This window comes from Pelodiscus sinensis, chromosome 1, assembly GCF_052426305.1.
Source record: "Pelodiscus sinensis isolate ZL-2025 chromosome 1, ASM5242630v1, whole genome shotgun sequence".
Lineage (NCBI taxonomy): Eukaryota > Metazoa > Chordata > Testudines > Trionychidae > Pelodiscus > Pelodiscus sinensis.
In genome coordinates, this window is record NC_143052.1 from 33,314,251 (window position 1) to 34,467,683 (window position 1,153,433).

Sequence of the window (1,153,433 nt, forward strand, 5' to 3'; positions counted from 1 at the left end):
GGTAGTTTGTGCCATTATCCTTCTGTTTCTACATATAGGAAGATATTCCTGAGATTTAATCAAATGCATTTTGAATCCCTTGCCTCTTGTCCTGCCATCTGTGGCAAAAGAGAACATGTTTTCATACTTTTTTATAGTAACATCTCAAGTATTTGAAGACCAATATAATATCCCTTCCTAATCTCCCTTTTTCCAAACTAGAATTACCCAGTTCCATCAGTCTTCACTCATGTGGCTTTCATTCCATCCTTGTGATCATCTTGTCACTCACCTCTGGAGCTTTCCTAGTTTCTCTACAACCTTTCTATCCAGTGGTGACCAGAACGCAACACAGAACTCAAGCTGAAGCCTAACGAGCATCAGACAAAGTGGTATTCTTACTATTTCCATGGCTTGTATGCTGTGGAAGTTGATGGCATTGCTCTAGTTGGCACTGACTAAATCATAATTTACTGATTATCAATTTCTTACTACAAAATTTATTTTAAAAATGTCTTTTCAGTATGTGAATCACCTGCAACCACATCATCCCCACACATATCATAAGGAAGGATAGAAACCCTTTACCTTAACATTCCTATCTCAGACCTTTACCACCTGAACTTCAGGTGTAATTGGTAGCTGAGCTCTGTAAAGAATAGTTTGCCCATCCAATGAAAAGGTTTGCATTACAGTAGAGTCCTGATTATCTGACCTTCGCTTATCCAACCTTCCGGTTTATCTGACATAGCCATTCGACGTGCTATTTACACGTCCATGTGTCTCATACCGCCATGGCCATAGCTTCATTTGTTCCTCTGCACCAGTGATTTATGTTTGTGCTGTGATTGTGTTTCATTTTTCCAATTGCTTGTTCCCCTTACTGAAATATAATGTTATTGTTTGAGGAACATGGCCTGCGAAAAGAGAAAAAAAGCGATTCTTTCCACAAAAACTTGAAGCATTAAAGAGAAGCAAAGGCGAGTCCATGCTAAAAATTGCATCTGAACTCGGTGTGAGGTGAGTTACAGTTGGTGACTGGAAGAGGAAAAGAAGTGAGTTAGGAAAGTGGTGCTCTGATCGACCCTCAAGTGCAGGACTGAAGGACAGAAAAACGATGAAAAAATGTGAATATGAAAACGTGAGTGAGGCTTTGTTCTTATGGTTCACACAGCAAAAGGGATAAGTGCATGCCTATCACAGGCCCAATTCTGCAAGAGAAAGCTCTGAGTTTCCAAACGGAATTTAATGAAGGGGAACCTGATTTCATAGCAAGTGTAGGCTGACTTGATCACTGGAAAAAAGATATGGGGTAAGGCAGCTTTAGAAGGGGTCAAGGCTTTCAAGGCGGCACTGGCTTACGTTGAACAACAAGGGGAGGCAACTGCTAGTGATGTTATGTTATTGAGACGCTGGTGTGACCTCACTGCAAGGGAGAGAAACAAAGCTGGGAAACAAACTTCAATCACTAATTTTTTTAAACAATAACTTTAGCATTTTGCCATAAGGCTACGTCTAGACTGGCATGATTTTCGCAAATGGTTTTCCACAAAAAAAGTTTCCATTAAAAGCATTTGCGGAAAAGAGCATCTAGATTGGCACGGACGCTTTTCCGCAAAAGCACTTTTTGCGGAAAAGCGTCCATGCCAGTCTAGACGCGGTTTTGCACAAGAAAGCCTCAATCGCCATTTTCGCGATCGGGGCTTTTTGCTCAAAACAATATCGCGTTGTCTACTCTGGCCCTCTTGTGCAAAAGTATTTGCGCAAGAAGGCTTTTGCCCGAACGGGAGCAGCATAGTATTTCCGCAAGAACCTGACAATCTTACATGAGATCGTCAGTGTTCTTGCGGAAATTCAAGCGTCCAGTGTAGATGCAGCCATACTGCATACTAAATGTTCTGTACTCTATTATGTTAGTTGTTCTGTAGAATAATAAGTAATAAACCTGGTTTCATACCAGTTTCTGTATTATCCAACATTTTCATTAATTCAACCACCCCTCGGTCCCGTTTAGGTCGGATAATCAGGACTCTACTGTATCAAAAAGAAATATTCTTGTCACAAAAAACTCAAATGTTTGTGAACCACAAATGAAAAATGTATTTTCAGTTCAGTTGATTTAAAATGTATTTTTATTTTAAACTTTTCTAAAAGAGAGAAAAATACCTTTAACTGATCCTGAAAAATTAATTTTCATTTTGAAAAAGACAAAGCATTTTGGCAATTTAAAAAAAAAATCTGTTTTGAATCAAGCAATTTGTCAAAACCAACCTTTTCCCAGAGTTTTGTTTTCTATTAATCTGCATTTTTGTTCAACCCTTCCCCCCACCTTTAGTCAAAAACATTCCTGACCTACTCTGATTGCTACCCTGTTGTAAACCGGCTACTGCAGAAAGACGTGAAACATACTTTTCCAGTGACATACATAAATATTTAAAAGCCAGAATATTAGCATGAATCCTAGGTTCTACTCCTGGCTCTGGGAGAGGATTGTGGTCCATAGTGAGTGGAGATAGGATGAACCAAAACTGCCCTAAATTATGTAGACAGGTGGAGTTGTGCACTACCTGGGGCATATCTACACTAGGAAATTATTTCGAAATAAGTAAAATCAACATAATTCCTGATTTAGTAAAATCAAAATAGGGAAGCATCAAAATTAATCAGAATTATTCCAAAATAATACATTCACACTGATTGGAGCCTGCCTAGGACTTTAAGCCCTTGGAATCACTCTGAGGAGAGTATCAGGAGGGTGGATACCTTCAATGGCTGCTTGATAGGGCAAGCTATCGCATATGCTTTCAGGGATTCCTCTCTATGGCCATGTCTCACACGCTATTCCTCCACTGCCTGCCCCCTCCCAGGACACACAAAGGGATGTAGTGTGCTCTTGTGGCTCTTGTGGATGCCACAGTATTCACACGATGGAGCCAGAGCTCCTGCAAAGAAGGGCAAGGCTCAAGGCTCATCCAGACTTCCCACATGTTGCTCCAGTGTCTAGGTGTGGCCTTTGTTGGCCAGGCTGGTGGCGATCCATCCATAGACTTCCGTATTCCTCTTTCTGGTGTGAAGAACCTATAGGTTGGTCATTGAGGTCCAGGATTCCCACACAAATCGCTGTGTCCCTGGCCAGTGCCAGCAGAGGGAGCAGCAGGAGTGTTGGCAGCCATGGGAGGCTTTGAGGGAGCATTGGGATTGTTGATAGCTCACTCTCTGGCTGCTGTGTCACATGTGGCTCTGGAATTTTATGCTCTGCAGATAAAAAGGAGCAGTGGAGATGCCAGGTATGGTCAGAGCAGTTAGAGCTGCAGCTGTGAGAGGCCCTGGAGGCCAATTATTTTGAATTAACTTAAGCAGAGCATCCACACTAACACTATTTTGGAATAACTGTTTTGAAATTAGTGTTATTCCCCAAGGAAAGCAGGTATACACTTTTTGAAATAACCAGCCCATTATTTTGAAATAATGGGCTTTGTAGTGTGAACATTCCACTTATAAATTTGACGTGAGGGGGGGTTATTTCAAAATAACTCCCTAATGCAGACCAAGGCCATGTGATAAGTGTTTAGGCAGCATAAAGGCTTGTATTCTATGGCAGCAGTGACAATGCATGGTTTCTCTACCAACTTATTGTAAAAATGGACTGAGCATTCACCAGCTGTTCCCTAAGCATCGTCTACATTGAGATTCATGATCTTAGTGAATTAAATGGGAATTTAAACAGTTGTTAGAGGTGAATTTTTAAATTCAGGTCTCCTCTTTTCCATCCTAGGACACTTTTCTCTAGATTGAAGGCATATTTTGTGTGGGAGTCTCTCTCTTTCTCTCTCTCATTCTCTCTCTCTCTCTCTCTTTTTGTTTTGGCATTCCTGAAAGTAAATGAGAGATTTGTTGTTCAAATTAAAATTTGGCAGGTTCATCTTGGGCATATACATGCCATTGTGGCTAAAATGTTACAAAATCCTCTATAAATAAATGCTACCAATATATAGCTGATCTTGTAGGAATCTTGTAGGCTCATGGGGGGCAATAACTTGGCCAAAGGATTGGTCCCAGAGTGTTTTAGAATTTTTGCAAAAAGGGAACAATGAAAAGTGACACAATCAAGTGAAAAGCTGCCAAAATGGGAACCATTTTAATTATTATTGTTCTTTTTCTATCAAATTATTTTTCATCAGGCCAGCATGAAAGTTCAAATCACACTCAAAATTATATTCTGTGTTTTTCCATTTCAAGAGAACTTTTACAAAATAATAGTTTCCATACCCTGTTACACTGAACTCCTGCAACTCAACCTTTATTTCTATTCCACCATAATGAGTAATATTTGGCTGGATTAAACTGCACAGAAATACTTCGCCATCCCAAATTAATATATGACATTCTCAATAGTACACCATAGTTCTCTAAATGTAATGTCTCAATAAAAAAATTCAGTACTTTCTGTCATCAGTCAGGCAGGGTCATCCCGATGAGTTCCTGACAGGTCCTCTACCTCTCTAGAATGATGATAAACTTTTGGCTGCATGCATGTGTGTGCTCTCCTGTCTAACGCCTTAACTATGTGCATTTGGTCAACATGACAGACTCCCAGAGAGCCCCCAGAGACCACAAATCAGATAAGGAGCGAAAGCACCCAAGTAGGTTTATTGCCAAGTGACATATAATAATAATTGTCAGGGTACAGTCTCACCATTGTGCCACTACACCTTATGTAAGCTGTGACAATGGACTAAGACCTAACTAAGGGTACATCTAGACTACATGCCTCTGGAAACAGAGGCATGTAGATTAGGCTACCCGGCATAGGAAAATGAAGCGGCGATTTAAATAATCGCTGCTTCATTCAAATTTAAATGGCTGCTGCACTGAGCCTATCAGCTGTTTGTCGGTTCAGCGCAGTAGTCTGGACGCTCCGCGGTCGACATCAAAGGCATTTGTCAACCTCCCAGGTATGCCTCCTGCAATGAGGTTTACCTGGGAGGTCAACAAATGCCTTTGATGTCGACCGCGGAGCGTCCAGACTACCACACTGAGCTGACAAACAGCTGATCGGCTCAGCGCAGCAGCCATTTATATTTAAATGAATTGGCGATTATTTAAATCGCTGCTTCATTTTCCTATGCCAGGTAGCCTAATCTACATGCCTCTGTCACCAGAAACATGTAGTCTAGATGTACCCTTAGTGCTCTGGATTTTCAGCACACACACCCCTCCACAGTCAGTCAACTAACACCTTTTGGGGTGCTCTTTTATACACAGGTACAAACAAATTACACATAACTCCTGACGTATCAGGTTGCCACCCTCTGTTGCTTAGTTACTGCCCCTTACCTCACAGAAGAGGAGGGGGGGTTACTTACTATCCCTCATGCTGTCAATTTAGACCTGGTCCTGAACCTAGGTCAGTATGTATACTATTTGTGAGGCGTGTGTTGGTACCAAGATGTTTCTTAATGAAATGTTCTATTATAACCCCTCTGGAATGTGCTTACCACCTGTGCCTAGTATCTCTTAGGTATGAGTGTTTCTGTAATATCAGCCCTGTTCTTGCCAACTTTGTGAACAGGGCCTGTCACTTCCTCACAGCTTAACTTTGCTTTATATTAGCAAAGTCCTTACCATTGCTGTCTAGGCATCAGGCCTCATACCCAACCTGTGATACATGGGCTTATGTTTCAGACCCTCATCTTACTACACTAGCAGAAACCAACTACTGTTCCATTTGACAATTTAAACTTAAGTCCTTTTATCTTTGCTTTATGTCGTTATTCAGTTTAGCTTCCTATGTTTCCTTCTTATTTTAGAGCTACACTGTGGAAACTTTACTTGGGTTACACAATACATACTCACAAGAGGAGTTCCATTTGACTGGTCCAAGTAAAACTACTGATTTAAATGGGCCCACTCATGTAGTTAAGTGATCACCAATATTCATTCTAGTCCACATGTGAGGTTTCTTTAAAATTTCAGTATTTTGTAAAATGGTCTATATTGCTTTAATTGATATTATTTATGGGTGTATTTCAGCTGTATACCACTCAGCACTTATAGGTGATTTATTATTAATAACAATTATGCTAATACAAAGTGCTATGGTATGTTCCAGGATCCATATTCTGCATGCCATGAGCAACAAATGATGACCAGGATGGAGTCTCCTCATGAAGAACATTTGAGCAAATGGTGAAAAATGCTGCATTCTGGAAATAAATTCTAAGCAGAAGGAGATGTCAGCAGTAGGCCATTGTGTGAAAAAATGGGTAATTTAGAGGAGGCTAGACTTAGGGAAAGATCTCTCATCACATATTGGTTCCCTCCACCTGCTTAAGTAATGACAAACAGTTAGTGTTTAAGTTCTAACAACATGGAAGGAAAAACTTCACTGAAATAAGAGGCTATTTTAGGACAAATTTTAGAGGTCAAATAGTGAACGGCCATTTATCTATACTGTGTTTATTTTGATATTAAAAAGAATTCATAGCATACCATCTCCTGCATCAAATGTAAACATTGCCTCAAATGTAAACATTTATATACTGATACAGTAGCCTGCCATAGTCATTTGGCAATCTTGTTTGTTTCTGCCCACATCCTGAGTCCCAATTTCTTAGTGTCAGCTTGTCCCCAACCAGGCATGTGCCTCAAAACTGAGGGAGGGAAGTAATGATAAACATGACTGCCACTGTTGGTGTGCAGATTGCAATTCAAGCCTTCCCTAATCTGCAAATGTATTGTAGGAGTTGCATGCTGACTGGCACACACCTCTGCAGAGAAGATAAAATATTAACCTCCTGAACACCAACATCTTAGATTAGATTTAACTATGAACTATTTACATTTTGAGTTACACTTTATCATGAGTCAATTAAGCAGGCAGAGACAGATTAGTACCCTGCATTTGTGTCAATTTATCAGTGTGAGCACAGCCATTTTGTTTGTCAGCTGCTGGATGGTTTATTCCATTGCTCACCTGAGACATCTGCTTTACCAGTTAATTAGCCAGTCATTTTGCATTAGTTTTTAAGCACCAGTACTGTATTTTCAACTTTGGTTAATCCAGATTGTTTGCTCAAAGATTTTTCTAGGCACAGACCCTGGAGTTCTCTTGGAGATTCATCCTACAGCTAATTAAGAAGCTGTTTTTATGATTCACTTTACCACAGCTGAGACATTATCAGCTCTGCAGCAATGCAAACCTTCTGGGGGGAAGTGATGGCAGTAGGGACCAAATTGCACTGTCTCAGCTAAAGGAATGATTTAGTTACTAGTGTGGAAGATAAATAAGATGGAGTTAATACTCCCAGGGATTGGAATAAAGTGTTTGTTTTTGCTTTCAGGCAGGATATTAATCACCCAAAGTTTTAAAAAGAAAAAAATATTTCCACTCCATTTGTATGTAGTTTGGTTTTACATTTTTTTTTTGCATTCTTAAATCTGTCCTATAGCCAGGGTTGAGAGCCTTCTAAATGTAATTTGATATGTTATTTTCTTAACAATACTGGGGCAGATTCTAACCCCATATCTTTCTTATCGCATCTTCCCCAAGCCCACACCACACAGCTCCGCCTTCCTGGAAGGTCTTAGCCATGAAAGAACTACGTAACTGAGACAACAAGGTTAGCATGTACAACAGGTCCATATCTCCTGCATCCTAGGGTGTGTTTAGACCACAGGGTTTTGTCGACAAAACTATACCTTTTGTCGACCAAAACTATACATTATACATAATGTCGACAGAACTTGGCAGTTTTGTCGATGGCGGTAAATCTCATTCTGCAAGGAATAATGCCTTTTGTCGACAGAATTCTGTCAACAGAAGGTGTTATTGCATCTACACTCTCCTTTGCATCTATACTCTCATGTCGACTGGATGTAGTCTAGACGCTCTTTGTCGACAGAGGCTTTGTCGACAGTATCTGTCGACAAACCTCTGTCAACAAAAGCCTGTAGTCTAGATGTAACCTTATAGTACTAAGGGGAGGGCTCTCAGTGTGCATCCACAGAATGAGGCACAGCCAAAGTCAGGAAAGGGGACTGGTCCATCAGTCATGATCCCACATGAAGGTGGACTATAGGGCAGGCTAAGTTCCTGTAGCAACTGCATCCCCTGCAGTAGGCGAAATACTACCCTGCTGTCCCAGAGCCCTTTGTCGAGGTTATTTATTCAGTGTTTGCACAAGGCAGAAAATTGTCACAGTGATAATGGTTATTGACTTCTGTACCAGTTCTTACCTTTCATCTACATTTATGGGGCTATGGGCCCAGTTACATGATCCTTGCTGACGCAAGACTCACTGTGAAGTCAATGGTATTATATTGAGTTGCTGGGCTAGTACCAGTCAGAGAAAAATGTGCCACTCACTGAATCACAAACACTACCTTTGCAGTATCCTGAATTTTGCTTTATAGCCCCCATTCAAGTGTGCAAGTTACACATCATCTACACTGGGAAAATTGATGTAATCAGAGCCAAGTCATGATTCACTGAGTATTGCCGAAAGAAGTTAGGAGAAGACAGTGTTCAGCAGAAAAATACAGAAATATAAATGTTGAAGTAAAACTCTGCTCTTCAATCCATTAATCAAATAACATAGTGCTCCCATTTCATGGCAGGTGAAACAATGATAATTACTGAACAAGATAAGCTAATTTGTAGCAAAAGGACTTTATTATGTGTAAGGTTATAATAAAATAAAATTAATGCATATCATTGGCTCCTATGAATGAACTTGCCAACATTCTTAGAATGAAACCTTTACTCTGTTACCAGATCTTGACTATGTTCTGCGGAGGTGGGACTTGGGGAGGGTGAGTTCTTGAGTACTAGTCATAAAGTTCCTAACTCAGGTCCAGGTATTTGAATCCTTTGCCAGTGCTAGACATTACTTGTCGTGTTTAACTCTCCTGATCCCATATTTCATAGGAGATAGTTATATGATTACCAGTATGATAGACATGACCCATACACTCTTACGGGATGTCTACACAGCAGCATTGCTTCAAAATAACTAAGTGAGCATCTACGCAGCAAGCCTGTTATTTCAAAATTATTTCAAAATAATGGGCATCTTATTCCAAATTCTATAATCCTCATTTTATAAGGATTAGCGCCTATTCCAAAATAGTTATTTCGAAATAGGGTGTGTGTGGACAGCGCAGTTGTGGTTATTTTGAAATAAGTGGCCTCCAGAGCTTCCCACAGGTGCCCTGCTGGCCACACGCATCAGGACTCTATCGTTTCCCTTCCCCTGTAGGCTTTTAAGGTGCAACCTCAGCAGAAACATTGTGTGGCACACAGCGGACCCTTCTCACACTGTGCCACACGATAGTGCCCAGATCTGCCAACCTCGCTGTCATGGAAGACCACAACTGACCCCCCCCCCCCAGCTGCCAGCACAGATGCAGGCAGCTCCCAAGCCCCTGCTCAGGGGTGGAAGAGGCAAGCACCGTCCTACTCTGTTGTGGAAATGTTGGATCTCATTGAGCTCTGGGAAGAGGAGGCGAACTTCCAGGATTTCTGCACCAGACACAGGAATCCAGACATTTATAGCCAGATGGTCGATAGCCTGTGGCAAAGGGGACACCTCCTCACTCTGGAGCTGCTGCGGATGAAGGTTAAAGAGCTCAGGCAGGCCTATACTAAGGCAGAGGAGCGCAGCTCCCTCTCAAGGGCAGCACCCCAGACTTGCCAATACTATGACCAGCTGCACCACATTCTGGGAGGGGGGGTCAATCCCTTTCCCCCCAAGTTGTGGACTCTGGGTGGGAGATGCCTATTGTCACCCTCCTGGAGGGCAGGCTGCAGCCAAGGGAGAGGAGCATGAGATCTATGATGTCCTCCAGCCAGGATCTCACCCTGTTCCTGGAGCTGGTACAACCCTCCCAGGATGTCTCCCAGAGATCAAACAAAGATGGGGAAGGACCCTCAGGTGAGCTCCATGACTGTCTTGGCCTGTGCACATGGAGAGCCAGTCCAGAGCACTCAGCCCCAGGAAGCTGCTGTAGAGGTCCCTTTTGCTCCTGTTCACAGGGCTCCTGAACAGGCCTGCCTTAGTCCTGACCCCGTGGTGGGACAGCCTCCCAACACAAGCCACCACTTAGGAGGCTGGAGTCCTGGATGCACACACACACACACACACACACACACACACACACACACACACACACAGCAGTGCTGCACATGGCACATGGTCAGGCCCATAGTCTCGGGGCAACATCTGCTCACAGGCAAGCACAGCAAGGCAGAGAACAGCAAGCCCCTGCTAAGGGAGGCTTCTGGGAAAGGAAGAAAGTAGAGGGGAACCCAGTAGCATCCTCTCCAGCAAGCAGTGTCTGCCGATCAAACACTCATACACCCAGAATTCTTCCTCCACTCTCCGCCACCCAACAGGCATGCTTCCCTTGCCAGTTCCAACATGTGCATGGCACAGAGGAAAGCTGAGCCACCTCATTGTCCCCACATGCCAGCCAGGCTCCCGGCTTGGCTGGAACTTTCCTGTGCCTGCTTATCCCTGGGATGTGGGGGTAGTGAGGCTCCCCTGGGGACATCTGTGCCCCTGCAGGAAGGGGCTCCAAGCACATCACCTTCATCTGACCCGTGACCTTTCAGTGTCACCTCAGAGATGACGGCTCAGCTTCATGCACAGCGTCTCCTGGGATGACTACACTTCTCTTTGTCCTTCACAGCTGGACCAGCTGCGAGTGAGGTATCTGCAACATCTCCAATGCCAGCCTCCCAAACCCATAATGGCAGCTACTGCTTTTATTCAAAATAGGGCTTTTTCGGAAAAAAAGTGGCAGTTTAGACGGGGCATTTTCGACAGAAATGCCCCATTTTGAAAGATCCTGTACTCCTCAAAAAATGAGGAAACGATGAAAATGCCCCATCTAAACTGAAGCTTTTTTTTCGAAAAAGCCCCGTTTCGAAAAAAAGTGGCGGATGCTATTATACAAATGAAGCACAGGAAATTCAAATCTCGGCTTCATTTGGAATATTGACGTGCCTAATTTACATTCTTTTACCGAAAAAGGAATGTAGACTAAACACAGCCTGAGGCTATGTCTATGCAACCAGGTTATTTCGAAATAATAACTCCCAAAATAACTGTTTTGAAATAAGCTTATTCCTCTTCAGAAGCAGGAGTTATTATTTCAAAATAACAGGCTTGGTAGCGTGGACACTTGCCTTGTTATTTTGAAATAAGGGGAGTTATTTCAAAATAACTTTCTAGTATAGACATGCCCAGACTGTCTTCCCAATAATTTTGGGAAATAAGATCTTGGGCTTAATTTACCAAAAGTGCAGGATCACTATCAAGGGTATAATCTCTGTTAAAAGCCCTCCACAGAGAGCCATACAGAAGAGATAGTAACCAGTTTTTCATTTGTAATCTCTCATTTGTGCTGGTTAATTAAATGTCTTTTACTTTAATACTAAAATACCCCTTATTAATAGCTATGATTATTTTGATAGGTCTCTATCATGGTGTCTGTGTCCCCTAAGATGTGTAAGCAAACTCCTTAACTAAAAGTGAGAGTCACACACCTCTGTTAACATAGGAAGAGCTAGCCTCTGATTCCTGTTTCCTTTAAAGTACATAGATTAGCAGTTTCTAAAATAAAATGACTCGCGTGTCCAACAATTTAAAATGACCCCTTTTGATACAACAAGCAAGTTGTCACTTCTGGATTTGGGGTGGGCTAGTGCATCTTGGATTTAATATTGATATACAGATCTTTTAAATATCAGTTGTTCACAATAATCTGAATTGTTGTTAAGTTCACTGTATTCCTATACCTTGCAATCTATTAAAACTGCTTATAAGAAATCAGTCTTTCATATGAAAATATGACATACTTAGAATAATTTAATACTGCTCTATTTAGAGAATCAACTATATAGGGGGTACAAAACAACCGTGACAAAGTTCTCCAGTGGAGATATAGTGTAGGGCTGCTTGCATCAAGGTTTTCCCCATTGACAGGCCCTGGCATGGAGGTAGGCTGGAGAGTAGGAAAGAAGTAAGATTGGCTGGGGCAGGAGCCAAGGATTCAGGTATGCAGTGCAGCTCATAGGCAAACGTGGAGTAGATGCTATAAATATAACACTGAAGGGCTGTTCTAACTTATTCTGGGGCCATTTTGGCCCCATGTCAGCCCAAATAGCTTAAAGCTACATTTGCCCTTCCTCCCATTAAACTGTGTCTTCTGTGCTGTGGTTCTTCAAATCAGTATGAAATATATTACAGACAAAACTTATATTAAAACTCCATAGACCACTTGTTCCTGTTAGGAAAAGTCCCCAAAAGGCAGCACAATCCAATGTGCAGGACTTTCTTCATTTTTATGAGACAAATCACGCACATAGATTTTTGTGACATTAATATCTTCATCTCAGTCCCCCATCTTTAAAATGGGAATAAGACTCGTTCACCTTCCCTGGCAGGGTGTTGTGAAGATAAACTCATTAATTTCTGTGAAGCAGTCGGGTGCTGCACTGATGAGTACCATAGAAAATCTATGGGGAAATTAATAATTCTGGATTCAAAGCAGTAAATAAGGTTGGGGAGGGGCACATATTCTGTGACAAGGATAAATCAAAATATTTCATAGCTGATCATTAAGAACATATAGCCCATCCTGGTCACTGAATGAGCAAGGGGTCCTTTGGAAATAATAGAATGTGATCTTGTAATGAAAGCCTGTGTCAGAATGCATCCTATACAAGAAGGAAGAATTAATTTGCAGAAACAATATTTCTGGCATCTCCTAACTTTTGAGGGCTTGATTTTGATTGTGAACTCTTACACTTATTTTAATGTAGTGGTTTTGGCACAACTGGGTTTCATATTGACCGCCATAGAGTCCATCAACAGGGATAAAATCAGTTAGACCCCTTAGCTCTGCAGTGAAGATTTTTGTCACTTGAGCGAACAGAGTAATTTCATAATAGTGGTAGATTGTCCTGCTTGATGTAGCCGAGCCCTAATAAGAAACGAACAACTCATTTTGCCTGTTGTGTTTTACAGATATTTGCTGGTGCAGAGAAATATTGAGCCTCAGGAAATCTGGGTTCTAGTTCAGGTTCTGCAGAGGAGTGTCAGGCCTGTCAATGGGGAGAGGCAAAGTAGAAGGCTGGCAATTTAAAAGAACCTGGTGCTTCCCGTCACTGCCATCTAGTTACCCCAGCCCTGTCTCTTCTTTCCGAGGCCCTGTCTTTTCCAGGAGCCAGGATGTGTTAGTTCAGACTAAAGACCTCCTCATTTTTTGAGGAGTAACGTTAGTTCGGACTAAAGGCTTTAGTCCGAACTAATGAGTCCCGGCGTGCACTCGCTGGTTCGAATCAGCTGTGATTCGAACTAGCGTGCCAGCGAGATCATGTTAATGAAGTGCGGGATATTTAAATCCCCACTTCATTAGCTACTTTGGTCATCTCCATTTGCATCCCTAGTCCGAACTAGGGATGCAGTATAGATGTACCCTCTGCTAGCGTGTCTTTCTTCAACTACCCCACCACACACAACTCAGCTGCTTTTTTTCCTTGGCACTGCAACCTATCTTTCACCCTGTCTCTTTTCCCACCTCCCTCCCAGAGCACTAGTTCCTTATGCTAGTTCCTGACCCCTAGCTACTTGCCCGTTTCATGAAAGGAGTCCATGCTTTAATGGATAGTATTATTATTAATATTATTGTTACTACTACTATTACTACTACTACTACTAATAATAATAACGGTACTGCAACTGCAGTTTGTTTTCCAGATCCATACCTCAGACTAGGTTCCTGGTGCCGTCTCAAAACTCCTTCCTATAATCTGTGCTCTTTCCTCGAACAGGTGAGTGCTAACAGGGAGATTAGAGAAGCAGTTCTCCAGGTATAGGAGAAGCAGATACAGGACTCTTGAGGGAAGTGTCTGTTGTGTTTGTGGCTTTCTTGCTGTGTGTTGAGCTTGTGTTTGTGAGTGAGGATTGGTGTATGGGTTTTTTTTGTTTGTTTGTTTGTTCCCCTGTGCTTGTGAGTGAGGATTATTTTTCACTTCCCCTTTCTCCTCCCCCTCTCCTTCATGGAGTGTGTGCTATGAGTGGCAGGTGGAAACTGTTGGCTTCTAATTAAAGTTTGAATTCTAGAAGCCTCTGCTGATTGTCTGAGCCTTGGTAGGGAGAGGGACTTTCAGGCAGTGAGCAAACGACCAAGGAGCTTTCAAGCAGGTGATTGCTACCAGGGAGATTAGAGAGGGAGTTGGGGGGGAGAGGAAAGGGCGTGAGGTTCTCTTGCTTTTCTTTTTAAATCCTTTCTCCAGGACAGCAGGGATGGATGGTGATAGGTCTGCTGTTGTTACCTACACAGCGTGTGCTATGTTTGTCTTCCTCCCAGAAGAAAGAATGGATTTCATCGCACTAAGCGCAAGCTGGTCGCCATTTTGGAAGAAAAAAATAGAGGACTGGAGGGCCAAGTGTCAACCCTACGCTCAATCAGAGAGGATGAAGACTTCCTCGATAGAAGGCAGTGTTTTATCCTGCAAGCCCAGCAGGCAGAACAGCCAGAGAGGGCAGTACAGGATCAGTAAGAGAACTGGCAGCATGTAACTTCTAGAAGGGGGAAAAGGCCAGCATGAGAATCCCCCAATGCTATAAAGGTAAGTAATCGCTTTCAGACTCTCTCCACAGGCTTCACTGTGGTGAATGCTTTGGAAGAGACCTCACAAGGAAGAAACTGAAAGGGAACACCATCTACTGGAAGGCATGGGATGCGTAGTCCTAGGGATGAGTGTTCCACGACCACAACCCCCAAAAGAAGACAACGGGTGGTGGTGGTTGGGAACTCCCTCCTAAGAGGGATTGAGCCATCCATTTGCCATCTGGACCTGGAATCTCAAGAGGTGTGCTGCTTACCGGGAGCTCAAATTCAGGATATGACTGAGAGGCTTACCAAACTGATCAAACCTTCGGATCGCTACCCATTCCTGCTTCTCTACATGGGAACTAATGATACAGCCAAGAATGTCCTTGAGCGGGTTACTGCGGATTATGTAGCGCTGGGAAGAAGGATCCAAGAATTTGGAGCGCAAGTGGTGTTGAAGGGAAAGGAGTAGGCAGGCTTTGTTGAATTGAGGAAATAAATGCATGGTTGCGCAGGTGGTGTCGCAGAAACGACTTTGGTTTCTTCAACCATGAGACTCTGTTCTGGGCACAAGGATTGTTAGGAAGAGATGGGATCCATCTAATCAAAAGAGGAAGGAGCATCTTCGCAGGCAGGCTTGCAAACCTATTTAGGAGGGCTATAAACTAGGTTAGTTGGGGGACGGTGACCAAAGCAGTGAGGTAAGTGAGGAAGTCGGACACTGGGAAGAATCACAAAGAGGAATCAGCAACAAAGGAGGACCCCTGATTCGAATGGAGAAGATAAGGCGATCAACTGGTTATCTGAGGTGTTTGTACACTAATGCGAGAAGCCTGGGCAACAAACAGGGAGAACTGGAGGACCTGACTCAGTCCAAGAAATATGATTTATTTGGGATAACGGAGACTTGGTGGGGTGACTCACATGACTGGAGGACTGTCATGGAAGGGTATAGACTGTTCAGGAAGAACAGGCAGGGGAGAAAAGGAGGAGGAGTTGCACTATATGTAAGAGAGCACTATGATTGCTCTGAACTCCAGTATATAGAGGGAGAAAAACCTGTTGAGAGTCTATGGGTTAAGTTTAAAGGAGCAAACAACAGCAGTGATGTTGTGGTTGGTGTCTACTACAGGCCACCGAATCAGGTGGATGAGGTAGATGAGGCTTTCTTCATACAACTGGGAGAAGCTTCCAGATTTCAGGCCCTGGTTCTCGTGGGGGGCTTTCATCACCCTGATATCTGTTGGGAAACCAATACGGCAGTACACAAGCAATCCAGGAAGTTTTTGGAGAATGTTAGGGATAACTTCTTGGTACAAGTGCTAAAGGATCGACCAGGGGCCATGTGCAGCTTGACCTTCTGCTCACAAACAGAGGAACTAATAGGGGAAGCAGAGGTGGATGACAACCTGGGAAGCAGTGATCATGAGATGGTAGATTTCAGGATCCTGACCAAAGGGAGAAAAGAGAGTAGTAAAATACACACCTTGGACTTCAGAAAAGCTGATGTTGACACCCTCAGACATCTTATAGGAAGAATCCCCTTGGATGCTAACATGAAGGGGAAAGGAGTCCAGGACAGCTGGCAGTATTTTAAAGAAGCCTTATTTAAGGCACAAAAAGAAACCATCCCAATGCGTAGCAAGAGAGGCAAACTGTAGCCATAGAGGAACCCCCACCTATAACATCCATTTTTGTTTGCCTGGAAGCATACAGGGCACACAGAGCAGTAAAATCAGCATAGTCTTTGAAGCCTTGACAGGAGGCCCGGATATGCTGGCTGCTGTGACCCTGGATGACTATAAACAGAGATACGCCAATTGCTGACCAAGAGGCTACTGAGGAGTGCCCTTGGCTGGCACCTATATTGATACGAACACACAGCCGTCCGTGGGGGGAGAAATTTCCCGCCCAGTAAAAAAAATGTCCAGTACTTACAATTTAGTTATCTCTCTTGCAAGTGTAAATTAAGTTGAAACTCCCTTGTAAAAACTGGCATCACAAAGACGGACCAACACAATTTGGCATCTTAAATAAGAAAGAGGATACGGGCCCCTATGGGTATAAAGATGGGTCCATCAGCACACTTACTCTGAGCGTCAATTTACCATCTATCTGCTGGTCGGGTTAGGTCAGGGGTGTCCAAATTTTTTTCAAAGAGGGCCAGATTTGATGAAGTGAACATGCGTGAGGGCCGACCATGTTGCCTGACATTCTTTGAACCATTAAAATTAAATGCAAATTAACTATTTTATGCAAAATTTATTGCAAACGGTATACTTTTTATTTCGTCATATGGATGACAAATCTAAACAGGTGTTAAATCACTCTGCCTTTCATATCTGAAGGCCAGATGAAAAAAAAAATCCAGGAAGCTGAAATATATGTCAGGAACATTGTAAAGTACATGACATATTATTGGTAATAAAGGTTGTCTGTCAACTTTTAAGTTAAAAAAATATGAACAGGAACATAACACCAAGTATACATGTTGTGTCCAAATATATTTATAACTGATTTAGACCAACTGACATTAACTGAGATTTTACAGTGTATTCATCTCAATACATATGGATTCGTTGGGGGCCATAAAAGATAGATATTGCCAAATTACCTGGGGGGCCATATTAAACCGGAACACGGGCCGCAATTGGCCCGCGGGCCGGACTTTGGACATGCCTGGGTTAGGTGATTGGCCTCCCGAGGTTCCACGAGGACGCCCACCTCATATTCATCTTTTCTAGGAATTGAGGGACCGGCCCTGGCCTGATACGCTGGAGTCAAGAGGCACAGAAGGGGGTACAAATTGTACCTGGATGTGTCCTTTGTCTTAAGTGTACACATAGACTTAGAGCTCTTTAAAGATTAAGCTGTCACTTGGTACCATTATTTCTATTTTCTATCTTTATTTTTTTTGTAACCATTTTTAAGATCTATATTTGCTAGCAGTTAAGAAATAGAGCAATAGCCATTGTAACCATATGATTTATAAGCTTCTTTAATAAACCTGTAACTGTTTAAGCTTTAACCTGATTCCTTCAGTTGCTGTAACAGAACCAAGCACAATTTAAAAGAACTCCTGCCGGTTATAAGGGACAGATACAGGCAGAGCTGGGCATTTGGATCATGTCGCTTCCAGGGACAGATCCGTAGGGGCATCTCTCAGCCTTCCCTAGGCTGCCCGCTGCGAAGGGATCATGTATCCTACCAGTCAAAATCTGAGGTGTAATAAGCTCTCCTTGTAAACTCTGGGGCATCTGTCAGTATGTTGACTGTCCACCGCGAAGGAACCTGGTCCTAGCGGTCAAAGACATGGACGTTAAACTTCTCGGGGCACCCATCAGCCTTCCCTAGGCTGCCCACTGCGACGGGACCATGCGACCCAGCAGTTGCACACTCAGGTGTAACACACACATACACACACACTGCCTTGACCATTGGCTGTCACAAACATGGCAGGAGACCAGATTGGCTTACAGGGGAAATCCTTTGTGAACTTAAGCACAAAAAGGAAGCTTACAAAAAGTGGAAACTTGGACAAATGACCAGGGAGGGGTTTAAATGTATAGCTTGAGCATGCCGGGGGGTTATCAGCAAAGCGAAAGCACAAATGGAATTGCGACTGGCAAAGGATGTGAAGGATAACAAGAAAGGTTTCTACAGGCATGTTAGCAAGAAGAAGGTGATCAGAGAGGGTGTGGGGCCCCTATTGGATGAAGGAGGTAACCTAGAGACAGATGATGTGGGGAAAGCTGAAGTACTCAGTGCTTTCTTTGTCTCAGTATTCATGGACAAGGTCGGCTCATGGACTAATACACTAAGTGATGCAAGATGGGATGAAGATGGACAGTCCTTGGTGGGTAAAGAACATGTTCGGAACTATTTAGAAAAGCTAAACGTACACAAATCCATGGGTCCAGACTTAATGCATCCGAGGGTACTGAGGGAGTTGGCAAATGTTATTGAGGAGCCTTTGGCCATTTGAAAAATCGTGGAAATCGGGATAGATCCCAGATGATTGGAAAAAGGCAAATGTAGTGCCCATCTTCAAAAAAGGGAAGAAGGATGATCCAGGGAACTATAGGCCGGTCAGTCTTACCTCGGTTCCTGGAAAAATCATGGAAGGGATCCTTAAGGAATCCATTTTGATGCACTTGGAAGAGAGGAAAGTGCTTAGGAATAGTCAGCATGGATTCACAAAAGGCAAGTTGTGCCTGACCAATATGATTAGCTTCTATGATGAGGTAACTGGCTCTGTGAACATGGGAAAGTCAGTGGATGTTATATACCTTGACTTTAGCAAGGCTTTTGATACAGTCTCCCACAATATTCTTGCCAGCAAGGTAAGGGAATGTGGATTGAATAAATGGATGGTACGATGGATAGAAAGCTGGCTAGAAGGCCAGACCCAGCGAATAGTGATCAACAGCTCGATGTCAGGATGGCAGTTGGTTTCTAAGGGTAAGTCTACACTACAAAGTTAATTCGAACTAACAGCCGTTAGTTCGAATTAACTTTCATAGGCGCTACACAGGCAAATCGCTAGTTCGAACTTAATTCGAACTAGCGGAGCGCTTAATTCGAACTAGGTAAACCTCATCCTACGAGGACTAATGCCTAGTTCAAATTAAGTAGTTCGAATTAAGGGCTGTGTAGCCCCTTAATTCAAACTAGTGGGAGGCTAGCCCTCCCCAGCTTGCCCTGGTGGCCACTCGGGGCACCGCCAGGGAAACTCATCTGCCCCCCTCCCGGCCCCGGAGCCCTTAAAGGGGCATGGGCTGGCTACAGTGCCCGTGCCAGGTGCAAGCCTGCCAGCACCCAGCCAGCAGACCCTGCACCTGGCACGGCATGAGCCAGCCACCCACTGCCACCCAGCCCTCCGCCTCTTCCCGGGACCAGGCTGGCGGCTTCCAGGAGCCTGCCCGGGACCACAAGAGGCGGGCGCCCGCCTGGTCTAGTGCAGACATCATGGACCTCATCGAGGTTTGGGGGGAAGCCTCCAACGTCCACGACCTCCACACTAGGCAGAAGACAGTGGCCATCAAGGGCAGGATAGCTGCCAACCTGGCCATCCAGGAGCAGGTTTGCATGAAAATCAAGGTGGTTGAGTGAGACCCCGACCCTGAGCCCTGAGCTTAGAACATAAAAACATAAGAATGGCCATACTGGGTCAGACCAAAGGTCCATCTATCCCAATAGCCTGTCTGCCGACAGTGGCCAACACTAGGTTCCCTGGAGGGGATGGACCGACGACAATGACCAAGCCATTTCTCTTGTGCCATCCCTCTCCAGCCTTCCACAAACAGAGGCCAGGGACACCATTTCTACCCCCTGGCTAATACCACTCCATGGACGCAACCTCCATGAATTTATCTAACTTCTCTTTAAACTCTGTTATAGTTCTAGCCTTCACAGCCTCCTGCAACAAGGAGTTCCACAGGTTGACTATTTGCTTTGTGAAGAAGAACTTTCTGTTATTAGTTTGAAGCCTGCTACCCATTCATTTCATTCGGTGTCGTCTAGTCCTTCTATTATGGGAACTAATGAAGAACTTTTCTTTATGCACCCTCTTCACACTACTCATGCTTTTATAGACCTCTATCATATCCTCTCTCAGTCTCCTCTTTTCTAAGCTGAAAAGTCCCAGTCTCTTTAGCCTCTCTTCATATGGGACCTGTTCCCAACCCCTGATCATTTTAGTTGCCCTTTTCTGAACCTGTTCCAAGGCCAAAATATCTTTTCTTGGGTGAGGAGATCACATCTGTACACAGTACTGAAGATATAGCATACCATAGCTTGATACTTCCCCTCCTCCTTCTTCCCTGGCTTCCCCCTTCTAGCTCCCTCCTTCCAGGTTTCCTCCTCCCCTCTCCCACCCTCTCTCTTCCCCTCTCCCACCTCCTTTTCCCAGTCTCCCCAAGTTTTGTTCAATAAAGACAGTTTCTATTTTTGAACTCACGTGCCCTTTATTTTGTACATCAGGAAGGGGGGCTAGGGAGGGGTAAGTGGAAGGAGGTGAGGGAGGAATGGAGTACCAGCCCCCAATGGGGAGGACTGGGGTGGCTCTGCGGACTCCTCAGGGTGGAAGCTCTCCTGCAGCCCCCCGATTGACATCCCCCCCCGAGATGGCAGCCTGCAGCAAGTGCAGCCGGGCTGATGGCCGAGTGCTGTGATGTGCCGAGTGTGGGCATTCAGGGCACTCCAAGCCAGGACTGCTTTGCTGTCCCTCATCGAGTTAGACAAGCGAGTGGGGAACCCCTGAGAACTGTCTCTCCGGGGTGGGGGTTGGGTCCCTTTAAGCACAGCCCTCAGCTAGCCTGAGACAGCAGCTCCACGCTCTAAGTCCTAATCTGATACCCTGCCGGCACTGCTTCCGGCCATCCTTAACCTCGGTTCAGGGTCCACTCAATGTGGACATGCTAGTTCGAATTAGCAAAATGCTAATTCGAACTAGTTTTTAGGTCTAGATGCCCTAGTTCAAATTAGCTTAGTTCGAATTAAGTTAGTTCGAATTAGTGCTGTAGTGTAGACATACCATAATGGAGTGACCCAAGATTTGGTTCTAGGACTGGTTATGTTCAATATCTTTATTAATGACCTGGATGAGGGGATGGATTGCACCCTCAGCAAGTTTGCAGATGACACTAAGCTAGGGGGAGAGGTAGATATGGTTGAGGGCGGAGATAGGGTCCAGAGTGACTTAGACAAATTGGAGGATTGGTCCACAAGAAATCTGATGAGGTTCAACAAGGACAAGTGCAGAGTCCTGCACTTGGGACGGAAGAATCCCAAGCATTGTTACAGATTGGGGACCAACCAGCTAAGTATTAGTTCTGTAGAAAAGGACCTGGGGGTTACAGTGGCTGAAAAGCTGGATATGAGTCAACAGTGTGCCCTGGTAGCCAAGAAGGCTAATGGCATATTAGGTTACATTAAGAGGGGCATTGCCAGAAGATCCAGAGATGTCATTATTCCCCTTTATTAGGCTTTGGTAGGCCACATTTGAAGTATTGTTCAGTTCTGGACCCCCCACTACAAAAAGGATGTGTACGCATTGGAGAGGGGCCAGCAGAGGGCAACCAAAATGATTAGGGGGCTGGAGCAAATGACCTATGAGGAGAGGCTAAGGGAGTTGGGTCAGTTTAGTCTGCAGAAGCGAAGAGTGAGGGGGGATTTGATAGCAGCCTTCAACTTCCTGAAGGGAGGTTCCAAAGAGGATGGAGAGAGGCTGTTCTCAGTAGTGACGGATGGCAGAACAAGGAGCAATGGTCTCAAGTTGTGGTGAGAGAGGTCCAGGTTGGATATTAGGAAAAACTATTTCACTAGGAGAGTGGTGAAGCACTGGAATGGGTTACCTAGGGAAGTAGTGGAGTCTCCATCTCTAGCGGTGTTTAGGTCTCGGTTTGACAAAGCCCTGGCTGGGTTGATTTAGTTGGGATTGGTCCTGCCTAGAGCAGGGGTCTGGACTTGATGACCTTCTGAGGTCTTTTCCAACTCTGTGATTCTATGATAACTTCTATTCCACGATCCCAGACTCAGATCTTCTCCCCTCTGCATTCCAGTTAGGCTATTTCCTCCTCCTCCTCTTGACTTCTGGGAATGTAACAGGGAATTACATACACATAATGTGACGGGGGCTAATTTGGCTACGACAAATCAGGAATAATCTTGGAGTTATCATGGATAGTTCTCTGAAAACATCCACACAGTGTGCTGTGGCAGTCAAAAAGGCAAATAGAATGTTAGGAATTATTAAGAAAGGGATAGAAAATAAGACACAGAATATCTTACTGCCCCTGTATGAAACTATGGTACGCCCACATCTTGAGTACTTGTGTACAGATGTGGTCTCCTTACCTCAAAAAAGATATCTTGGCCTTGTAAAGGGTTCAGAAAATGGCAACTAAAATGATCAGGAGTTTGGAACAGGTCCCATATGAGGAGAGGTTAAAGCGACTGGGACTTTTCAGTTTGGAAAAAAGGATACTGAGGGGGGATATGCTAGAAGTATATAAAATTATGTGTGGTGTGGAAAGGGTGAATAAAGAAAAGTTATTTATTAGTTCCCATAATATAAGGACTAGAGGACACCAAATGAAATTAATGGGTAGCAGGTTTAAAACTAATAAAAGAAAGTTCTTCACACAGCGCATAGTCAACCTGTGGAACTCCTTGCCAGAGGAGGCAGTAAAGGCAAGGACTATAACAGAGTTTAAAGAGAAGCTAGATAATTTCATGGAGGTTAGGTCCATAAAAGGCTATTAGCTAGAGGGTAGGAGTGGTGTCCCTGGCCCCTGTTTGTCAGAGGCTGGAGACGGATGGCACGAGAGAAATTGCTTGATCATTGTCTTCGGTCCACCCCCTCCGGGGCACCTGATGCTGGCCACTGTCGGCAGACAGGCTACTGGGCTAGATGGACCTTTGGTCTGACCCAGTACGGCCATTCTTATGTTCTTATGGAATTAATTGGTAAAAAAGGAGAAAGTGCCCTTCATCATAAGCTCCATTTCAGCACTACATCAGGGTGTGGCCACCAGGAGGAGCAATGTTAGTATAGAACATGCACAAAATAAAATTTTTCAGAGGCTCATAGCTTCACCAAATGTTGGCAGATTTTCACAAGGATGACAAAAGCCACATCATTGAAACTAGGGCCATTGTAGTTTTGTGTCAAAAATAGTTAATACTTCTCAAAAAATGGTTTTAAGAATTTTTAATATGGTCTAATCAGACAATTTTTCCTTAACTTCACTCTGAACCATAGTCAAACTGTTTTAACAACATTTTCCAAAATCATTCAGCCTGAGGCAGACATCAGAGTAAATTTCATTTCAAACGGTTACAGTTTAGCAAAGTTAAAGGCAACTGAATATGTGGTCTTGTAATGAAAAATGTCAGGCAACTTTAACTATAGCCATTAATAAATGCATTGTGTGTAATATTTGAACCATGTGAACCTTTGATCATGCTTCTATACATTGATACATACAAAATGAAAAATAAGGATACAATCTATGAGGTATGTAGTCGATGTATATGTTCAATACACTTGGTAGCCGTGAACTGGTTATAAGTTGAAAGATATATAACTCTGCAGTCAAAACAGTTCAACATAAACAAAATTAGTTGCAGAGTCCCATACTCAGAATCTATTCTACACTCAGTATTTTATCATTTTTAAACAATAACAGCATCCATGGCAGTATCTCTCTTTTATATTCAGAGTTAACATTAAGACCATTTTATGGCAGTTGAATCAATATAGCAAGTTGTGACTGATGAATGAATATTACATGAAAGAGCCTTATCTAACTGGCTGGAACCATACAGTCACTACTGTACTGTTATTTAATCCATAGCTTATATAAATGTGCGCATAGAAAAGTGATAAGCAGCTTAGAGACAACCAGAACAGCATACCATCCTCAAAATGTTTCAAACTGAAGCTATTAACATATTTTTAGAGATTTTCATGCATTTTTTTTTTAGAAACAGTGAATAATTTTATGATCAATCACCAGTTGCAATGTCATAAGCTCTTCTGTCCTGCTTTGAGTTGATCACTGCAGGGCTCAGAGTTCATCTCCATTACAAACACGTACTGTATCACACAACGGAACAGATGCATTATGCTGAGTTTTAACTTTCCCCTAAAGCATCATGCATAGTGCACTTTGAGAAGCAAAATGCCAGATCTGATAGACCATTGGTCTAATCAGATATGGCAAATCCTATGTTTCTCTCACGTTCTTTAGTCTCTAAGCAGCAAGCTAACTTGTGCTTTGGAACATGGGATTTGGTGTACCAGAACACACTGTGTTGTCTAATATCCTGTTGTGAGCAGTGACTAGAACCAAATGCTTCAGGGGAAGGTGCAAGTAATCTCATAGTGGGCTGTAATGGAATAACCTGCCCAAAGGAGAATTTTATTCTTAACTCCATTCATTTTGTGATTAAATTATCATCAGAAGAATGAGGGTTACCATTTTAAACTAGTGTAAATTGTGACTGTTCTTTAACTTGAAGGCTTTAAATCATGATTTGAGGACTTCAGAAACTCAGCCAGACATTATGGTTCTATTACAGGATGGGTAGGTGAGGTTCTGCGGCCTTGCAGTGTGCAGTCTATGATTAATGCATTTTCTAAAATTATAATAAAATAGATGTCCTCTGCAATGTAATTGCTCATTATCAGTAAATACATGTGTAATCCATTTTTCAGTTCTGCAAAAGCTCCCTTTCTCTTTCAATCAGGTGCAGTTGCATTGAGCTCTACGGATTAAATTTTGTTGTGTGTGGCTAATCACTTTATATAATCATTAAATTATGTTATCTGTTGTGGTTAATTCATATGAAAACAATGTCGCATGATAGATTTAAATTGCATACATAAGTATAGGCAGGGCTTGACAATTAATGTAATCTACTCGCCCGTAGCTAGTAGATTTTAGCCCGGCGTGGCCGCGCAGTGCAGTCAGTGCATGAGCAGCGTGCAGTTCCACGTGGCTGGTGGGCGGGGCTTGCCACCGCTTGGCAAGCCCTGAGTATAGGAATAAGTAAAACTGGGTTATCTACTATGTATGTGAGAAAATGTGTGTGTCCATATGTTTGGGTGTCTGTCTGTCCATCTGTGAGTCCATTTGTTCAAGAACTCCTCCTAAACAATAAGATCTAGGACCACAAAATTTGGTATGCAGTTTCTTCTCATCATAACTGAAAGCAAGGTCAGGATTTGGGTGTGCCAGGACAGTGGGATGAGCAGGAAATTCTATTGTTTCTCATCAAACAGAAAGGGAGTAGTGTGATAACAGGGACAGTTCTATTCACAAATGAACACAAGGGGGGCAGCAAACATGGGGTCAGTTATACCCCTGAATGACAACAGGGAGGCAGCAAGAGCCTCATTTGGTGGAGTAGCTGCCAGTCAGCCAGTGTGGTCTCCATGACCACAGCCACTCCCTGGGAGCAGACACTGGCAGGGCCATATGGCCCGCTGCGGGTCTCCCATCCTGGGGCAAACCCGAGGGGAAAACTGGTGGGCAAGCTGTGTGGCCTCTCCCCTGGGGCTGACACACACACCCCTTATCCAAGGTCAACACCCCGTGCTGGGGTAGAAGCCAGCAGGTGGGTTGCATTGCCTCTTCCCCCTCCCTCATTCAAATTTCTCCATTTTATCTCTTTCCTGTAAAGTTTATTGAGAAACAGTCCTATTCCAGGTTCATCATATTTTTCTGGCTCATTTTGGTCTCATTTCAACATTTTCTCAGTTATGTCAACTTTGAGGACAGTACCTAATTTGATGATTCTGTCTGTTTTCTGTTTGGTTTTATGAGAAGCATTCCCATTCTAGGCACACCCTGTTTTCCTGGCATAACCAAGCCCTTACATTGCTTTAAATTATAATAAGAGAAAGCTGTATACTAAATTTGGTGGTCCTAGCTCTTACTTCAGAGGTGTAGCTAAATTAGTCTGTAACTGGAAACACTTAAACAACAATGAATAGTCTAGCAGCACCTTAAAGACTAACAAAAAAGTCTTTAAGGTGCTGCTAGACTATTCGTTGTTGTTTAAATTTTTCTAGCTCTTACTGTTTAGGAAGAGTTTTCAATATTTAAGCATTGATTTAGCTGTGTGAAAACAGTGAACTACTCCGAAGTTCTGTTTTATCTCTTTTCTGTTAGGTTTACTGAGAAGCAATCCTATTCAAGATTCATTCTATTTTTATGGCTCATTTTGGTTCAGGCTCTTTCAACATTTACTCGGTATGTCAATTTTGGGGACTGTGATTTAGTTGGTGCTTCTCTTTTCTGTTTGGTTTTATGAGAAACAATCCTGTTCTAGGCACATTCCATTTTCCCGGCACAACCAAACCCTTATATTGCTTAAAGTTATGATAAGAGGAACTGCATACCTAATTTGGTGGTCCTAGCTCTTATTGTTTAGTACAAGTTTTTGATCAAACAGACAGACAAACAGATAAACTCTCTAAAATATATAGAAGATAACTGTGGCATTGATTATCTGTGTAATAAGGTTTTTAGGGTATGTCTACACTGCAAAGTTAATTTGAAATAACAGCCGTTATTTTGAAATAACTTTAATAGCATCTATATATGCAAATTGCTATTTCAAAATTAATTCAAAATAGTGGAGCACTTAATTTGAATTTGGTAAACCTCATTCTACTAGGAGTAATGCCAAATTCGAAATAGCTATTTCAAATTAAGAGCTGTGTAGACACTTAATTCGAAATAGGGGGCCTCCAGCCTTCCCAGGGAGACCTGGTGGCCACTCTGGGCACAGCCAGGAAAACTTACTCTCCTCTACTCCAGCCCCGGAGCCATTAAAGGGGTAGACTCTGGCCACAGTGCCTGTGCCAGCTCCAAGCCTGCCAGCCCAGAGCCAGCAGTGGCCATCAGGGCCTCTGACCCAGTGACCCCAAAACATGAGCCAGCAAGACACTGGCAGCCAGCCCTTCACCGCTCCCCAGGAGCAGTCTGCCAGCTCCCAGGAGCCTAACAGGGGCTGGAAAAGGCGGGTGCCTTCCTGGTCCAGGGTGGAAATCATGGACCTTATTCAAGTTTGGGGAGGATGCCCCCAACATCCATGATCTCCGCACTAGACAGAGGAACGCGGCCGTCTATGGCAGGATAGCTGCCAGCCTGGCCACCAAAGGCCACACGCGAACAGGTTTGCATGACAATCAAGTTGGTCCAGCGAGACCCCCCAATCCTGAGCCCTGAGCTTCCCCTCCCTCTTCTTCCTCTTGCTTCCGCCTTCCAGCTCCCTCCTCCCAGGTTTCCCCCTCCCCTCTCCCATCCTCTCTTTTCCTCTCTCCCACTTCCTTATCCCAGTCTCCCCAGAGGTTCATCCCTCCCACCCAGTTTTGTTCAATAAACCCAATTTCTATTTTTGAACATACGTGTCTTTTATTTGACATCAGGAAGGGGGGCTAGGGATGGGTAAATAGAAGGACGTGAGGGAGGAATAGGGCATGAGCCCCCCATTGGGGAGGACCTGAGGGCTTCTCAGGGTGGACGCTCTCTCGCAGGGCCTTCTGGATCCTGACAGGCCGCCGATGGACACCCCCCCTCCCCGGATGGCAACCTGCAGCAAGTGCGGCCAGGCTGATGGCAACGACCCCACGAGATGCACCGGCATACCTAGGGGCATGTGGCCAAGTGCTGCGGTGTCCTGAGTGCAGGCACTCAAAGACAGGACTGCTTTGCTGTCCCTCATCGAGGTAGACAAGCAAGCGGGGAACCCTGAGAACTGTCTGTCTGGATTAGCGGTAGGGTCCCTTTAAGCACAGAACTCAGCCTCAGGCAACAGCCCCACACACTAAGTCCTAACCTGATGTCCTGCCGGCACTGGTTCCGGATAGCCTTAACTTTGGCTCAGGGTCCACTCAGTGTGGACATGCTATTTCAAAATAGTTTTTGTGTATAGATGCGTTAATTCGAATTAGCTTAATTAGAATTAACTATTTCAAATTAAGTTAATCAAAATAGTGCTGTAGTGTAGACATACCCTATGTAAAAGAAAGATTGATAACTTGTGAATATTTTTGTGGTCACTGCAATCATTCCTCATAGTCTCTATACCTAATAGTATTTCTAATAGTGGCCCTCACATCCTTAGTTTGATATTATAGCTCTCAGAAGGTACGTCTACACAGCAGTATCCCAAAATAGCTACCCCACGTGTTTTGAATGTGTCCGCTATTTCGAAATATAGTGGTCACACTGTTTCACCATCCCTGTAAACCTCATTCTATGAGGTGTAAGGATTGGCTTGAAATAGCACTTTATTTCGAAATTTGGCACTGTGTAGAGTGCCAAATGATGAAATAAACTATTTCAAAATAGACTGGAAATAAGCTATGCAATTTGCATAATGCAAATTGCGTATCTAATTTCGAGTTTCGGGTATTGTGTAGATGCACTGGAAGTGCAAACCTTTGGCACAGGTTACTATGTTTAAGATACCATTATCAACCCATCAATATTATAATGATTACATATATGTGAATACAAATGTTTGGTCTTCAGCCATATCTCCATAGAGTAGGCAACTCTATCCAATGGAATGATATAATCTGACCTTAAGTTTGTGTGGAGACCTCTGTTTGACTAAATGTTCTTCATCCTTTCCAAAATGGTGTTTGCTTTTCTTTCCCTCAAACAGACCATGTCTATCTGTTCAGTTACTTCTGATCCACATCCACTTTTGCACCTGTTGTCCAGTTTCCTACCTTCATAATATTGTTTTTTCTCATTTACTTTCAGTCCAATTTTTGCTGCTGCCTGTTCTATCATAGTATAAGCAATCATTCTGTTCCATAATAAGGCAATGCCATCAGCCAAGCCAAGGCTGTATAGCCCATTTTACATGATGCCTTTTGCTCCCCAGTGCCATCACCGAGTCTTTTGTTAATGCAAAAAGAACTGGTGACAAATACACAACCTTTTCTAACTATAGTCACAATGTTGGTCTAGCCACCCAGGTCTGTATCCAATATTACAGAACCTCTTCTTCCTCCATATAAAGTCCTTATTATGTTAACCAGCTTGTCTGGTTTCCCATGATTTCTAACAATATTCCACACGCATGGGCAGCCAGTATCATATGCGTGGGAAGGCATTGCCTTCCCAAACCACCAAACCCCGTGCTCTGGAACGGGGAGACTGGAGCCTCTCTGTGGTGGTGGGGGACACATGAGCAGGGCACTGTGCTGGGGGGGACAGGGAGGTGGCTTGGCTCCCATGTGGGGCATGGCTCCAGTATAAGGGGTAGGGTTGGGGTTGGGGCTGGGAGCTTGCTTCCCCCAGCTCTACCTTCACCAATTGCCCATGTCCACAGGGTATCTCTGTCAACACTATTAAATACTTTATTGACATCAGTAAAGACACACCACTGAACATCACACTGACCCACAGGATTCCCCCAATCAACCCTGCAAGGAGAAGTTTTGTATGTGGACCCCTCCTGTTTGCCAAAACAACACTCTGGACTTCTACACTGACTGCTTCTGCAGTCCTGCACAGGCTGACATATTGAATAAACAACATCATGTGTCACATAACCTCATTCATGCAGAGCACACCAAAGCCTCAAAAACAACTCAGACATTATAATCAAAGAGGCTGACAAAGGAGTCAGATTAAGAACAGGGGGCTGCCAAACAACTCACGAACTCTACATTTAACAGATTTCTTTCCTCTGATCCCACTGAGAAATAAAAACAAAACAAGACTATACCATCTTCTCAAGAAACTCCATCATGACCAAATCTACACAAACACACCCCCAGATCCCCAACCAGGAGTATTATATCTGCTCCCCAAAATCCATAAACCTGGAAATCCCAAATGGCCCACCATCTCAGGCATTGGCACCCTTACAGCAGGATTATCTGGCTATATCGACTCTCTCCTCAGATCAGCACTTCTAGCTACCTTCAAGACACCACTGATTTCCTGAGGAAACTACAAAGCATCAGTAATCTTCCTGAGAACACCATCCTAGCCACCATGCATGTAGAATCTCTTTACACCAACATTTCCCATGAAGGCAAAACTGCAAGCTGTCAGAAACACTATCCCCGAAGATGCCACAGCTGAACTATGTGACTTTGTCCTCACCCACAACTGTTTCCAATTTGGGGACAATTTATACCTTCAAGTCAGTGGCACTGCTACAGGCACAAACTGACTGCTAATCTTGCTTACATGCCTCTAGCTTCTATTCAGGACACATCACACAATCCATTTTCTACAGCCAAGCCCTAAGATACAGCCAGATTTGCTCCATTCGCACAGACAGAAACAAACACCTCCAAGGTCTTTATTGGGTATTCTTAAACCTTAAATACCCATTTGGGGAAGTGAGGAAACAGGTTGTTAGAGCCAGACAAGTACCCAGAAGTCAACTACTTCAAGACAAGACCAACAAGGAAAATAATAAAACATCACCTTTAGCCCCCAACTTAAACCCCTCCAGCACATCATTAACAATCTACAATCTATCCTGGAAAACAATCCCTCACCCTCCAGACCTTGGGAGACATGCCAGTTGTCACCTACAGACAACCCCCCAACCTGAAGCAAATATTTACCAGCAGCCACACACCACATCTCAGATACACTCACCCAGGAACCTATGCCGGCAACAAACCCTGTTGCCAACTCTGTCCACGTATCTATACAGACACCAACGCAGGAGCTAACCACAGAAGCCACAACATCAGGGGTTCATACAACTTCACATCCCCTAAAGTAAAATATGCCATCAAGTGCCAGCAATGCCCCTCTGCCATGAAAATTGGTCAAACTGAACAGTTTCTTGCAAAAAAGGATAAATGGATACATCAGGAATGGTAACACACATAAATCTTCAGGGAACATTTTAACCTACATGCACACTGAATCATGGATTTAAAAGTAGTCATTCTTCCATAAAGGAATTTCACTACCCAGTTACATAGAGAGACTGTTGAGCTGTAATTCATTTGCAAATTTGATACTTTTACCCTAGGCTTGACTGACTAGAGGCAGTAACTTGTTAATGCATTACAAAGCCAATTTCCCATGCCTTTTACCTTCACATTTTTCACATTAAAAGATAAGAATGGGACACATCTAGCCCACTTGATTACTTTCATTATTAAAGGTCCTACAACTGACAGATAAATGTTTTTGTTGCTTGCTATATCTTTGGTTCTTTTATTTCCACTCCAATTTATCTGATGAAGTGGGTTTTACCCACAAAAACACATGATCCTATATATTTTTGGTTAGTCTCTAAAGTGCCACAGGACTACTTATTGTTTTAAAACTTACACATTTACACAGCTACACCTGTAAGGCTTTGTACAGTACAGGAAAACTGGCAGAGGATAAATGAGAAATGAAAAAAACCCACATTTGTACATATTTGGCTTAAGTGAGATGAGATGGGCAGGAAATGGCAAGATGATGACCATATGACTGGAGGCACTATAATCTTACACACAGAAGGAGGAATACAGCAAAAGAGATGTAGTAATTGTGCTGGATAACATCACAGGAAACCTTGCTGACTTGGAAGCCAGTGAACAGAAGAATAATAACAGCCAGGCTGCAAACAAGACATGTCAAGTGCACAATCATCCAAGCAAATGCACTTCCAGCACAGCGGGTAACAATGAAAAGGATAGTCTATGGACAGGTGCAGCAAATACTGGATGACATGCCTAACCAGGATATTAAGTTGATGAAAAGTGACTTCAGTGCACAAATTGGCACAACCACACCAGCTGAGAAGGAGTTATGGGCACAGCAGCAGAAGACATCTGAACTAATAATGGTGAACAGCTCTTGAATTTCTGTGGCACAGTCCCTCAAAATAGAAAATAGTCTCTTTGGACACAAAACAATTCACAAGTTCACATGGAAATCACCAGACAATGTGATTGTCAATCAGATAAACCACATTTATATATGGGCATCTCTCTCAGAGGATATCAGAGTTTTAAAAATTTCAAATGACTTAGATTCCGCAGCCTCCCTGGGCAATTTGTTATTTATTTGGCAATTCATCCTGACAGGAAGTTTTTCCTGATGTCCAACCTAAACCTCCCTTGCTGCTATTTAAGCCCATTGCTTCTTGTCCCATCCTCAGAGGTTAATGAGAACAATTTTTCACTAACAGTAAGTCATAATTCATTCCTTTCCTCTCTCCACCAGCTCCCTCCCTCCTGCAAGTGCACTATATGAGCTCTGAGGAACACAAGCTGTATGTGCCAGATGCATGTATATAGCACCTGGCACCCAGACAAATTATTGTCCATCTGCATCTTGTGCAATAACCAGGGTAAACCACCTAATTAATTTATTCCTTGTCTTTTTCTTCCATAGTTACTCTGTGCCAGGGTAATCTCTTGAATTAGGTTTTATCTTTACCTATTCAGAGTGAAGGATTTTCTTTTGTTTATTTACGTCATTTGTTTACCAGATTGTTCTTTGCTTTAGTCAATGAACTATGCTACCTACTTCCCAACAGTGCCAAACTCCTACATAGACCAAATTCCCCTGTGATCATAATGTCCTGACGTCACTGTCTGGGGACTCTCTATGGTCTTGAGAATCTATGAGTGCTTTCAAATGAAAGAAATATGAAAGACTTACACAGGGAAGAGTTCAGGAATATAAAACATATGCAAAAAGGCACCTTTTAATACACCCCTGAGAAAGCAAAATGAGTAGTATTTCTGCATCCACAAACAGTAAATCCCAGCAAGGTGGGTTGGTAATGCTGAGAAATTGCTTTGGGTGGGATCCTAATTTATACAATGATTTTAGCCTGTTACAGGTAAGTGTACATTCTAAGAAACCTGTTTGACTTTTTTTGTTTTTTAAGCATGACCACTTCTGTTTCCATTTATTATCCTTACTCACTATCTCTTGAAATTGAACATTTGACAAACTTTTAATTATTTCACTATGAATATATTTCAATGCTATAAATTTATAAAATACCCGTACCTGAGTGTGCATACACAGTCTTTGGTAATTTCTGTGAGTGTCCAATAACCAGGATTGGATCTTGCAGAAAGCATTTTGAGGACTCAGGGGTGGGTGTTTGTCTATCACTAGCTGACACACAATGGGTGAGGAATAGAGGTTGGAATAGAGGTTGTTGGTTTCAGGAAGCTGACGTACAGCAGGCTCAAACAAGACTGCCTCACCTGAAGGCAGATAGTGGTCAACAATCTCATATACTTCTCAGAATCATCACAAGTGTGCATATATCTAGGATGGAAAATTCAGTCCACTACAAAATCACTTTACCCCATTCATATAAGTATGTTGCCAAAATTCAAGACACTATTTTTAGATTTGGAAACATGCTGTCTTATCTGAATTTGTTGTCGGTGGGTACCCTTCATACTGCATATTCCACTATGCTATCTAAACCCTATGCCATATCACATTAAAAAGTTTGCGGCTCAGATATTTGCACAGTTTCTATAGAAGTAATTTATAAAAGACACTCAGTCCTAGGGTCTGAGAAGTAGAGTATCATCTTCAAAGTATTTTAGAACCTGAGTTACCCTTTTATTTGCTTCTGGGTTTGGTTTTCACTGGAATGCTTTTCACACACCACACCCATCTTCTGCTTGTTCCCTTCTGCTTCAATCCTTCCTACTACCTCCCACGCACAGCAGCTTCATAGTACTCTTCTTTCCAAAGTGGGTGAAACCTTGCCCTACATTCTAAATATTAATTTGACAAACAAGCAAAAGAAGAAAGCTATTAATACCTTGCTTGTATGACACCCAAAGGCATACCACCTCCATGGTTAATCTTTGAATCTCAACACTTAGTGTGTCATAACTTAAAATACTGTGTTACATTTTCACAGTGGTTATTACATTGCCTTAACAACTATTAGGTGACTAACTCGAACATCCTACCTATGTGACAAATTACAGCTTTTTTCAAAGTGGTCTATTATGACCTCCAAGTGACAAACCTCCTTTAAACCATAAAGTTAATATTTATTCCATGAGCTTTTCTACTTTAATATTTCTAAGAGATATTCTAAATAGTCAACTTTTCCCCCCAATATTTTCCAAAGGATTGTGAACATATTTGTTATTCCTCCAAACATGCTCCTGAACATAGTCAGCAGGTTGGGATAATACATATTAGTGATGTGAATTATGATGGGAAAAAAATAGAGTGAAAAGGAACTCTCAGATCATACTATAATTAGTATTTACCAGCAGGCATCAGACATTGTCTTTAAAGACAGATGCATTGTGAGAAAGCGCAATTGACTAAAAATCCCATTGGCCAGTAGGTAAAGAATTAATATAATTAGCAACAACTGGAAAAGAAACATTATTGTAGCCATAACACCATTTCCATATTAAGAGTATATTATAATACAATCCATTATAATGCACTAGATGAGTATATTTGTCTCTGTAGAGGTGAAGAAATGACTTGAGAACAAGTGTTGTCATGATTTTAGAAAACCAGAGAATAGGCCAGTGTATTCACTCTCGATTGAATCAATAGCAGATTAAGGTTGGAAGAGACCTCAGTAAGTCATCTAGTCCCAGTGTTCCCTGTCAGCTGTACACTAGTGCAGCCACTGAGGAGAGATTCAAATGCTGCCCAGCTAATTAGCAAAGTGTCCACGGCTAGGTTTTTTGTTTGTGCTGGTGATACACATTCACACATGCCTTGGCACACATAAAAAGTTTATTCTGCACATGGATAGAAAAAGATTCTGCACATGGATGCACAAGATTAGAGGGAACATTGAGTCTAAGCCCCTGCTCAGACAGAGCAAGATCAGCCTCCAAAAAATCATCCCAGCCAGGGATTTTTTCAAGCCTGGTCTTAAATCTTCTGAGGAAGGAAATTTCACCACCTTCCTAGGTCACCCTTTTCAATGCTTCACCACCATCCTAGACAAAAATTTTTTTCTAATATATAACCTAGACCTCCACTGCAACTTGGGACTTTTGCTCCTTTTTTTTTTTTTTTTTTGGTCATCTGCTACCATTGAGAACAGCTTAGGTCCCTTCTCTTTGGAACTCCCTTTCAGGTAGCTGAAGGCTTCTACTGAATCCTCCTTCACTCTTCTCTTCAGCAGACTAAATAAGCCTAATTACCTAGGCTTCTCCTCATAAGTCATGTACTCCAACCTTCTAATCATGCTTATTGCACTCTGCTGAACTCTAACCAATTTGTCTACATCCTTTCTGTAGCGGAGGGCCCAAAACTAGATGCAGTATTCCAGGTGTATCCTCCCCCGTCCTGAACAGAGGGAAATAATCACTTCTCTTGATCTGCTGGCAATGTTCCTACTAATGAAGCCCAATATGCCATTAGCATTCTTGGCAAAAAGCACATGCTGTTCACTTCTATCCTGTTTTTTGTCCATTGTAATCCTAGGATCTTTTCTGCAGAACTGATGCTTAGCCAGTTGGTCCCCAGCCTGTAGCACTGAATGGGATTCTTCCATCCTAAGTGTAGGATTCTGCACTTGTCATATCAGCTGATTCAACTGAGGGTGCACCTACACTGCACGTTCATTTCAGAATAAACTATTCCAGAAGAAATATTCCAAAATAGTTTATTTTGAAATAGTGCGTCTACACAGCAAAAGCCCATTGAAATAGCACTGAGCTATTTTGAAATAGAGCATCCACATTCATTGGATGCTGAATCGTATTTAAGGCCACCCGGAACCACTTCTGGCAGGGCATCAGGGCAGCAGTTACTTCCTGGAGCTGCTGCCTGAGGCTATCTGCGGCTCGTGCTTAAAGGGACCCCCTGTATAGCCGTGTCTCAGGATCTTCTCTTTTGCCTACCTCATTGAAGGACAGCAGACCCATTCCTTTGCCTGCTGTGGTTGCCCTTGCTGACACCTCAGCTCTCTAGCCATGGAACCAGAGCTGCCTCCGAGCAGTCAATGACTCTTATCTGTCTGCTTCAGCTCCTGAAATAAGGGATCTTTCAGAAAAGGCTTTATTTTTCGAAAGATCAGCATCTAGACTGGCGCTTTTCTCCAACAAAGCTCTGTGCTGAAAAAAAGTGGCAGCCATTTTTATGCTAATTAAGCGCAGGAGATTTTAAATCCCCGCTTCATTAGCAATTGCAATACGTCTAATTTACATTCCTTTTCTGAAAAAGGGATGTAGTCTAGACGTAGCCAAGAGGTAAGTCTCAGAGAGGCCAGGCAGCTTTGTTAACTTAGCTCCAGCTCTGTTTGATGTTAAGATGTTCTGATGTTAAAGTGAAGGGATGGAATATTGTAATATATAGTGATGTTAATATTAGGCAAGGCCTTGTAATGGAAAGAAAGAAGTTTAATGTTGAAAGACTTTGTAATATTTTAAAGTGACTAGAAGTACCCCTTTGTTCCATGCTGCAATTCTGTAAATATATTGTTTGTGTGAATGAGAGAGAGAGAGAATGTTTTAAGAGAGATAAGTGTGAAGGCCACTGCATGTGCAAACGGACAGAGGAGGGGCCGGAGACTCAGAAGCACCAAATAATTATTAACCAAGTGAAAGCACCCTGAAGACACAGACTGGACCAAGGCAGATTGATGAATCCTGAAGTTAGTGACAAGCACCCCTTGATAGGCAGCCAATAACAACTTTCTCCAGAAGTCAACACCCCTGAGGGGTCATCAGCATATGGATATCAAATGACTGTGAGAACACCTTCTTCCCGATAAGCATGTGTTGTAGGAAGACTGATTGTGATGCTGTGTGTCTGATTAAGGCCTGACAAGGCAAAATGCATAGACTTGCATGGAAGGAAAATTATGTAAAGGATGGGGTGTCTTGTGTAGTTCTTTGGGTTCCCATTCTGCCAAGTGGAGCATCAGTCCGGACTGACAAGAATCCAGCTCCTTCCTAGTACCCGACCTATCTGACCAATAGATTGGGCCGAGCAAGAGATTGGTAACTATTCCGTGTGTGTGTGTGTGTGTGTGTGTGTGTTACTTTGTTATATTATCAATATATGCGGCCAGTCTCCGGGCCAGCGTGTCCTGCAGGGATTGCAGTGCAGAGATGTGCTCCCATGGGAGTTCTTCCTGGGTTCTCCAGCACCTGTGGGTCACACAGTGTGGGGAGGCTGCCCTGGGTGCTGTTGACCACCCCCTTCCTGAAGGTGTTCTGGCTGTGGAGAACAGAGAGTCAATAAGCCATCCCTAGAGACACGGTGCCTGAAGACTTGCCCTCATCTGTAAGCCGGGAGCTACAGGTCTTGGGTCAGACAAAGGTGATGTGCTTGGAGCAAGGCCACCTGCACAGCGAGCCCTTTCCTGCAGGGGCACAAATGTCCAAGTGAGGAGCTTCTCAATCCCCATGTCCTGGGGACAAGCAGGCATGGGAAGGCCTGGAAGCCTGTGGGTGGGAGGGAGGCCATGGAGTGGCTGGGCTTCCCTCTTGGCCGTGCACACTCTGGGTCCAGTGGTAGTGGTGTCCCATGGGACAGAACTTGTATCCCTGCCTGCTGGAGGAGAGGGGGCAGTGTGTTGAGGCGAAGTTGAGTGGGTGCTGCCCCAAGCATGCGGGAATGCCCATTTGTTGTGTGTGGCACTCCTGAGTTTGTGTGTGTGTCTCCCTGTCCTCAGCCTCCTTCTAGTGGTGGCTTGTAGTGGGAGGGAGGTCCCACCCAGGGTCCCGCCCCAATGTCAGAAGCGTGGCCGGCCTCCCCAGCCCCTGTGAGCAATAGCACAAGGGTCCTCTGGTGCAGCCTCCTGGGGCTGTGTGCCCCGGACTGGTGCTGAACATGCACCTATGTGCACACGTCACTGTGCAATCCCCAGGCCAAGCAAGAAGCACGCTCCAGACCCTCTCCACCCACCACTGCCATCCTGTGTGTGTCAGGAAAGTAATGACACTCAAAGGAATAAGAGCCTCCGGAAAAGGGCGCTTTTTCCGGAGGATCGGGGCCAGTCTAGACGCTCTTTTCCGGCTTTTTTAAAAGCCGGAAAAAAGCGGCGGACATTTTTATTTAAATGCCGCGGGGGATATTTAAATCCCCCGCGGATTTCCCTACGACGACTAGTGAAATTTACATGCCCCTTCCGGAAAAGGGGCCAGTGTAGACGTAGCCAGGCTGTGTCTACACTGGCCAGTTTTTCCGGAAAATCAGCCGCTTTTCTGGAAATACTTGCCAGCTGTCTACACTGGCCGCTTGAATTTCCGCAAACGCACTGACTTCCTACTGTAAGAAATCAGTGCTTCTTGCGGAAATACTATTCTGCTCCCGTTCAGGCAAAAGTCCCTTTTGCGCAAAGCTTTTGCGCAAAAGGGCCAGTGTAGACAGCTCAGATTTGTTTTCCGCAAAAAAGCCCCGATCGCGAAAATGGGGCTTTGTCTCTAAGGTGCCACAGGACTACTCTTTGTTTTTAAAGTTACTAACTAACACAGCTTCCTCTCTAAAACTTTGCAAAAGAAACAGTGAAGTTACTTACTAGCCCAGGCAGTTAGTGTTTGAGCTAATGTCCTCTCAGACATTGGGCCCTGGCTTAGATCCTTTCCACCTTGGCTGCATGTGTTGAATGGTATCAAGTATTAATTCTTACTGTACTGTTTCCACCAAAAGAGGCATTTTGCATTTCAGCAGAGGCATAACTCAAAGTGTACACTTGCAGTTGGCAATTAAAATAGATTGTTTTAAAGTGGGGTGGGCAAGAGACGATCCACCAAGCCTGTTGATCTGACCCACAGCCCACCCTGATGAGACCCTGAGGCTACTCAAAACAGCAGATGGCTCCCTCTAGGTACCACGCGTCCCTAGTGAAGGAGAAGGGGGAGACTTTGTGCGCTGCCCCCACTCCCTACCCCAACCCAATCACCCCCTCGAAAGAAAAGTGCAGCCTTTGGCCACTTACCAAAAATTTGGAGTGCCCCCCCCATGAAAAATTATTGCCCACTCCAGTTTTAAAGTATAAATAACAAAGTTCCAGTTTCCCAATTCAGATTACATTAAATAGAAGTCTCAGAATTACAAAAACCCCAAATGCTTTGAAAATATAACTGCACATTAAACATTTCACAGTCCTGTTAAGGATGTGCAATAAGTATTATTTTTTATGCTGCATTGAAGAAGTTGGATAATTTATACCAGTCCAAAGCATATTAAACAAACATTATTGCTGAGCTAGATCTTTGCATTTGAGTTAGTGCAGCCACCGAGAGAATGAGACAAACTCTGCATGTCCTGCTCAGAATGAAATACAGCAATTTGTTCCCTCTCCTGGTGCCCAAACAGCATGCTATCCATACAGGGAAGATGCTATTTTCATAAATTCTTTATGCAATTTACTTGGGAAAAGCTGGATTTTATTAAACTGATATTCTTCCAAAAACTCCTCACATACTTCTCTCTTTGAAATGTTTTATTTCTCCAAATCATTATGATTTAAAAGTAGCCCGTTAATAACCTTACCAGATTTGCTTCTCTGTTTTACATAGTGTTAGACTAACCGGAAGAACTCCTGAATATGCCAAAGTCATACACATGCTGATTATTTGGGGAAAAGGAAAGTCATGTGTATTGTTTCTTGTTTTTCTCCTTCCCCAAATCCACATCCCTCTCCCAAAGAAACCCACAAACCTTTTAAATGTTTAGACTGAAATTTTCAAAGGGACTTTAGAGTTAGCACCCAGCTATATTTCAAAGATGATTCAAGCCTAATACTTTCATGAACACAAGAACAGCCATACTGGGTCAGACCAAAGGTCCATCTAGCCCAGTATCCTGTCTTCTAAGAGTGGGCAATGCCAGATGTTCCAGAGGAAGTGAACAGAACAAGGAATCATCAAGTGATTCCTCTCCTGTCATCCATTTCTGACATACAGAGGCTAGGGACACCATTCCTACCCATTTTGGCTAATAAGTATTGATGGACCTAACCTCCATGAGTGTACCAATTTCTGTTTTGAACCCTATTAAAGTCCTGATCTTCACAACACCCTCTGGCGAGGAGTTCCAAAGGTTGACTGCACTGCCAGTGTTCCCTCTAATCTGAGTGGCAGCACAGCTTCACAGGTGATTAGTCAGCCCTGCCCAGTCAGTCAGCTCCTTGCAGGGAGCCTTGAGCCTCTAATTGGGAGGGACTGATTAATCACCTGTGAAGCTGTGCTACCCTGCAGTTTAGAGGGAACATTGTGCTGTGTGAAGAAAAATTTCATTTTGTTTGTTTTAAATTTGCTGCCTATTAATTTCATTTGATGACCCCTAGTTCTTTTTTAATTCATGAGTCTAGCGCTGTCCTCTAAAGCCAAAACCATTAATCTGTTGGCACCACCCCTCACTTTTCCAGTGGTATAGATCTACCCTAACTCAATACAATACCTGGGAGTATGCTTCATCACACATAAAGACACACACTAGCTAGTCAGCTAAATAGCAGCATGGGTGCAGTGCCACAGGCTAGCTGCCCAGTTACATGCACAGGGGGTCAGATATAATTCTGCTCAGACAGCTAGCCTCAGACAGCAGAGGCAGCACCACTGTTCCCAGGTGCTGTTTAATAACATTTTTGCTTGCTGCATTGCTAGCTACATCTATAACACCAGTTTTGACACTAATACCCTTCCCATCCAGGCACAAAAAAAGCTAGCTGAAATGAAGTAGTGCTTTGTACTCCAGGCAGCTGGCCTGCCTGAAATTAGGGGGTGATGAAACTTGGCTGAAGTTTATATTGAGACTGGGAAACAGCATCTTAAATTATAAATACCCCATCGTTAATCCAATCACTCTGTGCTGCTAACCCATCACTGGAGCTTGCTGCAATGTTGTTTCACAGTGTGGTTACTCCCATTCAAACCAGGCTTGTTCAATTGCAGTAAATAAGAGCTCATCTACACTTGAAATGCTGCATAGCTGTGCCACTTTAGCACTTCAGTATAGGGAGGGATTTTCCCATTGACATAGGTAATCCACCTCCCAGAGGGGCAGTACATAGGTCAGGGAAAGAATTCTTCCACTAATTTAGCAATGTCTGTTCTGTGGGTTAAATATGCTTTATGACATCACTCAGAGATTCACACTTCTGAGTGAGGTAATTGGATTGACCTAAGTTTTAGTAGACTAGGCCTCACTCAAGCAAACTGTTGCAGAGAGAAAAACCCTTAATTCTGTTTGTAGTTTTGTTAATTCAGTGCAGAACAGTCACAAAGAAATGAGGAAGGCAAGAAGTAGAAGCAGGAGAGTGAATTGTGAGAGAATTTTGTTTTTGAAAATCAGGGGCTGTTGATTCAGAACACAAGAAATTACTCACTCCTCCATCTTTTCCATTGCATAATACTAATATCAATTAGTTAATTATAAGTGCCAAGCAGCTAAATTTATTCAGTTAACTCTGAGTTTATAGACTGTTCATTGAAGATTTGCAATGCTGCCCCTTCTACTAGGTTAGATAAGAAGGCTTCAAAATATATTAATGGTCAAATATTTTCCTCGGTCTTTGCGCAATTTCCACTAACATCAGTGGATTTTCTGCTCTTTATCAAAAGCAGTATATGGCCCAAATTATATTGATGCATCTCAAGCAAATCCTGGGGGAACCATGTAGACGTCCTGATTACCCAGCATTTCTTTCTGGCAGTCAAAAAAAAAAGACATAGAAGCACATCCTAGGTTGGTGTAAATTATTATAATTCCATTAAAGTCAATGGAGCCATGACAGTTTATACCAGGTAAGGATCTGACTCCTAATATTTTCAGAGATTCAGACACTGATTCCCTTACTTTCATTGACTAGCACCATGTTCCTTACTAAACAGTGTACTCACCGACTGCAATTCCGCAGAGAAGCAGCAGGGAGTAAGGTCCACATTCTTTTGTGGCTATGTTAGCTAAGAATGCTGAGGGCAGTGCGTGGGAACTGTACCAGAAATGTTCCATCCATGAATAAGTGTCCTTCAGAGGGAAATAGATGAAGAGAGCCACCACACGACTCAGCTGAGCTGAAACCTTGTATTAGCTAAAACATTTTATTGTACTCTACCTGAGAAGAATAGGGTTGTCTCAATCACAATGTCTCCTTGTACTTTCTTTGGGGGAAGCGTGCCTATACATTGCACCTTTCTCAGGGCTGTACCTGAAGGCACAAGCTTGTTGTGTTTAAATAGTCCCAATGGGTGAGGTGCTACAACTGAGGGCAAGTCTACACTACAAAATTAATTGAACCTAAGTTATGTCAATTCACTGCTGCCGCAGTATTTGAATCATCTTTACACATCCATGCTCCAGTCCTTTTACTGGTGGTGCACGTCCTCACCAGGAATCAGCAATTCCAAATCTATCAGATATGTCCTATATCTAGCTATATTCTGGATGAGTGTGTTTCTGGGTGTGTGCATACATCACATACAATATAGTTCATTAGCTACTAAATAGGCAATTTTGGAAAATTCCCAGTGTGATGCATGGTGGGATGGCTTCTGAAAAGCAGCAACAGTCAATGTAAGCCACACAGTGTCTATTCTGACACTACTTCCACCTAACTATATCTACTTAAGTACTACACCTCTCAAGGAGGTTCAGTTATTAAGTCAGTGTAATCGGCAAGTCACACTGCTGTGAGCTACATTAGTATAGATGCTTACAGGGTTAGGTCAGTGTAAGCTGCCTCATGTAACTTATGATAGTAAATTATACTAGGCAATAAGATATTTGGCTGGTCCTTAGAAGTATTCGTGCAGCTTCTTCAGTGTTTTTTGGTTTTCAGGGGATTTTTTTCCCTTCCCCAGAACTGCACAGACACTACCTAACAATTATTTTGTTTTTTCAACAGTCGGACAAGTTCATCAAAGTTTCAGTTAGAAATGCAAACATATAATTATAGTGTCCACTGCCAGCAAAAAAAAGTGGAATTTTCATTTGTCATGATGAATATGCAGCTCTTTTTAAAACTTCCTTCCTGTATTATTAAAAAATAAAAAAGAAGGAAAAAGAAACAGAGGGGGATTGGTATCTGACATCTACATGAGAGAAATGGCAGTTATATTAAGACACTTTTGTCCCTTTCAATAGCAAAAGTACAAAGACTTTGCAGCTTTTCATCAGATATACAGTATGTGAGCATATAATATATCTATTTAATCTACTGATCATGAGAAATGTTTCACAGGTTAAAATAACCTCAGGTAGAGAAAAAATCCATTTATATGGATTAAAATCATTAACAGTATTTTAACACATGCATTTGTATAATAAGCTGCATAAAACAAACCCTTCCAACCACTGCCCCGTAGACAGATTATTTCATAATTGTCCATTTGGGGTAGGGGGTTCATATCTTCTTCTCAAACACTTGATACTGGTTATTGTGGCAGGCAAGATATTGGACAGAATGAACCACTGGTCGGACCCTACCTGGGAATTCCTATATTCCTAAACATATTAGTCATGTTAAGATGTGATCTCACTTAAAAAGAGAAAAATAGCTAAGTAACTGACCATGTTAAATGAGACACAATTATGGCCAACTTGTCTCCTCTTTTTTCCCTTGGATTCTTATCAATTGGGAAGAAGGAGAAAGACTTTTTTTTTATCTGTACCAAATACATATATTTCAATGATAATATATTCAGCAGGCAATTTTGGAAAACCTAAGTCTTTGTGATGGCTTCCTAGCCTGTCAGATTCCATTAAATGATACATTGCAAACACTTTTATCCTGACTTCTGCACCTGCCAATGACAGGGAGATAACTGCAGGGAGGTTGTGCTGTCATTTAGGGCTGGATTGTGCCCTAGATTAGAGTTATATATAGGGTATGTCTATGTAGATTTTGGTGCCCATGGCAGTGAGCTTCCCAACCCCAGACTCAGGCTAGCAGGGCATGCAGTAGCACTCTAGAAATAGCTGCTTCATCTTCTGCTGTAGCTTAAGCACTGAGGTGGAGAGGGAAGAGCCTCAGAACCTGAGCTCAGCCCATGCTGCATCTTCCAAGTGTTGTCCATACAGCTACTTTTAGAGCACTAGCAGAAGCCTTGCTAGCTCAAGTCTATCAACCTGCCCAGGCCTGATTCTGGCCTGCATATTTATACCTGCCTCTGGAAATTTCCACTACATGAATCTGACGAAGTGGGTCTTTGCCCACGATAGCTTATGCTCCAACACTTCGGTTAGTCTATAAGGTGCCACAGGACTCCTTGCCACATGTCCAGGAGGCTCATTCCTATAGGCCCTCTGTGGAGCTATCCTAAATTCCACATGGTTCTTAGGGAAGGATTGTATCTTTTGGATGTCCATTTCCGAGTTTCTGCTGCATGAGAGAATGGTTGTCTATGCACATTACACCGTCCCTTGTGTTTTGCCACTGCACTCTGAGCCTTGGACAATTGTTGCCACAGCTTTATGCAGATACACTTCATCCATTTTCTAGCAGTGTAAATAAAAGCAGAATCACAATCTGAGGATCATAACCAACAGAAATGTCAGTGCAGAAAACAGTGCAGAGATGTACACAGTCCATAGCAACCAAATAGGGGGGCACTCCTATGCTATTTTGATTTGGCCTCCAGGAACTAGGATTTGTACATGTGCGCTGTTACAGGGAGTACATGGAATTCAAAGGGATATAAATAAGTAGTAAGGAAAGATTAAGGCTACTGAGTCTTTGAGACTTTACAGCAGCACCAATCTCTCATGTAGCCACTCTAGGCCACCAGCAGAGAGCTCTTCCGTCAACATAATTAAACTGCTCCCAACAAGCAGTAGTAACTATGTTGGTGGGAGTAGCTCTCCCATTGACATAGCTCTTTGTACACTATCTTTTCTGCCAGTGAAATTTAAGTCAGTCCAGAGGGTGGTTTTTGCATGCACCTGAGCAATGTTCATTGTGCTGACATAAATGGTAGTGCAGATATGGTGTGATTATCAACAAGGAAAGTTACTATGGATTAACAAATGGCAGGGCTACATCTCAGCATGGGTGGAAAGAACAACCCACAAGGGGGATCACAGTAGAAATTTTTATTAGCAGTTAATGTGTGGCATAGTTACTGTGAAGGCTCTGAAACTTTGTTCTAATAAGGACTTGTCAACAGAGACAACAACATGGAGGGACAGAATGGGTCATATGCCCCTCTCCAAATCCTGCGGGGGGAGGGGAAGGGAGGGAAGGGAGGAGGCAAAGGGACAGAGGCCAGAGTCAGAAGGGAAGAGGCAGGCCCAGAGCCTCTCCTCTACTAGCCACTGCACTCAGGTAGGAAGCTTATCAACATTAGAATTAGCACAAAATGAAAAAATTGTTCCAGAGTTATTTACTAAAATGTTTTAGTAATTTTGCTTTGGCCAGAGTAGCGCTCCACATATTTTGACTTTCACAAATATTCATGTTCACAGGCAGAACTTCAAAACTACATGGAAATTATAGGCTTAAACTGATTTCCATTTGCCTATATAAACCTATGGTTCACATTACAACATCCGAGCACCTAAGAATCACTCATAGATTTTATCCTCAGAACATCTCAGGCCCTCTTGATTGACCCCCGGATGACGGACATAGAATTTGGACCATGGGGGGGAGCCCGAGGTAAAATTAGACGGGATACAGATTGGGGAGGAACTCCCGGACCCGAAACGAGAACAGTTGTACCGCACTCTCGAACGATTCCAACGAGTGTTGACGAATCGACCCAGGCAGACTAACTTAATGCACCACGAGATACAGACTGAGCTAGGAAAGGTAGTGAGAGACAACATACGCCCACTCCCCAGGAAGCTATGGGACACGGTGAAAGAGGAACTCCAATCTTTGCTAGAATGGGGGGTAATACAAGAATCCTATAGTGAATGGCGGAGCCCTATCGTACTGGTGCCAAAACAGATGGGTCTATGAGATTCTGCATAGACTTTCGAAAGGTGAATGCCATTTCCCATTTTGACGCCTATCCCATGCCGCGCATAGACGAGTTGTTAGGCCGTCTCGGGAGAGCGACTTACCTGTTGACTCTGGATCTTACGAAGGGGTATTGGCAAATCCCGTTGTCCGCGGAAGCACAGGCAAAAACAGCCTTTGCCACCCCCTTTGGGCTGTATCAATTTAGAAATATGCCGTTCAGTCTACACGGAGCTGCAGCCACGTTCCAGAGACTCATGAACCGGATTCTAAGGGACCACCAAGAATACACAGCAGCGTATATTGACGATATTATAATATTCAGCGAGTCCTGGGAAAAGCATTTAGACCACATAACAGCCGTGTTAGAAGCTCTATGACAGGCAGGGTTGACGGCCAATCCAAAAAAATGCCAGTTTGGGAGGGCGGAAGTTTCATATCTGGGGTACACGGTGGGGAGGGGGAAGCTCAATCCCCTGGTTGATAAAGTGCAAGCCGTGCGTGACTACCCTCCCCCGACCACGAAAAGGAAGCTACGCCAGTTCCTCGGGCTAGCGGGTTATTATAGGCGGTTTCTCTTCTTTAGCTGCCCCTCTTACAGATCTAACGCAGAAAGGACAATCGAGAAGATAAGATGGACGCCATCGTGTGATGCGACCTTCCGAGGGCTAAAAGCCCGGCTGGTGCACGCCCCAGTGCTGGCCCAGCCGGACTTCACTAAGCCTTTCACGCTGCAAATGGACGCCTCAGAGGTGGGGTTGGGGGCCGTACTGACGCAAGAGGAGGAAAGCAGGAAACACCCCATTTTGTATCTCAGTTGCAAACTTTTTCCCCGGGAAAAGGGGTACGCCACGATTGAGAAGGAAGCATTGGCCTTAAAATGGGCTATTGACTCATTATGGTACTTTCTTTTAGGGGATACATTTACCGTGGTGACGGACCATGCCCCCCTGCAATGGATGCAGAATATGAAGGACATGAATCCCTGGATTTTGCAGTGGTACCTCAGCTTGCAGCCATACCAATTTCAAGTGACGCATCGGGCAGGTGTTATCAACGGCAATGCGGACTGGCTGTCGCGTACAGCCGAAACCCAAGGGGAAGCCACGGCGAGTATATCGCGAGACTTGAGGGGGAAGGTGTGTGGCAGGGCAGCCCCACCCCCCCTAAAACGCCCGCGTCTCCGCGGCACCGGGGCAGTGGCGCCTGCACTGCGCCGGGGCGAGAAACCACGGAAAGCCCCGAGCGGGGAGCAGCGGTGTTTCGGAGGGGCAGCGACGCGGGGGAACACGCCCGCGGAGAGGGGAGGCCGGCCGGGATGACGTCCATAGTGATGTCACCCGCGCGACGCCGGAGACTGTCGCAGGGCGATGATGCCGAGGAGAGCATCATCCCCTCGCGCCCGTGGGGACTTTAAAAGTGGACTCCGGACCGGAGGAAGGGACGGATCCCTGGGGAGCGGGAGCACCGCAGCAGGGACCAGGCGGATCCGGACACTGGAGACCCTGGGTGAGTTTTAACCCGGGGACCCCAGACTAGCATCAGCTCACGGCTGGGGAAGAAGTGGCCCAGGGCAGGGGCGTGGACCCCGAGAGTGGGGGAGTTTAGGGGTCTCGACCCCCTCCACTAGGTAAGGACACGCGTTCTGACCTTAGGGCCCTGGGTCGGGGTTCGGAGCGAGGGTGGGCCCGGACCCCTTTCCCCAGCAAGCAGAGGGCAACCAGGCACGCTGAGAATATTGTGAGGCCATGCAACTTAATAAACTGTAAGACACCCGGCACATCTGTAAGGGTGTATTGCCTGGGGAGTTGGGGGCACGGACGCGAGTGATCCCCTACAGGAGGTTTGAGCAAGTGACACAGAGGAAGTTGGGGGGGGGGTGAAACAGGTGTTAAATCCATATCTCAACCTCTAATCCAGTGCCCTAAGCACTAGAACATCCTTTCTATAGTAAAATTCTTGTGGAGGAGCCATGAAATCCCTTTTCATGCTAAGTTCTCCCACACTCTTCATCATACTTCTTCAAACTATATTTTGTCCTTCATTTTTTCATCACTGGAATTTTTAGATAATCTTCAAATGATAAACCTTGAATATATGTTTTATTCAGAGGTAACTATGGATGCAGACTGGTTATATAAAGAATTATAGCTATTTTAAAAATTCTTTGACCAAACTATTATTACCAAATGCAAAAGAAACTTCATAATGGCCCATGCCTGAACACAAGAATTTCTGCATACATACCTTTTGGTGCACCCCCAAACTGAATGCAGACATCAAGCAATGTGTCTGTGCAAGTCAGGCACACTAAAAGGGATCACAGACTTTTGAGGTGCAGTTTTGTAAGGTGGATTAGATTGCCAGCCTAACAAAGGAATGTTTTCATAAATAACTACTTCTCGGTCCAAAGGCAGCCCTCAAGAATAATTTTTTTCTCACGTGGTCCAATTTGTTATGTGTCAGACTGAAGGAACTTGCTGTTTCCCAACCTTCCTCTTTCAAAAAGGTCATTGCAGTTTGGGAAGGAAAAATTTGACCATTTATAACCATCATAGGTCCCCTTCTCCCACCTGGCTAAAACTGACACCACAAAAACCTGTCAGTCAAAGCAAGAGACTGAAAAATTCCAATGACTCATGTAGCTCTGCACCAGCCAACACAATTATCTAACAGTTCTTATCATAAATTGCGCATCAATATTCTGGGCTATTCCAAAATGTAACTTCGAACTTTCTTCTGCTGATTGATTACTCTAGTAAATTATCCTTTCCCATAGCTGTTTAGTTATTGCTGTTTACAATTGGCCTCTACTTGTTGACATGAAGGAAACATATTCTAAACTGTGTTTAGAAATGGATTGCAATTTAACTTTGTTGGATTGCTTACTTGTCTGGAAAAGAGATATTCAATATATACTGATTAATGTCATGTTTCTCAAGACACAGTGGCTTTATAAATCTTCAAAGATCTTACCTCAAAGGAGTCACAAATGCACACATTCACATTCTATGTGACTGCCATTTTGGATTTGTACCATGACGCAGCCACAGCTTCTGTAGCTAAGAATTTACATCTTAATTTTAATGACTCTTTGAATATGTTGTGTGAAATCCTACTCCATTTAAGTCAATGAGGGTGCATCTCCACAGCACCCTTACCTTGAAATAAGCTGTGCAGTTTGCGCTACAAAAATTATGTAATTTATTTCAATCTATAGTTTCTTTTGAAAAATTTCGAAATAAGGTGCTATTCCAAAACGTCTTTTAACTGCGTGCAATGAGGTTTACAGGGATGTCGGAACACTGAGCCTGTTACATTTTGATATAATGGGCTTGCTCTTAAGATGCAAAATAGATGTAGATGTAGATCTCCACTGTGTAAATGTAGCCTCAGTGGTTTGCATCTGACTTCTGAAGAACCAGAATTTGACCAACTATAATTTTAGGGTATCATTTCATAAATGCATGGCAAAGATCCATTGCATATTAATGGTGCAATATTTTATGCTGCAGCATTTTTCAAATTTTAAATGTAATTTGTCCTGCTCCCTTGCAAAGAAGAGAGTGAGAGATAAAAGAGAGCAAAAGAGCATTGGCAGGTCTTTGTAAAGCATCTGTTCAAACTTTCTCCACTTCGGTCATGATTCAATTTAAAGAATCAACACATATCTGTAAATCATACGTCTGTCTCATTCACAGTCAGTTTTTGTGTCTTCACTCATACTGTGAAGCTCAGCTTTAATTTTTAATTAAATAACTCTAGAAAATAAGATCGAATAAAAAGTTACATTTGTCGATTTAATGTTGAAACAGTTATTCAATATACAGTATTGCCTTACGATTCCTTTTAATTTCACTGACTAGTAATCAAGATTCAATTATTTTTCTAAGACTACTTAGACTCTCAGGCCTTGATGGTCTTTTCAAAAAAGGGTTAAACTCTGTAAGCAGCAAATGTCTCTAAACATTTCTAGGCAATATGTCCCTTTTTCTGCAATAGTAATTTCTTTGTCAACTAAGTAACAAGTTCATTCCCCTATAAAGAAAAATAACCTTATTTGTTCAATGTTTTTAAAATTAGCTTTTCACATTGCATACAAGCCTTAATTCTCCAATCATTTACACTGACTCATTCCAGTTCAATAGACTTGTTCCTAATTTACACTTATGTGAGTGAGTACAGAATGAGGCCAACAAGTGTTAATTTGTTATTAGAGTGGCTAAAGCACAGCCTTAATTTTATACAAAATGTATGTCAATACACTACTTCCTGTACATATTTCAATATGTCATCCTCCATTTTGGGGAGGAGGAAAGAGGAAATGTATCAACAGCAGAGAATAGATATAGATATAGATATAGATATAGATATAGATATAGATATAGATATAGATATAGATACAGATATTACCATTGCTCCAACTTAGGCTCTACTTTGTGAGCTTCAGATTGTACTTAAATAGCACATAGATGTTATACCAGCCCTCTTCACAGGGGGTTATTTGCTAATTAAAGAGTCTATAATGAACTCTCAAGGGTGAATTATTAAAGCTCACGGGAACCAACATCTCATTGCTGAGAAAACTGACCTGTGCATCCAGAGAGAGTACCTTGATTAGGAATTGAATGAACACAAATCAGTAGCCCAATTCTGTTCTTAACTACACTAGTGACTTATATGTGGAATAAGTCCCTTCACGTGAGCAAAGGAAAGAATAACTCCCTTCAAGTGTGCAACTGTGAGCAGAATTTCTCTGCGGAAACATGGAGAACTTTGTCCAAAATTACTGCAAATCAACATCTTTTTCACCTTCTGATGCAATTATAAGTCCTTCTGTACAGATTCTGATCCCCAAACCTTTTTTCTAAATAATATAAATACTGGTTTAAAATGAAATAATTAGAAAGATGTATGCATAACCCTAGAGTATGTCTACACTGCAGGTTTTTTTCAGAAAAACAGCCGTTTTTCCAAAAAATCCCTTCACATAAGTCCACACTGAAATCACGTTCTTTCAAAAAAACAACCCAAAAGAACAGAGGGTTTTTTCCAACATAAACCTCTTTATATGAGGAAGAAGCTTTTTTCTGAAAGAGCTCTTTCGGAAAAAGGCATGTGGGAATGGGGAAGAGGGACTTCTTTTGAAAGAAAAGGAAAGAAGAAAAGGCATAGGTGCCCTGGTGGCCACTCCGTCCATAGTAATCACAGCTTAAACACAAGATAGTGTTCAATTCAGTGTGGACGCTATCTTTCAAAAAAGCAGTTCACTGTCTTTCGGAAGAAGTTTTTCCAGAAGATCTCTTCCAAAAAGCTTTTTCTGAAAGAAGCCAGCAGTCTAGATGTAGCCCCAGTGACAAAATATACTCTTTGTTCTCATTTTGCACACTATTGTAATTATGTTTCTACAAAGGGTATCTTGTGAGGTATCATTTAAAGACCCATACTTTACCAATCAGTATTATCATGGCACAATGCATATAGCAGTTATATAAGTGAAGTTATAAACATACACTGAAATCATGACTAAAATGAACAATGTAAAAATAAAAATAAATATTTCTACTGATTTTTTTCTCTTTTTCATTAACCCTAACACAATTATACTATATAGCATAAACCGCCCAGTAACTGACACTTAAAAGTTTTAACTGTTTTGAACTTTTTACACTGCCAGTCAGCAGTGGTGCTGAAGTTGCCGGCAGCAGGGAAGGGCAACAGGCTGAGGGGACCAGAGGCAGAGGACCTTCCCTGGTCTGGCAAATTCCCTCATCCAGGACCATGCAGGACCTAATGGTGCCAGACCAGTGAGGTCCAACCTGTATATGTTAAGTGGCATTTGTTAACATTAGCAGTCAGTTGTTCAAATTTTTCAAGTCCAACACAATACAAATTCTTCATGGGCACAGCATGTTTGAGACCATGGCTCATAACAAGGCAGAACAGCTGTTGCAGGTTACTGACTGGCCTTCACTAAGCAGTGAGCAGTGCTAAGTCAACTATGAGACTGGACAGCCCAAACGCTTCTAAGAATGATTGAATTGCCAGACCCCATCCCCATGCAGCAAACGCAAGTGGTGCTCTTTTGAAGCTATGTTGTGACACATTTTAACTGTATTTACATACACAAGCATGCTCCACAATGTGAAATAAATAATATAACTTGGCTCCTGACATGACAATGATGCACTATTTTACAAGTACCATATATGATACTTTCGCTTATGAGAGAGAACATATTAATTATTTTTAAATAGAGAAAAAATCATTATAACCAACCACCTGCTTCTTTTGTATGATTGGGCCCATCCTGGTTTCACTGTTTTATCTGATCCAGTATGTTCAAGTTGAAGTGTCTTGGTAACAAATGTTGAGCATATTATACCCTTAAAGAAATAATGTACTTGACATATTTTGAATTGTCGAGGAAAGGACTGGGCAGTGCAAGACATGCATTTCTGGGAAAAGATCTACCACTGGAGATGTGTTGGAGTCACACTGCAGCATCTCCAAGGCTGGTAAGAGTCAAGGTGTGTCTGACTGCCTGTAGCACAGAAAGACATAACTTAGAATACCCTGTATGCTAGAGGCTGTTTGTGAGCAATCCTGGTTGAAGGCAACTACACCAAGGCATTGTAAAGGGCACTCTAGGTAAAAGAACAGGGGTAACACAGCTTCTTATTCATCTGGGTTGTATCCTGGTATATTGCACCCCATAAACACTTGCTCTCAGTCACATTTCAAAATATATTCTTTCCTTTCAATAAACCTAATTTAAGAAAAAGAAAATAAACCCCATTTAGTTTATTTAAGCTAGAAATAAAACACAAATTAGAGTTGATTGTCAATGTGGTGTAATCGAGGTTGCACTGGAAATAGCATTCTGAACACTTATTTCCATGTATATATAACCTGTCATTTAGAGCCAAATTTTTAAATATGTATAGCCAAGTTTAACTTATGAAGAGAGCGTGTGTATGTGTGTGCACGCATCCATTCATGCAAAACTCAGATATGATTTTGTGGAGGAGGAGACGGCTCAGGGTGGGCACTAGAAGCTGGTTACTTCTGGCAGCAGGCACTGCTCCACCCCTGCTCCAAACCCTCCCGCTGTGGTACTAGGAAACCGTTATGCTCTTCTTCATACAGGAGATAAAGTATCACCCCCTACAACAGAGGAGGAGAAGCCTCGTACCCCCAAGGCTGGGAGGTCTGCTGCCACCACTGTGAATAGGAAACGTAGGGTAATAGTGGTCAGAGACACTCTTCTGAGGGGGACAGAGGTGCCCATCTGTTGCCCTGACATTTCATCTCGGGAGGTATGCTGTCTGCTGGGGGCCCATATATGAGATGTTGCAGAGGCATTGTCGAGGATTATCCGGACCTCTGACTACTACCCCATGCTACTCATCTATGTGGGCACAAATGATACTGTGAGGTGTGAGCAGATCAAGAGTGACTACAGGGCTCTGGAAGTACGGGTGAAGGAGTTTGGAGCGCAGGTGGTATTCTCTTCGATCCTTCCTGTCGAATGTAGGGGCCTGGGCAGAAAGACAGGTGCATCCAGGAGGTGAATGCCTGGCTGCGAAGATGGTGTTGCCAGAAGGGCTTTGGCTTCCTCGACCATGGGATGCTATTCCAGGAAGGACTGCTAGGCAGAGATGGCGTTCACCTTTTGAGGAGGGGGAAGATCCTATTTGGACACAGACTGGCTAACCTAGTGAGGAGGGCTTTAAACTAGGTTCAACGGGGACAAGTGAGCAAAGCCCACGGGTAAGTTGATAACATGGAGACCTAGGAGATGGGTCAGAAATGAGAAGGAGCGTGGGCTATAATGGCAGAGAGAAAGGAGGGTCAGGGTAAAACTGGGAGGCAAGGTCAAATCAGTATCTTAGATGCCTATATACAAATGTGAGAAGTATGGGTAATAATCAGGAAGAACTGGAAGTGCTAATGAATAAGTATGACATTGCTGGCATCACAGAAACTTGGTGGGATACTACTCATGATTGGAATGTTTGTATGGAAGGATACAGCTTGCTCAGGAAGGATAGACAGGGAGAAAAGGGAGGAGGTGTTGCCTTATATATAAAAAATGAACACACACTTGGAGTGAGGTGGAGATGGACATAGGAGATGGAAGTGTTAAGAGTCTCTGGGTTAGGCTAAAAGGGGTTAAAAACAAGGGTGGTGTCATGCTAGGAGTCTACTACAGGCCACCTAGCCAGGTGGAAGAAGTGGATGAGGCTTTTTTTAAAAAAATTTTTTAAAAAATTAACAATAGCATCCAAAGCCCAAGACTTGGTGGTGATGGGGGACTTCTGCTATCCAGATATATGTTGGGAAAATAACACAGCGGGGCACAAACTATCCAATATGTTCTTGGACTGCATTGGAGACAACTTTTTATTTCAGAAGGTTATAAAAGCTACCAGTGGGGAAGCTGTTCTAGATTTGATCCTAATAAATAGGGAGGAACTGGTTGAGAATTTGAAAGTGGAAGGCAGCTTGGGTGAAAGTGATCATGATATCATAGAGTTCAAAATTCTAAGGAAGAATAGAAGGGAGAATAGCAAAATAGAGAACATGGATTTTAGGAAGGCAGATTTTGGTAAGCTCAGAGAGCTGATAGGTAAGGTCCCATGGGAATCAAGACTGAGGGGAAAAACAACCGAGGAGAGTTGGCAGTTTTTCAAAGGGACATTATTAAGGGCCCAAAAGCAAGCTATTCAGCTGCATCAGGAAGATAGAAAATATGGCAAAAGACCGCCTTGGCTTAACCATGACATGTTGCATGAGCTAAAAATAAAAAAGGAGTCATATAAAAAATTGAAAGTAGGACAAATTACAAAGGACGAATATAGGCAAACAACACAGGTATGCTAGTGGAAAGCGGGGAGGTTTAGAAGATAAAATAAAAAAAGACCAAATTAAAAATCACCTAGAAAAGTTAGATGCCTGCAAGTCACCAGGGCCTGATGAAATGCATCCTAGAATACTCAAGGAGCTGATAGAGGAGGTATCTGAGCCTCTAACTATCATCTTTGGAAAATCATTGGAGACACGAGAGATTCCAGAAGACTGGAAAGGGGCAAATATAATGCCCATCTATAAAAAGGGAAAAAGAACAACCCAGGAAACTACAGACCAGTTAGTTAACTTCTGTGCCAGGGAAGATAATGGAGCAAGTAATTAAGGAAATCATTTATAAACACTTGGAAGGTGGCAAGTTGATAGGGAACAGCCAGCATGGATTTGTAAAGAAAAATCATGTCAAACCAATCTGATAGCTTTCTTTGATAGGATAACGAGTCCCGTGGATAAGGGAGAAGCGGTGGATGTGGTATACCTAGACTTTAGTAAGGCATTTGATATGGTCTCTCATGATATTTTTATCAATAAACTAGGCAAATACAACTTAGATGGGGCTACTAAAATGTGGGTGCATAACTGGCTGGATAACTATTCTCAGAAAGTAGTTATTAATGGTTATACTTGGAAAGGTATAACAATTGGAGTTCCGCAGGGGTCTGTTTTGGGACTAGTTCTGTTCAATATCTTCACCAACTATTTAAATATCGGCATAGAAAGTACGCTTATTAAGTTTGCAGATGATACCAAGCTGGGAGGGGTGGCGACTGCTCTGCAGGATAGGGTCATAATTCAAAATGATCTGGACAAATTGGAGAAATGGTCTGAGGTAAACAGAATGAAGTTTAATAAAGACAAATTCAAAGTGCTCCACTTAGGAAGGAACAATCAGTTTCACACATACAAAATGGTAAGCAACTGTTTAGGAAAAAGTACTGCAGAAAGGGATCTAGGGCTCATAGTGGACCACAAACTGAATATGAGTCAGCAGTGTGATGCTGTTGCTAAAAAAGCAAACATGATTCTGGGATGCATTAACAGGTGTGTTGTGAGCAAGACATGAGAAGTCATTCTTCCGCTCTACTCTGCACTGCTTAGGCCTCAGTTGGAATATTGTGTCCAGTTCTGGGCACCACATTTCAAGAAGAATGTGGAGAAATTGGAGAGGGTCCAGAGAAGAGCAACAGGAATGATTAAAGGTCTAGACAACATGATCTATGAAGGAAGGCTGAAAGAATTGGGTTTGTTTAGTTTAGAATAGAGAAGATTGAGGGGGGACATCGTAGCAGTTTTCAGATATCTAAAGGGTATCATAAGGAGGAGGGAGAAAACTTGTTCATCTTGGCCTCTGAGGTTAGAACAAGAAGCAATGGGCTTAAACTGCAGCATGGGAGGTTTAGGTTGGACATTAGGAAAAAATTCCTAACTGTCAGGGTGGTCAAACACTGGAATAAATCGCCCAGGGAGGTTTTGGAATCTCCATCTCTGGAGATATTTAAGAGTAGATTAGATAGACATATCAGGGATGGTCTAGACAGTATTTGGTCCTGCCATGAGGGCAGGGGACTGGACTCGATGACCTCTCAAGGTCCCTTCCAGTCCTAGTATTCTATGATTCTATGATGGTGATAGTGATATTACCACATGGAAAGCAGATATTACCTTTATTTAGTAATTAATTATTTGGTGATCAAAAACACATCTCTTCCCACATTCTGAAGTTTCTCTTCAAGTTCTCCAAGACATAGTAAATGTCTCCAGGGTCTATCATAGAATCATAGAACACTGGAACTGGAAGGGACCTCAAGAGGTCATCGAGTCCAGTCCTCTGCCCTCACGCCAGGACCCAGTACTGTCTAGACCATCCCTGATAGACATTTATCTAATCTACTCTTAAATATCTCCAGGGATGGAGATTTCACAGCCTCCCTAGGCAACTTATTCCAGTGTTTAACCCCCCTGACAGTTAGGAAGTTTTTCCTAATGTCCAACCTAAACCTCCCTTGCTGCAATTTAAGCCCATTGCTTCTTGTCCTATCCTCAGAGGCCAAGGAGAACAATTTTTCTCCCTCTTCCTTATGATGCCCTTTTAGATACCTGAAAACCTCTATCATGTCTTTTCCTTTCCAAACTAAAGAAGCCCAGTTCTTTTAGTCTTCCTTTATAGGTCATGTTCTCAAGACCTTTAATCATTCCTGTTGCTCTTCTCTAGATGTTCTCCAATTTCTCCACATCCTCTTGAAATGTGAATACTCCAGATGAGATCTAATCAGCGCAGAATAGAGCGGAAGAATGACTTCTCATGTCTTGTTCACGACACTCCTGTTAATGCATCTCAGAATCAAATTAGCTTTTTTTTGCAATAGCATCACATTGTTGACTCATATTTAGCTTGTGGTCCACTATGAGCCCTAGATCCCTTTCTGCAGTACTTTTGCCTAGACAGTCGCTTTCCATTCTGTATGTGTGAAACTGATTGTTCCCTCCTAAGTGGAGTACTTTGCATTTGTCCTTATTAAACTTCAGCCTATTTACCTCAGACCATTTTTCCAGATCATTTTGAATTATGACCCTATCATCAAAAGCACTTGCAACCCCTCCCAGCTTGGTATCATCTGCAAACTTAATAAGCGTACTCTCTATGCCAATATCTAAATCGCTGATGAAGATATTGAAGAGAACCGGTCCCAAAACAGACCCCTGTGGAACACCAATTGTTATGCCCTTCCAACAGGATTGTGAACTATTAATAACTACTTTCTGAGAATGGTTATCCAGCCAGTTATGCACCCAATTTATAGTAGCCCCATCTAAGTTGTATTTGCCTAGTTTATTGATATGAAGATTATGTGAGACCATTTCAAATGCCTTACTATTAAGAAGATCATGTCAGACTGTATCAAATGCCTTACTAGGTCTTATTTCCAAACTTCTAATCAACGACTTAGAAAAGAGAATAATTTAAAAAAACTCAAACCCACAACCCTCCACCTCCTCCACAATTCATATTTTTGCCAAGAAATGAATATAAAAAGTAGGTCTTTTGTTAAAAAAAGCTGTTAAATATTAATGTCCCATTCTGTGTATATAATTAAAGAAAAAGGTCTGGACTTTATCTCAATTAAACCACTGTAACTCCAGACTCCTCTCATTCCATTGATTTGATTAACTCTTTTAAATTCTTTGATATAACTGAGCTTACATCTGATTCATGACATTTGGGTTTTTTATATTCATTTCTTGGCAAAACTATGAATTGTGGAGGAGGTGGAGGGTTGTGGGTTTGAGGTTTTTTTTAATTATTCTCTTTTCTAAATTGTTGATTAGAAAATTGGAAACAAGAATCATTTAACACAGACCCTACATTCCAAATGCAGCAATGATATTAGTCACTTGGCTCAGCTGTCTGAAGAAGCAGCAGAGAAGGGCTGTATTATTTAAGTTTTATTAAGATAGCTGTGGTAAAGAGAGAACCACAGTTACAAATAGGTTAATGTTGCACCCAGACCCAGATCCATCCTGTCACAAAGTGAAAAGGAGAGGGTTGGCTTTTGAAGGAGGAGTTCTTTTCTAGAGTTATCCAACTGATGGATGAACTCTTTTTCTTGCTCTGAATAAAAACTAAAATTTATGTCAATCTACTTGCCCAAACCCCCAGGCAAGAGATAAAACTTTGACTCTGCAAGAATATACAGTGCAGTGTTCAGGTCATAATAATAAATATAAACATAGATTTCAGCCAATCACTGAGCAAGAACAGAAAATACAGTAGTCAAACCAAGTTGCAAGTGACAAAAAAAATCATCTGTTTCCTTCCCTCCCCAACTCACAATCAATCATTCACATACATTTATGGTTATTTTAAAAGCAATGCTTTCATTATATTTACATAAGGCTGAAAAAGAGATACAATTTAACATAGAGCCAGCAGTTACAGACTGAAATGGGGTTCCAATAAAAACATTGAATCAGCATCCTTTCAAAGTGCAAACTTTTATTTTGAATACAGGACCATTCTTCTGCATTTCATATTGTTGTAGACATTGATCCATCTAGCAAATAAGTAAATATGTATTTCAGAATACTTACACATCTTCTTCTGGTGTATTCAAATGGAAGTTTATCTTTAGCTTGCTTGATAGAATTTCTTTCTGTGGACTACAAGAAGCATACTTTAAATTCATGACAGAAGTGATATGCCAACCATCCATCCAAATAAAACCATGGCATGGGAAAATTTACTGAATGGGACTGACCTTCAATATTCAGAGCAGCCACAATTTAAATTTGAAAACAAAAGAAGGTGCTGATTCTTAATAACTCTAAAATTACTCTAAGTGGGGTCTGAGTATCTAGCCAACAATTGACAATCAAAAGTATTCTAAAAATCCTATTAATATTTAGATTATAATCTTAATCCTAATTTTAATCTTAATCTGCCTGTCTGTCACTCTGCATTAGGGAGTATTTCAACATCCGCATATACTGAGGCCCTGTCTTGGCCCACCTCTGACAGACATCCAAATAGCCTGTCTCTTTTCCACATGTTGGCCACACATATAATTTGGCATGCCAATAAAGTCTCTTTAAATTTGAAATATGAAATTTCTATCTTAAATACACCCTCTCCTGAAATTATGACTTCAAGTCCCATGCTGTATATGAGAAGAAAGGAGCGCTTTTTAAAACATATTTGCAAAGCTTTCTTTTATTAGCTTCTTGCTTTATGAAATGTTGAAATTCTTTTATATTAAATAATCAAAATTACCCTATTTGTAGGACATAAGGTGGGCTTGAGTAATATTTCTGAAGTGCATTTAGACTGTACAGCTATGCATTGGAGCTAGCTGTTCAGATAAAAGTACAAAACCTAGAAATTCAATATATTACACAGAATAGGATTACATTTTCCATCTCCACTTCTTACTTTTCAGGAAAGATTGATTCAGTTATTGCTCTTCAGCCTTAATTCTGTGCACATTTGGTCTTTGCTTTGTTGTTTGCTAATTGGGTTTCTGTGGGGTTCATTTAACTAGTATAGGCATTGTTTCTGTAATCAATATATTGTCTGATTTTGCTTAAGATTCTAGATAGGTCCAAAATCATTGAAGGTTTGTTTCTTCATTTGCATCCAAGAGACTTGTTGCTGATGTCTCTCATCTGTGAATTACTCACATCTAAAAATCAATATTTATTGGTTTGGTGAGGTGTCCTGGGCAAGACCAAAGTGATCTTATTGCAGAGGATTGGCTATAGTAGTGTGTTTGTGGTGAGGGGAGTTAGTAGTTAGCTCTTGTGCTGCTGAGCAATTTGACAGGTCATCATTTACCCATTTGTACTCCTCATGGTTCAAATTGCTTTCTACGTTAACCTTTACAAAAGTATATAACCCTTTAAAGAAGTGTTATCCAAGAGGGTGAAGTTTCTCCATTACTAGTATTGCATAGGCTGCCATTCAAAATCATCGGAAGCTTAAAAAAAACCCATAGGGATGCAATTCTGAAATATATGTCAGACAAAAAATACTGTGCCATAGTATGTGCTCTAAAAAGGGGGTGGAGTGAATCAGACATTATCAAGTTCAGTTTCACTTGTTTTCTAGTCAAGATAATAAAATGTTCTGACAGCTAGCTATAGGAAAAGAAGAAAGAATTACTTTTACCAGATAGACCTGGCTCAAAATATCTATTTTTATGGCCTATCATATTTGCTTGAACAAATTTATCAGAAGAGCAGAGTGCAGATGACATATTCTAAAGTACCTTCCATTTTTCCTGCCAGTGGCATTTCATGGCAACATGGGGAGGGCAAGGAAAGAAAGATGAAAAATAAGACTCTCATTACTTTATTACCCTGAGCCGATATGCACTAAAATTATTTTTAAACCAGTCAGCTTCATTCCCCTGTGGTGTCATGCAAACTATATCAGCAAAAATTTTTGCCTTCATAAGTTTTGTTTCCTACTCTTTAGAGAGCCATTTCCCAACAGCAACAGCAAGAAAGTGGATAGGAATGCAAAAACCCAAGCAGTGGACCTTGGCACAATTCCTGTTGAGAGTGAGTATTTGCAAGGGCTGCAGAGTGAGGACTGCAGAGTCAGGCCTAGTCTACACTTAAAATTTAGGTCATCATAATGCTCTGAGGGTATGAAAAATCCACTCAGTTGAGTGCTATATCTATGCCAACCTAACACCCAATATAGGTGCAGCAAGGTTCATGGAAGCATTCTTCCATCAATCCAACAATCATTGCTCAGAGACGTGGTGTTGCCACAGTGATTGAAAAAATTGTCCTTTGCTATAAGCAACATCTACATTACGGGGGTATTGTCAGCTTAACTATGGAACTGCAGGAATGCTATTATTGTTCTCCAAGGGTAGACATGGCCTCAGGCTCACTGAGAATAAATTTGGTGCAAAATCATCACTTTCATTATTAGGTATAGGTTGAACCTCTCTGGTGTGGCACCCTCAGAACCACACCAATGCTGAACCAGAGAATTTGCACAAACCACGGGAGATCAATATTGTCTAGCGGCATTACCAACACTTTCACTGCTTACTGGGCTCTTAGACAACTTTTAGGGGTAAATTAGAGCTTAATAACAGCACAGAACACTGAGGGCCAGGACTGTTGGCTGTAAATAAACTTTATGGGACTGCAGGAAACTTGGCCATGCTCATGCTAAGTGGACATCCGGTTAACTAAAATCATGCTGGACCACGGATGTTACCACACCAGAGAATACCAGACTAGAGAGGTTCAACCTGTATAATCATTTGTGTGCTGCTCCTTAACTCAAAGAACCATGTTTAGAGTATTTCAGTAATTTGCAGTCCTTCATCTCGCTGGCTGTTTATGTTGTTTCTTTAGTGACAATATTTTACTAACTACTGGCTATTTTATCCAAGATCATTCTGTTGCCTCTGTCACATTGAGTCTTTAAAAGATTTATTTGAATGCTGCTAAAGAAACTTCCCTGAAAAATCACTCGGATTCTTAAACACTCAGCCACGCTTGAGCCCCTTTTGTGTTTGATTCTGTGAATGTTTGACCAATTTAATTTTAGTCTTGTGAAAGTTCCCATAATGGCAAATTTAAGGTTGCAATCTCAAATACTTGTGAATAGCAATTTTAAACTCACATAAAGCAATATTTGCCACACCGTGATATATTTTATATCTAATGGGATTACTGCTTCATGTAGCAGAGGGACAGAATTCCCCAAACCCTTCACCAGACTTTGGCACAGAGGCTATTAAACAAGCCAAACCATGATCTAACCACTTTCATAGCAGCCAAGTCCTACATGCAACAAGACTGCACATACACATCTAGGCTACGTCTACATTGGCATCCCTTTCCGGAAAAGGGATACTAATGAGACGAGTCGGAATTGCAAATCCATGGGGGATTTAAATATCCCCCTGCTGTATTTGCATTTACATGGCTGCCGCTTTTTTCCGGCTTGGGGATAAACTTGAAGTAAGAATAAGAAATCCTCCAGAAAAGGGCTTATTTTCCAGAGAATCGCATCTAGACTGGTGCTTTTCTCCAGCTTATCCCCAAGCCGGAAAAAAGCAGCAGCCATGTAAATGCAAATGCCGCGGGGGACATTTAAATCCCCCGCGGATTTGAAATTCCGACTTGTCTCATTAGCATCCCTTTTCCGGAAAGGGATGCCAATGTAGATGTAGCCCTACAGTTACTTTAGAGAAAATAAATAGAGTAGCCTAATGGTTCTAGGAATGATACTTTGGGCAACATCTTTGTGGCTCAGCAAGGAGAAATTTTATTTTTTTCTAAAATGCCATAATCTGCCTTATCCATTACTTGTCCCCAAATTATTACCTCTCCAAGATCGATTCAAAGCTCCAACAAAATTCCAGGATAACCAACCAGTTGCCCACATATTCAACTAAGGCATTTCAGGCAATCCAAAGGGGCTTGCTTAATGAATAACCAATGGTATGGCATTAAGGTACATGTAACCCACAGCCTCACTATGTAAACTCTGGATGTCGTCATGTGACACATGACAGAATCATTAGTGGGTCAGATATCCTGGGAAATCTTTTGATTTTTCTTGCACTATCTGCATGACTTACATTTCAAGCTGGAAAAGGATTGATAGAATGGTGCTACAAGGTTCACTGAAAGAATGAATTATAAATAATATATTTCAGTTACTAGAAATGTAATATCAAACCCAAGGTTTCCCCAGTTTACAGATCCTAAACCAGCAGCCAAAGAGAAAAATAACAATGAACGATACACTCTGGCACAGTATAATTTAGGTCATAAAAATATGAGGCATAATACAGGATGAAAGCAATCTGAAATAAATAAGTATAGGTGCTTCAGTCTTCAAACAGTGAAGCAAAAGATAAAACATATACAATGTACAGATGAATGACTAGAAAAAAAAGGCAAATTACTGTCAAAAGCATATATGGATATTTTGTTTCTTTAAATTTGTCGCAAAAAGTCAGAGAAGAGAGGTTTGGGATAGATCTACATTTTAATAACAGAGACACAAAAATAGCTTTAATAGACAACATTGGTTTCCCTTTTTCTGTGTTCATTATTAAAAGAAAGTGACTCTGTGATTCTTTACCATTGCCACACCATGACAGCCACTGAAATTAAAGAAGGGTGAATGGGGTTCTAGTTTGAAATGCTAGGATCTTTATTGTAAATCAATAGGATGTGAAATTGGATGCACCTCTTCCTGAGGAATGGACATTAAGAAAAGAAAGCCTTTGCAGTGACCAGCCGAAAGTAATCAGAATGACAAAAAATAATAATAATAATCCAGGACTGCAGATCTCCAGCTGATCTTATTCTTAATGGAGAACGCTGAAGGGAAGAGATAACTTGGGCAAAGTCCTCCCACAGACAAAGATGACTAAATGTAGGTTGTATCCATGCATTCTAAAAACTATAATCCGTAGTGAATCATCCTGTGATACTCTGTCATGAACAAAACTATACAAAGGCTATTTGATTGTTTGACCAAAAAAAGGAGAGCTTGTTACAAGGTATTGCAAAAGTTTTGGACAGTCTTCAGTTTTCAAATTAAGGCTCCTAAACATGTGGCTAGTGAATATAGTTTTAAAAAAATCCAGCAAGCAATAAATATTAAAGTGCACAGAGAAAATGAAATGTGTTATTTGTGAACAATTAAACAAAATGTAAAAGAAGCTGGAAGAAAAAGGATAATAGAGAAAGAGAAAATAGAACCACTGAGGCTATGTTTAGAATACGGGATTTTTCCCGGATACCTCCGGGTATCCCATAAGAACATATGAACGGCCGTACTGGGTCAGACCAAAGGTCCATCTAGCCCAGTAGCCTGTCTGCCGACAGTGGCCAGCCGCCAGTGACCAAGAGAGGGAGGACCGAAGACAATGATCAAGCGATTTGTCTCGTGCCATCCTTCTCCAGCCTCTGACAAAGAGAGGCCAGGAACACCATTTCTGTCCCCTGGCTAATAGCCTTTTATGGACCTAACCTCCATGAATTTATCTAGCTTCTCTTTAAACTCTGTTATAGTCCTAGCCTTCACAGCCTCCTCTGGCAAGGAGTTCCACAGGCTGACTATACGCTGTGTGAAGAAGAACTTTCTTTTATTAGTTTTAAACCTGCTACACATTAATTTCATTTGGTGTCCTCTAGTTCTTCTATTATGGGAACTAATAAATAACTTTTCTTTATCTGCCCTCTCCACACCACTCAAGATTTTATATACCTCTATTATATCCCCACTCAGTCTCCTCTTTTCTAAACTGAAAAGTCCCTGTTGCTTTAACCTCTCTTCATATGGGACCCATTCCAAACCTCTAATCATTTTAGTTGCCCTTTTCTAAGACCACATCTGTAGACAATATTCAAGATGTGGGCGTACCATAGTTTTATACAGGGGCAGTAAGATATTCTGTGTCTTATTTTCTATTCCTTTCTTAATAATTCCTAGCATCCTATTTGCCTTTTTGACCACCGCTGAACAGTGTGTGGAAGTTTTCAGAGAACTATCCACGATAACTCCAAGATCTCTTTCCTGATTTGTCATAGCTAAATTAGCCCCCATCATTCTGTACGTATAGTTGGGGTTATTTTTCCCAACGTGCATTACTTTACACTTATCCACATTAAATTTCATTTGCCATTTTGTTGCCCAATCACTCCGTTTGGTGAGATCTTTTTGGATACCTCACAGTCTGCTTCTGTCTTGACTATCCTAAACAGTTTGGTATAATCCACAAACTTTACCACCTCACTGCTTACCCCTTTCTCCAGATCATTTATGAATAAGTTGAAAAGGACTGGTCCCAGGACTGACCCTTGGGGGACACCACTAGTTACCCTTCTCCATTCTGAAAATTTACCATTTATTCCTACCCTTTGTTTCCTGTCTTTTAACCAGTTCTCAATCCAAGAAAGGACCTTTCCTCTTATCCCATGGCAATGTAATTTACACAAGAGCTTTTGGTGAGGGACCTTGGCAAAGGCTTTCTGAAAATCTAAGTATACTATATTTACTGGATCCCCCTTGTCTGCATGTTTATTAACCCCTTCAAAGAACTCTAAAAGATTATTAAGACATGATTTCCCTTTAAAGTTAGACTTACTGGTCTATAATTGCCAGGATCGCCTCTAGAGCCCTTTTTAAATATTGGTGTCACGTTGGCTACCTTCCAGTCATCAGGTACGGAATCCGATTTAAAGGATAGGTTACAAACCACAGATAACAGTTCAACAATTTCCCATTTGAGTTCTTTTAGAACCCTTGGATGAATGCCATCCAGTCCCGGAGATTTGTTAACATTAAGTTTTTCTATTTGTTCCAAAACTTCCTCTAATGACACTTCAATCCGGGACAGTTCCTCAGATTCATCACCCACAAAGAACGGTGCAGATTTGGGAATCTCTCTAACGTCCTCAGCCGTGAAGACTGAAGCAAAGAAATCATTTAGTTTATCCACAATGACTTTATCATCCTTGATTGCTCCTTTTATATCTAGATCATTTAAGGGACCCACAGGTTTTTTAGCAGGCTTCCTGCTTTTAATGTACTTCAAAAACATTTTGTTATTTCTTTTTGAGTTTTTGGCTAGCTGTTCCTCAAAATCTTTTTTTGCTTTTCTTATTACATTTTTACACTTGATTTGACAGTGTTTATGTTCCTTTCTATTTATCTCACTAGGATTGGACTTCCACTTCTTAAAAGATGCCTTTTTGTCCCTCACTGCTTCTTTTATATGGTGGTTAAGCCACAGTGACTCTTTTTTAGGTCTCTTGCTATGTTTTTTAATTTGGGGTATACATTTAAGTTGGGCCTCTACTATGGTGTCTTTAAAAAGTTTCCATGCAGCTTGCAGGGATTTGGCTCTACTCATTGTGCCGTTTAATTTCTGTTTAACTAACCTCATTTTTGTGTAATTCCCCTTTTTGAAATTAAATGCCAGGGTGCTGGACTGCTAAGGTGTTCTTTCCACCACAGGAATGTTAAATGTTATTATATTATGGTCACTATTCCCAAGCGGTCCTATAACGGTTATCTCCTGTACCTGTGCTCCACTCAGGACTAAATCGAGAATTGCCTCTCCCCTTGTGGGTTCCTGTACCAGCTGCTCCAAGAAGCAGTCATTTAAGCCATTATGAAATTTTATCTCTGCTTCTCTTCCTGAGGTGACATGTATCCAGTCAATATGGGGATAATTAAAATCCACCATTATTATAGAGTTCTTTATTTTGGTAGCCTCTCTAATCTCCCTCAGCATTTCAATGTCAGTATCGCTGTCCTGGTCAGGTGGTCGGTAATATATCCCTACTGCTAACTTCTTATTGGAGCATGGAATTACTATCCATAGCAATTCTGTCGAACATATTGATTCATTTAATATTTTTATTTCATTTGATTCTACATTATCTTTCACATACAGTGACACTCCACCACCTACCCAGCCTGCTGTATCCTTTCAATATATTTTATATCCCGGTATGATTGTGTCCCACAGATTTTCCTCATATCACCAGGTTTCAGTGATGCCTATTGTGTCAATCTCCTCCTTTAATACGAGGTTCTCTAGTTCACCCATCTTATTAGTCAGACTCCTAGCATTTGTGTAGAAGCACTTTAAAAATTTGCCACTGCTTATTTGTCTGGCCTTTCCTGATGCATTTGATTCCTTTATACGCGGTTGTTTGTCTGCTCTGGCCCATGGTTTGTCCTCTCCCCTCCTCTCTTTCTGTCTACAGCTTAGAGAATCTCTATCAATGGATTCTCCTCTAAGAGAAGTCTCCATCCGATTTACGTGCATCTTCACACCAATCGGCTTTCCCCCATCTCTTAGTTTAAAAACTGCTCTACAGCCTTTTTAATGTTTATTGCCAGCAGCCTGGTTCCACCCTGGTTTAGGTGGAGCCCATTCTTCCTGTATAGGCTCCTCCTATCCCAAAAGTGTCCCTAGTTCCAAATAAATCCAAACCCCTCTTCCCTACACCATCGTCTCATCCACGCATTGAGACTCTGAAGCTCTGCCTGCATACCTGGCCCTGCACGTGGAACTGGAAGCATTTCCGAGAATGCCACCATAGATGTCTTGGATTTCAGTCTCTTTCCTAGCAAAATACATTTGGCCTCCAGGACATGTCTCCTACCCTTCCCTACGTCATTGGTACCTACATGTACCACGAGCACCGGCTCCTCCCCAGCACTACACATGTCTATCTAGATGCCTCGAGAGATCCGCAACCTTCGCACCAGGCAGGCAAGCAACCATACGGTTCTCCCGGTCATTACAAACCCAACTATCTATGTTTCTAACGATCGAATCACCCACTACTAAAACCTGCCTCTTCCTAACAAATGGCTTTCCCTTCCTCTCAGAGGTATCCTCAGTGCAAGAGGATACCACAACATCCTCTGGAAGGAGGATCCCAACTACGGGATGGTTTACCTCTGTTCCCATTGAACGCTCTGTTCTCTTGAGACTTTCATCCTCTTTAAGAGCACTGGGGCTCTCAGACTGGAGGAGGGACAGTACTACAGTGTCCCGGAAAGTCTCATCAACATAGCTCTCTACCTCCTTTAGCTCCTCCAGTTCAGCCACCGTGACCTCCAAAGCCCAAACTCGGTTTCTGAGGGTCAGGAGATCCTTGCAACGGGCGTACACATACGCCACCCGCCCACAGAGCAGGTAATCATACATGTTACACTTGACGCAATGAACAGGATAGCCCCCACTCTGCTGCTGGGCTTCTGTCTCCATTTTTCTTATAAATAAGTTAAAGTATAAACTGGGCTTCTTATTAAACGTCTGGAATATAGATTATTATAAAAGTTATGTTTAAAGAAGGTTAGAAGTCACTAGCACCCTCTAACCTCCCCCTCTAAACTCCCTCTCCAAACTCCCTGTTAGTTGCTCCTGTTCGCAAGCTCCCTGATCGCTGACTCACAGGCTTATAAAGCCCTTGTAGCCCCTCCCCCGACTGAGGCTCGGCGAATTAACAGAGGCTTCTAGATTTCAAACCTTTTAGAAGCTCCTTCAAACAAACAAACAAACAAACCAAACACAAGCTCAGCACACAGCAAATAACTCCCCCTCTCCCCCGCCCACACACACACACTACAGACAGCCACTTACCACAAGGGTCCCGTATTTACTCCTCTTTTACCTGTAGAACTCCCTCTCCCTGTTAGCTGCTCCTGTTCGGAAAAACTCCACCGTGTCCAGGGAATGTGTCTGCTCTTCTGCTTATTTTTGCAGAAAAGCAGATGTGCTCTTTGAAAAGCCCTGTCTTCCTCCGCCCACGAGGAAGAAGGGCTGTTCTGAAAAAGGAGACTTTTCCAAAATTTGGCTCTGTGTAGATAGGCCAAATTTTGGAAAAACCTCTTCCGAAAAAACGATCAGAAACAGGTACGCAAATTGCATAGCGCAATATGCATACCTTTTTCTGATAGGTCAGCGTAGTCTAGACATAGCCTGAGTCACCAAGAAATGCATAATGTGGTAAATCCTGTCTCCAAATCCCAGCCTGAGTGATAAGGGCAGCAGCAGAATGGGGAGGAATTTGGGGTGGGAAGAAGTTGTACAGACAAGCTGTGGCAGTTACTCAAGCATAGAAGCTGAAGTAGCTTCTATGAACCTTTATGCCATCATCTCAGGAAAGGATTTGAAGATCTTCTAGCCCCAGTCAACCTTCAGTGTCGCACCTCCACAACTTCTACTCATTGTTGCATGAGACTTGTGCAGAACGCAGTTTTATACAGTAGAAGCACACTGTTTGCATGCCTCCCATCCAGCCTCCATGGCATATATCCCTTTCCCCTCCCCATATTTGTACTTGTTCTCCTACCAAAATGCCCTCTGCAGCTACAGAAGAAAGGCCTTTGTTTGCATCTCTCAGACCTGTCCACATTCTGTTTATAATCATCATATTTCGCAAATAATTTATTCAATAATTTATAGGGAAAATATTAAAAATACATTATTCAACAATCTATGAAATTTTCATTTTTAATGCAATAGACCAATGATTGACAGAAACAAATCCATGCAGAAGATATTTGGAAACAATTTTCCTACAGTTTGAAAATGTTCTGGTGACTCTTGGGCTGCATTTGGAATTACCTGCAAGCATCAGGAAAACATGGCATGGAAACCAGGCCAAATTCAGTGAGCCTGACTTTCTGCTCTGCTTCAGCAAAGTCAGCAAAACTATGCTGGCCTGAATCCAAAGTAGCAAAATGGAGGCTCTGTCCTTGTGACTTTAGCTTGGATATTTGTTTGATCAAATCCCAAATACAAAGTGAAATTCAGAGTCATAGAAAGTGAGTCCTTGCAAATTAAAGAAATATCACAGGAAACACCGATGACTTTAAACTACTGAATTTTGTACCTGTTCTTGGTAAGCTAGAGGTACTCATCATATACAAGAAAAATATACATTACTTGATTGAATACAGTAATTCCTCATTTAGCACTATAGGGCTACGTCTAGATTGCATCCCTTTTTCGTAAAAGGGATGCAGATTAGACGTATTGCAATTGCTAATGAAGCGGGGATTTAAATCTCCCCCACTTCATTAGCATAAAAATGGCTGCCGCTTTTTTTCGGCACGGAGCTTTGCCGGAAAAAAGCGCCAGTGTAGATGCAGATCTTTCGGAAAATAAAGCCTTTTCCGAAAGATCCCTTATCCCTCTTAAAATAAGGGATAAGGAATCTTTCGGAAAAGGCTTTATTTTCCGAAAGATCCGAGTCTAGACTGGCACTTTTTTCCGACGAAGCTCCGTTTTAAATCCCCGCTTCATTAGCAATTGCGATACGTCTAATTTTCATCCCTTTTACAAAAAAGGGATGCAATCTAGATGTAGCCTTGATGCGTTTCTGAAAATCTTCGTGCTAAGTGGAAATGCGGGGTCAATTTTTCCATTAAAAATAATGGAAAAGGTGGGGTTTGTGTTTCAGGTGGTGGTGGCAAAGTCAATTTTTTGTCGGTGCTGTATCGTTAACGTCAACATTAGATATGTAGCAACACAAGATAACTAGCAACACAAGTCGCTGCAGTTTGTTAAACACAAAGATAAACACGTGAGTGAGTGGAGGCGTTCTGTGACCATGTGTATTCATCCGCTCGCGTGTATTACCACTGTTTTCACCAACTTATACTGCTGCGTGAAGTAATCCACCAATTGATTATTTTCGTGTTATTTCGGAGACAGTCGTGTTATTCGAAAAATGTTCCCTAAAAAAAAATCATGCTATTGCAAAAACGTGTTAAGCGGGCACGTGTTAAATGAGTAATTACTGTACACACATGCATACAGAAATGTATAGACTTTTCAAAACAAAATGTGCATGTGACTTTTGCCCACTTGGATTGATTGTGAGGCTTTTTAACCTTAACACTCAGTGTCCCTTTTATGTTTATTTTAAAACTACAAGTTGAACCTTCCTGCTGCAGAACCCTCAGGCATGGAGTGGTCCTGAACAATGGAATTTGCTGGACCAGGGGAGATTAGACTTCCGGGCTCTCCCAGGGCTCTCCTCCTGGCTGCTGCCTTGGGAGAACGCAGAGGCCAGGCCTCCACCAGCTCATCTGCCTGGCTCTGTTGCCCACTCCATGGCCTCTGCTCTCTGTCTCCAGCCCCACACAGGATGGTAGGTGCTCCCGGGATTCCCTCCCTGCACAGGGACATGGGTGTGGTCTTGGGGAAGCTCCCAGTCCTGGGGAGAGCCAGACATCCTGACCATGGCCTGACCACTTCTCTTCTTTCTCTACAGCTGCACCAGCTGCTCATGCAGGGCGTACCACCCCGCCCGGGACATGCTCCCGCACCCACAGCCTGCTCCGGACCACTAACACACAGCAGGAGTACTGGGACCAGCATCTGGGGGCCCTCCGAGCCCTACACTGCACCGTTGAGGCCTGGATGCAGGAAGACTTGCAGGTCCACCGGGAGGAGCTTGCGGAGGATCGAGCGAGGAACTGTCACCTGCAGACCCTGCTGCAGAGCATGGTGCCCTGTGCCGGTCCTGTGCCTGCTGCCCCCCCAACAACTGCCGCCCCCACCTCTTCCTCCTCAGCCTCCACACTCTCCTCCTCAATCTCCACACACCCCCACCTCAAGCTCCGTACCCTCCACCCCATCTCCCTCGGGACACCGAGGCCCCCTCCCACGCTGTGCTGTGAGGCGGTTGGCCCAGTGAGACCCCCCCCCCGATCCCTGAGCTTCCCCTCCCCCTTCTTCCCCTTGCTTCCCCCTTTCAGCTCCCTCCTCCCAGTTTTCCCCCTCCCCTCTCTCACCCTCTCTCCTGCCCTCTCCCACCTCCTTTCCCCAGTCTCCCCACAGATTCATTCCCCCTCCCCAGTTGTATTGAATAAAGAGAGTTGGTTTTTTTGAAAATACATGTCTTATATTTGACATCAGGAAGGGGGTCTAGGGAACGGTAAGTGGAAGGACAAGAGGGGGGAATGGGGCACAAGCCCCCAGTGAGGCAGACCAGGGAGACTGTTAGTGCTCCTCAGGGTGGAAGCTCTCCTGCAGGGCTCCCTGGATCCTGACATCCCCTCGATGGACCTTCTGGATGGCAGCCTACAGACAGTGCAGCCGGGCCGATGGCAATGACCCCACAAGACTCACCGGTATGCTCAGGGACAGGTCTGGTTCCATGTTGCAGAGTGCCGTGGTGTCCCGAGTGAGGGCAAGCAGAGCACTCTGAGACACGAATGCTTTGCTGTCCCTCAGGGAGGTGGACAAGCAAGCAGAGAAACCTGAGAACTGTCTGTCCGGGATGAGTGGTCGAGTCCCTTTAAGCACAGCCCTCGGCTAGCCTGAGACAGCAGCCCCACACACTGAGTCCAACCCTGATGCCCTTTTGGCACTGGTTCCGGCCAGCCTTACCTTCGATTCAGGGTCCACTCAATGTGGACGCGCTATTTCGAATTAGCAAAATGCTAATTCGAATTAGTTTTTGGGTCTAGATGCGGTATTTCGAATTAGCTTATTTTAAATTAGCTAATTCGAAATAAGTTAGTTCGAATTAGCGCTGTAGTGTAGACATACCCTTAGGGAGATTGGAAAGAAGTTACAAATTGCAATACACAACTAAGTAGATAACATTTTGATTTTTTGCAGGCATCTTAAGTTCTGTCCAACTGTAAAATATATAATTTCAGCTCTGGTACAGATTTAAATGCATACTAAGACCCTTTACATGTGTATAACTCTTCTATCCAGTGGAAAATATAGTAATAAAATTAATGCTCTTAGTTTTTAAGTTAAATATAAGCTAGCGTTAACTAATTGACTGGCCTATAGTTATTATTTTCTAGATCGCTGATTCCCAAAATATGACTCTTGAATTCAAAGAACCTCAGATAATCATAGTTGTTGGCTCTCCATTCTGTTTCAAGAAGCTAAATCACATTAAAAATGGTTGGAAAAAACATTCCCAGTGTTGCTTTCCTGTATGAGTAATCACTGTAATCACAGAGATGTTATGTAATCTCTAACATGAAATGAAATAATTCATGGGATTTAGAGGGGCAACAGAGTTTTCCATGAAACAAGCTCTATTTTACAACTGGCATATTGAAGTGTATAGGAGAACATTCTGTATTGCTCTATATTAAAACAACATATATTTTAATGAAAAAGCACACAGACTAATTTTCAACATGTAATTTTCAAAAAGTTTATGTCGCTTATCATCCACTTATCATGAACTTCATATTGAAAATACCTAAGGTACCTGTATGGCACTTTCTACTTTCAGAAAACAATTCACACCTTTGAATACTCTGATCATTTGCAACCAGAATATTTTAAAACAGCATGGTGCTGTGACATTTTTTTTAAATAGAGAAAAGCCGGTTAGCTCTGCATGAAAGTTAGCTCTGCATGAAAATCAGAAATGCCTTGAAGCTGTTTGTTTTCTATTTTATGGTTAACAATTTTTTGCAGTTGTTATGCTCTGACTTCTGGTCATCAGATCTATTCATTATTGTCGGTGACACAACAGTAAACGATCAGACAAATCTCTCCTCCTTCAAATGGATGCATCTGTTAACACTAGGCCTGCCAATTAATAGCTGCATAATATATGCAATTAGCTGAAAACAAATTAATGGTTTTTTTTAAAGGCGTTAATCAGACACCTCTGAGGATGTAACTCAATGGCAGCCAGGAGGAAAGGGAAGCTCTGGCTGTGGCCATTAATCCATCATGACCCCGTCCTGTAGCCTGTGGGCAATTTGGGACATCTTCCATGGTAAGGGAGGAGCCCAGCCCTGCACCACCAGCACCATCCCCTCCCTGCAGGACAGGGCCAGCCTAAGGGGTGTCATGCTCAGGGGAATACCATTGCATGCTTCAGAGGCAGGGGGACTCCAAACATGTCTGCTGCACAAAGCAGGGACTTGTCGGCGGGGAATGAAATGGGAAAGTTCCTCTCATACACACACTCATGTACCCTGTCACTGCTGAGCTGGTGTCGGGGAAACAAGGGAAACCTGTCTGCTCCTGAGCTGTGGATTAGAAGTAAGTGCTGCTGTCAAGACTGATTCCCCATTCCGGCATGGTGAATGCAGAAGTGGGGACCTGCAAAAGTACCCCCAAACTTTATCTTTCCAGGCTTTGGTTTAAAGCTTCCCCCCAAAATCTTAAAAACTTAGATTTTGGGGATAAAAATCCACTGCCACCACCCAAGTAATGGTAAGAAAAACAAGGGAAGAGATCACTTGGGAAATTTCAGCCCTAAAGTAAAACCAGGACACAAAAATTAACCAATACCAGGTTAATAAAAAAGGAAGAACATTTATTATCACTACAATACTCCTCTTATAAGTATAATGAGTAGATGGAAATGTCACCAATTAATATAGTCATGGAGGACTCCCATAGGCCAAAAACTTAGTTACAAAGAAGAGGAAAATCCATTTTTAAATGCACAGACATTAGATTCCCATTCCCAAACCATAAAACAATAAAACCTAATGGATTTATCTAAACTTTACCCTACTTACAGATGGGCTACGTCTAGACTAGCATGATTTTCTGCAAATACTTTTAACGGAAAAGTTTTTCTGTTAAAAGCATTTGCAGAAAAGAACGTCTAGATTGGCACGGGTGCTTTTCGGTAAAAGCATCTGTCGCCATTCTAGACACAGTTTTGCGCAAAAAAGCCCCGATCGCCATTTTCGCCATCGGGGCTTTTTTGCGCAAAACGGTTCTCAGTTGTCTACACTGGCCCTCTTGCGCAAAAGCATTTGTGCAAGAGGGCTTTTTCCCGAGCGGGAGAGTCATTGTATTTGCGCAAGAACACTGACAATCATACATTAGATCGTCAGTGTTCTTGCGCAAATTCAAGTGGCCAGTGTAGACAGCTGGCAAGTTGCCAGTCTAGACACAGCCATGGTGAAGAGTCTTTTCTTGGAGAGAGACATGTTGTCTGTCTCCCTCAATATCTGGAAAGTCAACTGGCCAGGGAAAAACCAAAAAATCCTTTGTCTCAGTTTGAAATCCCTATCTGCATTTCTATTGGCTGAGCAGATACCTGGCTAGGTATAGGGACATAGTTAACCCCTTAGTCCCCAGGCTGCTGCCCAACCCTCAAGGTTATGACAGCTGCCAACACCCCTTCTGAGTACTGTGCCAAAGAGACAGCTCTCTCCTCCCACATACACGCTCACTTCTCCCCATCCTTCAGTACGCGGACATAATTTCACATCAAAACAGAATCTGAATTGGGGTCCCAGTGAGCCAGGCATGGCCAGAAGGCTGCGGGAGGGCTATGGGTTCTGGCAAGATGCAGCACAGAGGCTAGGGGTGACAGGTATTACAGGCTGGGGGAGACTGAGCCTCCCCAAATAGCCTGGGATGGCCCAGCCCATGCTTCATTCCAGATTCCCACCTACTTCCAGTTATTCCCTGTGACCAGGGCTAGGGCTAGGGCTAGGGCAGGGTGGCTTGCAGCCCAAGATTTGGGGCCACTGGTGCCAGTGCTTGCACCACCCAGCACTGTGAGGTGAGGAATGCTGGGGCCTACCCAGCACTTTGGGACTGGGAGTGGTTGGGCAGCCAGGCGGAAGCCACAATGGAGGGGCTCTGGGCTCTAGCAGAGGCAGGAGGGATGGGACCTCAGGCAGAAGGGCTAGGGCTTGGGGCTAGCCTCCCCAAACAGGTGGTTCATGTTCTGCGCATGACAGACCTTGCCTTGAGCAAAAGGCTGCTTGTTAGGCATCCTAAGCTGCAGCAGCAGCATAGAGGTAAAGGTGGCAATACACTATGCCCTGGTTTCTATGCTGCTGGTAGCATAGCCTGCCAGCGTAGCCTGCAGAACTGAGCACCAGGACAGCAATGGCCACCCAGGATGATGTTAATTTGTGTCAGGACTTGGCCCTGGCCCTGCTTTCTATACAAGTCAAGCCCTTGGGGAAGGTTGAAGAACCCATGGGGCCCAGGGTGACAGGTGTGGGAGCCTATGGGTGCCTGGGCAGAGGTATTCTGTTATTGTTTCATAGTGTAATTAACACTGAATTAATCGTGAATATAATGTCAATCTCATGATTAATCATGATTAATTTTTTAATCCTTTAAGAGCCCTATAAATAATGTATGTATGCTTTATGCAAAATGCCTCATGTAAGGCACTCATTGAAACACTTGTAATCTTCTGAGTGTGTATATTCTATTTGTGTGCATGTATCCTGCCTGAATTTGATGTTTAATAACACAGTATAAACCTGAGTTAAGAAAATAGTCTTGCTAAGTGAGAGCCATTAATGGTACTTCAGGAGCTTGCCAGTACATTGACAACAAAATAATGCATTGCACCTGGACTTGTTTTGCCTCTAAGCCTGGGAGGAAGGGCTATGGTTGGTCCTAAGAAGACATTTGGCCAGTCACCTGATGCTGGAAGCTGTACTTTTCCATTGAAAGGGAGAAAATGTTTAAAATGAACACAAAGGATTCCCACCTTTGGCAAAATCTATATAAAGGTGGGAAGTCAAACACTAGGGGCAACTGCTAGTCATGCTTATCACCCAAGATGACTATTAGAAACAGGTGACATTGAGCAGAGGGTAATGACTGAGCACAGACTGGAAATGAGTCTAGTCTGTGAAGGTGATTATTAGAACAACAGTTAGTGTAAGACTTTACGTATTCTGTTTTATTTTGTTTAGTAACCTACATTGTTCTGCGTGCTTTTGTTTAGTAACCTACATTGTTCTGCCTGCTATCTCTTATGGCCACTTTCACACTTAATACAAATACTTTTATTTCTTAATAAACTCAGTGTAAGTAATTGATACCTGGGGAGAGGAGCGAGGAATCTTTGTAGATCTCTCTTTACCCTGAGAAAGAGGGTGAACATATGTTTACTTTGTATAAGACTTTATACAGACTGGGTTTATACCGAAGGATTTATCTAGGGTTCAGGTCCCACTAAGGCTGTACATTTGGGTGCTGTGACAAGTCCTTTTGACTGAGCCTTCCCTTTAGCTGAGCTGAGCTAAGTTTGTATTATACTTCAGAGGCCTGTGATCCTAGCTCTGTGTCTGTGTTAAGGTTGTAAAGGTTCAGCAGGACAGAGATGAGGAGTGTCCAGCAGGGCAGGAAAGAATGCTAAGTGGTATTTCAGCACATCAGGTGACAGTCACAAGCTGAAACACTAAGTATGCACTATTGAGGGAGTTTTTCTAATCAATAATGTTCTACAACACTTGTTTGTCTTAGGCTTTTATACATTTCAGAACCTATGGGTTTGTGTGCCTCCTTCCCTTGATTCTTCCAGGATTGGCTTGACATGTTGGATTGGCTTCATCGCCTTCTGAAATATTAATGTCTGAAAAGTTGCTTGTGACAGTTTCAGTAAATAATGAACGTCTACATCCTGTTGGTGATGCCACTATATTACTCAGTGGATGAAGCAAAATTACAGTCTTGATCAACACATTCTAATTTGCCATTGACTACTTATTATTGCTCAAAAAAATGGCCCCAAAATATCCCAACTGCTAATTGTTGCCTCTTATCTGGGAAACCAGGAGAGGAAAACCAAAATATCTATTTATAATGATGCCCTGTACTACCAGAGCCTGTAGATATAGAAAGAAAGTAAAAAAGAAAAACAATATGGGATATTAGTAAAAATATTTGGAAATTTTCCCTTTTTCCTCTTTTTACCTCACCTGGATTTGTTTTTGCTGGATGAACTAAAAATCTGTTACAATTTTTTGTGAAGCACAGAAGAATTGGGGAAATAAATATTTCATCCCCCCTACTTCAGACAAAAGTCACTAAATTTCCAAGATACAAAAAAAAAACCTCTCTCGGATTAGGACCATGACATTTAAAAATGCAAGCACATCAGTATTCTAAGACTATTGTCAGTGTTTATTAAGATAAGAATCTCTCATGTTTACATTTGAATATTTCTTAACTCATGACTTTGCATATTTTTATTAATACACTGCAATCATTACTTCAAATCTTTTTCTTACAATCCTGCCAATATGAGTGATTTTGATTAATGGGAAAAGTGCTCCAGGGTTAGCAACTTAACAAAGAAGACAAGTAGAAAAATATCTGGAAAATGAAACCTATCTCTATAATAATCAAACTAGTATCTTGAAGATAAAGTCAGAGGAACACACAGTTGCTAATTTTAATATGCATTGAACTTTAAAATGCTTCATCTGAATCCTTGCTTGCTGACAGAAGATATTCATTTCTGGTCTTCTGTCCTATGCCCAAAGCACATCTCTGGGTGGGTAAAGTATCTGTCTGTCTGATCTATCCGAGATGTCTGTAAGCATTGCTATCAAGGCCTAGATTCATAAAGTGAGCTAGGTACTTACTTTCCTAATACAATACTTAAGTGTCTCTCATATTCACAGAATCCCTACTCTATTTCTGCCCAATCCAATAGACATTTAAATGACCTGGGCGCCTATGTCTCTGTAAGCGGACATGCATAAAGATGCCTAAGTCTGACCTGCTCAGTATCCTTGATCATGCCTGAGCCAAAGCAGGATTCCCCCCAGCTATCTCTCCAGTGTGGGCCAATCCAGTAGGAATGTTCAGCATACATGTAACCTGCATAAACAGCCAGAGCTGAGGAGGTCATGACAGTGAGGTGATGACTGGCATGGATCCCAGTCCAGTGCTTAAAGTATTACTCACAGGGCACATGGGAGATATGGGTTCAAACCCCTGAGCTAAATCAGGCTGAGTAGGGATTTGAAAACAAGAGTGCTATGTTACAGGTGCATGGATCATTGACTATGATGTAGTCTCTGTATCTCACTGGTTTCTGTCTGCTAGGACGTGAACTACCTGGGAAGTGGCTGACCTGGCTTAGGTGCCTAATTCCAGGAACTTTCCTGGCTTTCATAGCTGAGCATCCCAAACAAAGGGAAATGTTTCTCTTTGGCCTGGAGTTACACTTCTGCTTTTGAGGGACAGGGATTAGGCCCTGCCCTTCTTGTCATTTCCTACTGGTCATTTTAAATGACTACCCCCTCAGTTTTCTGACTTCTGTGAATCTCTTGCTTAGGCTCTTAACTCTCCCCATACAATGTGCGGGGAGCACTGGCACCTAACTCCAATCTTAGGATTCCACTTGGTGTCAGGATGGAATACAGCTTGATTGTTAACCATTGATATCTATTTTCTGCATATGTTTTTCCAACCAATGCTGGAATATTTCTCTAATTGGTCTATGAAAAAGTCATGTAAGACAGTAGCTAGACTTATTCAAGTGAAGATATATCACAACTAGTGCTTCCCACCCTCTCCATCAAACTTGTGATCCTGTCAGAGAAGGATATTAAATTGATTGGACATGATTTGTTATTAACAAATCCATGCTCACCATTATTTAGCACCTTATTTTCTTCTAGGTGCTTAATTATTGTTTGACTGTTTGTTCTTTTCCAGTGCTGAAGTTAAGGTGACCGATCTATAATTTCCTACGTTGTCCGTATTCCTGTTTTTATACATAGGTAATATATTTGCTTTTTTCCTGTCCTCTGGGATCTTCCATGAGTTCTCAAAAAGTCACAAAGTCTGAGAGATGTCTTCAGCTATTTCTTTAAGTATTCTAGGGTGTATTTTTATCAGGTCCTGTTGCCTTGAAGACATCTAACTGGTCAAAGTACTTTTTAATTTGTTCTTTTCCTATTTGAGCCTCAGATTCTACAGCGATGTTCACTAGGTTGGCCATCCATAACCACTGCTAACTTTTTTTGTTGAAAATGAATCAAAAATCATTTAATACTTTGGACATTGCTGAGTTTTCAGTTATTATAGTGTTAAAAAGGAATCCCTAGATCTGTAACCAAGCCCTGGTTGCTGCTGACTTCACCTGGCAAAAGGGTTACAATTTGTAAGATCTTTAAACTTTAAAGATTTAAATGTTGATCCCTTCCTTAAAGGTCTTAGACCTGATTTCCTCTCATAGGGCTCATCTAGACTACGCTAAATGGTTGAAAGAGACTATGCAAATTCCATAGGAATTTGCATATCTTCTTCAGATTGCACTTTCGAAAGCAGAGCTTTTGAAAGTGAACGTAGTTTAGACACAGCTTTTTCGGCGAATCTCCCCCCCCCCCCCTTTGTTGAAAAGCCACTCCTCCTCAAAAAATGAGGTTTACATGGCTTTTCAACAAAGGGGAAGTGTCAGGGTGCAGGTGCCCCACTGTGCCTCAGTGCCTGCTGACTGTCCTCATCTAGCCCCTCTCAGGGCAAGTTACAGTCCGTGCAGGTTGCTCATCATTGACATTGGGATTATCTCCACAGCCTCGCTTACCTAAGCCAGCTGTGATCCACCTCCAAACCTTCCCTTAGCCAGGGAAGTCTTAGCTGGCCTTCTCCCAGCCCTTGCTGGCTATCCCCAGTGGGTCTCCCTCCGGGGAGTGCCTGCTTCTTCCACAGTCAGCCCTTCACTGGCTTCCCCCTCCTAAGCACTGTGCTTCTATATATATAGCTGTCAGTTGGGCTCTCACTCGCCCTAACGGCTTCAGCTATGCTCTCCAAGCCACCCGGGCTTCTCGGTATAGCTGCCAGCTGGGCTCTCACTAGCCTAACAGCTTCAGCTGGGGTATCTGTTCCCAGCCCTGGCTCAGGGCCTGAGTCTTGGTCTTAAAGGGCCAGTGCAGGGCAGGCGCCCTGTCACAGGAAGGTTTGCCGAAAAAGCCGCGTCTAAACTAGAGCTTTCAAAAGTGTGATCGGAAGACCATTCCACATAGTCTAGATGAGCCCATATTTTATCTGCCCTTTCTGATTTGCCAGTGACACTAGTCTTGATATCCCCTCCCTCTCCTTCTAAGACAAATCTCCAAATCTATTCCCCCAACTACCTCCCTTTGCCTCATTCAGATCCCTTCTAAAAACTCATTTCAGATCTCTTACTAAGAGTCAGGTAGGAGGAAATGGAAAAAGGAATAAGAAGTTATGCAGCTATTCTGAAGTTTGTATCATTTATTGCAGTTGTTGATCATTGTTACCATTGCCACCCTTCTCTATTTACTTCCCCTTTTCCTTTCTCATCTCTCTATGACCCTTACTTATTCTCACTTTGAATTTAGACTTTACACGCCTCTAGGTAGTGACTGTTTCAGTACTTGAATTTGTGAAGCACACAAAACATGTTAGGTCTTTGGAAAGTCAAAAATAACATTGTTAAACTTGTAATGCTGATTTCAATTCCAGCACCCATGATGTATCCGGCCTCTCATAATTCAGTATGTTAAAGTTAAAAACATAGACAGGAAATAATATGTCTCAGCTCCAGAGTGCAGGATTATGGGCTCTAAGTGATGGGGATCACATTTTCTTGAACAATTACAAGAAGAACAAAGTATTACCTCCAAAAGCCACATAAAGAGTAATTGGAGAAGTTGCTAGACTGTCTCTGGTAATACCATGTTAAGTCCACCAATGCACATAGTGATGAAAGACCTGTTATTTGCCACTTCTCATTGGCCATCTCTGTCTCCTGTCTTCCTTTTCCAAATTCAACACAAGTTTGCCTAACTGTGATAGCTAGTTAACAATACAGAGTATGCCCATTGAATTCCACTGCTGTTCCTGCCAGAGGCAGTGAAGTACAATAGAATGAATTACTGGAAATCTTGATATTCTTTTTATTTAATTTCCAGCAGATTCATAAAGAACTTTTCAGATTTATAAAACTGTTCCATACATCACTTGGCAACATTGATCCAAAATTTGATAATGGACTCATCCTGGCATCTGCCAATTTTGTTTTTCCAGTGTATGTGTTTTGTATTATAAAGAAGTTTCTGCATGCTGGATCTTTTAGAAAACAGACTAACATGAAATAAAATTAAAGTGATATTAAGGCTTTTATTTTCAATACAAGCACACAATCAAGATTCAGAATTGTTTCCAAAAAGTTTCCATGAGCTTGTTCCATGTTAAACTATTACCACTGTAAGTTTTGCACTGTTTTAATTTAATGTTGAGAAATGAATTTGAAAGAACAGATGTTGCCAGGCATAAACAAATGGTGTAAAAATTATTACATACAGCACAGTGTAAAGTTCCAAAAAGTGTTTGAGGCACTAAAATACACCATAACAGGCGAATCTGTAGATAGGAAAGATATTCCAAGTTGTACGCTTATTCTAATTGATATGGCTAGTTACAGATCTTTAAACTAGTTACATCTTCTGTGCAGATGCAAAATTGGTATCTGCATTTGCACCTGCATCTGCAAAAAAGATCCAAAGATGTGATACCCACAGATATAAAGCATATATCCACAGGTTTGCAGGGCTCTACAAATCTTCCTTTTCAATTCTTTTCATTGCAGCCGCAATCAACAACTTCACCTTTCTTCCAGACACCCTGATTTTGAAAATACCTTTTTGCTGGTATCGACTCGTGTCTCCTTCCCCACCTCTGCTCACTTGATCAGCTCAGTTATTAAATGCTCTAGGTTCTCACTCTATCTATTACTGGTCCAAAATTAATTCTTACCTCCATAAAGTTAGCCCTTGCCATCCCTTCACTTTTGAGATTTCAACCTGCTTTTCTCAGGCCTGGTGCCTCTCCATATTGTGCCACTTAAGTCTCTTCAACATAATGCTGCTAAAAATGGCTTCCCTATTGTGTCCCTGCATCAATGTCTCTTCATCTGTATCACTTCCAAGGCAAAGATCAAGCTTCAGTAACATCTCAGGTCGCCCTTTGTAGAATGAAATTTAAGTTCTAGCTATTCAGTTTCCTTTTCTCTCTCCCACAAGGATCACTGCTCCCTTTCTCATGCCACTCTCACACAAACTCCCCTTCTCCAAAGACATTTATTTCAGTTAGTCTTCTAATGCTTTCCTAGTTGGCATCCCTCTCACATGTCAGTGGCCTCAGCTTTTAACAAATTTTATAATATTAAATACAAAGAGGAATCACAGATGTGTACATAAGAATCTCCTTAACTCACACTGTGGTAACTCACATTCTCCATACTCCCTGCACCAAATCTGTTTGGGCCAGTATCCCTCCCTGTGTTCAGTTAATTATGTGTGTATAGTACCGACTCCACAGTTAAGTTTACACTGTGAGTTCTGTTATGAGTAGGGCCCTACCAGATTCACAGCCATGAAAAATGTGTTATGGGCTTTGAAACTGGAGAGGCCTGGCCCAAAAGGAAGTTATGAGGGGAGCGGAGTCACAAAGTTATTTTAATGGAATTGCAGCATTGCTACCCTTATATCTGACTGCCTTCAGCGCTAAGTGGCTGGACAGCAGCAGCTGTTGGCCAGGTGCTCAGCTCTAAAGGCAGTGTCCCACCAGCATCATCACAGAAATAAGGGTAGCCATACTAAACCATGCCACTCTTTCTTTTGTGTTGCTGATTTCTCCGCTGGTCAGCTGGACAGTGGGGGCTGGGGACTGAGGGCCCAGGTCTTCAGGCAGCAGCTGAGAAGGGTGGCAATACTGTACCATGTCAATCTTACTTTTGTCCTGCTGGTGGTGGTGATTCTGCCTCCAGAGCTTAGCTCCTGTCCAGCAGCTGCTGCTCTTCAGATGCTCAACCCTGGCAGTGCTGGGACAAGCAATAGTGCAGAAGTGTAGCGGTACTGTAATCCTCCTCCCCTCAAAGTTAGGACCCAATGTTGCCATTTATGAAGGCAATAGCCCACCCCCCAAAAAGTTTGAACCCCCTGGATTTCATAGTTGAGGTCTGCTTAAAGCTGCATGTCCTGACTCCAGAGTCAGTTCTTAAATGCAACAGAGTTTGAGCTGCGTTCAGCTTAGCCTTTGGGGCAGGGAGGTTGTTACAAAAAAGGAAGGCAGGTGATTAGAGATCTGCATTTAGATTATTGTGTTAAATTTACAACTATTCTTGAAAAAGGTGTGAACAGGGATTAATCCAAAGATGACCTCACAGAGCCACAAAAGGATTTCACAAAATTAGGAAACTGAGCAACACAAAGGCAGATGGAATTCAGTGTTGATAATGCACATGGAAAAATGTAATCCTAACTATATACAAAATAGCTGTTACCACTCAAGAAAGAGATCTTGGAATCTTTGTGGATAGTTCCCTGAAAACATCTGTTCAATGCTCAGTGACAGTCTAAAAACTAAAAGCTAACAGAATATTGGAAATCGTTAGGAAAGGAATATATGATAAGACAAAATAAAATATTGCTTCTACATAAAGTCATTTTATGCCCACATCTTGAATACTGTATGCAGATCTGGTCAACCCATCTAAAAAGACATACTGGATTTGGAAAAGGTACAGAAAGGGCAACAGAAATTATTATGAGTAAGGAACAGCTTCCATATGAGGATAGATTAACAAGACTGTGACTTTTCAGCTTGGAAAATAAATGACTAAAGGGTGGGGGGGAGGTATGTTAGATCTCTAGAAAATCATGAGCAGCATGGAAAAATAGAATAAGGAAATGTTATTTATTCTTTCACTAACATAACACAAGGAGCTGACCCAATTAAATTTATAGGTAGCAGATTTAAAACACACAAAATATTTTTTTTTCATAATCAGCTTGGGGAATTCTCTGCCAGAAGATGGTGGAAACACTCAAACTGTAACAGGGTTCCAAAAATAACAAAATTAGTTTCAAGGAGGATAGGTCCATCAATGGCTACTAGCCAGAATGGGCAGAGATGGTGTCCCTAGCTTCTGTTTGCCAGAAGCTGGGAATAGGCAACAGGGGATGGATCATGATGATTGCCCCTTCTGTCTATTCCTTCTGAAGCATCTGGCATTGACCACTGTTGGAAGACAGGCTACTGGGCTAGAAGGACCTTTGGTCTAACCCAGTATGGCCATACTGATGTTCTTATATTAAGCTGAAATGTATCTTCCCTCTTCCTGTAACCCACAACAGTTTACTTCCCTTCCAGAGCTGAGATAGAGCCCAGGAGTCCTGATGCCGGCGTCAGAGGGGGTCTTTCTCTCCACAGAGTTAGTAGCAAAGTAAGACCATATATTAAAATGTTAAGGCCAGCCAGTGTCCTTTAAGCCACAAGATGTCAGAATATGTTAGTGTTAGAGCTGAGTGGATCTAATATTTATTTAATTTTCTTTCTTTTATATAAGAATTAGATACAATGCTCCTGTCCGCTAAGTGCTAAGTTGTCTGCCAAAAATAGTACCGTTTTCCAGTACCTAGGGAGCCCCTGGGTAGAGATGATGTGTGCTGGGGGGAGGGTGGATGAGGTTGTTCCCCCTCCCCCAATTTAATATGTGGCTTATACTGAGGATTCTCAGTAACACTGTTGAAGCCTCTGTCATTAGTCTGTCCCCCCATACTTTCACCCTCCCCGTCCCATCATGGCATGCATAGGTCGCCCCTCCCCTTGCTACCAAAGTCTTAAATTGTGCCTCTGAGACCCCTACAATCACAACACTGACATTTCTGATGTAAATAGCTGAAATCGTGACATTTATTATTTTAAAAATCCTGTGACAATGAAATTGACCAAACTAGACTATGCCTGGTAGGGCCCTAATTATGGGACTTATTTAGGAAGTTAGAGTTCACTTCTAGCTCTCTCACAGCAGCTGTGGAGTGATTAGAGACAGCATGGCTGTGGTGCGGGAAAACACTCTGATTCCCCTTTTCTTCTCTGTGTGCTGCCTCTAATTCTTCTTCAAGAGAAACTCTCTGCAGAGACTTGCCCTTTTTTAAAAAAGAATGTATACACATACAAATTGTAAGTCAGAAGCATCAGACAACTGTAGATGTCCAGTCACAAGACATGCATTTGAAATATTCCCTAGCTGACAGAAAATAAAATAAAACATCCTTTCTTTGGGAGCAATCTCTATTCTGCGCTGGAAAGGGCATCAGTCAAAGAAAGTAAAGTATACAAAGTATGGCTTTTCTCAAATCTCACACAAAAAGTCAGCAGGTAAAAACACCTACTAAAATCAGCTAGGAGCACACTAATATATCAGAAGGAAGCATAATTTTATGATAAGACATTAACAAACACAAGTTCTACATTTTATTCCTGACTCTGTCCCATTGTGATCACCAAGTCTGACTTCTGTAAAAAAAAGGACATGGAATGTTCCCCAAATAACTGCTATCCTACGTCTACACTGGCATGATTTTGCGCAAAAGCAGTTGCTTTCGCACAAAAACTTGCTGCCTGTCTACATTGGCTGCGAGTTCTTAAGCAAGAACACTGACGTTCTAATGTATGAAATCAGGGCTTCTTGCGCAAGAACTATGATGCTCTGGCTCAGGAATAAGCCCTCTTGCGCAACTGTTCTTGCGCAAGAGGCCAGTGTAGACAAGCATCATGAATTTCTTGCGCAAGAAAGCCTTATGGTTAAAATGGCCATTGGAGCTTTCTTGCGCAAGAGAGTGTCTACACTGGCATGGATGCTCTTGTGCAAAATCATGCCAGTGTAGACATAGCCCTAGAGTATATGTTTTTTAAAAATCCAATCTTGATTTTAAAATGGTCAGTGATGAAGAATCCACCGTAATTTTTGTAAATTGTTCCAATGGCTACTAATTCTCACTGTTAAAAATGTACATTTATTTCCACTCTCAGTTTACCTAGCAGCCACTTCCAAAAGCCAGAGCTCTGCTAGATTGAAGAGTCCATTACTAAATATTAGATTCCTACATAAGTATTTATAGAATATAATCAAGTCAATCCTGAAATTTCTCTTTGTTAAGCTGAATAGACTGAGTTCCTTGAGTCTGTCACTATAAGGCATGTTTCCTACTCCTTTAGTCACTCTCTACTCTTTTCTGAACTCTCTCCCATTTACCAGAAACCTCTGTGAATATTTCAACAGTGGTCACACCAGTGCCAAATGTACAGGCAAAATAACCTATCTAGTCCTACTCAAGATTCATAGAATCATAGACTCATAAGGTTAGAGACCTCAGGAGGTCATTGAGTACAGCCCACTGCTAAAAGCAGAACCAATCCCAACTAAATCATTGCAGCCAGGGCTTTGTCAAGCCAGGATTTAAAAACCTCTAGGGGTAGAGATTCCATCACCTCCCTAAGTAATCTATCTGGTGCTTCACCCCTCTCCTAGTGAAATAGTTTTCCCTCATATCCAACCTAGACCTTCCCTATCACGACTTCAGACCATTGCTCCTTGTTCTGTCATCTGTCACCACTAAGAACAGCCTCTTTCCAGCCTCTTTGGAACCCAATTCAGATAGTTGAAGGCTGCTATAAAATCCCCCCTCACTTTTCTGTATACTAAATAAGCCCATGCCCCTCAGTCTCTTCTCGTAAATTATGTGCTCCATCCCCTAGTCATTTTTGTTGCTGTCCCCTGGACTTTCTCCAGTGTACTCACATATTTTCTGTAATTGGGAGCCCAGAATTGGATGCAATACTCCAGATGTGGCCTCACCAGTGCCAAAGAAAGGGGAATAATCACCTCCCTAGATCTGCTGGCAATGCTCCTACTAATGCACCCCAATATACCATTAGCCTTTTCGGCTATAAGAGCACATTGTGGATTCATATCCAAGATCATGTTCAGCTGATAATTCAGCATGATCTCCAAAACTTTTTCAGGATTACTGCTTCTAGAATAGAGTTCCCCATCCTGTAAATATGACATGTTCATTGCTCCTAAATGAATAAACTTACATTTAGCCATGTTAAAACATATATTGTTTGCTTGTACCTAGCCTACCAATCAACACAGAATCTCTATATCAGTGACCTGTTCACTATTTACTATTACTGCAATTTTTAATATCATCTACAAACTTTATCAGTGAAAATTTTATTATTTTCTTCCACACCACTGCTAAAAAAATGATAAATAGCTTAGAGCCAAGAACCAATCCCTGCAGGACCCCCACTCAAAACATCTGGTCAATTATGGTTCCCAGGTTGCAAGTACATTTTGAGATCAGTCATTTAGCCAGTTTTGAAACCTTTCTATGTGTGTCATTAATTTTATATCATCTGGTTTTTTAATCAAAATATTGTGTAGTGCCAAGTCATATGCCTTACAGAAGTCTGTGTTTTACAATAATATTACCTTTATCAATCTTATCATAATATCATAAAAAGGGATCAAGTGAGTTTGGCAGGATTTACTTTCCATATATCCATATTGATTGGCATTAATTATATTACCTTCCTTTCAATCTTTATTGAATCAGCCTCTCCATTCTCATGTCCAGGCTTGATGTTAGACTGATAGGCCTGCAACTAATCAGCTCCTCAAGTCTTCCTGGGAATGAAATGTTGGCACATTAGATTTCTTCCAGTTTCTGGAATGTCCATGGTGTACCAACAGAAGTCACTTTCTAACGGAAGTCACTTATGGTAGGCTGACATTTTCAAACTTGATCGTACAACTGAGCATTTGTGTCCATATTTAGGTTTCTAAATAAAACATGGCCTGATTTTCAGAGATGCTGAGTGTCCCCAGCTGCTGTTGACTTCAATGGCCGTTGAAGATGCTAAGCATCATTGGATTAAATCAGACCACTTTTATTCAAGTGCCTAAAGAATGGTGATGAATGCACTCATGTTTGAAAATGTGGGGCTTTCATCACTACACCTGGAAATAATTGATTCTTCAGTTCCCAAAATACTTGAAATTTATCAGCACAACGGAAGAGTCCATTTCAGGCCAGCAACATGAGAGAATGTGAATCTGAGCCCTTAGCCCATTTGTTAGGGCACTTTCTCAAAATACCTTATGGACAGATTTGAGTCCCCACACTGGGGCAGGGACTTGAACTCACATCTTCTGCATCCACCAGAGTATTTTAACCACCAGGGCTATTCTGGGGATGGGATACGCTCAGTCTTTCCTATTGAAGCTGTATAACCACTTACAGGTTATAAAAGGACTAATGGACACATAGTTTCTGAAGCTGACCCTAAAAAGCTTTTCCCCAGCCAAAATTGTTGGGTCAAATTTGGGAATAGTTTTATGTCAACCAAAACTGCACTTTTCAGCAAATAAACTATTCAACCAATAAATTTCACCTAGCCCTATTCACCTTTCTGCTTCAATTCTTCAAATGTATAGTGGAGATAGTAAAAAACTCACTAGCAGGGAAAGTTCAAGCAAAACTGGGTCTCTTTACAAATTATTATATTGTGCTCCCACTACGAGAGCAAGATTCTTATTACACCTTCTTTTTTACACCCTTTGTCCCAAATTTCTCTTCCCTTCTGCTAGCTGCTGGAGGGTAAAACACTCAGGGTATGTTTACACTACAAAGTTAATTCGAACTTTGATAGGCGCTACACATACAAACCGCTAGTTCGAACTTAATTCGAACTAGCGGAGCGCTTAATTCGAACTAGGTAAACCTCATTCTACGAGGACTAACGCCTAGTTCGAATTAACTAGTTCGAATTAAGGGCTGTGTAGCCACTTAATTCAAACTAATGGGAGGCTAGCCCTCCCCATCTTGCCCTGGTGGCCACTCTGAGCACCACCAGAGAAACTCTTCTGCCCCCCTCCCGGCCCCAGAGCCCTTAAAGGGGCACGGGCTGGCTACGGTGCCTGTGCCAGGTGCAAGCCTGCCAGCACCCAGCCAGCAGACCCTGCACCTGGCACGGGATGAGCCAGACACACGCTGCCCCCCAGCCCTCCGCCTCTTCCCGCGACCAGGCTGGCGGCTCCCAGGAGCCTGCCAGGGGCCGCAAGAGGCGGGCGCCCACCTGGTCTAGTGCGGAGATCGGGGACCTCATCCAGGTTTGGGGGGAAGCCTCCAATGTCCACGACCTCTGCACTAGGCACAGGAAAGTGGCAGTCTAGGGCAGGATAGCTGCCAGCGTGGCCACCCAAGAGCAGGTTTGCATGAAAATCAGGGTGGTCCAGTGAGACCCCCGACCCTGAGCTTAGAACATAAAAACATAAGAATGACCATACTGGGTCAGACCAAAGGTCCATCTAGCCCAGTAGCCTGTCTGCCGACAGCAGCCCACACTAGGTACCCTGGAGGGGATGGATCGAAGACAATGACCAAGCCATTTGTCTCGTGCCATCCATCTCCAGAAGCCAGGGACACCATTTCTACCCTCTGGCTAATACCACTCCAAGGACCCAACCTCCATGAATTGATCTAACTTCTCTTTAAACTCTATTAGGGTATGTCTACACTACCACCCTAGTAATGTAGGCAACCGGAGTTGCAAATGAAGCCTGGGATTTGAATTTCCCGGGCTTCATTTGCATCTCGCCAAGCGCCGCCATTTTTAAACGAGGAGTAACAGTAGTTTGGATTAGGAAGCCTAGTCCGAACTACCTAGTCCATGCCGCGTGTAGCCGCGCGGCACAGAGTCCACACTAGCAGACATTTAAAAGTGGCGGCACCCGGCGAGATGCAAATGAAGCCTGGGAAATTCAAATCCCGGGCTTCATTTGCAACTCCGGTTGCCTACATTACCACCCTAGTTCGAACTAGGGTGGTAGTGTAGACATACCCTTATAGTTCTAGCCTTCACAGCCTCCTGCAGCAAGGAGTTCCACAGGTTGAATATTTGCTTTGTGAAGAAGAACTTTCTGTTATTAGTTTGAAGCCTGCTACCCATTCATTTCATTTGGTGTCCTCTAGTCCTTCTATTATGGGAACTAATGAAGAACTTTTCTTTATGCACCCTCTCCAAACCACTCATGCTTTTATAGACCTCTATCATATCCCCCCTCAGTCTCCTCTTTTCTAAGCTGAAAAGTCCCAGTCTCTTTAGCCTCTCTTCATATGGGACCTGTTCCAAACCCCTGATCATTTTAATTGCCTTCCCCTCTCCCATTCTCTCTCTTCCCCTCTCCCACCTCCTTTTCCCAGTCTCCCCGAGTTTTGTTCAATAAAGAGAGTTTCTATTTTTGAACACACGTGTCCTATATTTTGTACATCAGGAAGGGGAGCTAGGGAGGAGTAAGTGGAAGGAGGTGAGAGAGGAATGGGGTATAAGCCCCCGATGGGGAGGACTGGGGTGGATCTGCGGGCTCCTCGGGGTGGAAGCTCTCCTGCAGCCCCACGATTGACCCCCCCGCCCCGGATGGCAGCCTGTGACAAGTGCAGCTGGGCTGATGGCCGAGTGCTGTGATGTGCTGAGTGTGGGCACTCAGGGCACTCCAAGCCAGGACTGCTTTGCTGTCCCTCATCGAGTTAGACAAGTGAGCGGGGAACCCCTGAGAACTGTCTGTCGGGGGTGGGGGTTGGGTTCCTTTAAGCACAGCCCTCGGCTAGCCTGAGACAGCAGCTCCACGCTCTAAGTCCTAACCTGATGCCCTGCCGGCACTGCTTCTGGCCATTCTTACCTTCGATTCAGGGTCCACTCAATGTGGACATGCTATTTCGAATTAGGAAAATGCTAATTCGAACTAGTTTTTAGGTCTAGATGCACTAGTTCGAATTAGCTTAGTTCGAATTAACTAATTCGAATTAAATTAGTTCGAATTAGTGCTGTAGTGTAGACATACCCTCAGTTACATATCCTCAGAACTGGTGCATTTCTGTAAAGAGCTAGAAGAGTAGATGAAAGTTTCATGCTGAATATGAAGAGGTAGGAAACCTGTGATATGTTCCTGAGAGAGTGAAAGAGAAAGTGGAAATGTCCCAATCCCTTTAGCAGCAAAATGTCTGACTACTTGGTTCTTTCATTACAAACTCAATTGCATTCAACAACCCCCATCCACAACAGGGGAACAGGAGCAGTAGTCACTACATTTGAATTTTAACCTATCATTGATTGTGTGGGACCCTCCAGGTGTTGTGTAGTCATTTGAGGAGACTCCGGGTTTGGCAAGTCTGGATAGACTGTACAAAAGAGTTGCCACCCTAAATTCTTTAATGTGTGTGAGTCACTTGGATACCATGGTGACAAATGCCATAGAAACACCTATCAATACACCTGTGGAGAGGCTGTGGAGATACTTAAAGACACAAGTACAACTGGAAAGTGTATATAAGCAGGTTGCACAATATCAACAGTCATCTAGAAAGAATCTGTTAACTAGCAGTCATCCCTCTCAGTTGTTGCTAGTACAATAAAGTATCTGGCCAAGAAATGGTAGACTCCATCACTAAAGAAGAATTGCATAGATAAAATAATAGTGCCAGTCCCTCCACTTCCATATTTAAAGAATTAATGGCCAAATGCTTGAAAACCTTTGCTACTATGGGATACTTGAAAACTTCCTTTTGCTGTTGACTAAATTCTGTTTTCAGCCACCTCTGTGCAATAGGAAATGTATGAAATACACAATTCTACATTTGAAAAATATCCAAATATATATTTTCTCTAAAAAGGACCATCCACTGTACAAAATCCTCCGTACTGCAATGTCCACAGTTTTTAAGACATATAAAATTAAATTTTAAATTCTGAAAAAGTGTAAAGCAGTGACTACCTTTGCAAGAGACAGCCAGATTTCTCAAAGACTGACTAATAGCAATCAATATGTTTTTCTTTGTCCATGTCTGGATTGATAAAAAGGAATCCTTGCAGACTGTACAACATTGGTGCAGGATTTTAGCTACATTTTTTCACTGACTCAAGTAATGGAGTGAGGATAACCAGATTACATTTTGAGCAGAACTTCAATCTGATACATCATTGTTTTATGTATTATAGCTATGGGTCTTTTTCCTGCTTCTTTAAATTTGCTTCATTTTTGCATAGCATAGTTAGCATTCTATTAGCCCTCCTATCCTACCTGAATGATTTTTCTATATCTAGTTTGCTTATCTGAAAAAAATAGATGATACATTAAGAGAAATGATAATGATAAGAAAATAATACTGCCACTCCCTAATACTAGCATGTTTTTTAAAATGGCTAAATGCATATAGTGGCTGCCAATATCACGAAAGGACTATTTTACATTTACACTAGAAATAGATAATGTTAGGGAAAAAATCCTGATCAAAAGTCTTTCCTTGCTGTTATCTGAAACTACTTTTTCACATGAACATAAGAACAGCCCTAGTGGGTCAGACTACTGGCCCATCTAGGCCAGTATCCCATCTTCTGACAAAGTTAAATGTCAGGTGCTTCAGAGGAAATGAACAGAAGAACAGTGATCCATCTCCCATCACCCATTCCCAGGATCTGGCAAACAGAGACTAGGGGCATTTCAGAGCATAGTTTTGCATCCCTGCCCTTCGTCAGTAATAACCATTGATGAATCTATCCTCCAAGAACTTAGCTACATCTTTTTTGAACCCTGTTATAGCCTTGGCCTTCTCAACGTTTGCTGGCAAAGAGCACCACAGGTTGACTGTGCTGTGTGAAGAAATACTTCTTTTAGTTTGTGTTAAACCTAGTAGCTATTAAGTTCATTTGGTGACACCCCCGTCCCCAAGTTCTCATGTTTTGAGAAGGAGTAAATAACATTTCCTTACTTTTTCCACAACAGTCATGATTATCGGTAAGATTATGTCACAAAGGTTGCAGAAGTCACATAATTTGGCACTTCCAGGTACCTCTGGGACACTGGAGATCCTATCAGCTTACTAGCCACTGCCAGCAGTGAGTGACCTTATAGCATCCCAGTCTCTTCCGGTTGTAGAAGACATTCCCGCTGCCCAGTAGCTGTGGGTGTCAGTACTCCCCATAAATGACCAGCTGCTAGTAGAGACCCCTGAACTACCCAGCCACTACCACTGCAGGGGTCCACTCTGCAATGTCTCAGCAGACGTGAGTAGCCAACCCTGGCCCCAGCTCCCAGCTACTCCTGGCAGTGGCAGAGGGACCCTGGAGCTGCTTAGCAGCTGCAGATGGGGGGACTCCCCCTCTCGGATCACCAGGTGTCGGTGCTGTCAGGGACCCCCATGCAGCTTCCAGTCACCACCAGTGGCGGCAGAAAACTGCTCAGCAGTCACTGAACTCTAACAGCCTCTTTAGAAACAAATGATTCAATTGGCGCCAAATCTTCCTCCCCTTACTCATGTAAGCAGCTCAGCCAATTTCCTGTCATTACAATGAACAAGATTTGGCCCTGACTGTGTATTCTTATTTTATCTGATTAGGTTCTAGGGGAGAGAAGAGACCCAGACTTAGAATCATGACAATTCTGAATTGTCTGTCATTGGATAAACTATTCTCCTGGTTCTTAAGCAGACTAGGTTACCGCTTGTGTTCCATTTGTTTCCGCTTGTCTCCAGTACAAAAGCTGAAAGAATGTATTGACTGGCTTTTTAATTCAAGGAGCAGGAGGAAGGAAGCTAGCAGATTTATTAATAATCATTTAATATTAGAAAATGATAGCAGTTGGCACTGGCTGGTTGGGGAGACCTCTTTGGGTTTGGTAGATGTAGTTCTGCATATGGGGATTATTTACAAAATCACGGAAATAGCATAGTCTTTCTCTCCTTGGAAATAATAGCAATATTAATAATACAAGCAAAAGTATTGACAATGTTCCATATTCTGCCCTTACTTACACTGGTATAAATCAGGAATAATTCAATTTACATCAATTAAGTTATACTGATGTAACAAGTCTAGTGGGTCAGACTCTGCTCTCAGTAACTCCATCAGCATATATCTAATGAACTTAGTGGAACTATTTTGAATTTACACCAGGGCAGCAAAGAGCAGAATTTGGACTATAGGCTTATTATATAACCTTAGTTTATTATACTTCGCTTTCCCTTTTGAATTATCCCAATCCTACTGAAACTAATGTCAGAATTCCTAATGATTTCACTTAGAAGCAAATTAGTAGAGATAACATAATACACCTTAGCATAAAGGTATATTACACTTTTCATTTGGGGAATCTTTTTTCCCTTTTTCAAAAATAGAAAATTAATTTTCCACTTTTATTTTCTTTGTGTTAGTCCTTGTGTCAATTTACACAGCTTATTCTCCTAACTGTTGCAGTTGTAAACATGTGGGAAAATCATCATTAAAGACAGAAAAGAAAATTCAAAAGATAAAGAATGATGGGGAATTGAGATATTTTTATGAACATCATAATCATTAAGGGGACTAGAATAAGCTTTTTTAAACTCAGAAATAAAATGTCTTCTCTGCAAATCTTGCTTTAAAATTATTTCAATACATACTGTAATTAGTATTCCTATCTAGTCGGCAAGTCAAAGTCAAAAATCTACATTTAAATGAAGATATTCAAAAAGAGTAACACAGAGCATTCTGTCAGCATTAATTTAACTCAGTGAGGAGGTACAGACTTGCATTTCTTGTGTGTACACATATTCCAGTTCTCCATATGGATTCAGTTATGTTCATTTTTCATGGTTATGAGGAAGCTCTTGCAGTGTGACTTAAAGGAAAGGTGTTTAAATATTATATTCCTCCAGTATGAATTTGCAGGTTTCACTGGTGTCTGAATATGGAAGTACCTGAATCTACATGATTCTCATACAGAAATGACAAATTAATTTCAAATATAGATGGATCTGCTGTTCTAGCATTAATAAATTGCCAGCCTCTAGCCTGAAAACATGTCATTACTATAGAATTCAGACATGTTTGCTTTCTCTTCTTTTGTTTTCCTATGCATCATAAATGAAATCATATCATTGCTTTTTCATATTCTCTAGAGTGTATTCCTCTTATGGCAAACATCCATTTTGTTATCCTACATCTGTGGCCTTAGGTTATGTCTACACGGAAGCATTATTTCGGAATAACTGACATTATTCCAAAATAACAAAGAGGTATCTACACAGCAAGCCATTATTTTGAAATAATGTCAAGCTGGACGACTTCTTATTCTGACTCTTGTAACCTTCATTTCATGAGGAGTAAAGAAAGTTGAAGGAAGAGTGTTCTTCCGTTGACTTCCCGCTGTGTAGCCAGCGACAAAAGCCGTATTAGCTATTTCGACTTAAGCTACGCTATTTATGTAGTTCAAGTGGTGTAGTTTAATTTGCCATTAGCCCTGCTGTATAGACATACCCTTAGAAAGAACACCCTACCTTTGAAGAATATGGTAACTGTTTGAAAATGTCAAAATTGATTTAATTCTAATACATTGAACGTTTATAGTTCACTTACAACTGCAAATTTGTATTCTTCTTTGTAATTATGAACAACTGTTTAGAGCTGGAAGAAATAGCTTAATTTAGAACAGAGCAATTTTTTAAAATCTGCATGACAAAGGAACTGTATTTACATGTAGTAAGTATATAACTCTTTGCTTTCAAAAACCTCTCTCCTCATTTTTGGAGTGAACTATATATGATCAAAACTACTGGAAGGAAAAAAATAAATAAATCAGGACTTCACTCCTATCCTTCCAGAAAGCGGGGCAGGAAGAAAAGGTATATTGGAACTGATCCTCAACTGAAGTAAATCAGCATAATTCCATTGAAGTTAATTCTGTCACATTTTTCCTTCATTTGAGAGAATCTAATTGACTTAAAATGGCTCTGCAAATTTATACTGGCCAACGTTTGGTCTCCCAATTTTCAGAATATGCTTATTTTGCACAAAGCTTTGTCAGGGGCAGATTTAATACCCTCACTAACACTGAGTAGCTCTTTCCTCCTTGAGCAAATCTATTGATTTCATTGGCCTAATTACAATACCTTTCAAAGTGATATCCTCTGAAAAAGAAAACAATTTATTGCCCTTTTTTCTTTGTTTTTCTCCTCCAGAAATGTATTGTGTTGGGGGGAAAAGCTTTCTAGCATGTCTCACATGCATCACATTTAGACATATAACTGGAACCAAAAATGAATGCCTTTTAGAAATAATACTGACAATAAAATGAAAAAAGCTTTAAAGTGCAACTGCATAGGATCCAAATATATTTAAAACCATTGACAGGTTGAAAGACCAACTTGAAAACATTTTAAATAAATAAAGTTTCCAAAATCTGAACATAAAAGTATATTAAACCAAAGCATAAAAAAATAAATCGGGACTCCACTCCTGTTCTTCCAAAAAGATTAAAAAAAAATCCCACCTTATTGTTTCTTAAATGAGACTGGATATTTGATTTTACAGTCTTTGTAGATTTTTCTTTGTTGTTATTCAGCATTGCTGTCTACTATCTGTGTATAATGGCAACATTAGCAACAAACAAGTAATTTTTCAATCCAAATAATGCAAGTCTGGCAGCACTCCCAAAAACTCCTTCCCCCCACTACTCCCCTCACCAGGGTGGTGATGGGCTGATTATGTGTTTACAGGAGATGAAAGAGTCAGTAAGTGAGTTTTTCAAATCTGTGAGAAGAGCCATTTGTCATTTAAACAGGAAGTTCTGTGCCTGCAGCAGAACTCAGTTTGATCTGCTTAGGAAAAAATCCATTTGGTTAAATATGCTGCTGAGGATGTACATTGCCTCAGCAGAGGGAATAGATTAAGAGCAGATATACTCCTTAACTCATCTAAAAATATCAGAAAACATTATGACACATTTTCTATCAAAATATAGTTTTTATGACATTTCTAGAGAAAACATTGCAGAATTCAGCATTAACATGCAGCAAATACATCCCTTAAAATGAAAACAGAGCGGGCCTCTTTTTTTTTTTTTTTTTTTTTTTTTGATGAGCATATTGTCTTGAACATTATATTTAAGAAGATTCCATGTCGCTCATGAAGAACCCAGTACTGAATCCCCAGCTAAGAAAAACCAGCTGCAGATTTGATTAGCACAATAAATATTGTAGTGAAGTATTGTAAATAAAGTAATGTGTTGGTTTAAACAGTTTAAACTGTGCTATGGAGACTGAATGGAGAAACTAGAGATATGCAAATGTATTTTTTCCGAACAATGTAGCTTTAGTTTTTATACGGATTTTGCTCACATAAGCTGGTCCACCCAGAGCACTCATTGCCTTCATGGGCTCCACACACACATAGAGGCTCATTAAAGGACTAGCACCTACATCTTAATCTTTTATTTGTGAATTCAGAGTCCATTGAAGAGAAAATTGCACCTTACCTGTGATGGTGTGTAGTAACATATCTTGCAGTGATGCTTTGTTTCTTTAAATCTTCAGGAGAAATGAGAGTAAAGTCCAGCCAAAAAATAAGTGTGGAAAAACCCCAAAGCAAATCATTTCCCTCACTTACTTTTGAGATGCTGAGTGTACAAGCAGTACAAGTAGAAAGGGAAGGGCCAAATTCTCCCTTCCACTGAGAATTGAAGCGGAAGTGTCTATGTTGCACTAAACAGATTTGCAGATCTCTCTCAAGATTTGGCTAATTAAAAACAGCTCTCTTCTAATTTAAATTTGATTTCCACAGTTTAGTGTGGGAGCATTATGAGGGTTCCCCGATTTAAGTCATGTAGCGCTACGATGACCATACTTTCTGAACCAAAAATAGAGACATATTAGCCACACTCCCTGATATCGTTAGCCATGCCCCTTACCCCTTAGGCCCTGCCCACCTGCCACAGAAAATCTCACCCCAGGGGGTAGCGTGCTGCTTACCAGGAGCTCACATTCAGGATGTGACCGAGAGTCTTCCAAAAGTGATTAAACCTTCAGATCACTACCCCTCCCTGCTTCTCCATGTAGGAACTCATGATACAGCCAAGAATGACCTTGAGTGGGTCACAGCAGATTATGTAGCACTGGGAAGAAGGATGAAGGAATTTGAAGCGCAAGTGGTATTCTCATCCATCCTTCCTCTTGAAGGAAAAGGTCCGGGTAGGGATAGTCAAATTGAAGAAGTAAATGCATGGTTGCACTGGTGGTGTCAGAGAGAGGCCTTTGGTTTCTTCGACCATGGAACTCTGTTCCAGGCACAAGGATTGTTAGGAAGAGATGGGATCCACCTAACCAAGAGAGGAAAGAGCATTGCAAACCTAGTGAGGAGGGCTTTAAACTAGGTTCATTGGGGGACGGTGACCAAAGCCCTGAGGTAAGCGAGGAAGTCGGACACTGGGAAGAATCTCAAGGAGGAATGAGCAACAAAGGAGGACCCCTGATTCAGATGGAGAAGGTAGGGAGATCAACTGGTTATCTAAGGTGTTTGTACTCAAATGCGAGAAGCCTGGGAAACAAACAGGAAGAATTAGAAGCCCTGGCCTAGTCGAGGAACTATGATTTGATTGGAATAACGGAGACTTGGTGGGATGACTTGCATGAGTGGAGCACTGTCATGGAAGGTTATAATCTGTTCAGGAAGAACAGGCGGGGGAGAAAAGGAGGAGGACATGCATTGTATGTAAGAAAGCAGTATGTTTGCTTGGAGCTCCAGAATTTAGAGGGAGAAAAGACTGTTGAGAACCTATGGGTTAAGTTTAGAGGTGGAAGTAACAGGGGTGATGTTGTGGTTGGTGTCTGCTATAGACCACCGGATCAGGTGGATGAGTTAGATGAGGCTTGCTTTGGACAACTGAGAGAAGCTTCCAGATCACAGGCCCTGGTTCTCATGGGAGACTTTAATCACCCTGACATCTGTTGGGAGACCAATACAGCAGTACACAGACAATCCAGGAAGTTTTTGGAGAATGTTGGGGATAACTTCTTGGTACAAGTGCTGAAAAAAGCAACATGGGGCCATGCGCAGCTTGACCTGCTGCTCAGAAACAGGGAGGAACTAGCTGGGGAAGTAGTGGTGGGAGACAACCTGGGAAGCAGTGATCATGAGATGGTAGATTTCAGGATCCTGACCAAAGAAAGAAAGTAGAGTAGCAAAATATACACCCTGGACTTCAGAAAAGCAGACTTTGACTCCCTCAGAGAACTGATGGGCAGGATTCCCTGGGATACTTACATGAAGGGGAAAGGAGTCCAGGAGAGCTGGCAGTATTTTAAAGAAGCCTTATTAAAGGCACAGGAAGAAACCATCTGGATGCGCAGCAAGAAAAGCAAATATGGTAGGCAACCAGATTGGCTTACCGGGGACATCCTTGGTGAGCTTAAACACAAAAAAAGGAAGCTTACAAGAAGTGGAAACTTGGTCAGATGACTAGGGAGGAGTATAAATATATGGCTCAAGAATGCAGGAGAGTTATCAGGAAGGCAAAAGTGCAACTGGAATTGCAGCTAGCAAGGGATGTGAAGGATAACAAGAAAGGTTTCTACAGGCATGTTAGCAATAAGAGGGTCACCACAAAGGGTATGGTGCCCTTACTGGATGAGGGAGGTAACCTAGTGACAGATGATGTGGGAAAAGCTGAAGTACTCAATGCTTTCTTTGCCTCTGTCTTCACGGACAAGATCAGATCCCAGACAAATACACTAGGCAATGCATCATGGGAAGGAGCTGGACAGCCCTTGGTGGGGAAAGAACAAGTTCGGAACTATTTAGAAAAGCTAAACATACACAGATCCATGGGCCTGGATTTCATGCATTCGAGGGTATTGAGGAAGTTGGCAAATGTCATTGCTGAGCTTTTGGCCATTATCTTTGAAAACTCATGGCGATCGGGAGAGCTCCCGGATGACTGGAAAAAGGCAAATGTAGTGCCCATCTTCAAAAAAGGGAAGAAGGACAATACAAGGAACTACAGACCAGTCAGCCTTACCTCAGTCCCTGGAAAAGTCATGAAGGGGATCCTCAAAGAATCCTTTTTGAAGCACTTGGAAGAGGGGAAAGTGATCAGGAATAGTCAACATGGATTCACGAAGGGCAAGTCGTGCCTAATCAATCTAATTAGCTTCTATGATGAGGTAACTGACTCTGTGGATATGGGAAAGTCCATGGATGTGATATACCTTGACTTTAGCAAAGCTTTTGATATGGTCTTCCACAATATTCTTGCCAGCAAGTGAAGGGAAGAGGAATTGGATAGATAGACTGTAAGGGTATGTCTACACTACCCCACTAGTTCGAACTAGCGGGGTAATGGATGCATACCGCACTTGCTAATGAAGCCCGGGATTTGAATTTCCCGGGCTTCATTAGCATAAGCGGGGAGCCGCCATTTTTAAATCCCCGCTGCTTCGAACCCTGTGCAGCGCGGCTACACGGGGCTCGAACTAGGTAGTTCGGACTAGGGTGCCTATTCCGAACTACCGGTACACCTCATTTCACGAGGAGTAACGGTAGTTCGGAATAGGAACCTAGTCCGAACTACCTAGTTCGAGCCCCGTGTAGCCGCGCTGCACGGGGTTCGAAGCAGCGGGGATTTAAAAATGGCGGCTCCCCGCTTATGCTAATGAAGCCCGGGAAATTCAAATCCCGGGCTTCATTAGCAAGTGCGGTATGCATACATTACCCCGCTAGTTCGAACTAGCGGGGTAGTGTAGACATACCCTAAGATAGATAGAAAGCTGGCTAGACTGTCGGGCCCAACGGGTAGTGATCAATGGCTCAATGTCAGGTTGGCAGTTGGTTTCTAGCGGAGTGCCCCAAGGATTTGTTCAACATCTTTATTAATGACCTGGATGAGGGGATGGATTGCACCCGCAGAAAGTTCGCAGATGACACTAAGCTAGGGGGAGAGGAAGATAAGATGGAGGGCAGGGATAGATTCCAGAGTGACCTAGACAGATTAGACAATTGGGCCAAAAGAAATCTGATGAGATTCAACAAGGACAAGTGCAGAGTCCTGCACTTGGGATGGAAGAATCCCAAGCATTGTTACAGGCTGGGGATGAAATGGCTAAGTAGCAGTTCTCCAGAAAAAGACATGGGGATTACAGTGGATGAGAAGCTGGATATGAGTCAACAGTGTGCCCTTGTAGCCAAGAAGACTAATGGCATATTAGGTTGCATTAGGAGGAGCATTGCCAGCAGATCCAGAGAAGTGATTATTCTCATTTATTCGGCTCTGGTGAGGCCACATCTGGAGTATTGTGTCCAGTTCTAGGCCCCTCACTGTAGAAAGGATGTGGACGCATTGGAGACGATCCAGCAGAGGGCAACCAAAATGATTAGGGGGCTGGAGCACATGACCTATGAGGAGAGACTGAGGGATTTGGGTTTGTTTAGTCTACAGAAGAGAAGGGGGGGGGGGTTTGATAGCAGCCTTCAACTTCCTGAAGGGAGGTCCCAAAGAGGATGGAGGGAGGCTGTTCACATTAGTGACAGATGACAGAACAAGGAGCAATGGTCTCAAGCTACAGTGGAAGAGGTCTAGGTTGGATATTAGGAAAAACTATTTCACTATGAGGGTGGTTAAGCACTGGCATAGGTTACCTAGGGAGGTAGAGGTTTTTAAGTCTCACATGGACAAAGCCCTGGCTGGGTTGATTTAGTTGGGATTGGTCCTGCTTTGGGCAGGGGGCTGGACTTGATAACCTCCTGAGCTCTCTTCCAGCTCTATGGTTCTATGATTCTGTCTATGATTGTAGTGCTTGTGGGGTCAAGATGGACACATGACCGGAAGTAAAGGGTGTCATGAGACCCCTCTAAGAATTCCTCTCACCATCCTCTACCAATAGGGATGGGAGCCCCGCATGGAACTATACTGTAATTGCATTAACCCAGGCCCCAGAGCAAGGGTCCCATGACACTGCAGCGCTAGGGTTCCAAATTCGAGTACCCTATGGATCTCGATTCAAGATGAGATTCAGGATCCAAGACCTATTACTATGCAGTGTAGATGCAGACCCATTTGACCCAGGGCCTGTGAATCATCCAAAACTATCCCACAATTTCATGGGACAACTTCCTTAGTCCTCTGAACAGATGATGCTTATTGGTTCCAATTAACTGATTATCAGAGGAAGCTGGAGCAACGCCCCACCTGCTGTGGGCAGGGAGCTGTGTCAGCCCTGTATACAGCCCTCTGCAAACAGGGGTTGCTCTTGTCTAGAGCATCCCCTGTCTCTGGGGAACCCGGGGGCGCCATAGGCAGGGACTGAGCCAGTGTCCAGAGCAGCTTCTCTCTGTGGGAAGTCCAGCTTGCTGTGGACAGGGGCTGTTCCAGAGGGGGCTGGGAGCTGGCGGCAGCCCCAGTGTGACCTAACATTAACCAGTTAACCGAGTAATGGGAATTTACATCCCTAATGAGATATACTGAAACTACATTTTTTGAAGTTTCTGCAAAACTATCAAGTGTCCTCCTTTTCCACAAGCTATAATGACAATACTGAACTAACCATGATAAAAACAGGGTGTCACTAACCCTAACCATCACTGCTTCACAGGTACATTTCCCATGGAGATCAATGGGGCTGGGCTATTTTATATGTAAAACTACTGAGAAATGTACATGCCAATACCATTATGGCGATGCCTATATTATGTAAATAATACCTAATATTAATTGCCAACCTCCTTACAAAGGGCCTGATCTAATTTAAACTTTAAGCTAGGATTGGGCCCAGAGCAATCTGTTGGCATTACCCTAGAAGATCCAGTTAACATTTAGTCATCCTTCAAAAATTTAATGGACCAATCAGTAAAAGCCCCACTGCCTGGTAGAAGCAGTCTTTGAAGAAAATTGGAGAGACTCTGAATTTACTTCTTCCGACAGCAGCACTTTCTCTCACTGGACATAGGGTCATTAGCACAGGTTTCACTTTGTGTGTCAGAATAACTCAGAAATGTGTTGTCGCAGCTAACTCATTCAGGACTAGGCAACATGCAGCCCAAAGACAGAAGAACAAATCCCTTGAAACTGGAAGTCAAAACATCTCACCTCTTCACAGAGCTCACAAAGGGCTTGTTCACCCCGAGACACAAGCCATGACAACCCTCTCTGTAGAGAGACGATACATCCTGCCTCTCTGTGGACGCAACAACTGTTTTCATGTGGCATTTTAACATGCTGTTTAAATCATCAGTTGCTTGGATGAGGAAGACTCACAAAGAGTCTGTCCATCATCCATACCAGAGTGACACAGTGATTTCACTGCCGTAGCAACAGATCCTATCTTTCTGTGGGCTCTTATGCAGCAGCTGGGAACATGTAGGGAGAGAGGCCAGGGATGCCTCTATTTCAGCAGTTCTCAAACTTTTTGGCCTGTGGACCACCTGTCTTAATGTAAACCTTTCTGCGGACCACCAGTTGCTAATGGAAACTCACTCTTAATTACATAATTACACCCAAGCTATTTGGCTAGTGTTGCAGCTAGGGATAATGGTTTAATTTAAATTATTAAACAGATTAAACATTTTAATTCTCCCATGCTAGTTTATCAAAATTCATTTTAAATAAAATAAAATATTAATTTATGTCCAATACAAAGGGTTTCAATGTTTTCTTTATTTAAGGCAGGGGTAGGCAACCCTTTTTGGGTCGGGGGACACTGACCCACAGAAAATTCAAATGGGGACTACACAAGTGAGAAACAAAAAATCTTCTCCCAAAACTCCCAACCCTCACTGAGGTGGCCCCCAACTCAGACACATCACTCCTCTGATGCTCCATGGGATGAGGGGAAGGGATAGGGAGGACTGAGGTTCAGGGCTTCCCATAGGCCAGATTTGCTTTTCTGGGAAATTTTATAGACCCCCTTACATTCTGAGTTGGGGACAAAAATGAGGGGTTCAGTGTGTGGGAGAGGGCTGCCAGTGAGTGGGATAGGGATGGGGTGCAGGGTCTGGGAGGGAGGTGGAGTGCAGAAGGAGAGGTTGCAAGATCTAGGTGGGAGGTAGAGTGCAGAAGCAGGCTAGGAGCAGGGTGTCTGGCCAGGGGGAGATAGCAGGAGCAAGGGAGGGTGCAATGTGTGGCCAGGAGGGAGGGTTCAGGAGCAACAGTGGATGCAGGAGCAGACTAGGGATAGCGTGTCTGGCCTGGAGGGAGGATGCAGTGGTGGACTGGGGGTAGGGTATTTGGCCAGAAGGGCCGGTGCAGGAGGGGATTTGGGGTAGGGGTTGGACCTCCCTGGTCCGGCACCCTTCGGACCTGACTGGTCCCTGATGAGGGATTTTTCTGGACCAGGGAGGTCATTTCAGGCCTCCTGCTGCTGGCCCCTGCACTGGGCTTCCTGGTAACCCCCTCCCCCACAGCCCAGCAGAGCCCCGCAGCAGTTCCTTGCACCTCTCCCCATTCCCCACAGCCCAGTGGTTCCCAACCCAGCCAAGCTGCCCATTTGTTTCCTGTACTTCTCCTCACCCCCTGCAGCCCAGCGGAGCCCCGTGCCAGTTCCTTGTGCCCCTCGTTGCAGCCCAGTTGAGCTCCGTGCCCAGGATCCCGGTACCTACCCTCTCACAAATCACTTGCTTTTCCGCCCCCCAGCTGGCACCGCCTCTGGGTGCTCCTGTTGAGCAGGAAGTGTCCATGACTCCTTTTCCTCCAGCGGGGGACAGGAAACAGCCATGCGCAGCTGTGTTTGGAGTCTCAGGATTTTTTGGGACTGTACCAGATTTTCTGGGACGGATGGTCATGTATGTAGAGCTCAGTGCTAACTCAAGAGTAGGAAATAGTTCAGAGCTCCTTTTGCAGAAAATACTCTTGATACTGGTAATAACTAGGGAGATCTTAATGCCTTATATCCCAACATGACCATATAAATTAAAGAGCCCAGCTTAAGTAAATCATCACAGACTATTACTACTGCACAAGAGACAGAGGCCCTAAAAGACCTCTAATTAAGACCTCTAATTAAGACCTAAAAGAATTAATTTCTCCATAGATATTGGACATACTCAAGGAGGTGGTAGAATCCCCATCCTTAGAGATTTTTAAGGCCCAGGTTGACAAAGCCCTGACTGGGATAATTTTGCTGGAATTGTTCCTGGTTCCAGCAGGAGGTTGGACTAGATGACCTTCTGAGGGCTCTTCCAACCCTAACCTTCTATGATTCTGTGATACTTTATAGGTGCAAACATTCTATAAGTTTGATTCTATGGGCCTGCATTTTAGGACCTGGAAATCTTCTGCTTCCCCAAACCTGGCCTGGCCTAGTCCAGTCCACAAAGTAACTTTGGGTACGTCTACGCTACACGCTTATTTCAAAAATAAGCTATTTCAGAAAAACTCCCAAAACAGCTATTTCGAAATAGTGCATCCACACTACAAATCCCCATAGAAATAGTGTGTCCACCCTGATTGGAGCCTGAATTGCATTTCAAGGCTTCTGGAAGCACTCCAGGCAGGGCATCAGGACAGCAGTCACTTTCATTAGCTTCTGCCTGATGCTATCTAAGTCTCATGCTTAAAGGGTCATCCTTCTGCAGTCATGTTTCATGCTCTTCACATTTGCCTAACCACCTGAGTTGGCCTTGCTGCAAAGCAGTCACTGGCTCTTAGACCTCATGCTGCACCTCTTGGTGCAGTTACTGTAGGCTGCCCACATGGCATTGCAGAACCAAGACCAGCAGCTCACTCTGGGGCACCTCCTCACCCCACTCCATGTTCTGCTTATGCAGCACAAACCCTCTTACCCTGCCCTGCACACCATACACCACTGCTTCTGGCGATGGGAAACCAGTACAAACTGGTCAGACTGGATCATTATGGAGTGGCAGGATGACCAGCAGTGGCTCCAGAACTTGCGCATATGGAAGGACACTTTCCTAGAGCTGTGCGAGTGGCTCGCCCCTGCCCTCCAGTGACAGGACACCTGCATGCGACCTGCCATGCCCCTTCAGAAGCGGGTCACCATCGCACTTTGGAAGCTCATCACACTGGACATCTACCGCATCTACAGCTCAGCATGGGGAGATCGACCATGGGGCTATGCTCATGCAGGTATGACTCTCTTGCTATTGTCCTAGGTGGGTGATAAACTACTAGAATGGGGTTACCTAGGGGGGATATTCTCCCTCTCTGAAGGTTTTTCAGTCCCAGCGTCACAAAGCTCTGCCGGGGATGGTTTAGTTGGGGTTGGTCCTGGTGTGGGAAGGGGAAGGGACTCAGGGAATTCCCGAGGGTCTCTAGCAACCTTGTGATTCTCTGTATCTTTCTAGAGATGGTACTACTCAATATCATCATCCTGGGAACCGTGGACCCCATTATAGCTGGCTTTTCCACCTTGGGTTTCCCCAAATGCGGCAAGGGGGGGCACTGATGGCACCCATATCCCCATCCAAGCCCCCAACCATCAAGCATCCAATTATATCAGCTAGAAGAGGTATTTTTCAAAGGTTCTGCAGACCCCTGTTGACCACCGAGGCCAGTTCACTGACATCAGTGTCAGGTGGCTGGGAAGGGTGCACAATGCCTGCATCTTCAGGAACTCCAGCCTGTTCCAGAAGATGCACACTGGCACTTTTTTCCCCGACAGCACCATCAGGGTTGACGTTCTATTAGTTCCCTAAATAGAAGAACTAGAGGACACCAAATGAAATTAATGGGTAGCAGGTTTAAAACTAATAAAAGAAAGTTCTTCTTCACACAGCGTGTAGTCAACCTGTGGAACTCCTTGCCAGAGGAGGCTGTGAAGGCTAGGACTATAATAGAGTTTAAAGAGAAGCTAGATAATTTCATGGAGGTTAGGTCCATAAAAGGCTATTAGCCAGGGGATAAAATGGTGTCCTTGGCCTCTGTTTGTCAGAGGCTGGAGAGGGATGGCAGGAGACAAATCGCTTGATCATTGTCTTCAGCCCATCCTCTCTGGGGCACCTGGTGCTGGCCACTGTCAGCAGACAGGATACTGGGCTGGATGGACCTTTGGTCTGACCCAGTACGGCCGTTCTTATGTTCTTATGTAGGACATGGACATGCCGATGTGCATCATGGGGGACACAGCCTACCCTTTCTTCCATACACAGGACACGTAAACCCCACAAAGGAACATTTCAATGGTACGCTCAGCAGGGCTCGCATTGTGGTAGAGGATGCCTTTGGCTGCCTTAAGGGGAGGTTCCACTGTCTCCTCACCCAGCTAGACCTCAGCAAGAAGAACGTTCCCCAGGTAGCAGCAGCCTGCTGTGTCCCGCACAACCTTTGTGAAAACAAGAGGAAGCATTTCCTGCCAGGGTGTGGGGCAGAAGCTAAGCAGTTGTCCGTGGCCTTTGAGCAACTGGGCACTGCTACCATTCAGCAGGCTATCAGGGGGCTGTGAACATCTGGGAAGCCCCGAGGGAGAGTTTCTGGCAAGGTTAGCTGTGACACTTTCCACTGAGCCACCCCACAATGGTCCTCTTCATTGCCCCATGTGCCTTTCCTCCCCAACCCTCCTTTTCCCTACTTATCTCACCTTCCCCTTCTCCCTCTCTTCCCTCCCCTGCAGATACACTAAACCAGATTTTTTGTTTTGAAAGAATAAACTGCTTTTTATTTGGGGTAAATATGACTGGAAAGGGATTGAGGAAACAACCGGAAGGAGAGGAGAGGAAAGGAAAGGAGGGGAGAAGAAGGGCAGAGTGGGACTCAGTGATGGGGCTGGGAGACAGTGTGTGGCTGGGAGGGTGTGGCCAAAGAGGTAGGGGCTCACCACCTGAACCTAGTTGGCCATTGCTGCCACCTCAGGAGTCTGACCAACCCATGCAGGAGTCTCGCTCACTATCCAAGCTGCTCCAGGCGCAGCCCAGGAGCAGACCCAGCAAGGGGAGAGGTAGGAGACAGCCCAGGGCAGAGGAAAAACCTCCGGGAGGTCTATGTGTTCCAGCAGGCATCCCCGCCAACCAAGTGAAAACCTTCACCGCCATCAGGGCTCTGGGCTGGGACCCAGTGGAGTGGGAGGGCCCGGGTCCCCCAACCTCACCCACCACTCCGCACGCCACCCGCAGAGCCTACTGGGGCATTGTACTTTGGAACTAGGCCGGAGGGCCATATTTCCGCTAAACCAGGAGCACTGTACTTTGGGAGAACTAGGCCAGGGAGGGCTGAAGTTTACCTCGAGCCCGGGTGGCACCCCAACACGGGGCGTGCCCTTCGACAGTACATAAAATGCATAACGCATTTTGTGTACCTTTTTCCAACAAAAACTTGTAGTCTAGCCATACCCTTGGGCTATGTTTACACTGCTGACTTCTTGCACAAGAACTGTTTTGTGCAAGAGTTCTTGTGCAAAAGGTCATACACAAGAGCGCATCCACACTGCCATGTGCTTTTGCGCAAGAGATGTGCTTTTGCACAAGAGCGTCCATGGCAGTGTGGATGCTCTCTTGTGCAAGAAAGCTCTGATGGCCATTTTAGCCATAGGGGTTTCTTGTACAAGAAACCCCTGTTGCACATCCACAGTGGGGAGAGGAATAACTCTTGCACAAGAAGCCCTCTTTTCTGATGCTTTACTGTACATTTACTTGCGCAAGAATGCGCATGCAGTGTAGACGCTCCACAAGTTTTTGCACAAGAACAGCCGTTCTTGCCCCAAAAGCCTGCAGTGTAGACACAGCCTTGATGTTTAGCAGGCTTCCTGCTTCTGATATATTTTAAAAAGGTTTTGCTATTGCTTTTTGAGTATTTGTCTATTTATTCTTCAAACAGCCTGCAATGGCCTGCACCGAGTAAGCAAGCCCCCTCTGATTTGGGAAAGTGCTTGCAAGGGGCATAGCCAGGAATCTGAGTCTGAGGAGAAGAAGTGATCATCTCGTTAAATGGAGACCCTGAGCTGCTGGCTTTTCGTGGGGCCAACTTATATAGTTAGCAGATTTGTGCAGCTTGTTGACTATCAGCTTGTTGAACTGATACACAGACCCTGTGGAGTGCCATCTCCAGCTTCAGATCTTCAAGCATACCCATGCAAGCAAGTGTCTGGGACCCTGAAATACAGAGAGTGAACACTGAGGGGGAGGAGGGTGAAAATGGTGGCCAAATAGATAAGTTTCATTTATTACTATATATTATATTTGTTAATTGATTTTATTCAGTTGCCCCTTGCAGATGTAAATTATGAGTGACATTTAATCTTAGGCTGTTTCTTTAAGTTAGGTAAAAGTCTGTTCACTTTAATTTAAGGATATGGGATGTATTTTATTTATTGGGTATTTTTTTAGTTTGACCCCTGCCACAGATTATTATTATTATCAGCCTAGGTTTATTCCTGGAGGTTTCCAAGGCACACCATTGAGTGTTTGCAGGAGCCAGCCAGGGGGAGGCACTGCCAATCTGAAATTCCTTTAGGACTCAAGGGACTGCAGTGGATGGGTAGATAGAGGATTCCCATTTTCCCAGCATCACCACTGGGAAACTCAAGATGTTCTTTAATAGCAACAACATCAGGTGCCCAGGCACATGAGTGAGTGCTGCCTGCTGCCTAGTAACCCAAGGAGGAAGGGGCAGTTTACAGGAGAAAGCAGGAGGGAATGCTCTGTTGAGTGGGTATGCACGGAGGATACTTCCCCCTCATGACAGACACATAGGTAGAGCCCTGCATATCCGTGGATCTCCACTTCATATTTGCAAACCATTTTAATGGAGAGTGGACTAGATAGTCACACAAGGCTCCTCGCCCCCCTCCCTCCACCAGCCTAGCCGCCACCCATTCCCCTGCCTGGGGAGCACTTACCAGCGGGAGCCCGGGCCCTGATCCAGCTAGGGGACAGATGCTGCCTGTCCCCACATGCTTTTCTATGCCACCAACTAATGCAGCTGGGAGCATGCATGGGGGAGACCACTCATTTCCAGGAGAGGAGGAAGGTTCCCACCAAAGTAGTGAGCTGCCCTGCTCTGAGGAGAGGAGGGGCAGCTCTGTGGGACTTGGGCTGGGCATAGACCTGATGCTGTGGAGGGCAGCACCCTGGACACAGGGTGGTCCTGGGCAGCAGGGTCCCCCTCTGCTGTGAGGACTGGAGTGGGCAGGGCCCCTAGGCAGTACCCCTCTGCCCTGCTGTGGCCTGACAGAAGCAGCTGCAAGCTTTGGGCAGCAGCAACACACCATACAAGTTTATTCTCTTCCCTCCATCCTGCACCCCCATTCATGACTCTCCCCATACCCCCATGCTGCCCCTTACCCCCAGTCCCTTCTCCCATGTTGCCTGCCTCTTCCCTGCAAGACACTGCCCTTTCCTCGCTCATCTGTCCTCCATGCCCTCTTGCTGTATGGATGTGGATAGTAACATCCGGCTCACGGATGGTGGATCAGATGATGAGTTGAGCCTCGCGGATGCGGATCAGGTGCGGATCCATGTTTTTGTTTTCGCACAGGGCTATGCACATAGGGAAACAGAGAAATTGCTTGAGATGCTACTTGCAGAGAACAGCTCTGCAGCCTCTTCCTTCTAAACATACACTTCTCTCCAGCACGTGTAATGAGTTTCCAGACAGCTTAACACTCCGGTTGTTTAAGTGGATGATGCCTGGTCCTATTATGGCTAATGTCAGTAGAGTGTGAGCTTCAGTGGGACATGAGAAGGAGAGCTCTCCGTGAGTCACTGAAAGATCGTCATGTTACTCTGCAGTGTGGACTGGACTAATATGAAAAAAATAATTGCTTCTCCTTTCTGAGAAGTTAAATAGCATCTGTGACACTACCGCCGTGCAAACAATGCCCTCCACCTCTGCCAGACAGCAGTAGCCATCAGGTGTGATTGTGGTGACAGTGCATTCCCTCTGCCTATGCAGAAAAAACAACTTAACATATGGTCAGTAAAAATCTTATTTGGAAAGTACTCTCTGCTTCCCTCTTAGATATCACTATGTGTCATTTGTAAAACCAATCGGAAGGGAAAGGGGAATGACTGGGAGAAGCAGGAATCCCTTTTTGGTGGCACACAAATCAAAGGGGCAGGAGTGGGGATACCTTGGGGATCCTGAACTCTTTCCTTGGTTACATATACCACATTCATAAGGGGTTTATTGATCTCTAGCCTTATGACAAATATTAACAGGTCTCTTTCCACAAGTGGCATGGATTCTCTGCTTTACTACTAATGTACCAATTGAACATCCTATCAGAGTTTCACCTTTACTGAACCCTATGATTAGCCATGACGTCTGAAGTCTCTTCAGTGGTTAATTACTCCTTGTTAGCGTAGGGGTGGTTCTAAGTAGAAAGATATAAAAGCCAATTGCCAAGTGAACAGGAAGTGGTAAACAGAAGCGTGTTGGAGGGAATGTGTGAGGCCATCTATCTTGGCCATAGTTCTATGTTCAGTGCTGTGATGACCAGCATTGGAACAGTGGTTGACCCGCAACAGATGTGCCATGAAACCAGAAGGGTGTTAGAAGGAGGAGGGAGAAAAAATGTTCCCCTTAACCTCTGATGTCAGGACAAGAATCAATAGGCTTAAATTACAGCAAGGGAGGTTTAGGTTGGACATTAGGAAAAACTTCCTTATTGTCAATGTGCTTAAACACTAGAATTGATTGCCAAGGGAGGTTGTGGAATCTCCAACACTGGAAATATTTAAGAGCAGATTAGATAGACATTTATCAGGGATGATCTAGTTGCTGCTTGGTCCTGCAGGAGACTGAACTTGATGACTTCTCAAGCTCCCTTCCAGTTCTAGTATTCTGTGATATTATGGTGGCTTTGCTGAAATAAAAAAGAAATTGTAAAGACAAGCACTGACACTGGTGTATCAGAGAGGTCAAGGAGTAACTGAACAAACAGATCTGGAAAATATCAAAGCTCCAGATTTAATAACAAAGGACCTGATGACCAAGGAACCAAGAAGAGTGGCAACCAGAAATGTGGATTCGCAGTTCATAACCAGCAGAAGCAAGAGACTAGGCAGGACTCAACACAGTAGGAAACAGGATGGGTGATGGGTATGCCATGACTACCAGAAAGAAGAAGACCAGGAGACATTCTACATTGCTAATATCATATCCTCAGTGTGGAAACTGTAGAAAAAATATACCTGAAGATGGCTGCTCAGTCCAAGGTGCAAGCGAGCCCATGAAGAGCTCTCCTACTCATCCAAGAAAGACCAGGACTTTAACAATTTTCAATAAAGAACAAGATAAATTCATGGAGGTTAAATCCAGAAATGTCTATTAGCCAGGTTGGATAGGATTAGTGTCTCTAGCGTCTGTCAGAGGCTGGGAATGAGTGATGGGAGAAGTATTGCCTAAAGATTCCTTGGGGTATGTCTACACTACCACCCTAGTTCGAACTAGGGTGGTAATGTAGGCAACCGGAGTTGCAAATGAAGCCCGGGATTTGAATTTCCCAGGCTTCATTTGCATCTCGCCGGGCGCTGCCATTTTTAAATGTCCACTAGTGCGGACTCCATGCCGCGCGGCTACACGCGGCACGGACTAGGTAGTTCAGACTAGGCTTCCTATTCCGAACTACCGTTACTCCTCAAGGAAATTCAAACTTGGGGTATGTTCGAACTAGGGTGGTAGTGTAGATATACCCTTATTTACCAGGCATGTCCAAAGTCCGGCTCACGGGCCAATTGCGGCCCATGTTCCAATTTAATACGGCCCCCGCTTCCTCCCCCTCTCCTGGCTCCCCGGTGCTCTTTTGAACTGGCGCACCCAGTGCGCCGCTTCCGGCCGCGCCGCCGCCCATTGCCTCCGCGGTCCTAGAGCCTGCCCTGTAGGGCACGTCCGCAGCCCTGCTCCCCCGCTCGGCTGCGGGTTCGCCCTGTGCCCGGGCCGCCGTGATGCCGGCATGCCCTGCACTCTCCGCCCGCCTCTGGCCTTGCGGGCCCTCCGCCTTGGGGCTGAGAGTGTGGGGACGGCCCTCACGCATGTTCACTTCTTCAGATCTGGCCCTCTTTGAAAAAAGTTTGGACACGCCTGCTTATTTACTTTCTCTGGGGCATCTGGCATTAGCCGCTGTCAGAAGACAGGATATTGGGCTAGATGGACCTTTGGTTTCACCCAGTATGGAAGTTCTTATGTTCCTATTACCCTTGTTGGGGAATCTAAGCTAAGAAAAATTGAAAGAATGTTTTGCAAGTGTAACACCAATAGGCAGAACTGAAACTGAGATATCAGGAGCTTCAATCATGAGCCTCTATTCCTGAACGAAAAGCCAGCAGGCTCTCAGCTAAGTCCATATAGCACACTTGTTCTTTCTCTCTGTAAGTCATATAAGTGCCTGTAGCCACACACAAAACCCCATCTTGTTTTTCCACGAGCCCCATCTTGTTTCCCCCCCCCCCCTACCCCAGAGAGCAAGAGAAAGGCAGTCAGCCTTTGATGCCCTGGGAACACAGGTTTGCTGCCTGTCCCTGACTCTACCATAAACAGATACCAGACAGTAAATGGGCTAGCTGACGACCCGGGGCCACCCGTCGCCCTGATGGCTAGTACAAGTAATTGACACGCCTGCACTGTACCAGGAGAGGAATCTTCGCCCATCACATACCAAAGGTGCCCATTGTCTGCATTTTCCCAGTGTAAATTATGCTTTGCACCCTTCGTGGGAAACTTGGTGGTCAAAGCTATTTTTCCTAATTGGCCACTTCAAACCAGGAAGAAGCCTACATGATCCAAGGGGTATAAAAGAGGTTCAGCAGCCCACCCCATTTGAGCTCCAATCATCTATACCTGCTGGCAGGTATTGATTGTCTCCCGAGGTCTGTGGGACGCCCAACCTGGCCCTACTTCTTCCCGAGGGATTGAGAGAAAGACTGGCCACGCCAAGTCTGGAACGCAGGGGTGAGAATATATACCTGCTATGTGTCTATTTTGCATGCATTTAATAAGAGCTCAGAGAACCAAAGGGTTTCATGGTACCTGTCAGAGACTTATTAGTGTAATTTCTGTCCTGTCCTTTGTAGTGTCCGTGTTATCTGTAACACAGTAGTAGCATTTAACAACTAAGTTTACCCTTTAACAATAAATAGGAACTGTTTAAGCTTTAACCTGACTCCTTCAGTTCCTGTAACGGAACCAAGCACAATTTAAAAGAACTTCATCCGGTCATAAGGGACTCACTCCCCTGACCGTCGGCTGACAGTGCCACTACATGGATCAATGAACTATACCAGGTAGGTATGCAGGTTACACAAGGAAGCGGTAGACAAGAGAGCTATGTGTTATCTTCCGAGAGCCAAGGTGTAAGATATGAAACTTCAAGACTAAATAGGCTTCTGATGTTAGTGAGCAAGGATCCATATAATGGGTGCATATCAACACTAAGGGTATGTCTACACAGCAAAGTTATTTCGAAATAACAGCCTTTATTTCAAAATAACTTTACCGGCACCTACACAGCCAAGCCGCTATTTCAAAATTAAATTGAAATAGCAGAGGGCTTATTTCTAAATTGGTAAACCTCATTCCACAAGGAATAGCGCCAATTTTGAAATTGCTATTTCGAAATAAGCGCTGTGTAGACGTTTATTTCGAAATAGGGGGCCTCCAGCCCTTCCCAGGGTGCCCTGGTGGCCACTCTGGCCTCAATCAAGAACTCTACTCTCCCTCCCCCCCCCTCCGAGCCCTTAAAGGGGTAGACTCTGCCCACAGTGCCTGTGCCAGCTCCAAGACTGCCAGCCCAGAGCCAGCAGTCGCTGCACCTGACCCAGTGGCCCCAGCATGAGCCAGGCAGCCAGTGCCAGCCAGCCCTCCACCCCTCCCCAGGACCAGTCTGCCAGTTCCCAGAAGCGTGACAGAGGCTGGAAAAGGCAGGCGCCTGCCTGGTCCAGTGCAGAGATCAGGGACTTACTTCAGGTTTGGGGGGGAGGGGATGCCTCCAATATCCATGATCTCCACACTAAATGGAGGAACCCAGGAGCAGGTTCACATGAAAAAAAAGGAGCTGAGGCAGGCATATGCCAGAGCCACACGGGGCAGCTCCCAACCTGCCCCTATTTTGATGCCATGGACGCCCTCCTGGGGGGCAGGACCGTCCATGCCCCCCAAGTGGTCATCGACCCTGGAGCAGACCTTGCTGCTTCCTGCTGCTCCAGCCCCTGCTGCCTCCCCAGCTACCGCTTCTCCTCCCACTCCCGTTTCTTTTTCCTGCACCCCCAGGGAGGCTGAGGCCCCCACACTCGTGGTGCTGGGAGAGAGTTGGGCTGGTGAGACCCTCAACCCTGAGCCCTGAGCTTCTCCTCCCCCTTTCTCCCCTTGCCTCTACCTGCCAGCTCCATCCTCCCAGATTTCCCCCTCCCAGGGATTTCCCTATACCCCCCCATGGGAGTATATACCCCTCCTGAATTTCCCTTACACCCCCCTCTCCAGTTTTGTGAACTAGTTACATGTCAATTTAGTGATTGTTTGGAAATTTGAATTGAAATTGAAACGTTAATACACACTTTAAAAGTATATACTGTGTATGATAAGATATGTGTATCTGAAAAAGTATAATAGATTTGAAAAGTCACTTGTTCATCCTGAAGTTGAACACTGGTTCCAAACAAGAAATTTGCATACATGGCTGATGAATGCACCGATGCAAATGGGCATCAAGTATTACATCATTGTGTACATTATCCTGATGTCAGTGTAGGCCAGTAGATTTATTTCTAGATGTTCAAGTTATAGAAAACACATTGGGTGCATCTGTGACAACCCACATCTTAGAAGAGTTAAATGCTTGTCAATTGGACTCCAAACAGATGGCTGCTTGTTCATTTGATGGAGCTGCAAACTTCTCTGGAAGACATGGTAGAGTACAAGCTTTGCTCAGAGAAAAGTATAACCCTAATCTCTCCTATACACACTGCAAAGGCCATCTACTCCAACTAGCACTAGTACGAGCTGCAGAATCTTCAAAAGACATTAAAAAGCTATAAATTTAATGTCTTCATTATATTCTTTTTTCAGGAAGAGTCCAAAAAGACTGAATATCTTGGAAAATATAGAAGATACACTGAGATTGAAGTTCAAATTAGTCCAACATGGGAAAACCCACTGGCTTTCTCATGAGCAATCCTTGGCTGTTGTCTTAAAATTACTCCATCCGTTATTACTGTCGTACAGTAGATTTCCGATAATTTGGCACCTTTTGGACCTCTGGCAAATCAGGAGGTCCAGTACAGCTGCACGGCTTAACAGCTGGCCAGGACACAATCTCCCTCCCTCTCCCCTCCCCCTTCCTCTTCGCATCTCCTCCGTGCTGTAACCTGATCCTCCTCCCCCTCCTTTCCCCTCCCCTCCCCTTTCCCCTTCGCTGAAACAAAACGCTCTTCTCCCTACTGTAACATGATCCTACTCCCCCGCCACACCTTATGCTCTGTCTGGTTACAGCCAGCATGTGTGCTGAGCGGCAGGCTTTTTAATCAGCTGGTCAGGAGCACTTGGCATTTTGATGCTGGAGTATCAGGAGTGCCGAACAGTTGGATGCCGGACTATCGGAGTTTTACTGTATCTACCAAGATGGGATGGATCTAAGTAGTGAGGCTGGTGGATTACTTTTGCTACTACGTTCAGAGAAGACTATTACCATTCTCCCTCTCATAAATCTACTTGAGTCATTAAAAAATGCCATCCAGGCATCTGCTACAACTGTAGTAGATCTTTGTCCAGCAATAGAAGCTATATTTGGATCAATCAGAGAGCTATCCATTGAAAAAGTCCTGGAAGAAGCAAAGATTTCAGTCCAGAAGTTGACTAATGAAGGCATTTATATTGAATTCTTAAGTGAAGAGGACAGGAGGTGTTTGTTAAGACAACTGAAAAAGTATACAGACTTGATTCTTAAAAATCTACAACAGCAACTTCTAGATTCCACTCGACCTCTATGTAGCTTTTAGAGAGGCTGTCCTATAAAACATTGACAATTGAGTGGAGTGAGGCACTACCAGCAATGCGGCTGCCACGTGCTCAAGACAGAATAGAGAATTTGAACACAGAGTGGAATATCATATGATGAATGAATGAAAATTTGACTTCAACTTCTTTTTTATCATTACTAATGGCTCGACCGGAACTTTGTGCTAGGTTTCCTGGGATGAAAGAAGTAGGAATTCATCTCTTGCTACTCCCAGTCACAACAACTACAGTTGAGCATTCTTTTTCATCATTGAATAGAATTTTGTGTTCTGAAAGAAGTCACCTTCTGCCTGATCATGTGAATGAACTAATGAGCATATCAATTGAAGGAATGGAAGTACCGGACACATGAGAAGCCACCAAAGATGAATGCATTGCATTTGAGAAGTTCATTAACAGAGTTGTGCAAAATTATAACAAGAAACCAAGAAGGATGTAGACATGATGCTTCATAGAAGGCTTGAGTAGACAACTTTTAATTTGTGTGATTTTAAAACATGAGTTAAATCTAATAAAATGGACATAAAACATTTTTCAGTTTTTATTATGGTGCCATTCAGCCCACCTTCACCCTCACAGTCTCACCTCTAATTGGCCCTGACCACCCCTCCTCATAAATTCAAGCCCCACCATTTCAATTCCTGGGGAAAACACTGCCCCCTCCCCTCTCCTCTCTTCCCCTCCCTCCTCCCCTCTCCCATCTTCTTTCCCCAGTATCACCTCAGTTTCAGTCTCCTCCCATCCCAGTTTTGTTCATTAAAGAGGCTTTGCTTTTATTGTACAGCAGGAAAGAGGGTTAGGGAAGGTTAAGTGGAAGAATGTGAGGGAGGAATGAGGCACAAGCCCCCAGTGGGGCACACCAGGGAGACACTTACTACCTGCAGAATGTTCTGCCAGGCTTGCAGCAACACATCCAGGAGAAGCACCAGAGTGTCCAGGGGTAGCTCCGGCTCTAGCTCCATGCTTCAGAGTGCTGTGGCATCCTGCGTGAGGGCAATCAGAGCACGCAGAGAAAAAATGCTTTGCTGTCCCTCAGCGAGGTAGGGAAGCAAGCAGAGAAACCTTAGAACTGTCTGTCTGGGGGGATCTCTTTAAGCATAGGTCTCATATAGCCTCAGGCAGCAGCCACACAAGGTAACTCCTGACCTGATACCCTGCCAGAACCAGTTCCAGATGGCCTTAAAATGTGATTCCACATCCTATCAGTGTGGATGCGCTATTTTGAAATAGCAAAATGCCATTTCAAAATGCATTTTGTGTCTAGAAACATTATTTCGAAATAACTATTTCAAAATAACGCTGTAGTGTAGACATACCCTAACATTGCTTCAATGATATCTCACAGGTTATAGACAATTTCAGAAAACTCAGGAGGGTGCTGAAAGAGAATGTTCAACTGATCTTCTCTGAGATCCTTCCTGTTCTGAAAATGACAGAAGACAGAAATCAGAAAATTCCAAAAAAGAACAGCTAGAGAAGTGTATAGTGTATTAGCAAGAGAAGTGCTATAAGTGTGGTACATTCTTCCATTTTCTATGAGGAATAGAAGCTATACCATTGGATGGCTTCCATCTCAGGAGAATGGGAACCAATCTTCTAGGGAACAAGTTGGCTGGGACAAATCAGCAGAATGTTAAACAAAAACAAAAAGGGGAAGGGAAACAAACAATCATGCATTTAACAAAGAAACTAGATATAAATAATAAAATTAATCAAGGCATCAAAGACATTTAAGAGAATGTGTTTGTTAATTGCATATATACCAATGCAAAGCAGTCTGGGGTAATAAACAAATAGAACTGCAATTGCTATATTGTATTCGTTTGAGCTACTTGATATTCCTTTGCTAGTAGGAAGATTTACAAGATTGGAATGTTCAAATCACTAAGTATAACCTATTTATGAAGGGTGAAGTGACCAGTCAGGGAGGTGAAGTGTCACTTCATGTCAAAATTGACATTACCTGTTTCTGAGTCATTTATGACTCACTAGCAAATAATCTGGAATATTTATGGATTAATTTTATAGCAGATAAAGCTCAAAATAGGAGTCTAGTGGAGAACAGTACTAGTAGCTTTTTAAGAACCTATATATAAAGCATAGGGAAGAAACTGCATTTTTCTAAGGGCTTTCTAATTGAGTGACATATGCAGATGGTATCATCCTTTGAGCAGGGGCATAGTCACAGGTGGACCTCAGTAGGCTACATCCTCCACATTTAGGATCCAGATGCACCCAAATCTGAGCAAGGATATAGTGTTGCTACAGTAGCCCCCAACATCACTTGGAACATCACTACAGTAGCCCAGAACATCACACTAAGCCTGAAATCCAGGACACAGACCTGTGTCTGCCCTTCAGAAAGACATGCCCTAGCAGCTCTGACTCGCCACTGAACTTCCTCATGTGCATTCCCAGCTCGGCAGGTGAAGACCTGTGTCTGGGAGCACCAGGGCTAGGAAGAGGAACAAGCTATGCTAGTACCATCTGTCATTGTCCATCCACCCAAAACTAAAAATGAGAACTAAAAACGTGTGGCTGCTTAGTGCAAGTCATCACTGGACTTCAGGAAAAACTTCCTGCCTGTCAGGGTGGTTGAATAAATAAATAAATTGCCTAGGCGGATTGTGGAATCTCCATCACAGGAGATATTTAAGAGCAAGTTAGACAGACACCTGTCAGGGGTGATCTAGACAGTGCTTGGCCCTGCCATGAGGGCAGGGGACTGGACTCGATAACCTATTGAGGTCTCTTCCAGTTCTAGTGTTCTATGATTCTATTATCATAATTTGAATACTTGTATTATGTGCAATACATTCACGAGCAGAATACACATACACACTCCCGTCTGCTCAGCTGCCCAGGCACTAGTTACAGTGCTAATTCTTCAGATTCCCCTGGATTTCAAAACACCCTCTCCCTGAACTCAACTTGAGAAACTTCTTATTAACAGTTTAACTCTCTCAGTGGACAACATGGTAATTGTATAGCACCTAACACATACAAAGTCTTTGGCCAAAGTCTAATATATTATGGTTCCTGTACTTAATTATGTAAATCACAAAAGAATACAGATAAAACAAAGCAATACATTTTACATGTTTCCCTGCCTCCATTTTCTCACCACTTCATAGCATGCTTTGAGCTGAGATCAGGGTCCCTTGGATTCTCTAGAATCCTTGGGGCTATATGGACTCATAAAACCTGGAAGAGCCCCCTGTTTCATAAGACTGCTACATGCTAGGTTGCTTCTCCTCTGTGAAGCTCCTCTCCCAGCTTCTGTGACCTCTTTCTCCCCTACCAAAAACCTTCTCTCTCTTTTTTTTTGGCCCCCTTATTGAAATCCCTTCTGGTCACCTGACTGCTTCTGTTCTGTCTTTTGGGTCATTTTCCCACTATTCTCTCCTTCCCTTGTCCCTTCAGAGGATATAGCTATTTTTCAGCATGACTTGTGTGGTCAAAGCAGTGTCATTAACTTTAACTGCCTTCCTTTGTCCTCACTCTGGAGTGTAGCTAGTGCATATTATATCAGCAATGATGGATCCACATACAGAGAGGCATTCATGACAACAGATTTTCATAGTAACATTTCACAACCCCACAATATCAGCTAGAATTTATACATTCATCACAGTCCATTACTAGTTGGAAACATTGGAATTTTCAATGTGGAAAAGGCAGATGGGTACAATACATATTTGGGTACTGTATTTGAGGGGGGGAAAGCAGATGATTAATTCATTTTGGATAACGATAATGAAGCACTTTCCTTTCCAGCAGTAATTAAGGAGGATGTTAAACCAATCTATTTAAGTTAAACATTTTTAAAAGCAGCAAGTCCAGATAATTTGCATCCAGGATTTTAAAAAGATGTGGCCAAAGGGCTCATGTTGAGATTTTACAGTAGTAGAAAACTGGGAGATTGGGTGGCTTTAGCTTTCCCCCACAAAGTAGGAATTGTATTTAGAACAGAAGTTAATTTAGCTCACTTTATTAAAAATAGACAAAGTTAGTAATGCTTCAAAACTATTTATTAAAGCATTGCTTATAAAATGTGAGTAAAAAGAATGATTTGCAAATCTGGAAAAGCTCCTGACAATGATCTTCACCCTGGGTTGCTTGAAATGAAATCTTCTGAAACATCTGTGAGCTTCAAAGTTATCTCTTTTCGTCATAGTGCACATGTAATGTCATGTACCAGGTAAGCTGTGACTGTTCTATTGTGGATTGAAGCGAAATGTTAATACTATATGACAAAATAGTGAAACTACTCATACAGCACTGGTTGCCTGTTCCACCAGTCATTGTCACAACTTTTGCATTCAGTTTGCCTAAGCTAGCTTATACATTTCTGAAATGACTTCAGCAATGTTTCTGTATGCTGTCGGCTTCTCACAGATGATTCCTCAGTCAGAACCACATTCCTGAAGCACTTCTTGAACTGGTGTTTGTTTTATTTGCAGTTATGAGACTTTCAAGATTTTGAATAATTTGTAACCTCTGTTCAAATTTGGACATTATAAAATCAATTACTTCAAATAAAGCAGCTGTCCTTACAAAATTCCTTTGCAGAATTTGGCTAGCTGACTTCCCCTGTCCCTAATTGCATTTTCTCAGTAAATTTTCTCTTCTTTGAATGCTCAGGCATTCTATCTCTAATTTTAAATGTCTCTGGTAGATTTACACCCAGACTAAATTCTAGCTTTCATCTGATCAGATGGATTGAAATGAATGAAAAGTCTTTTTCAAATGAAATTGGCTTTCTATTGCTGAAGCATCCCACCCCTGCAGAGTTTTGAACAAATTATCTGAGGTCCTATACCACCAATACAACCCCTCCCCGCCCACACACACACACTCAAATCTATGAACCCCCTGCTCCCAAGCACATAGTCATGTGTTATTGAAAGCACAAGAGGCACTTTTTTCACTTCTTCATTACATCTGAGACAACTGCCTTTGGCATGTGCACAAGCAAAGGAGCAGGAACAATTTCTCTAATAGGGGTGCTGAGAGCCACTGCACCAAACCGTAAACCCAGTATATAATGGGGTGCTACAGCTCCCTCAACACTCCTATAACCAGCACCTATTTACACAAGCCCTCAATAGAGGAGGAGCTTTGTTACTGCTCTAAGGCCACATCTAGATTGCAGGCTTCTTTTGTAAGAAGCTTTTTTCAGAAGAGATCTTCCGAAAACACTTCTTCCAAAAGAGAGCGTCCACACTGCAAAAGTGCATCGAAAAAGCAATCTGCTTTTTCAAAAGAGTGTCCAGACTGAATGGATGCTCTCTCGCATGTAAGCTGTGATTGTTATGGACAGAATGGCTTCCAGGGCACCAAAAGAACTCCCTCTTCCCCATCCACACACGCCTTTTTGTGAAAAATCTCCTTCAGAAAAAGGCTTCTTCCTCATAGGATGAGGATTACAAATTCTGGAAAAAACCCTCTGTTCTTTCAATTTTTTTGCGGAAGAACACAATTGCAGTGTAGATGTTCCTCAAGTTGTCGGAAAACAGCCATTTTTCCAACAAAACTTTATAGTGTAGACATATCCTCTGTGCCAGAGACTTAATGGGAAGAAGAAGAAGAAGAAGAGACCTTGGGAGATCATCAAATCCAATCCCCTGCAAACACGGCAGGACCAAGCACCATCTAGATCATCCCTAACAGGTGCTTGTCTAACCAGCTCTTTAAAATCTCCAATAATGGAGATTTCATGAGCTCCCTAGGCAATTTATTCAAGTGTTTAACCACCCTGACAGTTAGGAAGCTTTTCCTAATGTCCATCCTAAACTTCTCTTGCTTCGATTTAAGTCCATTGCTTCTTGTCCTATCATCAGAAGTTAAGGAGAATATTTTTTCCTCTCTCCTCCTTGTAACGCCCTTTTTATGTACTTGAAAGCTGTTATGTCCAGTTGCTTTTTAATGCTTTTAACCCCTAAAGGAGTATCTCTCTTTGATTTCAGTGAGTTTTGAATCAGGTCCCAAATAGGAGCTGAATCTGAATTCTTTTTGAACAGTCCTATATCACTTAGGGCATGTACAGTACACCGCCAGCCCTATCATTCATTTTACTAGAATGGTTACCCTGTTGTTTTTCTATAACATTTTTTGTAATTATGGTTTGTTGGTCAGTTGCCCAACAACAAGGGCCAGTAAGTTGCCTTTCCTCTGGTCCCTACTTCTTGACGTGTCTGGCATGGGTAGCCCTCCCAAGGCAGTAAGCCGTCATCACTCATGTGGTGCCTTAAGTGCTTGCCTGAGATCTTCTTTATTCTGTCTCTGGTTCCAACTGCCTGTGTGCAAAAATAGCTTCGCAATGTCCTACACTGACTCTTTGTTTGGAAAGCTCAATCTTTACAGGCACTCGCCCAGATACCACAACCAGAAGTTTAAACTATCACCAGCATAGCTTCTAGGATCCTTAGAAAACAAGCCTTCCCATAGGAAGAAGGTGCAGTAACCAGGGAAGGCAAATTACAGTTGAGTTCTTCTGAAAACTGAGCACAGGAACTCTCTGATAATTCTGGTCTTAGGGGCCAAGTTCTTTTTCGCATTCCAGTAAACGATGTGAAGATGATCAAGAACAGCCTGGAATGACTCTGAAGCTGCTCCATGGGCAGGACCTAGAGGAGTTAATGGGGTCAAGGAAATTGTGTAAATGAAATACCAACTGCTACTTTATGTGTGGATTTCACGCTTCTCTGTCCTATTTGAAACCCTCCAGAGCTGCAGTAGGGCACAGGGATGAGGAGGGAGATGTGCTGGAAACCAATCATCCTCTATCTCCTCCTCTAGCTGCCTACAGAATTTCTCTCAGCTTCTCCTATAATCTACAGCTCTGAGACAAGTGTAAAATTGCTGTAGTCAAATGCAAAAAGCACAGAGAAGGTCCTTTTATGTGCAGCTATGAATAATCTATTTTCATCTTACTGAAATGACAAGAAAATATAACTACACTCTTCTGTGTTCCCCCTCATATACCAAGTTTTGAAATGAATAATGTGCCCTTGGCTCTAATTACTGACAAATATTTATTATATCTTGCTAATCATGTTTATTCAGAAAGAATTGCTCACATTAAAGGACTGGCATAGACTTTTAATCCTTGGTCTATAAGACAGGTTATACTTTTGCCCAAATAGAAATCACTTACAGAATGTGATAGAAATAGACAAACCAATTATGGAATTTTTAATTAAACCTTTGAGATAGCAAAAATAAAGTTCTAAATGTAATACTTGTGTACCCTGTCAGGGCTCCTGGAGGGGCTTTTCCCCTTCGGGTCAGTGGGCGGCCACTCTGTCTCAGTCCACTGAGTCCCCATAGTCCTTGCTCTTGGGCCTGTAGTCAGACAAGGACAACAGTTAATAGATCAATTGCCCTCTTCAGGGCTGGAAACTTTAGTCCTGGGGCTCGAGCCAACTCTCAGGCCGAACCAACAGTCCAGGCTCTATAGGACTCCGTCCTGGGGCCAGGGTGGGACAACAAACAAGCAGTCAGTAAAGTGACGCAGACCATGGTACAGGGCAGAGCAGGTAACACACAAGCAGTAAGTAGAGTCTATGATCACAGGCCCTGGTTCAGGGCCGAGCAACAAACCAACAGATAATAGTTCAAAGGGGGGGGGGGCAGAAAAGCACTCGGCTCTTCTTGTTCAGGCAGAGATCCAGGCCCAGGGCCTTAACAGCAGAAGAACGGCCTGCTGCTGGGTCAGCGGGAATCCTTACGCAACACACTGACATGAGTTGCAGTTTGGCCACATTAATGTCGGCTATCTCTGATCTACTTTTCATTTCCCCCTCTGCACGTACCTGGTTCCATAGCAGGCCCTCTGGGAATCAGGGATTGACAGCACCGGAGCAGCTAGTAATTTCTCCAAGTAAAAGCCTGTCTGGGCTCTCCATGGTCCAAACCAGTCTTCAGCCTCCTGCAAGCACTTAGCAGCCTCCCAGCATGGAAGCACAGAACAGGTTTCTGGTTCCTATGGTGGCTGAGGTTTGACTGAGCTCTTTGGCTGGCCTTTTATACTATTAGCCCTGCCTTCTGACTTTTGGTCAGATGATTGGCTGGGCCCAGGCTCTGCCCAAAAGGGCTCACAGAAGGTCTCTTCCCCCTCCAGATCAGTGGGCAGCCACTCCGCCTCACTACAAGTTGATAGGATGATTTACATTTTCCACAGACAAGGTATTACTAATATGATAGGGTATGTCTACACTACCGCCCTAGTTCGAACTAGGGGGGTAATGTAGTCATACGGAGTTGCAAATGAAGCCTGGGATTTGAATTTCCCAGGCTTCATTTGCATAAAGCCAGCTGGCGCCATTTTTAAATGGCGTGGAACGAGGTGTACAGCTAGTTCGGATTAGGAAGCCTAATCCGAACTAGCTAGTGCATGCCGCGTGTAGCCATGTGGGACGGGGTCCGACCTAGCCAGCATTTAAAAATGGCGCCAGCCAGCTTTATGCAAATGAAGCCCGGGAAATTCAAATCTCGGGCTTCATTTGCAACTCCGTATGACTACATTACCCCCCCTAGTTCGAACTAGGGGGGTAGTGTAGACATACCCATAGAGATGCAGCCGTATTAGTCCGGTGTAGCTGAAACAAAAGACAGAACTATTGTGGAGGCAGGAAAAGGGAATGAGGGAATTTGTGTGCAGCCATCTTGGTCTTGTTAACAAGAGAGCCCTCATCCTGAGGTTAGGTGGTTGTCTATAGGAGACTATGGGTCTGTCTTCCAGATCCTCTGGGAGTGTACTATCCTGTTCCAGTACAGGCAGTCCCCGACTCGGGGAAGCCGGCAGTGGGACAGCCCAGATGCCCCACGGCTGCCCCACTGCCCGGGCCCCCCCCCCCCCCGCGGCTTTGCAAAGCCTCGGGGGAAGCCGGCAGCGGGACAGCCCAGACGCCCCACAGCTGTCCCGCTGCTGGCATCCTCAGAGGCTTTGCTCCCCGTCTCCCTGGTCTGCTGGTCTCCAGCAGACCAGGGAGACTGGGAGCAAAGCGACGGAGGACCCATGCGGCGGGACCATGGTGCGTCTCGGTCAGCCGCCCGCGTCTTCCTGGTCTGCTGGGGGGGGGGTGCAGCTAGTACGCCCCCCCTCCCCAGCAGACTAGGCTTTTCTCTGGACACCTGTGGCAGAGCAGCTGGGGTGCTGCCGGTTGGTCCCGCAGCGCCGCTCTGGGGGCTACTGGACCAACCCGGCAGCACCCCAGCTGCTCTGCCCCAGGCATCCTGATTCAGCCGCTGCTGGTCAGTTTCAGCAGCGGCTGAATCAGGACGCCTGGGGCAGAGCAGACGGGGTGCTGCTGGGTTGGTCCAGTAGCGCCAAGGAGCGAGGAGCGGTGCTACTGGAGCAACCCAGCAGCACCCCAGCTGCTCTGCCCCAGGCGTCCCCAAGTCAGCTGCTGCTGAAACTGACCAGCGCTGACTACAGGAAGCCTGAGGCAGATTTGCTCTGCCCTGGGCTTCCTGGAATCAGCTGCTGATCACTTTCAGCAGCAGCTGACTTGGGGACGCTTGGGGTTCTTAAGTTGATTCTGTATGTAAGTAGGAACTGGCGGTCATTTTCAGCAGCGGCTGAATCTGGACGCCAGTTCCAATTTACATACAGATTCAACTTAAGAACAAACCTACAGTCCCTATCTTGTACGTAACCCGGGGACTGCCTGTATAAGTTGTAGTTTATTGATAATGCATTGGACAGGTTTAAGTTGGGGGCTATAGGCGTGTTCTATTGTTGGTTTTCCAGACTTCAATGAGAAGCTTCAGAATTATCATTCATGCTTAAATTTGACACTTTATGTATGGGTTTAAACAAAGACTCTAATTATCTCACCCATTACAAAGATAGCTTCCCCAGTTATCACCCCTAATGTCATTACCTCACAGAAACTTCCCCTATTATCACCTCTATGTCACTACCTCACAGAAGCGTACCTTCTCCCCTCACCCCTACTCTGTTCTAAAATTTGATTTGTCAATTTCACATGCATTCACTTTTTTTTGATTGTATCACTTTGGTATATATGGTTGTGCCGATTTTCTTCCACATATTGATCTGAGGAAGTGGGTCTGGCCCACAAAAGCTCATCACCTAATAAACCATCTCGTTAGTCTTTAAAGTGCTACATAGTTCTGTCTGTTGTTTAAGGTATTACTAAGTTGACTTCTGGCCACCCAATTTTACAAATTCGAAGTTCTATCTCTTCACTACAGAGAAGAATCGAATATAGTATGAGGAAAGCTCCATTAACATGGACATGCTACCTTGGACTCAGAGCCCCAAGAAGCACTCTGAAGAGTGTTACCCCAAACATATTCCCACTGGAGACCACCCAGGGTTACACTAGTATGGGTTTATTTCCACTAGGTAAGACTAAAGAGGAGAAAGCAGCCACCAAAGGTTTAAACTAAAGAAGATAGAACTCTCTCACACATGCACTCACACAGAGGTCAAGCAAGCAAGCACACACCCCCTCCATTCATTCACTCACTCATTCATCCTGCCCTCAAGCAATCACACACCTACACAAACATATAGATTGCAGAAGAGCCACGGCATGTGGATCCTGGAAGGTCTGTCTGCTCAACATGGCTGGGGAAGCTGGTCAGGAGGAAAGGCACTGGAGAGGAGCTTCTCAGGAGCAGGGGAAGGAAAAAGACTCTCACATGTGCTCCTTCTCTTTATATAGTGTCTGAATGGCTCCTGTGACTCATTCACCCTGTCATCAGGGAGCATGCCCAGACTTCCCTTTATCCAGCAAGGAGCATGCCTGGACTGTGATGACTCATTGAAATGTGCTGCATTGTTCCCAGTCTTCTTCAAACACACTCACACTCTCTCTCCATTCACTCGGGAGAATGCAGTTTAGGGAAAGTTACAAGCAAGGTGGCTGAGAGTTAAAAAGATTACAAAGTTGCAGTTTACAGTAAGTTTGAGAGTTACACAGATTACAAAGTTTGACAAAGATCACAATGAGTTACAGTTTAAAACCGTAGACCTTACAGTTTGGTGTAGCTTCAGAAAATCCATATATATAAATCTAGTGAGCTCAGGCGGAGGCTTTTTTATGCAACAAGGAGCTGCAGGATGCTTCCCAGAGGCCAATTAGTTCAAATTAGTGGCACCAGAGTATCCACACTAACATTATTTTGGACTTACAAGTTCAGTAATAGTGTTATTCCTCATGGCAATGTCTACTTTACCGCCTCAGTCGATTTTCCAAGTTTCAAATTTGCAGGTCTTGTGAAGACACACTAATTTGAACACAGCGGGTTCTCCCATCAATGCTGGTAGTACTGCTTCTACAAGGAGTAAGTGAAGTCAAAGAGAGTGTGTGCTCCCTTCGACTTCACACAGTGAGGATAGCATCAAAATTCAAGTTGAGATACTTTGACTTAAGCTACACAATTAACATACAGTGAAACCTTTGTTATCCGGCACTCTGTTAACTAGAAAACTTTGTTAACTGGCATTGCCCCCCAGCCATAATACTGTTAAATGTGACACACAGGCCTGGCTTGGTTTACCATGACTGGCTTAACAATTTTTTATTTAAGAAGTACTTATCATCTTTAACTCAAAATAGAAACTTGAGACCAACTGCCTCACACTAGAAAACTACCAATATTAAAAACTTGAGTTTTACTATTATTGTCCATTGGTTTTTCCTAAATTGATGGGACCCTCAGATAACCCAACTGGAACGCCCTAATCCCTGAGGGTATGTCTACACTACCACCCTAGTTCGAACTAGGGTGGTAATGTAGTCAACCAGAGTTGCAAATGAAGCCCGGGATTTGAATTTCCCGGGCTTCATTTGCATAAAGCCAGGGGCCGCCATTTTTAAATGTCCGCTAGTGCGGACTCCGTGCCGCGTGGCTACACGTGGCATGGACAAGGTAGTTCAGACTAGGCTTCCTAGTCCGAACTACCGTTACTCCTCGTGAAATGAGGAGTAACAGTAGTTCGGACTAAGAAGCCTAGTCCGAACTACCTGGTCCGTGCCGCGTATAGCCGCGCGGCACGGAGTCCGTACTAGCGGACATTTAAAAATGGCGGCCCCTGGCTTTATGCAAATGAAGCCCAGGAAATTCAAATCCCGGGCTTCATTTGCAACTCCGGTTGCCTACATTACCACCCTAGTTCGAACTAGGGTGGTAGTGTAGATATACCCTGAGTGTGCCAGATAACACAGGTTTTACTGCAGGTGAACTTACATATCTTAATTCGAAATCATTCCCTAAGGTAGACCTTGAGCATGAAAAGCATGACTACAGAATTTGAATTCTGTGGTCCCTTATTCTGAAACAACAGGCTTCGTAAAGTGGGCGCATTGCTTACAAAGTCAACCATGGGGGGCTAATTTCAGACTAAGATCCTAGTGCAGACCAGGCTAAAGGGACTCTATTGGATTCATCCCAATTAGATTCTATGGGATGGATAAAGATGGAATATTTACATCCAGAAACATGCTGTTGCTACTGATACAGATATAGCTTTTGACACTGAGAGTGATGAGTGGTTTGTAATGTCAGCTCAAGATGAGAGGCTACACAAAGTCAAAAGAAATCCTCTGAACATGAATCCCATGGCACTACAGAAGCACTTAAAAGCCCTGATTTTCCAGACAGGAAGATGACTAAGAGGTAAAGGTATGCCATTATCGTACTGCTGAGTTGCTAAAAGTAAAAAGAATAAGTAACAAAGACCTGCATTTCTTGTTAGGCTTACAAGCAAAAATTCTAGCTTATATATCAACAAAGTTTCTCTGAAGTCATTGGTTCTATGGGCAGGGGTTAGGCCCTCTCTCCCCTAGGAGCCTTGGTGCTCTGGCAATGAGCTCTGGCCTGTCAGCCCTCCCACCTCTACTGCAGCTACAGGGATCTGGCTCTAGGAGTTCTGCCTAAAGAAAACTATATTACTGGGCACATAGTCTGCTTACATCTTTAAAACTGACTTACAAACCAGATCTCAGCTATCACCCAGCTCTAACATTATTACATTCTCCTATAGTAATACTGGCTTTGCAGTGTTAGAAACAAGGAACACTTCCTTTGGAAAGTTTCAAGATGTCACTCAAAACTAAACAGGGAGCAAATATGTTGAGTAAGACAGAATCATTTCTACACTGTTATTTTCTGATCATAATCACGCCTTTAAAATCTCCCACTGACAAGCTACCTCTGATTGGTTTCTTTCTGTCTGTGAGAAGTAATTTCTGCAGAGAATAAAGTCTGTGTCACAGACCTAATCAAGTTGCCCCTCTGTTTTGGGCATGCAGACAGCTGTGATGGAATCCAGCTGCTGGGTTTTGTGTGTTTTAAGACACTCAGGCCAGCGTGGTGTCCAGGCACTGCCCCTGTCTTGGTACCTCTAAGCCAGTATTTCCCAAATGCAGCCATCATGGCCACATGCAGCCACCAAGGGTTATCCTGCAGCCACAACAGACTCATGGGCAGAGGTGGGGGAGAGGATAAAGCAATGGCACCTCCATGCAGAACTCAGAGGCTCCCAGTCTTAACCCTTCTGCCCCCTAAGAGCCTTGGAACTTTGGCAGCAAGTTCTGGCTTTCAGCACTCCCACCTCCCTGCTCCAGCCACAGGGCTCTGGCTCTGGGCTTCAGCCCAGGGCAATAAAGCTTCAGCAGTACCAGCCTTAAGTGGTGCCATGATCAAGAGGGAAGGGAGTTTGGAGCTATGAAAGACCAAGGGAGGCAACTGGGGCCAAGAGCACCAAAATGCAACTGTACATTTGTAGTGAGTCTGCAAAAAACCCTACATAAATAAAGCAGAATGATTTGGATGTGTATATGGGCATATTTATATGTTTTCCCTAAACCTAATTAAATACTTTAGTAAATACTTCTCAGATCAGTACAGGCGACCCCCGCACTTACAACCTAGTTGGTTCCTGGAGAACTGTCGTTAGTCGAGCCATCGTAAGTTGAACCCTTTTTTCCAATAGGCGCAATGATAAAAATGGGGGTTCCATACCTGGACCGCTTTGCCTCCTGGGAGTTGTAGTCCACAGCATGAGCTGCTCCGAGAGCCGGCTAGGGGCTGTGCTGGGAAAAGGTGGCATAGGGGCAAGCTGCCCCCAGAGCTGGCTGGGGACTGTGCCAGGTGGAGGCAGCGGCCAGAGCAAGGTGGTTGTAAATGCGTGGGGTCATAAGTCAGGCTGTCATAAGTTGGGGGTCGCCTGTATTAGTATTTTAGTAAATATTTGTCAAGGCAACCACCAGAAAGAGTTGGTGGCCACAGACTGAGGCTACCAAAAATTTTGTTGTGAGAACCTCTGTTTTAGAAACACTCACAGCATGAGACCCTCACTTTAACATAAGTGGCCTCCAGGGCCTAAAACCAGTGTTTACACACCCCAAACCGCCCCAATAGCTCAAACGCGCTGTTTCCCAAAAATCCAATGGTTAAGATTGCTGCCTGGCCTGGTTTCCTCATGATCATTTCTTTTTTTAGATGAATGTTTCAGAAAATCTGTAAAAGGGCTCAATACATTCTGTCCTGTTTTATGGGCAGGCCAGATATCCCTTTTTTTTCCCAACCTCAGAAGGTATTAACCTTAAGAGCTGTGTGGGTGTTCTGGGTCCACAGGTTAGTTGTTCCAGCGTATATCATAAATGTAATATGCAGCACATAGACAGACTTCACACAGAATTATAAACTACCTTTTCTCATTATCACACAGGAAATATAGATGTATAAAAAATTATAATTGCTCTATGGGCTGCCTCCAGTTTCTCACTACTCCAGAGTATTCTTTGAGCTGGTGTCAGAGTACTCTGATAATATCCAGAGTCCTTCTGTGGCAGCACATGGCTTGTCTGTTGAAACCTAAAACTTTCTTTCCCTGACAGTCTTCTCTGACCTTGAGTGGGGCATGACCTTCCTCTCTCCCACCAAAAGCTTTCTGTGTGAGTTTTTCTAGCTTCATAGATTCCAAGGCCGGAAGGGACCACACTGAATATCTAGTCTGACCTCCTATATAACACAGGCCATAGAAGTTCCCCAAAGTGATTCCTAGAGAATATCTTTTAGACAAACATCTAATCTTAATTTAAAAATTGCCAGTGATGGAGACTCTACCATGGCTCCTGGGAAATAGTTCCAATGGTTAATTACTCTCACTGATAAAATGTATGCCTTATTTCCAGTCTGAATTTCTCTAGCTTCTGTTTTCAGCCACTGAATTGTGTTATCCCTTTCTCTGCTAAACAAATTACAGGCAGAGAAAATGGACACAGTATTCATTAACAGGTCACATCACACCAAATATAAAGATAAATAAAAAAACTGCTGCTTGAAATTCCTCTGCTTATGCATTCCAGGACTACAATAGCTCTTTTAGGGTACAGTTACTGTGTGTGAGGGAGGGTTGGAAGAGGTATGCAAATAGCACTTGCATTTGAATACCTTCTTCTGTTTTTTTTCCTGAAAGACGCTTTTCCACCATTTGTCCCATCTACATGGAGCCAAATGTCAGAAAACCCCCTCTTTTGAAAGCCCCCTTCTTCCTCATAAAATGAGGTGTACAGGAGCTTTTGAAAGAGGGTTTTTTTCCGACATTCAGCCCCGTGTATACGAGGCCAAATGGCAGAAAAGCCTCTTCCTGGGGAAAAATGGAAGAAGGTATGCAAATATGAGTGCTATTTGCATACCTCTTCCGAAACACACTCCCCCCTCCCCCACCCACAGTGTAGCCGTACCCTCAGTCACGGCAAGAAATTGGGAGTTTGTGCTTGCCTGATTATCCACCACAACCCCCAAATCTTTTTCAGACCCTGTTTCCCAGGACAGAGTCCGTCATCTTTTTGGGATGGTCAAAATTCTTTTTTTCTATTTACTGTTACAATCACCCATTTACAATTATGTTTAGAATCCTATCATTTGGCCAGTTTTTAATCCATTTAACATTTGCCATGGTAGTTTTATATTGTTCTCACTTTTTAATAAAAATGTTACGCAATACCAAATGCATTACAGAAATGTAAATACATTTCATCCATACTGTTACTTTTATCAACCAAACTGGTAATCTCAAAGAAATATATCACATTTTCATAGGCCCTGTTTCCCATAAACCCATGTTGAGTTGTATTTATTACATTACCCTCCATTAATTCTTTACTAATTGACTCCCATATCAGCCTCTACATTATTTTGCGTGGGATCAATGGCCCAGCAACCACACCTGGTTCCTTTTATTGCCTTGTGATAATTTATTACTCTCCAGTTAGCAAGACTCCTAAAGGAAGTTGAAGAAAATAGCTTCAGCCAACCTCTTTATCACACTCATTGTTTGGTCAAAGAACAGTCCATGAGGTTCACCTTTCTCCATTCTCTGTGAACTGGCAGAGATTCAATATAACTTTTATCAGCACCAGTGAAATCCAGCTACACAGAGGTAGTCAAAGATTTTCATGTAATAACTTCATCATATCAACCAGAATTCATAAGTTTCACTGACAAATTCCCTGAATCGTCATATTTCTTTGGATGTCTGTGCCAAAAGCTTCTGCAAACAGAGACACACTTGATCATTTTACTACTATGGCATAAAAGGAAGTTCGTGTATATTTTTGATTCTGACTCTTACTGGTTTATCATGATTTTGGCCCCTGCTTCAGGCAATCTCTCAGTGATATACAAAAAGCTCATCACTCATGTGTTTGTTCTCACCGAGCTTCTCCACCCCATACTGTGACCTGTAATCTAGTTGAAGCTGGGCTATACTTTAAGTCCAGAGACTGCTAGTTCCACACTCGCTTCTCTACTGACTGATGTCAATATTTCTGTGCCCTTTTTATAAGTCTAGGTCTTATATCTTGGCAAGTAACTAATATTTACTAATTTCACACACAGAAGGTGAGCTTTCACAAGTTCACTTCATGCAGAGATGGGAATAGGTTGCAAGTCTCTCTAATATAACAGAGCTCAGACTATGCCACACAGTCTTACAGAAGGAGTATGTCAGATTAAGCATCTCATTTGTAACACAAACTGTCACAGTATGGCTGTGTCACTCAAGATGCTAGACAACATATAGTGGTTTATGACTTCTATTATTGCCATGGTAAAAGTTCTGGCTCAGGAGTTAGGGTCACATTCTTGCATTCTGAGTTCCTTTAATCGTTCTTCACAGACACAAGCAAAAGCTTTGTTATTTTTGGCTGTAACTACTAGACCACAGCCTGCTCCCAGTGTCAGTAATAGTAACCAGTAATTGTGGTGCTGAGCAGTCCATGGCTCTCTCACACATACTTGTTTCCCACTGACAGTGTGTTTGTTTTGAACACCAGTATGCACTAGTCCATACAGAGCATAAAAGTTTGCTTTCCCTCTCACCAACTGGTCTTATAGCTGAAGTGGAGGGGATCGGAAGACTGTGGGTTCAAGCACTGTGGATGACCTACCAGTGAATAAACACAAGCCCTTCGATGTTTAAAATGTACAGTTAATGGGGGAAGTTGAGATAATATGACATAAAACTTTATTACATTTCCTTTTCTTTCCTGCACTTCTGTTTAACGCTTTGCTGAAGCACTGGTCAGAAATCTGTCTTTTTGGGACTTTTTAGAAAGCATTACATAGAGTTAAACCTCAGAATAATATGTGTAAAACCCTGAGAAGAAGATGTGAATAATTCACTGTAAATTTCAAAATGAGAATACCAGATCATTTCTTAGGGTATATCTACATAGCAGAGCAGGCTAGCAAGCCAAGCACATACCAAGCCTCCATTTTGAGCTTGCACTTCCAGTGCTGAAGTCTGGACATCATGGCTATGGCTACCCCTACTTGCTATTTTTTAGCTAGCTCAAGTTGGCAAACCATTGCACCCTTTTTATTGTGTCGATGTATACTTAGTAATACAAGCATTTAATACACACAGAAAGCATTCTAAATAGTATTTGGAATTTTATGAATAAGTTTTAAACAAAAGTTATTAGTAAATCTACTAGTGTTCCTCAGAGAGACTCCCCCAGTTTGCTGTTACATATTTAAATGTAGGGTTCCACTTAACATTTATATTCCTATACTTTAGTACGCATGTGCGCACACGCACACACTTTCCTACCTGGTCTCTTCAGACCTTGAGAAAAATGGCACCCTCTCGGTTCTTTTCCCTACACCTCAGAACCCACCGAAAACAGTCTCCACAGCTAGCAGCATTCCAGAGCTTGGGCTATGTGAAATAATAATACAAGTGAAATAATAATATACAGTCTGTGTGGGGCTGTTTCTTTGAGAGAAACAGAATAAAACTTGTATTATGTAGTAGCATGTGGGTTACATTAAGACCAGGGAATAATTGCTGGCCACATTTTATATTGTAAAACCAAATATATAGAAATGAATGTGGACATTGTGCAATTATTCAAGTGTTCCATTGTTATTATGTGTATGTGGTTGGCTGGAGAATGGGGTGTGGCAGACAAGAGTTCTTCAATCTAAGCTCTACATCTGGAAGACTTTGTCTATGTATCTAAAGAGTGGAAGACCTTGTCTAAGCAATGAAAAGGTCAGACTTTAGTGTAGCAAACTTACCTTTCTACACAACAGGACTTATTCTGGGAAGGAATAATATTAGCACTTGTGGGGATTGGCTCTTTAGGGTACTATTAGTGAGCAGGGATTAAAAACTGTTGTCATCTAAAGGATGTTTGGTAGATGAGTTTGGCACATCCCAGTTCCTGTTGTTCCCACATCACATCCTCCTCCTTTGCACTGGGCAAGGCAGAGACAGTTTCTTAAAATGTGATTGTACAATGCCTAACACAATGGAGCCCAGCTCTCTGGTGAAAAGTCCTTCAGATGTATCAAAACCTGCCCTACTCATCATAACTTTATGAGCTGACAACATTGTCACACACTGGGAGTGGGTAAGAGGGATATCAAATCAGGACAAACTAAGAACTATAATTTACTCTTTCCAAATCTCCCTTTAGGGCAAATGTGATGGTTGGGGGGGTAGGCCTGACACTTGATTTTTGGGGCAAGACAGAGTGTTTGCAAGACAAGGGTGTTTGCATTACATAATTCTCCTTTTCCCAAAGGACTCATCTTTACTCTCATCTACAATTTGTTTTCTGTGAGCATAGGATTGGACCTCTAACTGTTCTCAAACCAAGCCAAAACCAGTTTTTGCTTGAAGAGTGCCTCACACTAGAGGAATCAGCTAAAAATATTAATCAGATGGGGAATCAGTGGGGAAGAGTTACAGGATTACCTAGCAGCTAAAGCTTCCAAAAGCACTGTAGTGGCTTTCACTGGCCAATTCAGTCTTTGAACTGCAATATTATTACCTGTAGGCTTAAACCTATTAGCCTGATACAGATGAGTAGTTCATTGCTCAATGGGACATTTTTCCTGCATAAAGCAAACAGGATTTGGGGTGGTCCCTGATCTTTTGAAAGTCATCACTCCCTGCTGAAGAGTCATTTTCTGTAAATGAGGAGCTGTCTTTCCTTGTTTCATTAAGAGGTGTTACCCTTTCATGGCTACCCTCATTTTATACAAAGAACCCTTTCAATTGAACATATTGAAGGTGCTTTTCCAAAAGGAGCCACAGTCAAAAATAAAAAAGGTCTGAGTCAACTCTGACTCACAAACTGCACACAGAGTCACAGATCCTCCCATCTGATTTCAGCTGCAGACAGGATGAAAGGAAGAGAAAATCAGTTGAAAATGAGGAAGTATCTCTCAGGGCATAGACATAGCAGGATTGGTGGGCAGCCACTATGTACAGCACCATATGTTGAACAATCTAAAATTAAATACCTGGCATTGCTGACCCTGCCATCCCCCACTAAAGTAACTTATGGAGGGGGGGCAAGGAGTACATTAGAAGAAACCATGCAAAAGAGCAAACCATACAAAGAGTAGCTGACCAAACACAGAACAAAATAAGATCCCTCCCAAGGTAGGTGAGGCAATGTCTTTTATTGAATCTACATCTCTTGGTGAGAGAGACAAGCTCTTGAGCTTACAGAAAGCTCTTCTTCAGGAGGGATCAGCTGCAGAGGATGAAAGGGTAGCTCCTTCTGAATGTCCTTCCCTCTCTGATGTGTGCTCTCACAGCAATAAAGGCCAGCTAAAATGGAGTTCATGAGGAAATTGATTGAGAGCTTCTGCTCGTTTCACATAAGCTAAACAGTTTTCACATGGTAACAATCTTTTACTGCTACCAAATGACTTTGTCTTTAATTCAAAACAAGGAACAGTTCCTATTCCTACTAACAATTCCTGAAGGTATTTTTAAACTCAGTCCAGAAGACAAGCCCACTTCTAGGGGTTGGATCTTCAGGATACTCTCAGTGAGCTATTCACTGATAAATCACTGGCAATCCTGCTGACCATAGTAGGGACTAAAAATTGTTGTGATTTAAAGGATATTTGGTTGGATGTGTTTGGCACATCCTTCAAATTCCATCACACGGAGCTGCACGAGAGCCTTATCATGGTCCAGAGCTTTTGCTTCTACTCAAGTAAAAGGTTCTGAAAAATCAGGAAGAGTACACTTTCAGAAGGGAGGTGCTTTTCTGTATGTGCTGTCCTCTTCTCAACTGGCTTCTCAACTTGACATTGCACAGCTACTGTTGATTTTGCCTTGGGGACTCAGCAGTGGTCAGCCTTTCTACTGAATCTATCAGTCAGGTTAAGAAACTTTTATGGAGCTCAAGCAATTATTGATGTTGTTCTGTGAATTGACTCCTCTGATGTACAGTGTTTGTAGCCAATGGTTGCTTTATATGCTTGGGGAGCAGCCATGACAGTGGGAGACAAATAAGACAGGGAATTGTATGAGCCATGAATATAAAAACAACAAAAGACATTTAAAAGTTGTGCTTAACAGCTTCATACTGGTCGTCACTCTAACATACTATTGAATGTATTAAACTTATGAGGCATCAAAGTAAAGTTAAAGAGTGGATAATTATTTGCCTCAGAGACATTTTAAATAGAAGAAACAATTTTTCTTTCAAAGAAACGCTATATTAAGACTACCTACCTTCTTGAAATCAATGCAACAGCTAGTCTCTAATTATTTTGATTATGAACACAGCTAGCACCATTTAGAAGCCTCTCAACCTTCTTATAAAAGGTTAAAGTTATTAAAAGGAAAGAGAACTGTGTGGATGTGCCAATTTTCTTTTGATAAGGGAACAACATTTCCCTGTATTAAAGGAATCCTAGTTTGTTTTGACAAACATACTTTCCTGTTTTGTAGAGGGTAAAGTCACTCAGATGCTATTGCTTTGTGTCCTTCCAAAAGTTTGATTTCTAGATAGCATCACTACCTGGTTTCAGATGAGTTGATTTTGCAGAAAAGTTGATGCCCAACAAATTAGTTGTAAGAAGGCTGCAATAGCAAAATAAGAACAAACCTAGGTGTCTGAACAGTTTAAGAGATCAATAACTCAGTTTGCTAATTCAGTGAGAAATGTCCTAGTCTAAATATTAGGAAATAACATGAATTAAAATGATGGAAATAAACTTGATATTCTGATTGTTTGCCATCACATGCAAAGAAACATGACTCCATGAACCTGCTAATTGCTAATCAAACCCCATGCTGCTCTAATAAATTCATCTACCAAGATTGTTCTGTTATTATTTAATTTATGGGTGTTGTTATAAGAACTATTCCTATTAACATCTGCAATGACATTTTGCAATTTCACATTGCTTTCCTTCACAAGAATGCACCACCCAAGATGGATTTTAAGAAATGTTTGCATTTCCATGGAAAACAGCGTCTGAGACAACCAACTGTTAGAAATAACATCAATGTATACAACAGTTTACAAATCACAGCATTTATTATTTTAAATTTGAATCACTGATTTACACTTATGTTTTTGCAATAGTTGTATCAGACAGACTAAACAAGCTATGTTATGAAAGAAATGCTGCTCCCTGATAACTGATAGACATTATTAAATTAAAACAAGAATGCAAATGATTTGGAATTTAGCCTGCGTGGTATTCATCACAGTTTAAATATTTCTAATAAAATAGGCAAGGGAAAAGTAAATTTTATACTGCAAAGGGTATGTTAATTGATGCTGGATTTGCTGGAATTCAGGGTGATAAAATGTGAATTTTAATTAAGTTTTAGAGAGTTTTCTTCACCGTCTGCCTTTTAAAGTGCAATTATACAATATCTAATACCCCAAAAGTTCATATGTATATTTGCATATTGACCACATTAGTTCTTCTCCATATTTTAAATCTTTAAGATTTCATTCATTATAATGCAAATTGGCTGGAAAGTCATCAGCTAAAAGCATTGAACATACTTAATTTAAAGCATATAAATGCAATTAATAGCACTTTATTCACTCAAAAGATAAGTGACTATAGTAAATCTTAAGGAATAATAGTGGTTTTGTTCCATTAAAATTTTAACAATTGAACAACTTACCATAGCTTCTGTTCTTCTGTTTGCCAAAAAATGAAAATGTATGACAGGGAATGGGTCACCTGATGATTACATATTCTGCCTATTCCCCAGGATACTCGGCTGGGTGGACCAGGTTTGGTCATTAGAACATAAGAACAGCCATACTGGGTCAGACCAAAGGGTCTATCTAGCCCAGTATCCTGTCTGCTGAAAATAGCCAATACCAGATGCCCCAGAGGGAGTGAACAGAACAGGCAATCTTCAAGCAATCCCTCTCATCACCCATTCCCAGCCTCTGACAGAGGTTAGGGACACGATTCCTACCCATGCTGGCTAATAGCCATTGATGGACCTGACCTCCATGAATTTATCTAGTTCTTTCCTTGAACCCTGTTAAAATCCTGGTCTTCACAACATCCTCTGGCAAGGAGTTCCACAAGCCAGCTGTGAGCATTCTTATGTTCTTATCTAGCAGACTCAGCATTTATTTTTGTTCAGTGTGGAAAAAGAAATGGAGTAAAAAAAGAAAAGAAAATGTGGTGGCTTATTAGATTCCAATATCAGTTTTTCATCTAGCAGTTTAATTATAAATATTATCAGTTGCACACCACTGTTAAATACATGAGACGGAATGGACCCTAAAACAGGGACTCATCCGGCCCATCTGTTGCCTCCGTTTCCTTTCTTCCGCACCTTTCTCATGCTGTGAGTGTTTTATTGATAATTCTCTTTTTTTGAGGAGAATTTTGTTAGCAGAAGTTCAAAACAGCATAGATCTTCCACCCAGCCTTCCTATCTAGCTCCTCATGCTCAGTGCAAGGTTCTTAGCAGTGTCACCAACTCTCACTATTTAATCATAGTTTTAGTCTCCCAGGGTATGTCTACACTACCCCGCTAGTTCGAACTAGCGGGGGTAATGTAGTCATCCGCAGTTGCAAATGAAGCCCGGGATTTGAATTTCCCGGGCTTCATTTGCATGAAGCCAGCCGGCGCCATTTTTAAATGCCGGCCAGTTCGGACCCCGTGCCGCGCGGCTACACGCGGCACGGACTAGCTAGTTCGGATTAGGCTTCTAATCCGAACTAGCTGTATGCCAGGAACGAGGTGTACATCTAGTTCGGATTAGAAACCTAATCCGAACTAGCTAGTCCGTGCCGCGTGTAGCCGTGCGGCACGGGGTCCGAACTAGCTGGCATTTAAAAATGGCGCAAGCCGGCTTCATGCAAATGAAGCCCGGGAAATTCAAATCCCGGGCTTCATTTGCAACTGCGGATGACTACATTACCCCGGCTAGTTCGAACTAGAGGGGTAGTGTAGACATACCCCCATAGACTCAGTCTCTAAATAGCATAAGAACCTCCAGTTCTTGTGGGATTTTCAGTTGTGTCCAGTGGAATGAGGCTACGTCTAGATTTCAGGCTTCTTTCAGAAGAAGCTTTTTTTGGAAACCCACGTGCTACTACATAATACAAGATTTATTCTATTTCTCTCAAAGAAACAGCCCCGCACAGGCTGCATATTATTATTTCACTTCTAATTAAGGACCAGCTGCTTTCTGAAGCTGCCTGAGATAAGCACCACTTGGAGCCTGCACCTGACCCCTCTACTACATCTCAACCCCCTGCCTGTGCCCTGATCCCCCTACTATCCTCCAAATCCCTCAATCCCAGTGTAGAACACCCTCCTGCACCCCAAACCTCTCATCTCTAGCCCCAACCCAGAGCTCACACCTCCAGCAGATGTCCTTCCCACCCCCATGCCCCAAACCTCTATTCCACCCTGATCCTTCTTCCACCCTCCAAAACCCTTGGACCCAGCCTAGAGAATCCCCCTTCACACCAAACCCCTCACCCCCAGCCTCATTCCAAAGTCTGCACCCCCATTCATAGCCCCCACATGCCCCGCATCTCCATCAACTACTGCAGCCCAGAGCTGCTTTCTTGGCCTTCTGAAACCCTTTTCCCCTGCCCAGATCCCCTCCTGCACCACAAATCCCACATCCCTAGTCCACCTCAGAGTCCACACCCCCAGCCACAGCTCTCCTCCCATCTCACATTCCGGCCTCTTGAGTGAGCAATTGAGAGTCTGGAGCTCAAACAAGGCCTTAGAGGAGGGGCATGGTAGTGACTGGTCATGGTGTCAGTATTGTGTAAGTAGAAAGTTGGCAATTTTAGTAGCTAGGTCACGGTGGGTAAAAGCCTCTCAGCGGGCCAAATTTGGCCCACCTTGGGCTTCGATCCAACCCACAAGGCAATTACAGGCCCTGCCCCCTAATTACAGATCCCACCTGGAGGGGGAAGGAGCTCAGCCCCACCCTTCCATCCCCACTGGGGACTGAGGTTTCTCAAAAGGGCCGGCCCTGGAGGTGCCACTAGCAAAGCCACATGGTCCTAGAGGCACCGCTTTTTCGTCCACATGGTCTGGGGCTGACCCTGTAGGCTGGAGGTGCTGCATGACTGTGGTGTCTCCAGCCTTAGGCTTGGCCTGTGGCTGTGGTGCCTCAGGGCCAGCTCCAGATTGTATGGTTGCAGCAATAGTGTCTCCAGCCTCCAGGACTGCATGGTAGTGGGGCCTCCCTCTGGGACAGCTGGGACAGTGTGGCTGCAGCTGTTGCTACAAGGGGGCAAGAAACCAGGAAAGGTTCCCCCTCATGCCCATACCCTCCACACCCATACCCATCCTGTTACTTCCCTCTCCTGCCCAGACCCAGTACCCCCAGCTTGCTCCCACACCTTCCTTTGTTCTTGCATCCTCTCTTATGGACACATACTGCACCCTCCCTTGTTCCTGCTCCCTCCACCTGGACAGAACCCCCTACTCCCAGCCTGCTTCAGCACCCCAGCTCCCTACCAGATCCTGCACCCCATCCCTATGCTACTTGCTGACGGTACCCCTCATTTTGTCCCTACCTCAGAGTCAAAGGAGGTCCATAAAATCCACAAACTCCAGAACAGTAAATCTGGTCTATGGGAAGCCCTGAACCACTGTTTCCCCCTTCCTTTCCCCTCACACCATGAGATTAGGGCACCAGAGGAATGAGGTGTCTCAGCTGGGGCCACACCAGTGAGTATTAGGAGGTTTTGGAGGAGTGTTTGGGGGGGGGGGGGGGTTGGCTTCTGACTTGTGTGGTTCCCAACCGATCTTTCTGTGGGTCAGTGACTCCAGTCCCAAAAAGGGTTCCCCATCCCACCCATAAATAAAGAAAACATTGAAACCTTTTGTGTTGGAGGTAATATTTTGCTTTATTTAAAATGATAAACTAGCATGGGAAAGTCAAAATACTTAATCTGTTTCCTAATGTAAATTAAGATGTACTTACTAGCTCCAGCTGGTTCAGAAAATAAGGTCACCATACCCAGTAGGGTAGTTCTAAACCCCACCCTTTCCACCCAAGGCCCTGCCCCTTCTGGGTTGGCCCATGGCCACTTCGAAAATTTGTGAAGTGGCCCCCCTTCCAAAATTATTGCCCATCCATTAGCTAGGTAGATAATCAAATGTAAATGCTAGATATAGTCCAAAATCAGAATTTCTGTCCTGTGAAAAATTCTCATATTTTGACATTTCTTTCATGCTAAATTGGGGCAAAACGCTTATCAAATTTTTTTTCAGAACAAAAATCCTGGGAAATTTCTAAACCCATGTGTTGACATTCTTGAAGCTCACTTTAATATGGCAAACCACATTGAAACTTTTCAGTTTGGAATATTTCAGGATTGAACTATGTCAGCCTGAGATGCTGCAGTCCCTTATGGGAGCAGTAGTTCAGACGCCTGATATCCCTGTTCTTCATTATAAGTTGGACACCTTAACTGCCATTTATGTTCCTAGCTTCAAATTAAGTACAGCACATTCTTTCTTCACCCCACTATTCTGCTAGAAATGGGCTACCAGAATGCTTTGTATAGACATTCAAGCATGCCTTAAGAGCTAACAAGTCTATTTTGAGACATATAGCACTTTGCTTACAGCTTTTTGTCACAGATAACAAATTTCAGAGCAAACTTAAATTTCTTCACCCAAATCAGAGGGATTAATAATGGAAATAATGTCATATTATTAACTTAAATAAGTGCAGTTGAAATTTTAAATAACTTTTAACGGGTCAGATCCTTAGGAGAGCTCTATTTCCTTCAATCGACGGAAGGCTGTATATTAGCATTTAACTAACTGTACCAGCATTTTTAAAGTTTAAAAAGATTTGAAGCTCTTTAAATGCTGTCTGTTTATATTTTATCATCATATGCTTACTTAGCTCCTTGAATGCCAATATGATTTTCAAAGTTAAGGCTTGAGCTTGTCCCTACTGCAGTCAATGACAATACTCTGACTGAATTCTAAAGACACTGACTGAGGCTCCCAATCTGAAATATAAATTCTGCCAAGGATTGCTTCATCCATTTCTGAAAAGTAGGCAGCTTTGTGGTAAACAGGAACCCTGAAATGGAATTTAACAACAACCTCTCACAATATTTTAGAATATTTCCCATTGAATAAAACCACAAGAATAATTTATATAACTCAGCTAAGAATGTTAGTAGCCTTCTGAAAAGTGTCCTGAGAGTTTTAATAACTATAAAGGATCCAGATAATGTTTTTACATTTCATCTGAAAAATGGAATTTCCACCATCTACTGTCCCCCAACTTTGTGCAAGTAAAATTGACTTTGGGCGATGAGCAACATGTTCTAAATGGCCAGTATCACTTTCTGTAGCATATAGCTGTTTTTGGTGCTAGCCCATCTGAGAATTAAACCATTCTCAGCCTACTTAGCCTGTGAGATTTGAAAAGGCCACAGTATAAGATGGATTGTTAGTATATTATTGACTTAAACAGAGCACTTACAGAATAGGGCAATAACAGGAAAAATGATACAAGTAAAAAAAAGATTTTTCTCCTCTTTAAGCTCCAGAAATCTTACCTGCTTATTTGGACATGCAGGAGACATAGAAAAGTTTCCTTCTGCATAGCCACAGTGTAAGATATGAAGAATAAGGAAGGTTACATTTGTCAGATTCAGCATGCAAACTTTCCTTTTTGGCACTCCAGCTATTTTCTTTCCCACTTTATCTATTGCAGGCCATCTGAACAATATGACAACCTATGAGAACAAAAAAAAAGGGAAGAGGTACTTTAGGAGACACCTTTCCATTAGTGAATGAAAAAAAAAAAGATTCCGGGGTTATCAATTGAATCAGTGATGTTCTGAAAAAATTGCAAGAAGAGATTCCTGCAAAAATGTTCCATCTCCATCAGAAGTACATGTAACATGCCCTGCCTAAAATATGTTTACTCAAATTAATTGCTCAGTCATACCCTTTTCTCATCTCATCATCCCCTCAAATCCACCAGTCCTATACTCTTCCCTGTCTCAATTCCAGTAGTCCTGGCACCTCACCTGTGGTGATGTGTACGTCTAGGTATAGAATGGAGGACAGAGCAGCTTCATACCACAATGGTGAGTCTGTAATTTGTGCCCTCAGCACCACAAAGTAAGAGAGTATTGTCAATTTCCTCATAATGGGTTCATTTTTCTTCTCTGATTTTTCTTTTATTTAGGATGCCAGGGTAGAGCCACTTGACAGTGATAATCAAACCTATCACTTTTTCTGTTGGTGAAGCATATCATAAGGAAAAGCCTTGTTGATCCATAGGCAACCTGAAAAATTATACTTTCTCACTATAATTATAACTGTGTATATATGTGAAAGGGACAACTTGTTCCTGTCTGCTCTTCCTAACACCCAATGGCTGTACAAAGACATTTGGCTTTGTGTGAGGTGCAATGAGTGCATAACCTCAATACTTTCCTCATTTACATACTGTAACCAGGGAAAAAGTTGTCAGGCACTTGAAAGTGATTCTTCTGAGATAGTGGCAGTCGATAATGCAAATTAAGGTTCCCATATACTTTTCTTCTGTGACCTGTTTGTCTTTTTTATCTACAAGACTGATCAGGACTGATTTTTCAAAATGTGTTTTCCTATGGCATTTGACAATAATGATAGCTCATAACTTAAAGGAGAGAAGGAAAGAAATGCACAGAGGGCAAGATTCTTAGGCAACCTAGTATGTTAATGATAGATTTAAGCAGTCTTTATAACTGGAGATCTTTGAGCTGATATATGACCTTGCAAAAGAGCAATGTATTACAGTGCTTGTCATGGCAGCTTCAAAAAAGTCATCAATAACTACTTGGCAGTTAATACAAAAGAGTTAGCAGAAAGGACAAAAAACATGCTCCTACAGCCAGTGAAACAATGAACAGCATTTTCAAATTTCTGCAGGGAATGGCTATTTAGTTGTGAATCAATTACCCTAAAAAGATAATTGAACAACAGATTAAAATCATTGAATTAAACTTTGTATTGAACTAAAAGACTGACTGGTCTCTTCGATGTTACTTCTGTATTACACTTGTTATACTGCAGACTGTATTTGTAGAATAAAATGCAATGGTCTCCATTTAAATGGGATATATTTAACTGGAGAATTTGCTAACTTGGGACATCTCCCAGGGAAACAATTTAGCCAAATGGCAGTGAATTCTTGCTAATCAGAGATATGATTATTTCCCACAGCCTCCTTTTTTCCCTCACACAAATTAAAGGCAAAACTCACATTGATTTCAATGATATCAGGAATACATATCTTTGGCCAAGAACAATGTTACCTCTACTTTTTTCCACACGTGTGAAGAATAAATTTTGTTAAGTGCACTGAGGCATGTGCAGATGTCCATGCGTACGGCTGTGGGCACTCTGTTAAACAGCTGGGCAGAATTGGAATCTCTCCTGGGTAGCCATGCAAGTGCTCAGCTTACACCGAACACTGGCCAAGCCTGCACCAAATGAGTGTTAAAATGTTTCTATAACTGATAAAAAGGAGTTGGTAAAGAGAGACTGAAAGATACACATAAAACAAATACGAAAATAGTGAATATCATTTTTCTCCTTGAACTTTATTAACTACAATTTTTTAGCTTATTTTCACTCTTTTTCCATATTTTCCTTATTTTAATGGCCTTTTTTCAATAGGGACAGATTCTTATCCCAGTTAGACAAAATAAATTTAGAGTAGCTCCATTTTCTTCAGTAGAATTACTCCAATATACATGGGAACAATTAAAATAAGAATCTGGCCACTAGTACAGTTATTTACTTGGTACAGCAGGCAGTCAATAGGATGACAATGAAAAACTCAGATATTGCAAAACTTTTTTTTTTTAGCCTCTGCCCCATCTACATGTGGTTGTCTCTTTGAGGCCTTCTTCCCTGTTCTAATCTGTCTTGGAAACTCTGCAGCTTATCAAATCCTATTGACATCCATAAATCAAGTTTGGGGACATCTAAACGATTTCTTACTCTCCTAGACTTATAAGTTTAGCCGTTTTCCCATAAAATTTTCCAATTTTCTTTTCACTTGCTCATACTATCATACCCTGGATTCTGTCAGCCTTTCTGTAATTGGTATCACCTTCATACTTCCTCTACTTCATTTGCTCTAAATATGGTTCATCTGTGTAATGCCAAGCATTCACCTGAATAATTTTATTTCCACTGTATCCAAGGTCTGGCCCTCTCTCTTCCTCACTGCCCAGCTTTCAGGGCCATACAAAAGTGCAGGTCTAAATACTGTCTTGTAGCTCTCACTTTTCAGTTTGTATTATCCTATCATATATCACTTGGCTCACTTCTCTCTATTTCAGTGGCAGGCATCCTGCCGCCCATCAGGGTAATCTGAGTGCAGGCAGTGAGACATTTTGCTGAGGTTGACCATCCACAGGCACCACCCTCTGCAGCTAGAAGCAGTGATCAGCATGTTCCTTCAGCCCCGTCACCTGCACGCACCACCTCCAATCTCCGGTTAGGAAGAGAGAACTGCGGCTACTGGGAACTACAGGGGGTGGTGCCAGAGGATAGTCAATGTTAGCAAAATGTCTTGCAGCCTTCAGTCAGATTACCCTGATGAGCTGCATGTGGCCCACTGGCCACAGGTTGCCCACCACCATTCTATTTAGTCCATGCCTTTTCTGTTTTGTATCATTGAGTTCACTGTTATCCTGTGCTATTTGAACCATGGTATATGAACTGTAGCTCTGATAATGGCTGTCCCCCACACTTACAGACTCAGGTACAACAGTGGGGAACCAGCATCCCGATAGCTCCATTAGTAGGATTCTACTGTGTATCAATAAGCAAGTAATTCTACTTTTTCTCTGTATTTCTCAACTATCATTCTTGCAGAGTAGCTGCACATTTTTGCTCCTCGACTGGAAACAAACATGGTGTATTATATCCATCTGACAATACACAGGGGTAATGGGAAACTGAGCAACATGTCCAGTGGCAGCACTGTAAAAAGAAACCCAAAATTCTGTTTCCCAATGTCTCTTTCAAATTATTAGGCCACACTCTTAATTTATGCCATCTGAACAGAATGCAATCTGTAGCTACAGGGATCTTGAATCAATTATCCCAACCTTCAGTAGCTGAACTCCTTTTCTAACGAACTACCAGCATGTCTCCTTGTCTACCAAGCAATCTGCCAATTTGTCAGTTTATCACTTTTCCAATTTGTTAATTTGTCAGTTTTGTTTGTTAATTTGTTCATTGTCAATTTGTTAATTGCATGCTGCTTTTAAAGTATTTGTCCATTATATTCATTCTACCTTCTAGTTGTTGCAGTGAGAAAATTGATTTTCACTTTACCCCAAAACCTAGCATACCAGTGTGAAAGTCATGTGGCTGATATGTAATAATTTAGGAATACTGCTCTGTAATGATTTAGGACCACTCTACATGGCCTGGTTATTGAAATGTTTATTGTATGCATAGGTTGATTTAGTTGAATAGCAAGTTATTAGGAAATGAACAGGGAGACAATATAAGGGATTCAGGTAACACATCCCCTGGTAAACAGCTCAGTAGATTAAGAAATAATACCTGAGCTATTAAATACCATTTCCTTGGTTTCAGCCAGGTTACAAGCTGTTTTCCCAGGCTCAGAAACTAAAGATCAAAAGATCTGAGATAAATTTCCTGCTTTACCACAGACTTCCTGTGTGATATTGGGCGAGTCATTTAAAGCTGGATTTTAAAAGGCATTTAGGGACCTAGTGGGACATTCAAAAGCAATCACTAGGAGTTAGGTGCTTAAATACTTTGATAATCTGGATATTAATCCTTCTGAGATTCAGTTTCCAAACTATAAAATGGGGATAATTGCACTTCACTACTTCACATGGCTGTTGTGAGGATCAATATACTAAAGATTAAGAGATGACCAGATACTATAATAATGGGGGCCATAGAAATGCCTAAAATTGATAGTCCATGAATGACATGGGAAGTCCAATTTGTAGACATCAAGATTAATTAAAACAAAGGTTTTGTCAAATCAGCAGAGAGTGCACTTGAGGTCTTTAACATCATGAACATAAAATCATGCTACTATGGTAAGTTACATTTTCATTAGGTTTCAGCAAGAGGTTAAGAAGAGGATTTTGAGTCCTCCTTCACTGTCTGAGTAAATATAATATGCACATTGTCATGCTAGAAATATCGAAGTGTAACCCTTCTGCTGGTAGCAGTCGGCAACTGGAAGGGTTGGGTTCAGTATCTAGGGCGGTTCTTTCAACAAGGTGACTAAAACTGGCTCGAGTCCCCATACAGTAAACTGGGAAAATTCCAACCTACCCACTAGGTGCCGTTAGAGGCAATTCTTCCCCTCTCACAAGCACTTAGTCGGAGATAGAAACAGTCTGTTTAATAACAGTAATCAAGCGTCAACCCACAGGACCACACATAAACGAAAAAAACCCATAACATGAGAGAAACCTGTGGGCAAGGTACCATCCCCGGAGTCTACAGGGCAAAGTCTTTTGCCTAAAGGTCTTTAGTTCAATCCCACTTCAAACACCCCACTTACAGCTCTGTCCAGTCAGTGCAGACCCAGACACATCATCCTGATGTCTTCACTCATTGAGCATGAGGCAAGGCTACCTATGTGCTGCTCCTATTGTCCACTTGCTCCTGCCAGCTGTCCCGCTGGCCACCTGCTGCTGTTCCTGCCAGCCACCCCCCTGGCCGCCTGCTGCTGCTCCTGCCAGTTGCCCTGCTGACTGTCTGCCACTGCTCCCACTGCGATGGGTCTGGCTCTGGGCCAGACCTAGTGATTTCCACTGTTTGTCATTTTCTTAGTGATTTCAGCTCTTAAGGCTGGCCAAAAGATTCCAGCTCCCACTGGAATAATATTTCAAAATAATAGACTCCTTATGCAGTCTGTTTTAGGTCTATCCTTAGAACAGAGGGGAAGAGAGACAGGTTGAATCAGTATTACAGCTCACATGTAGCCTGCTGGTTCAAGTTCATTCCCCACAATCCAATCTACTTGAATCTGGAAGGGGAAGGCTTGTCCATCCAAGACTCTTCACAATGACAATGTCCCTTCTGCAAGCACTGGTGGTCACATTTTACAACTTCTACATCTAGGGTCAACATGGCCTCTGACCCCACAACACCCAAATTAGTTACAATACACAAAATTCCATTTAACAATTGACCATCCATCAGTCCTATAGCACTGACTGAACTGGATTTACATGACCACACCCCAGATTCCTTTCCCATTCCAGCATGAGCTATACATATCAACAGTTGAATACTTTGCAAGGCTAAGCAACTGAACGAGCATAACCACACCTGCGACTGCTCTTCCCTTTCAGCTGGCTACATTGGAAGCAGTGGTTCAGACCCTGCTTACATAAGTGCTAATTAAAATACATAAGCATATAGGAAAAAAGAACAACATTCTCCATCTCTTCCTCATAAGTGCTGTTGTGATTTATGCTTGTAGTTTCATCTCCTTCTTATTGTTCCCTATTGGTGCTAGGGGTCAGTCTAGGGACCTCTGGCCTCCAGAAGGTTCCTGGTAGAGCCTTCTCTGACCCTATGGGGAAGGCGGGATTCATAGGGTGAGACAGCCTGCCATTACCAGATAGTCTCCTGCTTCAATCCTAGTGGGCCTGAGTTTTCCTTTATATTGCCCAGGCTGAGACTGTGGAATTATTCATAAGGGGCTGACCTGATTTCCTGCACCTGTCTGCTGGGCCTTTATTTGAGGCTGTGTTGGTAGAGTCTCTGCTTGCTCCCAACACTTTCTCCTGGTCTATTAAAGGGGTAGGTCACCTTGTTACACTAATATTCCTTTGAACATCTTCTGTCAGTCCATCTATACCGAATTATTCTTGGGGTCATTGGTGAGGAAAAGCTTTGCAAAAAGGTATACCTGTCCTCTCACTCCAGATGTGGTGAAGTAAGTCTGATATTTTAAGGAACAAGAAGATGGTTGATTCCATCTTACTTTAAGTTATACTATCTCCTGGCTCTTCGGCATCGAGCACCAATCTTTACCTGACACTACTATAGTACAAGTAATGATAATAAATCAAAAACTCGCTTATGTATAGGTTGAGGTAATGTCAGCTGGCCTAAGAGAGTCTAACAGGGTATGCCTACACTAGCTCGTTAATTCGAGCTAGGTAGGCAAATGAGGCGACCGGAGTTGCAAATGAAGCCCAGGATTTAAATATCCCGGGCTTTATCTGCATGTTCCCGTCCGGTCGCCATTTTGAAATTTCACTAGCCCGAACTCACTGCCCCACAGCTACACGCGGCAGTGAATCATTCATTTGAACTAAGTCCTTAGTTCAAATTAACTGTTACTCCTCATTCCAGGAGGCAGTGAGTTCGGGCTAGTGAAATTTCAAAATGGCGACCGGACTGGAACATGCAAATAAAACCTGGGATATTTAAATCCCGGGCTTCATTTGCAACTCCAGTCACCTCATTTGCCTACGTAGCTCGAATTAACGAGCTAGTGTAGACATACCCACAGAGTGTAAGGGAATCTAAGTTAGCTTAAGGAGTATAGTCCCTGATACTATGAAAAAATGTGTTCTGTATATGGAAAATGGCTGTGGTCTAGGTTGTATCTCTCTCCTAAAGAAATTTCAGCATCTAGTCTTAAGTTTCCCTATTTCTTCCCTTGACAATGATTTTTATTGTTATAGGGGGGTCTAACCTTTTATGTATTCGAAAATATATAAGGCTCTATTTTTTTCTGAACTATTTGTATGAATTTTATAGGAGTACAGTGAATTATAAAGATACAATGCACTAATTATGTCCTCTTACAGATAGTTTTGATTGACTCCTGACTATGCAAACTCCCAATTATCTGAATAACCCCAAGTGGTTTGGATAAACAGAATCCTATTTTAAATAGAATCCTACTGTAAATCAAACCACACTACTAAGCAGGGCATTTTTAGTCATGAAAAGACAAATTCCAATCATATTGATTTATTTGGTCATTTTTGTGCCAACTTTTTTTAATAAACACAGATAAAAATGTATTACTATAATTTGTATGACAAGCTGAGTAATTGGGATTACATTTTTGTCCTCCACAAAATAATAATAAACACTAGTAAAATATGATGTGTAATTAGATTTGAAATAAAATACTCATAAACTACAATGTGCACTATAACTACCCTTTCAGTTTACTTAGGAAATGCCTATTGAATCTTCTGTTAGGGTACGTCTACACAGCAGCGTTATTTCAGAAAAACTAGCGTTATTCTGAAATAACAAAATGTGCATCTATACTACAAGCCTTTTTATTTAAAATAATGTTGAGCTGAAGGACTTCTTACTCTGATTCATGGTAACCGTCATTTTACAAGGCATAAAGGAAGTCAAAGGAAGAGCATTCTTCTTTCAACTTGCTGCTATGTAGACAGCACTAAAAGCTGAATTCACCTATTTTGACTTAAACTATGCAATTGATGTAGCTGAAGTTGCATAGTTTAATTTGACTTTAGCCCTGCTGAATAGACATATCCTTAGTGAGCTCATATATATATTAGTTTTATATATATTTGCCTATGACTGATTGCTTACATTTGTCGATGTGGTAAAATAATGGGTTATGGATTTTCATTTTTAAAATATATTCTATGACTGCCAAAAGATTAAAAATAATAGTGATTAATCAGAATTTTAATCACACTGTTGAGCAATAATAGAATATCATTTATTTAAACACCATTGAATGTTTCCTGCAAATTTAAGTATATTGATTTTAAGAAAAATATCCAATAGAAAGTGTACAGTACTCATTTTTTATTACAAATATTTGCATTTGTGTGTGTGAGCGTGTGCACACATATTGAGGGAGCACTCTCATTAGTGAAGCACTCAGGGGTCTGAACGCTTTTTCAGCCAGCAGCAATTGCTGTTGGCAGCACTCACTCCTGAGCCAGCAGCAGCAGTAGACAGGCTTCCCATGTTCGCTGATAAGCTGGGCTTCGGGGCCCAGGTGCATGGCTGTGGAGAGTGGGAGACACACACACACACACACACACACACACAAACCTCCCTTCATCCCCCCCATTCTTCACAGCAGTTAAGAGACAAGCTCACAGTTCGAAGCAGCTTTGCCAGGGGCTGCTCTATGGTGGGGGAAGGAGGCAGGAGCAGTAGATCAGGGACGTGGGAGGAGGAGCACTCCTACTCCAGAAGCAAGCAGCTGTGCCCCCCGATCATGGTGCCAAGGCAGTGACCCCTTCACTCACTCCTATAGCCAAACCTGCCCAGCAGAAAGGGGATGGTGCAGGCCATAGGGAACTAGGCTCCTCTTTCCCCTTAGAAGGTATTTAACAGTTTCCCAAATTGTTTACAGTTTCTTGTCCCCGGCTGCCTCCTGTTCATTTCCTGCTGGGACTTACCTCCCCTCCAAGTTGCCGCTGTGTGTTCATCCCCTGAGGTATGCAATTAACACTCAGTTTAAAAAATAATGCATTAATATTGTGATGACACCCCACCATGCATTACAAAATTGTCTTGTGAATATAAATATGCATAACTTGAAGAAGCTTTGGACAAAATATCTGATGTAACCTATCAATTTTGATGTTATAGTCTGCAGGATCTATGTATCTTGTTTGATAGCCTCTACAGCTTAAGCTATAAAGCCAGCTAGCTTGCACTACAGAGCACCCTTGTTCTTATCTCTCACTGTCAGTGGTCTAAGTGCCACTACAAAGGACAGTGAACCACACTAGGTGTGTGGGTTACACATGTATCATTTGTGTATGTAAAGTTAGAAATATGTGGTAGGATATTGTTTATGAATTTAAATGTGCTAACGAGTGCTCTGGAAGCCTTAATGACTGGGTGATCAACTTAATGACTTGTAAGTAGCCATTTTGTCCTTTAAGTTTAAGCAGTGGTTGGTCCTATTGTGTTCCGGGAGGTGGGCGGGTATTAGCCCATCCACATCTAAAGGGCCTCACCCCAGCCTATGGGGCAGTCCACAGAGCCCAGAATGCCAAATAATTACTGGAGACAAATAAAGAAAAAACAGGGAGAGGTGTGGAGGTCATAGGGTCAAAACAAGGAAGACAGATGGGGACAGCAAGCAGAGAATCCCAGACAGCACCCTCTGCCCCTCGAAAATCTCTGGAGAGCCAATGGACACTGCCCAGCGGAACTCTGCCTGGATGCATGAATGGATGCAGGAGTGGAAATAGGCCCCACAATCGCAGGCCCCTCCCTCAGCCAACCTCTGCTCCCTTAGACAGCGGTTTGGTCCTAGGAAGACATGTCCTAGGAAGACATGTGACCATACCACCTTCTACTGAGATACCAGTTTGACCAATTAATTTTCCATGGAAGAGTAGGGATGTAGCACAAAAGATTCCTGCCCAAGGAAAAGTCTATTTAAGCAGTGAAAAGCTATCAGTCCCTTTGTCTTCGGCTGACTGGGGAACAAAGACAACTGAAGACCCAAGTCAGAGTAAAAAGATCATCTTTGACTTGAAGGCTTGTCTGAAATAAGAACAGTTTTAAGGTATAAGACTGTTTGCAATAAGTTTTAGTATATTAGAATTAGCTGTGTGTTTTCTTTTCATTTTAATTCTGAAACTTACTTTGATCTGTCTGTTTTCACTTGCAACCACTTATATCCTACTTCAGTCCTTATATCCTTACTAAAAACACTTTTGTTTATTATCAAGCTCAGTGTAAACAACCGTTACTTGGGGGAACAATCAGGCTATATCTAGACTGACCCCTCTTGTGCAAAAAATATGCAAATGAGGCAAAGCGTGGACTATCACCACGCCTCATTTGCATAATTATGGGGCTCCATTTTTGCGCAAAAATCCCCTCTTGTGCAAGAGCCGTTCTTCCTGAAAAACAGAGGAAGAATGGCTCTTGCACAAGAGGGGGTTTTTGCTCAAAAAGGAGCTGTGTAGACAAAAAAGCAAAAAAGCCTCTTGCGCAAAAACAGAGCCTCATTAATTATGCAAATGAGATATGGTGATATTCCATGCTTTGCTTTTTTTTTTTTTTTTTTTTGCACAAGAGGGGGCAGTGTAGACATAGCCTCATGAAGTCTTCTTTCATAGATAAAAGGGGCTTGCCTGAATGAGCTTTTATTGTGAAAAATTCTTACACAAAGAAAGATGGATTTATTTGGAAGTTTGATCCCATTTGAGGGTTGATTTCCTGGATGCTGTCCCTGGAATTATATTCTCTCAGAGCTGAAGTGGTTCAGTATCTGCATTGCTCTTCAGGGTGTGGTTACCCTGTGCCTTGTCTGAAGGAGACCAGAGACTCTGGCCCAGCAGGAAAAGGTGGTGGGGAGCTCCAGTGAGCAGGAAAGCAGGTGTCAGTGAGTTAATCGCATGTGTTAACTGTGATTGTAAGACATATAAAGTTCACACTAACTCTCATTACCAGTAAATATGTTTCAATTGTCACTTCAAGGTCCTGCTCTGCTACCCCAGAAATGGCTACTCAGATAAGGTGATTTCCTCTACAAAATATCTGGACAGTTATTCACAGAGGAAAGAACTGAAATCGGGTGTTATATGAGAACAGCTTGGATCAGTCCCACTAATATCCCTATAAAATAATCTGCTGACCTGTGTTTGATGGCTCCTACAGTACTGGCAAACAACTGGCTCTTTATGATGCAGCTGGTCACTTATAACTCTAACCTTTTGCCACCAGTGATAGAAATGTAGCCGTGTTAGTCTGGGGTAGTTGAAGCAAAATGCAGGACAATGTAGCACTTTAAAGACTAACAAGATGGTTTATTAGATGATGAGCTTTCGTGGGCCAGACCCACTTCCTCAGATCAAATAGTGGAAGAAAGTAGTCACAACCATATATACCAAAGGATACAATTTAAAAAAATGAACAAATATGAAAAGGACAAATCACATTGCAGAACAGAAGGAGGATGCGGGGGGGTGGGAAGGGGGAGGAAGGAAGGTAAGTGTCTGTGAATTGCTGATATTAAAGGTAGGGAGAGTGGGATGTTTGTGAGTTAATGGTATTACAGGTGATAATTGGGGAAACTGTCTTGATAATGGGTGAGAAAGTTCAAAGACTTGTTAAGTCCTTGTTGGTAAGTGTCGAATTTTAACATGAATGACAGTTCAGAGGATTCCCTTTCAAGTGCAGATGTAAAAGGTCTTTGTAGCAGAATGCAGGTGGCTAAGTCATTTAGAGAGTGTCCTTTCTGGTTAAAGTGGCAAGAAACTGTTTTCTCTTTGTGATCTTGTCTAATATCTGTTTTGTGGGCATTAATCCTTTGGCGAAGTGTCTGAGATGTTTGTCCAATGTACATAGCAGACGGACACTTTCGGCACATGATAGCGTAGATTATATTTCTGGATGCGCAGGAATATGTGTTCTTGATCTTATAACTCACTTGGTTAGGTCCAATAATGGTATCAGCAGAATGAATATGTGGACAAAGCTGGCAACGGGGTTTGTTGCAAGGGAAGGTACCAGGGTTGGTATTAGTGTGGTATGTCCTGTGGTGGTTGGTAAGAATCATCTTGAGGTTAGGTGGTTGTCTATAGGAGACTATGGGTCTGTCTCCCAGAGCCTCTTTGAGTATGGTATCCTGTTCCAATATAGGCTGTAGTTTCTTGATAATGTGTTGGACAGGTTTAAGTTGGGGGTTGTAGGTGATGACAAGTGGTGTTCTATTGTTGGTTTTCTTGGGTCTGTCTTGAAGTAGATGGTTTCTAGGTATTCGTCTGGCTCTTTCAATTTGCTTTTTTGTTTCTCTGGGTGGGTAGTTGAGATTTATAAATGCTTGGTAGAGATCCTGAAGCTTCTGGTCTCTGTCAGTGGGGTTAGAGCAGATGCGGTTGTATCGAAGGGCTTGGCTATAGACGATGGATCGTGTGGTGTGTTCTGGATGGGAGCTGGATGCATGTAGGTAACTGTATGAGTCAGTGGGTTTTCTGTAGAGAGTGGTGTCTAATTTTCCATTGTTGATCAACAATGGAAAATTAGACACCACTCTCTACAGAAAACCCACTGACTCATACAGTTACCTACATGCATCCAGCTCCCATCCAGAACACACCACACGATCCATCGTCTATAGCCAAGCCCTTCGATACAACCGCATCTGCTCTAACCCCACTGACAGAGACCAGAAGCTTCAGGATCTCTACCAAGCATTTATAAATCTCAACTACCCACCCAGAGAAACAAAAAAGCAAATTGAAAGAGCCAGACGAATACCTAGAAACCATCTACTTCAAGACAGACCCAAGAAAACCAACAATAGAACACCACTTGTCATCACCTACAACCCCCAACTTAAACCTGTCCAACACATTATCAAGAAACTACAGCCTATATTGGAACAGGATACCATACTCAAAGAGGCTCTGGGAGACAGACCCATAGTCTCCTATAGACAACCACCTAACCTCAAGATGATTCTTACCAACCACCACAGGACATACCACACTAATACCAACCCTGGTACCTTCCCTTGCAACAAACCCCGTTGCCAGCTTTGTCCACATATTCATTCTGCTGATACCATTATTGGACCTAACCAAGTGAGTTATAAGATCAAGAACACATATTCCTGCGCATCCAGAAATATAATCTACGCTATCATGTGCCGAAAGTGTCCGTCTGCTATGTACATTGGACAAACATCTCAGACACTTCGCCAAAGGATTAATGCCCACAAAACAGATATTAGACAAGATCACAAAGAGAAAACAGTTTCTTGCCACTTTAACCAGAAAGGACACTCTCTAAATGACTTAGCCACCTGCATTCTGCTACAAAGACCTTTTACATCTGCACTTGAAAGGGAATCCTCTGAACTGTCATTCATGTTAAAATTCGACACTTACCAACAAGGACTTAACAAGTCTTTGAACTTTCTCACCCATTATCAAGACAGTTTCCCCAATTATCACCTGTAATACCATTAACTCACAAACATCCCACTCTCCCTACCTTTAATATCAGCAATTCACAGACACTTACCTTCCTTCCTCCCCCTTCCCACCCCCCCGCATCCTCCTTCTGTTCTGCAATGTGATTTGTCCTTTTCATATTTGTTCATTTTTTTAAATTGTATCCTTTGGTATATATGGTTGTGACTACTTTCTTCCACTATTTGATCTGAGGAAGTGGGTCTGGCCCACGAAAGCTCATCATCTAATAAACCATCTTGTTAGTCTTTAAAGTGCTACATTGTCCTGCATTTTGCTTTTGCCACCAGTTATTAGTTGTCTTGCCTCTCATTTCATGTGTTACAGAGCATCTGAAAACAAAGTGACCTGTGAGAATGAAGCTTTGGAAGAGGATGGCTTAGCCATAAGTGATTAATAGTACAAGACAAAATATTGTGATAGTCTTAGTGAAACATCAGCTAAGTGGGTTTTCAGAGGGCTATGAGGGATTTATAGTTATATTAGCCTCCATAAGAGGACCATCAAAACAGGCTCTTCTCAACATGAGAGCTGCTTAAGGGAGACAGAGATTGCTACTTGACCAATAATTCATTAGGGTTTTTTCAGATGTATTCTTTTTTATTAATAACGTATTATTATAGGTTATTTCCTAATCCAACATTTCATAAACTGGTGTCGATTCACCCCCACCAGCTCAGCTGATCAGCACCTCCTCCTCCCTACCCGGGATTCCTGCCTACCAGGGAACAGATCTTTCACAGTGTGCATGAGAAGCTGGTGGGGGGAGGATGAATGGGGATAAGGATCAGGGGTGGCAGGCTGTGGCAGCTGGCGCCCCAGGCGGAACGCACGATCAGCACCCCCACCTCCACAGCCCTCAATGGTGTGACATCATCATTGGGCGCCCCGGGCACCCCGTTGAAGGCGGCGCCCTAGGACTGCTTGTGGGAGGGGAAAGAATCATGTCCTGGACTGCCAGCCTTGCAGATCAACTCCTTCCCCTCTCACCCCATGTTTCTTGCATGCTGGAAAACACCTGTTCAGTAGTGTGCAGCAGACACTGGGAAGGACGGGGAAAAGCATGGATGGCATACACTAGGTGGAGAAGAAAGACATGGGAAAGAGGAGAAGCAGGGGTGGAGCAGGATCAGGAAGACTTAGGGCACGTAGGCCTTGGAGGAAGAGGTGGAGTGGGTACGTGTGGGGGAGTTGAGTTTGCAAAAAAAAATTTAATTAAAATGGGAGTCCTCAGGTTGCTAAAGTTTGACAACTACAGCCCTAATCAATAGTGACCAGTGAGTAATTCTCAGAAAATATCTTGTATGGTCATCATTATTATTGTATTATATAATGGATTATTTTAATTAATTATTGTACATTTTGGAATATATGTGGGGTCTATAGAAAATTCATTCATTCATTTTTCATTCATAAAATTCAAAGCATTTTACAAAGGAGGTCAATATAATTGCTGCCATTTTAGAGGTTATAAAACTAAGGTACACAGACAGAAAGTAACTTGTCCAAGTTCACCCAACAAACTAATGGCAGGCTGTTGCCCAGTCCACTAGAACACACTGCCTCCTTTGCTTGGCACCATACCAAGGCTTTGTCTACACTAGCCAGCTTTTAGCAACCATGAGAAGTTGGGTAGAGTAGCCACTGTTTGTTAACTCTTTTGCTAATAAAATACTTCCACCCCCAATGAGTGCCATTCACTTTGTCTGCATAAGAGTGCTCCCGCTGACAATGTGAGTTTTGTTGCTGACACTTGTCACAACAAAACATTTGTTGGGGGTGAGGGAAGGAGAGGCGGGTTAACACCTCTGAACTACAAAAGCTTTGTCCTTCAACTATCAGTGTACAAGTACTCTAACACAGAGCTATGGCCTGTGTCTTAAAGAGCTTTTGGTCACAGAAGACACACTGCACATGAAGGGTGAGGTGAGGGGGATAATTCATAAATTATAAGACTAGAATGGACCCCTAGTCTGATCTCTTGCATAGCACAGACAATAGAACTTTAAAATTCCTACCTGAAAGTAGGAATAAGAGACCCTCCGGAAAAGGGCTTTATTCCGGAGGATCGCGCCAATCTAGACGCTTTTTTCTGGCTTTTCCCCAAGCCGGAAAAAAAGCGGCGGACATGTTTATTTAAATCCTGTGGGGGATATTTAAATATCCCCCACGGATTTCCCTATTCCCACTTTCAAAATTAGCATGCCCCTTCCGAAGAAGGGGCCAGTGTTGACGTAGCCACTATGTTTCTGGAGTATCCCTGCCTCTTTCAGGGCACAGAATAGAGGTGCTCTCTAAACGAGCAGCTATTCAATATTTCATTTTCTCTTCATTGTTTAATGTGTGGCCATTTAGGCACAATGCTCAGTTCCTACTTTGAAGAGAGAATTATTTTCTTATGGAACTTTTCTATGTGGTTCATCACTATTAATATTAATTCAATGATTTTCACAACATCTTCCTGAGATGAGAGATAATTATCCCCATTTCACAGATGGGGAACTGAAACTCATTGAGAATAAAGGTCAAAAGTAACTATTAATTTTGGCTACACAATTTGAAATATTTAGAGCCTGATCTTTCAGAGTACTTAACATTACATTACATGTTTTATTTTTAAAGCACAGATCCAATTGATTTCAGTTATAGATGGGAGTGTTCAGCACTTGTACAAATCACACCTGAGAGTCTATTGTGGTAACTGGGGCTATAAAATTAATGTAACTGTGAGTTTAAATTAATGTTATAATAACCTAACAACAATTGTTCAGGAGAAAAGATACAAAAGAGAGGGAATTATATAATTAAAGGACTGTTAAGATTATGTTGGGTAAACAAGAAAAGTATGAGTCTAGAAATCAGTAAGCCAAAATTGATAAGTTAATAATTAGGCCTAATCAGTAGACAAAATAATGAGATTATAATCCACAATTTCCTTTTTTTGGGTACTTAAACAAAGATATGGCACAAAAAATGACTACCAGAGCAAGCTTCATCATCATGCCTGTGACGTGTGGGAGAGGAGGGAAGGGGACAACTGTCCTGTGGCCCGACAATACAAAATTGCCCAGAGCTTACAGCTTCTGCTGCTTCTACTGCGGCAGTAACAGTGGCCAGAGTCGTAGACCCTTTAAATCATTGTTGGAGCCCTTTAAATCTCTGGGAGATTCTGAAGGCTGCCTAGCCTCAGCCCTGCTCATTCTGCAAGAGGCCACATCCCTTCTGGGGTGTGGAGCAAGGCCTCCTGCTTGACTAGGGTCCTAACGAGGCTGTTGTCCCCACTTACCATGACTGTGACTTCCACCATCTCCTGGAACCCCATTCCTTCATCATCCTAATTCTGAGAGGTGTCCTGACCTAACTGGGCCAGAGAGAGCAACCCAGATGACACCACCACCATTTTCAGTTATATCCCAAACACCAGCTAGGACGTGAGATTTTCTTTGAGCCCTCCACCCTCTTTTCCTCACTCTTTCTTATTTCTTTTTGTTATTCTCTCTCCTCTTTTTATTTCAGTCTAATAACAGTCTGGCTTGGTTTGCAATGCTTCCATAAACCCATGACCAGAGAAGAGGTGGCTAAGGGTAATGACTTACGCAGCCAGATGCTGGTACAAATCTGACAGACCTTAGATTGGCTGAGAAGACTGTATGCTAGGCTTAGGTTTTTTTCTGCAAAAAGGTTTCAAGTGACAGTCAGCAACAGAAAAGAGAAACTGTATTTTCTATCTTTTATGTTCCTTTCTCTTCCCTCTTGAGTGTGTTTGTCTTGTTTTTTCTTCAAGGAAATGGGACCAGACTTCAGCAATCTCAGCAGCACCAGTTTTAGTCTGTTTCTGCTAACTTTTAATCTTTTTCTCCAAAAAGAATAATTGTCTTTAATACCATATAAGAATGCTGAACAATTTTTCTTTTTTACTTTAAAGACTATATTCCAGCTCCAGTGAAAGGGATGTTGTTAAAATGAAAGCCTTACTTCATACATTTCAAATGCTTTCACTGTTTTTCCTTCTATTCTGTATCTTCAATAAAATGTTAAAGCAATTTTTAATGGTGTATTTGCCATGGCATTTAATAGATGGGGTCTCCATGTACCAACCCCCAAACTTTGTTTAAAACTGTTTAATGAGACTGTAAAAACAAGGAGTATCCCTGTGACACCTTAGAGACTAACAAAATATATAGAATCATGAGTTTTCAAGGGTAAAAACCACTTCATGACTATATTTTGTTAATCTCTAAGGGTATGTCTACACTACAGCGTTATTTCAAAATAGTTAATTGAAAATAAGTTATTTCGAAATAATGCATCTACACACAAAATGTATTTCGAAATAGTGTTTTGCTATTTTGAAATAGCGTGTCCACACTGAGTGGATGCTGAATCGCATTTAAGGCTGGCTGAAACCAGGTCCGGCAGGGCAACATGTCAGGAGTTACTTTGTGTGGCTGTTGCCTGAGGCTATGTGAGGCCTGTGCTTAAAGGGACCGGCCACCTGGACAGCCGTTCTCAGCTTTCTCTGCTTGCTTGCCTACCTCAATGAGGGACAGAAAAGCATTTTGTCTCTGCGTGTTCTGGTTGCCCATGGACACTCTAGTGCTTCTCGTGGACGCGTTGCTGCAAGCCTGGCTGCACTTTCTGCAGGCTGCCATCCGGGAGGTCCATCACAGGGCTGTCAGTATCCAGGAGGCCCTGCAGGAGAACTTCTACCCTGAGGAGCACTAAGAGCCTCCCTGGTCTGCCCCACTGGGGGCTTGTGCCTCATTCCTCCCTAACGTCCTTCCACTTACCCCCCCTAACCCATCTTCCTGATGTCAAATAAAATACATGTATTTTCATGAACACAAACTCTCTTTATTTAAAAAAACTGGGGAGGGTGGGAATGAAACTCTGGTGAGACTGAGGAAAGGAGGCGGGAGAGGGGAGAAGAGAAGGTGGGAGCTGGAAGGGAGAAGCAAGGGGAAGAAGGGTGAAGGGAAGCTCAGGGCTCAGGGTTGGGGGTGTCGCCGGACCAACTTGATTTTCATGCAAACCTGCTCCTGTGTTCGCATGTGGCCTGCAATGAGGAGTAATGGTAGTCCAAATTAGGGGCTTTAGTTGGAACTACCTAGCTCGTGTCGCGTGTAGCTGCAGGCAGGGAGTCCGAACTACCGGGCATTTAAAAATGCCCAGGAACATGCAAATAAAGCCCGGGATATTTTAATCCTGGGCTTCATTTGCAAGTTCAAATGACTTCATTAGCCACCCTAGTTTGAAACTAGGGTGGCTAGTGTAGATATACCCTATCAGTTTTACGTATGACAAAGGCTGTAGCAAAAATGTGGGAAATATTTGGATTAGCTGAAGTAAACTTTACTAGTAATAATGGTTTTTTTTATCAAGATATTCTAATAGGGAAAAAATGATGATATTGGTTTTCTGTGTCAGGAATGCTTATTGATTAGGGTTCTAGACAAGCCATATTCGCTCTTCCCTGCTGTGAAAGGGCCCCCCAGAGTACAACCTGAAACTGTGGGACTGCTGGTCCCCCTCACCCTCCAACCTGGGCTGACTCTTGCGATGCTTTGCCAGTGACAGGCAGTGAAGCCATCCAGGTGCTATTGTCTCTACATCAAAGGCATACACATTAACAGTGTATTTTGACAGAAAACAATGAGTTTCAGCAGAATCACCTTTCATATGATATGCTACATGGCTTCCCTTGTATGAAATATCACAACCATATATGCATGATGAATATTGGGGGTTACAGGGTTCTGGGATGGAGTGGATGCCCTGCACTGGCCTTACAAGGGTTAAACTCAACACTAAGAGAGGGCTGGGACTGTGGAGCCAGCAGCCAATTAGAGCCCATCTGGGGGCTATATAAATAAGGGTTCCTGGAGTGAAAGAGGTCAGTCTTGCTCCAGATGTAGAGCAAGAGAGACTGGGTTGCCAGGGCAACTACAGAGCTTTTCTGAGAGAGAGTAGTGCTGGGGAGGAGAAGGCAGAGCTGGGGAGCTCTGGCCTGACACCACTCCCAGGCTACAGGGCCTGAGACAAGGACTGGGGATATTAGGGTTATAGGGAGGCAGCCAGGGCAACAGAAGGCAGCAGAAGGCAGATACATGCTCTGACCCATGATGAATGGAGACCGTAGGTTTCCCCGAGGCGTGGGCTAGCTGATGAGTGGCAGTGGGTCACTGAGGCAATATGAGTATAGGGGTTTGGGATTCTCTGGGAGAGAAGGACCCCAGAGTACATGGGGATTGCTGTAAGGTAGTATTGGGAAGAAGGAGCTTCATGGGCAGGAAGGGACATGGGGCCTGAACTAGTGCAGGAGACAGGTAACTGAGGGTGAGCCAGCAGAAGATGTTCTAAAACTAAAGAGCTGATTTTCCCAAGTGATCAGCAGGAAATGCTGCAGCAGTGAATCACAACCTTGTTACAGGTACTAATTGAAGAGCAATGCTCTTGGCCTTTGGTACTTTCATGAACTTATAGCTAAGCAGACATTGGGTAATCTTGCCTCAGCAGTTGTTTCATCATAGTCCTGTTACCAAAGTATGGCATTATAGTTCATATTGCAACCCAGGTGATCTTGGAACATGCAGTCAGTGCACCAAGTATCAAAATACTAACTGAAGGTCAAGTCCTTTCTTGGCTGATTGATACAAGGGATATCTACCACCTTCTCTGCCAGTGATGAAAGGAACAGATCCTTTTACTTTCATCAATGTTCCCTCTCTAGTCATTGGGTTTGGAACTCCTAGACACCTCAAACAAGAGGGGTTTGTGAGTTTGGTCAGGCCCTGCATCTATTTATCCTTCCCTTTGTAGGATTAAGGGACAAATGGATTACATGGTGATTACATAAGCACTGGGGCTGAACAAGCTCCAGGGAGCTCTGTGTCTTTGAGAAAGAATTACATTAGCTCAAGATAGGAAGAAGCAGTACATGAGAAGATCATTTGCTTAGCTTCCCATTGGCTTCTCATGTCTTGACCAACTACATAAAACCAGCTTCAGTTGGAGTCTTGGATCATTTTAGGGAGCAAATGTGGTCCTTTTTGGCATCATATTTCTCCTGAATAGAGTGGCCCACTGCATACCCATTTTGTGAATTTAGACTTAACTCTGATATCTGATGCTGCTTTGTAGGGTCCCAAAATAGTATGATCAGTGAATTATTCCTCAAGTACCACTGATATTAATAGTCTATGTTCAGAGAGAGAGACTGTGCACTTATTAATTGACACCAAAAACCTCCAGCAGCAAGAAGCCTTCTAAATTAAAAAAAAGTTTAAAAAATCCTGACATGCCATATACATAAAGCAAGCAAACAAAAATATAATCTTCAGTCAAATTTTGTAAAGGCATTCAGATGGATTTGGGGACTGATCTTTGCATACCATTAAGGCAACACTCTATGGCGTGGGTTATCATCAGTCTACTATTATTAGGCTTGTGTATTAGGAGGTCTGTGAATGCTGCTTGAACTGTCAATGGAGAACAAAAATACTTGCTGAGATGGAATTCTGTAGGGGCATCTCACTGTTCTCTTTATGTCAGGCTTCAGTGACTGTCTTCCCTGGAATCTGAAGTTAATGATAATGTTAAGATCAGTTTTAAACCATAATAAAAACTGTACATTTTCTACAGATCTAGTGGTAAGACACCTGTGGGAGACATTAATAATGCCATTTGTTAGCTCACTTTTACAAGTGGTGTCAAGTATGCAGCTGAAATTAGACTCATAAAAATGTGTTTGAAGGAGCAGAAATGAAAAAAAGCTGAAATATTGCAACTAGTTTCCATTTAGTGAGTGCTATGATGTTTGGAAAGTAAAATAGAAAACCAAGTAATTTCCTATTAGAAATAAAATGAATAAGGACAAGTAATGAAAGCTAAGGTTTATGTTTATTTAGACTAGTGCCAGTTAGTTACAAGCAGGATGTCTCTTTAATGGATTACACAGTGTCTTTAGATAATTTGACTTATATATTAGGGAAATCAGGTCTAAGATGGGACATATAAGCAATAAAGTCAGCAAGGTCTCCACAATTGTATTTATTCCCACTGACCTGAAAAATCTGCTCTGAGATATGCAGTTCTTCTAAAGGTTTGGAGATGGTATATGTCTACTTTGATTTAGCTGCTGTCTTATCAAATTTTTGCACATCTAACAGCATCTCCCCGATTTAGAATATTGCATATATTAGCTCAAAATTTGCATCTTCAGCTGAGCCTTGTCTGTGTAAATTCTATCATTTATGTGCAGTACTATTAATGCAAAATAAAACTATTCCTATAAAATAAATCATTTGACTCATAGAGGCCTTCTTCTTAAAATTCTTTTTTACTGTTGTAGGTATTCCTGTCCCTGGTTTTACACTCCTGAAAGACAGTATCTCCAGCAGTATAATGCTACTCAACACCATGGCAGTGTATTGATTCATCATTGAGGCAGAAAAAAGATGGTCTCCTCACCAATGCCATTTTTTCTAGTAAACTGAGTTTTCACTAGAACACTTGCATCTCACACTGGGTCAATGTGACTAGATCACAACATAAGATATGATAAAATGAAACCAACAAAAAAAGGTCCTGAATTAAGCAAGATCACTAAGCAAGATCTGTAGTAAACAAACAAATGGTGGATTATTTCAAAATATTTTCATGACGTTCAGTGAAAAAGATAGGTGACATTCAAGGCAAAATTCTTTGCACAAGGGTTTCCCTGTTTCCACCCCTGTGGTGAGATACCATGCCTTCATGTTAGTCACTGTAAACTTTCATGTGAACAGTTTGGTAAATCTGAAGATTAGTATGGCAACAACAATAAACAGACTGTTCAAGGCCCTTTCAGTGTTGTTAAATCTGGAGTATTTGCCAAAATGAAGATAGATTATATTTTGGAATGAGAAGTTAGAAGAGCATGTTGCATATCTTTTAACAGATGATGAACTCAGGAACTATGTGAACACAAGAACTATCAATGGAACAAGAAACATGATTCATAGCAGTGGTAAGAAAATGAAAGTTGTTTAGTTATGTGTCAAGAATGGAGATGGAATTTTGCCAACAGCACTGCTCCAATTAACATGGAAGGAAAAAGCACAAGAAGGTGACAACAAAGGAAATGGTGGGATGGTCAGACCCATTAGCTGGTACACTGGCAGGGTATTCTCAGAAGTTAGAATAGAAACAAAAATAAAAAGAAATCACATAATTTATTTTTGCAAATATTCCATAAAATATATCCCTAACTGCACTACAGCTTTAATAGCAATGCAACATTACAGTGACTTAACTACAGAACTAGGAGTCCATGGCAAAATCCCAACCTTTTTGAATTCATTGGGAGTTTCACTGTTGTTTTCGAAAGTCCCAGCATATAACTCACGGAATTTAGAGGTCTCTACTACTGGCTACTTATGTCAAGAGACAAGCCCAAATCATTGTAAGTCATTCCTCATTTTTAGTGTTCTAGTCTCTATGGATACCTACCTAGAGACACGTTTGGCCTGATTTTCAGAAGTGCAGTGTGGTCACAGTTTCCACTGACTTCTACAGTAATTGTGACTGCTTAGTCCCATTAAGGATGAGCCACTAAAGTTCTGAGCACCTGAATCTTCAATTGAAGATTTGGTTTAGATGTGTTTTGACTTTGGAACCCATTTCTCGAACTATCTTGCTTTGACCATCGGTGCCTCAGTAAAATCAAATTAATCATCATCATATATTTTGCATTTCATTGAACTTTATATCAAAATAATATCTAGTTAGGTCTCACGATTTCAAATTATTCAGAGTTAAAGTTTTGAATATGTTGAAACAGAGCAGCTATATACTTCCTCACAAAAGATCATGCAACAGGAGAACTTCATTTTTACTACATTGCTTTTCTATCTAGAGACAGTTCTATTTCTATTTTATATATTTTTAGAATCTCTGCTGTTTACTAAATTTATGGGCTAAAGAGAATAGTACAACCTTTATACCCAGATTTATTGCCATCACAGTTTTACACTACACCAGAAAAAGAAAGTGCATTGCTTCTGTGCATTAGGAATGCAACGTATCTGAGGGGGAAAAAATACTTCACTGTAAATTACCAAATGAGGCTTTCTGATTTATAGGCAATACACCATGGCACCTCTTTCTTCTTCCAAGCCTTTGTGATTAATGTCACCTTCACCCCATGCTTTGGTCACCCATCATGTATAAACTATAATGTTATAAGTACAATATTTTATATTGTTAATTGTATAACTGTAATAAGAAAGGGAAATTATATATGTTCTATGGAAACAGTATAATTAGAAATCAAAGAGCAAAATTGTTTTTAATGAGGCAGGAGTCATCAAGAAAAAAATGTCTGCTTCAAATATATTATTTATTTCAATGTAAAAGGACACATATACACAGTTCTAGCCTGAGTGCCGCCCCTGACCATAGCTGTGGCGGTATCACATAGGGTAGACATATCTCAAGCCATTTAGGGATTAGAATTATTGGCCAAAACCAATACTCTAAACTTTGTTCAGAAACCAGTATGCAAAGCAACACTTCATAATATACACTGAGATTTGGCACTAGCTTCAGTTTCCAGATGGATTTAAAGTAATCTCATGTTAAGTGTATCATACTAGTGAATCTTGAAATAACAAAGACAGGTATAATTGTAATAGGGAAAGTTGTAACCTTATGGTCGGAACAAATGGGAAATAGTCATCCTAGTTATTGCATCTGAAAGCCTTCTAAGTTGTGAACTTGGGCAACCAATAAGACAAATTACTCTAATAAAAAGGGAAGAATTGGACCAAGTTTATATTTAAAAAAACCCAGAGAAAACAGTAGATATGCATGCTTCTCTTTTAAATAGCTTGGAAACCACTATATTTTTCCTGGTAGAAAATGACTGCACAAGTAATAATGAAGGGTATATATTTCTAAACATGATGCTGGAATATTAATGTTGGTCTAAATTTTGGCTTTCCCACAAATCCCTCATAAGAGCCAGCGTATAGTTGTCCTGCCCCCAGAAGCAGGTCAAAGTCATAATGGTCCTTGTTTCCCCAACTGACTTGAAAGGAAAATTATGTGTCAATTCTGCACCTTATGCATCTTACCTCCCCCTCTGCACTGGCTCAGCTGCATTGGACAGTGCATTGAGAGGTGGACTGCTCTGTCCATTCTCCACTCCTGTCTGCCCACCTGCTACATCGACCTAGTAGGAGGAAATGTACTGGCCAAATGGAGGCTTCTTTGTTTGCTGCACTTCAAGCTATGGTGTGAGTAGCTCCTGCAGAGGAAGACATACACCCATATACTCCACTACATGGATGTGTAAGACCCATGGCAGTCTATCCCTTTATTTATAAACCACTTTGTTCCCAAATCCTTATTACTGAATACATGTGTGAAAAACAAAATCAAATTAAAACCATAAAGCAAACATGTAAAACAGATAAAGGGTCGTAGTCTGGTCTCAAGAGTACCAGTGGGAATCTGGATTATCCTCACTGGCTTCACAAGAAGTTGAGGACACTCAGCCCTATACAGGATCAGGCCCCGAGTAAAAATATTTATGAAATCAAGTGATGGCACATCATTAAAATAAAAACTAGTATAGGATTTTTTCTTAAGCAAAAAAATATTAAAGGTTGTTATCCCAGGAAATGAATATACTATGTTATGAGAAGTTAGAAAACACTCTAGAAATCACAAATCATAAACTGTAAGACCATTCTGGGAAAATATTCAAATGACATCAGATAACAATTGAAATGGGCTTTTAAAAAAGGAAGTAAACTATCTGAACTTCAAAATGCACAGATGAAAATGAAAAGACACTTAAGGAACATGTAATTATGATGATTACTTGCTGTTGATTTCAGTAAATACTATACTGTCAGGGAAAAAAATGACAATGGACACTAATTACAGTAAGCACCTATGCAGAGGTGATTCAAAATTTTAGTGAGTGTATTTCTATTTGGGAACAATAAGAAAAAAATTATGACAAAAATACTTATGGGAGTCAAAAGAGAATAGTAGGATATAGAAGTGTGTATAGCCAAGAACAACAGGATAGAAGTAACACATCAGAAGATAAAAAATCAGCCCTTTGAACAGCAGTTTGATTTTTGGAAACCACCTGACAAACTTCCACATGGAGATTAATGTCTAGTGTCACTGGAGGTGGGAAAAAGGGTAACTGATTAAAAACAAAATAATAATACTGGCTGGAGGGCAGATAAGAAAAAGGCATTAATAAACACAAGCTTTTTAGGCAAGAGACAACAAACTGCTGTATAACCTTTTATGAGTGAGAGGGACAAGTCTGACTTTTCATTATTTAATATATAATCTGGAACTTGTTCAAAAGCAGAGAAGTTTGGGATCAGCTTTTGACCACAAATCTTGTGGAACTTGAAGAACCTGAATGTGGCCTACTCCTCATGATCTGAGGCTTGGGTCCAAAAGGAAATGATTCTTATAAGGCTGATTTGTGGGAGCAGGAGGCCTTTGTACCTATGTGAATGTACTCCCAGAATGCAATTTCTTCCTATGTGACTATGTGCATGGTCCCCTCTTGCTGCACCCATCAGGTGGTGATGGGCTCTCCAAATAACAAACTCTACTTGATTGTGCATTAACAACAGTGGCTGGGTGAAGAGAACTTTAATTTCCATTTGAGCTATTTACCCAGTTCTAGTGTAAATGAATGATGAGCTATGAAGCAAGATTTCCAAGTCTGCTGGGGACAATGAATAATTACCATTTCTATTAGGTGCATAGTTAGACCATTCTCCATGTACTCAGTGGAAAAAATGGGACTAAATTACAGACTTACAACACTTACATTTCTATGTAATAATATTTATATTCTTTGTAATAAAAATGTAATGCACACTACTGAAAAATATCCTTCATTCCCATGCTACCATCACCCCCCATAAGCTGGCACAACTGTGGATCATCGTTGAAAATAATCTAATCTAAACCTCACTGTTGACTATTTTAGAGGATGGTCTCTTTTCTGTGTTGTCTAGATGGCTTGACTGTACCCCTCTCCCATCCCAAAACTTTCATTCTTGGAATAGCCTATTTCAGAATCTTCTTCCCTGTAAATGTACCAAGGAAGAGGAGATCTTGAGTTTGGCTGAGTGGTTCATCTCTCCACCTCCTGAGGCATCAGTTGTTGCACTGTTCTCCACACAGTCCAGCTTTCCAGACTATGTTTCTGGCTCCCTTTGGCTATACCTTGGAATCCAGCTCTGGTTCCATGAAACACTGCAGAAACAAAACAATGTATTTCAACTGACTCCCCACTGTAGGGAAAGCTGGAGAGTAGAAGGCTGGGGGAGGCAGGACACGGAAACAGAAAACAAAATGTCAGGCATCTATTGCAGATTCCATATCATCACTACTGAGTTTTACAGCTTACTGCAAAAATGCCAAATTCTGTGACAATAGAACTGCAGAGTCTATGGGCACTGGCTCAGCTGAATGGGGCAACAGAGTTAAAAACAGAATATTTTGTAAATGAAAGACATTCTGGAGCCCAATTCAGAGGAATGGGATGAATTCTGAAGTAAATTCTGTGGCTCAAGATCACCTCTTTCCTGATTCCACAGAAAGACAAGCTAATTCCTGTTCAGAATGGATGAACTGTGACAAAAAGGGAATGTATCACAGATACCTTTATTGGGGTTGGTATTTAAAAAAAAAAATCATCAGGCACTGAGAGAGAAATTATACATGTAAATTCTACAAATAGTATTTGCAAGGAGCACAAAAGCAAGAGGGTGTTATGTAATCAATGGAAACCCTAGCATATGGAATAATATACCAGGAAAAAGCCATTAAAGCAATGGAGCAAGAAATGACAATGTGTTGAGAAGACAGGTAGATGAATATCAGGCAAGTGAAGATAGAACTGTCTGGAGAGTGCATAGGCAATCCAGGAAAGTCAATAGGGATCAAGCGGCTTTTCTTTGTTCCTATGATTTTCTGTTCAGTTTTTATATCTCACAAATCCTCAGCTTTACAGTGAGTAATAAGCTTTGATGGGTAGCAATTTTGCATTAATTGCACTGACTTTTTACATCATATCCAGTTTAAAGGCACTAATTATCATGCTGACCTAGATTGATCCCTTGTTTTCTTGTTCTCCCCAGTTACTCTGGGTGCATCTACACAACAACATTATTTCGAAATAACTGAGTCCATGTCTACATAGCAGGCAGTATTTTCAAAATAATGATGAAATAATAATAGCTGGAGGACTTCTTACTCTGACTCCTGTAACTGTCAGGCTACGTCTACACTGGCCCCTTTTCCGGAAGGGGCATGTAAATTTCACCAGTCGTCGTAGGGAAATCCGCGGGGGATTTAAATATCCCCCGCGGCATTTAAATAAAAATGTCCGCCGCTTTTTTCCGGCTTTTAAAAAAGCCGGAAAAGAGCGTCTACACTGGCCCCGATCCTCCGGAAAAAGTGCCCTTTTCCGGAGGGTCTTATTCCTACTTCGAAGTAGGAATATGACCCTCCGGAAAAGGGCACTTTTTCCGGAGGATCGGGGCCAGTGTAGACGCTCTTTTCCGGCTTTTTTAAAAGCCGGAAAAAAGCGGCGGACATTTTTATTTAAATGCCGCGGGGGATATTTAAATCCCCCGCGGATTTCCCTACGACGATTCATGAAATTTACATGCCCCTTCTGGAAAAGGGGCCAGTGTAGACGTAGCCTCATTGTATGAGTAAGGAAAGTTGGAGGAAGAGTGATCTATTTCAAAATAAGTGCTGTGTAGATGTAACTCACATACCTAATATGGTTCACTTTCCCATGCAGTGGCACCTAGACCACAGTAACAGATAAGAACAAGAGACCTCTACAACCTAGGCTGGAGCCAGCTGGCTTTAGGGTTCAAGCTGTAGAAGTTCCTACACAAAACTCCAGAAGTCCCAGATTCAAATCTGCCCCGTAGCAGTTATATAAATGCTCCCAATTTTGAAATAAACTATTTCAAAATAAGCTACGCAGTTGACGAGTTAGGCCCTGCAGTGTAGACTCACCCTTTGTCTCTGACTGTTGTGTCTTAAGGTACGTCTACACTGCGGAGCTATTTCCATTTCCCAAAATAGCTATTCTGTGTCTTAAGAGCAAGCCTCTTATATCGAAATATAACAGGTTCACTATTCCAACGTCCCTGTAAACCTCATATTACAAGGTTAAGTTATGTTTCAGAATTGTGCTTTTGACAGCACCAAATTTCAGAATAAGCTATTTTGAAATTAACTAGAAATAAGCTATGCAATTTGCGTAAAGCAAATTGCGTAGCTTATTTTGAGGTTAGTGTGTTGTGTAGTTGTACGCTTAGACATGAATTAGAAGCTTCTGGAAGCAAAGGCCATCTTTTTACTTGGTGTTTGTACAGTACCTGGCATAATGGGATCCCAGTCTATAACTGGAGTTCCCAAGTACCATGATAATAAAAATTATCTAGAATAAAAAACAAAACAAAATGAAAATTTCCACTATTATGTCTACCTCCTAATGAATTAGGTTTATATGAAAGGAAACATTTCAATGTCATGTAATGTTTGTGGACAGATACAGAATGTTTGTTCTAGGAGATTATACTAACAAATAGGAAAGGTTTGTGTTCTGATACATAGATACAGGTGTAAAGGTGTATGTGTTATGTTCAATAATGATGTGACTAGCTATTCCTAAGTAATGAGAATTAAAAAGGGCCTATGCAAAAATTCTATATAAGAGTTTCGCATTCCAAAGAATAGAAGATAAACACCAACTCTTAGGTAAACTAATTCATGCAGAAACTGTTGTGGAAAACTATTCTTATTATTCTCTGAGCAATTACACCAAATGATATTCATGTAATTAATACCTGAAATCAGGTTTATGTAATTAATTTATGCTGTCAGTAATCAGGATGACTGAGTAGCTTCTTTAGCTCATAGTCTAGACTGAACCCAGTGTGAGCTTATGTGTTGAATTCAACTAGTGATCAGAAATGAACAAGAAGGTATGTGTGGTGTATGAAGGCACGGACCCCGGCCGGTGCAAGCACGAAATCATTTCATTGAAAGATTACAACTATCTTTATACCCTCTCAACTTCCCAAAAGTTCACATTCTGCTTTTCACAAACTGTGCTTTTTCATAGTCCCAACACAGCATTCTCGAAGGTCATTGACTCGGGCAGATGTTGTTATTGTTGGCTCAGGACTCTTGATTACGCGCGTTCCCACTGACTCTCGGATCGTCCTCCAAGGTCTGCAGCTTTTCTTGGTTTTGTCCTTGGGATGCCCTTTCACGCGGCCAAAGCACTATACTTGTTGATTCTCTACATCTCCCCCTCTTTTATACAAAGCAATACCATTAATAAGTAACATTGTCATTACACGAACCTCAACTTTCTGAGCAGAACGAATACAAGAAAAAAGTAAAGAAAGAATTATAAAAAGCACAATAAGAAGCCCACTTGCAAGTCCAATAAACACCCACATGCGCAAATTTAATCCAGAAAACCACGTAGTAGGATTAAGCCAAGGTAAGTCAGATTGCAGAGTAGCAAAAACCTTTTGTGTGGTTAATTCTTGCAATTGCTGTATTTGGTTCTTTAACTGAGCATGCAAAGAATTAACATGAGAATGTAAAGAAACATCAAAGGCACCCTGTAAATGGTGTTTAACAAGATTCCAATCATGAACTGATGAATTCCAGGGGAGGGATGTCACACAGAGACCTCCAGCAGTGTGCTCCCAATCACAATGCAGAGACAACCAAGTTTTTAAGGCTGCATGCCTATCACCAAGCCAAATGACTGCGGCTTCTAGGGCCTCAAGCCGCGCCAATATCTCTTCGTCAATGGTCTCCTGCATTTGGAACTCCCGTGTAATGTTTATTAGAGTTTCCCCTACCATTTTTGCAGTCTTAACTGACTGAGTTAAAGAGGCAGTGTCAGAAGCAAGAATAATAATTGCCGACACGAGAGTAAAAATCAGCCACCCCAAAAATCGCTTCGTACGTCTACGAGTGTTAGTAATCTCCTCCTGCAGCAACCTTGTAAAATGGCCAAAGCCACTATCTCCTTCCCAGTCTTGTGTGAGATTAACAGGAATCCATAACTCAGGGCGTCCCGTCGAAGAGGGAACACAAAGGTTACATTATCACTCATGGAAAAGCAGGTCTTATATCGCACCTCAGACAGAATAACAAGAATGGGAAAATTTACATCTCTTAAAACTTGCATTTTGTGCCAAGGCAAAAACATATGGATGCGAAGTACAAACCATAACACTAATATCTTGCTGCTTAATATAGTTAGATGTATAATTCTCTAAAATCAAACTCCCTAGATTATAACCCATAAATGCTAACCCTATCCACCACACCCCCTTATGTAATGTGGAGGCCGTGGCGTTATCCCCATTAGTAATAAATTGTAACACAGGACCGGCAGAGCCTCCCTCATGCCACGAATGCTATGATTATACCGGCCGAAGGGGACGGTGCGATTGTCCACTTTATCCAACAGCATACTGTGAGGGCCCCAATCCACAACCATGCTGAATTCACCCCGGAGTACCAGGGGGCTGTGTCCACGACATGCCTGCCAAAATGGTGCCGCATCCGCTGATATCCTCTTTATCATGCAGTGGGGCAAATCAGGGGCGTACGGCTCCCAAGAGTAATTACCGCTTCCGTGCATCCCAGGAATGCTCAGTAAGGTATAGTTAACCCTTCTGTCATGCTCCTGCGCCACTAGGTGCAACTGTGGCTGCACGGGCACACAACCTGAGTCATAAAGGGTAGAAAAGCAAAGCGGTGGGAGGTCAGTGACAAAGGTGACATTGGTAACATTAACGACCTCGGTTTCCTGTTCCGCTGTAGGGGGTATCCACACCCCTCCCACCCAATCGGTACCATTGTTACTGATGGGCGGTGAGGGATCCCACCACGTCACAGGCCTGAATACGGGGGGATCAATGATGTGCGCCCAATACAAATGTGCTGTCCCAGTATGCACACAGAAACTGCTCCACAGGAACCACAAAAATGCAGCGGTGACCGTCATTGATTTGTCGCTACAGATCGGCAGCGGTCCCTTCATTCTCGAGTTGAATCTCTTGCGCCGATGGTGTACCAATCCTGGCTGGCTTAACAAATCGCACAGGAAGCCAATAGGGACCTGAGGGAAGAGAAACACATGCATAACCACGTCCCCACGTGATTAATGGAACAGGACCTTGCCACTGTCCGGATTCCAGGTGTCTGTAGTAAACCTGTGGCCGCTCCAGCCACACAGAGTCTCACCCAAAGTGGCGCTGTGCTGCCGTGAAAGACAAATCAGAAAGATTTAAAAAGTTTAACACATACATAGCTTTGTCCAAACGCTCCTGTGGGGTCATTCCCACTGGATTCCCCCTTTTTTGTTTATCAAGAAGGGTCTTGAGAGTGCGGTGCGTGCGTTCAACAATCGCCTGGCCCGTGGGGGAGTGTGGAATGCCTGTGATGTGGCTTACACCCCAATCCTGCAAAAAGGACTGAACTTTGTGGGAGATATAAGCGGGACCATTATCAGTTTTAACAGAAACTGGAACACCCATGACAGCAAAACAATGTAACCAATGCTGAACAACATCACGAGCCTTTTCTCCCACATGGGCAGTAGCAACAATAAGGTGGGAAAAGGTATCAACAGTAACATGTCAGAACATAAGAACATAAGAATGGCCGTACTGGGTTAGACCAAAGGTCCATCTAGCCCAGCATCCTGTCTACCGACAGTGGCCAGCACCAGGTGCCCCAGAGAGGGTGAACCGAAGACAATGATCAAGCGATTTGTCTCCTGCCATCCCTCTCCAGCCTCTGACAAACAGAGGCCAAGGACACCATTTTATCCCCTGGCTAATAGCCTTTTATGGACCTAACCTCCATGAATTTATCCAGCTTCTCTTTAAACTCTATTATAGTCCTAGCCTTCACAGCCTCCTCTGGCAAGGAGTTCCATAGGTTGACTACACGCTGTGTGAAGAAGAACTTTTTTTGATTAGTTTTAAACCTGCTACCCATTAATTTCATTTGGTGTCCTCTAGTTCTTCTATTATGGGAACTAATACATAACTTTTCTTTATCAGCCCTCTCCACACCACTCATGATTTTATAGACCTCTATCATATCCCCCCTCAGTCTCCTCTTTTCTAAACTGAAAAGTCCCAGTTGCTTTAACCTCTCCTCAGATGGGATCCGTTCCAAACCCCTAATCATTTTAGTTGCCCTTTTCTGAACCCTTTCCAAGGCCAAAATATCTTTTTTTAGGTGAGGAGACCACATCTGTACACAGTATTCAAGATGTGGGCGTACCATAGTTTTATACAGGGGCAGTAAGATATTCTGGGTCTTATTTTCTATCCCTTTCCTAATAATTCCTAGCATCCTATTTGCCTTTTTGACCGCCGCTGCACTCTGCGTGGAAGTTTTCAGAGAACTGTCCATGATAACTCCAAGATCTCTTTCCTGATTTGTCGTAGCCAAATTAGCCCCCATCATACTGTACGTATAGTTGGGTTATTTTTCCCGATGTGCATTACTTTACACTTATCCACATTAAATTTCATTTGCCATTTTGTTGCCCAATCACTCAGTTTGGTGAGATCTTCTTGGAGTCCCTCACAGTCTGCTTCTGTCTTGACTATCCTAAACAGTTTGGTATCATCTGCAAACTTTACTACCTCACTGCTTACCCCTTTCTCCAGATCATTTATGAATAAGTTGAAAAGGATTGGTCCCAGGACTGACCCTTGAGGTACACCATTAGTTACCCCTCTCCAATCTGAAAATTTACCATTTATTCCTACCCTTTGTTTCCTGTTTTTTAACCAGTTCTCAATCCAAGAAAGGACCTTCCCTCTTATCCCATGGCCATGTAATTTACACAAGAGCCTTTGGTGAGGGACCTTGTCAAAGGCTTTCTGAAAATCCAAGTATACTATATCAACTGGATCCCCCTTGTCCGCATGTTTGTTAACCCCTTCAAAGAACTCTAACAGATTAGTAAGACAGGATTTCCCTTTACAGAAACCATGTTGACTTTTGTCCAAAAAATTATGTTCTTCTACATGCTTCACAATTTTATTCTTTACTATTGTTTCGACTAATTTGCCCGGTACTGAAGTTAGACTTACCGGTCTGTAATTGCCAGGATCGCCTCTACACCACCTTTTAAATATTGGTGTCATGTTGGCTACCTTCCAGTCATTAGGTACGGAAGCCGATTTAAAGGATAGGTTACAAACCACAGATAATAGCTCAGCTATGTACATAGCGCAATCTGCCAAATTCGGAAAAATGGATAACATCAGACTGCCAAAGTTCATTGGCCCGGAGGCCTCGCGGGTTAACACCGCTAGGTACCGGTATGGCGGATAGACGCTGGCAATCCGGACAGGCGCAAACTATATCTTGCACCTGCTGTTTAGAAAGGGAAAATTGTTGAGCTAATAAGCTAACATTCTGGTGAAAAAAAATCATGTGAAAGTCGTGCTTGTTGTAACACATTGGGCCGGACAACTAGCATAGTCAGGGCATCAGCCACAGCATTACCCTCCGTGATGGGCCCTGGTAAAGTGGTATGTGAGCAAATATGGACCACAAAGTACAGGTGTGTCCGTGCCAATAAAAGGCGTGACAATTGCAAAAGGAACTGAAAGAGGAGGCAATTATTGACCTCCCTGAGAAAGGAGCTCTCCAAACGCTGTACTATACCAGACACATATGCCGAGTCTACAACAAGATTTAACTGTTCCTCCGAAAATAGTTCAAAAGCACGCACAGCCGCGGTGAGCTCAACAATTTGGGTTGAGCCTTGCACACAGAAAACATCCGAGTTCCAGGGGGCATCATCGCCGTTCCTCCACACAACTACGGCCTTGCCTGTGTTCCCTGAGCCATCAACAAATACAGTGCGTGCACCAGGGAGGGGGATGTGAGAAAGCATGGTCCAGGGCTGCTGAGGCAGTTGTGGCAAAGATTGTAATAGCTGATGGCATGGCAAGGTGTACTCGATCTGCCTCAAGTAATCGGCCAGCGCAATCTGTAAACTAAGGCTTTGAGACAGCCAAAAATCAAAATCAGCGCGTGTCACAGGAATATGAAGGACAGAAGGATCCGCTCCGGTGAGTTGTTGGCAACGGACACAACCCTGAGAGATTAGACGAGCCAGCATATCCATTGCCGTGGTAACCATTTTTTAAAAGGAGTGCGGAAGAAAAAGCTACTCCAAGGTGCGCAAAGATAAGTTTGGGGTCACGGGACTGTTGTCCCACTGACCAATCAATTCATAAGGATGAAACGTGTGGTAGATTAAAAACAGTCGAATTGGAAGGTACGCATCTCGGCGGTGACCAAAGGCCGTCTGTATTTTTTCTGCTACGCGCTGTAACGCGGCCACAGCTTTGGGTGTTAAAGCACGAGGCGAGGACAAATCAGAGTCGCCCCTCAAAAGTTGGAACAATGGAGAGAATTCTTCTGTAGTGACCCCCAAGGTTGGCCGAATCCAACTGATAGTGCCTAAAAGTTTCTGTAGATCATTTAAAGTGGTGATGGACGTGGCAATTTTCAACGGCTGCGGGCGGATCCCAGACCCATAAAGTTTCCACCCCAGATATCTCCAAGGGGGCACAGCTTGAACTTTCTCCTCAGTGATACACAATCCATATCGTCGCAACAGTCGAGAAGCCAAATCATATAAAGCCTGTAGGGCCGCTTGATCAGCGGTGGCAAAAAGAATGTCATCCATATAATGGTATATAATGGTCTGTTGGTGGCGTGTCCGGGCTTTGGTCAGTGCTGAATCCACCATAATCTGGCAAATGGTGGGGCTATTCATCATACCTTGGGGCAGAACAACCCAATGATGTCGTTGCATCGGGCCCTCATTATTAACTGTGGGTACGGAAAAGGCAAAATGCGAACAATCATCAGGATGGAGTGAGATGGTAAAAAAGCAGTCCTTTAAATCAATCACCTTCACAGATTTGCACTACTCTTTTACGAGTTCATATGGCAAAGCCTCATATCAGGCAGGCCGTTGGGGCGCATATACAATTGGAAAGGCTTGTAGAAGCTGCACATCTCCTCACCGAAGAGCCTTACGTCGGCATTCAGATAAAACCCCTGCCTGTTCATTAAGCGAGGGCGCCGCCAAGGGGGGCCCATATGGAGCGACCGTGTGGCTTGCGGACCTGTATGAAGAAGTGGGAGCTAATGCTGGGGAAAAAGGCGGAGGGGCTACAATTGAGGCCTGAGAAACAGTTCGTGGCCTCTGAATCTGTAAAATTTGCTCTGCCATCGGTGCAGATGCCACCAGGGCCTTGACGGGCTCGAGCTACGGGTACGAGTCAGGCCCTACACCAACCGCCGCCGTCCCTGTGTCAAAGGGGTCCTTGGGCCCACCGTCCTCAGATTCACTGTCCTCAGGGCTGAGGCACAAGTCCCCAGGCTCCGGGGAGACCGGGACCATGGCGTACACTGGCTCACAATCCTCCCTGGGGGATTTCAGGGGAGAGGACGAGGGATCCTCTGGGTCCTGATATGGCCTGGGATCAAATGTTGCCGACACTTCCTTCAGGACCCGCTCGGCGGGATGCAATGCCCGTATGGCTGTATAAACTGTTCGCCACGTTACTATGATCCCTTTTGGGAGGGATAATGCAAGATGTTCAGAGGTTCTCAATTCCTTGCCCACCTTCTCCCAGAAGGTCAAATCATAAGAACCCCCTTCCGGGAACCACGGGCAATGGTCTCGTATCCAAACCAACAGCTGAACCAGCTGTACAGGGGGGACCTTAACCCCCTGTTCCTTCACAATGCGCTGCAAGATCTCAAGCTGCAGTTTTTGCTCTTTCGTGGCAGACTGCCCCATACTGTTATTCTGTCCACGGATGCTCACCTGTTCATCCTGCGAATGGTGATGTCAGTAATTTCGGGAGCTCCTCTCAACAGCTTATCCTCTGTCCAGCCGCGAATACACCACCGGTTCGAATCACTCGTTCACTTCAAGCCCTGTTCAGGCACCATTAGTGGTGTTTGAAGGCACGGACCCCAGCCGGTGCAAGCACGAAATCATTTTATTGCAAGATTACAACTATCTTTATACCCTCTCAACTTCCCAAAAGTCCACATCCTGCTTTTCACAAACTGTGCTTTTTCACAGTCCCAACACAGCATTCTTGAAGGTCGTTGACTTGGGCAGATGTTGTTATTGTTGGCTCAGTACTCTTGATTATGCGTGTTCCCGCTGACTCTTGGATCGTCCTCCAAGGTCTGCAGCTTTTCTTGGTTTTGTCCTTGGGATGCCCTTTCACGCGGCCAAAGCACTATACTTGTTGATTCTCTACTGGTATGTTAATATTTTATTATATCGGCTTGTTTCTGGATACAGTTAGAGCTCAGAGTGATCTGGATTTCTTGCTCTCTAAGGGTATGTCTACACTACCCTCCTAGTTCGAACTAGGAGGGTAATGTAGGCATACCGCACTTGCAAATGAAGCCCGGGATTTGAATTTCCCGGGCTTCATTTGCATAAGCGGGGAGCCGCCATTTTTAAAACCCCGCTGGTTTGAACCCCGTGCAGCGCGGCTACACGGGGCACGAACTAGGTAGTTCGAACTAGGCTTCCTGGTTCGAACTACCGTTACTCCTCGTGAAATGAGGAGTAACGGTAGTTCGAACTAGGAAGCCTAGCTCGAACTACCTAGTTCGTGCCCGTGTAGCCGCGCTGCACGGGGTTCGAACCACCGGGGTTTTAAAAATGGCGGCTCCCCGCTTATGCAAATGAAGCCCGGGAAATTCAAATCCCGGGCTTCATTTGCAAGTGCGGTATGCCTACATTACCCCGCTAGTTCAAACTAGCGGGGTAGTGTAGACATACCCTAAGGGATTTTCTTGGGAAGACAAAAGAGAAAGTACACATTTCTCAGTATTTAATATCATCTTTACACTGTCATTCCATAGCGTATCATCATTAAATAAAGAGCATGATCATCATTGAGAATTCTCATTGACAGCAATATGTTCTGAAGCTAGAACAATGGCAGAATTGGTTCCATAGTCTACAGGATGGAGGAGGTTTGTTGGTATTAAAGATGATGTCAGTGATGTTTTAGAGGGCCAAAACAGGCTAGGAGAAAGGGCACAAAGCTGTAATATGGAATTCAATGATAGCAGATGCATCTGGGAAGAAAACAAAAAAGCAGTCTATTTAGATGGTATTGTGCTCAACAGCAGCAGGAAAAATATTTGGAGTAGAAGTAATAATCAGAAAGTTGAAGCTCTGGGGGCACCAAAAAAATGGAAAATGGAAGCTAAATATAAACAAAGGAATGTTACTACATATCAGAGGGAATTATTTACTTGTACAAAGAGTTCATTGAACTATGTTTATAGTGTCATGTGCACAATTGGGTACCAAGTCCAAAAGAAAAAATTTAACCCTGGAAGAAGTTAAAGAAGGGTAAAGAAGATGATAGTAAAGTTTACTTATGCCAGGAATGAATTTCTTAAGAAACATTTCCTGAACTGAACAAGTTTAGCCTTGAAAAAATGTGCCTGAGAGGGGAGATTATCACAGTATATCTAACCAGCAGTTATAATAAGTGTCATACATGTTGCGGAAGGTGTTTTAAACTCTCAGCAGGGAGAATGACATGCGACTGTTATGAATTTAAGGAGGTATAGTACTCTGTGCACACACATGCAGTCTCCATGGTCTCAGCTAGGATGCATCAATTTATGGTGGGACCAACCTAGCTGACCCCATAAAAACTATAATGTGTTTGTGATAGAACATCCCACAATCACTTCCTGTTGTCTTCTGAAATTCAGATCTCAATCATGAAAGAGCATCTGGAATTAGGAGTCTATAATCCAGGTGTGCCATGTTGACAATAGACAGGAGTACACAGTTAAGAGCCTAAACCCAGGGATTAGCCTAGAAATGCTGAGACCAGCCTATTTCTTCTGTGACTGCTCTCCTCACTGAAGGAAGCTGTTTGTGGTCTTTCCCTAAAACTCACTGGTTGTCATGGTTATAGCAGGATGTTTTGTGAAAAATATTTTAAGAATTATGTAACAGAATATTGTGTTTCAAAGTTGCTGGAGGTGAAACTGGTTATCTGGCGATGAGTGGATTTCCCACTCATTCCTACTTCAGCTCACCTGTTGTCTGCCCCTCTTGAACTGTGCATGCATACAGTCTCCATGAAGCGTTAAAGAAGGTAGGGGGACAGCCACACATTCTGCTGCATTCCCTTTCCTTAGAAGAGGAAGAGATGCAGGTGTGAAATTGTCCCTCTATGTACAGTTCTGGGGAACAAATTCTGATTCTGCACTTTTTTAAAAATACAAAATTCTTAATCTCATTTCAAGTTTATGTGCCTGCACTGTGTTTTAGAGCCTATACAGAGAGAAAGTCTCTCATTTCAATACAGTGCAGATTTCCACTCCTTCCCTCTTTTGCTTATCTTTATCTCTCAAAGAATAATGGTACTATCTTAATTCAATTGCAATCATTTTAAGTGAAAAACTGCTCATCATTAATCTTATAATGACAGGCCTTTTTGCAATTAAACTGCAAAGATATATAATTTCTTATTAAAAGAGATCCATTTAATGCTCAAATCACAAGTCACATTTCTCTGTTCTCATATATGCAGTTACTTGAGAGTAATAACTTTGTATCTCACTTTAAATGTTTTGATTGCATTTGTATATGTCGTGTAGATAAACTGAAATTTAGAAATTATTTTCTTTATCTAGAAGTCAATTTTAATTCTTCAAACAGTTACATATTTGTTATATTTGTAAACACATCTAGCAAGTAATGCCATATACTCTGAAGACGAGGTTTAGAAAGTGGATTTTAAAAATGTGTTCCAATAACTGTCATACCAATTAGATGTATTCATTCTTTTTTGCCACTGTATAATATTATTTCAGACAAGACAATATTTCTGAAGCAATCAACTTCTAAAAGAAAAGGTAAGGAAGAGAGAATTCACAAGGCAACACATCCCATTATTTTAAGCAATTTGCAATATAATTAATGAACAGCAGAACTCCATATTGAAAGGAAAAGGTGATTATTGGAATCTAGGATACAGAGATAAGAAATAAGTATAACATTCACACTTTTCAAGTTACCAGCTGCTATAAAAAGGGATTCCTTCTGAAATAACCATGCTTGTTGCTAAAGGAAAGTATCACATATGTTCTCTATCCCTTTTTCTCTGGTCTAATATTGGAGAGGTTGAAAAATGGTCTCTCAAATACCACATTTCTTTCATGGATTCCATGGCCAGAAGGGACCGTTGTGATCATCTAGACTTATCTCCTTTATAACGCAAGCCTTATAACTTCCCGACGATAACTTTGAGTCATCTCTTTAAAAAAGAAGACCTCCAATCTTGTTTAAAAATTGCCACTGATGGACAATGGTAATTACTCTCCTAGCTAAAAATTGAAGAGCCTATTATCAAATATTTGTTTCCCAGGTACACACTATGGACTGTAACCAAGATAGACCTTAACCTTTTTTTAGTTAGGCTAAATAGATTGAACTTGTTGAGTCTATCACCACAAGACATGTGTTTGAATCTTTTAACCATTCTTGTGGCTCTTCTCTGAACCCTCTCAAATTTATCACTATACACCAGACTCAGACAAAATATTTGATCAGTGAGCATACCAGTACTACCAAACAGAGAGATAAAATAACCTCTGTACTTCTACTTGAGATTCTTTCTTTATGCATCAAAGGACTGCACTAGTCCTTCTGACCACAGTGGCAGACTAGAAGCTCATGTTCAGCTGATTATCCATTCCTCCAAAAAAATATTTTTCAGTCACTTGTTCAAGGGCGCCATTTCGAGCACATAGGGTGGCAGCAGCCATATACTCCAGGATTTGGATAGCTTTTCATCTCCCCCCCCCCCCCTTCACGTGCTCAAAATGGCACCCTCGCACTTGTTTCCAGGATAAGGTCCCTCATCATGTTGATACAGAATACATCATGTTCCCTAAATATGTGATTTACCATTTACCTTTACTAAAAATGTATATTGTTTGCTTTTATCCATTTTACCAGATAATCCAGATCCCTCTGTTTCAGTGACCAGGCCTCTTCATTATTTTATACTCCCCCAACTTCATCAGTGATGATTTCATGTTTTCTTCCAGGTAAACTGATAAAAATTTAAACTAGCACACAATCAAGAACCAGATCCTGGTGGACTGCACTAGTAACATATGCACTTGATGATTCCCCATTTACAGTTAGATTTTGAGATCTATCAGTTACCACACCTTGGCTACGTCTAGACTGGCCCCTTCTCCGGAAGAGGCATGCAAAGCAGGCAAGTCAGAATAGGGAAATCCGCGGGGGATATTTAAATCCCCCGCGGATTTCCCTATTCTGACTTGCCTGCTTTGCATGCCTCTTCCGGAGAAGGGGCCAGTCTAGACGTAGCCATTAAGTGCACTACAAGCTAGCTATTTTAATTTTACAACAATCTAGTGTTGTAATCAAAGTGTTGTGTGGTACCAAGTCCAATGCCTTGCAGAACTGTCAGTATGTTACAACAACCCTATTACCTTTATAAATCCAACTTGTAATCTCATCAAATAAGTCATGCTAATTTGACAGGTTCTATTTTCCAGAAACCCACATTAACTTGCCTTAAGTACGTTCTCATCCTTTAATTATTTTTAATTAACTCCTATATCAGCCATTCCATTATGTTTCCTGGGATCAACATGAGACTGACAGTCCTATAATTACCCAGATCACCCGGTTTACCTTTTTTAAATATAGGCACAATTTTAGCTTTATTTCAGTCTTCTGGAACTTCCCTGATTTTCTAGACTTATTGAAAATCAACATTAATGGTCCAGTGAGCTCCTCAAACAGCTCCTGTTAAATCTTTGAATGCAAGTTATACATACCTGCTGATTTTAAAATGTCCAACTTTATTATCTGCTGGTAAACATCTCCTGAGATTCTGGTACAATTGAAAGAAAGTTATCATATGAAATGACTGCATCTATTTCCCCCCAACTAGAGAGCAAATATTTACTGAACAATTCTACATGTTCTGCATTATTGACAAATCTACCATTTCTGTCTAGTAATAGACCAATACAATTACTAGCTTCTTATTGTTTTTAATTTATTTAAGCATCTTCTTGTGGTCCTTAACTCTACTGGCCATGTATTTCTTGTGTCACTTTGTTTCCCTTGGAAATGTTTAACAATTCCTAGCTTTTGGGTAATATTCATTACAATCAACATCCCCTTTGTTCTACTTCATTTACATCTACCTATCTACCTATCTAGAGAGAAAGGAGGGAAGGAGAGCCTTACCTTCATTTCTTTGGTTTTACTTTATTTGTTCTGTCTTTGGGAAAGTAATGAGAAAGGAAAGGTTATCAGTCCAAAGGATCAAGAACTAAGGTAGCTATACATTCTGTCTGAATAAGGGAAAATTATATATTACATTGTAAATATGAGTCATCCATCTATGCATGATATTGCCCATGTCATGAAGGTTCATGTTTCCACCTTTTCCATAGAACTAAAACATTCAGAGCAAAGATTTAAATCAAGTCACCTACATAAACTGCTGTTCTCAAACTCAGTTATTTCCAAGCAATATAATAAGAGGCACAAACCAACAGAGTAGGAAGAACTATTTGTATCCACTGGTTACCTAGCAAAAGACCCAGATAAAGCAACACAGCTTCCTAACGCCTAGTCCACACACAGCTTTTACTCACACCTTCTCTTGCTTTTTGGCTTGTAAGTTATATCTACAAAGACTGCCTTTCACATCAGTAAAATGGGGCTTGGAATTAAAGTGAGCAAAAGAGGGCCCAACACCACCTTACACAGAATTTGGTCTTCAGTCTGTGAAGGAAATGAATTAAGGTCTTGTGAAGTTATTCCTGGATCAGTATGAGCTGTGTCATGTCTTGGTTTGGCTTCAGGCAAGTCTAAGTTGTTCCTTTCATAGATTTATTCTGAATATATTCAAACTGTATGTGTATCATAATTTGTTCCAATTTCTCAGACAAAGAAAATCACCTAGGATCTCTAGCAACCATTCCTAAAACTACAGTGCCCTCCTGGGGAAATGAAGAAACAAACTGACAAAGCAAGGCAGTTACTCAGAAGTCATCTACTACAGGACAGACCCCCCCAAAAAGAAAGCAACAAAATGCCACTGGCCATTAGCTACAGCCTTCTAGCTAAAACCTCTCTAGCACATCATCAGGGATCTACAACCTATCCTAGATGACAATCTCTACTCTTCAGGGGGTAGCCAAATTAGTCTGTACAGAAAAAAACAACAAATGGTCTAGTAGCATTTTATAGACTAGCAAAACATGTAGATGGTATCATGAGCTTTCATGGGCACAGTCCACTTCTTCAGATGACCGGAGTTTTGAGTTTAGGATGTGCAGACCCAAAATAAATAGGAGAGAAGGGACGGGGGAAGGAAAAAAAGGAGGGAGTGGGAGACAGGGAGCAGAGAGTATAGAAAATTCAGGAAGGTAGAGGGAATCGTAAGTATCTAAAGATTGGGAAGTTAAAACGAAGCAGAGATTGATTAAAGGAAAATGTTCATTATCATGGAAAACGAGTAATCCCATGGCACCTTAGAGACTACCAAAAATATAGTATGATGAGCTTTTGTGGACAAAACCCATTTCATCAGATGATGAACATTGTTGTGGATTTATGGAAAACAGATTTTGTAATACTAAATTTTTAATGAGAACACAAGTTGGTTGATAAAGGGCCCTATGTTGATGTAATAGACTTCTATAGGGCATTTGAGTTGGTATCACATGACATTGTGATTTAAAAAGTTAGAACATAACAAAACAAATATGGTAAACAAATTAAAAATTGGCAGATTTCAACATATAATGGTGGATGGGGTAGGCGTATTTGTAGTAGGGTCCAACAGAAAAGAGATATTGGACCCATGATATTTAACGTAGTCATCAATGAACTGGAAGAAAATCACCACTGATAAAGTTTGCTGCCAACATAAAAATAGAAGAGCAGTTATTAAGCAATAAGCCTGATCACAGTACAAAGCACTCTACTTTGCTTAATAAATTTGGAGTTAGCAAATTACTTGCATGTTGAATAGTAATAGAGAGGTAGCCATGTTAGTCTGATCTTGATAAAACAAAAGGAAAAAAAGTAGCACTTTAGAGACTAACAAGATAGTTTATTAGGTGATGAGCTTTCCTGGGCCAGACTCACTTCTTTAGATCATATTCTGAAAAAAGAATTGGCATGACCATATATAGCAAAGGAATACAATGAAGAAAGTGAACACATTATAAACTAACAAATCAGATTTTAGAACAAAAGTAAAATCTGATTTGTTAGATTATAATGTGTTCACTTTCTTCATTGTATTCCTTTGTTATATATGGTCAAGCCAATTCTCTTGCAGTATGTCTACACAGCAAAGTTATTTCGAAATAACAGCCCTTATTACTAGCATCTACACAACCAAACCGCTATTTCAAAATTAATTTGAAACAGCGGAGCGCTTATTTCGAATTTGGTAAACCTCATTCTATGAGGAATAATGCCAAATTCAAAAGAGCTATTTGGAAATAAGTGCTGTGTAGACACTTATTTCAAAATAGGGGGCCTCCAGCCTTCCCAGGCTGCCCTGGTGGACACTCCAGCCTCAACCAAGAACACTCCTCTCCCTCCCCGCTCCCCGGAGCCCTTAAAGGGGTAGACTCTGGCCACAATGCCTGTGCCAGCTCCGAGCCTGCCAGCCCAGAGCCAGCAGTCACTGCCCCTGACCCAGTGGTCCCAAAACATGAGCCAGCAAGCCACTGGAAGCCAGCCCTCCACCGCTCCCCAGGAACAGTCTGCCAGCTCCCAGGAACCTGCCAGGGCCCAGAGAAGGCAGGCACCTTTCTGGTCCAGGGTGGAGATAATAGACCTTATTCAGGTTTGGGGAGAATGCCCCCAACGTCCATGATCTCCACACTAGATGGAGGAACGTGGCCGTCTATGGCAGGATAGCTGTAAGCCTGGCCACCAAAGTCCACATGCGAACCCAGGATCAGGTTTGCATGAAAATCAAGTTGGTCTAGCGAGACCTCCGCCCCTGAGCCCTGAGCTTCCCCTCCCCCTTCTTCCCCTTGCTTCCGCCTTCCAGCTCCCTCCTCCCAGGTTTCCCCCTCCCCTCGCCCAACCTCTCTTCTCCCCTCTCCCACCTCCTTTCCCCAGTCTCACCAGAGTTTCATTCCTCCCCCCAGTTTTGTTAAATAAAGAGAGTTTGTGTTTATGAAAAAATGTGTATTTTATTTTACATCAGGAAGGGAGGTTAGGGAGGGGAGAAGGGGAAAGACGTGAGGGAGGAATGAGGCACAAGCCCCCAGTGGGGCAGAGGAAGGAGACTGTTAGTACTCCTCAGGGTATAAACTCTCCCGCAGGGCCTCCTGGATACTGACAGCCCCCTGATGGACCTCCTTGATGGCAGTCTGCAGAAAGTGCAGCCAGGCTCGCAGCAACGCGTCCACGAGAAGCACCAGAGTGTCCATGGGCAGCTCTGGTTCTATGTTGCAGAATGCTGTGGTGTCCGAGTGAGGGCAACTAGAGCACGCAGAGACAAAATGCTTTCCTGTCCCTCATTGAGGTAGGCAAACAAGCAGGGAAAGCTGAGAACTGCCTGTCCCGGGGGGGGGGGGGGGGGGGAGGGTTCTTTAAGCACAGGCATATCCTCAGGCAGCAGTCACATAAAGTAACTCCTGACATGATGCCCTGATGGACCTGGTTCCAGCCGGCCTTAAATTCAATTCAGCGTCCACTCACTGTGGCCGCGCTATTTTGAAATAGCAAAACGCTATTTTGAAACTAATTTTGGGTGTTACGCATTATTTTGAAATAAGCTATTTCGAATTAACTATTTTGAAATAGCTTATTTCGAAATAACGCTATTTTAAAATAGTGTAGACATACCCGTTCCAGAATATGATCTGAAGAAGTGGGTCTGGCCCACGAAAGCTCATCACCTAATAAACTATCTTGTTAATCTCTAAAGTGCTACATACTTTTTCCTTTTGTTTTAGAAAATTATGTGCGTTTTAATGATCTATAATAAAGTATGCAGTCCATGCTTACATGGTAGCAAACTGTACCCTGGGAAGAAGTGACTCTGAATGAGATTTGGGAATAATGGGGGCTAGTCAGCTGCAAGGAAGCTCCCAAAGCAACACTGTGTGCACAAAGGCTAATGTGATCCTTGAAGACATAAATAAGGGAATCAAGTAGAAATAGACAGGTTATATCACCTCTCCATTGGGCTCTAGTGTGACCACTGCTTGATACTGTGTCTAGGTCCAATGTTCACAATTCAAGAAGAATGTTGAAAAGTGAGAGAGGGTTTAGAGGAGATCTCTGAGACTGGATTAAAAAACATACCTTGCCGTCAAACAATTAATTCTAGGAGCTCAATTTATTTAGCGTAAAAAGAGAAAATTGAGGAATGACTTGTCTAACCATCTGCATGGGGACAAATATTTGGTAATGGATTCTTCCATCAAACAGGGAAAGGGTTGTGGTGAATTCTCTATCATGGGTAATTTTAAAATAAAAATTGGATATTTTTAAAGATAGTTCTAAAGAAAATATTTTGGACCAATTCAATGTATTATACAGGAGATGAGAGTAAATGTTCACAATGGTCCCTTGAGCCTTGCAATCCAAGCATTTGATATACAAAGCACTTATGCAATTTTTCAGACCAACGCAACCCACCTATATATGAAACTCCTATTCTCTGTGATTATTAGCCAATCCTTATAATTTAAGGTGAATAATCGAAATAACATGGCTAGATAAAGTGGAACCATACACTGTACATTTCCAATAGTCCAGTGGAAAGGAAGAAGGCAGACCCAATCAATTAATGGAATGTTACATAGAAGTTCAACTAATAATTACCCCTTTGCTGTTTGGATTAGGAACTAAAGCCAAAAAAAGGGGGGTCGTCAAAAGCCTTGAGGTTTACCTACCACTTGAAGACAATTTTATTGTTTTTTGACCACCATTTCCTTTGGCTTCAGTTAAGTAGTCCCTCCACCTTTCCATGCTTTGTATCTCATCGCTTTTTAAAATAACTTCAATCTCATTGTTTGATAATCATTCAGACAATTTTGCCTGCTACCTGTCTCAAGCCAGCAGGAACAAAGATTATACCAGTACCACCCATAAAGAGGAAAGAAGACAAGAAATCAGAAGAACAACATTGGAATAGCACAATTTAGGTGTGTATGTTTGCCTGGCCATTTGTGAGTGAGAAGAAGTGAAATACTACATTTTGGTCACTAAGTGGTGCTGCTCTTTGGGACTCAATCAGCAATGTTGTATTTTTTCCCCAGAAAAAATAGACATTGCAGCTGGTCCTTTGAGCCTGACTCCAGAAATTAATTAATTTTAAGGGATTAATTTTAAGGGGATTCTGCCTTAGGCCAGAGCTACAACCTTATTTTAGTTGCATAGAGAGCAGAAGAATGAAAAAGACTAGCTATGCAGGGTGCCCTGTGCATCAGTTTCTCCTTATATACAATTTTTTTCTCAGGGCTTCATACTAGGATTCAGAAAAGAGCTTAGTATTTTTCTGGATTAATCATTCAGTTGCTTTCCCCCTCCCCCTGGATTTTCTCTTCTTTAGTGTAGGATTGCTCTCAAATTCCAAATCTTTTGAGGTTTTGACATACTGATTTTTTTTAAATAATTTTTCATACAGAATTTACTCTTTCAGATTTAAGCTGAAACAACCACCTGAACTTCAGTCTAAAATTCGCCGAGAAACCCTATTTCCATATGATTGCCAGTTTGTGGATCCAAGAAGCCTGAATAATTCAGGTACATTTGAATTAAATCCAAAAGCCAAACCTTTTGATATTCAGTCATCAGAAGGGGTAAATTTCTCATCTTGTAGACAAACTCTAACCCTAAAATGTTCTTTGCTTGCAGGAAGTCAGTGGCAGTTGAGAATTTTAGGATATGTCTGAAAAACAGGAGTTTGAGTGCCCCACCTATACATTCAAACAATATCTCACACAATTATTCTCTTAGTCTTTCTCTATTCCCAAATTATCTTATTTTACATTGTTATGCTGAAAGGCACAGGTGGCTGCCAGCAGGGGGAGAGTCACTGATTCTCAGATAAGCAGGCTATGTCTACACTACGGTGCTTTATCGGAAAAAGGTACGCAAATTGCGCTCCTCAATTTGCATACCTTTTTCCGATATTTTTTTTCGGAAAAGGCTTTTCAGAAATTTGTCCCGTCTACACTGGACCAAAGTTTGGGGGAAAAAACCTCTTTCAGAAGAGCCCTTCTTCCTCGTGGGAGGAGATAGATGGGGCTTCCAAAAAAGCATGTCTGCTCTTCCGCAAAAAAAAGCAGACAAGCAGACACATTCCCTGGACATGGCAGAGTTTTTCTGGGATACCCAAGGTATCCCAGAAAAACCTCATCATCTAGACATAGCCTCTCAGACCAAGGAGCACATCAAGCACTTTCTTTCAGATTCAACAGAAGGAGCAGTTAAGCAACAGCAACTGTGTGTTGTCAAAAGCTTCAGAGGGGAAGCCGAAAAATGTAAAAAACAACAAATAATCTAAAGTTAATGGAGATTGCCTATCTCCTAGAACTGGAAGGGACCTTGAAAGGTCATCAAGTCCAGTCCCCTGTCTTCACAGCAGGATCAAGTACCATCCCTGACAAATTTTTGCCCCACATGGCCTCTACAAGGATTGAACTCACAACCCTGGGTTTAGCAGGCCAACGCTCAAACCACTGAGCTATCCCTCCCCCACAGTAGGAAGTCAGCTTGCTAGAGATTGTGTCTCTTATTCCTACTTGCAATAATTCCTTGTAAGTAGGAAAAGAGATCCTCCAGAAAAGGGCTTTATTCCGGAGGATCGCGCCAGTCTAGACGCTCTTTTCCGGCTTTTCCCCAAGCCGGAAAAAAAGCGGCAGCCATGTTTATTTAAATCCCGCAGGGGATATTTAAATCCCCCCCTGGATTTCCCTATTCTGACTTGCCTGCTTTGCATGCCTATTCCGTCTTATGTGGCCAGTCTAGACGTAGCCCTGGAGTTTTACTGTAGTATTAATATAATGAGTGATCCAAACAGTGACCCCATATCTTCCCCTCCTCAAAAAAAATTAATGTAAGATGAGCTCCTGCCCCCACTGAAGTCCAGGGCATTCTTTGAGCCAGGATTTCACATACAGATTATCAGGGAAATATGAAATAAAGGAGTTTAAAATACATTTACTAAACTAAAAATTCTCTTTTTGGTTTCACTTGCTTCCATCCTTTCTCTCTTTCCACGGCTAAGCGAGTATACTCCATTGTGTAACACTTCCTCTTTTTTCTCTGTTGTATTTCTTATGCTTCTTTCTCACTTTGTGATTCTCACTTCTTTGTTTTAAATATGAGATCAAGACTTCTTGCACTTTTTCGTAGTGGGGAACTCTGCTTGGCAGACCTATGGTAGCCCCCACCTCCATTTGTTGTTGTACAGCAATAACTTCAGTAGCATAGCTGGAAAAAAATCTGAAAGCTTATATATGTAATTGTTACATGGGGGTGGCTTCTGTTTCATTATCCCATCCTCTTATGTAGCAACTACTACTATTAGATTCCACCCTCCTTTCAGCCAGTTTTGGGACTATCCAAGCTCTTCTTCACAGAGAAAAGCATGGATACATGCAGAAGGAGCTGGAAGCAAAAAGTGGAAAGCCAGAACCCTGTAACATACCAGTTCTAAGCATATCACTTATAGTCTACAGCCTATTGTTGACAGCTGGTGAATTAGATAATTCTTCTGTTGGGGAGCTTTGGCATGTAGTCAGCCTTCTGGTATGAATAACTGGTTATTTGCATGTGCAGATGTGGGTTCACAATGTGAATAAGTAACATGAAGAGTACTCTTTTGAACCACTGGCTCACACAGTTAGCATTTAAAATTGAGCATTGCAGAACTAGAATATCAAATCAGGTCTTAATGGTGTGTTTGCTATTCTGTTGCGCAAGAAAATGAGCATCTTACAATACAACCAATATTGTAAAACCCGATTTAGAAATTAAATGCTCTGTGTCTCTGGGTCATTTCTTTCTCTTTCATTTGTGCATTTTCCAAGGCAGCTACCGTGCCTGTCGTTTCTTTGTCATCATTGCCACAAGCTGTGGTATGCCAGTACCCTGCCGCTTCCTATTCAATTGATTGTATAATAGCAGTGGGCCATTTGCTGCCGCCCTTGGTGTCACAAACAAAGTCAAAGGCAAACACTATGTTTCTAACATATGAGACAGTAGTGAATATCATATTGGAACAGTGAAGACTACTAAAAAGTGAAACCCCAGCAGAAATGGATTTTTGTGGCTCTGCAGAAAATCAAAGCAAGCTTTTGAGTGTAATCTCTAGTTTTCTTTGGTGAAGGTATCACAAACTGGCCCAGATGAACCCTGATTTTATAGCTATTACAGTTATTTGTTTCGATGGGTTCCTGCCACATGCTTCTAAAGATATGCAATGCTTTGCAATTAAAAACCCAGGGCTAACCCATGCCTGTTGACTTGGGTTTACGGGGCTCTGGCTGCAGGGTGGTTTCATTGCAGTGTAGACATCTGGATTCAGGTTTCAGCCTGGCTCTAGGGTTCTATGCAGGGGGAAGAGTTTAACAGCTTGGGTTGCAACCCAAGCCAGAAATTCTACATCACAATTAAATAGCTTTCCTCCCCCAGCGTGGGCCTGAGTCAACTGGTGCAGGCAAGCTGCACACAACTCTTGGCATTCTAGACATACCTTAAGGTCCCTGGGTCTAGATCATGACTGGTTATTGTTTCTACTCTGGGAATCTCAGGGCTCAGTCTCTCAGAAGCTCCTGAAGCCAAACCTGGAGATCAGCCCCTAAAAGTCCTGTGATGCAATAGGGCTGGCCCAGTGCTGCTCCTGGAAGAAGACAAGTCTCTCCCTGAAGAACCTAGGCTGGAGGTTTCTGTGTGCTGCCCCCACTCCAATGTATATTAATCATTAATTTTAATACATAACAGAGAATACCTAACAAATAAAACAGGAGGAAATGTCCATATCTTTTTCTGCTCATCCCAATTCCCAATGAGTTTCTTATGTTTCCTGTTCCTCTCAAGTATATCTCCTTCTATCATTGAGCCAATTACCTTATTAGTCCAACAATTGCCACCAAATGTCAGTAATCCCTGCTAGAAACAGGTTAATTGGTTCCAATTAAGTATTCAAGTTTTTTTTGTGTTGTAGCAAATTCAGGAACCAAAGTACTACAGCTAGCACTCTGTCACAGAGCCCATGACTAATTTTTAAGCCCCAAAGCAGATTTCTTTTTCCTGCGATGGGATCAAAGTCAACAACTATCACAGAAAGAAAGATAAACAAAAATGGAAACAGTACACAGCAGGAACTCTGCCAATACTGAAAACGGCCCACATTGCTAATGCAATTGCTGTAACTATGTGTGTAAATAATAGTGGTCCATTGCACATGCATATAGATTTGCAAAACAAGTGCTTTCAGCATCTTAGATATCACAGTGAAAGATGTTTTATATTAAAGATAGGTTTCCAAAAGTGAGATTTGATATTAAAATCGGCCCTTCCATTCTGAATGGGTGTGTATTTGATGTTTTCAGAACTATATCCACCAAGAAACAATACAAAGTACAAATAGAAGGCAGAGGTGGTTTAAACCAAAGGCTATGTCTAGACTGGCATGATTTTCCGCAAATGCTTTTAACTGAAAAGTTTTCCGTTAAAAGCATTTTTGGAACATAGCGTCTAGATTGGCACGGACGCTTTTCCGCAAAAGCACTTTTTGCAGAAAAGCGTCCGTGGATAATCTAGACGCGCTTTTTCGCAAAAAAGCCCTGATCGCCATTTTCACGATCGGGGCTTTTTTGCGGAAAACAAATCTGAGCTGTCTACACTGGCCCTTTTGTGCAAAAGTTTTGTGCAAAAGGGACTTTTGCCCGAACAGGAACAGCATAGTATTTCCGCAAAAAGCACTGATCTCTTACAGTAGGAAGTCAGTGCTTTTGTGGAAATTCAAGCGGACAGTGTAGACAGCTGGCAAATTTTTCCGGAAAAGCGGCTGATTTTCTGGAAAAACTGGCCAGTCTAGACACAGCCAAAGTGTTTTAACAATAATGATCTGGGAGAGATTTCAGGAACATGCAGTAATTAGCTATTGAAAACTCATGTTAATTGTAATCCATGACATAAATAGATTTTAAAATGAGATCTACAACCAGAAAAAACAAATGATTATAAATTAATTTTCAACCCAATAAGCTTAGTAATAGGCTATTTGATTGGTATAGTTGTTTTCCTTACCACTAATGCGTACCTAGGTCAGTACAATTACTAACCTACAATCATTCTACTGTGCCCATTTGAATAATATTGAATATATTAAACAATAACATGCATGGGCCCCTAGAAGCCCCAAATAGCCTCAAAATTCCCTATAGGCTTGAGGCTTGATGCCTACAAGAAACTCAGTTCATGCTCACTGTGATGGAATGTACAGGACTTTGCTTCCATCTGCTAAAGAGCTCTTGGAATCAACAGAAATGTGAGCCATAAGAAAAAGCTACTATTCTTTGAAAAGAATTATGCTAGACCTGGCAACCATTTGTTATTTTTCTAGACTTGTAAAATTATGTCTATTACTTCTTGACTTATGCATCTGGTGTGAATATTTTTTAAAAGGCATGTATAACCTTCTTTGCAATCTGGAAGAAATAGCATCTGATAATGGGATCTAGTTTGCCAGTTCTGAATTCTAGGCAGTTATGATACAGTATGATTTAAAGCATATTATGATTTCCTGCTCTTTTTAGCCATAAATTGACTGGTATAGAGAGCAATGCTGATTACCATGACAAAAAGACCTCCATATCAGCTGTACTGAATTATAGTGTAACACCAATGTTCATTATCCCTGTAAACTCAGTTCAGCAGCTTATAGGTTGAGATCAGAAGAACACTGGAATACTTGGGAATAAATCTGCATCCAAAGTGGCTCTGCATTAAAGAGGAGAGGTAATCAGTCTAAGGAATCTGGCATTTTCATTTGACTTTTAGAATATAGCCTAAAAGTTCCACGGACAGACCCAATCCTGATAAAATTGGACAAAGGCACCTGCTGCCCTTCTTTTCTCTCCTGCAGCTGTGCAGAGAAGGACAGTTAAATTGAGCCTCATTGTTTAAGCTTGCACATATTTCTAACGTTTAATTTTTCCTCTCAGTACCTAAAATTTGATAAACTGACTATGCAGCTCACTGTGTTCTAACTGGGGAGGAGTTCAGGTCAATTGAAGATAACATTGTCAATTGCAAGATACAAGCTTTATTGAAGCAATCATGCTCTCTAGGGCGGCAATGAAGGGAAGTCTCCCAGAGATGGGCAAGATCAATACAGCCTTCAGGTATGAGTCAGCCAACATGTTTGCTAGTGTGGCCAGCAGAAGGCAAGAAACAAAGCCAATCCAGATCCCAACAAAGGAGCAGTTCCAGTGTACTGAGCAGCCAGCTGAAGTTAGAATGAGATGAAGGCTTTAGGGAATTAACTCGCTAGAGTCCAGTGAATCTGCTGTGTCTGTTCTGGCAGTCTTTGTGTGCTAGGTAAACTTGTACAGCTGAGCCATATTATCCTCCTACTGACACTGGGGCTACAGCATTGACATTGTTGTACACAAGGTAATATACAATGCTGAATTGCCAACTTCTGCAGGTATGTAAGAGAGGGAATATTCACCCAAGTAGGTACAGAATACATGCATCTGCACATGCAACAAACACTATGCCAAATCTGCACACCGACTTACCTTCCTTCCTTCCCCCCCCCCCCCGCATCCCCCTCCTGTTCTGAAATGTGATTTGTCCTTTTCATATGTGTTCATTTTTTTTAATTGTATCCTTTGGTATATATGGTTGTTTATATATTTTCTTCCACTATTTGATCTGAGGAAGTGAGTCTGGCCCACGAAAGCTCATCATCTAATAAACCATCTTGTTAGTCTTTAAAGTGCTACATTGTCCTGCATTTTGCTTCTGCACACCGACTCACACATTCATAAGGATCTTAGTGGTGTTATGCAAGTATAACTCAGGAGAATTTGACTCGCTGTACAAATTAAACTTTCAAAGCCTGGCAGGACAAGAACAGGGAAAATGTGGCAAAGTAACAAAAGAAAGCTTTTCACGAAGTAGAACTGATTTCTGTAAGGCAACTCCTATTTTCAGTAACCTTCCTTTGTTATTTAAGCCTCATTGACAAAGGCAGATTAATTTGGTTTGGGTGGGCCACAGAAAAATGTGAGTAAAGTGAGAGAGTTTACAGGTAACAATTAATACAACAGTATTATTCTTTCATCTCTTTGATCTTGTGAGAATTATATTGTGAATATTAATGTATCAAATTATTTTATTTCATGAAATCTGTCCTAGATATGACTACACTGGAAAATTAGCATCGCGTTGGTAGGAAAGTGATTCATTAGATACACAAACTGCGTGTTTATGCCATATCATACCAAATTGCTCATGAATGTTATAACCTTAAGCTAAGCAGTATCAAATGCATAGGCAAAAGGGAGAGATGCAAAGACCAGTTTTAGTTTTTAGAAATCTGTGTTCTTTACCTACCTCTCGCTTTCAAAAATGAGTCTACTACCATTTATTTTTTTTGCCAGACCAGGTCCTATATCACATGCATAGAGAACATGCATGGTTACATCTACAGTGGCAGCTTCTTGTGCAAGAACTCTTTTGCGGAAGAGTTCTTGTGCAAAAACTCTTCCAGAAGAGAGCATCTACACTGGCATGTGCTTTTGTGCAAGAGATGTGCTTTTGCTCAAGAGCATCCATGCCAGTGTAGATGCTCTCTTGCGCAAGAAAGCTCTGATGGCCATTTTAACCATATGGCTTTCTTGCACAAGAAATTCATGTTGCCTGTCTACACTGGCCTCTTGCAGAAGAACAGTTGTGCAAAAGGGCTTATTCCTGAGCGGGTGAGTCAGAGTTCTGGTGCAAGAAGCCCTAATTTCATACATTAGAACATCAGTTTACTTGCGCAAGAACACGTGGCCACTGTAGACAGGTAGCAAGTTTTTGCTCAAGAGCAGCCGCTTTAATGCAAGATCGCGCCAGTGCAGACACAGTCATGATGTTCAATACCCGCCTCCTGTACATGAATTCAACTGCTAGTGATATAAATATGAGATGCACCTGAAGGGCAAAATTGGTCCCATGGCATATGAATAAATGCCCTTTCCAATGCATGGTGTAAGGAATGAAGCAGCATTTTTTAGTAGTTACAGCTGGTGAATGGTCTGCATTTCAGGAATAGTAGTTGCTGAGCAGAAGGCAGAGGAATTGTAAGGGTCAGCTTCAGTCAACAAGAATCTAGGTCAGTGTCAGCCCAGAAACCTGGGTGGAATCACAGCAGACCAAAGTTCATGTTGTTCCCCAGACAATTATGTGGAGCAATCCCTGGGCTTAAACCTTGCGGGCTGAAGGGCTAGATTCTTTGGGTGGTATTTTCTGCAGCACCTACTTTCCATGCTGTTTCCTAGCTATTATTTTGCAGAGCTTTTTGGGAAAATCAAGGCAAACTAATAATATAGCTGCAAGGTTCTATAATGATTGAATCACTGAATATTTTGGAGCACAACAGCCAATGTTCCCACTAATCTTTTCTAGTCATAGAATCATAGAGTTGGAAGAGACCTCAGGAGGTCATCAAGTTCAGCCCCCTGCCCAAAGCATACGCTGATTTTTTTTCCATCTATGTCTGAAATAAATTTTATGTGCACCAAGGCATGTGTGAATGTGCACCAGCAGTAGAAACAAAAAATCCTAGCTGTGGGTGCTCTGCTAATGGGCAGCGTTGAATCTCTTCTGAGTGGCCACACAAGTACAAAGTTTATAGGGAACACTGTTCACATCATATATCTAGAGAATTCCATCCTCTGTCCACATTATTGTACTTTCCTCTAACTCTGCTTCTTAAGATTCAGTCTCTTTTTCTACTACTTACATCTAGCCCTTGTTTTGGAAGAAGTGAGTGAGAGCATTTTATGATGGTGGATTTATCTATATTCTAGCAAGTCAGGAAAGTCTTTGGAAATTCCAAATCTTGGTAAGAGCTACAATTTGCAAAAAATTTTGCTAAAAGACTAATGGTTCACCATTACAGCAGAAATCTTTTAGGACCATACGCCACCTCTTGTTCACTGTGATTTACAGTCAGTTAGTGATTTTCAAAGTAGTTTATAATTAGAAAAATTGATGGCTTCACATTTTGGGAACTTGGTAGTTATCACATACTAGCTTCTTAATAGTGGATAGCAATACTAATCTCAAGAACCAGTTTCTGCTTAAGTAAAGGGAAACCACCCACCGCAAAGACTGAAAGAGAGCTGGAGATTGGGTGAAGTAAAAATGTCTCTTCATAATTGTAAACATTCTCATATTTAACTGCTCTCACCTATTTATCCACAACATCCCTTCTCAAAAAGGGTGGCATCAGATCAAAGATAGACAATATGGTGGAAACTGCCAATGTCTTTCTTTTATTTTGCTTGGTATAAATATGTTGTCTTTAAGATTTTAAATGGCTAATGTCTATATATCAAATGCTACTGCTTACTGAGTAATGTGATAAAATTCAGAGCTAGATATTTAATTTGTTACCTCTTTCAGTTCAGTATCTTAAGCAAGCTACTAGAAATTAGAATAATAGTAGGAATTTAATGCAGGTAATCTTCAAGCGAAAATGTTGCCCTCATTTTGCTAAGACTATTATATCCTCATCAGTCCTCATTCATTCGGTGATATGGAGACATTGTACTGTATTAAAATTTCTTTCTGTCTTGTTTGCTGTTTATAAGTCTGTGAAGACTTAATTGTTTCCTAATCTTAGGCAAAAGCTCACCTTTCTATATCATCAGTGTATCTGAGCTAGTTATTTCTGTTCTTGCTGTCAAATCTAGTGTATTTTATCATCCTACCTGAAGTGATGACTCACTTTAGAATGAGTTGCTAGTTTGCTAAACTCAAGGAACTTTCGTAATAGAATTCCATATACCAAAAAAAGAAAAAAAATGTTTCCCAAACCAGTTAAGGTTGCTAAGTGACAAAAACAGACTTTCCTTAGCACATCACTTTCAAATTCCATGCACTTTAGTGCAAAGAAATGCAAAGCTATTGCTATTCTAAATATTGCACTATCACATCATAAAAAGGAATATGTTGCTAATATTTGCCACAAAAAGAAGCTGAGTTCATTACAATACTGCCTTAATTCTGATGCCTGAATAAGGTTATTTTTGTGCATTATGATTTGTCTTGATTTTGGCATCTGAATATTTTATTTTTAAGATTTACTCTTCAGTGAGGAGTATCATTAACACTTATAAAATGACAGCTGAAATTCTTAGTAATGTATTTATAATTGGTCTTTCTTGAGAACAATATTGTGTATTCCTTTTAACAGGAACAATGTATATCACTGTCAATTTCTAGTAAAATTATGCTTGTATGTGGATTTGCATTTGACACTAATAAGCTGCATTAATATGTATGCATATAAAAGTTTTGTATCTCTTTCAGATATTTTTTATTCTATAAATAGCGCTGTGTAAAAGTTATGTTAAGCAGTGTTGTGATGACATATTACCGTATATTCCGGCGTACAAGACGACCTCTGATGTTAAAAAACATCCCCCAAAAATCAGGGGTCGTCTTGTACACCGGGTATACATCCCAGGCGCGCCTGGGCTGCCCCCCCCCCCCCCCGCCGGCTTCCCCCGAGGCTTTCAAAGCCGCGGAGGGGCTCCGGCGGGGGGGCAGCCCAGGCGCGCCTGGGATGCCCCGCCGCCGGCTTCCCCCGAGGCTTTCAAAGCTGCTGCGGCTTTGCTCCCGGTGCCTCTGGTCTGCTGGGGACCATCTCCAGCAGACCAGGGACACCGGGAGCAAAGGAGGCGGAGGGGCGCTGGGGTATAAGATGAAACCCTATCTTTTAATTAAAAAAATAGGGGGTCGTCTTATATGCCCAGTCGCCCTATACACCGGAAAATACGGTAATTATGCATATCAACCTTGTATGTGAGCAGTGTCCGTTTTTTTTCCCTTTTCTTTAAGTGCCCAGATTTTGAAAACATTTGGATAATTTAGTGCATTGCTGTTGGTGAACAAAATCAAGCGTACAGGTATTGTTTGTTGTGTAGTTTTTCCTGTTAAGAAGACTGTTCATTGAAAAACAAGTTTTTAAAACAGGAAAGAAACTATTACTTGATAATTGAACACTCACCAAGTTAATAATGGCTAGAAAAAACCCCAGCCAAATTACTTTAGTACTTGTGAAATTGTAGTGGAAAGAGTGTCAATAGAAATGCACTACCTGAAAGTAATACATCATGACTACATAACTGCAATGGCTATGAAAAGCACTCATAAGTGAGAGCATCCAGCATACAAGAAGTATCATGCCATGCCATCCCATGCCAGGCTTTGTGTTGGTCATTGAAATAATTAACTGTCAACAGCTTCTCTCAGAGTTTTTCTTTTCTCCATCTTAAGTGTTAGAGAATTCCGATAGTTCTTAAACAACTTACTGTTCCTGACCTTGAAAAATAGCTTTTCCATGAACCAGTGTCAAAAATCTGTTTCTATGCATGTATACTTTTATAAATAAATGCATCTTTGAAGTACAGTGTAGAAAGTAAAGGCTCGGCATTGCAATGTTTAACTTTTAAGCATCCTTACATCCTCCTAGAATCCATACCTCTGAGTTAGTGACCCAGTTTCCCTAAACAATGGATGGTGATGGTTAGGCACTTGAGAAAATCAGCAAGCTGAACGGGGAGTTGTCTAAATTAGCCAATAGGAAATGCTAGATGAGAGGTGGGTCCTACGCTATGCCCCTCAAAGGAATGTAAGCTAATGAAGGCACTCTCTCTTATCTGTGAATCTTCTCATGGAGTTATGACTGATCTGACTTAGAAAGTCTTTCTGGTGAAAAATTGGAGAGAAGCTGCCACTGTTCCACCCACCGCAAGTGCATTTTTGCTAGCTAATTGTTCTGTGGTTAAAAAAACTCATGCTTGCTGCAGGAGCCCCAGAAGTGAGGCAGCTATATGAACCTGGGTCTTGCATTTCTCAGGCTGATGCCCTAAAATATGGGATATTGGATTTCACTGTGTGGGTTAGGGATGTTAAATTTCAATTAATCAGCTAATCGAGTAGTCGATAGAATTTTCATCAACTACTCAATTACCTGATAAGGGGGGAGGCACAGCAGCGAACCTGGTGCGAGCAGAGACTTCTGCTAGGTCCTGACTGCTGCGCCTCTGCCTTTTAAATGTATCAAAAGCCAGGCTGCCCCGGAGCAGGGGGGAGGGAAGAGACCAGATGGCCCAAGCCTCCATGGCCTGGAAGCAGTGGGAAAGGCAGCAGCCATGGCCCGAGCTGGCCCAAGCCTTCCCACCTTCAGGAGCAGTGGGGAGTGAGAAAGCCATGTGGTTCCAGCCTCCCCAACTCCTGGAGCACTGGGGAGGGAAGTGACGGTGTGGCCTGAGCCACCCCAGGGCATGGGAGAGGCAGCAACCCCAGTACACCTAAGCAGACGTTCTGTGGGTGGGGCCAGACTGGCGGTTTGGGAAGGCAGAGCTTTCTCCTGACTAAGGGTATGTCTACACTACCCCCCTAGTTCGAACTAGGGGGGTAATGTATGCATACCGAACTTGCTAATGAAGCCCGGGATTTGAATTTCCCGGGCTTCATTAGCATAAAGCCGGCGCCGCCATTTTTAAAAGCCGGCTAGTGCAAACCCCGTGCCGCGCGGCTACACGCGACACGGACTAGATAGTTTGGATTAGGCTTCTAATCCGAACTATCTGTACACCTCGTGGAAGCCTAATCCGAACTATCTAGTCCGTGCCGCGTGTAGCCGCGCGGCACGGGGTTCGCACTAGCCGGCTTTTAAAAATGGCGGCGCCGGCTTTATGCTAATGAAGCCCGGGAAATTCAAATCCCGGGCTTCATTAGCAAGTTCGGTATGCATACATTACCCCCCTAGTTCGAACTAGGGGGGTAGTGTAGACATACCCTAAACTACCAAATATCCACGCCTGCTGTGTTAGTTTCCCAACATATATCTGGATAGTTGAAGTCCATCATCACCACCCATCATGTGCTTTGGAGGATTTTGTTAGTTGTTTAAAAAAAGCCATATCCATCTCTTCTGCCTGGGTAGGGGGTTTGTTTAGACCCTTAGCATGACAGCACCCTTGTTTTTTATCCCTTTTAACCTAACTCGGAGACTCTCAACAAGTCTGTCTCCTATGTCCATCTCCACCTCAGTCCAAGTGTATACATGTTTAATAAGGCAACACCTCCTCCCTTTTTGGAACCGTTGGCAAGAGCAAATAAGACACATGCTCTTTGGTGGGGTGGTGAGGAGTCCCGTTTTCTGTGAGGGAAATGTGGTCACCCTATGTCAGTACCAGCTGATCTAGATTAAGTGACTGACCCATTGGTGTTGGGAATAGGGTGACCAAACAGCAAGCATGAAAAATTGGGACTAGGTAGGGAATAATAGGTGTCAAGCCCAAATATCAGGCTATCCCTATAAAATAGGGACATTTGGTCATCCTAACCAGGCAGAACCTGATGTGGTATGATTTTTGGTTTATGTGACTATTATCATTAAGTCCAGTTTTGTGGGTGGCAAGATAGGCTTGGGAACCTAAGGAGCTAGAGTGTGACTCCATGATAAGATGGGTACACTGGTCCAGGAGTGCACATTTGTTACTGGCTTGGTGAACGCTATTTATAGAACATATCACTTTTGTGGGGTATTTGACTTGAGACTAATATTCTCACCTGAGCCCACCTCAGACAGCAAGATGAAAACATTCTTTAATTTGCCTTTGATTGTACCTTAAACAACTATATTAACTCATGAAACTATATTAACAATCAACTATATTAACTTCCTACTTATCTCAATATGCTCCTGACTCTTTAAAGCCACCATTTAACATTGTATTATCTAAAAATACCACTGTATTTCACTTTACCTAGAGTAGGAAAATAACTGCGGTGGAATTATTTATTGTGGAATAAATCTGGTTGATGATAAGTTTATTTTTTCCCTATTATACAGGTTTTTGCTTGGTTCCTATTCACAGCATATTCTTTTGCAGACACCAGCCTGAGTATTTAATTATTGTCTTCCCTTTTGGGGAGCCCATGCAACTCAATGACAGCAAAGGCAACTTTTTAATTAGAATGGTGAGAAAAGAAAAAAAAACATTTAGGGCAAGATTCTACCATCCTTACTCACACTGAGCCAGATCTCACTTTGTGAGTAGTCTCACTGAGATTAATAGGACTCTGTGGAGTAAGGCCAAGATCCACAATGGGATCTAGATCTTGCAATTTCTAACTTTTAGACACCTTGAAAATCCACAAACCCTGATCTAGGCACCTAGGCTCTGTATGCATAGGGAGAGGAAAGGTCGAGATAATGGAGTCCATAGGAGTCGTAGGTGTGGACAACTGCATAAATTAGCCAATAGACTAATTTGGACTTGACCTTCTGAGGTCTCTTCCAGCTCTATGGTTCTATGATTCTAGATTATGCCAATCAGAGGGGTATGTCCTAGGCCCCACCCTCTCAGGAATTTAGGATATTAAATCTGGGCTGTCAACCAGCACATATCTCTACTTGTGATCCACAGCTGGAACCCCCCTGTCCTGGAGTCAAGTGCTTAACCTGTTCTTTCAAGAAAGGTGGATGCTTAAACCAAAATCCACACACAACAGTTGAGACAGCACTACTCTTTTAGCATAGATTCAAGACTGGATTATTTAAGGGAGATGCTTTGATTGAACAGAAAAGTTACTAGACAATCTGCAATGATTGTTAGTTGAAATTCTGTGGTCTGTGTTATACACTAGGGCAGACCAGAGGATATAATGGTTTCTTCTAAACTTAAATCATGTGCACACTAAATTATCTGTATCCATTACAGAGTTATTATATTGAGGGTATTTGTATCTGCATATGTATTGAAATGAATTTCTCACCACTGTGTAGAACAGGTCCAGGTGTAAGGGAGAGCACATTTCATTGCATATTCACAGGGACTTGATTAATTTACATGTTGATATTGGAATTACAGTAAACAGTATACCATGCTGAGACAATTGTTGCCTAATAGTTATTTAGAGTTGTTCTGTGTATGGGAAACTTAAAAGACCCAATATTTTTTAAAGAAACTGATTATGCAGAAATGCTTTAAAACAGTATAGTTCAACAAATGCCAAAGGAACTGTGGAATTTATGCTGATTTATAAAGAAAATGTGGAATCTAAATGATTAGGAGGGTTTATAAAGATTTATTCACTAAACACTAAATAATAAGAATTAAATGCTTCTTTTCACAATGAGGGGAAGAAAAGCTTAGCCCATTGCTTTCATGATAGATTTACTTGATAGTCTATTTTCAGACATAACAAAGAATGTTAGCACTGAAAAATGAGGTAAAGGGAAATTGCATCTTGGAAGGGAAGGTTGCAGTACATAAAACTATTATAATGTGACAGCTCTAGTGATACACATAGTCTGTAGCTATGGACCACAGTTTGATGCAGACAGGATGTTCCCATTAACCTGCTCATAACTTGGCCTACAACTAAGGCTACAGGTTGCAGGATATTTACATTGTGTGACCAGCAAAAGAGATACCTAGACAGGAGGAGTTCCAACTCTAGTTTTTCATTAGCTGTTTTAAATTGAGCATGATAGTTATTTAAAAAAATGAAAGTCTCTTATAAAAGAGTGAGAACAACTGGGCACGGGATTCCCTCACTGGTGTAGCTGGTGTGGCCACACCTATGGGTCCCAACCTGTTCAGCAGGGCAGTGAATTTTGCTAGCCAGGACAATCTGTAGAAAATATAAGTCCTCACAGCTCGACAAGACCCTCCAGACGAGGGACAAGTTTGGCCCGGAGTTCTCTGGAGGTGCGCTGCACTGCATCAGCCAGCAGGTGGGAAGGCGGCGGGGGCTGGAAGAAGACAACCCGAGCCGAACCGACAGGAGTCCGCTCTACTTCACTGGAGCCTGGCGGGAGTCCATCCTCGCCCCGCGCGAGCCACAGGCCAGCCAGCTCGGGCATCCTGTGGCGGGAAGCGACCGGCCGGGCGCCTGGATTCCTGCAGACTCTCCCACCCCCAAGGGGTTAAGCGCTTCCGACGCGGTTTCGGTGTGAAAGCGAGCGCGGAGCGGAGGGGGGGAAGCCGGGAAGCGGGGACCTGCAGAAGCTGCGCTGCCAAGCAGCTGGAGGCGCCCGAGGAGCCAGCAGGGGGAAGCGCCCAAGCGCTGGAGCGGCCGCTTTGCGCCCAGGCTGGCTGGGCAGCTGCGCTCCGGGCCGCCCTTCACCTGTGGGCGTGACCCGCTTCCATTTGACCATTGCGCGGGCCGCAGAGGCGCTTAGGGGTGGTGAGTGGAGCCGAGCGGGTGGGGGAAGCTGCGGCAGCGGGATCAGCTGTCCCGGGAGCCAGGGTTTCCTGCTGCCTGCCCCGCGCGCCCAGTCCCCAGCTAAGCCCCGAGCAGCCGGCGGGAGGGGCTGAGGCTCGGCCGGCGCCTCCCGCGTCCGGGCTCTCCGGCTCCGTCGCTAGTCCCAGCTGTTGGCAGCCGGCCGACACAGGTCCGGCGGGGCTGCCCCCGCCGGCGTTTGGATCAGGTCTCCTTGGACACGCTGCCTCTGCGAGTCACCCGGCGGGAACCTGGCCAGCCTGGGGCGGCGCGTGAGTCAGGCGCCTCGCACCCGCCCCGTGTGCTGTGCCCCAAGGCTGGATTGGACTGTGAAGTGGCTGCAGTTTGGCAGGGGGTGCCCCTAAAGCTGCCCTCGGGCTGGAGGGCGGGGAGGTTTCCATCCGACTCTCCTCGTGGCTGTAACTGATTTAGGAAAATCCCCCGGCGATGACAAATAAACCAACAACAAAAAACTTTTGTCTTAAACAATAAGCCTCGTTTGTGGCTCAGTAGCCCCAGGCATCTCAAGCCCAGGACGCTCCAAAACGCCAGTGCATCGGTGCCACCACGGTCCAGGGGGAACCCACCGAAGGTCCCCTGCGCAGAGGGGATTCTGTCTGCTTTAGAAATATTTGGGTTTCTCCCTGCAAGATGCTTCCGGCAGCATGACAGGGTTGCCGATGCTCAACCTTCGGGTCTCGTGAAGATGTTTTTCGTTGGGATTACACGTGGAGAACGGCGATCCTTCGCGGGGAGAACTGGCTGGTGAAACTAACTGACATTTTCGCTCCGGGGAAGCGGCTTCAATGGCTCCATCTCTCAGGACGAGCAGTAGAAAAGATGCCAACGCCTTGCCAAGCATGTCCTCAACTTTCTGGGCCGTCATGATCCTGGCTAGCCTTTTAATCGCCTACTGCAGTAAGTACATTTGTCCTAATGCTTCCACTGGACACAAACCCACAACCCGTTCCATCGGATGTAACCCGTGTCCTCAAGGCCAAGGTTTCAAACCAACAGGATAGTCCATGCTCTGATTCTCTCTTCCCCCTTTCTCCCTCCCAATTAAAAATTAGATAAGACCCGAAGCTTTAATATTGCTATTAGTGAAGAACACTTGAGATACAATTGTAATTGAGGTATTTCAAATATCGACAGAGAATTTCTATTTGATTTTTAAGAACAAACTTTAGTTTTACTAAAGCACAATCCAATGTTCCATAGTGATTAGTTCCAACGTTTATTAAATCAACTTTGAGCAGGAGCGCTCCTCTCTCTCTTTCACCCACCCATCAGGAGCAAGAGTTGTTTTGCTCAGGTTGATCTTTCTTAAGGAGAACACACATACTTAGTCTATGACAGATGTCTTAATATTGCCAGGATCATATGTGAGTCTCTGACTGTGAAATTGCATTGGAACAAACCCCAGAATTTCCATAGCACTACCTCAGCAGTGTACTAAAGCCACACCAGGAGTTTACAGCTGTTTGATAGATAATCAGTTGGTGATTGTATATGAGTTTCTGGAAGGGTTGCTGTTCTCCTTGGATTAATAGTACTGAAGAGAAGAAATGTAATTGCATAGGTTTTAGGGGTATAATACAGTGTTGGTAGGAATGGATATACTATGTATTTTATTGTGGTTATTTTTGGCTGAAAAGAAGATATTAACACTGATAATGTCAATCAGTGTTACTGCTCCCAGTAAGTTTAATTCTCAGGTTTTGTAATATAGGTATAGCTTGACCATCTTTCAAAAAAAAAGACAAAATTGCTCGGAGTACTAGATTGAGCTCAACGGTAAAAGTAAAAAAAAAATCTCTTCTGTTTATAATAAACCATATCAATATAGGGATGAGTACATATACGACTTTAACTGTCAAGAATGAATTTTAACCTGTGTTGTATTCCCCATATATTTGTCACTTGACTTGCTGGGATCTGTAATTTATGTGATATGGATATTTCTTTATTAAATGTAAAGTAGGCATTCTGCAGAAAGCTTGTCATGATGAGCTGTAGTAGTGGTAGGCTATGATGAAAAAAGAAATGGATTCTGGTTTTAAAGAGTGTGCCTAAGGCATTTCCTAACCCTCCATTCTATTCTCTCAAGCCTTATCAAATTTACCATCCCTCAGCATTCTCTGACATGAAATTGCAGCTAGCCATGAGAACCTTTCTTTCATTGCTTTACATGTTATAATGGCTCATAACACTGTATCTTCATTTACTGTTTTGTGACAGAGGCTCATGATACTTTCTGAAATTAAAATTAAAATTCCAGTTTAATGTAGAATTATTTTGTAAACACTTATTTAATTTAAAACACTCTGAATTAAATAGCTCATTAAAACAATGTAAAATATGCTTCTCTTTTTAATCAGTTCTGTTTTGTATATGATGTAGTATTCAGTTTTCTCATGAACACTAAAGGTATCCTAAGCAACATATTAAGATTCAACAGAATTTAGTGCATTGGGAGATGTGCTCTGCTAATCAATAAATGCATATTAGGCAGTGATTAGTTAAAGTGTATTGAGGATTAAGCTGTATCTCTATTAAAAAAGCATTAACTTCTATACAAATTTTCTCAAAGTGCAGCTCTCCAGTGAGTCACTGTCCAGTAATGGGTTAACTGTAAACCCCAAACAGCTATCAGAAGAAGTCTTTTTAGAATTGTATATATGTGTGCGTTTAAACATGAGAGTTGTACTGTGAAAGGGGAGGATTTTTGCCTTCAGTTCTGTTATTGTTCAGTGTATTTTTAGCATTGCTTATGAATCTGAATAGTAACTGGTATATGTAGACAATATCTTGATGTGTTTAAATGAGCAACTACTTATTTATTTTGCCAGTAAATTTTATACTAGATGGTGCTGTTGAAACATACGATGTTCTTTATACCATATAGCGCTGAATAAACACCAAGCAGCCTAAAACATGTAGTGTTATGTCACTTCACCATTTATGTGGAGTTTCACTGATTTAATGACTGAAGGTGCAATTCCAAATGTTAATGAAGTACCATTTACATACTATCCGACAGTTATAGTACTGAAATAACTGTTAATAATGTTCCTTCCCTGAAGGAAAATGTGAAGATGCCTAAGAATCTTAGAAGTGTATAGATACTAATGCATAGTTTACAATATTACACCAAATCTTTTCAGATTCACATAGGTCTAGTCATGCATTCATCATATGATGTATTGTTTATTAGAGAGCACAGTCTTTCTGCTTTCTTTAAAAAGAAATAGGAGTCTTGAATTTCTTTTTATCCAGATATTTTAGAAATTACACTGACTTACATCTCTCATATGCACACGTACATACATCTAGAGTTGTGCTAAAGTAGTAAATATCTGTTATACTCATTAAAGCAATAAAAGATACTCAGTAAGGATTTATATTCCTCATCATGATTTGTGTCCTTTTTATATACCTGTGCAAAACCGTGGAGGTGTGGTTCCAGAGAAGACACAACTTTTATAGTATTGTAAAAGCAAATGGAAAAATGCAAATTAAACTGTTCTGTCTGTATTGCTCATTTGCTTTATTAGTCTGTTCATTCTGACAGCATAGTCACAATACAGTTGTAGGACGGCTGCTTGTTTTCCTTCCATGTTACGTTAGTTTTTTATTATTAGGAATATGTTTCTGTTGTGCAGGACAGCTACCTGAGTTAGAGAAATTTGTGTTATATTTTGAATTCAATTTATCACATTTGTGGATACTTCAGTTTTTGGGAGATGCATGTACAATCAATATCTTTATTTATTTTCCAAAGCACTATTATTTTCTCTTTTGTAGTGTTAGAGATGGTAACCTACTATTTTTCTTCCCTAAATGTTTAGATTATAGTTAGGGATAGTGGCTCCATCCTATGGTGGAAGACAGACCTGCACTATACCAATTAGGTTAGTTGCTATAGTGATAAAGTCTTGTAATTTTTTTTCACCCCGAAGGAAAATATTCTGAATTATGATTACAGGTCCTTAATGGGGGGAAGAAATAAGACACATATGAGATGATTAAAAATAGACTGTTTAAGACTGTATCATGATTACCAAGGAGTTTACCTATTTACAAGAAATAAAGTACGTGTAAAGAAATCTTTAATATCCCTATCTTCCCTCTGCAGAGCATCCTCAGTTGCCATTGAAGGAAGCAGAGTTGGGTAGTGTTCTCAAACCCTAACTTTACAAACTTGATTAATGAATAGTAACAGACTGGAGAAAACTACTTTGTCCCAAATTTAACACTGAGTTCTCTGCAGGTGTATTGAAAGCAATCAGTAAAAAATACAGCTGGTGTTAGACAGCTGTACCTCCTTTTTCCTACGTGTTAGGAAAAATCATGAATCTGAACTTTCTCTGAGTGTAAAGCTGTGTGGTGCATTAGACATGCAAGAGGCATATTTTTGACACTACAGAGTAAGCATTCTGGACATTTCTACTTCAGCTTGCTTCATTGTAAGTAATAAGGTATTTGTTTTGTTGCAGTTAAAACTCTTTACTGTGTTGTTGCAGTTAAAACTCTTTACTGTGTTGTTGCAGTACAATTATACTGAAAATAACAGTGGCACGTCTCTTTGTTTAGCTTTTTGTCTTTATTGAAGTAATAGTATGAAGTGCAGTAGACATGATCATTTAAAAAGCACTACCAAAGTTAAATTATATTTTGAAAGTTCGCCCTTTCATTTTACATAGTATGGTTTAAAGAGGTATCATATGCCTTACTTTATATCACTGACTTGCAACACAAAATCTTGTTGTCATGTATGTTTACTGTAACTGCCCAATTCTTTAGTGTTGTAAATAAAAATTCAGTTTTATTTCAGACTAAGGACAAGTAAAAAGTGGAAATATTTCTGCTGACTCCTTATTTTTCCTTTGCTTACCACATAAAGAAAATTGTGGAGATAGAATAGTTAGGGGGCAGGCATACTTAATAGCCTGATGCAGAAGCTCCTACATTTAAGAAGCTGTGTGTGCAGCAAGACTGAAGATCAAACCTTTAATTTTTCTTTGGATTTTTTACTTTTGTATAACATTACGTATGTACACAGGAAACTATTTCAATTACAACACAACACAACTTTGAGAGCTAAAGCAGGAGAGTTTCAGATATGTTTCCAAATGCCTACAGTTTTAAAGGGGGGGAAAAATCAGATAAATGCTCATGAAATTTCCAGATTGACCTCACCTGATACTTAAGCCTTCAGTTTATGCTCAGAATAGACACTGTCACCATTTATCCAATATGAGTATCTTGCTGTTCTGTCAGTCCTGTTGTGAGGTGCCATCATTCTAAGAGGGAGCGGGTAGTGTGGCTTTTAGGCCCAGTTATTCCTTGGCATGTCGTCTGAAACTGCCAGGAAATATACCAATTAGTTCTAACTGAACGACTCCACTAAGCACTGGACTGAGACTACCAATTCATTTCACGTAGGCCACTGAACAACTGTCAGATGATAAAGGTCACCTCTGACCTACGTCAGACATAAACAAGAGACCTATGAATGTGGGCTTCCATTTCACATTACTAAACAATTGCCATTCGGTTCTGTTTTCATCTAATAAAATCAGACTTTTTTTTTCCTTTTTGTGAATCTATGGAATCAGTCTGTAGAATTATTGTTTGTTCTAAGCATTGTCGCTCTTGAATTTTTCCCAAACTCTGAATTTTAAATAAATTCAACATGTAGATCAACTTGTATTACTCAACCTGCTCTCTGTCATGTTTATGTATTGAAATGAGAGATTATTGACTCAAAATCATCATAATAAAAATGAAAAGCAAAACATTAAAATTTCCATCTCTTTATATGGCATCCCAGCTGCTCCTTTTTAAGAGGGTTGATATTTGAATTAAAAATGGTACTTTAAAGTTAATGACCTCTACAAAATACCACCTGTCAGCCAGAACACCAAAATTGACACTGAGAATGTCATATGACCAATTATCTGGAGATACTACAAGGTGATCTGTTAACATGGATTTTATTGGATGATACTAGAATCAAAATCTGCAAATGGTGTGTTCTTTTTCTGACTTTCTTTGGTCTTGTTACCATTTAAACTTCTCCAAATGACATTAAACAAACATCACTTGAGTTCTATTATTTAGAATTTCTGTTGGATGATTGCCATTAGCTTTATAGGAAAACAGTCCATTAAAAACGGTATAAAAGTCATCTTCTCCTCTGCTTCTATTATCCTTTGCATGCCTATTATAAATAGGGAAGAGGGGAAGGGAAATCATAATGATTCTTAATGATTAAATATGAGTTAAATAATCCCTAAGTCTTGTCCATATGGCCAGAGAAACAAGATCATATGTTTTTAATATGGCTATTGGAAAGCCAGCTTATGGTGCAGTCTGGTAAACATATTAACCAAAGTTAAATGTTCAATACTAGTATTCAATTTTGCTAAATATTTTATCCATCAGCTTGTAGCACAAGATTGGCTCATTCAAGCAGTTGGATGTTTGATTCTGCTGACCCAGAGAAAATATATCAATGGCATGGTCTAAGAGTAGCCAACTCTGCACCATTATCAGGGCCTGAAGCAAAAGATGTAATACTGCTGGGCTTCAGCAATCTTTAGCTGCCATAATGACCTATTGTAGTTAGGCACAATTTTGAGCTACCAAAATTGAATAGAAAACAGAACTGGCCCTGGGACTGAAGAGGTGGCAACACAGAAGGTATTGCACAGCCAGACAAGAGGACTTCCCCCTATCTATTAGGCACACAGGATCAGACACTTTTCAACTATTTGTCAAATTCAACAGTAATTGTTCTCTTGGACCTCTGACTCATTTTTGTAAAGAATTATTGTGAAGGTTGAAGAGACTTAAAACCTCACCAACCTTGTTAGTTGTTTAATAATGAGGGATTTTCAGTTCAGTATGAAATACTATGCCTGACTGTAGAATTACATATAAGTTCTGCATTCTTTTTTCTATCTCATAGTATCGAAAAGCCACATTATCATAGAATCTGACACATACTTATCTTCACAAAGACTTCTGTGAAATAGAGAAGTATTATTTCCATTTTACATATGGGGGTGTAAGGCACAGTGAGGTTACGTGCCTTGCCCAAAGTTACACAGGTAGTCTGTGGCACAGCATGAATTTGACTTCGGTTTACCAAGTCTCAGGCTAGTGTCCTACTCGGTAGGCCCTTCTTCCTCTCAGTGCTGAAAGTGAGTTCTTCAGCAATGTGTGCCATGAGTTTGGTTGATTCATTGTGCTGCAATAGCTTTCAGTGCCTGGGCTTCGAGTTCTTAAGAGGATCCTTATCTGTAGAACGGCTCCACTAACTGACAAGGAATGCAGTTTCTCTGTCTAGTCAGGAATATTACTAATATTTGTACAAAGGAAAAGGTTCTGTAAATGACTGAAGAACAGTGATGCTCTGTGTCTATATATGTATGAGAAATTTGTTGTGGAATGACACAGTAACTAAGGCCCTATGTGTATTAAAAATTGACTGAAGTGTTGTTGTTTGTTGTTTTTAGCGGGTCAGTTTCACACTTAAAGCAATTCATTTTTTTTTCTAACATCACTGGGGGAAGAGATATGTTTCTCTGTGTTGGCACTAACCTGCTGTAACTGCTTTCATATTTGAAGAGCTAGAAATACAATAATGAAAGCAAGATGACATTTCTATATGTCTTACAATCTTCTTTCTAATTTTCAAAGCTAGTGAATAAAGAAGGGCCTAGAGTAGCTTCTTCAAGCATCTTGCAGTTTTTCCATCTTTCAGAACACAAATTGAACTACCAATGGTAATAAAATCAGCTGGTGGAAAAGTGGGTACAGTTTGTGCAAATCTGATGATTTCTGCAAAGATGTTCCATTAGAGGATCTTTCTGCAATACCCAAAAATCATTGTGGGAGCTTCTCTGTTCCATCCACTAGCCTGTGCCCTACATATAGAAGCTGTGAAGAAGTTCTGGAGAACATAGTGGTGGTGGTGGGAGGGGGGAGCAGAGGGAGTAGAGTCATCACTGATTCATGTACATGTTCAGGTAGCTAAGGATTTTGCAGGGTAGGTGGGGTGAATGGATGTTAAATAGGGGGAAGAGGAGAAATCAGAGATGAACTCCAGCTAACATGTGGGCCATGAGCTACCATCTCTTTGTCTCAAACCTGTGGGAAGTTGAAAGGGAAGTTATACTGTTGTATACCCAACAACTGAGAACTGCTTATTGTAGACGTTTTGAAAAAACTTACCTACATGGATGCCGAGTCCATTTTATTATAGTGAATATAAAAACTTAACTTTAAAAAACCTGCCAAATTCTACAATTATTTGAAAAGCTTTTCTAGATGCGTTATGTGCTTTCCAGCTGAGATTAAAAAATGCCCAGATCAAAACATCCAAGAATTTTGTGAAGTTTTAAATATGTACTTTGTGGTTTGGGTCTACTTATTATTTTCATATATTTGTAATATGGTTACATTGACTAGATGAATTGAATCCTGTGAAAGGGAAGGGTGGACATTGAGTTTCATAAACTACTGAAGTAATATCTATTTAAATAAATCAACATTATTTTTATCAAACATGCAAAAATGTAGAATTGACAGATCTGAAATTAACAATGATTTGTAAATTGTTTAGCAAAAAGACTACTAACCACTTTATGAAACTAATTAATGCCAAGCTGAGCTGAACTCTGAATTCAACCTACAGCCACTAACTGAAACATGAAATATACATTAGATCATTTTTGTGAATCACATTTGGTTTGTTAAATGGCTTAACTTTAACCCCTTTCTTCAACACTATCTCTTTATAACTTTAAATGGTAGAGAGTAGGAATTACTGGGCAAGGTAATTAGGTAAGTCACGTGATCACTATTGACCATGCAACCAGTTACTATTCTGTAAAAATACAGATGTGACTGTTCTCGCTGGTCCTTTTGTTAATCTTACTTAATCTTAAATTGGAAAATTAATGTTTAACAGATATGAGGGATCACTTGGACTGTGTCCAGACTCAGGGTTTTTTCAAAAAAAGTAGCCTTTTTTCGAAAAAACTTCACCTGCGTCCAGACTCAAGCCGCGTTCTTTCGAAATTAAATCAAAAGAAGGCGGCTTTTCGTTCGATGGCGGTAAACCTCATTTCACGAGGAAGAACGCCTTCTTTAGAAAGTTCCTCTTTCGAAAGAAGGCGTTCTTGAATGTAAATAGGGCTTCTTCGAAAGAGAGCATCCAGACTCACTGGATGCTTTCTTTCGAAAAAGCAAGCCGCTTTTTCGAAAGTTCAACGTGCAGTCTAGACGCGCTCTTTCGAAAGAGGCTCTTTCGAAAGATACTTTCGAAAGCGCCTCTTTCGAAAGAGGCTTGCAGTCTAGACATAGCCCAGGTGACAAGAGCATCCTTTAGTGTTGACAGTTTGCTCTTCCAAAAATAAAATACTTTTTGCATTGAGTTAGAACTTGAACTGGCACATTTGCTTTGCCACCATTGATAAAAGTGAGATATTGAGTCTAAGGCAGTGATTCTCAATCTTTTTGGCCTGTGGCCCACCTGGCTCAATGCAAATCTTTCCGCAGATCACCAGTTGCTAAAGGAATCTCATTGTTAATTAGATAATTATGTCGGTGCCATTTTGCTAGTGCTGTAGCTAGAGAGAATGGTTTAATTTAAATTATTAAACAGATTAAGCATTTTAACTTTCTCATGCTAGTTTATCAAACTTCATTTTAAATAAAGTAAAATATGAATTCATGGCCAACACAAAGATTTCAACGTTTTCTTTATTTATGGCAGAGGTGGGAACATTTTTTGGGTCAGCGGCCACTGACCCACAGAAGAATCAGTTGGGGAGCAAACTGAGAAGCAAAAAACCTCCTCCAAAACCCCCAAGCCTTCGCTTATGAAGAGAGTTAAAGCGACTGGGACTTTTCAGTTTAGAAAAGAGGAGACGGAGGGAGGATATGATAGAGGTATACAAAATCATGAGTGGTGCGGAGAGGGCGAATAAAGAGAAGTTATTTATTAGTTCCCATAATAGAAGAACTAGAGGACACCAAATGAAATTAATGTGTAGCAGGTTTAAAACTAATAAAAGAAAGTTCTTCTTCACACAGCGTGTAGTCAACCTGTGGGACTCCTTGCCAGAGGAGGCTGTGAAGGCTAGGACTATAACAGAGTTTAAAGAGAAGCTAGATAAGAGAAGCTAGGTTAGGTCCATAAAAGGCTATTAGCCAGGGGATAGAAATGGTGTCCCTGGCCTCTGTTTGTCAGAGGCTGGAGAAGGATGGCAGGAGACAAATCACTTGATCATTGTCTTCGGTCCACCCTCTCTGGGGCACCTGGTGCTGGCCACTGTCAGCAGACAGGCTACTGGGCTAGATGGACCTTTGGTCTGACCTAGTATGGCCGTTCTTATGTTTTTATGTACTGATGTGGCCCCCAGCTGAGACCCCTCACTCATCTGGCATGCCAGACCCCTGGGGCAAGGGGAAGCAACTGAAAGGACTGAGATTCAGGGCTTACCATAGGGCAGCTTTTTTTTTCTGGGGTTCCAGAGTTAGTGGATTTCATGGACCTCCCTCCCCTTAGGCTATGGGATGGGGACAAAAATGAGGGGTTCTGTGTGCAGGACAGGGCTGCAAGCAAGTGGGATAGGGATGGGGATGCAAGATCTGGGTGGGAGGTGGGGTACAGGAGCAGGCTGAAAGTAGGGTGTCTGGCATGGGGGAAGGTGGCAGCAAGAGCAAGAGAGGGTGCAGTGTGTGGCCAGGAGGAAAGGTGCAATAGCAACTGTGGATGCGGGGGGATGATGCAGGAGCAAGGGGGGCAGGATCTTTGGGGGCCAGTGAGGGACGATTGGCATATGGGGAGCTGGACATGAAGGGGGGCACATATCTGGCTTTGAACCCCCATCACTCTCACACATGGCCTCCCATTGGCTGGCCAATGGGAGCAGTGGGGAAAGCCTCCAGACAGCGCATCACTGTGCTGCAGTTCCCCCAGTGGGGTGGAGAGGGGGTAAAGTGGCAGTGCATGGAGCTGTTTCCTATGTGTCTCACCGCAAGCCAGGTTTGGCAGGGATTTACACACACACACACACACACACACAGAGCGAGCGAGCGAGCGCACCCTCAGAGTGGGGAGCTGGTGCTCCAGCCTTGCGGCTGCATGGCTGCTGTAGACGGGGCTCAGCTCAAGCCTCAGACCATCTGTAAGGCTTTAAGGCATTGTAGCCTCTTTTCATTCCTTACTATATTTTTGTCTATAATCCTAAGTGGCTTTATTTACTGCTGTTAGAAACATCTGTAACTGAAATCAAAGCATTGCAGTTTGCAGAGTTAATCTTGACAGATTTTTTGTTGTAAAAACAGTTCATGATGTTTCAGTGCATTTCTTACCCGCATATATTCATTTAAGGCTATGGTTTAAGTAAAAAAAAAAAAAAGTGGCATTGAAAATGTATTTTGGGAATGAAATGGCTTTTGTGTATGTGCATTCAGTAAAAAAGTGAAACCTCAGTTCTGCCCCTGGTTTTTGTTTGAAATGGATTGATCATATCTTCTTACTACTCTTCTAAGATAGTTACTAAAATAATGCCTCTCTAACACTGTCATAGAATGAGATCCTATAATCACTTCTATGCTAATTTGAAAGCATTTTATACACACTTCTAATAATCTTAAAAAAAAAACTAGACAAGGTGCAAGGCTGTGGAGAACTGGACCCAAACTGTTTACAACTACTACTGTTACTTTGGTTTCCATTTTTTCTTTTTAAGTGTTCTTTAGTTAATGCTTATCCAGTAAAGCCAATGATAGGTTTTTATCTGATATGTGTCTAATGGATTTTGTAGCTGACTATTCTGAAGACTTTTTGAATCTGAATTCAGAATAGTTTCAGAATGATGTTTGGAAAATAAATGTGTCTTCCAATTTTAGTCCTCCACCTATAAAGAAAACTACATACCTTTTTGCTGACAAGAATGTGTACCCCTTTTGCATTAATGACTCTTTTTCTTGTCCTTCCCTGTTTACCTTCCGCTTCTCATTTCGAGGGGGATTAAGAGTAAAAATACACTGAAAATTATTAGAACAATTTTTAAAACACATTTTCTCTCAACTTCTCAGTAAGACTAGATATTTTGAACAATTTATTTTTCTTGTGAGTTGATTTTTGGCTGTGGAATCCAAACGTGGTCAGTAATTCTTATAGTTAATTAACTGTTTGTCATCAACTCCAGCAGGAAATATGTCCCCACCTATACCAACACCTACCTTGACCAGGTGAAAAGAAATGATTTCCACAATAAAACCTAGGCTCTTAAATAGCTTTGTATTTTATTTTCAAGACTTTCAGTTAGTCTTTAAGTGATCTTATATAAAATAAAATGATTAACACTCATCTGCTAAATTCTAACCCATCTATTTGATGGCGCTCAGATACATAAGAACACTTCAAGTTAATACTAACACTACAGGTCAAGATGCAAAACAGGCACGTGAGTGGCAAGTGTTGTTGATTGTCAACAACAGGAGAGTCTTGACAAACTTGTCAATAGATATGTCAGACCATTCCGGAAAATATACGTACACAGGAGGATGTTCTTGGCATAAATGTTGATCAACTGACAGAAACATTTTGCAATTGACTTTCAGTCTGAAGCTTTTAGTCTTATTTTGTGTGTCTTTTCATGCAAGTCTCCAGTTGCCTCAACAGTGTTTTCACTAGGCCTTATCACTATATAAATGTCCCCTTTTCCCCCCCAAAAGAGGAGAGAGGCCTACAAGATGAGTTTTAGAACAGTAGTTATTATGTTTCTCTCTTATCTTTTTTCTTACCTCTATGAAGTCTCTTGTGGAGAAAACAAGAAAATTATGTAGTGCTACAGAATTTCACACTTCTGTCAGGCAGTCTGTCTGTGTATTTCATGTTTACTACAGTCAAGTTACTTTTGTATAATCAGTATAATGGGTAACTTGGAGAGAGGCAGGATAAAAGTGCTATACTAGATATTGTACTATGTAAAGTATTCGCAGAGAAAAAGGAATCAGAAACAGCTACCTTACTTTTTCAGATATTCAGGAATTGAATTTTTCCCAGGAAATTTTAAGTATTATATAAATGGTGCTGCTCTCATAATCATTTTGCTTAGAAATACATTGCTGTCTTCTTATCATTATTCCTTTATCTGTGTATTCTCCAAAGCTTTGGCTCTACAAAGATAGTAGTGATAGACCTCATCCAGTGTAGTCATAGGTCTTTTTTCATCTTTCTCGGTGATGGCTCTCCTTATTACCGATTTGCTTATTTATAGATGTTTCATTCCCGATAGCTGCCTACTCAAATTTGGTTTTACTGCCTATGCAGTCAGGCCCTCCATGTGTTAATCTTGTCTGGATGTTATTCTGTAATGTTATTATTGTTAGAACATTTTACTGAATATGCTATTTAAATATGTAAAATAACATGGGTTTCCCTTCCTGTACTTTTAGGCATGTATAAAGTGCTCTTGTGAGCCGTAAAGTTGCTGTCAAGTATTGTGAACTGCAAGTGAGCAATTTGGGTATTGCTGTTTTTATTATTACAGTAACTAGCTTTCAGGTATTGTGCACAAAATTCGTAGGTATTAGCTTCAACTCTGATTCAGTGGCATTTCAAAAGCAACTCTTATGATATTGCTAAGTACTTTTTTCATTTTTGATAGATCATAACTATGTACAGAATTTGATAGGAATATATGTAACCAAGTGTAAATTACAGTGTTTTGATGAAACTCAACAAAGGGGCATAAACTATATTAAATTCTAAGAGATTTACCTATATTGCTTGGGTCCTTCAGGGCAGGCAGATAGGACTGTGGGGATGCAGGAGTCAGGGTTGGGGGTGAGGAGGGGCTTAGGGCAGGGGGCTGGAGGTGGAGGGGAGGTGCAGGAGCCTGAGGGGGACTGCATTGCTCTGTTGGTGGCTCCGCAGGACTGGCTGTGGTGTGGCCTTGCTGGCTGGGAACTGGTGGGAAGCGTGCCTCCACCCTTGCTGACCCAATAGGGTTATAGCTTTCTGGTCCCCATCTTTGGCCCTTTGCTGCCTCCTGTTGTTATTACACAGTATAATAGTTCTTGCTAGCAGCCGTCTCCCTTTCAATGCTTATCACAGACCGGGCACATCCCATTGCCCTAGCTCAACCGGACCCTTATTTTGCTTTAAGCTAAAAGAGGAAGCCGCATACCAAATTTGGTGGTCCAAGCTCTTGCCATTTATGAGGTGTTCTTGGACAGACAATCAGACTCGCTTGCTTGCTCACAAATAAACTCTCATGAATACAGAAGATAGGTAAGATTAAAAAAATCACGTAATGTCCTTTTGAAATGAAGGTTGTTTTTACTAAAAAATACATGCCTCAGAATCTTTAATTGAACAGAACAAAAGTAATGTTTTAGTCTTGATGTTTAATGATAGACGTATCACTCTGTCATTATCAGACAGAAGCAGTGAGACTTTCCATTTTGACAGAAACCATAAGGCATATTAAAGAAAAACAGAATTTACAAGTCGGAACAAAATGTTTCACACATCAGCTTTTTAAAATGGCACTCTAAGTAAAAACAGTGATAGGTACTCAACTACTTACAATAATTGAAGTCCATTTTGTTACATATTGCTGCTTCTAAAAAATATTCAGCTGGGACATACTCCCAATAATAAAATGCATACAATTTTTACAGTTTTTGTGTGTGTTTCTTGACTAAGGTCAAGTGACTCGGCCTCGCCCTGTTTTTGTCATCTTTGAAAGTACTGTACTCTTTTATTGTTTCTGGCAAGCAGATCTGCATGGAACATGTTAGTTTGACAGTGATTTGCAGGACGTATGTGCTTGATATATATGCAGAAAGAGAAGACTTCTTTTCCCCTACCCCTCACCTCCCACTCTCAAAGGCTAAGAACTGAGTCAGTCAGACTCTTTTTGCATCAGTAATAAAGGATTTTGCAGTCCAAATTCTGCCTTGTTGGATTTGTGCAAATGTTTTGTGTGTTCAGTTTTTAATGTATATAGAAAAGAATCCAGCTTCCTTCCCATAGCTAGCAGGAGTTAAAAAATCAGGAAAAAGATATTAAAGCAGCAGATAGGATTCTGAGTGGACACTTGAAGTAGAGTCTTTTGGAATAGACTGGTGCTTTACATTGCCAAGTTTATCATAGCTCTACTAAGGAGAGAGAATCTCTCTGAAATGCACTTTCTGTCCCTTTGTATGCTTCTGTCCTGTTTTTCTCTATCTTCTCTGTGGGTTTCTTTTTCAGCTCTGCTCTCATTTCCTGTTCACAATCTCAACCCAAGATTCCCTTGACTCCCATTCTCTTTCTTGCATGCAGCGCTCTTACTCTAACTGCAGGTGAAAGGCAGTGGTAATGCCTGTACTGCTTCCTTCAGAGACACTGCATGCGGGTGTACATATGCAACGACTTTATTCTCAGAATATAGGATTGTGCCCTGAAATAAAATGATTACCAAAATACTGTTTCCTTACTTATACATACAGATTTGTTCATAAGGACTGAGATACTGCTCTAGTTTTTGGTTTTGTAGATGCAAGGGGAAGCATGGAAATACTTACATATCAGAAAAGCATTCACATATAAAGGGTGTGATCTTTCTGCATGTCAGTTGAAATGGTGAAGGGAGTTGGAAGGTGGGTTAAGGTTTGGATTTACCAAACTTGATGGTAGCCCTTAAAATTTACAAAGTTGGCAAAAGCCTTTTTAAATACTGTGTAGCTACCTGTGTAACAAATTGCCAGAAGAGACAATCCCACATATTAACACTAAATCTCCATACTTAAGCCAGGAGAATCTAAATCAAACCAACTGGCATTTGGACTTGAATCTGTCAGTGAATGATCACATAGTGGTTATTACTTTCCTCTATATGGAAACGCTGTGTTTTCCTTTGTATGTAAGCAAATGCACATAACCCCACTTTGTCATCAGCTCCGCTGGTTCAGATTTCCTTTTGCTTCCATGGAAACTGATATATTGGATTTTTAAAATGCTACTCTGTGTGTGCACACATTTGAGCATGTTCATGGGATTGATTGAGTTTCTTTTCTTTTTTAAGGTAGCATTTTCTCTTTTGTGATCTTCCTTGTATCTGACCACTTCCTTAATCTTTAGGGGTGGGATAATATTATTTTTTTTCCCCCTTCCATGGCTGTAGGAGAAATTGCTGAATGAGTTTATAAGGTTTTGGGAATGTTTAGAAAGAAATCATTGTGAGAAAGCTAAGGAAGCAGTTCAGTATGAATTTTAAAAGTTTGCCCGTTCTGTGGCCATTCTTATCTCCTCTGGTCTCTTCCCACCCCCGGAAGAACTGGATAGTGTGAGTAAATCTGGGCACTCACACATGTTTCTCTCTGGAGACAACCTTCAGCCAAACCTGACTTGTGCTAGGTATTAAAAACTAGTTACAGATTTTAGAAGCTTTTGGTTTCTAACATCTGTAGTATTTCAAATTTGAGGAAGACAGAAGGGAGAACATCATTATGTCTGTCCAGGGATTTCTTGTAAGACCCGTGCTTGGTACTTCTGTTACAGCATAGACTTGCATAGCTGGATCCCCGGTAAAATATTTTCCCTTAATACAGGCACGGCAATAACAATAATCCTGTATTTTCTTCAATAGCAAAAGGAGATTTGCTGCTGCTAGATCTATGAAACAACTTGCAAAGCAAGTAATACTATTGCTAGCTGTGTTAAAATGATATAAAGGTTTTAATTTGCTTTTGATGACACAAAACTGGGCATAATGCTGATTTCCTAAAAAAAAACACCTTTGAAAGGCTTTAAATCCTCAGGATGAAGCATGATGTATTGTCTGTAAACAACTAAATAGGCTCCCTTTAACTCAATTATAGATAATGAAAGATACTTAATAGTGAAGAGAGAATACACTCAATTTTGTTTCGAAGCACTGATTTATGATGACTAATGGTGAAGCCACAGTTTTGAGATTTGTGTGAGTATATCCATCTGCAAAGATAGCAAAGGTAACACAGCATCAGAATGTGAATTCTTTGCATACTCTGCCAAAATATCACATGAAGATATTGGAAAGATTTTTTTTTTATCCTTTGGAATACTACATGTTTTAGCCATCTTGGAGTAAAATATGTCCCTTAAGCAAGTGTTTATATTCTAATGTTCCCAAGAGTTGGACAGAGTTTCTGATTATTCTGAGATTAATCTTAGCTTTTCTTTTTTTTTCTGTGAATCTGTATTATTCAGTTTTTCCAATTTATTCTGCACCCTGCCTATTTTGCAAGAGTCTCTGTTTCATCCATTTTTATATAATGGTTGACAACCAGATTTGCTATGCAGCCTAGAAATACTCTCCCTCCTGCTTTTAAAGTGCATTACCTCATAGTTAGGAAGTTTTTCCTACTGTCCAACTTAAACCTCCATTGCTGCAGTTTAAGTCCATTGCTTCTTGTTCTATCTGTTACCCCAAAAATATTCTCACTGGAGATCACCCAGGGTTACACTAGTATGGGTTTATTTCCACTATGTAAATCTAAAGGGGAGAAAGCAGCCACCAAAGGTTTAAGCTAAAGAAGATAGAGCTCATGCAGGCACCCATACAAGCACACACCCCTCCATTCATTCACTCATTCACACCCATTCATTCCTGCCCTCAGGCAATCACACACTTACACAGACATATAGGTTGCAGAAGGAGCCAAGGTATGTGGATCCTGGAGGGTCTGTCTGCTCATCCATACTATAACTTGCTTGTTTGTGTGTGTGTGCGTGTGTGTGTGTGTGTGTGTGAGAGAGAGAGAGAAAGAGAGAGGGAGAGAAAGTTCTATCTTCTTTAGCTTAAACCTTTGGTGGCTGCTTTCTCCTCTTTAGTTTTACTTAGTGGAAATAAACCCATACTAGTGTAACCCTGGGTGGTCTCCAGTGAGAATATTTTTGTGGTAACACTATCCTCAGAGGCCAAGGAGAACAATTTTTTTCCCCTCCTCATGTCACCCTTTTAGATACTTGAAAGTCACTGTCATGTCCCATCTCAGTCTTCTCCTTTCCAAACTAAACAAGCCCAATTCTTTCAGTCTTCCTTCATAGGTCATATTCTCTAGACTGTTAATCATTCTTGTCGCTCTTCTCTGGATGTTCTCCTGTTTCTCCATACCTTTCTTGAAATGTGGTGCCCAGAACTGGACACAGTAGTCCAATTGAGGCCTCATCAGTGCAGAGTAGAGTGGAAGAATGACTTCTTGTGTCTTGTTCACAACACTCCTATTAATGCATCCCAGAATCACATTTGCTTTTTTTTGCAACAGCATCACACTGTTGATTCATATTTAGCTTGGGGTCCACTATGCCCCCTAGATTAATTTCTGCAGTACTCCTTCCTATACGGTCACTTCTCATTCTGTATGTGTGAAATTGATTGTTCCTTCCTCAGTGGAGTAGACTTCCGATAATTCGGCACCTTTAGAACCTAGGTGGTGCCGGATTATCAGATTTGCCGGAGAATCAGGAGGTCCAGTACAGCTGCACGGCTTAACATCTGGCCAGGACACAATCTCCTTCCCCTCCCCTCCCTTTTCCTCTTCAGATCTCCCTCTCCCCTCCCCTTTCCCGTTCGCTGAAGCAAAACGCTCTTCTCCATACTATAACACGATCCCACTCCCCCCAACCTTATGCTCCGTCTGGTTACAGCCAGCATGTGTCCCACTCCCCTCCTCCCCCCCACCTTATGCTCCGTGTGGTTACAGCCAGCACATGTGCTGAACGGCAGGCTTTTTAATCAGCTGGTCAGGAGCGCTTGGCATTTCGATGCCAGAGTATCATGAGTCGATGCCGAACAGTTGGATGCTGGACTATCGGAGTTTTACTGTACTTTGCATTTGTCCTTATTAAAGTTCATCCTATTTATCTCAGACTGTTTCTCCAGATCATTTTGAATTATGATCCTATTCTCCAAAGCACTTGCAGCCCCTCCCAGCTTGGTATAATCTGCTCAAATAGCTTGTTTAGAAAAAAAAGGAGTTTAGACACTAGGCAGCAGTATGGGAAGTCTCCATCACTGGTTGTACCAGTGCATATTATGGTGTGCATGCTTAGCTAAAGTTTGTAAGAGGGGGTGGGGGAAAGATGAATTGCTTATATTGGTTGTTTCAGATTCATCAACATAATGGATTTGATTTGGTTGATTATAATGATATAGTCTTATAATATTGATAGTGTGAAGTAATTTTGCGTTAGAATATTATTTGATGAAAACACTCGTTGCAATGTTGTGATAGCCAGGCAACCCCACCCACTTATCACTGGGTGACAGGAGGCCAAGAAAGCAGCTGGCAGTGTCAGCTGTAGAGATGTTAGTGTATAGTTGAGTAAATAGCTAACTGATAAGCCTAGGCTTATCAGTTATTCCTATTGACTACACACTCCCCTCCCCTTCCTACCTCTGATACAGAGGCAGCAAGGGTGGGGAGAGTGGGAGGCGATGCCCATGAGGAGCTGGCTTTAAACAGGCTCCACACAAGCACTGGATCGCCTGCCCCCCCGACTTGCACTGCTGCCTCTGATAAGGAGTGCAGATGGGAGCTAATATGCACAGGGAGCTGGCTTTCAAGCTGGCTTTTTTTTACAGAGGCAGTGAGGGGGAGCAGGCAGGAGCCAGTTGTGGGGGGAGCCAGCTTAAAAGCCAGTTCCCCGCAGCATCAGCTCTGTGGTGATGTCTTCCTGCATCCTCATCCCCTCCATCAGACACACCAGTACAGCAGAGAGGAGGGGAGGCTAGGCTGCTGCAAAGCAGCCTCTGTCTGCAGGGGGTACAAGTTCTCCATGGACAGAGGCTGCTCTGCATCCCGCAGGGCAACCTCTGTCCCTGGGGAGCTCACACCCTCCACAGACAGGGCCTTCTTCCACTCCAAGTTGCTGCCTTTGTATCAGAGGCAGCAGTACAGGGTGGCAGGCAGCCAGTTTGTGAGGGGAGTTTTTAAAATGGCTCCCCTGATGGACCAGCTCCCACCTGGCACCCCATGCTGCTGTCTCTAATAGGGTATGTCTACACTACAGCGCTAATTCGAACTAACGGATCCAGACTAAAAAACTAATTCGAATTAGCGTTTTGCTAATTCGAACTAGCATGTCCACATTAAGGTTGTGTCTAGACTACATGCCTCCTTCGACGGAGGCATGTAGATTAGCCAGATCGGAAGAGGGAAATGAAGCCGCGATTAAAATAATCGCGGCTTCATTTAAATTTAAATGGCTGCCCCGATCTGCCGATCAGCTGTTTGTCGGCAGATCGGGGGAGTCTGGACGCGATGCCCCGACAAAGAAGCCTTTCTTCATCGACACAGGTAAACCTGGTTTCACGAGGCTTACCTGTGTCGATGAAGAAAGGCTTCTTTGTCGGGGCATCGCGTCCAGACTCCCCCGATCTGCCGACAAACAGCTGATCGGCAGATCGGGGCAGCCATTTAAATTTAAATGAAGCCGCGATTATTTTAATCGCGGCTTCATTTCCCTCTTCCGATCTGGCTAATCTACATGCCTCCGTCGAAGGAGGCATGTAGTCTAGACACACCCTATGTGAACCCTGAAGCGGGGTTAAGGATGGCCGGAAGCAGTGCCGGCAGGGCATCAGATGAGGACTTAGAGCATGGAGCTGCTGCCTCAGGCTAGCCGAGGTCTGTGCTTAAAGGGACCCGACCCCCACCCCGGACAGACAGTTCTCAGGGGTGCCCCGCTTGCAAAGCAGTCCTGGCTTGGAGTGCCCTGAGTGCCCACACTGGGCACATCACAGCACTTGGCCATCAGACTGGCTGCACTTGCCCCAGGCTGCCATCTGGGGAGAGGGAGCAATTGGGGGGCTGGAGGAGAGCTTCCACCCCCAGAAGCCCGCAGAGCCAGCCTAGTCCTCCCTATCAGGGGCTCGTACCCCATTCCTTCCTCACCTCCTTCCACTTACCCTTCCCTAGTCCCCCTTCCTGATGTACAAAATAAAGAAAACATGTGGTCAAAAATAGAATCTCTCTTTATTGAACAAAACTCAGGGAGATTGGGAAAAGGAGGTGGGAGAGGGGAAGAGAGAGGGTGGGAGAGGGGAGGGCAACTAAAATGATCAGAGGTTTGGAACAGGTCGCATATGAAGAGAGGCTAAAGAGACTGTGACTTCTCAGTTTAGAAAAGAGGAGACTGAGGGGGGATAGGATAGAAGTCTATAAAAGCATGAGTGGGGTGGAGAGGGTGCATCAAGAAAAGTTCTTCATTAGTTCTTATAATAGAAGGACTAGAGAACACCAAAGGAAAGGAATGGGTAGCAGGCTTCAAACTAATAACAGAAAGTTCTTCTTCACAAAGCAAAGAGTCAACCTGTGGAACTCCTTGCTGCAGGAGGCTGTGAAGGCTAGAACTAGAACAGAGGTTAAAGAGAAGCGAGATAAAGTGATGGAGGTTGGGTCCATGGAGTGGTATTAGCCAGGGGATAGGAGTGGTGTCCCTGCCCAAAGTTTGTGGAAGGCTGGAGAGGGATGGCATGAGACAAATGGCTTGGCCACTGTCTTCGGTCCATCCCCTCCAGGGTCCCTAGGGTTGGCCGCTGTCGTCAGACAGGCTACTGGGCTAGATGGACCTTTGGTCTGACCCAGTACGACCATTGTAAGCTCAGGGCTCAGGGTCGGGGGTCTCAGTGGACCACCTTGATTTTCATGCACACCTGTTCCTGGGTGGCCAGGCTGGCAGCTCTCCTGCCCTAGACTGCCACTTTCCTGTGCCTAGTGCGGAGGTCGTGGACAAGGTCCACGATATCCGCACTAGACCAGGCGGGTGCCCGCATCTTGCGGTCCCGGGCAAGCTCCCAGGAGCTGCCAGCCTGGTCCCGGGAAGTGGAGGAGGGCTGGGGGGCATCGGGTGGCTGGCTCGAGCCGTGCCAGGTGCAGGGTCTGCTAGCTGGGTGCTGGCAGGCTTGCACCTGGCACGGGCATCGTAGCCAGCCCGTGCCCCTTTAAGGGCTCCTGGGCCGGGAGGGGGGCAGAAGAGTTTCCCTGGTGTTGGCCAGAGTGGCCACCAGGGAAAGCTGGGGAGGGCTAGCTTCCCACTAGTTCGAATTAAGGGGCTACACACCCCTTAATTCGAACTAGTAAGTTCGAACTAGGCTTAGTCCTCGTAGAATGAGGTTTACCTAGTTCGAACTAAGCGCTCCGCTAGTTCGAACTTAATTCGAACTAGCGGAGCGCTAGTGTAGCACCTATCAAAGTTAATTCGAACTAATGTCCGTTAGTTCGAATTAACTTTGTAGTGTAGACATACCCATAGAGAGGCAGCAGTGCAAGGTAGCAGGCGGCTCCCTGGGAGTGGGATCAGAGTACGCTGACTGCCGGCCTCAGGGACTACCGAATAGTCATGTAACTGATAATATGTTATGCGGTTACATGACTGTTCGATGTCGTGATATCTGACATGCCTAGTGAGCTGTGTGTCAATATCTTGACATTTGTACTGAATGATTTCCGTGCTATTATACTGATGTTCACAGTGAAACTGCAACCAAAAAAAACCCATCCTTACCCATATTACTGACCAATAACACTCTTGTTGTTTAAGTACAGGGTGTCTTCGCCCATTAGTTCTAAGGGCCTGATGACTTTCGCTGAAGTCAGAGACATTGGATGGGGCTTTTAGTGTGTCAAATTGGATGGAAGCTTTGGTTGTGGACACAAAATGCCACACTCATCTGATGAAGTGGCTTTTACCCACAAAAGCTGATGATATTATATATTTTTTGTTGGTCTCTAGGGGTATGTCTACACAGAAGTGCTCTTTTGGAATAGCATCAGTTATTCTGAAATTACATAGTGCGCATCTACACTGCCAGCCTTTATTTTGAAATAATGGCGAGTCAGAGGACTTCTTACTCCAATTCCTTCCACCCTCATTTTACAAGGAGTAAGGGAAGTGGAAGGAAAAGTGTTCTTTCTTTGACTTCCTGCTTTGTAGACAGCACCAACCACCAAATTAAGCTATTTCAACTTCAGTTATGCAATTGATGTAGCTCAAGTTGCGTAGCTTAATTTGTCTTTAGCCCTGTTGAGTAGATGAACCCTAAGTTGCCACAGGACTACTCATTGTCTCTAGATGAATATTCAGTGCATTAGATAGTCTATATTGCATTAAAAAAGTCTGAAAATACGTGGGTTAAATTCTCCAGAGTAATGCCATTTAGAGGTGCCATTTTAAAGTACCTTGTATTTAAAAAATGGGAGGACAGTTAGTATTTTTAATGTAACTGACTGGTGAGAAATTTCTCAGCTATATTTAGTAAATCTGTTGATCTACAGAAAATATCCAAAGAACAACTTAGAAAACAACTGAAAAAACTGAGCAACAACTGAATTCTGAAAGTGTTTCCAGGTTCTGTCAGTAGATCTTGCAAGGAGATAATTGCCTGGTTTTCACAGTGACTTGGAGGTTCCATTCTCTGACCTTTTTTTTTATAAACTTAGGTAGGTACTCAAATTTGAGAGACGAGAGAGCTAGTTTTGATATGTTCAATTATGCATTTCTTAATGGCAGATATCTGTGCCCGATTAGTTTTATATTATTCACTTTCAAACTGATTTTAATAATTATATTAAACTTTAGAGGATTTTATATGTCATATTTCAGTAGCTGACTGGAAGTTCTCCAACAACTTATTAGCAACAGCAATTATTCCATTACTAGAAACAATTTTTCACTAAAAATGGTATGTTTTTAAAATTGCTACTCTTCTTGTTTCCCAGATAGTAAATTCAAGGGTGCAGCTATTTCCTATAAAATGAAAAGCACTAATCATTTACTTCTAAATATGAAATCAGAAGAGCTGCTGCAGTTGGTGTGTGTAGATTGTCTTTGTTTTTTGTTTGGTTGTTATCAAAACATATGACTACTGCTTTATTTGGTACTACTTGTATCTTATGTATCTTGTCTCCAAATCAGATATACAAGTTGGTGGTTAATGTCATACAGCCAAACCTGACTTAAAAGCAAATTAGAAATTTTAGAAGTTTTTGATATCTAGCATCTGTAGTGCCTAGGACGTGTTTAAATATGCCACTTCATTTGTGTCACCACCATGTTATACTGACTTGTATAGTAAAGCAATGGGATGTAATGTGGCAAGGTTGCTGTTCCAGAACTGGACAAAATGTGGAGCGACTTATGCTTATATACCTACAATGTGTCAGTGTCCAATTATGTCACTAACTTTTCAACTATCAGAGGGGTAACTTTGTTAGCTTATATCTGCAAAAAACAATGAGGAATCCTGTGGTACCTTTGGGTATGTCTAAATTTGCACCCTCTTTCGAGAAAGGGACGCAAATGAAGACATTCGAAATTGCAAATGAAGCTGGGATTTAAATATCCCACACTTCATTTGCATATTCACATTATGGCACTATTTCGAACTAGCACTATTTCTAAATAATAGATGCTGTTAAGATGCGGTTATTTTGAGAGAAAACCCTTCTCTCGAAATAACCCTTATTCCTCATAAAATGAGGTTTACCAATTATTTAGAGAGAAGGATTTTCTCTCGAAATAATCGTGTCTTAACAGCATCTGTTATTTCAAAATAGTGCCTTAACGTGAATATGCAAATGAAGCTTAGAGTCCTGGTGGAGGGCCAGGGACAATATTTAAATCCTGGCTTCATTTGCAATTTCAAATGTCTTCATTTGCATCCCTCTCTCGAAAGAGGGTGCAAGTGTAGACATACCCTTAAAGATTAACAGATTTAATTAGGCATAAACTTTCATACGCAAAGACCCACTCCATCAGATATATCGAGTAGAAATTACAGAGGCAGGCATAAATATATGTATATTTCTTTCTTGGGTCAAGAACGGATTTTCTTTCTCTCTATATATACTCAGATGAATCTGTTAGTCTTTAAGGTGCCACAGAACTCCTTGTAGCTCTCAACAAGCCATTTCATTTGTGTAACTCAATTGCAATGCTTGTCTGAGGATATACTGCACTTTTAGAGCCCAAAGTTGTGTGACTTGGAGAGCAGTTGCTAAGTACATAGTATTTCATGTGCAAATCATGAGGTCAACTCTTCAACTGTGTCAGTGCTCCACTTGGTACAGTTATAGGTGGGAATATGCAAACGTGACTAAGTGATATTTGCTCTGCCATAATTCTTGGGTCTGCCAAAAGTCATTCTGGCTACTGGTGTAATTTAGAAGAGCTGTAGGGTGCTTATAATTTATACTCAGCTGCAAGGACCTTCTGTTTTACAGGAACATAGAATACTTAGTTGTCTACTTAATCAGCTATATCGCCGTTTTACACAGCTAGAGTATGGGCAAAGCTCCAGTTCCTTGCCTATTCAGTTTGAACAGTACCCTCTTCTATACTCTGTGCTTTCTAAAGTCCTTTGGTGAAATCTGGAATGTGAAAGGTACTGCATAAAACTAACCAAATTTGGTTCATGCACTTATGCTTGATGATACTCTGAATATTGAATAGCATGTAGTTATAATGTAACTTTTTTAGTGTTCTCTGCCTATATTCAGAATTGTATGCCATTCTGAAATGTGGCATAAAGAGTTCAAGAAGCTCTGAATGCACTCAGAGACACCGAAAGAATCTGGTACAGGTTGGACCTCCATGATTTGACACCCTTGAGACCTGACTGGTCCTGGAGGAGAGATTTTGCTGGACAGGGGAGGGCATTTCTGGACCCCTGCCACTGGCCCCCCAGCCCTCCCACTGGCCTTCTGGCCAGCTCCCCATCTCCTGCTAGCCACGCTGCCCTGCCAACCCCATTGAGCAGCCATTGCTGCCCTGACTCTGGGGCCCACAGGGCAACTGTGTGTGCTGCTCTGGGGATCTGGGACCTTCTGGGCAGCTGTATATCATTAAACCCTGGCCCACTGAGCTACTAAGACTCTCATCCCCGCCAGACAGCCACATGCATGTCTCCCAAGCCCACTGTGTGGACCTGCTGCCATGCACTGGGTGGCCCTGCCATCAGTTTACTACGGGCTGCCCACTGCCATGCTGGCTCCGCAGGGATCTGTGGCACTGGCCCTCCATTGGGACTCTAAGGCCTGCAACATCTGTTTTGGATCATGGATGTTGCTGGACCAGTGAATACTGGTTAAGAGAGTTTCAATCCGTATTTTGGCATCTGTACTATTCCTAATCTCTGCCAACACTGTTATTCTTTTCCTGTTTGAACTCCATTTTATTAAATTTATGTGGAGAATATGAAAGTTGAGTATTCTTGGAAGAGATACTAAAACTGCATTCTGAATCCTTTTTAAACCTTCTCTTGAAATGGAAGAGTTTTGGGTTTTTGCTTAAATCCGTTTCCACAGTGAACTTTACAGATGTTCATTTGCTGCTGAGATCTCAATAATTTTTGAGCTCATGATAAAACATACAATTCCTCAAGACGATGTTGTGTAATTCTGTTTTATGTTGGCCACAAAGCTAAAGAGTACTTATACTAGTTTAAAGCCACAAACTCTTTTTAGATATATAGTGAAGTCCGGGTTATCCGACCTTCACTCATCCGACCTTCCGGCTTATCCGACATAGCCATTTGACGTGCTCTTTACACGTCCATGCGTTGCATACCGCCATGGCTGTAGCTTAATTTCCTACTTTGTGCCAGTGATTTATGTTTCTTCTTTGATTGTTTCATTTTTCCAATTCCATTTTCCCCTTAGTGCAAAACTGTATTATATCATTTTATTATTTGAGGAACATGGCATGTGGAAAGAGGAAAAATGCGGTTCTTTCCATTGAACAAAAACTTGCAGCGTTAACAAGAATAGACAAAGGCGAGTCCATGCAAAAAATTGCATCTGAACTCGGTGTGAGGCGAGTTACAGTTGGTGACTAGAGGAGGAAAAGAAGTGAGTTAGAAAAGTGGTGCTCTGATTGACCCTCAATTGCAGGACTGAAGGGACAGAAAAACTGTGAATATGAAAAAGTGAGTGAAGCTTTGTTCTTATGGTTCACACAGCAAAGGGATAAGGGCAAGCCTATGACAGGCCCAATTCTGCAAGAGAAAGCTCTGAGTTTCCAAAAGGAATTTAATGAAGGGGAACCTGATTTCACGGCTAATGTTGGCTGGCTTGATCACTGGAAAAAACGATACAGGTTAATGCAGCTCAGTATATATGGCGAAAAATTATCACCAAATCAGGAAGGGTTTCTGAAATTTAAAGCAAATTTTCACTGTCTCATTGAAAATGAAGGATTATCATGTGAGCAGATTTATAACTGCGATGAGACAGGCTTAAACTATAAAATGCTGCCTTCAAAAACTCTAGCTTCCCAGGCTGAAGCTTCAGCTCCTGGGTATAAACGGAGTAAGGAAAGAGTGACGATTCTAGCCTGTAGTAACGCTACTGGTAACCACAAACTAAGACTCATATTTATTGGGAAGTCAAAAAACTCACGAGCTTTCAAAAACATATCGCCTTGTGCCCTACCCATTTTGTACAAGAATCAGAGCAATGCATGGATGGATTCAGCAATTTTCCGAGGCTGGTTTTTCAATGAATTTCTTCCTGAAGTTGAACAATTTTTTAATTCCATAAACCTACCAAGGAAAGCAATCCTTGTCATTGATAATGCACCATCTCATCCTCATGAGGATGAAGTGCTCAGTGGGGACATTAGAGTGATTTTTCTTCCTCTCAATATCACCTCGTTGTGTCCGCCTATGGACCAGGGTGTACTTGAAGCATTAAAGAGAAAATATTGTCATAAGCTTTTAACTACGCTTATTGAGGCCGAAGACGATGGAAATGGAATGCTAGATAAGCTAAGGACAGTGAACATAAAAGATGTTATTTATTGGATCGCACAATCATGGGAAGAGATTGAACCGATAACTCTGGCAAGATCATGGAGAAAGTTAATTCCAAATGACGAAAACACAAGAAATGATGCAAGAAAATTGTGATAATCTGCTACCTTTGCTACAACAAATTCCAGGCTGTGAGAAGGTGAATGATGATGATATACAGGAATGGATGGAGAAAGACAAACAACAGGAACTGACTGACCGCGACATAATAGCTCTGGTGAATTGGGATGACAATGACAATGAAGATGATGAAGATAGAAATGACAATGACAAAACGGAGAGAATTAGTCATAGCGAAGGGGTCAAGGCTCTCAAGACGGCACTGGTTTACATTGAACAACAAGGGGAGGCAACTGCTAGTGATGTTATGCTATTGAGACGCTGGCACAACCTCGCCTCAAGGAAGAGAAACAAAGCTGGGAAACAAACTTTAATTTTTTTTAAACAATAACTTTAGCGTTTTGCTCTACAGTATTCTGTTAGTTGTTCTGTAGAATAATAGTTATTCTGTTATTATGTTAGTTGTTCTGTAGAATAATATTGTTACAGTATTACAGTTTGTTAGTTACATATTACAGTATGTTAGTTACAGTAGTTACATATTACAGTATGTTAGGTGTTCTGTACAATAATATTACAGTATGTTAGTTGTTCTGGAGAATAATGAGTAATAAACCTGATTTCATACCAGTTTCTGTTTTATCCGACATTCTCATTAATCCGACCACCCCTTGGTCCCGTTTATGTCGGATAATGGGGACTCTACTGTATGCTGGAAATATGTGACTAACATGTTTTAAACGACACATGCTGGGGGGGTAGGGGGGAGTTGATAAACAAAGGAAGAATTCAACACTTCAAAACCACATCTGATGCTCTATTTTTTTTTGTATTAGAGGTTGTAGCAGGAACAGACTATTTTCATTGTAAAAATCAATAGCAAGGGTGAAGACAGCAAGGAGCCTGTTTCAGATACCTAGGCAACCCCAGTCAGCATGGAAGAGGAGCTTTGTTGGGGTTAAATTCAAATAATAACTTTTAAGGGGTTGATGGATGATAAAAAGAAAGGGAGAGAACCTCATTAATTGTTCATAACTGGGCAGAAAGAAGAGGTGACGGTTCTTGTGTGTTTGAGAAAAGTTGATCCTTCAATCAAAGGACTGGATATCAGTGAGGGTATGTCTACACTGCAACACTATTTCGAAATAACTAGTGCTATTCCAAAATAACTTAGTTGGTGTCTACACAGCAGGCAGTTATTTCAAAATAGTGTCAAAATACTGTCAAGCTGGAGGACTTCTTGCTCCAACTCCCGTAACCCTCATTGTACCAGGAATAAGAGAAGTAGGATGAAGAGTGCTCTATTTTGAAATAAGTGCTGTGTAAATGCTCCCTATTTTGAAGTAAGCTATTTCGAAATAAGATACGCAACTGATGTAGCTCAATTTGTGTAGCTTATTTTGAGTTAAGCCCTGCAGTGTAGAAAGAAATCTGCTTCAGCTAAGACTGTAACTTGCTGAAGTTAAGATTTCCTCTAAGAAGCATATTTTTAATTCTGGTTTGTAAACATTTCTGTACCTGTGTCAGTATTAAGTCACTTAAACCTATGAAAGTTTGTTTAATAAACTTGTTTTACTTTCACTATCAACCTTTTCAGTGTTGTGATTGAAATGTTTGTCAAGCACTAGTTAAGCAAATGTACTGCAATCTATTGATAGTTAAAGGAGCAATAATCTTAACTTCTGAGTAAAAATTCTCAGAGTGGTAGCTGTGTTAGTCTGTAACTTCAAAAAAACCAAATAGTCCTGTGGCACCCTAGAGATTAACAAATATATATAGTATCATGAGCTTTTGTGGGGAAAAAATCCACCTTCATCCCAACTCATTGCATGAAATGGGCTTTACCCATAAAAGCTCATGATCCCATGAAACTTAAGGATGTTCAGTATCAGGTACTTGACTAATTGAATAGCTGATGCATTGTGGATCAACTATTCAATTAGCCAATAGGGTGCCTCCTCCTAGGACTGTTGCCTCATTTTAAAGGTGAAAGTGCCGCATGGACCCTAGGGTCAGCTATGACCCCGGGCTCTATGTGGTACTGATGCTTTGAAATGCTGCAAGGAGCCAGATGCTAGGCTTCCGATGGCATTTCAAAGAGGCAGTGCTGCATGGAGCCCAGGGTCAGCGAGGGAGTCCCCAGCTGATCCTGGGTTCCACATAGCGCTGCTGCTTTGAAATTCCCCTTTTTCTTTCTCCTCCCCCTCCAACGTTTGCTGCCTCTATCTGACTAGTCCTTCACATCCCTAATGAAACTATGTGTTAGTCTCTAAGGGCATGTCTACACTAGGAAATAACTTTGAAATAAATTATTTTGAAATAATAATTCTAGAAATAACTATTTTGAAATGGCATGTCCACACTAGAGTGAAGCCTCAAAATTAGTCTGAGGCAGGATCCCTTAATGTGGATGCTCTATCTCAACTCAGAGCCCCAGGAAGCACTGGGGAGTAAAAACTGCTCCCCATAATCATTCAAAGTAATTTCAAAATAGCATAGGTGCAGTATCCATGCGACTGCTATTTTAAAATAACTATTTCAAAATAAGCATTATTGCTCATGGAAAGTTGAAGTTATTATTTTGAAATAATCAGCCCCTTATTTCAAAATAACGGGCTTGGTAGTCTGAATGCTCTGCTTGTTGTTTTGAAATAACGGAAGTTATTTCAAAATAACTCCCTACTATAGACCAGGGCTCCTGTGGATGCCAGGCTCCTTCACTAGTCTCTTGGGCTGCCCAGAGGCTCTGGCTCCGTGCCCCTCTCACACTCATGTTGCTGTCATTGTTACTAGTTTGTCATAACCTCAGTAGGTCTAAAATTATATAGAAGCCATTTTAATATGTAAATAATTGTATAGTATTTCCATAGGTTCGACACAACTCTGTGATTTAGCATGTTGTTGCTATGTATGAAGATGCTAAATTCTTTTAATCATGTGTAGCGCCCCCTCTCCACCTGGTTACCTTCTTTTAAAACCAATCTCCTTTCAGGTTCGGATGGATAGGTCTGGGTTCTTCTGGATCCCGCCACCTACTCAATTTTATTCTTTCTGATTGATGTACTTGGCGGTGCCTCCACCCCCCTCACTCCTTCCTAGCAGGGTCACCAGGGCAGCTTGGGAGGAAAATTCTAGCCCAGGATAATCCCCACGTATTTGCCAGATAGTTGGAGACTCCCAGAAAATAACACAAACACATACACTATAATAAACACAATTATATTAAACAAGAGACAATTATAACAGAACAGGGTAAAACACTATTTTTAGGGTCACCGGTGCCCAGCAACTGTGAGGTTAGTGTCCCGTTGGTACGCGTACTTTGTTGGGGCCCTTGATGACTGTTGACCACACAATCCTTCTCTGCAGTGGTTTAGCAATGGAGCTGACTAGGTCCAGTACAGCCCAAAGGACTCACAAATGGGAGAAGGCAGTAAATCCCTCCACAGTTTAATATGCTGCAGGTAATAAAATCCCCAAACAAATTCCCTGCCTAACTAAAAATTGGTGCACTCACACACTCCATGAATGAGCCTCAGGTTGAGAGATGACTCAGTCTCTGCAAAGGGCTGCTCTCTTCTCACAGGGGTCCTCTTTAAGCAGGAACCAGGCTGCTTCAGTCCCAGAATTTCCCCTCACCGCGAAGGGGTGCAGGGCTCAAGATGCAGACCACACAACTGCACCAAAATTCAAAACTATAGCCTCCCAGCCCAGCCTCCAGACCCACACAGCAGGCAGCAGCCCTGAACTTGCTGCTAGAGCCCAGCTGACCATGCAGTGACTCTTTCACCCAGGGAGCTGGAGAGCCAACTCCGCCTGGCTGGGGAAGCCTCCCAGCAAACTCCACAACTGAGAATCAACAGTGGAGACATAAACCCAGCTGAGGGATCCTGCCTTCAGGTCCCTAGAGGCTAGTTCTCAGGGGGAACCCTGCATGCTGGCCTGGGGCTTACTAGCTCCCACACACTCAGTCCTCCCCTTTTCCTGGCTGGCTCCAGACTCCCCTCAACAATGGTCTCTCCTTCCCCCTGGGAGGGGCATCTCACTCCCCATGGGTTGCCGGGCAGACTCTGGCCCTGGTAGGGAGGGGGAGCCAAGGCAAACTCAGAGTGCCTCTCCCTAAGCTGCCAGCAGACAAAGCCCAGGGAATCCAAGCAATCTCCTTGGGGGTTACACATGTATAGGCAGAAAACTATTCAATAGCTAGGTGGCAATTCCAAGATAACATCTGCTAAGCACTATTAGTAACATAACACTTATGCACAAGCTTATTACATTGACCCCACAGTGAGTGGTTTTAAGAGAAATGTATTCAGTGAAAAATCACAATGGAAATGTTCTTGCTGATTGACTTAGTGATACTGTTACTATTAACTTTATAGCATACTACCTAGGGAATAATTAAACCAGATGGTGTGTAAAACCCAACTTGAAGAATATAGACATTTTTGCTTTTAAGTTTATCAAAATTAGGTAAAACAACATATGTTCATGTAAATTAAGATTCCTTTAACTACATATTAACTGCTTTCCTTAATATTCTTCCTCGTGATCTGAGAACTATGCTTTCTTTAATTTACCCAAAAAAACACCCCACAACCCAAACCTCTTTAAATTGTTCCTTTCCTATTCTTCAGCTACTTGTGCCTTTCTGTTGCTTTACTCTTGGTGTAATTTAACAAGCAGGATGCTTACTGCAGCATTCTCAAATTCTGTGAAATTAAAATGTGGGCCATTTGGGGCAATATTCAAATTAAACAAATTGGGACAGGTGCAAACAAAAAGGGATTTAGAGATAGTGCAAGCTGCGTTATTTTAGAAGCAAAGGAGAAAATTATTTTAAGCAACAGATGTTGAAAAGAGACTTTCAAATACAGACAGTCCCCGGGTTATGTACAAGAAAGGGACTGTAGGTTTGTTCTTAAGTTGAATTTGTATCGGAACTGGTACATATTGTAGGGGAAACTCTAGCCAAACATTTCTCCAGAGCTCAGTTTTATTCTCCCACACCTCACTTCCCTCAGTCCTTTATTCTCAAGCTGAGGTGTCTGCTGAAAAAAGCCGTTCTGCGTCTCCCTGGTCTGCTGGGGGGGGGGGGGGGAAGGCGCTAGCTTCGCGTCTCCCTGGTCTGCTGGGGGGAAGCAGCTAGTGCGGGGTTGCCTCACCCCGTTTGTAAGTAGGTATCCGATGTAAGTCGGATCCATGTAACCCGGGGACTGCCTGTATGCTATTTCCTGTTATATTAGTATCTAACTTATTACCACTTCTCTTTAGCAGTACCATGTAGGGTTAATAATACAAAATAACAAACCACATCACATATATTATAACTTGAGTCTTTCTGCTCTCCATGATCCAGAACAATGTAGCACAGAATACCCTTATAACTACCCTACTCATTTTCAGTCCTTCTGTTCTAAAGGCAGTTTCAGAAACATGTCGTTTCTGGAAGTATTGTCCCATTGCTTGAATTTCTTACTAAATTACACAATTATTCACAACTGTCTGTGCAGTGCTTTGAGGGGATAGAGATTATATGAGTCAAGATGAGTCTTTGTTATGAATTTAAGCTCTATGAAATCTTTTTTGGGGCGGGCAGAGCTAGGGTGGGAGTTGTAGCATATCTTACCTGGCATGATTTCCTTTCCTCTCTCTCTGCCCTCTTATAGATGTAATGAAATCTCTCTAGCATCTTCTGACTTGTTTTGTAATCCCTGTGCTTGAGCACATTAATATTATTGGAATAACTTCAATAGAAAGGACCATTGATCTCTTGTTTTCATCTGAATGGGGAACCAATTATAAGACACACTAATGCACTTCACAGAGTGCTGGCCTTACGATGAGGCGAACTGAGGAGGCTGCCTCAGGTGCCAGACTGGAGAGGGAGGGGAGAGGTGCACCACTAGGACCCAGAGTATAGAAAATTGTGTCTGCTGCTGGTTCATATGTATTCTCTCTGCTCTAGATGCACAGAGATGGTGGAGTGCCACGAGAGGAGTAGAACAGAAAGAAGGTAGAATTGAGACCTTTCAAAGTTTTGGCCAAAGCGAGGGAGCGTCATTTGAGCTCCTCGCCTCAGGTGCCAAAATGTTGTGGGCCGGCCCTGACTTTATAGGCATATGCGTATAAATAATACTATTTGCCCATAGCACACAGGAAAAAGTAAACACATTGAACATTGGATTTTAGAGGAGCTGGAGAGTTCCTTTCACTCTGTGTGAATGGATTAATGCTTTTGGATGTAAGGACATGTCTACACAAGGGAATTATTTCAAAATAACAACCTCTGAAATAACTATTTCAAAATAAGGATTATTCCTTGTGAAAACCAACCCCTTATTTTGAAATAACAGGTTTGGTAATGTGGATGCTCTGCTTATTATTTCAAAATTTGAAATAACTCCCTAGTGTAGACCAGGGCTTTAGGACTAACTGCACTTACTAAAGGCAAGCATAATGCTGGCAGGCATTTTGGTTAGAGCTCTGTATAGAAAGTTTCAGTGTAGTTTAAATTTTGATCTGAAAATATTCCTGCCTTACCAATCCTACCCTGCTCAAACACATAACTTTAAACAAATGTGTAGGAGAAATCCATTAGAAAAATATTTCCTCCGGAAAAACAAACTTGCCACCCCATTAGAACGTATGGCAGTTCAACCAGTCCTGAAATTCAATTCTTAATGCAGAAAAGCCCTTCCAAATCTATTGCATCTTAATATTCTCATTCCCAGCCAAATTAACTGGGAAAATAGTGACAACCATCACTCCACAATACATGACGTCTTTTAATATTCTGAATGGCTTCCAATCAGGCTTCCATCTGGGTTGTAGCACAGAGACTAACTAGTCGCATTAGTGGATCCTCATTCTATTTAATCTGCAGTTTGCAATACAGACTGCCATAAGCTATTGCTAACCCATTAACATGATCTAGAGTAACTGCACTAGTACAGTGGCTCCAGTCATGCCCTTCCAGCACAACCCATAGAGTGGCAGTGAACAGGCAACTGTTATTCCAGTTCTGAAGTGTTTGTCTTGTGGATCACCATAGGTTCTATCCTGTATCTTTTTTTCAAAATCTTCATAAAGCCCCTTGGAAACAAAGTGAATCACCATAAGATCTGTTGAACAGTATACTCGTGACATCTTCCTTTCTCTTTGTTGGTGCACTTCCTTATTAGATAAGGATATGGCCACAGTAACTTGAATGGTATTCACGTTTTGAGTGTATTGCTAGAACATGCTTTTCTACTTCTTCACCAGTTACAGCAAGGCAAATGCTCTGGCTTGCATGCAGTGCGGCTCTCTGCTGGTGAAATGTATTGGTGCTTGAACATATCACATGCTCTGCACCTACCCATCTGCTTCCATTTCTGTCAATACAATACAAGTTCTTGGACCATGAAACTAACCACCACATTTCTATTTATGTTGTCTTGTCCCACCTGCCTACTAATTAACAAAAACAAATTAAACAACTAACAGAATCATTGCAGGATTTGGTGATGATGGGGGACTTCAATATACATATGTTGGGAAACTAACATATGTCCCAACAGACATATGTTGGGGAACTAATACAGTGGGGCACAGACTATCCAATAAGTTCTTGGATTGCACTGAAGACAACTCTTTTATTTCAGAAGGCTGAAAAAGCTACTGGGGGGAAGTGGTTCTAGATTTGATTTTAATAAAGAGGGAGGAACTGGTTGAGAATTTGAAAGTGGAAGGCAGGTCAGGTGAAAGTGATCATGAAATCATAGAGTTCTAAGGAACGGTAGAAGGGAGAATAGCAAAATAGAGACAAGGGATTTCAGGAAGGCAGAGTTTGGTAAGCTTAGAGAGTTGGTAGGTAAGGTCCCCTGGGAAGCAAGACTAAGGGGAAAAACAGCTGAAGAGAGTGGGCAGTTTTTCAGAGACATTATTAAGGACCCAAAATCAAGCTATTCTGCTGCATAGGAAAGATAGAAAGTATGGCAAAAGGCCTCCTTGGCTTAACCAGAAGATCTTGCATGATCTAAAAATAAAAAAGGAGTCATAATATAAAAAGTGGAAACTAAGACAAATTACAAAAGATGACTATAAGCAAACAATACAGGTATGCAGGGATAAGATTAGAAAGGCAAAGGCACAAAATGGGCTCAAATTATCTACGGACATAAAGGGAAACAAAAAGACATTCTATAAATATTTTAGAAGCAAGAGGAAGACCAAGGATAGGGTGCACCCACTGCTCAGTATAGAGGGAGAAACAGTAAGAGGAAACTTGGAAATGGCAGAGCTGCTTAATGACTTCTTTGTTCCGGTCTTCACTGAAAAGTCTGATGATGAAGGAATGCCTAACATAGGGTATGTCTACACTACAGCATTATTTCAAAATATCTTATTTCAAAATAGTTAATTCAAAATAAGTTATTTCGAAATAACGAGTCTACACACACAATGCTTTTCGAAATAACGTTTTGATATTTCGAAATAGTGCGCCCACACTGAGTGGACATTGAATCGCATTTAAGGCCGCTGGAACCAGGTCCAGCAGGGCATCAGGTCAGGAGTTACTTTATGTGGCTGCTGCCTGAGGCTATTTGAGGCTTGTGCTTTAAGGACCCCCCCCCCCCCCACATACACACACACACACATAGACAGATGGTTCTCAGCTTTCCCTGCTTGCTTGCCTACCTTGATGAGGGACAGCAAAGCATTTTGTCTCTGCATGCTCTGGTTGCCCTCACTTGGGACACCACAGCACTTTGCAACATGAAGCCAGAGCTGACCCTGGGCACTCTGGTGCTTCTCGTGGACGCGTTGCTGTGAGCCTGGCTGCACTTTCTGCAGGCTGCCATCTGGGAGGTCCATCAGGGGGCTGTCCGTATCCAGGAGGTCCTGAGGGAGAGCTTCCACCCTGAGGAGCACTAAGACCCTCCCTGGTCTGCCCTACTGTAGGCTTGTGCCTCATTCCTCCCTAAAGTCCTTCCACTTACCCCTCCCTAACCCCCCTTTCTGATGGTAAATAAAATACATGTATTTTCATTAACACAAACTCACTTTATTTAACAAAAATGGGGGAGGGGGCAATGAAACTCTGGTGAGACTGAGGAAAGGAGGCAGGAGAGAGGAGAAGAGAGGTTGGAAGAGGAGAAGGGGAAACCTGGGAGGAGGGATTTGGAAGGGGGAAGCAAGGGGAAGAAGCAGGAGGGAAAGCTCAGGGTTGAGTGTCTTGCCGGACTAACTTAATTTTCATGCAAACCTGCTCCTGGGTTCACATGTGGCCTTTGGTGGCCAGGCTGGCAGCTGTCCTACCATAGATAGCCACATTCCTCCATCTAGTGCAGTGATCATGGACATTGGGGGCATCCCCCCCAAACCTGAATAAGGTCCATGATCTGCACCCTGGACCAGAAAGGTGCCTGCCTTCTCTGGGCCCTGGCAGGCTCCTGGGAGCTGGCAGACTGTTCCTGGGGAGCGGTGGAGGGCTGGCTGCCAGTGGCTTGCCAGCTCATGTTTTGGGACCACTGGGTCAGGGGCAGTGACTGCTGGCTGTGGGCTGGCAAGTTTGGAGCTGGCAAAGGCACAATGGCCAGAGTCAACCCCTTTAAGGGCTCCGGGGAGGGGGGAGGGAGAGAAGTGTTCTTGGTTGAGGCTGGAGTGGCCACCATGGCACCCTGGGAAGGCTGGAGGCCCCCTATTTCGATATAAGTCTCTACAAAGCACTTATTTCGAAATACCTATTTCGAATTTGGCATTATTCCTCGTGGAATGAGGTTTACGAAATTCAAAATAAGCACTCTGCTATTTCAAAATAACTTTGCTGTGTAGACATACCCATAGTTAATGCTAGTGGGAAGAGAGTAGGTTTAGAAAATAAAATTAAAAAAAGAACAAGTTAAAAATCACTTAGAAAAGTTAGATGTCTGCAAGTCACCATCCTAGAATACTCATGGAGCTGATAAAGGAGGTATCTGGGCCTTTAGCTATCTCTTTGAAAAATCATGGAAAACAGGAGAGATTCCAGAAGACTGGAAAAGGGCAAACATAGTGCCCATCTGTAAAAAGGGAACTAAGAACAACCCAAGAAACTACAGACCTGTCAGTTTAACTTCTGTGCCAGGAAAGATAATTGAGCAAGTAATTAAGGAATTCATCTGCAAACAGATGAATAATCTGGAAGATAATAAGGTGATAGATAACAGCCAGCACAGATTTGTAAAGAACAAATCATCAAACCAATCTGATAGCTTTCTTTCATACAATATCAATCTTGTGGATAAAGGAGAAGTGGAGAACGTGGTATTCCTGGACTTTAGTGAGGCATTTAATACGGTCTCCCATGATCTTATCAATAACCTAGGCAAATACAACTTAGATAGGGCTTCTATAAGGTAGATGCATAACTAGCTGGATAGCCATTCTTAGAGAGCAATTATTAACGGTTCACAATCCTGCTGGAAAGGAATAACAAGTAGCGTCTCTGTAGGGGTCTGTTTTGGGACCAGCTTTGTTCAATAGCTTCATCAACGATTTAGATATTGTCATAGAGAGTACGCTTATTAAGTTTGCAGGTGATAACAAGCTGGTAGGGGTTGCAAGTGCTTTGGAGGATAGGGTCAACATTCAAAATGATCTGGACAAACTGGAGAAATGGTCTGAGGTAAATAGGATGAAGTTTAATAAGGACAAATGAAAAGTACTCCACTTAAAAAGGAACAATCAGTCTCACACATACAGAATGGGAATCGACTGTCTAGGAAAGAGTACTGCAGAAAGCGATTTAGGGGGCATAGTGGACCACAAGCTAAATATGAGTCAACAGTGTGATGCTGTTGCAAAAAAAGCAAACGTGATTCTGGGATGCATTAATAGGAGTGTTGTGAGCAAGACATGAGAAATCATTCTTCCGCTCTACTCTGCGCTGATGAGGCCTCAGTTGGAGTATTGTGTCCAGTTCTGGGCATCACATTTCAAGAAAGATGTGGAGAAATTGAAGAAGGTCCAGAGAAGAGCAACAAGAATAATTAAAGGTCTAGAGAACGTGACCTGTGAAGGAAAACTGAAAGAAGGGCGTGACAGGAAGGAAGGAGAAAAATTCTTCTCCTTGGCCTCTGAGGATAGGACAAGAAGCAATGGGCTTAAACTGCAGCAAGGGAGGTTTAGGTTGGACATTAGGAAAAACTTCCTAACTGTCAGGGAGGTTAAACACTGGAATAAGTTGCCTAGGAAGATTGTGGAATCTCTAGCTCTGGAAATATTTAAGAGCAGGTTAGATAGACCTATATCAGGGATGGTCTAGATTGTACTGTGTCCTGCCATGAGGGCAGGGGACCGGACTCAATGACCTCTTGATGTTTCTTCCAGTTCTAGTATTCTATGATTCTAGTGTTCTATGAAACCCAAGAAGCTGCATTTTACACACTTCTTGGAAAATGCAGCTAATGAAACACCAAATAAAGCACATGAGATGAAGGGGCCTGGATGAATGGGGTCAGAATAACCCAAAGCCTAACTGCTTGGAATATACGTAAAGATCCTCCATTTTAACAACATTTCCCACCATAACTTTAAGGATATTTTTAAACATAAAATATATACGTTAACTGACCTTCCTAGAAGTTACACGATTCTGCTCTTTGTCCTTTTTATGAAGTCTGTCTTATATTCTGCCTCATGTACCTATACAACACTTAAATACACTGGTAGCTGCTGTAGAATGTCCTAAGTTAAGTTACAGAACTGTGTGAAATTAAGCAGATAATAAGAAGACTTTTTTCCTGACTCCCTTTATAACTATTATCCTATAGTAAGTTCTTTCTTTGTCTAACCCTAATAGAAATAAAATATGTTCATAATTCCATATAGTCATTCTATGCAGTTCCATAGTATGGATATAACTTTCTGTCCATTACATTCTATTTGATACTTCTATTAAGTACCTGACCCATCTCATCATCCATCAGTGCACCATGGGAAATGTTGCCCTTTTTCTTCCCTTGTTATTGAAAGGTGAATGCCATGTTGCATGTGATCCATGCTGGGCTGCACTGATTGGTCTAACTGCTATAAACTCTTTGTGCTCTGAGCATGAAAACTCTCAGTTCAACCCTCCCCCCCCCCCAAGAAATTAAAAAAGAAGAGAATATTAATTAAAATTAACCCAGAAACATATTTTCCATCAATAATTTACACCTTCCATGGTGAAATGGACCTCTGTCCTTCCAAGCATATTTCTTCTCCTTTGTCTTTGTTCACATTTTTCTGTTCAGTCTCTTTTTTATTGTAGCTTTTCTATTTGGTATTATTTCCCTGTAAAGTGATTTGGGATAAGGGTGATATAAAAGATACAATGCAAAATGGAGTTGTACAATATACTCTAAAATAATTCTGCCACTATGCTGCCTAAGGAAATTTATATATAAACCAATATGCTGAATACAAATTTAATTCTTTATAAAAAGTCAATACTGTTTACAAGAAGACCAATGTGATTTATGAAAAAAACAAAGTAGCTTTTAAAAGATAATATAATAGATATTATGCACGACAGTTCATCTTGTCTCTTGTTTACAAACTTAAACACAAAAAGCTGACTTGACAAGCAAGTCTGGAGCTAACTTGGACACAGAATTCAGGTAGCAGAGTCTATGCCCAAGCCTGTGTTCCAGCTGAGTCTTTGTACTGTATGTTGTTACGTTTCATTAAATAATGTAATGAGGTGATGTACATAAATGGTAAAATACTGACTCTTACAAAAGTGAACTAGTAAAACACCTCTCTTCATCTGAGAAAGCCAGTATTTCATCACACATCAACTTCTGCCTAGAATTCAGGATTGGGTTTTAAAAAATATTTGTACTTGGAATATAATGGTATGAAATCTGTCTATCAGCTACAGAAAGCCAATGATCCTTATTACACAAAATAATAAAATTGCCTTTTGCATGCAGAACAACATGCAGGTCTATAAACTACTCCCAAATGCTTGGGAGTAACTCTAACCAATCTACATAGAAACTTTGACCCATTGTGTATATTTTTGAAAGTAGTGTGACGGTATTGCATTGGTGGGAGGAAACATATCAGTTGGTTCCAGGGTGCCAGTGTCTAGTGAATAGGACTATTGCAGGACAAAATTCAGTCTCTACTGCTTTGAATACTGATTTAAAGCATACATAACTAGTTCCCCTTCTTTTAATCAGTATTCTGTTCAGAGGACCAAAGTCCTCCTAGGTGGTGGTGTCTATTTTAACCCTTACATTGACTGCATTTTGGCAGACTGGAATAAAGAGTGGATGCTGATTTGGGACAAAGAAGTGCTTTACCCAGATACAGCTGCCAGTATGCCACAAGCAATAGGAGCCATTTTTTCCCTCCATGCAGGGCATGGGGAAGAGCCTGAACAGAGTATGGCCATTCTGTTAGCACCAGTTGACATTGTGCAGCTCTTACTTCAGAGCCTTGTAGCCTCCTCTTATTTCTGACTACTGAGTTGGACATCCAGAATGATGTAGAGATGGTAGATGGGGTATCAAAACTGGCTCTTGAAAAAATGGCATAAAGGCCCCTGCAATTGCATATGATAAATCTGGGTTGATCAACATATCTACTGGGCTTCTTGCTGTTTCTGGGTGCATTCAAAGAGGATTCTAACAAGAAGGAATACTTTTTTTTTTTTTGCAGGATACTTTGTTCCCATCCTAAAGTCTAACAAAGATATTTGATACATCCCTCTAGATATTATCAAGGATTCTTGTTTTTTAAGTTTTTCTAAATCACCTAGTCAGTCTATTCACTTTTCTCACTCCTTGTAGAGTGGGATTTTTAACAATGCCTAAATTATTAGGTGCCCCACTCCCATACACTTTCAGTAGGAGATGGGCATTTAAGTTTAATAGAAACTTGAAAAGTGGACCAGTGACCTTAGTTGGCCTGAATTAGGTATGCAGCTTTGTGCATGGTGCAATACGCTTTTATTATTTCTCCTGATAGTTCATAAATAAATCTCTTGGTTTTTGGTACAGAGCTTCTTTTTTACTTCTGAATTTCTAAAGTGCACAGTGTAAAATTCATTCCTGTGCAGAGGGCCCATACAATGCCACTTAGATGCTATTTTGAGATTTAAGTGGGTATAAGTGTAGACAATGACGTTTTCATTCTATCTCTTTTTGTGGGTTTTGGAGTGACTCTGAACTCCAAAGTGTGACAAGTGTGATTGTGACCAGATCAGGCAGACAAAGTCATTGGGAAGTATCTTTATAGCTCTATATGATGCTTTTCCCTTGCAGCTAACAATTGATTATTTCTCTCCTGTTCAAAGGCTTGAAAAGCTCTGAGTGTTGTGTCTCACCAGAGTGATCTACTTAAAGCAGTCTTCTGCAGATCCAGTTTTATTGCACTAAAGTGTATGTTCTTGATGCTGTCCTTGTAACTTTTTTGGGGGTGGCCTTGAGTCTAATGTCTGTGTGCCAATTGTTTATAACACATTTTTCTGAATTGTCAATGCTCAGCCATCCTAATTCTATGTCAAACCCAGTATGGTTGGACTTTTATCAGCATGGCCTAGATACTCATGGTATTTGGAGAACTTCTCCATTTGCAGTTTTGTCTTTCTAGCAAATACCATTAATGGTGCACAGAGACCATATATGGAAGACCTCTAGCTGTTTAATGTAAATGATGCATATGGTATAGAGGAGAGACCTAAGCACAAAGGCTTTATAAAGTTTTATTTTTGTTGAGAGGATTATGTTGTAGGATTTCAGGACTTCACTTTACTAATGACTGAGAAGCTTTCTGTACCCCAATTCGGGTTTTCTTTCTCAAGAGATCGATCATTGGAGATGCAAAAGCGGCGAGGAGTCCTGTGGCACCTTATAGACTAACTGAAGTGTTGGAGCATAAGCTTTCGTGGGAAAAGACCCACTTCGTCAGATGCATGTGTTAGTCTATAAGGTGCCACAGGACTCCTCGCCGCTTTTGCAGATTCAGACTAACACGGCTACCTCTCTGATACTTGACATCATTGGAGATGTTTCTGCCAAGATGGGTAAAAACGTCAACTTGTTTTAGTTGGATTCCACTAATGGATATGCTAGAGAATATGGCGCAGAGTGGTGAAGATGATTGATGCAACACTACCGAATTTTTCCAGGCTGATTGTGAGACCAAACAATTTTGATGCTTCAGCTAATTGATCTATGATGCACTGCAGATCTTCCTCTGTGTGTGCTAGGAGGGCACAATCATCTGCAAAAAGATTTGCTCTCATTAGTAGTTCTGTTATCTTTTGGTTTTGCATTAAGCCTTGTAAGATTGAAGGCTGAGTTGTCATGTCTGTATTTGATGATTGTGCCTCTGTGAAGCCTGTTTGTAGCATGGTTGAGAATTGGGGTCAGGAAGAGGTTGAACAGTACAGGGGCAAGTATGCAGCCTAGTTCAACTCCATTTGCAATGGGAAACGAGTAGGAGAGATCTCCATTAAAAAATACCTGACCTTGCATCCCCTCATGGAATAAACAAATGATCTTTACCAGTTTTAGTGGGCAGTTTTGCTAAGGATCAGACATCAATTTTCTTTATTGACTACAGGCAGTCCCCGGATTACGTACAAGATAGGGACTGTAGGTTTGTTCTTAAGTTGAATTTGTATGTAAGTCGGAACTGGTACATATTGTAGGGGAAACTCTAGCCAAACATTTCTCCAGAGCTCAGTTTTATTCTCCCACACCTCACTTCCCTCAGTCCTTTATTCTCAAGTTGAGGTGTCTGCTGAGAAAAGCCGCTCTGTGTCTCCCTCATCTGCTGGGGAGGAGGGCGCTAGCTTCGCGTCTCCCTGGTCTGCTGGGGGGAAGCAGCTAGTGCGGGGTTGCCTCACCTCGTTTGTAAGTAGGGATCCGATGTAAGTCGGATCCATGTAACCCGGGAACTGCCTGTATATCAAAAATTTTTGTCAAATCAGTAGAATCTCTGGACAAATCCATGTTTTGTTTTATACATTTTTCTTGTATTTTCTTGACACTGAAAATCATGTCTGTGGTGCTACGACCAGGTCTGAACCCACACTAAGACTCAGGTAGATTGGCTTCTGAGACTGTTGAAATCATTTGATTCAGGAGGACACGAGCAAAGATTCTTTCCAGCAATAGATATGAGAGACATCCCACTGTAGTTATCACAAACCATTTTGCTGCCTTGATTTTTAAATAAAGGAATAATTGTGACATCTTTGAAGTCTTCTGGCATTTCTTCATTGTTTCAGATGTCGGTAAGAAGTTACCATTTTTGGACCAATCAATTTATATATTTCTGCAGATATTCCATCTCTGTCCGAGGACATTACTGAGCCGCTCATACTGATTGCCTTTTCTGTTGGGGTGAGGGTGGTGAATCAAGGTGGTTTTCAACAGGAATGTTAAAATGAGATTATTTTAGTAATTGAGTAGTCGATACAAATTCTATCGACTACTTGATTACTTGATAAAAAGAAAGGAACATAAACACTGTCAAATCAAGTGTAAAAATCTAATAAGAAAAACAAAGAAAGATTTTGAGTAACAACTAGCCAAAAACTCAAAAAGAAATAGCAAAATGTTTTTTTAAGTACATTAGAAGCAGGAAGCCTGCTAAAAAACCTGTGGGTCCCCTAGATGATCAAGATATAAAAGGAGCAATCAAGGACAATAAAGCCATTGTGGATAAACTAAATGATTTCTTTGCTTCAGTCTTCATGGCTGAGGACGTTAGGGAGATTCCCAAATCTGCACCGTCCTTTGTGGGTGATGAATCTGAGGAACTGTCCCGGATTGAAGTGTCATTAGAGGAGGATTTGGAACAAATAGAAAAACTTAATGTTAACAAATCTCCGGGACCGGATGGCATTCATCCAAGGGTTCTAAAAGAACTCAAATGGGAAATTGCTGAGCTATTATCTGTGGTTTGTAACCTATCCTTTAAATCGGCTACCGTTCCTACTGGAAGGTAGCCAACGTGACACCAATATTTAAAAAGGGCTCTAGAGGCAATCTTGGCAATTACAGACCGGTAAGTCTAACTTCAGTACTGGGCAAATTAGTCGAAACAATAGTAAAGAATAAAATTGTGAGGCATGTAGAAGAACATAATTTGTTGGACAAAAGTCAACATGGTTTCTGTAAAGCGAAATCCTATCTTACTAATCTTAGAGTTCTTTGAAGGGGTTAACAAACATGCAGACAAGGGGGATCCAGTAGATATAGTATACTTAGATTTTCAGAAAGCCTTTGACAAGGTCCCTCACCAAAGGCTCTTGTGTAAATTACATTGCCATGGATAAGAGGGAAGATCCTTTCTTGGATTGAGAACTGGGACCAATCCTTTTCAACTTATTCATAAATGATCTGGAGAAAGGAGTAATCAGTGAGGTGGTAAAGTTTGTGGATGATACCAAACTGTTTAGGATAGTCAAGACAGAAGCAGACTGTGAGGGACTCCAAAAAGATCTCACCAAACGGAGTGATTGGGCAACAAAATGGCAAATGAAATTTAAAGTGGATAAGTGTAAAGTAATGCACATCAGGAAAAATAACCCCAATTATACGTACAGCATGATGGAGGCTAATTTGGCTATGACAAATCAGGAAAGAGATCTTGGAGTTATCGTGGATAGTTCTCTGAAAACTTCCACACAGTGTGCAGCGGCGGCCAAAAAGGCAAATAGGATGCTAGGAATTATTAAGAAAGGAATAGAAAATAAGACACAGAATATCTTATTGCTCCTGTATAAAACTATGGTACGCCCACATCTTGAATACTGTGTACAGATGTGGTCTCCTCACCTCCAAAAAGATTTTTTGGCTTTGGAAAGAGTTCAGAAAAGGTCAATTAAAATGATTAGAGGTTTGGAACGGGTCCCATATGAAGAGAGGTTAAAGCGACTGGGACTTTTCAGTTTCGAAAAGAGGAGACTGGGGGGGGGGGATATAATAGAGGTATATAAAACATGAGTAGTGTGGAGAGGGTGAATAAAGAAAAGTTATTTATTAGTTCCCATAATAGAAGAACTAGAGGACACCAAATGAAATTAATGGGTAGCAGCTTTAGAACTAATAAAAGAAAGTTCTTCTTCATACAGCGTGTAGTCAACCTGTGGAACTCCTTGCCAGAGGAGGCTGTGAAGGCTAGGGGTGTGTCTAGACTACAGAGTTTTGTCGACAAAAGTGGACTTTTGTCGACAAAACTATACCTGTGTCTACACTACTGCTGAGTTCTGTCGACATAATGTTGACAGAACTCAGCAGTTTTGTCGACGCTGGTAAACCTCATTTTACGAGGCATAACGCCTTTTGTCTACAGAGTTCTGTTGACAGAAGGTGTTATTGCAGCTAGGGTTGTGTCTAGACTACAGGGTTTTGTCGACAAAGCAGCTTGCTTTGTCGACAGAACTGAATGTAGTCTAGACGCTCTTTGTCGACAGAAGCTTTGTCGACAGTATCTGTCGACAAAACTTCTGTCGACAAAAGCCTGTAATCTAGACATACCCTTGGACTATAACAGAGTTTAAAGAGAAGCTAGATAATTTCATTGAGGTTAGGTCCAGAAAGGCTATTAGCCAGGGGATAGAAGTGGTGTCCCTGGCCTCTGTTTGTCAGAGGCTGAAGAAGGATGGCAGGAGACAAATCATTAATTGTTGTCTTCGGTCCACCCTCTCTGGATCACCTGGAGCTGGCCACTGTCGGCAGACAGGCTACTGGGCTAGATTGACCTTTGGTCTGACCCAGTACGGCCGTTCTCATGTTCTTATATTGACAGGGGAAGGCAGCCAGCTCAGTCCTAGCTCATGATGGGACCAAACCCCACAGCAGTTCTTCAATTTGAAAGGCAGTAGAAACTGGACAGCCTGAGGCCCCTCCCCTCTCCCGGTTCCTACTGTGTTTTAAACTGCAGAGCTGCAGCGGGGTTTGGTCCCCGACCTGTTATGAGCCAGGCCTGAGCTGGGCTGCATGCCTAGCTGGTAGCAGACCTAGCAGGAAGTTGCCCAAGCTTATCAGGTAGTCGAGTCGACTACTCACATTCCTCCGTCCCTCCCCCCCCCGCCTTGCTGCCTCCTATATCAGAGGCAACAGCAGGTGTGTGTGGGGGAGTGGCAATCATACTGGAGGGAACAGGCTTTTAAGCTGGCTCCCCCAGCACTGGTTCCTTCTCCCTCTCCCCTCCTCCACCTTGCTGTCTCTGATATAGGAGGCAGCAAAGGTGGGGGAGAGGAATGCAAGTAGTCGACTTGACTACTCAATAGCCTTAGGCTTTTCAGGCCATCAACTAATTGACTATCTCTTACATCCCTAGTTCTGAATACACTTTTGAGGTATCTGACTAATAGCACTTATTTCAAGGAAGCATGATCTGTTCAGTAATTTGCTGGAACTGTTCAACCATCTCTGTCCTATGCCATGTTTGTTTTTGACTTTCCTGCCATCAGCCATCATGAGCAAAGCTGTGCCCCCTTTTGAAGGTCTAGAGGCTAGCTTCAAGGAATCAATGAACTTTTTGGTTTCCACAAACATTTGAGTGTCTTCTGCTACTTTCCCCCATCATTTATCTTACATTAAGTATAGTTGTCTTTATCTCTTTCTTTGCAGGTATTTGAATCTGTCTCTTTGAGATGGAATGAATATTATTTTGCCAGATTTGGACAGCTTATTTTTTTTCTTTCAAGAGTACTCTGATTTCCTATAGTTTTTTATCTAACTTGTCCCGGTGAGCCCTTTTCTTCCATCTGAGGATGTTTGTGGCCATTTTTGTACTGTCTCTCTGAATTTCTCCCACAATATAGGATTATCACCAAGACTGGTTTCTAGTGCACTTTGATAGGATGCATGGTTTAGGTGAGCAACATTGTTTTGGGACATTTCAGGCATCCGTTTACAATGTATAGATTCAGTATTGACCTAATTGTTCTATGATCCATCCAACATTTTGGTCCATGCATGGCATTGGTGATTCTGGCATCCCTTATGTCACATTAACAGACAATGATGTAATCTATTAGATTCCATTATTTAGATCTGGGATGCATCCATGTGGTTTTATAGTGATCTGCCTCTCTGAATACGGTATTTGTAATAGTCTGGCTACAGTTTGCAAACCTGCTTAGGTGTAGGAGACCATTTTTCTTCATTTTTCCATTGCCATTTTTTTCCAGTGACATCCTGTCAGTTGCCATTATCTTAACCTACTTTTGCATTGAAATCTCTTATGATGATTAGTTTGTCACTGTGTGGTATTGACTTGTTGAGAGAGTTGAGATCAGAGTAGAACCATCCCTTAGTATTGTCAGGACTTGTTAATATGGGCACTTTGGCACTGATAATGGTAGCAAATTACAACTTATTTAGTGGTAACCAGAGTTTCACGAGTCTTTCATTGATACCTATTGAAAGGTCTTCAAGACATTGTAAGAGTTTTGTCCTGATGGCAATTCCCACTCCATAAATTCTATCCGTGTGTGCACAATCCACCAGCTGTGGCAAACTGGCTGTATTTAATTTGGGCAAACAATGTTTAGGCACCTTTTCTAGCCCTTCACCTTACAAAGAGAGAGCAGTGCAATCCTAAAAAAAGGGCCACTCTGTCACTTGAGGTGTTGCTGAACTTCTCTACTGCCTTTGGGTCAGAGACTGGGGACCAATGTCCCAGGACATCTGTGTGCAGACTTGTAGCTATGACTGCTATTAATTATATTCACCAACCACCTTCCCATTTCTCCATCACCACAGAACTTGTAAAGAGAGATGTATATGAATTCCATGTATGTAAGGCTGATTAAAATGAAAGTTGTCTCACTGGAACATCTCCCCTTAGCAGCTGAAGCTTAACCCATTGGCAAAAAGCCTGTTACAACTGGAGGCTTCTTTAGCTGCAGCATATTGTCCTTGAAAGTAGGAATAAGAGATCCTCCGGAAAAGGGCTTTATTCCGGAGGATCGCGCCAGTCTAGACGCTTTTTTTCCGGCTTTTCCCCAAGCCAGGAAAAAAAGCAGCGGACATGTTTATTTAAATCCGCGGGGGATATTTAAATCCCCCGCGGATTTCCCTATGCTGACTTACCTGCTTTGCATCCCTTTTCCGGAATTTGGGGCCAGTCTAGACGTAGCCAAAGTGTGTAGTGCCTTACTATGCCTTTTGCCTTTCATAATGTCACTGCTCTGTTTTTCAAGCTGTTGAATCAAGATATGATCTCTTCCACCATGGGTACCAGAGCAATTCTTATATATGTGATAGGACAATTCCTAAATCACTGTCAGTTTCCATACTTCTGGTTACCCTCACCTGGTTTAGCTCACTTGCTTTTACTTGGAGTAACAAGGGAGAGCTAGGTGTACAGTGATAATGAGAGAGGAAAAGAACCACTCAAGGAGAGTGGATCACTCAAAGATACTACCCCTCCCATTCACCCCCTATATTTCTTAAGGCTTCAGTGGGTCCAGAAATATGAATAAGCCTTGTGGAGACCATTTATATAAGGCTGAATTTCACCTAAGAAGAAAAAGGGAGTAGCTATGTTCCTACTGAAGTTTATTACAAAGCTCCCATAGAATTCTTATGGCCTGATCCTCCTCCTATAGGATGCAAAGATTTAATTCTACCTTTGGTTAATTAGAGAGGGAGCTGTTATCTGAACATAAAGATTAGAAGGGAGACTCTAGCTCCTAGTTGATTCTGAACATCCAGTTTTGTCTTTCATTGTAAGCCAGAAACCATATTGCCTGCTAGGGTTAAAATTCATTTTCAGTATTACATAAGAATGGTCACACTTTTTTAAATAAAAACTGATTCTGTATGTTACATTGGTACAGGTTGAACCTCTCTAGTCAGGAACCCTTGGAACCTGACCTGTGCCGAATCAGAGATTTTGCCAAACCATTGGAGATCAGTATTGTCTAGCAGCATTGCCAACACTTCCACTGCTTGTTGGGCTCTTAGAAGACATTTAGGGGTAAAATAGAGCTAAATAACAGCTTTGAGAGCCAGGACTGGTGGCTGTAAACAAAAATAATCCTAAAAATGGTATCAGTATGTGGCAAGATGGAAGTGATAGGATTATCAATAATGCAGAAAAGGAAAAAGTGTTTAGCAAATATTTGTGCTGTGGTTGGGAAAAAATAGATGATGTAGTTACAGTATAGCATATGATAACACCAGAATTCTCTTGAGATATTACTGAAAATGGGGGGAAAGCAGATACTGAAGTCAGACATTTTTAAAGAAGAGGTCCAGAAAATTTGTTCTCAGAGTTCTAAAACACTGGCCAGAGAATTCTCTAGGCTGTTAATGTTGATACTTGGAGCACCAGATATGTTCAGGAAAACTTGAACAATATTTGCTTACTATGTTTAAAAATAGTAAATGGGATGATATTGATATTGATCCCAGGCAAGATAATGGAGTAGCAGATTCAGGACTCAATTAATAAAGAGTTATAGGAGGGTAATATAATTGTCAGTTGATATGGTTTATGGAAAATGTATCCTGTAAAATTAACTTGATATATTATTGATGAGATTATAAATTGGCTTGATAAATGTAATAGTATTGATGTAGTGTATTTACATTTCTGTAAGGCATTTGACTTTTTGATTAAAAGATTTAATATAGCACACATTAAATGGATTAGAGCTGTCTAACTGAAAAGTCTCAATGTAACTGTAAATGGGTTATCATCTAATGGGTATGTGTCTAATGTGGTTCCACAGAATTTAATTCTTGGCCCTCTGTTGTTTAACATTTGTATCCATGACTTGGAAGAAAACAGAAATTGTCACTGATGAAGTCTCCAGATGATAAAAATTGGGGGAAAGGTAAAAAATGAAGAGGGCAGTCATTGATCCATCACAATCTGGATTACTGGTAAAGTAGACTCAATAAAACAATATATGCTTTAATACAGATAAATGTAAAGGTAGGAACAAAGACTGCAGACCTTACTTACTTACAGGTTGGGGGACTCTCTATCCTGAAAATCAGTGACTCTGAAAAAAATTACAGAGCTGGAAGGTGGATATTCAGTTGATCATAGATTCTCATTGTCACAAGGTGGCCAAATGGGTTAATGAGATACTTGGATACAAAAGCAGGGGAATCTCAAGTAGGAGTAAAAAAGTTATTTTACTCTGTATTTGGCACTGATGTGACTGTTCTTGGAATACTGTGTCCAGTTCTGGTATCTACAATTCAAGAACAAAGTTGATAAACTGGAGAAGATTCAGAGAAGAGCCAAAAGTATGATTAAGGGATTAGAAAATATTTCTTATAATGATAAGTTAAATAGATTAAGCTATTTTAATCTAACAAAGAGAAGGGTAAGAGGTGATTTCATTTGTCCATAAGTGTCTACTTAGGGAGCGAGTATTTAGTAATGGCCTCCTGACTTTGTCAGGGAAAGATGTAACAAGCCACTAAAGTCTGGAAGTTGATAGCAGAAAAATTCAGACAAGAAATAATGTATAATTTTTAATTGAGAGTAATATACCACTGGAACAATTTACCAAGAATTGTGCTGTCACTGAATTTTAAATCAATATTGGATGTTTTTCTGAAGGATACACCTTAGGAATTATTTTGTAGAAGTTCTGTGACCTGTGTTGTATAGAAGATCAGAGTAGGTAATCGCAGTGACCATTTCTGGCCTAGAAGTCTATGGATCAATTGGGAAATCCTGCTAATTTCAAAAGAGTGAAGATAACCAGATGCTAGTGACCTTTTAGATTGGGGTGAGAAATAAAATGGCAACAGTTTGCAAGGATTAGTGCCTGGTGAACCATCACCACCACCACTGTATTTACTTATGTCTCCACAGGTCTGGACTACTGCAGCTCCTATTGGCCTTGGATGGCCGTTCCCAACTAATGGGAGCTGTAAGAAGCAGTGTAGACCAGGACACCACTTCCCGCAGCTCCCATTGGCCAGGAATTGTGCTCTGTGGCCAAAGGGTGCTGCAATCAGCCATACCTGCAGAGGCACAAGAACGTAACGTGGTGGTGACCCACCAAGGGCTAACCCTGGCAAACTGGATCTGGCCCACAGGCCGAAATTTGCCCACTCCCTGTTTTAGATAATAATGATACAACTATTATTAACTCCCCTTCTTCCCTGTATACCTAGTCATATCTACAAAATTCATAATTGTCAAAATGCTAACCATTTGAGAAATACATATTTTGGAAATTTAGATTTTTCTATTGCTTATATGCATTGCATTACCTGTCTTCATTGTAATAGTAAAATAACTTTCAGTTCAACCCAAGTAATCAAAATGGTTTTGACACATTTTGCTGAATAAAGCATTGTAGAGCTAAAAGGAATCTGAAGAAGTCATCTAGTATTTCCCCTCCCTCTTAATCTATACTCTAGATTAAGTATATCTAGAATATCCCTGACAGGTATTTGTCAAACTTGTTAAAAATTTCCAGGGACAGGAATTCTACAACCTTACTTGGTAAACTGTCCAAGCAGGAAGCTGTCCTTTATAAGTTCCCCCACTCCAATAGCTAACCTAAATTTCACTTGCTCTAAGATAGGATGATTACTTTTCCTAAATGCATTTGGACATCAAATGGGGAATAATTGATCCTCCTCCTCCATTATGACAACTTCTGATGTATTTGGAGACTTTTTCATCAGGTTCTACTCCATCCTTCTCTTAAGATTAAGCATGCCAATTCTTTCAACCTTTCCTCATAGCTAAGGAAAATTGCTTCCTGTGTCTTACGTAGGGCACTCCTGTTAATACACCCAGGAATGTTGTTAGCTTTTTTATTGAATGCATCACATTCCTGGCTCACATTCAATTTGTGATCCACTATAATCTCCAGATTATATCTACAATATTGCTGCCTAACTGGTTGTTTTCAATTTTGTAATTCTGCATTTGAATTTTGTTCTTAAGTGTGGTTTTGGCACTTGACTTTACTGAATTTCATCTTATTGTTTTCAGACCAGTTATTTAATTTGTCGGGATCTCTTAGAGTTCTAATCCTGGCCTCCAAAGTGCTTGCAATCCCTCCCATCTTATTGTCACCTTCACACTTTATAAACATATTCTCCATGCCATCATATTCCTTCCTTAATATAATCCTGCAGCAGTAGAGGTGATACCCATGTACTTAGTGCCAGCATAAGGCCATGTACTATGTAAGTATAATTTAAATTTTCAGAGAGATGAATAGGTGGCAGATGAGCCCTCTCTACAGGGACAGGTGTTATTTTTCTATGTGAATTAAATGGTGTATACATTATGTTTATTTTGATGAAGTCTGCCACAAAACCTAGAGCATGATAGACTAAAACATGATGCACAGGATATTGAGTACAAATTAAAGTCTTGGAAGTGTCTATCTGTAGGTTGGGATAATAAGCAGTATGTTAGCACAGTGCTCTAAATAAATGACTATGAGTTGCTTGAAATTTGGAAATTAACATTAAATCAAAAGAGACAGAATAATTTTTCATTCAACTTGGAAGACTATTTATTTTCTGTATTGATGCTTAGTATACTGATGTATAATGCCAAAAGGTAAATTATTTTGAGTTAGATTGAATTTAAATTTCATTACATATTTGCTGGGAATAGAAGCTTTGACATTCCCTTTTTCCTTCACTTGGAGGATCTTTTAATAATTCTGTTGCCTAATGCCCTAATCTATTTATTGCACTATAACTTTACATGAATAATGCTGCTTCTATTCAAAATAAACAGATTTGGTATGTCTGTGAAATAGTCTTATGTGTAGTATGATGCTTTAGCATCTACAAAAGCTCTGAGTTTTCTGAATGCTTAAGAAATGATAATGCCAACGGATTTAGCATTTGTATATCTTCAGGCTTGTGCTTATTCAGTTGTACTAAGGCAGCTTAAGCTAATATCTAATCTTCTTATAGAATAGTTCCCCTTTTAACAGCAGGATTGCACATAACAGGCTTGAAAAACCAGTTGGCTCCAACTGTTGTGTGGAAGGAAGGGTGTGGGGGGGGGGGCTTGCATAACTCCCCTCCCCTCCCTTAACTGTCTAATTACGGTCATTCTCGCATGCACAGGATAATCTGCGAATCATGGTGTGAGGCAATGTGCTCAACACTCCTAGGAGCTAGGAAGACATGAATGAGTTATGAAGTTATGTATTCATAATTGCCTACCCTGATGCATTCCATTTATAATGTTTTTTCTTTAAAGAGGAGAAGGGGAAAGTAGAGTGCTTTGAATGCTGCATAGTTTCATAATAGAATAATGATGTGAAACCTATTTTACCATTGCTAACAAGGCAAGCTGGTCAAATACCTAGTGAAATTAGTACATTAAATTTATCAGCATATTCAAAATCCTAATTATCCTAGCGATGTCTTAATGAGAAATATTACATTAATCATCACAAGTCTATTTATTGGCAAAAATATTTTAAATACAATGCAAATGAACATATATGAAGTATGAAAGAGATATTAAGTTCTATTAAGCATCATATTTTAAACTCCCATAAAACTATGGGGTGTCTTGGTGTAGTGTGGTTGATTCACCAGCACAATGCAACCTGCTAGTATCCTCAGAAATTAGCTCCTTCAACCCTGGAGCGTCCCCTGTTGATCAGTGTCTTGCCCTCAGCTCCCTGTCTTTTGCGTTACGTCAGGCCCCATGTCCCTTCTGGCCCATGGTACAGTTTCCTCATGGTACTTCCCTGAACCAGTGCCCCAGCAGTATGGGGTCCTTCCCTCCCAGGGAACCCCAATCCCCTCTACTCACTTGGCCTCAGTGACTCACTGTCAGACATCATCTAATCCCTGCCTTAGAGGCAAACTGCAGTCAGAAATGACCACTCATTATTGGCAAGAATGATGCCTTTTCCTGCCCCAGCTGCTTTCTCTGTAGCCCTAGTGCCTCTCAGGCCCCTGTATCAGGCCTGTTTCCTAGTAATTGGGTCAACTCCCAGCTGGTTCGCATTCCTGGGCACCAGGGTTCTCTGATCCAGCAACATCGATGGTCCTGATGGGCTATGGTTGTTGCCAGACCAGAGAGTCCAAGATTTTGGATGTTCTGCCTGTACATCCCTTTTCTAGACATCCCAGCCATTTAGTTAATTAAATTGCCTGTAAAGGGTTAAATCCAGAAATAGGAGTTGTTGACAGGGAACCAGGAGAGCCAATAGGAAGAGAGTGAAATATTTTTTAATCGAAAAACAGGTTCTTTCTGTTTTAATTATTTGTGTGCGTTCAGAGCAAGAGCTGGGAGAGAAATGGACTGAGCCAAGAATAAGGTATGATTTTCCAGCAATATCCATGTTTAAGAGGAAAAAAACCCTAAACTTTGGAACAACAGAAACATAAATAGAATAGGGAATGTTTAGTTAGACATGATCAAGTTATTTTCTTTGTTTTCTGGTTTATGAACTCTGCTGAACTCATGTAACCCCCACCCTTTCCCCCACACACTGTAACTTTTAAACTGAATCACAGGGAAGCAATTCTCTGTGCTTTTAATCTGCTTTTTTTCAGATGCTCTATAATACCTAGCAACCAGGCATGTTTTACAAAATGTATCTTCTTTGTTTTTGTTAATAAAATCACCTTTTTAAAACCATGATCTGATTGCTGTGTCACAGAAGGTTAGAGATTCTATGTCCACTTCCCTGCAATTGACAGTTACCTATTAATAAATTAGTTTGTTTTCTAGCTCTCTCCTAAGGAGGGCTAAAGAGCTTGGGTTTACCCCACAGGAAGAAATTTCCAAGTGTATGTCTCTGCACTCTTAAGGGTTTTTTGCATTTGGGTGGTGACAGCGTATTACCCAAGGTCAGGGAGTCTGACCATGGGGAGTTTTTCAAGCAGAAGCCTTTAGTGGCAGGGTAGTTTAAGGTCTCATGCGGGCTCCCACCTTCTGTACTAGAAGTGTCAGAGTGGGGGATAGCCTAGACAAGGTCATTAAAAAACACTTTACTTTGGGCTGTGCATCCATAGTACTAAATGGTAGTTTTTATTTCTGTGAATTTACATTTTGTATTCAAATATTTGTGGAACTGCATAGCTGTAAATCCAAGCCCAAATTGATTGCTCATTTCAGAACTTTGTGGTTTTGTAAGTGACTGTTAAAATACACAGTGCTGGTCATGTTATCTTTTTCAACTAAAGATGGAAAGCAAATAGAATGAAAGGAGAGAAGGTCAATAAACTGATCAGCTGGGAAAAGACCTTCATATGGAGTGGGACTGAGGAAACTGAGACTCTTGGCAAAGAAACAAGCCAAGAGAAAGCATGATAGGGGTCTGAAGACAATGAATAGTATAGAAAAGATAAATTGGACCCTCTTATTACCCATAATGGAAGAACAAAGAGATATTTAATTAAATGGAAAGAAATCAACTTAAATTGATAAAAATATTTTTCTTATATAGCATATAATTAATCCATGCAACTCATTGCCACAAGATTCCATGTGAGGGCAAAAGTTTTGATTTTTTTTAAAAAGGGCTAGCCATGAGAACACAATTTAGAAGTATTAAAAATAAAACTAGAAGTACAAAACCTCAGATTTCAATGCATAAGAAGAAACTTCTTCTGTAATTGTTTACTATGGAGTTTCATATACAGGATTTCCTCTGATGCAGGTGGAACTGACTTTTGTCAGAGGCAGGAAATTAACTAGTTGGACCACTGGGCTTATCTGAGGTTATAATGTTCTTTCCTGTGCTACAAGCATACATGATGCCTGCATTTTTTTATCAGATACTTCCAACATAATGGGGTGGGAAGGAATAAGAGGGTTTTAGGAATATTTGTAGTCTATGGAAGTGCCAGAGGGATATGTGCATTCAAGTCCAGTTATATCCAGTGGAAAGAGCCAGCAGTTGTATCACTCAGTATCAAGAGCTCCTTCTTCTGTCATCTGCCACCACTGAGAATAGCCGAGCTCCATCCTCCTTGTAACCCCCACCCCTTCATGTAGCTGAAGGCTGCCATCAAATCACCCCTCTCTCTTCTTTTCTGTAACCTAAATAAGCCCATTTCCCTCAGCCTTTCTTCATAAATCATGTGCCCCAACCCCCTAATTTCATCAATTTTTCCACATCCTTTCTATAGTGGGGAACCCAAAACTGGACACAATACTCCAGATGTGGCACCAACAGTGCCAAATAGAGAGGAATAATTACTTCCCTCAGTCTGCTGATGGTGCACCTACTAATGCAGCCCAATATATTGTTATCCTCCTTGGCAGCAAGGGTGGACTATAGGGCATATCCAGCTTTTTGATCACTGTAATCCCCAGGATGCAAGTCCTCTCTTATCATCTCGGTGTCTGCCTAAAATATGAAAGATGCATCTGAGAATATAACATTGAGTCCCAGAAGAAAGAAGCCGATGTCAAATTATTGCTGAATTTCTGCAATTAAGTTCTGGAAAGTGTAGTTCTTGGAACCTTTTGAAGCATTATAGTATTTGATTCAAATTAGTGCAGTTGGAAAGACTGTTCTTTTGTGCTGCTCTAGTTCCATGCTAAAGATCTGATTATTATTTTTATATTTTTAAAGCTAAGGCACATGTCTGAAGCCCAGTTCAGGGATGATATATATTTACTTTATTGTAGACTTCATTACACTTTATGACTCATTTTCATAGGTGATTTATTGTTCCTTTTTACTTTGACTGTTTGTGTGCTACTATTTGTAACAGCACAGCACAGTTACAATAGCTGGGATTTTACTTCTCAGGTTTCCAAATCAGAGCTGAAAAGTTGGCTCTAGCAGTATGCTGTCTTAGTAGCTTTTATAACCTCATCTCATTGTTAGTTTAATATAAAGACTCTCCTGGTATAATTTAGCATTTGAGTGAGGTTAATTCTAGCTTTTCATTAAAATGTCACTGTGAGCTAAGCTTCTAATGGAGATTTAGAAACATTTCATCACTTGCGTACTTTCAGGACCATCACTGTTAGGGCATAAATGTTGGTCTCTGAAACAGGGGATGAACAGCTCCTTGTAAAATTAGGATGATAGAAATGGGTTTAGAACTTTTAAATTTAATCTACAACATTTTTGCATTATATGTTTAGAAGACTACTTCAAAAGGAGATTTTATATTTTCTTAATTGCTCAGAGTAACACTATGCATATCATTGCATGGATACTCCCAATGAATTGCCATATACTTGTGGGACATCTGGATGGAGAGACTGAAAAGACTGGTAGTATTTGGGTTAGAGAGGAGAAGACATGATACACTTATAAAGGTAATGAAGAGAATAGAGAAGATATAAGACCACCTGGAAACACTGGACCCAAGAAAATATGTGAAACTGGGGCTCCACCTTCTGCCAGGTTTTTTTTAACTAGTTTTAGGTGGATTTTCCTCAAGGCTAGTCTGTTATTGCAGAACAGTATTTGATTCTTCATGCAGTGTTCATTCATCTCACTTAATGATCTTCTTGGGTAAGGTCTGAGGAAGAGACACAGCAGCTGTTGTTGTGAATACTAGGGGCAAAGAGTGTCCCTTCTGATACGATATTTCAATCTCTGAAAAAATGAAGTACCTAGGTATCTCATTCTGTCTTCTCTTCCCTGCCTCCATTTACTTTGACCTCCCCTCTCCATTTCTTCTTCCTGGGGCCCTATTCTGATTGGAGGGTAACTCCTATTGGAGACACTGGGGCTGAGTCTACATTGGCATGATTTTGCGCAAAAGCACTCACTTTTGTGCAAAAACATGCTACCTCTCTACAATGGTGGGGAGTTCTTGCGCAAGAACACTGACGTTCTAATGTGTGAAATCAGTGCTTCTTGCACAAGAGCTATGATGCTCCCACTCAGGAATAAGCCCTCTTGCCAACTGTTCTTGCGCAAGAGGCCAGGCAACATGAATTTCTTCTTCGGGTAGTCCCCGTGGGTGCTCCACTTCTGGTGTCGGGCTGGTCTCGGCGCCGCAAATCGGAGCTTTACAGAGCTGTGTGTGTGGTCGGGCAGTGCACGTGCACTCCTGTTTCGCGCCTTTCATCTACCGCGTGCTGCCCGGCTCCCGCCAGTTCTTCTCATCCGCGTTGGGTCGCAGACGGAGCTTCCCCACTCTCTCCTCAAAATTTCCCCCTTCTTCCCTTCGGCTGTTTGCCGTGGGGAAATCTCATAGCTTTTTACTGTTAAAATATATAGCGCGTCTAGCCCCGTTGGCAGACGCGGTTTAAAAAAAAAAAAAAAAAGAAAGAAAGAAAAAGGAAGAAAGAAAGGAAAGAGGATACCGAGAAAGAGCAGTGCTATATATATATATACCGTTGGCGTTTTTTTCTGTTGCCTGCTCTGGTTACCAAAAAAAAAAAAAAAAGAGAGAAAGGAAATAAAATTTAAACAGAAGGAAAGTAACACGGAGGAACCGGGGACGCATACAAGCGGCTGCTCTTAGCCGGCGGTAACGCTCAGTCCCCACAACTCAAAATGCCGGGCTCCCCCGGCTTCAAAAAATGTGAAGGCTGTGCTGAACCAATGCCTGTGTCAGATGGGCACTCGGCTTGCATTCGCTGCCTTGGGGAGACTCACATCCCCCAAAAGTGCTCCCACTGTGCCAGCCTGACGACTAGAGCCCGCAAGGAGCGGGAACGTCGTTTAAAGGAGATCCTGTTTGATAAGGCTCTCATGCCTTCCACTGCCTCAGGATCCTCTGCCTCCGACCCCACGACTGATAAGCGGAAGGCTCCTTCTGAGGCTTTGCCCTCATCAAAAAAGAGGAAAGCCTCTCCTGCTCACTGCCTGCCAGCTGCTCCGCAGTCGCGGGCAAGCGCAGGTGACAAGCCGGGCACTTCTCGTTCGAGGGTAACCCATGCTCCATCAGTGAATAAGCCGGCCGGCACTTCAGAGTCTCGTCAGCCCCCTGCTCGGGATCCTCACCCGGCACCGGGGCTTCTTAAAGAGACAGACGCAGCGGCGCCAGTTGTATCGGTGCCGGCTGCTGAAGGGCTTTTAACCACGGCCCCTCACAGGGAGCTGTCCTCAGCACCGGCAGGGGATCAGCGTGCTCATACTCAGATGCCTGCTTCACAGCCCTTAACCCTTCACTCTCCAGGCTCTACACAGCCAGCAGCATCAACACAAAAATCAAATGCCCAGGGAATCTCCCAGTGTGCCTCGCCAAGGTCTCACCACGAGCCATCCCCTCACCGTTGTGCCTCTACGCACCACGCAAGAGACCATGGGCGTTATTACCACCGCAGTCTCTCATCTCGTCACTATTATGATAGAGAGCGTAGCTGTTCACACCAGAGATATTCGAGATCTCCTTCTCCTGCGAGACGCTCACGATCACCAACTCATTCACCTAGAAGTACATATTACGTCAGGTATGACAGCACTAGATCTTCTGGACGTTTGTCCCCTGCAAGGTCTGGCCGGCACTATACCCATCGTTATAGACCGGACTATGTTGAATCATCTCATCGCAGTCACTCTCGATCTCATCGCAGGTCTCCATGTTCCTGTAGGTCAGTTAGCCCACACTCTGGGTGCTCGGAGATCTCCAAAGTTCTCCGCTACGACGCCCTGTATCTTCTCATTCCCCCACGCATTGTTCTCAAATGTCGGACCTAGAGGAAGGGCAACTCTCGGAAGGTGATCAGGATATGTCCCCTAATACCAGTTCACCACAGCCCTCTAGGGATGAACCGCAGTCTATGGGCGAGAAGTCACCACCAGACGATCTTAAGGAATTCCAAGACCTGTTTAAACGTGTAGCACAATCTCAGGAAGTGCAGCTCACTGAGTCTCAAGCTAAACAGCATAAGTTGTTTAAGAATCTGCACCCTAAACAACAGAGAAAGATTGCACTCCCGGTAGATGAAGCCATCTTAGAAGTGGCACAGGATATCTGGCAGACGCCAACATCGATACCGCCAACTAATAAGAAAATTGATAAGAAGTATTTTGTCTCATCCAAAGGACTGGATTTTCTTTTCAATCACCCTCAGCCGAATTCCCTGATAGTGGATGCGGTTCGTCACAAGAACAAAATGCCCCAATTCAAGAATTCCCTACCGGATAGGGAGACAAAGAAATTGGACCACTTTGGTCGGAAAGTTTACTCCTCCTCAACCTTGCTACTGCGGGTTGCCAATTATGCTGCTCTGTTATCGAACCATAACTTTGATAATTACTCTAAGTTACCGGAACTTATGCAGCACCTCCCTGACAGTAAGAAGTCTCTCCTTAGATCGGTTGTCCAGGAAGGTTTCACCGCATGTAGAACAGCCCTTCAGATAGCCGCGGACATTGCCGACACAGCCGCGCGAGCGATGGCAACAGGCATTGCGATGAGGAGAGCTTCCTGGCTACTGTCAGCAGGAGCCCCTAAGGAGTTGAATTCCAAAGTGGAAGATTTACCCTTTGATTGTCAGAAGTTGTTTGCCTCTACTACCGATGAGATCCTCCATTCTGGCAAGGACTCTCGTATGACCCTTCGTTCTCTGGGGATGTACACGTCACCTTTTAAACGCAGACGATACTACCCCTTCCAGAGGAGATGTGATTATTTCCCCTATAAGCAACAGCAGCAACAGCAACAGCAGCGTGGATCTGACCAGTCTAGATTCAGACAGCGCCCTCAGCGCAAACGTCAGCAACAGAACCGCTCTGCTGCTCGACCTTCCCAGAAGCAGCAGGTTTGACTCCTGTGCGGAGGACGCGAACATGTCTCCACCGGTCAACACTCTGAAGCCTGCAATCACCACCACCACTCTATTCCACCACCGCCTGAGGCCATTTCTTCATCAATGGGCCACCACTACCTCGGACCGATGGGTCCTAGAGGTCATATCGTCGGGCCTGACAATCCTGTTCGCATCAATCCCTCCGACCACTCCTCCCACCCCATCCCTCCTCAGGGTCCCGTCTCATGGGGCCGCTCTTCGAGAAGAGGTTCTTCACCTACTTGAGATTGGAGCCATAGAGAGAGTACCCAACGAATTCCGAGGCAAAGGGTTCTACTCCAGGTATTTCCTGGTTCCCAAAAAGTCCGGAGGGTGGAGACCCATCCTGCATCTGAGGGGTCTGAACCGTTTTATCCGAAAGCAGCGCTTCAAAATGACCACCCTGGCCAAGATCATGCCAGCACTAAACAGAGGAGACTGGTTCGCAGTCCTGGATTTGCAAGACGCATATTTCCATGTAACGATTCACATAGCGCACAGGCGTTTTCTCAGATTCGTAGTGGGCAACGATCATTTTCAGTACAGGGTCCTGCCTTTTGGCCTCGTTTCGGCCCCAAGGGTGTTCTCCAAGACACTAGCGGTAGTGGCTGCCCATCTTCGAAGGATAGGAGTCGTTATCTTCCCCTACCTCGACGATTGCCTCATCAAGGCACGCACCCAGTTAGAGGCTCAGCACATGGTAGTCGCAACTCAGGAGTTGTTCGACTCCCTCGGCCTTATCGTGAACACTCAAAAATCATGCCCACTACCTACACAGATTTTAAACTTCATAGGAGCGCGTCTCGACTCCCAGTCGGAAAGAGTCCACCTTCCACTCGAGCGTTTCCAAGTAATGCAAGATCTGATAAAAACAGTTTTGCACGCTCCAATGCTCCCGGTACGCGTATGTCTCCAGCTTCTGGGACATATGGCTTCCACGACAATCATAGTGCGCCATTCAAGACTACACCTCAGGTGTCTGCAGCATTGGCTAAGCACGGTTTACAAGCCTACGGACCACAGCATTCGCAAGACTGTGGTACTTCCAGTACATGTCAAGGACTCCCTAGTATGGTGGACGAATCACAACAACATGTTGTCAGGAGTCCCCTTCCATGCACCACAACCGTCACGAGAGATAACCACAGACGCTTCTCTCATCGGCTGGGGTGCCCACATGGGCACAAAAACAGTTCAGGGTCGTTGGTCCACTACGGAGATGATGCTCCATATCAATCTTCTCGAGCTTCGAGCCGTGTTTCATGCCTGCAAACCCTTCAAGGTATACATAAGAGGTACTGTCACCAGAATTCTCACGGACAATGTAGTCGCAATGTACTACGTAAACAGACAGGGGGGTGCCCGATCCCGCTCACTTTGTGCAGAGGCGATCCGTCTCTGGAAATGGTGCATTCGAAACAACATCTCTATAGTCGCGTCATACTTACTGGGTGTGAACAATACCACAGCGGATGCACTGAGCAGGTATTTCCCCCAGGACCACGAGTGGGTGATCCGCACAGATGTCCTCTTAACTCTCTTCCATCAGTGGGGGTTTCCGGCGATAGATCTCTTCGCAACACGTGCCAACGCGAAATGCAGAGCTTACTGTTCCAGAGCGGGAGTGGGACCTCACTCTCTGGGAGACGCATTCCTCCTTCACTGGGGCACATCACTCTTGTATGCATTCCCCCCTGTTGTACTCATTCCCAGAGTACTCGAGAAGGTTGTGATGGACAGGGCACGAGTGATACTTATAGCCCCAGCATGGCCCAGGCAGCCATGGTACTTAACCCTTCGGCAGCTCTCTGTACGAGCACCGCGCCGACTACCTTGCCTACCGGACTTGCTGACACAACAGAGAGGCTCCCTGCGTCACCCGAAGCTGGATACTCTGCACCTCACTGCATGGATGGTACATGGTTCAGCGAGTCCGAGAATCTTTGTTCGGACCAAGTGAAGCGTGTTCTCCTGCACAGTAGGAGAGATTCCACCAGGAAAACCTACCTGTCAAAGTGGTCCAGATTTGTACGATGGTGTGCTCCTAAACTCCTGGATCCCTTGCTTTCGCCGATGCATGTCTTATTGGACTATGTCCTCCAGCTGCAAGCAACCGGACTAGCCATTTCATCACTTAAGGTCCATATAGCGGCGATAGCCGCTTTTCACTACCCCGTTGAAGGCAAGTCGGTTTTTTCTCACCCCATGATGGCTAGATTTCTCAGAGGATTGGCTAACCTCAACCCACCACGGAGACCTCCGCCACCTGCATGGAGTCTTGACCTGGTTCTTGATGTCCTCACTGGGCCACCGTTTGAACCGTTGGCCACGGTACCACTACCGATGCTTACAATGAAGGTACTTTTTCTTCTGGCTATAACATCAGCACGCAGGGTGAGCGAGTTATCCGCACTAATGTCAACACCTCCCTATACAGTCTTCAACCCGGAATCAGTGATACTGAGGTCTCATCCAGCCTTTCTACCAAAAGTCTGTACGGAATTTCACATAAACGAACCAATTGTTCTGCCATGTTTCTACCCAAAACCGCATGCATCTCAGCGAGACGCTCTCCTGCATACGCTCGATGTCCATAGAGCTCTGGCTTTCTATATAGACAGAACCTGTACTTTACGTAAGACGGACCGCCTCTTCATTTCAACATCGGGGCCTTCTAGGGGCAAGTTCTTATCCGCCCAGCGCATTTCCAAACTGGTTGTCTCTTGTATCACAACGTGCTATACGATCCGTAAGAAGTCTCTCACTTCGCAACCTAGAGCTCACTCAACACGAGCAGTGGCTGCGTCTACAGCTCTCGTGAAAGGTGTCCCTCTTCGTGACATCTGCCGTGCTGCGACTTGGTCTTCAAATTCTACCTTTTCAAGACATTATGCAATTGTTCAGCACTTCGCCGCTGACTCAGCAGTAGCCTTAGCAGTGTTGCCTGCTGCTCGGAATACCGATTCCGAAACACACGTTTAGCCGAGATTACTGCTTCGGAGTCACCAGAAGTGGAGCACCCACGGGGACTACCCGAAGAAGAAAAGGAAGTTACTCACTTCGTGCAGTAACGATCGTTCTTCGAGGTGTGTCCCCGTGGGTGCTCCACGACCCGCCCTCCTCCCTGCTTCGGAATCTTGTTTTTCTGTCTTTCAGATAGGCGGTGAGACGAACTGGCGGGAGCCGGGCAGCGCGCGGTAGATGAAAGGCGCGAAACGGGAGTGCACGCGCGCTGCCCGACCACACACACAGCTCTGTAAAGCTCCGATTTGCGGCGCCGGGACCAGCCCGACACCAGAAGTGGAGCACCCACGGGGACACACCTCGAAGAACGATCGTTACTGCACGAAGTGAGTAACTTCCTTTTCTTGTGCAAGAAAGCCGATGGCTAAAATGGCCATCGGAGCTTTCTTGCACAAAAGAGCGTCTACACTGTCATGGATGCTTTTGCGCAAAAGTACAGCTCCTGCACAAAAGCACATGCCAGGGTATACGCTCTCTTGCGCAAATACTTTAACGCAAAAACTCTTGTGTTAAAAGTATTTGCGCAAAATCTTGCCAATGTAGACATAGCCTGGGAGCTACTGGTGTTCTTCAGTGGCAGAAAAGGCATCCCATTTCATATCACACATGTTCTCCCTCCTTTATCTTTCTGCAGTACCTACTTTTATCACCCTTTTTGGCTTCCTTTGTTGCACTTTGCATTGTCTCTCTTTCCTCCCTATTCATGTTTTCTTTACCTCTTCCTTACTGTATTTTACCACCTCTTCCCCCACCAGGAGGAAGAGTAAGCACCAGAATTTGTTTGTCAGGGCTGGAATCTTGCTCTAATACCCTTTTTGTAAGACTTGCATTTCTCCTCCTCCTATAGCCATCTGATTCACCTGGCAACAGACCTTTGTGATTGGCTGGAGAAAGAATTCCAAGCCTCAGGTGGTAGGGTGGAGGGTAGGAAAGAAGAAAAGGGAAAGAGAGACAGAACATGCATAGCCCATGTTGCATGTAAATGAGGCTTTTGGCACCCACTGCATTTATTGGCAGTTAGTAATTTATACTGTTTCTTACTCTGACTCTGAGCCTCCTGCTGAGGGGACTCTGATTTGTGCTCCTGTGAGGAAACAAAAGCAGCTTAGATGTAAGGGGTGTGAGAAACCCTATTATTGGTCTGGCTGTTCTAAGGCCAATAGCCATGTGAAATATGATCTGTGCATTGGAGAGAACTTCTAGCCTTCTGTGATACTTGTGCTCCCACCCCTTGTGTTCAGTGAAAACACATAGCGAAAGGACATGAAAAAAGAGGAAACAAGACTAGTGAAAGGAATCATACAGACTCCCTGTCTTCCACTGCATCAAATTCCAACCCATGTTGGCATGAGCTAAACTATACAGGGACTTGCCAATCCAATGTAGAAGCACCCTTCTAGAGCCGCCGTTCAAATCCAGCAGCTGTTACCAGGAAAAGAGTCATTATGATGACCATTTAGTAGGGATGTTAAACAGTTGACTGGTAAGCATGCTTACTGGTTAATTGGCACTTGCCAATGAACTCTTGAAGTGGCCAGCTGCCCCGGGCTGGAATAGCCCTGGCTGTGAAGGGACCAGTTGAGCAAGGTGGGAGACCCCATAGCCACTGCAGGGCAGGTGGCAGGTCCTCACAGCTATGGTGGGGCCAGGTAGCAGGCCCTAGGTTAAAATGTTTAACTGGTTAAGTGCTATCGTTTAACCAGTTAACCATTATAACAACCCTACAATTTAGTAGTGTTTGTGTAATTTTTTGTGAGGTTCTTTCTAAGTCCACATCAGAAAACCCATCAAAAGTATTAGGTCTCAGTGCAGATGCCAAGAGTTGGATGAGAACAGACATACGGGGTCCCTACAGAAAAGTACGGTCTGTTGACTTCAGCGCTCTGCTCTCTACACACATTAGACCTATTTGATTAAAAAAAATCATTTCATCTGCCCTGTCTTATAAGGACAAAGGGCCTGTTCCCAATTTTTCTGAAAGACTCTCATTGATGTCAAGGGAAGTTGAATCTGGTCCTAAACTCATTTTAAATAATTTTAAAACATTACAATCCATGCCCAAAGAGAATATGGAGAATATTCCACATTAAACACTTTAAAATGTTGTAAAAGTGAAAAAGATTAGCAGATCTGAAATTGAGGTTTCTCCTCAGGATAATGGAGAATCTGTCTGAAGGCCATTACTGAGTTGGAGGGCTAACAAGATGTGTTCTTTTGACTGAGCTGTCTTCACCATGAAACACTTAATTCTGTCTTTCAGGGAAGCAATTGCAAACGTGTAGCAGGTCTTAGCCTTAAAGGAACAAATATCTTTCTTTTTTTCATTATAATTACCAGTTATTCTCCTGTTATTACTGCTGTTGTTAGAGGGAAATCACATTTCTTGGGGTTTTCTCATACCTGACTAAATCTTTTCCAGGTTGGATGAAATGGTGTTAAGGTTACTATGTGTGACCAAGGACTTCAGAACAGGTTTGTTAAATTATGCTTGTTAGTTCTGCAATAAAAGAATATATTAATAGCAGATATAAATTATGGTAGCAAACTATATTACTTCTATCCTTTAAACGGAAGATTATTTTGCTTCTCCTGCAGCTGTCTGTTATGTCAGAAGCTGACAAGGGGATCTAAGAATCTAATATTACAGGAATTCCATAAATGTAGTTCACCGTGCATGAACTGTTGGTCATATAATGCTGGAACTTCTCTTTGTAACGAGGGAAGCAGTATGGCCTAATGGATAAAGCATAGGACACGAACTCAGGAACCGAGGTGTTTGTTCCTAACGCTGCCACTGCCATATTTAGTGACCTTATGTAAGTCATGGTCCCCCACCCACCTCAAATTAGGGATGTAATAGTGTAGTCGATTAACCAATTAACCGATAAGCAAAAGCTTATAGATTAATGCTATAGACTACACGCATTTCCCCCACTCAAATTTTTTAGGACACTGGCCAGCAGTCCAGCTCAGTCCTGGCTTGAAATGGGTCCGGGACCTAGCCCTGCTGCAGCTCTGCATTTAAAGTTCATTAGGAAGAAGGCGGGGGAGGCAGCCCCAACTCAGTGCTGGCTTGCATTGGGTTCGGGAGCTCAGACCCACCCTAGACAAAGGGTGCTGCCATGCCGTGCTGCTGCCTCTTCATCAGAGGCAGCAGCACAGGGCGACGAGAGGAGCTGTTTTTAAACTGGCTCCCCTTGCAGGCTGTTACCCACCAGCTCTGTGATTCTTGGGGAACCAGAACATGGTCACCTGTCAGCCTTGTGCTCTTGGGGAGCCAGGGAGTGACATTCATGGAAACCATTCCCCTCCCTCAGGCCTCTGCTAGAATCAAAGACAAAGCAATGAAAAGGCCGGGGAAGATCCACCTAAACTGCTTCAGACAAGGGTGATATAATTAAGGAAACACCCCAGCCTCATTTACATGAAAGATGGAACAGAGGGACATCTCATTAGCATACAGAATGGAGAACAGCTCTTCCAAGGCAGGAACCGCACTGAACTATGGGACACCGAAAGCAGAGAAGCACTGCCTGATGGGAAATCCCTGCTCCAGATGCTAATGAACCTTGGCCTGCTCACACCCAAATTAGTCATTATCAGACCAATTCTAGTAGCGATCCTATTGACATCTAAAATACTGAAACTGCCAAGTTGCATTGTGAGCTCGTTCAAGGAACATCACCCATAACCAGGGGTGATCAGTCTCTATTGTCTCTCCTCTTTCTCTTTGAACTATCCCTATAAAAACTCCTCTCCTTGCCCCAAGAAAACTGTTCTGATACCTGGACTTAAACTGCATCAGTTCCATTGAGACTTCTTCATCTCCTGTCTGATCGTGCTGGGGACTCTGTCCTGCTTTTCTCCTGCCCTCTGGACCCCCGGCTACCATCATCATCTGGGAACCCCGATCAGTGCAAGCTCCGTGGAGTGGTGAGGTCTCTCTCTCTCTCTCTCTTTCTCTCTCTCTCTCGTCAACTCTCTCTCTAAGCATAGCCTCCTGACCCTGCCCTGTGTAAACTGTTATATGGTTACCTAACATTTGTAATCAGTTTCAATTTAGATTTAATATTGTAATTGTTAGATTTAATATTGTAACCTTTTGATATCTATTCACTACTCAGAAATAAATCACTTTCATTGTTAAACTGGTTGCTTCTCTCTCTTTCTTTCTCTTTTGCTCACTCTTTCTTAAGGGGTGTTGTTTTGGCTTCCCCATTCGCTCTGCAACAACGCTTCTTGTACCCAAGCAAAAGATCCCTGTAGTGCCAAAAATCCTGTGGGGTTTGCTCATCGTGTGGTTTACCAGTGAATGACTGTGGTGTGAAAGTGGGGATGGGGGTGCTGAACCTGGGGGCTTATGAGGATGGCAGCTTAAAGTGCTGTTTAATCCAGCCCACGGAGTCCAAAGGCACATGAGGGTGCAGTGTGGCATTGCTGTGAAACCCAGCCAGCTGAGTCCAGGGACATATGAGGGGGTCAGCTTGTGAGTGCTGAGTACCCAGTCGTCTCAGACTTGCTCTGATTAGTGGGTGTGAGTGTCTGTGTGTGTTGCCAAGGTGGCAAGAACCCCATCCTGAGGAACCTAGTTCCTGCAGGAGAGCTCCAGTGGGAGGGGGAATTGGCAGCAGGGAGAATTCAGCTCCATATGAGAGCACAAGTAAGCACCAACAGCACACTGATAGAATTGTTAACCTTCCCCCAGTTCCATCAGGGTAACCCTGATAAATGAGCATACCCCAGAGTATTGGGCGAATCTGGTAACAAGGCCAGCTCCCGCCTGACACCCTGATACAGAGGCGGCAGGGGGATCCTCAGGAGTGAGGCTGGAGCACACTGGCTGCTCGCCCTGCCCCCGGGGACTATAGAATAGTCAATTAACTGATAAGAATTCTTGAGATTACTCAACTATTCAATTAGCTGATATTTAACATCCCTAATCTATACTAGGTGTGATGCTGATCTCCATTGTAAAGTACATTGAGATCATCTGATGAAAAGCACTATGTAAATGTTAGGTATTATTGTATCTAGTTAATGCAATAGAACAAATGGAAGACTAAAATTTAATGAAATGGGGGGAAATAAATGATTAATGTACCACACTAAAGACAGTTTAAAATGCTATATGATGCTTGCATTACCTGATCATGAAAGGGACCAATGGTGTAAATTGCAATTCTAATAAAGTGTGATCCGATGTCAATAGGTTTAATAACTCTTGATCTAATCAAATTATGTATTTATGCATCCCAGAGTGTCATATGCATCCCTGTGTGCCATAAACATATTGTAATTACTTCAGATGTTTCTTTCTGAAGTTCCATATTCCTTAACCTTTCTCTGATTACACTGCCATCTAAAGTAGGATCATTGTTGGTGATTTACTTAATAGAGCAATCTAGACTGTATTCTGCTATCAGTTTGTGCAAAGTAAGTTTGAATTGTGTTTTAAAGGCACAATTAATATTAATACTCTGATGCTTCTTGATCTGTGGTAGAGGGGAATTCTACAGCTAACGAGCGGTTGGGGTATGTCTACACTACATTCCTCTTTTGAGAGAGGAATGCAAATGCAGCTGAGCGAAACTGCAAATGAAGCACGGATTTGAATTTCCCGTGCTTCATTTGCATAATCGCGTCTGGGCGCTATTTTGAAATACCCTATTTCGAAAAAAGAAACGCTGTCTAGATGCAGTTTTTTGAAAGAAAACTCTTCTTTTGAAATTATCCTTACTCATAAAATGAGGTTTAAGGGTAATTTCTAAAGAAGGGTTTTCTTTTGAAATAACTGCATCTAGACAGTGTTTCTTTTTTCAAAATAGGGTATTTCGAAATAGCGCCTGGATGTGATTATGCAAATGAAGTGTGAGAAATTCAAATCCATGCTTCATTTGCAATTTCGTTCATCTGCATTTGCATTCCTCTCTCGAAAGAGGAATGCAGTGTAGACATACCCTTGGTTTTGTGTTTTATCTAATGTAGGTTATCAGTATATCAACGCAATAATTCAGCCACGTGGACATGCCAACACTTGTTGGCCAGCACAATAGTGTCATATGGTTGGGGATGGCAGTTGGTCCTGCCGTGAGGAAAGGGGACAGGACTCAATGACCTCTCAAGGTCCCTTCCAGTTCTCTTTTATGGTTGTAGTTTCACCAAACTTCAGGTCATTGCTACAATATCATAGAATCATAGGACTGGAAGGGACCTCGAGAGGTCATCGAGTCCGGCCCCCCGCCCTCAAGGCAGGACCAAGCTCCGTCTACACCTTCCATGACAGATGTCTATCTAATCTGTTCTTAAATATCTCCAGAGAGGGAGATTCCACCACCTCCCTTGGCAATTTATTCCAATATTTGACCACCCTGACAGTTAGGAATTTTTTCCTAATGTCCAATCTAAACCTCCCTTGCTGCACTTTAAGCCCATTACTCCTTGTCCTGTCCTCAGAAACCAAGAGGAACAAATTTTTTCCTTCCTCCTTGGGCCACCCTTTTAGATATTTGAAAACCGCTATCATGTCCCCCCTTAATCTTCTTTTTTCCAAACTAAACAAGCCCAGTTCATGAAGCCTGGCTTCATAGGTCATGTTCTCTAGACCTTTCATCATTCTTGTCGCTCTTCTCTGTACCCTTTCCAATTTCTCCACATCTTTCTTGAAACGTGGCGCCCAGAACTGGACACAGTACTCCAGCTGAGGCCTAACTAGTGCAGAGTAGAGCGGCAGAATGACTTCACGAGTTTTGCTTACAACATACCTGTGGATACAACCTAGAATCATATTTGCTTTTTTTTGCAACAGCATCACACTGTTGACTCATATTCAACTTGTGGTCCACTATGACCCCTAGATCCCTTTCCACCATGCTCCTTCCTAGACAGTTGCTTCCCATGTTGTATGTATGGAACTGATTGTTCCTTCCTAAGTGGAGCACTTTGCATTTCTCTTTATTAAACTTCATCCTGTTTACCTCTGACCATTTCTCTAACTTGCTAAGGTCATTTTGAATTATGTCCCTATCCTCCAAAGAAGTTGCAACCCCACCCAGTTTGGTATCATCTGCAAACTTAATAAGCGTACTCTCTATCCCAATATTTACATCATTGATGAAGATATTGAACAGTACGGGTCTCAAAACAGACCCTTACGGAACTCCACTTGTTATCCCTTTCCAGCAGGATTTAGCACCGTTAACAACAACTCTCTGACAGTGAGAGTTGACAGTGCTCTTTTCCAGGGATTAAGGGTATATCTACACAAGAGCTGAAAGGTGCAAATTCCAACTCAAGGAGTTGGCTGGCAAGGATATCTCTCCTTGAGTTGGAATTTATACATTTCAGATCTTGTGTAGACATATTATAAGAGGTTCCCTGAATCTCTGGTGGAAGAACAACTCAGTTTGCCCATCTTCCAGAAGGCCAGATCTCTGCTAACAGGATAAGGTGAGGCTAGGAAATGGAGGGATGTCTCAAGTAAAATTTCAGGATGGAACTGAGATGGCCTTCACTCATGAGGAGCATTGTTTTGTGGTGAGGCCCTTTGACCCACAGAGGGGATCTTAGTTGGGGACCGTGAGGCAATATTTAGCATTATTTTATCAACAGGAGATCTCTACCTAAAATGTTTATATTCTTTGATTGTATCAGCTATACAAAACATGAGCAGCTACCCGGGGGATCTTCTAGAGAATTAACTTACCTCTTTGTACAATTTCCAGCAAACAGTATATGTATATGTTATGTGGATAGAAATTTTTCAAGAACAAGATGCCTTGTGTTTGTGGGCAGGGTACAGAGGATCCATATGAACAGGAATGCATCCCCATCAACCCAGGACGAGGATACATTACCTCCCCATTTCAATGACCGTGATATTAATTTTTCTATGTAGGGTATCATAGGTTTTCCCTAACCCACTTCATCTTGATACATGACACTACAGTGCAATCCCTTTACCTCTTCTTCCGTGGCACAATTTTTTGTTTCAGTCATGCTTTGGCTGGTCAAGTGTGCTCCTTTTAAGGGTTTTAGCAGCACTCGGTAAAGACTAAACTGTACAAAAGTAAGTTGCAGTCATGAGGGCATGACGATCCAGAATATGGGTCTTCAGTAACACATATTACTCTTAAAAGAAACTGGGCTAAATCAGTGAGACAATTTCCATTAATGTTAATGCTTTTAGAATGAAAATCTAGTATTTCAAAAAAACCCTTTAAATAGGCAAGTTGGTTTTAATTAGTAGCTAAAAGTTAGAAGAGTTTCAAGAGCAGGCAGTTCTTTTATAGAGCTTTTCAAATGTTCTCGAAGACCAGATGAAGGTTTAGAAAGGAAACAGAATTTAAACCAACAGAGTTCATGAGCTGAACCTATTCCTGGGACATGTCTTAGTAGTCCTTTTAATATTATAAGACCCATATGTAAAATGTTGCTAAAGATGGACTTTGTCTGGAACACTAGGTATTGAAAATAACTCTGGGTACTATCAAAGAACCTACAAGTAACGTGGTAACCCTGCTTGCCTAGGATCTTGAAATCATGTTATATATGTTTTCAGTGGCTGAAACAAATACCTAGTTGGGAGAAAAACTGAGGGTATCAATTTCAGGGTAGATACTTTAAGGAAGAGGGTGATTTCTAACTCTGTTTAACCTTTTAATGATGCTTTCAGTCCATTTACATCATGTTAACCTAATGGAGATGAAATTCTCTAAATTATGCTGAAGGATTGTTAATCAAGAAGTCCATGAAGCTTTGCAAAGCAAGAGAGATAATAAAAATGTTAGCAAGCAGATTTTCCATGGCTTATAGAGTGAAAATATACCTAAAGGTCATGACCTGTTTTTCAAATTAATTTTTCAGCTGTTTAAATATATATGCTTGTAATTAACTTTAAACCACTTGAATAATAAGTTGCAAGATTCTGAGGATTAAGTGTTGCAAAAGTGTACAATGTTCCAACTACAAAAGGAAAATAAATTAATAATTAAGAAGTGTTTTTGTCTCTGTTGACCAAAATTGTTTTGGCCTCTTTTACACTGGAAATGAGGAGTGCATTCAATGTAACTGTCCAGACAACTAGTGATAAGGTACAGTAAATATTTGATAGCAAATGTGCAAATATAAATTATACAGCTAGCTGCAAATTGTAATATGAATAAACAAAGGATAGGCACTATAAAAGATCCATAGATTGTAAACTCCCTTGGCCAAATACAAAATGATAGCTTGGTGACCCGGGGACCTTTTGTAACATGGTATTATATCTTTAGTTAGCACAATTTGACTTGAATAAATCAAACTGGGCTTGATGACCTGATGTCTCAGAAATCAATTATTTAACAAGAAGCCATTTATCACAATAACTCCTACAACACATAGCTCACTCATTCGTGGGCACTTGTTGTGCCACCTCACAGAGCCTTATTACCTTTTGCTGCTTTTTGCGATGATGATGGGAGAGTGATGATTATAAGCTTTATTGCCATTAAAAGGACATAAACAAGAGCAGTGGCACAAGTATGTCTAATCTAAATATGGCTGAATACTCTAGTGGTATGAACTTGATTGGACTTTGGAAAATTCCCATGTTTAAATTCAAGTCTTTGATTTTATAATTTTTTCCTCTTTATAAAATACTGAAAGATTTACCCGGTGTTGCTGGGCTCCTTAAATCATTTCATTTTTGTTTTTCTTCATTTAAATCATTGCCCTGGGGTGATGCTGGGGATGAGAGCTGTCCCAGGAAGGGAGGACTATACTGGTCCCCCCTCACCACAGAATCTTGGCGCCAGGTAAGAAACCCTTCTCCATGGCTACTGCAGCTCCAGCGAGCACAGCCAGAAGAGGGGTGAATGTCCCCCAGATGGGGCAAGTCCCTTGCACCTCCCAGCCAGATTGAAGAATACAGCAAATGATGCGCTTTCCTCTCACTTCTGATAAAGGAGAATAGCCAGCCGTGCTTCCGAACGAATTGGGGGAGAGCTTCAGTCCTCTTCCTTTCACTCTCTTAAAGGTGCCTGGGGTGTGGGAGGCTTGGGGCTGGATCAGTCACAGATGGAAGGGAACACCCCTAGCCAGCCCCTTTCACCTGCTTAATAATTTTTGTCTCTTTTCTCTATATTATGAGAAGCAATCCCATTCCAGCACATCCCATTTCCTAGTCAGCGAAGCACTTACCTTGTGTTAATTCAGTATAAGAGGTAGCTATATACCAAATTTGGTGGTCCTAGTGTAAATCACACACCTACTGGGTGTGTTTACTATCCCATGTAGTGACTTCAACCATTTACAAAGAGAGAGAATGAATTTGCTCTACAGCCTCAGCTGAGAGCCAGCTGGCTTTTAGCTCAGGTGGTAGAGGCTCTTGCACTAAGCTCCAGAGGTCCCAGATTCAGTTCTGTTGGCATTATGCTAGCTTTTACCATTTTGGAGGAGTTCTTGAACACACATACACATGGACAGACTCTCAAATGCTATCAAATATATAGTAGGGTTCTTTTTCCAATAACACAGTGTTATTGAAATATTAGAAAAATAATAGAAACATTGTCTTCTATTTCCTGCTGTCCCCACAAGGGGATAATTTTCCTCCACAAAATCTTGTTCTGTTGGTGATGCCTGCATATATTTCTACTTTGTATAGCATTGTATTTTTATACAAACAAAATGTCTAACACATCTCAAAGAAGGAATTTTGGGTGTCTGTGTGTGTGGGTGGGTGTGTTAATCAAAGTAATATTTCAAACTGGAAACATACTAAAATACATGAACATTCTAACCATTAAAATTAGTACAGGTACAGATTGAACCTCTCTAATTTGGCAACATCTGTGGTCTGGCATGATTTTAATTAGCTGGATGTCTACTTATCCTGGATGTGGCCAAGTTTCCCGAGGTCCCATGAAGTTTGTTTACAGCTTTTCAGTGTTTTGTGCTGTTACTTAGTTCTAATTTATCCCTAACTGTTTTCTAAGAGCCCAGTAAGCATTGGAAGTGTTGGTAATGCTGCTATTGGCCTCTCATATTTCAGCAAATTCTCTAATTCTGCACCAGTCAGATCCTGACGGTACCAGACTAGAGAGGTTCAACGTGTACATGACATCCATATTTTATAACCAGTACAGCATAATAAATTAAGAAGATTCAGAAACTTCAGTTAGCAGAAATTGTTGGTACCTTATTGCTGGGAGGTGCTTCTGACAAGAAGTTTGTGTCACTTACTTATAGTTTGTTCTACAATCTTTACAGTCATTCCAGGAAACCACGGTTCTGTTGTGCTAAGCTCTATATGATCCTGTAGCAAAGTGATAGTCACTGTTCCAGAGCGCTTACAATTGAAGTTGAAGACTCTAGACAATGGGTAGCTAAAACATCTGAGAAAACCATGCAAGAGAACTATGAGATGTTGGTGAACATAAAAAAGAATGGCCACGGAAAACCAGCTTTCCAAGTATTGTTTTGCAGTCATAATAACAAAGAAGAATTTGAAGGAGGGATGTGAATGATAACAAGGTGGCTCTGCAGATGTTAACAGTGAGATCTGCAATGATTGGCAGTTTCTTTCTTATTGCAATCCAAGCTACTGGTTCTGATTTGAATCCCTAAAGTGGTTTGGAGTAAGGCTGTCTAGAAACTGCTTCTCTACTTACGTGATAAAATATACCATATAGCTGCACCTGTGTCATTCCCAGGATATTTGACAAGTTGGATAAGGTATTACCTTCTATTCGACCACCTTCTTTTGGGGTGAGAGAAAAGAAGAGCTCTGTGTCTTGAAAGCATATTTCTCACCAACAGAAGTTGGCTCAATAAAAGATATCATCTTATTTGCTATATGAGAATGTGACACTTGCAGATAGCTGAGGCTATTAAACTAGCATATATCTGTTTTGTATGGTGGAGCTAGTGGCGGGATGTTTTAAGTGAGGGACATTGTACACTGGAATCTGCATTGGTCCAACAAAGCGGGGACTGTTTTATTCTTCAGGGCTTCATTGCAATGTGTACCTATGTTACTTAGGGTGTATCTACACAGCAAGGCTTAACTCAAAATAAGCTATGCAAATTGAGCTATGTCAATTGCTTATCTTATTTCAAAATAGCTTATTTCGAAATTGGGAGAGTCTACACAGCACTTACGTCGAAACAGAACACTCTTCCTCCAATTTCCCTTACTCCTCCTACAATGAGGGTTACAGGAGTCTAAGTAAGAAGTCCTTCAGCTTGACAGTATTTTGATGACATTTCAAAATAACTGGCTGCTATACAGATGCACACTAAGTTATTTCAGAATAATGCTAGGTATTTCAAAATAATGTTGTGGTGTAGACACACCCTTAGTGTTCAAAGGAGAATTAGTTGAAATCAGGTAAGTAGGGAACTTTTTTTTGTCATGGTGGTGGGCTGTTTAAATAAGGTTGTGTGAATCCATTGATTCATTTCATTTCTGATTCTTGTGCATGTATTTATTTTGTATTAAGCTCTTATGTTTTGCACCTAAAGTAAAGAATACATGCCTTTATACATCTAAAGAAATAAAACATGGTTTCCCAGCTGGAAGTATGTATGTTGCTAGAGGCCTCGAGAAATGCACTTACCATGAATAAAAGAGGAAGAAATGAACCTCCTGAAGAAGGTAGATAAATGCATTTGGATACATCTGCCTAGTTTAGAATACATCTCACACTAGAGTACTGCATGGTGATGAGTATTCTCTGCTTCTAGTGAAGTCAGTGGAAGATGAGGGGGCTCAGCATCTTATAGGATTAGTCCCTAGATGTTATCTCTCTTCACTCAGTTCATTATTTTCTTTGGAAGCTTTAAGAGCATCAGTTTCACAAAACCGATCCATACTAGGTGATGAATAGGCTTCTCATTGTTACAACTTTCCTGGTCTTTACAAGATTAGACAATGTCTTGTGAATTCATTTCAATGTTGATTACACTGTCATTGTGTGTGCTCTGGGTTTTATACAGGAGAAGAATGAGATGATCAAGTTGGTGTACTCTGAATAGACTTAAAAGATTGCAAGGTGGCACTTTTATTGGAGGAGGGGAATTAGTATATAAATATACTGTCACAACATGTTGTTCTAAATGCTGAGCTGATGATTCTTTTATTTTGCTTTGTTTCCTGATTGTGTCATTTAGCCAAATTAAGAGATCTGCTGTTTGCTGGAATTAGTTTGTCTGACAGTGTGAAGTGGTTGAGGAGTTGGAATGATTTTTTTGTGTGTCTTTCATTATGATTTCTTTTACAGTGTATCCTGGTACTCTGTATCTTGAATATTTATCTTTCATAAAAATGATATTTTATGAATGTACAGTTGGAGTTTCGTGGGGATCAGTTTGAGCTAGATTATGAATATTTATTGAAAAAACAAGTTTGTTTACATTTATGAAAGCTAATGCTGTCTGCTGCTGCTTTACAATGTCACCTGAAAGTGAGAAGTATTTGCATGGTACTTTTGTAGCTTCCATTGCAAAGTATTTATGTGCTAGAGATGATAAACATTCATATATGTCCGTTCATGGGTTGGCCACCTTTCCAGAGGGCATACTTCCATGCTAATGATGCTTGTTAAAAAAATAATGTGTTCATTTAATTTGTGACTGAACTCCTGGGGAGAATTGTATATCTCTTGCTCTGTTTTACTCACGTTTCACTATGTATTTTATGTTATCACCATCTTGGTTGATGATCTACCACATGTTGTTCATTTGAAGAACACTTTCACTGAAGATTTGACAAAATGAAAGAAGGCACCGAAGTGAGATTTCTAAAAATAGTTATAGCACTCAATGCAAGATTTAAGACTCTTTCAAAATCTTTCAAAATCCGAGAGGAACAAGGCATGGAGCATCCTTTCAAAAGTCTGAAAAGAACAACACTCTGATGGGCAAACTACAGAACCAAACCACCAGATGATGAAAATGAATGTCAGTCTGCTATGCTTTGAACTGCTATTAAGCAGAACCTGTTACAAACATGGATGTGGTTGAAATATGAAGGACACATGAATCTTTATCATATCTGGTATATAAATATCTTGCAATGCTGGCTACAACAGTGCCATACAAATGCCTATTCTCACTTTTAGATAACATTGTAAACAAGAAGTGGACACCATTATCTTCTGCAAATGTAAACAAACATGTTTGTTTGAGTGATTGGCTGAACAAGAAGTAGGACTGTGTGGACTTATAGACTCTGAAGGTTTTAAATGTTTTTGAATGCAGTTTCTTTTTATACATAATTCTACATTTGTATGTTCAGCTTTCATGATAATGAAATCACACTACAGTAGTTGTATTAGGTGAATTGAAAAATATTTAAATTATTTATTTTTTACATTAAAATATTTATAATAAAAAATAAATATAAAGTAAGCACGTTACACTTTGTAGTCTGTGTTGTAATTGAAATCAATATATTTGAAAATGTAGAAAACATCCAAAATGTATCTGGAGTAAGCCCTTGGACTCAGTGCATTTATACACTGGTGTAAGTGACAGTAAAATTTGGCTTCAGATTTTTTAGTGCTCCCTATGGATACTCCTTAAAAAGTCAGTGCACATATTTTCTACTCAATACATTGTTTGGATTTTTTAAAACCTTCTGGAAAGGAGGTGAAGGATGTAAGGGGAATTGTTTTCTTTCACATTATTTTTAAATTGTTTTATAAAATATCTAGATCTATAGATTAGTTGGTTTGGCTTAATTTAGAAGCCATTTACACCTCATCTGACAAGGCTGAAATGATGAAGACAGTAACTAAGCAAGCCAATTTGAACATTATTGGCCACATTTTTCTAAGATCTCAGGATCCCAAGTGCCAATCTCTCTTTAAAATCTGGCCATAACTGCCATAAAGAGAACTCGTTATGAGTACTTTTGAAAATTTGTCCCTATATGCCTTCATTAGATAGTTTGCATTTACTTTGGGACATGATTGGAAATTTGACACTATAACTATAGGAGTACAATCTTTGAAACTGCTCTCTCATCTTATAATAGGTTATGTTGAAAGTATGGTTAGCAATGTAGCGACTGTTAATTTATATAAAACACCTTATTGTTTTAATTACCTCTAGTAGAAATGACCCACCTCAGTTTATTTCTAAATAGATTGACATGATACCCCAACTGCAGCCTGACCAGTTACAGTGATAGTATTTTAGGCCTACTCAGTGCATTTCTTTCTTCACTTTATCATCATTCCATAAGTGACATTTCATGTTCTAGAAGTTGCTGATGTTGGTTACACAGCATCTCAGACAGAGTGAATCTCCCAAGTCTCTCCTATGGCATGAAAGTTCTATTCTCTGTTTAACATCTGTTGTTTAAAATCAGCACTTACTCTATTGAAGATACTTGATCACCTCTTTCTTGCTGGTACTTAATGACAGGTCTAACCTGTAATTGACTCTAATCACATACAGTCAGTAATCACATACAGAGTGAGGAGCCATTACAACAGTTCGGGTTTAGAACGGTTTCTTCAAAACATCAAGACCTAAATTGACTTTTCAGTACATAGGTGCACCAGAGTCAATGGAACTTTCCCCTAGATAACGGAGAGCAGAGTGTGACACAATGGTTTTATTTGAAAGGCTATTATCGATTTTATTTGCATGTGTTTGTATAATGGTAGCAGCTAGAGGCTTCAATCAAGATCAAGGAGCTGTGGTGCCACATGCTGTATAAGGTAAACAATTCCTGCCCTATACAGCTTATAAAGGAATAATAAAATAATAATATCCCTGTTTTACAGAAACTCGGGCAAAAGGATTAACCGAGTAGCTCGAGGCCACATAGGAAGTCTGTGTCAGAGGCTGGCATTGACACTACATATCTTGATTAATAGTCTGTTATCTCAAACATCTTTCTCTTAGTTTATAAACCTTTTAAATTTTACATTGAGAGTTTCCCCAGACCTCCAATTCTTTTTCTGTCTCTTGGATTTCACTTTATGATTTGGGATATTTCATTTGCATGTTCACTTCTAATTATATTAGATTGTATTATATGGTGAACTTTTTATCCACAGTCTTTCATCAGGAAAGGCCTGTTCGCTGAGATTATAGGTGTGAATACCAAAGAATAATTAAATACATTAGGCAAGAGGAACTGAACTACAGAGCTGTGCATATGAAAGGGATTTGTGAGTAATCACTGGATTTATTTTGCAAATGTTTGGGAAATGAAACTCTTTATGTACACTGCTGGAAAACACATGTAGTAGAATATCAATCTATCAGAAATTGAGATGGGATTATATCTTTCAGGGAGCAAGTGAAATCATCTGTGTGTAGATCTAAAAAAAGGCATTTCAACTTTCCTTTTAAAAAGGGGAGGGCGGAAACAGGAAGTTTTGATGTTAGTACAGATTGTACCTCCCTAAACCAGTACTCTCTGGTTTGGTAACATCCCTGGTCCGGAAGGCCCATGGATGTTGCTGGACCACAGATCCCAGGGATAGCGAAGGCTAGCAGCAAGGCCAGGAGTGTGGCAGGGGGGTCTGGTGGCATAAGAACATAAGAACTGCCGTACTTGGTCAGACCAAAGGTCCATCTAGCCCAGTATCCTGTCTACCAACAGTGGCCAGCACCAGGTGCCCCAGAGAGGGTGGACCGAAGACAATGATCAAGCGATGTGTCTCCTGCCATCTCTCTCCAGCCTCTGACAAACAGAGGCCAAGGACACCATTTTATCCCCTGGCTAATAGCCTTTTATGGAACTAACCCCCATGAATTTATTCAGCTTCTCTTTAAACTCTATTATAGTCTTAGCCTTCACAACCTCCTCTGGCAAGGAGTTCCACAGGTTGACTACACGCTGTGTGAAGAAGAACTTTCTTTTATCAGTTTTAAACCTGCTACCCATTAATTTCATTTGGTGTCCTCTAGTTCTTCTATTATGGGAACTAATAAATAACTTTTCTTTATCAGCCCTCTCCACATCACTCATGATTTTATAGACCTCTATCATATCCCCCCTCAGTCTCCTCTTTTCTAAACTAAAAAGTCCCAGTAGCTTTAACCTCTCCTCATATGGGACCGGTTCCAAACCCCTAATCATTTTAGTTGCCCTTTTCTGAACCCTTTCCAAGGCCAAAATATCTTTTTGGAGGTGAAGAGACCACATCTGTACACAGTATTCAAGATGTGGGCGTACCATAGTTTTATACAGGGGCAGTAAGATATTCTGGGTCTTATTTTCTATCCCGTTCCTAATAATTCCTAGCATCCTATTTGCCTTTTTGACCGCCGCTGCACTCTGTGTGGAACTTTTCAGAGAACTATCCACGATGACTCCAAGATCTCTTTCCTGATTTGTCGTAGCCAAATTAGCCCCCATCATACTGTACGTATAGTTGGGGTTATTTTTCCCGATGTGCATTACTTTACACTTATCCACATTAAATTTCATTTGCCATTTTGTTGCCCAATCATTCAGTTTGGTGAGATCTTCTTGGAGTCCCTCACAGTCTGCTTCTGTCTTGACTATCCTAAACAGTTTGGTATCCTCTGCAAACTTTACTACCTCACTGCTTACACCTTTCTCCAGATCATTTATGAATAAGTTGAAAAGGATTGGTCCCAGGACTGATCATTGGGGTACACCTCTAGTTACCCCTCTCCAATCTGAAAATTTACCATTTATTCCTACCCTTTGTTTCCTGTCTTTTAACCAGTTCTCAATCCAAGAAAGGACCTTCTCTCTTATCCCACGGCAATGTAATTTACACAAGAGCCTTTGGTGAGGGACCTTGTCAAAGGCTTTCTGAAAATCCAAATATACTATATCTACTGGATCCCCCTTGTCCGCATGTTTGTTAACCCCTTCAAAGAACTCTAACAGATTAGTAAGACAGGATTTCCCTTTACAGAAACCATGTTGACTTTTGTCCAACAAATTATGTTCTTCTACATGCTTCACAATTTTATTCTTTACTATTGTTTCAACTAATTTGCCCGGTACTGAAGTTAGACTTACCGGTCTGTAATTGCTAGGATCGCCTCTAGAGCCCTTTTTAAATATTGGTGTCACGTTGGCTACCTTCCAGTCATTAGGTACAGAAGCCGATTTAAAAGATAGGTTACAAACCACAGATAATAGCTCAGCAATTTCCCATTTGAGTTCTTTTAGAACCCTTGGATGAATGCCATCCGGTCCCGGAGATTTGTTAACATTAAGTTTTTCTATTTGTTCCAAAACCTCCTCTAATGACACTTCAATCCAGGACAGTTCCTCAGATTCATCACCCACAAAGGACGGTGCAGATTCAGGAATCTCCCCAACATCCTCAGCCGTAAAGACTGAAGCAAAGAAATCATTTAGTTCCTCCGCAATGGCTTTATCGTCCTTGATTGCTCCTTTTATAGCTCGATCATCTAGGGGACCCACAGGTTTTTTAGCAGGCTTCCTGCTTCTAATGTACTTAAAAAACATTTTGTTATTTCGTTTTGAGTTTTTGGCTAGCTGTTCCTCAAAATCTTTTTTTGCTTTTCTTATTACATGTTTACACTTGATTTGACATTGTTTATTTTCCTTTCTATTTATCTCACTAGGATTGGACTTCCACTTCTTAAAAGATACCTTTTTGTCCCTCACTGCTTCTTTTACATGGTGGTTAAGCCACGGTGACTCTTTTTTAGGTCTCTTGCTATGTTTTTTAATATGGGGTATACATTTAAGTTGGGCCTCTATTATGGTGTCTTTAAAAAGTTTCCATGCAGCTTTCAGGGATTTGGCTCTAGTCACTGTGCCTTTTAATTTCTGTTTAACTAACCTCCTCATTTTTGCGTAATTCCCCTTTTTGAAATTAAATGCCAGGGTGCTGGACTGCTGAGGTGTTCTTCCCACCACAGGAATGTTGAATGTTATTATATTATGGTCACTATTCCCAAGCGGTCCTGTAACGGTTATATCTTGGACCTGATCCTGCACTCCACTCAGGACTAAATCGAGAATTGCCTCTCCCCTTGTGGGTTCCTGCACTAGCTGCTCCAAGAAGCAGTCATTTAAGCCATTGAGAAATTTTATCTCCGCTTCTCTTCCTGAGGTGACATGTATCCAGTCAATATTGGGGTAATTAAAATCCCCCATTATTATAGAGTTCTTTATTTTGGTAGCCTCTCTAATCTCCCTCAGCATTTCTATGTCAGTATTGCTGTCCTGGTCAGGTGGTCGGTAATATATCCCTACTGCTAATTTCTTATTATTGGAGCATGAATTTCTATCCATAGCGATTCTATGGAACATGTTGATTCACTTAATATTTTTATTTCATTTGATTCTACATTATCTTTCACATACAGTGCCACTCCGCCACCCACCCGGCCTGCTCTATCCTTTCTATATATTTTATATCCCGGTATGATTGTGTCCCACAGATTTTCCTCATTCCACCAGGTTTCAGTGATGCCTATTATGTCTATCTCCTCATTTAATACAAGGTACTCTAGTTCACCCATCTTATTAGTCAGACTCCTAGCATTTGTGTACAAGCACTTTAAAAATTTGCCACTGGTTATTTGTCTGCCCTTCCCTGATGCATTGGAGCAGTGGGGAGGTCCAGTCCCAGCAGCAGCAGGTCCAGCAGAGCAGTAGGGAGCTTTGGACCTGGCCGCCGAGGAGCTCCAGCCATACAATGGGCAGCTCTGGCTCAAACCATAGCAACAGTAGGTCGGTGCAGCGGGGAGCTCTGGCCATCAAGGAGCTCTGACCTTGGCCATGCAGCAGGGAGCTCCAGCTCCAGGGAGCCCTGGCCAGGCTTTCAGCAGGGAGGCTGGCGTTGGAGTCCAGCAGCAGGAGGTTCAGTACCAGAGCCTGAGTCCGGGGGTAGTGAGGTCAGGTGCAGGCTGGAAGCAGCCGACAGTGTGGGGTGGGAGACCTGGGAGGCTAATGACAGAGGACCTCCCCATGTCTGGCAAATCCCCTTGTTCAGGACTGGTCAGGTCCCAAGAGTGCTGGACCAGGAAGGTCCAACCTGAATTATTTCATTTATTAATTCATGAGTATTTGGGAAGGTTCATTTGTGCTCAGAGCAAAACTTTAATATTATGAGCTGGTCAGTCAGCTGTTGATCAGCATTCCAAGACGATACATAGCCTTTGCATTTAATTACTATATCCAGTTTGCTAAAGTGACAATTGCAAAAGGAATTTTACAGTGTCAGATTTCTTTGGTTAAGGTGCATTTTTAATAAGATTATTTGGTTGCTATTATTCATTGTTCAGACTCCCATGCTTGTTTAACACTGAAGAAGAGTCAGTAGGCTCAGCTTCTTGAAAGTTGGAAGAGAAATCAGCATAATAAAATATATTGAACAAAATCTAAACAGTAGTATATTTTGAAAATTTAGCTTACGTGGTCGTAACCCCTCAGCGCTTCCCATGTGCATCAATAATAGAAGTCTATTCAGAGATGCTTCTTACATTTGTAGGGGACATTTTTCCCTTTTATGAGGGAGTGAATTTGAACTACCAATATAAGAAGCAAAAAACTTGTCCTCTAAAGCTTCGTGTATTTCTTTGATTGGAACATTTCCCATGGACTAAATCTTTAACAATTAAAATATCAATTATGCACTAAGCTGCGATTTTTCTACATTAGGAAAACAGTTTTTCTACACAGATATATATTACTGCTTATTTCCCTTCCATCATTGACAATTTTTTCACCATCAGAGTTTTCTTTTCTTAAATATTTTTCTTATTCTGTAGCTGAACAAAATCCAAGCACTGTTTTGAGTTGTTTAAATAGTTCTATTAGATCATAACAGTCATTGCATGTCCCAATAATTTGCATCCAAAGGTTTTACCAGAGTTGACTGAGGAGCTTTTAGGACTATTGTGTGCATCTACCAAGCACCCTTACCTCGAAATAAGCTACGCAATTTGTTCTACACAAATTGCATAGTTTATTTTGATCTTATTTTGAAATAACATATTTTGTCATTTGGCGCTGTCTACACAGCATCAAATTTCGAAATAAAGTGCTATTCCAAAATGTCCCTTACTCCTTGTGGAATGAGGTTTACGGGATATCAGAATAGTGAGCCCATTAAATATCGATATAACAGGCTTGCTCTTAAGACACAAAATAGCTATTTTGGGATACCAGAGGTAAACTGAAATAGCTTTGTAATGTAAACGTAGCCTTAATGATGATTTCCAATAAGTCTAGGAACACAGGAAGTTCCAGAAAACTTGAACAAAGCCAATGTTGTGTCAGTATTTTAAAAAGGCTAAATAAGGATGACCTGGGTGGACTTGTCTCTCTGAAATCATATTTGGGTAAATTAAAGGAGCAGTTGATACAGGACTTGATTAATCAAAGTTTAAAGGAGAGTAATATAATTAGTGAAAATCAACATAAGCTTATGGAAAGCTGTCAGTCTAACTGGATCTCTCTTTTTCAAATGAGATGACATGTTTAGTTAATAAAGATAATAGTGTTGTTGTAATATACTAAGATTTCAGTAAATTGGGGGGAGTAGTAAATAATGAAGGCCTGGTACAGAACAATCTGGATTTCTTGATAAGTTGGGCTCAAGCAAGCAACACGTTTTTAATACAGCTAAATATAAATGAATACATCTAGGAACAAAGCCATACTTACAGGATGGAGGACTCTATTCTGGGAAGCAGAGATGCTGAAAACATTTGTGAGGTGAGGATGGATAATCAGCTGAACAGAGATCTCAGTGTAATGCTTTGGCCAAAGGCATAAAAGAGATCCTTGGAATGTACAGTAGAAGTAGAGAGCTTATTTTTAGAGCTCTGAGCGGATACAAATTTTGTGTCCACATCCACATCAGTATCCACAAAAATGAACCACAGATATCCACATTGACATCTGTGGATGCGGATACCCACGGATATCCACAAATTTGCAGGGTTGTAGATACAAAATGGCTACAGATACCGGTGGATCTAAAGCAGGCATCTGTGGATTTGCAGGGCTCTACTATTTTATCTCTATATTCTGCACTGGTTTGTCAGTGGTTGCTGAAACACTGTCCAGTTCTGGTATCCACAGCTAAAGAAAGGATCAGATTAAATTGGAGAGGGTTCCGATAAGAGCCTGAGAATGGTTAAAGGATTAGAAAATATGCCTTATAATCATGTATTAAAATAGCTCAGTTTATTTAGCTTACCAAAGGGAAGGTTGAGGGTGACTTTAAATGGTCTATAAGTATCTACACAAATTTCTATAATGGGCTCCTCCATCTAGAGAGAAGGACATAACATGATCCAATGATTAGAATTTGAAGTTAGACAAATTCAGACAGAAAATATGTTTTTTAAACCTGTGAGAGTAATTTATTAAAGATCTTGGGGATTCTCCAACACTGGCAATTCTTAAATCAATACAGGATTTTTTTTTTTTTAAGAAATGCTCTAAGAATTATTCTGGGGAAGTTCTAGGTTGTATGTTGTAGAGAGAGAGACTAAACTGCTTGGCTTGGTACAAGCCTGAATTAGAGGCTGAGAACCAAGTCAGGGCATTTATTAAATCAGATGCTTACAAGATCACTGCTCGGTACCCAAACTTAGCAACGTTGTCACTAGTATACGAGGCACTAGATATTTACATATATATTCTAGCAAGTATAGATGCACTCCAGTCTAATACAAGATATGATGATTTGAAAAACAAATGAATATGTATGTTGTGTCTGAGATATCAGGAATAAGGGGAGGTAGTGAATCGGTGTAATGAAACATGTAAGTTGGTATGTACGTTGTTTATCCCAGTTGTTTGTTTCAATCTGTCAGTGTCGGAGTGCCTTACCGTAACTCTTTGTGTGGTCTAGGGAAAAGCAGATACTGTGGTCTTTCAGTATAAGTAATGCTGAAGTCTGCCAAGTTAGCAGGCTGTATTATCTGCTATTAGTACTGATAACGGTGGCACTCCAAGGGGGCAGAAGCACCAAGCAGCCTGGACAGTACTGCTGAGGTAACAACATTCCCAGTCTTCAACACTTAAAACTGTACACAGCGATCCCTTTTGGCCTTGGAATCTGTAATGGTTTCTGTTCCTCCACACTGATCTTTGTCTTTTACAATATAGAAGCCCTGGGCAGCTGTGGATAGTAAACAAACAATCATTAAGTCAACTTTTCTGAACGGAGTTAGTGTGAAAGTCAGTTTAAAAAGAAAACTTCTGTAAAACACTCCAAATTTTCCAACTTTTAATATGTGCCTTTCATCTTGTGGAGTCATTTACACCTGTGCATATTGGCTATGAAATACGCTATTTAAATTTGATAGCATTTTACAGCCACCTTGCACAGATGCAAATTGCTCTAAGTGCAAAGCGTGGGCAATCAGACCTGAAGTGTTCAGTTTATCTTTTAAAATCCTCTAGAGACCCTGCAGTTCAATAGCTGTTTAGAAGGGAGATATCGATATCTATATAATATAAAAATTTTAGCTACAGAGAAAAGAAATACTTGTGCTCCAACCTTTTTCATCTTCAGAGACCACTGCAGTGTAATTAAAAGATATAGATGGGACAGAAGTAGTATTTTGCAATGAAAGGGAATATCTAAGTCCTCTGTTGGTTTTTTGATCTGAGGAAGTGGGTCTGGCCCACAAAAGCTCATCATCTAATAAACCATCTTGTTAGTCTTTAAAGTGCTACATTGTCCTGCATTTTGCTTCAGCTACCCAAGACTAACACGGCTACATTTCTATCACTATTCTGTAGGTCGGTAATCCTATAAAAGAAATTGTAAATACCCAGTGATTTGAGGCATATATTGTGTAGCTGGACTAATGAGTTTTGTGTCCAAGCCATGAACAGCTTTTTGCCATAATGTAGGTCAATAATACAACACCAAGACTCACTCCTTCCCTTTAAGTTGCATGTGTCACCACTGACTTGAAAAATCAACTACTGAACAATAGCTAGATTGTCCAAGATAGTCATTCATGCCTTGTATCACAAGGTATAGTGGCCTTAAGATGGTACATTTGGGCAACAATAACTGCTGTTCTTTGTATGCATTGCTTTGCCTTGTGCTTGATCAAATTTCAGTTCATTCTGCACAAATATCAGTGTTTCAGAGGCTATTTCAAAGATGTAATCTACATACATCAGAACCATGTACTGCCTCTGGAAATGAATAACAAAATGAAATATATAGTTTCAGATCTTACAATGTCAACTTACCTGTCCACTGCTTGTTTTTTCTTGAGAATGTAAGTAGATTTATCACATTTGGGAATTGTGATATTTTCCTCAGGTTACCTTGGATTGTGAGTCCCTGTGTTTACCCTGCTTCCAGCAAGGAGGGATTTTTTTTTGTTTGTTTTTTTTTTGCGAGGGGGTGGCTAGGTCTGCTCTCTGACACTGCTACCCTACACAGGCTCAAGAAATTCTCCTCTTAGAGTATGTTAGCCCTCAGTTCACCTTGGATGATAACACTAGGTGCGTCTCAGTCTCCAACCCTGAAGAGTCCCCCTGTAGTGTCCAGTCCTTATTCACTAACCACTCACAGAAATTACCAAATAAGCTGTCCACAAAGGGACAGTAATCACACAACTTACAAATAAAAGATATTACATGCTTTTTATGGCATAAACATAATCGTAACCAGCTAAGCCCTTGTCTAGAAAAGTCTGTTGGAATGTCTATCCAAATATCCTTTATAGTGCTCTCAACAAAATTCAGGTTGAGATCCTTTTTTCATGGCTGTCACAGCACTGATTACTCCTCAGGTGCAGCACAGAACAGGGAGCCTTTGGCGTTTTTCTTATTCCCCAAAGTTCAATGTTGTTGTGCTCCAGAGACAGGACAACTCATTGTGGTTTAGTCTCCAGCATTACCCATGTTGACTTGGAATGCATACACAGCTCCCACTGTGTTTTGCTTACAAGAAGTAATTTATATCAGAGATGGAGATGGGTGAATACACGTGTTTTCTGACAGAAAACCTATTTGTCGACTTCCCCTGGTTTAAAATATTTTTAGCAGGTACACATAATATGGAATGCACCATCAGCAGATACATTTCTCAATTATATAAATGACCAGCATGACACCAGCTACCATTTTAATTCATTACAAGACCTAATTCATGCTTTACTATCATGAAAGCAGTGTGTTATTGTAATAAGTTTCTCAGACCTTGTTAGGAGTTGCTGACACACAGTACTGACTCCTTTGCTAGTAAGCATCAGTGTGCCTCTGCATTGCAGGTAGATCAACTCTTTAGCTTTGTCCCACACTACAAAAACAGCATGTGTGAATAAGAAATAGGCAATTGTTTTTGCATGGACTCCATGGGTATATGTCACTTTCATCATGGCACATAAATTAGGCTGAAAAAACAGATCACATATCTACCTCAGAAGAAGTCTTCAGCATCCAAACCGACAATTTGCACAGGAATATTTATTGTTTGAAGGCTTCAGATTTGTGCCTGTTTCTCTAGTTCTTCCATCTTATTTTGTAGGGCTTTATCTTTTATCATAATTGAAACTACAGTCTCCTGACCTGGAAAAGAGAAATTCAGTGAAGAAACCCTTAAATCCTCTTCCTGCCTTCCTAATATTTATACTTTAATATTTTCTCCCTTTGTGATCAGCGTCTTTCTTACTGTCTAAACAGTTCTGTTTATTTATTTATTTATTTATTTATTTATTTATTTTCAATAAATCCTTGCTGGCAGACACTGCAGATTTCAGTTCAGGAAGGCTTGCCTCTGTCTCCTTGCCTTGTGAAATAATTGCTGAAATAGTTGCAGAGGACACAGTGCCATCTTGATCAGTTGAAAGGAGCCTTCATTCAACACAAGTTTCACTCCCTTGAGTACTTTATCTTGCCCCAAGCACTCCAAGTTAATTACCTCATCTAGATTTTCAGCAACAAGCTAGATTGGTGTACCAAAACTTAATTTAAGCTAAGGGCTGCTTAGAATAGAGTTTTGCAGAAATTATTTTTAAAAAATAAGAGGGGTCAATGATGAAAACAAGAACTGGAAAGAGTTCAATAATCTAAACTCTGTCTGAAAAGCCTTATATTAGGAGAGGCAGTGCTGCTTAGTGGGTAATGCACTGAACTGGGAGTTCTTGGTTCTATTATTAGCATTGGCCTGCTGAGTGATGTTGGGCAAGTCACTTTGCTGTTCTATGGCTCTGTTTCCCCTTTAGTAATATGTTGTCTGACCACTTTTGTAAAGTGCTTTGAGATCTGCTGGTGAAAAGTGCTAAGTATTAATTACTATGTCATTCTTTTCTGTGTGAACTTGTAACCATGGTGATCAACTGAGGCTGATATTTCCAATCTGGCAGAGGTGGAGAGATGGGGGAACATAAATGTCTACTAATTTATAAAAGTTCGCTATGGTTACCAGGAAACATTTTGATGCTCAGAAGTATATGCATATAGATAAATAATATATGAAAAATTGCCATCCAAGTAAAAAATTCTGAGTATACACTCTCATTCCAGTTTAGCATTTAGCTCCAGAGCATACGATTTGAATTTGCTTTGAATATTTATAGAATCATAGAATTCTAGAACTGGAAGGGACCGCGAGAGGTCATTAAATCCGGTGTGGTGCTCTCATGGCAGGGTCAAGCACCATCTAGATCATCCTTGGTAGATGTTTATTTAATCTGCTCTTAAATATCTCCAATGATGGAGATTCCACAACCTCCCAATGCAGTTTATTCCAGTGCTTAAGCATTATGAAAATTAGGACATTTTTTCTAATATCCAACCTAAACCTTCCATGCTGCAATTTTAAGCTCATTGCTTCTTGTCCTATCATCAGAGATTAAGGAGAATAATTTGTCTCCATCCTCCTTGTAACAGCCTTTTAGGTACTTGAAAATTGTTACCATGATCCCTCTCAGTCTTCTCTTTTCCAAACTAAATAAACCCAATTCTTTCGGTCCTCCCTCATAGGCCAGTCATTCTTTTTTCTCTTCTCCAATTTCCCCACACATTTCCTTTGTGGTTCCCAGAACTGGACACAATAGTCCAGTTGAGGGCTAATCAGTGCAGAGTAGAGTGGAAGAATGACTTCTTGTGTCTTGCTCACAACACTCCTGTTATTACATCCCAGAATCATGTCACCCCTAGATTCCTTTCTTCAGTACTCTTTCTTAAACAGTCACTTCCCATTTTGTATGTGTGAAACTGTTGCTCCCTAAGTGGAGTACTTTGCATTTGTCCTTCTTGAATTTCATCTTGTTTACCTCAGACCATTTCTCTAATTTATTCAGATCATTTTGAATTATACCTCATCTTCCAAGCATTTATACCCCCTTCCAGCTTGGTATCATCTGCAAAATGTACTGTATTCTCTATGCCCAGGGTGGGCAGTACATTTTTTTAATGTGAGGCCACTCCAAGATTTTAGTAAGTGGTCAAGGGCTGCACTTCTATGGAGAGGGTATGGAATCTGGAACAGCAGGTGGGGTGCAGCATTTCCGGAAAATCATGCCACTCTAGACGCAGCCTGTTAGTTAAAGTAAAGATATAGAACTTTTGACAATTTTAAAACAAAGCTATTGATGAAACAATACTTGTATGGGCTTTGGGAGTTTTTGTTTTTTTCAGGAACATCATTCATTTAATGCTTAAGATTTCTCTGTGGAGATTTGCTGACATGTTATCCCAGAAGTGATTTTCATTGGTTAAAGTTTTATCTGAGATCATATAAAAGTAGACTTTAAATCTGTTGAACTAATCTAAATCATTTAGCCTAATTTTCTTAGAAAAACCTTCTAGAGAATACAGTAAAGAGTCTGGAAACAATGTGTGATGTCTCTTCTGGATCATGCTGTGGATTGAGAGAAATAATTTAAAGATGCATGCACTGACTTCTGTTTGTAGAATCTGCTCCTCTTTATCCTGTTTCCTCATTTTGCCTACAAAAGAACTAGCTATGTCCTTTCAGTTATTTTTAGTCATGTTCTGCCATTTTAAACTCTCTCATTCTTAATGGCGAACTAAATAAACAAAGATCTACAGATATACTGAAAATGAAGCTAAAGTGATGTGATACTTCTGCATGCAACCAAGACAATTAAATAACAAAAAAAAGTTGAGTTGTCTGAGTGCATCTCCATTCTCCTGGGATAAGTGTCTTTCTCCATTTTCTTTTTCTAATGATTCCCAGTTCATATATGGCCAGTCATCCCTGTCTGTCTTTTCTGTATTTGTCCCCTGAGCTTGTTTTGCCAATGTATAAGAAGCAGAAGCTTTCACTGACATGTACCGCTTTTAGAATTGCTTGCAACTAGCTTTCTAAACAGTTATCATTGTTGTTGTTTTAGTCCAGAAAGCAGAGTTTAAAGAACCAATAAATTCAGTTTATGACCATGCCAGCAGCCAGGCATCATAAACCACATAATCTTCAACAAGGAGATACATGAGACTATTTTTTTTGGACAGCATTATAATTTAGGATACTTTTAAAAAATGTTCTCAACTGATTTATCTGAAAATACAGTAGTATCACATCAGTTTATGCATGCTGATAAACATTCATCACTGTTCTCCCAATGTGTAATCCTTTCCCTGAGGGTATGTCTACACTACCCCGCTATTTTGAACTAGCGGGGTAATGTAGGCATACCGCACTTGCAAATGAAGCCCAGGATTTGAATTTCCCGGGCTTCATTTGCATAAACTGGGCGCCGCCATTTTTAAATCCCTGCTCGTTCGAACCCCGTGCCGCGCGGCTACACGTGGCACGAACTAGGTAGTTCGGACTAGGCTTCCTAGTCCGAACTACCGTTACTCCTCATTCCACGAGGAGTAACGGTAGTTCGGACTAGGAAGCCTAGTCCGAACTACCTAGTTCGTGCCGCGTGTAGCCGCGCGGCACGGGGTTCGAACGAGCAGGGATTTAAAAATGGCGGCGCCCAGTTTATGCAAATGAAGCCCGGGAAATTCAAATCCCAGGCTTCATTTGCAAGTGCGGTATGCCTACATTACCCTCCTAGTTCGAACTAGGAGGGTAGTGTAGACATACCCTAATTGTTTTATGAGACTAATTCACATTTCTCATACGACTTTCACACTGTGTCTTCCCTTCGCAAAGCTTCAATCTTACAAGCTTCAAAAATATCTGAGGAGATTATTGCTACAGGCCAAATTCACTGCTAATATATATGGGAGCAACTTCACTCAAAGTGAAGTTTTGCTTGCTTTTTCTAGTAAAAATTGGTGTGTTTGGATAATTATATTTTTAAATGAGGCACAACAAAGTACTGTATATTTTTAGTGTTGTGAGACCTTTTGGGTTGTTTGCCTTCTCAAATGAGCCCTTGATTTTGGTTTCTGAGCTCCTAAACAGGATGTTGCTCAGTTTGATTTGCTGTAAATTTTATTTACTATGGGGTTTTTTTCTGGGCTCATGTGTTATTACACAATCCTCATGACACATGCATTGGTCACTGATATCACAGTGTGATGTGTACACAGTTACATAAGCTGTGGTGCTAGAAGTAGTGTCACATTGATCTTCCTCTCTTTCAATGTAAGCTCTGTCGTTAGAGGGGCTGACTTAGATAGTTTGTGTATTACATTATGCACCAAAACTTTAGCTGTTGCAAACCAGCATAGCTCCCTTGAAATCAATGGAGCCCTGCTGATTTAACACAGATGGAGGATCTTGCCCAATGATTTCTCTCTTGGGGGGTGGGTGCATTGCAATGCTCTTCTTTAAATACAGAGGACAAACTCCAGCAGCCTACAGCTTAGTAGTAAGCTTTCAATAACAAGATAATGTGCACTGCAAAATAAGGAAACTTCCTTAATATATGGCTCTCAGTTTTCAAAGTGTTAATATCCATAGCAGAAAGAACAGACTTTAAAAATAAGATACATTGACAGTCATTTTAGGTGTGTATTAATGTTTACTGTAATTTCATGTAGTTGTGGTGGCATTTTATTCTTCTGTAAAGACAAGATCCATTTGGAAACACTAAATGTAAAGTGTCTAGGGCTAGGCTAACAAAAAAGATCCTTCCTTCGTAGAGGAAAACATCTTTTGTAACAACTGAAGAGTCTGTATTCTCCAAATACTATGGCACATGAATTTCTTTTATTGATTGAATTACGTGTTCGTTTGAAGAAAAAAAATAAAATCTTGGGGGTAAGGGAGCATGAAGAAATTTGTTCTAAAAGAGTTGTCTTATGTGGTTTCAGATTAGAACAAGAATTACTCACCAGAGTTTGTCCACAGATCTTTAATGCCCTTAGTTATAAGTATGACAATACATCGACCTTGAGCTGGAAAGAGAAATATTATTCTGATGTTGTTTACATTAAGTGCTCAAGTTGTTTTCTCTTTGTCTGGTGCCGACAAAGAAAATGAGTGGTAGTACTTCCTTTGTTAGAAATTGAGATTGAAAATAAAATGATACTACAGTTGAATTACAGTATCCCTCAGCATGCTGTTCATGAATTTATTCGGGAGGAAGAGATCTCTATGAGGAATGTTCACTTCTGTAGCTAGTGCTTGCAGGCCATGTTTTACTGCACAGTCAGCAAATTTTTCCACTGTATCATGTGCTTGGACTCTGCTTCCCCAATGGTCAAGGCAGTCTCTTGATCTGGAGCTACATTATTGCCACCCTTACTCATGTTGGACTTCAAGGGATTCCTTGTGGAATAAGGTACTACACTGTGTGAATAAGACCATTCTTGGACTTATTGAAGAGAATAGTCCCCAGTTCCCTGAGTCTGACATCTTGGACTCTTAAACCACGACTAGGACCATTATTCAACCAGTGGGCTTGGGGGAGCTTCCTGTGTTTGTGTCATAACAGACAACGCTAATGTTCCAGTATTCAGTATCTCCCACTGTAAAAACAACTTTGAGGTATTAGGGACTGAAATAAAACTGGATGTAATCAGACAGAAATGAAAGAATGCGTTCATGTAAATTCTGGAGCCCTCTTCCAGTTTCCGAAAATCACCAGTATTTTAGTTTGCTTTTTCATATGAGACAAGGCTGCCAAACATGCAGCTGTGGAAGACCCCAACTCTTCCTCCTGCTAAATATCTGGGCCAGTGATAGTGGGAAGACTACCACTTATAATTTAGATGAAGCTGGTATATAATTCATTCTATTTCATGGTGACTTCTCTGTGGATATAACTAAAACCACCCAGAGCAAAATACTAGTTTTGGATGTGTTTCTTCTTGGCCCCTACCTTTGGAATCTAAATAATTCTCTGTTTTTGGCAGGTCGAGCTATTCATAGTAGGTTGGTGAGAAGTCCTACACTGAATCTTGTTTCTTGCTCTGCTGAGTAATTTCACAGAGAATCCTAGATTTGTTTGAATTGGTCCTAGAGAACTATAAGAGCAGGTGAAGTAGCTGAATGCAGCAGAAAAACGATTTGAAACTGTGCTGGCAGGCTATTTTGACCTCCCCCATTTTTTCTCTTTAAATCTCAGAATACTGGCTCCTCTTGATGCATATAGGTGCTTGAATGCTTTGCTTTTTCCCCAATTAGTCAAAGCCTTGAAACATACAATCACTGCTTGTTAGAAAATATTGCAAATAGCTCAAATTTTCACTGCTAAGGATGTTACATTAAAATGTGCTAATAATGGTCATTCTTATATATGCAAACTAGGAGTTGAATGTACATTATGCATTAGTATTCGATACAAAATGAACTTCTGCAAAAGACAAATGAAAAAAAAATCCCTCTTTTCAAAATGGCATGATGTCCAGAAATGTGATTCTTGTAAATAATGTTAATTTTTTTCCTGTATGCAGTTCAAAGAGCTTGTGTAACTTGTGCTTTTCTACAGTAATGTCGTGTAGACATACGACTTTGTTCAAGTATTGAAGATGTTGTGTTGTCAAAATTTCATGCCAGCACTTGTTGGGCAAACATTTTACTAGGAGGAACAGGGAATCTAACCTGGTTATCAAAATTTGTCAGCTCAAGTAATCATGAGGATTTTTTTAACTGTTAGGTTTCCATGTCAACAGTTTCCTCTCTCTCTCTATTTACATTTATGTCTCCATGATTTCTCTTTCCCTCTTCCTGCAGAGGGAAATTATATATCGGGTTGGTTTGTGTTTAGCAATTAATAGGTATTTTATAATTGTCTGAATATTCTGCAGTGAATGAGAGACCCTTCTTGGTCTGCATCAATTGCATAGCACATACATTATCTTGAACTAGAGTTCACGGGTATGTAATCTGATATAATCAGCATGAGTAAATGAGAATCAAGTTTCAGTTAACAAATTACGGTAGTAAAGATTGAATCCTGTACTTTAATAGCAGTATTGGGAGTGTGAGATCAGGGTTCTGTTCTCTATTGTGCAAAGGCCTGCTGGTGGCGAGGGTGGGGAGAGAGGGGGTGCAGTTGCCCCAGGGCCCAGTGTTTCAATGAGGCCCAGAGCTCCCAGCTGCCACTGCAGCCTTAGTAGCAGCAATGGTGGCCAGAAGCTCCAACCCCCTTTGAATTGCTGCTGGAGAATCGTGCTGGGTGCTCCGTGTGGCTCTGATGGCTAGGGATCCCAGCACTATGGTCTGGGTGGCACTAAGGGCTGACTGCCCTTGGCCACACCCCTTCCGGGGGCACAGAGCTGTGCCCCCACACACCTTGTCCCATGGGCCTAGGGTGGCTGTCAGCCCCCCACTGATTGTGCATGGTTTCCTGTGTGATCTTAAGTTGTTTTTCCTAGGTTTTCAGAAGTGACCTCTATTTCTGGGTGCCTCAGTATTTTGAGTGCCCAACTTCAGACACAGAAGATGTCCTAAAAGTCTTTTGGGTACTGAACACCTTTAGGTATCTTTCACTTTAGGTGGTAGGTGCATGTGCTCATCTACACACACACACACACACACACACACCCCTCCCTCCCTCCCTCCCTCCCTCTATTAAAAAAATCAATTCATTTCATATCCAGGCTGAGAAGGAAGGAAAACAGAGAGAGAATGTGTCATTAGTTCTCATTTCAGTCACTATTGTAGCCTCAGGGCTGCAGTAGATTCAAGGTGTGTTGTACTCTTCTCTGAGAGAGGGAATTTGATGGATCTCTATACCTGGGTATTCGCCACCCAGCCCTCAACCACTTATCTTTTGCAGAGAAGTATGCAAGGATTAATCCTTAAACAGCCACCCCGCATGGGCACTGCAGGAACACACCACAGCATTTTCACAGAGTTCAGAGCCTTCCATTCTCTGGAAACAGAGGGTGAGCCCAGTATCCTGTCTTCTGACAGGAGCCAATGACAAGTGCTTCAGAGAGAATGATCATCCAATACGTAATCTACCCCCTTTTGTTTATTCCCAGCTTCTGGCAAACAGAGTCTCAGAACACCATCCCTTCTCATGCTGGCTTGCTTTCCTTATTTACTTTCTCCACACTAGTCACGTTTTTATAGATCTCTAGCATATCCCCTGTTAGCTGTCTAGTTACAAGCTGAAAAGTTCCAGTCTTATTAATCTCTCCTAATCATTTTTGTTGCCTTTTTCTAATTCTAATTTTTTTTTAGATGAGGCACATAGATTTGAATGAAATATTCAAGACGTGGGAATACCATGGATTTATACAGAGGCAGTATATTTTCTTTCATATTATCTATCCCTTTCCTAATGATTCCAACATTAAGTTGGTTATTTTGATTGCTGCTGTACATTGAATGGATGTTTTCAGATAATTATCTGTAGTGACTTCAAGATTTTTTTTTTAAATATGGTGGAAAGAAGTATATGCCCTTTGCAGTGTGTATGCAATTCACATTTAGACACCATTACAGCTTAAAATACTGGAAAATCTTATCCTTCATTACGCTTTGTCAAAACCCGAGATTAGGCACTGTTAGTATGGTACAGTAGTACAGAATGCAGCCCCTGTATCATACTAACAGCACCTAATCTCGGGTTTTGACAGTGCAGAAGTCGTCCCTGCAGAATTAACTCAAAATCTTGAATTCAAGCTGTAGCAGGTAAAAAGCCATTAATAACAATTCTCTTTAGTGTAGTCTGATGCAACGGTCTTATGTAAAATTGAGAGAGATTAATAGCCATTGATCAGGCCTAATTCTCCTTTTGCTTCCATTAGTCTAAATTAGCAGCCACTCCATGGAAGTGAGTAGAGTTACGGTATAGCTCCAGTAAATAGTACAAGTTAGCAGAGTATGTATAAAACTGGTATGAGAATTGTGCTCTCTATTCTGAATGGAGCATCTGTCTATGAATGTCTGATTTTTGCACCCAGTTTACACACACAATTGTCAGAAGATGTGGCAGGTCTTGTAATGAAATCAGTAGAAACCATTTCTTACTGGTAAGGTGGGAGCTCCAGATAAAGGGAAGAGCATGTGACCTCCCCATGGGATCCTCCCTGTGACTCCGCCCCATCCAGCCCCCAAGCCTGAGACCCCTATGCTCTCATCCCCTCCCCAAGATTGATCCCAGGTTACTGGAGGGGCAGGCCCTGTCCTTCTCCCACAGCACTGAAGACTTTGGAACTGCAGTGATGAAAAGAGCAGAATGTGGGTTGATTAATGTGAATTTCATGCTTGTAGTTCCTCCAGTGTGGTTCTGCTGTCCCCCGTCCCACCCTGAGTCCTTCCACACAGCTGTGTCTCCTCCATCTGTACAGCAGCCTGGCGAGAGGGTGGGTCTAAGAGTGGGGCTGGAGGTGAGACAGCTGTGCTGGAGGAGCTGCCAGTGGTCCCATATTCTGCTCCTTTCCTTGCTGTGGTCCCAGAGAGTCCTGCTGTTCAGCGGATACTGATTTCTATCTGCAGATAGAAATGTATATCTGTGCAGGGCTGGGAAGACTTTTGAAAGTGACTCTGGATGATCAAAATCAGCTTTGACACTTAGCTGATCAAAGTCTTAGTTGATTTCAGATGCACAGCAATATCCAATTAAGTAAGTAGAGACCAAGGAAACAAAACTTTCTCCTTTTCCATGAGACAGGTTTAATTTCATAAATTTAAACTTTATTTGTACCTTTATCTTATATGAAAAAGAATGAAATCTTTTCTCTGACAAAGAATTCTAATTATATATCTTATCCAAAATATTTCAGGAACATAAAGAACATTTGCCTAAACAGATTCATTTGGCCAGGTAGAACAAAAGATGCATGTATTCACTTCTCAGCATAGAACCATAAAAATCAGATTCTGCCACTTCCACACTAGCTGAGTTAGTACTTTACTCTGAGTAGCTCCAATGAGATACTTCCCACTACTCCTGAAGTACTGTATAGTATTATCCAACCAAAGAAAAAGATTGTAGAATCTGGCTCATAGTAAGATCCTGCTCTATTTTTGTATCAAGCAGAGCATATGTAAACTGTTGACCATAGTCTCTACTGGAGTTTTCTCTACAGCAGGTGGAGTCCCTTCAAGAGTAGAAGGTTGTTCACATTAAATCCACAGCCACCATTGCCCAGTGGTGTGAATCTTGGAACTGTTAGCGAACTATTTCAACTGACATGAACTGCCATGTCAAGCTCACTGGTCGAGAGATTTCTAAGGAACCTAGGACTCAAATTGTTTAGTGATTTATAGCTTAAAGTCCACACTTTGAATTGTACATGGAAGCAGATAAGGATTCAGAGTAGTTTTCAGAGTAGAGGTCTAGTATGCTGTACAGAGCGAACTCTGCCAAGCAGGTGAGCAGCTACCATCTTTCTACTGTAATTTCCAGATTGACCCCTCCACCACACAGATGGGCATTGCTTTTCATCAGTAGGCTCACCCTATGATTCAGCAGAGCTTTCACTATCCTCAAGTTGTATATTTTTCCCTTCTGTGTCTTAGTTTTGACGATTCATGTGTCACTTTTTAGAAGCCTTACTTTCTCCACATTCATCCTCTGCTTTATGTTTGAACATTTTTATTAACTTTTGTTGCACTGGTATTATGATCAACCCTTCTCAACTACTTCAAAATCCTAACTAGCTAGCTAAATTGGTTTCTCCGTTTGAAGTCTTCAGTTTCGTGGTCTGTCCAATTTTTTTTTTTTTGGTGGAATGGTTACAGCACCAACATTCCATTGTGTGCTCTCTCACTCACCCTCAGTCCCAACTCCAAAGCAAAATTTAAAATGTGGCTGTAGCTTCCACCTCACACCCAATAATCCAAATGCTCACTCAGCACTCCAGTCAGTTACCACCTGTCCCCATACTGAACCACAGGGCTCTCCTGAGAACTACGTTAGAGAGAGGAACAGAATATGGGGTTACTGGGTGGTCCCATGTCCTCAGTTCCTCCGGCACAGCTGTGCACCCTTATCCCTCCACTAGGGCTGCTAGCTACTGTGTGGAAGGGCGGAGAGTGGGGGTGTTACAGCCATGCCAGAAGAACTGCCTGTTCTGTTCTGTTCCTACAGTGTTTTTCCGATACTGAGTACCAGTGATAAATATCTTGCTGCTACAGCGTACCCAGACAGGACCACTGCACTACTGGGTGAAAACTGCCATGAACATTCAATTATATAAAATATATGGAGTGGTGGAAAGAAAGAACTGAATATTTATAGTGAGCTGGAAAGGCAGAAACAACTCTTTCTGTGTCCTCAACATGACACAAACATGGATTTTTTTTTAAAATCAGTTACATGGTGTGCCTATGAGTCTTGCATTTGGAATCTATTAATTAAATACCTAATTTAGTTATTTTTTCTAAAAATAAGCAGCTCCTTCCCTGAGACTTAATTTATCCCTTAATGTTGCATTTTTTTTAAAATTTAAAGTACAAATGTATTAAAATACACTAAAATGCCACAACCACTATGTTTAGGTAAAGGCTCTTGCTGGTACTCTTTTAGCTGTTTCAATCAACCATAAAGCATTTATGGCTTTGCTAGCACTTGCACTGTGACATCCACATTACAGCTGTTAATGTAACTGGATTTCTTCTCTGAAAGGGAAATATAGTGCATATGAGAATGAACTTCTCTTTTATATAATTGGATTGTTTTGTTTTATTTTTAACTGACAGTTATAATACAGGTTGGATCTCTCTGGTCTGGCACCCTTGCAACCTGAGTGGTCCTGGATGAGGGATTTTGCTGACCTGGGAACGTCATCTCTGGCCCCCTTGCCTCCCAGCTGGCTCCTCCCCTGCTGCTGGCCTTGCTGCCTTGCCAGTCCCACTAGGCTTCCTGGCCTTGTTAGGCTGTCCCGCTGCCATGCACTGGGCTTCCTGACTCCAGGGGGGAGTCTTACTGATGGCAGCCCCCTGCCCTGCCAGCCACAGGGCTCCCAGCCACCAGCCCTTCACTGGAACTCTCTGTTGCTGGACCAGAGTCCATGTTTAGAGACGTTCAGCTTGTATCTGGCTTCACTTATGCTATTTAAAGGCTAAGGATCTCTTCAACAAAACAGTGCTTGCATTTATCAAATACTTTATTTCCCTGGCTTTTCTTTCCCCTTAGAGAGAAGAACAGTCTACATGAATGACTTGAAAGCGGGTCAGTTGGGAAGTATATGGGTTAAGAAATAGTCCTTGAATTTAGCTACAATTCAAATGTGGTCACAAGTCTTTGAACATTTGTAGAAAGCTGTGCTGTCTCATTCCAGAACAAATAATTACACCAAATATATTTGTGAGACTACATTATTCTAAAAGATTTAAGGCAAGAGATTTGCCCGAGGCACTTCAGAGGGAACATGGATGGATGCAAATTTTGACAAGCCATGTCTACCAAAGTTATACACATAATATAGCTCTTCAGAGCAAATTAGGATTTTTCTTCTTGCAAAAATGTATGTTCTTCCTGAAATGGCATCCATGCATTTGTTGCTGTTTTTCTTAGATATAGGGACATGATATTTAGAGTCCCATCTGACAATGAAGAATGTAGTGCACACACTGCTGTGCATGAGGTGTCACATTATTTAATATTGAATGAAACTGGAGATGGATCAGGGATAAAGCCATGTACTGATTTTAGTCCTGGTATTAGAAAATTTCAGCACTTTGGAGGACTTAGTGAGATGGATGGAATCTGTAAAGTGTACAGACAGCAGAAAAGAATAACAAAAAAACTAGTGTATGGTTTGGAGAAGATGAAGGTATTCAGCATGACTTGACTCAAGCTCCTAATGTTCTAGGGGAAACTGTGAGTAGCTTTTTGGAAATATTGAAGTTATTCTGCTACAGTACATTTCCCCTTCTAGATAAGACCTTAGTGCCGCAATAAGTTTTGAAGGGGGATACTTGGGTGGAAGGGACAGGGCCTGGAGACCCTGATTGGGCCAGGGGGAGGGGAGAGGGGACAGGATGCATGAAGTCTTTTTCCTCTTGCATGGTCCTAGAGAGAGTTGCCAGCTGTTTTGAATAGAGGGCAGTTCCCTTTGATGCCACGTGCCCCTGGCAGGGGGAGGAGACTTCACACGCTTTCCTGTCCCAAGGTTTGGATTGGCCTGGGGGTGGAGGAATGGCTGAGTGGCCACGGGCCTGATCAAAGGGCTTGGTGGGCCAGATTTGGCCTGCAGAGGCTGTTTTGCCCACTCCTGCCTTAGTGAGATCAGAATTAATTTCTAAGCATAAGGAGACAGTGTGCCTCAAGGAACTCGTAATGAGATACATGGCCTTTGACCTCTAGGTCATGATTTGTTCTAGTTTACATATGGTAAGCAGAAGGTTGATGCCCATTCTGAAATGAATTTGTGTGCTCAGTCAAGTTCCTCAGTGTGTCCAAACTGCAAAAATTACCAGCACATTTAGAGCTTGTATTACCACCACTAGGCAGATTTGAAACAGGGACTTCTGGAGCTTAGTGTAGGAGCTTATACAGATTGAGCTATAAAGCCAGGAGGCTCTGAGCTTCGGCTGCAGAGCTCCCGTGTTCTTATCTCGTGCTGTAAGTGGTCAAAGTGCCATTTGGTGTGTAGATTACAAATGGCCCCTAGACCCTGATGAGATCCTGGATGAGCACCCACTTGTAACTACCAGCAGGGGAATTTGAATCTGGGACCTCTGGAGCTTAGCGTAGGAGCCTGCACAACTTGAGCTATAAAGCCAGCTGGTCCCAGAAGTCCCAGGTTCAAATCTGCCCAGTGGTGATTACAAGTTGGGGCTCATCTGGGATCTCAACTGGGTCTCTGAAGCTTGGGACACACTTCCTCAGCTATGGGAAATATGTAACCCACACACCTGGGCTACGTCTACACTGCCCCCTCTTGCGAAAGACAATATGCAAATGAGGCAAAGCGGTGAATATCACCATGCCTCATTTGCATACTTAATTAGCTGCCATTTTTGTGCAAGAAGGAGCTGTCTACATGGCTCCCTTTTGCGCAAAAGCCCCCTGTCTTGTGCAAGAGCTGTTCTGCCACTTTTTTTCAGGAAGAACAGCTCTTGTGCTAGAGGGGGCTTTTGCACAAAAAGGAGTTGTATAGAAGGCTTCTTTTTGCAGAAAAGCCCCCTTGTGCAAAATAGCGTCTAATTAAGTATGCAAATGAGGCACGGCGATATTCATCGCTTTACCTCATTTGCATATTGTCTTGCGCAAGAGGGGGCAGTCTAGACGTAGCCCTGATGGGTGTGGTTCACTGTCCCCTGTAGTGGACTTAGGCCACTTACAGCAAGAGATAAGAATGAGTGAGCTTTACAGCTTAAGCTGAGAGCCAGCTGGCTTTATAACTCAAGCTGTAGAGGCTCCTACACTAAGCTCCAGAGGTCCCAGATTTGAATCTGCCTGGTGGTGATTACACTTTAGGATGAACTGTTCTTGTAGGCAGCAAACTGGGGTATGAATCTTGGCTACAACTAGCTTGCTGTGTACTAAGTGTTGGTGTGGACACTGTTAAAATGCAGTAACGGTTCCTTTGTGCACTTTGATTTATCCCAATTTGAAAAGATTAAAGCTTACTAAGGTACTTGTAATGCATAGCAGCAGGGTTGACACTTAGTTCACAGCAGCGAGTTGTGGGCTAGATTCATACCTCAGTTCTGCTCTGGCTGTAGATATTTCCTTACTACAGGCACTCCCCAAGTTAGAAACATCCATCTTATGAACATCTGCACATACAAACAAAAGCAGGGCAATCCTTAGGATTTATGGGGCTCTATACAGTGCTATTAAATTGGTGCCCCATGCCCAACAACAACCCGGTGAAGGGACGACGATGTGAAATATTTTTAAAACAAATTTTAAACTTATGCCCTGTAGACTATCACTGTAAATTCAGAAACCGACAGTATATACCTGGGGTTGGCAAATGCCTGTTAAATGGTTTATGACCTGTTGAATGGCTTTTTCATAGGTTCAATGTTCTGCTACTAAGCCTGGCAAGCTTTTTCACTTTTAAATTAACTAGATTCTCTCTGGAGGAAACTGAACCACATAACAGAGATAGGAAGAGGTGAATGGTTGACATTAAGATCCATTGGTGCTCCAAATTTTGGATGCCTTATGCAACTGCCTATTCTGTGTATGGGTAAGGACAGCCATGGACTCAGTAGCAGACAAAAGGCATAGGAGGTGGCGAGCAGCATAAATGCTGATCAGAGGACTCCAGAAGAGCAGGGGGATAGTTGCACAGTTTGTGATTGGAGAGAAGCAGCCCTTTGAAGGGGAAACTGCTGCTTCTTTCCCACCCTCTTCTCCTCTAGAGTCCTCTGATCCATGCTCATACCACTCACCGTCTCCTGCTGAGTGAGATCTGGAGCAGCTGGGGCATGGGACTGGTCAAAGGAGTGTGGCGAGAGGGCGGGGGGGGGCTAAATTTTGCCCTCATGTATCTCTGTGCCTCTTCCACTGATCAATAGAATTGTGTGCACTCTACTGAGTTGGATTTGTGTAATAGTTTAAACAATGGAAAAAAGGCTTCTTGAGTACAATCTCTTGTATTATTAAATTTCATAACAATTTGAGATTTCCAAATAACAGGCTCAAATAAAATTATTTAATCCAAGCTGAATATAGCATTCTATAGAATACAGAAGGAAAACCTATTTTACCACACCTGCTCATGATGAAGAGAAAGTAGTCTGGTTCCTTTCCTTGAACCTGATGGAAAGATGATGCTGTTTCATTCCCAATCTAACCCCCAAACTCTTTGTCTTCCAGACTTCCCTCTGACAAAGATATTCGGCTTTTGGAGGGAAAATTTATTTTCCAAAATTACTTTCATGTATGTTTTAGACATATTCATTTTACCTAATTATTTACAGAATTTCTTTTGTAGTATCATTAGGTTATGTGATTAATAAGCTAAATGGAATTCCAATCTATCATTAATGGCAGCTGTGACCACCAGCAGTTCTTAATGAGTTCAAAATAATCTTGGAATGGCTTATTATTTTTGACATTACAGACGATATCTATAATAATAAGTATTTCTTATCACTCACAGAATATAATTAGATGATAGGCATCATCCAGTATTGTTTCCGACAGACTTGGAGACACCAACAATAATGAGGTACAGACATAATCAAGAAAAATTCCTGAATACAGGTCATGACAGGTTAAGAACCAACACTGTTGACCTTAGAAATCAAGTAAAAATTTTGCTATTATCATAAAGGTTCTAGGATAAACAATAATATGCTAATTGATTTAATATACAAGAAAAAAGAGGAATAAAAGCTTTAACATTTTTCTAACAATCCCAAATTAGGAGGATTTTATTCCATTAAACTGAGTTGCATTTAAAGGGGTACACATTGCACATTGATCTCTTAATAGCCTTTTTTAAGAGAAATAATCTCATTCCAAAATAGGAATATTTGACCTATGATGACCCTAAATTTTGGGTATACCACAAGGAGAATTACAACACTGTGACAAATTATCTTATTGTATTTTAGATGTGTTACAGAAGCTGAATATTTCTGGCTCTAGTTTCAAAGCTATATTTTCTAATTTGTGAAGGAAAATGGGAAGGTGAGGTAAATCTTTACTAAAAAATAAATATTCCAGAGACAAGATGTAGAGAGTAAACCATGCCTTCTTTGGTTCTACAAAAGGAGGCCTGTAAGGACAATGAATACAACCAGTGAAGCACAATAGCAGAGAGCCATCACACAAAGCAATTGATAGCTCTAGCTTTTCCCTGAGATTGAACAAACAAGTTTGGAGTAGGTAAGGAGTGAAACAAGAGGTGATGCTAATAAATCTGATACTATAGGACTGATAAAGCCTAAAAGACCTGATTGTGGAAATTTAGATAAGGGTTGATCACTCACCAACATGGGGCTGAATACTGACAGGAAGGTCAAACTCTGAAATCTGTTCTCTTTACAATTTTATTCTTTGTTATTTATTATTAACTTTTTTTTATAACTTAGGCTAAGAGAGCTTTGTCTGTCTTAGCATTGGAGGCAAAATTTGGGCATGTGAAGACAATTGCGATGAACTTCTAAGCAAGGGATTAAGAATTTAAGAATGGCCATACAGGGTCAGACCAAAGGCCCATTTAGCCCAGTATCCTGTCTGCCGACAGTGGCCAATACCAAATGCCCCAGAGGGAGGGATCACAACAGGTAATCCTCATGTGATCCCTCCCCTTTCATCCACCTCCAGAGAAACAGAGGCTACGGATACCATTCCTACCTTCCTGGCTAATAGCCATTGATGGACCTAACCTCCATGGATTACAACCCCACCCCCCAACTTGGCAGGACTTGGTGAAGAGGCAGCAACCACATGCAAGTCAGGAGCTGAAGAGGAGCTAGAGGAGTTCCCAAGAACTGTATGTAGACAGGGACTTTAGGAGCTGAAGCTCAGGGCACCACGCTAAAGGGCCCCCGCAAAAAGAACTCCAGGCTGCTAAAATTGCAGATCTTTTTACAAGGTCCCCTCAGTCTGGGTCTGTAGGCAGTAAAGCCCCTGTGTATTACCTAGCCCTGCCTGTTTGGGTAGTGGAGCGGGGGGAAGAGATGGCTCTGCACACTGCGATATCCCATTTGGGCTGAAGCCACATTGCCACAAGTGTTTGGAGAAGCTTCATCCTTACACTGCTTTCACTTGCAAACTCGGCCCCCACAGCTTCCGATGGGGGAGAGGGTATCAACAGATGAGTGCAGGCCAGTGCTGTCTGCACTGAGACACCTGCTTCCCCACCATCACCAAAGAGGAGCTGTCCCAGGTAAGTGCCCTGCCTCTCAATCCACTATCCTATCCCTGTGCCCCCTCCTGCAAATTGAGTCTTTAAGTCCCAAACTCCCTCCTCAGACCCCACACCTCAACCTTTAGCTTCATCCCACTCCAACCCCCTAATTCTAGCCCGTACCCTGCACTCCCACCCCAACTGCCAGTCCTCAGCCTCCTCCCTCACTCCAAACCCCTTGGCCCCAGACTGGAGCCCCCTGCACCTAAATTCCTCATCACCAGCTCAACCTCAGAGCCTGCATCCCCAGTTGGAACTCTCAGACCCTCCCACACTCACCCTCCTGCCTCAACAGTGCAGCCCCTTCCCGCACTCTGAACATTTTTAGCTCCACCTTGGAGCCTGTTAGGTATACCAATTTATGGGGAGCAACTCTTGCTCACTTTGAACAGTAACAATTTAAGCCTTTGTACCTAGGGTATTTGTGAGCTTTCCCTTTTCTGATGATCTAGCAAAATATCCTTTGACTTAGCCATAAGTCTTAATCCTACCAGGGCTAGCTCTCACAAGGCCTAGTGCTGAAGGACCTACAGTGCTTGCTTCCGAGTCACAGGAAAACTGGCATGCTTCTGGAGCTTAGGGGCTTTGGTGTATTTTGGCACTGAGCAGCTTCAGTAAACTACATCATAATTTTATTTCATATAATTTCGTTCTAAATCCTTGACTCTCTCCTTTAGTAAAAGGTGTTTTATAAAATAATATAGTTGTTTGGGTGGCATGTTCATGCCGCTCCATCTTTGAAGGGAAAAACATGGAAATTACTTCAGAAAAGGAGTCTGTAAGCCCTGGTCTAAACCAAAGTGTTATTTAAAAATAACCCCCCTTAGGTCAAATTTATAAGTGAAGTGTCCATGCTACCAAGCCTGTTATTTCAAAATAATGGGATGCTTATTTTGAAATCTGTTACTTAGGGAATAATGCTAATTTAGAAATACAGTAGTTATTTTGAAATAGCGGTAGTGTGGCTGCTCTGGTGCTACTATTTTAAAATAGCTACTCCCCAGAGTAATTCAATCTAATTAGTCCCCAGTGCTTCCTGGGCTCTGAGTTGAGGTACATGTCCACATTAATGGAGCCTGCCTAGGATGGATTTTGAGACTTCCCCATAGTGGGGACTGGTTATTTCGATTTAGTAAAATTGGGGGTTAAGTCATATTTTGTTATTTTGAAATAATTTCCTAGTGTAGACATGCCCTGAGTAAAAGAATTCTGAAATGTAGACACCCAATTCTTGTCTTAGTACAAGGGTTCAGAAGAGTTGGGTTCCAGTGAACTGTGTTGTGAAAGTCAAGGCAGGCAATTCATAAGGACAGACCTAACAGGAGAATGAAGAGGAAGCAAGCTATAGGTAATGGACATATTTTGAACTTTTTGCTGTTTTTGGCAATGGACATTTAGGTGCATGTTGTAGTCATCTGGGAGTATGGGAAAATGCTTTATAAAAATATAGTTCAGGCAAAAATATATCCTCTAATCATAAATATTCCAAGCATATTACAATATGGGTAGAATGAAAAATTCTGTTCTTATAGAAAATAAAAATAAAAAACATGTGTTACCTAAATAAGTCATTCTCTATCCATACTGATCTCAACCATGCTTCCACATGTGTTAGTATAATTGATGAAAGAAAAAGCTAACTCTTGAAGCCAGAGGAGGAAATGACAGATAGGAGAATGGATTTCTTTTTCCTTTCAGTCATTGAACAATTAATATGTGTAATTCACAAATTTCCAGCGACTGATGTCTCATAATTGGCAACTGATTTTCACCAGGAAGATGGAATCGGAGTCTGCTTGTCAAGCTCTGTTCTCCACTACAGTCTGCCCTGACAACACATGTTCTTGGTGTTGCTTTGATAGCTATGTGATGGTAATATTTTCTGTCCTAAGGTAACAAACTATGGTATAACTGATGTATTGTTAACTTAGATGACAGTCATAAAGCACGGCTATGCTTTTCCTTTTCAAATTAGATTTTCCAGAATAAAGAAGCTTGTGTGATTGTTTAAAGTTGTTGGCAGACAATTGTATTTAAAGCACACAGATGGGCAGCTCGGATCCATTTAGCTCTGGTGTTCATTCTGTCATTGGCAGCTGATATGAGGAAGCCATAGGGACACATCTGCATACAAATATGATTTTAAAAAGGCAATTTTCATTTTTTATTGTGGGCTTTACAGAGTTTTCATGAAATTTAATGTGCAGATGACTTGCTATAGCATATTGAAAGTCAAAAGGTCTTGTTCAACTTTTGTGCACTAAAGAAGTAGCAAGATCTCACAAAATTAAGATATTCAAAATTGTGGTTATTTTTCTGTGGTTATATTATGTAGTTTGGCAGAATTATGTTAATTTAGCATACAACATGGTTATCAGTAAGTCCTTGAAAAGTGGTGGGGACATTAAAAACAACTTTCAACATTTGCAGTATAATTACTGATTCAATTTTTGCTAAAGTTTTGAAATTTATATTGTTCAATATTACCATCCAAGAAATGAAATCCATATGTTATGATAAAATTATGATTTTATGTATAATTATGTGTCATTTTCTTTTTTGTTAGTGTTGAATAATATGCAGAAATGAAGTCAGCCTCTGCCTAAAAGAAAATATAGTCTAATAGATGGAAATATAAAAAACTGGTTGCACGGGGGAAAATTAGTGATTGGAAGGAGACTTGTATTGCTATTTAAAAAATATATTAATAAATTCACTTTAAAATATTTTTTTACTTTTACAAATTAAAAAAGTGTTCCCAGATTCGTATTGCAAAAAGAATGTTAAATGTTTATGAATTCATAAAATTAATTAACATGGGAGATACTATTAACTTTTAAAGCTTTAATTGCTGACAGTGTTCTCAGCTGTGCAGAGTCCTTAGTTCAAAAAGCTTACAGTGGAAATGACCTGTCTTGCAAATGTTTTCTACCATGTCTAATCTACTATATATTTGAGAGCAGGGCTGGATTACCCAATAGGCAGACTAAGCACATGTTTAGGGCACCAGCAAAGCCGGGGCACCAAAAAAAATGAGATTTTATGGTATAGTATTGTTTTTATTTTGAATTACATATGGGGGAGGGCACCATAATCTTTTCAGTGCTTAGGGCCTCTAAAGGTTTTAATCCATCCCTGTTTGAGAGAGTCTGTCTGTCTGTTTTTTCAAGAACTCATCTTAAATTGGAAGAGTTAGAGTCGCCAAATTTGGTATACAACTTTCTCTTGTGATATATTAAAGCAAGGTGAGGGTTTAGTTGTGCCAGGATAATAGGATGTGCCTGGAATGGGATTGTTTCTCAGAAAACTATATAGAGAAGAGACAGAATCATCAGGGAGATGAAAGGGACTGTCTGGGGACATCCCCTTCCCATTTCCTGGGATTGCCAGAGAAACCTTCCACTCCCCAGATCACATTTATGGAGGTCAGGGGGCTGAAGCTCCCCATCTTCAATTCATACAGGGGCATTGCTAGTAACACCTGTACATTTTCTGGTGCTTAGTATTGTGGGCAATGGTATTCATGGAATGTATAAGGTACAGGCAGTCCCCGGGTTACGTACAAGATAGGGACTGTAGGTTTGTTCTTAAGTTGAATCTGTATGTAAGTCGGAACTGGCGTCCAGAGTCAGCCGCTGAATCTGGACACCAGTTCTAACTTACATACAGATTCAACTTAAGAACCCCAGGCGTCCCCAAGTCAGCTGCTGCTGAAACTGATAAGCAGCTGATTCCAGGAAGCCCGGGGCAGAGCAACTCTGCCTCGGGCTTCCTGTAGTCAGCCGCTGGTCAGTTTCAGCAGCGGCTAACTTGGGGACGCCTGGGGCAGAGCAGCTCGGGTGCTGCTGGGTTGGTCCAGTAGCGCGGCCGCTCCTCGGCGCTACTGGACCAACCCAGCAGCACCCCGGCTGCTCTGCCCCAGGCGTCCTGATTCAGCCGCTGCTGAAACTGATCAGCAGCGGCTGAATCAGGACTCCTGGGGCAGAGTAGCTGGGGTGCTGCCGGGTTGGTCCAGTAGCGCCAAGGAGCGGTGCTGTGGGACCAACCGGCAGCACCCCACCTGCTCTACCACAGGCCCCGGGCTTTGCTCCACATCTCCCTGGTCTGCTGAGGGGGGCACTAGCTGCGAGAAAACCTGCTAGGACTTATGTCGGATCCACAGATACGAACGGGGATTTTCTCGCCCCGGAGGACTGGAGCGGCGGGACGCCTGGTCCCACCGCCCGCCTCCTCCGGGGCGAGAAAACCTGCTCCCCGTCTCCCTGGTCTGCTGCGGGAGCCAGCAGACCAGAGAGACGTGGAGCAAAGCGGCGGAGGACCCGGGCCGGACCCGCTGCGCTTCCAGATCAGCTGGAAGCGCCGCGGTCCGGCCCGGGTCCTGCGCCGCTTTGTTCAGCGTCTCCCTGGTCTGCAGACCAGGGAGACACTGAACAAAGCGGCGGAGGACCCCGGGCCGGACCCCCGGCGCTTCCAGCTGATCTGGAAGCGCCGTGGGTCCGGCCCTGGGTCCTGCGCTGCTTTGCTCCCCGTCTCCCTGGTCTGCTGGCTCCCGCAGCAGACCAGGGAGATGGGGAGCAGGTTTTCTCGCCCCGGAGGAGGCGGGCGGTGGGACCAGGCGTCCCGCCGCTCCAGTCCTCCGGGGCGAGAAAATCCCCGTTCGTATCTGTGGATCCGACATAAGTCGGATCCGCGTAACTCGGGGACTGCCTGTATTGATGTCATTATGTTCAGGTAGTAAATATCTGAAGAATTAGTTCTGAAGTTGAAATGTACCAAGCAACGAGAAGAAGGCAATAATTTTTAAAAAGAGTTCTCATTTCATGTAGGCGTGATGGAATACAAGACTTTTTGGGAGGATTTGAATGATGAAAAGGTGCTTACTCAATGAAGCAGGTGTTCAATGTTTTTCCAGGTAAAAAAGAAAATAAAAGACTCTCCTAATATTACCCTAAATTTGTAAACTGCCTCTTTCACATCAACTATTCTCCAAAATATAAGGCATTGCCTTATTTTTAATTTTCAGCTTGAGACATACAGTTTTCGTAATGTTTTAGAGCTGTAATTCTCTACCAAAATGGTTACATTGATACAACCTCTAATGTGGACATAGTTTTACCAGTATAAAAGATCTTCCTTCCTTACTACTGTTCACTTAAAGGAAAAAGCTATATTGTTATAAGCCCCTTCATATTTCCATAATGCTGTCCACAGTAGTGGGATTGAATAGTTAAAGCAGACAAGACTTTAAAGATACATACTGTGAATGATAAATTAATATCTCTCTGCAGGGAAGAAATGGATTCAATATCTGAGGAATATTCAGATAAATTTGTTTTTTCTTGACATTCTCTTGAGAGGGCAAGTATTGCAGACTCTTGCCTCAAACAGCCTTAATTTTATTTTTTTTCTGTATTGCCTTAGGTAAGGCATATTTGATAAGGTGTCCTTCCATATTTTTAATTCAAGATCTATTTTATTAAGATAAGGATTTGTTCCCTCAAGGTGTTGCCAGAAAGTTTGGGATCTTCTAAATATTGCTTAATTTCATCCCAAATATGCTATAACCCTCTTATAGTTGTCTGTGAAAATTGGTTCAACAAGCTTTTGATGATACTTCAAACCTTTCTTGCTCAGCTGGATGCAGAAGTAAATACACAGGCTCAGATTTATCAGGCAAATGAAACAGTCCTAAAGATTTCTCAGGGCTTCTGTATCACTCTGGTCCAGATACTGATAAAATCATTACATACTGTAGTGGGTTCTCCAGATCTGTCACCAGAAGATGAGACCAATTTACGTGTATTCCTTCTAAACAAATGGGATTATGATCTTTATAGCTCAATCTCTATTTAACTCGCTTTTGTAACCTGGTTTTGATGCATGGCTTGAGACTACTTTAGTTCAACTAATCTCTTTTATCTGGTTCTTCAATTAGTCCAGCTATCTTGATGATCCAAGAGGACATTGGGTACATTATGTTGCTGTATTTGTAATTCTAAAGCTGTAGCTTCTGCTATTTTAGTGCCTGCCACTCAGTTTTCATACACAGTTGCCCAGAAAAACAATATAAATGATTTTGCATCACTTTGTAAGATGACTGTGTTCTCTGTCGGAAACGACCCATCCTGACAGGACACCTCTGACCAATGTTGATTAAACAGACTTATGGCACATCAGTTAAAGGAATGCAACTGTAACCAGTATGACAATTGTATTATTGTATTTATTTATTTATTATTGTGGGTCATGATAGCCTCTCCTAAGTGGAGATGTGGCAGATACAAGACGTGGGAGTTCAAAAGACTATATTGAAAATGTGCTAGTTAATAGACTCTTTGGTACAATAAGTGTCAAGTTGATTTCCTTGGGGAATCCCTAGGGAGAGGTTAATGCAAACTACTATTGTGCAAAAACATAGCCTTTTGAAGCTTTGCTTTGAGGTGGGAGTCACTGTCTGCTAATTATTTCTTATAGAAGGCCAAGATCGAAGGCCCAAGTTATGTGAAGAAATGGCTGCTCTGCTCAGTATCCCTTCAGGTTTTGGATTTAAGATGGATGAACTTGTAACAATGGGGACAACCTAGTTATGAGTTTTGAAGGACTGTAACTTATGAGAGCACTTGGGAGTGATGTGGGGGGTTCTTTTTACCTGAAGAATAAATGTGCTTGCTTAGAAGGAGCAGTGTAGTAATGTCCAACTGTGGCAATATATGGATCATAGCTCTTGGAGAGAAAGCAAAGCATAGTGACTCTCCACTCTCTCCCACTTTTTGGCACCATTATTCTAAAAGGTTTGAGTCACAGTTCCTTGGAGTCAATAAGAATCTTTGAATCTATCCCTTTTACTTCTCAGTGATCTGGTTTGGAACCGTATGTGGAAAGTTAAAATGGAAGACTAAAAATGCATTCATTTTAATATAGTCGTAAACATGCTGATAGAATTAGGGTCTTGTTATACTTTGTTCATATTCACACTGATATAAAATAAGACTTATTACCCCATGTCTTGTATGAATATTGCTTGACAAATCTTATGTTGACCTTCACTTCATTTATTTATTATAAATTCAGCTTTGAAAAATCAGTAATGACTTGTAGCTTTGGTTCCATTTGGACCTTGGATTCTATCATTCTAGCTGTTTGGATTTTAATTGCTACTGTGCAAGCGCAAATGGCCACCCATATTCTGTTCTATACAAAAAGAAAAAAAATGGAGCAAGGTTTCAGTCTTGTAGCCATCAAAACTCTTCAAAGCGTTCAGCTTGCTTGAACTATCCTTGGGCATTGACAACACCTTCTTGAAAGGGTCTTTTAATAAAAAAGATGCAGTGGTACCTTGTGAAGCTTGGCCATCCTTAGCCATTAGTTTTAAATATTTGATTAATGTAATCAATTTCCCAGCACCTGCTCAACTAAGTGATCAGACCTGATTCTCTACTGCTTTGCACTTCAAGTTGTCATTTACACTCAAGCAAAGCAACTGAAAAATGTTACTGGATCTTGATTGTAGCATTACACCACTTTGCTACAGGTGATTCTGACAACACAAGGTGCAAGGTGGCTGAAATTCAGGCAAATTGACATTAGAAGGGATACCCCTGCAAAACTGCCAAGTGTTTCATATCTTGCATGATATTACTGGTCAATGTCATTCTTCCAGAGGTGGGCAGAAGCTGCATTTCCTCCATCTGATCACTATGGGCGCTCAACAGTATCCCGAAATAGTGTTTTCTGCATCTTGACAGCTTGAAATAGCTTTCAAAATAACAGGTGGGCTATTTGATGTGTAGACAGTGCCAAATTTCAAAATAAGCTATTTTGAAATACACTCAAAATAAGCTATGCAATTTGCATAACTTATTTTGAGTTACAGGTGCAGTGTAGACACACCCTATATGTTCTTATTAAACTTGGATTCAGGCAGCCTGTGGGTCTTTTTTCTGGCTCTCCTACTGGCTCTGAATGGGGAAAGAAGTGGTAGGAATAAGGGGTAGGAAGGAGGAAGCAGCAGTAGATGCCTTCATTTGACAGAGACAAAAGTTGAGGCAGATTGTTATCAACGTAACCTCCTCTAGCCACAGCCCTAGAGAGACCACTCTCTCTTGTTACCACAGACCTTCAGAAATATTACAGACCACAGACAGATCCCAGATATCAGTTCCACTGTGCCCATTGCTCTCAGACATCCCTGTACCCAGTCAACCCAGATAGCATCTAGCACTCATATCCAAGTAACCCTTAGACACAACCCACACATGTCAGCAACTCCAGGCTCTCTCTAGCACCTATCTTACTACTCCCAAGACATCCTATTCCACTACCTGTCCCAGTTAATCATAGATGCCAGGTGTCATTCAATTCTTTGTCCTGTCCTGTCCCTGCTGTTGCCTGCAGAAGGGTGTGGTGAAAGTTTAAGATAATTTGCCAATGTATAAATCATATAATTAAAATGGCATAAAATGGTGTATTTGGAACTGGGCAAAACTTGGCAACTATGGGTAAATGTAAACCATTGCAAATCAAAGCAAAATCTGCCCATAAGTAAGGTATTTTCAACCAAACTGCAATCAAAACTGCTCTGCTATCACAAGTCAGCTGGATTAAAGAGGCTTAAACCAGGCCAGTTTTCCGCTTGAAATCCAATTAATGATGACAAAAGGCACGTACTTTGAGTATATAAAAATCTGTCTTTGTGGCTTAGCTAGTCAAAACTATTGATTTTCCCCTCTCCTCAAAAATCTTTCTTAACATATTGCTCATAGAAATCTGGTTAGTCAGTAACTATTGCTGATTTGCTAAGTAATACGCTATTCATAATTTAGCAACTAATGTGTTTTCAAATGTGACCTAGTTTTTGATTTACAGATATATGTTTTTAGGAAAGTGCTGAGATGTTGGAATGACATAGACACTTTAATTTGGGCTTGTATTAATTTTACTTTTTTTTAATTGTTCAAGGATGGATTAGGGCAGACAAAAGTAGTTTGTGATGCTGTTACTCTGTTAGATTGTTTATTTTGATATATGCCAACAAATTATATATGATTTATAGTAGTCTTTTAGGGAACATTACTACAAATACCTTATAACAATGGAAGCTGATGTTAAATTAACATCAATTTGGTATTTAGATAAAGAGATTCTTGTTGTTCTACATACTAGATGGATTATTAGGGCTCTTGTTTCTAGGTTTTGTTTTTATTCTTAGATTTCCCCTGTTTAATTACATTTTTAAAATATTATTTTAAGGAAGAGATTGCAATCTTGGCATTTTGTGACTGGTGCATGTGCTTTATTATATTTTATGTTTATTGTGTATCTGTGTTCATTTTCTTTAAGCAATTATATTAAAATTCTAATACAATTACATGGAACTTGAAAATATTGTTTTTCTACATTTTTTCCATAGTTCACAGATTGCAATAAAATAAAATTAATAGATAAATTAAAATAATAGTGAATGCTTTGGGCTTTGCCTTTACAGTCAACATGTTTTTAATAGTTCCATTTTCAAATACTTTTTTTTTCTGTGTAATATCACTTGAAATTTTTGGCCTTTTTTCATTTCTCCAAAGTGGCCTGTGTTGCTTAGCTCTTTTATGAGACTAAGCCTGTGTAAGTACTGTGTATAGGTAAATCTGTTTTATCTAAGAGGCCAGTGCGATTGACTCTCTTGTTCTTCTATAGTTACTGGCACTTACTGGCATTTGCAGACCTGCAGTACTGTCCAGTGGAATGTTTATTTCCTGGGGCACGTGTGGGATCACTAATGCACTCGGCCCAGTCCTTTTCAGTTGGTTTAATTTTTTTTCTGGGAGCACCAATGGGATTGCAGAACGAGAACCTGCTAATTGCTGTTATAGAATACTTTACAAGGCCAGTAGAATAAGGAATTTTAAATTTCATTTTATTACACTTTGGTCTGCATTAGTTTACTTATTATTTGAGCCAGGGTGACCCAAATAAAAGAAACTGAATGCATTATTCCTTCAGGGAATTGACTGTGCCAGTCGTTTTTCATTAAATTTTACCTTTTACGATTGAACATATTTTAAATCACGCTTAGGCTAAGTCAGTATTTTTCACACACGCTCTTAAGCATTATGTCTGCTACTTCCATCAGGATATTAAGGTTAAAAACTGTTTCAAAATCAGCTATGGCTGCAGATCATAATAGAAAGCTTCCTTGGTGTTCAGACCAATAAATAAATTAGAAGAAGGGCTTTAAGCTCTGCATGATAAAAGGAACTGAAAGTAGGGCAGAGAAAGAACAACCTTTGTAAGGAGCCTTGCCTGGGGCTAGGGAGAATCAAAAGTTCATTGTGTTTTTCAGGGCATGGTGCAACAGCAATACAAAGAGTTGGTGACTGAGGTTTTCCACTGCCTCAGGATACCAATGATTCTGCTGTATATAATGATAGTGCATGCCAGCAATGCACTAAATAAATCTTGTTTCTGCAACTCGTATTTTCAAGTTGCAAGTATGGGTAGGATGGAGACTTGACGTGATGAGTTTGTAGGCAGCAGGATGTGATATGGCCCTGTTGCCTGCACTTATCAGATCACTAGGAACATGGAATGTATTTTATTACTGTGACTACATAAAAAAGCTGAAATAAAAATGTTCGAAATGAGGCACGCATTGATGGCATATAAAATATTTACTTGTAGACTAAGAAAAGCACCATATTTGAAACTGGTAGCATATGTCCTTTTGGAGATAAGGAAAGGAAAAGCTAAACAAATCATTGGCTGTCTAGGTCATAACCACCATTACTCAGGTCATAAATTCTCCAACATTTCAGATGTCATTATCTCTGGAGTGCATGCACCAGGAGAGATTGTGTCTGTGTGTGTGTGGGGGGGGGGGAGATTATCCCCATCTCCTCACCCCATATGTTTGTGTTTTCTTCATTAAAACAACTACACTTATTTGCATAAGATGATTTGAAAATTATGGAGCCTTGTACTTGAAGCATATTTAAATGTTTGTAATCTTCATGGAGACTGACACTTCTTAACTATCTGATTATAATCCTCCATAATTTTGTAACCTTTACATCTTCCTGTGTACATCTTCCAGCTGTTTATTTTCTGCTTGGTATAGCTAAAATGCTTTCACAAACATCTCTAACTTAGATACTTTGTATAGGCAGACCTTAAAATGAACGTACTTTAATGATTTCCTTTGAATGTGATGATTGTGTGGGGTACTGATATTGAAGCATAATAATTTTGAATTGTGAGAACCTGGAAAATTCCATTTGCTTAATATGTACTTTGTGTGGAGGAGGGGAAGACAACAACAAAAAGGCTGCTGAAATCAAAAGTCTTGTGCATAAGTCACAATAGTGACTTTTTTTCAGCAGGAAAGTAGCTTAACATTTCTTACAGGTACTGTTCTAGTGCAATCCAGGTCTCCTTCTGCTCTTTAAATAGCTCCCTGCTGACTTTTGCCATAACTCAGCCAGCTCTTGCTGGAGCTGAGCACCACAGAACACCTGCTAACTTTCACCTCTGCTTTTATTTTAAAATATCTCCACTTGTGTGTTAATTCTGCCCAAAGAGCCTTTTTGCTTAAAGGCCACATAAAAGCAGTCTCAATGAGCGAATAGGTAGATCTTAGTGACAGATCTAAAAAACATAAATTCCCTCCTTGCACTAGCAGCCAAATCCTCCAATGATTAACACATGCATTTAAAATGAAAATGACCCGACCTAGTCCCATTATTATGAAGAACTGATTTATTTAAAAGAAATCAATGTTTATTTATCCTCCCATCTCAGTAATCTCAAGCCCAATCTCTCTCATTTTTTTTCTGCAGTGCATCTCATGAGTCACTTCTTCCAACTTGGCTGCCCCACCTTAGCACCAACTTCTTTACAATTGATCAAACTACAAATGGAGGGTGCTTTAGGCAATCATGGTTTTGAGTTTAGCCAAAGTAAATGAATGTAGTGATCATGAGGGAACAAGGCAAGTCACAATTAATCTAACAGAAGCTCTGCAGTGGAGTTGCAAATCTGGGAGCATGTCAGCTCAAAGTAAAGTTTTCCAAAGTGCTCGCCTGTCTTAGCCACCTATGTCCCATTTTCAGAAGTGACTTAGCCATTTAAGAGACCATGTTTCATTGACTTATGGTAAGACTTGGGACTTGTCTATATAAAGTGTTGTTTGTTAACTGACCATATGGACTATGCTTCTATACATTGGAAGTTCTATAGTGTGCTTTGCATACTGCTGTTTCAGACAGAAGTGGGAGAGGTATACATAAAGAAGGAGATGACATAGTATTCCAGATAGGTTGATCTACTTATTTTAGCAGCTACATTTGAATGGACTTATGCAGTGTGGCAGAACATCTAAGTTTGCAGGCATCAGCATTAGTAATGAGCAAATGATTTTGGATTGTGGGTAGAAAGGAAGGTGAAAAAGATTTTGCAAGACAGAGACACACTCTGGATATGTGGCTCAAGAGAAAGCCAAGTCACAGGTGAAGCCAAGGCTATAGGCTTGCCAACCATAGTGTTGGTGGTGCTATCCACTATGATAAGGGAGGAAAAATTAAGACCTGGTTTAGCTATGTTAAGTTTTAATTAACAATTGGACATCCATGAGGATATGTAAGAAAGACAAACTGAGGGGTTTTATTTTTTGTTTTTTGTTTTAGTTTGTGAATCCTTAGTATAAAGGTGGAAGTGAAAGCCAATAATGATAAGATCACATAGAGGTATGGTTTAGACCAGTGATAGGCTATTGAAGTTTTATGTGTGCTCCATGAGACATTCTGTTTACCACTGTCCACATGCAGGGTTGCCAGATGCTGCTGGTTTCTGTCTGAGTCGTTTTTTCCTATTACTAATGTGACATGCACATACATCCAGGGCATGTGAAGTGTGTACTGACTGCATGCAACATTGACTGTGAGGGCCAGACATTTCCACTGCATCCAGTCAAAGCGCTGCTATGGTTCAACTAGCACATCCTGTAAATTCTAGGTATGTGAGCACAATTAGCAAAACTACCTTAGTCTGATTACAATAATCTTGGATAATCTACAGTCTTGGTCACGATAATCTTGCATCCCACAAAGATGAAGGAGGGTCATTCATGCAGCCCACTCACTAGCCTTGGTTGCCCATTATTTGTATAGAGGTAGAAGAAAAAATGAGCCAAAGAGAGAGACATAGAGTTACTTGCCAAAGAGGAAGAGAGAGGAGGAGGACACACTGAAGGAATTAATATTAGAAGAAGGTAGAAAATGAAAAGAGAAAATGGTTCAAGGAATTAAATTTTTTTCAGATTAAGAGAACGGCAAATGGTTCAAAGGCAGCTGATTGGACACGGAAGATGAAGATGAAATAAAGGCATTGGCATTGTTTCTTTGTGTGATCCTTTAAGGGTCTTTAGTTTTTATTGACTGACCTACCTTAACTTGTTTTCAATTGGATCAATACCTGTACCTTCATCTCTAATTAAATCTAGTAATCCTTTGATTTTAGGGTTAGTAGTCTGCTTTAGTCTTTTGATTACTTTTTTTGGACGCAACCTGGTGCAGGTTTAATGTCTCTGGTTTTTCTGCCTCCTCTTCCTTCTCTGTACTCCTTCCTGTATAGCTGGCTTTATTTCCTTCATGGGTTGAAGTGTTGGGTTCCAGTCTCCATGAGAGGTAGTTTTGGCAATTTGTAGGGGTGTAATCCAGTGGCTTGCTTATAAACAGGAGAGATTCTCTTCCCATACTCTGTCTAAGCTTAGTATGAGGTTTGTGAGTTTCATTGCAGGCCTTGAGATTTAGCCAGAAGTCATCATTGTAAAAGAGGTGATCTAGTTCAAACAGTGATTAATTCAGGGAAGCCTGTTGAGAGTCTATGGATTAAATTTAGAGGCGGGAGCAACAGGGGTGATGATGTGGTTGGTGTCTGCTACAGTCCACCAGATCAGGTGGATGAGGTAGATGAGGTTTTCTTCAGACAACTGAGAGAAGCTTCCAGATCACAGGCCCTGGTTCTCCTGGGGGACTTTAATCACCCTGACGTCTGTTGAGACACCAATACAGCAGTACACAGACAATCCAGGAAGTTTTTGGAGAATGTTGCGAATAACTTCCTAGTACAAGTGCTGAAGGAACTGACCAGGGGCCATGCGCAGCTTGACCTGCTGCTTACAAACAGGAAGGAACCAGCAGGGGAAGTAGATGTGGGTGGCAACCAGGGAAGCAGTGATCATGAGAGGGTAGATTTCAGGATCCTGACAAAAGAAAGAAAGGAGAGTAGCAAAATACACATCCTGGACTTTATAAAAGCAGACTTTGACTCTCTCAGAGAACAGATGGGCAGGATCCCTTGGGATGCTAACATGAAGGGGAAAGGAGTCCAGGACACTGGCAGTATTTTAAAAAAGCCTTATTAAAGGCACAGGAAGAAACCATTGTGATAGGCAGTAAGAAAAGCAAATATGGTAGGCGACCAGATAGATTTACTGGGGAAATCCTTGGTGAGCTTAAACACAAAAAGGAAGCTTACAAGAAATGGATACTTAGACAAATGACTAGGGAGGAGTATAAATATATTGCTCGAGAATGCAGGGGAGTTTTCAGGAAGGCGAAAGCACAATTAGAATTGTTGCTAGCAAGGGATGTGAAGGGTAACAAAAAAGCTTTCTACAGGCATGTTAGCAATAAGAGGGTGATCTCAGAGTCTGTGGGGCCCTTACTGGACGAAGGAGGTAACCTAGTGACAGATGATGTAGGAAAAGTTGAAGTTCTTAATACTTTCTTTGCCTGTCTTCACACACAAGGTCAGCTCCCAGACTACTGCTCTAGGCAATGCAATATGGGAAGGAGGTGGGCAGCCATTGGTGGAGAATGAACAGTTAAGAACTATTTAAAAAAGCTAGACATACATAGATCCATGGATCTGGATGTAATGCATCAGAGGGTACTGGGGGAGTTGGCAAATGTCATTGCAGAGCCTTTGACCATTGTCTTTGAAAATTCATGGAGAATGGGGGAGATCCCAGATGATTGGAAAAAGGCAAATGTAGTGCCCATCTTCAAAAAAGGGAAGAAGGACAATCCAGGGAACTACAGACCAGTCAGCCTTACCTTAGTCCCCAGAAAAATGATGGAGGGGATCCTCAAGGAATCCATTCTGAAGCACTTGGAAGTGGGGAATGTGATCAGGAATAGTCAACATGGATTCACCAAGGGCAAGTCATTCCTGACCATCCTGATTGCCTTCTATGATGAGGTAAGTGGCTCTGTGGACATGGGGAAGTCAGTGGTTATGTTATACCTTGACTTTAGCAAAGCTTTTGATACAATTTCCCACAATATACTTGCCAGCAAGTTAAGGAAATATGGATTGGATAAATGGACAGTAAGGTGGAGAGAAAGTTGGCTAAATTGTCGGGCCCAACGGGTATTGATCAATGACTCGATCTCTGGTTGGTGGTTGGTTTCAAGTGGAGTGCCCCAAGCATCGGTTCTAATGCCAGTTTTATTCAACATCTTCATTGATGACCTGGATGAGAGGATTGGATTGCACCCTCAGCAAGTTTGTGGATGACACTAAGCTAGAGGGAGAGGTGGATATGTTGGAGGGCTGGGATAGGGTCCAGAGTGATGTAGACAGATTAGAGGATTGGGCTGAAAGAAATCTGATGAGGTTCAACAAGGACAAGTGTAGAGTCCTGCACTTGGGACAGAAGAATCCAAAGCATTGTGACAGGTTGGGGACTGACTGACTAGGTAAGCACTTCAGCAAAAAAAGGACCTGGGGATTACAGTGGATGAGAAGCTGGATATGAGTCAACAGTGTGCCCTGGTAGCCAAGAAGGCTAAAGGCATATTAGGGTGCATTAGGAGGAGCATTGCCAGCAGATGTAAAGAAGTGATTATTCCCCTTTATTCGGCACTAGTGAACCACATCTGGAATATTGCATCCAATTCTGGGCCCCCCTCTACAGAATGGATATGGATGCATTGGAGACAGTCCAGTGGAGAGCAACCAAAATGATTATGGGGCTGGAGCACTCGACCTACAATGAGAGGCTGAGGGATTTGGGGTTATTTAGTCTGCAGAAGAGAAGTGTGAGGGGAGATTTGATAGCAGCCTTCAACTTCCTAAAGGGAGGTTCCGAACAGGATAGAGAGAGGCTGTTCTCAGTAGTGATGGATGGCAGAACAAGGAACAATGGTCTCAAGTTACAGTGGGGGAGGTCTAGGTTGGATATTAGGAAAAACTATTTCACTTGGAGGGTTCTGAAGTACTGTAATGGATTACCTAGGGAGATGATGGAATCTCAATCCCTAGAAGTTTTTAAGTCTCATCTTGATAGTGCCCTGGCTCTGATGATATAGTTGGTGTTGGTCCTGCTTTGGGCAGCGGGCTGGACTCGATAACCTCCTGAGGTCTCTTCCAGCCCTATGATTCTAAGTTCTATAACCTGTGTTATTCAGGAGGTCAGACAACTTAGACAGTGGTCCCTTCTGGCCTCAGCATCTGTGAATTATTAATGATCTTGGGAAGAACAATTTTAGAATAACCTGGAAATCAGACTCTAGAACACAGAGGAGGGTGTGACAGGGGGTCACTTACCCCGTCCCTCCGGGGTGCACCCCCCTTCACCTCCATGCATGGGCAGCGCAGTCCTGGAGTGGCTGAACACCACCACTCTTGCCGTGCATTCGCAGACACGGTTCTGGGAAACTGGCGGCTGCAGGACCCAGGGGGGGATGCAGCGGGGGGCGGCCGAGAGCCGGGCAGTGTCGGGCGGTGTCGGGGACTGACAGCCTGGCCCTGGGAGTGGCAGCACTAGGACCAGGGGGAGGATGTGAGCCAGGATAGATACAGAGGGATGAAGCGTCCCCAAGGGCGACAGCATAAGATGGGGGGAATTAAATAAGACACAGACCCTGCAGAAGGGGGAAACAAGTGGCTGGAAGGTGTGGGCTGTGTACTTCTCCCCGACAGGCGCCACAAACGAGAGGGGTCCTCGGGCAGCGGTCTGGGTCCCCTGTGGCTCTTACTAGATTTAAAAAGCAGAGGTACAGCGTCTGGGACCTGGCACGAGCTGGGGATGCTCGGTCCCGGCTCATGCCAGGTCCCCTTCTGCGCCCTTTCCCTGCCCCTGCAGAGATGGTGCTGGAGGGAACCAGATTTTAATCTGGCTTCCCCAGCACTGTCTCCTTCCCCCCCGCTTGCTGTCTCTGATACAGGGAGGAGGGCAGTTACTGGTCAATTAGTGATAAGCCTAGGCTTATCCGATAGTCGACTATTTGAATACCGAGGCTTACATTCTTACTTTAAAAACAAAAATAAACAAAATAAGCCTCCAAGGTGACGTAAAGTGTTAGGGAGCAACTTGCTTTTGCAAAGCCGACTGAAGGGGGAATTTGAAGGATGTCAGTCTTCCACTGCCCTCTGTGTATTGTGTCAAGCCAATTCCTGAAGTCTCCCAAATGTTCATGAGTATTTGGAGGAGGTGGTGTCCCTGCCTCTGGTACTCCCTTCTAATATAGAAATCCTCAAGCCATAAGGACCCCAGAAAAGGTCACCCAGGAAACACAGGAGAATGACAGACTCTGCTGAGAGCAGGATAGGAACTCAGAGTGTGTGTTTTTGTGTTTAAGTGCATAAAAAATTCTCATTACATCCAGTAGGGAGCAGTGATTAGCTTAGTTGTACTGTATGTACCAGCCAGGTAATTACAATAATTATGTAAAATTATCATGGCTAATTATGTGGTCATTAATATCCCCCAAAGCAGGACTCTTGGTTTCAGTACACAAACTGCTGCAAAGAATAATTTCATTTTCATTAAAATTAGCAGTAAAGCAAGAAAGGAAGTGTTAGTTATATTTAACATCATGTCACATTCTCTCTCTCCATCTCTCTCTCTCTCTCTCACACACACACATTTACTAAAATAACCAACATTACAATTATTATACTGCATCTAAATTTAACATACAATTGAATATAAAAGCAAAGTGCCTTTCAAAATATAAAATGGTAGTCAAATCTTTCATTAAAAATTTGGTTTGGTCTGAGAAAATGATACATTTTTTCTTTTACACTGAAGCCACTGGTAAAATTGATGGAAATAGAAATTGATGGAGTCAGGCATATTCAATGATGCAATCTTGTTTGTTTACAGGGAATATACAAAGTTCTGCTAATCTGAATGTAGGTGGAACCGAAAACAAAAGAAGCAGTTTCTTAGTATGGAGATCCAAGCCTTTATAGCTAATGGACCCAAAAGCACTTTTTTAAAATCTCACAGCACTCTTGGCTTTCTTGCCTCTTCTCTTTATCTCCATCCCTTCATTCCCCCAATCTATTTTCAGTTTCTGTGTGTATTTTCTCCCTTCCTCCCTCTCCTAATCACAATACCTAGTGAACCTCCCACCCACATGGTGCTCATTTGTGGGCAAACTATTAGGCTATGTTTTAAGTGTGTCCTTTAAAATGTTTCTATAACTATCTTGAGTTATAGATATGTTCACGTATCTGTTTGAATGAAGTTTCAACCCATATCAATATTTTTATCAACCTCATCACAGTATTAATACTGAGATTGGATTTAGGGTTTGACATTGAATCAAGTCCAGTGATTACCTTCAGGTTAGATCAGTGATGGGCAACTTAGACTAGTGATTAGGCTGCAGGAGTAGACCTCTTTTATCCCACTGGGCTGTAAGATTGTCGTAACCAAGGTGGTATCTTGGGATAGAGTAGTTTTGATAACAGCACATGAATACCTATGATTTGCAGACTGAGTCAATTGAACCATAGTGGTGCTTTGATTCGATGCAGAGAGAGCATGTGGTTCTCACAGTCAGTGTTGTGTGCAATCAGCATGCACCTCACTTCAAGTGCCCTTGCTTTTCATGCATGCCACTTTAGTAATGTCAGTATGGAAACCAGAGGAATCTGTCTGCTCTGCACAATGGTAAACAAAATGTCTTGCAGGCCACACACAGAATCCCTATAGGCCTCATGTGGCTCACAGGCCACTGGGTTAGACAATGCTGAAGCCTTGGTAGATGTTCTCATGAATTTTGTACTGACTGAATGATCAAACAGAAGGAAAAACAAACAAATAAACAAACAAAAAGGATTCCCGTGACACTTTAAAGACTAACAAATTTATTAGGGTATTAGAGCATCAGCTTTCGTGAGCTATAACTTACTTCCTCAGATGCTGAAGAGAAAAAGATAGACAGAATGGGGGGGGGGATAGGGGAAGGATACAGAGATGTGAGTTATACTCTTATGATTTGGGAGTAACACACAACCAGAATTAAGGGGACAGATTTGGATCAAAGGGTCTTAGGTTTACAATCTCTCTCCCCCTTGGTTTGGATTTAAGATTCCCATTCTGACCCTTCTCTAATAAGAATGTTTGCACAGAAATTATAATTTTAAAAAAGCTTCTTAAAGTATGCTACCTCTTATTAGGCAAATAAAAAAGTATTAGTGACATTTTCCAACAGCTAATTAATTGGCTATATTAATGCAGTGTGTATTTGAAGGTGTTCAGGATTAAACTAGATCACTGCCCTTCCTATCATGTATTTATTTATTTCCTCATAAAGTGAAATGTCCTTAAGTGTCAAGGTTTGTCTTTCTGGATGACACTGACAGGGAATACCTAAGGTTGCACTACCAAGATGCTTGTACCATATGACATGTGCCCAAACATTCCGTTAGCAGAAAATGAGCCTGTGGTACTTTGGGTCATTGGCTACTATTCTGTCTTCCACAAGCCATTAAAACTCAGCTCTGAGTTAAAAATATTAGAAACATATACTGCAGTGGTTTTGGGAATCATTATATCCAGTCAGATCAATCTGTTGAGTGGCAGCATAGATGTATTATGTAGAATCATAGAATCATAGAATAATAGGACTGGAAGGGACCTCGAGAGGTCATCGAGTCCAGCCCCCCGCCCTCAAGGCAGGACCAAGCTCCATCTACACCATCCCTGACAGATGTCTATCTAACCTGTTCTTAAATATCTCCAGAGAGGGAGATTCCACCACCTCCCTTGGCAATTTATTCCAATATTTGACCACCCTGACAGTTAGGAATTTTTTCCTAATGTCCAATCTAAACCTCTCCTGCTGCACTTTAAGCCCATTACTCCTTGTCCTGTCCTCAGAAACCAAGAGGAACAAATTTTCTCCTTCCTCCTTGTGACACCCTTTTAGATATTTGAAAACCGCTATCATGTCCCTCCTTAATCTTCTTTTTTCCAAACTAAACAAGCCCAGTTCATGAAGCCTGGCTTCATAGGTCATGTTCTCTAGACCTTTAATCATTCTTGTTGCTCTTCTCTGTACCCTTTCCAATTTCTCCAAATCTTTCTTGAAATGTGGCGCCCAGAACTGGACACAGTACTCCAGCTGAGGCCTAACTAGTGCAGAGTAGAGCGGCAGAATGACTTCGCGAGTTTTGCTTACAACACACCTGTTGATACAACCTAGAATCATATTTGCTTTTTTTGCAACAGCATCACACTGTTGACTCATATTCAACTTGTGGTCCACTATGACCCCTAGATCCCTTTCTGCCATACTCCTTCCTAGACAGTCGCTTCCCATCTTGTATGTATGGAACTGATTGTTCCTTCCTAAGTGGAGCACTTTGCATTTCTCTTTATTAAACCTCATCCTGTTTACCTCTGACCATTTCTCTAACTTGCTAAGGTCATTTTGAATTATGTCCCTATCCTCCAAAGAAGTCGCAACCCCACCCAGTTTGGTATCATCTGCAAACTTAATAAGCGTACTCTCTATCCCAATATCTACATCATTGATGAAGATATTGAACAGTACGGGTCCCAAAACAGACCCTTGAGGAACTCCACTTGTTATCCCTTTCCAGCAGGATTTAGCACCGTTAACAACAACTCTCTGACTACGGTTATCCAGCCAATTATGCACCCACCTTATCGTGGCCCTATCTAAGTTATATTTGCCTAGTTTATCAATAAGAATATCATGTGAGACCGTATCAAATGCCTTACTAAAGTCTAGGTATATGACATCCACCGCTTCTCCCTTATCCACAAGGCTCGTTATCTTATCAAAGAAAGCTATCAGATTAGTTTGGCATGACTTGTTCTTCACAAACCCATGCTGGCTATTCCCTATCACTTTATTACCTTCCAAGTGTTTGCATATGATTTCCTTAATTACCTGCTCCATTAGCTTCCCTGGGACAGACGTTAAACTGACTGGTCTATAGTTTCCTGGGTTGTTCTTATTCCCCTTTTTATAGATGGGCACAATATTTGCCCTTTTCCAGTCTTCTGGAATCTCCCCTGTCTGCCATGATTTTTCAAAGATCATAGCTAAAGGCTCAGATACCTCCTCTATCAGCTCCTTGAGTATCCTGGGATGCATTTCATCAGGACCTGGTGACTTGCTGACATCTAACTTTCCTAAGTGATTTTTAACTTGTTCTTTGTGTATCCTATCTTCTAAACTTACCCTCTCTCTGCTTGTATTCACTGCGTTAGGCACACCTCCAGACTTCTTGGTGAAGACCGAAACAAAGAAGTCATTGAGCATCTCCGCCATTTCCAAGTTTCCTGTTACTGCTTCTCCCTCCTCACTAAGCAGTGGGCCTACCCTGTCCTTGGTCTTCCTCTTGCTTTTAATGTATTTATAAAAGGTCTTCTTGTTTCCCTTTATGCCTGTAGCTAGTTTGATCTCATTTTGTGCCTTTGCCTTTCTAATCTTGCCCCTGCATTCCCTTTATAAGCTTTAGTTTTACTTTTGCCAAAATGATGGGTGATTTATTAACTTAAGTCATCACTTTTATGACATTTTTCAGTATAACAAAGACTTAGTATAATTAGTCTGCTTACTCCTAATCCTTTCTTCTAAAAACACCCTCATGTGAAAGTTGTTTGGCTTCCTTAGTAAATTCTCATTTCTCGTACTCTCTGTCAGGCTGGTTTTGAATTCAGTGGAATTACTCCTGACTTGCACTGACTATGTGAGTGGGGAGAATTGAGCTCAGCCCCAGGAACTCTAGTGGTACTTTAACCATTGATCCTATAATGTGCTGAGTAGTTCTGTGAAATGCAGAGTATCTTTAGCTCTCCTGAAAATGTGTGGAAATTGAGTATTCCCAGGGCCCTCTCTAGAAGTTCTGGTGCCCTACACAGATCCACAGGGGACTGTGCTCAGTGCTGAAGAGCCCTGAGGGCAGGAGCTGTAGGAGACAGGCGCAGGGCAGGGAGGCAGCCTCCACACTCACCAGTGGCAGCAAGAAATGGAGAGACCAGGCTGGTGGAGTGGGCTGTGGCCAGGTCACTCCACTTGCCTGCACTGCCACTGCTGAGTGTGGGGATGAACCCGACCCCTATTGCTGGCCTCAGGCCCACTGCTAGTCCCACAAGTCACATTTCTTGGAGGAGGGGCTTGAAAGAAAGGGTGGAATAGGGGTGGGAAAGCGCCAGAGTCTAGGGTTGTCCCAGACCCAGTACTCCCCGAGGATGGCCCCATTGGACACAGTTGGGGTGAGGGACCTGAGGAATAGGGATGTCCACTGGAGCCCGCAGCGCCACATACACAGCATGCAACTGCGTAGTGCCCCATGAAATTCGGGACAACTGAGTGCTCCAGATTTTGTAGTGCCCTATGCAAGCTGTGTATTTTGTATATTGATGTAGACAGCCTTGATTGTACCACATAATCTCTTAAGTACTTAGCAGCTGGCAGCCTCAAATCTATTTTATTTTCTTTTACTTTCACCTACCACTGTGCCTTCCCCTAGTAGTGCATTAAGCATCACGACAGTGCATCTGTCATGTGTTCTCTCATCCCCTCTGCTGAGGTAGAAGTGTGTGCAGTGGACTCTCTTGTTTTAGGTATGGATTTTATTTTATTTTAGTGAATGGTGTGTGTGTTACTAAAGATAGGGTTAAAGAAATGTGTCTTGCACGTGGGGCAGAAAGTCGTGAGATTTGTTATGGTCCTTAGTTCCTTGAGGAGTAGATTCCACAGCTTCTTAGTGGCCCTGGAGCAAATTCTCTCTCTCTCCCAGATGAGCGTTTTGTTGATGGTTCCATTGTACCTGAGGAATGTAGCTATTGACAACTGTCTTTCTCTCTGATCATTAGACAGTTTTTTATATAGTATGGGTCTGGACCATAAAGATGAGAACTGAAACCTTGAATTTCACTCAAAATTCTATGGGAGCCAAATGTGGAGAGTTATTGTACAGTAAATACACTTAATTCACTTTTTTGAGAGGTTTGTATATGTTTGTAGGTATTGTGAGGAGATTCCAACCAATTATTTGTGAAAGTTTATTTTTGGCTTTTACTGAAGATTAATTGCCTGGAAATCTCTACTCTGGAAGTATTCCCACCTTTGAGCTCTCACAATATTGGCAATCTCAGGAAATATCTGCTCATGTAACAGTTTTGTCATTAGCAGGTTTTAATTATGTAAATTATTGCCCCAAACTAAAAATACTATTAAAAATGCAGACTGCAATGCTGTCAACAAAATACAATTTAAAGCTGCATGTTAAATGCATAACAAAACATTGGTTTCAGGTCCATGATATGTTTTCCTCAACTATTCTAAGGAATTATAAATTTGGTGAAGGGGGTGAATCAATGCTGGATTACCACATCATGGCCAGGTATGGTATAATAGTTTTGATCTCATCTTGTACTTTCTGTCAACAGCCACTCTAATCCTGTGGTGGGCCATATCTTCCTGTAATCTGAACCTCCAGTCAGGCCACAATTTAAAACCATTTATTCAGAGTAACAGACAGTCTGACAAACTGAAGTCCAAGACCTTTCATCAAGTCTTTGGTCCAACCTTTGTACCTCATGGTCCTTTCTCCCTTTTCCCTGTTATCCTTGTCCCATTCCTCAATTCAGTGGCTCATAGAGGAACCCACACCCTCCACCCTCACTGTGGTCCAGCCCAGGGACCTATAAACAGTGGCTAAGGACTACTTCTTCCAGTTCTTTGCTGCTACCTCACTTGGCTTTTCTTCCTATTAAGCCTTTCCTAGACCTTTCCCCCTGTGGCCTCTCTAGGTTCATCTTTTCCTGGAATCCCTTAAAAAAACCAAACTAAAAGTACAAACTTAAAGCACTTCTGCTCTCTTCAAGTTGGATTTTCATTACTCTTAAACAACCTTTGCTTTTCCAGTGAGCCCTGGGAGATTTTCAGAAGAAGTCCAAATCATGCCCTTTTATCAGGGCTTACCAATATAGCCTGCTCCATTCCCAGTGGCTGCTTTGTCTGTCTCCTGGCTGTCTCTCTTCAGGACTTACCCTCCTCCTGGAATTCCTCCTCCTTCCCTAGTCCCAGAAAGTGACTCCAAATTTTCTCCCTACCGCCCCTTTCTGTTTTCAACTTCCTCTGTTTATAGTCCTCTCTCAGTGCCTCAAGCTGGGCTTCATCTTGTTAAACTAGCCTGGCACTCAGATTCAGCCAGGCCCACACTAGCTCTTCTGGAACATCCGGGGGTTTACAGGCCATCACAGTATATATGGGTACGTCTACACTACCCCGCTAGTTCGAACTAGCGGGGTAATGTATGCATACCGCACTTGCTAATGAAGCCCGGGATTTGAATTTCCCGGGCTTCATTAGCATAAGTGGGGAGCCGCCATTTTTAAATCCCCTCTGCTTCGAACCCCGTGCAGCGCGGCTACACGGGGCTCGAACTAGGTAGTTCGGACTAGGTTCCTATTCCGAACTACCGTTACTCCTCGTGAAATGAGGTGTACCGGTAGTTCGGAATAGGCACCCTAGTCCGAACTACCTAGTTCGAGCCCCGTGTAGCCGCGCTGCACGGGGTTCGAAGCAGAGGGGATTTAAAAATGGCGGCTCCCCGCTTATGCTAATGAAGCCCGGGAAATTCAAATCCCGGGCTTCATTAGCAAGTGCGGTATGCATACATTACCCCACTAGTTCGAACTAGCGGGGTAGTGTAGACATACCCTATCTGAGTAGAGAAATCTTATTTTAAACTTTTATTCTGTATTCAACACTTTGCTGCTACTGCAATCTTTTGCATAGTAAATTAATTTTAAAAAATGAATCTCTCCTACCAAATATTAAATGTAAGCTTGTGAAACATTGAAAATTAAATGCTCACTTTAATTTATAGATCTCTCTAACTGCATCAGTCAACATAATACATGTTCTAGCAATTTAAAAATAATTCAAAATAGAAGTGTGTCCCTCGTGAGGGCAAACAAATGTTATTTGGGAGGGCTGAAACTTCAACTAAAATTTAAACAAGATAGCTCCAAGAGCAGGAGTGGACAGGGGTATAGTGATAGCTCATTAATATTGATTTTTTTCCCTCTCCTTTTAGTACTGATTCAACAGCAGAAGTATAGCTGGATTACGACATGAATAGGAATATAGTTCTGTTCAATCTGCTATCTGGGATATTATAGCACAGAAGTGGGGAACCTTTTCTTTTTGGGTCAGGGGTCACTGACACACAGAAAAATCAGTTAGGGGCTGCACACAAGTGAGAAGGGGGGAAAAATCCTCACTGACTACATGGCCCCTGACTGAGAAGGAGAAAGACACTCCCCACATTCCCCTCACACACCAGAGTCTAGGTGGCCCAGACTAGTAGATTTGTATGCTCCAGCCCCACGGAGGTGCTTGAGCACCAGTGCAGCTTTCCAGTGCTTGAGGAGGGGACCCTGAGACTCCAGGGCCTGATGTAGGCAAGCCAGTCCCTGGGTCTCAGGTTCCCCACCCCTGCTATAGCGTATGTGCTCCCATCTCCCATAGACTAATGATCCTACCTTATTGTCATAGGATGTGGGATGGGTTGATGTCTAATCTATAGAATGTTACATAAACTCAATCTTCCAACAAGGAGGGTGTAGAATGCAAACTTTACCTTTCCTTCTGCATTAATTTTACCATTGACAAAGCTGATTTACTCTTCTTGTCAGTGTCCACCACCAAAACTCACAATCCTGTTAGTCAAAGGAATCAAAAGTGTGACCCAAGCAACAGTGCAGATGTTGCAGGCCCGACATCAGCTCTGAAAGGTGGCACTTCTGAGCAACCTCTTAAGAATGAAAACAATGTAAAAATGTCAAAACTGAGGAAAATCTGACAGTTTCTGGGTTTTGTATTTTTATCAATTAATAGCTGAGTAAAACCCAGGTGTTCCGAATATGAAAGCAGCTATATGTAAAATGTGAGAATAGGCATGTCTACAGATTTCTGCATTTTGGGAGGGAACATGTGGAAATTGACACTGCATGATGAAAGGTTGACAACAGTGTTTGAGTGAAGGAAACAAATCAGCAATTTTCAGCAGAAGTTACACTAGGAAGAGTCTGAAATACATAAATACCAAAATTGTATAGCCAATTTTTTACAAAAGCATGCAGTGATTTCCAAGTAGGAAAAAACATAATTGAATTTGAGCGATAACATGTGTTTACTCAAGGACAGCGAATCTGCAAGACTTACTGTCCACGGACAGTTGACTGCGCAAACCAGAAAAGGCTGAATTGCAGTAACAACAGTTCTATGTAGACATTTATCAGAATTTTAGTAGTAATACTGATATATATCAAATAATGTAACGTATAGGCATATGTTTTAAACATCCTACATATGATATGGCATAAACTTTCAGGAAAAAAATTATTTCTTTGGATTTTCATTCAAAACTCAGAATTAGGTAGGCATGTCATTGAGAATTTAGGGATTTTTAAAAATCTGAGTCTAGGCTTTCTTGGAAAACTTGGTTATGGGTCTGCAGAAACTTTTGCTCAGAACTGTGGATTTATGCAATGTGCATGATGTCCCTGTGTATTGCTGAAGGTGGATGCACATAACTGGTCTTATTATGTTGAGAGGAATCATATTCTCCAGACCATGGCTCTTTTTCATACAATTGCACTGGTACATATTTCAGACCTTCCTCATCAAAGAGGCGTTAGAAACCTGATCCCTGGAGCAGTTATCTGATCTGACAGCCTTTGGTTTCTAAAACAAGAACTCTGTTCTGAGGTCTGAGGTTGTTGCTTGTGGTGCCTAAGTCTTCGGTGGGTCTTGAGGCCTCACTGTCTTAAAGAACATCTGTTCTGAGGAATGATCTGGTCCCATGCTCTTAGTAGTGTCTAGGGTAATTGCCTCTAAGGAATCATCAGTTCTGAGAACTGCTGAGGTCCCTAAGAAATCTGATTTTACACAAGTAACTATTAGGATGTGTCTACAAACAGGGCTTCACCTGAAATAAGTTATGCAAATTGAGCTACGTCAATTGCGTAGCTTATTTTGAAATAGCTAATTTCAAAATTAGGAGCATCTACACAGCAATTATTTTGAAATAGAGCACTCTTCCTCTGATTTCCTTACTGACTTCTTACAGGAGTCAAAATAAGAAATCCTCCAGCTTGACAGTATTTTGATATTACAGGCAGTCCCCGGGTTACGTCAGTCCGACTTAAGTCGGACCCCTAGATACAAATGATACAAATGGGGGGGTCCGCTAGTGTGGGGTGCCTCCCCCACTGTCGCCACCTCCGGCGGTGCAGGGGGTGCTTCCCCCCAGCAGACCAGGGAGACGCGGAGCTAGCGCCCCCCCCCAGCAGACCAGGGAGACGCAGCTAGTGTGCCCCCCCCCCCAGCAGACCAGGCTTTTCTCGCTGACCAACCCAGCAGCACCCCAGCTGCTCTGCCCCAGGCATCTCCAAATCAGCTGCTGCTGAAACTGACCAGCGGCTGACTACAGGAAGCCCGAGGAAGAGCTGCTCTGCCCCGGGCTTCCTGGAATCAGCCGCTGATCAGTTTCAGCAGCGGCTGACTTGGGGACAGCTGGGGTAGAGCAGCTGGGGTGCTGCCGGGTTGGTCCAGTAGCACCGAGGAGCGGCGCTGCAGGACCAACCCAGCAGCACCCCAGCTGGTCTGCCCCAGGCGTGTCCGATTCAGCCGCTGCTGGTCAGTTTCAACAGCAGCTGAATCTGGACGCCAGATCCGACTTACATACAAATTCAACTTAAGAACAAACCTACAGTCCCTATCTTGTACATAACCCGGGGACTGCCTGTATTTCAAAATAACTGCCTGCTATGTAGACGCGGACTAAATTACTTAAATAATGTTGCTGTGTAGATGTACCCTTAGTGTGCTAGTGCCAGAAACACCTTTGCTGGAGAGATTTGTGTCACCAGAATAAGTCAGTGTTTGGTATTTCCTCCTAAGAGGAACTTATCTAGTGCCAAGGAAATAGGTTCAATACTAGACTATTAGTTCAGAGTCCTTGTTGGTGCTATCTTCTTCACTGCAGATGGATCTTCTCTTCAAGGATGCTTTGGTGAAGCTTTTAGCTGTGCTTAGGCATGAGGGCAAGAAAAAAGAAGCTGAGTGATTTTTTGTCATGCTTGTCCGTTTCCTCTCTTTGTGATAAGCACCAGTATGACATTCCCTCTGTTCTTCTCCAGAGCAATTGGCACATGCTACCTGAGACATCATTGCAAACATTTTCTTATTGCACAGAAGCAAAGAATCAGCTCATACTTTCCCACTCTTGTCTAATCATACTACTGAGCAAAAAAAGAGGGCAAGAGAGCCTGAGCATTACTGATTGCTCCAGCATTGCCCAGATAGTATTATTGTAAGGATCGACTTCCTGATGAGATTCTCAGTTTCTTCTACTGGAATAATCAAATCTGCTATCTTAGGAGGACAGTTTGATCTGGCATCCTTATTCAGAGGTGCTCTGCCTTGTGGCTTGGCTCCCAGAACACAGAAGGTAAGTCTACACTGCAATTAAATACCTGTGTCTGGCCTGCCCTTGCTGACTCAGGCACATAGGACTTGGTCTAAGGGTGTGTTTTACTGTGTTGTAGATGGATGGGCTTGGGTTGGGTCCCAAGCTCTAGGACTCTGCAAGGCTGAGCCCAAATGTCTACGTAGTGCCTTGGCCTGAGCTGTGTAAGCCTGAGTCAGGTGGCATGTACCAGCCATGCGTTTCTAAACTGCAGCATAGACATACCTTGAGTGCTTCTGAACTAATGTAATCTGTGCAAGTGCAAGAGATTCTGCTGAAGTTTAGATAGCTTTGATGAGCTGACTATTACTAAAATTTTGTTCCAATTTTTGCTAGGAATTTGGTAACAATATGCTGTCATGTTCTAAATCAGTATTAAACCATTTATTGTATTTAAAAGACCAGCTTTCCTTATTTCCTATAAGGGTACAATTGTCTGATACTTTAGCATATCATCTGTTAACAGACAATGTTCTGTTTTCAGTCATCCCACAAATCATTACTTGGAGCGCCAATTAATATCTCACCAATTGGTGAGAAAACCAATTTCATCATGGGACCTTAATCTAGTACTGATCAAGTTAATCGACTCTCCATTTGAGTACATGGGTGGGTGCTTCTTGTTCAATCCCTACCTAAAGGTGGCATTTTAAATTACAATTATATCTTCAAGAAGAGTGAACAAACTGAAGACTTTAATGGCTGATCCTTCTTTTATGTATTCCATAATACAGTTATCCTGTATCTTTATCCCAAATTCATGCCCAAAGTAGTGTCTTAGTTCCACCTGAGTCAGACCATTAATTTGCATGTGTTCTTCCCAAATCTAAATTTTTCGCTGTCAGAAAACTAGATCTTTTACATTAGATATTAAGAAGGTTCTGAGATTTTTATTTTGAGAGTATTAACATCTTTAGGAAGTTAATAAGACTTTTTGTAGCCTTTGGGGATTAGTATAAGAAAATGTCCTTGCCTTTCAGTGTTTGTCTAATTGGATTAGGCTGTGCATTGAGCCATGTTTTATGGTATATTAGCTTGGGTGTCAGAGTCTTAGAGCTCTCACTAATAGGCCTAAGGCATGTCTTCATGAAGTTTCCATCATAGAAATTGGCAGTACTACTACCTGTGTTTATGTACAATCATTTATCCAATGCTATTCTCTATTTGGAATCTAGATCAGATCTTTAGCTTCAGAAAGTAGTCTTTGTTTAATGAGCTCATCAGCCCACCTTCTCACAGGTTCTGCTATTTCCTAGACTTCCCCAAGTGCAAATATGTAGAGGCTACCTTGAAGAATATATTGTTACCATAGTAACTGGTTCTCTGAGAGTTCTGCATTTACATATTCACATTTGTCTTATAGGACTCATGGGCTTAGTGGAAAGAACAGAGACATTTTGGGTCATAAGCGCCTTTTATAACTTCTGCTCCATATTTTCAATTCCACAAGGAAGCAACAGACACTGCATTCAAGAAGGCTTCTGAAATGCTGAGGCTGGGGAATGGATCCACCAAAGGTGAACATGCAGAGGCAACACTCTGAATGTTACTGTGGAAAGTAGTTATCTTATTCTCAAAGCTTTAACTGAATTAATTACCATACTATTTATACCAATTAAACCATACTATTAAACCAATTATACTATACTATTTATACGAATTGAACGCTAGCATTTATACCAGGTTACAAATACAATTATTTTCATCCTGAGGATGGTTCAAAATACAAGCAGGAGTTATTGCCTACTAGATTTCATCAAATTTTTCCTACCCATGATTACTTGGGTTGCAGAAAGAAATATTTGTAACAGACAACACCAATAATATCAATCTCTTCATGTATTACAATCTGATGACAGATCATGCTAAAATTTCCATAGGACAGGTTGGACCTCCTAAAACTAGGAGGCTCTGGTCCGGCAACATGCATGGTCTGACAAGGCCATAGATGTTCCTGGATGAAGGAGTCCTGGCTAGGAGCCCCAATGACAAGAGGGCTGGCAGCTCAGAGCCCAACAATCAGAGCCCCAGTAGCATAGTCAGAGCCAGAGATGAGGCAGCCTGGGTAGCAGAGCTGGGGCTGGGGCGTGGCAGTTCTCCTAGTGGGGCCAGGGATGTGGCAATCCAGGCTGCTGGTGCTGCAACAGTACCTCAGGGGGCACCTGGGGCCAGCAGCAAGGAGTTGTGCTGGGGTGCTGGTAGCAGGGAACCTCCCCTCGTCCGGCAAATTCCCTCATTCAGGCCTGGTCAGGTCCCGAGGGTGCTGGACAGAGAGGTCCAACCTGTAGTTAAGGATAGAAAAAAAGCACATTATAGGATTATGGTCCTCTTCATTCACTATATTAAAAAATTGTATAAGCCTTTCTCAAATACATTACTTTGTTGTATTTCTTTACCATTAGCATCTATAAAAGTAAAATGGACTAATGTCTGTCTAACTTCATCTAGGAAGAGGCAGAGATGCTCTCTTCATATTTAAGTGGTCATTAGTACAACTCAGTATTTAAAATAAGCAACATGCTATCATAGCAGTCCTCCTTACTACATATAAGTTTACCCCTAGTCTACATTTACGGCAGCATATAGAGTACAGATACTATGTGTAGCAACACACTATAGTGAAAGCAAGCCGTGTCCACGCTATCATTGCCAAGTATAGTTTTACCCCACAGTCAGAGTGGGGAGCTCTCAGAGCCTTTCCCCGCAGCTGGAGCCTTTCACTGTGATGGGCATACTGTGGGAACTATGCAGTTTTAATTAGCAGTTGTAGACATGAGAGGTACTGCGTGGGCAGGTAAAGAGCTGTGTAGGGTATATATCCAAGCACTCAGGCTTGTATGGCTCTTGACTCACCTCACTGCCTCCCTTCTATTTGTACCAATGCTAGCTGGGCCTTTACTGTCTGTACAGTACATGCCACTATGAGTGGAGACATGCCTTAAATCTGTATGCGCAGCATGAAAACTTGATCCAAATCTCTGCCACATCTCTGCTTGTGCTTTCAAACCTAATCATGAAATATAAAAGGGTTCAAAAAATATTCACTGAACTGAATCTGATTTCATGGAAGTATTCAAAGAACTGTGCCCTGACACAGTGATTCAGGACAGCACTTTAATCCCATGCCTAAATTGCATGGGAGTGAAAATAAGCATCTGTTTATGTTCTGTCCTTTTCTGAATAAAGATCATTCTAATATACAGAGCAATCCCATGTTTCAGAACAAAATTACATGGTAATCTATTATGGTTTGGCTAGATACTGAAAATACTAATCTTCACCATGATCATTTCAATTCTGTGACCCACATTTGCATGTTTAGTGGGAATATTATCGATGAAGATTCCATCCACTACCTGTGAACACTTAAATAAAACTACTCTGAATGTTGTTCAAGATAAAAAGCGGCCATATCTGGAGTACAAATTAATTTTCCCAAGTTCCCATTAGTATTATCAGCCTTCTGCTCATACTAGCTTAACTGGCTTACTTTTATTAAACGTGATTGATTAGGTATCATCAAGTCTCACCACAAAAATAATTTAACATATCTAAATCATGTTGTTGTAAAATATTCAGTTTCTGTCACCAAAGTAGATATCTTAATCTTTTCCACAAAAGGTATAATTTTGCCCATATCAATTGGCACTTTCTTATAGACTTCTACAACCTAAACTCACAAACAAGGAGTTGAACTTTGAGTGTCCAGTCTGAGAAATCTAAAATCTGATTTCCTCAGCTGGTGAGAATTCAACTCCCACTGAATTCTCTTGGACTGGTGGGTGCTTAGTACCAGGGGTGGACTGACCTAGCAGGATACTAGGAATTTCCCGGTGGGCCGTCGTCCGGTGGGCCATTGTGTCCACACACTGTTGCCCCTCACTCGGAGTGGCTCCGTGTTCATGCTGTATGCGGCACGCAGAGCCCAACCCACCGCCTGCACCGCGTGCCAGACATGACATAGGGGGCAAGGCTTGAGGGGCATGCAGGGGTGACGTCACGGGGAGGGCCATTTTCAACCCATTTCCCAGGCCCATTTTGATTGCTAGTACGCTCCTGCTCAGTACCTCTAAAAATCAAGTTAGGCAACCAAATATGAAACACCCAGGGCAAGAAGGAAAAATTGGGAAACATTATCAACGTTTATTTCTCATTCAGCCTTTGTATTTTTTAAGCTCCTATACAAAATATTTGTTATTTCACTTCATAAAAATTACTACACGTTATAAAGTGTGAAGTCAATGCTCACAAATAAAATAAAAAAGGTAAGCTATATACATTTTTAGTGCCAACTCTAGTTAGCAAATAGATACACTGAATTAAAACTTCTCTAATCTGACAATCATATTTCTCAGGTCATAGTAAAAACAAGGCTAGTTAGCCAAGAAGATTGTCACTTAAAATATGAAATAGGCAATTACTTCTGTGTTGGAGAAAAATCATTCATAACTAAAATGGTTGCACTAAATTTTGTGTTAACATTATCCTTGTAACAGAGTTGTATTTTAAAATAATTTTGGATCTGATATTGGGAACACATTTTAATATTAATACCATTTGGAAATTTTCCACCTCAGCAAAATGTGCTTGAATAAGACTGTGAAAGCTTCTTAGCATAGGGAATATCTTAAGTTTGTAGGGCATCAAACACCTTTGTAGTGATCACATATGCATTGAGTTATGTCAAGAAGTTAGTATTCTGTGAAATGGATGTTAATTCTTCAAGTCTTGAAAGGGAAAGCTGAAGAATAGAAGGCATTCATTGAGGTGAGGCTGGAAAAAATGTCTCTTAGAATTGTTTGCTTATAAATCTGCTCACGTTGATGGCTCTCCCACATGTCCGAGATGTTTCTGTCAACTATAAGAGAAAGTTTTCATTGAACTAACTTAGGACCAGGCTGTTCCTACTTGTCTCATTAGTGTACATGAAGTGTGTGTACAGGACACACATTTTTAGTGCATTGGTACGTGAGAAGTAGATTCCATTTGTAGTGGGCAAAATATATTGGCTTCGTGCATGGCTATATTTAAAAAAGAACTAGACACTTCAAACAAACAAATGGATATAAAATTCAATGCATACAGTTGATCAAAATGTACCCAGCTTCACATGTGTTCTTATTGGGAGGAAGAAAAGACTAACTAATTTTTATGCTGAGGTTCTTAAAAGCACTTTTGCCACTAATTCATATTGTTCCATTAACTTTTCTGAAGCTACTGTTTCTGGAAAAATCAGTTCACTATGCAGGGTGACTTGCAGCAGTTAAAAGAAAGTGGCCCATGTGGTGGTCTAATTACACTGGTCTACAATTTTTTAGAAGTCGTCTGCTTCAGAGATAAAATGTGCTATTTATTATGTATTTTGATGTGCTGAATTCAAATATGACAATTAAAACAACTGAATGGCTACTGTTTCCAAGATATTTAAGTTTTTACATTTTACGTCTATGCATATTGTGTAGATAGTAGAGTTTTAATCATAAATTGTAAACCTAGGTCTTTTCATGTGTTTATGGTTGCTTTACATGATAATATTTCACCTGTCCTGTTTATGTAACACTTTCAAAATCAGCAAAACGGTTATATAAATAAAATGTATTATGAAACAAAAGGCAAAAAACTATTATATACATAGTTTAGTCCTATTCAGTGTCTACTCGGCGCTTCTTGGCTTGTGTCTTGTATTCATTAAATGGAGCATCTCTTGTCACTGTCCATCAATAGTCTGCAAGCACTGATGGGCTCCATTTGCCCTGATAGCGTTTCTCCATTGTTGCAATGCCCTGGTGAAATCGCTCACCATGCTTGTCACTCACTGCTCCGCAGTTCGGTAGAAAAAAATCTAGATGAGAGTGAACTGCATGACCAACTGGAATTGATGGCAAAACATTGCCATTGTGCAGCAAAACAGCTTTAAGACTCATCTTTGATGAATCAATGAATAGTCTCCACTCATCTGGATTGTGAACGATGTTGAGGGCTGCTATTAAACCATCGATGTTGTTGCAGGCTACAAGATCACCTTCCATGAAGAAGAATGGGACAAGATCCTTTTGACGGTCACGGAACATGGAAACCCTAACATCACCTGCCAGGAGATTCCACTGCTGTAGTCTGGAGCCCAACAGCTCTGCCTTACTCTTGGGTAGTTCCAAATCCCTGACAAGGTCATTCAGTTCACCTTGTGTTATGAGGTTTGGTTCAGAGGAGGAGGATGGGAGAAAATGTGGGTCCTGTGACATTGATGGTTCAGGACCAGAAGTTTCATCCTCTTCCTCGTCTGACTCAAGGGAGAATGATTCTGGTGCATCAGGAACCGGCAGTCCTTCTCCGTGGGGTACTGGGCGTATAGCTGATGGAATACTTGGATAATGCACAGTCCACTTTTTCTTCTTTGACACACCTTTCCCAACTGGAGGCACCATGCAGAAGTAACAATTGCTGGTATGATCTGTTGGTTCTCTCCAAATCATTGGCACTGCAAAAGACATAGATTTCCTTTTCCTGTTCAACCACTGGCAAAGATTTGTTGAACAAGTGTTGCAGCATATGTGTGGGGCCCACCTCTTGTCCTGATCTCCAATTTTGCAGCCAAAATAAAGGTGATAGGCTTTCTTAACCATAGTGGTTATACTGCACTTTTGTGATTCAAAAGTCACTTCACCACAAACATAGCAGAAGTTATCTGCACTGTTCACACAAGTACGAGGCATCTCTGCTCACTTTGGGTAAACAGAAACATGTCCCTTTGCAAAATCAAACACTGACAAATAAGAGAGCACAACACTGTATGATTTCTACAGCTGATATAGGGCAATTTGTTCAGCAGAGTGATGTAAGCTTCGTTATGATTGCATCATCCATGGACTTCTAGGAATAACATGATGCAATTCATATCATGTATGATGCAATACCAGCTTCAGATTGCATCATTCATTGTTTTGCCTAAAAAGCAAGTACTGTCCAAACCCAGTCATAGATGTATTCCTAGATCCAGTCAAAGATGTATTTGTCATTTCTGCTTTAAATTGAGATCCCTTCCCTTTATAACTCACTTAGCCTCCGCCATTCGCAAGTCAAGGGTTGTATATACTGACCCAATAGCATATCTTGAAAACTAGAGCCAATCAACAATTGTAAGCATAATTTCCGTTCTCAGTGACCCAGAATTAGTAAAGTTTGATTACATTTATTTCAGAAGCATTTTGAGTGTAGAGCAGTGCAAAGCTTCAAAACTTTTTGTTGTTGTTTTGTTGTTTTAAATGAAATTGTGAAGAAAATTACATGCTTTGGGATAGCCCCACATCCTGTGACTAACTGAAATGCTTTGGATGCAAGGTTTGCAAAAATTATTTTAATTTTCAACCCAAAGCCCGGGTTGTCATATGGCTAGAAAGAAATGAAGATAGACTACACAAGTCTGATCTTGATACACAGTGAGTGCAATTAGCATGATTTTCTATAAAACTTACACTTAACTGTTCATTAGCTAATAATATTATGTGTTATGGTAATATGTGTTGCTGACATGTTAGAAGACAGGTTCCTACCCCAAAGATCTGATGATCGATCAGACACAATGCAGCTAAGACTGGCTGATGGAAGAGATGCTGTAGAAAATAAAAGTGTTTGAGAAACCATATTATTAGCATCATTTTTTCAATTTTAGTTTTTTGTGTTTATATTGTTATGTGAGCAAAGGAAACTCATTCTTTCCACTGTGTGTTTTATTTTCTTTTATAAAGTGCATTCCCCTCCATCCCTACTTTCTGTTTCTATCCAAGAGGGCTAAATCTGTTGAGCCTTCTTATCTCTCTTGGAGTGTGTCTAGACTACAGGGTTTTTTCGAAAAAAGTGGCCTTTTTTTGAAAAAACTTCCCCTGCATCTAGACTGCCGCCGCATTCTTTCAAAATTAAATCGAAAGAACACAGTGTTTTTTCGACCGTGGTAAATCTCATTTTACGAGGAAGAACACCTTTTTTCGAAAGTGCTCTTTTGAAAAAAGGTATTCTTGAATGCAAATAGGGATTTTTCAACTGCCTGGGTGCTCTCTTTCGAAAAAGCGGCTCCCTTTTACGAAAGAAGTGGTTGCAGTCTAGATGCTCTCTTTCGAAAGAGGCTTGTAGTCTAGACATACCCTTGATGTAGCCTCTTTAGGGGCATGTCTACACTCTAGAGATAGCTGACCTTCTAATGTTCAATTTAGGGGGGTTAGTGTAGGACCCGCCACCCAATTGAATCCTGAGGGCAGCCCCCACCAGCATCCTGTACTCTTCATTCTGGGAGACAATGTGCTCCTGTTGGCTTCCTGCAGCGTAGATGCTGTGCGGCTTTGCTTAAGGTAAGATGAATCCAGCTATGCATTTTTGTAGCTGGATGGCGTGCGTACCTTAAGCCAACATGCCTGGTCTAGTATAGGCCAGGACTAGGAGTCCTGGGTTTTTCCTAGCTGGGTCCTCTTCAATTTATCTGCAGTCAGAACAATCCGTAAATTCATGTCTTAAACTGAGTCTTATCATTCCTTAAGTTCAGTACTTAATCTCCTTTTGTCTCAGAGGTAGCCTGGGGTATAGCTGTTGCTTCTTTAATATCGCATGTCTCTCTCTCTCTCCCTCTTTCCAATCGCCTTCCTTTATAGCGGGAGCAAAATGCAGGACAATGTAGCACTTTAAAGACTAACAAGATGGTTTATTAGATGATGAGCTTTCGTGGGCCAGACCCACTTCCTCAGATCAAATAGTGGAAGAAAGTAGTCACAACCATATATACCAAAGGATACAATTAAAAATGTGTGTTTTGTTTGTTTGGTTGGTTTTTTCTCACAGCTATGGATGCATGTCTCCATGACTTCATGGAAGTGAAGGGAGAATTCAGTCTGAATGCCTGTAAACAGGGAGGACTCTCATTTTCTTTCTGGCTATAATCAGTAAGAGCTTTGCAAGCCCCATTAGAAACGTAATATTGCATATTAACCAGGTGTGAAAAGTGCTACCTTAAACTAGAAGGGAAGAATATGGAATAGGAATATGGAGAGTACTTGGATACCTCAGTGATGGATCTGATATTAATAGCTAAATAGTTAGTCCTGGATGTGGAAATATAAATCTGTTCATAACAAAACCTTGAAGGCATCTAAAATGTATCTCTTTGATTGTGTTCTGGGCCTCCCCATAAGGATAGCAAACAGGTGCTTAAAAAAATAATTCTTTCTATACTTGGCATTTGATTGGAATATAGCAAATGTTTGATTTCTAGTGCATGCGTTGAACTTATGCTAAGGAAGTGGGACTGTTCAGAAAGATACAGTGGTTTAACTTCGGTAGGAGGAGCTAGTGGGAAGTCTGTAGATATCTGGGGAAATATTCCAATGCAGATTGTGTGTTGGAGCAGTTGAAGTCAATTGGAGAAAAGTTGCGGGTGTCACCTGGAGAATAGGAGGAGCTGACCTGTTGTTTCCTGTTTTAGTCGACTCTGGGATGGTACAGCTCTATTAATAACCATTTGTATTGTTAACAAGACAAAATTATCTGCAGCAAATGAATAAAACAGAAGTCTGTAGTTAATTGAAAACAGCGAGTTTGTATTTTTCATCCATCCGCTATGTTGATTCTGAAGAAAATTAAACCTGATGCAATGTGTGTGTGCATGCATGGATCTCTGTTTAAAGTGAGCTGCCCAAGAGAGATGGGAATTTACATGTTTCATTTCCTACTGCAACACATACTGGTTGATGGGAGAAAATAAGGACAACACTCGTTTTGTTGTTACACAAAAACAACTCAGGAAGAAGCTACTCCCCAAAATTTTCTGAGCTATTCCTCTCTGTCTGACACATCTCCAAACTTCCTTCTCTTATACCAGCTGTCATGGAGCTTTTTCCATTTGGCTGGTATATGTGCTCTCAAGCTTGTGCTGTCCATGGCTGGCACACACAGGTTGCTTCCAGATAGACTGAATTCCTCCACTGCTAGTTCAGATATTGACACTTTCCCTCAAGACCTAATTTGTTCTTCCTCTAGCAATCTAGCTGCTTCTTTTTGCCCTCTTCTACTTGGCCATACAGATCTAGCTAACTTCCTGTCTACCCACCTCTGTCTCGTTAGTCCTGCCCTTTCCCTTTCCTCGAGTCGCTAACTCTCCAGCTCCCCACTGTTGCTCCTTCTATTGCTTCTTGGGAACACCCACACTGAGAACCCAGTGTCTCACATTGCCATCTCTTTTTATTTGGCAGTTGAGGTCAGAGTACCAAGGAAGGTCAATGATTAAGCCGAATGACCATAGTTACAGTAATCTTTTAGTGGATGCAAGAAAACATTTTTCTGTGTGCTCCAATTTTCTTAGGGTATGTCTACACTAGCCGCCTAGTTCGAACTAGGGAGGCTAATGTAGGCATTCGAAGTTGCAAATGAAGCCCGGGATTTAAATATCCCAGACTTTATTTGCATGTTCCCGTCTGGTCACCATTTTGAAATTCCACTAGCCCGAAGTAACTGCCCGCGGCTACACGCGACAGTGAAATGGTAATTCGAACTAAGTCTTTAGTTCAAATTAACTGTTACACTTCATTCCAGGAGGAGTAACAGTTAATTTGAACTAAGAACTTAGTTTGAATTACTGTTTCACTGCCGCGTGTAGCCGCGGGCAGTTACTTCGGGCTAGTGGAATTTCAAAATGGTGACCGGACGGGAACATGCAAATAAAGTCTGGGATATTTAAATCCCGAGCTTCATTTGCAACTTCGAATGCCTACATTAGCCTCCCTAATTTGAACTAGGGGGCTAGTGCAGACATACCCTTACTGTTTACATAATTTTTCCTTGCATGGCTCATGCAGCTCCCCACTTCTCTATCTGCTCAGCCTAGAATCTTGCGTTAGGATTTATGGAGTATGTATAATATGTGCTTAATTGGGTGCATCGTTTTAAACACTCAGTCAGCACTTTTGCATTATGGAAGCTTCTTAAAATAGTTGCAGGATGTTGTCACATGGATTAACTGATTTTAGTTTATTGATTTTTGTCAAGGTTCAATTTATCACAGGAACTGACAGCTAGAATAAAAAATCTTAAGTACACGTTTGTCAATTAACTCTTCTTGTGACAGTATAAGAATCAGTTGTTTAAAAGTGTGAGTTTTAGGTATATTTAAGTATTTCCAAATTTAGAGAGAGAATACTCTGGCTTAGTCAATGCACATGAAATTTTTTTTGGCAAATGGCTGCTACTTGAAAGTACCTCCAAAATAATGGCATTGGATTTATCATTCTCTTTGGAAATAATAGCATCAAAAATTGGAATATCAGCATTTGTAACTTCACCAGAATTAACACTTGTGCCGTCCTCCAAATATACACTTAATTACCAGGTATCAGGGCATCACCATTTTTTAAAAGATTTGACATAGGTCAGATAGGTTTCAGAATGATTAATGTACAGTGATGGGTCTGGGGAAGGAAATGACTGGAAATGGCAGATGTGTGTTCCTTCTTGAAAATATTTTCTTTGCTCTAAGAATGGATGCAGCATATTGCAATAGATTTATTTTGAAAGTGTGCCTTTATAAGTACTGGTTCTGGATTTTGTTATTAGATTTCTAAATGAAACAAAGATACTGTTCAGAGTCCAAAAGTGATCAAATGAATACATGACAATATACTTCTTATTTAGGCTTTTGGAGTTGAATTGATTCCCAGACCATAGAATGTTTTATAGTTTTATAACTGTGGCTGTATTAAACTCAACTGTCTTGCCTTTGATCTATTGAGGAGAGCTCTAAGCCTTTCACCTTAATAGCACCAAACATAGTTAAAAAAAAAGAAGAAGATATGCCATCCAGTTTTTAAATAATTTCATGCTCATGTTAAAATATTCTAACATTCTTGCATAAAGTTTGAGAAAGTTTGCTGAACTGCTTCCAGGCATTCCTAATAGTAATGAAATCATCACCATTTTATGTTTTATGAGATTTTCCCATTGATTCATGTTGGTTTAGAACAAAATTCTTGATAAAAATGTCATTATTATTATCATATACATTATGCATTTTAAACTGGTACCTCCATGGTATAAAATATTTTCTTTACACATACATACATACACACACACACACACACACCTTTTTAATTACATGGACTAATTGCTGGTAAAAGCGGATTTTTAAAGACGGGAGCAAGATTGTACTATAGATGTGAAAAAAATGAGACCAAATCCACAATTTTAATGAGAATGCAAATGAGAATTTCTATGGATCAGTGAAGGTCATAGCAGTTTCATCATCAATTTATGTCAGCAACTTTGCACGAGTGAAAAAATGAGTATTAATGAAAATGGTTATCTTAACAGATTAAACCAATCCATTGTGATTGCTCTAGAGTTTGCTCAGATATCTAAAAGATACCACTTAAGTTATAAAGGCTAATAAGCATTTCTTTCTACCCCCAGTGTTCCACTTGAACACTTTAATTGAATTGCTATGCCATGGCACATTTTCTGTCATTGTCCAAATACTGAAGCATGTTTTGCCATATTCAGAGTACTTCTGTGGCCCATGCAAAGGCTGCTGTTTATATTCCTGCTGTTTAAGATTATTGTATGGTAACACAGCTTTATGTATCATTTTTCAATTTAAGCTGACTTTTTTCAGTAGTTGTCTGTGTGGACACTATATTATTACATCTATCAGGGATGGTCTAGGCGGTATTGGGTCCTGCCATAAGGGCAGAGGACTAAACTCGATGACCTCTTGAGATCCCTTCCAGTTCTAGTATTCTATGATTCATTATCTTCCTTAATTTGTAATTTATATAAATTAGCATTTTAGATTATTTTTGTGTGGGTTATCCACCATGATTCTAAGAACCTGCTTATAGCCCTGTAAATATCTTTTTTTGTAATTTTTACAAATAAGTTGCAAGTTTACTTAACCTCTCCATTTTTTTCACCTCCTCTTTTCCTCCTTTTAAATAGCAAGAGCTGCATTGTCTATTTCTTGAGTACCTACCCCTTCCCTTACCACGTACACCTACGCCCACCTCAATTGGACAGCCTGTATTGCAATCAACATTTCCCAAAGACTGTCTCAGACCAATTCTGATCAGAATCTTGCTGCTTCCTCCTACGCTCATATTTGAGCTTGAGAAGCAAGCCTGTGATCCTCACTGTGCAGAAATGAACATAGTAACACCATGTAAAGTATCACATTTATTTCAACAAGCTTTATCACTCTTATTCATCATTATCTATATAGTTGGCACCTTCATGATCTATTTAAAAATAAATTTTAATAAGTACCATAGCTCTATGCAATACTTCCAGAAAAATCTTCATACATAATTTTCTCATAGTAGAGAAATAATAGAGATCTCTGTAGTGTAATATGGAAGTTTTAATATAAGTCTTTAATTAAACTTTATCAGAGGGGAGAGGAAGATTTTCAGATGCCTTGAACAAACAGTCAGTCTTCAAGTTTTAGAAGCATTTTACATTTACAACTGACATTGTTGCACATGACACTCTAATTTGAAAAGCACAGTCTTCATGTTTATAGGATATATCATTGGGAGGAAACTACAGAATGTACATCTATCTGTAACAACAGACTTAAGGACTCTTTTCCATTTCTCATTTCCCTTTAGAAAAATCTCTCTGAATCTAGAGAAACAACCCAAATATTGTGTCATGCAATTATTGATATTGCACAAGTGGAACTAATTTTCTGAGAGAGAAAATTCTTCATGTGTATATCTTTACAATACACATGTATTGCAAGTGTAATATACAGCATCAAATAGATTGTTGTTCTGTTTTCAGTAAACAACATTTACATCATTTTGAATCCCACCAATACTGAAGGCACACTGTATGAAACTGTTTATGTTAAAGCAGTCAGGACCATAGTTTCAATCACAAACATAGTTTTGTCTTTATGAAAACTGTAAAGATATTTTAATATATTGAAAATAGTATATACATTTTAACTTCACAAGTTGTTTATGAAGAACTACATACAGTCAAGAGTAGTACAACAGTTTGAAACCCCTTAGATAACAATATCAATGTTCAGTTGACCTTTGATTAACGCCGAACCTGCATTGCATTGCATAGGACTACTGAAATAAGGTTGTTTTTTTTTAAAGAACTGCCAAGTGTATATGGAAAATGAAAACATTTTTCTTTCCTGAGAAAGCTATAATTGAATTCAAGGCAAGCTGAAAAAGAGGAATATAGGTAATCCAACAGCCTAGTTTCAAAAGTAGCATTATTTAAAGAGCTGATTTTCCACAGAAGAGCCTTCTTTCTGCAGAGATGAAAATAGAGAAGAGATAACAAATCCAAGAACAGGCATCTGCAATGTTAAACATAGCAATTTTGCAATGTTTTGCACCTCACATTATTTGATAACTATTTTTCCTGCTGCTACAGAACTACTTTGCAAGCTGCTTTGTCCTGAAAAATACAATGGTAGTGTTTAGAACCGCACATACAGTTACACTAGTCACAGCCACAGTGCCTTTTTGGATAACTAGAAGTAATTTACAATGGCTTCCACAATCCAGTGGTCTAGCACCAGACCACCATAAGGTCTCTGTTAATCGTCTCCATTTTAATGCCAAAAAAGTGGAAGAGGTAATGAGAGAAACTGGCTTGTATGTTCTGATGTATTGAAAACTATATGAAAATTACAAACTGTCACTTTAAATTTTATAAGATTTCATAAGAACATAAGAATGGCCGTACTGGGTCAGACCAAAGGTCCATCTAGCCCAGTATCCTGTCTGCCGACAGTGGCCAGTGCCAGGTACCCCAGAGAGGGTGGACCGAAGACAATGATCAAGCGATTTGTCTCCTGCCATCCCTCTCCAGCCTCTGACAAACTGAGGCCAAAGACACCATTTTATCCCCTGGCTAATAGCCTTTTATGGACCTAACCTCCATGAAATTATCTAGCTTCTCTTTAACCTCTATTATAGTCCTAGCCTTCACAGCCTCCTCTGGCAAAGAGTTCCACAGGTTGACTACACGCTGTGTGAAGAAGAACTTTCTTTTATTAGTTTTAAACCTGCTACCCGTTAATTTCATTTGGTGTCCTCTAGTTCTTCTATTTAGGGAACTAATAAATAACTTTTCTTTATCGGCCCTCTCCACACCACTCATGATTTTATATACCTCTATCATATCCCCCCTCAGTCTCCTCTTTTCTAAACTGAAAAGTCCTAGTCGCTTTAACCTCTCCTCATATGGGACCCGTTCCAAACCCCTAATCATTTTAGTTGCCCTTTTCTGAACCCTTTCCAAGGCCAAAATATCTTTTTGGAGGTGAGGAGACCACATCTGTACACAGTATTCAAGATGTGGGCGTACCATAGTTTTATACAGGGGCAGTAAGATATTCTGGGTCTTATTTTCTATCCCTTTCCTAATAATTCCTAGCATCCTATTTGCCTTTTTGACCGCCGCTGCACACTGCGTGGAAGTTCTCAGAGAACTGTCCACGATAACTCCAAGATCTCTTTCCTGATTTGTCGTATCCAAATTAGCCCCATCATACTGTACGTATAGTTGGGGTTATTTTTCCCGATGTGCATTACTTTACACTTATCCACATTAAATTTCATTTGCCATTTTGTTGCCCAATCACTCAGTTTGGTGAGATCTTCTTGGAGTTCCTCACAGTCTGCTTCTGTCTTGACTATCCTAAACAGTTTGGTATCCTCTGCAAACTTTACTACCTCACTGCTTACACCTTTCTCCAGATCATTTATGAATAAGTTGAAAAGGATTGGTCCCAGGACTGACCCTTGGGGTACACCTCTAGTTACCCCTCTCCAATCTGAAAATTTACCATTTATTCCTACCCTTTGTTTCCTGTCTTTTAACCAGTTCTCAATCCAAGAAAGGACCTTCTCTCTTATCCCATGGCCATGTAATTTACACAAGAGCCTTTGGTGAGGGACCTTGTCAAAGGCTTTCTGAAAATCCAACTATACTGTATCTACTGGATCCCCCTTGTCCGCATGTTTATTAACCCCTTCAAAGAACTCTAACAGATTAGTAAGACAGGATTTCCCTTTACAGAAACCATGTTGACTTTTGTCCAACAAATTATGTTCTTCTACATGCTTCACAATTTTATTCTTTACTATTGTTTCGACTAATTTGCCTGGTACTGAAGTTAGACTTACCGGTCTGTAATTGCCAGGATCGCCACTAGAGCCCTTTTTAAATATTGGTGTCACGTTGGCTACCTTCCAGTCATTAGGTACCGAAGCCGATTAAAGGATAGGTTACAAACCACAGATAATAGCTCAGCAATTTCCTATTTGAGTACTTTTAGAACCCTTGGATGAATGCCATCCGGTCCCGGAGATTTGTTAACATTAAGTTTTTCTATTTGTTCCAAAACCTCCTCTAATGACTCTTCAATCCGGGACAATTTCTCAGATTCATCACCCACAAAGGACGGTGCAGATTCAGGAATCTCCCAAACGTCCTCAGCTGTGAAGACTGAAGCAAAGAAATCATCTAGGGTATGTCTACACTACCCCGCTAGTTCGAACTAGCGGGGTAATGTATGCATACCGAACGTGCAAATGAAGCCCGGGATTTGAATTTCCCGGGCTTCATTTGCATAAGCCGGCCGGCGCCATTTTTAAATGCCAGCTTGTTTGAACCCCGTGCCACGCGGCTACACGCGGCACGGGCTAGATAGTTCGAACTAGCAAGCCATTCCGAACTATCTGTACGCTTCATGGAACGAGGTGTACAGATAGTTCAGAATGGCTTGCTAGTTCGAACTATCTGGCCCGTGCCGCGTGTAGCCGCGCGGCACGGGGTTCGAACAAGCCGGCATTTAAAAATGGCGCCGGCCGGCTTATGCAAATGAAGCCCAGGAAATTCAAATCCCGGGCTTCATTTGCACATTCGGTATGCATACATTACCCCGCTAGTTCGAACTAGCGGGGTAGTGTAGACATACCCTTAGTTTCTCTGCAATGGCTTTATTGTCCTTGATTGCTCCTTTTATAGCTCGATCGTCTAGGGCAGTGGTGGGCAACCTTTTTTTTCAACTGAGCCAAATCTCGCCAAAACCACGATTGAAATTTATTTTGAGAGCCACATTTTTAAACCCGAAAATACATAGGATGGTACACTGTTTTTAGTTTCAATAAGTTTTTATTGAGAATATTCTGCATGCAAGTATGCCTTTTCACCACTCTTGGGTATGTCTACATAAAAAAAGTATGCTTAACTCAAGGGTAGCTAATTTAGGACAAAACAGTGAAGATACAGCAACACAGCATTTAACTCTTATTAGTATACTGTTAAAGTCTATAGGGCAGCCTCAGATGAGCTAGCACTGCTAACCCAAGTTTAAAGCTAAATTGCTGTGCCTTAGTGAGCATGAGTTAAAACCCTTTTCCTCAGCAGTGAACTGTTCTCTTCTGATTCCCCTACATCTCTAATCCTCCATCAATAGGTCTTTCTGAAAATCCTCATCCCCACTCCATCTTTCTGTGGAAGTTGTATAGGGCTCTTCATCTATACCTTATAGCCAAGTAAACTAAATTGCAAAGAAGTTCAACTACCATCTCTATGCTGCCAGCTCAGTATTTCAGATCAGTCTCCCTCTGTCCAAATTCACATCTCAAGCTTGAAATTCCTAACTATAAGGTCACAGAAAGCAAATAAAACCTTAAAATGTTCAGGCTACAGTTACACATCACAAAGCAGCACAAAAGGAACAACCCCCTCCCAGCAGGTCAGTTTTAAATAAACAAAGCTTCCCCAGCAGTATCTGCAATCCAAACATGAGGAAGTGCATTAACTCACTGGAACAATTACAGAAAGGCTACAATAAAAAAAACCAGATCCTGCAACCCAATCGCCCTATTTTCATTGTTCAATTGCAAGAAGTGAGTAACCTCAAGGGTGAAGACTGCACTGGATTTTTAGAGAGCTTCCAGTTTCCAGAATCCCGGCTGTTCTTGTTAACACTTCTTAGAGGTATCTGTGTGTTGTCGGGTCTCTGGCTATCATGATAAGGGACCTTCTGCACTGAGTATCTTTGCACAGGCCCCTCCGAGTGATTACGATAAGAAAGAACTAGTATTTTACAGACTGTTTAATTCACACAGAAAGAAACTTCTTCTCTCATTTCAGACCAAGCAAAAATTCAGAATGAAGCATCGCTAAAATCCACCCCTCTACTCTCCCGGGCCGTTTATCTGCCCAGGAGTGTTTTACACAGGTTCAAACTAAATGCTCCAAAATGCTTAGCATAACGTTCAAAGCGCAACAGCAGCACAGGCCAGCCAGGGTGGGGGTCTCAGCTGAGAAAAGGCTCCGCAACAAAACAAACGAGCTGTGAAGCAAGGAGTGAGACCCGCGAGCAAAGGCAGCCCGCCCCAAGAGACTGGGGTCCCAGCACCAGAGACAGGCAGCTCCGTGTAGAGACCCCAACGCCACCACCCCCCGACCATACAATGCAGACACCCCGACTTCCCGCAACGAAAAGAAGTGTCTGATCTGCCCCTCCTCCACGCGTCCGCACTGTCCTTTCCCGCACCCCGCCCTTCCTGCCACTTCCCCGTCTGCCCTCTCCGTCCCCGCCCGCCTCACTGACCCGCCCCGTCCTCTACCCCTTCCCAGTGCCCCTGTCTCGTCCACTCCCCCGCCCCGCTGTGTGTCCGGCCGGGCGCCGTGCTGCCCCGGGCGCCACCCCCCCACTGCCCTTGCCCCCTCCTTTCTTCCCACCCGTCCCACTGCCCCTGCCCCCTCCATTCTCCCCCTCCGCCCCTCCCCCTCCACCCGCCCCACTGCCCCTGCCCCCTCCATTCCCCCCCGCCCCTTCCCCTGCCCCCTCCATTCCCCCCCCGCCCCACTGCCCTCCTTTCCCCGCCCCTGCCCCCTCCTTCTCCCCCCGCCCCATCTTCCCCTCCGTCCCACGGTTCCTCCACCCGCCACTCTGCCCGGGCGGCGCCCCCCCCCCTTCCCCGCCTCTAGCCCCCTTCCTTTACCCCCCCCCCACTATCTCTATGCCCTCCTATTCCCGCCCCCCCCCCCCCCCCCCCCCCCCCCCCCCCCCCCCCCCCCCCCCGTCTCACTGCCCCCCGGCCCGGCACTCACACGAAGCGGCGCTGAGCAGCAGGAGGTGCCGAGAAACACCACCCGGCCCCCTTCCCAGGTGAGGCCCCGCCCCCGGAGCCCCATTGGATCCCGGCCCACGCCCACCCGCCCCCTGCGGCCCCGCCCCACTCCAAATGCGGTTTGAATTGCGGTTTGGTCTAGTAACTAGACTTTTGGGGCGGCCGCCCGAGAGGAGGGAGGAGAGCGGGCGCCCGGCACACAGAAGAGCCGCATTAAAGCATGTAAAGAGCCGCATGTGGCTCGCGAGCCGCGGCTTGCCGACCACTGGTCTAGGGGACCCACAGATTTTTTAGCAGGCTTCCTGCTTCTAATGTACTTAAAAAACATTTTGTTATTTCTTTTTGAGATTTTGCCTAGCTGTTCCTCAAAATCTTTTTTTGCTTTTCTTATTACATGTTTACACTTGATTTGACAGTGTTTATGTTCTTTTCTATTTATCTCACTAGGATAAATATTTATCTCCTATTCCTGCTCAAAGATTAGGGGCCCTTCAGGGAAGCATGAGATCTGGGTCGAGTGGCAGTGAGTTGTGGCCTCTCTGTTTTAAGGAATAGCATGCTTTGTAACTCTGTTTTGAGGTGGTTCTAAGCTTATTTTTCTGAATTTTAATAAATAAAGCAGTATTATAATACACCTTTCAAGCACAAGTTGTTCATGTTTGTATGTTGTAAACATAACTAATGGTAGATGCCCCAGATTCCTTTCTAATGAGGCATTTACTGCAAAAAGACCACAAATCACATAAACCATCTGACGGAGGCACCACACACAGTAAAGAGCTAGCTACTTCCAAACCACTGCATATTGACGGCAGTGTTGTTTAATCCAGGTTGTGACCAGGGCTTTAGTTAAGCACCTATAGTAAAAAGGATTGAGGTGATATTCATATAGATCAGTGATTTGCCTCCTGTAAAATCCATGACTCTTATCCTTTGGTCTTCATCTGGGAAAACATCAGGTGATTGAGCATAGTACTACTGTTCATCTTCATTCATTACTGATGCCCTCACAACCAGAAATCCTTTTCACTGTGTAGACCCATTGGTTATACAGTGAATACAGTGCCAATTGTACTATTACCTATATTATAGTAAAAAAATGTTTGGCTTCCTTAAGTTACAATGAAATGGAATGTTCCTAAAGATGTATGCCATACAAGAACATAGCTGGATAGGTAGATACTCTATTCAAGTATACTGCATAAGAACTGCTGAAAAGATGTCTTTCATATGTGTTAGAGGAGGTTTTGGCACAAATTTATAAAGTAAACAGTAACAAGTCACCAGGACCAGATGGCATTCCCCCAAGAGTTCTGAAAGGACTCAAATGTGAAATTGCATTACTACTACTATGGTTTCTAACCTATCCTTTAAATCATCTTCTATACCAAATGACTGGAAGATGATGTGGCACCAATTTTCAAAAAGAACTATAGAGGTGATCCTGGTAATTACTGAGCATTAACTCTAACTTCAGCACCAGGTAAATTAGTTGAAACTATAGTAAAGAACAGAATTGTCAGACTCATAGATGAACATAATTTGTTAAGGAAACACAAATGTGGTTTTTGTTATGGGAAATCATGCTTCACTTAATCTACTAGAATTCATTAGGGGGTCAACAAGCATGTGGACAAAGGGGATCCAGTTGATATAGTGTACTTAGATTTTCAGAAAGCCTTTGACAAGATCCCTCACCAAAGGCTCTTAAGTAAGTTGTCATGGAATAAGAGGAAAGGTCCTCTCATGGACTGATAGCTGGTTAAAAGACAGAAAACAAAGCATAGGAATAAATGATCAATTTTCAGAATGGAGAGAAGTAACCAGTTGTGTCCACCAAAGGCCATACTGGGACCAGTCCTATTCAATGTGTTTATAAATTATTTGGAGAAAGAGGTAAACAGTGAGGTTGCAAAATTTGCAGATGATACTAAACTGCTCAAGATAGTTAAGGCAAAAGCAGACTGTGAAAAGTTACAAAAGGATCTCACAAAACTAGGCGGTTGGGCAAAAAAATGGCAAATGAATTTTAATGCTGATAAATGCAAAGTAATGCACATTGGAAAAAATAATCCCGACTATATGCGCAAAGTGATGGGGACTAAATTAGCTATTGCTAGTCAAGAGAGAGATCTTGAAATCAATGTGGCTAGTTCTTTGAAAACATCCACTCAATGTACAGCGGCAGTCAAATAAGCAAACAGAATGTTAGGAATCCTTTTAAAAAGGGATAAGGATATTTAATTCCCTATATATAAATCCATCTTTAATACTGCATGCAGATGAAGTCACCTCATCTCAAAAAAGATATATTGGCATTGGGGAAAGTTCAGAAAAAGACAACAACATTATTAGAGGCTTAGAATAGCTGCCATATGAGGAGAGATTAATAAGATTGGGACTTTTCATCTTAGGAAAGAGGAGACCACGGATGGATATGATAGATGGCTATAAAATCATGACTGGTGAGGAGAAAGTAAATAGGGAAAGAACTAGGGGTCACCAAATTAAATAATAAATAGCAGATTTAAAACAAACAAAATCCCGTATTTCTTCATACACTTCACAGTCAGCCTATAGAATCCCTTGCCAGAGGATGATGTGAAGACCAGGACTTTAACAGGGTTCAAAAAAGAACTAGATAAATTCATCAAGGAAAGGTCCATCAGTGGCTATTAGCCAGAATATGTAGGAGTAGTGCCCCTAGCCTCTGTTAGTCAGAAGCTGGGAATGGGTGAGAAGGGAGGGATCACTTGGGGTACATCTAGACTACATGCCTCTGGCGACAGAGGCATGTAGATTAGACTACCTGGCATAGGAAAATGAAGCGGCAATTTAAATAATCGCCGCTTCATTTAAATTTAAATGGCTGCCGCGCTGAGCCGATCAGCTGTTTGTCGGCTCAGTGCGGTAGTCTGGACGCTCCGCAGTCGACATCAAAGGCATTTGTCGACCTCCCAGGTATGCCTCCTGGGATGCCTCCTGTCGCCAGAGGCATATAGTCTAGACGTACCCTTGATGATCATCTGTACTGTGCATTCTTTCTGGGACACTTGATATTGACCACTGTTAGAAGACAGAATACTGGGCTAAATGGACTTTTGTTCTGACCCAGTATGGCTATTCTTTTGTGCTGTTCTTATTTTGTGCTGTGTATGTGTATAATTGTTTGGGAAAAAAATTCCTAACTGTCAGGGTGGTTAAATACTGGAATAAATTGCCTAGGGAGGTTGTGCAATCTTCATCTCAGGAGATATTGAAGAGCAGGTTGGATAGACATCTATCGGGGATGGGCTAGATGGTATTGGGTCCTGCTGTGAGGGCAGGGGACTGGACTCCATGACCTCTCAAGGTCCCTGCCAGTTCTAGTATTCTATAGCTGTATGATGCTGTTGACTCTTAGATGTTTGTCAGAAAAGATATTTTCTTTTGTGTGACTTGTGTTCTATTTAGTAGGTTAATCTGACAGCAAATTAGGATGGAAAGAAATTGTCTTATGTGTCATGATTTCTCATTAATCAATTAGTAATTCTCAATACATTTGGTAACTTCATCAGCGATAAGATCCCCTCAGATGTATAATGACATTGCTGTAACTAATCCTAATCATGGACTAGGATTCAAATAAGGTATTATTTTATAAAATTTTACTTCTTGTGATTTGTCATTCCATCAAGGTCCTCTGCAAAATTAGAGTTGGGTAGGGGACAGAAGTGCCTTCAATATGTTAGCAAAATATTTTCCTGGTTGCTCTTTCCATAACATGTGGAGATGTTACCCTGAAAAACTGATTCTTGGGCATTCCTAAAATGATCTACCTATTGCTTCCATAAACTGCTTTTCCTGAGGTATAAATTTCCTACGTTGTTGAGAAAACCTAACAGATATGGATATGACCATCTGTTAAACTATTTGACATAGGAGGCATTTTCTCCCAAAACAATAATTTTATTAAATTAATAGAACTAATAACTACTATCGTAAAAATAAAAAAAGTAAAAGTCAGACATAAATCCCTTACTGCAAGGTAAGAGATCCAAACCTCAAGAGTGTTCAGTTTAAATGATTCTAAGCAATGCACTTTGCTAGGTGGCCAGCTCTGGCAGCAATTTTTGGTTTAACTAATACTTTATATTCAACATAGATAAGGTACAATTACAATTAAAACACACACACATTTCAGGCATACGCAACTCTTCTGTACTTTACTACAGTATATGATAAAGTTATAAATTAAAAACTAATAAGCTCATGCTATCCATTGATTTGTGGCATTGTTATAAATGTTGCGGCTTACTGCTGCTACTGGAGCATTTTGTTCCCTGTTTGCTCCTTTTCTCAGTTACAGTTGCAGCTTACTTCTGGCAGTGTATCTGGCTCTGTCCTGTTTCGTTGTTGCAAATGTTGTGGCTGCTAAAGTTATTACTGTGGCTGAAGCTACTGTAGCTACTTTCTTCAGCACCACTCTTTTGGAGTCTTTCTAGCATCTCTTTATTCCCTTACCCCGCCATCCAGTGTCTCCCCAGCAGTTCTTCTGGAAGCTTTTATTGCTGGCTCTTTGACTGACTTCTGCCCGCTGACAGCTGACCTTTATACTGTCCTATTAGGACTTCCTCCTATACTCTTAAGCAGGACCTTTCTCTCCCCCCATACGGCACATGCTCGGTAGCTACCTATAGGTATCCATGCTCATTATCATTGCATGAGTCCCATGTCTATTCCTACAGCTCATGCTCCAGATTTGGGCCCGTCATGGCCATACATTATTTTATATAATTTTCACTATTGGGCATGCTCGCTTTAGAGATTTCTTAGTTCTGGTCATGTGACATATATCATCCAATGGCAAATGTCCTGCAGTTTTCATGTGGTGAAGTAATTCCTTATTCAAGAAAGAAGGCAGGGTATGTCTACTCTACAAAGTTAATTCGAACTAACGGATGTTAGTTCGAATGAACTTTGATAGGCGCTACACTAGCGCTCCGCTAGCTCGAACTTAATTTGAACTAGCGGAGCGCTTAGTTCGAACTAGGTAAACCTCAATCTACGAGGACTAAGCCTAGCTCGAACTTACTAGTTCGAATTAAGGGGTGTGTAGCCCCTTAATTCGAACTAGTGGGAGGCTAGCCCTCCCCAGCTTTCCCTGGTGGCCACTCTGGCCAACACCAGGGAAACTCTATTGCCCCCCTCCCGGCTCCGGACCCCTTAAAGGGGCACGGGCTGGCTATGATGCCCATGCCAGGTGCAAGCCTGCCAGCACCCAGCTAGCAGACCCTGCACCTGGCACGGCTCAAGCCAGCCACCCGATGCCCCCCAGCCCTCCCCCTCTTCCCGGGACCAGGCTGGCAGCTCCCGGGAGCTTGCCCGGGTCCGCAAGAGGCGGGCACCCGCCTGGGCTAGTGTGGACATCGTGGACCTCGTCCACAACCTCCACACTAGGCACAGGAAAGTGGCCGTCTAGGGCAGGAGAGCTGCCAGCCTGGCCACCCAGGAGCAGGTGTGCATGAAAATCAAGGTGGTCCACTGAGACCCCCCCCGACCCTGAGCTTACAATGGCTGTACTAGGTCAGACCAAAGGTCCATCTAGTCCAGTAGCCTGTTGGCCGACAGTGGCCAACCCTATGGACCCTGAAGGGGATGGACCGAAGACAGTAACCAAGCCATTTGTCTCGTGCCATCCATCACCAGCCTTCCACAAACTTTGGGCAGGGACACCACTCCTACCCCCTGGCTAATACCACTCTATGGACCCAACCCCCATCACTTTATCTCACTTCTCTTTAAACTCTGTTCTAGTTCTAGCCTTCACAGCTTCCTGCAGCAAGGAGTTCCACAGGTTGACTCTTTGCTTTGTGAAGAACAACTTCCTGTTACTAGTTTAAAGCCTGCTACCCATTCCTTTCCTTTGGTGTCCTCTAGTCCTTCTATTATGGGAACTAATGAAGAACTTTTCTTGATGCACCCTCTCCACCCCACTCTATCCTATCACCCCTCAGTCTCCTCTTTCCTAAACTGAAAAGTCCAGTCTCTTTAGCCTCTCTTCATATGGGACCTCTTCCAAACCTCTGATCATTGTAGTTGCCCTCCCCTCTCCCACCCTCTCTCTTCCCCTCTCCCACCTCCTTTTCCCAGTCTCCCCGAGTTTTGTTCAATAAAGAGAGATTCTATTTTTGACCACACGTTTTCTTTATTTTGTACATCAGGAAGGGGGGCTAGGGAAGGGTAAGTGGAAGGAGGTGAGGGAGGAATGGGGTACGAGCCCCCGATGGGGAGGACTGGGCTGGCTTTGTGGGCTTCTGGGGGTGGAAGCTCTCCTGCAGCCCCCAATTGCCCCCTCTCCCTAGATGGCAGCCTGCGGCAAGTGTAGCTGGTCTGATGGCCGAGTGCTGTGATGTGCCCAGTGTGGGCACTCAGGGCACTCCAAGCCAGGACTGCTTTGCAAGCGGGGCACCCCTGAGAACTGTCTGTCCAGGGTGGGGGTCGGGACCCTTTAAGCTCAGCCCTCGGCTAGCCTGAGGCAGCAGCTCCACGCTCTAAGTCCTCATCTGATACCCTGCCGGCATTACTTCCGGCCATCCTTAACCCCGCTTCAGGGTCCACTTAATGTGGACATGCTAGTTCAAATTACCAAAACGCTAATTCGAACTAGTTTTTTAGTCTGGATCCATTAGTTCGAATTAGCTTAGTTCGAATTAACTAATTTGAACTAAGTTAGTTCGAATTAGCGCTGTAGTGTAGACAGACTCGCAGAGACACAAAATGGTAGTTAAGAAATTCTCTGGTGTCAGAGGTGCTTCTTGGAAACTACACTGAGGGGATTCAGTGGAATTTTTGGCAGGTTGTAGTCTCCACTGTAAGCACCACTGGGACCAGTGGTCAGTAATTTGTACTTTGCAGATCAACTGGCATCCACTAGACTTTTCTTCTATGGGCAATGGTGATACAGGCACATCAGAAACACCCTCAGGGTATGTCTACACTACCCTGCTAGTTCGAACTAGCGGGGTAATGTATGCATACCGAACTTGCTAATGAAGCCTGGGATTTGAATTTCCCGGGCTTCATTAGCATAAAGCCGGCGCCGCCATTTTTAAAAGCCGGCTAGTGCGAACCCCGTGCCGCGCGGCTACACGCGGCACGGGCTAGATAGTTTGAACTACGTAGCCATTGCGAACTATCTGTACTCCTCGTTCCACAGATAGTTCGGAATGGCTACGTAGTTCGAACTATCTAGCCTGTGCCGCGTGTAGCCGTGCGGCACGGGGTTCGCACTAGCTGGCTTTTAAAAATGGCGGCGCTGGCTTTATGCTAATGAAGCCCGGGAAATTCAAATCCCGGGCTTCATTAGCAAGTTCGGTATGCATACATTACCCCGCTAGTTCGAACTAGCGGGGTAGTGTAGACATACCCTCAGTGACAGCACATTTCAGTTGCAGTATCATGTCCTGTTAGGGTAAATATTGCTATGAACTCACTGGAAGCCACATAATATTTGTTTAAACCCTCAGTCTCACTTTGACCTTTTGGTAAATTGCCTGGTAAAGGCCTCAGATGGAGAACTCTAAACTTTTACTAGCTGCTGACATGGTTGATACACTGCTCAGCAAACCCTCACTTCAGCAATCTGTGTTTATTGGCAGCTGTCATTACATGATTTGGAGCCTGGACCAGTCTGCAAGTGCAAAGAGCATAAAGTTGCTCCTGGTAGAAATACCTAACTAACTGTTCTTTCTTGAGTCAAAAAGGTCTTTGATCAGCATTGCCACTGAGATCAACTTAGCTGCTGCCACATGCACCAAGAGCTGCTGAGATGAATCAAGCTCCATAAACGGGACTGGCAGATTAACTTCTAATGATATTTCCCTCTTCGGTATAGGGGTCACGACTTGATCTTCACTGTGGAAGAAACATCTCCCAGATGGTTTCACCTACAGAGGTGAAAATAAAATATTAATATAACAAACGGTAGTCCAGGCATATTAGTAGACAGAGCATGTATTTCTCACATCTGTGACAAACAGCTGACTGTTCTGATTACTGAATGTGAAAGTAATATCTACTAGCAGAGATTTTTTCTGCATTTTTCAGAATGGTTCCTTTGGCTTTGTCTACACTGCTGGCTTTTGCTGGCAGAGTATGCAAATGAAGAGCTGATTTGCATTTTGTCACGCTTCACTTGCATAATCTGAGATGTTTTTGTGCAAGGGTTTTTTGAGCAAAAATGTCTTGAATAGATTATGCAAATGAAGCATGACAGTATGCTAATCAGTGCATCATTTGCATACCTGTTGCTGGCAAAAGCCAGCAGTGTAGACATAGTCTTGTGAGATGTGGTACTTGGAATAGTTAACTTCCTTTTCAGCAGTCGCTTATTTGGATGCTGTCCCTGTGCTTTCTTAGGCACTTACCTGTGTTGTTCAAATACCATTTTATTACCTATAAATGAATTAAAAATTCCATGATGCCAAGTTACTTTCTAAATGCTTTTCATTATGTGCTACTCTTACACAGATATGCCTTTTTAGATCGCTATCTTTACCTCATACTGTTTTACAGATCCTCAGGGGATATGCCTCTTTACAATCGAGCAAATCCCTGACATTGCTCACAAGTTCTCTGAAAGATATGGGGGGAAAAGGGCTTTATGGACATTATGAATGGATTTATGTAGGGACATAGTCAAATTATAAATGAGCAGCTCAGTTTGAAGGCTGGTTTTGAGAGTCTTTTCAGGTAAATTTTACTATGTCGAGACTTTTTATTTGGGTTGACACTAATGAAAATTTTCATTTGACTGGACATTGATGGTTCGTTTATATCAATCATGACCTTTGCAAGATGTCTCTTGCATTAGCCATCTAATTCCTAGAATGACTAAGATTTCAACCAAGTTATGCTGTTCATAATAAAAGCCTGAACAGTACAAAATTCTGAATGTTCTTGAAGGAACTGGTTTTTACTTGACTTTATCAAGATGGAGATCTCTGTTTGCCTGGACCTTATTTGACAGATCTAGATATAGAAATTCCTTTAGTTACTTGATACTGTGTTAACACCTGAAGGGAAAATGTTAAGTGCCACTAAGCAAGAAAAATTCCTTTATTGTGGGAAATGACTTTAGATGTCAACACCTCATTAAATAACTTGTTGACTCCCTCTGCTGGTGAGCAGATGTCAGATTTCAGCAAGATGGAAATGTAAATCCTGTTAAGGTATATGGAATTCACCAAAACAAGCAGCTCATTTTAATAATTAAAATTCAATTAATTGCCATTGGCACAATTGTCCATTCCAAATCAATAGATGGTCAGGAAGGAATTAACCTGCATTGTATCACTGAAGAATTTTTAGAAAAAAAAAGACTAAAATTTCTTTCATTAGTATATTGTTCTAAAGTCTAAACAATACGCTGGGGACAAGGATGTAAGATCAGAGAAGGAATATCACAGGCATATTCTATTAATAGGCAACTGATATGCAATACTCTACCTTCCTCCTATAGTATTGTCATGGTATAGCACTGTAGGAGGAATTTTGGAGGAGTATTTCTATGGTGTGATGTCCACAGCAGTGGATACTGGATGTGCCAAGGGATGTCAGTGCTATTAAAGAACCTGGGTGGTATAGGCTGCTGCTTTTTTACTTGTTATTGAGATGTAATTTGAAATTTTGGCAGTGAGCTTATTACCGAGCGTGCAGCCTACACTCAGAAGATACTTAATGGATACATACATTTTGTGAATCAGCGATTCACAGTATATTGCTAGTAGCATCGTTTCTCTTGCTGTCTGCTTTTGCAGAATATAACTTCAACTTGAAAGAATTCTGCACCTACACACTACTACTAACTAGAGAAGTTAGATTGGGTCTATTATTCTATTCTTGCTGCTAAACATATATGGAATGTTGCTGTCTGTTTTGAGTCATGCGCCAAGTTAAGAACAGTTGTCTTGCTTACTTCATATCTTTAGAAACCCTGAAGGTAACCACCCTTGGCGAGATACATTGTTATGCCTCATTATTTTTACTGCAGAGAAAATCATAGCTGGTTTTACATGGAGGATGGTAGAATGTTGGGGGGGGGGACAATTTTGGAAAATTATAGAAATTTGTACCACTTATTTTTTATAAAATGCAGAAAAGTCAGTGAATACTATGCAGAGAAGTCAGTGAACTTTTCAGATACAGATTTTTCTATTCATTAAATTGAGCATAGATGACTTTTTGCACTTCCCATAATTATAATAACTATACATACCACAATCGGCACTCTGCTTTCCCAGGACAATTTCCAGTGATTCTCCCCATCCTACTGCTGCTTCTTTCCTTGAAGTAATTTCACTTTTCATACATTAGATGTCTTATGGCATTTTCATCTTGAAAATTTCAAGTTACAGCAGGGCATGAGGGTGTACTGTCAATGGTTTTCAGGTTCCAAATAAGCTCAGTATTTTTCTGTCACAGTCGATATCCTTTCTTATGCCTGTTCTTTTTCAGTGAAATATATATTCAGCCAAACTAATAGGTATACACAAAATGTATTTTTACTGAAATAAGTGAAATTATGTTGGAACTTATACAGTGTTCTTCAGAACAAATTCAATTGGAGTCTGATTAGTGTTTTTAATTTGTAATGACCAAAGCAGAATAGTCACAACCAAAAAATGGTCTAAAACACAAATAATTATTTTCTAACATTATTCTTGACCTTATCAAAAGCTTTGTCAAAGGAATAATCTGATTCTCAGAGAAGGATTCAGACTGCACTGAATCTAACACTGATTCAAGAACATCAACTATATTGATGTATAATTTAGATCATTCATTTTAATCCAAATTTTACCGCTATTCTGATTACACAAACGTCGTGTCATTTCATAGTTTGTGATTATTAGTTACAGACATCACAAAAGGAACATTCATGACATTCATGTTAAAGAAAACTGTATGTTAAAATAGATATCCATATATGTAATAATCAAAAGAAGTGTATAGGTAGTTTTGAAATATTGCAAAGATTAGAATTTTATTGCCCAGTCTTTTGGCTTTTTTAGTCTGGGTAATGATATACAAATAAAATTCTGGTAATGAAGACAATGATTTAAAAGCTGTCATGCACACACAGGAATACTTATTTCCATGATGGACTGATTTAAATCAGACCACCCTTAAGTGCTGGATATATAAACTTTTTGATGAACATTTTTTCCATCATAACATTCTTTCTACTTAAAATGGAATGATTCATGAAACAAATGAAGTATTATCAGTGTTTAATTAATTGAACTGATGTTTTTTGGTCACCGTGTCCTTCAAGTTTTTAGAACTAATTAATATATACTGTTCTCTCACACCTAGCTTTTATTCATAGACTATAGAAGAGGGAAACAAGCTTTTTGCTTTTTCAGCTCCCACTTGGTTTCTTACATGGTGATGTATCTGCAGTGGAAACATGAGGCTTATGGCAGTCTGATGCAAGTGCAGTTGTGTGGCGTGATGGACAGTTGACATTGTAATTGTATCCACCACATACTACATCCATTGTGCTGCTCATAAATCAGAAGAATTCATGGTGACAGTGCTAGTGGAGCAATTTTGTCAAAGAACTTGCTTAACAGAACTCGTCACACCATCCTCAGAGTCTACTGGAACATAGTTGTAAGTCAAGGTATCCAATATCTGTGCACATGTTTTGCATATGCACATATGGCCTTCTGGACTGAAAGATGAAGAGCCAAGGACTCAATATTGCCATCATTACTACAGAGGCACAAGAGCATTTTCACTCTGGGCTCGTCTACACTGGCCCCTTTTCCGGAAGGGGCATGTTAATTTCAGCTATCGTAGTAGGGAAATCCGTGGGGGATTTAAATATCCCCCGCGGCATTTAAATAAAAATGTCCGCCGCTTTTTTCCGGCGTTTAGAAAAGCCGGAAAAGAGCGTCTACACTGGCCCCGATCCTCCGGAAAAAGCGCCCTTTTCCGGAGGCTCTTATTCCTACTTCAAAGCGCCCTTTTCCGGAGGCTCTTATTCCTACTTTGAAGTAGGAATAAGAGCCTCCGGAAAAGGGCGCTTTTTCCGGAGGATCGGGGCCAGTGTAGATGCTCTTTTCCGGCTTTTCTAAACGCCGGAAAAAAGCGGCGGACATTTTTATTTAAATGCCGCGGGGGATATTTAAATCCCCCGCGGATTTCCCTACTACGATAGCTGAAATTAACATGCCCCTTCCGGAAAAGGGGCCAGTGTAGACGTAGCCCCAGTGTATCAGTCTCTTTCCACAATCAGCTTATTTTAAATTAGGTAATCTTTAGCAAAACCAACTTATTGTGAGTCCATGATGGCTTTCTTTTGGTGACTGCTAATAGATTACGTGCTCAGTCTTATTGCTCCCTTTGTGTTGCTCTAGTGGCACCACAGGACAAAAACCTAACTTAAGAGGTAGCTGAGGATTCACCTTGCATGGAGGAATCCTAAGTAATAAAGCTGGGGGGGCTGGCAATATGCCACCAGCTCTTAATACCCCAGCAAGGGGGTGTGTGTGCGTGTGCGCACGCGCGCACAGCATGTCCAAACCATACTGCACTCAAACAATCCAAGGTAAGCAGAATGACTCCTGGCAGCTTTTACTGCAGCTGAAATATGTATAGCATGGAAGCTGCTATCATTTTTGGTCAGGCTGAAGTGACTTCAAGCACCCAGAATTGGAGAACAGGTTATGGAAAACTACCAATCTTCACATCACTATTCCCTCCTTGTAGGTTCACTGATACCCCCTGAGGATTTGTTCCAAAATAAACAAACATCCTCCAGACTAAACTGGCATAAAAATCTATAATACCTTTGTCACCGCTGCTAAGGTAGTCTTGATGGACTTTTTTCCATTCCATATCAGATTTCAGAGAGCTGCAGCTTTCCTGAGCACATCCTGGCAGAATCAACCCTTTCCTACCTTCTCTGCTGTAGATGGCTGAAATTATCACCACAAGAGGGAGTTCTAATCTTTCCAGTAGATATATTTCTTTTGTAATAGCAACAGGGGGTAAATATAAATTCTGTTTAGGTATTATTTTTCATTTACATCTTTACATTTCACAAGGGTGCTCATCTACATAAACATTAAATAAGATAAGTGGACAGTAACTTCTGGACCATTTTTAAAGGTCAGACTAGAGTCTTACACATATGTAGCCTTGGCATTAAGCCTGGACTTTTCATCTCTCTCTTGTCAAGTGTGGGGGTATGGCCAAGCTAAAAAAAAGGAGAGTAGATTTTGATTTAGTTTTGCTCTCTAGGTATCATTCCTGCATCTGTTCCTATTCCCTAGCACATTTAAGCCAAGGCACTGCAGTGCATCAAACATTCTGCTGCAAACCTTCCTACACAGCGCTTGTAGAGAGGAAATGTTTCAACACAAAAACATTTAAGTGTTGAGTCAAAATAGTGAACAACGTGTATTCCCTGTTGAAGCAGTGTCCTCTCTTTATAGTGCTATTTTAAATAAGTAAAACAAGCTTATTATGCATGTGCACATTTCAAGAACTTTTAGTTTTTCCAATAGAACTGACAGTTTTTATGACTTAGCTTTGTTACAGCAACTTCAAACACCTGAATACCAATTTAAGAATTGTATTTTTGTAAAAGATAATTTGTTTTCCTTTCTATATACAGGGACTGTTCAATAATAACTTCAGTATTTTTAATCCATTGTTAAGTACAGTATTACTTCATTGCATGTGCATAACTTGACCTTAAATAATTTTGCTTTTGCAGCCTTATCTATTCTGGATTTTAGATGCTAAAAATTAATTCATTGCCTTCACCTTTGAGTTGTTTAATCAACATGCAGTATTGTGGTGCTGAAAGGACAGCTCACAGCAGAGCTATTTTCAAACTAGTCTCTCCTAAGAATCTATTATTTTACTGTAAAATGTAATTGTTTAAGTACATGAGACACTGAATTTTTCATAATTTACATATTTCTCCTTATAGTCTAGTATTAAAAAGAAGTTAACAAGAAATCTTAAGCGATTATGTGCAGTTTTTCTGATTAAATCATGTGAAACATATTACATTTGAGATCTTACTACAGTGGACTTTATGGAAAGAGTGAGTTTTTCCTCTAGGGCAGTGGTCACCAACCAGTAGATCAGGATCTACCGGTAGATCTTGGAGCCTCTGACAGGTGATCCTGACTGGTTTGGCCAAGAGGCTGTCAAACATAACACTTCAACTGCCCCTTCCCCCACTGCTGTGCATCTCCTACCCTTTGCCTTGGAGCTGCCCCTCCCCCAGAGATCCTCCTGCTTGCTGTGCAGAGCAGGAAAGGGAGAGGAGGGGGAGCTGATGTCAGCGTGCCCCCTCCCATCCTGTATTCTATCTTCACAGAATGGAGGGAGGCACAGGACTTGGAATGGAGGGAGTTTGCTGGCTGCTTTTGAGAGTGGTGTAGGGCCAGGGCAGTGGAGTGGGCCTGCCTTAGCCTCACTACGCCACCACCCAGGAGCCACCTGAGATAAGCAGTGTCCAGCTGGAGCCAGCTACAAACCCCTGCCCCAATCATGAATCCCCTCCTACACACCAAGCCCCTGCCCTAGCCCTGAGTCCCTTGGATCCAAACTCCATTACATAGCCTGTACCCTGAACCCCCTCTTACACCCCAACTCCCTGCCCCAGGCTCAGCTCAGAGCCCCTGTCATACTCCAAATCCCTTAGCCCAAGACCAGAGCCTGAGCCCCAACTTGTTACCCCTGCCTGGTGAAAGGGAGGGAGGATGGGGGAAAGAGGTAGGACGGAGTGAGCAGGGGTAGGGCCTCAGAGAAAAGGCACAAAGGAGTTGGGGCAAGGATATCTGGGTTTGAGGTAGATCCTGGATTGCACTTAAATTCAAAAAGTGATCTTGTACTTAAAAAGGTTGGAGACCCCGGCTCTAGGGATTCCTGCTTTGGTGTTTTAATCCAGTCAGCAAATTAAAACACTAGAAAAATCTCCCTTTTTTCATCTATAGTACCAATTAATGACTTTGCAAATCACTGTCACTCAGCTTTCCTTTGAATCACTTGTTTAGGGCCATCATATAAAATTATCTTATCCTATCACGTCACTCAGTGATAAGAAGTCTGAACTAATGAATGTTGAGTTGGACAAAATAAGGTTAGTTGAATTATAATGAGGCAATTAATATTTGCCATACTCGTGTCAAAATCTGTACTTAGAATTTCAGCTTGTTACTCTGGTATTTTAAACATGATTGAAAAATATACTTCATATATTATTTTTCATATATTATACCCAAACAATTATCTCCCAATCTAGTAAAGCAGTGAGTTTTTAACTATAAGCACTTGAGTAGTATCGAGTAAGCATTTTCTTCAACGGAAGAAGTTTGCTCAAAATTCAGTACATTATGAAGTGCTTTTCTAGACTGGGATCCCAATGCGTCACATCAAAAAGAGCACGGAAATCTTTTACTGTTTACTACAAACATAGGTGGTAAACTAACTAATGACAAGGTGTAATATTTAGTACCTACTGGGACTAAAAATTGGACACCTGAGTCACTGTATGACTATAAGTAACTCACTGAATCTTTTGGTGCCTCACTTTAACATAAATATTTGTAAGTTTTTAAAATATGTGTGAACCTTTGTGGTCAAATTAAGATCTTAGATACATGGACACAATTCCAGAGGGAGACGACACAGGTACTTATCTGTAAGTGCAGTTTAACCTTGCAGGTTTATAAAGTGTTTTGCAATCCCTGAATGAAAGTTGCAAAACTATGAACATCACTACTTATTAAGGTTTAATTATTGAAATGTCTGTAATAGTTTGTCTCTCATGTACCACAGTTATAACCTTCCAAGTTGAAAAGCTTAATTGTTGTCTCTTTCCAAATTTAAATTATATTTCAAGTTCATATCTTAATCCTCCCCCCAACCATCCTTCCACACTTATTGAGTTACTTACAGAAATATAACTGCACTAATTTTGTGATCATTTTGTAGATTTATATATTAATACTCTAATTCAAACTCTTGATGGTGTGACATTAAAATAACATATCTTGCTGAGATAAACTTACACTTATTTACTAATTACATTTTTTATTGTTCCTTTGAAATCTAAATGATTCCAGGTAACTACAAATTTTTAGTAACTAGATCAGGTTTCAAAAACTCCTAACTCTTGACCAATAGTGAAATGCTTACCTTTTTTTTCTCGGAAGTAGGATTATTTGTTAAAAAGCTTTTTCTTCTAAGGAATTATCATTCCATCAAATCTCTGGGTTCATTAAAATGTTGGCTGTGTTAAGGATTGAAAATGTATCCAGTATATATATACACACACAATATCCTGGATATTTCATGTTTTCTGGTTAATATACGTCTGCACGATGATAAATTTCAGTTTATAAGCCAAATTCTGCTGTCTAAAATGCAGAGGTAGCCCTACTAATTACGATTGAGTTCTCCAGGTTGACCTGTAGTTCAACTGAGATCTTAGTTTGTTCATCATTAAATTACACTATATTGTTAATAAGTCATGAAGAGAAACAGCTAGCCTCTTGCTATAAAGACAGAAGAGCAGAAAAATCAGAGTACATACCAATAGGACTTTTTTTTGGTGGTGGGGTGGAGGGAGTAGAATTTATAAATGTGCCAGTGGGGGAAAAATATCTTCAAAAAAAATAATTCGGGGTACGTCAACACAGCAGGGTAAAAGTCGAATTAAGATACGCAACGTCAGCTATGTCAATTGCGTAGATGAAGTTGAAATAGCTTAGCTCGGCACTTGACACTGTTTACATAGCAGGAAGTCAAAGGAAGAACACTCTTCCTTTGACTTCTCTTATTCCTCGTGAAATAAGGGTTACAGGAGTCAGAGTAAAAAGTCCTCCAGTTCAACATTATTATGAAATCATGGCTTGCTGTGTAGTCGCACACTATGTTATTTTGAAATAATGTCAGTTATTCTAAAATAACTCTCCTGTGTAGACGTACTCTTAGAGCCCCAATGGGATATAAGCACTTGGGTGCATCCTCGTTTTCTGGATATGATGAATAAGTTCCTCCTAGTCAGTACCAGACGGGTCCAATTTTAAGTGCCATTGTTTTAATGCTGTGGTCTATGTGTTGTCTCATTGTGCTATCACAAAGAGGCTCAGAACAGAATAGGTTAACAAAGATTTATCTCAGTCATTAAATCAGAAGTCTGGTCTTCAGCACAGTAGGCTTTCACATTATGCAGAGAGGAGAGGGGGTATTCTTAATCTGGAGTCTATTTTAAAATCTTTTTTTTTTTTTTTTTAAGAAAAGAACGTAGGCACAGTTTTTTTGACACTCAAGATTTTCCATCTTGGTTTTAGACAAGTCACTTAGTATCTATGTGTATTAGCTAATAATATATCTCTACCACACAGGCATGTTGTGAAACTATACAGCCGAAACCCGAGTTATGAACTAAATCCTCACTTACGAACAGCACGGCCGTACGTAAGTGAATGTAATCTGACTTACGAACAGATCGAGCGAGTTAAGAACTACTGTTTGGTATGTAACTCATTCGTAACTCGGGGACTGGCTGTACATTAATGATTGTGAAGCACTCTTTTTTGGTGATGGGGGCCATAGGAGAACAGACGGTATGTCTACACTACCCCCCTAGTTCGAACTAGGTGGGGTAATGTAGTCATATGGAGTTGCAAATAAAGCCCGGGATTTGAATTTTCCGGGCTTCATTTGCATAAAGCCGGCCGGCGCCATTTTTAAATGCCGGCTAGTTCGGACCCCGTGCCGCGCGGCTACACGTGGCATGGACTAGCTAGTTCGGATTAGGCTTCCTAATCTGAACTAGCTGTACGCCTCAAGGAGTACAGCTAGTTCGGATTAGGAAACCTAATCCGAACTAGCTAGTCCGTGCCGCGTGTAGCCGCGCGGCACGGGGTCCGAACTAGCCGGCTTTTAAAAATGGCGCTGGCCGGCTTTATGCAAATGAAGCCCGGGAAATTCAAATCCCGGGCTTTATTTGCAACTCCGTATGACTACATTACCCCCCCTAGTTCGAACTAGGGGGGTAGTGTAGACATACCCTTAGAAAGCAATGCAATACATTTTTGTAACCATTTATATCTCTTATTTCTGTCAAATTTTTCACATCTTTTTGCATGAATAAATCTTTCTTATAATGATATAATGAGGTTAAACTGCCTTTTGGAGTGCAATTTGGCTTTGGTATTCAGAATAGGTGTAAACAGATATGAGTTCAAGAACAATTTCCAAAGCAAAGGAAAAGCGGTTCCACATTTACAGATTTGAAAGAAGACCTCCTAGGTCATCTAATTCAAAACATAGAGGAGGATTTACACTAGTATTTGTATCCCCAATGTTAAATCTACCCTACTTTTGAACAGTTCTTATTACATTGCCTACGCTACCTCCTTAAGCAAATCATTCCATTGCCTAATTGCCTGCACAACTAAACAGTTTGTTCAAATGTCTCGCCTACAATTTTTCCATTTTTAGTTTTATGATATAGTTCTTGATCTGCAGTTTTCTGCAACACTATTAATCTGTTGCTTAACTCTGAATTATTTGTATTCCTTCATCACTGTCATAGGGACTCAGCAGCAGGAATACCTGAAAAGTGATGAGCAAACTTCTTACAAATTACACTATCAAATACTTCTTTACTATATGTTTACATATAGTTTCTCTCTTTCATATTCTTATTATTTTGGAGCAAACTTTCTATGGCATAGTCACAAACATGATATGCATCTTGTATATGTTGAGCTAAAAAGGGGTAGAGTACATATGTTCAGTCTCTTAGAAATGGTATATTGTTGTTTCAGTCATAACCATATTGTTACCTGTACTCTCTGGTGCACCTCACATTTACTTTTCTGTGGGCTCAAAGTATAGCCTGGTTAAATTAGCCACCTCCAACCTTTCCCAGTTCCTAGAGCTCTGGACATAATCTAAGCACACAATGCTTACCGCTCCCAATAAGACAGATCACTCAGGATCAGGTCTGACAGGGCTCCATCTTCTGTGTAATATGATTGTCAGCAGAGTGTTGAGGTCTGGCAGCTCTGTTTTTGGGTGTGTCCTGGAATTAGGTTCCAAAGAGCTTCCTTTTAGACCCTAATTTATATAGCTAAACTTGAATCCTGCTTGGCAATACTGTAACCAATTATTTTAAACTGAAGTACCACAAGGAAGTATTTTTCACCAAGCCAATTCCATTACAAGACATTTTTAATGAATCATAACCCAGCACCTCAGTTGATTTAAATCTTGCCAGATCGGTTATGTGATAGACAAAAACAATAAATAACAGAGGAAAAGCCATGCAGATAAACAATAAAGAAATAATGCTCATAAAGGAAAAAATAAAACAGAAAAAACCCAAATCAAAACTGTTAAGTGAATCCTTGCCAGACAGAATTGCTATCAAAGTTTTCTTAAAATATCTTAAGATCTTTCTTTATCTGGTGATGATGGATACTACTAGGACAGGAACACCTCCTTAACAGCCCAATATTATGTTTTTGATGCAATTTAGGTGGAATGTGAGGCTGTGATTCTGCTTCTTAGCTTATGGCGGCTGCTTATAGCAGAACAAGACCTCAGACCTCACAATACCAGCTTCTAACCCAGTCCCACATAGACTTTTAATATTTTTTGTTGCTCTTCTTTGGATTTTCTTCAGTTTGTCCACATATTTCATGAAATGTGATATCTGGAACTGGACACAATATTCCAGTTGAGGCCTAATCAGTGTGGAGTAGAGCAGAAGAATTACTTCTTGTGTCTGGCTCACAACACTGTTGCTAATATATCTCAAAATGATGTTTGCTTTTTTTTTGCAACAGTATTACTCTGTTGATTCATATTTAGCTTGCTCATACCTCCCCCCCCCAGATCTCTTTCCTCAATACTCCTTCCCAATGCAGTCATTTCACAAAGAAAAAACAGTTTCTTGCCATTTCAACCAGAAAGGACGGACACTGTCTCAATGACTTAATTACCTGCCTCCTACTCCAGAAGCCTTTTAAATCTGCACTTGAAAGGGAATCCTCTGAACTGTCATTCATGCTAAAATTCGACACTCTATGTGTCGGTCTCAACAAAGACACTAACTATCTCACCCATTACAAAGATAGCTTCCCCAATTATCATCTCTAATACCATTAGCTCACAGACATTTACCTTTCCCCACCTCTAATATCATTAGCTCACAGACATTTACCTTCCTCCCTCCCCCCCCCCGCATCCCCCTTCTATTCTGAAATGTGATTTGTCCTTTTCATATGTGTTCACTTTTTTTTAATTGTATCCTTTGGTATACAGGCAGTCCTCGGGTTACGTACAAGATAGGGACTGTAGGTTTGTTCTTAAGTTGAATCTGTAGGTAAGTCGGAACTGGCGTCCAGATTCAGCCGCTGCTGAAACTGATCAGTTTCAACAGCAGCTGAATCTGGACGCCAGTTCTGACTTACATACAGATTCAACTTAAGAACCCCAGGCATCCCCAAGTCAGCTGCTGCTGAAACTGATCAGCGGCTGATTCCAGGAAGCCCGGGGCAGGGGCTTCCTATAGTCAGCCACTGGTCAGTTTCAGCAGCGGCTGACTTGGGGACGCCTGGGGCAGAGCAGCTGGGGTGCTGCTGGGTTGGTCCAGTAGCGCCGCCGCTCCTCGGCGCTACTGGACCAACCCAGCAGCACCCAAGCTGCTCTGCCCCAGACGTCCTGATTCAGCCGCTGCTGAATCTGACCAGCAGTGGCTGAATCAGGACGCCTGGGGCAGAACAGCTGGGGTGCTGCCCGGTTGGTCCAGTAGCGCCCAGAGCGGCGCTACGGGACCAACTGGCAGCGCCCCAGCTGCTGTACCACAGGTGTCCGGAGCAAAGCCACGGAGCACAGGGGCAGCGGGACAGCCCAGATGCGCCGTGGCTGTCCTGCTGCCCTCGGGCTCCATGGCTTTGCTCTGCTTTGCTCCCCGTCCCCCTGGTCTGCTTGGCTCTGCTTGGCTCGCTCCGCGGCTTGGCTCTGCTTGGCTCTGCTTTGCCCCCCCCCCCCCCGTCCCCCTGGTCTGCAGACCAGGGGGATGGGGGGGGGGCAAAGCAGAGCCAAGCCGCGGAGCGCGCGATCAGCTGACAGCCCAGACGCGTCTGGGCTGTCAGCTGGCCGGGCGCTCCGTGGCTTGGCTCTGCTTTGCCCCCCCCCGGCCCCCTGGTCTGCAGACCAGGGGGACGGGGGGGGGGGCAAGCAGAGCCAAGCCGCGGAGCGCGCGATCAGCTGACAGCCCAGACGCGTCTGGGCTGTCAGCTGGCCGGGCGCTCCGCGGCTTGGCTCTACTTTGCCCCCCCCCCCCGGCCCCCTGGTCTGCAGACCAGGGGGTCGGGGGGGGGGGCAAAGCAGAGCCAAGCCTTGGAGCGCGTGGGCAGCGGACAGCCCTGTCCGCTGCCCATGTGTTCCGCCGCTTTGCTTCCTCTCCCTGGTCTGCTGGAGACCAGGGAGAGGAACGGCCCCGTTCGTAACTGCGGATCCGACATAAGTCGGATCCGCGTAACTCGGGGACTGCCTGTATATGGTTGTGACTATTTTCTTCCACTATTTGATCTGAGGAAGTGGGTCTGGCCCACGAAAATTCATCATCTAATAAACCATCTTGTTAGTCTTTAAAGTGCAACATAGTCCTGTATTTTGTTCCCATTTTGTATGTGTGCAACTGATTGCTCCTTTGTAGGTGGTTATTTTGCATTTGTCCTTATTGAATTTTATTCTATTTACTTCAAAACATTTCTCCAGTTTCTCCAGAGCACTTGCAACCCCTCCCATCTTGGTATCTTTCACAAGTGTGCTCTCTATGCCATTATCTAAATAATAATGATGATGATATTGAACAGAACTAGAACTGATCCTTGTAGGACCCCAGTTGACATCCCCTTACATCTTGACTGCGAACCACTGATGACTACTTTCTGGGAACCTTATTCAAACTAATTTTGAGCCCACCTTGTTGTGAGCTTTCATCCAGTTTGTTATTCATGGTCAAGTCTATTCCTGCTATTGCTATTAAAGCATCGTCTCTCACCTTGTACTTTCTTTTACTGGATATTCCTCTCTCTCCTCCCGCACACCCTACATGTATGTAATGTTACACTTTTATCTAAATTAAATCTCATTCTCTTTAAATGCACCCATCTCTCTATGTCCTCTAGGCTGATCTGCAATTGCATTCTTCTGTGGACTTCCTTTGAAATCCCTTATAGTTTGGTATTTTCTGCAAATGTGCATTTAAGTGAATCCCAGAGATCATTAATGATATGCTTAGTAGTACCGGTCCTAACACTGACTCTGATGGAATTCACTGGATATATCTTTCCAGTCTGCTTATATATCATTAGTTATCTCTATGGGCTTGATATTTGGTTTCCTTGGCTAAGCAGAGGAATAAAAAGGACAAAGTTCCCCACTCTCTTTTGACCAACTGACATGGGCAGCCAGTAATATAGGCAAGGGAAGGCATAGCCTTCCCAAAATTGCCTACATACCCCAGCCACACAGGAAGTTGGGGCCGCAGCAGATTTCCTGGCCACCGGGGATAGCTGGGGCTGCAGCACAGCAGTCCAGTCCTCCAGCTGGCCGGGAAGGATGAGGATGCGTGGGGCTTAGCTCCAGGGGCCAGTCTCAGGCAGAAGGGGTGGGTTTGGGGCTTGCTTTCCCCAGCTGAGCCTTCCCCTGCTACCCATGCCAACTGATATTTTTAGGTCTAGGTCTAGTGTGGAACATAACCCTGTTTTCTAGACACACCTATCTTTAGAAAGAGGGAGGAGAGGCTTAGGGAATGAAATGCAAGACAGTCCCTCCATCACCTCTACTGTAGATTGAGTATCTGGTCAAGTGCCAGAAGGAAGTAAGCTAGAGCGGTTCAAGGCTGCAGTAACTTGCTGGAGAGGGGCAGAGGGCATGCGTAATAAAAAAAAACAGGTAAGAAATTCTCTGTTTCACAATCCCTTCTTTAGGATACTCCTGAAAGAAAATATATGTGCTCCCCTATAGCCAGAGCTGAGCCTAAAGGCTCAATCAAGCCATCTTTTTTACATTCTGTCAATTAGTTTGGTATGTAATTGAAGATGTAATTTCTGTAGTAGTTTTGATGCAGAGCTGCATCAAAAGCCCTACTACAGTCTACAACTGTAGTTTTCAAACTTTTTGGCCTGTGGCCCACCTGGCTCAATGCAAACCTTTCCGCAGACCACCAGTTGCTAATGGAATTTCACTATTAATTACATAATTATGTCCGAGCCATTTTGCTAGTGCTGCAGCTAGGGAGAATGGTTTAATTTAAATTATTAAACAGATTAAGCATTTTAACTTTTTCATATTAGTTTATTAAACCTCATTTTAAATAAAGTGAAATATTAATTTACGGCCAACACTAAAGGTTTCAATGTTTTCTTTATTTATGGTAGGACCTTTTTGGTGTTGGGGGCCATTGACTCACAGAAAAATCAACTGGGGAACAAACAAGTGAGAAGCAAAAAAATTCCTCCCAAAATCCCCCGTCCTCACTAATGTGGCCCCCAACTGAAACCCCTCACTCGTCCAGTGCTTCAGCCCTGTGGGCATGAGAGGAAGGACAGAGAAGACTGTGAGATTCAGGGCTTTCTATAGGCCAGCTTTACTTTTCTGTGGTTCCAGAGTGAGTGGATTTTGTGGACACCCCCCCTTGGACTCTGGGGTGTGGACAAAAATGAGGGGTTCAGTGTGCTGGACAGGGCTGCCAGCAAGTGGGATAGGAATGGGGGTTCACAGCTGGACAGGAGGTGAGGTGAGGTGCAGTAGGGGGTGAGGGTGCAGGAAGTGAGGTCTGGGCAGGAAGAGGGGTGCAGGAGCAGTCTGGGAGTAGGGTGTCTGGCCTAGGGGGAGGGAGCAACAGCAAGGGAGCATGCAGCAGCAACAGTGGATGTGGGGTTAGGGTGTCTGGCCAGGGGGAGGGTGTAGGAGCAAGGAGGAGTGCAAGAGGGGGCCTGGAGTCAGGTGTCTGGCTAGGAGGGAGGGTGCAGGAGCAAGGGAAGGTGTAGGAGCAAGCTGGGGGGTGAGGTCTTGGTCAGGAGTGAGTGAGGGGGATTGGGCGTGAGGGGGGGCTCTTACCTGGCTTTATGCCTCCCGTCATTCACATGCATGGCTGGTCAAAGGGAGCAGCAGGGAAAGCCTCCAGACACAGCATCACTGTGCTGCTGTTCCCCCACTGGGGTGGAGAGGGGGCAGGGTGGCAGCACGTGAAGCTGTTTGCTTTGTCTCTCTCCATGAGCCAGGTTTGGTGGGGAAGATCATGGCTTTCTACATGCCGGCACACACATCCCAGCACCCTCTGAGCGGGAAGCCGGAGCTGGTGCTCCAACTTTGTGGTTGCACGGTGGCCGTGAGGTTAGAGTGGCAGTGCGGGCTCCCCACTGTGGGGGGGAAAAGAAGAAGGGTTTGAGCTCAAGTCCCGGACCACCTGTAAGGCAGTTGCGGACCACTAGTGCTGTACTTTGAAAACCACTTTGAGAGCTACTGGTCTAAGATAATTCAGTTGTATAGGAAATACAATTAATAGTCTATTCACTGCTAAACTTCTGCTCTAGAACAGTACATTTTTTTTAAAGCACAGGATCCAACCCTGTCCTTTTACCTTTAGGTAATATTTTCTCTTTTTTCTATGTAATAATTTAATCTTTGTGTTATTTTTTTCCTGAGGAATATATTTTATAGTAAAATAGCAAACACAAAACAATAATGTATTTTCTAAGGTTATTTTTATCTTCTTCAAAGATGGTAGATATTTCACATGTTGTGGTAGGTTAATCTTCTTTGATAACATTGTGCTTGTTCATACAAATGGAAAGTGATATGAACAGAAGATTAATGCAGTTTGAACAAGCAGCTTACCAAACTGAGAGCACCCATCTACAGATTCAGTTCAGATAATCAGCCAATCAGGAAAGAGAACTGCCACAAAGACATGCAAATGTAAATTTCTGTTTCTAAAGTTTTGAGGATAGTTTCATCTGCAATGGAAGAGTTAATCCCACTCAAAATTTTACATATATATTATTACTAGAAGATTTACTTGGCATTGCTTGGGTCCTCAAGTAAATTAATTTTAGTTTTTTTGGAAAATAAAATAAAAGTGTACATGCTTCATTTAAATCATTGTTCTAAGGTGTGGCTGGGGATGAGGAGTTCAATATGCAGGCTGCCCTGGGGAGAGAGGATTACCCCAGTCCTCTCTCACTGCAGCAGCTAGGGGCTGGTTGAAAATTCTCTCCATGGCTGCTACAGCTTGAGGGCACAGTGGGGGAGGGGTATATGTCTCCTGGTTGGGACAGATCCAAGTTCATCTGTCTCCTGCGTGCACCACTCAGAGTAAAGAATGCAGCAAACTGTGCACTTTCCCCTTGTTTCGTGACAGAGGGGAATAGCCAGCAGTGTTCCCATATGAATCAAGTTACGATAAGAGGAAGCTATAGTATATCTGATGGTCCTAGCTCTTACTGTTCAGGAGGAGTTCTTGAACAAACTGACAAATTATCTCATATATATAGTAGATTTTGATGATGGTTGTATCAAATTCAGATGACTTTTTGGTGCCATCTTTTTGTGAGAAGCAGCAGAGAAAATACATCAGATATTTACAGAAAAGGTAAAAATGGTTTCCTTACAGCAAAGTGCATTAGAGTAATTTTTCATAGTTGGAGGGTCAACGGCTCAGATACTGATCTCTTTCACTTACTTTGATAGGACCACATTATTGATAAGCATCCTGGTTCCTATGGCATCTCTTTAGGTTTGATGCCAGTCTTATATGCTTACATCAACAAAACAGCTTCTCTCTTGCTAATCTCCTGACTAATCTTAACCCTCAGGAAATAGTCTTCGATAGCCAATTAATCATGGTATGCCAATACTATCTGTATTTCATTTTACTACATGACACATGCACCACCACAGTAACTTTTCTGTATTCTAGCAAGATATAATCAGAGCAAAGCAAAAAGTAAAGTTCCAGATAAGTGTCAGATTTCAAGATATAATAATAAGGGAAGTGTGTGGAGGAGGAGAACAGCAGAGAGGTTTGAGAGCAAGAGGCAAACATTTTTTTGGGGGGAGGGGGTATGATTTCTCAGAGAAAAAATAGAAAACAATCTAAAAGCTGGATATTTAAGATATTTTAAGTTATTCCTTGGTGGTCAATTAATATTTTGTGGAATGATAGTTTCCTCTTGTTTCTTCATGATAAAAAACAAAAGTTATTTATGGATCTCACTTGGGTTAGCACCGCAGAGTTACTTTTTATTTGACATATGTTAGGTATCACTAGAAAGGCAATAATTAGTTTCTTTGTATTGTCTGTTGTCCTTTTGAGGCAGATATTAATAGTTAGTCCTTTTTTTGCAGAGAGGGGAGCCTTCCGCTAGTTCCAGTTGAACTAAGTATGAATATGTATAGTTTATTAATTTAAAGTGATCACAAAAAATCCTTAAAATTAGATAGTGTTTATATGCTCTATTCCAGCCTCCTGAAACGTCTTTTTTAACACATAGAAGAATTATATAAGGAAAGAGCCTGAAAATCTTATTTCTAAATGTTTAAGTTTATAGGTTGTAACATCCCTAATATTATTTGACCATAATTTATTGTGTGTTCATTTCCTTTTGACTTTCAGAAATCGTTTCAACTGAATCATTTATAGATCTTCCATTCAGATTATAACAGCTATTTTTGAATGGATAAATCTCAATGGTTTGCATGAGAGACATTGCCTGAGGTGTTTCCAAGTTGCTTTTGATCTGGGTAAGGAACACATTGAGCCTTGATGCATCCTTAAAGCACTCTAGTGTGGATTTAAAATATACAATTTAAAAATATCTCAATGACCCCATTATCTATGGTTCATTCTGACAATAGGCTGTAACTATTCCCTTGGTGCTCTAAAGGAATCTTAATCTACAGATTATTTAGGTTGAAGCCCAGGTGAAATATACACATGAAATATGGTTTACTTGCAAAAATAAAATCTATAATATCTGTATGCTGCAACACATGCATGAAAACTCTGATATATTATTTACATTTAATATTCATGTAATAGGTCTTTTGTATAAAAGCCATTCTAAGTATAATATTGCAGTTATTGGGAAATATGAAAATGATTTTACCCTGGCTCACAAAACAGCAATGCTAATAGTCTCTATGGGGCATTCTGTGAGGGTATATCTACACTACAGTGTTATTTCAAAATAGTTATTTTGAAATAGTTTTTTTTGAAATAACGCGTCTACACACAAAATGCATTTCAAAATAGCTTTTTGCTATTTCGAAATAGTGCATCCACACTTAAGGCTGGCCAGAACCAGTTCCATCAGGGCATCAGGTCAGGACTTACTGTGTGGGGCTGCTGCCTGAGGGTATTTGAAGTCTGTGCTTAAAGGGACCCCCCCGGACAGCCAGTTCTCAGGTTTCCCTGCTTGCTTGTCTACCTCGATGAGGGACAGAAAAGCATTTTGTCTCTCCGTGCTCTGATTGCCCTCACTTGGGACACCACAGCACTCTGCAACATGGAGCCAGAGCTGCCCCAGGCACTCTGGTGATTCTCTTGGACACATTGCTGCGAGCTCGGCTTCACTTTCTGCAGTCTACCATCTGGGAGGTCCATCGGGGGGCTGTCAGTATCCAGGAGGCTCTGCGGGAGAGCTTCCACCCTGAGGAGCACTAAGAGTCTCCCTGGTCTGCCCCACTGGGGGCTTGTGCCTCATTCCTCCCTCACGTCTTTCCACTTACCCCTCCCTAACCTCCATTCCTGATGTCAAATAAAATACATGTATTTTCATGAACACAAACTCTCTTTATTGAACAAAACTGGGGTGGGGGGAATGAAACTCTGGTGAGACTGGGGAAAGGAGGCGGGAGAGGGGAGAAGACGGGGGAGGGGGAAACCTGGGAGGAGGGAGCTGGAAGGGGGAAGCAACGGGAAGAAGGGGGAGGGGAAGCTCAGGGTTGGGGGTCTCGCTGGACCAACTTGCGTTTCATGCAACCCTGCTCCCGTGTTCGCATGTGGCTTTTGGTGGCCAGGCTGGCAGCTATCCTGCCATAGACGACCTAGTTCCTCCATCTAGTGCAGAGATCATGGATGTTGGGGGCATCACCCCCAAACCTGAATAAGATCCATGATCTCCACCCTGGACCAGGAAGGGGCCCGCCTTCTCTGGGCCCTGGCAGGCTCCTGGGAGGCCCCCTATTATGAAATAAGTGTCTACACAGCACTTATTTTGAAATAGCTATTTCGAATTTGGCGTAATTCCTCATAGAATGAGGTTTACCAAATTTGAAATAAGTGCTTTGCTATTTCAAATTAATTTTGAAATAGCGGCTTGGCTGTGTAGACATACCCTGACTCTCTTTGCATGGTTGTGCAAGTAGACCCAAGAAAATCCTCCATTCCCTTGCTTAGAGACCAGCCATAATAGCTGCTGTTTATCCACAGAGTCTAGCTTAGATAGCATGATACTAGACTTCCAAAAAAGGAGGAATTAAAATAGTCATTCTTCCAACTTCTTCCTAACTTTAGAGTTGAGCAGTCCCAGAATATTGCACCATGTTAAGGTATGCCTTAGTCTATTGATGGGAAAGAATATCCCAAAATAAAATCTGAGTAAACCAGAATGCTTGTAGGACACCCACTGATCTTGATTCCCTCCATGCGCTGCTCATCAATGTACGCTGTAGTATAGCCTAATAAACACAATATTTCTGTACCTGTGTTCAGTACTATCACTTCAGTAACTATTATCGTTAAGTATCTTAGATGCTTCATTTATTGTTGCAATTAAAGTTTTCTCTTTTAAAACAGTGTATGTATGCATAAAAATGCCCGTTAGAACTATAAAATACAAAACTAAATGCAAGAGGATAATGGATCTTCGTTAACTGTAGTGATGTATCTCTCCCTGTGCTAGTACTGTGATACATACAAAAACGAACTGTATGGGGAAAAGGTGGGTGGGGTGTGTATAGCATAATGCTAGCCTTCCAGTTTTGACATTGTCCCCACCACAAATAGGCATATGTGGGCCTTCAGTTAGTTCCTCATAGCACAGGATTCCAAAATGACCCTCAGAGTATTTATAGTAATCTATTTTATCCTGCCTGACAAAACAATTCTCATATCACTTGGTAATATTTAGCCAGTGAGACTGGATTAATGCTTTACTTTTTTTTAATATCCCATAAGACATAAACGGCTTGTAAAATATAAATATGTTTTAGATTACAGATTTACAAATACATTTGCATTTTAAAGTGAGATATTTGGAAACCACTCTCTCCTTTACTTATTCAGATTTGGGAACTAGAATGAAGTCCTGAACCCAGATCCAAGAGTAAATTAATATTTTAAAAACATCTAGGCCTCATTTAATGCTGTATTACTCCAGTTTTATGCAAGTGTAACACTTCTGGAAACAGTGAAATTGCACATGCAAACAACTGGAGTAACACAGTGCTAAATCAGATCTTGTTTCTTTGTTAAATTTTAATTATTAATTTTGTGTCTACAGCTATTTTCAACTGCTTATGTGGGATTCTAACTCTAAAATAGTTTTGCACTTAACATTTTAATCAAAGTGTTTCAGAAAAAAATTGTATTTTTCCTTCTAGTTTACAAAAATCCATACAAACTTTAAACTGTTTTTGTGCATGCATGGGGAGAAGTGAGGGTAAACATTGTTTGGGATTTATTTTTTCATTGTTCCCAAGGGATTTGTATAAGAGATTTCCTCAATTAGTATTAATACCACATAGTATGTTCTACATTTATCACTTGCAGCTGTGCATAGCACAAACATGCAATAGGGCAGTGTCAGTGTATCTGGGGTTCTTCCTGGGGGTGCTATATTTTTGTGCAGCAGCTCTTTCCCATGCAGCAGAATATGAAGAGTGGGGGAAAGGAGTCAAAATACTCTATAGGGGTCTGAGAACTCTCCCTCCTTTTCAACCCTTGTGGTGTGTAGGGAAGACGGAAGACCATTGTTCTATACATAGAAACAGTCCTATGACCAAGGATTAGTCACAGACCCTGCAGTTTATTCATCACTGTTTTACTATCTTGTGGCATGTGGAGGCATACAAGGAGTATCTTTGCTTCCATCAGTTTAGTTTTCCTACCTAACCTCACATCTTTCTTATCCTGCATGGCTTTATTGTGTGCCCATTAATAGGTACACTTCGCACCTACATAAAACTTTACCATCTCTTACTTTTTTCTCTTTGCTTATTCTTCATGGCTTTTCCCAAGGATCTCTGTTGCTAGACAAAAAGGACTCATTTTTCTGGAATAAATAGCCAATAATTATGTTCAGTTGCTGTTGCTACCAAACAGTACTATAAGGAGATGCCAGCATTCAGGCCAGCAGTGTATGGATCAACAAGAAGTTGGCACACAGCACTCCTTTGGAGTACTCAAAATATGTTGAAAAATATGCATACTCCAAATTACATTTCTTAATTTCTTCTGTTTAGTAACACAGGTTATAACATAACTTAGTTTCAAATACCATTTTAATCATTTGGCGTGATGGATTTCTTACATGATAGCCTAATATAAATTAGAACATTATATCTGAATTCTGGATAAGCCTTAAACAAGGCTTATTTTAATAGGTCAGTTGAAATGATGGAAACTACCCTTTTTTCTTTGACTAATGAAATCACAGAATCATAGAGCTGGAAAAGACCTCAGAAGGTCATCAAGTCCAGCCCCCTGCTCTAGGCAGGACCAATCCCAACTAAATCAACCCAGCCAGGGTTTTGTCAAGCCGAGACTTAAATACCTCTAGGGATGGAGACTCCACTACTTCCCTAGGTAACCCATTCCAGTGCTTCACCACTCTCCTAGTGAAATAGTTTTTCCTAATATCCAACCTGGATTTCTCCCACCGCAACTTGAGACCATTGCTCCTTGTTCTGCCATCTGTCACCACTAAGAACAGACTTTCTCCAGTTTCTTTGGAAGCTCCCTTCAGGAAGTTGAAGGCTGCTATCAATTCCCCCCTCATTCTTCGCTTCTGCAGACTAAACAGACTCAACTCCCTCGGCCTCTCCTCATACGTCATACGCTCCAGCTCCCTAATCATTTTGGCTGACCTCCGCTGGACCCTCTCCAATGCATCCACATCCTTTTTGTAGTGAGGGGCCCAGAAGTGGACACGATACTCCAGATGTGGCCTCACCAAAGCCGAATAAAGGGGAATAATGACATCTCTGGATCTGCTAGCAATGCTTCTCTTAATGCAACCTAATATGCCATTAGCCTTCTTGGCTACAAGGGCACATTGCTGACTCACATTCAGCTTCTCATCCACTGTAACCCCCAAGTCCTTTCCTGTAGAACTACTACTTAGCTGGTTGGTTCCCAGCCTGTAACAATGCTTACGATTCTTCTGTCCCAAGTACAGAACTCTGCACTTGTCCTTGTTGAACCTCATCAGATTTCTTGTGGACCAATCCTCCAGTTTGTCTAAGTCACTCTGGACCCTGTCCCTTCCCTCCAGCATATCTACCTCTCCCCCTAGCTTAGTGTCATCTGCAAACTTGCTAAGGGTGCAATCCATCCCCTCATCCAGGTCATTAATAAAGATACTGAACAAAACCAGTCCTAGAACCGAACCTTGGGGCACTCTGCTAGAAACCGACCGCCATCTTGACATCGAGCCGTTGATCACTACCTGCTGGGCCCGGCCTTCTAGTCAGCTTTCTATCCATCTTACCATCCATTTATCCAATCCATATTCCCTTAACTTTCTGGCAAGAATATAGTGGGAGACCGTATCAAAGTCAAGGTATATCACATCCACTAACTTTCCCACGTCCCAGAGTCAGTTACCTCATCATAGAAGCTAATCAGATTGGTCAGGCACGACTTGCCTTTTGTGAATCCATGCTGATTATTCCTAATCACTTTCCTCTCTTCCAAGTGCCTCAAAATGGATTCCTTAAGGATCCCTTCCATAATTTTTCCAGTAACCGAGGTAAGACTGACTGGCCTATAGTTCCCTGGATCATCCTTCTTTCCTTTTTTGAAGATGGGCACTACATTTGCCTTTTTCCAATCATCTGGGATCTCTCCCGATCTCCATGACTTTTCAAAGATAATGGCCAAAGGCTCCTCAATGACATTTGCCAACTCCCTCAGTACCCTTGGATGCATTAAGTCTGGACCCATGGATTTGTGTACGTTTAGCTTTTCTAAATAGTTCCTAACCTATTCTCTACTCACCAAGGGCTGTCCATTTTCATCCCATCTTGCGTCACTTAGTGCATTAGTCCGGGAGCCCACCTTGTCCGTGAATACAGAGGCAAAGAAAGCATTGAGTACTTCAGCTTCCCCACATCATCTGTCACCAGTAGAGGCCGCACACCCTCTCTGATCACCTTCTTCTTCTTAACATGCCTGTAGAAACCTTTCTTGTTATCCTTCACATCCTTAGCCAGTTGCAATTCCATTTGCGCTTTCGCCTTCCTGATAACCCCCCGGCATTCTCGAGTTATACATTTAAACCCCTCTCTGGTCATTTGTCCAAGTTTCCACTTTTTGTAAGCTTCCTTTTTGTGCTTAAGTTCACCAAGGATACCCCCTGGAAGCCAATTCGGTCTCCTACCATGTTTGCCTCTCTTGTTATGCATCGGGATGGTTTCTTTCTGTGCCTTCAATAAGGCTTCTTTAAAATACTGCCAGCTGTCCTGGACTCCTTTCCCCTTCATATTAGTATCCCAGGGGATTCTACCCATCAGGTCTCTGTGTAGCATTGTGTTTACATTCTGCACCTCCCATTGCTCAGTTGTTGACTATAATTATTTTTGAGCACCCCAAAGGAATGCTGTGTGACAGTAAAGATAAGAGTTGAGATTTGAATTGAGCCAGTTAGATTTACTCCCTCAACTTCCTTTAATTTCAATTGGGAGTTCTGTGGCTAATTCCCTTTAGTCAGCCGTGAAAATGTCAACCCATGGTCTCTTCCCTGAAGAGCTGATTGGGAATGATAAAATCTCAAGCAAGGTCTCTATAGTGCCCATTTATAAAAAGGGAAATAACCCAGGAAACTACAGACCAGTTAGTTTAACTTCTGTGCCAGGGAAGATAATGGAGCAAGTAATTAAGGAAATCGTCTGTAAACACTTGGAAGGTGCCAAGGTGATAGGGAACAGCCAGCATGGATTTGTAAAGACCAAACATATCAAACCAATATGATAGCTTTCTTTGATAGGATAACGAGTCTCGTGGATAGGGAGAAGCGGTGGATGTGGTATACCTAGACCTTAGTAAGGTGTTTGATACGGTCTTGAATGATATTCTTATCAATAAACCAGGCAAATACAACTTAGATGGGGCTACTATAAGGTGGGTGCATAACTGGCTGGATAACAGTACTCAGAGAGTAGTTATTAATGGTTCACAATCCTGCTGGAAAGGTATAACAAGTGGGGTTCTGCAGGGTCTGTTTTGGGACCGGCTCTGTTCAATATCTTCATCAACGTTTTAGATATTGGCATAGAAGTATGCTTATTAAGTTTGCAGATCATACCAAGCTGGGAGGAGTTGTGACTGCTCTGGAGGATAGGGTCATAATTCAAAATGATGTGGACAAATTGGAGAAATGGTCTGAGGTAAACAGGATGAAGTTTAATAAAGACAAATGCAGAGTACTCCACATAGGAAGGAACACACATACAGAATGGGAAGCGACAGTCTAGGAAGGAGTACGGCAGAAAGGGATCAGGGGTTATAGTGGACCACCAATTGAATATGAGTCAGCAGTGTGATGCTGTTGCAAAAAAAGCAAACATGATTCTGGGATGCATTATCAGGAGTATTGTGAGCAAGACATGAGAAGTCATTCTTCCGCTCTACTCTGTGCTGGTTAGGCCTCAGTTGGAGTATTGTGTCCAGTTCTGGGCACCGCATTTCAAGAAGGATGTGGAGAAATTGGAGAGGGGCCAGAGAAGAGCAACAAGAATGTTTAAAGGTCTAGAGAACATGACATATGAAGGAAGGCTGAAGGAATTGGGTTTGTCTAGTTTAGAAAAGAGAAGTTTGAGGGGGGACATGATAGCTGTTTTCAGGTATCTAAAAGGGTGTCATAAGGAGGAGGGAGAAAACTTGTTCATCTTGGCCTCTGAGGACAGAACAAGAAGCAATGGGCTTAAACTGCAGCAAGGGAGGTTTAGGTTGGACATTAGGAAAAAGTTCCTAGCTGTCAGGGTAGTTAAACACTAGAATAAGTTGCCCAGGGAGGTTGTGGAATCTCCATCTGTGGAGATATTTAAGAGTAGGTTAGATAAATGTCTATCAGGGATGGTCTAGACAGCATTTGGTCCTGCCATGGGGGTAGGGGACTGGATTCGATGATCTCTCGAGGTCCCTTCTAGTCCTAGTATTCTATGATTCTATGATCTTGCAACTGAGGCCATCTGGCAGCCTCTTGCACATTCACAGCTCTCCACCCTTTGGGTCATAAACAAACCAAAAAAGGGAGCAGAGAGGAAAGGACAAAAAGTCATTGTAATATCACAAGCTACTCAGTGAAGTAGGCAACTTATGAGAATGGTTCTGTCAAATTAAAACTTTATTTCTTCAAATGTACACAGGAAGCCATTCTCTGATTTGGATAACTAGTCCATAAATTAAAACACTTGTTATAAAGATCTGCTCATAAATATCCATCAACTACCCTCCCCCTCCCCACTTCTTCTTTAGTCCAACCCTTACTGGAAAATGGGTTTTGTAGCGAGCTCCAAAGGTAAACAAACCTGTCAATCTGGTGGACAAATCACAGTGGAATGAGTTTGCAAGTCAAGGAGTATATTGGACTCACTGGTTACAGGGTCTCTTTCTGGGATTATGACACCAGTACTTTTGTATCTCCACTGTCTGCTGTTTTAGTATCTGCTAAACTGAAAGGTATTTGTGATGTTGCTGTATAAAGTCCTAAAGGGGCTAGGTGGCTTACCTTAAAGATTGCATTTTTTCTGAGGTCAGAGAGCCACCTTAAAAATCAGAGCATAGCCTAAAGCACAACTCCACTTGTGAAAAAGATGAGAAAGTTGGTGGGTATGGTCTGTGAGGGCCCCTTAGCTGAGCAATTCACTCCCCATCCCTCCCTGTCTGAAGTACTCTTTGTTCACCATTTTCACTGCATTCTGTGAGCCCCATTTGTTTTCGCTAGCAGTGAGGGGAGGACTCCTGTGGGAGACTGTAAATATCTAAGTGTCTTCAGCTGCTAGGTTATTATATATGCCTATTAGGCATAAGTAATATGTTTTATAACTGTGCTTTTAAATGGGTTGCAGAGTGTCTAGTGGAAAGGGTAGTTTATTTTAATAGAAGCATACAAATTATTACAAACATAATAAAAAAAATAGATATGAGCAATTAAGGATCTGAATGATTGGTAAAGTTGATTGCTGGGTGGAAGGTGTCCATTAGGTACATCATAGAAGAAGAAGACAGATGGTAGTGTAGTTCTACTACAACATTGTAATAAGCTTGACTAACATCTTAGTCATGTCTCAGTTTTCCTATCATGTAATTTAAGGCATAGCTAAAGGGCTTATTATGGGCTAAAGACCCTTTCGCCTCTTCCTAGCCAACTCTAATACAGCCTACATCAATAGTAGATAAAATTTATTATTAACTGATGGCTCTTATGTGTGGAAAAAGTCAAATGAGTTCTTAGTGGACAACTGACCAAAACAAAAGAAAAAAAAAACTTACTGGCACAGTTTCCCTATAAACAAAGAAATGAGATTAACCCAATATAGTAAGTCAGTTAAAGATTGTAGGAACAAAAGAAGAGCAGGAAAATAGTGCAATGAGTTAATGCCTTTCAAAAGGAGCAAAGCAGAATAAGAAGAGATTTTACAGATGTATCAGAATTAATTCTACATAGAAAGTTGGCCCATTAATAGGGTATTACCTTGATCATTTTAGGCTGAACTATAGGCTCCCTTTTAAGAATATGCACTTTGCAGGAACAAATTAATACAAGTGGTCTAGACCTTATTAAAGTAAGAGGATTTATCCATTCATATACAATCTACATGTTCTGTTCATGTACTTGACAACATCTCAGTCCACAAGTGGTTGAAAGGAACTAAAAATGTAGTTGTTCCACAGTACATTGAGGTGCACCTAGCAAATATGCACCTACAGACACCTACTACTTTTGCCCCCCCACCCCAATCCACTTAAGTAAGGGAAATGAAGGGAGAAATATATAGGAAACCACAGAAGAAGAAAATTTGTCAAAGACGACATAGAATGGTGAAACTGATGTGCTCTTATAATTTTGATGTTTTAGCCACAAGTAATGATGTTAAGTATTGGTTATTTCACTAATCAAATAGTTGATGCATTTTTGTATCGACTATTCGATTAGTCAATAGGGCGGTGCTGCCCCTCTGAAATGCCACCACAGCATTTAAAAGGGGCAGCACTGCACCGAGCCCGGGCTCAGCTGAGGACTCCAGCTGACCCCAGGCTCTGTGCGGTGCTGCCCCTTTGAAACAACACAGCAGTGTTTCAAAGGGGCAGCGCTGCACAGCGGATCCTGGGCTTGGTACTCCCCGCAGCACTGCCCCCTTTGAAACGCCATGGCAGCATATCAAAGGGGCAGCACCGCACAGCTGATCCCGGGCTCTGTGGGGCACTGCCACTTTGAAACACATGTGAAGCCTGGGATCAACTGTGCTGCGCTGCTCCCTTGAAACGCTGCCATGGCATTTGCTGCTTTGAAGTACCCTCCTTTCTCCCCTTGCTGCCTCTCTCTATGTAGCAAGGGGCGGGAGAGTGACTAGTCCTTAACATCCTTAGCCACAAGTATATCATGTCACAGATTAGAGAAATATGACAGAACTTCCTTAAACTATTGTTATTTCATTGGAGCCACTCTGATATTATTCTTCATGTTCTTAGTGTTTGCACAATGTGTCTGAGGCGGGATGTGACCAGGATTCATCACTATCCCTGGCCCGCTGGTTAGATCATTAGCTGCCTAGCTTCAGTCAGGTACCAGTGGAGAGTGTGATGTGAATACTGAGCCATGCGTCTACCCTTATACTCACTACCTGGTTATCTGGCCCAATATTGGTGATGATGTTATACTGGAATACTCAGGACTGTGTTGGAGGGATGTTTAACAATTTTAGGTGATTCTGTCAAGAGAAACAAATTTAAGGTGTGAAGGAATTTATTTACGCAGAGTGATTAGACACATTTTTTATACACACACCATTTTTTTTTACATACTATGATATCCCTATTTCCTAGACTACAACAGAGGGTGAGAAAGGATGATCTAATACTTATCCAGAGATATGAGAAGGGTGTAACTATGATGAAAGGATGAATAGGAGTAACAGGATGAAGCTGAGCTATGTTAAATGTTAAACTGAATAGCTGAGAAATCCCAATGCAGATGACATGTAACTGTTCCTGCAAGGGCAAAATGAGGGTGTCTGTAGGTGCACATTTACTATGTGTACCTCAGTGTGCAGTGGAACAACTACATTTCTAGTTCCTTTCCACCACTTGTGATCTGAGACATCATATATAATGTGACCAGAACACATAGCTTGTGTATGAAAGGATAAATCCTCTTGCAAGCTTTGTGGTCTGCTCAACTTCAAAGGTTGTTAAAGAATCCACCTGGGGCTCCTTTCATACATATACTACACATTATACCCTGACCAGGCTAATAAATGGCTACGAAGAAGAGCCATGGCAGAGAAGAGCCGTGAAACTAACTAAAGGATTAAAAAACATGCCTTACTGATTAGATATGCTCAAGGAGAACAACTAACAAAGAGAGGGTTAAGGGGTGACTTAATCACAGTCCATAAGTAACTACACAGGAATAAACATTTGCTCTTCAGTCTAGCAGAAAGAACTATAAGATACAATGGCTGGAAGTGAAGCTAGATAAAGACTGGAAATAACGTACACACAGTAATTAGCCACTGGAAGAACTTAACCAGACTTCTGGTAGACTCTCCCTCACTGGCAATTTTAAAATTAACAATTTTTTTTCTAAAAAAACATACTATAATTTAAACAGAAATTAGTTCAGAGAAATCCTATGGCCTGCGTTTTTGGAAGAGGTCAGACTAGAAAATTTTAGTGATCCCTTCTAGCCCAAGGGTGGATAATACTTTTTGAAGGCAACCACTTCACAAATTTCAGAAGTGGCCGTGGACCTCAGATGGAAGGGGCAGGGCCTCGGCTGGAAGAGGTGGGATTGAGAGCTACCCTGCTGGGAGCATTGCTTGGCCTGGGGTCCCTGCCTCCCTGACTTCTGGCCAATGGAAGGTACCTGGAACAGAAGGGAGGGTGCCAGGGGCTTGCCTCCTCCCAGAATTGTCTGGGATGGAGGCTTAGATTTCATATAACAGGGCTCGCTGCTCCTGGGCCCCACTGCTAAACTGCTGTCTGGCAGCTGCCTGGCAGGCATAAGCCCTTTAATAGAAGCAGTTGAAAGGGCTCATGCCTGTGGGCAGCTCCCAGGCAACGGGCCAGTGGGGCAGAGCTCTCTTTGATTGCTTCTGTTTAAAGGGCTTATGCATGCTGGGTGGCTGCCAGGCAATGTAGCCACCCTGCAGGCGAGCTCTTTAAATAGAAGCAGTTGAAAGGACTCGCATCTCTGGCTCCCTAGCAACATGCTAGAGTTGTTCTATTTAAAGGGCTGGTGCCTTCCCTGGTCCTATCAGGCAACACGTTGCCTAGCAGCTATAAGGAACTTGAGAGACCTTTAAATAGAAAAAGATGAAAGGGCTCGCAGCTCCGAGCACCTCCAGCGCATTGCCGGAGACAGCACAATTCCCTTTAGCTGTTTCTATTTAAAGGTCTCTCGTTTTCCCTATGGCTGCTAGGCAATGCTGCCTGACAAGTATGGGGAAGCCACGAATCTTTTAAACAGAAGCACTTAAAAAGGCTCGTAGCTGCCCCCTACCTCTAGCATGATGCTAGGGAGCCAGAAACGCAAATCCTTTCACACAAGCCTTTTAAATAGAAGCAATTAGAAGGGCTCGCACCCCTCGCCCACTCCGAGGCAACGCACTAGGGGACGGGGCCTGGAACTGCCCACTGAGAGGCTTTTGTCAACCCCTGTTCTAGCCCCATAGTCTATGAATCTAAAACATTTAACTGAAAATTACATATTTGCTACTGAATTCACTACAGAGGCTTAATAATTCTCTAGTGAAACGATCACTACTAAATTGTATGGGATATTTCAGTAAGAAGAAAAAAAGAGCTGATCTAGATACAATTTTTACAAGGCCTTTGTATTTCTTAAAAAAGGGGGGAAGGGTTGGAAGTTTTATGTGGTACTTCTATTAAGTATCTTCCATGCAGCTGGATAAGCACACATCAAATACTCACTGGAATTACTCCTGACCATAACAGGGGAAAACATTTGTACCTTTACCAGCTCTGAAGTTAGGGGGTATCTTGTGCATGGGATCTTTGACTTCTTCCTCAAACGTGCAGTCGAGATCATTCTGCAACACTATCTTCTTTGCTCATCTTTGTAGGTGGGGTATTGGGTTTATCTCCCCACCAGTTCTGTAGAGTTCAAAAAAAAAAAAAAAATACAGGCAGAGGTTAGGGTGCCTGGTAGCAGACACGGCTTGTGCATATCACCAGATCTCATTGCTCTATTGTATCTGTGCTAGGGCAGGAAAGCGGGGGCAGCGATACAACAGAGTCTTCAAACATCTGCACAGAGTGCTCTGCAGATCCTTCAGGATCCATAGGGATTGAAAGTATGCCTCATGCCGTTGCGGTGAGGGGGCACACCTTATATTGCCCCCTCCCTTCCCTCTGTCCTTGATAGAGTGCAATAGGGGAAATTTCTGTAAGGAGGATTTATTCAATTCAGTGTAATATGTACAATTACACTGGCTATGTCCAATATTGTTATTTGAGTTAGTTATACCATTATCTTTAAAATTTTATAAATGTCTATGCAGCTGGGAAGTTGAAAAGTCAGAGCTATTTTTGGGTAGAGCTCACTCTGCTTGAAAGGCCTGAGATATTTACAAAATATATAAACTTGCTGAACCACATTTAGTACAGCATGCCAGGGTTACCTTCCCAATGGGATTTCATATGGAAACTCTTCTTGCTATGAGACTGAATAGTTTTGCAGAATGTGAGTCCTGTACCAAATGTTTCTATTATACTTCTATTTTAAATCCTGATCTCTTAATAATACAAGGACTCCAAAACTCACTGAAGTACATGAAAGTTTCTGCACCACCTTCAAAGGGCTTTGGATTAGATCTTAAATCAGGTGGAGAACCTTAAGCATGCTGGCCAGATGTGATTCATCAGGGTTAACCACTTACAGACTGTCAGATGCTTTGTTTACCTGACTGTCCACAGGGAGAAAGGACCGCTGCTCTCAGTGGCTCTAGTTCACCATTCCTAGCAAACAAGAGCTGCAAGAAGCGGAGGCCTAGCCCATGCTGTTTCCCACAGCTCCTATTGACCAGGTACAGCAATCTTTGGCTAGGCTTAGAATCGTAGAATCATAGAACCATAGAGCTGCAAGAGACCTCAGAAGGTCAAGTCCAGCCCTCTGCTCTAGGCAGGTCCAATCCCAATTAAATCAACGCGACCACGGCTTTGTCAAGCCAAGATTTAAACACCTCTAGGGATGGAGACTCCACTACCTCCCTAGGTAACCCATTCCAGTGCTTTACTACCCTCCTAGTGCAATAGTTTTTCCTAATATCCAATCTGGACCTCTCCCACCACAACTTGAGACCATTGTTCCTTGTTCTGCCATCTGTCATAGAAGCTAATCAGATTGGTCAGGCATGACTTGCCCTTTGTGAATCCATGCTGATTATTCCTAATCACTTTCCTCTCTTCCAAGTACCTCAAAATGGATTCCTTATGGATCCCTTCCATGATTTTTCCAGAAACCGAAGTAAGACTGACCGGCCTATAGTTCCCTGGATCTTCCTTCTTCCCTTTTTTGAAGATGGGCACTACATTTCCCTTTTTCCAATCATCTGGGATCTCTCCCGATCTCCACAACTTTTCAAACATAATGGCCAAAGGCTCCTCAATGACATTTGCCAACTCCCTCAGTACCTTGGGATGCATTAAGTCCAGACCCATGGATTTGTGTACATTTAGCTTTTCTAAATAGTTCCTAACCTGTTCTCTACTCACCAAGGGCAGTCCATCTTCATCCCATCTTGCGTCACTTAGTGCATTAGTCTGGGAGCCCACCTTGTCTGTGAATACAGAGGCAAAGAAAGCACTGAGTACTTCAGCTTTCCCCACATCATCTGTCACTAGGTTACCTCCTTCATCCAGTAGAGGCCGCACATCCTCTCTGATCAACTTCTTCTTGCTAACATGCCTGAAGAAACCTTTCTTGTTATCCTTCACATCCTTAGCCAGTCGCAATTCCATTTGCGCTTTCGCCTTGCTGATAACCCCCCGGCATTCTCGAGCTATGCATTTAAACACTTCTCTGGTCATTTGTCCAAGTTTCCACTTTTTGTGCTTAAGCACACCAAGGATTTCTCCTGTAAGCCAATCCGGTCTCCTACCATGTTTGCCTCTCTTGCTATGCATCGGGATGGCTTCTTTCTGTGCCTTCAATAAGGCTTCTTTAAAATACTGCCAGCTCTCCTGGACTCCTTTCCCCTTCATGTTAGCATCCCAGGGGATTCTGCCCATCAGATCTCTGACGGAGTCAAAATCTGCTTTTTTGAAGTCCAATGTGTGGATTTTACTACTCTCTTTTCTTCCTTTGGTCAGGATCCTGAAATATACCATCTCATGTTCACTGCTTCCCAGGTTGTCACCCACCTCCACTTCCCCTATTAGTTCCTTCCTGTTTGTGAGCAGAAGGTCAAGCTGTGCACGGCCCCTGGTTGGATCCTTCAGCACTTGTACCAAGAAGTTATCCCGAACATTCTCCAAAACTTCCTGGATTGCTTGTGTACTGCCGTATAAGTTTCCCAACAGATGTCAGGGTGATTAAAGTCTCCTACGAGAACCAGGGCCTGCGATCTGGAAGCTTCTCTCAGTTGTTAGAAGAAAGTGTCGTCTACCTCATCCACCTGATTCGGTGGCCTGTAGCAGACACCACCACAACATCACTGCTGTTGTTTGCTCCTTTAAACTTAACCCATAGACTCTGAACAGGTTTTTCTCCCTCTTTATACTGGAGTTCAGAGCAATCATAGTGCTCTCTTACATATAGTGCAACTCCTCCTCCTTTTCTCCCCTGCCTGTTCTTCCCGAACAGTTTATACTCTTCCATGACAGCGCTCCAGCGCTCATCCCACCAAGTCTCTGTTATCCCAATTAAATCATATTTCTTGGACTGGGCCAGTGCCTCCAGTTCTTCCTGTTTGTTGCCCAGGCTTCTCGCATTAGTGTACAAACACCTCAGATAACCAGTTGATCACCCTATCTTCTCCATTCGAATCAGGGGTCCTCCTTCGTTGCTTGTTCCTCTTTGCATTTCTTCCCGGTATCTGACTTTCCCACTCCCCTCAGGGTTTTGGTCACCATCCCCGACAAACCTCATTTAAAGCCCTCCTCACTAGGTTTGCAAGCCTGCCTGCGAAGATGCTCCTTCCTCTCTTGGTTAGATGGATCCCATCTCTTCCTAACAATCCTCGTGCCTGGAACAGAGTCCCATGTTCGAAGAAACTAAAGCCCTTTCTGCAACACCACCTGTGCAACCATGCATTTACGTCCTCAATTCGACAATCCCTGCCAAGTCCTTTCTCTTCAACACCACTTGCGCTCCGAATTTTTGGATCCTTCTTCCCAGCGCTACATAATCCGCAGTAACATGCTCAAGGTCATTCTTGGCCGTATCATTAGTTCACACGTGGAGAAGCCGGAAGGGGTAGCCATCCGAAGGTTTGATCAATTTGGTAAGCCTCTCAGTCACATCTTGAATGCGAGCTCCCGGTAAGCAGCACACCTCTCGAGACTCCAGGTCTGGATGGCAGATGGATGGCTCAGTCCCTCTTAGGAGGGTGTTCCCGACCACCACTACCTATCGTTTTCTTTTGGGGGTGGTGGCCGTGGAACCCCCATCCCTAGGACTACGCATCCCATGCCTTCCAGTAGATGGTGTTCCCTTCTGGTTTCTTTCTTGTGAGGTCCCTTCCAAGGCACTCAGCACTGCGGAGCCTGTGTAGAGAGCCTGAAAGCGATTACTTACCTCTATAGCATTGGAGGATTCTCATGCTGGCCTTTTTCCCCTTCTAGAAGTTACATGCTGCCAGTTCTCTTCCTGGTCCCGTACTTCCCTCTCTGGCTCTTCTGCTTGCTGTGACTGAAGGATCAATTGCTGCCTTCTATCGAGGAAGTCTTCATCCTCTCTGATGGAGCGTAGGGTTGACACTTGGGCATCCAGTCCTCTAATTTTTTCTTCCAAAACGGTGACCAGCTTGCACTTAGTGCAGATAAAATCCATTCTTTCTTCTGGGAGGAAGACAAAGATGGCACACTCCGTGCAGGTAACAGCAGCAGACCTATCACCATCCATCGATGCTGTCCTGGAGAAGGGATTTAAAAAGAAAGGCAAGAGAACCTCGCTCCCTTCCCTTTCCAACTCCCTCTCTAAACTCCCTGTTAGCACTCACCTGTTCACAAGCTCCTTGGTCGCTTGCCCACTGCCTTATGAAGCCCTGGAGTGCCTGAAAGTCCCTCCCCCTACCAAGGCTCAGCCAATCAGCAGAGGCTTCTAGAATTCAAACTTTAATTAGAAGCCAACAGTTTCCACCTGCCAATCACAGCACACACTCCATGAAGTGGAGGGGGAGGGGAAATGGAGGGAAAAAAAGCCTCAGTCTCAAACACGGGAAAAAACAAACAAAAACAAAACAAACACACATACACCAACCCTCACTCACAAACCACAAGTTCAGCACACAGTAAGAAAGCCCCAATAACACCACACACTTCCCTCAAGAGTCCTGTATCTGCTTTTCCTTTACTTGGAGAACTCCCTCTCTAAACTCCCTGTTAGCACTCACCTGTTTGCAAGGTTGCGGATGCTCAAGTAAACAGAGCACATGGAGGCCACCCAGTGTCTAACTGATGAATTACATGTGGCCTATGAGCCAAAGGTTCCCCACCCCTCCCTAGAATCATGGGGTTGGAAGAGACCTCAGAAGGTCATCAAGTCCAACCCTCTGCCCAAAGCAGGACCTACCTCAGCTAAATCATCCCAGCCCTGGCTTTGTGAAGTTGGGACTTAAAAACTTCTATGGATGGAGATTCCACCACCTCCCTCAGTAACTCTTGCCAGTGCTTTACTACCCTCCTAGTAAAATAGTTTTTTCCTAATATCCAACCTAGACCTACTCTGCTGCAACTTGAGACCATTTCTCCTTGTTCTGTCATCTGTCACTACTGAGAAAAGCCTTTCTCCATCCTCTTTGGAACCCCCTTCAGGTAATTGAAGGCTGCTATTCAATCCCCCCTCACTCTTGTCTTCTGTAGACTAAATAAGCCCAAATCCCTCAGTCTCTGTGTAAGCCATGTGTTCCAGGCCCCTAATCATTTTTATTGCTCTCCGTTGTACTTTCTCCAATGTGTCCACATCCTTTCTGTAATGGGGGACCTAGAATTGGATGCAGTATTCCAGATGTGACCTCTCAAGTTCCGAATAAAGGGGAATAATCACTTCTCTAGATCTGCTGGCAGTGCTCCTCCTAATGCACCCTAATATGCCATTAGCCTTCTTGGCTACAAGGTAGGGATGTAAGTGACTACTTGACTATCTGGTAAGCAAAAGGTTATTTGATATTCAACTAGTCCCATGACTACTCGCTTCCTTCCCCCCTCTGATACCTCCCTCCCCCATATCAGAGGCAGTGGGGGGGGGGGAGGCAGAGCAGGCTTAAAAGCTGGTTCCCCCCAGCACCATATCCATGGGGAACAAGGGAGGCAGGGAAGTAGCAGGGACCAGGAACAAGCCAGGAATCAGCTGATTCCCAGCTTGTGCCCAGTCCCAGATGCTGTGCCTCTGATTTTTAATGTATTAAGAGCCTGCCAGCTCTTAGTAAATTTAAAAGGCTAAAGCACAGCAGCCAGCTCTTAGTAAATTTAAAAGGCTAAAGCACAGCAGGAAGGATGCAGCGTGGAGCTGTGATAGCTGATCCCTGGCTTGTGGTCCCTCCTGCTACACTTTAGCCCTTTCAATGTATTAAGAGCTCACCATGGCTCCCCCATTTATCGGCTAATCAAGTAGTCGATTAGTTGATTAAACTAAATGTAACAGCCCTGTTGCAAGGGTACATTGTTGACTCATATCCAGCTTCTCATTCTCTATAATCCCTAGGTATTTTTCTGCGGAACTGCTGCTTGGCCAGTCGGTCCCCGGCCTGTAGCAATGCTTGGGAATCTTCCGTCCCAAGTGTAGGACTCTGCATTTGTCGTTATTGAAACTCATCAGATTTCTTTTGGCCTAATCCTCCAATTTGTCTAGGTCACTCTGGACCCTCTCCCTACCCTCTGAGATATCTACCTGTCCCCCTTGCTTAGTGTGATCTGCGAACTTGCTGAGGGTGCAATCCATCCCCTCATCCAGGTCATTAATAAAGATGTTGAACAAAACCTGCCCTAGAACCGATCCTTGTGGCATTCTGCTTGATACCAAGCACCAACCAGACATCGAGCTGTTGATCACTACCCGTTGAGTCCAAAAATCCAGCCAGCTTTCTATCCACATTACAATCCATTGATCCAATCCATACTTCCACAAGAATACTGTTGGAGACTGTATCAAAAGCTTTGCTAAAGTCAAAGTACAACATGTCCACTCCCTTCCCCATGCCTATAGAGTCAGTTACCTTGTCGTAGAAGGCAGTAATGTTGGTCAGGCATGACTTGCCCTAGGTGAATCCATGTTGATGATTCCTGATCACTTTCCTCTCTTTCAAGTACTTCAAAATGGATTCCTTGAGGATCCCCTCCATCATTTTTCCAAGTACTGAGGTGAGGCTGACGAGTCTATAGTTCCCTAAATTGTCCTTCTTCCCTTTTTTAAAGAGGGGCACTACATTTGCCTTTTTCCAATGTCCGGGACCTCCCCCGATTGCCATGAGTTTTCAAAGATAATGACCAATGGCTCTGCAATCACATCAGCCAACTCTCTCCCTAAATGAGTAGCCTGTAATACATGTTGTACCTCCGTGATCCGGCATCCTTAGGACCTAAGTGGTCTGGGATGAGGAAATTTGCCAGACCAGGGAAGGTCCCCTGCCACTGGCCCCCTCAACCAACCTCAGCTGTCCCTTCCCTGATGCTGGCTGGGCTATACAGCTGCCCCTGCCCTACTGCAATAACTGCTGCTGCAGCAGGCACGGCAGCATGCAGCCCTGATCCCGCTGCCAGAGCACCAATCTTGCTGCCAGCTGGCAAGCGGCCCAGTTCCCCTTTCACAGCCCCAAACTGGCTTCCGTTTTGGGGGTGTCATGGCCTGGCCGACAGAGCTCTGTCCCCACTGCCGGACCGGCACACAGCACCCATTGAGTTGCTGCAGCACAACCCCACTGCTGGGTCAGCTTGCATGGGCTGCCCCGGCCCCAGCTAGGTTGCCAGGCTGGCCCTGTCCTGCTATCAGGGCCGGTTTTAGGCTGATTCACCTGATTCCCCTGAATCAGGCCCTGTACCCTAAACCCAGAAGTGTGCAGGGCGCAGCCCCTGAGGAGGAGCACAGTGGCTTCTGTGTGCTGCGGGAGTGGGAGTCAGCCCCTGGGCTTCTCTGGAAGGCAGGACTCTGCCATGTAGCTGGGGATTTAAAGGGGCTGTGACTTGTTTCTTTGTGTACTGTTTTTTTTTTTTTTTTTTGTCAACAACTGCCACTGGGCTGCTGATACCCAGCCCCGCTACTAGCAGCCTTGCCTTGATCAGGGCTTTCAACTACTGTCCCTCCTGTCCAGGGGCTCTCTCGTTCAGCAACATCTGTGGTCCAGCAACCGGACGAGAGAGTCCTGGTTTAGAGAGGTGCAACCTGTAGTTACATCAGTATAAATGCAAGATGAATTAGGCATATGGATTTCAGTGCGTTTACACAGGAGCAATTAAGATTAGGTTTCAACCTTCTTGAACTATGTCTTTGCATAAACTTGCCAATAAGGAAAGAAATGTACAGGCAGTCCCCGGGTTACGTACAAGATAGGGACTGTAGGTTTGTTCTTAAGTTGAATTTGTATGTAAGTCGGAATTGGTATATATTGTAGGGGAAACTCTAGCCAAACATTTCTCCAGAGCTCAGTTTTATTCTCCCACACCTCACTTCCCTCAGTCCTTTATTCTCAAGCTGAGGTGTCTGCTGAGAAAAGCCGCTCCGCGTCTCCCTGGTCTGCTTGGGGGGGGGGGGGGGGGGCGGCGCTAGCTTCGTGTCTCCCTGGTCTGCTGGGGGGAAGCAGCTAGTGCAGGGTTGCCTCACCCCGTTTGTAAGTAGGGATCCGATGTAAGTCGGATCCATGTAACCCGGGGACTGCCTGTATTACACAAGATTTTTTACATATTTTCTGTCCAAGCCCATTATTTTCAAATAAGTGTACTGTATTGCTCATACCGACCTCATACATTTCAAGTCTGATGCATTTAAAAATAGCTCAGAACTGGTTTTTAATCTGCTTCAAAATCAAAAGTTATTTCATTTTTTCATGCTGTTACAACTCTAATCTGTGGATTTTCTTCATAAATTAACAACCCCAACTTTGGACTGAAAGCAGATGTGGAACATTTCAGATTTTAAGGTATAGTTCTGAATGAAATGTTTTACAAAGGACCATCTCAAACTTAACTATAACATTGCTACTGTAAAACTACATTCTTCAAATATCTTAGGTAGTAAAGGGCTTTATACTGATATAGCATTTGCATGAAGTAAACAAAAAAAACAAAAGATAGACATTTTAATGTTTCTCTATTCTGTCACTGGGGAACTAAAAGCTTAGAGAACATAATGTATCCCAAACAGGATCAACAAGAGACAGCTGCCTACCAACATTTGATTTATCTCTAATTTAAGATGGAGTAAATCTTTCTTTCCACTAGCTTGTAAATACATGGAAACACCTGCCACGAGCTACATTTTAAGCATTTAACAAAAAGATATCACAACACTGCTAATATTTAGGATTATTTTCTTAGTTTAATTCTACCTTAAGAACCATTGGATGAGCTTTATTTTCAATCCTGTCTAAATCCCTGTGAAAATATTAATCACTGACAGATTACTATCAAACAGATTGTCTGTGCAAAAATAGAGACTAATAGTCTAACCAGAATAATAACTTTTGCCTATTGAACAGAGACTCCATTGTTTTATATAATGGGGTTTCCTATTAGTGCTGTCTTTAGCACTTTCACGGCAGGTTCGCAGGTGTCAAATGGGTTCTCTAGGCTAAGGGTGACAAGTGATCTTTTCTCTGGCTGCCTAACAGTGTTCCCTTCAAACTATGGGCTTGGGCTGCCACCCAGGAATCAGGTGCCACCCAGCTGATTAGCAGAGTGCCATGGCCAGCAGCATGTTTCTACTCATAGTGCATCTCCACACATGCCTCAGTGCTCATAAAATTTATTCCACACATGGATGGAAAACATTAGAGGGAACATTCCTGCCCACCATTTACACCGAAGAATGGTATGGACCTGTGGGGTCTGGCTTCAAGAATATTCTTGGGCCATCTCAATCAGTGTTCAGGGGCAGGTTTTTCCACTGACTTTGCCTACTGCCCCTGCAGGTCTCCCCTGAGCCTCCCTGCCTGCCCTGGACACTGGGCAGCTGCCCTTTGCAGCTCTGAGCTGTGTTTCTCTATGGGCTGCTGCTATGTCAGGCTCTAGGGTAGTGGCACTGTGGGCTGGCCTGGCCAGCTGATGTGCCAGTGAAGGGAGGAGGGGAAGAGGCAGCCCACCTCACCTGGCAAGCAATTCAGCGCAGAGGCCTATCTGGACCTCCTGACCAGCAGCCTGGGGCGTTGCCTGAGTGCCATACTGGGGAGGGGGGAGAGAAGACCTCCTCTCCCTGACCTTGGTGTTGCTGCTGCCAGCAGGGAAAGGGCTGGAGGGGGAATCCTCCGGGGCCCTCTGCTCCAGACCAGCCTTCCTGCTGCACCATAAACTCCACATTACCCGGCCTACCCCTATGCCCAGTACCCTGCCCCACACCCCAACTCTGAGCCCACATCCAAGCCCCCCTGAACCCACATTCCCTCCTAAAGACCACACCCCCTCCCACACCCTAATGCCCTGCCCTGGGCCTGCATCCCAAACCATCCCCCAAATTCCCTGAGCCTTAGGCAGGGTGTATGGGGAGGACTGGGACCCATTCCGGGTACCACCAAATTATACAAACCTGCCACTAGGGCGGGTCTAAAATTTACACTTGAAATAATCAGTCCTGTCCTTACCCCCTAATTATCCCTCCCCCCATAGAGTTGAGGAGGTGCGTGGGGACTTGCCCTGCTTCTCAGTAAGCAGGTGGCGAGCTCTCTGCAGGGAATGGGGGGGGGGGGGCAGAGAAGGACAAGTGTGAGCATCAGACATGCGACCCTTCGCCTCCCTTTTCACTCCCCTGATCCCCGCCCTCGGTCCTGCTCCCGCCTCCCACTCTTGCTTCGCCGTCGCGCTGCTGCGCCCTCGTTGCTTTCTGGTCATTGCTCCTTTGCCCCGGGATTGCGCCTGGCTCGCTCCCTGCCCCTGCCGGCTTGACCTTGCTCCTCTCCTGCCCGGCGGGGAGCAGCCCCGGCCGGCGAGCGCCTGAGCGCTGCGCAGGCTCAGCTCTGGCTCGGGCATGCTCACTGCCACCCGGGGAGCGACAGCGGGGAAAGTTGCGAGGGGGAGCCGGCAGGGTTTAAATGCGAGGGAGCGGGGCTGGGACTGGGCGGGTTGAAGCGCTGCCGCCGCCGCTCTCCCCCTGCCGAAGTACCTCCAGGGAGCCGGGCAGCTCTCCCGGCGCCCAGTCTGCCGCCCTAAGGCACCCTGAGAGGGAGCAGCGCGGGGCCGTCCAGCCCCCCAGCCCTGCGCTCCCCGCGCATCTGCTGCGTGTGCCCAGCCGGGCTGAGCCGACAAGCCCAGGAAGCGCTCCAGCGAGCCCGCCCAGCCTGTGCCCACAGCCCGTCTCCGCCCCAAGATTTTACAGCGTGCGGCCACCCAGCCTGCAGCTCCGATCGGGCAAAGCCTTGCAAGTCTGCGCCTCTCTGCAGCCTGCCGGAGCTGCCCAGCCCTCTTCGCCTCCCCAGAGGGACCCGCTGCCACCATTCGTCTCCCCGCGGCGGCGGCACCCCAGCCTCGGGAATCGCAGTGTTTGGCGTGTGCGTGTGCACGGGGGGATTGCTACGAAAGGCATCAACCTGTAGGCTGAGATTTGTCTTGCAGCAGCTACCTGTTTGGAAAGCGCTTTGCGGGTACGGCAGGAAAAGCGCCCCGCGACTTATGCAACCTCTTCTCAGTCTGCGGGCGGGCAAGTAAACTAGGTCTCCGGCCCCGGCACAGCACAGCCTTTCCAGGGAGAGGGCTCCCGATCCCGGGCTGGCTGGATCCGGATGAGGAGGGAAGCAGGCAGCGGGAGGAGAGAGCCCAAGTGTGGGCAAGCGGCTTTGCGAGGCAGCGCAGGCAAGGAGCTCCACCGCGGCCAGCTGATACCTGCACTTCCCCGGGCTATCAGGATACACTGAGTTGCTCTGACGGAGAGAAGCTCTCCGAGCCTGGTGGGTGGCTCAGATTGTGACCATCAGCCTAGAGAAGTTGCAGGAAAGAGAGATTGCCCCACCCTTTACCCATATTCTCCCTTCCCCCACATCCAGGCGGCAGACACGGGACAGGTAACCTAACGAGCCGAGCGATGGTGCACTGGCTTTCCTGGAGCCTCAGAAAGATAAACCCGGCTCCCGCATTCTCAGCACTGCTGAGCTCGAGCAGCGACTGAACCAGCAGCAGCAGCAGCAGCAGCAGCAGCAGCAAAAACAGCCCCCACCGGAGCAGTGTGGGAGCTATTGCGCAATTCTGCCCAGATTTGCTTCCTTCCCTCCCTCCTCTCCAATCCTCAATGCTGCTCAACTCACGAGGAAACAGAAAGCTGATTCATGGATCCCAGACCCAGCTTCCTCTGTGCTGCTGTCCATAAGAAGATCATGGTGCTGCTGCTGCTTGAGACTTTGTTTTAAATCCCCCTCGCCCCATCTCCCCAAACCCTGAGCTCGCTCCCTCTCCCTCTCCCTCTCCCCCACCCCCCTCTCTCTCTCGGAAGTGTGGTTACTGCTTGGGGAGCAGCCGAGCCTGGCGCAAAAGGGGAAACGTTGATGCATCGCTGTGGAAATTCATTGTGTGACTTTCTGGGTATTTACTGAGTTTCAAACCGAGATGCAGCTCTTGAAAGCTTTATGGGCATTAGCAGGAGCAGCTATCTGCTGTTTTCTTATATTTGTCATCCACTCACAGTTCCTAAAAGAAGGTAATTATATCTGCATGTCTACATACCCTGTTCTTTCAATGCAAAGGTCTCTTACTAGGTGCCTTAATTTTTTATTGTTTCCAGTATGTTCTGTCTACAACATTGGTTCAGTATTCCCCCTTTTTAAAACTGCTCCTTTTTATTTAGAAGGTAGCTAAATGTAGGCTTGAATTCCTGATTTTTATATACATAGTGTTTGCATTTTCTGTTCTTTAGTGAAGATCTCATTGCTTTAATGGGATATTTTAGTGCATGGATAAGATTTTCTGACCTTAGGAAGACTGGGGATCACTAGTCACGGTTAGAGAATTAATAAACCAAAAAAATCCCTGCAAGTGAATGTCTTATTTTTATATCAAATCAATGGGTGGCTTATTTTTTCTTTTTTTTCTTTTTAAATTCAATATATTTTCAATAGATGGCACTAAAGTTCTATGAAAAGGGCAGGGCAGAGCAAATTCAGCTCCTTCCTTCTCTTCCTCTGCCCTAAAACTGGCAAAGGCCCTTTTGCATGGTTTAAGGGTTCCTGTGTTTTCCATCACAGTGTTCAGAAAATCACCATCACAAATCAGCGGAGAAAATGTTTTGTTTCCTTAAGGGGGCAGAAAGTAAGATACATTCTTAAGTGGATATAAGATTTTTCTCGGGAAAGAAACCCTCTGTTCAGTTTCTGTCTTTTCTTTCTTTTCTCACCCCTCTCCTCCTCCAAAATAATGATTCAGTCGGTTATTCATGATACAAATCACAGTGTGAAGTTGGGAGTGTATACATATTTTTTGGGGTGAGGGCAGCAAAGGGAAAGACCTGCTGCTGGTTTGTAAACCATGCAGCGATGTCAAAACGGTCATGATTTACTTGGCTGTGTTTTGGGATCCAAGCTCTTTTAATATTACTATACATTTTAGCGCTTGACTGAACAGTAAATGCCAGCGTAGGTTAGGGTGTTTGCTGCACTAAATGTGAAACAAGTCTTGTGTGACTGGGACAAAGTTTCACTCAAGATTGGTCAAAGTGAGAGTGTTGTAGCTGCTGGAAGATCTCTATTGGTGTATAATTTACACAAGTCAGCCCAGGAAGTACTGTACATTTGGCAAAGAATCTGTAAACCAAGAAGCTAGATGGTTTGGCTAGTTGTGAGAGAAGAGATATTCACTTAGCTGCACTAAGATGTTAACCGCAGATTTCTCTTTTGAGAGATCTACAGATGCTTTAATTGTGTTATGTGTATAAGCCTCCCAGATACTCATTAATTTAAGATTCATAAAATTAGCATAATAGCAAGGTTCATATATTTTCTGCCTAATTAATTAGGTGACTCTTTTAAAGAAATTGTGGAAAATGAATAAATTGCCATTAATTTCAAGGTAATTTTGTTAGTATTTGCCTTCATGTTTTGCAATTTTATGCTGTCTACTAGATTTTTGACACCTTTATTACTATAAATAATTGGGTAAGAAGGAAGGCTTTATAACAGTCTAAAGGAGAGTATTCTTCAGCATTGTTGGCCAAAAAAGATTAAATACCAACTGCACTTTTTTTTTTAAATGAAGGGATCAGTGATCACCCAGCCAAGTATTTTAGCACATTATCATTATTTTTTTCGCCAGTATTTATGACCATTCTGCTGTGAATTGACTAGATGAAACTGATGTGCTTCCGAGCCTGTAGGGTTATGTATTAACTGTATCTGTGCATCTCTATGGGCATAAATATTTTCATCCAATTTTTAATAGACTTCCCTCCCCCATACCTGTATATAGAGTCTAAATATGGATTGTTAGAATCATTTTAGCTTTCACTCTGAATGCATGTAATTTGGTTAATTTTTATATTAGCATTTTGACTTTTTTATAACATTCATATTTAACACAATATGTGTAGTGCGCTGTAGTTTGAATGATAACATTGTACAGTTTAATAGGACTCAGTAAAATTCCACATAGCGTAACTGTTTCTGCGTGTCTTGCACAGTTTCCCCCCCTCCCCACTAGTCGATTGATCTCCTTTTTATGTGTAGTGTATTGAGATGAATTCATTTATTTAAGGGAAGGAGAAAGGTTAGGTAGTGCTCTGGGTTTCTACTGGGGGAAGGGGGGAAATCCCATCTACATGTTCATTTTGCCTGAAGGAATTAAAATCCCCTTTTCTTTTTATGGGAAAATTAACTGTTTTTTTTTAAAAACCTGCAGGAGGAATAAAACTTGTATTAGCATGGAAAAAATGAGACAAACAAATATTTCTCTGCCCCCCCCCCCCATGGAACATTTATTTTCTCCCTACCATACTAGTATATTTGTTTAGTGAATAAACATAAATGGAATACATGTGACAAATTACTGCTGCCTGTCTTCAGAACATCTGAGACTTGCTTCTAATAGTGCAGTTGTTTTTAACTTAAAAAAAAATCTCAAATGTTACATAATAGAATGTCTGAATCCAAATGATAGTACTGAAACATCGTTTTGTTGGCAACAGTCAAATTTAAGTTTACTGCATATTGTATCCTATAGACAGGTTGGGATTGTTCTTTGTTTGTGGCCCAGGTATATAGCCAAAATCTTCAGTTAAATACTGAAGTACCATCATTTCTTACAGGGTGTCAAATTAATCTCCTCAGAACAGCAACAAAGTGGATTGGCAGTTTGTCTAGCCTGATCAAACTACTTGATAACATATCTCTGAAACAGTCTTACAGTACAAATGACATTCCAGATCTTTATATTATAGTGGGTAGGAAGATAACAATGTTTGCAATTTAGGTATCAGGTATGTGAAATTAAATAAAGGTCTAATTTATATTTTTTTATATGGTACAAGTGCCCACATTATATTTAGTCTGTATTGTCTGTTCTAAAGTCCCTCGGTATAGAACTGAATTTTTGCAGCATGAGATAGAAATAGAGGCATGGAAAGGACCCCAAGAGGTTCTCTGGTGTACTCCTTGCACTGAGGCAGGACCAAGTAAACCTATATTATCCTTGATGAGCGTTTGTTCAAACTGTTCTTAAAAACTTCCAATAACAGGAATTCCATAACATCCCTTGGAAGTCTGTTCTAGAACTTACCTAGTTAGAAAGTTTTGTCTAATATCTACCCTAAATCTCCTCCACTGAAGATGAAGATCATTTCTTATTGCCCTGCTGTTGGTTGCAATTGAACAATTGATCACCCTCTTCTTTATAACAGCTTGAAACATATTTGGAAACTGATCAGGCCCTCCCTCCCCAACCTTGTCTTTTCTCAAGATGTAAACATGCCCAATTCTTACAATCATTATCCCCCCCCTTTATTTATCTTCCTGCTATTCACTTTGAATTTATAGATTCATGGTAACTGTATATTGCATATTACTTTAATTTCAGTTTGAAAATATAGCATATACACTTCAGAACTTTGATTATAATAAGTGGACAACACCCAGCAAAGATTATTTTTAAAAGTAAATAAACATCCAGTCATGTTGACAGATAAGGGGTTGCTGTTTTGCAACTATGTATTGTAGAGTTTGCAAACTAAATTTTCTGCAGTAGTGCTTTGCTGTACTCACACCACTTAAAGTATCCGAGTTCAGTTTAAAATACTTTTTTTTAATCCTTAAGTTATTTTATGGAATTTACATAATTAAGGAAACTTAATAGGAATGTTACATTGTTGTACGCTCAACATGATGTACAAAAAACAATGAACATTTTGTTCTGAGATGAGTGGGAAAGAGCTCTTTAAATGGCCATTTTCATGAATATGTTTTTTTCAGGGAGTGAAGAATGGGTGACACAGGGTGCCATTTTTCCACACTTAGGCTTTTGTGTGGAAATACAGGTCGTCCTGTGGCTAATCCGTTCCCCTATGTCCAATCTGTCTTTCAGTGTTTCAAAAAGATGAATAGAGCTGTGAACCAAGAAAAGAGTATTGTGGCATATAATTGCAGTCCCATGCCTGTCTGATCTTCGTACAAATCAGTTTAACACATTCTAGTCAGTTTGAAGAGAAGTTAATATTTAAAATATTGTACAGTTTATATAGGGGACTAAAGTAGGGAGTGGTATTGACTACCTGTGTCTAATTTTTCAATAGTTAATCCTCTCTTTGTAAACACTTTATATCTTCTTCAAAGGAAAGCAAAGTTGCTTAACCTCAAAAGTTGAGGAATCTGAAAAAATTGGGGAGAATCTCTCTCCCTCCAAAAACAAATAACCCTTTCACTTAATAATGAATTTTTACTGCTCACAATTATAATGCTAATGGTGAGTAAAGATAGAGGATACATTTTCAAAATGTGCCTTTTGAATTACTTATAAAAATAGTTTAATGGGTAACTACAATGATATGTACAAACCAGTATGTGTTTGCAGTGCACAATAATTTCTTTATTTTGATGTTTTTGTTTAGCCTAAGAATGTCAGATCTAATTAGAACCTGGATTTATAGAATTTTGTTTCCTATTTAAAATGTTCCTTTTAAAGTAAGTTCTTTGAATGGTTTGAGAGATTAGAATAGCATGATACTGTTGAGGTGGTTAAACTGGGCAGAAGCAACACTCCTGTAGAGTTGTGAACCTTAATTAAATCACAAAAGGAAAGAAATTCATAGTCTGAAACAGACTTCTTAACTTGTGCTTAGATTACTATAGGAATCTGTAATGAATGAAGTGATTTTGCAAATGTGCTGCCATGCATAAACAGAACAAGAAAGTTAAGGAAGGCATTTTAGTGGCCAGTTCCTGTTCTTGTGGAATTGTAGTGTCACTCGGACATAATTGTTTGTTTCATTACATGCTGTAAATGTATCCCATTTGTACTTGTAAGCAGTCTTTCAGCATTTCTTCTGTGATTACCTCTTTGTTTATCTTAAGAAGAGCTAACCATTATTGGTTAAATTGGTGTTGACATTTTTCTGTCAAATAGAAACTGAATTATAATAATCAGTGCCATTGTATTTAAGGGACTGTTAGCACTTAATGTTGCAATTGTCTGTATTTATAACTGACGTAATTTGCTTTGGGCATAAATTTGACATATGTCCTAGCTTGATCCCTTTTTGCAGACAATTCTTAACAGTTGAAGTTATGGGGTTATGCAAAAATACTTTATTTTATTTTGTGTTCTTGTAACTTAACTTTTTTGCAATAACAAGGAATTATCTTTATTTCTGAGATTTAAAAATATGCATTTTAATAGTTGACATATCTACACACTTCTTTTTTTTTAAAACACAGTTCATATAAATCCTTAGTATAATACAGTAGGCAAGATTGGTAAATGCTGTTTTAAAAAAAAAATTTTCAGGAAAAAGATCTATGTATCAACTTCTGACGTACTTTGGGTGTATTAATCCAAAAGTTTGCTGGAACAAGTTGAAATATGTTTTATGAGACAGATTCTACATTCAGGTGCCATTACAGTGGGGTAAGACACACACATTTATGATTATCTGTATACATCATACAGCTGCTACAATGACAACCACTTAAATAAACTAAAAATTACCCAATAGACTATATGCATTATGTACAAGCCATTATACTCCATTGTGTCAATTGTCTTGTGCTTCTCTGATTTTTTTCTTTTAATCTTTGAAAATGTAACATATAACTGTTTATTAACAATTGAAGAAAAGGGGTATGAAAGAAATTTGGATTTACAGTTGAAACTCTGTTCAGATTACCGTTTTGTGCTTAGGAGGCACCTAGCTCTCCAAACAGTAAGATTTCTTAGGCAACACAACTAGTATATATGTTACGTAAATTAATGAACCTGAGTTAAGGACAAGTCTTAGCTATACATTTTCTTGCTTTTCTGGGTTTGTCACATTTAGCATGCCGAATTATAATTGTTTGTGGACTCTCATATCATGCTTCTGTGTAAACAGAGACTGCATTCCATGTAGAGTAGCACAGAGGTACCATGATGTCACCAAATTACTTTACGTGTCCAAGTGGGACATATAAAATAAGAGAGGGGTATTAAGCTTCTTAGCCAAGAAACAGACTTCATCCTTAGAATAATTTGTGTGTTAGAGTGGGAAGGAAATTTTGAAAGGTAATCAAGACGGATTAGCTAAATAAAACTATCATACATGAAATGATAGCAGATCTTAAGAGAAAAAGCTAACAAACACAATCTCTTGAATGTTTGAAAGTTAACCCAATATGACTGAAAATAGACTAGCCTGCAGGTAGCATTTTAAGCATAGTGTTCAAGTTTCTAAACAGAAGGAGAAGAAAGAAGGAAAATGTATCCCTGTTAATAGTACATACCCAGAAAAGTCACTATATAACATCTTTGATTTCCTTTTCCTATGGATTTTACACTTGGTAGGTGTGTCAAAATATACCAATAGGGGGAGTCCATGTTTCATTACGGTTCCAACAGATTCTTATTTTTTGGGTAAAGACAGTCTTGTAATATTTGTAATAAAATATTTAAAATGAAAGGTACTTGTGTCTATACACAGATGAAATAGATGATAGATGGCACAAAAGGCTTTCTCGTTATCTAGCTCCATCAGGAAAGAGATCGGTAAGCAATTTCTATGATCTCCTGTGCCTACTGTCTGATTTCTTCTTAGTAATATTATGTTGCACAAACAATATTTAATTCTTAGTGTATATATTTGACCATGGCTTTGATTATTAAAAGGTAAAACTGGAAGGTAATTACTTACTGAGATCTTTAATGTTTGCAAAACGGCCGATCTATCCATAGACTTTAGACCTATATCACCTAAAAGTATTTAGCTAAAAACAAAACCTTTGGGCTGCATTCTGGTTTTTTTTATGGCTTATATGCTTAATAATAAAATTTCATACTGCTTGTCAAAAGGGTGGCACAGTCTGTTGTGGGTTTATTATTAATAAGAATGTAATACCTACACACCTTAGGTACAGGTAGGAAGCTATTGTGCTGGGCACTGTACAAATGCAGACTAAAGTCTTTCCTTCCTTGAATAGCTTAGTTTAATTAGATAGTTAAAATACATGAAAAGCCTGCTAAATGTAAGCTTTGTTAGCTATATTTAAAAGATGTCAAACTTAATGTCCCTTCTCTCCTTTTCATGCTATTGACCAATGCCTGAATGCTATGTATGTATTTCACGTTCTCTAATTTTAAATCTGAAGGGTGAAGAAAAACATAGACAAATGGGGAAGACTCAAGGACCCTCCCTACTTTCAGCGTCTCCCTTATTTTGCTTTCCTAATGCAGGAGCTAGCTCCATCCTTGGGGCAGCCTGTATTGGTTGTCCTGCTGCTCCCAGGATGGGCGGGACTTGAGCTGCCAAGGGTGGGCATGACTTGAATCCACCACCATGTGCTTCCCAGGCAAAAGACCTGTCCCCTGCCTCACTCCAGGTAAAGTCAACATGATTTCTGTAAAGGGAAATCATGCCTTACTAATTTGCTAGTGTTCTTTGAGGGGAGCCAACAAACATGGGGACAAGGGGAATCCAGTGGATATAGTGTACTTAGATTTCCAGAAAGCCTTTAACAAAGTCCCTCACCAAAGGCTCTTGAGTAAAGTACAGTAAGTTGTCATGGGATAAGAGAGAAGGTCCTTTCATGGATTGGTAACTGGTTAAAAGACAGGAAACAAAGGGTAGGAATAAATGGTCAGTTTTCCGAGTGGAGAGAGGTAAGTAGTGGGGTCCCCCAAGGGTCTGTCCCAGGACCCATCCTATTCAACTTACTTATAAATACGATCTAGAGAAAGGGGTAAATAGTGAGGTGGCAAAATTTGCAGATGATACCAAACTGCTCAAGATAGTTAAGGGGAAGAGTTTGTTTGTTCGTTGGAACAGAGTCTGGACACTGTGTATGAAGCAAGCAGAAGGGTTTATTAACACACAGCACTGGTGGACTGTCACTTCACTTATTAGGCTTAGTGAACACTGGCAGAGACAGTAGGTTACAACTGTCTATCTAGTTAAACGAGTATTTAAACAAAGCCGACATCAGTTGTCAATTATGTGTTAAGTGGTGATATGTCTGTTAGCATCAGGAAGGTATTTTTACATGGATGTGATCCATTGGTGTTGCACCTGGGAGATTAAAGCAGAGACCGTAAGGGTACTTGACAATTGTGCATTTGTTCCTAGCACCATTTAATGTGTTATGTCCTGTCTCTCACCCATAGGGCCTTTCCCTGAGATGTAATTGGGTAGTTATCTTTATGAGGACCTTCCTCCGATGGGCGAAGCAGGGGGTGGGGATGGTGGTAGCCTTCATGTACTCTGCCTTTGGTATAGGTGTTTGTGTGCCTGTTCCAGACTTGAAATTTAGAATAGGGGTTCTTAACAGAATATCACAGCTTGCCTCAGAAAGCTTTACCCTACACTTGTATAACTGAAAGCTGTTGTGGGGCAGTGCCCTTCATTTACTGTAGAACAGAGCTGCTGTGTCTTGTGGGGTAGTGCTTACAAATCCATACTTCTTATTAATGAAATACAATGTAGTGAGTGTCTTCACTATGCATCTACATAAGGTTTTCTGAATGGGATTCAACCAATGATTCCTTTAGTCTAGCACATTGCCTGCCTTCAGCAGAAAGGAAAAAAAAATCCATCTTTCTCCAAAAGCAACCCTATGCTCTGAAGGGTCGGTAATTCTAAGATACCATTTACAATGCAAAATTATATTATTTCTCTATATATGGATTTCCATTTAAGCATATTTTTATTCATCCTGTGTCTTGTCCTGGAAAGCCAACTCTGAATGATCTGCCTATTCATTTCATTTTATCTTTAGTTATTTATAAAATGCCAATTTCTGTACTTGGACACACCATCGATCATCATAGTAATTCTTGATAATGTTCTGAAGAGGAATGAACAGTGCTTGTTTGAAGTTGCAACATCAAACAGCTAATCCCACATATGTATAATGGAAAAAGTAATATAATGGATGTGTTGAAATGTTCTGTAAAAGCAGTTGTCATACTTAAATGTGCTTTTGTGTGCATTTTGAATTTTTTTGTCAAAGTGAAAGGTGTACAATCAAGACAGCATTTGTCAGATGAAAAACGTACTGAGAATGGATTAGTTCCTCCTGTAAGTGATTCTATCCAAAGTCAGTTTTTAATTTATTTTAGCTAGCCCTAACAGAGCCCAAAGCTGTTTGGGAGACAGAGACGCATATAAGAACATGCAAAACATTTTCCATGTTTTGTTATAAATATCTTCTTGGCCTAATCATGCTACTTTGGTCTCTGGATAACAAAAGCAGAAATGGCACATATAAAAGTCTCAGAAGGGTAGCCATGTTAATTTGTAACTTAAAAAAACCCATAAAAAACAACAGTGGTCCTGTAGCACCTTAGATTAGACAAATAAATATATAGATAGAGCTTTCATGGTCATAGCCCACTTCTTCAGCTACCAAATATGGAGCAAGAGGCACAGAACTTAAAATAAAAAGCAGAAAAAGAGGGGAGAAGGAGAGGAGAAAAAACAAAACAGAAGAAGTCCAAGTGTCTGTTAAATGAGACTAAGAGTGGGCTACAAGTGCCTGATACTTAGCTTTTGATGTCGTTTTGGTGTTGAACGGAACGGTCCATCCAGCTTATGTCTTTGTTCAAGTCATGAGAGACCGTGTCAAATTTGCATATAAAGGCCTGTTCCACAGATTCTCTCTTTAGTTGATTCCTGAAACTGCTTTATAAGAGAATAGACACCTTAAATCCACTTATACATCTCCAGGCAAGTTAAAATGTTAAAATGTTTTTCAACAGGTGTGTTACCATTTTGCGTGTCTGATTTCTGGTCATTAATCCTTTGTTGTAGAGACTGTCCATTTTGGCCAATATACATGCTGGTATTGCTGACACACATCATATTATTGGATGTGTGCAGTCGTATGAGCCTCTGATGTGGTGGCAAATGTGATTAGGTCCTGCGCTGATGTCTCTAAGATGTGACAGGACCATTGTTTTGGATGCTTGCTTTTTGGTTTGGCAGTATCCAGGAGCCAGTGCACAGCTCAGCTGTACTACTGCAGAGGGAGCAAGGAAGCCCAGTGGAAGGAGTGATAAGGTGGGGCTAGAGCCAGCCACCCTCAGCTCTCCAGCCCCATGCCCTCTCACTTGAGTGCTTGCAGGAACCCATACTACCACCACTCTCAGGAGGTCCCTTATATCCTATGGTGGCAGCTTCTGGGGCAGGGCTAGAACCTGCCACCCTTGGCTCCCCAGGCCAATTCCCTATCCCCTGAGGGAACCTACCTCACCACCCTCCCTGCTGGGTGTTCCTTATCCAGCCTTCCTAATGGGGTAGCTGGTGGTGATGCTCCTGGGTGGGTGGGACTCAAGCCCAGCACCCTGGGGTCCTCAGGCCAATGTGCCAACCCCTAGGCCACTCCAGAACCCACCCCACCTTTGTACCTTGAGGGCATCCCTTATCCGGCCTTCCTAATGGGGCAGCTGGTGCTGGCCATGGTGACAGTGATACTCCCCGGATGTGCGGGGGTCTCACACCATTGGGATATAGGAACAATAAGGGGGTCCAGAATGTAGTGAGGTTGGGGGGCTCCTTCAGTGCATAAGGTACTCCCCTCCAGAGCCAAAGGTGCAGGGCTCAAGTCATCCCCCCCCCCCCCCCCACACACACACAACCTCTGGGGTCAGCCAACCCCAGCACCCTTGGGACAAAGAAAGGATTTGAGGTGGAACCTGGGAAAGGTTCTTAAGACAAGGTCTCTTGTCTTGCATTCTGACAGCAGCAAGGGGCCAGCAATGATTTCTCCTGGTCTGGAAAAATCCCTCAGCTGGGACCAGTCAGGTCCCCAGGGTGCTGGACTAGGGAGGTCCAACCTGTAGTTTATATGCTCTTTAGGACAATGCCTTTATCACCGATTCTCAGCCTTGCTCAATTCTCTTTCCTTGGCATGCCAGAATATTAGAGAAATAATATAACCCCCTGTTTGTAGGTTGGTGGTTCTGTTTTTTTTCTGCCAGGGAGGAAGGTTACATTCTGGCAATCTCGATCTGGTATTCCAGCACTGTAAGGCCATTGGCAGGCTACTTTAAAGTAGCCATAAGACTGATCTAAAGAATACCATGGTTGGGACAGAACAAGATCCAGGATAGGAGGACAGATGTGAACAGCTGACTTGAAGCTTCTCCCTAAATTTTGCCTTTTAGGATCAGTTAATGATTGACCTTTTTATAGCAATCTGTAAAGTCTGATGCTATCTAAATAATTACAACAATGCCATCTACTTTCACATTAAGTATGTAGAGATTTAAAATAATATGAAACAAACTAAGCTAAAAGACCTAGAAGCTTGCATTTCCTGATGTTCTGCCTGAAAACAATGGCTAAACTGAAATAATCTGGAACCTTTTCCTCAGTGAAGACCATACTCCTATTTCCATTGTTGGTATGTCAAAATGTGCTAAAGCCACTGACTGGTATAATTGTACTTCAAGGTGTAGACATGTCTGGATGCTAGATACTGCTTTCTTGGGAATGCAGTAACTTTTTTTAAATGCAAGAAGTTGTAATGATATTAAAGTAAATAAGTAACTTTTTTATACCTGTTGCCTTATACTTAGGGTGACCAGGCGTCTAATTTTTCAGTGGGACAAATCCATATTTAAGCTCTTTTGCCAGGCTGTGTCTACACTGGCCACATAACCCATAATAGCTATGGAAATGAGAGAAGTCAGAATAGGGAAATGCGCGGAGGATTTAAATATCCCCCGCGGGATTTAAATAAACATGGCCGCTGCTTTTTTCCGGCTTGGGGAAAAGCCGGAAAAGAGCATCCAGACTGGCGCGATCCTCTGGAATAAAGCCCTATTCTGGAGGATCTCTTATTCCTACTTGCAAGGAAGGAATAAGAGATCCTCTGGAATAGGGCTTTATTCCGGAGGATCGCGCCAGTCTGGATGCTCTTTTCCGGCTTTTCCCCAAGCCGGAAAAGCGGTGGCCATGTTTATTTAAATCCCGCGGGGGATATTTAAATCCCTCGCGCATTTCCCTATTCTGACTTCTCCCATTTCCATAGCTATTACGGGTTATGTGGCCAGTGTAGACACAGCCCCATTGTCTTGACTTCTTAAGAATGGTCAAAATGTCCCTTATTTGCCAACTTATCCTCCCCTTGGCCATTCTCTCTGCCCATCAGTGGTGAAGGGGGGAGAGTCCAGTGGCCAAAGATGTGATGGGTTTTCAAGGTTGAAGGTGGGGGAGGGGGGAAGGTTGATCGTTCCCCTGCTGATCCATCAGCCCCACTGCATACTGACTCTTGGCCAACAGGAAACACTACTGTCACATTTCTGGACGACACTAGCTGTGCGCTGCGTACTGCAGTGTCTGGTGAGTGCAGGCAAGGGACAGTTGTGTGTTGCATCTACTGCCTACCCATTGGCCTGTTTATGTGCTCCCCCTTTCACTGTTTTTTCCATGCTTTGCCCTCCTCCCCCAACCCAGCTGCTTCTCTGTCTACCGAGTGGAGTTTGTCCTGCTCCCAGTGCACTGTGGAGAAACAGCCACTGGTTGGAGTGCTCAGCTCATTTCCAGCCTGGCCAGCAGGCTCATTTCTTCTCCTATGGCTTCTGGCTGGATCAGCACCCTTGGAAAGCCCAAGACTATTTGGCCTGGAACACTGGCCAGGAAGAGCCCTGCATGTGCCAAAATCCCAGACAGCATTAGCATGGGAAGCCTCTTAGCCCCTCAGTTAAGCTCTGGAGTGGGGGGAGGAAGGAGCAATTTCATCCTGTTTATGTCCTGACCCTACAGGCTCCACAGCAGTCCCCTGGGCAAGGGCTTACCGCTTTCTTCACCTGCCTCTCTGTCCTGCCCTCGGAGAATACGAGGCTATAGCCGCTGCAGTCAGGCTCCCTGGGCCGTGTTTCACAATGCATCTCTAGGACTTACCCCTTTCTGCTTGCACTGTAGCAGAGGGACAAGGAAGTGACAGCAGGAAGAGAGAAACACACTAACCAGGTCATCCTTTCCGCCTACCCCATCACCTGCAGCTGGAAATAGCTCCTGTCCCTTCCCTTTCACACCGTGCCAAAAGGCTGATGGCCACGTTCGGGTGTGAAACCTGGCAAAAATCTGTGGAGAGGGGACGTGACCCTGCATTTTCCCCATCCCCTCTGTGTCACTTTGGAAAGATGTGGAACCAGGTGCTAGGAGAGGCGGGTTTGTCCAAGTGTCCTAGCCATGCATGGAGAGCACAAAGCAGCATGGGCAGTGTTGGTCAGTCACTACCCTTGTCTTTATGAGAGACATGCATGGGAGTGTGTGTGTCATCTCTCCCCATGTGAGCCTTAAAACCTTAAATATAAGAAGTTAAATAAAAATAAATACTGCATAGTTGGAATATTTTTATCAGGGGCTTGGTCAACTTAATATTAATGTTTGTACTGCATAGTTCTGATTGCTATTGAACTTGTTTGAATACAAGCAATTTTAACAGATGACCTGTATTCAACACAGGGGAAAATGGTCACCCTAATTATACTCACCTTTCAGAGTCCTGTGGCTCTACTGTGGGTAGTGATCAATCAGGACACTGAAGTGGTATGATAAATAGGCCTTTTTCTTGTTTTGTGCTACAGTAGTAAATTATCACAATCTAATTCTCTCAGCACCATGATTGCTGTGGTATCTTATAACTCTAAAGGAAAAAAAAACTATTGATATATGTTTTGTTGATATCTGTAGTGCAGTGTTTCTTAAACTGTGTTCTGTGGCACACCGGTGTGCTGCGGTGAATAACAGAGTTCGAAATGGCTGGCCTTAAAGGGGCAAGCAACCTTTTTTCTTAACAAAAAATTCTTGGTGTTCCTCATAAAAAAAATAAATTATTGTTTGGTGTTCCTTGGTCTTAAAAAGTTTAAGAAACACTGCTATAGTAGGTCTGAAAATACCATATGACAACAGGGCGTACTGAACAGTTGTTTTGAAATTGCTGCTGTGTGAACATCCTCTTTTTTACATCTACTATCTCGGTGATTTCAGAGTCAAATAATTGAGGGGATATTTTCTCTTGCTGTGCATCTGCATCTCCAATTTAATTATCCGGTAATACTTAACATTTTAGTCTATCGCTTGGAGAAAAAATAGACTGAGCCTTTAGATTTTGTTTTTTAAAGCGGAAGTTAAAGTGAAGGCTTTATGGCTTCATATTTTGTGTAAATATACTATGTAGTAGAGTTAAGCATTTTGCATGCTTTGCTAGAAATACATACAGATTGTACCAAAGGCCACCTTAACTTATTTTATGAAATGATGATGGATGCTTATGAATATTAAGGGAAGTCAGTCTTTAAAAAATAGCAATTACTTTGTTTATTGATTTTTCATTTGTTGATGAATGGAATAGAATGCATTTTTTTTCTGCATCTCGTTTGCTTTTTGAGATTTACTGGCAGAGTGTAAATTTATCCATTATGATAAAACCCAAATAACCAAAAATATGTTATTGTTAATAACTGTTAAGCATCTTCATTGAAAGGAGAAAAAGGCACAATGCAAATCTGAAATAGGTCATTGCTCCAAGAAGTTTACAGTCTAAAGACAAGGGAGACAAACAGAAATACATGAACAACAACAAAATTGTGAGTTACCATTTCTGTCCAGTTCCTTTCCTCATAACCTGCACCTGCATCAACTTCCCTCTGTCCAGTGCCATGCTCCACACTTCTTTACAGCCCTTGTCCACTTGAAGTGTTCTGTTCTCCATCACATGCAATCTCCATGCTGCTGAGAAGGGGGGGGAGGCTCAGAAACAACTTCCCCAAATCCTTGAAGTTATTCTCACTACTTTTTCACTACTCACCCTTTTCTCCCTTCCTTCTCCCACCCCAAGCTCATGCAGAGAGGTCCCTGTTGAGCCCTGGAGATAAGAGGCAGGCAGCCTGTCAAGGATGACTATATGTTACATTTTGCCAGGACAGTCCCCCTTTTAAGACCTCTCCCTGACCTGACTTTTTTTTGGCAAAACTGGGCATATATCTCATATTGATCTTGCCAAGAATTGGTACAAGCAAATGGAAAACATGTCTAGTTTTGCTAAAAAAATGGGATGCACCCCTTCAGAGGCACTGAAGACATTTTGGGGGCCAAGTGGCACAGGCACTGTTTTTTCCCCCCTTTGCTAAGGAGTGCACAACCCCTACTGAGCCACAGCCCCCATCCACTCCACTACTTCCCCCACTGCTGCCTCTTCCCAATTTTGATCCTCCCCATGTCCCAAATCCACTCTTCCTCCCCGCAGGGCCCCACTGTCCCATTCCACCGATTCCCACGCTGATCCCTGAGCATTCCCTGTTCCTTCTTTTCCTCCCTCTCCCCAGAGCCTCCTGCACATTACAGACCAGCTGAGTGGGTGGGGAGAGATTTTTCTTCTTGACAACTCTAATGATGGTATGCACAATCTTCATATAATTCTGTGCTGCAGTGGTTTGTGTGTCTGTTGTCATTTTGTCTAAAAAGTCTCGTTTGTCTTTCGTAGCACTCTTTCTGGCCTCTTTGTTCTTTTATGACATGTTCCCCTTGGAGTCTCTCTGTGTTCTTGATCTTGTTTGTTTGAGTTTCAGTTTGTGTCTTTTTTCTTCCATGTATCCACACATAATCATTTAGTGTCACGTTTCTTTCTGAATCCCAGTCCATCTTCACCTGTCCCTTCATCTTAGCGTAAAATGTTGGGTTATTTCAGAGTTAATAGGGGTCTGGGAAAGCTTGCAACAATTGCAAAGGTCTGGCCAGGCCTGCAAATTTTCCTTTTTAAATTATAGGCCTGTTTTTCCTCCTTACATGAGGCCCGTTTTCTCTTTCCTTGCTGCTGATGAGATAGGGGCATTGTAAAACTAAACTGCAACTTGATAAACGCACCTCATTGTATCCTTTGCTTGTTCTCACTTGCTGTAAAACTTAATATCGGGATCATAGCTCCTTTTCCCATCCCTGTAAGCTGCTGATTAAATCTGTATGTAATGCTGATTGAACTAAAAACCAGTAAACAGCAAATAGGGGCAGGTATAATTGTTTTCATCACCTGCTTATTAATAATCATTGTATGGGAGTTAACCTTACTAAATAAGGGTTTATGGAAAATAAACTGCTGTCAGTCCTACACGGCAGGGCGCCTGCTGTCAGTGCCCCCACAATGCCCCACAGTCAGTTAAAGTAGTGCACATGCTTACTCAATTTTTTAGGAAAAAGGGATCTTGTGCAAAAGGTGGTGGTTTTTTTTGTGTGCAAAAAGGCGTGGTCTATACAGTGCTTTTTTGTGAAAAAACTCTTCTGCAAAAAGGACTGGAAGAGAATATGCAAATGAGAGTGCAGCATATGCAAATGAGCACTCTATTTGCATTTCCTCTTCCGGAAAAAGTTCATAGTGTAGTTGTAGCCTGAAAGACCAATACTCATACATCTAAGTTACTGTGAAGACTCTACGCTCTGGTCTCAAAGTTCTTCACATGGCTTTGTGTAGGCAGCCCTTTGTGCCCAAGTGAAACATGACTGAAGTCAACGTTTCTCCATTTATCCTTTTGTACAAGTCCCTCTTCCAAACGTGCTTCAAATATTACTTGTTTTTGCACATGAATAAAAATATGTTAAAGTGATAAGGTGGCATATTTAACATGTTGTGTTTGCATAAGATCAGTCAAGTCAAATATAAATTAATACAAAACCAGGCCCTTCCATACATTTGCAACATACATACATAGATAATCCATTCAGAAAAGACAAGCTGTGAAATGTGCATGACTTTTCCACAAGGATAGTTTGCATGCTTTGCTTTATCCATTCCATTACGTATCATGATTGTGCTCATTCAGATACATAAGCACTTATGATTCTTTTCCATACCATAATAGAAATGTGTTCTGGGATCTTAAATATATGTACATCTACTGTGACTATGAATGTAAAAATGGTCTCATAATGCCCCTATATTCAATGCAACAAAGCTAAGGATTCATAATCAACTTTTTCTTTTACACTGACTACTTATCTGAGCAGTACGTGTCCTGCTTTTAATTTTTTTAATTTTTAAAATTTTCTAAAGAAGGCTTCAAGCAGATGGTGGGAGGATGAGAAGTAATTTAACTGTCAAGTATCAGTCAGACAAAGGCAACTGTTGCCTGTCAGTCTCAGTAGTAAGCCATGCACTTGTAGACTCAGACACCTCTTGATAATTTCAGCACTCAATGTATGTATACAAACATGAGAAGTTAGATATTCTTCTGGCAGCGTATGTACTATCTAATTCTTGGACAGCCCTGCAACTGTTTTATAATCTCCTGTAACACACTCTCTTTTTTTTATTGTTTGTTTTCTCAAGTTTAAGCTGTTTATAAAGTTATACATTTAGATTTTAAAAGGGTGCTCCTTCATATTGTATTTTAAAACCTAGACAGGGCCTTATTGCATATGGCCTTTTTATTTTCTCTAACAGTAACTGTTCACGTAAGTGGACAATAAGAGGAAAGCAGTCACTACAAATTTTAACATGTCTCTAATAAGAATATAGGTGGTAAAAAAATCTGCAGCAATATTATATTTTCTATATAAAAAGTGAACGTTGGGCCACTGAAATAGTGCTCAGTCCTGGTTTAGCCTTAGGGTTAAGATTTGGATTCAAGATTTGGATTCAAGGAATCCAATATCTATGAAGCATTTGATTCAAAGTGGTAGAAATGTTGTGAAAGTCACTGTTCATGTAGGTGGTCTTCTACCTTGTGAGTATACCCATGAAAAAAATTATTAAAATATTCTTCCCAAATATTCTCAGTCACATGATCTTTTTTTGTGTGTGGTTCCCCCCCCCCCCCCAGCTTGTTTAGTAAGTAAATTTGATTCCCAAATACATGCTATTTCCAGGTGTGTGGCTCTGAAGGACTTTGACCTTTTTGTCTGTGAAAGAGCCTTTCTAACTTGGCTATCTGTAGGGCTCTATGAAACTAAGGACGTAAAAAGCATGCCACAGACTATGACATCTGGTCTTTCCTGTGAAAGCTGGATATTAAAAGGAGGTTGTGGTATTTCTACTCTTAATTCTGTGCTGCTGTCCAAGCTGGGCAGCCCTGAGTAGTGTGAAGGCAGCACTAGCAGTAGCACAGAAGTGAGGGGTGGCCTAGTATGCATGGGGGAGGGGAGTCATTTCTGGGGACACAAGTGACTGTTCAGGGTGCCATGGTTGGCGGGTGTGTGTATGCTGTTCTTTCCCCACCACCCAAGTTCCCTTATATACATGAGCATTTGTTAGGTGCTGCTACTGTGTGCTGAGCTCCAGCAGCTAGTCCTGACTGGGTTGCTGAAGGACAGAATTTCCTTTTCTCCTTCAGTGACCACTCCTGGGATTGGCCACACAAGAAAGGGTGGCAACAGCATATCATGCAACCTTCACTTTTGCACCCAGCCAGCCGGTGCCCCTTTCTAGCAACCCTTTTCTGAAAGCAGTGCTGTCACAAGCAGCAGCACAGAATTAAGGGTGGCAATACTGTGACCCCCTTATAATAGCCTTGTGACCCTCTCCCATGACTGTTTTCTTGGGTTGGGACTCCCATAGTTAAAACAGCGTGGAAATTCAGATTTAAATATTTTTGAAAGCATGACATTTCAGATTTTTAAAATCTGGTGACTCTGAAATTTACCAAAATGGACTGTAAATTTGGTAGGGCCCTAAGATATCTCACTATGTTTTGAGTGGCTAGGAAAACAATAGTTTGCAAATTTTAAAATGGCAGGTTTGTAAAGTTATGTCATGAGAAACTTGCTCTGTTTCTGTTTTTGTTGGGAATCACAAACCTGACCCAGATTCATTGGAAAGTTATGTTGAGTCAGTGAACTCTTTAAGCAAACCATGTCTCAGCTTTGAAACATGCCATGCAGTGTGTGGAGGGGGAACTATTTCTGATTTCATTCAAAACCAGAATAAATGTGGTAGTTTGAGATCTTGGAATAACTAATCCTAAAACTCACTGCAAAATTTAAGGCGGTGAACTCTTAGGAACTGAAACGATTAAAGAGAGAAAAAAAATTGTTCCCATGTTTTAAGCTACTTTTCAGCTTTACTTTTAATATGTTGTGTGGTATGTCCTTCATGCCATGGGCTGCTCTCAAAATTCTGTCCTAGTCTCTTGTGTCAGAGAGAGTGATTAAATATGGTTTCTCTTGCTTGCCCTTTATTGGTAGGATTTGCCCTTAGGGGGACTCTTGTAGGTGTGCTGTATCTGAATGAATTTTATCTTCTTTCAAAAATTGTTAATATTCTCTTAAAAAGAACAGTCTTAACACATTTATAGTGCAGTGCAAAGCATAAACTTGATTTATATGGAAGTACATATTTTCCTGCAGCAGCCTGTGCATCCCAGCTGCTTGTAATCTGACTGTAAATTCACAGGAGTTTTTAATCATACAAACAAACCTAGAATTTGGAGATTCTGAAAATGAAGGCTTTTGTTTGAGCTGTGTGACCTCTTTTCAGCTGAAATACATCAGTGTTTACATTGCTTCACAATAATTGATGGTTAAGTATTCTCTTTTAGATTATGATTTTGACCATGTTTTGAAAACAGTGAAGCAAGACATACACATATTACCAGTTTGCCTTGATATTTCCCAATGGCAATTTTTTTTTATTTCTAGCTCTTTCCAGCAAAAAAGTAAATTATGGAACTAACAACCTGAAAGTATAAATCTCCTAGAACATGGTTGCACTTTCTTTTTTTGTTAACGTGAGTTGATATAATTCTTGAAACCAAAATTATTCTGTTCCATCAGTACAGCAGCAGCGCCTAGACAGCTGGTAGTAAATTCAGCTAACATTTTGGCTTGTGTTTCTATGATACAAAAGCAGCTCCTGGAAAATGGATACATTTCATAGGTGAACACTGGATGCAGTATTGAGATCTTGACAGCTTAAAGGTATAATTAATCTGATCTGGCTAGCAAGGAGACCTTTACAAGGATTGGTGAGGTGTACAGACAATCTGAATGCTGCATGTTTGAATTCCAATACAGGTGGAGTTAAATATACTTGAAAGGAAATAGTAAAGTCCCAGCAACCAAACCTGGAAAATCTAATGAATCTATGCACAAATGACATTTACAAGGATCGCTAGAAAGATTTCTTGGCCTGAAATTCAACCAACTTTGAACTTCTCTTGATACTGTTTGTTTAATGGCTTTGTGATGTAACGTTAAAATAACAGTATTCTCTAATCCTTTGGGAAATAAGACTGTTTAGAACTACAGATGAATTACATACCAAGTAAATTTGTGATAATATGGTATTTTTCTCAGGGCCATATTGAGTGGCATGATTATGCAAAATAGTTAAGTATGAAAATAGGAATGTCTATAATTGGTTACTATTCTCTTCTCTTTAAGTCCTAGTTACAGTTAGAATTAGTGGTATTACTGATAAAATCACTTAACTATTCTTTGTTAAACCGTGGAACATGCTTTTCTTATGTAATACATCTTGAAGGCATTTTTTGAATTTAGCAAGATTAACAAGGAGAAAAGCCAAAAACTTCAGTGTGTAATTAATCTTCAGAATTTACTGTAGTCCTAGTTTAGGAGAATTATTCTGTACCCACCCAAGATGTTGCCTGAAAATAATTCCAGCTTAGGATAGGACAATATTAGCTGTTGTGGTATATGATGAAATAATTACAGTTTTATTTGTACACATTGTTTTTTTGTTACTGGTTAGCTACCACTGTTTATGTGGGGTAAGTCCATGAGGAAACATTGTTCGTCTGCCTTCTGAGTAGACCAGTAGGAATATAGTGACACGCAACCACATTGCAGTTTTGGAGAGGAAGTAAACTATACCTCATCCCATGTACGCTCTCTGACGTGCTTCAGTTCTTCTTACCATCTGGCCCATTGAAAGGCAGGAGCTAAGGCTCTGTTCATTTCCCCACCCTGTTTTGCCCCCTCGTACTCATCTCTGTTGGGGCAGCAGGTTTGCAGAGACTGCTTTCATTCCTTCACTGCAATCAGTAAAGCTGGTTGTCCGTGCAGATGTGCAAGGCGCAAAGGATGCCTCTTAACATGGCCATGCTGATGTGCAAGCCAGGTAAGAACATTGTTTCATTTTGCCTCTTTGTCATGAAAGCAACAGACAGAGGGTTCCAAACCACAGACTAGAACATCCCCTCCCATATGCGTGATCCTTTTACTTGGAAAATCTCAGCATAGAATCTTTCAAGAAGATTAACACAAATTGTTCCTTCTTCCCAACCACCATAGATAAGATGCTTACAAACCTGGTAGATCTCTTGGAACCTGCAAGAGGCCTAGGCATTTCATGCAAAGACCCAATGTGCCACTGTGTTTCTTCCCCCGCCCCCTCCCCAGTGGCCCACCTCACTCACATTACCCATCTGCCTCAATACATGAGGGAATTTGAGCCCAGTGGTGAATGGGGCCTCAGCTGTGAGGGACACCGGGTAGCACGTTCTTCCCCAAGAGTCTCTGGGACCCATTAGCCATTTGAGTGGAGGAGAGGTGCTGATTGTCCCACATTTCCCAGGATTTAACCTGGGTTGGAGGCCAGGGTGGAATCTCTTTTGGTTCTTTACCATTGTCTGATCCTACCCACTCTGGACTAGGAGCGGGAATCCCAGCTTGACCAAAATGCTGCATTTCTAACCAAGTAGAGGGCAGGAAGGATTTTTTTTTTCTGCCATGGACCAATTGGCAGAGGATCCTGGAGAGTTCTTCACCTTCCTCACAGCGCCTACACGCCATACTAGGTTACATACGAACGTGGCTGGTACCTAAATAGGGTACTCGGTTAGAACATAAGAATGGCATACTGGATCAGACCAAAGGTCCATCTAGTGCCAGGTCCCCCAGAGGGGGTGGATCGAAGACAATGAGCAAGCGATTTGTCTCCTGCCATCCATCTCCAGCCTTTGACAAACGGAGGCCAGGGAAACCATTCCTTATCCCCTGGCTAATAGCCTTTTATGGACCTAATCTCCATTAATTTATCTAGCTTTTTAAAAAACTCTGTTATAGTCCTAGCCTTCACAGACTCCTCTGGCAAAGAGTTCCACAGGCTGACTACACGCTGTGTGAAGAAGAACTTCCTTTTATTAGTTTTAAACATGCTACCCATTACTTTCATTTGGTGTCCTCTAGTTCTTATATTATGGGAACAAGTAAATAACTTTTCTTTATTCACCCTCTCCACACCTCTCATGATTTTAAATACCTCTATCATATCCCCCCTCAATCTCCTCTTTTCAAAACTGAAAAGTCCCAGTTGCTTTAACCTCTCCTCATATGGGACCCGTTCCAAACCCCTAATCATTTTAGTTGCTCTTTTCTGAACCTTTTCTAATGCCAAAATATCTTTTTTTGTGGTGAGGAAATCACATCTATACACAATATTCAAGATGTGATGTACCATAGTTTTAGATAGGAGCAGTAAGATCATCTTATTATTATTCTCTATCCCTTTTTTAATAATTCCTAACATCCAATTTGCTTTTTTGACTGCCGCTGCACACTGCGTGGACGTTTTCAGAGAACTATCTATGATAATTCCAAGATCTCTTTCCTGATTAGTTGTAGCTAAATTAGCCCCATCATATTGTATGTATAGTTGAGGTTATTTTTTCAAATGTGCATTATTTAACTCTTATTCACATTAAATTTCATTTGCCATTTTGTTGCCCAATCACTCAGTTTAGTGAGATCTTTTTGAAGTTCTTCACAGTCTGCTTTGGTCTTGACTATCTTGAACCATTTAATATCATCCGCAAACTTTGCCACCTCACTGCATACCCCTTCCTCTAGATCATTTATGAATAAGTTGAATAGGATTGGTCTTAGGACTGATCCTTGGGGAACACCATTAGTTACCCCTCTTCATTCTGAAAATTTACCATTTGTTCCTACCCTTTGTTTTGTGTCTTTTAACCAGTTCTCAATCCATGAAAGGATCTTCCCTCTTATTCCATTACGACCTAATTTACACAAGAGCCTTTGGTGAGGGACATTGTCAAAGGCTTTCTGGATATCTAAGTATACTATATCTATTGGATCCCCCTTGTCCGCATGTTTGTTAACCTCTTCAAAGAACTCTTAATAGATTAGTAAGACATGATTTCCCTTTACAGAAACCATGTTGACTTTTGCCCAACAAATTATGTTCTTCTACGTGTCTGACAATTTTGTTCTTTATTATTGTTTCAACTAATTTGCCCAGTATTGACGTTAGACTTATAGTCTGTAATTGCCAGGGTCACCTCTAGAGCCCTTTTTAAATATTGGCATCTTCCAGTCCTTGGGTACAGAAGCTGATTTAAAGGATAGGTTACAAGCCACAGTTAATGGTTCCGCAATTTCACATTTGAGTTCTTTTAGAACCCTTGGGTGACTGCCATCCGATCCCGGTGATTTGTTACTGTTAAGTTTTTCAGTTTGTTCCAAAATCTCCTCTAAAGACACTTTAATCTGGGAGAGTTCCTCAGATTCATCACCCACAAAGGATGGTGCAGGTTTTGGAATTTCTCTATCATCCTCAGCCATGAAGACTGAAGCAAAGAAATCACTTAGTCTCTCCACAATGGCTTTATCGGCTTTATCGTCCTTGATTTGCTCCTTTTGTATCTCGATCATCCAGGGCCCCACTGGTTTTTTAGCAGGCTTCTTGTTTCTAATGTACTTAAAACATTTTGCTATTACTTTTTGAGTTTTTGGCTAGCTGTTCCTCAAAATCTTTTTTGGCTTTTCTTAGTACACTACCCAATTAGCCAACCATAAGATGGGATTTTCAGGTCTCTCCTCAACATTGGTCTTCTCTCCTGAGCCTCCGGCCTCTCGCTCCGTCTCTCTCTTTCTCTTTTCCCCCTCCTGCCTCTCACTGTCTCTCTGCTCTCCTCTGTCTCTGTCAGGGATGCACGCTCGTCCAGGCCCTGCCCTGTGGACATGTACGTCACCGCCCACCCTCCTTCGCCTCCCACCGTGGTGCGCGGCTGGCTTCTGTGCCGCTCAGCCAGGTGGGAGCAAGCGGTGCAAACGGCCTCTCTCTCTCTCTCTCTCTCTCTCTTCTCCTCCTACTGTCTCGCCTTCTCTCTCTCTCAGCTCTCATCTGCCTCCTGCCTCTCTCCCCATCTCTCTCTCTTTCTTTTCTCTTCCTCCCTCCTCTCACTCTGGCTATGTCTACACTGGCAGCTTCTTGCGCAAGAACTCTTTTGCAGAAGAGTTCTTGTGCAAAAACTCTTCCACAAGAGAGCGTCTACACTGCCATGTGCTTTTGAGCAAGAGATGTGCTTTTGTGGAAGAGCATCCATGGCAGTGTAGATGCTCTCTTCCGCAAGAAAGCTCTGATGGCCATTTTAACCATAGGGGCTTCTTGCGCAAGAAATTAATGTTCCCTGTCTACACAGCCCTTTTCTGGAAGAACTCTTGCAGAAGAGGGCTTATTCCTTGCGGGGAGAGGAATAACTCTTCCGGAAGAAGTCCTGTTTTACAACTCTATACTGTAAATTTACTTCTGGAAGAACGCTCGTTCAGTGTAGACAGCCGGAAGTTTGGCTGCATGGGGAGCGCGGGCCCCAAACGGCCGTTTGTGCCGCTTGCTTCTGCGCGGCGGCCCGACTAAACAGCACAGAAGTCAGCCGAGTGCCACGGCGGGAGGCAACAGCACCGCCCAAAGAGAATAGCCAGCATTTCAGCATTACAGAGTCTCAGGCATTGGGCTACTATATATGGGTATCCTAGTCCGAACTACCTAGTTCGTGCCGCGTGTAGCCATGCGGCACAGGGTTCGAACGAGCAGGGATTTAAAAATGGCGGCGCCCAGTTTATGCAAATGAAGCCCGGGAAATTCAAATCCCGGGCTTCATTTGCAAGTGCGGTATGCCTACATTACTCTGCTAGTTCGAACTAGCGGGGTAGTATAGACATACCCTATATGATTTGTACACTTAATTTGGCAGTGTATTTCTATTTACCTCACTAGGATTGGACTTCCACTTTCTATTTACCTCACTAGGATTGGACTTCCACTTTTTAAAAGATGCCTTTTTATCTCTCATTGCTTCTTTTACATGGTTGTTAAGCCACGGTGGCTCTTTTTTAGGTCTCTTACTATGTTTTTTAATTTGGGGTATATATTTTAAGTTGGGCCTCTGTTATGCTGTCTGAAAAGTTTCCATGCAGCTTGCAGGGATTTTACTCTAGTCACTGTATCATTTAATTTCTGTTTAACTAACTTCTCATTTTTGTGTAATTCCCCTTTTTGAAATTTAATGCCAGAGTGTTGGACTGCTGAGGTGTTCTTCCCACCACAGGTAGGTTAAATGTTATTATATTATGATCATTATTCCTAAGCGATCCTGTAATAGTTACCTCCTGGACCAGATCCTGTGCTCCACTCAGGACTAAAGCAAGAATTGCCTCTCCTTGTGGGTTCCTGTACTAGCTACTCCAAAAAGTAGTCATTTAAGGCATCAAGAAAATTTATCTCTGCATCTCATCCTGAGGTGACTTGTATCCATTCAATATGGGGATAATTGAAATTCTCTATTATTATTGAGTTTTTTATTTTGATAGCCTCTCTAATCTGCTTTAGCATTTCAACGTCATTGTCACTGTCCTGATCAGATGGTCGATAATATATCCCTACTGCTATATTTTTATTAGAGCATGGAATTACTATCCATAGTGATTCAGTGGAACATATTGATTCATTTAAGATTTTTACTTCATTTGATTCTACATTATCTTTCACATATAGTGCCACTCCGCCACCCGCACGACCTGTTCTGTCCTCCTGATATATTTTATATTCTGGTATGATTGTGTCCCACTGATTGACATAATAGGCATCACAGAAACCTGGTGGAATGAGGACAATCTCCTCCTTTAATATGAGGTACTCTAGTTCACCCACGTTATTAGTTAGACTTCAAGTATTTGTATAGAAGCACTTAAAAAAATTGCCACTGTTTATTTGTCTGCCCTTCCCTGATGTATTTGATTCTTTTATATGTGATTGTTTCTTGTCTGATCTGGCCCATACTTTATCATCTCCCTCCTCTCTTTCTGACTCAAACCTAGAGAATCTCCATCAATGGACTCTCCTCTAAGAGAAGTCTCCGTCCGATCCACTTGCTCCTCTGCACCAGTCGGCTTTCCCCCATCTCTTAGTTTAAACACTGCTCTACGACCTTTTTAATGTTTAGTGCCAGCAGTCTGGATCCACTTTGGTTTAGGTGGAGCCCATCCTTCCTGTATAGGCTCACCCTATTGTTCCATAGTTCCTAATGAATCTAAACCCCTCCTCCCTACACCATCGTCTCATCCATGCATTGAGGCTCTGAAGCCTGCCTACCTGGCTCTGTGAGTGGAACAGGAAGCATTTCTGAGACTGCCACCATAGAGGTACTGCATTTCAGTCTCTTTTCTAGCAGCCTAAATTTGGCTTCCAGGACATCTCTCCTACCCTTCCCTACATCATTGGTACCTACATGTACCACGACTACTGGCTCCTTGTCAGCACTACACATAAGTCTATCTAGATGCCTCGAGAGATCCGCAACCTTCACTCCAGGCAGGCAAGTCACCATATGGTTCTCCTAGCCATCACAAACCCAACTATCTATGTTTTTGATGATTGAATCACCCACTTCTAACACCTGCCTCTTCCTAATAACTGGCGTTCCCGCCCCCAGAGAGGTATCCTCAGTGCGAGAGCATTCCATAACATCCTTTGGAAGGCGGACCCCAACTGTGGGATGATTTCCCTCTGCTCCCATTGACTGCTTTCTTTCCCTGAGCCTTTCATCCTTCTTAACAGTGCTGGGGCTGTCAGACTGGAGGTGGGATGATACTACAGTGTCCCAGAAAGCCTCATCAACATATGTCTCTGCCTCCCTTAGCTCCTTCAGTTCAGCCACCCTGGCCTCTACAGCCCGAACTTGGTCTCTGAGGGTCAGGAGCTCCTTGCACCTGGTGCACACATACGCCACCCGCCCACAGGGCAGGTAATCATACATGTTACACTGGATGCAATAAACAGGATAGCCCCCACTCTGCTGCTGGGCTTTTTCCTGCATTCTCTCCTATGAATACATTTGATTATAGATGGGGGTTTTTATTTAAATGTTTGGGATATAAGTTTTTTGGGATATAAAATGGAGATAAAATGTTTATTATAAAAGTTTTATGTTTAAAGAAGGTCAGAAGTAACTAGCACCCTCTAAGAGCTCCCTCTAAACTCCCTTCTCAAAACTCCCTCCTGTTAGCAATTTCCCTGTTCACAAGCCCTCTTGTTAACTTGTTGCAACTGGTCTCCAGTGTGATTGAAAGGATAAAATGAATGGTTCCCAGAGTTAAAAGTCCTAGGATGTTCCTGATTGATCTTGGGCTCAGAAGTTAGGGTGATAGTGGGCGGCCTAAAGTCTCCATTCTTTTGCAGAGGCTGGGGGAGGGTGCTAGGGTTCAGAGAGATCAATACTGTGGAGTAGACTGAGGAGACCCTCCATCAAGTTACGGGTTACATAGCAGGAGCCTTGTAGACCCAACACTAGAACTGGTTAAATGCAGGAGAGGATGGCGGCTGGGTTGGTAGTGCCCCTCCTCTATGTTTAAGTTAAGTTGTGCTGTGCCACTTAAAATCCATCCATGGGTCTATCCTCATTTCACAGTTGTGTCTGCATTCAATAGCTCATGGTCATTTGACTCCAGTTGGCCCATGCTCATTCCTGCTCTGTGCCTGCCTGACTAGCTGTGGTAGCTTTCATGGAGCCGCTCTGCACTCTTATACCCTCCCCAAGGCCCTGAAAGTCACAGAAGGGAGGAAGCTGGTATCACAGAATCAGCTGAGTTCCCCTTCACTTAGGGATGTGAACAACTAGTCGCTTCTCCCTCCCCTTGCTGTCTCTCTAACAGAGGCAGCAAGAGGGCAGGGGAGAGGAGAGGGTGTTTCAAAGCAGCAGCGCTGCGTGGAACCTGGGGCCAGACCCTGGGCTCCACGTGGCGATGCCGCTTTGAAATGCTGCATAGGACTCCCCAGCTGCCACTTTGAAACGCCGAGGGAAGCACAGGGCCAGCGGGGGATTGCTTGAGGCCTCCACTGGCCTTGTGCTCCCCACAGTGCTTTTGCCTTTGAAGTGAAGCAAAAGCCCTGGGGCTGTTGCTACATTTCAAAGGTGGAGGCGCCCTTATTGACAACTTGAATAGTCAATGCAAATTGAATCAACTATTCCATTAGCCAATTAATTGAAATGTTACATCCCTACCTTCACTACGTGGAAGAGGGAGATATGTGGAGGGACTTGCCCATGTGGGGGACTCACTGGGATAGATTTTGACATGCTGTCCGCATTTCCTTTTCTTCAAGGAAGTGAGTTCAGAGGCCCAGACCAGAAATTTTTGGTGAGGCCTATGTATTTTTATTTTGATAATTAGTCTGCTTGGATATTTGTGATCACCACAATAGAACAGTGAGTTTCAAACTAAGGGTGGCAAGCTTGTATTGGGTTGTGAAATGTCAGGCAGTGGGTCCCCTTGCTGTTGTGTGACCAGCTGGGATACTGTGGCAGGCCTCCCCCCGCCTTGTCACTGTAGGCCCTGCCGTGCCTCATTGGTCTATCGCCTAGATGGGGCTGGATGGGGCTCGCTGCATTGCCACCACCCTAGGCTCTGGGGACCAGTGGCTGTGGATGAAAGCAGTGTGCAGAGCCATTTCTGTACCTCTGCCTATGAACCAGACCTTCAGCTGACCACTTCCAGAGTGTGGTGCAGTCTGCATTGTCAGGACAGGCAGAAAGCTAGTATTAGCACTGTGCTATACTACTAACTAGGAGCTGGTAGAGGGAAGCCCATGCCCAAACCCTGAACACCAACTCCCTGAGCCTCTTCAAACCCAGAACCCCTTCTACACTTCAAACACCTCATCTCCATCCCACCACAGAGCCTGCACGCACCCTGAAACCCACCCTACCCCAGAGCTTCCTCTTGCACCCTGAATCCCTCTGCCTTGTCCCCTAGCCTGGAACCCCTATTATACTCCAAAATCCCAGAGCGTGCATACTGATATGGAGCTCTCTCCTCCCCACACACCAATCCCATCCTGGCCCCACTCACAGCCCATACTCTAGGCAGGAGATATAATTATGTTGGGTCATGGACATCAACATTTTTCTTCAACTGGATTGTGAGGAAGTAAGTTTGAAAATCACTGCAATAGTAGAATGACACTAGAACTAACTGCTCTTTTCTGGCTACACCAATTGCACAGACTTTTAATTCATGATGCTTGCACTGAACTTGAATTAATACGATACTGTCATCTTGGAGTGCCACATACTCACGAAGTATGATGACCAGTGCAAGCGTGTCGCAGTATTGTCGGGAAGATAGACATTAACCTTATTTTAGTTTCCCTTCCCTTGTCAGTTGTTGTAAGCAAGGGTATTCAATGTCGGAAAGTATCTAGAAGATATTAATATTATCTGTCAGCAAGATTTAATTGATTAGCATTGTTTCTGAATACTAATGGGTATAATTCTGCCCTAATTTAAACTGTGTGTGACTCAGTAGAGAAAGTAGAGGCAGAATTCAGCTTTATTTCTTCCAAATTAGGTACAAGAGTCAGTTTCACTTTGTGTGCCAAGGATATAGGGGGATTTTACCTTTTTGATGGAACTGAAGTAAGAGCAAGTGTGCATTTATTTTGGTCTCTTATTTGTTAGCGTTTGATTTAAAAAGCAAGCAATCAAACCTTTTAAAGCGTTAAAATCTTGACAGTACACCTTTAAAGATTTGTTTCACATGTGCATAACTTTGAGCAAGTGAGTCAATGTCTTTCAAGTCTTTGAAAGACTGATGCCTAAAGGATAAATTATATTTACATGGCCCTTTGAGGAAAACAGGTTATCTAATAGAAAATTCATTGGGCTGGAAGAGGTAAGATGGACTTTACTGAGTATTAAATACATAGCTGTATCATTATTGTTAATACTGAGAAGCATTCCTGAGGCTAGAGTAATAGAGAAAATACCAGCCCTAATATGAGCTACGTCTCCTGAGTGGCTCATCGGAGGGGAGAACCCAGTGGGGTGACGAAATATTTTGGGGATGGATTTGAATAGTGTTTGCCAAATTATGTGGAGAGTTTCAATTATAACATTTATAATAGTGCTGTACTGGCGCTTCCAAAGTAAATTAGAAACCCCTGAAATTGTTGTATTTAACCTGTCGGGTTAAAGAACCCTAAGGTCAAAAGGAGGGAACTGTAGGGTAAACTGAGGCAGTCCATGGTATCTTGCTGAGAACTGACAACTAAATCATTAGGCCAGGCCTGGGAAGCACACAGACAGCAGTTAACTTGACCCTGGTCTTCCTGACAACTACATTCCAAAGGGGCTTCACTCTGATAAGGCCTGGCTGGTACTAGCCAGGCTGTGCGGTTTTTCTTACTGTCTCCTGTGATTTCAGATTAGTTAGCTTGGATCCCAAGGTCTGTGCCAAGCGAAGGAAGGAGTCATCTCATAGTAGACATCACAAATTTCAGCAAAACAAGTTAACATCAATATGTCCATTTAGGGGCCTTCCATCCTGTTTATGTTGGATCATTTAGCTTGTTAGGAATAACTACCTGTATTAGTGATAACATGTTTAATTGGCAATGGGCGGAGATACTGTGTAACTTTTGTAGTTTATTGGCTTATGTGCATATCTCATTTCCGCTGTTAGACCTATCAAATCACTTCCCTTCCGTCCATCTGCTACCTATATAATCTAATGTATGTTTTGGTTAAGTCAGTGCTCAACCAGGCTAACCCTCTGGTGGGTACTCCACCAGCTGTGTGAACCAATAAATCCTCTGCTTGTTTTCACCTGTACCCAGTGTGTCTGGAATTATTCCCTACACGTATATTAATTGCTTTGCACACTCCACATTATAATAGGTGATTGCAGCTTTGTCCAGCCACCACTAATTTTAGTGCAGCTCCAAATAGCTGAAATGTGGAGTGATCTGGTAATGTCTCAGACTTCTCCTGGGTTCAACTCAGTGGAGACGACAGACACCGCAGGCGTGCGTGCGTGTGTGTCCGTGTCCAACCTTGCCCCTGGAAAGAGTGGTGCTCAGGCGGAGGGGGTGGATCTGAGGGCAGACAGCCCTCAGAGCCACGTGGATTGTCCGGCACAGCACTTTGGCACTGACAGTAATTCAAAGATCCCAGGGTATGTCTACACTACAACGTTAATTCAAACTAACTTAGTTCGAATTAGTTCTAATTAGCTTAGTTCGAATTAACTAACGGATCCAGACTAAAAAACTAGTTCGAATTAGCGTTTTGGTAATTTGAACTAGCATGTCCACATTAAGTGGACCCTGAACCGGGCTTAAGGATGGCCGGAAGCAGTGCCGGCAGGGCATCAGAGGAGGACTTAGAGCGTGGAGATACTGTCTCAGGTTAGCTGAGGGCTATGCTTAAAGGGTCCCGACCCCCACCCCGGACAGACAGTTCTCAGGGGTGCCCCGCTTGCAAAGCAGTCCTGGCTTGGATTGCCTGGACTACTCACACTGGGCACATCACACCACTCAGCCATCAGCCCGGCTGCACTTGCCGCAGGCTGCCATCTGGGGAGAGGAGGCAATTGGGGGGCTGCAGGAGAGCTTCCACCCCCAGAAGCCCGCAGAGCCAGCCCAGTCCTCCCCATCGGGGGCTCGTGCCCCATTCCTCCCTCACCTCCTTCCACTTACCCTTTCCTAGCCCCTCTTCTTGATGTACAAAATAAAGATAACGTGTCTTCCAAAATGGAATCTGTCTTTATTGAACAAAACTGGGGGAGACTGGGAAAAGGAGGTGGGAGAGGGGAAGAGAGAGGCTGGGAGAGGGAAGGGCAACTAAAATGATCAGGAGTTGGGAACAGGTCCCATATGAAGAGAGGCTAAAGAGACTGGGACTTTTCAGCTTAGAAAAGAGACGACGGAGGGGGGACAGGATAGAGGTCTCTAAAAGCAGAGGTTGGGTGGAGAGGGTGCATACAGAAAAGTTCTTCATTAGTTCCCATAAAGAAGGACTAGAGGACACCAAAGGAAAGGAATGGGTAGAAGGCTTCAAACTAGTAACAGAAAGTTGTTCTTCACAAAGCAAAGAGTCAACCTGTGGAACTCCTTGCTGCAGGAGGCGGTGAAGGCTAGAACTAGAACAGAGGTTAAAGGGAAGTGAGATCTAGTCATGGAGGTTGGGTCCATGGAGTGGTATTAGCCAGGGGGTAGGAGTGGTGTCCCTGTCCAAGGTTTGTGGAAGGCTGGAGAGGGATGGCACGAGACAAATGGCTTGGTCACTGTCTTCGGTCCATCCCCTCCAGGGTCCCTAGGGTTGGCCGCTGTCAGCAGACGGGCTACTGGGCTAGATGGATCTTTGGTCTGACCCAGGACGGCCATTATAAGCTCAGGGCTCAGTGTCAGGGGTCTCAGTGGACCCCCTTGATTCTCTTGCACACCTGCTCCTGGGTGGCCAGGCTGGCAGCTCTCCTGCCCTAACCGGCCACTTTCCTGTGCCTCGTGCGGAGATTGTGGACAAGGTCCACGATGTCTGCACTAGCGTCCGTTAGTTCGAATTAACTCTGTAGTGTAGACATACCCCCAGAGCTGCAGTAACAGCGGCAATGGCTGGGAGCTTTGGGCCCCTTTGTAACTCTGTCTCAGGGCAATTACCCCCTTTGCTCCTGCCCACCCCTGTTGGGCCTGGTCCAACCCCATCATCTGCTATGGGGGAAGTGGGAGTGAGGGTATCTGCTTCAAGCCCGGGAACCCCCTTTCATTGGAATTGCTGCTGCTTGTGGAGTCCATCCAGTTTCTAATTTGAATGTTTGCCACATCTTAGGGGTGTGGTGCAATAATAATTTTCCTTTCCTGATTTTGCTTTGATAGTTTTGGGGATTTATCTGGAAGTGTGGATTTTATTGGGGGGTGGAGGGGAGACTGCAGTTTTGTGGCATAGGGACCTTTGGGTTTACTGGAGTGGCTTCCCCTTCCTTCCCCACATCTTTTGGTTTTCTACGAATGTTTTGGTATTTGAGCTGTATATTTCTATATCCATCCTGGGGCTCTAGCACTTAAATTATGTTTTTATATTGAAATTAAAATAAAACAAATTTACTGATTAGGTTTCTTAGTCTATTGTATTGCTTTGTCTGATAATTATTGAATTCCATATTTACATTTCCCTGAGGTTACTTATATGATGCATATTAAAAGGACACAGTCAACTTGGAAAAGAAGGTGTTTTTTTGTTTGTTTTAGTTAAAAGTAAATGGAGATATTTTCAAATGCTCCAGACTCCCTTGACAAATGTTTTGTGATTTTTTTTAAAAATTATTTCTAGTTGTATTTCATATTTTTAAATTTTTGTGTGCTACGTCTGGATGCCTCAGACACATAACTGGGGAAACTGATTATTTAAATGTTTACACGTGCCCAAATGTATGCACTTGAGTGTTTTGAAATCAATAGGAATACTCATAGTGGTGAAGTTATATGCGTACATATTTTCAGGATTCCACCCTGACTTACAAGGTAAAGGAAGACAGTGAAACTAATCCTACACATAGTGCTATCAAATGCAAAAAGTAAAGAAACGGAAAGAGAAAAAGAGAGAAGATAGAGAAAAATGTGTTTATAGTAATCACATTTGTTTCACACACACACATGATTTTTATGATGATGTCTTTAAGTGTTGACTAAATTCCCCGGCTTTAATCCTAAATAATATGATGTCCAATAAAGTAAGAAGAACTATTAAATGGTAAGTTCTTTGGAATAGTGATAATCTTTTTTTGCTACATGTTTGTACCATGCCTGGTGCAGTAGGGTTAGGGCAGGGACTCAAGGTGCTACTGAAATAAATAATTTTCAGATTATATATGCTTCCAGATGTTTTTCAGTGGTTCAATGATTACTGTGCTGCTTCACTGTATTTAAGAGGAGAAATTAGACAGATTGGTAATGTCATAACAATACTGCCATTTCCAGATCAGCAGGACATGTATATTAATAATTTCTTCTGGGTGCATTTATAATCATAGTGACTTGCAATCACTGCTACTTATTTCAGATGTTTTAAATATTTGAGTCTGAACAATCAGCTGTATACAATTGAGACTTGTATATTTGTTATTTTATAGCTGAACAAGTATACAGTTAATCCCACAGTACTCTTGAAATACTTGGAGTACTGCTGCACTAGGTCTCTCACAAGAGGCATTTACAAACTAATTTCACCTGTGATCATGAAAGGACAACAGTACATAGAGGAGATTGGAAAGATAGTGGCTCCAGCAATGCAGAACAGTTTTAATGTCTAGTAATGCCTAGGGGGAAAAAACGGGAGAATAACACTTTTTTTTAGAACACTTTTAAAATATATTGGGTAAAATTCTACCCTTAATTTTATCAGTGCAGTTTCAGAAGCTTTGTTCAGGCATCTGTACCCTTTACCTGAATGGAAATGGACTCATCTTTGATAGTTTGCCATTCTGCACAAGTATGAAAAACTTATTAGAGTAATTACATTTAAAACTTATTGGGCTAAATATTCAACTATGCCAGAACTCAGAGCCACACTTTCCAGCTCTGAGTCCAGCTGCCCTCCTGCATGTTAATGTCTCCTGGGTAAGATATGTTGGATCTGTGAAAGTCACCAGGGTGCAGCATGAATTTAGGTCCTACCTCCTCCTGCCTGAATGTATCTGCATGCCACTATGCTGGACTCAGCAGAGAGATTAGAAGTGGGACACCAAGAGCAGGCTAGAGAATTCCCTAAGTGGGAAGAACAGTAAAGCAAGTGTTCTATATCTCAGCTCACTAATGACTATGCGGTGTTCAGACAGGGTAGGCATAAGATCCATGGAAATATCTGTATCAGGAAAAAATTCTTCAGTAGGAGGTCACAATCTGGTGTTTGCCTTGTCAATATAGGTCCTGTTATGATTTCAGAGCAATATGACACATTTCCATAGTAGCTCACATTTGAAGAACTCAAAACTCTTTCCATACATTGATTAATCAATGCTCCAAATACCCCTGTGAGGTTGGTCTATATTATCATCATTTTAGAAGCTGAGAGGCTAACGTAGAGTGTAAGTAAAGGAGTTTCCTCTGGGAGGTTTGTCAGCAGAGCTATGAATAAGTACCAAGGCCGCCTCACTCCCAGTCCTGTGCTTTAACTACAAGGCAATCCTTCCTTGCTCCAGCAGCCTTCTGTTAAAATAAAGCAGCAGCAGCTGTATTCCTAATGCCTGCTAAGAGAAGATGAAAACATGGAGAAGTAGGATGTAATAAAGGAACCGCAAACAAGAGGGGTCAGAACCAGAGATGTTCAGTGGGAATGAAGTGAAGTAGGTATTCATACAATAGGGAAAAAGTTAAGAAGTAGAATTAGGGAGATGTTGTTTGTGCTTTTTTCCCCAAGGCTTGCCAATCAAATTTTTATTACTGTGGTACTTGACAGTAAAAAACCACCATAATTAATGTAAAGACTGTTTTGTAACAGACGGTCCTTGACGTTTTCCATGAGGTATTGAGCTTTTAAATACCAACAAAGGTATTGTTGGTAATGTTTTCAGGTGACTATAGAAGAGGGCATATGGACTGCTCTGTACCTATCTGATGCCTTACACGTGTTGGTTTATGTATATGTAACCATTTGGTGGGCTCGAGTTCATTACCTATTCCAGTGTTTAAAAATAACCCAACTCCCATAGAAAAGCACTTGGAGACTCAGGATTGAGTCTAAGGCTTTTCAACAAGGATTGCATTGGATTCAATTCCCCCAAAGGACAATGGAGTGAATTAACAGAGTTATAAAATCTTATGATATAAAAATTAACTTATCCATGTTATGATAAAGAAATAATAAGTTATAATCTACATATATTATTTTCACAGATATACATAAAGAAAGAAATTAAACAGGTGAGTCCCCCAGAAATACAGAAGAAATTCAAGCATTCCCTAAAGTGTTAGTTTGAGTTCACCTAAGTCTGAGTCTTTTATCACTAAATCTATAGAGCCCGCTGAGTCCAAAGCAGTATTTTCCCTCCACTAGCTCATAGAAATCTTCAGTTGGAATCCATGCAGAGTCTTCCTCTGCTGAAATCATTGTTAGTCAGTCAGCTAACTGACTGATGACCCACTCAGGTAAGTGTGCTGATTTAATAAAAATCTTGTTAGAAGACAAACTGAAAATAGCAAAACATTTCCCCCCATGATCACATTTAAAGAAACGAAAAGTTTGTGAATCATACTAATTGAGACATTTTAACTAAAACCGTTTGGCTAAAATCAACCAACATTCAAAGTATACAAGTTCAAATAAAAGAAATTATTTCCCTCTTTCTATAACTAACACTTCCAGGACTTCCCTCTTGGGCTGTGTCCAGACTCAGGGGTTTTTTCTGGAAAAGTAGCCTTTTCCCGAAAAAACTTCCCCTGCGTCCAGACTCAAGCCGCGTTTTTTCGAAATTATTTCGAAAGAACGCGGCTTTTCTTTCGATGGCGATAAACCTCGTTTCACGAGGAAGAACGCCTTCTTTCGAAAGTTCCTCTTTCGAAAGAGGCGTTCTTCAATGTAAATAGGGCTTCCTCGAAAGAGAGCATCCAGACTCGCTGGGTGCTCTCTTTCAAAAAAGCGGATTGCTCTTTCGAAAGATCCGCCTGCAGTCTAGACGCGATCTTTCGAAAGAGGCTCTTTCGAAAGATGCTTTCGAAAGAGCCTCTTTCGAAAGAAGCCTGCAGTCTAGACATAGCCTTGGAAGGGTAACAGTATCACTAACCTGTTCAAAAGTGCTTCAGAGTTAGGAAAAAAACAGCTTGCTTTCTTATCCTGGGCTCAGTTTCTCACAGCCGAAACAATGCTCATGGACTTCGTGAAGAAGCTGCTTCTTCTTGACTGCTTCTCCCTCATGGTGTCAGACCCCAGCAACAGATGCCTACTGTAGCATACCCAAAACTATCATACCTATTTCCAAAAATCTTCTGGGTGTGGAGTTACCCACACAACTCATTCCTATCTCGCCTCAGCAGACCTTCTAAAGAGTTCTCTCCCTGTTAGAACCTACATGCAACCTATGTATCTGCTAGGGTCTATAATGTTGATGAAGTGATGTAAACTTGGTCAGTGCACTATGTGTAGTGTAACTGCATCCATTCAGGTCTGTGATTTTTTTTTTCTGTTAAGTGAAGTCTAAACAGGAAAAAACATGAAAGCACTCTCTGAAGAATATGAAAATGATATACTCTATTTTGGCTCTTTGGTTTTCAAATATAGAACTTGAAAGGAACTTTTTAGGAACAAGATTAAAATGAACTCCAGTGAGCAACATGTTCCAGTCCTGTTGTTACTTGGGCGATTATTTTCATGTGAGTGTGGTCTCTCTGTCTCCCATTTAATTAATGCTCATGTTGTGTAGACTGCTATTGTTTGGATTTGGGGAATAACAAGTGATGTATCTTTTTGGCTTCAGGAGAAGAACCTCTTTCACAGTCATGTTTGACTTGAAACACTCACAATGTATTAATGAGTCATAATAAATCGTGGGTCACCAAGCTAGCTTCTAAATATAAGACTAAGTACTTTGTCAGAAGACTATAACTCTGTGTGAACAGGCAAATATACCATTTTATAACGAAGTATGAGATTATGTGGGGACGCAAATTACATTTGTTTGCATTTGATTAGAAAATTTAATTTTGAAATGTAATTAATACATTACCAATATCTTTCACACATCTCATTAATCTGTAAAGAGTTTCTGATCTATCTGGATGCTGTTTTCTAGATAGTCTTGGCAGAATTCCACCGCATGCTAGTTTATGCTGTTATTTATTAGTTGGCTTATCAAAACAGCATAATCAATGCCTGTCACAACATAAATAAATGACCCTAGTAAGAAGCTCAAGTGACTACATTTTGCAGCTCTGTGAAAGAACTACAATATCTTTAAAGGAAACAGAAGGTCAAATTAACATTGGGAAACTTTGCTTCCCTCATTTTATCTATATATTTTAGAAATACTGAAATGTTTTGGAAATTCATTTTTCATATTTTTTTTCTTTTAAGGCATCCAGGGACATATCTATTCTACTGCTGATAATGCATTACTGAAGTTAGATTCTACTGAGACAAAAATACAGCATGGTTTATGAATATATATGAATGGATATTATTGCGTGAAGTCTAGAATTTAGTTATACAAACTTGAAATTATTAACTTAAAGTCGAGATGTACCTGAACAGTAAATTGAAAGAACCCACATGTCCAGGAACAAACATTTAAAACAATTGTTAGACGGTTATGAAGTTAAGAAGACTGCTCGGTTACTTTTGAAACACAAGATTTAATTATAGTATTGTTGGGTTGCAATCCTCAAGTGTGGGGAGGTGGACAATGCCTCATATCTGTCTGGCTGTAATTCTTTAGTAGGTAGGATTCTGTGCCATCTGATGGTGCTGTCTATGGGTATGTCTGTATAGCAGGTTTATTACAAAGTGTACGTCTACACACAAGCAGTTATTTCAACATAATGTCTAAATAATGTCCAGTCAGAGGACTTGTTACTCCAACTCCTGTAACCCTCATTGTATGAGGAGTATTTGAAAATAAGTGCTGTGTAGATGTGCCCACGTAGCATAGCTAAAGTTGCATAGCTTATTTCTAGTTTAGCCCTTCTGTGTAGATGTACCCTAAGTTTGTCCCCCCCTCATTTTTGAAAATACCATCTATAACTTGCTTTTGTGGAAATCAAGTTTCAAAATCTCATAAGCTGTCAGTAAAACATTAGACTTGGTAACCTGTTTTTTATAACTGCATTTGTTTTTCAGTATACTCTGTTTTAAGATCAGTGGATTCTAAAGCAGGTTTGGCAGGAGATATAATGGATTGTTTACAACAATGGTCACCAACCAGTTGATGGTGATCCTAATTGGTTTGTCCAGGAGGCTATCAAGTGCTGGCATTTCAGCTGTCCTTTCCCCTACTACTGTGCTGCTCCTGCCCTCTGCCTTGAAGCTGCTCCCTGGGAACCTTCTGCTTTCTGTGCAGACTGGGGAGGCAAAAGAGGGGGCGCCGATGACAAGGTGTTCCTCTCCTCCGACCCTGTACCCCATCTCCACAGAGTGAGCAGGGCGGGGCTTCAGACGAGTGATTGGACAGAGGCAGGGTCTTGGAGAAAGGGTGGGAAAGGAATCGGGGCAAGAATATTTGGGTTTGAGAGAGATCCTGAGTTGACAAATTCAGAAAGCAATCTTGTGCTTAAAAAAATTGAAGACCACTGGTATACAACATTATGTGTTTTTAAGTAACAAGCTTATTAACTATTTGAATAGTAAAAATCTAGTGGCATTCACTGCGTTTTGGAGTGTATGTGTGAAAAATGTTCTCTTGATGACCTGTAATTCATTAGGTTAGAGTTGGTGGCTCATTCCCTTCCCCCCCCCCAAAAAAAAAATCCATGATTTTAACCAATAGTGAATTATTCCATTTCCAAGCCCCTTTCATGAGATATATAACTAGGCTTGCCTGAAGACAGTCTTTGTGCATTGAAGGTTCAATATTGACAACTAAAATAATTGTAAATAGAATTTCAGAATTTTGTTCTTACTAAATATTTAACTAAAGTTTTCTTGTGTATTAGGTTTGATGTTTGTTGGTCGTACTGCCAATAATAATCAAAAGTTAGGATATTGTGTGGGGAAAATAGGCTTCTTTAGTGAGAAATTTAATTGATAATTTTATTTATCACATAATAAATGCTTAAACTTGAATCACTATTGTGAGTTAAGTAATGTTGTTGCTAATGGTAATACTATTTTTATTAATCTCAGAAGTTCCACATGATTTTTTAAAATATTTGTTGCAAAATATACCAACTCATAACTTTATGAAAAAAAACCTTTCTTTGCATTTTTAAAAGCTGATATTAAAATTTTGGAATGATACATATTAAAGTAGCTGAGATAGAATGAACTAATGCACAGTGATATTGAGAAAACAAAGCATGAGTAACTGGAGTGGAAGCCCTTTCAGAATTGTATATGAGGAAAAAATGAGCTCCAAAGAAAGATATGCATTCTCTCCAGGGAGGTAAGTAAAAAGTGAGAGATATGTAGAGAACAGGGATATTAAAATGTGTGTAATTAAGTAGCCATGGAACTGCTGTATCAGAGGCATTAGCACGGGGCGGTAGGCGGCACACAGGGAGCCGATGCGCACCGGAGTGCTAGCTTTTAAGCTGACTCCCCACACATAGTGGGAGCCTGCGTGTAACTGTGAATGTTAACCATTGAGCCCAGGCTCATCAGTTAACCATTTTAACCAGTTTACACTTTCACACCCCTAATGGAAAAAACCCAACATTTATCCTGTGACTGTCTTTACTTAACTAATATTTCAGACCTGTTTTTTTTCTTCTTAAACTACTAACAAAATGCTGCGTGACTTGGCACCCTTTTCTTTCTCTCTGATTGGCATAATCATAACAAAAAGATCTTCCTTTAATAATTCCAGATAGTCCTAATTCCAATTTATTGCCTTTACACACAGACGTTGAGCTAAGAATGAATGAGTCAGTTCTTGCTGTTTTTACTTGCCTTCTAAATTTTTTGTTAGGCACAATGGCATAGAACAGCAGATTAAAGTTTAATGTGTTGTGTTATGAGTAGAGCCTACCAAATTCCCAGCCATGAAAAGCCTGTCACAGACTGTGAAATCTGGTCTCCTTCCATGAAATCTGGTATTTTCTGTGCTTTTATCCTATATAGTATACAGATTTCGTAGGGGAAGCTATGTTGCTCAAATTGTGGGTTCTGACTGAAAAGGGAGTTGCAAGGAGGTTGCAAGTTTATTTTAGGGAGGGCTCATGGTATTGCCACCCTTACTTTTGTGCTGCCTTCAGAGCTGGGCAGCGGTAGAGCGGTGACAGTTGGCCAGGCACCCAGCTCTGAAGAATGTGCCCTGCCAACAGCAGCATGGTAGTAAGGGTGACAATAGCGTATTATGCCACCCTTACTTCTTTACTGCTGTCTTCAGAGAGTGGTAACTGCTGAGTTAGGGTATTGCACTGCTGTCTGCAGTGCAGAAGTAAGGGTGGTAATACCAAACCATGCCAATCTTTTTTCTATGCTGCCGTTGGCAGTGGCTCTACCTTCAGACTGGGCTTCCAGCCAGTATCCACCGCTCTCTAGCTGCCCATTCTGAAGGAAACGCTACCGCCAGCAGCAGTGCAGTAGTAAGGGCAGCAGTTCTACAATCCCTCACCCAATAACCTTGACACTCCCAACCATGTCTTTCTTTGGTCAGAACCTGCACAATTGCAACACTGTTTCATATTAATAAATGATTTTCCTAGTAGTAAAGACATTTTTTAACTTCCAGCTAGAACTATAGTTTACTTTCAAAAGTATATAACCATTGAATAAGATTGCCTTTTATTTATTGAACAAAATTAGTAACCTTATAAGTATGATCAGTGTCGTCTGATAGTAATATTCCTGGGTTACTCCACGAAGAAATGTGTTAATCCAAGTTGTTATCCTCCTATTATTGTAGGAAAGGGCATCAGCTGACTTAGATCCTCTCTACGTACAATAAGTATAAACTTGACCAAGTTACCCATGACTACTGGTAAATTATTCATTATATTGAACATTATTCATGTTCTGCATGTGCAATTTTTACTGTCTCAATTACAAAGAGATTTTAAAAACTGTACAGTAATATGCTTCAGATACCAGGTGTTTATCAACAAAACCAGTTGAATGACTCCATTTGTTTCTAGTTAAATCCATAACATACACACATGCCAGTAAATCATAAACACAGATTTACCCATCACTTTCATTTATACCGTCTAATTGGGAATTGGTTGTACAAGCCAAGTCTGTACAGATGCAAGAGCTGTCTGAATATGGCACTGCAAATCCTACTATAATAAGGCGCTGAAGTGCAGATGTGACAGCATAAACTATCTCTTTATGAGTGCAATAGCAGCAACTTGGGGGAGGGGAGCGCATGTTTGTTTAAAACCAACTCATATCATTAAAATCCAAAATTTTCCCCTCTCTTGTTCTGTCAAATACATAGCTACCTAGGAATAATGCTAATTGAAAAATTAGCATACCTGTTGGCAAGTTAGCTTGTTATGCCTTTTTGACATATAGTACTTATCTTAAATTGTCTAAGTTTTCAACAGTTTTACTCTTTGTGCCTTTTGAATTATACATTGTTAGTATGTAGTAGTAAATTTGGTGTAATTCTATGTTCAGATTGATTCCCAGAAACCTTGATAATCCAGACCGGGTTTTGAATTCTTGCTTCTTGTGAAGAATGGTTGGACCTAATGAAAGTTACTTTGTAATTTTTTTTATTCAAGAATTATTACATTATGAATGTTTACTGTTTGCACAAAATGATGGCCAAAGGTCTCGCTTAGAGACACCTGAATCCAGGCAAGGGTCTCTATGAAAGAAGTGGATTAACAGACATGCAGGGTAGGTCTACATTGCAACGCTATTTCAGGATACTGGAGTATACCGAAATAGCTATCCCTAGTCTTCACAGCAAGCCCATTATTTCAGGCATGCTATTCTGACATCCCTGTAAACCTCATTTTACAAGGAGTAAGGGATGTTTCAGAATAGTGATTTATTTCTAAATTTGGCACTGTGTAGACAGTGCCAAATAACAAAATAAGCTATTTATTTCGATGCTATTTCAATATGTAATTTTTTGTAACTCAAATTGTGTGTCTTATTTCGAGTTACTGTGCAGTATAGACTTACCCTCACTCTCCTCTCATCTGAAGTGAAATAAAAAGTCTGAGAATTGCAGACTCTTTTTTTAGTAGCCAAGAGGCACTGGTGTGGGGGAAGAAGAAATAGAAAGCTTGCCTTTTCCTTCCATAGAGAGAGACTGGGTATTCATAGTATCTTAGAGACACCTAGATATCACAAATGATGGCCAAAGTTCTCACAAGTGGGTTCTTAAAGAGACCACTAAATCCATAAATAGACACATAAGCAAAGGGCCTTATTTTTGTAGGTACTGATGAAGCTCTGCACCTCTCACTGATTTCAGGGACTTCATTAGAACATATGGGTACTCAGATGCTCTGAAAATCATGTTACTAGTCACTTAAACTTAAAAAGGTTGGCCAGATTTCAGATGAGTGCTGTGCCCTCTTACTAGTAGTTAATTTGGCACCTTGTCTCTTGGTTGTAGGACTTGTCTTGTAATTGCACTTTGATTTTTCTCTTCTTCCCAATATGTTTTCCCCCCTCTATCTTGTTGTGCTTCCTTCCTTAAGTAGTTAGTTTTTGTGATCTAAGCCTGGTAGACAGGAGAGAGGTGTGAACAGTAAGGACAGACGGCGAGGTTCAAGGGAAGCTGTTTTGAACACAAAAGTCTGAGTGGGGTAAATGAGTTCTGTATTTGAAACCTTTGTGTGTGAGAGTTTCTCAGAAGTAATTTGTAATGAAAGTTGTCAGATTGGTAATCTATGGGTATCTAGCTCTACCTTTGTAGAGAAGCAAGTCACCTGGATTATGTCCTCATAACCTCCTAATTCTCAAACATAAAGGAAGCCCTTTTACACTAGGGTGTGAGGTTCATGTATGTAACTGGTAGCACTCTACTTCTCATCAGGAGAACAAGGAGCGTTGTCAGTTTTGTGGCTCTAATGCTGCCACTGAGGCAAAGAACCAATTGGATGATACATTATTATTTATTCAGCATCTAAAAGTATTGTAGCTGTCTCCTAGGTTGTAGTGAAGATATGAGCTGAAATCTTGGTCCTGTTAAGTCAGCAGATGCTTTGACATTGACTTTATTGGGGCTAGATTTCCAACCATCATTGCGGACTTAAAGAATTTACCATCTAAAATGGAGCTGACAGATGGGACGAGAGGTTGGGAATACAAGAATGATACAGATTAGATTGTGTGCTTACTGCAGTAATGTATGCAAGCTTATTAGCAGTTGGTTTCCAGTTATCCATTATATTCATCTTGAGGGTGGGGAGATTGATTGAGGTATGAAATGTAGTCCCAGGTTACAGGGATAAGGAGTGAGAGAAGGTAGAAGAAAGAGTGTTAAGAACAAATGCAAGGAGGGAGAGGAAGAGGGCGCTATTGGCAACAGAGAGCAAGGAAGGTCCTGTTTTTTATGTTGTATTGCAGCAAATTATTACAGTTCTTTTTCTGTTTAGAATATTTTCACAGTTTATTTGCATGACCACAGCAGTAAACCTTCATTATTCAAGCTGTGTTTATAAAGTGTGCCCCAGCAGAAAAACTAAAACCAGATCTGCTTTTACGAATGATTTATTTTAAGGATTCTCTTGGTAATAATTGTTGAGTGCACACATTGTCAAACAGGACAGCTTATTGGAAATCATGATTTTTTTTTAAAGTTTCTGGTGTGTTCAATATTTAGTTTCCAAAACTAAATTTATACTGCACCTAGTGAACTGGAAAGTATGACAGTTGTCTATAATGTTCGGTAACTTTCATTGTATCCTCCTTATGTTCTTCTAGTGATTGTTTATGTCCATTCAATGTAGGTGATCGCCACATGCACCAGTGCCAGAAGATTTTATCTTAGCAGTACCTGTAGGGGAGCCAGCTAAGATGCCTGCCTGGAGTGGACCACAGATGACCCACACTAGCACTATAGGGTGTAAGTCAGGGCTGGGCAAAATATGGCCCAGGGCCCGGATCTGGCCCGCAAAGCCACTAGATCCTGACCACAGACCACCCTGCCAGGATCGTCAGGCACAGAGCTGCCACAGGTTTAAAGTGCAGTCTGGTGACCCTCTGCTCTGGAGGGAGGGGAAGGCTTCATACAATCTCCCAGCCCAGTACACGACTTCTATTGGCCAGAAACAACCAGCCAGTAGGAGCTGAGAGATTGGCCTGGGGGATGGGGGCAGCCCAAGCCTCTCTCCTTCCCAGAGCTGAGAGTCGCATGGAGGGAGCAGCCTGCAGCTCTAAGTGATCTGTGTCTGCAGCAGGCAGGGAGTCCAGTCTGCCATGGGGGTGCTGGCCAGGAGATGCTTAGGTTATCACCTCCCAGCCAGAGCCTGCTTCTAGCACCCCTCCCCCTCCTGCACCCCAGCTCCCTCCCTCAGGTCTATCCAAACCCTCTGCACTCTCCTGCCCCAGGTCACAACTCTCTTGCAGATCTTGTACCCCCTTTTACAGCCCTCCCCCAGGCCAGAATCCTCTCCTGCACCCAGGCATCCTCCCAGACCCTGCACACCAATCCTGGTCACAATTCCCTCCACCCAAACTTCCTCTCAGACCTCACATCATCTCCTGCACCCCAGTCCCTTACTCAGTGCACCTTTCTGTACCCAGCCTCAATCCTCGACCCCACATCTATTCCACAGAAAGTGCAGCCCTTGACCACTTTCCAAAATCTTGGATTGGCTCTCCGCCAAAAATTATTGCCCACTCCTTGAATAGGTCTGGGGCATGCCCCATTCTCTGGACTTTGTCATGTCTCCTGCTCAGATGGGATTTGGCAAGTCCTGCTGGGGAGCTGCAAATCATAGACCAGGTAGACTTATGTAGCCAAGTGGACATGACGGCGAGATTTCTGTGAGGCCTTGAGTGGTTCTTCACATATGTCCTCAATGGAGCCTTAATCTAGTCCTCTGCAGGCTTACTGGACCACACTTCAAACTCATAGCCACGTGTTCCTTCTGCACCTGTCTTGAAGGTGGCCTTCCTCATGGTTATTACATCAGCTAGGAGAGTCTCCGAGGTGTGATTCTTGACTTTGGTGCCTCCATAGGCATAAAGACAAGGTGAATCTGTGATCCCCCTTCACCCTGCTTTCCTACCTAAGATGGTTTCCACTTTTCATATGCGTCAGGATATGTTCCTTATGGTCTTCTTCCTAAAGCTTCATGTGACCGCTAAGGAGAGACAGCTACATGACCTGGATGTCCTCAGGACCCTTGCATTCTACATTGACAGAACAGACTTTGCATCAACTAGTCGATAAGGAGGAGGTGGAGCACTTGCTTTCCTAGCTGCGCCTTAGCATTTTAAATGTAGTAAGAGCTGCCTGCAGAGCTCTTGCTACATTTCAAAAGCTGAAGTACAGCAGTCGGGACCTGGCACAAGCAGGGACTGTTTCAGTCCCCTCTTGTGCTGTTTGCAGACTGTGCCTCTGCCTCCCCTGCTCCCCCACGTAGATGGTGCTGGGAGGAACCAGCTTTAAAGCAACTCCCCCTAGTACTGGCTCCTGCTTCCCCCTCTGCCTCTCTCTGATAGAGGCAGCAAGGGGGAAGGAAGCAACTAGTTGAGTCACTACTCGACTATCCGATAAACTTATGCTGGTCAACTGGTAGTCGACTGGTTGCTTAGCATGTCTGAATTAGGAATGTATCAACTAGTGGCTACTCAGCTGCCCCCGCTCATCAGAGCTCACTCAGACCAGAGCACAACTTTCTTGGTGGCCTTCCTCACCAATGTCCCTATCCTGGATATTTGTAAGACTGCAGCATGGTCTTCCATGCATGCCTTTGCCACACTCTAAGCCCCGTGGTAACAAGCCAAGACAATGCTGCCTTTGGAAGATCTGCATTGCAGTCAGCATGTCAGTCACCTATGTTGAATGGACATGAGCAATCACTCAGAAGAAAAGACAGTTATCTGTTTCCATAACTGGTGTTGTTTGGGATGTGATGTTCATGTCCATACAACTTCCTGCCCTCCTTCCCCACTGTCAGAGTTGTCCATCAAGAAGGAATCGAAGGTGGAAAGGTCTAGAGGATCCCTATATAGTGTGCACCACTCTAGGAGTGCTTGAGCTGACTCCGTTATGGGCACTTGTAACAGGGTTCGCCCACTTGTGAGGACCCCTCTGCAGCCAAGTGGTGCCACGCAAGGTCTTTGCCTGGTTGTCCAGTCCTCTCAAAGGCACTGAGGCTAGGGTCTTACTAGCCCTGTCCGTGGTGCTATTGGTTCTTTGTATTAGGCTTGTGGCCAATCTTCGGCCACTGGACCTGGGCCTTTCCCAGAGAGAGGGAAGTTCAGCTCTCACTGGGAGCTGTTCATAGTGCTGCTGATCTCTCTGTCAGTATATAGACCTGGCTGGGTCGAGATCCTGAAAGGAACTGCCAGGCCCTAGCCCTGCAGTTTCTTTTATACTCATCTACTGGGTCCTGATTGGCTGCCACAGGGACAGCCATTTTATCGTGCCTGGAGGACTTCTTCTCTGCTCCTCTTGCTGGGATGGGGTGCGGCAAGGCTACCAGCCTCCTGTAAGGGGCATTGGGGCCTTGTCCAGCCCGTCACAGTACTCCTAAGGGAAAATCTTGTGGGATTGGTGCAGATGGCGAACATACACACCCAGCTACAGATAAAGGCAACTTCTTTTTTTGTTAAGCAAACTAGTATGTTAAAATTTCTCCCTTTCTTTTCTCTTTTCCATATGTGTTCTACAGATACCTAATCTAGGTGATTGATCAGGAGAAGATTTATAAACAAGAGATAGGTACAAGTAAGTAATTGATTGTGACCAATTAATTTAAATTGATGTAAGGCTTCCTTGGCTAACTCAGTAAGGGTATCAGAAGTGATGATAAATTAGGATGAAGGGCGTTTGTGTTTACTGTTCCTTCGCTATCTTTGTATGTTATTTATATGATAGTGACACCTACAGGTCCCAGCCAATAAGGGGGCCACATTGTGCTAGATTCTATATGAACACAGAATAAAAGGAAGTCTTTGCACTAAATACAGGCAGTCCCCGACTTACGCGGATCCGACTTATGTCGGATCCGCAGTTACAAACGGGGCTGCTCCAGAGTACACGGACTGCGGGACCTCACGGTCCTGCCGCCCGTGTACTCTGGTGCTTTCTCTGCGTCTCCCTGGTCTGCAGACCAGGAAGACACAGAGCAAAGCCGCGGAGGGGCTCGGGCAGCGGGGCAGCCCCGCTGCCCGAACCCCTTCCCCCCCCCCGCGCAGCTTTGCAAAGCCGCGGGGAAGCCGGCGGCGGGGCAGCCCAGGCGCGCCTGGGTTGCCCCGCTGCCCGAGCCCCCCCACGGCTTTGCAAAGCGGCGGGGAACACAGAACTGGCGGTCAGTTTCAGCAGCGGCTGAATCTGGACGCCAGTTCCGACTTACATACAGATTCAACTTAAGAACAAACCTACAGTCCCTATCTTGTATGTAACCCGGGGACTGCCTGTACTCAAAATATAAAGCAGGTGAGAGAGAGAAGGGATGGTAGACTGAAAGTATTGGTTGTTAACGGTTCTAAATCCTGCTGGAAAGGGATAACAAGTGGAGTTCCTCAAGGGTCTGTTTTGGGACCCGTACTGTTCAATATCTTCATCAATGATGTAGATATTGGGATAGAGAGTACGCTTATTAAGTTTGCAGATGATACCAAACTGGGTGGGGTTGCGACTTCTTTGGAGGATAGGGACATAATTCAGAATGACCTTAGCAAGTTAGAGAAATGGTCGGAGGTAAACAGGATGAGGTTTAATAAAGAGAAATGCAAAGTGCTCCACTTAGGAAGGAACAATCAGTTCCATACATACAAGATGGGAAGCGACTGTCTAGGAAGGAGCATGGCAGAAAGGGATCTAGGGGTCATAGTGGACCACAAGTTGAATATGAGTCAACAGTGTGATGCTGTTGCAAAAAAAGCAAATATGATTCTAGGTTGTATCAACAGGTGTGTTGTAAGCAAAACTCGTGAAGTCATTCTGCCGCTCTACTCTGCACTAGTTAGGCCTCAGCTGGAGTACTGTGTCCAGTTCTGGGCGCCACATTTCAAGAAAGATGTGGAGAAATTGGAAAGGGTACAGAGAAGAGCGACAAGAATGATTAAAGATTTAGAGAACATGACCTATGAAGCCAGGCTTCATGAACTGGGCTTGTTTAGTTTGGAAAAAGAAGATTAAGGGGGGACATGATAGCGGCTTTCAAATATCTAAAAGGGTTCACAAGGAGGAAGGAGAAAATGTGTTCCTCTTGGTTTCTGAGGACAGGACAAGGAGTAATGGGCTTAAAGTGCAGCAGGGGAGGTTTAGATTGGACATTAGGAAAAAAATTCCTAACTGTCAGGGTGGTCAAATATTGGAATAAATTGCCAAGGGAGGTGGTGGAATCTTCCTCTCTGGAGATATTTAAGAACAGGTTAGATAGACATCTGTCAGGGATGGTGTAGACGGAGCTTGATCCTGCCTTGAGGGTGGGGGGCTGGACTCGATGACCTCTCGAGGTCCCTTCCAGTCCTATTATTCTATGATTCTATGATTTTTACAGATGGAGAATTCAATGCAAAATATTTTTATAAGAACATTTTCCAGGTTAGATTTTTTTAAAACATTTCTTTGGCAGTTTCAGGGTATTAATCTAAACAATAAAATGAAACCTGTGTATTTATTACCTCTTTTTTATTTAAAAAAATCTGTTTCAGTGTTTCACTCCAGTATATTCACTTCTGACTACATGATTGCTCATGAGTTCTGGGTTGATGTCTTCTTTGCCTTAAGAAAAAATATTGACTCATTTGTTTTGAACACCTACTCCACCCACCCACACATGTATAGAATTATGTAGACTTTGTAAATGGAGAAAATAAGACCATTTCTACTAACCTTGACAATGTTCATTTAAATTGAAGTTACTCTTGACTACTTATATAAAAAAGGTAATTAAATTACAAACTTGCAGAATGTAGATGTTGATCCAGAATAATACTGCCCATTAAGGCTTTTTTACTTTGCTGGAAACTTCTAACTCCATAGTGCAGTGGTTCTCAAACTTTTTGGCCCATGGCCCACCCTGGGCAACACAGACCTTTCTGCAAACCACCAGCCATAATGACAAAATGGGTGTGGTGTATGTATGTGTGTTAAAGTGCAGGGCCTGGCTGAGAGGTAGGGTACAGGAGTGGGCTGAGGGTGTAGGGGGCCTGGCCAGGAGGCTGGATGTAGGAGCAGGGTAAGGGTGGGGGAGTCTCGGTGGGAAGGTGCAGGTGTGGGGTAGAAGATTTGGGAGAGTTCATGAGGGAGGTGGAGATGGGGGGGGTGTAGGAGTGAGGTGGAGATGGGGGGAGAGGTCTAGGAGTGAGGGTGATTGGGGAGGGGTGCTTTCCTGGGTCCATTCTTCCTGTCACTCCCAGGCACCGCCCCCTGCTGCTCCCATTGGCTGTGATTCTCCAGGTGAGTGGTTTCCTGTGCTGCCATTCCCCCAGCCAAGGGGAGGGGGAGTGCTAGCTTGTGGAGCCAATTCCTTCCCACGTAAGCTACATCTCACCTGCAAGACTCACCTTCCCGCCTTCCTCTCCCCACAGCAGGAAGCTGGCACTGGTGCTCCAAACATTATAGGGGGACCACTGCGAGGCTGGGGAGGGGAAGAGTCCTGAGCTGTGGCCCACTTGCAAGATGGTCTGTGGATGACACTTTGAGAACCACTGCTGTAGAGTAGAACATGTAAGAATTCTGCCAGTTGTGGTTACGTGTGTCTAGTCTTATTTTCACATATTGGTGTCCAGACTCTGGTGACTGTGTGTCTTTCTGTGTAGGGATGTAAGCAGCTAGTCGACTATCTGATAATCAAATGCTTCCTCTATCAGAGAGAGGCAGCAAGGGTGGGGGCACAGGAGCTGGTGCTGGGGAGAGCTGGTAAAGCTGGTTTTCCCCCCAGCACAGTCTCTGCAGGGTGCAGGAGAGGCAGAGGCACAGCGGGAAATGGTGTGAGCGGAGACTGCTTCAGTTCCCACTCGCTCCAGTTCCAACTGTGGGCACTTCTGCTTTTAAAGAGTCTTGCAGGGCTCTTGTACATTTCAAAAGCAGAAGTGCCACAGGGAGCATGGGGTGAGCAGGAACTCAAGCACTCGCTGCTTGCACCTTTCTCCCTGCGGTTCCCTCCCCCTTGCTTTCTTATGAGAGGAAGCCTGGGAGGGACAGGAGCTGGTGCTGTGGGGAGCCGATAAAGCTGGTTACCCCCAGCACAGGGTTCTGCCTGCCCCTCCTCCCCGCGGCCTCTATCAGAGGCAATGGGAGGGACAGGGGATGCTGCTGCAAAGCAGCCCGTCTGCAGGGGTTCCAGCAGGGAGCTGGCATCCCCTGTGGACAGGGGCTGTTGCCACCAAGCAACCTCTGTTCATGACAGTCAGGGCTGGCCTTAGGCAGGGGCTGCTTAGTCTCTGTTGGTGGCCTGTTCCGGTATAAGCTCCCATTCGCGGCAGCCAGGGCTGGCCACTGACAGGGCCCTGACCGTCACGAACAGGAGCTGCTGGATTCAGCATGAGCTGGGAGTGAGCAGTCCCAGCTCACGCTGATCGCTGCACCTCTGCATTTTAAATGTAGTAAGAGCTCAGCAGCTCTTTTAATATTTAAAATGCAGAGATGCAGTGTGAGTGGCTCTGGAGCCGGTGTGAGCCAGGACTGCTCAGTCCAGCCTCGAGTCAGCTCCTCTGGAGCTACCCCTGCTGTGGCTCTGCAGAGGCGCTTATCGACTTATTAGCCAAATTATTGTATTTTAACATCCTTACTTCTGTGGCTGTTTCACATTTCCACCTTCACAGGACCAAGAGTAGTTCTTGATTCGTAACAAAAAATCATATTATTGATTCCCCACCATTAAACAAAACGAAGTGAGTGAATAGACCAAGGACAGTTTTAGCCATCATTTGTTCCTTTGCTAAAGAAACTCCTACTGGAGCAAAGTGCAGTCACAATACTAAATCTACAAGATAAATTATACCAGGTGATCTCCAGTTGACTATTTTGAAAAACTGAAGATACTTCTGACTCCTTCAGTTCATGAGCTTTCAGTAGTAAGTCTAGTAGGGAAACACAAATCTACTTAAAATTTTGTTCTATTTTTGTGTTGCAGAAAGTGTTGACATCTTTTCCAAATGAATTGTAAACTTCCTCCAAAGCTTTCTTTTGTTTTTGTTTTGAAACCAAATGTGTAATCATGAGGCTTTCTTTTTTCAAACTTGTTAGGGGAAAAGAGGTATTGCAAAAGTTCTATTTTAGCTCATAGATAGTTAAAAAGTTTCTTTTATCCCAGGAAATGTCAATCTGATACATGGTTATAAAACCTGAAGGGAATCAGCAGGTGTGACTCACCACAGGTGACAGAGGTGTGATGGAAAAGATTGAAACAGTGATTTGATTTCTTAATTAGCAAGAATCTACAGGCTATAAATTAGTGCCAACAGAACTGATTAAAATTACTTCTTTTTTGAATGTGGTGACAAGCAAAGGGTGTAGTCCTAAGAGATTGTTTTAGTGCAAAGAATAAAAGAATAATAAGATGAAATACAGTTTTATGATTAGTTTATGAAATGAAATACAAATGAGTTTACAGATCTACTGAGTTTGTCAGGCTCATATTAAATTTATTATGGCATGAACTCTTGTGTTAGAACTCTTCACTTTATAAAATGCTAATTATAGGTTGAATCAGATACTTTCCACCAGATTCCCTTTGATCCTTGCTGCATGTTATTTTTGATTGATGGTAAAAGAAAATAGTGGTAAGTTAGAGATGGAGTTGTGAGTGCGTTACTATGTATACGTGTATTCTGTCTGATTTATTCCTGAGCTTAAGGGCAGCTGTACCTGCGAAGGAGTAACCCTTGGAGTAGAGTCAATGGAAGCAACACCTCCACTAGGGAGAAGTAGCTTAAATTTGGGGTAGGGGTTGAGAGGTTCCACAAAAGTAGGGTTTCCCTGGGAAATATTTTGTATCAAAGGATTCTTGGTTGTCCTAGTCCAGCACCTTTCCTAGCGCGACTGTCTCTTTAGGTGACTGTGGGGCTCTTGAGCAGGATGCAGTTTGGCCCACTATAAATCAGTTTCTTCCAGGCTGTTGCTAGTGAGGGGCCTCCACCACCTTCAGCTCTCTTTGACTAATTTTTAAGATGTGGTCTCCTTCCCTTCATAACATATGATAGTCCACAGAGTCCCATTGCTGTAGAATGTGGCTGACAATTCACACTAGAATCATTCCTAGATATTACTAAGCACTGAATATTTTTTCGCAATACTAAATTGTTTCTAGGAAGTCTTCTTCTTTTTCCTGTCTGTTGAACTTTCCTTCTTTGGTGGACCATAAACCAGAACTTTCAGTATCATCCTGTCTCTTCTTTGTACTCGTTTACACACTAGACCTGCACTGGACTGCCCTATTTGCTTGTGCATCTCCAGATACATCAAAGTTACCGATGTGGCTGTGGCTTTTCTTAGCAACCCAGTGCTTTTGAGTTCTGGGTCCAACCCACTCATTCAGACCTGTGCTTTTTTCCTTTAAAAACTCCAAAACTTCTATTCACATTTCTGTAGTACAGATTGCTTTCAGGCGAATATCCGGATTTTTGTCGATTCCAACTTAAGATTAGTCAATTTTACCATCTCCTCCTCCTCCTCTTGACATTTCTGTATTAGAAGCAGTAATATCCTCTGACTCATATTTTTTTTTTAGACATCAAAGGGAACTCAATCTGAAGAACATGTATCAAACAGAAAGGTTTGAGATGATTACTACAACCTCTCAAAACTTTTGTGGCTCCTTATTTCTTGGCTTCTGAAGTCTTCCTGGGAACGTTTTTATTTTTTCTCTCTATGGTTCAATAATTGGTAGATCTGATAAATTGACTGCTAAGGAGACATGACTTTGATTGATTAATAAGTGAATATATCTGGCATAGTGCCAACGATGGAACATCTTGTAACTGTTGGCAGCCTTACTAGAAGCAGAGCTCCCCACCTGGAGGAGGACATAGCATAATGGGAGTGGTGGATAAGAAAAAACAAGATGCTCTTAACAAATACTAAAAGGGTTTTGATGTTACTGTAAACAGCAATCTATGCTGTTTACTTTCCTTTTGGACATGGTCCGGTGACTACAGCAACTGAACAAGTTAACTGCAACTTCAGATGATTTTGAAGCTGGACAAAATGTTATTTGGCTGCTTCAGTTCCTTCCTTCTTTCATGCTTTGCCTACAACTTCATATGCTCACTGCCAGGAGAAGAGCATCTTTGAACATAAGAATGGACAAACTGGGTCAGACCAATGGTCCATCTAGCCCAGTATCCTAACTGCTGACAGTGGCCAATACCAGATGCTCCAGAGGGAGGGAACACAACAGGTTTCCAGACAAACAGAGACTAGGAACACCATTTCTACCCATCCTGGGTAATGGCCATTGATGGACCTAACCTCCATGAGTCTATCTAGCTCTTTTTTGAACCCTGTTACAAGTCCTAGCTTTCACCACATCCTCTAGCAAGGCGCTCCAGAGGTTGACTGTGTGCTGAGTGAAGAAAAAGCTCCTTTTTGTTTTAAACCTGCTGCCTACTAATTTAATTTGGTGACCCCTAGTTCTTATATATATTTTGCTCTTGCTACTGTCTGACAGAGGAAATTATCTCTGGAATTTGCCATAAATAGTGACTCTCCCAAAGTACTATCTTGAGGTCAACTCTTGTATTGTCAAAGGAGACCTAAGCAAGATCAAAGTTGTAGTGAAACATTTTCCACCCTTTTATGTTCCATTTGTCCTGCTCTTGTTCAGTGAGAAGGGAAAACCACCCATGAATTCCAAAGAGGGCATTCTTGCAGTCAGGGGATGTCTCCAGTAAATGTAGTGCTGAGCAACTCATTGCTTGTATCTTTCCTAGGGATGTAAGTGACTAATCAACTAGTTGACTATCCGATAAGCAAAAGCTTATTGGATAGTTGACGTACTAGTTGATCAGTTGCTTTCCCCTTCCCCTCGCTGCCTCTAAGAGAAGGGATGGTAGGGGGAGCTGGCTTAAAAGCTGGTCTCCACTCAGCTCCAGCTCTGTGGGAGGGGACAGGGGCAGCGTTCCAGCTCTGAAATGTACAAGAGTCCCCACTGGAGGACCTCTTCTCTGTTCCAAAGGTGGAACGTTGTGTAGCACATCCACCTTTGAAATGTAGCAACAGCCTCAAATTTCAAAGCAGAAGCGCCCTTATCAACTAATCAAATAGTCGATGGAAGTTCCATCGACTGTTTGATTAGTTGATTAATCTAATTTTAACATCCCTAATCTATTCCTCCAGAGGGCATGTCCAAACAGAAGAGTAGCTGGAGCGCAATTCACTTTGGTTATTCCAGCTGGCATATGTCAGAGGAGTGGGGCTGATAGTCAGATAACACAAGGTCACAGAAAACTCAGTGACTTTGCCTTCCCTCTCAGTTGCACTGCATCCAACAGATGTTGGACTTTGAAGAGAACCTGGCTTTTTGTGTCCCGTTCCTACATATTTCATGGTATGTGTGAAAAAAGCTATACACTGAAGTAAACCATTTGCTCACCAGTTACTTGCTCTAGTGGTTCCTATTATAAGAGATGAAGAGAAACGGAAAGTTCCCAAAACACCTTGAAAGCACTCTGCTTAATATCCTCATTGAAATCAGTGGAGGGTGCCTCTTAGCAATTTTTCTAGGAAGGCTGCACAGCTTGTGCTCAGCAGATGCCAGAGAGAGTTTCTCAGACATACTCAACTAAAGTCCGTGAGATACTACACAGAAAAGAATTAACACTAGTATTTTAGAACCTCAGACTTATGAACACCAGAGTTACAAATTGACCAGTTAATCAGACACCTCATTTGGAATCAGAGGTACACAATCAGGGCAGGTCTACACTAGGAAATTATTTCAAAATAACATTTAACGAAATAACTGTTTCCAAATAGCATATCCACACTACAGGGAAGCCTCAAAATTAATCCAAGGCAGGTTCCCTTCATGTGAATATGCAACCTCAAATTAGAGCCCCGCGAAGCTCTTTTGAATGACTCTGTGGAGTAGTTATTTCAAAATAGCAGCAGTGGAGCATCCACACTAACGCTGTTTTGAAATCATTATTTCAAAAGAAGCATTATTCCTCGTAGAAAGCAGGAGTTATTTTGAAATAAACAGCCCTTATTTCAGAAATAACAGGCTTGGTAGTGTGAACGCTGCACTTGTTATTTCGTAATAAGCATTGTTTTTGTAGACCGGGGCTCACACAGCAGTCTGTCACCCTTTTCAATAGGTCAGCCCTCAGAGCAGACACAGCAGTAGTCACCAGCAAACTCCCTCAGCCCTGGCATGTCACTTCCTCTCTCCCCCTGTCAACCCTCAGAGATGGGGTTTGGGGAAAGGGGGAGAGGAACAACTAACATCAGCACCCTCCTCCCGCTCTGCATAGGAAGCAGGAATCTCCCAGGAGCAACATTCCAGTGCAGCAAAGACCACCTGAAACAGGCGGAACTTGATAGCTTGTTAGGCGGCCACTTGGCTGTACAGCTTAGAGGGAACTTTGGCTCCCAGTCTAGCTTTGTTTGTAGTTTGACTCTTCATGACATTAAAAATTAAAAGAATGATGAGTTCTAAGAAAAGGAGGTCTGCTCTTGGAATAAACCTAGATTTCTTGGGAACAAAAAACCCTCTTGGATAATATAAAGGACAATTTATCTTGTACATTAAGGCTATGTCTACACTAGTGAGATCTTCCGCTAAAACTTCTTACTCAAGAGAGCATCCACACTGCATGGATGCTCTCTCAAAAGAAAGCACTGATAGCGATCCTCAGAATGGCCACCAGGGCACTTGTGTTTTTTCCTCTCTTCTGTTTTTGCACAAAAACCTGCTGTTGCCCGTCTACATGCACCTTTTTGCATTATTCTTATGCAAAAAGGTGTTATTCCTCATAGAAAGAGGAATACCTACACCGCAAAAAACTCTCTGTTCTTTTGATTTACTGTAAATTTATTTGCGCAAAAACATGCTTGAGGTGTGGATGCTCCTTGGGTTTTTGCGCAAAAACCTCATAGTGTAGATGTAGCTTTAGACAGAAATTTGTGGAAAAATTTCTTTTTTTTTGAGTCTGTAGACATCATTGTTTTTGCTTGATGTGCACTGGGCTGTATCTTGTTGGCAAACAGGAATTCTTTTGGCTCTTACTATTCCTGCGTACGTAAACTGTTACTGTGTGTGTGTGTGTGTGTGTGTGTGTGTGTGTAAGAGCACTAATAAACTAATGTGTTTGCATTGCCCAACTTGCAAACAGCATCAAAGGAGAAGTGATGAGCTCCAGATCAAGACATTAAGCGTGTGTAAGTCTTGTTAGGATACTTTCCTCATTCTGGGTTTTTCATATAGAAGATCCTTCTTTCACCAGGGATTAGTCCACTTAAGGTATGTCTACACTACACGCTACTTTTGGCAGCATGTGGGGTATGTGTAACTATATGCTGCAGTGAAAAGCAATCTGTGTCCATATGGTGGTGTGTAGCTAGGTGTGTTAGTGAAACATCCAAACAGGGGAGAGGTTTTGCCAGTGGGGTAAGGTTCTGCTAGCTCCCTACCGTTGAAGTTCTTCCCCCACTGCAGAGAGAGACACCAGTAGCTTCCCAGCTGGAGCCCCAGTGGAAAAAACTATGGCAAGTAGGAAAGGGGCTGGCAGAACCTTCCTCTGCTTGAGGATCCTTTCCCTGTTGCCTGCCTCTTGCCTGAGTCTTTTTGTGCGGTGGGAAAAGGCCGACCTGTGTGGCAGGGCGGAAGGTGAGAGAGGGAGAGAGATGCAAGTTCATTACAGTACAGGTTGAAACGCTCTTAATTGGGACACTCTGGTCTAGCAACATCCCACGTCTGGAAGTACCAGAGATGTTCCAGGACCAGAGAGTACCAGTGAAGGGCTGGTGCCTGGGAGTCCTGCAGTGGGGCTGGAGCCCAGTAGCGGGGCTGCCCTGTGTCAGCGAAACTGGGAGCCAAGCTGCAGGGCTGCCACTTAGTGGTAACACTGTGGGGTGCAGGAAGCAGGAGGCAGCAGGGCTGCCCAGTGGTGGGGCTGGGAGTCTGGCAGTGGGGCTGCCTGGCAGCGCAACTAGGAGCTGAGCAGTCCCACTACTGCTGATCAGTGCAGCTGCCTGGCAGGACTAGGAGGCAAAAGGACAGCTCTGCAGGGCCAGGAGCCTAACTGTGGGGCTGCCTGGCAGTGATGCAAGGAACCAGGGAGTGGGGCTGCCTGTCGGTGCAGCAAAGAGCCTGGCAGCCCCACAGTTGCCCGGTGGAGCTCCCCAGTGAGGCCGGGAGGCAGCAGGGCTGCCCAGTGCGACTGAAGCTCAAGCAGGGCTGCCACCTGCTGGCACAGCTGGACCCCAGCAAGGGGGCTGCCCCACAGAGCCGGGAGCCTGGCAGCACAGTTGGGCCTGTGGAGGCAGAGCTGCCATGTTGGGGCTGGGAGGCGGCAGGGGCCATGGTGTGGTCAGGACCCCTTGGGAGCCTGCGGGGAGGCTGGCAGTGAGGCCATGGCTGGATGGGCGGGTGGCAGGAGACCCCAGAAATTATCTTCTCTGATCAGGCAAATCCCTCATTTGGTCCTGAGGGTGCCAGACAAGGGAGGTGCAACCTGTACTTGCCCTCAAAAGAAGCTTGCAGTATAGATATAGCCTTGATGATCTTAAACACAGCTAGAAACTTTTTTGTGATGCCAGAGTTCTTCAGTTTTGCGAGAATTGTTCATTGCAGAGTGACAACTCCATCTTTGCTGCTGTCGAGAATGTGTCATAGACATTTTGTTTCACTGGCAGCAAAGATTGCTCTGCTGATGACAGAGAAATGCTTTGTCCTCTAGCTGATAGTGAAGGCATAGGTTCTCAGAGGACACAGGCTCTGGCAGCTAGCTCAGAATGAAGATCCAATTTCCAAACTTGTAGAAAAGTACTGTGTCCTTGTGGAAACTTGGGTTTCTTAGCTGGTGCAGCATTACTGTGCCCTCTAGCTGATAGGAAAGAGTAAAGATCTGGTTTCTTTACTAGCCTAATGTTACTGTGTCCTCCAGTTGATAATCAAGATCTGGTTTTGTCACTAGAAGTATAGCATTGTGTCATTTTAACTGAAAGAACGTTTGGTTTGGGAACTGGCAAAGAATATTTTGCCCTTTAGCTAATAGTGAAGATATGGTTCTCAGTGGTTTTGGGGAGACAACTTAATGTTTTTAAGCTTTCATTGAAGCACTTAATTTGTAGGTAGGCAGGAGATAGTTCCTGTTGTGCATAAAATGATGTAGAACACTGATAAAAAAATTAATAATTTCAGTTGAATGAGTTATGACTTTACTTTTCTGTAACACTGAAAAGAAAATTAAAGCCTGTCTGATATACCTTTTCCCAAAATACACATTTTGTTCCTTATCTGCTGTAAACAGATGTTTTCATGTAATTTCTTTTTAACATAATTCAGTTTCCCAATATGTCTTGTGTTCTCTTAGCTATTCATGTGATGTCTGAAACCTTGTTCAGTAGTAAAGTTAAAGTTGAAATAAACCCTGTCTGGAAAATTATTGGTCATTGTTGGGATTTTGTGGTTCCCAGAGAGTCAGGTGCTGGGCAGAATCAAGGGTCTTCAATTCAATTCAACAAGACATTATTCAATGTGCACAAAGGGAGAGCCCCTGGTACTAAAATCAGCCAGAGCCCCTCGAGCAAGGAGCCCCTCCCCTTGCTGTTTTATAGCACATGGCAGTTACAGGTTACATAACACAAACTTCTAAACCAATCAGATTCAACCTTTCTATATATGGCTTTGTTTGTCACATGCTTGTACTTCTCCACTCCACATGATGAGTTAACCCCCCTCCCCTTGGCCTTTTCTAGGCTGTTGCTAGGGTGGTGAGCCACAGCATGCTTCTTATGTTTAAAATGAACACATGCAAACCTTCAGCTCCCCCATTTGGTTTTGGGGCTAAGAACAATTCTTAGACCCCACTAACACCACTTCCTTGTATTTATTAGGAGCTATAATTGACCTTATCAACACTTAATTAACTGCAGTTTTGGTAACAGAATTAAACAATACATTCAACCTTTAATACATAATGATATCTACACTAAAAGTAATAATAAGTCCCCATATCCATTGCGAAAACACAACTGAAATCCATCCCCAGGGAATCTCTGTTCCCACAATAGCAAACTCTTCTATCCACTGAATCACTGCAGTTGCCTTACCACTTCTTTCATAATATCTTCCACAATAGAAGAATGAGATGTTCAAGCCAGGCTTACCTTCCAAAGCTAAATACCCAAATCCACACCAGGTAGTGGAGTCTTTCTTCACTGTTATATCATCCATTAAATTAAACATTACATGCACCATTACGTCAGGTCCCAACATTTGAGATAGGGCTTGTCCTGACTTCATGTTTCTTATATGCAAAACCCATCCACACAGGATGGAACATTGGTCCCATGGGAAAGCTATATAGTTATCTCCAGCCATTATTACATACTCAGCTACACAGGTGTCTATGACATGAGAATGGGAGTGGGTGGAAGGGCTGAGCCTCCAGTCCAGGAGACCAACCCACAGGAATTAACACCCCTCCAAAGATGGAATGTTCATTCCAAAATGCCTGTTATCAATAGAGACCACTTCCCTGCCATCATCCAACGTGAAGACATTCAGTCTTTGAGAACTGCGGCTCTCACCCAACAGGGCACCTGTGACATGAGCAAATCTCCTATTAGGGCTGCAACTTTCTTGTTAACACCATGCCAGTATGATAACACCATTCCAGACCAATGCTTGCTCATACATTTTAGTAGTTTTTAATAGATGGCTGAGTACAACAGTGAGGACCTAACTAACTATGTTGCTGAGTTAAGGTGATATCTAATTAATTAGACATGAGCCCTATTCTCACCACAATAAACTGTCATCCCTGCTACTAACAAATTTTCAACCCAGTCCCTATTATGAGATTTGATAGCTTGAGTAATGGCATTTATAATTGATCCAGTGGCTCCTCCCCAGGTGACTTCATCAATATAACACTGAAAGCTACGGCAGCATTATTAAGATGAGACCTCTAAAAGAACTTTCAAGTCTCAGAAACCACTCAAAACAATTAGTAGATCACAAAAAAATTCCTACATCAATTTTAAACTGGGAATATCAAATTAAAACACTTAACAATATTGAGAATGGCCCTCAAGGAGTCCATAGGGTAAACAGAGATTATTGTGCCCTGTGTTGAGTGTCACCCTTGTATACTTTTACTCATGACAGGTGCACCCAAACTGGAATTCCAGTGACCTGGGCCGATGAAGGAGTTACCAGGAGAACTATGTGAGGTCCAGTCCAGGCTGGTTCAAAGGTTCGTTTTTTATAGGCTTTCACCAGAACCTGATCACCGGGCTGCACCTCACATGTGTCCTCTTCGCTAGCCTTTGGGTCTGGTTCAGTTCGGGGGGGTCCTGTGAGACACGCTGAGATAACAATTTGCAATATTCAGCAAGCTGGTCACCCATGACATACAACTCCCCCACTCCAATGCACAGATTTCCTGGTGTCCTCATCGCCCGCCCTGTAAGCATTTCAAAAGGAGATAAGGAATGTGGATTAGTAGGACTGGATCTCATAGACATGAGAACAACTGGTAAATTGGTGACCCAGTCTTTCCTTGTAGCAGAAAACATCTGTTTGGTTAGTTTGTTTTTAATGGTTCGGTTAGCTCTTTCTACTAATCCCGAACTCTGGGGATGGTAGGGACAGTGGAATTTCTGTTTGATCCCCAGTGCCATGCATACTGTTTTCATCACCTTCACTGTAAAGTGGGTACCTTGGTCACTATCAATGAAGCATGGAAATCTCCATCGGGGAATTATTTCAGTCATCAATATTTTAGCTACATCAGACGCAGTGGCCTTGGCCACTGGGAAAGCTTCTACCCACTTAGTAAAGTGATCCACAATCACCAGAACATATTCTTTCCCTCTGCACTTTGGCAGGGGTCCAATGAAATCTACTTGTAACTGTGTGAAGGGCTGTGTTGGTCTTGGCTGTTGCTGCATTCTCACTTTCACTGTGGGAGCAGAATTACATTGAGCACATGTTACACACCTCCTCACATAATCATGCACATTTGCATTAAGCTTAGGATGCCTGACATCCGGTGGATCACCCTCCGTGCTCCATCATGTCCCAACATGTGATATATTTGTATAATAGTTCCCATCAGCACATTTGGTAACACTAATGTGTTTCCTGGGCCTCTCCAAGTGTTATCATCACACAGTTTGCCCCCGTTATCCATCCATAACCACTTCTCTGCCCTTGGTGCAGCGTGTTGGATGTCCTGTAATTCAAAAAAGTTTGGGTTTTTTATGAGAGGCTGTGTTGCAGCAATCAATTGCATCTCCACTGCTGCTCGTTTAGCTAGTTCGTCTGCCCTTTGGTTCCCCTTACTATGAGGGTCTGTCCCCTTTGTGTGGGCCCTCACTTTTATCACGGCTAATTCGGAAGGTTTCTGCATGGCTGCATGAAGTTTCTCCACTATTCCCCCATTTTGTATTGGGGATCCTGTACTCGTCAGGAATCCCCGATTTACCCACAAGTTAATATAATCATGTACAATCCCAAACGCATATCTAGAATCAGTAAATATGTTTACAGCATGACCTTTCGCAGCTTCACATGCTGCAACTAATGCCTGCAGTTCTGCTACTTGTGCAGATGCCCCAGGCAAGCTGCCATGTGCCACCAGCTGTCCATCTTGAGTACAAACGGCCCATCCTGTGTGTCGCTTGCCATCCACATAGAAGGAAGAACCATCCACGTATAGGCAAGGGGCACCAGGTATTTCAGTTTCTTTTACCAATGGAAGGTCCATGGGCTCTTCCTCAAGACAACAATGATGTGGGTGTCCCTCATCTGGGGTAGGCATGAGGGTGGCAGGGTTTAACGATGATGCTCTTTGCAGATGTACCGAAGGCATTAGCAAGCTCGTTTCCCATCTTGCCACATGGACTGCTGAGGATTTCTTCCCTGATAAAATAGCAAGGACAGCGTGAGGTACAACAATATTTACATCCTGTGAACCAATAAGTGGTGTGGCCTGATTTAGAGCCATTGAAGCTCCTTCTACTGCCTGAAGGCATGGTGGCATTGCTTGAGCAACAGTATCTAGTTTAGAAGAGTAGTATGCTACTGGGCGCTGTTTGTCCCCATGTTTTTGCATTAACACTGCTGCCATATGTCCCTCACTGACATGCGTGTACAATGTAAAAGGCATTAATGGATTAGGAAGTCCCAACCCTGGGGCAGTACTTAGCCTTTGTTTCAATGTGGTAAATGCCTGTTCACAGTCAAGTGTCCATTCAATTGCCTCATGTGGTCCACCAGCACCCTTCAGGAGATTATTAAGAGTTTGGACAATCCTTGAATAATTGGGGATTTGAGTTCAGCAGAAATTGAATAGCCCCAACACTTTCCTAACTCCCCTGACCGTAGTTGGTCGTGGGCATGCATTAATAGCCTCAGTGAGGTCAACAGTTAAACGCTTGTACCCTTTGGATATTAGGTACCCCAGATATGATACTTTCTCCTTTGCAATCTGAGCCTTTCTAGCATTACATTTTACCCCACTGTCTGCCAAGTGCTGCAGGATCACTTCTAAGTCTTTCATGTGCGTTTGGCGATCTGGTGAGGCGATAAGAAGATGATCAACATACTGTACAATACAAGAAGCCATGTCTGGCAGCTTTGCCAGCACATCAGCTAATGCTCTATGAAACAAAATAGGTGAGTTACGAAAACCCTGGCTTAGGCGAGTAACAGTATATTGCTTCCCTTTAACAGTAAATGCAAACCAAAATTGACTGTCAGAGTGCACAGGACATTTTGCTTTTACCATGGCGAAAACATCAAAAGCATGCAGACCTCCCACTACCATCCACTCTTGCACTTTTTCCCAGAAGGGTAGGTTTGGGTTATTAAGCTGCAAAGATGGCATTTCTTTTAACATGCTCTGCAAGTCAGATGGACTCATAGGAGTGTGCTCTAGGCGACTAACAGTAACAGGGTCCCCTTCCCCTTGATTAGGATTAGGGACAGTGTGCACTCTCACTGGAGCCGTAAAACCAGATTGATATCCCCACATTCCACATGTAGGGTCCAAAGGTGCTGAGGGACAAGATCTCTTTTCCTGCAAGGCTGTTTCTTTATAGTTTTTTGCTTCTGTTTGCAGTTTTTCTACCTCTGCTTCTAACTCTCCTACCCTTCCTTTTAGCAATCACACTTTCTAACCAGCTGTTCATAATCAACAATTAAACACATACCAGCCATTTTGTCCTTTGATAAATATTGTGGTTTATGCACAAAATCAGTGTTGCCCACTTGTAATGGGGGTTGGTCATCCTTCTTTCTTTCAGTCATACAGCCAAGATATCTCAACAAGAAAACTAATAAAGGGAACGTCTAGACTACGTGCCTCTGACGACAGAGGCATGTAGATTAGGCTACCCGACACAGTAAAATGAAGCGGCGATTTAAATAATCGCCGCTTCATTTAAGTTTACATGGCTGCCGCGCTGAGCCGACAAACAGATGATCAGGTAATGAGGAGGAAATGATCGTGGAATGAGGAGTAACGGTAGTTCGAACTAGGAAGCCTAGTCTGAACTACCTAGTTCGTGCCGCATGTAGCCGCGCGGCACGGGGTTCGAACCAGCCGGGATTTAAAAATGGCGGCGCCCGGCTTATGCAAATGAAGCCCGGGAAATTCAAATCCCGGGCTTCATTTGCAAGTGCGGTATGCCTACATTACCCCGCAAGTTCAAACTAGCGGGGTAGTGTAGACATACCCTTAGAAAATAATAATATATTGAACTTTTTTATTTGCTTCAAAATAAACAGAAATGACAGTCAACAAACAGAACTTGCTATTGTTAGAGAATTGTTTAAAATCTAACAAATTGCGCCTCCAACATTAGGAGAATTTGAAACTGAAAAAAATTATTTGGCCTTGTATATCATTTGTAGATATTAAAATGTAATATTTCTGAATTTAATACCCAAATATGTTACTTTTCTGTAAATGCTTTGGGATGGATTTGCTAGTCTCTTTGAATGATTGTCATGTTCTCAGACGATTTTGAGTAATATGTTTATGACTTGGACAGAGTATGCCTCTTTTGATGTTCAAAATATTTTCTGTGTTAAACACCAAATTTTAATATGTGTTTTCTGTTAGATGGATATGATACATAGATGTCATGCTTATAATGAGAGGTCTGGATACTGGTTGTCTTAGGCAACTGATGCTTATGGAGGAGGGAGTACAGAGGAACAGGGAGGGGACATGAAGGAGTATCCCATTTAGCAATTAACATTTTTGTGGGGATACAGAGGATGGTGCACTTCCCAAGGGCTAACATGTGTCTCTTACTGCCAAAAGATACATCATTTTTTAATAAAATGGTCTCTGGTGGGGTAAAATATCAATAGTCATAATTATCAATGATGACAGAAAACAAGCCTGTTCTTGCTCCACTGTAAATTAATTGTTTCTATTAATTTAAAACCCAGTGGTCTAGATATGACTGGTAATTTCCCATGTGTACTTTTGATAGTGAAGTAAATACTGGCGAGAATACAGGCAGTCCCCGGGTTACATGGATCCGACTTACATCGGATCCCTACTTACAAACAGAGTGAGGCAACCCCGCACTAGCTGCTTCCCCCCAGCAGACCAGGGAGATGTGAAGCTAGCGCGCGCCCCCCCTCCCCCAGCAGACCAGGGAGACGCGGAGCGGCTTTTCTCAGCAGACACCTCAGCTTTAGAATAAAGGACTGAGGGAAGTGAGGTGTGGGAGAATAAAACTGAGCTCTGGAGAAATGTTTGGCAGAGTTTCCCCTACAATATGTACCAGTTCCGATTACATACAAATTCAACTTAAGAACAAACCTACAGTCCCTATCTTGTACGTAACCCGGGGACTGCCTGTATACCTTTTAATTTCCAAACTTTGGATCTGTTTCCTGGCAGGCCATACCGATATCTGTTTAAAATCTTGACAAGGTGAGTGAAATAATATTTCTTATTGGACCAAAATCTGTTGGTGAAAGAAATAAGCTTTCAATCTTACAGGCTGTGTCTACACCGCACACTTATTTCAAAATAATTTTGAAATAACGGGCTTCTTACTCTGACTTCTGTAACCCTCATTTCACACGGAGTGAGGAAAGTTGAAGGAAGAGTGTTCTTCCTTCGACTTCCTTCTGGGTAGACTGCTCCAAAAGCCGAGTTAAGGTATTTTGACGTCAGCTATGCAATTAACGTTACTGAAGTTGCTTAGCTTAATTCAGTGGTCCCCAACCTTTTGGGGCGTGCTGGGAACCTGGGGGCGGGGCTGCGCATGCGCTCGGGGGTGTGGTCACCCGTTCGCTGCGTGCCCAGCGCTGATGCCACCCATGTGCTGCACTTCCGGGGCCGGTGCTGCTCCTGAGCCATATGCCCAGGAGCTAGCATCATCCATGCACTGCATGCCTGGGGCCGGTGCTGCTCCTGCGCTGCATGCCCAGATGCAGGGCTGCCCATGCGCCACGAGCCCAGGGCCGGCACAGCCCATGCACCACGCGCCCGGGGCTGGCACAGCCCATGCACCGCGTGCCCGGGGTCGGGGCCACCCATGTGTTGCGCGCTCGGGAGTCGGGGCTGCCCATAGGCCGCGTGCCCAGTGCTGGCACCACCCATGAGCCGCACTCCTGGGGTCAGCGCCATGCCTGTGACATGCGCCCAGGGACCGGCACCGCCCATACGTTGCTTGCCCAGTGCCAGCACAGCCCATGCACTGTGCACTCGGGGCCAGGGCCGCCCATACGCTGTGCACCCGGGGCCAGGGCTGCCCATACGCTGTGCACCCGGGGCCGGGGCTGCCCATGCGCCGTGTGCCCAGGGCTGGGGCCGCCCATACGCCACGTGCCCAGTGCTGGCGCCGCCCATGCGCCGCACTCCTGGGGTCGGCGCCGCTTCCGTACCACATGCCTGGGGCGGGGACGCTCATACTCCATGTGCCCGGGGCCAGCACAGCCCATGTACTGCACACCCTGGGGTGGGGCCGCCCATGTTCCGCGTAACCCGGGGCCAACATCGCCCATACGCCGCGTGCCCTGGGCCGGCACAACCCTTGTGCCGTGCACCCGGTGGCAGGGCCACCCATACGCTGTGTGCCCAAGGGCCGGCACCGCCCATGCACCTCATGCCCGGGGTTCGGGCTGTCCCCAAATACTTGGGGAGAGCACATAAATGGCCCGGCGGGCCCCATGGCGCCCACGGGCACCGTGTTGGGGACAACTGGCTTAATTGACTTTAGGCCTGCTGTGTAGACGTACCCCTTGGCTGTGTCTACACTGGCACCTTTTTCCATAAAAGGGATGCTAATGAGACACTTCGGAATTGCAAATGCCACGGGAAATAAGCCCTTTTCCGCAAGATCCCGTCTAGACTGGCACTTTTCTCCGGCAAAACCCCGAGCCGGAAAAAAGCGGCAGCCATGCCATGCAAATGCCGTGGGGGATATTTAAATCCCCCGTGGCATTTGCAATTCCGAAGTGTCTCATTAGCATCCCTTTTACGGAAAAGGGTGCCAGTGTAGACACAGCCATAGAGAGCTAGCACTTCAGGTCTGGAAAAGGTACGCAAAGTGTCACAGATAAATACAAGGTGGAACAGATTGTTTCACGTAAGTAGTTAACATCTATTGTAAGAGACTATTCAAGTTGAAGTAGCTAGTTAACGCCTTTACAGTCATTGGACAAAAGAGAGTGGGGGTTAATAGGACTGTTGTAAAAAGCAATAAATTCATTGATTTTTTTTTAATTAAGTCCAGGATTTTTGTTCATAGAAAAAATATAAATGTAAGCACCCAGGCTTGTCTTTTAAACGTGTTCGGTATGTTTCTGTTGAGGATGAGATCCTTAGATATGGAATGGCCACGGGGGGAAAAATAATCCGACTGCATACCCCTACTTCCCCACACTGGAACTGATATGGAATATAATTAAACAATTACAGCCCATGGTCAATGGGAAGTACATCCTGGAAGAAATCTTCCCTGATCCCTCTTTAGGCCTTCAAGATGCACCGAACCTTTCCAAGATCATCAGGAAAAGCAAGCTCCTCACACTCCAGAACACACCAACTCAAAGCAGCACCAAACACGAGTCTTCAAGATTTATGGGTCCTACATATGCCTTTCAAAATCTGTGGTGTACCTCATCCAGTGCACTAAATGTCCCAATGACAAATCTGTAAGGGTAAAATGAGACCATCACTTTGCTCTCAAATGAACTCAAACAGAAATATGAAAAATGACAACAAACATCTTGTATCTAGCTGTGACACTCCTGAGTACCGTTCCTAGACCTGAAAAAGTGCTCTGTCTAGGCTCACAAGTGTGTCTCTTTCACCAACAGAAGTTGGTCCAATAAAAGATATTACCTTATCCACCTTGTGTCTCTCTCTTATCCTGGGACATCTCAACAACAATGCAAACAATGCAATCTTGATAGTCAAACCTTAAAAGGAAATGGTCACCTTGATTCAGGCCCCAACTGTAATTTTTATGGAAACATTTCTAAAATCTTAATGGCATAATTATTGAATTCCAATATGAGCAGGTTTTTACCTTGGATTTAAACAATTACCTGCAGTATTTAGAATATTGGGCCAATGTCTGACTAGGAGTGTTAGAATTTAACCAGTTAACCAATAAGCTTCATCTTATCCGTTATCGGCACTGAATAAACTCTTCATAGGGCTCCCAGGAGTGCTGGCAGCTCCCATACGGTCAGGAGCTGTGTTTGGGCTGGGTGGCACGGTAGCCCAGAGAGGTTAACCATGTAACTGAAAGAAATTTTATTGGTTACATGGCTAATATTTTTTCCATTGTTTCCATCCCTGTGTCTGGCACTAGAAATGTAAAACTAAGTAAAAAATTCATTATTAATTTCATTATTTAAACTGAACAAAATTCAAAACATTCACCACAATTTAATTTTCACCTTGAATCCCTGGGATGTCTTTTTAAACACCCAGTTTCAATAATTTGACATTTTAAAACAAAAACAGATCTTCGAAAATGTTCTTTATCTTACTGGTCAAAACATGTGTTTCTACAACCCCTTAACTGAGATGTACTGTTAAAAGGAGAAACCCAAGGACTGCAATTGCATCAAATATAGCAGTATTATGCAACTATTGTCCTTGCTGTGACTTGGTGTTCCATCTCTTTAGAGATGAAGCTCTAATAAATGTGCTCAGGAAAAAACCCAATTGCATAAAATGTTTGCCATTACAAAGTCAACATTCATGGTATAGCACAGTGATTAATATAATGAATTCAGCATTTCCCAAGACTTACCACAAAATGGCATCCAACATATAAGGAATTACTGTAGAATCTTACAATAGAATGATGATGTGGGAACCTTTTCCATATAATAACTACTGTATGAAGGTGGTTTGTTGAGCACAGAGCTCCCAGAGTAGGTAAAAATGTTGATTGGTAAGTTCTTGATGCGTAGTGCTTAGAATTCATAGTGCTTTTCACTGGAGAGAAAGGAGGAATCAGAGCAGGCAGAATGCCAATGCAAGTTTCCCAGGGTAGAAGTTTAAAAGTGGGGAGCAAGTCATGGGCATAGAAGATTCATATTTACAGAGGAGCTGACAGCCCTGTAGAGTGTTATCCAGGAGAACTGATTTATTGATAGAGGTTGGGGAAATGAAGAAGGGTTTGCAACAATTTAATATGGCTTTAGTCATGTGTGGTAAGTATTTTTCACCTCGACTATTTTTCACCCAGAGGTGAGGTACAGTTTCCTGCATAAGGCAACACCCTTTACATTGGGATGTTTGGTCACCCTACCCAAACCAACTGAAATGTATACTGACACTTGAATTTTCTCATTTTTTTGCCTCTTTGGGAGTTGAGACTGGTCTTTTCCCATCGTCTATTAACTGTTTTAAAATATTCTCCCTTCTCTGTTCAATGATAAGTTGTGCCAGTAAAATTATTTTCCTCAGCCCAGGAAAATGAGCGTTGCCACTAGTTTTTACTTTCTTCCTTTTTTTTACCCCAAGAGAGGTCCTCCAGAGCTCTGCACAAAAGCATCTAACTCCTTACTGCCTGCCTCTTGGGTTAAACTGTGTGTGAAATGCAGTTATTTTCAAAGGCTATTCTGTAACCCTCCTATGCTGTCCTCTCAACTGGAGGTCTCTTTTTGCCCAGTAAATTCCTAAGTGAGACTTGCTGTAAATAATTACCTGGAAAAAATACTTTATTTTTAATTACCCTCTTTTTGAGAATGAGGAACTATTTTACCTAGCTTTCTGTCTGGATTGAATGCATGTATTCTTTCCTATGTGGAGTTTTTTCTGTGACTGACTTACACCAAAGGAGAATCTCTTTGGGTATATGGAAGAAAAAAAGAAAATGTCAATATGAAGGACCAAAAAGTTCTGTGTCACTATTGGTACTTTTTATGGCACTGGTCTAGGTAAGCAGTTAAGCACATGTTTAAGTCAATCCTGTTCAGGACTGTCAATCATTCAAATTAATCCTGTAATTAAATGTTGTCCCAGAAAAGGATTCTTTTTGAACTGTGGCTAATGTGAGGCACAGAAGATCTGTCACATCTCAGTTGTTGGATGTGTGTGTCATTCAGTGCTTTGTTTCACTAGGGGAGAGGGCAAGTTTTGTGAAAAGAGTACTTTTTTTTGATGGCAGAGAAAGATGATATGAGAGAGAGCGCATGAACCTCACTTGCAAGATGGTAGTCCCTTTACTTACCACACTGCTGGAAGGTGCTCAGATACTACAGTGATGAGGGTGGGTTAAGAACCCATATTGAATAAGATACTCTCTGGGATCCCCAGTTCTTTTTCCTTTGCTCTTGCTATCTTCAAAAGCCCTGTGATATGACAACACACTTTGCCATTCTGAAATGACTGAACACAGCTGACCTCAGACTTTGTAAAAGGTCAGGAACAACTCTCTTGGGAACTTGTCAGTTCTACTGAGAGCTGGCCAGTCTTCCTTGGTTGTGGCACAAAGGAATCTTCTCTCCAATCTCTGTTCCTCTGGCACTGAGCATTCTATTTCCATAAAGTTCTCTGTCCCTTGAAGATATGATCTCTGGAAATTCTGTAACAAATATTACACCTTTCAATGATGAGGTTATTAAAATTTATAAAATACTTTGCCAGATACATTAAAGAATGTATTAATTTGTTTCTGATCCAGTATTGATGTCTGCAGGAATTAATTGATGATTTATTTATGGAGCACATCCACTTCACTCTCCAGGAATGAGAGATTCCAATTGGTAAGGTTAAAAAATACCATCAAATTTTAAAATGACCACTCTATGACATTTTGATCTTTTGGATAGATTATAGAAGCAAGGTAAAGACTGAGTAAGCATTGTAAGGCTATGGCTCCGCTATGGGCTGAGAGTGACAATTCCCAGCTGCATAGCCATACTTAGACTAGCTCTTTTCTAAGCTAGCACATGGAAATAGTATCCCAGCTGTGGTGGCACAGGCAGCAGTGGCATAGCCTTGATATGCTACCTATAAATCCATCTGAACCCTGAGACACATTTCTGGGGAGACTAACCTGTGCCACCACTGTATGGCTTCCATTTTTAGTTTGCTACACTATGAGGTGGGATTCACATGTTTTGTTTAGACATAACCAGTACTGTGTGATCGATTGTCTTTCCTATGCACTTTGGAGCTCAGATTTGCAGTACAGCCTAATAGGGTATGAGCCCAGTTCTTATTCATTTTATTGAGAATTGTGTATCCATATTCCTTAGATGGCTGTGGAAGTCTGGGTGTTCTTTTTTTAAATAACAAAGAGTGTAGTGCTCTTGCAAAGAAAACTAGAACATTGTTTACCAATGGTAGCACTTATCAATGGATTTCAACGTTCAAATTCAACTTTTTTTATTTGCTGAATTTTTATTAAAGATAAACAGAACAGTTGACAGTGCAAGTAATACTTGTGTAAAAAAATAGGATGGCAGGTGTAAAATAATAAAACAACAAAGCACAGTTAAGGCAACGCAAGTTATATCTATAAGATGAAATTATCTATATAACTTATAAGTTTCTCCCATTTGACAAAGTCTCAAACCATCCAAATATTACAGATTTCTCTATATTAGTTTCTCTATATTATTTTATCTTAGTCATGTGCGTTTCTATAGATAGTATTTTTTGTAACCATAGTGATGAAATACGTCTATTGGCTGTATTCACCAAAATTTTAAAAAGACCTCTAATAGAAAATACACATGACCTACATTTGAAAGCATATACAGGAACAGAAGATACTAAAGGCGTCATTGCATGAGAACATAACCAAAAATGGATCTTCACGGGACAAGTGGAAGTGTGGGGCAGAAAGAGAGGCGCTAGTTAGCCTGGGACTATGGGTCACAATAGGAAATATCACCATATCTTTGCTTTCTTCAGTGGTTCTTTCTTCCTTGTCACCGTTCTCTCTAAGGAAAGCATCGGCCAAGCAACTCCTGGCCTGAAAATGATGGTGCAGAAAGAAGTCCCTCAATGCATTTATACTGCAGCAGTGCAGATGTATGGAACACTATGCAATTTTCAACATTCAGGTAGAGAGATGAACAACACTTTGCCCTGTTAGCTCAGACGACTTCTAGCATGAAGATTGGTCACCCCAGTACCTCCAACAACTTTTGGGGACAGAGTGGTTGTGGAATCATTTTCTGTAACAAGTATCCGTCAAAGATAAACAATGTTTAAAAAAGGATGGACATCCCCCCCCCCCAATCAAAACTCTACTTAGTAGCAGGGAGTTGAACATCATGATACTCATTTGAATTTACTGACTTCTCATTGCTCACAGGTCATTCATCATATTGCATCCTTTTTGGTGGCAAATGATTGTTTGAAATAATCCCCTTATTACTTTTAAATCTGCAGACTCGTGATTATAGTAGACATTTTTTGCAGTCAGGCAGAACGAAGGAATCTTTGTTAAACCAGTCCCCTTTCTGAGAAAATCCCATTTAAAAAAATGACAAGGGAAAGAAGGGTTATTGCTTCAGGAAGAGATACTGAGTTCAGCTCAGCCTAACAAGGAAGGTTACACTCTTTCTTTTCTGCCTAGAATAATGTAGAAATCATGGCATCCCATTTTGCTCCTGGCTGAAGTAACAAGTCAGGGAATATACAGTGTATGGATAGTACTTACTTCTAAAATGTTGGTGGCAGCACTCGCTTCAGAGCTCATTGCATGCTAAGCTTCAAGTTGGAAAAAAAATCTTAGTTTTAATAAATATAAATAAATAAACTGTAAAGACTCGTTCTATTCTCTGGAAGCCTATTCTATGAATTGAAAAAACATAAAATAATCAAATGAGACTGCCCATAGAAGGAAACCTCCTAAGCCCTTCCCTCTTCTGAATAGTATGAGCAAAGAGATGAGTGTTGCACGTCTTTGTTTCACTTAACGTTTTTTGAAAAGGTTAACACATAAGGAACAACCTGCAAGGAAAAGACTCTGAAGCTTTCCTTCCTCTGTCATCCAAGGTAACTGAAAAATTCCCAAATGGATTTTTTAGGTAACTTTCTTTTTAAAAAGAATCTGGATTGGATCCAAAATAATATTTCAATCCAAAAGACAAAACATTCAAGTTCTACTCAAATCTGGGTTTAGAATGGAAGCACAACCTCTGTCTTAATTTAAAGCACTGTTTCCATGACATTCCAATTCTAGTTGTATGCCATGGTTGCATGTTTTTTATTGTATTTTAAAGTCCCACAAACCATGTGATATGTTGTAATAGAATGAAAAACTACTTGTACTTCTCAGAAAACTGACCTTGTATTTTTCTTACTATTGGGTGAAAAAAATGCACGGTTGAATATGGAACATACTTTTTAAAAGTACTACTAAAGCATAACAGTTTCTAAAATTAAGTAACCATGGAAACATTTCTAGGGAAGACCATTCACAAGTACATTTACAGTTAATAATTTAAGCAAAAATATGTCATGTAGTTAGCAACTTGGTGTCCTTTTCTAAAAGAAACACATAAGACCTTTTAAAGAAAGCATAAAGTTTGAAATAAGTAAATCTCTTGGTTTTGCCATAATCCTTTTTAAGGGGGTGGAGATTATTTTCATTTAATTTAGATTCTAGCCTTCCAAGAATATTGTTTTTGCACCTTGGTCTACTTGGAGAGGAAGGGAGTTAAGGTGGGAGAATTTTCCCCTGTTTTTTTTTAAAGGCATACTTTGCAAGCCTCTTGGCAGTCTCAAATAGTAGAAGTAGAAGAGATGAATTAGTGGACAGAGTTTTGGAGACATGTTCAAAACAGAAAGATGAAGAGGCTTTTTTAATCATGTAATATACACACAGCATATATCAATTGTAATAAATTGCAAACCAAGTAATAAATGGATTTTGTATTTACTGTCCATTTTTATTTGTATAGCACCAAGCACATACCCGAAATACATTTTTCCCTTCCCTATTTACATTTTACCCCAGTTTGGACTGAAAAAAATAGATCCATTTCCTTCATGCTCTCATTCTTGCTTTGGGTCATGGTCTGCCTCATTTTGTTGTTGTCTCTTAATATTCTCAGATGGATTAAAAATATTCAGAGTTATAAGTGTTTCATGTGCATTGCTGGGGCTGATTTTCAATTTAGCCTTGCTGTCTGCTGTTTACCAGAAGCCATAATAATGTCAAGTAAATTAGGCAGTTAGGGCAGAAAAGCAGAAGATTTCTCACTTTTCCCCCTTTACATTTCTCAGGCGTTGAGTCTGTGGATTCCTGTTCCTTTTCTGGTTCAGCACTGGGAGTGAAAATAGCCTGTTCGAATCCTTTTTCAATGTTTCTTTTATTTAGCTTCTCTCACAGAGAAGAAATGAAAGAGAAAACTCAGGAACAGAAATATTCTGTGGATTGTGAGGTGCAATAATTAAAACGCATCAACTGCCAGGCTATGCCCACTGTCAGGAATTCCCGAAGAAATTGTCTCAACATTTTGATTACAGTTTATTATAAAAGAAGCGGGCATAGGAAAACACCCTGACAAGGGAGCAAATAAGCAAAATAATAAAATAAGTGATTAAAATCGATAATAGCATTTGCATAGTTGAACTAATGGCCTTAAGTAACAGTAACTGCTGCCTTCAGTTAGGCTAGGATTGACTGGAAAATCCCATCCCCTTTATAGGGAAGCCATTTCTTATTGATTAACTTTCATTTTAAGATCAGGTATCTGCTCACATGAAAATCTCAGATATAAGCATGCTGAATTTAAGGGTTTGGGTTTTTTTATGCCTGATGAAGTTTCCTCCTTACTAAGGCTAGGGATGTTATAATGCATTTAAATTAAGTAACCGTGTAACCGCTGGAAATTTCAGTGGCTACACATGCGGGGGACATGCAACTTCTCAGGAGCCAGTGTGGGCAGGAAGCTTGCTTTCCATGTGTATGGGGAGCCTGTGTGTAACCATGAATGTTAACTGATGAGCCTAGGCTTACTGGTTAACCATGTACTATCTATATTAAGGATGTAATTTCTCAGAACAATCATACCCTTACTTGGCTCATTTTTCTCCAATGGGGAAAGAATCTCTATAAGCAGGCAACTTCAAAAACAGATACATATTCTCAGATCTACAAATAAGAGAGGAATAAAATGGAATTACCAGTCATTCACACCACAGGAATTAGCATCACTCTTGCTTTATTTGGGCAGGGAGACCTTTCCCTCTAATTTTATGGAACATTTGCAATTTGGATATGCACAAGTGGAAGAATTGACTCAGTTCCTGTAATTTTCTTAGTAAGGGGTTATATCCACATACCTACACAGAATCTTACTCCAGCTGAAGAGTGGGCTTAAATCAAACGGGTCTATTTTTTTCCCAGTGGTTTTCAAAAGCTCTTGGTATACCGACAAAGACAGTAGCTCTTTGAGTATCAACTTTTAAACTATGCCCATGTGTTTATAGATTATGAAGAAAAGGCAATCAATACTGAGACATTATGGACATACAAGTAGAACTAGGGATGTGAAAAGTTAACTGGCTAAATAGTAAGCATCTCCCTAAATGGGTAATGTTTGCCAGTTCTGATTAAGCAGTAGGGACTGGAGCAGATCTCCACCTGCCCTGGGCAAGGGGATGGTCCAGTCCCGTGGGGCCCATCACAGGCAAGGGCTTCTCCAGCCAGCCAAAGCAATCCCTCTTCGTGGCAGGCTCAGCTTGGCACCCCTCCACAGGTTACATGCTGGCTCTTGGGGAACCAGCTTTGCTGTGGCAGCAAAGCCTCCTCCCTAGGAGCAGGGTGGGCAGCTATTGCCAGCAATGTTCCTCGGGCGGTGACTTCTCTGCCAGCTCTGTTCCCGGGGAGGCTTTGCTGTAGGCTCTGCAGTATTTAAGCTTTATACTGCAGAGCCTGCAACACATGTAATCATGTAACCACTAAGATTTTTAGTGGTTATACACTTTTTAACCGACTTTTTACATCCCTTGTGGCTACCTCTTTAAGCCTGAGTGGTATTCAAAATTGGGTGTTATGGTGGGCCTGATTCTCCACTGACTGGCATCTTGTGCAGTCATTTATACCTCTACCCTTAGCATGTCAAATACCACTGTGATTTGTTAGCATTTTATATCCATAATGCACAAGTGTCAAAATTGCTATCTACACCCAGATGCAAGACAGTGGTGACTCAGCCAACAGATGTTTGGGATAACAAATCTTCCTTGTTTTAGTCTGCAGGTACATGAAATGAAACTATTGAATCAGTAGAACCTCTCTTGCAGTTAGCTTAGATTTTTCGTTTCTTCTTTTAATTAATTGTCACGCACAAAGACCCCCAAAAGCATCCCAAACGATCATTGATGTTCTGGACCAATCTTTTAATTAGAGTTCTTCCTAGTGATATTAGAACGTCCAAGAGTTAGGAGACCTTTACTGAAAGAAGTATGATATTAGACCTGAGAGTGTTAGTAAAGACACCACTTTAGCTATAATATTCAGCACTGGTTTTTTATTTGACTTTGGTATTATGTTTCTCATGGCTCTTTGTTTTACTGAGAGAGTCAGCAAGTCTACTGAGTTTGAATACCTCTTCTTTTAAGGAAGTTTTTTTTTAATCCTAACTGCACCCAGTTTTTCATCAGAAGCTACTATGCCATTTCACGTAAGGACAGAAATTCTTTATTCTATGCACTTTAACCTTTCCAGTTATCTATAGATTTATTTCTAAGGTTTTATAGCATTTTATATGTTTTATAGCCCAGATTTCAAGAACTTTGAAATAGTTTGAATTAGAAAAGGAATTCCATTATTTAGAGACCAATTTTCACTGGAGCACAGTGAGGCTTTGTATACACTATGGCTACGTCTACACTGGCATGATTTTCCGGAAATACTTTTAACGGAAAAGTTTTCCATTAACAGCATTTTCGGAAAAGCGCGTCTAGATTGGCAGGACGCTTTTCCGCAAAAGCACTTTTTGCGGAAAAGCGTCCGTGGCCAATCTAGACGCGGTTTTCTGCAAAAAAGCCCCGATCGCCATTTTCGCGATTGGGGCTTTTTGGTGGAAAACAAATCTCTTTTGTATACACTGGCCCTTTTGCGCAAAAGTTTTTTGGAAAAAGACTTTTGCCCGAATGGGAACAGCATAGTATTTCTGCAAAAGCACTGACAATCTTACATGAGATCGTCAGTGCTTTTGTGGAAATTCAAGCGGCCAGTGTAGACAGCTGGCAAGTTTTTCCGGAAAAGCAACTGCTTTTCCAGAAAAAGTGGTCAGTCTAGACACAGCCTACGAGTTTTTCCGCGAGAGGCAATGCAAATGAAGCACAGATTAGCATTTTCCCGTGCTGCATTTGCATACTCTTTTTCATTCCGTTTTTGTGCTAGGGTTTTTTGTGCAAAAACAGGCAGTGTGGCCATGGCTGTTTTGCAAAAGCCCCCCTTTTTCCGCAAGATCATTATGCCTCTCTGGGACAGGCATAATGATCTTGCAGGAAAAGGGGTTTTTGCACAAAATGGTCACGACCACACTGCCTGTTTTTGCGCAAAAATGGAAAGAAAGGGAGTATGCAAATGAAGTATGGGAAAATGCTAATCCGCTCTTCATTTGCATTACCTCTTGCAGAAAAACTCAGTATAGCCGTAGCCTGAGTTAAGTAGTAATTAGGGTTTGAAATTTACCTATTGACTGTGCTGAAACATAGCTTCAGGGATGCTGATGTGGGCTGGGGGCAGGGGAGCAAATGCTACGTTTAAATGGCCGTCACAGCCCTGTGCAGCATGGTCTGAGTGGTTTCTTTTACAGAGAAATTAAATTACAGAGAAATGATAAAATTCCCGACTTACGAACTGGTTACGGACCAAGCAATTGGTTGTAACTTGGTTCGTTCGTAAGTTGGACCCCATTGAGTTACATGCGCGCTGTTCGTAAGCACGGATCACATTCGTAACTCAGGGTCCGCCATTTACAACAGCTTTGGTCGTAACTGCGAACGGTTGTAAGTTGACCGTTCACAACTCGGGGACTGGCTGTAAACTTCCCCAGCACACAGTCTATCTCGCATACACATTCTCTCTCTGTCTTTCACATATGTGCATGCACACATTGTCTTTCTTTCACTCTGACCTCCCAACATGTTGTAGTAGTAGTAGTCACATGTAGCTGACAAAGTGGGCATTTGCCCATGAAAGCTTATGCTCCAATAAATCTGTTAGTCTATAAAGTGCCACAGGACTTCTCATTGTTTTTGCAGATTCAGACGAACATAGCCACCCCACAGATACTTGTAGTAGTAGTAGTAGTTATTTCTTGGTGCTTCTTGCAGTGCACATATATCATCTATAATTTTATTTGTTCAAACAGCTGTTATTTTAGTTTTTTTGACTTATCTGTGCATTTCATAATTTAATTTCTCTCTTATGTTTACAGTCAGTTCTCTGAGTAGTGAGTTTAAAATGTTTAACTTGTTCTGGCTGGAGTAGTAATAACTATATCTAGGGTTTTAGTTTTGCTGGGGGTGCACATCTTCATATTATTTTGATATTCGTGCACAAAACAAAAATCATTCTGCACATGGATGGGAATAAAATAGAGGGAACATTAGTTAGGGTTATCACCTTTTGAAATGCCAGCAGGTCTTGGGAACCCCCATGTTCCCATGGGGGTTGACTGCAATTCAGTGTCCAACCATCAGGAAGCTGCACCATTCAACGCAGTCCTCACTCTGGGTTGTGTGACTCAAAATCTCTCTCATGACTCTGAGATGCACTTTTGTGTTTTGGTATTAGGTTTTTCAACAATTTTGCTTTGTTATCACTTAAATTGTGGAAGTAGGAACATTGCAGCAGCTTTGGCAGGACACAGACTTTTAACAGTAGATATTCCAGTGTATTGTGATGATAATGTGAATCTTTAGACCTCAGTTAAAAGGCATATTAAAATTATTTTTCTGGCAACTGTTACATCCATTAAAACACTTCCCAGGCTGGTCAAATGGGTAATCCTGTGATCCCACATGGTCCTAGCTGTTATTTGGGTGACAGAAGCTGCTCAAACAAGCCAAATCCACCTGGACCACTACTTCTTGTCTTCAGATTATACTAGATGTTGCATGAAGGAGAGGTCAGTCTGTCAGAAGTAGGGAAGTCCTGTTGACAGCAATCTAAGAGTGCCATAGCAGAAAACAGCAGCAGTAAACTTCTTACTCCTGCTACCGTCACAAGTACAGTAAACTTCCGATAATCCGGCACCTTTAGGACCCAGGGGGTGCCCGATTATCAGATATATCAGACTATCGGAAGGGGGGGCTATGAGGGGTCTGGAGTGGAGTGGGGGGGATGAGCCCCTCGGCATTGCAGGACCAACCGGGCATCACCCCAGCTGCTCTGCCTCAGACTTTTCCAAGTCAGCCGCTGCTGAAACTGACCAGTGGCTGACTCAGGGAAGCCCGAGGCAGAACAGCTCCAATTGTCCGGCTGCCCGGAGCACTTCCGGGTTCCAGGTGGTGCCGGACCATCAGGAGTCCTGGACCATTGGATGCCGGGCCACTGGAGTTTTACTGTATTCTGTATCGGGTATGATACTGCTGTTCCAATTCCCTTCAAGCTGGTTTTAGGGTTAAGAGGAATAATTCTTAACTCGTGGAACAGCTGCTTCAGGCTGTCTGTAGTCTCAGGCTGACAATGCTTCATCCATTACCTTAAGATAGCATTTTCCTTTGCAACCATGAAGACTAGAATACACTTTTAAAAATGAAATCTGAGACTGTTCCCATCATGTGGGTCCAGGAGCAGTAGCCTAGCTTTAGGAGGATCTTCTCTTAATCTTGTCCTCCCCTGGGACTGGTGGTCTATTTCCTCTTGGGAACTCTAACGGTATTGGCAGCTGGTATTCCTGCTTCTGTTGACCCTTCCGGTACGTCTACACTGCACAGCTATTTCGGGATACCAGAAGTATCCGAAAATAGCCACTCCATGTCCACACAAGCTGCCTGTTATTTCAAAATATTATTTCGAAATAATGGGCGCACTGTTTCGCTATCCCGGTAAACCTTATTGCATGAGGGATAAGGGACGGCTTGAAATAGTATGTTATTTCAAAATTTGGTGCTGTGTAGATGTGCCAAATTTCAAAATAGGTTATTTCGAAATAGATTTGAAATAAGATATACAATTTGCATAGTGTACATTGCGTATCTTATTTCGAGTTTAGGGTGCTGTGTAGATGCACCCTTAGACACTATACAATGGCAATAGTGTGACTGGACAGTATTACGCTACACAAGAATAAATTATTCATGCTGAGTTCCAGACAGTCTCCCCCCTCCCGCATCCAGTGTGGTCAAATGATATATAAATGAATTGTCCCACAGGTATGATAAAACTCTCTTCAAAATGGTTTATATTAAGCTGTGATCTCCAACTAGGCTCACTAGCTAATGTGGCAAAATAATTCCCTCAATAGGTGGATGTGGATGTGGAACTGGGTTGGGTCCTACTTGATCTCCATCTTCCCTTCTTTGAGGCTCACTAGGTATCCACCATCTAAGGAGGAACTGCCTTCAGTCATCCCTTTCTCCAGAAGCTTAGGGACTAAAGGTCTGGTCTTCTACAAATGGACTAGGTTTCCCTATTTTGAGAGTCTCCCTCCAGATACCTGTCCGCTTTGTGGGGTGGGGTTGGGCCACTTGAGCCTACGTTAGCTCATTAATCTTGTGTTGCCTAATGTGGAGTTGGATCAAATGCAGATGGTGGAGAATCAAACCTCTTGTCAATAGCAGTAGTCAGGAGCAGAACCAGTGTGTCTAATTCCCAGCCCAAAGGCAAATCCCCTGGTTTTATTAGTGAGTGCTATGCTGTGACTAGGCATTAAGAATACATAATCCATCAAGAAAAAGGATCTCAATCTCAAAGAAAACTCTTTTTTGGGGGGAGAGGGGCTGTTTAACTGATATATTTCGCTCTCTTTAAGCTTTACAATATTAAGCTGTTTTATAGTCTCCTATTGTACAGTGAAGTACAGGGCTTTCTTTATTTTGAAAATCAATAAAATAACATGAACCAGGTTCTATTCTGTAGTTGTTAATACACAGATGAATTGGATTTGAATACTTATTTTACAAGTGTTCATGCTATGATTACGGAAAGCATGATTTACAATATACTCCGAAATGCCAAACGTATGAAGCTAAGAATTTCCGTACTTCAAGTTAGCAAGAAAATGAACTTGGAGCAAGCTGAAGAAAGTGTTTGAAGATGACTACCACAGATAAAGGTAGATCACTGTTTCTCAACTTAGAGGTAGGAATTGTAGGATGGATTTAAAGGGGTTATAAGCAGGGCTGGTGTAGGGGGGATAAGAAGCAGGGCAATCGCCTGGGACTCACACCACAGTGGGCCCCTCAAAGCTAATTTGCATGTTTCAGCACTAGATGGCTGGGCTGGGGCAGGGCCTTGAGCTACACCTCTCTGGATTAAAGCAGAGTCATACTGTACAAAGTTCAAGTGCAAGTCTGAGCCCTGAAGCCTAAAGGTTAGGGGTGGGGTTGCAGCTTTTCCAAACTGGGGGTTTTGGGGAGGGGGCCCATGGTTTAGTCCTGAGGAAGTCACCATCATACAAAGGTGGAGAAACAGTGGTAAGGATGATCTGCTCTTGAACAGTTCATTCTGCTGCTGTATGAGGGAAATGGTGGTTTGCTGTGAATGTAAGTTCTAGCTTTGTAGCTCTGAATGCTTTTCTCAGCCTGGCCTTTATCCCCAAAAAGATGGTTTGCATCATTCTGTTTTCATTTCTAGTTAGCCTGTTACAATTTGCATTGTGATATATGTTGTGAAATTGGAGGAAATATTTTTCCTTCGATATGTGTGGTGCTGCCTGTAGTGTTGCACGTTAGGGAGTATGTGCGAAAGAAGTAGGGAGGAAGGATGATTTTGCAGATGAGGCACAGGACTGAGAATCTCATTAATCATTCCTCACTCCTCCACACACACATCCTGTGGGAATGTGAACAAGCCACACTCGCCTCCTTTGCCTCTGTTAACTCATCTGTAAAATGGAGAAAATACCTACCTGCTGGAGGTTTAGTGAAGCCTCATATTTGCAAAGTGTTCAGAGAGACTTGGATGGAAGGTGGGTATGCTTTATTTTAAGGTAGAATTTTCTTGAGGATTTAGTTATTATACACTGTAAATATCACACCCTCACTGGGTGGCGGGGGAAACATTTGTGAATGTATCTGGTGTCATCTTTTATTGCCCCATCTATACATCTGCTCTCCCTTCTGTGTCCTTTCCTTTACCACTTTGTTTTGCTCATATCCTGCCTACATGCATGGGACATATCCCCTTTCTCATCTGTTCTGTGTACTCTCTCTCTCTCTTTTTCTCTCCTCCTCCTGCTTCAGATCTCTCATACTAATCCTACCTCAGAGGGCTTTCTGGTAGGGGGAAAAATCCTACTTAGTTCAGTGGCTGTTTTAGGGCTTTTTGTCTGACTTATTAAACCCATCCTGGAAAACAACTGGATTTCTTAAAATATCTGTCACCTTTTGTATTCAAAAGATCACAGGACAAGTTTGAAAGTGTTTTGAATCTAGAAACATTGAATGTTAATTTCTTTCCAGTCCTGTATCTTGGCGGGGGACTAGACTAAATACCCTTACGATCAATTCCAACTCTTCTTTTCATTGAGTCTCTGACTCTGTCTCTGAATGAAAACTTTACTGTTTTTAAAAGTGATTTTTGGGCATCAGGGTCCTTGTTGTGCCTTCTAGGGAGTTATTTTTCATCTAGTAGATGATTGGTTTTTATTCCAATGGTAGTAAATGTGAAAGTTGCTGATCAATACTATGAATGGTGGCTAGTGTTTGATGGTTACTAATAATCAGGTTTTTGTCTGAGTCAACATGCTTCTTCCTCCTCCCCTCTCACAGTGAAAGTGAATAAGAACTGGGTCAGACCTATGGCCCATCTAGCCCAACAGCATGTTTTTAGACAGGGTCTAAGTGGTGCTTCAGAAGGAATGAACAGAACAAGCAGTCATTGAGTGATCCATCAGCTATTGTCTACTCCCAGCTTTTGGCAGTCATCGGTTAGAGATACCCAGAACATGGGGTTTCATCCCTAAGCATTTTTTCTAATAACCATTGACAAAACTGCCATCCTTGATTTTATTCTCTTTTTGTATCCTGTTATACTTTTCACCTTCGCTACATCCTCCACACCATTCATCATTTTATAGATATCTTTTATATCCTCCATCATTGTGTGGGCACACTGTGAATTTATACAGTAGTAGTATGATACTTTATAGCTTATCTGTCCCTTTTCTATTGGCTCCCCAAATTGTTAGCTTTTGACTGCCGCTACACATTGGGCAGATTTTTTTTCAGAGAACTATTCACAGATAATTTAAATCCATAATTTTGTATGAATAGTTGGGATTATTTTCTTCAGTTTACATTACTCTGAATGGATCAAAATTGATTTTCATCTGACACTAGGTGCCCAGTCACCCAGTTTTGTGAGATCCCTTTGTAACTCTTTTCAGTTTACTTTGGGCTTAATTTTCTTGAGTAATTGTGTATACAGGCAGTCCCGGGGTTACGTACAAGATAGGGACTGTAGGTTTGTTCTTAAGTTGAATTTGTATGTAAGTCAGAACTGGTACATATTTTGGGGGGGGACGGGGAGCTGGAGTTAGGTGGAAAAGACCCTGATTCTCATACAACTTCCTTATTCTAAGGGTACGTCTAGACTACCGTGTTTTGTCGACAGAAGTTTTGTTGACAGTATCTGTCGACAAAACTTCTGTCGACAAAGAGCGTCCAGACACATTGAGTTCTGTCGAGAAAGCAAGCTGCTTTGTCAACAGAACCCTGTAGTCTAGACGCAACCCTACAGGCAATAACACCTTCTGTCGACAGAACTCTGTCGACAGAAGGTGTTATGCCTCATAAAATGAGGTATACCAGCGTCGACAAAACTGCTGAGTTCTGTCGAGGTTATATCGACAGAACTCAGCGGTAGTGTAGACGCTGGTATAATTTTGTGGACAAAAGTCCACTTTTGTTGACAAAACTCAGTAGTCTAGACACACCCTAAGAAAAACACATACTGTTTTGATATGAAGGTATTTTTGGTTGATATTTTAATTAAAAATTGATCATAAGTTTCAGTGTTTCATGCTATATCCAAATCTTCCTTTTGGGGTACCTGAAAGATCCCAGTTATTCATTTAATAGTCAGAATCTTTGTTTTTTATAACTAAAAAAAGTTTATTCAATGCATATTACTGTTCCAAATAGAATTTGCTACAGATGGTTCAGTGAAATGGGTATTAAGTGTAATCAATAGTCATTGGAGAGCACAGTGAAATATTGATACAATCAAAGCTGCTGTTGTATTCTGCTGAGCAGAAAATGGAAATCCCTTCCTGTGACGTGTGTGTGTGTGAATTTATCCACAGGATTAATTTTAAAGAAAAATTCTGTGTTGGGAACAGGAGTTTAGCCACAGGTGGGTCCTCATTGTCCACTCACCCACTTTGCAACCAGACCCATCCCCTCGGGGCTTACCCTGCTCTGCTCCAGCCAGGGTGTGGGGTTGGGGCTTATCCCCTCTTCCCTTCTGTCCTGCTCTTCCCCATTCTTGCCCACCCATACCACTGGCTAATTTTTCAGCTTCACCTCTGCCAGGCTGGAAGGGACTTGTTAATTTCACGTGACGCTAACAAGATACTTGCAGCTCTAGTGCTGAAGAGGGAAAGAGCTGTTGCTCCCAACGTGGGGACTGTAACACAATGGGTCTCACTGCCTGCTGTTCCCTAGGAAATTAATTTTTCTGCTCTGGGGTGCCCCCTTTTGGCTGGTGTCTTGTCCCCCCCAGCAGACCCGCGACCTCCGCGGCGAGAAAAGCCGCTCCGCGTCTCCCTGGTCTTCTGGGGGGAAGCGCCCCCCACGCCGCCGGAGGCGGCGACAGTGGGGGAGGCGCCCAGCACTAGCTGCGCCCCCCCCCCCCGCCCGTTTGTAACTAGGGATCCGACGTAAGTCGGATTGATGTAACCCGGGGACTGCCAGTAGTTTGTAAATTTTGCCACCTGGCTGTTTACTCCTTTTTTTCAGATCATTTTATAAATATTCTGAAAGCACTGGTCCCGGTACAGATCCTTGGGGAATACCACAATTTACCATTTTGGAAACTGACCATGTCTTCCTACCCTTTTTTCCTATCTTTAACCAGTTCCTGATTCATGAGAGGATCTTCCTTTTTATCCCATGACTGCTTGAATCCCATGAATATTATGGTTTAGGGTATGGGGATAGAATAAAGGAAGATTGAAAAGTATGAATTAGAGGAAAGTGAGTGACAAAGAGATGATGACAATGAATATGGCATATAGAATGAATGAGGAATCTATGTAAAGGGTGGAGGGAGAGGAAATGAACCAATGAAGGGTTGACTTGAATGAGTGCCATGCATGAGACTACACTCATAATTCTTATACCTGCGCACTGTCCGTCATCTTTTTTTGTTCACACTAATACAAAATGGAACATTGAATTCAATTCTAAAACTAAATTTAAAAATTATTCTCTAACAAGCATCAGCTTGATGGTTGATAACTAGGAATTGGAGACTAGTTCCTCCAGGAACTAAATTAGAGAAGTACCCTTCATGCTGGCTTCTGACTAACATAAGCATGTTGAAATCCACACTCAGTACATAGAGGCTTTGACTGGAATATATTCCATATGGGACTCTAAAGAACGGCACCAGCATTGCAAAAACAATTGAAGGAGGTTTCAGAGAATTTGACAGATAAGAGGCTGATTTAATTGCTGCCACAGTCTGATGAGACACTGTTTAGTTCTAACAGAGATCTGGATTTGCACAAGGACAACATTGAAAGAAAAATATTTTAGAGATGTTGTGGAAACTTTCTACTACTTAACCAGCATGGCTGATCTCCTATAAAAAGGGTGAATTTAAAGATGTACATGGTTAACCGGTAAGTGACTGTAGCAGCTCCTCACCTATGGTGCCCACTGCAGGCAGGGGATGTTCTGGCCAGCTGGCTGGGGTAGCGTCTGTCTATGGCGTTCCTAGCCTGGTTGGCATGCCGCAAGCAGGGGCTGTTATGGCCAGGCAGAGGAGCACTTGTTTGCAGTAGGAGGAGAGGGGGCTCCAGCCTGCCTCCCCTTAATTGGTTTAACCAGTAAAACATAATGTTTAACTGGTTAACCAATTAAACATGATTTTGCGTCTCTAGTTGAATTAGTGAGTCTGGTATTGGAAGATGATGATGAATATAGTGGATGGAATGCAATTTTGCAAATTACTTTGCTCCAGCATTTAAAAGATCTAGCTTTCTATTCCATAGCTATGTTTGTGTAGGAGCTTTACGTCAAAATTTGTTGCCTCAGAATGGTAGAAAAGAGGAAATAAAATTATGGGTGACAAGAAGCAGAATTAAAAGTGGTCTTTTTTTGTGTTTAAAAAAGACCTTGCACATACACCAGCCTGCTAAGTATTTAGCATACTGAGATTGGTTTGACCAAAATTTTGCAATAGATTAGGTACTGTATAAGCAAATGTATTTGTATAGTTATACCTAAAAGCAGCTGTGGGAGAGGAGTAGAGGTAGCTAGTTTGGAATTTGATTATTGTTATTGGCTTATAAAATGGGATGCCATTTCTTTTGGATAATGTGTGCCTTTTTAATACTTGAGGAGCTAAAGTAAACAGAACGTGTTTGTTGTATTATTTCATAAGATCTTTATTGCTTATTTTGCTGGGAGTGGGGTTTGGGTTAAGAAAGTGGCACCCTTTTATCATCACTGATATTTCTCATTTACTATACATCATCTGAAGTATTGTTATCTGTTTTGCTTTCTGTTTGTTTGTCTTGTGATGTAGTGATATCTTTATGTATAAAGCATTTTATTTTTGTGTGCTTTTGCAGCATCGTGTAAACATTTTTAATTATGTCCTACATATCAAGTGTGTGTGTCTATGAAGCTATGCCCAAAGTGAAATATATTCTGTGAATTCCATATTATAATGCTTAAATTTGATAATTTTGATTAGGGATGTGAATGAGTTATTGACTAGTCAATTAACTGATAAGCCTAGTCAACTACTTGCATTCCCTCACCCCCGCTGCCTCTGTATCAGAGGCAGCAAGGGTGGGGTGAAGCAGGAGCTGGTGCTGGGGGGAGCTGGCTTAAAAGATGGTTCCCCCTAGCACTGGTGGTGCCTCCTGTTGCCTCCCCTGGTGAGGCAGCAGTGGGGGGTGGGGAGCAAAGGAGGCTGCTTTGCGGCAGCAGCTCATCAGCTGCTGCTGGAGCAGCCTCTTTCTGCGGCCAGGAGTGGTACCACCACAGACGGGAGCTGCTACTGGAGCATCCTCTGTTGGTAACTCAAAAGTAACTGGGGGTATGTCTACACTACCCCGCTAGTTCGAACTAGGAGGGTAATGTATGCATACCGCACTTGCTAATGAAGCCCGGGATTTGAATTTCCCGGGCTTCATTAGCATAAGCGGGGAGGCGCCATTTTTAAATCCCCGCTGCTTCGAACCCCGTGTAGCGCGGCTACACGGGGCTCGAACTAGGTAGTTCGGACTAGGGTCCTATTCCGAACTACCGGTACTCCTCGTGAAACGAGGAGTACCGGTAGTTCGGAATAGGCACCCTAGTCCGAACTACCTAGTTCGAGCCCCGTGTAGCCGCGCTACACGCGGTTCGAAGCAGCTGGGATTTAAAAATGGCGGCTCCCCGCTTATGCTAATGAAGCCCGGGAAATTCAAAGCCCGGGCTTCATTAGCAAGTGCGGTATGCATACATTACCCTCCTAGTTCGAACTAGGAGGGTAGTGTAGACATACCCTGGATGACTGAGGAATATGAGACCCATTGAGTTTCAACTTTCTTCTTGGAATGCTCACCCATAAGCCATAGAGGGGAATTTGTTAAATCAAGATTAGTGTTTATTAAAAGACAACCTGTAGTAGTTGTCACAGTGATTTAAGTAAATAAATCTGTTTTATCCTTATAATCTTCTAAAATAATATGCTCATTTATAACAGTTGTATGCCTGAACTAATATTTATTGACTTAATTTTCGTATGGGTTTATGGGTTTGTACACACTACAACAACCTGTTGCAATAACTCTTCAGTGCAGGGGCTCAATCTGGGGATGGCATACAGGTGTCATGGGGTACTGCTTTCCTGGCCTTCCCTCTTTTGGATGCGGGTGGGGCTGCAGTGTGGCTGGAGCAGTCCTCACCTATGGTGGGCCCAGACTGGCCAAAGCAGTCTGCTGCGCTGCTGGGGGGGAGGGGGGGGTGCGGAGGAGCTCTCCAGCCTAGCCAAAGCCACCATCACCCATGGTGGAAGCTGCTCCAGTCTGGACAGTATGCCACACCATGGCCTCATTTAAGCAGTTAATCAGTTAAACATAATGTCTCCGCAGTTAAGTGATTGAATGGGATTTTACACCCCTACCTCTGGCACAGGTTCAAGGCCTATGCTTCAAGCCATTAAAGTTGAATTGGTCTAACTGCCAAACACCTGAACAACCATAAGAAGTGCAATATCTTGGATGGCTCATTTGGCTGTCAGGGGATAATTAGTTTCAGACAACATGGCGACCTCAGACCTATGCCTAGGGATATTAGATAGCAGGTAATAGAACAGCTGAGTAACTGCATGAATTCATAGTGGTTAGTCGACTATTCTATAGTCCTCGGGGGTGAGGCCGACAGCCAGTGAGCTCCCCGCCCTGCTCCCAGGGAGTCCCTGCCACCCCATGCTGCTGCCTTTATACCAGAGGCAACAGTGCGGGGTGCCAGGAAGGAGCCAGTTCACGAAGGGAGCCAGTTTAAAAACCAGTTCTCCACGCAGTGTGGCTGCTTGTTGCCCTGCTGCCTCTGATACAGGCAGTAGAATGAAGTGGCAGTAGCCCCTGTTCGCGGGGGTCTGTGCTAATACCAAGGCAGCAAGGGGGGAGGGAATGCAAGTAGTCGACTAGATTAACTGATAAGCCTAGTCTTGTCGGTTAATCATATAGTTGACTAGTCCTTTGCATCCCTACCTATGCCCTGTAATGAAAGGCATTGAGCAATATGGTAAAGAGTCTCAGGGATAGGTGGGGCTTTGTGGATCACCCATTAGGGGAGCTAGTCCATGGCTCTCCTCCTTCTAACCATGTCCCTGCTTGCGGATAGAGCCCAAAACTCCCTGCTGATTCCTTATGGCATGAGCCACAAGGCCCCTTGGCCATACGAGTCCTGGATTGGAGGCTGAACCTTTGTTGCCACCTACTTGGAGGTGCTTTCTCCCCACCCTACTTGCCAGAGGAGCCCTGAGCCAGCTATAGCTGCGCCTCCCTCCACAGACTCTAGAATTGGCCTGGAGTCTCCAGGAATTAAAGGTTAATCTTTAATTCAAGATTATGTTATGTAATGAAATCTTCAGGAATACATCCAGCCAAGCTGCTGTGTGGGGAAAAGCCTTTCATTCTTGTCCAAAGAAAATGTTCATATGCAGGTTCGGGGGTAGCTGAACAGGTGATATTTGCTACTCAGTTTCCTGGGTTCTGTTCCTAAATCCATCCAGTTTAGTTTGCAGTGAAGCATAAGATTAGATTAGTCTTGATAAGCATCAGCGGTGCTGCTTTTATTATTATTTTGTTCCATTTGCTTTAAAAAAGTGCTTGTTTTCAGAAGATTGTCACTGTAGATCACTAGTCCTGAACTCTCCAAGGGAAAAACACAGAAGTTCAGTTGTACTAGGATGGTAATAAGAAGTCAACATAAATGTGGTGGTGCTGTACTCCAATCTCAGTCTAAGGGTGTGTCTTAACTGTTAAACTAGTGATTAGTACAAATTTGAGCATCCAGGTGAGGCTCCCTCAGGTGTGAGCAGCCATACTGTAGAGTCTTACTTAAATGTGTCCACTTGACTGCATCCAAGTGGTGCTGCACATAGTTCATTGAAATTTTAGGACTTCTAGGGTTGCATCCCAGTGTATTTAGTGCTTTGATAAGATGAATGTCCCATGATTCTTTCCCAGTGAATTGTGTGGATACCTGAAAAAACTTAAACAGCCAATAGTCCTGCAGCAGCTTAGAGACTAAAAAAATATAAATGGGATCATGAGCTTTCATGGGCACAACCCACTTCTTCAGATGAATAGAGTTAAGGGATCTAGGCTGCAAATAAATAGCAGAGAAAGAGAGGAGATGGGGAGGGAAAGAGAAGAGAAAAAATATATTGTCAATGAGAGTGTCCAGGCTAACAGAGTGGGCTATAAGTATTCTAGGTATCTGGTGCTTAGCTTTTTATGTCATTAGAATGTGGAAAGTAACAGTCCATCCAGGTCAGGTTTTTGTTTAAACCTCTCTTCAAGGTGTCAGACTTGTAAATGAAACCAAGTTCTGCAGTTTCTCTCCAGGTGACTTTTGAAATTGCTTTGAAATAATATAGACACTTTTAGATTCATTAGTGAGTACCTGGGCAAGTTGGAATGTTCCCCAACAGGTTTCTGTGTGTAACCATTTTGAATATCTGATTTGTGTCCATTTATTCTTTGTCGTAGAGACTGTCCAGCTTGGCCAATACAGATGGCAGAGGGGCATTGCTGGCACTTGATGACATAGAGCACATTGGTGTGTGTGCAATTGTATGAGCCTCTGATGTGCTGGCTTATGTAGTTAAGTCCTGTGATGATGTTGCTTGTATAGGTGTGTGGACAGAGTTGGCACTGGTGTTGATTGCAGGCGTGGGTTCCTGGATGATTATGACGGAGGTATGCTGTGTGGGTGCTTGAAAGTATTTGTTTGAGGTTAGAGGGTTATCTGTAGGCGAGGACTGGCATGTCCCCCAAGGCCAGTGAGAGTGAGGGGCCATTTTCCAGGACAGGGAGTAGGTTGTTAATAATGTGCTGAAGAGGTTTAAGTTGTGGGCTGTAGGTGATGACCAGTAGTGTTCTGTTGTTTTCTTTGTCAGGTTTATCTTGAAGGAAACTGATGCCTGGGTACTTGCCTGGCTCTGTCAGTCTGTTTTTTCACTTCTCTGGGTGGGTATTTATGTTTTAAGAATTCTTGATATAGATCCTGTAGGTGTTTGTCTCTGTCTGTGGAATTGGAGCAAATCCGGTTGTATCTTAGGATGTGGCTGTAACTAATTGACTGTGAAATGTCTCTTGGATGGAAGCTTGAGGTATGTAGGTAAGTGTAATGGTCAGTAGATTTCTGAGTCCTGTAGCACCTTATAGACTAACAGATGTATTGGAGCATAAGCTTTCATGGGCAAAGACCCACTTTGTCAAAATCATGTACCATAAATTTCCAGAGGCAGGTATAAATATGCAGGCTAGAGATGACGAGGTTATTTCAGTCAGGGAGGGTGAGGCCCACTTCTAGCAGCTGATGAGGAGGTGTGAACACCAAGAGAGGAGAAACTGCTTTTGTACTTGGCTAGCCATTCAGTCTTTGTTTAATCCTAAACTGATGGTGTCAAATTTGCAGATGAACTGTAGCTCAGCAGTTTCTCCTTCAGGTCTGGCCTTGAAGTTTTTTTGCTGCAGGATGTCTACCTTCAGATCTGCTACTGTGTGTCCAGGGAGATTGAAGTATTCTTCTACAGGTTTTTGTATATTGCCATTCCTAATATCTGATTTGTGTCCATTTATTCTTTTACGTAGGGACTGTCCAGTTTGGCCGATATATGTAGCAGAGGGGTATTGCTGGCACATGATAGCATATATTATATTGGTAGCTGTGTAGGTGAATGAACTAGTGAAGGTGTGGCTGATCTGATTAGGTTCTGTGATGGTGTCACTGGTGTAGATATAAGGGCAGAGTTGGTACCGAGGTTTGTTGCAGGGGTTGGTTCCTGAGTTAGAGTTACTGTGGTGCGGTGTATAGTTGCTGGTGAGAATTTGCTTCAGAATTGGTGAGCTGTCTGTGGGTGAGGACTGGCCTGCCTCCCAAGTCCTCTGAAAGTGAGGGATCATTGTCCAGGATAGATTGTAGGTCACTGATGATATGTTGGAGAGGTTTTAGCTGAAGACTGCAGGTGATGGCCAGTGGTGTTCTCTTGGTTTCTTTCTTGGGCTTGTCTTGTAGTAAGAGGCTTCTGGGTACATGTCTGTCTCTGATTATCTGTTTCCTCACTTCCTCGTGTGGGTATCGTAGTTTCAAGAATTCTTGGTGGAGATCTTGTAGGTATTGGTCTCTGTCTGAGGGATTGGAGCAGATGCGTTTGTACTTTAGTGCTTGGCTGTAGACAATGGTTCGTATGGTGTGTCCGGAATGGAAGCTGGAGGCATGGGTGGTGTTTATGTGACTGTTACTTATTTGCACTGTGGTGTCCAGGAAGTGGAACTCTTGTGTAGACTGGTCCAGGCTGAGGTTGATGGTGGGATGGAAGCTGTTGAAATCGTGGTGGAATTCTTCCAGAGTCTCCTTTCCATGGGTCCAGATGGTGAAGATGTCATCAATGTAGTGTAGGTAGAGAAGGGGCGTTAGTGGACGAGAGCTGAGGAAGCGTTGTTCCAGGTCAGCCATAAAAATGTTGGCATATTGTGGGGCCATGCGGGTGCCCATAGCGGTGCCACTGGTTTGGAGGTATATATTGCCACTGAATCTGAAATAGTTGTTTGTGAGGTTAAAGTCACAGAGCTCAGCCACCAGTTGTGCTGTGGCATCATCAGGGTTACTGTTCCTGACATCTTGTATTCCATCTATGTGTGGGATGTTTGTATAGAGAGCCTCTTCATCCATGGTGGCTAGGATGGTGTTTTCTGGACGATCACCAATGCATTGTAGTTTTCTCAGGAAATCAGTGGTGTCATGGAGATAGCTGGGAGTGCTGGTGGCGTAGGGTCTGAGTAGAGAGTCCACACACCCAGACAGTCCTTCAATGAGAGTGCTAGTGCCTGAGATGATGGGGCTTCCAGGATTTATAGGTTTGTGGATCTTTGGTAGTAGATAGAGCCCCAACCAGGGTTATTCTAAGGGTGTGTTGATTTCTTCCTGTGCTTGTGTAGGGAGTGTCCTGAGCAGATGGTGCAGTTTCTTAGTGTACTCTTCAGTGGGATCTGAGGAAAGTGGCTTGTAGAATTTGGTATTGGAGAGTTGTCTGGCAGCCTCCTTTTAGTAGTCAGACCTGTTCATGATGACAACAGTACCTCCTTTATCAGCCTCTTTGATTATAATGTCAGAGTTGTTTCTGAGGCTATGGATGGCTTAGCGTTCTGCACGACTGAGGTTAGGAGACAAGCGATGCTGTTTTTCCACTATTTCTGCCTGTGCACGTCAGTGGAAGCATTCTATGCATAGACTGTCATTTTGACCCTGAGGAGGAGTCCATGTGGAGTTCTTCTTGTGCTGGTGGGAGGGTATCTGTGTGTCAGTGCGCTGTTCAGTGTTGTGTTGAAAGTATTCTTTGAGTCGGAGATGGCGAAAGTAGGCTTCCAGATCACCACAGAACTGTATCATGTTTGTGGCAGTGGTGGGGCAAAAAGAGAGTCCCCGAGATAGGACAGAATCTTCTGCCAGGCTGAGTGTGTAGTTGGATAGATTGACGATATTTCTGGGTGAGTTAGGGGTACCACTGTTGTGGCCCCATATGGCAGGTAGGATTTTAGACAGCTTACCAGTCCTTTTTCCTCTGTAGATACGTGATGTGTGTAATGTAGATCTCTTCTCTTATTGTAGTAAAGTCCAGCTATGTGGAAGTTTGTGTGGAAGGGTTGGATTTTTATGAAAGTTTCCAGATTGGAGAGCTCTTTTTTGATGTTTTCCTGTTTGCTGTATAGGATGCTGATCAGATGGTTCCTCAGTTTCTTTGATAGTATATGGCATAATCTTTCACCATAGTCTGTGCAGCATGTTAGTTGAAATGGATTTTTTACCTTCAGTCCATTTGGTATGATGTCCATCCGTTTGCGTTTGGAGAGAAAGATGATATCTGTCTGTACTTGTGCAAGTTTCTTCATGAGGTTGATAGATTTCCACTCCATACGGCTAAATGCAGTACTTTGCATGGTGTAAAATATCAGAGGGGTAGCCGTGTTACCAGAATCTTCAAGACTAGATTTCAAAGAGAAACTGCTGAGCTATAGTTCATCTGCAAATTTGACACCATCAGTTTAGGATTAAACAAAGACTGAATGGCTAGCCAAGTACAAAAGCAGTTTCTCCTCTCTTGGTGTTCACACCTCCACATCAGCTGCTAGAAGTGGGCCTCATCCTCCCTGACTGAATTAACTTTGTTATCTCTAGCCTTATTCTGGCCTGCATATTTATACCTGCCTCTGGAAATTTACGGTACATGCATTTGACAAAGTGGGTCTTTGCCCATGAAAGCTTATGCTCCAATACATCTGTTAGTCTATAAGGTGCCACAGGACTCCTTGTCGCTTTTGCAGATACGGACTAACACGGCTACCCCTCTGATAGTAGATTTCTGGTGTAAGATGGTGGATGTGTGGCTGTTGTGTAATTGTATTGTAGTGTCAAGGAAGAGGATCCCTTATGTGGATAGGGTTGCCAGGTGTCCGGTTTTGAACTGGACAGTCCAGTATTTGAGCTCTCTGTTCGGGAAACAAATTGGGGAAAATATAAATGTAAAATATTTTCTAAATAAGATGTAATGTTGATTGTGATGTAATGTCAAGTGTATCCAGTATTTTTGTTGAAATCATCTGGCAACCCTATGTGTGGACAGGTCCAGGCTGAGGTTGATGGTGGGGTGGAAGTTGATGAAATCCCTGTGAAATTCTTCCAGGGTCTCCTTCCTGTTGGTCCATATGATGAAAATGTCATCAGTGTAGCATAAGCAGAGTAAATGTGATAGAGGCAGGAGCTGAGGAAACGTTTTTCAAGGTCAGCCATAAAGATGTTGGCATATTGTGGGGCTGTGCTGGTGTTCATAGCTGTTCTGCTGACTTGAAGATATAAATTGTCCCCAAATTGGAAATAGTTGTGAGTGAGGACAAAGGCACACAGCTCTGTAACCAGGTGTGCAGTGGCGTCATCAGGGATAATGTTCCTAACAGCTAGTAATCCATCATCATGTGGAATGATGGTATAAAGAGCTTCTACATCCATGGTGGCCAGGATGATGTTTCCAGGAAGATTACTGATGTGCTGTAGTTTCCTCAGGGAGTCAGTGGTGTCTTGAAGATAGCTAGGAGTGCTTGGTAGCACAGGGTCTGAGGAGAGAGTCAATATAACCAGATAATGCTGCTGTAAATTTACCCGTGCCTGAGATGATGGGTCATCTGGGATTTCCAGGTTTGTAGAGCTAAAGTAGCAAATAGAAAACTCCTGGTTGAAGGCTTGGGGGTGTGTTTGTGTAGATTTGGTCCTGAATTATAGTAGGAAGTTTCATGAGCAGGTCATTTAGTTTTGTTTTATGGTTTTTTTTGGGTATTCTTTCATGGGATCAGAGGAGAAAAGCCTGTAGTAGCTGGTGTGGTGAGTTGTTTGGCAGCCTCCCTGTTCATAATCTGTTCTGTTCATGATGACTACATGATGATGTGTGGGTGGGTACCTGTCTGTCCTGGGCAGGTAGCTGGAAATTATAGGAAGACATTGGGGGACCATTGAATGGATTAGCCAGTGCCCTCACTGGAAAGTTGGTGAGTTACCAAACCAAGTGTAAGTAGCATTCAGGTTTTCACACATGCCCCAGAGCATGCTGGCTAGCTTGTGTATAAAGCACCACCATACGTGGGCCAAAGGGCATTGTGTGTAGAGAGGATCCAGCGTATGAGCAGCTGCTGAGTAAGAGACCAAGTTAGGTCTTCGGTGAAGATAAGCCTTGGGAATGAGAGAATTGGAAATTTCATCCTAAGAGAGGCCAGAGCATGAGGCCTAAGACATGTGAGGATGTACTCAGAGGGACCACAACAAGTATATAGGTGCAGACACCCCATAACTGTGACCATTCAGAAGAAGGGGTACTATTACAATGTAGTGCATTGTAATTAACAATTTATAGAGCAAATTTCTGCTCCAGTTATGTGATCCATGTTTCTATTGGTTAAAAAGGGCATTTCGTATATTATTTTTGAAGATGTTTGTTCCTTATGCTCTTAACATGAATTCATGCTGTCCCTACACTAGTGTGCTTAAGTACAGTAGTGACTTTCTCTCTGCCCTTCATGTCCGTTCGTCAGGTGGCAGCCAAAGTTCTGACTACAAAGTTTTGAGGAGTACTGAGGGCAGAGGAATGGCCAGCTCGGCATGAAGTGCTCCATGAGTCATGGGACTTTCCCATATACCCTGTTGAGTGTGAGTGAGTGCTGGCTGTACTTTTTTGAAGGCTTACCAAGTGCTCTGAAGTCTGAACCAGGATATTCTCCTTGCACCCCAGGGCCATTATTCCAGACATAATGCTGCCTTCTTTATGGTTCAAAACCTCACACCATGTGCTCTCCTCCTGGGTATTGAGAAATATTGTAGCTGTTATTAATAGGAGCATAAAATGAAGATAGTTGGGCAGGCAATTGCTTAGTGCCTACTTAGCACATTTTGTAATTAAGTTGAGGTATCAGTTTCAGATCTTCACGGGATCACATTTCATTTCTTCACAATTTAAAAAAAGAAAGCCATAAAAGAAATAAATCATGGAGCATTATCATAATTGCCGTAGTGCAAAGGCTTTGCATGCAGTCTATTAGTATTTGCCAAACCATCCGGTTTGTGATAATTAGTAAAATAGCTGTTTCTATATAATTTATTAGATGAGTAATGTGTTAGTAAAATGAATTCACAGAAATAAACCACTGGGTTCTCCACACCAGCGGCTCTCGACCATGGGTATATTCCGATAATACTTCAAGGTCTTCAAAAGGGCGTACATCAACTCATGTAGCTATTTGTCTAGTTTTACAACAGGCTACATAAAAAGCACTAGCTAGGTCAGTATAAATTAAAATTTCATACAGACAGTAACTTGTTTATATTTCTCTATGTACTATACCCTGAAATGCAAGGGCAATATTTATGTTCTATTTTATTTATTTTATAATTATATGGTAAAAATGAGAACATAAGCAACTTTTAGTAACAGTGTGCTATAACGTGTTTGCGATTTTTATGGCAAATTTATAAGCAAGTAGTTTTAAAGTGAGGTAAAATGTGGTGGCATGTAAAACAAATCAGACTCCTGAAAGGAGTATAGTATTCTGGAAAGGCTGAGAACCACCCATCTAAATATTAAGAAGAAAGAGTTTCCTTGGGTTTTGTGTATTTGGAGGTCTTGAAGGGGATAGCAATCACTGATCATAAAAATGGAGGAAAATGTTTATTATGTAGGTGACCAGATAGAATAGGTATTTCTAATAAAACCATGGATTTTGAGGGATTGGTGACTCGATGATTCTTTTGAAATTATACTCGCTATGCCTTGTCAGCTGGATGCTGATGCCCAAAATGGTTGGTGGGGAGCAGTTAATACTCTGTGTAGGGATTGAAGTGACTAGTCGACTATTCAATAAGCAAATGCTTATCGGATAGTCGAGTTGGCTAGTCACTTCCCCACCCTTGCTGCTGGGGATGGGGGTGGGGAGCAGGAACCGGTGATTGTATTGACTATACGATTAGTTGGATAATCGCATTTTTACATTCTTATATCTGTGTGTACTTTTAAATGGATACAGTGTGGTCAGGAGTGTCCCAAGGAAGTGTTATGGTGAGGCAAAGTAGAGAGATCACATATTATGCTACCCGGGTCACCATAAACATTTCCTCTCCATACCTTGGAATATACACCCTTCAACTATAAAAGAGGGGAGACTGACACCTGAGCCTGCCCGAGATTTGCCACCCTGTGCTGGTGTGCCAAAACCGATTCCCCAGATGGGCCAGGGGGAGGAGACATAGCAGGGCTCAGGCTACCTAAGGGTGAAGCCCAGGGTGGTTGGGCAAGGGCTTTGTTTTCAGCCCCAGCAAGTCTATTACTCGTTGTGGCGACCCTATTCAAATAAATTCCTGAGCACTTTGGGCCCTGACCCACAGTTTGAGAACAGTTGGTTTAGATTATTCTTAATTATTTTGATTTTAGAGATATTAATACCACTTGTCATGTCTGAGGGTACGTCTAAACTACATGGTTCCGTCGACGGAGCCATGTAGATTTGTTGTTTTGGCAAAGGCAAATGAAGCCGCGATTTAAATGATCGCTGCTTCATTTAAATTTACATGGCTGCCACACTGAGCCGACAAACAGCTGATCAGCTGTTTGTCCGCTCAGCACGCTTGTCTGGATGCTCCCCTGCCGACATCAAAGCCCTTTGTCGGCAGCCCCGGTAAACCTCATTCTACGAGGAATAACGAGGCTGCCGACAAAGGGCTTTGATGTCGGCAGGGGAGCGTCCAGACTAGTGTGCTGAGCGGACAAACAGCTGATCAGCTGTTTGTCGGCTCAGCGCGGCAGCCATGTAAATTTAAATGAAGCCGCGATCATTTAAATCGCGGCTTCATTTGCCTTTGCCTATGTGTCTAATCTCTATGCCTCTGACGACAGAGGCATGTAGTCTAGACACAGCCTGAATGTATAGGTCTTTTTCTTTCTTCTTTGTTCATATTGAGTAGTACCTGACTCCTGGTGCAGGCCTTGTAAAGAATGCAGTTAGAGACAACTGGCCTTCTGACATCCAGAAGCAAGTTAGATTGCTGCTTCTAGGAACAAGTTTATTTAGCATAATATTTAGGTAATCTGCATTGACAAACTGCTTTAGATAGTCACCACAGTTTTATATTCAGTGCAAAGTCCTTTATGTGTGGGTCAAAAATGAGGCTTGTATTCTGTAAAGTCTAACATCCACTTAAACTTGTGTGACAAATGATATGATAAAGATGATTATTATTTTGTTTTAGAATTTTTCCCATCCCCATGATGAGTTTCCTGCTCTTAATAAAGGACCAATATAAACAATTATATTAAGTGGCCTGATACTTTTAGAAATGAATTGCATTAAGCAGGACTGATCTGAAGACTGCTGAAGTCAATGGGATTCTTTCCACTGACTTTGAGCTTCGAGCCTGATCCAGAACCTATTAAAGAAATATGAATCCCAGGAAAAAATACTACACTTTTGGTTTAGTATTTATATTTGCTTTTTCTCAGAGTTAAGAACACTTCTGGAATGGAGGTTGTTTGTAACTCTGAAATATCCATAGCTTTGAACAAAATGTAATGTTAGTTCTTTCAGAAGTTTTCAACTGACCATTGACTCAGGGCCATTCCTAAAGGGGTGCAGGGCCTGGGATAAATCAGGCTTCTCTCTAGCCTCCTCACCATGTGCCACCACTCGCTGCCTCCTCTCCCCTCACCTGCCCACTGCTTTCCTCGCAGACTGCCTTCCTGCCCACCACTCACTTCCTCCCCTACCCACCCAATCGCTTGCCTCCCCACTAGTATCTTTACTATTTATCCTTCTGGTAATTTTTTTTTTTGCATTTTTTTAATGGTCTTGAATTATAAGAACAAATATTTTTCTCAGGAAATGATTTCCTGAAAAAATCCCATTTTGGAATAAGTGAAATGGGATTTTTTTTGGCTTGCTGGCTAGCTGCCTGGCTTCCTGGTTACCGAATAACCTGGGGAGACAGTGTGCCTGGGAGCTGTGAAGCCCGTAAGCCAGGGGTGTCCAAACTTTTTTCAACGAGGGCCAGATTTGATGAAGTGAACATGCGTGAGGGCCGACCATTTTGCCTGACATTCTTTGAACCATTAAAATTAAATGCAAATTAACTATTTTATGCAAAGTTTATTGCAAACGGCATACTTTTCATTTCGTCACATGGATGACAAATCTAAACAGGTGTTAAATCACTCTGCCTTTCATATCTGAAGGCCAGATGGAAAAAAAAAAATCCAGGAAGCTGAAATATACGTCAGGAACATTGTAAAGTACATTACATATTATTGGTAATAAAGGTTGTCTGTCAAATTTTAAGTTCAAAAAATATGAACAGGAACATAACACCAAGTATACATGTTGTGTCCAAATATATTTATAACTGATTTAGACCAACTGACATTAACTGAGATTTTACAATGTATTCATCTCAATACATATGGATTCGTTGGGGGCCATAAAAGATAGATATTGTCAAATTACCTGGGGGGCCGTATTAAACCGGAACACGGGCCGCAATTGGCCCGCGGGCCGGACTTTGGACATGCCTGCCGTAAGCTGTCTTTCCAGGAAGCTGGCTAGCCAGGTTGCTGGGAAACTGACCAGCTAGGGAACTGGGTGCCTGATTCTATGAGTAGCCTGGGGATCCAGCTTAGCAGATGGTCAGCTCTTCATTCACTGGTGAGCTATCTGTCCACACAATTGGCCCGGCAGGGAGTCTGGCAGCCCTAGTAGCCCTGGCTTTCTGATAGCCCACCTGGCAAGCTGCTGGAGGAGCTTGGAGATCTGGAGAACTACAGAGCCTGGCTGCCTGGAAGCCAGACAAGCTGCTAAGAAACAAGCTTGTTTTCTGTCAAAACTTTTGATAGAATTGGCACATTACCATTGAACACTTCAATTCTGTTGATTCAGCATTTTCCCATGGAAAAAACTTCTATCAGAAAATTTCCAACCATCTGACTGTTGTGCACATTGGGAATTAAAGCAAATATGCTGTTTTGGGATTTATACGAGGATTGGAAATATTTTAGGAGAACCTATATTGTTAATTTGTAATGAAAGATCTGCAGCCAGTGATATGAAAGCAAATGCATATCAATACTATCAGTACAGTGGAAAATGTACACAAATGGCCTAGGTAAAACCAATAGAAATGAGACTGTTAGATTCAAATACATTTCCAAAATATATGTGTTGAATTGTATGAGAGTGTTAGTGTACCAAATGATTAAAAACTCATATTTAATTGCAAAATTTACAATAATAGTTGTGATCAGTTTTAATATCACTGTTAAATAATAGAATACCAATGTACATTTATTATAAATATTTTGGAAGGGTTTTTTTTTTGTAGAGAAAACCAAGTGTACAATGGCTTAATTTATATTATTTTTTATTACAAATGCTGGAGTATAGTATCTTTGTTTTGAAAGTGCAATTTACAAATATAGATTTTTTTTTGGTTTTACATAACTGCACTCAAAACCAAAACAAAATTAAGCATTAGAGCCAACAGCTCAAAGCATGAAGGGGCAAACAATTGTTTAACATATCTGGCATGCAAATACCTTGAAATGCTGGAAACATGAATTCCTTGTGAATGCCTGTTATCACTTTCAGGTGACATTGTAAATGAGAATATGTCTGCATTATCTCCCATTAATGTGTTTTTCTGAGCAATTGGCTGAACAAGAAGTGAAGTCTGACTAAGTGGACTTGGTTATTTATTTCTTGAAGTGCAAATATTTGTAATAAAATAATATAAAATGAGCATTGTACACTTTGTTTTCTGTGTTGTAGTTGAAACATATTTGAAAAAATCTAAATAATTTATAATTACATTAAATTGGTATTCTATTATTAAATTGTAATTAAAACGGTACTAAATCATGACTGTTATGTAACCCTTCTGCCAGGTGGAGACAGCAGTATACAGGTTGGGTTCAATATCAATATGGAAAGAGTTTCTTTCCATCGATCAAATGCTAAACCAGCTCTAGCCCCCATCCAGTAACCTGCACAATTTACACACCACATTTTGATGGCACCTCTGAGAGTCTGAATGCAGAAAAGAAACTTCATAAAAGAGGGAAGTAAGTTAGCTGCCAATAGGTTCATAAACATAAAGACCCACCCCAAATATGTTTCCTTCTCATGTTCTTCAGTCCAACAGTTCCCTTCACATGCCAACCTTTCTCTGCATCCCACTCACAGTTGTTGCCCTTGATCAGTGCAAACCAAGAGTTCAGCGGTGCCGTTGTAACCCACACACCTAGTGGGTGTGCTTCACTATAGTGGCAATTAGACCACTTGCAGCAAAAGATAAGAACAAGTGAGTGCTACAGCCTAAGCTGAGAGCCAGCAGGCTTTATAGCTCAAGCTGTAGAGGCTCTTACACTAAGCTCCAGAGATCCCAGTTTTGAATCTATCTTCAGGCAGGTTTGAACCTGGGACTCAGTGTAGGAGCCTCTACAGCTTGAGTTATAAAGCTAGCTGACTCTCAGCTTAGGCTGTTGAGCTCCCTTGTTCTTATCTCTTACTGTGTCACTACATGGGACAGTGAACCACACCCACTAGGTGTGCAGATTACACATCCACAGAGTTCACCTTCCCTGGCGTGGTGGAGCATAAAGCAAGGGGGTAAAGAGGCATCTTATTTGTTCTCTTGGCTGCTTACCAGCTGCCTGCTCACGAGTCTGTGATGCCACCCTGCTGGACGGTCGTCATGCCTCTCCACTGCCACCCTGTTGGCCACTCATGCTTCTCCCCTGCCATCTTGCTGGCTGTCAGTCATTTTCCACTGCCATCTATCTCTTGGCTGTGACCTTTGCACATCAGTCTCTTAGTACAGGCAGTCCCCGGGTTACGTACAAGATAGGGACTATAGTTTTGTTCTTAAGTTGAATTTGTATGTAAGTCGGAACTGGCTCCAGATTCAGCCGCTGCTGCTGAAACTGACCAGGGGCTGACTACAGGAAGCTGGAGGCAGAATTGCTCTGCCCCCAGCTTCCTGGAATCAGCCACTGATCAGTTTCAACAGCGGCTGAATCTCGAGCCTGGGACAGAACAGCTGGGATGCCAGGTAGGTCCCTGCAGAACCAACCCGGCAGCACCCCAGCTGCTCTACCCCAGGGTCCACAACAAAAGCCTGGTCTGCTGGTGGGGGGGGGCTCACTAGCTGCGCCCCCCCCCAGCAGACCAGGGACACGGGGAGCAAAGCCGCAGCGGCGGCGGGAGACGGTCCCCAGCAGACCAGGGACACCCGGAGCAAAGCCGGGGAGGCGGAGGGGTCCCGCGCCTCTGAGGCTTTGTTGTGGCAAAGCCGGGGAGGCACGGGACCCCGCCGCCGCTGCGGCTTTGCTCCTGGTGCCTCTGGTCTGCTGGGGACCATCTCCAGCAGACCAGGGACACCGGGAGCAAAGCCGCAGTGGCGGTGGAGTCCCGCGCCTCCCCGGCTTTGCCAGAGCAACGCCTCAGAGGCGCGGGACCCCTCTGCCTCTCCGGCTTTGCTCCAGGTGTCCCTGATCTGCTGGAGACAGTCCCCAGCAGTCCAGGGGCTCCCGGAGCAGCTTTTCTCGCCCCGGAGGTCGAGGTGGCGGGACCACTGCGCTCTGGGCGGTCCCGCTGCCTGCGAGCTCCGGGGCAAGAAAGCCCCGTTCGTAAGTGCGGATCCGACATAAGTCAGATCCGCGTAACTCGTGGACTGCCTGTAATTTTCAGCTCTTTTGCAAGCTAGACAGAAACATCGCCCTCATCTCAAGTAATTTCAGCTCTTGGGCAGAAACACAAGTGGCATCAGATCTGACAGAGACATTTAAACATAATAAATGAGACTCCTAATGAAACCTATTGAGCTCTATTCTTTGAATAGTGGGGAAAAAACAGTTTGAACCAGCATTGCCTGAGACCCTGTTGGTTGGGAGTCCTGTCACCCCCTCTTTTACAGGACTCTGATATTTGAGCCCTTATTTTATTAAGCAAGAAAAAAATGAGAGCGACTCTCTTCTTTGGGCCAGATGAAATACAGACATTATTTTCTGTATTCTCATAATGACTAGGGACACATTTAAACGGTTAATTGATGAGCCTGGGCTCATGATTAACCTTCATGGATACATGCAAAGCCTCTTTCCGCTCCTTTCCCCACCATGCTCTAGCCTCTGTATCAGAGGCAGCAGCATGGGGGGAGGGAGCAGGTGGTAGCTGATGCATGTGGGGAGCTGGGTTTTAAGCAGGCTCCCCATGAGCACTGGTGTCTCCCCACAGGACTGCTGCTGATACAGAGGCAGCAGCACAAGAGGGTAAGTGGAAGCTGGTATCCACGGTGAGCCAGCTTAGAGTCACCTCTTCCCCTCAAACCCCATGTGTAAACGTGTAACCATTGAAGAATTTCAGTGGTTACACTTTAAAAAAAATAGCGTTTTTACATCCCTAATAATTGAAACAGCAGTAGTCATATTTCACTATCCCTGCATTCAATACTAACACAATTTGTGACCCAAAAGAAGCCAAGTAAATTACAATAAACAAAGTACTGTCAGCTGAATATGTAACAAATCTAACAAAAGCAGGAACAAATTATATTACATAAACGCATTCAGGGTCTGTCCCTCCCCATCCCCCCAGCTCTAGCTAACTATGAGGGAAGTATTCATTCAGACCCTACTTACATACATTTTAATCTAGTTACTTTGTTTTACATTAATCACATGCATTAAAAGTGACGATTTGTCAGTCTTTATGTGCTTGTGTGTATACACACACACACGCACACACACACACACACACACACACAGAAAGAGCGAGTTTTTCACAGTTCTCTGTGAAATCCATTAACATATTTGAATTCTGGGTATGAATGTTCACATAGTATAGCTCACTACAGACTGTTATATGGTTCATCAATAGAACGAATTTTGAAAATAGTGTGGACACAGATTTGAAAAACAGGAGACAGCGTTGTCAGTGAGGGAAAATACATGCTGGCAAAAATGATAAAGTCACACATTTTGTTTTGTTGTTTCTTGACTTTTTGTGAGCAAGAGAAACACCGAAGCATATTGCACTGATTAAATGTAGTACATGGGAGCACAAAATGTCACAAACCATATGGAATACTAGGAACATTCATCACTGATGCAGGAGGCTGTCTAAATCCTTGAGAGGCTGGTCTAACGATTGTGCCAGTAAAATAGCAAGTGAGTGAAATGAAGATCTAGAAGCTTGAAAGGGATGGGAAACAAAAATGGAAAAAAATCTAACCAACCAACCATTGGGGTTGCTATGGAGTTACAGCTTTGTTTTTTCTCTGAAGGAAGAAAGATACTCTTCAAAAAAGCTACACAGAGGCCATTAGTTTTATTCTAGTAATATGCAAACATTAACCAAAGGGAACTAGTGTGCATGTATGGTTGGGATTTTAAAAAGCAATTTTATAAAGACTGAAGGTGCTGCTACAAATTTTATTTCAGCAGAAGCAAGCCTACAATTGTGAATTTCATTATTATTAAATCAGATGCCTTCTGTTCAAATGAAGCTAAGGATCCACATGATCCATACAGTTGTTTCTTTGGGGAAAAAGATGCAGTTTTGCACAGAGATATAATTGAAATAAATTGCTATAAATAATTTATTTCAAAAATCTTTAAGGCTGTGCTTGGGGGGGTGGGAGTGGAGTGCATGGTTCACTTATCAAATAGCATTTTGAATACATCATAGGCACAAAGGAAAGAGTGTTTAACTTCCTTATCAAATACTTGAATGCTTTGCACAAATATATTCAGGTTGTTTGTGAAAATGCTCCCCTGACTCCTTTACTTGCTATTATCACACATCTCAGCCTTTTCATAAGGGCTGCACTGTTCCGTTGTAGCAGAGGTTGCTTTTTAAAAAAAAATTTGGTATGCTATCTTGTTATATAAAAATGGACTTCTTAAGGGTGGAAGAGCTCCCAGATAAGAGTATAAATAATTGTGGCTGATGCATGGAATTACATAGACTGATTTTTTTTAATAATCAGTATCTATTTAGGTAACTGCAAGGCTCTTATCACCATAGACTCTCTGTGTTGATATGAAAAACATTTTAATATAGCATTTATAGATCATGAATTATTTTATATTTTGCATTTTATTTTCATATCTTTTATCTTCTAGTTTTGTAAAGAAGAAACTGGTACAGCCATTTGTTTGTCACATTCACTTCAAATGCACCTTTTCTGTAAGCATAATGCATTATTTCAAAAGGGGGCAAAATCTCTGTTTCACAATGGAAGGGAGCAAGTAATACTTTCTAGATACTTACATATGATTTTCTAATTACACTCCTCGGTGGAATATTAACATTCAGGTAGTTGTTTCTTCCCTACCAAAATCCATTAAAATAACCCCCTCCACAGCCTACCATTAACAATAAAACCACAGAACAGAGCCTCAGATGTAACATTTTGGAGAGCCCAAATTATAAATTACCTTTGGTTAGCAGCAGCAGCAGTATGAAAGGTGAGTGGTGTAGATTGGAGCCAATACGTGCAGGTACCCTATCTGGCACATATTGGCTCTATGCACGCTTCCCCTCCCCCCCCCCTTGCTGCCTCCTACAGACACAACAATGGGAAGCAGGTAGGAGCAGTGCTGGGGGGGGAGCCAGCTTAAAAAGTTCTGTGGTGCCACCTGCCCCCCTTTCCCATGCTGCCGCCAGAGCTGCATGGCCAGGGTGGGGGCCAGAGCTCCCTGGCTGCTACTGGGGCTGACGCTTCCTGGCCACTGGCAAGAGAACCGGGCCAGAGCTCCACAGCCAGGGAGCGTCAGTCCCAGCAGAGCCAAGCACCTGCGAAGCTCCAGCTATGGCATTCTGGCAGCAGCTAGAGAGCCTCAGAGGACTGGGGCAGCAACAGGGCCGGGCTGGAGCCCTAGCCCCTGGGGCAGCAGGGTAGCTCAAGCCATTTGGGAGGGATCGCCCCTGGTCTGGCAAATCCCCTCTTTTGGAACTGCTCAGGTCCTAAGGATGTTGGACCAGAGAGGTCCAACCTATAGTATCAAGTAGGGATGATAGATATTGGGTAATTGCACAAAATATTGTCGGTTACATGACTATTTGATAGTCCCTGGAGGCAGGGCCAGCAGCTGCTGCCTCTATATCAGTTTAAATAGCATCACTTGCAGACTAGCTGCCTGTCACTCTGCATTGCTGCCTCTGATACAGAGACAGCAGCACGGGATGGCAGCAGCCCCTGTCTGAGCTCCCCACAATATAGGCTGTTCCATGGGATATGGTGCAGTATCTGGCTGCGGGGAGCTCGGACTCCAGTGGACAGGGGCTGCTCCCACAAAGCAGTCTCTGCCTGCGGTGGGCCCAGGCTTGCTGTGGACAGAGGCTACTCCGTGGGATGCAGTGAGCTCAAGACCTGCTTTCTGTCCATTCTCCCTGCCTGGTCTAGAAGAGGGCCATTGTTTTTGCACTGATACTAGCACAATTTAATATTAGGAATATTGTCTATTTGAAGAACACTGAAAAATTGTCCAGAAAGCTGCCTTAATAGCAAAACCATAGCAAAACAAGCAACAAGCCAAGAAGACTGTAGTTTTAGTGTTTGCAATTTTTGTTGCAGTCCATAGTATTGATCAAACACTGAGCTTTCATGTACTAAAAAAGAGTTTCTGTGTTTCTTAGTTGTGGGGACACAGTGATAAAGTGAAGTGAAACGTTGCTTGTCCTGCTAAGCCAGCCTGGGGGAGAACTGTTTCCAGTAAACAAGGTGGCAATGGTGAAAAGCCCCTTTCCTCCAGTTTCATTCATATTAGTGAAGTGTGAAATTCAAAGATGAATTGGAACACTTTAAATGATAACTTCATTAAATGATAGCAGCTTTAATAGAAAGGGAGAAAAATTAAAATGAAGAATTAATGTTAGGTGAACAAAATGATATAGCCATCATGGTGTCCAAAAGATTGGGATCAATAAGCAATGTTAATTTGGTTTCATTGTGCTTATTAAACAATTATTTTCGTTTTTCATATATACTGCTTTTTACAAATGTATCTTGTATGTTGTTAGTGCGGCTGTTTCTGGATTTCCTGTGTATTTTGCACAAGGAGAGAGTGCAGCTTGTTGATTCAGCAGACCTCTGTTACTCATAAAGAAAGACCACGGGCTTGGTTCAGTGGCAAAGTGAGTCCAGGTACATTATCAGCAAAGATAGGTATCAGTGTCCTGGCTGTGTAGTTATAGGTACACTAACACATGTATGCCCATGACAAGATAGTGGGGTTCCCCCAAGAACAGATTTGGGGTCACAGGATAGCTTGTTGCTTACTTCCCGGTTCCCCAAATAGTAGCCTGTAAGCTGAAAGAAGGGGACATACCTAGTAGAGTTGCCAGGGTTTACACAGGATTTCCCGATGCTTTTCAGGAAATTCCCACAAAACAGACTTGCTTTGTTCACCCTGGGAGGACATGGGTACAGCTTTCCACTCAAAGGATTGACCTCCTGGCAGGACTTTTCCAAAACTTAAGTATTTTCATTTAATTACAATTAATCTAATGGAAATTAAAAACATAAACATAAATCCCTTACAACAGGCATGCAACTTAAAGTACCCAATACCGTAAGTCGTACAATTAGAGTAGCTTAAGTAATTATGTTCTGCACATGGTGATCAATCACGTGAAGGACACTGACAGCAATCTTAATAAATTCTAGACTTCATTCATAGTAATATAGACACACACACCCACACCCTCCACAGACATCCGGCTTTATCATGTGGAGAACATAGGCACTGACTCCGGGAGTGCTCTATGGCTGGAGCACCGATGAAGAAAAAATAGCAGGAGCTCAACACTTGCTGGCAGCCCAGCTCCCCGTCTGTCCCCCCTCCTAGCACCCCTTGCCCCCCTGCGGCCCCACTGACCCACTCCTGCCCAGCATTTCTGGGCTGCCACAAACAGCTGTTTTGTAGTGTTCTGGAAGCTCTAGGAGAGAGGGGAGAAGCAGTGAGGAAGTGCATGTAGTGGAGGAGGTGGGAAAGAGGCAGTGGAAGAGGTTGGGGGAAGGGATATGGGGTGGAGGGAGGCGTGAACACCCTCTGGTTAGAGGAGAAGTCAGTGCCTATGCTGAGGACCCTTACCTACTTTTGGACTGAGCATACCTGACTCCTTCCCTCCCCCCTTCAGTTTTGGAGTAACCTTTACTTAATATCCACCTCTACCTATGAACAATTAGCCATAGGCCAAACAGATTAAAATTGCCAAACCACTGTCCTTATGCCAACACTGGAAATTAAAAGTATCATACTTAAACAATAAACATGTGCCGGATTTCTTTAGTATATACTTATTTGTTAATATACACATCATAAGATCTCCTTGTTTCTTACCAATTTGTTAATTTTATTTCAAGTTCTTCCCCTATTTTCAGTTAATCGTGGCAAAGCAGTGTTTTTAGTGCTAGGCTTAAGAGCAAAAATAGAGCAGCTCAAATATTTTTCATGTCAGTAGCTCATTGGACTGAGGATGGTACCCTATGCCAGTACAAAAAGGCTCCCTCCTCCCATTTCTCCTTTTATAGATTGATATAAGCAAGTTATGTATTACATTCAATGTATGTTACCACCTTTGTATTTTGTAGCTCAAAGAAAACATCCTGATCCATTATCCTGTCATTCCATGTTTACAAAGAATCTGTGTGGTACTGTACCACCATTTTAGGAATATGTTTATGTAATTACTCGAACTCTGTGTGTTCTGTACCATTCTGTCAGGACAGGAATGTGTTGATTAACTGATACCTAATGTTATTGTTCTGATAAAGCCTACTTTGGTTTGCTTCACTTGAGCTTTTCAGTAAAGCCTAAATTGTAAAATACAGAGTGAAAAGCAACATGATCAAATTAATATTGTTGGAGAGTTTTAAATTTCCTGCTTTTTGTGAATGTTAACAGTTCAATTTTAATGATATACTTACATTAATTTTCCTTATTTAATCTACTGTATATTTGAGAGAGAGAGAGTGTGTGTGTGTATGTGTGTGTATGTGTGTGTGTCCGTTCAAGAACTCTTCCTAAAAGGTAGGAATTAGGACCATCACATTTGGCACATAGCTTCCTTTTATTATAACTAAAAGCAAGGTCAGGGCTTGGTGATGCCAGCAAAATGGGATGTGCCTATAATGGGACTGTGTCTCATAAAACCATACAGAAGAGAGACAGACTGCCCCAGCCCAATGCCTCTCATCCCCCAGGTACCTTTTAGGGAGGGTGGGGACAGCTGAAACTCCCCCCCTCCCCATTGTTATAGGAACATTGCTGGCTGTTCCCCCAGGAGAAAGTGCTCCAGTTTTCTGCATTTCTCACTGTGACTGGGGAGCATAGGGGGCAGATGAACCTGGACTTCCTCCAGCCAGGGGCCATGTACCCTAGGGATGTCAACGAGTAGTCAACGATATGATTAACTGTATGTTTGTGAAACTGTTTGAATACCACTTTGTGCATGGGGAGCTGGAAGCGCCGTGGACAGGGGCTGCTGCCAACCTGCGCTATTGTCTCTGTATCCGAGGCAGCAGTGCAGGACAGCAGGCAGCTGGTCTGCTTGGGGAGCTGTTTTTTAAACTGTCGTCCCTCACTGACTGGCTCCTGCCTGGCACCCCACGCTGCTGCCTCTGATAGAAAGGCAGCAGTGTGGGGTAGAAGGAGGCACCCTGAATGGGGCCCGAGTGTACCGAATAGTCACGTAACCACAAAGATTTCATGAGGTTATATGACTATTCAATTACCCTATATCTAACATCCCTACTGTACCCCTCCCTTGGCTATGCCTACTGGAGATTCACTAGCCATGGAGAGGGCAGAGGCATTCCTCTCGTCCCAGGACAGCCTGCATACTTAACTGCTTATCCCCAGCACCACCCCAGAGCAATGATTTAAATGAAGAAAAAAAATTGAGTTAAGGCCCAAGCAATGCTGGGTAAATCTTTTAGTTAATGTGTGTGTTAGCTGTCTCGGTAATTAAATGATGGCTTTTTCTGCAATCTGAGTGACCTTAAAACTGGGAATAAATTTGTAGGGATGTGTTCAATTTTTGCTGCCACTCTGTTCTGTTCTTCAGAAACGGCAAGATGCAGAATATAAAGATTCTAGTTTTCTGTGTGCCCCAAAGTTCAGGATTCTTGTGTATTTTGATATCCTTTCTACTAATAGCACTTTAACAGGTAGAGGAGAATAATTTGTTTATGTGCATCCAGGATAGTAAAGAACCCAAAACAAGTTTTTGTTTTTTTATTATTCAGCAGAGAAATTTGAATTTCATCTGGGTTGAAATATAAACACACACACACACACACACACACACACACACACACACACACACACACACACACAGCTATGTCTACACTACAGGCTTCTTGTGCAAGAATAGTCATTCTTGCGCAAAAACTTGCAGAGCGTCCACACTACAAGCATCATTCTTGCGCAAGAAAGTTTACAGTAAATCATTAGAAGAGAGGGCTTTTTGCGTAAGAGTTATTCCTCTCCCCACGAGGAATAAGCCGTTTTTGTGCAAGAGCTCTTGCACAGAAAGGCTAGTGTGGATGGGAACAGGGGTTTCTTGCGCAAGAAACCCCTATGGCTAAAATGGCCATTAGAGCTTTCTTGCACAAGAACGCGTACACACTGCCATGGAGACTCTCACGCAAAAGCACATCTCTTGTGCAAAAGCACATGGCAGTGTGGACGTGCTCTTGTGCAAGAACTTGCTCAAAAAGTTCTTGTTCAAGAAGCTTGCAGTGTAGACATAGCCCTAGTGTGGTTCACCATCCCATGCAGTGGCACTTAGACCATAGCAACAGGTAAGGACAAGAGACCTCTACAGGATGGGCTGAGAGTCAGCTGGCTTTTAGCTTAAAGTGTAGAGGCTCCCATACTCCAGAGGTCCCAGGTTCAAAGCTGTAGGTGGTGGTTACATATACACATAGCACCTCCAGTATGTGGTGCTAAACATCTGTTCACTTGCTTTCTCCCTCTCATAGTTCCATATACTCTCGAAGGGTATGTCTACACTACCCCGCTAGTTCGAACTAGCGGGGTAATGTATGCATACCGAACTTGCTAATGAAGCCCGGGATTTGAATTTCCCGGGCTTCATTAGCATAAAGCCGGCGCCGCCATTTTTAAAAGCCGGCTAGTGCGAACCCCGTGCCTCGCGGCTACACGCGGCACGGGCTAGATAGTTCGAACTACGTAGCCATTCTGAACTATCTGTACGCCTCGTGGAACGCCACAAGGCGTACAGATAGTTCGGAATAGCTAGCTAGTTCGAACTATCTAGCCCGTGCCGCGTGTAGCCGCGAGGCACGGGGTTCGCACTAGCCGGCTTTTAAAAATGGCGGCGCCAGCTTTATGCTAATGAAGCCCGGGAAATTCAAATCCCGGGCTTCATTAGCAAGTTCGGTATGCATACATTACCCCGCTAGTTCGAACTAGCGGGGTAGTGTAGACATACCCTAAGTCATAGCGATTTGACTGCATGTCTTCTATGCATTGTGGCCGTTGGAATTCTCCAGGAAATTTTTGTAGAAACATCATTTTCAAACCCCGTTGTGTTTGGGAACTGTCTTTCCACATCATTTCCCCTCCAGAACATAGTATTATATATGTGTTTATGCAGTAACATAAAGGAGTGTATTACTTGGGGGAGTGGGGTCAGCATGTTTGTGACAACTGTTTGAATATCACTGCTAAAAAACTGGAAGCTTTTTTTATCATTCATTATTAACATTCTTAATGTTTTTAGTTTGCACATTTTTGTCTCAAAATATATGACTTATTAATACTCATCTCCAGAATACAATTGTCTTTCAGCTTGGGTACAATAAGATGTTGAAAGTTGCTTTTATTGAACTCTGAATAGTAATGAACTGCAACATAATTGCATGCAAAGTGTTTACTATATTATGCCAACAAAGTACCAATCATAAGCTAAAGACTGACACTGGAGTGGGCAGTTTGTGATTACTACTGTATGTCAGGATCTTCATTAATATGCACATTAACTGAACATAATTGACTGTAAGCCAGCTGGACAGTGGTAAAATACTTAATAATGAACCTCTTCAGTGCAGCATTTGCTGCCTGAGGAAACCAATAAAAGTGTCCATTTTTCCTTTAATATCCTTCAATAAAATACTGGCATATTAGCAAGCAAAATGATACTATCATGAGAGGTCTTTACAGATTCCGTTTCTCCAAATCATTGAAGTAATAAATTCTGAGACTAAGAGCTTATAGGGGAAGAGAGCACATTGTCAAGGTTGTTATCTCTGGACTCTACCAGCTTCTTTTCTTGCAATCCAATCTAAAACCAGAACAAAACCAAAGCCTAACTTCCCTCCATTAGAAATTTGGTTTCAAACAGCAGTTTTCAGTTAACTGCATCATGAAGTATATTTTAAAGATATACTTGTAAATAAATAAATTTAGTCAGGTCAGCAAAATAGGAAAACCATGGGACAGAATCAGGGGAGAATATATTTATAATATTTTTCTTTAGTTTTATTTAAATATTCTATACCTAATAAATGGCATAATAACATTATAGCCACTTTTTGATTGTGTCCTGTCTTGTGTTTAATTTTCCCTCTTTATTAAAAGTAGGATACTATTTTTCTTATCTGTGGCTCACTGCATCATATTTCATTGATCATTGCTGTGGAATATATTAAATTAGGCAGAGATAACAAATCTATACTTACTGACATTTGGATCATGTAAGAATTAAACCTCTCTGCAACAGAGCATTGAAGAACTCAGTTTTCTCTCATAATTGCACATAAATTCTGTTACAACAAATGGGAAACAGCATAATAGTGTTGTGTTTTAGTATGGCTAATTTTCACCATAATCTCCCTTATGTACTTTGATTACACAATGTTATCTATGTAATATAGTAAAATATCAGAGCAGTCATATTCTCTTAAAGTATTTGGTGATATTGCCTCTTAAATTCTCATTATACAGAACTATTGAGACCTTTGTTTCACACAAGTCTGTAACATTCCTATGTTAAACACAGAACAAATTAACTTCTCTATAGTGTTTTCGAAGGCAATGCTTCAATATGGTACACTCTTGATGGAGTCTATATTTTAAAACTTGGTCAGCAAGTTTATTTTTGAAGATATAGCAAATTGTCAACAGCAATTTAGTTTTTCCTCTTTGAGCTATGTTGTAAAGCTTCAGAAAATAAATGTTGCTTCCTTTAAATTTAGATTTCTTAGAGTTGAACTGGGAATAATCCCCTGAAAAATACTTGCCCCGAGGGTGTATGCTGTCTGATGTGAATAGTCCACATCAGGAAAAAAATAATAGGAACAAAAAATAAACAAAAAAGCCATGTATAACTGCCTGGTTCATTTACCCAGCTAGCTTTGGCTCAGATGTAACATCTGGGTTGCTGTGGGTTTGTGCTTTTTACTCAATTTTCCACCTTGGTTTGTTTGCTGAAAAAGATTGGGTGATTTTCTCCAGGTCAGATAGTAAGTCAGAGGTATTAAACCCAGAATCCTGTTGGTTCCTTTATGTTGATATTTAGACTGCACAGAAGCCTGACTTAATACAGTAATTCCTCATTTAACACTATAGATATGTTTCAGAAAATGACCGTGTTAAGTGAAGACGTGTTATGTGGGGTCAATTTTCCCATTGAAAATAATGGAAAAGGTGGGGTTGCGTTTCAAGTGGTGGTGTCTGTTGGGACTGGGACATAAGGTTGGGGGAGAAAGTGGACTGGGTTACAGCAGGGAGGGGAGGTGTTTGGCTCTGGGGAAGGGAAGGGGAGGAGAGAGAAGGGGGATTGGGTTGAGAGTATGCACTGTGTCCAGCAAGGGGGTGTTGCCGGGGAACTGCGTGGCGAGTAGCGAACCCTCTGCTGCTTTGCAAGGAGACGGGGGGAGCCCTGCACAGCCACCGGTGACGGACTGACTGGGGAAACCCAATCGCCAGCCTGCAAGCGGGGGCGGAGGAGAGGGGCAAGGCGTCCAGCGAGGGGAGTCAGCGGGGAACAGCATGGCGAGCGGCGAATTCTCCGCCGCTTTGCAGGGAGGCGGGGGAAGCCCTGCGCAGTTGCCGGCAATGGGCTGGCTGGGGAAATCATGCTATTCTGGGGACAGTTGTGTAATTCAAAAAACGTTCCCTAAAAAAAAAATCGTGCTATTGCGAAAACGTGATAAGTGGGCATGTGTTAAATGAGGAATTACTGTATATCTAAGGAATATTTTCACATTTTTACTATGATTTTTTTTTTACTAGACCATTAGCATAAATAACATGTTACAGAGGGTAATATGATCTTTGTCCTAACACATATACTCTCTAAATGGGTGGGATAGTGTAAAGAATATTAAACAGACTAAGGATGTTAAACAAAGGTTAATTTACTAGTCTAGTAGCCCGGTGTTTCTCAAACTTTTTTTTATAAAATCCCTCCAGTACCTTCAGTTTTCAGACACACATATTTTTTTCTACCATTGCAACACATTTTTTTAAACAACTTAATAGAAGCTAGGTGGTCAATGAAATTTTTGGGTGCAAAAAGTACAAAAATAATAAAGCGTTGTAAAATTTAAAACAAAAATTCAGTTTTCTCCAAATTTCAGTTGTGTTGACGTACCCCTCAGACTTCTCTTGAGTACCCGAGGAGGACCTATATCACTGGTTGAGAAACACTGGAGTAGTCAATGGAATTTCCATTGACTAGTTCACTGGTTCTCAACATGGGCCATATGGCCTCCCAGGGGGGTCATGCCTTACTTCTAGGGGGCCACATGGAAAAAAATGGAATATTAGGGGGCCACAGTAAGTTTCTGAGGGGGCTACCCAAATTTAACTGCCAGGCATATAATGAATGAGGCTCAGAAGGGGGCCATGAGCAAAAAAAGGTTGAGAAACACTGGATTAGTTGATAGGCACTTCCGCATTCCTCCTTTGAAATGTAAAAGAGTTCCCGCTGGGTCTCTTGTGCATTATAAAGGAGGAACGAGGAACTCCGCATGCAGCCCGGGGCCAGCGCAGGCTCCTGTGCGTTTCGAAGCAGAAGTGCTGTTATGGAGCCTGGGGTCAGCATTGCTACTTTGAAATGCCACACGGAGCCCAGGGTCAGCTGGACCCCAGGCTCCATGTGGCACTACCTCTTTGAACACTGCTCAGCTGCGCCGGGGATCAGCTGTGTGGCTCTGCCCCTTTGAACACCACCTCAGTGTTTTAAAGCAGCAGCACCACACAGAGATGACCCCAGGGTCCACGTGGAGATGCTTTGAAATGCCAAGGCGGCGTTTCAAATGGTCAGTGCCGTACAGAGCTGGGGTACATACGCTATGCAGTGCTGTCGCTTTGAAGTTTCCCTTCACCCCCACACACACCCTCATTGCCGCCTGTATCTGATAGAAGCAGCGGGGGGGGGGGGGGGGGAATCGACTATTCGACTCGACTGTCTGATATGCATTTACTTATAGGAAAGTTGACTAGTCCGTAACATCTTTAAAACAGACCATGACAGGGAAAGAAGAGAGGAAAGAGAGTAAACATAAATGTAAAATACTAACTATTATTTATTATGTAAATTCAACATGCGGGCTATTTAAAATTGTTGGTTTGTTAGCAAGTCTTTTACTAAGGAATTGGGCATTTTTATCACTGTTCTAACTAGATGATTGGTTATTGGGTGTGGTTGGCTTTTTCTGCTGGTCCTTCTTTTTAATTTCTTTCCAGCCATCAAGTCATGTAAGGGTTTAGCTGTCTGAAAGAACTTTTGTGTGCTGGCAACACAGTGTTGTGTAACATTAACACAAAGAACCCGAGACCTTGCTAATTGAAAATTTAGATGTGTTGAGCATTGGCACAACACTGCCACCGGGTATGTCTACACTACAGCGCTAATTCGAACTAACTTAGTTCGAATTAGTTAATTCAAACTAAGCTAATTCGAACTAACGCATCCAGACTAAAAAACTAGTTCGAATTAGTGTTTTGCTAATTCGAACTAGCATGTCCACATTAAGTGGACCCTAAACCGGGGTTAAGGATGGCCGGAAGCAGTGCCAGCAGGGCATCAGATGAGGACTTAGAGCATGGAGCTGCTGCCTCAGGCTAGCCGAGGGCTGTGCTTAAAGGGACCCCACCCCGATTGCAAAGCAGTCCTGGCTTGGAGTGTCCTGAGTGCCCACACTGGGCACATCACAGCACTCGGCCATCAGACCGGCTGCACTTGCCCCAGGCTGCCATCTGGGGAGAGAGGGCAATTGGGGGGCTGCAGGAGAGCTTCCACCCCCAGAAGCCCGCAGAGCCAGCCCAGTCCTCCCCATCGGGGGCTCATACCCCATTCCTCCCTCACCTCCTTCCACTTACCCTTCCCTAGCCCCCCTTCCTGATGTACAAAATAAAGAAAACGTGTGGTCAAAAATAGAATCTCTCTTTATTGAACAAAACTCGGGGAGACTGGGAAAAGGAGGTGGGAGAGGGGAAGAGAGAGGGTGGGAGAGGGGAGGGCAACTAAAATGATCAGAGGTTTGGAACAGGTCCCATATGAAGAGAGGCTAAAGAGACTGTGACTTTTCAGTTTAGAAAAGAGGAGACTGAGGGGGGATAGGATAGAGGTCTATAAAAGCATGAATGGGGTGGAGAGGGTGCATAAAGAAAAGTTCTTCATTAGTTCCCATAATAGAAGGACTAGAGGACATCAAAGGAAAGGAATGGGTGGCAGGCTTCAAACTAGTAACAGAAAGTTGTTCTTCACAAAGCAAATAGTCAACCTGTGGAACTCCTTGCTGCAGGAGGATGTGAAGGCTAGAACTAGAACAGAGTTTAAAGAGAAGTGAGATAAAGTGATGGAGGTTGGGTCCATGGAGTGGTATTAGCCAGGGGGTAGGAGTGGTGTCCCTGCCCAAAGTTTGTGGAAGGCTGGAGAGGGATGGCACGAGACAAATGGCTTGGTCACTGTCTTCGGTCCATCCCCTCCACGGTCCCTAGGGTTGGCCGCTGTCGGCAGACAGGCTACTGGGCTAGATGGACCTTTGGTCAGAGGCCGCAGCATGGGCTGGCAGGTGGGAGGTACGGAGTGGCAGCAGCTCCTCTCTGTGGGGTCTCAGCTTCCCTTGGACAGAGGCTGGTCCACAGCACCAGTCCCTGACCTCAGGAGGTTCTGAGCTCCCTACGGACAGAGGTTGGTCCACGGCAGCAGCCTCTGTCCGTAGTGGGCCAGGCTTGTCGTGGACAGGGGCTTCTGCTACGAACCAGCCTCCATCCCTGGCAGCCTCCTATGGCACCCCCTTCCCTGAGCAGAGACAGCAGTGCGGGGGGAGATGGGAGGTAGCACCTCAGAGCTGGTGTTGAGTGGGGAGGGCCAGTAGCAAAGATTTCTGGGGGGGGGGTTCGCAGGGCAGTGGGATGCCTGCAATGAGCCCGCCATCAGGGCGTGGCAGAGGTGCTGCCCAGCAGGAGTTGGGAGATACATACATGGCTGCCTGGTGGGGCTCAAAACCATGGTAACTCTGGAGCATGGGTCTATGGCGCGTGGCTGCCTGGCAGTTCCTGGAGCCTTAGCACAGCATGCATGGCTGCCCTGTGGTTTCCAGAGCCCGGGCAGGAATGGCTGCCCAGTGGAGTCAGCAGGGCAGTGGGCCAGCAGGAGGTGAGGAGCTGGTCAGGAGGCCAGTGGGCCAGGCAGGAAGATCAGCAGCTGGGGGTCCAGAAATGACCTCCTCTGGTCCGGCAGAATCCCTCATCTAGGACTGGTTAGGTCCCCAGGGTGCCGATCCAGGGAGGTCCAACCTGCATTTGATTTGGTGCTTTCTTGAGCATCTGTGGAAAATGGAAAATAGGAGCTCCAGCTTCTCCACTGTACAATTTGATGTTTAGTGTTAATTTCCAAATTAATAAATTTTAGGGACAGAATGGACTTAAATCGCCTGTTTGTTCTGGTGTGACTCCCAAATATTTGCAGTGATGTCAAGGGAGTTTCATTAGTGTCGGTCCTTTTGTGCCGAGAGGGGTTGAATAGAGAGGGAATGCATAAATCCTTTTTCCACACCCCTATTGCCACATCCATGCATGGGTCAGTATAATCCCAGCTGTAGCACTTCCTGAGCACAAAGACTACTCTCATCTAGCACAGACAGAAGTTCCAACCTCCCCAGAAGGAGTGGTCAGGACTACGGGAATCTGTGGCAGAGATGGAGAACATGTTTTGGGGGTTCAGGAGTCACTGATCCACAGAAAAATCAGTTGGGGTAGGGTTGCCAGGTGTCCGGTTTTGAACCGGCCTGTCCAGTATTTGAGCTTTCTGTTCGGGAAACAAATTGAAAAAATATAAATGTCCAGTATTTTCTCAATCTGACAGAATGCAGATTGTGATGTAATGTCAAGTATGTCCAGTATTTTTGTTGAAACCATCTGGCAACCCTAGTCAGGGGCCAAATGCAAGACAAAAGGAAAAACAAAACCAAATCTCACTGATATGGCTTCCAACTGAAAAGTTGAAAAAAAGAAAAGACTCTCACCTCACACATGCAAGTCAGGGCCCCAGGGGAGAAGGGTCTGCGAAGGGGAGGAGGGCACTGAAGAGTAGGGTTTCCCCTAGGGCAGGATTAACTCTTCTGTGGGTCCAGGGCTACTAGATTTTTTGGGCTCCCCCAGACCCTAAGGTGAAGTGAAAAATGTGGGATTCAGTGTGCAGGAGGGCAATCCGGGGACGGGGGTGAAGGGTCTGGGTAAGCAGCAGTAAGCAGGAGGGGAGGCCTGGGTGGGAAGGAGGGTGCAGGACAGGGCTGGGGATGGGGGATCTGGGAGGAAGTTAGGGTAGAGGAGTAGGCTGGGGACTGGGGGTGAGGCATCGGTATAGGATCTAAGGTACAGAAATAGCCTGGGGTAGGGGTCCGGGAGGGAGGATTCAAGGGTTTGTGGTGCTTACTTGGCACAGGTGCAAGGGGGAGCATGTGGCTCTGTGCAGCCCTCTGCTTGCAGGCATCAGCCCCATTGCTCCCATTGGATGTGATTCCCAGCCTATGAAGCAGGCACCAAGAGGCCAGGCCAGGAAAAGCATTTGCAGCATCATGAAAAGGAGTGTGTGGGAGGCTGGGGGGTATCTTGGCTTGTGATTCTCCCCATACCTGCTTCAGGTCAGGGCCAGATTAAGGGGTGGGGGGAGCTAGACGGGCAGATGCCCAGGGCACCAACATATGGAGGGCACCTGATGGTAGCTATAAGGGGCGCCGCATGCCCGGCCGCACAACGCCCCTTAGACCTGCCATCAGGCACCGTGCGTCTGCGGCTGGGGGCTGCGTGGCACCCCTTAGAGCTGCAGTCAGGCGCCACGTGTCCGCAGCTGGGGGCTGCGCGGCACCCCTTAGAGCTGCAATCAGGCGCCGAGTGCCTGATTGCAGCTGTAAGGTGCACAGCACAGCAGGGGGTGGGACTGTGAATGCACCGTGCACCCGGGGGCGGAGCCGCGCATGCGTCGCACGCCTGCTGCCTGGGGTGCAGGAATGGCTCGAGCCGGCCCTGCTTCAGATAAAATGTTTTCCGAGGTTCTTGCATGAATGGGTCTCTTCAGAGCCCTCACAGCACTGCCCGAAAAGCACAGACTTCATTTGAAATGCCTGTGTGGTATTTACATACTGTTATTCTTCTTTATAAGTTTACTATACCTACTTTACTGATGTTATTTTTAGATGAGGTGGTTTAAAACACAGTATTCAAAATGAAGCCTTACCGATTGTTTAATGGTATCTAAATATTACCTCTACATTTTATTCATATAGCTGGTACTGCTATGAACTGAGCAGATATTTTCAGTGCGCTATTCACAATGTCACCTGCACCTTGATTCTGACATGTTTTTTCCTTGGTGGTTACAACTGATTCAGAAACCCTTAGTGTGTACAAGTAGTTTGAATTGTTCCTGCCAAAGTGCATTTTCTTGTGTTGGTCTCTGTTCAATTTCATCTTCATCATATTCCTCAATTTCCTAGTTTTGTTAGGTCTTCTGAAGTTCCACCTCACAATCCTCCTTAGATATAGCTATGTTGTCAGTGCAGTTTGCCACCTCACGTTTTGCGTCACATTCTAGAACTATATTTGGTCTAGCACTAGAGCACAGTGCTATTTTATATGCTGTGAATAGGTCATCTGTTCCTGAGTTTTAATCAATGACCTCTCATGCAAGAGCAACCAAATGTCACTAGCAACTTCAAAAATATTTGAACAATATTCTTCAGAAAATCTATATAAACTAAAGCCGCTAGGTAAGAAACTAGCTATAATGGCATTATTTATTTATTTCTAGTGCATGGAATTCCTCTGACAAAATAGCCCAGGTCAGCCCTGGCTCACACCGGGTTCGGGAGCTACCCTTGCTGCAGCTCTGCAGTTTAAATGTAGTAAGAGCCAGGCTGCCTGCCCAGCTGGAGCAGCCCCTGTATGCAGCGGCCTGGGCCACTGTGTACAGAGGCTGCTTTGCTCCAGCAGCCCCTTTATGTGGAGGGTGCCAGCGGGGAGCTGGGACAGACACACACACACACACACACACACACACACCCACCCACCCACCATGCCGGAGCAGCCTCTGCCCACTGTGAGCTTGGGCTGACTGTGGGCAGAGGCTGCTTTGCGGCAACCTTCCCTGCCCCTCGCTTCTGCCTCTGACAGAGGCAGCAGCAAGTGGGAGGGGGCAGGTGGCACTGCGGAGATGGTGCTGGGGAGAACTGGTTTTTAAGCTGGCTCCTGCTCCCCCCATTGCTGTCTCTGATACAGAGAGAGCAAGGAAGGGGGCAAATGCGAACTGTCGAATCGACTACCTGATAAACGTAGGCTTATCGGGTAGTTAACTAGTTGACTTCTTGCTTACATCCCTAGTACCTACATGGGGGAAAAATATTTAATCATGGGCTCTTCAGTAGGAGAGAAAGGCATAACATGATCCAGTGTGAAAGATGGAGCGAGACAAACTCAGACTGGAAAGAACGTGTACATTTTTAACAGGGAGAATAATTTCACCCTGTTTTAATTTACTGGATCGTGCTGAGAATTTTTAAATAAAGATTAGATATTTTTCTAAAAGCTATGCTCTAGGAATTATTTTGGGGACGTTCTGTAGCTATGTTATACCGGAGATGAGATTATATGATCACAATGGTCCCTTCTGTGCATGGAATCTTTGATCTGTGAATTAATATTGTATAAATTCTTTTCTACTCTTTTCTCTATGAAAATGAGCACAAACTGCTCTGTACAAAATATAACAAATCTAGATGGAACAATCAGATTAATGTGTAGCTGGCATTATATCACGGATATTCTACTTTCTTTCCTTTCTTTCTTTTCTTTGTTTAAATCATATATTTTACTATAGAATAGCAAATGAATTTTATAGAATAATTATATCTTCCAAAATACTATTATTCTGAAGATTTTTATGATTATAAAAATTACCGGGGCCTATGTGGAACTCTTCCTTTAGTTTACAGAGGTTTGGTTTATCCAGATATTGTCTTTGTTGGAGCATTAGTTTATATTGTAACTCAGTTCTTCCAAACCATGGGGTTACAAAACAAAAACAAAAAAAACCCAAACAAATTAATCTTTGATTCTGACAATCCTAGAAAATATGTCAGAAATAATAAACAAATTACTACATATTTGTTGTTCCTCATTGGATGTTTATTCTTATTCATTTTAACTCAAGAGAAACATTATCATCTAGTATGTATTTTTGCAGCATAGGTGCAAAAATTCACTTTTTCACTTTAAATAAAGTTTCAATATGGATTGCTGCAAGATGCATACACACATTTAAATTGACTTAATTTCATTGGCATGAAGCCTGAAATTTAAATAAAATCATATACAGATCTGGCATAAGCAGCTGCAATTCTGTTGAAGTTTTTGTTGTTATACCTGGTGACACCAAATTTAACCAATATTTGGCTAAACGGAAGAGGGAAAGTCAAATACCTATTGTATAACTGTCTTCTTTCCCTGGGTCTCCAATCTTATTACTCTGTGTTCTGTGTATAGACGCATATACGTCCCCATAAGGGATCTTAGAGCTCTGGTGCTATATCCTATGCCACACTCATAGTTTCCAAGGCCAAAAGATACTATTGTGTCCAGCCCCCTGGGAAAGAACAAGCTGGTTTCAGGGGTCCATGAAGCCCTGAGTCCCTGGATGGAGTTGGAGGCAGGCATGGTGGATATTGCCCTCCCCCATCTGCAGTTCTTTAACCAAAGCTGGGCAGTCCCTGGGGCAGAGGCAGGAAGCTAGAGCCAGGCAGTGTGGGGCAGTTGCTTCTATGGCTAGTGCCCCGAACCTAGCGCACAGCTGTGCCGGACCCTGGGAGGAGGGAAGTGGGAGCTTGTACCGTGTCTTCCCCCACCCCCTCCAGTTTGGGGCCAGGCCCCCACATGCACTAACCTGCCAGCGGATATGTAGGAGAGTTAGGCTGGGGGCAGAGAGGCGGGGAGGAGGTTCCAGCTGGCTGCGGTGGGTGGAGGAAGAACAGGCAAGCCAAGGGATGACAGGGAGCAGAGGGCACCTCCCTATCATGGTGCCCAGAGGCTACTGTTCCCCTTGCCCCCCTCGATATGCCACTGAGACCTAACTCCCTCAAATAGAAATCAAACAATGCCTTTGGAGCCTCCCCCCAGAATCCCACAGGGCTAAAGCCCCAAGCACATCTTTCTCTGACCTGGTGTCCTAAGACCAGAATTCTGAGGCACCCCCCATTCCCTCCACTGAGCCTTGGAGATTTTCTAGCATGGGGAGGGGCTCAGAAAGAAAATGAAACATCCAATCTTGATTTAAAAATTGTCTGTGATGGAGAAACTATCATGTCCCTTAGTAAATTGTTCCAATTGTTAATTACTCTCACCATTAACAATGTATATCTTATTTCCAGACTGAATTTGTCTAGCTTCAGCATCGAGCCAATAGATCAAGTTACATCTTCCTCTGCTAAACTGGGAGCCAATTATTCATTTTCTAAAAAAAATTACCTGTTTACTTTTACTTTATAAGAACTCACGAATGGCCATACTGGGTCAGATTGAAGATCCATCTAGCCCAGTATGTCTCCTGCCAGTGGCCAATCCCAGGTGCCCCAGGAGGAATGAACAGAAGAGGAACTTATCAAGTGATCCATTTCCTGTTGCCCATTCGTAGCTTCTGACCCAACAAAGGCTAAGGACACCATCATTGCCCATGCTGACTAATAGACATTGAGGGTTCTATCCTCCTCAAATTTATCTAGCTCTTTTTTTGAACCCTGTTAGTCTTGACTTTCACAACATCATGTTTCAAAGGGTCCCATAGCTTGAGCCTGTGCTATGTGAAGAAGTACTTCCTTTTGCTTTTTTTTTAAAGCTGCCACCTGTTAATTTCATTTGGTGACCCCTAGTTTTTGTGTTATGGGAAAGAGTAAATAACTCTTCTTTATTCACTTTCTCAACATTGCTTATTATTTTATAGACCTCTATCATACCTTCTCTTAGTCATCTCTTTCCAAGCTGAAAAGTCCCAGTCTAATTAATCTCTCCTCATATGGCAGCTGTTACATACTCCTAATATTTTATTTATCTTTTTATGGATTTTTTCCAATGCTAAGGTACCTTGAGATGAGGCGACTACATTTTCACACAGTATTGGAGATGTGGGCATACCATGGATTTATATATAGGCAATATTTCTATCTTATTCTCTATCCCTTTCTTAATGATTCCCAACATTCAGTTTGTTTTTTTGACTACCACTGCACATTGGATGGATGTTGTCAGAGAACTATCCACAATGACTCCAGGACCTCTCTCTTGATTAGTAACAGCTAATTTTGTCCCCATCTTTTTATATGTATACTTGGGAATAAAGTTTTCCAGTTGTATTACTTTGCATTTATCGCCATTGAATTCCATCTGCCATTTTGTGGCCCAGTCACCTAGTTTTGTAAGATCTTTTTGAAGTTCTTCATAGTTACTCCTGTCTCTAAATCATGTTCTGCCCTAGAATGGTTTAGACTCACAGGTCTACCTCAGGTGTTTGTATCTCTCAGCTAGTATACCTGAGAGAGAGTTTAAAATACAAAATTTGCTTTCAGATGTAATGGGCTACAATCTATATGCTGAAATGCATACACATATTATTCATAATCTAAGGAAGCATATCTGCTATTAACTCTGTAAACAACTTATGAAGACAGAGCTTACATGTATTGCTTTACCTTCAGACAGAACTAGCATAGGCATAAGCAGACTAAGCAATTGCTTAGTGCCCCAAGCAGCCCAGGGCCCCCCTGTTAATTATTAGTATGCGTTATTTTGTGGGGGATACCCTCAGAATATTACTGCTAAGGGCCCCCAATGTGCTAGCACTGGCACTGCCTTCAGATATGCAACTTTTCTGATCATATAGCTTTTCAGATACTCTGATGATTTGTAGAACATGCAAAATGCCATACTAGATCATACCAGTTGTCCATACCATCTGGTATCCTTTCTGATTGTGTTGTTTAATCCTTCTTTGTATCTGGCTAAGTTTTGTGCCTCATTGTCATCTAATTCCATGTGTCAGATGTGTATTAAAAAGATTTTTTAATCAGTTTTAATTTTAATGCCTTTCAGTTTAATCCTACAATACAGGCAGTCCCCGGGTTACGTACAAGATAGGGACTGTAGGTTTGTTCTTAAGTTGAATTTGTATGTAAGTCGGAACTGGTACATATTGTAGGGGAAACTCTAGCCAAACATTTCTCCAGAGCTCAGTTTTATTCTCCCACACCTCACTTCCCTCAGTCCTTTATTCTCAAGCTGAGGTGTCTGCTGAGAAAAGCCGCTCTGCGTCTCCCTGTTCTGCTGGAGGGAAGCAGCTAGTGCAGGGTTGCCTCACCCCGTTTGTAAGTAGGGATCCGATGTAAGTCGGATCCATGTAACCTGGGGACTGCCTGTAATTTTACTCTATTTAAGGCTAATGGCCTGGAGTTCTATGTGTAGTGGGAATTTTTGCTCCATTTATGCTCAGTCTTTCTACCAGTTGTCATCTTGATCCAGCATTGGGAGAAGAATAGCTTCCATACTTTTATGTACTGTTACTCCACACTTTACAAGTGGACTGTGTAATGTAATGTAATTTGAAAGGAAAGCTATGATGTTATCTGTATGGTAGTGACTATACTAGCAAGATTTGTATTTTTGTGGAAGCACCATATTTAGGCTCCTATCAATTTATGAAAATCTGGCCTGAAGTGACTAAGCTGTTGACTGATTTTTCAGCCCTTGTGCTTGCCCACTCTCAACTACGGGCCTGAACATGAAACCACATGTACAGGTTTTACACTAATTTAAATCCACTGATTTAACTGGGACTTTTCTTGCTTAGCAGTCATGTAAGTGACTTCAGAATCAGGCCCCAAAAAAGCCCATAATGGTTCAGAAGTGAAGAAATAATAATTTTTAAAGTATAGTAGAAAAATACAAAACTCTAATAATGGTATAGACCCATCACTAGATGGTGATGGTTTATAATCATTGCACGTCTGACTTAATTATCACCAGTGCAGGCCTTCAGAACATTTATTACTTGTGATGATGGAGACGAGATGGAAGGAACCTCTCTTTCATTTGAGAGCCCAGGCTGAGTTGACAGGGCTGGTAATTAGGAAAACATCTTTTACTGGCAAACTAAACACACCCTGAGCACAACTTATAGTACAAAAATGCTTGATTCAGAAACAATGAACGTGAACTGGTTAATTGATTAATTGGGATTTTACATTGCTAGTGAAGACCCTACATACTGTGGGAGAAGAGCTTCTCCTATTACCATAGGTACTCCACCTCCCTGACACATGATAGCAATCTAGATAGGAGGAGCCCTTCCATAGACATAGTGCTGTCTATGCTGGAAGTTAGATTGGTATAGTTACATTCTGAGCAATGTAGTTACACTGATATAAGTTGACCAAGTCTTAGTAAATGCCTTATGCTCGCAACCCCTGTTGATATTAATGGGAATGCCATGCATAGCGTCAGGTTCTTTGAGCTGGTTGGTTGAACTGGAAAATCCTTAATTTATTTGAAATTTAATAACGCAAAGGCTTTTAATAACAATGGCTTCAATTCACATTAGGGGTTATTTCAGGATATCAGCCTCACTCATGCAGTATTTAAAATACAATTTTGACATGTGTCAAGGATGAAGTATTATCACATCATGTTGAAGAGAAACACGAAAGTCATGCAAAGTGAATTGCCTACTAGTCTGTTGGCTTTTAAGGCCTTTCCAGTTACACACCTGGATATTCCAAGCTGTTCAAAACTACTAATAAATTCTGTCCTTGAATTAATGGATGGGTTTTGAGGACATCATCAAACATAAATTTTGAAGCTGAATGATATTTACATTGCTATTTGTACTTTAAAATTAGTAAAGGTTATTAATTCTGTCTGGCCTTTACACCATAATTATATGCACAGACACACACAGCCTCTTGAAAGAAGTGCTGAAATGCAGGCACTTAGTGGTATGCCAAGGGCTGAAGTAAGTGTGCAGAAGGTGTTCTGTTTATTTCAGTGATTTTTACCCTTGCCTTTTGGTGATACTGCTCATCTCAGTGATGAGATGTGGAATCACTACATTTGCCATGATTATGTACTCAGAGAGTAAGAACTATCTTGTAGTTTATTTTAAGTATATAATCCCTCATTGATGGGGACACTTGCAGGCAATTTAACTATCTGTAGAGAGTTTTTTAGATTTCACACTACTGTATTCAAAGATGTTTCAAATATTACCATGTTCTTAACTGGAACACTGAAAGTGGCACTTCCCAGTCATGGCAATAATTCTGGACCAAAATGCTTGCTTTAGTTGCCAAGCACTTAGATCTATTTGGTAATAATTATCAGTTATATAGATGTGTGAGGAAAAGGGAACAGAATTTCAAGTTAAAAACTTCTTTTAGCTTTTTGTAAGTACACCGATTAATGTTATAGAGTTCAGTTATGGTAGTGATTGTCTGATGTCTTCACCACTTGATACATTTTGTTGGTGTATGTGTAATATTTTTTTCCTCTACCTAGGCCAGATGTCCTGTAATCTGTAGGTTTAGTTATCAGAATCCTTACCTGAATGAGAGCAGAATCTGCCAACTCCAAATCCCCCATCTAGAAGATTTCTGCAAAAAATGGCAAGTTTAAATTTGTGGAGTTTCAATCCCTTGCTAGAAAATGACATGCCTGGGGCAAAGGTTTTAGTAATGCAAGAAATAACCTATTCATAATTAACTGGCCAGTGAGAGAGAGAGGGAAAGAAGGGGGGGGGAAGCTATAGGAAGCTTCTTAAAATACTTTATAGCTTAAATAGTGGCTACATTGTATCAGCAGTGCCATAATAATACAAACAATTATTAATGTTAGTATTACCATGGATCCATATTCTGCTCTGTTATAGTAGTGTAAATATGAAGGAACTTCTCACATCTTGGAGGAATCAGCTCTTTTCAAAGAGATGAGTCAGTAAAATGCCTGAGAAGGTATTTACTTTAGATAGTAACTTTTGTAAGTGGTCTGTATTACATTAACCAGGGTATGTAAGATTTGAATTTGCAACTGAGTCCTCTTTTTGAGATCTTCACTGCTGTAACTAAGCCCAGATTTTCTTCTATAAAAATCAGAGATGGAAAAGTGCACTTCCTACAATATATTTTCCCACAAACCTTTATCCTGCTATTATTTATTTGTATTCCAGTAGGGCCCATTGTCTGTTAGATAATGTATATGCAACTATCTGTAAAACTTAAAAGATATCCCCTGTCCTCCAGAACCTTGACAAGAGACAAATAGATATGGCAATTGTTTAAGTCATGTTATAAATAAAAAGAATGTATCACTCTTCATGGGAACCTCAGCAGCCAAAGGAAAACCAGCCATTATCTTACGTTTCCTATAGAGCATTTATTTTCCATCATTATTAATAGCAAGAGATGACTTACAGGTTAATTACTGGTTTCGGTATAAAGGGTCTCTCAGCTCTTTTAAATGGTCATTAACTACCAGAAAATGTCCTGCATTCTCAACCAGTCAGGATTGTTTAAATATACAGTAGTAGAATATAAGTGCTAAAATGTCCTTCATGACAGAGTTTAAACAGAAAACAGTATTCAGAATTTATATTATAAAGCCTGTTTCAGTTATATTTTTAGGATTATTCCAGAGATATGCAGTCACAATCTATGGTCATGAGAGTGTGACAGAATCCTAAAGGTGTGTAATATGGGGACTGCTACCCTGGCATCTATGGAAAAGCATAAAGCAATTTACAAAGTGGGGCATTATAGTCACATGTTTTGAATGGAGATGAAGCACACTGATTCTGAAAAGATGATTACCTATTGTGTCAATGAATTCTGGGTATCCTTAACCCATGGATTACCAATGCTTTTTATTAGTTAGGATGGCTGCTATTTATTTTGCATCAAGAGTATGACTGCTGCATTATAGACAATTTAATAAAAAGAGTCATTATCTCAAATTCATAATGGAAGGATCTGTATAGACCAGATTCTGGTACTGTTGTAATTTGAGTTAATTGATTACCCATTAGTGTGTGTAAGCTAACATGACTGTAAATACTAGGGTAGACATTATACTTATATTTATTTCAGTACACTGTTTGTACCTGTCAGTTCATTCTAAGTTGCAAGAGGATATAGAGGAAGAAAGGGGAGAAGCAAAAGGAGAGGGTGAAGAGCAAGATGCTTGGTAAAAGTGAGGCTGCAAAACAGTGAGATTGGCTCTGGGTGGGGTGGGTGTGAAGACTGGTTGTGGGATATTAAAACCAGTAGTCAATGGGAGATCAGCAAACTAGCAGAATTCAAAGTTCCTTCTAATTTTACCAATGAGAAGAATCAGTCAGTGAAGTCTTGCTACTCTTGCATGGCCTCTGTTGTGATGTGGCTGGATCCAGGTCCCAGGGTTGCTCAAGCAAAAATTACCTCTGTCTGTGTCTCTGAGGAGAGATGTGCTTGACTGACTCCTGGATGGGCCTAGGAAGGTGCAGGGTGCTGTCAGGTCTCATTTCTCATTTTTTCACTTGAATTCTGCTCTCCTCTGCTCCAGTAACAGACAGAAAAGCAGCTTGTTTGGCTATCCAGTATCCCATTGTAGAAGGAATCCTGTGGCCATTGTTGGACTCTGTTGTCATCAGCATAAAGGGTACGCTGGAGTTCAGGTGAGAATGGAGGACACAGGAAGGGGCTGGGTAGGTGTGCAGTGTTCCAGCTATTTGTTGCTCTCATAATGACCCTTACAGAACTTGTATGGGGCAGTACAGTTTAAAACAGCATTTCTGAAACTGCAGTCTGTGGATCCCAACTCCAGAGGGACCATGGGCCTCACTTGATCAACTCCAATCCCACTCTTCCTCCCTCAGCTCCTTCTCCTCCTTCTTCCCAGTGTCTTCTGGGGCCCAGGGCTAAGTCAGGTTTCCTACCTGACCCTCTGTATGGCTCCTGGAAGCAGCCACAAGGTCCCTGCAACAGCCCGTAGGCCCAGAGTGACCAGGGAGGCTCTGTGGGCTGCTCCTTCCCAGGTGCCAGTTGAAAGGTCACATTGGCCAGAAACTGGGACAGCCCAACCCCTGCAACCCATTCCCAAACTCCACCCTGCTCCCCTGACCCAGACCTTCCTCCAAACCCCTTTTCGCCAGTACCACTCTATGGCCTGAATCCCCAGACCTCTCCTGTACCCTAAACCTCTATCCTAACTTGGTGAAAGTGATTGGGGCCGGGGGAGGGGAGGACGGCCTTGAAGAAGAGGCAGGGCCTCAGTGACGGGCTCCTTGAAAACTTTTAAATCAAAATGGGGGTCCTTTTTTGCTAAAGTTTGAAAAACACTGATTTAAAGCATCTCTCTAGACTGGGTAGGCCCCGAGACAGCCTAGAATTCAGGTTTAAACCATTGTTTGCTGCTCTGCTCCTGGTCCAGGATTGCTGCAAGGCAGAACTGAGGCTTCTGTCTTTGCTGGAGGGTGCTTTTGTTAAAGGCCCTGAGTCAGCTTGTCATTGAGACAGTTTCTGGGCCATTACAGTTGCTTGAATCAATGCAAATACAGGGTCCTACATATAGATTAATGATACTAATAATCTATGATGATGTAGTGTGTCTAAAGCAATAGATTCCTTTTAGAATAAATTCCTCAAAGGCAAGAGAAGGGATAAGATTCTTCCCTTTCTCATTCGAAGGTAAAGTGCATGAAGGCCTTTGTAGGCAATATAAAATAGAATGTGTTTGACCTCAAGTTTACTATAAATCCCCATAACTTAAGATATTGCAGAAATGTTCATGCAGCATTAAAATCTCCAAACTTGTGTTTTATCAATATGAATGAAATCATTTAAATCAAATTTAGGGAAAGGGAAGAAAAAGAAAATTTGCTTTTTAAGTGAAAATCTTCTACGCAGAGTTTCAGTCTATAGATATTTGCTCATGGATACATTACATTCTATTGATCATTAAATATTTATAATGGGAATGCTGACAAATTCTCAACTCTGACAGTAAATAAATAATAATCCTGTAACAGCTATATTCTTACAGTCTTACACTCAGCTGATGAGAGTATGTATCAGAAGAATGGAGATGACAAAACTTCATGGGGAGAAGGCTGATTCAACTTTTAGTGTTGCTTTTTATCTTGAAGGAGTTAGTAATAGAGGTCCCAGATGAGTTCAGAGAGAACTTTCAGTTGTAAATAGTCTCATGTTTTCTACTGATTTGGATTTGGTGTTCAACAACAAACCAATGTTGAAATCTCTTTGAATGCAGCAAATTATTGCTTTTTATGGAGAATTAAGAAGTTATGCATTTTATTTTTGTTTTAAGTTTACCTGTGTGGTATTATTTGGCCTAAAAGGGTTCTGGGGAAAGCTGGAATGAAATGAACTAATGGCAAAGAAGGGAATATCAAGAGTCCTTAAGGAACTAAAGGGGAAACAGTTGACAAAATACATCTGACGTGGCCTCATCTTGTCTGGTGAAGAGTAGTCTTCCCAGACCAGAACCCAGGTTTAAAGCCTTCAAGATGGTAGCATAGCCAGGAAGTAGGGGAGTGGTAAGCTGACATAGGAATGCAACAAACAGTTCTCTCTGTCCAGAAAAGGGAAAAAGCTGTTCCTATCTCTGCTACAGATAAAAAGGTTATGCTTAGGTAAGGAAATAAGACTGTGATTTTAACCCATTTCCCTGTGTGCTGTCCTGCTTGGCAAATAACCACAGCTTGGTTTTGAAGAAACTGTTTTTGAGTCATTTTATTCAGCTATTGTCTCAGTTCCCCTAAAATAAAGGCTTCAAAGGTAATAAACCCAAGTGGGCTTATTACATTTACATACTTGTAAATAGGGGAGCTACACCTCTGAGGTCCAGTCTCAAAGAGGTAGGACTGTGTGGTTCAAGGGAAGGTAGGGGAGAGACAGGGGTGCACTCAAAAGGGTGTGTACTTAAGAGAGACAAAAAGGGCAGTAAGGTGCATCTAACCCAGAAACCATGACACTTGCATTAATCACTATTTGATTATGTCCACAAATTCTTTAATTTACTACTGACTCACTAGTTGGCACTGAAATCCTACCTTGGGAATTATTCAGTCAGGCAGAAAAAAAAAGAAAATTGTCTTAATTCTCAAAGCAAGACTGAATGTAGAACAGCACAGCTACTAGGGGACATTTATTCATCATGGTTAACACATCAATAGTAAATTGGTAGTCAAATGTTTCCTTTCACTTTATTTTTTTGTCCTGGGCAATACAGGAGAACAGTGAAAGCACAGAGGAATATTTAAAATTTAATGAACTGATACAAATCACTCTGTTTAAGGAGATATGAGCCTTTGTTTTTTCATTTACAAATGTTCAAATATGTGAATGAGAGGGAGTACAAAAAAATCTAAGCTGTATCCTGGGGGATGCACTGAAGTGAGGTAAAATAAGGAAAAAAACAAACATGGTCAAAGCAAATTAGAGAACCAGATCTCATAATAAATACTCTCTAGAGTCTCTAAAGAAAACATCATCAGAAAAGAGAACACTAGGCATAACAAAGAAAAGTAAGCAATGGGATAGAAGAAAAAAAGAAAGAGGATGCTTGTTTAAATCATTCCTTTCAGAACAATTTATTTATTATTTTGACAGTAAAACACAATAGCCATTACCTAGCAGTTAGAATTGGAAATTATTTTGTACTGAGAGTGGAAATATTGAATCTATTGAAGGTTGGTTATTGCTAGTCAAAAAGTGACACTGTAAATGTGCTGAATTTTGCTTTTAAGGTGTTGGGGAAGAAGGTGCACCAGTATATATAGAGCAAACCTGTAGGATTAATGTTTTGGAACCTAGATTTTTGTCAGAGGATTGCAAGTTATTACAATCAAAAGGACATCGTCTCCAGTGTTGTAAATCACTGTAGCCCCTTTGATTTCAGTGGAACTGTGCTGATTTACACTACATGTCTGCCTCAGCGTGTTGAAACTAACTTTAGACTCAGTTGCAAAATCTGCTTATTCAGCCTTCTTACAATAAGAAAACTGTGGGAAAAAAAGGAAAGGCATATGTATATTTTTTTTAATTCTTGCATAAATTGTAGCTCTAGGAAAGAAAGGTCAGAGTTAGTAAAGTACATGATACAGTAAGTTTCCGTATTCAAATTACAGACCTAGATACAATTGGGACATGTACCTTTATAAATGCTTCATAAAGAGATTAGATTAACATATCACATCTTCATTTTAACTTTCATAAAAATGCTTTTGATTTTGTTTAATAATAAGGGAGAGATCTGAATCCCTTCTGAGACCTGTGAGTTAAAGCATAATGCCAGGCAGGGTGCAATACAAAGAGACCAGAGTTAGTATTAGATTAATTTAGTTTAGATTAGATGATATCTCAAATGTAACTGGAAATGAGTCCATGCAGGACCAGATGGGCCAGTGGGTTTCACCTCTCAGTAGGAAACCCTTTCAGTCCAGTTACTCCTCAGAAGACAGGCTTAGCTTTTCTTAGGTTGCAATGCCCTGTGGAGTGAGAGGAATCTGGGCAATGCCTTTATCTGAAGCGGGGGCAATTGGTAGGGATGTCCAGGCTCGTCCATTCCACAGGGCTCTGATTTAGGGTCCTAGGAGATTCAACAGCATCTAGTACTCTGGAGTGCTCTCCCCTCCCCAATTACTCTCCCTTTGCTACTTTCTGTTGCTGCCATGTGTCTCTCCCCATGTCTCCAAGTCCAATGTAAGGTACAAAAGAAAAAGAAAAAGAAAATAGAACTAAACCATCAGCCCCAACAGGGCTCAGCATGCAGTTCCATTCCCCACAGAGAGGTTTCTTCGATATCTATGTCCAAGAACCCTCAGGACAGGTCTGTCTTCCTTCCCCCTTGACTGAGCTGAGTGGCTTCCTTTTAAGCTTCCTCTCCAGTTGAAGAGTGCTCCACAGATCATGAGGGACAGGGTTATGTGGGCCCAGTATTGTCAGGTCCACGATGTCTGCACTAGCCCAGGAAGGTGCCCGCCTCTTGCCGTCCCAGGCAAGCTCCCGGGAGCCGCCAGCCTGGTCCCGGGAAGAGGGGGAGGGCTGGGGGACATCGGGTGGGTGGCTCTGTGCCAGGTGCAGGGTCTGCTGGCTCGGTGCTGGCAGGCTTGCACCTGGCACGGGCACCGTAGCCAGCCCGTGCCCCTTTAAGGGCTCCGGGGCTTGGAGAGGGGCAATAGAGTTTCCCTGGTGTTGGCCAGAGTGGCCACCAGGGAAACCTGGGGAGGGCTAGCCTCCCACTAGTTCGAATTAAGGGTCTACACACCCCTTAATTCGAACTAGTAAGTTCGAACTAGGCTTAATCCTCGTAAAATGAGGTTTTCCAAGTTCGAACTAAGCGCTCCGCTAGTTCGATTTAAATTCGAACTAGCGGAGCGCTAGTGTAGCGCCTATGAATGTTAGTTCGAACTAACGTCCGTTAGTTCGAACTAACATTGTAGTGTAGACATACCCCCATAGACAACCACCTAACCTCAAGATGATTCTTACCAACAACCACAGGACATACCACACTAATACCAGCCCTGGTACCTTCCCTTGCAACAAACCCCGTTGCCAGGTTTGTCCTTATATTTACTCTGCTGACACCATTATTGGGCCTAACCAAGTGAGTTATAAGATCAAGAATACACATTCCTGCGCATCCAGAAATATAATCTATGCTATCATGTGCCGAAAGTGTCCGTCTGCTACGTACATTGGACAAACGTGTCAAACACTTCGCCAAAGAATCAATGCCCACAAAACAGACATTAGACAGGATCACAAAGAAAAAACAGTTTCTTGCCATTTCAACCAGAAAGGACACTGTCTCAATGACCTAATCACATGCATCCTACTTCAGAAGACTTTCAAATCTGCACTTGAAAGGGAATCCTCTGAACTGGCATTCATGCTAAAATTCGACACTCTCCGCAGGGGGCTGAACAAAGACCCCAACTACCTTACCCATTACAAAGATAGCTTCCCCAATTATCACCTCTAATACCATTAACTCACAGACATCTACCCTTCCCCACCTCTAATAACATTAACTCACAGGCATTTACCTTCCTTTCTCCCCCACCCCCTGCATCTCCCTTCTGTTCTGAAATGTGATTTGTCCTTTTCATATGTGTTCACTTTTTTTTAATTGTATCCTTTGGTATATATGGTTGTGACTATTTTCTTCCACTATTTGATCTGAGGAAGTGGGTCTGGCCCACAAAAGCTCATCATCTAATAAACCATCTTGTTAGTCCTTAAAGTGCTACATAGTCCTGTATTTTGTTTCAATCTGTTGAGGGAATTATGTGGTAAAACATTAAAAATACTGCACACAGTGTTAAATTTCTGCATATTTTATTTGTCAAAATAAAATAATATAATCACATAATTTTTCATTATTTGCTAACAAGCATTTTGAAATAAATTATTAAAATAATGTAAAATAGTATGTTTACATAGTTACTGGGTTTCCTGTAAAATGTTGTGGTGTACAATTCCCTCACGGGTACCAAGGTTCTGTGTGGTACAGATGCTACTGGAGCCATGATGGTCGTTTTTTGACAGACCATTGCAGTCAAAAATTGAATGCTTGGCAATTGTATCCCCAGTGATTTCCTTCTCCTTTGGCTTCCTGAACAGACATGTTTAAGCTGCAAGCAGCTGGGAAGGGTGAGAAAGTAAGGGCATAACTTCTCTTTACTTCCACTCAGAAACTATATTTTCTACAAGGAAGCAAAGAAAATCTGCAGGGAGCATTTTTCCACCCTGCCACAGTGATGTGGAATTTCGCTAGGAGTATCACCAGAAGAGCCTCAAAGATATATAATATTTTGGGTGGGGAAAAAAAAGATTTCTCAGATAAATAGGATATTGATGGTATGCACTGATATTAGTTGACCTGCCTTATCTTTGGTGAATGAGTCAGTTAGACAGATCTATACTATAGTATGTTTATGATTCCATGAAACTTTGGCATTGAATTTTGTACCTGACGTCCTCTAAGAGTTGTCAGAAATCTATTCTGTAGTCGTGGACATCTGATTTAGCTGTCTGATGTTGAAAAGTGTATGTTGCCAGAGAACTCTCAAGTGACCAGCTGTGAATTCTAAAGAACACAAATTACACTGGCCAAATTTGGTATGAACTTATGTTCTAGAGTTTCTCTCCTGGAATGGCTTTTAATGTGCATTTGTGTAATAATTTAATTTTTGTTCTATACACTTTTTGGTAAAATGAAGAATCTGTTTTATTACTATTCAAATAATTGTAGAACTGAATTCTGCATTTTAAAAAAAAAGTCTCCTATCAGTTGATCATAAGCTTGGTTCTGTCATATCCTTAAATGCAAAGAGTAAACACAATGTGAAGATACGGTATAGGATCAAAGTTAACATGTGATGTAAGCAGACATATCTTAACTGACTTTACTAGAAGTCACAGAATTTGAACTTGTGCACAATAATGATGAAATTGAGTCATGCTGGGCCCCCTCAATACTCAGTGAAGTTAGCAGAAAAACTCCCATTGGTTCTAACAGTTTCTGGATCAAGCCCACGGTGCATCGGCCTATGTTAAAAATTCTGTTATCCCTCCAATACTCAAGTGCCCTTTAAGGAAGGTAAGGGGGTGCTAAAGCTTCCTCCCCCACACATTCATACGGGAACATTTCTGGCTGTTTCTCTTTGACAGGGAGTGAGGAGAAGGTGCACAGTTTCTCCGTTCCTCACTCTGGCTGGGGAGCACAGGAGGCAGACAAACCTGGACCTGACCCAGCCAGAGGACATGCACCCCTGCCCCAGTTGGAGCTGCAGTGGCCACACAGAGGCACGTCTCACTTAGCCCCAAGCTACTGTGGTGAGAGATGGCTGAGGGCAGTTCTCTCTTCCCAGGGAAGTCTGCATACTGAACCCCTCATCCCAATCCCCACTTCAGAACAATGATTTAAATAAAGAAAAACAATTGAATTAAGGGCTCGAGCAATGCTGGGTAAATCTTTGTCTGTCTGTCTGTCTGTCTGTCTGTGTGTGTGTGCGTGAGCGCACACCTATATCTGTATATGAGAGAGAGAGAGAGAGAAAACACATTAAACCCCAGGAACCTGGTTCCCCACACTATCTTGTATTTTCAGTAGTCATTTACCCCTGCGCACTGTGCAGACTGGTAGCATCCCACGTCTATGTTGCATAGTTTTAAATGACACAGGGCCCTATGTCTGAGTTTTAAAAAGTTACTGGAACATACTCCTAATACCTTTAGTTTTATTAGTAAAGGCTTTTGTAGTCACTTTGGAATACAGCGAGAAGTTACAGATAAATGAAATATAGCACAATCCATCAAATACTTAAAAATCAGATTTAGTTGGATTTCTCAGTGGAGCATTAAGATACCTTTCCAACCAAAAGCATAATAAAAGCCTTAGGGTATGTCTACACTTGCAACCTATTTTGAAATAGGGATGCAAATTAAGACATTCGAAATTGCAAATGAAGCCGGGATTTAAATATCCCGTGCTTTATTTGCATATTCGCATTCTGGCGCTATTTCGAAATAGCGCTATTACGAAATAACAGATGCTGTTAAGAGACGGTTATTTCGAGAGAGAACCCTTCTCTCGAAATAACCCTTATTCCTCATACAATGAGGTTTACCAGTTATTTTGAGAGACGGGTTTTCTCTCGAAATAACCATGTCTTAAGTGCATCTGTTATTTCAAAATAGCGCTATTTTGAAATAGCGCCAGAATGCGTATATGCAAATGAAGCGCTGGCTATTTAAATCCCGGCTTCATTTGCAATTTCAAATGTCTTCATTTGCATCCCTATTTTGAAATAGGGTACGGGTGTAGTCATACCCTCAGACAGGTGTGAACACTAATTGCCACTGGTGGTTGAAAAGTGTCAGAGAGGTAGCCGTTTTAGCCTGTAACTGGAAAAACTTCAAAAACAACAAATAGTCTTGCAGCACCTTACAGACTAACAAAAAATGTAGAAGGTATCATGAGCTTTTGTGGGTTGTGCCCATGAAAGCTCTTGATATCATCAACATTTTTGTTAGCCTGTAAGGTCCTACAAGACTATTTGTTGTTTTTGAAATTTTTCCACTAAAAGGTGATAACTTAAAACTTAAGATAATCACACTTATTTTGACTTATTTTTTGTTATCTTGATATATTACTTCTAGAGACAAGGAATCCAGTGGAATTAAATACTGCACATGAAAGGAATAACAAGACATTCAAGCAATTATTTTCATTAACACTTCTGATGTATTAGACTGGAAGTGGCTGATACAAAATGCTTTACATAATTTGTTCCATGGCCCCTTATAAAGCACAACACAAAAGTTAGATGCAATTATATTTTCATTCAATATACACCTCCAGGGCCATTTCTTCAAATCCTCATTAAACTCATTCCAAATTGGATTTCTTTTTAAGCAAGGTCAGTTGAGTTGTTTTGCATTTGGAGGACACCATAAGTGGGAATTCAGAAATCCTGGCATTAGAACCAAGGTTACTCATGATGAGATCCAAAGTATCCCAGTACATATAATGAGGACTTAAAAAAAAAGATATATACAGTATCACTGCTGGAGGCATTGGGACCAAAGAGAGAAGACTAATTTTTAAAGCAGGTTACAATGCACTGGTGTGATCCCCTGTAATATTTGTTGTATTTTCAGTCAGCTGGTTCTGTTATGTGGTCATTTGTCAGCTCCCTTTTCTATGGCTTATTAGTTTTAGATGCCCACCAGTTGAAATAAATCTGGAACTATTTCCAGCAATAATAGCCCATATGATGTTACAGTGATTGTAAGTGGGAGGTGTTGGAGTATTTGCTATTATCCCAGCTGACAAAACCTCAAAAGGAATTATTTCTTTGTCATCTTAATTTTCAGTTTTTGGCTTTTGTAACAGAAAGATCAGAGAAGGTTTCAGATGCTCAGATAGTTCAGCGGAGATGACTGTAATTTACATGCAAGTCAAATGAAGAGAATAGTTAATGGTAAAGTTCATTTTGTTCCCCAAAGACAATTTATAGCCCGTGACTTGCTAATGATTTCACCAAAACACCAATGACTAAATCTCTACTTCTGAGCCCTACTGGTATGGGCATGCTCCTGTGCTGAGGGTTGACTGCCCCTCAACTGCTGTTCCTGGGGACTGCTCTCTGGAGCCTCTGAGCACCACTGGGGCTAATGCTCCAATTGCTCCAGCAGCCCCTGCTGCTTTGGTGGTTCCCAGGACACCTTCAGGACCACTGCTTGGGCAGTCCCGAGATCTGACCACTCTGGATCCTGTTCCAGCAGTCCTTAGGCACAGCTGCTTGGCACTGCCAGAAGAGGGGCCAGCGTGGCTGGTTCCGGGTCAGCCACCAGAACCTCTGCTCAGGCATTCTCCAGGCCCACCTGAGCTGTAGCCAGTGTGGCTGTTTGAACATTCCGTGGGGCTGCCCTCTTGACCTCTGCTTCGGCGATCCAAGGGACCACTTCTTGGCGGCTTGGAACCTCCCAAATAGCAGCTGGTGTAGCTGGTCTTGTGCACTGCCAGAGCAGTTGGCCCTGGGTTGCTGTAGCAGTGGCTGGTGTGACTGGCTGTGGGGCGCCTGAGCAGCTATATGAGGAACTGTGAAAGTCATGGAGGTTGCGTAAAGTCACTGAGTCCGTGACTTCCGCAACCTCCATGAAAAACCCCTGCAGCATTAGTCATTACCACTTAGCAAAAAAATCACGAAAGAATGGTGACGTCTTGACTCTGCTAGGAAGTCTGGCTCCTCTAAAAACCAGCCCAGCTGCAGTGGTGGCTCTTACTTACTGCTCAATTTCAGGGGGTGCGTGCCTGTGCTAAGACAGCCAGTTTTGCTGGCATGGGTACCTTTTAAGGCTGGGAGTATTCTGTGCAGTTCTGTGCATCACACCGGTCAGCTTTAGATTATGACTCTATGATCGCAGATAAACAATAAAGCCAGAAGGGACATTGCGATCATCTCATCTGAATTGCCCACCTTATACAGTGTATAGAACTTTCCCGAATTAATTCGCATTTGAACTACAGCATATGTTTTAGAAAAAAATGCAATCTTGATTTTAACACTTCCAGAGATGAAGAATCCATCACCGACCTCTGTAAGGCGTTCCAATTATAAGCTATACTGCATTTCAGGGATGCCTTGGGAAACAGCGTTGTCTTCATTGCTCTCTGTGGGTGGGAAGCGGAGGCATAGTTCATTGCTGTGGCCAGATGGCTTCTAAGATGGGATGGCTGGCATTGCTTCCATGCCCTTTGGAAATGGGTACATGGAGTGCTACCCCTTGGGAGCAGCCAGCCAGGACTGAGAGTTGAAGTAGAACTTGATATTTTCTGGCACAAATAACACAGCTGTAACACATGGACTACTACTGTTGTATTACACTATCACTTGCCAAGGGCTGCTTCTTATCGATTTTGCAACTCTGTTGACTTGTAAGGAGTTTCTCTTATTTTAGGTTAGAGTGTTTAAGCAATGAGTCAGACCCGTTACTTCTCTGTATTCCTAGCCTCTGCCAGCCTGAAAAGTGAGACCACACAGGGGAGCGAATCTGAGGCTGCTAAATCAAAGTGCACAGTGATTCTGTTAGGCCAACAGGCTAATGTGATTTTCTTTTTAAAATAAATAAAATTTTAATATCCAGCATAGAAACATTTAATTAATGACTTTTAAGTGATAGGGTCTGCTTATTTTTTAAAAGAATAATACATTCTTGCTACACAGTTGCAGAACAGTCACAGTTTCTGATAAATATACACATTTGCTGACCATGACTGCACCATATATTTGAAGAAGTGCACAGATGGGAATACAATACAAAGAATAGCATTAGCAGTAAACGTATCTTCTCTGTTTAAGGTATCTGCAAAGGCAGAATGGTAAGTTGCTTTTTTTCTTTATTCATATAAAGATACCTTTGAATTATTAATATAACCATGCTGTTATCTTTGCCTAAATCATTTTGCACTGTTTTTATAGACCTCTTCTCCCGCCCCCCCATCTCCTGTCACCACTGCCACCCTTAAATACGTAACAAACATGAACACAATCATGGGATTCCAAGGGAGGGTGGGCAAGAAAGAATGTCAGAGTGTTTATCATACAGCTGTGCCAAAAGTAAAGGCTGAATGAATGAGATGGAGATTAAAGCCTGTAGTCTGAGCCTGTATTCAATCACTGCAGTCACTCTGTTTGCCTCCTGCATGCTGATGAAGTGTCATGAATGGTCCCATGTACTCTCATTCCAATATATTTCAGGCAATAGTGATTATTGCTTGTACTCGGCTAAAGCTTGAAATAAATGGCAAAGTCTTGCTTAGCAACAGAAGGCCTAGTCTTATCTCTCTTGGGACTGCTAACTCAAAAAATGGGTTACTTCTTTTAGCAGTTAACTGGAGGAAGTAGATATAGTTTATACTTATTGCTTTCCTTGCAATAAAGGAAAGCAATAACATTATTTTAAATGAAATTTTAATTTAAAATAATGAACAAGCTAAAACTCACAAACAGCGCTGTTTCATAAATCATTATCTTGTATGAAAAGTCCAAATCTCAGGGTGTTTATCATACAGTAAACTATCATTCATCTAACGAGGGGGCCAGAGGCAGCCTTTATTTGTACGGAGAAAGTACAAGAAGCACTCTGCCTTCTAGAAAAGTTGTGTATAATATATTTTGGTTTATGTAAAATGTGTAAAAATATTTATGGAATATTAAGTCAGTTCACATTCATGTATATTTTAAATACTTAGATATATGTGTGCTTTTCAGTAGGCTCGATCTTAAAAATAAATAAATTTACATGTTAAAATAAATGACAAAACATAGGTACAGTTCAGGTTGTAGATCTTCAGCATATGCACAGAAGAATTCATTAAAAAATGCAGCAGCATAATTCTACTGTGAATTATAGGCTGCTGTGTAGGTTTCTATTTTTGGTCACCACAAGATGGCAAAAGCAATGAGCACACAAACACAAGGCAGAATGGGTTCCATAATAATTCACTATGCATTCACACTTTATGCACATCAAGATAGAATCTAAGCACAGCAGGGGTGACAATCACTCCAACAGTCTTTTGAAATCAAAGTACTTCTTTGAGAATGTCTTTCCAGTGCTAATTACACTCTTTTATTGTGGTTCTTGTATTGTGCTAAGTAAAATGTTTACACTATCACAGAATACAGCTCCATAATTGGAAAAAAAAGAGAAGATAACTAAATCCACTCAATACTCTGATTTTTGTCTGTGTGTATGGGGGGAGAGGTTACTTGCTGCTTTGTTTTGGAGGCTAAAACCAAACTGTGGGTTCTTCTTCAGCAAACTGACATTGAGAAAAATGTTAATGTTCCTAAATGGCAAAGGCTACTTTCAATGCAGTGACTACACTGTAGAAGTGACTAGTTGCTTGGAGATCCCAATTCTCATTTTAATCTGAGCCAGTTTGTCGAATATTTAATAAACTCCTTGTAGGTACTATCACTAATTCCCCCTCTGAGTGGGTAGGCACCAAAGAAGCTATAGTCCTGCTGATTAGTGTGCCAATGTATTTAACATCTCAAAAAATCACCTGCTCGGGAAGGGTACAGAGTTATATTACCATAGTTTCATATAAAAGAAGAAGAGAGAGGATGCTAATCCTAAATAGCTAGCTCTCATATAACAGGGAAAAGGGTTACTCAGCTTTTCATTTAGACTTTATATTAAACTGATTCAAAGGATAACTGATAGAGTGGATAGTTAGACTTAAACGCAACTGGGAAACCATTTAACATATAGAAAACGGGACCAAAAGTCTTTAAGCCTATCTGAACTAAGTCATCACTGCATTGTGACTGTGTAATTATTTACATCTGTGCAAAGTGGATGTAAAATATTACCACTGATCTGAGTAGAAAATTTCTGATTTGGTAGCATTTTATGCCAATTTATACTATTTAGAGCAATTACATAAATTGTGAGAAGAATTGGGCCAATGCTATTCATTTTATACACATCAAAACACATCTCTCCTGTATATCTACTGTATTTGAGAGAGTTTGTCTAACTGTTCAGGACTCCTCCTAAACCATAAGAGCTAGAACCACCAAATTCATCATACAGCTTCCTCTTATAACTTAAAGCAAGGTACAGGTTTGGTTATGCCAGGAAAATGGGATGTGCCTGGATTGGGATTGCTTCTCAGAAAACCATAGAGAAAAGATACAATCACCAAAAAGTGTAAAGGGCTGGCACACTTTTAAATACTTAGATATGTGTGCGCCTTTCAGTAGGCTCAATCTTAAAAATAAATAAATTTACATGTTAAAATAAATGACAAAACATAGGTACAGTTCAGCTTGTAGATCTTCAGCATATGCACAGGAGAGTTCATTAAAAAATGCAGCAGCATAATTCTACTGTGAACTGTAGGTTTCTCCCTTCCCCTCATCTGGGACTGCCCCAGCAGAAGTTCCCCTTCTCCTCGTTTCCCCCCTCCCCCCCAATTCGTAAGGACACATTGCTGGCGGTTTCTCTTCCTCAGGAAGCAAGTGGAAAGTACACAGTTTGCTGCATTCCTCAGTCTGGGGGGGAGGGAGCAAACAAACCTTGACCTGTACCAACCAGGCAACAGGCACCTCTCCCCGGTGCAACTGGGGAAGAGGTGCCTGTCCCCAGCTTGGTGCAGGTCCAGGTTTGTTTGCCCTCTCCCCTCCCCAGACTGAGGAATGCAGCAAATTGTGTGGTTTCCCCTTGCTTCCCGAGGATGAGAAACCACCAGCAATGTGTCCTTACAAATTGTGGGGTTCATCCTCTCTTCCATTGCAATTTCAAGTAGACATCTCCTGTTTACTACTATACCTAATTTTTCATATTAATATTAGTTTGTCATACAGAACTGCTCTGCTGATGTGAGATAAGCTTATTACATCTCCATTCCATTAAATACAGACACATACAATTTTATTAATTTTTAACACAAAATTTCAAATAACCTAAATTGTTTAATAATATACATGAGGTCTCCAGTGGCACCTAATTAGAACATCTATGACAAAAAGGAAACAAAATAAGAAAATAAAGAAATAAAAGATCAAATCTAGAAACAAAGCAAATTTATTATATTAAATATAAAATACTAGAAGATTTACCCAATATTGATTAGGTTCTTAATTTGGGGGGGGGAGGTTGGACATTAAAATGAAAACGTACCTGCTTTATTTAAATCATTGCTTGGGAGTGGGGCTCGGGATGAGGGGTTCAGAATGCCCCAGGGAGCGAGCACTACCCCGGCCATCTCTCACTGCAGCAGCTTGGGGCCAGATGAGAAGCACTCTTCATAGCCGCTGCAGATCCAGTGGGTCCAGCTGCACTGGATTTGCAGCAGCTATGAAGAAGTGCTTCTCACCTGGTGTTTCTCACTTTAATGGTTAAAATAATCCAATATCAGCAATAATAAACAGGCATGTCTACATATGAAGGCTAAACTCCAATTTGAAAAGTAAATGGTCATGAAATGTGTAACGTAATCCTGAGACTGTTACATAAGATGCTGGTACTTATACTTGCAAGTCTTAGTGTAATGACAGTTTTGGAACTGGATCCTTAATATGTCATTTGTAAAGGGGAAAATAAACAATCCTTGGATGTAACCAGAGAGGAGATAGCAGAGTGCAGCTCAGAGGGATGTGCCCAAAACTGGCTTTAAGTCACTTTTGTGCTCCCCAATCCTTTTCCATTTTGCTCTGGACCAGTCCTCTGGCATATAGCACCCTGGCTGGTGCTTTAACTTACTATAGCTGCCAGTGATCCCAAAGAGCTAGTATCATACCTGTGGGTTGCTTTAGCCATACTCCATACACCAACAGAAATTAAGTTAGTTTTGATGTAAGAGCTGCAATAGTGGCATTTTTGTGTTGGGATGAATCTGTCATGGCAGGTTAAGGGACTGACCCACCCCTCAAGATGTGGTGGAGCTGGCTGTAGTAAGGGCAGGCCGGCAGTGATGCCCTGGAGTGGGAGCTGTGCTCCCTGGCCTTGGCATAGGCCTGCGTTAGGTCTTTTACTTTCATGTACACCTGCTCATGGGTGCGTGTGTGGCCCTTGGTAGCCAGGCTATCTGCCATCCGGCCACAGACTTGCAACAGCAGATATAAATCTGCATTCCTTCATCTGGTGTGGAAATCCTAGAGGTTTGCCTCCTTTTCCCAGACCTCGATGAGGTCAAGGACCTCTACATGAGACCAGGAAGGTGCACGCCTCTTCCTACCCTGGGGAGGCTCCTGGAAGCTGGCTGCTATCTCCCTTGCAGCCATAGAGGGCTCAGCGGGAGCAACTAGGTTGCTCATGGCAACAGAAAGTGCTAGTCTGGCGGCTTCTGCATGTTTGAGGACTGTTAGGGTCTGCTCCGTGCCACACAGTGTTTTCCTTGAGGCTACAGCTTTAAGGTCTTCAGAGGAAGAGAAGCTATAGAGTTTTGAGGAGTCTGGACAGAGTGGCCAGCAGGGTACCTGTGGGATTTCCTGGAGGCCTCTTATTCCAAAATAACTCCAGCTTCCCTGTCTACACACATCCTATTCTGAGAGAGCTATTTTGGAATAGGCATTATTCCTTATAGAATGAGGGTTACAGAATCCAGAATAAGACACCCGTTATTTTGAAATTATTTTGAAATAATGGGCCTGCAGTGTAGACACTCACTTTTTGAAGTAATGCTCCTATGTAGACATTCCCTAACTGAAGAAAACTTGAAAAGTTTTCAAAACATGTAGATGGCATCATAAGCTTTTGTGGGCACCACCGACTCATTAATGGATGTAAAAGTGACTATACTCTTACAAATCAATTTAAAAAAACAGCTGGAGAGTGAAACTGCAGAACTTTCCCTCGTATGCAAAATTGACACATTTGACCAAGGTTTGACCAAAGAGTTGACCTGGATGGGCTGTTACATTCAACATCCATATGGCATCAAAAGCTAAGTATTGGGCACTTACAGCCCACTCTATTAACGTTATTTCACACAGACACTCTAATTGACAAGAGTTTTTTTTCCCCTTTCCCTTCCCATCTCCTCTCTTTTTCTGCCATTCATTTGCATCTCTGGACCCCTTGCTCCATTCATCTGAAGAAGTGGGTTGTGCCCATGAAAGCTCATGATACTATCTACCTTTTTTGTGAGCCTCTAAGTACTGCAGGACCATTCGTTGTTTTTTTAAAAAAAAAATTCATTTGGTAAGTGATACTCTACAGCTGTATATCGTTCCCTCCACCTGAGAAGCTCAGAGTTCTTCACTAATGATGAGGAGTAAAGCTTCACAGCACTTCATAGAGGACAACAAATATTATTGTCCTAATTTAACAGAGAAAACAGGAAGTTAAGTGACTTGTCAAAGGTGACCCAGGAAACCCATGGCAGTATTAGGAATAGAGCTAAAGTCACTCCAGTTCTAATCCAGAGCCATAACAGCACTGCCATTCTTTCTTATTTCTCCATATTATGGAAGAAATGCAGATATGGTAGCATCCACATGCTTCAATCCGCCCAATGTACTGTGTGCTGTACAAACCTAAAAGAGAGACAGTCCCTGCACTGAATAACTTAGTCTATATAAATGATATAAATACGCAGAAAGTATCAAACATTGCTGTATGATTCCCACAGAATACCATAGTGTGTAGGCTCTCTTCAGCCTTTTATTTACTTGTATGAGCTTTCAGTTCATTGTGATGTCATATGAATCTAACCTTTATAACTGATACAGTGGAATATAAACATTTAAACAAATCTCATAATTTTAGTAGCGACGGCCCAGTGCTTTCAGATAAAATGAATTGCTCTTGGACTACAGTTTCCACTTTGATATGACTCTATTTGACAAATGTCCTTGGTTAAATCCACCGATGTTGAAGATATAACAAAAATTTGCTAGAAGGCTAATTGTGGAGACTTTCTCATTATGGTGTCAAATGTTTTCCCTGTCAAATCAGTGCCAAAACGTCTTTGGATTTTGATGGGAGCAGCATTGGATACTGCAAATCGTACAACAGACAATACAACTGTTCTTCAAAAGAGCAGGAACCATCTTCACTAAAGACGTGACGGTCTTGATTTGTTTAATTCAGTTGTTTCAGCAGATTGGAATACCAGACTACATTTGATAAGCAATTTTAAAGTCTCCATATCTTGTTTGCCTCGGTGTTATTCTAGTTTTATGTTGGTGTAATTCTGTTAAAATTAGTGATGAGCAAAACTCCGAAAGTTATCATTTCTTATTATTGATATTGTATATTAGATTAAGGCTGAGTCCTGCTACCTTTACTCATCAGCAGTCCATTAATTTCAGTAGGACAACTCAAATGAGTAACATCTTCTCAGGTCTGCAAGGGATGCCTACAATATTTAAAACTGGATATAAAAAAAGTTAAACATTCTTGCCAGATTTTGAGAAAGTAGAAAGAACTGAAAAAATGAAACAAACTATTTATTTCTTAGAAATATTATTTATTACATTCATATCAAAGAGTATCAGAATGCGTAGAAGAGATATTCTGACTCATTTTAGCAGATCATTACAATGGATCCTGACAGATCGTTATAATGTTTATTTAATGTCTACAAACACTTAAGCCCAGAAGTGGTCCCATTGAGGGCGATCCATGAAGTTATTAATGTGCTTAAGTGTTTGCTGAATTTTGACAATGTTTTGTCAAATCCTGCTCCTGCTTCACTCATCAAAGTAGTGCTGCCCACTACTACAGTATCTGTGTAGTTGAGTTGGGAATAAAATATAAACCTTTTGACTTTTGGTTCTGTGTATTTACAATAGATCATAATTCCTGTGTAATTTCTGCCTCTTTGATAATTGTCTTCCTTTCTTCTTTCTATAAAAATTAGTTGGCTTCCTTGAATAACATTTTTCCAACTTTAAGAGTAGGAGATTCGCTTGTTTATTGCAAAATCTCTGTCTCCTCCCCTTCTTTCCAACCCTCTCAAATAACATGGAGAAATGGCATGATGCATGAGAACCATTTACAGTGGTGATTAATCATTCAGTTCACTTCTTTTAGCTGTCTCTTGGGTAATATACGCTTGTGTCTATCTTGTCCAGAGATGCTCAACCCAACTCCTGAATGATTGGATTTGTCTGTGCCATAATAAGTGATAATGTAAAGGATGCTGTATATTATACCTATAGATTAAATGTACCTTATTAAAATCTTTTTTTTGTTTAAATATTATGCACTTTGGCATCAGAGCAGGTAGAATAAATATTGTATGTGCAGAAAAGCCTTTCTTACTGCAACATTTATTTCCAGCGTTTTGCCTCTGATATCAGCTTATTCTCAATTTTTATTCAGACTAATCTATGATTGTAGAGAGAATTTAGCTATCTTAATAAGAAAGTCAGGTTGGCTGTTGGTAAATGTGGTTGTGTATATCTGATATACATATACAGTGTATGAAATATCCATGTGTATCTGACCTTGTATTTTGATGGTTTATTCATCTGCTAACTTAGACTTTTCTTTCATGCTGTCTCTGTTGCTTTCCCATGTGCCTCTGTGCACTCCAGTTCTGTGTATTTTGTACTCCTTTGTACACAGAGGCGCTGACAACCCTAGGTAAGGTGTGGGAGGCCCAGCTCCATGCTCTCTGAAAGGTCAGGGTGTCAGATAGAAGGGGAGGAGCCAGGGGAAGCCAGCTCTCCACGCCACCTGGGGTGTACCACTATCCCCTCACCCGCCAGCCCTCAGTGTCTCCTGGTGTGTGACAGCCTCTTTCACCCCCAAGCCCTCAGACCATCAGAGTGTGTAGCGTAGCACTCCAGTGGCGATTTAAAGGGACCAGGGCTCTGGCTGCTGCCACAATGACAGCAGCCGCTGCCGCCCTGGACCCCTTTGAATTACTGGGACCTGAGGCCAATCCCCCTTTTCCCATTCTGTCAGCGGGCCTGCTTGTATACATTTTGTGAGTATTCATTTTCCAAGATAAATTGTAGATTGTCAGTAATGCACTGGAGGGGTTTTAGCTGTGGGTTGTACATAATAACTAGTGGTATTCTGTTCTATACAAGTGACACCAACACAGGACCTAACCACATAAGCTACACCATTGGGGGCTCATGTACCTGCACATCTGCTAATGAGATATGTGCCCTCAAGTGCCAGTAATGCCCCTCTGCCAAGTATATTGGATAAACCAGATAGTCTCTGTGCCAAAGAATAAATGGACACAGAACAGACATCAAGAAAGGTAACATATTCACCTTTGGGGAACAGTTTACCCTCCCTGGACATTCAGAAATGGATTTAAAAGTAGCTATCTGTGTACAGACACACACATACACACACGGACAAAGAAAAACCCGATAACAAGGGAAATGGCTGAACTCCAATTCATTTGCAAATTCAGTATAATCAAATTAGTCCTGAATAAAGATTTAAACTTGGTTTACACACTGCAAAAACAATTTCCTCTCTCTTGATAGTCACATCTCCCCATCAGCTGCTGTGAATGAGCCACAGCCACCCTGACTTGATTAGCCTCATAAATGCTGGTCCTACACTTGATAAGTAACTTATTTCTTTTGATATCCTTTATATCCCTGCCTCTATAATTTATACTCCAGTTTATCTTATGAAGTGGGTTTTACCAATGGAAGCTTATCCCATAATAAGTATTTATGGGTATGTCTACACTAGCCCCCTAGTTCAAACTAGGGTGGCTAATGTAAGCATTCGAACTTGCAAATGAAACCCAGGATATAACTATCCTGGGCTTCATTTGCATGTTCCCGGGCGGGCGCCATTTTTAAATCCCCTTAGTTCGAACTGACTGCCCACAGCTACATGCGGCATTCAGAAGTTAATCCGAACTATATCCTTAGTTCGGATTAATTTTTACTCCTCCTGCAATGAGGTGTAACAGTTAATCCGAACTAAAGACTTAGTTCGGATGAACTTCTGACTGCCACGTGTAGCTTCGGGAAGTCAGTTCCAACTAAGGGGAATTAAAAATGGTGCCCGCCCAGGAACATGCAAATGAAGCCCAGGACATTTAAATTCGAACTGGGGGCTAGTGTAGACATACCCTATGGTGCCTCAGAACTCCTCATTGTTTCTATAGGAGAAGGTTGTTTTGAAGTCACTTCAGTTTTAAGGCCATACAGAATTGCCCATAACTATTTATTTTTTAAAATATAGTCTCTTTACAAGGCTTGATACTACTTTAAACTCCAGGTAGCATCATTCTCAGTGGTAATTCATGAGTATGCATAAACATATTTCTTCAAAGAGCTGAGCAAAACAACGATAGTCTTCATTTTAGTTCCTTTTTTACTAAGGAGCTTGATCAGAAGATTATTTGTATTAGATGTTTGTGAGGAAATTGATAGCACCACTTACATTTTAATTGGGTAGCAAAACTGATTAGTACATTTAAAATGGTGTTCATTAGTCAGGGAATAGTTAAAAATAAAAGTGTTTAATTTAAACTTTTAAACACAATGTCATGAATTTAAAGACTTCTGAACATTTTCAGTAATATAAATGGATAACTTGATGTCTTGCTTCTCTCATACCTACAAATGGGTGAGACTTTTTTTGTTTTGCTTCTATCTTAAAGTTCTAAGGTTGAGTGGATTTCTGCCATTTATCTGTGTTCTACTTTAGACTGAAAAGGCTTTTAGTTTTTCTGTAACTTGAGACTAATTTTAATTCCAGGGTGAATGTCTGCTGTCTTTCTTTTGATGTAGAAACACAACCTGATTTAATCCAAATTACACAGAACGAAAGGGAGTTGTGAGTATGCAAAGATTGGGCTCTTTGAGCAGAAGACAGGTGTTTTGGTGCGCTGACTGAAAAATGAGACCGACTGACACCAAGCATAGATTTTTGCCACAAAATCCTTGTGCACCAAGCTGTGTTTTCCTATCTCCTGAATGTTCAAGAAGGGATTTGGATTTCTGGATCCAAACAATGGCTGCCCTCTAGAGCCCCTTTTTAGTGAAAAAGGCTAGACCACTATATGGATGGCTGCCCGCCCTGTCTGGCACAGAGACAAATATGTTGGCTGTATGCCACTGCTTTTAGCATCCCAGCTGAAGGTGTTGTGCCAGTGCAGCAGGAGGCATGACTGGAGTGCAGTATACTACGTGGAACTCTGTGGAGGGTCTTACAAGCCAATGCAATTTAGAGCAATCTAGAAGCCTCTTTAAGTTTCTTTAATAACTGTGTCCTCATAGTATTAGGAATAGGAGGAGAACAAAGATAGCTTAAAGATACCTTTGTCACCTTCTGAGTGATGCTAAGCACAGCTCCTGTGCAGCTGGGGATCTGACTCTCTGAATGGCAGAATAGAAATGAGGCAACAAAGATCCAGGTCTGTTTTGATGATCACTGTGCACCTATTTCACAGGATAAAAATGACCCAAGCAGCAGCTAAGTTTGGCCAAGCATAGCAGTAGACTCTGAATACCAGCAAAATAGCTGAGTTCTATAGCCAGAATGCTTGCTCCTCTATGTGACTCTTGTGTGTAAAGTGTCTCCCCCTGTGCACACAAACTTTTGAAATGGAGAGATAGTTAAGCCATCACTCAAACACTCACCACTTGAACAGTCAGTTAAAATTACCCTCCTAAGTTAGTGTAAAAATATCTGGGGTTCCATGGCTTGATGAAAATCGGTTGCTTTTTCATTTAGTACTTTTGAAATGTTCTTTTTTTTTAAGGTAATGCTATACTGAATGTTTAAGGAGCCACTGAAGAATCTAAGAACTCAGGGACATATCCCCTCTATGAACAGGAAACTTTAGATTTCCATTTATTGTGTTTCCTTTACATGGTTCAAGGCCATGTCATCTGTTTGAAGGCATCATTCCTCTAAAGCACCTTTGATCCTCTCCTGCAGCTGGGATATGTTCTCCTGCAGCTGAGCAAAATACAGCCTGTGACCTGTGGAGGCTCCTCAAAAAATGAGGAATATTGTAGTTCGAACCAAGGGGTTTGATTCGAACTAACGCAGCCCGGAGCACACTTCCTGGTTCGAATCAGCTGGTGATCAGAATAGCGCACAGGCGAGATTATGTTAATGAAGTGCGGGAACCGCTACATTTGCATCCCTATCTCGAGATAGGGAGCAAGTGTAGACATACCCGAAGAGACCTCGGGAAGTCATCAAGTCCAACACCTGCCCAAAGCAGGACCGACCCTGCAAGCTCTTAATACATTTAAAAAGTAGAGGCACAGCATCTTGGACTGGGTGCAAGCTGGGGGGACTAGTTGCTTATATCCCTAGCCTCTCCTCGTAAGTCATGTGCTGCAGCCCTCTAATCATTTTGTTGCCCTCTGCTGGACCCTCTACAATGCATTCACATTCTTTCTGTAATGGGGCTCCCAGAATTAGGCACAATACTCCAGATGTGGCCTCACTAGTGCCAAATAAAGGGGAATAATCACTTCTCTAAATCTGCTGGCAGTGCTCCTCCTAATGTACCCTAATATGCCATTAGCCTTCTTGGCTACAAGGGCACACTGTTGACTCGTATGATCACCACTAGATCAGGACAGTGTAATCCCATTACTGTTATAGATTCAAGACCATTGCAATGTTTACCTAATAAGAAGGTCATTGACATAAGTTTTTAGAATCTATGTCATGTGTCCATAGAGTGAGTTTGTGATATTGGAACGGCAGTTGCTTTCCAGTTTGAAAATGATGATGACCTCTAATAGGTTAAAATTTACAATTGGCTTCTATTATTTTATAATATCTGTTTTGAATAGTTGATTTTATATGCATGTTCCCTCAAACAATTTCATATTCCTTGCATTGACATCTACTAAAGACAGCAGACTTGTTCCTTCATAATATGCTGCTGTTCACTTCAACAAATGTTACTAGATTTTTAGGAAAACTAACACTTCTTGCATTTCAGCTTTTCCTCAGGGAAATAGCGTCACTTTTATGAAAGCACCTAATGTTCTCATTTGACTATTTATTTGGTAAGCAAGATGCATTTGTTTTAAAAGGGACAGTTAATGCTGTTTCTCATAATTTTAAAAAGAGGAATATACTGTCAACCAGATCCTCAATTTCTGTATCAGCATAGCTCCCTTAAAGCCTGCATTCTTCCATTTGTTTTCATTCTGGTACTAATAGAGGTTCTGGGCACAGATTAACTGAAATCTAGCATCAATGTTGTTTACTTCCCTCTCAAAATTCTTTTTCATAAAAGCTTATGTAGATGAGATTTGGAATCCACAGTGTTTTGCATAAATGCAGTGTTTCTGTAAAGAAAAGAACCCAGTTATTTGTGTTTTCATTTGCGTTTGTTGCTGGCATCTCTGGGTATATGACTTCCACACTTAGAGGGAGGTTTTAGACTCACTTTCTAAACAGAATCAAAGGAAGTTAAAAATAAAGATGACTTGAAGAATCATCACTTAAAGAAATCATTCTGCAGGCTGAGGTGTTCTTCTTTAGTTGTTCTAATTCTTCATAAGGTTTACCTGAGGGCTGGTAGAGCTGTGTGCTCTGAAGGGAGAAGCACTTTGCTCAAGGGTGTGTCTACACTGAACTGTATTTTGAAATAAGATACACAGTTTGATGTACGCAAATTGCATATCTTAATTTGATGCTATTTTGAAATAGCAAATTTTGTCATTTGATGCTGTCTATGCAGTGCCAAATTTCGAAATAAAGCACTATTCCAAAACATCCCTTACTCCTCATAGAATGAGGTTTACAGAGATGTCGGAATAGTGAGACCAAAATAATGGGCTTGCTGTGAAGACATGGGATATCTATTTCAGAATACTCAGGTATCCCGAAATAGCATTGCAGTACCCTCAAGGACCAGCTATAATGGGGAATAGAAGGGTTAGTCCTAGTGTAGGGATGTTAGATGGAGTGTAATTGAATAGCCGTATAACCACATAACATTTAATTGGTTACACAATTATTTGATAGTCCCAGGGGCGGGGCCAGCAGCAGATGTGTTCCTGACCTCCCTCCCAGAGAGCCCCCTGCCATGCTGTGCGGCTGCCTCTCTATCGGAGGCAACAATGCAGAGCGGCAGAGGGGGAACCAGTTTAAAAACTGGCTTCCCGCATAGACTGGCTTCACCTGCTGCACTGTGCTGCTGCCTCTGATACAGAGGTAGCAGTGTGAGGTGGCAGCAGCCCCTGTCCATGGGGGGGTCTGAGCTCCTCGTGGACAGAGGCCGCTCCTTTTAAGTCGGCTCCCCCCAGCACTGGCTCCTGCCCCCCCCCGCCTCTGTAGGAGGCAGTAAGGGGGAGGGCAGGTGGGCCCATGGTAGAGATGTTAAATTGCAGGCAATGCATTTTGCATCATCTATTCGAGTAGTTGATAGGGCATCTCTGCCTTTTAAGTGTAGAAACAGCTCTAGGGCTGTTGCTACACTTTAAAGGTGAAAGCGCCACGTGGAACCCCGGGTCAGCTGGGGAGTCTACAGTTGATCCGTGCAGCACTGCTGCTTTGAAACGCTGCCGCGAAAGCCTGCTGTTAGGCTCCTCCCGGCGTTTCAAAGTTGCAATGCCATGTGGAGCCCGGGATTAGATGGGGACAGACTCCCGGCTCCACGCGGTGCTGCTGCTTTGAAACGCTGGGAGGAGCCTGATGCTGGGCTTCCGCAGCGGTGTTTCAAAGCGGCAGCACCGCATGGAGCCCAGGGTCTGTCCGTAGGCTCCTCGCAGTACTGCCACTTTGAAGTACCCCCTTTTTTCCCCTCCCTTGCTGCCTCTTTCTGAGAGGAACAGCAAAGGGGGAGGAGTGACTAGTTGACAAGCTTTTTGGCTAGTCCTTCACATCCCTACTCTGGAGCTGGCACATGCACAGAGCAGACTTGAAAGCCTCTCGCCATGGGCATCAGCCCCTGCAGACCCCTCCCCCCTTGCTGTGTCTGATACAGAGACACCGCAGCAAGAAAGTAGGGATGTATGCAGCTGACAGGCTTGACATCCATATCCTAGTGTTGCCAATACTGGGCATGTCCTAGTCCATTAATCAGGAAATGCCGTTGCAGGAAACCTGGCTACATGGTCCTCAGAAACCACACTACTTTTGGATATACAACACTGAGATGAATCTGATTCATGGCAAAATACCATCAACCAAAAATGCTTATCCCATGTATTCGGAGGCTTAACGACATGGGCAGTTATTAGACCTCTGTCCTCTGCCTTTGTGGTGCATAATTTTCATCCTTAACAGAGTGCTCTAAACTGTTACTTTCTCTTTCGCAGAGAATATAATCTACTGCCAAATGTCTTTATTTGGACATATGACTGCAGGAGTTTGAGAATTAACACTGCTATATCCTCTATTTGTTCAGCATTGTGAATTGCTTTTACAAATAATGCACTGAACAGGAAACAAATTGAAAATGGTACACATCATAGGGTATTCTTTTCATATTCTCAATTTCATATTCTCATTATTGAGTCCCTCCTGTCTGTGAGTTCGTTTTTGGCATCAGCAAAAGTTCAGACCCTGGAATGGCTGCAGACTCAGGTCTTTTGAACTGAAGTTTTTGGTGGAGACACTATCAGCTTTTATTTTCCTTTTAATTATGTTTTTGAAGGCAGTGAACAGAGGACAACACAATATATATTTATACAAAAACGATACATTTGTGTCTCAAACCTGCATTAGTAAGCAAATTATGTAAAACAGGCAACACCATATTCAGCATTAGCATAATATTGAACTTTAAAATCATTTGACAAGAGGATAAACTAATATATGAATGAATCTTGAAGACCTATTGCCCTTTTTTGGCCTTTACAATTACCCACCTGTGAAGGATTATTTCTTTAATTAAAATCGACTGCTCATTTCAGGATGAATAGGATGACACTTTTCCTATTAATCTAGTATCTGCTTATAGACGTGAAGTGTTTAAAAAGTAGTAGTCTGAAAATGACAGCAAGATAAGTGCTTAGTTTAGAGACATACTGTACAGTTTGGTGGCTGCATTGCTCTGAAACTGTTTCAACCAGACTCTTTAAAAAGAGGAGACCTTTATCAGATTTTTCACTAGTTAATTCATAATATTTACTTATAAATAATAAAAGGCTTTTAGATTTTGAAAAAAACCTTCTTAATGTGGGCACTGCAAAATATGGGTCAAATTATGCACTTTTATACTGGTGTAAATTCAGTGTAATTTTGTTGACATTGAAGTTACTCAAGTTTCATGCTGAGGTAAATGAAAGCAGAAATTGACCCTGTTTATGTAACTCAACAAGGATCCCACAAAAGAGCCTGCAAAAGACCATAGAGTAACAAAAACACGGATCAGAGGTAATCAATGCTTTTTAGCTCATGGCACCTCTGCAGGATAAATATATAATGAAAGAATTATTTAAAGTAATTCCTTTTTCTTTCAGTAACAGTGACAGGTTAATCCTTGAGTACTTTGATCATCAGCACAGCTATACCCAGTAGGAAACAGTTAAGGACATTTAAAGAGTTGATGTACTAATGTAGCATGCCTGAAGAATCCCAGTATGCACTGCACTCACATCATTTCTATGTTGCAATAAAAGATTTGGAATCCAGATAATCCTCAATGATAGACTGAACGTCTTTGAGACAAATGACATCACTATCAGACATTTTAATGATGGAAAAGATACCGTATATACTCGAGTATAAGCCGAGTTTTTCAGCACATTTTTGTGCTGAAAAATGCCCCCCTCGGCTTATACTCGAGTCAGCCTCCTGCTCGCGGGCGGGCTCAGCGCGTCTCTGCCGCCGGCCGGGTCTAGCCGCGTGAGCCCGGAGCTCCGGCCCCGGTAACCGAGGCGCTCAGGGTGGGGGCGCTGCCGGGAGCGGGCTGGGCTCCGTGTGTCGGGGGCCGTCGCTGCGCGGGGCGCTCGGAGCCTCTGCCGGCCGCTTGGGTTGCGGGTGCGCCCGCAGGTGCTGCTCGGAGCCAGCGGCCTCGCCCCGGGGCCGCCGGCAGAGAGGCTCGGGGAGCAGCCGAGAGGGGCTCTGGCCTGGGAAAGGTCCGGGCGGGGGCGGCGGGGGCTGAGCTGGTTGGGCCGAGTGTCCGAACGTCTGTTCCCATGTGTGACTGGTGCTGGCGCTGGGCGCTTTATTGCAGGCGGCCCTTCAGGGGCTCATTGGATTGGCGGGAGGACTTTGAGCGGGAGTTACGGTATTTTTGATACCATATTGTTTTTGTTGACCCCCTTTTCCACTTACAGAGCTAGGTTATTGTTTTTCTTTGAAATAAATATTCATGTGATTTTATTGGTATCTATCTTCATTTTTTACATTTACCAGTAGCTGCCTCATTTCCTACCCTAGGCTTATACTCGAGTCAATATTTTTTCCCAGTTCTTTGTGGTAAAATTAGGAGCCTCGGCTTATATTCGGGTCGGCTTATACTCGAGTATATACAGTATGTAGTTGATTTGAATGTATATGTTTCTTGAGAAAACAGGAATGTGTTTGTAACAAAGTAGGTTTGAAATAGTTCTCAGTTGAGAGCTTGAAATCATGTTGTTTCAGTGAATTCCTTTTCAATTATAGGGTACGAACCAAATTCTGCTCTGTGACAGTAATTATAAAGTTGTTTAACTGACTTCTCAATTGCAACAGTATAAACTTGGAGTTACACTGAATTTACACTGTTGTAATGCTGAGTATAGTATTTGTTACTCTAGCTTAATTAATTCCCACCAGTTGCCTAATGGAATTGTTTTCAAGTGTAAAAGTAAAAAGTGAAAGAGCTATGTCCAACAGTAGACATTTTGAATGCAATTATACTGTTCAGGTCATCATCAAAGAAGGACATATTGTTCTGAATATTTAATTGGAAGAAGGACATAAGGAATTAATGTTTCCAAGCTTTGTCTAAAATAGTCATTTTTTCTTCAAAGAACAGTATGTATCAGCTTACTGGACGCCTAAGAGTTAATATCTGTTGCAAATCCTGAGAAATGTTAAGCCACGTAGAACTCCCACTTATTTCAGTGGGTGCTCAGCATCACTTAGGATTTGGCCTGTCAAGAAGACTTCAGTATTTCAGTAACAAAGAGCAGAATTTATTACAATGATCTGATTTGAAACAACTGCTGGTATTTTGTTCAATCACTGACAAAAGCTGAATCTAGCTGAGATTTTTAATAACATCTACCTTTATGAATTTTGAACTAAAAAGAGCTTGTGTTGCTAGGCATCAAATTGATGGTGCATGGAAAAATTATTCAGTGAAACTACAATATAAGTCTGCATGTACAATTCAGAATTAAAGTTCCTGGATGAATATGGAAGCCAAAACCCTTAGTAAAACCCATCCCTTTAGATCAGGTTCTGTTCTATCATATTAGAAGATCCTGGGGTTGTCTCCATCTGAATTTCTGTGTTAGGGAAAAATTAAGTTTACTGCTTTTTAGTGTGTGTAAGAGAAATTCAAAACTATTTCACATTAGTAATAATCACAACAGACTTTCTTTTAATGGATTTTTATTCTGTGGCAGAGAACAGAATGTTATTTCCTACAGAAAACTAATATTAAATAGATTCTCATGCAGACCCTACTTCATGTACAATTACTGTACTGCTTGTGGTATGAAGAACATCAAACATTTTACAAAATGAGGTCTCTTTCTTGTATGACATACAGATTAAATGTCTGTGCTTTTTGGAATACATATCTGTCTTGATGATTGCAACCCAATATGCAGCTTGTATGATGTATTCACAGAGCTATCATGGATTTGAATATGATTCTCAGACATGGAACAGTTGTACAATTCAACAATAAACATGATTTTTCTTTTAAAAAAAAGTGTTGCAGGCCCACAATTCCCACTGACTAAATAAAGTTGTGGGTATCTGATTTCTGTGTAGGGTTGCCAGGTGTCTGGTATTTTCGTCTCCTGTCCAGTAAAAAAATTCAGAATATACTGGACACCTAAAATCACCGGTATTTTCTCTCTTTTTTTTTCCTGGCCAGTAGGTGAAAATCCTGGGTGCTTACCGGGTTCCACAGGGAAGCTGCCTGGCCCAGAGCAGGGAGACAAGATGGCAGCCTGTTAGGGCCAAAAAGCTTCAAAAACATTTTGTAAAGGGGCCATGCTGTTTTTTTAAATGTTTGGTTTTTGCTCAACAACTCTCAGGGTCCTTTTTTTTGCTCAGCAACTTTGGTCTCCCCTCTTATTTCCCCCCAGGTTTTTTTTTTGGGGGGGGGGGGAAGGAAGGGTGTTTGGTATTGTTGGTTAAACCATCTGGCAACCCTATTTCTGTGGGACAAAATTAAAAATAATAATTACAAAGGCTTGCCATTTTTGTAGTGTTTACCAGTTTTACATTTTGCTATCTATGTATTTCTAGTTCTGAAATAAGTCCAAAGGGAGAATTGAGTGAATGAAATGAACTAGCTTACTGAAGGGGCTCCTTCCTCCCTCATTTACCATGCTCTGTGCTTAGTCTAGAAAAGTAGGTTGCCTTCTTCACCTTGCTAGAAAACTTGTCCCTTTCCCCCCATATGAGGTTTTTACCACAGTGTTTTGTATAGTCGCATCTCCCCCACACATACAGGATTACCGTATTGACTGTATGTTGGACTGATGCTGGCAACAACGAAGAACTACTGGTTTGTCCAGAATAAGATAGTCTACACCTCCTGAGTGGGAAAGGAAACTGTGAGCTCCTCACCTCTGTGCTTCTATCCCCCACCCTCACTGATTTCCATTCTTTTTCTGTTACCACTTCAAGATCTCAGTAATGATCTTTAAATTGATCAATTATCATATCTAGCTACATCAGTGACTGCATTTGCACACATGACTCATTAATGTCCTTTGGGACAATACAGCTATCACAGTGCAGGACAAGAGGCATGAGAGATGGATGGAAAAATATATATATATATATAAATATAAATTTAGCAGTGGTAGGGTTTTTTTCCAAAAGCTGCCCAACCATAACCAGCTTAATGGGAGAGAGGAAAAAGAAAGAAGCAACAAACAAATAAATAAATTAATTAAAAATAAATATTCCCTACTTAGGATAAACACATTTTAACCAAGGAAGGCAGAAAAGAAGAAGGTTCATCATAAAGTCCTCTAATAAATTTCATCATGCAAATCTAATTTAACTACGAGGTACTAGATAATATGATGCTGGGTGCCACTAAATATATTTACATATCTTTAAATAGATCAATATAGATATGTAATATATGTAGTAGTATGTAGAATGTTCCTGGTCCATCAGTATTCTTCCAGTTTTACCCTTGTTTAATTCACTGAAAGAACAGAGTTTCACATACATAAAATTTGAGCAACACTTTGGTGAATCAATCGTAGTGTCGGGATGGGACCCCTCAATATTTTGCTCCTATAACAGTTTCAGAAATCTCGTTCATGTTTTCTAGAGAGAATGGTCATGAAACAAGCTGAGAAACATAAAGGGCAAGAATCTATTAGGTGAGAATTGCATTACATGCAGAAAAAATGGCAATATTATTTTAATATTGAATTTATCATTGTTTTCAGGTAGCTTTTTGTGAAATAAAGGGTTTTATGTTTATAGAATGGTGATAAAAAGATGAGATATCACAGTCTTTAACTGCTTGCTCAGATGTGCACCTTACATCATAAGACCCACCTGACAAGAACCATTTACGTTTTCAGTAGTCCTGAAACCATTTACTAGAAATATTGTTGAAATTGCACAGTCCAGTTTGTCAGCTCCGTATTGACATTTATTTCAGCTGAAGTATTCTGAGTAGATGTTGTTGCTTAAGAATTTCAGGCCCATTTTTGCACATATTCACATAAATGGTTGTAATTTATTGCATGCAAGTTCAAGACCCAAACAAAAATGCTATTTTGCACTGTAACAGGAAATCTTGAGGGGTTAAATAATGCCACTTGTCCAGTGAGAGTGATAATCTGTTTTTCAACCTTATTAACCACTGTAATATCTATCATTGGTCTGTCTTGCTTGCAAAAGTTAACATTTGCCTTTTACTTTTGTCATGTTATCAACATCTTCAAAAGGAATGTGACATTTTGAACTTTCAATATTCACTTTTGGTAGGACCCCTCCCCCAAAAAAAGTTCTGTTACTCTGTGAATCTATCATGGAGCACGTATGAAATCTCAGACTCAAGCTGGAAGAGTTTTCCTAGTATTTCTGGAGAAAACAACATAGATCACCAGAACATTTATACGCAGGATAGGATATCTCATAATTCTATATTTGGATACATGTATGCTGCTTGGCCATTAAATAGTGTCATCATGATGTGTTTTGCAAGTCAATGGCATGGTTAATATATAAAAGGATCACAGGCTAATATCTAATAGGAATCATGAGGATGCTTTTGGAAGCTAAATTAAGGGATTGAAAAAATTGGCTCAAATTTTCAAATGCTCTGTTTTAAAATGGTTTTTTAAAGAAAAAAAAATCCTGTAATGAAGATTTACATTCATGGAAGGGAATTGTATGCAGATACTTTGCCTGTGGTATTTGTTTTCCACACATGCATGGACAGTGCCATTGCTGCAAAAGTGGACTGTAATCTGTTTGAGCCTCTCTCTACTGTTTTTATAGAACAATAACCATTTTCTGACATCATCAGTTTGCAAGATTTTCACTTATCCACCAGAAAGAAAAATTGTATGGCATCTCAGTTATTTTATATCCATCAGCTGGGTTCCCATTTGTTATGGAGTGTCTGCTGTGACATAGGGCCATGACTCTATTCAGTTATAATAGATTGCCTATGGTGCATTCAGTGACTCTGGTACCTGTTGCTGGTTCTTTTTCCAGGTCAACTGGCTGCAGGTACATGTGAGATTGTTACTTTGGACAGAGATAGCAGTCAGCCCCGAAGGACTATAGCCCGACAAACAGCTCGCTGTGCATGTAAAAAAGGACAGATTGCCGGTACGACAAGAGCAAGGCCAGCCTGCGTTGATGGTAAGAGGAAAACATACATTCAATCAGTACCTACCAGCACAAAAGTTATCAGATTTAATTGCTTGTTTAAATAAGAAAGGTTATATCTATCCGATATTCTTATGAGTCAACTAACCTGACGCAGTCAGTTCGTTTTGTGATATGGTCAAAATCTTCACTATCAGGAATTACTCACTAAGAGCATAATTTTTCCAAAAGAACAGTGAATCAAGGGTATTTTTCTTCTTTACCATGTTGATTTCTGATTTAGTTTGGTAATTCAGGTGAGCTAATAATAGCATTGGGCTAATATATTCTGTATTTTAATTTGAATGAAGCTGAATCCCATGAGCAATATAGAGTGGGTTTTTGTTTAAGTTCTTTGTGAAACCAAATATGCACTTATTGTAATCTAGATTCAAAGATTTAATACCTTTGAGGCTCATGTGACTACTCCGGCATGAAAGTTAGTGTTCTTGAAAAAAGCGGTAGTGATGTTATTGGAAAAGAATATGTGTATGTACCTTACAAGCATAGTATTTCTTCTTTCATTAAAATGATCATTATATATGATTCACTGCAAATGCAGTGGCTGTGGAAAGCCTGCAGCCTTCAAAAATGCTGATGTAGAGGAAGGTATGAAAATATTTCACTTTGAAATCATTTTGTGAAGCAAATGAACTGCTGTTTTACAACTAAGTAAAACAGTAGCAATGGTGCGGTCTTCATTGTAAGCTTGCTGAAGTTAACTTATTAGGAAGTATCCATATTGCATTAGAAGAAATAAAATGTGATGCAAAGTATATGTTAAAATAGTTGACGTACGTGATCTAGACTCTTAGCAGCAAAAGAGAAATGCTTTTAAATGGAGACAATAATGATTGCCTTTTAAAATTATTCATCTACTTAGCTTGAGTCCTCAAATAAAAATATTGCAGGCCATTTCATCAGAATTTGATCTCATTGTCTATGAAAGAAGACAGCTCAATGGAGATTTTGGTGCCTACCCACAAAGCTAAGCATAGAATTTCACAGGTTCTGTAGTTTGCTTTTGCTATTGTTGATATTCTGTAAATCAGTTCATTTTCTTCATTATGGATTGTGGGACTCTATCGCCAATAATTTTCTTATTTCCAGTTTGCAGTAACATGAAATGGTTTCATTGTGAAATTAAGAGATGAATTTTTAGTGAGCTATCTTACCTATTCATGCAAATTTTGCACACCCCAATTGTTAGCAAGTTGGTCAATTCAACATTATATGCACTTGCCCAATGTGAGGTAAAGAGGCAGGTTTTGTTAGGGCAAATATGGGTTTTGCATGTAGAAACTAGATACACCAACAAATTTTGCTGAGACAATCAAGGAGGCCATATGATAACTGGGCTCAACTTTCAGATTAATAGGTGTCCCATCTCATAGTCATATGATGAAAAGAAAAATGTCTCCATGTATCTGTGGAATTGCTGGAAGGTGTTAGCACGTCTCCTCGTTTTTCTGTAGACACCCTTGGTAATCATCTTTATATAACGAAAGAGAGTAGATTAGTGTAAATACATCTATTTATTCATGTGTGTATATCGATTTTATCAGCAGAATTTTCAGAAACATTCATGATCCATCGCTGTCTTTAGGCACTCAGCATCTGACATTCCAGTGATTTGCCACACACTATCCATTCATCTCACTAGTCATCCCCTTCTGTGATGACTCTCCACCATTCTTTCCATCGTAACTTTCACAAGGTTATTTTCTATGCCTAATTTGACCAAAGTACATACATTTGCTTCTATTGATTTTTGACATCAGGGTCTGCTTCTCTTCAATAACTTTTCTAATGTAGGCATTCATCTTTTTTTTTCTGTCCATGAGATATGCAAGAATCTTTGCCAGCAGCATATTACAAATGCTTCTATTTTCTTCTTGTCAGCAGCATTAACTTTATTCACATCCATAAATCTGTATGGAAAAAATTAAGCTTTTCACCAGTTCCGCCTTTTGAGATGGAATGTTTTTTTCCACATGTTTTTAAGGAAAGCAATACCTGAGCAAGCTTTCCCTTGTATTTTCTGAGTCTTTAAAAGAGCTTCATTAGTTGATTATATGTGATCCCAGATAATTAAATCAATCTACTACCTCTCTATCTTATTGTTGTATTCTGTTTTTTGTTAGCAGAGTCAATGTACATGCATTTCGTTTTCATAACATTCAGGATTAGTCCATATTCCTCACCAATTGTTGTTTACAGACTCCAACATTTGTTGCATTGCATCAAAGTTGTTACAAAGACTATCATGTCTTCAGGAGATGTGAGGGCAGTTAGGTGTCCACCAATGGAAATCCAAGCTCCTTCTGCTTTGTCAGAACCTTCCAAGACTTGTTACATAATACATTCTGTGTATATATTTGAGGTTTGCAACAAAATACACTCTAGTTTCATAGACTCCCCAGTGGAAAACCACTGTCAGCTGCCTCTGTTCACATCATGGTTGCTCTTGGGGGAAGACTTGCGATGAGTTCAGTGAGTTGCTTTGGACTTCCCATATTTGCTGTTATTCTCCAAAGATGGTTATGTCAGACAATATCAAATGCTTTCAAATTGTCACTGAAGCAGGTGATCAGTTGGTAATCACTGGGTTTTTTTTTCAGTCATGTGTCTAATGTGTGTCACTTGGTCTCATGTGCTTTGAAAACAGATTGTGGTGGTGATAATTCTGATTCTATCACTTGTTTCATGCCATCCTGAACTATGCAGAAAGAATTTTGCTGGCATGCAATACAGGGGTGATGGTATGATATTTTCTACAACTGTCATTTCTGCCTTCTTTGATAAAGGCAGAAAAATTTGCTTTGTCCAGTCCCTGGCCCAGCTTTTAGTCATTCATATTAAGGATGTTAAATTGAGATTACCTAGCTAATTGTATAGTTGATACAGCCTTTGAAATGTAACAAGAGCCATGTGGGCTGAAGCTGTAGTGGTAACCAGCAGTGCTTCAGTCCCCTCTTGTGCCATTTTGCTTCTGTGCCTCCGCCTCCCCTGACTCCTGCAGAGATAGTGCTGGGGGGAACCGGCTTTGAAGTCAGTTCCCCCCAGCCCCTGCTCCCCTTCTTGCTGCCTCTCATAGCTTATGTTTATCTCAGTCGACTAGTTGACTAGTCATTTACATCCCTAATTGATATATTACTATCAATTCTGCACATAATTTCAGCATCATGATTGCCAATCTCTTTTAACAATCAATTCTACAGGCATGTTATCTACCCTGGTGATTTCCCAGTCTTCATTTTCATAACAGCACACACTACTTCCTTTTTGCAGGATTGATGGCTCTGGCTCCATAATCTCTCTTTGTATCCTCATATATTATTAGTGGCTGTGGTGAGGCATAGAGAATGCCACCAGATTACTGTATTGTAGGAGATTGGAAATACAGGCCAAGACACTGTATACATACTGTATACATACTGTAATCCCTCAGAGTATGTTTATACTAGCTCGTTAGTTCGAGCTAGGTAGGGTAATGAGAGCAAGCGGAGTTGCAAATGAAGCCCGGGATTTAAATATCCCGGGCTTCATTTGCATGTTCCCGGGTGCCGCCATTTTAAAATCCCCCTTAGTCCAAACTCCATGCTCGCGGCTACACACGGCATGGACTAGGTAGTTCATATTAAAGATCCTAATTCGAACTACCGTAACTCCTCGTGTGGGTGCCATGGCGCCTGCCAGGGCATTTAAGTGCACCTGCCTAGTGACTAGGACCAGCCCGAGCTATTCTTGCGCCCTGGGCGCCCAGCACTTGCACGGCCCCTCCCCCGGGCATGTGGAGCATGCACAATGCCACCCCCGGGTGCGCGGGTATGCACAGCCCCACACCCAAGTGCCAAGCAGACCCAAAAGGTTGGGGACCACTGGGTTAGGGATATTGAACTTCCCCAGACCCTTTGGAAAAAGGGCTCAAAGAAACCCGTAACTTGCTAGAACCATCTTAAATAATTTGTCATGAAAAAAAAGAGAATATAGTTTCTACAGTGCTCATTTGGCAATGGTCTTGAGGAAAACAGAGACAAGACTTCCCTGGCAGCGTGACAGACTATGTCCATTTGGTTTCAACTTATGTATGGTTTTCCCTTAAAGTAGAAAAATATGAAAGATAATCCAAGCACAGCCCCTGGTCTATAGTCTCCTGCTTATGAATATACTTAATGCCGATAACTAAAATTGTCATACAAAAAATAAATGGTTCTATGATTTGGTGACGTGGCTCAATCTGAAGAACACAAACAGTTCTTGCTGTCCAAACAGGCAGTGGTAGAATTTTCTAATGGTGCTATTGAATGCTTTTTGCTGGCCAGTTCAGAGACGTATTCTTCACAGGAAGCTGTTCGTCCTTCTGGTTTTTATCAAAGTACAAGTTGAATCTCCTTGGTCCAGCACCCTTAGGGTCTGAATGTTCCTGAACAAGGGAGTTTGCCGTACTTGAGGAGGCTGGGGAGAGAGAAGGATGCAAGCCACACAGAGGCTGCGGGATTGCCCAGTATGACAGCAGGGGCCTGACACTGCAGTGAGACCTCAGCGTGGCAGCAAGAGCCTGGTGCGCATGGAGGTGGCGGGGCTTCCAGGCACTGCAGCGAGAGCCCAGTGCATGCGGAGAGATTGGGGGCTGACAGGGCAGCAGGTACCAGCGAGAGCAAAGAGCAAGCAGTGGGTCGAGGGCTGGAGAGAGCTGGTGGAAGCGGTTCCCGAAATGACCTCTTCTGGTTTGGCAAAATCCCTACTCCAGGACCTCATCCTGAGGGTGCCAGACCAGGGAGGCCCAACCTGTAATAATCTATCTAAGGGGATACACAGAATGACCCTCCATTCCTCTTTTTTATGGGAAAGTTTTGTCTTTGTACCTGATGTTGCTTCATTTGCTTGACTATTCGCCTCTGAAGTGTAATGTATTCATTATCCATTGCACTGTCTCATCTCAGAATGCAATGCTACAAGGTGTCCCTGTCTTCAGTACCTCCTGCAGGCCATCTTCCTCTCACTGGGTCTTTGTGGCTTGGCTCTGCGGCCAGTCACACACAGGTTGGTCACTTTCTGGGGTAACAAGGAGGTGAAGGAGAGTGTTCATAAACTTCCCATCACAAAAAACCCTCCCCAACCTCACCCTTTGGGCTATTCCCCAGCCTTTTCTTTCAGATTAGTCTTCAGTCCCACCTTAAGCTCAGTAGTCCTGCCTTTGGGCTTCGATGCCTCTTCCTCAGGGGCTGGTGGAGAAACATGTGTCCACCCTCAGTTCTCAACTCCAACCCAGAGGCCTTCTGTTAAGCAACTCAGTCTGCTTCTTCAGACATGCTGCTGTTTTCCTGAATCCCTTCCTGTCTCTAAACCCCCATTTGGTACTGCTCTGCAGCTATGCTTATACAACCTCCTTTCAGTTCTCAGGCCTCTGGGCTCTCCCTAGTTCCTCCTAGCTTTCACTTCCTCTGCTGAACCAAAGGCTCTACTTTCGTTTTTTCCCCCCAGAGATGCTCCACTCCTCTCCACCGTTTTAACTGAAGCCCTGCTTTCACTCTGACTCTTCTTATCCATCCTTCAAGGCCCTATCCTCCCCAAAGCTTCCCTCCCAATTGCCACTTGAAACCTCTGACTGAGATACCAAACAGCTGATTGGTGACTCCACTTGAATAGCTGTGGCTGGTGGGTGCTTTTCCCCTTAAATGCTTCAGCCAGAGAAAACATGGAGTTGGCACCGATGTCCCGGACTAAACACTCTGCCCGGTTCTCAGGCTCCATGGAAGAGCTTATTTCAGGGCCCCTTCCCCACAGGAGCCTGGCTTATTCTCTGTGGGTTTCTCTCTTTAGGATAGTCCTGCCTTCTCTACAGTCTCTCCCCTCTTGATTTCTCCCAGATTCTCTATAAGGACCAAAGATCTGATCCTTAGCTATCTCCAGCTCTTCAGACCAATCAGTTAATCACAGCTATGCTAATTGACTCTTAACTCCTTGTCCAAAACGTGATGGGAGTAAACCCTATCACGGTCTCCTACTCCAGTGGTAAGATTTTTTGAATATGAATACCATTCAGATAATCTGCTATGGATTAATGTCCTGATTCTCCCATTTTAAACTCTGGTGAGTATTTCCATTGCTTTTATTGGGACTGCTTGTGGAGTCAATGCATGAGTGGCAGAATAGTACCTCAGATCTTTAATAATTCACACAAAAGCACCAAAGGTGAAGACCAAGGAAAAGCAGTAGTTAAAAAAAACCCACAAAAACAAACAAACACTAGATAGTGGTATGAGAATCTGATAAGGGAGCACCCTTGTCATTTGATGGGATCTACAAACACATCAGGAAAGGGTTAAGAACCCTTTATGTTTGTAAACAGCAATGCCCCACTCAGCGGGGAGAAGTGTCAGTTATGGACAGACACCCCTCTCTTCAGCTGCTGCAGGGAATGAAGTGTAAAGAGAAACAAGAAGAGAGGGACTAAAAGAGTTTGGAAGTTCAATCCCAACAACTCCCTGCCAGACTGCCTCTAAAAGATTTAGAACCTCTTGGATTACAAGGAGCAATAGATGGAAGCCCTGAGGACTAAGGGATTTTGACTTAAGTTTTTGAACTCTGATGTTTATTGATTTAATTTAAAGAAACGCTGCCTGGCCCAAGGACCAACCCAGAATACTCAAGTTAGAACTTTGCATGAGGCAACGTCCATCCCTGCTGACTGACTTCTGTAAGTTCTGTAAATTTAGAAGAATTTTAAATTTAGAATTGACTTCTGTAAATTTAGAAGAATGCATTCTGAGTACGTTCTGGTAGTGGTATCAGACTATCGTTTACTCATTGTTTTGTGTTGAACGTTATTCTAGAGTGAATACTGTTATGATATATATTTTCTGAAGGACTCTGCTCTGATGTCAGTTATTTGGCAAAGAGAGTAGGAAATTTGAGGGCTCTTGTACTTCAAAAGCACTTGTACCAAGAGCAATCTCTACAAGTCCTGAGTTGATTACCAAAGTCAATTCTGATTTCTACAGTTACATTATCTAGTGTCGTTTCCTAAGCAAAACAAGTGTGTGCTTCAGACTCTAGAAAACTTGAAGCTATCTTAAATGTAAACAGGCACAACTCAGGATTTTGTCTCATTAAACTATAAAGAACAAAGCTTTATCTATAGCTAGTTGGCTAGCATGAGGAGTTCTAATATATTCATTTCCAATTAGTCTTCTGTAAATATGGCAGACTACTAATGTAGCTTGAAAAGGGCCTCTGTGTTCTCTCTGCTCTGTAGCTTGGGTTCATGTGTAACTATACATAATGGTCATGACTATGTAGTCATTTTTTACACATAATTTAGGAATGGTAGTGCTAGAACTTAAACCATGTCCATTCATGCCAATTTTAGTGCAAAAAGTCATTTTTGTGCATAAAAACCATCTTCACTGAAAATCTAAGCTTTGTGCTGAAACTGCTGAATGTCAGCGAAAAAATAAAGCCACCCCAAAAAGAGTCTTTTCTTGCCCTGATGCTTTTGCGCTGATGTGTCAGTAAAGACTCTTGATTTCTTTTATTGGTGTAACTGGCCTCTGGAGCTGTCCCACAATGCAGAGTGGGAGTGGCTGCGCTTTGAAACTGAGCAGTTCTAGTCCCTCCCCTCTAGCTCCTTTGTGACAGCTGATGTTGTCTATGCTGCAGGACACAATTCGTTTTTGTGGCATGCTCCTTCTTCTTCCCACAATGCAAACAGAAGCAGTCAGATAGAATGTGCTGTGCAGAATCAGAGAGGGAGGCAGGGGTTGAGGTCATGGTCTCCCCTGCTCTTGCCTTAGGATTGGTTGCTTCCAGCAGTTATCACCCACACTCCTGCCTCAATAATGATTTGCTTTGTGTCCTGGAGCAATGCGTAGTGGGATAGCTACACAGTGCGCTCCTCTAATTGGTGATGGAAGTGCTGCAGGTGTAAACATCAGAGATGGAATGTAACTAAGTTGAAATACTATTCAAGTAAGTTTTTTCAAAATTTGTACTTTACTCAAGTAACTTATTTTTGTGATACTTCGACTTTTACTCAAGTAGGCTCTTTTAGAAGATACTGTACTTTTTACTCCTCTACCATTTCCAGAAGCACTTAGTTACTCGCTACTTTCAGAACCCCACTGACAGTTGTGCAAGCCAGCATTCTGATTTGCCAAAGCACAGCTGCATGCACAAGACATCCAATCGTCATGCAGTGACAATTTTTTAAAAATAACCAAGGGTGTGTCTAGACTACATGCCTCCTTCGACGGAGGCATGTAGATTAGCCAGATCGGAAGAGGGAAATGAAGCCGCGATTAAAATAATCGCGGCTTCATTTAAATTTAAATGGCTGCCCCGATCTGCCGATCAGCTGTTTGTCGGCAGATCGGGGGAGTCTGGACGCGATGCCCCGACAAAGAAGCCTTTCTTCATCGACACAGGTAAGCCTCGTGAAACCAGGTTTACCTGTGTCGATGAAGAAAGGCTTCTTTGTCGGGGCATCGCGTCCAGACTCCCCCGATCTGCCGACAAACAGCTGATCGGCAGATCGGGGCAGCCATTTAAATTTAAATGAAGCCGCGATTATTTTAATCGCGGCTTCATTTCCCTCTTCCGATCTGGCTAATCTACATGCCTCCGTCGAAGGAGGCATGTAGTCTAGACACACCCCAATTGATAAGCACAATGACCCTGCCAATGAAGAAGCCTTTTAATCACCTTTTTATTAAAAACCAATATCTATGTAGGGGTGGGGAGCCCCGAGACTTGCTGGCCAGATCCGGTGTGTTGGAGAGAAGTGCGGCACCACATGCTGCTACTCACCCTCTCCCCAGCTGGGGGAATGTGGTGCTGGAAACAGGTCTGCTAGTGGGAGGGTTTCCCTGCTGCTCTCATTGGCCAGATTTCGGCCAATGGAAGCAGCAGCAGAGCAGAGCTGGGTAAGCAACCCCCCACCCCACTTCCCTTGTGGCCAGCCCCTGCACCCCATCCCTCTCCCGTGCCCCCCCACCCCGATCTCATAGCCCTGGTCTACTCCTGCAGCCTCCGACCTTTCCAGACATCTCACCCTCAGCCTGCTCCTGCCCCTCCCTTCCAGCCAGACCTCCACTCCTAGCCAATTCCAGCACCCTAACTCCCACCCAGACCCTCACCCTCACCCCCATCCCTATCCAACTCCCTGGCAACCCCCTCGCGCACACTGAACCTCTCATTTTGTCCATACCCCAGAGCCTTGGAAGGGGGGAAGGGGACTCACCAAATCTACTAATCCTGGGACCCAAAAAGAGTTAATCTGGCCTGTGGGAAGACCTGAAGCTTGGTCCTCCCTGCCTTCTCTCTCCTCCCTCCCCTGCCACGGGGCTAGAGCACCAAGGGAGTGAAGTATTTAAGTTGGGGGCACATCAGTGAGGGGTTTTGTGTTTTTGGTTTTGTGTTTTTTTCGGGGGAGGGGGCGGGCGGTGCCTATCCCTGGTGTGGCCCCTGACTGTTTTTTCTGTGCCTCAGTGGCCCCCAAGCCAAGTGCCCTTGATAATTTGGGTGGCTTCTAGATACTTGAGTACAATTAAGATGTGATAATTTTGTACTTTTACTCAAGTAGTTTTCTAGAAGGATACTTTGACTTGTGCTAATTACATTTTTTTCAAAGTAACAGTACTTTTACTCAAGTAACTTTTTGGGATACTTTTTCCACCACTGGTAAACATACTCGGACACCTGTGGAAAACAATGTGAACACATACCAGTGCTTTTCTATCACCTACAAAACTGTCAGTGAAAAAACTCTGCAAGTGTAGACATAGGCCAGGTCTACACTAGACCTCTCATCTCGGTTTAAGGTATGGAACTCCAGCTGCGTAGAATACATAGCTGGAGTCGGCTTACCTTAAGCCAAGTTTGGCAGCATCCCCACAGTGGGAGACCAACAGAAGCAGATGCTCCCATCAACTTCTCTTATTCCTCACTAAAAGAGATGTATCAATTCCAGTGGGGGTGCCCTCTGAGTTCGATTTAGTGAGTCTTAACTAGGTTCACTAAATCGAACCCCGGAGACAGCTGCAGCGATCTTTTTTTTAGCGTAGACGAGGCTATACTTTTGGTATCTGTCCCAGAATTTTCTATTTTTACCATTCTTGAGACCTCTAGCCCTTCTTTTTAGATCTAATTATGTAATTAAGTGTTCATTAACATTGTTTTAACAAAGTACGGAATTTCAATATAGTAATTTGTATTGTCAATAGAGTAATTTGTGTATAATCCATGCTTCAGCACCATTTCAAGTTGGAGATTCATAGAATGATAGACTATTAGAATTACAAGGAACTCAAGAGATCATCAAGTCCAGTTCCTTACCCTCATGGCATAACCAGTCACGGTCTACATCATCCCTTATAGATGTCTGTCTAATCTGCTCTTGAATATCTCCAGTGATGGAGATTCCACACATTGCCTAGGCAATTTATTCTAGCGTTTAACCACCCTGACAGTTAGGAAGTTTTTCTAATGTCCAACCTAAATCTCCCTTGCTTCTTGTCCTATAATCAGCGACCAAGGAGAACAATTTATTTCCCTCCTCTTTGGGACACCCTTTTAGTTACCTGAAAATTGATTATATGACCCCTCTCAGTCTTCTCTTTTCCAAACTAAACAAGTCCAATTCCTTCAGCCTTACCTTACAGCTCATGTTTTCTAGACCTTTCATCATTTTTGTTGCTCTTCTCTGGACCTTCTCCAATTTCGCCACATCTTTCTTGAAATATAGTACCCAGAACTGGACACAATACTCCAAATGAGGCCTAATCAGTGCAGAGTAGAGCAGAAAAATGACTTCTTATGTCTTGCTCGCAACACACCTGTTAATTCATCCCAGAATTATGTTTGCTTTTTTTGCAACAGTGTTACAAAAGTCATATATTTAGCTTGTGGTCCACTATGACCCCTAGATCCCTTTCTGCAGTGCTCCTATCTAGAAGGTTGCTTCCCATTCTGTATGTGTGAAACTACATTGGAGTACTTTGCATTTGATTGAGATTGATTGTCAGAAAGCATTTTGCTGGGCTCAGCACTCTCCAGACAGCAACTCCTAGCACTGAAATTCTTTGCTCTTGCCCATTAATAAAAAACTGACTGAAAAAAACTACAATGTAACTCTGTTGCTCTAGGGCCGTGGTCCCCAACCCGGTGCCCGCGGGTGCCATGGCGCCCGCCGGGCCCTTTACATGCGCCCGCGGAGCAATCTGGGCTGGCCCCGCCCCCGGGCATGCGGCAGGTGCCAGCCCCAGGCGCATGGCCGGCCCCGGCCCCGGGTGCGCTGTGTGTGCCGGTGCCAACCCTGACCCCCAGCCCCAGCCTTGGCCCCGCCCCCGGGGGCGCCGTGCCAGCCCTGGCCCTGGCCCCAGCCCCGGGGGCGCCGCGTCAGCCCCGGCCCCAGCCCCAGCCCCAGCCCCGCCCCGCCCCCGGGGGCACCGCGCCAGCCCCGGCCCCATCCCCAGCCCCGGGGGCGCTGCGCGGAACCTGGGCAGCCCCTGCCCGGGATCACTGCACATGCCGGTGCCGACCTCGGGCGTGCGGCGCATGCTTGGCCCCGCCCCTAGTCACGTGGCCTGTGAGCGGCCCCGCCCCCATATGCGCAGCACGTGAGCGGCCCCACCCCCAGGCACCCGGCAGCCCCAAAACGTTGGGGACCACTGCTCTAGGGGCTTGTGTACACAAACATTTAGGTTGTGCAAGTTGGGTTGTGAATCTACCCCACACTAACCAGGCACAGACTAACTGTCTGTGTACTCCCTGTTGTGGGACATTTAGAATTTGTTAATGCACTTTAATCTTATTCCAGTTAAAAGAGGCCAATGGTTCTAAGAGCTGAACAGCCATCTTGCTATTGAATGCAGCTAAGAACAAATAAAAATATCCCTGGTTTTAATTTCTACATAGAAGATGGATATCTGTCAGCACTGTTAGGCTATTAATTGAAGTTAAGATGGATTTACATCTACAGTATGAACTATTGCAATATGTATACTGCAATATTGAAATATGAATCCAACCAAGAAATTGAGTTCAAAGGAATGATCTTCTGTATGATAGTACCATATATTATTATTTTGTCTACTTTACAACTACTGAAAATAAAACACTAATATTTTGTATTTTGATCAATTTGCTTTCCTGAGTCTATTTTTTCCTTCATTCCGATTAGATTTTTTTTCTTCCTACTTTTTGAAGAGCTCCTTGACTTAATCTCCAGGCATAGACATACTTAACGATAATTAAATTCTAGTACATTTTTGCCATAATTATTCTTAATTGCATTATTCTCTACTGCATCTTTATGTGACACAAAGTTCATATATGATATTTAATATGCTTTTCAGTTGGCAGTGATTGATTTTGTTTAACATAGGAACTCAGAGTCTCTGAGGAGGTTGTATTAGATTAATTTAATAATTTCCTGCTTTTCTCTCCTCGTTAGCTTTGAGAGCCGATAGGGAGATGTTGGGGTCAAAATTGATTACTAATTGACTCTTAACTTACCCACCTGAATCAAAACTGTATTCGATACCTAAGGGGCTTCAGGCTTCTTAAGGTAGCCCAGTTTACACAACAAAAATACTGCAAATATTATAATATCTAATCATTACAATCATATGTAAGAGTCTTTCCTGTTTAAGTTGCATATGCTGTTATTGTTGGAGTGCCATTTAAGGTATGTGTTTTCTTACCGTGGTAAATTAAGTACATGGAGTAAATTTCTGATGAGCAAATCTGATACATGCTGCTAGGATGTAAGCAACTAGTCAGCTATCCAATAAGCAAAAGCAGCAATGGGGGGGGGGGGGAGAAAAACAGGAGCTGCTTAAAAGCCAGTTTCCTTCAGCACCATCTCCGCGGGAGGCAGGGGGTAACGGGGACCGGGCGTGAGCTGGGAATCAGCTGATTTCTGGCTCACGCCCAGTCACAGATGGTGCGCCTGCCAGCTCCTAATACATTTTAAAAAATAGCAGCACAGTGGGGAGGGCCCAGCGTGAGCCAGGACAGCTGATTCCCGGTTCGTGCCAGGTCCCTCCTGCTGCATACCACCCTTTTAAATGTAGTAGGAGCCAAGAGGCTCTTAATACATTTAAAAGGCAGAGTCGCAGTTAGGAATGCTAAAATGCAATTATTTCCCTCGTGGAATAGTCAATAGATTTCCTGTAGACTATTCGATCAGTCAACAAGGGAAGGCATTGCGGCGCTCAGTCTGGCTCGCTCCGATTCACAGCACAATCACCCCAGGTGCTGCTCTGCATGAAACAGCCCAGGGAAGCTGCGCGTGAGGGCGCTAGCTTGGTCCCTGTTCCGTGGGTCTCTCTTCATTCTGAAAATGAAAATTCTGGTCTGATGAATACAAAGAGACGCATGGAGCAGGGACCGAGCTAGCGCCTTCGTGCACAGCTTCCTTGGGCTGTTTAATGCAGAATGGCAGCTGGATATGAGTGTGAGAAATCTGCTGAATGAAAAGATACCCACAGAGCAGGGACTCACTGACCGCATTCACGCTCTGGCTTCCCTGGGCTTTACAATGCAGAGCAGCAGCCAGGAGGGTGGGGGGAAAGCAACTAGTCAATAGTCTAATCCATAAGCTCCTTCTGTGGCTAACCCCGCTGTGGCTCCTCCACTTTTTGACTAATCGACTAGTCAATGGAATATCCATCAACTAGTCGATTAGTTGATTAAACTAAATGTAACATCCCTAATGCAAGCAAAACATAAAGGCAACATTGGATAGATTTGACTCTAATAGGAAACTGAATAGATGTAAGTGAACAAGTATTGGGCTACTGGAACATAAACAGAGTACTGTATGGTCATGCAGGACGGCTAGTTTAGAAGACTAACAGAGCTAGTTGGTCCTAGAGAGGTGGAACTAATTACATTGCGGTGGTGACAGTGGTAGAAGGACTACTACCTATCCTGGAGGCTACTTTGAATAAGGTAAACGGGAACATGTTTTACAAGCTGCTTGCCTTTTTTTATCCTTTTGCCTAGGCAAGGAGTTCTGAAAATGATTATTTGAAACTGAAGAACATTATAGCTGAGTTGGGAGAACTAGCTCTGCTCCAACACTCTGCATGTTCTCTGAGAGCTGAAGGACAATGGCGATATCTTTTTTCCCCTTTCATCAACATACAGGTGCATTATGTTGGCCAGATTGATGCTCCCCCAGAAGAATACATTCTAATATCAGGTCTGCTGTTTGGACATTAATGCGGTTTGGCAACTGTGATTAATGAGGATTTATCCTAATAAAGCAGAGCATTTTACTTGGATGCCATGACACTTTTTTATTTTCAGTATGCAGAGAGCCTGGATATCATGAAATACATTCAAGATCAACATTTTAATTATGGAACCAAGAGAGATTTCTTTGATCAAGGCTTCAATATTTCTACTGCTTTTCAAAGATCCAGTTTCAGGAAATGTTTAAAGCCTGATTCTGGGGAATAATGAGAACCCTTAACTCCCACTGAATAAATGAGAGCTCAAGATTCTCAGCTCTCTGACACTGTGTTTAGTACCTTCCAGAATCAGACTATTAACTTTTAAATTAGCTGACACTAAAATTGTGTTATTGGCCATTGTGTTTGTTCTTTTAAAATTGCTAGCTTGGCTGTCTAGCTTGTGTAGCATTGGAGAGTTAAATGTATCTGAAATATATTACGTTAAAATGCCTTTCCTTACTCTACACTGCCACTTAAACATTTAGCTGCTTTTGTTCAGTTCTACATGCAAACGAGAGACAATTTTTTTAAAGAAAGTTTTCTTACTCCGGAAAACTGCTTTCTCACCTGTGTGAAAAAACCTAGGCTAGGCCCAGCACCTTCTACTCCAAATCTCTCTCTTACCCTCTGTCTCACCTAAGCCATCATTTCTGTGGAAGCTCTTTTGCCTTCAGAATTAACTTTACATCAGAGCCACATGCATAACATTTAATTTTCTTACACGTGCCTCTAGCCAGGGCTGCTAATGGGAGGGGAGCAAAGAGGGCAGCTGCCATGAGGTCTGGCAATTTAAAAGGGCTTCGGGCTCCCAGCTGCTACCACTGCTACCTCAGTAGTGCCTATAGCCAGAGGCCCTGGCCCTTTAAATTGCCGCTGGAGAACCCAGAGGTGCACCCTGTGGCTCTGGCAGCATTAAAGAACAGGCTGAGAGAGGGTTGCCTTTAGCCCCACCTCTTCTGTCCAAAGTTCCACCCTTTCTGTAGGGGCCAGAGTCAGCTTCCCCCAAGGCCCAGTGAAGTCTCATGTTAGCCCTGCTCTAACCAGTATAATCTGAATTGTAGACATCCCTGATAACTGAAGTCTGAGGTGGGAGGGTTACCATGACTCACCAGGTCCGGGTTACTATGCACAGATGTCTGATCCTGGAACGTTATGACAGTTTCCACCTTGTGCATTACAGTTCATTTAGAAGAACATAAAATGCAGGGTTTTCTTTTTTCTTTTTTACTATGCTTGTGTTTTGGTGTCCAAAATGGACTAGTAGGGTGCGTCTACACAGCAGCGCTAGCTCAAAATAAGCTACACAATTTGACCTACCAAATTGCGTAGCTTATTTCAAGCTTATTTTGAGATAGTCTACTTTGACAAGTCCCTTAATCCTTGTGGAATGAGGTTTACCAGAACGTTGGAATAGCAAGCCCATTATTTCGATTGCATTTCAAAATAATGGGCATGCTGTTAAGACGCAGAAAACACTATTTCAGGTTACCAGATATATCCTGAAATAGCACCACTATCTAGACATAGCCTTACAGATAATATTTGGAATTTTAACTGTGTTTTAGCAATACTGTCTTAGTCAAACAACTTGACAAAACTAAAGGCCAGTAAGTTCTTGTAAAAATTAGACTCAAAAATATTAATGGGAAACAATAATATATTTATTCTGTTTGGTTACGAAAATAAAGGTGGGCTAGAGTTGGAATGTAAGCATGAAGAAATAAGTATTATTGGCTAAAATCTAGTGTAGAAAACTATTAAGCAGCACAAACTCAGTAGATGAAGCGCCCACAGCAACATGAATTTATGAGCAGTCTAGTGAAGTGAGAATACCATTTCTGATTTTAGATCCACAACAGGAAATGAAATGAAAGAAGGTGAAAGTGTCTAAAGCAGCGGACAAACAGTTCTGCAAACAGGGTTGTAAATTGATTGCCCTAAGGAAATTTTTTCTCTGGGGCAATACTTAAGGTCTATAGTTTTTCTGACTGTGTGTGAATAAATAAAAATAAAGAACAGAGAGAAATTGATTCTATGTTATCTAAATTCACATAATGAAATTGTGCGTAAAGAAGCAGGCCAAATTTTTCCAAAGTGAGTAGTGATTTAAATGCCTGGAATTTAGGGTACGCAACTTAAGACCTTAAATAGGGTCCGAAATTCAGAGTGTTTGTCCTCTGCATTTTCTGAAAACCAGAGCTTGTTACAGTTTTATCAGCTTGGGGACCTCCTCCTCCCCCTCAAAAAGAGGCATCCAAAATTAGTAATCACTTTGGCAAACTATCAGGAAAAAAATAGGGACAGTTATACTTATTTCATATCAGAAAACTTTCTTTTACAGAATACTTTTCACCCTGAAGGATGTACAGATATATTAAACTATATCTAGGAATTACTTAATTTCTCCCTGTTTGCACTGTTTTGTTGTAGTGGTGTCAGTCCCAAGATATTCAATATACAAGGTGGGTAAGGCTGTAATCTTTTATTGGACGACTTCAGATCTGGGGGAGAGATCAGAGTGTTGCAGCTAGTGACAAGGTGGAAGAGATTGTTAAACATAAGTAGTTAACATGTGCTTGGGAAACGTTCAAGCTTAATTTGCCTGTTAATATTGTCGTACCTCGGTGGTCTGGACTGTCAGCGTTGTCTGGTCAGGGTCATCCTGGCGCGCTCTTGACAGGACCTTTACTCCGTCGGTCATGATAAACTTTCGGTTGCGTGCGTAACAATCGGTACTCCTTTTATCTAGAGTGTTACACCCCGTGCACTTGGGTCAACACAGGAGATCTCTGAGAGGCCCTGGAAATGACAGATGCAGGCAAGGTTTGAAATCAGTCGAGCAGGTTTATTGTCAAATGAGAAGCTCTACCAGTTGGTAACAGAGATCGGTACAATGTTACACCACTGGGCACTATGGCCCGCGTTGACAAAGTACCAACACCGGGCAGGCCTATTGCCATATATCAGATATTAACAGCAGTTAGTCAAAGTTAAGCTCCTGTGCATTCTGTAAGTTTAGGCAACCACACCTGCCGTTCAGGCGCCTAGTGCGCCCCCTCCTCCTCAAGGTCGGTCGGCGAGCACCCCTTGCGGTATCCTTTTGTAGACAGGTATAAACAACTTACATCACTTCTTTACATACCAGGTTACCACCTTCTATTGCCTAGTTACCACCCCTCACCTTATGGAAGGGGGGTTTACTATTCTTCATGCTGTCAGTCTTGACCTGGTCCTGAACCTAGGTCGGTATGTACGTTAGTTTTTAGGGAGTCTTTGTATCAAGACATTTCTTATTAAGATGTTCCGTTATTCCCCTTTTGCTTACAATCTGTACCCAGTGCCTCCCTGTGTCCTTCCATGCTCTACCTAACTTACACAATTACACAGTTATCAGTACGGCCTCTTTCTTGGCTCCTGTTACTGAACCAAAGTCTTGCTCACTAGATTGCAAGGCCTGTTGCTGTTTACAGGCCTCTATTTAGGCCTGTTGACTCCATGTTACTTACCCTCAACTTACTACATATATCACTATGTTCATAGTAATTTCTCGCTGTTATTCAGTCTTCTTTGGCCTCATACCTGGAAACAACTCATTCTTGTATGAGAGGAAAGGTTTCAAATTGACGGAAATATTTAGGAAAGCAGAATTTGGTTACCTGATTTGCTGCTTGGCCTGGCATCAGGCATTAACACAGCTACTCATATAAAGTAGGAACTTTAATTACCTCCAATGTTTAGTACCTTTTTTTTTTTTAGATCTCTCATTTGAAACTGACACCTTGACATACTCAGTGCGTCAGTGGGATATAAATTCATTCTTTACATAGAGGAAATGAAGCTGGTGGAACTATTTCCTAGACAGCCCTTAGCAGACATCTCTGGAATCTACTTCTATCTAGGGTTTGAGTTCTGATAGGAATTTCAGCACATGGTGCTATTGTAACCCGTACCTCCTGGGTTACAATAGAAATTAGAGCGTCTGCTCTACAGTTTTAGCAAAGGACCATGTGGCTTTTAGCTCATGTGGTAAAGGCTCATGCAGTAAGCCCCACTTGTAAAACCGAGGACACATCTACACTACATGGAAGATTGATGCTGCTGCAATCGATCTTCACGTTAAATCAACCCTTTCCCCACCCCAGCGGCACGTGTATTCCTGCTCCTCACAAGGAGCATTTACTCCTGTTGCCCTCCCACTATGTGAATGGCATGGAAACGTGATAAAAGATATATCGGCTCCAGCTATGCAACATAAATAGCTGGAGTTACGTATCTTACTTTGACCTTTTGCTATTGTGTAGAACTGGCCCCAATAGACCCCAGTCTTTGGTGGGACCTTTAAGCTAAATGCAGGTGTCTCTACTGCATGAGCTGAAAGCATGGGTCTTAGACAAGAAGGTGTGTGGGTTACACTAGGAGAAAGAGGCAATGTGATATTGGATTGTGGACCAATGCTCCCACTAATCTTTTTCATCCATGTATGGAATAAATTATGTTCTTCGAGGCATGTGCGAATGCACACCACCAGTGGAAATGCACAAAAAAACTTAGCTATGAGTGCTCTGCTAATCAGCTGGGTAGGATTGAATCTTTCCTGAGTGGCCACACAAGCCCACAGCTTATAGGGAACACTGCTGCAGGCTAGTTTTCCACATAAATGGAAAAGCTAATCACTGAGGTCATTTAAAATTGAAATGGACAAACGGTTAGACAGTCTATTCTGGAAAACAAAATCCTGCACTAGCAGAGATGTACTACATGACCTCACAGTTTTTCTACCTTTGCTTTCTGTGACTTGCTAATGCTAGATTATAGTATTAACAAACACCACAAGGTTGACTGGTGATTCTTAGAGGATAAAGACCCAGTTACATTAAATATATTTTATCCTCAGTATGAAAAGAAAATCACTTCACTATAGGGAAGTGAATTGTGGATGAGGAGAACTATGGTTAGAAATAGCATCAGTAGAGCTACATTGCGGGAACTTTATTTTTAACTTGTTTTGTTTTACGTCTAGTATGTGATGATAGATGAGGTGTCAGAATAAACCTAAATAAACTCTAAAACTGAGTGCTGAACAAATTACTGACAGCATTAGTAATGTCACTATGTTCAGTATCCACGGCAGCAGCTCAGTTATTGCTGTACATCTTTGCTTTCCTCTGTCATGGTTCTCTGCACATGGCTGACTCAGAAAAGATGTCCTCTTTGAAGGAGAACCCTCACAAAGCTGCATTTTTAGGGCTGAGTCAGAAGAGGTAAGATGCCTTCTGTCCCTTGAGAGTGGGATGGTGTCAGAGTGGAAGGGAGATGCTGTTGTATTAACATAGTGGCTTTCCATCCATAAACAAACTTCAGGTAAGGGCTCTTACTAAATCTCTGGCTTCTTCAGTTTGAGTTGATTGTTAAGCAGGATACTTAGTTTTCTGTGCTGTTGTCATGTCCAGACCAGGGAAGGATTGTGGCACTACTTGCCATGCAACCTTGAGTGCCCTATAATGCTACATATAATGTTGTAGCTCCGGACCTGGGCTACTCACAAACAGCCCAACAGTATACAGCTCACATACACAGTGTTAGCATATAATGACAGCCCTAGACCTTGAACTCTGACCTAGGGATGTAATAGTGTAGTAGTCAATTAACCAGAAACCAAAAGCAGTTAATCCTATAGACTGCACACATCCTTCCCCCCACCCCAGTAAAATGTTTATGGATCTGGGACTTATCCCTGTTGCAGCTCTGAATTTTAACTGTATTAGGAGCCAGGCAGGCAGCCTGGCTCAGTTCTGGCTCGTGCATGGTCTGCAAGCTTAGACCCCTTTCCCCTCCCCTCTGTCCCCCCCCCCCCATACTGATACAGAGGCAGCAGTATGGGGTGACAGGCAGCTGGTCCATGCAGGGAGCTGGTTTTTAAACTGGCTTTCTTCACAGACCAGCTCCCACCTGCCACCCTGCGCTGTAGAGGCAGCAGCACAGAGTGGCAGGGGGCTCCTCAGGAGTGGGGCCGGATTGCACTGGCTGCTGGCCCCACCCCTGCGGATTATAGAATAGTTGAGTAACTGATCAGAATTCATGAGGATACTCGACTATTCAATTAACCGATATTTAACATCCCTACTCTGACCTAGAAGCCTGTCAAAAACATACCAGCTGCACTCTGGCTTCCAGAAGCCTTGATTACTACCTGCAGGTAATCCCAATGGACTGCCAATCACAAATTTTCCATATTTTTTTTCTGTATAGTCCAGCCTTCTCTCCTGAACAGTTCAGCTATTAAAGGGCCATTGTCGCTATAAGAGTTTGCTAATTTAATTGGAGTTACCCAAAGAATTCAGTTTAAACACAACACTGGATTAGTTTGTTAGAAACAAGACAAGTTTATTTAACTACCTAGTTACTGAGAGAGACCGAGTACAATTATAAGATGTTAAAATTAGAAATGGTTACAAGAGAAATAAAATTAAACACATTCTAGTATCTAGAACTTAATAAACTAAATTTCATTTCCAGGTAAAATCATGACCACATATGCCCTGAAATGTTGCTGACCAAATTTTCAGGTCAGGATCCCTCCCAGAGTCAAAAGGCTGATTTCTTTGTCATTTTAGGTGAGAGAGTGAAAAATAACTTGTGCGTCTGTTGTTCCTCACTTGTTTAGCCCAGTCACCTTTTGAAATGCAATTTCCTGAGAGTTACCCCTAAATGAAGTTTCTTCCTGCTGTAATGGTGGAGACATGGAGTTTTATGGAGAAAAAGGCTCCGTGGTGGTGTTTGCTAAATGGTTGATTGATCTGTTGTTCTCTCCTTGGTTGCCAAAGAATGATATCTTGACTAGAATTAACTGTGATGATGCCTGGATTATCTTTTTGCCTTGAGAAATCTGTTTACTCCCTCTTGCTTTTCCAAGGGCCCTGTTTACTATTTATATATAAATTGAGGTGAAGATACATTTCTTGGTTTAGGATAGACCTGTTTAACAACTTCTGTCTGGTCAAGGCTATGTAGAGTTGAACATGTGCTAACAATATCATACGGGGAACTCAAAACTTTACATTTCATCATGTTATTACTGGCCAAAGAGTTATTTGTTTTTAAATGATACCTCAAAAGATATATGTTGTACAAAGAGACACCCAATGATGTCACATTCTACCTTCTGGTCTGCTCCAAGAAAGCCCCCTTGTTTGAGTCTGTTTGTAAGGCCGCCCTTTATGAGATGTGACAGATGATGTGATAGCGCACAGGGTAGATGGGATTCCAAGGCTAGCTGGGAGAGAAAGATACACAAGGAAGTGGAATTGGCACTAGTGAAAGGCAGCACAAGGAGTGATGGGAAACTTGAGCTACTATGTGGACAAAGCAGATTGTTGCAGTGCCTTGAAAGAGAACTGACATGTTTGAATTTAATACCAGAGGAGAGGAGATATCGTAGAACGGACTTGGAATTGAAGAGATGGTGATGTGGGGGAGAGATGAGTTTAACAGCAACATTATGGACAGAGATTTAGGGTGCAAAGCAGGAGTCAGGTAGTCTATAAAAAAGTAGTGCTTTTAATTATTATTGTTTCTATTTATTAAACTATACAAAAGGTTGCAGTTTTATTTGCTTTTTGTCCTTTGCCCATCACTCTAAACTGCATTTAATACACAATCCCCAACTCCCGCATAATCCTCAATCAGATGGGAGTCTTGACTGCTTACTAAGGTGTGAAGAAAGGCTTTCCTCAGTAGGAAAGGAGAAGAAATGATGGATTTTGGAGATGTTATAGTGGAAGAAAGTACCATTTTTTGTTAAATTTTCAGTAGGTAACTAAGAGGAAAAAAAGGCCTGGAAATGGATTTTTTTCAAAAGAGATGGGATTAAAGCCAGGCACAGTTCTTGTTTTTTTCAGGTGAAATAATTTATTTTATAATAAAAATCCATTTTAGTTGATCCAAAATTCTTTGCAAATTTGATATAAATAGCTATGGTCATTCACAAAACAGCCAGAAGATGAAGGGCAGGAGGTGAGAGTAGTGGTGCTGACACAGGTAATCCAGTAGTCAGGACACTTCCCTGGGTTATTCAAATATCTGTTTTGGATCAGACCCAAAACTGATTTTTTTATTCACTGAAAATTCAAAAAACAATTCAGATTTGATTCAACTGGAACTAAATTTTTGGAACTCTCACCCAGCTGTAGGTGGAACACCTGTTGTGATTCTCATTATTAATTTTTTTTAATTTAGAGAGAGAGAGAGAGGAAATAATTTTCTCCAACTCTTATTTTCTTTTCATATCCTTTGCTGCCTTGTTGAGTTTTGTTGTTGTTTACACTTCCCTTCACAAACAGTTCCACTCCCCAGAAACTTTTACTAACCATGACACAAATAATCCTTTTTTTAACAGATCAAGTTTTATTTCATTACTGAGGGATATGCAATGCAAAATACAAGATTTTAAAAACAGATGGCTTGTACTACAAAGCACATTGTGTCTTTGAAGTGTAAACCACATTCTGCAGCAAGCACTGTTTATACCTTTGTTCTTTGTAGAATTTTTAATTTTGCAAAGCATAAAGCAATGATTATATTGGCTGGATAACATGATTCTTCCTTCTGTTCCCACCAATCTTGTTTTACATAAACAGATACGGTTACCTCAGTATTTGTACTCTTTCTTAAACATCCCAGCTACGTCTAGATTGCATCCCTTTTTCGGAAAAGGAATGCAAATTAGACGTATCACAATTGCTAATGAAGTGGAGATTTAAATCTCCCCCGCTTCATTAGCATAAAAATGGTTGCCACTTTTTTTTGGCATGGAGCTTTGCTGAAAAAAAGCGCCAGTCTAGACGTGGATCTTTCGGAAAATAAAGCCTTTTCCGAAAGATCCCTTATCCCAGAGGAAAAGGCTTTATTTTCCGAAAGATCCGAGTCTGGACTGGCGCTTTTTTCCGGCAAAGCTCCGTGCCAAAAAAAAGCGGCAGCCATTTTTATGCTAATGAAGCGGGGGAGATTTAAATCTCTGCTTCATTAGCAATTGCGATTCGTCTAATTTGCATCCCTTTTCCGAAAAAGGGATGCAATCTAGACGTAGCCACCTATATTTGTTGTAGGGCAGGGAATGCTTACAATATTGCAACTATTGAGGCTACCATCACTAAGTGATTTGAGTTAAATGAAAATTTGTTTAAAACTAATCAGTGACTTATTATGGTGCCCTCCTGTAGGAGATTAACAATTCTACTGCCACACTGAAGAGAAGATTATGGTATTTTCCTACTGCTGAAGCATACTTTCCTCCTGTGAATGAGTAAATCACCCCTTACAGAGAAGACTTACAGCCGGGTTCTTACAAATGATTTTCATGAGCATGTATTTTGCCTTTGTATTGTACCACGATTGAAACTGAGTAACAGGTTGTGATAAAGTGGGTATGGTTTGCAATATTTTTTATGATTGTTATGTATGAGAATGTCTTATTTGATTAGGAATTTATGTCTAGTTAGTACAAAAGGCTTAAAAAGTTGTTCTTGGTGCAAAGCAGGAGACTTAAGGTTTTTGTGTCATGTAACTGTCCCCGGTGATATGAATAGGTCATTAAAGGTCTGGCTCAATCTGACTCATATCAGTGGAGGATCTGGAAAAACAATGGGATCCCCAGTGACTGGACATCTAGCAACTGTCCAGGGAAAACTCCAGCAAGTACAATGTGTGAACTCAACATGGGTCAGCAGGAGAACAGCAGTGGATGAAGAGTAACAGGAGGCTAGATTTACAGTTGGTCTTGGGAGAGAAGAAAGGGCTCACCTGGGACTGAGACACAAAGGCTCAGAGACAGAGAGGAAATTCAGATGGTTCCACAGCACCGTTGCTCCAGGTCTCCATAGGCTGGTCGGTATGAACAAAGTCTTAAAGTTTGCTTTTCTGTGCTAACCTAAGTACTGCCTAATGCAATATCTCAGTAGATTAATGAGCCCTAGTCTGTTTTGGAAATGCTGGCTGGTGTCACCGCAAATACTTGTGGAGATGCATGGATCACTAAAGAGATCAAAAAGAAGTATCTTCAACTGGAAATACTGGGTATATCTCACAGTGTGAAACAGGAGTGCTGAAAGCCAGAGGCTGAGTCTCAGAGGCATAGTGAGCATGTTGGCTGTCTTTAAGGAAAAGTGGGACCTCATAACTATCTGACTCTCTGAAGGGGCTCTTCCAAAGCACTGTTGAGAAACTGTGTATCCATAAATAAATATGTCCTGTGGAAAGTGGAATAATGACTTGACTTCCATGAAATATCTTCATTCCTGTTTCCTATTTTAAAAATGCCAGTTGAATACTGTGTTACTCTCACCTATTTGTCATGAACTAACTACAGTGTTTTCCATCAGTTGCATTTTAAATTAAGTTTGTAGCTCCTCCATTATCTAATAAGAAAATGTTGGAATGGAAATGCAAATAAATACTCCTGCCCTATCAATATATTCATCCTTCATATTTTATGCAGGATTTATCCCACTGAGGAGAAATGGATTTTTTTTTTGTGGGAGTCCCCTCATTGCATGGACAGCAGCACATCACTACTATAAATTAGATCTTTCTGATGTAGTCACAATAACTGTAAACATAAAAGATTTAACTGGAATCATTTGCGAATGAAATATTTTGTAGAGCTTTCTGCATAGATCCTTATATGCATTATGATTTTCCACTGCAATGTAGTGACACAATGCAAAATCTAATAAGAAACTTCAGGGACTAGAGGCCAGTAAGTCTCATCCTCAGGCTTTCGCAGCTCTAAACGAAGTCAAGATGAAACAGTAATCATAACATTTCCTTGGTTTATCTAGCTCAAAGATAATGCAAAAGAAATACATTTTTTTTTATCCAACCTAAATCCTTGGAAATCTGAAATTTGGTGTCCATTTTCCTTGCTAAAACAGTAATAGTAATAATAATGTTTTATATATGCTTTTCATAGAATCCCAGACACAGAGTGCTAAAAAGGGCCTTGAGAGGTCATCTAATTTAGTCCTGTGTGGTGAGGCAGGATCAAGTAAACCTTTAACAGGCATTTATCCACCATGTTCATAATAGCCTGCCATAGCTGGGGTTATAGCTGCAATAGCTACAACCTCCCTGTAATGGGGCACAGATTCACCACGGCGGTGCCTGCCACTGGTTGCTCTGGGAATTAGCTCAGTTGTTCAACAGTGTGCCTGTTTCTAGGGTTGCCTCACCCCTTGTCACTCTTGCATTAGCTGTCTCTATCTGCATCGCTCCCTGGAGGATGGCATCATCTTCTGGGCATAGCCTTCTTCCGGGTCAAACAGAAATCCTCAGTCCAGCCCCATATCACGCTGGGAATCTGCAGTGTATAGTGTAACCCCTTGCTCAGGGGTGAACTGCAGCCATTTGCTGAGTACTTCCTTCAGTGGCCTGGCGGTCAGGGGGATGGTGTCCCAGGCCTACCCACTGCTCTGAGCCCCACCCTAGGAACCCTTGAACTGCAGCCACGAACTGCCCTTCTGCACTCCTCTGTGCTGTGTGCCTTCCCTGGGCCACTTGCCTGTAGCCTTTGCACCTTCTCAGCCCTTTGTATCATGGGTCCAGTCTGGTTGTCAGCATGCTGGAACTCCCTCTGGCTTCCTTGACTTCGTCCAGCACTGTTCTGTTCTTGGTGCTCCCTAACACATTCAGCCTTTCTCCCTTGCCCCTCAGCCTTATATCTGGGCTGCTCCAGCAAGCCCTTCCTTGACTGAATGGACATTTATGCAGCCTCTCAGGAGTGCTTTAACCCCTCCCATGCTAAAGTGGGGCAGCTTCAGAAATTGAAGCCTATTCCAGAGCTTAACTATCTTAATGGTTAAAAAGCTTTTTCTAATCTGTAACCTTATCTCCTTTATTGCAGTTTAAGAAGATTACCTTCAGTGGAGAAAGGGTGAATTGATCACCATCCTCTTTTTAACAACTCATAGCATATTTGAAGATGTTAGCTGGTCCCCTCATCAGTCTTTTTTCCTCAAAACTAAGCACACCCACTTTGTTTTTAACCTTTCCTCATAAGTACGGTTTCCTAATTCTTTTAAGTGTATAAAAAGGGACAATTTTTGGATTAAAATAACAGGATTGACAACACTATTAGGAAAAGTGCTTTTAATAACAAAGTTTTCTAAAATTTTCCCTAGGTTCTCTATGCAAAACTTCATATGCAACTTTGCCCTCATGGGTGACCAGATGCCCCATTTTTAAAGGGTCAGTCTTGTATTTGAGCTCTCCTGCAAGTATAAGTTCACCCTTCCTGATTCAGCACCCTCAGGACCAAACCAGTTCTGAATTAGGGGATTTTCCGGATCAAGGGAGATCCCTCCCTTCATGGCCTGTGGTGAATGCTACCCCCTGCCTAGGGCTCCAGCCTGGTCCACCTGCTGTCTGGTCCTGCTGCTGCCAGGACTGGAGGTGCCTGACTACACCGGGACTGGAACTCTCTGTCTGCTGTCAGGGCCAGAGCTGCGTAGCCAGGACTGGAGTTCCCTGGCCACAGCTGGCTCCCTGCTACTGTCCAGCCTCTGGAGCCAGAATTCCCTGCTGCACCCCCGCTCCTGGGCTCCCAGCTGATTCGCTGTCCCATCCCTTGCTGCCATGCTCCTGCCTTGCAGCCAGAATTCCCTATTCCTAGGCTCTGTAGTTTTCCCAGACCATGGATGTTGCCTGACCAGAGTGTTCCATTTAAGGTAAATACAACCTGTATCCCAATTTTTTTTCTTAAAAATAGGCAAATTGTCCAGTATTTTCTGTCTTTCCTCTCATCAGTACTTGCAGGTCCTGCTTGCTGTCAGGATTCCTGCTTGCCAGCCAGCCACCCATTAGTGGTGAGTGGGAATGTGTGTGTGTCTCTTTTTCTCTCAGTGGTGTAAGTGCCTGTCATGGGGCACCCTACTCCATGTCTCTTCCAAACCAGGCCCAGAGGCCTAGGCACTGTTTAGCAGTGTAATCCCTAGTGTGGGGTTACAGGGGTGTGGGAGTAGGGGGTTCCAGGCCCACCCTCTGTATTGGGCCCCAGCCCAGGGCCCTACTTGGTGGTGTGAGGATGATTGCTACCACCAGCTCAGCACAACGCACTAAGCTCACCGGGGTTGCCTTCTTGGCCCCCTGCCCTGGGCTGCTTCCTACCCTTGTACAGCTCCTGCTCCGTCGGCTGTCTCCTCTGGACCGCACTCCCTCTAGGTGGTGCTCTTGCCAGATGCCTCACGGACTGGATGCGGTTCCCCTGGGTTGGAGGCATTGCTGCTTGCCCTGGACAGGCTCTTCACTGTCTGCTCGGTTGGCTGTTGCTCCTGGGTCAGGAAAGGAGCTCCTTCCCTCTCAGTGGCCAACCCCAACTGATCTGCTCTGCGGGCCTTTATACCTGGGCTGCACTGGGAGCATTCCCAGCAGGGTTGTGGAGGGGGGCGGATACCACCCAATAGGCCTGTTCTTCACCCCCCGTCCAGTGTGGGGTTGGTACACCCCGTCACAGTGCCACTCGATGGGGCAGTGAACCACACCCAGCAGGTTTGAGGATTACATAGACACCAGACAGTGCCTGGTTTTGTGTTGCCTCTGCTGCCCACTATTTGCTCTTTATGTGTTCTCCCTCTTGCTGGACTCTCCTTGCCACTTTGTCCCACGCAGCTCTGCTGCTCCTCTATATCTCCTCCTTGTGGGACAGATCCTGTTCCCAGTGCTGAATGGAGAACCCCTAGTCAGAGAGCTTTTCTCACCAACAGCCTGGCCAGCAGGCTGCTTCCTTCCCCCACTGACTCTGATTAGGCTGGAACCCCAGAAAGCTCAAGACCCTCTCACTTGGAGTGCTGTACAACAAGACCCAAGCCCTGTCTGTGCCAAAACTCCACACACCACTGGCACAGGGAGCCCCTCTGTCCTTCAGTTAAGCTCTGGAGAGGCAGGCTGGGTGAAGGAGGCAATTTCCAGCTTGTTTATGATCCAAACTTGCAGGTTGTGCAGCAGCCCTCAGGCAGGGGCTTAGCACCCTCTTCACCCTTCTTACCTGTCCTGAGTCCTGCCCGGGCAGTGCAAAGCTACTCTGTCCCCTACGCATCCTTCCCTGCTGAGCTACTTCCCTGGATGGGTTCACTGGAGCCCCTGCTTCAGGTTCCCTGTGTTCTGCTGCACAATGTATCCTAAGGGCTTAATCCCAGGGACAGGAGGTGAGTGGTTCATGTCAGTGGCCAGCAGCAGTCTAAAGGTGATAGCTGCTTTTTGACACTGTGTGGGCAGAAACAGATAAGCTGCTTCCAGCCACATTTGGGGTGGGTGGAGGAGAGGGAGAAGAAAAACGAGCTTTGCAAAGACATGGGGCAGGTCATCTCTTGCCTTTCTCCTCCTTTTCCTTCCTCACTGGAACTGGAAGCAGTTCCCATCCCTTCCCACTGCCCCATGTTTTGGGGCCCCAGTTAAGAGGGGAAGACATGGGTGGGGCGGTGTGTGTGTGTGTGTGTGTGTGTGGCTGGGGGCATGCTCCATGCAGAAGGCCACGTGCTCTATTACCAAGGTGAGGGAGAAGCACATAGCCTCGTGCTGGTGTGCTAGCTGGTCCCAGGCGGCCTTCTTCTGCTCGTGGCCAGTGGCCCGCTCTGGTGTGGCCAAAGTGGTTAGAGGTGCAGCTGTGAGAGGTCTCTGGAGGCAAATTATTTTGAATTAGCAGCACCAGATTGTCCACACTAACACCATTTTGAGCTAACAATTTCAAAATTAGCGTTATTACCTGAGGTAAACAAGAGTACAGATTTTGAAATAATGAGCCCATTATTTTGAAATAACGGACTCGGTAGTGTGGACGCTATTGACATAAGGAGGTTATTTCAAAATAATACCTTAGAGTAGACCAGGGCTCAGAGCATTGTAGACATTGTAATAATTTTTACTCCTCAGTATGCAAAGTGAAGTGATCAATGAAGTAGCATTGATTGGCTTTATGGAAGAAGTGCTTTTGAGGAGGTATTTTTATACATTCCTAATGTACATTGTTTTTTAATATGCAATGTTCAGTGCAGTTATTTTTCTAGAGTTCAGAGTGATGCAATCAATATCTTTTCATGATAGTTGCGGTTTTCCACTTAATAGAAATAATCAATTGTAGTTATTTATTTGAAACTGGAATTGGGAAACTTCTTTAAATGTTAAATACGGTCAAACCATAAAACACAGGCATCAGTTTTAAATCTGTTGTTAGTTTGTAATAGCCAGCTCCTTTATCCCATTCTTGAACTATTTTAGTATTTAATTGCTAATTTAAAAACTAACATAGTTGAAAGTGCAAGAGCCTAAGAGATAGCTTCTGACCTCTGCATGCACAAGTTCACATAGAAGATTTTCTAGTAGCTATAAATGTTAAATGTAGTCATCCAAAGACATACCCTATGGGTGTGTCTAGACTACATGCCTCCGTCGACGGAGGCATGTAGATTAGCCAGATCGGCAGAGGGAAATGAAGCCGCGATTAAAATAATCGCGGCTTCATTTAAATTTAAATGGCTGCCCCGCTCTGCCGATCAGCTGTTTGTCGGCAGATCGGGGCAGTCTGGACGCGACGCGCCGACAAAGAAGCCTTTCTTGATCGGCACAGGTAAACCTGGTTTCACGAGGCATACCTGTGCCGATCAAGAAAGGCTTCTTTGTCGGCACGTCGCGTCCAGACTGCCCCGATCTGTCGACAAACAGCTGATCGGCAGAGCGGGGCAGCCATTTAAATTTAAATGAAGCCGCGATTATTTTAATCGCGGCTTCATTTCCCTCTGCCGATCTGGCTAATCTACATGCCTCCATCGACGGAGGCATGTAGTTTAGACGTACCCTATGAGTGGGTTTTACCCATGAAGCTCATGAGATAATATATTAGTAAGAACATAGGAATGGCTGTACTGGGTCAGACCAAACGTCCCTCTAGCCCAGTAGCCTGTCTGCCGACAGTGGCCAGCACCAGATGCCCCAGAGGGGGTGGACCGAAGACAATGATCAAGCAATTTGTCTCGTGTCATCCATCTCCAGCCTCTGACAAACAGAGGCCAGGGACACCATTCCTACCCCCTGGCTAATAGCCTTTTATGGACCTAACCTCCATGAATTTATCTAGCTTCCGTTTAAACTCTGTTATAGTTCTAGTCTTCACAGCCTCCTCTGGCAAGGAGTTCCACAGGTTGACTATGCAATGTGTGAAGAAGAACTTTAGCTTATTAGTTTTAAACCTGCTACCCATTAATTTCATTTGGTGTCCTCTAGTCCTTATATTATGGGAACTAATAAATAACTTTACTTTATTCACCCTCTCCACACCACTCATGATTTTATATACCTCTATCATATTCCCCCTCAGTCTCCTCTTTTCTAAACTTAAAAATCCCAGTCGCTTTAGCCTCTCTTCATATGGGACCTGTTCCAAACCCCTAATCATTTTAGTTGCCATTTTCTCAACCGTTTCCAAGGTCAAAATATCATTTTTGAGGTGAGGAGACCACAGCTGTACACAGTACTCAAGATGTGGGCGTACCATAGTTTTATACAGGGGCAGTAAGTCTTATTTTCAATCCCTTTCTTAATAATTCCTAACATTCTATTTGCCTTTTTGACCGCCCCAGCACATTGTGTGGATGTTTTCAGAGAACTATCCACGATAACTCCAAGATCTCTTTCCTGATTTGTCGTAGCCAAATTAGCCCCATCATACTATATGTATAGTTGGGATTATTTTTTCCAACGTTACTCTTATCCACATTAAATTTCATTTGCCATTTTGTTGCCCAATCACTTAGTTTTGTGAGATCTTTTTGAAGTTCTTCACGGTCTGCTTCTGTCTTGACTATCTTGAACAGTTTAGTATCATCCGCAAATTTTATTACCTCACTGCTTGCCCCTTTGTCTAGATCATTCATGAATAAGTTGAATAGGATTGGTCCTAGGACTGACCCTTGGGGGACACCACTAGTTATCCCTCTCCATTCTGAAAATTTACCATCTATTCCTATCCTTTGTTTCCTGTCTTTTAACCAGTTCTCAATCCATGAAAGGATCTTCCCTCTTATCCCATGAGAATGTAATTTACACAAGAGGCTTTGGTGAGGGACCTTGTCAAAGGCTTTCTGAAAATCTAATTATATGATATCTACTGGATCCCCCTTGTCCGCATGTTTGTTAACCCCTTCAAAGAACTCTAAGGGTATGTCTACACTACAGCACTAATTCGAACTAACTTAATTTGAATTAGTTAATTTGAACTAAGCTAATTCGAACTAGTGCATCTAGACCTAAAAACTAGTTCGAATTAGCCTTTTGCTAATTCGAACTAGCATGTCCACATTAAGTGGACCCTGAACCGAGGTTAAGGATGGCCAGAAGCAGTGCCGGCAGGGCATCAGATTAGGACTTAGAGCGTGGAGCTGCTGTCTCAGGCTAGCCGAGGACTGTGCTTAAAGGGATCCGACCCTCATCCGGGACAGACAGTTCTCAGGGGTTCCCCGCTCGCTTGTCTAACTTGATGAGGGACAGCAAAGCAGTCCTGGCTTGGAGTGCCCTGAATGCCCACACTCGGCATATCACAGGATTCGGCCATCAGCCCGGCTGCACTTGCCTTAGGCTGCCATCCGAACGGGGGTCAGTCGGGGGGCTGCAGGAGAGCTTCCATCACGAGGAGCCCGCAGAGCCACCCCAGTCCTCCCCATCGGGGGCTTGTACCCATTCCTCCCTCACCTCCTTCCACTTATGCTTCCCTAGCCCCCCTTCCTGATGTACAAAATAAAGGACACGTGTGTTCAAAAATAGAAACTCTCTTTATTGAACAAAACTCGGGGAGACTGGGAAAAGGAGGTGGGAGAGTGGAAGAGAGAGGGTGGGAGAGGGGAGGGCAACTAAAATGATCAGGGGTTTGGAACAGGCTAAAGTGACTGGGACTTCTCAGCTTAGAAAAGAGGAGACCGAGGGGGGATATGATAGAGGTCTATAAAAGCATGAATGGTGTGGAGAGGGTGCATAAAGAAAAGTTCTTCATTAGTTCCCATAATAGAAGGACTAGAGGACACCAAATGAAATGAATGGGTAGCAGGCTTCAAACTAGTAACAGAAAGCAAATAGTCAACCTGTGGAACTCCTTGCTGCAGGAGGCTGTGAAGGATAGAACTAGAACAGAGTTTAAAGAGAAGTTAGATAAAGTCATGGAGGTTGGGTCCATGGAGTGCTATTAGCCAGGGGGTAGAAATGGTGTCCCTGGCCTCTGTTTGTGGAAGGCTGGAGATGGGTGGCATGAGACAAATGGCTTGGTCATTGTTTCGGTCCATCCCCTCCAGGGTCCCTAGTGTTGGCCGCTGTTGGCAGACAGGCTACTGGGCTAGATGGACCTTTGGTCTGACCCAGTACGGCCATTCTAAGCTCAGGACTCAGGGTCGGGGGTCTCACTGGACCACCCTGATTTTCATGCAAACCTGCTCCTGGGTGGACAGGCTGGCAGCTATCCTTCCCTAGACGGCCACTTTCCTGTGCCTAGTGCGGAGGTCGTGGATGAGGTCCACGTTCTCCGCACTAGACCTGGTGGGCGCCCGCCTCTTGCGGACCTGGGCAGGCTCCTGGGAGCCGCCGGCCTGGTCCCGGGAAGAGGCGGAGGGCTGGGTGGCAGCGGGTGGCTGGTTCGTACCGTGCCAGGTGCAGGGTCTGCTGGCTGGGTGCTGGCAGGCTTGCACCTGGCATGGGCACCGTAGCCAGACCATGCCCCTTTAAGGGCTCCGGGGCCGGGAATGGGGCAGACGAGTTTCCCTGGTGGTGCCCAGAGTGGCCACCAGGGCAAGCTGGGGAGGGCTAGCCTCCCACTCGTTCGAATTAAGTGGCTACACAGCCCTTAATTCGAACTACTTAATTCGAACTAGGCGTTAGTCCTCGTAGAATGAGGTTTACCTAGTTCGAATTAAGCGCTCCGCTAGTTCGAATTAAGTTCGAACTAGCGGTTTGCCTGTGTAGCGCCTATCAAAGTTAATTCGAACTAATGTCTGTTAGTTCAAATTAACTTTGTAGTGTAGATATACCCTAATAGATTAGTAAGACAGGATTTCCCTTTACAGAAACCATGTTGACTTTTGCCCAACAAATTATGTTCTTCTATGTGCTTAGTTAGTCTCTATGGTGCCACAGGACTGCTCATTGTTTTTAAAGTTACAGACTAACACAGTGACCCCTCTGAGATTAATTTAAATGGATGTTGTTAATTTGAAATCTAATCAATTAAAAAATCAGTTCAAAATAGTTTAAGAAACCGTTCCTGTCCAACTTCTCAGGCCAATGCTACTGGTTTTCCCAAGCATATTTTCATTTCCGATTAAGTCAGAGCTATTTCTTCTTGCTCTGTAAAAGCAGACAAATAACAGGGTTAACTTACTGTGGACCTAATTGTGCAAGCTGTTCAGATAGGTGGACCCTCACTTGACTTAGGGTATGTCTAGACTACATGCCTCTGTCGGCAGAGGCATGTAGATTAGGCTACCAGACATAGTAAAATGAAGCGGCGATTTAAATAATCGCCACTTCATTTAAATTTACATGGCTGCCGCGCTAAGCTGACAAACAGCTGTTTGTTGGCTCAGCGCGGCAGCCATGTAAATTTAAATGAAGCGGCGATTATTTAAATCGCCGCTTCATTTTACTATGTCTGGTAGCCTAATCTACATGCCTCTGCCGACAGAGGCATGTAGTCTAGACGTTACCTTAGTGGGTATCTCTCCATAGCAATCACAAATTCACAACTGGCTTGTGCCAACCAACTTGAGCTTGTGGAGTTTGGGCTGTGGGGGTTTTTCATTGTTGTGTTAATTTCTGGGCTTGGGCTGGATCCTGGCTTCTAGGACCCTGCAGGGTAAAAATATCCCAGAGCTCGAAATTTCCTTTGCTATTTAGACAAACCCAGTGAGGCCCCATATGAGACTGGATCTTTTAATAAAAATAAACCAAGAGAAGTGTGATTTTTTTTCAAGTTAACTGTTTCTCTTTAGAATTATGCAGTTAAAATCACTGCCAAAAGCCAAGAAAAGTTTTTTTAAGAGCAAAAATAATTCTGCTTTGTTCCACATTCAGTGTGTTTACATTTATATTAAACTCTATTCACATTGAACTAAGCATTTAACCATAATAATGTTACAAGATCCAGTTTTGCAAAGACTTACGCACAGGCTTAACTACAAATTCCTGAATAGTTTCACTGAGATAAATTAAGATTGTTCACTGTGCTTGAAGTAAGCATGTGTATAATTTTGTAGGATCAGGGCCACAGCATTTGAAATATACCTGGGCTTCGTCTACATTGTGCAGAATGTGCAAGAGCCATTCTGCCTGAAAATTAGTAGCAGAACGGCTCTTGCTCAAGAGGGGGTTTTTGCACAAGAAGAAGGAATGTAGACTGCTCCTTTTTGCGTAAAAGCCCCTTGCGCAAAATGGCAGCTCACTAGGTATGCAAATGAGGTGTGGCGATATTCATTGCCGTGCTTCATTTGCATATCTTCTTGCACAAGAATGCACAATGTAGACGTAGCCCTGAGGTTTAGTTGCATATGTGATTTTTTTTTACTGTGACACCACAATATTACATTGCATTATTTTTAAACAATAAAATTAAAATCCAAGAGTGAAAAATATATTGCCTGATGTTTTTATGACCTAATTGCCCTTTGATGTTTGTATTGCATTAAGATAAATGATATGGAAATAAAATGATAGTACATCTTTGCTGCTTCCTATTTCTTTTTCAACCACTATAACCATTATTTATTTTCCCATAGCTAGGAAATGCACTAGCCCTTGTTAAGTTTTCAAATGTCCATTATTCAGAAAAGTATGTTTAGAATTTGGTTTCACCATTGAAAACATGAATTTTTTTGTTTATCGATATTGTAGAGTAACCTAAAAGTATTTTACCCATTTCAAAAAAAATTAGCTTTTTGTGACACAGAGGATATAATATTTCAGCCCAACAGATAAATGTGCAAAAAAGTTAGCTTATAACTTTATTATAATAATGATGGTAAATACCTACTATAAACTGTTACATATCTATAAAGATAGGCAAGTGTCCTGTAATGCTTTTAATTTACATGAATATGGGATGACCATATTGTTTATGAACTTACAAAAGTTGTCTGTATGAAAATGTTAAATTCATGTACATACATGTGAATGTATATAAATAAAACTTGTATTGCTATGCCACTCACTTGCAGCAGTGCAGTACAGGCAGTCCCCGACTTACGCGGATCCGACTTACGTCGGATCCGCACTTACGAACGGAGCTTTCTCGCCCCGGAAGTCGGGGCGAGAAAGCCCCGTTCGTAAGCTGCTCCGGTGCCCCTGGTCTGCTGGAGACCGTCTCCAGCAGACCAGGGGCACCGGGCGAGTTCCCGCGCTTCTGAGGCTTTGCCAGAGCAAAGCCTCAGAAGCGCGGGAACCGCTGCTGCTGCCCCTTGAGACCCGGTGCCTGTGGTCTGCTGGGGACGGTCCCCAGCAGACCACAGGCACCCGGACTGAAGCCGCAGCCGCGGGGGGGGGGGTCCCGCGCCTCTGAGGCTTTGCCAGAGCAAAGCCTCAGAGGCGCGGGGAACCGCCGCTGCTGCCGCTTTGACTGAAGCGGCAGCAGCGGCGGTTCCCCGCGCCTCTGAGGCTTTGTTCTGGCAAAGCCTCAGAGGCGCGGGACCCCCCCGCGGCTGCGGCTTCAGTCCGGGTGCCTGTGGTCTGCTGGGGACCGTCCCCAGCAGACCACAGGCACCCAGACTGGAGCGGCAGCAGCGGCGGTTCCCCGCGCCTCTGAGGCTTTGCCAGAGCAAAGCCTCAGAGGCGCGGCACCCCCCCGCGGCTGTGGCTTCAGTCCGGGTGCCTGTGGTCTGCTGGGGACTGTCCCCAGCAGACCACAGGCACCCAGACTGGAGCAGCAGCAGCGGCGGTTCCCCCGCGCCTCTGAGGCTTTGCTCTGGCAAAGCCTCAGAGGCGCGGGACCCCCCGCGGCTGCGGCTTCAGTCCGGGTGCCTGTGGTCTGCTGGGGACCGTCCCCAGCAGACCACAGGCACCCGGACTGAAGCCGCAGCCGTGGCGGGGTCCCTCGCCTCTGAGGCTTTGCCAGAGCAAAGCCTCAGAGGCGCGGCACCCCGCTGCCGCTGCGGCTCTGCTCCCCGTGTCCCTGGACTGCTGGGGGGGGGGGGGCGCAGCTAGTGTGCTCCCCCCCCCAGCAGACCAGGCTTTTGTTTTGGACTCTGGGGCAGAGCAGCTGGGGCGCTGCCGATTGGTCCTGCAGTGCCCGTGGGCACTACTGGACCAACCCGGCAGCACCCCAGCTGCTCTGCCCCAGGTCCTGATTCAGCTGCTGCTGGTCAGTTTCAGCAGCGGCTGAATCAGGACGTCTGGGGCAGAGCAGATGGGGTGCTGCTCGGTTGGTCCAGTAGCACCCCAGCTGCTCTGACCCAGGCGTCCCCAAGTCAGCTTCTGCTGAAACTGACCAGCGCTGACTACAGGAAGCCCCAGGCAGAGTTGCTCTGCCCCGGCTTCCTGGAATCAGCTGCTGATCAGTTTCAGCAGCAGCTGACTTGGGGACGCCTGGGGTTCTTAAGTTGATTCTGTATGTAAGTCAGAACTGGCGGTCAGTTTCAGCAGTGTCTGAATCTGGACGCCAGTTCCGACTTACATACAGATTCAACTTAAGAACAAACCTACAGTCCCTATCTTGTACGTAACCCGGGGACTGCCTGTATAGCCATTTCTATGTTTATTCTCTTCTCATAGGAAAACACCATAAAATGTTTTTTAAAAGAAGCTTGAATTACTTTTTGAAATTACAGTTATTTCACAAGCCCATTTTCTTAACTGGCAGTGAAGCAAAAGTAGTATCTAATTTGCAACAGAAATTGAGATGCTTTTCCCCCCTGTGCAATGTTTGTTCTGTACAGAGACTTTTGTGGAGTGTTAGATAAGACTCTCCAAATCTCTGTGTGTGTGTGCGTGTGTGTGCCAAAATCTCTGTGTTTGTGTGTGTGTGATTTGTTGATGATTTGTTGAGCCTAAAAACTGTATGATAACAGCTGGAAAATGGGCCCTAATATTCAGCAGCCTATAGTTTGATACCCATCTGTGGCCCACAATGCCTCCATTAGTAGGACTTTGAACAGTCATACCTGAATTTCATTATACCGTAGAACCAGATTGACTGAACCAGATTGACTGAATAAGTACAGGTAACTAATAGCTTACAAGAGTTCCATTAACAGTAGCTATACACATGTCAAGGAAAATAAGGTATAAGTATCTTCAAAGCCTTTCCTATTTCCTATGAGATATCCAGTAGCTATTGAATCCAATTCTTGATATTTTATGTTTGATAAGGGTTTGGGTTTATTTTTTTTAATCTACCAGAGCCTTTTATCATTGGCTTCAGTCTTGCAGTGCAATAATATTGATTTCTATTTCAGGTGCAGAATACATGGTTGCCATTATGTGGAAAACATCAGTGGTGCACGTGCAAGTCTAATTGTGAATAGAGAATAGATTGGAAATTGGAGCTTTTGTATCCCGTTAATGCAACAAACTAATAATACTTTCAGACCTGAAAGTATACTCCTGTCCTTTTAATCAGGGGGAAAAAAACAAAAAACATGGAACTTGGACTAGAACACTGATTCCTTTTAATATGGCACTAAAATTATTGCATCTGCAGACTTCCAGTCCCATTAATAATATTGGTTAAATGTATTCTAAGAATTTCATGTAGTACAGTAATTCCTCATTTAACACTATAGATATGTTTCAGAAAATGATCGCGTTAAGTGAAAACATGTTATGTGGGGTCAATTTCCCCATTGAAAATAATGGAAAAGGTGGGGGTTGCGTTTCAATCGGTGGTGTCTGTTGGGACGAGGACATAAGGTTGGGAGAGAAAGGGGACTGGGTTACAGCAGGGAGGGGAGGTGTTTGGCTCTGGGGAAGTGAAGGGGAGGAGAAGGGGGATTGGATTGCGAGTATGCCCCGTGACGGGTCTGCCGGGACCTGCACTGAATCCGGAAGGAGGGGGTCACTGGGGAACAGTGCGGCGAGCAGCGAACCCTCTGCCATTTTGCAGGGAGGCAGGGAAGCCCCGGGCAGCTACCGGCAACAGGCCAGCTGGGGAAATTGTGTTATTCCGGGGACGGTCGTGTAATTCCCTAAAAAACGTTCCCTAAAAAAAATTGTGCTACCACAAAAACGTGTTCAGAGGGCACGTGTTAAATGAGGAATTACTGTATTAATAGTTTGGTTTTTTATTTTTATTAATTTTATTTCACAACACCCAGTGTGTACTAGATGATTAACAAACAAATGATACCTAGACTCTGTCTAGAAGGATTTAGAATCTTAATTTAGATGGATAAAAAGAGTGAGATGAGTAAGAAATATATAGCATAGGTAAGGAAGTGGAAGACAAAGGATATCTGGTTAAAACTGAGTTAGTTTTGAATTGTGATTATATACTGCTAGATACTCCCATGTTCTTCTTCTCTTCTTCATTTTCTTTTTCTGTTCTTTTTGCTAACTTTTTGAGAGATTCCTGGGTATTGAGGAGGTGGGAGAAATGGGGGAAAAGAGGGATGGTGGAGATTAGGAACATGTCTTGGTTAAATAGAAGCAGTTAGTGGCTAATAAGCAAGGCTCAACAAATAATGTAATCTACTCGCTCGTGGTGAGTAGATTACAGCCCGGAAGAGCCAGCGCAGAGCGATCTGTGCATGTGCAGAACCACACAAAATCGTGCGGCTGGCAAGCGGGGCTTGCTGCCGCTTGGCAAGCCCTGCTAAGAAGGTAAATGTACATGGAATACAGAGGAACTGAATAATTGCAATATTGATAACATAAAGTTCCAGAAAAGCAATTGCAATTCAGCAATTGTCTTTGTATTTTACCAGTCAAAGTAAAAAAGAAGCATCATTGGTTAAACTTTAGATAGAGATTATCATTCATTTTGCACCCAGTTCATTCAGATTCTGAGTTTGTGGTTGGTTTGAGGCTGATAACCAGCAAGATGAAACAGAGGATGTCAAACACTGCCTATCAATATTATGCCTTTATCAGAGTATATCCTTTATTTTTCCTTATGTCAGGTGTTTTTTTCATATTGAATTAACTGTGTGCATTTGACTTCTCATGTAACTCCCTGGTCATTAGTTGGACTAGCTCCTCCTCCTAAGTTACCTTATAAACTTCCTGGTCTCATACTATTTTAGTCTGACTCCAGAGCTTGATTGGTAGTACTGCTACAGAACTAGAATATTTATGACCATTTTCTACACCAATTACAAAAAGCTTTTATGATTTTTTTAGGTGTGTTTTTGCAGTCTCATATTTTATGAAGAAGGCCAAGGGTAATTCTGAATCTCCTATAGCTATTTGATTAGTGATTCAGAGATTCTATTTGGGAAAAAAACATATTTAATGCACAACAGGTACTTGTTATATATATGATTTCCATTGTGCAACAACATACAGTATTTAATGAGACACTCATCTCTTTTCCTCCCATAGTTTCCTATTCAATCGGTCTAGACTATAGTCCTTTGTTGGAAAAAGCTACGCAAATTGCGCTTCGGAATTTGCATAACTGTTTCCGATCACTTTTCCAGAAGGGGCTTTTCCATCATTTGGCTCCATCTAGACGGGGCTAAATGGCAGAAAATCCTCCTCTTTCAGAGGCGCCTTTATTCCTCGTACAACAAGGTATACAGGGCTCCCTGAAAGATTGCTCGTCCACAAAAAAAAGCAGAAGTGCAAACACTTTTTCTGGATGTGGCAGTGTTTTGGTATCCTGCAAAAACATGCCAGTCTAGACATATCCTCCGATGGAACTGCTATAGATGATTTCCTTCCACATTCTCCTTTTACTTATATAACTGGAATTTATTTAACTGGTCCACTTCTCATGGTGATGGACTTTTCCATCATCATCATTATTATTATTATTATTATTATTATTATTATTATTATTATTATTATTATTATTATTATTATTATTATATAGTAAAAACTTTCCCAATTATGGAAAAAAACATATATTTCAATTTGTATCCTGATTTGGGGTGAAACTAAATGTGTGAAATTCCAATATTTAAACAAGGCAGAAGTTCCAGTTTCTGTTTCCCTGTACTTCTTATCATTCTCTTTGAAAAGACAGGTCATACTCTATAAACCTCACATTGAAAGGCAGCTTTTCCAGACTTCAATTCATTTTTGTAGCTCTTTTCTAAAATCTTTCTAATTATTCATCTTACTTTTTGATGTTTGAACTCCTAAGCTGGACAAAATATTAATTATGCTGTAACCAGAGGTAATAACAGTTCCCTTTGATTGAAGATGGATAGATTTGTTTGCATTTTTGTCATGATCTCATTCTCAGCTCTAGCAGGGGGTTCTGGTGTTCTCTCTTTTCCAAGTTTGGTATCCTATTTCCATTTGAGGGAACAGAAGAGTAGCTAGTAATAATAAAACAATACTAAAGTATAGAATTAACAGTTATGCATGCTGATTGGTGATTTATCTGTTTGCTTTTTGGCAGCAGAATTTCTTCAGTTAGGCTTTAAATTGCTGTAAGCCTTAAGAGTCTTGCAGATGGTCTGGGAAAATATATCAGGCTGTCTGGAGAGAGTCATTTTAGGACACGGGATAGAATGTTAATGTGAGATTGTGATCAGCCTCGCTACCAGAATACAGACTCATTATCCAAGAATTTGTATCTGATCATTCCTCAAAAAGTGGAATCATCATAGCTCTGGTATTTTCAAGCAGGGAATATTTATTATGTTTTAAATCATTCGAGAATAGACTGACAATGTAGGATTTTCAGCCAGCGGCAAAGGTATACGGCACCTCTCAGCCTTGGAAGCCTGTGTAAATTATAGGCTCTGTACATTTGTGCTTCTAGCCTGAATGATTTCAGACCTAAGCTCTCTAATGTGGCACACTGTCATATCTCAGGCAAGCTGATGGGAATAGGAAGGAATTAATGTGTTTTTTTATGGAGGGGTTTAAAACAACACTCCAGAGATTGTGTGTTACTAAAGAAATGAGGCTTTTGTATTAATGGAATATTGAAACCTATTCTGCAACAAAAGATGGCTAGTTGTTGGAGTTCTTTACAAGACCTTCATTCCCTTAGATCCTAAGGCACTTTATTTTTTTCACCATTAATTATCTTGGAAAATAAATGCCTTTGTGTAGTCATTATAGATGTTGCCATATTCCATTACTACTGGAACTGTTATGACACTCATATATTCCATATTATTTTTATGCCTAAGGGCTTGTTTCACTGAATTAGTGATACAATAAAGTGGCTTGGTACAAATTCTTTGAAACTTTGAAAAGGCGATAGAAGAACTGTTACTTGGCTATGAACATCTGTCGCAGCTGCAGATTAGCAAAGAACAGGATGAGAGAGAAATGAAATATGGGGAAAAATGGGATTAAAATTATGTAAAGTAAACACATTTAATTCCAAATTATTCTCATTATGTCGTATTGTAGTCTTTCCACTTCAGCAGTAATTTTCAGCAATAATATTTGAAATAGCTGGCATTTACAAAACATAGAATGTCTCTCTCTTTAGGCATTACCTAGGGTTTGGGGCATTTTTAGCAAATGGAGTGCTAATAGATTTCATTTTCATAAATAAAATTAAACAGAATTAAAGTTACCCTTGGTGGGGTTTAGCTCTCTGGGACTATTCAGCTGTCTCTTTATGTTAGTATTAATTTCCTTAGTATGCTAATTTGATTTATTTCACCTTTGTACAGCCAAATACAAACTTATTCAGAGGAAGAATCATTGGTTTGTCAGTCATCATACACAGTTCTTTTGTTTCGGTGATGTTCAAGTTGCACTTAGGAAGCAGTTAGAGAAGTAGGCATGAAAAATATATCAATGGGTGTTCATTTGCTAGTAGATAAATGTAGGCGTTCTGTACATAAAATAAAAGCTCTGTTATCCAGCATGAAGGGAGAATGGGGGTGGGTGCTGGTTATTGGAATATTTTGGCTAACTGAGAGTTATCCTTTACCATTGAAATACCAATTTTCAAAAAGTTAGAATGCAGTAAAATGAATAAAGTATTAAATAGTGTACAGGTACTCACTAGTCCAGAACTACACTACAAAGTGATTGGTTTCTTGAAGCACTTTGATGTATACAAATAAAGTTTTCTATATAGCAGGTTATCACACTACATATCACTTTGGGCTGCACATGGCGAACACACAGATCTCTTAAAATACACTTAACACTTAAGCTATACTGAACAAAATTTAATCTTTCTCGAATCAGAAGGCCTCAGGCTCATCATTATCACACCAATCATCATTGTAGATGGTGGTGGAGATTGGGCTGATTTTATGACACTTTTTCAGTTTGCTTACTTGTCTTCTGCCTGTTTTTCATAAAAACAGAGTTACTAGACTGAAGATTTATATTGAAAGGTGCCAGTTAATTTAGCTTTCTGGTTAATTTCATGTGGGATAACGGAGCTTTTACTGTAATACCAGAGCAAAATAGTTAATTTGGATAAGTTGATCTTAGAGCATATGGATGTCTTCAACAATTACCAAAATTACATCGTGCAGCTGAAAGATGGTCCCCCTAAGGAAGCTCCAGGTACAGTGTACAGTTTGTTAAATGATGATTAGCTGGCACAATGTGTGTTAGTGAGCGGAGGAAAAAGAGGGGTTGAGATTGAAGAAAGAACTTTTAAGATAGATACATGGTTGTGAGAGGTGCAGATTTTGGAGGATCGCTAGGAGAAGAAAGGAGAGAGGAAATGTAGATAGTACATAGTTTGGAGATTATAGAGAGTGACAAGAAGCAGAGGAAACAGACATTATCAACAATGCAGAAAAATAAGTATCATGATCCATTTTCGGAAAAAAAAAAGAAGTGTTGTTATAAAAGCAAAAGAAATGTAGTAAGAAACACCTTGTAAAAATGTAGAGAAAGCTGGAGATTAATTTTCAGAGGCTATGAGCACCTGTTGTATCCAGTAACTTCAATTAGTCTTGTGGGTGCTCAGCATACATAAAAATAAGATATTGATTAATTGACTGTCAATCTATGCACACATGATATGTTGCACATGTTCTGTTCCTTTGCTTGTTCTTTGGAGGCATGGCCATAAAGAAGTGTCAGATCCATTATTTTCACCTTTAACTAGTTATTTAGTCCTCTGACAATTAGAAATTGGGTAAATATTTAATTCAAGTCCTATATTCATTATATATTATATTTATGTCCTGTTTCCTAAGAAAACTTCCTTGTAAAAATCTGTTCCATCACTAGGTCTCCTGTTTGTGCTTAAGACCTGTATTCCTAAATTGAGGCTATTACATCATTCCGTCCCCTTCTCCCTATATAGCTAGAGAACTAATTGGATTTCACTCTCTTTGACTAAGGCCTATATTCCCAGATTTATGTCACTACCTTAGTGCTTTTGCCTTTTAAGAAAACATACTGAAGGACAATCAGGCCCATCCTGCAGTTTTCAGGATTGGTGTAGCCTCTAACAGATCCCCAAATCTTTGCTTCCACACTCCAGACCTGAGACAAATATATTCACCAGATGCCTTATCTGTGTCAAAATGTAACCATAAGTGCAGCAATCTGGTGCAACAGCTGCTCTTTCAGTTTCTTTATTGCTTATCCCACCTACCATCTGGAAGGTTCTCTTTATCAATATTTTTATTGTTGTTTTTTACTTAGGGAGAAAAAAAGACCGAGAATCAAACTCCACTTCATCTATTAAAACAAAAAAGAAGTAGAAGAGATTTAAGACATTTCCAATCTAAAAATAAAAATCCAGTAGCTTTTTCAACACCAGAAAATTGTCTCACAATAGGATGGATTTGTATCTGCTACTGAATAGAGTTTTCATTAGTAAATTGTTTATTTGGGTGCTTCTGTCAGAGGGGGAAAAATACCAAAACATTTTTCTTTGCTTCCTACACACAACTATTTTCTGGGATTTGAAAAAAACCTGGGCAGATTCAGCTACAGACTTTTGCCACCATCACTTCAGATCTTGCTTTCCACTTCTGTTCTAGCAATTAATCTGTAAACCATGATAAACTCTGAGGACAAAGCTGGGACAGAAGATTTTTAATGGCCACTTCATTTGTACTACACCTAGCACATTGGGGTACAGGACTGTGATGAGGGCTCCTATTTGCCATGGTAATCTAAATAAATAATAATGATAATGAATAGCTAAGGAGAAACAATCATTTTGAAGTGCTACCAATCTATTGATGGAGTAGTCTTTGAGAATAATTTTGTTTCTCAGTTCCATGTGGAAGTACTAGTTTTCCATTAACATCTGAAGGAATACAAACCATGTCTGTTGCTCCAGTGGGATAAGTGGAACTTCACTTCTGGTCTCTCTCGAGGTAATGATTACTTTATGGAGTGAGTAGAAATTACTAATGCTGCTTCCAGTTCTAACACAGATATTAGATGAAGCATGTGACAAACCTTATAGCTAGTTCTATAGTTGATCATGATGACTTTGGTATCTTGGGCTGCTTCCGTAAAACAGTTATTGATATTGTTGTTGGTGTTATTGAACAGTCAGTCTAAATATAACTGACAGGAGTAGGCCCTATATATCATAGAATCATAGGGCTGGAAGAAACCTCAAGGCAGGACCAATTTCAACTAAATCAACCCAGCCAGGGCTTTATCAAGCTGAGACTTAAAAACCTGTAGGGATGGAGATTCCACCATCTCCCTAGGGTAACCCATTCCAATGCTTCACCACCAATATATCAGGGATGGACATCCTACAGCCTATGGGGTGGACATGGTTCATCAGGGTTAGCCACTTAAGGCCTCCAGATGCTTTGTTTACCTGATTGTACACAGGCATGGCCATTCACAGCCCTCAGCAGCTGTGATTCACCATTCCCAACCAATGGGAGCTGCAGGAAGTGCTGGCTCATCCCGTGCTGCTTCCTGCAGCTCTCATTAACAGGAATGGTAAACCATGACAACTAGGAGCTTCAGGTGGCTGTAACTGTAGATGCCCAGATAAACAAACAGTCTGCTGGCCTGCCAGAAGCTAACCCTGATGAACCGTATACAGATGGCCCACTAGAGTTTCTCCAGAACTGCTTTATATGATTAGATCTACATACGAAGGAGAGCCATTGTGCACACATCTTCCTTTCATGCAGAGTGTTGGGAGGGAGAAAGCCTCCTATATGATGCTGTTCTTCCAGGTCCCCAGATTCTCTGTGGAATACTAAATTCATGGGTGGGAAGAAAGAGGGTTTGGCTACCTAATTCTTTTTCATGGTTTTTGCTGCAGGAAGGATTGATTTGGTCCTTGGCTGTGGTGTTAGACTTTTCTGGTTGTTGATTGTGTTGGCAGGGTTACCTCTTTTCCTCTTACAAGTGTAAGAAAAATAAGTAAAATACCACAGCAAGGAGAGTTTATTCAAATTATATGCAGAAATGTCACCCATAAAATAAAGATTTGAAGTCTTTCAGCATTTTTTTCAGTTTGTAGAGCTTTCCTGATTGAAGAGGTCACTGTAATATTGTTAGTGATGGATAAATGGCGTGTCCTTTGCAAAAAATTGAATGATCTGCATAGCTATCCGGTGCTAGAGTATTATCTTATTGCCATAAATCTAGACATAGAATGATCATTTGAAGTTGTGATTTGCTGCTACTATTGATTATTACTGCAGTCTTATTACTGCAATTCACTACTGTGGAGATTATATCCATTTATCAATGACATGTCAGTATTCAGCAGTCAAAATGAGCAGGAATTTTTGATGGATGAAGTTATATTGGTACTCGTGTTGTTTTATTTAAAAGGGAAAAGTCACGACCTAGTAATGTTTTCTTATTTTGTTTTCCACTGTTTTTGAAGCCTTTTTACTTTCTTGATGATTTCTGCAAAGAATTAATTATGCATTTAATACAGATCAAAACATTTATGTGGACAATGCAAGTGATTTTATTTCCTCCAGGATTTGTGTGCTCTTGCTAATTTCAATAGGACATATGCATCAGTTTGCATGATCATGTTTTATTGTAGTTTGATTTAGGGTTTGGCAGTGTAGTATAGGACATGAGAAAATAACAAAATAAAATATTATTTTATTGTGATACAGCTGTGAAAAACAGGAGATAGCACTTCTACCAATAGCATGAGAATAAAACTGTGCGATCACATATTGATGTATTAACAGGAATGTAAGACACAAGAGGAAATTGACCTCTTGGCATTGGTGGAATCTCATAGGCAGTATGTGTCCAATTCTGCATTTCACAATTTAGGAAGGATGTGGACAAATTGGAAAGAGTCTAGAAGAGAGCAACACACATTTATAAAAAGTTTAGAAAACATGACCTTTGAGGAAATTCTGGAAAAACTGGTCTTAATCTTGAGAAAAGAAGACTGGTAACATACTTCCAATGTGTTAAGGGTTCTTACCAAGACAATGGTGATCACTTGATCTTAATGTCCGCTGAAGATAGGACAAAAAGCAATGGGCTCAATCTGCAGCAAAGGACATTTAGTGTAGATATTAAGAAAAAATGTCAAACTTTAAGGGTAGTTAAGCTTTGGAGTCTCCATCATTGGAAGAGCTTGAAAAGAAGTTGGACAAACACCTGTTTATGAGGGTCTAGGTTTACTTTGCTCTGCCACAGTAGAGGGGACTAAGTTTGATGACTTCTTGAGGTCCTAACCAGTCCTGCATTTCTATTATTTGGTGTTATAGTGTATATAATAACAGAAATCCATAATGTAACATATAACCAATAGAACTGATCTCTGTCTACTGCAGTGCTACCGTAGATGAAGGTCATTATAGTCCCTGTCTACCTTTAGTTGATTACAGCTCTATTTTTTTATCAGGATTTTATAGTGAGGGTACTGCATTTCCTGTCACATGCCCATTCTTGCTACGGGTTGGACCTCCCTGGTCCAGCACCCTCAGAACTTGATTGGTGCCACATGAGGGATTTTGCCAGACCAGGCGAGGTCATTTCTGGCACCCCTGCAACCACACTTCCCTTCTGTCCCACTAGACTTCCCGGCTCCGTGGGGCAGCCCAGCTGGGCTGCGCACCACATTCTCCCCCTAGCAGCCCAGCTGGGTCTTCTGCCAGGCTTCCCAGCTCCTGCCAGACTCCTGGCCTCCTCCCTTCTCCCTGCAGCATACCTGGACTCTAATCCTGGAACATCTGTGGTTGACCAGGACCATGGATGTTGCTGAACAAAAGAGTTCCAGTTTATAAAGGTGTAACCTGTAGCATTACTGGTATTCATAACATGATACTGGTGGACAGTGAAGAATTCAACAAAAGCAGATTTTGCTTTGGAAGCATAAAGAGGAAAAAAACAATAAAATAAAATACTTGGTAAATGTCATACATTTCATTTTAAATCCTCTAAGGTATTATTACAATCTGAGAAGAGTGAGGAAATAAAAATTATGCATAGACGTATATCAGTTGTCAATGCCATTGTAAAGGAAAGACACGTAGAAATGACAAATTTTGAAAATGCAGTGGCAGTGTATACAGCACCTGTGCTCAATAGAGATCTAGCATGTTTGCTGCCTACTTTACTCATTTTTACACCCCATGGAAAATATCTCTGCTTCATGTCCAGCCATGCTGTCTTTAGTTTTATAAAGTACATTTATGGCATCTACACTTACTGTGCTTGTCAGAGCAGTTGGTCACAGTGAGCTTTAAATTGTTACATCCAGCTAATCAGGAATGAATAAAAATGGAGTTTTAAGGTTTAATACATTTGTTAACGAGACTGGATTTTATTAATGATTTGGAGAGAATTTACTTAGTCAATTGAATCGTCAGTGAGATTGAAGTGTCACAGAGGAACTGCAGTTATTTTCAGAAATGTCACGGGTTATTTAAGAAAGGGCTCTAGGGAGTTCAGAGAGGGAAGAAGGAATTTTCTATAAATCTAGCACAAGTCCCTCTACACAACATGTTTTTGCCCTCTTTGCATTGTCCAGATTAACACACATGTAACCTCTTACAGTGTTTGAATGTGATATGAAATACACCCTGCTTCTTTTATCAAGTGCTGTAACACAAACAAAGTCAGAACGGCAGCTGGAGCCATTTAATCAAATCTACGTCTCATCTAACCTTTGCCAGAGGTGCCACATAAATGGAGTTGAATTGTGAGGAAAAAGGAGAGAGTACAAAATCCTATTTAACCAATTTCTTCTTGAAGTCTACAGAAATGCTATTATTTTTGCCACAATACTTATGGCACTGGCTACAAGGCATCAATGTTAGCGTTTTTTAACTTCTCATTGAGGACAAGATTACTATGCATTGTATCAGAAAACAGCAATTTCACTGGACTTAATGCAGCACCCGTTTTACTCATTCTAATACTGAGTCTATTTAATTTAATGCAGATGCCTAAAATCTGAACAGTCTGATTGAAAACAAACCCACTTGAATGGTTTTCTCGTGTATTACAATATTCCATAATATTGCTATTCAAACACTTTTAATCAGCTACAGCTAAAGTTAGAATTTCTGTATTAGAATCTCAGCTATATTCTGTAATGTCCTAGAGAGCAGAAGTGACATAGATAATTTTCATTCAATATATTTGTGTGGAAAACAGATCAGATTATTACAATTTTCATTCCCTCCATATTTGTGTAGCTGACTACACTACAAATATGTATTACTGATGTTCTCTTTACGTATTCTCAATTACCATAATACCAGTGTTTTCTGAACCAGGTAATTACAGAAAAGTTTTGTACCTTTTATTTTAAGTGATTCATCTTGAATCTCTTACCTCCATAACAACTTGAAAATCACCTCTTAGCAAAGTTATATCAATAAGTTTCTCAAACTAAGTAGAATTTCATGGTTTGAGCAGACATTCAGTAGTGGATTAAAGGCAGTCACGTTCTCCACTTCTGTGGGTGGAAAGCCAGGACTAAGGTTAACTGTGAAAATATGTATTTGAATCATAGATAGGCCAGCCTGACTTGCTGGAGCTGAATCAGCGTTTGTTGTATGATGCTGAATATTGGAAAGAAGTGCCTGAAAAGTGTTTTTTGACATGTGAGGATGGGAATGAAAGGAAGAAGGAGCAATAATGAATTAAGCTGCTGTTGGTTCTGTTAATTTATTGAAGTTGTCCTCTTAAGATTATTCCTAAACCACCACAGTTGAAACATTTTAGCATGGAGCCTGACTGGACACTGTTCCTCCTATTGTGATTTATTAAAAGGGAATAGTGGCAATAAATGTTTATGTATTCAATCAAGTTTGCACAAAATCTGTTATTGATTATATTGTGCGCCTAGCAAAAAAGGAGTTTTTTTTATAATTGTCATTTGTTGACAGTGTTGACAATGCTCCTGAACAAGCTATCAGAATGAACATACGAATGGCCATACGGAATCAGACCAAAGGTCCATTTAGCCCAGTATCCTGTATTCTGACAGGCCAATGAAAGGTGCCCAACAGGGAATGCACAGGACATGTAATCATTAAGTGATTCATTCACTGTTGTTCATTCCCATCTTCTGGCAAACAGAGGCTAGGGACACCATTTCTGTCCATCCTGATTAATAGCCTTTGGTGGACCTGTCCTTATTAATTTATCTAATTCATTTTATAACCTTGTTATAGTATTGGCCTTTACAGCATCCTCTGGCAACAAGTTTTTCAGGTTGACTACATTGTTGAAGAAATGCTTCCTTTTGTTTGTTTTAAACCTGCTGCCTACTAATTTCATTTGGTGACACTTAGTTTTTGTTATGGGAAGGGGTATATAGTTCTTCCATATTTATTTCCTCCACACCAATAATGATTTTATAGATCGCAGTCATATCCCCCCTTCATTGTCTCTTCCAAGCTGAAAAGTCTAAATCTTATTAATCTTTTCTCATACAGATGCTAGACAAAACCACTAATCCTATTTGCTCCCCCTTTCTTAACCTTTTCCCATTCCAATCTCTCTCTTTTTTTGTGTGATGAGGCAGCCAAATCTGAACATAGTATTCAAGATGTGCGCATAGCATTTAAACAGAGGCAATAAGATACTTTCTGTCTTATTATTGGTCCCTTTCTCAGTGATTCCCAACATTTTGTTTGCTTTTTGACTCATTGCATATTGAGTAGAATGTTTTCAGAGAACTGCCCGGAATGACTCCAAGATCTTTTTCTTGAGTGGTAGTAACAAATTTATACCCCACCATTTTATGAATATATTCAGGATTTTGTTTTCCAGTGTGAATTATTTTGCATTTATCAACATTGCATTTAATCTGCTATTTTGTTGCCCTGTCACCTAGTTTTGAGAGGTCCTTTTGTAGCTCTAAACAAAAGAAAGGACTATGCAGCACTTTAAAGACTAACAAGATGATTTATTAGGTGATGAGCTTTCATGGGCCAGACTCACTTCCTCAGATCAAATTCTGGAAGAGAATTGGCATGACCATATATATATATATATATATATATATATATATACACACACACACACCTTTGGTATAGATGGTCATGCCAGTTCTCTTTCAGAATTTGATCTGAGGAAGTGGGTCTGGCCGACGACAGCTCATCACCTAATAAATCATCTTGTTAGTCTTTAAAGTGCTGCGTAGTCTGATCTTGCTGAAACAAAAGAAAGGACTAACACGGCTACATCTCTATTAGCTCTAAACAGTTTGCCAAAGACTTAACTATCTTGAGTACCATCCCTGGTTATGAAAAAGCTCACTCTTCCCCAGGAGATAGGTGGTTGATACCAGATAGTGCAATATATCATCCACGATTAAAGTGTTTGGTATTTTTTCTTTAATATTGCACCACATTCTGGTAGATGACATTAACTCTGACAGGTGTAAAGTCAAACAGTGATAAAAAGTGTGCTGTCAAACACCAGTTTATTATAGAGGCAAAGAAAACAAAAATAGACTGAAGGCTCAGTACAGTGATCTAAAGTATGCTCTTCTTAATACCTTTTTATGTAGCATAGAAATATTCTTGAGGAAATGTGGAGACAGATGTTGAATACTTGATTGCTGTATATCTAATTAACTAATCATGTCTTGCTTTTTAATCAGTTGTAACTTGAAGCCAAGAACACAAAAGGAATATATAGAATGAGTATTTTAACTTGGAAGCCTTTTAACTAATACATGGTATTTCTATTTTTTATTATAATTTTATTTTCCATTTTAAAAAGTAGAGAGTTGTAAGGACAACATTTCAAATCTGGGCATGGTGATTGTCCTGCAAGTACTTGTGTTTCATAAGCAAAATAATGGGCCTGATCCAATGACCATTGAAATCAATGGAAAAGCTGTCATTTGACTTAATTGGGCAATATAACCTCAGATTCTGGATCATGAAAACCCATATCCCTGGGGTAGTTTCACATAATTAAAAAATGTAATAACTGCTGTTGTTTGTTAAAAAAAGAATACAGCAAATTTACCAATAAAAATACTACTTGGTTGTTCAACATCTACAAAGGAGAACTGTTTTCCTATTATTCCTTTGTTGAATATAGCTAGTTGAAATATTTCAAGCAGTGTTTTTGATCCATGAAATCATCTTTAGGATTTAAATATTCTGTTAAGTCTCTTCTAGGTAATTATGTAGCCCATTACTAATATAAGCACCTTACAGTATTTAATGTAGTTACTTTCTTAGGTACAAAAGTAAGGTAAAGAAGTGCTACTTTCCATTTTACAGACAGGAAACAATAGTGCAGGTCTATAACAATATCAAGGCACAAACTTCCATTGACTTCAGTGGAAGTTAGGAGCTTAAATATCTTTGTGGAACTGGACCTAAAAATGGCTTCCTTGAGGTCACATAAGAAGTCTGTGGCAGAGCATGAAACGGGTCTCCAAATTCCCAGCCTAGACCACCTTAACCAGTGAGTTATCTATCCATTCTACACTGATATTCCTTGGGAATAAACACTAGTCCACCTTACCACATACAATCCTTGCTAAATGAGGCACAAAGAACTCCAGTTGTCCAGGGCACCAAATGTTGCAAGACGCACACACACAAAAGAGATGAATAAGTATAATGAACAAATAATTCACTATACTAGGAAATTATTTCAAAATAACAAAATCTGAAATATCTCCCAGAATAACTATATCAAAATAAGCTTATTCCCTTAGAAAAGCAGGAGTACAGATTTTTAAATAACCAGCCTGTTACTTTGAAATAACGGGCTTGGTAGTATGGATGCTCTGTTTATTATTCTGAAATAAGGGGGGTTATTTCAAAATAATTCCCTAGTATAGACCAAACTAAGAATCAGAACAGAATCTGTTAATTGAGATAGGTTATTGCCACAGTCTTTTGACCTATAACTAACCTTCATATTAATTTCAGTTCATTAAATGATCTTAAGAAAACAAAATTAGGACATTTTAATGCACCCATATTAGACACATACCATAATGAGAATTAAAGTAGGGTTTGTTCATGTCCAGCTGGTTACAAAATTCCTTGATCCTCCTCCTCTCACTGTCAGTGTTACTTCCTCTTCCTAAAAAGATTGAACGGAAAGAAAAAACCCACCAACAATTTCATGCATTGACTTATTAGCAGTTGCATGTTCAGACTCCGCTCCACATAAATACCAACATCTTTTGTTACCAGCTGGGTGAGATGCTTATTTGGATTGTGGAGTAAAGCCATTATTTTTCTGATGTTGGCTCATATTTTGAGCGTAATTTCTGGATGTAGGAAAAATGAGTCTGCTTGTCTCTTGTGGACAATAGCCCGCATCATAAAACATCATGAATTATTCAGCTAAACTGGCAGACTTTTGGCAGAAGAGGCTAGGTCCTAGCCAGCAGACAGGCTGATTTACTTCATAGGTGCATTCTGGACACCTGCAGGCTAATGATCAGGGCTCAACAAATTAGGCAATCTACTCGCCCGTGGCGAATAGATTTTAGCCTGGCGGAGCCACGCAGCGTGGACTGTGCATGCGCAGCATATGCTTCCGCGCACCTGGCAAGCAGAGCTCACCGCCGCTTGGCGAGCCCTGCTAATGATAGTAAGTGTATTGAGAGATCTCACCCTTCCCCATATACAGAAGCAGAATACAGATAAAGAGGGAGTTGCAGTTTTTAGTATTCTGATTCTTTAACCTTCATAAAATGTAAACTAGATAGTTCATTGAGTGTCTTCTCCTCTGCATGATAACTGATCATTTCTCATTTAAAGCACTAATACTACTGCTGCTTCTATAAGTATAAAGTATATTTTAAAACACTCAGGGTATGTCTACACTACCCTCTTAGTTCGAACTAGGAGGGTAATGTATGCATACCGCACTTGCAAATGAAGCCCGGGATTTGAATTTCCCGGGCTTCATTTTCATAAGCCGGGCACCGCCATTTTTAAATCCCGGCTCGTTCAAACCGCACGGATACACGTGGCACGGACTAGGTAGTTCGGACTAGGCTTCCTAGTCCGAACTACCAATACTCCTCATTCCATTCCATGCGGAGTAACGGTAGTTCGGACTAGGAATCCTAGTCCGAACTACCTAGTTCGTGCCGCGAGTAGCCGCGCGGCACGGGGTTCGAACGAGCCGGGATTTAAAAATGGAGGCGCCCGGCTTATGCAAATGAAGCCCGGGATATTCAAATCCCGGGCTTCATTTGCAAGTGCGGTATGCCTACATTACCCTCCTAGTTCGAACTAAGAGGGTAGTGTAGACATACCCTCAGTTGTGGCCAGAGGTGCAGTTCATCCAGTACATTAATTCCTCATTTAACACTATAGATGCATTTCTGAAAATGTTCGTGCTAAGTGAAAACGTGCTATGCGGGGTCAATTTTCCCATTAAAAATAATGGAAATGATGGGGGTTGGTTTCAGGTGGTGGTGGCAAAGTCAATTTTTTGTTGGTGCTGGGTCGTCAACGTCAACATTAGATATCTAGCAACACAAGATATCTAGTAACATAAGTCGCCACAGTTTGTTAAAACACAAAGATAAAACACGTGAGTGAGCGGAGGAGCGCTGTGAGTACGTGTATTCATCTGCTCTTGTGTATTACCACTGTTTTCACCAACTTATAGTGTCGCGCGAAGTAGTCCGCCACTTGTTATTTTCATGTTATTTCGGGGACAGTTGTGTTGTTAGAAAAATGTTCCCTAAAAAAAATCGTGCTTTTGCGAAAACGTGTTAAGTGGTCACATGTTAAACGAGTAATTACTGTAGCTGTGATAAAAGATACAGGCAGTCCCCGGGTTACGTACAAGATAGGGACTGTAGGTTTGTTCTTAAGTTGAATTTGTATGTAAGTCGGAACTGGTACATATTGTAGGGGAAACTCTAGCCAAACATTTCTCCAGAGCTCAGTTTTATTCTCCCACAACTCACTTCTCTCAGTCCTTTATTCTCAAGCTGAGGTGTCTGCTGTGAAAAGCCGCTCTGCGTCTCCCTGGTCTGCTGGGGGGAAGCAGCTAGTGCAGGGTTGCCTCACCCCGTTCGTAAGTAGGGATCCAATGTAAGTCGGATCCATGTAACCCGGGGACTGCCTGTACATTAAAAAAGCCAGAGGTGTGGTTTAAAAATCAGTAATCTTCCTAGAGCTCTTAAGGGAAAAAAAGGTCAGATTAAAGAATGTATTTTCTTTGTCCTTTGATCTTAAACTATGAACTATTGAGAATAGATTATAACCTATTATTTATAATAGGTCTTGATCAACTCATCTCTGTAAAGGCCACAGTTAGAAGAGATGCAAACAAGTAAAGAAAATACAGAAAAATCTTAAGTCGGTCCCTACCAATTAATGACCATGAAAAACACGTTACAGACCATGAAATCTGGTCTTTTGTGTACTTTTACCTATAATATACTGATTTCAAGTGTTTCTCAAATTGGAGGGGTGCCACAAGGTTATTTTAGAAGGGTTACAGTATTGCACTGACTTCAGAACTGAGTACCCAAAGAACAGCAACTGTTGGCCAGGAACCCAGCTCTGAAGGCAGAACCCCACCAGAGGTGGCAATACCATACTATGCCCAACCATACTTCTTTGCTGAGGCCTTCAGACCTGGATGGCAGAAAGTGGCAGCTGCTTACTGTGGGTCCAGCTCTACTGGCAGCAGTGCAAAAGTAAGGTTGGCAGTACATTCTGACTTCTGTGCTGCTACTAGAAGTGGCTCTGTCTTCAGGGTTTGGCTCCCAGTCAGAAGCCATTGCTCTCCAGCTGACTAGCTCTGAAGGCAAAACCATCCCCCACCATTAGTGCAGAAGTAAGGGAGTAATACTGCTGTTGTCCCTACAATACTCCTGTGCCTCTCTTCCCCCCATTTCCTTTTTTGGGGTCAGGTCCCTAATTACAACACTGTGAAATTTCAGATTTAAATAACTGAAATAGTGAAATTTATTATTTTTAAAATCCTAGGACCATGAAATTGACCGAAGAGGACCATGAATTTGATAGGGCCTTAATCATAAGATAAATAATTTTACATAGAATAACATTTCTCAAGAAATCAGTAGGCTGAGCAATTTCAGTATTGTTAAGCCATCACTTATTTTTCTTAGTCTAGAAAGAATATTATTATTCTCCTGGTTCCTCGTGACCCAACCCAAAAACTCAGAAGTATTGTGAAATGAAAATCTGAAGAGTGATAATCATATAATATGGAGTCCGAACCTGCAAGCATATACTCATCAGGATAGGCTTTGGGATTCCTTGCTACTTATATGAGTAAAGATTTGGAGGATCAGGTTTCCATTAAGCATGCTGGGGCTCTACAAGTGGAGTTTCTTAAGTGTCTGGTAGATTCATTTCTATTGTTCCAGCAGATTGAGTTTGTTAAATATTCCTAATACTTTAAGCCAACTTCTGGAACTGGAGAAATACAACAGAGATAACATTAATTAGATTAAAAATGGTGACATTCCTTGAATTATGTATTTCTTCAATACTATGTAGCCAGCACTACTACCTCAATTAGAGTGGCCTCAAATATTTTCCATTCTCCGTTAATATCCGCATATGATGGCCAACCTTCTGTATGTAATTATTTTTACTTGCTTAGTACAAGTGTGCTAAAGAAGGACTGCCACTTAGCTACAGCAACGTGGTGTCAGCAGAGGAACCAGCGTCATGCCTATTTTAGAATTCTATAGGATGATTACATGTAAGTGCCAAATTCTATAGGATGATTACATGTAAGTGCCACTGGGCGGATTTGAACCTGAGATCTCTGAAGCAGAATATAGGAGCCTCTACCTTCTGAACTAAAAGCCAGCTGCTTCCCAGCACATGCTGTAGAGGTCTCTTGATCTTAACTGTTGCTGTGGTCTAGGTACCACTTGCATTGCTCAGTAACCACACTAGGTGTGTGGGTTACATACACACCTGTAAAAAGGATATCCTCCGCTAAATGTCATAGGGCTTTTAAATTATTTCTAAAGAACCTTCTGAAATTCCTGTTGCAGCCTTTTGATTTCATCTTTGTTTCTATCAATAGACCTTTTCTGTAACAGCTTCCATTTGAACTAATGGAGTATTTCCAAATGTTATACAGGATGGACTTCTCTGGTCTGGTACCCTTGGGACCAATGAAGGGATTTGCTGGACCAGGGGAAATCCATCCCCTAATGGCCCAAGCTGCCCTACTGCCCTTGGGCTAGAGCTCCAACCTAGCCCTGCCACTGCCCTAGCCCCCCAAGGCTGTCTAGTTGCCGCCAGAGTACCATGGCTGGAGGGCTGGTTCCAGAGCTCCGCAGTCTCCTGGCTCCGCAGCCAGGGCAGGAGTTCTCTGGCTGCCACAGGGATTGAAGCTCTCCGGCCACTGGGATCAGAACTCCACACTGTGCCGCCTGCTCCCTGCCTCCCCTCCCGCACTCCTGCCGTACCACCAGACCTCCCTGTTCTTGGGTTCTGTGGTCCAGGAACACCTGTAGTTCTGCTGGACCACTGATATTGCTGGACCAGAGATTGCTGATTTAGGGAGGTACACCTGTAGTACTCTAAGGGTTATGAGCCTCTTTGTGTCATGGACACTAGAAAGTAACTTGTCTTAATGCAGACTGGAGCTGGTTTGGTATTCAGTCCAGTAGCATGCTGTCACGCACAGACGCACTAATGTATTACAGCCTGGAAGATCTCAGTTTTGCTCTTAATACTAATTGATACAAAGATTTGACTTGTCCTACAAGAAAAGTATGGTCTAGTGGACAGAATATGTTGGGAGTTGATTTTGAAGCATCTTCAATCCTGATTTCTGTTTTCTTCTCATCATTAAGAGGTTTTCTTTTATTTCTCTCTTCTCCTGTTCTCCCTTCCTAAGCATGCAGTCCCATCTGCATAGGGAGACACATGCACCAAAACCATTAAATCGTACATAGGATTTTGTACAGGGATTCACTCTCACTGATCCAATTGCAGGATCAGGACTTTTTGTTTGTTTTCTGTTTTACAAAACAATAAATAATTCACCAAAATTAAAACCAAAAAGATAACCAGGAATTAAGTATAAAATGGGAATTTGCACATGTGACACAGAGGATCCTTGGGTCAGTTGGCAAAAGGATTAATTGATCAGCATCAGTAACTCCTAGCAGATTTATGGTATTTATTCATAAATAGTACCTGGTGAGGAATCAAATGAAACCTGCGGCCATGGTGGTCAACAATATCATAGAAGATTAGGGTTGGAAGATACCTCAGGAAGGCATCTAGTCCAAACTCGCCCTACCTCCCCGCCCCCCCCCCCCCACTCCCGGCTCCTGTCCAGCTCAAAGGAGGACTAATCCAAACTAGATCATCCCATCCATGGTTTTGTCAAGCCTAGCCTTAAAAACCTCCAAGGATGAAGATTGCACCACCAGCCTAGGCAGCCTATTTCAGTGATTCTTCAGCTGCCTAATGAAATAATATTTCCTAACATCCAACCTAGGCCTCCCACGCTACTACTTGTAACCATTGCTCCTCGTTCTGTTATCTGCCATCACTGAGAACATTCTAGTTCCACCTTCTGTGGAATCCCCTATCTGGTAGTTAGTTGAAAGTTGCTATCAAATCTCCCCTCCATTTAATTTTCTGTATATTAACTAAGGCCAGTTCCCTCAACCTCTCCTCATAAGTCAGTTGCCCCAGGCCCCTATCCTGCTGTCCGCTGGACTCTCCATTTTGTCCACATCCTTTCTGTAGTGACAGGGGTAGGGAGCAAAACTGGAAACACTGTTCTATACTCAAGTTGCATAGCTTATTTCAAGTTAATTTGAAATAGCTTATTTTGTAATTTGTCGCTGTCTACTCAGCGTCAAATTTTAAAATAAACCACTATTCCAAAACGTGCCTTACTCCTCGTGGAATGAGGTTTACAGGGACATCGGAATGGCGAGCCCATAATATTTCAAAATAATGGGCTTGCTCAAAAGATGCGGAAGTATCCCGAAATAGCACCACATTGTAGACATATCCTCTGTGGCGTCACCTGTGCCGAATAGAGCGGAATAATCCTTTCCCTTCATCTATTGGAAGTGTTCCCATTAATACAGCCCAATATGCCATTAGCCTTCTTGGCAACAAGGGCACCCTGTTGACTCATATTCAGCTTCTTGTCCACTGTAATCCCTATTTCTTTTCTGCTGAACTCTTACTTAGCCAGTTGGTCCCAGGCTGTAGCAGTGCATAGGATTCTTCTGTCCTAAGTGCAGGACTTTGCACTTAATCATTGGAGAAGTGGAGCTGTCCGTGCCACCATGGCTGGAGTCTTGATGGTCATCCCACTGTAGGCAGGGGTCTCCTCTAGCCTAGTTAGCCCATTGTGAGTGGTGGACTGCTCTGGCTGAGCCTGGCCCTCCCCCAGGGTTTGGAGAGGGATGATCAACCGGTTACCGGGTAAGCACACCGATAAGCTTCCTGGGTAAGCATCCCTATCCCTGGACCCTATCCCTACCCGCTAGCCTCTCTCCACTCACCCAGCTTATTGTCACCCTCTGCAAACTTGGTAAAGGTGAAATCTGTCCCATCCTCTAGATCATTAATAAATATGTTCAACTAAACAGATCCTAGCGTCGACCCCTGGGGCATTCCATTTGATACCAGCTGCTAACTAGAGATCAAGCGACTTGTTAAGCCCAATGCTCTAAGCCAGCTTTCTATCCACTTTATAGTCCATTCATCTAATCAGTATTTTTTTAACTTGATGGTAAGAATACTGTGGGAGATCATATCAAAAGCCTTGCTAAAGACAAGGTATATAAAACATCCACTGCTTTCTTTATATCTACTGAGCCAGTTACCTCTTCATAGAAGGCAGTTAGGCTGATCAAACATGATTTGTCCTTGGTGAGTCCATGTTGACTGTTCCTAATAACCTTCCTCTCCTCCAGGTGTTTCAATATCACTGTGAAATATAGAACTGGTGAAATTTAATGAGTTATGTATACCTGTTAATAACATTTTAACTGCTAAACTAACCATGCAGAGTTGACAGACAATGCCTGTCTATGTACCTGTCCCCCTCTCTGATGTAAATTACATAGAGTAAGTCAAACATAATAGAAGTCACATGTGGATTCTAGATTGACCTGGGAAGACCTCTGCCCTGTCTGTGGGATGCAAAGACAATAAACTTTGGAGCATAAAAGAGAGGCAAAAGGATACTCTGTTTTATCCTGCTTTTGAGGAAGTCTGCAGTTATATTAATTGAACCTTTAAAGGGCATGTTATACCTTTTGTTTCCTATGTAACTATTTCTGTTTCCATTATTTTTTCTCAGTATCTGTTAAATCTTTGTTTTTGATAATTAATATATGTTTGTTTCACTATCAATACATCTCTGTGCTGTGATGTTACAAAGAACCTGGCCTTTGTCATCAAGCAGTGTTCATGCTGTTCCCTTGGCAATAACAAATGTGGTCATTACTGTGGGTGCCCAGTGACAGGGACTGGGCACTACAGGGAATGCTTTGAAGGCGCTCAAGAAGTGAGGTACAGTTATGGTTAACCTACAAGGTGAACAGGGGGTTGGCAGAAGCGTGAAGAGATTGTTTGGATAGCCAACCCCATATTCGTTAGTTATCCAAACAATCTCTTCACGCTTCTGCCAGCCCCCTGTTCACCTTGTAGGTTAACCATAACTGTATCTCACTTCCTGAGCTCCTTCAAAGCATTTCCTGTTGTGCCCAGGAATGGAGCACACTGTCAGTATAGCACCAGCAAATCTGGGTCTTACTGAGGCAAAGGGGGTAACATAGTGATTCACAGTACATGCCTGTGTTAGTAAAATGTAGATCTGAGATTGAGTTGGGCTTTCCTTCTGACTGTAGTAAAATGCCTAGGGGTAGATTGTGCAGGGGCATAGTTGAAAATAAGGACACCCCCCTTTGGACTTACAGATTGTCACAGACTGAGTAAGCATTGCAGAAGCTAGCCCTCAGTGTATATTATGGCTGCCCATTACACTAGTGTACTGTCTGAGATAGGGAAAGTTTGTTCCTCCTGAACAGCCAGCATAAGAGTTGCTTGTGGTTGTAGCTCCTATATGGAGTTTGGCCAAGATGTTCACCAAACATGGGCAGTGAGCTTCTTTAGGGCACTCTGAGTGATGTCTCCAGGATGAACATAAGATAGGGTATGTCTACACTACAAAGTTAATTTGAACTAACAGACGTTAGTTCGAATTAACTTTGATAGGTGCTACACAGGCAAACTGCTAGTTCGAACTTAATTCAAACTAGCGGAGCGCTTAATTCGAACTAGGTAAACCTCATTCTACGAGGACTGACGCCTAGTTCGAATTAAGTAGTTCGAATTAAGGGATGTGTAGCCACTTAATTCGAACTACTGGGAGGTTAGGCCTCCCCAGCTTGCCCTGGTGGCCACTCTGGGCACCACAAGGGAAACTCGTCTGTCCCCCTCCCGGCCCCGGAGCCCTTAAAGGGGCACGGTCTGGCTACGGTGCCCAAGCCTGCCAGCACCCAGCCAGCAAACCCTGCACCTGGCACGGTACGAACCAGCCACCCGCTGCCACCCAGCCCTTCGCCTCTTCCCGGGACCAGGCTGGCAGCTCCCAGAAGCCTGCCCAGGTCCGCAAGAGGCGGGCGCCCACCTGGTCTAGTGCGGAGATCGTGGACCTCATCCACGACCTCCGGTCTAGGGCAGGAGAGCTGCCAGCCTGGCCACCCAGGAGCAGGTTTGCATGAAAATCAGGGTGGTCCAGTGAGACCCCCGACTCTGAGCCCTGAGCTTAGAATGGCCGTACTGGGTCAGACCAAAGGTCCAACTAGCTCAGTAGCCTGTCAGCCGACAGCGGCCAACCCTAGGGACACTGGAGGAGATGGACCGAAGACAGTGACCAAGCCATTTGTCTTGTGCCATCCCTCTCCAGCCTTCCACAAACTTTGGGCAGGAACACCACTCCTACCCTCTGGCTAATAGCACTCCATGGACCCAACCTCCATGACTTTATCTAACTTCTCTTTAAACTCTGTTCTAGTTCTAGCCTTCACAGCCTCCTGCAGCAAGGAGTTCCACAGGTTGACTATTTGCTTTGTGATGAAGAACTTTCTGTTATTAGTTTGAAGCCTGCTACCCATCCATTTCATTTGGTGTCCTCTAGTCCTATTATGGGATCTAATGAAGAACTTTTCTTTATGCACCCTCTCCACACCACTCGTGCTTTTATAGACCTCTATCATATCCCCCCTCGGACTCCTATTTTCTAAGCTGTAAAGTCACAGTCTCTGTAGCCTCTCTTCATATGGGACCTGTTGCAAACCCCTGATCATTTTAGTTGCCCTCCCCTCCCCCACCCTCTCTCTTCCCCTCTCCCACCTCCTTTTCCCAGTCTCCCTGAGTTTTGTTCAATAAAGAGAGTTTCTATTTTTGAACACACGTGTCCTTTATTTTTCACATCAGGAAGGGGGGCTAGGGAGGGGTAAGTGGAAGGAGGTGAGGGAGGAATGGGGTACAAGCCCCCAATGTGGAGGACTGGGGTGGCTCTGCGGGCTTCTTGGCGTGGAAGCTCTCCTGCAGCCCCCTGATTGCCCCCCCCCCCCGGATGGCAGCTTGCGGCAAGTGCAGCTGGGCTGATGGCCGAGTGCTGTGATGTGCCGAGTGTGGGCACTCAGGGCACTCCAAGCAGGGACTGCTTTGCAAGCGGGGAAACCCTGAGAACTGTCTGTCCGGGGTGGGAGTCGGGTCCCTTTAAGCACAGCCCTCGGCTATCCTGAGACAGCAGCTCCACGCTCTAAATCCTAATCTGATGCCCTGCAGGCACTGCTTCCGGCCATCCTTAACCTCAGTTCAGGGTCCACTCAATATGGACTTGCTAGTTCGAATTAGCAAAATGCTAATTCGAACTAGTTTTTAGGTCTAGATGCACTAGTTCGAATTAGCTTAGTTCGAATTAACTAATTCAAATTAAGTTAGTTCAAATTAGTGCTGTAGTGTAGACATACCCATACTTCCTCCCACATCAAGGAGGAAGTGAGCATAGCGAGCAATGTCTCAAGCCCCATGTTCATTGGACTGGGGCACATATAAAGGTATATAATGAAATCATTTCCCTTCGGTATAATCCAGGATCTCTTTGAGACACATAGTATTTTTTGCGACTCCCCCAGAGGCAGAGGAGATATGTCTGCCCATTAGCCCTAACTCAGGGCTTTACAGGAAAGGCCTAATATAACTCCAAATATTGAAAGACCTCTTAATTAATTTAATTAAAATACAGGTTGGACCTCCCTGGTCTGGCATCCTGGGGACCTGTCTGGTACTGAATGAGGGAGTTTGCCAGACATGGGAAGATCAATTTCATCCCCTACACTGCCGGCCTCTGGGATCTCTCAGGGAAAGGTGGTGCTGGTCTCCTGTCTGGGCTCTCCTCCTGACTACAGGGTTATGCTGCCAATCATGGCCACTGGGATCCCTGCCTCTGGGCTGCTGCCTGGGCTAATCTCCTGGCTGCCAGCCCTAGCTGCCCAGCCCCCGAATTGCCAGCTGGGATCTGTTGCAAGTCCTGGCTGCTGACCGAGCTCTGCTGCCAGGCCCAATCATGCCCCCCAGGCCACTGGCTGGGCTCCGTTCCTGGCTGTGGCTGCCAGACTCCCAGCTGGCCCCCGTTCCCAGCCAGAGCTCTCTAGTCCAGGGGCTCACTGGTCCTGCCAGACCACAAATGTTGCTGGACCAGAGAGTCCCAGACCAGAGAAGTCCAGTCTGTAATTATTCACTGGCCTCTATCTGCTGAGGAAAGACTTCAACTGGCTGTACATGGAAGTATAAATCCTCTTAAATTGTGCATCATAACAGTGATCTATATCCAGGGATCAATATGTAGTAAAGAAAAGTCTTTCCAGGTATTTTTTTCCCCTGGAATAGCTGTTGGTACTGAAAGATCAAAACGTTTTCTAGTGTTCTTATCAGCTTTTTTATAGTTACTCATTTGTGTATTAATACATTTAATGAATGTTTAGAATATATCCTTTCTTTAGCTTTTTGCTCCCAGAACAAATAGATGAATAATCATGAGTTTTAATCCTGGTTTTAGTACTAATTTAGGGGTTGTTGACATCAATTAAAAGAAACAACTGACTTCAAAGTTCGATCAGGTTCTCCATGTGTGGCCTTAGGCAGCCTCTATATGGCTGAACTTTCTTGTCATTAAGGCAATATTAATCAGAAAATTACATATGCAGATATTTTGTGAAAGAACAGTGTTTACCACAGAGAGGTTTAATTATGTAGATATGACCAAATTCTTACACCCATGTTTACCTTACTTTTTGAATAAATGTGTCACAGATTGAGGTATTGCTTACTGAGTAAGGATTGCAGAAGCTAGCCCTCAGTGTGTGATATGGCTTCCCATTATACTAGTGTACCATCTGAGGTAGAGAACCTTTGCATCTATTGAACAGCCACCATAAGAGTTTCCTGTAGTTGTAACCCCTGCATGGAGTTCTGCCAAGATGCTCACCATTTCACTCTAGATAGCATTTCACTCCAGATGGGTCAGGATGAAGCGAGCCCCCACTCCACCCATTCATACATGATGCACCTGATCAGGGGTAATATGCGTAAAGGGGAATAACAGTTTATGCAAATTATCTGAATACTGGTCCCAACACTATGATGTGTCTAACCCTAAACAATGGTTGACTATGTTAAGCACGTACTCTGTGTGTGTGAGAGTTTGGTATTATTCACATTATGTTTGCTTTTGTTTTTTATTAACGCTACAGAGCATTTGTTTCTCTTTTTGTTTCAGAGGATTAGCTGTGTTAGTCTGTAATTGAAAAACCTGTAAAAACAACAAATAGTCCTGCAGCACTTTAGAGACTAACAAAAATGTAGTCAGTATCATGAGCTTTCATGGGCACAACACACTTCTTTTGATGAATGGAGTTTAAGGGGTCCAGGTTCCAAATAAATATACTTTCCTCTTCTTCTGCAAACATATAACACAGAATTGAGGATGGGTTTTGGTGGCTTTTTTTCCTTATTGCAAGCTAAAATCTGATTCTGGAAAAAAATAAATCCAGAGTTGTTTTTCAGGGTTTTTTTTCTTTTATGGCATTACTGCAAAGTAATCTGATATTATGATGGAGCATAGCCATATAAGAAGATTAAAATATTTTGAATTTTGTTATGTCTTTTGGACTAACAATTACTGACTAAAATTAAAAAATTGAGACGGAAAGAAAAAAGTATTTTTATGTATAGTTTGAAAATGGTCAGTACTAAAGCCAAAACCTCTAAATGTCACTGTTGCCTGTTCAGCTTGAATAAAAGCCTACTTAGTTTAGCTCTTTACTCTTAACTTCCTAGGCAAACAAAAACAAAATGCCAAATAAGGATGTGGTGAGTAGAAAGTTGAGTCTCTACTCAAGAACTTTACATGGATAGGAAGAACCAAAATTAAAGGGAATTTTGAGATCAATGCCGGCACTATGTGTAAGTATGTGGTCAGCTCACCCTCATCTTTAAAGGGAAACATGTTGCATGTAGGGAAAATGTGTACATCATTTGAGTTCAAGTATGCTAGTAAGCAGCTGTACAGTATGAGCTAGTGGTGTGGCACAAGTGAGCTTTATGTGGTTCCCTTTTCATAAAACAATGTAGGACTTTCTACCGAGATTTTGTTAAAACCTTTATGTACATCAATACTGTGCATTCTGTGCCTTCCAGGCTTTTCAGGCAGAATATGTTTGTAAATTAATATTCAACTTCCCAAGTTTGGCCAGAATCTTATTAAAATGTTGAGACATTTGCCCATAACATGATTTATTTATTTTCTTTGTTTCCCCTTTTTTTCTGTGAAAGAGTATAAGCTCATGGGGGCGGGGGCTGCCTGAGATGCTTGCCACACTTTTGGATGCTTGATAAATAGTTACAACTCAACTGCTATTACAGGTCAGGTCTCACTCCACTGAGCTTTGTGAGATCTGACAGGACCACAGCAGAGGTTGAAATGGCTAGAAAGCTGTTACTGTTCTATCGCTTAGGAAGATGTGGATATATACTTTTTTTTTAATTTGTCAAGTAAATATCCGTAATTGCAAAACTCATATGCTTAAAATAATCCCAAAATATCAGACAATTTTAAGAGTTGTAAGGTGACTTACAATTAAAAGAACCCACTTTTATCAAAATAAATGGAAACAAAAGGGGATGGTGTGATACATGTTCACTGGATGACAAACCACTGCTACCACCATTCACTTTTGAGGTAGCTTTCAAAGACCAGTGAGATGGGAGAATACAGAAAACAGATGGCTGGTTGTTATGAACAAAGACTCTGGAAGGTCAACCATACTGTAGATGACTTGCAACACTGGCTAAACATCCTGAGACCTAGCAGATAGGTTCATGCTGTGCATCCAGAAGAAGGACAGAGTATGAAGTGCAAATATTCAGAAAAGTAGAGCTATACATATACTCTATCATGAGCTTTCATGGGCAAAACCCACTTCTTCAACAGCTCATCCACAAAAGTGGGTTTTGCCCAGGAAATCTCATGATACTATACAGCTTGGACCTCCCTTGTTCAGCACCCTTGGGATCTGAGTGGTTCCAAAGGAGGGAGTTTGCTGGACCAGGAGAGGCCAGGTGTGGGGCTCTCCCAGGGCTCCCCTGCTGGCCACAGCTGGCCAATCCACTGCCCCTAGCTGGTGGCAGGGCTTCACACTCAGCTGCTGCCAGCAGGCAGCAGATCCACCCTCCCGGCCAGCAGGGGCTTCATGTCCCCGCTGGTGGAACTCTGCTCTTGACTGGCATGGCTCTCACCCAGACCTGCTCCGGCTACTGGCTGGGCTTCTTGCCCCCCCGGCCACTGGCCCTCCAGGTTGCCTGCCAGCTGACCTTCGAGCTGCTGCTCCTTGGTCAAGCAACGTCCTTGGTCCTGCTGGACTACCGATGTTGCCAGATCTGAGAATCCTGGACCGCGGAGGTTCAACCTGTATATATTTTTGTTAATCTCTAAGGTGCCACATAACTACTCATTTTTAAAGTTACAAACTAACACATCTACTCCTCTGAGACCTTTTATACATATGCTGTATAAGATCATTTATATAATTTTCCTGCTATAAAATCCAGCAGATTGAGCATGGGCAGATTGTTCCTCGTCAGGGCATCAGGGAGGAAGAAGAATGGAAGTAGTAACTCCCTCCTTTTGTGCTCCTTAAAGCTGTGGGCACTGCCTTTGACTTGGCCCCTTTGAACCACACTTTAGAAAGACGGTGGGAAGGGACAAGGCCATCCATAGCTTTCCATTACAGTTAACCAGTTGAGCATTGTGTCTCACACGCCCAAAAAGTATCATGCTCACTCAGCTCTTTTGGAGGCATGGCCGGACGCTTCATCTCTTCATTACTTCCATACAGTAATTTGATAGATACAACATGTCCATAAAAGATTGCCGAGCATTTTCCAAAGCTACCCCCGAGTTCAGGTGTTTAGCCAGAAATGTTGGGCACCTGAGTCTGATTTTCAGAAATTGCTGAATAGGCCCACTTGGAAAATAGTCTTTACTGTGTCTCAGAATCACAAGTTAAAAATGTTGGCCATTGTTTTGTAGCAAGATTTAAGTAATAAATATCATTTTGTTTTATTCATTATTTGTTTTGAGGTAACCCTTACAAGACCAACCCATTTATGAGGGTCCCATTGTGCCAGACACTGCACAATCACAGAATAAAACAATGATCCCTGCAAAGCTTTAACGCATTGTGGACTAATTTTTTTCCCCTATAACATGGGCACAAACTAGAAAATGCTTGTTAGGTAAGTTCAGTTATGTAAATCTGTCTGCTAAGAAAACAACAAAGGCTCAAATTTTACTGGCATACAATAGATCTAATGAGAAGCTGAAAATGCATCACATAAAGTATAGTATTTCACTTCTAAATGAGCTGTATTGCATTGCAGGCTATTTTTTTTCCTTCAAAATTTTCCACATCAGTTACTCATTGCTTATATATGCAACAATAGGTGTGCATGGTTGTTACAGCACAGGTAAATGGCAAAGGACTTGATTTTCTGTGATACTGTGCACAGTAGCTCTAGAATGTCCATTGTGCTGTGAGAAATCACTCCCAATGTCCCCTAGAAATTAGCTGTTCCTTCACATTTATTCCTTAAAATTGTGTTAATAACAAATAGAGAATCATTAAACATAGAATGAGATACTTGTACTAAGAGAATGTGTTCCTCTCTTTTTAAGTGTCCTTCATGATTACATTTTTGGTATCCTTATTATGAGGTTTTGTCAGCTATAACCCCTGACGGCAACTTGGCAGACAGAGTGCTGTTTTGAGCCTCTTCAGCCCTTTGAGCCTTGACTTCAGTTGTATTTGTGGATGCTCACCCCTTCAGTTCTTCAAATAATTGCACATGAGGGGGTCCTTGTGCCTTTTTAGAGCCCCGGTGATTTCAGCGGATGTAGGGAAATACATTGTCTCTATTTGAAAGATGTTGCTTAAAGCTAGAAACTGAAATCCCTTTCCATCATGCATACACATTTCTTACTCGGGAGCAGTGGACTATTGTCCTTTATCTATTTAAAAATAGAGAATAATAGCACGCACATCTTGAAATAATAACACAAAAGGAGTTAAGAAAATTAAGCCATATGGATTAAATTTGCTGCATGTCAGTCTCTCTCTAAATTTGGAATTTGTTCCTTTCCTTTGGAGGTGGATGTCCCAAAGATAGGTTTATTTGTCTCAAAGATAGGAAAAAAAAGGATTTAAACTAGCGACCTTTATGGCAACCGATACACGTTTTTGGATCATAATCTGAAGTCAGTTAATAAACCATTTCATGTGACTGCAGGACTGTGCTCCTAATAGGATCAGGGCCTTAAACCCTCAATCTGCAAACACGTGTACAACTTTATTTATGCTAGTAGAATTGTGTCCTAAAATAAGACAAGAACAGCAGGAGGAGATAAAACAAAGGCTGTGTCCAGACTCAGAGGTTTTTTCGGGAAAAGTAGCCTTTTTCCAAAAAAACTTCACCTGCGTCTAGACTGCAGCCGCGTTCTTTCGAAATTAAATCGAAAGAACGCGGCTTTTATTTCGATGGCGGTAAACCTCGTTTCACGAGGAAGAACGCCTTCTTTCGAAAGTGCTTCTTTCGAAAGAAGGCGTTCTTGAATGTAAATAGGGCTTCTTCGAAAGAGAGCATCCAGACTCACTGGGTGCTTTCTTTCGAAAAAGCGGCTTGCTCTTTCGAAAGTTCCGCGTGCAGTCTAGACGCTCTCTTTCGAAAGAGGCTCTTTCGGAAGTATCTTTCGAAAGAGGCTTGCAGTCTAGACATAGCCAAAGAGAATGAAAGGGGGAAGTATAATGGACAGATAGTTTGCGAGTCACAGAAACTGATGTTTGACCCATTAAGTAAATACGTACTATTGGTTGGTAACTGTCCACATATATTGGTATATCCCAACACAGAAATCTGTATAGTAGATAGCAGCATTTTCACAGGAAATGTTTGTAAAGGACTCTAGATTCTGGAGCACCAATTGGATATTTATTAGCAAAAGCACAATTTGTACCAGCTTATACCTGCTAAACTGTTTTTGCCATTTAGGGCCTCTAGAAAATCCTTTATGTTCTCTCTGATCTTTGAGACAAATAAGATTTCAAAAGAGAGCTATCCACAGCCATGTGAAAAAATGAGTTTCTATTTAAAGAAACACTGACATATATCAAATTTGATCCATCTTATTTCATTTTCTTAATTCCACTTGTATTATAAAAAATGTTTTCTTGTTCTCTCTCCTTACATAGATAAAGGACAATTTGAAAGTAACACATCTGTATGTATGATGGAAAGTGGGGGAAGGGAGAAATGATTTAATTTTAAGCTTTGACGAGTGTGCTTCAAATAGAGAAAAAATGTATTTCCAGAATCATTTCAAATACCCTGGTACAGTAATATCCCTTTAAAATATAAGCTATTTGAAAGTTAGAATTTTACAAGTCTCCATAAAAGAAAAATATAAACCTCTCTTCGTTTATAATGCATCTTCAGTAAATAAACATAAAATACTAGTGAGGCACACAGAGCTAAGTTTACTAGGGATGTTAAATAGTGGTTAGAAAGCTAAATGAGTAGTTGATGAAATTTACACTGACTACTTGATTAGTCAATAAAAGGGTTCGCTACATCTTTGCTTTTTTTAAATGTAGTAAGAGTCTAGTGTCTCTTACTACATTTTAAAAGCAGAGGCACAACATGTGGAACCCAGCTCGAGCTGTGACAGCTGGCGGCTCTTACTACATTTAAAAAGAAGAGCTGCAATGTCTGGGACGCAGTGCGAGCTGCTCCATGCCATTTCCCCCGCTACGCCTCTGCTTTCCCTTGCCCCCCGCGGAGACAGTGCTGGGGGGAACTGACTTTTAAGCTCTCCTCAGCACCAGTTGTTGTTCCCCTTTCTTGCTGCCTCTTTTACAGAGACAGCAAGGTGGGGGGGGGGGGGGAAGCAACTAGTTGAGTAGTGACTCCACTACCCCATTAAGCCTAAGCGTATCGGGTAGCCAAGTAGTTGACTAGTCGCGTACATCCCTAAAATTTACCACTACTGTGTTGTGTTACTTCAGATATGTGAACAACTACTTGGGAAGTTTTTCAGTCATCGTTATTCTCAATCAGTTATGCAGCCACATAAAAAGGTCCGTTTCTTAACTGCCTTCAGGTTATGATCCAAAAGAATATACAGGTTCCTGTAAGTCTTACTGTGACGGATTTACGGGTGCGAGCACCTCGCGCCCCCTCTTTTTGACTCAGCGTAGGGCCGGGGGCGGGGCTCCGCGGACCCACCGCCTTCTTTCTTCTCCTTGTCCCCAGCCCCCTGGGCTTGTTGACCGGGCCGCCCAGGAAAGGGGTGCGATCACCTCTCGACCCGGGATGGCCGAGAGGGTTCGGCGAACCCCGAGTTCAGGCCCCCTCCTTCAGCCGGGGGGGGGTGTCCGTGGTGTCTTAGGGGGTGGGGGTTGGGGACCTGACCCGGGCCAGCTTCTGCGGCGGGCACCGTCCGCCTTGCTTCCGGCTCTTGAGGGTCGTAGGAAGGGTGGGGAAGTGGGGGACCCGGGCCCGCCCTCACCACCGGGTCCCAGCCCGAGGCCCTAAGTGGAGTTGGCGTCTACGCGTCGCCCTCCACGGCGGATGGGGCAGCAGCCCCCGATTCCTCCGCCCACGGGCGCCAAAAGGGCCCTGCCTCGGGCTCCTTCCACTCCCTGCTTGTCCGCCCCGGCGATGGGGCTGATCGGGGTGCACTCACCGCGCCGAAGTCTCCGGGTGCGTCCCAGCGCGAGTCGCCAGCTGCTGACTCCTTCCTTCTTGGTCGCCCCGGGGGCCGAGCCCTTGGCGCCCCTGGAAGCCAGGGTCGCTGCCTCCTCGCTCCTGCCCCCCCTTCCGTCTGCCCGGCCGCCATCTTTATGGGCGCCGGGGAGTGACGTCCGGGCGTTCCGCCCTGTCCGTGCGCCGCCGCCGCCCCCGCCCTTTCCCCAGCGTGGGTTCGTGCCCCGTTTAATGCCGCCAGCCGAGGCGGGCGGGCTGGCTGCTTCTGCGCAGCCCGCCCCCTCCCCCGCTCCCGGCGGGGTGCCCTGGGTTGGGCTTGCCGCGGCCCCAACTCCGGGGCTGCGATGCCGGTCGGCGCGCCGTTTGCGGCGCGCGGTTTCTCCCGAGGGGGGGGGAGTCCCGCTCCCTCCTCTAGTGCGGACCCCGCCGGGTCCGTCACACACCTCCCCCCCTTGGAGAGGCGCGCCCCGGGTGGAGACTGTTCCCCGATTCGGGAGAAAAAGTCTGCGTTCTGGTGGGTCGCCCCCGGCCGATGCACCACCTCAAAACAGTACGGCTGCAAGGCCAGGTACCACCGCATTATACGGGCGTTCGTCTCTTTCATAGAGTTCAACCAAACCAAGGGTGCGTGATCAGTCACCAACTTAAATTTATTCCCCCACAAATAATACCGTAAAGTGTCAATCGCTCATTTCACCGCAAGTGCCTCTTTCTCTACCGTGGCGTATGCCCTCTCTCGTGGCAGCAGTTTTCGACTGAGGTAGAGGACCGGCTGGTCCGCGCCTTGTTCCTCTTGGGCTAGTACCGCCCCGAGGCATCTGTATAAAGGATAAATGGTTTGTCAAAGTTTGGCTGCCTCAGCACTGGGGCGGAGGCTAGTTTGTCTTTTAAGGCCCGAAAAGCGAGCTCTGCCTGTGGGTTCCACCTCACCCTGGTCGGTTCTGTATTCCTTATCAGCTCCGTTAATGGGGCTGCCAACGAGGCGAATTGGGGCACAAATCGCCGATAGTACCCGGCCAGTCCCAGGAACTGGCGGATCTGTTTTTTGGTTGTTGGGATGGGGTAGTCTTTCAGGGCTTGAACCTTGCTGTAAATTGGTTTCAACTTCCCCCGTCCTACTGCATACCCCAGGTAAGAAACCTCCCGTTGGGCGAAGTGGCATTTACGGGGGTTGGCCGTGAGGCCCGCCTTACCCAGGGCTGTCAGTACAGCATCGACGTGCTTTAAGTGTTCTCCCCATGTGGGACTATAGATGACAATGTCGTCGATGTATGCGGCAGCGTACTCCTGGTGGGGTGTTAGTACCCGGTCCATCACCCTTTGGAATGTCGCTGCCGCCCCGTGGAGACCGAAAGGCATGGTCCGAAACTGGAACAATCCGAATGGTGTCGAGAAGGCTGTCTTTTCCCGTGCCGCGGGGTCCAGGGGGATCTGCCAGTAGCCCTTTGACAAATCTAGGGTTGTTATGTAGGCCGCCTGCCCGAGTCGCTCCAACAGTTCGTCCACCCTCGGCATCGGGTAAGCGTCGAACCGGGACACGGAGTTTACCTTTCTGAAGTCTATACAGAATCGGGTGGCGCCGTCGGGTTTGGGGACCAAGACGATTGGGCTGCGCCATTCGCTGGTCGATTCTTCGATCACCCCCCACTGTCGCATCTGCTGCAGCTCCTGTTTGACCGTATCCCACATTTTTCGGGGTAGAGGGCGTATGGGCTCCCGCACCGTCCGGCCTTCTTCGGTTATAATCCGGTGTAGCCCCAGCATCGTACAGCCCGGCCTGGTCGTCAGGGTCGCTTGGTGTCCCCGGAGCATTTCTTTCAGCTGTCCCTGTTGGGGAGGTGTCAGCTCCGGATCCCACGAGAGCTCGGTCTTTCCGCCTTCCTGCCCCCCCCAGGGCCCCAGGTCCTCTCCTTCGGAGGGTGGTGCGATTAGCAGGGCCTCTCGGGGTATCCATTTCTTTAGCAGGTTGACGTGGAAGAGCTGCGTTCCTTGCCTGCGGCCGGTTAGTCGCACTTCATAATCCACCTCCCCCACTCTCTTAACCACTTCGAAGGGTCCCTGCCACTGCGCTAGTAGTTTGGATTCTGTCATGGGGAGGAGCAGCATGACTCGGTCCCCCGGGTGGAAAACCCGCTGGCGGGCGTGGGCATCGTAATATTTTACTTGGCGCCTCTGGCTGTTCTCGAGGTTTAACCGGGCGTATTCGCCCAGCCGGCTTAACTTCTCCCTCAGTTGGGTGATGTAATGGACCGTCCCCCGCCCTGACCCCGTCGGTTGCTCCCAGCCCTCCCTCAAGAGATCGAAGATCCCACGGGGCCGCCGGCCGTATAGCAACTCGAACGGAGAAAAGCCGGTCGACGCCTGGGGGACCTCCCGCACCGCAAATAGGAGGCTCGGGAGCATCAGGTCCCAGCCCCGAGGGTCTTCTTGCGCGAACCGCCGCAGCATACCTTTGAGCGTCTGGTTAAAACGCTCTACTAAACCGTCCGTCTGCGGGTGGTAGACTGATGTTTGCAGTCGTTTGATCTTCAGCAGTGCGCACAGCTCTTTCATCAGCCGGGAGGTGACGTTAGGTCCTTGATCCGTGAGGATCGCCTGTGGCAGCCCCACTCGGGAGAAAATCCGCAAGAGTTCCCGGGCCAGGGTCGGGGCCTTTGTATTTCTCAGTGGGACTGCCTCCGGGTATCGGGTGGCGTAGTCTATTACTACCATAATAAAACGGTGCCCCCTCCCTGATGGCTCCAAGGGTCCCACCAAGTCCATGGCCACCCGCTCGAACGGAGTCCCTACTACGGGGAGGGGCACCAGGGGGGCCTTCGGCACCCGCGCGGGGGCCGTCCTCTGGCACTCGGGGCACGATGCGCAAAAATCCTGCACCGCCCGAAAGACCCCCGGCCAGTAGAATCGCTGTAAGACCCGTTCTAACGTTTTCTCGCGTCCGAGGTGGCCCGCCCAGGGGTTCGCATGCCCCAGTTCCAGTACTTCCCGGCGGAATCGGGTGGGAACTACCAGCTGTTTTTGCATTTCCCCCCTTTTTCCCTCTGAAACCCGGTATAAGCGGTCCTCCCATACCTGGAATCGGGGTCCTTGCAGCGGCCCCTCCGGGCCTCGCTCCGGATCCTCCGGCACCCCGGCTTGGTCCCAGGCATTCTGTAGGGTGGGGTCCATCCTCTGCTCCGTCATGAAGTCTGGGGCTGCCTCTATCTCCAAGCAGGCGGCCTTGCCGCGGAGTTCCTCGTCGCGGCACAACCCCCGGGGTTCCGTGGCTCCCCCTCGTCCCGTGGGGGCAACCGGGCCCTGAAGCAAGGCTCCAAACCCGGGCCAGTCTCGTCCTATGAGGAGGGGGTATGGCAAGGTCTGGGCCTTCCCCACCCGCCACAGCCGGTCCTGCCCGCCCCCGCTCAGGTGGACCTGGACGGTGGGGTAGGCGCGGGTGTCCCCGTGGACGCATCTCATCCAGACTGGCTCCCCTTCCGGCCGTCGGGGGGGGATGAGGTCAGCCCGGACGAGCGTTACCGATGACCCAGAGTCCACCAGGGCTCTGACCGGCTGCCCTTCCACCATCATGTCTCGCACGACTCGGTTTCCCTCGTCGGCCCGGTCCCCTGCCGGGCTGGCTCCCTCCCCTTGGTTCAGCGTACAGTCCATTAAGGTGCATTCTCGCTTAAAGTGGCCCATCTGTCCGCACTGAAAGCAGGGGCCGCGGGTCCTGGCCCGGGCCTCTCTCGGCACCTTCTCCGGCGGTTCCTCCCCACTAGTTCTCTCTGGGGGCGGGTGCGACCACACCAGGGCTAGGCGGGGGATATTGTCCCGCGCACGGCGTGGCTCCGGGGCCGGTTCCTTCCCTATGGGCTTCCCCCCGATCCGGGGCCCCCCTACCTTCGTGCCGGGTAACGCCTCTCGTCTGACGCCTCCCTCCTCTTGCTCCGCGAGGAGGTGTGCCTCCATTAGGTTCACTGCCTCCTGTAGGGTCGTGGGTCGGTTCCGCCGGACCCATCGCTGCCCTTCTCGGGGTAAGATGTGTATGATTGTTCCATTACAATCATCTCGGTGACTTGTAGGCCCGTCTTCTGTTCGGGCTCCAGCCACCGATTGGCCCATTCCCGTAGGCGCTGGGCCACTGCCCGCGGTCTGTCTCCCGCCTTGAACCCCTCCTGCCGGAACCGCTGCCGGCAGGTCTCCGGTGAGTGTCCCAGCTGGTCCAATATTGCCTCTCGGACCTTGTAGTAGTTCAAGGCATCGGTGACCGCTAGGCTGCGGTAGGCCAGTTGGGCGGGCCCGCTCAAGTAGGGGGCCAGCAGGGTGGCCCATTGTTCCGGCAGCCAGCGGGCCGCTGTTGCCACCCGTTCAAAAGTTGTGAGGAAGGCTTCGGGGTCATCCTGCGGGCCCAACTTGCTGTGCCGCAGGGGTAGGTTGGGTCCTTCTCCCGCCCCATTGGGTCCTCCCCCCGTTGCCCCCCATCTTCTTTCTACGGTTTGTCGCCACTGGTTTTGCTGAGCGGCGAGTTCCTGAACTAGTTGCCGCTGGTGCTCTTGGAACTGGCTTGTCAGCTGTTGGATCAACTGAGTCTGTTGTTCCTGCTGAGCCTGGTTCTGCAATCGTTGGTTCCCTTCGAACCACTCCAGGAATTGGCGGGGTTCCATCGCTTCTTCCGGTTCCCCCGCGTCTTCTGAATCGGGGATAGCTCGATGCTCTCGACCTCGTTCGTCTGTGGGGGATATTAGTTAACAGGTGCCCACATTCTCCACCAGTGTGACGGATTTACGGGTGCGAGCACCTCGCGCCCCCTCTTTTTGACTCAGCGTAGGGCCGGGGGCGGGGCTCCGCGGACCCACCGCCTTCTTTCTTCTCCTTGTCCCCAGCCCCCTGGGCTTGTTGACCGGGCCGCCCAGGAAAGGGGTGCGATCACCTCTCGACCCGGGATGGCCGAGAGGGTTCGGCGAACCCCGAGTTCAGGCCCCCTCCTTCAGCCGGGGGGGGGGGGGTGTCCGTGGTGTCTTAGGGGGTGGGGGTTGGGGACCTGACCTGGGCCAGCTTCTGCGGCGGGCACCGTCCGCCTTGCTTCCGGCTCTTGAGGGTCGTAGGAAGGGTGGGGGAGTGGGGGACCCGGGCCCGCCCTCACCACCGGGTCCCAGCCCGAGGCCCTAAGTGGAGTTGGCGTCTACGCGTCGCCCTCCACAGCGGATGGGGCGGCAGCCCCCGATTCCTCCGCCCACGGGCGCCAAAAGGGCCCTGCCTCGGGCTCCTTCCACTCCCTGCTTGTCCGCCCCGGCGATGGGGCTGATCGGGGTGCACTCACCGCGCCGAAGTCTCCGGGTGCGTCCCAGCACGAGTCGCCAGCTGCTGACTCCTTCCTTCTTGGTCGCCCCGGGGGCCGAGCCCTTGGCGCCCCTGGAAGCCAGGGTCGCTGCCTCCTCGCTCCTGCCCCCCCTTCCGTCTGCCCGGCCGCCATCTTTATGGGCGCCGGGGAGTGACGTCCGGGCGTTCCGCCCTGTCCGTGCGCCGCCGCCGCCCCCGCCCTTTCCCCAGCGTGGGTTCGTGCCCCGTTTAATGCCGCCAGCCGAGGCGGGCGGGCTGGCTGCTTCTGCGCGGCCCGCCCCCTCCCCCGCTCCCGGCGGGGTGCCCTGGGTTGGGCTTGCCGCGGCCCCAACTCCGGGGCTGCGATGCCGGTCGGCGCGCCGTTTGCGGCGCGCGGTTTCTCCCGAGGGGGGGGGAGTCCCGCTCCCTCCTCTAGTGCGGACCCCGCCGGGTCCGTCACACTTACTTATAAAACTTTGCTATGCTTCCAAGTGAGAATTCAGAAGAGCCAGGGTATGTCTACACTACAACGTTAATTCGAACTAACTTAGTTTGAATTAGTTAATTCGAACTAAGCTAATTCGAACTAACGGATCCAGCCTAAAAAACTAGTTCGAATTAGCGTTTTTCTAATTCGAACTAGCATGTCCACATTAAGTGGACCCTGAACTGGGGTTAAGGATGGCCGGAAGCAGTGCCGGCAGGGCATCAGAGGAGGACTTAGAGCGTGGAGATGCTGTCTCAGGCTAGCCGAGGGCTGTGCTTAAAGGGTCTCGACCCCCACCCCGGACAGACAGTTCTCAGGGGTGCCCCGCTTGCAAAGCAGTCCTGGCTTGGAGTGCCCTGAGTGCCCACACTGGGCACATCACAGCACTCGGCCATCAGCCAGGCTGCACTTGCCGCAGGCTGCCATCTGGGGAGAAGGGACAATTGAGGGGCTGCAGGAGAGCTTCCACCCCCAGAAGCCCGCAGAGCCAGCCCAGTCCTCCCCATCGGGGGCTCGTGCCCCATTCCTCCCTCACCTCCTGCCACTTACCCTTCCCTAGTCCCTCTTCTTGATGTACAAAATAAAGATAACGTGTCTTCCAAAATGGAATCTGTCTTTATTGAACAAAACTGGGGGAGACTGGGAAAAGAAGGTGGGAGAGGGGAAGAGAGAGGGTGGGAGACGGGAGGGCAACTACAATGATCAGGGGTTGGGAACAGGTCCCATATGAAGAGAGGCTAAAGAGACTGTGACTTTTCAGCTTAGAAAAGAGGAGACGAAGGGGGGACAGGATAGAGATCTCTAAAAGCATGAGTGGGGTGGAGAGGGTGCATCAAGAAAAGTTCTTCATTAGTTCCCATAAAGAAGGACTAGAGGACACCAAAGGAAAGGAATGGGTAGCAGGCTTCAAACTAGTAACAGAAAGTTGTTCTTCACAAAGCAAATAGTCAACCTGTGGAACTCCTTGATGCAGGGGGCTGTGAAGGCTAGAACTAGAACAGAGTTGAAAGGGAAGTGAGATCAAGTCATGGAGGCTGGGTCTATGGAGTAGTATTAGCCAGGAGGTAGGAGTGGTGTCCCTGCCCAAGGTTTGTGGAAGGCTGGAGAGGGATGGCACGAGACAAATGGCTTGGTCACTGTCTTCTGTCCATCCCCTCCAGGGTCCCTAGGGTTGGCCTCTGTCGGCAGACAGGCTACTGGGCTAGATGGACCTTTGGTCTGACCCAGGACGGCCATTGTAAGCTCAGGGCTCAAGGTCGGGGGAATCAGTGGACCCCCTTGATTCTCTTGCACACCTGCTCCTGGGTGGCCAGGCTGGCAGCTCTCCTGCCCTAGATGGCCACTTTCCTGTGCCTAGTGCGGAGATCGTGGACAAGGTCCACGATGTCTGCACTAGCCCAGGCGGGTGCCCACCTCTTGCGGTCCCGGGCAAGCTCCCGGGAGCCGCCAGCCTGGTCCCGGGAAGAGGGGGAGGACTGGGGGGCATCGGGTGGGTGGCTCGATCCGTGCCAGGTGCAGGGTCTGCTGGCTGGGTGCTGTCAGGCTTGCACCTGGCACGGGCACCGTAGCCAGCCCGTGCCCCTTTAAGGGGGCCGGGGCCGGGAGGGGGGCAGAAGAGTTTCCCTGGTGTTGGCCAGAGTGGCCACCAGGGAAACCTGGGGAGGGCTAGCCTCCCACTAGTTCGAACTAGGCTTAATCCTCGTAAAATGAGGTTTTCCTAGTTCGAACTAAGCGCTCTGTTAGTTCGAATTAAATTCGAACTAACGGAGCGCTAGTGTAGCGCCTATGAAAGTTAGTTCGAACTAACATCTGTTAGTTCGAACTAACTTTGTAGTGTAGACATACCCCCAGTGCTTTATGTGGGACTTAATAGAATGTTTTCCAAATAAACTAGTGCTGTGTGACAGTTTCTTTTTGCACTGAATTTCTTCAATATAGCCCATATTTTGTGTATCCCCTTTCCTCAAAACACTTGTTTATCTCTGATATCTCATCTATATTCCTGAGATTGTGCTAGAGTTTGGTGGTGATTTTTCATTTAATGGTTTTTAAGGTCTCCCCCACATAGGGTCCCAGATCTATACCATTCAGCCCTTGTCAAAAGTCTGATTGGCAGGGCTCGACAAATAATGCAATCTACTTGCCCGTGGCAAGTAGATTACAACCCGGAAGAGCTGGGTTCGGGTTATCTGTGCATGCGCAGATCGCTGGACAGCGTGGCTGGCGAGCGGGGCTTGCCGTAGTTTGGCGAGCCCTGCTGATTGGTATAGTAATATTTACCCAGACTGCCACTTCTGCAAAGAAGAGTGGACATGCATCAAGTCTTGTTCCTGCACTAGGGATGTAAACAACTAGTCAAGTAGTTGACTACTCAATAAGCCTAGTCTTATTGGATATAGAGGCAGCAAGGCGGGGGAAAAGCAGGAGACAGTGCTGGGGGGTAGGTCTCTGTGGTATGGGGGGCAAGGGAAGCAGAGGCACACCAGTCTGAGACCTGGTGGGAATTGGGACTACTCAGTCCCAGCTCGTGCCAGGTCCTGGGCTTAATCCCACTGCAGCTTTGCAGTTTTAATGTAGTAACAGCCTAGTTGACTGTGCGCTGAGTAAATAAAAATTTCTTTTGTTTGTTTTTGAACCTGCTGCTTATTCATTTCATTTGATGGCCCCTAGTTCTTATATTATGGGAATAAGCAAATAACTTTTCCTTATTCACTCTTTCCACACCAGTCATGATGTTATAGACCTCTATCATATTTATTAGTCTCCTCTTTTCTAAACTGATGCCAAAATACAGTGGTTGTAATTGCCCAAATATTGACGAGTGCCATATTTAACTGCATTTATCAAATATATTTAGTGCAATTACCTGCCTTTTAATGTATACGTATTTTTACCTTAAACTGTATGTTTCTCAAAAGAGTGTGATATAATGCCTTTTATAAGGCAATCCCCGTTATTCATGGGACTGTGGATTGCAATGCTAACAATAAAAACTGAACAGATCGTACATGTTACAAGATACGTCTCACTTCCATAGAGTGAAAAATAAGGGATACAGTTTTGAAGTATGTAATGGATTTATAATATAATCTCAGTATTATTTGTAGTATCCATTTTCTTTCTGGATCCAGTGGATAATTGACTCAGCAGTTTTTCCCACTTGTTTAATGCTGTTGTGTTCATCTGTTCTAGTGTGAAATTCTTTTAGCTGGTTTAGGGATCCAGATGTTGAAGCTAACATTTTCAATGAACAGTGTTGATTTATTTCATTTATTGAAGGACTTTAACTTTGTAGTCCTCTGAGTGAATTGCACTGCTCCATTAATTTGATGGTTTTATCATTAAATATTTAATCTTGACACTCAGTTCTCCATTTGTCATATCTGATCACACCATCATTCCTCTAGTCCAGTTTCCTGCATCTGGCATTCTGCACCTAGTATTCTGGCAATACCAGATGCAGGAAACTGGACTAGAGGAATGATGTTTGATCAGATACGACAAATGGAGAACTGAGTGTCAAGATTGTGAGTGGTTGTGGGAACTCTTTCCTTATCTCTACAGTGATTATCCTATAGTCTCCATCTTCAAATTCAAGTAAATCTTATCTTAACATACCTAGGCATAAAAGTTTCTATTTTTCATATTTTTTGTAGATTTTATACAATTTCATCTGTGATATGTTACTCTCAGCTCCTACAGCACTGAATTTTACAATTTGCCTTCAGACTAGCAGTTGTTCTCAATATACAGCCGGTCCCCGACTTACGAACTTCACTATCAATTGAATGACACTTTAGTTGTTCACAGGTGTTTAACATGCTCCCCACGATACCAAAGACAGAAGTTTTGCCATGGTAAGTGGGAATATGTCTACACTTGCTCCCTAGTTTGGACTAGGAAGGCAAATGAAGCATACTGAAGTTGCTAATGAAGCATGGGATTTAAATATCCCGCACTTGATTAGCATATTTGTGGCCAGTCGCCATTTTAAAATGCTAGTCGCCCGATTTTAACTTACCGCGTGTAGATGCGGTAGTCCGATCCAAAACCCTTCCCTCTAATTAACTGTTACTCCTTGTGCAATGAGGGAAGGGTTTTGGATTGGACTACTGCATCTACATTAGCAACTTTGGCATTAGCAACTTCGGTATGCTTCATTTGCCTCCCTAGTCTGAACTAGGGGGCAAATGTAGACATACCCTGGCAGTGTAAGTGGGTCATTGTTGGCAGGAGCACTCCCCTTTCAACAATGTGAACCCCGCTCATAGGGGTAGGAAGTGTTTTTTCACACAAGTGCTGACAGTGTTATCCATGTCACTAAAAGCCGTGTAGTGTGGACAAAGCCCAAAAGTTCAAACAGCAAAGAGATGAGACATTTTCCTCCATTTTAGTTCTTTTATCAAGACAAGCTTTTTTACAGGCCATGTCTACGCTAGGAGCTTATTCAAATGTACTAAGTTTAACTTCTGGGCACTCTGCTTTACAAATTTGAAGTTCAGTGTTCTGACTACGAAGGCAGTCTCCATTAATGTGGATGCACATCATCAGACTCAGAGCTCCAGGTAGCACTCTAGGGAGCTGTGGGAGGCCTCCTAGAGGATAATTAGTTCAAATTAGCAGCACCAGAGCATCCATACTAACATTATTTTGGACACTGACAAGTTTGGGAATAGTGTTATTCCTCATGAAAAGCAGGGCTACAGAGTTCGAATTCCGTGGCCACTTATTCCAAAATAATGGGCTTGGTAGTATGGATGCATTGCTTACAAAATCGACCTTGGGAGCCTAATTTCAGACTGAGGTCCTAGTGTAGATCAAGTTACATATATAATTTCTAAGGTGTACTAGGGATATTCACATATCCTTTTTATTAAGATGATCCTTGATGGCCTGTCTGATTTTGATACTTCTTCTGCATGGGTTGAGATAAACATTCTTCCCATCTGAGTTCTCAGATTTAGAGGAAACTTTTTTAAAGTTATAAAGAAAACTTACATAGTTCCTTATAGCATGGAATACAGACTTTACAAACATGATTAATGCATGCCACAATTTAAAAACATTCTCTAGAGTCTAAACACTAAATATATCATAAGATTAAGACCTATTTTGAGCAACACTAACACATAAGTGAACTAACTGGTCTGGTCTCCAGCTATGAGTTTCAGTTCTTAGCCAATGCCTATAGCCTTTGGCAAGAACTGGCCCATGGTTTTCTAGCATCACATTCTCCACCAGTCCTTTGATGTGGTGCACCATGGTCACAGGAGTCTACATTGCCTGGAGACATACCTAAATTTTACGTCATTAATGTTACACTCAATCTCTTATCAACTTAATTTTGGTCTTGGTCTCACTCACCCAGGAGATTCTGATGAGCTGGATTATTTTTCTTTCTTTCTTTCTTTCTTTCTTTCTTTCTTTCTTTCTTTCTTTCTTTCTTTCTTTCTTTCTTTCTTTCTTTCTTTCTTTCTTTCTTTCTTTCTTTCTTTCTTTCTTTCTTTCAAAAAGAGGCTAATAACCTCTCTTTAACTCTGGAACTACTAATTCAGCTCTCTTCATACAATTATAGGAAGTAATCCTGTGCCTGTGAAATAAATGAGTAGGTTTGGGTTTTTTAAACTTAAATAGGAGCAGGATCAATCCCTAACTTTTCAGAGGTTAATGGTAAAATCATGGATACATTAAAGTCAATGGGAGTTTTGCTATTGACTTCAGTGGAACAAAGATTTTATCCTAAATGTTTTTCATGGAAAGAAAAATTGTTAAATTCCTTCATCTTCTGGGTTTTACTTAGATTAGGAATGTACAAGACTGGTTACCCAGTAAGCATTACCTTTACTGGTGTGCTTACCATGTAATCAGTAAACCCGTGGGCCAGGCAAGCAGAGCAGTCCCCCACCCACGGCATGGCACAGCAGGATTCCTACGGCTGGACCAATCTCTTGCTCATAGTGTGGCATGGCAGGACCTCGGCTAACCGGAACAGTCCCCCACCCATAGCACAGCAGGACCCTGGCTGTTTGGAACAGCCCCTCCTGCCAATGGTGTGTGCAGGAGCCAGCAGGAGCAGCCTCCCTCCTGCCCACAGGTCTTAATCTTCTCTGTTGGAGAAGCCTCCCGCCCAGTAGTCCAGAGGCCAGCAGCAGGACCCAAGCCACACAGTTAGCTGGTTAAACAATTACAATTAAATCGTTTAACTCGTTAACTTTTTCACTAGATATTTACATCCCTAACCTAGGTGCAATAACTTGTTCCCTTTGTTAGTACGTCAGTCTGTCAGTTCATATTAGTATATGAGTACAGTGTAAATTCATATTATCACCTTTGTTTAGAGAAAAAGATACCTAGTTCTAATAAAAAACATTGGGGTATGTCTGTAATGAGAACCTCTTGAGATTTCTTTGAGTGTTATATGTGTCACATCATTCTCAGTAACGAAACATTACCTACCATTTGTAGTAATTTGAAGAATCTGCATTTTCTGTGTTGTGCCTTTTGAGATTAGCATTTGTTAGTGAGTTATATGATTGTACATATTTATTCAAACCACTGTTTTCTCCTGGAAAGGCTAGATGAGGAAATAAAAATTGTGTGTCAGGGAATAGAAAGACCTGAAAAGGCTGTCTGGGTTAGCTTGAAAGCTTGTCTCTCTCACCAACAGAGGCTGGTCCAATAAAAAAATCATCTCGTCTTTCAGGGAGTAGTAAACACAACTGTGTGCATCATTGATTTTGTAAGGGTGGGCAGTGTTTCCCCAGAGCTTGAAAGATTTGCTTCAAATAGTTACTTATAAAAGTGTGTGTGTGTGGGGGGGGGGGGGGGGGGGTTCAGTTGAGAAATCTGTGGAGATTACATGCAATGTGCTTTTTGGTGCACTAAGTTTAAAAAGCTACTTGTACAAGAAAGGGGATGCACCAGTCTTTGTCAACCATGTACAGATGGCTTCCATGTTGTGACAGCCCTCCAGATAACAAATAAATTGACTACATTTTAACTAATGATTACACCTTCTATATTTAATGACAAAAGCCTAATTACTTAATTATCTGCCATTTTATCTTTCATTCAATAGGAGAAACCATAGTGCAGTACTAAATAGCTGTTTACATGAGTAGCAGAGACGTACAGAAAGAGAGGGAATGCAGCATTTCCAGGAGTTACCAAAACTCTTGTCCTGATACATTTGCAGTCTTATTTGTTTTGATGTGGATATAACATATTAGTAAAAGTCTTTAACTTTAACACTCTCCTCTGTCTATGTACTTGCTATATCCCATTGATATATACTTAGTGTACAGTGTTTACTTGAATATTGATGGTCTTCACCAGTCTCTGGGCTGCATTATAATTTTCTACTCGTTTAATTCCATTTTTTTTATATTCTGGCTTTGCTGACAAAAGTAATCCATATCTGGCAGTTGAAATGCAAAGTTTAAATTGTAAATTCAGATCTTTAGTTTTAAAAATAATTCCCTCACATATTAGACCCACTAATCAAATTATCAAAATGAAGATTTTATATACTATGATGTGGCATCACGTTATTTCCATGATTAACTTACCTTTCCAGGTTTTCAAGGAGATTCTGCTGCAAATGAAGTCTGGAGCATTATCTTTAATGGATTAATCAAGATGAAAGAGAGAGACTGATCTGTCCAAATGTGCATTGATTCATCTCCAAAACACTTAAAAATGAAAATGCTACCAAAAGCCCAGAAGATGTAGACTTATCAGTATATAAAACCTGAGACCAATTCATTCTAAAAATACATTTATAGATCAGTGGTTCAGAAGCCATTTCAAACCCAATTAGATGTGTTCCTCAAACAAGTGGAAAGTCTTTTCTCTAAGGGCAGATTTTATCAAGTTCATCTCAATAGTTTCTAGGATTAGAACTAAGCATTAAGTAGATTTATCACATTTTTAACATACCAATACTATATCAAACAAGTTCCATTTTCCCTTGGCCAAAGTCTGATGTCATGGTTGATTTTGTGAAATACATTAATTAAAGAACCACATGTAACAGAAGATAAATTGTTATGGGTTTTAAAAGTTTCTTAACCCTGGCATAAATTTCTTCGTTTTTAATCAATATTTTCCTTAATATTCTAGAAGGATGTTCTCATCTCTCATTGCCATGCTTTTAAAACATACTTAGTTGATGTGGACAGATGGTTATCTTTCACTGTCTATCAATCCCTTGCTTCTTTCCTTAATAAAGTGTACATTTGTCCAAGTGCGTTATAAGTGGTATAGGGAAATGAGATTTTGTTTCCACTGGAGCAAGGGGGAAGGGAGAGGGCAATGTTAGAGCCAGGCTATGGATACAGCATCTCTTTATTGACTTCCCCTCTTTGAGGAGCATAAATACCAGTGGCGGGCAACCTGTGCCCCATGGGCTACACACAACCCATCAGGGTGAGCCTCTGATGGGCCATGAGCTAGTTTGCTTATATTGAGCATCCATAGGCACTGCCCCCTGCAGCTCTAAGTGGCCACAGTTCACAATTCCTGGTTAATGGAAGCTGAAGGAAGCATCAGGCGGCACATCCCTATGGCCTGCTGCTTCCTGCAGCTCCCATTGACTGGGAACAGCAAACTGTTGATACTGGGTATTGTGAGGACATGTGCCTGTGGACACTCAATATAAACTTGTGGCACACCAGTGGTTTACCGTAGTGCACCACAGGTTGCCAACCACTGATATAGACTATACATCTTTTAGACTGTTTATAGTTCAGTATGACAGCTTTTACAGAGTGCCACAGGTTTGTATTTATATAAATTGCTTTTTACAGGAAGATGAAAAGCCAAACTGCATAATAATAGGTCCCAAATATGTGGTTTAGCAATAAATTGATAATGCAGGATGAACCTCTCTTGTCTGGCACTCTCTAGTCCAGCAACATTCATGGTCCAGAATGATTTTAGTTAACTGGATGTTCATTCATCCTGGGTGTGGCCAAGTTTCCTGTGGTCCCATAAAGTTTGTTAACAGCCACCAGTCCTGGTTCTCAGTGTTCTGTGCTGTTATTTAGCTCTAGTTTACACTTATATGTCTTCTAAGAGCCCAGTAAGCAATGGAAGTGTTGGTAATCCTGCTAGACAATGTTGACCTCCCCTGGTCCAGCAAATTCTCTGGTACAGCACCAGTCAGGTCCTGAAAGTGCCAGACTAGAGAGGTTCGACCTGCAATTTGTTGGTATGACAGTGGGGACTTTGTATTCAAATATTGTGGCTGTAGTGTAAATGTATGTCCCCTTTTCTGCCTTAGTCCTGATTTCTGTATCCATCTAAGAGATTATCCCTTTTTGGTACTATATTCTCATAGCTGGACCAATATTAAGTCCTAATCTATTAAAAATTTAGTATTTAAAATAAATCAGTCTTTTAATTTACTAACATCAACTGCCTTTTGACAAAATTAGTAAATCTAAAATCTGCTTATAGAATTATCCCCAAAGATTTAGGAGTGGTCATGTCGATTACTAGAGCATGAACCTCAACCAAAATTATTATATCATTAAAAGAGGGAAAGCAGAATATAAAAAGAGGCAAACTCAAGGTTGTTGCTCTTCTGCAATAGTGAGAAAAGTTTAGAATCTTATATTTAATGGCTGTGCAGTTTTGCCTCCTCATCAGAGTATAGGAAAATGCTGGGTCTACATTTTAGGTACTAAATACCTTCTCTATTACATAAGGGTAATTTTCCGTGGTGGAAAGGAACATTGACAATGACCTGTTTAATTGCATTTTGTGCCTTAGTCTCTTGTGTCTGCTGTCCATACTGTAGTAATACTGGCCTGATAAATTGGAGATAATAGTTATTTTTAAGTCTGAGGGCTTTTTGTAATTCCTATTCAATTGTCTAATTATACATTTAAAGGCCAGATTTTAATACTCTTCCTCATGTTGTGTAGTGTAACAGTCTTGAGGTTCATTAAATAACCAGCCAGTGAATGAGAAAGGAATTGAAAGATGTGCCCTGGAGATGGGGCCACATGGATGTAAAGCAGTTCACCAGAAATGCTCCCCAGTTTGTTTCATTACAATTTTATTCCTACGTTGATTGTTGGGCAAGGGCACCTGGTTCAAGAGGGCCTCAAGCTTAGGCTCTCCACCCGTACCGTGTCTTTATCACTGATTATTGGTCAGTTATGAAGGATACAGGGTGTCTGATCCAACAAACAGCTTTATTTAACAAAATACCGAGCCTAAAAAATAGGACACCATAAACTGACAAACTAAACACAAACTGGTTGTCAAAAACAAAACAGTGACATGAAGCCAGAGCCCAAAATACAGATAACCAAACTGGGCCAAAACAATAAGGAGAAGATAATACCACCATGCTCTTGATGATTGGAGATGAGTTAGGAAGATGCCACAGGAACAGGAGACACAGCAAAGAGGAAACAAGCTAGCTGGCCACTGTTGTAGGTGCCCAGGTAGGAGGAGCGGAGGATTGTTTTTCTCCTTTTCTTCAGTTCTTCCATTCTTGACTCATTACTGTGTGCGTGTAGAATGAGAACAAAGAAGGCGCATAACAGGTGGATGCAATATGCCTGAAGAATGGGACTGCCTTAGCTCTACTGCTGACTGACTGGGTGGGGCTAATTAATTGCCTGTGAAGTTGTGCTGCCACACAGATTAGAGGGAATACTGAGTGACAGAGAGTCTGAGAACAGCCTCAAAGAAAAAATCAAAATGGTGGGCACAAAAAAACTGTGCTCCTTCTCCAACATCATAATACTGTCCCTTATGAAGGAGCATCTCTAAATTATAAACTTATACTAACATAGCTATATATCTTCCCTAACAGCTATATAATAACACACACATTAAATTCTCAACTCAGGTAGTATATTTCCATAAACTCAAAGTGTCAACCACCTATTGAGGAGACGTTGTCAGAACATCACTCTGGTGTGCATCTTTACCACTCACTTTCCTAAAATACCCCTTCTCCAGGCAGGTTAGCAAGTCTCTATGAGTCTTTTAGGATATTTAATCTCCCACTCTGATCTTCTCAGTGTCAGCTTTTCATTACAGTCTGAGTTACTCTCTTGTTCCATGACAGTTTCTCGTTTGTGCGTTGATGATGAGGGATCAGTAAGTTGAGAAATGGCACAATTCACACGTACTGTTAGAACATTGGAACTTTGTGGGATTACTCATAGATCCTTTCAGTTACATCTAAATGTGTCCCCTCCTGCTCTGTGTGAGCTACGTAAGACCTTGAATGTAGCAGTTCCGTAATGGCACTCCTTTGGCCCCACGTATTAGAGGTATGTTTCCTCTAGTACACTCTATCACCTGGGATAAGAAATGGGCAATCACTGACCCTTTTTGTCAAAATAATATTTCTGCTTCCACTTCCGATTTTCTTTTACCTTCCATGTGGTTGCATTGTTTTGAGATTTCAACAGGTGATCAGTAATTGTTAAATTAGATCTGATCCTTCTTCCCATTAACAGCTGAGTGGGAAAAAAAACCTTGAGGACCACCATGAAGAATGGTGCTTGATACTTTCAGATCAAGCATCGTCTTTATGAAAAAGATCAGAGAGAATGATATAAGGAGCATGCCTGGGCCTGCATTGGCGCTGCTGGTGTCGGCGCCAATGGAGATAGAGACATCACATGCAGCCACAGCCTGAGAGTGTTCCTTGCCAGAACTGGCCTCATTTCTCATCAGTTATAGGTGTCCGGAGGGAAACCTTACTCCTTTTGAGGGATCCTCGAAAGAGAGAGATTTTGGAAAACCAATGCCTTTCATAAATCACTGCCATTATCAAAAGACTTTTTCATAAGATTCTTTACTTTAACAATAGAGACTGTTCTACTAGTCATTTGATTTGGGGTAATTTGGACTGGATATTTTGTGACAAAAATCCCAATTTTAAGCCAATTTGTAATATATGCTCTGGAAAACTGAGGCCTATTATCACTAAAGACTTCACGGGGAATTCAGGGTCTAGAAAAGATTCCCTTCTGTTGGCTATTCCTGACTTACTATTAGCACTATGCAGTGTGCGGATTTCTTGATACAGAAAAAATAATCTGTGTCTATTAAATAATTGTTTGATTGCCAGGTAAATAAGTTAGTGCTGACCTCCTCATTAGGTCTTTTGTGGACCGTGATGAGGTCTTAGTGCCATGCCTGTTGGCATGGCTTTTATTGCAAGCATGAAAAACCATTTCCCAACATTTTAATAATGTTGTGATTGATCCACAGGTGATACAGCACTTCTTGTGTTTGCACTTCTCAATTCCCAAATGACCCTCTTGGATTTTCTGTAACATTTATTTTCCCAGACTCATTGGAATTACAGCCTCACTGCCCTTGCAAATCACCCCATCTATCACAGTAAGCTAGTGTGTTCAGTTCCAATAGTCTCTTATACTTGGACAGTAAGTAACTGCTTATTTTTTTCAGGCCGCCTTCTAATTATCACTTCTTTAAGGATTCACAGTGGTTCACCTTCCTCCGTTTTCTCTCTTGTTTCAGTTTCCTGTTATCTATGAGAATTGACTTTAGAATATGATCTACACAGGCTTTCACCTCTGTCTTTAAAGTCTTCTCTTGTTTTGTGGGAGGCACTATTCTGGAAAGTGCATCTGCGGTGAACATGAGCTAACCAGGCATGTAGGTTACAAGCAAGCCATGCTTTTGTAGCTTTACCATCATTCTTTTAATCCTTAAGGTACAGTTATTTAGCAGTTTGTTAAATAACCCTATCAGAAGGCTTGTGGTGCATTTCAACTTTCACTGTATGTCCATAAATGTAATCATTGAATCTCTCAAAGACAAACAATATTTCTAAAAGTATCTTCTCAATCTGTGCGTATCTGATTTCTGCCTTAGTGATTTGAATGCACATGCCGTTAATTGTCAACAATCCATCCTTCAGTAAAATCACTGCACCTACCCAAGCTATGAAACATCTGCTGAAATTTTAATATGACTTCCTGGTGGATAGAATTTCAGCAGTGGTTTATATATCAGTTGTTTTTTAAACCTTACCCTGAGTCCTTCTGTTCTGCACCCCAATACCATTCATTTTTATTTTCTAGGGCTGCATCTACACTACAAGGTTTTTGCACAAAAAATGATGGAGCATCCTCACCTCAAGTGTACTTTTGTGCAAAAAACCCCCACAAAACAGTAAATTGACAGGACAGAGGGATTTTGCCGGTAGAGTTATTCCTCTTTCCACGAGGAATAACTCCTTTTTGCGCTACAGCTCTTGTGCAAAAAGGTATGTGTGGATGCTCTGCAGGGGTTTCTTGTGCAAAAAGAGCCTATCAGAAAAAGCACAGGTGGCCATTCTGTTAATGGCAATCAGAGCCTTCTTGCGCAACATCATCCATGCAGTATGGACGCTCTCTTGGGCAAAAGCACATCGCAAAAGTGATGTGCTTTGAGGTATGGACACGCTTTTGCGCAAGAAGTTTTTGCAGAAGAGTTCTTCCACAAAAAAGCTTCTTGCACAAAAACCCTGCAGTGTAGACAAAGCTTAGGAGTTTCTTGAAGCCACTTTTTGGGAAGATAGGTTAGGTATGAATTCTCCAAAATAAGTAATCATTCCCAGGAAGAGGTGGGCATCTTTCTTTGACTGGAGATGTGGCATCATTTCAGTGGCTGAAATCTTTCTCTTATTAAGTTTTACACCTTTATTGGAAATAATGCAAGTCAGTTCTGTAACCCCTAAAACACATTTCTCCCTATTTAGTTTGAGGTTTGCAGCTCCAGTTGCATCCAGGACTTCCTGAAGTCTACAATCATGCTCCTCTTTTATTGAACCCCAGATGAGGATGTCCACTGAGGTGTCAACACATTCATATGTTCATAGAGCATGTGCTTGTTTTTGTGGTACATTTCTGGTGCTGAAGCTATGCCAAAGGACAAGCATAACATTCTGTGTCTTCCAAATGGGATATTAAACGTGAATAGCTTTCAGCTTTCTTCTGTTAATTTTAAACTGCTAAAAACCTGAGGTTGCATCCAATTTACTGAAATATTGAGCATTTACTAAGTGAGTCATAATCTCTTCTCTGGTTGATAATCTGAAATGCTCTCTTTATAAGGTCATGCTAAGGTTTCACTAATGTAAGAATATGCATAGCTGGCCAACACTTTTCTCCACAATGACAAAGAAGCTCAATCATTCTGTTGACTTCTGAATTTTTTGTATTGCTTCCATCCTTGCAAGCTCAGCCTTGATTTTATCACACAGAGCAAATGGTACCGTCTACACTGATACATAACTGGAGGGGCCTGAATATTTATTCAGACTATATGTCCACCCGGCATGCAACATAACCTTTGAAACAGGTCATGGGATTCCTGAAAGAGTGCTTCATAGACAGGGTCAGCATAATCATGTACTGAGAGCACTTGTTTTACCTGATTGAATTTTCACATGCAACCTGCCCTATAATTGGTGTCACCTTCTTTGGCACCACCATTAATGGGAAGCTGTACATGGTGTTTTTATGACTGATGTTAGCAATTCACCTCCCCTTTACTAGTATATTTGTTCCAGAATAACCAATTACTTTTATTTTTGTTGATCCTAGTTTTGTTTGGTCTTATCAGTCTCTCATGATCTCATAATGTTCAGACAGAATATTAACCTGAGTTCCTGTGTCTAGTTTCAGTGGAATAATTGTCATACACAGTCACTGTGATCAGGGTAACTAGATTCCAGTGCCACTCAACCAAATTGTCTTTAATCAAATATACTTGATTTTTCTGCATGTGGGATCTGTACTGTTTTGTAAAACAATTACTTTCCCCACATTTATGACAATTTCTCACAGGCACCACAGTATTGGGGACCAAATTGTGATCCACACCTTCCATGTGATTGTACCAGGTCTTCACACTAACTTTCAAATGGAGTGGTTCCATTCTTTGATTTGACCTATTCTGGCTATAGTCTTTTGCACTAAGTACATGGATAGCCCATTTTGGTGAATTTGACTCTTTGGCTTCTGCTTTCACAGTTCTGCTGTCTTGCATATTTGGCACGCTTTTTCTAAAGGTAAGTCTCCTTGACAGAGCAGTCTTTTAACATATTGTCTTTTTAATACCACAGATGATTCTTTCTCTGGTCTGAGACTCGGTCAGGTAACAAAGACACAGGTTTTCCTGATTTTTTTTAAATTCTGTGATATATTGCTCTATGGGGTTAGGATAGGGAGCACACCGTGGCCCTGTGTATTCAGCCCATTGGCCCCACTCTACACACACTCAGGGGGTGTGTCTACACTACATGCCTCCTTCGACGGAGGCATGTAGATTAGCCAGATTGGAAGAGGGAAATGAAGCCGCGATTAAAATAATCGCGGCTTCATTTAAATTTAAATGGCTGCCCCGATCTGCCGATCAGCTGTTTGTCGGCAGATCGGGAGAGTCTGGACGCGATGCCCCGACAAAGAAGCCTTTCTTCATCGACACAGGTAAGCCTCGTGAAACCAGGTTTACCTGTGTCGATGAAGAAAGGCTTCTTTGTCGGGGCATCGCGTCCAGACTCTCCCGATCTGCCGACAAACAGCTGATCGGCAGATCGGGGCAGCCATTTAAATTTAAATGAAGCCGCGATTATTTTAATCGCGGCTTCATTTCCCTCTTCCGATCTGGCTAATCTACATGCCTCCGTCGAAGGAGGCATGTAGTCTAGACACACCCAGGGACACTCCAGGCTGATGCAACACCTGTGCTCTTTATTTGTGTCCCTTTTCCACCACCACCAATTTCCTACTATATACAGGATGTTTACAATGGCTCAGCTTAATGCAGGCCTTGTCAGCAACAGAGTGGCAGGCTCCTACCTTGACCTAAGCCTCTCTTCCCTCCTGGTCTCTGACCCCCTTTCACTCACTTCCTCCCAGACTTAAAGCTCCTGTCTACTGAGGCTGGCAGGGGCTGATCGAGGTTGAAGTGGAAGGAGCTACTAAGACTTTCCCAGCAGCACCCTCGCAGCCATGTGGGGTATCCAATCTCTGCCTCCAGGGCACATCTCTAAATTGCTGTGTTCATAATACTGTCCCTTAAGAGAATTGTCTCTAAATTGTAATCTTCTATAAACATAATCGAGAAATAGCACCTTATTTCACAAGTGGCCCTTATTTAACAGGAAAGGTACTACACAGTATTAGTAAGGGTACTAGAATCTGACCCTAGGTTAGTTAGGATAAATTCAAGTAAATCTTTTTTCAGAAAATGATTTTTATATCTCACTTCATTTACAAGTCTTTCACTTAAAAGCCTAACTCCTGTTACCTTCACATGTTAATGCAAACTGGGTGTAGGCATTTTTTAAAGTTTTACTTGTACATTGCTTTTTTCCCCAAAATGAATCCTTTATCTGATACGCGTTAATATATGAAACCTATGCATTATTGGCCTGGTTTTCAAAATTACTGTGCAGGTAAAAGTGCTTTGGAAAATCAAACCCTGTGGAATTCTTACATTGAACAATGTGTTGCTTTCAAAAGGTTTCAAAGTATATCAGTTTGCTGTGTTTTGTTTATTTTTTGTTTGTTAACCATCTCTGTACAGCATTGTAAGCCATTTTATTCTGTAGTGGAATGATGCTATAAATAGATCCCAGCGTGGATGCAAAATTTGAATCTGCATCCGCATCTCTATCGCAAACATGAGCTGCGGATATCTGCATCTGTGGATGTAGATGGAGATACCTATGGATATAGAGCAAATATCTGCAGATTTGCAGGGCTCTAGCTATAAATCGTTATGTCTTTGCAGTTAGGTTTGAGCCATTTTTCTTTGAACAAATTTTGGTGTTAATCTACAAAATCTTAAGGTTTGATGCTGGAAATGCATATTTTTGTTTATGATAGTCCCCAGCCCTCTGAGAGTTTATTCTGTTTTTATTGATAAACGTGTTACCTTCAACTTTTCTGTATGACATGAAAAAGCTTCATTCTTTGACTCCAGATGCTGTGATGGTATTGGGCTCATCCTGATATTAGGAGATTTATTTTATAAACAAATCCTCATTTTTTACACTTGCTGTGTGGTCCCCTACTCCAACAACACTAATCTGAAAACATGACTGAGCCAGAGAAGGTTAATTCTCATTCCTTTGTATAATTGCAGACTGAAAATATAGATATTAATATTTGAATATAAAAATATTTAAAGATGAGCCTACATATTGTTTTCTAGGGGAACTAATAGCATGTTACTTTATTCAGCATTTTTGGCTTTGCGTTTTATATATATTGCCATGACATTAACTACAATAATAAACAAAAGGTCAGTAAATCAAACCTCTTACCTTTTCTTGATTAGTTTATGGCAATGCCTTTATTGCAATGGCTGTGAAAATATGGAGAAAATATGACATCAATTTGTATTCAGTTTTTTATTTCCTTCACCATTTTCTGTCAGCCTTACTATGAAAGAACACACAGTGAACTGTGCATGTAGGAGAATTTTCATTCATTTTCCAAAGGGGATAACTTCAGAGTCATGTATTTGAATTTTAAAGAAAGAAATTATTCCATATCCTAGAATAAGCCAAATGCAGAGGTCCTTATCTAACCCACTACTATGTGTTACTCAGTGATTACTCAGGCAAACTCCAATGATTAACATGCTAGGGGTGGAGGGGTATAAAGAGTAAAGACCACAGAATTTGGGACTAAATTAATATTCTGATATTGAATGGTACATGGCCAAGGCTTTTATGAAAACTGCACTAATTTTAAAAATACAATTTTTCACCAAGTAGGTAGTCAGGGTTTCTTTTATCTTCCCCCCAAATCTCTTTTTCTTCCTGTCTATTGATGTGACAACATCCTTGCTGACTCTGTGGTCTGTTGCAATGGACTGACTGCTAGTCTATTTGTGAGTTACTCCCATTGGCTAATTCATTTTGCATAGTGCTCTTTTTCACCTTTGCCTTTATGTAATGTGTCATTCCCAGCAATCGGTGTTCATACATGGAATAAAGCACAGTAAAGTTGCAAAATGTAGTTCACTCTATGTCAGTATGGTGGGGGCTTACCATGAGGGGGCAGCCCATATATAGATGTGCTGTGCTACAAAATAAATGTCAGTTACCCCACTATTCTTGGCCATTGAATGACGATATTGAAGTGACACCTTCTGGTATTTGATCTCTCCTGTTACCAGAACACTGTATTTATTTTATTGACTTACTTACACATTTTGCAAGTCTGCATTTGCTTGAGCATTGATATTTGTGCTAATCCATTTTAATGAAATTATATACTGCAAAGTGTAACTTAATTACATGGTAGGCAGGAATGATGCATTGCAAAGTCATTTTAATGTACTTGCAGGTGCTCAGAGAATATTGGCAGCATCCATTAATGTACCTACCATTGTATTAGTAGTGATCAGCACTTACTGTAGACCATAACTTGGAAGCAGTTGTAATTCATTACTTGCGTTTACTTTACATCTGGAAAGTATTAGATGGATGTCTACAATAGGTATGTAGTTCACTGCTGAATTTTGAGGAAACGTTTTAGCCAAATTTTTGTATATTGTAAAGCATAATCCTCATTTTTTTTGTCACATTACTGGAAAGTCAATAATTCAGAATGAAAGAGACTACATTTCATTAATGCATATTATAGTACTTCAAAAATATCAGAATGATGGGAACTTATTGTTCTTGTTGCAACTTTTACAATGCTATTTACAGCCAGAAATGTTAATGTGGAGTTCATAGGCCATAAGCATTGACTATAATGTCAGGCACCTACCATTTTGAATGCTGTTATTAAATTGAAATTCATTCTGGTTTTACCTCTCATCTGTATACTTAATGCTAATTACCAGAGTTACATCATAGACAATGTGGGCCGTGTTTAAGGACCAGATATAATGATAGAACTTGGTTCAGATATGATGTATTAAACCATATTTGAACCTAAATTAATCCCTATTGAACAGTGATGCCACTTTATGTACAGTTGCAACACTTTACTACATAGATTTATTTCAAAGAAAATTAGAGCAAAAACAATTTTAAATAAAATAGTAATCATTCTTGTTGCTCTCTAAGAAAACATCGTGGGTAAAGAGCATTTTGGAGAGTCAAATACATCCATCCTCCATGTCTGGCTCATAGCTACATTTTTTTAAAATACATAATTGATTTAGGAGCAAAAATCCCATTGCAAGTGAATGGTACTTGTGTTCTTAAATCATTTAGGTACTTTTGACAAGCCTGCAAATTGACCGACCCAGTAGTCCATTTAGAAGTCCTTTTCAGTGTGACTGTTCCCATACAACTTGTCTAGATTAGATCCCCTCCTTTCAGATTTCCCACTATGTTACCACTGGTTCAACTCCAGTAATGAAAGCAGCAGTGGAGGTGCTGATGTAGACAAGATGCTTTCCAGGCTTTCTCTGAGCAAGATTGGATGATATGATTCTTCACAATCCTGGTGGTTGAGTGTTCACACGTTCTCACAGCATTGCTGCCACTAGTGGCAGTAAAATGGCCATAGCAACAATAGAAATTTTTCAGCAAACAATCATAATACGCACATTCCCACAGGAATGGCAGGACCAAGTTCATAGTTTCCAGTCCTTTTCCTCAGAGACTTATAAAATAGTGTTTTGTCTATATTCTCAAGAGAAAGAAAGAAGGTACAAATGTTTTTAATTTCACTTTGCATGCATGACCCATTCTTACATAGCATGTCATAGAGTAAAGCAGACATACACCTCTTCCCCCAGGAATACTGAACATACTCACTTAACTAACTCTGTCAGCTTCTATCCATGTCAGCACCATGGAGTTCTGTAGCACTATATCCATCAGTCTATTACTGAGCACTCCGGTACTGAATAGCTCCTTTTATTCATTTTAATGTATTCAGGTCCTATTTAATGACTAGCAAACATAATTAAATTAAGGGGCAAATTCATGAATAATAGAGTAATATAATAATACATTTGAATCTGTATGTATGGCCATGGGTGAAGCTGCTGGGTGCCTTGATTTACAAAACAATACATTAAAAATCTACAAGCATAATAAGCCCTAACAGTCAACGGTACAACATAGTAGCTTTGTGTGTATGGATAAGTGCATGATGTTGATCGCTAATTATTTGTTAAAAGAAACAAAACCAAGGACCCTGCTTCCAGCTAAATGATCTCTTTATTAGCTCAGGCAGCAAAAGGCTTTGTTCTTAGCACTGGTGGGCCATGGTTCTAATCTTACCTCTCTGATTCATTTGAAGTCATCGCACCAGAGCCAGAGTTAAAGCGAGTAGACCTTAATATGGTATCCAAATGGGAAGAGTCTGCTAGTCTCAGATTTCATCACATAGAATATGGTGATACAGTATGGTAGTCTATCATCATACCAAGCAGCACTCCAACTCAGTCTCATGCATGGAAAAGTCATGGCAGGTACAACTTTGTTCATGAAAACCCTGGGCTCAAACCTGTTTATTCTTCAACATACATGATATAAATCAAGGGATTATCTTGATTTGAGTAGGGAGAGAAAAAAAGGAGGAAAATCAGAATTCTCCTACCAGAGTTACAGTTATTATAGCTGAATGTCGGTTTTCAGAATTTTTTCATGGGGGTGACAGTAAAAGGAGTAAAGGGGTGGCAGAACAATGGAGGAAAAAGGCTTCATTTTCATCCTAGATAAGGAATTTATACAAATAGTTTCAAGTCACCGTTTAGTATCCATCTTCCTGAAATACTAAAAATAACAGGTGACACATTTTTATCTTGTCAAAGCAGCCAGACAATTTAAGTTTTGCTTTTCAGGCAGGGGGGTTCTTTAAGCTGAGACTATGGTTCTCAGCTTATTTACCATTGTGGGTCACATACAGAGCTCTCTAGGAACAAGTCTACACTAAGGAGAAGATCAACCCTCCGGAAGTCAGTCTTCTAGCATTCAATTTAGTGGGTCTAATGTAGACCCACAAATCGAATGTCGATGGCAGTCCACACCGGCATCCAGTTCTCCTTGTTCTGGAAGGAGTAAGGGAAGCCAATGGGAGTGTGTGCTCCTGTTGGCCTCCCGCTGTGTGGATGCCATCACCGCTCAGTTTAAGGTAAGCCAATTCCAGCCATGCATTTTAGGTAACTAGAGTTGTATACCTTAAATTGACCTACCTGATCTACTGTAGACCAGGCCTAGATGTTATGTGACCCACATACATACAATATATATACTGCCAGTATGGCACTGAGGGTTGCAGCTGTGTGCTGATTCTTCCACAAGTAGCCTGCAGCCCAGATCCTGAGAACCATCTTTGTGAGTGTACACAATGTTCAATGTTTGTAAATGTATTTCTTTACCAGCTTCCTTTTTGCTTTTAATCCTTGTCAAGGACTGCTATAGACTGCAGTCCTCAAAGTGAGTCTGAGGGTGAATCAAGATGAGTGAGATGAAGAGGATGCTTCTGATTGGAGTTCAGCTTGTGTTGAAGTGAGTGTTCATATCAGTCTATATTAGCTACTAGTTATGAAGGCAGAATGTGCTATTTAGGTCACATGAAGTAATCATGATGATTGAAAATGTTATCCAAACTGGAACAATTCCGTGACTCCATAAACAGACATTTCTTTCTGGGGAATTATGACATTCTCTGAAGTCTAAAATCACCTAGGATTTTCTACAACATCACCTTCCATATATGATGTATCCTTTTGAATTGGTGTTGAACTTTATTCTGACATATTGGTGCAGATGGCAACCTCCCAGGCAACCTCATTTAAATAGGTTATGTTTCAAGAGATGCAAACTTTGTCTCTTACCTTTGAATTCTTCTTTCATTGCATGTATACAAATGCTAGTCATAGCAATGACAGTTTCATGCTTGGAATGAGAGCTGAAACCATGCTGACAAGATCTGTGTGGGTCAGAGAGGAAGAGTATCCCTACCTATTTATGCAAGGACTTTGCCAGAAAAGACTAAGAAAGTGGCTAAATTGTGAGAGCTGGTGGATTGTTTGCTTCTGTGGTTTTGATGTTGTTGTTGCTGTTGCTGTTTGTTTATTTGTTTTTGCCTAATAGGCTGACATCACAAACTTAATTGTTAAGTGAAAGGGGATTATTTTAAGCCAGATGTGAAGCTGAAGTAGGCGTCCAATAAGACAAGCTGTGAAATAGTTGAATATATGACTCCTTGATGTCAAAATTAAATAGTAATAATAAGTAGGTCACCTAATGGGAGAGGGAAGTGCTGTAGAGGCATTGTGTATTTTGTCTCACAGTTAAATCTGCATATTTAATATAAAATCTGTTGTACAGTAAAAAGTTACCCAATTCTTCCTGAAATGCCAGTGTTACCCACTATAATGATTTTAGTGCTAGTAAGAATTCAGTTCCTATATCAGAATGATATATGCTATATTATCTGAGATGGGTTCAACATGCCACCATAATAAGGTAGACTAAACTAGGAATATTGACCATGCTTCTCCTCTTTGCAAACATTCTTTGCTGCTTTTATGTGCACAAGTTGACTCCTTTTCAAAGGATCAGAGCACAGAGTTAAATCAAGACTCCCTAAAAACTTTAATAATAATAAAGTCCATTAAGTATATCTTACTAGCATTTAGTATGGACCAATTAGGATGCAGGACTTTTTTAGGGAGGAGATAAATAATACATTGTTACGTGAGTCATTAAACTATATACAATTTAGCACAGAAGTGAAAATTCTGATGTAGCTATGCATATAGAGCTGGATCCAAAGCCTTGGTGGTCCATTGATTCCAATGAGCTTTAGATTCAGCCTTTTACATTCAGTGGATAATAGGAACTTTCAGATAGTCAGTCATAACTTGACTGTTTCATATTGTATGTAATTAAGCTTACACAAAGCTGTAACAGATGTAAGAGAGATAGATGTAAGTGACTGCAAATTTAGTTTCCATTTTGTTAGGAGAGCATGTGTTTTTTTTTAAATTTTGAAGCAATAAAGTACATTTCTTTCAAAAAACAAACTAATTGATATCAAATTTGATTTCAAAACCTGGCTCTTTTTGCCCTCCTCCTCTCCCTCTGCCCCCGCCCGAGTTATAGCTTCAGAATACCTGAAACTTGCAATTTATATGAACATTGATACAGTCACTGAATCTTTCTAATTTGCTAGATGAAATGCAGTTCTTCTCTCTTGTCTGTCTTTTAATGGTTCAGTGCTTAAGTCAGTGATTTAGGACGTGAGAAACACTGGTTCGAATCTCTGCTCCGCTCAGACTTGCTGTGTGAGGCTGAGTATTTTGTATCTCAGCTCCCCATTTGGCAGATGGGGATGACAACACTTCACTATGTCAGGGGTGTTGTGAACATAAATTCATTAAAGATTGTGCGATAACACAGATACTACAGTATTGTGTTCCAGAGGCATACCTAACATAGATAAAATAATAGCAATAGTGACTGAACCTTGATATGCCATCAGCCTCAAGGATTATGATTTATGCCTCCTTGTAAACAAGCTCTATATTTGATTAGCTTTCTTTAAATTAATTGTGTGTGTGCGTGTGCGCTTTAAGATGTAAGATCCTATTTCTGTCTTATGTTTTTCCCTCACAATATTAAACAGCTAGAAAGGCCAGAAATGATAATGCCCTTGGTGGGTTTAGAATATCAGCAAAACATGAAGATACCTGGACTGAGCATGAACACTGGATCAGGACAGGGGAAAATGGGAATCACTGGATCTCCACTATGGGATCAACCTAGACAGCTGATGAATTTGGTGATAGTGTAGCAGGATGGGGGAGCTGGAAACAAGAGGATGCTCCATACTAATTGAGCAGGATTGTGTTGGGTTCAATGGCGGGATAGAATATATATGAAGGACAAGTGCCATCATAATAATCAAATAAACAGTCATGCTTTGGAAGGCTTATCCAAAGAAATGTTATTGTCTGATTCCATTGAGCCTTGTCTGATGCTAAAAAAGAGGGAATTAGATAAGTTGGACTTGTTTTACTTCCCTCATCCCAGTTTCATATCAAAGAAAGAATTAATTTTCTCTGATAATGGTTCTGTAATTCTCACCACATATACAAATCGTAGCATTCAACAAGCATTGTAAGATCTAGTGTCCATCATTGACAATTGTTCTTGACTGCTTGGCATTGATTGTATTCTCAATTTGAAGCTATTCTATTATAAACCTGCTTTGCTTGCTACATTGATTCTCATTACAAGCACCCTCTGTATAGCACTGAACCAAATATGTCACTTAGAAGATTAGCTTCTGCAGATAATCCGTGGTGTGATAAATTAGAAGATATGGTTGCAAGGTGTTTTCTAATATAACACTAATTTAAAAATGAAATACAGCAACCAGAAAATAAAGCGGTAGGGTTTAATTTTCAGAGTGCCTGATAAAAGGCAGCCCGAAGTCTACATTTTAACACCATTGTTTCAGTATCTGTAGATAATATCGAGATCATTTTTATCCATAACAAATTGATGTATATAAACACTGAACATATTTTTAAGAGCTGAACTGTGTTAATGCATTTGAATATGTTATCAAGATCTGGCATATTATCCAAACCCTTACATCATATAACTGTACTGGCATGTATTGTTGGTTGAGTGAAGGCATAGCGCTCCCTGCTTTCAGCCAGCGTAACTCCCTGCCCCACCCTCAGCTCCCCATTTTCTCACCAGGACAAGGTCCCCACAGTGTCCCACGCTCCCAGCCAGTGGATCTCCCCCTAGCTCTCCAACCAGGGCAGCTCCCAGTTCCTCTCTCCCTCTCGCCCCAAGCAGTGCAGGGCTGATCCCACTGGGGCAGAGCTCTGTCTCCAGTGTCTGTACCGGGGTTTATTTATTGTAATAGTCACTCCCACATGGCAGCCAGAGGTGGCTCCAAACAGGAAATAAGTTAGCAGCTCATGAGCTGAGTGTGGAATGGAGGTTACACCTTGCCAGGAGTGCAGGGAATCCAGCTGTTGGGTCCAGGTGGGCTGGCCGGGATCCAGCCTGTTGGCATCTGAATGATGGACTCCAACGGCCCCACAGAGCTCTCTAGTGGGTGTGAGTGCATGGTGCATGCAGACAGTGTGAGATGGGGGTGAAGCAGTGGGGATGCTATGGCAGCAGCAGGTGCCTACACAGGCAAGATGGCAGCCAGGTCTGCTTTTGCTTCCTGAGCCAGGCCAACCTGAGTGTATGTCTACTGTCGCAATGGGACGAGTAATGCTAGTTATAATAGTGATCAGATAAATTAGATCTATACTAAATCAGGAAGAATTATAATTGTTGTGGAGGTACTTCTATGGATTAACCTCCATATGCACCTATGACTTTAAACAAAATGATTTCTTTTGGTTTGCAAATTCAGAAATAGATGATCAGGTGAACATATTTTTCTCCCCTAAGATTGCAGGAGGAGAAAATTAACAAAAGACCATCAAGTGAAAGGGATGTTGAGATTATAAGTAAAATTCAACAATGTTTGTTTTTAAAGTGCCAGATTAACAGAGTTGCAAATTTAAAACAAAATACAGGACTATGTAGCACTTTAAAGACTAACAAGATGGTTTATTAGATGATGAGCTTTCGTGGGCCAGACCCACTTCCTCAGATCAAATAGTGGAAGAAAATAGTCACAGCCATATATACCAAAGGCCATATATACCAAAGGCCAGACTAACACGGCTACATTTCTATCACTATTGCAAATTTAAGAACTTCTATTTTTACAAAACACCTGAAGTGAAATTCTGGCCCCACTGAAGCCAATTAGAGCTTTCCCAATGACATCAAAGGGCCTGAGATTTCACTCTTGATAAAGCGTGGATATTGTTAGTTCAGTGTTTCACAGGTTTGCTTTTCCTGCCAGTGAGTTTCTGCCTTGACCTGATGCTCATACAATCTTGGATTTAGTCTCTCTCTCTGAAAGCAGGATAATTGTCATGGTGGGTTTGTTTCATGTCTACAGACAGCAGGATTCGTTCTGGTGGGATTATTGCTATTTCTAGTTTCATCTACACTTAAACTTATTTATTTCAGCAGTTTAAAACTGTTTATTGCAAATATAATTACTTTTTATCAAATTGGAATGCCGCAGCATACGATTACAAATTTGCATTGTTCTTTCTTGACTACATGTAGCCAATGTATTGGTAGCAAAAATATTACCTCTGCTTGCAAATACATTTAGTAATTTAATGTTGTCAGAAACCTGATTTTTTTTTCAATATCATTGCAGCTTATTTCTTTATAAAAAGGGAGTAAATTCTCTGTGTCTTTACGTAAAACTAGAGGCATTTTAGGATAATTTTATAAATATATACAGTACCTGCACTAAATGTGATTATCTACCCTTCCTAGTACTCACCACTCACTTAAGCAAATAGCCTTTAGCCATCATTCTGAAACTAGATGTGGAGAAAATTATATTTCCATAATTTTTTTAAAAAAGTAAATCACTCATCTGTCTTCATTTTTAAACTGCCAATCTCATATTGTACAAATGTGACAAATGAAAATGATCAAAGGTGTGGGGGAGTGTTCCCACATTTGTAATAGGTAGCAAATTGTAAAATGTTGGTTCTTCATTCTAGTGTGATTACACATCTGTAGTGTTTTCATAGTGGTAATATGGTAGCAGCCATAAATCTGTGCATTCTGACACTGTTATACATATGTAGTTGTGGTGGTAAGCAAAACATGAATCAATCTAATGACACAACCGAATCTTGAAAATTAATACATTTTCACAGTAGTTGCTTCACTGAAATGTAATTATTAGGATTGTTCCCATTAAATGAAGCTGCCTTGTCTTATTTAGATGAAACCTGACTGTGTGCAGCAATATTCCTCTTTCCTGTATCTTTGTTGAATTGAAGAGATTTGTCTGTGCTGTTTAATTTTTACTTACAGTATTTCCATTGACTTCCAATTAACACTTTTTGAATGCACCAGAGCTTTGATATGTACTTAATAACCATTGTGACTTTAATAGGACATGAGATTGATGTTTGTTTACAAATGGAAACAATTTTACACTCTGAGTAGTGATTTCAGACAATGTAGCATCAATGTTGTCCTTGAGCCATTAGGGGAAAAAAAGGGAATATCCTTTCTTTGCTTTGGGCACTTTCCGATCTGAGGATAATGTATTGCTGATTTCTTTTCTTTTCTTTTTTAAGTGCATATTCATTTCAGGGTATGCAGATGAAAATCTTGGATAGTATCTTTTTCCTAAAGAAGCAGAGGACAAATCCTCAGCAGGTGTAAGTCTTATCTCCTTTTGGAATAAGTGGAATTACACTGATTTGTACCAGCTGAGGCTCTGGCCCAGTGTGCCTTACAGGAAACTGCAGTCTGTTTCTTTATAGCTGGCTGTGCTTAATTGTTTAGTGCTACATAAAACCTAGAGCATTTGGATTTAATGTTGAGTACTGTAACAGTCCAGCAGTGATATAATGATTGACAGATATGGTTACTGCCACCCCCAGAAATGCTGTTCCAAGCTCAGATAAGTATTTGTCCATAAGATTGTGCAAAATGGAAAATACCTAAGTTTAAAATAAACATGCATGTAGCATTAAATCTATCTCCCGTTAGAAGTTTTAAAGTGACTTACTTAATTCTGTTCTGTGTTCTATAAAAGCATTTGAATTTGGCGTTTTAAATAAGAGTTTTATTTTAAATGATACTCTCGGCTAATATTGGCACTGTGAAAACTACACACAAAAAAACCTTCAAGAATTGCTTCATACCATCCATGTTTGTGTAATTTGTTTAGCTTTATTTCTTTGTTCAATTTTCTATAAATATCCATGGAAAGGCTGTAACATAAAGGCAGAGATGCAGGCAAGGTACAGAGATCTCAGAGGCATCTAAAATAGAGATAAAAATATGGCTTTATCAAGGATGCCCTGGAGGTGCCTACTTGGGCATCCTGCTGTGACTGCTTCACCCCTTGAATGGCCATTCTGACTTGGAAATATGGAAACCTGGGGAAATTTGCTGCTTCACATTGAGTCATTTGATTCTTTTTATATTGGCCAGAATAACACTAAGGGGTTGTCTACATGGGGAAATTTACTGTTATTACTTTACCAGTATTATTTGGAATAACAGTAGCCTTTTTTTTAGTTTAAGGAACATAATCTACCCTGAAAAAATGGACTGTTATTCCCAATAAGAATGTCTATGTGAAGAGATATAGTAGTATTACTATAGCGGTACAATTATAAACGTATAATGCCAATACATCTCACCAGGTAGCAAGTTCTAAGTACAAAGAGACTATTTCTGAGATGTTCAGAACTTACTATCTGGAAACAATCTTGCTGAGAAGATGTCCTAGTTGTAAATGACATATCCTTCCATCAAGCATGTCACAATGAAAAAAAACAGGAATGGTTGTGGCTTCATTTGGACTCCTCTTGGCCTTTCTGCAAATAACCTGTGATACTAAGAAATGTCAAAGATATCTAAATAAATCTCTAGTCCATCAGGCAAAATATATTTTACTGTCTCCTGTTTCAGTTTCCTCTAGAATGCATGCAACATGAAGATCATAGCCTTTTTCTATGGACTATATATCCCCCTTTGCAAAGAAGGATGCATTTGATGATCTAAGAGATTTTATACATATCTAGTTATTGTGATACAGCATAGGATTTTCAAAGCAACATTCATTGGATTCTCAAGGCCTTTTGAATTCCATTTTTAAAAGTCTTTATTTACATCAGTAGAGCATCACCATCCAAGTCTAGTAAAGTACATTTTATCTTGATCTGTTTCAATGCTTTACCCCAGAACTCCCATTTCCTTAACCTTTCCCAGTAACTTTCACTGCTTTTCCACTTTTCCCTACCAATGAGAGACCGTCAATAATTACGGAATTAGTGACAAAAAAGCCATGAGGTTATATTAAGGGTATTTTTCCCTCCAGCAGTGCAAGCCAGGCCTAAAGACATAGACATCTCAGACACTGGAAAGTCGTGCATTTACATTAGGGCAGATGTTTTCTAATATCTTTGTACAGCTGCTTGCACAATTTATCCTGATTCTGCATGGGACCTTTGGATGCAACTATAATGTTTACTATTAAATAATGAAGGGAGCCTTTTGCTGGTGGAGAATCAGTGCAATGGCTCAAGCATCACTAGCTATCCCATCTTGTGATGCAGGAGCATGACTAAGAAAAGTAGAAAATGCACATGCATCTCTATTCTAGGTCAATTCCTAGTGGTTGGAATACTCCACTCCCCCAAAGATTACTGGCAACAGGTTTAGGTAGAAGTCACCTTGAGGCTGTTCTAATATGTATTAGGGAGCAGTTGGGAGACTGAACATTCCCAGAATGGGTGGGATGTGCACAGATGACTTACATACACCAAACTGCTCTGAGCATAGCTTGACCATCTTCCAGGTTTTGGGCCCATACATCAGTTCCAGGCTATGTTTGCTGAATTGTATCCAGATGTGTTTTAGGAATCTCATCATCACTGCACATGTGGGAGGTCTTTCAAGTGTTCTGAGATGGTGCCCCTTTAATTTGGAGATTGAAAAACTCTGAGCTTTTGCCAGTATAGGCCAACCACCCAATCACCCCCCCCCCCCTTTCTTCTCTAGGCCTGTTGTTGAAATCTCTGTGTTGGGCGCAATAGCAGCAGCACAGAATTACATAATAATGTAATAGTAATATGACAGATGATAGTAGCATTCAAAGGTGCCCAGGACCCATTGTGCTAAATGCTGTACAAAGATGTTAGGAAACACATGAAATTTGCAATCTAAAGAAAGTGGCATGAAAAGGGGGGAGGAAGAGAGAAAATCAGAGAGACATTTTTTTTGACAGAAAGATATATTTTTATGGTTATTTTCCTGGCTGTGTATGTATGGAATCATCTCTAAGTGCCCACCAAACCATTCTTAACTAAATTCTTATGAGCACTGAGGGGAGAGCCCTGCATAGGAGTTCACTTTAATTCTGCTCTTACTCACTCTTGTTTGTTATTATGGCAGTGGGTCCTTTGGAGCCTGTGGGATCCCATTCCTGTAGCTAGGCCCTAAACTTGTCCTGCATAGGGCTCTACCTTACAGGTCCTTTCTGTGTGGGTGTATAGTAGGACAGAGTCAGGCATGCATAAATATGTGTGTGCATACGGACAGATAGGCAGACAAGAGGAGGCTGGAGGTTGACCATGTAAAAGTCTATTTGATTGTAGAGTCCTAGAAGTGGGGTAAGGACTATAAACATGGCTAGGAATATAGGGATCAGCCCCCATCTTTATTTTGTTAATGAAAACCTGTTACATAGCCCCTAACCATTATTATTGTGCATCTGACATGGAGCGCACACAGACTTTGCCTGATAGCCTCCTTTCTTACACCTCTTTGAACCATGAGACAATAAATGTGAGATTTGGATATGCCTCCTACTAATCAGCCAGATAAAGTGTCCAGAAACAGGAAAGAGAGCAAGTAATGTATTCTGTTCCCTAACCCCAAGGCACAGTTCCTTCCAATAGCTCCCTCTGCATGGTATCATGTCTTACTCTGGTGTGAGACTAATGGCTTCAGCTTAAATCCCACCACTCACTTTCCATGAAGTGAGGGCAGAAGAGAGTGAGCTGGGAAGCAGGACAGCTGCAGTGCACTTTTAATTGCTTGCCTTGAATACTAATGATCCTGTGGAGTTGAATTAATTCATGTAGAATATTGTTGTTAATTTTGTGCCATGTACAGCACTGAGCACACTGTCATCACTTAACAAATATGTGGCAATAGACAAAGTCTACTTTTGTCATCCTTATAATTAGAAAGAGGACTTTGCAAAAGTTTTAGCATGGGAAATTCATACCTGGTAAGAGCATTTGTTGACATAGAAGGCGTTCATCATCGTCCAGTAAATGTGCATGTGGTCCTTTACTGATCTGAGTGATTCAAAAAGGATGTTGGAATTCATAGCAGCTTGAGTTCCCCCACCTACAGCACCCATAAAAATATCCTTGCTTGGGCTATGTTTTTGGCTCAGTGGTAGAACATGTTGCTTAATATTAAAGTTCAGTCTGAACAGTTTTCATCAACCTCCTTTTCTTTTTCCAAGTCACTCTAAGATGCACAGCCAACTCTCCATCTTTATTACAGCTTCATTAACCTTTTACATCTCCTATTTTTGTATAGCAGCCTTTCCTTGGTTTAATTATCAATTTAAAATTCACAGTCAGTAACTGCTGCCATTTTAGCTTTTTGACATTATTCACCAGCAGATTGTAAAATACAGAATTAAGAATCTTGTTCTGCTGTTGTACATTGCATTCTGATTCTAGCTGGAGCAGAGAAGCTGGAATTCAGTTAGTTATTCATTGTCATTCAGGAATTGTTTGAGTTGTGCTTTATGAGATCATCAGACCTCAGCTGAATTGCAGTCTGGAATTTAGTTTTGCAACCATGTATTATCCTCCATGTGCTGTCACTGTGGTTGCTCTTTAGTATGATCATAAAATATAACTTGAGCATTTTATAAAGGAATTCCATTTTTCCTTTTATTTTTTTTAAATTGCTGGTAGATTGGATCACCTGACTTCAAAGTCATTTAGTCAGTTGTTTTGTAGTTTTTTTTATGACCTCTCATGTCCATGCTATCTAAATCTGATACCTGAGAGCAAACACTGTATTTGATAGAATAAATACTATCATGCGTTGCTCTGTGTATTTCAGGTTATTTCGCACACGTTTCCATTACAACCACCATGTTCAGTACTTTTTTTTTTTAAAGGAACATCCAGGAATAAGGATGCACAACCATATCAAGGTTACTGCAAAATTTGTTCCATTCAGTCTTTCAAGTCATTCTTTCCTCTGATCAGATAATCAGAACTTGATGATAGTTGTGCCAGTCTGAGAACTGAGAACTAAACAGTGGTTGTGATACTGTAACAACACATCTGTGTTAAAAGGCAATGCCTAGTCTTTCCTGTCTGCAATCATTGAAAGTGTGATAAATGATGTGGAGGGACTTAACGTATACCTCCCTTCAGTAGCTGATTCAGCTGTGTCCAAGGATATTCACCTGCAAGTGGTGTGCCTGCAGTTTTGGGAGGTTTTAGTTAGGCCTGGGGGCAGATTAAATTCTACAGTGTTTCCATTTCTTGGCTGAGGTGGCTATAATGATGGGTAAAATTAGCACATCCACTTCTTATCCTCGCCATTTCATTGTCACTACTCTTTGGCACAAACTCCCTCAACCATACTCTCTGGTCCCTCCCAAAGACATGTGACATCATGGACCTGGTATGAATTATACACCAGGTATGAAAGTACTTTTTCAAGATCTATCCATCTACATCTTGGTTTTCTTTCTACTTGTTACCAACATACTACATTTCCAATATTTCTTTTCTTATTGTAGCAGAATTCCCGTGAGAGAATTCCTGAGTCTCTTTCACATATTTTTAATAACCTTCTACAAATCAGATCTGTCCGTCTCTCTTGGAGCAGCTATTTAAAGCCTAAACTTTAAAAGTTTTGGATGCCTGCTGGAAAATTTCAAACCATGATCCAGATCCAAACCCCAGCACTAAACCTGTATACACAAGATTGACAAATTGGTAATGATTTCTCAAAGATACATCTGGGTCCTTGCTTGTCTCCTGGACTTTCACATTTATTTTGTGATAGTTGCACTGGAATAGGTATTAAAATGAGTCAAACTGGCCAAAACAACACTTTATTGCAATGCCAGAATGCTGCTGAGTCACAGTGTCAGACGACAGCCTTAGCATAATAGGTAGTCTTTATGTTGTACTTGCAGGTTTTCAATCATCTTGTCATACCAATTATTTTTACTTAGACAAAAGTCTAATTTCATAGGAAAATAACTGACAGTTTAATAATACTTTGCATTTCTATAACACCATTCCATCTGACAATCTCTCTGTATTTTACACACACTAATGAATTAAACTTGCTAGTAACCCTGTGAGGAAGTATTATATCCTTATTTCACAGGCAGAGAAAAATTAAATGACTTGTCAAGGTCAAACAAGATATTATGGGCAGGAAAAGGAACAGGCTCTATTGTTCCTTATTCATAGTCCAGTGCTCTACTCATAAGACCTGTACTCCTTGGCCATTGGAGTGCAACCTAAAAGTAAGTCATGGTAAGCGACTACTAGATCGTACTCAGGAATAAAAGGGAGGGTGAGTTATTGATGCTGGAAAAATTTGTATAATGGAGGTACCGAGAGCCACTGAAACAAACAGCAAATTCTGTATATGATGGAATTTTAACCATTTTAAGCCCCAGGAAGTGTAGCAGCACCCCTACTTCCAACTCCTGGGGTGGAGCAGAAGGTGGTGCATGGCACCCCATCCTCTGCAAAAGCATTGGGAGAGCCACACGTAGCTCCTGTTCCTCAGTAGCTGGACCTATGAGAATATCCCCTTGTATATCAATCAGCTGTAACCACAGGGTCAGATGAGAAAAACCCTAAACAATTGAAACTAAAACACTTGCTCATGCTAAGAGCCAGCAAGAGCTTCAGGAAGAGAGCAGCTCAGTCCTTCCTCTAAAATCCACTTGCATGTGGTTGGCAAAAGGCATGCAGGAGGGAGCAAAAGCCATGATGAATGAGTGGAACTTAGACAATACATGAAATTTAGAAAGTGTTAGGGAAAATTCAGGAAGAAAGATTACATAAAAGAATTATTACTATAATAATTATTACTATTGGTTGCCATTGTCTACTGATTTTGTGTTGCTTATTTTGTTTTTCAGTGTTTTCTTGTGATCACAGGGATTGACAATGGTGCATAAAGCCTTTCAAGTTTAGTGAGTGAGTTGTGTTAAGAGTTTTGTGACACTCCTGCAGTACCCAACGGACAACTGCCCAGTTGACACAAACACAGCACCCTGTTAATCTACCAGTAATGTGGCCAATTAGTGCTAAGTGTTGAATGAGTGTTCATGCTAACGTTCCTATTCACCACGTGAGGTAATCTTTTTGGATCAGAGATGAAGCATGCTGTTGTGTTTAGGCAGGAGAGTAAGAATCTCCTGCTATGGAACTCTTCTTTTTGTAAGCAGAAGACCCAGCATGATTAAAGGAAAAAAATGACCGGAGACTCTGTGACACTGCAGATCCAAACTCTACATTGTTCTGAATGTACAAATATGACCCAAGTACATACCACCATCTTGCCATCTACAACTGCTTGTTACCTGGTTGTGTGCTGACTGTTAGTGATGACTCCTACTTTACAACTTGCCTGCAAGCTGGAGCAGACAAGTGAACTGGGAAACAGCATGGCTACGTCTAGACTGGCATGATTTTCCGCAAATGCTTTTAACGGAAAAGTTTTCTGTTAAAAGCATTTGCGGAAAAGAGCGTCTAGATTGGCACGGATGCTTTTCCGCAAAAGCACTTTTTGCGGAAAAGTGTCCGTGCCAATCTAGACGTGCTTTTGCACAAAAAAGCCCCAATTGCCATTTTTGCGATCGGGGCTTTTTTGCGCAAAACAAATCTGAGCAGTCTACACTGGCCCTTTTGCGCAAAAGCTTTGCGCAAAAGGACTTTTGCCTGAACGGGAGCAGCATAGTATTTCCTCAAGAAGCACTGATTTCAGCCAGTAGGAAGTCAGTGTTCTTGCGGAAATTCAAGCGGCCAGTGTAGACAGCTGGCAAGTTTTTCCACAAAAGCAGCTGCTTTTGCGGAAAAACTTGCCAGTCTAGACACAGCCCACATGTGTAAGCTAGCAAGTAAGGGAAACCATTAAGTTGCTCTAAATGTGCTAAAATACAGCAATTAGGTTTATGCATTACATTACTGTTACAATGAAAATACTGTAATACTGAAACGTATTTGTTCAGAACAGTGACTCTAACCCCACATTACTAGTTTTACAGTCACCTTTCAGAATACAAATACTCAGTAATTTCAGTGTTTTTCTCTCTGTCACTTCAATATAACCTTTAAACTCAATTACAGTTGCTTATTTCTCAGTGTTTTTGTAATCAAATGTGCTGACTTTACAAGTAAAACCAGATATTTTTCTAGCTTCTAACCATGCAAACTCAGTCTGGGCTCTGAGAGTCAAGCTGGGTTCTTTCCATCTCACTCATCATCACTAGCAATAAATGTTCTGTAGCCCTCAGTGACAGCTGTGCAGCTCTATTGCCTTCAATATATTATGCCAGCGTCACCTGTGCATCTCCTGCTGCCTTCAATGGATTTGCACAGGTGTCAATGATTGGTACTTAGTAAACATTCCTGTCAGTGGTACACCAGATGGAAAAGAATCTAGCTTGCTCAGTCTTAGCAGCATGAGCTTTCCAGTGCTGGAAAGAGTAAAGGTCATTGCAAAATGATTTTAGTTACTAAAGTAAATGTATGAGATTGAACACATACAGGTTAAGGAGATGCTATTTTTACATAGTCAGAGCACTTTAAGATAAATAAAAGAGTCTTTGCCTAGACTTTTCAGTTAAAGTGGGTTTAATAATTCTTTTCAACTAAAATCTTTTGCTTTTTGAATCATATTATTTTTCTGCTATAAGAAATTTAACTTTTTTAATCATAGAGAAACACAATTGCTCTATAAATACATATAATTGAAGCTCTTCAATTCTCTAATTATTTGATTTATGATTTTGAGAACTAACTAGAATTGGAATTAGCGTATATCTGAGATAGTGTCTCCTTTTTAAAAATTGCTTTGTTTCTTTTAATGGAAATTATGATGACTATACAATAGATGATGATAGTGGAAATGGACGTTTTACCATTCTGAACTACAACCCCAAAATACAAGGATCTATGTGTTACGAAGATCCTGTGGAATTTGAACATCTCTTCAGAAAAGAAAAATCATCAGATCATCTAAACTTCTAACAGACCTTATACAGTGTTCTAAGAAGCAGTGACTCCAGTATCTAATATAAAGGTAAAATAACCTCTCTTAAAATAACCTTTTCCATCTAATGTGTACTGAGAGAATTTTTAACCAAAATGCTAATTTTTTATCAAATGCTATTCAGTTCTTAGTCAAAGACCTTACAAGCAGCTAAGTGTAGTATGTCACTGTATTATCTTTATCAACAAAACTGGCAATCTCATTTAAAAATGTTAGTTGTACAGGATCTATTTTCCATAAACCTATGTTGATTTGCATTAATTGCATTACCCTTGTAATTCTTCAGTAATCAAGTCCCATATTAGCCACTCCATTCAGAAGATACGGCCATACTGGGTCAGACCAAAGGTCTGTCTAGCCCAGTATTCTGTCTTCTGACCATGGCCAATGCTAGGTTGCCCCACAGAGAATTAACAGAACAGGTAATCATTAAGTGGTCCTATCCCTGTTAGCCATTTCCAGCTTCTGACAAACAATGACTAGGGACACCATTCCTACCCATCCTGGCTAATAACCAGGGCACGACAAAAAATACAATCTACTCGCCCGTGGCGAGTAGATTGTAACCTGGAAGACCGGGTTCGGGTGATCTGCGCATGTGCAGAATGATCTGCACATGCACAGATCGTCGGACATCGCGGCTGGTGAGCGGGGCTCGCCGCGGTTCGGCAAGCCCTACTAATAACCATTGATGGACCTATCCTCCATGAATCCATCTAGCTTTTTTTTTTTAACCCTTTTTTTAAGTCTTGGCCTTCATAACATTATCTTGCCCAAAATCAACACAGCATCCTGTAATCCACCTGTCTCTTGTGGAATGTTCTTTTGATTTGTTAGAATATTTGACTCTCCAAGAAGGATTATCTGTCTTCCTTGGACAGTTGGAGAACTCTTTATGGGCAAGGTTGGGCCCAGCTGCCACCTAGATGTGTGTCCCACACATCTCTTCTTTCCCTTTTACTATCTGGATCTTTAGTGATAACATCCATAGTTTCCACATTATGGATTGGGTATCAATTTTAAACTTCTAGCTATGTGGAATTCCTCCCTGTCATCTTCTCTCTTGTGTCCACATCCTGCATATCCTCCTATGTCTCCAGCCACGTAGAATGTCTCTGTGATGCTTCTTGTCACTGTGAGCCATCAAGCTTTCTTTAGACTTCTCCCTCTCTCTGATTTGTTGGTGGCCAAATGCTTCCTTCAATCTGGAGTACTGGTGTTTCCTAAACTGCATGTCTAGTATCTTCTCAACATTTCTGATTCTTACTAGCATCCCAACTTGCCCCTCAAATCTAAGAATCTTCTTTTGCAGAGCAACCAACTTGCACTTTATACACGTGAAATCCCTTTTGTCTTCAGGCAGGAAGGAAAACATGTCACATCCATTGCTGATCACCCACTGGCTATCTTGATATCATGCATAGTGCTGAAACTGGATGGAAGTCCTCTCTCACTCCCTACAAAACTCCCATGTTAGTGGCTTCTGTTCACAGCAAGTGACTTTTTATACTAAACCTTCCCTGAGTAGCTCAGCTCAGCTCCATTTCTCACCACAAGAAAGCTATTAACCATTCAGGGACTTCAAACTTCCCTGATCAGTTCAGCTCAGCTCCACCTCTCCCCACAATAAAGTAGTTAACTATTCAGGGACCTCTTAGCCTTAGCTATGCAGACTAAGAGGTCTGCAGATTAAACATACAGTCAACAAATCAATCCATACACTGACCAAATGCAGCACTCGCCAAGTCTCACTACCTCCACACATGGGCTACATCTAGCCTGCATGCCTTTTTCGACAGAAGCTTTGTTGACAGATACTCATAAAATGAGGTTTACCACTGTCAACAAAAGGGCCGCGTTCTGTAGTCTTACTGAAGAGAGAACGCGGTGAAGTGTAGATGCAGGTATAGTTTTGTTGACAAAAGCCAACTTTTGTTGAAAAAACCCTGTTGTCTAGACACACCCATGGAGTCTGCAAATAATCCCTCTGAAACTTCCATGTAGTTGCCTCTATTCACAGTTCCATGTGAGTTGGATGCTGGCATACCTTCTGGACTATACAGTTCTAATGAATGGGTAGCCTTTGTTGTTTCAATTGATACCTTGGCTAATTTATTTGTAAGCACACTTTTTTTTCCTCTCTTCCTTTTGTGGCTGCTCTATGCATTGTACTTTTGGTGAATTCTTTTTTTTAAAAAAACCTGTGAAATATCACCTTTCTACTTCATAATTTAAAACAAAAACAAAGGCATTACTGCATGTCTCTGCCTTTATTTTTAGTGAGAGGTATGGCAGGTGCAGTTCTCTGTTCTGTGTCTTTTAAGTTTGTGTTAGACCTAACAAGTATGACATGTATCTCTTCAGTGTGAAAGCCTCATATGTCCATCTTAAATTGAAGAAACCAAAGTCATGTATAGCATATAGTGATTGTTACATAAATGACAGTGTGGACTTAGATATTAGATTAATGTTGTATGAGAAACATCTTTTTTCATAGAAAAATAAAATTATGTTTAACAAATACGCACTAAAATAATGTTAAGGTTGCAAAACCAAGCACTCAGAGTTGGGAAATGCAAGAATCAAAGTTGTACATACAACTGTTATTCAGATCTCTTGTACATATGCATTATGATATGGTATTTAATCACATGATCACGGAGACTCAATTCCACATTCTGTAGGGGAAGTATGCTTTTGTGGCTATAGATAAACCAGTGAGTCTGTCATGGAGGCCATGAAAGTCATAGATTCAGTGATTTTTCAGGACTTCTGCAGCTAACAGGCGTGACTGACTTCAGGATCTATGCAGTAGCCTGTAAGCAACATCAGTGGTTCTGGGCCACCCCTTACCAGCCACAGTGACAGAGGTCCCAAGTGAGCACCAGGCTCTGAACACACAAGATATAGTCAGGGGTATATAGAACAAGTCATGGATCGGTCACAGGGCCATGAATCTGTGTTCTTGTCCATGACCTGTCCACCATGTCTACTAAAATTACCTATGACTAAATCTTAGCTATAAATTTTTCTGACCATATCCCCCCTAATAAGCCTATTTCTGCTCTTTCTAGCCTCTTCCCCATGTTCTGGCTTCTGTTTCTTTTCCCTTCTTCATCTAACTGCACACCCCTGCACCACTGCCACTTCCTTCAGGTTGTTATTGCTGACCCCTGCATAGACTGGCCTTCATGCTGTCCTTTCAGCATCTTCATACTCCATCTGTTCCTGTCCTCCCTGCACCCTTTGCTCTTGCTATCCACCCTCTCCTGAAGTTCCTCCCCCTGCTCTTCACCTCTCTGCATTCAAATAAGATTTTTTTTTCTTTTTTCCCATGCTGGGTTAAGCCTGGGCATGAGCAGAGGGAACAAGAGAATGTCCTCCTGATCTGTTACAAAAGAAATCAGTGTGATATCTGGCATGGAAAATTTTTGCCCAGTTTGGCAAAGTTATAAGAAACTGAAAAGAGCATCTTATAATTAAAAGAATTAGACAACCTTAACTAGAGGTTGTACAATATAGAACATGCATTGTTATCCATTAATCTTGTGCATTAATTATGTCAATTTCTCATAGTTAGTAAAATACTAAAAAAAAACCAACCCTAAGATCCCAGAGCAAAATAGTAGCTCTAGTGCAGAACACTCATTCCAATTATGTCAGCACATTTTGGGGGTATTTTTTTGTTTTGTTTTGTTTTGTTTTGTTTTCCCAATTGAACTCTGGACTTTTTTTTTACTGCCTCCTGATTGGTTGTTTGTATCTATCTCTCTTCTCCCTACCAGTGTCCCTTTCACCCTTCCTTTTAAGTTCGCTGCTCCCTTAATGATCTTAAAATACTACTCTTCTACTCTTCCCCCATTGATCAAGGGAACAATTCTGAGGTTCTGGCAGGAGTGAGAAAGAGCTCTTCAATGCTGAGACTTGGCCGAATAAGGGGAGGATAGAGGGCAAGGAGCAGAAACAGTAGAAAATATGGATGTTAACTTTTGATTAATCAACGATGGAATTTCCATCGACTACTTGATTAGTTGATAAGGGGAGGGGCACTCGCTATTCCACTGCACCTCTCCCTTTGAAATATAAAAGAGCCACCCACAGCTCCCATATATTTCAAAGGAAGAGGCACAGTGGGACTGTGTAGGCACCTACAAGCAGCTCTTGTGCATTTCAAAGGGAGAGATGCAGCAGTCAGGACTCCACTGTTCCTCTCCCTTTGAGAGAGGCATAGCAGTAGGGAACGCCTCGGCCCCCCACGGAGACGGTGCTGGGGGGAACTGGCTTTTAAGCTGGCTCCCCCAGCACCAGCTCCTGTTCCGCCCCCTTGCTCCCTCTTTGACAGAGGCTGCTTATCAGGTAGTTGACTGCTCACTTACATCCGTAGTAGGAAAAACAGTTTTGATGGACAGCTTCAATTGTCCATCAGAAAAGTTCAGTGAGATACTAGGCAGTCACTGGAAGCGAGGTTAAAATATAGAACAGTTGTTCAGGCTTCCACTCTTCTGCAAACCTATAAGTAACATTTATTATCTTGAATTTTAGTGGTGCATGTTCACGCATGCTCAGTCAGTTATGCCATTTTTAATATCTTTGTATCACATTTCTTTCCCCAGTCCTGACACCAGACAAAACATTCAATACAGTGTGAGGAAAGTGAATACTCATTACTTAGCTTTTTCCCCCCTCCTTCAATTTCTTTCCGAGTGAGCTGCTTTTGATCAAAGAGATACAATTAAAGAATTAAGTGAGTTTACCTCTAATAGACTGCCTGCAGTTTTCCACTGCATTTTTTACTAAGCAACAGTCTATTTTACATGATTGTCTATTACACTCATTAGGAAACTAAGCAAGCTAATTTTGTTTCTCTGGGAGAAAAATAAATGAAAGGTAGAAGAGGTGTGTAAGGCTTTGATTAGATAAATGTGGGTGCATGTTTATAGCCCTCTTGTTTTCATTTAGCACATGCATCAGCTTGCAAAATATATTTAACTTTCATGTGGTATGATGATCTTTTGTCATTTTGATTGTGTGTTAGCCAGTGGCTGGCAGGTCAGGAAGGTGGTTGCTGTAGAGGCTCCATACGAGAAAAGTAATACAGGTTGTACTTCCCTTAACTGGGACTCCCTGGTCTTGCAACATCCATGGTCGGGTGGCATGGCGGGGAGTTCTGGCCCCAGCAGAGCTCCCTGGCCCCAGTGTTTGGAGAGCTCTAGCCTGGAGCTCCTACCCCAGTAGCGGCCAGTGAGCTGTGGCCCCAGCCTTGGCCACAGAGCTCCAGCCCCGTTCTGGCTCCACCAGCCAAGGAGCTCCAACCTCCGTGGCAGCCCAGGAGCTCGCCCGGTCTGTTGAGCTCTGGTCCCATCCCTCCACCCTGGCCCCAGCACGGAGCCAGGTGGCTGTGGAACTCTGCTCTGGCTGTGCAGCTCTGGCTGTGGCACTCTGGCCTCAGCAGCAGCAGGGCCAGTGGCATGTAGAGAGCTCCGGGAGGCTGGGGCAGCAGCAAGGCAGGCTAGAGCCCTAGCCCGATGGCAGCACAGGTCATGAGGGGAGGGACCTTCCTTGGTCCAGCAAATCCCCTTGTTCGGGACCAGTCAGGTCCTGAGGGTGCCAGATGAGCGAGGTCCAACCTGCAGTGTTTAGTTCAGCTTCTTAGCTGGGACTGTACACTGCAAGCCAGGTTGATTTCATAAAGGCAACAATTTGGGGTTTATTTTTGTTCCTCTCTGCCCCCTCCTCCTTTTCCGCTCTTCCCTCGTGTCACGAATCCGGGCAGAGTTCCTCTGGGCAGCGTCCACTGGCTCCATCGACAGCTTTGAGGAGCAGTGGACGCTGTCTGGGGTTCTCTGCTCGGTGTCCCCATCTGGCTCCCTTATTTTAAACCTGTGACCCGCACTCCTTGACCCTGTTGTCATTTTTTGTCCCCCGAATTCAATTGAACATGGGTTCAGTGTCCCTCCCATAAGGTTGGGGAGGGGCTTGAAGCCCGCCCACCTTCCCATGATTTAAAATAGGCCCTCCTCCTTTCTGGAATGCTTTCTGAGTGAGTCCATCGCTTGCAGAGCAATGACACATTCCCTTGCTCTAGTTGGTAAATATTTATGCCCAACAAGAGCAGAAAGCTCACTTTTGGATGCTTTCCCATTTTACAGTGTGCTGGCTTTTGGCCTGATCCCTGTATTTAGAAAACACTATGTATAGCTGCATGCTTTCTTGACTCAATTTTCTATTGCTAATGGGGCTATAGTCATTGCTGCATGGGAGCCATAGTTCATAGAGCAGTATTTTCAATGAGCAGTCACAATACTTAAGGAAAGAGAGCTGAAAATGTGTAGTTGTTTTGTGTGTGTAATCTTATTTTTTGGAGAAAATCATAGGTGACCTCAGGAAAGTGCAGCACTCAAACTGTAAACATGATTTGCTTTGTAAATATAGTGTTGAAAATGTACAATTAGAAAAAAGAGTGCAAAAATTACAATGAATACAGCAATATTAAATTGCCTGATTTCACAAATATAGCATTTTATATTCCTGTCTTTCTTGTTAATGGAGTAATTTAACATAATTTTGGGGTTAGATGGTTCCTCACTGTTATATATAATTATTTTTAAAAAATTATAATACATCCAATGGGAATATTTTTTTTTTATTAAAGAAGTAGTGTAGGTTAGGAAGGAATATGTTTCCACCTTAGCTGCTAGTACTGTAATTCTGCTAGAATTTAACCAGAGTGACTCCATTGTCTAATTCTAGTGGTTTTTGAAAGATTAAGATTTAACAGGGCAATAGTTTATTATTTTACATTAGCATAGCTGTGTCTTTGCAACAGAAAGAAAGAGGGAATAAATTTTAAGAGAGGAGGCAAAGCTTAGAATTTGATAAAAATAACAGAATAAAACAAAAAATGGGAAACATCTTAATATCTAGATATAATAGATTTTTTCACCATTGTCATCTCTCTCTCTCTCTCTCTCTCTCTCTCTCTGATGCTAAGGCAAAGTTGGTTGGTTTGCTTTGGGTTGTTTGTTTGTTTGTTTGTTTGTTTAGACTACTGCTATGTGTTTTCAATGAGTCAATTAAAATCTCCCTCGTGCAGATTCTTCCAGGAGCAGATGTGCCTGCTAAGCTGGGCCAAGAAAATGTTCAGTGAGGTTACAAAGAAGATACGCCTTCATTATGCCCTGCTAAAATCTTAGTAGATGCCAACTGAACATACCTAGAAGTGATATTTCAGTCACTGGTTATATTTTACTTATTTAATTTTTATTCTTAATTTTCTCCATTCCCAAGATTACGAAAGGATGAAAGCATCCCTCCGGGACAGCAGTGCATAGTGTCAAGTTTCAGAATACTGTTGTTTCTGTCTAAGTGTTGTCTGAAAGGGTGTGGGTGTATGTTTTCAATGGGAAAATGGTATTGTATCAATCACGTTGAATTAGAAAGGGTCAGAAAAAACATTTTGTTTTTGTTTCCTAAATGCTGTTTTGCTGAGAACGAACAGGATCACTTTCAATGCAAAATGAATTTTTTGGTCATGAACATCTGAAAACAAATGGAAATTCTTTAGCAATTTCAAAATCACCAGGGCTACGTCTACACTGGCCCCTCTTCCGTAAGGGGCATGTAAATTTCAGCAGTCGTCGTAGGGAAATCCGCGGGGGATTTAAATATCCCCCGCGGCATTTAAATAAAAATGTCCGCCGCTTTTTTCCGGCTTTTAAAAAAGCCGGAAAAGAGCGTCTAGACTGGCCCCGATCCTCCGGAAAAAGTGCCCTTTTCCGGAGGCTCTTATTCTTATACTTTCTTATTCTTATACTTTCTTATACTTATTCTTATTCTTATACTTTGAAGTAAGAATAAGAGCCTCCGGAAAAGGGCACTTTTTCCGGAGGATCGGGGCCAGTCTAGACGCTCTTTTCCGGCTTTTTTAAAAGCCGGAAAAAAGCGGCGGACATTTTTATTTAAATGCCGCGGGGGATATTTAAATCCCCCGCGGATTTCCCTACGACGACTGCTGAAATTTACATGCCCCTTACGGAAGAGGGGCCAGTGTAGACGTAGCCCAGTGGTTTAAAACCACTCTTCCCTCTGAAAAATATTTTATCTGCTATTCTTATAAGTAATGTCTAAAACTACCTAAGTGCAAGAGATCAGAGCAAAAAAGTCTGTTTGCTCAGTTTGTTCACTTAGGATATATGACATTTTGTGTAATGGCACTTCCTCTTTTGCTTTTGTGGGACTAACCTTCACACAGCAGCAAGAAAGAGAAAATCATGTAGACATATGGGTTCTTGTAAACCCACAAAATAGTATGGGATTCAGGAGCAGATAACATATCTGCAATTCCTGTTTAGTTCAGTTTTTAAAATTCACTACTTTTCAAGTTGTAACTGTGGCCTTCACTACCACCAACACCTACTGTAATTAAAAAAAAAACCCTATGAGTGGAATATTATTCATGTGATTTTTTCCCTTCATATCATCAAATGGTTCTGGAGATTTACAGTATAATGCCAACAAAATAACACACACAGCTGTAGTTGTTGCCAACATTCATGCTATAAATAAGCACCCAACTTACACCATAACCAAAACCCAGGTGAATCGTTTTCAAAACAAGGCCAAAACAAAACAGTTCCTAAAAGAACCCCAACAATCAATGTGATTATATCCCCCCAGCATGCAGTCTGAGAATGTGATGGACCCACTGTTCACCCCTGAACTCTCTTTCCCTTCTCTCCCTTTACTCTCCCCTCCCCTGCTTACATCTGCTTGCTACTTTGTCCCTGAGTGCCCTCACTTGCCTGGAGTCGATCAAAAAGTGGTTTTGGTAGCATTATGATAAATTAAAGCAGCAAACAAATACACTTTGTTACATTGGAAAGCCTATACACTTGTTTTAGGAAGGATAAAAATAACACTACATTTTTGTTATTTCAAATCTTAGATTCAATGAACTGATTAAGAATTTACAATGTATCCTTTTAAACGCAAGCTTGTGCAAATGTAAAATAGCTGGAATGATATGGAATGTGGAATAGTGGAATCAGCAATAGTTGGAATGATTCCATATAGCCTTAGAGAGATATAAATTAGACAGACAAATTCTATGCTTATTTATACTAATACACTCCAGGAGTAACTAATTTGAAGTTGATAGTGAAAAACAGATTTAAGTGAATAGGTCTGTATTTTCCCGATTCTCTTGTACTATTGTTTGTTCTGATCATTTTAAGATTTGATACCTGTTTTAGCTTCAGAGTTAGCTGGGATGTTTTTTATCTTGATGAAATGAAATCCCAGTGAATATAGCAGTGCTGCTGGAAGAATCTCTTGGTAGCTACCTTTCAACTGATTAAGAAAAAATGTTCCTTGTGTTAGATAAGGGATCAGATTTAGTGCTCTTTTGTGTTACTAATATAGCTGTATCCTGGCTGATTACTACTGCATTAACTTGTTCAAACAGAAAAGCATCTATGACATGATTTCTCCTCCTTAAACATCTAAGTACAAAGTCAAGTGTGATCCAAAACCCAGTGAAAGTACCAATTTTAGGGGAAGGGAGAAAACACACCAAACACCTTGGATAAATTATGAAATCTGGCTATAGAATATCAGTATTTTTATATTTCCTTTTTGCCATCAGAATCCAGACTGACTTTATTCAGATCTGAGATGAACTGGCATCTCAAACAAGGTTCATTTAAGGACAAAAGGGGCAGTTAACAAAATGCACTAGAAATGACACAGGCAAAATAATCTTATATAAAGAATACTAGCAGACTTACCTGTTGTTGCTGGGTTCTTCAGGGCAGGGGGCTGGCAATGTGGAGGTGAAGGAATCCGGGCACAACCTTAGGGAAGTGGGGGAGGGGGGTAGTGCTGGAGGCTGGGGACATGTGGATGTGTACGAGTGTGGTTTGGGGTGTGAGGAGGGGCTCAGATGGAAGCTGTCCTGTCCGACATGGACTCTCCTCTCCACTCCCTGGCTGGTAAGGTCTTTACCCCCACCCAGCACCACTAGGGAGCTTCTCTCCCTCTAGGCCACCAGGTTTCCCCCTCCCCTCTCCCCACACAGTGCTCCCTGCTGCCAAGGACTTTCTGTCTCTTCCACCCCTCTGGCGCTGGAGCTAAGGGTTGGAGGGAGGAGGATTGGGGCAAGAGAGCTACTTACCCAGTCTGTTGGCAGGCGAGATAGTGGAGCCCCATCCCTGCTGGCCTCTCTCTTGGAGGTGCAGTTACATGGTTAATTTTCAGTGGTTACACAGTGAATCAATTACATGCATTTTAACATTCCTACTCTCAGTATCACTTCTCTCTTCTCTGTGCCCTTCCCTTCTCTCTCTCCCTTTTCATGTTATGGAAAAGAGTCCCATTCCTAGAACTTCCTGTTTTCTTGGCACAACCAAACCCTGACCTTCCTTTATAAGTTAGGATAAGAGGAAGCTGCATAGCAAATTTGGTGGTCCTAGCTCTTATCCTTTAAGAGGAGTTCTTTAACAGACTTGCAGACAGACATACAGACTTATAGACTTTTCTAAAACATATAGATAAATTAGATCAAGTCTTTTGCATCAGATATTTTAAGAGATTTAATACATTTTTCCCCATGTGGCTGTGGGATATGTGACAGTTCACCTTGCTTGACATATAATGGGCTGGAAGCTCAGATGATTTTAAGAAAGGCTCTGAGAGATATCGAGCTATTTCTCTTTGATGGTCATAGGCTGGATTCTTTCATTTATATTTAACTGCAATCATCGGCTTTGAAGAGTTTCTAATTTTAAACACATGCTGCCTTTTTCGCTTCAGAAAAGATTTAATTTGCTTGGGTGCATCCCTGATTTAACTGCCAACACACGTCCGCCCTGGAGTAGACTTTGTACATGAAAACCTTGCTGCCAAAAGCTGTGGTGCCTTTTTCTTCTGAGAGTAAAGATGGACTTCTGGTTGAAACCCAGGCCTGGCATGTCAGATAAACTGTGTGCGCTATTCCCAGCTCCACTGCAATCTTGCAGTGCAATCTTTTATAAATAACACCTCTCTGTGCTTCGTATAATAACTGTCTCACAAGGATGTCTTAAAGCTAGGTTAATCAGTACCTAGAAAACGCAAATACAAGTTTAAAGTAGCACTGATTGGACCACACTGGTCCGGCACCCTCAGGACCCAAGTGGTCCCGGATTAGGGAATTTGACGGACCTGGAAAGGGTCCCTGCCTCTGGCCCTCTGAGCCTGTTGCCCCTCCCTGCCATCGGCTCCTTTAGCCCTGCTGCCAGCTGGGCGACGTTGCTGGCATGGCAGCACACAGCCCTAGTCCTGTTGCTGTGGCACCAGTCCCACTGCCAGCCAGCATGCAGCCCCAATCAGGCTGCAAACCTTCCACGGCCACAGATGAGCTTCGCTTGCTGGGCTGCTGTGGCCCAGGTTTACTGCCAGCCAGGCTGCCGCGGCTCTGCTCCCACTGTTGGGCCAACACACAGCTTCACTCGGGCTGCTGTGGAACAACTCTGCTGCGAGGCTGGCACACATGGTCTGCCCCTGCCCACAACCATGGCCCTGCTACCACCGCCGGTCTGCTAAGCACCTGGCCTCTAGCACCAGCCTCGCCTTAGGCAGGCCTCTCAGCTGCTGGCCCTCCTGCCCCTGGGACTCTCTCGTTCAGTAACATCTGCAGTCCTGCCAGACCACGAATGTTTCCAAACGAGAGTCCTAGTTTAGGAAGGTGCAACCTGTAGTAGCATTATTTCTTATTATGCTATGCAAATTCAATATCACTTTTCTAGCCATGTACAGAAATATGTGGAGATGTTTTTTAATCCCATCATTTCTGCTGCCACATCCACTGGAGTATCTTTCCAAGCTTATGCCAGAGGTCCAGATTTCAGTTAATACACCATGTGGCATCAGTTAATTGTGTTTAGACAATATGTGTTACAGCAAAATTGGGACATTTGCTTAGATGTCTGCAAATGTAATCATCACACATCTTCCTAAATTGCCCTTTACTGTAGGGCACTGCTAAAACCTAGGGGAAGAAATTGTGATAGCCACCAGGGTACTTTCATGTTTGGACAGAATGTTGTCCATTTAACAAAGATGAATATGAAACATAAAAAATCCATATGTTTGGATTTGTTTAGACAATATTAATTCTGAAAGGATCGTATCATAAGACAATGAGAAATAATGTAAAATGATACAGAAAATATTAATATCAGGATTTAGAGTGTAATTCTTTGGTGAGAAACACCCAAATCCTAATCTCTACTCCTGTGAGTCTCTTTAACAGTTCATGTGAAATGCCAGTCATGAGGGGGCATAGTGTTAGATGCATCTGAGTTTAAAAAAAAAAGACAGAATAACAAGACTGGGAGCCAAAAAACTTTGACTCTCTGACTTTGGCCAATAATGCGTGTGGTCTTGGGAAGACACTTGGGCCAAGCATATAAATTCACGATTAGAATTACAATAAGATATACATTGTTTCTGTTGATATCAGAACCTCTGACAATTAGGTCACTTATTGAATTGTCTAAATATTGATTTGTGTATCTAGCTTTAATGAACTCAGTGACAGCTATGATTACTCAGTACTTTTGCAAAATCAGTAATTACTTAAGTACACAATGTGAAATTAGCTGACTAACTTCAGATACACATTGTGACTGGCTCTGATGTGCCAAAGCCCACTGAGCCTGTTTCCTTTGCCAGCCTGGGCATCCAGTAACCCTGTCTTATTCTTTGAGTGCTTGCTCATGTCCATTCCACTTAGGTGTGCACGCACCGCATGCATGGATAGCCGGAGAGTTTTCCCTTAGCGGTTCCCATCGGGCCAGCCGGTAAGCCCCCTGGAGTGGAGCCGCTATATCAGTGCATATTTATCCCTGCTGGCCCTCCACCCCCTCAGTTCCTTCTTACCGCCTGTGATGGTCATTGGAGCACCCTTCTCCTTTGCCTGATCTCAGCAGTATTCAAAGCATTCTAAGTAGTTAGCACCTAGTTAAACCCTTTGTTCTTTTCCAAGTTACTTTCCCTGTTAAGTACCTGTTAGATAGTCAAATAAGTTGTTCCTGTTGGGGCTCACCTGTTGCATCCCCTTCCCACCCGACCCACTGGAGCATGCCAGGGCATCACTATTTTAATCCTCCAAGCCTATGCCCTGTGGTGTCCCATATGATTTGTGCTTGAAGTGCATGGGCGAGGCCAAAGTCCTGGCAAAATGCAGAATCACCCAGCACCGCCTTTGGACTCAGCACAGGAGTCCCTCAGCACACTGCCTTCAGTGCAGGAGACTCCCGAGTCCTCCAGGGCCTCGTTGGTGTTAAGGCACCCTACTGCGTAACATTGCTCTCAATCGCCGGTACAGCACAAGAAGAGGAGAGTGGAGAGGGGCAGGTCTCCTCCCCATCATGCACCCAAGGTGTGCTCTCAGTTGGGGCACCCTGTTGTGCCTGCACTGTCCACAAAGTCTGCTGCTCCTGGGCAGCCACTCGAGCACGACCAAAAGCTGCAGTGCAGGGGAGAGGAGCTGGTTCAGGTCGAGTGGCCCTCCACTCTGGATGTGTTTGAGGCAGCATGAGAATTGACCGAGTTGACAGCTGATTTGCCCTTGCCTCCTCTGGAGCGCCAGGATCTGTCTCAGGCCTAGGCCTCGTCACCAGCGTTGGAACCGGATAGGTCCGCACCGTCCTCAGTACTGACGCCTCGTGTGGTGCTACGTTCCCCAGGTTTCATGTCAACACCTGCACCATCAGGCCCCTCGGTACCAGTGGCTTCACTCTCTCAGGAGTCCAGAGAGAGCTTGGCTTCGAGCATACTCATCCCAGCAGCCCAGTCAATGGCACCGGAGGGCCTCATGACCCCTCCACCGGTGCAGCACCGGGGCAATCTGGCCTCCACCATTTGGCAAGCAGAGAAACACTGTTCCCCGGGCCCGGCCGCTTTACCATGATGGTTAGAGTCCGAGGAGTCCGATGTGGAGTCAGTACCATCGAGGGCATCCGTCTCTCATTCCCGTTCTCAGCACTGGTCAAGTTCCCAGCACCGATTCTGGTGCCGGTGCCAATCCCCATCCAGGCATCATTCTAGGTCTTGGTGCCATTCTAGATCCCGGCACCACTCCAGGTCTCGGCGCCACTCTCACTCCCAGCATCGTAAGCACCACAACAGTGTCTCCGGCCTCTCACAGACATAGCCTCCACAGTGGCAGCATCCGATTCGGTGGCTGTTCTGGACCCCATGGGCATACCACCAGACCCAGGGGAGCCTCACGTTTGGGGATCTGAGCCCCACCTTCAGCCTCCCCGCTGCCCAGTGCTCCGGCACCGCAGGTCTTGGCAGTATGGGGACATTCCCCTGAGACCCAAATGGAAGAGGGTGGGGGTCATGGGCTGTCGGAGAAGCTGCAGGAGATGGAGGACTCAATGGTTCGGGAGCATTGATCGTCCTTCCCTGATGAGGCCCTGGGATTGGCTTCTTTTTCAGCACTGGCCATGGACTCCCAGGCCCATCAAGAGCTCCTTCGGAGACTGGCCCAGAGCCTCATGGTCCAGCTCGAGCAGACCTCCAAGGACTCAGACCCTACGGGCGACATCCTTAACACTGAGGTGCTGTCTCATGTGGCCCTGCCCCTAAAGAAAACAGTGGGCAAAATCACAAAGGCACTCTGCCAGATGCAAGCATCTGTCCTGCCCACAGAGAAGAGGACAGAGTGCCAGTGCTTTGTCTCCCAGGTGGGCCATGAGCACCTGTTCTCCCATCTGCCACCGGGTTCAATAGTGGTACAGGCCGCTAATCACCATGAGCGACAGGGCCAACCTGCACTATCCCTAAGAACAGGGAAAACAAACATTCAGACCTGTTGGGTTGCAAGGCCTACAAATCGGGGGGTCTCCTGCTCAGGATAGCTAACCAGCAAGTCCTCCTGAGTAGGTATGCCTATAATTCGTGGGCAGCTATGGACAAGTCCAGGGAGTCGCTGCCCCAAGACTCAAGGCAGGAGTTCTGGGCCCTGTCCGAAGAAGGCAAAGTATTGTCCCGGGCTGAACTTCAGGCAGCCCTGGACTCGACAGATGCGGCAGCCCATACTGTGGCAACGGGCCTGGCCTTGGATAGGGGTGCATGGCTACAGGTGTCTGGCATAACTCTGGAAGTCCAGAACACAATCCAAGACCTGCCCTTTGAGGGTGGTGGTTTGTTCTCAGAGCAAACTGACACTAGCCTTCATGGGCTAAAGGATTCTAGGGCAACCCTTAGATCCCTAGGAATCCACACCCCTGCTCTGCAAAGGCACTCGCTTCCTAGGTCCCCGCCTTACCTTTTTCAACAGGGGAACAGATCAGACTTCCCTAGGCATAAGGGCCACAATAATAATAACAATAGGAGTGGCAGACGTCCCTCCTGTTCCTCTTCCAACTGGGGGGCGGGACCCTCCAGCGAGCCCCAGGGCCCTAGGCCGAATCTTTGAAGGTACGAGCAGGGACAACGCCCCAGTCCCATACCGGAGGCCCTTTACCAAACACCTTTTCTCCTTCTACCTTGCCTGGTCCCTCATCACGATGGACTGCTGGGTTTTAGACATGATGAGAAGAGGATACCTCATCCCTTTCTGCTCCTGCCTCCCTCCCCATCTCTTTTCAGTGACCCCTCTGTTCAGAAACCCCTCGACCTGGGGGCAGTAGAGGAAGTCCTGCGGGACAGGGTTTCTATTCCTGCTACTTCCTGATCCCAAAAGCCAAGGGCGGCTTCCGTCCTATTCTGGATTTGAGGGGATCTGAATACTTTCATAGTAAAGTCCAAGTTTAAGATGGTTACCCCGGCCTCCATCATTGCTTCCCTAGACATGCGAGACTGGTACGCTGCCCTCGATCTCATAGACGCCAATTTTCACATTTCCATTGCACCTGCACACAGGCACTTCCTCAGCTTCAGGGTGGGTTGCGGCCATTATCAGTTTACGGTCTTCCCATTTGTCCTTTCTAAGGCCCCCAGGATTTTTACAAAGCATATGGCAGTGGTGGCCGCATTCCTGAGGAAATGGCAGATCCAGGATTACCTGTATCTAGAAGATTGGCTAGTAAGAGGCTCATCCCCGTCCCAGGTGCTCAGCATATTCCTCGTAATGGAGACGTTCCCTAGGCCGGGTCTCATTTTGCTCATGACCAAGTCCACCTTGGGTCCCACCCAATTGATAGAGTTCGTGGGAGCTCTTTTGGATGTGACGAAGGGCAGAGCCTCCCTTCCCTTGGGGCACTTCATGACACTGAGGGACGCCATCCTGTGACTACAGTCGTTCCCCACCACAACAGCCCACTGTTGCATGAGGCTGCACGTATGTGGTGAGGTGTGCCAGGTTCAGAATGCGACCACTTCAACTATGGCTGCACCGGACCCACAACCCAGCTTTCCAGCATATGGACACGGTGGAGACAGTGCCCGCAAACATGCTGAAATCCTTCAACTGGTGGATGTGTGAGGAGGTGGTCTGCGCAAGGATACTGTTTCTCACCCTTTCCCTATCCATTCAGCTGGTGACAGACATCTCTGACAAGGGCTGGGGAGCCCACCTTGGGAAGCTCCAGATGCAAGGTATGTGGGGCCCAATGGATCTCTATCTCCATATCAATGTCAGGGAGCTGAGGGCTATTTGCCTCGCCTGCGGCATGTTCCTACCACAGCTCCGAAACAGGTGTACTTCAGTTTTGACTGACAACACGGCTGCTATGTTTTATATAAACAGACAGGGTTGTGCTTGCTCCTATCCCCTGTGTAGGGAGGCTCTCCTCCTCTGGGAGTTTTGTGTACCTCACAATATTCACCCAGTGGTCACCTATCTCCCCGGGGTTCAGAACGAGTTGGCGGGCCATCTCAGTAGGTCCTTCCGGGGGCACGAATGGTCTCTAAGGCGGATGTAACCCTCTCCATTTTCTGCACGTGGGGGTTTCCTCACCTGGACTTGTTTGCCACCCAAATCAACAGGAAGTGTTCCCATTTTTTGCTCTCTGTTTGGGCACAGCCTGGGGTCTCTGGGAGATGCGTTGATAATCCTCTGGCCTCAGGGCCTGCTGTACACCTTCCCCCCCTTCCCGCTGATCCCCAGAGTAATCCTCAGAGGGAGTTCTGGGCCTCGGTGATCCTGATAGCTCTGACCTGTCCTCATCAGCATTGGTTCCTGGACCTCGTCGCCCTTTCAGTGGAGTGGCCTCTGGCCCTCCCCATGACCAGACCTAACCTCCCAGGAGTTTGGCAGGCTCCAGCATCTGAACTTCTGCTCCCTGCACCTCATGACGTGGAAGCTCAATGGCTAACAGTCTTAGGGTATGTCTACACTACCACCCTAGTTCGAACTAGGGTGGTTAATGTAGGCAACCGAAGTTGCAAATGAAGCCCGGGATTTAAATATCCTGGGCTTCATTTGCATCTTGCCGGGCGCCGCCATTTTTAAAGCCCCGGTAGTTTGGACTCCGTGCCCACGGCACGGAGTAGGTAGCTCAGATTAGGCTACCTACGGAGTAGGTAGCTCGGTACACCGGTAGTTTGGATTAGAGAGCCTAATCCGAACTACCTACTCCGTGCCGCATGTAGCTGCGGGCACGGAGTCTGAACTACCGGGGCTTTAAAAATGGCGGCGCCCGGCAAGATGCAAATGAAGCCCAGGATATTTAAATCCCAGGCTTTATTTGCAACTTTGGTTGCCTACATTAACCACCCTCATTAGAACTAGGGTGGTAGTGTAGACATACCCTTAGAGAGACAGTGTTCAGAGCAGGTCTAGGCAGTCCTCTTAGGGAACCAGAAGCCCTCCACCCGGTCTTCCTACCTGGCAAAGTGGAAATAGTTTGTAATCTGGACAGGTAATAAGGGGGGTCCCCCCTAAAGAGTCCCTGGAGCCAGCTATCTTGAACTACCTCCTGGCTCCAGGGCCTGGCTCCCTCCTCCATGCAAGTGCACCTAGCAACCATCTTGGTTTTCCACTCTGCCTTGGGAGGAAAGATTGTTTTCTCTGACCCTATGGTGCACCAATTCCTCAAGGGCTTGGGCAGGGTTTACCCTCAGGTGCGTGAGCCAGTGCCCTCCTGGGACCTAAATTTGGTCCTCTCCGGGCTCATGGGTCTTTCCTTTGAGCAGTTGGCCATTTGTTCCCTTCTACACCTTTCCTGGAAGGTGTCTTTCCTGGTGGCCATTACCTCAGCCAGGCAAGTATCGGAGTTCAGGGCCCTAGTAGTGGACCCCCCATATACGGTCTTCTTTAAGGATAAGGTCAGGCTGTGTCCCCACTCTGCTTATTTGCCCAAGGTGGTGTCTTACTTCCATATTCACAAGGATATTTTTCTCCCTGTATTTTACCTTATGCCCCATAGATCTGGGACAGAACAGGCTTTACACACGCTTGATGTGAGATGTGCTTTCACTTTTTATTTAGAGAGGACCAAGCCCTTCTGCAAGTCACTCCCTCCCTCCCTCCCCCATTGTTTATAGTATTAGCCAATAGGATGAAAGGTCAGCTAGATTGCTTCAAGGCGAGCTATGAGCTAGCACAGGTTCTGACCCTGTCCATTAAGGCATACTCCACAAGAGCGCAAGCCTCTTCCATGGCTTTTGCAGATCAGGTGCCCATTGTGAAGATTTGCAGGGCAGCTACCTGGTCCTCAGTGCATACTTTTGAGATCATTATGCAGAGCAACAAGAATGATTAAAGGTCAAGAGAACATGACCTATGAAGGAAGGCTGAAAGAATTGGGTTTGTTTAGTTTAGAAAAGAGAATATTGAGGGGGGACATGACAGCAGTTTTCAGGTATCTAAAAGGGTGTCATAAGGAGAAGGGAGAAAAAGTGTTCATCTTGGCCTCTGAGGATAGAACAAGAAGCAATGGGCTTAAACTGCAGGAAGGGAGGTTTAGGTTGGACATTAGGAAAAAGTTCCTAACCGTCAGGGTAGTTAAACACTGGAATAAATTGCCTAGGGTGGTTGTGGAATCTCCATCTCTGGAGATATTTAAGAGTAGGTTAGATAAATGTCTATCAGGGATGGTCTAGACAGTATTTGGTCCTGCCATGAGGGCAGGAGACTGGACTCGATGACCTCTCGAGGTCCCTTCCAGTCCTACTATTCTATGATTCTATGTTCACGCAGCTCTCCAGGGAGGATACTGTTGTAGGTAGGGCTGTGCTGCAGTCCGTTTCTGGGTAGGCTCTGACCCCACCTCTTGGGAGCTAGCTTTAGAGTCACCTAAGTGGAATGGACATGAGCAAACACTCGAAGAAGAAAAAACGGTTACTTACTTTTGTAACTGTTGTTCTTCGAGATGTGTTGTTCATGTCCATTCCACATCCCACCCATCTCCCCTGCATTGAAATATTCCGGCAAGAAGGAACTGAGGGGGTGGAGGGCCATTGGGAATATATATGCACCAATATTTTGGCACCACTCCCTAGCTGGCCCGAAGGGTACCACTAAGGGAAAACTCTGTGGCAATCCGTGCACACAGCGCGTGCACCTAAGTGGAATGGACATGAGCAACACATCTCGAAGAACAACAGTTATGAAAGTAAGTAACCATTTTTTGCTAAACCCAGCTCACCTGCCTGCTTTAGCACAGACTGAGGGAAGGGCCATACACCTCTGCTTGTAATATAAACAGACTATATAGTTGAAGGACACATCCTCAGCATATAGATACACACTGTGGAACTTTTTCCCAGCAGTGAAGAACACAAATCCTCTGGGAGCTGACTCCTAGATAAAGCTGTTTAATGCTCTATAAAGATCTATAGATGAGCTCATTGAATTTGCCATCTCTCTCAATCTAAAGAGATATGCACAGACTCCTTACTCCCCCAGGTAACAGTTTTTTACACTGGGTTTATTAACAAAAAAGTGATTGTATTTAGTATAAAGGGTAGGATTTCAGTGGCCATAAGAAAAAAGTATACAGCATACAGAAAAAAGTAGGTCATTAAGCAAAATAAAACAGAACATAGAGCCTCTAAAGCTATGCCTACTGGAAAGACTTGGCAATAAATGTACTGTAAATATTCATAAGTTGCCAAAAAGACAGTCAGCAAATCATTTTTACACCGCCACTCCTTGTTGAAATATAACCACACTGTTAGCTTCCCCTATCAACAGAAAGAGCAAAGCAGTGTGGGTAAGCATCTCCCAGTGTGTGGCATCACCTTCGGTTGCTAAGTACTGTGGGATCACTCAAAGTAGAGGTAGGCATTTGCCATTTTGGGAATGTGAGAAATATCCCATTAACTACCTTTTTGCTTCCCAGCCCTGCCATGGCTTCTGGCTTACTTTTGTACCACTTGAATGATAGACCTTACTATGAACTCCAGCATCTGTTGCAAGAAATCATGGATTCCAGACTTCTTGCCCATGTTGTGTTCAATGGGCTTAGGATAGCATGCATTGCAGCAGAGCTATTTATGCAATTATTAGTCCTTCTTTGCTCCATTTTCTCTGTTTGAAGTGTTGAATGCTGCAACACGTCCTTGACCAGATCTTCCCTTGTCTTTTAAAGTTTTTTTTCCTTAGTTGACAGCCTGTCTGTGGGAGAGCATGCCTGACTTCTCAAAGTCTGGTCTGGAAAAGTAACCATTAACAACAGAGTAACAGTACTTTTTCTGTTAAAGGTTGTAACATTTTACTAACATGTACATCTCTGAACAAAACTGGCCACTTTTCTTGTTACCCTAGAGCAGTGGTCCCCAAACTTTCAAGGTTGTCGGGCGCCAGGGGGCGTGGCCGTTCGCCCACCAGGCGCCAGGGGGCGTGGCCGTTCGCCCACCGGGCGCCAGGGGGCGGGGACACTTGCGCCCCGGGGGCGGCCCCCCCATAGCCACATGCCCGGGGCTGGTGCTCCCCCTGCCAAGTGCCGCGCGCCCGGGGCCGGCGCTCCCCCTGCCCAGCGCCGCGCGCCTGGGGCTGGCGCTCCCCCCCGCCATGTGCCCGGTGCCAGGCCAGCCCCGAGCACCTGGCGGGCGCATGGCGCCCGCGGGCACCGTGTTGGGGACCACGGCCCTAGAGGAAAACACAGATCTCTCCAGGCACTGTGATCATGGTAATTTTTAAAGATTGGGGGGGGGGGAATGGGTGAAGTAGGCTTGTACATGAGTCCCCAACAAAGTGCAGTCTTTACCTGTGCAGCAGATGTACATGCAAACAATTTGTAATAACCCTACACATGTCCACAAACTGTCATTACTCTGGGTAACACATCCTTGCTGAAGGTTAACAGGGAAACCCAGTCTTTGTTTCTGGATACCTTTTGTAGGCAAACTCTGTGCCGCCTTGGTTCTGGCGGCACAGTACGAGGAATGGTTTGTGAGAGAGTTGTACCATAGTGGTGGGGAAATGGCAGCTCTGCCATGGAATCTCCATGAGAAAATTAACAAGCGCAACAGGCAAAGCTTTGACACCATCTCCTAGCAAGATTATATCAATATCTCTGTGTACATCAATTCTCTGTTTGGACATAATGCAGACTCAGGCAGGACTTAGCCAGCTCACAGAAATACAGACACTGGTGCCACCCCACCCCCGCAGCTGCAAGAGCAACTTCCCAGGTCCCACCACCCGTCCCACCTCGCTGCAGTACACAGCAATTTATTGTCCTGCGCTGCTGCTGTGCCCCTCCCCCCAGCTACGCTAGACCAACTTACTGCCCCACGTATCTGACATCCATACTGCCCACTCCCCTTCCCCACTGCTTGCACGGTAATTCACCCTGCTTCATGACTCTGTGTCTGTTCCCCTGATTCATGTTCCACATCCAATTAGTGAGAGTCCTCATAAACCTTGGGTCTTGAGAACAATTCCTCACTGTCTGGAGCACTGGTTGCCACCGGATTGAGCCTAACTTCCTCTTCTGCTTCCATCTCCATCAATAACTTCTGTCTCTTGGCTAATGCCTAGTTCTGACTCAGTGCTATGGGAAGAATCCACCCTCCCTTTGGGTGTGGATATAGGATTCCCACCTAGGATTGTCCCCAGTTCTTTATAAAAACAGCATATTTTGGGTGCAGCACCAGACCAGGTGTTTGCCTCCTTCATCTTTGTTATGTTTGCTGAAGTTTCTTTATCTTGGCTCTGCATGTTAGGGTGTCTTAATCATACCTCTTTGCACAAAGGGCTTAAGAAATGTGACCATACATGTTCCAGTTCCTACAGGTCACTCGCAGCTCTGATTGCACCCCACACACTGATAAGATCCCAAAGCTCTGAGGTGCTCCAAGCAGGATACCATCTTGAGCGATAGCCACCCCTGTTTCCCTGAGAAGATGCCATGGCTATAAGCCAGCCAGCGGAAAATGGATTTTAAATTTCCCAGGGTTTGCAGGTGGGAGGAGCAGCAGAGTCCAAAGTGCTTGCTAGGGTAGCTAATCGGGCATTGTGGGAGACATGCTGAAGTTCAATAAACTTGACAAAAACCCTACTACAGTGCATGACTGTTGACAGTAAAGGGAAGAGGAGAGACAAAAATCCCTTGTGGAGTTGGAAGTTTTTTGTCACCAAAACCGCGTACTTGTGGTAACTTTTGTCGCATTGCAATGTGAATGCTCTATTGGTTTTGTCACCAAAAAGAGAGTGTAGACAAGACCTAACCCACACATCTACAGAAAGGATAAGCTCCATTATCTCTTACTCATGAGCCATCACAGCCCAGAAATATAATCAGTAAGAGTGACCCAAAGCAACAAATGTGCAATTACAGATACACTGTTCAGTATGCCTGACTTAATCTACAAATATAATACATGCATACAAATGGAATAATCATATTCAGTAGACTACAACCTTTCCAATGATAAATTATATGACCACCTAGCATAAAGTGTATCTCAGTTATAACATTCATATCATAAGAATATTTTCACAAAGCATATGGAATGCTCCATCCCAACTATGTTGGTATGAATTACAATCGTCTTTAGTTTCCCCCTTATGTGAATGAAGTTTGGTGTTTCCCAGTCCCTCAAGGATTTGAGATTTACTTAATTGAGCATTTGGAGTGCTTAAGTGGGATACAAATGCCATAGAAAAGGGCCAAACAGTAATAGTATATTACAGAGGAAGATGTGTTTAATTACCCATTTGAAAACAATAATAAATATCTATATACAACGATAAAACAGAAACTTTAAAAATGAGTATAGCGAGTGTCCATAAGGTTTTTTCAGCAGTGAAAATATTGCTTGCTTGTGTTGGTCACAACATACATCATTAACCCTCATCATCTATCTGACCACAGAGATCACTTAAGCATACAGAAAGTGTTCAGCTTTCTCACAGTTACCTCACGGGCAGTTTTTATTGGAACCATCACTGGGTGCCCACATGGATGAGAAATTCATTTTGCTGTCAAACAGCATGTGTAAGTGAAGTAGCATTCTCTTGGAAAGATTACCCCAAATTGATATAAATTAAGGACTGCTTTCTGTGAAGGAGGAAGTTAATCGAAATAGGACTAAAGCTATAGGTTGCTTTCACTCAATAGAGATGCTTCACTGATTTGTTAAATAATGGATTATTTGATGTACTGTACGGGGACTGATGTAGGTCACTTTCATCTCGGACTGCTCCAAATTTAAGGAGGAAAAAAAGAAAATATTGATTAGTTGTAATTTGCCAAATTCCAGGTTAGAATTAATATAATTAGCATATAAATCCTTCTAACTCTTGTTTCTTTTACTATATGTCAAAACATAAATTTCAGTTTACAGCCCCTTTCCCATCCAATTAAATAAATATTTCAGTGAAATGGCTTTACAGTTACCAATACTGAAACAAATAATAACATTTCTTTTTAATCAAAGATTTGTCTTCAGCAAATGCCAGGATCAAACAGTTCTCAAAAAATGGAACCCAATTCCTTGGCATTGTAAGGAGATGAGAAAGGGATGCTTGATCTTACTTGTTTTTTACCCTTCTCTGTTTGAAAATAACATGGAATTCTGTATAATTTTCCAGTTCCCAAACAGGTACCTTGGGTACTTGTAAAAGAAAAAATGCTATTAAGGACTGGATGACTTAGAGACTCTGTCTTTAAAAGATAATTGACATTAATACAGCTTTGTGTAAGTCACTAGGTTCATTTCAAATATAGTTCATTGTGGATATCACTCAAAAGCCATTACATTGTAAAAGCTCTTCAGTGTCTTATGTGTTATGATGCGGGAGAGGGGTGGAATTCAATTCAGCTTTGAATAGTTAACAGCCAACATCACAAAAAAACACCATTCCTGTTGAAACACATTGGGATGCATGCTGCAAAGTCCTTAATATGCAATAGGAGACCAAATTTCTCTTTCATTCTTATAAGAGGTTACTCTGAGGACAAGGTGGAGATATATTGGTCTGATATATGGAAAAGTTGGTATTGTTACTGACTGTACTTCACCTTTTCTATGGATAAAGGACCTGACTTCAGTAAGTGTTGGAGTATGGCGGGAATATGCCTCTAGGGATGTCAACAGTTCAGATGCACGGTATTCAACATAAATGTTTTTGTTAGAAAAATTAACCGGTGTTAGAAATAGTTGTACTGCTTCTTGATTCTGGATGTCTAAGCTGTCATTCTAGCTCTTATGGCATATTGTCCAGCTCTTCTTTCCTCTTGAGGTTACAAAAGAATGATTTTTTTCCACATAATTGGTAAGCATTAAAAAGCTGGAAAAGACACCCAATACTGATTAAAAATTTGTATCCACATTGGTCAAGGTCTTGTGTCATCTACACATTGAGAAAGTGTGTAGTTAGTTAGTTTGTTCTAAAATGAAATCCTTTTTTGGAAGGAGATTCCAGATCAGGACATATACCTTCTTCCCCCCAGTATGAATGAATGAACACCCTCCCTTCTCCTCTCCTCTTTCTTAACCACAATGACCATGACTTATTTGTGTTGTTGCATTGTGAAATTGTGGCATAGTGTCAGTCATCTGAGTACAATGGCAGTTACCTATATTTTTTTCCCTCTCTTTGAAGTGGTACCCGTGTTTCACAATGTCTTCATATTTTATCCCTTTTAAAGTTTCACTGCTTCCAGGGAGGGCTGCAAACAAAATAAGTCCAATAAAATAGAGGAAGACAGATAGTTGACTACAGGTCTGATCCGCAGCTTACTAAAACTAATATATGTTATTCCACTGACTACAATGAGCTTTGGTTCAAACTTTGGATACATTAAGAGACATAGAGAAGAAGATAGTTGACTACAGGTCTGATCCGCAGCTTACTAAAACTAATATATGTTATTCCACTGACTACAATGAGCTTTGGTTCAAACTTTGGATACATTAAGAGACATAGAGAAGAAGATAACACGCGTACATACTGATGTATGTGGCAATTCTGATTTATTTATTACTCACTGTTATTCACATAACGTGGCAGGGTTTCAGATATTCAAATATAATATTCTATCATCTCTAATATAAGAATGTGTAATATAAGTAAATATATGGTTTGGAATATCAACTCACCTAATTGCCAATGATAACTGGCATGTGTTTCCCAATAATTGAGAGAATTTATGCAGAATTATGGTTTGATTAAAAAAATCTTCAAGGCCTTACCATTACTAAAAGAGTTTATGTGAATGAAGTGTTACCAGATGCAGTGTTCTTTTCTGTTGTGTTTGGGCCATGCTCATCATTGTGGTTTCTATTCACTGTCTTCCTCCTTTAGTAGTCAGGATTTACTGGTGTAGAGTCCTGACAGGTCTCCTGCAACATCAGTGATGATAACTATTTGGCTATACCTGTGTGTGCTCAATCACGTGTGCTGTGTTGACTTGTGCAAGTCCAGAGAAGAGCAACAAAAATGATTAAAGGTCTAAAAAACATGACCTATAAAGGAAGATTGGAAAAAAATTAGGTTTGTTTAGTCTGGAGAAGAGAAAAGTCACTGGGAACATGATACGTTTTCAAATATGTAAAAGGTGATTATAAGGAGGAGAGAGAAAATTGCTCTGTTTAATCTCTGAAGATAGGAAATGAAGCAATGAACTTAAATTGTAGGAAGGAAAGTTTAGATTGGATATTACAAAAAAAATCCTGTCAGTGTGGTTAAGCATTGTACTAAATTGCCCAGGGAGATTGTGGACTCTTCGTGTCTGGATGTTTTTAAGTGCAGGCTAAACAAACACATCAGTTCTGCCAAGAGTGCAGGGGACTGGGCTAGATGTCCTCTCAATTTTCCTTCAAGTCTTATGATGTTATGATTCTCCTTCAGAGACATAACATGCCTAAAAAGTTGACGCAGCCTCATGGCACAGACCTCTCCATGTCGTTTTGTTCAGTGCAACGTGTTTCCAGGATTTAATGACTGTCTCACATGCTTTCTGGTTGACCTTCAAGGAGTCTTGGTACCTAAGAGTGGGTCAACCCTTAGAGCAGGTTCCCATGCTCAGTTGACTAAAGACAACCACTTTGAATATGAGGAAAACCTCCTGGCAGATCACATGTCTGACTCAGTGAAGTTGAGCCTTGGTGTGCATGCTGTCAATTCCAAAGATTTGGCACTTCTCAAGGACTTCAGTGTTGTACATAAAAAGCTTAGACAAAAAGTTGGTTTCTTGTTTTGCTCATTTAACTTTTTTTTCAAGGTTCATTCCCTCACAGTGAAGTAAAGATAGGAGTGTTTCTAGATGTACGTATTCCAGTATTCAAGGGAAAGCACATTAAAACGGCATTTCTCTAACAGGGTCTGCAAGAGTACTCCAGAGGGTCGACTGGTCCCACTGATCAACTCATACCCCTCCCTCCCTCAACTCTTTCCTCTTCCTCCCAGTGCTTCCTGCATTCTGGGGAACAGCTGTTCCATGACATTCACCAGGTGTTGGTAGGGAGGAGCAGAAACAGGATACACTCGTGGGGGGGCGGGGGGGGGGAAGAGGAGGGGAGGGGTGAGAAGAGGAGGGGCAGAGGTGCAGTCTTGGGGGAAGTGGTGGAACTAGGGCAGGGTCTGGGCCTAATCAGGGGGGATTGTGGCCTGTGAACATTTTTAAATCAAAATGGGTATCCTCAGGTTGCTAAAGTTTGAGTACCATGGCTCTAAAAGAAATAGACTAAATGTAATTTTTAATAGTGAAATAGTTATGCCAGCAGGGCCAGATTTACACCTTATGTGACCTTAGGCTTGGCATCTTCAGTACCTTCCCTGCCTATGAAATGAAAAGAAATAGAAATGATTATTTAAATATTTATTCAATATAATAATATCTATAATTAAAACAGTGACATATTTAGTTTAACCATTTTAACTGCATATATATTAATTTTTTTGCTTTTAACCCACTTTTAACTTGCAGGTGCCTCTAGAACATCAGTGCCCCTTGGCACGTGCCTACGCTGCGTGCCTAATTGAAAATCTGGGCCCTGTATGCCCGTTTAGTCTTCAATTTGAGAAAAGTATACCCAGCATCAATGTTCCATGCAGATTTTTCCCCATCCATTTGCAGAATAAATGTGTATGTGCATCTAGACACGTGCAAATATGCACCACCAGTAGAAATAAAAAACCTAGCTGTGGGCGCTTTGCTAGTCAGCTGGGCAGCATTTGAATCTCTCCTAATGGCTGCACGCATGCACATCTTATAAGGAATACTGCCTAGCATTGCAGCTAAGTGGAAGATGGCATAGATTGTTTAATATAAGTAGTGAGGATGTATTCTAAGATGGAATTAGTACCCTGGCAATCCTAGCACAAAAAGGGTAACGGAGGGTTGTAACTCTGTTCAGCACCTGATTTTTAGTGTCTAGCAGAGTTACAAATTTAAACTCTCAGGCTTGTCTTCTGAATGCATTGTTCAGGTTCCTTTTCCAGATCTGGACCGATAGGTCACATATAGCCTGATTGTTTTGTGAATGTATTTACCCTCAGGTGATGAGATGTTTTATCTTTTATCATTGTCCTGTGTGAATTCATTCGGGAGCATAATGATTGTCTCCTTTCAGCTGCATAGTTGATACTGCAAAAGCGACGAGGAGTCCTGTGGACTAATAGGTGCCACAGGACTCCTCGTCGCTTTTGCAGATTCAGACTAACACGGCTACCCCTCTGATAGTTGATACTGTGGCATTTAGTGCACTGGAGGAGATACACCACATGTTGAAATAGGCCTGATTAGGACCCATACATCTTGAAAGGTGCATTGTAGGGGAAAAGGCGGGGGGGTTGATAATTGTAGCAGTGAAGATACATTTTCATGTTTTGGATTTGTTGTTCTGGCAGGGTCTGGTGCCACTGGGGCTATGGCTATACTACCAGGTTATTATTTTGAAATAATAACTCCCAAAGTAACTATTTCAAAATAGCTTATTCATCTTCACAAGCAGGAGTTATTATTTTGAAATAACAAGCCCATTAGTTTGAAATAACAGGCTTGGTAATGTGGAAGCTGGCTTTGTTATTTCAAAATAATTCCCCAGTGCAGATGCCCGGGGAGTTGATGTCTGAGGTGAGATTGCTTCTGATGATAAGCTTGGAGAGGTTGGAAATTGTTTAAAGGCTTGAAAGGGGGGTTCAGGAAAGATTTATTGCAAGGAAGAATTCCCCATCAAATGTGGGTGTAGTTTGATGATATCCCAAATGGGTTCCCATGTAGGATACTGACAACTTGGTGTATGCAGGCAAGAGGGGTTTTTTGTTTGTTTTTCTATTGGAGCAACTTCTGTTGGAGTAAATGAGCGGTCTGTGATGCAATCCATGTTTCTGGTGGAGTGTCTTTCTTCTGTGAAGGCAATTTTAAGTGTGGTAAACTGTATGCCTGACTTTGCCTTCTGAGCATATTTTTTGGTATCTTTATGGCAGTAGATTACAGATTTCTTGGTGTGCTTGGGGTGGTTACCAGATCTATGAAGGTACATGTGGTGATCTGTAGGTTTCTTGCATGTGGTTGTCTGTAGAGCTACAACTATATTGCACACATCTTCTGAGCCTGGGCAGTGTCAGATTTTTAAAACTTGTAACTTAGCCACATTTGGGCATGGTGCCCCTAGGGTTGCCAGGTAGACCCTGCCAAAAAAATGGACACACTTGGTCGTGGGCGGGAGGGTGTGGGACTGGCTGGGAGGTGGGAGGGCAGGAAGTAGAGCTGGCGGGAGGGAGTCTGGGGGCCACGGGGTTAGACGGGAGGAGGGGGGTGGGAAGCAGAGCTGGTGTGGGGGCGTTGGGGGCCACGGGGATGGCCAGGAGGAAGGGAGGGGCAGGAAGTAGAGCTGAGGAGGGGGTCTGGGGCTGTAGGGCTGGACGGTAGGAGGAGGACCCGGAGGAAGGGGGGCAGGAAGCAGACCTGGCGGGGGGATGGGTGCAGCCACTGGCCACAGCCAGAGTCCTTTGGGCCATGCCCCCGGCAGGCACTCCCTTTAGTTGCAAGCAGAAGTGGGGCAGGGGAGGGGCTGGGAGTCACTTCCCCCGCCCAGCTTCTGCTCGCAACCAGAGGCTTCCAGCTGGGAGGTGGGGCTGTGATTAGTGCTGGGAGCCTCTGGTCATGTGCAGAAGCCGGGTGGGGGGAGTAGCTGGGAGTCCAGGTCCCCGCCCTGCTCCACCCTGCTTTTGCGTGCGACCAGAGGGCTCCCAGCACCAATCGCAGCCCCGCCTCCCAGTCGCACCCCCGCCCCCACCAGGCTTCTGTGCGGCGCCCAGCCAGGGATTCAGAATATACCGGACATTGCACATGTCTGGTATTTTCTGAATTTTTCTACCAGACAGACGGTGCAAATACTAGACTGTCCAGTAGAGAACCGGACACCTGGCAACCCTAGTTGCCCCTGCCAAATTTCAAATTTTTATTCCCAAGTACAGAGGTATAACCGGTGATAGGAGCTTCTTCTGAAACAGGTTTTAGGTCTGGGACTGATTGGGTCCTCCCGGGGTCACCTTTTTTAAGGATACATGGGTCTAAAGGCACTGGGTACTAACTAGAATCAATTTTAACCTTCTTTTACCTAATAACTAGCCCTATATTTTCATATCACAGCTCTGATAAGGAGGTAATCAGGGCCCACCAATGCGGGGAGGGAAAAAGGAGGCATCTGTCTTGGGGCACGACGATTTAAAAGAACATGAGACCCTGGGCAGCCACCACTGCTACAGGAGGAGCAACAGTGGCTGGACTCCAGGCCCTAAAAAATTGCTGCTGGGTAGTGCTGAGGGCTAGGTGGAGGAGGCTAACCCCAACTCCGCGCCTTCTTCCCTAAACCCTTCCCTTTATAGGGCCCCAGAGCCAAGTCCCCTCATTGCTCTCGCTTGCCCAAGGCCCAGTGAAGTCTGTTGCCAGCCCTGGAGATAATAGTTCAGCCGGTGTGTCAGACTTTATATTATTTGCTTTCTGGGTAAAATCCTACCCCCCACTGAAGTCAATGGGAATTTTGTCATTTTCTTCAATGAAGCTAGGCTTTTAGCCTGGATTTCTTCAAAAGCATTTGCAGGCAGGGGGCTAAAGTGAACAAGATCTCATGTAATGTCTCTGTTTTCTGACTTCGGAAGTATTCTTGACTTGTAGGCAGTATCACAGATTAAAATGTATTTGTGATTGGAATATAATAGAAGAGAATGATAACATTTGACATCTCATTGGTATTTTGTTATAATTTAGTTAATGATTATTTTGGTAATAAACTAGAAAAAAAATATTTTATTATAAATAAACATCAAATAATAAAGGTGGTTGATAAATCCCTTTGTAGACTTGTGTTGACTACAAAGGATTTAAAATAACTTCATATATTAAAGTAAGCATGATTTTCCAAGCTGTTTATAAATTATCCAATGATCTTAGCCATGACATAGGAAGAACATCCTTCATACTTTAGAGGGAATTTAACTTCTGAAAAATACTGACTATATTTCATCTTCCATTTAACTTTCATAAAATGTAATCATAGTTATTTCCTCGTTTCTTACCTATACAACCCAAATACAAATGAACACGTGATGAGAAACATGTATGTATTTCTTTGGAAACTTTGGTCACTTTTGGATCAAATATTAACATATAAATAACAATAACAAAAAAATTAAAACTTTTTTTCATAATCAAACAGTTCAAATAACCAATAGCTTTCATCTAAGTAATCTCTTTTCACCAAAGAGAACATTTTCCCCTTCCTTATCTCACTAACTCTTGTGTGGGTATTGGACTGAAAATGTTATTCTCTAATTCATTTTGGAGTCTTGCTATCTTGTTGGACTTCTGAGTAGAAATGTAAGAGGTTAACCTGTTGACCAATAAACTAGCACTTATAGGCTACGTCTACACTGGCATGATTTTCCAGAAATGCTTTTAATGGAAAAGTTTTCCGTTAAAAGCCTTTTCGGAAAAGCGCATCTAGATTGGCAGGACACTTTTCCGCAAAAGCACTTTTGCGGAAAAGCGTCTGTGGCCAATCTAGACACGCTTTTCCGCAAAAAAGCCCCGATCGCCATTTTTGCGATTGGGGATTTTTTGCAGAAAACAAATCTCTGCTGTCTACACTGGCCCTTTTGCGCAAAAGTTTTTCGGAAAAAGACTTTTGCCCGAACGGGAGCAGCATAGTATTTCCGCAAAAGCACTGACAATCTTACATGAGATCGTCAGTGCTTTTGCGGAAATTCAAGTGGCCGGTGTAGACAGCTGGCAAGTTTTTCCGGAAAAGCAGCTGCTTTTCCAGAAAAAGTGGCCGGTCTAGACACAGCCATAGATTCCAGTTATCAGTTAAACTCCTGGACGCTGCAAGTGCTGGGAGCCTGCAACAGCAGTCTGGGGCAGCCTGGTATTTAACCATGCCAGCATCATTTAACCAAGTAACCAACTGAATCGTGATCAGTTACACGGTTAACATTTTTAACCATTTTTACATCATTAGTTCTAACTCTTGGATGGTCAAGAGTAATGATTAACAACATATTGCTCTTACATAGCATCTGATAACAGCTTTCAAAGTCCTTTACAAAAGGAGAATATCATTATCCCCATTTTACAGATAGGGAAATTGTGGCACAAATGTGGAGGTGACGTTTCTGAAGTTATCCTCAAAGCCTGTGGCAGAGCCTGCTATAGACCCCAGATTTCTTGAGTCTTATTCCTGTGCTCTATTTGCTAGGTGACAGAGCTGACAGAAAAGTTTCTCACTGAACACGTAATTTGCCAAAAAAATTAAAACACGTAATTTGCCAAAATGTCAATGTTTGTGGGAATTTACTGTTGCTTTATAATTTTGACAGGAAATTCAAATATTATGTTTGAGTCAGGTAAATAAATACTCTACTATACATTTGAGAACATTTGTGTATCTCTCTTTCCTTCTGTCCATCTGTCTGTTTGTTCAAGAACTCCTCCTAAATGGTAAGAGCTAATTTTGGTATACAGATTCCTCTTATCATAACTTAAAGCAAGGTAAGGATTTGATTGTGCTAGGAAAAGGGGATGTGCCTGGAATGGAATTGCTTCTCACCATACAGAAGAGAGACAGAATGACTAGTGAGGAGAAGGACTGTCTGGGAGCATGCCCTCCCGCTTCTGGGACTGTCCAGCCCCAAGCCTCCCATCCCCCCAGGTGCCCTGTAGTGAGGACTGAGGGGAGGGGGTGGTGGAAGGCCGAAACTTCTTCCCCCCATTCAAATTAGGGGTGTTAAATATCGGTTAATTGAATAGTCAATTAATCTTGAATTCTTATTGGTTACTCAACTATTCTGTAGTCCTCCGGGGTGGGGCCAGCAGCCAGTACACTCCAACCCCACTCCCGAGGAGCCCCTGCCACTCCACACTGCTGTAACAGTGGCAGCAGCGTGGGGTGCCAGGCGGGAGCTGGTCTATAAGGGGAGCCAGTTTAAAAACCAGCTCCCCTCACAGACCAGCTGCCTGTCATCCTGTGCTGCTGCCTCTGCTACAAAGCCCCCATCCAGGGCATGGTCTGAGCTCCTGGACATGGCGAGAGCTGGAACTGAGCTGAGCTTCCTGCCTGCCTGGCTCCTAATATACTTTAAATGCAGAGCCGCAGTAGTGGGAGTCCCAGCTTGTGCTGGGTCTGGGACCTGACCCAGGCTGCTGGCCAGCCTGCTAACAAATTTACAGGCGAGGGCAGGGAATGGAAATGCATGTAGTCTATAGCATTAACAGATAAGCTTTTGCTTAACTGTAAATCGACTACACTATTACATCCCAAATTCAAAAAGACGTTTCTCGTTAGGGAGCGAGGGGAAGTGCAGTTTGCTGCATTCCTCACTTTGGCTGGAGAGTGCAGGAGGCAGATGTGCCTGGACCATCCCCAGCCGGGGCATGTGCATCCTTCCCCGGCAGTGCCCACTGGAGCTGCAGCAACCATGGAGAGGCACTTCTCATCAATCTCCAAGCGGCTGCGGTGAGAGAGTACTGAGGTTGTCCTTTCTCCCCAGGGAAGCCTGAATACTGAACCTCTTATCCCCATCCCCATCCCCATCCCCGAGCAATGATTTAAATAGAGAGGAACAAAAATGAATTGAAATAAGGCCCCAGCAATGCCAGGTAAATCTTCTAGTATAATATAAATATCTAAATAGTTTGACTTTGTTATATGTTATACATCATAATTAATTGAAAGTTAAAAGAAAATGTGTCTTCTGGAGTTGTCCCAATGAAAGGCAGAAAAACACCAGGCTATAGAGGAAGGGGCAAGCTTACTCTGCCAGTATTTAGATTACAATGATTTGGTTACATACATAGTGCAAGCCAGGACTAATTTATTCTCAGCTCTTTGCTAGGAGAAGCAGATGTTTAAAATAAGATGAGCTTTTCTCATTCCTTTATATCTTGACTATGAAAGCCTACCCCTCTCCCTCAAAAAAAAAATCTTAAGAAAATTTTAGATTATGTTATAAGGTTGGTCTCTATTTAATGAGCCAGTTTTTCAAAACTGAAAACCCACATTCTAGGTAAAGTATATATGTACCAAATCCTCCACTATGCAATATAATCTAGCCTTGCTTGCTTAGCCTTTGAATAGGCTGCCTTTTGTAGAGATCTTCTATCAGGAAATATTTGCTTAGCCTTTGGAATAGGCTGCCTTTTGTAGAGGTCTTCTATCAGGAAATACTTGGTGAAGAAAATAATTGTATCTGGCATTTTCAAAACATTGACTTCAGATATTAAAAAAGGCTTTAAGAGACAATTTTATGATAATAAAAATTAGGTCTCTGAACAGATATTGGAAAAACCTTGACGCTATATAGGCCATCTGTTAGCTGGAAAAGGTAATAAATATTTGTAAGAAACAAAGTTCTTAACTTTAGCAACAAATCGAGGGAAATGTTGGCTGCTATACATAAAGCCAAGCACTAGCTCTTATTGTATAATTTAAAGATGTCAAATTAAGCTAAACTGTTAATTACCAAGTTATTATTAAAAGAATCCTGGATTTCTCTAATAGCTCTATGCTTTTGAAGAGCAATGAAGTCCAGCTGATACAAAACCCTCATTTTCATTAACATTCCCTATATTAGCTGCCCTATCAGTAATAACCTTTTTGGTGAAATCTGAAGAAAAATCTCATGTAATACTTCTGCCATTTCCACATTTTAGTTATTGTTTTTTGCTTCTCATCGAGGGCACGTCTAGACTACGTGCGACTTCCAAAAGAAGATATACAAATTTGGCTTGAATTTGCATATCTTTTTCCATTTTTTTTCCCCAGAGGAGGCTTTTCCGATATTTGGCCCATCTACACGGGGCCAAATATCAGAAAAAAACCCCTCTTTCGAAAGCCCCCTGTAAATCTCCTTTTAGGGTTTTTTCCAAATACCTTATTTGGAAAGGGCCAAATATTAGCAAAAACTCTTGTGGGGAAAAAAATGGAAAAAGATATTCAAATTCGAGCTGAATTTGCATATCTTCTTTTGGAAGCTGCGGGTAGTCTAGATGTGCCCTGAGTAAGGAGCTTACCCTGTCCTTGGTCATCTTCTTATTGCTCATGTATTTGTAGAATATTTTCTTCTTAGCTTTTAAGCTTAAGGCTAGTTTACATTTTGTGCCTGGGCCTTTCTAATTTTGTCCCTGGATACTTAAAAAGTCTAAGAAGAGTGGCCGTGTTAGTCTGTGACTACTCATTGCCTATATGCTTATGTAATTTGTTTATATTCATTCTTCATAATTTGATCTAGTTGCCACTTTTTATAGCCACTCTTTTTATTATTTATTTATGTATTTATTTAGTTAGTTATTTTTTTGTTTCAGATTATTGAAGATTTCTTGGTTAAGCCAGTGTTGCCTCTTGCCATACTTCCTATAATTTCTACAAAGCAGGATAGTTTTCTTGTTTGCCCTCACTAATGTATATTTGAAAAACTGACAACCCTCTTGAACTATTTTTCCCCTTAGACTTGCTTCCTCTGGGGTCTTACCTACCAACTCCCTGAGTTTGCTGAAGTCTGCCTTCTTGAAATCCATTCTCTTTATTGTGCAGTTTTCCCTCCTTGAAATCATGAACTCTACCATTTCATGATTACTTTCACATAAGCTGCCTTCCACTTTCAGAATCTTAATTAGTTCCTCCCTATTTGTCAAAATCAAATCTAGAGCATTCTCTTCCCCCAGTAGCTCTCTCCATCTTCTGAAATTGTCTTCAGTACATTTCAAGAACTTGGATAATTTGTGTTCTGCTGTATTATTTGCCCATCAGATGTTTAATTTGTTGAAGTCCCCCCCCCCCCCCCCACCCAGTTTCCACTAAATCCTGTGTTTTGGATGATTTTGTTAGTTGCTTTTAGAAAGCCTCATCAACGTTTGCTTCCTTGTTAGGTCATATGTAGTGAACACCAATAACAATATCATTCTCGGGAAGGGGGAGGGGTTGCCCTTTTGTGGGTATTTAATCTAAAACTCAAGTTTGGTCCCTATATAATCTTTAAGTAATTAATTATTAGAGCTAGATAGAAGGTTGCTGAAGGAATAGATTTCCAATAGAAAATGCTGATTGAGCAAAATTGAAACAGTTTGTGGGAACATACTTAGTCATTAAAATTTAATGGGAAATGATTGGAGTGTTCTGTTTTAAGATCAGAATGTATTCTTTTGACTTGATTGTTTATGTCAACATTCTATTTTATATTCAGCATCTAATATAATGCAAATAATGGAAACAATTATGTTGAAACTAAACTTTTCCATAAGGTCCAAACAAAATATTTCAAAATACGTTGTTTCATGAAAACTTGAGATTTCGACTTTTCATCCCCATTTGACATGAAACAAAATTTCTGAATATCCTACAGGATTCTAATTCCATTTTGACCAACACTATTAACTTCTTTAATTTTCTTAAACTTGCTTAGTATGTACAAGAAGAAAAGTAAAATTATATGCAATATGGTTTACTTATATAGACTTATCACAGCCTCATTCCAAATAGCCTGGTTTTCCCACGTATTAATCGTAATCCTGGAAAAAGTAGTCCAGATCTACCACGGACTAAATGATCCAAATTCCTCCAGATGTGAGCATGTAATTGGGGGTCTTGTGGGCAATGTGTTTACTATTTCATAATTTAATAACCTTTTAGTTCTGATTCATATAAATTTTACATACCTTTTACAGTCATAAGAAGCAGTAGTGGCAATGATATACATATTCACACATGGAGAGAGAGTGAGAGAGAGAGAGCGCTGCAAATCAGGTCTATGTATGTGTCTGCCTTTATTCTTTTCTTTATTTTCTTCCTAGATATGTTTTAGTGGAAATTAGCCAGATGTGGAAAAGAAGCTATGATATTTTCTGCCTGCAGTATTATTAGATAAAATGATTGCAGGTTACACTCTTAGTGGAACCTCAGCCCATTTGAGGCACAATACATTCAGCTGAAGGAGCAGTGATTTATGTTGTAGACTGTTTGAAAATTGTTATAATATGCCCGGTGGTTCTGCTCTGTGAGTCAAGAATTTTGTTCCTATTTAAAAATTCCCTACACTAGTAAAAATCTACTAAAATGATTAGATCGGAACACAGCTGTTGGGACTAACTGGGAACAGCTGCCAGTTTTCAACATTCAGAATCCTTATTTAATATTTACTGGTATCTAGGAATTGACTAGTATCTGGGAGTTGCTTTCTGTTGATAAGAGAAAAACATCTTTTACTGCAATTGTGGTCTCCCAGTGTACTAAAGTCAGGGAAGAGGTGTAAACAGTGAAGCAGTAAAAAAACAGACAAATATCTTGAGGTCTGACTTCCATTTTTTTAAATAAAAAGCCTTCACATTCAGTTAAAGCAAAATATTTGTGGTCATTTAATTGGTAATTTAAAAGGCTAGAGTTCAGTTTTCGTGTTTTATAATATACTGATGGATTAGAGGGGACGAAAAGCCAGTTAAAAGGAATCTGAGACACAAATAGGAAGTGCTGTTCTTTAACAAAGGGTGTCTTAAGCCAAGACACATTCTTTTGCTCTAGCCTTTATGTGTATGTTGCTGCCAGATGAAATCCATAGGCGGTTTCATGCTATAGCTGCCCCTTCCTTGGAAAGAAATGCTGTCATGGCATATGGTATATTACAGAGGTGGACAAAATCTGGCCCGCAAAGCGTTTAGATCTGACCTGTGGGAACCTCACCCAGACTCCCTGTCCATCCCCTTTCCCTGCTGCTCTGAACAGCTCATTGAATGCTGCAAATCCAAGGGGAGGGGTGAAAGGCTTTGTGTATTGCCCATGCCCCCAGCACAATCTTGCAGCTCCCATTGGCTGGTTGCTGGCCAGTGGGAGCTGCCTCTTTGTAGGACAGTTCACACACAATGTACTCCTCCCCTTCTTGGCTCACAGAGTTCACAGCCATGCATGGCAGGAGAATGGAAAGCTGGGACCCTTGTTGAGGAAACTGCTGGGCTGCTGGCTGGGAATTGTCCAGTTAAGTGTCTTCTGGCCAAAGCCTTCCTCTGGCACCCCAGTCCCTCATGCCACCCAACTCTCTCCTGCACTCCTTCCCTTTCCCAGACCATGTACTGCAATCCATTGCACCCCCTCTGGCACTCCTGTCCCAGGTTAGGACTAGGATTCTGGCAGCTCCTTAGCCATCCTCCTGGTGAATTTCTGGAGACCCTGAGCTTCCAGGCTCTGCACCTCCTCCTCCAGACCAGAACCTCCTCCCAGATCTTGAAACCCAATCCCCTACCCCTGGTCACAACCAAGATCCCACATCCCTCCTGGACCCCAAACACTTACCCCAAGCTCTGTTCTGCACTAGGGATGTAAGCAAGTAATCAGTTAGTCAAGTTGATTGCTTACATCCCTCGCCCCCTCCCTTTGCTGCCTCTGTATCAGAGGCAGCAAGGGGGGGGACAGGAGCCAGTGCTGAGAGGAGCCACCTTAAAAGCCAGTTCCCCCCAGCACCATCTCCGCAGTGCCACCTGCACCCCCATTCTCGAGGCAGCACCATGGGGGAGGGTACAGAGCAGCCTCTGCCTGCAGAGAGCCCAGGCTGCCATGAACAAGGGCTGCTCTGGCTGGACAAGCAGCCTGGCTCAGACCTACCTCCACACCCACTGCACCTCTGCAGTTTAAATCTACTAAGAGCCATGCAGAAGGCAGCCCAGCTCTTAGTACATTTAAACTGCAGAGCCACAGCAAGGGTAGGTACTGGATCCTGTGCGAACTTCCCCTCCCAGCCCTGCAGGTAAGGGCTGCCTTTGCACCCCTCTCCTACTCCATTCAAACTACAGAGCCAAAGCAGGGATAGCTTCTGGACTGGGCATGAGCCGGGACTGAGCGCTACATGATTGGCTACATAGTTTTAGTTACCTGTCTTTTAACAACCCTATTCTGCACCCAATCTCCACAGACTCCACACCTTCTCCATTAATTTTATGGAGGAGTGCAGCCATTGACCACTTACCAAATTCTTAGAATCCCACCCCCCATAAAAAATTACTGCCCTCCACTGGTGTATTTTCTAAAGCAGCTTGCTTATATTTTCTGTGGATAATATGTATCTTCTTTACTAAAATATATATACTTTGGGTGGGGATGTTACTTTATTCTATAGAATGCATATAAAGCAGTTACAAGAAGAAGCATCCATGTTGTTAGGATTCAGAACTATTTTATTATAGCTCTTACACCCCTGATTTTCCCTGGTATGCTTTTTTTAAAAACTGATTCTTACATTCATGAGAAACAAGAAGGCCCTAATTCTCATGTACACTAAGGCACCTTTATATGACTTTGCAGTGTAAAATTATTTCAAAGTGGGCATAAATTGCACCCGCTCTGAGGCAGCAATATACTACTACAGTGGTACGGAGATGCTTTAGTGTAAATGAAAATTAGTCCTGAAGTGTGAGAGGCAGACATTAAATGATCTCTTTCTGACATTTCATAGGCCAGGTCTTGAACAGCAGACAGCTGCCTGAGTTGTAAACTGCAGAACTGTGATACCTAACCTGAGTGATGAGGAGCACAGGAAATAGAGCTGGTTGGAAAAATTCAGCAAAATGTGCATGTATTGCAGAGATGGTATGATTTGGCTTAAACCTGCCAGGTCACCCATCCAGCTCTTCAGCCATCCTCTTGGTGAATTTCTGGAGAGACTGAGCTTCAGAATCCGGGACCAGCCAGCCATTTGGACTTTTTTTACAGGGCTTTCAGGATTGCTGGGGTCCTGGGGCAACCCTCTCAGGTAGACATCTCTGGGTTCCATTCCCTTTAGGGGAGTTGTTTCTAATCAGAAAAAAAAAAAGGATTTCAAAACAGCAAAATTCTCTGCAAATCAGAATTATCTTTCTCCACACAGGTCTAACACAGAATGCTGCCATGAAACAAAGGGAACACCCTTACTTGCTTCAGCTGTTACTATTGTAACAGGAGTAGCTCATGTACCCTTCATGCACTAGTTGATGTGTGCAGTTAGCAATAGGGTGTCACCTCACAGACATGGGCATTGGCAGCTAAGTGGGATTGCTGGCTACCATTCACTCTGTCCATAGTTCATTATCTTTTGGGAATGTGAACAGACTATTTATGGCTTCTGCTTGTAGGGTAGTGAAAAAAGACATCCTCAGTAGAGCTTGTTGGAAGTTTTACAATAAACCTATGTGTAGCTAGAAAATACTGCTTTCACTACAGCGAATTGTTTGGCAGAATCTGTTACAGATATAATTGAACTTCTGTCAAAACATTAGCAGGTTTTCTTTGGAAACTTGCTGGTGTTCCAGGGTTGACAGCTTCACCAGGGAGCCCCTGGTGTCCCGTCTGGAAAGAATGAGAAGGAAAACAAACGGCAAAATACTGAAATTTCTTGTGAACCATAACTCCAAAGTTTGGGCCAGACTTGTTGCTGAACCCTCTCTCCTATCAAATTTTATAGACACAGCTACAATGTGAGCCCTGAAGCAAATGAATTCTGAGAGTTTCAGCAGTCACTTTCTTAATTTAACATCTAATTCACTGGATTATCGAGGTGTGAGCCTAGATTTGTTTCAAGACACTACAGAGATCACTTAAGTTAAAAAGTGTGGAGGACTGAAATTTAAGTTAAATAAAATGCCATTGGTTACTACTACTCAGTTTTATCTGCTATTTGTCTAACATGCTGGGCAGAGAAATCAAGATTGTGCTGTGTAGTCCTATCCTGTGGATTGTGGATGGTTCAAGTATGGATAATGAATTTTCCAGTCTTACATATTTATCCTTTTCAAAGAAAAAAAATCACATGTTAAAAAAATAATAATATCTATCTATGTCTGAAGTACAAACAACACAAATGTGTAGGACCAGAAGAACCTGCTTTTTGAGAGATGCTTCTTTGTGTATTGTGCTTCTAGTTTTTTAAACTCTAATATAATCATATTACTTCAAAACTGTTTTCTTGTGGTTCATGACACGTTCTGATAGTTTTGCAGCATATATTTTGTTAGCTATGTTGGCTATACATAAGAAGATTTGTAAGAGTATGTAAGCTCTTCAACACTGGAGTTTTGAAAACTGAAATGGTGGTAGAGTTAGTGGCAATTGGATGGGAAGGATTCATCTGTGAAGAAATCAGCTGTGTTGTGAGGTGATTCTGGTGGAAGAAGTAGAGTCCTGGCAGAGGAGTGGAGCAGCAATAGGAAGGGCAGGCAGGCAGGCTCTACGAAGTTGCTGGTGATCTGGTAATCTGTGGGAAAGGAGCTTCCTGTGTACATTGTAGCAGTGACACACTACTTAGTGGAATGAGGACAGGATGTAGAAGGAGGCAGCTGTGGTAAGAACCTACAACATCACATTCTTTTGCTGCACTGCTTCTCCCTGAAGTAAATGTGACATATTGGCGCAGGGGGCCCAGTCAGATATGCTGGTCTTTAGTTCTTGATCCCACTCACATGACATTCTGCTTTCTTTCCGTAATAGTAGATTTTCAGTGATTGCATTCGTGACTGCAAGGTATAGTTAATGTTTTTACTCTGTCCTCGCACTTCTCTAGACCAGTGGGTAAATAAAGGAAATTGGAAAGAAGCACTGCATCATGAGAGAGTGAGAGGACTGCTTCAGTTACCCCTTCAATAAAATGGTATACAATATTTATTTTCTTTCACAAGAGTGCTAGGCATTTTATCTAAAGAGATAGAGTCAAACAATATTTTCCTGGATTATCATAACGCTGCAGTATTTGAACTGCAAACACTTAAAGGAAATGTTTAAGAAAACGAACTTTTCACTGAAATTAAAACAACAGACTACTTCTGATTACAGCGTAGTGTGGGGTTACTTCAAGATGAGTTGAAACAGGAAAGAACACTCCATGTTGGTGTTTGCAGGATATTATTATAATAAAAATGAGAGAACAAATGTTCAAGTGACCTGCAATCTTCTGAAATTGTATTGCTTACTTTAGTACTGAATTGAGTATTTAGTTGCAGCACTCCCTAATGAACCAAGTGTATTTCAAAGGAGAGTTTTCTGCTAAATTGAGTTAATCAAAAAAGATGGCTTTTCACAAAAGAGCAGTACGCCCCTTCTGCTATTTAAGAAACCAGGGACTACTTCAATTGATTAAAGCATTGAAACTCTATACATGTTTTTCTCATTGGCAATGCAATTTTTAACCTATTAGGCTTATAATAAAGATTTTTAAAGAAATATTCTAAATTCCACCAAACTCTGACATGCAGTAAATATGTGGGTTTCCAATGACGGGAATGGATGTGACAGGTACATTTTTGATGAATTCGAATTCAGATGAAAATCTGTAGATCAGTTCAACAGAGCTTTACTTTTAACTAGTTGGTAGGAGTAGGAAATGGGCACTCAATTTTAATGTTTTATCATCAATGATATTACTTGGATCCTCATTGAGCTGTAGTGAAATCATATTATGTTTTCAGACATTTTTTGGTGTTTGAGCATGCAGAGGGAAAGATCAGATGTTTTCGCTCACAGGTCAGGTGTACACTGCAGAATGCATCAACTAGAGAGCAAGTATTTTCAGAAGGGCTGAGAAACTGACTATCTGTGTTTGCAAACCATTAAGTAAATTGACTGGGCTTTATAGATTTATTTTAACCATAACAATGGCAACATTCTAAGTAAACAAAAGAGCAAATTCCCACTACAATGTACAGACAATTGGTGCCTACTCCATTCCCCATGGGATCTGTGTTGCAATTTAGATCAGGGAAGCTACAAAAGAAATGTATGAATAGCCTCAATTGCATAAAACGAGGCACCAAAATCTCTATTCATTTTTTGGATTTCTGCAGTAATAATAAAAAGAAGCACCTGTCAAAGGCTCCAGACAAGAACAATAAAATTAAAATTGCAGCTTAACCTTGACAGACGGCAGAACTCAACCCCGACAAAACACAGTGCTTCCCTCCTTCATGTAGGTCAAACCCTGCCTTCTAGTGCAGTCTGCACAAATTAAATACACCTTGCGTCATAGTATAAAGATCCACAGACTTCAGCTATTTCAAACCAGGAATGAGGGAATTTGTTCTAGAGCTGAGGGCTTCCCCAGAAAACCCTGTATTGTGAGATCCTTATCTCTTGAATGAAAAGGAATCCTCTCAAGCAACTCCCTTGATTAGAACCGTAATTGTGAAGTATGAGGAGAGGTGGATGCTTTATATATCATGAATCAGCTAAAACCAGAAGTCATTGCATATTCTAGAACACAGGAGTCAGAAGTTGTCATCACACAGCATCCCTTAATAAATGTCCTTCCCTGGTTTAATTTTCAGATTGTCTGATGGTTGAGTGCACTGAAGTACTTTAATCTTGAGGTGACAAAGGTTATATTTCACTGCCAAGAAGTGTGTTTTTACATCCAGGTATCCAGCTTAAAAATATGTCTTGATATAAAATCCTACTGGAGCCAGTTTTTAACCTCTGGATAGCTAGCCAAGGCCAACACAGTTTGTCTTCACTAGCTATGTTGCCTACACTAGGATTGTATATTGAGATATCCATCTCCTTTTTGTCTTGAAGATATAACCTAAGTGATAAATCATGGAAGCAAGGTCCACACCTGGAACAAATAGATTCACTAGTGAATCCACAGAGTGAGATGTGTTTCTGAGCACTTCTTTTCTGTGTGATTATCTAATAATAACACCACAGATTGCAAATATGGGTCACAATTGGTGGGTGAACAAAGTCAAACAAATTGTCTTCCTCACATTTAATAATAACTCCCGAGCCTTACCTAGACTGTTCACTCGTCAGCTGACTCTTGTCCGCATCCTTGTCTCAGAGAGTGAGACCACAACTTTGTGGTACCACTGGATAATCTTTACCATCCCTTAATGTTATTTATAGTTTTTAAAAACCTTTCACTATAATAAAACAATTTTAGTGATACAGAGGATGTGCATTCATTTCTCTACGTTCACTGGTTTTATATAAAATGCTACCCATCCTCCCCCTTTGTATCAATAGGGACCTTACTCTATGTTGCATTCTTTTGAACACTAGAACTTTGTTCTCTTGTTAATATAATCCTCTTTTCCCCAATCTGCTATAAGCCTGCTATACTAAAGATTATCTATCTTTTTGCAACCTTCCCCAGAGCTTTGTTGTGTTGATGTCAAGTAATGAGATAAATTATTACTTCACTAGTTTGAAAAAGTTCTTTGTTGATTAATTTGAAAAGTAAAATGATATTGAACAATAATCAAGTAAAATCCTTCTGGTAATCTCAGAGTTTTACAAAGGTTTATGCTCAGAGACTGAAATAGAGGATTTGCATACACTGATCTGCTTGATTCTTTATGAAAGAATTTTTTTGTATACAGAACCTTCTTCAAAAGCACATATTACTGGGATGTGAGAATTTTTATCTTTCGTTTTGATCCATGTGTTGATTAGGTCTATAAAATTAACACATACTGCAGCAAAGAATGACTTAATTTGTTTTGTGATCATATAAAATGGCATTTGGACACTTGTTATTGTTCTCATCAAATTGTCTTCACTTTGTGTTAATCTTAAAACTTCTCAAATTAGATTTGTAAGTTATAACTGCTGTCTGTATACCAACTTGTATTTTCAGAATATGGGTGTATCTACACAGCAGTGTTATTTTGGAATAACTGGTGTTATTCTAAAATAACATAGTCCACATCTATACTACAATCAGTTATTTCAACATAATGCCAAAATAATGGCAAGCTGGAGGACTTCTTACTTTGACTCCTGTAACCCTTATTTTACGATGAGTAAGGGAAGTCAGAGGAAGAGTTATCTGCCTCGGACTTCCTGCTGGGTAGACAGCGCCAAAAGCCAAAAGAAGCTATTTCGACTTAAGCTATGCAATTGACTTAGCTTTGGTTACATTGCTTATTTCGGCTTTGCCCTGCTATGTAGACATGCCCTATTTGTTTGGGTTCTTAACAAATATTTCTATTCTGTGTTTGGGAAAACAGATATATTTGTATCAGATAATGGAATACTTTCTATTCCAGCAGTAAATAAAAAAGAGGTTAAAAAATTAACTACGAACATTGGACATTCTTAAATGAACCCCAGTTGCAGCCTATTAAGAAGTTGTCTGGGGAGCTCTTTGGACTATTAATGTTAATTTTGAATAAGTCTTACGAAATTGTGAAAGTTCCATAGAACTAGGGAAAAAGCTAATATTGTACCAATATTTTAAAAGGTTGAATGTGTTGACTTGGGTAATTATTCACCTGTCAGCCTGATATTGAGCTTAGGCAAAATAATAGAATGACTATTTCAAGACCAAACAATAAATTACTAAATAGAGTAATATAATTAATTCCATTTTACATGGGTTTATCCAAAATAGATCATATTAAATTAACCAGATATGTTTTGTATGGAATTAAAATTTGGTTGCTAAAGGTAATAGTAATCAATGTACTTACACTTCTGTCTTAGTACTGCCTATTATTTTGCATAAGAAATTAGAGCAATACAAAATCAATATGTCACATATTAAAAAGGTTTAAAAACTGGCTAACTGAACTCAAAGATAACTGTAACTTGACAACAATCAGTGAGTTTGTGTGTTGCTATAGGACTGTAAAATTCCATTTAATTAGTTAACCAGTTTAATATTGTTTTAACCAGTTAACCAATTAAATGGGGCCATCAACGTATGGCCGGGCTTGAGTGGTCCCCTCTGCTACAGACCAGGGCTGGGACAGCCTGGCTAGAGCACCCTTGTCTGCAGTACGCCTAAGCCTGGCCCACCACAAACCAGGGCTGTTCCATCCCCTACCAGTTAACCATAACTAGTAAGTCTCACCGATTAAGGGTGAGGCTTATGAGTTACCCTGTTAAGCATACCCATCCCTAGTTTCTAGAGAGGTCCCTGTGGTGAATTAAAAGATTCATGAAAATGATTACAAGATAGAAAAATGGTTTCTAATGGGTAACTGTAAGGCGCCCCAGCGGAGGGGGGGAGGAGGACCCCCTCCCCTCGGTAACCCTCCTCCCTGGTCGCCCCTCTCATCCCAATATAACTCCAATTCTGCCTGGTATCGTTGCGCCTCTCAAGGCCCAGGCTGCGCACCAACCTACCCAGCTGGGCCTGCCCTCACTCCGGACCCCGTCCCAGGGCCCTAGAGTCAGGATGCCTGTCCTCACTCAAAACGGGGGGGGGGGGGTCTGGGAACCCTAAACTCCCCCGCTCACGGTTTCCACGGCCCCACTCTGGGCCGCTTCTTCCCCCCCAGCCAGAGTCTACCTCTAGCCCTGACTGCACCCAGGGCCGCCAGTACCTTGTTCCGTCCGCCTCCACCGGGGCCGCTCCTCCCTTCCCCAGGCCTCCCCCTTTTCCTAGCCCGGAGTCCATTTTTAAATTCCCCGCTGGGTGCGGGGAGATGACGGGTTGCCCCACGTCATCGGCCTGCGTCCTGCCCCCGGGGTGGACTGGTGATGTCACCCTCGGCGCCGTCCCGAACGGGCGTCCGCCCCCCCCGGAGTCCCCGCATCCGGGTCCGGGTGCCGCTATCGCCCGTCCTGGCTCGGCCGGGGCTTCCTGCTGGTACGGCTCCGGCTCCGCACCTGGGTTGCCGCGGCCCCGCGGCGGTTTCCGGGGGTGGTGGGGCTACCCCGCCAGACACCTTCCCCCTCAAGTCTTGTGCTCTCCTTACCGTATAGTCCCCTGGAGTCTTGGCTATACGTGACAGGCAGTCCACATTGCCATTTGCGGTTCCTGCCCGATGCGTCACCTGAAATTGGTAAGGTTGTAGGCTGAGGTACCATCGCAAGATCCGAGGGTTCGTCTCTTTCATGTTCTTCATCCATTGTAGAGGAGTGTGGTCCGTCACCACGGTAAATTTACCCCCTAAAAGAAAATATCGTAATGAATCGATTGCCCACTTCAGGGCTAGGGCCTCCTCGATAGTCGCGTACCCCTTTTCCCCGGGGAAAATGTTTGCGACTCAGATATAAGATAGGGTGACCGTCACCTCCCTCCTCCTGTGTCAGTACAGCCCCCAGTCCCGCCTCTGATGCATCGGTCTGTAAGATAAAAGGTTTATTGAAGTATGGCTGCGATAGCACTGGAGCACATACCAACCGATTTTTCAGCTCTCGGAAGGCTGCCTCACAGGCCGGCGTCCATCTTACTTTCTCGGGTTGTCCCTTCTGGGTGAGATCTGTGAGGGGGGCGGCTAACGATGAAAAGTTAGCTATGAACCGCCTATAATAGCCCGCCAAGCCGAGGAACTGCCTTACCTTCCTTTTTGTGGTTGAGGTGGGATATTCCCGTACGGCCCTTACTTTATCTACCAAGGGTCGGAGCTTCCCTCTCCCCACTGTGTACCCCAAGTATGAAACTTCTGTTTTCCCAAACTGGCATTTTTTTGGGTTGGCCATTAGCCCTGCCTGTCTTCGGGCTTCCAGTATCGCAGTCAGATGTTCTAAGTGCTTTTCTCAGGATTCGCTGAATATTATGATGTCGTCAATATACATGGCCGCATAGTCCTGATGGTCTCTTAAAATACGGTTCATGAGTCTTTGAAATGTAGCTGCGGCCCCATGTAGTCCGAACGGCATATTTCTAAACTGATACAGCCCGAAGGGAGTGGCAAACACCGTTTTCGCTTGTGCTTCTGATGACAATGGGATTTGCCAGTAACCCTTTGTCAGATCGAGAGTCGCCAGATAGGTGGCTCTTCCGAGGTGGCCCAGCAATTCGTCTATTCGCGGCATGGGATATGCGTCAAAGCGGGAGATGGCATTCACCTTTCTAAAGTCTATGCAGAACCTCGTCGACCCGTCGGATTTGGGTACTAGGACAATGGGGCTCCGCCATTCACTATGGGATTCTCGTATCACTCCCCATCCAAACATGGCTCGGAGCTCCTCCTTTACGGTATCCCACAGTTTCCGGGGGAGTGGGCGCATGTTATCCCGCACTACTTTGCCGGGTTCCGTCTCTATCTCATGTTGTATCAGGGTGGTCTGCCCGGGTCGACTTGTTAACACCTCTCTAAACCGCTCAAGAAGGCGGTATAACTGTTCCTGTTTCGGGTGGGGGAGCTCCTCTCCGACCCTTATCCCTTCCACCCTGACCTCCGGCTCCCCCCGTGGGCCGAATTCAATGTCTGTTGTCCGTGGGTCGACTAAGAGGGCCTCCCATGAGTTCCACTTCTTTAATAGGTTCACATGATAGATCTGCGTTTCCCCCCTACTCCTGTTCACCCGCACCTCGTAGTCTACGGGCCCTACCTTTCTTAATACCCGAAAGGGACCTTGCCAGTGGGCTAGCAATTTAGAGTCCCCGCTGGGGAGTAACAGGAGGACCTGGTCACCTGGCTCAAATTCCCGCATCTGGGCCTTCCTATCATAGTACTCCTTCTGCCCTTCCTGTGCTCTTTTCAGGTTCCCTTGAGCCCACCCTGCCAATTTGTGCAGGGTTTTCTTTAGCTTACTCATGTATTGGGCGGTCCCTAGGGCGGTGGAAGTGGTGGCTTCCCACCCTTCTCTCACGAGGTCCAGAATTCCTCGAGGTCGCCGTCCGTATAGTAATTCGAATGGGGAGTATCCCAGGGACGCCTGGGGTACTTCCCACACAGCAAACATCAGGGCCGGGAGTAACTTGTCCCATTCGCGAGGGTTGTCCTGTGCGAACCTCCGCAACATCCCCTTTAGGGTGCGATTAAAACGTTCCACTAATCCGTCCATTTGAGGGTGGTACACTGATGTCCGAAGTTTTCTGATCTGCAAAACCTTACATAGATCTGTCATCACCTTGGACGTTAGGTTCGTTCCTTGGTCTGTTAATAATTCTTTGGGTAACCCGACCCACGAGAACAGTTTTACCAGTGCCTCTGCTATTATAGGGGCCGTGGCTTTCTTCAAGGGAATTGCCTCCGGCCAGCGCGTGGCATAGTCCACGATAACTAAGATGTAGCTATGCCCCCGCCCTGATCTATCAAGGGGCCCCAACAGGTCCAATGCGACCCATTCGAATGGGGTCCTGACCATGGGGAGAGGGACCAACGGGGCCGGGGGTGTTCGACTCATGGACGTCTTCTGGCACTGTGGGCAGGAGGTGCAGAAGCTTTTAATTTCTTGGTATACCCCGGGCCAGTAAAACTGCTGTAATACCTTCTGTTGAGTCTTTTCCGTCCCTAAATGCCCAGACCATGGGTGTTCATGGGCTAATTCCAGGACCTTCCATCGGTACGGCCGCGGGACCAGGAGCTGCCACCTTTCTTCCCCGGGAAGGTCTCCCCGTGACACCCGGTACAGGCGGTCCTCCCTTACCTCGAACCAGGGCCCCCCGGGTTGGTTTGACGGCTCTTCCCGTTGGGGCTCATCCGTCATTCGAATCTGAGCCCAGGCGGCCCGCAGGGTGGGGTCTTCCCACTGCTGTGTAAGGAAATATCCCTCCTCCGCTTCCAGGCATGTGAACGCTGGGGTTCCTTCAGTTATTGGTTGTGGGCCCGGAGCTTCCCGTTCCTCTTCTCCCTGCGCTACCAGTGTTCCCTGTTTGGGTTCCCCATTCCTCGCGGCAGTGTTTGCCCCGCCCCACTGGCTTAAGAGTCTCTTTAAACCTGGCCAGTCTCGCCCCAGCAGGAGTGGGTATGCCAGTTTGGGGCCCACCGCTACCACGCATTCCTCCTCTAGCTTCCCATCTCTTATCCGTGCTCGCGTCATGGGGTAATAATGGATGTCCCCATGGACGCACCGCAGAGCTACGGGGGTGCCCCTCGCTCGAACCGGGTATATTACATCCCTCCTGACGATGGTCTGCCCGCACCCTGAGTCTAATATAGCCTCTACGGGGTTTCCATTGACCCATAGTTTCCTTGTTACCTGTGCGGGGCTCGCTGCTCCTCTGTCCGGTCCACCCCCTCGCCTCTGGCCGAAGGTGCAATCCATCAGGGTACAATCTCTTTTGTAGTGTCCATCCTGGCCACATTGGTAGCAAACCACCTTTGGTGCTCCTTCCTGTGTGGAGATCCCCTGTCCGGTATCGGTCGCTCGGTCTACCCTGGCTTCGCCTGATGACCGGCTCCACCGGGGTGCCAACCTCCTTTCTGGGAGGGGTCCTAAGGGGCCTCGTCGCCCTTCTCCGCCGTGCATGGGTCCGGCAGGTTTCGGTGTGGCCGGCTCACCCTTCCTGGGCTCCCGCTGAAGGCCGCCGGTCGCCTTTCCTTCTACCCCTTCCGTGGCGAGGAAGTGCTCCATCAGGGTTACAGCTTCGTCCAGGGTCTCCGGTAGGTGACGGCGTACCCATAGCTGCCCTTCCGTGGGGAGGATATGGATATATTGCTCCAGGATGACCAGGTCGGCTACCTGGGTCCCTGTCTTGTTCTCGGGTTCGAGCCACTGTGTGCCTGCTCCCTTCACCCGCTGGGCCACGGCCCGCGGTCACTCTTGTAGGTCGTGTCTAGCTTCGCGGAATCTCCGTCGATGTGTCTCCGGAGTGACCCCTAGTTGGTCGAGGACCACCTCTTTAACTTTATAGTAACATAATGCGTCGCGGGTCGACATCCCCCGGTATGCCAGCTGAGCCGGTCCCGACAGATAGGGTGCGAGGAGGGTCGCCCAATGTTCCTGTGGACACTTGGCCGCGGTGGCCACCCGCTCAAAAGTAACCAAAAATGCCTCTGGGTCATCTTCCGGTCCCAGCTTAGTCAGGCGTATGGGCAACTGCGCCCCAATCTCCTCACCCGCTCCCGGCGACCCGGTTACGACCCCGACTGGTGCTCCCTGCAACTCCCTCGCCGCCTAGTCCTGTCGCTCTTGGAATTGGGTCAGGAGCTGCTGCAGGGCCTGCATCTGTTGTTGCTGCTGCACCTTTTGGGTCTCCGTCCACCATTCCAGAATCTTATTGGGTTCCATGTTCCCCTAGAAACCAGGGCTACGTTAACCCTCACTACCTTCCCCCTGGACCCCTATTTCGGGGTCTTCCTTACCCACGTTCTCCACCACGTGTAAGGCGCCCCAGCGGAGGAGGGGAGGACCCCCTCCCCTTGGTAACCCTCCTCCCTGGTCGCCCCTCTTGTCCCAATATAACTCCAATTCCGCCTGGTATCATTGCGCCTCTCAAGGCCCAGGCTGCGCACCAACCTACCCAGCTGGGCCTGCCCTCACTCTGGACCCCGTCCCAGGGCCCTAGAGTCAGGATGCCTGTCCTCACTCAAAACGGGGGGGGGGGGGGTCAGGGAACCCTAAACTCCCCCGCTCATGGGTTCCGTGGCCCCACCCTGGGCCGCTTCTTCCCCCCCAGCCAGAGTCTACCTCTAGTCCTGACCCCCCGGGTTAAACTGCACCCAGAGCCGCCAGTACCTGGTTCTGTCCGCCTCCACCGGGGCTGCTCCTGCCTTCCCCAGGCCTCCCCCTTTTCCTGGCCCGGAGTCCATTTTTAAATTCCCCGCTGGGCGCGGGGAGATGACGGGCTGCCCCACGTCATCGGCCTGCGTCCTGCCCCCGGGGCGCACTGGTGATGTCACCCCCGGCGCCGTCCCGAACAGGCGTCCATCCCCCCCCCCCCCCCGGAGCCCCTGCGTCTGTGTCCTGGTGCCGCTATCGTCCGTCCTGACTCGGCCGGGGCTTCCTGCCCTGGTACGTCTCCACACCTGGGTTGCCGCGGGCCCGCGGCGGTTTCCGGGGGTGGTGGGGCTTCCCCGCCACAGTAACTAAAAGAAATTAATCTATTTAATTTATCAGAGTAAAGATTTTGAGGTGATTTGTTCACATTCTACAAGTACCAGCATGGAGAATGGAAATTTGATAACATATAGAGCTCTTCAATTTGGGAGACAAAAGTATACTATGATCCAGTGTCTTGAATTTCAAGCTGGACGTGTTCAGATTACAAATGAGGTCAGCTCTGTAACAATGACAGTAATTAAGCAATGGAAAACCTTACAAAGGACTTTTATGGATTCTGCATAACTGAACAAAAGAACATAAGAATGGTTATACCAGGTCAAACCTATGGTCCATCTAGACCAGCATCCTGTATTCTTAAGGTGACCAAAGCCAGGAACTTCAGAGGGAATGGCTAGAACAGGAATCTTTAAGTGATCGATCTCTTATCACCCATTCCCAGCTTCTGGAAAAAAACCTGAAACTTTTATTTTCATATGGCTGTTTTTTTTTTTTTGTTTTTTTTTTTAAGGATATCCTCTAAGTCAACCATAGCTATTGGACTTAAAGTAGGAAAGTCTTATTGCTTGTTTTTTGCAGGCTATCAGACTAAATCAGTGGTAGGTAACCTGTGTTCTGCAGTCTGCATGTGACTTATCAGTGTAAGCCACTGGCAGACTGCCAGATAGGTTGTTTACCTTGCGTCTGCTATATGGCCAGTCACAATTCCCCTTAGCTGCGGTCCACCATTCCCAACCAATGAGAGCTGTGGGAAGTGGCAGTCAGCAAGTACCTCCTGGCCTCAAAAGCTGAGTGTCTCCACTGCTCTTTGTGTTGTAGTACATTGTGCATATACTCTTCTTTGATTTTTCCATTAGTTCCATTTATTTTCTTTGTGGATAGTCAGAGACCTAATGAGTTCATAATTTAATAACTGAGTTTTTATTTACACAGCTTTGAGGGCAGTTTACTGTGTTTGTATTTATGGGATTTGTATTGATTGTGGCAGTTAAGATGTGATCTTTGTTACCTAATTTCACTGGAGACCAATCCAAGGTTACACTTATAGGGTATGTCTACACTACCCCACTAGTTCGAACTAGCAGGGTAATGTAGGCATACCACACTTGCAAATGAAGCCCGGGATTTGAATTTCCCGGGCTTCATTTGCATAAGCGGGGAGCCACCATTTTTAAAACCCCGCTGGTTCGAACCCCGTGCAGCGCGGCTACACGGGGCATGAACTAGGTAGTTCGAACTAGGCTTCCCAGGAGTAACGGTAGTTCGAACTAGGAAGCCTAGTTCGAACTACCTAGTTCGTGCCCCGTGTAGCCGCGCTGCCCTGGGTTCGAACCAGCGGGGTTTTAAAAATGGCGGCTCCCCGCTTATGCAAATGAAGCCCGGGAAATTCAAATCCCGGGCTTCATTTGCAAGTGCGGTATGCCTACATTACCCTCCTAATTCGAACTAGGAGGGTAGTGTAGACATACCCATACTGATTTATTCAATGATGCTATTGGATCAAGTAAAAAGGGAATGGAATTCCTTCACACATGCGTGCACACACATTCTTACATTCAGACACTCACACTTATGCAAGTGACGAGTTGCACAGAGATAGCAAAAAAGGTCAGGCATAGTGGGTCCAGTGTCTCTGCCTGCAGTGATGAATACAGGCCAGCGAGCTGATCAAATGGCCCATGGTCTGCATGCTCTCTTTCCTTTATTGAGCTGGGTGGCCCCAGTCACGTACACTGAGTTCTTTCTGTGTCTGTCACCAAGAGGCCCACCCCGATCTCATTTTCCTCATATATATTAATTTCTTCTCCTCTTCGCTGCACCTCCATTTCTTGCCTTTCTTAAGTGCAAGCGAAGATTACATAAGATCCCACTTAAGCCCCTGTCTCCTCCCTGTAGCCTCACGGCTCCTCATCATAAAGGTGCAGACATTACCCTATTCACACCCCTTACACATACTCGAGTCACACCACTTACACACACCCCTGCACTTGCCTGTCACAGGATAGAATGTTACAGAGCTTAAATATTGTACAAGCAATAGCTAGAAGTTACAAAGCTTGCATGAAGTTGCAGAACTTGAAACATTACAGCTCACAATGATTGAAACTTACATGACTTAGAATGACTAAAAATTACATGACTTACAATAGAAAAAGTTAGATGTCTTACATCTACATTATACTGGATTGGGGGGAGGTTTTACGCAATCTTCCGGTATTGCATTTACCTTAAAGTCATACATGTATCTTTTGAATATGTTGCCATTTCTGAAAATTATTTTCAATTTTGTTAATTTTAAGCAGTGTTCCTTTTGGGTGTTTATAAACATATAAAACCTTACTGAATGAAAAATTCACATATTTATTAAACATAAGAAACTTGAGGCTGGCACCAGATCCGTAGCAGATGTAAACTGGTGTCATTGTATTGATTTCTGTGGAATTATGCCTCCTTCCGCTAGTTCAGGACATAGCCCTTAACCTTATATGCATAATGTTATATGTTAAAGTTGCATGTTTTTCTGATATCTTGTTAGAAGAAATCATACGGAGAGTAACAAAACCGAGCCCTTAAAAACTGGTTTGGAAAGTCTGGAAATATTTTTTTATGATCACTACCATGGGCTAGCCAGAAAAATTATATTCGTGTTACACATATGACGTTAAATTAGATCAAGTAAGAACATAAACAGCTTTTTGCTAGTCTGGTTAATTTTTGTCTGATGTGATATTCAAGTACTTCACTTTAAATTGTTCTAAAGTTCCTCTTCCAAGGTCCTCCCTCAAATTTATCCCTGAACCACTACTTTTTATAGTGACTTTGTAATCTAGATGAGATAATTCTATTTGCTCTATACCACATCTTAACCATTCAGCTTCCATTCTGTCTCCTTTGGTTGAAACTCCACACCCACAACTGGTCAATATATTCTGTAATTTAGGAGCACTCCTCGATTAAACTCTGAATTTAAGATCTCACATGGCAGCATCCTGGAGTAATGCTGTGTCCAATTGGTTAGGACAGTCCATCCTACTCTGAAAAACAATGACCTAGCATGACATGAACATGCAGAACTTTGTTGCAAACACTGTTATATCTTTGCACCAAATCTTGTGCAAAGTGGGCCAAGTGAGATGTCTGTGGAAAGCCTATGATTTGCTGATTCTGTTTATACTTATCATATACATGTATCATTTTTGTTTTTGAACTTATGAGTGATGACTGTGTACTTGTATTCAAAATGTTTGCTTCTGGGAGATTATCAACAGGCTTCACCCACCTATTGTGAAAGGGTTGCCCTCAGGTGAATTGGAACACTTGATTGGCAATTGACCTTAAGGGGTGTCAGTCCACGTTCCAGGAATGTTCAGACCAGCCTGTAAACCATGGCTGCTTGCCTAAAAAAGGACTGAGTCATGCTCACGTCACTTGCTCACATGACAAACTCCATTTTGGAAAGTACTTTCACACAAGGAGAACAATGGAATTCCCTCCACATGGGCAAAGGTCTAAAGAGAGCTCTAGGGTTCCTCCATCTTTTGTCTTCATTCCAGTTCATCACTTCAGGAGCATCTTTGCTATGAACTGAGCCTGGTAAGACTGATGACCCATCCTAATAAAGTGTTTCAAACAAACACTTATAAGAGAGTGGATTATTCCATCTCTGCTACAAGCCCTGCACCAAGAACTTTACATTGGTATATGTAATTTGTTTCCTTTAACAATTTTACTCTCAACCTTTTCTTTCTAAATATACCCTTGGATTTTAGCTTTCAGAGGATTGGCACAGCGTGGGTTTTTTTTGGCGGGGGGAGGTAAGATCTAAGTTATAAATTGACCTGGTAATATGGCTGGTCCTTTAGGACCAGGAGAACCTGTTTGGATTTGGTGAGGTTGGTTTTCTTTATAAGAAGGTTTATGGGTGGTGTCTAGTTGTGTTGCTTAATGTCCCCACAGAAAGGTGTTCAGATTCCAGGGCATGGCTACACTGTAGGGTTTTTTTCCAGAGGTATGCAAATAGCACTTACATTTGCATTCCTTCTTCTGTTATTTTTCCTGGAAGAGGCTTTTTCGCCATTTGGCCCATTCTGTACGGGGCTAAATGGTGGGGAAAAAACTCTTTCCTCTTTCGAAAGCCCCCTGCTTTCTTGTAAAATGAGGTTTACAGGGGCTTTTGAAAGAAGGGTTTTTTCCTGACATTTGGCCCCATGTACCGTTTTTCATAGTTTGTATGCATAAAAGGACTATGTAGCACTTTAAAGACTAACAAGATGGTTTATTAGATGATGAGCTTTCGTGGGCCAGAACCACTTCCTTTCATGGGTCTGGCCCACGAAAGCTCATCATCTAATAAACCATCTTGTTAGTCTTTAAAGTGCTACATAGTCCTGCATTTTGCTTCAGCTACACCAGACTAACACGGCTACATTTCTATTACTATGCATAAAAGGAAATCTGAATGTATTTTCTGTATACATGTGATACTATAATAGGGTTTTTTGCCCTTAGGCTGGAGAGCCTTGGGTTGAGTCATCCCTTATTATAAGATGAATCAAGGGATCAGGTACTTCAATGTAAATGACAGCAGAAAACTGAAGAGGGATGGTGGTAGTTGTGGTGGTTCAGAGACCTCAAGAATCAGGGGATGCTAACAGAAGAAAACTGTGCCAGAAGGCTGAGTTCCAGCTGGAAAGGGAAGGGGGTGGTAGTTTCGGGTAGAGCAGATTGACAAAGACAGACCTGGATGTAACTGAAGAACCAGAGCTAAGTATGAACTGTTGAATTACGATTTTGGTTTTTATGGTGAGGACTCATTGAGAATTGTTTTCATTATTTTGTCATGGGTGAACTGTATTTGTTATTGAATCAGTTTCAGAACTGAGAATAGCAAGGGTATTTAAGGGGTCCAACTGATGAATGCCTACAAAGTGTGATTTCTGACCACAAGGGAGCACACAATAAGCGGCGACATTGCTACATGTGTCTTAAAGTATGGAATGGTGGATAGTATGCATGATTTTCATATAATATATGAAGGAGCTAGGAAAAACTAAATACTATATTTTTCCTTATAACCTTGTTTAAGCAATCTTCGCATATGTGCTGATCACATACAGATAGAATTTTACTTATTATGTGAACAGTATTGGTGTTGAATTATAAGTGGAGCAAAGGAAAATATAATTTATAATTTTCATGTATATATGAATTCCACCTCACCAGGTTCCATCTATAATTGAGTGCCAATACTTTCCACATAACTTAAAGAAAAATATATTCTATATCCATTGTCTTCAAACCAGTATTACCAACTGCCTGAAGGGAAAAAAAAGACATATCAATTCAATACACACACATTCATTTCATTAAAATTATATTAAGTTATATTCATTCTGACATTCATGCTGGGCTAATCCTTGACTTTGCCTTGTGTAATGGGACATTGGGTAGCTGTACTGTTCAAGGAGCAATACAGAGAAGAAAAACTTCCGACAGGCACAAATTCTTCTCTGCTTGACCCCCACCAGCATATAAATGTCCTACATGGCACAATGGGACAAAATTTTGAGAAACAAATTCTTGACACTATAACTGATTGCTATTTAGAATAGCTAATTCTAGAGCACACAAGACAACAAGTTATTCTTGATTTATTCTTAAATAATGCACAGGCGCTAATTCAAAAAATGAGAGTAGACAAGCCACTAAGTAACAGTGACTGTAACAGAATTTGTTCACAACATCTCAAGCCTCAAGCAAGGTACCTAAAAGTGACATTTAGCTTTAGAAAGCAAGATTTCAATAAAATGAGAAGACTAGCCAAAAATGCCTATAGCTAAAAGTAAAGGATGTAAAATTCTTAAGAGGTGGCCCGGACGTTACTTAAAAAAACCCACAACCAATAATAGTCTCAGAAGACATGCATGCTACTGAAGCAAGGCAAGGAATAAATCAATATAGTTAAGTGGAAAAGTTCTGGAGGCTATTAGAGTCAAACAGAAATCCTTCAAAATTTGGAAATCTTTCCCTAGTGAAACCAACAAACAAGAACATAAAGCAGACATTAAGTAGGGCCAAAATACACTTAGAACAAAAACAGATAAGGATATAAAAGCAAAAAAAAAATTTCAGTATATCAGAAGCAGATAGCCCATGAAAGAATCAGTTGGCCTGGTGGATAGCCACCAAGGTTTAAAGAAGCTAAATGATTTCTTTGCATCACCTCACCACCAAAGCGATTTCTCTGGAAACTAAAGTGAGGTAGTATCAGAGAAGGAGATCTCAGAATAAGGAGTACTAGAGCACACTGATAATTTAAGGTACAGTACATCACTAGGTCCAGATGCCACAACCAAGAGATCTGGAGGAGTTTAAGTATGAACAGGCTGAACTGCTAACAAAAATTTGTAATTTCCCATTAAAAACAGCCACTGTTCCAGAGGATTGGAGAGTAGCAAATGTTGTAATTATATTTAAATAAGACTCAAGGTGTGATGTAGGGAATTATTGCCTAGTAAATTTACATCTGTTCTTGGGAAATTGGATAAAACAATAATTAATAACAGAATAATAAATATGCTTTGTTAGGCTTCCAAAGGTGTTTGATAGGGTCCCACACAAGAAACTGCTAAACAAATGAAAAGTATCATAGGATGAGAGACAAAACTGTCATAGATCAAAAAGGTAGGAATAAGTAATCCACTTTCATTTTGGCAATAGGTTAACAGTGGGTGCCCTGATATTCCCAATAAGCACCTAAATCTCCAGTTGTTGAATATATTTATTAATTATCTGGAAGAGGGCTGTTTATTGAGAGAGTAAAATTTGCTGGCAATACAATTGGTTTAAGTTACTCAGGACCATATAGAATTGTGAAGAATTTCAGAGCGATCTAAACAAGATGAATAGGTAACATGATGTTAAATATCAGAGGGGTAACCATGTTAGCTTGAATCTGCAAAAGCGGCAAAGAGTCCTGTGGCACTAGTCTGTTAAGACTAGTCTATATAGATGTCGCGGGGTACGCCCCTGGCGTGGAGTACGCCCCCCCTTTTATGGTCTTGTTGCCCGCTTGGGTCCCTAGGTCAGGGCATACACGGTATTAACAATCCCAATATAAAAGACAGAACTATGTAGCACTTTAAAGACTAACAAGATAGCTTCCCCAATTATCACTCCTATGTCATTACCTCACAGAAACTTACCTTCCCCTCTCACCCCCACTCTGTTCTAAAATTTGATTTGTCAATTTCACATGCATTCAGTTTTTTTTTTATTGTATCACTTTGGTATATATGGTTGTGTTGATTTTCTTCCACATATTGATCTGAGGAAATGGGTCTGGCCCACGAACGCTCATCATCTAATAAACCATCTTGTTAGTCTTTAAAGTACTACATAGTTCCGTCTTTTGTTTCAGCTACACCAGACTAACACAGCTGCATCTCTATCACTAATCCCAATATAAAGTCCCTGCCCCTCTAGCAGGGCAAATATGGGTACCAACAGTCCCAACATAAAGTCCATACCCTTCTATTCGGGTAAATACAGCTTTGGAGGCCTAGCCACCCGCGAAGCCTCTCCTGGACCAGGGGTTGATTGTCCAGGATTGGGAAAAGGGTGGTGGGGCACCCAGGCCCTCCCTCTCCACCGGGTCCCAGCCCAGGGCTCTTTAGGCAGGGACTATGGTTCCTGCCCGTTCGGTGGGGAATCTGGCCGATATGCACCAAGCTGCACTTTTAGTCCTTTGCCCTGGGCTGCTTCCTACCACGCCCTGGTTCCCCTGGGGCCTATTTGCCTCCGTGTCAGTACTTGCTGGGGCTGCCATCGGAGTTGCAGGTACGCTCCTGCCCCCCTGGGGTTGGCAGCTACTGGCTCTGCCCCTGGGTCAGGCACAGGCAGCGATTCTGGCCTCAGCTGCTGCAGAAACACCGGCCCAGCCTGGACCATTCCTTCATCCTGCAGCCTCCTTGGCTGCAGGGCGCGCTCTGCTTTTATACCCAGGCTCTGCTGGGAGCATGCCCAGCAGAGCTGGAGGGGCGGGGCCTTCTCAGCCAGCTGGGCCTGGGCTACCCCCTGCCCTTCAGTGTGGGGCCTGTCTGCCCCGTCACAATAGACTAGTCTATTAGTCTATAAGGTGCCACAGGACTCTTTGCTGCTTTTGCATGATGTTAAATAAAATTCAGTGTTGATAATTGCAAAGCAATGCACATTGAAGGGGTAAAACTTGAATGATAGGTATACCTGTAAAGTTCTAACTTTACTGCATTGATTTAGGAAAGAGACATGGACATCTCTGTAGATCTCTTAATAGATAATTGCTCATTAGGCAACCATGTTAAAAATGTAAGCATAATGTTAGGTAGCATTAGGAATAAAATAGGATGGTGAATAAAATATTATATGGCCTTTATGTAAATTAATGGGATGGCCTCATCTAGAGAACTATTTACAGTACTAGTTGCCTCATCTCAAAAATAGGTAGACCTGGAACTTTTTTCTCCCTTTCTTATAACACAAGAATATGGGAAATATGATTGAAATTAAAAGGTTAGGAAATTCGAGCCTGAAAACAGATTTTCACATCATGTGAATTAAACTATGGAACTCTGCCTCTGAAAGTTATTGTTGAGACCAATAATATTTGGAATTACAATAATTAATTAAAATTTTGTGGAAGGGTTATTAATTCTCATGCAAAAGTGTTTGTCAGTTTCTAACTACAAGAGACTGAGATGGGACCTGTGTATCAGATTTTTTATCCTACATCTGCCTATTGCAGTGTTCATATGCCTTTCTCTGAAGCAAGTGAGGCTGGCCACTGTCAGAGATGAGGTCCTGGATTAGACTTGCCTTGGTCTGACGCAGTATAGCAATCCCTATGCCCAGGGCTCTCCAAACCATGGCGAGCCCCGCTTGCCAGCCACGCTGTTCGGCAATCTGCACATGCGCAGGTCGCATGAACCCAGCTCTTCCGGGTTACAATCTCCTCGCCTCGGGCGAGTAGATTGTTTTATTTGTCAAGACCTGCCTAGTCCCCTTACTCCAGTGTCAAATCACTTTGGACCTCCAGGATATCTGGCCAGGGCTCCCAACCTCCACTCCTGACATATTTGTTGGCAAGGATTTAGAAGTGGGTTGCTTAGTCCACATTTACTCATAAGGCTTGGGCCCAAGGTAGAGATGTAAAATCCTACTTAATTGATTAACTGGTTAAATATTATGTTTAAACGTATAATCAATTAAACGTGATGTGGCTGGAAAGGGGCTCCAGCCCCTCTTCACTAGAATGTTCCCTCCCCCCATATGCCAACGCTGGGCTGGAGTGGCCCCCTCCCTGCTGCAAGCAGGGGCTGCTCCAGCCCGGCCAGAGCAGTCCCTGCCTGCAGGCTGCCTGGGCCCGCCACAGAGAGGGGTTGCTCCAGGTGTCTGGAGTAGCCCCTGTCCACAATGGACTGGAGCAGCCCCGTGCCCGCAGCAGGTGAAGAGCTGCTCCAGCCCCCACCAGTTAACAGTTAATCAGAACCAGTAAGCCTTATCCATTAAGAGTGAGGCTTACTGGTTAAACCGTTAACCAGTTAACTTTTCATATCCCTAGTCCAAGGTCCAGGAAGGCTACAAAGGATCATAAGAAGGCGATCTTTACTTGCATTTCATGTAACTAGTGCACATAACACTTTCTTGACAATGCTATGCTTTGTAGTCAATAATATTATAGTGCATAGAAGTCATCTATATTATCATACTGCAAGGCTGTATCATTCAAGCATTTGGAGACATTTTAATCATCCGTGAGACTGATATTGATGGCACAATAGGATGCTTTTGGGACAGGATCTGGCCAACTCTCTTATGACAGTCCTATATGAACAGTGTTCTTATGTATCTAATATCACGCTGCCATATGTAACTTGCCCAAATTTCATCCGTAGTTGGGCTAAGTTACATTTTGGCTTGATATCATCCAGGATAGTGCAGTGCAAAAGCACTTTTCAAATTGTCCCCTGAATGCGCTTAAAAAATTACTAGTTGTGCCCTAAATAATATCACCTTATTATCTGCAGCATTCTTCATAATTTTCTATACTTAATAAATGCTAAAGTAATGTTATTTAGTTATTGCAGTTGTAACTGCTGTGGTTACATTTTTAAGAGCATTACTAGAAAACATACTTTTGTGAATTAAGACTGTGACAAGAAAAACAATTCTATCCTTTAAGTAAACAAATAAATTGATCAACATTTTCAGTGCAGGCACTCTTTTATTGTAAAGTAAGCAACAGTATGCGGCCCCTAATGTGCAGTTCCTCATATTGTGAACTTCCATAGATGTCAGAATTGTAAAAGACTGTTTAGGTCACCTAGTCTAACCCTCAGTTATACATACAATTGATTCTCTGTCATTCATGCACAGCACAATCATGTAACATCTGCACAGAAAGAGGGCATTCTTTTCACATAGCATGAGTGCTTCACTGATATTGGGAATAAGAGAAAAGATCTTTTCCTGGAAAGAGACTGTGTGAAATGAAGTTGTAACATGTTTGCTTAAAAGGCTCTTTTGTTAATTACCATTGTGCTAATGGTGCTTTGAATATGAATTGTTTGTAAGCAGGAAGTAGGCAATGGTTCAGCTGAGCAGAACATTAAGAAAACTTAAGACTGGGTGGGAACAAAAAAAGGCATTTTATATTTAGTAATTCATGCTAGGATGGTTTGTGCAGACTCAGTAGTCAAAATATTACATATAACAAACATAACTCTTAAGCTGTTGGCATAATTTCATTTATGCCACAGAAGAATTGTTGAAGGATTTCCTGGCAGAAAGTTTGTTCTGTGCATTTATTTATGACCTTCCTTCCCAGTATGTGTCTCTTTTAAGTGGAAAAAAGGAGACATGTTTTCTCAGCAGGCTGACACACTATAAATTGTGTTTTCCATGACATGGGGTAAAGACTCCCTGCTAGCCTGTCTGGTAGAGAATAAGTATTCATGAAATATCCAAGAGAGTACAGATATATCAAACTATTTTCTGTGTTTCCTTAATCAGGATTCTTCAGTGAATCTCATTTGTATTATGTTCAATGAACTTAAAAATCTTTGCTAGATACATGATATTAATACATAGAACCAACCTACTTTATGAATGAGACTCTCCAGCTGAGAATATCTAATCATAATTAAAAAGTCACAGGTAATTCAGTGCTCAAGCAATTGCTATTGCTATAGTTAAAGTTTTACAAGTTTTGCATCAACACTTTCATAACCTGGGCTGAAATTTCCCATTTGTCCTTACCTAAAGGAGAGTGGCTTTTCACATTTTCTGTGAAGTAGCTTGATCCATTTTATGGAGTGACGAGAGTCTTTTCTTTCAGTGGTGAGAGAATTAAACAATTGTTTTTTCCTCCTCACTGTTAAAAAAAAAAAAAAAGTTTCCATCTTCTCTCTCTTCACCTTTCTGGATGGCTGAGGAAATACCTTGCCTCCTTTCCTGTTGCCCCTCTCCTCACAAATGTGTTGCTATCGCTGCCTCCATCTTCTACTTCATTACTTACCTGCTTACCAGGGTTCTCTTTGCTGGTTAGCTGCAACAGCTGGGACTGCTCTTCAGGGATATAGCATGGTCCAGACCCTTTTGTGCTGCTCCCTCATCTCCCTTTTAAGGCTTTCTCTTGCTTCTCACCTGGAAAGTGCCTAAGCAGAGAAGAGAGAAAATGGACATTCTTACTATTCTGTGGGCACAAGGGAACATTCACTTTTTTGTTTTAGTAGTACAGGCAGTCCCCGGGTTATGTGGATCCGACTTATGTCAGATCCCTACTTAAGAACGGGGTGAGGGAACCACGAACTAGTTGCGCCCCTTCCCCTCCCCCGCAGCAGACCGCCGAGACGCGCCGTGGCGGTCCCACTGCCCGCGTCCTCCGCGGTGAGAAAAGCTGCTCCTCATCTCCCTGGTCTGCTGCCCTCCCCCCCCCCCCCCAGCAGACCAGGGAGAGGCGGAGCAAAGCCGCGGAGTACGCGGGCAGCGGGACCGTGGTGCGTCTGGGCGCCGCCCGCGTCCTCCGCAGCGAGAAAAGCCGCTCCGCATCTCCCTGGTCTGCTGGGGGGGCGCAGCTAGTGCGCCCCCTCCCCCTCAGCAGACCAGACTTTTCTCGCCACGGAGGACGATGAGGTCCCGGCCGCCCCAGAGAGAGGCCCCGTTGCCGCAGCCATGTGGTCCCGGAGGCTGAAGACACCGCTGCTGTGGCAACGCAATCTGGGGCCACCCCCAGAAGCACTGCGGCCATGTGGCTTGGAGCCAGCCCCAGAGGCACCGCAGCCAAGCAGCCCCAGGGTGCTCCAGGGGCACCACGGCCCAGGGCAGGCCCGGAGGCACCACTCCCATGGACAGGCAGTCCGTGGCCAGCCCAGAGGCACTGCTACCACAGCCTAGGGCTGGCCCTGGAGGCACTGCTACCGCAGCCACTTTGGCCTGGGGCCGCCCCTGGAGGCTCCATGGCAGCGGCACCTCCAGCCTCCGGTGCTAGCCCCAGACCGCGTGGCTGTGGAAGCAGCTATTCCAGGGCCGGCCCTGTTGAGAAGCCTCAGCCCCAGCGCTGCCTCCTCTCCAGCTGGCCTGTAATTAGGGGGCGGGGCCTGTAAGTGATCAAAGCCCAAGGCGGGTGGATCCAGCCCACTGAGAAGCTTTTGCCCACCCCTGATCTAATGAATTCAGTCACAGTCCTACCTCTATAGCTGTGGTAACTGTCTTTCCCTCGCACTCTTATATTACTCTTCGCTACTTTTTTTTCTAGTTTTTTTTCTTTCTTTTCTCCAATCCTCCTACATTTCTGCATCTATATTCTCCAAGTTTTTGCACATTCTCTATCCTCTAGTTCTAGTGTTGCTGTCCATCTCTGCTTAAATCTGCTGTGCTCAGCTTACTGGCAGCAAAGTGAAATGTGTCCAGACCTGATCTCAGAAGTGTTTTGTGCTGGCACGTAAGAAATCAGGCTGTTGGGGTTTTTTTTTGTTTTTAAATAAATTTTACTTTGCTTCCAGCATGCTAATTAAATACAAGAGAGCAGAAAGCCGCAGAGGACAGAAACAGAAGATAGTGAATCCTGACAAAGACTTTCTCTAGGGTCAAGTGTTCAATTAACATCTCTTGTTAGACAGCAAAATGAAACTATCTTCGGACAATAGGACTCTGGATCATTCACACAATGAAAGCTATTAAATATCCAGGATTTTGGATATTTAGTGTCAAACTCCTCTCCTGAATGAATTATTGTGAATTAAGTTGCTCATAGTAAGCAGTTAGCTGTTTTGGCATAAAGAAAGAAACTACCAAATTGGAACAGACCAGCAGTGAATATGTAATGGTAGAAATCCCCAAAATATGTTTCTTGTACCTGTATAACCAGAGGTTCCCAGACTGCACGGATGAGTTACAAGTACTTGTGTCTCTGAGACTAATTAGTACCAATGGTACTAATTCTTTTCCTTCTTTCTAACTGCTTTATAGGAAGCTGAAAATACATGAGTTAAGTTAGCGGTATTATTTTTACACCTAAGCTATTGTGGTATCTGCCAAAGGCATGCTTCTGGAACTTAAATGAACAAGAGGCTGCACAATTACAAATGGGAGTGATTGCAAATAGTAAGTGTCACAGTTCAGGGCAACTGCACCTGAGTTCCTTCTCGGTATGTCTACACTACAAAGTTAGTTCGAACTAATGGACGTTAGTTCGAACTAACTTTAATAGGCGCTACACTAGCGCTCCGCTAGTTCGAATTTGAATCGAACTAGCGGAGTGCTTAGTTCGAACTAGGTAAACCTCATTTTACGAGGATTAAGCCTAGTTCGAACTAGCTAGTTCGAATTAAGGGGTGTGTAGCCCCTTAATTCGAACTAGTGGGAGGCTAGCCCTCCCCAGGTTTCCCTGGTGGCCACTCTGGCCAACACCAGGGAAACTCTATGCCCCCCTCCCGGCCCCGGACCCCTTAAAGGGGCACGGGTTGGCTACGGTGCCTGTGCCAGGTGCAAGCCTGCCAGCACCCAGCCAGCAGACCCTGCACCTGGCACAGCACAGAGCCACCCACCCGATGTCCCCCAGCCCACCCCCTCTTCCCGGGACCAGGCTGGCGGCTCCCGGGAGCTTGCCCTGGACCGCAAGAGGCGGGCACCTTCCTGGGCTAGTGCGGACATCGTGGACCTCGTCCACGATCTCCGCACTAGGCACAGGAAAGTGGCCGTCTAGGGCAGGAGAGCTGCCAGCCTGGCCACCCAGGAGCAGGTGTGCATGAAAATCAAGGGGGTCCACTGAGACCCCCGACCCTGAGCCCTGAGCTTACAATGGCCGTCCTGGGTCAGACCAAAGGTCCATCTAGCCCAGTAGCCTGTCTGCTGACAGCGGCCAACCCTAGGGATCCTGGAGGGGATGGACCGAAGACAGTGACCAAGCCATTTGTCTCGTGCCATCCCTCTCCAGCCTTCCACAAACTTTGGGCAGGGACACCACTCCTACCCCCTGGCTAAGACCACTCCATGGACCCAACCTCCATGACTTAATCTCACTTCCCTTTAAACTCTGTTCTAGTTGTAGCCTTCACAGCCTCCTGCAGCAAGGAGTTCCGCAGGTTAACTATTTGCTTTGTCAAGAAGAAGAAGAACAACTTTCTCTTACTAGTTTCAAGCCTGCTACCCATTCCTTTCCTTTGGTGTCCTCTAGTCCTTCTTTATGGGAACTCAGGAAGAACTTTTCTGAATGCACCCTCTCCACCCAAACCCTGCTTTTAGAGACCTCTATCCTGTCCACCCTCCGTCTCCTCTTTTCTAAGCTGAACAGTCCCAGTCTCTGTAGCCTTTCTTCATCTGGGACCTGTTCCCAACCCCTGATCATGTTAGTTGCCCTCCCTTCTCCCAGCCTTTCTCTTCCCCTCTCCCACCTCCTTTTCCCAGTCTCCCCCAGTTTTGTTCAATAAAGACAGAGTCAATGTTGGAAGAAACGTTATCTTTATTTTGTACATCAATAAGAAGGGGGGCTAGGGAAGGGTAAGTGGAAGGAGGTGAGGGAGGAATGGGGTACGAGCCCCTGATGGGGAGGACTGGGCTGGCTCTGCGGGCTTCTGGGGGTAGAAGCTCTCCTGCAGCCCCCCAATTACCCCCTCTCCCCAGATGGCAGCCTGCGGCAAGTGCAGCCGGGCTGATGGCCGAGTGGTGTGATGTGCCCAGTGTGGGTACTCCGGGCACTCCAAGCCAGAACTTCTTTGCAAGCGGGGCATCCCTTAGAACTGTCTGTCCGGGGTGGGGGTCGGGACCCTTTAAGCGCAGCCCTCGGCTAGCCTGAGACAGCATCTCCATGCTCTAACTCCTCCTCTGATGCCCTGCCGGCACTGCTTCCGGCCATCCTTAAGCCCTGTTCATAGTCCACTCAATGTGGACTTGCTAGTTCGAATTAGCAAAACGCTAATTCGAACTAGTTTTTAGTTCTAGATGCGTTAGTTCGAATTAGCTTAGTTCGAATTAACTAATTCGAACTAAGTTAGTTCGAACTAGCGCTGTAGTGTAGACGTACCCTCTCTGTGGTATAGCGTGGGCACCAATTCCAGGTTGCAGGCTGCTCAACTGTCACTTCTTTTGCTTGGAGGTCTGTGAGCCTCTCCTTGGCTGGGTCTTTCCAGGATTCACAGCTGTTTGACTACACTTTGAATTTCCCAGGAAGTCAGACTTACTAAGCAGGCCTGATTTGCCTTCTCCTTAGACGTTATAATCTGATCTGCAGAGACCTATCTGCCTCATTTTCTAGTTAAGTAGTCTTCTCCTCAGGGTGAAACCTAAAAAGTCTGGGTCTTAGTATAACCAGAAGTGGTCATTTTTATTCACCTCCTCCCAGGCATTTTCTAGGAACCCCACTTTACGTGTTTGGATCATTTTAAAATAGTTCTTTGAAGCTCATATCAATAGCATGTGCAGTTAATAATAAGAATGAAGGTGGGTTGAGTGGGGAGATGATCTCTCTGATAATCTCTGTATTGAAGTGTCCCTACTATGAACATATCTGAGAGCCCTCATCTACCCTAATTTAATATAGTGATCACTGGGGAATCTAAGGGTACATCTAGACTACAGGGTTTTGTCGACAGAAGTTTTGTCGACAGATACTGTCGACAAAATTTCTGTCGACATAGAGCGTCTAGACTACATTCAGTTCTGTCGACAAAGCAAGCTGCTTTGTCAACAAAACCCTGTAGTCTAGACACAATCCTACATGCAATAACACCTTCTGTCGACAGAACTCTGTCGACAAAAGGCGTTATGCCTAGTAAAATGAGGTTTACCAGCGTCGACAAAACTGCTGAGTTCTGCCGACGTTATGTCGACAGAACTCAGCAATAGTGTAGACGCAGGTATAGTTTTGTCGACAAAAGTCCACTTTTGTCGACAAAAATCTGTAGTCTAGACACACCCTAAGTAGTCCAGTATTGTCCCTAAAGAAAGGAATAAGATGTAACACTGGGCCCTCTGGAGTTGAATGGAGAAAGGCAAAGTACTGTAAATTGCTTATGCTTCAGAGAGGGACAGATGGCTTATCCCCATGTGCAGTCAGAACGTTTGTTTCTTTATGTTTGAGATGGAATAAAGAATCTGTGATGTACTTTGGAGAGAAAACGAAGAACAAAACAAAGTTAATAGGTTTATAGATTTGAAGGCCAGACAGGACCATTGTGACTATCTAGATGAACTCTTATCTACCACAGTACATAGACATTTTTAGAATTAATTCCTAGAGTAGATCTTTTCAGAAACACATCCAGTTTTGATTTTAAAAGTACCAGTGATGGAGCATCCACCATGACCCTTGGTAAATTGTTCCAATGGTTAATTGCCCTCATTGTTAAAAATATACACTCTATTCCATTTCAATTTGTCTAGCTTCAACTTCCAACCATTGGATCATGTTACACAGGTTGGATGAGGGAAGAGGGATTTTGCCAGACGGGGGAGGACATTTCTGGACCCCTGTCCTGCCCAATCGTCTCCCAGACAGCTCCCCACTCCCTGCTGGCCCCGCTGCCGTGCCGACCACATTGAGCAGCCATGGCTCCAGGGCCCGCAGGGCAGCTGTGTGCACTGCTCTGGGGTTCCAGGACCCACAGCGCAGCTGTGGCTCCGCTCTGGGGCTCCTAGACACACTGAGTAGCTGCACGCTCTGGGGCTCCTGGACCCACTGAGCAGCCGTGCGCCGCAGCTTCCTGTCCCACCTCTGTCTCAGACATTATGCAGCCACACCTCAGCCTGCTGGAGAGGATTACTTCCTCCAGCTGCTCTGTGCATCTGCTCACCTCAGCTCCAGACTCTGGCCCTATTCTGTGATTACAGTAAGAACAAAATGATAAAACAGGGATGCTAGACATGGCTACAGTAAATGTAGCAATGATCTTTGGATTAATTTAAATAGTCTTTGACTAACTCTCCATGAATTAACAGTTTCTAGTTTTGTGCCTGGAACAGAATCACTGTGCTGGAATGGTATCCAAGGCTTCTGCTGTTTCCTTGCTGCATAATAAAGTGGATTAATGCTTGAGGCTCATGAGCTAGCACAATCAAATTACTACTCTGAAGACACTCGTGACTGCAGTGGTTTATTAAACTACTGTGATCCATGGTGTGTTCTTTTATCTGCCTCTTCACTGCCACTACAATTTAACCAATAGAATATATATTTTAAAAATCTGTTACTTTGCATAAAATCCTTTTTTGTTTAATTCTCATTGTTAGAAGCACAGGAGGAGTTTATATTTATATTAGTTCAATTAGTAGCCCAAGCAACCAGCTGAATTTGTGTGTGTGTCTGGCATTGCTCGGTCCTTAACTTAATTTTTACTTAATTTAAATCATTGCTCTGAAGTGGGGTTAGGGATGAGGGGTTAAGTATGCAGGCTCCCCCAGGGAGAAAGGACTATCCCATCCCTCTCTCACCACAGCATCTTGGGACCTGGTAAGAAGTACCTCTGCATGGTTGCTGCTCCAGTGGGCACAGCCAAGGCAAGGGTGCATGTCTCCTAGTTGGGGCAGGTTCAGGTTCATCTGCACCCTGTGCTCTCCAGCCAGACTGGAGAGAGGAATGGAGAAAACTCTGCACTTTCCCCTTGCCATGTGACAAAGGGGAACAGCCAGCAATGTCCCTGAACAAATGGAGGGGTGGTGAGCTGCAGTCGCCCGGCCCTCCCTAAAGGGCTCCTGGAGGGGGAAGCCTTGGGGCTGGGGCAGCCTTAGATATGGGGGGTGAGCACCCACAAGTCCCTTTCACCAGCCTGGTGATTGTCTTTTTTTCTGAATGCTGTTGTGTTCCCCCACACGCATGGGAGGAGTGTAGATTTAGCCTACTATTTCTTCTCCCCACACACAACAAAATCCTTACCTTGCTTTAAGCCATGATAAGAGGAAACTGTATACCAATTTTGGTGGTCCTTGCTTTTATCGTTTAGGACTTTTATGCATCCTCCTTATAAATCATAGTGGGGGGCGTTTCAGCCTCTATCCCCTCCTTCCACACAACCAAACCATACCTAACTGTAAATTATGATAAGAGGAAGCTACACACCAAATTTCCCATATTGGGTGGTCCTAGCTCTTACTTTTAAGAGAATTTTTTGAACAGAGTTGCTTGCTCACAATTCAATGTATACGGGAAAAATGGGAAGAGGAGATGTTTTATGGGTAAGCTACCTGGAGGTTTTATTTCTATTTGTGCTACAAACTTCCCGTGTGACCTTGGGCAAGTCAATTAACCTCTATACAAAATGGGCTTTGTAAGTCTAGCTAAATACTTTAGCATTTGCAGAGTATTCTGAGATTCTTGTCATGTCAATGACTTGTAACCTTTTTTATTAGTCCCAAGGTTTATGGCTGCTGATCCTCCTCCTGGCATATGAGGAAGAATCCTAGCCTCAGTAAAAGTTGCAGATCCTTACCAAGATTTAGCTCATGATTACTAATCAATACTTGCCACTCTTATTATTGACCTACTTACACTTTTTCCAATGACACTGGGAAGCAGCAAATGAAAAACTGGTCAAAAGAAGTACTTTCACACAATTTATAATTAACTTGTGGAACTAATTGCTACAGATTAACATTGAAGCCAGGAGGATCAGAAATGCTTGGGGATAATGGCAATAACTTTACATTTTATAAGATGTATGAGTGATAGAAACACTAATGCTTCAGGACATAAGCCCATCACTATAAGTATCTGGAGATATCAAGAAGTTTTTCTTATTGGTGGATTTTTCCATTACTGTCCATTGCAGGGATTCTTGCACCTTCCTCTGAAACACAGTATTGCTGACTGTGAGATAGGACACTGGACAACCTTATCTTCTACTTACTATGTTGGGGTATGTCTACACTACAAAGTTAGTTCGAACTAACGGATGTTAGTTCGAACTAACTTTCATAGGTGCTACACTAGCGCGCCGTTAGTTCGAATTTAATTCGAACTAACGGAGCGCTTCGTTCGAACTAGGAAATCCTCATTCCACGAGGATTAAGCCTAGTTCGAACTTGCTAGTTCGAATTAAGGGCTGTGTAGACCCTTAATTCGAACTAGTGGGAGGCTAGCCCTCCCCAGGTTTCCCTGGTGGCCACTCTGGCCAGCACCAGGAAAACTCGTCTGCCCCGCTCCCAGCCCCGGATCCCTTAAAGGGGCACGGGCTGGCTACGGTGCCCGTGCCAGGTGCAAGCCTGCCAGCACCCAGCCAGCAGACCCTGCACCTGGCACAGATCGAGCCACCCACCCGATGCCCCCCAGCCCTCCCCCTCTTCCCGGGACCAGGCTGGCGGCTCCCGGGAGCTTGCCCGGGACCGCAAGAGGCAGGCACCCGCCTGGGCTAGTGCGGACATCGTGGACCTCGTCCACGATCTCCGCACTAGGCACAGGAAAGTGGCCGGCTAGGGCAGGAGAGCTGCTAGCCTGAGACAGGATCTCCACGCTCTAAGTCCTCCTCTGATGCCCTGCCGGCACTGCTTCCGGCCATCCTTAACCCCGGTTCAGGGTCCACTTAATGTGGACATGCTAGTTCGAATTAGCAAAACGCTAATTCGAACTAGTTTTTTAGTCTGGATCCGTTAGTTCGAATTAGCTTAGTTCGAATTAACTAATTCGAACTAAGTTAGTTCGAATTAGCGCTGTAGTGTTGACATACCCTTGGGTTCTAACACCATGCCTGTCATTATGGTATTTGCATACTCATTTCGGTTATTTTTTACTTCTTATGTAGGGTCAATTCTGAGATCCCGAATGGCAATCTCTATATCCCAGTGTTATATTAATTATTTACTACTGATATTCTTATTTGAGGAAAAAGTAAAAGTATTTTTTTCGCTCTTTATTTCTAAGTTCCTTCTTCAGATATTTTAAATAAAAATTTTGCAGACGTGTATTTCAGTCCTATAAATTCTAAGATGGAGGCAACATTTTTGTATTTATTGCTGTTGAACAAGGTTTATTTCACTTTTTTTTCGCTGTCACAAAAAGATGCTGCTTTTCATTTGGGCGATTTACCAGGGATGCAGCAGTGGGTAACTGTCTGAATGAATAATGAAAACATGAGAAAAGGAAATATAAATAAATGTTACCATTTTACTGAAATATAGGTATCCTAGTAAGCTAGTTTAGAAAGTTAATCATGAGTAAAAAGTCATTACATGTTATATTTAAAAAGTTATTTAGCTACACTATTTAGAAGTAAATCATTCATAAAAAAATTAAAACAATTTTGTTCAAGCTACCTTAATCTAAAATACACAGTTGAACAATATTAACCTTACTCATTAATATCAGAAAGACCCATTGAAAATTACTGAATTTTGCAAATCGGTTTACTAAGGAACTTGGCATCTGTTGGATGTAACCACTACATACATGGAACAGTTCTGAGTTATCTTAATAGTCTTTGGTTGGACACAGTCATTTTCTCTAATTGAAATGATATTATCTGAAAATACAATTCTGTTAGGTGCTGGGTATTGTCTTCAGTGCATACAAAGCAGTTCACAGGATCAGGCACTTAGGATGAAATTCAGTCCTTTGCAGAGAGCTATTCCAAGGTCTATGCATCTTACAAGTGTCATTTAAGTTCTCAAAACTAAGTGGGATTTAAGAGGGTCATAGGTTTTCTGCTGTGCATGGAAATGAATTTCACCCTCAGAGAATAAACACAATTAACATGCAACAATATTGCATAAAGAAATACACTTTATTTATTCTGACAACTGTAATTCAATTTTAATTATTGATAATACTTGACATTATGTGGGTAAACATACTGTGAAAATAATGAAATTTTAAATACAGCACTCTGCTGTAATGGGGAATTGCAAAGCAAAAATGGAAACTAAGTTATGCTAAGGCCTTGATCCTACAAATTTTAAAACATGTGCTCCATGTAACTTGTATGCCTAAAGTTGTGTGTTTATAAAAATGTTCATCAGCATCAGAGTCTAAATGACCATGGAAACAGCATGCATTTAGCACAGAACTTTGTTTTAACAATCCTTTAGGTTTTTTTTTCCATTTTGGAAAATATTTTTAGTATATTCCAATTTGCTGCCACTGTCATAGAATCTGACATCACCAAAGCCAATCATCCCATAATATTTGTGATGTCACAGACTGATGCATTCTGAGATCCTGCCAAATAACACAAAGAACAGTTAACGGTTTGCATAAACCAATTTAAAAAACCTAAAATTTTGTTTCCTAACAGCTTTTGACAGTGCAGTGAATGGAGGAGACAATGTAGCATATATTTCTGGATGTAAGGTGGTGTTTGATTTTGTAGATTTGCCGAGAAGTAGGTATTGACAGCTATTTCTCTGTGTGAATTATACGTATATGGATACGCATTAGTGAGGTTTGGCTACTACAATTACTAAGCAGTTGCCACACACAATTACAACTCTCATTTTATTTGTATTCAGTTTTGTCTCAATCAGTTTGTCAGCTGCTGTATACATTCCAATCATATTTATTCTAGTATCTGTGACTAATACAGTAGGTTTCCCTTTTCTATTTTATGGCCATTCAAAGCAATGAGCTATAAAGGGTGTGCTAGCAACTCCTATTGAAGCTAAAGCAGCTGAGGGCTTTCAGTAGCTCTGTTGAGTTGTTCAGAAACATTACAGAATTAAACTATGCTAAGGTTTTATGAAAGACACGGGGGTGTCACTGTTTTCCATATTATACTCGGTTATATGATCTCTAATTGTCAGAGGACCTTGGGTTCCTCCTTTATGTACACTTTTTATGTCCATGAGATTTGGGTCTGCAATTTACAGCTGGAGTTGGAAACAGTCCAAGCCTTTTGTAGGAACACACAAACGAATGGGAGGATAAAGGTGTTGGCTGATAAACATGATTGATTCAGAAATTCAGACTAAAAGGGACCTTTGTGATCTTATAGACTCACTTCCTTCATAACACAGGCCACGGAGCTTTCCCCAAAATAATTCCTACAGCATTTTAGACTTTGCAAATAGTATGCTATTATTTATAATAGGATAATACCAGAGGACCTCAACTACGATCCAATCCCCATTGTGGTGGATGCTGCAACACATACACTAACCAGACAGTCTCTGTCCCCAAAGAGCATCCTGGCTACACTGTTAGGCAAAATATTTAGCAAAACTCATTCAAGTCATTGATGAGCTATATTGCCTCTTGATTACTCTAAATTCTAATCTAGGGTCTGAGTAGAGAGAAATGTTGTCTATAATTTAACTTTAATATGAATCTATAAACAATTCAGAGTACATTACGTTAGTAGAGCTTACTAACAATTTTACTGGAATTGAAGACTTGGGTTGGTCACATCAAAATATGAGTGAGAATTTCATTAAAAGACTTAAAAAACAACCAATAGTCTGGTAGCACTTTAAAGACTAACAAAACATGTAGATGGTATCATGAGCTTTTGTGGGCACAGGCCACTGCTTCAAATGACTGGAGTGTTGTCTCACTTCCCTGTCCCAAGCTGTGGAATTGAACTCTCACATAAATAAAAGACCATCACAACCCTATCCACACTTCAATCTACGTTCAAGGTGCATTTCATAGGCCTTGCCTTCTTTGACATAAACATGTAGCAATGGCTTTGTGTATGGTATTTTTAAAATAACTGCAAAACAAAACACTCTATGTTACATACTCTTCCTTTATGGTGAGAGAAAAAGCCACAGTGTGCAATAGTAGTATTACTGAATGCATTACTGAAAGGTACTCAGATACTACAGTGGTGAGTGCAGCATTGAAATCTGTATTGAATAGACAGAGACAGATTGTTCTTTTCTCCTTGAAATGGATGAACAGCACTCATCTACAGCTCCCCTTCTTGACTAATGCAGTGAGAGCTCCCCGTCTCCTTTCAAAGCCATGTGGCCTTGCAGAAAGAAACCAGCCAGAGATTCTAGCCAGTAGGAATGCCTACAAAAACAGCCAAAGCAGGGACATGGGAATAGTCAGTAAGCTCTCTAAAGTTTTGACTGGACTTTCTATGACCTGTCCTTTTTTATTCCAGCCCTCTTTCTTCTCCTCAGCTTCACTCAGTACCAGCCCCTCACACCTTCTTCTTCTCTGTCCTTTTTCCTGCAGTGTATTTCTCCCTTCCCTTTTCTTTCCATTTAGCAAATCTCTTCTGAAATACTGTAAACCCACCTTAAAATTGTGGAACTAACATAACATTTGCCATCATCACATTCACTTTGCTCTTATGTTTTATTCCTGCTTCCCCCTTGGCACTGTTTTTGTCTGTCTATAGTATAAGCTCTTTGGGACAGGAACTGCTTGATATTCTGTGTCTGAACAGTACCTAGCAATATGTGACGCTGTTCTTGACTAGTCCTTATGCACTTCTGTATAGGATTGCCAGATGGTTTCAACAAAAATACGGGACGCACTTGACATTACATCACAATCTACATTACATCATATTTAGAAAATACTGGACATTTATATTTCCTCATTTATATTTTCTCAATTAGTTTCCCAAACAGAAAGCTCAAATACTGAGTGTCGGGTTCAAAACCGGATGCCTGGCAACCTTACTTCTATAATTATTATTGTTTATTACCAGGGCTCGACAAATAATGCAATCTACTCGCCTGTGGCGAGTAGATTGCAACCCGGAAGAGCCAGGTTCGGGTGATCTGCACATGTGCAGAGCAATCTGCGCACGCACAGATCACCAGACAGCACGGCTGGCGGTTCGGCGAGCCCTGTTTATTACTATTATTATTTATTTATTTTAATTTTATTTTATTACTACTACTACAAAGGGGTAATGTAATATCTTTATTGTTGGTGAAAGAGTCAAGCTTTTGAACTTAAGCTGAGTTCTGAAGAAGAGTTACACAGAATTTCGCATAGTTTAAAAACTTATCTTTTTCCTAACAAAAGTTAGTTTAGTAAAAGATACTACTGCTCCCACCTTGTGTGTCTCATATTGTGGGACTGGCACAATTGCAACAACTCTTAAAACAACATTAGTTACTATATATTTGAGAGAGTTTGTTCATCTAACTGTGTCCATCCATACATTTTTGTGAGTGTATTGTTCAATAACTCCTCCTAAATGTTAAGAGCTAGGACCTCCAAATTTGGCATGCAACTTCCTCTTATCATTAGTTAAAGCAAGGAATGGGTTTGGTTGTGCCAGGACAATGGGATGTGTATGGAATGTGATTGTTTCTAATCAAAACTGAAAGGGAAGGCAGTGATAGCAGGCACAGTTATATTGCTGAATAACCACAGGGGGTAGCAAGCATCCCAGCGCTGGGGAGCAACTGCTGCTACACTCCACCCTGTGCCCTGAGCCCCCCCCCCCACACCTCCCAACCCCCTGGCCTGACTCCTGCACACCAACCTCCTGCCCTGAGCCCCCCATACCTTGCCCTGAGCCCTTCCTCATCGCCCAACCCAACTTGTGCATTCCCCATATTCCCAGCCCCCTTCCTTGAGCCCCACCTCATCCCGCGACCCTGTCTTCTGCCCCTCCACACTCCCAGACCCCTGCCCTGAGCCTCCCACATTCCAAGCTCCTACGCTAACTCCTGCTCCCCTACAACTCCAACCACCTGCCCTGAAAGACCCAAGCAATGCCAGGTAAATCTTCTAGTTATTAATATTTTAACCATTGCTCCTCCCATTATATTTCATATACTTCAGGAATTCATGCCGTTCATAACTTACCTCTGTCAATTTTTTCTTTCATTTAACCAGAACTCTGTTTTGTGTTATTGTTATAATTTAAATTTTGTTTTTATTATATAATTGGTTGGCACAGCAGGCAAAGTATATAATTTTATAAATTGCCTGGGGCTGTCTCTGGCATAGCGTATGGTTGCATTATCTGTTGATGAAATTGGCACCTCTAAAGAGAGTTCAGAGGGAAATGACACACAAGCCTACCTGCCAACTCTGTTTGGTTTTTTTCTCTTCCACAGCACGAATTATCAAAACAAAACAGTGGTGTGAAATGCTTCCATGTTTAGAAGGAGAAGGCTGTGATTTGCTAATCAATAAATCAGGCTGGACCTGTACACAACCAGGTGGGCGAATAAAGACAACCACGGTAAGCTCTTCTCTTTCTTACATCCCTTTTATTCCAAAGAACAAAGGGTGAAACTTCAAATTTAGATGAAGCATAGGTTTTTAAAGTTAGATGCCAGTTAGTGTACTGGTCACATAAACACATTCCTAGATACACACGTGTACTTTCATACCTGTGCTCTCAGAAAGGGGAAGTGAGGCAGAGTACTGAAAGGATGTAAATTGTCAAACTTTGACGTTTTAAAAGGGACCAAAAATGCAATCAGTTATGATTGTCTCTTCATCTTTATTTCACCCTAGTGTGTATTCCTCACTGTTGGTAGAATTAGGATATAAACTTCACACTACTGAGCTAATAGGGTAAAAATGGTTTTTAAACAAAAGTAGTGTTGGCTTTTTCCATCTAATAAAAAGACAGCTTTCAAAGACAAATATCCATCTTCCCAGAGGAAAATTTGCATGAGTATGAAATAACAAATAAAACCCTTCTTTTAGGGTCATCAGGACTTTGGTTCTAACTTGTCCATACCATACTTTTCAACTCCTTGGTGTTGTCTTCTGTAGTGTTTCGGATTTGTTTGGAGAAGATATATTGAGGCTGAATATGCCTGCAACAGTGATGACTACTAGCACTTATAGCATCAAACATCTGTCTGTGGGACATTCTACAAACCAACTGAAGACTAGTGCTCCAGAAATTGAAAACATCCCAAGAGATATGGTAGAATATGATAGGTTGCTAGTCTATCAAGAATATTTTCTATTAGTTTATGGGGCTCTCAAGTGACTTTTAAGTAAATTACATTTCAAGGATGTTTTATTATAAAGATTTACTTCAAAACCTGCCTTATGCTTAATCTCAGTGTGCTTCAAATAAGTGAGATTTAGCAGGTTAGGATTTAGGCCTATCAGATCCTCTGCATTCTGATACTGCAAACATTTTAGTGTTTTTTACAGTGTCAAAAAATCAACATACCTTCACTTTTTTTTTTTGGCCAGTCTTTCAGGGTAACATTTATTGTCAACTAACATCCTGTGAATTTTTTATTGTTCTAATGTTAAAGATCCCATGCCATTCTGACATCCCTATAGTTACACAACATAGCAAAGTACATTGTGGACACTGATGCAAATTTACCTCTTAATCTCCAAACCAGAGATTTAATTATTTAATCTTTAAGACATTTGAGTGTAATTTATGTAATGGTGATGTCTAATATATGAAGGAGAATGTGTGTATGTTTGTGCTCTAATAACTTGGGGTATGTCTACACTACAGCACTAATTCAAACTAACTTAATTGGAATTAGTTAATTCGAACTAAGCTAATTCGAACTAGTGCATCTAGACCCGTGGTCACCAACCAGTAGATCGCGAGCTACCGGTAGATCTCAGGGGCTCTAAGAGTAGCTCTTGAGCCCTCTCTGAACTGTGCGCCTGCACAGTACATTTACATTAGATTTCCTCATTTGAGGAGCAGCTACTCACTGAGCAACAACACAGGTGAGTAGCTGCGAGGAATGGTGGGAGCTGGGAGGTCGGAAGGGCTGAAACACCCCAGCCAGCTGACTGTGGCTTTCAGCTGAAAGAGGCTGTCCCGCACTCCAGCTGATCAGTGGCTTTCCCTCTGCGCCTGCCCACGTGGAGCTTGGTGCACCCTGGCTGAGCGCCATGGCCAGCTGGCCGGGCAGCCACTTCTCTTCGCTACAGCCCGGCTGCCCTGCGGTCAGTCCAGAGGGAGCGCGGGTCGGAGGCTTCCCTCCATGGCTGGTGTAGGGAACTCCCTGCCCCCAACCTTGTTCCCTCTCCTCTGCTCCAAACCTGTTCCCCTCGCTCGTGGCTCCCTGTTCCCTCTCCCTTGCCCCACCACCCCACTGCAGAAACCTGCCCCCCCTTCAGAAACCAGTTCCCTCTGGCACCCTGTCTCCTACTGCAGAAACCTGTCCCCCCCAGCACCCTGTATCCTGCTGCAGGAACCTGTCCTAGCACCCTACCCTCTCTCCCCTGTCCCCACTGGCAACCTGTTCCCTGCCCCAGAACCAACTAGCACCCCTCCCCAGTACTGTGTCCCTGCTCCCAAATTACTTTTCTATGGGTCAGTGACCCCTGACTTAAGGCAGGTTCCCTGCCATTCTCATAAATAAAGACAATGCAGAAACTTTTTGTGTTTAACATAGTATTTTATTTAAAAATGAAGCCTGGCCAACAAACCCCCAATTGGGGCCAAGCCCCAATCTGGCCACAACCACTCCTGCATCCCCCCTTCCCCAGACTCTAGATCTGAGCCTATCAAACACTGGAACCCCCTGCCCTGAGCCCCTCACATAATCCAACCCAAATTCCTGCACCCTCATATCCACAAGCCTGTGCTTAGTATCCCAACACTGCCCAGCCTGGAGCCCCCTCCCCGAGCCAGTGTCCCCTTCTCCACCTCCTCCTGCATCCAGATTTCCTCCCAGAGCTTGCACCTCTCACCCCTTCCCACACCCAAATCCCTCATTCCCACCCCAGAGACTACACATCCTGTCTCAACACAGCAAGGGTCCAGCTAGACTGCAGGAGTTTTTCAGGATTCTGGAGATATCCCAGAAAAACTCTTCTGCATCCAGGGTTGCGTTTGTTCTTCCGCTTTTTTAGTGGAAGAGCAAACTTGCTCTTTCGGTCACCCCTATATTCCTCTTTCCACAAGGAATAAGGTGGCCTCCAAAAGAAGGGTTTTTTTTCTGACATTTGGTCCAGTCTAGACAGGCCAAATGTTGGAAAAACCTCTTCCTACAGAATAAATTAAAAAAAAAAAACAGTATAAGGATTGGGGAGAGCAAGTGATGGAGAGGAGGAGAACAGAGAGGGTGGGGCTTCAAGGAAGGGGTGGGGTGGTAGATCTTGGCTTGGTCTGTCATTTAAAAAGTGATCTTGGGTGTAAAAAGGTTGGAGACCACTGATCTAGACCTAAAAACTAGTTAGAATTAGTGTTTTGCTAATTCGAACTAGCACGTCCACATTGAGTGGACCCTGAACCGAAGTTAAGGCTGGCCAGAAGCAGTACCGGCAGGGCATCAGGTTAGGACTTAGAGTGTGGAGATGCTGCCTCAGGCTAACCGAGGGCTGTGCTTAAAGGGACCCGACCCCCACCCCGGACAGACAGTTCTCAGGGTTCCCTGCTTGCTTGTCTATCTCGATGAGGGACAGCAAAGCAGTCCTGTTTTGGAGTGCCCTGAGGCTATGTCTAGACTGCAAGCCTCTTTCGAAAGAGAGCGTCTAGACTGCACGCGGAACTTTCGAAAAAGCGGCTTGCTTTTTCGAAAGAAAGCACCCAGTGAGTCTGGATACTCTCTTTCGAAGAAGCCCTATTTACATTCAAGAACGCCTTCTTTCGAAAGAGGAACTTTCGAAAGAAGGCGTTCTTCCTCGTGCAATGAGGTTTACCGCCGTCGAAAGAAAAGCCACGTTCTTTCGATTTAATTTCGAAAGAACGCGGCTGCAGTCTAGACGCAGATAAAGTTTTTTCGAAAAAAGGCTACTTTTTTCGAAAAAACCCCTGAGTCTGGACACAGCCTGAGTGCCCACACTCGACACATCACAGCACTCGGCTGTCAGCCATCCAGGGGGTTAATCGGGGGGCTGCAGGAGAGCTTCTGCCCCGAGGAGCCCACAGAGCCACCCCAGTCCTCCCCATCGGGGGCTCGTACCCCATTCCTCCCTCACCTCCTTCCACTTACCTCTCCCTACCTCCCCTTCCTGATGTACAAAATAAAGGACACGTGTATTCAAAAATAGAAACTCTATTTAACAAAACTGGGGAGAGGGGAGGATTAACCTCTGGGGAGACTGGGAAAAGGAGGTGGGAGAGGGAAGAGAGAGGATGGGAGAGGGGAGGGGGAAACCTGGGAGGAGGGAGATGGAAGGGGGAAGCCAGGGGAAGAAGGAGGAGGGGAAATATCAAACTATGGTACGCCATAACTTCAGTACTGTGTACAGATGTGATCTCCTCACCCCAGAAAAGATATTTTGGCCTTGGAAAGGGTTCCAAAAAGGGCAACTAAAATGATCAGGGGTTTGGAACAGGTCCCATATGAAGAGAGGCTAAAGAGACTGGGACTTTTCAACTTAGAAAAGAGGAGGCTGAGGGGGGATATGATAGAGGTCTATAAAATCATAAGTGGTGTGGAGAGAGTGAATAAAGAAAAGTTCTTCATTAGTTCCCATAATATAAGGACTAGAGGATACCAAATGAAATGAATGGGTAGCAGGCTTCAAACTAAGAAAAGAAAGTTCTTCTTCAGAAAGCAAATAGTCAACCTGTGGAACTCCTTGCCACAGGAGGCTGTGAAGGCTAGAACTATAACAGAGTTTAAAGAGAAGTTAGATAAAGTCATGGAGGTTGGGTCCATGGAGTGCTATTAGCCAGGGGGTAGGAACGATGTTTCTGGCCTCTGTTTGTGGAAGGCTGGAGATGGATGGCATGAGACAAATAGCTCGGTCATTGTCTTCAGTCCATTCCCTCCGGGGTAGCTGGTGTTGGCCGCTGTCGGCAGACAGGCTACTGGGCTACATGGACCTTTGGTCTGACCAGTATGGGCATTCTTATGTTCTTAGCTCAGGGCTCAGGGTCGGGGGTCTCACAGGACCACCTTGATTTTCATGCAAACCTGCTCCTGGGTTTGCATGTGGCCTTTGGTGGCCAGGCTGGCAACTATCCTGCCCTAGATGGCCACTTTCCTGTGCCTAGTGCGGAGGTCGTGGACGTTGGAGGCCTCCCCCCAAACCTGGATGAGGTCCACAATCTCCGCACTGGACCAGGCGCCCACCTCTTGCAGCCCCGGGCAGGCTCCTGGGAGCCGCCAGCCTGGTCCCGGGAAGAGGCGGAGGGCTGGGTGGCAACGGGTGGCTGGCTCGTGCCGTGCCAGGTGCAGGTCTGCTGGCTGGGTGCTGGCAGGCTTGCATCTGGCACGGGCACCATAGCCAGTTCGTGCCCCTTTAAGGGCTCCAAGGCCGGGAGGGGGGCAGAAAAGTTTCCCTGGTTGTGCCCAGAGTGGCCACCAGGGCAAGCTGAGGGGAGGGCTAGTCTCCCACTAGTTTGAATTAAGTGGCTACACAGCCCTTAATTCGAACTACTTAATTCGAACTAGGCATTAGTCCTCGTAGAATGAGGTTTACCTAGTTCGAATTAAGCGCTCCACTAGTTTGAATTAAGTTCGAATTAGCGATTTGCATGGGTAGCGCCTATTAAAGTTAATTCGAACTAACAGCTCTTAGTTCGAATTAACTTTGTTGTGTAGACATACCCTTGGACACTATAAGAGCTACCGCAACCAAACTTTGCATGGGATAAACTTTCATCCAGGAAAAGGTTTTAACATACTTTTGGACCTGATCGGGCCCGAGCTCAAGCTGTAAAAATTAAAAAGTAACCTGCTGCGCTGCAGGGGCCGCCCCACCCACTCTAGGTCCCATGCCCGCCGCCTGTGGCCCCCAGCGCTGTCTGGGACTCGTCCCCTCCTGCCTGCGATGTTACATAAGTGACCCTCTTTCCCCACACTCCCGCACCAGCATGCAGTGCTCCGACCCCCACGCACACAATGGCTCGGGCACCCACCCTGCCCCCCATGGCACCTGCAGCCCCTGGCGCAAGCTGGGGCACCCCTCCCGCGTATAACCTCCCCTCCGCCCTGGGTCACACCCCTCCCTCCCGGGGATGATGCAGACGTATATTTTAATCCCTATTTCAACTTTTCTACCATTCAAAAAAAGATAATGGAGGGAAACAATATCACCAGATCCCACAGGCAGGCACACTAGATATGGTATCTTTGGAACTTTCAAAGTATTATTCAAAATCTCATTAATTCAGTGATTTTTCTGTACCTTGGGTAAAGCAAATTACCTGTCTACCATGATGCATTTTCAGCTATCATTATTATTGTTTGTTTTATCAAGATGCATCAGTGCTATGCTTGGCGTAATGCAAAATAAAAAATAGGCACAGTACCTACCCTGAGAAATGTATGTTAGATATTTATCACATTGGTTCAGTGAATCTTTTAAACTTGACACTATGGCTTGAGTCTGATCTCAAACCTGCTTTACAGAATTCCTCTTGTTTTCAACCACCATAAATGAAATCAGAGTCACACCACATCCTGGAGAAATAATGGCAATGCTGACCTAATTCAGAATGCTGTATAACAACTAGCTCAGATCCCTAACCTGCTAAACAGAAATGAAGAATTGCCATTCTAGTCCTCCCACTACAGCTTTTCCCGTAATCTTCATGATCTCTTTGCTAAAGTGCAATGGACAGCTGGGTAATTGTGCATATGTAAATTAGCAGAGACATCCTTACCTATATGCAGAATATGCAGTTGCATAGGGCACCCAAATATTTGGGGCATAACTGTGGCTCTGTGTCTTCTCTGCTAGGTTTAGTATCTTCTCTGCTAGATTTAGTCTCAAATTCGGTTATTTGTTGATTTGCAGCATTGCTGGATCCAGACAGATGAAGGTGTCCTAGAGCTTCTGTACAATCATTTAATGTGAAAGCAGTCTCCAATTTGTTTGCCATACTAGGACTCTGTGGCTCTGCTTCCTCTGTAAAGGACCGCAATGAAAAAGCCTCCCAAACCTATTAGCAGAACTTGTGAAGGAGCCATTCAAGTAGTAATGAAGCCATTTAACAGGCATTTGCCAACCTGTCCGTTTCTGAATTTGCTGTGTTAGCCTTAGTTTAAAATTTGTTTTAGAAATATTTCACTGGTATGTTGCTGAAGGTTATAAAATCACATCTCTTAAAAGTCATCCCTCTCCCCGTCTGCCATTGGGAATAGGGGTACCAGTTTAATAGTGCTTCATAGGACCCCATAAATCCTCAGGATGCCCCTGTACATTAATAGTTTATTAATCCCAACTAATAATTCAGGCTGTTCCAAGGAACACTGGATCCAGCACAAATGGCAAAAAGAAAAAAAAGACTAGTACTAATAATTTTAAAAAGGCTTTTAGTTCCTTAGTTTGATGTGCAAGGGAGGGATAAGAAAATACAGGCAGTCCCCGGGTTACGTACAAGATAGGGACTATAGGTTTGTTCTTAAGTTGAATTTGTATGTAAGTCGGAACTGGCTCCAGATTCAGCTGCTGCCACTGAAACTGACCAGGGGCTGACTACTGGAAGCCGGAGGCAGAATTGCTCTGCCCCCAGCTTCCTGGAATCAGCCTGATCAGTTTCAACAGCGGCTGAATCTGGAGCCTGGGACAGAACAGCTGGGGTGCTGCCCGGCAGGTTCCCACAGGACCAACCTGGCAGCACCCCAGCTGCTCTACCCGAGGCGTCCCGCAACAAAAGCCTGGTCTGCTGGGGGGGGGGGCACACTAGCTGCGCCGCCTCCTCCCCAGCAGACCAGGGACACTGGAGCAAAGCCGCCCAGGTGGCGGGACCCCTGCTGCCTGGGCGGCTTTGCTCCTGTCCCCCTGGTCTTCTGGGAGGGTCCAGCAAAGCTGCTGGACCCCCCCAGCAGACCAGGGACACCTGAGCAAAGCCGCCGCCTGGGCGGCTTTGCTCGTTTGCCCGGGAGCAAAGCCGCCCAGGCAGCGGAACCCCCGCCGCCTGGGCGGCTTTGCTCCTGTCCCCCTGGTCTGCTGGGGGGGTCCAGCAAAGCCGCTGGACCCCCCCCAGCAGACCAGGAGACCGGGAGAAGCTTTTCTCGCCCCGGAGGACATGGGTGGCGACCCGCCGCCCGTGAGCTCCGGGGCGAGAAAAGCCCCGTTCGTAAGTGCGGATCCGACATAAGTCGGATCCGCGTAAGTCGGGGACTGACTGTAGCAGAAGAGTTGGGAACTTGGTTCACATGGGTTTCATAATGACTAATATAAACCCTGAAGAAAAAAGGATTTATAATGGAAGCACGCACACTCTTTCCTATAGTATCGTAATATTATCCTCTACTGTTTTATGGAATAATTTACTATTATATCTCAACAGCCTACCTTACCTGTTAGACCCATACTGTTTGTTGTTGTAAAATAGAGGTACAACAAAGTGTAGCCTGAAATGGGGTAGTTGGGAAAATTGTGGAATTAACTTCCAAATATATAGTGAATATACAGTCTATTACGAATCTAATTCTCCTGTGTAAATAAGTGAATATTCCTCCATATACTGTACTGGGCGCAGGATGCGATTCTAAATTAGTTAACCTACAACATTTTGTGCAGGTGTTTGCAGTTAACATTAGGTTCTGTCTGAAAGTGAAAGAGGTACACTATCAGAGCAGAGAAAAGTTTCTGTAATACAAGATATTATAATTTGGGATAAAATGTAGTAGTCAGTAATTATATGCTGCAGTACTGGAGTAAAATTGGTCATTAGGAATAGTATTGAACAGTTGGGGACTTAAGCTAGTAGCGTTGCCAGGTGTCTGGTATTGACCCGGACAGTCCGGTATTTTTATCTCCTGTCCGGTAAAAAAAATTCAGAAAATACCGGACACCTAAAATGTCTGGTATTTTTTTATTTTTTTCCCTGCCAGGAGACGAAAATACTGGACACCTGGCAACCCTACGACACACTCAGCAAGGGAGCCCAGCTCCCCTCCCGGGCCTCTGCCCCCCCGCCCTCAGACCCCCTGCTTACCTCGTTCCACAGGGAAGCTCCCTTCTGGCTTGACCAAGAAAACAAGATGGCCATCAGTAAAAAGCCTAAAGATCTTAGCAAGGAGAAGCAATGCCTTCCCTGAGTCTTAGTGCTCAACTTCTCCTCTTCTGACTCTGCACACACTTAAAGGGCCATGCTGTTTTATTTTATTTTATTTTATTAATTAATTAATTTATTATTTGCTTAATAACTCTTGGGGTCCTTTTTTCTTCCTCAACAACTTTGGTCTCCCCACCTCCTTTTTTCCCCCTCAATAGAATTTTTTCCCTGGTGTTCTTTTTTGGGGGGGAGAGGTGTTCAGTATTTTTGGTGAAACCATCCGGCAACTCTGTAGACTAGTGCTTGCTTTTGTAGTGAGTTTTGCACTTAGGCCCATTGTTAGCGTGTGCGTGCATATAGAGAAATAGATAGTATTATAGGCACATCTATATAATAATGTGTCAGAGCTTAGTCGTAAAAGTAGTGTGTGAAAGGTGAAGCTAAGTGGAGGTCAGCAATAAGGTACTTCTCTTGTGAGACTATGGACTTTAGGACTTACATTTTTCCCATAATAATGAGGCAAAAATAGAATTCTAGCCTTAACAAGTATTGCTAATGTTACAACATCGCATTACGTAATAATGCTTAATATTTTATATACCAAATATCCAGGAAACAGCAAGCTTATCTAATAAATATGCTTTGCATCCACATTTTCAATGAATCATGTTTCCAGAAAGTGCTGCTTCTGGTTCACATTTTGTGTCAAAATAGATTAACCTAGATATTCAAGGCCTGATTCTGCATTGCCTGCCTGCTCTTTGTGTAAGCATTTATGCTTGTGCAAAGTAATGCAACCAAATTAGAATTCTCCACTCATCCTGGTGGTAGCTTTTTATGCCCATTTTGCCGTCACATTGCACAGCTGCAAGTGACTACACAGTGTGCAAGGGAAGAAAGAATTAGACCCAATATATAGTGGATCTGGATGTCACTTATGCCCTGTCATCCTCTCTACAAGGTGTGAATGAACCAAGGATTGCTCATCCAGTAAGAGGCTTTTAGAATTGAAGATTGACTGGGCCAGTTGCCAATCTATGTACTAAACATCTGATTGTCAATACAAGGAAACAATATGGCAGCTTGCTAGAGGAGATGCTGTAGCAACAGAATACTTTGCGGTTGTTAATACTCTTAACGCAGTGATTCATGTTAAGCACTTTTATATTAAAAATGCCTCTATGGTTATCTTCAGATCATCTGCCATGCAAACATGTTCTGCTTTTGATATTTTCATTAATCTTCCAAATCTGATTTTTTAAATTAATTTACCTGACTCTCATGAGAGAGTGTATAATCTTAACAGTGCCAGAAGATGTGTCATTATTTCACCAGATATTGCTGAGAAACCTGGCCCTTTTATATTTCAAGAATGAAACTTTCCAGTGTTTAAATGAGGAGATACACAACCTATTGGCTTTACAGGGGAGATTAATTTTAGCACCAAAGTGTATATATGTTGTCAATGATCCATCACTACTTAATTGTTACTTAATTAATTCCTTCTTTTACATGATGTGATTTCAATACATGGAGCCTAACAGAACATTCATGCACTAGTAGCTAACCTTTTAAAACCTCTGTGATTTTACTGCTAAATTAGCTGAAGTGGGAAATTAAGGAGTATGAAGAAGCTAAAAGAGAGCTCACAGTGGATAAAAGGTGTAATTACTCTGACATGGAGCTCACTGCTTAGCTAGTAAAATTTACTAAGGATCTACCTTCGCCAAGGGACGTGACTTTCTTAATAGAGTTTTCTTACGCACAGAGGAACTTAGCATTACTCACCATTAATATAAATGACATGCTGGCTGGCTTGGAAAGGTAATTTGTTCCTTACCCTGAGAAATACTAAAGTTGTTTGTATTGGATGGAATTTAAATGATTTTTTTTCCCCTGCAAATCTTTATCATACACAAATGTATGATTAAGGTAAATTGGACAAAATGTACTGGCTTGTTTTCACCATTGATTTACCAGCAAGGTGGTGTTACTCATACCATTATATATTTTTTTCAAAGTAAAATACATATTGCATGTTGGATTTGAGAATTTACTTTTTTTAGACTGAAGACCAGCTGGAAATTTCCTGAGGCCATGATCTAGTAGTCTGAGCATGGGACTGGGAGTCAGAAACTCCTAAGCTCTAATCCCGGCTCTGACAGTCACTGTCTCTGTGGCCTTGGGTAAGTCACTGAACCTCCCTGCCTCAATTTCCCTAGCTGTACAGTAGGAGTAATAATAGTTTCCTACCCACATCAAAGGTAGATTGTGAGGCTTCATTAACTAATGCCTGTAAATGATTAGGCAATTCAGGAAGCTTTTCCAGTTTTATTGCTGCTGTTGTCAGGTTCCGGAATTTATACTAATTTCTCTGGTATTCCTATAGCAAGAATAGATGAGGTTCCAGTTCTGAGTACTGCTAAATATACTGTTCCCATAGGACAGCTGATAAATATTTTTGTCATCTTCCAAGCTATTTCTTTGCCTGTTGTTTCTCATGTGATTTTAGGACGTAATGTAAGGCTGGAAGAAGGCAATTACAGGCTGTAGGCAAACACCATGTGGGGGTTCCCGTTGAATTTGTCTGGACACAGTGGTACTGACCACCTCTCCCTTTTGGAAGTGATGATATTAAGGGGACCTTAGAGAGACTGGGCAGTAGTTCTCATCTTCCCATAGGTGTTGCAGTAAGGTCCTTCCCCTCCTTTGGGTGGCAGAAGGAAGTCCTATCCCAAACTCTGGAGAGGCAGAGGTGGTACCCGAGCAGCCTCCAGCACTTATTCCAACTGCCAAGTGTGTACCTCTGTGTTTTACAGCATGAATTTGTTGTATCTTGACTTCTCTGTGCTGGGACTGATTTCCTTTCAGTTAGATTTTCCACATTTTTTTATATTTGATTGGTGGCTGCCACTAATGCATAGTTGGGTTAAACATAATGGGTCAAATAACAGAGCTCAGAAGACAAGTGAAGAGATGGCCTTGCTCTCTCCGTATCCTGCATCAGGTGTTCATTGGTCTGGTTCCCCAGGTATAAATCAAAGCAACGCTAAAGGTCACTTCAATTTATATTGGATGCTAGGAGGATCCAAACGGGTTTCCAGATATCTGAGGGGCATACAGAACCTGAAGACTTGCCTATTTTCTCCTGAACACTCTTCTACACTGACACAGGCTAGCATGTAAGCTCTGTGCCACTAGAGTACCTTCTGTAATGAGGTGATTCTATGATGAGCCTTTAAAATAAAGGCTGGATGCAGAGCGTTAGGGCTGCTTTATACTACCAGTGCAGTGGAAACTAGGGATGTTAGATATCAGGTAATTGAATAGTCATGTTGAAATTTTAGCAGAGGCCGCAATGAGGAGTGCCAGAGGGAGCTAGTCCACAAGGGGAGCCAGTTTTAAAACCATCTCCACTCGTGAACCAGCTGCCTGCTGCCCCACACTGCTGCTTCTGATATGGAGGTGGCAGCAGCCCATTTGTGGGAGAGTCCGAGTTTCCCACAGACAGAAGTTGCTCCTCTGGATGCCTAGGCTTATCGGTTAATTGTATAGTCAACTACACATTGATATCCCTGGTACAAACCAGGCACCCAAAGTGGGCACTCTGAATTCAAAGAGGACCAGGGTCTCAACACTAATCCCCCACCCCAAAAATCAGATCTCTTTATCTGTGGTACAAATAACCTCTGATTATTAAACATGAAGATTAGAATCTATTCTGCACCATTTAGTATGAGATTTCCTTTTTGCATCTTCTTCATGTTGGTCTGAGTCCATTTCACTTTTAGGATTTAATGCACTAATAGTAGTACTCGAGGGTTCAGCTTGTAGAAAGCTTGTTTTTGATCATTTGGCCAAATCCTGGATTTTTTTTTTAAATAAAACTCCCACTGGAATTTTAGCTACTGAACAAATAAGATTTTTGCTTAAGTAAAGACTGAAGGATTTACTCCATGTTTCCATTAGTGCTAATATATATTTTAAAGCTTATTTTCCAAAATAACATTTCAGCTAAATTTGACTTAATTGTCCTGTAAAATATTATTAGAACTCAGTATTTTCAGAAATAAAGATCTCAGTTCCCCAAATCTTCCTTGGAAGAGGGCTGACAGAGGGGGGTTTTCTGAGAAAATTAAAAATGTTTTGGATGATCTCGAGGGGATTAGTACTTTCTCTGGAGTACGGAATCCTGGTTCCATTTGAAGAGGGTGCATCACATGGAATGTAATATCTGAATTTAAAATGTAGGCTATCAGCATTTCAGACACTTCCTTGAAGAACTTAGTGTCACTGGTCCCTTTCAGAGGAGATATTTTCAGATATTAATGGAAAATCAGGTTAGCTGTACATTCATGTCTCATAACCAACCGCTGAGAAAATGCTTTTTTCTGCATGTAATATTGTAAAGATCAGTACAATTTCTATTAAAATACAATCAGTTTTCAGGGTATAATATCTTAAAAGATGTCTATTCTTTCTGAATTCTTACTTGTAAATGCCATTTAGAATAAAGGCAGCATCCTTAAATAATATGGTCCCAAATCTCATCTTACTGCACTGGAGTAAGTGAGGAAAGAATTAGGCTTAGACTATTGAAACAACATAGCAATTGGCATTTTTGTAATTTGCCCACCTACTGATTCTTAGGAATTAGTGATTTACTATTATGTGTTGATTTACCCATGAAAACGGTTAGTTTAAGGTAAAATAAGCTACACATATCTGATCCATTTCAGGTCTGAACTGTCCTTTTGAATAAAGTAAATAATAACAGATCTTACCCAAGTGGCCTGGCCCACACCACTTCCCACAGCTCCCCTTGGCTGCAAATGGTGAAACGGAACCATGAGGCTCCATGCCTGTGGTACCCGTAAGTAAACTAACCAGTGTGGCCAGTTAACAGGTTTCTCAAAGTGGTTTCATAGACCTCTTTGAGAAACACTGCCCTAGGCACTAGTGGCTGGATTCCCAGCTAGTCATCTATTTCATATTTGTGTAGAATAGACTTTGCTTCTGCTAAAAGGAAATGACCCGAATAGTTGTTTTGTTTTTCTTTTTGTACTTTGAAAGCAGATTCTGAAGTGTACATAAAAACACATCTGTAACTTTGGCTTGTCATTGACACTAATGTACTGTGGCATAGTATAAACCCAACCAATAAGTTGTGATGTCTGAAATTGTTCAAGTGTATGAACAACCGTAATAGCTGATCTTGTGGGAGTGCCTAAATTGTTAAATTGGCCCTGATGAAAATTATTTCAGTTTGAAGTGCTTTCCAGGTTTCAGGCTTCTGTAAGAATAAGACACAACTTAAAAATACATAAAATCATGCAGAGGCGAGGTTCATATCCATCCCTAAACCAAAGGAAAACATTTTTTTAAGAATGGAGTGCCTAGGATATGGATACTTCAGATCAGTAATGATTGACTCTGTCTCATGAAAAAATAGGCCTATCAAGAAGGTGGGATTAAGTTTTATCATTATTATTAATTATGTTGTGTGCTACTTATGTAATAAGATCACTGAAAATACTTTCGTGCTCCAAAGAATTTATAATCAAAGGACAGATACACAAGCAGTTAGGAATTAATGGAAGGAAAACAAGAGACAATTTACCTGTGTTACTTTAGTGCAGTGGTCACCAACCAGTAGATTGTGATCTACCAGTAGATCTTGGAGACTCTGACAGGTGATCCTGACTGGTTTGGCCAGGAAGCTATCAAGTGCTAGCACTTCACTTGCCCCTCCACCCACTGCCATGCTGTTCCTGCCCTCTGTCTTGGAGCTGCCCCCTGGAGCCTCCTGCTTGCTGTGCAGGGTGTGGGAGGGAGAAGAGAGGGGGTGCTGATGTGAGGGTGTCCCTCTTCCCCCATTTCTGTATCCTATTTCCACACAGAGAGAAGGGGATGTAAGGAACTTAGCAATGCAAATCTCTGTCACTCTCACACACTGTGTGTGTCTGTCTGTCATTTTCACACACACACATTGTCCTTCACTCTCATCTCCTGACCCAACACGTGTTGGGGGGTGGTTGTTATTATTTCTTTTACCGCTTGCAAACTGTGGTATTTTGGGGGTTTTGACTGGTCTGTGCCTTTCGTAATTTTCATTTCTCTCTTACGCTTAAATGTAATTCTTTGAGTAGTGAGTTCTAAAATGCCTAACCTGTCATGGCTGGAGTGTAATTATTTCTCTGATAATTGCTGCTCCTGGAATGGCTGGCATGTCCCTGCAGCCCCTGAGAAAGGCAGAGCAGGGGGAACCATGGCCAGTAGAAGCTGTGGGCTCAGAGCCTGTAAAAGAGGGGCAGCACGTAGTGTCATGGCACCATTACTATAGTTGCCAAATGCTTCCAGGAGTGGTGCAGGGCCAGGGCAGGAGTAAGCTGGCCTTAACCCCACTGCTACACCACCCAGAAGCTGTCTCAGTTAAACGGTGTCCAGCCAGAGCCTGCTTCCTAAACTCCTGCACCCAACCTCTGGCCCCAGATGTGAGTCCCCCTGCACCCAAACTCCTTCCCAGAGCTTGCACCCTGAAACCACTTGTGGACCCCAGTCTCCCACCCTGGGCTAAGCCCGGAGCCCCTCCCACACTCCAAACCCCTTGGCCCAAGACCAGAGCCTGCACCCCAACCTGGTAAAAGTGAGGATGAGGAAGGAAGGGGGATGGAGTGAGCCGGTTGGGGCATCAGAGAAGGGGTGAAGCAGGGGCAGGGCCTCAAAAAAGAGGCGGGAAGGAAGCGGGGAAAGGGTATTTGTGTTTGAGTAGATCTTACATTTCACTTAAATTGAAAGAGTGATCTTGTAGTTAAAAAGGTTGGAGACCACTGCTCTAGTGTGTAGTGTGCACTGCCAGTTTCACACCCTCGGCCATGTAGCTGTTAGGAACTTGTAAATGCGAACAGGTGCCAAAAGTGGGAGCTGAATTCCAACAGATTTGGCAGAACTCTGGCAGGTCTGATTGGTTCCCTGCCTGTATTTAAACTGAGCACAGGAAGTTGTCCATGCAACTGGCTCTCCCCTGCTGAGGGCTACTTCCCTTGTTCTAACTGCCACCAGCCCGACTGTGATTTCCCAGACACATGGTCTTGCCTACCTCCTAACACTTGACTCTCTGTCTGCCCTCTGCATTAGTTCAGACTCTGATCTGGTATCAGCCTGGCTCTCGTGTCACCCACTGGTAAGATCATCCAAATTCCAGTAGGGACACCATCTGATATCAGGGCCAATTTGTGATTGTACAGTGCATAACAAATATTCAGAGAAAGTCCCAAAGAACTTATGATGTCAATGGACGAGATAGATATAGGATAGAAGAAGAAACAGGCACAGAGTAGATGAGAACTGTATCTTGTCTATATGTTTGCATCATGCAAACTAGTTAGTGCATGTGGGAAAAAGCAGCGAGGTGATTGTGCAAGAAACTGACACAAAGATGAATGAAGATGAGAAAGTTTGGTAGAACAGAGTAGGTGTGTAAAATTCTGATTATTCAGTTATCCTAATGTTTAACCAATTAACAGACTTAGTGGGATCCCAGGTATGGGACTGCGCCAGCCCCGCAGGAGCAGCCCCCAGCTCATGAGGCTCCCACTCTCAACTCACATGGGGCTGGCTACTGGCTCCTAGCCCTAGCCATGTGGGACTGGCTGCCAGGGTGTCCCTAGCAGTCAACTGCACATGGCGGGCTACCAGCTGGCAGCCCTCTGCTTGTGAAGGGCCATTGGTGAGGGGCTGCTCCTGTGGAACCCGTTAACCGTTACCCAGTAAGCATCACCCAGTAAGGGTGATGCTTACCGGTTAACTGGTTACCCATTCACACCCCTAGAACAGAAGAGATTGAGCAATACAAAGCTTGTCAAAAGAAGAGGATTTGTTTTCTGGCATTGTGGGCACGGGGTTCGCACTAGCCGGCTTTTAAAAATGGCGGCGCCGGCTTTATGCTAATGAAGCCCGGGAAATTCAAATCCCGGGCTTCATTAGCAAGTTCGGTATGCATACATTATCCCCCTAGTTCGAACTAGGGGGGTAGTGTAGACATACCCTTAGGCTACGTCTACACTGGCCCCTTTTCTGGAAGGGGCATGTTAATTTCACCTGTCGTAGTAGGGAAATGCGCGGGGGATTTAAATATCCCCCGCGGCATTTAAATAAAAATGTCCGCCGCTTTTTTCCGGCTTTTAAAAAAGCCGGAAAAGAGCGTCTACACTGGCCCCGATCCTCCGGAAAAAGCGCCCTTTTCCGGAGGCTCTTATTCCTACTTCAAAAGTAGGAATAAGAGCCTCCGGAAAAGGGCGCTTTTTCCGGAGGATCGGGGCCAGTGTAGACGCTTTTTTCCGGCTTTTTTAAAAGCCGGAAAAAAGCGGCGGACATTTTTATTTAAATGCCGCGGGGGATATTTAAATCCCCCGCGCATTTCCCTACTACGACTCATGAAATTTACATGCCCCTTCCGGAAAAGGGGCCAGTGTAGACGTAGCCATAGTGAATATAGCTGCTGAGAGGGTCTGTATAAGGTGTGTATTTCTGGGCTTCCTAGTTCCAAAACTTGAACAAAAGTCAGAAAAGCGAAACAAAATAATTGTAGGTTAATAGAACAAAATATGTTTAGCTTGACTAAGTGGTGATTAGTGGGTAAATAAATACAGTAACAGCAATGTGTTAGAATTTCAAAGCCATAAACAACATGAAGGAAGAGGAACAGTTTATGGTGTCCACAGAGAGAGAAACTAGGAATGATGAGATGGCACTGAGCACTGGAAAAAAATAGGCTGAACATCAGGGAAAAATAAATGCTACCATTTTGGTCCATTAGGCTATGGAATAGTTTCCCACAGGGTGTGTTAGAAGCTCCATTGATTGTTTTATTCAAAGCAAAACTGGACAAAGACCGACAAGGTATACTGTGGGGATCAATCTGTTGTCACAGGCATACAGACTACATGAACTAAATGGCCTTTACAAACTCCAATATCTTTGTTTTTTAAAGTATTTTTTTTAAATACCATCTAGGGCTGTGCATGTCCCATCAGGAGGGAAGTGTTGATGCACCCTGCTGAGCTCTTACTGCCTACACCCACTTTTTATTGCCTTTCCCATAATGCTTAGTCAGTCTAGTAAGTCAGCTACCTCTCTGCTTTTAGAAGCTGACACTGCATGAATCATTCCCCACAATAATGCTTCCACTTCTAAGTGAATTTTATTTTGTTTGTTTGTTTTTGTTTTAATGGCAGAGGACTTGGAAAATGTGGAAATGGTTCTTTTGGAAGTTATGTCAATCTTCTCCATTTTATGAGAAGAATTAGACATTGAGAGGGTTAATTCTGAGATCACAAAACGTTTGGATTTGCAGTATTAAAAATGTATAGTGTGCAGCCTTTGTTAACAACCAATGAAAAGAAAAATTGAGGCTGTCTTCAACAAATTATAGGTAACAGAATTCAGAGTGAGTTATTTCTCCAGCCATCATTAAAGATAACAGTGCCTCCGATTGATCATTTTGAGAATAAAGTGAGAATTATAAAAAGCTCCACATAGAGACATTATTGCTGAGATTTTTGTGAAAGTGGCTTTTTTTTGTGGGGAGTGTGGGTTGGTTTTCTTTGGCTGTTCCTTTGTCATTTGTTCTTCCCCCTTTTCCTCCATCTACTCTCAACAGAATTAATGTAAAGATACTTTCATTACTGGTCAACTCTGGAAGTGAAAATAAGTCTTAAAACTGTTCAGGCAAGGAGAGAATTTGGAGTATTATGAGATGCAAGAATGCCCATTTCTCAGGTCATACAACTGTTCTCCCTAATAGAATTAATGGATACTTTGGGATTAATCTCTCCATAATGGTACAGGGTTGCATAGCAAACAGGCTGTTATTTATTTTATTCTATTTATTTATTTATTTGCATATTTTTACCCCGCCTTTCATTTAAAATATTCAAGGCGGCTTACAAGAACACACAAAAAAAATACAAATATATATGAGAGTTTAAAATATGAGACCTCAGAGGTACATAACCAGCTAAACACATATAGGGGGGAAGAACACACACATACAGACTCAAACATTAATAAAAGCATGAGTAAAAAGGGTGGCTTTAGACTGACGCCGGAACAACGCTAGCGTTGGCGCCATACGAATATCCCAAGGAAGAGAATTCCACAGCCTGGGAACAAAAGCTGAGAATGCCCTGTTCCATGAAGATGTTAATCTTATTTCCACAAGTGGGGGAACACGAAGCAAAGCCTCCCCAGATGACCTCAATCCCCGGGCAGGTTCATATGGGAGAAGATGGTCCTTCAGATACCCTGGACCCAACTCATTTAAGGCTTTATAGGTCATAACTAAAACCTTTTATTGTGCCCGGAAACATACTGTAAGCCAGTTCAGCTGCCGAAACACTGGCATAATGTGCTCCGCATAACTAGTGTTGGTTAAAACTCGAGCAGCCGCATTCTGGACCAGTTAAAGTTTCCGAAGGCTCTTTAGAGGCAGCCCTACATAAAGTGCATTACAGTAATCCAGTCAGGATGTAACAAGAGCATGGATCACTGTGGCCAAGTCATGTTTGTTCAGTAAGAGTCGCAGCTGGCGGATCAAATGAAGTTGCCCAATGGCACTCCTGGCCACCGAAGAAATCTGATTTTCAAATGTTAAAAAAGGGTCCAAGAGGACTCCCAAGTTGCGTACCTGTTCTTGCAGGGGGAGAGTAATCCCGTCTAGAACAGGTGCCATGCCACATTCCTGAACAGATGGCCTATTGATCCACAGGACCTCAGTCTTATCTGGGTTCATCTTAAGCTTATTTGACTTCATCCAAACCATCACTGCCTCCAGACACCGATTTAGATCAGTCATTGCCACACCTGGTTCTAATGACATTCACAGGTTTTAGGTTCCCTCCAGACACTCCCACTAACATTGCCCCAGGCTTAATATATTCCCAAAATTCAGAAATTGTAAATATTTTACCTTTCCTGCCTTTCCTGGCAGCCGTGCAGGGGGAGAGGTAGGGAAGGCTGACATGAAGCAGCCTTTGCCCATGGCAAACCCAGGCTCACTGTGGACAGAGGCTGCTTCATAGCAGCAGATCCTGCCCGCGGCAGGCCCAGGGTCACCGTGGGCAGAAGCCTCTGTCTATGGTGAGCCTGTGTCTGTCATGGGCAGAGGCTGCTCAGCAGCAGGCCACATCCTCTCACCTCTGTACATGGGGAGCTTAAACCCCCGCAGACATGCACTGCTGCCACTCCACGCTGCTGCCTTTGTGTCAGAGGCATCAGTGTGGGGCGACAGGCAGCTGGTCTGTTTTTTAAACTAGCTCCCCTCACAGACTGCCTGCAGCCTGGCACCCCATGCTGCTGCCCCTGACACAAAGGCAGGTTTGGCAAGGGGCTCCCCAGGAGTGGGGCCAGAGTGCACTGGGTGCCAGCCCCACCCCCGGGGACTATAGAATAGTTGACTAGCTGCCATCCCCTGCACAGCCCAGCTGAGCTGCAGACCTGGCTTCCTACCTCTGACCCCTCTTCCCTGTCACCCAACTGAGCTTCACCACCCCCACCCCCACCCCCCATCGCACCAGTCTTCCAGCCCCGCACCGCCCGCAGTGTGCCAGGGCTCTCTCTACCTTCTGAACTGCAGATGTTGCCAGACCAAAGAGCTCCAGTTTATAGAGGTGAAACCTGTACTGTGTCAAATACATCCTCTTGGAAGCACCACTGGCCCTTTTACCATTTCATTTTTGAAGTAGAGTTCATCTTCAGGTGTTCACATCCCAGGGAGTAATTTGGCCTTGGGGAGGAGAGCCTCAGTTTCGCCTTACCAATTTGATTGATTGGTTGATACTAATAGAGTCTGTGTACTTGTACTTTTAATGTGTGGGAGTCTTCTTTTTCATTACTTTGTATTATATTAAGCATAATTGACTCCAGCACTGCTCTGTTCTTTCCTGAAGTGCTTTGCTTCTCTTCCCAGGTTATCTCCCACACTTCTTACACATATCTCATTTTCTCCACATTTGTGTGTCTTTAAAACTGCATTCCACTGCTCCTGTCTATCTTGCCTCTCTACTCAGGGTGATGTTAAGTACCTGAAAGACAGGATTTGTGATGTCCACCTTTCATTTCATTGCTCCCGCCTGGGCCTTCAGCTCTGTCCTTCTTTTCCAGAGAATTCAAAACTCTCCAGCCTTGACATCCCTTTCCCTTCCAGTCTCCATGTATTTCCTTTCCTGTCTCATGTCCTCCCCATCCTTAATTGCATGCTCTCACACTCTCTTTCCTCCTCTGTCCTCTGCTTCTGTTCAGCATTCAGGCACATTTTTCTTTTCATGTGCCAAAGAAATTATCCCTCAAAGCCACCTGTTTCTCCAACAGCACCCCTGCTTCCTTCTCCCACTTACCTTGAAGCATCTTCAGATATGCATCTGATCCCTCTGCATCTGATTTTTCTTCTCTTGGTATCTTTTTGCTCTGTTTAATTTAGTTTGACTGACAGTGTTCTCACCACAATCACTGGCAACCTTCTTCATGTCCAGCTTTTTGGCTATGATCATATGAAATATGATTTTGGCTCTGTCACTGGGGTTGCCAACTGTCTATTTGCAGAAAACGGAATCCTTGCCCTGCCCTTGCTGGTGGTGTGGGCTGGGGCCAGAGATGAGGAGTTGGAGTGTGAGGGGGGGTTTTGGACTGGGGGTTGGGCCTGAGACATTCAGCATGTGAGAAGGAGCTCCAGGCTGGAGCAGGGGGGTTGAGTATGAGTGGCTGAGGGTGTGGGTTCTGACCTGGACCAGAAATTAGGAGTTCAAGGAGCAGGAGGTAGGGAATCTGAGCTGCGGATGCAGTCTCTGGATGGGGTTAAAAATGAGTGATTCAGGATGTGAGAAAGTGCTCCAGGCTGGGGTAGGAGGTTAAGGTTTGGGAGTGCAGGATGCAGGCTTCAGGAGGGAGTTTGGATGTGGGAGAGGGCTCAGGGTTCATTCAGGAATGAGGTGTGGGAGGTTTCTGGAGATGCAGGCTCCAGGCAGCACACTTCACATGGCTCCTAAAAAGCTGTTGGCATTTCCTTGTGGCTCCTCAGTGGGGGCATAGCCAGGCTTCACCCTAGCAGCTCCCATTGGTCACAGTTTTGTTAGGGCCTCCACAGATGCCTCTGTACCTGAGGAGCCAGTCAGCTCACCGTATACAGTTTGTTGCAATTTAAAGACTAACAGATTTATTTGGACATAAGCTTTTGTGGGCAGACTCTTATGCTTCTGACAAGGGGCATCTTTGCCCATGAAAGCTTATGCTCAGATAAATCTTAGTCAGTCATTACATTGCCACAGAACTCCTTGTTGTTTTTGCGGATACAAACTAACATGGCTACCCCTCTGATATATAGATATAGATATAGATATAGATATAGATATAAAGATATATAGATATACAGTTGGTATGCTGTACTTAATATTAATCTGCAGCATTAATATTATGTCAATATACTAAATTTACCTTAATAATTATTCTTATTTCTGGTATTTCCTAATTCCTGTTTGACTTTCCCTCCTCAGTGTTTGTAAACTACATCCCTGGTATGACTGACTCCACTGAATGTAATAGAGTTACATCAGGGATGAATTTGGTTCAGTATGTAACGCTATTAGGACCTCTAAGTATGATGTATGTGCTGTGCTGAACAGCTATGTCTCTGTCTCTCCACTCATCTCCATCATTAATCTCTTCCTCCTCCTTAAAAAAAAAGATGTGAATACACCTTTTGGCAGATGTTTAAAATTAGTGCTATTGAGACAAGCTAAGAAATGATGGTGACGCACTGTCCAAGTGCTATATTTTAGGGGGTGTGAAAATACCTTTACTTCCCATGTTCAGATGGTCATGTTGTTCTAATATGTTGCTATGTAGGTGCAGTGAGACTGGTACAATGGCTAAGTTATTCATTGCTTGATTTCCTGTATCCAGGCAATATTTGAATTTCATTTTACGGCGATCATAAGAAGGTTAGACTAAAATTTCCTCCTTTTCTATTCTTTGTTCCTTACAAGTTCTGTCTGGGCAGTTAAACAAATACAATTAATATATAACTTTAAGAAAAGCAATTGTGTTATTACCTACTTTTTAATTGCAGCAGTAAGTTACAAGAGGAGAAATGAAGAGTAAAATCACATCTGTTCTATTTTACTGCTTCTAAAGATGCAGAAGTCTAAGAAGTCTAGCAATAATTGTAGATTTTGGGGGATATTGGTCAAATAAATCAGCTTTAAAATCAAGACATGTTCCTTTTAATTCAGAGTTTTCTATAAAATTGTGGAAATCACTGAAATGTCAATGTGCAGTTGAGTGTAATCGCTACCTGAAGATACAATACTGAACATACAGTTAATTCTTAGAAGATAATAATAGTGAACCATAAAGTATCATATTGAAAACAGGTATAATAAAAACATGACTTACTGGAAAAAAAACAAAACAGATATATCCATGGATTATTATAGACAGGGCTGCTTTCAGAACATTGAAGAATTCTACTATGATACTGAGTACTGAATAAAACATGGCATTATCTCTTAAAAGAATTATACCTGTGGGTTCTGAAAGGTGAAATATCTGCAAATTAGGGTATATGGAATTCTGGAAGATTTTATGAGGAATTAAGGAAATCTAAATTGAGATGCTTTATAACTGTAACCTCCATAGTATAATCTGTTCAGAATCCAAACCTGCATTTCTTTGTACTCACTCACTACCTGTAGAATATTTTTATTGTGTGGCATTGATTTAACAATCTGATAATGCAATAGTTTTAGTTGTGTTATAAACATTTTTCAGAAGATGTACTTTATTAGACTGATTAACAGACATAAGTAATACACATTCTTGCAACCCCAAGTTGTCACTGCTAGGTCAGGAAAAAGGTCTAGTAATTTCTTTAAGATATATAATCAGTGCTTAATTTGTGCTAGGGCTTACGTAGGCTGAGTCCTAATACTTCTAGGCTTAGTACTTCATAATTCTGGCACCTCTGGGCTTTCCGCATCAGTCATGAAAGTTTAAAAAAAATGTTTGAAAGTCTGGAACATTTCCCAAACTGAGCACTGTATTTAATGGGACTTAAAGGTTCACTATAAAATATTCCTACATTTGAGGGGTTTTGCACTAGACTATTCACAGATCCTACATAGGTTGTGAGATTTTTTTTCCAGCATCAAGAGGACTTGTACTGTACTGAGTACAATACCAGATATGAATGTGCAGGGCAAATTTCAAAATTGCTGGCATTCCACGTTAATAGAATTGCAGTGAATATTGTATGCATTAGTCCAAGAATAGCCTCAAATCTGTGCCCAGAACAAGATTATTCCTAACCTCTCCCATAAGACATGGTTTCCTTTCTAACCTTTATTTAGTGCTTATTCAAACAAGATATAAGACTATCCCATTATTTTACCAGGAGCGAAGACCTGTAACTGGCTTATATCTTCACACTATATCCAGTTATACAAGAACAATCTCGGAATTTCATCAGCTGGTGGTATTACTGCGATCGTAGCCAATCACTAGTGAAAATTTCTGGCATGATCTCATGTTCTCCTTTTTATCATGCTCCTGTTGTAACTTCCAGGTTTTCTTTCTTTATACATATGTACCAAACTTACACTGTTAATGGTTTGTAGCCCAAGTTCCAGTGTGCTTCAAAAGCAGCGCTGGGAACTACAAATTGTGGACTAAAAACTGCAGCATGTTGGGAAAACTTCCTGCTTCCTGCCAGGATGTACCCTCTGGCCCCAGCAGGGACTGAGCTAGAAGCAGCATGCAGGCTGCATGCAGAGAGGAGGGGCTGCTGAACTGTGATCCTGTTCTATGTTTAGGTAGGACCAAAAAGGGCTATAGAGCACCCTGAGAGGAGTTTAAGTGACACAAAGAAAGAACATAGACTTGGCTGTTGTGGAGCTTAGTCACTGTGGGAGTTGAAACATGTTGTAAAGGGGCAGAGGTTACAGCATACAACACAGACCCCTTACAACATATTCCAACTCCCACAGTAACTAAGCCCCACAAAAACCGAGTCCATGTTCTCCCTTTGTACTTAAACTCCTCTTCTGACAGTTGCCAATGCCAGCTTCTTCAGAATAAATAGAACTCATCAAGTGATCCCATCAGCTGTGACCCATTTCTAGCTTCAGGCAGACAGAGATTAGGGACACATCACTTCCCATCCTGACTAATGGCCATTGGTGGTCCTATCCTCCATAAATTTACCTAGTTCTTTTCTTAATCCTGTATGTAGTCTTGGCTTTCACAACATCTTGTACAAAAGAGTTCCATGGGTTGACTGTGCATTGTGTGAAGTAAAACATCCTTTTGTTTGTTTTAAAGCTTCTGCCTATTAATTTCATTTGGTGAGCCCTAGTTCTTGTATTATGAGTAAATAACACTCCCTTAGGGTATGATAAAGTTCAAACTACGGACGCTAGTTCAAACTAACTTTAATAGGTGCTACACTAGCGCTCCGCTAGTTCGAATTTGAATCGAACTAGCGGAGCGCTTAGTTCGAACTAGATAAACCTCATTTTACGAGGATTAAGCCTAGTTCGAACTAGCTAGTTCGAATTAAGAGGAGTGTAGCCCCTTAATTCGAACTAGTGGGAGGCTAGCCCTCCCCAGGTTTCCCTGGTGGCCACTCTGGCCAACACCAGGGAAACTCTATGCCCCCCTCCCGGCCCCGGACCCCTTAAAGGGGCACGGGCTGGCTACGGTGCCCGTGCCAGGTGCAAGCCTGCCAGCACCCAGCCAGCAGACCCTGCACCTGGCATGGCACAGAGCCACCCACCCGATATCCCCCAGCCCACCCCCTCTTCCCGGGACCAGGCTGGCGGCTCCCGGGAGCTTGCCCTGGACCGCAAGAGGCGGGCACCTTCCTGGGCTAGTGCGGACATCGTGGACCTCGTCCATGATCTCCGCACTAGGCACAGGAAAGTGGCCGTCTAGGGCAGGAGAGCTGCCAGCCTGGCCACCCAGCAGCAGGTGTGCATGAAAATCAAGGGGGTCCACTGAGACCCCCAACCCTGAGCCCTGAGCTTACAATGGCCGTCCTGGGTCAGACCAAAAGTCCATCTAGCCCAGTAGCCTGTCTGCCAACAGTGGCCAACCCTAGGGACCCTGGAGGGGATGGACCGAAGACAGTGACCAAGCCATTTGTCTCGTGCCATCCCTCTCCAGCCTTCCACAAACTTTGGGCAGGGACACCACTCCTACCCCCTGGCTAAGACTACTCCATGGACCCAACCTCCATGACTTGATCTCACTTCCCTTTCAACTCTGTTCTAGTTGTAGCCTTCACAGCCTCCTGCAGCAAGGAGTTCCGCAGGTTAACTATTTGCTTTGTCAAGAAGAAGAAGAACAACTTTCTCTTACTAGTTTCAAGCCTGCTACCCATTCCTTTCCTTTGGTGTCCTCTAGTCCTTCTTTATGGGAACTCATGAAGAACTTTTATGAATGCACCCTCTCCACCCAACCCCTGCTTTTAGAGACCTCTATCCTGTCCCCCCTCCGTCTCCTCTTTTCTAAGCTGAACAGTCCCAGTCTCTGTAGCCTCTCTTCATCTGGGACCTGTTCCCAACCCCTGATCATGTTAGTTGCCCTCCCCTCTCCCAGCCTTTCTCTTCCCCTCTCCCACCTCCTTTTCCCAGTCTCCCCCAGTTTTGTTCAATAAAGACAGAGTCAATGTTGGAAGAAACGTTATCTTTATTTTGTACATCAATAAGAAGGGGGGCTAAGGAAGGATAAGTGGAAGGAGGTGAGGGAGGAATGGGGTACGAGCCCCCGATGGGGAGGACTGGGCTGGCTCTGCGGGCTTCTGCGGGTGGAAGCTCTCCTGCAGCCCCCCAATTGCCCCCTTTCCCCAGATGGCAGCCTGCGGCAAGTGCAGCCGGGCTGATGGCCAAGTGGTGTGATTTGCCCAGTGTGGGTACTCTGGGCACTCCAAGCCAGGACTGGTTTTCAAGCGGGGCACCCCTTAGAACTGTCTGTCCGGGGTGGGGGTCGGGACCCTTTAAGCGCAGCCTCGGCTAGCCTGAGACAGCATCTCCACGCTCTAAGTCCTCCTCTGATGCCCTGCCGGCACTGCTTCCGGCCATCCTTAAGCCCTGTTCAGAGTCCACTCAATGTGGACTTGCTAGTTCGAATTAGCAAAACGCTAATTCGAACTAGTTTTTAGTTCTAGACGCGTTAGTTCGAATTAGCTTAGTTCGAATTAACTAATTCGAACTAAGTTAGTTCGAACTAGCGCTGTAGTGTAGACATACCCTTATTTACTTTTTCCACATCACTTTTGATTTTATAGAGATTTATCATATCTCCCCTTAGTCATTTCTTTTCGAAGTCCCAGTCTTAATAATCTTTCCTCTTATGAAAGCTGTTCCCTACCCCAGTGCTTTTCTGAACCTCTTCCAGTTCTCACATATCTTTTTTGAGATGGGGTAACCACATCTGCATGCTGTATTCCAGAGGAATTATATCATTTTTATTATCTTATGCTGTGTTATCTAGCCCTTTCTTAATGATTCCCAGCATTTTATCTTTTTTTTATTGTTGCTGCACATGCAAGTTTTCAGAGAACTATCCACAGTGACTCTAAGATCTCTCTGTTGAGTGGTAACAGCTAATTTAGTCCCTTTCATCTTATATGTATAGTTGTCCAATGTGCATTACTTTGGATAATTATGTTATCCAATGTGCATTGCTTTGCATTTATCAACATTGAATTTCATCTGCTCTTTTGTTGCCTAGTCACTCAGGGTATGTCTACACTACATGGCTCCGTCAACAGAGCCATGTAGATGAGCTTTGTAGACATAGCAAAATGAAGCGGCGATTTAAATAATCGCTGCTTCATTTATATCAAAATGGCTTCCGCGCTGTGCCAATCAGGTGTTTGTCGGCACAGCACGGAAGTCTGGACGCTCGGCGGTCGACATCAAAAGCCTTTGTCGACCGCCTTGTTATGCCTCGTGGGATGAGGTTTACCAGGGCGGTCGACAAAGGCTTTTGATGTCGACCGCCAAGCGTCCAGACTACCGTGCTGTGCTGACAAACAGCTGATTGGTAAAGTGCAGCAGCCATTTTGATGTAAATGAAGCGGCGATTATTTAAATCGCCACTTCATTTTGCTATGTCTACAAAGCTCATCTACATGGCTCCGTCAACGGAGCCATGTAGTATAGACATACCCTCAATTTTGTAAGATCCCTTTGTAGTTTTTCACAGTCTGCTGTGGCCTAAAATATTTTGAATAGTTTCTGTAAATTTTGCCAACTTTAATCTTTTCAATAAATGAACAATGTCTATAAAATAAAATGACGTGCTCTATGAGTTGTTTTATGAGAAAAAGTCAACACAGCTCACAAATTCTTTCCAAATATGATATTCAGAAGTGATTTAATGCTGGTGCAAAAAGGTAACTAGTAACTTATATTTCTGAATCCTCTTTTTCTCCATGTCTTGGTCACTGTGATCTTCATAGCAATCCCTTAAAGAAAAACAGTATACAAAGGTGGGAAGAGGAAGTGAGAAGAACTCATATTTTTCATTCTTAGGTTACCAGAGCAATCACCACCAATAAAACTTGTAGTACAGAACCAGTGAAGTCTCGATTTGCAGAGACGTGTGTCACTAATACTTTTTGAGTATATTTGTCTCTCTGAAATCCTCAGAGGGATCTGTAAATGGATTTTTGACACCACTGGCTTGCCAGAAGCGTATCCATGGCATTGTGTCCCTAATCCAGATCCCTGAAGTGTGCTCTTCATGCAGTTTGAGGGCAGATAATTGGAGAAGGGAATGAGCAGTAAGAGGAGGTTGAAAACACATTCAAACAACTAAGCCCATTATATAATTTTAGTTCTTATTAATTGCTGTAGCACCAACAAAGTACTAGGCATAGTTAAAGTGCTTCTGCAAATTGCTTTGTCTATATAGACAACTTTAGTCGGTAGTCTTTTGAAACAGCATACAGGGAAAGCCAAACAGCTGTGCTACACTCAGAAGCCTGTTTAGGCCAAGAAGTCACCACAACCTATGTGTGTATTTTGATTCCTAGAGATCATACCAAGTTCAGTAGTCTGTAAACCTTAAGAATTTAATTTTTAATCCTTTTAGACATGTAGTGTATTTGAGGCTGAAGGCCGAACTCTAGGCTCTTCATATAGAAAGAACATTGATTCTAACTGCCAAAATTCTGTAGTTCTGTCTAAGTATAAGTTTAGAAGCCAACAAAAATCAAGTTGGTGTCATTTTCTTTCCAAATCAGATTGAGTAAAGGGACAGAAAATAGAAACCCAGAAACATTAATTTGTTCCTTTCAGAAACCAAGATGACAGCACTATACCTTGGAGACAATATCCTGGAAAAAAGAGACTCTTGCTTAGTGGTAGATGTGAAATGGTCTTTCTGTTGACTTAATGCTTGATGTGTGCATGAAGGGATATGATTTAGATTGTATAAGAAGGTGCTAAGAAAGGAGCAGTGGTCCTGCTGAGCACCAGAGGCTGAAGTCCTGGCATCGTTTGTTAGCATTCTTGCTCTGACTCTCCTAGATCATCTCCCCCTGTGGCCACAGTTATCCTGTACCAGTTATTGTAGAGAGTTATTCATCTTTCTGGGGAGACTGATCTGTCTTTATAAGTTCTCAAGAAACTGAGTCCCTGTTAGAGGAAAAGGAACTTGAGAACTGCAGGAGGTACAAGGGACAGATTCCAGACAAAAAGCGGAAAGATTAAAAAGACTCAAATCTGTCTTGAGGGAAGGACTCTCTTATATTTATGTTTGCTGTCTGTGAACATGCATATATTCCCCTGGGCTGTATTGAAATGTATTGACACCATCATTATCTTGCCTTGTTGTGAGAGAACTGTCTAAGTTGTTGATCACATCTGAGTTGCTAAAATATGCTTTGGACAGCTTCTACTGCTATGAATGCTGCTGGACATGAGATGCCCAAATTAATCAATCATACATATTAGGGATCTATCACCACTATCATCTTGATAAAATCCATGGTGAGGTAGGAACCTACAAGTGTTGTTGGTGACGTTCAGTGGTGAGAATAATTAAACAGTTGTCTCTGGACATGTATCAATGTCAGGAACTCACATGGCTTTGTCTCTGTGAAGAGTGACTAATCCATTCTGAAATAGCACATAAAATATTTCCTCTATGTCTCTGAAAAAAATGGCTGTGACATTTGAGACATTATTTGAAACTTTGCCTTCTAGAAAAGGAAGTTCTTGGTTATCAAGGATTAGCAGTCATGGCAAATGTCTTTTTGGCTTTTTCTTGAAGACAAATTGCTCAGACTGTCCCAGAATAGAAAGAGTTGAATAATGAGCTATGTTTTCGGAGAGACCTGAGGACTGGACTGTTAGCTTGTGGGTCACTCTGATTTATAGTCCCCATCCTTGTCCTTTTCTAGGATCCTATGACAATAAGGGATTGGAATTTTTGCTATCCCTAGATGGCAACAAGTTACTGAAATAGTCTCTGTAAAAGAAAGCTGTTTAATTTTCTAATGACAGATAGAATAGTAAGGAAGAAATTATACACTTGGAGCTTCTGTCAGAATGAAAAGTGCAGACTGGAGTAACCAGAGTTAGAACAACTTCAATGACAATGCTATAGTAATGGAGGGCACATTAGCTATGGCCTGAAGAAGAGCAATCACAGAAAAACCTTGTGCAATGTTGCAGGCAGTTCAGACAGGACCATAGAGACAAAGGCCTAAACAGAACTCTGGGCCACTGAAAGACTTTCTGACAGAATGGTTATTAGCAATAGCTTGGGTGAGTGTGATGTGAAATGGAATATGTACCTGATTTTTCTCTTTTGTCAAAACTGTCTTATTAAACAAGATGGTAGCTGAAACTCCTAGCTACTTTGCTGCTGACCCCCTTGAGCTTTTGACCCAGTTGAAGTAGATGGGCTCCACAATCTTTGGAAGCCTTCGAATGGATAATTATTTGCCTTTATTCCTTACTTAGTTTGATGTGGGGGTTTATGTGCAAGGAGCATATCTTTTCTTGTCCTATAAGCCAGTGGGACTGGCTGTAACTATCCTTACAGTGAAGCAGAAAGACACCTGGGACAAAGGATATCATTAAGAGAGGAGACTACATGAAGGGGGAAACAATTCTTAATTGATGGATAGGTGTGACAGACCCAGGTCGGTGGGATACAGTAGAAAAGTAGTCAAAACCAGATATACTGGCCATTAGATAAACAGTTTTCTGATCCCACGATAATCCAGAATAAAGGCTACTCCAACCTGATGAAGTCACCTGACTCCAATTAACCTGCAGAGAGTCATTTGGGGCTATTAAGTTAATGTGGACACCTGGCTCCAGTTAAGGCCCTAGGTACACTTTTTAAAAGTTCTCCCCCCAGTCAGCCTTGGAGAGTCAGCCTTGGAGAAGTGCTGTTGAAGGACTGGGCATCAAAAACACCCACTAGCAACAGGGAAGGGAGCCTGAGGTAAGAATGAGGGAGGTATTGGGAGAGGCTAAGAGGAAGTGGCCCAAGAAAGTGTGTCAGCTCGGGTAGTGAAGGGAAAGCTGCCAAACTCAGAGTAGAGGGCAGGCCTGGGTTCTGCCAGTAGATGGGGATCTACTGGTAGATCTTGGAGCCACTGATAGATGATCCTAACTGGCTGGGTCAGGAGGCTATAAAGCGCTGGCACTCCTTGGAGCTGCCCCCTGGGAGCCTCCTGCTTCCTGTGTGGGGTAGGGGAGGCAGAAAAGTGGGATACTGTTGTCAGGATGTCCTCTCCCCTGTACCACATCTCTGCAGAGAGGAGGGACAGGACAGGACAAGGCTCGGGATGGACAGAGCTTGCTGGCAGATGCTCCTAGGTCTGAATGTGCTTGAAGGGGCAACGCGAATCTCTGTTACTCTCATACATTGTATGTGTGTCTGTCACTTATACAAACACACTGTCTTCCACACACACATCCTGATTCACTATATATTTGCATCGTTGTTGTTGATTCTACTACTTTTACATCTTTCAAACTGTAATATTTTAGGATGGTCTATATATTTTGTAATTTTTATTTCTCTCTTATCCTTAAATTTAATTCTTGGAGCAGTGAGTTCTAAAATGCTTAACCTATCATGGCTGGACTAATGATCTCTATAGTAATTCTTAAAAAATGTATATTATGTCTAGGTTTTTTTGTTTCCACTGATGGTGCACATCTGCACATTGTCTTGGGATTGATGCACATAGCAAAATTAATTCCCTCTAATTTTTTCCATTCATGTACAGACTGCTGGCCAGAAGTCTCCTAGAATCAGGCTCAATATCCTGGAGGCTCCTGTAGCCAAATTGGGAGATTGACTGCTAACAGTCCAGCAGTGCCATAGGGCTAATGCAGATTCCACCCTGCCTTGATTCTGCATCAGTCCTAGGCGAGGTAGGGCAGTGGATCTCCACTATCACTATTTAGTTGTCCAGTGGTACAAGTAAAGCTGTAAATATAATCAACATAGACTTATTAATTTTTACTTTAGTAGTTGGCATCTTTAAAATTCACAACCAGTGTTCCCTTTAAGCTGTGCACTTGTGTAGCCATTCAGATGAGATTCAGATACCCCTTATCTCATTAGCAGAGCACTGGTAGCTAGTTTTTTTGTTTCTACTGGTGGTGCACATTCACACATGCCTTGGTGCACATAAAATTATTCTGCACATGGAAAATGTGCGCATGGATGGAAAAGATTAGAGGGAACAATGTTCACACTGCTGTAGATGGAGTTTATCTTCTTAAGCAAGCAAACAAACCAAAAATCCTAGTGTGTCATAGTAGATTTGGATTTAAAATGAGAAATTGATGCACAGCCGTGATAGCCAGTTTTCTTGTAACTTTCTGTATTCCATTTTTCATAGCTTTGCTTTCTTCCAGCTTTACTATGTTGTCCTTATTTGGATTTCTACAGTTTGGGTTTGGGTGATGGAAATCAGGAGACATGAAAAACCGCAAGGGAGATGATTCTATATCCCTAGTTGTTTATCTTGGAACCTTCCAGACCACAGAATTATTGTCTGAAGGAGGTAATTTATTCTTCTAGACATTGGGATAAGAAAAGATTTTAACTTTTCAATTTCATATTTCCCAGCTTTTCTCCTCTGAATGTTTTGTATTAGCAAATTGTAATGTCATTTGTTGAAATGTTATTGAATGGGAAATAAAAGAAAACCCACTGCTTAGTTTATTTTACCAAGAAAAAAAACAAGCAGAGTGTTTTTCATTTTAGCAGTGTGAAAAATGCTTTTTAATCACTGCAGATGTTAGCAGATTTATGCTATGTAAAATGTGCATGTTAATGATATTCCAAAATGTTGTAATAAGTGTTTATTCTGTCACATTTTATTTATGTTTGTGTTTCAAGATGTATGAAAGAAATATATAGAAAACTACAAAATCATAGTAAACCAGACAGATTTAAATATAGTTTTCAAACTATGGAGATGCATTTTAATTAAAACACTTGATAAATATACATTACAACTACTCTAAGGCTATTTTGTTTTCTGATAGAACTGTTTGGTAAAATGTTTCCATGTAGACAAAGCCTAAGAGAAATATTCAAAACAAGTGAGTGCATTCCTAGGAATGAGGGATTTGAGCTATTCCCTCAGGGTATGTCTACACTACCCCGCTAGTTCGAACTAGCGGGGTAATGTATGCATACCGCACTTGCTAATGAAGCCCGGGATTTGAATTTCCCGGGCTTCATTAGCATAAGCGGGGAGCCACCATTTTTAAATCCCCGCTGCTTCGAACCCCGTGCAGCGCGGCTACACGGGGCTCGAACGAGGTAGTTCGGACTAGGGTGCCTATTCCGAACTACCGGTACACCTCATTTCACGAGGAGTAACGGTAGTTCGGAATAGGAACCTAGTCCGAACTACCTAGTTCGAGCCCCGTGTAGCCGCGCTGCACGGGGTTCGAAGCAGCGGGGATTTAAAAATGGCGGCTCCCCGCTTATGCTAATGAAGCCCGGGAAATTCAAATCCCGGGCTTCATTAGCAAGTGCGGTATGCATACATTACCCCGCTAGTTCGAACTCGCGGGGTAGTGTAGACATACCCTCACTTTCCTCTCAGTGATAAGGCCCCTCTCAGTAATTAGAGATAACATTAATTGGATTGATTTTCAAGAAAGATCATGATATTCTGCATATTACTTGCATGATGGATCCTCCTTTTGATTCTCTTCCACAAACCTCCTCATATCACAATATGTCCAAATAATTAGGAATTGGCTGGACCTATTAATAGGTTACATTTACTATAATAGGTCATATTTACTGTAATCGTGAAGTTTCTAAAAGAAAGAAAGCTGTATTACTTCATTTATGTCACATAGCATAAAGCAGGCTATGTGCAGCAATGACACTTGATAGTCATGCCTTTTACTTCATAGACAAGCATACTGCACATCAAGAAATGGTACAACCCCAACAATGCTTTGTGTGAACAATTTCCTTTTCAAGCTGTATTCTCATACATGCTGTTCTCAAGTAGTTAAAAATGTTCAGTTTTTTTTAACTCATATCAGCCACTTGATTTAATAAGCTCATTCATAAATTGAATATTGTGCATAAATGAGAACAAGACTTGGGTGTAGTCCCTCCGGATTAGTTAGGATACCATGTGCGAAACCTTAGTCCCATTGAGGTCAATGGGAATTTTGCCAGTGACTTCACTGGAGCCGTGATTTCACCTTCTTTTAGAAAGTGTCACAATCCACATGATATGAAAGAGTACTACATTTGACAGTTGTTTCTGAGTTACCTGACAGTGTGGTACTGATATGAAAAATGATCATGAGGAAATAATTTCTTACCAAGCAGACCTGCTCCCTATGTGGGGTGGACATCACATCATAGCCCCTCAAACATTTCCCGCCTTTGGATGATATGCATATATTTATCTGTATATTGTGTGTGGATTTGCTTTCTTCTTTCTGCTTTTTCAGTTATTCATTGCTCTTACATTAATGGTTTTATTATGAAACTACTTTCCCACCGCATGTACGCTATATGTCAAAGTAGTCTTGTCACAAAAATAAGTGTCTCTCACCTTGGACATTTGAAGAATACAGTCATGGGCTGTGCACATTTTTTCTCTGAAATGCTTTAGAGAAAATAAGGCCAAGAGGGAGGCAGGAGAACAAACGAGTAAGTTACTGTACATTGACGGGTGAAGGCAAAGCTTATCTCTCATTTTAAAAGTCTGATTCCAAAGTTAAAGCTCCCTTTGGATACCTACTGTAGAAATGCTACAGGCACTTGCTCAGCAGACAAACCATGCAAATAGTAACCTTGACAGCATTTCAAAGATATTTGTATAAGGATGAACTGTTCTTGAACAATTTCTTCAATGAATTAGGCACAAACAACATTTCTGTCAGCATTGGGCATGTAAGTCTTCTAATTTCTACTCTTTTATCTAGAATAAAGTATTTTTGTGCCCAGCTGAAGAAAAATCCCACACTCCACTTATATTAGTGTTCTCTGTCCTCCATTTCTGGAGTATAGCAATCCCCAAGTCTTGCTTTCAGTCAACAACATGAAAACTACACCTTTAAAGCATGTAATTTTGAGAGGGCCTATAGATATGAAAACTGCTAGGCCAGTGGGGTAAAAAAGCTACTCACTTTCCCATTCCATTTGTAATATTCCAAGATATTGGGCTGTAATGATATCATTTTTGTAGGATTCGTGTCAATATTTCAGACCCTAACAGAGAAAATAGAAGTATTATAGAATGAAAGGAATGCAGGACGGAATGAGACCTCAGGAAGACATCAAGTCCTGCTCACTGCACTGTAGCAGGACCAAAGTAAACCTAGACCATCCCTGACAGGTATTTGTCCAATTTATTTTTGAACACTTCCATTGATGGGGACTCCATGACAGGCCTAAGAAGCCTATTACAGAGTTTAACTACCCTTATAGTTAGAAAGTGTCTAGAGATCTACCTTGTTATTTTTGACCTTTATAGAATAAGATTGATTTTCCTCATCTTGGCATCTCATACTGCAGGGAGTAGCCTTTTGCCATCATGTCCAAACCGGGTTACTCATCCAATCTGTATTAGAGAGCGTCACAAACTTTAGCTTATGTACAGTCATGTATATTTCTATAATTATTATTATTTATTCGTTTGCATCTCTGAGGCCTACTGGGGCAATATCCAGACAAATGAAACATACTCTATCCTATGCAGCTTACAGTTTAAAGACAAAAGAAGGTTGGATTGCATCAAAGAAGTAGAAAATAATGGTCTTCCACATTATGGTCCATATATAATGCATAGGCTTAACTTTACTATCCTATGTAGTTGAACTGATTTCATGGTAGTAAAATTAAGTATGTGTTTGCAGGATGGGAGTCTGCATTATGAAAACAATCTTCGCATTCTTCTTTACTCCACCTCAGTATAGGGATCTGTTGTACTGTAAAGTACAATATGTAGATTTTTAAGAGTTACTATTTCTAGGCAATAACAGAAGAATCTTCTCCCCCACGTTTACTTTGTAACTGGGTTAGTTTACCTTCTTCCCTGCCTTATAACTAGGATTGCATCTGGGTACAGATTTCATAAATATTTGCAGCAGGAGATGTGAGCTGGCCAATAGAGCAGGGTATATATATATTACTACTCAGATAGCTAGCTCACTTCTCCTACTGCAAAGAGAAATCAAATAAGCCATGAACTGAAGCCTCCATAAATACATTATGGCTCTGTGTTGGAGAACAGGTACCTGAGCATTTGTATTTAGCAACCTTAACTTTCAGCAAACCATTACAATGTTGCAGAATTTGTACATTGTGTAAAGAAATTTCATTTTTCTAAAAAAAATTAGCATTTCAGCTTGCCTTTCTTTCAGTGTATCAGGCTGGAGTTGTACTACTGACTTAGAGTTGAGTTTCTGCTTCACTAGTGTATCGCAATGGGAAAAACAGAATCAGTGTTTAGTGTATTGTAATTGTGTTACTACAGAACACAATATTGGGGTAATTGATCATTTTCATCCTTTCCCTTTGTGAGTTAGCTGTTGACAGGCCACCTTGCTTCATACAGAGACTGATTGATCTCTCACCACATGGAAGTGGCAGGTGCTTGTTAAACCCCCAGTGGGGCTTGTTTCGATCTGCAGTGCTTTCGCATTTAAGCACTTGATCCTATAGTATTTTGAAAGGCTCTGGTTCTTGATCTTTAACCAGAAAAAGGAATGAAATCTGTGGGGTATACCCAGCATTCAATATTTTAATTGATGCAGCTTTATCCTGTTGCATGACCTCACAGTCTCATTCTTCTCTTTCTTTTGGGTAAGCACAACAGGCAAAATTGCTGTCATGAAGACACTGGTACGTGTTCAACAATAACAGAATGTGTATTTATTATTAGAAGAGGGTTCGGAGGCAGTGCTCCTCCTGCTCTGCTGGTGCTTCTGACTCCACCTTCCCAAGGCAGGCAGCAATCCTTTTGTTTTATCTTCCTGCCAGGGTTACTCCTTGGGTCACAGGAGTCCATCCTCTGAGAGGCTGCCTGACCCTGTAGCTGTCCAACGCACTGAGACCCAGCCAGCACAGTAATCCTATTACAATAGTACGTATTACAAACATACAGTATTGGAAAGTGAACTGACTGCTTGCCCAGAGATAATTTTTTGTTCTCTATATTGGACTGTCTGTAAAACCACATTGCATTACATAGTATTCAAAACATAACCTAAAAAGACAGCAGAGTAACTTAAAATCTTACAAAATCTTTTTGATAAAAGCTAAAAAAATTGCTTTTCCAGAAGATAAAATTGAAGTTCATGCATCTTTTTCTAACAAATTATGCATTCCTGGGTATGAGGAATATGTTTTCTACTGAACAGAATGGGAATCTTCAGTCAAGATTGTTGGGTTCTTTTGTTATTGGTGCTGTTTTGGGGTGGGTGGGTGGGTAGGTAGGTTTGTGGTTTTTTATTTGGTTTGTTTGCAAAAGGTGGTTTTAAATTATAGATCTGTACATTAACCAAAGGTATTGTGCTTCAGAGACTTCTTGCACAGGATATTTATGAACATTAGGTTACCAAGGGTCCCGCTTTACTGCCTTTTGGCTTTATAAGGCCATATCTTAAACCACAGAATGACATCAGAAAAATCTGCATCTACACAGCATTTTTTATCTCCAAATAGGATATTTCGAAATAGCGTCCGGATGCGATTATGCAAATTAAGTGTGGGAAATTCAAATCTGCACTTCATTTGCAATTTCGCTTGGCTGCATTTGCATTCCTCTCTTGAAAGAGAAATACAGTGTAGAAGTACCCAGAGAGACAGAATATAATTTCAGTTGTCTGAATTGACTTTATCCCCAAATCCTAGTTATATGTATCCAGTATGTTCCCATATAGCCCTTTGTCATTTAATAGCACTTCCATTTATCCCAAAAACCAGATATCTAAAACTTTTAGATATTCCCCATGCCATTCAGATAAATAAGACTATACAGTATACACTTCAGATGATAAAGCAAAAGAGAAAAGGAAAAAAATCTAATTAGCTGTAGTTGGTATCCAAATCTCATTATCTCAAAGTTCTCAGACACCTGAAATCATATTGTGTTTTTTACTGTTATAAAGGAAAAAGAAAATCCCCCTTGTATAATCTTTGAAAAGTCAGACTAGATGATCATTATGATCCCTCCTGACCCGAAAGTCAATGTGTCTAATCACCTACTTGCTTAAATCTTTTCAGGATTGGGCTCCTGTGTAGCATGGGCCAGACCAGAAATAAACCTGTGGGTAAAGTATCTCTATAAGGCAGAAGGGAAGGATCCTCCCCCCCCCCTCCAGGTAGTGGAGGGGTGGTGGAACAGGCCCAGGAAGGGTTACTTTACCACAGTAGAGAAATGTTTGGAGACAATGAATCCATTTTTATGTTTTTAATGATCTGTGAAACCACTTCAGCAACTACCTGATGCTTATGGGGAAGACAATACAACAAATGCATAAAATGCATAATCCAGGTAATCACAGACCAGATCCCATGAGGTACCCAATGCACAGTTAAATTAATGGGTATTGAGGAGGGTGCTCCATCTTTCAAGCCTCAGTCATGTAACAATGTAGAAACACAGGATATTCTTTCCTGAGCCTGCTGATGGTTTACAGCGTGTTTACCTACCTAGATTCTTTTATTGTTGCCAATCAGCAGAGCATCTAAGCACCTCTTAAGGACCATTACAGTGGCAACCAGTCAGATTTATCTGCCTCACTTTTGAATAAAGCTACAGTATTTAATTCTTGTCTCCTTCTCCACCCTGTTCCTGAACTTTAACACAAAAATCCACCACCATCACTAGCCACTGTTTATGTAGAACATATGCTGGGTTGCTCTGATTACTACAAAAGGATTACAACACTGTTCCCACTGGTGTGCTGACATTAATGATACTAATAGGCAAGCCAGGAAATATGGGTACTTTTACACACACATTATTTCAAAATAACTAGTGTTATTTTGAAGTAACTTAGCCTGTGTCTATACAGCAGGAAATTATTTCGAAATATCGTCAAGCCGGATGACTTCTTACTCTGACTCCTGTAATCCTCATTGTACAAGGAGTAAGGGAAGCTGGAGGAAGAGTGATCTATTTAAAAATAAGGGCTGTGTAGACACTCCCAATTTTGAAATAAGCTATTTCAAAATAAAGCTACCCAATTGTCGTAGCTCAATTTGAGTAGCTTATTTAGAGTTACCCCCTGCTGTGTAGATGCACCAGTGAGAGAGGGAGGCTGAACTGAACTTCAGGTTAACATGTGAGGGAGAGTTAAGGAATCTATGCTTTTCCAAATAGAAGAAATTAAAGTAATTGGTGGATAACAATCTATTGCTTCTAAACATATATGAAAAAATTAAGAACTGTACAAAGTAATTGGCAGGTCTCTTTTAAAAAGTTGCCCAGTGAAACAAGTATAGCAAGCAACAGAATTAGCATTCTGCTTAGTCATGTAGACTACTTAGTAGAGTACCTCAATACAAAGAGACTTAGATGTTCACATAGAGACAGAAAGACATTTCTTTGATAAATGGACCTCCCTGACAAAAGCCGATTTCTGTTCTAAATTATTCTAAGGGAAATCGTAATATGTTTTACTTAATTTAACTCATGCTGTTGAAATCCAAGAGAACAGGCTTGCATAAAGTCTAAGTAAAAACAGTAAACCCCTCAGGATGTGGCCCTCCCTAAATGGATTAAATTAGATTAATGAATTTATACCTTTTTATGATTTGAAGTCATTTTGTCCAGATACTTATGCATGGTCCTTGCTCTTAATGAGATTTCCTTCCTCCTCTTTCACCTCGCACGACTTCCTGATTTCCCACTGTTCCTGTCCCCAGCGGAAAGACAAAAGATAATATAGAAACATAATGGTGGGGGTTATAACACCATTAGATTTAAGGTTGAGTCAAATGATTTTTGCTTTTCTTCCTAAAGCTCATATCTGTGTGTATTGAAAGTTTTCATTCTTTACTTTATATGCTACATGAATGTGTCAATTCCTTCTATGTGTACATAAATTATTATATATCTATATCATCGGAGCATTGAAGACTTTACAAATATGCATTTACCTTTTAGGCTAAAATAAAAAAAAGTATTGATCAAATTCACATTCTTTCTACAAGTAATCTGGGATGATGCAGTTGAGGGAAAACATTGCCATTACGGTCCCAAAAGTTATTTACGGTAATTATACAATGTTAGTCTCTATTTTCCTTAAGGCAGTATTTCATAGAATTTTAAATACATAAATGAAAAATAGTTGAAATAAATGAAGATTTACACAACTGTTTTTTCACCAACAGACTTTTTAAATATAAGCCATTTTATTCTGTGCTAGACAATGCAATGCTCATGAAGTGCTCAACACAATAAATAAGAGGGATGATCTTCTACAAGAAAGTAAATCTTGCTTGAAGGTATTATCAGTACTATACTATTGGTGCAAATCCAGCTTACGTACAATGATATAGAAATCACTGCAGTCTGTTTATGCCTTCAGATGCGAGACTATTTTCAGTGGTGAAAAGGCATCAGATTTAATAATTTTAACTGACTCTTAACTCTGCCCCCGAAACGGTAGATACATTACTATTTTCACAAAATACGCTGGCTGTCAGACAGTAAGCATACTTAACATGCTGCACAAAACGAAGTGTCTTTAGGACACATCTGTTGCTGAAGAACACACATGTGGCGCAGGTAAACGTAGCATCAGTAGCCCACCAGAGATTAATCTGATGGGCTGCCACTTTTTTACTGCCTACCCCTGTAGTACATCATAGTTATTTCATATGGGGGAGTGCAGATTTGGGTCATACCTATAGGCTAATGCTGACTCTTTAATGGTTTACTGCTTTTCAATTATTTGCAGTAGAAAGAAGCTGCTGATACCCTATTCCTACAGTGCAAGTATAAATGAGTGTGGTGAATAATAAGCTAGAATATGCTTAAGGAATCTCTTTATTGTTGCTACAGTGTACAAATTATACAGGAAGATGTGAGGGCTGGTGTCTGTATTTTAGTTCACTTCGGCGCACTGCAAGCTTCGTATTGTAGCTCGCCTACAGCAGGTTTTTCACATGAGAATAAGTCAATCATGCCACTCCTAAACAAAAGGAAATCATTTGCCTGCTGAACATACTTAGATAAGGTTCAAAAGGTCCATATTATGATCTTCATAAACAAAATGGATAAAATCAAACTGTCCATAATTTTGGTAATTACACATATTGAAATATTCAACCTGACTGCATAACATTAATACCCACTTTTAATTTGATAAGCTGACTCAGAAAAGAGCATGTCAGCTGTTAGAAAACAGCTTAGAACAGGGGCAGACTAGATTCTTCTGATGCGGCCCACGCTCACCCCTGCGGCAGGGAGTAGTGCCGCTAGCTGCTTGCTGTGATTCTCTGTGATAGAGGGAGAGGCTTCAGGCAGGGCCAGTGCAGCACAATTTCTCAGCTCCCACTGGCTGGAGCTGCTAGCCAGGAGCTGCTTAGGTAAGCACATCCCAGCCAGAGCCTGTCTCTGTCACCCACCCCCTCCAACTCCCTCCCAGGCTCTGCACCCCTTCCTAAATTTTTCCCAGACCACAATCCTCTCCTGTACCTTTATCCCCTACCAGATCCTACACCCCAATCACCTGCCCCAGGTCATAACCCCCTCCGTCACCCAAACTCCCTCTCAGAACCCACGCTCTCTCCTACATCCCAGTTCCCTACCCTGAGCTCCCTTCTGCACCCAACCTCCGTCCAAACCCTGCACCCCCTCTTAGAAAAGTGCCTATCCCAGCCTCCTCCCCTCAAAAATTGTCTACTCCAGGCTTAGAAGGAACTACTAGATGATGTATCAAGTGATGTTTCATCAGTGTTCCTGCAAAATTATTTTCTCTTGGCTGGTATTGACATAAGACATTTCCTCACACAGTTTTCTTCAGTTTCCTGAAAATTTTTGTTCTTTGGTGATTTCCCCTCCCCCTTCTTAGAATAGCCATGAAAGTGCGGTCTTTGTTCAGCTGTTTTGGTTGGGGTATCATTCATCTTGCAGTGCTAATGTGCATGTTTGGGCAGAGAATTACAGGCTAGTTGCCCTGCTTGAAAAGAACAATGAGCCATACGATCTTCACAGGGAAAAATTTCCACACGTGCATTAAAGCTTCATACCGCCTGGGGAATTCAGTTACATCAGCGGGAGTTTGTGTGTGTTGAGGGTAGAACACAGTGCATAGTGTGTGATGTTTCTTATTTCCCCAAATTACACCAATTATTGTCTTGATTCAGATACTTCTAAAAGCATTAGAGTGGGACTCATATCATAAACCCATGTCCAAAACATCTGAGTTTGTTAATTTGTATTGCAATTAGTATGTCTATAATGTGTTTGCCACTATTTTGATCTTTCTGTGGAAGACATACTAAAAATAGTTCCCCTTATACCGGTGCAAAGTATATTTTTGATTGGGTCAAAACACAAAGGTAAGAAAATGTAACTGCTTGTTCTGGAGGTGATAGATATTAATGCTTCCAAGCCTCTGTGGGTATGTCTAGGCAGCATTTTGGAGAGACTCTCCCAGCTTAGGTTGATTGACTCAGCCAGTGGGGCACTGGCTAGAGTTGTGAAATAGCTGCATAGACAGACAGTGCTTTGAAGCTACAGCTTGGATTGAAGCTGTGCCTCCAGCTGAAGCTCAGATTCTGAAGAAGGTAGGAGAATTAGCTTTACAGTCCAAGCTTCAAAGTGCTGGTGATACAGCTATTCTCTGAGCTCTAGTGGGGGCAGTGGTGTAAGAAAACAAAATTTCTTACTTATAGGAGGGCTGGTGGCGATATGGTAGCTGGAGGAGCTGCTAGCAGTTCTGTTCCTTTCACTGGTGTCTTCCCCAGCAGGGAGAGAGGCAGCACTCCCAGTCCCTGCCCTTCCACGGACCTGTACTATCTGTATGCGGGGCTGGGAGTGCTGCTCCTTTCCCTGCTGGGAGGAGTAGCGGGGAAAGGAGCACAGCTCCCAGGCTCCCTCTGCCCGGTGCACAGAGGTAGAGCTCTGTGGAAAGGCTGAGGACAGGGGCTGGGAGTTCTGCTCCTTTTCCTGCTTCCCCTCCCAGCAGGGAAAGGAGCAGAACTTCTAACCCCCACCCCTGTGCCTCCACACACCTGTTGCTTCTCTGTGTGCGGAGCTGGGGGGGTGGAGCTGGCAGTTCTTCTCCTTTCCTGGTTGGGAGGGGCAGCAGGGAAAGGATTGGCTGCCACAGCATTCCCAGCCACACCCCCAGCCTTCTACACAGAGATGCAGCAACCAGTGGAGGGGCTGGGACTGGCCAGCATAGCAGCTAAAACTAACATGCTGAAACAGTATACCAGCCCATTTGCACTACTGAGCATGAGCCCAGTTAGCCTGAGCCTGTCATTCTGGGTTGGGAGACTTGTTATAAAATATGTAGAAATACTATGATACTTTGGGGTTTAGCCTTGTACAGTAAGGGTGTGGGTCACCCCAGTTTGGGTGGCTTAGTGGTTCATGGCCTTGACAACAGCAAACATACAAGTTACACTGGAGAGCTCCCCCCCTTCCCATCTAGTTACTTTATGCAGATTGATCCTAACTCCTTCCCACTCCTGAATTTCTTCCAAATGATCTACCAACATGACAATCTGCTGAGGTTCCTAGAATTCTGAGTTACTGTGTTACCACTTTTAGCATCAGCCAGTGAGTTTTCCTAATTCTAAGCTGTGTGAAATATCCCTGACATACCTGTTTGTCTGCCTTGCCAGCAAACTCGTTGGGACTCTGCCAAACTTTCACTTGCAGATACAGGCAGTCCCCGGGTTATGTACAAGATAGGGACTGTAGGTTTGTTCTTAAGTTGAATTTGTATGTAAGTCGGAACTGGTACATATTGTAGGGGAAACTCTAGCCAAACATTTCTCCAGAGCTCAGTTTTAGTCTCCCACACCTCACTTCCCTCAGTCCTTTATTCTCAAGCTGAGGTGTCTGCTGAGAAAAGCCGCTCCGCGTCTCCCTGATCTGCGGGGGGGAGGGGGGCGCTAGCTTTGCATCTCCCTGGTCTGCTGGGGGGAAGCAGCTAGTGCGGGGTTGTAAGTAGGGATTCGATGTAAGTCAGATCCATGTAACCCGGGGACTGCCTGTACTGTAATAAACAGTGAACCTCAACTCCTTAGTTCCTACAGACAGCTCCCTGCAGTTTCCAGCCTTTCTTGGAACACTCTCAGAAGTTGCTAAGTTTGTTGCTCCTTTAAAGAGACAATATACTGCAGCTCATTAATTTAATTGTAATTTGTTTTATATCAACTATAGCACTGAACTACTTGAGAGTAAAAGTAAAAGCAGTTTATTAAAAAAATCAAAGGCGTTAGTGATACCGATTATAAGGAGGAAAGATAGGAAGGGTTACAAAGTATAAATGCCCTTTAAGTCCTTCCACTGTGGGCCTAAGTCAGCTGAATCAAATGCACCTTTGAAATTACATACAGCATGTGCAGCGGCCTCCTGAACTTACCATGTGTCTCCAACAAGCACAAGGTCAAAATAGTGTTTAATGTGGTCCTATTCCTTATAAAACCTGATCATTGGGGCAATGCTTCCAGTGCAGCAGAGGATCAAAATGCTCCAGCAGACCATGCACAAATATCTTCCTTGAAATGGACAACACGATGATCTGCCTGTAGCTCTTTCACTCTAATCCTCATTGCGCTTACACTACCATTGAAACCAAGGGGAGATTTTCCTGAATGATACTATAAACCAAGTTCATCGTATGTAAAAAGACATCTAGTAAAGTCCAAAAAAGCAGTTGAAATAATATACTGTATGTCACCTTCCCCTTGAAGTCTCCTGCCAATTTTTCAGTTTCCCTTCTTTCTTTTATAATGTTTCCTGTCTCAGTCTTGCCTGTAGCAGGGTCCACTTAGTGAAGTGGCACCTCCTGCTGGTCATTAGGGGAATTAGCTCCATTCCTCAGCAGGATGCTCCCTTTGCTTCAGCCATCTTTGCTTTCTGCTCCACTGTCTCTCTTTGGGCCCATGTCGCTTTTGGGAGCATGGTGTCCTCTTCAGGACACTGGCCTCCAGCAGTGCCCAGTCTCTTACCTCCTTCCAAGGGGATATCAGCAGTCCTGCATCTCATACCTGCCACCATGGCCATCTTCAGCCAAGGTCTAGCCCGGGGTGTTTGGGTGATGGCTTGGGGCAAGGGAATGGGGTGCAGAGTCAGAAAGGGGGTATGGGTGCATGGGGGAATTCTGGCCTGGGAGAAGGATGTAGGAACAGGTACAGGGTCTGGGAGGGAGTTGTGACCTGGGGGAAAGGGGTACAGAGAATTTGGGTAGTGGCCTGGGGCGGGTAGTTGTGGGGGGAGGGAAGAGAGTGGGTGTGCCTGAGGCAGGCTCTGACTGGGAGGCATTTACCTAGGTAGCTTCTAGTCGGCAGTCCTGCAGGAACCTGAAAGCTGCAGTCACAAGCTGTTCTCTCGTGGCTGTGCTCCAGGAAGGGTGAAGGAGTGCGGGGGGGGAGGGGGGAATGGGACGAAGGAGGTTTCATTGGCTGCCCCAGCTGCCAGCAAAATATCTCAGCTGCTATTGGTCGGAAACTGGCCAATGGGAGCTGAGAGATTTTGCTGAGGGGCAGGGCAGTGCGCAAAGCCTACCTCCTTGCTCCCAGAATAGAGCAGTTACATTTAAAGCGGCTGCCACTGCGCTGTGCTTAATGGTTCCTGCGAGGATCCATGGGCTGGATCCAGTGGCTTGGCAGGCAGGATTCGGCCCGCTGACAGCCTCTTGCTCGCCCCTGGTCTAGCCCTTCACCTCAGGGGCAAACTGCAGTCTCTAAAGGCTATTCTTCGTGGTGGCTAGATGCAGTGCAAGGGGGAAGGTGCCCTTCTTCTCTCCCCTCTGCTACTACCATTCCCTGGGCCATTTCCACATGACCCTTCCACTTTCTTGATACTTTTATCAGCCTGAGAGAGAAACTTTTTTCCAGTTTCCCTGAGCCTGCCCAGCATTCCTCTCTCGAGGTACTCCTACTCCCTTCCTGGCCCGAGCAAGAATGACCGCCGCTCAACCCTGAAGTCTTTTATAGGGCCCAGCTGACTGGTCCCCGGCTGATTGGCCAGGGTTGTAAAGGCCTTCTCTGGTTTGTCTGTAACCCCTGCTGGAGTGGGTTACAATACCATTACATTGCCATATAAAAGATCCGCACACACAAAAACCTGGGTAGTGAGTGACTGAGGGAAACAATGGCACTGATTGAACAAAAGGCACTGTCAAATATCAAAAATAAACACTGAGCAAATACTTTATTCTAGATTTTCAGTGTATCTGTCATCTAATCTCTTTCAGCTTCATAATCGACTTGTAACAATGGGTAAAAATGGTTCAGGATGAAGTGTGATTTTTTTTTCGAATAATTGTCCCATTATTTGTTAAAAGGCCATCTGATAGAATTCTACAGTATGGTGATCTGTAGCAGAAGGCCAGAAATGAAAGCTAATATGATTTCTTTCATGTAGAATCTTTTTACAGCTTTTGCAATTTTCAGTGGCAGTTTTGATTTAGTGGGGGAAATCACACTGCCAATAAATGGTTCTGATAGACCGCTGTAGAAAAGCTGTGTTAGGCAGAGAAAGAACAATCTTAAAAAAAAATCTGTAGGATTGCAGCCACAAGGGGAGGCATCTGAAAAACATCTTGTTGATGAGTCTTTAATATATATTGCAAGCAAAGAAAGTGTGATGTAGAGAAAGAGTTGCTATTTTCAAGCAGGGATTTACAGTGCTAACATCTACTGACTATATCATTTTGTCTGTGTCTGCTGGTTTGTATGGGTGCTGGATGGCCTGCCTCAGCATGCAACATGGCAGTCATGCCCCAGGATATTGATCAGCAGTAAAAGTGTGAACATAAATCTGATGTTTTCTCTAAAGGGGGTCGTAACACTCAATTTTGATCTCAGTAGAAATGTGTACTGTACCATGCTCTCTCATCAAAAGATTGTGGCAATAGTAAATGTCAGGAGCCTTTTTCTTGTGTGCGAAATACAATTTTTACTGTTTGCAAGAGTACCAAAAGTGAATAGACAACTTAAAAATGCACATACTATCGGTACTAAATAAATGCAAATAAGGAATAGAAATCTGCCAGCGTATTGCTTGTTTTCAGGCTTTTAAGAAGAGTGCTATTGGGATTATGACCCCGCAAAGAATGTGAGAAGCTTCTTCTTAGAAAAGATTGTTTAATATAAAGATTGTTGGTAACATTTTCATAAAGTGCTTCTCTGACTTGAAATCAGTGGGAGTTTGTCAGCCGACGGTCAGGGCAGTGTGTGTGTGTATGTTTCCGAGAAAAGGTTTAACGTCCGTGCCTTTACTGCTAGGACCGGGGTCCCATCGCAGAGGGTGGCCAGCAGGCCAACAGACGCCCCGTTATATAGGAAGAGCTTATTACATCTTAGATTTCAGCTGCTAGAATTTCATAATTCCTTCGCAGCGGGCAGCCTTGAGGAAAGACTGAAAGATGCCCCAGTGGGTCCTGTCACCTGGGAGTGACACAGATCCAAACGCCCAAGCTCTTCCTATAACTGTCCCTTTATGACCGGCTGAAGTTCTTTTAAATTGTGCTTGGTTCTGTTACAGCAACTGAAGGAGTCAGGTTAAAGCTTAAACAGTTACAGGTTTATTGAGGCAGCTTATAAATCATATGGTTACAATGGCTATTGCTCTATTTCTTAACTATTAGCAAAATATAGGTCTTAAAAATGGTTTCAAAGAAGATAAAGATAGAAAAATAGAAATAATGGTACCAAGTAACAGCTTACTCTTTCTATGTGTACACTTAAGACAGAGGACCACATCCAGGTACCATTTTTACCCCCTTCTGTGCCTCTCGACTCCAGCATGTCAGGCCAGGGCCGGTCCCTCAATTCCTAGGAAAGACGAAAATACGAGGTGGGCGTCCCCATAGAACCTTGGGAGGTCAAACACCTAACCCGACCAGCAGGTAGAGGGTAGAATGACACTCAAAGTGAGTGTGTTGCTGTACCACCTTATATAATCATGGGGTCACGTATTTCTCTTTCTTATCTGTAATGCCAATTGATGCTGGTCTGACTGCTGTGAGACCAGTTCTTACAAGGGAGTTGTGAACTTAATTTACACTTGTAAGAGAGAATTGAGGTGATTAAATTTTGAAGTACTGGACATTGTTTTCTCAGTGGGAAATTCCTCTTCCTGGGACTGTGTGTTCGAATCAACATAGGTGCCAGCCGCAGCCTCGAGGCCAGCTTATTGACTTAGCTGCTCTCTATCCACATATCTGTGTTTCAGCTTCTCAGGATCAGATGAGCCAGCATAGACTATGCTGATATTATTGCTCCTTCTCTGCCCTGTGCTTCAGAGAGGCAAATAAGATGGATAATATGGAGGCAGGCTGTCTGGCCACAGAGTTCTAGGTGCATCTTTAGGTTCCTAAATACCTAGAAAAACCTGGCCCTAAATGCTTAGGTCTCTTTTGAAAATGGGACTTTGTTCCCTTATCTCTCAGGAACTTCTGAGACTTTTACCTGAAGAGGTGTTGTGAATGTGTGAGTATGGACATATGCTAAGCCCTATTGGGCAGTCCACTATCGTGTGTGGAGCTCCCACTGCCAGCAAGCCCCACGGCCACATGTCAGTGTCCCATTGTCCTGCCAGCCTGTAGGGCTCCCATGCGCTAGCTCTCCACTGGGACTCTCTGGTCCGGCAACATCCATGGTCTGGCGTTGCTGGGCCATAGAATCCGGGTTCAGAGAGTTTCAACCTGTAATTAAAGGCATACCTGGAAAAGTAGGAAAGAATTCCATAGAAAAATTAGAGTTTGGAACTGTGCCCTACTCTTGCACCTGTCACTTACTCAAGTACTCATTACTCATGTGAGAAGTAGTAGTTTTACTCAGGCGAAGAAGTGCTTTTTTAAATAAACATTTTTAGCATTGAGTCCTATTAGTTTTGTTCTGATTACAGAGCCCTTGTGCAAGAGATCGCTACATGGGTAGTTCCATTTGGCCACATAAGGAAGTTCTTACCCATTTTTACATAAAGAGTCATCATATAAGTTTTTATGGACTTTAATGGGAACTGTCTGAAAGATGAGAGAAAAACAGAATGAGTCCCTCACATTTTACCTATGGGGATATCATGTGCTCTTGAAAGCCAGGAATGTCATGAGGCAAGTCTACATTACAGTGCTACATCAACACAACTGCACCAATGCGCTGCCGTAATATTTCTGGTAAAGTCATGCTATTTCCACAGGAGAATACTCTTCCGTCAGCATAATTACTTCCCCCTGGCAGGAAACAGAGACAGTGTAAAATCTGTGTCACTCTGAAGAGGGGGCTTTTCCACACCTCTGAGTGACATAAGTTATATCAATGTAGGTTGTAGTATAGACCTACCCTCTTATTTCAGGGCTATATCTGGTCCTTCTTATAGATCGAAGTCCTGTTTACCTCAGTTGTGATGGAGACAGTATAACAGGTGTAGTGGAGGAATTTATTCCAAAGTATATCCAGGTGTACAGAGTTCAGTTCTGCTCTGCCTTTGCTAAAAGGCCCTATTGAGAGGGGTGATTTTGGAATTGAGCCATTGAAAATCTTCTCTCTGTCAAAGTTTGATTTTTGTCCTCCTTCTGAGTAGTCATTTGTGACCTTTTTATTGTAGTTACTATATAAGAAAAATAATACTTTCCCCCCAAATATATGTCAGGCTATTAAAAAAAATCCTTTTAAAAAGTTCATTGCTTGACATTTGAAAGTAATAAAAACATTTTCATTAATATTAGATTTTGTAAAACCTTTTGTTTTACACAACCTAAATGACCACCTGTTGGAAAAGATTAGTCATATTTCTGGTATTACCTTAGAAAATATTCTATTTCTTTGAACTCTTTAAATCTATTGTCTGAAACAATTTACCACAGTCTTGATGGATCCTCCACCACTAACAATTTCTAAATCAAGTTTGGATGTTTTTCTAAAATATATGTTCTAGGTAATATCTGGGGGAAGTGTTATGGAGTCTTCTGCCCAACGTATCAAGTACTGAAATCTAGTACCTGATAAGTACTAGATAAATCTAGATTGTGTGTCCCAGTGATCATAAATGTAAAAAGTATATTCTGTTCAGATGTGCCCCTAGTAAAGTTTAATAAAAAATGTGTTGTAAGCAGAAAGCAGGCCATCAGAAATAATAATGTTTGCATGTGCACATATGATAATTGCAAGAACAGATACCCTGCTTTACTTGTGTTGGAATGTTACCTGCACAATTTAGGATTCCACCCCTACACTTCCTCATGAGGTGTCAGAGAATACTATGGGCTCCCACCTCTACCTGTCATCATGGGTACACAGGCCGTTAGGAACCCAACTATACTTCTCCATGGACCCATGGTTCCACCTTTTTGTGGATTCAGGGCTAACACCCTTCCCCAGTGGACTCAAGGCTGCACAGGTCTGTGAGGTCTTTTCCCAGAGAATTCCCACAGAGTGAATATCCTTAAATATGTACAAGTATTTGTTAACAAGTAGAAGATTTATCTGGTGAAGAAAAACAAATAAGTTTTGTTTTTCTTCATTTAAAACATTGCTCTGGAGTAAGGCTGGGGATGAGGGTTTCAGTATGCAGGCTGCTGCAGGGAGAAAGAACTACCTCAACGTTCTCTCACCACAGCAGCTTGGGGCCAGCTGAGAAGCAGGCATAGCTGGGGAAGGGGTGCATGTTCCTCAGCTGAGGGACAGACAGACAAATTCTCTGAAATATGTAGTAGGTAGCTGCCCCTTTCTCTACCCCTGTCTCCTATTGGCTCAATGGGGTTATGGCGGTCCCTGTCCCCATCTCTGTCCCCTTACTGCCCCCCTGTGGTCATTCTGCAATATAACTCCCTCCTGCCAGAGCCCTAGTTCCATTTTATGAAAAGCAATTGAATTCCACAAATATCTCATTATCCTGGCTCAACCAAACCCATACCTTACTTTAAGTTAGGGTAAGAGGAAGCTGCATACCAACTTTTGTGGTCCTAGCTCTTATCATTTAGAAGTTATTAAACAAACAAATGGACAGACAGACACACATTTCTAAAGTATATAGAAAGATTAGCAACCAATCAAGAGAATACATAGACCTGTTTTTTGTTCCAGCTACACCAGACTAACACGGCTACATTTCTATCACTGTGCCAAGTATGTTCTGCTCACCATTCCCAGTAAGACAGATGTCTCCTGATGGCCAGGAAGGGGCATATCAGCTAGGCTCCAGCTTCTACACAATCTATTCATGCGGGAGTTTAAAATTCTGACAGCTTTGATCTTGAGCTGTATGAGCTTGTGTTCTGACCCTCATTATATAGTTAAAATGAGGCTCCTCTCTTATCTATGCTTTAACCAATTATTTTACTTAAAACATGGCTTTAAAAAAAACACTACTTATCTTTATGCTTTGTTAGTGGGAACCTGCAGAAACTCCAGGTCAGCTTGTCCATTCTCTCCCACTCTCATGTCTTTGTGGACACATCTGTCCCAATAAGTAAAGCTGTAGTTTCAGCTGGTACTTTTCTATCTGTCTTCCTGTATCAAGGCCACAATTTCCTGACTGCCTAAGTTTTGTTACCGACTTATGGTTACTGAGTCCACAAGATGACTGTGGGTTCAGCTAAGTCCATACCCAAGGCTGTGGATCATGTCAAGTCCAGGCCTTTTGCTACAGGAAGAACATAAAGAGAGGCTGTGCAGTGGTGGATATTGGTCTGACATATCCAGCACATGCTGTGCCATTTTAAAAGTGTGTAAGAACTCATGGAGAAAGGGCTTGATATAGACTTATCTTTGTACAAGGCCAGGTCTACTAATGTTGCTAATCAGGAGCTTCAACTGCCCTCCTCCTCATGGTTGTGGCTGTCCCTGCTTTAGGATCTTGGGAGAAGGGGTAACTTAAGACATGATTTGGTCCTGTGTTTGAAATTCTGTTTATGTTGGACATACTAAAACAAATTAAACCCTGGTGTAATAACATTGACTTTTTAGGAGAGGCATGAGTTTGGCCCACTTTGTCTTGTATACATAAATAAAGGAATAATGTTTTAAAATAGTGAAATATTTTCCTGTTTCTGTAGGGTTTAGACCAGGGCTACTCAACTTTGGAAGCCCCAGGGGTCACAATGATACTCGCAGCACATGCCAAGGGCCGCAAATTAAGCGTGGTTGCATATACATGCAAATATACATGCAAATAGCTTATTTCACATTGACGGGCATGAAGACAAAGATTAAGGCAAGACTATACAACATGCAGGCCCCATTTAAATCAGTTTTGTTGATATTAATAAAATGCAATATTTACCCGATTTCCACCCATATGACAGCCCTTTTAATGAGCAATGACAGTCCAGGAATTTAACTACTAAAACACATATAAACAGAAGACCAGTATATTGACTTCTATTTTGTTTTGGCTCCCACCCGCGGGCCACATGTTGAGCCCCGCATAAACCCAAGCTGCACCATGGGCTGCAAACAGATGGGTCTGTGGGCTGCATACAGCCCGTAGGCCGTGTTGAGTAGCCCTGGTTTAGACAGAATCTCTGCTTTGTGTTCTGCTAGTACACACCAAACAAAGGGAACTCATTTTAACCAAACTCAGTTCCAGTTCTGCACTGACATAAAGAGCAGCATGCAAAAGAGTAAATAGAAAAGTGACAATAATGTCAAGCATCATTAGAAATGAAAGCCAACAAAAAATACATGTTTGCCAAATGGAAAATGAAATGTATTTTAAAACATCTAAGAGGTTATTGCGGGCAATGGAGAGTAGAAAAAAATTAAAACTATTAAAATGCAATTCACAGTGTAATTTAAATGTAGAGTATTGCAATCTACAAATACCAAATTGAGCAATTTAACTGAAGAAGCACATAAGTATTACATTATTGCAACTTTTTTTTTTGGTAGTTTACTACGGCTAATACAGCCTACTGCTGCTACCAATTATACTGGTGTTAATCTGGAGTAACTGTAGTCAGTAAAGTTAGAATGATGTAAAATACTGGTAAAAGACAGCAGAATCAGACCCATAATGGGGACATCATTCTCATATAATATATGTTTTGATTTGCATTTTATTTTTTCTTTAAAATTCAATTTCTTTGAATTCATCCTCACTGTAAAAGGTTGATAATGGCTTATGCTCGAGTCGTCATCATGCATGTCTTTCCAATGTTTTCTGTATGTTTATAATGACAAAAGTAGATGAATTAAAAAAAAATACATTTTCTGTATGCATTTTAATAACATGCCTTAAGTGCACTCTTTGTCAGCTGGAATCCTGGATTTCCTTTGTGCAACACAGTAAACAGATCTGTCTACAGGAATTCCCATTACCATTTTTAAAACATTTGTTCATTATGAGCCTGAGTAGAAAAAAAGAAAGTGTTACTCCACCCCCTTGCCCCTTAGGCAAGAACTATCTTTGAACTGTTCTTATTCAAAGAACAAGTTTGTACTATTGGCGCTGTTCCCAGAGCATTGCATACTTGGTGATGTGTCAGGCTCTGCCCCTTGGTGAAGAGGGGGACTGAATCACAGTATTTAATTCTTAATGATTGTTCTGCATGGTCAAGAGGACACAGAGGCAGCCAATGCTCTTTATTTATTACTTACTGTTATAGCTATTGGCAGCTGGCCTTTTTAATTTAGTCATCAATACTCAATGCCTTTAAGCTATTACTTTAAATCCAGTACAAAATTAAGTACTAGCAAATGAGCATCTGCTAAATAGAAACAGTAAAAGGTAGATGTAGTATGAAAAGGCCCAGCAGAATGGACTTGTACTTAAGGATTGTAGGAAGAATGCTCTTTTTCCAGGTTTGCTACTTTATTGGGAAGGCATTTCGCAGAGCCTCTGCTAAAGTTTGTATAGTCCCATGGAAGTTTGAGATAGATGACTGCTTTCAGATAATCCTTTCTCCCTATCAATCCAAGATCATTCTCTAAAGTAGATATTGTAGTGCTTTATCCAGTCTGAATTTTAGAATGACATGCAATGAGGTTTCCACCGCTCCTCTTGAAGCTGTTTCAGGCCTGATGCATCTCACTGTTTCTCCTGACTATTTTGTCTTATTTTCACTCAGTGGCTGCTAATTATACCACAGTGAACTAACTAAATCTTCTCCCTTCTTGGTGGTGTTCAAAATCAGTAGATTGTTATCACTCCTTCCCCCCCTCCTCGCCAAACTTTATCTATTTAACTTTTTCAGTCATAGAGCACGTCAGTCATTCCAGACCACTGATCAGTTTTGCTCTGTGAAGAACTCTTTCCAGTTTGTCAATATCTTTTTGGCAGTGTGGTACCCACAACAGAATGCAGTGTCATCAGAGCTGTAATGACCGGGACCGTTAGCTCCCTGCTGCATGATGTAATTTCTAGCAGACTCCAAACAACTTTCTTTAAAAGGTCACTATGTTGGCAGGAAGATAATTTTGCATTTTAGAGTTGAACTCACTAGGGACAAGACTGTGCCCAGCCCCTTCATAGATAAGCAAAGGAGGAGGAGAGCACCCGTCGGGGGAAGAGTGCAGTGGCAGTCATTGCACACTCAGGGTATGTCTACACTACCCCCCTAGTTCGAACTAGGGGGGTAATGTAGTCATACGGAGTTGTAAATGAAGCCCGGGATTTGAATTTCCCGGGCTTCATTTGCATAAAGCCGGCCGGCGCCATTTTTAAATGCTGGCTAGGTCGGACCCCATGCCACGCGGCTACATGCGGCATGGACTAGCTAATCCGAACTAGCTAGTCCATGCTGCATGTAGCTGCGCGGCACAGGGTCCGACCTAGCCAGCATTTAAAAATGGCGCCGGCCGGCTTTATGCAAATGAAGCCCGGGAAATTCAAATCCCGGGCTTCATTTGCAACTCCGTATGACTACATTACCCCCCCTAGTTCGAACTAGGGGGGTAGTGTAGACATACCCTCAGTGCTATTATCCACCCTATCTTCTCCAATGGAGGCAGGAAGGGAGTAGGCGCATAGCCCCAAGTCCTCCTACTCCTTTGCAGCAGCTGCCTTTTCAATCTAGGGGGAGCATATTCAGTATGCTGTCCAGTGGAGGCACAACACTTGCAATCCACCTTTGTTGTTCACAGATCCTGATGCGTCTGGGCCCCTCACCAAAGTTCTCCAAATGAAGCTGGAGTTACAAGTACCAGGCCAGAGCTATATTTTATACTATTACAACTTCTACTATTACCAACATCTAGCTCTGGCATAGTGCTTTTCATCCGTAGATCTCAAAGTTACAGATAAGTACCATTATCATAATTTTACAGATGAGAATATGTATTCCAATACAGGTTGAGCCTCCCAAGTCCGGGGCTCTCTGGTCCGGCAACATTTGTGGTCCAGCAGGGCCATAGATGTTGTTGTACCAAAGAGCCCTGCAGGTGGGAGTGGGAGCCATCTGAGAGAATTCAGGGTTGGGGAACCCCTGCTGGGCCACAGTGGCTGGACCAAGTTGCGGTCGGGGAGCGCCTGCCTTGGCATTAGCAAGGCCAGGTGGCTGGGAAATCCCAGCTGCAGTAAGGCTTCCAGTGGCAGGTGACATCCATTCCCACCCCAGCAGCAGGGCCGGCGGCAGCCAGGTGACCCTAGCTGGAAGTCCCAGGATACCCCTGATGGCAGCAGGGCTGGATTGGGCAGCCCCAACTGTGGAACCCCTGGCTAAAGCGGAGCTGGCAGAAGCAGGTGGCCCCAGCTGGGGAACCTGTAATATACCAGTTCGGTCTGGGCACCACTGAGAGGGTCAAATCAGGGTGAATTGCTCAGAACCAGGGCTACTTACAACCTAAGACTGGGGTCCTCCCTATTAGGCACCGAAACAGTCACACAGAGCACTTCAGCTACAACTCTGGCCAGCAATGGGATCAAAATGTGTTACAGCCAGGTTAAAAAAAACATGCTTGATGCTGACTATTGACTACAGGTTGCACCTCTGAAAACCAGCTCTCTGGACCGGAGAGCTCTGAAGCCTGATGACAGGAGGGCCAGCAGCCCAGCCGGGCCTGGGGACAGTGGAGCCAGAAGAGCCCCACAGCAGTGCTGGGACCAGGGACTGGAGACCCCCCGCAGCCCACAGCAGTGCGGAGCTGGGTGCTGGGAAACCCCAGGCACCTGTGGCAGCACGGGGCTGGCAACTGGCCAGAGTAGAAGCCTGGGTGCCCATAGCAGTGCAGGGTCGGGGATTAGAGAGGCCTGGTCACCTTTGGCCTCAGCCCACAGCAGCATGGATCCAGAGAACCACAGCAATCAGCAGCAGTGCAGGGTTGGGGGCTGGAGAAGCCTGGCCACCCGCAGCATCGCAGGGCTGGGGAAATCTGGCTGCATACGGCAGCGCAAGGCAGGGCCGGAGACCCTAGGCCACCAAAGGCAGCCCGGGGCCAGTGGCAGCAGAGCAGGGGGGAAGGTAGAGGGAGCCAGAGGCAGGGAGTCGGCTGACTCGGTACCACCCATGGCAGGGAACACTTTCCCTGGTCTGGCAAATTCTGTCATTCAGGACCTGTCAGATCCAACCTATATTAAGGCCAGTTTAGTCCCTGGCTTAACTTTTAAGTAAGTAGGTGGAGTTCATAAAAACAGGTAACGTGGTATTTCCTCATGTGTTAGAATATCCTGTGGACGCAGACTGAAGCAAGCTTCTTCAAATAGATGAGGCTATGACTACCCTGCATTCCTCTTTCGAGAGAGGAATGCAAATGCAGCCGAGCGAAATTGCAAATCAAGTGCAGATTTGAATTTACCGTGCTTCATTTGCATATCAAGTGCAGATTTGAATTTACCGTGCTTCATTTGCATAATCATGTCCAGATTTGAATTTTGCAATTATGCAAGCGTGGATTTGAATTTCCCGTGCTTCATTTGCATAATCGCATCCGGCCGCTATTTCGAAATAAAAAACGCTGTGTAGACGTGGTTATTTCAAGAACAAACCCTTCTTTTGAAATAACTGCTACTCCTTATAAAATGAGGTTTAATGGTTATTTCAGAAGAAGGGTTTGCTCTTGAAATAACCACATCTAAACAGCGTTTTTTATTTCGAAATAGTGTCCGGACACGATTATGCAAATGAAGCGCGGGAAATTCAAATCCATGCTTCATTTTCAATTTCACTCACCTGCATTTGCATTCCTCTCTTGAAAGAGGAATTCAGTGTAAACATACCCTGAGTATGCAACTCATGTATTCTTTTCTACAACACACGTTAAATGTGACCATCTCTGCCTGACATATAGTAGATTCACTAGGTTTTCTGTTTCTATTCTTTTTAAAGATTATATCATGGAAGTGAAGTGAGCTCAAATACAACAGCTGTGCATGTGTAATAGTGTTATCTTCTGGAATCTGGAATACAATTGCTATCACTTTTTGTCCTCTCTACTTTTGTCCTCTCTTTACTCATGTCCCAGTCTTGTCTTCAGATTGAATCAGTTTCCCTATTAGATGAGAGACGCACTTTCTGCAGCACTTCAAATAACATTATTGCAAATCCTTTCTCTTATCCAGCATATTTATTTTGAATTGGTCCTATTTTATGTGCAAATATGGTATTACAAATTCTTTCACATGACTGTAATGAAGCCATTTCTTTCCTGATATCCCTTCTTGCTGTGGTGAGTTCAGATCTCTCAGTTTGGAGCCCTTAAGAAAATTATAGCAGCTTCATTCAAAATATATTATGATCAGTAAAAGCAGTATAGACTACAATAGAAGAGATTTAGCATTTCTAATAAAAATCAAAACTCCAAAGATTTAATAAAATGTATGCTTTTTAAAAGTTCCAAAACATACCTTCACATGCATATGGAGCTTTTTGACATCAGATTGAAGAACAGATACCTGCATCAGTTTACATATGGTTAACTTTTGGAAAGTTGTCTCCAAAACACAGAGATTAGAATTTTTTTTAATAAAAACTGAGTTTTACAGAAGCTGGTAGCTCTCATTTGGGTGGAATCGTCCAGACCATTAAAAGGTTGCAAGATTCCGTCGGTACTATTTTTCTTTTAAAATTATTTCTCTTGCCAGGAATCAGAAGAAGTGCATGAGAATGTGGTGGGGACTGCTGTCGAATCCAGTTGGAGATCTTGATTTCTGTTTATTCTCTCCCTATCAGTGTTCCCATTTTCTATTAGATGCAGCATTTCTGGAAGCACTTATGCCATGCATTTTCTTCTTATTGCCCTTGGGCATCTTCACATTGCAGATATTCTTTGTGCCTACCTTACGTTGCTGATCATGTCCCCGAGTCAGGAAAGTGTTTGGTTAAATTAATCCCTAGTTAACACAGCACTTGAACACATTCTTGGTTTTAAGTTGCTTAAACATCTATAACACATATCCTTCAATGTCACTTAAGAATGCAGTTTAGATCCATTTAAGTGCTGTCTTGAATAGGAGTGCTTCCCTGAATCAGGTCCAACACATGGAAGTCTTCAATTTTACATTCAGGGATGATACTTTATGGTGGTGAGAGATGGAGGGTTTTGAAGTAATTTAATCTTGCTGGAAGCATACCCTTTTTCCATTCCACTCACCCTTTGCCCTGTCTTCTTCACGTCTCTTCTTACAGAACTAAATTCTTTTTATAAATGTCACTAACATTGGATGTGACCTCCAGGAAAACTTCTGTCAGGGAGTATCATTTGCTATTACTTCCCATCAGCAGGGACTAGTGAACTGGGTTTATGCATGTCACACAATGACCCTTTATCCATCTTCCTCAGGAAGCCTGCGGTACTTCCTTTTGTTCTTAATGTATTTCTCAAATAGTTTGCTATCTTTCCGTTGCTTATCTGACTCGGAATTTTTCATGGATGGTTTATTTAACAGCTCTTCCTTGGCTGTTAAACTTTCCAGAAACTGCAACACCATTAACTGAGGCTATATACCAGGTTTTATTTATTTAGCAGTTTTATGCTATTTTTGTTGCTTTTATATCAAGACGAAAATGTGCAAATAGGCTACACTGTGTCACATGTATTCGTATATCCCATTAGTAGTTTTTTTAATCATTCATGTCTATGTACATTTACCTGGCCTTTGATAAGTGGGGAAAAAAGGCAGTGATGCTAAAGGAAAGTTGACTGTAACTGGATGTTTATAGGTAAGTGAAACTGAAGGCATTTCTTAGCAAAATTAAACAATTTCAGACTTCTTTAAAGGGTCCATTAAATGGAAAGAATGTTGCTCAGTATGAAACGTAATGAGGTTGTGAGCTGTCAGTTTGAATCTTTAGCTCCTTGATTGCCCTGAATGAAAGAATGCAGTGTACATACTATTGCAACCAGTGGTGCATTGGGATTCTCAGGGCTACCATAGAGAAGACTTGTAAATAACAGCTCCAAATGCTGACATTTACAAGAAACAAAACTCAGTAGGCACTCTGTAGCCAGGCAGATAGTTCAGCGTGGTCTGACCACAACATTTAGGGTCAGCTTTCTTCCCAGTTAAAGAAAGGGGCAGCTATTCATTTTACCCCCATGAACTCTGCTAAATATAGTCTGACAAAAAGCGTGATCAGGTTACTAACAAACCATCATACCATTTCCACTAATCCACTCTCTTTCTCCCATTGACAGGTTCACTTGTTACAATTTCTAATGCAAAATTGCCTAGCTTTTAATATTAGCAGTCTTTTAATGTAATTAAGTGCACCTTGACTTTGCAAATTAGACTGTAAAGATACATAGTTTCAGCAAAAATAACCCTCTTTAAAGTTTACCCTGAGAACCTACCAGATCGCAAGTACAGGCAGTCCCCGACTTACGCAGATCCGACTTATGTCGGATCCGCACTTACGAACGGGGCTTTCTCACCCCGGAGGTCAGGGCGAGCAAGCCCCGTTCGTAAGCTGCTCCGGTGCCCCTGGTCTGCTGGAGACCGTCTCCAGCAGACCAGGGGCACCGGGCGGGTTCCCGCGCTTCTGAGACTTTGCCAGAGCAAAGCCTCAGAAGCGCGGGGAACCGCCGCTGCTGCCGCTTCAGTCTGGGTGCCTGTGGTCTGCTGGGGACGGTCCCCAGCAGACCACAGGCACCCGGACTGAAGCCGCAGCCGCGGCGGGGTCCCGCGCCTCTGAGGCTTTGCCAGAGCAAAGCAAAGCCTCAGAGGCACGGCACCCCGCTGCCGCTGCGGCTCTGCTCCCGGTGTCCCTGGTCTGCTGGGGGGGAGGGGTCGCAGCTAGTGTGCTCCCCCCCCCCAGCAGACCAGGCTTTTGTTTTGGACTCTGGGGCAGAGCAGCTGGGGCGCTGCCGATTGGTCCTGCAGCGCCGCTCTGGGCACTACTGGACCAACCCGGCAGCACCCCAGCTGCTCTGCCCCAGGTCCTGATTCAGCCGCTGCTGGTCAGTTTCAGCAGCAGCTGAATCAGGACGCCTGGGGCAGAGCAGATGGGGTGCTGCTGGGTTGGTCCAGTAGCATCGAGCGGCGCTACTGGAGCAACCCAGCAGCACCCCAGCTGCTCTGCCCCAGGCGTCCCAAGTCAGCTTCTGCTGAAACTGACCAGCGTTGACTACAGGAAGCCCCAGGCAGAGTTGCCTGGGGTTCTTAAGTTGATTCTGTATGTAAGTCAGAACTGGCGGTCAGTTTCAGCAGTGTCTGAATCTGGACGCCAGTTCCGACTTACATACAGATTCAACTTAAGAACAAACCTACAGTCCCTATCTTGTACGTAACCCGGGGACTGCCTGTAGATGCTATTTTACAAAATTAAGTGGAATAAATGAGACTTTTTGTCTGATAAATAATAAATGAGACTGATTCAGATAGATTTTAAGAATTTAAAAAGTAATTTTAAATTAGCTTAAATTTGCAAGAAAAGAAAGTGAATATAAGCGTTATATTGGCTCACATGCAAGACTTTTCTCTTTGGTTTGCTTGAAGTGTTTTCCCTGTTGCACTTATAAAGCTATGATAAAATGCACAGAGTAAATACATAATTCCATTTTTCTGCCATAAAATCCCAGTTGAAGGAAAATGTTTATGCGAGTACTTCTAAAATTTTTAGAAGTCCTCAATTATTAAGAGCTTCTCTAGTAATTAAAATGTGCAATACATAGTCTGCTATAAATATATGAAAAAATATTCAAATTATTTGAATTCATCTCTATATTCATAAGAAACACGTTTCTCCAAATATCCTCAGTATTATTAGGTGTGAACACCTATGCCTATGTAATTTGGTCTGAGCTTCCTATGTAGTTAATAGTTATGAGGCATAATGTTGATATATTGTAAGTATATATGAAGTGCCAAACTAAACAGAAATTATAATTCAATCAGAGACGTCAATGACAGCAGTTATGAATATTCATTTCATATTCACTCTGTACAACGAAGTATTAGTATATGATTGAATAGTGTTGCAATGAATTGAGAGATAACTAACAGTCAAGTGGTAATTAATGCAGTCTTTCCTGAATAGTACAGCCTTTGTCAAGTGGCATGTGGGCAAGATCAGTGACTGGAAAGTTAACATTCAAAGACAACTAGTCATACAGTGTTTGGCAGCAGGCTGCCACTATAAAGGTCTGCAGGAATACACTTGTTAAAAAGGGAGAAACAAATCAAAACTTTATACAACTGCGTTTTTTTAACCATGTCCAGTAATAATTCCAGAAAAGCTGAGTTCACAGGTTCAGACTACATTACAGCCACAATGATGTCCCACATGTAATTCAAGCAAGCCAAGGTCTGCTGTAACACCAAAATCGTACTTAGGGACTCCAAAGTAGCCTCCTATTGCTTACCATCCCAAGCTGTTGACCTATTAATCTATTCCTAGAGGGTGAAAAGAGGAGGGCATGCTAAAGGCATGTCTACACTCACAAAATATTTTAAAAAAAACTAAATTTGAAATAATAGCTCTCAAAATAACAAAATTAAAATAGCATGTTCCCACTCGAAACTAGTCTGAGGCAGGCTCTGTTAATGTGGACGCGCATTAGAGCCCCAGGAAGTACTGGGGAGTAATTACTTCAAATTACTCTGGGGCACAGTAATTTTGAAATAGCAGCAGTGGTGCGTCCACTATTTCAAAATAACTGTTTAGAAATAATTAAAAAATAATGAATAGTCTAGCAGCACCTTAAAGACCAACAAAACATGTTGATGGTATTATGAGCTTTCGTGGGCACAACTCACTTCTTCAGATGAATGGAGTTATTGAAGGACCAGTTCCAAAATAAAAAGGGAATGAGGGGGGGAAGGAAAAAGGGGGGAAAAGTCAATTAGAGTGTTCATGCTACATGAAGCTGATAGAGAAGGTGCAAATTGTTCTTAAGTACCCATTGTTTGGTTTTTAAAGTCATTAGGATGTGGGAGGTAGTGTGCTAGCCAGGTAATGTCTTTATTCATACTTTTGTGATGGGTCCCTTTGTATTTGGCTTATGGAATTGGCCTGAAACAACAAGGTGACTTTGAGATCCATTAATGAATGCCCTGGCAGGTTAAAATGTTCTACAACAGGTTTTTGTGTGTTGACTTTTCGGATATCTGATTTGAAATAAGCATTATTCTCCAAGGAAAGCAAGAGAACAGATTTTAAAATAACCAGCCCGTTATTTAAAAATAATGGGCTTGGCAGTGTGGATACTCCTCTTATTATTTTGAAATAAGAAGGGTTATTTTGAAATAACTCCCTAGGGTAGACCTGGGCAGCTAGAATTGCCAGAGTTAGCTAAGGATCTCCCTGTGCCCTGTGTTCTCCTTGGGGAACTCCCCAGAACAGACTAGATCTCTTCAGCTGTGATAGGACACAGATACAACCTTCTGTTCAAGGAATTGACACTAAGGCAGTACTTTCCCAAAACAAAATGTTTTATTTATTTAGTGTAGCCTACCTTTCCTAATACAATTGGTCTAACCCTAAGATCAGTGAATGTAACAGACATGGTTTAATGAAAAGAAAATACTATAATGTAATTGTTTTGATTGTAATAAAACAATATTTTCTGTTAAAGAAACTTCTGTAATTGCATGTGTCAAAATTTAACTAAGTCTGTATTAATTAAACCTAAGATCATTCTTTATAATTTGCTCATACTTTATTATGGAGCTATAGGTTGAAAATTATCAAGCATTAAAATAAATCCTCGTGCATCCTAATACTTCACTGTAGGTCATGGTTGGCCAGACTATGATTTCACAGTACAATAATTGGTTTGGGGTACAATCAGAAAGATGTTAGAATTTGTCCCTTTATTTAGTCAGCTTCTCTTTATACAAAATTGCATTACAATGGAAAAACAGGAGGATTGCTAGGAGAGAGATGGAAAGAAATAGGGATAAGAAATATTAAAACACATCTTTTATAGGCTCTTGAAAGGAGAGCCCCATCACTTCTTCCTTTCTCCCTGCCTGTGTTATTTCCTATTGATTTATTTATCTCACAGTCAGTATAGATAAAGGTATATACTTTTAAAAACTTTTTTATTAGTAAGTGAACTATTAATTTCATTCTTGCTGAGCAAAAAGGTGAGAGGAAAATAACTCTGTGCACTGGGATTTAGACTGAACACTTCGGAGTAGGACGTCAATCTTCATTTGTTAGGAAATATGCCACGTCTGTATCATAATGTAAGAAACCAAGAGAGGCTAGCTCCTGTGCATTTTAGAAAGCATTTAGAAAGGTAATTATCACACAGGAAACCAGGGCTAATTAAACATCATCAATTTGTCACTAATCTGTTGATTTGTTTGGGGGCTCCATTCTGGTTTTTGCAGCCAGTGGCTGTATTTGGGGGCTTGCAGACAATGGCACCTGCAGACATTATAACTTATCTAAAATGTATCTGGGAACACTGAGATATTGCAGGCCAGAACAGGAGCTGCAAGTCACCCTGAAAGGGTGCAGTTTGCACTTTCCAGAGCCAGTCTTGCTCTGCGGACCATAATGGTGCTGAATGCAGCTGTACATACTAAGCATTGAAATCCATGCACACTCAGTTCAAGTGAACCAAGATTGCATGTGCTTCTTGCTCAGGGAGAGAGGAAAAGGGCACTTGGAGCACTTGCAGTCTCATGCAAGGATAGTCATAATCTAGCTCTTGATTTATCATCTGTCTTTCAAGTGCCAAAGTGTGGTACTAAGTACGTATATCAAATGTAGCCATGTATACAGCACTTGAGAAATAAGTGGTTTACAGAAATGTTTTAAGCTTACCCTTAATATTCTGAGAGAATCACTTGAGTAGCTATCAGTTGGAAGGGCATTCAACCCTTGGAGACAAGTGGAAAAAATGTTCAGAGTATGTGCTGTGTTTGGAGATTGCATGAGATACAGATGGTACAGGAAGCAAACTGTCTGACCCAGAGGGCAAAGCCTGAATAGGAACATAATCCTGTGTCAAAATGCTTACAATACAACCTGACAAAGCCATGTAACTTATAAAGAATGTGTGGAGATGAGTAGTTTGCATTAGAGCCCGGAAGTTGCTCCATGGTAAATATGAGTGCAAAGAAATGTTGACTGCCAGATAGCTGTCTTGCTCTGTACACCCATAAATGATACTCATACTACTGCTTTAAAATGTGTCTCAGAACCTTCAATGGGTGTTTTTCTAGATGGAAAAATATCCTGAAATCCCCGGGGGAAAATGCAATGATGAATGAGGACTATCAGGAGCAATGAAAGCAATTAAAAAGTAAAGGTTTGTTTCAGAGAATGGTGATGGTTAAGATATACTCTGTCACGGTATCTTACAAAAAAGCTTGAATGTACTGTAGTATGAAAATCAGGCATTTATGTGATTATATGTTTTTATAACTTTTCCATATTCTTACACAGTGCACTGAAATAATGGTCAAAGAAAATAAAATACCAAATGTAAAGTACCTTGTAGAACTAGTGACATTTCTAACTATGAAGGAGTCCCTATTTCAAGTCTGAGTATAACACTCTTAGCACAGCTGGAGAGAATTCTGAAAGTGAAAGTGAGTCTTTGTCCATTGTCCTTTCTCAATGTAGTGTTGCATCCCCAAAGGACCACAGCAAACTGCAACACCTCTGCTTTCTAATAGAAGATCTTGAGCATGAAAATAAAACAGCCCATGTTCTCCTGTGCTACTGAGGTGTAGCTGTAAGGTCAAGCTCTGTAGTTGGGTTGAGTGTGAAGCTAGAGGTATCACCCACCACCCACTGAGCAAGTTGGCATAATACATCTCACATTATGGAATATCCCTGTGAGGAACTGTGGAATTCAACAGAGAGGTAGCTCTTGTTCATAGAAAAAAGGATATATCACATGCTGAAGGAGTCACACTAGCAAGGGGAAAGAATTATTCCCATTTGTGAAGTCCCATTTTCCTATTCTTCCCTCCGCATTTGTGATTACACCGGAAGTAATTAAATATTAAAAAATTAATAAAGATTAGTACAGAGATACAGATAGGGCCAGTCTGTAATAATATAAGAATGCAACAAGAAGCCCTGGAAGAAGCTTCACAAACAGCTGCAATGGGCATTTTGCCCAGCTCTGCCTAGGAGACAGCAACTCCTGAGGCAGAACAAGGTCAGAAAATAAATGGAAATTGCTTCTCTTACAGAAATAGGGATCTTTGGAACAAGACACTGCCCAGCCTGGATGCCTGGAACAAATAGACCTAGCATGCTTGCTTTTTGAAAAGAAGCAAGCATTTTTTCTGTTTCAGTGACTTTGTTCTATTAAGTTCTTGCAGTTGAGATTCTCCAACCTCATGGGGAAGGTCATTCTGTGTCAAATAGGGAAGACTTAGGACAATATATTAAAGCTGATATTTAATACAATTTACAGTTCGATGCAATTTATTAGATACAGATCTGTGTGGTCTATTGGAGTGTCAATGGAGCTGCAATCAGTGGCACATAAAGTGTAAAATTTATATACAAATATGAAGTAAGTTTGAAGTGATAAATACCAGACATATATTAAGCCCTATAATTGTATCCTTTTAACACTGCCATATTTTACTGTGAGAACCCCAATTAGGGGGTAAATGTAGATGGTATGATGTGAAGGAGGAATTCAACAGTGTGATCCTTTAAGGCCACTATATTACTGTAAGTGGAGAATGCCTGCTTGTGAGTCAGGAAAATAACTGTGTAGGAAATGAGTGTGTAGCAAAGGGTTCTAGAACCCCTGCTAATAAAACATTAAATCGTCTGTGAATATTTTTGGGAATGCCTTAACAAATAGTTATACAAGGCATATTAACAATATTTGTTATGTATTGCACAAATTGCAAGTACTTGTGTACCACAATAAACATATCATTGAATTGACATGCCATATGTGTCCATTGTAAGCACTAGCAACCAAGAACACTTATTGCTTTGTCTCTCATGATCATGTTGAATGTGTCTTTCAGTCTTTTTGGCAGCCCATTCTGTTGGATGGGTGATTTGGAAAGAGATTGCTTTGGGAAGAGGACAATGACAAATTGTTCCAGTGAGGGTTTAGAAAGAAAAAGAAACACCCTGCAGGAATGTGACAACAAATATGATGATTGGGTTTGTGTCAGTCAACTTAAAACCACATGAAGTGTGTTCTGAAGTTCTGGCTGATAAAAGCACAAAGGCTTCAAAGTTGCCACACTGTTATTGGTGGAACATGGCTGAGAGCAGTTGCTTCCAAAATTTAGAAAACATAACTAATTAGCAGTTCAACTTATTGAATCAACTGGATGTGCTGTGGGGTATGCTTCTGCTGAAGAAGACTTGCTCTTCAGTAAGGTTGTGCCAGAATGCACGATCGGACAATGGTTATTTTACAGACTTCAGGAAGCTGTCAAAGATTATCATACTGTGTTGATGTGTCACATTGTGATCTGCATAGACAGTGCTAATGTGATGACAGGTGAAAACAATAGCTTGGTTACATAGATTCAAACCATCAGAATTAGTGCCTTCTGGCATTTATGTTTAACACTCTCAATCTCTTGCTGATAAGAAAATCAGGGAGACCCAAGTCCTTCATAATGCTACTGAACTAATAATAATGTTATTATTTGGCTCTTTTGCAGCAAGTTTCATTGAAGGCTTCATTCACAACCTATGCATTACTTTGTGATGACATGAGTTTTCTTCAGCAGTAATTCCTTTCACATGGACTGGTAAAGTGATAACAGGACTCTGAATTGAGGGCATTTTTCTTCAGTGATCAGCAGTCTCCCCTTGCAAATGTAATCAGTCTTGGGTGGCATATTTAGCCTGCCTTCCGGGCAACTTTTGTTACCTAAGCAAGCTGAATTTTTGTCTCCATGGTGGAATATATATGTCCTATCCATGATTCTGAAAAAAATTTGGAGGCTGTGGTGGCTAATCTGCTGAACATGACCTTCCAGTGTGATGCTGTGACCAAAAGAGCTACTATGATCAGGATCAGAATGCATAAACAGGAAAATCCCATGTAGAAGAGTGGCTATTATATTGCTGGAGGGACTATTGCTGACATATCATGTCTAGTTCTGTTGCCCATAATTCAAAACAGATGATGATATTTGGGTGGGAGGGGTCAGGCTATGTCTACACGACAGAGTTTTTTCGGAAAAACGGCCATTTTTCCAAAAAACTTCACTTACTTCCTAATTGTGATCACGTTCTTTTGAAAAAAAAATCAAAAGAACAGAAGGGTTTTTCCGACATTGGTAAACCTCTTTCTACGAGGAAGAAGCCTTTTTCCGAAAGAGCTCTTTTAGAAAAAGGAGTACGTGAACGGGGAAGAGGGAGTTCTTTCGAAAGAAGAGGAAAGAGTAAAAAGCACAGGTGCCCTGGTAGCCACTCCGTTCATAGTAATCACAGCTTAAATGTGAGATTGCGTCCATTCAATGTGGATGCTATCTTTCGAAAAAGCAGATCGCTTTTTTGATGTGCTTTGGCAGTGTGGATGCTCTCTTTCAGAAGATGTTTTTTTGGAAGATCTCTTCCAGAAAAACTTCTTCCGAAAGAAGCCTGCAGTCTAGACGTAGCCTCAGAGAAAAGCCACAAGAATGATTAAAGGATTCGAAAATATCCTTTATAGTGATAGACTGAAATAGTTCGGTCCATTTAGATTAACAAAGAGCAGGTTAAGACATAACTTCATTAAAGTCTGTAAGTATATGTGGAAGAAAAACTTAACAATGAGCTCTTCAATCTAGCAGAAAAAGATGTAACATGATGCAATGGCTGGAAGTTAAACTAGACAAATTCAGACTGGATATAAGGCATACATTTTTAACTGTGAGAATAATTAACCATGAAATAGTTTATAAAGCATCTTGGTGGATTATCCATTTCTAACAAATTTTAAATCAAGATTTTCTAAAATATATGTTGTAGGATCTATTTGGGGGAAATTCTATGGGTTGTGTTATACATGAGATCAGGCAAGAAGATGACAGGGTTTGGGTTTTTTCACCGAATTGGAAAACATCTTCATGCTGACCTGGCCAAGATGGCAGACTATTATACCAGTTGCCACCTGAAACCAAATATGACTAAGACGGTTTTGAGCATCTTCCACCTCTGTAATAAAAGCAATAAATATGAGTTAAACATCTTTGTCAATGACAAACAAATAAAATGTGTCTTGCTGAACTACTCATTGAATTACTGCTGCCAAAATCAGGACCAGGAATAAATAAACAGCACATTAGCTGGTTTGATATGAGAGACAGGTGCACAGATACTTCACACATTAGCTCTGGCATTGTGATATTCCTAAGGTCGTTCGCCTCACACAAAATTGCTCAACATCTGCATCATCATAGGCACCAGTGCCACACTCCTATTCCATAGTACTAGTTCTTAGTGCAGGGGCAGACAAAATATGGCCAAGGGCCGGATCCAGCCCATGACCCAGTGGCAGTCTCAGGCAGGCTCCTTGCCTACTCCATCTCTGCACACTGCAAAGAGTCCAGAGGGAGGGGAGGAGAGGCTTTGTGTGCAATCCCCATGCCCTAGCACAATCTCGCCTCTCTCACTGGCCAGAAACCAGCCAATGGGAGCTTTCTGTTTGTAGTACTGGCAGCATGCAAATTACCCACCCCCTCTGGGCTTGCAGCATTCAGAACAGTGGATGAACCCAGCAGCTGCTTTGAGAGGCATGCGGGAGCATGGAAGGCAGGGAGCCTGACTGATGAACCTGCTGGGCTGCTGGCTGGGAGCCGCCCAGGTAAGTGTCTGCTGGCCAGAGCCTGCCTTCCACCACTTCCCCCTTCTGCACCCAACCTCCATCCCAGACCCCACAACTTCTCTGTTAATATAATGGAAGAGTGCAGCCCTTGACCATTTACCAAATTCTCCAAGTGCCCCTCCTACTTCAAAATTTGGCCACCCCTGTGTTAATAACATATTCCTCCACATATTCACTGCAGCGAGTCTACAGTCAGACTGGTGGACAAAACTACACGTCAATTCAAGTCTGTCACTGTACACAGATATCTTCAGTCATCCCAGAACATGACTGATATTAAGCATTCAGTCTCTTAGCACTAACCATTTGGTGTGACAAGTGGTTAACTAGATGTTTGTAGTGGTTTCCTTGTCACCGATCCAACCATTGGTCTCCTGGGATTTGACCTGGCATGTCATTTCTGCTGAGTATGTTATGAATTGGCCAAGGAATATGTGCAGTGAACCCTACATATGTCTCAATGATGACCTGTTTTCTCAGTGAGATCTCTGTCTGTCAATGACACATGTTGTCGATGACTCTGAACTAACTGGTGTCATAATGGCCCTTTGTTCTGCAGATGAAGCTGCTCTCAGGTGGCTTGGCAAGCACTGGAAATGCTAGAGGAACTACAAGGTCTCAGTTGTCCCCTGGCCTTGGAATCTGTAAACAGTAAGATCGAATCTTCCATTAGAAAATTTGGAAATTAGTCTTCCTGAGTGCAGAGGAAATCTGGAATTATTTCCTCTTGCTTCAGACTTCTTCAGGGGAACTGAGGCGTAACTCAAAAACCATAAGGAACTCGTAAATCAGAATTTGAGTGAACTTCAGACCCTTCTGAGGGTCTGTTTTCCTAACGAGCCACATCGTGAAAAGAGGTGACTCACTGATCATTTCATTCCAAATGCTGCTGACTGCAGCACTGTTTTAGCTAGTACTAGAAGAACTGATAGGCCTATCCTCTGATAAGAACATGCACTCAACTTTGTGCAATCAGGAACTCAATAGACTTTGGTCCTGAGAGGGGAGCTGCTAAACTAGATCTTTAAAAGCCTTTAAACATCTCTTCCTATTTTCAGCCTCATATCTTTGTAAGTCAAGTTTCTAAGGCTTTTTTAATTAAAAGGATTTGAGACTCTGCCTTCTCCCATTTACCTTTATCTGAGACATCATTCATCAGCAAATCAAGCCTCATCTCATCAAGCAGAAATGTAGAAGTATGTTGTACCTCCAAATAGGTGCTTAAATCTCACAAAGATTATTTTAAAAAGAAGTTGCATCGGTAAGTAGAAAAAACAGTATAGCTGATTCTTCTGAAGAGAAGGAAAAGGTTGGAGGAGAAGAAAGTTATCAGAAGGAGAAAAAAAAAGCCAGGTGACTAGAAAGGGCTTACAAATAAAGAAACACACAGAAACAGGTGCTAGACAGGAAAAAGAAGTATGGAACAAGAGACAGCAAAGTCACAGAACTTGGGTAGAGGACTCCAAGAGGAAGAAGTCACCCAGCATTCAGTACCTTCAGGAGACAAGAGGCCCTATCTGCTTTTCTGAGTCTGTATACTTCAAGGACTACGGACTGTGGTAAGGAATCAGTGCCCATCCCAAAGAATACCTCGGAGTGGTAAGGAAACAGAGGCAGAGACATGGATTTGGTGTTTATCATTTTATTTTATCTGAATCCTCTTGTGCCTTATGTTACTAAGTATTAAACAGCTTAAATGTGCTAGATTCTGAGCCAAGTGTCTCTATCTGTTAATTGCTTCATAACTGCTGTGTGCTCCTGAGAGATTTAAACTATAATCAGGAGGTTCATGTGTTTAGGATAGAGTTCTGGGAGAGGGGTGTGTTTAAGTGCCAAGGAATCTGACCAAAGGGATTCTTGGATCCAGAGCAGCAGATCCCCTCAGCACTCATAGTGGGTGCTAACTAGGATTTTTATGTATGTGTTTGTGTTGTGATGGCATCTAGGGACTCTAGCCCAGAAACGGCCACAATATGCTGAGACAGCCTGGGTCTATAGAACAGAATGTCCCTGGCCACATACTATGGCTTTATTCCGGGCATCTGAGAGATCTGCAGGGTTATTATTGATCTGGCGCAGCCTAGTTGATTGCAGATGATCACAATTAACAGTGATTAATTGCCAGTTCATGGTCAGACAATGTCCCCTCCTGACCTTAAGTCCAATATTCAGAGATTTTATCTGAGGCAGAGTATATGATCCAAAAGTGCCATCCAGCACTGACCTATGAAGACTTCAGTCCTCTAAGGCCAGTTTTCCTTAATACTTCCCTGTTGCTGATAAAATCAAGCTATCTTATAGCTAATAGTCACTGCTGGCAATGTAGATGAAATGCCTTCAGCCTTCTAATGTCTTGATGAGGCAATATCCATGTTTCAGATCCCTGGGTATGTCTATACTGCACACTTATTTTGAAATAAGATATTCTGGAATAGTTATTCCAAAATAGCACATCTACACTGTAGGGAAGCCACAAAATTAGTCTGAGGCAGGCTTCCCTAATGTGGACATGCTATCTCGATGTAGAGACCCCAGAAGTACTGGGGAGGAATAACTTAGAGTGGTCCTGGGGAGGGGTTATTTCAAAAGAGCATCAGTGGAGCATCTGTACACGCCTTATTTTGAAATAGCTATTTTGGAATAGGCATTATTCCTCATAGAATGAAGTTTACAGATTTCAGAATAAGCCATCTGTTATTTCAAAAATTATTTCAAAATAACAGAATGGCTGTGTAGACGCTCTCATTGGTATTTCAAAATACTGCTAGTTATCTCAAAATAACACATACTCTACAAGAGGATAAGGAGTGCACAGGTTTGATAGATCCATACTTTTGTATATAATGTCACCTTATTTAGCCTCCAGATTCTGTGTATATTCTTTTTGACTAATGCTACTACTTCTCCTTAAGATGGCTGGCTACGCAGATTTTATAACAGTTTTGCTGCCAAGAGAGCTGAAATGATCCACCACTTCCACAACTTGTTCAGCAGCAGTTGTCTTGTGTTTCAATTCTTTGTACTTCTGTGTTTGTCCCTGAAACCTTTTGTCCAAGGACATCATTCCACATGCTGGAAGCTCTTTAGTGTGTCTTAGTGTTCATGTCATTTGAGTCCTGGCCTAAAAGGACATCATTATCCTCATAATCTAGGTTGGTGAAAGGCATTAAACTGGCAGTTATGCTAGTATTTGCAGAGATATGTTAATAGCCCCAATCTATTGTACAGCAGAACAAGGCAGGTCTAAATTTCACCCAGATTTAGTGTAGAACCTGTCAGACCTATGGGTCCCCCATCATAACTTTGCTCTGGAGTCATTGTGTAGATCTTGAATAAACCTCAAGAGGATGTCAGGAACCCTAGTGCCTCATAGAGGACAGGTCTATCAGTTGAATTGAAAGGTATACCATTAGGTATGCTGCTGTCAAAAAAGGATTAAATTGGCATCAGATAAAAATAATGAAGAGGAAGGTTAGTGTCCATTGTAGATTGCACAATAGTGAAGTCCAATTTCTCTGGACAATAGCATTTCACAAGGAGTGGCTGGGGCCTGTGAATAGTATGCAGGTAAAAAAAACTTTTCTGGGACAGAAAGCAGTGTTATTGTCCTGTAACTGCTAGTCCTGGGCCTTTCCTTTTATAAAGTAGGATATTGATCCCTTGCTTCTACTCCAGTTATCTTCCCAGTTCCAAGTTCAGAGAAAAAAAATGAGTTGCTTCAAGATAGTTATGTGCTGTATCATAATATTTTTTCCACCTTTGCAGGGCTTTTTGCACTGAACATGCTTTACCATCAGCCATATTTATCGACATGAATGCATGAAGTCCAATTTTGGGAAAATGATTGAGTAGCTTTGAATGCAGGTCATAAATTATTAGATCTTATTCTCTCTTCTGCCTCTTTTGCCAAGTTCTAAAAATAAACTTCACGATCCACTTGTGCTTTTGTCTGAACCATACTTGTAAAACTTTATGGTCAGCAACATCATGGCACTATCTGGTCTCGGATTTCTTTTGCAGCATTTCATCAGACAAATAAGCATCTCACTTCTAGCATTTCCATTTTGGATGACTGTCCTAATGGCTGTCCAAGCTTTTTCTACATCATCAGGGCGAGCACTAAATGCATTGATTGTGTTATGCACTGTGACAGATGACTTGTTAGTAAGTGCTAAATTCTTATAAGTATCTTTTTTGTATTTTATGTATCATAACAGGCACATTCTTGTGTTAAAATCAGTTGGTAATTGCCATTTTAGCAACAAGGAGACAATAACCAATATTTCCTGGGGATTCTACACTTCTGTAGGCCCAATATGACCTTACTAAACTATAATTCCAGACCATTATACAATCCAGCTCTTTCCTTGTCTGGTCATCCTTGGATATCCAGATTTCCTGATGGCTGTGTTAAGTTCCTGAACCATGTACCCGGAAATCTCATGGAGCTGTCATTTATTGCTCCAGAGCAGGCCTGAGAATAGACTCAAAGCCATTTCTGGGACACCTTAGGCTATGTCTAGACTGCAAGCCTCTTTCGAAAGAGAGCGTCTAGACCGCATGCAGAACTTTCGAAAAAGCAAGCCGCTTTTTCGAAAGAAAGCACCCAGTGAGTCTGGATGCTCTCTTTCGAAGAAGCCCTAGTTACATTCAAGAACGCCTTCTTTCGAAAGAGCACTTTCGAAAGAAGGCATTCTTCCTCGTGCAATGAGGTTTACCGCCGTCGAAAGAAAAGCCGCATTCTTTCGATTTAATTTCGAAAGAACGCGGCTGCAGTCTAGACGCAGGTGAAGTTTTTTCGGAAAAAGGCTACTTTTCCTGAAAAAACCCCTGAGTCTGGACACAGCCTTGGTGTGGCATTCATGTGCCCAAGTATAATAAAACTTGTTGTGTGGCAGAACAAATTGGTTCACTGATATTAAAATTCATCTTTATTAGCAACTGTAGCTTTCTCAGTGGGAGAATAGGCTACAGTGATTGACAGCTGCCCATGACAATGAATCAACCTGGCATATAGCAGTTGATCAGAAACAGGGTTCCACATTATGAGGGATTTATGAAAGGGGGGGTGGAAGACAAGTGTCATCCTCTTTATGTGACTGTTTACTCCAGAATGCAGTAAGCTTGAATTTTCCACTGAAGGCTGAATATTTTTCATGAATGTTGCTTTAGGGTATGTCTACACTTGCTCCTTAATCCAAACTAGGGATGCAAATGTAGCCTATCGAAATTGCTCATTTTTTGTGGAGTAACGTTAGTTCTAACCAAGAGGTTGGATTCGAACTAATGCGTCCCGGAGTGCACTTCCTGGTTCGAATCAGCTGGTGAGCGGAATAGCGCGCGGGCGAGATTATGCTAATGAAGCGCGGGATATTTAAATCTCCGCTTCATTAGCAATTTCGGTCGGCTACATTTGCATCCCTAGTTCGAACTAGGGAGCAAGTATAGACGTACCCTCAGTTATCCAGCAACTTCAACGCTGTATGTTTTCAACTCCCAGGCAAATGAAATCTAGTACCTGATTTCATTTAGGGTTAGTGCATCCCAGGTGTCAGTCTGGATTTTCTCAAGTCTGGCAAGGACACCAGAGGCTTTATGGTTTTTGTACAAGAAGCTTTTTGCGGAAGAGATCTTCCACAAAAACTTCTTGTGCAAAAGTGTGTCCACACCGCAAAAGCGAATCACCAAAGCGATGCGCTTTTGCACAAGAGAGCATCCACACTGCATTGATGCTCTTGTGCAAAAAAGTTCTGATAACCATTCTGTTAATGGCAATCAGAGCACCTGTGCTTTTTCTGATGGGCTCTTTTTCAGCAAGAAACCCCACACGCACCTTTTTGCGCAAGAGCTGTAGAGCAAAAAGGAGTTATTCCTCATGGAGAGAGGAATAACTCTACCGGCAAAAGCCTTCTGTCCTGTTGATTTACTGTATTTTTTTTTATTGGCGCAAAAACACACTTGAGGTGTGGACGCTCTGCCGGTTTTTACTCAAAAACAGACCTTTTTGTGCAAAAACCTTGTAGTGTAGACATAACCATGGAGTTCAGCCTAAAGTATGGACTATGTAGCTCAAGCTCAAGTCCCAAATTATGCTAATCACTTCCCATATACATAACAACAGGTCCTTTGCTCTGAAATCCTTACAATCAAAATCAATGACAAGTAGGAGTAGGTGGATAAGAAAAAGAGACAGAGGAGTCCAAGCTAAAAATGAGACAATAACACTGCTTCTGTTCTGTTTATAATTACAAAATTTCAGTTATATATCATTAGATATAGCACTCTTCAGGGATGTGGGTGTTCTTTGTCTAGAAGTGGTTCACTAATTCCAAAAACCTGGAAAACCTAAGGCAGATGGTAGCTCTTTTAATTCTTATCAGAGAGGCTGACCATTGATTTTTAAAACTTATAACCTTCGGATTAAGTTTATGGTATAAAGAAAAAACAGTTCCAAAATGAGATGGTTATAGAGAAGAGCTCTAAGTCCCAATTCTGCAGCCTTTAGGTCCTTAATTTCTGCTGAAAACAGTGAAAAGTTTGCTTGTATAAAACTATAGAACTAAACCCACAATTAATGTAAGTGGGTATTTTGAGCAGTAATTTTTGCTAGCACCTTGTAAATGTATCTATCCCTTTTATTTTTCCATTTCATATCTGATGTATTTGAGGGAAGCGATTCAGGCTTATGCCAGCTTTACTCTTTAACCCAAACATCCTGGTCTTTTTCACACGCACTTTTCCTTTCCCAAAGGAGAGTTAGCAAACTGGTATCTCTTGGAGCTATTGCACAGTGATCATAATATCACGCTTTTTAGCATATATGCTTATGTGTGACATCAAGCAAGTTGTAAAACTGGAGAGCCTGTTCAGTCCCTAAGTATTATGGAGTATTTCATATTTATATATCTAAATGAAATTCCAAGCACATTCTGCAAAGGGCACCTTACAGGGTACATATTATGTTAGAGGTTCACAGACAAATCACATTATTAGTGTACCTCTGTTAACTTTTGGCCTGCGTAGCAAAGAGCATTGTTTCTCCCATGCTGCTTCCAGTTTGCCTCATAAATGCGCTGAAGATCTCATTCTGTCCATATCATTCTACACAAGTGCCCCTGAGTTTGTACTCTAAATCAGATATAAAATTTGCTGGCTTTCTGCCAGGCAAGAAAAAGACACCTCATTTACATTCACATAAACCATTTTATGGTGAATCAGGTTCACGATGATTTTGATTATCTGAAAATGATGGGTTCCAACCTGGAAACGCCAGCCATCTGTTCACAAAGAAACAAAAATATGCTGTTTTCTTCCTCATCCTTTAAAAGACTTCGTGGTTAGGAGTCACATAGCTTGACAGTTATCATTGCATTGGTAAGCGTATCAGAACAAACTTATATCATGATGCACTACTGAATCAGGAAACTGACATGTTAATCATCTAAGCAGTGAGTTTTCTATGTATTTGAACATGCAACTATTTATATTTGCTAGATTGCTAAAGATTGGTTGTTCAGTGAAAGGCTGTGTCTAGACTACATGGCTCCATTGACAGAGCCATATAAATGAGTTTATTCAGCATAGTCAAAGAAGCGGGGATTTAAATAATCCCCGCTTCATTAAAATAAACATGGCCACCGTGCTGTGCCGATGATCAGCTGATTCTTTGTCGACCGCTCTGGTATGCCTCGTGAAATGAGGTTTACCGGAGCAGTCGACAAAGGAAGCCTTTGTCGTCCACACTGTGTCTAGACTGCTGCGTTGTGCCGGATCAGCTGATCCTCGGCACAGCGCGGTGGCCATGTTTATTTGAATGAAGCAGGAATTATTTAAATTGCCGCTTCTTTGACTATGCCGAATAAACTAATTTACATGGCTCCGTCAACAGAGCCATGTATTCTAGACACACCCATGGTGTCACATAATGTAAAACAGCACAGTAGTATCCTTATTGTTGTTTCGAACAATTGAATTTTGGTGGCCTCTGAAATTATTTGTAAACTCATTCTTATTTGCTGGAGAGTAAGTTCCACATCACAAAATGACATTATAATTTACACAAATTAACAAGTTATTTTAGCAGTCTCTGCAGAAAGAAGAATTGAGCTTATAGAGAGAATGAACTTGTTGCATGGGTTCCTCTGCAAGAATCACAGCAGGAAGGCAATGTGGGGAAGCTTGCACTCACACTGCTCATTTGACCATATTATGAGTCAGGGCCAAATCCCATTCTATACCTGTGTCAGCACAGGCGATGTCATTGTTCTACACCAGGATATTTGAGAGGGAAATTTGACTGACGTTTTCAGTGCAGTTGTGATGCCAACATACCTGATTGTTCTTGGGATCAAACCTGGGACTTTGGAATCTTAATGCATGAGGCTGTATTGCATGAACTGGCCATAGCAGACTAATCAATATATAGCTGTGCTAGGTGCTATTAGAGGGGGACAGAGTGCTAGACCAAATAGGCATGGATTACACTCCCACACAGAATTATTAAGTAGATTTTTAATAGACTTAAAATACCTTATAAATAGCGTTCAGGTAGAAAAAGAGAACTAAATGGCTACCCACATTTTTCTGTCTCAGGAGCCTTATCCAAGGGACGTATTACATTTTACTCAAGGGTGTTGGCTGTCCTGTTTTACTGATCCTGGTGCAGTTATAACTCTTTTGCCTTATTCAGAGTTTGGTCTTTGAGGAATGAACTGTGGCTGAAGAGTGAAGCCTTAGTTTTGAATTTCTTTGCAATTTTGTGACAAAAATGTAATATTTTTCCAAGAGGCTTTTCTGTGTTTGTTTTTGCAATAGATAACACTGAGGGAGATTACTCATCTTCTAAAAATGGTGGCAACATTTCGGAATATATTAAAGGAGGAAAAAGGTTAGGAATAGCAAATGTTGAAAAATCTATTAAAATCTATTCCCTTGAGGAAGTATAATATTAATTTGCATGATTAATTCCCAGCATCTCAGGAATTCACTGAAACCCATCTTGAACTTCTTTATTTGATTTATTTCATTTTGTTGCTGTGTGATTTATGCAATAAAGCAAATAAATGAGTGGCTGATTTATCTCACTGTTCCACTTGTGCAACAAAGCATACAACTGAACGGTGGAAGAGAGATGGAGCCAACTGATGTAAAGTGATTAATTGATTGTATGCTAATGACATTTAGATCTACAAAGACACTCATTTCAGATTTTTGATCATTTTCAACATTTCATGTACATGAGCTTCAAGGAGCACAATTAACAGTATTCCTTCCAAAGTTAAACTTCTATAAGCAATACAATCTGATTATATTATAGGTTGAGTTTTTTGGGGGTTTTGTTTTTAGCTGTAGAATAAATACATCATAGGCAACTGCACTGCAGATTTCCCCTGTATTTTCCCTTCAAAGTGCTTTAGCCAGTATTGGTGACACTGTTGCTAGTTTCTCACTAAGGCTTGGTACATATTCTGTCCTTACCCTCTCTCCTGAGGCTCCCAGCAAGAGGAAGAATTAGTTCCAGTAGCAATGATGCTTGTCTGAGTCAGAGGAAAATATGAGACTGAAGCTCAATCCAGACAAAAGGCCTTTCTGATGTCATAGGAGAGCATCTAAAAGATGTTAGACTACAGGCATGTCTACAATAGCAAGTTTCTGCATGGTAAAGCAGCTTTTAGTGCTCCTAGCTGTAAGCCATACACACTGCCAAATTTGAATTTCCCGGGCTTCATTAGCATAAAGCCGGCTCCGCCATTTTTAAAAGCCGGCTAGTGCGAACCCCGTGCCGCGCGGCTACACGCGGCACGGGCTAGATAGTTCGAACTACGTAGCCATTCCGATCTATCTGTACACCACTAAACAAAGAAGAATCTGCCATTCTTTCTCCACCAGCTCCCAGTATATTCCACTTCCCTTCAGACAGCATGTGGCAATCAGCATCCATCTGTCTGAGGAGGATAAAGGGTTCCCTTGAGAACCAATCAACATGCTCCTTACTTGTCTAGAAGTGTTTCTGTTGGCCAATGCCTATTCAATATCTCCCTATTCATTTTTTGTGGGGATGATATTGCATGCCTAGATGCGTCCAATATCTGGAGCTATGTTGTGAGAAACCCTTCTGGATCACATATATGTGAGGGGCCCTCTTCCAGGCCACATGTAACTTGGACTCAATATAGACATTTTGAAACAGCACAGCTGTGAAAACCGTGTTGAAAGCCATACATGCCAAGGAAATGGTGCAGTGGCTCAGAAAAAGGAAAATTAATGTTAGTCGGTGATGATTTAAAAATAGATTTAGTTTAAAAGTCAGAACCAAATTAATGTAAAAAAGGTTACTAGCTCCTTCTTACCATTTTTTCTCATCTGTTTATAACTTAATTATTTTTCATAACTGCAGGGAATATTCAGTAAAGCCCAAAAAATACAGTGTTCTTAAATCAGAAAGAAAATCCATACTATTCCAGCAGTAAAATTGCTCAGGGTCATGGGTGCTCTCCTCAGGGTGTGGCGATAACCTACCATGCCTTTTGCCGCCCTCTATATACCAATGAAACTTAAACCTGTGTCACATCTGATTATTCAGTTGGACTATATTGTGGAATTAATTATTATTCTTGTGAATATCACTCTTATTAGCAGCCATTTTTGAGTTAAATATGTGTAATAACCATATCAAGTTGGTAAGTTAAAAAGTTAAAAACACAAAGTAGGAGGGCAGAACACCTGAAAATACTATATGGGTGTTTTTCAAAAAACAAAGCCTAGATTATCAACCTGGAAGATGCACTGTATTGACAGAATTCATTACTTCTTCGATCACATATCTGATATACACGTTACATATAAGTTTTTGATTTTTTTTAAAGAGTTTGAGTTGTTTCTATGAAACTTAATCTGGGCTCCTGCAACATGGCAAGAATTTCCTGTAACCCAAGGAAATTTCACACAGCAGTTGGCTAAAGAAGATTCAGTATTTCCTATAAAATCTATAGAGCTTGTAACACAACTATTTAAATTCACTTGAGCCCATTATTTGGACCAATTTTTTTTAAATATAAAAGATATTTGAAATATGAAGAGATTCTGTGAAGTATTGTAACCTGTAATGAATAGAGATACTATAGTTTCCTGGAAATTAATCTGTGCTATATTTTCTAACAAACAGCATACAAAATTATAACAGTTTCTGCAGAACTGACTATCAAGATTGGCACCTGCAGTGAACTTGCTTGCCTTTAGAAAGCTCCTGTTTTCAAATGTGATGTCATTTAGTTTCATTATTTTAAATGAAGAGAAGTGCTTGTGATCACTAAAGTGCTGCTTTTAACATTGACCTTTTGTTCATAAATGTGCCCTTCTACGGACACTGTTTGGTATTATGTGTATGGGAAAAATGGCATTAAGTAATTTTATAGAACTGTAAAACTATGTAAAACTGATAGTACAATAGCTTTTCTATCTCAGATACATAATAGGCCAGTTTCTCATATCCAGTTCCAGAGTCTCAAGTTGAGCTATCCAAAGTCAGCAGCCACTTTTCAAAATTTCTAACTTGATAACTTCAAGTGATCTTTGCTCCAAACCAAAGGCTTTATACCTAGTACAAACAGTGCAGGGGAAACAATGAATGTAAGTTTTATATGCTGTTACCTGAAATATTCAGGAAAGGGCATTTTGGCTGCTGTAACCTGATAAGAATGACTGATGCTTAACTCATATTTCTTTATTTAATTATTATATTATATGAATGCACCAAATTACATGAGTCTTGCTTACTAGAAACATGGAAGTGTACTGGCTGATAATCAGTGAATGACCTCTTACAAATGGCTACATTCATTATCTGAGATGTTTTTGATTGATTCCATCCTCCTTCTCCCATATCACCCTTTTGCTTTCTTCCCCAGGTTTCTCAGTGGAGCTGTGATGTGAGGGAGGCTTCTAGTACTACACCAGAGAGGGAAGGCCTCATTCTGGGTCATGTAAGAGTAGGGCCCAATCTACCCTAAATATTGAGCCCTCAATGCTTAGTGTGGTTTTGCTGCGAAAAGCGTCTATAAAAATGGCATTGTAAGGCTCTGAGTTTGTGTCTTGCCAATTCTGTACCAAATAGGTCAGCTCCCAGATAAAAAGATGATTTTTCCAACTTTCATCCCTGGGAAAAAACAGCCTTTTATATGGAACTCTTTGAGACCAAACATGAACCAGCATGATATCATCCTTACCATCACTTTAAGAGAAGTTTTACACTGTACTGCATCTGAGTAATATTCAGTGTTGCACTGTAATGACTCCATTTTGGGAACAATATTTGAAAGGCCCTCAGTGCCTTATACTTCAGTCCCATTTTCAAAAGGGACATAGATACCGTAAAATCGTGAGTATAATGTGCACTTCCCCCCCCCCCCTGTTTTTTTATGCTCAAAGCCGGGGTACGCATTATACATAGGAGCAATTTTTTAAAGTTTTAAACTTCCCTTCCCCTCCGCATGGAAATTTTCCTGCTGTAGCACAGTTCGGGGGCCGCCGCCCTGCCAAGCTCCCTGACTCGCTGCCTGCCCGGTGCTCCTTCAGGCTGCCCCAGGGGTCCCCGGGGGTCCCTGTGGCAGATGTGAGCTCGGCGCAGCGTGCGGGCAGCTCTCTGCTGCGTGCACATTTCCCGGGTGAGCCTGCAGGTAGGAGCAGCACGTCCCTCCCTCACGCTCTCTTGCAGCCCAGGGCCACATCCAGGAAGCAGGTGAGGCTGGTCTTGGTGCTGGTGGGTCGGTTCCTGGCTCCTGGGACAGTGGGGCAGGCCGTGTTGCCACCCACAGCACCCGGGCAGCTGTCCGGGAGGGTGGGGGGTAGGTTTCAAACTCCGCCGCCGGCTCCCTGGGCTGCACATGTGTTTCCCTGTAGCTTCAGATCTGGTTTAAGGATAATTAATGTTGTGTTCCAGTTTAGTAGAGACCAAGAAATTCTGGATTTCAGAAACAGGTTACCTCCCGTTCTCCTGTACAATGGGGTGCGCATTGTACATAGGAGTTCATTTTTTTCATTATGCCAAGATTCTAAAGTCAGGGTGTGCATTATACATAGGCGCGCATTATACTCACGATTTTACAGTACCTAACTTCCACTTTTGGTGCTTGTGTCAACGATTTAAATGATCAGAACCCCCTACCTAGTTGCTGCCTAGCCCAGAGGAGACTAAAGTCCATCCGTGAAGTCCACACAGTTTCTGCAAGTGAACATGCACAAATCTGACTGAGTCCTGACAGCACTGAGCTTCTTTGCCCCTGGTTCACGCCTAAGCCCCAGTGGGATTCCACAAAGGAAGCATTCCTCTGTGAGGGCCAATTCAGTAAATTTGCTTTGAGAACTCCCCAGGCCACATCAGGGTCCACACAAAACAATGATGGTGATAATGCCTTCATTTCTTATAGCCTAGAGTTTGGAGAATTTACCCAGGCCATGCAGATGCAGGTTCAAATCCTCAAAGACTTGAATCCAAAAACATCCACTCAATGTGCAGTGGCAGTTAAAAAGCAAACAGAATATTAGGAATCATTAAAAAAAGGACAGAGAATATCTTATTGCCTTTATATAAGTCCATGGTATGTCCATATCTTAACCATTGCATACAGATGTGGTCACCTCATCTCAAAAAAGATATATTGGCATTGGAAAAGGTTCAGAAAAGGGCAAAAAAATGCTTAGGGGTTTTTAACGGGTCCCATATAAAGAGATATTAAAAAGACTGAGACTTTTCAGTTTAGAAAAGAGGAGACTAAGGGGAGATATGATAGAAGTCTATAAAATCATGAGAAATATGGACATAGTGAATAAGGAAAAGATATTTACTTGTTCCCATAACATAACAGCTAAGGCTCACCAAATGAAATTAATAGGTAACAGGTTTAAAACAAGCAAAAGGAAGTTTTTCTTCACACAGTGCACAGTCAGTCTGTGAAACTCCTTGCCAGAGGATGTTGTGAAGACCAGAACTGCAACAGAGTTCAAAAAAGAACTAGATAAATTCATGGAGGTTAGGTCCATCAATACTTATTAGCCAGAATAGGTAGGAATGGTGTTTCTAGCCTCGGTTTGTCAAGGACTGGAAATAGTTGACAGATGAAGGATCACTTGATAATTGGCCATTCTTATGTTCTTAATCTAAGTCTCCTATTTTAGTGCCTTAATCACCGGATTATGAGTTAGTCTGGTGGGGCTTTCTCAATTTCTCCTTTAAAAACTCCCACTTCGTCCAACACGCTCTTTGGAGCTGAGATTTAAACTGGACTTTTCCATAGCCCAGTAGAGTACCTTAACCACTGAGTTATAGCCTTGTTCTTTCACTCATTATTGCTAACTTAGGTGAGTCCCAGCTCAGTTGGCTGGCTTCTGTGAATCCCATTCTCACATGTCTAACTTACACTATGATTATATAGGGAGCCTGGGCACCAAATTGTCCCATATAATGTAGAGGAAGCCTAGGCACTGTACATGGAGCTGGGGGATTCCACTCGACCTAAGTTAGGTGCTACAATGCTGACTCCTTTGTGGGTGTTGCCTTTAGGAGCGTAAATGTTACTGAAATTTCTGGATGCCAGGGAACTTCTGACAGTTCGGTACCTAGTTTGTTCTGAGATGATTGGCAAATTCTGAGAGGCAGATCGAACACATTCTTGGGAAACAACGCATAGTCCTGTGGCACCCTAGCCCTGGTCTACACTAGGGAGTTAGTGTACAGAACTCCCTTTATTTTGAAATAACAATCGGAGTGTCCACACTACCAAGCCTGTTATTTCAAAATAAGAGGCTGGTTATTTTAAAATAACTCCTGCTTTCTTTTGGGAATAAGCTTATTTTGAAATAGTTTTTTGGGACTTATTATATAAAATTTCATTATTTTGAAATAATTTCCTAGTATAGACATGCCCTTAGAGACTAACAAAAATATATATAGTATCATTAGCCTTTGTGGGCAAAACTCACTTCATGCCCACAAAAGCTTATGATATTATATTTATTTTTGTTAGTCTCTAAGGTGCCACAGGATTACTAGTTGTTTTTAAAGTTACAGACTAACATGGCTTCCTCTCTAAGTCATTCTTGCAAAAGACTGTTTAATATGTTTCGTGCAGGGTTAGTACATGATAGAGGAAATGGTAACAGAATCTTGGAAGGAGCACCCAAGGAAACAGGTAGGCCTGAGACCTTGGACACAGAGCTGTGTTTTGCTGGACTCCTGTAGCGGGCTCCATGTGTTTACCCATTGCTACTGTTTCATTCTACATTATCCAGTGCAGTAACAGGAACTTTGTGTATAATTTAGATAAAAAGAAACTTGAGTCTATGTTCATTTATTTTTTACCCATAGGCTACGTCTAGACTGGCAAGATTTTCTGCAAATGCTTTTAACGGAAAAGTTTTTCCGTTAACTGCATTTGTGGAAAAGAATGTCTAGATTGGCACGGATGCTTTTCCACAAAAGCACTTTTTGCGGAAAAGCGTCCGTGCCAATGTAGACGCAGTTTTGCGCAAGAAAGCCCTGATCGCCATTTTCGCGATCGGGGCTTTTTTGCGCAAAACAATAACATGTTGTCTACACTGGCCCTCTTACGCAAAAGCATTTGTGCAAGAGGGCTTTTGCCCGCATGGGAGCAACATAGTATTTCCGCAAGAATACTGACAATATTACATGAGATCGTCAGTGTTCTTGTGCAAATTCAAGTGGCCAGTGTAGACAGCTGGCAAGTTTTTCCGCAAAAGCAGCTGAAAATCATTTTGCGGAAAAACTTGCCAGTCTAGACACAGCCATAAGGTTTTAATCTATTCCAGATAGTCACAAATTTTTGAGACTCAAACACAGGACACCATGAATACGTTTACCTTCTGTTATCCTAGAGAAACTATACACTTTAGAGTTCAGTAGACCTGATTTGCCCTTTTGCCTATACTTTGGGCACCCTTCACTAGACCACTTACCCTAAGTCCAGTATCTAGTTCATTGTGAGAGCCAGAAATGTATTTTGCTTAGATGACCAATCATGGGTTATGACACAGAAAAAATACATTAAGTAGAGGGAATGTCAATTCACAAATGGGTCACTTCATTTTAAATCATCAGTTATCTCGGTAATATTGCCTTTACGAGTTTAGTTAGGAATATAATTTGAGATAGCAATACAAACTCATAAACTTGCCAGACCTCTGTCCCATTTTGTACCTGTACAGTGTATGTGTCTATGTGTACACATCTGTACTTGTGTGTGTGTGTGTGTGTGTGTGTGTGTGAAAACTCAGGATGAGGCTTTGCTATGAAGAAGATATCTGGGAAATAAGCCAGTTTCAGTGGTTCCAGGAGAATTTTCAGAATTACAGAGTGGCATCGGAATATACTTATAGTTAAATATACAAATGTCTCAAATTATCACAGCAAATGGCAATTGACTGCGTATGATGCATCTGGCATTGATATCAGATCAAACCACATACTGGGCTTTTAATCAAAATATATTTATCTCCTTGTTGACATTAATATCAAGCTTCAGCTTCAGCTTCTGGATTATGTTTGCTTATGATCCAGAGAGAAGCCATCTTAATTTTTTCATATTTAAATATTGATTGTTCTGCTTTTGGCCTGCTAGACAACAGCATATCCCATATGTGAATATGACATTACCATCACTAGGAAAGATGCAATCATTTTCAGAATATTGTCTTGCTGAATGTGGATAATAAATTGCTCGACTACAGTCATTGGTTTTGGCCAGAGGCACCTGTCCCATCCTGCAGAAAGATGACCTCTGGCAAAATATTGGGATTATTGTTTCCCATCTGGAGTCAGCTCAGGAAGTTCCAGATGTCAGAGTTCTGGCTCATCAATGTGCCAGATTCTGAACAAAAGTTCCGAGGAGCAGGGTGGGTTTTATGGGTGGAATATATACCTCACGCTGCTGTTTAGGAGACAGTGCCAGCTTAATGTTATTTCAGCAAAAGCTCACCTTAAAATGAAAATATCATTTTGGAACCATTTTAGATTAACCACTGATGCCAGTGTTCTGCTTTCTGGCATTGTGTATGAACGATGAAGAATACAGTGACTTCGTAGGTCACTCTATATCGTCTCCCAAATGGCTTAGCTTCACCAGCCATAAAATGGGGCTAATGATCCCTTTGTAATGCTTCTTGAGCTATGCTGACAAAAAGCACTGTATAAAAGTTATGAATATAGTATAACTATATTTGCATAGTAGTTGGAAGTCACAAAAGCGGACATAATGTAATAATATGAAAAGCACTTTGGATCAGATTGTGTAGGGCCTTTGGGTCAGATTGTGTTGCACAAGGAGAGAGAGAAGGTACAAGGAGCCAGAATCATGTGCATGTGCAAGGACTGCTTGAGGGCAGCACCATCAGCATCCCTATCATCCCTACGTGGTGAGCAGAGCGCGCTCCCAATAAGGAGGGGAGCATTTGTGCTGGATGCTCTAAGTAAGCGGAACATGGGCCTCAAGCACAAGGTCTTGAGGAGCTTCTACTCCTCATCATTTTCTCTTCTCCTTCACAATAAGGCTATGCCTTAAAGTTACAATCTAGCCTCTTGAATCATTTGCTATTCACGGAGAGGTACTGATAAGAATTAGGGATGTTAAATATTGGTTAATTGAATAGTCAATTCACCTCATGCATTCTTATCAGTTAGTTGACTATTCTGTAGTCCCCGAGGGTGGAGCCAGTAGCCAGTGTGCTCCAGTCCCACTCCGAGGGAGTCTCCTGCCACTCTGTGATGCTGCCTCTTTATCAGAGGCAGCAGCGTAGGGTGCCAAGCAGGAACTGGCCTATGAGGAGATCCAGTTTAAACACCAGCTTCTCTTGCGGACCGGCTGCCTGCCACCCCGCACTGCAGCAGCCTCTGTCTGAGGGTGGGGTCTGAGCTCCCAGACCTGGCGCAAACCTGAACTGAGTCAGGCTGACGGGCCACCTGGCTCCTAATACACTTTAAATGAATAGCTGCGGGGGGGGAGGGAGAGGGTAGGTCCCAGACACAGCACAAGTCAAGACCGAGCCAAGATGCTGGTCAGCCTGCTAAAAAAATTACTTCCGGGGGAGGGGAGGAATGCATGTAGTCTATAGCATTAACCTATATGCTTTTGTTTATTGGTTAATTGACTAGACTATTATATCCCTAGTAAGAATCCTGAGATCACACCTATGTTGTCTTCCACTCTCAAGACCCTTGGATAATTTCTCCCTTTTTTGTACATATCATCTACTCTGCCTGAATGAGGCTCTTTTCTGTACCTTTCACACTAAACAGTCAGACAGGTCAGTGGTAAGCAACACAAGACATCCCTTCACATCAACCCTGCTATCATCCTCTGGGAGTTTTTTGGATTGAGAGTTTGGGAATGAAAATCCCAGATCTGAGGCCGTTGGCATTTGAGGGTGTGTTTTTCACAAGGCAAAAACATTGCATCACAGGGTAATTGGATGGTGAGATGGTGGGTTGTCACCAATCTTGTCATCTGGGCCATTATTAAAACTTCAAGCGTTATCTCTTTATTTTGGCTGCACTCTCTTGTAATTGCTAAGACATAATGCTATCTCTCCCTTCTATTCTGAGATCCTCCTACGATTTTGCTTATACTGTAGTCCCAGCAAGTCCAAGGAGTCTATACGTTTGAAATTGCCACAAAGGTCTTTCATATGCCTGGTATTTGTTCTGTAATTGACAAGAACAGTGACAGGGGAAAAGATGCAATACTAAGCAGCAAAGCTCCCGTTAACAAGAAAACTAAGTTCTAAAGTAGAGAACAGGTTTCATTTAAATGCGTTCTTGGGGTGAGTGTTTGCATTTGATTAGGAACTCAGAAATACACTGTGATGAATAGCAAAGAGAATACCTTACCAGATTTGACTAATGAGATTGTCACTGTAATATTTTGGTGCCTGTCTCCACCTGAAGCTCATTTGCTTCTCAGGTTCATTACATTTTAACTGTGTAGCCATTTTATGATGCAGTAAGGTCAGTTCCACAGCTACCATTAGGACTGGCAAAGTGCAATGTGTGGCACTCTGAATTAACACCAATGCATTTTTAATACCTCAAATAATTTGTACTTTATTCTCCAGTTTTTGCTGGGTTTTTTTCCATTTATATATATGAAAACAAGGTCTGAATATTTGTTTCTAAAAATCGTATTGGCAGTGCCTACTGTTTATAACACACATGTAATGAAGCTTTGTATGCTCTGTGATGCTTATCTATGATTAGGGCTTATTGACTGCTGGGATTGTATTGTCACAGGACTAGCTGTGGAATTTCCTCTGTGATGAGAGACCCACAGAAACCACTACATCTTTTGTTAGGTAGCCTCATCTAGCAGAACAATGGTAGTGTGCTGTTTTGATCAGATGAACAGGATGGCACCAGTAACAAAAATCTGTTTCTCATCCCTTTCTCCTATTCTCAGGTTGGTTTATTCCTGAGATAATGCTCAGCTAGAGCAGTGTGTCTCAACCAGTGGTACCCTTAGGAGTACTCGAGAAGTCTGGGGGGCACATCAACACAACTGAAATTTGGAGAAAACTGAATTTTTGTTTTAAGTTTTACAGCGCTTTATTGTTTTTGTACTTTTTACATCTGACAATGTTGTCACTCGCCTAACTACAATTAAGATGTTTAAACAAATGTGTTGCAATGGTAGAAAACATTTATGTCTGAAAACTGTAGGTATTGGGGGTATTTATTCCATTGTTTTGAAAAAGGGGTACTTTATTTAAAAAAGTTGAGAAACACTGAGCTAGGGGATCACACTTTTTACAATGATGCAGATGGAGTGACATTGAGAATTAGTATGCAACTGATGGTAGCCTGGGACTTGCTGTGTCCCACTGTGGAGAGGTGCAGCTATTTGGACTTCTCCTACAGTCTTAGAAATGTTGTCAGATAAACTGTTCTGTGGGGGAGATGATGGAGTCCCTTGGAAGATATCCTGGGAGGTGGAAGGGAGTGTGGATTCCCACACTTTGCAGGAGAAAGAATTTTCCTGAGGGCGGGGAAAGCAAGTATAGTACTTTTACCCCTTCTATACACAAAGGACATGTAGCTCTTCAAACACCAAATGGCTCTGAATGGAGGGATGGAGGTCACTTCTCTTTCCCTGCTTCCCCCCAAAGCTGTATTGTGTTTGCTTTCTTACCGTCTTTTCCCTCACGTACATAGTGTATGTGTAAACTGTTAGAAATGATAGCATTGTTTCCTTGCGGTTTACCAGTTTGTTTTATTTATTTATTTTTACTGTTTTTCTATTTGTTTCCATTCTGCTGCAGAAATCTGATCACCACAGAACTCCTTGCCAAAATTCCACAGAAACCAGGGGGTATTGGGGATCTTGCCAAAGAATTTAGATCCAATATGCTGCACAATACACAGGGCTCTGCCTCTGATACACAGCGACACACTGGTTGGTTTTTGAACTACTGTACTGTATGCGTCCCAAATTTGTGTTTAGGTTTAAATGTAATTAAAATGTTAAACAGAAGTTTACATGGACTGTGAATCCTTCCATGTGTCTGCTTTGCTGTTGGGGGACTAAAAATGTTTTCACTGGCTAATTTGTGGGGATGAATGTACACCTCCTCCTATCCTCAACCCTGCATGTCTTTTGTGCCCAGCCTCTTCCTTTCTTCTCACTCAGATGCAAGTCAGAACTTAACGACGTGGCTATATGCACATATTACAAATAGGAATATGTGTGACTATAGAAAGAAAACACAAAAGAATGCAAAGATATTTCCTGCTTGGAAAAAAGGGCCAAATACTCCTCGTAGATACACATACGTGCATGCCATTATATTAAATGTGAGCTGAATATCCATGTCTGAGGGCAGAATTTGGCCCCCAGTGTTTATGCAGTCTTTTTTCTGGAGAAGTCTATTATTTCTAGAGATAGATATTGCTTCCTTTGCCTTGACCCACCCCCCCCCCCCACCCCCCCGTATGCCATGTAATATGAAGGGAGTACAAATCCTTTAGAGATGACAGTTATTATTCCAATGCAAATTAGGAGAGTGACATTCTTTTTAAAAATCCCTAAATTAGATGTCACTGTTTTCAAACAATTCCATTACAGAGCGGATATGTGCTCAACGTGCACACGACTGGTGGATTAGCCCAAAATTTGAAAAGTCTCTGGAACCAGGATCTAAACATTATTAAAAAGTTAACAGTGAGATCCCATTTGTTAGACTGGAAGGTTCTGTGATTGGAGTGCTATCTAGAAGAAAGTTCTCCTAAGTGGAACACTGCTGAACTAATTTGTGCTGACATGGAGCTATTCTGGAAATCTGTGCTGGAGATTCTGGAAATCTGTGCATCAAACAAAGGACACTGCTGTTTTAGTAAACTTTCCTGCCAGCCTCAATATTAAGTGTGAGGATTATGATCATCAGTAGGCAGTCTTCTAGGATGCAAGGAGAGTGTTTCCTCTTATGTGTTCATTTGTATCTGTTCAAATCATTACAAACTTCATTCACGACCCCTATATGTCTTTTCTGTATATGCTTTGAATGGCTGTATATTCCCACTTCATGTAAGTACAGAGCATGCTCTTTCTTTTGCCTTCAAGCAGAGTTATAAAAATTCATTAAAAGAAGAAATTTCTTGCATTCCTCTTTATCTAATGTATATGCATGTTTCTTCCTCTGCCCCCTTAACCTCTCAGACCCCATCTTCAAAGCATAAGCACAAACTCTGCACACTGAATTACGAATGATGGTGATTCTTTCCTGTACCTGGCGTGCTAGCAAAGATTGCTGATTTCAAGTTACCTACTGTACCACTCTGTATTTTTGGAATGAGGCCAAACAAGCCTTTTTTTTCTATTTTCAGAAATAGACATGTGAATACATAAACCAGACATAATATTCACTGGCAAACTGATTATTCAATTCGTTCACTGGCAGGAAAGCATCCTAGCTAAAGCCCACATATTATGAGTCTGAATTCTCTCTTTTAATCGGTAAAATATCCTGCCTAATAGGACATTACCATTTTTTCTGATGTATTATTCATTAAAGTTTAACTGTTTTCACAATCAATCTCAGGATCACTGTTCCCATTTTTTACTGCAAGTGTGAGCCCAACCTTGGTCCAGAACAGCTGCTTGTCAATCAGATGTCACTTCATGAATGCCCTTGCATAATTCTCTCCTCTAATTAGAGAAGGAAAAATAAAGGTTTAAGATTATTTGCAGAGTTCACTTGATGCCAGAGGTGTGTGTGTGTGTGTGTGTGTGTGTGTGTGTTCTTGACTAGTGCAGTTGTACTTTATAACATGAAATTTTTAAACCTTACAATTAAATCTCCTGTCACCCTCTATACAATGCTCTATTTGATAATGACGCAGAAGTGGAAGTTTTACTTTATATAAGACCATTATCTTTAATAAATACTTAACTGTTAACATAGAATTCCCTCATGATGTTTTTTAAGAGGATATGATGCAATCACCAGTTATATCTTTGGTAGATATTGTAAGAGATAAGAAATAGTTTTTGCAACATATAGATATGGATGTGTAGATATCTGTGTATCTATAGATAATAAAGACACTGTATTAAAAGTAATTCTTAGACTCTGTTAACTTGTTCTTGCCATCTCAAAAATAAAAGGGAATCACAGGAATTATAATCCCTAATTACCATTTTATTACCCAGAGGAAAGCCTTTGGAAACTCTTGTATATTTTCAGTCACATTAATATGAGAATTGCATGTATCTGAGCAGTAAGGAAAGCAGAGAAGTGGTCATTTTTCATACTTCAAATCACATACCAGTGACAAATCTTTATTTTCACTTCAATAAACTTTATACCTATCATAGTTGTAAAAAACAAGAGGAAATTAGATACAATCCTGATATTTAGTCTAGGACCTTAGGGATAGGTTGTTTTTAATGTATTTGATCCTTACCCAGATTGTTAGCATGGCCTCTAGGAGAAATGTAGCTACACCATTTCCCATTGCTGCTCCATTTTAGATTACAAGTGCCTTTTATTTATCCCTGCTGTTTGATGCTGATGTCTCAATGACATTGCACTGAAAAGTGCTGATTTTCTCCTTCTCCTACCTAAGTTTCAGGTTCCATTCATCTATGGACATTACAATTCTTAGATACTTTCTTTACACTTGAGATAAGATAAAAGACAATGTATCTCACAGGTCACTAAACCCTTTCTAAGATAGAATTGTTTTGTCCCCAAGGGGCGGACTCAGTATCTTAACCTTTAGGTCTTTTCTGAGATGATCATGTCTTTTTAGCCCAATTCATGAGTAAAAGACACTTATTACCAATGCTTTTGTTAGCAACTCAGTAAAATGCAGAACCTGGTTTATCAGATAACTGCTAAGAAGCCCCTGTCTGTTTAGGATAGCTTGGTCAGTTCTTCACAATGTACAGCTTTAGGTCAGAAAAATAGTTTATTATAACACAAGAACCAAGGTGCTGAGGTTCCTGGCAATATGTTCAACATACTTTAGAATGCAACGTCCCTTTGAGGTAGGAAAGTAGATGTATCCCTGTTTTGCATTTGGAGAATCAATAGAAGACTTGACCAAGGTCTTGCAGGAAGTCTGTAAAATCCCACTTAATTAATTAACTGGTTAAGCGTTACGTTTAACAAGTTAACTGATCACACAGGAGACAAGCAGAGGGGGCCCCTCCAATCTTGCTGAGCAAGAGCAGCCTCCTACCCACTGCAGCTGGGTGGAGTAGCCCTCCACGGGCTGCTCCAGCCCAGCTGCTTCTGGCCCTTTGTAAAGCTGTCAGCTCCCAGCTGGCGTGGGCTGGGTGCTGGCAGTCCCATGTGGGGTCCCAGTGGTTCTGGAACAGCCCTCCACCTGTTGTGGGGGGGGGGAGGCTGCTCCTCAGGTACTAGTTAACCATTACCCTGTAAGCATCAACTGTTAAAATGTGATACTTACCAGGTAAGGGGTTAACCAATTACCCCTTAACATCTCTACTCCCAACTTCTGTTTCTGTGTCTTAATCACAAGACCGTTTTCCCATGCAAAACAACTTCCACTTGGTTAGCTAATCTATAGAGCAAATATTATAGAGAATTGTTTTATGACTGTTTCAGGTAGAACCACCAAGGAAGCAGTATTTGCATTTCAATCCAGATTAAATTCAGACAGATGTTGAGGGTTTGAATTTGATGCTTAATAAGGGCTATGATTCAAGTTCAGCTTCCTATTGTGAGACAGTCTCATGAGATTTCAGTCATATTTGAAGCAACATTAAAGTTGTTAGCCATTCAGCACTCTACAGTGAACTAGTGCTTTACAGGATAGGACAGCTCCTTGACCTAAAGAACTTTCAATCTCAGTAGACCACACAGAAGGAGCTGGATGGTGGGTTTTAATTCAGACACTACCTCCTTTGATGAGTTGAAAAGGGTTCAGATTCAAGTCTCCAGTTTGGGCTCTCTTTACTGCTGAGTATCATTATGTGATTAAACAAGAGGCTCTTTATGTACAATATGAGTGAAATATTATTCTGTTATGGTAGATAATTTTTTTCTATTTAAAGGGACACAGTCAACTTGTAAATCACATTGTGCATGAAAATTCTCTATCTAGTGAAACGTAAGATTTCTGTAACTGAAAGAATAGAGTAGGGAAATAGTCCTCTTTTTTTCTCCAGTCTATTTTGTGCATTTAACAGCAACCCCTTGGAATGTTCCACTAGAATGGAAAAGTGTACCAGTTCCCTATCGTTAAAATGGGAAATGATATTCTAATTCATCAAACAAGTGCAATTTTTAGAGAACCTTCAAGCAGGCACCCTTGTATCTTAGTAAAAGACACTTTTGAACATAAACAGGGGAGAAGAAAACCTCTTATTAAAATGCCCTTTAAAGATTTTTAAAGTAGTGAGAATGTACTCTTTGAAGGATGTGATCTCAGAAGCTAGAATTTTAATTTTAACTTAAAAATGATGAGTAGGACATGGCACCTTAGAGACTAACAAAATATATAGTATCACAGTGAGTTTTGTGAAAGCACAAAGCACATAATACTGAATACTTTTGTTAGTCTCTAAAGTTCCACAGGACTATTCGTTTTTTTAAACATACAGAACTGCAGTGTCCAACAAAGCTCTGAAGCTATAGTGAACTAGCCACACTCAGCTGGCTAAATAGCTATATGTGGCTAGCAGCTAGCATGTTAAACACCATAGGACTAACATGACTACCCTTCTGAGATATTTTAAATTAGTCAGTTTAAAATAACTTCTCATGTTGACAGTATCCGTTTAAGTTATCTGAGGCAAGATTTGTGTCATTGACAAGAAGGCCAAAGAATATGTGTTTTTCAAATTGGGTCATGGGGCCACCAGGGTAAGCTGCTGGTGGGCCCACCCTGCTTTGTATATTTAATGTGTCTGTAGCCACAGAGCCTTGCAGCTCCCATTGGCTGCAGTTCCAGAGGCTCTGTGGCTATGGACATGTTAAGTAGACAAAGCGGTGTGGGCTCACTAGTGGTTTACCCTGGCGGCCCCATGACCCATGTTTGGAAAATGCTGTGTTAGAAAAAGCAGGTTGGGGATCTTTTGACCAGAACCCTCATGGCTCTGTGCTGGGCCAGCCCTGTGCTTCATATACAGCCCCACAAATCCTTTGCCTATTATCCCCCAAGTCCTTCTCCTGACATATCATTACAGCTTTTCACACGCAAGCCTAGTAAGGACATTCAGTGAATTCTCTTAATAAGACCATCTATTAATGCTGCTCCATTATCTGCCTATCCTGAGGAATCATGTAGTGTGAAATATCACTGGCCACTTTCCATTTTTTCTATAGAAATATGATTTAGCATCATCATGACATGCCTACATTGAGAATACCAAGGTTCCTTCTAAACGTAGGTTTCCCTTACTGGTACTTGATTGTGTTTCATCTGTACCATGATTCTGTACCATGAATCAGCTGTGCAATAGATTCTAATAACCCAACTCATGCTGAGGGGTTGGATTTAATACCCTTGATCACCTTATGCTGTAAGTAGCCCCATAGATTTCAAAGAGTAAAATCCAATACAGCCAGAGTAAGGGTATGAGACTCAGACATCTCATGCATAAGTTTTCTTAAGAACAAGTCCTAAAAAATTGAAGAGAAGAAATATAATCATAACTTTTATACAAAAGGAAGAAAATGATCATGATGGGGAAGGTGTTTAAAAAATATTGAGCACTTCTATTATTTGAAATCTGGTGAAATTATTGCTATTAGGACAATGGTTGTGGAAGAAAATATATGTGTGAAGAGTGATAGGAGCCATAGCCAATTGTTATTAGCACATTAGTTTCCTTTTGCCACAGGCAGATAATTTTTCTTTTTTGTCACTGATTTGAATAGAGGATGTAAAGTAAGCAAACAATCCAAGCCAAAGAAAAGTCATGTTTTTTTCTAAGAATAATAGATACTTCCAGAATTCTAACTTATGAAAAAGCTACATATATGTATGGAAAACAAGGTGGGGTATAGACTACATAATGTGTTAGGTCAATCTTTACAAACGATCATCCACAAACACATTCAGTAGGTATGACCTACCCTATTACACTTCAGAAACAGTGGGAGCAAGAAGCTCTTGAACTCTGAAATGGCCTGCCTTGTGGCTAGTTCAGTGACATATAATAAATGTACATCTTTTCCAAATAAACCACTTCATGCTGGGTATTTTTTGTTCTAATAGCTATAGTCACTTTAAAGTTAGATTAACTTGTCCTTTTTGTGAGCATTGAAAAATCAATTTGCATAAATGAATAGCATGGAAGGAAGTGAAGAGAAGGAGCAATACTGAATAAATTGTCACCAGGGACTGTGGCAGTTCACATAAATGCAACAGGCTGGTATTGCTGCTGGGATCATCACAAGAAATTTGCATTTTTATTCCTGTGAAGAGTGAGGTGCCATACAGGGCAGTGACAGGTTTTTCTTGGAAGTTTTAATGGTTTCTATCTCTGTTGTGGTATTATTCATGCATGGTTATTCAGAGTCCTAGAACAGACAGCTGCAGAGGCAGAGGGCAAAGACATGCTATTTATCTGTCTTGCAGTCAATTGCTTCAAAGCATTGGAACTGTTTCCGTTATGAATACATTTTCTAAGGCAATGACCAGCCAAATACCTGTATTCATCTTCATACATTATATTTTTATTAGGCGTTTTTACCAGACTTTAGTCCAAGCAAGAAACAAGAGGAGCCAATGTTCAGATACTACACTGATGAATGCTGTATAAAAGATAGGTAGATGGAGGAATAGTGTTGAAAAAGGCAATTGAAAGTCTAAAACGTGGACAGGACAAGCATTGCAGCTGCTATCCAACATTAACCACTCAATGACCACTTAGACTGTTTGACTCTGGAGAGGATCCAAAAAGCAGTTTTGGACAAAAGTAGATAGCTTAGGCCTAGCATTGTGGAATGCCAGACTACAGGGGAGGTGGGCTACTCCTTACTTCCACTTGCCAACCAATTAAGCACTTCGCTGTCACAGTAGAGAACTGCAGCTTTGGTTCATACTTCCCAACTTTCACTTTCTTTATGAAAACTGAGAGTGCAACCCATGTGAAATTGCTGAACCTTTGCCAAGATTTGTGTGGGATTTTTGGCATCTTTAGGGATTCCATTAGGAAAAAAGGCTTAGTTCCCATCAGTTTGTCAAATTAAGATCCTTTCTCTGTAAGTATATACAGACTGATGTGCTGGGTCATTTCTTTTAAGTAGCCTCTAATTTTGCACCTTCTGTAGTGCACATACAGATAATAGTATAGCGTCTGATCCAAAGTCCAGTAAATCTATCTAAAAACTCTATTCAGTCTCAATGGGTTTTGAATCAGGCATAGGTATAGAAATACTGTTAGATAATGATGCCTCACTTGACTGCAGAAACAAAGTTATGGACTAGAAGGAGGACCTTTGGAAAATGGTCCTTTATCTGTTATGCAATTCACACACATGCACAGGCACATAACTGCATAGTTAGGTAAAACAGTGAAAACTGTTGAGAAGCACACTGCGTCAGTAATCTGTGGAGGGGTATCTTTTGGGAGGCCTGCTAGTATGGGTTAACCAACTAACCCCCAAATATAAAGCAGGGTGGAAGAAAAACTCATATGGAGGACACATAAGAAATAATCGTCCAGGAAGTGGACAGTGATGGGGAACGTAACTGCTGTAGCTTACGTTGCACTGAGAATACTGTGTTCTGGCATTGGTTTTGTAATCGCAGTATGTATAGTGGGATATTAGCTGGTTGTGTGCAGGGATAAAGGATGTAAAATGTAGGATAGTGATAAAATGTAGGATAGGGATTCCCTGTTGATGGGGAAAGTTGAGACCACTCTAGGCAAGTCCATTCACCTGTTTGCATTTTGCTATTAAATCAAGGACAGTGCGTGCTCTGGGGAAGAAGTATTTACAAACCACGAGGACAAGGAGTGTAAGGATCACAGTAGCTCTCATCAGCTTCGGAAGGAGCTTTGAAGTTCTGCTGGAGACTGAGATGTCAGGGGAGGCACTTTTCTGCAGACGGGAGGAAGACTTGTCAGAAGAGAAAATAAAAGAGAGAGACGACCTTCCCTTTCCCCCTTCACTTTACTCTCCACAGCAAAGGTCTCCAGTCTGTGGAGTGTGTTCCACTCCCCCGGGTGGGCACCGATGAATATTCAGGGAGATGTAGCCATTCAGTGCAGGGAGGGAGCTCCACCCCGCTGACTCCTGACTGTGGCTGCTGGCCCCAGCCCTAAGCTCAGTGATTTTTCCTGGGGTCCCAGCAGCCTTCCCCCCCACTCCTGGCCCCATGTGGGGGCCCCTACCTCAGCCCCCTTACCAATATCAGTCTCCCCATCCTAGAGCCATGGCCCCACTCCCAGCCCCAACTCAAATATGGGCATGCACAGTTGTCTGAGTGGCACCAGGGAAAAAGTTTGGGTACCACTGCGCTATATACTGAAGAGGAGTGGGATCCTTCTGTCTCGTGGGCTGCTGGGTGATGGCTTTTCAAGAGTTGGCTGGGAAATATGCTGCTAATGCCTATTATAATCCTCTCATCAAAAGCCTAAACACTGATTGCCAATTGGTGCCAAGCCAGAGAATTTTCCAAACCACTGGAGGTCAATACTGGAGGTCAGTGGCCTCTTTTTATTTTTATTTCACCACAGCAAATAAATGGAACAAAGCTTGGAATGCTGCTTAGTAATGTATGACTATACTGATACACCCTATATAAGTCGATGCCTAGTCAAGGCTTGTCAGCTCTCTTTATGACAAAGTGCTCTCTTTATAAAAAAGTTGTTACACAATTTTATTGTATTGGTGCAAGGAAAGTAAGAAAGAAAGCATAAAAACATGGGGTATGTCTACACTACCCTCCTAGTTCGAACTAGGAGGGTAATGTAGGCATACAGCACTTGCAAATGAAGCAAGTGGAACGAGGTGTACCGGTAGTTCGGAATAGGAATCCTAGTTCGAACTACCTAGTTCGAGCCCCGTGTAGCCGCGCTGCACGGGGTTCGAACCAGCGGGGTTTTAAAAATGGCGGCGCCCCGCTTATGCAAATGAAGACCGGGAAATTCAGATCCCGGGCTTCATTTGCAAGTGTGGTATGCCTACATTACCCCGCTAGTTCGAACTAGCGGGGTAGTGTAGACATACCCATGCTTAGCAGCATTACCAACACTTCCACTGCTTACTGGGCTCTTAGAAGACATTTGGGGTAAATTAGAGCTAAATAACAGCACAGAACACTGAGAGCCAGGACTGGTAGCTGAAAACAAACTTTAGGGGACTGTTGGAAACATGGGCCCCACCCATACTAAGCAGCTGTCCAGCTAACTAAAATCATGCTGGAGCCTAGATAGTTCTGGACCAAAATTTACCAGATTAGAGAGGTTCAATTTATATTTCTGTATGCCATTCAGAAAATGTGATCTCTGAAGCAACACAGGAAAACTCTACTAGGGAAAGGAAAGAGTAGAAATCTGTTTCCTCCTTTCCCTAGCATTTTACAATGTAAAATCCTTTCCACTCCTCTCATTTTATTTTTAAAGCCAGCATGCCCTGGCTGAAGTCTAGGAAACAAAGCAGAACAGGCTTTTTTGGAAGGTCTTAAAATCTACTTTGTGAAAATTTGGGGTGAATTATTTTCTATTGAAGTCAATGGTAAGACTCCTACAGAATTCTGCAGGGTTAGGATTTCATCCATCATGCCTAGCCTATGAACATATAAGCAGGCCCAAGGCTGAAACTTGGGAGCCCAGGATTTTATTATTTCAGCCACAAGGTTTCAGATTAGAAAACTAAAAGCATTCTCCAGTACTCAGTGTTCACACTCCTCAGTTACTTTGTTCACAACTTACATTCCAATTTATATCAAACTAATCAGTAGTTGTATGAGGAATTGAAGATCGGTCACAATGGGAATCCTGAACAGTTTGTGTCTCTTTTTTTCCTTTACATTCATCTTCCAATACCAGGGGTCTGGTTGCAGGTTTGACCTGGTCAGTCAGTGCCTGTTCTTTCTTTTTTAATTCATAACGGGGTGCAATGATTATTTGTACGCCATGGAAAATGAAGAGGAAGGAGGGTATTATGGAGATGAGAAGGCAAGCTTGCCATCTCTTGTCTCCTCCATATGCTCTCCCCATCCTTTTCATTTACTCTCTCTATCTTCCCCTAGCATTTTACAATGTAGAATCCTACCCACTCCTCTCATTTTATTATTAAAGCGTTGATACAGTATTCACACAGAAAAGCTGAATGTTCAAAATGGAAGTTGGACTAGCAAGGCAAAAGACCTAAAGCCATGAAATGACAAAGCAGTAGGTATCTGAAAATGAGTGTGTTTGGTTCTGAATCTATCTCCATTCTAAGACTTGCACTCTTGAAGCTCACTGTGGAAAAACTAAACATGCCAGTCTATCAGCAGTTTATGCTGTTGCTTTTAACTTTGGGTCTTTCCAACATAATTCAGAAAACCCTGAGCTAGGTCACCCTAATTCTTCACAAAATAGTAGCTCACTTTTACTATAGCAAGTTAGAGAACTCTAGCTTCATGTGCCATCCTGCATAAAAATTATTCCTAAAGTGTACAATTTTGTACTGATGCTAAATATTTGCAATGGGAAGAAGAATAGCGGGAGGCCAGAAGGGAAAAATGTAAATGGGAAACAAACGATTTAACTGAAGCAGAACTTTAACATAATTTCTTCTAGCTGAATGTATATAAAAAAGAGAATATACCTCAATAATCATCCAGGTTTTTTGCCTTCAGCCTGTCTGAGGCCATGTGGTTTGGAGATCTGATCACTAGTCCGAAAAGAAAAGGCTGTTTTCAAGATTTCTGGGGTGTTTTTTCCTGGAAAAGGTGAGAGGATAAAAGCAGAAATCTGTGAAATACACTTTATGCCTTATAGGGCAAATATATACAGAGAGAGAGAGAGAGAGAGAGAGAAATGTTTCAAGCTGTCAGTAAACTGATTTGGAGGCAGGTATTTCTTACATTTACCTCTCCAAGGGGTAGGTTAAAAATAAATCTAAATTTCATATGTGACTTGAATCAAGGGAATTGGATTTTCTTATTTACTTTCCTCTTCACATACACTGTTTACACTGTTAGTGTTTTCTGGAGTTATGCTTTGTATTTCTCTCAACAATGAGAATTTTAACTGTTGAGAAACATCAGGAAAAAGAAGGTAGTGTTTGAACATTCAAACTGCATTTTCAAGTAATCATGTTTCCTTAATGTACTTCAAAACATTTTTCTCTGAACAATGCCCTATGTAATTTAGAAACAATTTTTAGACTGATATTTTGGTGAATTTTTCCAGCAGGCTTCTTGTCATATAAATACTTCATTTTTTTACCTTTTGTATTTATGCTATCTTCTATTGTTCTTATTTTCTCTTGTGTTCTTATTATGTACTTTTTGTTCTGTCGTTTCTGTTACAAGCTACTATTTTTTTCTTTCCTTTCATTTCTAAGGGTTTCTATTCCATTTTTCTTTTTGAGACTCACCAGGCAATGATTTTTTTTTTGCAATTTACATTTGTTTTTGTCTGTAAATCTCTATAGTTAAAACAAGTTTCTAACTTAATATACTAAATATGCTTTTGTATTAATTTGTACTTGTAATGGCATCACTAGAGGGCAGTATTGAATAAATTAGTGTGCTGAACAATGCTATGAGAGATTAGATGTCCCTAATAGAAACATATTTGCATTTTTATTAAACATATATACTTTCAGAGTTCAGTTTTTATCATATCCTATTTGCACAGGATAATCATAAACTTAATAATAAAAAATTTTATTTAATCATTTTATATGTAACTTAATACAAAAGGAAGAACAGTCTCTAATATTATTAGAAAATGGGTGGGCAGTGGACTTAGAGAAGAATAGCAGTTAAGCTGTTGTAAACTATTAATTCATAAAATTGTCATAGAATTTTAATCATTAATTAGTCACCATGGTTAAAATTTCTTTCAACAAATAAATTATATAGATTATATCAGGTTTCTTTTCTCTAGAAAAAATGTTTGTGGTGGTAAATATATTTTCCAATGAATTAACTTGTTCCTTGGAATCTCAGTGCAGCATATTTTAAAATAATGGCCAGCAAAGATAACCAAAAAAGCATAGAGTAAGATGTTGACGTATTTGTTCTTATTGATTTACAGGTCTCCTGACAAATGCAGCATCAAAGAATCCTCGTATGAGTGGTCTAGGTTCTGTGTGAGCTACTTACTTTAGTCAAGTTTCACTGCTGTGGATCATCATCCATTATATGTCATCAACTCAACTGTCTGTTTCTCTATATCTCATAAAAGACAGCATAATTCCTCCACATTATGAGCTAAAAGTCTGTTCTACCATAATAAGGAGCACCGGACTAAGGAATATAGATATAAGAGATACGCTTGGGCATTAGCAATACAAAAAGTTCATGGTTAACGTTTCATCTGCGTTATACACACTGCTGGACTTGATGTAACCCACATGTTTTATTCTGAAGAGTCTACTACACTGAAGAGTATTCATCCCAATCAGCCTTAGAGAAGACTGTTTTGTCTATGGGAGGACACTGAGGTGCAAAAGAGAATCTCTTCTTGTGCCCTGGACTGTATGAATTGCTTTTATTTTCTTATACTTTCAGTATATACAATAGACCAAAGAGCAAAATCTATTTTAAAGTGGACACAATCTTACTGTTAACAGAGCTATCTGGGTTAAATTGTAGGGTGATCTTCACAAAGAGAAGAATTCAGCTCTCACAAAGCTGAGATGTTCCTGTCCAGCAGAAGTCTTCATGGAACACTGCAGTAAAAACTAAACCAGAAAATTACTCTTGAAAAAAACACATTATAAACAATGAAAAGGAGCATGGAGAGAAAACAACATATGTTTGAAAAACTATGATGAAACAACTGCAAACTGTCTACATGGCATCTTTATTCCTCTGTACTTAGATTGACTTTCTCGTACTAAAATCATTTTCAGTTTTAACCAGTTAAACATGCCTCTTCTACAGTTCCATTTTTGATAGTTAAAATTGGATAATACAGTATTTGCAAAGAGCATGTTTGGTCATCTGTGGCCTATGTCTCATCTGATACACCATTTAGCACCAGAAAGCAAATTAAAGAAAAAAAGTAACACTTGTTTGAAAGAGATCATTAAATGTATTTTGAAAAGCCTAAAGTTATATATTTAACAGTTTTTATATGTTGTATATTTGTAGAAAATCCTATTTAACAATTAACGTGGTGACTCTGACAGTCATGACAAATGGTTCAGAGTTAAGTTGTGTTTTATTACTTCAGTTGTCTCTGAAGTGGCAGGTGTCGTTTGCTTTCTTCCATTGGGACATTCTGGATGTAAAGCATGACCAGAAAGGACTCTGTAGAAAAAGCAAAGAATAATGTTGTTTATATTACATAAATGCATTCAACCATTGCACTGTTGGAAGGCATTTTTTGTCTTTATGTACTGGTAAAAATAGAGTGTAAAATATTTTAATCATGGCTTTCCATACCGAGTTATTTTTCTCTCTCTTTCTCCTTCTCCCCACCCACCTCAACATAATACAGTATAAAGGTCAAATTGCAGCCTGTTCCTTGACCCAGATTCAATGTTTTACCTCATTGTTAGGAAGCCCACTTTTTTGGCATTATCAGGTAGTGAAAAGTTGATGCAAAGACAGCATAGAAAAAAGGGTAAATGAATATAAAAAGATAATCCCTCACTCCTTATTACTGTACCTTTCTATGTATGTCTGGTACATATTCAGATGATGAAATCCACAAATGAGATTAACTTCTTCCTGGCAAATGTATTCCAGTTTTAACTATTTCGCCAAGTTTCCACTGTAGTATACTACCTAATACTCCAATTAACTTTTAATACTATGCTAGTTCTATGCTACTAAAGAAAATATATAGAGAGATTGTTCAAGCAACCATAGTTGAAAAGTACAAATACAAAAAGGTGTTTTTTGGTTTGGGTTTTTTTTGTTTTGTTTTTTTGGTAAGGCCTGTTCCACTATTCAGGCTTACTTAATACACAGGTTGCAAAAACCATGAATTTTAGGTGACTGTGTCTTTTGAGTAAAGTAAATATATACGAATTTCTTATTTAATCTTAAAGTTTTTGACCAGTGTCAAAGTAGCAATTCAAGGCCAGCCACTTGAAAACCATTATAGACTGACTGCACTATAAATGACCAATGTCTGCTTTAAAATCTCATGCAATAAATGATGGTAATTACATTTACTGTACTACTAGAACTCAAGAGCCAGATCCCTCACTCCACCAACTTTCTGTTTTGTTTCAGTTGATTTTTAAAGGGGAGTATAGTAGCCTTATTTAGTAAACACAGAAAAAAACTAAAGATGTTACATTTTTGTTGCTTTACAGTATTCAGTTTTGTGTTGGTTCAGCTAAATTATGGAAATAAAGAAAATCCTTTTATAAGTGAGACTTTTGTTCACTGATCATGACGTCACATGGAGCATTTCAGTTGAGGGTGCTTGTGGGTAGGGGAACTGGGAAGCAGATTCCCTCTATGAAATAAGTGACTGAGAAAATGTTTTGCATTGGAAATTGAAATAATACCCTACATTTGCAAATTGCTGACAGTTTTGGACACTGACAATTTTGGGTGTCCCGTCTGATACAAGCATTGGCTAAGTATCCATGCAGTGGAAATTAAGTTCCTTTAACATATCTCAGATGGGGCACTGAAAATCACTAGTAGTCACTTTTATTTCATTACTTTGAATGTTCAGCAAAAGAGAAAAGTGTCCTTGTTTTGAAAGCAAGTTTAGAATATTGGTCACAGACAAGTGCACATTGCAACTAGAGGTGGGTCTGAGCCTTGTTTGCGTGACAGCAGTCTCAAGCCACTTCATAAGAGAACTTTTCAGAATATCCTTTTTCAAATGAACAAAATGTAATATTTTTGTACATGTAAATTAGTGTCCTCAGTGCTGTGCTGCAACCTTTATCTTGCAGTAACATTACACTTGTATAATATTGTGGGCTTCAAACCTTACAGAACTTAATTTTACAAAGAAATTTGATTTGTTTATGTGGGTATTTTATGTGCCTCTTCCACAAAGAAATTCAAAGCATAAGGGAGGCATGTCTGATTTGAATGCTGTTACATATGCTCCTTTTCCTAATTTGCAAATGGGGAACTTTCCAGAACACATGGGAAGGACAATAAAATATAAAATGTGTAGAGTTGGGGAAAAGGTCACTTCACAGTCTAACAAAAACAATCTAGAGAAATACAGAATTCTCTTCTGCTGGTATGGTTTTCAAAATAATTTTCAAAAAACTGCTGGTATGGTTTTCTATCAGCCCATGCAGGGGCCAATCTAACTAATGCTTCAAACAACTGAGATTTCACAAGACCATTAATGAAGTAAATATTAACACACTCTCGCATTCCACAGAACAATTTATCCTATATAATAATTATGCTTTTAACTTATTTATTGTGAACAAACCTTTTTGCTTTCTATTACTATATACCTTTTATGCACACAGCATTCTTTGCTTGTTCACTGAAACTGAACAAACATGTTTACTCTCACACTTTCTATGTAATATGGTCTAGTCATCATCCTCTTGAGTATTAATTTGAGGTTCCATAAGAAAATAAAGAAAACAGTACCATGGATGAAGACTTGTATAAGCAGCATTAGCTATGTCTGAACCGAAAGGGAATAAATAAGTTGACTTAAAGGGCAAACATAGCTCTAATAGTTTAAACTAATCAACAGGTGGAAAGAACAAGTGCAAAGCAAAATTGGATACCGATACCTAGGAAGGGAAGAGAGAAGCATTTGCAACTAAAATTCCAGGAGAAAAATAGCACTGTATTCCATGGTGAATATCTAACCTGATAATGTTTGAGCAAAAGAACATCCTCCCTCCATATATCAGAAATAATATCCGAAAGAGAGTATTTCAGATTAGCTGAAAGGGAATTCTTAAATGTGGGTATATCACAAATATAAAGTTGCATTACAAATTGGGAGAGGTAGACTTGGAATTACAGATATGGACCTCCACACACACGTCATTTAGGGATAAACTTAAATTTGGCGGGGAAATGGAAGCCATATTTGTGAGTAAGCACTGTTTCAATGGAAAGGTTGAATCAGTAAGGTGTACATTAAACAGGTATGGAATGCACCTTTGAAATATTAGGTAGGATTTCCTAGACGTTGCAAGAGCTAGCCCCAATTCCTGTTTTGTAATACAATCCAAAACGCAATTGGGGTAGCCAGGGAGGATTCTTGTAATGCAAAGGAATCCTCAGGAGTTGAAGAGTTCCTATCACATCACTCTCATCCCTAAACACTGGTATTGGGAGCATGGGAAGTAGCTTATACCTGCTAGCATTTTAAGGACCTTGGTAAGCAATGAAAACTAGGGTGGTTTTCAGACTGCTCTAATTTATTCAGTTGTCCTCAGTTTTGAACTAGTGTGCTTTATGATCAGAGGTGATTTAGAGCCACCTTTTCACCTTTCTGTGCAGACTGATGCTGAAATGTATTTGACTATACCAAGGACTTTCCAAAAGATTGTTTTAAGAAAGAGTATCTACAGATGAGGTTGACTGCAAAAATCACAGAGGTCAATGAAAAGACATGTGTTAGCACTATGTGTATATAATGATGGATATGACTTGGGCAGCAATTTTGCTGGCATTTTATATGTATTTCTTTACACAAGGCCTCATTTTTAGAGGACACAAGCACGACCATACCAGATCAGATGAATGGTCCATCTTGTCCAGGGGTCAGCAACTTTTGGTATGCAGCCCATCAGCGTAATCTGCTGAGAGGTCACAAGACATTTTGTTTATGTTGGCCATCCTCCGGCACCGCTTCACAGCTCCCAATGGCAACGCTTCACTGTACCCACCCAATATGAGCTGTGGGAAGCATCAACCAGCACTTTCTTGAGGCCCACATCATTTCTTGCAGCTCCTATTGGCCAGGAATGTTGAACCACAGCCACTGGGAGCTGCATGGGGCCATACCCGTGGACTGTCTATGTAGACAAATGTCTTGCAAACCTCCACTGGATTACACTGATGTGCCACATCCTGAAGGTTGCCAACCCCTGATCTAGTCCACTGTTCTGCAGATAAAAGTATGGAATTATCTGTCCAAGTTTCTTCTGAACTTCAATCCATTCAAGTTTGACTTATGCAACTGGAGTAGGAGGGGTGAGGGTTATTGCTTTTATTCTGCTTAATGTAACTGTTGGTGTTATATGTTTTTGTTCTGTATTTAATCCTGATAAGGCCTAAGTCTCAATGATATATTGTGGCAATGAATTCACAGGTTAAATTTGTTTTTTGTAGAAAAAGAGGCATGCCTCCTATGACACAATCCAGGCTAAGTCATAGACACAAAAAAGCGGGGGGGGGGAGGGTTGACAATTCTGACTGTTTAGGAGGAAACATTACAGAATTGAAGGTAAGAATGTAAGTGTAAATCTAAACTGCAGAGACCTGAGGGACTGTCTTCACTGCATTGTTAGCTTGAGCCATAATTCAAGAGTTAGCCTTAATTTGACTTCTATTCACACTAACACATGTCTCTGGATCAAGTTAAGCAGTAATAGCTTTAAGCTTGAACTAGCTGGCCTGCCAGAGGGGGCACATTGAAGCACTAATGCTACAAATACTCAAACTAGTAATGCAGTAAGGATGCAGCAACCCGAGTTACAACAACCGCCTAATTCAATCACTTCCCTATTGCTATGCAATGTTGTCATGCTCACTAAAGCTAGGCTAGCACAAGAGCAGTAACTCAGGTGTCCTAACTCAAGCTTCACTGAGCAGTGAAGACAAGCCCTTAGGCCAATTAGCTTTCCCATTGGAATGATTAAAAGAATAACAAAAGAGTCAGGAAAATTATAGCAGAGACTTTCCATTTCAGCTCACTGATTTTTGACGTCTAAGTGTTCGGGGAGCCAACAAGAGGAATAAAAAGTGGAAAGGAAGCTATTTCATCTGCCTTCTGTACTGCTGCTAATAAGGTATATTTGTCACTTGATTCATGTCTATAACCACCATGAAACTTGACAGCCCTAAAGTGAGCGATAAAGTCCCATCTTGGACTAAAACCTGGTTAATGATAGAAAATAATTAGAAATTAATGATCAATACTCACCATAAACAGAGATTAATGAGGGTCTGTTTTAGAAGTGTGGATCAGCACAAGGACTATTCCTGTTCAGTATATTTATTAACATCATGTATGAGAGGGCGACCACTGAGATTGTGTTGTTTGCTGGTACTACTAAATTATATAGGTCAATTAAAACTAAGGGATTGGTGTGAGAAACTGCAGAGGGGGTGTGGGGCAACACAATGTCATGTGAAATTGACTATAAACAAGCGTAATGTGGAGTAATCCAATTCAAACAGCCTGTTATTTAACTGGATTTTCTAGGTACCTGTAACCTCAAAGCATCTTTATGAACTGTTTAGTGAATATGTTTGCCCAATGTGTGGTAATAGTGAGCAAGGTAAATAAGATGTTACGCTGTTTGAAAAAAAGAACAGTGATTAATATTTTAGGCATTTTAATCAAAGCCTTCACCTTAATGTATGTACAGCTCTGGACATCTTATGAACCAACACATGTAACACAAATTTTAAGTGTGATCTTTTCCAGCACAGCCCATACTATGTTCCTATTAAAATGGGATGTGTGCATTAAGAACAGAAATTGGCCATGCTACTTGTTTAGTTCTGTTCTTGGAAATGGGGTGCACTTTGTAATCTGTTGTGTCAAGCTGACTGTTGCACAGGTATGGTCACTGCACTTACAATGACACCTCGGTACAGGGGGGTACCTATGTACACACAAGGAAACTCCAGCTGGTTTCAGATAGGCCAGAAGCTGGAACGATGAAAGCTGTATTTATGTGAAACCAATGGCATCAAATTATGTAACTGGAATGGAGGAATTGCAGCTACTAGCACATAGACTTGGAAAAGCAAATGGTGGGGTAGGGTGAAGCGTGAAGGGAAGATTACAGAGGACTATCTAGAAATCCTATGTCCTATGGTTGATGGATGTCTTACATTTCCCCAGATCCTCAGCAATCTGCGCACATAGAGCCTGATAGCTTTGTCTATATGCAGCTGGATCAGATTTTGCCCATAGTGAAACACATTCACATGTCAGAAGGTAGCAGTGTGCCAAAAGTAGCCATATGGATGAACAAAGCATAATCAAATGTAAGGAAATGCATATAAGAAATATTAAAAGGACAGGTTCAAAGAAAGAAAAATACAAATGAGGTTAAAAATAAAGGCACAAAGTGAAATGGTATAAAAATGCAAATGATGAGAAATGTATTAAATTTAAAGCTGGGAGGAATCATCTAAGCCACTATGAAACACTGTATTGCTGGGAGCTTAAAGACAGACAAATGTTTTATTTTTCATTTTGGTCATTTGAGATTGCTTGATCTGGGAAGGTGCTCAGAAATGCCCGATTTTACAACAGATTTGCTATGCCAAAAAGAAGGCAGTGCTAATGTACACAGATTCATAGATTGCAAACTCAAAAGAGAGCATTGGGACCTGGTCTCCTGTATAACATGGGCCATAGAATGTTCCCAAAATAATTAGAGCATAGGTTTAGAAAAAAAAGAAACCTTTTTAAGAATTACCAGTGATGGAGAATCCACTATGTCAATTGATAAATTTTTCTAATACAGGTTGGACCGCCCTGGTTTGGCACACTCAGGACCTGAGCGGTCCCGAACTAGGGACTTTGCCAGACCAGGGGAGGTCAAGGCTCCCCTCTGGGCACTGGGGGGTCCCTGGAACCTGGGCTCCCCTCCCTGCTGCTGGCCTCATGCCAGGGCTCATAGAGTCAGCCTCCTCAGGCTGGGACTCTCCAGACGCTGCCCCCACACCCGCCAGGGATTCCCCCTGGCTTGGACTTGGTATTGCCCCTAATGCCACTAGCCCCACTTCTGCTGGTGTCCTGGGCCAGGGCAGGGGATTCTCTCTGGCTGCTGCTGTGTTCACTCCCACTGGGGTTCCCGATTGGGGCCAGGGATTCCCCCTAAACTTCATTAGCTCTGCTGCCACCAGGGTTCCGGTAAGGGCCATGGATTCTTCCCGGCCAGCACCAGCCTCACTAACGCTGGGGTTCCCGGCCTGGGCTGGGGATTCCTCTCAGACACTGCTTAGGCTTCCTGGGCCGGGGCTCCCCATGGTTTGAGTCCTTACCCCATCACAGGACTAGCTGCTGCTGACCCAACCAGGGGCTTCTCCCCCCTCCCTCCACCCTAAGCTAGTTCATGTTCCTTGCCTCCAGGGCTCTCTGGTCTATGGTCCTTCAGGACAATGGATGTTGCGAAAACAGAGAATCCCAGATTTGGGAGGTTCGAAGAACTGACATTTTATCTCCAGTGTGAATTTGACTATCTTCCATTTCTAGCCATTTGATTCTGTTATGCCTTTGTCAGCTAGATGGAAGAGTCCATTATCAAATATTTGTTTCCTGTGTGGGTACTTATAGACTATAATAAAGTCATTCCTTAAGTCTGTCTTGTTAAACTACATAGACTGAGCTTCTTGATTTTGTCACTATACAGCATGTTTGCTAATCATTCTCATGTCTCCTTCCTGAACCAACTCAAATTTACCAACATTCTCCTTTAATTGTGAGCACCACAACTAGACACAATATAGCACAGGATAACTTATAGCACATTAAAACAAGACATGTGAAGGTAACTTGTGCCAAACCAGTTGTCCTGGAGGAATTTTAGCTTAGTTTTTAATGAGCAAATATTGGCAACCACACTTTAAAAATTGGTAAACTGAGTCTCAAAGAATCAGCAATGGGACCAAAATATCATATTATCTTCCCTGCTCTAACCACTAAAAGCCTTGGAACTTGAACTATAATATAATATTGTGGGCTAACAAATGCATTTCTTGGTGGTTCCAAAGCATTTGAGCATGTGTTTGTTTTAATTATCATATTTTACATATGCTGTCTAATAGCTCTCCCTATATTTGCCTCTCCCTCAAATTCTCAGAAAAAGTCAGCTTTGGTCCACTTCATGTTATTTTTTATATCATTGCATTGATGTATGAGTTTTTCCTCCATTCGTAGAATCATAGGCTACGTCTACACTGGAAGCTTCTTGTGCAAGAACTGTTTTGTGGAAGAGATGGACATAGGAGACAGACTTATTGAGAGTCTCTGTGTTAGATTAAAAGGGATAAAAAACAAGGGGGATTTCATGCTAGGGATCTACAACAGACCACCTACCCAGGCAGAAGAGGTGGATGAGGCTTTAAAAAAAAAAACCAACTAACAAAATAATCCAAAGTGGAGGATTTGGTGGTGATGGGGGACTTCAACTATCCAGACATCTGTTGGGAAACTAACATAGCAGGACACAGATTATCTGATAAGTTCTTAGATTGCATTGAAGACAATTTTTTATTTCAGAAGGTTGAGAAAGCTATTGGGGGGGAAGCTGTTTGATTTCATTTTAACAAATAGGGAGGAACTGGTTGAAAATTTGAAAGTGGAAGGCAGCGTGGCTGAAAGTGGCCATGAAATCATAGAGTTTATGATTCTAAGGAATGGAAGAAGGGAGGACAGCAAAATAGAGACAATGGATTTTAGGAAGGCAGATGTTAGTAAACTCAGAGAGCTTGTAGATAAGGTCCCATGGAAAGCAAGACTAAGAGGAAAAACAATTGAAGATAATTGGCAGTTTTTTAAAGGGACATTATTAAGGGCCCAAAAGCAAACTATTCCACTGCATAGGAAAGATAGAAAGTATGGCAGGAGACCACCTTGGATCAACCAGGAGATCTTACATGAACTAAAAATCAGAAAGGGGTCATATGAAAAGTGGAAACTAGGACAAATTACAAAGGATGAATATAAGCAAACAACATAGGTAAGCAGGGGCAGGATTAGAAAGGCAAAGGCACAAAATAAGCTAAATCTAGGTAGAGACATAAAAGGTAACAAGAAGATGTTCTACATATATATTAGAAGCAAAACAAAGACCAAGGACAGGATAGGCCCATAGCTCAGTGAAGTGGGAGAAACAATAACAGGAAACTTGGAAATGGCAGAGGGGCTTAATGACTTCTTGGTTTCAATTTTCACCAAGAAGTTTGATGGTGACGGGATGCCTATCAGAAAATGCTAGTGGAAACGGGGTAAGTTTAGAAGTTAAAATAAAAAAAGAACAAATTAAAAATTACTTAGAAATGTTAGATGTCTGCAAGTCACCAGGGCCTGATGAAATACATCCTAGAATACTCAAGGAGCTGATAGAGGAGGTATCTGAGCATTTAGCTATTGTCTTTGAAAAATCATGGAAGTTGAGAGAGATTCCAGAAGACTGGAAAAGGGCTATTATAATGCCCATCTATAAAAAAGCAAATAATCCAGGAAAGTAGAGACCAGTCAGTTTCACTTCTGTGCTAGGGAAGATGATGGGGCAAGTAATTTGCAAGTGTTCATCTGCAAACACTTAGAAGATACTAAGGTGATAGGAAACAGCATGGGTTTGTAAAGAACAAATCATATTAAACCACTCTGATAGCTTTCTTTGATAGGATATCAATCTTCTGGATAAGGGAGAAGTGGTGGATGTAGTACCCCTAGACTATAGTAAGGCATTTGACACAGTTTATCAATAAACTAGGGAAATACAACCTAGATGGGGCTACTACAAGGTGGGTGCATAACTGGCTGAAGGGTGCATAGCAGTTCTCAGAGAGTAGTTATTAATAGTTCACAATCATGCTGGAAGTGCATAACAAATGAGGTTCCACAGGGGTCAGTTTTAGGATCTGTTCTGTTCATTATCTTCATCAACAATTTAGGTGATGGCATAGAGAGTACGATTATTAGGTTTGCAGATGATACCAAGATGGGAGGGGTTGCAACTACTTTGGAGAATAGGGTCAACATTCAAAAAGATCTGGACAAACTAGAGATATGGTCTGAGGTAAATAGAATGAAGTTTAATAAGGACAAATGCAAAGTATTTCACTTAGGAAGGAACAATCAGTTTCACACATACAGAATGGGAAGCGACTGTATAGAAAGGAGTGCTGCAGAAAGGGATTTAGGGGTCATAGCTAAATATGAGTCAACCGTGTGACACTATCACAAAAAAAGCAAACATGATTCTGGGATGCATTAACAGAAGTGCTGAGAACAAGACACGAGAAGTCACTCTTCTGCTCTACTCTGCATTGATTGGGCCTCAATTGTAGTATTATGTCCGGTTCTGGGCACCACATTTCAAGAAAGATGTGGAGAAATTGGAGAAGGTCAAGAGAAGAGCAACAAATATGATTAATGGTCTAGAAAACATGACCCATGAGGGAAGACTGAAAGAATTGGGCTTTAGTTTAGAAAAGAGAAGACTGAGAGGGGACATCATAGTGGTTTTCAAGTATCTAAAAGGGTGTTACAAGGAAGAGGGAGAAAAAATATTCTCCTTGGCATCTGATGATAGGACAAGAAGCAATGGGCTTAAACTGCAGCAAGGGAAGTTTAGTTTGAAACATTAGGAAAAATTTGCTGCCTGTCAGGGTGGTTGAACACTGAAATAAATTGCCTAGGAAGATTGGCATCTCCATCACTCGAGGTATGTACGAGCAGGTTAGATAGACACCTATCAGGAATGATCTAGACAATACTTGGTCCTGCCATGAGTTCAGTTTTAAAGTATAAACAATCCCCAAAATTTCTCAGTAGATGAGTCACCTCCCCCTATAGCAGCATAAAGTCCCTGAAATCTATGGCCCACCAAGGGCTTGCCCACTCTCACTGATGCTGTTCAGAATCAGAACTAAATATCTGCAGCTTTCAGCTGTAAGAGAGAAGTAAACCCTGTGATCCATTATGAAAGGAGTACTCATGGCCTGGGAGTCTAAGGCTAGGGAGGTGCCAACAGGGCTTGTCTCTTATATAACTGACTATTCAGTAAGTTATCACCAACTCCCGTAGGGTTGCCAACTTTGGTTGAATGAATTCCTGGAGATTTCATCACACAACATAATCTTTAATTAAATATTACTCTTTAATTCCTGGATACTCTAGGTCTAGGACAACCCTACAGATTTATCAACCCTACAAACCACACAGAATAGCTCAAAGGGTGTGTCTAGACTACATGCCTCCTTCGACGGAGGCATGTAGATTAGCCAGATCGGAAGAGGGAAATGAAGCCGCGATTAAAATAATCGCGGCTTCATTTAAATTTAAATGGCTGCCCCGATCTGCCGATCAGCTGTTTGTCGGCAGATCGGGGGAGTCTGGACGCGATGCCCCGACAAAGAAGCCTTTCTTCATCGACACAGGTAAACCTGGTTTCACGAGGCTTACCTGTGTCGATGAAGAAAGGCTTCTTTGTCGGGGCATCGCGTCCAGACTCCCCCGATCTGCCGACAAACAGCTGATCGGCAGATCGGGGCAACCATTTAAATTTAAATGAAGCCGCGATTATTTTAATCGCGGCTTCATTTCCCTCTTCCGATCTGGCTAATCTACATGCCTCCGTCGAAGGAGGCATGTAGTCTAGACACACCCAAAGAGTCTGGAACTGCTGATATCACCAGAGTCCCAAAGCCTACAAAAAAGCTGTTCCCAGGGCTCCTGAGGAGACACTGGAGAAGGGAGACCGTCGTGGCCATATGTTTCTAAAGTCAAAATTTTGTAGAAATCAGAGGAGATTTGGTTATCTTTTTGCCCTGACACCTACATCTGGAGTGGTAGCTGCTGTTACCACTACATCTTTCCTTCCTGGAGAATTCTGGGTCTTCTTTAAAGGGCCTTATCCCTTGAAAAATGACATTCTCCAACTCTGTTGTACTGTAATGTTGCTCCTATGCCTAGGATTAGCAATGTTGCCAGTGGAGAGTCTGGGTATAATCTAAGTGAAATTAGTTTAATCTATCTATGCGTGTATGTTTTGGCCTTGGAATACAGGCAATAACCAAAGGTTGCAGGGCTATTCCTTCTTTGCCCAACACAAACATCTGCTTCACAGAGAGCAAGTCTGCCTCAATAAGGGTGCGTCTACACAGCACCCTAAACTCGAAAAGATATACGCAATTTGCTCTATGCAAATTGTGTATCATTTCAAATCTAATGCTAAATAGCTTATTTTGAAATTTAGCATGTCTACACAGTGCCCAAATTCAAAATAACAGCGAGCCAACCATTATCCCTTGTGCAATGAGATTTACCGGGATGGTGAAAGAGTGTGCCTGTTATTTCGAAAAATATTTTTGAAATAACAGGCCGCTTGTGTAGACGTGGGATAGCTATTTCGGGATACTTTTAGTATCCCGAAATAGCCGTGCAGTGTAGATGTACTATGACTGATTCTAAGCAAAGCCCAGGGCAGAGGACAAAATTCTCATTCCTTCATCCCAGAACCGGGTGCATTAATGAAAGCATGTGGTTCTCCTAGGGCTATTTGCTTACATTCCCAGAGTAGACCTTGGAAGGGTGTATGAAACAGCAGTACCTGATGACATCTGCAATTATTGTGTATAGTTTGTGTTAATTTTGCTAGCTGAATTTTTAAACGATAGCACAATAAATTCCAGTTGCTTTTCATCAGGTGTTTCTTTCCCTTGCAAGAAATTATTGGAAGCCCATTTAAGGAACCAGTACTGGTTATTGCATGTGTAGCTCTCCTACTATTAATATGAGAAATATGTATATCTTAAAGGCCCACACAGCATCACTCATATCCTCCAAATGTCCTTAGTGCCAAGGGACATCAGAAATAGATCAGTTCCTTAGTAGGTGACCAGAGACTATATCACACACTAAACCATCTTTCATGTTTAGGATATATCAGATTTTAAGGCAATATTGAGTTAGTTGAAACTGAGTATTTTTTCAGATTTTACAATCCAACATTCCAGGCCCCTGGGTTCAAATAGTGGTTATGGCTGGAGTAATTAAAACAAAAACTTTGTGAAGTGAGAGGCTAAAAACCAAAAAACACTGACATGCCTACATAATTACTGGTGACTCCAAAAGAATACACTCTCCCAATGACAGATGACATTTAGCCTCTCTGACTTTGTAACCTACATGATGATAAAATGAGGTTACATTTTTTGAATTAAATTGATAACACGACCAAATCGATTTCATTAGTGTATCTGTCATATTTGCCATTAATGATGGCTAACGGTGGAATAGAACCTGACAACAATCCCTGAAAAACTGTGCAGAACAAAATTATATTATACTGGCATTCATGAATTTTAATACCCTTTTTTATCATGAGGTTTTTTTAACTCTCTTTTTAAATTCTAAGCTCACAAGAAGAAAATTAAACTTGCTGCACCTGTCTCAGCAGCTATTATTTCTATTGTTACAAGTTAATAGGCTTGAGAATAGAAGACATTTCCACTAACTAAAACAAAAAAAGGCCTTCTTGAGTGTCTCTTGTGAGTGCTTTTGGGGGAATGGTTGAATCTGTGCTGCTCAATTGTTGACATCAGAGTCATTTCTCCTGAATGACTTCAGAGTGTCAGGACACCCAAATTGCAGTTTAGAAGACTGTTTGTGGTAGATGCTATTTGTATTAATAGACTGTGGGGTGTATTTTTCTCTTGATGCTTGTACATAACTCCCTTTAATGCTAATGGGGTGCTGTGAGATGCAAAAGGAGAGTGTACCTATGCTTGTCATGAATCATCATAGGGCTATAATCCCATTAGAAGAGCTTAAATGTATGTGAATTAGAAGTGTATAAGTAATGAATTACTCAGTTTATAGCTACAGTTGAGAACACCAAAATACCCTTAGGTAATGAGATCACTTGACGTGCCTGGTACTTGAAAATGTGGTAAGATTTTATTAATATATCATACTGAGCTATAAGGCCATTATCCTCTCCTACTTCAATCCCTCATTAAGACCCACTTCTTTGGTAACACTGAGAGGAAGCTGGATGATTACTAATGGATAGACTGAGGGGCAATCAGGTCCAGTTAACATATATTGATATATATTTCAGAAAACAAGAAGAAACCAATGTTGTACTAATATTTAGTAACTGTAAAAGGGATGACGTGGGTAATATGGGCTTGTAAGCCTACCATCAGTCTCAGGGAAAGTAATGAAATTAATGGTGTAATACAATTAATGCCAATCAAGGTAAGTTTATGGAAAATAGATCCTGTGAAACTAATTTTATGGTGAGATTACATGGTTGTTGATAAGGGTAATAGTGTTGATGTCATATACTTAAACTCCTATAAGGCATTTAACATTCATGCCACACATTTTGATTAAGTAACTAGAATGCTACAATAGCAACATGGTGTAACCCACACACCTATTAGGTGTTGTGTACTGTTCCATGTTGTGGCACTTAGACTACTTACAGAAAAAGAAAGAGGGAAGAGATTGATCCACAGCCTTAGCAGAGAGTCAGATGGCTTTATAGCTAAAGTTGTAGAGGCTCATGCACTAAGCTCAAGAGGTCTTAGGCTTGGTTTTGCCTATCGGCGTTATGCTGACACACATTAAAATGAATGTGATAAGCATTTCCATGTGACCCAATCAATGGTCAGACATCTAGGAACAAAGAATATAGGCCATACTTACACAAGGAAGGAACTTTACTCTGGGAAGCAGTGACTCTGAAAGGGGGGTTATTCTGGTGCACCTGGCATGACATGCTGGTAAAAGCCAGATGGGGCGCTCAGCTGCAGAAGGAGGAGGGGCTACCTCCCAGTCAGGCTAATGGACAATATGTCAATTTTAGATAAGAGTGAATGTTTTTCTAAAAGTTGAGCTTTAGTTCAGATAGAAATTAGTTCTGTGTCCTATAATAGTCAGGCTAGATGATCCCTATGGGTATGTCTACATTAGCCCCCTCGATCGATCTAGGGAGGCTAATGAGGGCGACCAAAATTGCAAATGAACCACAAGATTTAATTATCCCGTGCTTGATTTGCATGTTCCCGGCCGGTCACCATTTTAGAAATGAGGTTTACCAGCTAATTTGAGTAAGGGCTTTATTTTAGAATCCCATTTCACTGCCGCATGTAGACGCAGGCAGTTACTTCGGGCTAGTCAATTTCTAACATGGCGACCAGCCAGGACATGAAAATCAAGCGCGGGATATTTAAATCTTACGCTTCATTTGCAATTTCAGTCATCATTATTAGCTTCCTTAGATTGATCTGGGGCTAGTGTAGACATACCCTAGGGGCCTTCTAGCCTTAGAACCTATTAAGCTCTATTTTAAAACTGTATATGTGCATATAAAATATAATAAAGTGGTTCCTGTTTTGCTTGTATCCTTCATCCTTACTTTCCCTACATTTCTTGTCTTACACTGCAAATTATTCAGCCAGGGATCATGTCTTCGTATGTATGTGGATAATGCCTAGTATATTGTGGGTGGCAATGAGCTACAAATAATAATGCTCACATTTTAAAGGGCTTACCCAGGCATTGTTTCATTGGGATTCTGCACCACGATAACAGCATGAAGTAGGGAAAAGCAAAGAAACATTAGAGAAAGAGATAAAAGGACAACAGTGGGAAGAAAATAAGGTTTATGAGAGCAGCAGTGGTGCACACATCCCGCTGTGCATGTCTAGCAGGGAAGTTATTTGGTTTTGTAATTTTGAGACAATGTAGATTCCTTCTCTGAGTGGGCCGAGTGGACAGCATCACCTGTGAAGCTTCAGAAAAGCTGAAACTATTCCACCCACTGAGAGTAATACAGAATAATTTTGCCCATTAACTCCTATAGAAATAATGAAATTATATTAGATTTCAAATATTTGCAATTCTTCCCTCTCCTGCTTTTGCACTATTCTCTTTTTTTCATTGTAAAACTTCATCTCAAATAGGCTCTCAAAATAGGCAATTGCATAAAATGAGACTGATGAAATAAAACAATTTAAAAAAAATATACAGGGACTGATAGTGATATGCTTAGTCGTTTGCTTGATACCAGCTTGCTAGATGCTGCAGTAGTATATGTCAAATAAACAAGAGCTCTGTACAGATAATAATTAAAAATATACATGGATATGGTTAAATCCACCATTCCGCTAATTGTTGTGTTAAGATACACAAGCATTGTTTACTATCTAATTCTAATTAAAAAGTGTTCAGGAATGAGAAGGAAATCAGTGTCTACTATTTATCCAGTTGTTTTCCTCATCACTGCTAATATGTCAGAGAAAATGCCAATAAATTGAACTCTTACATATGCTTTATTGCATTTACAATGATAGTGACAAGGTCAGTTGTGACAGAATATGCTGCAAATCACGAACAAGCGCCTCAATTAAAACCTCAGTTATCAAAGAGCTTAGTCAAAGTCTGCTGGCAAATATCAGTGAATTAAAAAATGCTAACTTCAGGATCTCTTTGATTATAAATATGTCTTTGATTTTAACCATAGAACCATCAACTGACTATCTGTAAGAGCCTTGACAGTTCACAAGTAAAACAGTTGTTGGATGTTTTTTTTGTGGTGAGAGAGCTATCTAAATACTCTCAGTTTTATAAATAATTTTGTAAATAGGATTTTGTAATAAATCAAAGGAGTTTCTAGTATTCTGCATCTCTCCACAATTCAAGCAATTGAATGAAAATATCAGGATGTAATATTCATTGTCATGAAACTAGTTGTCAGGAATCTTGAAAAAGCGGGTAAACCTTTTCCTGGTCTGCCTTTCCATTGTTCTTACACTCAGTCCAATTTTTCCCTCCATCCCACAGCAATCTGATATTTTTAGAGCACTGGTTCACCACTCTAATGAGCCTCGTGGTGCTTCCTTCCTATGTGGCCCTGGCGTCTCTGACCAGAACTGCTCTTTCAGGACCATAGCAGCCTGCTCCATTGAACCTGTCATCACTTTGCATCATGGCATGGTTGCTCCATGGCTAAATACAGAGGACTACTCATCAGCTGCAGTGGTTCAGCAGGCTCTCTTGAGAAGGTACAAGCCGTCAGTTAGGCAAACATATGAAGTGAAGCAGACTAGGTTCTTGGTGTGGGTTGAGCAGAGAGGTTTCTCCCTGGCAGAGACTCTTAATCTAATCCATGATTATCTTTTCCATTTGAAGGAGGAGGGCCTGGCATTTGCATCCATCAGAGTGCATCTGGCCGTGATTTCTGCTTTCTATCTACCAATACCAGGTTAGTCTGTGTTTTCTGAGTCAGGTTTCTGAGGAGTCTTGAGAGGCTCTTCCCACATGTACGACCTCCTATTCTCCAATCGGACTTTAATCTGGTCTTCTCCAGACATACCATACCACCCTTCATCCTACTGCCATGTGCTTGCTTCTGCACCTGTGTCACAAAAGGTGGCATTCCTGGTGAAAATCACATGGCTAGGGTTTTCAAGCTGCATGCCTTGACTTGAGAGCCCCTTTCCACCATCTTCCTTAAAGACAAGGTCCAGCTGTGACCATACACTGCCTTCTTACCCAAAATGGTCTCAGCATCCCACATGGGTCAAGACAGTCTTCTCCCTGGAACTTTATATGACCAAGGAGGAGAGATGACTGCCCTGGATGTTTGTAGAGCCCTTGACTTTTATACTAATAGAACAAAACAGGTCTGAAAATAACCCCAACTCTTTATTGCATGTGTGGAGGGAATAAAGGGGCACCCAGTATCGGCTCTGAGGATCTCCAGTTGGATAAATCTCTTGCATTCAGATATGCTACCAGTTGGCAGGTGCACAGTCGCACCTGCTCATGAGGGCCTATATGACCAGATCACAACCCTCCTTTGCAGTCCTCCTCTCCAGTGTTCCTATCTAGGAAGTTTGCAAGGCTGCAACATCGTCCTCAGGGCACACTTTCACTATGCATTATGCCGTGATGCAACAAGCCAGAGAGGATGCTGCCTTCGGTAGAGTTGTATTGCAGTTGGCATGTCCATAAACTCCTCCCACCACTACAGATAATGCTTGCAATCACCTACATTGAATGGACACGAACAATGCCTTAAAGAAGAAAAGAAAATGACCTGTTTCTGTAATTGGCATTCTTTTTGAGATGTGTTACTCATGTCTATTCAACATCCTGCCTTCCATCCCAACTGTCAGGGTTTTTCTGCAAGAAGGACCTGGAGGTGAAAGTGGTCTGGAGACATCCTATATAGTGTTGCATATGCGCACCAATCCTGAGGATATCTGAGCTGATTCCCCCTGTGGTTACTGCTAAGGGAAAATCTTCTGGCACCAGTGCATGTAGTGAATGCATACACCTACGCTGAATGGACATGAGCAACACATCTTTAAAAACATCAGTTATATAAAAAAATACATTTTTTTACATTACTTTCTCATGCTCGGTCTCTAGCTCATATTGTATTCTATCTCTAGACTTTGTCAAGTGCAGAGACATATTTTTCACTTTTAGGCTATTAATTTTGAATTAAGGGAGGTTTTTTTTTAAGTATCCACAGAATTAGAAAAAGGATTATCCGGGACTAGTGGTTTCAATGAAGCCTTGACAAGCAGGACATTATTCAAATAAATATCATGCTGTTTGCTTGGACTATAATTATTTAAATGCATATTTAGTGTTGTTAAACATCTACTGAGAATGATTACAGAATAATGCTGAAGATGAAAACTGATGGGTCTGATTTGCTCATTCTTAATGGTATTTATGCACCAAAAGTTGCCTAGTGAGATTTTCAATGTGTTCTGATTGATTTTTAAACATATTTGTGCACTTAAATTCCATGGTATTTAGTTGCCTAAATATCCCAAAGTGCCTAGCTGTTTTTGAAAAATACCTTTAGAAATCTATCTGCATCTTTTGGGGCATGGACATCTTTGAAAATCTGTTCCATACTTCTTATTCACACTCAGATAAGTCAGTGAACTAGGGAACAGAATGAGATTTTTAGGATGAATACTCCCACAATATTAGAAAAGGTAGAAAGGATTTTGAGTGCAATCTCATTGAAGTCAATGGGAGTTTTGCTATTGGCTTCAGTGAAACCAAGATTCCAACCTTTATGTTGAACCATCTTGCAAGGACCTCAGACAGAAACCAATGACCACAGGGCTTTGCAGTGTCTGTGCTGCCCAGCACTTGAAATGTGACCCCAGCGGTAACTGTTCTTTTAGGCTTGTGGCAAACAGCCCATGAAAGGCAAAAGAGCTAAAATAAGGTAACGATCAATCAAAAGGTTATAAAATGTTGGGAGCGTGTGGAAAATTAATCAGTCTATTTCCATAGTAAGGATACCATTTACTCGTTGTAACTGATGTGAAATAATAAAATGGGTCATTTGACTTTATTTTCTTGTAACTTTGGACCTCAGTAAAAATCTTTTAGTGGCCTATTTGGAAACTTGCATGATCATCAGTAAAGTATACTAATGACTTCTTAGTTGATTTCTTGCTATTTTTGTTCTGTCAAATATTTTCATTTACTATGATGTCCAAACAAGCATATTATCTATGAGAAGAAAAAAGGATAAACTGCTTCTGTTTTTTCAGTATTTTCTCTATTGCCATTTGTTCTAAAGTAGAGGAGTACTCCTCTCTCTGAAATAAGTGTATACACATATTCCAACCTGAGGAATGCTGAGCTTCTTAACAGCATTTTTTATAATTCAAAATAAGTCATGTTACATTTTAAATTACTGAGCCAGATCCTCCGTGGTGTGATTGGATGAAGCTTCTTTCACTATAATAAGCAGAAAAGTAAGTTTTACCATTCTACTGAAGTCTGTGACGTTGCATCTATTTATACAAGCTGAGGCTCCAGCTCACTGTATTGGCTTTTAATCAGTTTTGACAGAAAACTTGTTGCAGGGTAAAAGCTTGCACACTGTACCATGATGTGGTAGTTAGAGGAACACAGTATGCTATACTGTATCTATACTGTATGTTTAAAATCTGACACATAAGACAAAGTAGAAATCAATAAAGCTACAGTGGGGCTAATTCACACCTGGGCTTATTCCCATTTTATGTCAGTATAATTCTACTGATTTCAATTGGGTTATGATGGCATGAAACTGAAGAAACACAGTGGTTTGTCTCACTTGTATCTTGATAAGGTGTGGTTATGTGGAAGAAAGTATTCAAAATTATTGGCAGAGGAAGGACAAAAATGAGCAATAAACAGCATCCTGACAAACAATGATAACTACAGAGGGTCTTAGTATGAACTTAATTGAGATCATTCAAACCACTGACATTTTAAAATTCAAAAAAGCAAACCAGACCAGGCCTGGGTAGGTTCTCGGGATTCCCACTGAGACTTTCTCCACTCCACTTCTCCATCACATTACGATCAGTTCTGGGACAACACTTCATCCAGATCACTGGGATCCAAAACCCCAGTTTGACTCTAGCTCATTACCCAGGTTACTTTATTCAGCATCTAATAGGGTGACTAAATGGCAAGTTGTTATTTACATTTGATTGTTCCAAGATGGAGGTGCACATAAAAGTACAGCAAATCTCTTTTGCATTAATTTACAGTATCTCAGTTCCTGTAGCTCTAGTCTTTACTTTGCAAGGTAAATCAGTGTGATTTTATATTTGATTTTCCTAATGGCCCACCCTTTCATTGGCAAATGGATGTTGTATTTTCTTTAAAATATGGAAAGTAATATGGGATTATTAATTTCTATATTTGAGAAAAAGCTGTGAGGTAAAACTATTTGCCTTGTGTCTTTCTATTTCATTAGCATTCAAATGTACCAGAGAGATTCCTCTGTTCATTCAGTTATTGTGGACCATCCATTTGGGCCAGATACTCAGGTGGTATCATCTGACACAGCTGTAGTAATGTGATTGTATGAGACAAGAAAGCAATTAAACTTCAGAGAACATAATTAAATTCCAGGATATTTTCATTATTCTTTTTGTTAAATGGACTTTCACTATTCTCAGGTCCTTCGTGTTTACCTACTCTGTGGCGGGGTGGAGCAACCCCGCCACAAACACGGGCTGAGAGAGGCCCAGAAGGCTGAAAGTGCTGCGCTCGTGCTGCAGGGAAAGTGATGGGGCTGGCTCTGGAGGCATCGGGCAGGGACGGAGGGGGGCTACTGGCACCTTACCCATCTGGCCCGGCACAATTGGCCTACCACAGAATGTCCAACAGAGATGCACTCTGTTACTGCAAAGTAAAAGAAGCGATCCTGGACCAGCTGGGCATATCGCCAGAAGTTCAAGGAATCGCGGTACAGGACGGGGGAGTAACCGAGGGCTGTCACCCAGCAGGTGAAGGAGGCCGGAGTGAGGTGACTAGAACCAGAAAACAAATCGGCCTCCCAAGTCACTGACCTGGTTATCTTGGAGCAATACCTCCAGATCTTACCACCTGAAGGCCAACGGTGGGTCTGCCGGCATCTCTCCGGTATCCTAGAAGAAGCCGTTACCCTCATGGAGCACTTTGCAGCAGCCAAGGGAGCTGAAGGTAAGGGAAGAATGCCGAGCATGGGCACGAGACCAAACCCTTCTGCCCTCCCTCAAGGAGGGGAAAACTGCGGCGGTCCTATCCCCAGTCCCAAGTTAATGTTGGGCCGTGGGGTGGAGTGAAGATTGGTGCCAATGTGGCGCTTGTCAGAAACAAGGGAAGATGGAGCCACACCCGGCAAAGAGGAAAAGGGCACGAGTGTCAAGACAAATGCCCTGGAACCAGATACGGAATGACATGGATTGCCCAGGGGGAAGAGAGTCTCATCCCCAGCGCCCGACAAGGGGCTGGGGGAGACAGGCGGTTACCACCCATAGCCCTGGAACCAGATACAGGTAACTTCCTAATGCTCCAACGAGAGGACCCAACTCTGCAGCGAGCTTGGGAGAGCACCCAACAGACGGAGGAAGGTCAGGTGGAGACCAGCCCGCCCACTGCACAGGGACCCCATTTCGAGGTGCGAGGAGACAGACTTTATTGAGTGGTAAGGGAAGGGGAGGAGTGAGAAGAATTGGCTCAATTATTGGTCCCCCGAGCCTACCGGTGGAAGGTTATGGAGTTGGCACATGATAACTTCTGGGTGGGACATTTGGGGGCTGATAAGATGCAGCAACAGGTATTGCAACAGTTCTATTGGCCGGGGATGTATAAGGAAATCAAAGACTTTTGTGCGTCATGCCCACAGTGCCAATTAACCTCCGGAACGAAAGTACCAAAGGCCTCCTTGGTACCTCTCCCAGTAGTCAGAGAACCGTTCGAGAGGGTCGGCCTAGACTTGGTGGAACCCCTGGAACGCTCCCGAAGGGGACACAATACATACTCGTGGTGGTGGACTATGCCACTCAGTACCCCGAAGCGGTTACCCTACAAAAGACAACCACCCCCTGTTTTAGCTGATGAGCTAATAAAAATGTTTTCAAGAGTAGGTCTGCCCAAGGAGATACTGACGCATCAAGGCCCAAACCTGACATTATGGATAATGACCGAGCTATGCAAATGGCCGCAAATCAAAAAGGTTAAAAGGTCGGTGTACCACAGACAGATGGGCTTGTTGAAAGGTTTAATCGAACGTTGAAGGCGATGTTATATAAGTTGGTGCAAGATGGTCACCGGGACTGGGACAAACTGATACCGGCCCTCCTGTTTGTGGTGTGGGAGATTCCCGAGGTTTCAGTCAGATATTCCCCTTTCTAACTTTTATACGGGCGACGCCCCCAGGGGATATTAGATTTGATAAAGGAAGGGTGGGAAGACCAGACATCTTCAGTCCTAGGATCAGCTCAGTATGTAATAAGGTTATGGCAGTGACTAAGCTCGCTGGGTCAGTGGGCCCGAGAGAATCTACAGAAGGCCCTGGAAACCCAAATGCGCCAGTATAATCAAAAGGCCAACGTGCGGGAGCTTGAAATAGGAGACCAAGAGTTGGTCCTGTTACCCACGGGGGAGTCTAAACTATTAGCCCGTTGGCAAGGACCATTCAAAATACTAAGAAGAGTGGGGCAGGTAGACTATGAGGTCCAGTTAGAGGGAAAAAGGAAAAACAGACATATTTATCATACAAATCTGTTAAAGAAGTGGGTACCCCGGGATGTGCTCCTTGGCGAGACAATGTCAAGTGACATAGAATTCGGCTCATGGGGTGAAAAGGAGCTGATTTGAGGAGAAAGCCAGATGGGAGCAGACCTGAAGTGTTCCGGGCTGCCAGCAAGGGGCTTACTAATTGACCAGGGAGAACGCATCTGACCAATCATACTATAACCACCAATCTGGAGAAAAAGGTATGAGACACCATCCGTCCTGTACCCTGCAAATTATGGGAGACGGTGCACACTGAGTTGCAGGACATGATAAGGTGGGGAGTAGTGGAAGAGTCCCATAGCAATTGGAGGAGTCCCATCGTTCTAGTGCTGAAGAAAGATGGGACCACACAATTTTGTATAGACTTCAGGAAAGTGAAGACCATCTCACGCTTTGACGCGTACCCCATGACCCGCATAGACGAGTTGTTAGAGCAGTTGGGGCAGGCCAAATGTTTATCGACGATTGACTTGATGAAAGGGTACTGGCAAATCCCGCTGTCACCCGAATCCCGAGAAAAAACGGCCTTCTCAACACCCTTCGGCTTATACCAGTTTATAACCATGCCATTCGGACTTCACAGCACTGCGGCTACCTTCCAGTGACTAATGAATCGGCTCCTGACTAATCCAGGCTGGGCTGACAGCAAACACAAGGAAATGTTACTTTGATAAGAGCAAGGTGTCGTACTTGGGGTACATGGTTGTCAAGGGCAGACTGAAACCACTGGTAGACAAAGTCCAAACCATCAGGGACTACCCAATCCCCACAACCAAGAGGCAGGTGCGCCAGTTCTTGGGGCTGGCCGGGTACTACCGGCGGTTTATAGCACGCTTCGCCTCCGTAGCCTCCCACTAACGGATCTCACCAAAAAGGGACAACCCCATCAGGTAGTATGGACAAAACAAGGTACCCACGCTTTTAATACATTACGGGAATGTTTAGTTACGGCACCTGTGTTGCACCAACCAGACTTTGGTAAGCCATTCATACTGCAAACCAATGCATCAGAGGTAGGCCTTGGTTCAGTGCTAGCACAAGAGGAAGGAGGGGCCGAGCACCCGATATTATACTTAAGCAGAAAATTGTTTCCCTAGGAGAAGAACTATGCCACTATAGAAAAGGAGGCTTTAGCCATTAAGTGGGCCATTGATACTTTACATTACTTTCTTTTAGGAAACTACTTCACGCTGGTGACGGACCACACACCACTAAAATGGATCCAAACCATGAAGGACGCTAATCCCTGGATTTTTCAGTGGTACTTGAGTTTGCAACCATATCGCTTTGAAGTAATACACCGGGCAAGTACAAAAAACCAGGATCCAAGAAGCCGATGAAGAGATGGGGGCGAGTATAAGGGACAATTTAAGGGGGGAGGAGTGTGGCAGGGTGGAGCAACCCTGCCACGATCATGGGCCGAAAGAGGCCCTGAAGTCCAAAAGCGCCAGCACCCGTACTGCAGGGAAAGTGACAGGGCTGGCTCTGGAGGCTCCAGGTGGGGACGGAGAGGGGGGCTATGCAGACAGCCTGGACCCCGCAAACCATCATGGGCCCAGAGCAGGGGGATGATGTCACACTCACTGGGCGTGTGACATCAGACGGGCACCCAGAAACTCCCAAGGAGGAGGGGGTGACATCACCCGCCGAACCCAGGGGCGGATATAAAAGAGGGACGGCCGGGCAGGAGAGGGGAGGAGAGATACAGGAGCAGAAGTGTGGGGAGACTGAGGCACAGGAGGAGCAGGTGCTGGGGGACCCAAGAGCGGAGGGCACAGCAGGTACACCAGGTACCCATGCTTCGAGCCTGGGCAGTGGAGCTGAGCAGTGGCCCAGGGCAGGGTCGCGAAACCCGTGAGCAAACATGTTTAGGGGCCTCACCCCCATTTGCTACAATAGGGAGTTTTAGCTCCCTGCGTTAGGGCCCTGGGCCGGGGGCCGGGAGAGTGGGTGGGTCCCGGCCCCCCTCTCCGCCGTCCGAAGGTGACCCATGCGACCCAGTCAAAGTGGTTGGCTGGCCCCAGGGTGACCTGCCAGCGTATTGTCTCTGAACTAGATGGTGATTGGTTGTGGGGCAGTGGATGATTGAATAAAGGGGTGTAATGTGCATAAACTATGAGTGTGGACTTGTGACATACTCATTCATATTTCCTAGAACAAAACACTATTATCTGGGTGGTTGTTCACCGATACATCAAAATATGAGCCTTTTCCTGAGTTACGAACGAGTTACGGACCAAACACTTGGCCGTAACTCAATCAAGAGTCCACCACTATGGGTGGGGAAGGGGCTCCACCACCCCTCAGGATTTGGTGGAGCTCCTCGTAGTAGGGGCAGGAGTGGGGTCCTGCCCTGGAGCAAGAGCTGCACTCCCTGTCCTCAAAGTAGCCCTGCCAGAGCCCTTTGACCTTGCTCCGTACCTGTTCTAATGTGCAGGGTGGGTGGCTCTTCATGGCCAGAGCCTCGGCCATCTGACCCGTAGATGTTGGCATTTCACCTCCGGGAGAGGAGATCCTGCAGTCTCCTCCTCACCCCACAGCTCCAGGAGGCACAGGATCTCTGCCCTGGACCAGGAGGGTGCACAATGTTTGGTGCCCCTGGCTGGGTTCTGGGAGCGCTGGTGGTGCTCTCTGTGAGGACCAGAGGGGTGTTGGGGTGCTTGTGGCTGGGCCATGCTCCAAACGTGGGTGGCAGTCAGAGCCATGCAGTAAAGTGCAGCTCTCTGGGCTGGCTTCCTGCCATAAGGCTTGTCCAGGTCTGCAGCTTTAAGAGCTGGCAGAAGACAGGAACTATAGAGTTGTGATTAGTTTTGATGGAGTGGTTAGCAGAGCACCTGCGTTTTTTCCTGGAGGCCTCTTTTTTTGACAGAACTTCCTCTTCTGCATCCACACATGCCTTTTTTCCAAAAAAAGCTTTTTCAGAAAAAGGCTTCTTCCTTGAAGAAAGAGGCCATAGGAAAAACCCCTCTATTCTTTCGACTTTTTGTCAAAAGAATGCCATAGCAGTGTAGATGCAAGTATTGTTTTTCTGGAAAAATGTCCATATAGACACACCCATGGACTCTGACAAACCATCCTGCCTAACCCTTTGTTTGCAATATTTCTACCTGTTCTCACATGAATTTCTATTCTTTGTTAAATAAACTTCTTGTTTTTACTATAAACATATCTAAATTCTGTGAGTTAAGTGATGCTGGGATCCAAGGTTTATCTAGTAAGCTGTGGTGTTCTGATCTTTTGGGAGAACAGGCACTGGAAATTCTGAGATTGCCCAGTATATCAGGAGTTGGGTACTCTAAGAGGACATTCAAGAAGTTCTGAGGAGATAGCCAAGAATCTCATTAATATAATGTGAATTCCATGTGTGTCCCTTCTCTGCCCATGTTCCATCCCTTTCTAACCCCCGCATTTATGACAAGAGAATGGGAGTGCATAGATTAATGCCTCACAATGGGGAAGATAACATCTTATTAGCACATGGTAGCCCTGTGAGGCCTACTCTATTGTAGCCTGCCAGGTGTGCTGTAAAGGACAGAAGAGTCTCAGTGGTTAGGAGCTTAGGAGATGGGGCTTCCAGGCTCTTAGCTCCCCATCAGCCTGTAGGTGAGATGCTGAAGTTTTGGACAGGTGAACTAGCAGGAAATTAAGCAGGTTTCCAAAGAAAAACTCCTTGTTTCCATTGCAACATCATCAAAATCAGAACAACTGCATGAAAAACTCGATTAAAAAAAAAAACGTTCCCCAATAGAAATAATATCCCAGCAGAAAAAATATTCCAACAATTCCAAATAGCAACCAGACTTTGGAGAGAGAAGGTAAATTATTTTCATGCCCAGGATCATTATGAACAATGATTTATTTGCATTTCTTTTAGCATTATTTCTCTATATCTCATCAATCTGTGGGAAAAGGAACGATCCAAAGTTGCTGCTAAATCAATCATTTTGATTCACTGGAAATGCAAGCCAGCCATTCCAGTGTGGAAGCATGAATAAATGTTTTACCAGACATTGCTAAATGTGAGAAGGTTTCATTTATGCCAGGATAAGATGGATTGCTACACTCTCAACTGAAGTTGGTTTCTGTACGTAATTAACTTCTTGATGGCCCACATCACTACACATAATGGGCCTGATTCTGCTCTCAATTTCACTAGAGTATTTCCACTGAAAAAAATTATTTAACCGAGTAATGTGATGAAGATGATGAAAATGATTATTAATTGTATATTTATGGTGGCAAAGGAGCTTCCATTCTCTCTATCTTTTCTCATTTGCTATTTGTTGAGTTTATCTATTATGGTTTTGAATCACTAGCTTTAAAAAGCACTACTGGTGGTAAAAAAGTGTTAGATGACTTCATATTCCACTCTTGTTTATTTATATAGGTTTTGTTTAGTAAAACTGTTTGAATATTTGAATTTCCTCTTCAATGAGTATTTTCACTGGTAAAATGTTTCTCAATTGTTTCACACATACCAATCCTAGTGCCATATTATAGTTACATTGTATAAGCATTTTCCATGCTTTCATCATAATAGGACAATCTCCAGGTTGCTAACTCCATGTGCTTTAATGAATCTACCAAAGCTGTGGAGTTGTGTGGCACATCACATGGGAAGGAGTTCTGTAATTGTTTGAAAGTTTCAGACCCCCTCTCCCCACTTTTCTAGGCGAACACAGCATGCTAGAGGTCTAAGAAATGTATAGCAAAACAACAGCCATCAGGAGAATGGGATGAGGAGAGATATCTCCCCAACTCACACCCAAGAGCAAGGCCCTCACAGCACACACAACCAGAACAAGGTGGAAGAGCTGATTAACTCAGGAAAGAGATTAGACTTGAAATGGTTACCAAGGTACTTTGCTGAATCAGAGCATCAGTTCTATACCTGGTTGTAACATTTTGAGGGAAAAAAAGAGGAACACAATTTTAAAACAAAAATTTCACGAACCTCTTTCCTTTTCTAACCACCTATATTTAGCCCTGAATGTACTCAGTCAATGGCCAAACAGCTGGGAGCTTTTATTATTGATTTTTAACCAGCATTTCATCTAATCAAATAAACTTGTAGCCTTTGGGACTCTTCCTGAAAACCTTTCATGGATAAAACCCTGTCCCTATTGAAGTCAATGGCAAAGCTTCCACTAACTTCAATCGGGTAAGTATTTTACTCCATATGCTGAACTCATTGAATTCAGATATCTGCGTAGAGGCATTGTCAGATTGGGTCCATAAACTGTGATCTAAACAAAAGATATCTAATGCAGTCATTACCTCCCTTCATTGACTAGCAGTATAAATCATATGCTTTTCAGACAAACCAGTCATACACCCTCTCTGCGCACCCAGACTGATGAAGTCCAAAGATGCACTGATGTTTTGCAGTTAAATATACTGTATTGCATAGGAGGATGTCCAATCAAAGTATGTTAATTATAAACATTCAATGCTTCAATCAAAATAATTTAAAAGTGATTTGAAAGATATTAAACACCTCTGAGAAGGAAAATGCTGTAGGCAATTTTCTTAATAAGTCTAGTTTTGTTAATTATTGCCCAAAGCATTTCTGAACTAAGTATTTACCCCCAAAGGGGATTCCATGTTTTTGGCAGAAAAGTAGCAGGTATTGATTTTCTTTACTTGACAGGCAGTGGTAATACACGGACCACACAGAGTTGAAGGTTAAGCCCTTTAGAGAAAGCAACAGCCAGGCCCTACAGAGTATCACACAATGTGCCAATGTGAAAAGGAGATCCAGGCCCTGAAACTCTACACTTCCAGGGAAGAGTATTATTTGTCTCTGTCATCTGGCCTTTATGGTTCATTTAACATCTTAAATAGCCTGTATAAATTAACTGTGTTTAATAGTTGCACATCTCCCAAGTCAAGAGCTGCTTTCCTATTCAGCAGAGGAATGGGAGAGTTTTAAGTACTTTTTTTTTTACAAGACCTATATCATACACTGAGTAATAACAATTGTTCAGTTTTGTCATTATAGGTGAAATGTTGGTATTCTTACAAGCTGTATTAAATGCCCTCTTAAATTTTATATTCAACTTGCTGCTTGTGTTTTTAACATCATTTTTAGTACATAAAGTTCACGAAAAGTACAAATGTTATGTGTGTGTCATCATTTCTGGTATGTGCATATCTGTGAGACTAAATGAATTTGTGCATACACTGACATATAAATACACAGAGTGCCTTTCTAGGTGGATGATACACATAGAACCTGCCACCCCATAAACCAACCCCGCCCTTCTTCATATGAGATGATCTTAAAAAGGGTGAAATTTAAAGGGTGAAATTCTGGGCCCACTTATCTTGGTGGCAGGATTTCTCCATTATGTGCTCAATGAACATTTTTAATCGCATAGGCTGATATGAAGGTTTTCAATGGCATGAGCTTTGGTTGGCTGTATTATCACTTACAAATGATATCTCTCCAAAAGATATGCATCCTGAACTTTACTTTGTGCCATATAGTATATAGCTGAGTGTACAGATGCTTGTCAGGTTAAGACCTTTGGCACTAGTACAAAATAAATGATAAGCAATATCAACAATAATGCAAGCCTCTTTGATATATTAATCTCTACTGTTCCTGCTAGCTCAGCTCCTTAAACTTTCAAATTCTTCCTTATTCTGAATCTTACATTATTTCCTGCTCTTTACTTCTGTTCTCTCACCCGTTGGATTATTTGTTCTGTGAAGTGTACATCAGGACAGCGGAAGGTTGCTTCTATTTAATCTTATTCATGTAAATCAATTTAAACTTTATTTGTTCTCCTATTATTTCTCTTCATAATATATTTCTCCTTTTCCATTCCTACTCTCTTTTTCTCGCTCCTTCACATCTACTCTTTTAGGGTATGTCTACACTACCCCGCTAGTTCGAACTAGCGGGGTAATGTAGGCATACCGCACTTGCAAATGAAGCCCAGGATTTGAATTTCCCAGGCTTCATTTGCATAAGCGGGGCGCCGCCATTTTTAAAACCCCGCTCGTTCGAACCCCGTGCAGCGCGGCTACATGGGGCATGAACTAGGTAGTTCGAACTAGGCTTCCTAGTTCAAACTACCGTTACTCCTCATTCCACGAGGAGTAACGGTAGTTCGAACTAGGAAGCCTAGTTCGAACTACCTAGTTCGTGCCCCGTGTAGCCGTGCTGCACAGGGTTCGAACGAGCGGGGTTTTAAAAATGGCGGCGCCCTGCTTATGCAAATGAAGCCCGGGAAATTCAAATCCTGGGCTTCATTTGCAAGTGCGGTATGCCTACATTACTCTCCTAGTTCGAACTAGGAGGGTAGTGTAGACATACCCTCATTCATTCTGTCTCACACAAATTCATCCCACCTCTTACAATCTCACACTAGCCTACATTCCATTCCCACTCAACAATTATATGTTTGCACTCTCTCACTTGCCTGGACACTGTCTCTTGTTGCCTTATGTTTTAATTCTTTTTTTCTTTCCCCAACAGTCTGTCAACTCCACCAAGCTAACCTAACATACTTGGTCACAGGCAGCCTAACCACCAGCTACCCACACACTCAAGCACCAAGTCATACAAATTGGCTGGCTTGGACTGGATTCAAATGGAAACCCAGAGAGAAAAAAGTGAATGTCATTCAGTATCTGCTGAGTTATCCAATGCCCATGTTTCTTAAAGAAAAATAAGTGTTGTATGTTAAATATAGCAGTCAGATATAAAACAAGAAGCATGTTAAAAGGTCTACAAATAAAGAAAAGTAAATAGATAATTTATCATGTATTTTCATTACTAAATATGTTGAATTTGAAGAGGCACATTACCACAACTTTCAGAGTATATCTTTAAAGAAATAATAATTAGGCCATTAATTTTCATTGTTTTTTTCTGATGTGTATATTTGTTCAATTATTAGTGTTTCCCTTTATGTAAAAGTGAAGTATATTGCCAGAGTAGTACCTCAAATTATTAAGTACACCAATGGCACATTTTCCCCAGAAATTTCTGACTTTCATTGTAATGACTACAGTAATTGAATCATGGGCTTTTTTTTTTTTTTAATCTGGAAAGGAATGCTGAAATGTGTATAGAAGGTTTGCCTTAACAGAAAGATAGTATTGAATTAGAATTTTAATTCTGAGCTTCTTCCTACTCTTCAAAACTAGGGACCCTCAGATAGAGTCCCAAATTTTAAGTTTTGCTCCTAACTCAGCCTTTCAAGGCTATTTAGCAACCTGGGTGCATCTGCAATTAAAGTGCATATATTCCTGTACTCAGAGACTACAAAAGAAGTGGCAACATCAAAAATTGAGTCTCTTTAGTGATGCACACTAGTGTCTTTGAAATTTGCTTCGCTGTTTTTTGACGACTAAATTAAAAACAATAAGATGGCTGTTAAGAATTTCTTATACATTTACTAGCCTGTGGAGAGTCTACAGTATTTTAGAGGACCATTGGTACCATAACAAAATAAACCTTCAAGACTAATTTGCTCTTTAAATACTATGAATTTCCTTTTAACATGCTTCAATTCAATGAAAGTTCATGTTTTTAAAAGCTATTCAAGCCTGTTGATTGCCATTCTTTTCAATGAGATGCCCACTGTATTCACTTACAATACCAGGCTTAAGGATTCGATACACTCTATTGGTAAGTGGCTATATAATTGCAAAGAGATTATTCTCATACAAAGGATTATTCATATATCAGTGGAGTAAAGGTGTTTTATACGGTGCTCAATAAAAACACTTCAAATAGCCTTGTGAACCTTAGTAAAAAATTGACCCATCAGGATCCCATGTTGAATTAGATCTGTTTTCTAAAGACTTATTTTTAAAGTTACCTAGTACAGCATTTGCTGCATAACCCAATATTCAAGAGCTTTGGTAAAGGATTCAAGTTTTCAAATGTTTTTAGTTTCTACCCCAGTAAATTCAATGTTTAATAATGGTTCCAGGATCTTTTACTACATATATATTTAAAATAAAAGTAAATTTGTCCATTTCATTTGATATAAACTGAAGGATTCAAGTGATGCTTCCTGAGCTTTGACATCTCATTTTGGGGAATCTGTGGTAAGAAGTGAAAACAATTCTTTATTAGAAAGTCAGCAGTACAAGCAGAGAGGCTGGAAGAGAGTTAATTTGTATGTAGCTAGGCAATTTACTAACAAAGTCTTCTGTCATAGTTTGTCTCAGTTGAATTGCAGTAAACAGTAACATTTGGAATTGCAGAAGGAAGTTAAAAGAGAAAAAGTTGATCGATGTGGGGTAGAAATTGCCACTGAGAAGAAGTGTGTTGAAGCACTGTGTAATCTGCAAAACATCTGGATTCTATTCCTTGTTCTGACATTGCCTTGCTGAGTGGTCAAGTAAAATAGCTTTAATTTAGGACTCATGAACAACCAACAGACTAACCATTGGTAGCAACCATTATTCAGCAAATAGGTTTGCAATAATAAATTAAATTGAGGAATTCATGAATTTCCCTTGCACAATTTGCAAGAAGGAAAAGAAACAATGTGCGTGGAATAAATTATCAATCACAATCACCTCTACAAAAAATGAGGAATAACGTTAGTTCGAACTAAGGGGTTTGGTGCAAACTAATGCGTCCCGGCGCGCACTTTCACTTTTGAAACAGCTGTTGGGTGGAGTAATGCTCCAGCGAGATCATGCTAATGAAGCATGGGATATTTAAATCCCCGCTTCATTAGCAATTTTGGTCACCTACATTTGCATCCCTACTTCGAACAAGGGTGCAAGTGTAGACATACCCTAAGATATTATTCAGTTAATCACTCTATAGGCACATTTCCAGCTATAGCTTTGCCTTTTAAATATGTTCCCTCAAAATCTGCAGAATACATCAAAATCCTTCCATGTGGTTCTAATTTTGTTGTAATTAACCTCCAAAATTATAACTTTGTAAATAAAATCATAGGTGTTATTGTAACATTCACAGGTGGAATTGAACCACTGATTCTGGAGCTTAATGCATTAGTCAACTAAAAGTCAGCTGTCATTTTTATGTCTCTAAGGTGCTACAGGACTACTCGGGTTTTTTTAAAGTTGGAGACTAACACAGCTACCTTCAAAGATGCTCTTTTGCACATAGATGAACAGCGATTCCCAACCAACTACTCCATCAACCAGTTTCACTGAACTACCTTGCAATCTGCCCTTTTCTGAACTCCTTACAAGAGGTAAATCTTTAGTAGTGCTTAAATTTATTTTCACAGATCCCAATAAAAATACTTTTCAGGGACTGAGGAATTGACTACACTTGGGGAATTACGAAGCACCAAAGGGTCCTGAGACATATAATCTTTATATTACCCAGATACAATGTTTTGATGGGCTACACCATTAGCAATGCCTCTAATGGTTTATTATAAGTAAGTCTACATAACTGATTTACAGATATACAGACATTACAAGTATCAGAGGGGTAGCCGTGTTAGTCTGAATCTGCAAAAGCGGCAAGGAGTCCTGTGGCACCTTATAGACTAACTGAAGTGTTGGAGCATAAGTTTTCGTGGGCAAAGATCCACTTCGTCAGATGCATGTAGTGGAAATTTCCAGAGGCAGGTATAAATATGCAGGCCAGAATCAGGCTGGAGATGAGGAGGTGGATCCAATCAGGGAGGATGAGGCCCACTTCTAGTAGCTGATCCGGAGGTGTGAATTCCAAGAGAGGAGAAGCTGCTTTTGTAGTTAGTGAGCCATTCACAGTTCATCTTCAAGTTTGACACATTCAACTCAGGATTAAACAAAGACTGTGAATGGCTCGCTAACTACAAAAGCAGCTTCTCCTCTCTTGGAATTCACACCTCCAGATCAGCTACTAGAAGTGGGCCTCAACCTCACTAATTGGATCCACCTCCTCATCTCCAGCCTGATTCTGGCCTGCATATTTATACCTGCCTCTGGAAATTTCTACTACATACATCTGACGAAGTGGGTCTTTTCCCATGAAAGCTTATGCTCCAACACTTCAGTTAGTCTATAAGGTGCCACAGGACTCCTCACCGCTTTTACAGACATTACAGTATTCATATTCTGCAATATAACCATATTTAATACATAATAAAACATCTTTTTAGTAAAAGGGCGCAAGACACATATAACTAATATAATTCACAGATAACTAGTATACAGTGTTGTTTTCTGTCAGGTATTGATAGATGTTCAGTTGTGTGTACGTGGTCCATGTGTTTTCCTGGCTCTGCACAAGTAGCCAGTGAAGAAGATCTTGAGAGAACTGCCCAATAAAACCAGAAAATCAGATAAGGTATGAAGGCACCTAGCCAGGTTTTTGTCAACAAAGCATGGTCCCAGTATGTAGTAGACTCTACCAGATCACTGATACATGTATGCCCATTGCAATGGACTTGCTCAGTCAGTAGAGGGGCTATCTACTGCCCCCTAGGCCAGACAAGGACAGCCAAATACAAACAGATTACATATCACTCCTGATGCCTCTACGTGTTGCCTTCTGATGTATCTGGCTTCTACCCATTACCTTGTACATGTTGGTTTGATCAAAACATCATGTTGTCAACCTGACCTTATCCTGAGGATGGGTCTATATGTTCTTCTTATCTATGGGGAGAGTGCTGGTATGAGGCTGTTCTGATGCTATCTTAATCATACTCATTTTTTTTACAAATTTATCAATTTGAACTCTTAGTGAACATTAATCATAGGAAGATTTATGCATGGACATACAGGGTTAGATATTGTATACAGGCCCAGCTCTGTTCAATATTAATAGGGATTTAACATGGTCATGGTGAAAAGAAGTGTTTTGTTTACCTGGAACCATTACAAAGTGAGAAGCAATGCTGGTTTTACACTCTCTTTCCACTGTAACCTGACATTATTATGGAGTCCACATGTCACCAACTTCTAATGGCCTTTGTTTAGTTCAAATAAAAATATCCTTGTTTATTTCATAAACAAAATATTTTCATTGAATCTGGTGTTCCACACTATCAAAATACCATAAATCTTGGTACACATCTAGGGTTTTTTTTTTTTTTTTTTTTTTTTGCTGATGCCTTCTCCTGCTTTATTCCTGGGGCAACATGCCTGGTTTAAGCTTTTATCTTAAGTTGATATTGACGTACGGGAAACAGTATTTCACCCACTGAATAGTTTTACCTGCGTTATAGAACTGGGAAAATCATGGATAATGTTATTTGAATGTCTATTCCATTCCAAAGTTAGCTTTGACTCAGTTGTATATGCAAATATTTTATCTTTGCTTTCCATGAACATTTGAATGACTTGATGTTACTAATGGAAATACTCAACTATGGAGAGGGAAGGGAAGCAGTTATGAAGTTCAGTAGTTAGAGCACTGGCCTAGAGAGATATCTCTATGCTGTGACAAACTTCCTCTATGATCTTAAGTAGTTCAGTTCAGGCTCTCAAAGGTATTTAGGTGTTTTGATGCTCAGCATCAAAGTGCCTAAGTTCTGGAAGACATAAGAATACATGCACATTTACAATGCCTGAGTGGGATGTATAGGCTTCCTAAACCTTGAATGGCCCTTTAGAGTGTGATTCACAAAAGCCAGGAGGCTAGGTGGGGAGCAATGTGTCCTCTAATCTTTTCCATCCATGTGTAGAAGAAATTTTATATGCACCAAGGCATGTGCGAATGTGCACCACCAGCAGAAACCAAAAATCTAGCTGTGGGAGCTCTGCTAATCAGGTGGGTGGCTTTTGAATCATTCCTGAGAGCCACATAAGTATATAGGGAACATTATACCTCCAGTTCAAGTTCCCCCTCTACCTAATGAGAAGGGATTTGAACAGAAATCTGCCACATCTAACGTGAGTGTCCTATTCAGTCCCTCAGTTTTTCCTGTTGAAGCTGTTCACTTTGCATAATAATTGGATCCCTGGAGCTGGGGAACTAGACTCTGTCTCTCATATTAGGGAAGTTAAATTTTGAGTAATTGACTAATCAAATAGTCAATGCAATTTGCATCAACTATTTGATTAGTTGATAGGGCGCCTCTGCCATTGAAGTGTAGCAACAGCCCTAGGGTTCACTTCAATGGTGAAAGCGCTGCACGGAGCAGGGGGCCAGTGGGGATATCCCCCGCTGGCCCCGTGCTCCCATGGTGCTTCAAAGCAGCAATGCCATGTGGAGCCGGGGGTCAGCTGGGGAATCCTTGAAACACAGCATGGAGTTTCAGGCTGGTGTCAGGCTACACACGGCATTTGAAAGCAGCTGTGCTGTGTGGAGCCTGGAGTCAGCTGGGGACTTCCCTGCTGACCCCAGGCTCCCTGTGGCACTGCCGCTTTGAAACACTGTATGTAGCCTGGGGATACCCCAGCTGGCCCCATGCTGCACGTGCTGTTTCAAAGTGGCAGCACTGCGTGGAGCCTGAGGCTAGATCCTGGGATCCACGCGGTGCTGCTGCTTTGAAGTACCCTCTTCTATCTTTCTCATAGAGGCAGCAAGGAGTAGGGGAAAGCTACTAGTTGACTAGCTTGTTGACTATCTGATAAGCATTTGCTTATCGGATTGTTGACTACTCGACTAGTTGTTCATATCCCTATTTCATACCTCTTGTGTGAGAGCTCTAACCATCAGGCAATTGAATCATTCTCATGCATTTGTGCTTTCTCACTCCCTTTCTAGCCCTAGTGTCTCTTTAAATATTTACACCCAATAGAAAAGCTTCAACAGGAGACACAGAGTTTACCCCCCTCCCTCCCCGCCACCATCAGAATACCTCAAAGGCCAGTAGTTTGGGCCCTCAGCTGAGCAGAAATTTTTTTTCCTGTGAAAATTTAGGCACTGAGTGTTTTTATAAGTATAGTATCAGAGGGGCAGCCATGTTAGTCTGAATCTGCAAAAGCGATGAGAAGTCCTCTGTCACCTTATAGAGTAACAGATTTATTGGAGCATAAGCTTTCGTGGGCAAAGACTAAGTGGGTATTTGCCCACGAGAGCTTATGCTCCAATAAATCTGTTAGTCTATAAGGTGCCACAGGACTTGCCATCACTTTATGAGTATAGTGAATCATAGCGGCACCTAAAACTGGGCTGTAGGTGGCTCAACCCAGATACAGGCTCCTAAAGCTGGGGTTCTGGCACCTTGAACTTATTGAATCCCTGCCAAAACCAAACTGCAGAGAGTATAGTTGATTACAATGTTCCAATTCATGCTGTGTTGCCTTGAATTCTTGCAAAGAGAAAAATGTGGGTGCGTGACTTATGCAGATTCCCTTTGACTTCCCTAGCCTCACGGCAGGGGCACCAGAGCCACCTGCCTAGTTCTCTTTGTGGGACTATGGCCTTGGTTACTTACATCAGTCAAGTTGCTTCTAATCCCTTCCTGAACAGCTTAGTTAATTAATTAGCAAACAAATGATGTATATTGCAGTTCAAGCTTTGTGCTGTAATAATTGCAGGAATTTGTAACATAAAAACATAATTAATTATTTCTACATAAATTATAATATTCTTAATTAGTAAATGGAATGATCTGCAACCAAGAAATATTGACTGAAGAAATTTGTAAATACATTTAAGCAACAAATAAATTGGAGGCTTTTTGTTGATTATGGATAATTGTAGGCCAGAAAATGAGGAGGAATACTTGAAAGTATTTTTTATTATAAATAATTTTACAGTACATGCTTAACTCTATTGTATTTCAGAATGCATTTCTTAATTCAATACTTTTATTTCTTCTTTCCAGACTTTATAAGCCATTATATATTTATTACTTTTAAAATGTGTCACAGTTACAGTTGTCAGGCCTGGTTTTCCTTTCACTTACACCAATAGCACACTGGACAGCCATATTGACTTCACTGGAATAACTCTGAAGTTACATTAAAGTAAGTGAGGGGAGAATCAAGTAGGGAAAAATAACTTGTCAATGTTTCTGTTGGCTTCACTAATGTATTAATAAAAAAACTTTCTGTGGACTCTGATTCACATTCCATCATGTGGGATTTTGGATGAATCCTAAGACTGAATCATTAAGACTTCCTAAATATTATGAAGTTAAATTGATTCTGAATGTATATGGCTTTCTAAATGCATCACTGCTTTTTCAAATCAGATAGCCTATTTTGAATAAAAGAGCTGTTCCGTTGTAACTGCATTACAATGTATTCACTTTTTTTAAAGAAGATTAGCATCTATACTATTTATCTGATCATGGCTACCATGTCTTTCATTATGGTATCTCAGCACTGAAGTAAGTTGCAACTCCCTTCCTATCAAAAACAAACAAACAAACAAACAAACAAAAACAAACACAGAACTTATGAACAAATTTCTTTCCCTCCCTAATTCTGGGAACATGACTGATCTTTTAAACCTTTTTTTCCCTTTCCATCTTTCTCTTCCTCCACCTTTCTGAAGTCCTTCCCTTAGGCAGGTGAGGGTTATGCTTGAGGAAGTGCTGCAAGATATTGTTCCAAGATTCCTAAAAGGTGCCAGAATGGCATCCTAGATGGCAGGACCTGAGCACTGCTTCTTTACTCTCTTTTCTTTTCCTGCCCTTTCATTATTACTGGCTGAGACTTACTCTGATGTCTAGGGGATGGGAGTTACTGTAGAAAAATGAAAGGCATTGTGAAGTAATGAATCTTATGATAAGGGCAGCAATGTACTTAAACACGTGTTTTACTTTAAAGATGTTGAAGGGTCCAAGTGATCCAACCAACTTGCTGAATTAAGACTTTAGTTTTCAATTCTGTGAAATTAGTGGTTGATGTAGTCTCTCCTGGGAGACAGGACCTTAGCTTTAGACCAACCAGCCCCTGAGAATGTACTGACCCAATTAGACACGGACCATTGCTGAATAATTACATAGATTCTAAGTAGATCAGCTGTTTTATGTCACCCTAAGTTATCCCTTCAGGGTAGGTTGGTTGTCTCTCAGCCCTGGTCTACACTAGGGGCTCGTCTACACTGGCCCCTTTTCCGAAAGGGGCATGTTAATTTCACAGGTCCTAATAGGGAAATCCGCGGGGGATTTAAATATCCCCCGCGGCATTTAAATAAAAAAGTCCGCCGCTTTTTTCCGGCTTTTAGAAAAGCCGGAAAAAAGCGTCTACACTGGCCCCGATCCTCCGGAAAAAAGCCCTTTTCCGGAGGATCTCTTATTCCTACTTTGAAGTACACTCAAGTGGATTTCCCTATTACGACCTGTGAAATTAACATGCCCCTTTCGGAAAAGGGGCCAGTGTAGACGTAGCCTAGGACTTTATTTTAAAATACCCCTCCCAAGCTCTTCTCTGGACCTTCTCCAATTTCTCTACATCTTTCTTAAAATGTGGTGCCCAGAACTGGAAACAATACTACAACTGAGGCCTAATCAGCGCAGAGTAGAGTGGAAGAATGACTTCTTATGTCTTGTTCACCCTGTTAATGCATCCCAGAATCGTGTTTGGTTTTTTTTCAACAGTATCACACTGTTGACTCATATTTAGCATGTGGTCCACTATAACCCCTAGATCCCTTTCTGCTGTACTCCTTTCTAGATAGTCACTTCCCATTCTGTATATGTGAGACTGATTGTTCCTTCCTAAGTGGATCACTTTGTATTTGTCCTTATTAAACTTCATCCTGTTTACCTCAGACCATTTCTCCAATTTGTCCAGGTCATTTTGAATTATGACTCTGTCCTTCAAAGCAGTTGCAACCCCTCCCAGTTTGGTGTCCTCTGCAAACTTAATAAGTGTACTCTCTATGCCGATATTTAAATAGTTGGTGAAGATATTGAACAGAACTGGTCCCAAAACAGACCCCTGCGGAACTCCAATTGTTATACCTTTCCAGGTATAACCATTAATAACTACTTTCTGAGAATAGTTATCCAGCCAGTTATGCACCCACATTTTAGTAGCCCCATCTAAGTTGTATTTGCCTAGTTTATTGATATGAATATCACGCGAGTCCATATCAAATGCCTTACTAAAGTCTAAGTATACCACATCCACCCTTATCCATAAGACTCATTATCCTATCAAAGAAAGCTATCAGATTGGTTTGACAGGATTTGTTCTTTATAAATCCATGCTGGCTGTTACCTATCACCTTATTATCTTTCAAGTGTTTGCAGATGGATTCCTTAATTACTGCTCCATTATCTTTCCTGGCACAGAAGTTAAACTGACTGGTCAGCAGTTTCCTGGGTTGTTCTTATTTACCTTTTTATAGATGGGCACTATATTTTCCCTTTTCCAGAGAGGCAAACTAGACCGACTTATTGATATAGGAACATGAAGTTGTGGGCAGCAGAAAAGAAGGTTAAACACCAGCCAAGATCAGAGATTAGCTGAGGACAGGAAGCTTCATTTTTCAGAAGAGAAACCATGAGCCATGGCAGAAGAATCCTGGTTAAACGGCTCCAGAGAAAACAATGCTCTGAAATGTGAGGAAATGAAGGCAGGGAAATGAATATAAGATTCCTATTTTTATACATCTGTATATTTATCATTCAATTAATTAAATAAAGAGGAATATGGTTTAGAATTATGCACAAAGTGTTTGTGTTTTTATGAGTTTCATCTGCCACATGTTGTTAAAGAGTTAACTTGTTGACCCAGAAGACACACATGACTGGAATTCTGGGAAACGTTCTGGGGGCTAGACAGTGAGCTAGCCCAGAACTCAGGAAAGGATTCTAGACATCCAAGAATGTACCTAAAAGTCCCTAAACAGCCAGAATTCTGCACACTTTTTAGGCTCCAGAAACTTGAAATTCATGTTATACAGTGGTTGGATCCCCTCACAGAATTCTGGTGAGTGACCAATGGAAAGGCTTCCCAAGACAGACAAAGGCATAAGGAATGTCCCCATTTTCTATAGTAGCAGAAAAGTTACTTGTTATTAGCACTCTTGTGCACACAACAGAAGAAACTGGAGATCTATCAGTCACACGTCTTCATTCTATAAATTCTGTGCATTCATTGGCTTGCAACAGAAAAATCATCTAACAGAGCTGGACTCCAACCAACTACAGAAAAGACAGACTTTTAATCAGGCTTCCCCACAATGGAACACATCCATTTGATAAATGAACTAATTAAGCAGATGAACAACTATAGCCTACCACTGTGAATGACATTTATCAACTATGAAAAAGCGTCAATCCTTATTAAGAGTTCTATGAACCTGGAGAATATGAGGGAAAATACTAGTCAGGGCATGAGACACATTTATGTAAATGAAATTTAACAACAGATGTGTGGTCCAGTGTAATGTATGCTGAGCATGTGTAAAGATGATAAAGGAAGAAAAAAAGTGGGGAAAAAGGCTTCTATTTAGGATATTTTTGTAACATTAGCTATTTTGGAGACTCTGGAAAATGGCAGCAACTCCTCTACTTTGCCAACACAACTTCTGCTAAATGTGGTGTGATAGCTTAAAGCTATATTCCTTGTCTTTCCCTCACTCTCACAAATCTGGGTTTGATCTCTATGACGCCACAGGCTGTGTGCTGCAGAATCATTAAGGCATTTAAAGGAATCAACATCCATAGAAAGAGAATATACAACTATCAGTACATATTTGCAGCTTAATCTAGTTGGGCATGATCTTATTCCTTTTGAAGTCAATGTAACTCTTTACTTTCAGTCAGAGCTGGCCTAGACTTTAATGTTCTGATGCAGCAGTGGGCTCTGTGTGTGTACAGGTGCAAAACTCACTGTAAGACTGGTGTCTTAATTACCAGATTCAATTATTTTCCTATAAAGTACAACCTCGATACCATAGAAACTTGAAAATGTGGATGTTTTAAAATGATTCCCCAAAACCAATCAATGATGCAACACAAGGGTGAGGTGAGCCAAGACAGGATGGAAAGAAAAAATGTTTTAAGAAAATGAAGATTATGTTCATGAGTCACAGCAAAAAAATAAATAAAAAAAAATAGCAGGAGACATTAATGAATATGCAGAATAATGTGGTGTACCTTAGACATGATAGTTAATTCAGGAAGAAATACTCAATCAGGTAACTGCACTCATAAAGGGAGATAAGGGGTTTGTTAGTGGAATTGAAAAATAGAATTAATTTGTATTGCTATAAACCCATGTTGTATATTAATCATTGCTGCATAATCCTCTAGGTGCGAAAGGAACCCCAGGTCTTTCTTTTCCTTTAATTGTAACTCTGTTACATTTCCCAACTTAATCGGCATAGCTCAACAAAAGCTGTAAAAATGAGTCCTCAGGCTTTAGGAAAAACACAGAGGCCTATAGCTTTGTGTTCCCAGAAGTATTTCTCTCTTCTGCTGATTGGGTTGTGCCCTGGTAGCAAGTTATCCGTCAGTCACAGCAACATATGGAGCAAGAGCTTCCATATGCAGACAGCTCTGTGCAGATCTCTTTGAAAAATTTCCATCAAAATGGAGGGAAAAAATCATGAAAATGTTCACAATATTTTCCACTGCTTCTCAACCATTTATGAAGATTTTTCAAAGAACAGATCCAGCCACCATTCAGCTCTATACACGTTACAGTCTTCCTAGGCAAGCAAATAGTCTTAAATGTGGGGAATGATACAAAACAGAGGGTATACTACAAATACCCTTATCTTTCTACTTAAGGCAAGAAGTCTAAAGTCATGTTCCTGAGGCTGACCATTGAAGTGTGTACCACATTTAAGTACCAGATTAATTGTAATTCAGTCCGATTATTATAAATAGCATTTATTTCCAAAATGGCTTGAGGAAAAAAAGATTGTTCGCTATTGTTAGTAATTCATGGCATTACAAATATATGAATTCAAAATGATCAGAGAGATGTGTAGAAGATTCTGTTTACACCTTTAGAGGTAAGGTCATGATAAACTGTGAATTGTCATTTTATATATATACTAGCCAATTAGCCTGTCATAAAATGGGATTTTCAGGTCTCTCCTCCACATCCTATTCCCTTTCTATCTCGGTCTTCTCTCCTGAGCCTCCAATCTCTTGCTCCATCTCTCTCTCTCTCCCCTCCTCCTACTGCCTCCCTATATCTCTCTCTCAGCTCTCCTCCATCTCCTGCCTCTCTCTCCGTCTCTCTTTCTCTTCTCCCCCTCTTGCCTCTCACTCTCTTTCTCTTCTCCTCCCCCTCCTGCCTCTCACTCTCTCTTCTCCTCCTCCTCCTGCCTCTCACTCTCTCTTTCTCTTTCTCTTCTCCTCCTCCTCCTGCCTCTCACTCTCTCTTTCTCTTTCTCTTCTCCTCCTCCTCCTGCATGGGGAGCACAGAGCTCAAACGGCTGTTTGTGCCACCTGAGGCTGCCTATGAGCTCCAGCTGGCCCCCTGCACCGTCTCCCTTCACCCCAGCACTGATCCTGCAGCCTCCCAGTTGTCCTCCACCTCCCCCAACTCCTATCCATCTTGCATATTTCACCACAGGAGAAGATGCTCAAATGTTGTTAGATAGTGGGTATCAATAAATCCTGAAGATTCCTACACTTTCATCATATATCAAAACTTTTTTTTCCCGCTAACATCTATTGAAAATGTTCAATACAGAATTACCTTTTGAAATAACTGCTGCCAGTAGAGTTTGTTGTATGGTTGGGAAATATAATTTTTATCAAGTTACACTGATTGTTAAAATGCTTTATGGATTATAAACTACACTGAATTCATGAACATGAGAAATGAAAAACTGTCCTGGTTAAAGTCACTTACTAAGAATGGAATTATAATGACTTTCTGTACTTAGCTTGCAGAACACTGTATAAAGTAATAACAATAATTTATAAAGTCATGCACTAAACAATTTTTAATTATGATAGTTGTAACAATATAGACAGGATCCCTGGAACAGTTACAAGAGTTCATATAAATTAATGTTTAGAATGCTGAAATATTTTACAATAAATTTTTAAAAATGTTTAGCAGTTTCATAATATGAGTATTGTGTTAAAACATAAATGATACAAAGAGATGAAAGCAGGAATCTCATGAATCTTTTTAGGATGGCATAATTTTGCATTGGAATGAAACTAAGACTTTTAAAAGATTATAATGAAAAATGAGAGAAATAATATAAAAACAGCCATACTGGATCAGACCAAAAATCCATCTAGCCCAGTATCCTGTTTTCTGACAATGGCCAATGTTAGGTGCCAGCAGAGGGAATGAACAGAACTGGTGAGCCCTCCCCTTTCACCCATTTCTAGCTTCTAACAAACAGAAGCTAAGGACACCATCTCTGTCCATCCTGGCTCATAACCATTGATGAACCTATCCTCCATGAATTTATCTAGTTCTTTTTTGAACTCTATTAAAGTCTTCACAACATCATCTTGTGAGAAATTCCACAAATTAATTGTACATTGTATGAAGAAATCTTCTTTTGGTTTGTTTTAAACAATTTTTCTTATGGGAATAAGTATTTTTCCTTTACTTTCTTTACACCATTTATGATTTTATAGACCTCTATCATATCCACTCTTAGTCATTTCTTGTCCAAGCTGAAAAGTCCCAGTCTTATTATTCTCTCCGGCTATGTCTACACTGGCATGATTTTCCAGAAATGCTTTTAATGGAAAAGTTTTCCGTTAAAAGCATTTTCAGAAAAGAGCATCTAGATTGGCAGGACGCTTTTCCGCAAAACCACTTTTTGTGGAAAAGCGTCCGAGGCCAATCTAGACGCGCTTTTCCGCAAAAAAGCCCCGATCGTCATTTTCGCGATCGGGGCTTTTTTGTGGAAAACAACTCTCTGCTGTTTACACTGGCCCTTTTGCGCAAAAGTTTTTTGGAAAAAGACTTTTGCCCGAATGGGAGCAGCATAGTATTTCCGCAAAAGCACTGACAATCTTACATGAGATTGTCAGTGCTTTTGCGGAAATTCAAGTGGCCAGTGTAGACAGCTGGCAAGTTTTTCCTCAAAAGCAGGTGATTTTGCGGAAAAACTTGCCAGTCTAGACACAGCCTCCTTGTATGGCAGTTGTTCTATTCCCCTAATAATTTTTAGTTGCACTTTTCAGAACTTTTTCCAATGCCAAGATGCCTTTTTTGAGATGGATGACCACATTTCCTCTTTTCCAAGCTGAGAAGTCCAAGTCTTTTTAGTTTCTCTTCATATGGGATCTGTTTCAAACCCCTAATAATTTTTGTTGCCCTTTTTTGTATCTTTTCCCATGCCTATATATCTTTTTTGAGATGAGGCAACCACATCTGTATGTAGTATTCAAGATGTGGGCCTACCATGGATTTATATAGAGGCAGTAATATATTCTCAGTCTTATTCTCTGTCCCTTTTTTAATGATTCCTAACATTCTGTTTGCTTTTTTGACTGCTGCTACATGCTGAGTGGATGTTTTCAAAGAACTATCCACAATGACTCCAAGATCTCTCTCTTGAGTAGTTATAGCTAAGTGAGTCCCCATCATATTGTACGTATAGTTGGGATAATTTTTTTCCAGTGTGCATTACTTTGCATTTATCAACATTAAAATTAATTTGCCATTTTATTGCCCACTTACCTACTTTTGTGAGATTCTTTTGAAGCTCTTCACAGTATGCTTTGTTCTTAACTATTTTGAGCAGTGTTGTATCATCTGGAAATATTGCCACCACACTGTTTATCCCTTTCTCCAGATCATTATGAATTTGTTAAATAGGACTGGTCCCAATACAGACCCTTGTGTGACACAATTAGTTATCTCTCTCCATTTTGAAAACTAACCATTTATTCCTTTCCTTTTAACCACTTATTAATCCATGAAAGAACCTTGCCTTTTATCCCAGACCACTAATTTTCATTAAGAGCTTTTGTTGAAGGACCTTGTCAAGGGCTTTCTGGAAATCTAAGTATACTATATTCACTGGATCCCCCTTGTCCACATACTTGTTTACTCCCTCAGAGAATTCTAGAAGATTTGTGAGGCATACTTTCCCTTTACAGAAACCACATTCACTTTTACCCAACAAATTATGTTAATCCATGTGTCTGGCAACTCTGTTCTTTACTATGCTTTCAAGCAATATGTTCTATACTGAAGTTAGACTTACTGGCCTGTTATTGCCAGGATCATCTCTAAAGTCCTTTTTAAAAAATGGCATCAGATTAGCTATCCTCCAGTCATTGGAAACAGAAGATGATTTAAAGGATAGGTTACAAACCGTGGTTAGTACTTCCGCAATTTTGCATTTGAGTTCCTTCAGAATTCTTGGGTGAATGCCATCTGGTCATGGTAACTTATTACTATTTAGTTTATCAATTTGTTCCAAATCCTCCTCTGATGACGTCTCAGTCTGGGATAGTTGCTCAGATTTGTCACCCTCATGCCCTCAGCCATGAAGATCAGTGCAAAGAATTTATTTAGTTTCTCACCAATGACCTTATCATCCTTGATTTCTCCTTTAGCATCTTGATAATCCAGTGACCCCACTGGTTGTTTAGCAGGCTTCATGCTTCTGATGTACTTAAAAAATTGTTATTATTTGAGTTTTTGATTAGCTGTTCTTCATATTACTTTTTCGCCACCCTAATTATATTTTTACACTTTATTTGGCAGAATTTATTCTCCTTTCTATTGACCTCAGTAGGATTTAACTTCCACTTTTTATTATACTGTTTTATCTCTTATTGCTTCTTTTACTTGTTTGTTAAGGCCTGTGATTTTTTTTGGTTCTCTTACTATGTTTTTAAATTTGGAGTAAACTTTTAATCTGAGCCTCTATTATGTCTTTAAAAAGTTTCCATGCAGATTGCAGGGATTTCATTTTTGACACTGTGCCTTTGAATTTCTGTTTACTTAACTTCCTCATTTTTGTGTAGTTCCCCTTTCTGAAATTAAATATAACTTTCCTGTGGTGGGAAAAACAACACAGCATTCTAGCACTGTGGTATTTAATTATATTATTGTCAGTATTTCCAAGCACCCCTTCTATATTCACCTCTTGAATCAGATGCTTCACTCCTCTTAGCACTAAATGAAGAACTACCTATCATCTTATGGGTTCCAGAACCAGCAGCTCCAAGAGGTCGTCATGTAAGATGTCAAGAAACTTTATCTCTGCATCCTGTCCTGAGGTGGACCCAGAGTCCCTGTGGGGATAGTTTCAATCCCCTAATATTGAAATGCTCTCTCCTTAGCATTTCACAGTCACTATCATTGTACTGGTCAGGCGGTCAGTAATATATCTTAACTGCAATATTCATTTTATTAGAGCCTTGAATTACTGTCCATAAAGATTCTATTGAGTAGTTTAGTTCATTTAAAATTTCTACTTAATTTGATTCTGTTTCTTTTACATATAGTGCCACTCTGCCACCAGTATGACCTGTTCTGTCATTCCGATATATTTTGTATCCTGGTATGACTGTGCCCCATTGATTTTTCTCATTCCACCAAGTTTTTGGGATGCCTATTATATCAATATCCTCATTCAATACTAGGCACTGTAGTTCACCCATCTAATTATCTAGACTTCCAGTGTTTGTGTACAAGCTCTTTAAAAACATGTCACAATTTAGCTGTCTGCCATTATATGAAAGTATGTAATGGGACTCTTTTTCATTTGTTTGTTTCTCATTAGATCTTACTCATATTTTACCATCTTTCCTCCTCTCCCCTTTATTAGTACATAGAGAGTTTTTTTTTATTGTTAGATCCTCCTTTAAGGGACATCTCTGTTTGATTCATATGCCTGCTGTACCTGTTGGCTTTCCTTCAGCCCTCAATTTAAAAACTGCTCTATAAAGTTTTTAATTTTAAGTGCCAGCAGCCTGGTTTCATTTTGGTTTAGGTGGAGCCTATCCTTCCTATATAGGCTTCTCTTTCCCAAAAGCTTCCCCAGTTTCTAAAAATCTAAACTCCTCATCCCAATACCATTATATCTTCCACATATTGGGACTGTGCAGTTCTCCCTGTCTATCTGGCCCCGCACATGGAACTAGAAGTATCTCAGAGAATGCTACCATACCCTAAAATAGCATGATCTCTCTTTCTGGATGTGATGATAATTTCCATCCTGGACCTGAGAATGTTTTTGTTTGAAAATAGCAAATTCCCTCAGAAATCTTTGGTTATGACAAATCTGTTTTTCCAACCAACCAACCAACCAACCAACCAACCAACCAACCAACCATTTTGTCAAAAAAAAAAAATCCTCATCCACTTTATCTAAGTGCTCACATCTCTAGTAATTGGCTCTGCTATAGTTAGAATATGTTACTATTTACTCTGGTGTTCGCTGAGAAACTTTGGCCACAAGGAATCTCAATGGTGACACCCATCTCCACACCCGCATATATCATCGGGTTGCTAATAGCTCACTCCAAAGATAAGAAGACAGACCCAGAATGGTAAACTAAAGGGATTTTATTAACAAGAAAAGGGAGAGGAACGAGGTATGACAGGTAAGTATTAACAATACAACTAATATACATACAGATCTATAAGGACCCCACCATTACAAAGGAATATAGGAAACAGAATACACTGAGCTGAACAGACGTATACTGAACTGTGACACAAAATAGACCCAAAGGACAGGAAAGTGGCTAGATAGAAAGCCATCGCACTGTACCATATCCTGAAGCTTTTTCCCTCGCTCTTGTGAGACAGCTCTGGATGGTCAGGAGGAGTCAACCAGCAACCAGGAACAGCAGCAGCTGGAACAGTGGCGGTGTCTAATCACCGCAGGCAATGACAAGCCTTGATTTATCCTACTCTCCCCTGCATCATTGCGGCTGCAAGTATGTGGATGATAATAAGGAGCAGTGGATAGCCACCCACTGCATGCATTCAAGTAAGCCTAGCTACCCTAGACGTGAGACCGGCGTACCCACTCTAAGGGTATGTCTACACTACCCCGCTAGTTCGAACTAGCGGGGTAATGTATGCATACCGAACTTGCAAATGAAGCCCGGGATTTGAATTTCCCGGGCTTCATTTGCATAAGATGGACACCGCCATTTTTAAATGCCGGCTAGTTCGAACCCTGTGCCACGCGGCTACATGAGGCATGGAGTAGCTAGTTCGGATTAGGCTTCTAATCCGAACTAGCTGTACTCCTCGTGGAATGAGGAGTACAGCTAGTTCGGATTAGAAGCCTAATCCGAACTAGCTAATCCGTGCCCCGTGTAGCCGCGCGGCACAGGGTTCGAACGAGCGGGGTTTTAAAAATGGCGGAGCCCCGCTTATGCAAATGAAGCCCGGGAAATTCAAATCCCGGGCTTCATTTGCAAGTGCGGTATGCATACATTACCCTCCTAGTTCGAATTAGGAGGGTAGTGTAGACATACCCTAAGAGACAGCAGCAACATTCTGCCACTCAGGTGGGCAGTCCCAGGCTGTGCCAGAGGCAGCTCTATAAAATCTGCAGTTGTTGCGCAGATTTTGATGTAACCAGTGTAGTCCCTTCCCATGTGATTTCAGTCACTGGGCAGATTATACCCATGTGACTGCCAGGGTTTCCCACCACCATGTGGAAGGCGCAGAAAAAGGAGGGGGAAGAAGAGACATCAAGATGGATTCCAGTTGTTGTTTTACAGTCCAAAATGGTATCTGTGGCCAAAATTTCGGCTGCCAACTTACACTGGTATAAAGTGGATGCTCATACTGAAACTTGGTTCAGGTTTACATTTCATTCTTAGCAAATACCTTTCTAATGAAGAGTCTGTTGAGAGTCAAACTAGAAACATGTCAGGTGAGATAACACATGAATTTTTGGGTAATTTATTCCTCAAAGTCTTTTCTTTCTTTCTTTCTTTCTTTCTTTCTTTCTTTCTTTCTTTCTTTCTTTCTTTCTTTCTTTCTTTCTTTCTTTCTTTCTTTCTTTCTTTCTTTCTTTCTTTCTTTCTTTACAAAAACACTTCTGCTCATTGATAACAAACCTGGACAGAGTTTATTCTTTTTTATTTAAGTAGTTCTATTAACTTCAGTGGACTACTAACATGAGTAAAACAAGCAGGATTAAAACATTTGATTGTGATCTTTCCTTCTCTTCAGAGGAACATTTTGAGCTTTTTCTTTTGTACCAGTTCTGCTGTAGACATTGGAATTAGTGCAGTTCTTACCTCGTTCTGTGATAGAGCGTTAAACTTTTGCAATCCTGACCCATATCAGTTGACCTGTTAATAAATATTAATTCTTCTAGTCCTTTACTTTCTGTATATTTGATTTATATATCAAATCTTCTTTAGAATCTTAACAAAGTCAATGATGAATTTGAAAGCACAGAAGTTTTGTCCTTGACTGATAAGTTACCCTATTCAGGAATTCTATCTGTTAGCGTATTTAATGATCTTGGGCAACTCTCTCTCCATAGACTGCAAGATAGTTTGGGAAACCCATTCATTTCTCAATCTTTCTCTTACATAAGCATATTTTTAAATCTAGGAAACCGATAAGGGATAATTGTTACAGCAGATGGGAAAGCTGTAAATAACTGCCAGATGTAAATAACTGTGACTTTACCATAACACAGGTAAACTGCAAATATATTTAAATTATACCAAAACATATTTCTTTGTTTCTTGGTTTTCTTTCTTTCAAACCCTTATATAATGAAACTGGGAACTTAGTTGGGGAATGAAATCTGCCATGACCCTCCAGATGCAGTGAAGAAGAGACACAGAGCCAGCTCTTGTTTTGACAACACAGGGTGGTAATGTATCTATTCTTCCTGTATTCTGTATCGTGCTGTACTAATCTCTGATTGATAATGTTTGATTAAATAATTCCAACTGAGCTTGTTATTCAACAGTCTTGAGTCATAATTAACTCAGACACACAACAGAGGTAAAATCCTTTACCTGGATTCTTATGTGTCACATCTTTATTACAAGATGATAGAAGACCGTGACATCTGTTGCAGAAATGGAGCAAGTGAAGCCACCTGAACCTCTCTTCACAGGGGATTAGAGTAAGTAGGAGTAAATGATGTTCAGAAACAATCAGGGTTGAAATCCTCCACAATGTTATATGTGACAGGTCCAGATCTTTTGAAGAACTATGATCCATTCTAGTGGGAATATAAAGGAGACCGAAAATTGCCACAAAAAACACTTGAAATTTTTCAAAAAAACTCATGATCCATGCAGGAATGACAATAGGGAGGGCATAATTTCTTCACAAAAACAAGCTGTCAGTAGGACTTCTAGCTATTCTGTTACAGACCTATGTAATACAAATCTGAACAATTAACAGATGGATTAGCTAGAGACACATTCCCTCTGAGATAGCTACCGAAAGCACGTTTGTTATGAGAAATTGATTTGACTTTAAAGGAGCAATAGTTATGTGCAAGATTAGTTTAAATTCCTCTTTCCAAATGAAAGTGTTAGCTAGCAGAGAAAACTGAAATATATCTCATTAACACTCACTGAGTCATAAAGAGAAAATACAAGGATAAATGAATGACAGAGAACAGATTTGTTTGTGATAAATTTGGAGGCAATCTCAACACAATTCAATTGTCCAGTGCAAGTGGAGTAGTGTCATGAAAACATTTTCAGCGCTCATTGCAAAAAAGTACAAAAGCAAAAGATTTTTATGAATATGATGAGTCTCTTAGTAAATGAAAGTTGCTTTACTGAAAAGAAATGAACAAAAAGTGAATATTGGAGTAGAGTATAATCTAGTCACTTTAAGAGAATACCAAATGTTAAAACTGAAAGCTATGTTTATTCCATAGAGCAGATACAATTAATATCTGTAGTTGTTACTTCTATTTAATATATGTTTTATATACATTTGTATTGGGACGAGGTAACAGTAGCTACTAGCCTACCAACTTCTATAATGTGAGCTGGGTATTAGCTTTTTGTAACCCTGATGTATGCCAGGAAAGAAAGTTTACTCTCATAATAGCTCTCTTATGTGTCAAACTTTTATTTCACCAATATTTTCTAACGGATGAAATTCTTGTTAAAGAGCCAAAAAGGAGATTTAAGGTTTCTTTGCTGTAAGAGAAGATTGCTCTGAAGTCTGCCAATTTTCCTTTCTCTTCTTCCTTTTTTCTTCCCCCTCTTTTTATTGAGCCAACTCTCATTTTAGAGTGATTTTTTACTCACAGTATCCCAAAAACCTCACTCAAACCAATAATCATGTGTTGATAGGTGAAATTAGTTTCAGAATTCTAATGAAGCTCAGCAGCTGGGAGATAGACAGCTCATCTGAAGATTAAATGAGAAAAATTGCCACTTTTGCTGGTTCCTTTAGAAACTCATTTACATTCTGTCAGCTTCCATTAGGAATAGGAACTGCGAATATTGAGGAAAATATGCATGAATTCTGCAGTGACCCGACCAATCAGAATCAGTTCCTTCTTGCTTACAAAGCTGCCAGGAGACTGTATGTAGTTATGCCTTCTGGAAATGGTAGCTGATAATCGGCTTGCCTTGAATTGTCACCTAACACTTTGAATTTCATACAAGCCAAAGAACTTCTACACAACACAACAAGGAAAACAGAGGATAATATTTAATCTCCAAGCACAGGGATGTTTTTGAGACCCTGCATAGAGTGTTTTGTCCCATTTCAGGAAAAAAAAGAAGTATATGTGTGCACATGGTCACACAGATATACACACCATTAAAACCTCTGTTAGAATCTGTGTTCATGCAGCTTTAAGGTTTCAGTGTTCAAATTTTAAAATGATAAAAAGTCATGAGAGGAAAAAATCCAGTTCCAACAACTTGACTTGAATTGTGTTGCATATCCTGCAGGCATTATGATAAATGTTTAGGTCCTACTCCTAAATGATTGTCTCTGAGGTCTGCCTGCAGTCAGTCATTGGTACAATTCAGGTTTAAATAGTTTAGAGGCAAATTCAGCTCCCACTGAGGTAGAGTGGAAGCAAAAAGATAAGAGCAATGTGTTGTGTAAAACTCCATGGCTGCGTCTAGATTGGCATGATTTTCCGGAAATGCTTTTAACGGAAAAGTTTTCCGTTAAAAGCATTTTCGGAACAGAGCGTCTAGATTGGCACGGATGCTTTTCCGCAAAAGCACTTTTTGCGGAAAAGCGTCCGTGCCAATCTAGATGTGCTTTTCTGCAAAAAAGCCCCGATCGCCATTTTCGCGATTGGGGCTTTTTGCGGAAAACAAATCTGAGCTGTCTACACTGGCCCTTTTGTGCAAAAGCATTGCGCAAAAGGGACTTTTGCCTGAACAGGAGCAGAATAGTATTTCCGCAAGAAGCACTGATTTCTTACAGTAGGAAGTCAGTGCTTTTGCAGAAATTCAGGCAGCCAGTGTAGACAGCTGGCAAGTTTTTCCAGAAAAGCGGCTGATTTTCCGGAAAAAACTGGCCAGTCTAGACACAGCCCATATGTTAAGCTTTTTTTTTAAAGTGCATTTGTGGGAATCTGATGCTGCTGGATTTCAATTTGGCATCTAGCTTCAGTTGAGAAAAGGTTTAAAAAGAGTTAAAATGTTTTATTTTTATTTTTCTATTCAAAATGGCATTTTGGTTTTAAATTTGGCTAGTGTAACCCCCTCCTATCAAACACATAGAAAAGGGAACAGCCTAACTGAAATGAAAAACTCAATATGCAAATTCATTGCATGTTGGCCAATACCTTTTGGTAGCTTCTAAACTTAATTGTTATGCTGTATTGCTGCAAATTATTTCCATTTAATTTAACGAAATATAGAAGTTAAAATTATCAATAATGATGTGGAAAAGGCAGAAATGTTTCAGGTATTTCTATTCTGTATTTGGAAAGCTGGTGGTCATATTCATAGCTTCTAGTGATAATTAAATACCTGTTTTCTCCAGAAGTAACTAGGGGTATGTCTACACTACCCTCCTAGTTCGAACTAGGAGGGTAATGTATGCATACCGCACTTGCTAATGAAGCCCGGGATTTGAATTTCCCGGGCTTCATTAGCATAAGCGGGGAGCCGCCATTTTTAAATCCCCGCTGCTTCGAACCCCGTGTAGCGCGGCTACACGGGGCTCGAACTAGGTAGTTCGGACTAGGGTGCCTATTCCGAACTACCGGTACACCTCGTTTCACGAGGAGTAACGGTAGTTCGGAATAGGCACCCTAGTCCGAACTACCTAGTTCGAGCCCCGTGTAGCCGCGCTACACGGGGTTCGAAGCAGCGGGGATTTAAAAATGGCGGCTCCCCGCTTATGCTAATGAAGCCCGGGAAATTCAAATCCCGGGCTTCATTAGCAAGTGCGGTATGCATACATTACCCCGCTAGTTCGAACTAGCGGGGTAGTGTAGACATACCCTAGGATATTAAATAGCAGCAACTAATGTTAAACATTTTCTAATTTTATCAAAGTGGTTAACTTCTGTAAAAGAATTTTGAAAGAATTGGCTAGAGAGACACTGATGTTGGTTTTTCTTAACAAATATTACTCATATATCTCAAAAGGTAATTGTAAATATGGAATTTTCAGTCTGGAGATGGCACCACAATTATTGAAGTTTTAAACAGTAACAAGGAAAGGTGAATGCTACAAAGTAATCTGGGTTCCTTGTTATAGGGATGGGGATAATACCCTGGAAAAAGTGACTCTGAGAAGGACTTAGGGATCATGACCACTTACCAACTCCATTCTGGCTCTGAGTGAGACCCAGCTCTGTGGGGGCACATCTACACAGCAGGGCTAAAGCCAAAATAAGCTATGCAACTTGAGCTACATCAATTGAATAGCTGAAGTCAAAAGCTTATTTCTGCTTCTGGCACTGTCTACACAGCAGGAAGTCCAAGTTGGAGCACTCTTTCTCTGACTTCTCTTACTCCTCGTAAAATGAGGATTACAGGAGTTAGAGTAAAAAGTCCTCGATCTCAACATTATTTTGACTTTATGTCGAAATAACTGCTTGCTGTGTAGATGCGGACTATGCTCTTTCAGAATAACATTAGTTATTTTGAAATAACGCTGCTGTGTAGACATAGCCTGGATGAACAAGGGAATGTCAAGTAGAAGTAGAGACATGGTATTAACTCTTTATACAGGATTGATGAGACCAAATATTGGAATACTGTGTCCAGTTCTTGGGACAGATCATCAGATTTTGGAAAACACTTTCATCATTCCATTGACTTCAGTCGAGCCATGACAATTTACATAAATTGAATATTTAGTCCCTGGTACCTACTCTTTAAAAAGGATGTTGAAAAATTAAGAAGGATTCAGAAAAGAACTATAAGAATAAATGAATTTTGGAAAATTTTCCTTACAATAGTAGAGGCAGAGAACTGGAGCTATTCTGCTTATAAAAAAATGTTTAGATGTGTCTTAATCACAGTTGATATGTATGTACATGGGAACGTTTTTTGATAGCAGGTCTTTTCTTCTAAAATACAAAAGGATAATAAGGTCCAGTGACTGGAAGCTGAAGCTAGATGAATGCAGGGTAGAGAGAAGACACATCTTTTAAAAAATGAAGTTAATTGACCATTGGACAACTTTTCAAGGATTGTAGTGAGGTCTTCATCATCTAAAATCTTTAAATCATGTCTGGATGAATTTTTGTGAAATTTCATGGACTTTGTTATATAGGATGTCAGGCTAGATGATCATCATGATTTCTATTATGATATTATGATAGCTTTAAGATTTATACATTTAGGTAAGGAAAATAGACACTAATACATTATTTGAATTCACTCTAAAATGTTTCTAATTTTTGGTTAAATATGTGGCATTAAGACACAGGATGGCACTGTGATTTGAAATTTGAATGGGCATTGGCATAGGATTGATTGAATGAGTCATTCATGACCCACAAATTATGAGCAGTGTGATGCTCCCAAATTCAAGCTGATAAAATGTTGATAAAACATTACATTACATTACATTACAGTGTCATGTGTTCTCGATCCAGGCAACTGTATTTATGCATGCAACAACTTTAAATAATTTTTTGTGAAAGCAAGCAAGCAAAAGTTTAACAAATCTCCTCACCTCAAAAAAAGATATTTTGGCCTTGGAAAGGGTTCAGAAAAGGGCAACTAAAATGATTAGGGGTTTGGAACGGGTCCCATATGAGGAGAGGTTAAAGCGACTGGGACTTTTCAGTTTAGAAAAGAGGAGACTGAGGGGGGATATGATAAAGGTATATAAAATCATGAGCGGTGTGGAGAGGGCCGATAAAGAAAAGTTATTTATTAGTTCCCTAAATAGAAGAACTAGAGGACACCAAATGAAATTAATGGGGAGCAGGTTTAAAACTAATAAAAGAAAGTTCTTCTTCACACAGCGTATAGTCAACCTGTGGAACTCCTTGCCAGAGGAGGCTGTGAAGGCAAGGACTGTAATAGAGTTTAAAGAGAAGCTAGATAATTTCATGGAGGTTAGGTCCATAAAAGGCTATTAGCCAGGGGATAAAATGGTGTCCTTGGCCTCTGTCTGTCAGAGGCTGGAGAGGGATAGCAGGAGACAAATCGCTTGATCATTGTCTTCAGTCCACCCTCTCTGGGGCACTTGGTGCTGGCCACTGTCGGTAGACAGGATACTGGGCTAGATGGACCTTTGGTCTGTCCCAGTACGGCTGTTCTTATGTTCTTATGATAAAACTATCAATCTATATTTCAAAAAGTTAGATTTGTATATTGTGTTTGGTCTTACCATTTGTTTTCAACTTGGTACTCTTTTTCTCTCTCTTCAGATGTTGTTAAGCAAAGACACAATTAAGTTGGCCACCAGAGTTAAGAGCTGACATTGGTGTTAATTATTCTTTAAAATTAGCATAGAAATGTTCTTTTAGAAGATTAAAGTCATTGGTAGCTCTTCAGTTTTTGAATGTCACCCTCAAGGGAGGGGTAATAAATAACACCAGTAAGGTTTTTTGTTTGTTTGTCTGCTTGCTTCTTTGATATATGTAATAGGGTGCTTGCAACACAAAAGCTGTAAATTCATTGATTTTTGCTTGTCTTTGATATATAGAAGGCATTTACATAGATAAACATGACCTATTTGCATTATTGGCACGTCTCACTTTTCTCTAGCACTACTATGCTGTAAAGCTTTCCTCAATAAATTTCCATATAGGTCAATGACCTATATAACAGCTCTGTACTGTAAGCACTTTTACAAGTCCATAAAATGCATTACATATTAGAAATATTATCTCTACACAGCAAACTATCTGTTAATGAATAGTTGAGTGAGTAAAATGTATGTTGAAAAATGAATAAAGATTTCATAAAGCAATTAAACTCAGCATTATGTTTGCATTTCTATATGATATTTGCATTACAAAGGACTGTTGTACAGTCAGAAAAGTGATATGAAAACAGATGTGTGAATATGGCGAAACTTAACAGCCTTCACAACTGAAATTCTTTGCACTATCATACCTTGCTGTAGGATAATTTGTTTGGAACACAGGCAGAAGTATTTCAATGCACTGTTAAGAATAAACATTTATGAATTTATTCTCCATTTATAAAAGAGGCTAATGAGAATGTGAAAGTATATTGATCATTTGCACAATATAACTATTATACAGGAGAAAAATTCAGTTTGTCATAGCATAGACAAATACATTATGCTCTCTAAAATGACAACACAGATGTCCTGAGCTGACATAATTGCATTTCATATGGTATTATTGTTATTGGTATTTAACTTTTATATCAATGTAATGCCTAGAAGCCATTTGGTTCTGGGCCTCATTTTGCCAGATGGTGCATGGTGATACAGAAAATTCCAAGTAGTCACTCGTGAGAGTGAAAAGAATGAAACCCAGAAAGGAAGAAAAGCCTGTAAGATGACTGTGCAACAGTAAAAGATTATAGATCCTGAGCAACTGGCATGATTCATATGGATGTAGCCATTTGGAACAATTCCAGTGAACCATTGTTTTGTCAGAATTTCCCTATTTGGCCCAAATCAGAATGTTTTGTGGAGGTGGCCTGATTCCACTGAAATTCTGATGGAACTGTCTGCTTTCTTAGTAGCTCACCTTCCTGGATCCTTGGCTTCCAGGGTTCATGGCTTTGGGGCAGCTCTGCCATATGTACTCCCTTGTGGACAGGGACAAGAGGGCTTCCAGGGTCTGTAGCTCTGGGGCAATCACCCATAAAGATTCTCCCAGGGTGTGGGACATCAGGCCTTCCAGGATCCAGGACATGAACAAGGTAAAATGCCCCAGAGCTGGGCCTGCATTCCCGTTCATGGATAATTTTAAAACTTTTATTTTACATTCCAAATGGGAATTAAACAAATTATGAAATATAAAAATCCTCCATGAAGTTGAATTACTGTTTGCTGTGTAGCTATAGGTAGATGTGAAGGATGAAGAGATAGGACGAGCAGTGATGTATGCTCATTATCTTAAGGGCCTTCTACAATTATTACGATAGTTCTGGTCTCAGTTCAAATAATGAGAAATAGAATGGGAATCTTGGCAATAGGAAAAGAAGCCAGAAAGATAGTATAAATTGTAGTTTTCCTAACTTTTGTGCTTTTGTGTTATAAAGTGTGTTTTTCAGCCTTTTGATCCCTTATTCACAGAGCCTTTGTCTAAATCACTACTTTTTTAAAAGAAAATTCAGAACAATGTAAAAAGTATTGAATTTCCCAGAGTTTGCATGGAATGAATTTTACAGCTAACTTAAGTCAAGCTCAAGGAGAGAAAGAATTTCACAAGTAATGTTATTCAATTTAAAGGATGGAATTAATTTTACTACAAACAGTAGTTAATTTTGACCAATACTTGTAAAACTCATTCCATCCTTGAAACAGATGAAATTTTCTTGTAAAATTCATTCTGTCCCTGAAATCCACTAGCTAAAGTAATTTTTGGACAAACAGGTATTAAGGACAAACATTTTCCTTTAAAATAAAAATATTTAAAAAAGGGCAGTTTGGGAGCATTTTCAGGATTTTTGTTTCCTAGGTGAAGTCATGATTTATACAGGGTCACAGGGTTTGTGTGTAAGTATGTGTATTTTGAAAAGCTGACAAAGAATACTTTAATTTGAAGGGTATTGGTGTGCAATGAGTAAGGGAACAATATTTTCTTTAATATAGATTGCAATAACATTTGCAATGACACAAAATTTCTCTGATTGCTTTTTGTGATGCCCTCACCACTGCCAAAAGCCTATACAGAAAGGGATGAGTACCATATCTGCAATAATGTTTGTTAAAATGTACAGAGAAAATATGAATTTGGCTAGCTGAGCTGATAAAACATATAAAACTTTATTAGCACACCATTCTTCTTCCCACTGTCCTCTAAGACATGTAATAGGATTGAGAGGGTTGTCTTTGCAGAAGCCACACTGATTAAACCCTATTGAGCTATAGTTATACAAGTATTGTGCTGGGCTGTCCTTAATTAGATTCTCAACTAGTTTCCCTGGAGCAGCAGTGAAGCTCACTGGTCTGTAATTCCCAGGATCATCTTTGGCTTTTTTTTAGACCAAAGATAGCAACTTTCCAATCTTTGGGAACTGTGTCTGGTTGATTGCATATCTTCATCGTTATCTCTGCTATTTCACACTTCATTTCCTTCAGAATTCTCACATCAGCACCATCTGGTCCTAGTGATTTACTGCCCTTGTGTTTCTCAAGTTGCTCAATAACATCATTCTTAGAGACTTCAGCCTTTCTTAAGGCCACATGTTAATTTCTCTTGAAAGTGAAAGTTATCTTGAATCAAGAATTTTCCCTTTGTCCTTTATAGTAAAAATGGATAAACAAAGCTGTATTTAATTCTTTGACTCCCTAAATTCTCCTGTTCAATTGTGCTCTCCACTGATAGGTGGTCAAAAGTATCTATAATTTGAACTGTTGTATATTCTGTCCCCGGAAAAATGCCTTAGATTTCTCTCAGTCCCCAAAGATGTTTTGATATTTTGATTCAGAGCTGTCCTTCTATTTTTACAATGAAATAATTAAATCAGTCAGTTAATATTATTGACTTACTGTTCTTTATTAAAAAGTACAGGTTGAACCTCTCTATTCCGGCACTCTGTGCTCTGGCAACATCCATGGTCCAGCATGAGTTTAGTTAGCCAGATGTCCACTTATCATGGGTGTGACCAAGTTTTCCACAGTCCCATAATGTTTGTTTACAGACACCACTCCTGGCTCTTAGTGTTCTGTGTCGTTATTTATCTCTAATTTGCCCCTAAATTGCCTAATGTGTTCTAAGAGCCAAGTAAGCAATGGAAGTGGAGAAATGACGATACACCTAATTCTGGAAGAAAAAATCTTTTGATGAATCTCAATTGTATGGAGAAGGCCTCACTATTAATAACAAGCTTGTAAATGCCTCTCTGAGCCAATAGGCATCAATGAGTGGCTTATGACACTCTGATAGAGGCTCTCCAAAAACTAACAGGTATCTATTGTGAGTGCCTCTGCACCAACAATGAATGCTGATGAGGTGTAAATGAAGATTTCTACTCTCAGCTGGAAACCATTTTATCGGAGACCCCTAAAGAAGATAAAGATCATTTTTCCAGGGGATTTCAATGCACATGTTGGATGAGACTCAGACCTCTGGAAAGGAATGATCGGGAAAGAAGGAGTTGGCAAAGCATCTCAAATGGAATCCTGCTCCTGACCAAGTGTGCTGAACATAAACTTATCATCATGAACACCCTTATTCAACAAAAGGATAAGTTCAAAATGGCTTGTAGAAATACACTCATCCACTCATGAAATACACTCATCCACGTTCAAAGCACTGGCATCTTCTCGACTATGTCATAGTTCATGATTGAGATCGTAGTGACGTACTTCTCACAACAGCAATGCCAAGCTGAAGGTTCAAGATCTGAAGGACCCCATTAAGCATGACCACTTCTAAGCAGTCTTAGAAGAAAAGTTTCCATCAGAGTTTCTGGAAGAAACTGAGGAACATTGTAGCCAGCTGAAAGCAGCAATCATCAATACCTATGAGGAAGCCATTGGCTACCACACCAGATAGTATCAGGACTGGTTTGATGAGGATGATGTTGAAACTGAGCAGCTCATCAATGAGAAAAGAATGGTATTTCATGTTTGGCAGAATGATATAAATTGCAAGACAAAGAGAGAAGCCCATGCTAAGGTGAAGGCAGAAGTCCAACATAAAACCAGAAAACTGAAGAACAAATGGTGGACTGAGAAAGTGCAAGAACTCCAACATTTTGTGGATATCCTTAATACATGTGGTTTCTTTAGTGCTATTAAGGCTGTTTATGAGCTAGCTTGTCATGGCATGAATCCGCTTCACTCAAACGATGGAACTACACTTTTGAAGGACAATGAAGCCCTTAATTTTTGCTGGAAAGAACATTTTAAAGATCTTCTTAATCGTAATTCCATGGTTGAAGATGAAGTTCTTGAGCAAATCCCCCAATAACCTTCTAGAGATGAGCTCAGAGACCCTCCCAATTTGTATGAGGTATACAATGCCATCAAGCAGATAAAGAACAAGAGGACAGCAGGTCCAGATGGGAGGCCCACTGAAATCTTTAAAACAGTGGACCAGAGTAAATTCAGAAGCTTAGCCTCCTTATCCTTAAAATCTGGATAAACGAGGAGATACCCAGTGAAATGAGGGATGCCTTGATTGTTACTCTCTTTAAAAACGGGGCTAAAGTGGACTGTGGAAACTGTCATGGTATCTCTCTCCTTGCTATTGCAGGCAAAATTCTGGCACGGTCCCCTGCAACTCGTCTTCTGCCTGTCAGAAGAAATTTTACCAGAATCACAGAGTGGCTTCTGACCATGTTATGGAACTGCAGTTATGATCTTCATTGTACGGCAGCTGCAAGAGAAGTGTCGGGAGCAAAACTGACCACTGTACATGGCTTTTATGGATCTAACTAAAGCCTTTGACTCCGTATATCACTGTACTTTGGACTGTACTTTTGAAGATCAGATGTCCTGATGAATAAATCAGTGTCCTAAAGCTGCTTCATCACAACATGAAAGCGACTGTTCTGAGAAGCACTGACTCCCATAGCAAACCTTTCAAAGTACAAACAAGAGTCAATCAGGGCTGTATCATTGCCCCAGCCATGTCTGCAGTCTTTATTGCAGTCATTTTTTACCTAATTGCTGAGAAGCTCCCAGCTGGCTTTGAAATCATCTACAGAATGGATGGAAAGCTGTTAAGGCTTAGCAGGCTGAAAGCTAAGAATAAGATTTCCACCATGTCTAGTGTGGTACTTCAATATGTTGATGACAATGCAGTTTTTGCCCATTCTGACAAAGATCTTCAGGCTATCTTGAATGTGTTTGCTGATACTTGTGCATATCTTGGTCTCTCCCTCAACACAAGAAAACCAAAGTGCTGCATTAGCCCTCTCCAAATGAAGAACTATGGGCCTCATCTATTAAAATCAATGTTGATTATTTTCTCTGCCTTGGAAATTATCTTTCATCCAAGGAAGATATTGATATAAAAATCCAACATTGCTGAGCTGCGTCAGTGCAGCCTTTGTTCATTTACGGAACAGGGTTTTTCAAGATCATGGCATTCGAACAGACACCAAACTTCTTGTCTATCAAGCCATCGTTCTCCCAACACTATTGTATGGGTCTGCAACCTGGACAACCTACAGACATCACTTGAAAGTCCTTGAGAGATATCAGCAATGCTGCCTCCACAAGATCTTGAAGATCAACTGGGAAGACAGGTGCACTAACATCAGTGTTCTGGAAGAGGCAAAGACCACCAGTATTGAGGCAATAATCATCCATCAACAACTTTGCTGATTGGATGCCAGTTCATCGCCTCCCAAAACAGGTCCTGTTTTCTCAGTTGAAAGAAGGATAATGTAATATGAGAGCACAACAGGAGCATTGCTAAAGGATAAGTTAAAGAAAGGCAACATTGATATTGACACTTGGGAGACACTCATCCACGATTGCTTAAGATGGAGTCAAGTCCTACGCAATGGCTCCCTGAATTTTGAATTTTCCCACCAACATGCTGAAGAGAAGATGCGCAGGAGGAAGGAGAGACTGGATTCTAGTCATGGTCAACAGCCTCCTGCTGTACTTGGAAACATCTGCCCACACTGTAATAGAACTTGTGGTTCAAGGATCAGTCTTATCAGCCACCTGAGGGTCCATAACTCCCATGGAAGATGATCATACTCTGTGTGACGGGCCACCGCTGGCCCGCACTCCCGGGGGTCTGGCCACCCGGGGGGCTCGCGTGGTGGCAGGCAGAGCACACCAGCGCCGAAGCCGCGGCCATGGCGGTGGCGGCAGCAGCTGGAATCTGCCTCCGCGGCTGTGCTGACGCGAGACAGGCAGCACCCACCCTGGGGCAGTAGAGGGAGGGGCCACGAGCGCCGCGAGCGCCGCTCGGGACGCCGCCGACATGCCGGCCGCGTCAGCAGTGGGGCGGGGCTGGCAGCTGATGTCAGGGCCGGCGGGACAGTTTAAAACGGCCCGCCGGCACAGGGAGAGGAACTCTCCTTCGGGGGAGCGGGAGGTAGACCGCATCTCAGGATGGACCGGGGACGCATCCGAGCGCGGCCGGTGGCGCAACCCCGCGCTCGGGGATCCCAAGCCAGCCCCCATCGCAGACGGGCTGCTAGCCCGGGTTCCAGCAGTGACCCGGATAGTGTGCGACGCCCATGGAGGGAGCGGCCCGATCGGGCGAGAAGACGTGGCAGACGGCTGGCCCCCAGGTTTGGTACGGACCAACCCCTGACCCCTCCAACTGAGGCACGGTAAGCCAGGTGACCGGACGGATCGTTTGAGGGCGTGGGGTAGAGGGAGGAAGCAGCCCGGGGTGGAAGCCTTCTGGCGCCCATGGGTAGATGGGTTACGGGCGGAGTGACCCCCATCTACTGCGTCGAGGCGCGAGCAAGCCCCGACGCATAGGGCCCCGGGCTGGGAGCCGAAGAGAGGGCGGGACCGGGTCCCCCTCCCTCCACCGGAGGAGCGTCCAGCTCCGAGCAATGCCGGCGTGGGCGTGTAGCAGAACCAAGTCCCGCACCCCCAGGAAGTGGGGTCGGACTAAGGGGCTCAGGCCCTCCCCCGTGCAGGGACGGGTAATGACTACTGGGTCTGCTGGCCCCCCCCTTCCTTCCAGGGAGGGGGGTGATCGCACCCGATCACCCGGGCTTCCGACTAGGAGCCCGGCCACGAGACGAACCAAAAAGAGGCGAAGGGGTCCGCCGAACCCCCCTCTCGACCAGGGAGGGGGTGATTGCACCCCTCACCTCTCACACTCTGCAACAAGTGATTGCCCATCATCATCATCATCACCATCATCATCAGATTTACAGGGCTTGATCCTAATTCCACTGATATTAATAGGAATAGAGCTGTAGACTTAAATGGCAGCAGGAACAAGCCTGAAGAAGGTGTAGATGGAAAAAACCTTTTAGGTTAGTTCATCCTTCAGCCTGTGTGGAATTGTTCCCTGAAGACTTGAATGATTTCAGTAAATTGGAACTTGTAAAGTGCAGTTCCAGTTAGTGAATCATAGCTTATTCTATACTATATAGGATCTTCTACTGTCCTCATTGCAGCAGCATCTGAATGCCTTCCAGTAGTACATTAACAACATGACTAATATCTGTCATATGTGATTCATTTTCTCCCTCCCTCCACTCCTTCCTCCTTCCCTTCCTCTCTTTCTCTTCGGGTGCATCTAGACAGCATCTTCCTGTCAGAATAAGCTACACAATTTTCATTACACAAAGTGCAAAGCTTATTCCGAGTTTAAGTTGAAAGCTTATTTTAAAATTTGGTGCTCTGCAGACAGCGCCAAATTTCAAAATAAGGCACTATTCTGACAAATCCCTTAACTCTCATGGAACGAGGGTTACAGGGACTTAAAAAACAGCAAATGGTTTGGTAGCACTTTATAGACTACCAAAACATGTAGATAAAACAAAAGGAAAAACTATGTAGCACTTTAAAGACTAACAAGATGGTTTAATAGGTGGCTCATCACCTATTAAACCATCTTGTTAGTCTTTAAAGTGCTACATAGTTTTTCCTTTTGTTTTAGCAAGATCAGACTAACAGGGCTACCTCTCTATTACATTAAACATGTAGATGGTATCATGAGCTTTTGTGGACACAGTCCACTTCTTCAGATGTGTTCATGACTCTGGTCATCTGAAGAAGTGGGCTGTGCCCACGAAAGCTCATGGTGCCATCTACATGTTTTGTGAGTCTATAAAGTGCTACCAGGCCATTTGTTGTTTTTTAAGTTTATCCTGCGGGAGTTTGTTTCACACTCTCAACCGACTCTCAAAAAGCTTTGTTGCCTGCACATATGCTTTACCTTTGTGGGAGAAAATCCCGAGGAGAGAATTGATGACCACCATCTTCATAGTGGAGTTTTATGTGTTATTTTTTAGGTATGCTGGGCTCAGGGCTGAGATCTTGAACTTGACTCTTTATTATGTAGGAAGACAACACAAAAGAGTGGAGGACAGCTGAAATGTGCTCACAGTATCCTGTGGTACTGAGTAGGCACAGAGTGTTGTTCTGAGCTAGTTGGAGTTTCCTGAGGGCTGATGATACATTGCCCCAATATATTGCATTGCTATAGTCCATACAGAAGGTGATGAAGTTGCATAAAACCAATGGCAGGTCATTGTCTGCCAAGATGGGACAGAGTCTTCTAGCTAACTGGAGAAGGCAGAAAACATGACTTGTAGGTGTTTCTATGTGAGAGCTTAATGTTGGCAAGAAATCCGTATACTTCCTAAACTATAGGATAAGATAGGGCTAGGCAAGGACTGGAGGTAGATGGAGATGTAAGCTTTTCTGCTTTGTAGATCACCTAGAAGGAGACACATAAAGGGCTGTCATAGCCACTGTGGCAGAAAGCACCCATGTCGACACACTACTAATAATCATTGTACAAAATATAGAGTGCAAGGTATCATATTGAAAACTCACAATTTGCTGGTCCTTATTGTCCTGCTAAAATATGTGTCAACATTGTATGAGACGTTTCAGATTTCACTGTATGTGTTAGTAACATAGGGTATGTCTACACTACAGTGCTAATTCCAAATAACACATCTAGACCCAGAAACTAATTCGAATTAGCGTTTTGCTCATTCGAAATAGCGCGTCCACACTGATTGGATTCTGGGTTGCATTTAAGGGCAGCTGAAACCGGTTCCGGCAGGGCATCAGGTCAGTAGTTGCTTTGTATGGCTGCTGTCTGAGGCTATCTGAGGCTCATGCTTAAAGGGACCCCCCGGACAGCCGGTTCTCAGCTTTTCCGTTTGCTTGCCTACCTCGCCGAGGGACAGCAAAGTGTTTTCCTCTCCGCCTGCCTGTGTCAGTGGTTCCCATTGGGGCCACCACCGCAGTTGGCACCATAGAGCCAGAGCTTGCCCTGGGCATGCTGTTCCAGTTTTTGGACTTGCTGATACAAGCCTGCCAGCAATAGCTGGAGGCTGCCTGGCACCATCTGGTGCACGTCAGCTCCCTGCCTCTCTCCCTACCCTCCCTGGGGGCCTTGGAGGAGCTGCAGCAATGCCCGGATGCCAGCATGCCCCGCCACATCTGGCATCTGGACACCAGCAGCGACTGGTGGGACCGCATCATCCTGGAGCGCTGGGAAGACCAACAGTGGACCCAGAACTTCAGGATGAAGAAGGACACCTTTCTGGAGCTCTGCGAGTGGCTCGTCCCTGCTCTGTGGAGTGGCTCGTCCCTGCCTTCCATCCCCCTCTAGAAGTGTGCAGCCATCGCCCTGTGGAAGCTCTCCACGCCGGACATCTACCGATCCGTCGGGAACCAGTTTGACGTGGGGAAATCCACCATTGGAGCAGTGCTCATGCAGGTACAGCACTCACCGGCCACTGGGCCGGTGGGGAGGGGGACTGCAAGGAGGGGATGGGCCACCCCAGGGAAAATGGGGGGGGGGAGGAGGCGAAAGTGCCCCGCAGTCTGTCCCGGCTGTACTACACGCCGCCCGCGGTGGCCAGGATCGCAGCGGGGGTTGCTTCCAGGAGTGGGGCACGAGGCAATGTCAGAGAACGAACACTCCCAGCCACCCGGGCGGCCCAGTGATTTGTGGTTTGCTGTGTCTCTCTGCAGGTGGTCAAGGCCATCAACCGGTTGCTGCTCCGCTGGGTGGTCCAGCTCGCCGACCCGGACATGGTCATCCAGGGGTTTAGTGCCCTCGGCTTCCCCAACTGCAAGGGGGCCATCGATGGGACGCACATCCCCATCTATGTCCTGGAACACCAGGCCTCCCAGTACATCAACCACAAGGGGTACTTCTCTGTCCTCCTGCAGGCCATGTCTGACCACCGGGGTCAGTTCATGGACATACATATGGGCTGGACTGGCAAGGCACAGGACGCCAGGGTGTTCCGCAACTCCTCCTTCTGCCAGAGGCTGAACGCCAGGACCTTCTTCCCCAACCGCCACATCAGGGTCAGGGTCGGGGACGTGGACATGCCCGTCTGCCTGGTAGGGGATGCGGCCAACCCCCTACAGTCCTGGCTGATGAAGCCGTACACGAGACACCTCAACCCCTCCTGACAGACATTCAATGCAAGGCTCACCAGGGCCTGCATTGTGGTCAAGGAGGCCTTTGGACGCCTGAAAGCCCGATTTCGATGACTCCTCACATGGCTTGACCTCGCCGAGCACAATATCCCTCCCATGGTGGCAGCATGTTATGTGCTGCACAATTTATCTCTTTGTATTTTACGTAACTGGGGTGGGGGGAGGGAGGAATGAGGGTGGGAGAGGGGAGGGGGAAACCTGTGAGGAGGGAGCTGGAAGAGGAAGGAAGGGGAGGAAGGGTTGGGGGTCCTGCTGGCTCTCCCATCTCGCAGCACTGCAGGTGCGGGGGTATCAGTGGCCAGGCTGGCAGGAATGTCAGTGGCTGTAGACGGTTGCATTCCTGTGCCTAGTGCGTAGATCGTGGATGTTGGAGGCCTTCCCCCAAACCTCGATGAGGTCCACGATCTCCGCACTAGACCAGGCAGGCACCTGCCTTTTGTGGCCGCGGGTAGGCTCCTGGGAGCCTCCAGCCTGGTCCTGGGAAGAGGCGGAGGGCTGGGTGGCAGCGGGTGGCTGACTCATGCCGTGCCAGGTGCAGGGTCTGCTGGCTGGGTGCTGGTAGGCTTGCACCTGGCATGGGCACCGTAGCCAGACCGTGCCCCTTTAAGGGCTCCGGGGCTGGGAGGGGGGCAGACGAATTTCCCTGGTGGTGCCCAGAGTGGCCACCAGGGCAAGCTGGGGAGGGCTAGGCTCCCACTAGTTCGAATTAAGTGGTAACACAGCCCTTAATTCGAACTACTTAATTCGAACTAGGCGTTAGTCCTCGTAGAATGAGGTTTACCTAGTTTGAATTAAATGCTCCGCTAGTTCGAATTAAATTTGAAATAGCAGTTTGCATGTGTAGCCCCTATGAAAGTTAATTTGAACTAACGGCTATTAGTTCGAATTAACTTTGTAGTGTAGACATACCCATATATTCCAAAATGAGGTTGGCAAAAAGGTCTGTCTCAGACAAAGGAATGTGTGCTGTACTTGTTTTGTATGTAAGCAGTAAATAGAATCATCTGGCAGGAAGGATAGACAAATAAACTTCAGACAAATAAGGATAAGCAGCAGAGACCATCATTTTTTATGGACGCTCTGGCTCCTGAATCTCAGCTGGAAATGTTTTCCACGTGGAAGACTGACACTATAAAAATGGGGGATCAACACCCCCCAAAGCATCTAGCCCTCTTTCTGTCTCTGTCTTCATCTCTCAGTCTCTCTCTCTCTCTCTCTCCATCAATATACTGCACCAGAAAGGAGCAGCCATTGAGCTGGGAGAAGGAGTCCTGAGAGCATCTGTTGAGAATAACTTTGCTTGGATCTGACTGTTTCTTAAATTAGATATTACATGTTGGACCTCTCAAAACTGGGACTCTCCTGTCCAGCAACATCCATGGTCTGGAAGGACCATGGATGTTCCTGGAATGGGGAGTCTTGACTGGGAGCCCCAGTGGAAACAGGGCTGGTGGGGATGCAGCAGCCGCAGCAGCACTGGTAGCGGAGTTGGGGCTGAGGACACGGCAGTCCCAGTAGTGGAGACAAGGCCAGGGAGGCAGCAGCTGTGACAGCTCCAGTAGTGGAGCTGGGGTCAGGGATGGTAGCCACGGTAGCCCTAGTCACAGGGCCGGGTTTGGGAACACAGCAGTCTGGGCTGCTGGAGCCACAGCAGCCCGATAGCCCAGTGGTGGGGGACAGAGAGGAGGTGACAAGGGCCAGCAGCAGGGAGCTTTTATGGGCATTGATTCATTGAGTCTGACACTTCGCCAAAGAATCAATGCCCACAAAACAGATATTAGACAGGATCACAAAGAAAAAACAGTTTCTTGCCATTTCAACCAGAAAAGGCATTGTCTCGACTTGACTACCTGCATCCTGCTTCAAAGACATTTTAATACAAGACTTGAAAGAGAATCCTCTGAACTGTCTGAATTGTCATTCATGCTTAAATTTGACACTTTACACCTAGGTCTTAACAAAGACACTAATTACCTTACCCATTGCAAAGATAGCTTCCCCAATTATCACCTCTAATATCATTAGCTCACAGACATTTACCTCCCCCCCCTCATCACCCTTCTGTTCTGACATTTGATTTGACCTTTTCATATGTGTTCATTTTTTTGATTGTATCCTTTGGTATATATGGTCATGCTAATTTTCTTCCACTGTTTGATCTGAGGAAATGGGTCTGGCCCACAAAAGATCATCACCTAATAAAACATCTTGTTAGTCTTTAAAGTGCTACATAGTCCTGTTTTTTGTTTCAACTAGACCAGACTAACACGGCTGCATTTCTATCACATATCTGGGAGTGAGTTGCTAGCTGGAGGCTGTTCTGACCAATCCAGGTTGGTGGCTTCAGCAGCAAGGCATTTTAAAGGGCACGCCAGGTTAGAGGGAAGGGGTGACACAGCCACTAACTAGTTTGGGTTGTGCAACCCAATCCACAACCCTCAAAGATCACTAAGGCTGCTGTACATATACCAGATAATGCTACAGCCATGGGGACTGCTGATCACAGAGCAGGTGAAAGACATACCATCACTGCAAAGCAAACTGTAGCCCAAGATTCATGATGGGAGGACAGTACTGCTGGTAAACAACAGGGATGGTCCAGAGCTAGGCAAGGCTACAGAAATTATAGAACTATAGAACAGAGTAAATGTAACAATATCTGTTTCTTCCTCCTGCAGTTGTCCTGAGCCTGCCTTGTCAGGGGCTGCTCAGGCTAAACAAACTTAGACAAGAATTTCAGGAAGTGCAGAACTTCTTCCTTCCAGTATATCACTGGTTCAGCTGGGGGGAACAGATTTTTGTTAGTTCAATGGCTATTTTGAAAAGTCAAAAATATTTCAAGAAAATTGAAAAATAATAAAAAGAACTAATTTCAGGTAATTTTTTTTAAATAAAATGTTTCATTTGGACAAAATTGAAGTGTTTACTTTTCAACAATTTAAAATATGTATGAACTTTAAAAATAAAATTCAAAATACCAACATGTCACTTTAGAAATGTTGAAATGAACCATGTAGATTGCTTTTTGAAATTTTACTGGGAAAGAGCAATTCAGTGAAGTTTACTCAAATTCACATGTATCAAAGCCACTTAAACTGCATTATTATTATTGAATAAAGTTTCATATAAAAACATTGCTGAACTCTACCTAGCTCCACGTGCTGCCTCTGCTCCATGATTAGGTTCTGCAGTTCCCATTGGCCGGGAACTGGAGCCAATGGGAACAGCTGGGGGTGGTACCTGCAGGTGGAGACAGCACATGGATTGAGGAGCTGAGCCCCCCAAATAAATTAAATCCTGCACTCCAACTTCCCAGCAGTCACCTCCCCCCCCCCCAACTCCTGTTGCTGGGGAGGTGAGCCCAAGACTGCTACAGCAGTGTGGCCCTAGTTCCAGGCACACCAGTCACAGAAGTCACAGAAAGTCTTAGAATCTGTGACTTCCATCACATCTCTGACAATCACAGAATTTTAATTATTGGCTATTATATTATTTCAGCCATTTGGAATTGATGTTTAGTAAACTTTTTACTGTGTGTGTCATCAACACCATTGACCCTTCTCATTTTAGTAATCTCATTAGGCCAGTGGTCACCAGCCAGTAGACTGGGATCTATTGGTAGATCTTGGAACCTCTGACAGGTGATCCTGACTGGTTTGGCCAAGAGGCTATCAAGTGCCAACACTTCAGCTGCCCCTCCCCCATACTGCTGAGCACCTTCTGCCTTTTGCTTGAAGTTGTTTCCTCCCATCCCTGGGACCCTCCTTCTTTCTGTGCAGGGCAGGGGAGGGAGAAGAGGGGCACTGATGTCAAGGTGCCCCCTCTCCCCTCCCTGTATTCTATCTCCACAGAGCAGGGCAGGAGGCCCAACAGGACTTGGGAGGGAGTTTTCTGGCTGCTTTTGGGTGTGGGACAGGGCCAGGGCAGGGGTGAACCTGCCATAGACCCACTGAACCCCCCCCCCCGGGAGCCACTTGAGGTAACTGACGCCCAGTCAGAGCCCACATTCTGAAACCCTACCCCAGTCATAAACCACCTCCTGTACCTCATGCCCCTGCCCTAGCGCTGAGCACCCCTGCTTCCAAACACCCTCCCACTGCATCTAGAACCCTCTCCTACACCTCAACTGCCTGCCCCAATGTCAGCTCAGAACCCCTCTTGCACTCCAGATCCCTTAAGACCAGAGCCTGCATCCCAACCCGCTGCCACAGCCTAGTGAAAGTGAGGGAGGATGAGGGAGGGAGGGAGGATGACGTGAGCATGGGTGGAGCCTCGGAGAAGGGGCACAAAGGAGGCAGGGCAAGGGTATTCGGGTTTGAGGTAGATCTTGGATTGCACTTAAATTCAATAAGTGATCTCCTGCTTAAAAAGGTTGGAGAACACTGCATTAGGCTATGTAGTGCCATCACTTTTTTGCAGAGGAACCGTTGTTTTCAATGAGTTCAGTTAAAAAGCATGATATGGACGAGTGAGGTGACTACAGATTTACAAGATTGTGCCCTTCTTCTGCAAAGGATCAAATGGAGGAAAGATTGAGGGGCAGACAAAAGCACATACCACATCATCATAACCCTAATTAAGACAAGGACATCACAAGCATTGACCAGCATGTTTGTATTATTTGTTTCTCTTCAAGTCTCAATGCGAGTGTCATGAACTGTGCAGAATGGCACTGAGAATATTGTTCAATCAAGCATTGTACATAGTCTGCTTTAATTGACTGGCTGAAACTGGCAAAATCTACTGAGGGATACAAATTACTTCTTTAAAAAAAAAGTTGTTTCCAATGAAAAGTAACTCCTATCGCTGCCCAAAGGAAAGGTATCAGGGTTTGTTGGTACAATGACTGGGCCACTAGAATGAGAAACCCTGCTTTCTAGCTGCTACATTTTAAACTGAATTTGCATTTACAAATTTGTGAGTGATGTTCAAGGGAACTTGAATTGTTTGCTAAACCTTTAATCCGGCTCTAATCATGACCCAGTAAAAATGTGTCTGCATCCCTTGTGCATACAAATGAAGTGTTTTGTGTCCTTTTTTTGTTAGTTGAGAAGATTTGCTAGTTTACCAGCATAACTGTAACTATTATTTTTGAACTAAGTCTATTCCATTCCCTTTAATTAGAAACACCCTTTCAGCTCCAAGCAGTATTTGTAAGTAGAGAGTGAATCATAGCATCATAGAAATTAAAGATGAAATTAGTTTATCTTTTCCATACTCCACCTTTGCCAGTGAATGATTATCTCTCTTGTATATTCTCAAGTGAAACATTCAGCCCCAGTTAAATTATTTTAACTCTGTCATTTTATTATTTAAAAGAGGAGACTATCCCATACTATAGTTCAATTTCAAAATTCAGGAATTTGCTTCCTATTCATCTTCTTATATTTAGGTGATTTCATAATGTCATCATTAGTGATAACCTCTTACACTACTCTAAACAGTTTCAGTCTCTCCTCAGCATTTATATTGTTCAGGTATTTGTAGATAGTTATCTTTTCTCTGTTTAGCTGTTGTTTATTCAAATGCTATATATTTGGTTCTTTGCCCTTTCCCTCTAGCCTTTAGCTCCTGCTTTTTGATGCTTTGAGACTCTGAAGGTTCTGTCTATACAAATTAGAAATGCTGGTTGGTATTGCAAAGTTATTATGAAGAGTTACTACAAAAACTGCATGCTTTCTATATGTGTATCTTTATCAGCCTGAAAAACATATTTTTTCTCAGACTGAAGACAATGAGAAGGTATTTAACATTCGCATGGTGTTCTGAATAGACAAAAGTTGGTTCTTTCAATCTAGGAAGAGATTCTTACTCCTCTGGTCAGAAGGGAGGAAGGAAATTGGGAGCAATGCAATACAGAACAAAGAAAGCCGGTGATCAGGCAGGGATTTATAAGAATCCAAAATGGGAAATTGTGGGAAATTCACTGAGGAATAGGAAGCGTTGGGCAGCAGACAAGGTCTCAGAAATGGAGATGAAGCTTTCATGTGGGAAAAACTACCCAGTGCATAGCGGACTCCTAAGTCAGGCAATTCTCCCCACCTTCCTGGAAACAAATGGTCCCTGAAGGACACTCAGAAGGGTGAACTAATGAAAGACATTGCATTCAGGATGTGTGTTATGTTTTATATGATCTGTACTCTCTTGTGCTGTACATGATTAAATGGAAGAGCCATTGTATTAAACTCTGGCAAAGAAGCTTTCTGTGTGTGTTGTATATATCTACTGGGACTTCATGCTGCTTGAGATACCATCAATTCCCTTGGATCATTTTGCAAGAGATTCAAGCAAAGGCAGTACAGCCTCTGTTAGAGCTATGCAGCCAAGGGAGAGAAGGATAAGAGAGGCAAAAGTTACTTGTGCAGATGGCTCCTGCCTCTGGATGTCTAGATTCCCTTCCCCGTGCATGCCAGGGATTGGTAGGTGTGCAAATTTCTACTGGGCCACAGACTCCTTGCTCTTGATGAGACAATTTGTAGGTAGATCTCCAGTGAAAACATAGCAGAAATTTTCCTCACTTTCCAACCAGATCTCCATGCTTGTTTGTGAGATAGGTAACCTGGCTCTAGGCATCAGGGCCGGCCCAGAACATTTTGCACCTGAGGTGGGGAGATCAAATGATGCCCCCATACTCCCTCGCTGCACCAGCAGCAGTCACAATTTTCTACACTTTGGCTCCTTGTGCCTCCCACCCATCTGTTATGGCACCTGAGGCGGCCACCTTAGTTCACCTCATGGTAAGGCCAGCCCTGCTAGGCATGTGTAACCACATTTATACCCCTGGGCTATGTCTAGACTGGCATGATTTTCCACAAATGCTTTTAATGGAAAACTTTTCTGTTAAAAGCATTTGCGGAAAAGAGCATCTAGATTTGCAAGGACGCTTTGCCGCAAAAGCGCTTTTGTGCAAAAGCATCTGTGGCCAATCTAGATGCGCTTTTGCACAAAAAAGCCCCGATCGCCATTTTTGTGATCGGGGCTTTTTTGCGCAAAACAAATCTGAGCTGTCTACACTGGCCCTTTTGCGCAGAAGGACTTTTGCCCGAACGGGAGCAGCATAGTATTTCCGCAAGAAGCACTGATTTCTTACATGAGATCGTCAGTGTTATTGCGGAAATTCAAGCGGCCAGTGTAGACAGCTGGCAAGTTTTTCTGCAAAAGCAACTGCTTTTGCGGAAAAACTTGCAAGTCTAGACACAGCCCTGGTGAAAGAGGAACCAGTGATGGCTGGGGCAAATCCCTGGCCTCAGCTGGGAACTCCAGGGAGCCCCAGTGGCAGCAGGATTGGGAGTGGCTTGAGTGCTCTAGTACAGGGAGTCTGACCCGAAGGAGCCCCAGCCACATGGGGCCAGCAGCATGGTGGGAAGGCCAGCCTCTGGGGAGCCCCACAGCCAAGAGAGGATACCAGGACTGAGCCAGTGACCAGCAGGAGAGCATTGACCTTGCCTGGTTCTGCAAACTCCCCGGCTCGGGACCACTCAGGTCCTGAGGATGCCAGACCAGGGAGGTCCAGTCTATACCATTCATATAGTAAATACCAGGGTAATGCTATTTAAGCAACAGGCAAAACTATAACCAATTTAAATGGTGGTTATCCAATAAAACTGTTTTTATAACTGTTTTTCATAAGAAATAAAACATTACAAATTTGTAAAAGAAATTAACATATTTCATTAACTTTATCATTCACTCAGCTTACCTCCACAGTAGCTAATGCAGCATTTCTTTGGTTCCACCAAACTTTAATACAAAAGGCACTCTGAATTTCAATCAGATCCAGGCTATCTCCCCAAATATTGCAAATCCTCCAGAATTCGCATCACTAATTCTTTAATAAAATAGATATTTTATGAAACCTGACAAGATTAGTGAAGGTCTTTTAGAGTTGTAGATTAAGCCTTTCACGGGGAATCACTGATGACAGTCAGGTTCCACAGAACAAAGATTTCATCTAATATTAGTTTCTGGCAAGTCAATTTGCCAGGTTATTTTTGCAGATTAAATTATCTATATTGGGAGGTCACCCTCTCGCTTCTAAATCAAGAAAGAAAGACAGATACATAATAGCGTAACACTATAGATGTATTATTAACCAATCTTTCACAATAAGGAAATTAGCAATTCACCCAAGAGGGGTGGATAAAATAAAAATATATTTTGTAACATAATAAATACTTTTAAGAGCAAATGAGTCAATGGCTATCTGAACATCATTAGTTGTATAAGCTGCCTATAGATTGCTATTCAGACACTGGAAAAAACTCAATTATTATTAAAACTGGGAATGAGAGAGACAAAATGCTGTATTTTAAAGAAGGAAGAGAGAAGTGTAGTGCCCATATATGCTCTGCCACTTGCTATAATCATGCTGGTTTCATAGAAATGTGCCATGAAGTTCTATGAACTGTAGTGAACTATTAGTTTATGCTAGCAACCCTTCAGTACCATTCAGTATTTTTACACATGCTCTGTTACTTAAAATTCCTAGTTAAAAAAGTTACTTATATTCTTGGGGGCTGCTAAATGTCACAAAATTCAGCCAAGCTGCAGCATTCTGACTGAAATCTAACCTCTTCCTTTGGCCTTCAGTGTGCGCATGTGGTTTCAAGTATTCCCAGAGCCTAATGTTCATGAATAAACAACATCTCACATGGTTTACACCCAAAATGGAACAAAGTGGCCTAGAAAAAAACTTATACTTCAGTCCAAATATTGAACCAAGCACCCCTCCACCTCTCTCCCCCAAAAAACTTTTTGCTAGATCAGAAAAAGCTCTCTGAATTCCAAGTCTGCTTAGAAAGCCAAGCTATTGAAATAGCATTAAGTCCATACCTTGGGGAAATGAGAAACCAAAGGCCAGACCCTCAGCTGGCATAAATCCATGTAGCTTCACTGGCTTCAGTGGAGCTACACGGGAGTATAACAGCCGAGAGTCTGGCCTTGTATTCTTCCATGTTAAATACTATTCTAATCTGCAGAGTGAATAAGGCCCATTGAAGGGTAACTTCCAATGTCAATGATCATTTGAGGTAGCAAAATTGACTCAAAGTCAACTGTAAGTTCTTTTGTGGGCTTGTCAAAAAAGTGAGAACATTATTGTTACATGTAGCTTTTTTGTGATGCTAATCATCTATGCCTGTTGTCCATAAAAGGGAAGAAAACACTCGAAGTGCTATCATCAACTATAGAAGATTTTTAGTTCATTTTGAGATCAGGATTAATCACTTCTGTGGGGATAGTCTATTAGACGTCCAATGAACCCTCTCACCATCTAGAAATAGGAACTCTATGTCATCTGAAAATTAAGGATAATAAGATTACATCTGTAAATCTTGCATACATTCAGCAGGTAGATAAATGTATCTAAACTAATAATTGCTGTACCTGCTCAGATAATATATATTTAGCCTTCCGGCAAAAAAATAAAATAAAATAAAAAATAGAATGATTAGCTCCTATTTTAATTGTTTGTATTAAAGTAGGATGTTGAAGCACCAGCTAAATTCAGGACAGCAGTGTGCCAAGTGCCTGCCCCAGAGACTAAATAAATGAAAACAAACTAAGGAAGCAATATCGTCACTTTGCTGGTGCATACCTGAAGTGCAAAGAGATTGTGATATGCCAAAGGTCAGAACATACCTAGTTCTCCCGACTCTTAGGCCTGTGTTTTAACCACAAGACCATCTTTCCTTCTAAGAGATAATTTCATTGTCCTATTGATTCTCCTTAATTTTGGGTGAAGCACACATTTTTTTCTCCTATATGATAGGCTGGGGGTTGAAAGGGTATGAAATATTAGGTTTGGCCTGGAAGGACACATACTCCATTTATGTTTTTCATAAGTTAAATTAACATTTCAGATCTTTATCAGCAATCTGTAATGTTATTCTTGTAGTTATTTATTTGTATTTTAAAATGAAAATTATTCCCTTTTATAATAATGAGTAGTTAGTGATATTTTACTTTTCTCTCACTTTTCTTCCTGTCTATGCAATGCCTGCTATGGCTCTCTCTCTCTTCTCCTTCCATCTGACTCATTTGGAAGACAACACCCCTGCATTTTAGCCAACTTTGCTAGCTGATTAATTGACTCATGGCATATCTAGATGCCTGAGACACCTAGCATCTAGATAGCTCATCTTAAGCATAGAGTGATAATGGCTGTAGAAAGCATCAATTTGTTGGAACATAGAAGAAAAATAAATATTAGGAAAATGGTTCAGTAATGTTAATGATGAAGCAGGAGGTCTTTAAAAAGCATTCAGCCTTCAGTCTCTTCTTCCTTCCCAGTTTTCTTACACTTTTTGCATTTTTGTTAAAAAAACAATTTTCCCTTAACTGCTTCCAGCTAATTTCTATATTGTTCCTTTTATTGACTATGAGTCTTACATTCTTCGGCTCCTCTTTCCTTTCATTATCTCCTTGTCCATTAAGCTATCATCCTTATTAATTTAATGATCTGATTTATCTTTTCTTCCATTCAGTTTTGATCTTTGTACTTCTCTTTATACTGGTTTGTCAGGTCACGTTCTTGATGTTTAATTATTTCCCTTCTATTGAAGCCAATGGGAAATGTTTTTCACTCAGTTCAGTGGGTTTTGAATCATGCCCTATCTTTTAGTAATGATCATGTGATGGCTAAATGTTTCCATTTTATATTAGTAAATGTTCAAATTAAACTTTCTGTGTATTGTTGTGTTGAAGTAGGTAGAGTACCTTCTCCTTGAACCTATAGAAATACCTTAGAAGTAACTCTATTAAGGAATAAAAATTTGGGGGGTAGGGTGATAATGGTGTGTGTGTGTGCCAGGTAGTTCTTCCAAAAAATCCTATGGGCTCAATTGGAGCCAGCTACAGGTTGTACTTCCCTTAACTGGGGCTCTCTGGTATGGATATTCCTGGACCACAGAGTCCAGGAACAGGGAGGTCTTGTGGCAGGTCAGGAGCATGGTGAGGGAGGAGGAGGGCAACTCAGCCAGAAGCCCAGTGTCTGTGGAGGCAGGGGACATAGCAACCCAGCAGCTGCTGTGGGGCTCCATTCCCAGCCCTAGCTGGGGCCACAGAATCCCATCTGCAGAGCCAAGCAGCTGCAGAGCTTTGGCTCTGACTGTGGAGCCAAGTGGTTGTGGAGCTCTGGCCCTGGCTGCAGTGGGGCCGATGGCAGCCAGAGAACCCCAGGGGGCTGGGGCAACAGTGAGTCCAGGCTGGAGCCCTAGTAAGGTGGCAGCAGGACATCATGGGCCATGAGAGGAATCTCCCATGGTCTGGCAAATCCCCTTATTAGGGACTGATCAGGTCCCAAGGGTGCTGGACAAGGGAGGTCCAATCTGTATTACCCAGTCTACAGGATCCCTACCTGCATCACACAACATCCTTGCTGGGAACAAGCTGCTCAGGGTCTGGTAGCTACCAATAGGGACACATGTATATGGCTTTTGCTACCATCAAATCTTCTGAAACCTGTGGGAATTGGTTGAAGGAGCTGGATCTCCAACCTCTTCCTTGACTCTGACAAATTCTGCCTTTCCAACAGAAGAATCAGCAGAAAATGCCATGAGTCAAACTCACAGATTGCCACTCTTCATAGGGTCATGCACTCATATAGCAAATGGATCCTATATATTATTATCCAAGCAAAGTAACAGATTTACCCATTATCATTCCTTCCTCTATAGTAGCACTTAGTATTCTCTGGCAAGTAAATACAGATAAAGTTGCTGTTTTGGGAAATCTCAACATTATTAATAATAATTAATAATTAAAAATGAAATACCAAAATATCAGCACTTTTAGTCAGTAGGTCTAAAAGCTCTTTTAAAAAGGATGTTAGTGTCATTATCACTATTTTAAAGTGTGAAGTCAATGATACTATGGAAATTACGTAGCAATATTAAAATGTAAACTTATGACCATAAGCTAAAATTATGACTGAAGTGTGTTTACCAGACAAGTCTGGAAAGTGGGTAAATTTGATTTTCAAAGACACAGGAGTAAGCTGATACCTCTAGCCAGGTGTCATCAAAGCAGATGGGGAACCACCTGTCAAGTGACCAGTCCTTGGGAAGGAAACGGGGGCAGGAACAACCAGATCTGCATCTTAGAAGATAACATCATGGAACCTCTTCCACCACCAAACCCCTGCAGTCCAACGTCACAATGATAATGAACTTTATCTGTGAGGCAATCCTTGGGAAAATGTTAAATCATTCTTTGAAATTCTATAGAAATGAGGGGCAACACCCCTCCCCAAAGTTACTTCTCCATATCCATTTCTCTCCTTTTCACCTAAGAGGACAAAAGAAACAGCTGTTGGACTTTGGCCTGAGTGTCTGGTCAGGAATGTTTCTGGAAATGTGGTAAGAAACTACATCTTCAACCAAGTATAGTTTGTTTAGTTTAGTACAAGGATGCATTTTATCTTTATTTCTCTTGTAACTGTTTCTGTCTTTAATGCTTTATACTTTTGCTCACTTAACTCCTATCTTCTTATAGTTAAACTTGTATTATTCTTTAATTAAATTAACCAAGTGTCTGCTACTCTATTTAAGGTAGCAGTGCCGTCCTGTTACAGAGGTAATGGACTTAATATATCTGGACTGTCCAGGAGCACACAGGACAGTGCAGAACACAAGTTTTTTGGGGAAAATCCAGAACAGGGAATATGTTGGCATCACCCTGCAAGTGGTAACCAACACTGGTGGAAGCCAGAGTATGACCAATGGCACACGGCAGGCTGCAGCTAAAGTCATACACATCCTGCATGCTGGAAGGCAGTTTGTGAGTGGGCCAGGGTGGGAACTCCAGCAGCAAATGCACTGTGAACCATTCAAGTTTGTAGGGCAGGGCTGACACAGCCGCTCTCTGGTTTAGAGTGCACCCTAGAATGTCATAATTTCATCAGACCCATATGGGTACAGAAATGCATGTACAAGAACACTAAGGATTGTGATCTTACTTTTTAATTAATCAGCTTGTATATCTGGATTCTTATGTAAGAATCAAGAAAAAGCATAAAATATCATCAAAAAGTATCAGCTGTGAAAAGAAGTCCGCAAGCAAGCATGCTAATTAAATCCCTTCTCCTCTGCCCCATTCATGAATCTTAACTTATGCTTGGACAAATATCAAAGGCTAATCTTCATTTCATGACTGTAACTGCTTCTTCAAAGCTGCACAAAAAAGTGGCTCAAGGATTAATGGTATTTAAATTTTGATTCATTAATATCATGCTTTAGATTCACAGCAACCTTCACTGTTTACAGATAAAACAACACACTGAATGACACATCTGGTTAAATAAAGGAATCTTGAATAAACAGTGCAATTTAGGACCCGATCATAAGGATGTGTATGCACATTGCTAAATTTAAGCATGTGAGCACTCCCACTGAAGTCAATGGGGCCACTCATGTATGTAAAGCTAACATCAGTATTTTCAGGTGTTGCAATTTGCATCCCAGTAGTTTTTAGCTCTTTAAAATACTTAAGTTTGTCAAATAATATTATCAAGCAATTCGTTCTACAAATTCCATTGTGTTATTAGGCAAAATAACTCTGTTCCCATAGGCCTGGTCTACACTACAGTGGAAGTTAAAATTAAGATACACAACGTATATACACAATGTTAATTACGTTGTGTAGTTGATGATCCCATTGGCTTCCCTTACTCCTGATGAGGAGCAGGAGTACTGGCATCTACAAGGGGCACCTTTTGAGTTCGATTTAGTGGATCTTCCTGAGATCTGCTAAATTGAACCACAGAAGATTGACCATGACAGCGTTGATCTTCTGTGTAGTGTAGCCATGGCCATAGAGCATTCTCGCTTTACAAACAAAACAAACTAGATTTAGTATGTAAGCAGGATGTGAAGAAATGCTTCCCTTATAGTTAGCTTGAGGGGGGTGGAGAAATCCTGGGTATGCCTATGTAGATATAGTTTGCTCCTACTTTCTTTAGATTTGTTAGATATTCAGCAGATGGAGTGGTATTTTGCTCATTGTAATCAACTTAATTTGTGACCCAATACCAGCTAGGTTTCTATTAAATGTAGGAATAGCTGAAATATGGTTACTAATATTTTTAGCTTTGTGAGAATACAGAAAGGCAGGAATATGCTAAATCTGTTCCAAATGAAAGGGCTCACAGCAGAAAGAACCTTGCTAAGCAGGAGCTCAACTTTCAGAGCTCTATGAGAGAGGAGAGGTAGTGAAGGTTATTATGGTCTGGAGGCTATATGCTCTCCCCTGCCTGAACTAGTTTGACCTATTCCTCCCCACCTCCGCTCCTGCACCATTCAAAAAGCATAGCTAAACAGGCATCATTAGGAGCCTTTTTTCCCTTATGTTAATTGTGTTGGAGCTGTGTTTCTTCTCCCTTGTTTGATAAGTGTTGAAATCCCTGGGAGCTGAAGTCATTTGAAACTGATGGGCAGAAGTGACAGCCAAGAAGTGAATGGCAGTGGATGGTGACTGACAGCCAACAGGGTGGTGGCAGAGAAAGGTGATAAGTGTCCAGCAGTGTAACAGTGACAGAGAAGTGTGATATATAGCCAGCAAGGTGGTGGCAGAGAGGTGCGACGAGCAGCCAACAGGGCAGAGGCAGAAAGCAGTGAGCAGTTGGACAGTGAGTGACCAGTAGAGAAAGTAAAATGTGTCTTTACCTCCCACCACTGAGGATGGGAGGTGAACGCTGCAGATGCAAGTGTGAACTTTGGGTCTGTGCTGACCACAGGCAGTGGGGTGCACATAGGAGTTGGGCATGTGAAGGGGACATTTAGGATGTGTCTACACAGCAAAGTTATTTTGGAATAACAGCTGTTATTCTGAAATAGCTATGCGAGCATCTACACAGCCATTCCTTTATTTCAAAATCATTTCAAAATAATGGTTGGTTTATTCTGGCTTCTGTAAACCTCATTTTATGAAGAATAATGCCTATTCCGAAATAGCTATTTCAAAATAAGGGCTACGTCTACATTGGCCCCTTTTCCGGAAGGGGCATGGTAATTTTTGAAATCGCAATAAGGAAATGCGCGGGGGATTTAAATATCCCCCGTGGCATTTAAATAAAAATGTCCGCCGCTTTTTTCCGGCTTTTAGAAAAGCCGGAAAAGAGCGTCTACACTGGCCCCGATCCTCCGGAAAAAGCGTCCTTTTCCGGAGGATCCTACTTCAAAGTAAGTAAGGGCACTTTGTCCGGAGAATCGGGGCCAGTGTAGACGCTCTTTTCCGGCTTTTAGAAAAGCCGGAAAAAAGCGGCGGACATTTTTATTTAAATGCCGCGGGGGATATTTAAATCCCCCGCGCATTTCCCTATTGCGATTTCAAAAATTACCATGCCCCTTCCGGAAAAGGGGCCAATGTAGACGAGCCCAAGGTGTGTAGAGATGCTCCACCTCTGCTATTTCAAAATAGCCCCTCACCAGGGCCATTCTAAGTTATTCCTCCTGGGGCTCTAAATCGAGAGAACACATCTACATTAGGGAAACCTTCCTCGGGCTAATTTTGAGGCTTCCCTGCAGTGTAGATGTGCTAGTTCAAAATGAGCTATTTTGGAATAACTAATCTGGAATATCAGTGCAGTGTAGACATAGCCTTAGATTGCTGTACTAAAGAACCTGAGAGGAAAAGGTTATTGCCTAACTTAATTTGGGTAGGACTTTTACTCATAGTTTATGTTTATCTCAATGAGAATGTCATTATTTTAAAATTAGGTTTCATTCCAATTCAAAATGAAAAAAAAATGTAGAAATTATATTGGAAAGAAAATGGATCCCCAAATTTAAGGCTATGTGTCTGCTGGTCTACCCCAGACCTACAGATGCTAGGAGCTTGTGGGGGGGTTGGAGAGGAGCCTTCTGAAGCAGTCTCTCTGGCAGTCTGCCCTAGGAGTGCTCCAATAAAACTGCAGAATAGCTGGGTGATCAATTTGACAGAAACCCAGGCAGGAATGCTGCTTGGTTTCCATTGAAATTTCATTGAAATTTCACTTTCAAGGAACATTTCAAAAAATCAGCAATTTTTGACGAAAATATGTTTTATTGGCATTTTCTAGCCAGCTCTATAGAACACTTAAGTAACTTCCCCAGAGCCACAGGGGGAGTCAATCAAAGCCAGAATTAGGATTTGAGGTCCATGCAAAAGCATTTGGCAGTGCAAATTTGTTCCATGGTCTGCCTATAAACTATGCCTGCACTAGAACATATCCATCACTATGGATCTATGGAAAACCTTTATCACACAAGGTAGAAGCAACATAGTTCTGCAGTAAGGGGCTAGATAGGAATGGGACAGCTTCATAGGGGGGTTCTGCACACATATGAAAAGGCCAGCAAATGTCCAGAGAGGAAATTTGAGGGTGGGGATAAACGACTATGCAGAACCACTGGCCACGTGCCTCATGTTGATTATGGAATGCAGCACCTGCTGTGACTGCTTCAACTTATACAATACTGTAGTGGCCACACAAAAGTTCAGATGGGGCAGATAATGTCATCTCTTCCAGCACACTACTCAGCAGCACTCCTGTGCAAAGCATGAGGATTTTCAATAAGGAAGAAAATTGGGCCTAACACAATATCTCCATCAGGCAGGGATTCAAACCACAAAACTACCTCTGCCATCTAATGCAAATAAAGCAATATCATACCTCGCTCCTTGAAATGTATGAATCCTGATTTGACCTTCCATTTCCATTTCTCACTTTGAACTATATCAACTTTTCAGTTAATTCTAGCCCAGGTTGTCGCTTCCAGTCTTCCCTCTAAATCACATCAGTTTTTCAGCCGCACCTATTTTAGCTCTCTGCTTCCAATTCTTATTTTAAATCACTTCAAGTTTTACATCGATCTTATTTGAGCTTACTATTTCCATTGTTCACTTAGAACTGCATTGGTTTTTTGAATTGCTTTTATTTTTCCTTTCTGCTTCAATTTCTGGGCTTAAATCACATCAGTTTTACATCAACTTTTCAATCATTCTTATCTCAGACACCTATTTTTATTTCTCACTTCAAATCACATCAACTTTCATGTTGATGTAATTTATGTAAGTATCTCCCAGATCCCAGTCTTGGCATATTGATTTTAAAAAGGATTTCCAATTTGTGTGAATCTGTGTATATTGGCCGTACTTACGATATCCCTATATGATATACTGAATTCAAAATAACTTTAACATTATTATTTTCAATGTGGCAACAATTTAACTATGGCGGTAGAAATTTGAAGTAAAACAAATATTCTTTATCAGAGAACCTGATCCAAAGCCTATTAAGTCAATGAAAAGAGTAGTTCCCCTACTCTGTCTTTGTGTAGCAGCATTTAGGGAAATGTTCAGAGAATGAACTCTTAAAGAACTTTCACCTCTACTCCTGCCTGAAATTAAATGAAGAGACAGCTCTTCACAGAAAAGATAATGGGGCAGGATATACTTCCAAATGGGCATAAGGGTATGTCTACGCTACCACCCTAGTTCGAACTAGGGTGGTAATGTAGGCAACTGCAGTTGCAAATGAAGCCCGGGATTTGAATTTCCCGGGCTTCATTTGCATATTGCAGGGCACCGCCATTTTTAAATGTCCGCTAGTGCGGACTCCGTGCCGCGTGTAGCCGTGCGGCACGGAGTCCGCACTAGTGGACATTTAAAAATGGAGGCACCCGGCAATATGCAAATGAAGCCCGGGAAATTCAAATCCCGGGCTTCATTTGCAACTCCGGTTGCCTACATTACCAGCCTAGTTCGAACTAGGGTGGTAGTGTAGACATACCCTAAATGATGTGCTGGGGCTATTTTACTGACACCTTTTTAAGTGACAAGACCAGTAACTGAAATAAATAGAGCTAACTGAGTTGATCTGAACTAAGGTGGGATGATGCTTCCTTGCATACGTTCACATGGAAAGAAAGAGTATGAGAAGGTCTGTTCCATTTTGGCTCCTTCTACCGGAAATGAGCACAGCTGCCATCTTCGTATTCCCCTGAATGCAAGAATTCCAGATGCCAAATCCTGCCCCTGCTGAAGTTAGTGGCCAAACTTCCTCTGATTGCAGTGGGAAGCCAGGATTTCACGGTATAGGAAATTGTTGTTACTGATGCTGCTATCCATCCCAAATTGAGCAGGTAGGTGCCAGGGCCCAATCACTCACATATACAGGAAAATGAAGGTGTGAGTGCATACCACATGTTTCCACTGGGAGGCACAGCTACCATTGTCCCCCGCCTGAAGCATAGTGTGTCTGGGAGTTCCTGGTGGAGCTATGACATTTCCCCCATTCTCTGTTGTGGGCTATGGTTTTACACTGTAGAGTAGCTGCAAACTTGTATTTCTTCTGGAAATAATATTGTCATGTAATTTGTCTATTGTTTATCACATGATGGTTCAGCAACAATTGTTTGACTTGTAGTATTCTCATTCATTGGTAAGAAATGTCAGTTCCCATAAACAAGAGATTTTCTGGGCTTGATGCCTATTCTAAAATTGAATGGTAGATTTCTATCTGCTCCTTCTTCTCTGACTTTTCTCTTTCTCTTTTCATTCTTTTTTAAATTCCATTTTTTTCCTTTCTAGTCTCCTTCCCCACCAATTTGGTCACCATTTTAATGTTACTTCCCCTATCCTCTTCTTGCTCTCTTCTTTTTCCAGTTGTCCACATCTACATATTTATTCCCTGTCTGTTTTCTTAAACTGATTCACACATTTTTAGGTCTTTACTGTGGCCAATTTATCTCATGTATTAGATAATAATAATGATGAGATACCAGATGTGTCCTGGTATCTCAAAATTAACAACCGATTACAACAACCAATGTGTAATAAGTAGGAATAAGAGATCCTCCGGAAAAGGGCTTTATTCCAGAGGATCGGGCCAGTCTAGACGCTTTTTTCCGGCTTTTCCCCAAGCCGGAAAAAAAGCGGCGGACATGTTTATTTAAATCCCGCGGGGGATATTTAAATCCCCCGCGGATTTCCCTATTCTGACTTTCAAAATTAGCATGCCCCTTCCGAAGAAGGGGCCAGTGTAGACGTAGCCACAATGTGGGAGGGCAGGGAAAGTTCAAAAATTAAAACACAAACTAAAACACAATCTAATGTATTATACTGGACCTTTTCAGGGATTCTGCTATCTCTCTCCTGTATGGGAATGGGAGACCTCAAGCCTTGGGATTTATCCGAGACTGCTATGTTGATGGACTTCTTCCCTCAGCCAATTAGATAACTTTGAGGCAGAGCGACAGATGTGAGCCATCTTGGAAGGCCGGCGGGGAAAAGCTGCACCTTTCTGATTAAGAGAGGAGGCGGGAAACCCCCAACAATTTAGCACAATCAGGAAAAGGTGTGAGTTAGATGCCACTGACATGGGAGAAAGGAAGATTTGAGTGGATATAAAAATCCCTACTTGAGAACGGTGTTGTCTCGTTGTATTTGCTCCTGGGACATGGGGCATTTGTACTAGCCCATAACAAAAGATCTCGTTGTTGACTATTATTTTATTCTGTTCATTTGTGTTTATGTCTGACTTATTTAATTCTGTTTATTGTTATTGTGTTGAAATAACTTCCAGCCAGTCTGAAAGGTCAGTTCTTTATTTATTTTTCTGACTTCTTCATGTGATTTTTAATCCTGGGTGAATCTTCTGAGTGTTATGTGGCCCTAATACTTGGCCTATAAAACTCATCTTTAGGATGTGTGATATAGTTGTCATGGCTACAGTGTGGATTCTGACAAATTTCTCCAAACCACAGTTCAGACTTCTCACTCTGTGATGTACAGATTTCATAGATGATAAAAGTCAGAGAGCAGATTCTGACATCTTTACTCTGAGTAGCACATTAACACCACAAATGGTTCTATGGATTTCACTGAGACTATTAATGTAGTGAGGAACTACTTAATATAAGCAAAGGGGACAGAATCTGGCCCAAATAAACTTTCCTGAGTAAACTGAACCAGGGTGAAGCATCAAATCTTGTTGAGTTTTTTAATACTCCTTTTTTTTTTAAAGTGCAATGACAACATTTTCAATGGAAACTAAGAAAGGAACAATTCAAAACTGATAAGAGATAAGGCATTTGACACCAACATTCTGCATGAAGCAACACCTGTTTGGAGACATTTGAAACTAAACTGCAGAACATGCCAGAAAACGGTGCTGTTCTGAACAAGATTATATTTGCAGAGAGATGGAACAAATGACAAAATATGTTGATCTCACCTTTAACTTTTGTGATTAATTTGTATAGAAATGGTTGAGTCATTAGTCATGACGTGTGGGAGAGCTAATTTTACATAGCTTCTTGTGCAATCTGGAGATAGCTTTTACCCATTGTTATTTTTAATCACATATCAGCCCCTCTTCTTAGGTTACACTTTAGAATCTGTCATTCAGAAATCCCTGAAGCTTATTATGTTTCTTAGTCTTCTGGAAATACTTCTGACTTTGGCTGCCCTTAGTGTTCAAGCTGGAGGAACATAGACGAGCATGCCAGGGACTTGAACGGTGGTGAAGACAGCTCTTCTGCTTTATTTTTGGAACTTTCTTCTCCTTAAAGGTAGGCTGAGGGTCATTTGCTCTTGTGGGAAATTCAGCCACTTCGTGTTTAAATGCCATGCTATGTCTCCAAGAATGCAATCCCTGATTTCCCTATTAATAATTAATGGGCTTATTTTTTCCTTCTTTAAAAAAACTCCATAACTTGTAATAGCTCTATTGTTTTAAGAAATCCTGGTCTTGCTTTTATTTTCAGTAGGAACTTTAGTATCATTATAAGTTTCTTCAACAAGCCTTGTCGACCACTCATGCTCTCTCCACCATTTTTTCTTGATTCAGAACCTATTACAGCCAAATCTTAAAAATTCAGAATGGAAATCCCATAAATAATTTTTCTTCAAATCAAGAAGATGAGGAATAATATTTGTACATAGTGCGTCAAAATATTATTCATAATTATTAGTTATTTATCTAGTTCTGTAAGGTGTGCTCCAGGCTTTACACATCAAATGTGGTATCTTCCTAAAGAACTGTGACCAATCCAAAAGGCTCTTTAGTTGCCTAAACCTTGGTTTTAGACATAACTGAGATTAACAAAGCTCCTGCTTCATTGCTATGTAACACTGTTGGTGTCTAAATTCACTTAGTGCCTAAATTTCTGCTATAAAATGTCCATAGTTTATAAGAGAACACCTCTTTCTCCTATCCCACTCTTCCCACTTTGTGTGGAGTTAGGAAGCTGCCTAACTCATGCTTGTAACAAAAAAAAGCTTCAGTGACTTCATGAAAGCATTTTGTGCATGTACAAAACCTTCTTGTTGGCATCACCTGCTGACTAGAGTAAGTAGCATCTTGCCCAAAGTTCTGACTCTTTGTCTAGCCCATTTGTAGACTCCTGTCTCACCCCATGCTTTGTACAGAGAACCCAGGCATCTAACTCTGGCTTTGTGGATCCTATTGCTATTCCAGTGATCATCTAGGCACCTGAAAAATAGGCATTGAAACACCTTTGTGGACCCAGGCTTTAATATGTTACTTTAGATGTGGCAGAATGCATTGGAGAAGGAATGAAGAAGAACAAGGGAAACTCAGTCCAGGCATGTTCAGATCATGGAACCAGTGATGGGTAAATATAATGATTAAAATACAAAATTTTAATGAACAACATCCTGAAGTCATTACTCAGTGAAAAACTCTTGTGAACAAAAACATTTATCAATAATTTGGGGCTATTTTTGTCAGCTTTAAGGAGCTGTTAAAATGCTATTTCTGGGCCAAAATGATCAAAATTAGTATTTAAGATCATGCCGTATAATAATTATGGGTACAATTAAAGCAGTTACACATTAATATTGTGCCTCTTGCTGAGCATAGCTTGAGTAGTACAAAAATGCTGTTAAATAAGCATGCTATTTGCAATAGGACAGGGAACTCAATTTCCAAAATTAAAGTCCTAGGGTAGAAGAAATGTCATCTATTCTAAAGAATGAGAATGGAATGTCAGAAAAAAAATCATTTGCACTTCATGTGAATTAGCTAATGACAGACTAATATTTATTTTAAATTATCTAGAATATGATCTATATATTTAAATCTCATGGTTTGTTAGGCTAGATGTAAAAAGCTCAATGAGTCACTGTCTGTATTTCATTTGCAACCTTGAGATGAATTAATCATCATGCAAAAGAAACTTGGATAGATGGATCAGAGTCAATTGCTGAACTCGGAGTACCTTGGAACATACACATGTTTAAAGGCTTGGGGAGAAGTTAGGAATCTTGATTACATTAATGATGTCATCCTTGAATGTGACTTTTATCATAGTGATAGAGATGTAGCCGTGTTAGTCTGGGGTAGCTGAAGCAAAATGCAGGATTGTCCTGCATTTTACTTTTATCATACTGTTCTTTCTGGGTACTATGACCAAAAGTAGGTAGCAGTTGGTATAGAAGATATTGCTGAAAGTTGCTCAAGATGGCTGTGTTCATCTATATTAGCATTACTATCATTATATTAGCATTTTCCATACTTTGTGTTTATAAGCTGCTATATTACCGTCTACATTCAGCTACCATCTTAAGCATCAATTTTCATCAGCCACTTATAATATGAATGAAAAGACTTATTTTGTATTTTGGTAACACATTAACACTTATTTTAAATGCTTTTGAATGGTAACGTTTGTAGTGATAGCTGTGTGACCAATGAAAATTCACAAAAACATTTTTCCTTATTTACTCTTCTGCTTAATCTCATTACACAAACATAAAAGATCACCGAATCAGTTGTTTTTAAATCTCCTTCCATTTACTGAACATTATCACTAGACTTCCCTTGAGTACCCTAATAAAAACAATCAATACTTTTAAGCATTTTAGTTTCTGTAACATTTGGGATGGAGAACCATTGTGGACATTTTCAGTGAAGTAGAATATAAAAATTATAATGTTATCACAAAAGAATTAAAATTAAGGAGAAGCACATAAAACAATCATGAATACCTCAGTGATTAATAAAATCCCTATTGCAGTATAGCAGTTTTGTTTTTCAGTGTAAAAATGCACTGTACTGACACATTTCCTTATACAATTTGTGGGACAATTTTCTCTTATTGTAAAGAGATCAGAACAAAAGAGTGCTGATTGGCTCTCTTATTCATTTAATTGAAGTTCTACAATATCCTTAGTGATATCTGTGTGACTAATGAAAATTCACAAATACATTTTTTCCTTATTTACTCTTCTGATTATTCTCTTTACACAAATATAAAAGACCATTGAGTCAGTTGTTTTTAAATCTCCTTCAGTTTACTAAATTGTTAAGTGCATTATGTGCTGGTAATTAGAGTTACTGATTCTGGCTGGAAACAATTATATTCACTTCTGGTTTCATTACAATACTCAAAAATGTTATAAAATATAAAGGTTAATGCATGGATCTTGAGTAGAATACAGGAGTTTATTAAGGCTGTATAACAACATATAGGCAATGTAAGAGGGAAGGAGTGAGAGAAAGAGAGCGTAAAATAATCCAAAGCTTTCCAGGAGTTTCTTAATTTTCTTCTTCGAGGATAAAAAAAGACACAATGATGGATTCATCCTTGGTGTAACTCCTTTGAAGTCAGTGAAGCTATAGCATGAATAGGTTTGCCCCTGAGGGTTTAAGAGTCATTTATTTTAAATGAGGTGCATACATATTTTAAAATAAGAATTGCCCTTCAGAATACAGAAGTAGTGAGTATGAAAGGAAAGGAATCCTGAAAAATAAAGGAAGATGTGTCTCATAAGGAAGTATCTGAAGCTAGAAAGTCAAACAGTTTAACACTTTTCCCCATCTCATTCCTCCGTTCACCAGGTTTGAATAATGACAGTGGATTAAATATTGAGTTTTTAAAATAGTGGAGACCAAGACATGCAACCTTGTTCATAACATACTTTACTAACTGGTTTGGATCCCTTGCTAAAAGACTATTAAGACTCATGTGTCATGTGGGTAGCTGTGATTGGTCAGAGAGAAGGAAATAGATTGCTTATAAAGGACTGGTTGTAATGAAGGAGTGAAACATTTAAATTACAGTTGAAGGATCCCTATCAAAATATTGCAGGTTCAGGTTTCCTTGAATCAGGATCTATCACCACTGACAGAAAGGGAAAGAATGGGACTTCAGCTAGCAAGGGATGTGAAAGGTAACAAGAAAGGTTTCTACAGGCGTGTTAACAAGAAGAGGGTGATCAGAGAGGGTGTGGGGCCCCTACTGGATGAGAGAGGTAACCTAGTGACAGATGATGTGGGAAAAGTTGAAGTATTCAATGCTTTCTTTGCCTCTGTCTTCACAGACAAGGTCAGCTCCCAGACAAATGCACTAGGCAATGCAGCATGGGAAGGAGGTGGACAGCCCTTGGTGAGGAAAGAACAAATTAGGAACTATTTAGAAAAGCTAAATATACACAAATCCATGGGCCCAGATTTAATGCATCCGAGGGTACTGAGGGAGTTGGTAAATGTCATTGCAGAGCCTTTGCCATTATCTTTGAAAACTTGTGGAGATTGGGAGAGATGACTGGAAAAAAGCAAATGTAGTGCCCATCTTTAAGACAGGGAAGAAGGACAATACAAGGAACTACAGACCAGTCAGCCTTACCTCAGTCCCCAGAAAAATCATGGAGGGGATCCTCAAGGAATCCATTTTGAAGCATTTGGAAGAGGGGAAAGTGATCAGGAATAGTCAACATGGATTCACGAAGGGGAAGTCGTGCCTAACCAATCTGATTAGCTTCTATTATGAGGTAACTGGCTTTGTGGATATGGGAAAGTCGGTGGATGTGATATACCTTGACTTTAGCAAAGCTTTTGATACGGTCTCCCAAAATATTCTTGCCAGCAAGTTAAGGTAATGTGGATTGGATAAATGGACTATAAGATGGATAGAAAGCTTGCTAGACTGTCGGGCCCAACGGGTAGTGATCAAAGGCTCAATGTCAGGTTGGAGGTCGGTTTCTAGCGGAGTGCCCCAAAAATTTGTTCTAGGACTAGTTTTGTTCAACATCTTTATTAATGACCTGGATGAGGGGATGGTTTGCACCCTCAGCGAGTTTGCAGATGAAACTAATCTAGGGGGAGAGGTAGATATGGTGGAGGGCAGTTATAGGGTCCAGTGTGACCTAGACAGATTAGAGGATTGGGCTAAAAGAAAGCTGATGAGGTTAAACAAGGACAAGTGCAGAGTCCTGCACTTGGGACGGAAGAATCCCAAGTATTGTTACAGGAATGGCTAAGAAGCAGTTCTGTAGAAAAGGACCTGGGGATTACAGTGGATGAGAAGCTGGATATGAGTCAACAGTGTGCCCTTGTAGTCAAGAAGGGTAATGGCATATTAAGTTGCATTAGAAGGAGCATTGCCAGCAGATCTAGAGAAGTGATTATTCCCTTTTATTTGGCTCTGGTGAGGCCACATGTGGAGTACTGTATCCAGTTCTGGGCCCCCCCCCACTATAGAAAGGATGTGGACGCATTTGGAGAGAGTCCAGCAGAGGGAGACCAAAATGATTAGGGGGCTGGAGTGCATGACCTATGAGGAGAGACTGAGGGATTTGGGTTCATTTAGTCTACAGAAGAGAAGAGTGAGAGGGTATTTGATAGTAGCCTTCAACTTCCTGAAGGGAGGTTCCAAAGAGGATGGAGAAAGGCTGTTCACAGTAGTGACGGATGGCAGAATGAGGAACAATGGTCTCAAGTTACAGTGGGAGAGGTCTAGGTTGGATAGTAGGAAAAACTATTTCACTAGGAGGGTGGTGAAGCACTGGAATGGGTTACCTAGGGAGGTGGTGGAATCTCTATCCTTATAGGTTTTTAAGTCTTGTCTTGACAAAGCCCTGGCTGGGATGATTTAGTTGGGATTGGTCCTACCTAGGGCACGGGGCTGGACCTGATGATCTCCTGAGGTCTCTTCCAGCTCTATGATTCTATGATACTATGACTGTAAAATAAACTCTCATATGTTTATTTAAATAACTAATAAAACAGCTTAGCAGTTTAGTATTTGTTAGGTATCAAGCCCAGGGCCCCTTTTCCTTCATAGATGATGATTAACATATGCTATATTTTACAGGTAAGTTCCCAAGAACTGGCAGTCTAGAACTGAACCTGGACTTACAACTGTAGCTGGTGAATGGTACATGAGGAACTCAGGCACTGCTGTTACCGGATCAGGTTCAGGTAAGTTAGTTTTGAGTAATTATGATGTTGTCAGGGTAGCTGTGATGTTCTGAGGTCTCTCAGTGGTTCTTGATCCCAGGGCATGAACATGGATGCTGAATGTTACCCCAGAGGACAATAGCTTACCTTCAGGGCTTTTATATTCTTTGGTATCCAGCCTGATTAGTGGTCACCTGGCCAAGCCCTTTTCCTGCCTTTAGTCAAAAGCTTTAATATCATCATAATACAACAAGGTAGACAGAAATATACACCAAGTGATGTAAATACATAAGTATCAGGGTACATGGTGTTATTTATGATAGACAGCTGGTTAAAATCCTGAGTACAATTATGATCATATAGTGCTGTCTGAAAAGATCCTGGTGTAATACTTCACCCCATTCCAGATGAGGCCCCAAATCAGCATGTTCTCTACTGCTCTCCTGGTAGCCATCCCCCAAGCTAGGTGCTCCTCTCTATGGGTATGTCTACACTACCCCCCTAGTTCGAACTAGCGGGGTAATGTATGCATACCGCACTTGCTAATGAAGCCCGGGATTTGAATTTCCCGGGCTTCATTAGCATAAGCGGGGAGCCGCCATTTTTAAATCCCCGCTGCTTCGAACCCCGTGTAGCGCGGCTACACGGGGCTCGAACTAGGTAGTTCGGACTAGGGTGCCTATTCCGAACTACCGGTACACCTCGTTTCACGAGGAGTACCGGTAGTTCGGAATAGGCACCCTAGTCCGAACTACCTAGTTCGAGCCCCGTGTAGCCGCGCTACACGGGGTTCGAAGCAGCGGGGATTTAAAAATGGCGGCTCCCCGCTTATGCTAATGAAGCCCGGGAAATTCAAATCCCGGGCTTCATTAGCAAGTGCGGTATGCATACATTACCCCGCTAGTTCGAACTAGCGGGGTAGTGTAGACATACCCTATCTCTCTGCTGCCCACATTCATGAGGTTCAGCACACTCTGGTCTTCAACATGGACCAGAAGGTGGAATTGAAGGCCACCTTCCCAGACAGGGAGTGAGGGAGGCAATTGGAGAATTCAGATGTTGGTTAGCAATTCGGGGGAAAGGTGTCTGTGTATGAGGAAAGGAGGGAACATGCTGGTTTTGTACACACATGAGAAGGAAAAGGAGGTAGGACTCACCTTCCTTCTGCACAATGAGTAGGAAAAGTTCTTTCCCCAGCATATCTGAGGGGTATAGCAACTGAATCAGACCAGTGCAGCAGCTCATATGCTACTCTCAACAGGCGCCCAGTCTGTTGGTTAGGCAGCATAAGCACCCAGTTAGTACCTATCCTGCCATGAGCCTAAAAAGGAGCCAGCAAAGGCGTAGAAGAACATAGTGCCATTGCTTAGAGAAGGGAGCAAAATGAACTCTCCAGCCAGCTCTGTGGAATACCCAGAGTGGCAGAATCTCTGTGACGGAAGACATATCTCTGGGCCCTGTTCCTGGTATGAACAGGGTTGGATTGTGCTTTATATGTAAAGACCCATCATCTATAAATAATGCACATTTTACCAATAAATACATTAGCACAATTTAAAAATAAACTTAAATGATGAGAAGTGCAGTTCCCAGCTCTCATTGATCAGCTAGTAATCAACCACGAAGAAATACAGAACCTTGGACTGTGGTGCTGGCAGACTCAAAACTCACTTTCGGTTCACCTCCAATGCAGAGCAGGAATTCAGTGTAACTCTGTTGGCACCAGTGATTTTAGCTAAGCCAATTCACACCAGCAAAGAACCTGGTCCAACAGGTATTGTGCAGATGGCACAAAATGTGATATGTATTTTCCTTTAAATAGATTCCTTTTCAGTATTGCTAAAGGGTGCTTTCGACTAAAATTAGAAACTGATCAGGGATTTACTGATATTGATATTAGGTGTCACATGCCTGAGGGTCAGATTCTGAAGCCCATAGTCATGGTTCTCATTCCTGCAGATATGCCATCTAAGAGCTGGTTAGAAACATTTTCATGGAACCATATTCAATAGGAATATGCCTTTCTTTTGACTGCTTCATGAAATCAAGTGGATTTCACATTAATTTTGTTAAATAAGAAAGATGAAAGGAAACAGTTCTGACAATGCTGAAACATCCTATTTTCATGTTTTCTGATTTAAATGTTTGGATTTTTCATTTGGAAATAGCATTTTCCTCTTGTTTTTTTTTTTTAATTTGTATGATATTTTGCTATAACAACACAAAGTTAAAATTGAAACAAAACATTTGTCAACACAAAATATTTTGAATTATGATGTCACAAGGCAATCTGCCCCATTAATAGCCCAGTGTGGGGAGGAGGGAGACAGGGAGCCACCAACTCTGTTCTGGCAGAAGGCAGATTCTGGGAATTAGCTGACACAGCTGATCAGCATCACAAGTTTGGCCCACACTCCCAGTTGAACAGTAAAAAGGGATATTATCAGGAGAAAGGGGCTTGTATCACAGCAGGAGGATGCAGCAGATACACCCTATAGCAGTGATTTTCAAAGTATGGGTCATGATCCAGTACTGGGTCATGGAAAGTCAGGCACTGGGTCACCTTGCTGTTGGGTGACTAGGTGACCAGTGGGGGTGCTAAGGCCATCTTCCTGCCTGTCTTTGTGCTGTGGACTGCTCTGTGCCCTGGAAGTGGTCAGCAGCAGGTCTGGCTCCTAGGTGGAGTTGAGTAGCCAACTCTCACAAGATAAAAAAGCAAAACAAGCCAAAAAACGAAGCCAATTCCATTTCAAAACAAGCCCAAAATGTGCTCCATCCATTTTTGGTTGGCAATGCCTAGCAACAAACCAGAAACCGATCAACAGGTGTGTGAAGCCAGAGCTAGGGGGTGGGGGCAACCTGTGGAGCTGGAACTACAGCTGGAGAATGCAGTGAGGCCCATTGTGCCAGGATAGGCAGGAAACCAGGTTTACCACCCTTCTGCATCACTGACCAGGAACTGCCAGAGGCAATCCTATTCCCCAACAATCCCCTGTCCCAGCCCTGAGCCCCTCCAAACCCAGAAACGTCTCCTGCACCCTAAACACCTCATCCACAGCTCCACCCTATAGCCTGCATCCTCTATACTCCACCTCCATGACCTATCCTGGAGTCCCTGCCACATATTGTACACCTCTTCCCACTCTCCAGCCTGCACCCCAAACCCCTCATCTCTGGCCCCACCCCAGAGCCCACACTTCCAGACAAAGCCTTCATCCCCCACACCCTCAACTCTGTGGTCCCACCCTGGACCCTATAGCTTGCATTCTAGTCAAAAAATATAATTATTCTGGGTCAAGGGCATCAACAATTTTCTTTAACTGTATCATGAGAATTTTTTTTTGAAAACCGCTGTCCTTCAGAGCAGCCACCAAAGGCCAGACGACCCTGGTCTGAACCACTAACTAGACTGTTGTTTTTGTTACTTTTTATACATTTTTCTTTCTTGTTTGTGAAGACAACAAATAAAGCCTTTAAAGAAGGGACTGAAAACTAACCTGGGCATGGCTGATTGTCTTTTTTCCAACTGGTAACTGTGCCACCAGCATTTAGATCCCAAATGAGTTTTCCTTCCAGATTTTTCCTTCATGGAGAATTTCAGAAACTTGTTTTTGGTTCTGTTTGGAATGAAACCATATTTAGACATTTCAAAAATCTTCATGAAATGGAACTAACACCTAAGCAAAGCTCTAATAATTATATTTTCCTCCTGTGTTAAATGCTTTCAGCTGTGCAGAGGAAAAGTGCAATGTAAGAGCTAGGCATTATTGTTGCTAATATTAATACATTCTACTCCACATGAGTAAGGGCTACAGAATCTGATCTTCCCAGTTTACTGTTCAGAGAATACTAGTATTATTAGTTACTTTGCCCTCTTTCACCTGCAGTTTAAATCTTAAAGTGCAGCTTCTGCTTATTTTCAAGAATAGTAAAAACAGAGCTGGTTATAAATATCAGGTAGATTGTGCCATCCTAGATTATCCTATTAAAAACCAATGGAACTACTGAGAGAGTAAGATAACTTTCCAAGTTTAAGTGGTGTTCTGATTCTGCATTTGGATTTGAGTCATTATAGAGACAGAGTCAAACTGTGACCTTGGATCCAAACCCAAATCTGGATACTGACGGTTTTGATTTCTACTTGGCTGTAGTTTAGATCTTTTGGAAACTAAGCAATGCCTTGTGGAATTGTCATTCCATTTTGATTTTTCCTTTTCCCCAGTATATGGACTGCCACAGCAAATTCAGCTTTTTTTTTAAATATAAAAAAATGTGTCTCTCTAAAGCTGATTGAAATCCTATATCCATGCTTCACAAGTAGCAGACTTGATTATAACAATGCCCTGCATTCTGACCTTTCTGATGATGCCCTATACGTCCTTTTCACTGAATCTAGGATACGGTAATCAGACTCCTGACAGAGGCTGCAATTTATTGATCACATTATCCCTGAAATGCTTTTGTTGCACTGGCTCAGCTCCCTGGTCATCATGCTGATTTTAAAATGTTATTCCACACCAAGTACAGCATTTCATGAGTTGGCATCATTTTATGTGTTCATACCCAAATTGAAAAGTTCTCAAGGGCCTCAGTTCTTATGACAGAGCTCCTTTGCACTTCTCTGATTTTGCAAAGTGGCTGCAAAGGAGGCATAAATGGCAGAATGCCCTTCTCTGGGTGGGGTAGAGTAATAGTAATAGCATTATACTGGACTCTCCTTTCTCCTGCTGTAGAGGGTGTGTTGTGACCAAACCAAGAGTTGAGGGGATAAGGAGAGAAGGTGAGAGTCTGGAGCTAAAATTAGGGAAGCTAATACGTGGCTTAGAATCACTTCGTTTCCCCTTTCTTCCACTTCATGTCTAGGCTTGGAGCACCTTGTACTTTCTTAGAATTTTCCTCAGGTGTGATTGGCTGAACTGGCATGTGCAGTAAGGATAAAGCCATCCTTATTCATGCTCTCCTGGGGTACCCCTGGAGGAAAGGAGGGCTTTGGAGCTTCATGGAAAGCCAGCCAGATCATTTGCTGTTGCAGAGACAAAGCAAGCTAAGAGTCGGAGCTCAGGGCTGAACAACAATTCCAGGCAGAGCCGGTGAGCATCAAGCTAATATGCCTGCAGCATATGTAAAAATTAACCAGAACCCAAAGGGCACCCTTATTTATTAAGGAACTGATGCTGGAGAAGCATTTAGACTATTTATTTATTCTCAAAGATGCTGGAATAATTTCTCAATGAATTCCTACCTCTCCAGAGGCTGCGAGCAGGGCAGGATTTCGGGGTCTTGGGTGCTGGGCTTGAGGGTGCCAGGTGTGGAGTATTTTCATTATTAGTGGCAGTAAAATAGAATATTTGAAGTGACATGTTACAAGTATCCCGTCTATGGAGTCATTTTTCATTAAGCTCCTAGAATATTCTGGAGCTTTGTAGAACCTCATGAGAATTAGGTTTCTCTTTGTGCCTACTATTATGTGGTCATGAATAAATGCAGATTTACAGTTCCTAGTATGAGAATTTATCATTTTAAATGACAGGGATAATCATACATACCAATCATGTATCCAAGTTGTGAAATGGGCTAAAATGCAATAGAAATTAAGGTATTCAGAAGATTAACAAATGGGGGAAGGGAGGAGATCTTTGACCTAGGACAGGCCCTGGCTGTTGAAAAGATCTTCACTGGTAGACAAGGTGAGAGTTTAGAATTAACTAGCAAAGGGGGGATTTCAGTCCAGATATGTTATTTCAATCTCAGGGCTGCAAACACTTGTATGCTTGACCTCTCACATAAGATTTTTCAGGATTATGACCTTTCTAGGTTTACAATTCTAGATAGTTTATCTAAAATATACCCACTATTTTGAAGTTTGAGACAGAAAATGACAGGGTCAATAGATAAATTCCTTTCAATTACATTATATATTGCAGTTATCCAAATTATTAAGATCTTACTTTAAAGTAGAGGTGGGACTTAGAATATCTTTGAAGTTTGGAGTACATTGAGAGGGTCCCACAAGGTTACGTCTAGATTACATGCCTCTGCTGACAGAGGCATGTAAAATAGGCTACCCAACATAGTCAATGAAGCAGGGATTTAAATATCCCCAGCTTTATTAAAATAAAAATGGCCGCCACGCTGTGCCAGCTCAGCTGATCGTCGGCACAGTGTGCGAGACAAGACGCGGATTGGTCGACAAAGGAAGCCTTTGTCAACCGCTCCCTTATGCCTTGTGAAATGAGGTTTACGGGAGCAGTCGACAAAGGCGATCCACATCTTGACTTGCGCGCTGTGCTGATGATCAACACGGTGGCCATTTTTATTTTAATGAAGCCGGGGATATTTAAATCCCTGCTTCATTGACTATGTCGGGTAGCCTATTTTACATTCCTCTGTCGGCAGAGGCATGTAATCTAGACGTACCCCAAAACTCTGGATCTTATTCTGTGATTCTTCTTTGAGAGACGTCCTTGGGGGTGCTCCACAGTAGGTAAAGGCATGTCCCAGTGCCTCAGAGCAGATTTTTTATAGCAGTGCATTGGAGTTGCCCATGCACAGCACGCATGCGCAACCACTCTCCCTTCAGTTCCTTTTTACCGGCCCCGGCTTCAGACGGACCTCCGAAGTGCTTCTCATTCCTCAGCTGTTCTGAACATAATTAGATAGATAGATTAGTTCATTCCAAGTTCTTCTCCCTTGTAGTTTTTAGTGTTAGTATTAACAAAAAACAAAAAACTGCCCTCTGCCTCAGCAGGCTTCCTTGGACAAGGGATAACATTGCTGCAACATGGGCTCACTCGGCTTTAAATGCTGTACAGACTTCAACTGGCCACAGATGGCCATGACAAGTGTGTTAAGTGCCTTGGGCACTCACACTCCCAACGCAACTGCCCACGTTGCACCAAACTAAAAGCACGTACACAGAGGGACAGAGACCTCTGCTTAAAAATTATTTTAACAGAGAAAGGCAAACACCCTTCCTCAGATCCTGGCTCTGGGCAGATCATCAAAGCCAAAGGGGATAAACCTCCTAAGTCCCCAAAGAAACAGGCCACTTCACTACTGCAACACCCGGGTTCACCGAAATGGCGATCAATTGAGAGGCAGTCGGTTAACTCTGGCAAGCTGTGCCTCAGCACCTACGAAACACCGACTACTTCAGGTACGCCATGCCATCATCATAAAAGCGTCACATAGGGTGCCCAACCAGAAGCGACAGGCTATACTGTGCCTGTCTCAGAAAGCTTGGCACCAAGCACAGCACCAACTACCACTGCACGGAGTGCAATGGTGCTACAAGTGGTTACCATGGTACCGCAGCAGCTGACAGGGCAGTCGCATGGCACCGCCTCCCCCTCCTTGCTGCCCATAACACTATGTGCTCTTCTTCTCTGGTGCCGCAGGCACTATCATCTTCCATAGCAATACAACTTTTGGCGCCTCACACTCCTACCATTAGATACAGGGAGCACAGAGACCTGGCGATCTCTTCTACCCTAAATTCTCTATTTCTGAGTAATGACAACCTCACTCGCCACTATCTAGTTACATAGCATCACCCTTCCCCCTCAACTGAGATGGACAAGAACTTAGTAGTTTTCTCACTGCAGCTATTTCCACGTACAGAGGCTTTGGGACTGTCATTTAATTCTGGCCAGCCTAGCTTCACCAAAGCAGCCATGGCTCCCTGGGCACCATATCCAAGGATGCCACCACCAATGCCCTACCTCCCCCCCATGGCAATTGTGGAACCCATGGCCTTAATAACACAAGGAGAGAACACACAAAATGAAGTACACAGCAAAACCTCTCTCCGGGTATGTCTACACTACCCCGCTAGTTTGAACTAGCAGGGTAATGTAGGCATACCGCACTTGCAAATGAAGCTCGGGATTTGAATTTCCCAGGCTTCATTTGCATAAGCGGGGAGCCGCCATTTTTAAATCCCCGCTGGTTCGAACCCCGTGCAGCGCGGCTACACGGGGCTCGAACTAGGTAGTTCGGACTAGGCTTCCTATTCCGAACTACCGGTACACCTCATTCCACCTTGTGTACCGGTAGTTCGGATTAGGAAGCCTATCACTACAAGGCTGTGTCTAGACTACATGCCTCTGTCGGCAGAGGCATGTAGATTAGACACATAGGCAAAGGCAAATGAAGCCGTGATTTAAATGATCGCAGCTTCATTTACATTTACATGGCTGCCGCGCTGAGCCGACAAACAGCTGATCAGCTGTTTGTCCGCTCAGCGCGCTAGTCTGGACGCTCCCCTGCCGACATCAAAGACCTTTGTCGGCAGCCCCGTTATTCCTAGTGGGATGAGGTTTACCGGGGCTGCCGACAAAGGGCTTTGATGTCGGCAGGGGAGCGTCCAGACTAGCGCGCTGAGCGGACAAACAGCTGATCAGCTGTTTGTCGGCTCAGCGCGGCAGCCATGTAAATGTAAATGAAGCCGCGATCATTTAAATCACGGCTTCATTTGACTTTGCCAAACAGACAAATCTACATGGCTCTGTCGATGGAGCCATGTAGTTTAGACGTACCCCAAGGTTTTTGCGCAAGCCCGGCCGTTTTTGTGCAAAAACCAGTGGAGCGTCCTCACCTCAAGCGTGCTTTTGTGCAAGTAAATTGACAGAAGAGAAGGCTTTTTGCAATACAGCTATTCCTCTCCCCACAAGGAATAACTCCTTTTTGTTCTACAGCTCTTGTGCAAAAAGGCAAGTGTGGATGTTCCACAGGGGGTTTTGTACAAAAACTGGCCTCCCGGTAAAAACACAGGTGGCCTCTTGGATGCTCTGTAGTAGGCAATTACAACTCTCTTGTTCCTGGTCTGCTGGCCCCTCTTAAAGGTGCAGGCACCCTGCACTGCTATTGTGGCAGGCAGCTTGCCTACAGTCAGATGCCTTGCAGTGAAGCTCTCTGTCAGCACAAATGGAAGAGGAAGCAGGTGTTCAAGACCCCCTGGCCCTGACAGGGAGCAGCCACAGAGCTCCTAGGCTCCCCCGGGGCAGCAAGTGCAACGCATAAGGCTGAACAAGTGCAGAAATAGCGACCCTCCTCGAATTGTGGGGCGAGGAGGAGTTGCTCCAAAAACCCCAGGCAAAAAGGCGCAATGCCAGCATCTATTCCCACATGTTCACGTCCCTGAAGGAGCGAGGTCACACTGCCCAGACCATGGAACAGGTCCAGGCAAAGGTGAAGGCGCTCTGTCAGGGATATGTATGGGCAATGGAACACAGGGGGCACTCAGGGGCAGGACTCCACACCTGCCCCTCCTACAAGGAGCTCCACCACATCCTTGAGGGAGGGGGGAGAACCCACTTCCCCCTCCATCATCATGGATTCTGGGCTGGAGAAGCTGGTAGTCAAGTGCCTGGACCCTGTCCCTGACCCGGAGGAGATGGAGGGGTAGGTCCAGCCCCCGATGGAGGGGGATGAGGATGACGATGACCAGGAGAGCAGGACCATCACTCTGTCCCTGAAGCCAGTCCCTGCCAGCCTGGATGTTTCCCAGGCCCCTGAGGAGGCTTGGGAGGGATCTTCAGGTACATTGGCACACACAAGGGTCGGGGGAGGTGGCCACACAGGGGGCAGGGCCAGATTAAGGGGGGGGCTAGCTGGGCAGCTGCCCGTGGTGCTAATCTATGGGGGGCACCTGATTGAAGCGGTAAGGGGCGCTGTGTGCCTGGGGCGGGGCCACACATATGCCACATGTCTGGGCATGCGGCACCCCTTACCACTTCAATCAGGTGCTCCCCATAAGTTGGCACCCAGGGGCGGGGTCCCGCATGCGCCACGTGCCCAGGAGCGCAGTGCCCCTTACCATGTCAATCAGGTGCTGCGCACCCAGGGGTGGGGCTGTGCATGCGCCGTGCACCCACTGCCTGGAGCACAAGTATGGCTCGGTCCAGCACTGGTGGGGGGCACAGTGTCATGTGGGCTGCTAGGCTAGCACATGCTGCTGCAGTCTGGGCACATGCAAACACGTGCAGTGGGAGGGTGCATCACGCAGGCCCCTCAACATGGCCTTTTTGAACAAGCATTTCTGGGAGATATTTCCCCCAGATAGTGAAAAGCACATGAAGGGAACATATTCTGTGGATATCCATATTATGGGGCTGAAGTTTGGCAAGAACAGCTCACAAGATTGTAGCACCATTGTATGTTACCCAACTCAAACACTGTTGCTGACTTAATCTTGAACTGAGAATCTGAAGCATCACTTGGGTTGTCTCTACTTTAAATTCATAGGTTTGCATTTATTTTAAACACACATGATGGACTCATCCTTATTTTAAGAAGAAATAGCTACTTTGATTTACTGGTAATTTTGAAGAATAGTCATGACACTGGTTTTGTTTCTTCGTCTGTGAATCCTACGGTTTGTTTGTGAATTTTGTCTCGTCTACTGTTATTACAGCTATTAAAGTCATGACTAGAATTGTTAATGATTTCCCAGCTGCAAAGAGGGACTTACAACTTCATATTTTAGTGAACAATCAGTAGTTTACTACTGTGGAAAGTCACATCATTATTATGCATATCATAACACAATACAGAGAACTGCCACACACACAACATCTATAATGTTCTGTGCATAATAACTATTGTTTGAGAACCAATAAAAGCAAGAGAAGAGGATAAAATGTTAGTTCTAACTTAATACATGAGGTTAATATGCTTCCATATTTTAATAGGTTTCTATTTACTAGAAACTAAATGGTAAGTATTTTAGTATCCTTGACATTTATAGATTCTGTTAATAAAACTTCTATTGAATTGAAGACATTCAAGCATAAAGAAAAGCATATCAATGCAATCTTGTAGACAGTGCAAACACTTGTTATCAAAACATACAAAAGAAATTCTGTATTATTATGTGCGCATTACTTTCAACTAGATGAGACTCTTCATTGGAAGGTAAGTATGCCTGACAAGAGAGCTTAAGTAACAAAATTAAAAAAAAATGTAAAAGACACAAATCAGGAAGACGGAGCAGAAGAAAACATACATGAAGCAGTACTGATAGAGATATCTATATATGAAAGTCATTTGAGTTAGCCTGACTATATCTAGGGCAGGAGCAGTGTGTAGCTGCAGGAGCATCATAATTGGAGTAGAAACTGTTTGTTTGATAAATCCTCCAAATGTCATCATTATTTCTGATGCATACAACTGTAGTCCCCCTGAAGTCTAACCCAAGTTAACAACTATTATTACACAAAGACCCCAGTAAACCCAGTAAGTAGGCTAAAATTGTGCTCTCAATTATATCTAAATAATTAACTCAGCTGGTCTGGGGGGAGGGAGAGAAGCCAGGAAGCCCCGTGTGAGGCAAAGCAGAGAATGGCTGGCAGCCGGAGAGCTAGAAATGACCTCCCTGGACAAGAGAAATCCCTCATCCAGGACCAGCTGGGTCATAAGGGTGCCAGAGCAGGGAGATCCAACCTGTATGTATTTTTAACGGACTTTAATATTCAGCAAAATATATTTTCACGTGTATATTTTTTAGACTGGTTCAGGTTTTGAAAGATGCTGATATTTTTGTAAAGGAATTAATTATACAAATTATCCATGAACACAGGCAGATTCTGGATTAAGTATCAGAGAAATTAAATGTTGCAAAGCACCACAATAATAGCCCTTTTAGCAAATTTCTATCTTAAAGCATCATGCTGCTGTAGGTTCTATGAGGTTACATTAGTCATGTTGCATAACATCATGCCATATCTGAAGTGCCAAGAAAACAAAGTATGAAAGTTACCAAAAGTGACACATTACAATACAGCATGGTGTAAAGCAATATATCAGGATATGGCATGGTTACAATCAATGCAATCTTTTCTTCTGTAATTCTTCAAAAGAACAATTTGAAGTGATTTGTTTTTTCTTCTGAAAAATGTTTTTAAGAATTTTTAACAGGATCACAACAGAGACATGTATTGTATAGTAAGTTTACACTACTCAAAAGTGTTTGGCTCAAATTCAAGTTCACTCTTGGGGATGTGGTTCCAGTCGTACTAAGTGTAAACATATGTTGTGAAGATAATGTTAAGATAGAAGCAGATTGTGAGTGATCTCTTGAAGATTGCCAAGTGTGTAATGTCTCGAATATCTGCTCCTCAAACCCATGGTGAACCTTATATTCCTGGTATATGGAAACTGTGCCAAAGGTGAAGATTCCTGAAGGATTTCTGCTGATCTACAATATATACCATAGGGCCAATACATTACCAGGTTGTGCCGATGAGAAATACAGATACAGTTATCCAGTTGCAAATGTGCATCTTAGTTCTCCTCTGAAATGAAGTAAGTTACATAGTGCCAGATTTACAAAAGGTCTCATGTGATGATATCCCCAATTTAGGTGCCAGTGACATTCACAAACTCCCCACACAGCTGCTGCCTAATATTGTAGACACCTAAATTCTTCCAGTACTGATATTTTTGCAGCAAAAGTTCCCTAGCACCTAGGTTTCTGCCCCTAGGGCTCATTGCTGCTGTCATATTCTGGGCATGGAAATACCCAAGCCCCTGTGCAATCTATGAAAGGGTGTGTCTAGACTACATGCCTCCTTCGACGGAGGCATGTAGATTAGCCAGATCGGAAGAGGGAAATGAAGCCACAATTAAAATAATCGCGGCTTCATTTAAATTTAAATGGCTGCCCCGATCTGCCGATCAGCTGTTTGTCGGCAGATCGGGGCAGTCTGGACGCGACGCGCCGACAAAGAAGCCTTTCTTCATCGGCACAGGTAAGCCTCGTGAAACCAGGTTTACCTGTGCCGATGAAGAAAGGCTTCTTTGTCGGTGCATCGCGTCCAGACTGCCCCGATCTGCCGACAAACAGCTGATCAGCAGATCGGGGCAGCCATTTAAATTTAAATGAAGCCGCGATTATTTTAATCGCGGCTTCATTTCCCTCTTCCGATCTGGCTAATCTACATGCCTCCGTCGAAGGAGGCATGTAGTCTAGACACACCCAAAGATAGGCACTTCTCCACCTCAGCCCATTCCTGCACTCTTCCTCTGGCCTACACCTCATACCCCCACCTGCACCCCACCTCCTGGCTAGACTCCCAGCCTGCTCCTGGATCCTGCCTCCCTCCAGACCACCTATCCTCATCCAGCTCCTTCATGCTACCTCTCACCCAGACCCTCCTTCCTCAGCCTTCTCCTTCACCCAACCTCCCAAACAGACCCCTCGCCTCCCATCTTAGCCTGCTCCACATCAGTGAGGGATGGGGCTTTGGGTTTTTTAAAAATTTTTGCTTCTAACTTTTGTGTGGCCCCCTGACTGATTTTCATTTAGGTCAGTGTCTCCTGATCCAAAAAATGCTCTCCATCCCTGCCATGCATAAAGACAAAATTGAAACCTTTTGTTCTGAACATAAATTCATATTTTACTTTATTTAAAACAAAGTTTGGTAAACTAACATGATAGAGTTAAAGCGCTTAATCTGTTTAATAATTTTGATAACAATATTTCCTTTCTTACTGGTTATATACTCCCATTTATGTTATAGCTGCATATTTACACTTTTATGCTCCAGTAACCTGATATGAATAATTTAATATTTAAGGCATTTAGAGATAAGTGAAGGCATTTTGTCATCATGGGTGTTTGGCTGGTGGTCTGCGGAAGGTTTGCACTGAGTGGGGGTGGGCCATAGGCCAAAAACTTTGATAACTACTTCATCAGTATAGTTATATTACACACAAAATTTGTTACAAGAGTATTAAGATTGCAAAGTCAAGCACTCAAAAGTTAGGGAATGCCAGAATTAAAGTCGCCTGAGCAACTATAATTCAGCCCCCTAGTCGCCTTACTTCAGCAATTCCATCCTCAATGACCACCCAATTTCTATTTCCAGCTTTTCCATTCCTTAGCTCCTACTTCCAGTTTCTCTCCCTCTTCCAGTTTCTGTCTCATCAAAACCCTTTCTCTATCTCCGCCATAGTCATGCTGGGAATTAGCTGACTAATTATAACTAATATATAGTCTTTCTCTTTGCTAGTGTCTGTTAATTTTAGAACTGTATAAGGACCCATGATTTCAGTGCTGCATGAGATGAGCATAAAAATAAGATTTAGCCACATTTATATGTTATATAACAGAGAAACAGTTAACAACAAATACCTTTTCTGAGGTTCTACATTTACTATCTATAAAAATGGGTAATTGGGCAACAAAATGGCAAATGAAATTTAATGTGGATATGTGTAAAGTAATGCACATTGGGAAAAATAACCCCAACTATATGTACAGTATGACAGGGGCTAATTTGGCTATGACAAATCAGGAAAGAGATCTTGGAGTTATCGTGGATAGTTCTCTGAAAACTTCCACACAATGCGCAGCGGCGGCCAAAAAGGCAAATAGGATGCTAGGAATTATTAAGAAACAGATAGAAAATAAGACACAGAATATCTTACTGCCCCTATATAAAACTATGGTACGTCCACATCTTGAATACTGTGTACAGATGTGGTCTCCATACCTCAAAAAAAGATATTTTGGCTTTGGAAAGGGCTCAGAAAAGGGCAGCTAAAATGATTAGGGGTTTGGAACGAGTCTCATATGAAGAGAGGTTAAAGCGACTAGGACTTTTCAGTTTAGAAAAGAGGAAACTGAGGGGGGATATGATAGAGATATATAAAATCATGAGTAGTGCAGAGAGGGCAGATAAAGAAAAATTATTTATTAGTTCCCATAATAGAAGAACTAGAGGACACCAAATGAAATTAATGGGTAGCAGGTTTAAAACTAATAAAAGTTCTTCTTCACACAGCGTGTAGTCAACCTGTGGAACTCCTTGCCAGAGGAGGTGTGAAGGCTAGGGCTATAGCAGAATTTAAAGAGAAGCTAGATAATTTCATGGGGTTAGGTTCATAAAAGGCTATTAGCCAGGGGATAGAAATGGTGTCCCTGGCCTCTGTTTGTCAGAGGCTGGAGAAGGATGGCAGGAGACAAATCGCTTGATAATTGTCTTCCGTCCACCCTCTCTGGGTCACCTGGTGCTGGCCACTGATGGCAGACAGGCTACTGGGCTAGATGGACCTTTGGTCTGACCCAGTATGGCCGTTCTTATGTTCTTATGTAAAAATGTTTGCACTTATTTCATGGGACCAGTCAGAAAATGTGAATCCATTTTCTGCTCTAGACTTTTCTTCTTTCTTTTCCTCAATCCATACTCAAAATTAAAAAACTCAGCAGGAACTCAAAATTATTTCTAATAATTTTGTAAGATGACAAATGCTCTGTACTGAAGAAAATAAGAACTCACACCCACTATGACAACTAAAACTGTTACTGAAATCACATCCGCAAATTTTGTAATAATTTTGCATTCTTTTCCACTTAAAAGCCGTATCAGAGCTCTGGGATCTGACCAACTAATCCACTTAATACTTATTTAATTATCTCAGCACTCTGTTTTATAATTCTCCATGAACTACTTAGATTGGAACTTTATACCTTCTCATCACAGGGCTTATCATACCACCTGCACAAAATTTAATCAAGGGTAAATTAAAGTAAAACATTGTAAGTCAAATTATGTTGGTTATTTGTTAGTAATTTTCTTCATTTACAGTTATTCATATAATGTATATGAATGACATTTTATATCATGAACTCATATTTCCATGATAAAGGCTTTTTAATAATTAAAACCCACATGCATAATTGCACTCGAAAGATAATTGCAATCATGTTCTCGGTCACTCTTGTATTGTTAATGTACTTGACAGCATGGATACATTACTTATAAATATATTGTATCATGATAGTGACCATTAAAATATCAACATTGAGCAAGTGTAGCCAGGCCAATTTATGTGAGATACAAAAGTTAACTATACTGTGTATAGGGGTACTACAGACATAACTCAGAGACCACAGTGTGGTAACATTTGGAAGATGCTGATGGTTTAATGAATGGCAATTTCTGTAACATGTTTAAAAATAGCGTTAAAATAAACATATCCTCTATAAATAACTCTCATGAGAATGTGACAAGAAATAGTGATGTGAAATAAATAAAATGTGAAAATTTACCATAACAATTACAATACCTTTAAAGAAAAAAATGCTATGGCCCTGGTCTTTACAACATGTACTCACTGTGCTTCTAGTTAATCATTGAAAGTACAAATAAGATATTTCAACTACAGGTAGCTCACAATGAAATCACAAAGATGAAGACATCATGCAGAATCAACATTATGGTTTTTTAAAAACTTTTGTATCATCTCAGTGACTCAGTGGTTAAGACAGCAGTGAGCATGAACTTCAAATGTTTATCCATATTTTGGGGGAGGGGGCTTTTGTGTTATGCTTTTTCCTTGACTCATTGGAACACAGCTTAATTCTTGCATAATATTGGGTGCCAAACAGAGGGCTTCTAACATGTGCTCATAAATTATGCTGAGATGACAATTGTTCTTAAGAAGGAAAAGGTAATTTGTAACACTAGTCCCAAGTACCACAAACTTCAACGGCATGCTTCTGATCTTACATCAATTTACTCTTCTTCACCAAGTAGATTTCTGCCAAGTTTTATATATAGTACCACCAGAACATTTATATTGTGCCCTCCTCCTGCTATCAGTAGGTATGCATAACTGTTACTAAGAGTTATATGAGTGTTTAAGTAGTGTAAATACTGTAATTTCAAAATCAACCACTATGTCATTGTCTCTACTGCTCATATGGTGACTCATAAGCACAAGAGGATGGAGTTAATAGGCTATTGGTGTGCCCCTTAAGTACTTTGGTGCATGCCTGAAACCACAGTTAATAAGTGCACTACTTGAATGTACTGAACTTTTCCCTCTCCTTTTTTTCCCCACCCAGTCTTCATTCATTTCCCAACCATCATCCCATCCGTAATGGTTTCAATTTGATGCATACACACATTAAAGGAAATCATAGTGACTCCAGTCCTTCTCATGTTATAGGTAGATGTGGTTCAACGAGAATAGGAATGTTTATTGTTTCAGGTGTTGAGGATCTCAACTGTGCAAAACTGGGAATTCACACACAGCTGTGACATCATCAGAATGGTCCAATCAGAATGTGTCTTTGAATAATTACAGGTGTGAACAGGTATGATAGACTCAGGACACTAATGGATCTGTGCTGTCATACTGTAGTGGTTTCTTTTGGAAACGATGACAATTGTCACAGTCTTCAGGCTTCCGATCCAAAACCGTTCTTGGCTGGCTTCTAACCCTGATGAAATTATCACCCCTTGAGTGGGCACAGGTGTAGTGTAACAGATGGGAATTAATTTAGGCAGCCAAAATGCCAATTATGAGCAGCGGAGGTATTTGTTATGGGAATAATTTCCAGTCAGAAGTGCCAAAGTAAAAGTCCGTTATATTTCTCTACAATTTTATTTACAGTGTTGTGATTATTACTTTAGATCAGATCTACCTCAACTTCAGAGGGAGCATTTCCTAAGTGAAATCTTTACAGAATAAGGTTCTAATACTGATCATCTAAAAAGAAATTCACTCCACCATTTCACTTTGTCATTTGTCTTAATTTCCCTTTAGACTAGTCACCATGTACCTAGTAACATCTATCAAATTTTTATTTTTCTTTACCATACCAAAATATTTCAATTTTTTCCCTCATCTTGCTACATGAACTGCTAATTGATCTGTATAAATTATGTATATATAAATGAGACTAAACTTTTTACAGTACTTTTGGTGAGTGTTCATGACACTCTTTCATAGGTTCTACACTTCAGATAACAGCTTTGATTGCTCATTACTTGACTGTCCTACATCGGTGAAGGAATCCTCTTTTCATAGACTAAATCCTTCTCAGCATTGAACTCTGTTTGTTTTTTGGTGGTGCTCAGCATCTTGTCACTGTGAACTTTACTAAATATTACCCAACACTCCCCTGTTCTCAGTAGATTTTAATAAGAATATATCTTAAATTCAAAATTCCACGCGTGATGTTAGCATGTTTTCTATTTGATCCCAACATTAATAGTAACATGAATGTCCTCTTGTGAGCTTAGAAGACACGTCAGTGACAGAAAGAATGAATAATAGAATAAAATTTAGTCTATTTCAGTAATTTAAAATCTTTTTGTGCAAGTATAATCCCTATTACTACACAGCATTTGGTATCTTTACATAAGGTCTTTGCTAATGTTCGTGGTGTTCAATAAAATGCCATTTATCTTATAAGACATTCCAGTGAGAAGTTGTGTGAATGCTGTCCATTGGGAATTCCAGTGAGAGATCTTATTAATGCTTTTGAATGTCTACATAATTCAGAATCAGTATCTTCCAAAATTCAAGAGAGTGTACCTCTTAATTATCTACAAAGTGAAGAACTCATTAAAGCAAAGTATTCAGGGGTCAAATCTGCATTGTTTTTTGCACAGAGTGAGTCTACGATGAAAGAAACACTTTCAAGCATCTATTAAATTCTTCTTAATAAAACACATGAAGCACATCACATGAAACTGATCGAAAGCTCATGCCACTTTACTTGAAACAATTAGCAATGACAGGCTATATTAGGGGAGGGGAACCTAAGTACCAAGGGTTAGATGCAGCCCCCAACTTGCCTGGATCCAGCCCCTGAGGCTCAGGCCCTCCCCCCCCCCAACTAGGCTCTGGTATGTAAGGCGAATGCGGGGAGTGGCTTTCTGCTTCTCAGTCAGGGGTTATGTGAATAAGGATTGTTTTTCTTTTGTTTCTTTTGCTTCTCACTTGTGTGCGGCCTTGGATTGGATTTTCTGTGGGTCAGTAGCTCCTGACCCAAAAAAAGGTTCCCCACCCCAGGCTACATATTATCACCCTTCTGCAGTCAGTAGTGCTAGAATAATTTGGTGCTTTTTGAGAGGCATTGAACCAAACCATAAATCCTGTATAGGGTGGAAATCACTTCAAGCCAAGGGGTGCAGCAGCCCTAGTCCTAGCACCAATGTTTCTCTGTGGCCATGTCTACACTACAGATAAGATTGAAGCAGCAGCACTTGATCGTCCAGGGTTCGAATTAGTGGGTCTAGAGAATACATGTTAAGTTGAACCGAGAGGGCTCTACTGTTGATGCTGGTAGTCCAGCTTCTACAAGGAGTAAGGGAAGTCGAAGGGAGAGTGTGCTCCATTTGACTTCTCACAGTGTGGACAGCACCAAAATTCAAGATAAGATACTGAAGTTAAGATGCTGAAGTTACACTTAAGTAACTGAAGTTGTATATCTTAATTCAAATTTATCTCCTAGGCTATGTCTACACTGGCATGATTTTGCGCAAATACTTTTAACGCAAGAGTTTTTACGTAAAAAATATTTGCGCAAGAGAGCTTCTACACCGGCATGTGCTCTTGTGCAAGTGATGTGCTATTGCGCAAAAGCATCCATGCCAGTGTAGACACTCTCTTGTGCAAGAAAGCTCCGATGGCCATTTTAGCCATCGAGCTTTCTTGCGCAAGAAATTAACGTTGCCTGTCTACACTGGCCTCTTGTGCAAGAACTGTTGCTCAAGAGGGCTTATTCCTGAGCAGGAGTGTCAGAATATTTGCGCAAGAAGCACTGCTTTTATACATTAGAATATCACTGTTCTTGAGCAAGTACTCGCGGCCAGTGTAGACAGGTGGCAAGATTTTGCGCAAAAGTAGTAGCTTTTGCGCAAAATCTTGGCAATGTAGACACAGACCTAGTTTAGACCAGGCCCATGTGTGTGTGAGAGTGAAAGAGAGAGAGAGAGAGAGAGAGAGAGCATTTGTATCATGACGTTTCTGCAATGTGAAGTCTATTTCCCTGACATCTACTATTATAACTGATGTCCCCCTGGTCTGAATAGCTTCTTACTTGGGAGGAAGCCAGCTAAATGATTTTTTTGGTATCCATATATATGCTAATTATAATTTTTAATACCTGTTACATCAGTGTGACCCACATAATTTAAGATGAAATAGAATGAGTTTGCATACAGTAGAGTAATCGGGTAGGAAATAAAATGGATAGCGCATGTATGTCCCAAGTGGTGTTCTCCACCAAAAAGCACAACTGATTATTTTCTTTCATTGTGGGAAGGAATAATGGCCAAAATGCGAAGGCAACTGCTATTCTTTAAAATTGTCACGGTGAAAGCCTTGCAGCTTCACACTCATTACAGGTTTCATCTACACTATTGCCATGAACATTTGGCATTGCCCTAACCTAAGTTTAATTTTCAGATTTCAGAATATTCCCGGACCCCAGAAGGGCAGGCTGGTTTTATATTTCTGGGCAAATTTTTGGAGTGTTATTACTATAGATTGGTGTGATCAATAAGTGGCCTGTGGGCCAGATGCTGTACACTAGGGGTAACCTGTGGTGGGCCGCCAGATGCTTTATTTACCTGTGTGTCCACAGGTACAGCTGCTTGCAGCCCCTGTTGGCCATGATTCACCATTCCTGGTCAATGTGAGCTGTGGAAAGTACCCTAGGCTGGTCCACTGCTTCCTCCTGCAGCTCTCATTTTCTGGGAAGAGCAAACTGCAGCCAACAGGAGCAGTGAATGGCCATACCTGTGGACACATGTGCAAGGTTCATAGAATCATAGAACATTAGGACTGGAACGGACCTCGAGAGGTCATTGAGTCCAGTCCCTGACCTCATGGCAGGACCCAGTATTGTCTAGAACATCCCTGATAGACTAACCTGCTCTTAAATATCTCCAGAGATGGGGATTCCACAACCTCCCTAGGCAATTTATTCCAGTGTTTAACCACCCTGACAGTTAGGAACTTTTTTCTAATATCCAACCTAAACCTCCCTTGCAGCAGTTTAAGCCCATTGCTTCTTGTTCTATCCTCAGACACCAGGAAGAACAATTTTTCTCCCTCCTCCTTGTGACACCCTTTTAGATACCTGAAAACCGCTATCATGTCTCCTCTCAATCATCTCTTTTCCAAACTAAACAAGGCCAATTTTTCAGTCTTCCTTCATAGGTCATGTTCTCTAGACCTTTAATCATTCTTGTTGCTCTTCTCTGGACCTTCTCCAATTTTTCCACATCTTTCTTGAAATGCGGTGCTCAGAACTGGACACAATACTACAACTGAGGCCTAATTAGTGCAGAGTACAGTAGAGGAATGACTTCTCATGTCTTGTTCTCAGCACTCCTGTTAATGCATCCCAGAATCATGTTTGCTTTTTTTGCAACAGCATCACACTATTGACTCATATTTAACTTGTGGTCCACTATAACCCCTAGATCCCTTCCTTCCGTACTCCTTCCTAGACAGTCGCTTCCTATTCTGTGTGTGTGAGACCGATTGTTCCTTTCTAAGTGGATCACTTTGCATTTGTCCTTATTAAACTTCATCCTGTTTACCTCAGACCATTTCTCCAATTTGTCCAGTTCATTTTGAATTATGACTCTGTCCTTCAAAGCAGTTGCAACCCCTCCCAGTTTCTCATCTGCAAACTAAATAAGTGTACTCTCTATGCCGATATTTAAATAGTTGATGAAGATATTGAACAGAACTGGTCCCAAAACAGACGCCTGCAGAACTCCAATTGTTATACCTTTCCAAGTATAACCATTAATAACTACTCTCTGAGAATGGTTATCCAGCCAGTTATGCACCCACATTTTAGTAGCCCATCTAAGTTGTATTTACCTAGATTATTGATAAAAATATCATGCGAGACCATATCAAATACCTTACTAATGTCTAGGTATACCACATCCACTGCTTCTCTCTTATCCATAAGACTCATTATCCTATAAAAGAAAGCTGTCAGATTGGTGTGACATGATTTGTTCTTTACAAATCCATGCTGGAGGTTCCATGTCACCTTATTATCTTCCAAGTGTTTGCAGATGATTTCCTTAATTACTTGCTCCATTATCCTTCCTGGAACAGAAGTTAACTGACTGTTCTATAGTTTCCTAGTTGTTCTTATTTCCCTTTTTATAGATGGGCACTATATTTGCTCTAAGCTGAGCATCAGCACAGCTCTGCAGCCGCTTAATCTGCCCCACCCAGACAGAAGTTCAGGACTCTATACACGGAGATGCCTGGATGTGGAAGGAGCACTTCTCCTCCTGCTATGGCAGCAGCTCTCTGCTGAGGACAGAGCAGCGAGTCTCTCCCAACCGGTAGGAAGGGGACTGTCCCTATAGGCTGGGAGAGACTCGCTGCTCTGTCATGGGCAGGGAGTTGCCACAAAGCTTAGAGGAAACCTTGCACACAAGTAAATAAAGCATCTGGTGGCCTGCAAGATGCTAATCATGGCAAAATGATCATACCCGCAGTCCACTTATTGCCCACCCTTATGATAGATACAGTTAGGAGGCTTTGTGTCTTTTATATATTAGTTTTTCCAAGAGTTAGTTGGGTGAGTTTTTGTTTTGCCAAACCAAAAGCAGAGCTTGTTTATACCTGTGTCCCATTATATCCAAATCACTAGAATGAAAGGGGGAGGGGGTGGATGTCAGCATCAAAGGTTTTAATTTTGAACCATTAATTGAGACAAATTTAGGATATTCATAGAACATCAGGTTCAATCTCCATGGAAGTATCTGGCATGTTTTGCAGTAAATAGCCAATTAAAGTGTGTTGTGAAAGAAAAAAAATCCATAAATTAAATTATCCCACATTGCCCCTGTGATATCCAAAGCATTTTTTAAGAAAGAGAGTGTATGCATTTATTTTGTATTCCAAGAAATTGATGTAAGAAGAAAACATGTTTCTTAATATCCACCTATATATTATTTACTATCTAGTGTAGCTTCAAAATTGGAACTATTATATTGAAACCATGCTTAATTTTTTTCTCTGAAAGAAAACAGAATTGATCATTATCTTAAAATAGCATTTTCAGTTTAGACATGTGGATGTCTTAGATTAATTGTCTGCTTTTACACACAGGCTTTCCTGCTGGAAACACTTGTACACTGCTCAGCATAGTATCCACTGATATTAAACTGCAGCAGAAATGTGAATACAGGCTATGCATGGCCACTGATCAGGTAATGTACCAAGCTTTGTTCTTTGACCAATCAGTGGTAAGTTTGAAGCCCTCAGTACACATCTTGCCTTAGCCACACACACGGAGTGTGCCATGGTGGAGAAAGACCATTAAATGAAATTCAATCTTCATCATCTAATGAAAATGCTACACATTCCCTTATTCCCTTTCTACTAGACAGGTATAAGTTAGTGGCATGCTCCAGAACACAATATTTGGTTTTCTCATGCCATTTCCAGGTTATAGGGTACGTCTAGACTACAGGCTTTTGTCGACAGAAGTTTTATCGACAGATACTGTTGACAAAGCTTCTGTCGACAAAGCACGTCTAGACTACATCCAGTTCTGTTGACAAAGCAAGCCGCTTTGTCGACATGACAGTGTAGATGCAAAGGACAGTGTAGATGCAATTTAATGTCTTCTGTCAACAGAACTCTGTCGACAAAAGGCGTTATTCCTCGTAGAATGAGGTTTACAGCCGTCGACAAAACCGCTGAGTTCTGTTGACATTATGTCGACAGAACTCAGCGGCAGTGTAGATGCAGGTATAGTTTTGTCGACAAAAGTCCACTTTTGTCGACAAAACCCTGTAGTCTAGACACACCCCTTTATTTTACTTGTAAATGCAGTGTTCCATACTGTGATGGCCAAAGATGGTGTATGATGTGTAGATTCTAAAGGAATGAAATACTTACCCATTGTGCTATATTGCATACTGGAATTTAACAGTAAGGTTTAGCAAACACACAGTTCTGAGGGATCACAATTGTGCATGTCTTATGATTTCAGTTAACCTGATTGGTATGCTTTATACTTTTTTCAAAACCTACATGACATGCACTTTATTTGCCCCCTTTTTTTCTCCTCGATACACAATTTTGCTGTATGTCCTTTTTTGCTGGTGTGAAAGATAATTTTTCCAAATAATGAGATGGCAATGATATAGTAAATCATGAAGCTTGTTGCCAGGTCAAGAGAATAAGGGTACATCTACACAGCAACATTATTTCAAAATAACTAGTGTTATTTCAAAATAACTTAGTCCACATCTACACAGCAGGAAGTTATTTTGAAATAATGTCGAAATACTGTCAAGCTGGAGGACTTCTTACTCTGACTCCTGTAACTCTCAGGCTGTGTCTACATTGGCAAGATTTTGTGCAAAAGCGTCCGCTTTTGTGCAAAATCTTGCCGCCTGTCTACACTGGCCGCGAGTATTTGCGCAAGAACACGGACATTGTAATGTACAAAATCAGTGCTTCTTGCGCAAATATTCTGATGCTCCCACTCCGGGATAAGTCCTCTTGAGCAAGTGTTCTTGCGCAAGAGGCCAGTGTAGACAGGTAATATCAATTTCTTGTGCAAGAAAGCCCGATGGCTAAAATGGCCATTGGAGCTTTCTTGCGCAAGAGAGCGTCTACATTGGCATGGATGCTTTTGCACAAAAGCAAATCTTTTGCGCAAAGGCACATGCCAGTATAGATGCTCTCTTGAGCAAATACTTCAACGGAAAAGCTCTTCCATTAAAAGTATTTGTGCAAAATCATGCCAGTGTAGACGCAGCCTCATTGTATGAGAAGTAAGGGAAGTCGGAGGAATAGTGCTCTATTTTGAAATAAGTGCTGTGTAGATGCTCCCAATTTCAAAATAAACTATTTTGAAATAAGCTACGCATTTGATGTAGCTCAATTTGCATAGCTTATTTCACGTTAAGCCCTGCAGTATAGACACACCCTAAAAGATCAAGATCCATCAAGAAATCCTCAAGTTAATTGGCTGACATTCAGGGCAATGCTAACTACAGGATGCCCTAGATGCTTCCTCATTATGTTTAAAGAGAAAAAGGCCCAAATAGGAAATCTAGCTTTGAAAGACCGAAGCATTGGGAGTGCTTGAATTGGGATGCTGAAGCTACACCCATCTTTGATCTGAGACTTGGTAAAAATCCTACTGAGAGCAGCTGAGTGCTAAGCACTTATGAAAATCTGGCCTATTCATATAACTATTCAAATATGATCCTTTGAACATCCTTGTTTTTCATGATAACCTATTGTAGCTGGTGCAGGCAGTTAACTGCACTAGCTTTTCATTTCTAGGCACCTGAGTTCCATTCCTGATGATTAGGGTCACTACTATAAATGAGTTGAGTGTGCTATCCTGGCTCCATTAGCAAGCATCACATAAATGAACAATTGACAATGTGTACTAATGAAAGGCTCCACCATAATGTAGTGGAGGTTTTGCGGGATCTGACATCATTAGCAGAATTGTAAGGAGAATATGCACATTATTTTGTATGTTATTATTTCTTGACTTTCATGAAAACTGTGACTCCTTGAGAGGCCTTCAGTGCCACATAGCAAAGGGTTCACTTTTTCATATATACAGTTGTTATCTGGCCTGGTAAACTCACTGTACCTAACACACTGTTGCCATCATATGTATCCAAAAAGTATCTTGTACAGTATAAAAAATATTGGTGATATTATTGCAGGCCATAGATTTGGTTAGTGTGTATTATGTATGCATGATGCATGTATGCTGTAAATAAGTTCCTAAAATATATTCTGACAAAGCAATGTGCTTAGAGAGGATAAACAGGATAGTTACAGACAAATAAATGTAGATTTGCCAGTCTGTCTGGGTCAACCTCAGTAAGTCAGAGACAATGAAATTATATTTGCATCTAAGGTGAACAAATTGATTAAATCAACAGATTTCAGTTAACAAGGTGAAAAGAGGACATGGCCTATGTACCCCAAAGTGCCACCATCAGGGGAAAAGAAGTTTAGGGTTACTTTAAAAAGTACAATTTAAAGGTTTCTGAAATATGGGAAACAATATATTGTGGTTATCTATTACTTAAGAGGCAAAGAGGCCAGCACCCCTGGAATCTCTGAAAGGTGAATCCCAAGCCACATGGGTTAAAGGTGCTCAGCACTCACTGGAACTATGAAATTGCCTGAAAGCCAGACTGTAATCTGTTAAACATTATACATAACAAAAAATTACTTGGTTTTATTTGTAACCATTTTCTGTGTCTATTATTCTTGCTTACTATCACTCAAATCTGGCTGTTATTAATACACTTTTTGGCTACATCTACATTGGCCCCTTCTTCGGAAGGGGCATGCTAATTTCCAACTTCAGAATAGGGAAATCCGCGGGGGATTTAAATATCCCCCGCGGGATTTAAATAAACATGGCCGCTGCTTTTTTCCGGCTTGGGGAAAAGCCAGAAAAAAGCATCTAGACTGGCATGATCCTCTCGAATAAAGCTCTTTTGAAGTAGGAATAAGAGATCCTCCGGAAAGGGCTTTATTCCGGAGGATCGTGCTAGTCTAGATGCTTTTTCCCGGCTTTTCCCCAAGCCGGAAAAAAAGCGGCAGCCATGTTTATTTAATTCCCGCGGGGGATATTTAAATCCCCCGCGGATTTCCCTATTCTGAAGTTGGAAATTAGCATGCCCCTTCCGGAGAAGGGGCCAGTGTAGATGTAGTCTTTATGTTTTGGTTTTACCATTGAATCATTTCTGTGCTGTGTTAGTAAAGTGTGCGGGATCAGCTAAACTAATCAGTGTGCACCAATTCTTTGGAGGCAGCGGAATTGATAATTTCTGTGACTGTCAAGTGAAAGGGACTGGATAGTGCAGAGCAATGTTTTTTTCCAGGTCGTTTGAGAACTGGAGTTTACTGAATGTTACTTTCAAATCAAGGCTAAGATTGACAGAATCTTGAGGAATTTGCTGGTGAGATAGACAAACTTGTATGGCAGGGAGCTGACACATGATTTAAACTAACAACTCTATCTCTTGCTGAAGAGGGGTAAAACTGTAATTTATGGTTATGACAACCCTGGGAAAGTGTCACAAGAACTAAAGTTAAATACAAAGAAAAGAAAGCCCATGCTCCAGAGAGTTCAAGGACTAGTCCTTCGAATATACATGTGAGTAAGTTTATGCTCATGAGTAATCACATTGTCCTAAGTTAAGATCCAATACCATGACTGTAACTAACTGTAGGGACTGAGTAGATTGAAGAAGGATAATGGTCACAGCAAGGCAATCATGTGATATCTCTGTTAAGGCAAGAGCACTTATTGTTGGTTCATTGATTATGCTATTGTTTGAAAGATATATAAACTATGACTGCTGACTCAGTATGGGTATTGTGAAGAGTAGAGTAAACGAAAGTCTTGAATTATAACAAACAAGTAGCCTGTGGCCCCAGTATTCAGAAGTCATTCTGTATGCAGAGAACAACATAGGATAATGCTAGGTATGTTTGTTGCTGAAATAAATGAATGGTATATTGAGGGTAATATGAGAGCATAGGAATAAGGTTTGAGGCAACATAGGAAGCCAGAAGACTTGTTCATAAGCTGCTTCTGAAGACTATGGGTAAAGCACTGTAGGAGAGATTTTATAAAAGTATTTAGGGCACAGATTCATAAAGATATTTAGGTGGTCAATTATGGGAGTCAGGTGCCTAAATACCTATGTGATCATAATCTGGGGGTGCCTAAAGCTGCAGATGGGTTCTAATGCAAATGGGAATTAGGTGCCAACCTGCTTTTGAAAATCCCAATGGACACTAATTTCCATCTTTAGCAAGCTAAATATCTTTAAAAGTCTGGTCCTAAGTCAGTAAATAGGAGTACTTATAGAGCAAGTTGAAAACTGGAATTCCTGTTTCATGGGAAATTCCAAAATTAAAAAAACCCATAATTGTTCTGAAATGGAATGAAAAAATGAAATTTGAAAATTCCCCTGGACTAGGAATTTTAAAAGTTCATTTTCATATTTAGAAATGTTTGCACGACTCCTTCAGATCCTGGAGCCCCATGAGATACAGGGGGCATTATGGAGCTTGGAAGCCCTGGAGCGGCTTTAGAACCAGGGACTATGGAAATCCCAGGATCCTCAATTCCATAGTAGCTTTCTGGACAGACTGCCCTGAATCTGGAACCCTGGTAGCTCGGGCCAGGAGCTGAGAAAAGTGCAGGAACCCAAGCTGCTGAGAAACTTCAGGCTTGAGAGTTTAATTGCTGGAATTGAAATTAACGCATTCCCAGGGAACTGTTTGATTTTGATGAATTGGTATTTTCACCACACAAAATGTTATATTAAACATTTCCAAACAGCTTGACTTAACTTATTTTTAATCACTGGACCAGTCTTTGTGGGGTCCAGAGAGAGCAGTGTCAGGGGATGCTCTGTACATCATACCTTGTAAATTTAAGTTAGTGTCCATATGTCCCTGGCATAGTTGTTTTGAAATAAACACAATTTGGCCTATTCTGTTTAAATGGCTCCTCAAAGTTGCTACAAAACCACAATGAAATATAGAAATGAGGTTGCAAACTACACATGCAATCATGCATCTCATTTCTTTGAAGAGTAATTATTCTTGCAGCATTTGTATGTTACTTATTTTATTATGCTCTACTTTAAGCTCATCTGAAGGGTTTTAGCTATGAAAGCTCATGATACTGTGTGTGTAGATATATATTTTTGTTAGTCTCTATGGTGCCACAGGACTACTCATTGTTTTTAACATTACAGACAAATACAGCAACCCCTCTGAGACTTTTATTTATTATTTCATTCAAGGAATTCCCCAGCAAATCTATCTCCTTTGACACTGCAATAAATAATTAAAATATTTCTTCTATCACATAAATGGAGTGCATTTTAAAAAGAAGTGTTTCCAATAAAATATAAACATGTTTTGAGATAGTGAGTTAATTATATGTAACAGATACAATTACATCTTTTGTGAGAAATATTAAGATGTGGACTTTATAAAATCACAGAAATAAATAGCCAAATAAGACAATAAAGTAAAATCAATATTGATAAATAGCACCAAAAGGCCATAGCTGAGGCAGCATTTTTTTTAAGATCTAAGCAAAAATACTCTGATACAACTATAATAAATTACATTGGTTTAATCACTTGATAAATAATGGGAAGATTTGTATGGAATTTATATAGTCACTTGAGCTGCATTTCTCTAAAAATAACACATTAGAGAACTAACGGTGACAGTTTAGTGTAGAGATGAAACCTCCATCATGTCACTTGGGTGCTATATTTTTCATATTAATATTTTGTTTTTAGTTCATTTAAAAATATATATTATCCTACTATAGGACACACACAGATTTTTCTTGGAGTGTGCCATTGACTTATATAAGCAAGAGAACTCTGGAGGCATGGTTGTGGCTTTAGCTCTTTAGCTCTGAGCAAGATCTGATGCAGAAATTGCATCCAACCAGGAAACACAGCTATGGGAAGCACCAGAACTCAGAAACTCTGTGAGGTAGGTGCTTATATATTCCTGATCACTCTAGTACTTAAGTAACTCACAGTCAATAATGAATTTTAGCTTCACAGTACTATTGTGAAGTACATAATTATCTCTGTTTTCAAAAAGGAAAGGATTGAGTAGATTTGCCTAAGGTTATACAGGAAGGCTACGTCTACTTCAAAGTAAGAATAAGAGCCTCCGGAAAAGGGCACTTTTTCCGGAGGATCGGGGCCAGTCTAGACGCTCTTTTCCGGCTTTTTTAAAAGCCGGAAAAAAGCGGCGGACATTTTTATTTAAATGCCGCGGGGGATATTTAAATCCCCCGCGGATTTCCCTACGACGACTGGTGAAATTTACATGCCCCTTCCGGAAGAGGGGCCAATGTAGACGTAGCCGAAGTATGCAGATAAGCCAGGAATTACACCTAAATCTCTGGAGTACAAGCCCAATGCCCTATCCACTAGACTATCTTTTCTTCTACAGAAAAGTCACCATTTGTCTCCTCTGGTCCCTTTCTTTGAACTGTAGAACCATCAAATTTCAACACTTCTCAAGCCAACTCAAACACACAGGTCAGCAAGTGCGAAATGAAGCCAAGGCTCCACCCAACCTTCCTATAGTAGGGGAAGTGAAAATTATGCATGTGGGTCCTGTCTAATTATCTTGAAGAAATTTGGCTAATACTCATGAAAGATGCCCTGTTAACATTAGTAGAATTTTATGACAACTATTTAACTGTAAAATGTTTGTAACATGAGTAGTGGTAGTTCAAGACCTCCCCAACCATGAACTACTCCAGTCCATTTCTCACAATGAAGGAACTGGACATTCTCCAAATCATTTAACGGAAGATCTTTCTTCTGAGGAAGCCAACAATGGTGCCTATTGTTGGACTGAGCCCATCAATTCAAATTACATAGACCCATGAACGACCATCATATGGTAATATGTATTTCTCACCGCTGACCCTGGCTATATTCAAACTAGTGACTTTACATGAAGAAAAAGGGCCCTACTAATACTTTGAGTTATTCAGTTCCCAAACATGTTTTTGTTTAAATTTAGTAATGCTGCCCATTCCTTGATCTTTTTCTAATTTCATTTAGTAATATATTAAGAAATTTCAGTAACCTGATTAGACTCTGCCTTGGACTTAGAGCCCCTGGAAGCACTCCTGGGAGAGTACTGAGAGGGCAGACACTGCCTGTGGTTGCTTGGTCAGGCAAGCTTTCAGGGGCTCCTTGGTACGGCCACCTCTCACATGCCACTCCTCCACTGCCTCCCCCCTGTGGGACACAAAACTGATGCAGTGTGCTCTGGATGTCCTTGTGGATGCCACAGCAGTCACATCATGGAGCTAGAGCTGCTGCAAGGCAGTGTCATGCTCACGTGCCTTGTGTTGCACCTCATGGTGCAGTTCATCCACACTGTCCACGCTACGCTCGCAGGAGGATTACCAGCCGCAACCAGAGGACCACTTCATCCAGATCCTAGTGCTCCTGCTGCTGTAAATACCCCTAAACTCTCAGGACACTGTTGAATGCCTCTTCTGGCAGAGGGAGATCAGTTCTGACTGGTGGGACCACATCATCCTGCAGTTATGGGACACTTCCGCATGCAGAAGGGCACCTGGAGCTTTGCGAATGGCTTGCCTCTGCCCTCAGGTGACAGGACACACGACTGTGACCTGCCATCCCCCTGCAGAAGCGCCATGCTGGATAGCTACTGCTCCATCAGGAACCAGTTCGGTGTGGGGAAATCCACCAGAGGGCATGTCTGCCCTAGGAAATGATTTCAAAATAACTAAATTCGAAATAACAACTTCTGAAATAACTGTTTTGCAATAAGCTTATTTTCCAAGGAAAACAGGTGTACAGATTTAACAATAACCAGCCCATTATTTCAAAATAATGGGCTGGGTAATGTGTATGCTCTGCTTGTTATTTCGAAATAAGGGAAGTTATTTCTAAATAATTCCCTTGTGTAGGCCAGGGCCAAATGTCTAAAACCTGAATTAAGCATTCTTGCTTGGGGATATCAGCGTGAAGCAGTACTAAATTAAAGATGCCCATTAAGGCCACCTACATTTGCAATTGCGGTTGCTAAAGACCCAGATGTTTTCAGGCTCTCATGCAAATATGCTGAGTTTTTTTCCCCTTCAGCCTCCCAACCCTTGAGCAGTTTAGTTTTAATTGGTTTTAGTGACAGACAAAGAGATTATTTCAACTCCGCTGGTTGTATGGAAACAACTTGAAATACTGGGCTTATGCTGTATCATAAGTTACAGTTTTCAAATGGACAGGATGCATTTTATTGCTAGTTAGGAGTTCCAGCAAGGAATGATGGTATACTCAATTCCAAAAGAAGCTGTCAGTTCACCTTGAACACACAGCTTTGTATAAACCGATTAGAGCTGAACTAGAGTATGTAGTAAAGGTCCAAGGCTGTGCACAATTCAAGGAGTATTTTCACATCTGGACTGCTGCACTTCAGTTTGTGTCTTTTATTTAATGCCACTCTCTTGTCTGTATCAGTTTTTTTCAGCAAATTGAAAAGATTGTGCACAGTGCTAGCAGGACCGAGCTAAGATTCATTGCCTCCTTCCTAATCTGAGTGTCAATAAGAAAACCCAGTTCTTTCATAAGTGACAGGCATTGGGCAAAATGTTCTGCTCATTTAAGCCTCAGATGGGCTGTGTTGGCAAATTCTGTCAAAAATGCCTTTAGCATTTTTCTGGCCATAGATTCTAGAGATCCTCTTTTAAGTTGAGTCTTATGGTTTTACAGTTTCCATTGATGTTCCTTACAGATAATGCTGTCTCCATTTGTGTTGTTACTAATCTCTGTTGACGTTTCCATAAAGTGCTAAATGTAGACACAGTCTTGTCTATAGCTGACAGTGACCAATGAATAGGAAGAGATTAGCACCTTAAATTGCAGTTCACAATGGACAACATACTAGGGAGGGAGCCACCTAAGCCAGCTAATGTGAGATGGTGACAAGTGAATTTAAACCCCATCCCTGTCTCAGAGCTAAATGTCTACATCTGGGCTGGAAGGAAGTGCCTATTTTTGCTTATATTACTCAGCTGCAACTCCCGTCTTGCAGACAGGTGCCTAGAACATTACCACGATTAAAACTGGGGAGAAAGGAGAAGGAGGACTTCCCTCATAACTTTTAGCCCCTTAATTACAATACTTTCTTAGGATATGGGATAGTCCCTCTTATCTTCCTGCTGCACCCACTGCAGGTTGAAGAGAGAAGGATTTGAACAGGTTTCTATCATCTTTCAGTGTACTACCCAGCAGGTTGTAGAGTCATTCTCGTGGCTGGTCCATATGACACTCATGCTACAGCTACATTACGAACTTTTTCTGGAAAAGGAAATGCAAATGGGGTGCTCATTTGCATATATCACATTCTCATTTGCATATTCTCTTCTGATCCTTTTGTCAGAAGAGTTTTTTGCACAAAAAAGCACTGTGTAGATGGCACCTTTTTGCACAAAGAAATCCTTTTGCACAAGATCCCTTCTTCCTCAAAAATTGAGAGAGAGAGAAAGAGAGAGAGAGAGAGAGAGTGCACATGTTGAAACAGGGCAAAAGCATGAGTGACTCTATAACCTGGTAATTTTAGCACTTGCTTGGGAGATGGGAATCCCAATCTGACAGCTCCAATAGTGCTTTGATTATCTATCTATGTGCAAAGGTGAGAATGAGAGAGCCCCATATCCAACTAGTCTATATTCCAATGGTTAAAGCACTCATGTGAGAGGTGGCAGATCCCTGTTCAAATCTTTTTCTTGCCCTTTTGAGAAGGGAGAAAGAATTGAGCCAGGGGTCTCCTATACCACAGCTAAGTATCATAACCGCTGGGCATAGTTATGGGGGAGCATCTTCTTCTGGCTTTTTTGTGTGTACTCACATGTGGGGGACTGTTTAGTAGGTGTCCCCAGAGCACACGTGTCAGATTGGGCCCTCCATGCAATTTAGACAGCTTAATGCCCATTTTCCCCCATTTTGTGAATAATTCTGGAGCTTAGGTGTCTGGGTGTCTTCAATAAGGCATCACTCGGGGGAGCTATCAGCCTCCACGGGTCTCTGGGAAAGGGGTGTGTGTGTGTGTGTGTGTGTGTGTGTGTGTAAGGGGCTCCCTTCAGCAGCAATTTAAAGGGTCCAGGGCCCCAGCTGCTACCACTACAAAAGTAGCAGCAGTGGCAGCTGGGAGCCCTGGGCTACTTTGAATCGCCGGTCTGTGGGTCAACTACCTCCCCTCTACCCCCCCCCCCCGGCCCCACTCAGCAGGCCTGGCAGCAGTGTACATGTTCAAAGGAAGAAAAATAGGTACCTAGGGAACTTTCATGGCAAAATCAAAGATGCTAAGTGAGTTTAGGCAATTACAGGGTTTAAAAGAAATTGTGTGTGTCATAAGGGTCCCAAAACTGGGACTAAGACATTTAACTCCTTTTGTGCATTAAGTTCTGAGTAAGTAGCAGGCTATTATAATTCCTGGGCTCAGCCATTAGACAGGATCACATGCAAGAAGTCATCATATTACACAAGAGCTTCATTTATTTTATACTTTGATACTATGGTAGTGGGTGTCCTAGAAATACCTAAGACATACAATTTATCTTCATGGATTTTACTTTTTCTTGTTAGTTAATAGCAAAGATCAGACATTTTCAGCTTGTTACAAAGTTTTCTTAGTGAACTCATAACACTAACATTGTATTTTTGGAAAGCTCTATTGTAATGTACAGTTAAATCTTCAGGAGAGAAGTGCTCAGATGCATTTTGAAGATGGGTTTCTAATAGGTCTAATACACGTTTTCTCAAAGCAAATTTCTGTGAGTCACTCTCTTTCAAGGATGTTATTCCGAATTCAGAAGACCACAGGCTATTTGTACATATGCGTCTGATTTTGTCTCATATTGTTTGTACTCAGGAGGTAGTCCTAGTGATAGGATGCCAAAGTAGAGGTGTTACTAACCTGAGTTTTCAAAATGCTTTTAACTTTCTTTTTGCAAGATTGAGTCAATTGGAATGTCAAGATTGCCACTCTTCTCAGAAGAGAAGAAGCAGCTGAACGCTTCAGTGCTGAAATAAACAACTCTTCAAATACTCCTTTGTCTGCTTCTCAGAGTTCTGAATTAATCAGCATGATATAATTATGTCTTTTTTGATGGTATTGCTTTTAAGGCTCTGTCTAGCATGGTATTCAATTCAACAGGAGCTGAGATGTTCAGCACCTAAAAAGATCAAACTCTAAGGGCCTAATCACTCACTCCTGACTCTCATAAACCTCCTTGTAGGGGAGTAGGGATCAAATTATGTTGTAGATTAACAATTTAGTAGTCTAAACAAAACCCCAGTGGACTAATAAAATAGACTACCGCATAATCAATAGGATCAAATGGAAGTATTTCAATGCATGAATTCTTGAAACACACATTTAAAAGAGAAGCTTATGTTTGATATTTCTGAGAATAAATATGATGAATTCCAGAAATAAAAACTAAAATCTGGAGGGCAGGTTCTAATCCACCCAAAATTGCTAACTTGCTGCAGGCTGGACTATACCCTTGCCCTCTAGGCTGTGAAAGGGGAAGACTTGCCTCTACAATCTGCAGGGAAAAAACAGGAACCAGATTGTGATTTTTAGCAATTGTGATCTGGTTCTTGCTGTGTCCTTGCTCTAGGGATCGAATCTATACCATCCCTTTTGCTGTTGTAGATTATTTCTCTCTTTGTGTCATCCTTGATTCACAAGGAAAATGGGAGAGAGTGGGGTGACATAGCTAAGATTCTCATCTCTGTGAGAGGAGTAGCAGCAGCTGGATGATGACAGGTGCCCTCTCAATTGTGCAGTCACTTGTGATGTGGGTAGCTCACACAAAGGCAATAGAGACTCTCTACAGTCTCTAATACCCCTGGGTTGGCACACAAGGCTCCTATTTAAGCTCTTTGGATATGTCTACACAGCAAAGTTATTTTGAAATAACTTTACCAGCATCTACACAGCCAAACTGCTATTTCGAAATTAAATCGAAATGGCGGAGGGCTGATTTCAAAATTGGTAAACCTCATTCCATAAGGAATAACGCCAATTTTGAAATTGTTATTTTGAAATAAACTACGGCAGTGTCTAGACTGGCCAGTTTTTCCGGAAAATCAGCCGCTTTTCCGGAAAAACTTGCCAGCTGTCTACATTGGCCACTTGAATTTCAGCAAAAGAACTGACTTTCTACTGTAAGAAATCAGTGCTTTTTGCAGAAATACTATACTGCTCCCGTTCGGGCAAAAGTCCCTTTTGTGCAAAACTTTTGTGCAAAAGGGCCAGTGTAGACAGCTGAGATTTGTTTTGTGCAAAAAAGCCCCGATCACAAAAATGGCGATCGGGGCTTTTTTGCAGAAAAGCGCGTGTAGATTGGCCACGGATGCTTTTCTGCAAAAAGTGCTTTTGCAGAAAAGCGTCCATGCCAATCTAGACACTCTGTTCCGAAAATGCTTTTAACGGAAAACTTCTCTGTTAAAAGCATTTCTGGAAAATCATGCCAGTCTAGACGTAGCCTCTGTGTAGACACTTATTTCGAAATAGGGAACCTCCAGCCCTTCCCAGGGTGCCCTGGTGGCCACTCTGGGTACAACCAAGAAAACTCCTCTCCCTCCACCACTCTCCAGAGCCCTTAAAGGGGTAGACCCTGGCCACAGTGCCTGTGCCAGCTTCAAGCCTGCCAGCCCAGAGCCAGCAGTCGCTGCACCTGACCCAGTGGCCCCAGAATGAGCCAGGTAGCAGGTACCAGCCAGCCCTCCACCACTCCCCAGGACCAGTCTGCCAGCTCCCAGGAGCCTGCCAGGGGCTGGAAAAGGTGGGTGCCTGCCTGGTCCAGTGTGGTGATCAGGGACCTAATTCAGGTTTGGGGGAATGCCTCCAATGTCCAGGATCTCCGCACTAAATGGAGGAACGCAACCATCTACAGGTGGATGGCTGTCAGCCTGGCCACCAAAGGCCACATGCGAACCCAGGAGCAGATTCGCATGAAAATAAAGGAGCTGTGGCAGGCATATGCCAGGGCCACAGGGGGCAGCTCCCAACCAGGGGCAGACCCAGACCTCTGCCCCTATTTTGATGCCATGGACCGCATGCTGAGGGGCAGGATGGTCCGTGTCCCCCAGGTGGTCATCAACCCTGGGGTAGAGCTTGCTGCCTCCTGCTGCTCCAGCCCCGATGCCTCCCCAGCTACTGCTCCTCCTCCCACTCCTTCTCCCCATCCTGCTTCTTCCTTCCCACCCTCCCCACACGCCAGGGACACTGAGGCCCCCTCACCCATGGTGCTAGGAGATAGTTGGGCTGGCGAGACTCTCAACCCTGAGCCCTGAGCTTCTCCTCCCACTTTCTCCCCCTTTCCCCCCCAGGACAGCTCCCTCCTCCCAGGTTTCCCCACCTCTCTCTCACCCTCTTTTCCCAGTCTCACCTCAGTTTCATTCCCACCCACCCCAGTTTTGTTCAATAAAGAGGCTTTGTTGTAATGAACACATGTCTTTTATCATACAGCAGGAAGGAGCGTTAGGAAGGGGTAAGTGGAAGGACGTGAGGGAGGAATGAGGCACAAGCCCCCAGTGGGGCACACCAGGGACACTGTTACTGCCTGCATAATGTGCTGCCAGGCTCACAGCAACATGTCCAAGAGAAGCACCAGAGTGCCCAGGGATGACTCCATCTCCATGCTTCAGAGTGCTGTGGTGTCCTGAGTGAGGGCAACCAGAGCACACAGAAAAAAAAGACGAAGTGGGTCTTTGCCCATGAAAGCTTATGTTCCAATGCATCTGTTAGTCTATAAGGTTCCACAGGACTCCTTGTCGCTTTTGCAGATCCAGACTAACATGGCTACCCCTCTGATACTATCTTGAAATAAATTATTTTGGAATAATTATTCTGGAATGGCTTATTTCAAAATAGCCATGCAGTGTAGACATAGCCTCAGTCTGTTCCTGGTTCTTGTGCTCCTTATTCTAGACCCCATTTATTTCTGGCTCCTTTCCTGGATTACTTCAGGATCCTGCTCTATGCCCAACTCCTGATGCTGACTCCGGCTTATACCCCGACTTGACTCCTGAATCTGTTTATTTCTTGGATCTTCAGCTTGGCACCTAACTCTATCTCTGCCTCTGACCTTGGTTTTGGTTCCAGACTCCCGACTCTAACTGTTAGGCCTGATCACCCATATCCCAGTCCTTACAGCTTATTGGACCACTGTCAACTTCTTGAGTGGGTTCACCTGAGGATGGACCCAGTGGAGTTCACTGTACCAAAATGGGAACCTGTACTACATGAGCAGGTGATCTGTCTCCTGGCAGACAACTGAGCATTTCAGGTGAAGAACACACAGCTGGCAACTCAGAATGTCTGTGGGAGCAAGCCATTGCCTCCATGAAGAAAATGCTATGCTCTGGGCCCATCCGGCTGCAGTGACACCTGAGCTAGGACCTGCTATATCTCTGCCTGAGAAATTCAGGGGAGCCATACACCACACCACCATAACTCTAATCCAGGAACCAATCCCTGCAACAAACCTCGGTGCCAACTCTGCCCACATATCCACACCAGTGACACCATCACAGGACCTAACCACATCAACCACATCAATCACAGGCTTATTCACCTGCACATCTACCAATGTAATATATGCCATCATGTGCCAGCAATGACCCTCTGCCATATACATTGGCCAAACAGTCCCTATGTAAAAGAATGAACTGACACAAATCAGATATCAGGAATGGTAACATACAAAAACCTGTAGGAGAACACTTCAATCTCCCTGGACACACAGTAGCAGATTTAAAAGTAGCCATCCTGCAACAAAAAATCTTCAAAAACAGAATCCAAAGAGAAACTTCAGAGCTACAATTCATTTGCAAATTTGACATTATCAATTTAGTATTGAACAAAGACTGTGAATGGCTAGCCAACTACAAAAGCAGTTTCTCTTCTCTTGGCATTCACACCTCTACATCAGCTGCTAGAAGTGGCCCACATCCTCCCTAACTGAATTGACCTCGTTATCTCTGGCCTTCCTCTTGATTGGTACTCCCTTCTTTTCAGATGCCTGTATATTTATACCTGCCTCTGGAATTTCCACTACATGCATCTGACGAAGCTTATGCTCCAATAAATCTGTTAGTCTATAAGGTGCCACAGGACTTCTCATTGTTTATGCAGATTCAGACTAACACGACTACCCCTCTGAGGGTTCGTCTAAACTACCTGGCTCTGTCAATGGAGCCATGTAGATTAGTCTACTTGAAAAAGGGAAATGAAGCGGCAATTTAAATAATCGCCGTTTCATTTAAATCAAAATGGCCGCCGCGCTGTGCTGGTCAGCTGTTTGTTGGCCCAGCGCAGCAGTGTAGACGGGGATCTGCCGACCCTAGAATTCTTCGTTGGCAGATCCTATAAGCCTCGTTTCTGGAGTTGACAGATCCCTGTCTAGACTGCTGTTCTGGGCTGACTAACAGCTGACCGGCACAGCACGGCGGCCATTTTGATCTAAATGAAGTGGTGATTATTTAAATCACCGCTTCATTTCCCTTTGTCATCCTGCCTTATCTACATGGCTCCGTTGATGGAGCCATGTAGTCTAGACACACCCTAGATATTTGACTCCAAATTAAGGCTTTAAGAATCAGTGCTGCCTCTTGCTTTTGTTTCATTCACAGATATAAGCTTCTGATCATTACAAGGTAGGCATAGTATTCACTCTGCTGACTGTTGAGGTTTTTCCCCTGCTGGAAGCCAACAATATATATTTGCCCAACTGGGGTGTCTTCCAGTGGTCATATCAAACATATCAGATGATCTCAACCATGTCTGCTATTCTGAGGCTGCCCTGTGGAAACTCTGCCAGTGTTGGGCACAGCTGATTCCTACATGGCTCATTTTTATGATCCTGTATCAGAGGTGGATGGAATGAGGACGTCCAGTTATGTCAGTTTCGATGGAGCTTACAGGATGTGATGAGGGATAAACTAGCCTGAATTGAAACACCAGTGGGTTTGGATGCCTTCATAGATGTTGTTATCTGTATTGACAATTGTCTATGTGAGCAACAGGAAAAAAGAAAAAAGGTGCCCCCCAGTTGATGGATTCTTCCCTATCACCTGAGCCAAGGCAGACAGACCTGACTCACCAGCAAGTCACCCTGAAGAAAAAAATAGTGTTGGCAATATCTTAATCTGTGTTAGCTCTGTGGGGAGCTGGGCCAAGCTATCTCCAATTACCTATGAGAAGCCTACTCTGAAGGAATCTGGGAAATGAGCCAGCCATCCTTAGTGAAAAGGAGTTAGCCTGGGAGTCTTGAGAGAGGGTCACCCTGAAACCTGAACTGAAATCCTGACTGAAATCCAGGAACATGCCCTGGCTCCTGTCAGTAGGCACTGAATCAACCAGTACCATCTGAGCTATGACTCTTGGGTAATGCCCTCTGCAGCAGGCCCCTATTGCTTCAGGTGCACCATAAATTGTCAACTGATGCAGAGGCAGCCCAGACACTACTGATTCTCCTATAGCCCAAACCCTTTCCAGGCCTTCTGGAGACAATTCATGGATCCTTATCATAGGCTAGGGTAGTTTGCCCCATGTAGGATCTACAATTGCCCAGCTGAACTCCAACCAAAGGCAAACATTCCATATCCGTGCATATATGTGCCACTTGAGAGCCCAAGGTACATGTACTGTGCATCTACCTTCAGTCAAGGGATTTATTTATAAATCTACTTTGCTTACTGAGGCAACAGATCACCTATGTGCAAAATGAATTCTGTTATGTGCAGCAATGTGGCAGTGATAAATATCTCCAGATAAATGGTAAAATGGAGAGAACCACCCAGATCCTGGAGCAGCATCTTCAGTACTACAAAAACTTCATCTAGAAAGACTGATCCTTGCTGCTATGTCAGGCAGAGTTTGTGCACAATACTGCAGGACATGTACCTATGGGATAAAGCCACTTTTTAAATTCAGACTCTGAGTTGCACTCTCAGTTCTCTCCAAAGCGATTGCCCTCAGTCCCACCCCCCTGGACTAGACACAACAGATACATCAAATCTAAGATGACACAAAAATTCAGCTGGAGGATGCCAGAAAGTAGCATCACAAAATAATATGTGGACCACTGACAACAGAGGGTCCCACACTTTCAGTAGCACAGAAAATATGGCTTTTGATGAAAAACTTATGCACACACACAGGCCATATCATAAATTGGACTATGAGTTCTTTGACCTCTACTGAGTTTGCCAGCAAATTAACTCAGTCACATTTTAATTTAGCATACTGAGTACAAAACACAGTTTCCCATATGCCACTCTAAAAGCACCACATTCAGGACCCTTTCAACTCTTCCTAAGGGTACGCATTCAAGACAAAGTATATACAGTCCATGAAATACTTTGTGCTAGAATCCAATGGGAGTAGACGCTAGTGTCGAGTGGATTCGGAAGGTTATGGTTCTCAAAAGTGCACCTGTGAACTATCTGAGAATATTCATGCTCCTAATCTGATAAACACCTTCTACAAAAAACCACTGTGGAAAACCTGGCCCATTACCTCTCAGGGAGGAAGTGATGTGAGGGATTGTGGATCCCCAGGCAGTACCCAGTTTAGTGTTGCCATTCAGCTGCTCATTTGAACAACTGTAGAAAGCGAAGCATTAGCTTGCAAAGGATACCAATTACAGAGCTCCTGACAGTGGGAGATGTCCAGCCTCACTGATTGCTTGGGAAACTCTACCGAAACCAGAAAAATCACAGAAAGGGGAAACTAGAAGAATCCCTGTCTAGTTGCTACTGTGAAACCTGCCTATTTGCCTCTCTCATATTTCTGGTTCTTTTTTTCCTTATCCCAGACCCCTCTTTGTATTAGTTCCTGTTTTCCAGACTTGCTCCAGATTCCTACTACTATTCCCTGCCCTGACTCTGACACCTGGCTTGACTCCTTACTTTGCCTCTGACCCTTAGCTTGGCACCCAATTTTAGTTTTAACTCTGACCCTTGGCTTGATGTCTGGCTCTGACCTTAGCTCCAGTTCCAGGCACCTGACTCTAACCTTTAGGACTTGCTACCCATGCCCTAGACTCACCCCTTCAGATGAAATCATTTTTCAGGACTGCTTTACTCTGACAGGCCCATATGGGAAAAATTTGGAAGTGCTCCTTCTTAACTGCGACAAGATGTGTTCAGAGAGGCAACATGGTTCTACTAATGGGACTCAGGAGTCCTGACTTTATTCCTGATTTTGCTGCTGATCACCTGTATGACTTTGGGTAAGTCACTTCAATCTCCGTGCCTCTGTTTCCCTTTTGTCTGTCTGATCTAGTTAGATTGTGAACAGCTGGGTGCAAAGATAGTCTCTCATTGCATATTTGTTCACTGCCTAGCACAAAAGGGCCCTAATCTCAGTTGGGAGTCTCTAGGCACTCCAGAAATGCTAATATCAGCATTTTTACCAGCCTTAGTCCAAACTATCAAGTGAATTTCCCTGGAGGTAGGACTGCAGGATTTAGTTCTGGTTGAGTAAATTTTATTTCCTTAAAAAAAACATTGGTTAATATACTGAAGACTAGTACTTTTTTTGTTTTGTTTGAAACTACAGCTGGGAGATACAGATTTGAAAGGAGAATGATGGATAGGAGTGTAGAGCTTTATTTTGAATTCAATAATTCTGAACACAATAATTCTAAACCCAAAATAGTAAGGAGACACAGCTTTCTAAAATGTAGAGAAGCTTAATCTTATCACAAACTCATGCTTTTAATTCCTCCTGATTCTTAGAAGTTTCCTTAATGATGTTGAATTCTCTCTTTGCTATCTATAATTCCACTACATAAAAGTTGTGAATCATGGGTTTTTTTTTGTAACCTTAACACATCTCATCAGATCATTTTGGATTTTTTCTATATCACCAAACATTTTATAGAAGTTTTAGATTCTGCGACCATCAATTTGTTATACAGACTCTGAACCCTGGTCTACTCTAGGGAGTTATTCTGAAATAATCCGCCTTATTTCAAAATAATAAGTGTCCACACTACTAAGCCCATTATTTTGAAATAACAGGTTTGTTATTTCAAAATTTTCACTCCTGCTTTCCTTGTGGAATAACCTTATTTCAAAAGAGTTATTATGGAAATTATTTCAAATTTAGTTATTTTGAAATAATTTCCTAGTGTAGACATGCTTTGGCAGTTCTGAGAGACAAGTATTGAGTAAGAGAGAGCTATTCAGCTATTGAGTAAGGAGCATGTCTGAGGCATGATATTTTGGAAAATAGTGATTCAGAAAGGGTCATGATAGATACATAAGTGAACATGAGCTTCCAACATGACTAAGAGGACAATGTGATGTGTGTATATTTATGTGAGTGCATACACACAAACTTAAAAAAAAAGGAATATTGAACAGAATATTGAATATTATTACCATGATATGTGGCAATAGTGAGATGGTTACTGTAACCATGTGTAGATGCCTTTAAAAATGATGCTGACAAATTAGAAAGGGTTGAGAAAATAAATACTCAATGATTCAAGGTCTCATAAGCCTATTTTACAGTTAGAGATTAAAGAAGCTTGTTCTGTTTAGATTATCCAAGAGAAGGTTAAGATCTGATCATGGTCTGAAAGTATCTACGTGAGATTTCTGATAGAGGAAACTGTGGAAGAAAACATTGTCCTCACTCTGCGTTTGTAAGCAACAAGTAGCCAGAGCAGTATTACGAGCTGCAGCGAGGGAAAAACTGGTTCAGACGGGGGGGGGGGGGGGGGGGGGACGAACCCCCTGAGGCAGATCTTCGAATACAAGCAATTATGAAGCAGTTTATATACTGTCCATTAGATATAATAACAATTAGTCTCCTTCCCATTACAAATACCAATGACTAACAGTTATTTTAGTTCCACCCAGATGCTCCTTATCTCAAGGTCCCTGCCAGAGTCAGCATTCTATCCTTATCTCCGTATGGAGGCGAGAGGCAAAGGCAGCGTCTAATTACAGATCTCGCCACAGACTTAGCCTGACTCTTGCTCTCTTGTTAACAAGACCAAGATGGCTGCACACAAATTCCCTTATTTTCTTTTGCTGCCTCCACAAAACCTCTTTAATTTTGCAGACAAATTGATAACAAGATATAGTTTCTATAAAGCTGAAACTGGGAGAATTCAAAGTAGAACTAAAGTATATATTTTAACCATTTAATCAACCATTGGAACAGTTGAGTTAGGGATGTATTAGATTCTCCATCATTTGATGTCTTTAAATCAAAACCATATGACTTCCTAAAATCAAAAGTTATGAGCTTGATGAAGGAATCACTTGGTGAAATTCTGTATTCTGAGTTATGAAGAAAGGTGCTTTCTGGTCTTATGGTCTACGATTCTCCATCGTGCTAACACCCAGATGTATTACAAGGGATGCTTCAGTATCCTTGCAGCTCAGAGGCAGAACCAGGCCTGACAGTAAGGAAATTCTCTGCAGGCTAAAAACCACAGTTTCTCTTGCAAGTCAGCATTTCTCCAGCCCCTTTTAGGAATGGGGAAAATTATCTGCACACACCAACTTGCTACCATAATGAGGAGAGCTTTAAACTAGGTTCAAAGGGGGGAGGGGCAGGAGACAAAAGTTCCCAGTTATATACCAAAAAACCTGACACTTAGGGTACATCTACACTTGCTCCCTAGTTCGAACTAGGAATGCAAATGTAGCCTACCAAAATTGCTAATGAAGTAGGGGTTTAAATATCCCACGCTTCATTAGCATAATCTCACCCGCGTACCATTCTGCTCGCCAGCTGAGTCGAACCAGGAAGTGCACTCCAGTTCGAATCAAACCCCTTGGTTCAAAGTAACATCACTCCACAAAAAATGAGGAGTAATGTTAGTTCGAACCAAGGGGTTTGATTTGAAGTAATGCGTCCCAGAGCGCACTTCCTGGTTCGAATCAGCTGGAGAGTGGAATAGTGCGCGGGTGAGATTATGCTAATGAAGTGTGGGATATTTAAATCCCCGCTTCAGTAGCAATTTTGGTAGGCTACATTTGCATCCCTAGTTTGATCTAGGGAGCAAGTGTAGATGTGCCCTTACAGAGGACTAGGTGTTAAGAGGAGACGTGTCCCCTTGGAAAAGTACAAGAGAATCATAGAAGGGACAAGAAGGAAATCAAAAGAGAAATCTACTCAACATTTTAGATACCTGTTCACAAATGCAAGGACTAAAAATATATGCATATGATCTGGGAGGGCTGGCATTTGCATATGATCTGGGATGGGTGGCAAGCACTTTGGAGTACAGGAATAGGCTTCAAAATAACCTTGATAAATTGGAAAATTGGTCTGAAATCAATAAGATGACATTCAATAAAGCACATATGAAGGAAACCTCAAGTGTACAAGTATAAAAAGGGGGAACAACTGACTTGGTGGTACTACTGCTGAAAAGGATCTGGGAGCTTTGAGAGATCACAATCAGAAAGAGTCAACAGTCTGACGCAGTTATAGAAAAGACTTATGTTGGGGTGAAGCCTCATCAGAATACTTTGTCCAATTATGGGGATCACATTTAATTAAAGATATTAACAAATTGGAGAGACTTCAGACAACAGCAACAAAATTATAAAAAGCTAAAAAAACCTGAGCTACAAGGAAGCCAAGGTTGGTTAAGTTCCGGAATGGTCTTTCAGGTTGGCTGTGAATCATCATGCTAGGGGGTTTTTAAGAGTAAGTTAGACAAACATCTGTCAGGGATGGGCTAGGTTTAATTGATCCTGACTCAGCAAAGGGGAATCGACATAGTGACTTCAAGGTTCCTCCTAGTCCAAGAGTTCTATGATTCTGTGATTTCCTGTGCAGCAGTAGTAAGCAGGACTGGAAAAGAAAAGGCTTTGTGGCAAATCCCATACCCTGCAATACTCATGAAAGGAGTGTAGCCAGGAGGGCAGCATACCAGATAGAAGATTGACCATATGGCCTGCACTACAACATTTCTCTCTCTCTCCAGATCATGATAGCAGTAATATTGATTTTCATCTTATCTGTTCCTGGACAATTTTTCTATTCAGAATTCTGTACAAAGAAAAAGTTGAAGCAAACACACAGTCTGATGTGTGTCATGTTCTGGACTTCAACTCCAACCAAAAAGGTATTATATCAGAACCTTCTCTTCAACTTTGAGTGCTTTAAATGCTATGCTGCTGCTGTGATGCTCAACCTGGATATCAACAGTCAGCATACAAGTCACACGGTGGCTTCCACTGCCCAGTTATTGTTTGTAGAGTGACACCGACAGTCCGGCCTGCTGACAGGGTCAAAGCAGAGTTGCCCCTGGGGCCCAGTGATGATTCAAATGAACCTGGGGCTCCCAGCTGCCATCGCTATTACCTCAGAAGTAGTGGTGGCCAGAGCCTTGGGCCCTTCAAATAGCTGCTGGAGCACTGCATGGCAGGCTCTAGGCAGCTCTCAAGGCTGGCTATAGTGAGGGAGGACACTGTCATGCACCCTGGGTGAAGATGAGGGCTGACTGCCTCAGCCCCGCTCCTGCAGCCCAAAGCTGCATCCCTTCCAGGAACATGGACTCAGCCCCCTCCACCTTTCCCAGGAGCCTGGCAAGTCACACCCTGACAACTCCCTCTTCTCATTCCAAATTTCCCAAAATTCTCTCCCTACAGTGTCCAGTCCCCTCCTGGAACATTCACCAAGGTCAGATTTGCAGTTCCTTTAAAGAGGCAGAAATAGCGGAGTGCTATCTTGTCTGGAATGGACAATCACTTCACTTCAAACAAACCAGGAGCTTGGTTTAGATAAAAAGTAAAACAGGTTTATTCAATTAAAAAAAAGATGTAATGGATAACGCCAGAAGGCATTACAAACAAACTAAAATAATATGCTTTCTAATGCTAAAACCAAACTTAAGCTATAGCTTTTTTTCAAGATAGTTTCCTTCCATTTTCCTTTTCTAGTAATGGTCGAGTAGCTTTTAGTCAACATCCTCACGTAATCCATGGCACCTGTTTTCCATGTTGACTTTGGTGAAGAATAACCTAAGGGTCTGTTTTTCCTCTCTCTTTATAGTTGAGTAAACCTGTGAAATGTATTCTTCAGAAATTAATTCCTAGATAAAGTTAGTTGTCCTTACCATATGTGGATATGATGCTGTCAAGTATAAAGTCCATTACGTCTCCATTGTGATTTTTGCAATGCAAATGCTCTCTTTCTAAAATCGCCAGTACAAATGAATTCAGGCACACCTGGTTGTAGGTATTGGCCTCTTTTCTTTGGCTGGAGAAAACCCCTTTTATCAACTCCATCTAACATTCCTAGTTTAAACACATTTTAGTCACATAATTATAGCTCATCTGTATAATCCTATCTGGGTTCATCGTACACATATCCCTTAAGAATAATAGTGATCAGTGAGATATTAGTTAGTATTCTAATAATACATCACATGGCAACTTTTAGATATAGATTTATACCAGTTAGTTGAGGTGTATTGAGCTGGTCAGGCAACAGGCCCAGCCAAAGAGTTTGCAGGTCCCAACCACTCTGTGGTTGGCTGTGCCATGCAGCTGGGCAGCTCCTAGCCAGGGCAGCGAGTGAGCAGATGGTGGATGGACACCGGGTATTGTGGGGCCCTGAAGGTGTGGGGCCCAAGGCAACTGCCTTGCTTGCCTTGCCCTAATGCAAGGGCCTGTCAGGCAAGCTGAAACTCACTGCTAGATGCCAAGAAGCCCCTTGCCTTTTGGCAGAGGATGCTATTAGCGTCACAGTTTGGTCCCTGGAGTGTGCTGGATTCAGGACAAACATGTTATTGACTTCTCTGTAATCTTACAACTGAGTTGAGAATGAATACTATCAGGTACAGGGTCTCATCTTAGAAGAATAACTGAAGATAGTCATAATGATAAACAGGTATTGACTTAAATAGGCACCGTATCAATAAAGCAGCACACACAGGTGAAAGGCTGCACAAGCTGGAGCTAGACTGTGGAGAAAGAGGCAAGCTGAGCTGTTGAGACTGATGTCAAATTAGAAAAAAATCAGAAGAATAGATGTTAATCTCTGCTAACATCTGACACTACCCATTCATTTAAGTTTATGCAAATCATAATTTATGCAACCTAATGAGAAATATTGCCTATGTCAGTTCCTGGTACATGCTGACAGGATAATACAGTAATCAATACCGGAGAATTTTGCTTCACAGAGGTTCACCTCCAAAGAGCATATTGAATTATGGAGATTTTCAACATTTACACATAGCTAAGAACTTACATTTCTGCAGTGTGAGATGTAGCTTTCTAAACATTCTATTTTACCTTTTGAAAAGAGAGGGGTGGGGATGGCCAGTATCATTCTGTACAGTTTTAGCTCATCTCTGGCAGAAAAGGAACTGCCCTGCTCATCTCCCTGTATAGCAGAAGCAGGGAATAAACAGATATAACAGCTAGTGGCACAGATTTACCATGTTACTAATTCATTAGCTATTTGAACTTCCATGTGATAGGAACAGAAATCAGAACAGCTAACATGTGAAAGTGGGAGATGAATATAAGATGCATGTACTTCCTGTTGAAAACATAACACAGGGCAGATCTGAAGGGCTCCAATTCTACAAAACACTTAAGCATGTGAATAATCCCATCCCTATTGAACAAGACAATCAAGTCAAAGTTAAACATTTGCTGAATTGGATCCAGTGTGAGGAGCATCAGAGAATAAGAAGTCCAGGCTAACACAAATGTTATTTTAGGTAACCAAAGGCTTTATAAAATATGCCTGCATATAATAAATTTTTACTTGATAAGTGAAAATGTTTGGTTTGATTGAATAATGCTATTTTCTCTTCATTTGAACTACCATCCTTACCACTAGAAAACCTGAGACTAGATCAGGACAGGAAAGGAAAGGAAAGGATTTCCCTTTCAGCTTGGAAAAAAGATGACTAAGGGAGATATGAAACATGCATGACACTGCCCCAAAGACCTGGCAGTCTAATACAAGAGACAACAGATGGATACAAGCAGATGGGGACACAATAACATGGGAGTTATATGAGGATTAAGGTCTTGTTTTGCTGGACACTGTACAGAAATGTAAGAAAACAGTCCATGCTCCAGACAGGATTGAGCAGGTGGACAAACCACAAGTGAAGGTGGTGAGTAGGAAGCAAGGTAACAAAGTAAATAGAGATTAGCAAAAAAATAGAAGTCTAATCCTCTGCCAGACATCAACATCCTTAATTTTTAATAAACATAATTGTATTAGAGCCATAGCATAATTTCCTAGGACTAGATTCTGCCTTAGCACTATTTGGCTGTGCTGTGTCAAAAAGAGAGGAAAGAACCACCCATCACCTATTAAAACATATCTATAAAAAGGGCAATTATGTTCTTCCTTAACTGCTGATAAAACAAGCACATAAAACAGATTTGTAAGTTTGCAGTCATTAGAAGCACTGGCTTTTAAAGCATGTGACTCCAGTCTTTCAAACATGTGAATACTTTTTATGATATGTTTTGATGAATGGGAGGGGTATTATAGTTTTCTGGACATTCCTGACATTCAGTTAGCTAAATTGCCTGTAAGGGTTAAAACCAAAGAAAGTGTGTTCTTAAGAATCTCCAGCAAGTGTTGGTGGGAATCCTGGAGAGCCATAAAAAGAGCATGAGTTTTTTTTAATTGAAGCAGGATCCTCCTACTGCAGTCTTTTGTGTGATTGGAGCAAGAGCTGGAAGAGGTGAGTTGATCCAGAACAGGGCATGGAATTTTCAGCACTATCCATGCCTAGGGGAGGTCTAAACAATGAAACAACAAAGATGTAAGTAGAACTAGGACTGTTTAGTTAGATGTGACCAGGTTATTGTCTTTATTTATGGATTTGTTGAACTCCTCTGTGCTGAGCCCATGTACCCTACCTTACACTGTAATTTTTAAAATGAACCCCAGGAAAGCAATTCTCTGTCCTTTTAATCTGCTTTTTTTCAGTTGGTTTGTTACACCTAGCAATCAAGTGTACTTTACCAAGTATGTCTTCTTTATTTTGTTAATAAAATCACTTTTTTAGGATTATGATCTGATTCCTGTGTCCTGGAAGGCAAGGGGTTCTGTATGCAGACTGAAAGGTCAACTGTTAGGAAATTAGTGACTTTTTTTAGGCTTTCTCCCGAGGGAGGGCTAAAGTGCATGGGGGTACCCCTCTGAATGAATTAGCAAAGGTCATTTTCCTGAGTTCTCAAAAGGGTTTTTGCAGTTGGGTAGTGATAGCATACCACCCGAGGTCAAGGAATCTGTGACCCTGGCATTTTTTGAGCAGAAACCTTCAGTGGCAGGGTATTTTAAGGTTTCTTGTGGACTCCCACCTTCTACACTCAAAGTGCCAGAGTGGGGAACAGTCTTGATATAAGAGCAACCCCATTCAGTTCATTGTGGCTACTCACATAGATTCATAGATTCCAAGGATGGAAGGGATGCATGACAATATTCCCTCTAATCTTTACCATCCATGTGTGGTTTTTTTCCATCCATGTGCTGAATACATTTTAATGTGCACTGACACATGTATGAATGTGTATCACCAAGAAAAACATAAAACCTAGTGGTGGGTTCTCTGCTAACCAGCTGGACAGCATTTGAATTTCTTCTGAATAGCCACACAAGTGCCCAGCTTACCGGGAACACTGGCACATGGGTATGTTTACACTATGATCAAACACTGTGGCACAGCCACAGCTTCCCTGGCTTAGATGACTTAGGCTCTTGGGGGGTCAGGCTGCAGGAATATAAAATTCCAGAATAGTTGCTCAAGCTGGAGCCTGGACTCTGGGATTCCCCCTTGCAGTGTCTCAGAGCCCAGACATCAACCTTAACATCTTCACTTGAATTTTAAAGTCCTGCAGCCCACCGAGCCAAAGTCAGCTGACCCAGGCCAGCCCTAGGTCCTTTGTTGCAATGTAGACTTACTCACTGCAATTATCCAGTCTGACCTCCTGCATATCATATGCCATAGACTTCCATGGTGACAAGTCTCAGAGGAGTAGCTGTGTTAGTCCTCATTTGCAAAAACACCAAGGAGTCCCATGGCACTTTATAGACTAACAGACTTATTTGGGCATAAGCTTTTATGGTAAAAACTACTTCATCAGATAGATGCATGTCATGCATCTGACAAAGGGGGTTTTACTCATGAAATCTTATGCCCAAATAAATATTTTAGTCTATAAAGTGCCACAAAACTCCTTGTTGCATAGGCCATAGACCTTTCCCCAAACACTTTACTTTTGAGATAGAGCATACCTTTATAAAAATCCAATCTTGATTTTAAAATTACCAGCAATGGACAATCCACCATGATTCTTGGCACATTGTTACAGTGGTTAATTACTCTCACTGTTAAATTATATATGCTTTATTTACTGTTAGAATTTGTTGGGGTTTAGCTTTTAGATGCTTGAGCTCATTATATCTTTGTCTGCTAGACTGAAGAGCCCATTATGAAATATTTGTTCTTCATGCAGGTGTTTACTCACTGTGATTAAGTTGACCTTTAGTCTTCTCCTTGTTACAATAAAGAGATTGAGCGCCTTGAGTCTATCAATTCAAGGCATCTTTGGTAAACCTGTAATCTTTCTCATGGTTCTTCTCTACAGAACTCCAGTTTATCAACATCCTTTTTGAATCATGGGCACCAGATCTGGATACAGTATTTCAGTAGTAATCACACCAGTGCCAAATAAAGAGGTAAAATAACCTTTCCATTCCTACTCAAGATCCCCCTGTTTCTGTATCCAACTACTACTAACACAGTATGTAGGCCATACTTACAGGATGGGGACTCCACCATGCAGACTTGTGACTTAAAAAAAACCACGGTCATAACAGGCCAATTAGATGAACATGGTGTGCCCCTGACAATCATTTTCTGCCCACTGATGTTGGAATGTTCATACTTGTATAGGTTCTACCAAATTCACAGTACATTTTAGTCAGTTTCATGGCCAGGGTTTTTTTTAATTAGTCAATTTCAAATATTCAGATGTTTACAACTGAAATTTCACTGCATTGTAACTGTGGTGGTCCTGACCCACAAGATGGTCCAGAGAGATTTGCAAGCTATTGTAGAGATATGGGATTGTCATCCTTACTTTCACACTGCTGCTCGAAGGGAGAACTATTTCACAGCTGGTTCAGCCAGAGATGAAGGCTGCTGGTCTGATGCTCAGCTCTGAAGCCAGCATCAGAGCCCCAAGACTACAGAAGTGAGGGCTGCAGGATATGGAGGTGGGTTATCATATGCCCGGTTTTCCCAGTCTTCTGCCTGAGTGATGGGTTGGCAGCTGGAGCCATGGCCTCTCTGGATGTGTATAGGGTGACAGCTGAAGCCCCAGACTCTTCGATAAAGGAGGCATAGCTGGAGCTGCACTCTCCCCTATGTGGGGTGGTCCAAAGGTGGATCTGATCTGTCCCAGGAGTGGCCACTGCAAGGGAAGAATATGTCTCTCATCTCCCATCTGGGACGAGCAGCTGGAGACATGTGCAGGGTAGGAGCCCGTGGCTGCGTGCCAGATTTCACAATCCGTAATGTGCTATTCACAGCCATTAATTTGGTAGAGCCCTATGTCTCAGGAAGAGATAAAGACACATGTCCTGATACCTAAAAGTGCACCCAGTGAATTGCATGCAATCTTTTGTACATATTTGACTGCCCCAGATTACTGTGATTTGGGTGTACAAGCAGGAATATGTGTATATTTATCAGGTTTTCAGATATACACTGGTGATTGTGGCTGTTCAAGTTAGGCACATGGAAAGGTGTGTACCCAGTTTAGTGTATATGAGTTCCCCCAGCCCCAGGATGTTTACAACACAAAAGGCAAAAGGAGACAAAAGGAATGAAAAAAGATCTCAGAAAGTGGGTTCTTTCAAAACTGAGTGACATCTGATTATCCAGGAGAGAACACAGATGTTTTAAAAATAGCCACACTGATTAAGAAGGAATTTAATTTGTGTTTATATAAATGTCTTTGTTCTAGCCTATTTTTGAAAATACTTCCTGTAGTGTGTGTGATTACTCACGCATAATTGGGCCATTGAGATCACTAAAAGTACCCATGAGAGTGACTTTTTCCAGGCTTGTGCCCTTAAACTGTACATTGAAATGACTGTACTGTGATCAGAGACAGACTGGGATTAAAAACTAATTGAACCAAAGTACCTAACAAACTTTGGGTATTTTATGAATACTAACTACAATGCAACTGGATCAGAATCTTATGATTAAAGAATAATGTTTTTAGTAATTGCACATTTGAACAGGTAGTAAGAGCAACAATATAAGAACATAAGAATGGCCATACTGATCAGACCAATGTCCATCTAGCCCCGTGTCTTGTCTTCTGACAGTGGCCATTTCAAGATGCACAAAGAAAACAGGTCATGTACATTTTCTAAGCTCATTTTTTTCCATCTCTGACCTGCACTAACACTCAGAGACATACATTAAACTGCAGCCATAAAGTTGCAGGAATTTTTAATCTGAGTAGTCCCAGATAAGCATTAAATTCATAGAGTAGGGGATGTTTACATTGTGTTTTATACAAGTGTTATCCTTGGCTGTGTGTGTGTTAAAGAAATGCTAGTTTTCTTTTTATTCATTTCCCAATAGGTATTGTATGGCCTATGTTTTGTACTAAATTCTGCACTTTGGATTTGGGAAAAAGGGGCATTAATGTTATTAGCACTTAAAAAAACTAAATTCACTGCTAGTGTCTATTATTTGTATATTGTATATGAAAGATCAATTTACTAATGAGGCTGTGCTTCATTTATAAAATAAAAGCTTCCTATTAGATTACATGAACGTGTTCCATAGTCACAGAGAATTCTTTTTTAAATTGAAGCTTGAAAGTCAAGAACTTCTTCTGGAGAGAATCCTTCTGTAACATTATTTATGGTTTTTTTTGTGGTAGTTACAGAAAACATAAAGGGCCAGATACTGCCACCACTCACTCCTTTCCCTCGACTTAACAACACCTGTATGATGCTATTGGGGAAACTAATGTAACTATACAGATTGATGTGTCAGTAATGTGGGGTATGTTTACACTACCCCGCTAGTTCGAACTAGTGGGGTAATGTAGGCATACCGCACTTGCAAATGAAGCCCGGGATTTGAATTTCCCGGGCTTCATTTGCATAAACCGGGCGCCGCCATTTTTAAATCCCGGCTAGTTCGAACCCCGTGCCACGAGGAGTACAGCTAGTTCGGATTAGAAGCCTAATCCGAACTAGCTACTCCATGCAGCATGTAGCTGCGCGGCACGGGGTTCGAACTAGCCAGGATTTAAAAATGGCGGCGCCCGGCTTATGCAAATGAAGCCCGGGAAATTCAAATCGCGGGCTTCATTTGCAAGTGTGGTATGCCTACATTACCCTCCTAGTTCGAATTAGGAGGGTAGTGTAGACATACCCGTGCTGATGACACCTAACTACACACCCTCTTCATATTTGACATTAACAACTTCCCTAGTGTCATTTGAAATAAGCAGTGGGTTCAAGAGCAGTGTATGGAAGCTGACCCCAGCAAGATAGTGGTGATGCTGGCATGAAGAGGGAAGTCCTTACCCATATTTGTGACGCTAAACTCCTTTCTTTGACTTAGTGTCCTCACAGTAAATTTTCTGTACTCACAAAAACAAACCCACCACATTAAAATGAAAAATATTTTGTTCTTCGGGTTTCCCCATCAGAGACGATAGGAAGTGGGTGAGAGACTATTCTGTTATTATCTTCTAACTCTTGCAAGGTACAAAGATACTATCAGGCTAAGCATCCTGCATTAAAGGAAAAGGACCTATAGATACAGACATACAAATGACTTTTTCCAATGGTAAATGGATCCCACGGGAAATGTAAGTGAACCTGTAATAGTGGCAGCAGCAATATTTAGGGAGCTTAAAGAAAGTCAGATTGAGTTGCTTGTTACTGGAGTGCAAGAGGTTTTGCCCACTGAAAGGGAAGTTTTGGGTACAGACATGGTGACAAAAGGTTTTGAAAAATAGGAGATAATTTGGGTTTTAAATGAGTGACCCAAGGTCACATAGGCGATGTCTACATTGCACTCTAAACTCAAAATAAGATATGCAATGTGCGCTACGCAAATGGCGTACTTATTTTGAGTTTATTTTGAAATAAAATGCTATTTCGAGACATCCCTTAACCCTTGTGGAATGAGGGTTACTGGGATGCCAAAATAGCTCGCCCGTTAATTTCGAAAAATATTTTGAAATAACGAGTGGCTTGTGAAGACGTGGGGTAGCTATTACTTAGATGTGTAGACACACCCATAGTGAGACAAATAATAGGATCAGAAATAGAATCCAGATATCATGAGTTCCCTTTAACATGTTCGAACCCTTAGACCTTGCTTCCTTGAATAAGCTTTTTTCTAATTTTCTGTCACTTCTGTACTCAGACCATCCTGCCACTCATTCTATGACTTCTCAGGAGGGAGAGAGGATGACTGATATGTCTGAATAGTTGTGAGTCTATCGGCCAATACCTGTCCCTAGCTTTCCTGCATGCCATCAACAAGCCCATCCTATTTACTGGTTTTTGAAATAAAGATGCAAAGCTGTGGACCATCCAGGTAACAAATATTTACACAGGGTATATTAATAAACAAAATTATTTTATTAAATATAATTCTTTAAATCACCATTTTTTATTTAAATCCCCACTTCATTGACTATGTCAAGTAAATTACTTTACATGTCTCCGTCAATGGAGCAATGTAGTCTACCTGCATGTGCCCCTGAATGTTGTTAACACTACTCAAGTAGTATTACATATAAAGGTAGGTTTAAAGTGGTTACGAGCACTAACAGATAAATCAAAGTAAATTATTAAATAAAGCAAACATGCCAGCTAAGTTTAATACACTAAAAAATGTTATATGCAGTAGTTTTAATAATCTTTTCTCACAAGCTAAACAGCCTTCTAGTTTGGGTCTGATCCTTCCCCTTCTTGAGACTTAGATGTTTCCAGTAGTCTTCTCGGTGGTAAGCAGGGACTGTCTCTGTGTCTGGCAACTACCAACTTCCTAATTGCTTGGTTCTCTGCCTATAAACGTATTTTGTCTAAGGCAGGAATCCTTGGTGTTCGATTTCATGGGGCCCAGCATCAGGTGACCTGGCCATATGTCTTCACAGAAACAACTATAGTCCAGGCTTATGGGAAAAACAAGACCATTCACAGTTCATTGTCTTGCATACCGTTCCATTAAGTTCTTTGAGTAGTGCTATCAACATTCATGGGCACATGTAGGTATATAAACAGGGTTATACTTCATTTTTCTAACTTCAAATAAAGGAATGATACATGCATACACTAAGGGTGCGTCTAGACTACATTGCTCCATCGACGGAGCCATGTAAAGTAATTTACTTGACATAGTCAATGAAGGGGGAATTTAAATAATCCCCGCTTAATTAAAATAAAAATGGCTGCCGCGTTGTGCCGACAATCAGCTGATCTGGCACAGCATGGCAGTCTAGACGTGGCGCGGTCAACAAGGAGGTTTACAGGAGCAGTCGACAAAGGCTTCCCTTGTCGACCACGCCATGTCTAGACTGCCACGCTGTGCCAGATCAGCTGATTGTCGGCACAGCGCGGCAGCCATTTTTATTTTAATGAATTGGGGATTATTTAAATCCCCCCTTCATTGACTATGTTGAGTAAACTACTTTACATGGCTCCATCGACGGAGCCTTTTAGTCTAGATACACCCATACGTTATACACATTTGCTGGATTACAAGGTTTTCAATAACAGAATACATGCCACATTTTTCATAAGGCATATTTGATTTAGCAGTATTCACATTCAAAAACATATTTCCATAAAAAATATGGGGTGCAATGTCACACTGTCCATGGTACATAGTTAATTACGTTAATTTCCAACCAAAAGACTGTGTACTACAAAGGACACCTTCATTATATTTATCCTACATATATAAAAAGGATTTTGTTAATTTGAATTGGAGGCCAGTTTGTATGGAAAACAGTTTCTTGTGGCTGACCTTTTGAACATATTTCTGTAATGTCCTTGTTATAGTCTATCTAAAGAGTGAGAAAGGTGCTCAAAAGTTTCCTGATTCTGTAGTCCATTGTACAAAGGAATCTTTTTTATCTGAACATCAAAATTTTCTCTCAAAAAGTTTTTATTGCAGGCCACTAACAAGTGTAGGAGGTAGAATTTTATAGAATATGTAAGATAAATGAAACAATGCTTCTTAATGATGTCACTGAAAAAGAAAGAAATACATTAATCTGCGTTCCATATCAATGTAATAAATCACTTAGTTTTAATAGTAGAGTCTTCCCCCATTTTATACGTAAGCACAGAAAAAGTACATCCTATCCAGATTTTTAAAAAAATTAGTTGCTTTCTCTCATATTCCCTAGCTCCCTGGACCAATAGTCCCTACTCACTGAAATAGATGCTCCTGTTAGGAAGAATAATGGGGCATGCATAGGATACTTAATAATAATCTCTGTTTCACAAACAATACCTGACCTTGTCATCTTGCTCATGCACTCTTTCCAGATGTTATAGGACAAGGGAGCTTATTAAATGAGCAATCCATTGACAAAATCATTGCATGTCAAATGTTGTCAAGCAAGGAGAAAAAGTCTCCACATAGCTGTGTAATGAGGGGATGGAGCAACCTCATTAATTAGTAATTCCATCAATGGAAAAGCAAGATCTGAATGAATTCTTTCCTGGCAACTAGTTGGAGGAGGGAGGGAGAGAAACTTCAGGAGCAAATTCTATTTACATGCAGGGTTGTTCTTACAATTTGTGGGGCTCTATGCAACTGAGGCTGACCCCCTCTGCCTCCCTCATGAGTGGCTTCTCCTGAGCGTGGCTGGAGAATCCCTCACACCCCCCCCCCCCCATGGCTTTTCTACCCCCCCCCCCCCCATGCAATTTCTGCTGGGGGTCTGGAGCTCAGAACTTTTTCTGGGGGCTTGGGCTCAGGGCTTTGCTTTGTTCCTCATATTTCGTCTACCAGTGCACGTGGCTTCCCTGGGGCCAGCAGAGACACACAGGGTTGAGGGCTCCTTTCTGCTCCCTGTGTGGCTGGAAAGAGTCCTCAGCAGTCAGCTGCTGGCCAAGAGGAGCATGTGCGTGGGATGTGGGGCAGGACAGGAAGACGACCTGCTCTTGGCAGGAGAGAGCAGCTGGGTAGAGGGGTTGGAGAGGAACAAGACAGTGGAGATGACACAGGGCCAGGCCATCTTTATGCTTACAAGCATAAAGGGTCACCCTAAAATTAGATGCTCCAAATTTGTGGTTGCCCTGTGCAGTCATGTATTTAGCATATTCCTAGGGATGACCCTGCTTACATGAGCACACCTATTCTGCTTAAGAAATAGAACAAAAGTAATTAACTCTGGCTACTGTGGAGTTACAGATCACTTTTACACTGAATGAAGGGGTTGCGAATATTATTAATTTTGTGTATAGTATGAACAAAGGCCACGTGTAGATGCGGGTAAATACCGGAAGAGCATCTTTCAAAAAAAAACCTGGAGGAAGTATGCAAATGCGCAGCGCTATTTGCATCCTTCTCCTGAAATAAAAATTGTGTGTAGACATACCCTTACATTGTATCTCAGAAGGGCTCAGTTCCTTCTCCCCTGTTCCTTGTTCCAAGGACAAGTCATTTCATATGATGCTGGTTGTTGTGGGGTCTGAGTGATTGGATAACGAAAGCTGTGCAGCCAGACAAAAGGTTTGGAAAATCTTTGCTGGGGCATATGAGGGGAGTGAGTCTTTATTCCTCTTATGCCTCTGCCATCTAACCTTCAGAGTGGTTGCATAGCACAGTGGTACCAAAATCTCCGGTCAACTGTGTATTCTTGGCTGATTTGACTTTAAAATGTGGCTTTGTTCTGCAAAAATGAAATATCATGGGTTCTGTGTGTATTGTAACTCCAGGGCAAATGTCCTCAGTGTGCATGTAAAAGTTTTTCTTTCTTTCTTTCTTTCTTTCTTTCTTTCTTTCTTTCTTTCTTTCTTTCTTTCTTTCTTTCTTTCTTTCTTTCTTTCTTTCTTTCTTTCTTTCTTTCTTTCTTTCCAAATGGTTACACACAGCTCCCAGTCCAGTTCTTGGGGAGCCAACTCCCACCCCATACTACCGCCTCATCAGTTATCAGTTACCCATTATCTGTACCAGAGGCAGCAGATGGCTGTTATCTATACAGAAGTTATCTGTATCTGTTACCTGTATAGATTTTATCTGTTCCAGATGCAGCGGCATGGGACAGCAGCTGGCTCCATGGGAGCAGGCATGAGCCGATACTCACCAGGTATCCAAGTGTATGGCCAGCTATCCATGTGCACCTGCTTCCACTTGCTGCCTGCTGAATCAGAGGAAGCAATGTGGGTTGACTGTCGGTTCCCGGGAACCAGTGTGCACCAGGAGCTAACTTTTAAGCCAGCTACCAATGCATACAGGCTTCTACCTGATGCCTGCTGTTTCAGGGGCAGCAGCATGGAGCAGCAGGTGGAAACTGGTATGTATGGGTAGCTGGCTTAAAAGCCAGGTCCTCGTGCGCACTGGCTCGAAGGGAGCTGAATGCCACTCATGCTGGCTGTTCTCCATACATAATGGTGTAACTATTGAAATTTCCAGCAGTTACCCATTTAGTCAATTGCACACATTTTAACATCCCTTTCTCTCAGTCTCACAGACCTTGGGAAACAGGCCAATCCTCACCTACAGAAAACCCCGCAGCCTGAAGCAAATACTTACCAGCAGCCACACACCTCACCTCAGATACACTCACAAAGGAATCTACCCTTCAACAAACCCTGTTACCAACTCTGTCCACATAGCTTTACAAGCGACCTAACTACATAAGCCACATCAGTGGCTCATGCAACTGCACATCCTTTAATGTGATATATGCCATAAAGTGCGAGCAATGCCTTTCTGCCATGTATTTGGCCAAATTGGACAGCCTCTGTGACAAAGGATAAATGGACACAAATCAGAGATCTAGAGTGTGGTAACACACATGAACCTGTAAGTTTCATTTTAACTTACCTGGACACTCGATCATGGATTTTTAAAGCAGCCATTCTTCTACAAAGGAATTTTACTACCCAATTTAAAAAAGAAATTGCTGAACTAGAATTTATTTATAAATTTGAAACTGTGACCCTTGGCTTCGAGAAAGATATTAACTGGTTAATACACTACAAAGCCAATTTCCTCTTCCTTTCACATTTGCATTTTCAAATCAAAAGCTTAATTAATATGGATCCTACAATTGGCATGGGTCCTACAATTGGCAGGTAACTGCTTTTGCTGTTATCTCTCTCTCTGTCTATCTGTCTAATCTTGGATTCTGTTATTTCTACTCCAACTCATCTGATGAAGTGGGTTTTACCAGGAAAGCTCATGATCCTATATATTTTTGTTAGTTTCTAAGGCGCCATGGGAGATGGGAGTACTCATTTTTTAAAAAACGACAAGGAGTCCTGTGGCACCTTATAGACTAACTGAAGTGTAGGAGCATAAGCTTTCGTGGGCAAAGACCCACTTCGTCAGATGCATGACCCACTTCGTCAGATGCATTTTTAAAGTTACAGACTAACACGGCTACCCCTCTGAGAGTCTTTATTGACTTGCTAATTATTTTCCATTCCTTGTGTGGTGCTTAAGACAGGCTTCCCTGTCTTAGTATTTGTGTCCCATTTGGTTTTGTTTGTTTGTACTTTTGTGAGTGGTTTATTTAAAAAAAGCTTTCCCAGGGTTTTCTCATTGGTAGAGGAGAGGTAAAGCAGATCTGATGTGTGCTGCAAGCAAATGCAACAAAAGCAATTGAACATCTTTCTGTCATGTTTTCCCATGCACATTTTTCCTTCAGAAGAATATAAATTAAATAAATACTCTCAGAATGATAATTTTGATAGTTGTAATAGCAGATTAAACAGTCTTTGGAGAACTAAAAACAGTTGCTGCTGCTGCCAGATCTGCTAATACGTTGCAAGACCAGGCCCCAAATGCAATGTGGAAATGAACAAGAATGGTTTCTCTGATTTCAGTCAAAAGCTTCACATTGTCTGAAAATGGTAAAGCCACAGATATTAATTTTTTTCATGGTTGGCTAATTTGGATTACAATAACTTCCTCTTCTAATTTTGTTTTAGGCTCAATTGTGCATAAGTTTACGACACAATCTGTAATCTACTATATATCTGAGAGTGTTTAGCTTTGAGTGTCCATTTGTTTGTTCGGAACTCTTCCTAAAAGGTAAGAACTAAGATCACCAAATTTAGTATACATCTTCCTCTTATCATAATTTAAAGTAAAGAATTGAATTGTTTCTCATAAAACCATACAGAAAAGAGACAGAACCACCAGGCAGGTGAAAGGAGCTGGCTGAGGGTGCACCATGTGGGACTGCCCTATCTCCAGGTCACCACCCCACCTCTGAGTCTCCTACCCTTTTAGGGAGGCTGTGGGGGTGCTGAAACTGTGATATCATAGGCTGTTCCCCTTCATCAGGGAGCATGGGGAAAGTGCAGCATTCCTCACTCTGGCTGGGAAGTACAGGGGGCAAATGAACCTTGACCTGTCATGTCCAGGGGACATGCACCCCTCTCCCTGCTTTGCTTGCAGGAGCTGAAGTGGCCAGGAAGAGACACTTCCCACATGGCATCAACCTGCTATGGTGAAAAAGGGATGGGGTTGTCCTCTCTCCCCAGGGTAGCCTGCATACTGAACCTTTTGTCCCCAGCCTTGCCCCAGAGCAATGATTTAAATTAAGCATGCACAATTTCATTTTATTTAAAAAAACCCTCAAAATTAATTAAGGACCCAAGCTACACCAGGTAAGTCTTCTAGTCTAATCCTAATTATAATGAATACTAATGGGTATGCAGGACAAATATTACCAAGGCACTCTTTTTTTGTGAGGGATAGGTGGGGGAGAAAAGGTGGAGGATTTGCACTGTATGTAAAAGAACAGTATAATTGCTAAGAGCTCTAGTATAAAGTGGGAGAAAAGCCTGTTGAGTGTCTTTGGGTTAAGTTTAGAGGTATGGACAACAGGGGTGATGTCATGGTTGGTGTCTACGATAGACCATCAGATCAGGTGGATGAGATAGGCGAGGGTTTCTTCAGATAACTAACAGAAGCTTCCAGATCACAGCCCCTGCTTTGTATAGGGGACTTTAATCACCCTAACATCTGCTGGGGGACAAATACAGCAGTACACAGACAATCCAGGAAGTTTTTTGAGAATATAGGAAACAACTTCCTGATACAAGTGCTGAAGGAACCAATCAGGAGCCATCCACAGCTTGACCTGCTGTTCACAAAAAGGGTGGAATTAGTAGGTGATGTAGATGTGAGTCGCAACCTGGTAAGCAGTGATCATGAGATGGTCGATTTCAGGATCCTGATCAAAAGAAGAAAGGAGAGCAGCAAAATATACACTCAGGACTTCAGAAAAGCAGACTTTGACTCCCTCAGGGACCCGATGGGCAGGATCCCCTGGGTTGATAACATGAAGGGGAAAGGAATCCAGGAGAGTTGGCAGTATTTTAAAGAAGCTTTATTGAAGGCACAGGAGCAAACCAACCCAATGCATAGTAAGAAAAGCAAATACGATAGTTAACCACCTTGGCTAAACAGTGAAATCCTTGGTGAGTTTAAGCCCAGAAACGGAGTTTATAAGAAATGGAAACTTGGACACATGACTAGAGAGGAGTATAAATATGTTGCTTGAGTATGCAGAGGTGTAATCAGGAAGGCTAAAGTGCAACTGGAATTGCAGCTAGCAAGGAATGTGAAGGGTAACAAGAAAGGTTTCTACAGGCATGTTAGCAATAAGATGATGGTCAGGAAAGGTGTGGGACCCTTACTGGATGAGGGAGGTAACCTAGTCACAGATGATGTGGGAAAAGCTGAAGTACTCAGTGCTTTTTTTGCCTTTGTCTTCCCAGACAAGGTCAGCTCCCAGACAACTGCACTAGACAACACAGTATGGGAAGGTAGGCAGCCCTTGCACCCTTGATGGAGAAAGAACCGATGAAGAACTATTTAGAAAAATTGGGCATACATAAATCCATGGGGCCAGAACTAATGCAGCTGAGGGTGCTGAGGGAGTTGGCTGATGTGATTGCAGAACCACTGGCCATTATCTTTGAAAACTTGTGATCAGGGGAGGTCCTGGACATTTGGAAAAAGGCAGATGTAGTGCCCATCTTTAAAAAGGGGAAGAAGGACAATCCAGGGATCCAAAGACTGGTCAGTCTTACCTCATTTTTAAGCACTTGGAAGAAAGGAAAGTGATCAGGAATATACAACATGGATTCACTAATGTCATGTCATGCCTGACCAACCTGATTGCCTTCTATGGCAAGGTAACTGCCTCTGCAGATATGGGGAAGGTGGTGGATATGACATACCTTGACTTAAGCAAGGCTTTTGATACAGTCTCCCGGTAACCTTCCCCGCATTGTAACCTTCATGGTAACCTTCCCTGCAAGTAAAGGGAGAGGGATTGGATAAATGAACTGTAAGATGGATAGAAAGCTGGTTAGATTGTTGGGCTGAATGAGTAGTGATCAATGGCTCAACATCTGGCTGGCAGTCACTATTAAGCAGTGTGCCCCAATGGTCAGTACTGTGGTCACTTTTTTTCAACATTTTTATTAATGACTTTGATGAGGGGATGGATTGCACTCTCAGCAAGTTTGCAGATGACACTAAGCTAGGGGGAGAGGTAGCTATGTTGGAGGGCAGGGATAGGGCCCAGAGTGATCTAAACAAATTGGAGGATTGGGTCAAAAGAAATCTGATGAGGTTCAACAAAGAGAAATGTAGAGTCCTTCACTTGGGACAGAAAAATCCCAAGCACTGTTACAGGCTGGAAATTGGTTGGCTAAGCAGCAGTTCAGCAGAAGAGGACCTGGGGATTACAGTGGATGAGAAGCTAGATATGAGTCAACAGTGTGCCCTTGTAGTCAAGAAGGCTAACGGCATATTAGGTTGTATTAGGAGAAGCATTGCCAGCTGATCTAGAGATGTGATTATTCCCTTTTATTCCACACTGGTGGGGCTACATCTGGAGTATCATGTCCAATTCTGGCCCATTACTGAAAGGATGTGGATGCATTGGAGAAAGTCCAGTGGAGGGCAGCCAAAATGATTAGGGGGATGGAGCATTTGACTTATGCGGAGAGACTGAGGGATTTGGGCTTATTTAGTTTATTTAGAATAGAAGAATAAGAAGGGATTTGATAGCAGCCTTCAACTACTTGAAGGAGGGTTCCAAAGAGGATGGAAAAAGGCTGTTCTCAGTGATGACAGATGACAGAACGAGGAGCAATGGTCTGAAGTTGCAGTGAGAGAGGTCTAAGTTGAATATGAGAAAAAACTATTTTAATAGGAGGGTGGTGAAGCACTGGAATGGGTTACCTAAGGAGGTGGTGGAATCTCTATCCCTAGAGGTTTTTAAGTCCCAGCTTGAAAAAGCCCTGGCTGGGATGATTTAGTTAGGGTTGGTCCTGCTTTGGGCATGGGATTGGACTCGATGACCTTCTGAGGTTTCTTCCAACTCAATGATTCTATGAATCTATATCTCTTGCATTGCCACTAATTGATGAGGGATGAGTAATGGCTCATGGAACAGATGTGCAGATTCAAATATTTGTCTTTACCTTCCCCTACTAAATTATTCAGTTCAGTCATTATCCACAAATATGGAAGTCCTGCTGTTTCCAACATCATTTCTTGGTAACAGAACAGTTTCACCTACCAGAATGAGTCCTGTATTTCTTTTGATGAAACATCTAATCTTCTAATCTAATCTTGCAGATCGTCTAGTGTCAGACAACCAGTCCCTCTCAAAATCACTTAAGCTAGCAACTAAAATTAGACCAAAGTATTACAACTCTCATGAGACTAAACTATTATGTGCCACAATGAGAAAGCAGGAAATACTGAAGTGCACCAAATTTCAAGGCACATGCAACGGCAGGAGATCAATTGAGATATACTCAGAAAACCACCTGCACCCCATGCTGCAGAGCAAGGCGAAAACCTCCAAGATCACTGCCAATCTCACTTGGGGCCAAATTCCTTTCTGTCCCCACACATGGGAAACAATTAGACCCTCAATGTGTGAGTAAAAACCAAGTAATGAAGCAACTGAGAATGATAATGCTCAATGCCACTTCAGAACATTGCTCTACTCTCAATCTCTGACCATTTCTGATACTCTAAGGAAGGTGACATAAAAAAACAAACCAGAATACACTGTGAGAGGAGCACAGCAATCTTCTTCTGAACCCTGTAGATGATCCACTGAATTCCTGAATCATGAGATTTTCAGAAAGATCTGATATGAATTAGAAGGGACTCACCGGATTAGTAGGCCCTGTTTGGGAGGCTGTATGAGAACCTCACCCTTGAAGGTTAGAAACCATATTAGGATTTCCATCCTGAATTTATTCATGGCCAGTTTTACCTATTTGTTCTTATGTCAACACTGTCTTTCAGTTTAAAAAGTTTTTCACTCTTCCTAGTGTTTATCTCCCCCCGCCACCCCCACCTCCCGCTGATATACATTTTTTGAGAGAAATCATGTCCCCTCTTAATCTTTATTTGGTAGTCTGAACAAACAAAGTTATTTAAGTCTCCTCTCATAAATAGGTCCTCCAGTTTCAAATGCTGCACTGAAGTCCAAATATATTAGCTCTACTGCTTTTCTCTTATCTAAAAAAACCCCAGTTTTCTTCTCAGATAAAGATACTAGGTTATTCTGGCATGATTTACCTCTGCTAAGCCCATATTACGTTAGATCCCCTTTTCCAATTACCTGTATTAGTGTAATTATTCTTTCCTTCAAAATATGTTCTAAAGCTTTGAATAATGGTGAGGTCAGATTAAGAGGTCTGTAATTCATCAAATCCCTTTTTCCCTTGCCTCCTTTCTTAAATATAGGAATGACATTAGTTATTCTTCAGGCATGCATTGTCAATCCTGGATAGATTTGTTAAAAATTTGAACACATTAGACTCTTTTCTCCTACTTTGGATGTTGTAATTTTTAATTCTGTGCATTCATTTTCATCAGCCATCTTTTCTTCATACCCATGTACTATAAAATCAGATTTATTGAATACAAAGGCACAATATTCCTTTACTTTTGAGGACATATCTAGATTATCTTTTATCTCCTCCCCAAGTACACTGCATAACATACAACTATCCTTCCTTATTAACTTTTTATTTATATAAATAGAACTATTCTTATTTTTTATTTCAATCTCCTGGGTAAAATGTAATTCAGGTTTTCTTCTGGCAATTCTCACTATATTTCTAATCTGACCTCCAAGAGTTTTCTTGGGTCCTTTTCCCCATTCTTTGATGTGAGCTCTTTGTTCAATCTTAATAACATTTTAGAAATGGCTATTCGTCCATGTGGGTCTGGAGCCTTTCCCAACAAGTTTTGCTTAGAGTGCAAATTTCAGCTAGTTTTTGTATTCTTGGTGTAAAGAAATTTCAAACCACCTCCCCATTTAAGTACCTGAATTCTTCAGTCCAGCTTGATTAAAAGGATGAATGGCTAGTAAAGCCGCTTAAATACTGAGGTCACGAAAAGTTTGCTCAAATCATCTTAATATGTCTGCCTACATCTTCATGATTCTCCATGGACTACAAGAAAGAATGCTGCCAATAACATTTTTATAGTCATCATATGTGGAACCACCTCCTTATAAAGTCATCATTTTGGAATATGTTGAATTCAAGCAAATCAGAATATCCTAGGTCAGACAATACCTGGGAACTTTTCTCCATAATGCTTTTTTTAAAACAGTACATCTCCAATATATCATTCTTTCTAACACCACAGCATATGAAAACTAACAGCACAAGATAAGGGCAAATTAACCATGGTTGGTTCAAACACAGTCAAGGCCCTTTTCAGACTGAAAACAAAATGATGTCTATGGTATAGTGTATACATCTTTTAAAAATCAATGTGAAAACCAGAACCAGATTTAAAGGAATGGAACTGTCTGTTAATTCTAGAAGGGAAAAGGGAGAGAGCCAGTTCTTGCCAACTTCATTTACATAAAGTATAATGATGCATATTCATGACTTTGCCTACAAGGTTTGTTTACTTTGGTTGGGATTTGTTAATGATGTGGTTTTACAAACAATAGTAGCTTATTATTATTGCTGTACTCATGAAAGGGCACAGGAATTGTATGGAATATGTCCTGGAATGAGTAGTTCACTGTGACTTTATAAGTAGTGGACTTTGCTCCTCTGAAGAGCTTTTAGTGTATAGCCTTTTCCCCCCGGGGCTTGAATTTTTACTCGTGTAAGCAGTATTGAGAGCTTTACAGTATATGGCTACCAGCTGTCAACATTGTTTTTATTACTGTAATAGAAGCCTGTTCTGATCAGATCTAATCAAAATAGTAGTAAGAACACTTTCAGCAGTTGGCAAGATCTCTGCATCAGATACTATCATGCTATTGTTAGTGGTGGAGTGGCTGAAGAGTTGACCGGATGTCTGCGCCAGATACCACAATGTTGCTATTAGTGGTGGAGCTGACCAGGTGCTAGCCATGTTGGGGACCGTTTAAAAGAAAGTGTGCCTAAATCTAGGCAGGGTCAGAGTCACTCCCAGCCAATGCATCACCCTTCCTCAGTGCCTCTTGCATAACCTCTCCCACACAATCACTCCATCCATACAACTACCCCATACAGAAACTACTCACCTCACTTACACAGCTCCCTAATCCCCTCTAAAGTACTGCAACATCCCCTTGATAATCTTCTCAACACAATTACCCTCACCTAGTCATGTCCTCACATCTACACCCACAGGTATTCCCCTCCACACCCATTCAGTGCTCTGCCCAGCACACTCTCTTCCTCCATTCCCCCCACAGCATTCAATTTAGTGTATCTGAAGCAATCTTCTCCCCTCTCTTTGCAAGCCAGAGGGTATGTCTACACTGCAAAGTTAATTAAAAATAACAGCCGTTATTTCGAATTAATTTAAATAGCATCTATACATGCAAACTGCTATTTTGAGGTTAATTTGAAATAGCGGAGCCCTTAATTCGAATTTGGTAAACCTCATTCTACGAGGAGTAACGCCAAATTGGAAATAGCTATTTTGAATTAAGTGCTGTGTAGACACTTAATTCGAAATAGGGGGCCTCCAGCCCTTCCCAGGGAGCCCTGGTGGCCACTCTGGGCACAACCAGGAAAACTTACTCTCTTCTCCCACAGCCCCGGAGCCATTAAAGGGGTAAACCCTGGCCACAATGCCTGTTCCAGCTCCAAGCCTGCCAGCCCAGAGCCAGCAGTTGCAACTGGGGCCCCTGAACTAGTGGCCCCAAAACATGAGCCAGGAAGCCACAGGCAGCCAGCCCTCCACTGCTCCCCAGGAACAGTCTGCCAGCTCCCAGGAGCCTGACAGGGGTCGGAGAAGGTGGGCACCTTCCTGGTCCAGGGTGGAGATCATGGACCTTATTCAGGTTTGGGGGGATACCCCCAACGTCCATGATCTCCGCACTAGGTAGAGGAACGTGGCTGTCTTTGGCAGCATAGCTGCCAGCCTGGCCACCAAAGGCCACATGTGAACCCAGGAGCAGGTTTGCATGAAAATCAGATTGGTCCAATGAGACCCCCAAACGTGGGCCCTTCTTTCCCTTGCTTCCCCCTTCTAGCTCCCTCCTCTCAGGTTTACCCATCCCCTCTCCCACCCTCTCTCTTCCCCTCTCCTACCTCTTTTTCCCAGTCTCCCCAGAGGTTCATCTCCTTCCCAGTTTTGTTCAATAAACCCAGTTTCTATTTTTGAACATACATGTCTTTTGTTTGACATCAGGAAGGGGGGCTAGGGAGGAGTAAGTGGAAAGATGTGAGGGAGGAATGGGGCATGAGCCCCTGGTGGGGAGGACCAGGGTGGCTCTGAGGGGTTCTCAGGGTGGACACTGTCCTGCAGGGCTTTCTGGATCCTGACTAAATTTAAATTAATGGAGATTGCTTATCTCCTAGAACTGGAAGGGACCTTGAAAGTCATTGAGTCCAGTTCCCTGCCTTCACAGCAGGACCAAGTACCCTCCCTGACAATTTTTGCCCCAAATGGCCTCTGCAAGGTTTGAACTCACAACCCTTGGTTTAGCAGGCCAATGCTCAAACCACTGAGCTATCTCTCCCCCGCCTCAAGGACTCTCTCCTTGATGGACCCCCCCGGATGGCAGCCTGCAGCAAGTGCAGCCGAGATGATGGCAACAACAACAGAAGATGCATTGGTGTGCTCAGGAGCAGCTCTGGCTCCATGAGGCCGAGTGCTGTTGTGTCCCTAGTGCGGGCACTCAGGGCATTCCAAGACAGGACTGCTTTGCTGTCCCTCATCGAGGTAGACAAGCAAGTGGGGAACCCTGAGAACTGTCTGTCCGGGGTGGAGGTAGGTTCCCCTTAAACATAGAGCTCAGTTAGCCTCAGGCAGCAGCCCCACACACTAAGTCCTCACCTGATACCTTGCCGGCACTGGTTCTGGCCAGCCGTAACTTCAGTTCAGGGTCCACTCAGTTTGGATGTGCTCTTTCGAAATAGCAAAATGCTATTTTGAAATAGTTTTTGTGTATAGATGTGTTATTTCAAAGTAGCTTAATTTGAATTAACTATTTCGAATTAAGTTAACTCGAATTAACGCTGTAGTGTAGACATACCCAGAGAGAGGAGCAGAAATGATTTGCAGAACAGTCTTATGTGTTCTTAGTGTATATACAACATGCCTCAGGTGGCACCTGACCAGGATTCATCACCATATTTGGTCTGATGGTTGGATCATTAGCTTTCCCAGCTGGACCGTGTACTGACAGGGAGCATGATGTTAATGCTGATCTGCGTACCACATTCCTCCTCCTTTTCTCCCAGAAAGCAGGTTATTTTTCATCCTCTTCTCTTTCTCTCTGGCTATGTCTAGACTGTAGGCTTCTTTTGGAAGAAGCTTTTTTTGGAAGAGATCTTCCAAAAAAACTTCTTCTGAAAAAGAGTATACACACAAAAAAGTGCATCTAAAAACGATGTGCTTTTCTGAAAGAGAGCGTCCAGACTGATGGACGCTTTCTCACATAAAAGGCCATCCGCAACCACTTCAGCCAGGGCTTTAGGTCACCAGTTGCTTCCAAGTGCTGGTGCCGGAGCTTCGCAGAGACATGCGCTTAAAGGGACCCCCCCCTGGCTAGCCGTTTCTCTGCTTCTGCTGTGTGCTTGCTACCTCTTCAAGGGACAGCAAAGTTCTTGCAGTGTCTGCTGTGGTTGCCCCACTTTTTTGGATACCACAGCTTTTATCTTGGTGCCATGGAGCCAGTGCTGCCCCATGGCATACTATGGCCCAAATGGCCATGCTACAATTTCTCTAGCACTTTTGTGCCAGCTTCCTTCCTGGCCCAGTACGTTAATCACAAGGGCTACTTTTCTATGGTGCTGCAGACCCTAGACAACCACCATGGACACTTCACAAACATTTTTGTCGGGTGATTAGGCAGGGCACATGATGCTCGCATCTTTAGAAACTCCAGCCTGTACCGCAAGCTGGAGGCGAGCACATTTTTCCCCCACTGAACTTGCCGTTGGGGACATGCAGATGCCACTATGCATTGTGGGGGATATGGCCTACCGCCTCATGCCGTGGCTGATGAAGCCATACATTGGCCACCTGGACCTAGCAGGGATGTAGTTAACGTCCACCTGACCCATGCCCAGATCCAGGTGGAGTGCATCTTCGACTGCCTCAAGGCACAGTTCAGGTGTCTGCTGACCCGCCTTGACATGTGGGGAGCACAACATCCCTGAGGTGGTCACAGCACGTTGTGACCTCTACAACATTGTGGAGAGAAAGGGGGAGGCCTTCCTTCTGGGGTGGGGGACAGATGCCGGCCACAAGTAGTGAGTGTTCAAGTAGCTGAGGACTGCTGCCATCTGACAGGCCCATTGGGCTGGGAGGCCCTGAAGGAGAGGTTCTGTCAAGGACCCCAGTAACTCTCCCTAGGCCTCCCCAACAGGGGCCTCTGGCTTGCTGCCATCTCCCTTTCCCACCACAATCCCTCCCTTCACCCTTTCCCTTACCTTGCAATAAAGACACCTGTGTGGTTTTCAACAAAATGAAGTCTGTATTTATGAAACACTAAGAAAAGGTGGGCGGGGGAGAGGGACTCATAAACTGGGGAAGGGGGACTCATAACCTGGAGAGGCGTGGGGGGCTCAGGGCTGGGAGGGACATAGGGGGTGGCTAGATGTACCACCTTGGGTGCGGGGACCTTGTTGGAGTTGGGGTTAGGTGGGTCCAGGGACCACAGAGGGAAGGATAGGAGGGGGAGCTGGAGTGGGGTCAGGGATGGCGGGGCAACAGAAGGGTGGGGCATGGACATTTGTAGGGGAGGGAGCAGAGGCATAGCAGGGGGTTAGGCAGAGGGAGAATGGGCATATCGGGGTGGGCAGGAGGGTGGAAGCCAGGAACAGCAGCATCAGGTGGCTATGTTATCATGCGCAACATGCAGGCATACATGTTGTCACACCACTGCATGAGCTGGTCCCATGCACAGTTCCACTGCTCAGAATCCTCACAGACCCTCTGCACCAGAGTCTGCTGCATGTTGCACAGGACACTGACATGCTGATGCATGAGGTCTTCTTGGACACTTTCACATCTTTGGGTCCCGCGGGTTCTGGTGGCTGGCTGTGGTGGTGTGGTTCATCCCTCAGTCCCTGCTGGTCCGGCTGTTGAGAACATAAAGAGGGAGAGGCAGTCAGTCATCCCTGCAGACCCTGTTCCTGAGGCTGTGACCTCCTCTGTGAGCAGCAACCAACAGTCTTCGGGCCAGAGGAGGGGGATGACCTGGGAGCAAGGCCATGTGTGGCCTTCACAGCAGGCCCAGCCTGACAGGGGACTGTGCTGCCCACTTCCCAACCCCTCCCCCTCCGCCCACAGACAAGCAGGCAAGGGAAGTGTTCAGACACAGTGGGATCCCCTCATGGGCGGCAGAGGAGCCGGGAGCAGCCTGGTCCTTCTTGGTGTCCGCACACACAGCTACAGCTCGCAGCACTATCTATGGGAGCAGGTGCTGCCTCACATGTTCAGGCATGCCCGTGTGCTTTGTGTGGCACTCCTTGGTCTGTGTAGGGACATGTCAGCGCCCTTGTGGCTAGCCTGCTTCCAGCTGTGGTGACCCAACTCCACTCTCGGGGCAGGACATGTGTGGCCTCTCCTGAGCCTGGCAGCAGGATCCAAACCATGCTCAGGGGCTGCCTGCTGCAGCTGTGTGCTGTACACTAATGCTGCATGTGGTTGAACGTGCACAGACCATAGCACAGTGTCCAGCCCGAGCAACACTCGCCCACCCCCCCCGCCCATGTGCTCCTTGCCCTGCGTGTGTGACTGTGACAGACCGGGCCAGGTCTGGGTACAGCTGAGGGCATCTGCTCAGGGTGAATTGCTCAAACTCGGGGCTCCTTACAGCCCCAGACTGGAGGCCCTTCCCAAATAGGCCACAAACCAGTTGCACAGAGTGCTTCAGCTGCCAGTCTGGCCAGCCAGAAGCCTCACGAGCAGGAGCGGCTCGAGGCTGGCTATGGCAGCTGGCGCCCCAGATGGAATGCGCAATCGGCGCCCCCGCCTGCAGGGTCGTCAATGGACTGATGTCCTCATCAGGCGCCTCAGGTGGCGGTGCCCTAGGCGGCGGCCGAGTCCACCTACATTCACAGGCTGCCCCTGCTCATGAGTAAAACCCTTCTGATATCCCAGCTCTTCCTGCGCCCCAGTCAGCCCCGGGCCTGCACACAGGCGAGGGGTTATAGAACCCAATCTCACCTACCCAAACGGATTCTTCCGGTCCCAAGAAACCAGCCACAGGTCCCAAGTTAATTTACCCTCTGGATCTTACCCACAAGATCACGCTGAGCCAATCCTTTACAATCTAAAATCTAAAGGGCTGTGTCTAGACTGCATCCCTTTTTCATAAAAGGGATGCAAATTAGACATATCACAATTGCAAATGAAGTGGGGATTTAACCCCCCCCACTTCATTAGCATAAAAATGGCTGCCTCTTTTTTCCGGCTCGGAGCTTTGCCGGAAAAAAGTGCCAGTCTAGATGCGGATCTTTTGGAAAATAAAGCCTTTTCTGAAAGATCCCTTATCCCTCATTTTAAGAGGCATGTGAGGGAAAATAAAGCCTTTTCTGAAAGATCCCTTATCCCTCATTTCTAGAGGGATAAGAGATCTTTCGGAAAAGGCTTTATTTTCCGAAAGATCTACGTCTAGACTGGCGCTTTTTTCCAGCAAAGCTCCAAGACGGAAAAAAGCGGCAGCCATTTTTATGCTAATGAAGCGGGGGGGATTTAAATCCCTGCTTCATTTGCAATTGCGATATGTCTAATTTGCATCCTTTTTACGGAAAAGGGATGCAGTCTAGACACAGCCAAGGTATATTACTAAAAGAAAGAAAAGCATGAGAGTAAGGTTGTTAAATGATAATACATTACATGCATTGAATCACCCAGTTCTCGATACAGGCTCTTGGCAGATATATTATAACTGCTGGCTTACATCCTATGTCAGGATGGGTCCACAGTTCTTTCCGGCTCATGGTTCCGTGCAAGGCTGTCTCTGGGATCAAGAGCTGAGCTGAAGACCAAGATGGAGGGTGCCAAATGGCACTTATATACCTCTCCTGGCATCTTCTTGGCTGCAGCAGGTCACCTGGTCAGTGGCCTATCCCTGTGTTCCCTATGCTGGTAGCCCTTAGGTATCAGTCACATTCCTGAGATGTGTATTGGCACCTAGAGATCCATTGTCTCCTTGCTAATTAGCATAGCCATAGGCTGAGCTTTCCTTGCCCCTTTGCTCAGCCACAGACAGAGAACTTTCCTGCATCCATACAAAGTACATATTTCTAACTCCACATACAGATATTATACCATTACATGAACACCATATACAGAATCAGTAGAACAGAAGCTTTCATGTGATACCTCACATGGCCCCCTTTGTATACACTTTGGGGCAAACACTCCCCTATGGGTGCAGCAGTGATCTTGCTGCTTCCCTTAAAATCCAGTAACGTGACAGTGACAAAGTGAGTTCACTCACTTGACGTCCTGGCTCACAGGCACTGGCTCAAGGGAGACGGTCATGGTGTCTGTCTCCTCCTCCTCCTCCGCCTGGCCCTGGTCCTCCTGATCATCCTCCACTGAGAGCCTAGGTGATGACGGGAGTCTCAAAGCCGGAGTCTACGAGGACGGGTGGAGAATACATTTCCCCACTATCCAGGATCTGGTGCAGCTCTTTGAAGTAGGGGCAAGTGTGGGGTCCTGGCCCTGAGCACAAGTTGTGTTCTCTGGTCTGGACATATCCCTGGAAGAGCTCCTTAACCTTAACTCCAGACCTGTTCCAAGGTCCGGGGTGGGTGTCGGCACTCTGCCAGGGACTCGGCCATCTGGCCATAAATGTCCGCATTGTGCTGCTTGGCCCAGAGATCCTGCAAGGTCTCCTTCTCGCCCCACAGCTCGAGGAGGGACAGGATCTCTGGTCTGGACCAGGATGCTCCCCGCCTCTTGGTCCCCCTGGGTGGGTCCTGTGACCCCTGGAGCTGATCCCTGTGAGGGCCAGGGAAGTTGCAGGGGGCTTGAGGCTGAGCCATGAGTGTCAAGGCCTGTGGCAGGGAGAGCTGCATGGTGAGTTGCTGCTCTCAGGCCGGCTTCCTTCCACAAGGCTTTGTCCAATGTGCCTGCAGCTTTAAGAGGGGGCAGGAGACAGGAACTATAGAGTTGTGACTACTTTGTATGGAGTGATCACCAGGGTACCTGTGCCATTTTCTGGTGGCCTCTTCTTTCGAAAACCCCCCCCCCCCCCAAAACCACTTGTCCCCATCCACACACGCCTTTGTATGAAAGAGCTCTTTTGCAAAAGGTGTTCTTGCTCATAGAAGGAGGATTACCAACATTGGAAAAAGCCTCTTTTGAAAGAACTTTTGAAAGATTTACTTTTGAAAGAACACGATTGCAGTGTGGATGTTCCACAAGTTTTGTCAGAAAAATGGCTGGTTTTCCGACAAAACTCTATCATGTAGACATATCTTCAGTCTATGGATGGAGAGGGGTGTCTGAGGGTTCAGCCTCCATTTGTGACATACTGGACATATGGCCATCTGTTCTGGTTCTCCCTCCTCTTTCTCTCCAGGATCAGTGAGGGAGACACAAACACCTGGAGGAGCCTGACTTGAAGAACAGCCAGCGGCCCTATATTATTTGCAGCTATGGCAAACAGCAAATTGAAAGAAGTGCTCAGCCAGAAATGCTGAATCTAGACTGATATAATGCTTCTATCTATTCCCAGCATCCACTGGCACAGAGTTGTGTAGCAGATGAATTCACTCTCTGCCCCCTTTGTGGTTTGTCTTTCATCTCTTCCAGTTCTGCATCTTGTCAGAAGTGACTATTCTATCCCTCTTTATTTACTTTGTGCATTATGATGAATTTGGTTTATTTGTTGTGTGCGTATATATATATATATACAAATAATGTAATCCACTCACCCATGGCAAGTAGATTACAACCCGGAAGAGCCAGCACAGAACGATCTGCGGCTGGAGAGCGGAGCTCACCGCCGCTTGGCGAGCCCCGTATGTGTATATATATATATAAATTATTATTAAATTAACTGTACACTCCAAAGCTTTGCTGTGTAGCATTTTAAAGCTGACTTAATATTGCTTTCATCTTAACATCTACTTTTCTAAGTTCCTCAGGTACCAGTAGCAAGTCAGGGTTTAAAGCCTAGTTATTTAGACATATAACATTGAGTAGTAGTATGAATACTGGCAGATTGAAGGCTGTATAACAAATGTGATTGCTAAAATCCTTGTCATTGCTAGTGTTCCAAATGATGGGCTATATAGGCATCAGTGAAGCTGAATTTTATTGTGTCCAAATGATTTGAATTCTACCACTACATTCAATTTAGTGAGGTTGATGTTATGCAGTTTTGTACTGTGCTGCCTATTATTGACCATTGCTGCTAGGGCCAAACCTGTCATGGGTAAAAATTAATGCGTTTATCAATACTCTTGTATTTTGCTGCAAATGATTCAAGTATTTATTCCCTTTAAATTGTAAAGAAACCAATGGTAATCACAGAACATGGAGTGCATTAGCTTTGTGAGGAAGGTGAACTGGAATGGCTGATAGGATTTCATGTAATTGAGAATCAAGGCAGGTGCAATTATTGCTTGATAAATGCCAGAAAGAAACATAATTTTATTTTTACTCTGTTAAAAAAGTATGCTTTCTTGCTTTGCAGCACCAGTAACTTGGCTTTTCATTTGCAGTAAAATAAAAATCGTAACAGCAAGAGTGCATTATCTGTTTGTGTCTTAGAGCTGCTAAATGGATTGGATAAATTCCTGTTTGTAAGTGACCTCAACTTGCTATGAATTATTTAAAATATTCAGACAATTTGCTGTAGATCACAGTGTTCTTGTAAATGAAGATAAATCCTCCCAACCGAATGGCTGGTCTTTTATAAGATATTAGGTTGTCTTCATACCTATGGATTTTGAGGAACTATAGGTGAATTAGTTATAGCTTTACTGAAAAAATGTGGATCACTGACATCAGTTTCAGGGATCTCTTAATTTCCAATGTGATTTTCTTTTCGGTTGCTACATATGTTAAGTGATGCAGATGAGTGATATGAGGGCTACACATCATATTTATATGTGAAAAAATTATTCTGAAGCATATGATATGCAACACAACATTTTATATATTTAGACTTCCATTGCAAGTAACAGGCATTACATAACAAATACATAGATATATTTTGTACATGTATTATACATTTAATACACTATAAATTCCAGTGCTATTAAACAACCCCTTCACAACAATAATTCATCCATGCACTAGTTATATACCAAACTATCAATCCTTCTTCTCCTCAAAGGCCTCAGTCAATGTCTAGTAAGTGTGAGGTAAGTGCAAAGACTCCCACACTCTTCATAGCAGGTTCTGAATGCTCAAGAAAAAATGGATGTTGTGGCTAATAAGGTGAATAGGTTTCAGTGCTGTGTGCAAGATGCCACACTGACAGCCTTCTCTCTCCAGGAGGTGCCAGATCAAATGCCTGTGAGGCAGCAATACTGCACAGAGAGAGGTGCGCTGCATATTTTTTGTAGCTAAATGCAGGTGTGTTGAAAAGCTACAGCTCACAGTTGACAGTGTATTTTAATGGAGCACAGCATATTCACTAAAAGAGCGGATGTCTAAGGTCATAAACTGATAAAAAGGTTTCTGAAAATCTTTCATTGTTAAGCATGGTCCCAAATTGCTGGATAACTTCATTATAAGTGTACCCATATTTCATTCTGTTGAATTCTATTTAGTGATGTTCCTGCTGTGCAGTTTTGTTCTGTGCTGTCTGTTACTAACCAAGTCTTCCAGGGCTTATCCTGTCACTGGCAAAATTAATGCAATTGTCAATACACTGTGTATTTCAGCGTACAAGGTGCAGGTCCTTGGTTCTTTTTATGGACAAGAAAACAATGCTTATCACAGGAGGATCAAGCACTGCAAATTTGCCAGCTGGGAAGACTGTCACTTTAAGAATGGTGAACTGGAATGGCTGACAGGTTTGTGGCACTAAGAAGCAAGGAGGGCTTAATTATCATCGAGCTAATCCATAAGGAGACATAGTTTGATTTCATTAGTAGAGTGTAATTTTGTACACTTCACAGTAGCTGCACAGCTTGCCTTAGTTATCCACTGACTCTACAAAGTAGTTTGCACAAACCTTCCCATCCCCCCAACAACAAAAAGGCAAAACTAACAAAAAGAGAATGAAAAATGGGCTCAGGTGAAGAGGCCTAATCATGAATGAACTGTCAATTTCTTTCAGTTACTCTTTTCCAAAGGAATTTAGGTGTTTCAAGTTAGCTTTCTCTCTAGTAGTCATTGCCCTTTTCAGAGAAGCTGGAAAAATGAATTGACAAGAATGTCATGTTACATACTGTATATTGGAGGACAATTTACAGATTATGCTATGAACTGCAAAAGAAAGAACAAAAGAGCAATTATATATATATATGAGGATGATACGTAAATGTATATATATGTATATACAAATACAGTAGCGAATCTTATTGATATCATAAGGAGCAATGTGCATTTGTGTGTGTGCATAGATATATCTATATTGGTATATACATATATATACATTTACGTATCATACTCATAACTTGAGTCAAAGTAAAAAAAATAATGCTACAGCTAATATCTACAGAGAATTAACTAATGGAGAATCTGAGTGCTATAAGTCAGGTAAAGGACATTTTTTCCAATAGCCTTCTTCCTAAGGAAAATGCCTCCCAAGACCATTGACATGACACTATTGTTCTTCATGGGGAATATCCTTAATACGGCATTCAGTTCTGGTCTGTATCACTGGATGCTAAATGGCTCTTAGTTATCCTGAAAAGCCACTGTGAAATAATCTCTGTGGGGGGGCTGACTGATCTGTTTTAGCTGATTGGCTAATATATGCACACGCTCTGAATAGGTTTCAGTGCTAGTATGAAAATTCATCAGCTAGGATGGCTATGGCAAATTAGAAATTAAGCCAATGCTGATGGGGACTTGCTAACCCGAGGCACTCTCTTAAGAGCAAAGCAAAATCCCAAATCCCACAAAATACCCTCCGTATTAATTACATTTTGATAAATCACAATGTTTTATAATGATCCAAAGTATACAAAATCCTTTGATGTGTATTAATAACAATATCTGTATACTATAGCACATGACTGTTTTAAAAATGAGCCATTTATATTTTATAATGGGCAATTTAGCTGGCTAATCCAGAAAAGATTAGCACCTTCCATGACAAAAGACTCCAAAAGCATGCCTGGGGCAGTAATTTTATCCAGATGGTCTTCTCAAAACGCTATTCAGCTGCTGAAGGCTTATGGAAGTTTAGGACTTTGCTTGCTTAGATATTTAGGGTCAAAAGCTTTTTTAAAAAACTAAAGATAAAAACAAAAATGTGAGTATCTTTCAAAAAGTGTTTTGAAATAGCATCTCCTTTCTCTTTTCCAGTCTCCTTCTTTCCCATTTCTGCTTGTCCTTATTTCTTTGTCTGTTGCTTGGTTTCGCTGCTTATTTGTTTGCTTGCTTAAGGAGAGAATTGAAACTGATTGTGAGAGATAAAGAGAATGGAATAGTTTAAAAGCAATTACAAAGTATAAAAAGGAATTGAAATGAAAAAAATAAATGCTTGCAATTTAGTGCTTCTCAGGAAATAATTCAGACAGAATTAATCAGCCACAGTACAAAAGGACTTTCCTTATTGTAGCCTTGGAAGAAGATGTTAGAGACTGAGGAATACTGCCAGGGCACGTCTACACAGCAGGGCTAAAACCGAAATAAGCTACACAACTTGAGCTATGTCAATTGTGTAGCTTAAGCTGAAATAGCTTATTTTGGCTTTGGGAGCTGTCTACACAGCAGGAATTCTGAGAAAGATCACTCTTCCTCCAACTTCCCTTATTCCTTGTAAAATGCGGGTTACAGGAGTTGGAGTAAGAAGTTCTCCTGCTGGACATTATTTCGACATTACGTCAAAATAACTGCTTGCAGTGTAGACGTGGACTATGTTATTTCAGAATAACATCAGTTATTTCAAAATAACACTTCTGCGTAGAAGTACCTTTGCGAGGGAGGGGCCATCTTCTTTCCATTGCAAATTTGTACATTCACTTCAGTGGGAACAGGATTGGGCCAAATATCTATGTATTGTAATAGGTAACTCTGCAGTTCTCTTTTAATGTTGACTTTGCATAAATGACCCTAATGCAAATCAATGGAATTGTGAGCATGAACGTAGATCAACAGACTATTATCCAAACAGGGATCCTTATTGCAAAACTTTGAACTTCATATTTATAGACACTTAAATGATCTATAGAGTCCAGCACTAAAACTATAAATCATGTTAGCAAAGACTTCTGGTCAATAATCTTATGTAAACTATCCATGAAGTCCGGTCATTTGAAGAAGTGAGTTGTGCCCATGAAGGCTCATGATACCATCTAGGCATGCTTTGTTAGTGTTTAAAGTGCTACTAGACTATTTGTTGTATTTTTAATTTTTTTTCTGTTACAGACTAACTCAGCTACCCCTATGAAGTAATATTATGATTAGCTAACACCTATAGAGAAAAAAATGACTCCAATCAATATTATAATTTCCAAGGAATTATCTAATAATTCATTCTTAACTAATAGATGTCTTTGGTCCTACTGTATCTACTATTAGAGTGTATTAGTGATGGAAGAGATATCTGCTTTCCATGTCTGACCAACAGGGACAGAGACCTAGCCAACATTTTTTCCACTCATGATTCATTATGAACATAAGAACGGCCATACTGGGTCAGACCAAATGTCCATCTAGCCCAGTATCCTGTCTGCTGACCGTGGCCAATACCAGATGCCCCAGAAGGAGGGAACACAACAGGTAATCCTCACATGATCCCTCTTCTGTCACCCATTTACAGAGGATAGGGACACTATTCCTACCCATTCTGGCTAATAGTCATTGTTGGATCTAACCTCCATGAATCTGTCTAGCTCTTTTTTGCACCCTGTTAATGTCCTAGTCTTCACCACATCCTCTGGCAAGGAGTTCCATAGGTTAACTATGCACTGAAGGAAGAAAAACTTCCTTTTGTTTGTTTTGAATTTGCTGCTTATTAATTTCATTTGGTGACCCTAATTCTTATATTGCGGGAATAAGTACTGTAAATAACTTTTCTTTATTCACTTTTTCCACACCAGCCATGATTTTATAGACCTCTATCATATCCCCCCCTTAGTCTCCTCTTTTCTGAGCTGAAACGTCTAAGTCTTTTTAATCTTTCTTCTTTTGGACCCAATTCCAAACCCCTAATAATTTTTGTTGCCCTTTTCTGAATCTTTTCCAATGCCAATATATCTTTTTTGAGATGAGGCAACAACATCTGTATGAAGTATTCAAGATGTGGGTGTACCATGGTTTTATATAGAGGCAATAAGATATTCTCTGTCTTATTCTCTATCCCTTTTTTCATGATTCCTGAGACTCTATTTGCTTTTTTGATTGCTGCTGCACACTGAGTGGATGTTTTCAGAGATCTATGAACAATGACGCCAAGATCTCTCGTGTACAGTAGTTGTAACTAAATTAATTCCCCATCATATTGTATGTAAAGTTGGGATTATTTTTTCCAATGTGCATTACTTTACATTTATCAACATTAAATTTCCTTTGCCATTTTGTTGCCCAATCACTTAGTTTGGTGAGATCTTTTTGAAGCTCTTCACAGTCTGCTTTGGTCTTAACTATCTTGAGCAGTTTGGTATCATCTGCAAATTTTGCCACCTCACTATTTACACCTTTCTCTAGATCATTTATAAATAAATTGAATAGGATGGGTCCCAGGACAGACCCTTGGGGGATCCTACTAGTTACCTCTCTCCACTCTGAAAACTTACTATTTATTCGTACCTTTGTTTCCTGTCTTGTAACCAGTTATTAATCCATGAAAGGACCTTCCCTCTTATCCCATGACAACTTATTTTACTTAAGAGCCTTTGGTGAAGGTCCTTGTCAAAGGCTTTCTGGAAATCTAAGTATACTATATCTACTGGATCTCCCTTGTCCATGTTTGTTAACCCCCTCCAAGAACTCTAGTAGATCAGTAAGGCATGATTTCCCTTTACACAAACCATGTTGACTTTCCCCCAACAAATTATGTTCATCTATGTGTCAGACAATTTTATTCTCTTCTTTAGTTTCAACTAATTTGCCTGATGCTGATGTTAGACTTTCCGGTCTATAACTGCCAGGATCACCTCTAGAGCCCTTTTACAATATTGGTGTCACATTAGCTATCTTCCAGTCTCTAGGTATGGAATCTGATTTAAAGGATAGTTACCACAGTTAATAGTTCTGCAATTTCCCATTTGAGTTCTTTCAGAACTCTTGGGCAAATGACATTTTGTCCCGGTGACTTGTTACTCTTAAATTTATCAATTTATCCCAAAACTTCCTCTAATGAGACGTCAATCTGGGACAATTGCTCAGATTTGTCACCTTAAAAGAATGGCTCAGGTTTAGGAATTTCCCCAATATCCTCAGCTGTGAAAATGGAAGCAAAGAATTCATTTAGTTTCCCTGCAATGACTTTATCATCTTTGAGTGCTCCTTTAGCATCTTGATTGTCCAAAGGCCTCCACTGGTTATTGAGCAGGCTTCCTGCTTCTGATGTACTTAAAAACATTTTGCTATTACTTTTTGAGTTTTAGGCTAGCTGTTCTTCAAACTTCTTTTTTGGCTTTTCTTATTATATTTTTACAGTTAATTATACAACGTTTATGCTCCTTTCTATTTTCCTCACTAGGTTTTGACTTCCACATTTTAAAATATGTCTTTTTATCTGTCACTGCTTCTTTTACTTGGTTGATAAGCCACAGTGGCACTTTTTTTGTTCTCGTACTGTGTTTTTTAATTTGGGGTATACATTTAAGTTGGGCCTCTATTATGGTGTCTTTGAAAAGTTTCCATGCATCTTGTAGATATTTTACATTACATTAGATTATGCATTTTATATAAGATATATTTTGTATGGTCAGTTCAGTCATATACCTCCCTGTTCATGGATGTTACATGCATTGAAATGGTGGGGATGAATCTTGATAATTTTGAAATAAAGTACCTAAGATAATGTTCTATTATCTGAACAGGTGGAAAAACATGATGGCATTACTTTGGGCTACAGTTATATTTTAAGAAATATATGAATGCATGACAATTCCTTCTAATAACACACCTGACTGTGAGTTCCTAACAGGAATAAATAGGTTTATATTTGTTTTCATCAATGACACAAAGACAAAAAACCCTTTAACTTAATTTGGGGGTTTATAAATCCAAAAGACTCTCCCTGTTGCTAAGATTACTGCTCAATTACTTTTTGATGGCACAGTATGTATTAAATTGATGGCATATCTGAGCTTTCTCTTGTTACAACTCAAACAATAAATGGCAGTTAAAAAATAATTAATCCCAGGGGTCACACAAGATTCTCCTTCAAACGCCCATTACCTTTCACTAAAGACTTTCAATTTCCTTTTGAGTTATTATATTCACAGATCTGAAGATGCACATTGGATAGAACAAATTTTGTAGTATCTTCCCTGCCATGAAAGGCAGGAGGTTAAAATCCATCATGCCTTTTTGCCACTTCTGAAAGCGTTTACATACCTATAAGCGATGGTTCATGACTGCTTTTTCATCAGATTTAAATGCAGTCAATTGCACTGGTTCATGACTGAGCAGGTAACTCTGTAAATATGTATGTCCTCTCTCCACAAGCAAACATACTAGACACAACAGGGATCCTTGTTGCAAAACAGCAAGGACCAAATGATGTTTGAAAATGCACTCACCTAATTCTACCACTTTCATCCACTTAAAAATGTAGCATCAGTGCTTGAACTCAGCAGTCCAACATCTTACAATCCCTCAGGGAAAAATTCTGATGAAGTTAACAGTGGCTGGCTGGTAAATTATTTGAAACCACCAGGGTCCCATTCATCTAAAATGGCTTCAAAAGAAGAATGATGGAGTCCTAGACTTGGACATTCCTTTTTTCCCCCCATGGAGGTAGCTGTCTAATAAAGGTAAATGGCTCTTGTGAAGTATTCAAGTAAAAGAAGTTGTCAAGTACCCTTGCACAATTTTGTTTATAAGACTGTTTTCAGATTTTAGTCATCACTCTGAAGCCAAAAAAGCCTGCTGTGACGATTATCATTTAAAGTATCTGAGGGGATGCCTGTTGGTCACCTCATGCCAGAGGTATTTTTCATTTGCCAAGGACATATTGAGGACTCAATTTACAGGGGGAAAAATGGAATAGGATGCTTTCTTGCTGTTACTAAATAGCAGGCCCATTAATATCTCTTTGCTGGTTTTCAGCTCAGAGGTTGTTTGCCCCATGATGTATTACAGAGTATTTTTAAACTGAAATTACTCATGGAAAACTGAAAGATCAAAAGAGAAACACATCTTTCTACACTATGCCTATTTCATTTCAGAATGTGCATTATGGGTGCATACACTTAACTCCTAAAGACAAATTGCTTTTTTCACAGAAGAAAACTGGGGCCCTTCCTGTCGGAGATGGGTTGAAGGAAATTGGTTCCTTTCAATTTATAAAAACCTTAAGTCAAATTCAGAAGTCATCTGGTTTGCAACACTATCATATTGCAATAAGTCACATTGCTATTGATTTATAATTTTTGCATCTTTACTAATCAAGGACCTGTTTCTCCATTATCAGGGCATCTTGAACAGTCATTTTTGCCTGTGAAAAGGGAGTGTAAAACACTATCAAACCAGAACTCTGCACTGAAACCAGCAACAGCATTTTATATTCATTTTGGACAGGTATAAATGACTACCCAAAAGGGAAACAAGTTGAAATCTGGTCCTGAGTCCTTAGGTGTTTTTTCCCTAGCGTATCCCATGCACTGGTATGGGCTACAGCCGGGGCCAGAGCTGCGCAACTGCTTGGCTCCACGGCTGGGGCTGGAGCTCTGCAGCCACTTGGCTCTGTGGCTGGGGCCGAAGCTCCATGGCTGCCACTGGGGTTGCAACTCCCTGGCCACTGGAGTTAGAACTCCCTGCCATGCCGCACCCCACCACCTCCCCGATGTTGGGCTTCTGGCTGAGTCACTGGGCCCCTGCTGTGCTCCTTCCCTGCCGCCAGACTTCCCTGTTCCTGGATTTTGTGATCAAAATGGATGTTGCCTGACCAGAGAGTCTCGGTTCAGGGAGGTACAACCTGTGGTGAAAATCTTTTAACTGAAATCAGTGCAAAAGAGGAATCTTCTGTGTGTTATTATCAGCAAGCTAAAAGAATCCATCATCCTCCAATTGATGTATAAAATGGGTATTTAGTGTTATAAAATGCTACGTTTTTTTTGCTACATGCAGGTGGAATTTTCACAACAGAATGGAATTTTTATGGAATGAACTGCCTTTTATGCCAGCTCTTACTTTTCAGTTTCTTTTAACTATTTTTTTCTTTTTATCACAAATGTCCATCTTTCCATTTTATTGCAAAAGGGTGAAAGATTGTTTTGCTGAATGAACAGGAGAGGCACATTCATTGGCAGTTCATAAAACCTGTCCACAAAGCATGTGCTAAATCCCACTGAAGTCCAATGCTTACGGGCTAGTCTACACATACTGTGCTGCTGCTATAGTCTGGTGAAGACTCTTTATGCTAATAGGAGAGAGCTCTCCTGTCAGCATAATAAAGCTACCTCTGGTAGAATGACATAAATTACGCTGACATAAACTGTAGTGTAGAGCTAGCCTAAGAACATGATCCAAAGCCTGTAAAATTCAATGGAAAGTTTCTTCACAGGCTACAGCTCAGGCTCTAAAAGCCGAAGTCTGTTCCCACTCAAATAATTGTTAAAGCTGTCATTGACTTCTGTGGCACAATATGAGTGCCTAAGTGCTTTGCTGAAAAATGGTGGGTGTCAGCACATGTTTGAAGTTAAACACTTTGTCTTTTGTGTGTGTGTGTGTGCGTGTGTGTGTAAAACAAGAGAGAGAGAGAGAGAAAGAGAGAGAGTATATGTTTTTATTGTTACTATGGCTGACAGCCTCACTGGGCCCTTGGGCAAGATGAGGGGCATTGCTGCACTCCTAGAAAGGGTGTGGCTACAGGAGGAAGGAGCAGGGCTGAGAATAGCCAGGTCATACCCCCCCTCCCAACAGTGCTGTCAAGAGCATGCCCTGGCAAATCCTGCCTCTCCAGGCACGCCTAAATGCTGTCTGAAGCGTGTGGTGTAGTGCGACAGCAGTGATTTAGAGGGCTCAGGGCTCTGGGCCCCTTTGAAACTCCAGGTCCCTGGGAAACTGCCTTCTTTGCCTCCTTGTCAGGGTCCTGATTGCTCCACCACAGAAGTCTGCTCTGGAGCAAAGTAGGAACCAATCTGAATGTTCAGCTAAATTTTAGACTAAGCCAGAACTAGAATGTTGAATTTCAGAAAGATAGAGATTTTCTTCCTCCCCCACCTATTATACAGCTCTCTGAGTTTCATCCTGGATAAAGCTTTCTTACCCTACTGATTGCATTGATTACCTCATTAGCCACACCCCTAAGAGCTATGAGCCACAGGATTAATTAGCATGTTTTGTGGGCATTTTAGTGCCTTTTAGTGTATGTTTATATGGGGAGAGGGAGAATCAACAAGTCCTGACTCTGAATGTCAATATTTTGACCTGACAAGAGTGGCAGATTTCTTGTTTGCTTTTCTGAGATGGGTGGCAAGATTGTTTAAAACTGAGGACTTTCACTAAATGATTTGAGAAGGAAAGAAAGGAATGCATTACCAACAAACATATTGTCTACTCCACAGTCCTTAGTATAGACACAGTCCCATCTGAACATATGTTTGAAGTTATCATCATGTCTTTGATATCATCTCCATCACCATACTCTCATAGGGTATGTCTACACTACCCCCCTAGTTCGAACTAGGAGGGTAATGTAGGCATACCGGACTTGCAAATGAAGCCCGGGATTTGAATTTCCCGGGCTTCATTTGCATAAGCGGGGAGCCGCCATTTTTAAAACCCCGCTGGTTCGAACCCCATGCAGCGCGGCTACACGGGGCTCGAACTAGGTAGTTCGGACTAGGCTTCCTATTCCGAACTACCAGTACACCTCGTGGAAGCCTAGTCCAAACTACCTAGTTCGAGCTTTCTTGCTATTTCCACTTATTATTTCACAGTTGTTCACATACATAACTGAAGGGTAATTGTGCCATTCAATATATTTCAACTGTCAGTGCAGACTAAGTCCATCACTAGAAGGATGCGCATTCATACTGCTGCGGAATGAAGGACTGATAGGCTGTGGAATATAGTATATGATAGCTTTGATTTGGCATGTCAGTAATTGGATATCTACATTAATGAAGGTAAGGTATTTACCTTACCAAATGTGGCACTTTTCAAGACACAAATGAAAAGGCTTAGTGTTCTGTTTCTATTAAAAAAATTTGTAGAAACATGGGAATTTCTCAGTGACTAAATAATTTCTGTTCAGGATTTGGTTTTAAGCATGTTGCCTTTGGCTAATTAATCTTCACATTCTTTCTTTGGGTTCTTAATTTTTATTGTATGTTTTACATGGCATATTCCTCATGTTCTTTTGCAGTAGCCTCACTTGAACTAGATTTTCATTTTTTAAAAGGCTCAATAACCTTTTGTGTTTTGCGATTTAATCATACTGTGCCTTTTCTATTTGCCTTTTTCTTCTTTACCATCTTGCATGGTTTGAGACTGAATTGTGGAACAGTAACTCCTAACTTAAGATTATCTCAGTTAACATTGTTTCATTGCTTATCCCTTACAGCACATGCTTTTTTAAAGTTGTGCAATGCTCCCTTATAACTTCATTATGCCCCCTGCTTTGTCCACGACTTGCAGGATTTTTTGGAACAGGAGTCTGTCCTCATGGGGGTTTGGAACCAGGGTGGGCTAGCAGCCTTTCCTCCCTCCCAAACAGCTCCCCTAAGTATGCATCTGGCCAGCTGCTGTTCTGTTACACCTCCCCTCATTGCTGTGCTGCACTTGCCCTCTGCCTTGGAACGGCTCCCAGGAGCCTACTGCTGTTATGTAGGGTGGGGGGAGAGGGGTGCTGATGTCAGGATGTCTCCCCGACCTCCTCCAATTGAGCACCCCACTTCATACCCCCTCTCCACAAAGCAGGATATCACATCTATAGACTCCTGAATCTGAACTTCCTGATCTGTTTAAAAGAACAGCGTACCGGAAGTGCAGTCAGCATACTTAAAGGGGCAATGTGCAACTCTGTCTGTCTCTCTCTCGGAGTGTACTAGGGCTCCCCTCCTGCCCCAGGGGAACCTGGAGATCTGGCCTCCTCCAGCTCACCTGCCTGGGTCTGCTGCCCCCAAAGAGTTCCAAAGAGGAACTCCAGTGCCCCTAGCCCACTTGCAGGGCTCTGCTCCCTACCCCCATCTCCATGCGAGGCAGCAACTGCTCCCAGGGTTCCCCAGCTCTGACTCCGCATGCAGTGGCAACTGCTCTCAGAGTTCCCAGTGCTATGCATGGCATCGGCGGCAGCAGCTGCTCATGGGGTTCCCTGGCTCCAGTCCTGTGTGCAGTGGTGGTAGCTGTTCCCAAGGTTCTCCGGCTTCATGTGTGGTGGCGGCAGCTTCTGCTTCTGGGGTTTCCTGTCCACAGCCCTGCGCATGGCTGTGGCTGCTCCCAGAGTTCCCCAGCTCCATGCATGGTGGCAGCTGCTCCCATGGTGCCCCGGCCCTGTGCACTGTGGCAGCAGCTGTTCCCAGGATTCCCCAGAATCCCTGAAGCAGCTGGGTGGCAGCTGCTCCCAGAGCTCTCTACCTCCAGGTCACTGCCCCTGCAGGCTGCTACTAACCAAACTGGCTCCGCTCCCATCTGCTCTCAATCTCTGTGGCTGTGCTCTCTGATCCAGCAACATCTTGCTGGACGAAGGACGTTGCCGGACCAGGGAGCCCCGGACAAGAGAAGTTCAACCTCTCATTTTATTGGGCAATCTCTGGTGCTTGTGTTACATGAACTGGTAAATAATACTTTCTTATTCACTTTTGCTATACCACTCATGATTTTTGTCCTCTTCTTTTACTCTTCTCTTTTTTAAGATGACCAGTCCCGGTCTTTTTTAATCTCTCCTTATATGGAATCCATTCCATAACACTAATATTTAATTTTTTGCCCTTCTTCCTACTTTTTTCATTCTTCTGTACCTTTTTTGAGGGTGGTGACCAGAATTGTACACAGCACTCAAGGTATAGGTGTACAGTGTACTGGATTTATACAGTGGCATTATGATATACTATGTCTTATTATCTATCCCTTTCCTAATTGTTCCTAACATGCTATTAGCTCTTTTGATGGCCACTGCACACTGAGAAGATGTTTTCAAATAATGATCCAGTATGATTCCAAGCTCTCTTTTCATAAGTGGTAACAGCTAATTTTGAGTCCATGATTTTGTATGTATATTTAGGATTATGTTTTCCAATGTGCATTTCTTTGCATTTATCAACATTGATTTTCATGTGCCTTTTTTTGTTAGTCACTCTGTTTTAAGATGCTTTGTGATGCTTCACATTCATTTTTTAATTTAACTATGTTGAGTAATTTTGTGAATTCTGCTCACTTTTTTACCCAGTCCCAGTACTGATCCACTGCTATTTATGTCTCTCCATTCTGACAATTGACCATTTATTCCTACCCCCTGTTCCCTGCCTTTTAACAAATTACTACTTATTGACAGGACCTTTGTTGTGCTATGTCTGTATACTTTGCTGAAAACCCTTTGATGAGGGGCCTTGTCAGAGGCTTTCCAAATGTCCAAATACACCTAATAACCTTTGCCCACATAAGTGATCTAGTTTATCACATTGTTCACATAGTAGTTTATCTACCTTTTGTTGATATACCTGTAATTTTCTGGAACTTTGCAACTTTGTGGCCATTCCAAAATATAATCTACTTCTTATAGGCAGACCTAACCCCAAGATTTTAGACCCTCAAACTTTGAATCAGAGTCTATTCATTAGAAAGAAGAGACTAAAATGACTAAAGCACAAGGAAACTGTAGGAAAAAAATCTGCTTGTTCATTTGAAAACCCACACAAAATATGAATGTGATGTACATCTCTTATTTCTCTAGTTGAACATATATCCTTTATTTTTAATCAACATTTTGTGCCTCAAACGCTAGACCAAGCATCTTAAAAACAGGTCCATTGGGTTTAATGTAGCAGCAGTGGAGCAGCAGGACATCTTCATAAAGCCATGTGATTGCCCTTGTAAAAATGTGGCATGCATGCTAAGGCAGTTAAGAAGCCCATTATTATTGTTACTAATGCTGAGAAAATGGTATTTCAAGGTAAAAAGAAAGAAATTTTTATTAATGCATTCCCCAGTGATGGTTATTAGTGTTCTTTTCCTATTGCCTATAGTTTGTCTTTATTCATTTCACCACTGAGATGTTATCACCTTTTCATCCTACCTTAATTTCCCATCCTGCAAATGTTCCTAATGCTCAGCCTCAGAAGATAATAGGCAGCTTGCACTATGTTTTCAAAGCAGAATGAGAAAAGTTTAACCTAGAAGCAGAGAGAGGAAGAGTATTCTAAAAAGAAGTCTTTTTAGAAAATGAAAAATGAATGTTTCAGTTTCATTTTCTTCATTTTCTTTCCAGTTAAAAAGTATGCTAAGTGCTAGGACCTTGCTCATTTTAGGGCTTGATATTTTAAAGGGATGAGCATTCAGTATCTGTTCACACAAACCACTTAAGAACTGTCTTAACTTTAAGCATGTGCATAATCCAATTGAGAGCACACACATGTTTAAAATGAAGCAGATGCTTAAATGCTTTACTGGATCAGGCCAAAGAGTTTAGTATCTTGCAGGCTCAAGCTTTTACTTCTATTTTGTAATAGAGGCAAGACAGAACTACTTTCTCCACCGACACTGAGTATCTTATTAACTTTGAGGCAATTTGGTACAAGCAGAAATCGATGGCATATAATCTAAAAAATGTAAATCGTTTTTAAACAATTCAGGTGAGAAGCATCATTATTCCTCTTTCTAGTCTCTGCCATCATTATCAGTCATTGGGTATGCTGTTACCTTTCACATTACCCATGCCATGGGGCACGGTGTGGGTTTCCTTGAGTGTCTGTACTTTGCTGATTTTGGCTGATTGATATGTAGAGCCTGGCACATAATTGTTTTCAGTGTATGCTAAGGACTAATAGAGGAAACAGTGTTGCTGACATTCTACATTGTGCATAGACCCAGATGTTGCTTTATTTTGGAAGATATATAAGAAGCTGCTTAAGCCCATTATGCATAGGCTAGGTTTGCTTGGCAGTGCACAGCAGAAGACATTTGCAAAGGACTGACAGAAATAACAGCTAAAGTAAATGGCTCATATGTGAATGATAATAATGAAGCTGGAAATAAAAAACACTGATTTTCCGCAGTGATTATTCCTTTACCCCCTCCAATATATAGGCTTTGATTTTTTTATCAATCATGAACCCAAAGATTCATCTGCATGTCCCACTAAAATCAGGAGTACTCTCTTCCTTGACATCCCTCATGTCTCTTTATCCTTACGTTTTTTCTTCAAAAAACTAGCTTCATACAAACATTGATCAAAGATACATAACTCACACAGGAGACACATCATTTTAACAGTTAATTTGTATCTATCGTATCGATGTAACCCACCTGGGTCCAAGAGGAGCTTTCCATTTTTTAAATAAGCCTCTTGCAGAAAGCTACATTTGCAGAACCTTAGATATCCTTGTACATCCTCAAAAGCAGCCTGGGAGGACATAGCCTTTTTCCTGGTAAGATATACGATTAAAGATAAGATTTTTCTAAATCACAAAGCATTGGCCTAACTCCTCCCATTGATGTCTCATTGATTTCAGTGGGAGGAGGGCAAGGCCTTTGAAAATCCCATACAAATTCTCTAGAGTACAGTTATATACTCTCAGATGTATAGAATAGGATGCCAGCAGATGTAAGGTCTGCTGACACTGTAGGTCTATAATCTGTGTCCAAGAAGTTTATGCAGCACAATAAAAACTGCACCCTTATTTGCCAGTCTCATAAACATTTATTCTTGATTGTGGCCTGTTGTGAAGTTTACCTAGTTTATGCTTGAAAAAAATCTTTGAGCTCCTATGCAAGGTATGATAAAAATATAAAATATTTTTATTTTTATTAATCCACTTCTTACCTTTTCTCTCAGGACTATCCAAATCACATAATACAAAAGTAGTTAATGGGTACCTATAAATAAATACATTAATTAATTAATTAATTAATTAATTAAATTAGATAAATAAACAAAAACTGCTGATCTTTTTTGCTCCAACTTTAACAAATTGATTACTACCTCCTAGTCCTTATGAAATGGTATTGTAACACTGGGACCTTTTTATCACATGCATGAGATTCAGATTCAATAACTCATAATATTCCAAGCTGAATGTAAAATTTGGCCTTTATCTCCTTGACTGTGTGACACAGGATATTTATTTTATTTTTACTTTTATCTTATTTTATTAAAAATTATTTTTTGTCAGGGATAAATTTTTTTAAATTCTGTAAAATCTACAAAGAAGCTTGGCAAAAAAGACACTTTCCCTTTCTCAGCTCAGTATAGAAGCTTTTACAGTGCTAATCTTGGACATAGTCTCCTTAAACCATTTGTTGTTGTTTTTCTTAATGAGATACAAATCCCATGTATTTCATCTAATGCACACACGCAACATTTAAAAGATTTATCAGGCATTTTGGTCATGGTGTTGTCTACTAAGATAATAAAAGACGGAAAAAGTACAAATACATATTTTTTTTCTTTTGACTTAACTCTGTTTACATGATGGCTATGTTTAAACCAGAAGAAAGTAGTCATTGCAAACTAGTGATATTTCTAGAGAATATCTATTATCATTAAATATCCGTGCTGCACTTCAATAAAAGCAGACCTAAGCGAATCAAAGAATTTGCCGAACCATGGGAGGTCAATATAGTCTAGCAGCATTATCAACACTTCCATTCCTTATTGTGCTTTTGGAGGACATTTAGGGGTAAATTAGAGCTAAATAACAACACTGAACTCCGAGAGTCTGGGCTGATGGCTGTAAACAAATTTTATGAGACTGTGAGAAACTTGACCACATCCAAGAAAAGTGGACATCTGGCTAACTGAAATCATGCCGGACCATGGATGTTGCCGGTCCGGAGAGTGCCAGGCTAGGAAGATTCAAACTGTATCCATCAAGTGTAGTACAAAGAAAATAGTTGTAACCTAAAAAATGTGCCTTAGTATATATTTTAGAATAAAAATCAGTGTCCTCTGGCAAATATGGATGAAATGTATGTCCATCAGTACTGAAACTCTGTTGCAGAGAAGGTTAGTTAACAGATCCAAATTGATTTGCTCAGTAAAGTTCCTGGCAAGAACCGTTTACCGTATCTGTTCATCTGGATAGTAATTCTAGCAAATTCAGCACTAGAATATATAAGGATATGAAGTATTGTGTTCAGACTGCTTTTTATGGTGGCACCCTTGTTTACGTATAAAACAAAGCTTCCAGTGTGTTTGCTGTAATAGTAAATAGTTGGTGCCAAATGGTTCCTTCTGTATATGCAATTGAGAAGAGAACAAAGCAGCTAACATGCCTGAGAACAGGGGATGTGAAGGTCATCAAAAGAGTTCCTCTACTCCCTTTACCCCAACCCCTTGGAACCATTTTTATGGGTGTTCCTTGAGAATTGGTCTCTGAATCCAGTAAAGAATGGGAAGGGACACAGGTTTGGTACCAGTCATTCTCTGTTGTATCATTTCTCCACCACCATACGCAACCCCTCTTTAACTCCTGGGCCATACTGATCCAAATTAGTTATGTCTCAAGCCAACCAGTCCTTCTGTCCCATTATCAGTTATTATTATTAGTAGTAGTACTACTATTACTACTACTACTAGTATTACATGTGAGAACTCTAGTCATGGATCAGAAGCCCACTGTACTAGGCTAGATATGGCAGATGAAGAGGGAAGTTTCTATGACTCCTGAATCTGGTGCCATGGGACCAACTAAGCACCACAAGGTGAGTGGACCTGGGTTCTTTTGGCTCTCTCTTAATTTGTTAGTGTCTCTCTGGGAGTGGGAATCTGTCTTCCTTGACAGTCCGATCTGTTGGCAACTCCACAAGTGGGGAATACCAGATAGTGTTCTGGTGTCGGGGAGGCTGGCTGTGTGCTGCAGTACTGCTTAGTGATGGTACTCCAAGGTGTGATGCCTAATGGTAAGAATCCAAAGACTGATTATCTGGCTGTTACAGCCCAAGGTAATGTCATCCACTAGTGAGAGTCCAAAGGCCATTCTGCTTAGCAGCTGTAGTTCAGGGGTAATGTTTCCTGGTGGCAAGAGTCCAAAGGCTGCTCTCCTTAATGGCTACTGTTCTGGAGTAGCATTGCCTACAGGCAAGAACTGGTGAAGTACTCTGCTCCACTGGATTCCAACCTAGGGCCTTACAAAACAGTTTCCCTAGAACAGAGCTCTGGGCTTGATACCTCCTTGTGTCATTTATTATGGTTGCTCCAGCCATACCATTGGTTAGGTATGGGATCCCATCTATGCTCACGTGCCACGCGTCCGGGGGAGGGGCCACTCATGTGCTGCGTGCCTGGGGTAGGGGCTGCCCACACACTCTGGGCCGGCACTGCGCATGTGCCGCATGCCAGGGGTAGGGACCACCCATGAGCCATGCACCCGGGACCGGCACCACACATGTGCTGCGCGCCGGGGGGGGGGGGGGGGGGGGGGAGGGGCGGAGGGAGAGCCAACCCAAATGTTTCGGTGGGCGCACATAAATGCCCCGGCGGGCACCATAGCACCCGCAGGCACTGCATTGGGGACCACTGCTTTAATATATTTGTTGCTGTGTTTGGAATGTGTGAATTTCTTTAACAGTGCTCTGTATGCAACTTTATGCACTGCAGCTATGCTATCTTTTGATGTGATCAACATAGGTATTGCAAGCTAAGCAGAGTTTGGTGAACAGTAATTTTGTTGGAAGGCCTCCAGGGAACATCTAAATGATTCAGGAAGTGGTTTTAGGGATTTAGTAGGTAGCAGTTTTTCCTCGGGGGCATTTATGCATCAATATGCCAGAATGGTATGAAGGACAGTTATGCCACTGGAGATATTTTCAGACTTAAAATGGAGATAATTATAATTTCCGATCATTAAATATTTCATTACATTTTTCATAATAATAGGTGAGATAGCCTGAGTATTCTGGCTAAATGACAGTTAAATTGTGTTGTGCTTACTGAAGTTCCCAGTTTGTTTTCAAATGGGCACACTATTTTTCTTTCCTAAACTGAATTATTATTCGGAGTTGCTCTGCCCTATAAATACACTGAAACTTCAGTTCTAGTATATACTTAAATTACTTCACTGAATTTTTTTGAGAGTTAATTCAGGTATTTCAAACACTTTGAGATCTGTTGATAAGTGATGCTGTATACTTACTTGTAAAAATTAATTACTGAGTTAGCTACTTTCCATTTCACACAGATTTTTAAAAATAAACATAATAAAATACACCTTAATTTACAAAATACACTAACTAAACCAAGAAAATAAAGACTCTAAAGATAAATAATTAACATCTATGTTTTTTTTTATCCACTCAATGCTCTGTCATTTTTCTTGTCACTTTCTCTTGATAGTCTTTTATTTGAACAGCCAAGAGACAGAAATGAAATCTTCACTTCCATTTTCTAAGGGCCAGAATATTATGTCACTTTCACCGGTGAAAAGAAAAATAATAGCACTGAAATCAATGCAGTTATTTTAAAATTACACCAGTATAACTGAAATTAGAATCTAGACCTATCAAAAAACTAGAAAATATTCAAATATATAGTTTAGCCCCAGGTGCTGTTATCCTCACCTTTAAATACTTGCCTAATTCATCTGTGTTAGATATCGAGTATTTTTTGTATTGCCTGTAGGAATATTGGTTCTGAAATCAGGCTATTTTGGTCGTGACACCACAGTAGGCAGTGCACAGAAATAATGAAATCACTATTTCTCAACATTTATATCTTCCTACTTGGACAGTGTGGAAATTATTTAATATATTAATAAATATACCTTGCTAGTATCTTCTAGCTGAGATGCTCAAAGTACATTAAAATATGCATTCATTACTCCACAAAATAACCTTTGACAAGTGAGATAATTGACCCATTTCACAAAGCTAACAGCTGTGACTGCTAAAAAAAGCAGAATACATTACAAGCCAACTAGTATCATAACTAATACAATCTGCATAGAAAAGTTAGTCAGAGAAGAGACATAACGAAATGAAGAGAAAGTAAAATTAATGTCAGATTTCCACATGGACTAATTTGTATTTCTTTTCCAGTATCATATGCTATACATTATTCAGTCAAAAGAAGATGAAGCTAGATGAAGCGAAAATGAATACTTTGCACCAACTTTTACAGGATGTGGAAAGAGAGTCAAGAGATCTGAAAAAAATGATGCAAGGAATAATGCTGGCAAATAATACTGGATCTGAAAAAAAAGAGTTGAAAATAATTTTGCTTGAAGGGGGAAAAAAAGAAACTTCAGAAAAGGAACAAAATAGCATTAATGTAAGTATATAACTTTAAAGAAAAATGTGATCTAATTCACTAATGGAGATTCAGCTGAATTACAAAAATGACAGGAATATACCAATTGCCAGGATGTGGATTACAGAAAGAGGCGAACCTTTACACAAGAAGTGGGAGTACAATAATGTAAGGGATGAAGGACATTATGTCTAGAAAAAATTGGAAATCACATATGCAGCATGGTTATTATAGTGAAGGCGGTTTGGACTGAGGTAAAAGTTAAACTTGTAAAAAAAAATGTCCATAGACAAATTAATATAGACCTTGAGGGAAGAATAAGACGGCAGATCAAGAAATGTTGAGGCATCTAAATAAGGCCTCTAAAATGGCTATAAGATTGACAAGGAGGGATTTTAAGTTTGGAGTACAAATTTTAAACAGTTAATGGAAATTTGTGCCAGCTTTTTTCTAACACTTGACTTAGCAAACCCCAGTATTGCATGCTATTTTCAATTAGGACTTAAGAAATAAACCATGTTAAAGTTATGCTGAAGGCAGGAAGACTAAAGTATTGACTTTTGATCATTTTAATAAAGAATGTCCTTCACTGGGTTTTGTTTCCATGCTACGCCTCCATTTATGTTTTCAGAGTTTGAATTGGGGTCAGTTATTCAACACCCTCTCTCCATTAGAGGAATGGAAATAGGAACAGGGAGAAAGCATGCAAAATGTGGAAGGAATATTGAAAATTCTGAACAAAGCTGCTTATTCTTCCTTGCAAAAATGTCAGGCCATTTTGTACCAGACTACAAAATATACAGGAATGACAGAGTAGATCACACTGATTGGGGCTGGTGTGGCACAACATGTAAAAGAAATCATAGAGTCAAATATAATACAATTCTTTAATTAATCAAATAGTATCACAGAATCTCTAGGGAGAGAAATTCCTTGTTTAAATGATGAGTATAGAAGTAGGAATGACTATCCACCTGAATGGTGACAGTGGTTGTGAAATGCTCAGAGAGATTAGAGAGGCTGCAAAAACAGAGGACCAAGTAATAATGGAGGATTTCAGTTATCTCCATATTGTCAGGGATCATGTCACCTCAGCATGGGATGCAAAGGTAAAATTTGTAGACACCTCTAATGACCGCTTCTTGGAGCATTTAGTCACGGAATCCACAAAGGGAGAGTCAATTCTCCTAAGTGGTATACTGGATTTGGTCCAAGAGGGCAACATAGCTAAGCCACTCCATAATAGCACCACAGCATTTGCAGAATTGTCCCACGCTGAAGTGTCAATAGGAAATTTTGGAACAAATAGATACATTAAATTATAATAAATTATAGTAAGTCACCAAAACCAGAAGGTACTTTTATCCAAGAGTTCTGAAAGCAAATATGAAATTGCAGAGCTCCTAACTGTAGAATGTAATGTGTTTTTTAACATTAGCATCTGTACCAGATGACTTGAGTATAACTAACATTGATTTTTAAATAGGGCACCAGAGATAATCCTGGCAATTATACGCCAGAAAGCCTAACTTCAGTGCTAGACAAATTAGTTAAAAATGTTATAAAGAGCAAAATTAGGAGACACATAGATGAATGTGATACATTTGGGAAGAGTCAAAGACTTCTGTAAAGGGAAATCATGCCTTATCAATCTATTAGCATTCTTTGAGGGTGTTAACAAACATGTGAACAAAAATGATCCAGTGGCTATAGTGTGCTTGGACTTTCAAAAAGCCTTTGACAAGATCCCTCACCAAAGGCTCTTGAGCAAAGCAAGAAGTCATGAGATAAGAAGGAAGGTCCTCTCATGAATTAGTAACTGGTTAAAAAAAGGAAACAAAGTGTATGAATAGACAGTTTTCATGGTGGAGAGAGATAGGATGGGTAGGAATAGTGTCCCTATTCTCTGTTTGTCAGAGGCTGGAAATGGATGACAGAAGAGGGATCAGTTGCTGATTACCTGTTCTGATCACTCCCTTTGGGCATCTGGCATTGGCCACTGATGGAAGCCGGGATACTGACCTAGATGGAACTTTGGTCTGACACAGTATGGCTGTTCTTATGTTGAGAGATAAATAGATGAGCCCCCAAGAATCTGTAGAAGAACTAGTGCTGTTCAATATACTCATCAATAATCTAAAAAGGGGGTAAACCATGAGATAACAAATTTTGCAGATGATACAACATTACACAAGTGCAAAGCAGACTGCAAAGAAGTAGAAAGGGATCTCACAAAACTGGGTGAATGATCAACAAAATGGCAGATATGTACACTGGAAAATATAATTCTCATTATACATGCAATAAGATGCAGTCTAAATTAGATGTTACTACCAGGAGTGGTCTGAGGCGGGCTGTAGCATCTGGCACCCAGGCGGAATGTGTGATCAGCGCCCCCGCCTGCACGGACGTCAATGGGCCGTCAATGGAGTGATGTCATCATCGGGCGCCGTTGAAGACGGTGCCGTAGGTGACAGCTGAGTCGGCCTTTCGCGCTGCCCCTACTTACTACTCAGCCTTGGAATCATTATGGATAGTTCTCAGAAAATATCTACTCTTAGTGCAGAAGAAGTAAAAAAAAATCACCTATCAGAATTTGAAAACCATTCTGAAAGGGATATACAATAAGACAAAAATATCACAATTCCATTATATAAATCCATGATACACTCATATTTTGACTACTGTGTGCAATTTTGATCACTAAATCTTAAAAAAAGGTATATTGGAATAGGAAAAAGTACAGAGAAAGGCAATAAAAATGAGTAGTGGTATGGGACAGCTTGCATATGAGGAGAGATTAAAATGATTTGTACTGATTATCTAGAAAAAGAGAAAACTAATAGGAGATATGTGTGACAGAGTAAGGTCACAGAAGACCCTTTGGGGGGGCTTCCAAGAATGCTGACATGGCTACTGCCACTCGACTTCCCGCTCTCTGGGGCTTCTCACCACTTGGTCCTGCTGGGTGAGACAACTAATAGGGGATATGTGTGACAGAATGACATCACAGAAGACCCCTTGGGGGTGCTTTCCAGAGCGCTGACACAGCTACTGCCATTCAACTTCCCACTCTCTGGGGCTTCTCACTGCTCAGTCCTGCTGGGCCAGCTCTGCTGGTCTCCCACAGCCAAGACATGAAGCTGAGATTACTGCTTCCTTCTCCCTCCCGAGAAGCAGTACAGACCTAACCTCTTCAGGTCCAAGAAGACTGCAGTTTTGGACCCAGCTTCCAGGGATACCAAAACCCCCAATGAATTATTTGAGTAAGCCCCTTTTAACAATGAAAGGGGGAATGTGCATACTGGTTGCTCTCCCCGGTAATAATTATTTACACTGAGCTTGAAAGTAAGTAAAAGTGATTTTATTAAGTACAAGCAGTAGGATTTAAGTGGTTATAAGTGAGAACAGGCAGAGTAAAGTACTTTATAAATAAAAAATAACAGAAAACGCTTAGCTAATTCTGACACTAAAATCCTCAGCACAAACTTATTACAAACTCACCCTGAAAGTGATTCTGTTCCAGCTACTCCTTCAAACCAAGATCATCTCCCTACTCCTGGGGTCTCTGGTTCACCCTCCTCCTGTGTGTCCAGCCAGCCGAAGACAAAAGACTCCCATCTTCCTATTCTTTTTAAAGAATTCCCTTATTGCATGGGGAGTCACCAGGCCGCTCCCCAACAACCACTGTTAAGACTTAAGGACAAAAGGCTATTTGTATATGATTGCCTAGACATGGAGGCCTCCCAGCAGTAGAATTACCCTTGATGGGCTTTCCATTTATAAATTTAAAAATCATAAAGTATTCCCTACTCGATGTGTCTAATTTTACACACAAGAGTGATACATACACCAAAATAAGATATTCAGAAACAGTAGATTATGACATGAAGAGTGATAGGTTACATGAAATAATTTGCTCAAAGCATCTTTGAGCTATGTACATTTATGTCCATAAGTCTATTTCATAAAGCAGGGGAGGAGGGCGTCCATCACAGTATGATTGAGGTCTAAACAAATATGGGAATAAGGAACATGTTATTTACCCCATAATAATAACATAAGAACCAGGGGTCACATAATGAAATTAATAGGCAGCATGTTCAAAACAAACAATGTCTTCCAACGTTGTATAGTCAACTCGTGGAATTCATTGTGAGGGGATTTTGTGAAGGTCAAAAGTATAACTGAGTTCAAAAAATAATTAGATAAGTTCATGTTGGATAGGTCTATCTATGACTATTAGCCAAGATGGTCACGGATGTATCTTCTAACTGCTAGAAGCTGGAACTGGATGACTGAACGGTACAGTTGATAATTACCCTGTTCTGTTAATTCCTTGTGAAGCATCTCTCATTGGCCATTGTTGGAAGATAGAATACTGGGCTGAATGGAACGTTGGCCTGACTCAGTATGACCAATCTTACATTTTTATGTTCTTATCTCCTTTCAGCTAGATTTTGTTTTCAGAGACAGTGATGTATCAACAAAGATGCCATGGTCTTGTGCTTCAACCACAGATATAAAAATGATGAGGGGATTGGCTAATGAACTGCAGTACTGTTGTGCAATGTCAGAGTTTTGCTATTTAGCTACTTATATATGAAAGGCTGGAGGATATACCATACACATCTTGAGACTTTTACCAACACAAATAACAGTGGAGGCTTTACAGGTGCAGCAGTACCAATTTTCTACAGTTTCAGTCACAAGAGCAGAACCAACTCTCTGATGAGGTTTGGTACCTCAGTGTACATCATCTTGGATTATTCTAGCTACCTTATGAAAGTTCCAAACACTCGAGTCAGTACTCTGAGTATTAAAAGAGTGTTAGTCACTGAGAAGAAATGAACAAGATTCAATATTTGATATATAGTGATTAAATGATCAGTAGTCAGTTAAAACAGGGATATTTTTTTTGATCGTTGATTGCACCATCTTTGATTTTATGACTATTATAATTTCCATTAAACTAACTAGTGGTATCTCTACATCCCAGTCTTCTGATGTTGGCTTGGTGTACTCAATTATTCTGAAATCCACTCTCATGACTACAGGTATAATGGAGTTTCTTTTAGACTTGTGTGTTATTAATCATAATGTGTAAGATTTCTTCTTATGCAGAAGGCCAACTAAAGGCCTTTGTACCACTCAAGTCTCAGTCATGAAGGGCTGAAATGGGGTAAACTAGCCTTCTGCATATGGAGTAAAATTTAATCAATAATGAATTATAAATACGTTCCCATTACAGCACAGTGTTGATATCATGGGTCTCCAGGTTACTCCTTTCATGAATGTATGACTTATTGAGCTAAAAAGAACTTGATCCCAAATATTGAACACAGTCCTCTATGATCCTAATAACAAGTCTCTGTAACAAGCAATAATTTCTCTGCTGTAGTGGAAAAGTTCTTAAGCATATATCTGGCTTCCACCTAAAATGTGTTCCTTCAGATTACATGGCCATGTAAATAGTGCTCCTCAAACTAACTAACTGACTAACTAACTAACTAACTAACTAAAAAATCACAAAACTGCAGAACTTCAGAAAATGCTAATACGTTTACAGAGACTTTCTTTTCTGGCTATTGTTCCTGAACATTGTGACAGGTATTTTGCTGATGCTTCCCATTCTCAGGAGTCTGTCAAACCCAATTAAAAATTGCATTTTGGTACTCCCTGTACATTGCAGTGGTAGATTGCTGCAGATATACTATGCTACCTTTTATGTACTATCACTAATCCTGCTGTGTTTACCCTCTGCCTCCTTCACAAACAAACATAAAAACAGAAAGAAGTGAATATTTTTTTCCTGCTTGCATTCTGTATGTGCCAACATTTTGTTAAACAGCTTAGGGTTCGAAATGTAAAACAGTCCGATTGACCTCACAGAGCAGCCACTACATTTCTTACTAACTCTTCCTCTCTCTAAATATTAGACTTTTAATTGCTCTCTGCATAGGTCAGTAGATGTTAAGTGCACAAGTCCCTCTGAAGTCAGCAGGAGCTGGGATGCTATACACTACTGCACTATTGTTTGAATAATGAATATTGTGATTTGCTGGCAACTCTGAAAAATTGGGGAAAAATCCTTTTAGGTGAAATTAAAAAAAATATTTTTCAAAAATGTCAGTAACTCAAAGAAAAAAATTATGTCAAATGAAATGTTTTAGTTCACCCAACAGTAAATGTTTCAGCTAATTATTAAAGATTTTTGATACATTTCAGAATATCTGATCTAAGAAATGTTAGATTGGTGGAACAAATTTGTGCCCTTAAGGACAACCATTCTAGAACTCTTAAGTAGAAACCTTCTAGAACCATCAGTTAGGGTTAATATATAACAGAATCTCAATATTTCAGAATGTACCTCAAGGTCCGGAGGGGTAGCTATGTTAGCCTGTAACTTTAAAAACAACAAGTAGTCCTGTGGCACCTTAGCTGTGGTCTACACTAGTATTTTATTTCAAAATAATCTCCCTAAGGTCAAATGTATAAGTGGAGTGTCCACACTACCAAGCCTCTTATTTTGAAACAAAGGGCTACTTAATTTGAAATCTGTATGGCTGTTTTCCATCAGGAGTAATGCTAATTCCAAAATAGTTATTTCGAAGTAACAGTACTGTGGATGCTCCAGTGCAGCTATTTCAAAATAACTATTCCCTAGAGTAATTCGAACTAATTACTCCCCAGGGCTTCCTGGGGTTCTAAGTCAAAGGCAGCACATCTACTTTAATGAAGCCTGCCTTGGACTAAGTTTTTGGCTTCCCTGTAGTGTGGACATGCTTGTGCGATTTTCTTAAATTGGGAGTTATTAAGTCAAACTTACTAGTTATTAAGTTGAATTTACTGATTTACTATTTTTTTCTTTGGAGACCTTATATAGATATAAGGTTGGTCTCTAAGGTCAAAATTGGAACTTTATGAATCATTATTATTTGTCTGATTTACATAGTGCTTATAATATACTGGGCAATTTACAAACAAGTTAAAAATACATGATCTCTTCTCTGAAAAATGACAATATACTTTAAGATGCTGTGCTTATGTACTATCTCACTAGGGAATGTCACATCCAAGATATGCTTGATCTATCCAAATTCTATACCAGGAGAGAAAAAGAGAGACTGCAAAGTGTAATTTACAAAGAATATGAAAATAGAGTTTACCCATTAATAGGCATTACTCTAGTTCTGTATGTCTAATGGGTAGTGCTCAAACAGAATTTCTAATTATTAGTGTTAATTGAAATAACTAAGTGATGTCTGAAGACCCCATGTTTACTCTTTGATTGGTATAGCATTTTAAAGTGTTTTGTAGAGTGTGTACTTTAAAAATAGTAGATAATCCAATGGCAGAAATCAAAGGCAAAGGGACTAAATCTAGTTGTGTAATAACCATAATTTGTTTTCCATCTTCCATCATATGATGCTTTATTAATTCTTTATTTACCTGTTGAAATTAATCACTGCAGTAAAGAATCGAAATCCACATAAGAAAGAGTGAGTCATTGGCCCCCTGCACTTCAGTTTCCTTTGTGCCCATAAAATTGGCAGGAACAATCGGGACATTTTATTCCAGACAAACTTCCTGCACATTTGATTTTGTTTTTTTAATCACTAACAGCTGGGATAGTATTGAAATTGTCTGGAAAAGATACAACGCCTTTGGCAAGAATTTATCTTGAAAAGAGTATGCTGCCAGGTATAAGAAAACAAAAAGGAGAAACTGCTATTTAGTTGTGCCTGATTTAATACCACTAATTACTCTCTGAAAGTTAGGCCAGTACAAGTAAGGAAAGTTTGGTGAAACATTAATTCCTATATATGTCATTCTTAGAAAAAACACTGAATCCATAGTTCTGAGAAATCTTGGATTCAACCCTGTAATTAAGGAAAAGAGTCTATATCTTGTCCACTTGAAGTGTAAAGTCATGCATGTCTGATTTTCCAGAAATAATTCTTTATTAGCATAAGGTTTTCTTATGTCCCCATTGCTATCACTGGATGTTGACAGCTGAATGAACAGTCACCACTCAAAATCCTATATACATGCATTAAAATGGTTTGCTAATCATTCTCTTTTTGCTGCAGAAAAGATGAAATACAGGACATAATCATGTTTATTTCTCCTGAATTTCTAGGAAAGATAACTATTAATGCTAACTGAAGGTAAACATGTGACCTAACTAGAGTTATCATCTCTGAAAATTTCCTGAGAAACTAAGTCTAAGGATCAGAGGGGTAGCCGTGTTAGTATGAATCTGCAAAAGCAGCGAGGAGTCGTGTGGCACCTTATAGACTAACTGAAGTGTAGGAGCATAAGATTTCTTGGGCAAAGACCCACTTCATCAGATGCATGTGACGAAGTGGGTCTTTGCCCACGAAAGCTTATACTCCTACACTTCAGTTAGTCTATAAGGTGCCACACGACTCCTCGCCGCTTAAGTAAGGAAATTCCCAAGAGACTGCTGGGTATCAAAAACTATCACAGCTACTTTTGTACCTTAGCTCTGAGTTATATTCAGAAACCTTATCAATATCAGCTGAGTTTTATTATGCAATAAAAGTTTATTTATGTTGCATACCGATCTTGCTATACCTGCAGAATCACCGGAAAGTTTTACTGCCAAGTTGGGGAACTTTATTATACTAGCATTTGCATTAACTTGAGTACCTTCAAAGTAATGTATGTGCTATGCAGTACACATGTCGGTGACTTTTACTGCAAAGGCCCCAGGCAAACAGAAATTACAGTAGATTTCCGATAATCCGACAACTTTCTAGGTGGTGCTAGATTATCGGATATGCAGGAGTATTAGGAGGTACTGCATACTCCCAACCCAATCCTCCTCCCCTCCGCAACCTTATGCTCAGGTCCCGGAGCCACCGGTACAGCTGTGCGTCTCCCTCCAGACACTGGGGCACGTGTGCTGAGTGGCCGGCTTTTCAATGAGCTGACCAGGATGCCGTATGTAACCCAATCCTCCTCCTCTTCCCCAGAGCCGAACACCTCCCTTCCCTGATGTAACCCATGTGAGAGCGGCTGTTCTGAGTGGTTCCAGGTTCCGTCCCGGTTCCATCAGGAGTGCTTGTCATTTTGATGCCAGACTATCAGGAGTGCTGGACAATTGGAGTTTTACTGTATATTGGCTTACAATGTTGAGGTCCGACGACTTGTCCAATAAGATGAAAAAATAGGGTACTATGTATTCTAAAAGGCTATGTTGTTTTCTCATATTTTTTACTGCTAGCATTAATTATAATATTTATATAAAATATGTACAATTCTGTTTATGTAAATGGCCACTTAAAATGTATGTTCTCCACAACATGGTATAAGCTTTTATTGTGTTATTCGCCATATTATCCCCTGTGAGGAGATTGGGAATTAGTGCAAATACCATGAAAAATCTCTAATTTTCAGTACCATCAATTGTAGTGTCACAATTCATGTAAAGCATAGAACTAGACACTCTGCCTGTTTTGAAGACCATACAGTTTAAACAAGACAAACAAAGATAAGATCTAGGAAGACATGTATAATAAAGAAGGACTGAGCAAAAAATACTGGTGAGGAGAACAAGATGCAGTAAAACATGGCTGAAAGAAATGGGTTTTCATAAGCAACGTGAAAGTGAAGAGAGGTACTTAGCATAGGAAGTAGAATACCTCAAGCACAGAGTGGGGGAAGGAAGCTAACCATTCTGCTGGAAAATCAACAGAAAAAAGGGGTCAATGTATCAAGAATCCATCCTGAATAACCTAACTCTCACATGCAATCTCTGTAGGTGTCCTTATAGTCAGAACTGCCCTACTTGTGACTGCAAAAAGGAAATCTCAGGAGAGGGGAAACATAGTCATAAACTTAGGAAGGTACAACAATAGAATATATATGCACGTAAGCATTAACTATCTTTGTGTTTCCAGTGACTTTTCAAGTAGTCCATCTAACTCCACTAGTGAGGATGTCATGCAGAATTCTCCCTTGACCTCACTATCTCATCCATCTATGAAACATTGCTTCACATTTGGTTCAGTGGCTAGTTTCATGTCTCTTTGTAGGTCTGTCTCCAATCCAAGGGATTTGCTTGCTGGGCCTCACCTGGTGGTGCTCCAATTTACTACAGCCTAGTGTTTCAGCTTTATTAAGGTGCTCTGCAGGGAGGAACTCTGGATGCATCTAAAAAGCACCCGTAGCTTGAATTAAGCTACACAATTTGCACTATGTAAATTGCATAGCTTATTTAGAGTGTATTTCAAAATAGCTTATTTCGTAATTTGACGCTGTCTCTGCTATTCCAAAATGCCCCTTCACACTTGTGGAATGAGGATTAATGAGACATCAGAATAATCCACCCGTTATTTCAAAATCTATTTCAAAATAATGGGCTGCTTCAATAGGTGCAGAGTAGCTATTTCAGGGTACTTCCAGTATCCCAAAATAGCTCAGCAGTGTAGACGTATCCTCAGTGATTCCACATAATTCTGCTACTCTCTTCTGTACTGTCTCTTGCCGCAAACTCCTTTGAGACGGCTCTCTCAGCAAAGCCCTCATGTCAGCATTGACTCCTGCTGTGCCATTCTCTGGGCCATGTCTCAGAATGAATGCCTGTCTCTGCCTTGTCTCTTGCTGTGGAATCCTCAGTCTGCATTGTCAGTTGAGGGAAGTCCTTTGAATTGTTGCAAAATCACTGGTCTTCAATGTCTTGTGCATTGAAGTCCTCCAGGAGGGGAGTCAAAAATACTTCAGACTCTTGAGCAGAGCTTTCTTGCCTGGAAAATGAACTCTTGCCACAAGATCAGAGTTCTTTCCCCTCACTGAGCCTCTCTGAGAATTCACTACTATGGTCCCAAATCATATCACATTTAGATATAGTGTCTTTCTAAATGTCCCCAAGTTCTGGAGAGGTACTCTGTACAAATTGAGCTCTGTATTACAGAACTTTTCCCTTTTCACAAATAGAGAGAGTGGATATCTCTTTTCCCTCTGGAGATTCTGGCTATTGAGCATACAAACATGAAAGAAAGTTTGAAGTGAGGAGTGGGAGGATATGAAGGGAGAAATGAAGGGAAAGGAAAGGGACAAAGGAGAATAGAACAAAATTAGAGCAAAGATACAGTTTGTGCAGGTCCTTAAATGTAAAGGTGAGAAGGGCGATTCAGGAACAGTAAGACAAGAAGGCAGTGGAATTTGCAGAACTCAAAGGCATGTCCTCCAATCATGATTACCTCTGTCCTGCTCATGTTCTTTGCTGAATAAATTGCCCATTATTCTGTTTTTCATCCTAAGGTCACTGCATCCTTTGTGTCTAAAATAAGATTTAAGAAATACATATGAAACCACTGAAAATAATTTCCTCTTTTACTTTCATATGAAAACATGATTTCTGAATTCCATGCTTGTTTTGACAGACCAGATGACATTACAATACCCTCTGCTACACTGTAGGTTTTCTCTGTGAAAACTGAAGACCATTTTCACAGAGAAAACAGAAAATACTGAACTTAAAGGGACTCAGGAAATAAGTAATAAGCTTCATTGGTACCATTTCCTCCTTTAAAATATTATAATATTTTAATATATATTATTTCACACACACACTGAGTTAATGAGTTTGAATATAAAGCCATTCAAAATGATTTTTGCTAATGATGTTCCATTCACCTTCATTTTAGAATTAGTCTTAAGTGTTAATTTCTAAGTGTATGTGGTTTCATAAAGGTAAACTGAGAGCAAGACTTTGTGGAGAACAGATTTATTTATTTTTCTTTTTCCCCCTGTTGCTTTTTCTGCCCTGCAAGTCACAGATACAGCTATTTGATTGCTTTTAACAGACAGATCATACAGATAGTATTCTGACATAGGTCATGGAGTTAAAATAAATATCTCCCAAAGAAGACCAGTAATCTTTGTGTTTATATTGGTTGTTTTTCACTTTATACTCATGAGCCTTTGATCCTTTGCATGTTGAGAGAGTGCTTGGGGCTGCTGCTTTTAGTTCAAGATTTTCAGCTAAATCTAATCAACCCAGTTTACACCCAGCTGACTTCTACTGATTAAATCTGGATGGGAAGAAGTGTGTTAGCTATAACACATAGCTAAAAAGTATGTTGACTTCCATTCTTAACCAACATTTATTTCCCTAATCACACAATCAGGCTATTATTTTTATTTCTCAGTATTCTGCCAGCTTGTGTAATGTATTTTATGTCTTTTATTTGCTCTCCTATTTATGCTTTGCAATGATCCTTAATGCTGCCATGCTATATTTCTTTGTTACTCTACAGTCTCTGTTGTCAATCTCCAATACAGAGATTAAATTATGTATTTATTATAGCATAATATGATGCATAGTTTAGAAAGTTTTAAATAAAGCAATAGGATTTGACCTCTAGAAGGGATTGAGGTGAAGCATAACAACAGCTGGAACATTATCCTAGATTCCTTCCAAAACTTCAGTTGACTTCAGTGGGTGCATAAGAAACACAATTTAAGGTTCAATGGGAGTGCAAGTTAACTATTTATTTTTAAATTAGTTCAAGAGCAGGCATCCTACCAGCCTCATAGCACTAATGATGATAGTTTTATGAAGTGGAAAGAAATGCTCTTGCTGGCAAGAACTTCCTAAATTATTAGGCTTACTAGAGAAAGTTTAGTTTTCTGCCTTTTTAAGATATTGGTTAATAGAATCATGGGGTACGTCTAGACTACCGGGTTTTGTCGACGGAAGTTTTGTCGACAGATACTGTCGACAAAACTTCCGTCGACAATTTGCGTCCAGACACATGGAGTTCTGTCGACAAAGCAAGCCGCTTTGTCGACAGAACTCCGTAGTCTGGATGCAGTGTTACAGGCAATAACACCTTCTGTTGACAGAACTCTGTCGACAGAAGGTGTTTTGCCTCGTAAAATGAGGTATACCAGCGTCGACAAAACCGCGGAGTTCTGTCGACATTATGTCGACAGAACTCCGCGGTAGTGTAGACGCTGGTATTGTTTTGTCGACAAAAGTCCACTTTTGTCGACAAAACTAGGTAGTCTAGACACACCCATAGAATACTAGAACTGGAAGGAACCTCAAGAGGGCATCAAGTCCAGTCCCCTGCCCTCTCGGCAGGACCAAACACCATCTAGACCATCCCTTACAATGTTCGTCTAACATGCTCTTAAAAATCTCCAGTGATGAAGATCCCATGACCTCCCAGGGCAATTTATTCCAGAGTATAGGGGAGATTTACTCTTTATCTAGATAATGCTTTTTTTTTTTTAATTTAAAGTGAAGGATGAGGCTCATAATTTTGTTTTGGATTAACTTTTCTATGACTCTATGCTTTAGGTCACAATCCTAGAAGCTCTTTACAATGTGCAACTGTGAGTGAAGGCAATTGAAATTTTGTACAAAGAGAGACTTTCATATGTGCCTGATTTGCAAGAGCCAAATCCCACTTTTTTTCAGTTTTGTTTTACACCTGGGGTCAACAGTCTCTATGGGCCCTGAGGCAAAGTGTGTGTGTGGGATGGCTCTGTGCCTCAGAAAGAGTGGGACCTCAAGTGTAAGGGACAGGCTTGGGGGCAGCTAGCCCTCCATGCTTCCTGGGCTATGGCACTGGGTACCACCTCCCCCCCCCCCCCGCCGCCCCCAGGTCTCAGAACCGCACAGGGTGGAGGAAGGAACACACTGGCAGTGATTCAAAGTGGTCTGGGCTTCCAGCTGCTCCTGACACTGCAATAGCAGCAGTGCTGGCTGGGAGCCCCACGACCTTAGAAACGCCGGGCCTGGGTCAGTTGCCCCTATTGGCCACCTGTAGTATCGATTTATGCAGACTCTGCCCTAGAAGATTCTCTTTGGTAATTCATTGCCATCATTAAACTGAGAGATCTTTTCTAAAAATATCATCCTTTTCCTGAAGCTTTTTGAGCATCTTTGGTTCAGATCAGCAGCCTGTTGACAGTCAATTTGCTTTTTCCTTTTAACAAAGAGCTCCTTTAATCTCCTGTTACTGAAGGTTGCAGCACATCCCATTACAATGAAGAAACCAACCTCCTGACACAAAGGGGTTAAAGAGCTCTGTGGATAATTAACTTGAAAAGATAGTGTAGCTGTCAATTAGTCTCAGAGAGCTATCACTTGGTAATGGCATCAGCTGATTCTTCAGTAGTGCTTGAGAAGAGATGCCCATATTCTGTATGAATAGGAATATTGTATATGGGGCGGGAGTGATTTTTAGTCACATTTTTATTCACTAGGTATGCATTTAAGAATTTCTTAAGTGTTAGCTTCTGGTGCTTTTAAATCATGGAGCTGCCTCATGGAATGAAGAGCTTTAGTGATCTTGGTTAATAGATAGAAACCACGTATATTCCAAAATAGATTCTCCATATGTTGGTTTTACTTATGAGTGAAAACAGCCCAATTACTAGCCCATTTAAACTTGTAATATCCATGGGATATCACAAAGTGTAGCAAAGCCTGAAACAAGCAAATGAGTCAAACTACATCATCAGACAAGGAAAACTACTTTTCATTTGTGTTCTAATGGTTTTTGTTTCATATTTATAACAAATACACTTGAATGGATCATTTTAATCTATTCTTAATCTGTTCATTGTTATGAAATGTATCACTTCCTTTTTGATTATCTTTTATATTCCTTTTATCTGCTTGAGCATTAGAAGATAAGAATCCATTTTAATAAAATAAAATCACTTTTTAACTTCATTATACCATTCTGCTTGCTACTTAGAAATACTGCGTCTAACACTCATGATATATTTTCTTCAATGTATTTACATCCTTGTGTATCAACTCTGGATAATCTTGTTGTCTCAAGCTACCTAGAAATTTATTACAGGGAAGTTTTGTGTTGTTTCATATAAATGACGCATATAAACTTCGCACAATTGGTGTCAGCTTAGTTTTGTTATGTAGGCGGAAGAAATAATCAATCACACATATGGAGAAGGAATTTCATTTGACCACATTGTTTTCCCATTTAATTAAGTTACAACCTCTTTAATGCTAAATTATAAGCAAAAGTGAGTGCTACATATTCAAAAAATGCGAACTGCTGAACTTTATTACTGCAATGGAGAAATGGCTCATCATAAAGATGAAATGACATTGATAGGAAAATGTTAAACACCTCCAAAGTCTAGGGTGGTCAGAAGTAATGTAGAGGCAGTATACTTTACTAGATCACATTTTTTCTAACTGATTTGGGGCCTCACTTTTCCAAAAGACTTCAGTGATGCTATTCGTACACCTAAAATTAAGCATATTTTCAGGTACTTTGCTGAACTTTGGCCCTAACATATATTAGCATTTCAGAAACACACTTCTTAGAAGCAGTAAATTTCACAATGAATGAAAAATAAATATCTTTACATAACTGCTTTTGTTTTGTAACTTTAGTACTCTGAAGAATTTTGGGAAACCATCTATTTGAAGAATAGTATTTACAAATAAGCAGCACTGGATTGGCTGTACAAACCAATAGAAGTCATTAGTAGGCTACAATGCTATTTGTAGCAGAACACTACAGAGTAGCCACAACTGTAGAGTCCCATATTACTGATTACTTCTACCAGTTACTGCAGCCACCCAGGCTGCTGACATGGGGTGGGGAGCAGTGAAGGGGAGCCAAAAAGGGGAAAAGAGGACAGTTGCCCTGGGTCCTGGTGATTTAAAGGGGGCTGGGGCTCCAGGCTGTTGCTGTTGCTACTGCCACTGGAGTGCCACATGAAGAGAAGGCTTATACCATACCACACATGGCTATTTGTAAGATCCTTATAGCAGGAAGCAGATAGAGATGCATGTGGTTAAGATGTTAGCCTAGGGATTGGGCTGGGTGCCTCAGTATCTTCTCTGTAAAATGGGATGAGTGGTATCCTGACAGGTATTTTGCTCTATTCAATGATGATAGCTATTTCGCTGTGTATGTTCCTTTGTGTGTTGTGCTGGCTTGTGCAAGTAGCCAAGGCAGCAAACTCTGAGAAACCCCCCAAAAATCAGATAAGGACTGAAGGCACTAGGCCAGGTTTATTGTAAACAAAGCACAGTAATAGCTTCCCCAGATCAGATATCTACAGGAAGACTAAGAATGTGTGTCCATGACAATGGGCTCCACTCAGTCAGTGAGAGGTCTCACTGCCCTCTAGGTCACACAAAGATACCTCCCCTTGTTTATACATAGGTACAGACAATTTACACATCACTGGTGATGAATTAGGTAGCCACCCTCTGGTGTTAACTTATTATCACCTATTACCTTGTATTTGGAGGATTGATCACTATGTATAATGATACAAAATACAGGACTATGTAGCACTATAAAGACTAACAAGATGGTTTATCATGTTAGTCTTTATAGTGCTACATAGTCCTGTATTTTGTTTCAGCTACACCAGACTAACACGGCTACATTTCTATCACTATGTATAATGATGTCAGTTTAGACAATGTCCTGGAGCTGGGTCGGTATGTCTGTTATTTGTGGGGAGTGTGTTGATAAGATGTTTCTTCATGAGGTGTTCTGTTATGACTCTTCTGGAATGTACTTCCAGCCTGTGGCTGGCAGCATTTTGTGTTTTACACTATTAACCCTGTTTGTGCCAGATTCTGTTAACAAAGCCTCCTTCTTGGTCGCTGCTTAGTTTTGTGGCCTCATATCAGGTTTGTGATACCTGGGCTTATGTTTCAGGCACTCATCTTACTACAGAGTGATATGAAGATGAGTAAATATTGTGAGGTAATAATATATTATAGTGATACAAGACTTGTAAATACTTAACACAGACATGTTTATGAATTTTGATTTAATCCCTGGCTATCACTGGTTGGAACATTTTTCTCAAAGCATTTTCTCATCTAAATATGCTGTTTCATGGAAGCTGAAATCTTTTACAGAAATGTCATTTTTAACAATATTTTCAACAGGAATATTTATGAGGTCAAGTGTAGACTTTTTGGTCACTTCTGTGGGGAGTGGTGGAGGAGAAAAGAGATTAATTGAAAATGTAATCTTTTTATTTAAAAAAATTGATGTTTCAACATAATTCTGATTTGTGAACAAAAAATGGAAGTTTCAATATAATTCTGATTTGCGAACAAAATGTTTTGGTTTTGTTCCTTTCTGGAATGAAAACAAATTTTCAATTGGCACCTCAAAAGTTGACATGAAATGGTATTGCCATTCCTTGGCCATCTCTGTCTATGTTACTAAAAGGTCCCTGAAACCCCAGGAAACTGATCAGTCTCAAGCAAGAGAGTTTACTGGACTAGAGGAAATCAATTTGAGCCCCTTTGCTGCAGACTGTTGGGATCTTCCAGGTGGCCACCAGCCTCCTAGACAGGTTCCCCTCACAGCTGCCAACCCTGCTGCCTGCTCCAGCCACCAGGCTCCGTTGCTGGCCCTGGCTGGGCTCCCTGACCTCAGGCTGCTGGCCTGGTTCTGCTTCCAGGCACTGGACCCTGGGCCACCAAACTGGCTCTGCTCTTGGCCCTGGCTACCAGCTCTTCTGCCACTGGACTCTGAACTGGTCCCTGCTTTCAGCTGCTGGGACTTTCTGGTCCAGAGGCTCTCTAGTCCACAAATGTTGCTGGACCAGAGATTCCCAGCCCTGAAAGGTTCAACCTGTATATAAGGGCCTGATTTTGTCACCTTTACACTGAATACTACCTTCTTCCAAGTGTAGTCCTTTGAAATCACTCAGTGTCCTTGCACAGTAAGGTGCTATTTAATCTGCATTGTGGCAGCAGAATTATTATGTTGAAGAAATGGATGTAGTTAGATTAACAGCTATATGCTATGATTGCTGAAGTTGTTGTTGTTTCTTTGCCAGTGGCTATAGTATTTAAAGGCAGGAGACTGGAGAAAAATACATGTTTTTTACAATATTCTCTTTCTGTGGCCTTGGTGAAAATGATGCAAACGGGAGGATCTGGTTCCTACATTTATTGTCTTTGTCATCTCTTGTAATAGCTGAGATGTAGCTGCTTGTAATGGAACATTCTCTTGTGTCTCCTTTAGAAATATCAGTGGCGCTGTTTTTTCTATTTGTATTTTGTTAAAACATATATGAAGATTTTTAATTATAGTAATTTTAAAAGATTAAATCAAATGTTTGAGGGGAAAATATGCATCATCATTAAATCCTCAATGCCTTGCCAGTGGCTTTTTTGATTGCATAATAGGATAAATCATCATTTCAATTTTTGTTCATGAACATTAAGCACTTTGAGATAAAGCATTTTAATATGAATAAATATTGTGTGATTTCCCTGAAGTGACTTCCATTTGGTATTTTCACTGCTTTTATTTTAATTTTATGTTTGTGTCTGAACTATGCCAAAAAGTGTTTTATGCATATGAGATTCCATGCAAAAAACATGGCAGGAGAGTGGGTAGCTATATGCAGATTAAACCATAATCTTGATATTGCTCCTCTTACATTGCTTTAAATCAGGGGTATCTCCATTAGAGTAAATTGACTTACCCAAGTGTAAAATGACTGTGAGAGGGGATATTTTAAGCATTGACCTTAGTAGAGCTACACTGGTTTATAGCAGCTGAAATCAGTCCCACAACTTTATCAATGTCCAAGTAATCTTAGGCAATACATTCTTTCTTTTTACTGTTCAAATGCCTGATTTCTCTCACACCAAAACTGATCACAGTGTGTTCATTGGCCTCTGTGGGAGCTAGATTGGGCTTCTGGGACTATGCTGCAGCTCCAGTACCTGCCTGTCACCTGGACAGTGAATTTATTTATTCCATTAGCCCACAGCACCAGCAATTGAGCCCTATTACAATGCCTGATTACCTGGCTTGCTGAGAGTAAATGTCACTTTTTATGTTTAACTGTATGGTCCTCATGTATTCTCCCCATCATTATGACACATTTATGGAGATGATGAGCCAATAGAGCATGCATGACACAAAATTTTGGAAGAAATTCCACCAAAAGGTTGCACTTTTAGGAACATTTTACCATCTGAGAGTTTCTGATATTGCAGATTAATATGCCTACCCCTGTAAACATAAACATTTTAAGTTGTTTATTTGAAACCTGAAACTTGAAGTGGGCAGTTATCCTCTGGATCATATTTTTATGACAATTCTTCATCTAAGAATTTTCATATTTTGTAATGTGAGGGCTTATCCATTGGCATAATTATAACTGAAAAATATAAACACAATTTTCAATAATTTTCCAACTGAAAAACTTTGCCATGGAAGGCATTTTCTTTTATCCAAAAAGTAGATAATGCTCATGGTTTTACTTGTAATATCCCCCATACATCAGCTAGATTTTCCAATTTTAGTTGGAAAATTATTGAAAATTGTGTTTATATTTTTCAGTTATAATTATGCTAATGGATAAGCCCTTACATTACAAAATATGAGAATTTTTAGATGAAGAATTGTCATAGAAAATATGATCCAGAGGATAACTACCATCTTTAAGTTTCAGATTTCAAATAAACCATTTAAAATGTTTTCTTTGTTTGACAAGAACATGCCTATTTTAAAATAAATTCTGAATCATACTGTTATTGGTTTTCAGTCTTTGTCATGGATGAAACACTTATATAACCTATTAAAATTGTTCTTGGACACAACTAATAAGAGAACACCATGTGCATACAACTCTTAACTTTTTAAGAATATGCATAATTGGCATATGCATTTGGTAATTTCATAAATAAAAAAGTTACAAAGAGAAGTTTGTACAAAACATATCACATCTTTGTGTTCAACATTCACCAAATACACATCACAATCCCCTACAGAAAAAAATCAATATAGAAAAAATAACTTTTTTATGAAGAATTACACACACACACACACACACACACACACACACACACACACACACACACACAAATTCTGTCACATACACTGGACACACCATTTCTTTGAGAAATACACTTCCAACTCTACTGACATTTCCTATTTTAAATTTGTGGATTATTTCTCAATCTATAGTACAGGGCACCTTTTTAAATGGGAAGAAACTTTAAGTGTGATTAGTATACAGATACTTGTAACAGGTCAGTCACCAGCTGGCTTACATGCTTAGGTTCAGAGTTTGCAATCTGATTGATGCATATGAAGCCCTTGAAGTATGGTTCTGCATGGTACAGGGACTCTGCAGATATGGATTATATCACAGGTTTGGAATATTAATGTCTATGTTCCCTTTGATCTAGATTCTTGAAATTGGGTACACTCATTCTGTATGGGCAGATGTGTACAGAAAAAAAGTCCCAAATGTGAAAGGTCATCAGCCATTTCAATCAGATTTCAAGAATCCACATGTTCTTATGTGTATATTGGGGGAAATAACTTACAAAACTATATATTTGTCTTCATTTAAAAGGTCCAGTTGGTGGGGGGCTTTAATATAAAGAAATGCAGGTCATGTAAGGTAATTTATTTTATTTATCAGTTTGTAGCCAAAACAATTTATTTACATAGCCCTCTTGGGTAGGTAACTACAAAATGAATATTAATGAGAATTTTGCATGTCACTTCCTAGCAAGTAATATGTTTATGTATGGAAAATTGTACTTACAGTGAATTCTATCATATCCTAATATGATAATCTATTAAGAAAATACTGATGTAGGAAAAGAGACCTTATCTACCTTACCAATTTACAACTACCATAAATTCCATGCTGTTCAATAATCTTGCGATATTAGTATAACTTCTCCAAGAAATCATATTTTCAGTTATATGGAAAAATACTTAGTTCAATTTTTGCGATACACAGAATTGTAAGTAGTGTTATTAGATGCCTGACAACTTGCATTTTAATGAACAATAAATAAATATGATCCCATTATTTATGACAGGATTTTATTTTAAATTGAAATAATAAAAATAAATAATATAATAATATTAAAAGTATTGATCTTGGTGAAAGTGAGAGAATATGTTGAGGATTCCGGATTTGATGGACATGTCTACTTTAGCTATATGGACCTGATTCTGCAAAATGGTTAACTAGAATATAAGACATCAGGATTTAAGAATATGCATAAGTGCTTTGTTGAATCAGAGCCTAAGTGAGTACATACCCATAAATAGGCTTATTAAAGGATATATTCCAATTGTGATGCTCTTTTATATTTAAGCTCTTAGAGGTCTGCATTTGGAAAAAAATGTTCAGGAGCTACCATATTACCAGTTTTCCACATTGGTATGCTTCTGGAGGCAGCAGAGAAGATGATAAACAAACAGGTACAAAAGGAGCTGAAGGAAACAGCTGTCTGCAATGGTGATTTTATTGTTCTGATGACTAGACTGACACCAATCTGAAAGCGAGGCTTTGGAATTGGGGAGAGGTGGAAAGTAGGGAAGGAGGGTCAGGGAGATCACAAAACCTCCTGAAAATGTAAACATCATGCTCATTAACGTCTGTTTCCCTTTTGCTCTTTGTTGAACTAGTAAACTACAGCTGTGTCGTGGGCAGGCTGGGAATGAAGAACTAATGCCAAGATCATGGACTCCATACTTATTTTGGGTACGTCTACACCGAGGGTTAAAGTTGAGTTAAGATACGCAACTTCAGCTACATTAATTGTGTAGCTGAAGTCAAAGTACCTTAACTCAACTTTTGGCATTGTCTACACAGCAGGAAGTCTAAGGAAGAATTCTCTTCCTTCAACTTCTCTTACTCCTTGTGAAATGAGGATTATAAGTGTGTTGTGTAGACATATCCCTAGAATTTGACTTTTGTGCCTCTCTTTGACCACATTATAGGTTAATAAAGGATCGTCCCTGTTTGTGGAATTTTGAATGTTTAACAATGCATTGGTAATATGCAGACTACAAAGAAAATTTGAGTCAGCATTGGTTTTAACTGGGGATGTAGCCTGTCAGAAAGATAAATATCAAAACAGATCATACTACACATGTCAATTAAACCTTTCCTTTTCTCACCATCTAAGAAAATTTAACAATAGCTAGAGAAAAGATTCTGCTAGAAAGATAAGAATGTATTTTATTACTAAAGAAAATGTCAAAAATTACAGCCATGCTTAAACCCTTAAATTTTAGACAAAATAAAGGCACAAAATCAGTAGCATTATTAGAATTTTCTTGTTGGTAGCACCGTGTTCTGTTCATTAATCCATTGTGCCCATTTTCTTAGCCCTCACTGGGAAATTAAATAATCCTGACTGACAACTGACACATTAATTGCCTTTGAGGGAGCGCACCTTTAAAAAGCAGTAATTTAAAGTCTTCTGCTTTGGTGGAAGAACCAATTTGCAGCATCATCAGTCAGGGTTTTGACATGTAACTTTGCACTTGCCATTTTGTTAATAAAGAATCACACTCAAATCCTGAGAGATTGTTTCCCTAAAGAGAAACTTAGATGTCTTTGTGAAATTAAGATGACTTTGATAAGGACATGTAATGAATGTTTAAATGAGTTATTAACCTTTCATGACTTCAGTGAGTGCTACTGCAAGACAATTCATCATTATATTGTCATAAACTGCAAAAAGGTGAATATCGCAGTAAGATTCATTTCTTTAAAAGTTTATTTCCTGCTAGTTTCCACACATGACAAAACCAGATTTTATATAGTATATTGGATGAGTAGAGAATGGGTTATCATTTATCTTAACTACAGATAAGTAATACAATGGAAGGTGGTGGAAAACCCAGGTTATGTCTACACTACTACTTTTTTTTGGAAAAACGGCCGTTTTCCCCCAAAACACCTTCACTTACATCCACATTGCAATTGCATTCTTTTGAAATAAAAATCAAAAGAAAAGGGGTTTTTCCGACATTGGTAAACGTCTTTCTACGCGGAAGAAGCCTTTTTCCGAAAGAGCTCTTTCAGAAAAAGGCATGTGTGGATGGGGAAGAAGGAATTATTTCACAAGAAGAGGAAAGAGGAAAAAGCACACATTCCCTGGTGGCCACTCCATCTATAGTAATCACAGCTTAAATGCAAGATAGTGTCCATTCAGTGTGGATGCTATCTTTCGAAAAAGCATATAGCTTTTTTGATGCACTTCGGAAGATGTTTTTTTCGGAAGATCTCTTCCGGAAAAATTTCTTCTGAAAGAAGCTTTCAGTCTATACGTAATCCCAGTTAATACAATTTTCACACCTTCTGCATGTATTTAATTATAAATAGTTATTTATCAGTTTTTTCAAACAAACGTTTCTCTGTAGAATAATATGTCTACTACAAAGTCACAGTAAACATTTATCAGTATGTTCCTCTTTTCTCAAAGGCAGGCTGTGCATATACAGAAATTAAAGGTGTTTGGAAAAGTGGTGGGTTGTTTAATGGGAAATTTGAATGTAAATTGAAAAAAATCTGTATGATCATGTTTCAGTAGAAAAATGAAATCTGAAATACTTAGATTTTGATGTGGCATTGTGATGTGGTGTATCAGTTGTAGTTTGAGGTGCCTCATGTTCCCATTCACTTCTAGGATCTGTGTTGTTGGTTTTGACTACATTTCCCATGATGTGTCCTCTTATTTCCACTTGATGAGGGGAGTCAGTGCATCAGGGTAGATACAATTCTGCTGGTAGCCTGTGGAGTCACCCTGAGGAGACAATGGAGACATAAGACAGTGGAACTAGAACTCCTATGAGGTATCATAGCAGCATATACAAATAAAAATATTTTGGCTATTTGGCATTTATGTTTTGATGAAAAATCAAACATTTTCACATTAGAGCAGACGCTTTTTTCTGATAATCTTGTTCAGTCAGAAACTCAATTTTCTGTCAAAAAATAGGGTTTGATGGAAATGTTTTTATCATACCTAATAGAAAATACAGGTATCTTAACACAAACTAATAAATCATTCTGTAAATGCTTTTGAAGGAATACAGTGATCATCATTAAAAAATCAGCATTTACCAGTGAATCAGCCACAATGACATATGAGATCACAGCAGGTTTTCATTCTACATCGAGCAAGAGGTGTCTGTGGTAATATTAGGCAAATGACTGTTTAATGGCTTCTATTGTATTTCTTCTCTGAATACTTTGATCACATACCTGTAGTTATAAAATGGATTAGGTTATGTGCAGTTAATCAGATGGATTCTCCTTTATTTATAGGTGAGGTTTATACTTTGCTACACAAAGAATGACAGTTTCCAGAGCAATCTACATGGTTTCATAGCTCATGTGACCTACCAAGTTGATGCACCATGAGTCAATAAGAGCTTTATTTTAATGATCAGCTGATGCTCTCTTTCAGATGTTTTGTCTCTCTGATCCTTGTTCTGTACCACGAGTGAAATAACACAAGTCCTCCAATTTTGAGGTGGTTGCAATTGTAATTCAATATAAAATGTTAGATTCCATAAAATGCCTTATTAACTCATTTTCAAAAGCGCATTGTAATATGCAAAAGAAATTTGAAAGTGATTTGAGGTTAGCAAAGGTTGCATCATTTCTAGATATGCTGCAACTCTGTAAGGGAGGGCATAATAGAAAAAGCAACTGATGTGAAAAAAACTAAATCCTTGGCAATGAAACCTTTAAGCAATAACATGAGGGAATAAATACGATTGGAATGTCACCATTTTAAAGGGGTGAAACACATATTCAAAGAGCTGTAAATTATTATACAGAGTATGAAACAAGGATTGAACAAAGGTATAAGACAATTATCCACAACAGGAGCTATATGTCCATTTGACAAAATTCTGTGACAGTTATAAAAACGAATGTTGCCCTTTGCTGAAATGTGCTTGCTCTTGTTATTTGTCATTTTTGCCATCATGTCAGCAATTTCAAATTTGAAAGTTAAATCATGGTAAATTGTCACAGTGGTAGTTCAGGCAGTGTTAGAACTACATTTATGTGATTGTTTTAGTAAATGGCTCATTGGAAAAATATTTTCTGCTCAGTTGAAAGTTTTGCTGCAGGGACTACAGCATATGAATCTGAAATACAAATTCAGGTTACTCATGCGTAAAGATTGACCTTTCTCTGATATATACTTAAAATATTCTCTAAGTTTCCTCCAACTAAGGAAGTTTTGAGTATATTTCCTTTTTACCTTTATTGCTGACAATGAAATTAATGCGCCTTTATTCCTTTTAAAATGTATATAACTTTGTAAACAGCCACTTACATAATTTTAGCTAAAATATCTAATTAACATAAGTAGAAAGCTTTCTTCCACTATGTTTATAGAAAATACTTGCATAAAACAGTTTGTTCAAACATTTTATCTGACATGCAATGGACATATCTCAAGTTTAAATGCTTTTTTTTTCTTGCAACAGAGCACCTTTCTTTAAGCTGGGCAAACACTTTGAAATATTTCTGTGGCTTACATTTGTGTTTTATCCAGTTTATGATATAGCAATACACAATAATGATTAAAGCCACGGCTGTATAAAATTTCTGAGTTGCAATGTTACCATAAATAGATCAAAAGTTGCCATGAAATAGGAGTGCCAGTACACAGAAATTTTGAAAGAACAGAAGTGGACACTAAATTAGTCCTGGAGCTGTTATTGGTGGTCTGGATAGGCTTTAACAATGATGGTAAAACTCTTGGGAGATGTGTCTTCCTTACTCTTTGTACCTATGGCAGAAGATAAGTAAGAAATAGAATGTTACAAGGCATACTTATGTGTAGTAATTACAAAGCTGGGATTCTACATGAAGATGAGTCTATCCAGCACTCAAGTTGCATTTTAATTATAAAATAGAGATTTGAATTACCTTTTCTTTAAAAGTTGCTCTAAATTTTAATTAAAATATAATTGCGTATGACATAGAAACAAAAGTCATGGTTAATAAACAATTTAACCCATTAGCATATTTTGGTCTCTCCCCATCCCCAGTCTATTAAGGATCCCCAGGCAGAGTGCCCATGGGAGACAGCATTACTAACAGCATTCTGTAGCAACGTTCTCAGATCTGTATAAGTTAATGGAAAGCCTAGGAGCATGGTGCACTGAGTTGCTTTTTTCCATCATAGCAACATGTTAAGGAGCAGCATCATTTTGGATAAGCTAACTGCCAGGTCTTTGCAAGATTGTGACTACACAATAGACTAAGGTCTCTGAATTAGTCAAAAGACAAAGACAGAAAATGTAGAGTAAAAGAAAAACCAGCTAGCCAGATACTTATTCACTGCAGTCAAATAAGCCATGCACACCCAATAATGCCCTACTTACATTTCCATAAGAAGTGAGGGACAAGATATTTTTTTAAAAATACATGCTGTGTAACATGAGGTTTCTGAAATCCCCTTTGCACCTTCAGTAACTTGATTTTTCCAAAGTGCTGAGCTTTCACCATCTCCTGTTGATGTTGTTCAGATCTGTCAGGAAAACAGATTGTTTGAAGACAGACCACCAGTTTGAGTTCCTAAATATGGATAGATTCCAGGCAAACATACATGGTTTTGGTTTTCTGTGATATTGTGCCTAACAATTCTGGAAATGGGCAACAGGGGATGGATCACTTGATGATTACCTGTTCTGTTCATTCCCTCTGGGGCACCTGGCATTGGGCACTGTAGGAAGACAAGATTTTTGGCTAGATGGACATTTGGTCTGACCCAGTATAGCTGTTCTTATGTTCTACAGGATCCCTACCTCATTCAGTCCAAGGATGGAAGCACAAAACTGATGATTTAAGATTGAATGGACAATTGTAAATTTGGCATTTTCTAAAATTCACATGTTTGACTCTGCAACCAAAATGTCATACTTCTCACATAGTTGCTAGTGATGCATGGTTACATGAATTAGTAAGCAGATGGGGATTCCCCTGCATGCCAGTAGCCATGCTGTAAATGCTAGCTTTGCTCCTGGAGTCTTCACCCAGGCTAGGTTTAGACTGCACCGTTTTTGCGGAAAAAGCTACACAAAATGCACCTCGCGTTTTGTGTATCTTTTTTCGCTTTTTTTCCTGATGAGGCTTTTCCACTATTTGGCCCCATCTAGACGGCGGAAAAGCCTCCTCTTTCAGTGGAGCCCTTATGCCTCATGAAACAAGACATACAGGGCTCCACGAAAGAGCGTGTTTGCTCTTCTATGAAAAAAACAGAAGAGCAAAAGTGTTCCTTGGATGCAGTGGGGTTTTTGCGGGATACCTCTCATATCCTGCAAAAATACTGTAGTCTAGATATAGCCTGGGTTTCAGAGCATGGGCTACAGCTTAAGCAGGAGCACTACACCGCTATTTTTGATGTGTAATCCCACAAGCCTGAGTCAGTTGACCTGGTATCCCGAAATAGCTATTCCTTGTTTTAAGAGCAAGCCCATTATATAGAAATATAACTGGCTTGCTAATCTGACATCCCTGTATACCTCATTGCATGAGGGTTAAGGGATGTTTCGGAATAGCGGTTTATTTGAAATACATAAGATTGAAATAAATTACGCAATTTGTATAGTGCAAATTGCGTAGCTTATTTCGAGGTAAGGGTGCTGTGTAAACACACCCTGAGACACATTGCTGTGGGTGTCTTTTTTTTGGGAATAGTGATATACCATTTGTCTCTGTCAGAGTCCTCCTGCTAGATCGATGTCAACAAATCCAGGCCCCTTTTGCCTGCTGCCAGCTCTGCTCCCATCAGAGAATGGGGAATCCACTGGAAATGGGACTACCAGGACTTCAGGAGAAGTCACACATGTCTGCAGGGAAAACTCTGTGTAAATATGTGACAAACTCCGGGTTCAGCCTGGGTTCATGGTGGCCAGTATAAACGTGCACTTTGGCAAGAAATGAACAGGGCCCATAGTGAAGTGTCCCAATCTGTGACAAGGGGAGAACATGGGAGGAGCATTGACTTTGTTTACTGATGAAAACAACATCTTTAGAGTTGAGAAAACATCATTAGACTGATTGCAATGACAAGGGCTGAGAATTTGGTACAAGCCATTGCTAAGAATTGTGTTGCTGCATATGACAAATTCTACGCTTGTGTTACTCTGAAGTATTACTGCAGTGTAAGGCGTTACTACACAACAGCGTTATTTTGGAATAACTGGCGTTATTCCAAAATAAGATAGTCCACGTCTATACTACAAGCAGTTATTTTGACATAATGTTGAAATAATGTCGAGCTGGAGGACTTCTTACTCTAACTCCCATAACCCTCAATTTACAAGAAGTAAGGTAAGTTGGAGGAAAAGTGCTCTGCCTCAGACTTCCTGTGTGTAGACAGTGCCAAAAACTAAAATAAGCTATTTTGACTTAAGCTACACAATTGACGTAACTGAAGTTGCATAGTTTATTTCGGCTTTAGTCCTGCTGTGTAAACGTGCCCTAAGTGACACAGTAGAATTATCGTGAGGAGAAGGCTGTTTGTTTATTTCAAGAAATAAAGCAGTAAGTAATGGGCAAAAATAACTTCTCTTATTGACATTTATGCAACATTAATGGAATTGCTGGGGCAGAATCTGGCCCAAATTCTATGAGCAAATTTCACTAGAACGGTTTTATTCCGAAGCATATTGTTAACTGTTCAGCTATCCCCTTGGTTAAGTTAATCAATTTAACCTAGTTTTGAAGAGAGCCTGAGGTCATATCTTCCCTACGGACTTCCATTGAGTAATCCACATGTTTTTGTACCTCCCAGAATGGAAAGATAGTTTGTTAAAATGTATCCACAAATGCACATCCAGGAATTATAGATATTCTGAGTGAACTAAGAAAAATGATTCCATTTACACAGATGGGTTTCCATTTACACAGAGCTAACTCACTCCGGCAACTGAAGGGTTAAAAGCAAGCTGGCAGGAGCCTGTGCAAACCTAGTCAATCAGGACCCAGCTAGAGACAGCCAATCAGGACTAGGCTGGGCACTATAAAAAGGCTGCTGGGCTGAATGAGCTCACTGTTGCCCTGATCAGAAAGGGAGAAGGAGCTGATTCCTAGTAGGGGAAGGAGCCAACAGCACCTTGGACAAAGCAGTGATTGTGATTAACCTCACAGTGTTTGTCTTTGGTCACCTCTCACCCAGGAAAGAAAGCATTTTCTTGCCCCACCATCTGAGCACTTGTGCCACTTTGCTGGCCACTTTGCTAGACACATGTGCCTCTCCACTAGCCCCCTTACGGGCTGCTCATCCCTCCCAGCAGCTACTCCTGCTGTCTGCCCATCAATCACCTTCTGCTGTTGCCTACCTCTCTAATGTGATCTCCATAGGTCATACTTTTGATTGTCAGCTCTTAGATATTTTTAGCTTTTAGCAGCCTGGGCAGAAACACTGTCCCAACACAAGGGATTTTAGCTCTGAGCATTTAAAATAATAATGGACCCCATTTAGCTCTATCTTTGAAAAGTGGTAAGGAACAGTTTAAACCAGAACAGGTACGTTAAACATGGTCAATTTAGTGAGACTTTACTATACCAGATATATTGACCTCAGCAGATCAATCCCTACAGTTCTGATCTCCCGGTAAGAGTAGACAAGGCATGAGTAGTCTCAGTGCCACTAGATGGGACAGAGCACTACAGGAGGTGTGTGGTTTACACAAATGTAACTGAAAACAGTATCCAGTTCACTGCCTCTAGACTTCACATCATCCTTCTGAGTCTTGTTTCTGTATATGGAAGGACTGACATGCTTCTCTCAGGGTATGTCTAGACTGGTGGGATACCGGAGGTATACCGGAAAAACTCCGTCGCGTCCAGGGAATGAGGAATAAGGGCTCTGCCAAAAGAGGAGGCTAATCTAGACGGGGCCAAATGGTGGAAAAGCATCTTCCGGAAAAGCAATCGGAAAAAGCTATGCAAATTGTGGAGCGCAATTTGCATAGCTTTTTCCCATAAAAGAGTGTAATCTAGACCTAGCATCTCTGATGCCACCTTGGTGAAAATACTATTTTTGTTCTTTGTTTCTCCTGTCTCTTCCCATAGGGTATGTCTAGACTGCAAGCTTCTCTTGGAAGAAGCTTTTCTGGAAGAGATCTTCAGAAAAAAGGACTGCAGTCAGTAACAAAGCCATCAACAAAAGAGAGAATCACAAAATCCGTGGCCCCACAAAACTTACTGATCAATAGCAGTTCTTAAAAATTGTTGATAAAGTCACCCAGATAAACTTAATGATTCTTTAAAATATCTATTCATAGAACACAAACCCTTTCCCAAAAAATAACCCCCCCAAAAGAAACCATTCACTTAAACATATGTGATCATCTGCCATTTGAAAAAGTTAGAAATCTGCACCCAGTAGAGAAATTATTGTAGCATACAAAGTAAAGCAAATTGTTCTGAAACAAACTCTTCTTGCCTTCCTTAAGATCTTACTTATTCACCAAAGAAAGATAAAGCCCTGTATCTTTTTGCCATCAAATCCAGGAGAATGACTAACTCTTAATATAGAAATTCTATTAGACTAGTGTTTTCTTAATATGCAATTTTGCATAGAAACATGGCTAATGTTTTACAAAAACGATAAGAAGTCCTGTGGCACCTTATTGACTAACAGATTTATTGGAGCATAAGCTTTCGTCAGCAAAGACCCACTTCGTCAGATGCATGTTTCACAGTCATTTAAGGGCTGGACCAGAAATCAGGGAGCTTATGTATCCAGGATACGTCTACACAGCGTGGCTATTTCAGGATACCGGAGGTATCCAGAAATAGCTACCTTGCATCTTAACAAGTCGACTGTTATTTCAAAATATTTTTCAAAATAACCGGTGTGCTATTTTGGCATCCCTGTAAGCCTTGTTCCATTGGGGTTAAGGGATATCTTGAAATAGTGCATTATTTCAAAATTTGGTACTGTGTAGATGCACCAAATTTCAAAATAAGTTATTCTGAAATAGAATTAAAATAAGATACGCAATTTGCGTAGCACAAATTGCGTATCTTATTTCAAGTTTACGGTGCTGTGTATGCTCACCCCTCAGTGTGTAAGAAGGCAAGGATACTCTTATTTTTCTTTTTTCCACCCAACTACAGAGCTGTATGGAAAATTTCATTGATTTAAATGTCCCTTAAAATAATTTGTATGTGAGTCTTTGTGTGTGTTGCTTTGTAGACCAATTTTGCATAGACATATATGCAGCAATGCAAAGTCATGTACATCTTTTCATATTCAACTAGTATCCCTAAAGGCCTTTTAAATGTTTCTATCTTGGAAGATGTGATCAGGTAGGAGTAGCAGATGGATGGGCCAGAATTATTTGGAAGATCTTTTAGGCAGAAGACAATGGAAAATAGAAGGTTCAGAGTAAGGCTACTAGAATGATCAGGGGCATAAAAAGCCTGTCTTATTAGAGGAGACTAAAAGAGCGTGGCTTGTTTATCTCAGCAAAATGAAGACTGAAAGGGGATATGATTGCTTTTTATAAACACAGCAGAGGGATTTAAATAATTCTTCTGGCTCTTACCAGAGAGCAGTAAGAACTATTTAAATTAAAGGACAATGTAGGTAAAAGAACAAATTGGCATAAACTGGACATCAATAAATGTAGGCTGGAAATTAGAAGAAAGTTTGTAATCATCAGAGGATGAGGTTCTAGAACAGTCTCCCAATGGAAGCAGTGAAGGCAAAATTCCTATCTGGTATTAAATTAGAGCTTAATAAGTTTATGAAATGAATTATAGACAAAGTTGCTTGAAATAACAGAGAACTGGGAACTGATGACTCAGGAAGCCATTGATGACTTCCAATTCCATGTCCTATATGATTCCGCTTGTGGCATTTTCCATAATCGATGTCAGGTAACTTCTGTCCTTTCACTAAATTTACTCTACACTTAGGCTGTGTCGAGACTGGCCAGTTTTTCCAGAAAATCAGCCACTTTTCCGGAAAAATTTGCCTGCTGTCTACACTGGCTGCTTGAATTTCTGCAAAAGCACTGACTTCCTACTGTAAGAAATCAGTGTTTTTTGTGGAAATTCTATGCTGCTCCCATTCGGGCAAAAGTCCTTTTGCGCAAAACTTTTGCGCAAAAGGGCCAGTGTAAATAGCCCAGATTTGTTTTCTGCAAAAAAGCCCCGATCGCGAAAATGGCGATCGGGGCTTTTTTGCGGAAAAGCGTGTCTAGATTGTCATGGACACTTTTCCGCAAAAAGTGCTTTTGCGGAAAAGCGTCCGTGCCAATTTATATGCTCTGTTCTGAAAATGCTTTTAACGGAAAACTTTTCCGTTAAAAGCATTTCCGGAAAATCACGCCAGTCTAGACGTAGCCTTAGGGTATGTCTAGACTACAGGCTTTTGTTGACAGAGGCTTTGTCGACAAAGAACATCTGAACGACAAAGCCTCTGTCAACAAAGAGCATCTAAACTGCATTACACGGATCGAAAAAGTGATCCGCTTTGTCGACAAAGAGCATCCAGACTGCTGGATGCTCTGTTGACAAAGGCAAGCACCTGGAACTGCTTCTGGCAGGGCATGGGGGCAGCATGTACTTCCTGGTGCTGCTGCCTGCCCTTTGCAGAGATGTGTGAGTAGCCCAAGGTTCAGTGCGTTTCAGCAGCAGCCCTGGTAACTACAAGTTGTGGACTACAAACTGCGGCATGTTGGGAGAACTTCCTGGTTCCTGCCAGGATGTGCCCTCTGCCCCCAGCAGGGTCTCAGCAAGGACTGTGCTAGAAGCAGCACACAGGCTGCATGCTGAGAGAAGGGGCTGCTGAGCTGTTTTCCTCTTCTATGTTTTTTACAGAATAAAGCCCGTTCCTGGTGATTTGTCAGAGTGGGTCTGGTCTGAGGTGCACTCACACATACACTACGCAGAGCACACCAAGCAGCCTCAGGCCTAGCCCCTCCCCCCCACAGTGGTGTAAGAAGTCACAAGCTTCCCCTATGTTGAATAACCTCACACTGGGCTAGCCAACAGGAGGGGTTACATGTGCTTAAAGGGAGCCCCCTGAACAGCCGTTGCTCTGCTTCTGCAGCTGCCTTGTTTTCCTCCTAGAGGCAAGGCCAGCTTTAGGTAGTGCGGGGCCCAATTCGAACCATTTTGGCGGGCTCCCTCACCCCCACCCACCCAGGATTTTTTGTTGAGCAAAAAAAACCACAACAAACCACAACCACACACAAGTATCACATCAAGTAGATCTGATCAAAATTTTATACAAAATTGCCTTAAGTTGCCTTAAGTTTTTCAATTGCAAACTATCCAATTTTTTCAATAAAGTTCAAAGTTTGATTTTTAAAAAGTTACCAGAGAGCGTTGCAGTTTTCTTCTACATTGATTTACTTTTTAATTAGCAAAAATAGAGTCTTTGTTAAGAAAGTGACAGTTCTGTGGTCAAATTCCAGTCCTTAGTGATTTCAGCACCAATGATTTTACTAGGTAATATGGTACCTCACCACCATTGCCTCCTTTGCACTGCCCTTCAACACACTGCCTGCATGTTGAGTCCAAGGTCAGTCTACACAAGATTTTATCAATGATTTTTGCTCAAGCGCTCACTGAGACAAGACAAGGACTCTTAATTAATTCTAGTCAGTTAGAAACCTGTTTCCATCTTCTGTGACTTCTGGGCCAGGTCCAGATGAAGATTAAGGAGCTCCGGTAGGCCTACCATAAGGCCAGGGAGCAGAGCACATGGTCTGGGGCAGCATCACACACCTGCTGTTACTTTGAGCAGCTAAATACAGTCCTGGGAAGGGGTCCAGTCATCTCCCCCACCATTGTCATGAAGTTCGGCCAGGACACACCTGGTGTCAGTCCAGCAGGGCGGGGTGGCAAACGATGCTCATGATGTCAAGGAGAAGGAAGAAGAGGAAGCCAGCCGAGTGACCATGCCAACCAGCCAGGACCCACTCCTCACCCTGTAGCCAGTCCCCCTCCCAGGCTTTGGACAAAGCCGGGGAAGAAACTTCAGGTGAGTTCTATAGTTTTCCCTATATACACGAAGGGGCACTAGATGAGCTGCAAAGGGTTGCATACTCCTTTCTTGGCCTGGGGGTTGCATGACAGACTATGTATGTGGGTGCAAATGGAGTGCCAAGTCTACAGCACTCAGCCCCGTGAACTCTCAACTTTTCAATCCTTTTCAACTTATTCATAAATGATCTGGAGAAAGGGGTAAGCAGTGAGGTAGTAAAGTTTGCAGATGATACAAAACTGTTTAGGATAGTCAAGACAGAAGTAGACTGTGAGGGACTCCAAGAAGATCTCACCAAACTGAGTGATTGGTCAACAAAATGGCAAATGAAATTTAATGTGGATAAGTGTAAAGTAATGCACATCGGGAAAAATAACCCCAACTATACGTACAGTATGATGGAGGCTAATTTGGCTACGACAAATCAGGAAAGAGATCTTGGAGTTATCATGGACAGTTCTCTGAAAACTTTCACACAGTGTGCAGCGGTGGTCAAAAAGGCAAATAGGATGCTAGGAATTATTAGGAAAGGGATAGAAAATAAGACCCAGAGTACCTTACTGTCCCTGTATAAAACTATGGTACGCCCACATCTTGTCTGTAGGTTTGGTCGCTATGTGATGGTGGATTTTTGGGAGTACAGCTAACTAAAGTATTTATAGCAATAGCTTTGTATAGCTTAACACTAGCCTTTAATCTCTTCATTTTAATAATTTTCAATAGTTTACATATTTTTATATAAACAAACAGCTAACGAGAGCCTAAATTGCCACCATAGACCCCAGTCATGTGAGCTATTTGGTATGGATCCCTTGAGCTGGCATAGAGCTCCATGTAAGCCTCTGACTCTACGTGCTGTATTAGGAATCCTCCTTTGTGAAGCATCTTGCAGGATCAGGGCCTTCAGTTCCTGCTGTGGGGTTTTAGAGTCTTTGTTGTATTGAAAATGCCTCGAGCTCCAGCCTGGCATACAACAAACAGGGTATTTTAAAAAATAACCTTTTAAAATCTACTTTTAGCTGGCTGGCTATATTTAAAAAAGAAATTGCCGGTTTCTGTTGTCTGAAAGCTTTTCCAGTGGACACTTCAAAGACTTGAAAGGCAGGAGAATGTTGCGGACTTTCTCTAATGATTCATTCTTCTGAACTGTCTGTGGGAGCTTTTCTAACAATTTCACAAAGTAGTTGATAAATGTACATTCAGTCAGGCTTTTATAAAAGGTGCATTTTGTCTAATTTCAGCATGAGTACAGGATTATTTGTCAGTGCAAGAGATACAGAGATCTGAGACTGAGACTGAAATTTATGGGGTAGTTAGCTTGCACTGTGAGTTTCAGGATCCCACAGCCTTTTAATGCTTTTTAAATTTAATTTTAAATTAGACACATTAAGCTAATTAACAATAATCTACTGTGGTTGCCAGTAAAAATCAGTATTTACCGAGTTCCTATAGTTTACCTGAGATGGAGTATATAATGAAGGGTAATGCTGATTTCTTACTTTTTTCCTGTAATGCATTAATCATTCCAATTTCTAATGTAGAATATTGTTTAGAGAGAGTACTCCCAGATATTTCCCACCATGCCCAAACTGGATCTGCATCTCCAAGCATTCAGAAATTACATGTGCATTTTTGCTTCAGTTAAGCTATCAGCTTTCCTTATCTATCATCTCCATGTTAGTTGCTTTTTTTGTTACATCCCTTGTGAAGTGCAAATTATCCTCATTTTGCATGACTACTTCTGGACTGCATTATAGCTGCTCTCCACTGGCTGTCAGTCAGAGTGAATTTGAGGAGTGGGCTATTTCATCCTTCACTGTCCAGCAGAGCTTCAGGCTGGCTTCACCCTTAACACAGTCTAGCAATTTTCTAATACATTTAAATCTGGTATGTATCTTACACCATCATTTACATCACTGCAGAATGTAATTCAGAGATTTCTGTGTGAAATGCATCTGTGTATTCAAGATCTGTATGGGTACGTTACGCTTAATTCGGAATAAACTTTTCTGGAAGAAATACTCCAGAGTAGCTTATTTTAAAATACAACATCTACATAGCAAATGCTGATCAAAATAGCGTGGAGCTATTTTAAAATATAGAGTCCACTCTCATTGGACACTGAATCGCATTTAAGGTCACCTGGAAGCACTTCAGGCAGGGCATCAGACACTTCCCGTAGCTGCTGCCTGAGACTATCTCAGGCTCATGCTTAAAGGGACGCCTCTGTACAGTTGTGTCACAGGCTCTTCTCCTTTGCTTACCTCTTTGTGGGACAGTAAAGCCTTTTCACTGTCTGGTGTGGTTGCCCCTGTGGACACCTCAGCACTCTAGTCATGGAGCCGGAGCTGCCTCTGAGTAGTTGACGGCTCTTACAGGTTGTGCTGCACCTCCTGCAGCTCTTTCAGCAGGTGCCTTCCTGTTCTTGCAGGAATCCCACCCCCAGCTCATTGCGGGGAACTTCCTGAGCCCTCTGTGGGCACTGCTCATGCAATATGACTCTCCCCACCCTCCCCTGCACAACGTGCATTGCCGCTTCTGGCATCCAGTCACCAGTTTCAACTGGTGAGACTGGATCATTATGGAGCAGTGGGATGACCAGCAGTGGCTCCAGAATTCCTGTGTGCAGGAGAACACCTTTTTGGAACTCTCTGAGTGACGGGAACCAGTTCGACATGGGGAGATCAATCATCAGGGCTGTGCTCATGCAGTTATAGCACTCTCATGCTATTGTCCCAGGAGGGTGGTGAACTTCTGGAATGGGGTTCCCCATGGGAGGGGGGAGGTGGTGGTGGAAGCTCCTTCCCCTGGAGATTTTTCAGTCCTGCCTTCACAAAGCCCTGATGGGGGATGGTGTAAGTAGGCAGTTGCTCCTGGTGTGTGTGTGGGGGGGGGGGGGGGGAGAGGGGGAGGGATGGGCTTGTGGACCTCCTGAGGGCCCTGGCAACCCTATGATTCTTTCTTTGTTTGTCTCCTACAGGAGGAGCGGGTCATCAAACTATCCTGCTGCATAGAGTCATCAACCTTGGCGATGTGGACGCCATCATCACCAGCTTTGCCACTGTGGGCTTCCACAACTTGAGGGGAGGTGCTCTTGACAGCCCCCATATCTCCATCTGGGCCCCCGATCAAAGGGCATCTGAATACATCAACCACAAGGGGTACTTTTCACTGGTCCTGCCGGCCCTCATGGACCACCGCAGGCAGGTCACAGACATCTACATCACACAAGCACCCCAGTGACACTCTACCCTGGGCCTCCCCACAAGAGGCCTGGGTATTGTCCCTCTTTGCCTTTCCTCTCACACTCCTCTATTCCCCTGCCCTCCCTTCATCGCTGCAGAGACAATAAACTACACTTTTTGTTTCCAAAAAATAAACTCTTTCATTTTATTCGGGGTAAATTTAACTGAGGAGGTGCTGGGGAAAGAACATTGGATGAGGGAAGAGAGGGTTAGAAGGGGGGATGAGAATTTTGGAGGAGGGAGTTGGAAGAGGGAGGAGGAGAGGCTCAGGGCTGCCTCATGTGTGGGGCCCTTGGTGGCCATAGGGAGGGTTTGGAGAGAAGCAGGATGTGCAGGAGCTGGCACAGGAGCAGCAGCAGGAGCGGGCACCATGCTGGTGATGACTGATTGGAGGGCTGTGCAGATGGCCCGGCCCTGCTCCAGCAGCTCCCGCCAGGTATCTCGGTGCAGCTGGAAGTCCTCTTCCAGTCTCTTGTCCTGATGGTCCATGGAGCACTGCAGGGTGGCAATATGCTCCCTCTGTGGGTCCTCCTGTGGTCTCCGGTGCCTGTGGGTCACACAGGGTGGGGAGGATGGCATGGGAGGTGTCAACTGCTCCCCTCTCACAGCTGGTCCTGCTGTGTAGAACAAAGAGGTCAGACAAAGTTAGAGGAAGGCAATGTGCTTGGAGCAAGGCCATCTGTGGCCTACGCAGTGGGCAGAGATTTCCAGGGTAGAGCCTCACTACCATCACATCTCAGAGACAAACAGGCATGGGACAGTGCTGGCAAGACCAGGATCCAGTGGACAGGAGGGAGGCCACAGGACGGCTGGGTTTCCCTTTCTCCCATGCACACCGTGGGTCTAGCAGTGGCAGCGTCCCAGACTTCTATTCCTGGTCACGGGAGGAGGGGGTGCAGATGTTGGGGGAGATGTGTGTGAGCGACAGACGCTCCTGTGCCTCAGCGCACTGTCCCCAGGAGCGGACACACTTGAGTGTGTGTGTGTGTGTGTGTGTGTGTGTGTGTGTATGTCCATGTCTCTAGCCTCCTTCTAATGGTGGCTTGTGGTTGTGCTCCATCCCAGTGTTGGGAGTAAGGCAGGTCTGTCCAGACACCCTGTGAGCAAGAGCACAAGGGTCCTCTGTTGCAGCCTCCTAAGGCTGTGTACCCCAGAATGGCACTCCACATGAACCCACATGGACAGGCTGCTGCACGATCCCAAGGCTGAGCGAGGAGTGCTCGGTTGCCCCTCGCTGCCTGCCACCTCCACCCTGCGTGTCTAGGGAAAGTAATGGCACTCACCTGAGGAGCCTTCTCTGGCTTCAGATGATGCCTGGGAGACTTCATCATATAAAGAACTATATGGACATTTCATTCTGTGTTATTATTTATATGAATAGACATAAATCTTTGGTGCTGCAGAATAATATTTTCCTTTTTTTCCTGGGCTGCATATTTTCCTGGGGGATGGGAGACGGAAGCCTCCCAGGTGCACTGAGTTCTTGAATTGAAGCTCGGCTTTATAGTTCAAAAGAAACCATGTTCCGTCAAGAGATTTCCCAGTCATCAGGTAAACACAAAGGGACAAGTTCTGGTCTCAAAAACTGAGTAAAGTGATTTTTTTAACCTTAACCTATGTAACAACAACAACAAAATCTCTATTTGTAAGCTGCACTTTCATAATAAAGAGTTTGCAATACAATACCTATATGAGGCAAATTGAAAAATACCATTTCTTTTGTTTGTCATTTTGACAGTGCAATATTTGTAATAAAAATAATCACATAGTAAGTACTATACACTTTATATTCTGGGTTTGTAATTGATATCAGTATATTTGAAAATGTAGAAAAGAATCCCACAATATTACATTACAATGCATATTTTGTTTTTGAAATGCTATTAAAACTGATTAATTGCATTTTTTTTAAATCACAGGGTTTTTTTTTGTTAATCATGTGAATTAACTGGTTAATTGACAGTCCTAATTTGTAACAATGAAAACATTGATGTAGAACATTCAACAGGTATTGACCTTTTTTTTGAAAACTGCTTTTAAAAAAATCCCATCACGTAATTAAAAATAATTGTATTTTTTAAATTCTGAATCCAAAAATAGCATCCTGTAGGAATTAAAGAATTAAAATTTTCCTCTTCCTTTTGAATTTTAGGACTGAAATTAAAATGTGTGATTAGATTTGACTTCCCATTGCATTTTATGAAGATGAATTTTGAATCTTGTGTGAAATCCTGATATTCTGTCATAAATTCCATTAGGAGCATGAATATTTTGATGACACTTGTTTATTTAAAAGAAATATGTTAAACCATCTAAGACATGAAATTTATATTTTTGTAAGTAAAATTCTAAAACCAGATTCATGAGAACAATCAAGAGAACAAAAATGCCACATACATTGGGAGTATGTGTGAAAATATGAAAGCTGGCTTGTAGTCATTGCTTGAGGCAGCAGCATAAAACATAAAAATGGCCATACTGGATCAGACCAAATGTCCAACTGGTTCAATAACTTGTCTGCTGACAGTGGCCAATGTGTGGTGCCCCAGAGTGCATGAACAGAAGAGGTAATAACCAATAATCCATCAGTCTCCACTTAGTGTCAACTCTACGTGGATTGAGAGAACAACCCAATCCAAAGCATGTACCAGTTGGTGATAATATCCCCTCTCATATCTTCAACCATATGAGTCTTGATTCCCTGCCAAATCTTCTCCCGCTGCAGTGGGTTCCTGCAGTATTCTTTGTGCCCTGTCCATTTGGTTTCATATAAGTCTTCATAAAGTGTTCATGCTATATTAGCTCAGTTTAGCAGGCACAGCATTTCATTGCTTCTCTCAGTAGGACCAAGTCTGAGAAATAAAAATATTTTTCATTTTTTAAAAAATATCATGTTTTATTTTGCAGTGAGAAGGGTAACCCAGGACAAAACTTCACGTGCTTTAATTTCCTTAGCTGTTTCTTATGGTCATTATAACAGAAATATTGTTAGTTTTCTGGAGAGCTTTGCAACAAAACTACTATTTGAGCAAATATAGGACTTTTGAAGCAGCCAAAATAAGAATGTCACCAGGAGAGAGATCAGTAAAACAAGGAGGACACTGTGGTTTTTATTCTTATTTCCAGGGGGGAAAAAAGCATCTCAGTCTCTCTTTATGAATACTCTTTAAGGGCCACTATCATCTCCATAATTTCCCAAACTTATTATTAGCAACAAGAACCTTTCATGTGTCTATGTGACTCTTGAAAATTCCTTTTGCTTTCTTCCTTCAAGAGAATGGTGATTTTGTCATCGAATTTAGGGAGAAGGAACAAGTCCTTAATATGAAAGGGGAAAGTTTATTTTCTTACAAGTGACAATTATGTTCTGCTCAATAAACCTTAGAATCTTGACAAACCTTATTTGTCATTTGATTGGACAATTACAAGGTTGAATTTGACTGACCTTCCGAATAATCACAAAATTGAACCTGTGTAGGAGTTCCTCTGCACTGATTCAACATGGACCCTTGAGGCACCACTCAGATTTGATTGCAGGATCAGGACCTATATGGTGAGAGTCTGCTTATTTCCCTCCTTAAACATAGACCTACTTTTTGAGAACATCTTGATCAGACTGACCAACTACAGAAGCAATAACAGTTAGTGAATTTCACACTTTAAATGTCTTTAGTTGTTCAGTTTGTTCTTGTTCTTCTGGGACATGAGAGAGAATTCTAAATGCTTGAGAAAGAAATTAAAAACAACTTTGGTAGGTAAACTGAATAGCCTGTTAAACAAAGAAACAAAAACATCCTAATGTCCCCATCCTTCTGGGTCTACAGAGAGAGCTAAAAGAGGCTATAAATTCTTCAACTATCCTCCAGAGTCTTAATTTTATGTTGAAAAACACTATTGCTTTTTTTTATTGTTGCACTTACCTTGTTCTCAAGTGTACTCATAGTACTTGATTTAACGTTCTTGTTGAATGAAAAGGTTTTTGTGTCTATGCACCTCATCCAGAATCCTACCTTATTAATCATATTCACAAATCACAGTCATTTTTCCTACAGAAGGGGGGAAACTTCCTTTATTTTTATGCAGTAGCTTCTCCATATCAAAGTGTTCCCCAGAGTGTTTGGTTCAAAGTCCCTATGTAGAAGAGAGAATGTATGTTACATGAAGACAGAGGCAGAAAACAAAAAAACTTGACAACAGTGTTTTTGCTTCCTTCACTATTCACTTTTATAAAAAAATCAAAAGAAAGGCCTTCTGTTTCTTTCATATTTCATATTACAGTAAAAGACTTGAGTCATTTGGTTCCAAATTCTCTTTGAAGCAGGATATGATTCAGCAGGCTACATAAGCATGACCCTATTTTTAAGCACACTTTAGTAGTAATGGTTATTTAATAAACTATTCATGTCACGGCCAAAGTCATGAAACCTTAAATATTTGTTTAAAAATATGTTTTTTAACCTTATTTACAACCGAAAATTCTAGTACAGAAGAGACAATTAAAATCTCTAGAGAAAGGGATTTGGTAGATTCTACCAAAAATTGAGATGATTCACAATGCAATAGACATTTCTGAAGGAGAAAGAATGAAAGAGAGACCTGGGAGAGAAAATGAAAATTTCAGGGGACTTAACTTTATGTGAAATCCCTGCCCAATTAACGTCCATGGCAAAACTTCAATAAACTTCAGTAAGGTCAGGATTTCCTCCACTGAATTAATTTTTTTACTGCTGTGAAAATAAATTAGTTAACTCCCTGTGACCTTTATAAAGGGCCAGGTCTAGCAGCATTCACTTTTACTGGCTCAATAAAATTTGCAGGTTTAGGCCCCAAAATCTTGAAATGTATTGAAAGCTGAGTGCTTGAAAACAGATCATAGTTAATATTTACTGTGACTTCAATTCATTTTATGACAATATATTGTACTATCTTTTCAACCAGTTACAATGACATTTTACAGGCAATTTAGTACAAGCATTTTTATGCATCTTTGCAAAACCAAAATAGAAAATAGTATTTATAGTCAAAGTTAAGCCCCAAACAGAAACACAATATAAAATTGCATATTTTACTGAACAAGAATAACTTTTCATAATTCACAGTAGGCATGTGTGGATAATAATGAATTTTAATGTATTCTACTAATGAGTAGTCCATCATTCATGAATAACAGAGGCTGTTAATTTTGGACATTTGGGCTTGGGCTGGAGTCTAGCCTTTGAGACCAACCTCAGAAACCCCACATAGGCAAGGTTGGTCTCAAAGCCTAGGTTCCAGTGCAAAGTTGAACATTTAAACTGCAATTTTATAGCCAAGCAGTCCAGGCTGAGCCAGCCACGGCCATGCCACATGAAATTCAAATCCGCGCTACATTTGCAATTTTGCTCAGCTGCATTTACATTCCTCTCTCGAAAAAGGAATGCAGTGCAGACATACCCTTTGTGCTTTCTCCAGTCTTATACATATACATGGGACAGCTCCACTGAACTCATCAACAAAATCACTACCCCATTTTCTTTCAAATCCATACTCAAGGCACACATCCTTTATGATGCTGTGGAACGTTGCTGATAGGGTTTGGGTAAGTGGTAAGTTGGAACTTCTTCTAGTGATGTGTTTATTTCAGAAGGGGAGAGCTTTGAAACACTTAAAATACTTATTTGTTAGTTCCTTTGCAGGGAAATTACTTATCTACTTTCAGTGGTGTCATGGAAATGAAGATGGCCTGAAGAAATAAATACTTTTGGGAGACCCATTGTGGCATCAAACATTCTGCAGACAGCATCATCATGCTGCAAAGTAACTACAACATACGATTTTCCTAATAAGCCCTTGAGAGTAAGCAGCAAAATACGCAGCTATAAGCAGACTATATAGCCATGGTTTGAATATTTATTATTTGTTGGAAAGTTATGGTAAGCAGAAAATCAAATCAGAGAAATGATAGATAGAAGGAATGAAAAAAAATCAATCCTTCAGATTAACACAGATATAATCTAGTGGTTAGAGCAGGAGACTTGGGCTACATCTAGACTGCAGGCTTCTTTCGGAAGAAGCTTTTCTGGAAGAGATCTTCTGGAAAAACTCCTTCCAAAAGAGAGCATCTACACAGCAAAAGCACATTGAAAAAAGTGATCTGCTTTTTGGAAAGAGTGTCCACACTGATTGGATGCTATCTCGCATATAAGGCCACCCAGAACCAGTTCAGGCAGGGCAGTAGGTCAGCAGTTGTTTGAAAGTGTTGTTCCCTCAGCCTAGCTGAGATGCACACTTAAAGGGACCCCCCTGGACAGCTGTTTCTCTGCTTTCTCCAAGGGGCAGCAAAGCTTTAGCAGTGTGTGCTCTGCTTCCCCAGCATTTTTGGATGCTACAGCGTTTTTCTTTTTGTCCTTCCCTGGACATCCGAAGGCCCCACACGGCCATGCTGCAGTTTCTGCAGCAGTTTGTGCAGGCTGCCTTCATGGCCCTCCACGAGGTCGACACAGAGCTCATTCTTGAGACCCTCTCCTTGTGTGCGGGAGCAAGACCCTGAGGGGAACGGAGGCGCCCATCTGTTGCCCTGACAGTTCATCTCGAGAGGTATGCTATCTGCCAGGGGCCCGTGTCCAAGATGTTAAGGAGGCATTGTCGAGGATTATCCGGCCCTCTGTCTACTACCCCATGCTACTCATCCATGTGGGCACAAATGATACTGCCAGGTGTGACACTGAGCAGATCAAGTGTGACTACAGGGCTTTGGGAGTACAGGTGAGGGAGTTTGGGGCGCAGGTGGTATTCTCTTCGATCCTTCCTGTCAAAGGTAGGGGCCCGGGCAGAGAGAGATGCATCCTGGAGGTGAATGCCTGGCTGCGAAGATGGTGTCACCAGGAGGGCTTCGGCTTCCTTGACCACCGGGTGCTCTTCCAGGAAGGAGTGCTTAGCAGAGATGGAGTTCACTTTTCCAGGAGCGGGAAGGCCTTGTTTGGACACAGAATGGCTAACCTTGTGAGGAGGGCTTTAAACTAGGTTCGACGGGGACAGGTGAGCAAAGCCCACAGGTAAGTGCCGAATGTGCGGGACTGGGAGATGGGTTGGAAATGGGGGGACTACGGCCTATAATGACAAGGAGAAAGGAGGGTCAGGGCACAACAGGGAGGCAAGATCAAATCAGTATCTTAGATGCCTATATACAAATGTGAGAAGTATGGGTAATAAGCAGGAAGAACTGGAATTGCTAACAAATAAATACAACTATGATATCATTGGTATTACAGAAACCTGGTGGGATGGGACGCATGATTGGAATGTTGGTATGGAAGGGTACGGCTTGCTCAGGAAGGACAGACAGGGAAAAAAGGGAGGAGGGGTTGCCTTGTATATGAAAAATGTACACACTTGGACTGAAGTGGAGATGAACGTAGGAGATAGCTGTGTAGAGAGTCTCTGGGTTAAGCTAAAAGGGGTAAAAAATGAGGGTGATGTCATGGTAGGAGTCTACTACAGGCTACCTAGCCAGGTGGAAGAGGTGGATGAGGCCTTTTTTAAACAATTAACAAAACTATCCAAAGCCCAAGATTTGGTGGTGATGGGGGACTTAAACTATCCAGACATATGTTGGGAAACTAACACAGCGGGGCACAGGCTATCCAATAAGTTTCTGGACTGCATTGGAGACAACTTTCTGTTTCAGAAGGTTGAAAAAGCTACCAGAGGAGAAGCTGTTCTGGATTTGATTTTAACAAATAGGGAGGAACTAGTTGAGAACTTGAAAGTGGAAGACAGTATGGGGATAGTGATCATGAAATAATAGAGTTCATGATCTTAAGGAAAGGTAGAAGGGAGACCAGCACAATTGAGGTAATGGATTTCAGGAAGGCAGATTTTGATAACCTCAGAGAACTTGTAGGTAAGGTCCCAAGACTGAAGGGAAAAACAACTGAGGAGAGTTGGAAGTATTTCAAAGGGACGTTGTTAAGGGCCCCAAAGCAAATAATTCCGCTGTGTAGGAAAGATAGAAAATATGGCAAAAGACCAGCTTGGCTTAACAAGGAGATCTTGCATGATCTCAAAATAATAAAGGAGTCATATAAAAAATGGAAACTAGGACAAATAACAAAGGATGAATATAGGCAAGCAACACGGGAATGCAGGGGCAAGATTAGAAAGGCAAAGGCACAAAATGAGATCAAACTAGCTACAGGCATAAAGGGAAACAAGAAGACCTTTTATAAATACATTAAAAGCAAGAGGAAGACCAAGGACAGGGTAGGCCCACTGCTTAGTGAGGAGGGAGAAGCAGTAACAGGAAACTTGGAAATGGCGGAGATGCTCAATGACTTCTTTGTTTCAGTCTTCACCGAGAAGTCTGGAGGTGTGCCTAACGTAGTGAATACGAGCAGAGAGAGGGTAAGTTTAGAAGATAGGATACACAAAGAACAAGTTAAAATCACTTAGGAAAGTTAGATTTCAGCAAGTCACCAGGTCCTGATGAAATGCATCCCAGGATACTCAAGGAGCTGATAGAGGAGGTATCTGAGCCTTTAGTTATGATCTTTGAAAAATCATGGAAGACAGGGGAGATTCCAGAAGACTGGAAAAGGGCAAATATTGTGCCCATCTATAAAAAGGAGAATAAGAACAACCCAGGAAACTACAGACCGGTCAGTTTAACGTCTGTCCCAGGGAAGATAATGGAGCAGGTAATTAAGGAAATCGTATGCAAACACTTGGAAAGTAATAAAGTGATAGGGAATAGCCAGCATGGGTTTGTGAAGAACAAGTCATGCCAAACTAATCTGATAGCTTTTTTTGATAGGATAACGAGCCTTGTGGATAAGGGAGAAGCGGTGGATATCATATACCTAGACTTTAGTAAGGCATTTGATATGGTCTCGCATGATATTCTTATTGATAAACTAGGCAAATATAACTTAGATAGGGCCACGATAAGGTGGGTGCATAATTGGCTGGATAACCGTAGTCAGAGAGTTGTTGTTAACTGTGCTAAATCCTGCTGGAAAGGGATAACAAGTGGAGTTCCGCAAGGGTCTGTTTTGGGACCCGTACTGTTCAATATCTTCATCAATGATGTAGATATTGGGATAGAGAGTACGCTTATTAAGTTTGCAGATGATACCAAACTGAGTGGGGTTGCAACTTCTTTGGAGGATAGGGACATAATTCAAAATGACCTTAGCAAGTTAGAGAAATGGTCAGAGGTAAACAGGATGAAGTTTAATAAAGAGAAATGCAAAGTGCTCCACTTAGGAAGGAACAATCAGTTCCATATATACAAGATGGGAAGCGACTGTCTAGGAAGGAGCATGGCGGAAAGGGATCTAGGGGTCATAGTGGACCACAAGTTGAATATGAGTCAACAGTGTGATGCTGTTGCAAAAAAAAGAAAATATGATTCTAGGTTGTATCAACAGGTGTGTTGTAAGCAAAACTCGTGAAGTCATTCTGCCGCTCTACTCTGCACTAGTTAGGCCTCAGCTGGAGTACTGTGTCCAGTGCTGGGCGCCACATTTCAAGAAAGATGTGGAGAAATTGGAAAGGGTACAGAGAAGAGCAACAAGAATAACTAAAGGTCTAGAGAACATTAGCTATGAAGCCAGGCTTCATGGACTGGGCTTGTTTAGTTTGGAAAAAAGAAGATTAAGGGGGGACATGATAGCAGTTTTCAAATATCTAAAAGGGTGTCACAAGGACGAAGGAGAAAATTTGTTCCTCTTGGTTTCTGAGGACAGGACAAGGAGTAATGGGCTTAAATTGCAGCAAGGGAGGTTTAGATTGGACATTAGGAAAAAATTCCTAACTGTCAGGGTGGTCAAATATTGGAATAAATTGCCAAGGGAGGTGGTGGAATCTCCCTCTCTGGAGAGATTTAAGAACAGGTTAGATAGACATCTGTCAGGGATGGTGTAGACGGAGCTTGGTCCTACCTTGAGGGCGGGGGGCTGGACTCGATGACCTCTCGAGGTTCCTTCCAGTCGTATGATTCTATTATTCTATGATTCTATGACCCATGCAACTGCACCCCACAGTAGAGAGATGGTTCTGCAAGCTGGACACCAGTTCCGACTCTTGGGACTGGCTGGTCATGGAGCGGTGGGATGGCCAGCAGTGGCTCCAAAACTTCTGCATGCAGAAGGCCACCTTTTTAGAGCTGTGTGCCTGACTCCCCTCCACCCTCCGATGATGTGACACCCACCTGCGGCCTGCCATCTCCTTGTTCAATTAAACGAAACAAGGTGGTTTGATCTGCATCAATTTGACAGTAAAAGGGGGAAAAGTGGTGAACTTGAAAATTTCCTATGGAATTTCAATTTTGCAGATTCAACATTTTCAGTCAAAATATTTGTATGGAAAATTCCTAATCAGCACTGTTCAATACTCCCTCTAATGTCTTCCATCCATGTGGAGAATAAACATTTTTATATTCACAATGGCATGTGTGAATGTGCTCTACCAGTAAAAACAAAAAAACCTCACTGCGAGTGCTTTGCTAACCAGCTGGGCAGCATTTGAATCTCTCCTGAGTGACCACATGTCAAGGTTGATTTCCCACTCTGGCATGATGAATGCAGAAGTGGGGGCCTGCAAAAGTAACCCCAAAACCTTATCTTTCCAGGCTTTGGTATAAAACTCCATCCCATTCCTCATGCATCTGAATATTTTGTTTGATGTTTTGACTGCTGCTGCACATTATCTGGAACTCTACATTGAGCTGTCCATGTGGATGTTTGGGTCTTTTTCCAGAATAATTTGCTGGGATCCTTTTTCTGGAGGTCACTGTATAAGATCTGGCATGCTGATAAACCAGGAGGCTAAATTCTGTGCACTAAATGAGCTAATTAAGGAAGTGGCAGCTAAACAAAGCACCCTTTTAGAAATGTTCTATTATAAGCCTTATCTGAGGGATACCTGGGTGTTCTAGTCTGAGGCCTCTAAACATAACAAAACAATTGGTTTCTTTCCAAAAGTGCTATGACGTTAGCAAGTGGCATGAATTCTGCAGGGACAGGATAACATTGGAATGCAAATCCATCTGGACATAATGCTAGCAAATATACCAAATAAAATAAACTCTGCCACAGTGAAATCCCTAAATCATTAAAATTTATTAATATTTTGCACTGAGTGATCTTTAATTAGAACTATTTGTGTGTTAATGATGTGTAGAAGTAAAGCAAACTGTTTTTCTGAGACTCCATGATAATCATGCCATAAAAAAGTCTCTAAAATTAAGGACTTAATGTTGCAATAAGTAAAGTACTTTAGTGTTCCACAAACTGAATAGAATAAACAAAGGGCAGCTGGTAAATGTATAGAACATTACACTGTTTAGAGTGTTGGGATCACTCTGCTTTGTTGCTCTTAGGACTACGTCCCAGTCCCACTGAAGGAAAGGGGAGCTTTACAAATATTTGTGAAAAGAGGAATAAGAGGGAACAGAGGAGGCTAGAACAACTCATGAATCAGACTCCACAAACATGTTCTTGAATATTTTTTCCCTCCATTGTCCTTGATCCATGGGCAGTTTGACTGTTCCCATATGGAAGTTCTTACATTCCTATGTGCAATGAAGAGTGCAATTTTATGAGAGTGACATCCTAATTCAGGAAAACAAAATATATCATATCCCTGCTTTCCAGTGAAATATGCTGAAAATGCAGATTGCTACCAATGTCCCTTTTTTTTCTCCATCCATGAGTGGAATAAATTTTGTTATGTGCATGAAGGCATGTGTAGATGTGCACCACCAATAGAAATACATGCTGCCAACTGTGAGTGGCTGTGGGCACTCTGCTAATCAGCTGAGCAGCATTTGAATCTTTCCTGACCCCAACACTGATTGGTCCAGAATATTGTTTACTCTAGCACTGCACTTTTCTAAGACTCTCACGTTATACATATTATACAATAAACATTAGTTTCCCCAGAACATGTTGTGAACAGCAAATTATGCTTCTACCATTCAAACAACAGGCAGACATTTTTTCTTCTGTCAGAATGACATTGGTGAACTTGCACAGCTATGCATTTTAGACCTGGTTCCACTTGGAGTGGCTTTACACTTATGAAAAATAGCTAGACTCCAGTTACATTACTACTTCCTGACATCTGGTCAAAGAAAGTAGAATGAAGACCTTCACGTAGCTGTTGTGACTCAGTTATATAGGGAATAAACATGTAATGTTGATGTCTTCAGTCTAGCAGAGAAACGTATAACATGAGCCAATGGCTGGAAGTTGAAGCCAAATTCAGGCGGGAAATAATATGTAAATATTTTTTACTATGGGGTTAATTAACCATTGAAACCATTTACCAGGGATGTGGTGCATTATCCATCAATGGCACTTTTTATATCAAGAAGGGATTTTTTTCCTAAAAGATATTCTCTAGGCATTATAATTCAATGGCCTTTGTTGTGCATGAGACCATAGTAGATGGGGATAAGCATCTCTCCTGGCCTTTGAATCTATCAAGCCATATTAGGGAAGAAAAGTGCTTTATTGGTTTTGATGCTAGCTGTAGATTCAGGTTCCATTCCCTGCTCTACCACACATTTCCAATGGGATCATGGGTAAATCACTTAATTTTTCTCTGTGCTTCAGATCCCCATCTGTAAAAGGAAAATAACTCTTCCCTATCTCATAGGGATGTTATGGGGATAAAAAATTGTAGCAGTCAGGAGATGCTCCGGTACTACAGTAAGGGGTCCACCTAAGATTTATAGGGCTAGACTGTGCCTTTAGGAACAACCTTTATAGGCATTGTGCCAGAGGTACAGTTCCCTACCCACTTCCCTTTCATTAGCAATTCATTGTAATCTGCTAGTCTATATATTAAAAAAATATATATTCCTGCGGGATGACAGAGTGATGTCATCATGTCACTCTGCGTCCCACCTACCTCCTCCCTCTCTCATCCCTTCCCCCTTTCCCAGCTTGAGCCCAAACTCACTGCTTCCCCTTGCCACTTGGAATTGCTATTTTAAACCAAGTCCCTACTCCCTTTCCTCCATCCCCCGCCCTGCAGGTCTTTCAATGCCAAGAAACATAGCACAGTAACCAGCAGAAGGAGCTCGGGCTGGTGTGGGGGAGAAGTGACCTGGATTGGTGTGGGGGAGGGACCCAGGCTGGTGGGCAGGGGAGGGAGAAGGGGCCCAGGTTGGTGGGAGGAGAAGGGGCCCGGGCTGGCAGGGGCGGGGAGAGGGAGGAGGGACCTGGTCTGCTGCGGCTGTAACCCAGCCCTCCCTGGTGGCTGGGCGGATAGGGGGGAGAGCTGGGGTTACCTATCCCCCACAAGAGGGGGTGTGACAAGTGCACTGAGCAGAGAGCACAGCCCTGTAGTAAGCTATAAAACCAGCAAACTATGTGACTCAGTTTTGATGGTTGCATAGGTGAGTGGGATGGATCCAGGGCTTTCCTCTGTGTGGAAAAGAAGATAAACTCAAAGTCTAGCTGATTCACACAAGTGTATAAAGTGATTATTACCTGTCCCTGCACAACTACAAAGGCTACTAAGGCAAAAAGCCAACTTAAGATTCACCAGTCCACATACCTTAACCTGAGTTACTGCAGGGTCTTCTCAATGGGGTTGGGGATGGGTGGTGTCAATAGGAGAGCATCTCCTATTAACTTCCCTTAATCTTTTTGGCTGTGACAGAGCAACAGGGTCCACCTGAGAGCAAACTTTTTAATAAAAAAATCCCTGCCTATCTCTGTTTGGAACAACCTTGCAGAATCCATCTGCCATGCCTCTATCTTCATATCTTTCAGTTGATTCCTACACATTTATTTCTGCTGCACCTACAAAAAAAAGACTACCAATATTTCCCAATTAACAATAAACAAAGTTGGTAAACCACTTAGATGTTCATGTGCCTTACCTGTTAGGCTATGTCTACACTCGTGGCTTCTTGCACAAAAAATATGCAAATGAGGTTAAGCGTAGAATATCGCCGAGCATTATTTGCATATCTAATGAGCCGCCATTTTGCAGAAGATGCTCTTGCGCCAGAAGGAGCTGTCTACACTGCCCCTTCTTGCATAAGAAAAACCCTCTTGTACAATGCCGCTATGCTGATTATTTTCAGGAATAACAACATTGCACAAGAGTTTTTCTTGCACAAGAAGGGGCAGTGTAGACAGTTCCTTCTGGCACAAGAGCCTCTTCTGCAAAAATGGCAGCTCATTAGATATGCAAATGAGGCTCGGCGATATTCCACGCTTAGCCTTATTTGTATATTTCTCGTGCAAGAAGCCGTGAGTGTAGACATAGCCTTAGAGCATACAATCTAATTTCCATCTCCCTCTGTGTCTTCTTTCTTGCTCTGTTTCCATTCCTGGAATATGTCATTTCTTCATTTGTCTGCCAAGTTCCTCAACTAGACTATAAGATTTTTGGATTACGGGCTTGTTTTTGCCTGATCACTTGATTACATCCTTTAGCACCAATCCTTGAATGTTTTGATGGCAGGCCTTGCCTCTTCTCAATCCTGCCTCCATCTCAGCAGAGTGTAACTTCCTTATTTTTGTCCCATATGAATTTATTTGGTGGTGCCTCCACCCCCTCACTTCCTCCTGGCTTGGTCATCAGGGTAACTGGGAAGAAAAATTGTAGCCACAGGGCACCCCTCAGTTACTTGCCAGATTGTTGGAGATTCCCAAGAAATAACAAAAACCCACTATATATTCAATACAGTAATTATATTAAACAGAAAGTAAATATAGCATCAGTGCCCACATTGATAATACCCATTAATTTTCCCAGTCACGTGACCTGATAGAGCAAAAATAAGATAAAGTCTCCCATTAGAACATGTACATGTTGGGGCCCTTGATGACCTGTGACAACAGTTTTCTGCAGCAGCAAAATGACTTGACTTTTGTCAGTATAGCCCAGCTGTCTTGCATGTGGGATAAGAAGGTAAATCCCTCCACAGGTTTAGCAGGCAGCAGGTAACAAAATCCCCAAACCCTTACCTCCTGACATGAGGACACAAATCAGGAAATATGGGGGGGATCTCATACCTAAATTGAAGATAGTGCTCTCTGAATGATCCTCAGGTTCGGAGACAAATGTGGACTCCTCAGCAGCAGTAGAGGTGAGTCGCTGTTGGCAGGGATCCTTTTCATGCAGGAATTAGGCTGCTTCTGTTTTCAAGATTTCCCGTCTACACAGATACAGGGCTTAAGGTGCAGATTATAACTCTACTCAAATCCTAACTCTAATTTTCTACCATCATGCTCATGCTAAATCCTAGTAGATGACCTAGCAACAAGAGCAGCACTTGCCACATGAAAACAAGTTTACATAGGGAGCTGGAGGACTAGCTCAGCTTGGTTGGGTGAGGAATTTTCCCAACACAAATTCCATACACTGGGGATAATCTTGAATAGAGAAAGGACCAAGATGAGAGATTTGGCTTCCAGGTATCCAGAAGCCAATTATCAGGGAAAATTCTGCATGCAGGCCTGGCACTCACCAGCCCACCTCACAGTCAGACCTGCCCTTTTTGTGGCTGGGTACACACTACTCCAAAATGGCTTCTCTCTTCTCACAGTGCTCCTGTCAATGGACATCTCCTTCCAATTAGCTCAACCAGTTTTCATTCCCAGGCATTTACTTGTTAATCTTTTGAGTCTACCCTGCTTATTTCTCTCATACACTGCTCCCCTCCAAGCAAGTGTGCTAGGGGCCATCCAGGCACCTGTGCTATCCTCTCCTGAGCCAATAGGGGACCCTACTGCTCAAAAGAGTCTCTCCTTGGTTGCCTAACAAGCTCCCAGTTTTCCCTTGTCCCACCCCTGTCCTCGCAGAAGTATGCTTCTCCCTAGTTACAAGCACAGAGACCTAGGAGCCAAGTCAAACTCCTCGAGGGTTATATGTGTGCTTTCTATCAAACACCTAATATGCTTGCGCATATAGTAAAATAATCAGGAATGATGAATTCATTACTTTGGATTGTATGCACATCTGCTCAGCTAAATTTCACATGTGTTGTAATTCCCTCCTTAGAAGTGTTTGGGAACATTAAAATGTGATCTATTGTCACAACGTCCAAAGAAAATACATTTTGGAAAATTTGGCAGAACCTTCACCAAATGATAATTGCTCCAATTTGGATACATTTTAAGTTCTACATTCATATGAAAATATGTTTGCCAACACTGGATAAAGGAAAGTAAAAAAGAGGCCAAATCTGTTTTGATGAGTTGTTGACAAGCACATGTTTGCATTATTTGCCCATCTTTACAAATTAAGGTGCTGGTAGAAGAGGATGGAGTTGCAACTGAGGAACTAATTTGTCCTGGAGAATCTTTATTATCTTGATGATTCATGAGAATGAAAGAACTTCACTTGACTCACAGGGCATAAATGGCATGAGAGAGACTGGTAGGTAGGAAATAAATCACATTTTATTTGTAAGCCAAGCAAATTTGTTAGGGATCTGTGAGACACTATAAACACAGAATCCCGCAGTGCCATTTTGCAGTCACTTTTCTGTATAACCAAATTTAATTTCTCTCTCCCTCTGCTACTCAACCTCAATAAAATGTTCTGACATACAGTTTTGATGAAATGCACCACACAAAATTAAATTCTATTGTATTACAACTGTGGGAGTTGAACATGTGTATCAAGGAGAGATTATGCCTCTTGCAGGCACACTTTTAATATTTGCTATGTAATGTAGTATAATCTCATAGTATTTAGCCTTACAAATATATTTGTATATCTTTTTGTAGCTTTTGTTTGCGATTTGAACTCCCATGGTCTTAGTTGTATGGGCTGTACAGATTTTGAACTCATCAATCAACATCTAAAATTCCACATACAGCTCGAAATTATATAAGTGGCACAACCCCCCCCCCCCCATAGACTTTTGTTTATTGTGAGAAGTTGTGGAGGTCATATTAGATAAACTCAAGCAACAAGATATATAAAGATATAACATATAAGGTTTAACACTAGTGATCCTATATTTAGCTTTCCATTCAGTGATCCTGGAATCTGTAGTCATCATTCTACCATGCAGTGATCTAATTAGACTATGAGATTACTGCTGTACAGAGAACTTTACTGAGTTTAGTGGGACAGCTCTTTACTTTCCACTTAGAACTCCCTTGTTCTTTCCTGTGGGAAAAAACACATGGGTGAAGAAGTGGGCATCTGGCACATCAAGTACATAGCTCTAGGCTGTGTCTACATTGGCATGATTTTGTGCAAAAGCACCTGCTTTTGTGCAAAAACATGCTGCCTGTCTACACTGGCGGGGAGTTCTTGCACAAGAACACTGACATTCTAATGTGTAAAATCAGTGCTTCTTGTGCAAGAACTATGATGCTCCCACTCAGGAATAGGCCCTCTTGTGCAACTGTTCTTGCGCAAGAGGCCAGTGTAGACAGGCCAAATGAATTTCTTGCTCAAGAAAGCCTGATGTCTAAAATGGCCATTGGAGCTTTCTTGCACAAGAGAGCATCTACACTGGCACGGATGCTTTTGCGCAAAAGCACATCTTTTGCGCAAAAGCAAATGCCAGTGTAGACGCTCTCTTGCGCAAATACTTTAACGCAAAAACTCTTGCATTAAAAATATTTGCGCAAAATCTTGCCAATGTAGATGTAGCCCTAGAGTTTGGGTTGAATTCTCCTCTCAATGATAGTTTGGTTGGAAATGTTTTGTTTTTCATTCTGAATAAGGACAAAACTGAAACCTTTCTCATTTTCAGTGAAATATGAGAAAGACAGAGACCTTCCGTTTGGGCTGTGGGAAATTCATGTTCAAATACGTGCTTTGACTTCTTTGGAGCAGGAATTCCTAAGCTCTGGTTGCTTCCTCTCTTTGATATATCAATATCTATGCCTGGCTGTGACAAATCTACTTTTGTCAAAATGGATATCCTAAGCTCTGGTTGCTTCCTCTCTTTGATATATCAATAACTATGCCTGGCTGTGACAAATCTCCTTTTGTCAAAATAAATCCTTTCCAATGAAAAGTTTTGGTCTCTTGGCATTCCCAATTAAAAAAAAAAAAAAAAAAAGAAAAAGGAAAAAAAGAAAAATCCCAGCCATTTTTAGTATTACAGCCTAGACTATGACTATGTCATTACATTACATTTAGTATTACATCTAGACTATGACTATGTCAACCATGACCAGACACTATATTTTATAAATCTTAAATCTTGTTTACACTGGTGCTTAAAATATTTGTTAACATATTTTTAAACAATAACTGTTTTCCTACTTCAGACAGGGCTGTACATAAGGCAAAAGATGTAGCTATGATGTGGAGACAAAACATTCAGGAGGAAATAACATCCAATCCCACAGATTCCAGGATCACTGAATGGAAAGCTAAAATTGCAGTGATGCATTTTGTGATTCCCTCCATTGCTATTAGCTTTCACTATGATAATCTCTTATAGCAAGAGGTGAAGATGAAGAGTGGCTGGTTAAGTGCAAGAAGTAGTGTAAGTTGTCACCTGTCTACCATCCAGTTTGCTAAAGGAGCAGTGTTATTTATTGATGGTCAAACCTAGATGCTTTCCAGATATTCAAGGAAGGATAGTCTGTGACTTGAGGAACTCCTAGTATAAGAAGAGAGAGACAAGTGTATTAAGGAAGGGAAAAAGCAAATAGAATTTGTTTTGATACTATGTTGTGGAATTCCATGGGACTCAACACTGACAAAGGCCCCAAAACTTTATGAATCCTTAACCAAGTAGCTTGATTGCACATGGACTTCCAAAGGTTGCAGAGAGGTAGCAGCAGCGTGTCATGAAACGTCTGTTCTTATCTATCATCTTTATATGTCAAGTGTGCTTTGCAGCTCTGCAGCTATGTACGCACTGTGTAGTAGAGAGCACAGTAGGGCCCCTGATATTAGTGGGAACAATCCTGAGAGTGAGCTTGAATATAAAATGAATTGAGTGTTTGCAACACATGCAGAACTACACTGTTATAAAAGATTGATGCTTGGAATGTCATCAGCACCTGAGAAATATCAAGGTTTAATTAACAAGTCATGCAGTGGTGTATAGAGCCTCTGAATATTTATGAGAATATTATAATTTTTGGAAGAGACCAAGACAAGCATGACAAGAACTTGGGAAATGTTTCAAAATATTTTCAAGCTAGACAATTCATATTAAATGCAAAACAATATGAGAAACAGTTATTTTAAAATCTTAGTTGAATAAAATGGCCAAGGAATGTTTAGAAAATTATATTGCATTGTGGTAGATTATTTTCTGGGATTTCTCCGGTGAAATATTCAGATATATAGATCATATATTAAAAAAACTATACTGTCAATGCAACATAACACTATGGTTAGAAATACCCCAAAATCAAGAAATGCCGCTATTAAGATAGAAGGAGTATCCTTAACTCTACCTCATAGGATGTATTATAAAGGGACAATGTCTCAAGATAAGCTGCGGCCTTCTCTAATGCTCTTTTCAGGAACAAACACAGCCCTTGACTAAAATTCTCTCCTTCTGGAGTGCAAACTCAGTCTGAAAAAATCACACATCATTCTTACTCTGAGCTTTTGGATCACTGTCCACTTTTCTTATGATCAGAGCTCTGGTTTGCTTTCCTCTGGATCCAGGATTTCTCTTCCTGCAGCTCCCCTTGGCTGCAAATGGCGAACTGGAGCCAATGAGAGCCAGGAGGCTCTGTAGCCTTGGAGCCAGTAAGTAAACACACAGGAGTGGCCACTTAGCAGGTTCCTCAAAGTAGTTTCAGGGACCGCTTTGAGAAACACTGACTTAAGGTGTTATAGATCTATCCTGAAAAATGTGCTCTTACAGTCTTGGAGTTAAGACTGTTGTGGGCCGCCACGCAGCCCCTTCCCACCAATCCCCAATTGGGGAGTCGTTTAGGTGTCAGTCTCTATCGTCCCTGCTCCAGTCCAGTAGTGATGCCGTCGCTCTCTCCTCTGCTCGTGTTGCCGCTGCGACCAACTGTCTACTGTGGCGCTGGACATGAGGTGGGGGAAGGGGAGGCCCGGGCCCACCCTCTCTCACAAGCCCCAGCCCAGGGCCCTAAGGACTCGGATCTACTGGGATCCGGTCCGGCTGGTGGGGCATTCTGTCGCAACTCACCAGACTGCCAACCACACTGGGTTCCGCTCTGGGCTACTTCCCTTCCCCTCGGAAGCCCCCCAAGCTTGGAGCTCACCTTCCCTCTTGCCGACAGTGTTGCTGGAGGGGGTAGCGTCAGTTTCCGGCCACGAGTGGCTTCTTCCTCCCTAGCTCGGGGGCTTCCCCCCTTGGTCTGGGCGGCAGCGTTTTAAAACGCTGTGCCCTTTCTCTTCCGCCTATCACAGGCGGGGCCATGCCAGCTGATCGCCCCGGCTCTGTTCCCCTTGCTGGCGTCATTACCTGACATCTCTGGTCTGAGACGACGTGCCGCCCCTGCCTTCCCCCAGGGCGGAACCTCCCCCCTCGCTCCCTCTGCCCGCTCCGGGCCGTCTTGGATGTCGCCTACCCTGATGTCAGCCCGGGGCGATGGCCGAGAGGTGTGGGAGCAAGCTGCACACGGACACGCTTCCCCACTGCGGCAGCCGAACAGCGCCTGTCCGGCCGCAGGGAATGTGCAGAGCAGGGGCGCCTCATCACAACTGTATATACTTCAGAGATGTTCCGTTCAGGCTGGATGTAACTGACACCTATCTTGCTCTCTGGCCATTTATATGTGGCATATCTCATGGCTAGGGGCCTACCAAATTCATGATCCATTTTGATCAATTTCATGGTCATAGGATAATTAGCATGTCCGTAGGGCGAGCCCATCGCTCAAGCACATTCAGAGAGACTTCCAGTCTCCATACAGAGTACAGATCCCTAACTCCACACACAGACATTATACAGATATATGAAGAGCAGATACAGAATCAGAAGAAAGTAAGCTTTTGTTTGACCCCTCACATGGCCCCCTTTGTACCACTTTTGGGGAGAACACCCCACCCCTCCATGGGTGCAGTAGTAACCCGGCTGCTCCCCTCACAATCCAATAACGTGACAAGTTGTAGTATTGCTACAATTACTTCTGCATTTCTGTGGGCTGGACAGCCAGTTCTGAAGGTAGCACAGAAGTAAGGGTGACAATACTGAGACACCCTGCAACTCTCATTTTGGTCAGTACCCTCAATTTGAGAAATGCTGATCTCCCATCAGAAATCTGTATAATATACAGATTTCCCAGGGGGACACCAGATTTCATAGTCTGGCTGTGTCTACACTACCAGGTTATTTTGAAATAAGTTATTTTGAAATACTAATTCCTGAAATAACAATTTTGAAATAGTGCTATTCCTCCTCACAAGCAGGAGTTATTATTTTGAAATAACAAGCCCTTTATTTTGAAATAACAGGCTTGGTAGTGTGGACACTCACCCTGTCATTTTGAAATAAGGGGAATTATGTTAAAATAACTCCCTAGTGTAGACATGCTGTCTGTGATGCATTTTTCATGGTTGTGAATTTGATTAGGCCCCTACTCTGGATGTTTTGCATGCTGAGCAAGGTGCGAATTGAGAGATTGTGAAATCTACAAGAGAGGAAATCTACAGGTTGAAACAAATGGCAGGAGATGTCCTGTTTATGAATAAAGTTGAAGGATTGGTTTGGCATAACTTAGAGTGAGAAGAGGACACCTAGGAAGCATCCATGTCTCATGAAAGCAGGGTCACAGTGGTTCTAAAGTGCTATAGGGATTTTGGGTGAGTAATACTTAATTAGACATGTGAGTACTGGGTTAAATTAACCATGTGCTTCCAATGCTTCTATTTGCTACTGTTTGAAGCTCAATGATTTGTTAAATAAACTTCTATTTGATTTCACTATAAACAAATCTAACTGTTGTATGTTAAACAGAGCAGAGATCTGAGATGGAACTAGTGAGGGGTGGTGTACTGCTTCTTTGGAAGCTGCACATTAGTAAATATAGTGTGTCCAGTGGACCAGGACTGGACACTTCAAGGAGATGCACAGAGGATTTCAGGGATGGATGTGCTTATTACTCACCTGCAAAGTGATGGTGGAGCATGCAAGACCTAGAGGAGAATGCTTGTGTTTTCCATGGCCACTGGAGTTGGGGAGCTAACCCTGGCAGGTACAGACAAGGTTTCCTTAGAGTCGTGAGGTATCTTACAACCCTGAATACCTCCGGGAACATCACAAATATAACGCTTGGTCAGTGAAGAAACAGAGTTAAGAGGAGTCATGGTAGAAAGGGCATCAAGCAGCTGCCATCACAACCGTGCCATTGTTCACTTGGTATCGCTGCCTGTTGCTACATTGTTAATTCCGCCAATCTTGGCTACTGCACCATTGCTTTCTCTGCCGCAGCCTGTCTCCCTCTGCTGCAGTCTATGAGATGCCATGATTTCAGACCCTACTATTTAACTCAGCTGCCAGCAATTTCATCAGTCAGTGGGGGCAACTGCATTGCTGGTGTAGGCTGGGAAGTCTCTTTCACCAAAACACTGTCCCACGGCAGTTTTGCCTAGCATTTAGACCTGGTTATCAGTGATCTCAGTGCTAATATTTAAACAGTGGAGATGAGGAGAATCAAACGATGTCCAGGACTCGTTAGGCAGAGCCCACACTGTCAGGGACAGGCACCTTTCCTCCACCTCACTCTTTTCACTAGGATTTGGCAACCCTCAGCCCTATTTAGCAGTTCAGCTGAGGGTAACATCTGCAATCAGAACATGCTAAGTGTAGGCCTGCTGCCCTTTATTCAGGCAACAATGATAACAACATTTCATTATCTCTATATTCAGTACTTAAGGGATTTTACTGATCAGAAATGATCACAGTGCCAAGGCAGCTCTATCTGCTGAAATCTAGACAAACTAGGTATGTTCATGCAAATATGGTCTGTTCTTCAAGTCTTTTCCCCTGCAGCTCATCACTAGATGTCTGGAGAGAGCTCGTTCTAACTCTCCTTACACTTTCAGAGTTCATTAATGGCCCCAGATCTTTCATTCCTCTCAATAAAGTCTGTGCTGTGCATACATGTGCAGCTAAATCAGCTTTGCAGGTAATTGGCTTTCCCCCTCAAACTGCCACAAAGGCTAGAAATGCAATGTGTTCACATAGAGCTTTGTAGTGAAGTAGCTTATCCTATGACTAGGACTGAAGGAAGGCTGTACTAGACATGCAATCACAGGTAAATTGCACAGGTAAATTAACTGACTCTGAAGATAGATTGGCTGGTTGAAATGAATATATTACTATATGGGTCCTGGAAAATTATTAAAATACTTTACAGAAGAATAGCCTGTCACCAAAGGTTTACTTGACACTTCTGCGAATAAAATTAATGTAAGTATAAAAAGTGGCAAATACAGGGGGAAATGTTTAACTATGTAATAAAATTGAAGTCTACAATTAGGTCACAGAAGTCACAGAATCCATGACTTCCAGAGACCTCCATGACACCTTCTGCCCTGGAACGGAGCTGTCATTTGACAGGTCACATAGTTCTCAATTGCTGTTTGTCGCAGGCTGCCAGTGGGCTAGTCCCAGAACAGCAGGGGAAACCTTGAGCCCCCAGGCCCCAGAGGCAGTGGGGGACAGTTCAGCTCCCAGCTGCCAAGAGTGATGGGTGACCCCACCACAGCTCCAGCTACTGCAGACAGTGAGGGGATCTCAGAGCTCCCACTCCCACAGGCGGTGGGCAGTGCAGGGACCCCTGTAGCTTCCCAGCTGTGACAAGCAATGAGAGGAGCTCAATCACCATTTGGGGTGTGTTTTAGGGGACCCAGCTGCTTCTTGACTTTCTTCCTCCCCATTTTGTCAGGGATATTTTCAGTGAAAATTACAGACAAGCCACTGACTTCCATGAGTTTTTGTTTAATTACCCATGACCTTGCATATATCCTTGACATAATTTGAGGATTAACCATAATGTTCTCTTAGCATAGTTTTGTATGGAATAAGGACCTGTTGAGAGGAGCAATTTTCAGATGTGTAGATGTACATACGAGGGAAACCAACTTGCTCTCACAGCCAGATTGTTGATGGCCAGTGCCAAAGTTCACAGTCTGGGGAATTGCTCCACCAGAATCAGAAGGAGGAGACAAACTGGAGATCAGAAGTGTAAGTTGGAAACCAGAGTCAGGCTGGGTCAAGATACTAAGCAGTGAGAGGCGGGAGACAAACTGGAGGGCAGGATACACCTGGCAGGTGCCAGAAAATCAAGCTAAGGAAGCAAGTAATGGGAACAGGGAGCACAAGACACTCAGATGGAGTCCAATTATTCAGCCACCTTCCTCTTCCTCCTGCTGGTTTGAGTACTAGTAGGAGTAAAGCCTCATGCTAGGACTGGGCTTTATAGGTCTCAGATGAGTTAGTGACAGCAGGCTGCTAGGTAGAGGGTTAGAGCATGGCAGTGCCTATGATAGTAGTATGCCCGGGTTTGAGCCCAATGGATAATAAGTGCCTTGTTTGAGCACCCTCTAGGTACCACGTGGCCAGGTTCCATGGGATGGCTCCCAAACAAAGCCTGAACCAGAGGGAAAAGTGATTATTTTTAACTGGCTCCCAATTGTGCCCTTTTGTCTACAATGCACTATGCATGAGCCTGTACTTGAACGAGTGAGTAGAATGACTGGAGAAATGTGTTCTCACTAGGTGGTTTTAAAAATGAGACATGGAACTCTAAGGCCTGGTCTACACTAACAGGGAAAGTCAACTTAAGATATGCTACTCCAGGCACATTAATTATGTAGGTGGTCGACTTATCTTAAATCGTATATTTATGCTGTCTACACAGGGGAGCACGCAGTCCCATTGATTTCCCTTACTCCTTGTGATGGGCAGGACTACCAGCACTGACGGGGGAGCCCTTTCCATTCAAATCAACAGGTCTTTGCCACACCCTCTGTAGTGTAGACAAGCCCTAAGGGGTTAAGATAATTGGACTTCACAGGAGATGAGGTTGATTTGTGGCTGAATACATTATGGGCTGATAAAGAGTTTTTGAAAGAGTCTGTCTGTGTGGACATATTCTGTTGTAAGCCACAAGCCTACTTTTGGAGTAAGCAGAGCCCATCTGTCTTTTGTAGTCCTCCTTTTCCAATTCAACCTGTTTCTTCACTCCACTTAGATATGATGGATGTGTTGTTCTAGGTCTGAGGCCCATGCACTGGGGAAGGTTGTGAGTAGTTGGATTACTATGGATGAAGAAGGGCACAGTATTTGTTCAGGTCCATGACTTTAGGAGAGAACAACCCTCATCACCAGTACAGAGGCAAGGATTGCCACAATGAAATCTAGTATGGCATCTGGTTAGGCCAACATCTAAGTAGTGAAGAAAGCAATCTTCTGTTGCTTAAATGTTCATTAGGCTTCTGCCAACCAGTGAATCTAAGAATTTTTCCAGATCAGGGCGGTGGGGATGCAGGATGGGGTAGGGATATGACGCTTACCTGAGCATCCCCCTCCAGCAGCAGTTTTGAGGCAGGGCGGTTTGGAGGTATCTGCATTCTGCTGTGTACAGGCACTTTCTCTGCAGCTTGCTATTGACTGCAGGGGCACTGGGGTGCAGGCAGCAAAGGGAGACACAGATCTTCTCCCAAATAGGAGCTGCAGAGATGCACATGTCAGCACCTGTTCTGCTGGTGACTGTGGCAGGGCCCCACAGGCCATTTTAAATCACCCAGTGGTGGCAGGCAGGGCTCAGGAAGAGACCTGGTCCTGAACTTTGCTGGAGCCGAGCCTGGAAAAGGAATATTCTTTGTGCCTGGTCCATAGAAATCCCTATTCATACATGCCAGGTTTCAAACTCGGTTGAAATGCTGGGAGATCAAGTTGGGTAGCAGGAGCAAACAGCAAGCAGGGAGTGCAGGGAACAGAAGTTCAGGATGGAGTGGAACACAAATTGTTCAGACATCCTCCTGTTCCCGTTGCTAACTTAAGTAAGGTCCACAGGCCAATCAGCCACTCTTAGGCTCTACCAATCAAACCTTCTGGAGTGAGTCTCAGATTCAGGGTGGCCATCATGGGTATCAGGTAATTTATTTCAAGCAGGCTGTCAGATGGAGGCTTGGGGGGGTGTGACTGGTTCTGTGACACTGGTACAAACCCTGTGTGCCTTGACACTTAATAAGCAAACTGTAACCTTCATCAAAGAAGCAGTACTTGTATTCTACATGAGCTGTCAAAAGGAAGCTCACATTTTTCTCCTCAGATAATTGAAATGAACCTTTCATGAGGAAACTAAAATTCAGGATTACCCAGATAGAATATTTGACGAATAATTCTGGATGAATACATTAAACAAGTTCATGAAACACTTCTGAACAATTCACATACAGGCAGAGAGCCTAAATTTGTCCGCTTTGCATTATTTAATCAGTTGCAGGTAGAGTTGAAGGGTTCCTGACTCTCACAGTATGTCTACATTTGAGCTGGAAGTGAAATTTTCAGCTTAGGTAGATGTATTCAGACTAGCTCTGATCAAGCTAATGCTGCAAAAATAGAGGTGAAGTCCTAGCAGCACAAGAAGTGGTGTTTTCAGCTTGCCCATAGTTGGTATTTAAGGTTTCATACGGGATTGCACTTGAGGCAGCTAGTCCCTCCAGTTGTCTGTAATGCTGTGGGTGCATATCTATTTTTTGTGCACTAGCTTGTTCAGAACGAGTGTAGGTATGTATACCTGAACTGGCAATTATACCTCCAGCTACAGTGCTGAATTACAATCAAGCACTGGGAACATAGGAATTGCCATATTAGCCCAGTCCAATGGTTCATTGAGTCTGGTATCCTGTCTTCCACAGTGGCCAGTCACAATTGATTATAAAAAGCAAAAATCCCATAATAAACAGATAGGATATGTCTACACTTGCTCCCTATCTTGAGATAGGGATGCAAATATAGTGTACCTAAAATTGCTAATGAACCGCGGGATTTAACTATCACACGCTTAATTAGCATAATCATGTCCGGATGACATTTTGAAATCGCACTATTGCAAAATAAAACATCCCATGTAGCAACGTATTTCAAGAGAAAACCCTTCTCTCAAAATAACTGCTAAACCTCATTGTATGAGGAGTAACAGTTATTTCGAGAGGAGGCTTTTCTCTCGAAATAACGCTGCTAGATGGGGTGTTTTATTTCCCAATAATGAGATTTCAAAATGGCATATGGACATGATTATGCTAATTAAGTGTGGGATATTTAAATCCCTCGGTTCATTAGCCATTTTGGTACACTACATTTGCATCCCTATTTTGAGATAGGGAGGAAGTGTAGACATACCCTTATGGAATAATTTGCCCATGTGAAGTTTCTTTCTTACCAAAGGAATTGATAACCAATTCATTTGGTTCATTTATAACCAAAATCAAGTAGGCTTATATCTTACATTTATTTATTTATTCATTGAAAAGTTGAGAATTCCCAAGCTGAGGAATATCCGTTCAAGATCATAGACACCCTTACCATTAATAATGACAGTAATATTACACAAAGTAGGCATTCCAAGGAAAAGTCAGCCATAAGAATAACATTTTTTTTGCTGACCATTCATCATGTCAAGATATTGCTCTCTTTATTGTAGCAACCAAAAGCAAAAATATTTGTGAATTTTTTAAAAACATACAGGAGAAGAAGGTGACACAATTAAAACGTTGAAATCAAAATAATTAAATAAGCACGTTATTTAAACAATTTTCTCTTTTCTCTTTCACTTTAGATGACCTAATCTATTCTGAAGGGAAGGATAAATGGTTTAGATGGCTATTGAGGACTGAGGATACCCCCTTTAAGAACAAAACAAGACAACACCCTCACAAAAGAGGGTGCTAATTTTCTGTTAGCAGCTTTACCCTGAATTCATTAGAAATAGCTTTAATACTCCCCAGCTTTCGGGTCTGGAAATGGTCTAGTTTTGTGGCCTGGCAGTTCCAAGACAAACTTTATCCTTCAGTTAAGGATATCGGAGGAGTTTTTTCCATAAACATAGAAACTTTTCAGCAACTGGTTATTAGCATTAAGCAAAAAAATGATATAATGTATTAAGTTAACCTTAAGACAATATATGTCTCCCTTTAGAGAAAAAAATCAATTTATATTCTGGTCATTTATCAAACTACCAGAGTGGACTGAATTTTGAAGAAGATGCAAGCTTAGAGGAAATTATCAGAAAAAAAAATCTCATTCTGTTACACAGCTTCTCTCCTCATTCATTGCTAATGGGAAGTAGTGAACAGTGAATCCCTGAAGCAGGGAGGGAAATGCTAAACAGAGTTTAATTATTATAGCAGAATAATAGGAAAGAGTAGAATTTCCCCCTTTATAAAGGAAGAGCTTTATAAACTAAGGAGTTACATGGTAACCAACCCAATAGGACATTCCTATCAAAGGTTGCCGCTGCAGAAAAATGGAAAACATCCTCAGATAAAGCTCATACATTTCTGCCTCGGTGCCACTGGGGTCTTTCTGTTAACAGTTTCCCAGATGATTTTGACAGATGGGTGAATGGTCTAGTTATTAAATCATTTATAGTTGTCTATAAATACAGATTTTTGTTTGCTGAAAAAATGTAGACAAATACAGTCACAAAGTGAGAGGTTGACTTTTTTGTATCTAGAAAAAAAGGGTTAATTTTCGTTATTCAATTGAAAACATATTCAATTAGGGTACATCTAAACTACATGCCTCTGTCGGCATGTTACAATCAAAGGGGCATAACTTATCCTCTTCCTCATGCTCACTGGTAAGAGCAATAGCCACCATTACCCAAAACTAATTCTGAGGGTACGTCTAGACTACCGCGTTTTGTCGACGGAAGTTTTGTCGACAGATACTGTCGACAAAACTTCCGTCGACAATTTGCGTCAGACACATGGAGTTCTGTCGACAAAGCAAGCCGCTTTGTCGACAGAACTCCGTAGTCTGGACGCAGTGTTACAGGCAATAACACCTTCTGTCGACAGAGTTCTGTCGATAGAAAGTGTTATGCCTCGTAAAATGAGGTATACCAGCGTCGACAAAACCGCGGAGTTCTGTCGACGTTATGTCTGAACTCCGTGGTAGTGTAGACGCTGGTATTGTTTTGTCGACAAAAGTCCACTTTTGTCGACAAAACTAGGTAGTCTAGACACACCCTTATTGTGCTCCGTACAGTATATTGGATTCCCTAGGAGTTTCTTTTAGCCTTTAAGTAAAGATTTGCTACAGAGATTTTATGTGATTTGAAGTTAGAACAGTTAGCTTTATAGTTTAGGCCTTAAATTCCTTACATGGAAACGACAGGTGATTGTTGGAACATGTTTGCTGTGTTAGAAATACTGTAACTGACAGACAGTAATAATGTGTCAGTTCATTTCACATTTGATTTCATTTTGATGAGGGTGCTATGAAGAAAGTAATCCAATACTGGATATCTCATAAGATTAGAAAAACCATATTAACTTCTGTTGGTATTTTTAGGTTACAGCTTAAGTACTAGTGGTACTAGATAGTGAGTAAAATATCTATTAGTCATCCTATAAGGGATTGTTATGAAATAAGTAGTCACTAAACAAAATTAGTACTCTCAAATGAAGATGTTATGTTCCCCCACCATTGTCTGAAATCATTATCCTGGTTCCAGAGATTAGTAATGTTTTACAGAATCATTTTTAACAGCTAATTTCTTCTTGCTCTTATACTTAAAAATGCACAGCAGTCTCATAAAAGGCAGTTCTCCCAGCTATGGAGGTATCTAATTTAATGAGAGATTTGTCAGTTGAAGGATTTCAAGCAGCAGCATTGACTGACCTCTCTCAGGAAACAAATGTTGACTTTCCTTTAATGTACAAACTTTAAGCTTCAGACCACTGACAGAACAAGGGCCTACTTTTATTTCTTAAATCCAGAGACACTGCTTATTCCCAAAGAATACTAAATGGGAGGTATGTCAAAAATCAGTTGGGACAGAGAAATGAAAGCATTCAAAAGATTAAAAATATGGTACAAACCCAATATAATGAGATGAGATTTTGGTAAACTTCTGGCTAGCTGGCTTTGATGGAGCTGGGAACATTAGAGGCATCTTTTGTGGGTGGTGTTCAGGAGTTCTCAGCTGAGAGTATCTGGCACTTGCCCCTTCACATGGTGAATGGGGGCTGCTGTTTCCTTTTCTAACTTCCTTTTCCTCTTCCACCTTCCCTTTCCATTTTGTGTGGTGTGGAGGGAAATGTGGTCACATGCTGCATCTGGCCCATAGTCTCTCCTACCTATCACTGCAGCCATTGGGCAGTATGGGTAGTGTTGTGTACAGTTGATTACTTATAGTCCAGTGGTGATGGTGGAGAGAAGGAAAGTAACATAGTTTGCTGCTTAAGTAGGGCAGCCATTATTAGCTCATGTTTCAATCCCATCCTTCGCCCCTTAACCTTCTCACTAGATAATGCTGAGGTCTACGCTGATTGCCAGTTTTGGGGTTTTGAAGGGATTTGCTCCACATAACAAAACTGGCAAACAAACATTTTATTTTATTTTATCCTCCACTTGGTCTGCTTTGAAGAGATTAAATTACTATTATCAATTTGTCAGATAGGCACCAGTGCAGATATGGGGTCCTAAAACTTAGCACTAAGCACACTGCTTAGGTATTTTATCCTGGCCCTCTCATGGCATGGTGAGCAGACATGGTTCTGTGCCTGGAGCAACTTATAGTTCCTTTCTAAGGTAGGAGGAGGAGAGCAGGTTGGGACTCTGGGTTCTCATCAGGTTTACTTGACGGGCTGAAACACATGCCTCACCCTCAGATTTATAGTACATCAGGTACCAGAGGTACCAGTTGAGATCTGCACTAGAACAACCCCAGCCGATAGTTCTGTGTTCTCATGTTTGGGGTTAGTTGTCAATAAAGTTGTAATCTCCAGATACATTGTGACATATGTATCTCGTTTTTTGTGTGTCTACATTAATATAAACAATACATGGGGGTAAATAATCAGACAAACCCCCATTGTGATTAAATGTTAACATACAGAAATAGATTTCTGCACATGGTAGGTAATAGTGACTCTTTATACGGTTCAGATATGACACATCCAAGCTACTACATTCATTTCTGGGAATCTCATTTTCAGACAGATTCAGATAGGGGCTTATCTGGAAATGAATTGTATTTTTATTTAAAAGATTCTGTGAATAAATTTGTTTTCCTCAAAATATATTTGGAGTTAATGATTTTTTATGAAAACTTGAAAGTTTACAATATTTTTTCACCAAATTTTAAATTTTGTTGCAAAGTCATTTTTTATCAAAAAGGTAAGTGATTTTTTTTTTTTTTTTTTTTACTAATTCTATTGCTGGCACATGTGAGGAAATTCAGAAATAAGAAATAAGAAACTGATAACAAGATTGGGGAATTTTTTTCTGAGGAAAGATTTAAAGCACTCAACACTATGTCTTGTCTAAACAATGAGTAGAAAAGGTGGGACTAAAACTATTTGTGTGGCATAAACACTAAGGGTATGTCTACACTACCCTCCTAATTTGAACTAGGAGGGTAATGTAGGCATACCGCACTTGCAAATGAAGCCCGGGATTTGAATTTCCCGGGCTTCATTTGCATAAAGCCGGCCGGCGCCATTTTTAAATACCGGCAGTTCGAACCCCGTGCCGCACGGCTACACGCGGCACGGAGTAGCTAGTTCGGATTAGGCTTCCTAATCCGAACTAGCTGTACTCCTCGTGGAATGAGGAGTACAGCTAGTTTGGATTAGGAAGCCTAATCCGAACTAGCTACTCCGTGCCGCGTGTAGCCGCGCGGCACGGGGTTCGAACTGCCGGCATTTAAAAATGGCGCCGGCTGACTTTATGCAAATGAAGCCCGGGAAATTCAAATCCCGGGCTTCATTTGCAAGTGCGGTATGTCTACATTACCCTCCTAGTTCGAATTAGGAGGGTAGTGTAGACAAATCCTAAGAAAGTTAAGAATTATTTATTGCCGTTGAAGAGGTATAACCAACAGTAAATAAGAAAACAAATCTGAAGAGTGAATTCCTGAAGGGGAAAAAACTTGAACAATATTTATATAAAATTTGGCAAGTCTTCCTGTGGAATTGATGGATACCCCATTACTTGGGTGACTTGGATTGAATTATAACTGGAAAATGCACTAGAAAATGTACCATAGATGACAATTGTTCATTGACTGATATATTGCTAGGCCTGGATAATCTGATCATAAAAAAAAATCTCAAGTCTGGAGCCATGTGAAAAAGCATGCAAGTACTTGTATGTATAGTTTAACTCTGCGTGCATATTCAGTTGACTGGCTCTATCTCAAAATGGCCATCTTTGTTTAATATGTCCATGTTCTTATGGTTCTGTATTAGGCTTAGGGCTTCATAAACATTGAAACTATGAAAATCAGAACCAATAGTTTTTTTCATCTCTTATTTCTGATTCTATGATAACAGCAAAGAGTTTTAGCTGTATAAATTTCATTGTTTCCCTTTTTATAACATTGCTATAGTATATCAGATTGCATTAGCCAATGAGATGTCTGACAGATAACTGCCTGTTTTCTACATGTAAACACATTCTTCTAAATTATACAGTAATAACTTCTGATTAATGCAAACTTTACCTGACAAAATAAAATTGTTGTGTTCCTATAATATGACTTTAAAATAATCCACAATGGAAGATAAAACTGTCAGTCTTATCTCCTTGGGGTATAAGAAACAATGTTGCATATTGGGATATGCCTGTTACACTAAGATTTGCATTATGCTTTGTAAATTATGGTTGAACTAAATTGAATTTATTCTTTATCAAGTATTCAACAGATGCTTTTAATACCCATCAAATTCACTATGTTCAGACTCATATTATTTTAATGTAAAAACTTATAAAATATTTATAAGGAGATGATGCAACAGTACTTTTAATTATGTTATGTCTTTCTGCTCCGTTTAAAAAATTTATTGCACCGTGAGGAGATATGTAAATTTTGTGAGACTGAGAAAAAAATATGGGAACTTAGTAATGCTTGTGTATACTGTGCCAACATCAATATCTCACATTATTTTATCTAATTAAAGCATATTGTTGAGAGTTAATTGGAAAATTCTTATGTTTTTGTCTTATAAGTAGTAAATCCTTTATAAGATTCCACAAAGAAAGGGATTTTGCATTATTGAAACATTTTTTTTCTTGAAATGTCTGTGTTCTAGAAAACTTCTATAGAATGCAGCATATTTAGTCAATACTTTTTCTTATCTGTTTTAAAGTAGAAGGCAAATGACATATTTCTGAGTTTGTATAGAAACTCCCTGCCATGCCCTATAAGTTCCAGCCGTGGGGATCTGTTTGGCACCCATAGTATTCATGTTGCTTAGTACTGTGCAGGATGACTTTGCTGTCCCTTAATAGCAAGAAGAAGCACAGCAGAGTTTAGCTCTGAGTCCTTCTCAGAGATGATGTTTTCCAGTGGTGCCAGTTAAATATCAGTACATTGGTGTAAATTGTTTTTTATATAAATTGGAGTGACTTACAGACACATGGAACACAAGGTGGAATTGTAGCAAGAAATTAGCCAACAGGAGAGTATAATATTCACATAGCCCCTATCCTCTCCTAATAGAACAGGAGTAGGAATAACACCAGACAAAGTGTAGTTTGTATTTCCAAGCTCTTTGCTTTTGCCATCATGAAGGACCCTTTGTTCTCACTATATATCATATGCTGCCTGTCATACCACTACAAACTTCTGCTACACTCTTAGGATTCATCTACATTGCCATTTTGGGGGGCAGAAAATAGGCTAATGAGATCACGACTTATGCTAATGAGTCTCTCATTAGCATATTTTCTGCCAAAAAAACTGACAGTGTAGACAAAGCCTTAGGGTCCAATGGCTGAAACATTTGGGTTGCTGCATGAGAATAATTGGCAGGGAAAGAAGATTCCTTTGCTCCTTCCTCCCTATTTTGTGTTCATGAAGCCAACATATATCCTAGCTTTAACAGACCATCAATACAAAGCATTCAAGGAGTTCTGACAGTCAGGATATGTCTACTGCAGAGCTTTTCTGGAAAAACTACTGTTTTTCCAGAAAAACTACACTTAAGACCAGGCTGCTATTGCATTTTTTCGACAGAGGAAGAAGACTTTTTCTGAAAAAGCTTTTTCAGAAAAAGGCATGTGTGGACGCAGAAAAGAGTGTTTTTTCAAAGGAAGAGAAAAAAGCAGAGGTGCACTGGTGGCCACTCAGACCAGAGTAATCACAACTGAAATGCAAGATAGCATCCAATCAATGTGGATGCTATCTTTTGAAAAACCAGATTGCTTTTTCATTGTGCTTGTGCTGTGTAGATGCTCTTTCGAAAAAAGTTTTTCTGGAAGATCTCTTCTGGAAAAGCTTTTTCCAAAAGAAGCTTGCAGTCTACATGTAGCCTCAAGGTTATTTGGGAGTGAATAGATGTTTAATCCTAAACTTTGCTCATTTACCATGTGTATTAATACTGTTATCGGTTGAACCTCTATAGTCTGGCAGACTCTGGTCTGGCAACATCTGTGATCTGGCATTACTTTTTATCCTGACAATCATTTATCATGGGTAGCCAAATTTCCTGTGGTTCCATAAAGTTTTTTACAGCCACCGGTACAGTTCTCAGTGGTCTGTGCTGTTATTAAGCTCTAATTTAACTTGAAATGTCTTCTGAGACCAGTAAGCAGTGGAAGTGTTGGTAATGCTGCTAGACAATATTGACCTCCTGTGGATTGGCTTGGGTTTAGAGAGGTTCAACCTGTATTAACATTTTTCTGTTTATAAAATATACCTATTGGAACCAGTGGTACTGAGTGTATAGATTCTACCAACAGTGCTCCTCATCTGGGACAATCTTCTGTAAGTGTTTAAATTTACCTAGTCGTATAGTGGAATCCTTTCCATAGCAGAAATTATTTGTTTAAACCCATTACTTAGCAGCAAATTTATACCACTTTCCCTGCAAACGTGGTGTTCCATAAAAATCAATGCTCAAGTTACCATACTTGGGAACTTAATGAAGGCTGATTGAAAGAATGGTCGTTTTTCTAATTCAGGAAATAGGCCAACAGAAAAAAATAAATTAGTTATAGTGTTCAAAGAAGAAGGCAGAAAGGCTTGATGCTCACCAACAATGATAAGAAAATGGGATATTTTAGGGAGGGAGAATATATGTGGGAACTTTTGAAAAGATAAAGTACTACATACATCTCCCAAATCATTACTTGCACATTGTTGACATTTTTAATAAGTTAAGTGTATGGAGGACTAACTTCAGCCTTTGAGACAGAATCAGGAGTGGGGTTGACTCATATAAATATTTCTTTGGAATTCAGTAGGACTACTCATATAATTTCACCAATGTGAGTATGGGCTGAACAATTTAGCTTGCTGAATTTAAATGCCTTACACATCTTAGTTCCATTTTTCAAATGACACAGCATGAAAAAAATAATTCCCAAGACAATTCTCGGTTTCACCTTACCTCACAGATGCTCCTTTAAAAAAAGAGCCGTGGAGAGCAGGCAAATGGAGGAAACAAGAATAGAAGCTTCTAAACCTCAAGGATCTACAGAAAAAGAAAGGGCCAACATGTGGTCTAGAAAGTGCTCTGAGGCATCTGAGAGCTTTCATCTCCTTTCTAAGTAGTATGGTTCCTCATGATAAGGTGTCATATTGGTATTAGTTATTGACTAGTGTCTGTGGGTATGTCTACACTTGTTCCTTAGTCTGAACTAGGGATGCAAATATAGCATACCGAAGTTGCTAATGAGCAGGGGATTTAAATATCCCATGCTTGATTAGCATATTCGCATCCAGTCACCATTTTAAAAATCCACTGGTCCGAATTAACTCGCCACGTGTAGACACGGTATTCAGAAAGAAACTCCTTCCCTCGGATTAACCGTTACTCCTCGTGCAATGAGGAGTAACAGTTAATCTGAGGGAAGGGGTTTCTTTCAGAATACCGTGTCTACATGTGGCGAATTAATTTGGACCAGTGGATTTTTAAAATGGCAACCGGACGTGAATATGCTAATCAAGTGCATTAGCAACTTTGATATGCTACATTTGCATCCCTAGTTTGGACTAGGGAGCAAGTGTAGACATACCCTGTGTTCTGCCACCTTCTTCAAGGTGTTGTAGAGTGGAATAAAAAGCACCAATCCCTCTATCAATGGCTAGTCAAATGGACATCAGCCTCTATGAGCCCCACATTCTCATCCATTATTTGTGCCTCAACTTCAACATTTTTGTTTCTTTTTTTCAGTGTAGCAAAGGGGAACTTTGGACCATAGATCTCTCATTTGTGTAGCACAGGACCACACATTTTGCATTAGCAGAACTCTGCCCAAAAAGCACTGCTTGTTCATCCTTGCAGTTGTGATGGCTGATCTCACAAGGAAGCAGGTTCTAAGGGGAAAAAAGCAGTGTTTTAGCAGAATATTTAAGGTAGTCATATGCTGTCATTTCATGCAGAATGATCTTGAGCCAATTTAATGAGTGCAAGTTATATTCGACTTTGAAAGGATTAATGTATGCTCTTGAGCCTCCTCAGATGTGTAGTTAATAGAAGCTGTCTGAGTACATGAGTTTTCACACATCTTTGAGCTAAATCAGAGACTCAAATGTTAAATCAAACACTCTGGGACATCATGTGACAATTCCTGAGAGGCCTGGGGTCCATAAGACAGTGAATGGATTATTCTAGTCTTTAGTTTTTTATTCACTTCTGCACCAATATTGATAATACTCATTTTAATATGTGATAATATGCTTCTTTTAATAATTAATCCAAATATAATGTGGTACAAGATACTGAGACAGTTTAAAAGAAGTGAAAAAGACTACTATTTTGGGATGTACTCACAGTAGTGTCATATGTAAGACACAGGATTTAACTTTTCCTCTTCACCAAGCACTGGAGAGGCCTGAGCTGGACTGCCATGTCCAGTTCTGGGCACTCCTCTTTCAGAAGGAAGTAGATACATTGGAGTCCAGAGCAGACCAACCTGACATATGAGGAAAGGTTAAAAAACTGGGCATATTTTGTCTTCAGAAAGAAAACTATGTCGGGGGGTACCTGGTAGCCTTTAAATATATTAAAGGCGGATGTAAATAAGATAGCGATAATTAGTCTCTATGTTTGCTGTAGGCAGGGCAAGAAGTAAAGCAGTTTTATGTTACCTTTTGGGAAAAAATTTCTAGCTTTCAGCATAACAAAGTTTTAAGAGAGATTAAAAACAGGTTAAACAAACACCTGTCAATAATGGTCTAGGTTTACTTGGTTCTTGTCTCAGCATAGGAATCTGAACTTGGTGACCTCTCAAATTCTCTTCCAAGACTACATTTCTATTATTATTAACTTTACTTGACTCATTCAAAATGCAGCAGCATTCTCTTAGTGCTCTATTCTGTTAGCCAGCATTGGAACTATGCAGGCAGCTACCAAGGATATTGGATAGTCCCTTATAATTGTGCTGTTTGAGTTACTCACTATCTTTAATGTATAGATCCTCACAACAGGCCTTGGAGGTAGGAAAATTCTATTTGATCCATTTTAAAGATTGGGGAACTGAGGCACAGAGAGGTTAAATGAATTGTCCAAATTCACACAGTACACTGCTACACAAATTGCGTATCTTATTTCAATCTTATTTTGAAATAGCTTATTTCATAATTTGGCACTGTTTACACAGGTCCTCCAGGGAACACACTGCTGGCAGGGAGTTAGCAAAGTGATCAGACTTCAGCTCTGGCCCCAGTACACCCTATATGCTGGGAGAGATATGGGGGTGGGGGAGGAAAGTGTCTAAAGACATTGGAAAACTCAGCTTTGCTGAAAGCGCAACCAGGAAATTATGTTGTGATGCTCCTGCAGTGCAGAGGAAAGCAGGGATCTACCTATTTAGTTTGCTCTTGTTAGAATAAGGCATCACTTCACAACAACAACAACAAAAATGCTGAAACACCCAGGCTAGGTTTATATTACAAAGATAAATCAGAAAAAGAAACGCAATTTACTTCTGAAAGAAGCTTTTCTGAAATTTGGCCCATCTACATGGGGACAAATTTTGGAAAAAAACCCCTCTTTTAGAACATCCCTTCTTCCTCATAAAATGAGGTTTACAGGGATGCCAAAAAATGAGTCCACTTTTCTGAATTTTTTTTTCAGAAAAGTGGACGTGTTCCTTGTATGCAGCAGAGTTTTTCTGGAATACCTCCAATATCCTGGAAAAGCTCTTCAATCTAGACATAGCTCAAGATAGCAGGTGGGCTAAATATTGAGTACTGCTGGTCTGGTTAGCACAAAGTGCAGAAATTCAGGACAAAACTCTTTCCTACCCAGACATATGCTTTTCTGGGAGATATGCTTTTTGACATCCCTGTATTGTACCCCACAATTTGTGTAATCAGGGGCAATTCCATGGCATGTGTTATAAAAGTGGTCAGACTTGATGACCTAATAGGTCTTTCTGACCTTACAATCTATAAGAGATCCACTTATATAGACTTAGGAGAATAGCCCCATTCTGTCCTGGTGAAAACCAGATCTGTTAAAAGTATTTATTGCACTGCTCTTATGTTCCAAAGAATTTGGCTCCCATTGTAGTGCCTAAGCCTGATATGATTTATTGTTTCTGACACTCTGACTAACTCCTCACCTCCTCAAAATTGTTTCAATGTGACACTCTTTGTTTCTCAGTCACTCCAGTCAATCATTGTAATAATTTTTCCAACTGTCTTTAGATTTTCTAAATGAAATAAAAAGCATATTGTTTTTTGATGCTGACACTAGTAGCAGTTGGAATGTGAAGAGAAACTGCTAAGCAACTTTAGCATCTGAACCTGCTGTATGTTCCTTGAACCATCATAAAGGGGAAGACAGGTAGTGAGTGTAGCAGCCACAGTGTTAGAAGGAAGAAGGATCTGCCTCACTAATGAACAATGCTTCCGTGATTCGGGTCTGATCAATGTTAAAGATTATTGATCAAAATTATCTCTCATGTTCTATCTCTGGCTGATCTCTGATAATAAATGCAAACAAATCTAAGGAAAATATTACTGAAGGGGTGAAAATCACATTGGTGCAGAGAGCCAGCACAGAGCTGTGAACATCTCAATTTTTAAAATGGAGTGAAGTGGTCTAAAAGAGGGTCAAAAATATTGGACTGGTCCTATGACCCAAAACACACAACATCTGTACACTGTCTTGCCTTTCATCGTGTTTGCTCAGTTCACAATTCTTCCTGAGAATGATTTTTAGACAGGTAAGTCTTGAAAGGTGAGGAGCCAATGGGGAATTGTCTTATTCAAAACTCATGAAAATTATTGGTGTTTCACAGTCACCCATCTCCCAATGGCAACCCCAGGCTCACCTCTCTTTTTCTTATTAAAGTGAATTTAGGCTCATGAAATAGCACCTCCAAAGAGCCAAGTGTTCTCCTTGTTCACCATATAAAACACATCAGCTGAACCCTTGGAGTTGCTTCCTGTCATAGGTGTTATCAAAGAGAGGGTATGTCTACACTACCCTCCTAGTTCGAACTAGGAGGGTAATGTAGGCAACCGCACTTGCTAATGAAGCCCGGGATTTGAATTTCCCGGGCTTCATTAGCATAAGCGGGGAGCCGCCATTTTTAAATCCCCGCTGCTTCGAACCCCGTGTAGCGCGGCTACACGGGGCTCGAACTAGGTAGTTCGGACTAGGGTGCCTATTCCGAACTACCGTTTCACGAGGAGTAACTGTAGTTCGGAATAGGCACCCTAGTCCGAACTACCTAGTTCGAGCCCCGTGTAGCCGCGCTACATGGGGTTCGAAGCAGCGGGGATTTAAAAATGGCGGCTCCCCACTTATGCTAATGAAGCCCGGGAAATTCAAATCCCGGGCTTCATTAGCAAGTGCGGTATGCCTACATTACCCTCCTAGTTCGAACTAGCGGGGTAGTGTAGACATACCCAGAAGGACATGTTCCAACCACAGCTTACAAATGTGGGGAGTGACAATGATTTGTCCCGTAAAACTGCAGCCTATGGTGGAAGAGGAACAAGGCCAGCAAGGAGAAGTCAGTCCTATCCCACAAGTACTGCTGTGTGCTGCAATCCAAGCAGCATATGAGATCAGAAAAAATACCTGTTAGCCCCCTTGCAAAATTTGAGATGAGGGGGAGGAAGGGAGAGAAAAGTGTATTGCAACTCCACAGATGGGGAGCCAGGGCACAAAGAGAGAAGGAATGAGAACAGGTAGCAGAGGATTGCAGATGCCAAAACTTATCTGTGGAGTAAACTCTGTGTCCTGTCTGACTTGTGAATAAAAATTATTCCATTATTTCCTATTGCTAATTGATTTGGTTCAGGTCTATCACTGTCATCTTTACGCCCATTCATCTCATTCCTACTGCTCCCATTTTCAGTTTGATTATATCCTGAAATTTCTGCTGATCTATTAATTTGGTCTTTCTTTTAAAGTGCCTTTGGATTTCTGACTTTGCGAACCATGCTAGTAATATCTAAACTATTGTAATTGTCATGACAACAAGCAGACAGTGTATGGCAAGGGTGGGCAAAAGCCTGTCAGCAGGCTGAATCCAGCCCACCTAGCTCTTTGATCTGTCCTGCACAGCAGTTTCCGGCCCCACCCCCTAACGTGTTGCCTGGAAGCTGGGGACATAGCTAGCCCTTTCAACTGCTTCTATTTAAAGGGCTTGTGTCTTTCCCACAGCTGCCTGGAAAGTGTGAGCCCTTTAAATAGAAGCAGTTGAAAGGGTTTGCATGTCCCAGCTTCCAGGCAAAGTGCTAGTCACCAGGCTGGGAGCAGCGAGTCCTTTAAATAGCAGGAGTTGGAAGGGCTGCTGCCCCTTGCTAATGTGATGCCTGGGAGTGCAGGGGAGGCAGAAGCTCTTTCAACTACTGCTATTTAAAGACTCCACCCCTGCTGCCCAAGGTGGCACCCATTCTGGGGTAGCCTGTGACCACTTCAAACATTTTTGAAGTAGTCCTTCTGCAAAAAAGATTGCCCACCCCAATGTACTGAATCCCTGGGGAAGTGTGATAATTAAATTAAGAGAAAAAAATGGATAATCAGAGGATAAGGATTAATACGTTATAGTTTAATTCACTTTCATTTACAAGCAAATAGTTTTTGCAGTAGGAATCTGAACAGAAATTGTCCAGCTAATGCAAAAAAGATAAGAGACAAAGTTTTTCTTCCCATTGTCTTCTGGGAATATTCTTAGTTCCTTTTTCCAATATAACCAGATGCTTTTTATGTTTAATGTCCTAGTTGAAATCTCTAAATTACAGTGCAAAAACTCAAGCCAAATTCATCCGTAGTGCAATTCCATTAACCTAATCTGCCCACAATAGGGATAGTTTTTCCCTTTGTGTTTGAAATCCCTCCTTGCTCACTTTCTAACTCCCCTTCCTTCTAGTCCTGCTACCATTCTGTAAATTGCAATCCAGATGTGAATAGTTCCTGTTCTGATGCTGCATTTTGAAACATTAAAGAACCACTTAAAAACAATAAGGAACCCACTTTTATCTGTTTACTTACAGAATTATTTTGCAAAGCGAACCATTATTTTCAGGACAATGGGTCCAATTTTTCCCATGATTTCAGCAATGGAACAATGTTGAATATTTCTGCTCAAAGTAAATTTAATGTTAACCAAGGAAAAGTATACTATGAAAGGCATAAGTAACCTTTTCCAGACATTTTATTCTTTTTTTTTAATTTTATTGATGAAATACAATGGTAGCTAATTTCTTCCCCCAGAGACATAAGCATAATTCTCATTGCATATGAACATGCAAGAGCAGACTTTTGATGCTTATGTGTAGAGAGCTAATCTGCTGTCATTGTGTGGAATGATTGTGTAAATATCCAGCAAACTAAGAAGAAAATGAATTCACCTCTTTTTAAACAATTATATCATCTTTGGAAAATCATGGGAGACAGGAGAGATTCCAGAGGACTGGAAAAGGGCAAATATAGTGCCCATTTATAAAAAAGGGAAATAAGAACAACCCAGGAAACTACAGACCAGCTAGTTTAACTTCTGTGCAATGGAAGATAATGGAGCAAGTAATTAAAGAAATGGTCTGTAAACACTTGGAAAGTTGCAAGGTGATAGGGAACAGCCAGCATGGATTTGTAAAGAAAAAATCATGTCAAACCAATCTGATAGCTTTCTTTAATGGGATAACGAGTCTTTTGGATAAGGGATAAGCGGTGGATGTGGTATACCTAGACTTTAGTAAGGCGTTTGATACAGTCTCGCATGATATTCTTATCAATAAACTAGGTAAATACAACTTAGATGGGGCTACTATAAGGTAGGTGCATCACTGGCTGGATAACCATACTCAGAGAGTAGTTATTAATGGTTCACAATCCTGCTGGAAAGGCATAACAAGTGAGGTTCCGCAAGGGTCTGTTTTGGGACCGGCTCTGTTCAATATCTTCATCAACGATTTAGAAAGTGGTATAGAAAGTACACATATTAAGTTTGCAGATGATACCAAGCTGGGAGGGGTTGAGACTAATCTGGAGGATAGGGTAATAATTCAAACTGACATGGACAAATTGGAGAAATAGTCTGAGGTAAATAGGATGAAGTTTAATAAAGACAAATGCAAAGTGCTCCACTTAGGAAGGAACAATCAGTTTCATACATACAGAATGGGAAGCGTCTGTGTGGGAAGGATTATGGCAGAAAGGGATCTAGGGGTTATAGTGGACCACAGGTTGAATATGAGTCAGCAGTGACATGCTGTTGCAAAAAAAGCAAACATGATTCTGGGATGCATTAACAGGTGTGTTGTGAGCAAGACACGAAAAGTCATTCTTCCGCTTTCCTCGGCACTGGTTAGGCCTCAATTAGAGTATTGTGTTCAGTTCTGGGCACCGCATTTCAAGAAAGATGGTGTATGTCTACACTACAAAGTTAATTCGAACTATCAGACGTTCGTTCCAATTAACTTTGATAGGCGCTACACATACAAACCGCTAGTTCGAACTTAATTCGAACTAGCGGCGCGCTTAGTTCGAACTAGGTAAACCTCATTCCATGAGGACTAAGCCTAGTTTGAACTAACTAGTTTGAATTAAGGGCTGTGTAGCCACTTAATTCGAACTAGTGGGAGGCTAACCCTCCCCAGCCAACACCAGGGAAACTCTACTGCCCCACTCCTGGCCCCAGAGCCCTTAAAGGGACACGGGCTGGCTACGGTGCCTGTGCCAGGTGCAAGCCTGCCAGCACCCAGCCAGCAGACCCTGCACCTGGCACGGCTCGAACCAGCCACCTGCTGCCACCGAGCCCTTCCCCTCTTCCCGGAACCAGGCTTGCGGCTCCCGGGAGCCTGCTCGGGACCGCAAGAGGCGGGCACCCGCCTGGTCTAGTACAGACATCGTGGACCTTGTCCACAACCTCTGCACTAGGCACAGGAAAGTGGCCGTCTAGGGCAGGATAGCTGCCAGCCTGGCTACCCAGGAGCAGGTTTGCATGAAAATCAGGGTGGTCCAGTGAGACCCCCCGACCCTGAGCCCTGAGCTTAGAATGGCCATACTGGGTCAGACCAAAGGTCCATCTAGCCCAGTGGCTTGTGTGCCGACAGCGGCCAACACTAGGTACCCTGGAGGGGATGGTCTGAAGACAATGACCAAGTCATTTGTCTCATGCCATCCATCTCCAGCCTTCCACAAACAGACGCCAGGGACACCATTCCTACCCCCTGGCTAATACCACTCCATGGACCCAACCTCCATGACTTTATCTCACTTCTCTGTAAACTCTGTTATAGTTCTAGCCTTCACATCCTCCTGCAGCAAGGAGTTCCACAGGTTGACTATTTGCTTTGTGAAGAAGAACTTTCTGTTATTCGTTTGAAGCCTGCTACCCATTCCTTTCCTTTGGTGTTCTCTAGTCCTTCTATTATGGGAACTAATGAAGAACTTTTCTGTATGCACCCTCTCCACACCACCCATGTTTTAGAGACCTCTATCATATCCCCCCTCCGTCTCCTCTTTTCTAAGCTGAAAAGTCCCAGTCTCTTTATCCTCTCTTCATATGGGACCTGTTTCAAACCCCTCATTATTGTAGTTGCCCTCCCCTCTCCCATCCTCTCTCTTCCCCTCTCCCAGCTCCTTTTCCCAGTCTCACCCAGTTGTGTCCAGTAAAGAGAGTCTCTATTTTTGACCACACGTGTCCTTTATTTTGTACATGAGGAAGGGGGGCTAGGGAGGGGTAAGTGGAAGGAGGTGAGGGAGGAATGGGGTACGAGCACCCAATGGGGAGGACTGGGGTGGCTCTGCGGGCTCCTTGGGGTGGAAACTCTCCTGCAGCCCCCCGATTGACCCCTCTCCCCAGATGGCAGCCTGCGGCAAGGGCATCCGGGCTGATGGCCGAGTGCTGTGATGTGCTGAGTGTGGGCACTCAGGGCACTCCAAGCCGGGACTGGTTTGCAAGCGGGAAACCACCTGAGAACTGTCTGTCCAGGGTGGGGGTCGGGACACTTTAAGCACAGCCCTCAGCTAGCCTGAGACAGCAGCTCCACTCTCTAAGTCCCCATCTGATGCCCTGCAGGCACTGTTTCCGGCCATCCTTAACCCCAGTTCAGGGTCCACTCTGTGTGGACGCGCTAGTTCAAATTAGCAAAATGCTAATTCAAACTAGTTTTTAAGTCTAGCACGCTAGTTCGAGTTAGCTTAGTTCGAATTAGCACTGTAGTGTAGACATACCCATTTGGAGAAATTGGAGAGGGTCCAGAGAAGAGCAACGAGAATGATAAAAGGTCTAGAGAACATGACCTATGAGGGAAGGCTGAAGGAATTAGGTTTGTTTAGTTTAGAAAAGAGAAGATTGAGGGGGGACATGATAGCAGTTTTCAGATATCTAAAAGGGTGTCATAAGGAGGAGAGAAAACAAGATGAAAACTTGTTCATCTTGGCCTCTGAGGATAGAACAAGAAGCAATGCGCTTAAACTGCAGCAAGGGAGGTTTAGGTTGGACATTAGGAAAAAGTTCCTAACTGTCAGGATAGTCAAAGACTGGAATAAATTGCCCAGGGAGGTTGTGGTTTCTCCATCTGTGGAGATATTTAAGAGTATGTTAGATAAATATCTATCAGGGATGGTCTAGACAGTATTTGGTCCTGCCATGAGGGCAGGGGACTGTATTCAATGACCTCTTGAGGTCCCTTCCAGTCCTAGTATTCTATGATTCTATGAGATAATTTATATTATGTATATGTGAGTTTGGTACCTATTGTCAGCTCTAAAAAGAATTTTTTCAGGTTCACATAACTTTTGGGGAGTGTACTCATAATGAATGTTTTTGTGTCTTTTTCAATAAATACATAAATAGATATTTACTCTCAAAGTGCCATAATGAAGCAGTGGAGCCAGAGGCCATGTGCTCCCTCCTCTGAAACCCCAACCCAGAGGCTGGTACTCTTCCTCCAGACTCTGCCCCTTCCCCATGACTGTACTCTCACTCCTCCTCTTCCCCACAGGCCACCAGTCAAGTTAAAAGTGAGAGCATGGCCAACCCCCCCCTCCACCATCACCCTCCAGGGTAAGGTGGGACCAAAAGCAGTTTTCTGCCTGTGTTCCTTTCCCTTTAGGCTCAATGCTCAGGGCAGGTGGAGGAACCAGGCTACCAACAGCTGCTCCTGTAGCTCCCCTGACCAGGCTCTGGCTGGAGAGCAGGCCTTGGAACTGCAGCCCAGCTATGATAAGAGCTTCACAAATAGCTGAAAGAAATCACAATGGATCCTTCCCCTGCTTGAGATGCTGAGAGCAGCACCTGACTCATGTCTCTGCTCCCTGAGCCCTTCAGCCAGGACAGATGGATGGACAAAGTGTTCCCAGAGCTACCCACATAACTCTTACCATGGCCAGGCTGTGGTTCCAACCCTCAACCCCAGCTGGAGCGAGGTTGGGGAGAGATACGTGAGCATCAATGGGAAGGTGGTGCAGAGTCATGGCCTCTCAGTCTCCACGTGCCCTGGTCCCAAACACAAGCGCAAGGGTGGAGCAAGACTATGGGAGATGGAGCTTCCTTGGGGGCTGGTCAAAGACTATTAAATGACCTTCCATAAGGACTAGAACCCATATAAACCTCTTGTTCCAAATGTAAGTCACTCTTCTTAAACTTGTCTTATTTCATATGAAACTATAGCAGAATGTGCATATGATTTATATAACCCTCCAATCTGCTCACACCATTTCCCATCAGGAACAGGATAGAAGAATGACATTCAGTAATGGGAGTCAGCTGAACTGCATTTCACTTGCAGATTCAATACAATCAAATTAGGATTGAATATGGATCTAAACTGGTTAGTGCACGACAAAGGCAATTTCCCTTCTCTTGATAGTCACATCTTCCCATTAACTGTTGTGAATGAGCCACATCCACTTTGACTTGATTATCCTCAGTAACACTGGTCCTACACTTGACAAATAACTTTCTGTGTTCATATATATAGTCACTATTAAAATCAGTGAAAGTTTTTCTTGCAAGGCTGAGAATAACTTAGACTTTTTCTGTGGAAAACACGTATTTTTAAAGTATTTAGTTCACTGCATTATGAATACAGAAAGGCACAGCTCAATGGAATTTTAGAAAATCACATATCTTTTTTTAAGGATCCAATCTTACAGTCCTAATGCCAGGAAAGCTATTGACTTGAGGTGGAGTATTGTTGGCATTAAAATTGCAGAGTTGAGCCTTAAGATAGTTGCTTTCCCAGGAATAGATTCAATGCAATGCAATTGAAATAGCAATATGTTATACCTGGTGTTTGCTGTAAACCTACCCAGATTAGTTAATCAGGTATGAAATGGTGTCTGCTTGCATGAGTTTCCTACTGTGCAACTCTGTTCATTTCATGCTGCTTTCTCACTGCGGCTGGCCAAGTCAAGTCTGCATTGAAAAGCTTGATCCTGAAAAGAATCCTTGATTCTGAGCACCCTCAAGTCTGATGGGAATTACTCATGGTCAGCTCCTTCATAGCAACAAGCCCAAAATGCTCCATCTTGAACAGATCTTATTTTAGAGTAATTTGGGAAATGAAAACAATGATCAGCATTACATTCTGGGGACGCAATCCAGACTAGTGAATGGTTGTGTCACTGCTTTCCTCACAATTTTGGGTGCATTATAATTTGTTGCTTTTGTAGTTCCCAGCTAGGGCTGCTCAAAAAAAACCAGCAAACACAGAGTGTCTCTGAATTGTTACAGCCATAATTCAGCAACTCTGATTTAGCAGTCTGTCGGCAACACTTCAGTCATGTTCTCACTTCTTTCAGCCTTGGTTACAACCTGCAAGGTGACCCCCCCAAACATACTCCTAGTCCCAAATTTGCTCTAAAATAAGTGTTTTGTCCTGGCCAGCTTTTCTTGGACAATTCTGATGTTAAAGAGGTCTGTTGCCTCTCTAAGGATGCATCTACACAGCAACATTATTTCAGAATAATGGCATCATTTCAGAATAATAGTTTAGATGAAATTAAAACAAGTTTATTTAACTACAAAAAGAGAGATTTAAAATGAGTACAATAATATGGTATTAATGTCAGAAATGGTTAAAAGAAAAGGAAAATAAAATGCTTCCTAGTTGCTCACAGTTAGCAAGGTAGATTTACTTCAAGCTAAAATCCTAACCACAGGTTCCCAGCAACAGGGCTGACCTCAAATTCTCAGGTCAGGGTCTCCACTCAACATCAAAAGGCTGGTTCCTTTGTCTCCTTAGATGAACGAGAGAGAGAGCAAGAGAGAGAAAGTTTGAGATGTTTTTGCCCCTCACTTTTATAGTCCAATCACCTTTTGAAATGCATTTTCCTTGGGGTTACCCCTAGATGAAGTTCATTCCAGCTATGAGAATGGAGACCTAGATTCCTGTGGTGAAAGAAATTTCATGTTGTTGTTTGCTAAAATGCAGATCAATCTATTCCTGCTGGCCCTCATTGCTAGAGACTGACCTCTAGATATGTGATTGCCAGTCAACTTTGAGGACACCTGGCTTGAGGAATCATCTTGTCCTTCATTTCTGAGAAACCAGCTTACCCATTCCTTGGATTTGTCTAGTAAAAAAAAATTAATAATTTCAGTATATATTCATAACTCTTAATACAGACTTCATAAACACATTACTCAAGAATATTGATGGTCAGTGTGTTATTCATTTTTAAATGATTCCTCACAAGGCATATTTTTTTCAAAAATTATTATAGTAATGCGTAGGATGTGAATACAGCAATGCTTCCAGTCTCAATCACCCAGCACAATGTGCTTTGAACTAATGAGGTAGTTATGTAAATAGATTGTTTTATACGTAGCTAGAGTCGGCTTACCTTAAGCTGAGCTTGACACTATCCCCACTGAGGGAGGCTGATGGGAGCAAATGCTTCCCTTTCTCTTTGCAACTGCAAGGAGTACAGATGCTAGCTGGAGCTGGCATCAGCGTTCAGTTTACGGTCTATACTAGACCTGCTACATAAAACATCAGAACGTCAATTTCTAGTGTGGCAAGTGAAGACATGCCCTAAGAGTCCTTGGCCAAAACTTTTCTTTCTTTTCTTCATCTCTCTTCTGCTTCTGAACTCCAAACAAATTCTACGAGTTTATTTTAAATAGGATTTTTTCATGCAACAGTAAATAGAAGTTTCAGTTCCTCCTGAAGTAAGTAGAGATCATTGTCTTGTGTTGTTTCAAAAGATTTTGATGCTATTTACTATCAAAATCTTGCTTGTTCTCCTCTTTTTTTACTGCTTTTTTGAAGAATGAAAATTGAGGTATGAGAATTCTCCCCAAATATGGTATATAATAGGAATATATCTATTACAGTCTGTCAAAGCGGTACTGTATTTCTCAGAATGAGGCTAGATGCTCTGCAGTACTAAAAATAATCAGGTGATCTTTGAGAAACTATATTATGTGCCCAGACTTTGGGAATGGGACATGGAATATGGCATGGGGTAGCTTTTGTGTAGCTTTGTGTTAATGTAGGTTAATCAGGTTAAAGCAGCGTAGTTAATCAGGTCAAAGCAAACTACAGTTGTAGTTTGTAGGACCCCTGTCCCAGTTGCTGGGAAAGTTGAAAGATGAGTACTGAAAGAGGTAGCGGATTTGCTATCCTGGAGATCTGGATTCTGTCCCTCCCTGTGCTGTGGTTTTTATGTGTGTCAAACCAAATTTTTCACAGGTGGTCACTAATTGTGTAAAAGCGACGAGGAGTCCTGTGGCACCTTATAGACTAACTGAAGCCCACTTCTAGCAGCTGATCTGGAGGTGTGAATTCCAAGAGAATAGAAGCTGCTTTTGTAGTTAGCAAGCCATTCACAGTCTTTGTTTAATCCAGAGTTGATTGTGTCAACTAATTGTGTGTTCCTCATTTTCTGGCTGCTTGACTTGACACCTTGTGGAAGTGACAAGCTCTCACAGCTGTGACTGAAATAAACGGGAGATCTGCTTTGAACATTTATATTGCTAAGTATTATAGAAACCTATTAGGCCTGAGGCATCTCAAATTGGGAATGTAGTAATTTTTTATATTAATCTCATTGTGCCCCAGCTCCCCATCTATAAAATGGGGATAATATTATAACCTCACAACGGTGCTGTGAAAATCAATTTCCTAATGTTTGCAATGGACTCAAATACTATGGCAGTGAATGCCGCTGAAAAATTCATAAGGAATTTAATAATTCTGTCTTCAGGGAAAGTTGAAAAGAGTGCAGTACATAAGGCCTAGGGCCACACACTAAACAATGAAAAGAAATAAAATAAAAGAAACAAAACAGCATATAGCTGTTCAGTAGGTCAGCAGCATCAATCCCATACACTGAATGAGACACAGTCCTGTAGAAAATACAGAAAAGACTGTATTATATGATTTTGAAACCTTATTTTAATGTAATATTTGTGACATATATAAATAAAATCAATGACCTTTGAGGGTCGCTCTGTATGTACAGAGCTATGAATCAGTAAGTACATACCAGAAACTTACTAATCAGTGTTCTGTGCCATAGTCTTTGTCAATAATAGTTGTGTATTTGATATTCTGAATTACAGTGCTGGGGCATGGGTGGCCTGTATGGAACTTCAATAACTGAAAAATGTATTAAAGTATGAAAAGAATAAAAATGACAAAAAAAAATTAACAAATAGCGTTATAGTTCAAAGTCATTTTCAAATAAAAACAACATAGAAAATATCAAGGGAGGAGTTTACATTAGAGCTATTTGGAATACAAATAAATATGCTTCAATTGAAATATGGTGATTCATCAAAGCTAAAGTTTTTGTGGAGATGCATCAATTTTAACAAAGTTTTATCTCAAAGATTTCTGAGGTTCAGTGTTCTCTGATCACTTCTCATTGGAGAAAAAGAGAGAGGGCTCCAGAATAAAAAACCTGGTCTTTTGAGCAGAAAACAAACATTTCAACACAATTTCACACACAAAAAATACTCAAAATGTTCTTCCATGGAATACAAAACCTGAAAATCAAATTTTTCAGTGAAAAGGATTGATGTCCACCAGTCAGATCTACTACACATACCCAGCAAAAGCTAAATTCATATCAGTGCCACCCTAATAATTTCAGTATAACTGAGTAGGATTTGGCCTTATTGGTTATTTAGAAAAAAATATTGTGTCTGTTTTTGGTAGAATGCATTATGTAGAAAGTTTGATTCTGAATATTTTCAATCACCTTGGCTACGTCTATTCTGGCATGATTTTCCGGAAATGCTTTTAACGGAAAAGTTTTCCGTTAAAAGCATTTTCGGAAAGCGCGTCTAGATTGGCAGGATGCTTTTCCGCAAAAGCACTTTTTGCGGAAAAGCGTCCATGGCCAATCTAGACGCGCTTTTCCGCAAAAAAGCCCCGATCGCCATTTTCGCGATCGGGGCTTTTTTGCAGAAAACAAATCTCTGCTGTCTACACTGGCCCTTTTGCGCAAAAGTTTTTCGGAAAAAGACTTTTGCCCGAACTGGAGCAGCATAGTATTTCCACAAAAGCACTGACAATCTTACATGAGATCGTCAGTGCTTTTGCGGAAATTCAAGCGGCCAGTGTAGACAGCTGGCAAATTTTTCTGCAAAAGCAGCTGGAAAAACTTGCCAGTCTAGACACAACCCTTATGTATATCATTTAGATGCTGTTACTTTGTGAAAGGACATAACATTTTTTTCAGTAACAATTTATATTCAAAAGTTTTCAATCTGCAAGTGTAAAAATAGATGAACTATGAAAATCTTGAATTAGACCCACAGCTACATTTACTACAGTTTTATACTGGAATAACCCCATTGATTTCAATAGGTATACCACCAAAAACTCCGGGTGAGCCTGGGATCTTGTGTTTGTTTATTTCTTGAACAATTTCTTTTTAATCTTCCTTTTTAAAAAGAATCACTATCCTGATATATAATAACAGGCAGTGAAAGAATTATCAAAATTCTGCGCCAGGAGTGCTATAATTAGCAGCAAGGATAGAAATAAACTGATTTTTAAGAAGGTATCTTGCTGAATTACAATGTGGAATTTGTTTTTCCGGTTCTATGGAAACTACTGAGAAATAAAACCCCTAGTCTTTCGATGAAAGAAATTAGCATTAATAAGATTTTAAAAGTATTGGGGATAACTGACAGTTTGATATATATGTAGAAAGAATTGAGCGTGACACCTCTGATGGATAATATTTTAGTTTGCCTGAGGCTAAATTTAATTGTACATTTTTATTTTTAAGCATTAGTTAAGTGAAAAACGAAAACCCTTTATGACTTGAAAGATAGTTTTGCATAGGCAGATATAAATGATAAGTCATATTTTTGGCTGAATGGAAGCACAGAGATATTGATTGAAAAGCTCTTATGATTGCAATTTGTGTATCTCTGTGAGGAAAAGAAATACTGCAGAGCACAGGCAACCGAGAGCTATAAACACTTCATGGTAACTGATGATATCCAGATAACCAAAAGAGAAAGCTGAATTGGTTTGTAACATTATCATGATCCAGAATGTTATTCTAAATTTCCCCTCATCATGTTTTGCAGGTACAGAAGAGTACCACAAGATACTACCAAGTAAAATGTTATAGAAATTGTAGAAAAAATTATACTATTTGCATCCAGATATAAAGGCCTGTCTGGCAACTATCATTCTCAGTCTTATTGATCCAATGAAATTGATTATTCCACATCTTTAACAAGGGCTGCATGCGGCCCCTCGGGATTCTGTGTGGTCCACGAGACATCTTGTTTACTGTTCCCCATATGCAGCATTGCCAGATTATGCTGGTGTCAGTCTGCATAGGTTTCTTCCAACCCACATTATTAAAGTGACATGCACATAAAGCAAGGGTACACGAAATGAGGTGCATGCTAATTGCATAGTCAATAGCATTCACTACAAGAGCTGTGCTCTCCCTCTTCATCCAATAAAAGTGCTGCTACAGTTCAATCGGCATGCCATGCAAGTTCTAGGTGTGCAAGCACAGTTAGTAAAACTACTCTATCCCAAGAGACCGTCTTGGTTATGACGATCTTGCGACCCACTAAGATGAAGGAGGGCCACTCATGTGGCCCACTCACTAGCAGATATTTTCCATCACTGCTATAGAAGAAGTCCTTTGTGAGTATATGTCAATGGAATTAGGATTAAGATTTCTTGTCTTAATAGGGAGCCCGGAAAGGAATGGGCTGTTAATAAAAAATCATTTTCATTGTTACAACATCATGTGGTCTGGATTTTTATGTCAAACATTATCCCAAGTTAACGCCTTATGTTACAACCTCCATTAAAAATCTTTTTAACTTTGATTAAAAAGACAGGGAACGAAGGGAAAAAACAGTTAAAGCACTTGAAACACAAGAGTAGAGAGTATTACTTTTATTTTTACAACATCCATTATTTCTCTTCACTGAGGCTACATCTAGACTACAAGCCTCTTTCGAAAGATGCTTTTTCGAAAGAATCTTTCAAAAAAGCCTCTTTCAAAAGAGACCATCTAGACTACAACCTCTTCTTTTGAAAAAGCGAGCTGAGTACCTAGGCAGTCTGGATGCTCTCTTTCGAAAAAGCTCTGTTTGCATTCAAAAATGCCTTTTTTTGAAAGAGCACTTTTGAAAAAAGGCATTCTTCCTTGTAAAATGAGGTTTACCGCATTGAAAAAACCACCACTTTCTTTCAATTTAATTTCAAAAGAATGCGGCGGCAGTCTAGAGGCAGGGAAAGTTTTTTTTTTTTTTAAAAAGGCCACTTTTTTAAAAAAAAACCCTGTAGTCTAGACACACCCTGATAGTCTTTTAAATGGAATTAAAGACAGATTAACCCTCCTTTTTGGGGAGGGAGGGAGGTGAGTTAGCTAGGACGGGTTTGAGCACTTAAATTGATCCTGCTTCTTTTAGGAAAAAAACCTATACTTTGTGTTTTTATTCACTGTTGGATTTTAACCTTAAGATTATTTTACATGAATTGGGAGTGCAAGGATATCAAATAAAGATTAAAAAAATGGGTGGCAAGTGAAAAACAATTCATACTTAAAATAACTTTTAGTTAATTTTATGATTGTTGGGGTGAAGGTGTCCAACTCCTGATTTGTGAGCATGTAGGGGTAACAATATGCTATACTTTGTGTGCATTCTCTGGCACTATTGTTCCCACCTACCACATAAAGTGATAGATGTTGTTATACCGTCATATTTTGTCTTTTGCAGTATAAAACCTCAAATGGTACTATAGTTTTAGATTATTCTTCCCTTCTACACATAGCAACACTATTTCTTCTCTACATACCGCACATAGCCGTTTCCATTTCTGTGACTATTCTATTCTCTTTTTAGGGCATTGAAAAGGTTGCAAAAATGCTCCTGAATATATTATAGCATTTAGAAAAATTTTCTTAGTAAGAACAAAATTGCATTGAAGACAGTTTAAGGTCTGCATTTTTAAAACATTGATTTGTGCTTTGTAGTTATATGTGGAGGCGTATGAGGTACACTGATGGGATATATAAATGTTTGTTTTGTGTAGATCAATGCGGCACTAAGATCCTGGGGAAACTATCATGTATATAGTATGATTTCCCTGGATCCTAGAGCAATCTTGATTTAAATAAACACTTGGGCTACGTCTAAACTACAAGCTTCTTTCAAAAGAGAGCATCTAGTCTACCAGCAGATTTTTTTGAAAAAGCAAGCCACTTTTTTGACAGAGTCTAGACACTCTCTTTCAAAAAAGCAGTTTGCATTCAATAGTGCCTTTTTTCGAAAGAGTACTTTCGAAAAAGGCGTTATTCCTTTTAAAATGAGGTTTACTGCAATTGAAAAAACTGCCACGTTCTTTCAATTTACTTTCAAAAGAACCTGGCTGCAGTCTAGATTCTGGTGACTTTTTTTGAAAAAAGGCTAATTTTTTTGAAAAAACCCTGTAGTTGTAACATAACATATGTTACTTATGTAACATAAGTAATTGTTACATTTTCAACCTTCATTGACAGGTATTACTTGATACAGAGTCTCCAGTCAGAGACTGGATTATGGATATTTGGTCACAAATTTAGGAATAGTAAGCATGCAAGTATTATTTATCCATATAACAGCAAGAGAAACTATGTCTGTAAAAATGGCCATTTTCTGTGTTTGTTAATTTTTGGTCATTACAAGCGAAGCTGGTGTCCATATAAGGAGAGAGATGTTTTCAGTGACTAAAATAATCTCCTAACAGCCTAGAAGCAATGGCATGACTTCATTAGGGCTGACAGATGTTGTGTTGTCCAAGACTTCAATTGAATGGAGCTCCTTTTGTTCCTCATTCACTTTTCTCCTGAAACTTAAATCAAAACAGCTAATGAAACATTTAGGGATTAAAATTAAAGAGAGAACAAGACACGAGAAGTAAGACGGCAGAAATCAAAGCTGTAAACATACAACCTCCAAAACAAGAAAAAAAATGTCACGTGAACGATGAGCAGAGATTCCATGGGGACTAGAATCCTTCACTCAGGGAATGGAGCTGTTAAGCTGCTAATGTTCTGAATATAACCAATGAGCTGTTGCTATTCCTTGATTCCTTGCCTGTGGGATTGTGCCAGTGCATATGTGTGATTCAAGGCTCCCCCTTCATTGTCTTCCCATGTGCCACTGAGATTGTAGATCATTGATCTGGAAGACTGAACGGCTGAACATTAAGTCATATGTTTGGACTGTATACATGTATGGATACGATATGGAGTATGGAGAGTTTAAATTCAATCCCTCAACCCCAGGAAAGGAGTGTGCACAACTCTTAATTCAGCCTGTAGACTGGAATAACAACCATTGTCCCTCTGGCCTAGGACTGTATAAACTTGAATCCACTGCCCTATACCGGGCCTGAGGACAAAACAAACTTCTGAATCTTTTGAGGATTGTCTGTCACTTGGGGTGTGTCTAGACTACATCCCTCTTTCAATAGAGGGATGTAGTCTAGATGTAGTCTAGGTAACATCTCACTAAGCCTAAAAATCAAAATTAAGACTATTGTAATCTATACGTAAAAAGCTATGGAAATATTTTGTCACACCACATTCCCCATGAACTCTCAGAAAGGTTGTAATCATAAGGTTTTTTTTCTAAGTCTAATGATTTACATTCTTAGCCCAGCATTCCATTAATTTTCTATCCATTGAAGACTTTAGTTGAAAACCTCAGTCAGACTAGTGCTATAATTATTCTCCAGAATATTGCAGTAGTACTGTAGCATGTGTTGGACTATAGCTGAATAACAGAGTACTCTATGAAATACATACTGTAGGAGCATAGGGTTTGCTACTCTACTGGGAAAAATGTCAGTTATGCATCTATCCAGTGGTCATCTTCAGCATCCTAAATGATTTTAACACCTCAATACACTATAACTTTGACATGTTTATAATTAAATTGTAATAATGTGACTGTAAAAATATTTTGTGCACGTTTCCTAACCCTGTCAGTGAACCATCTGTCAACTTTACTAGCAGTCAAGCCTCTCATACATCTGTCTTAAAGCAACTGGGTGCTGTTATAGATCTTTGGTGGTTTAGTCAGGTCACCTAACTAGGTCTTACAAGGTTTATCAATTCTTTTCCTCTTCAGATTTCTGAGGGAACACATCCTAAAATACATTGAATCATGAGGAGCATAAAGGGGAGCTTTAAAAACAGCCACAATAATTTTCACAGTAGGAATAGCAGTTTGAGGTAGCCGACTAAATTTCTTCAGAAAGCACTGATGCAAGAACAGTTGTGCAGAATGTTAGATGTAGATGTGCTAACACAACTGACATACAGTTGGTTGTTGAAAAAAACCCAGAGTGTGTAGTCACTGAAAAAATGTCAGAACTT

At 42.0% G+C, this 1,153,433-nt stretch overlaps 1 protein-coding gene, 1 long non-coding RNA gene and 1 pseudogene across 3 annotated transcripts; 1 reads left to right on the plus strand and 2 right to left on the minus strand.

Annotated features, from left to right (window-relative positions):
* Positions 1 to 206,481: 206,481 nt before the first annotated feature.
* Positions 206,482 to 872,005, plus strand: TAFA5 (TAFA chemokine like family member 5). 2 transcript variants are annotated; one of them, XM_089778743.1, is made up of 5 exons: positions 206,482 to 208,573; positions 577,367 to 577,516; positions 767,315 to 767,442; positions 857,290 to 857,423; positions 869,706 to 872,005. In XM_089778743.1, the coding sequence occupies exons 1-4, from the start codon at positions 208,462 to 208,464 to the stop codon at positions 857,365 to 857,367; spliced, it is 468 nt and encodes a 155-aa protein (XP_089634869.1). In that variant the 5' UTR covers positions 206,482 to 208,461; the 3' UTR covers positions 857,368 to 857,423; positions 869,706 to 872,005. The 2 variants fall into 2 exon arrangements, with proteins under 2 accessions (XP_089634869.1, XP_006118587.2); XM_006118525.5 differs by lacking the exon at positions 857,290 to 857,423 and having other exon boundaries at positions 206,494 to 208,573; positions 869,706 to 872,004.
* On the minus strand, positions 507,333 to 508,474 carry LOC149525554 (uncharacterized; annotated as a pseudogene).
* On the minus strand, positions 682,180 to 685,662 carry LOC112545057 (uncharacterized). The gene is made up of 3 exons (XR_003088460.3): positions 685,257 to 685,662; positions 682,717 to 682,858; positions 682,180 to 682,278 (listed from the first exon to the last, which is right to left on the minus strand). It is a non-coding gene; the product is annotated as an uncharacterized LOC112545057 (long non-coding RNA).
* Positions 872,006 to 1,153,433: the final 281,428 nt, after the last annotated feature.

Bases quoted from the DNA above. Each gene is read 5' to 3' on its own strand.
- TAFA5 (XM_089778743.1), top strand. From the start codon at position 208,462: ATGGCTCCATCTCTCAGGACGAGCAGTAGAAAAGATGCCAACGCCTTG. The intron at 208,574-577,366 runs GTAAGTACATTT...TTCTTTTTCCAG, and splicing joins CCTTTTAATCGCCTACTGCA to GTCAACTGGCTGCAGGTACA. The intron at 577,517-767,314 runs GTAAGAGGAAAA...TCTCTTCCACAG, and splicing joins AAGGCCAGCCTGCGTTGATG to CACGAATTATCAAAACAAAA.